The 882,436-nt window shown below is 39.9% G+C and overlaps 2 protein-coding genes and 1 non-coding gene across 5 annotated transcripts; 2 read left to right on the top strand and 1 right to left on the bottom strand.

The window, feature by feature from the left end:
- Positions 1–71,559: 71,559 nt before the first annotated feature.
- Positions 71,560–177,170, bottom strand: ORC5 (origin recognition complex subunit 5). Of its 3 annotated transcripts, XR_009520594.1 has the most exons (17): positions 177,022–177,170; positions 172,831–172,923; positions 169,658–169,858; positions 163,802–163,876; positions 160,173–160,284; positions 154,437–154,567; positions 151,844–151,892; positions 151,667–151,757; positions 148,161–148,213; positions 145,790–145,902; positions 144,026–144,073; positions 137,874–137,984; positions 113,792–113,904; positions 105,109–105,272; positions 102,162–102,375; positions 77,182–77,287; positions 71,560–71,667 (listed from the first exon to the last, which is right to left on the bottom strand). XR_009520594.1 is itself a non-coding variant. In XM_060020287.1 (14 exons), exons 1-14 carry the CDS (start codon positions 177,091–177,093, stop codon positions 105,227–105,229), a joined length of 1,308 nt encoding a protein of 435 aa, XP_059876270.1. In that variant the 5' UTR covers positions 177,094–177,170; the 3' UTR covers positions 104,474–105,226. The 3 variants fall into 3 exon arrangements, 2 of the variants coding, with proteins under 2 accessions (XP_059876270.1, XP_059876271.1); XM_060020287.1 differs by lacking the exons at positions 71,560–71,667; positions 77,182–77,287; positions 102,162–102,375 and having other exon boundaries at positions 104,474–105,272; XM_060020288.1 differs by lacking the exons at positions 71,560–71,667; positions 77,182–77,287; positions 102,162–102,375; positions 113,792–113,904 and having other exon boundaries at positions 104,474–105,272.
- On the top strand, positions 165,113–165,219 carry LOC132431425 (U6 spliceosomal RNA). The gene has a single exon (XR_009520731.1). It is a non-coding gene; the product is annotated as a U6 spliceosomal RNA (small nuclear RNA).
- A 98,269-nt stretch (positions 177,171–275,439) lies between the features above and the next one.
- On the top strand, positions 275,440–809,951 carry LHFPL3 (LHFPL tetraspan subfamily member 3). The gene is made up of 3 exons (XM_060020284.1): positions 275,440–275,927; positions 644,599–644,835; positions 807,628–809,951. Exons 1-3 carry the CDS (start codon positions 275,486–275,488, stop codon positions 807,654–807,656), a joined length of 708 nt encoding a protein of 235 aa, XP_059876267.1. The 5' UTR covers positions 275,440–275,485; the 3' UTR covers positions 807,657–809,951.
- Positions 809,952–882,436: the final 72,485 nt, after the last annotated feature.

Here is an 882,436-nt window from a genome sequence, read left to right as displayed (position 1 = left end):
CAGTCCCTTTTGCCCCTCAGATTTCCCTCCTTTTTCCTGAGAGGAGACGAGGGGGAAGTAGAGGGGCGGTGGGGACTGGAGCGGGCGCCGGCTTCTTTGTCTGCGCCGGCTGCGCCCCGCGCCCCTTGGGGCTCGCCTGCCTCGGAGCCCCCGGCGGCCCGCACTTGTTCCGGGGATCCGCCCGCGGCCCCGAAACGCGAGGGGCCCCTGCGCTTCTTTCCCACCCAGGCCTCGAGCCTCTCCCGCTGGCCCCCGCCCGGCTCCTCGCCGCAGCGACCGAGCCTCATCTGTAGCCGGATTTAAAATGAGATTAAGCGAAAGTAGAACTGGCAGCCTCCAGTGGTGCCTGGAAATGGTGATTTGTGCTGCTCGGGTGTGGGGAATTGTGTGGCGGGAAGGGCTGGCGGAGCTGAGCCCCGACAGGCGCTCTTCGCTGGACTGTTCTATTATTCATTGCTGCTGGGTTCTTCAGGCGGAGATGGTTGTAATTTTTTAAATCGGTGTTTATTTCCTTTAAATGTCAGCTACGACCAATGTCCCTGAAATGGGGGGAGGGGAAAACGTCTGGAGAGATGCTGGCAGCGGTGATTGAAGTGGGTGGTAATGAGCTGCTGCACAGGAGGCTGCGGGGAAGAGAAATAAAAAGCACGTTTCTAACCGAGGACGGCTGGCAGGAGCCCTGCGGCATCCGGAGATGGGGGAGCGGGGTTGCCAGGTTTTAATGCCTCTCCCCACCCACCCTTGGCTTGCCACCAAGTCCAGATAAACCCGCACGTACAGAAATGAGTAGATTATAAAATTGGAAGGGATGGTGTCTTTGCCTACATTGGGGGGACGGGGCGGGGGAGGGGGACGGGGGGAGTGCGAAAAGACAAGGGGAGTCTTTCCAAGGGGAGACCTCTGTAGTCACTTCGTTGCAAAAGGAAGAGACTGGTTGTTTTCCTCTTACCCAGGCCGAGTTCAGACAGGTAGAAGGGCCACTTCTAGCTGCCTTCTGGTTTCCCTTCCTTCAAAATCCGCCAGGGCTCAACTGTTGTATATATTTGATGTAACAATCGTTACCGCTGCAGCTCTGTGCTGGTGCAGGCTTTGGGCCGTAGGCAAGTCACCTCATTTAATCCTCACAACACCCGGAGAGGCAAATGTGATCCCCATTTCACAAAGGAGGAAACAGTAACAAAGGCTGGATGCGAGGCAGCCTGGCTGCTGGCTACAAAGGCTCTCACCGGGACCTGCCTTGCAACCATCCAGGGCAACCCTAGCTAGACTAGGGAAAGCCACCACCACCACCTTTTCCCCGCAGGCAGGCGATGCTGCCTCAATTACAAGACACTCGCCCGCAGCTGGCAAGGCTGTTACCACCTCTTCCTGTCCCGTTATGTGACTAAATCCTAAGTCAAAATGAATCACTTCTAGAAAGAATCCAAAACTACTGAACATTTTTAGCTAACACTTTAAAAATGTTTACTATATGCCAAGTACTGTCCTAAGTGCTTTACATATATTAACTCCTTTAATCCTCATAACCCTATGGGGAAATTACTGTTAATAGTACATTTTACATATGAAGAAACTGAAGCACAGAGAGGTCAAGTAACATGTCCAAGGTCACACAGCTGTAATTGTGAGAGAGCTGTGACTTTGTCTTATTTCAGAGTCCCTGCACTTAACCATGGCAAACCGCTGTAAGGAATGAATGCCTCTTGTTGCTGTTAGAGGGATGGGATGAGAATTATTCTTTAACCAATGTTGGATTACCTCATTTAATTCTTACATTGGCCTGTGAAGTAGGTATAATTATCCTCATTTTTTAGAAGATAAAGTTGAGATTGATACAAGTTAAATAATTTGTCAAGGGCACTCCATAAGAAGAGGAGCCTGGGATCAAATCTGGCCATGCTTGATCCCAAGGTCGCTGCTTTAAATAAACCGTAAAGTAAAGTAGTAAAGCACTGATACTTGGTCCAGGTCACAATTGCACTTAATTCCCAGAAGGTCCCAAGTTCCCAGGAAGTCCCCCTCTTTTCACTCTGTAAGAAATATTCTCTTGTGAATCTCTCACCATGGCTTTCTTGACATTCAATTTATGTGACCAAGTTTATTTTCCAATCTTCCCCGTTTTTGTGCTTTCTTAACTTTTACAGCATGACTTCGCTATGTGCATTTGGGTGACTTTTATACTCTGAACTACGCAGGCTCGAATCTGTGACTACAGCCCTGTGGTTGTTCATTAACAGGCATAGAGACTGTTTAAATAATGCCCTGAGTGGTGTTGAGCTGCTTAAGAAGAGGGTAAATGCTTGTACACTCCACTTAGCAGTCCTTTGGACTAGCATGTGTACCTGTGCCCTTACAGTAATAGAAGCCCAAGTTCACACATCTCTGATACCTTCTTCAGGGAATCCAGTTCAACTAATTATTATTAATACTTTTTAATAATCTTTTATATTTTAAAAAATTAATTAATTTATTATTTATTTTTGGTTGCATTGGGTCTTTGTTGCTGTGCGTGGGCTTTCTCTAGTTGCAGCAAGCTGGGGCTGCTTTTCGTTGTGGTGTGCAGTTATCTCATTGCAGTAGCTTCTCTTGTTGCGGAGCACGGGCTCTAGGCACACGGGCTCATTAGTTGTGGTTCGTGGGCGCTAGAGCGCAGGCTCAGTAGTTGTGGCGCATGGGCTTAGTTGCTCTGCGGCATGTGGGATTTTCCTCGACCAGGGCTCGAACCTGTGTCCCCTGCGTTGGCAGGCGGGTTCTAAACCACTGTGCCACCGGGGAAGCCCAATAATCTTTTTTAAAATGAAGGAGGGCTTCCCCGGTGGCGCAGTGGTTGAGAGTCCGCCTGCCAATGCAGGGGACACAGGTTCGTGCCCCGGTCCGGGAAGATCCCACATGCCGCGGAGCGGCTGGTCTCATGAACCATGGCCGCTGAGCCTGCGCGTCCGGAGCCTGTTGCTCTGCAACGGGAGAGGCCACAACAGTGAGAGGCCCAAGTATCGCAAAAAAAAATAATAATAAATTAAAATAAATAAATAAAATGAAGGAAAATTACACAACATGGATATAGAATCACATGGGGAACAGCATCTTCCTAGTGAAAAGTTCACTTTAAGTCCCACAATAACGTGGCAAACTGGGTTACAATTCAAAACTTCCAGTTCCTAGCTCATGTGCTAACCCTTAGATCTTACTTCTGTTTAGTGAGCCATAATAAACATCTTGAGGAATATTTGTCTGGTCCACAAAATCTACAAACCTTTGAACTAATGGAAAAATAGAGACATACTCTTTAAGAAAATTTGGTTTACATCCAAAAAAATCTGCAAAAAAATAGAAGGTGATGTCAGGGTGAAAATGAGTGAATCTGTGGGAAAGGGAGTTTAAAATGGGGTAAGATCCCTTTTTAATTAAAAGAGCTTTGGAGAAGCAATTAGTCTACCAAAAAATTACATTTAAGCATCCAGACTATAAATTCATTTCTTGCTGATAAGTAGAAATTACTGACCAGCATTTGAATAATCTTAACACAATGGAAATTAAATTATATACTATGAGATCCACAACTTTCAAATCATTGGAAGATGATGACTCTAAATGAAACACAAAAAAGCTGTTAAATTACATTTTAAAGTTGTAAGCATTCATTCACTGTCTGCTTTCACTGATTTTTTGAGTCAAAGTATCAAACGTTTTGGTGTGTATGAGAAAGTGAATCTCTACTCTTATTTACTATGTAAAAGTCAAATAAAAAGTACATAAAATCAAAAAAGTATATACATATGGAGATGGTGAAATCAGTCAACTCTATAGGCTCCAAAATGGTAATAAAAGTTCAAATGACATATGTATATGTATAACTGATTCACTTTGTTATAAAGCAGAAACTAATGCACCATTGTAAAGCAATTATACCCCAATAAAGATGTGAAAATAAATAAATAAATAAAACGTATGAAAAACTAAAAAAAAAAAAGTTCAAATGAAAGAAAACCCTTCTTTAGATAGCAGTTAGTAAGCTTATAAAACCTACTACCCATAAGATGTACAATCTGAAGACACTGAGGCTCTTAAGTTAAAAAAAAAACAAAACAAAAAACAGTTAACTAAGTCTTTAGGGAATGAAACCACTTGGAAAGGTGGGTTATTTGAGGATTGGCTCTGATATGCATGTCTTGCCAGAACAAGTTACTTAATGTACCCCAAATTAAAATACGAAATAATTAAATCATGGGTCAATAAAAAAGCATTATACCATAAAATTTCTAAAAGAGAAAACAATTCGACACTAAAAATCCCTTTTTTAAAGCTTCTCCACTTCCAGGGATTTACACATGCTGTTTCCTCACTCAGGAATGTCCCTCGTATTCCTTGTGCCCTGACCACACTCCTGCAGCTCTCCCCTCACCCACCTCACTCCTCACTTGGATGCTATCACTTCATCCTCCAAGTCTCAATTTACATGTTTTTGCCCTTGCCCTTTCCTGACCTGCCTCTCCCCCCAACCTAAATTAGTTCCTCTATAACTAGATCGTTATATAGGCCCTAACAACAACTAGCTATTTAAATTGAAATTAAACTAAATTAAAAATTAAGATGGCAAGAAAAAAGAGAACAGTGGAGGCTTAACTGAAAAAGAGGTCAAAGCTAAGATCTCCGAGTAGTTACTTTGGTAAAAAGTAGTGGGGAGAAGGAGGGAAAAACATTTCGGGCCAGAGCACCTACATGGAAGAAGAAGCCTATGTGAAAAGGAAGGTGGCAGATTCAAGTCCTGAAAGAACATCAGTGCAGATGGAGTAAAGATTATCCAGGGAGACTGGTCTTGCCCTAGCATGGACAGTGGCCAGACTGGGCAGGGCCTTGTCAACCATACTGAGGATTTTGGTCTTTTTCCTGAAAACAATGGTGAGGCATGGAAGGGATTTTGAGCGGGGACATTCCCTGGTCATGGTTGGTTTGTTTGTTTTTAAGGTCATCTTGGTTCCAGAGGGGTGAATGGACTGGAGAGCAGTAAAAGTAGATGCAGCGAGAGGATTAGAAACGTGGTGCAAGGAGCTCAGGTGAGAGATGGTGTTCTGGAGAGGTGATGGAGAGAAGAGGATGGAACTGGGAAGTATGTACAAGACAAGTACAGGACACTGTGATAGACTGGGTTACTGACTGGATAGGGCTGGGGGGAGAGAGAAGGGCTGAAGATGAATGATGCCCAGCTTTCAGTCTTTTGAAGCTTGGTGACTGTTGCTGTGCGATAAACTATTTTTAAAATATTTTTATTTATTATATTTATATACATTATATGTTAGTATATTTATATATTTTAAAATATTTTTATTAAGTAAATTTTTAATGAAGTATAACATATGCAGGAAAAAGTGAACAAATCTTAAATGTAGAGCTCAACGCATTTTCACAAGTGGAACATGGCAAGTGAGCTGCATTCAGAGAACAAGAGCAGGAGGGCCTATGAGTCTGAGCCATCAGTCTTCCCCAAGGCATGGAAGGGATTTTAGGCAGGGACGCAATATGTCTTCAGGATGGTTAGTGTTGCATGTTTTAAAACTTTATCTAAATGGAATTATATAATACATACGATTTTATATCTGGCTTCTTTGGCTCGGCATCATGTTTGTAAGAATCATCCACATTGTTGCATGTATCAATAGTTTGTTCGTTCTTATTACTACATAGCATATGGGGGGAGGGCTATCACAATGTATTTATCGTTAATGGAACGGTTGGCTATTTTCAGATTTTGGCAACTATGAAAAATGTGGTTAAAAATACTCTTGTGCCTGTCTACTGGTAAACATATGCATACATTTCAGTTAGGAAAGGGAGCGTTGGATCATGGGGGAACCTCTTTTGACACATTGCCAAACTAGTGAGATATATAGAGAAATCTTTAGAGGTGAAAAGGAAGTGAAAGCAAGAATCCAGAGATAAGCTAATGAGTATCCAACCCACCCAGGACTCTGTGACATCTCCCATTTCAACAAACATTGAACTTCCATTTTGATGGCCAAATGAGGTGTGGAAACAGGAGATAAAGCTTAGGGCCTGCCCAAGGTGGGAAGAATGATAAGACAGTGCTACTCAAAGTGGGGTTTGCAAATCGGTCTACAAATTATCTGTTGCCAGTCCATGTTGAGATGTGTACAGAAATTGAGAGTGTTTGGAAACTTTTCTAGGGATTTTATAGTGCAGTAACATCCAAGTAATATTCCATTTTTCTTGTAACTAATTTTGATTATATTTTATTTTAAAAAAAAAAAAAAGTACCTGCCTGTGATGGCTCACAGATAGTTTGTGAAGCACTGTGATAGGAAATTCATGCATAAAGCTATGACCCATCCTCAAATAACTAGACCCTCAATGGTAAGGTGAACTAGAAAAAAATTTCCTCATTTGTCTCAGTCTTAGTGGAGAGTAGTGATGTCAGGGGAATTCTCTCACCAAAATGTGAAACCACAATCTGGTTCTCAAGAGTTTGTGGCCCAAATTCATACATCATTTTATTTCAAAAACCTCAAGCCAAAAATTAATTTTAAGGTGGTCCTGGGTTGAAACTGCTTCCAGGCCCTAGAAGAAATAAATTTGAATTTGCCTCTAGGAAGAAAAAACTCCATTCCTTTAAGTCAGGCTTCAAAGAATTACAACAGATAAAGATGCATAGGGGACTTCCCTGGTGGCACAGTGGTTAAAAATCTGCCTGACAGTGCAGGGGACACGGTTTTGGTCCCTGGTCTGGGAAGATCCCACATGCTGCGGAGCAACTAAACCCACGTGCCGCAACTACTGAAGCGCATGCACTCTAGGGCCCATGTGCCTCAACTACTGAGCCCTCGTGCTGCAAGTACTGAAGCCCACATGCCTAGAGCCCGTGCTCCACAAAGAGAGGAGCCACCGCAATGAGAAGCCCCTGCACCGCAACAAGGAATAGCCCCCGCTCACCGCAACTAGAGAAAGCCCGCGCAAGGCAACTAAAGAAAGACCCAACGCAGCCAAAAATAAAAATAAATAAATAAATAAGAATGCTCATAGCAATATTGATATTAATAGCAAAACCAAAAAATGGGAAACACCTAAATATCCATTAATAGAATAATAAATAAATGATCTGACCATACAATGGAGCAAAGGTCCTTGCTTTTCTTTAACAGCTTCACTGAGGTTTAATTTAAATACCATAAATGCTATCCATTTTAAATGTACAGTTCAATGATTTTTAGTAAATCTACAGAGTTGTACAACATCATCATGATCCAACTTTAAAACAAGATCCCTCATGCCCATTTGCAGTTAATCCCATCTTCTTCGCCCCCAGCTCCAAGAAACCACTAATTTACTTTGCATATATAGATTTGCCTTTTCTGTAAATTTTGTATAAATGAAATCATAAAATTTGTAGTCTTTTAGATCCGGCTTCCTTCACTTAGCACATTGTTTTTGAAGGTCATCCATGCTGTAGCCTGTATCAGCAGTTAGTTCTTTTGATTCTAAAGTATTACTCTAATATATGGATAGATCCATTCACTCTTTGGCTATTATGAACAATGCTGCTCTGAACATTAACATACAAGTCTTTGTATGGACATACATTTTCCTATCTCCTGGGTAGATGCCAAGGAGTAGAATTGCTTGGGAGCAAATGTTCTTAACCTTGTTTGTGCGAAGGACGTCTTTGGCAGTTTGATGAAATCTACGGACCTCTTCTTAGAAAAATCTTTTCAAAAATTTAATGTCTTTAAATATAATATGTAGGTTTATAAAGAAACAAATGATATTGAAATATGGTTATTATCAGCATACTAAAAAAGTTATACTAATATATGTATTTTTATTAGCCCATTAAATAATTAGATATAGCAGCAAGATAAGCAACTACCAGTGTCAAAAAAATTAATGGCCTGGGCTTCCCTGGTGGGGCAGTGGTTGAGAGTCCGCCTGCTGATGCAGGGGACACGGTTCGTGCCCTGGTCTGGGAAGATCCCACATGCCGCGAAGCGGCTAGGCTTGTGAGCCATGGCCGCTGAGCCTGCGCTTCTGGAGCCTGTGCTCCGCAACGGGAGAGGCCACAACAGTGAGAGGCCCGCGTACCGCAAAAATAAATAAATAAATAAATAAATAAATAAATAAATAAATAATAATGGCCTGAGGGTAGAGTCAAGATGGCGGACTAGGAGAATGCAGAATTCATGTCTCTGCAAACTAGGGCACCTACCAAGCACCGGTGGGGGACCACAGACACATAGGGGGATGGGAGGAACCCCCAGCGACCAGGTCCTAAGAAGAGGCCCCACCCCACGCTTGAACATCGCCCCCCACCCGCCTAGGTCCCGCCCCACCCTAGACCCCACCCCCGTCTAAGTTCCACCCCCGCCTAAACTCTGCTCCCCATAGCCAAAGCTTTTTTTTTTCTTTGCGGTACGCGGGCCTCTCACTGCTGTGGCCTTTCCTGTTGCGGAGCACAGGCCCCGGACGCACAGGCTCAGCGGCCATGGCTCACGGACCCAGCCGTTCTGCGGCATGTGGGATCTTCCCGGACCAGGGCACGAACCCATGTCCCCTGCATCGGCAGGTGGACTCTCAACAACTGCGCCACCAGGGAAGCCCTCTTTTTTCCTCTTTTAGATTGGGGTTCTCTTTTACCTTGTTGACATTGTTGTTGATTCATTGATATTTTTATCTTTCCTGATAAACCTTTTAGTTTTCTAATTTTATTTTATTCTTTATACTTTGTTACTGTTCTGCTCCTTTTGGCTTGTTCCGCCCACATGCTTCCTTTTATTATTTTTTTCTTTTTTCTGTTGTAGTTTTACTTTACCTTGTTGCAATTGTGTCCATTATATTCTTATTTTTCCTAATATATTTTTATATCTTTATAATTTAATTTATTTTTTATTCTTTGATAATGTACTACTCCTTTTTTCTTTCTTTCTTTCTTTTTTTACCATGCCACGCAGCTTGCAGGATCTTGGTTCCCAGGCCGGAGGTAGGGCCCGAGCTCCTGTGGTGGGAGTTCTGAGTCCAAAGCGCTGGACTAACAGAGAACCTCAGACCCCATGGAATATTAATTGAAGTGAGGCCTCCAGGAAGTCCTAATCTCAGCACCAAGACCTGGCTGTATCTAACTGCCTGCAAACTCCAATGCTGGATGCCTCAGGCCAAACAACAAATAAGACAGAAATACAGCCCCAGCCATCAAAAAAAAAGAAACGACAAAAAAAAATGTTATAGACATAGGAGCAACGTAAAAACCTACAAGACCAAATAAATGAAGATGATATAGGCAACCTACCTGAAAAGAATTCAGAGTAATGAGAGTAAAGATGATCCAAATCTCAGAAACAGAATGGAGAAAATACAAGAAACATTTAACAAGGATCTAGAAGAACTAAAGAGCAAACAAACAGTGATGAACAACACAATAACTGAAATTAAAAATACTCTAGAAGGAATCAATAGCAGAATATCTGAGGCAGAAGAACAGATAAGTGAGCTGGAAGATAAAATGGTGGGAATAAATGCCAGGGAGCAGAATAAAGAAAAAACAATGAAAAGAATTGAGGACAGTCTCAGAGACCTCTGGGACAACACTAAACACACCAACATTTGAATTACAGGGATCCCAGAAGAAGAAGAGAAAAAGAAAGGGTCTGAGAAATATTTGAAGAGATTACACTGGAAAAATTCCCAAACATGGGAAAGGAAATAGTCAATCAAGTCCAGGAAGCACAGAGAGTCTCATACAGGTTAAACCCAAGGAGAAACACGCCGAGACACATAGTAATCAAATTGGCAAAAATTAAAGACAAAAAAAAATTATTGAAAGCAGCAAGGGAAAAACGACAAAAAACATACAAGGGAACTCCCATAAGGTTAACAGCTGATTTCTCAGCAGAAACTCTATAAGCCAGAAGGGAGTGGCATAATATACTTAAAGTGATAAAGGGAAGAACCTACAGCCAAGATTACTCTACCCGGCAAGAATCTAATTCAGATTCAACAGAGAAATCAAAAGCTTTACAGAAAAGCAAAAGCTAAGAGAATTCAACACCACCAAACCAGCTTTACAACAAATGATGAAGGAACTTCTCTAGGCAGGAAACACAAAAGAGGGGAAAGACCTACAAAAACAAACCCAAAACAATTTATAAAGTGGTAATAGGAAGATACATATCGATAATTACCTTAAATGTAAATGGATTAAATGCTCCAACCAAAAGACACAGACTAGCTGAATGTATACAAAAACAAGACCCATATATATGCTGTCTACAAGAGACTCATTTCAGACCTAGGGACACATACAGACTGAAAGCGAGGGGATGGAAAAAGATATTACATGCAAATGAAAATCAAAAGAAAGCTGGAGTAGCAATGCTCCTATCAGACAAAATAGAGTATTACAAGAGACAAAGAAGGACACTACATAATGATCAAGACATCAATCCAAGAAGATATAGCAATTGTAAATATTTATGCACTCAATATACGAGCACCTCAATACATAAGGCAAATGCTAACAGCCATAAAAGGGGAAATCGACAGTAACACAATAATAGTAGGGGACCTTAACGCCCCACTTACACCAATGGTCAGATCATCCAAAAAGAAAATAAATAAGGAAACAGAAGCTTTAAATGACACATTATACAATATGGACTTAATTGATAGTTATAGGACATTCCGTCCAAAAACAACAGAATACACTTTCTTCTCAAGTGTTCATGGAACATTCTCCAGGATAGATCATATCTTGGGTCACAAATCAAGCATTAGTAAATTTAACAAAATTGAAATCATATCAAGTATCTTTTCCGACCGCAACGCTAGGAGACTAGATGTCAATTACAGGGAAAAAATTGTAAAAATACAAACACATGGAGGCTAAACAATATGCTACTAAATAATCAAGAGATCACTGAAGAAATCTAAGAGGAAACCAAAAAGTACCTAGAAACAAATGACAATGAAAACATGATGATCCAAAGCCTATGGGATGCAGCAAAAGCAGTTCTAAGAGGGAAGTTTATAGCAATACAATCCTACCTCAAGAAAGAAGAAACATCTCAAATAAACAACCTAACCTTACACCTAAAGCAATTAGAGAAAGAAGAACAAAAACCCCAAAGTTAGCAGAAGAAAAGAAATCATAAAGACCAGATCAGAATTTAATGATAAAGAAATGAAGGAAACAATAGCAAAGATCAATAAAAGTAAAAGCTGGTTCTTTGAGAAGATAAACAAAATTAATAAACCATTAGCAAGACTCATCAAGAGAAAAAGGGAGAAGACTCAAAACAACAGAATTAGAAATGAAAAAGGAGAAGTAACAATTGACACTGCAGAAATACAATGGATCATGAGAGATTACTACAAGCCACTATATGCCAATAAAATGGACAACCTGGAAGAAATGGCCAAATTCTTAGAAAAGCAAAACCTTCTGAGACTAAACCAGGAAGAAATAGAAAATATAAACAAACCAATCACAAGTACTAAAATGAAACTGTGATTAAAAATCTTTCAACAGGGCTTCCCTGGTGGCGCAGTGGTTGGGAGTCCGCCTGCCAATGCAGGGGACATGGGTTCGTGCCCTGGTCCAGGAAGATCCCACATGCCGTGGAGCAGCTAGGCCTGTGAGCCATGGCCACTGAGCCTGTGCGTCCGGAGCCTGAGCTCCGCAACAGGAGAGGCCACAACAGTGAGAGGACCGCGTACCACAAAACAAAACAAAAGAAATCTTTCAACAAACAACAGCCCAGGACCAGATGGCTTTCACAGGTGAATTATATCAAACATTTAGAGAAGAGCTAACACCTATCATTCTCCAACTCTTCCAAAACATAGTTGCGGGAGGAAAACTCCCAAACTCATTCTATGAGGTCACCATCACGCTGATGCCAAAACCAAAGATGTCACAAAAAAAGAAAAACTACAGGCCAATATCACTGATGAACATAAATGCAAAAATACTAGCAAACAGAATCCAGCAGCACATTAAAAGGATCATACACCATGAGCAAGTGGGGTTTATCCCAGGAATGCAAGGATTCTTCAATATACGCAAATCAATCAATGTGATAAACCATATTAACAAACTGAAGGAGAAAAACCATATGATCATCTCAATAGATGCAGAATAAGCTTTTGACAAAATTCAACACGCATTTATGATAAAAACTCTCCAGAAAGTAGGCATAGAGGGAACCTACCTCAATATAATAAAGGCCATATATGACAAACCCACAGCCAACATTGTTCTCAATGGTGAAAACTGAAACCATTTCTTCTAAGAACAGGAACAAGACAAGGTTGCCCACATTCACCACTATTATTCAACACAGTTTTGGAAGGTTTAGCCACAGCAATCAGAGAAGAAAAAGAAATAAAAGGAATCCAAATCAGAAAAGAAGAAGTTAAAACTGTCACTGTTAGCAAATGACCTGATACTATACATAGAGAATCCTAAAGATGCTACCAGAAAACTACTAGAGCTAATCAATGAATTTGGTAAAGTAGCAGGATACCAAATTAATGCACAGAAATCTCTTGCATTCCTATACACTAATGATGAAAAATCTGAAAGAGAAATTATGGAAACACTCCCATTTACCAATGCAACAAGAAGAATAAAATACCTAGGACTAAACCTGCCTAAGGTGACAAAAAACCTGTATGCATAAAACTATAAGACACTGTTGAAAGAAATTAAAGATGATACAGACAGATGGAGAGATATACCATGTTCTTGGATTGGAAGAATCAACATTGTGAAAATGACTATACTACCCAAAGCAATCTACAGATTCAGTGCCATCCCTATCAAGCTACCAATGGCATTTTTCACAGAACTAGAACAAAAAATTTCACAATTTTTATGGAAACACAAAAGACCCCAAATAGCCAAAGCAATCTTGAGAAAGAAAAACGGAGCTGGAGGAATCAGGCTCCCTGACTTCAGACTATACTACAAAGCTACAGTAATTAAGACACTACAGTACTGGCACAAAAACAGAAATATAGATCAATGGAATAGGATAGAAAGCCCATAGATAAGCCCATGCACATATGGTCACTTTATCTTTGATAAAGGAGGCAAAAGTATACAATGGAGAAAAGACAGCCTCTTCAATAAGTGGTGCTGGGAAAACTGGAGCGCTACATGTAAAATGAAATTAGAATACTTCCTAATACCATACACAAAAATAAACTCAAAATGGATTAAAGACCTAAATGTAAGGCCAGACAGTAAAAGTCCTAGAGGAAAACATAGGCAGAACACTCTATGACATAAATCACAGCAAGATCCTTTTCGACCCACCTCCTAGAGAAATGGAAATAAAAACAAAAATAAATATATGGGACCTAATGAAACTTAAAAGGTTTTGCACAGCAAAGGAAACCATAAACAAGATGAAAAGACAACCCTCAGAATGGGAGAAAATATTTGCAAATGAAGCAACTGACAAAGGATTAATCTCCAAAATTTACAAGCAGCTCATGCAGCTCAGTATCAAAAAAACAAACAACCCAATCCAAAAATGGACAAAAGACCTAAATACAGATTTCTCCAAGAAGATATACAGATTGCAAACAAACACATGAAAGGATGCTCAACATCAGTAATCATTAGAGAAATGCAAATCAAAACTACCATGAGGTATCACCTCACACCAGTCAGAATGGCCATCATCAAAAAATCTGCAAACAGTAAATGCTGGAGAGGGTGTGGAGAAGAGGGAACCCTCTTGCACTGTTGGTGGGAATATAAATTGATACAGCCACTATGGAGAACAGTATGGAGGTTCCTTAAAAAACTAAAAATAAAACTACCATACAACCCAGCAATCCCACTACTGGGCATATACCCTGAGAAAACCATAATTCAAAAAGAGTCATGTACCACAATGTTCATTGCAGCACTATTTACAATAGCCAGGACATGGAACCAACCTAAGTGTCCATCAACAGATGAATGGATAAAGAAGATGTGGCACATATATACAATGGAAAAGTATTCAGCCATGTAAAGAAACAAAATTGAGTTATTTGTAGTGAGGTGGATGGACCTAGAGTCTGTCATACAGAGTGAAGTAAGTCAGAAAGAGGAAAACAAATACCATATGCTAACACATATATATGGAATCTAAAAAAAAAAAAAAAAAAAGGTTATGCTGAACCTAGGGGCAGGACAGGATAAAGATGTGGTCGTAGAGAATGGACTTGAAGACAAGGGGAGGGGGAAGGGTAAGCTGGGACGAAGTGAGAGAGTAGCATTGACATATACACACTACCAAATATAAAATAGTGGGAAGGAGATGCATAGCACAGGGTGAACTCCTCGGTGCTCTGTGACCACCTAAAAGGGTGGGATAGGCAGGGTGTGAGGGAGATGCAAGAGGGAGGGGATATGGGGATATATGTATGCATATAGTGATTCATTTTGTTGTGCAGTGGAATCTAGCACAACACTGTGAGGCAGTTATACTCCAATGAAGATGTTAAAAAAATAAATTTTCTTTAATTTAAAAAATAAAAAATTGACACTATATATTAGACGCTAAAATCAATAAAAGCAAAAAACTCAGGTGACTACGAACTGGAAAAAAAAAAAGATAGAATGGAAAGTAAGATCAGGTATGCCTAGATTAAACGCAATACATAGATTGTCTCACTGTGTGTATACATACGGTGTGTGTCATTGGGTATGAAATACACACTTTGGGTGTCTCGATAAATCACACAAGCACTTTAGCTCCAATACCTTCCTCTGTAAAGTGGGGAAAATACCTCCCCAGGAGATTACTGGATATGTATTAGTTATTAAAACACTTTGTAAAGAAAATATCAATGCAAATTTAAAGTGTTAAGCATTTAAAAAAGATAATTAATGGCCTTACTCTATATTTCAAGGTCTCTATGTTAAGCATAAATGTGATATGGAAATATCTGTGATTTCTAATGGTGATCTAGTCACATATTACTATGGTTGGTTGCCTGCTTTATAATTGAAGGAATGCTAAACTTCAGTTATAGGTTGGTGAAAATTCTATTTCATAGATTTCTTCCACCCCCTACTGGGTTCTTAACCTATTAAAAACTTGAAATACAATATTATACTGTAGTGAAAATGAATAAAGGAGAGATACTTATTTCAACATGAATGAATCTCATAAATATAGTGTCTAATTTAAAAAGTAGCTGGAGAAAATATATACTATTGTACCACTTATGTAAAGCTTAGTTACCTGCTAAATAACACTATTTGTTGTTTGGGCATTCATACATATATGGTAAAGCATGAAGGAATGCATGGGAATGACAACAAATTCAGAATAGTAATTACCTCTAGGACGGAAAGAGAGGGATTTGTCCAGGGAGGGAAAAAGGGGGCTTCAACTTGCAATGATATATTTCTTAGGGTGACAGGTACATAGGTGCTGGTTATATTATTTTATATGTTTACATTTTATGTTTCCAGTGTATTTCCATATGTATGAGATATTTCATAATCAATTTTTAAAAGAATGAATTAACTTTTAAAAACATGTAATTGAAGAAAACTTAAAGCCTTTACTTAAATATCAATTATAATATTCAAAATATTAATGCCCCACATATGACTAAAATACTTTGCTATATTCAAAACTGTGAAATTCAAAAATGGAAAGTGAAAATATAATAACTTTTTTCTCACCTATCATTCCCAGTTAAGAATTTGTTTAATTTTTGAAACTGGCTTCAAAATGCTTTTAGTTATGTTTAATATTCTTTCTCTTTATATTTTCTATTATTTGAGCTCCTAGGACTTTCCCAAGACATCTTTTCCAGATAATATTTAAATTTCATTACACTATTATTTGTTGATTAGAGCTGATAGAACCTTTTGATTGTAAGCAATGCAGACCCCAACTCAAATTAGTTTAATCCAAAAAAAGCTATTACTGGTTGAGAAAACAAAAACATCCAAAGGAAGTTCTGGCTCTGCGCACATTTTAAGTAACGCTACCAGGACTCCGTTCACTCTGTCTCTCAGCTCTGTTCTTTCCTGCAGAGGTATCACTCTCAGGCAGACCCTCTCAACATGGTAGCCCTTGGCAAGTTCAGACATACTTTATCATTACAGGATTGCGTCTCATGGATTGGCTTAGGGTTGTGTGCCAGTCCCTGAACAGTCACTGTGATGGAAATGCAGATGGTCCCTGTCAGTAGAGTGGGTAGAGTCAGGCCCGCCAAACCACACACACTATGAGAGAGGAAGGGGTGGGTCCCCAAAAGAAAATGTACCAAAAGAAGGGAAAGTGAAAGCTAAGCAGAACAAACAACAAATGTCCGCTGCATCAACCGAAATGCCTTCCATTGTTTGGCAGCGGAGGTTCATTCTGGTGTCACATATTTCTCTAGTAACTACAGCATGTCTGACAATATGTCTGAATGGATTCTTCTGCTTAATGACAAGAGCTGATCAGTCCCGGTTTTCAGGAGCAGCATTCGTGGTAAGGTAAATTTTAACTTGATCAAGAAAAATCTGGACCATTGTAAAATAGAGGCCAGGAGTCTCATGTTCCATAAAATTTAATAATAATAACAGTGTTTTCTATATATCAATATAGAAAACCTTGACACACCTAGGCTTGTAATCTATAAGGCATATTTTCTGAGCACATGACCTTGCTGGAAACTTTCACCACAAAAAAAAACATTATCTTAGAATTCAACAGCTATTAGCAGTGCTCATAAAGTAAGTTTTCTCTAACAGAGAGGATACAATTATAGATAATATCTACCCAATTTCGTTTCACAGTATTCAAGGAAATTTTCTAAGGAGATTCTCTACTTATAAATATTCCTCCCAAGGAAACAGGTAGCCAGAATTTTGCTTTTCAGGGGTTAAACTGAGGGAGATTAATAAATACAGATTCATTAAGTATTGTTCACCTACTGTATGCCAAGTAACATGCTAAGTCCTGGGGATATAAGAGTGAAGAGAGACAGTCTAAGCTCTCAAGGAGTTTGTTGTTTAATGGAGGAAACATACAGGCAAGTAATTATAATACAGTGTGATAAATAGTTTGATAAAATGAATGATTTTCATTGTGGTTTTTAGAATTGAGGTTCAGCAAGAAAAATAATGGAAAAGGATCACAGGTGTTGGGAATGCTTCAGTGGGGAATAAATGTCTTAGGGGAGACTTGGGCTAAGTCTTAAGGACAAGTAGAAATTACCCAAGTCCAAGCAGTGGGAGTGGAAAGGGCAACACAAGCAGAGTAAACAGAAATGAGCAAATAAGTAAAGATGTAGGCACTTCCTGTGGTAGGCCTTGAGAAGTGTACCTACTAAAATGTATCTGTCAAGGACCCACCGAGATTTTATTCATGTAATTGCAATTAATTATGTCTTTAAAACATTTTTAATAGGTTAATATTCCTGGGGCTGGTTATGGAAGAGATATTAGTCATCTGCATCTTAGTGTCAATTAGTTTAATCAGTTTGCTGCCCTAACACTTGGTTTCTATCAGGGGTCAGCAAACTTTAGTGTAAAGGGCCAGATGGTAAATATTTTTGGCTTTTCAAGCTATACGGTTTCTTTTGCAACTACTCAGCAATATAGTCGTACTGTGAGAGCAGCCATAGGCAATACGCGACCAATGGACACGGCTTTGCTCCAACAGAACTTGATTAACCAAGACCAGTGACTTGTGGTAACAGAGCTGTGAGTTAAACCAAGGGCTTAGGATTCCAAAAACAGTGCCCTTCCTAGCCATGCTGACCCCAACAACAAACTTTGAACTCTGAATATCTGCCTGAACAGACAGCCCTTCCCCCTCTCTTAGTTTTCTCTCAAAGAGCCACCACTCAGAAGCTGTATAAGAAATTCTATCTCAGTTTGGAAGATGGTGCTGAGGAGAGACGGGAAACGCCGTCCATCCCTCCTTGATTCATTCCCCACCTTGGAGAGGAGGTGGTAGGAATCCTATACAACTAAGTGGCTTCTCTTGTTCCAGGGGTACACCTCCCTTTCAAGTTTATACTGTAAAGTATCAAGAGGTCCTCCTCGCCGGCCTGGCCTATGCATGGCACGCAGATGTGCACAGAAGTAATTTTGGCTTTGTGCAGATTACAGTGAACATTCCATTCCAATTCTGAATTTATCTCCCTCTCCTAGCACCCTACCCCAAATATACTAAATCATAGTTCGGGTTTAAGCCTAAAAGCCTATTTGACATATTACATCGCTGAAATATAGTACTATTCCACTGCTAAAGTTCTGTTAAGTCTCATGGTCTTGGACCATGAAACTCATTCTGAAAAGAATAAAAATATTGAAGGACTAGGAATCCCAAGCCTTTTGGTAGGGGAAAAAAAAGAATAAAACTAGCTACCTTTAATAATTTATTTCTCTAATGCTTTATTCTCATTTGAATTTGAGAAAATCTTAAAGGATTCAAGGGGACTTGTTCATGCCAAACAATTTATCTCTATGAATTCATTTTTTGTGCACTACACATGTCAGAGAAACACACACAATAATGCCACCATTACTTGCCAAGTGCATGAACTTTGATCTCAAATGGGTCATGGGTCAGTTTCAAACAAAGCACTAAATGTGAAATGATAAGCAACTTCCATGCCTATGATATTACGAGATTTTATTTTTCACATAGTGGACACAATGGCATATTTTTGTCTTTATTTTTCAGTTAATGACTATAATGCGGATATTGCTCAAAGCCAGAGAAGGTCTAACAATTTTGTTGGAGACAAACTTCTCAGCATTATACAATCCAGTCTAATATATTTTATTTCCTAATAGTTCAATGGACATTTCATTGTTCATTGATATTAGAGGATTTAATGAGAGAAAGGCCATTGACAAACTTGCCTTATAATTGAAAATCTTAACATTTTAAGAGTTATAAAACCGGTCACTATTAAAACACGGTTTGACAAAGTTGCTGTTGAAGCTGCAGACACTAACGTGAAAAGTAATAATAATAATAATTTTTAAAGCCTTGCCTTGGCCAAATTCTCTGTCATTTATATACTTCATACAGGAAGTGTTAAATATCACACATTTTACATTAAATTTGAGGCAAGGTATTTATAACAAGACCAATGCTGTAGCTTCAGTATTAAGATAAGTAAATGAATCTGGACCCAAAACTAAAGGTGCTCAAATTCAGCTAATTTTGTAAATAACTGAATTGTCCAAATAGTGTGACCATAGCATTAGATTTGGGGATCATAACCAATTATCTCTAACGAAACCCCCAGTCCTTTTGCATGAACTTCTAGCCTTGTGGTTCTGATTATTCCAGAGGACTTGTGAGGTTTTTTGTTTGTTTGTTTGTTTTTATGAGAACCCACAAACCGAAATCCAATAATATACTTCTTACCCAATTTAATAAGCCTACTAACTGTAAGTTATATGCTCATTTAAAAGAAATGGTAGTTATGATTACTTTTTAAATATTATTTTAGCACTTTATGAATTATATATATGATAGTTTGGCCAAATTGAAGGCTTTAAAATCATTAGCGTTATTATTATTTTGCACTGGCATGGGAAGCATGAGCAGCAAATGTGTGCAACCATGCCTTAATGGTGATGGGTTTTGTAACTCTTAAAGTTAGATTTCTCAGTTTTAAGACAGATTTTGTTAATGGCTTTGCTCATATTATATTTTTTAATAAGAATTTTAATGACATTGTTAATAAGAGATTCTTAATAAGACATTGTTCCTCCTTTCTGGAAGAACTCCTAGTTGGTTCACCAAACTACTGCCTGCAAGGTGGGCTGACAAGTTTTAAAATTCAGTTGTAAATATTTATTCTAGATAGTCTTTATCTGAAGTGTTTTTGAAATACTGATGATGACAAAAATCTCCTTTCACTTTATAAGAGTTTAGAACTTAAGGTACACACAATAATGTAAACCACTAGCTGCTCGTTTTTTTCAGTAAAGGTAGCATTCAAGTCAAAGGTATTCAACAACTTATAACCTTTTTCTGTGCAGTATGATTAATTTTACATCTTTGGGGTGTCACAGGCTGAGAAAGCTGGCAAAAGACTACATTTTATGCTCTTATAATGCATAGTTCTCAGGTATTATGCTGAAATACTCCCAGAGTTATCCATGTTTTAGATCGACCATAATGTATTATATACAATATAAGGGTTGATTTCCTAACTCTCCATTACTTTCGTGAAAATATAGTCTAGCCGCCCTGCCTTATTTTGCAGAAGCTCCTCCACTGGGTGAGAACTGGTTCTTCCAAGAGTCATTTAGAATGCCTGAGAGAGGATTTTCTCCAAGAATGAGCAGTTCAGAGGTTCCACATGAGGTGAGGTCAGAAAAGCTTCCTGGTCAGAAGGTCCAGAGAGCAGACGCCCCACAGGGAGGACACCACATGCCCCTCTGTTTAAGAGGTCCACGTTCTCTGACCTGGATGGACAAGGTGATCCATGTACAGGGTGACACAGGCTGGTGAGTTATTGGGATCAAGCAGCTTTGCATGCTGACACTAAAGCCCTAAACTTTGCGTGTCAACAAGCAGCACTTTCTGGGAACTCAGTGATGGGCTTCCCCACAGCTCTTCTTCCTGCCTCTGTTAATCATTGAACTCTCTTTTTCTGAATTTCAGAATAAGCCATGGTTTTAACTCTAGGGTGGCCTGATAAAGGTCATCAATGGCCTGCCCTGGGATTTCCAGGTCAAAGGAAAAGAAAAAAAGAGGGGAAAATGACAACGACTGCCAACTTAATAGAGGTCTGTGACAAGTGTTATTGTTTGAAAAATAATGTTGACCTCAAAATGACCTTCAGTACAACTGTGCTCCCTGCTCCTAGATAAACGGAGCCTAGACTAAGCTATAACATCTAAAGGTAGGATGGAGCTTCTTTTATCCACCACATTTGAGTTTTGCTAATATTTGATGTACATGACTGGTCTCGATCGGGACAACTATTGTCCTGATCTCTATATAAGGCAAGTGGTTCACTGAGAGTTAAAGTGAGCATGTGTGACAGATTCTCTAAGAGAGGAAATCACATGTAAATCCTCAAAGACTTTGCAGGCTCTGGCTTAGTGACTGTACCTCCCAGTATTTACTACTGATAAAACTGGGCATGATGTTATTTTCTTGGAGGCATTTATTTTGTTACAGTCATTTTAGGCATCTGAAGGTCAGTATTCTTTGGAGAACTTGAAGCCAAAATGATGTGTTTTTTGGGGTTTTTTTTCCATAGCCAAATTAGATACAAAACAAGGAAATCTGAAGTTAGGGAAGGAGAAAATCACATTTCAAAGATTCAATAATCAGAATAATTTTCCTAATTATCCTGGCAGATGAAATTTTAAGACCTCATATGAGAGCAGAATATGTTAAAGCAACATGTGTTTTTTATGGTCAAATATACCGTTTGACCTAATTACTAAATTTAAATATATATTTATATATAAGCTGAAGTTCAGAGATGGAGGAAGCCCTGAGGTCACATCTTACCACGTACCAGGCAAACGCTATATGATCACCCAAATTCCAGCGAGTTGTCCATTGCTGCTGAATTGTATTTTCTAAGTTGCTTATTATTTAATGTTAAAGTATTATTTCTAAGCTGCTTATTACTGAATGTTAAATTATTAAACAAAGGTCAGGGAAATAAAAACACAATAAGTGTTCAGTAGATGACTTAGCAATCCAACAGCATAGTTTTACTAACATTGGTACTATAGTATCAGGCCATAAATTTTATATTTTCATAACATTCTGTGATTGAGAAAACATTTGCAGACACAAGCACTCATTTTATTTAGTCCTCAAACTGAACCTATGAGGTTGGTATTACCATTCCATTCTCTAGATGCAGATGATGAGGCTCAGTGAGTTTAAGAGTACCCAGTAGAAATTCACTCATTCCAACAATTATTGGTTGACTGCCTACAACGTGCCAAGCATAGCTAGTAAATTAACTTGAACTTAAATCTAATAACTAAATCTACTGTTGGAAACATGGTTTCAGTATCTTCCTCAACACAGAAAAGCAGGCAGCAGCTTCTAAACTATTCGAGTTGCCATCTCAGCACTGGGCCAATCTACTACTGACAATCTGATAGCTAGAAAGCAGTGGCTTTATCTAATGCCTAAAGTACTAATTATAGACAAAAATTGTGAGATTGAGACGAGAACCACCTACCCCCTTCCCACCACAGGCCTTTCTCTGGACTTACTCTCCTCTCTGCCTGTGTGCCTGTGTCCTACTTTTTCCACTTCAATTAACTTTTCTTTGAAAAGCAATCTGAAAAAAAAGTAGGTTCTTTAAGAAAAAAATAAAAAGATAAACCCAATTTTTAAAAAATACTGAAAAAGACAGATTTAAGCACTGATATGGAAGGATTATGGAAATTGTGGGGGAAATCTGTGTAACCCTATGGAAATAAAATTGAAAATAGAGGGGAGGATGTGGTAATTTTCCAGCAAGATATAAATAACCAAAGTTAGCCTAAAAAAAAGAATGAAAAACTAAATAGAGCAGTAATCATAAAAAATAACTAAAAATATATCTTTAAGAAAAGCTACAGACCCAGGTAGTTATACAGATATATTTAGTCTTAAGAAACTAATGATTCATGTCACTTAATGTACTTTAGCTCATAGAAAAATGCATGAATCTCCATTTTATGCAGATAGCAATGTCTTATTAACAAAACCCAGTGGAGAGTACAAACCAGAAACTTATAAATCAGTTTTGCTTATGAACGTAGATGAAAAAATCTAAGTAAAATATTATTAATCTAATCTAGCATTAAATGAAATGAGCAACAATTTGAGTTTATTCTAGGCATGCAAGGATAGCTCAATATTCTTTCAAGATAATTCAGTATAAAATGAATATTGTTATGAATGTAACAACAGTATACTAAAATGAGATTTATCAAAATTTACCATCCATTCCTAATTTTTAAAACCTCCAAATAAAAAATAAGTAGAAGGAAATATGATAGAGACTGACACAAACCAAAAGCCAACATCAAACTAAACAGTAAAATGCTAAAGCCATTTCTAATGCTAAAGCCATTTCTATTAAAATCAGGGACAGTGCATAATGTCCACGTCAACATAATTAAACATTTTAGAGCTAATGTATTAGATAAGAAAAAAATAATTCATATAAATATTGGAAAATTTAAATATTATTCTTTTTTGAAGGATGTGGTTATAGACATAGAAACTCCAAGAAACCAATTTAGTAAGTTAATAGTATAAAAAAAATGAATGGATTTGAGGTAATATACAAAAGCACTTAGTTTCTCTTTATACTGGCAATAACCAATAGAATAACATAACATAAAATAACAGACACAGACATCATTTATGAGATCATTAATTATGACAAAATATACATGAAGAAAAATATAAAACTGTACTAAAGAACATAAATCAAGACCTGGACAAACTGAATGATATACCCTGATCCTGAATGATGAGTTTTAACATCATAAAATCTTATATTTCCAAAATTAATATGTAAATTTAATTCAATTCAAATATAGATATTTTAGAGCTGAGTAACATTTTAAAGGTCAATTGAAAGCATCCAAGAATAGCTAAGAAGACTCTGAAAAAGAGAATTGTGATATGGGACTTGCCTTGTCAGATATTAAACGTAATATAATGCTTCTGTAATAAAATAGCGAGTAAAAGAAAAACCACAAAGTATAGATAAATGATAAATGACAAAAGTGGCATTCCATTCATAAGAGAAAGTAGAGCTTATTTAATATATATAGTGCAAATATAGTAGGCTAGTCATCTAGGAAAAAAATTCAAACTTATTTCCCTATCTCATTCTATATACAGAAATAAAATATTATTTATTTATTTATCACTAATTATTAAAGAAATGCAAATCAAAACTACAATGAGGTATCACTTCACACTGGTCAGAATGGCCAAGATCAAAAAGTCTACAAATAATAAATGCTGGGGAGGGTGTGGAGAAAAGGAACCCTCCTACACTGCTGATATGAATGTATATGGTGCAGCCACTATGGAAAAGAGTATGGAGGTTCCTCAAAAAACTAAAAATACAGCTACTATACAATCCAGCAATCCCACTTTGGGGCAGATATCTGGAGAAAACCATAATTCGAAAAGATACATGCACCCCTATGTTCACTGCAGCCCTATTTCAATAGCCAAGACATGGAAGCAACCTAAATATCCATCAATAGATAAATGGATAAAGAAAATGTGGTATATTTATATAATGGAATATTACTCAGCCATAAAAATGTATGAAATAATGCCATTTGCAGCAACATGGATGGACTTAGAGATGATCATACTAAGTGAAGTAAGCCAGACAGAGAGAGACAAATATCATGTGATATCACTTATATGTGGAATCTAAAAAAAAAGAGATACGAATGAACTTATATACAAAACAGAAATAGAACCACAGACGTAGAAAACAAACTTATGGTTAGCAAAGGGGGGGCGGTGAGGGATAAATTAGGAATTTGGGATTAACATATATACACTACTATATATAAAATAGTTAACCGACAAGGACCTACTGTCGAGCACAGGAAACGATACTCAATATTTTGTAATAACCTATAAGGGAAAAGGATCTGAAAAAAAAAAAAGATATACATGTATGTATAACTGAACCACTTTGCTGTACACCTGAAACTAACACAACATTGTAAATCAACTATAATCAATAAAAATTTTTTAAAAAATGAGAATGTAAGATTATAAAAATACTTATTATAACATTATAGTTGCAATTAGTTATGGTATATCCATTCTAAGTAATTTTGTGTAGCTGTTTAAAGAAAAAAGTAAGATTTATATTTGTTATTTTTTAGGAATGTCCAAGTAATGTTATGTGAGAAGAGAACTGCCAAATAATGTAAAGAGTATCTTCTTATTTTTAAAAATCAGACATTATAAGGTATTTGCTTTTATCTGGGCATTGAGAAAGGCTGTTAATATGTTTCCCCTGGGAGTAAAATAAAAGAGGTGGGTATAAAGGAAAACAGTATTATCTTTTAAATATATGGATTGTCCCACTTGAAAAAATTTAATTAGAAACTAAATATATACACAAAGAAAATTTCTGGAAGATACCGAAAAGTGAAATTTGAGTATGCATAAGGGAAAGAAACTTTTCTGTTTGTACCCTTTTGTACTGTTTGAATTTGTTTTTTGAACAAGGAGCATGTATTCATTTTTAAAAATATGATAAACTAATTCCAGTGATTGAAAGTAGCTTAATGTAACCCTTAAAGGAATATTTAAATTTTAATGGATGACTCAGGACTTTTTATCTAGGAAGGATAAGTCTATTTCAAATAGATCACCAGGGCCAATAGGAGAAGAACTCATCAAAACATACCATACAGACCCATTAACTTGGTCTACCTACTCACAACTCCTTTCAAGTATTCTTGAACTTAAAAGCTTTGCTGGGGCTTCCCTGGTGGCGCAGTGGTTTAGAGTCCACCTGCCAATGCAGGGGACACGGGTTCATGCCCCGGTCTGGGAGGATCCCACATGCCACAGAGCGGCTGGGCCCATGGGCCATGGCCGCTGAGCCTGTGCGTCCGCAGCCTGTGCTCCGCAACGGGAGAGGCCACAACAGTGAGAGGCCCGCGTACTGCAAAAAAAAAAAAAAAAAAAAAAAAAAACCTTTGCTGTCAGGATTCCAAGGAAGCTGGGAGGAAACCTAAAGTTGGTGATTGCATTTTACAAGAACACTGTGAAAAGCCATCTGTAGCTAATTTTATGTGACCAGCAAGAGGTAGATGTTGATCACACAAAGAATAGATGGCAATACTGAGAGAATAAATATTCTGCTGTTATTCCTGGGTAAGTCCAACAGGCAGAAATTACAATAACTAATAAAAGAAAAAATCAATTACTTTTATAAGTCATGCTATAATATCTGAACTGGTTGGATGTGGGGAAGCACAAAGAAACAAAAGTTATTTATTACTTGTAAGTCCTCAAGTTCAATTTTCCTCTTTACATTGTCTTAATAAATTACACATCAAATAAATACCACTGAAGAAAAAAAAATAAGTAAAATGAGAGTTGAATGTCAGGTTGAGTAGAGAATTTTAATTGGAGAATAATGGTCCTTGTGATATGGATGACATTTTTAAGTAAAGTTATCACTTCCTTTCTCTCTCTCATCTCAGTCCCCAACACAAAGTGATAATTGCTTTAAAAGCAAAATACTTCTTGATACACTGATAGGTATTTTTTTCCCAAGGACTATAAGTAGCAAATTTCAACACCTGATGAATTGCTATTTCACATCTCACTTAACAAATTCGAATAGGCAGCTAAAAATCTCTTACAGGATATTCATTTATCTCACTTCAAAATGTTTGAGGTTGAAATCTGGCCCCGAAAATGGAGCAGAAAGATCAGGAAAGGGAAATTATATAACTGTCATCACAAATAATACTCTGTTCTTCTGGAACTGAATCATAGCATTTTCACCATGAATACCTATATTTCCTTCTCAGGAGAAATAATCATCAAAAATTTAGAAATCTAAATAAAATAGAGACAAACATTGCACTCCTACATGTAATCATTGTGAAAGAGTTAAAAATATGAAAAATATACAATACATAAGTTTTTTTACAGAAATGGAATAAACACCTGCAACATTCATACAACAGACAGAAGATAACTGTGGTCAATTATATTATGCTCCTACTCCTGAGAAAATATCTCACACTCCAGGAAATGAGTTCTGAGATCCTTCCTGTATGTGGTAATATGTCCCAGTGAGCCTTATTGTCTATTAAATGCCCTACTTTCACACAGTCTAAAAGTGAATATGCATTTTTATTGATTTTTATGTACCACACCTTCAGTTCCAAACAGACTTAAGATAGTTTTAAAAGACACATAAAGTGCAACAAGACCTCATAAATTAAAAGTCTGAGCAAAGGAGAAAGGAAAATATGGATGGGAGCATGAATGGAACCAGAAATAAGGCCAAAGAAAACATGTTACAATAACATCACTCTTGCTATTCATGGGCCACAGATTTGGTGCTAAACTCTCTAGCAGTGACTGCGAAAAGGAAGACATCAAACTCTAGCATATCCTTATGAAAGGGAAAAGTCCTAATGAACCTTCAGCATTGGCTTAAATTATTTTATTTGTAATAGTAGTAAAAATACAGTAACAGAGTAGATCTAACTCAGAGTGCTGACTATAATTTCAGGTACAATGCTGAATTCATTATATATATTAAATCATTTAATTCTCATAAAATCTAGTAAAGTAAATAATACTATTAGCCCTTTTTTATAGATCAGGAAACCGAGGAACAAAGAAGTTTTTTAATCTTGCCCAGGATTAAAAATACCTAGGTATAGGTGTTCTAGCCCATACCTAGTAAGGGATGAAGTGAGATGTTACTGAATGTGTACCTAAACAAGGTAAACATGCTGTGGGCTTATAGTTTTTATATATTCATCCATATGAAACAAATTTGATTAAATATAAACAAAGCTACAAAAGTAAGCCAGCTGACAATTTTAACTTTATATGATAAATGTTCTTTGAAACTGAATCCTGCTTGTAACAGTAATATGGAACTGAGTGCTAAGGTGAAAGTCCATTTACGTTTGGCATGCTACAAGTTGATGACTCAATTGTCCCTCCATTTTTCTCTAATTAGACTACTGAGAAACCTAGTTCATATGGCCTGTTGCGATACTGTTTGGCCTTCCTTTGGTGAGAAAACATCCTCAATGTGTCAAGCACACCAACGTTCTTTTAACATTCCTGGCAACTATTCAAGAACTACCACTTGGGGCTTCCCCGGTGGTGCAGGGGTTAAGAATCCGCCTGCCAACGCAGGAGACACGGGTTCGAGCCCTGGTCTGGGAGGATCCCACATGCCGCGGAGCAACTAAGCCCGTGCGCCACAACTACGGAGCCTGTGCTCTAGAGCCTGTGAGCCACAACTATTGAGCCCGTGTGCCACAACTACTGAAGCCCACGTGCCACAACTACTGAAGCCCGTGCGCCTAGAGCCCGTGCTCTGCAACAAGAGAAGCCACCGTAACGAGAAGCCCGCGCACCACAACAAAGAGTAGCCCCCGCTCACCACAACTAGAGAAAGCCTGCGTGCAGCAACAAAGACCCAACGCAGCCAAAAATGAAAATAAATAAATTAAAAAAAAAAAAAAGAACTACCACTTGGCATCAACTCTATTGGGGGCAGTTTTCACTTATAAGATACAAATGATCCAAAATATGCTTATATTAATTTTTTTCCTAGAATGTCATTTAAATAAAAACACGATATTTAAGTATTCTTGTAAATAACTCTCAAGTTCCCTCTTTTGGGAAACACCGTTTTTGTAGAAACATATTTGACCATGTTCTTAATTTTAAAAACAAATTGCTCACGTATTACTAATTTTCATACTAGACAGTTATGTCTCGTGGGAGGGACAATATAAAGAGGGCAGTATGGAATTAAAATAATAATGCTTTTGGCACTTCTACAAAAAGAAGATAAGGATCTGGAAGTTAGAGTGATGACATCACACTAATGGGAAACTCAATAAAAATAACCATGATGTTCTGGTTTGATTTGAGGATATATTTTTAAATAGAGGGAAGCCAGGTTTGGAGAAAAAAGTTTATGGCAATGAACTCAGAGATGTCAAATACCTGAATTCGTAAATCATATGTTGCTGGTTGAATACGGACCTATAGGCTGTATTTAAGAAGCTCTTGTATAGAAAGCTAAAAAGGCCAATAAGGAATTGAACCTGAAAAGGCACAATCTATCTCTATTCACAGATGGGCTGAGAGAATATTCTTTGGAAGTGTGCCATCCAAGAATGTATATTTATATAATGTCCTTAAGCTTGGAGATCAACAAAACCTTAAAGATTGATTATTATTTCATTTGTTTCCATTTTCAGTACTGTTAACAGTTAGGATACTTTCAAACAGACTTAAACAATTATAAAATGTATTATCTCGGGCTTCCCTGGTGGCGCAGTGGTTGAGAATCTGCCTGCCAATGCAGGGGACACAGGTTCGAGCCCTGGTCTGGGAAGATCCCGCATACCACGGAGCAACTAGGCCAGTGAGCCACAATTACTGAGCCTGCGCGTCTGGAGCCTGTGCTCCGCAACAAGAGAGGCCGCGATAGTGAGAGGCCCGCGCAGTGAGAGGCCCGCGCACTGCGATGAAGAGTGGCCCCCACTTGCCGCAACTAGAGAAAGCCCTTGCACAGAAACGAAGACCCAACACAGCCATAAATAAATTAAAAAAATAAAAATAAAAAAAAATTTTTTAAAAATGTATTATCTCACATAATAAGAAGTCCAGTGTAGGTAGGGCTTGAGGGTTAGCTGATTTAGAAGCTGAAAGAAGTCTGGGCCCCATAGTCTTTCCATCTTACTGCTTTGCCTTCCACAGTGTGGACTTCTTACAACAGGTTTCCCCAGGGATCAGAGCATGGGCGCCAGTAGTAATAAGGGTACATGATTCCTCATTCATATCCAGCAGAGAGCAAATGAGAGTTTCTTCCTCAATTATGCAATAAGAGTACTTCCTTTCAGTCCTACGTGGCCCAACAGAGGTCTCATTACCAAAAGAATGCCACGAGCTGATTGCTTAAGCCAGGTTACTTAACCAATTCAGGTAAGAGACATTAGATCACCACAATTGCTTTACACTAGTTAAAGCCCATCTAGGGGCCGGGCTGGGTCACATTCCCTTAAGTCACATGGGTTGCATTTTGTGGATGCCTGCATAAAATCAGAGTTCCACTGTGAAGGGGGAAGCGGGGATACGAAGCTAGGTAGACAACTGATCTGCTAGCAATAAAACCTTTTCCTAAGAATGTCAAGGCAAAACATTTAGCATGGTGCCCTGATATACCTTGGATAGACTATAGGGGGCAGTAGTGGCTCAGTTCTCAATGGATTTCTACCATGCTGTAGTGAGGGACACTTCTCCTGGAGAGGTGTTTTTCTTTAAGAGTCAAATATCACTTGCTATCAGTAAATCATAACTGGTATTTTCATCACTGAAAATCACAGCTGCTTGGAGTTGAATGCATAGGAATAATGACTTGTTCCTTTTATCAGTATCGCATATACGGCCTCTCTGCACCTCTGACTTCACTAGCAGAAAACTGTTAGTAAGAACAGTTTATGCATTTGATTAACATATTTTTCCTACCAACCGTTTGCCTGCTATATGCTATAGAATGAGTGAACAGATACTTCTACGTAAGTATTCTATACAAAGCAGCATGATTAACATTAAACTCAAATGTTAAAAATGTTACAAAGATAAGCTAACAAACATGTAAACTTCTGATTTAATCAGGAAGACCTCTTCCTGATGAGTTGAACTCTGAGCTGGAGATGAATGAAGGGCAAGATAGAGGGGGAAGGTTTTCCCGATAAGCAGGCTAGAGCGGACAAAGAAAGAATGCTGAGCAGGGTGGTGACTATTGGGGAAGGTAGTAGTGGATGGGAGGAAAAAAGAAAGGACCATGGGACTAGTTCACTAATAACTCACATCAGGTTCTGAATTACTGGGTAATGAGAAACCTAATGGAGGACACAGAAATAAAACTAATATTTGTTCGTTGCCTAAAATGTGCCAGACACTCTGTTGGGTGCTTAATGTATTTATTTATTTAATCCTCACAAGAGCCTAGCAAAGTTTTATCGTTATCATCTTCTTTCTATGGGTGAGAAAACTGAGGATCAAAGATGTTAAGTAAATTAAGATCACACAGCTAGTAACTGGCAGAAGAATTTTAGTCAAATCTGTTTACTCCAAATCCTGCGCTTTCCCACTGCCTAACGTTGTCTCTGAATCTTAGCATTCAGAATTGACCACAGGCTCTTAGAGGAAGACCTGGGAGAGGGTACCCCAATAATCTAAAAGAGGAGTGTGGTAGCTAGCAGACAGGGCGTGAATGAAATTCTTGATTATGTAGATTTAGATGAAATAATGTACAGGTTACTCACACAAATCTGTGAGGCACAGGATTCTAAAGTAACTCCAGGTTCCATACTTGTTTAGTTGGTCAAATGATTCTGCTTCCAACCAAAAGATAGAAGACAAAATGTCAGGAGTTGATTGTCACTGCTATCAAGGATAGTGATTGGGCCAAGTAACATCTGAAGGATATTGTTATGTAGCCCCATGGGTTATACTGCACAGATCTCTCTCCCTTAGGGACACAGCTAAATTCAAATTTTCTTAACATGTACTTAGTACCCAACCCACTTAAAATTTGTTCTAATCTGGAAAAGAATTGAGTCGAATCTCCCTTTTTCTTTTATACATTAATGGTATAAGAAAGATATTTAAAAATCTAAATTATCTTAGTCTAACGTTTAGCGTCTAAACAAACCGAGTATTGTTTAAGGTCAACTGACAAAGAAAACAAACTAGAGGGTGAATCTTCACATTACAGTATAGCACTCCATGAATTAGCAAGCTCTCCCTGTCAACTTTAAGTGCACATTCAACTCACGTTTTAATCTCATATCCTCTTTTGATTGCATATGTTACAGCTGAGGTTGGTTTACAGGTTTGTTTTTCTCAATAGGGAATTTCATGGCAGAGGTTCTGTTATTTGTCTTTTAAGAAAACCTCTTTAGTCATTTAAGATGTGCATGGTAAGTGCTTGTGGAATGACAGCATGTTTGTTAAATGCAAATGTAACATTTTAAATTAGTACTATTGGAAAGGAAAGAGCTCCTGGCTCCTCTGCTTTTTTGCTACGTGACTCCAAACAAGTACTTTAACACTCTGAGTGTTATCAGTGATGCCTGCTGAACAGCACTGCTGTGAAGACAAACATAGTGATGAATGAAAAAACACCTTTTAAATATTATTTATTTTATTAAATAAAGTTGCAATTGTGCAAATATTTTAGACACCGTGCTGTTCTACACCTTAGCCATGTCAATGAGTCAAACCTAGATAATTTACTCTGAAGATCTGATAGCAAGTAAAAGACATGTTCTGTAGTCCAATTGTGCTATAAATTCAGACTGGCAACCCTCAGAAGATTCCTTCTTTCCACTGTACTGAAGTGTAATAATAATAAAAAATGAAAAAAGATCCGAGAAACTAATACATGCTTTCTAGAATATCAGAGTTGTTTTTTCCCCTTTCCCTTATCTGTTGACATTCCCTTGAGCAAAGAAGCTGACTATTTTTTTAGATTTTTGCAGTACATCCACTCTGTACAACTCAAGTCAATGATCATGTAACTCCCAAATGAGTAAGTTTTGGACTAAAAACCAATGTCAGTGTTAAAAGTATAAGATATAAAAAAAGATCCCATTGGGGGAAGAACGGGCGGACACAAAGAAAAAGAATAATGGGGGTAGCTAAAAACTATTGTTTCAGTCTCAGCTTGGAGGTTGGGAAGGTAGGAGGAAATAGAAAAAATCAGAACGGCCATAATTCTAGAGCATCCAGCAACAGTTCCTACGATGGATTCTAAAAATGTGATCCCCTCAGATGCACATCCTCTTTCAATCCTCCATTCTTCTCAAATCCAGTGCAAGAAAGTATGTCGTCCACATTGTCTGCAAGAGCTACTTACTATGGTGCTGGGGAACCAAAAATAAATGTAGAATTAGTCAAAGATCCACGTTGTTTGCATGCAGGTCCAGGCCATACTACAAAATCCCTACCCATGATCTTGCCCTGAAACCTGACCAATGGACACAGAAAAATATAAAGGAGGGATTGTGTATCAGAAACCTTTGGCTGCCATGGTCCTGAGATTGGCAGCTTTTCTACCATTCGCTAATGAAGTGGGCAACAAATTCAACTAGACATTAAAACAATCAAATTTAATTCGGGGGAAATTTTTAATAGAATCTGGGGATTTTATTAAATATTAAAATGGTTCTCTTGAAGATTTGTTATTGGGCTTTAAAGGCTTGACTGAGGGGCTCCCTCCCACTCTCTACCCCCGCCCTGAGGGTGGTTATTCTGTTCTCAGTTCATTGGGTAAGGAAATACAATAGACCATGTTCAGAGCTCAAGTTGGGAGTCATACAATCATAGGAGTGAATCCGATGTACCTACTTACTAGCTGGTGGTGTTCAGGAAGTGACTTCACCTCTCCATGCCTCAGTTTCCTCATGTATCAGTAGACATAATAATAGTTCCTGCCTCACAGAATTGTTGGGAGTGTTGCTGAGCTCTGTGAACCATTCATATTAAACACATTCCACGTCAACAGAGTAGGAAATCAAGGGGCTACAAGTTTCGGAAAATATACCTTGCCCTGAAATCATACACCAGCGTGTGGAGCACAAAGGAACGATGTTTGGTGAGTCTCTATCAGGAGTTACTGGGTGGCTTCGATCTGTTATGGGAAGGAAACAGAAGTGACGGCCCCTCCATTTCCTGAGAAGGGCAGAGAGGACATAGGCTGCCCATATCTGCACCTCCTTGAAAGGATATTTGTCTGAGCAACAGATTGTTTAAAGTTTTTGCTTTTAACTTTTAAAGCTTTTGAAGGACTGCTTCCAAGTGTGCTTTACAAACTCTGAGCCAGCCCTTGCCTTCAGGGGGTTTGAGGGAATAGAGCTTTGGACTTTGGGGCTTAGCAGAACATTAAAGGGACTGTACATCTCTTTTGTTATGCAGCCCCCAGGCAGGGAGGATCATCTCTCATTTTAAAAAAGCTTTCATTTTTCAGGGCCCCTTGGCACCTCAGATTCATTTTACATCTGAGTTTTATAGCTGTTACTTATTTGTTTTTTTGGTAGTCTACATTTATCTTTTTTATGTTTTTGTTTTCCTCTCTCTTTTCAGGTGTTGGTTTTTGGGAATGCACTCTGGGTTAAGGAGCCAGCTAGCACACACTAACGACAAGAATGTCCACTGTAAGCTTTTTAAATTGATGGATAATAGATCAGCAGACTACATTTAAAAGTCTTTTAAAAGACTACTTTAAAAATTATTTTTCAAAGTCAAGGATACTGTACTTTAGTCATTTATTTTAACACTTGTAATTTAAGAAATGTTAACACGTGGGTTGTTTTTAAATCCTTTTATCTGAGGCTCTCTAAATAAGCTTTTATTATGGTGAGCCCATGTGTCCAACTTACTATGTCAAAAACAGAGGTTCCAAGAAGCTAACAGAATTACCCAAGGTCATTTAATAAGTTGTAGCCAATCCAGACATGGAGTCCAAAACCTTTGACCAGTGCAGGGTCCTGTGTGTGCAACAGAATGACTGAAAATTTTTTCAGACATGGAAATTTTCCCATTCCCATGCTGCAAGAGTCCATTTCAGGAATCTGGGAAAGAGCTCAAGGAATATCCATTGTTATACATATTATTTTTAATAATCCTAAGGCTGGTCGTTCACAGACCACACTTCAAAACCTGTATCTTTAAATCCAGTTCAAATCTCTAAGACAGTGAGTCTCAAACTTTGATGTCAGGAACAACTTAAACTTTTTAAAAATACTGAGACTCCCCCAAAGCTTTTGTTTTTGTAGGTCAAATCTATCAACATGTATTGAACTAGAAATCTGAATGGAGATGTTTAAAAAATATTTACATATAAATTCATTTAAAAATAATAATTCCATTACATGTTAACAAGCACATTGGTTATGAAAAATAACTATATTTTCCAAAATAAAATAAAAATTAGTGGCAAGAGTGGCAGAGTTTTACATTTTTGCAAATCTTTAAGACTGGCTTAGATAGAAAGCAGCTGGATTCTCCTATCAGCTTGTCCATTCATTCTGCTGCCATATGTTGCTTTGGGTTGAAGTATATGAAGAAAATCTGGCCTCATACAGATATTTAGATAGAAAAGGATAGACTAGTTTAGTAACCTTTATATATAATTGTGGATATTCTTCTTTGATACTATAGCAAAACTCAACAGGTGGAAGTTCCTTAAGGGTTGGTTGCAATGTGGAATCTGAAACCCTATCGGTGAACTTTTCATACTCTCTCACATTAAAATCCACTGCTCTCACTTGTATTTTGAATATCCTTTTACCTATTCTGGATTTTATAACATTATATATTATTTGGAAAATAACATTTGGAAAAAATTGTTTCACAGAGTTATGCAGATATCTTCCACATTTTGACATATTTTATTACACATATTTTTAAAAATTCATATTCATTAATATCACCACCAATATTGCCAGAAAAGTCATTAAGTATTGAGAAGCTGTCAAGCTTACAGTGGCAGATATGAATGTTCCAGAATCCTAATTATCACTTGGAAACTAGAATTTTATCATTGGCAATAAATATCTAAAGTTAGAACCTAAAACCAAGGTTTACTTGGTTCATTTTTGCAAAGTGTAAAAAGCCACATTTTACATGCCAGTTGTTCTTTCACATTAAAATTGTGTTCCATGAAAAAAAGTGGCTAGTTCAGCTCACAAATCAAACGATTGCACTATTGTTTTACCTTGAGACAATCGCTGGACTTCAGTGCTTTATGAGCTCGTCCTGTTTTGTCACACAAGTTAAAAAGACATGTTCTCAAAGATCGAGATAGCATACAATTAATGATTTTTATTGCTTCATCAGGGATGTTCTTAACTGAGACTAGTTTGTTCATTTGTTTAACTGCAAGTGCTTAATGGTGAAGGATGAGTACTTGTGCAATTTGGTACTATTGCCTTGGTTTAGGCTCAGGTACTAGCAGCTTGCTTTTGCATTATCAAAGCAAATGTCAACATTGCAAAAAAAGGCGAAGAACATCTTAGTATTTTTTTAAAACTAGTTTTGACCTTGCAGATCTCTGAAAAGGTCTTGAGGACCCCAGGGTCTGTGGATCACACTTTGAGAACCACTGCTCTACAAAAACTGTTTGGGGGCTTCCCTGGTGGTGCACTAGTTAAGAATACGCCTGCCAATGCAGGGGACTCGGGTTCAAGCCCTGGTCCGAAACGATCCCACATGCCACGGAGCAACTAAGCCTGTGCACCACAACTACTGAGCCTGTGCTCTAGAGCCCGTGAACCACAACTACTGAGCCTGCATGCTGCAACTACTGAAGCCCACGTGCCAGAGCCTGTGCTCTGCAACAAGAGAAGTCACCACAATGAGAAGCCCGCGCACCACAAGGAAGAGTAGCCCCTGCTCGACGCAACTAAAGAAAGCCTGCGTGCAGCAACGAAGACCTAATGCAGCCAAAAATTAAGTAATTAATTAATTAAAAACAAAAACAGTTTGTGGGACTTCCCTGGTGGCACAGTGGTTAAGACTCTGAGCTCCCAATGCAGGGGGCCTGGGTTTGATCCCTGGTCGGGGAACTAGATCCCATATCCATGCTGCAACTGAGTTCGCATGCCACAACTAAGGAGCCCACCTGCTGCAACTAAGGAGCCCGCCTGCCTCAGTTAAGGCCTGGCACAACCAAATAAATAAATATTTTTTAAAAAAACAGTTTACTATTATTTTATATATAATCCAGCCTGGAAAATAAAAACACAAATTTAGCAGGCTGCTCTTATTTTTATTGGCTCATCTTCCCCTGAAGAGGAGATACAATGATTACCATTAAATAACCCATCATTCCCATGAAGCCATCTTTAAAAATCATGTGTCCTTCTAGAGCTGTCAAGCTAGGAAGTATGCAATGAGATGAAAACTCAACACCATTTACAGAGTGGATGATAACCCAAGTGTCAAATGATGGTTACAGTGTATGGAGGGTCCACATGCTATTGTTTTACTCTTGGTCCAATACAAAATGAGGGATTAAAAAGAGTTTGTTTTAAAAAAAAAAAAAAAAAAGGGACTTCCCTGGTGGTCCAGTGGCTAAGACTCCATGCTCCTAATGCAGGGGGCCTGGGTTCGATCCCCGGTCAGGGAACTAGATCCCACATGCTGCAACTAAAAAGATCCCGCACGTGGCAATGAAGATCCCTGTTGTGCCACAACTAAGACCCTGCGCAGCTAAATAAATAATTTAAAAAAAAAAAAAAAAAAAAAAGAGTTTGGGGTGAGTTTAGGTCACAGTGGCTCTTGAAGCTATGTCATCACAAAGGCAAACATATTCCTTAGCTATGCATGCACTGCATACCATAAGCAATAAGGAGAAAACCTTCACCTATTGGCATAAGTATTCTGAATATTGAGGTTAAGGGAATTGTTATAGAAAAGATAATAATAATGTGATGCGGGAGAAAAAAGTAAATTTCCCTTTGCCCCTTAGGTGTTCATCTGCCAATGACTGGATGCTACCCTTGGATGCCTTTCTCATTTCAGGCCACAAGATGGAAAGGAGCTTCCAACTCAGAGTAAAATTTGAATAGGCTACACAACTGCCTTCTAGCTATAACTTTCTACATAGCCCGAACTGCTAAGAGCCTTCCAGTTCCTTCCATCTGACACAGTTTACCATACCCGGGAAACTTTCATATGTATTTTAGAAATTTCAGGATGCTTAATGATTTTTCAACTAGTTTTCAGCTATTATTGCCTTCAGTCTGTGGGTCACTGGTTTGGAGAGAAGGTACTGGATAACAGTGCTTTCTCATCTCCTCATTAACTAGTTGTCTGACCTCGAGCAGGTCTCCAGTCTCCCATCTCATATGTATAATGAGGGAGCCTAAACTCTAGCATGCACAAAATCCTGGAGCTGGAAGGTCTTCGGAGAATAGTGTCTACTTCAATCTTCTCTTTGTTAGAGCAAAAATAGCCACTGCTAATTTACCACTCACTATAGCCAAGTGTTATCCTACATGTTTGGTACATATTCACTCACTTAATAATTAGCTTTATGAAAGAGACAGTTATTGATATTATAGTCAGTTCTGCTATAACATGATGCATGTGTTCCAAAAAATCACCAATCTATGCATTGAGATATAATACACAAAAACTTTTCAGTGGCATATTTTTAAAAAGAGAGAAACCTAATAAAAATGGTAGCACAGTTTTATAGATGTGCAATAGTTAAGAAATACATAATTTTACTACAATAAATACACAGTTATATAGCTGTGCAATAGTTAAGAAATACACGATTTTACTACAATAAATATAGCACTTTACCTTGAAAAAGACCTGAAGCTTGCTTGTGGCGGTGAGCACCTGTACTCTCACCTTGCCACCCTATGTGCAGATAACTAAAGAAATACAGGAAAAGAGTGAGAGAAAAGATAAAGAGAGAAAAAGAACAGAGAGGAAAATACAAAATAGGCTGAGAAGAAAGGGGGAAAATTAACCAGAGGGGAGGGTGTCAGACTGTGGACGAGAGTGGAGCCAAGTTCTTGTGCCCTGTTCCAGACATAAAGTTTGCCAGCAACCTGTTTTAACAAGCCCTCAAGGAGATTTTGCACCACCCCAAAGTTTGAGGAGCAACACTGTTAGGCAAGGGATGATCATAATAGGCAGAGAAACTCTCAGTACTGGCTACAAAGAGTAAAAGACTGTGTGATCTAAGGAATGTTGGCTGTCAGATGATGAGAAAAAAATCAGTTTAAGCATAAGATCAAACACAGGTCATGTCGATAAAATGTTCTCAGCACAGAGACAGATTACTTGATAAAAATATGTTGTTTAGGGGCTTCCCTGGTGGCGCAGTGGTTGAGAGTCCGCCTGCCGATGCAGGGGACACGGGTTCGTGCCCCGGTCTGGGAAGATCCCACATGCCGCGGAGCGGCTGGGCCCGTGAGCCATGGCCGCTGAGCCTGCGCATCCGGAGCCTGTGCTCCGCAACGGGAGAGGCCACAGCAGTGAGAGGCCTGCGTACCGCAAAAAAAAAAAAAAAAAAAGTTGATTATTTGACAATCTACCATTAAAAGCCAATGTTTAAATCAACATAAGAAAGCAATGATAATAAAATAGACCGAGGGGATGGTTGAAAATCATTACTTTGTAGAGTTCTGTGACTATAAAACCCCAGTTTTACCGTAAGATGGCAAGAGTAGTCACAAGCCACATCTCATGGAACACAGTATTTTCCTACCTCATCCTCCAGCACATCCAGCTGAAATATAAAGCACAAGAAATTCTGAAAACCAATTTGCCCCACGTAAACTTAGAATATGGTAGCTTTAAATGGGTTATAAGGACTGGATTATCTCTTTTGTGAATACTTCAATTAAATAATTCACTTGTAGAACCTCTTTGAAAGTTTGTTATAGAGAAATACAAAACCTCATCCATCTTTCTCATATGTAGCTGCTGATTAGTATTATTATCAACATTTTATATCAGAAAGTGCTTTTGGCTGCAAGGGAGAGAAAACCCCAATGCAGAACAGTTTAAGCAGTAAGAAAACCTAACTAGGAGCTCAGAGGTAGGGCATCTCCAAGCTCAGCACCTTAGGGTTCCAGCTCCCTGTGCCCTCCTTTGCGCACTACCTTCATCTTCCGGCTGGCAGCAAGATGGCTCCAGCTGTCCCCATTATCACATCCAGGCTTGACAATATCCAAAGGAGAAGAGGCATCAGCTCTTTCTTGCAGCTCTTTTTTAGTAGTCTCCCAGAAACTCCCCAGCAGACTTCCCCTCTTCTCTTACGTCTAGAATTGGGTGACATGCCAATTGTGGGTCTTACTGACACAATACACACTAGATATCTTCAGCAGATCTCTGGAGATTTATTCTGTTAAGAAGAGTAGACTTTGCCAGATTCACGGAACCTTAGCATCCTAAGTATCCCTGGGGCGTTTGTCAAGTAGAGTTGGCATTTAGGCATTTTTATAAAAGTATTGAATATTGTCCCTTTTTCTGTTAATAAAGTACAGTCAGTTACAGTGAGGGTAAGTGTATAACTATGACTAGCTCAGACTAACCCTATGGGGTGGTACAGATGTTGGAAAGTCAACCACTATTATCACTACAAATAAGAATCTCCACTAACATTTACTATGTATACTTTCTATTGTGCTAGGGATTATGCTAAACCCTTTGCATGTATTATATCAGTTAAAAATGAATCCAGAAGGTATGTACTTTTATTAATTTCATGTTACACCTGAGGAAATTTGGGCTGAGGTTGGTGAATCACTTCAAATTACACATGCAGTAGATGCTGAGCTAGGACACAAGCCTAAAGACTACCCCAAAGCTCAACTCCAAGGACCACTCTGCAGTATGGAGAGAACACATTTAAAATTACTTTGTAAATTTAAATGTACAATTCAAACATCAACCCTCATACACTGTTGGTGGGAATGTGAATTGGTGCAGCCACTGTGAAAAACAGTGTGGAGTTTTCTCAAAAAACTAAAAATATAACTACCATGTGACCCAGCAATTCCATTCCTGGTATGCATCCAAAAAAACCAAAAAACTAATTCGAAAAGATACATGCACCCTAATGTTCACTGCAGCACTATTTACAATTGCCAAGGTATGGAAGCAACCTACGTGTCCATCAACAGATGAATGGATAAAGAAGATGTGGTGTATATGTACAATGGAATATTACTCAGCCATAAAAAAGAATAAAATTTTGCCATTTGCAACAACATGGATGGACTTGACAGGTATTATGCTAAGTGAAATAAGTCAGAGAGAGAAAGACAAATACTGTATGACAGAAGCCCCCAACCTTTTTGGCACCAGGGACTGGTTTCATGGAAGACAATTTTTCCACTGACTGGGGAGGTGGGCGATGGTTCAGGTGGTAATGCAAGCAATGGGGAGAGGCACATGAAGCTTTGCTCGCTCGTCTGCCACTCACCTCCTGCTGTGTGGCCCGGTTCCTAACAGGCCACAGACAGGGGTTGGGTACCGCTGCTGCATGATATCACTTATATGTGGAATCTGAAAAATGCTACAAGCTAGTGAATAAAACAAAAAAGAAGCAGACTCACAGACATAGAGAACAAACTACTGGTTACCAATGGTGAGAGGGAAGGGGAGAGAGGCAAGATGGGGGGAGGAGATTAAGAGGTACGAACTATTGTGTATAAAATAAGCTACAAGGATGCATTGTACAACACAGGGAACATAGCCAATATTTGCTAATAACTATAAAGAGAGTATAACCCTTAAAAATTGTGGATCACTAAATTGTACACCTGTAAGTTATATAATATTGTACATAACTATACTTCAATTTAAAAGAGATTACAATATAATTACCAGGCAAAAGTGAAAATAAAAAAGACTATTATCAAGGTAAACATGGCATAACCCTCAGCAAAAGGGAATGGAAAGATGGAAGAGGAGAAGAGATACCAAGTAAGCTTGCCCTGTTGTGTTAAATGCATCCATTCTTTCAAGCTCTAAAAGTTTAAAAGAATCTGTGTGACTTCTGTGATGTCACGGATAAGGGCAAAAGTGCCTGAAAACTGGAGAAAAGCAAATGCCTGAATTTTCAAGGAGTGAAAAAGAGTAGAGTAGATTGTGAGCCAAATAATAACAGCTGACATTTATTATGAAGAAATATGCCTGGAATTGTTCCAACAATTTTACAATGTAGAATTATTATTCTCTGCATGTTATAGATGAAATACTGAACTCATGGGGTTTCTAAAAGGATTAAATAAGTGGTTAAATAAGTAAAGTATTCAGAATAATTCCTGGCACATAGTAAAACCCTCCATAAATGTAGGCTATTATCGTTATGCAGAAATCAAAGTTCTCCTCTTTATGCCTGCAGTGTGTCATCTTTATTTAATCTATAAGTATCATCTGCTTTTCTAATCTTTTTATTAGCAATATTTTACAGCAATACTGTGTATCAAAGGAGAGTGCAGTGTTGGTAGATTCATTTTGCAGGTCAAGAAACAGAGGCAAGCAAATTAAGCAATCGATGTGACATTCTTTGGTTGGGTTAGTAGTTGAAGCAAGGTTAACTCCACTAACAATAGGACACAAGGGTGCTTAAGGCTCCTCTCTATGACTCACCAGTGTCAACTACACCTGAATCCAGCCTCTTCAGCAGTCCGGGGCCTGGGAGCTGAATTCCTCAGCCGAGCTTAAATTGCTGATTTGTTATTTACTGAACTCTGCTCTTTTTCTTCCCTTTGTGTTTCTGGCCGTTGTCTGCAAGTAGTCATAAAAGTTTCATATAATGACAGGTAAGGGACTAGGAAAAGATGCAGGCATATGAAATCTGACACTCAAAAGATGTATTTGTCTTGCAACATGCTTCAAACAAAGCATTTTCCTGGGCATTGAAACAATAATAGTGGAAGAAACCCAGCCCCTGCCAATAATGCTAAATCATTTGGCACAAGAGTTATGTTGCCCACCTCATAAAAATAGGTGTGAGTTTGGTGATTAGACACACTTTAATAATTGGAGAATGAAAAATTTTGCAGATTCTGAGGTGTGAGGGCAGCGGTTTTATTTATTGATTTGGACCGGAATTTAGATCTCTTTCATTGCGGGTCTCATTAGCACACAATTCCCACTAGGTGGCTGCAACAAATCTCTGGAGATTTATTCTATTAGGAGGAGCGGACCATGCCAGATTCAAGGACTCCTAGCTTTTGCAGGTTTCTCTGGGACGCTTATCAAGTAGAGTTGGCATTTAGTCATTTTTATAAAATTACTGAATATTTTTCTTTTTCCTATTGGTTAAGGTATTAATTATGAATTCAATTCCTTTCTCTTCCCCTAATTTTAAATCACTCTCATTGTCACCTCAAATGTATTTGTTTACTAATGCAATCGAGAATCATCTGACAAAGCAACCCATACAACTGATCCCCCCATATGTGGATACTGTATGTGTGTAACCATGATCTGTACAACGCAAAATCAAAAGAGGAAAATTTAAATTTCCCCCTGATGTGAATTTATATAATTGAAACCAAGAAAGTAGGTCCTTTAGCAGGGAAGAGACTGTTGGGTGGTCCTACTCGTGGCTCTCTTCACCTCCTGCCCCTCAGACTGGAGGAGTCAAAGAGCTGGCAGGTAACCTGGGAGTGATGGTAAAAGTGACCTATCTACTCCTTCAACCACAGTTAAGTAATATAGTATTCCAACCCACCTAAGGCCCTTGGGTGGCAAAGGTTTATGATTGACTTTCTTCACCTATTTGTGTTGTCTCTGATTTCTACTTTTAGACACAGGGCCTTACTAGACTCTCAGGTTCTCCTGATGACCTCAGTTATCAGAAAGTGTTCCCCGGGGGCCCTCTCCCTGGGCCTTCTCTTGTCTCCCTCAAAAGTATCACCCCCAAACGACAGACCTCATCTTATGTTCTGCTTCTGCTGATGGTTGTAGTCACTCTATCTACCGTCAAGAGGCTCTAACGCCCTAGGGGAGAAAGTGAGCTTCAAATCCTTTGAGTGAATAGAAAGAAGGAAGAGATATCAAATTGAACTGGTCTAAGAGTGAAAACACCTAGCAAACATTCAAAATAAAACCCCAAAAAAACTCACATCCCAGGGGATAATTCCCTTTAGGATATCTCCTGCATGCAGCATGACGTATTAGTGTCTGTCTCCTTCCCTTCAGTTACATTACAAATAGCTCCTTTCTATTCCCCCTCCAAGCACTAGAAAGAACCAGGTGCCATGATGGCATAAATAGGGGGATGGATAAAGAGAAAAGATAATTCTTCCTACAATATTATATCACTTTAGGAATCCCTACCTTAATGTGCATCATTGACTACAAAACAATTTGCTTTATTGCAACATTAAATGTATGTTATGTCCTTTTTCTACATATACAAACACATATGGGACAGAATAGAAGTTTCTGTGTGGGAGTATGTGCAGATTTCCTTCTTCCCCTAGTCTACCAAAAATATCCTGTAACTTCCAGGTTATTCCTCATCCCCTTCAGTCTTGTGAAGAGGATGAGTTATTTCTCACTGTCAGAGATGCTAACTTTATTTACACAATGAAGGGCTTAGAGAGAAGTGAGGTGGTAAGAGAAAGTAAGAACACTTTTTTTTTTTTTTGCAAAGTTCAAAGGAAAAGGTGGCAGAGCAGATGTAAAGAGCAAGGGCAATGGATAGAGAACTATATATTTGTATTCCTTTCAGCTCTCCTTGTAAGAGGCAGTAAGGAATGAAATTCCTTATAAAGTATTTTTGGCTATTAACTGTGCTTTTTCATTCATATGTTTAAAAACAGCTTTATTGAAATGTAATTCAAATATCATGCATGTCACCATTTTAAAATGCACGATTCAGGGCTGTTTAGTATATTCACAGAGTTCTGCAACATCATCATTATTTAATTTCAGAATATTTTCATCACCCAAAAAGAAACCCTGTACCCACTAACAGTAACTCCCTATTATCCCCACCCCCAGCCCTTGCAACTATAATATACCTTCTGTTTCTATGGATATTCTGGACATTTTATATAATGGAATCATACAACATGTGCCTTTTGTTACTGGCTTCTTTCCTTAGCATAATAATTTCAAGGTTCATCCATGTGGTAGCATGGATCAGTACTTCATTCCCTTTTATGACCGAATAATATTTCATTGTGTGGATATAACACATTTTGTTTATCTATCCATCCATTGATGGGCATTTGTTTCCACTTTTTGGCTGTTATGAATATTGCTGCTATGAACATTTGCGTACAAGACATATCTTTCCAATTCTCTTGGGTATATAGCCAGGAGCAGAAATGCTAGGTCATATGTTAACTTTATGTTTCGAGAAACTGCCAAACTGTCGCACTATTTTACATTCTTAACAGCAATATAACCAATTTTACCTTTTTACTGTCCATCGTTTAGACTATAGACATCCTAATTGGTTCATAGTACTATCTTATTGTGACTTTGATGTGCATTTCCCTTATGTCTAATGATGTTGAGCATCATTTTAAGTGTTTGTTGGCCATTTGCATATTTTCTTAGGTGAAATGTCTATTTATATCCTTTGCCCATTTTTTAATTGTATTTGTCTTTATATAATCTGGATACAAGTCTCTTATCAGATATATGATTTGCAAGTATTTTCTCCCATTCTGTGGACCGTGGAAAGCTTTCAGCCTTTCACCATTAAGTATGATGTTAGTTGTGGGTTTTTCGTAGATGATTTTCATCAGGTTGAGGAAGTTTCCTTCTATTGTGTGTGGGTGTGTGTGTGTTTATCGTGAAAAGGTGGTGCAATTTGTCAAAAATTTTTTCTGCATCTGTTGAAATGATCATGTGGTTTTTGTCCTTTATTTTATAATATGGTATATTATATTAATTGATTTTTGTATGTTGAACCAGCTTGCATTCCTGGGATAGATATCACTTGGTCATGTTGTATTATCTTTTTATATGTATTTAGTTTGCTAGTGTTTTACATATATATATATATAAAATCCTCATATATATATGTATATATATATATATTCATAAGAGATATTGGTCTGTAGTTTTCTTGTGATATTCATGTAATTTATATATCAGGACAATACTGACCTCACAGAATAAGTTAAGAAGTGTGCCCCCTCTTCTATTTGTAGGAAGTGTGTGAAGGATCAGTATTAATTCTTCTTCAAACATTTGGTAGAACTGACCAATGAAGCCATCTGGGCCTGGGAGTTTCCTGGTGGGAAGTTTTAAAATTACTAATTCAGTCTCTTCACTTGCCATAGATCCCCTCAGATTTTCTATTTATTCTTGAGTCAATCTCAATAATTTATCTTTCTAGGAGATTGTCCATTTCATTTAGGTTATCTAAATTGTTAGCATGTCTTTTATATGCCATGCACAGTTTCAGGCTCTAGGAATAGGGGTAAGCAAACAAGACTCTACCTTGCCCTTATGCAGCAACTATTCTCTCATAAGAGAGGGAGACGAGAAGTAAAAAATAAGTTCTATAATATAAAATATGAGGTCAGGAAGACATTTGATTATAGAGTACAGTTTAATAGATGACAGCTTACCAACCCATTGGACATTATATTCCAATCGTAAGTTAATAAGTTAATAAATGAACATAACATGTTGGTTGGATACCTACAAGGTTAAACAGATTCTCATAATGAATTTCCTTTCATATACCAAACCCATATAATGAATAAATTTGCATATGTATTTTATTTTTGAAATTAAAGTGGTCCACAGAGATATTAATTGGTCAATAAGATAATTCATTGAAGGGAGGGACAAATCAAGTCAAAACAGCTGTTTTCTTAAATGGCTAGTTGATTTGGTGGCACTGAATCCCATCATACAGTTTATGTGAAGTAGTTTATCAGTGGTCCCCCTTCAATTTAGTCAAAATGGTGCCCTACATAGATATAGCCTTGCTGAATGGGAGGCCATCTACTTGATAGGCTGTATGTACTCTACACTTGTATCATAACAATCATGATTCAGAGCTCACCTCAGGACCTTGGACAGCACGTGGGTAAGCTCTCTCATGTTAGCACATGCAAAAACATTAATTTTAATTACTAAATTATGCTAAATTCTTTATGAACACAATATCATTATCCATAATGACACTGTAAGGTAGATAATATTATTTTCATCTTTTTACAGATGAAGAAACTGAGGCTCTGAGATACAAAATCTTATAGCTAGTAGGTGGCTGAGATGGAATTTGAACACAGGAAATTTGATTCCAAGCCAACATGTTTTTACCACTGTATTATCCTCCCTTACAAGTAACAAATTATACATGTAAAACGTCTTGCTTTGTCAGTTATTTGTGGCTAACCTCACCTCCTTCAAGTTACACTCATTAACAAAGAATAATGGAGAGAACAAGTCAAAAGGGCTATCTTCTATCTAAACCACTTCTTAAATATCTACACATCCTTATCCTTGTTTGCATCCTCAGAGGCAGCATTTGCATAGACTTCATGAGAAGACACATTATGCTAAAACTTGTGATGAACTAGGATAACCCTGAAAGTAATGGGCAAAGTCAAACATTAGCAATTCCTAGACCTGCAGAAAATCTATGTGAATTTAATGGTACCCTAACCCTCTTCAACTAACCCAGCATGAAATCATCAGCTTTTTTCCATTAAAACATTTAACAAAAAGATTCAAAATACTGTACTTAATAATCTACAACATATATAAAATGGAATAAAAGTCACTCAAGCTATGTGTTTCTATATATATATATATATATATATATATATATATATATATATAGTAGAGTGGTTCACTGCTAGTATTTTGGTCCCTTGGAGTTTCTTAGAAAACAAAGATGGGGTGACTAGAGTATTTCTAGAACAATTATGAACAGTCTTGCTGAATGAAGGCCTGCTCATTTATTGTTGCTCTTTACTTTTAACAAACTCAAAGTCTTTTATAGCAACAGAGAGGAGATTCTTTCCTAAAAATATTGAAAAACAACCCTCAGTATACATCCACCTTCAGATGCTACTGGTAAGCAAATGAATCCAACTTCAAACATAAGGACTAAAACAAATTGAACAACCTGATGTCAAGCCACTTCTTGGGACTCTTATGTTGACAGTCTCACTTCTACTTTAAAGCAAATCAAACCCTGTGACTCGGTCAAGTGTATTGTGCTTCCATTGCCTGTGTAATTCACAATTACCATAATAGGGGTGCTCGTTTCTCTGGCTGCATTATGACAAACACATGTGATGAATTTGTGGGGGAATGTTCACAAGCACCATCAGTCATTGTCTGGAGATCTATGATCCACATATAAGATCAACGGCCTGGTGATCTTTTACTGCTGAGCGGCACCATCTATCTCCACCCAGGAATCTTAAAGATTTCTTGGATAATCGTGCAGGATCATCTTTTAAGAGGCATTATCAATGGCCTCCAACCCCCCTTTTCTTAAATTTTTAAAAATATTTATTTATTTTTGGGTGCGCTGGGTCCTCATTGCTACAGGCAGGCTTTCTTTAGTTGCATCGAGTGGGGGCTACTCCTCGCTGTGGTGTGCACGCTTGTTGCGGAGCACAGGCTCTAGGCACGCAGGCTTCAGTAGCTGTGGCACATGGGTTCCAGAGCGCAGGCTCAGTAGTTGTGGTGCACGGGCTTAGCCACTCCGCAGCATGTAGGATCTTTCTGGACCAGGGCTTGAACCCGTGTCCCCTGCATTATCAGGCAGATTCTTAACCACTGTGCCACCAGGGAAGCCCTCAACCCCTTTTGACTAAAGCAAAATTGATATAAGAGAGCTAGCCAGTGAGTCTCAGAAATTAAAGGACTTATTACAAATAAAATAATGAAAATAAGCTTTTACTAACAGGTTTAGCAAAGGGAAAAAATATATATATATATATATGCTCCACAATATCTGAGGATTAAGCTAGACATGCCAATACCTACTCTGCTTATAGATTTAAGGATATAAAATGTAAATTCTGAATGCAGTAGGACTGCCTTGCTAAAATCAACCACCACTGATTTGAAAGGTGGCCTGAGAGCTGCACTTAACTACAGTGACGGAGACCATGCTTACCAAATACCCATGTGCTCTCTCTATGGTAGTGCCTTTAAAAATTATGCTGGGTATAGAGTTCTTGGGATACTCTTTTCTAAAGATCAGCCTAGGGACTTCCCTGGTGGTCCAGTGGGTAAGACTCCACACTCCGAATGCACGGGGCCTGGGTATGATCCCTGGTCAGAGAACTAGATGCCACATGCATGTCGCAACTAAGAAGTCTGAGTGCTACAACTAAAAGATCCTGCATGTCACAACTAAGACCTGGCGCAGCCGAAACAAACAAACAAACAAATTAATTAATTAAAACTGGCACAAAAACAGAAACATAGATCAATGGAACAAGATAGAAAGCCCAGAGATAAACCCATGCACCTATGGTCAACTAATCTATGACAAAGGAGGCAAGGATATACAATGGAGAAAAGACGGCCTCTTCAATAAGTGGTGCTGGGAAAACTGGACAGCCACATGTAAAGGAATGAAATTAGAACACTCCCTAATACCATACACAAAAATAAACTCAAAATGGATTAGAGACCTAAACGTAGGACCGGACACTATAAAACTCTTAGAGGAAAACATAGGAAGAACACCCTTTGACATAAATCACAGCAACATCTTTTTTAATCCACCTTCTAGAGTAATGGAAATAAAAACAAAAATAAACAAATGGGACCTAATGAAACTTAAAAGCTTTTGCACAGCAAAGGAAGCCATAAACAAGATGAAAAGACAACCCGCAGAATGGGAGAAAATATTTGCAAACGAATCATCGGATGAAGGATTAATCTCCAAAATATATAAACAGCTCATGCAGCTCAATATTAAAAAACAAACAACCCAATCCAAAAATGGGCAGAAGACCTAGATAGACATTTCTCCAGAGAAGACATACAGATGGCCAAGAAGCACATGAAAAGCTGCTCAACATCACTAATTATTAGAGAAATGCAAATCAAAACTACAGTGAGGTATCACCTCACACCAGTTAGAATGGGCATCATCAGAAAATCTACAAACAACAAATGCTGGAGAGGGTGTGGAGAAAAGGGAACCTTCTTGCACTGTTGGTGGGAACGTAAATTGATACAGCCACTATGGAGAGCAGTATGGAGTTTCCTTAAAAAACTAAAAATAGAATTACCATATGATCCAGCAATCCCACTACTGGGCATATACCCAGAGAAAACCATAATTCAAAAAGACACATGCACCTCAATGTTCATTGCAGCACTATTTACAATAGCCAGGTCATGGAAGCAACCTAAATACCCATCAACAGACGAATGGATAAAGAAGATGTAGTACATATATACAATGGAATATTACTCAGCCATAAAAAGGAACGAAATTGGGTCATTTGTTGAGATGTGGATGGAACTAGAGATTGTCATACAGAGTGAAGTAAGTCAGAAAGAGGAAACAAATATCGTATATTAATGCATATATGTGGAACCTAGGAAAATGGTACAGATGAACCGGTTTGCAGGGCAGAAATTGAGACACAGATGTAGAGAACAAACGTATGGACACCAATGGGGGAAAGCAGCGGGGGAGTGAGGGTGGTGGTGTGATGAATTGGGCGATTGGGATTGAGATGTATACACTGATGTGTATAAAATTGATGACTAATAAGGACCTGCTGTATAAAATTCAAAAATTAAAAAAAAGAAAACACCTAAAAAAATAAAGATCAGTCTACACTTCCATTATGTATTTCCCAACCCCCTTTGCAACCTTAGGTTAGGGCCATATGATTAAATTGACCAGTGGGCTCTGTATGTGTCCCTTCCAGGCAGAGGCAAGTAGGAGCTGGTATGCCTTCTCCATCACTCTCTTCCCCAGCGGGGGCAACCTTGAAGAACATGCACAGGTGTCATAGAAGATGGAGATCTCCCTGGCCAACACTAGGCTGTGATGAGAGTGACAAATAAACTTTTATTGTGATAAACCCCTGAGATTTCAAAGCTGTCTGTTGCAGTTAATTACTCTGAATAATACAGCCACAAATAGATGGCATTGAGAATTCTCACCACTGAGAACAAATCTTATTTTCATTGCCAAATTGGGCATAAATCAAGAAAGAAGTTTTTCTCTTATCAAAGGAGTTAAAGAGTTCTTGCAACTATTCTAGTTCTATGGTATTGCCTTTAAAAATTATGCTGATCACAAGGTTCTTTGGGTACTTTTTTCTAAAGATCAACCTACACCTTAATTACATTGTGAGATATGTAAAATAAAGATTCTGCCCAGTTATTTCAGTCATATTAGTGGCTTGAAGAACAACATCTAATTCCAATACCCTGGGCTACATGTCCCAGGGGCTTCCAAACTACGGTACGCCATCTCCCCTGCAAGAGCTTTAATGTCAAATACTTCCTTGATCCATCTTTTTGGGCTGGGACCATCATATTAACTGTCTGCTTTCAAATGCAGTATGGAGGGGGTGGCCAAACAAGAAGGGCAGAGGCACCCAAACTTTTAACGAGCTGCCATCCTGAGCTATCTGCCCATAAAGAATGACTTTTATGGAGAAATCTCATTGTTATTCCAGAAGGCATCTGTCACATTACCTTAGCCACAATGAGTGAAGCACAATGAAGCAACTTTTTAGAAGAAGACCTTGGCCATAAGCTACATTTGGGTGACCCAAATGTAGCTTATGTAAGGGTTGTAAAAGACTGTCGTGTAAGTAAGAATACTGCCAGTAACTCATCAAAGGAAATCATACTCCATGAAATACGACTAAGATGTCTTGGTCAAAAATATATGTCAACTTCCTAAACCTACTCCAGATGAAGAAATCTCTATTTTAAAAGATGTCTCAAAATGTTTTCCCATTATTTGCTGAATTTGTGTGTGTCTTCTTTTCTTCCATGATGACAGCCTTACTGCTGCGTTAGAGTAGACAAAAGGGGATTCCTGACTCTGTGTGCGTGGAGGACACAACTAGGCTGGAGGGAGAGGGAACACATGTGACTAAGTATTTCCCCTTCCATTGGTTTCCGTCTTTGTGGAGAGACATCCATTGCAAAGCACACCTGGAATCTCTGACCCCTTCTTCATCCCCAGGAAAGGAGGAATTTCTTATCTGCTTATCTGACTTTAGGAGCAGGGGCTGTGGCTCTGCAGCTTAGTCCCTCCTTCCCCTCTTTTCTCTTGGGGTTTGTCTGGTTGCAGAGAAAATGTGCCACAAGGTAAGTTAGTGGCAAAGGCTCTGCCCCTGCAAGGGGAGGTCACCATTTTCTTGTGCTACCTGCTATGGATGGATAAGTTGGTCAAATTCTGAGGTTCAGCATTAGGAAATTCTCTCTGGTTACACACCTAAGTTACATCCTCCAACTCAACATTAATCAGCAATAAACCCAATACGTTAATCTTCATTTGCTTGACTCCTTTATCTCACAGTTCAGGACTTGGCATGGGGGGAGTTGTATGTCAACCCAAGACAAAAATTCACCATCCGAACTAAGGGGATTTGTGTAGAAGACAGCTTCAAAGTCCCAAATGGGCCATAAAGTATTCAGATTCTCTGTATTAGTCAACTGACACCAACTCAAGCTAGAAAGGGGAGTGGGGAGGGAATGGAGTTTTTACGTGAAGATACAACGATATTTCATTGAACTCAGGACAGAAAAGCTATTGGACCTTAAAAGGGAACAGGAAACAGGAAATGTGAGTCCAGCTGGCTTCACTCCACCTCTTATCTTGACATCCCTCAACTTGCCCGCCTTTCTCTTTCTCTGCTTCTCCAGACCGCATGGGGTTTTATATGTGTGTGCATGTCAGGGAGGTGTCCACACTGATCTCATCAATTGCAGTCATGAGGAAAAGAATCATATAGACCAATATGTCTACTGTATCAATAAATCAATAATGTAGTTATCACCTAAGAGTTAGAAATGGGAAACAGCTGCATGAGGTTTGGGGGCTAAGAATATAGTGTAAAATAGATGGGAGAGAGGGACTGGAAATTAACTATAACAGCACTGGTAGTTGGTGCTGAGGGTACCTGTGAGATTTGGGGTCCAGTACTTAGAGACCAGTCATCCCAGCTGCAGCTGTGTCCCCAGTCATGAACAGCTGCTGATGTGCAGACACAGCCTAGGAAGAGAGTGGAGTTTAACCTGCACCGTTTTGCACCAATCAGAGGAAAAGAAGATGTTGATGGTATTTTCTCTGCTATAGGTAATGCTACCACTGTTCCCTTTTGGCTACCATTTAAATACATTCTTGTAGGAGCCCCCTGACTTGCTCTTCTAATTTGGGTCAATTGCTTTCCTGGCCTGCTACAGAATTCTTCTCCTGGGACTTCTTTTTATTGTGCACCCGAATTAGTGCCACCATTTCTTGCATCCTACAACCCCTTTTGAATTACTTTTTATCTTATTTTGTCAGAAGAAAATTCTTTAGAAGGAGTATTTTATATGTAAATTTTCTGAGGCTTTGTAGATCTAAAATTGTCTTTATGTTACCATCACTGTTAATTGATAATTTGACTGGGTTGTAGAATTCTAGCTTGAAAATTATTTTTCTCAGAATTTTGAAGGCATTGCTTCATGCCAGTTTGATTTTTATTCCTTTATATAATGACTTCTTTTTCTTCCATGGAAGTATTTAAGATATTTTATCTATCCTTGAAGTTCTGAAGTTCCACAATGATATGTTTATTTATGGGTCTTTTTTTCATTCATCCTTCTCAGAATTTGGTGAGTAAATTCACTTTTAATTTAAAATAATTTAGTTCAGATTAATACTAACTTAATTTCAATACTATATAAAACCTTTTCCCCAATATATACATATACCCCTTTTTTCCTCCCTTGGTCTATTATTATCATACAAATTACATCTTTACATGTGTGAGCCCATAAACATAGTTTTATAATTATAGTTTTATAGATGTCTTTTAAAACAGAAGAGAAGAATTAGGAAAAAGATAATTTCAATCCAAAGATTCATGTCCTTTTAGGTCTGAGAAATTTTCTTCTATTATTTCTTTGATAATATCTCTTTTTTTCCTTTCATGAACCTCATACTTGTGAGATTTGCCAGTTCTCTGTATATTTACTCTTTTATCCCAACTCTTCTATTATTTCATCAATAACATCTTTACTTTCCAAGAGGGCCTTCATGTACTCTGATTACTCCTTTTCTATAGTACTTCGTTCTAATTTATGGATCTATTATATTTTATTAATTTACATAGTAACGCTCCTGCGACAAAACTCAATATGTTAAAAAAACGCATGGTGACAAGATCTCTCTCATCCAGTTCCCAGCCCTAGAGACAACCTTGTTATTAATTTTTTATGAACCCTTGAGAGGTATTTCATGACTTTAAAAAATACACGTACTCTTTAAAATACATTTTGAATCTCTTTGAAAATATAACTTCAGTTTTACTTTTCTTTTTCCATTCTCTTTCCTAAATTATCTCACATTTATTGGGGATCAGATATTCTCTTTATCTTGAACTTTTGATTTCATGATTCTGGATTTCTTCATATGATTCATTGTCCACCCACATGTAAACATGGACTAGATTCTTCTTTTTTAGGTAGCAGATACGGATTTTCTCCTGTTGCAAATGTTAGCATATTTTCTTGCTCATTTTCACCCCTGAGTAGAAAAGCTGCCTAGGAGCTCTCTTTATGTGTGTTAATGGTGGTAGAGAGGGAGTAGAAGTCATCAATACAACTAGAATAAGTGGTTGAGAGTTGGTCTGTATACTGATCAGGTGAATGAACAGAGGCCAGGCAAGTCTGCTCTATGTATTTATATAGAATCCCAGTTAATGCCATGTTTTCCATCTCCCTTCTCACTCTCACATCTGCCCCTGCCAACTCCAAGTTTAGAGTCCCTCTGGGTTTTGCTTGGGAGCTCAGTTCTTTCCACACTATTGTCCTTCTTTGCATTTACACAGAACTGTTTAGGACCATAGTTCCCACCAATTTGTAGCTGTCATCAATATCTTCCACCAGATGAAACCTCTCATCTGCTAGTGGTTCCCTCTAGTACATTATCTTTGGAAAAAGTTCTGGGCATTGGTAAGTAATGCAGTTCAATACACCAATCTAGCCTGTAATGGCATTTGTTTAGTAACATAAAAGTAGAGCCCATGGTGGGGATGGGTAGTTCTCTACAGAAGGATATTTTTTAATGTAAGGAGATTGTCAGTCTGTTCTTGTGGGTTTAGAGACATGTTTTGGGGGAGCCCTAGAACAGAGGAGGGAGAAGAAATGCTGTTTTTATTCATTTGTTCCTACATCTTCCTCCATTTGCCATCTGGAAGACTGGTGTTTTCCCGAGAGACATCCGGTAACCCTGTCTGTTCTGGGGTTTCTCCTTAAACAATAAGGAAGATGCACTGTAGTTATTATTTCTTCCTTATGAATACAGCATCTTGCAATGGCTGCAGCACTTTGGATGTTATCATGGTTTCATCTCCTTGGGAATATTTCTCATTTCCTATTTTGAGGTGCATTGTTTTCTTCTTCTGATAGAAGGACCTCACTCATCTAGGCTTCTAGCAACACTATAAAATTAGAAGGAAAAAAAACTTCAGAAGTGGCAAAACAGATGATTAACAGCAACGCCGTGGCATTATTAAGTTAAGGATATCATGCTGTTTACCCATTCACACATGCTTATTGATTTAATGTTTTGCAAATTTAGACCTGTTCAGTCTCAGCTGACATGCAGGTGCATATTCCAACCAGACTGATATTTATGCCATAAGTGAGAAATAACTTGATAATTTATGAGTGGTGAAACCCAAAGTCGAACAGGTTTTCCCTCAGGAAAGGAAAAAACACATGTGGCCCATTTTAGACAACTCTTTTCTTCAGTTTTTTCATTTTAAGAAAGTCCACACTGTCTGGTGGGGTTGTCGGAGGGAGAATTATGCAATTCAGTCAGCCCACGTTTTCTTTTACAAAGAGTCTCTGAGAGAAATGTGTCTGAGTGACGGATTTTTTTTTTTTTTTTTTTTTTTTTTGCTTGCTTGCTTTTTCTCTACGTCTGTGCAGAGGCTGGACCTACGCTAATGAGGACAGCCTGGGAGTTCAGCGGCCACATTTGGGATGTCCAGGGGTTGTCACTAAGTGACTGGCCCATGGAAATGATATACTGAGGGAATAATTAGTAAAATAGGTCCTGGGCAACATCTGATATGAGCATCTCCCTTTCTTATATGCCCCATGTTTGACAAAATAGCTAGAGATATCTGTTTCTTTTTTTTTTTCTTTTAAACTAGGGATATGAATTTGGTTACAAAGGGGCAAAGGAAGTTTTTCTATTAGAGAGAAGGGCACGTATCAGTTTGGGGAGGAGAGGTTAGGGGAGAGTTGCTTGAAGGTCATCTTGGAAAGACACCCAAACACACTTGAACACAGGCATACATACACGCTTGCACACGTACTCATGCTCTCACATATGTGCTTAATGATGAGAAGGATGGGGAATTCTGAAGGTAAAAAAACGGGGCGCCAGCTCGTCAGTCCCCTTCTCCACAACCTGGCTCTTCTTTCGTTTGGAGAAGTCTGTGGCCGCTCAAGTGCCCCTGAGCCATAAAACGGATCTAAGCTTGTGTCAAAAGCTGCTTACCCTCACAGCAGCATGGATCCTTCAGAGACCATGGGCTTCAAGGCAAGATATAAGCTGCTCTGGCTTTGTTCTGCCACCACCATGGAGACAGGACCGGAAGGCAGGAAGTTGATTCAAAGACTAAAGCTGGAAAAGTGGGGAGATAGGGGCATGCAATAGTCACTGGTCCACAGTAATTCTGGAAAGCAGGCAGGCACGTGTTAATTTCTTGTGGAAGCCCAGTTCCGCTCCTTGGGAATGATTTTCTGTTGTTTTTGGTTCTTAGTTTAAGCTTATGGTGCTTCCATCAGAACAGTTCTCTTAAATATTCTGTGAGCTCTCCATGAATTCAGTCCTTTTAAGAAAGCCACAACCTCAAATCTCTTTAAGATAAGCTCTCTTCTACCTTAGAGTCCTTATGAAGCTGCTGTGTGACAATCCCTTAAGATTCTAAAAAGCCCCATTGCATAACAAGAGTCTGTGAGGCATGCTTTAAGATCTTTAGAAAAACTTTTGCCTATTTGAAAGTCTCTGAGGTGCCACCTTACATCTTCTGAGGTTTTATAAAAGGATCCTAGTGGCCCCATCCTAGATTTGGTCTTTGCCTGGAAGCCGTTTCCTAATTTGAGAGTGGTCTGCCATCTTAACAGATTGAGAAAAGACATCTTTTATGTTCAAATCTAAAAAGGCCTGGCTTCTTTATATTTCTTCCAATTTTCCTTGAAACTGAACAATTACTGTATTAGTTTTTTATTTCTGTGCAACAAATTATCACAAACTTAGTAGCTTAAAACAACACAGATTTATTATCTCAGAGCATATTTTAGCTGGGTCCTCCGCTCAGGGTCTCCCATGGCTAAAATCAGGCAGCTGTTATCTAGAGAAAGATCTGCCGGCAAGCTCCTTGAGGTGATGGAAGAATTCATTTCCTTGAACGGTGTAACTGAGGTATCTATTTCTTCCTGCTTTCAGCTCCTAGAGGACACTGTCATGTCCTTACTCTGTGGCCCTTCCAGAGCCTTCTCACACTTCAAGTGTCTTCACAGAAAGGGACCACTCCCTTTTAGGGGCTCACCTGGTTAGGTTAATCCCACTAGGATAATCTTCCGTTGATTAACTCAGAGTTAGCTGATTAGGAACTCTAATCACATCTGTGAAATTCCTTCTGCCATATAATATAACCTAATATAACCTATATATTATATGCCATATAATATAACCACGGGTGCCACACCAGGAGGTGGAGATCATGGGGGGCTGTCTTAGAATTCTCCCTGCCACAGTCATTTTTGGTTCATCTCTCCTCTCCCATTTCACCATAGGTAGCTAAAACCCCAAGCAGAACCATCCATGCTCTTCATGGAAATTTCTTCGCTCATCATCAAGTTTATTATATTTTCCATTTTCCACATTCAGTTACTGCATGAAAAGGGCCCCCTTTTCTCCAGCTTCTAGTTATTTTTACTCTTTCCTTTAGCTCTTACTGAAAGTTTCCTTGGGGGGTTTTAGACTTCCGCTAATGCTTTTTTCAAGCTCCTTTAGGTTTTTACTAACATGCTCCTTGTATCCACTCCAGCTACCATGAACCATGAGATGCCAAAGCCGATGATATGTTTTGGGGTTTTCTTATGGCAGCAGTACCAAAATCAAGTACGAGTACCAAAATATGCATCATTTATCCACAGTTGTATAGCAAGCCACTCTAAAACTTAGCTTACAGCAACAATCTTTTTTTTTTAAGCTCACAAATCTGCCGGGAGAATTCTAGACATAGGTCTGTGTTTATAAACCAATTAACACATAAGATGAGATGAGATTGCTCTGTTAGCTTAAAATTCTCTGGGCTAGGGGTTCTACTTTTTAGCCATTAAAAATTAGTTGTTTGGACCAAACTTCCCACTGAGAACTAGGAAAGCTGGAACACATACACATAAACACACACACACACACACACCAAGGCAGTAAAAATGTGTGGGGAAACATCTTAGGGAGAGGGAGGAAGCTGAAAGAGGTGAGTCTGGCATTTGGTACCACTATCCTTTCAAGAGACATGGCATTCTTACAAGCAGTAAGTGAGAAGCTGAGCAGAACTTTAAGCAGACATAGGTCTAGGCGGCAAAAACTGAAGCTCAAGGCTTTCTATAGAGCAGGAATCTACTTATAGAGGTGAGCTGGGACCCCAAAGGGATATACACTGGAAGTACAGCCCTGCCAGATACTGACATCCAACTTCTAAACATTTCAATTTCTGGTTATAAGGTTACCTGGAGGCCCTAGCTCAAGACCAGATTCCAAAAGTAAAAGAAAATTCTCACTGAAGGAAGATAACATTATCTAGAACTTCAACTTCCTCTCCATTTTTTTTTTATATACAGTGTCTCGCACCCAATCAAAACTATTTCGGCATTTGAGAAGATAGTACTTAACCAAAAGCCAAGATAATAAAACATATGATAGATATTTATTATTTTGCCTGATGGAGTTATCAGACATGAACTTCAAAATAATATGTTCAAAGAACTAAAAGAACAAAACAGAGAATTTCAGCAGAGAAATAAAAAGAATGAAAGAGACACTTAAGCTGGTAAATCCTCATATTAATAGTAACTGATATTAAGAACTTGATGATTGATACACTTGACGCAACTGTCATACATAGAAGAGTATGCCCAACAACTGCAGCACCATTTATCTAAATTGGACATATGCTAGTTCATCAGCTGCTCTAACAAATTTCTTAAGATTAAAATTAGAGAGTATATTCTCTGACTACACTGGAAATAAGTTAGATATCCATAATAACACAACCACTGAAGAAAACTAGAAAATTCCCATATGTTTGGAACTTCAACAATATACTTCTAAATAATCCATGTTACCCAGAAGTAATCAAAATGGAAATTAGAAAATACTTGACCTGAATGATAATGAAAATTGAACATAGTAAGGTTTGTGTGATGAAATGAAAGCAGTGCTTCCAGTAAAATATATAAATGTCAACATACATATTAGACAAGCAAAGGGTCTTAAAATCAGTGATTTAAGTACCCATCTCAAGAAGTTGCAAAAATAAAATTAAATGAAACCTAAAGTAAGTAAAAGCAGGGAAATTATAAAAGCAGAAATTACTTAAAAAGAAAATAAATAGAAAAGAGAAATTAACAAAGCCAAAAAATTATTCTTTGGAAAGACTATGAACATTGACAATACCTTGGCATGACTAATCCATGAAAAAAGAAAGAAGGCAAAAATAACCAATAATAGAAATGAAAAAGGGATATTACTACTCGTCCTCTGACAATAAAAAAGATAATATGAGGATATTAGGATTATGATGAGAGATTTGTAACTTTGGATAAAATGAAAAAATTCCAAGAACACATTACAACTGACACCAAAAGGTAGAAACTGTCCAACTGGTTCTAAAATCTATATGGAAATGGAGAGGGAGGAGGGGGAATTGGATGAAAGCAATCAAAATGTACAAACTCCCAATTATAAGACAAATAAGTACTAGGGATGTGATGTACAACATAATAAATATAATTAACACTCCTGTATGTTATGTATGAAAGTTGTTTAGAGAGTAAATCCTACAAGTTCTCATCACAAGGAAAAAAATTGTTTTCTTTTTCTTTTATATTGTATCTCTATGAGATGATGCATGTTCACTAAACTTATTGTGGTAATCATTTCATGATGCATACTAGTCAAATCATTATGCTGTACGCCTTAAACTCAAACAGTGCTGTATGTCAATTAAATCTCAAAACTGGAAGAAAGAAAAGGTAGAAATTGACCAACGGGTTCTAAAATCTATATGGAAACAGGGAGAGCTAATAATAGCTGAGATACTTTTGAAGAAAAAGAACAGACTTGGGAGGAGGCACACTACTGAATATCAAGACTTGTTCTAAAGCTGTTACAATTGAGATGGTGACACTGGCACAAGGATAGACTAGTAGAGAACTGGAAGAGAAAAAAAATCCAGCAAAAGACCCACCCACATATGACACTTGACTTATGTAAAAGGGGGCACAGCAGAGAAGAAGGGAGAAGACGGTCTTGCAGCAAATGGTGCTGGGGCAATTGGACACGCACATCAAAGAGAAAACTGAAAATAAAATGCAGAAAATAAAATTTGACTGTTCCCATGATCATGACAGGAAAAACCTCTAAACAAAAACACAGGAGTATATCTTCATGAAGTGAGATTGGTAAAGATTTCCTAAATGGAACACAAAAAGCACTAGCCATAGAAGAAAAGATAAATAAACCAGAATAAATTAAATTTAGGAACTCCTGTTCCTAAAGTAAAAGGAACCAATAGGAGAGTGAAAGGCAAACCTCTTCCACTTTGTGGGAGAGGATGTTTGAAAATCATATAACAGACAAGGGACTTGAATCCAGAATACGTAAAAATAATTTCTATAAATCTATAAGAAAAACATAGATAATCCTACAGAAAGATAATCAGATGGCCAATAAGCATATGAAAAGGTGCTCAATTTTATTACTAAATAGAGAAATATGCAAATCAAAACCCCAATGAAATACCACTACATACCCACCAGAATGGCTAAAATTACAAAGACAGACAATACCCAGTGTTGGTGAGACTATGGAGCAACTAGAACTCTCATGCCCTCCGGGGAGTGAAATTGGTGCAATCATTCTGCAAAAATGTACATTACATGTATACATATCTTATGACCCAACTAGTCCTCTCCTAGGCTTACACTGAAGAAAAATGCTTGCTTATATGAGCCAAAAGACACATATGAGAATATTCACAGCACCATTTTCTGTAAGAGCTAAGAATGAAAGAACCATAAAAACCAAAGTCCTATGAGCCATCATATGATACATACCATGTATTTTAATCATATAATAACAAAGAACATGGAGCAATGACAATTAAGCTGCAACTGCCACACATCATGGATGAACTTCACAAACATAATGTCGGAGCAAAATGTCACCCTCCCCCCAAATATATATACATATATTGTGTGTGTGTATATATATATATATATTTTACACATGTATAAGTTGGTACCTAGCCAGAGATGTCAGGGAACCCTCTGCTAATCTCTGGAGATTTCTCTTTACAACTTCCTCCTCTATGATACTCTGCTCCACAAATCCCATTCCATTTTAGCCTGCCAGAACCCACAGGCTCTGTTAGGGTTCCCCCTGGAAACAGCTTCCAGGGAAGTTGGGGCAATTGAAGGGTTCACCTCATTTGTTTGTCTCCTTCCATGGATAAGAGTCTTGCAACGGCCTGTTATCTAATGTCTAAAAACCACAGTTTCATATATTTTCCCCAGTTTTCTAGTTATTTACAGCAGGACCACAGTAATAGAGGTGCAAATATTTGGATTCCACTCCTGGAAATTCTGATTCAAGGTGAGACCCTGGTATCTGCATTTTGAAAAAAGTATATAAAAGTGATTCTACAATGTAGTTCCCCAGCTGTCTATGATGAGAAGAAGGCCATTGTCACTAACTGACAGGCCTATGGTTCCTTATTTGAAATACTGACGGTCACATTTACACACACTAGTTGCATTTAAAAATTAGCATATATTATCATTTCAATTAGTAGGTATTTATATATGTATGTTATTTTATCTCTACTGGGCATTCTGACTCTATGAATTTGAATTCTGAAGTGAAAATATATTCACCATTCTAAAGTATAGAATCAAGCTTTGTTGGCGTGTATGCTTAATTATTTTAAATCATGTTGGATATCCCTTTACAAATGACATCTCTGTTCAAGGATTTTTAAAATGTATTGATCTTTTATCATACACCATGGTTAAGTGGGGTTTATCTCATGAATGCAAGGATTCTTCAACATATGCAGATCAATCAATGTGATACACCATATTAATAAACTGAAGGATAAAAATTATATGATAATCTCAATAGATGCAGAAAAAGCTTTCTATAAAATTCAACACTTATTTATGATAAAAACTCTCCAGAAAGTAGGCATAGAGGGAACCTACCTCAACATAATAAAGGCCATATATGACAAACCCACAGCCAACATCATTCTCAATGGTGAAAACTGAAAGCATTTCCTCTAAGATCAGGAACAAGAAAAGGTTGCCCACTCTCACCACTGTTATTCAACATAGTTTTGGAAGTTTTAGCCACAGAAATCAGAGAAGAAAAAGAAATAAAAGGAATCCAAATCGGAAAAGAAGAAGTAAAGCTGTCACTGTTTGCAGATGACATGACACTATACATAGAGAATCCTAAAAATGCTACCAGAAAACTAGTAGAGCTAATCAATGAATTTGGTAAAGTAGCAGGATACAAAATTAATGCACAGAAATCTCTAGCATTCTTATACACTAATGATGAAAAATCTAAGAGAAATTAAGAAAACACTCCCATTTACCATTGCAACAAAAAGAATAAAATACCTAGCAATAAACCTACCTTAGGAGACAAAAGACCTGTATGCAGAAAACTATAGGACACTGATGAAAGAAATTAAAGATGATACAACCAGATGGAGACATATACCATGTCCTTGGATTGGAAGAATCAACATTGTGAAAATGACTCTACTACCCAAAGCAATCTACAGATTCAGTGTCATCCCTATCAAGCTACCAATGGCATTTTTTTTCACAGAACTAGAACAAAAAATTTCACAATTTATATGGAAACACAAAAGACCCCAAATAGCCAGCGCAATCATGAGAAAGAAAAGCGGAGCTGGAGGAATCAGGCTCCCTGACTTCAGACTATATTACAAAGCTAAAGTAATCAAGACAGTATGGTACTGGCACAAAAACAGAAATATAGAACAAAGGAACAGGATAGAAAGCCCAGAGATAAACCCACACACATATGGTCACCTTATCGTTGATAAAGGAGGCAAGAATATACAGTGGAGAAAAGATAGCCTCTTCAATAAGTGGTCCTGGGAAAACTGGACAGCTACATGTAAAAGAATGAAATTAGAACACTCCTTAACACCATACACAAAAATAAACTCAAAATGGTTTAAAGACCTAAATGTATGGCCAGACACTACAAACTCTTAGAGGAAAACATAGGCAGAACACTCTATGACGTAAATCATAGCAAGTTCCTTTTTGACCCACCTCCTAGAGAAATGGAAATAAAAACAAAAATGAACAAATGGAATCTAATGAAACTTAAAAGCTTTTGCACAGCAAAGGAAACCATAAACAAGACGAAAAGACAAGCCTCAGAACGGGAGAAAATATTTGCAAATGAAGCAACTGACAAAGGACTAATTTCAAAAAATATACAAGCAGCTCATGCAGCTCAATAGCAAAAAAAACAAGCAACACAATCTAAAAATGGGCAGAAGACCTAAACAGACATTCCTCCAAAGAAGATATACAGATCACCAACAAACACATGAAAGGATGCTCAACACCTGTAATCATTAGAGAAATGCAAATGAAAACTACAATAAGGTATCATCTCACATCGGTCAGAATGGCCATCGTCAAAAAATCTACAAACAGGGCTTCCCTGGTAGCGCAGTGGTTGAGAGTCCGCCTGCCGTGCAGGGGACGCGGCTTCATGTCCCGGTCCGGGAAGATCCCACATGCTGCGGAGCGGCTGGGCCTGTGAGCCATGGCTGCTGAGCCTGCGCATTGGTGCCTGTGATCCACAACGGGAGAGGCCACAACAGTGAGAGGCCCGCGTACCGCACAAAAAAAAAAAAAAAAAAAAAAATCTACAAACAATAAATGCTGGAAAGGGTGTGGAGAAAAGGGAACCCTCTTGCACTGTTGGTGGGAATGTAAATTTATACAGCCACCATGGAGTACAGTATGGAGGTTCCTTAAAAAACTAAAAACAGAACTATCATATATGACCCAGCAATCCCACAACTGGGCATATACCCTGAAAAAACCATAATTCAGAAAGAGTCATGTACCACAATGTTCATTGCAGCACTATTTACAATAGCCAGGACATGGAACCAACCTTAGTATCTATTGACAGATGAATGGATAAAGAAGATGTGGCACATATATACATTGGAATATTACTCAGCCATAAAAAGAAACAAAATTGAGTTATTTGTAGTGCGGTGGATGGATCTAGGCTCTGTCATACAGAGTGAAGTAAGTCAGAAAGAGAAAAACAAATGCCATATGCTAACATATATATGGAATCTAAAAAACAAAAATGGTTCTGATGAACCTAGGGGCAGGACAGGAATAAAGACCCAGACGTAGAGAATGGACTTGAGGACATGGGGGGGGGGAAGGGTAAGCTGGAGCAAAGTCAGAGAGTAGCATTGACATATATACACTACCAAATGTAAAATAGATAGCCAGTAGGAAGCAGATGCATAGCACAGGGAGATAAACTCGGTGCTCTGTGACCACCTAGAGGGGTGGGATAGGGAGGGTGGGATGGAGACGCAAGAGGGTGGGGATATGGGGATATATGTATACATATAGCTGATTCACTTTGTTATACAGCAGAAACTAACACAACATTGTAAAGCAATTATACTTCAATAAAGATGTTAATAAATAAATAAATAAAATGTATTGATTTTTTTTTTTTTTTCTGCGGTACGCGGGCCTCTCACTGTTGCGGCCTCTCCCGTTGCGGAGCACAGGCTCCGGACGCGCAAGCTCAGCGGCCATGGCTCACGGGCCTAGCCGCTCCGCGGCATGTGGGATCCTCCCAGACCGGGGCACGAACCTGTGTCCCCTGCGTCGGCAGGCTGACTCTCAACCACTGCGCCACCAGGGAAGCCCTGTATTGGTCTTTTAAGAAAATCGCTGAGCTCACTTACATATGGATTCTGTAATGTGTAGCAGGTTTTAGATTATGCAAACACACACACCATAACTTGCATACACTTATGTTTTTAAATATTACAATAGCATTAATAGCTAATATTTATTGAGCACTTATGTGCCAGGTACTGAACTAAATTCTTTATATTGATTATGTACTTTGAATTTCAAAACCACCATAAAACGTAGGTCTTGTCATGATCTCCTTTTATGAGGTTGCTATCTTGCCCAGTGTTAGGCAATGAAAAGGTGTACAACCACAAGTCAGCTCAAGTGTTTGAGATTTCAAACTGTGCTTGTAAATACTATGCTACAAAATCCATGTAGAATCAGAGAAATTCCCCCAATATTTTGAATTAAAGTGAAACGGTGAAGGAATTTTGAGCAAACTTTCTTTTCTCAGATTAATAAGATTTTTAAGTTTACCTCTTTTATGGAAAGAAGTAGAGTAAAAAATTGGCAAATGGGAATTTTTCTAATGATAACCCTTTTCCTTCAAGTAAGCAATGACCTTTCAAGTCAATATTTACTATTATTGATTGAAATCTAAACATACAGTTAAGTTCAACTGAAAAAGGAAGTTTTGCCATATCAAAGAACTTTGATACAGATAAAGAAGAAAATGATTAATCCTGGGGGAATCAGAACTTTGCTCCCATGTTTACCTGCAGGTGAACGGCAGCAGACACTTTATCAAAGAAGAGTCATTAAAAGGAATCAGCAATTTCAGGAATCTCTTGAATCAATGCATAGCTCTCCCCTTGTTTATAAAAGCCCATTTGTCCCGTGCACACTGGCTGCGTTCTGTGCAGACATCTCACAGTACCACACATTCTCTGTTCAATAAAGCCATAAAGGCTGAACTCAAAATAGTTCAGCCATCAGGTAAGGTATTGTCCCATCTCCAAAACAAAGTCTCTTTTATTAACTTTCACTAAAAACAATAAGGCAGTCTGTGCATATGTGCATCAGAGACTGCCATAAAAGGAAAGGGCAGGGGATAATTTTCTATTATTTCTGTGTCCGTTCTTTGTGGGTTTTTTTAAGATACACCACCTTCCTCTCCTTTGCCCTTCCACACCCTAAAACATTTGCCTGTTTCATAAAACTCAGTTTAAAGAAACTTAGGTTAATTGACTCCACATGAATAGAAATGGTATGCAGGTTTCTATAATGAACATTTAGGATTGTTCATCTTCTTCACCTCTTACAGCAATTGCAAAGTGAGAGACACACCGGTCTGGAAGTCTAAGGAACACCTGTTTCATTTACTCATGATATAACTTGAGCTGCTGCAAAAATTGCTTTTGCAAAAAAGATGAAAAATGATAAACAAGCTCCTCTTCCCAGAGCCATAGTAGCTTATCCATAACTATCACTTCATAAACAGTTTCAATCCAAGTCTCATCTTTTGGTGTCTCAGAGGAAAGCCTTGGAAACATGGTAGGAAAATGCATGCTTTGGCTCAAACTACTTGGACTTGGATCCCAACACAACCACCTACTAGCTGTGTAATCTTGAGCAAGTCACTTACCCATCCTGCGCCTTACTTTCTTATTGGGGAGTTGGGAACAATAACAGTACCTGTCTCATGAGTAGGCATTTTTTTGGGAAAAATTCAGCCATTTTTTGACTGTTCTCATGGTTATTGCGGTGATGAATTCTCTCAATACATATCAATTTATTTGAAATAGGATAGACACTATCTGATAGTTAAGACATCTCTAGATCAACCATATTTGTAATATATCCTAGCTAATTTCATCCAGCCTCAAGACTCTTTACAAATCCCTCCTATATACAGACTCTTCCATAACCAGGTCCTTGTCCAAAAGGACCTCATGCATATTCCTCCAAATTCCAAAATTACTGTAGTTGTTGCCTGGCTCGCTGTTGTGGTTTATCACCTACTGTTTTGTATTCTCAATTATACTTCTTTTTATTTATGAGTTGTCTTCCTGACAAGACTGTAAGCTACTCAAAGGTAGAAACTTTAATAGTTCTCTGATTCCTCTCTTATGCTTAGCAGCAGCAGCACCTTCTCATCATAATATCTCCTCTTATCTCTTCAGCTAAGGCAATCCCCCCAAAGGGCTGACAGCACACTCAGCAGCTGGGGTAACAAACCTTCATTTCTGATGGGGGCCTGGGTGGTACATCAGAACATCCACTATAATATTCAGGACAGTGTTAGTATAATAACCATAGAAGGTAGGGCCAGACCTTCCTGCACTTGGGCAGAGATTTTCTATCTGTCCTCTGTGAGAGTGTTGGGTGCAGATTTTCCTAGGGAGATGGATTGGGTGACCTCTGAAGGTTGACCTTATTTATTATCAGCCTACGTATGAATCAATAGCAGTTGAGAGGCTTCCTTGGGCAAATAATTATTGCCCTAATGAATCAAAATGTCAATGCTAACAAAACCTAAGTATCTGTTTGAGCACCCCTGTTCAATTACAGGTCCAAGGAATCCACCAATGATTCCCTTCCCCAAACCACACTCAAGAGAAACTGAAGAAGAGCTCGGAGCTGGCTCTAAACCTCTAAAAAACAAAACAAAACAAAATAAAAACTATAAGAAACTCTTGAGAAATAGAAGGTGGTTAGGTCTAGGGTGGGGTAGATGATGAGGCATGCTCTAAATGGGGATAGGCTGGCAGGGAATTTTCTAGTTGTGTTCTTTTCTCTTCCCAACATTCCCTGAGCAGAGATCATTGCCTTCTCTGCCATAACCACAGAGCCCTTAAGATAGTATCTTAGAAGCTCTGGAAGCTGCAGAGATAAAGAATATCAGGTCTCAGGGCAGATGAGCTGGCAAGCACCTGAGCAACCTGCTCTTCCTCAAAGCACCCTCAGCAGCTTTAGCAATGGCATCCTTGGGTAAAAGCAGTTCCTGGGAAGAGGGACCGAACTCCCAGGGTGGAAAGGATGATGCAACGGTGACTTAATCCTGGATTTCAGCACGAGGGTCTCTTCACCACGGGTCATTTCCCCAAAATCATTTGGTATAGAACTCACCATCTTCTAACTCACTTGAGGAAATGCTAGCCAGGGTCTAATAAGCTTTTGCCCTTCTATCCAGGTAGACACCACTAGCTGAATATATAAGCCAGGGTTCCAGTGGAAAATGGTGGCATATTCAACCTGATAATTTGAGAAAACTTTAATATTAAACTATTTATAGTTATGTAGGCAGCATATAGTGCTAGCAACAGACCTGAAAGGAGTTAAGAGATATTAGAATCACAAGGAGAAAGTTGGGATTCTGATCTTCAGTCAAGGACACAGCCAACACCATAGGGAGCAAAGTGAGAGAATAAATACACTTGACCTCACATTCTCCCCTCCCACCATTCTCCTGATGGTTCTTCCCAGTGGCTGAACCCAATAGGAAGCCAGAGGGCAAGGGAACCTGTTGATGTTGTCTGTATAGGTCAGCCGCAAGGGATACTGAGCAGGGTGGGAACAGATGGTGAGTGGATCTGGAGGGATGAACGGAAGACCTCCAGAACACAAAGTTAGCTGATGACCCCAAGGAACAAATAATGAGATATCTTACAAGGACAAACACTATGCAATGAAAACAAATACTGAAAAACTTGCACCAAAAAAGCAGAATTAATGTAACAAAGATTTTAAATGAATAAAATTCAGAGATATGGGTTTCCCTGGTGGCGCAGTGGTTGAGAGTCCGCCTGCCGATGCAGGGGGACGTGGGTTTGTGCCCCGGTCTGGGAAGATCCCACATGCCGCGGAGCGGCTGGGCCCGTGAGCCATGGCCGCTGAGCCTGCGCGTCCGGAGAGCAACGGGAGAGGCCACAACAGTGAGAGGCCCACGTACCGCAAAAAAAAAAAAAAAAAAAAAAATTCAGAGATATAAGGAGGAATATTAGAAACATGAAGCAGAGGAAAGCAGTTATGAAAAATAGGTAACTGAACATACTGTGATGGAGAATAATACAGTAAATGGGTTTAACAGCAGAATGATTATAGTCAAAGAACAAATTAGTGAGGTGGAAGACCTTCCCACAATTTTGGGTGTCCAACCCTTCCTTGGGTCCCTTGAGTCAAAGTAAGTTGCCTCTCTGCCTAAGCTAATTCTGTCACTGGCTACCACACTAACATACTTTAACACTGCAAAGCTTATTGTGACTAATAAATGAACGTAGATTATGAAAAAGAAAATAGTACTAAGAGCTAACATTTATGGAGGACTTACTCTGTAAGTACAGCACCGTTTTAAGTGCTGTGTCTTAACACAGCCCTCAACAATCTTAGGAGGTAGGCTTATTCCCTTATTCCTATTTTACGTATGAAAAAACTGAGACACAGAAAGGCTAAGAAACTTATCCAAGGTCACACAGCTAGTAATCAGCAACGTCAATATTCTTAACCATTGTGACATGTTGCCTTATATAGAGTAAAACACTATAGGTATGTAGAGCATTATTATCATTTGGAAGAAATTAACATAGGAACTAGTGTCCATGTTACTGTTATTAAATAACTATTCTGAGATATGGGTTTGTTTTTTTTTTTTAATCAGTATCTCATATAGAACCTTTCAAAAACTATTCGTGACATTTGGTACTTCTAACCTATGATTTCAGTTCTCTGACTTTAAATACTTCTATTACCTGAATCCAAATTAACTTTTACCGTGGCCCCAGTTTTTAGGGATGATTGCTATCGGTATTTTGGCTTATACAGCTACAGAGCCACATACAGTGTCTGTCTCTCTGTTATGCTCCCAAAGGAAGAAATGCTCATATTCTGATGTTTTATTATCAGGAAAGTCAGTAAATGATCTACACAGAGTTCACACGATATTCATAGAATGTGATCACATCATCTGAGATACATTCAGAGTCTCACTATTGAAGCTGTAAATCAAAAGCACAACACTTGTGCTGCCTGGTTCTCCTTGCAAGAGTATCTCTAAATTCATGTTAAACATATAAACGACTTTCTCAAGATTAGCAAATCAGATTCTGGTGAATCCCAATGCTTATCGAATTTATGCCCAGCAGAGGTTGGAAAGTTGCAAATTAAGTTTTCCACCCCTTCCTCTTAGCCCTCCCTGCAAAAGAATGAAGGACGCGTCAACTTTTTGTTAAAGGAAGTACTCAAGGGAGAGAGGCTTTTTCCTTCAGGCTATTCACTCCGTGGTGTCTGGTTTCCTACAGAGTGCTAAATATTGGTGGAAATCTGTTAGATGGAGTTTGTGCATTGGGCATCCTTGTACAAGGAACAGGAAATGAAATTACCACGTCATTTCACATAAATATCAAGTTGTCACCAAGAAGGCAACAACCTGTGCCAACATTAGATGTGAACTAGTGACTCCTAAGGAGCATGATGGCTTTCAATTTAAGAAAGGTTATGAGATGGGTGAGGAAACCAAGATGGCCAGAAAATACTTGTTTCTCTTGCAGTATAATATCTGAAATTTCATGGTTGGAGTTTCACTCCTTAGTTTCATATTTTGATGGGTTATTGAATTGCAATTAATCTAAGGAGAGGAGACATTTAAAATATTTTCAATTCTTTATTATCTTATTGGGAATGAGTTGCAGATCCTATGCTGTATGTTTTAGAAATGGAAATAAAGAATAAGAATGTACCTCTGGAAGGAGCGATGAGGGACAGGAGCTTAGAACACACCTAGTGTTGTCCAACTCCTGTCTTGCACTGCTATGTCTGACTGGTCAGTGTCTCACTGGGTCACTCAGTCACTGAACCAAAGGGGAATCGGAGGGGCCCGGCCACCCCACAGGAGTAATTGGGACGAATTCTTCCATAAAGAGGAAATCACAGTAGGCCTCAAGTCAAGTGAAAAGGGAAAGGGAGCCCCTGATGACATTGTGTTGTACTTGGTAACAACCAGTTAGATCATGAGCCAACACGTTTGAGCAGCCATAATGAAGTAACTGCTCTGGCCAAAGTTCTACTTGAAGGTGGTGAAGAAAGAAGAATGGAATTAAATAGAAATAGAAGAACTGGTTGCCCTCGTCCTTTGAAAATCCAGGAAGAAAAATCATATAGACACACAAAACAAGGAACAGAAATTCAAAGCAACATGTCTGCTACTTCAAATTGGTAGAACAAAGGCAAAGAGTATGTAAGTGAAAGTTGGATCTGAGCAAGATTGATCAGAGAGCACTTCCTGCAGAAAAGCTCCAAGCCTCACCAAAAGGTAACGTCAGACATAAGGCAGCAGGGAAGAGGTCATTCCCAGGTGTTTTTATTTCTTAATAACTGCCCAATATGTACAAATGAGAGTAGACATTGGTTACATGGGCCTCTGGGTTTCAATTATACTGTTATAATACAGGCAGTTCTTCAATGAAACAAGCCCCCCACTGTCACTAAAACTACTAATGTAACTATGGATTGCAGCTATGCAAGGTTTTCCTAAGTCTACCTACCTCTGTAATCTCATAATACCTCATATGTATCCCTTCCATTGTACTTGTAGTATTATAATAATCTGTTTATGGCTGTTTCTCTTAAGAGTTTGAAAGTTCCTCAAGTGCTAGGATCATGTCTTCTTCATCCTAGTAACCCCAATACCTGACATAAGGTAAGGTACATAGTTGGCACTCGATAATACTTATTTATTCAATCAATATTAACCGAGCACTTACCTTATGTCAGGTGGCATAGAGAGGTGAACAAGATCAATGGCATTCTTGCTCTGATGGTACATATATGCAAAGCCTGACAGTGAGAGGGTAAATGGATGAAGAAGTAAAGGTTTCCATATGCAGGTGCTGTAGATGTTGCTCTGTAAGGCCTTTCTTACTTCTTGAAAGAGATAAAACTCTTTGGTTGAAAACTTGTCTTTGTCTTACCAATAAGTGTGTCCACAGAGGTCCAAGGCTTCCCCCTAGAGCAGAAAGCTTTGTTGTTGGAAGGTCAGAAGAAGGCTGTCATGGGTAGATGGCCTGGCAGGGTGAGAGGGTGCAGGATAACCAGGCCTCCAGGACCTGAGCACCAAGAGGGCTGCTTATCAGTCTTTTTTTTTTTAATAACTTTTTTTAAATTAATTAATTTATTTTTGGCTGCATTGGGTCTTTGTTGCTGTGCGTGGGCTTTCTCTAATTGTGGACAGCGGGGGCTACTCTTCGTTGCAGTGCACGGGCTCCTCATTGCAGTGGCTTCTCTTGTTGCGGAGCACGGGCTCTAGGCACTTGGGCTTCAATAGTTGTGGTGCTTGGGCCCAGTAGTTGTGGCTCGCGTGCTCTAGAGCACAGGCTCAGTAGTTGTGGCACACGGGCTTAGTTGCTCTGTGGCATGTGGGATCTTCCCGGACCAGGGCTCGAACCCGTGTTCCCTGCATTGGCAGGCGGATTCTTAACCACTGCGCCACCAGGGAAGTCCCTGCTTTATCAGTCTTAAGTGGGATTTGTCTATACAGTATTTTGCCTACGCTGTCTCTACTTTTCCTAGTTCCAGATTCAGTCAGCTCATCAATCCTATTTACAAAATGTCTACTACTCATTTATGTGCTGTTTCTCTCAAGAATCTCATGCTGTGAATTTCTAGCTAAGTCTAACGTTTCTGTTTTTACTCTCTGAAGACAGTCCTAATAAAATTTTTTCCCCGCAGCTTGGAAAATAAAGTTTGCCATCCAAATAACTTTTGCTTGCTATTATCATCTAATCCTGAGCAGCCCTGAAGTTTTTCTAAAAAGAATTTTAATAGGAAAGTAAAGCATGTCTTAAATTTATAAAATAAAATAATGACAGTTAACAATTGACTTATCATAAAATAATGGATTTTGCATTTGTCATAATTGAGTGGTGACAGACATTCCAATCTCTAAAGATGCAGAGTTTTAAAATAGAAATCACTAAATTCTGTATAGCATTTTATAAATTATCTCTTGCTTCTAAAAACCAACCCACAAAGTATTTACTACGTGACTAATGATGAAACTTTAAGGAACTTTTTTTCTTCTTTTCCCAACTTTATTTCACGAAAAATTTCAAGTAAAGTTGAAAAAGAGTAGAGTATATACTCAGATGCCCCCCACTTAGACTGAACCATTGTTTTGCTAACTTTGCTTTATTTATACATATATAAAAATATTTCTCTCTTGTTGAACCATTTGAAAATAAGTTGCAAACATCATAAATTTTATCCTTAAATATTTCAGAATTCGTCAATTTAAAATAATATTCTTCTTTTATAGCCATAATATCATTTTCACCCTAAGAAAATTAGAAATTCTTCCCTAATATTGTCTAATATTTAGACCACATCTAAATTTCCTCAGTTGTCCCATAAAATGTATTTTTTTGTTTTTTTATTAAGATATAATTCACATACCATAAAATTAACCATTTCAAAGTGTACTTTTTAGTGGTATTATTATATACCATTATCACTATCTAATTCTAGAATATTTTCATCCCCTCAGGGAAATCCCTTACCCATTAGCAGTCACTCTTCTTGCTCTCCTCCCTCCAGCCCTGCCAACTATTCATCTTTCTGTTTCTATGGATTTGCTTATTCTGGACATTTCATACGAGTAGAACCATACAATATGTGTGTGGCCTTTATGTCTGGCTTCTTTCACTTAGCACAATGATTTTAAGGTTCATCTATGTTGTAGAATGTATCAGCACTCTATTTCTTTTCATAGCTTAATAATTCATAGCTGAAAAATAAAACTCCATTGTGAGGATATACATCTTGTTTATCCATTCGTCAGTGGACTGGACATTTGGGTTGGTTCTACTTTTCAGCTTTTATGAATAATGTTGCTATGAACATTAATGTACGAATTTTTTGTGTGGACATATGCTTTCAGTTCCTTTGAGTCTATATCTAGGAATGTAATTGTTGGGACATATGGTAACTCTAAGTTTAATATTTTCAGAAACTTCCAAACTGTTTCCAAAGCAGCTGAACCATTTCACGTACCCACTTGTAATACATGAGGGTTCCAGTTTCTCCACATCTTCATCAACACTTATGACTGTCCATCTTTTTTTTTTTTTTAACATCTTTATTGGGGTATAATTGCTTTACAATGGTGTGTTAGTTTCTGCTTTATAACAAAGTGAATCAGTTATTGTCCATCTTTTTTATCATAGCCATCCTAACATGTGTGAAATGGTACTCATTGTGGTTTTGATGTAAATTTACCTAATAACAATGATGCTGAGAACCTTTTCACGTAATTATTGACCACTTAAATAGATTCTAGGAACACTATCTATTCAAATTTTTTGCTCATTTTAAAATTAGGTTGTCTTTTGTTGTTGAGTTATAAATGTTTATTCTGGATATCAAACTTTTATCAGATATATGATCGGCAAATATTTTCTCCCATTCTGTGGTTGAACTTTCACTTTCTTGATGCTATCCTTTCAAGCACAAAAGTTCTCATCCTTGATGATGTTCAATCTATTTTGTCTTTTGTTACTTGTTTTTTGGTGCCATTTCTAAGAAACAATTGCCTAATCCGAGGTCACAAAGATTTACCTCTAAGTTTTCTTCTAAGAGTTTCATAGTTTTTGCTCTTACATTTAGGTCTATGATTAATTTTGAATTAAAATTTGTATATGGTGTGAAGTAGGGATATGACTTCATTTTTTTGTACATGGATATCCAGTTGTCCTAGCATTATTTGTTGAAAAGACTATTCTTCCCCATTGAATTCTCTTTCACCCTTGTCAAAAATTAGGTGACCATAAATGTATGGGTTGTTTTTGGTCTCTCAATTCTGTTCCATTGCTCTATATGTCTAAACATATGCTAATTTTATGCTAGTCTTGACTATTGTAGCTTTGTAGTAAGTTTTGCAATTGTTGCATGTGTCCTCCAACTTTGCTCTTCTTTCTCAAGATTGTTTTGGCTATTCTGGGTTCCCTGCATTTCCATATGAATTTTAATATCAGCTTGTCAATTTCTGCAAAAAAGACAGCTATGGTTTTGATACGGATTGTGTTTAGTATTTTTAAAACTTACAAAGAAAGTGATAGCCAATATGCTTTTCTAAGCAAAGAGGCTTTTTAAGGACAATCACTTTTGACTATTTTAATTGTTTCAAAGGACTAAATGCATGTATTTATTCTCATTTTTAAATAACTTCATTCATTTTGAAAAAAAATTGCATTAAATACATGCAAAACTGAATTTCAAAGGGTGTTCATGAATAAAGATGTGTGCTGCCGAGTAATCTACAGCACTCTTACCAAGAACTAGTGCTCTTTAATCAGCAACTCTTCTTAAAAAAAAAGATAATTTTGCAAGGGATTTTTTTTCTTTTGAAGAAATCTGATTGCTAATTATTAAAGAGAGTACTACATAACTCCAAACAACTAAGTGAGGAACAGATTGAAAGATGAATTTTCAGAGAATGAAAATTCAAAAAGCAACCACCACATTTCAATCTGTTGGTATAAGCTCTTAAAATGCTACTTCATAGAAGACTGATTGCCTAGGAGTTCAGTTAGCAATACTGTCAAAGAAAAAGATTTAAAAATGCTTCCCCTTACGAGTTTGGTGCCAAACTCGTGCAATTGATTTTTTCACTGCTCTTTATCTTCCTCAATGCCTCCTCATCACTTACCCCACCTTCTCTTCACTGAGTGCTTCCTTTTGGGGGGAATTTCAGGTATTGATTTTTTTTTTTTTTTTTGCGGTACGCGGGCCTCTCACTGCTGTGGCCTCTCCCATTGTGGAGCACAGGCTCCAGATGCGCAGGCTCAGCGGCCATGGCTCACGGGCCCAGTCGCTCCGCGGCATGTGGGATCTTCCCGGACCGGGGCACGAACCCGTGTCCCCTGCATCGGCAGGCGGACTCTCAACCACTGCGCCACCAGGGAAGCCCAGGTATTGATTTTTTAAAGTATGTTAAAATAAAATTAAAATACATTATTGCTTAAATCATTTATTTTCTTACATCCAGGTCACTGATGACCCATTCTACACCAAGCTCTTGAGTTACATCCTGGAAAAGTAGCAAGGACCTGGCTGGGGAGTGTATGGATCAATTCAGGTGGGTGTGCACATGAATATCAAGGTAGGATGCTATTCACCCTCCACTGACTATACAACAAGACAGACTTAGGTGTAAAATTTCCTAATAATAAAAATGTTTTGGTACTTCTAAGACAAATTCATCTTCAATAGGACTTAAGCTTGATTAGACAAATTAATTTTTTTCTATGTCAAATACTATGTAATAGAAGAAATAATACTCAAATATATATGTCATAACTGTGAATTTTGCCAGCTGCAAAATTTCATAGAAGATAGCTTCTTCATGGATTATATGAGGCAAATTTTAATGTCAAAGTGGCAATTTTCAATCACTCAGTTTGCTTCTGAGTTACCTACCTTCTGTCAGAAAGTCTGTTCAGAGAAGGAAATTCATCTTAATACAACTAAACAGGAAATGTACATAGTGAGGTAAATCTAATAAGAAAACTCAAGTAGCATATTCCAAAGCAAATACAAGTGATATTTTTCTTACCGAGTATTTTTTTTTTTCTGCGGTACGCGGGCCTCTCACTGTTGCGGCCTCTCCCGTTGCGGAGCACAGGCTCCGGACGCGCAGGCTCAGTGGCCATGGCTCACGGGCCCAGCCACTCCGCGGCATGTGGGATCTTCCCGGACCGGGGCACGAACCCGTGTCCCCTGCATCGGCAGGCGGACTCTCAACTACTGTGCCACCAGGGAAGCCCCTTACCTAGTATTTTTAATTCTCTGATCCACTAGCCTCCATGTATTATCCTAAATTACCAAAAGTTGAACATATGTAGATTTAATGTGTTTGGGCTTCAAAAGGTGATGTGTTAAGTCAAATACCCACTCACACAAAGATACATTCACCCTCACTAGTTTTACTGAAAGGTTTAACCTGCCAGTTGGGTGCAGTTTCTGAGAATGTCTTTGCTTAGTCTGGTTTGAAACAACTCAAGCCTGGGCTCTCCTTGCTTCAAAATCCTTGTAGAAAATTACTGCAATAAAGTATAATTTTCCAAAGAATTGGGATTATAATGCTTCCATATTTTTAACTTGTAATTTGGTATTATTAAAGAATGTACTCTATGAAAGTAGCTTTGAAATTATTTTTTTACTCTGACACATATAAAAAAATACATTTTACATTGCAAATCAGTACACACAGGAGTATGTGTATGTGTGTACATGTGTGTGCGTGCAACAACAGAAGTTTTACGAAACAATACTTGCCCTTACTACATGCAGTGCATTCTGATATTTTCTGTTCTATTTCTTTAATTTTGTAAAAATGCTGAGTAATCCACCCAACTGATTTCACAATTCAGTAACAGACCCCAACCTTCAGTTTGATAAACACTGTTTAGAGAAAGACAGTCTTATCACATCAAAGTAATCCAAGAATCGAACCTCAGTTTGTTACCTGATAATCCCAGCTTTGACTCAGCTGCTACCCCACTCTGAGTAACAGAGATGGCTTCTATTCTTCCCTGTTTTCTTTCTTCTGTAATGGTCTCAGATGCCACATACTGCAGGCAAATACAAACATGCCAAGAGATAAGACTAAGCAATCATGTAGCATCAGTCGCAGAGTTTAAAAAAAATCTCTCATCTTGAACATAAAAATCTATAAAATTGGTGATTATGTAATCAGCAATCAAGAGAAGGGCAAATATTGAAGGAGAAATAGTCCCACGAAAGCAGAACACATATAACATTCTACAGTCTGCCTCCCTCTAGACTAATTTTTTATCCTCTGTCCTTCCTACTGTCAAATTTTTTGCTCAGTAGGTAGAATACGGTCGCCTCCTTTGCCCTAATGTCTGCTTTCTTTTCCAGAAAGTTGCTTTTTTCTCAGACTCATGGCACCCTTCCATGCAGTCTCTCTCCATCCTTCTCTAGCATTCTCTGAATAATGGAGGCTCTTTTATTCAATCCAGGGCACTAGCTCTCACTTGACTCCTCACCCACTAATCAATCACTCATTGCCCAAGGATTCCCAGTAAACTCTGGCTCCCCTTCCTCCCTGACAGAACATCTTTTCAGCTTTCATCAAACAAAGGCACATGACTACATAGCCAACCTAGATAAGAACAACACAAAACAAAAGAGGGGTTTAAAACTTTTTTACTTCATTACAGACAACGTCGTTGTCTATTGGGTAGATATTAGCCACTGTATCTACCCAGCATAAGATAAAGATTTGATTTGATATACCCAGGGGCTAGGTGGAATTGATTTAGCCATAGGGAATTCTCTGCCCCAGCCCTGGCCAGAGAAAAATTCCCTTTAGTGATCTTGGCCTTTCTGTTTAACTGCACATATCTCCTTGCTAGTGGGGCTGTGTCACTGTAAATCTTCCATCTCATCACTTGTGGTTATTGTTAATTATTTGTACTTTTCCTTCAGTGACTCTCTTATTACTCATATGACCAAACTAAATACAAATTAAACTTGTAACCTAGAGTGGAGTAGAACTAGACCAGCAACTTTCTGTCCAAAAACGTTGTTTCAGCATCTGCCATCTCATCTTTTTGGAAGTCATATTTTATATCATCCCATCTAAAAAAGATGGACTAGATAACATTTAATATCAGGTGACAAAGCTCAACAGAGAAATAACCTGCTTGACTCTTTTTACTTTATTGTTTTTCCCTGATTTTAACTAACAGATACCTACATATATATTTTTTCCCCAATATTATATAAAGGTATAAAGATAAAAGTGAGAATCAACCATCATTCCACCACCTAGAATAACCACCGACAACACTTTGGTACATATCCATGGAGATGTTATTCTCATAAATATGTCACATACACATTAATGCAATATTTAATATTTTAGAGAATCTCAAAAGCAGTTCCTTTTGGGTGGTTGGACGAGGCATAATTTTTTTCTACTTCTTTACCTCTTTCTATGCTTTGCACATTTTAAAATAATGTCCATGCATTGGTTGCATATCACAATAAAAGAAAGTAAAAAACTGAAAAGACCAAGCGAGGGGCTACCATGAGGAGAGATGTCATGTGGCCAGATGGAGGTTGGGGCAGGCAGGGCACAGGCATGGGAAAGGCGTGCAGGTGGGACTGGGGACGGGTGTGCAGAGGAAGGAAGCCCCAGCTGATCACACCTAATTCTCAGTTCCTGCTGTTGTTCTCTCAGAACTTTCACACTTGGGCACCTTCACAGTCACTTGCACATATGTTTATATTTCCCAGGACTTCACTAAGAGCTGATAAAAAGAAAATTACCTAGATCTTTTGCCAATGTCAAGAAGTGAGGAATAATTTATATGTTTCCCCTTAACTTCTGCTGTTTGGATCATTATGAAAAACTTTGCTCATAGATAGGATGTAGCTGACAGGAAAGATGTGATGATTATCTGTGCTCTCTCCATCAGGCTTGGAGTGGAGGAAGTGCACACATCTCTGCAGGCCCGGACTGACTCCCCATAGGCCACTTTTGCCATGCAACTCTATTAAATTACACTCCTTCACCAATCCCAGGAAAACTCCCCCTCTTTCCCTAATGAAGCATCTATCACCCTTTCCACACTGAATCTACAGCCCACTCCCTCTCCTGCACCTTCATATCTCAGCCCCATCCATCTCTTCCCTTTGTTTTACTCTAGGAGGGAGGCATGTTATATATTGCTTGTGTAATGCTTTAATCATGGATTATGGGTTGCTTTACAGCTCCCCGAATGCCTTGGCAAAGTCTCTATATAAATAGAAGTATTATTATTAAAGTCAATTAATCAGAGGCACAATTCACTTTTCAGTGTCTGAAACCTTACTGATGCAGAAAAGGCTTCTTGTTCACCTCCAGTGAAACAACATTTTTGGGAATCAGTAATATAGAACATGGGACTACAGAGGTCCTTAATTAGATTGTGCTTTGCACATACATATGGATGCACTTCTTTTTGTTGACCTGTTAAGGATCAGTGATTGATCAGCAGTGAAATAAGACACGCTACTGAGTAATTATGTTTAGGAAGTGCTAGTGAGGCTTGTCACATAATTTGCAAGCTATTTTAATTCATACTCAGCAGAAGAAAGGAGAAGCAGCTCCATGTATAATAAGAAATCTCTCACCCACCTCAATTTCTTTTGATAGATTCTCTGTCTGGAGTAGCTAATTCTTTTTTCTTTTTTAATTTTAGTAAACTTTTTATTGAAGCATACATATACATACAGAAAAGTGCACAAATCATAAGTGAACAGCTTACTAAATTTCACAATGGAAACACAAAAAAAGTACTACTCAGCTTGCCGTGGGAAGTGGCCTCAGTTCCGCCGGGGGCAGCAGTTCCACCATCAAATACACCCCCGACTCCTCCTCCAGCAGGAAGAGCTATAAGCACTGAAGCCCTGCCTTTGCCTTGGTTCCACAATGTCTCAGGCCCCCTCTCAGCTGCATTACCCTCTCCTCCAGTTCCTTCTTCTCTCCTGCTTCCTACTTCTTTTACTCCTTGAGTTAGAACTGAAGTTGCTGAGAGCCCTCATCTCCTCTCTGCCAACACCTATTCCACCTGAGCTTCCATTGCTCACTATCAGAAGGTCACCGCCTGGGTCCTACGCCACAACGGGGCAACTCCCCCTTGCTTTCCACTGGCCTAGGAATTCTCCATCATACAGGCGCTGGGTCCTCCCTTGCAGTGATCATGAAAGTACAAATGGCTAGTTCTGTGATGTACAGGGTCTGTATCCCTGTGATGTTTCCTCTGCTCTTTGCCGCTACGATTGCTGAAGGAAGACAGCGGGGCTCCAGGCGGATGGCCTTCAGTCCCACCAGGGCTCAGTAGGTAGATTAAAAGACTTCTCAGACATCTATCTTGATACCGATTTTAAATTTTAAAATTATCTAGGGACTGGAAGACAGAGTAGGACGGCACAGTAGTGGTATTTGGGCAAGTTATTCTGAGGGCCTCCCTGGTGGTTTCTGGGTAGGGTCCTGCCTTTTTAGTTCATTCCATCCCTCCTCCCTTTCCTAGTTTTTCCACTCCCTGGCCTCCTTAACTTTCACCTCCTCTCAACTCTCCTCCTTCCCTCTTTCTTGGTCTCCCTCCCATCAGAATCTGGAGGATCTTCACCCACATCTGCTCTGGATCTTTCTCTCCTGACTTTACCCTTGCTTCCAGGCTGAGCGGAGACAAAAGACTGGAGCCTCAGCGCTCTTGAGGCCCACAGGTTCTGCCCCCTCACCTTCCCACGTAGGCTTCCTTAGGGTTAGTGTGTTCACAGCACTGCTGGCAGCTGAGGACTGAGCAGGTGGAAGGAACACATAAAGGGAAGGATGGATGTAGGTGGAGGGTGAACAGAGGGATGAGCAGAACCATTTCAATCAATTCTTTCTGGTTTCCCGCTTTGACTCCCGGGGTCAATCAAATTCAGTCTGGCTGATTTAATATTTACTGTGCTCCTTGTACCATCACCAAGCACTATTCAATTTCAGGTGCTGAGGTGGCACAGTTAGAGTCTTGTTTCATTTTGGCTCCAGCAAATCCATCCTTCTCTCCGAAAACCCAAAAGGTGGTTTATGGGGATTGCTCGTCGACGGAGGGGTTGCTGCTCTTGTGTCTCCTGCCAGAGGGATGTTGCCTGTTCTGTGTCAGTAGGAGACCATTTAAAACACCAGCAAGGGACCTGGACCTCCTGCTTCATCATTATGCCAAGAATCCCCAGCCTGTATTTCTTTTTCAACTGATTCTGACAGGTTGGTTTTTGTATTTTGCCCACTGGCAGCCTAAATTGGAAACTTGGCTAAAAATGAACTGGCTGAAGTTCAATCCAGACAAGATGAATGCCCAGGGTTGGTAAACTATAGAAATTGGAAGAGATACCCTGGTCTCTCTTTACACAGGGTTTTCCACAAGGGGATGATGGAGGAAGGAATGTCAGAGGAAGGAATGGGACTATCATTTGGCAAGTGTTATATTGTGTTGAGGCAGAGTAGTGGGATGGTGGACATTAAAAGGGCTTTGGATCAAACCATCTGAGTTAAATCCCGGCTGCATCAACTAGCTGGGTGACGTTAGGCAAGTTGCTTCAACTCAAAGCCTGTTCTCCAGTCTGTCGTTTGGGATGGTAACGCAGGCCTCAAAGGTGAAAGGCTGCAGTCAGCTGGATTATGCATGTGGAGGGCCTGGCGTAAGGTCTGGCACAGCTCCTCCAGAGAGTTGTGTCTTTACCTCTTCTGGATGGGATTCTGTTTTTAAAACCAGAGGATGCTGATGTCAGGGCCCTAGGCTAAAAGCCAGAGTTTTTGAAGGGGCTAGATTTCAGGTCCGATTGAAGTTAGGTTTCAAAAGGGGCATGGTTGAAACTCCAAAAATGTAGCTCTTCAGTTTGCATTTCCGTTGAACAAATCTTACAAAATGCCAAATGTCTACCATTCCATTACATCCACAGCAGAGAGTATGTGTGTGAGGATCTTCTGGTCTTGGTGAGCTGTCACCAGAGTCCAGATCCTGAACCACAAGAGGTACTCCTGAAGAATTATCTTCTTGTGCTTCTTCGAGCTGGGAATTCCAGTAAAACTTGGAAATAATCATTTAACCCATAGAGCAGCTTAAACTGCTTAAACTGCCATTGGGAAGTAAAATCCACCAAATAAGAATCAATGGCATATAGACATTGATATACATATTTAATAGATGATATGGTATGATAGCTTGCTGGGATTATTTGTTATTGTCTCAAGGAAAGTATGGGAGAATTACACACATGTATCTTCTGTGTAAATGAAAGTATAATATTTTTATACCATAAAACACTTATTAAGAGCCTGTATTATACCTGGAATCATGTCTCATGATAGACTCAGAGATGGGAAAAGATACAGGCCCATCCCAAAGGAGGCCACAATCCAGTGTTTGAATTCATGGCTCTTCAGTGTAGTTTTTACACACAATAAAGAGAAAAGTTTCTCTGAGGAAGCACACTTCTGAAGTTATAATGGTAGAAAAAAAGACATGAGACCAAGACAACTGATTCCTTTTTTCTCTTATATGCTACATCCCCATAGCTCAGGAAATCTTGTTAGCTCCATCGTGAAAGTATATAACTAGACTCTACCGACTTCTCACCACCTCTCTTGCTACCACCCTAGACCAAGTCGTCATCATCTCTCACTGGGAACAGCCTCTTAACTGATCTCCCATCACACTCTATTCTAAACACAGTGGACTGAATGGCCCTTTTAAAGCCCGCCACCCCTACACTCCTGGCCCTATGCTCTGTAGTTTCCTATTTCACTCAGAGTAAAAGCCAAAGTTGCCCCAGAAATCCAGGTTGCCATTCCCTCTCCAGCTTCGTCTCCAATCACCTCCCCTGGAGCACCCTGCTCTAGTACACTGGCCTCCTTGCTGCTCCCTCACCCATCCTCCCAGCTACCCTAGCCCAGGGTCTTTGCACTAGCACTTCCCTCAGCCTGGACCGTTCTTCCCCCATAAAGCGACATGACTAACCCCTCATCATCTTCAAACTTCTACTCAAACGTCACCTTCTCAATGAGGCTTACCCTTACCACAGTATTCTAAATGGTCACACATACACACACACCCCCAACCCTGGCACTCCTAACTTGCATTTCTGTCACTGATTTACTGTTTTACATTTGTGTAATTTGCTTGCTTATTATATGTATAGTTTATCCTTCTCCTTCCACCAGAATGTAAACTCTATTTTTGTTATTTTATTCACTAGTGTATCCTAAGCACCTGGAACATTTAACAATACGTTTGTTAAATGAACGATTAATCACATAACCAGGGTAGGCACATACCTTAGAAGTAATCTGACCTCTCCCATCTGACACCTCAAACTTTTCAGGAATTGTGCTACAAAAACTGAGAACGATCTGTATTTCTATGCTCTAAACGAAGTTCTGCTAAGAGTGCACTTCTTGGCAATGGATTAATTTACACAGTTCAATTTGATTTCAACCACTGGATCTAAAATTATCTGCAGTGAGGGACCCTTTTAATTTTTTTAATTAAAAAAAATTTTATTGAAATATAGTTGATTTATCATGTTGTGTTAGTTTCAGGTATACAGCAAGGTGATTCAGTTTTATATATGTTCTTTTTTAGATTCTTTTCCATTACAGATTATTACAGGATATTGAGTAGAGTTCCCTGTGCTATACGGTAGGTCCTTGTTGGTTATCTATTTTATATATAGTAGTGTGCATATTTTAATCCCAAACTCCTAATTTATCCCTCCCCTGCCTTTCCCCTTTGGTAACCATAAGTTTGTTTTCTGTGTCTGTGAGTCTACTTCTGGGGACCATTTTTTTTAAGAGAAAAAAATACAATCTGCAGTAGACCGATACTTTTAAACATTACAGTAAAAAGTATTACAAGAAAAGTAAAAATAGAAATTTAAGAATTAAGTTAATAATAAAATATAATGTACTACTATTATGTTCAATGGAAATATAATTATCAAAATCCTGAGCATCTATTCTTTTTTTTTAATTTTTTTATTTTTGGCTGTGTTGGGTCTTCTTTGGGTCTTCATTGCTGCATGCGGGCTTTCTCTAGTTGTGGTGAGAGGGGGCTACTCTTCGCTGCGGTGGGCAGGCTTCTCCTTGCAATGGCTTCTCTTGTTGCAGAGCATGGGTTCTAGGTGCACGGGCTTCAGTAGTTGTGGCACGTGGGCTTCAACAGTTGTGGCACGTGGGCTTCAACAGTTGTGGCACGTGGGCTTCAGTAGTTGTGGCACATGGGCTCTAGAGCGCAGGCTCAGTAGTTGTGGCTCATGGGCTTAGTTGCTCTGCGGCATGTGGGATCTTCCTGGATCAGGGCTCGAACCCTTGTCCCCTGCATTGGCAGGTGGATTCTTAACCACTGCACCACCAGGGAAGTCCCCTGACCACCTATTCTTAATTTCTATTCTTACACCATGGTTGGCAAGTAAGAACAGTTGGAGAAACATGCTTTGAGAAGCACCGGACTAGACTCTGCTTCAGAGTTCACTCTGCTCTCCTGCCCTCCTGAGGCTCTCAGCATGCCTTTCCCCTTGTGCCCTCAGGTTAACAAGGTTGGCCTTTGTGTTTTGCTAACTTTGTCCACAATCTCCCTCCAAGGAAGGCCTCCAGAAGCCTCCTATAGAATCCTTGCACATTCTAGTTTAACAGAAGCCTAGTGAGCTGATCTTTGGAACATACTGATAAAGCCTTATCTTTCCGAAGTCTTTTATTCTTCTGTTGGGGAACAGCAAGGCCACCATTTTCAGTTGATTTTATAGTTGATTATGCTCCCTGTTACTAAAAACATATTTCTTAAAATGCAATATGTTTAATACAGTTTGTATATATGGTACTTGAGAACACCTAAAAATAAGTCAAAAATTTTATCCATATCTATGAATGTAGTGGGGCAATATAATGCTTATTTTACAACAGTTAATAGTCTATTGCCTGGTTACAGTAACACTAAGAATTGTATCTATTAAAGAGATGTGACCATTTTAAAACTGCTGAAAAAGTGTTTTGGGGGATGAAGTTGAAATATAATTCGGAAAATAAAAGAGGTAGTAAACTCATATTTTTCTAGACATTTAAAAACTCTGATACATGCAACAGAGTTCCCATTTCAGTGTGCAGCAATTTCTCCCCTTAACAATACCCTGACTGAGCTTCTGTAAACTTACCAGGCATTTGTTTTCAGTTTATGTACCAGATTTCTCCATGGAGATACATCCATAACATGAAGGCATTCAACACAGAACATGACATGCAATGCCTTTATTCTGCTAGTTTAATTAATGCCGTGACAACTGCCTGGCAGAGACGGCAGTGCAGAGGAGGCCTCTGTAGGGAACCGCAGGTTATAAGCAGTAAGAAAACCGTCAAACTGTTCCTGAGATCCAGTATATCAAAACTCGAAGCTTTTTTTGCAGCATCACTGGAGATAAATTCCAAGGAGAACAAGCAACTTGAAAAATTGGGTTGTTTAGTCTAACAAAGAAGAAAGTCAGTAATGATACAAGCCGTCATTTTTTACGCATTTCAGATTTCTAGAAAATGGTTTCCCCACCTTAAAACAAAATTCTGAAACTAATATAATATTGCAAATCAACTACACTTCAATTACAAAAAATCCTAATATCCATTCAAGCCATATAAGTTCTCAATGCCCTGAATACTTTGCTTGAGGAATTCAAGTTTCTCTCCTCCCTTCAAGGGGGATATTGACCATCAACACGGGGCTGGGTATAGTGGTGAACCCGACAAAGTCCCTGCCGCCATGAGTGAGCCGGGGGCAGACAGTGAATGAACCATCAGATACAGGATAGGAGGATGATGAATGAAGTGGAGGTGCCATTGCACACAACAGGGTCAGGGAAGGCCTCTCTGATGTTTGAGCTGAGACTTCAGTAAGGGAGGGACTGAGACCACTAGGGAAAAAGTGTTCCAGGCCATGGGGGCAGCAAGTGCAAAGGGCTGAGGCAGGAGCCTGTTTGCTGGGCTTGAGAAAGAGCAAGAGGCCGGTGTGGCGGGAGCAGAGGGTGCAAGTCCAAAGCGGCTGGAGCTTAGGTGAGTGTTAGCCAGAGGCCCATCACGTGTAGAGCGCCATGAGGGTTTGTGAGTCTACGAAACAAAGGCCTCTTTCATATAACAAATGTCTTCAAATGGCCCTTTTACTCTCTTGTAATAAAAACCTGTAGATAATATAGCTTTCACTAATAATTTTAAAAAATTAATATAATGCCCCAACTCCAGGAAGAAGTAGAAGGCCTACAATAAAATAATTCTTTCCCAGCCATACCAGAAACTATAATGAGTTAATAGGATCCTTGCACCTGTATATCAAATCACTGTGCATCTGACAATGGACTGATACCAGTGTGTTGGCAACTCAAGAGCATCATGTTGCCGTATAGAGATTTTCTGAAATGGCAAGTACTCTTGAAGAGTTCTGAACAAAACGAAGTACAAACATTCCCTGAGGTATGCAGCAGTTGCATTCTTGGATAATTAGGTATGTGGAAAAAGCCTGTAAAAATTAGTTTGCATTTATGTGTAAAATGGACTTAGGATCTAGGCTTGAGTCATAATTAATAGATTTCAGGACTTTCAGAGGTCTTCCTGGATGCAGGACACTTTTGCGTTGTGGGAAACTATTCTGAGCATCGTACAATGTCTGGCATTCCTGCCCCACTCACTAAATGCCAGTAGTACCTCCACATACTTCCCATAAGCCCCCCAGTAGACAGTATCATCTCCTTGGAAACCACTGTGATAGTCCATGACAGAGGCTTTGGGTTTTACGAGAAGGTGTTGGGGGTTTTGAGCATGGATACAGACCAGTGCTGTCCCACAGAACTTTATATAATGATGAAAATGCCCTATATGTGCCCTGTCCAATAACATGGTTGCTACCCACAGGTGGCTACTGAGAGTTTTAAATGTGGCTGTGCAACTGAATTTTTACTTTTATCAATTACTTAAATTTAAATAGGCACATGTGGTTAGTGGTTGCCATGTTGGACAGAACAGTTACAGATGATATAGATTCCTGAAAACCAGTTTTTTCTTTTGTAGTCATCCCTCCCCACCTTACTTTCATGATCATTTCTTCTTTATTCTGTGGATATAACCACATTTGAAAACCTAACTCCTTGAAAGAGTTGGACTTGGACCACTGCACTGTCACTTACGTAAGGGCTAATTAAGTAAAAAATAATGGGGCCTGATACCCAACACCTCTTACCAAACATGGGCTAGCAGTGAGCTGAGCCCTTCCCCCAAATGAAGAATGTCTGACCTGTAAGCGAAATCACCTGAGGGACTAAAGTGTTGTACGAACCTGAGGTTTAGAAGACAAAGCTATAGCACAGTGAGGACTGAGAATGGGAGAATAACAGGGGAAATGAAGACAGAGTTAAAGGGGCCAAGACAGGAAGCAGAATGATGCAAGAGAACAGCTTAACCTGAGGAAGGGGGTGGGCAGCCTTTAATGTAATGATACAGTATGCTCAAATCAGGGGGCAGTTATCTCCCTACAGTTGCTGTGAACTGGGTGGTGCGACACCAGTTAGGTGAACTTCCTTGCCGACTGGACCCTCCTTCACTCTTCCTGAAGAAGAAAGCATTCCTTGTTTCCAGACTTTGCTCAGCTGTTTCCTCGCCTTAAAATCTTACCAGGTCTGCAGTGTCCTGGCTACATGCCACCGCCTCCTCTGTATACTGTCACCACACAATGGACTGTCACACACCACACATCCAGTTGGATGAATCACCTTCCAACTCCTTCACTCTGTGTGCCTCTATCACAGCATTTACCCCAACCAGGTGAAAAAAGGCCTCCCCTCACTCCCCGAGTGGATGTGACCCTCCCCTCTCTTGAACACTTTGACCCTTTCCTTGGTCATAACGTGGTGTGTGCATCCTGGTCCCGTCCCCCTCTGCAGAGTGCCTACCCAAAGTGGGTGCTGGATGAACAGCTGTGAATGGGAATTTAGCTACTTTTCCCCTTCGCAAAGAAGAGTCCTTAGGTGTTAGGCGTAATAACAGCCCCCCCAAAGGTGTCCACACCCTATTCACCAACACCTGTTAATATGCTGCCTTACATGGCAAAAGGGACTTTGCAGATATGACTGACTTAAGGATCTGGAGATGGGGAGATTATCCTGGATTATCTGGGTGGGCCCATTGTATTCAGAAGGATTCATAGGGAAAGGAAACGGGGAGGCAGGAGAGGCAGAGAAGGAAATGTGATGACAGAAGAGGAGGTCAGATTCAGAGAGGGATTTGAAGAAGCTATGCTGTTGCCTTTGAAGATGAAGGACGGTACCAAAGCAAGGAATGCAGAGAGCTTCTAAAGCCTGGAAAAGTCAAAGAAACAGATTCTCCCCTAGAGCCTCCAGATGAACTCAGGTCTGCCAACAGGTGAATTTCAGCCCAGTGAAACCCATGGACTTCTTACCTCCAAAACTGTAAGACAATAGGTCTGTGCTGTTTTAAGCCACTAAAGTTGTAGTTGTTAACAGCAGCGATAGTAAACTAATACATCCCATCTGCTCTTCAGCTATCAGAGGGCTCTCCCTCCAGGGCATGTGAGCTCCAGGGCAACTTCAAGGACTACTACTTTGAACTACACCATTGTCCTCTCAGCAACGAGGCATGCCCACTGCTCGCCCAACCTCCCAGGTCCTTCTGAGCATCTCCAAAGGGGCAGAGACACCTCCCACCCTACCACCACCGAGACCGAGGCTTGCTCACGGAGGAAGGCCCTATCTAAGGAAAGTCTACACTTGAGAATGAATAGTTTTCACTTAATACATTGATAAACCCAGAAATGTTTCCAAACTGTGTGCCCTGAGTCTGGGCAGAGGTGGGACCTTCCTAGCATAGCCTTTGGGGTATCAGGGAGCAGGCAGCTTCCTGCAGAGGAGCTGGTATCCTGACAGTGCTGTGTGCAGGTTAAGGAGGCTCTCATTGACTTGATGTGCTCCCAGAATTCCCTGACCCCCATCACAATCTACTGGCATTGCCTGTCCAGTCGCCCTCCTTCCTGCTGGAGCAAATGCCTGTGGGTGCAGGGTCCGAGTCTGTCTTATTTGCTGCTGCATCTCCAGGCTAAGCATGTTACCTGGCTCGTAGTGGACACTGTACACTATGTTGAGTGGATGAAGCCACTACCAGGTGTATTGCCTAGTATCAAATAACTATCTAGGGGGCTTCCCTGGTGGCGTAGCGGTTGAGAGTCCGCCTGCTGATGCAGGGGACATGGGTTCGTGCCCCGGTCCAGGAGGATCCCACATGCCGCGGAGTGGCTGGGCCTGTGAGCCATGGCCGCTGAGCCTGCGCGTCTGGAGCCTGTGCTCCACAACGGGAGAGGCCACAGCAGTGAGAGGCCCGCATATCGCAAAAAAAAAAAAAAAAAAAAAAAGAACTATCTAGAACCAGCACTCATGGGCAACTCAGAAAGGCACACTAGTGGGGCCTCTTCTCTGGGATGCACTCTTCAAGCCACTGTAATCTGCCTTTTACCCCTTCCTAGTCTTTGTGATTTGACAGCTTATATTCTTTCCAGTGGACATTCTCTTCATTGGCATCCACGACCCAAATTTCTCTGGTGTTTACTTGGGCCTTCCTTTTCTTTTCACTATTCCTCTCCGCAGGGTTTGATCCATGGTCAGGACTTCAGCTGCCACCCAAAAACTGATGACTCCCAAATCTACCTCTAGCTTGGAATTTCTCCAGAGATGCTCAGCAACTTAAAAGTACCTGACAGCGGCAGAACAGTCTTGAACAATACAAAGTAATAGATGACAAGGCCCTAAATCGTTTAATAAAGTCAAATGGTTTTCTGGCCTTGTCACCTAACAAGGCTGGATATATTACCCTGATTTTTCAAACAAGTTCCTCACTCGAAACTGGTTACCTTAATTCTATATCTCATTTAGGCTTCTGTGGACATAAACAACAACTGTTAAGTAAGCATCCTCATTTAAAAAATCCTTCATCAAACAATAAGCCAGAAAGATAGTCACTGATTCTCCTAATGTGGGAACAGGTGGGGGAAAATTATGAAGGAACGGAATCAGCAGGAATAATTACATGTCCTCCATACAGAGCCCCACACCCCGGCCCCAAGCATAACCTACTTGGACAGCAACTGTTCCCCTATGTGATGATAAAGTCAATTACCTGCTCTCCATTACCCAGCATATATTTTGGCATTACAGTTTCCCGGGTCTTCTTGCATTCAACACATACCTATTCACTAGACCTGGTTATAAAGAAACTGTCTATAAGCAACATCTCTGAATTCATCAAGGATATGGCTGGATGATCCTTTAAGTAAGTGACTCTGCCAGTTGGAGAAACACTCTGTGATGGATGTTCCCATCTTTGTTTTGTTTTTTTTTTATTAATGTGAATTTGGTTGTTATTTGTTTGTATCAGTTATTTTCCACCTGTAATATTTCTCTTCTGTCCATTTATAATTTAATTTTACTGCTGCTGACACTGATTTGTAACCAGAATAATTATCAAATGTCATGAATGCACCATTAATCCCAAAGAGAACATTTACAAACCTAGTTCACTCACGAGTCCTAACCTAAGCCCCAGCCTCCACTGAGCACTCCTCAACCTTCAGTATGCTGCTACTGAATTGCCCTTCTATGGGATGAATATTTTGATCAATATACTCCTGACGTATTAATTTATAATAACTAGTTTGGGAAAGGCTTTATTTCAGATGATTCTTTAAAAAATAATAGACAGCTAACAATTTTTCTTATTCATTAAGTTTGTGAATCTACAGATACAAGGCTAGGATGTTCAAGAAATAATTTTCAAACCCTTGCTGTGTTCTTAATAAATCCATTACATCGTCTCAGCATTACAAGACATAGATTTTTTTTTTTTTTTTTTTGGCTGTGTTGGGTCTTCATTGCTGTGCAGGGGCTTTCTCTAGTTGTGGCGAGCAGAGGCTACTCTTCATTGTGGTGGCTTCTCTTGTTGTGAAACACGGGCTCTAGGCGTGCGGGCTTCAGTAGTTATGGCACGCGGGCTCTAGAGCGCAGGCTCAGCAGGTGTGGCGCACAGGCTTAGTTGCTCCACAGCATGTGGGATCTTCCCGGACCAGGGCTCGAACCCATGTCCCCTGCATTGGCCCACGGATTCTTAACCACTGCGCCATCAGGGAAGTCCTAAGTCATAGATTTTTAAAGTAGTAAATTATGCTCAACACATTTTCTTCCTTTCACTCTCAGCATTTCAAACAGTCAGATTCCCATGACAACTGAACCCCACAGGGTCCCCACTGGCTGCTCATGACATATTGAAAACCTAGCTGAGATTGACTGTGGGGTCACAAGCTTCAGCAGAGGCCCCTCACCATGACCTAAGTATTTCCAACGGGAAAGAAGACATGCCTGGCTTAAACCTGTCAGCACGCTCACCCCCTCCCCGTACATGAACTTTCTGGATTGTACTCCCCCTCTGGGAGAGTAATCAAGAGCAAAGCTTCAAATGAGAAACAGACTAGCTCCTCACCACAAACATTTTGAGGCCCCTTAGAATACAATGCAATGCAAATATGCTGACTCTGCATTTGGCAAAGATAAACTAAGAGACCCTGAAATTGATGGCTGTGGTGTCTGCAGTCCCATTAACTAGGATTTCAAGGTTTATCTCAAGGATACAACCTGTGCCATAAGCAGTTGCTAGAGAACACAGTATTGAAGATATACTGACCAACCTAGCCTCACTAAAATTGTAGCCATGGTATAATGGTACACTATGGCTTGGGTTTGAAACGTGGCTCTGCATCTTGATTAGCTGTGCCTTGAAAATACCTCTTAATCCCTCCAAAGCTTTGGTTTCCTCACGTACCTCCCTGCGGATTTACTGAAAATATAGCAGGGTTTTTAGAAGTGGCAAATTTAAACCTAGCGCTTTCCTTTCCCTCTTTTTAATTTTTGCTTTTATATTAAATTTTTTCACTTCTACTCTATTTTATTCTGTTCTATTCTATTATTTTTACCACTGAGCCAGTGATACTCTTTGACTCAGAGATTACTTATGGTCTAGAACAAAGAATCATTGCTAGATTTGAGGGTTTTTTTTTCTTTTTGAGGTAAAAATAAAAACATAATAGTGAAGTGCATAAACTGCATAACTCTGTAGTGTACAGCTCAATTGAATTTTTCTATACACCAGTGTAACCACCACCACCTGGATCAAGATACAGAATACTGGGACTTCCCTGGTGGCACAGTGGTTGAGAGTCCGCCTGCCGATGCAGGGGACATGGGTTCGTGCCCTGGTCTGGGAGGATCCCACATGCCGCGGAGCAGCTGGGCTTGTGAGCCATGGCTGCTGAGCCTGTGGAGCCTGTGTCCCGCAACAGGAGAGGCCACAACAGTGAGAGGTCCGCATACCACAAAAAAAAAAAAAAAAGATACAGAATATTTCCATCATTCCAGAAAGTTCTCTCATATCCTCTTTCAGTTAACAACACAATAATCACCACATTTGGAGGTAACCACTATTCAGATGACCATGAATTAGTTTTTTCTGTTTCTGGTTTATTTCACTCAACATAATGTCTATGAGATTTATCCATGCTGTTCTGGGTTCTAAGAACATACAATTTTTAAATTCTTTCTCCTATTGATAAATATTTGGTCATTTTCAGTTTTGACTATTATGAATAAAGCCACTATGAACATTCTTATACACATCTATGGTGGGCAAATATACTCAGAAGTTTTGAGCATATTGCCTAGGACTGGAATTGTAGTGTCTTAGTCTGGTTTTGGTATCAGGGTAATGGTGACCTCATAGAATGAATTTAGGAGTGTCCAATCCTTTTCAATTTTTTAGCATAGTTTGAGGAGGAAAGGTATTAGTTCTCCGTTATGTTTGGTAGAATTCTCCTGTGAAGGTGGCTGATCTTGGACTTTTGTTTGCTGGGAGTTTTTGATTTTAAATTACAAATTTGGTCTGTTCAAATTGTCTGTTTTTAATTGATTCAGTCCTGGTAGGTTGTTATGTTTCTAGAAATTCGTCCATTTCTTCTAGGTTGTCCAACTTGTTGGCATACAACTACTTGTAGTATGCTCTGTTTTTTTTCATCTCTGTAGTATTGGTTGTTATTGCTCCACTTTAATTTCTTATTTGGGTCCTCTCTCTTTTCTTATTGGTGAGCCTGGCTGAATGTTTATCAATTTTACCTTGTAGAAAAGCCAGACTTTGGTTTCACTGATCTTTTCCATTTTCTTTCTTTTTTTTTTTTTTTTTGTCTCTATTGTATTTCTTTCCTCTCTGATCTTTATTACTTCCTTCCTTCTGCTGACTTTGGGCTTTATCTGTCCTTTTTCTAATTCCTTTAGGTTGTGGGTTAGGTTGTTCATTTCAGACTTTTCTTATTTCTTGAGGAAGGCTTGTATCACTATAAATTTCCCTCTTAGAACTGCTTTTGCTACATGTAATGGATTTTGGAGAGTTTTAGTTCCATTTTCATTTGTCTCAAGGTATATTCTGACTTCTTTGATATCTGCATTGACCCATTTATTTCGAAGTAGCATGTTGTTTAGTCTCCATGTTTTTATTCTTTTCCCTTTTTTCTTCCTGTAATTGATTTCTAGTTTCATACCACTGTAGTCAGAAAAAATGCTTGATATAATTTTTATCCTCTTAAATTTGTTGACTTGTTTTGTGGCTTAGCATGTGATCTCTCCTGGAGAACATACATGTGCATTTAAAAAGATGTGTATTCTGATGTTTTTAGATGGAATGCCCTGTAGATATCTATTAAGTCTAACTGGGCTATTGTGTCATTTAAGAGCACTGTTGCCTTATTAATTTTCTGCCTATGTACGTGTTTTTCCCTTTCAGGACTTTGAATATATCATGTCACTCCCTCCTGACATTCAAGGTTTCTGCAGAGAAATCAGCTGATAGCCTTATGGAGACTCCTTACTTTTCTCTTGCTGCCTTTAGAATTCTCCCTTTATTTTTAACTTTCGCCATTTTAATTATATATCTTGGTTTGAGTCTGGGTTCATTTTGTTTGGGACCCTCTGTGTTTCCTGTACCTAGATATGTTCCCTTCTTTAGGTTTGGGAAGCTTTCAGCCATAACTTCATCAAATATATATTCAACCCCTTCCTCTCTCTTTCCCTTCTGGGACCCCAATGATGCAAATGTTAGTACGCTTGATGTTGCCCAGAGATCCCTTCAACTGTTCTCATTTTTCCTGCTGTTTTTCATTTTTTCTGTTCTGAATTCCATTATTCTATTTTCCAGATAACTCACACATTCTTCTGTACCATCTAATGTGCCATTAATTCCTTCTAATGTGTTTTTCATGTTATTGTATTCTTCAGCTGTTTCTTTTTATATTTTCTAGTTCCTTCTTAAAATTCTGTGTTCATCTATTCTCCCTAATTTCTTTAGCATTATTACTAATGCTTTGAACTCTTTATCTGGTAAATTGTTCATCTGTTTCATTAGTTGTTTTTTCAGGGGTTTGCTCTTGCTCTGTCAATTGAAACAAATTCTTCTGTCTTCTCATTTTGTTTAACTTTCTCTGTCTCTATGAAATTAGGTGAAACAGTTACCTATTGCAGTCTTGAAGGAGTGTCCTTGTGTGGGAGTGACCCTATACAGTCTGCGTGTGCCCAGTTACTTTGCGGGAGAAGCTGGATCTGATGTGAACATGAGTCACATCTTTCCCCAGGATGTGCAGGCAGCTATCACCTTGGTAGGAGGGGGTACTGGAGATAGAGGGGCGAAGGCCAGAGGAGGTGTGAGCCATGACTTCTCCTCTGCTCAGTGGCCATCACTGCCCTATCAGTGAGAGTTCTTTTTAATTCCTCATTTGCATAGAGGTCTTTTTTTAAATCATAAGTGGATCTTGTCAAATGATTTTCTGCATTAAATTGTGTGGTTTTCTTCTTTAGTCTACTGACATGGTGAATTATATTGGTTGACTTCTGAGTGCTAAATCACAATCCTGAGAAAACTCCACTTGGTCATAATGTATTATTATTGATACTTTTATACAGTTGCTGGCTTTGATTCAGTAATAATTTGCTGAGGATTTTTGTGTCTATCTTAATGAAGGATATTGGTCTGAAAGTTTTCTTGTCCTATCTTTGTCTGGTTTTGGTATCAGGGTAACCCTGGCCTTGTAAAATAAGTCGAAAAGTATTCCTCTTCTATTTTCTGAGTTTGTGTAGAATAAGTATTATTTATCCTTTAAATAATTATTAGAATTCTTTAATGAAGAATATGGCTATTCAGGTTATCTATTTCTTCTTGAATAAGTTTTGGTTGGCTGTGTTTTACAAGGAATTTGTCCAGTTCGTTTAAATAATCAAATTCATGGGCATTCAGAATATTATCTTTCAGTGATTACATTCTATCATACGGTAATGTGTGTGTTCTTTTTTTCTTGATTAGCTTGACCAGAGGTATCAATTTTGCTGATCTTTCCCGAGCAATAGACAGATTTTCTTCTGTTCCTTTAGCCACTTCTTCCAAGGACTATCAGGGTCTCATCTGCCACTTCACAGCTTTCTCATCGTCTACTCCTCAAATTTCTCCCCTAAGAGGCATTCTAGTGTCAGCGTTGAGTGAATACATTTTTTCATACACACTATATAAGTATTAGAGATAATGTATATGAGTTGTCTATTACAGTGTCAAGCACATAAATGTTCACCTGGTAATTATCACCATTACAATCACATAGTTTTAACAGTGAAAGAGGAAAAGAAAAACAAATGTCCACCTCAAATGGCAATATGTGTCCAGTAATCCCTTGAGCGTTTTTCCTCATCTTCCTTACTCAGGTAGTTCTTATTTACTGTTATGTAATGATGGACCCATTTAATCATTAGGTAGGCCTGTCAGTTTTACTCTGTTCTGCCTCCTACAACTTTCTTACTAATGAATTGTTTATGATGGGGATTAAAAGAGAGTCAGTGCAAACCAGTCCAGCATCTGGAGCCACAACTCCAAACATGTCCTCTACTGAGCATGATTCAGTGGCGGACTTATCATGATTAGGGTAAAAAAACCACAACACAAGATAGATGGATATTTCCAAGAAAATTAAAAAAAAGCTACCAAATATCACACACTTAGATATACTTAGAAGGAACCTTTATTTTAATGATGAAATTCAGCATATTATTTTTTTTTTTTTCTTTCTGCGGTACGCGGGCCTCTCACTGTTGTGGCCTCTCCCGTTGTGGAGCACAGGCTCCGGACGCGCAGGCTCAGCAGCCATGGCTCACGGGCCCAGCTGCTCCGCAGCATGTGGGATCTTCCCGGACCAGGGCACGAACCTGCGTCCCCTGCACTGGCAGGCGGACTCTTAACCACTGTGCCACCAGGGAAGCCCAGCATATTATCTTTTAATTAATTTTTACTTCTGAAATGGAAAGAATGCAAATTCCTAGTAGTAAGAACAGCTCTAAAAGAATGGATTTTGGAAATTAATTAACATAATCTGTGAACTCAGTATTTACAGGTCATTTTGTCTTGGCTGGGCATCACATAAATTGCTATATCTAAATCTATGACCCACTCACTCCATTCCTGTCATTTTTCTTTTTAATGTTGCAAAGACTTTTTGAAATTTTAGTATTAAATTTAGTAATTTAGTATTTGCAATTTCAGTATATAAAAAAAGAAAATTTCACTTTTATCATGAATCCCTTCTTCCTATGGAAACAAGTAACTGAAGGTTCCTTACAGTTTAGAAGCAACTCCCCAGGGAGGGGGGTTTACCTTCTAGAGGGGCTCTGAATGCTCCTAGGCAGAAGCTCAGTGGGAAGGTAGTTTTCTGACTCAGAAGAGCTGGCCATAATTCCTTCATGTACACATTTCCCTCACAAATTCCCATTTAGATACTGACAACCCCTGAATTTTTATCTCCAACCTGGGCTTCCACCCTGAACTCCAGATTTATCTAACTGCCTTCTTGACATTTCCAATTTGATACCTAACAGAAATCTCCAACTTACCATGTCCACACATGAACTCCTGATCTTATCTCCCCTACACATTTCCACATGTTCACGTTAAAAACCCTGGAATCATTCTTGACTCTTTCTTTCAAAACTGACCCCCAATTAATCAGCAAATCATGCAGACATTTCTTTTAAATTATATCCTAAATCTGGCAACATGTCACCACCTCCACTGTTAACACCCTGATCTGAGCCACCATTATCTCTCACTTAGATTTTTTAATAGCCTTCTACTTTTCTTGCTTCCACTCTATTCTCAATATAGGTTCCAGTAATCCTTTTCAAAAAAATCTAAACCAGATCATGTGACTCCTCTGCTCAAAACTCTCCCCATCTCACAAAGAATAAGAACCAAGGTCCTATATCGACTCTATTTTAGATTCTTTCTCCCATATAGGTCATTATAGAGTATTGATAAGAGCTGTGTATTACAGCAAATAATACTGTGCTATACAGTAGGTCCTTATTTGTTATCTATTTTATATATAGTAGTGTGTATCTGTCAATCCCAGCCTCTCAATTTATCCCTCCTCCCACCCCCGCTTTCCCCCCTGGTAACCATAAGTCTGTTTTCTACATCTGTGACTCTATTTCTATTTTGTAAATAAGTTCATTTGTACCATTTTTTTAGATTTCACATATAAGTACTCAAATATATGCCCAGGAGCAGGATTGCAGGATCATATGGTAGGCCTATTTTTAGTTTTTAAAGGAACCTCCATACTATTCTCCATAGTGGCTGTATCAATTTACATTTCCACCAACAGTATAGGAGGGTCCCCTTTTCTCCACACCCTCTCCAGCATGTATTGTTTGTAGACTTTTTGATGACGGACACTCTGACTGGTGTGAGGTGATACCTCATTGTAATTTTGATTTGGATTTCTCTAATAATTAGTAATGTTGAGCAACTTTTCATGTGCTTTTTGGCCATCTGTATGTCTTTGGAGAAATGTCTATTTAGATCCTCTGCCCATTTTTTTTTTTTGCGGTACGCGGGCCTCTCACTGTTGTGGCCTCTCCCATTGCGGAGCACAGGCTCCATATGCACAGGCTCAGTGGCCATGGCTCATTGGCCTAGCTGCTCCGCGGCATGTGGGATTCTCCCGGACCAGGGCACGAATCCATGTCCCCTGCATCAGCAGGCGGACTCTCAACCACTGCGCCACCAGGGAAGCCCCTCTGCCCATTTTTTGATTGGGTTGTTTTTTTTCATATTGAGCTGAATGAGCTGTTTGTATATTTTGGAGATTAATCCCCTGTCAGTCGCTTGTATGTATAACTGATACACATTGTTGTACAGCAGAAACTAACACAACATTGTAGATCAACTATACTCCAATAAAATTTTTTTAGAAAGAAAGTTAAAATATGCAAATGCAATAAAATATTTACAACCTATTAAAAAAGAACCAAAGTTCTTCAATGCCCTGCAAGGCTACACATGACCTGGCACCCGTTACCTCTCTGATCCCATATCCTACCAAGGTTGTCTTTGCCTCCTGTATTCCAACCATATTGGCCCCCTTGCAGCCAGAACTCCTGTGCTTTGGAGGAATGGAGAAGAGATGTTTGATGAGGGTATGTGTACAAGAAACAGTCTGTCACACTAACTCAAATTTTTAAAGACATAAAATATATTCCATCTGCATTCCATATTTTTATTTTCAGCCTATTATGCTCTGTGTGGTGATTTAAAGCATGCTTGCAAATTCTGTGACACTCCTTTTATCAAGAGGTGGGTATAATAATTCCCTTCCCTTTAAATAAAAGGAGGACTTAATCACTGCCTTAATCACAATACTGCAAAAGTGATGCTATGAAACTTCTGAGGCTTGATTAGAAAAGGCCATGCAGCATCTGCTAGTTTCCCTTGGCATGCTGACTTTCGGAACCTCGTCACCATTCCATGAAGTGGAGAGAACACATGAGAGACCATGTGTAGGTATTCCAGGTAGGAGCCATTAGCCAGTGTCAGCCTCCAGACAAGGGTGAAGAAACCAGCTTTCATGTGACTCAACTCCAGTCTCAAGTTGCCCCAAGGGATACCACTTTGAGCCAAGCTCTGCTCAAACTGCAGAGTCATGATCAAAATAAATGATTGCTGTTTTTGCTTTGTCATCCAGATATAGGTAACGGAACATCCTGTTTCCACACCATTTCTGATTTGTATTTCCACAAATTAGCATCTACTTCACTGCCCTCCTCCTTCCATACGTCAACTTTTGTCTCTCTCCCCTCACTTTGGTGCTTCTTTTGTTCTTTCTCCCATTTTATTATGATGACAAGCATTTTAAATAAGCAATTCTACTGAAAGAGACATATTGGCCACACATATTTGAGAATTGGTTTTTGACGTTATAGCTTTGAAATATACTGCTTTTCATTATGTTGATGTGGTTTCACATCTTTATATACTTGGATGTAAGTGATTTACAAAAAAAACCCAAAACCGTTGTCACTTTAAACATTTTTGATGAAATACCAAACTTAAGTCCTACCAGTCATGTTGCACAAGGCTGCTATGAGAATCATTAATCTTCACCTGATCTGTCCTTTCTTTCTCAATATAAAAGACACAATTACCCCTTTTCTTTAAACTACCAGAACAATATAATAACTAAAGTAAATATACCAAAACTTTTACTTACAGAGGCTATCTCTGAATGTTGTTAACTGGTGATTTTTACTTCTTCATGATTGCCCCAAATTTCCACAGTAAACATGTGTTCCTTTTATAATAATTAAAAACAGACTTTTAAATTATGTATAACAGCATTATAAAAAAAAATCTAAATTGTTTTCTCTTTAAACAGGGGTGGGGGGGTCTTCTCACATTCTGGTTTTTTTTTTTTACAGTTTAACCCAGAACTTTTATCATCAAGAAATCAGGCGACCAGTCCAGGCTGCAGGGAGCTGTGGGCAGTGTCCTCTTCTGTTCAACATTTCCAAAGTTTTATTCTTACCTAAGCTGGGGAGTTAGCTCTCCTAGTCTAGTAATCTAAGAAAATTTCTTTTTATTGGTAAATGTTTTATTTCTCCCACATAACTTTCAGTTACAATATCACAATTTTAAAAAATAGATTTTTTAGATCTACTTATTTTTCTCTGTAGGTCACTTCAGCTTAATTATTATGGTTTTACACACAGAGGCATTTGTAGCAGCTGCCTGTTTTATCCTTCCTCAAGCCATGTGGCTCTTTCCCATGTCTTTCCATCCTCTCGATGACTAGGCTTTAGTCATCAATATTTTTCAATTAAAAAAAGAAAGATTGATGTAGAAAACAGCAGGGGTTTCTATTTCAGCATCCTTTCTCATGGATGCTTACAGGGTTAGTGCATCTCTGTTCCTCTAAGGATCTCTTCATTTCCAGCTGGATGAATCCCATGAACTAGGATGGCTGAATGTTCCTTCCCAGAGAAAGTGAACCTAAAGTGGTTTCAGAAATTCTAGGGTACACATAAGCCAGTGCAATGCCTCTATTATTATGAAAGTTGGTCCAAAGTGATAAAATCATGTGTTTGGATCTAACATTCTCCACAGAACTAAGACGCTAAGTGGGTCTGGTTTTTCCTTTTGGGACCAAATACTAAATGGGACTTGGCCCAGGTCTCTTATTGCCACTTCTTATACTGAAAGGGATGGGGTTTATATGAATAGTGGAGAACTCTTATTTGAAAAAATAAAATTAACCTGCAGTTCTGTGGTGAGTTGATTAGCAATAGTTATGACCACCTTCTCAATTTATTTCAAGATGGTTTCTCCCTCACTATTTCCAGAACAGTTTTCACCTCTATTCTGGTGACCCCTACATTAATGCTTGGCAGTAACTCTGATCTCTAACTAGATCCAGCTACACACTTGACACTCCACTTGGATAAGCACCTCAATGGCACACGTTCAAAACTGAACTCACGATCCTCTTCATCCCACAGACCTAGTCGTTCCCTCAGGATTTCCTATTTCGAGGAATGGCTCTCCCAATGCTGACAGCACCTGTTGTCCAGGACAGAAATCTGTCTCCTTTGTCCACTGCTGTATCTCCTACTCCTACACCCAACACAATGCCTGACACATAGATGGTACTTAGTTTTTTGATGAATACTGAATAATTTTATGGGAACTCCCATTAAATGGGACTCTCAACTTCCTCAAAGACCAATGAAACTGATTATGGTTTATCCAAAACCCCAAGCGAATCTCTACTGCCTCTAAAATCCAGACTCTTTTCTCATGCCAAAGCTACCACTATTTACTCAAACAGCTGAATGCCTCCTAAAATCCCATCATTATTGTGCATCAACATGCAGTTAAATGAATGAATTGATTATAATTTTCTCTGCTCTACCAAATTTCTACTTCTCAAACTGTGCTTCATGAATGTGTCACTGCTGGAAAATGAACACTAACTGTGCATTGAGGGCATTTAACAGCAAATTTGAGTGAAACGTTGATATCTTGAGAGGAAAGATTTCTTTGAGCTCTACCAAGCATTTCTGAAAGCAAATTGTGTCAGCAGACTGAAATTACATACAAAATTATCTAAACTATTTTACATATGATACAGTCACACTTTGTAGGAGATGCAGCTTTCAAAATGTAGGGGATGAAGCTGAATAATATCAACCTCTGGTTAATTACCTCCAATCTAAGTCTCTGCTCATGGAAAAAGGCATAAGATGCAACTATGGTACTCAATAGTGTGAGACTTCAGGCAAAAGCAGAGGATGCTATTACAGCCCTGGTCACATACATGGGCAGTTGTGGCATTTCATCTACTATTTTAGAGACTCTCTGAGTACTTAATGCGATAAGGGATGCATTATTCCTGGACTTGGTCCATTACTTTTCTTTTCTTTGCATAGTACAAGCAGAGTAGGGCATACCTTGGAGTAACAAAGGAGGCTTCTTCTTATGCTGAGCTTTCCTTGCTCCAGACCACCTTAATTACATTAAACAGTTGTTGGTTAACTAAATCCGTCGGAGGTATACCACTAATTGTACAGCCATCACACCTTGAGGGCAAACACTGTAACTCCTCAGTCACCTGCTCTCTGATTGATCATTCTCAGTTCATGCTTTTGACTATTCAACAAGATCCTGAAAAATAAGTAATGAAACCTACATGTGAATTAGAACCCAGTAGAAAATCCTTCAATTCTAAAAATAAGAATCCAAGGTATTGTGTCCATTTGAATAATTCAAAAATTTTTAACAAGAAGTTTCCTAGATAGGATTAGGTAAGAGTACCTCTTCTCTATTTAGTTGGAATGTTGTCACATTCTGTCACTTAACTCCTTTCGAGGTCACAATTATTTCATGATAATAATAATAGCTAACATTTATTGAGCACTTACAAAGTGTCAAGTACCTTACTTAGATCGGAGTTTCTCAACTGTGGCACTACTGATACCTTGAACCAGATAATTCTGTTGTGGGACATGCATTTAGGATGGTTAGGAGCATCCTAGGTCTCTACCCTCCCGTACCTCACAACCAGTTGTGATAACCAAAAATGTCTCCAGAAATTGCTAAATATTCTCTGGTGGGCAAAACTGTCTCCAGTTGAGATCTACCACCTTAAATATATCAACTTATTTATTAATTCTCTAAACAGCTGCATGAGGGAAGTTCTACTTTCCATTGTATAGGTGAGAAAACAAGAGGCACAGAGAGATTCAATAATTTATCTAACATCACACAGCTCCTAGAGATACAGCTGGTCTTTGACAAAGGTAGTCTGACTCAAGAGCCCCAGCTCTTAACTGCTGCCCTAGAGACCTGACCCCTTTTTGACTTTTTAGGGCTTAATGAAAAGAGACTTGTTGGATCAGAATCCCTTCCAGAGTTACTGAAAAGGAACTGTTTCAGCAATGAAGACTGATTCAGGGATTGAAACTGACTTGAAAATAAGAGGGGGAATAAGGTCTCCTCCTTACTATGTATATCTGAGTCATGGTAATGGAAAGAAGACATTTTTAAAATGGAGGATCAACCATGTATAAAAAAATCTAAAATCCCACAGCCTGGTAACTTTGTTCTTCTACCACCTAAATCATTTTTAGATCTAGGTAGAATAGATGCTTAATATAATTTAGATACCTCCTCTTTTAACAGAAATATCTGGCCCACCAGCCAGCATCATTCTCATCATTAGATTCCCTCCTCTAATTGGAGATTTATATCTTCCAATTAGAAATTTCATTTGCAGATGATCCTTGTTAAAATGCTAATATCCACATTAAGCTCTGTTAGTCTTCGTTTAAATAAATTAATCAAGTTAGTTAGTGAGTCATTTAGCAAGCCATTAGTAAGTAAATTACAAAACATAAAGTTCTCATGGCCCAGTCAAAGACAGGGAAAATCTGGTTACAAGGTGTTTTGCAGGGAAGCCATACATAGGGCTGGTGGCACAGTGTGGGGCAGTACAAGATAAGCAAGGTGCTGGGCCAGGGACAGGTGGCCAGCAGTGAGAAGGCAGGGAGAGTCACATACAGGAAACGTTGCCTCCTTTCTGTCTTCCCCAGTTCCCTATTTGACAATCTCTGTCCCCCTCATATTCCAGAGTTCTTCCCTCAAAAGGCAGATTGGTCCCAGGCTATCGAAGAAAGCTGCACAGCAGACCTGCCACTTTATAGCAAACTATGAGGGGCTGAAAATCCCCGAAGTGCATTGCTCTTCCTTGAATCAGCTACTCAAACTGCCTTCTACTTGAATGATACACAGATTTCTACGTGCAGTAAGCCTAAGCCTGAATTTGCAATGCACATGGCGTTCCCCTGGTCCTGGCTTCTACAAACATCTGTGGAACACAAAATTTCACCATCTTCCATGGGACAAGAGACACAGGGTGAGGGTGCTCCATGCTATCTTGTGTAGGCAGAAAAAAAGGAATTTCATTCCTTCTCCCCCTACTCAGTACCTCTAAATAAATGCAAGTAGACAACCACTCGTGTTCTTTGATCCAGAAAGTGTCAGTCACTACATTAAAAGGCTTCCTATTTGGGGGTGCCTATTGTGAGAATTTTTCTTCAAAAAGAGAATGAAAGAATAAAATGCAACTGAAATTTAAACTAGGCTCCGTAATTAAGCACTTTAAAGCTGCTCAAAATAATTTTCAAGCATTTACATGCTAACAGAAAATGTCTTAAAAAATATGAATAGACAAGAAAATCAGACCCACGGTTCATAACTGATATAACAGGAAAAAATTTTATTGTGGAACTATTAAAGGCCAATGATTAAAAGAAGGAAAGAAAACCATCGTGCAGATTAAAAAGCTATGTTGGGTAGTTAATTGCAAAAGTGACCAGATAAACCTCACCTAAGCATACTGCAGTTATCAAGTAGGCTTAGAGGTGGAAAGCTGCCCTATATCTGATCAAACTACCTTGCCTTTTGAGAAAATCAGCATGAAAGATAAGCATATGCAAACTTGGATCTTAAAAAAAAAACAAAAAACTTCTACTTATTATATTTTGCAACTATGATTTTTTAAAGTGGTGGCCTTAGGAAAATCTGCTTTGGCAAGCAACTGCAGAGGCTCCTGTGGAGAGGAAGTGAAAAGGCTGGGCTTATATACAAGGGCTGCTGGCACGTTCAAAGTGCAGGGGATAGTTCACAGAGTAAAATGTAGTCCTAAGTAAATGGGTTTCGGGCAATTTCAGTGTTAAGATAACATCATTAAGAGTAGAACAGATTGTGCTCAAACCCTGCTGTTTATAATTAACACGTTCCTTCCAAATACTCCAGGGTCCCTGGTAAATAGTCTTCTGCTCACATTCACCCAGACCAATCAGAGTATTTTCATCAGATTCCATGCTGGGCCAGCACCTGTCTGGACAAATCCAATAGAGCCAAAGAACTCCTCTCCCTGGCCAACTGAGTAGTTGGATGAACACAGCTTGGCTTAGTCATTGTCACAGTGTCCATATGGCTTTGAAGCTTGTTTTCACAAGAAATCATACAAGTATTTTATTATGTCAAAGTTCACCGTCCTATAAACAAAAACAGACAGTATGTTAGCATCCTCACTGCCCAGACTGCTCAGCTTCGTATGTATGATTCTGAGAATCACATGCAAAATAGTTCACAACTATTGCTAAACAATCCTAAGATACTGTCAAAAGCATCATGACAGAATTGACATTATTTTTTTAAATGTCACTAGGAACAGAGTTTCTTTAAAAAGTTTTTTTTCCCCAACGCATAAAGTTTGCTTTTCTAAAAAAAGGAAACGAAATTAGAATTATCCAACATTCTGTATTTCAGTTATACTACAGAAAGTTTGGATTTCATCTGAAAGCTATTTGCTTTTTGTCTAATAACCAGAATAAAGTAATTAGAGATGCAGAAGTATTTAAATCTTCTTTGCTTTTGAACATTGTTTATCTTCCAAAACACCTGTTTTATCATTACATAATGCATAGCTCATCTGTCCTCATTTGTAGTTTTCATTCTTTTCAGTCTTTTAACACTGGCTGACCTGTGTGTGTATTGTAACTAAATCTGTATGATACAAGAATACGATACAACAAACAGACGATGTGAATGTATATTTTTGTACTCTGATGGCAGGCAGAATAAAATAGCAGGAGACAGAGACATATAATTATTTTCCTTTCTCTAGACTCATTCTTCACTATAAATATTCAGACTTGGAGGTTTATTATTTGAATAAATGGTCAAAATAATTAGATATAATGATCTAGCAATAAGTATAAAATTAAAGCCTTAAAGTATTCAATTCTACAAAAATAATCATCCATGTGAGAAGAGCCTTTAAAGATGCACTAATTGCATGCTCTTATTTATTAAACCATCATCAATTAGTGTTTTTGTCTATCATTTTGTAATACACTTTCTAAAAAAGTTTCTAAGCAAATGACTGACATATCAAATATTTTTAAAAATCTGGAATGGGGAACTATAGATACTGCTTATGAAAACACATTTTAAAATAGCTCAAATGAGATGCTATGGCTATTGTGGTACCTAATGATGGAATGAAGAGTACTTTAATTGTTTCATTACAATAGTGTCTCTTTAAAGAACACTAAAACTTTCCAAATTGTATAAAAACACTGTCAAAACAATTCTGTTATCATTAGCAGTAATAAAACAACTAAATATAGTTACTAAAATAAAAACTTATCTCAGGCATAAAGACACAAAAGTTATGGTTATTATACCATAAAGCTGTTTATTTTTATGTCCTTTTCTTTCATTCAACTCTAGAGCCCCACCCAATTTACTAGTAACAAGGTACCACTAACAAATCATTTTTAAAAAAATCATGAAAAGATTTTTCATGATTGGTTGAAAAGATCTTTTTTAGAGGATTTTAGAAGGAAACAGACATAGTAGGCTATTTTTAATCATAGGTAAAAAGGAAGGTTGAATTTGTATATCTCTCCAGGCACATTTCCCCACAATGATTTTGGGTCTTAAGGTTATAAACCTAAAGTAACAAGGTAAAGTGAACTTAGTGTTAAGTAAGTTTTACTGTCTTTTGGATTTTTTTCTTTCTTTCTTTCTTTTTTTTTTTTTTTGCATTGAGTGGAAAAGAAAAAGTTTAGAAGAAGCTAAGATGAAAACAATTAAAATTCCAACACTATGGGACCAGAAGGCATTATGTGATAGACTATTACAAAGCCATATAAAATGATCAATATGAAGCCATAACTACAATATTAAGAGAGGTAAGGAGAAAAGAGAATTGCAACTATGTTGTGATAGCTACAGAGAAATGTTTGTATAATGGACTAGTACTAGAACATAAACAAATGAAAATACTGTGATTTGTTAGTGGTAGGACTCCTCCATCTTATCTAAATCTATTTAACACTGCAGCATAATTTATGCAATAAATTTTTCTTTTTAGAATGAATGGACTGACTTAAAAATACTACGCAATTTACACTAAAAACACTTAAACACTTAAAAACACTAAGCATTTAAAGGTTCACTACATTCCATTTCTCTGCTTTGCCACTGGGAAGTACTCAAGTAAACTGAATCATACAGTTAAGATTTTTGGACTTTTAAAAAAACTAAATTAATTGTGAAAAGAATATGTAAGATCATTCCTCTAAGAAACATTTACTGCCCAAGATGTATGACTACCTTTCTCTATCATCCTTCCATCCCCCAGTATAAACAGGTGACTTACCCAACTGATCCCCACATTTATTTTAAGACACAGCAGAATTTGATAGAATAACCACAGGGCAACATCAAAACTTAAACCACACATTCCAAAGATAGTTTTTAAATACTACAGGAGATTCTCTCTCTCATAGAACACAAATAATTATTTTCTAAAGTAAGCATCTAGAAAGAAATAGGATAAACAAAAATAATGTTGGTGGCACTCTGCCTAGGAGTAATTCTTAAACCAGAATTTAGAATACTTTAATACAAGTTAATTACATGGCATATATCTAAGGATTTAATTTTGCCTTTATCCTTTTATTTCACTTTGTTGATGCTTTTACTACATTGAAATACTTTTTTCTCATGGGATACTATTTTATTTCCTTTTACTTTTGTAGGCAGTTTGAGTTTTTCATTTTTAGCTTGGTCCTTCAGACAATTTGCAATCATACAACTTTAAGTTGCAATCTTAAGTTATTTTGTAGTGTCTACCCACTGACTGTGGAGGGAAAAAATTAGAAACTTTAACTACCGTCAACATTAAGAACAACCCAGGGACAATATTTAATACACTTCTTGTCATCTGTCCTCTCCCATACTCTACCTCCATATTCTGTGCTCCTTTCTGGAACCAGCCTCCTAATGCTTCTCTGTCCAAATCTTTCCACTGTTCCTTGGTCAAGAACATTCTCTATGTCCTCTACCTCTTCCATGAATGAATGGTTTTTTTCCTCTTCCAGGCTTAACTGAAAGTTGGCTCCCCGTGAAGGACCAAGCCTCTTCTTCAGATCTTTCCAGTGAGGTTAGACTCTACTGCAGCCCAGGCAGTCCTGGCAGGTGGGCTCAGTGTCCCTGTGCAAAAAGCTCTGCTCCTCTGAGTCTCAGACCATTCCACTAACCACCCTTTATCCCCCTGTCACCACCTCTTAGTCAGCTAATAATGCAGCAGCCCGTTCAGTCGTCCTCTCTATTCCAAGATCTACCTCAGCTTTAGTGACTTCCCTGCACACTATTCTTCTCTCTTACCTCCAGTGGAGACAACTAGTTTACAAACCTCTCTTCGCTTTCTCCTGATCTACAAATAATTACTGAGTATTATGTGCCAGGCACTGAACTATTAGCCCTCTACTAGCTTTACTTCCTTCCTTCCCTTCCTAGCTTAGACTCCACGGTTTGTCACTTCAAGCATTCATCTGCTAGCATCCACTGAATTCACCTGGCAAAATCCCAATCCTATGTGATTTCAATTACAGCCCTTTGCTGTCCCAGTACCTGGCATATGGAATGCTGTCGGAGAAGATCACAAGTTTCACAGATTGCTGCCACTGTAAATTCAAGGTCAGGAACCTCAACTGGGCCCTCAACACTAGCATCAAGTTGCTTTCCTTGTCAGCACTTTCTCCCATTCCCCACAGCAGCTATTTCAAATATCCATATTCCTCTCAAACTGCTAGTACTTCTGTCCTTAGTCTCAATATTGCCTCCTCCTTTACAGGCAGAATAGAAAACATCAGATCAGACCTTCTTCAACTTCTTGCCACCAAATCTCCCAATTCAGCTCCATTTGAATCCACCTTTTCCTCTTGTTATAATGCAAAGGGATTCCCCTCTCTCATCTAAGCCTACTTCTTTAACTAATATTTCTAAATCCCATGTTCTACACCTTTTCAAGGACTTTGTGCTTTAAATTAATAGCTCTCTTTTGTATCATTAACTCTCGTTCTCTACGAGTTCTTTCCTATCAGCATTTAAATATGCTCAAATCTTTAAAAAATAATTACCTGCTCACAACCCCACAATCTGGTTAGTAGGTAACAATCCTCTCTCCCTCTTTATAGCAAAAATATTCTAGAATGTAGGCACATGAGGATAGGATACAAATCTGTTATACTTCTTGCTATATCCCCAAAGCCTAGCATAGGGATTATAATGGACAACACAATAAATCTTAAGTGAATAAAAAGCATCCTATTTACTGCATCAACTTTCTTATAAATACTACTTCAATGCCCTATAACCTGACTTCTACCTCACTGTATCCCTGAAAGTGTTCTTGATAAAGTTACATATGACTGCTTTACCATTAAATCAGATACATTCGGCCTGATTTCTTGGCAGCAACTGACAATTTTGACCATTACTCCCTTGCCTTAGGTTTTTCTACCTTTCTTGTATAATATACAACTTTTTATATAACTGTTTTATCCACTTAAGCTTGTATCATGAGTGTTTTCCTGTGTTTTTATCCTTCAAAATTATGATTTTAAATAACCGCACAATGGTTTTTTTGTAAGAATATATAATAAATTACTGATCCATTCCCTTACCTTGGATATTCAGGTTGTATCCTGTGATCTCATTGTTCATTCTCTGCCACGGGTGTCTGGAACTAGGGCTACCTACTTCATCTTTGCTAACTATCCTCGGGATCTCTGATCTCCACCAAACCTCAATTTGGAATGAAACTCTGTCTCCTTAGTAGCTCCCTTCTTCTTGTCGCCCCCAGAGTCAAGTCCACAATTGTTCCCTTTCATCTGAAGTTTTACTACTAATCATGATTTTTAAAAAACATGCAATACTTTGGACATTTGGCATATATTAAGTTTAAAGTCTTGTGCTGCGTTTGAGTAAGGCAATGACTGACAGTCTTTGCTCTGAGTTTCATGGACTTATACTGTAGGGAGGAAGTTCTAATTACTGAATTAATTACTTACGTAAAATAATGATAAGTCTCAGAAGATAAGGGGACCTGTATAACTGTTTATAGTGTGTGTGTGCAGGCATGAGCGATGGGAGGTCATTGTATGTTTGAGATGGCTTCTTCAAGGAAGAGACATTTAAACTGAAATCTAAAGGTTACGCAGCAGTTAGCTAGATAAAGGAGAGGAGGGGTTGGGAAGTGCTGCATATGCAATGAATGGTGTTATATGAAGAACTGAAAACAGCCAGAGCGGTTAAAGTGCAAATACCTAGGGGAGAAGATGTGCGTGGCAAGTATGGCTGGGCATAAAGGCCGAGGCCAGGTCACTGGGGCCTCGCCGGCTATTTTAAACATTCTGTCTTTTATCCTAAGAGTTATGGGAAACTATTGATATTAAAGACTTTTAAGTAGGAAGGTGATATTAAATTTTTATAAGATCATTCTGGCAATAGTGTGGACAACAAATTATAAGGGAATAAGAGTAGACAGAAGACCAATTAGGAAGCTACCAGAGAAGAGATGATGGTGGCCTGGTCTAGAGGGCTAACAGAACAAATGACAAAAGTGAATGAATCTGAGACACAATAGGAGGGACCCAACAGGCTCAAAAGGACTAATGCTTGGATACTGCGAGTGTGGGAGTGAGTGTGGGAGTGAGAAATGTCAATAATAACTCCCAGGTTTCAGGCCTGTGGAACATGGCAGACTGAAGTGCTAGTCGCTGAACCAGGGAACACTGGAGGAAAGCTGCATCACTCCTTGTTTGCTGGCAGGCAGAAGCAGAGGTAGGAAGTGCTGAGTTCAGCTTTGTAAATACATTGATATAGGTGGGAAACATCCAATAAAGGTCAAGAATATTAGAAAAAAGGTCTGGCCTTTAAAAACTGGGGAGTAAGATTAGTGCATGGATAGTTGTTGAAGCAGGGGTAAAGCTAAAATTACCTAGGAAAAAATATAATATGAAAAGAAAAAAGAGCCAAGCCTCAAGGACCAGCTACATTTAAAGGTCAGGTGGATAGGATACGCTGGCAAATGAGCTTTAGAAGAAACAGCCAAAGAATAAATATGAAAACCAGAAGACTGGAATCATGGGCTCTAGGGGAAGAGAGTTCTGAGAGACAGAGAGAGAGAGAGGTCAACCGTGTTGGGTGCCTGAAAGAACAGAACAGATAGTCTGAGGACTACAAAAGGTTCTGGTGAAAGGGAGGAGACGGAATTCAGAGCACAAGTGGAAGAATCCACCTTAGACAGTAAGAGGATCCCAACCTACTGATAAAGGAAAGACAGAAGATGGGCACCAATGTAGGTAGCTGAAGAAGTTCTCAACTGATAGTCTCGATTTAGCTCTGTGAAACAGTGAATACTGAACAGAGTGAATACAGACATTAGAACTTGTGGTTTGAACAGAGTCAAGAATCTAGGTTGAAAAGAAACCTATGAACCACATGCTCTACTGTTCAGTACATGAGATGGAATGGCTGGGAGGCTGGTAGAAGATAATCAGTCATAAGGAGAAGAGGAAAATTGAGCCAGATTGCAAGAGTCTCAAAGAAACCCCCATTTTCACAAGAAACTGGGGGAAAGTAACAATCTAGAAATGGCACCAAGAAAAAAGGATAGCACTTAAAGAGCATCCAACCCTGAGGGACTGGGGTTTGAGAAAGTAAGAAGCTACCAGTAGAGATAACTCTAGGGAAAGTATCTCCAGGTAAGAATCAGGTTTTCATTAAGGCAGTGACAGAGAATATTAGGGAAAGATAGAAGGATGGGGGAGGGAGGGAAAAAATGGCAGGTTAAATCATCAGAAAAGAAGTACAAAAACATCACTGGGATGAGAAGGTGGATGAGGGCAGATGTGGAAAGAGGGAGGTGACTATTCTTTGGACACTGCCCATGGAAAGTAAGAAAGAGTAAACACATGTAACAAAGCAAGTTAGAGTTCCCAAGTTCTATGGCAAAATTCCAGGTCTACAATTCCTGCTCCCTTCTGAGGTTGTAAATGGAAGTGCACTTCTCTGGAAGTGTTTAATATCAATGATGCTGTGGATTAAGCAACACACAGTTCAGTTCGGTTCACTGCATATTCATCATATGGGGCACTCACAAACCTGTCCTGTATGTGATTATGATGGGGCAGAACTCAACACATACACAGTCATGACAAAATCCCTGAAGTAAACATTCAGCATTCAAAAGTTATGCCTTTGACAGAGGCTCCTAAGATACAGAGTTTTAAATACCATTATTTAGAAACAGAAAGTTCCTGCTTTATGGTCATGTGGAATGCATTCCAAAAAAGTTTCTGCTCAATTTCCTCCGTGTAAAAGTTTGCCCAGTTTTATCATAACAACACATTTCAAAACCCTCATTTCAAGTTTCAGAGTCTACATGTCATCAAAATGTCTCAATACCTGCTTCACAGTATCACAGAACTTTTAATTCAGAAGAGACTTTGGGGCAGAGGCTGCCAACCTGTGGACTTCAGAAACTTCAAGAAACTGTAAAATTCATTAGAGGAGATCTGCAAATCCATACCTACGTCAAGCACTGGTTTTAGGCTGAATAATGTTCCATGCCTATATATTATTAATTTTGAAATATACAAAAATACTTCCATAATTAATTTTAAAAGGATTTTAAAATGGAATCATCATATTCAAAAAGGTTGGGAAGACACTGCATTATGGCTTGTCTTGTTCCACCTACCAGGCTACCCACACACTACCTCTTCTACTACAAGTCTTGACAAACTGTTATCCAGTTGCAACCACAATGGCTGGAACATTCTGCCTAACAGCAAGTACACCTCTTCATGAGGAAACTCGTTACATTTTTAAATAGCTTTCATTTTGACAGACATACTTTCCTCCCTTGAATTTCTAATGCTCTAGAATTATCGAGAATTAGTTTCATCCATTTTGCACATGACAGCCTCTGAAATACTTGAGGTGGTTACCATATCCTTCCTAAGCCTTTTCTCTCACACCTTGCCCCTCACTCACAGATGTGACATGGTTCCTCATTCTACTACTCTCTCCTCCTGCCCCCTCAGCATGTACCCATTCATTAATGCCCTCTTTTAAAACTCCAAGCACAGCACAGCATACCACATTTGATCTGCCTATGGCAACACACAGTAGACCTATTATATCCCTTGAACAAGACACCAAGACTTTTAAAACCCTGCAGTCATCTAAAATACTTAGAACTTAAGCCAGGTCTCTTCCATCTTGTTTTAGTACCTATGAGGTTTTTTGTTTTTTTTACTGAGGTAGCAATGGTTTTTAACATTATATAAGTTTCACGTGTAATTGTATTTTGACTTCTGTATACACTACAGTACATACTAGGTTTTAGTAGTCAACTGCCCATTAAATCCTACCTTGCTACTATGTGACGATTATTCCAGTCTGTTAAGGTCTCTCAGAATCTTGATTTTTTGCCATATAACATGTTAGCTAATTCTCCCAATTTTATGTCATTTGTAAATTTGATGAGAGGGTTCATTTTACAGTGAAACTTATGCATTCTTGGCACTAAAATGACCTTTTCTTGCTTAAATGACTAACGACATTACATTAGAAAGAAGATTAATTTTTATATTTAGTATATCATTTACATAATTCAAGACATTTAAGTTAACAATTATTCTACACTTGCCTAGCAATAGCTCTGATGAAGTCCAGAGATACTGTGCATTTGTATTTTGGTCCATCAAGCTGATCGTCATGGCCAACCAGGGTTAATAGCTGAAGAGTCACTAAAGAGGTAATCTAAAAATAAGAAAGCATTTTTATGAGAAAATGGTTTAATCAGATTACATGATGCCCTTGTTTCTGAAACATTTTATACTTTGATAAAGATATATAACTGAATTCACAAGGACATCTGCAAAGAATATGACTACTTTGAAATTTGTATATACAAATTTGTACATATGCTTAAAGTCTTAGTTAAACCAATGATCAACCTTTAAGAACTCCACTAGAGACAAATTTATTTCATTTAATGACACACACATGACTGCTAACCTTTAAAAACTATAAACAAAGGACATTCTTTCTCTCTATAAAAAATTTATGAAGTTTCTATCTAAACAGCTCAGAATAGCAAATCTGTACTCCCTTGAGAATTGAGCAGTTAAAATGTGAAAGTGGGCCTTTTTCAGAGTTGGGTATCTGGTTAGGTAAGAAATACATCCTTCAGACCTGGACTTAGTCTTCTTTTAAAACTCATCACCAACTAGGTAGTCAGGAAAACACCGGGTGGATTAATACTGGCAAAAGCAAAAGTGTATTTTGACAGGTCAAAATCAAAATAATTTCACATGCATAAGGCCAACAAAAGTGTTAAATGCTCTGAAATCCAAGAAAGAAAGCTGACCCAAGAGCTGAAATTCTTTGAGTAGCCCATTCTCTTCTCCCAATTTTATTATGCTGCAAAGACTCCACTATGTTTCCCATTACAATTTTTAAATTTTATTATTATTATTATTTTGGCTGCGCCACGCAGCTTGCAAGATCTGTTCCCTGACCAGGGATCAAACCCGGGCACGGCAGTGAAAGCACCAAATCCTAACCACTAGACCACCAGGGAACTCCCTCCCATTACAATTTCACAGGGAAAACTGTTATGCAGTGTTCAGTCAGCTGTCATTACTTTATAAACAATTTTTTAAAATGAACACATGGATAGATTACCACAGTATTTTATGTATAGAAAATACTACATTTAGCAAATATAAAACATTTTTTCAATTAGAAAAACATTTTGTATCAATAGATCGAAATATGAAGCTCTGCATTCAAAAGGCTAAGACTTTTAATTTCTAATATTACAAATTACATTTTTGTCTTTTAAGACAAAAATGTCTTGAAACTTTTTTTAAAGTAAATTTATTTATTTTTTGCTGCACTGGGTCTTTGTTGCTGTGCACAGGATTTCTCTAGTTGCTGCGAGCGGGGGCCACTCTTTATTGCGATGAGCAGGCTTCTCATTGCAGTGGCTTCTCTTGTTGCGGAGCACGGGCTCTAGGCACGCGGGCTTCCGTAGTCATGGTTCGTGTGCTATAGAGCAAAGGCTCAGTAGTTGTGGTGCGGTTGCTCCGCGGCATGTGGGATCTTCTCGGACGAGGGCTTGAACCAACGTCCCCTGCACTGGCAGGCGGATTCTTAACAACTGCGCCACCAGGGAAGTCCCGAAACACTTTTTTATAGATGTTCTATGTGTTGAAAAGAACATGTATTTTGAAGCTTAACGTTACACTCTCCATTCTACATATATTTATTAGATCAAGCTTGTTTGTGTTGTTGAAATCTTATAAACATTTTTTATCTACTTGAGAGAGGTACTTAAATTCTCCCCTTATAAGAAGTTTGCCTTTTTCTCTTTATAATTGTTAGTTTTTGCTTTGTATTTTTGAATCTGTGTTATTTGATGCATAAATTTAAAATTATGTTTTGCTGACAAATTAAATCTTTTCATTATTATCTAATGGTCCTTTTTTTCAAAAGTAATGGCTTTGCCTTAAAGTGTTTTTTTCTAGTATTAATATACCTATATCAGCATTCTTTTAGGTGCTTATCTTTTTTCCTATGTACTTTTCATCATTTTACTTTCAGGTTTTGTATTTTCTTAACTTTAGACAGTGCTCACATAAACAACATGCAGTGTGATTTTCTTTTTATAGTCAGTCTAACAACAGTCCTTTTGGCTGGACTATATACTCCACTTGCTTTCACTGTAAAGATATTCTAAAATTTTATTTCTACCATTATGTCAAGCTTTCTATTTCTCCTTCTATGTGTTTTATTCCTTTCTTGCCTTCTTTTTTTGCGGTATGCGGGCCTCTCACTATTTTGGCCTCTCCCGTTGCGAAGCACAGGCTCCGGACGCGCAGGCTCAGCGGCCATGGCTCACGGACCCAGCTGCTCCGCGGCATGTGGGATCTTCCCAGACCGGGTCACGAACCCGTGTCCCCTGCATCGGCAGGGGTGGACTCTCAACCACTGCGCCACCAGGGAAGCCCTCCTTTGCCTTTTATCGAACTGAATTATAATATTTTGAGGACTGCCCTGGTGGTCCAGTGGTTAAGACTCTGTACTTCCAACGCAGGGGGTGTGGGTTTGATCCCAGGTGGGGGAACTAATGTCACACATGCCGTGGGGTGCAGCCAAAAAAAAAAAATTAATCCCCACTGAGATGTAGACATTCGAGAAAACACTTGAAAAAAGGTATGAATTATAATATTTTTTCATTCTATTGTTTTACTCTATTACCTTGGAAATAGTTTTATACTCTAATTTCCATTTTAATTTTTTCTTTGGCCCCCAAGCTATTTTAGAATTCTTCTTTAATTTTCAACTCATAAAGTTCCTCTAGTATTTTTTTTGATTTTTTTTTAAGGGGGGGATATCACAGAATATGGTCTGTATACTACCAATCCTTTGAAATTTGATGAGAAAGCTGGATTCTTCAGGGGGAAAGAAGAGGGCACAGGGACACGAATGCCACTGTGGCAAAGAGTGAAACTGACCACAGTGGTCACTCTGCCTGTCCTGCCTGCCAAGCCCCTTCCCTCTTTGTCCCAAGAATGTCTTCAGCTGATGGCAAATGAGTGAAAAACATGCCCACAAAATGGGATGACCCATCATAGGCAAACAAGGTGGAGTGAGACAAGAGTTTTCTCTCTTACTTATACACATACTTATATCCTATCCTCCATTTTGCCTCTTGGACTGCAAAGCCTAAAGTATTGACTATGTGGGCCTTTTACTGAAAAAGTTTGCCAACCTCAGCATTAAAAAAATTGCTAGATTCAGATAATTAATTTAACCAATGTAGAAATCGAGATGTTCAGTGACTTGTCCAAAGTGATAATGACTAGATAATGACAGAAACTTACTTGACTAGGATTTAGGTCTCCTAACTACAATTCCCAAACTTATGAAAAGCATGACTAAAATGCGATCATAGCTGAGAGCTAACTTCTAATAAGTTGTATTATAATCTTGCCTGAATAAAGAATGTGTTAAAAGAATGAGGATGATCTGTAAAAAAGGGAGTGTTCAAGAGAACAGACCTGTCAGTGTGCCTCCAGCCAACAGGACCAAGGGATCCTTACCCATTAACTTGGAAATCTAGTATGTGCTGTAAGTACTGTGGAGGTGTAGTTGTCCAGCTGTCATTCTGTTAATGATTTTCTTAGTAATGTTTTATATGCACATATGAGTAAAGTTGATGAACAGGTAAAAACATGTCAAGTTACTCAGCATTTTTATAAATGTGCTCCCATTTACCTAGTTTAGGAGTTAAGTTAAATGAAACAGAAAATTAAGTTGGCTGTTAAAAATTTGTGAAATAGGGCTTCCCTGGTGGCACAGTGGTTGAGAGTCCGCCTGCCGATGCGGGAACGCGGGTTCGTGTCTCGGTTGGGGAGGATCCCACGTGCCGCGGAGCGGCTGGGCCCGTGGGCCGTGGGCCGTGGGCACTGGGCCTGCGCGTCCGAAGCCTGTGCTCTGCGGCGGGAGGGGCTGCAGAGGTGGCAGGCCCACGTACCGCAAAAAAAAAGAAAAATGTCTGAAATAGTATTGTGCTCATTAAATGAGGTCATCTGTAAAGCAACTTAACACAGTGCCTGTAACACAGTTAGTATTCAATAATATGAGCTACTATTTATATTATTACCATGTATTAGCACTATTTTTTAATTTCAAATTTAATGAATAGCTTTCTTTTCTAACAGCTTTTAGAACTGTTAACTGTTAGAAAACTTTTCTAACAGTTTTCTTTACTGAAAACTCACTATATTTTATCTGAAAACAGTTTCACATATATATATATCCTATAGCTTTCTGAATAATGAGCCATGCTTGTTTAGAAAATAAAAAATAAAACTATCTGCAGATTTAAAATACCTTTATGAAATTTATAAATATTGACAACAAACTATTGGTTACCTGTGGGGGAAGAGAGAAGAGGGGAGGGACAAGAGTAGGGAATTAAAAGGTAAAAACTACTATGTATAAAATAAAAAATAAACTACAGGATATATTGTACAGCACAAGGAATATAGCCAATATTTTATAATAACTTTAAATGGAGTATAATACCCCAAAATATTAAATCACCATGTTCTACACCTGAAACTAACATAATATTATAAACCAACTATATTTTAATTAAAAAAATACTTCTGAACAGGTCAAGAAAAGTAATGTGCACATATATAAATTACTTTGGAGAAACACTCAATGTGTCAATTTCACCAGGAAATGATGTAGATTAAAAAAATGAGTTGACCAATAAAACCTGTATGAAAAATATAACAAATTAAAAGTTATATGGCAGATTAGACCCAGATGTAGAGAAAATTAAGGAATATGAGGATAGTTCTGAAGAAATGATACAGAATGCAAACTAAAGAGGTTAAAAGAGAAAATATGAAAGAGGTTAAAAAATAGAAAAGACAAAGTGAGAAGATCTAACATATTCCTAATCAAAGATCAAGAAGGAAAACAGAGATGGAAAGAAAAGGGCAGAAGTAATACCTGAAAAGACAATGGATGAAAATTCATTCAAAAAGATAAAAAACACCAAATCACAGAATTAAAGGACCAAATAAATATAAACAAGGAGAAATCAAAAGAAATCCATACCTAGACACATCATAGTGAAAGTACAGAACACCAAAGATAAAAAGTTCTTAAAAGTAGCTAGAAAAGGAAAAACAGATTATCTTCACAGGAATGGCAACTGGACTGACAGCTGTTCTAAGAACAACGATGACAGATGATAATTGAGAAGCTAATTAAAAAAAAAAAAAAATGGTGCCAGGTACCACAACAGTAACAGAATTTGCTGTTTTCTCAGGTTTTGTTTTTTTACTTTTTTTTTTTTAATGGAGTGTGCTGGATGTCTCTATAATTTTGTTCAGATGCCTGCAGAACCTGGAAACGCTGTTGCTGCTATTGATGCATAACATACTGCTATTGGTCTTTTTATATAAATAAATAAATCTATCTATCTACATATATATATAATTTGAATTTTTGGAAACTTTAGCTGTGCTGTCAACTTTGGAGAAGTATCCCAGTTGTACCGTGTTGGGTTGGCATTGTACAGAAATCAACAGCCATATTGATCTAGAAATGTTAAACATAATTTTTTCCATTTGTACAGGGGTAATGCACTGTATTAAATATGTAAGGTCTTATCTACATCAGTTTGATTACAGAAACTAATAAAGTATTCTCTAAAAAAAACAAACAAAGAACGATGAAAGACATAAAATAGTGGTGTATTTTCAACATACTGAAGAAAGTAACTGTTAACTCAGAACCGTATGGCCAGAAAAAACAATCGTTTAAGACTGAGAATGAAATAAAAGGCACATTTCCAAACTAAGAACAACCAAAGGTTTGCTATCAAAAGATCCCTATTCACTCAAATTCCTAAAATTACCTCCAGGTGAAAAGTAAAGGAATCCAAGTTGGAAGGTCTGAAGTGCAAGAAGGAATGAAGAACAAAGAAACTGGTAAATGTGATGGTAAATCTAGATTAATTTGCCTGTTTAGGTGATAACAATACTATATTATGGGTTTAAAAATAGGATTAAAGTGCACAATACCAGTAATACATAAATTGGGAGTGGACAAAATGAAGTTAAAATGTCCAAGGTCCTATGGTATCTGAGAGAATAAAAGTACTCACTAAATTTTGACTTTGATAAGTATGAATGTTATAATAGTTATAGTAACAACTAAGAGAATAGAAACAAGTGTATGTACTTCTAAATTAGAAGGGGAAACCTGAACTAGAAAAATCCAAAATAAAGTTAAGAAGAAACAAAAATAGGTAAGACAAATATAAAGTATAAAACAAGATAACAGATATAAACAAAATTACATTAGTAATTATATTAAAAGTTAACTAACTTTTGCAAATAAAAGGCAAAGATTAAGTGACTGAAAAAATAAATCCAACTATATACTGTTTAGGAGAGATACATCTAAAACAGAAGAATATGGGAAGGTTAAAAGTCAAAGGACAAAATGAGATACATGAAGCAAACTACAGAGAAAGAAAAATGATGGTGTCTTCATGCAGACAAAAGAGAATTAAAGAGAGATTTAAAGAAGGGCTCACTTAGTAATGACAGAATGGAGGCCCAGAGCTCCTATCTCTCACAAGCTGAGTGGCATGAGACCTTTACTATGAAGGGATGAGACACAGAACAGGATGAACAGCCAAGGAATAATGGAATCTTTGGGGGAAACTGAGTACTGCTGCAAGTCAGGACAAACTCATTTTCCTTCCCAGTTTAGAAACAGGTAGGGATCATGATGAGAAAGTAGGTCTGAAAGTTTAATGAATGGGAGGCTACATAGAAAAGAGGTGACATCGTCTCCTATGACAAAATATACTCATTAACTTCATTCCTTTCTATCTTTCTACCAGGAATTCATTTGCTAAAGTAGGTTAGTAATAGACATTTGAAACTCACAGATTAATCTCCCTTTATTATTAAAAATAGATTTCTTTATTAGTTCTTTTTCTTTTAATATAGAAGACATTACTTACATTTTACTTTCCCACTGGTATTTCCTTATACTATTTCTTATAACTTCTACTTTCCTGTGATTCAAATACTCTCACATATTTAATTCAATTCTTTAATCCAAACTGTATGCTATATTTACTCTTCTTCCATTTTCTTCATAAACACAAAACCTTTAATCTAGTTAAGTTAGAATTTCAAGAATATTTTCAGATATCTGTCTTATTACTTTTACCATATTAGTTACAGCAAATTACCAAAGGCGATTAAGTTGAAACAGACAGTCCCTTGAATCACTTTCAGTTCTACCAAGATTCCATGATAAATGAATCACATAAATTACACAAAGGATATAGTACCACTTTAAGATGTAGCAGTCAAAAAGCATTTCCAAAATATTAGTAAGATGACTGCTCAATTTGTTGGGGGGTGGGAGGGTAGGGTCTGATTTAGGAGAAACTTATACACAAAAAATCTAAACCAAAGTGAAAACAATTAAATTGTAATGTTATTTTTCACATTAAAAAACACTAATTTCAGAGATTTTTTTTTTGCGGTATGTGGGCCTCTCACTGTTGTGGCCTCTCCCGTTGCGGAGCACAGGCTCCGGACGCGCAGGCCCAACGGCCATGGTTCACGGGCCCAGCCGCTCCGCGGCACGCGGGATCCTCCCGGACCGGGGCAGAACCCGCGTCCCCCACATCGGCAGGCGGACTCCCAACCACTGCGCCACCAGGGAAGCCCTCAGAGATCTTTTACTCCTTGAACTTACCATATGAACAAAACTAACATACAAATACATAATTTAGGAGAATGTTACATAAAGCAGTGTACAAATACCAACAACTTAAAAGTACTTTGCCAGTTTATGAAAATAATGTGGAGTAAAACTGAAAAAATCAAATACAAAGATTAACTTATGGGTTCAACATTTTGAATCTCAAACATATTAATTTATGCCTAGATGAAAAATTCTGGAAAAAATATATATAAAACTTTTGGAAAATTATTTCTATACATGTATAAGTACCAGAATACCCACCTTCCTCTCCATTACTGAATCCTTAAAATTATCTAATTTTTATTTCCCACTGCAGAGCCATGAAACTCTTGAGGACTTGGTCTAGGTACTGTGCATTCAAAGATGAATAGCATCATGGAAAATACTGATTTACTTCCTTGCCCAACGTTAAATGTTCACGACAAAATGATGAGGTCACATCTGCAGGCTGGCATTAATGTCTAAATATTTTGATATGGTCAGTAGGAATATGGCAAAGCCTGTAGACAGTAAGGGTACTCAGGACCAGACTCAGTTTTGTATTTGAGTGTGTGCAAACGTAAGATAGAGGTGGAATCAGAGTCTTTCTCATCTGCTGCAGCAGCCGAGGATTTAGTAACAAAGAAAACGACACACAAGAGTCACTACTGTTGTTAAGACCCCAAATGAAGGAAGCGATTTAGTTCCAGCAAATAAGAATTAACTGGAATGTTTTGCAGACTATAAAATTGATGTCTTAGAAAGATTTAATCTTTGTTGGGGAAAAGCTCTGTAAACAATGGCAAAATAAATTTGAATATTTTGAAATCTTTTTTAGCACTGTCCAATTTACAGAAAGCTCTTCATCCAATTGAGCTAAAATAACCCTAAAACATATTTCATAAACAAATACTAACAACAAGCCTAGCCAGAAGAAAATATATCCAAAAAAAAATACAGGAGGACTTCCAGTCCAGATAACATGGCACAGATTCATATTTATGGTTCTTCCCTGCTAAGTGCAACTATAAACCCTGGAAATAACCTAAATAGCAACCAAAGGACTCTGAAAGGTGGAAAGAGGAAGGCAGACTGCTTAAGGACCCGGGAATAGAGGAATAATGTAGAGGCAGGAAGTCTGAAGAATCCCCACCCAACAGCACAAGGTGACCCAGGCTCAGCATCTCCTGACACCCAATCCAGAATAGAAAGCTACCCAGGTGGGCTTATTTCTCTCCTGGACTGAACAGGAGTCCTGCCCGAAGGCTGAAAGTTGTACGTTGTGTATCTGGCAAAACTATCCCTCGTGAATGAAGTGGAAATAAAGACATTCTCAAATGAGGGAAAACTAAAGAATCTGTCACTAGCAGACCTACCTTTGAAGCATGGCTAAATGGAGTTCTTTAAACAAAAGGGAAATAATAAAAGAAGGAACCTTAAACATCAAGACAGAATAAAGAACAATGGAAAGAGCAGAAGTATGGATAAAGTAGACTATCGCCTCATGAGTTTTCTAAATCATATTTGATTAAAAACTGACACCATCTGATAATCAATACAATGATATTTAAAAAGTGGGAAAGTTAAAATAACCTAAACATAAGTAAGGTTATCGTATTTCATTGGAAGTAGTAAAACATTGATACCACTTACAGAACTAAACATGCAATTACCATATTACCCAGAAATTGCACCCTTTGGGCATGTTCACAAAAACCTGTATATGAACATTCACAGTAGTTTTATTTGTGACAGCCAAAAACTGGAAAGAACCCAGATATCCTTCAATGGGTGAATGGTTAAACAAACTGTATATTCCATATCATGGAATACAACCCAGCAGTAAAAAAGAATGAACTACTGGTACATGCAACAATTTGGATGACTCTCAAAGGAATTAATTATGCTGAGTGAAAAAAAAAAAGCCAACCTCTAATGTTACATACTGTATGATTCCATTTATACAAACTCTTGAAATGACAAAAATTTTAGAGGTGGAGATTAGTGGTTGCCAGGGATTAGAGGAACAGGCAAGAGAGAGGTGGGTGTCATTATAAAAGGAGGGGTCCTTGTGATGGTAGAACTGATATATCGACTGTGGAGAGAGATACACAGACCTACACACAGAATAAAATTTCAAATAACCAAATATGCACAGACATACACAAAAATGAATATACGTAGAAGTGGAAAATTTGATTAAGATCAGTAGATTGCATCAATGGCCATTTCCTGGTTGTGAAACTGGGTGAAGGGCATGCAGCAAGAAAGAGTCCTTATTATCTCTTTCAACTGCACATGCATCTACAGCAACTCAAAAAAATTTCTTGATTAAAAAATAACACTGCTAAAATACACAAAATATAGAGGGCTTTGAGAAAGACCTTATAAACTGCCAGAAGGCATTTTATCTCAAAATATTTAAGGACCTATGAAGTAGATACTTAAACCTACTCATAGAAATAAAAACATTTTTTGACCTTTATTTACAGGGATTTTAAAGAAACTATTTGATAAAATATTGTTCAAAGTGGGCAAGTGTGAGAATATTATTTCAATATTGATAGGTCACTGGGGTGAGGCTATATGGGTTTTTAAAAGTTCATAGATTACAGATTTTCCCACTGAAAGCCAGATAATTAGTTGTGACTTGTGGTTCAGCCACAAGGAGGATTTGTAGCTGCTGGTTTCATGCTGTGAGCCCATAAAAATACCACAATGTTGCTCCAAACCTGTGGCTAGTACAACTTATCACCTCCTCTAAAGCATAGAAGGATTACAGCAAAACTGCTATTATATAAATCCCAACCTCAGTGTTCTACATTTCCCCAAATTCTACCTTTTATTTCTATTTTTTTCAATGGTGAAAGTTTTGTTTTTTTGTTTGGAGGCTACAGCAACCAAATGCACTTCAAAACTTATTAAATACTAAAGTGTTCCACTATAAAAATTATTATGAAATAAAATTATGAGCTAGCCCATCAGGACTGGAATCCTTGGAGATCAATGCCTCATTTCACAGATGAGAAAACAGACATCATAAAAGGATGACTGGCATTATCAGCCCCTAGTCAGTCACCCCTAACAAATTAATATGTTGGACATGTTAGCAGACGTTTCAAATTATTAATCCAAAAGTCCCAATGAAAAAGAATATAACATATATACCATGCAAGAGGTTTACTAGAAAACATTTTAGAGTCGTGACACACTTTAAGTACTTAATCCTAAGAATATTTAACATATTAAAAATGCTTAGCCAAAATAATGCTTCATTTTGGGTGCTCATGAATATTAGAAGGTGGTCTGCCAAGACTATGACTACTGTAGTAAAGATCCCAGTCAGTGCTTTTATCTTTTCTGCTACTGCTCTTCAAAGTTCCTGAGAATGACACATATGTAACTGGCATTCACTCCTGAATGGTCAGTTCTACTGAATATCAGTGACCATGGGTAATTAGTAGTATAGGGAGTGGAACTTGTTATTGAGTCCAGGTTCTATAGTTTAGATATAGACATCGACAGTTCTGTATTTACAGGCTATAGATATAGGTGTTGTACTAGGCACTTTATTTTATTTTTTTAACATCTTTATTGGAGTATAATTGCTTTACAATGTGTACTAGGCACTTTGATTCCTTCAGTCCTCACAACAGCACAGCCATGAGTTAGGCTCTTTTTCGAGAAAAGGAAACATCTTCAGAGAGGTTAGTAAATATTCAAGATCACTGAGCTAATAGTGGTAAGAGTTACACTGGATTTGAATACCATCTGAATTCAAAGCTTATACTCCTTACACTACCCCAAAGGGAGATGCAGAATATAGGGAAGAGATCATCTTATTGAGACAGACTAAGGAAAGCATTACAGAAGAAGGTACCAATAAGGAAAAGTGAGTAAAAAGACAACTCTGAAAGCATTTCACAATGAAAGGGGATACTGTGAGTCTGCTGGAGGTTAGAAACCCAGCAGCAAAGGCACTGCAGATAAAACAGAGGAAAAAACTTAAATGAAATTGTAGCAAAAAGGATAAAGAAGTATCTCAACAAAGGCAAATGTCCTGCCCCAGGGATACAGGTAATAGCCTTAAGAATTAACAATCAACAATCCTGTGAACAAAATTATCAGATATGAGAGGTCTGATATTACCAAAGTAATATTAATGTGGAATTTATTAACCTTATGACATTTAAACTTTTCATAAATCAAACTGCATATTATATTAGACATAAAATTACTGTTTTTAAGGTTTAATTTTTAAAAGATAAATTAAGGTGGAGGAAAAAGCACAATTTCTTAAAATCTGAAATTATTAGACAACACTGAAAATGGTATCCCAAAGCAAAACTTCCTATACATTTGTGGATTAAAGATAATTTACCAAAAAAATTCATGACTATAAATCATACAAAATATATAATAGTTGAATAAATTAAAAGTTAGCATACACATTAAAAATGTTAAAGCAAAGATATGAAAATGTCTTTCCTGAAACACTGGAATAATTGTCAAGAAATACCATTTTAATTACCTAAGTAAATTTAAATTTCTGTGGGGAAATTATTACTCCTCTTCTTGGTTTCTATTACCTGTAAAGACATATTCCTTTGCCAATAATTTTCAGACTTTAGGGAAGTATACACTGTTTTCCACAGCTGTTTTTGTTGTCTATTGTATCAAGCTCAAATTCAAATGAATGAAATTCAACTGACAAAAAATTAGCCTAGAAAATGGGTTTTCTTTTTCAAAGTGAGGGTTTAGATTTTGTGCTAGGAAATACAGAATAAAGTTTAAAAAGAAAGTTGTACAAAAAGTCAGTCTCTTTACCTCTAAGTTTTAGCCATGTTTCCATTGATGTTTCTCCTCAAAATATAAATTCTGGTTTTTACTCCTTGGTTTAAAATCAACAAACAAAACTAAAAATCTGAAGCATCTTACTATCAAAGAGAATAATATTTCCGTAGTCTTTATACACACACACACATATACATACATAAACATATAAATGTAACATATTGACACTAATTAAAGGATTTTATTTTACTTTAGCTTAAAATAATCAGTCTACCTAATTCAAAAGCCAAAATATTTATTTTTTTCCCTCTAGCACCTATGTCATGACTGAGGCATTCACAAAGAAAAATAAAAGCTAAAAACCTCCTTAAACATAAAATGTTTTAAAATTTACATCTTTAATGGGGTTCTACAATATGTGCTTAGTTAATCTTTGCTCTGTGTACTATTATGTTCTTTGTTCTCATCCATCTAGGGGATGAGCTGATTATTTATGTCTTAACAATAGGAGTTCATGTACCACAGGGAGGATTTTTTTTCTTAATCCGAGAGGCAGTCACTAACAAGCTTCAGCTGGAAGTGCTTGATGTTAAAACAGTGTGAACCTGTTCCTGGGCTAATAAACTATGTTCTTTCTGCCAACAAAAGGAAATCAATTTACAACTGTAATTAAATTTTAACACGCTCATTATTTTTATACTTTCATAGGTTAGTATATATGTCAACTGATTTGTGAAATATCCTACCCTGCTTGTTTTGGAAGAGCTTTACAATCTGAAACATTAAATTATTTAAATAAAAAAACATGTCAGTGTATGAGGTCCACCCAACCCAACAAGCAACACATTTGATCTGATTTCAGGCAATGTGATAATTCATGAACATATAGCATATATCAAGAAGAGTTCAACCGACATTTTTATGCATACAAAGGAGAGGTGGTGAGTGCAGCAACGAAGGGAGGGAAATACTCTCTTTTATTTTAACTTATTTTAAAGTAATTCAACCTAAAAATCATCACAGTGGGGCTTCCCCAGTGGTGCAGTGGTTAAGAAACCACCTGCCAATGCAGGGGACACAGTTCAAGCCCTGGTCTGAGAAGATCCCACATGCCGCGGAGCAACTAAGCCCGTGAGCCACAACTACTGAGCCCGCATGCCACAACTACTGAAGCCCATGCACCTAGAGCCATGCTCTGCAACGAAAAGCTACCACAATGTGAAACGCACACCGCAACGAAGAGTAGAGCCCGCTCGCCACAACTAGAGAAAGCCTGCATGCAGCAACGAAGACCTAATGCAGTCAAAAATAAATAAGTAAATAAATTTATTTTAAAAAAAGCATCACCGTGAATTTGTATTAAAAAAAAAAGAGCAGGGAACGGACTGTTACTCTTCAAAACACTCAGATAAACAAAAAGTGATATGAATGTTTATACTTAGAGGAACTAAAGATAGCACCTCTAATCTCTGGAACTTTTTAGCATACAGATGACTGCAGATCTTTAGTATCCAGGAAGACCTTAACTTCATGCTTAGAAGAATGGGAAGTCATTCATTCAATGAGTGAATCCCATGTTCAAGGCACAGTGCCAGAGACACAAAAATGAAGACAAAGTCTGTGCCCTCAAAGAATTCAGGGTATCAGGTGAGACAAACATATAATACAATGGCAATAACACAATATGAGTGCTATACTAGTGATACGGATAAATCCAATTACCTGACTTTAGAAAAGGTAATGACTAATAGGAAGGGAGGCAAAATGTGAATTCACTGAGAAATGGCATTTGGGGGGTGGACCACGAAACGTAAAAGAGAGTTAAACAGTGGGGAAGACGGCACATGTAACAACACAACAAGGCAAACGGGTGTGCTTTCAGCGAGGAAAGCACCTTACTGTGAATGGTGTACAAGATGAATAAAGACAGTGGCAGAAAATAGTGCCAGTCTCTGAAGGGCCTCACAAGAAATGCTATGAAATGTAGACTTGGTTCTGTAGATAACGCAACTCATTAAAAAAGCATAAGCAGAAAAATAAAACCATATTTATTTTTTAAGATTTTTGCTGATGACTGTATGCAAAATGAATTTGAAGATGTCAGTGTCAGGGAGAGCTGTTAGGACAGTGTTGCAATGGTCTAACTAAGAAGTAATGAAGCTGTGGATTTAAGGCAATGGCAGTGGAGGTGGGAAGACAGGAATAAGTTTGAGACATTTGTGTTTAGGAAGAAAAACAGACTGGGCTTGTTGAACAACTAAGTGAAGTGAAAACAAAAGAGGGTTCAGAGACAATTTTTCCATTTAACTAAACTAAAAACTAGAAACTGTATTATCTTTGTTTTTCTAGTACCTAACATTGTGCACGCCATGAAGTATGTGCTTAGTAAAGGATGAACAAGTAAATGACAAGTTTTGAAACTTAGGTAAGGCTGAAAAAATCACAGGAAAAGGTTTAGGGAATACTTGGATATACTTGGTTTTGGATACTTAGTTTTGGATATATCAGGTGTTGATAAACATGGCACATTCAGGTCTGATTGTTCTGTTGGCAATCTGGGTCCAGAGATAGAGAAAAAGGACTAGAAATACAGAATTCAAAAGTTATCAGCAAAGGATTTCCCTGGTGGTCCAGTGGTTAAGAATTGGTCTTGCAATGCAGGGAAAGCCGGTTTGATCGCTGGTCGAGGAACTAAGATCCCACATGCCCGCACACCGCAACTACTGAGCCGGCACGCTCTGGAGCCAGTGTGCCACAACTAGAGAGAAGCCCACACACCGCAACAAACAGCCCGGGTACCGCAACGAAAGATTCTGCGTGCTGCAGCTAAGACCCAACACGACCAAAAAAATAAATCAGTAAATAAACATTAAAAAGAAAAAGTTATCAGCATACACATAGCATTTGAAGCCAAGGGAATACATAAGACACTCCCAGATAAACCTAGTTCCCCTTCTTATTCCTAATTATTGGAAATTCAGCTCTCCACCACTATTCAGTGGCCAAGGTGAGAGAACACCTTAGGTTCTAGAGGTGACTTGGGAACAAGGACCTTAATTTCTCATCTAGGGGAAAGGACAAGGACTTGGTGTAGCACTAGCTCATGAAAAATGTCCACTATGGGCAGATGAGGCCAATATCCTCCAAAGGACTCGGATTAGTTGTGAGCTGACAAGGAATCAGGACAATTTCTCATTGGAAACCCCCTTAAGCATCAACATTTCTTTTAATCAACTTTTTACAGAGTATTTTAAAACGTAGCACACATTTCCATAATGTAGATTTTTTCCAAATCATTTAACTCCTAAATTGTTCTTACTAAAACTCCTATCCTCATTAAAACAATCCAGTCATAAAGCTCTAAGGTATGCATTTGCTTATATAGTCTCTGTACTAACAGATTTACTTGGATAGTCATGTATAAGCACATACCCATATAAATTTTTTGTGTGTGCTTTCAGCAAAATATTTGCAAAGTCAAATAAAATTTATTGGTGTTCAATATTTTTCCCCAAAAATTGTGAATAAAGGGTATACATTTGGTATATTTATTAGAAAGGTAGTCATAAAATATTGCCTACAAAAGGTTCCAAGATATTATTTTATTCAACAGTTGAAGGCATAATTTATGCAGTATATCTACCCCTTAGGCAGTATTTTACATGTCACCCTTAAGCAATGGTTCCATTTCTCTAGAGTTCAGTAAACATGCCTACTGCTGGGCTGATACATTCACAAAGGCAAAGTGGTTACACTGAAGAAATTTAACACCAGATTTAGGGAAGACAGGAGAAAGGTAGGGGTAAACACTGTCCTTTTACAAATGAAAATGAGAAAGATTTTATCCCTGGGCAACAGAGTAAAATATACTTGTGCTTTTTATTACCCTTGGTTATACTTAGTATTCCTTACAACAATGGTGCAGCTGGTGAAAATCTTAGTTCAGCTTTACTCTTTCCAAATATGAAGCACAACAAAACGGTTTTTAAAAAGTCTCCTGAAATAGACACCTACTACAGAGTGGTCTGAGAGGCAGAATGGTAATACATCCACACCAAGGGTAGTAGGAGATTTCAGAATCTAATTTACTGCACCAGTGGAGACACAGCATCACGATGGTAAGGTTCTTCCCTGCTAGAGAAGAGCCCGCCTCTATCAAACAGCACCCCTGCTGACCTATTCATCAGCAAAGTAGGCATTAAGTAAGGCTCTTGCACTATCTATGGAATGGAATGCCTCACAATTTCAGTTGTCGTTAAGAAAAAAACATAGTAAGATTATTAGAAAACGTTAGCATTTCGGATATTTCCTGTGATTTACATAATATACCTTAATGGCATCAAGCATTTCAGTTGTATATTATAGAGACACTGGAATGCTGCTACAAGTCAAATGAAACACAGAAAAATTGCAAAAGAAGAGCTTTTCACATTTTCTAATAATCTAGTAACCAGGGAATTTGTTTTTAGGAAAACTGCCCCTTTTGTTCACCAACTTCATTATCTATAAACTAATTCTCATACTTAAATCACTTCGTATGAATATCTTATATAGCTAGATTTTAGGATATTACGTTTCATATTTACAAGGTTCAAATTCTTTTCTAAGCAATATATGCAAAGGATAGTATTTCATCAACTATGATTTCTGAATTTCCGTGATTATCATTTGATAAATATAATTACCTTTTAAAAAATATAAACCAAACAACTATAGTTTATACAATACACAAATTTTTTAAGATAAAGATGTTTTTATAAGTCTATAAAATGAGTTTATTTGGTTAAAGTGCTTTTGGTTAAAAATCTATAAAAGTAGTTTGAAATACTGCATATAAAAGAGTGACATAATAACTTTTAATCATAAGGTATCTGAAATGCAGCCATGTAACTTTAAGAAAAGCCACTTAGTTTATAATATGCTATGCATAATACACTACTTATTGTCCATAACTTAAGTTTCAACTGATTGTTTGATACCAATGTCATAATTTAATTATTAACCAAATTTAGTTATGACATAGGCATCAAACAATTGTGCTCCATAACACTAAGTTCAAGGAATGTCAGAATGAAAATTTCAACAAGTAGGTTTGTTATTTTACTTGGAAAAAGACATTTAAATATCTATATTATCAAATATCGTGGACTACTGAAGTGAAAAATCCTATTTTTATATATTCACTTTACAAATTTAAGTATTAGTTTTCACTTCAAGTATTTAGGTATTAGTTCCTTCAGCACGAATTAATTTTTTTTTTTAACTCTTGTATAATCTGGAAGTTGCACACAATACTAATGAAGGGCAGAGGAAGCCACAGACTGACCATAAGGTCCTTGAGGGCAAGAACTGCATTTTCTTGACTTTTGTATTCTCTTTACATAACACAGAGCATGGAACATAATAGGCCCTTAATAAACATCTGTTAAATGAAATTTTAAGCAAAGAAAACTTTAATTCCAACTACGGGAAAAAAGATCAATACTGACTGTGAATTTGAAGCTTGAATTAAATTACATTTAAACACTTTTAATTAAATAAATACGGACAAAATCCCTTCACCTTAAAAAAACCTGAAAATTATATAAATGTTCTATACATCTACTTATAGCTGAAGAAAAATGCCAAGTCTGTTTTTGGTTGAATACATAAATGTAACCTGCCCTAAAATTTATAGCAAAAACATCTTCCTACAGCTATAGTAAACTAGAGATTAAGTGTCTACTTCAAAAACTTCCATACGTAAAGTAACTAAATCATTTTGCTTTCTGATTAATGATAAATTCATTTCAAAAATACCAAAATAGGGCTTCCCTGGTGGCGCAGTGGTTAAGAATCCACCCGCCAATGCAGGGGACACAGGTTCAAGCCCTGGTCTGGGAAGATCCCACATGCTGCGGAGAAGCTAAGCCCATGTGCCACAACTACTGAGCCTGCACTCTAGAGCCCACGAGCCACAACTACTAAAGCCCGCACACTCTAGGGCCCGTGCTCCACAACAAGAGAAGCCACCGCAATGAGAAGCCCACGCACCACAATGAAGAGTAGCCTCTGCTCGCCGCAACTAGAGAAAGCCCGCGTGCAGTAACAAAGACCCAACACAACCAGCCAAACAAACAAACAAATAAAATTATTTAAAAAACCCAAAATAATTAGTTTAAATATATCCTTACCATAAACCAAAACTTAAAAGAGCAAAAAGCATAAGGTTAACTAAATGCTATTACAATTAATGCAACACTTGTGGGAAAAGATCAAGTTGATTTATGACTAAAAAATTAAACTGATATAACAAACGTAAGACCAAATATATTCTAATATATAGTATCATGATGTGAGTTCAAAAGAAAATGGAAATGTGTATTTTTGAAAAAATATATATATTACTACACTTTGCTCCATAATGCTTATTTATACTCTTGAAAATAAATTTAAAAGGACATTTTAACTTAAATTTTTTTCTTATTAAATTATGCACAAATAGGAAACGATTCAGAAATTAAATATTACTGAAAAATATAACTTGTCAATTTGGTACACAGAACTAAAGAACTATGCTCCTTTTCTCATTTTTCACTTGTTTCTTGCAATTAATTCAGAGTGCACTGTTTCTTACAACTAATAAAAAAGAACTTATTATTTTAAACCTCCCAAACTGTAGAATTACAGTGAATTACCTTCAAGAGTAATTTCTCAAAATGCTAACTGATCAAATAAAATCAATAATAATACGTGATATATGTGTAATTGAATGTCCTTAACTTTTTAAAGATAATTTTCCTTTTAAAAGTCACTTTAGAAACCTGTACCAATAATTTCAGAAATAAACTCTTCAGCAATTTTATCCTCTGGGAAAATATACAGCAATATGGCTTAATATTTCATTTTATTTTTATTTTATTTTATTTATTTACTTATTTTTAGCTGCGCTGGGTCTTCGTTACTGTGCATGGGCTTTCTCTAGTTGCAGCGAGTGGGGGCTACTCTCCGTTGCGGTGCGTGGGCTTCTCATTGCGGTGGTTTCTCATTGCGGAGCACGGTCTCTAGGTGCACGGGCTTAGTTGCTCCGCGGCATGTGGGATCCTCCCGGACCGGGGCTTGAACCCATGTCCCCTGCATTGGCAGGCGGATTCTTAACCACTGCGCTACCAGGGAAGTCCCAATATTTTAAAATAAATGATATATCTGACAATCTTAAAGAACTGTTCTCCTACTGCCTTCACCAAACTACAAGAGTATGGAGGGGGTAGGCCAGGTTGAGTAAGAGAAGATACAGAAATATCAAAACAATGAAATAAACAATTCAAAAGTTTCCAAACAATTTATCATTTTTCTTCAAGACAAAAAAAGATAAATTAAAAGCATAACCTGGTTTTAATATACTTTTGAAAAAAAGGCAATTCAATATCTTTTAAAGATGATAAATGGTCTTCAAAAATGTATCTCATAACTAACTTTTGAAGGTAATACCTACACAAATTACCATTTCTTGCTTATAAATAAATGGTATTCTATTTATATTCTACCACTTATAAATAAATGGTATTCTATTTACATTCTATTCGTGCTGACAGGAGAAAAGAATGAAAATACCAGAATTAATGATTCCTCATTCATGAAGTTTAGGTATATATAGAAAGGCTACATTTATTTTATTTGAATGAATTTTTTAAAATGACCCATGATCATGAATGTAAAATTGTATAAGGATTTGGATAAGATGAAATTATCTTAAAGGTCTAAGAAAAATTTAAAAACTATATTTCAGTTCAATAAATTTGAGCATTAACCTATTGTAAAATGTTAAATGTGCTATTATTCCTTTACTTTTTTATGAGACTAAAAAGTTAATGAGTAGAATTTTATCTAAAATTTAGTAAACAATAAAGAAATTGAGAAGGATGCCAACTACAATACACTACTATTACTCAACTATTATGAATTTGACTATTATTCTCAATTGGTCTTTTAATAATATTAGAGATTCCTTAAGCTACTATTTTTATAACTTCATGACAGAATAGATTTAAACAGATTTAAATGAATGTGATGGAAATAAAATTTTGCTTCAAAAGGATTTTGAATGTATATACCACATTTAATCAATTTACTATATGTGAAAAATTATACATAATTATGTAACTGGTAAATGAAGCTATAAAATAACACATTACTGTAAAGCAAATCCTTAAAACAGTTGCAGTTAGACAAAATGAATAGAAAAATAATACTTTACCATCTCATATAGACATATTATAACCAATAAAAAGCAATTTGGTTCCAGGTGGAAAATATTCATGCAAAACAATTCCTTACCAATTTTATTTACATTTTCATGAAAGTGTAAAAGTGTGAGCGTGCGCACATAACATTAAATATCTTCAGGCAAATTTGTTTTGCAAATAAACTAATGTGTTAAATTAACAAACAGCTCTCTCTAAATATCAAAGACAATATTAACAAGTAAAGCTAGGTTTTCCTGCTCATTTTAAAGCTAGAATGCAACAATATTGCCATCTAGTGTTCATATCAAGTACTTCCAATACAAATGTGGTCATATTCTTGTTTTGCACTTAAATTAAGTGTGTACAGGTTAAATACAAATTGTCATTCCTACGGGCAAGAGTACAGTTTTGATGGATAAATAAAAGAAGAAAAACAGAAAAGGTCACTAAGAGATAATGGGAAGAAAAAATATAAGGCACGTGGGATAAATACCTTTCTTTTGGATGCAATTTCTGCCACATTTTGTTTTTAAACATGGTATATGTTATCTGATTTTCTTTGGTACTCTACTGACCAAACAAAAGTAAAGGTAAACTTCCTAGGGCTAGTTATACAGTCACCCCTCAGTAATTGCTGGGGATTGGTCCCAGGATACCACCCACCACGCCTCCATACCAAAACCCAAGGATGCTCAAGTCCCTTATATAAAACAGCATAGTATTTGCACATAACCTATGCACATCCTCCCATACACTTAAACCTTCTCTAGATTACCTATACTACCTACTACAATGTAAATGCTATGTAAATAGTTGTAAATTCTATGTAAATACTTGCCAGTGAGGCAAATTCAAGTTTTGCTTTTCTGAACTTTCTGGATTTTTTTTTTCCTGAATATTTTCAATCTGTGGTTGGTTGAATCTGTGGATGCAGAACCTACGAATATGGAGGGATGACTGTAACTATCCCTTTGTACCGCCCCCCGGCCCCACCTTTATGTCCCAAATGAAATCACTGAGATCAAGTCCTAAATGATTTCTCATCAAATAAACATAAGTTCATTTAAAGCAGTGTTTTAAATATACAAAATTTATTTTGATTACTGCTAGTTAGAAGAGATAAAGAATAAAAGGACTGAGGTTGTTAACACTGAAAAGAATTTAGCTTCATTAAAAATTAAGATACATTTGGGGCTAAATTGTTTAATTACAACATTATAGGCATTATTGAAAACAAAGACTGGTGACATTGTTCATCTATAATCAAAGCCTCAGAGTAGCTAGTAGATCTCTAAATCAGCAGCCTATCTTTATTTTTGATTGTCCATCCCTATAAACCTAGACCTGCTGCTAGGAAATGCTCTACCAATGTTAGGTACCATATGTAAGGTGTGACGTGTGGTGGTGGCAGTATTAGTACTGGATCAGAACTACAATGACTGCTACTACTGCTACAGTATAACCCCGCTTACTTTCAACTAATCTGGTGTGACACTTCACAACTGTGTCTTGCTTTTTTTCCTAGTCCCACACCTTTGGTCATATTATCCTCCCTCTTAGAGCTCTATAAATTCTATCCATTGGAAACAAGATGTCAGCTAATTTTACTATTATTTTTCCTTTTTTATTTACTCATTTTTGTACAACGAACATGTCGTATATAAATTAGAAACATTTAAAGAAAAAAATCCTACTGATTCTCTATAGCCCGGCCCCATTTTTCACCTTTCCTGTGATACCTTCAAGTTCTCTCCTCTTGTCCAATCCAAAAGTGATCTCTTTCTACTCTAAACTTCTCAGCAGCACTATCTAGCATTCACTTACAGCCTTACAATATTACTTCTGTGTACATGTTTTTTTATCCCCCTCCCAGAATAAATTATAAGCTCTCTGGAAGAAAGAAATGCACATTTGTTATCCTTCTTTGTGTCTCCCACAAAAATAATTTTTGGGCACCCAAGAAATATTAATCACATGTGATACAAACACCTTTCTGCTCTGTTTAGAAGCACTGTCTCCTTCACTTCCCTAGGCTTTAATTCTCAAAGATTTACTCATTTTGTCATAGTGGGAAAATCACTTAATCTCTCTGAGGCTCAATTCCTTACAATAAAGATCATAATACCTGATGTCTATTTCAGTTATTGCAACAGCAAAAACAAAACAAAAACCTCACATGTTATATGTAGAAAGCTACTAATAAAATGTACAGTTTGACTAAAAATTAATTTCAGACAAAAGCATTTAAATATGTATATACACATGCATACACACACACACACGGCAAAAAAATCCCTGTAATACAGATTAAAACTGAATTAGATTTTTAAAACTATCAGCATTAGGGCTACCATCCACTTACTCATCTAGCTAGTTATTTACGTAACCTAATAACTCACTAGACTACTCTTCTTCAAAAATGTAATAAATGTAGACACAATTTTCTATAAAGTTGACTTATATAAAAATTATCTAACTTTAATGTCGAGCACACTGAGAACATAGCTATTTCTGGTCCCCAAAGACTTCTTTAAATGAAGAATCAAAAGTTACTATCACGCATTAGATTACAAAGTCTAATATCCATTCAGGAACCAAATTTATTTGAAGTGAATTAAAATGTAAATGCTATTATTTACATGTTTTTCAACCTAAAAACATATACATAAAATAAAATGCTCACTGAAACATCTGAGGTGACTGCTTTTCAATAAATACTAGTTACATCATTTAGTTTTTCTTCTATCCATTCATACCATGTGCTAAGTGCTGTTTTTCTGGACCATTTAAGAAATCTATTGTAACTGCATTTTTAACAAATAGGTTTTTCTTAAATGTCACCTAAAAAAAGAACGTTAGCTACTTTATAAATGTCTTATTTCCTATTTTTATGCTACTGCTGCCATCTAGTGAAAATTTTAAGAACTTAATCATTTTGGAAAATACATCATTTTTTAAAAAATGCATACTGTCAACCTGCAAAGTATATATATGAGAAATAAGAATATTATGGATTATTTTCTTATAAATACATTTCTAAATTTTTTCATTAAATTATATTTCTATATTATAATTCATCAATTTAATCATGAAGCCACTTTTTTATTTAATCAGCAAGATAATTATAATCATTTAAAAATTCCTTTATTGAGAAAAGAAAAAGACCAGAAACAACAAGTTGTTTCTGTCATCAAATTATACCTTTAAATATATGCAATTCAGTAACACCCTCGAAAATTGCATATTTGGAATTTCAATTACTTACCAAGGACGTTGTTCATTATATAGTTAAATTAGTAACATATGCTGACCAAAAATCTAAATGCCTGGAACTCTACTGATCAAATTACCTGAAGAGTTCCATAAAGGTAAAGATGATACATAATAACCAATCATTAACATTACCTGGGAGAAGATATTTGCTGTTGGAGCAACTCTGCTATCCACAATACTATATAATATTGCTAATAATCTGTCTAGTGGAAACGGTTTTGGTCCGAGGAGATGATTGCTTGTCTATAAGAAAAAAAAATCATGGATTTTCTTCTTACAGCAGAACACTCACTTTCTGTACTATAAATTCCAATAACAACATATTTACATTGTATATAGTTCCCCAAATAGGCTAATAAATCTAACTTGCAATCTCTAAAACTTTACCTGATATGATCATGATTTATCTTTCAACATTTTCTTCAAGATGTTCTGATTTACATCAACAAATATTAAAGGACTCACAAGTTATCCAGTCTAGGCCCGAACATCACCCCTATTTTGCTGTTGTAACCAGATGTTAAGTGACTTAGCCAAGTCATTTGTCAAGACAGTGTACAACCAAAACAAGGGTCTAGGCCCTAACTCCTAGACTAGAACTTACTACTAACTCCTCACCATTCCTCTTTGTGCCACTGCCTGAAAAATGTATTTGTTCAACATTAATAGTTCTAAAAAGATCAGTTATAGTAAATACTAGCTTAGAAAATGAAAGCAGTGTTTCATAGTATGTGAATAAGCTGTCAGAAACAATGTAAAATTTATTAAAAATTTTTAAGATTGTAAAATGTTCATACTTGTCTACAAAGTCAATGGTACAATTACTTGTCATTAGAAAACTGCAGTGCTCAAGGGTCTATAGATAATTAGATAATTCTATTAGATAATTTTAGTAGCAATGTAATAATTTAAGTACTCTATATGAGCAAGGGCAAATAAAATGAGAAGCTTTATTTACAAGCATGGGAATAACTATTTCTTTAAAAGAATGACTGTAAGTAAAAAAAAAAACCTACTCAGAATTACAAAATGAAGTATTTACCTCAGCTATTTATATCTAAAACATAGTTTAGAAATCATTTTCCAGGTCTCAAAGTTTATATGCTTTTCTTATTAAATACTTCAAACATTTAGAAAAGAGATCATAAATACCAATGCAACCACCCACTTTTATCACATCCAAACATTATGCAATTTGTACAAAAAAAGCATTAGATCACATTACAAACTGAAGCCCCCTTGCATCCCTCCCACATACCACTCCTCCCCTTCCCTCCCTAGAGGGAACCACCATCCAGAATCTGGTGTTTTTATCATTCTCATGACAATTTTTAAACTACTACTGCTATATATGTGTCCATAAACAATATACAGCGTTGTCTGCATAATCTAATATCTCAAATAAATGATATCATTTTGGACATAGCACTCTACCAAACTGCTTTTTTCCTTCAACATTGTTTTTGAGATTTATTCATTTTGATACATGTAGCTCTAGTCCATTTTTAAATTACCCTACAGAATTCCATTTCATGACAAATCAGTCTACCCTAAAAAATTAATCCCCATAATTCATCACAAAGAATACTGTGATGGCCAATTGTGTACATTTCTCCTTGCACACGTGTGAACTTCTCTGTGGGAATGCGAACTTCTCTGTGGGAATGCTCGATTAAAGTAGGGGGCAGAGAATGCTATGTGTTCATCAACCCTGCTTCTTCTTGAGCACATAGGAAGACTACATGTCTCAGTCTCTCCTGCAGTTAGATGGACGCCATCCGATTGAGTTCTGGCCAACAGAATATGGGTGGCAGCGATGTGAGCTACTACCAAACCTGGCCTTTCAAACCACTGGATCCTTTAGTCTTCTTTACCTTTGGTGACAACTTAAGAGGCCACCATGTTTCACTTGACATCACTATACCACCATAAAAAAGGCCCACATAACTCATATCCAACTGTGTCGTGAGCAATATATATATATATATACATATGAGCAATACATATATATATACATATGAGCAATACATAACTTTTATGTTAAGCCACTGAGGGTTAGGGAGTTTGTTTTTCACTACACCACTGTCCAATCTATCCTGATCAATGTAAAGTACGTTCACATATTAACTTTATTAGGTATGACCAACGTGCAGAACACGCAGCCTCTTATTCTTCCATATTATCACCAACACTTGGAATCATCAGACATTTTTTTAGTTTTGCCAACCTCAGAGTGTAAAATAATACCTCAGTGTTGTTTAAAGTTGCATTTCTCTCATTAGTGAATGAGGGTGATAATCATGTTACATTTGTTAGACATTTCCAGTTCCTTTTTGTATCGTTTTATCCATTTATCTACTGAATTTTTGCCTTCTTCTTATTAGTTTGTATGAGCTTTAAAAATCCTAGATACTAATCATTATCAGGTGTATGAGTTCAAGAACAGTGGTTAAACATCAAGGTAGGCTTTGGATTCAGAAGTCCTGGAATTGCATGCTGGTTCTACCACATTAACTATGTATTCTTGGGCAAGTTACTAAATTTCTCTTTAATATTCAGTTTCCTCATCTAGAAAATAAGGACAATGATAGCAACTACATTTATTAGGTCATTGTGAGAATTAAGGAAGATCATATGTGGAGTTTAACAATGTTTGGCTTATACTGCTCAACAGCTTTTATTATCATCATCATGATATACTTGTTTATATGTATTTTCTTTTCTACACAAATGCCTTGAAAACAGGAGATGTTTTATTTACCTTTTTCATCCCTAGCACTTGGGATTGTTAGTTAAATAAACGAATGGATGAAAGGATAATGAAGGAAATTGTATTAGAGGGAAGAAAGAAAAAAATAAAGGTAAATGTTGAGCTATCTAAATGGAACTGGTGTCCCTGTCCTCATTAACACTTAGAAGTGAATTGAGGTTAGTAAAAATTACCAAATTCCTGAAGTGTTGGGAATAAAGTGGGAGGCAATTCAGGCTGAGAATCACACTGTGAAATGCTGCTGACACTTTTCTGATTTTCACTTTTTATTTTGTGATTAGAAAACACATTTCCAATTTAAAATTAAAGTATTCTAGTGCCATGGAGGGCATATGACATTTATCTTCTTCACAGAACTGATTCTGTATGCTATAAATGCAAACTGGCTTCCCACCTAGAGAGAAAGCCAAAGTGTGAGAAATACCTCACTAGATTCGCTATAGCTTATTAGACAGAATGTACGAATGGAAGAAATAAGCGAAAAAAGAAACCAAATAAATGAGATAAAATGGAATGAAAACTGGTATCAAGCCAAACCAAGAAAAACAGAGATGGGAAAATAAACTTAGAGTTATAGATATTTATACCAGAAAAACTAAAACTAGGAACAATTAAAAGAAGTTTAATTGTGGGGAATGGGACTATGAGTGAGGAGAGGAAAAATGCTGCTTTTTCACATAAACTAAGTGGCAGATAATCTGGTATCACATACATGCATTAGGTGAATTGAAAAGCAAAATCTTAAAAAATGAGTGTCAACTGAGGATATACAGAGAAAAAGAATTATCAACTGAAGATACATAACAGATTTAAAACAACTGTTATGATTATTATTCGTGTGGTTTGCTTTTAATGTTTGATGCCCTAATTGAGAGCTTCATGAGAGCAGAGACAATGGTTATTTTGTTCTCCACTACGTCCATAGCATCTAGCAGAGTGCATGGCATAGAGTAAGCATTCAATAAGATTTCAAAAAGAGAAGGAACAAAAATACAAAGAAACTACTAAGCGTACACAGATTTTAGTAACTAAGCTCAGATTTTAAAATGACATGAACCAAAGACAAAAGAGGCTAACACAAAAGTCAAATCTATAAGAATAACATCAGAAGAACTAGAGCTCACCTAGACTAAAGACAACTTCACAGTGTCTTTGCTCATACGGTTCCCTCCGTCAAGACTGTCTTCCTAGACTTGTACAAATCCACTCATTCCACAAGGATGGTCTAACGTGCCAGCTCTTTCACAGTCCTCACTGATCAGCACTAATATATCTCCCTCTTCAACATCCTTAAATAATTTTCTCTGTCTAAAGAATAAGGCCTAAAATTTTTAGCTTTATGTTCATTCTTTGGTTTCCTTCTTTCATTCATTCAATTTATTCATTTGTGCAATAAACACCCACCAATTACCACCAAGTGCCGAGATAACAGAGGTGAAGAGATGGGCTTTCTTCCTTTAACTGGTGAGTAAGGAAATTCCTCGACAGTTTGGCCTCAATTGATTTTTCTCTGAAACTCACCATACGCTCCAGTCAATTTCATTATTTCTTGTATATACCCTATACTATCTTACCTCTGTTTCTTGGCTCAAATCATTTCCTCAACTAAAATGTCTTCTCCTCCCATCTTTGCATATCTAATCCTCACCATTCCTGAGTGCCCACTCAAAATGCAAGCCCTACTACACATCCTTCCCTCCCTACCTCAGCCAGAAGTACTCTCTCCTCCTACCCATCCTTTATGACCCAAAGCAGCTACATACATACGAAAGAGGGTACAAAATCAATGATCTGCCTATAGTGGAGAGCCTAATCAGAGATGTCTCAGTGAAAGGGCATACTAGAAAAGTCTTTCCATGCCAAGCAAATGGATTTGGTGAGGAAATCTGCCTGCCAAACCCTAGCTCTGTGTGAATGGGAGAAAAAAGGCTTCCCTGAGACTTTTAACTAGAAGCCAGAGCTAATGCTGATGTGGGGGCAGAATTCACAATAGCTTTGTGGTCTGCAAGTCCCCAGGCTGAGAACTGAATTTCAAATGATCCCAGGTTACCAGTGTTCACAAGTGCTTGCAGAGAAGTACGTGTAAAACCTTTCAAAGGAACACATCTCAGGCCTCAAAAATTAAAAGACTAAGTTCAGTCAACAATTAAAAATAATAAAATGTTCAGGAAACAGGACATTATGTGCCCAAATCAGCAAAAATAGAAAACGTGGAATTAGACTAACAAGGACTTCTAACACTGAAATATAAGACACAGAATATTAGTTTTTTTATGTCAAAGAAAAATATGAATAGGAAAAATATTAAAGTGATCAGATAGACTTGAAACGAACCAGTAAAACTTCTGAAGATTACACATAACATTACTGAAATTACAAAACAAATTACCCAGAATATAGCACACAGAGATGAAAGGGAATGAAGAATATAAAGACTTAAAAAACACAGATGGTAGAGTGAAAAGGTCTATCATAAGCCTAACCAGTGTCTCAGGAAAACATGTCAGAGAGAATGGAGGAGAGGCAATATTTGAAAAGTTAATGACTGAGAATTTACGAGAATTAAATAAAGGCATCATTATTCAAATTTAGGAAGCAAAACTAATGCCAAGTAAAAAGAAATTCAATCCCAGATACACTACAGAGAAACTGTAAGAAGACTAAAGTAAAAGGAGAAGAGAACTTGAAAGCAGCCAGAGAAAACAGAGGAATAACACAGGAATAAGAGACTCACAGCAGTTTTTTTTTAGCAGTAATAAAGCCAGAAGACAGTAAAATAATGTCCTCAATTCAGAAGTGTATACTGAGCAAAACTGCTTTTAACAATGAGAGTGAGAAACAAAACTCACAGCTTCTATAGTGCAAAGTTTACAGTTCTAACTTCTCTATCTTCTGCCAGGAGAAACCGCAGTGGTTAAGATGTACAAGAGAGCTGAACAGTCTAAATGCTCCTTTTGGAAATTTCAACTTGCCCCACACCCCTACCTTCAAAGTTGCTTAGTGCTTCTAATTCCTAAGCTTTTCCAGATTCCTTGGGTCAAATCAGCTTCTTTTGGGGGTTACGTTTCAGCCTTCTCTGATGTGCTCAGTCACCGACATATCTATCTACTAGTCAATTCCAAATTTTATAGATCTCTCATCTGCTTAGTCCTTATTAGTTTAACCTTTTTAATTTCTTCAATGCCATCTTTGTGGTGTTTCAAAGGGGAAAGGAGGAAACTAAGCTATATTTAATTAAAAATTCCAGGGTGACCTTTTTCATCTATTAATTCACTAGAAAAATTTTGTGAACTACCTTTTATCTCTAGAACGAGCTCACCTGAATTGTGCCTCCCCAATCACTGTATCCAACATAACAAAATACTACTACAGCATTATGATGGTACCATATCAATACAAGTAACTTCTTACATCCAAATGACTATGTAAATGCATACAATTATGCATTTATCAACTTCCTATAATATTCTAAATTTGTAAGTTTTTCCCATTAAAGAAATTACAACATAAATACCTTTTCATGTTTCTTTAGAAAGTTGGTTTTCTTGATTTTCCCATGATGCTGCAATTAAGCAAAATAATTTTTAAGATGAAAGATAGTATTCCACAAAACCAGAAAGCATAATTTGTTTAAAACATGACACACATAAGAGTAACTTATGTATCTTAGGCTTTTTTATTTTATTCTATTTATCACCTAAAACATCACCTTAAAATACCAACATATTTTAGGCTTTTTAAATCAATTTTGATTGTATACAGGATTACTTGTGCATGTAAAGAAAGAGGTTTCAAAATAAAAGTGATATTTCCTAAAAGAACTTATATTGATTTATTACAGCACATTTATTTCTATAAAAACAAAACTTCCAAAGATAAACGGGTTTTCAATTCATTCTGTAAGGCAGGCTGTCAATTCGCATAAAATTGAGAGCATTTAGTTAAGCACTTGGGATTCAATAGTAGGGAAAAAATATAGATGCAGTCCTTGCCCTCTTGAAACCAAAGACTAGTGGTAGAGATAGGCAAAAAATAAACAGACAAAAATGTATTATATTTAATAATAAATCAAACTGCATATTATTTGTTTTCAAGAAGAAATTCTAAAATGAGATTTCTCCAACTAATATACATGCAGAGAGCCTCCTGAATGTTCTGGATAATGATGTATGGAGTACATGATACTATAGTAGGAGCTTCAGAACAATAAAGGAGTTACTACCCTTAAAATCATTCCCATCTCTCGTATTTTTAACAAAACCTTAAATTTTTTTAAATGTAGAATTATTACCTAAGGTATACCTGAACTCTTCTGTGACACTACCTACTTCACCCATTCAGGCTGTGATCTTAAAGTGAGAAGTCAAAAATAAATAATTAAAGGGGGAAAAAAAAGAACAGGTGGAATTTAAGCATGTAGAGATTGGAGAGGAAGGAATTCTAGATGGAGAAACCAATGTAAACAAAAGCTTGGGGAGTTGGGAAAAACAGCTAAGTTCTGGAAACAGAAAAGTTAAGTTTGAATTTTTTTTATTAATCAGCTTGTAACTGGACTTGCTCAGGATGTGTAGCAAAATATATCTGGTTGCAAGGATAACTTTCACCCACTTGACATAATGCCTTGGTAAGAGAGTGAGTGTTATAGGGAGAACACCACACAGAGCACCCGAGTTCACTCTGGAGGAGAGTTGGTGTTTGCTTAGGTGGAAGGTGATTGAGGTAATGGCTCACGCATCCTAAAGAAACCCTTTTGGGAAGTTTAAGTGTGAGGAATGCTCCACTGATGGATAAAGTTCTGAGGGCCTCTAGATTTTCTTATCAACATTCATTTCAGGAATATTGTTTTTTGCTGTCATTTTCCGACTAATTTGTCTTTCAAAATTCAGCAAGCAATGCTACCCCCTCCATGAAGCCTTCTTTCCTCAACACTTCCCTGCAAGTTGTTTATCATATCATGCTTACTAGACACTAATACCACCCCTCTTTTTTAGCCTGTCTGCTCCAAGACTGTCCCCACCCCAAAAGTGGCACTCACTCACCCCCAATATCCTAAAGAAAGTTCTCAAATAACACTGTTGACTGGCAAAGGTAAAGTGAGAAATAAAGAATAAATGATTAAAGGAAAATAAACAAACAAAATCTTTAAAGAATGAGTCCTAAATACATATTTAGCAATCTCTTATTCTAATCTCTATCCCTTACAAATTTACAGGTGTTGAGGAATTTCAAAATATTCCCTAGATCTGCAAAAATAAAGTGAAAAAGAAATAATGATTACCTTAAGGAAAAACCTTTTGTCAGTTCTTGCTGGATTATAAGAAGCGAGGTATGCAGCAATGAGAATAAACTTAGAGTAATATGGAAGTTCCACGTGAGTATATGCAGAGAGACCTAGATAACAAAATACTTTTATGAAGGTATATAACGGGCTACCATTAGATTTTAAGTATCTCTTACCTTTTCTCACTTATCTTTTGACTTCCATACGGTACCCTCTAGTCAAAAGATTTTAAAGTGCCCTGAGCTTAAAGTGCCATGATAATGACGGTGGTGGGGAAAACATTATTGTTAATGATATGCTCTGCTCATTCTGTTAGTTTTGTTTGGCTCCGCCTCTTCTAAAGTCCTGCCCTTCAAAGCCACACTCTCCACTAAACCTTCCCTGATGCTCCCCTACCACACCAAAAGAGAAAATTTGTCTCTACTGTGAATTCCTACTTCGTGTACCTTACTTACGATCCACATAAATTTATACCTTATATAAAGAATTAATTAAACATAAGTGATATTTCTTACTAAGCTACAGTGTTCACTGAAGGAGCCAAGTCTAATGTTTTTTTGTATCCCTACAGTACCTTGTACAAATAACTGAATGAATGGATAAATAAAACAATAGAGTCAGTCAAGCAGCAATGATTTTTATGGGAAGGGAAAAAGGAATGATATTTACTGAAATATCTAGTATGTGTAAGGTGTTTACGTAATGATGACATAATGTGCTAGGTGCTTTCCTTAAGCATCTCTGAATCTCTGCAGTAACTTAAAAGTAGATATTCTTTCCATTTTAGATAAAGACACTGAGTTGGGCTCAAGGCCACATAGGCAGCAGAGCAAATTACTGCAGATTTTTTTTAAACTCTAGTATCTATTTCTTTCCATTACAACACACAACTGAAAATCACTTGTATGGTACTTCAAGCATTTAAAAACCAAAACAGGGACTTCCCTAGTGGTCCAGTGGTGAAGAATCCACCTTACAATGCAGGGGAAACAAGTTCGTTCCCTGGTCAGGGAACTAAGATCCCACATACCGCAGGGCAACTAGCCTGCGCACCACAACTACTGAGCTTGAGCGCCTCAACTAGAGAGCCTGCGTGCCACAAACTACAGAGCCCATGCACTCTGGAACCCAAGCGCCACAACTAGAGAGGAGCCCGCGCACTGAAAGATCCCACATGCCTCAATGAAGATCCCGCATTCCACAACTAATTCCTGGCACTGCCAAAAATAAATAAAATAAACAATAAATAAATCTTTAAAAATAAATAAATAAAAGTTAAAAATAAAAACCGAAATGGAATCTCAATACCACTTCATTTCATACCACTTCCCCCACTGACCCAACTAACTGGCTACTGACCCAACTTTTAAATAAGAGTATTTTAGATGGTTGCTTTACTTTTTTTAAAGTAAAAGTAAAGTTGACCCATACGGGGTGGGGGAATGTTAGGGGCACAGACACCCCTCTCCTCCACAGTAGAAAATCTGCATATAACTTTTGACTCCCAAAAAACTTAACTAGTAATAGCCTACTGTTGACTGGAAGCCTACTGATAACAGTCAATTAACACATATTTTGTATGTTATATGTATACCTACATATATATTATGCATTCATGGCATACCTAACTTTTTCTTAATTTTTCTGATATTTCTAGGCTATGCAGTTCGTCTGCCAGTTTTTTCAAATTGTTGTGTATCTCCAAAACATTTTCCAATATATTTATTGAAAAAAAATCCGTGTATAAGTGGACCCATGCAATTCAAATCTGTGTTGTTCAAGGGTCAACTGTAGTTCTGTTGGGATAAACCCAATGTAATAGTTTCTTTAAAGAAAACAAAAGCACAAAACTTTCAAAATGTAACCAAATGAAATGCATCCCCCAAACTACATTAACATAAAATTGAATTTTGTTATATAACTCATGAAATACATATATACTGAGATAAAATTAGGTATACAATTGATTGTTTTAACACAAGCATTTAAAGAAATATAAACTGCTTGGTTTTCACATGATATAACCCAACATGTAGAAACTGGTATTCAAACTTCATTTCTTCCTATTACATTGGTGTGTTGCTTAAAAGAAAATCATTAATTAAAATATCATGGTAGGGAATTCCCTGGTGGTCCAGTGGTTAGAACTTGATGCTTTCACTGCTGGGGCCCAGGTTCAATTCCTGGTCGGGGAACTAAGATCCTGCAAGCTGCGTGGTGCAGGAAAAAAAAAAATCATGGTAGCTTGCAAATTATCTTTTATAACACTACTGACTGATGCTATCTTTAATGTTAACTTAATATCTTGATTATTAGTAATCAATTAAAGAAGTGTCTCTGGTAATTGTCTCAACACTTCCTTTGATACCTTTCAGTTGTCCTGGATCTGTGTCATCTTTCTGTAGCTTTTCCCACTGTGAACTGAAAAAAAAATGAAAGAGCAATGATGGATTGAAAACATAAAATCAATGTACTGTACTTAAAACAAAGCCGTAGAAAAACTAAAACTTTTTTATTTAACAAAATACATTTAATTTCCTCATAAATAAGACAAATAACATATACATGTTCGTACCTGTACAAAATCATTTAGTGTATATTAGAACAATATAAACATATATCAATGCCCAGATGTTGAATGTTTTAAAATCTCTTTTCCTCTGATCATAATTATAAAGCTATCAAAAAGCACCAACAAATAAATAACATCACCTACCATACAATAAAACTCCCAATATTCCAGTTATCATATTAAATACAATTGTTATACACCACTTCTAAACTCCGTAACAATTTCTTAAAGTAAGTATCATTACATCAGAAAACTGAGGCCCACAGGTTAAGTTACCCAAGGACACTTAGCCAGTCAATAACACAAACTCTGCAGGCATTCTACAAGGATTCAGCTCTTAGTTCCACTACCAGGGAACAATGTTGGAGACTTTTTCATAATCTGTCCAAAGTGCTTATAAAAGCTATAAAACCAACATATATTCCCAATAACAGTTTGTTGAGTGAGCATCTAACCTTCTATAGCTTTACTCTCCTTTTCTTTATTCTGCTTAACCCAATTATTATTATTATTTTTTTATTTTTTTTGTTTTTGCGGTATGCGGGCCTCTCACTGTTGTGGCCTCTCCCGTTGCGGAGCACAGGCTCCGGAAGTGCAGGCTCAGCAGCCATGGCTCACGAGCCCAGCCGCTCTGCGGCATGTGGGATCTTCCCGGACCGGGGCACGAACCCGTGTCCCCTGCATCAGCAGGCGGACTGTCAACCACTGCGCCACCAGGGAAGCCCTGCTTATCCCAATTATTTAATCTCAATTAGAAAATATGAAATATGTGATGATTATTATTCTTTAATTTAGTAAAAATTTTATTATACACAGGTGAATGGAGGTTGGGGGTAGCAGGGAAAACAGCTGAGTCATTTACTGTGAAGAAACTTCAAATGGACCAGGAGATATCACCAGGCTTAGAATGCCATTTCTCTACTACACTACTGGAGAGTCTCACTGGTCCTTTATGTCACAGTGTTACAAAAAGGTAACTAAGGGCATTATATATGCTATTATTATAAAGGAACAAAAATGCAAACTGCCCTAAATACCAAAATTTTTTTCAAAAAGACAAAGAAAATAACCACATAGGAAATTCTGCAAATTAATACAACAGTTAATAAAACATATATATTTCCTATCAATAAATATAAATGGGTGTACCCCATTAAAGAAAAAGGTTTTCAGAATGCCTCGGTAAGGCAGGAGGTCAAATTAGCAATGCTTATTTCTGTGTTCTATACCTTTCTGTGAAAGAAACATACTAAAGATTATATATTAATTGCATATATAAAGATGTTATGTTACATATGCATACTTGTAAAAGAAAATGAGTACAAATCAGAAATTATATAGGTGGTTAGGAAAAGAATGAAAGGAATAATGGGGTGTGAGACTTCCTTGAGTATTTTTTAATAGTTTTAGGTTCTGAATTATTCTGACACCCTCTTTTACCTGCACAGCAAACAATGAGTTGATTCTACTTTGCCCTTTCTCTTTCTCTTCTTCTCCCATTTTTTAACTTTGTAACTGTGTTATTCCCATCCTTGCATAGTATGTAACATATACATAGTGTTCTTCTATCCTCATTCCCATCTTTTCGTTTTGAGCTAAAATTAATCAAATTTGGTGCTCATCATTCCTTTTGCTAAAGTTTCCCCAGTCATCTCCACTGCACCAGCACTGTCACTAGCAGACTCTTCAGGAAGTGTTTATGAGTATAGTGTTCCCTGAGTTCTCACATGTTTAAAACTGTTTTTCTATAGCCACGATACCGGCATGATAAGTTGGCTAGATATAAAATTCCTTGGCTTACACATCCCCTCTCAAGTTTCTTGAAAATGTTGCTCACTTGTTGTCTTGCTTTATTATAGATTCACTTTCCTTTGTAAGTGACATATTTTTGCCTTAATTTCCACCCCTTGCTTCATTCTTCACCACCAAGCCTCCAGGAGATGCCATGTCCTTCCAAATCACCTCTCCATCTCCCCTCAAAAACAGTACTTTCCCAAATCTGCCTTGTTAATTCTTGTCTACATACTCTTGAAACACTTCCTTTTGATTCTTCAGTAGCCAGTGCTCTAATCCTTCGGGTCTCACTTGTTCTCAGTATTATCCCACTCAGGGTTGGACTCTCTTTCTGGAGGTGATTCATTTGTATTTCATCACTACAAGTCGACCCCATCCCCTGTCCCCACTGTCCTCTCCTCTTTTCCTTATAGTCTTTGCTTAACTTTTCACTTCAGCATAAGCCCCAGGGTTGCTTTGCTGGCTTCAGTTATTTATTTCACTATTTACATATAAACTGAAGTTTACAGTCAGCTCTGTAGACTCCTAGTCATATTGCAGGCAAGGGTTATGAGTGATTTTATTTGCTTTCCTTACTGACCTTGTGGAGAGAACTTGATTTAGGTGGCCAACACTATCCTATGGGAAACTGGAAGTCCTTCTATTACTATGTAAGAGTCACTTTAACAAGTATCCAAATTTTTCTACCTTTAAAAGATCAGATCACAAGCTTTTCTATTCTGTGACTTCCAAACATTCTCATTAATTATTAAAAAGAGAATAATAATATCTTTGTAATGTTTCTACTTATTTAGAAACTATTATATTCTTATAATCAGCTAATTAAATCAAGCACAAAGTATAGAATAAGGTATTCATTAAAGAAAAATGATAACAAAATTGATTAGAAAGTGAAAAAAGACAAAAGCGTTGATGTTTTTAAACTTCCTATGTTGCTTTGTAATGTAGGCTAAACCTAACACCTATAAGGAACTTTATTATTCACAAATCATCTTCACATATATTATTGAAATCTTTTAAGGACTGTTAGAAGAGGGATCCGAGGTCTAGAGGTTTTAGGTGAATTGCTAAGACCTCATAAGGCAGAAAACAGCTAAGCTGGAAATCAGAACTATGTTCTCACTACTCTATGTCTGTGCAACCATGTCTCCTAAGCAGCTTCATTACTATGAAAGTCTAATAACAGACAAATGTAGACTTATGACTTGACTTATACGTTTCTTTAATAATCAATTTCTTATTATACCATTCAAATATCTAACATAAATATAAAAAACAAAGCTGAAACTGATTTTCCTGTAGCTTTCCAGATTTAAAAAAATTAGCAATTATTAGAAATACGCCTTGTGTAACATACTGGCTAAAAATTGTCTGTCCTTCCCAAAATAATAAGAAATGATTCAAATCACAAGAGTTTTTGCCCAATGTGAAGAAGGTAAAGGAAAACATGTACATTTTAGTGAATATCCCAAATATAGAAAAAATACATATACTAAATAGAAAATTACCTTGATATTTCCCTGAGATAAACAGTTTGCATGGCTTTTTTCAAATGAGGTTCAATATTTCTCCAGAGTTTGCGAGTATCACGTTCACTTGCTACTCCAAAGAGAGAAAATTTCAATAATTTAGAATTACAGAAACTTTTTTCAAAAGAAATATTATTATAGTAAAATTATAGTTACCTTCTCCTTTAACAACAGGTTCACAATATTTAGGAAAATTAAGTACTGCCTATAAACAAGGAAAAAAAAGAGAAAAAAGCACTTATCTACCACAATTAAATATTATTTTTCAAGTAAAAATTTTATTAGAATTCAGGCAATTTTATTTCAATATAATTGGCTCAAGTAAAATGTTATTATAGTTTATTACTACAACAAAACCACAATTATCAATAACAACAGTAAAACAATATGCAAAATATTCCTTAACTGGCTAAATCCTGCCTAATGTATCAGCCTCTAAATATAAAGAAATATAACAATTCCCAAAGCAAATTTAAAAGCACATACATAGGGGCTTCCCTGGTGGCACAGTGGTTAAGAATCTGCCTGCCAATGCAGGGGACACAGCTTCGAGCCCTGGTCTGGGAAGATCCCACGTGCCATGGAGCAACTAAGCCTGTGTGCCACAACTACTGAGCCTGCACTCTAGACCCTGCGAGCCACTACTGAGCCCACGCGCCTAGAGCCTGCGCTCTGCAACAAGAGAAGCCACCGCAATGAGAAGCCCGTGCACCACAATAAAGAGTAGCCCCTGCTCGCCACAACTAGAGAAAGCCTGCGTGCAGCAACGAAGACCCAACGCAGCCAAAAATAAATAAATAAATTTATTATATTAAAAAAAGCACATACATAGAAAAGATGCCTAAAAAGAATATTCTGCAGATGATTTATTAAACTCTTAAGAAATATGCCACTTACAAACTTTAAAACAAATAATAATATCCATTTGAAGGAAAAAAGACAACATATATTATCCTATGTTCTACATACTCAGAAAAATAGAACACTATACTATTTTTTCTCCAATGCTTAAAGATCATTTCTTATATTTATTAGTATTACTAGTAGTAGTAAAGACTTAAACCATACTTCAAGCTTCAAGTTTATGAATATGATGTAACAACATAAAAAGCTGTAACCTCATCCCTAAATAAAATCATTCCTCAGTGAAACCCAAAGGACTTTATAAAAACCATGTTTAAATTTCACATTTTCTTTTCCTACTAATAGTTTCTCTAAATAATTCCTCCTTCTTGCACTTTATAATCTACTTTGAAATGGCTGCCAGCACAGATTCCCACAGGTTTCAAGGACATCAGTGCTAAGGAGTAGAAGCTACAAGTTATTTCCCAGGAAGGACAATGGATGAGTATTTGCTCCTGACTCCATCTCACACGGAGACCGTGCACTGACCCTCGCTCCTCTCTGTAAGCCCCCCTGTTGTCATTTCCCTTGGGCACCAGGAGTCTCAGACATTCAACTTCCAGAGAGATGTTAGTGATGAGCTTGAACTAGAACAGCTTGTCTTCTGTTTTTTTCCCTACTCAGAAGATGCTTGAAACGTACAACTAAATCAGAAGAGGTCTAAAGTTTAAAAGTTCCAAAAACATACTAAATGTGAACAATTTTAAATGGTCATTTTCTCCTACATTCTATCTCAAATACACACTGAATCCCTTTAAGTAATACTTTTCAGACTGAAGAAAAGAGCAAAGCAAAGAAAATGTACCAAGAGATGTAGAATCTGTTCCTTTGAAAGCAACTGTTTTCTAGCCTTAGATATATTACCATTTTCTGTTACATGGAGATAAGACCTTAAGTATTAATAAAAGGTTCTAAAAGTGAAACCAGATATTCTTGCCTCCTCCTTTTCAGATCCCCACAACTAAAGTAGAAAGGTAAAAATTAAATAAAATATGAAAATTAAAGTAAATACAATTATTTTCCAAACTGCCTATGAAGTGTAAACAGCTATTCTAATGTTTTTAACAACTTTTTTTTTTTTTTTTTTTTGAGGTACGCGGGCCTCTCACTGCTGTGGCCTCTCCCGTTGTGGAGCACAGGCTCCAGAAGTGCAGGCTCAGCGGCCATGGCTCGTGGGCCCAGCCGCTCCGTGGCATGTGGGATCTTCCCAGACCGGGGCATGAACCCGTGTCCCCTGCATCCGCAGGCGGACTCTCAGCCACTGCGCCACCAGGGAAGCCCTTAAAAACTTTTTAAAGTAATCTTTTATATAACTATTCAAAGTAATCCTTTATATAAATATTCAAAGTAATCCTTTATATAAAGATTACTAACTCAAGGTCAGTGGCTAATGAAACACCTATATAAAGCTTCTGACAATATTCAAATTCATCTAGATTCCAGACCACTATCAATACATACATTAACCTGAAACAATCTGTTACAAAAAATTAACAAAAAGATATAAAATTGCTTATTAAGTTTTCACACCACCTTTCTGTTAATCTTCATTTTAATTTTAATAAAGTTAAACATTTTCTGCAATTAAAGAAAAGAGAAAGGAGGAAATTTAAAAAACACTCCTAACGACGTATGAAAAGAAACAACTAAAAAGACAAAGGTTTCTGATCAGGTCAAAGTTTGTACTAACCCACTGACTTCTACATTCTTAGGGTGTATTTGCTCCCAAAGGCCATATCCAAATTTCCAGAATAAATTTTCAGCTTCTAGCCTATCTCACACCCTTTCTTCATGGAAAAATATTAAAAGATGTACTTTTTTTTTTTTAAGCAAAATGAGCACGGACCAGATGCCGGAGCTCCTTCAAATCTCGACAGACGGTGTAGAAAACTCCAAGAAGAATGTTAATGTAGGCAGCATAGAAATCAGCCGAATACTCTGGAGGATGATCATGGGATAGAATCTTTTGAAGGTTACCTGTTCACAGGACACAAATGAACAGAAATGACTGACCCATCACCCTAGTTATATCTTCTAGCATTTTATAACAAAGGTTTAAACAATAAATACACAGGCTCAGCAATTATTAGGAACAATGAAACAGTTACAAGATTAGAATGCAAAAGTAATACAAGTTTTGAAACTGAGGTAAAAGAATTATGAACCTAACATTCTAAGAAAAATTACTAAATTTTACTCAAGACAAATACGAAGCAATGACATCTAAAGAAAAACACAAGAACCTTATAACAGGCAACATGAATATCAAGGGCAAAAAAATAGTATGGATTCCACTTATTTTTCTAACAATTAAGTAAATCAACTAGATAAAAATAAGCGGTACTACATAAACTACTACCAAACTGGAAAATGCTCATTTTTTGTAAAATGAAAAGAACTCATGATTTTTTTAATGAAAATCTTCATCTTTACTATGTCATTCCATTTTTATAAAATGTGTTTTCTTCCTACAACTTTGGTGTCTTTATTTCTCTTCTACCTTAAACTCCTTATACAGTATCACATGTTTAGAGTCCTAAACTTATATTTTATCCTGCTAGAAATATATTGTAGAAGCACAGTTAAAACTAAAAAGAAACCACCTATTATTCAAAATTTCCCGGTTATAGCACATAAATCAGTCATTCACTCATTCCTTATTGCAATTCCCTCTGACTTCTTGATGCAATGGTCTCTTTTAGACTTCTCAGTGAAGAGCTCTTTGAACATGACTAGTACTTTAAGCCCAGTTCCATAGGATTCAAGACTTTCACAATACTTACAAGTGAAAATTCTCATGGGATGTTCTGATCGTGTCAATTTCCTGTTGTCTAAGAATCCCTTTAAGTGAGTATTTTTACCATGGATACTCTCCCATTTACCATCAGCCTTTGATTTTAACTACTGTCTTATTCCTCACAGTCAGTTAGATATAGGTACATAACAATAGATATGGCCTATCAACAGATACTAATATACAGAAATTTAGAAACAGCTACATTAATGGGATCTTTTAAACAGGGCAGTTGGCCAAAACCAAAAAAACAAATAAACAAACAAGGGCCCAAAAAACATTTCAAAGCCTATTCTCATGCCTAGAATGTTATCCTGAAGGAATTTCAGATAGAGACTGTTACTAGATCTGTATTTTAATATCACAACCACTGAAAAAAAATACACAAAGTCCAAAACTTGACTTTGGAATCTATGTATTTTTACATGTAATACGAGTTTTAAATTTAATGTTACTAAGCTTTTTAAAACAAATATTTGATACACTAAAAATTTCTGAAGGTGCCTTAAAACTTGGAGATAAAGATATTTATATATTGTGTTGGCCAAAAAGTTTGTTTGGGTTTTCCATAACATGTTACGGAAAAACCCAGAAAACCCCGAAAGAACTTTTTGGCCAATCCAATAAAAGCTGACAAATAACTGGATAGATGAAAGAAAGAAGGGAGGGAGACAAGGAAGAAAGGGATCAACGGTCAGACAGACAAACATACATAGGCAAAAAGGTGGTCTCTAAATGCATGGATGAGGAAACCTGGAAACCAGTTAAGTCTCCAGCTTAGACTGCACTCCTAAGCTCCTCCTGACTCTCTTCTTGGTATCCCTTCCAGGTGACACTCAGTACCTCCTAAGAGAGTTGATTATATATGACCACTGGCCCACTTCAGTTCTGACTAAAGTCTTCTAAGAATTAGAACTCTCACTGGGTTGCAACAAAAGTAGAACAGCTGCTTAGTTATACAGGCTACAGACAAATTCTCAGAGTACAACTCAACATTAAGGAAGCCATACCAGCTCTAACAGTCAAACTTACTAAAAATCCCATCTCTAACAGAAAGCTGAAAGCAGTGTACTAGCAGGTAATAAATCAAGGGAAGGAGAAAGCACTTGATGGGTCCCCTGCTGTATTAAAATTTCACTATCAAAATACGGTCTAACACACCAAGAACCATTTCTAACATGAGGGACTTCTGAGGGACTTCTGCTGCCAGTCATGAGGGAGTAAGAGGGTCCAGAAATACTCTCCTATAAATAACTAAGAACTGGACAAAATATAGAAAACAATTATTTTCAGACATCAAACAACAGGCAACAAAGGACTGTGATACATGAGAAAAGTGAAATGAGGTGAGTCTTACCATCAGCCAGGCTTTCTAACTAGAGGTAATTTTAGAACTGTCGTACAGGAGAGTTCCAAAAGGAGCCCATTAATCTCAGTGAGTTGATAAGACACAGATCAGAGAAGAGAGAGCTAAGGTAGCTAGAATGTGCAGGGTAGAATACATGAGAAAAGGAAGCTATGCAGAGAAAGAGCCCCAGAAATCTGCCTAGATGTTGCCCTTGGTTCTTAGCTGAATAACAGTACTTATATGCATAGAGTAAAACCTCAAAAGGACAAGCAAGAACACCTTCTGGGGAAAAAACAATTACTGGAGAGCTGTTAAGTCAACCAATTTCCAGAGTTCAGACAGGGCTATAAACTGTTCAATTTGCCACCAGTAAGAATGGAGAAACTATACTAAATACATGGGGCATTCAGCAGAGAACCCAAAAGGACTATATCTTAGAAGTAGAGCTAAAATTAGCCCTGGAATCAAGGCTACTCTAGACCCTCTCTCCAAAAGAGCTTAAAAATAATCTCAAAAGGGTCACATGTACCTTCAAGTGATTTAAATGCTTAACTAGAAAAGAAGTCCAACATGCAACAAAAAACTTAATACCTGTCATTCAATCAAAAATTACTAAACTCATGTGAAAGTATAATGGATACCCATAATAGAGAAAAATTAGTCAATAGAAACATCCCCACAACGAAAGAGGTAGTAGAATTAGTAGACAAGAACATTAAAACAACTAATATAAACATGCTCATATGCTCAAGAATATAACGGAAAACAAAAGCATCATAAAATTGGTAATGAAAATTCCACTGGGTTGGATTAACTGCAAATTAGACACTTGTAGATAAAAAGGTCACTGAACCTGAAGACACAGAAACAAAAGCTATCCCAAGTAAAACACTGAGGACAAAAAATGATGTAAAATTTAAATAAATAAATAAGAGATTCAGCAGGACAGTATCACGAGGTCTAACATTCATGTAACGTGGTCCCAGAAAAAGGTGTGGGGAGCAGAGTCGGGGGGAACAACAGGACACAGATAAAATATTTTTAGAAATAATGGCTGAAACTTTTCCAAAGTTAAAACTATACACTCACATATCCAAAAAGCTCAACAAATCTCCAGCAGGATAAACAATAAAAGATATTTTCCACCTTGCCTTTTTATTTCTGTAAAGCCCAAATAGTAATATATTATAAGGTTTATAATAAATGTATATGTTAAATGTAGGACAAAAATAGCACTAAGGTTGTGAGGTGGGAAATTTTAAGTCATTGAGATTTTCAGATTGTTAACTAGAGAATAACTTAACTTATTCCGATTGATTCAATAACTAAACCAAAAACCTGATCAACTGCACTATAATCCACCTGAAGAAAAAAAAACAAAGCATTACCAAAAGATGAGCAGTCTGCGTGTGGGAAAGGGAAAACAAGAAATCCAAATTAGGGCCCTAGTGATACTGCTAAGAGGAAAGAGTGCCCTGAACATCAGATACCATATTTCTACAGATGACATATGTACCAAGTTATGATTGGATGACTTAGACACTAAGATTATCCTTTTGCCCTGGTTCCATGCTTACTTATTCTGACTATAATTTGGCTTATCAATTAATGCTTCCTTTTTGAACGTATTTTTGTATGATTATGATGCTTCTGAATTATTTTAAAAAAACCTGATATGTTAAAGGCTCTAAAATTTAATAATCAGATGAACTTGGCTCCACATTATACACTTTTCAAAAATCTATTAGCTTAGGGCTTCCCTGGTGGCTCAGTGGTTAAGAATCCGCCTGCCAATGCAGGGGACATGGGTTCAAGCCCTGGTCAGGGAAGATCCCACATGCTGCAGAGCAACGAAGCCAGTGCACCACAACTACTGAGCCTGTGCTCTAAAGCCATGAGGCACAACTACTAAGCCTGCATGCCACAACTACTGAAGCCCACGCACTGCAACGAAGAGTAGCCCCCACTCGCCGCAACTAGAGAAAGCCCGCGCCCAGCAACAAAGAAAACACAGCCAAAAATAAATAAATAAATTTATTTTTAAAAAAATCTATTAGGGCTTCCCTAGTGGCGCAGTGGTTGAGAGTCTGCCTGCCAGTGCAGGGGACACGGGTTCGTGCCCCGGTCCGGGAAGATCCCACATGCCGCGGAGCGGCTGGGCCCGTGAGCCATGGCCTCGGAGCCTGTGTGTCCGGAGCCTGTGCTCCGCAACGGGAGAGGCCACGACAGTGAGAGGCCCGCGTACCGCAAAAAAAAAAAAAAAAAAAAAAAAAAAAAATCTATTAGCTTACACTTTCTAAAATTAGCACGGTCACTTTAATTATTTAATTATGTCCTCAAATTCTCTCCATCTCTGCTGCTTTGTATCCTTATTTTTATAAAATTTAATCAAATTCTACAATTCATTATAGCATACTTTAATTTCAACTTCACTTGAATACCAGCATTTTTTAATAATTTTTCACTAAAATGGGTCATGAAAAACTTTAACATCTAATGGTCACAAGAGAAGTACAAAGAAATTCTTTTTATGAAATCCTTTGATTTATTCATTTTCTTCCTACCCTTTTCTCTTCTCCTTGTGATTTTTCATATAAGAGGAGCTATTAAAAATTTAAGGGTTCCCTTCATCTGTTTTGGTTTCCTTTTTGTTATCTCAATTATCAAAGGCAGGAGGTGTTACCTGATCACTGTTCTTGTGAAAACAGACAAAAATGTGTTGATCTTAATAATGAATGTTTGTAGCTGATCAGTTCACAGGGATAGTGTTTCAAGGTCAAGGAATGTTATTTTTTCATAGCCTCTAGTCATCTTATGCTTCAGTTATGATCTTTGAATCTGAACTATCATATTTGCACAGTAACAGCACAGTATTAATCTACAAAGCTACTCAGCAACAAAAAAACTATTGTATTCTTCCAAAGATAAAAATTATTAGGATCTATGAAATTTAAGATTAAACACAAACCAAAAAGAAACAAGAAACACAAGGGCTAGCACAGTTGCTACTGTAAGAGTTACAGTAATGAATAATGAGATTTATAAAATCAAAAGATACATTCCACATAGTACTTAACTCAAGTACATGGTATATAAAGATTTCAGTACAATTTTAATGTGCTTTGCCAATCTAAACAACTCACTTGTACGGATGTAATAATCCCACTTATATATACATCTTACTGTAGTGACTAAAAAAATGTGAAAATACACCTTTATTTACAAATATGTGAGAACTGCTCTTTCAAAAAAACGTTAATTATACAAGAACAACCTCTGTAAGGGCAGAAATATAAATAATATTTTATTTAAGATTGGCAGCAGACCATAATAGATTAAAACATCCAAGTATTCCCATTTGAACATGCTAGCTTAATCTTTCAAACAACAAAAACTATTTTACTGAATATCATTTATCAAAACAATGTTTTCAAATTTACCTATGCTATAATCAGGAAAATACAAGACAAATGGCTCAAAGCATCCAGTATTTGGACGAAACTTTTCCCAAACAATCTCGCTGAGAAAAATAACAGTCACATTTCTGTCAGTCTGTAAAAGAGAGATAAATAAAAGTAACTTTGCATTAAAAAATCTTAATCAGAACACTAATTCCATTTGAATTTTTCTTTCAAAAGAAATCCAGCAAAGTTCCAACATATAACAAATTATTTGCATACTAATAAGCCATATTTAGAAAACCCAATCAAGGAGCTCATCCTTGTATGCAAATTTTCAAACATAATTACTTAGAATTTCCATAAAACTTTTAGGTTAATCGACAATTCAGTTACCCATGAATACTAGGACAGTCACACAACGACTAATTTTATAGAAATTAAGAAACACATCTGCTTGAACGATTAAGACAAGAACTTTTTATGGAAATTTTCAAAGAAATCACATGCTTTACATCAATAAACCAAAAAAGACAAAACTTAACATCTCTCGTGATTAAAACGGCTATAGTACCCAGAGGAAAAAAAATATCAGTTGCATATTTTAATGTATATTCAAGATGTTGAGTATACATTAAAAACACAAACAAGTGTGAGTATCCAAAATACCAGTGTTAAGTAAACAGAAAACTTTTGAAATATATGTAGAAATTATAATTAGTATTCCAAAAATAACATTAAGAAAACAAGCTCAATGTGTATGTTATCCTTCTACAGAGTGGCCACAAATGCTAATTCTAATGGTAGAATTTATCTATAGACACCTGGCATTCTCAACACAAATTTTAATATTCCCATGTTCTTTTGGACCTCTCCCAAGTTGACAAAACAAGACATATTTGTTTTGTTCTATAACTATTCTTAGGACCCAGTCTCATACATAAATTACACTATACTTTGATGGTGATTTACTATTTATTGATTTCTAACTTATGTGTAACCTTATATTCCAATTTTCATTATTTAGAGAAATATACTTCTGGCTAACAAAGATAGCTGAGTTCAATAAATTAATAACTCCACAGAAAATGTAGCATCTTTACGAAAGAAAGGAAAAGATTTTTACTTTCAAATGCTTTTTGTCTATTAATTTTTAAGAATCCTTCAATTCATTTCCACAGGGATAAAAAAGTATGCTCTAAACACAATCTTGATTACAAAGCATTGAGTTGTTTTTGCTTTAAAATATGATTACCCAAAGGAATTTTATAAAGTCTGTTAAAAAAAATACTGAGAGGTTAAAAAAAATAGAGGCATTTATCAGTCTAAAAGGATTTTAAGGACTTCCCTGGTGGCTGAGTGGTTAAGAATCCACCTGCAGAGGACACGGTTTCGATCCCTGGTCCATGAAGATCCCACATGCCGCTGAGCAACTAAACCTGTGTGCCACAACTACTGAGCCTGCACTCTAAAGTCTGTGAGCCATAACTACTGAGCCCACACACCACAACTAATGAGCCCGCGTACTGCAACTACTGAAGCCCACGCACCTAGAGCCCATGCTCTGCAGCAAGAGAAGCCACCACAGTGAGAAGCATGCACACCGCAACGAAGAGTAGCCCCCGCTCGCCACAATTAGAGAAAGCCCACACGCAGCCACAAAGACCCAACACAGCCAAAAAAACAAAAAAAAGTATATTAATAATAAATTAAAATATATATATTACAAAATAAATAAATAAAAGGATTTTAAGTTGGGTAATGTTCTCATCTGTTCATCTGGAAGTACTTTCAGTGTACAGTGATATCTATCATAATTTAAACTTCATTTTAGTCTGGTAAGTAATATAAAAAAAAATGTGAAATGCTTTTGCTATATTTCTCTTAAATGAAATACACATTTAAAAATCAAATATGCTTTCAGAAACATCAAAACAACAATTTTCTTTTCTGATGGAGTTGAGCTTACTATGAATCTTTTCATTTTCTTCAAATAACTTCCATAATTAAAACTAAAAAAAAGTGAAAGGCCTACGTACTGTGACAGGATGCATGATCAAAGGTCTAAGTACTGTGACAAGATAAAAACAGTGGGGCAAGTTTTACTGGAAGGGCGAGAGGACAGCAAGAATGCACTCTGGGGGCTTCCCTGGTGGCGCAGTGGTTGAGAGTCCGCCTGCCGATGCAGGGGACACGGGTTCGTGCCCCGGTCCGGGAAGATCCCACATGCCGCGGAGCGGCTGGGCCCGTGAGCCATGGCCGCTGAGCCTGCGCGTCCGGAGCCTGTGCTCCACAACGGGGGAGGCCACAACAGTGAGAGGCCCGCGTACAGCCAAAAAAAAAAAAAAAAAAAAAAAAAGAATGCACTCTGGCTACCAGAGAGGGAGTCCTTGAGCAAAACAATGGGAAATAGTGGACGGATTTATGCAAACACACACAAGAAAAAATAAATAAAAAGAGAGAAAGAGACCTTTACTCAATGAGGATGGGTCCCTGATGTCAGTAGTAAAATGCCAAGAGTTAATCCATGTGGGAAAGGCTAGACTGCATGAGGAAACTTCCACAATAAGTCACCAACAGCTACACTTACTCTTCTCTTGTCCTCTCCACATCTGCCCCTCAAGACTATTACTAAAAGAGGATTTTAGGAGTCAGCCTCAGGCACACAATGATTTCAGTGGCAATCAGTTGAGAACTTCTAGCAGTTTCTCAAATTTGAGTAATATACTTAACTTTTCAAAGGTGGAAATGCTCTAGGCACTGTCTCCCCAAATATTCACTTAATTATTATAATGTTCCTTAATACTTAAATAATACAGACATAAAACTAAGTAAGTATAAACTATTTATGCTCAAGGTACTTATAAAGTCATAAAACCACATATTTTTATTTATAAGTTAAATATAAAACTATAAAACCAGTAAAATTTAAATTGACATTATCTGAATATAATGAACATTACTGTTTTGCCTAAACTAAATCTTTGCTCATTTCATGAATATGGTACTAACAGGAAACAGCCACAGTCCTTTTGAGTTTAGCATTCCTATAGCAACTAGTATTGGTAAAAACCGAATTCTCTCACCAATTTCCTTTATTCAAACCACTACAAACTACTGCCTGTTGTTGCCATCATATTACTATTTGGCTTTCACCTGACATATACATAGTAAGTCTCTCCCTGTTCTTTTCTCATTAGGCCATGACAATCACAGTAGAATTAGTGTTATTCAGGGCCAACACAATTTTAAGTTGAAACACAAAGCTCATTCTAAAAACTGAGCGGCTGTGAGACAGAACATCAGATGATCCAGAACAGACCTATCATTCTTTAGATTACTGAAATGAAAATTTTAAAATTCTTGCAGACAGTTCAAAGTCTAGCCCATCTCCACAATTTACTCTAGCAAACACCTAAAATCCTTTAATAGAAAGCAGTGTTAGCCACTTCACAATCAAAAATAAAAGCTAAAATAGTTGAATAAGTCTTATTAAATCACAAATTGTTTTAACTTTGAAAAAATCCTCAACTTCACATGTAATAGAGAAATGCATATCAACTTTATATTAAGAGATTATTTCTCACCTATCAAATTAGCAAAATGAAAAAATGTGACAACACAGTTCTACTGATTAGGCCATAGGGGAAAAGAATTCATTCATCACTTACCAATTCTTGTAACCTAAGAAATCCAGGTAAAAGATATGCTTCCATATCTCTTAGATACTCTGCTTTATCAAGAACCTTATGAAAAAAAAAAGCAGTGTCAAAATTGATTTTAAAAGCCCTTTAGCAAAACAGTTACATAATATAATGCAAAATTATCTGAACTTCCCATGTTAAAAAAAATGGAACTTATGAATTAATTTTGTAAACAGTATTTACATTTGTGGAAGACATTTCAAATAGGTCAAATAAGTTAAAAAAATGAACTACTAACAAAATGTTTCAACACAGATTTTAGAGAATGGGTCATAGTTATACTAAAATAGGTTTGTTTTAAAGATATACCATCAAAAAGATAATGAATGAAGATGCTCTAAGGACCTTTTCTTATAGGTATACAAGAAATAAAACTATGTGCATTTTTAATTACATTTAGTAAAAGATAAATGTCTACCACGTACCAATAATTACAAAGCTTTCTGACCTGACCTGAGAGATAGAAGAAAATTCTGAATTTCATCATATAAAACTTTTCTTGCTTGAACTTTGTAACTCGATACTAAACCCTGTTTAACTAGAAAACCGATCATGTTAAGAAAGATTTTTTTTTTTTTTTTTTGCGGTACGCGGGCCTCTCACTGTTGCGGCCTTTCCCGTTGCGGAGCACAGGCTCCGGACGCGCAGGCTTAGTGGCCATGGCTCATGGGCCCAGCCGCTCTGCGGCATGTGGGATCTTCCCGGACTGGGGCACGAACCCGCGTCCCCTGCATGAGCAGGTGGACTCTCAACCACTGTGCCACCAGGGAAGCCCCAAGAAAGATTAAATTTTTGTTCAGTGTTATGATAATGCTACTGGGATTATGTTGCAAATTATAATCATTTAAATTAGGAATAAAATTAAAATGCAGGGAATATATTATTTCCCTGAATAGTCCAAATTGTTTTTTATCTGTTTTACTGATTAATAGATAGCTTGAAACAATGTATGAGAGTAATCAACTTAAGATATTTCATTCCTAATTCATTTAGACAAAATAAAGCTAAAATTATCTACCACTAAAAAGATACAAATTAGTTTCTCCACTATGTATTCTCAATTGCAGTTTTCCCATCAATTTCCATTTTAAAACTCTCTAATACATGACACAGATTAATTCAAATAAACTGGTCCATTTGTATGCCCATTTTAATGCAAAACACAAAGCTGAAGCAATAAGTTAATAGTTCATTCTTCTGACTGGATACAATTAACCAACTGTAATTAATGGTTTTATGGTATTTTAATAAATGATCCTTCTTCAAAAGCAATTATCAGTGCCCGCTTCAGCAGCACATATGCTAAAACTGGAATGATACAGAGAAGATAAGCATGGCCCCTGTGCAAGGGTGACACGCAAATTCGTGAAGTGTTCCATATTTTTGCTAATTCACTTTGTTATACAGCAGAAACTAACACACCATTGTAAAGCAATTATACCCCAATAAAGATGTTAAAAAAAAGCAATTATCAAATAACTAATATTCAAAGAAGTTAACATTTTAATTCAGATTCAAACATTTTAAAAATAATTTACCTGAAGGTATTCTAATAGACTTGATTTGTAAGCTTGTTTACTGACTAGAAAACATCCTCAGACATCTTTCTGCATTATTTCCTAAGTGCTGAAACTTACCAATTCATATATTAGCTAGCTGAACGTTCTACGATTTACTCTAAATAATGTTCTATGCTAAACACCTGCAAACTTTTCCACCCTAATGTTTAGTCATCTAACAAATAACTTATCGAATGCCTACTTTGATCCACTGGGCCTGAAAAGTGAGTTGGGTCCTACTTATTCCTCATGGCTCTTTGCAGAATATTGATTCTCCCTCTTCCCTAAAGACACAACTTTGAAACTCTACTTGTTGGAGTCATCCAACACTCTGGGGTCATTCCTCCTTGGTCTTTAAATATTATAGCTTCTGACTATCACATCTCTAATATAACTCCTGTAGTTTTGGATATTTCAAAATCCACATAAATGACCTCCTTCTGATATGGTAGACTCATTTCCTTAAATCCCTCTCTCCACCAGTGATCTTGTTGCCTACGCTACCCAGTGAAAGATCAACTTATTTCCTACATCACTGGTTTCTGAAGTGTAGTCTGTGGCCCCCTGTGAGGTGAGGGTAGGGGGGTGTGCTGTTTCTGATACTCTTTCAGGAAGTTGGTGAGGTCAGAACTATTTTCATAATAATACTAAAAATTTATATGCCTTTCTCATCATGGTGACATTTGCACTAATGGTGCAAAAGCAATGGTGGGTTAAACTAGAGTCGTCTTAGCATAAATGAAGGTAACAGTGCCAAACTATACTAGTAGTTATTAATTCTTCACTATGTACTTGCTCTTAAGAAAAAAAAATTAGACTTTTGCTTCTAAGATGGAGTAGATGCACTTTTTCCTCTTCCTCCTAAGTAAAACTAAGAATCTTGAGTATTACATATAAAACAAATGGGGCTCTGAAAAGTGGAAAGAAGGAGGCAGACCAGCTAGGGACCTCAGGACCAGAAGAATGACAACTCACTTCAGAGGCTGAATTGTCTAAGTTGTCTTTTTGCCTCACATATCCCATTTGTCGAGCTGAATAAGCCGGCAACACAGGAAGGCCAAGCAGCACAGACCAAAAGAGCCCCAACCAAAACCTTACTTTCTCTAGCCAAAGGACCAGGAAAGGGGCAGCTTAGAGAAACTTCCAGGACTATGCACTCTCCAAGTTTTCTTTATAGAGGACATCAGTACATCACTGATTTCTTGTCTCATTTCTTTTTTTGTTTTTGTTTTTGTTTTGCCGTACGCGGGCCTCTCACTGCTGTGGCCTCTCCCGCCGCGGAGCACAGGCTCCGGACGCGCAGGCTCAGCGGCCATGGCTCACGGGCCCAGCCGCTCCGCGGCATGTGGGATCCTCCCGGACCAGGGTACGAACCTGTGTCCCCTGCATCGGCAGGCGGACTCTCAACCACTGCGCCAACAGGGAAGCCCTTGTCTCCTTATTTCTTCATCCCCTAAACACTGGAGCACCAGAATACTCGGTCACTGGCCTCACCTCTTTTCTAACTCACTCACTCTCTCGGTGACCTAATCCTGTCTCACAGCTTTAAGTACTACTACTGTATGCTCAGAAGTCCAAAATGGTATCTCCATGTTGGACCTCTCTTGACCTCAGACTCAAGCATCCAAGTGCCAACTCAACATCTCTACTTGGACTTAACATGCCCCAAACCAAATTCCTCATCACTCCTTCTCCCCCAGCAAGACCCCACCTGCTGCAGTTTTCTCCACTCGGATAATGACAACCTTATCCCTTCAAGCGCACAAAAACTTTTTTTTTTGAGTCATGCTTGACTTCTTTCTTTCTCTCCTCCTCCACACTCGCTCTATCAGAAAATTCTGTCAACCCTACCTTCAAAATATATCCAGTCCATATCTTACCATATCCATTGATACTACCCCAGTCTAAGCCAACATGTTGTTTGCCTAGATTAATACAAATGCTTCATAACTAGTTGTATTAGTTTCCTAGGGCTACCATAACAAAGTACCACAAACAGCGTGGCTTAACCAACAGAAATTTATTATCTCACAGTTCTGGAAGCCAGAAGTCCAAGATCAAGTTATTGGCAGGGCCATGCTTCCCATGAAGGTTCTAGAGAAGGACCTGTATCAGGTCCCTCTCCTAGCTCCTGGTAATCCCCTGCCTTGTGGCAGCATAACTCCAATCTTCATGTGGCATTTTCTCTATGTGCGTGTCTGTCTCTAAATTTCTTCTTTTTATTAGGACATCAGTCATACTGGATGAGGGGCCCAATCTACTCTAGTATGACCTCAACTTAACTAATTAGAACTGCAACGACCCCATTTACAAATAAGGTCATATTTTGAGGTAGTAGGGGTTAGAATTTCAACACACGAATTTTTGGAGGAAACAGATCAACCCATAACACTAGCCTGCACTAGTGTACTCTTGTACTCTTCGTCTGATTCTCAAATGAAGAATCAAATGTACCTGTACCCTTCATTTGATTCTCAACATTACCCCTCTCCCCCTTACTTAAACTATATTCCAGCCAAAATGGCCTCCTTCATATTCTTTGAATACACAGGCATGCTCCAGTCTCCTCTGTATGCTCACGTAAATCTCTTTGCTTGGAATACTCTTTTTTCAGATATTTTCATGACTTGCCCCTCGCTTCCTTCAGGTTTCAGCTCAGTTATCATCATCTCAGTGAGATCTTCTCTGCCTTCCCACTTAGAAATAACTAGCCTCCCCCGCCCAGGGGATTCTCCCTTACTCTAATATACCACATCTGACATACTACATATTAACTTGCTTACTACATATCTTCCTCAATTAGAGGAATTAGCCACAAGTGGGCAGACACTATTTTGTCTCTGTTCCATCTCCAGTATCTAAAATAGTGCCTGGCACATAAGAAGTACTCAGTAAATATTTGCATAAATAAATGAACAAAATTAACATGTGGAAGGAACTGTTTTACACATTTAAGGAGATGCAAGAATGCATAAGATGTGGTCCCTTCAGTGAGTATAAACTTAGCCATTATGAGAAGGTATTATATTAAATTTTAATTTCAATTCCAGAGATAATCATTTTTTAAAATAAGGTTAAGGTGTTATAAAATCTCACTAATGTAAAACACATTATATATTTTCAGTTGTCTGCTAGTTATTTTCACATTGATGTAACAACTAAAACTTGAACTTAGCCAACCTAAAATCAAACAATTCATCTTTCCCAGACCTGCCCCATATATAATTGACAAGTCTGACCTTTGCTGTCTCTTCCATTTATTCTTTTCTGCATCTTCTGCCCCAACTCTAGTCCAGGCCCAAATTTCCTCTAATGGAAACAGTTACAAGAGCCTCAAAACCATCTAGCCTATGTCTTTCAATCCCCTCAAATTCACATATTCAACATGCCTTCGTAGCAGTCTTCCTAAAGCATGTTTGTTGCTCTAGTCTTCACTACGTCCTTGCCTCTCACTGCCTAAGAAATGAAATAAAGCTTGTTAGTATGGTTTTCAAGACACTCCCTGATCTACCCCCACCCACCTTTCTACTCTTCTTTCTCTTCCTTCATACTTTAAACCCACTAAGACCAGGCTACTTGGCATTCCCTGGCCTCCATTCCCATCTGTATGCCTTTGCCTAATTCCTTCCACGGGAAATTCCTCTTCTTCAGTTTCTTCCTAATGATACCCGAATCATTCTTTTGGATCTATCTCAAATGTTACCACCTTATGAAGCCGTACCAGATGTGCCTGAATCAGTGCTTTGCATATCATGGTTATTACTAATCACATTCTATATGTAGTCATATGTGAGTACGTCATAGCTCTTCTACTAAAGTGAAGCTCCCTTTAGATAAGAACTACATCTACAGACTCATAGATAAGAGAACAAACTAGTGGTCACCAGTGGGGAGAGGGAAGGAAGGAGGGGCAACATAAGGGTAGGGGATTAAGAGGTGCAAACTACTACATATAAAATAAATGAGCTACAAGGATACATTGTACAGCACAGAGAATATAGCCAATATTTTATAATAGCTATAAATGGAGTATAACCTTTAAAAATTGTGAATCACTATGCTGTACACCTGAAATTTATCTAATGTTGTACATCAACTATACATACCTCAATTAAAAAACTATACCTCAATTAAAAAAAGAAATATATCTAAAACATTTTTATGTTGCATAAGCACCTTGTACAATGCACTGTACATAAGTCTCAAAAGAAAAATATGGAAATTGATCTAATAAATCAGTTTTCAAATAAGAGATGATACTTACAATATATACAGTCTGATCCTTGAGACTTTCAGCTTTGGTTATTTGTTTAAATAAGCGAACGAAGTCATTAAATGTTTCACAGGTTATTTGAGTAGAACATTCACCCTCTGAAGAACTAAGATGATTCAGCTTGTTTAAAATTTGTTCCAAAAGCAGCCTCAAGGTAAAGCATTCAACACAATTCACAAAGACATGTGGAAGCTGAAAACAAAAACCAAAAAAGTGTAAATAGAAAACACATATCCACAACAACGGCTCTGCTGGATATCCGCCATTTGCCCTTCTAAATCTATAACCCACCATTCTCCAAACTGCTCTGTGCCCCAGGAGGCTGACCACTACAGACTGCATCGCCCAGACTCATTTTCTAGCTCTTGCTCGATTCAGCCAAAGGGAAGAACCAGGAGACAGAAGCAAAGTGGTAAGAGAAAGAAGGTGAATATTCATTCCCTTGACTCCCACCCCCACACCACAGCTTGACAGTGGCTGCATCTTCTATCAAAGGCAACAGCTCGAGTTGGGCAGCCTCTCATCAAAGGCTACACCTCTTGCTGGGGCCTGATTACAGCTCCTTCCTGTGCCATTCAGGTCTGAGAGAGGTAAAGGCTCTCAGCACATCACCATCCCTTATTGGTTCCCTTAACATTTCTTCAACCTTTGTAAAATATTATAGTCCCTCCATTAAACACACTTTAATTATTTGAGTTTTCATTTCTTTCCTACAGGGATTGAAAGCAAACCTGTATTTCCCGCTAAAGAATTCTTACAAAGAAACCCAAGAACATGTGAATGTTAAAATTCTTAGTGGGAATTTCTTACTTATAATTTTAAAATAATATTTTTAATCATGGACACACCTAAACCAAAAAAACATTTTTAAGAGTTAAAAACCAGAGTAATCCCCCTATAAGGACTTAGAACTAGCTCTTCATTTAGAGAACTATCAAAATGGAGGTAATTCCAGAAGTAACAAGGAAAAAAAAGATTTATAAATATAGTCTGTTCTCAAAATGAAATCACAAAAGCAGTACTGATCACTCAGAGGAAGACAGCGTGTGGCATCTGGCACAAATAATGGAACCTATAACTATTTTTAGCGACATTCTATAAATCTCACCCAGTAAAGAGGCTTTTCTTTCTCAGAGTAGCAGTGTAACTAAGGCTACATTATAGTTACTTAGGCACAATTTCACCAGCATTTTCTGACCTCCCTTACCTCCACTCCTTTATGAACTACAGTCCACAATAGCTCTGTTAAGACTGTGTTTACTGCTACCTGTGTGCTATCCATGACCTTTAATGGCAGCATATTCTAAATGTCTCTTTGTGTACCTATACCAAAAGTGATGATAATTATCATTACAATGTTTAAGCAGCAACAAAAACCAAGATACATTAAAAAATGAAATACAGCCCTTAACTATGGAACTTCCATATTCAGTTTTCATGCTTTTATTCAATATAGATATTTTTGGACACTTCATGCAGGGAGGTCCAAATGCAAATGCCTGAGCGAGGACCTTGTACACTCAGGTTCTGAAGCCTGGTATGAACCTCAGGCATCTGTATTTTAAAATGCACAGGCAAACTTCAGGATCAAAGGCTAAAATCCCTAAGTTGATGTATGCCAAGAACTGTGCTGGGAATAACCTCAAGAAACAGTTTCAAGCCAGGGAAACACAAACATTTATCACAGCTGAAAGGGATAAATATTATAACAGAATTAAGCACAGAGTGCTGAGGCTGCACAACAGAGGGGCATCTAACACCGCCTAGAGAGCCAAAAAAGGCTACCCAAAGTGTAAACACAAGAAAACATAGCAAAATAAATAAGCATTTGCCAAATAATAGGGTAGAAGAGTTGGAGTGAATGAGTACAAGAAAGCCATTCCAAGCAGTATGTGCCAAGGGTTGAAAGTAAGAGACAGCAAGAACTGTAAAATAGTTCAGTATGCCACACAAAACACACATACTCTGAGCTAGTTAGGACCAGGGGTAGCAAACTACAGCCTTTGGGTTAGCAACCTGTTTTGATATATACAGCCATGCCCATTTAGATAGACACGGTCCATGGCTGCTTCCACACTAAGGAGGAGTTGAGTGGTTGTAATATAAAGTACCTGGCCCGAAAGCCTAAAATATTTACTATCTGGCCCATAAGAAAAAGTTTGCCCATCCCTGGCTTAGGATATGAAACAGGGTGTGGCAATAATCACGAACAATAGCAGCTAAACTTTATTGAGTGCTTACTATATACTAAGTATTGTGGTAAGCACTTTTAATGTATTAACTCACTGAATTCTCACAATTCCAAATGTTGTCACTATTAGCCCTACTCTTCAGATGCGAAAGCACTAAGGGGTGAACCCAGAAGAAGAACATGAGTCTGCCAGACTCTATCTCAAATTCTTAGGCATTACGTTAAGAAAGATAAACTGAACTCAGTTCATGAAGGGTCTTATATATCAGGCAAAACACCCGAACCTTTTCCTAAATATCTTATTTAAGATTTTCATGGACTAGTTGCAGGGTGGAGAACAGACTGCACTTAGGAAACTGTTGTGGAAATAAATGAAAGAAATAATGGTAAATGAAACTCAAGTAGCAGCAATGGCTATGATTCAAGCTACATGGAGTCAAGACATTAATGATACAGAATCAACAGGATGTGTTTACTGTTCAATTTACTAAGAGAGTGAGGATAAAGAAAGAGTAAAGAGCAAGTTTAGACAACTGTGTGAATGGTGAAATTCACTGTTAGAGGCAATATGGGAAGAAGGGTAAAGGTGACATATTTAGTTTTGTACTTGTGGAGATTCAGACTTATCACTATCAATATTTCAAATATGTACAATAATGGAGAAGAAACAGATTTTAGTATTTTTAAAGAATGTATTATTATGTGTGTTTTCCCCCAAATATTATCATCCAATGAAAGTTAGAGTCATTTGGCTCAACTTAAAAAGTACATTCTAACATCAAGGCTCAAGTTATTTAACAATGCCTTCTGAAGCTTACAGTCTTTGAAGGTCTTCAACAAAAAGGTGGTCAGAAATGTTTTATGTAGAAGATATTCCTTCAGAGAAAGGTAAACTAAATATCTCCCAGATCCCTTCTATTTCTAGGAGTCTATGAATAAAAATCAATTAACACTGAGTTTGGGATATTCTTACCTCTAAAGTTTTCAACAAAGTTTGTGTTACATAGGTCTTTCCACTGGCAGTATGTCCATAAATAAAAATGGATGGAAAGCTGAAATGATGTCTCTAGCAGAGAAAAGACAAATATCAGTCTGCACGTACAAAACAGAAAATAAACATTCATCAATTTGTGACAAACTTTTCATGATAAAGTAAATTATTCAATCCAAATGATTTCAACAGTGAGCATTTAGTGGATTCATCATTATACCTCAAACCTACTTGAATTCAACTCTACTCTTTCTCAAAATTTCTGGAAAATCACATTTGGCCTATCTATTATATATGATATATTACTATACATATATATATTCAACCCTTTTTATTATTATACAGGTTTATATATATAAATGTTTGTATTTTCAAATTTGAGAGATTTAACAGATTTTTCAAGAATGATTTTGACCATACTTCATTTTTTTCTTAACCCTTTTTTATAGAATCTAAGTCCACAGGCTGCAACTTCAGTCTACATTCTAAAGCTTTTAAACTAAGCATATGTAAACACAGGACTAGAAAGAATTTCAAGAGTCCTCTGTTCTAAGGAAAACTTACAGGATAATTCTGAATTACGCTTACATTTACCTTGGCCTAAATGTGTACATTTCATCATTGTTTTCAATGATCAAATCTACACAGCATATATTTCAAAATACATATTCCCAAGATTCGCCTGAAGTACATTATGAGTCAGCAGCCTAGAGGAAAGTAAAAATTGTCAAACACCCCTATATTGGTCTGGTCAATACTACAAATATGTTTCATTCATTCAATGAACACTAATTAGACAGCTGCTAAATGCTGAAAACCATGATGCACTAAAGAGTACAAAAATCAGTTAGAGATAAAACCTGCTTTGGAGGAATTCACATACACTTAAAAAATAATTATAAGAAAATTGGATGATGCAATTTCCGTGAAAAAGTAGAGTCTCTATGATCATCATCTACCACTACAACAGTACAGTTGACGCTTGAACAACACAGGTTTTGAACTGCTTGAGTTCATCTATACACGGATTTTTTTCAATAAACATATTCGAAACAATTCTGGAGATTTGCAACAATTTGAAAAAACTCACAGATGAACCACATTGCCTAAACACATAGGAAAAATTAAGTATGCCATGAAGCGTAAAATATATGTAGATAATAGTATATCCTTACAAAGGCATACGGTGAATGATATTTAATATAAAATTAATAATGTGTTAGTTTTCTGTTTTATAACTTGCTCCCAAAGGATTACATTACCATACATACCATATGGTATGTCTGTGCCTCCCAGCCTCTCCCCTCTTTCTCTCCCTCTCCCTTCCTCCCTTCTTCCTACCCCTCCTTCCTTCCTATAATTGGAGAAACTGTGTATTAGCCTATCATCACAGGTAAGTGATTTTTCAAAAAAATGTAACCATGTGTTTACAATACTGTATTATGAATATGACTGGAATACTGTATGCCATGAAACTTTATAAGGGTTCATTCATTAGTATATAGGTAGGCTACCATGAAGGAATTCTATCCATAACAGAAGGCTACCATAAAGCAATTATATCGCTGCTTCTTTGTTATCAACGTATGAATCATTATACCTGTAAATAGATATGAATTTCTTTTTCACATTATCTTTTCATTTTTAATGTCTAGTTAGTAATATGTATAACAAGCCCAGTGTTTTGTATTATTAAGACAATATTGATGTAGATATTGACAGACGATTCATCTTATAAACAAGGTAAACTAACAGTATTGATAAATACAGTATAGTACTATAAATTAGTTCTCTTCCTTATGATTTTCTTAGTAACATTTCGTTTCCTCTAGCTTACTTTATTGTAAGAATACAGAATATAATATATATAACATACAAAATATGTGTTAATTGACTATTTATTGGTAAGGTTATTAGCAGTTAAGTTTGGGGTGAGTCAAAAGTTACACACTGATTTTCAACTCCACAGGGGGTCAGCACCCCCAATTCCCACATTGTTCAAAGGCCAACTGTAGTCACAAACATTTATTACATTCTAGCCACCAAGTTACAAATTTCCTTTTAGCAAGACAAATCAGGAACTCAGATTTATACAGGAAAATACTTTCTAATGGCAAATGCCCATGGCAAGAGCAGCCCAACAGATTAAAAATGGATGTTTCATACAGATTCTTTTCTTAAGTTTATACATAACTCTCTTGTAAATTAACTAGCTCAAAAATTCTGTAACAAGAATTAAACGCATGCTTGCTGAGCATCTCTGCTAATACAATACTATATTTCACCTTGAAAGAGAAGCACAAGATATCCTTCAGGACACTTTTCCAAGCTACACTAAAACTCTCCTTTCCTGGAATCCCACCACACTTACCTGCATCCACTATTTGGTGCTTAATAATATTCCACCTTACATCATCTTTTCTACTGTTAACTAGAACTGTACTGAACTCTTGCACTGTTATTTAACCTTTCACCTTCATAAACCTAACATAAACTGTAATAAGCCAGGATCGGGCACAGTGCCTGGAACAGAGAAGGTGCTTACTAAATATTTATTTGCTGAATACATATATGAATCTGCTAAGAAATATGAACCAGTTTTTTATAGATCTTTGCATCTCCTACATGCACAGCACCTTACAGAAAAGCGCTATTAAAATTGTTAAATATGACTTCTTCCTGTGATTTACACCAAATTGATATCACTCATCTTTATTTGCCAACATTCATTTTCAGGAGGACCACTTCTGTTTGTAGTGATCTGGGTTTGTCTACTCCAGGGAAGGAATGCATAAGGTACAACTAAGAAAATGTTTCAGTGATAATATTGATAACTACAATTAAAAGCATTATAACTGGGCTTCCCTGGTGGTGCAGTGGTTTAGAATCCGCCTGCCAATGCAGGGGACACGGGTTCAAGCCCTGGTCCAGAAAGATCCCACATGCTGCGGAGCAACTAACTGGCCCGTGTGCCACAACTACTGAGCCTGCGCTCTAGAGCCCTCGTGCCACAGCTACTGAAGCCCACGCACCTAGAGCCCCTGCTCTGCAACAAGACAAGCCACCGCAATGAGAAGCACCTCACGGCAACAAAGAGTAGCCGCCGCTCGCCGCAACGAGAGAAAGCCCGCGCACGGCAACGAAGACCCAACGCAGTCAAAAATAAATAAATAAAGTTAAAAAAAAAAGACCCAATGCCTTAAAAAAAAAACTGGTATTAAAAAAAAAAGCATCATAACTAGAATACTGACTGAGGGTGCAGTCCCTGACCTTAGTTCCCTAACTAATGTGCCCCTTTAGAAGGAGGGTGGTACTTTTCTACTAATACTTCACAGGCCACCCCAGACTGCCACCCAGGTAGTTGGATGAAAGCAGTACTTATGAAAGCAAACCAGAGGTGTGAGGGAAGAACGTGAGTGTGACCCTAAACTCTCATTTACTCTCCTTACAGATGAGATCCAAGTGTGATCAATTCCAAGTCTAATTAATGAGTCTGAAGCAAAAGGCTCACTAAAGGCCACCAGAATATAATCAAAAACAGATTAAGTATGGAATTGATGAATGCTACCTCCTATGTAAAGGACTCCGCAGCAGTGTTCATCCAGAGGAAACATTTAACCTCTTCCCTTAGGCATCACCTGAACTGCTAGTCAAGAAGCCTAGACTAGACCTCTTCTGTGCTTTAACAACGCTGGAAAAGCCGCTTAAGTTTTAAACCTGAAGCACCGCGTTGGCCCTTACAGGTCTTGACAACTACCCATCCACACAGAACTTACACTAACTACCTCACTGAAACGTGGGGACTCACTTTTGAATAAGTAACACTGGGCAATCACATCTGTTGTATAAAATCCTGTTCAGCTGGGGTAAGAAGCAACTTCGAGTAGCTACTCTGGACTAACACCCTCTCAAAACCGTGGCATGCGTAAAATATCACGTCCTGGGCCAACGAGCCCTAGTGCAGGCCGGTCCTTCCCGTGCAGTTTAAGAGACCGCTCACAAATTACTTTGGGTGAGGAGTGGGAGAGACCTATAACACCCCCTACCTCAACGCAAAAGACAGTCTACAGCCCCTCAGTCAGAACGAAAATTTAAAAATTGGAACATGTCGCAAGACCACGGAATTGTTTGCCTCCGGGATTTGGAAGAGAAAAGATAGCTGGACTACAATACCTCTCCAAACAGGGACTGCAAGGTGGACACTTGGGACTCGCGACAAAGCACCGTGTTTTCCAGGTGAGGCATGCTGGCGGTTACCAAATTACAGAGCAGCCCGCGGCCCGCTCCGCGTTCACAGCCGCAGCCTCACCCACGCTCGGGTCTCCGCGCTCTCGCCGGAAACGGGACTCTCGGGCTTGTGGGAGGAGCCAGCGTGGCCGTGCGTCCGCGTGACGTCAGCGCGCAAGAGGAGCGACGGACCCGCCCTAGTCTTCCACAGCCTGAAGCGGTAGGGTTCTGAGCGCCGTAGAGGGGTTTCTGGAGCCCGCTTTGTGGGGTTGGGCGTCTTGGGCTGCGGCCTTTGCCACCCAAAGGTCGAGAGGGGGATGCAGGGATGGGCGAACAGAGAAAGCGCTTGAAGGGGCTAAGGGGGCCTTGTGGGCTCCACTAAGTCGAGAACCTGTGGGTTCGGCTTTCCCGCCTAAAGGCCCCAAATTTAGAAACCGTAAGTGCTGCGGAGCTTTGTCGTGTAGCCCCACCCAGGAGGGGGAGGCGGTCGTGGAGCCGAGGCCCGCCTCCTTACAGGGACCTGAGGAAAGCGGGCTCAGATAAGCAATATTCACAAAAGCTGCGGGTTTTTTTCCTGAGGAGGGTGTGGAAAATTGGCGTCCGGTGCAAAAAAAAGACTGATGGAGTCGAATAAACAACTTGGAATTACTAGTCTTACTCCAAGCCTGAAAACAGATCTGGAAATGCCTCTCCCTCCTAATGGGAGGAAGTTCTAGTGTCAGTTTCTGAGGGCAACAAGAGTGAAAAATAATGCTACCTTTAGCACAAGGCTTTCCGTTTATTTGTTCGCGGAACGCGAGCTAGAAACCAGACGCTAGAAGATTCTGGAAATAAACAGATATAGGAGTAGACAGAAATGTATGGTGAAAAGAGGGTTTGGGATCCTGAAGCTGCTGGGTTGGGGCCATTGACTCAACAGAGAGACCTTGGAAGAATCATTGAAACGTTCATTTTGAACTTTAACTTCTTTATCTATAAAAGAGAAATAATAATAGCTGGGTTATTGCTAGGGATAAAAGATTATATACTTAGTGCCTGATGTACATAGATTTAAGTCATGGATATCAGAATCAGAATCTTGTATTTGTGATAGCCAAAAGGATCTTTTGGTAATCGTGGTCTCCTATAACTTATCCGCTAGTCAAAATCATATATTGAAAGCAATTCAACTGCAATTGCCTAAGTACTTTAAGAAAGAATTATAAAGGGTACAATGGCACCATCCATCAAATCTTTTAGTGTTTCTTCCTAAGGGAAGCTAGCCCTTGACCACCCTCTCAAGACGGGGTTATACATTCCCATAACACTGTATTTTTATAATATTCAACAAAATTATAAGTAAATTATCTAAATGTTAGTCTCTGTCTCTAGCTGCTTTGTGAGGGCAGGAAACCTTGTCTTCTTCACAGCTCCACTTTCAGTGTATACTATACTGGCTGGTACATACCTAATAAGCAGTCAGTAAGTAATTATTGACCTGAGAGGAAGTGCCTTACTGCCTGGACAGGTGTAGGGAAGTTTCTCAGAGGAGGGAACTGGGATGCTGAGACTTAAGAATAAGGGTTCAGGGCTTCCCTGGTGGCGCAGTGGTTGAGAGTCCGCCTGCCGATGCTCCGCAACGGGGGAGAACAAAAAGACAAGCTAAAGACATAAAAGGGACAAGTAGGCAATCATATGCCAGGGACTGGCAAGTAATTTTTAAGAATAAACCTAGAGTTGCAGGAGGTCAGGCTGGGGCAAGTGTATGTTATGCTAAGAGGATTGGACCTTATATAGGCTGCAGGGAGCCAATGAAGAATTTTAGGCAAAGAAGCAAATGACAAGACATGACTTTTAGGAAGTTCCTTTTGGCTACAGCATGGAAAATAGAATCAATTTGACTTGTTAAAAAAAACTATTGCAAAGTTCTAAACAATAAATGATAATGTCCTAAACTAAAACAGTGGGAAACAAGGTGACAGGGAATGGCAATTAAGGTTTATTAAACATAATGTGGCAGGCACTGTGATAGATACATTAGCCCATTTAAACTTCGCAGTATAATAGATTTGCAAATGGAAAAAGTAGCTGAAATTTATCTTACAAGTAGTGTATACTTGAACCTAGGTTTGCTTCACTCCAAAGTCCTAAATCTCTCTACTACATCATACTGGGAAGAAGCTGAATCTGAGAGAGATTTAGAAGTACATTTAATAGAAATCAGTGGCTGCTTAAATGAGATGGAGGGGGAAGTCTTTGAGAGTAACGTTTAGGTTTCTGATTTAGCTGATTTTCGTCTTTGCCAGTAATAAAATCAAAAATAGGAGCAGGCTTATAGATTTGGTGATATCTATACAGGATTTAGTTTTATCTTTAGGACCAAAGTGAGTTTCTCACATTAAATTTGAAGTGTCTACAGGATAACCAGATAGGTCCAGTGGAAATAGAATCTGAAGCTCCCAAAGAGAGTGGCCTAGAGAAGGAGATACAGAAGTTATCACCACATAGGTAGTTGAGCCAGTCCTCTGGATAAGATTACACACAGAGAATACATGTTTGTTACACATTAAACCTGCAAATAATCCTTTAAAAAATGTAATAGTAGTAGATGAAAGTTGGTGCTCAAGTACTGTAAATTATTTTTTCCACAGAAAGAATGTGTCTTCAAAAAATATCCCAATAGTAAAAAGCTCACTGAAATCCTTTACAGCATATTTAATAGCTGTAGTTTGGGGCCAGTTGTATTAGAACTCAAGTTTTAGTTGATGGAAAAAATCAGGAGAACCTACAATCACAAGTAGATTGTTTCACTAGGTTTTCCACTTATCGGAATTAGTTTTATAAACCAAAAATTTGGGTAATACATATAGCGCTAGTTTAAGGAGTATGAGAAAATAATGTGGGAACGGTTTCCTATAGAAAAGAAAAAGTGAACACATCACAAGCCATGCATGACCAATAGTTATGCACGAGGGATGTTTTAAAGAGTCCTGAAAATTGCCAAGTCTATCAATATGAAACATAAGGAGCAAAAAGTATAGTTTTTATGTGTTAAAAGGGTCTTTAACCATAATTTTAATCTTTTAAAGTTAAAACATTAAGCAAATAACATGAAACAACAGGAAAATTTATTTTTTATAACAAAGCTCAAATAACTTGTTTATAAGTGTTTATGAACCAAAAAAAGTAACCTAATGAAGCTAACTTTATTATCTTTATTTTTAATTTTTTTAACAATACCTCTGTAATCTTTGGTTACTTATTCTGTAGTTTTTAACTTAATGATTTGTTTACTAAACAAACATAGAAGCTTTAATCCTAAAATACTCGGTGATAAAATGGGCTTTCAAGTTAATTGTTTTTCAATGCCATTTTGAAAGTCTGGTTTACATTGTGATGTACTGGCATTCCAGGACTAATAAAATATAAATTGTTTAAAAAGTAATCAAACAGAAAGAAAATCTTTAATAATGTTGTGGAACTTAGTCATGGCATCAGATAAACTAGCGGTAAACCCAAATATAGATGGAAAATTTCAAGAAGATTTTATTATAGCAAATTAATCTAATTCTATGAAAATAATTCCGGTTCATCCCCCTGCTCAAATCCTTCTCATTTCCCCTGCCAGCCAGATCCTCACAATGTACAAGACCCCATAAAACCTGCTCCCCACCTCACCCTTTACTTTGCTCACCTCATGTTTTGCTTCTCCTCCTTAAGCTTGCTCTCTTTCAGCCACACTGGCCTCCTTGCATTCTCTGGACTATGCTGGGCATGCTCCAGCTTCTTGTGACTCTGCTCTTGCTATTCCTCCTGAAATCCTTTTCTCAATTTTAATTCGCATGGCTCACTCCTGATCTCCTTTAATCTCTGCTCAAATGTCACCTTACTAAAGGAGCCTTCTTTGACCACTTAAGTCTGTGCTGTCCCCCATTCCCCTTTTTTTCTTTATTTTGATTCACAATACTTATTCACAGTACTTGTCATCTACATATTTTACTTGTTATTGTCAGTCTCTCACACTAAAATGTAAGGCCTGTGAGGAGCTCTATCAAAAAAAGTTCCTGGTGCATAGTAGGCGCTCAATAAATATTTATTGAATTAATGAATGACTTCACTTATCCCAAATGACTAGCACGAGCTCTGATACAGAGTACGTGTTTAACCACATTTGGTTAATGAAATGAATTACTAAGGAAAAACTACTGAAAAATTAAAACACTAAAAAAACCCCAAAAGTTCTAGTTTTAGTTGCAATGATGATTGTTTTCTGTGTCTTTAAATATGGCATCCCACCCTTATTCAGCAGTCTGATTATTGTAGTTTTAGCTACTTTGAAGACTACCCTAAACCCAAAAGAAAGAATGAAATGGTTGTTGTGCAAAAAATAAATAAGCATATAAATAAATAAAATTGGGTTAAAATCCAGGCAATTTACTCTGAAATGAAGTTAACTTTAGGTCTTTTGGACATTTACTCTTAAGGAAGTTTGAATGTGAAGGACCAGCATGGTCTTTAGAAATTGGATAATGTATCCTCAGTACCATGTTAGCCATTTGTGAAAGTCCCCCCAGGTGGATGAGGACATTGTTTAGGGTATTATCTGAAAATAAACCAAATATTGACTTTTTTCTAAAGTAAACATATTTTAATAACATATAAATACTGATTAAATAATAATTACCTATGTTCACATATTCATATTAGGAGAAAACATGGAGTAGATCTGAAAGCAATGTCATACTTGGGCAGATTGCTGTGTTATTTTATGTACCTTCTCTAACCTTAACTCTAATTCAATCTAAGCATGATGTCCACCTTTCCTGCTCCCTCCATTTACCACCTGGGATAGGCAGAATAATGTCTTCCCAAAGATAGCCACGACCTAATTCCAGGACCTGTGAATATGTTAGATTACATGGCAAAGGGGGATTAGGCTACAGATGGGAGGAGGTTATCAGCTGACTCTGAGATGGGGAGATTAGACAGTACTTATCTAGGTGGGCCCAGTGCAATTACAGGCATCATTACTAGTCAAAGAGAGAGGCAGAAGAACCAGAGAGATGGCAGTGTGAGACTTGGTCTGACCTTGCTGGCTTAGAAGTGAGAGGAATGGGGACAGGAGCCAAGGAATGCAGGCAGCCTCTAGAAGCTGGAAAAGGGAAAGAAATGGATTCTTCCCCAGAGCTTGCAGAAAGGAATGCAGCCCTGCTGAAACCTCGAAATGAGTGAGACTCATTTCAGACTTCCGACCTCCAGAACTGTAAGAAAATAAGTTTGTGTTGTTTTAAGCGACTAAGTGTGTGGTGATTTGTTACAGCAGCAAAAGAAAACTAACCCTACCTATTATATGAGAGTTCATTCTGATCTTTTTGCTAGGATAAAAATTTATATGTACTCCAGTGATTAGTACATTCGGCCCTCTGGATCTGCAGGTTCCACATCCGTGTATTCAACCAAGCTCAGATTGAAAATATTCAAAAAAAAAAAAAAAAAAAAAGGGCTTCCCTGGTGCCACAGTGGTTGAGAGTCCGCCTGCCAATGCAGCGGACACGGGTTCGTGCCCCGGTCCGGGAGGATCCCATATGCCGCAGAGCGGCTGTGCCCGTGAGCCATGGCCGCTGCGCCTGCGCGTCCGGAGCCTGTGCTCCGCGAGGCCACGGCAGTGAGAGGCCCGCGTACTGCAAAAAAAAAAAAAAAAATTCAGAAATTTCCAAAAAGCAAAACTTGAATTTTCCAGTCTCTGGCAGCTATTTACACAGCGTTTACATTGTATTAGATATTATAAGTAATCTAGAGGTAATTCAAAATATATGGGAGGATGTGAATCGGTTATATGCAAATACCACGCCATTTTATATAAGAGACTTGAGCATCTGTGGAACTAATCCCATGAATTCTGACGGACTACTGTACTCGTATTGATTAGTTTCCATAGTAATCATGTTTGGAAACAACCCAGGGATATTACGTGTTTAAAATGGATACTTCTCCCTTTCATCAAAAGTGAGGGCCATAATACGGTATACTCTGAAGTATAATAACTTTTTTATTGCATCAAAATTATGGAACAGCTCTATTAAAATTACACCAAAATATAAAATGCAAAAAATGGTGGAAATTGAAGGAAGAGTTGACAAATCCACTACTACAGCAGGGGATTTCAACAGAGTCTCTGTAAATTACTGTTAGGTTAAGAAGACAAAAATTGTAAGGATATAGGAGATTTGAAAAAAAACATAATTAACAGGCTTGATTTACCACATAGACATCTTTCTAAGCACATGCAGAACATTTACTTAAGTTGACCACCATGTACAAGGGTATAAAACAAGTCTAAACAAATTTTAAAGGATTGGTATCATAAAAATCATATTTCTCAATATAGATGTCAGCAATCAAAATAGATATCAGTACTTAAAAGATAAAAAATTCATAGGTTTGAGAATTCAAAAACATGCTTTTAAATAACTCAAGTTAAAGAAGAAATATCATATTTTTTAAAATATTTAATACTGAGTGATAACAAAAATAGCACATGTCAAAACTTGTAGAACGCAGTGAAAGCTGTACTAAGAAGGAAATGGAGCCTTAAAAGCTGGAAATTAATGCTGAATTCAACTTAAGTAGTAAGACTTAAGAATAAACAAAAAGTGTAGGAAGAAGGAGAAATAAAGATAAAAACAAAACTTATTAAATAGGCAACAAATATCAAATAGGGAGAATCAATAAAGCCAAAATTTTGGTTTTGAAAAAAGTTAACATACCAGAGGTACAAATTAATAATAAGTGGGAAAGTTTTCATAAATAAGTATACAGCTAAAATTACAAAGAAAATACTATCGACAAACTTTATGCTAATAAATTTAGTTCTATGGTCTGAATGTTTGTGTCCCCCTGCCCACATCCCATCACCAAATTCATGTGTTGAAATCCAAATGCCCAATGTGATGGTGTTAGGAGGTGGAGCCTTTGGGAGATGCTTAGGACATGAGGGTGGAGCCCGCATTTTGGGATTAGTGCTCTTATAAAAGAGGCCCCACAGAGATCTGCAGCTCCTTCCTGTGCACCTGCAATTCCGAGTTGGTCTCTCTACACATCCTTGCCTCTGCTCCAGAGACAGAATGCTGCTTTTTGTGACTTGGTACTTGCTTGTCTGCCTGGAGGATGGTGGAGTATCCTCTGTTGTCCATTTCTGCTTCAGGCTTAGGCGGGCCATGAACCTCAGGAGTGGTTTTTTTCTCAATAAACCTGTCCTCCTCCCCATAGCAGCTAAACTCTGCGGTGTGTCTTTGGGGGATCTTGTGTGGGAGAGTATTTCCTGCTCCATTTCTAGGAGTAGAGGGGTTTTCCTTTCATTCTTCTCCAGCTGTAGTTTTAGCTTTTCACATGCACCGTGAAGGTGACAGGGTTTGCTGCCTTTCTTCCAAAGGCTTAAAACTTTTGTTTTATACAGAACAAGGGTCCAGGCAGTGCTTTTTTTCAGTTCCTAATGCCCAACATTTCTCAAAGTTCATTTTCCAAAGGAGAGGTGGCCACTTCCTTTCCTGTAGGTTGCACCTCCAAGGGAGGCTTTCTCTGCTCTGCCCCCCATCTTCCTGGTGGGCATCCAGTAGGGGTCTGTGGAGATGAGCCTGTGAGTGAGTGTGAACTCCCCTTGTGTCTGTGGCTCTACGTTAGTCACAGTCAGCCTTTAACAAATTATTTAAAATTTTAGCTGAATGTTTTTGCCTGCTTGTATGACACCTATCTTACCCCCACCTCCTATTTTGCCACAGGTGAGTCAGGGCTCCCATCCCATCTCTCCTTGGAGGAGCCTGTCTTTCCTGTTGCCAGGGTACTTGGTTTCCCTGTGATCTTAGCTCTCTGATGGGTTACAGAAAAATTATTTTTTTAGTTTATCCTGCTTTTTTTGTTGTTAGGGTCTTTCCATATATTATGCTCTTTCCATAATTTTACAGTCTAGATAGTAGAGTGGAACTCAACTAGTTATTTTTAAAATCCAAGCTCACGTATGTTCTCTCATCTCATTTTCCTTTTAACTCACCCTTTCTGCCCTTGGTTTGAACCTTCCATCTGAAAGCACTTTCATCATTGACTTAGGCTGCGTCTTCTAGGAAACCAAATCTAACACATCTGCCTATCTTAAGTGCAAGCCCCAATGCTATGAAACTCCCCCAATTTTCTCAACAAAATTTTCTAATCTCTCAAGTCTCACAGGATTTATCATTTACACTTGTTATAGCCCCTAAAACTTTCAACCTTGTATTATGAATATTCGTGCCTATGGTTTTTCAGGCACCAATTGGATGAAAATACCCAGATTCATTTATTAATTCCTTCATTCATTAGTCTAGCATTTATTGAGGACCTATCCCCAGAGTTCTGGAGGAATGAAGTGTGACCAAAAGAGACATTGTACCCATCCTTGTGAAAATTGGAATCTAGCAGGGAAGACAGGCAGTGAAGATGTATTGATTTGGCCAAAAAGTTCCTTTGGGTTTTAAGTAAAAAGACACATTTTTCATTTTCACCAAGAACTTTATTGAACAACGTATTCATGGTTTTGTTCCACTACCTTCTGCCATTTTTCAGGCAACTTCATAATTCCATCTTCCCAAAACGTTTTTCTTTAAATTAATTAATTAATTAATTTTTAGCTGCATTGGGTCTTCATTGCTGCACATGGGCTTCTAGTTGCAGCGAGCGGGAGCTACTCTTCATTGCGGTTCACAGGCTTCTCATTGCAGTGGCTTCTCTTTGTTGCGGAGCACGGGCTCTAGGTACACGGGCTTCAGTAGTCGTGGCATGCAGGCTCAGTAGTTGTGGCACACGGGCTTAGCTGCTCCACAGCATGTGGGATCTTCCTGGACCAGGGCTCGAACCTGTGTCCGCTGCACTGGCAGGTGGATTCCTAACCACTGTGCCACCAGGGAAGTCCCTTCCCAAAACTTCTTATCTTTTTGAGCAAAGAACTGTTCCAGGTGCCTTTTACAGTCTTCCAGGGAATTGAAAGTTTTTCAGTTAAGAGAATTTTGTAAAGACCAAAATAAATGGAAATCCGAATCCATTGTCTGGTGAATATGGAGGATGAATCAGAACTTCCCAGCAAAGCTATAAGAGTTTTTGCCTGGTCATCAAAGAAACATGTGGTCTTGCGTTATCCTGATGGAAGATTATGCTTTTTCTGTTGACTAATTCCGGACGCTTTTTTTCAAGTGCTGCTTTCAGTTCGTCACACTGGGAGCAGTACTTTGCTCAATTGTTTGGTTTTCCAGAAGGACCTCTTAATAGAGAACTCCCTTCCAATCTCGCCATATACACAACACCACCTTCTTCGGAAGACTGGCCTTTGGTGTGGTTGGTGGTGGTTCATTTAACTTGCCCCACATTCTCTCCCGTTCCACATTATTGTACAGTATCTACTTTTCATGGCCCATCACAATTTAAAAAAAAAAAAGTTTTCATCACTTTTAAGTAGAGAATCTCATGCAGAAATACCGTCAAGAGGGTTTTTTTCGCTTAACTTATGTGGAACCCAAACATCAAAGCAATTAACATAATAACCAAGCTGGTGCAAATGATTTTCAATGCTTCATTTGGATACTTTGAGTACGTCAGCTATCTCCCGCGTGGTACAACGTTGATTGTTCTCAATTAATGTCTCAGTTTGATGGCTTCAACTTCAAGTGGTCTACCAGACCGTGGAGCATCATCCAGCGAGAAATCTCCAGCAAGAAACTTCGCAAACCACTTCTGACACATTCGATCAGTCATAGCACCTTCTCCGTACACTGCACAACTCTTCCTTCTCCGTACACTGCACAACTCTTTTTTTTGCGTTTCAGTTGCGTTTTTACCTTTCTTAAAATCATAAATCATAATATGCCGAAAATGTTGCTTTTTTCTTCCATCTTCAATATTAAAATGGCTACACAAAAATTCACCAATTTTGATAAGTTTTTTCAAAATGCACACTGTCACATGACAGCTGTCACAATACAATCTAAGAAAATTGTTTTGAATGAAGGTAAAGACAACTAAGCTCAAGTAGAGCCATCTTATGGAAAAACCGGACGATCTTTTTGGCCAACACAATAATTAGGTTACTGCGTGCTACAAATGCCATCTTATTAAATAACAGTATTAATATAAATACTTACAAAATGAATAAATGAGTAGTTGAATAAATGTGTTAGTAATAACCCCTTCTCCACAATTTTTTCCCTCTTCTTTATATTACATTTAGCCTAAAATATAATGTGTCTTATGGTTCCTGTCACATTATTGAGAATTTCACTGTATATAGCCCCAGGGAATATATTTCACAAAACTTTTTCTTTGATAAATGGCCAAAAAGTACCTCTTTGTAAGTGTTGGGTTTTCATTACAGGACCACAGTTTTCAGTGCTTCATACTCTCTGAGAGCTACTAACATATATTAGAAGTCTTTTTTAATGTTCCACTGAATAGGACCAATATTTTGAAATTCACATTTACTCAAATTCATTTCAATGACATAATTTGAAAAATTATGCCACAAAGGTGAAAGAAAGTAATAAGGATATGTAATGAAACTATATTCAAAAGTAATTTATGTCATGAAATATAAGAAAATCCAATATCAGTGTGAAATTAAATCAATATTAAATTGAAAAAGCAATTCAGTTACTTTTCCACTGCAATAGCCAGATCCGTTATTTTTACATTACTTTTTATTAAACTTTCAATATTGCATTTCTGAGGAAAATTTATTGGATAGGCTAATTTAACACTTCTGGAAAGACATTATATTTACTTTTACTAGTGGATATTCATGATTACATTCTTATTCACAAGGCAAATAATGAAGCATAGGCTCTAGAGTTAAACAGACTTGAGTTAGCACTTGGCTCCAACACTTGTTAACTGTGACCTTAGGCATATTACTTTTCTAAGCCTTTTTTCCTCTCATCTGTAAAGTGGGGGGAAATAAAACCTACCTTACAAGGTTGACATCTCTGTATCTCCAGGATGAGTTGATCCCCACTCATATTGAATTTCCCCAACAGCCTGACTGTCCTTCATTACAATGCAAGCACCACAATGTAAGGCAGAGATATTGCTGTCTTGTTCAATACGGTGGTATCTCCAGCTCCTAGAATAATGACTAGCATGTATAAGGTGCTCAGCTAGTATTCATCAATTAAATGCATGTGATGTGTTTAACACAGTGCCAAGCACATGGAAAATACCCAATAAATATCATTATGACTGTAATTATCTTGTTGATTAATTAGCCTGACCAAAACCACATTTATCTTTCCCTGCTGCTCCCATAGTTGTTCCATCTCAGTAAATCGGCATTACATGTTTTTGGTTGCTTAGGCCAACAATTTTGAAATCATATTTATTTTTCTTTTTTCTTAATACCTCACAAATCCATCATAAATCTTGGCTCTATCTTCAAAATATTGTTGGGAGTCACTCCTCCATGGGTCTCTCAAATTTCTGTATGTCTTATGAGCAAGACACTGACTGCCCTTTTTTCAGGACTATCTCCTCCAGGATGTTTAGCCAGTAAACAGCTTTGGAAGATATAGTGTCTCTCTCTGGAGCAAAGGGGCAGCCAAGCTTTCTGTCCAGTATGATAAAGATAATACCTCTCTCAGGAGTAAAGTGCAGGCATGTTTACTACTCATTATAAAAGATCCAGGTTCTCCAAGCTCAGGGTTCCCTTTCATGTAACAAAACCCACTGCATGGGTCTGTGGATATTGGGGCTTGGGCCACTCACACAAAAATGCTGTGATTAGGACATAGCATCAAAAGTGCACATCATGGAAGGCTTCCTAGAGAAAATGACATGATATAAATGCTGAAATATAAGTAGGAGTTAGCCAGTTGGATTAGAAGAACGTGTAAAGGTCCAGTGTTAGAAAGAGCATGAGCATTAGAAAAGCCGCAGATGTTTCAGCGGAGCCAGAGTGTTGTGTACAAGGTAGAGAGAAGGAAATGGAGGAGGAAGGCTAGGGGAGCATATAAAAATAATTTGAAGAGGTAAGAGTGTCCTGGGTATAAAAGGTCATGTATGCCATAACATGGAGTTTAGACATAATCTTGAAGATTATAGGGAACCATTGAAGGATTTTGAGCATGGATCTTTGCATCTTGGAAAGATCACAGTGGCAGCAGTATTGAGAACATTAAACAGGCAAGATTGGAAACACAGAGACCTTTTAAATCTCTGATTTAATAAACTGGCTTAGAGTTTTTGTGAAATTTAAATAGGGAATGGCAGAAGCAGGGTCAGATAAAGATTCAAATCTTGCAAAAGTTGTGATGTTTTCAAGTTTCCCCCTGTGTACTTCAAAGAAAAGCTATATTAAACCATAAAAATATTTGCAAGGAAATTCAGTTATGTTCTGATATTGTCTTATGTTGAATATAATCTTTTTTTGATATGTCAAATATTTTTTCTAATTTATTTTCCTTTTAAAAAAAATTCCAGGGCTTCCCTGGTGGCACAGTGGTTGAGAGTCCACTTGCCGATGCAGGGGACACGGGTTCATGCCCCGGTCCGGGAAGATCCCACGTGCCGCGGAGTGGCTGGGCCCGTGAGCCATGGCCGCTGAGCCTGCGCGTCCGGAGCCTATGCTCCGCAACGGGAGAGGCCACAACAGTGAGAGGCCCGCATACCGCAAAAAAAAAAATTCCAGGTATTTTAGAGAAATTATTGGTCAAATATCAAGGGAGACTTCCTCCTACTTGTCAGGATGTAAATTAATTACCTAGTTTGAAAGACTCAGAACATTGTGACAGAAATCAAAGAGTTCTTTATTTAAAAAAGGCTTTTTTTCATTTCTCTTTAACATTTTCTTTAAATAATAACCATGTATTATCTACACACTTGTTTCTCAGTTCTCTACTGGTGAGATTTCTCTCTTGGAACTGTCTCATAGTTTTATTAATGAATGCCTCTCCTGTCACAGAAATAGCTGATAAAATGATGCCCGTTTACAGTTAAACTCTGGACCTGATCTGGTCACTGATTCCCTGGGTTGGGGCAGGTGTATTCAAATGAAGTGCCTCTCTCTTTTATATCTGAGATGATTGACAGTGAGAATGTCTGAGTACAACTTTTCCTTTCTTAATTTGGAGCACTGAAAGGTGGGCTTCCTCTATTTTTTACTAAAAATTTACTAAAAATATTACAAAGTAACAAGTATGTAAAAATTCCCATGGCTGAGAAAGATAAGGTTTTGAAGAGCATCTAATATTTTAATATCTTACCCTTGCAGTAACATATCAATTGTTTCTTGGGAACAGGGCAGGGCAGATCTTTGCCTTCTAGTGTCCTTTCATCAAGTTCATCTTTTTCTCAGATGAGGGTAGAATTCTTAAATGACAAATAGCCAAGAGTCTTGGCTGGCAAGGTGAGAGTTTCTGAGGGCTCCCTGGGACACCATACTCTGTTAGTGCCGTGATCCTGTGATGAAGTTAGATAATCCAACATCAGGAAAAGGATATGAAGAGAAATACAGATTAGAGAGCTATTCAGATGGTAGAATTGACAGGTTTGTTTGGTTAAAGAGAGGGAAAAGACAACAATGCCTGTCAGGATGCAGGTAGTGGCCATCACTGAGGTGAGAAATACTGGGGGAAGGGGTTTGGGGAGGACAGAGAAGATGAGTTCTGTTCTGGGCAGGCAGAGTTTGAGGATCCTGAAAGACATCCAGATGGTCATGCGCAGTTGGCTCAATGGTTCTGGAGTTTAGAAAACCACTTGAGCTAAACACTCAGATTTGAGAGTTATTAACATCTAAATGGCAGTTAAATTCACGTATTAAGTGAAGTCATTCAAGGAGCATGGATAAAATAAGACTAAAGAAGGGGAACATGTATGTCTAAAAACTATCTACATTCAGAAGTGAGCAAACAGAACAGATTAACAGATTGAGAAGGCAGCCAGAGAGAGCACAGGAAAATTAGGAGTGAGGAAAGAGATGTCATGAAACTAAGAAAGGTTCACAAAAGAGAATAATCAGCAGTGCCAAATGCTCCGGAGGTCAAATGAAAAACACACAGCATGTATCATATCATATATGCTGCTCTGTAGACTACGTTTTTCCTTACAAGATGCTGCAAAGATTTTTTTTTCATTTCAATAACTGAAGATCTGCACTGTAAATTTAAATAGCTACATGTAGCTGCTACATAGAATTCAATTGGATGGGTGCACCATAATTTAGCCAATCACCAAATGAACCTTAAAATTTTCCCAATTTTTGCTTTTATAAAAATTGTTATGAATACCTTTGTATATACATCTTGACATGCATTCACATATTTCCCTATGTTAAAATCCTAGAATTGGAATTATTAGGTTGACACCCATACCAGCCCCTGAGAGCTGATCCTTGCCTTGATTTTTCTGTGTTTGTTACAAAAGCACCTGGTATTTGACAGAGATGTTTTGCAGCTGTGCTTTAAGAGATAGGCATGGTCAACCGCCCTGAACTGGCTCTGACTTGACCACAGGAAAGTACTTGCGCAAAGGAGAACTAGGTGTGGCTAAAGGTTACCTACGCTTCATTACTATGCTAACATTTCTGCTCAACGGGGGGATCTGTACTCTGCTAGGCCTTAAGAAGTGTGTGCAAAGAAGCATGTAGGACTGCAAATGCCCCAGCTGCTCCTGGAAATGTCTACCCCTTTCCTAGAGCCCTTATGACATCTTCCTCCCTTAAAATTCCCTTACTCCCTTCCGTACCAGGAGAAGGTGTTTTTAGAGCACAAGCTCTCCCTTCACCATTCCTTAATCAATGAATAAAGTTACTGCTGTGCTATACCGAACCTGGTTTCATTTGATTGGCATTTGTGACTCCAGGCAAAGAATCCATTGAGGGGTCACCGACCCCTTGGGGATCAGTAACACAGTCAAAATATCTACAGATTATTTACCAAATTGCCTTCCAGTAATTTGCTCCAATTAGCTAAACTTAGGATTTCTGAATTAAACCAGGGAGACTGGAAAGGGGTGGGTAGTCACAAGCTAGTAATGCCACCTGATTCTGGGCAAAAGGAAATGAACATCCTCTCTAGAGAAAAGCGCCTACGGACAGAGTCTCCAAGGGTGAAGATCTACCAATCCTAGGGCCTGCTGCTGCAGGATAAATTGCTGCACTGGCCAAATAGGAGGCAGCAGGCATGCCCTCCCCATTCTTGAACAGTATGCGGGAAGCCGAGGCACATTCTCCGAGCCTGAGGCTGCACCATCTGGAGTCAGCAGGCCAATTTAGGAAAATCCCTCATTTGAGTGGCTGGATTGTCAAGGAATGGTGTGTTTCTGGCTCTGGGCAGGTATTTGCAGGCAGCTGCAGCTGTAGGGTAGGGAAGAAAGCCAGAAGACTTGATAGAAAAACAAGTTGCCCTGGGGCTGGGTAAATGGGAAAGAGAAAAAAATAGAGCAGTTTTTAGGGAAAGAAGCCCTCCTAGAAGGTCAGCAAAGAAGGAAGAAAGCCTTGAAGAAGACAATGAGGTAGAAGGCCCTGGGGATGGGAAATTTGATTCCCTCTAGGGATCAGGACCTTTGAACTTGCCATCCAAATGCACAGCCTCCCAGTCAAAGAAGGTGAGGGTGACCAACCCACGCCTCTACCCAACCACCCACCACCCAGCTCTAGGGCCGCCCTGCAAATCCGGGCCAGTCCAGAGCCAGAGGATCACCTTGCTGGTTCGGACTGTTAGGACTAGAGGAGGATGAGGGTGGGGCTTGGTCATCTATGCCCTCCCACCGCGACCCCTGGGGTTGCTGATGCTGAGGGTAAGGGGGCAGGTAGTACTCCACTTACCGCACTTAGTTTGTGGATTTTTTGCTAAACCATGAGAGATCATCACATTGCCGCGCTGACGGCTTTTACAGTGGAGGGCCAAGTCTAACCAGAACGCAGTCCGAAATGGGCAAGAGTGGGTCGGGCATTAAGCGAGCAGTCTCTGCCCTTGGCCACTCTGCCCTGGCAGAAACCCTGGTTACCAGGGAAAGAGGGCCACAGAGGATGGCTGGAAGGAAGGACGATTCAGACAGATACCAATGGCTTCAGCTAGCTCTGCAGCTACTCGCCTCTGCCTCTAGATGTCGCCCTTGGAGTCAGAATAATAACTCCTGGATTCCCTGAGAATGTCGGACTCCAACAATAGGACATGGAATCTATTGTACCTTGCTCCTCAGGGGGGATGAGAAACCCTGACTGATTGAACTTAGAGACACATCCCACCCCGAAACTGAAGGGCTGTAAGGTGGGAGTGAGTGGCAAATAACTGCTCTCTCTTTCTTCCTGTGTCAGATATGTAGGAGACCAGAGGTTAGCAACTGGAATTATGCTACAGTAACTGAATCATCAGAGACTGAGACTTCTGAGACTCCAGAAGTCTCTTTGTTGCCTGGACAATAAACTAGTTTGGGTCAGGAGCTACCTCCAATCCCCAAAGAAGGTGCTGCAACTTCTTATTGACCCCAAGACCTCCAAGGTGCTGGACAGCTGAGTTTCCCAGAAAACTCTCTCTAAATAGCGGATACCTGCATCATCACTTCCTGGAAACTAAGTCATCTGTGTTTGCCCCACTGAGATTATTCTCATGCTTGCTCAATAAAAAAAGGAGAGGGGATGAAGGGGGTGTCTCTTCACCCCCACAGAGCCCACAGAGATGTAGATCTCTATGCGGTGGAGGAAGAATTGAGACGCTCAGGTTCTTGCTTGGTATCCTTGGCTTGTGAGTGTCCCCCCAGTGAAAGCTGTTTCTTACCACGTGATACTGCAGAATTCACCATTATCTACTTTACCACACTGTGGAAAAGCAAAAACAAACAAAAGATCATAAAAACAGCCGGAGAGAAGTCTAACAAGAAATCACAAACAAACTGACAGCAGACTTCCTACTCAACAATGAATACCAGGAGAGGAAGAATATTTCCGAGAGCTTAGAGAAAATATCTATCTCAAATTGTGTGCCAAGAAAACCTTCTTTCACGAATGAGAGAAAAATAAATTTCTCTTGATAAGTAGACACTTAGAGAGTTTGTCACCAATGGATCTATACTTAAGTTACACATAAAAGCTGTACTTCAAAAAGAAGGAAAATTATATCAGAAGGAAGGTCTGAAAATGCAAGGAGCAATGGTGAGGAAAGAAAGTGGTAAACATAGCTGAATCTAAAACACTGTCTGCAAAAAAATAATAATAGTAATAATGTCTAATTTAAGGGTATTAGAAAAAGACAACTAAAACATGGGACAAGAATGACATGCAAGGTGGCAGGGAGTTGACAGGAATCTAAGTGTTCCAAAGACCTTTTTCAGAGGGGAGTAAAGTTAACATATTAACTTTAGACTTCAACATATGTTGTTCTTTAAATATATCGCTTTCTATAAATCGCGTCTTAACTTCTTTCTAAAAGGAAAAATAAAATGTACATCTGAAAACTTAGGAAGTGTATAAAGTGAAAATGTCTCCTTAATTCTGTCATTTATGCTCTCCACATGGAATTTTTTGATTACACATGCACACAAGCACAATCAATTTTTTATTTTATTTTTTATTGAGGTATAGTTAACTTACAATATTATATTAGTTTCAGGTGCACAGCATAGTGATTCAAAATTTTTATAGATTATACTCCATTCATAGTTATTATAAAATATTAGCTATATTCCCTGTGCTATAAAATATAACCTTGTAGCTTATATATTGTATACATAATAGTTTATACCTCTTAATCCCCTACCGCATCTTGTCTCTTCCTCCTTCCCTCTACCCACAGTAATCACTAGTTTGTTCTCTATATCTGTAAGTCTCTTTCTTTTTTGTTATATTCACTAGTTTCATTTTTTTAGATTCCCACATATAAGTGATAACATACAGTATTTGTCTTTATCTGACTTGTTTCCCTAAGCATAATATCCTCCAGGTCTATCCATATTTTTGCAAATGGCAAAATTTCATTCATTTTTATGGCTGAGTAATATTCCATTGTGTGTGTGTGTGTGTGTGTGTGTGTGTGTGTGTGTATACACATGTTCTTATCCATTCATCTGTTGATGGACACGGTTTACTTCCATTTCTTGGCTGTTGTAAATAATAATGCTATGAACAATGGGGTGCATGTATCTTTTCAAATCAGTGTTTTCATTTTCTCCCCAGGAGAGGGTATATATCAAATCAGTGTAAAAAAACAGATGAGCATCATGATCAGTGACCAGTCACATCACTACTTTCAAAGTCTGTCTGTAATTTGTCACTTTGCACTTGTTACTAAGTTCAAATACAGACAGCAAAGTATGTAGTTGTGCTGCCTTCTTGTCTCTCAGTGATAACCCAACCCACATGACATGACATTTTACAAAAATGAATACTCAGAAGAGGGAATTGGTCACCAAAGATGAAAGTGCAGCAAAGAAATGAAAAGTGATAGCATTGGAAGGGAAATGTGAATCACTATGAATGGAGTTATATAAGAAATAGCTGTGGGTATGTTGACAATGCCACCATTCAAGAAACTCTTGACATACAACAGAGGAACTTTGTGAAGGTGAAGGCATTGACATAAATAAGGAAAGTCGTTGTAATGAAAAAAAAAAAAATGAAGATGTCCCAGAGAAAGTGACATTGGCAAAGATCTTCACCTTAAAGAAATGCTCAGGAATATTTCACAACATTGATAGCACAAAGGATGAAAGTCAATAACATTTTTACACACTAGTAATAAACAGTATAAAATGTAATTAAAAAAATTATTTGCCAGGACTTCCCTGGTGGCGCAGTGGTTAAGAATCAGCCTGCCAATGCAGGGGACACGGGTTCAAGCCCTGTTCCGGGAAGATCCCACATGCCACGGAGCAACTAAGTCCGTGGGCCACGACTGCTGAGCCTGCGTGCCACAACTACTGAAGCTCACGTGGCTAGAGCCTGTGCTCTGCAACGGGAGAGGCCACTGCAATGAGAGGCCTGTGCACCTCAACAAGGAGTGGCCCCCGCTCTCCGCAACTAGAGAGTGCCTGCGCACAGCAATGAAGACCCAACGTAGACCAAAAAAAAAAAATTATTTGCCAAAACAACAATAAGTTCCTAGCAATAAATCTTAAAAAATAAGGCTTTTAAGGAACTGTGAGCTTATCACTCTAAAAACATATAGTACATGTACAAAAACTTTTAACTATTTGGTCCCACCTGCAGTCGCTTGGGAGCAACACCAGGAAAATCCTCAGGGCCGCTTGCAGGAAGACCTAGGGGTTGGGGAAGCAGGATGCGAAAAGGCCTGATATGAAGCTGGATGTATGTCCAATCAGGGAAGCCCTCAACCAGGTGTTGCTCCTCTTTCACAACACCTTCCAGCCAGACAACGATGGAATGATATCTGAAGAATCTACTGGTGGCTTCTTTATATGGGACATACTACGACATCTTGGGAAGCCCTTCCTAAATCCTAAACACTCTGAATATATGATTACTGAGGTTCATCCTTCACCTGTTTTTTTCTCAAAGACATAACACTATTGAATGGTGCCAGTCATGGAGTATAATTGCAGTTATGGAAGACTTTGTTCAAGGCACTTTGTACGTATTTATACTGCTATTTGCTGTCAGCCCAGCAGCAAAGAACACAGATCTACTAAGTGTTCAAAGCATTCCCACTCCCGCATCTAGTTCCTGCTCCAACATTCCAGCCCAAGCCAAGAGGGCACAGACGGGTCAAGGGTCTCAGGTAGAAACAAATGTAATTGAATGGTTTGTTTTGAGTTATATGGAGCCACACTCAGGCTCTCACCTTTACCCCATGTCCTACCTCTATTTTTGTCCTACTGGGTCATCCCAGAATTTTCTGAGAGGAGATTCTTCCTCATCAAGAAAAGAGGAGAATAAAATGGCTGGGTAAGGAAGAAATATGGAGAAGTGAAAAATGTAAAATATAAGGCATAAAAAATATAAATCAAACCATAGGTATCAGGAGTGAGATAGCAATATATCTAAAAAAGCAGCCAAGAAATAAAGAGAGAGAGAGAGAGAGAGAGTTATTGGAAAATTAATGATGGCAAATATGAATCTACACCCTCATATATACGAAATATTTACCTTACTTTATTTTTAAAAATCTAATTTAGGATGAGTTTGGTCCATGACCAGGTTGACAGAAAGCTCAATCTCAATCACACTGGAACCGCCCTAACCCCACCCTAATCTTATGAAGTACTCCAGGGAACTTACAAAATAGTACGAGTGGCACTTCCCATCTTCAGTCCACCCTGAATACTATTAATATTCATATTATCCTTGCTAGACCTTTGAAAAGCTCTTCTACTTCTTGGGCATGTGAATATTTTTGACCTCTGATCAAAATCAGAATGCTAGGTGGTGACTGTCTTATCTTGGGCTGCTATAACAAAGTACCATAGACCGGATAGGTAAAGAACAAAAATTTATTTCTCAGAGTTCTGGAGGCTGAAAATTCCAAGATCAAGCTTGGAAGATTTGGACCCTCCTCTTGGCTTACAGATAGCTGCCTTCTTGCTGTGTCCTCACATGAAAGAGAGAGAGAGAGAGAGAGAGAGAGAGGGCGGGCTCTGGTCTTTCTTCTTCTAAGGACACCAGTCTCATCTTGGGGCCTCACTCTCATGACCTCATCTAAACCTGATCAGCTCCCAAGCTCTACCTCCAAATACCATCGCACTGGGGGTTAGGGCTTGAACATGTGGGTTTGGGAGGGAGGTACAAACTTTCAGTCCACAACAGTGACCATGCAGTCGACCTCCCACCCAAGTTCTGCCACCTTTCCCATTCAGCCTTAGGTCCCCACTCCCTGTGGAGCCTGCTGACCTCCAAATACTTCCAAGTCTTTAGAAAATCCACTTTCTGTCTTTCTGTCTCTCACTCCTCAAAATCATCCACTTCTCTCCATTTCTTCCTAATGTCATCTCCTCAAGGATTTCAGCCTTTTGGGAAACAAATGTCAGAAGAGGAGGTTGCCTATCCAGAGGCAAAGAAACATAGAGGATCTGGGGGATTGGGGAAAATGCTGAGAGAAAAACACAAATTAATATCTTAACAAATTATCCTTTCACATTAAAAGTCAAAGAAACCTTGTGTAATCTCAGCCAGGCTCAGCACCTTGATTAGGCAACAGACCACATAGGAATTGGTGCCTGCACTTCCCAGATTTAAGAGAAAAGCAGTAATGAGTGGAGACCTCTGATCAAAATCCCCAATTCACAGTGTTCCCAATGCAACAACCTCAGCAGGTGACTGGCCAATCTTAGATAAATAGCCAGGTTCTGCAGTTGGTACCCAATGCATTACATATTAGCTATTGTCTACAATGCATGTCTAAAATCTAGAAAGCTTGGAAAACTGAAAGTGTTTTTGGTAATCATTTGGGAACAATATCTGGTCTGATATTACTTAAAAGTCTTCATAGTCTTCATTTGCCTTATTTCATGTGAGTAGTCACATGTTTTGCTGGTAAGATAATAAATAATGCGCTGGATAATAGGGTGTTGTCTCAGACTTGCAGGGGATATTAAGTAGTATATGACCCATGCACCATATTTTCTTTATCAAATCAGAAACATTCTGAATTCCAAAAGATTAAGCCACAAGGGTTTTAGAAAAATGATTGTGGAAATTGTATACTTGGATCTTACTGGCTCATGCACAGAACTGTTCCACAACAGACTCCTAAAGTCACTTATTTCCAACCACAGGGACAATATAACATTGAGCAGATGTGCAGGGTAATCACACTTGAGGTTGATTAACCTGAAGGCCTGGTCTGTCCTGAGGGCAGACAGGGAGCAATGAATCATGAGGAGAGGTAGCATGTGGCCAGGGCTACCTGGCTCTCTGTGTGGTGTGTAAGTCTGCTGGGCAAGGAAGCAATAAATCCAGGATAGTAATAACTCCCTCTCTGTGGCTGGGCTTTATTTGCACACTGGGAACTAAATTGGAAGCTGAAGCTTTGTTCTATGTCCTTGAGATGGAAGTGAAGCGTAGGAAGAGACGGGAGTGGGCAATTGCTGTTAACCCAGCCTGAAGCTTGTTAGCAGAAAGGGAGCTTTGGGGGAACACAAATCTACGTCTTGCGACTTATCAAGGGGTTTTACCAGGTAGAGACCACAAGCTTATTAGACCTCAGTTTTATGCGACAAAGAAGATGTAGTTGGGGAAAAGAAAGCAGTAAGGAAAATGAAATGGGAAGGCACTTCAATAGGAAATGGTTTATTCCTTTACACGAGGAGACCAGGGGTAATACACAAAGAGGAAATTCTTTAAGAGGTAAAGATGCAGGCAAGAGTCCAAGAAAATCAAGAAGAAAAGTACTTTCAACATTCATGGGCCTCCTTGCAGCTACTTCACAGTATGAAAAGACATCCAGGAGTTATTTTCACAGTTTGAGGAAGCATCCATAATGTGAAGTCTTTTTTGCATAATAAAACATAAATATGAGCTGGTTCAAAGACTTTAGTATACAGAAGAAGTGGAAATAAGTAAATAAACAAGTATAATTTAAAGTTATCTGTCACAACATGTAAGAATCTGGATTCACATTATTTTTTGTTGACTGGCCTGAGATGAATGGTGCCATGTAAATGGTAATAATGACTAATAAAGATGTGCTATCACTATTCCTAGTTAGCCTTATAGAGAAATAACACTCACCAATGCATCAATCAACTTTTCTGCGTGCAGACACCCACAGTCTGGTCTGCCGTCATAACAGACTCTTCTTCCCAAAAAGTCAAGGCTCAAGGGGAGGAGTGTGGAAGTTTAAAAAAATAAATAAGTGCAAGAAAGTCAGATGATTAAATTTGATTTGTGACATTACAAGCAGTTCTGGTATCCTGAAGCGTCACATTTCGGTTCTTACCTGTGTCAGAGCGCAAATGTAGATTAGAGATGTTAGACAAGTGATAATACAATGGCCTCAGTGATCTTTCTTAAGTAATTGTTTCTTGCCTAAAAATTTCATTCTGGGTAGAAAAGGCATATTTCTCTCATTAATAAAAAACCTACAGAGATAAGTCTCATTCCCCCTGCAGATTTTTATCTACCTTCCTCTTTAATATGCTTCAGGATAATTCATTAGTTTGTTCATTGTTTTTCACAGGAACACTAACGAGACTAGCAGACTCGAGATCATTTGTCTAGGAGGCTGATGTCTTGGTAAGTTTTCATTATACTCCGATCACTCCCACCCTTTGGTGGAAAATGCAGTGTTATGGGAGAGCTGCAAAGATGTTGTATACAAGGCCTTCAAATGCATACATTCAATTCATTGTTCTGGGGGCTCCAGGGCAGTGGCTACAGAAGGGAGAAATATGCGTAGCATCTGTTCTCAAATGATTGATGAAGACCTTCGGGGAGGGATGCATGGGTACAACCAAGTAGACAGAATAGGGGAGGCAAAATAGTAGACAGTTTTACACCCAAGAAAATAACTATTTTTGAAATGTTAGAGTAGCCTGTCAGCCTTGACATTTTTTTTTTTTAGATTTGGGGGAAACTGGGGTGAGTAATTACAGGCAGTGACTGTCCTTGTCAAGATATTTCTGTAATTAGAGAAATACACAATATATCTCATTTAGAGGCACCTCAAATAGAGCCATGGGGACAGCCATCAGTTGGAAAAGGTTCATAAATTCGGAACAGTCAGGCAACGGTACTGAAGCTAAAAGCTGGCAGTGTCCGTGACAGGAGAGGACATTCTGTCATCCTAAAGCATGGACCCTGCTTGAAAGCAAATCTGGACAGAACAATCTGGAAAGAGAAACAGTTCTTGGAATCTGCAGTCAAATTGAAGGGAGGGCACAGAGGAAAAGCCTACTAAACTTCTGTGCATTAAATAGTCATTTTTAAATCCTATTTGCTTTAAGTTAATGGAATAAAAAGTATTTTGGAGGGGAGGAGAAAGATTCTTTCTTTAGACTCATAACACAGTTGGAATCCATTTTTGCTCAAGTGTAAATCTAATGAAATGGTTGAAGCAAGGCAGCTCACTGTCTAAGCAACCCGTGCTTTTATAGGCATCAAGCTGAAATCTTAACTGCCACACAATTTGTAAAAACGAGAAAACTTCACCCATGAAAGATTGTAGGAAACAGATATGTATGAATTAAGGTGCTAGTTGGAGGGACATAATCTTCATTGTTTAATTTCATAAATAGAGAAGCAGTTGGATGCAGCTGCCCTCTGGCATCTGGTCCAGATTTATGGGTGCCCAAACAGACATCTTGAATTCTAATGAAGACGTGTGGTCAGAATAACTGATTGCACAATCTTGTTACGTGTGGTTTTTGTTTTGCTTTTTTAATTTAGAAATATCCCTCTTATTCTTACCACACTAATGAAAGGAGCTTAAGAAAAAAACATATATTTATATTTTTATGTAATCACATGCTTAAACAGATTTTCAGAATATATAAGAAGTCTAAGGAAGTTTGTTTCCTCTATAACCAGGTAACATAGTCTTCCTTCTTCCTTCTCTGCTTCCTTTATTCCACTTTCCTTTCCTTTGCATTTTATATTTAGGATATGAAATCTCTGTAAGTGAAATGTGAGAACTATGTGAAAATTAGGCTAAAATGGAAAGCTTTATTTATTTTGTTTAAGAAAGCTTTATTCATCAGCTTTCTTAAACAGATAGATGTGATTTTTAAATACTAGCACCATATCTTAGTCCAGATGTAAGAATAAATTTTTAAATTAATTAATTAATTTATTTTTTTTGTTGCTGCACATGGTCTTTATCTAGTTGCTGTGAGCGGGGGCTACTCTTCATTGCAGTGCGTGGGCTTCTCATTGTTGTGGCTTCCCCTATTGCAGAGTACGGGCTCTAGGCACATCAGCTTCAGTAGTTGCAGAATGCGGGCTCAGTAGTTGTGGTTCGCAGGCTCTAGAGCGCAGGCTCAGTAGTTGTGGCACATGGGCTTAGTTTCTCTGTGGCATGTAGGATCTTCTTGGACCAGGGCTCGAACCCGTGTCCCCTGCATTGGCAGGCGGATTCCTAACCACTGCGCCACCAGGGAAGTCCCTGGATGTAAGAATAATTTTAAAAGTCGTGTCTATAAAGGAAAACCAAAGTATTAAGATGTCAGCTGACTACATTGGAGTAAAAGTATCTGCCCACATGTGTAAAATTTCCCCTTCTTATTTAATGTTCAGTGTAATGGAATCCAGTTTTCATTCCAGCTTGAGCCAATGATATCATAACCAGCACTCAGTGCTTGAGCGTGGAGAATGTTACTTTATCACTTCTCGTGTACTGGGTTTGAAGAGGGACAGACTAGAGGCCAAGAGATCCATTAGCATCTCACTCAGCTCAGTTCTTGAAAGTGTGGCTCTCACTCCCATAGGCAATGAAAATGCACTTGAGAGCAACATTTCAGGACACAGGTGGCACATGTGTATTTCTGGTTTGCTGTCTAGCTCCTCTCACCTATCATGCCAAAGGACTATCTTATATCAACCAGGGAGCTCATGGACAAGTACTAATCACTGAACCCCACTTTGCATGCCAGGCAATGCTTTAAGGATGGGTGGCCTTAAGAGGCTATGTTTACTGGCCCATATTTAAGCACAGTAATTAAGGAGGCCAGGGCTCAGAATTCTGGCTCTAGACAAGAGAGGTCATATTCAGCATTATACACTGTTACACACATGCTTTTCTAAAAGGCCAGACTCCACAGGGAGCCTTCCTCAGAGACCGGTTGCTATACTGATAAACATCTTAGATGAGCTCACCAGAATAATAAATACAACTTCACCCAGGCAGATAGGAGTAGACTGTAATCTCAGTTTCCTTATCTGTAAGATAAGCATAATAACCGCTCTCCAGGCTGCCTGACAGTTTCTTGTGCTAGCTAAATGAAAACATACGAGTTCGCTTCATAAAAACTAAAGCAGTAAGCCAGTGATCTCAGCCAGGTAGCCCAGAGACATGTTTGGTTTGATAGAAGAATGTGTTTCATGTTCTCTAATTTGGGTGCCTTCAGATGAATGATAGTCCCCAGCAGGTTTAACACCTGGTATAACATTAATTTATATAAACTGCCTGACCCTAAAGGCTTTTGACTTTATAATTTTGCTTATGCAAATCTAAGATATTATTACTAACAGTGAGAAACTTCTACTATTACAATGGTGCATGCATCAATGTCTAATAAATTATAAATAAATCTCTTTCTATATCAACTGTAAATGCACCCCATCTGACTATGAACTCACTGAGGAGAAATGTAATATCTTATTCATTATCATATCTCCAAAACTTAAGATAGTGTCTGGGCATTGTAAACGCTCATTAAGTATTTATTGGGCCTAATTGAGACAGATGGTGGGGAAACTGGGTCATTGTAATAGGGTAGATGTTAAAGAGGAGCAGGATATGGAAACGCAAAAAAAGGAAAAAAGTTCTAGAAGTATAAAAAGTGTTGGGCCTCCCTGGTGGCACAGTGGTTGAGAGTCCGCCTGCCGATGCAGGGGACGCGGGTTCGTGTCCCGGTCCGGGAAGATCCCACATGCCGCGGAGCGGCTGGGCCCGTGAGCCATGGCCGCTGAACCTGCGCATCCGGAGCCTGTGCTCCGCAATGGGAGAGGCCACAACAGTGAGAGGCCCACGTACCGAAAAAAAAAAAAGTGTGGAACTTAGTGGTCAAGTAGAAATTGGGCTTCACTCCTTTAAAGAGAAAAGAACAATATTAAAACAACAAATATTGAGCACCAAGGGGACACTGGGACACATGCAGGATAGTTTAGACTCCAGAATATGAGGTTCCAAGAAGGGGAAATGGAGTAGGTATTTTAAAGACAAAAAACAGAACAGGGTCTGTCACATAGTAGGAAAGCCCATCTGAGTGTTGCTGCTTGGTGGGCAACACCTGAGCTTGTTGGCTAGGCAGGTACTAGCCTGGCTGGAGGTGGTCTGTTGCACATGTTAGGATTAGGATTTAGGATTATGACGTCAGGTGCCTCTGCCGCCCACGTAAGATACGTATCTTTGATCTGTATGCAAAGTGCCCAAGTTGGGGTTTTGTCACGCGGTTCTGTCTGCGCAGGTGGCCAGGTCATGGTTTATCAGCCTCCAGTCTTTCTCCTTCCTTTAGCTTCACGTCAGCAATTCACTAAGGTCTTTGCTCTCCCTCAGTAGTGTAATAAGCCACAGCTGGGACTAGAGTAGACCTTACATGTGCCATACCCTGGACCATTGGTCTAGGTGCATTTTGGCTTCCAGACTGCAACTTCTTCCTGCCTCAACTCTTATTCCATTGGGTCTGTCTCTCCCTTAGATCCCCTGCTTGTTTTTCAAATTGAATTAAAATTTCAACTCCAAAGACTCATGCTCATCTTCCCATGGAAACCTCCTGCTTCATTCATTCATGCCTACGCATGCCCTTTCTTTCATCAGGCTGTTCCTCATACCCTCATATTCTTAGTGAGTCGAGGCCTATTTTTCATTTGCAATGGTTTCCCCACTTTTCTTTACCGATCATTTGTAGTTTTAATTTAAATTAAATATTTTACTTTTGCAATGTGGGCTTCTGTGTGGTTTCATGGAAGTTCTGGCATAGGAATGCATTAACTCAAAAAGTCATTGCCCCAAGCATGGCCTACTTATCTGGAAAAATGGCCTTGTCATTTTGGAAAGGACACACATCCTATGGTGAGAAAGGGAAGGGATTCCTATTTTGGCCATCCGTAAGAGGGTAGATGTAGCAAAATTGCCTCACCTGAAGCAGAGGTCCGTGAGCGAGGGCCTGTTGGTCACGTTCAGCCTGCTGCCTCTTCTTGTAAATGAGGCTTTACTGGAACACAGAGACATCCATTCTTTCACATATTGTCCATGGCTGCTTTCACGCTACAACGGCTGAACTGAGTAGTTGTAACAGAGACCATATGGACTGCAAAACCTAAAATTAAAATTCAGTGTCCAGTCATTTACAGATTGTTTGCTGACACCTGACCTTGAGTTTTCTTGATAATCTTAGCTTGTCTGGTCCCCTCCATTACATTGCAGCCTGCTTAAGCCCATACCTGTTTCCCTTGCTGCAACTTGTAATACATTCCACACAAGGAAAGAGTTTAATTTCTGATTGAATGACAAGCATTCATGCAAGAAACATTTTTTTAACATCTTTATTGGCGTATAATTGCTTTACAGTGGTGTGTTAGTTTCTGCTATATAACAAAGTGAATCAGCTATACGTATACATATATCCCCGTATCTCCTCCCTCTTGTGTCTCCCTCCCACCCTCTCTATCCCACCCCTCTAGGTGGTCACAAAGCACCAAGCTGATCTCCCTGTGCTATGCAGCTGCTTCCCACTAGCTATCTATTTTATATTTGGTAGTGTATATAAGTCCATGCTACTCTCTCACTTCTTCCCAGCTTACTCTTTCCCCTCCCTATGTCCTCAAGTCCATTCTCTACGTCTGCGTCTTTATTCCTGTCCTGTGCCTAAGTTCTTCAGAACCATTTTTTTTTTATTCCATATATATGTGTTAGCATACGGTATTTGTTTTTCTCTTTCTGACTTACTTCACCCTGCATGACAGTCTCTAGGTCCATCCACCTCACTACAAATAACTCAGTTTCGTTTCTTTTTATGGCTGACGTCTAAGAAACATTTTTAAGTGCGCCAAATGAGCAGGAAAATCCAGAGGTGATTTATATTTTATGTGGTGGAAAGGCTATTTCCATGCCTTTTCTTCTCAATACATTGATTCTTTTAAGTTTTACTCCACAGGGGCACCATGATAAAAGCATCTCAAACTGTTGAAAAATTTTCAGGAGACATAGCCTCTTTGAGGAAGGGGACTCTGGTTCACTGCACCAGCCGTTGTCCTACTGCAGTGTTTGGCACAGAGGAGATGCTTGACAGATATTAGTCAAATGAGTGATGAATAAATGAGCTTCCTCTTCTGCAAATAACTTTATTTAAAATATGTTGTTTGAAAACATATGTAAACTTGAATTTCACAATGTTCATAGCTAGACAGTTAATTAACTAACACACAGGCATATGTTTGTTTGGAGAATGCCAACATATTTTACAGGGAGATCATCTAAAAAGCAAGCACTGGTAAAAGAAGCCCATCAGGCTAATTCTCTGTGTTATGAAGACCCCTCCAAATAACAGTATGATGATCAAAATGAACATTGGCAGCCTCCATTTAAAAAACAGATTGTGTTTCAGAATTACATTTGTAAGTCAAGACTTTGACTTACATTTCCTCGTAGAAACAATCTTATAAGGAATGGCTAGATTCTAGTCCAAAGAAACCATTGTGGCAAGCAGGCTTTGTTTGGAGGAAAACAAACCTGGGTTCAATCAATCCTGGCCATGTCACTAAACACCTGACTTGGGCAAGTTATTCTCCGTTGCTGAGCTTCTGGGGTTTGTTTTTGCTTTTGCTTTTGTTTTTAAATCTGTAAAGTGGGAAAAAATAACACAAGGATTTTGGGGAGAATTAAGTGTCATAATAATATACATGAGTTGACTTTCACAATTCCTGGCACATATTAAATATTTTAAAAATTTAGTTTCTCTTTTGCTAGGTAGTAGTGAAATTTATATTTGAAACCCTTCCTTCCTTTCGGCACTCCTCTTTCACCTCTAGTACCCTCACCCCCCTAGAGATCAGTGATTTAAATCCTTTTCCAGGTCTATCTCAGTTCCCAAAGTACTCCAAGCCCCAGAATAATTAAGTCTCGTTTCTCTAATGCCTCTGATCTTGCGCAGGTGTTAGAAAGAAAGCAATCTGAGTGAATTTCCTTACACTCCAGGGTTAATGGCTCACCATTCTTTTACTCTCCCAAAATTGTTAACGTTTTCCAAAGGGACTACTAGATCACCCAAATGAATCTCTAGCAGTCGAATTAAAATGCAGGCAGAGGAGAAGTGCCATTCCATTTCACCTATTAAAATGATCTCCCCACTTGTCACCCTAGTGGTGAGGCGGGAGGCTGCTGCCGGGGTCAGTTCTTCTAAGTCTGGGTTTCTGTGGATAAAGAGGTCTGGAAACACCCTGAAATTGTACATGAGTAAACAGAGGTACATTGTTCTGGGGAGAAGGTCTTCAGCTTTCATCAGATCCCAAAAGTGATACCTCGTGACTCCAGAATGGTTAAGGATCTCTGCTCTAAACTGTACCTGATTTCACAGTTTCTCCCCTGTCTGTACTTCTGAACCCTTAGATACTCTAAACACTCAAGTTCTGATTGTCTTCACCACAGGAATCTGAGATTCACAGGAATCTTAGTGACTGAGCAAGGGGATGGCAGGCAGGATATGAATAGCACTGGCTATTTTCTCCATAGGAATTTTTTTTTTTTTTTTGCGGTACGTGGGCCTCTCACCGCTGTGGTCTCTCCCGTTGCAGAGCACAGGCTCCGGACGCGCTGGCTCAGCAGCCATGGCTCATGGGCCCAGCCGCTCCGCGGCATGTGGGATCTTCCCGGACCGGGGCACAAACCCATGTCCCGTGCATCGGCAGGCGGACTCTCAACCACTGCGCCACCAGGGAAGCCCAATAGGAATTTTTTAAGACAATATTTTTCCTTATAAAAGTGAATTCTCACTAAAGACAATTTAGAAATTAAGGAAAAATGGAAAGAAAAAACAGGAGAAAAGCACTTGTTCTAAGCATATGTGCAAATTGCTAGCTGTGTGATTAGCTTAGTTTCTTCACTTATTATTCTAGAATTTTCACTTAGTTTATTTTTTTCAGAACTCATAAAGCATTTATGTATTGAATGCAGAAGAACATCGCATTAGTAAAACAGGATGTGGTAGAGATTTCATATACTATTCAGAATTAGTGTATTTTTTCCAGTTTTATTGACAAGTAAAAATTGTGTATATTTAAGGTGTACAACATAATGATTTGATATACATTGTGAAATGATTACCACAAACCAGCTAATTAACACATCCCTCACCTCACATAATACCAACATCATATGGTTGTCATTTATGGATAAAATACAGTTCTGGCACATGGTTGGCACCAATAAATATTAGTTATTTTGTTATTCTCATGCCTGGGTTTCATTATAAGATCGAGATCGAGACTTCCTTCACTGGTGGTCCAGTGGTTAAGACTCCGTGCTTCCACTGCAAGAGTCACAGGTTCGATCCCTGGTCAGGGAACTAAGATCCCACATGCTGTGTGGCACGGCCAAAATAAATAAAAATTTAAAAATTAAAAAAAAAATCTAGTTAGTGATAACTACATTTCAGCTATTGTGGAGATTAAAGATACACCTGTATAACACTTGACACATAGCTATTATTATTTTGGTTATTAGTATCGTTAATATAACACTTTATAACTATAACTTTAATACCAGCGCAATATCCCATTGATATGAAGGCACCGTCTTTCACTTAACCATTCCTCCATAGCCGGCATGTAGGTCTGGAAACATCCTCGGTCCTTTTGCAGGGAGAGGGGGCAGCAGCTATATATAATTTTGTATTTAGGCTTATTTCTTAGTATATAGTCCTAGAAGTGAAAAGTAGTGTTCAAAGTACTTTATTTTTAAAGGTGATCTTACTTAAAGTTATTTTAAAATATATTCATATTTTAATGATTTACTATATGTTGCCAAATTGGTTTTCAAAATTGTATGATATCACTTATAAGTGAAATGTAAAAATAATACAAATGAATGTATATGCAAAGTAGACACAGACTCACAGATATAGAAAACAAACTAGTGGTTACCAAAGGGAAGAGGGAAGGGGGAGGGGGAAATTAGGGGTATAGATTAAGAGGGTCAAAAACCCCAAAACTGTTGCAACAATTTGCCACTGGCAGCAATGTACAAAAGATTTACTTCACATCATCTCACCAGCAACAAATACTGCTTTTAAGAATAATTTCTCTTAATCTGATAGGAAAAATGATATCTTGTAGTTATTTTAATTTGTAATTGCCACTTATTGATAACCCAATTTTTTTCCTACCCATTTGTTGACCACCTTCAGTTATTCTTTTGTAAATTGTTTAAATGCTTTGTTCACACATTTAATATGGTCTTAATGTTTTTATTATCAACCTCTACATCAATTTTCTTTTTTTTAGCGATTTGTCAGTTTAATAGATTAACCCAAAGAAAATAATAATGTAATCACACTTCTGTAGGTGCAGAAAAAGCATTTGCTAATAATTAGTACCCAGTCGTAGTTTTTGTTTTTATTTTTAATTTTTTACCATATTTACATAGTAAGAATTAGGCGTTTGTTTTGTTTGGCTAATATTTTACCCCTACTTCTTATTTATCTTTTAAGTCTAATGGAGTGGATTTTTAAAAGTAAATTTATTTATTTTATTTTATTATTTTTGGCTGTGTTAGGTCTTCATTGCTGCGTGCAGGTTTTTCCCTAGTTGTGGCGAGCGGGGGCTACTCTTCAGTGCAGTGTCCATGCTTCTCGTTGCAGTGGCCTCTCTTGTTGCAGAGCATGGGCTCTAGGCACGTGGGCTTCAGTAGTTGTGGCTCACGGGCTCTAGAGCGCACGCTCAGTAGTTGTGGTGCATGGGCTTAGTTGCTCTGCGACATGTGGGATCTTCCTGGACCAGGGCTCGAACCTGTGTCCCCTGCATTGGCAGGTGGATTCTTAACCACTGTACCACCAGGGAAGCCCTAGAGTGGATTTTTTAATGGCCAAAGTAATTTTTTTAATGTAGTTAAATAATCCCATTTTTTCCATCCATGTTTTAAATTTAGTATTCCTCCTCCTTCCAGAAATATCCCATTCCCAGTTCTAGTTTTTTTTTTTTTTAATGGTTTGAAATTTGTATGCGTGGCTCTAAATGTACCTTAAACTTATTTTGATGTATGTCTGAGAAGTAAGAGTCTAAATTGTGGTTTAAATTACTAACTCACCATCTCAGACCATTTATTAAATAATCCTCCCTTTTCCCAATTAGATGTATCATTTATAAAATGGTTGCCTAAGAAGCAAGGACCAGTGGTAGAGTTTAAAATATGGAGGTTTCTGAAAATAAATTTTTATTTCTAGAGGTCCCAAATGCAACTACCTGCAGGGATAGGCAGGTAACATGAAACATAAAGTGACTGTGACTATGGGGTCTGGAGCAAAGCACAGACTTCCTGCCCTTCCTAAAGACATTCAAATTCAAAATGCTGGATTTGTCACTTTCCTTTTCAAGTGAAAAATGAGAAGAGAGAATCTTCCTATGTCACTTGCAATGTTTAGGCATATTTTATACTGAAAAGTAAAGAAACCTGTATGTTTAGAGATAATGAGTTGAAATTAAGGGTTTTCTTAGACTCTTAGTCTTAGAGATGTTCAGGATTTTACCTTCTACAAGGTCACAAAAATGTTCTACCTGAGACCCTGAGCTGACTGAAGAGTCTTCAGGCCTCTGGGACTTGCCACCCCTCTGATACCCCCTAATCCACCAAATTTTCTGGAGTCTGTGATCAGGAAGCCAAGAAGACTGGGTATGAAGTTATCCATTTTCCATGTGGCCAACCCTGAGCCACATTTCTCCTGGGACTGTGTCACCTGGCAAGCTGTGTTCAGTCACAAAAGGCAAATCTCCATCCTGATCAAATTGGCCTGTGTATCAGACCTGAGATAAAAGAGAGGGGCTTGCCATGGCTTTACAAAGGACAAGTCATTCTACGTTGCATAAAATGTGGAGAGTGCCAGGGGAAACCTCCTGAGGAAAAACAACTTCAAAGGGAAAGACCAAAAACTAGAAGGAAAACCGCATGAAAAAATAACTCTGTTGTCTTGCTGATATTGGAGGATTAGGGGAAGGAACATATTTACCTGATTGGAATGATTAAGGAAGTTCCTTTATTCATTCATTCAACAATTATTTCTTGAGCTGCAACAACTGTCCTCGCCTGTGGTATGGGAGATAACAGGAGAGAGTATCTAATTTTTTTTCTTTAGGTGGTAAAAATGTAACTGGAAGATTGACAATTCACAATATAGTGATTGTTTTATAGGGAGTATCTCAAGGTTTGATGCGAGTCAGAAGAGGAACGTCTAAGTCTGGCTGGGAAATAATGGAGGCTTTTTCAGAGGATGATGCTTCTGCGCTAATACTTGAATAGAAAAGAGATTGTCATCACTGACTTTCCAGGGCTTTATCTATTTGAAACTAGGTGCCAGTTATTAGCATGGAAGGACTACTTCCTCTCCCAAATCCCAAATAATCAATACTTTAGTGAATTTCTTTTTGCTTATATATTATTTTCTTTGTACTGTTTTATTTTAAATCAGAATGTGTATCATATAAGAGTCACTTCAGCTGCATATAACAACCAAACCAAACTAGCAACATATCAAATTTTAAAATCATATTGGGGAGGGATGGATTGGGAGTTTGGGATTAGCAGATACAAACTATTGTATATATATTCTTTTTCATATTCTTTTCCATTATGGTTTATTATAGGATAATGAATATAGTTCCCTGTGCCATACAGTAGGATCTTGTTATTTATCCATTCTATATAATATATATAGAATGGATAAACATATATATATATACACACACACATCACTTGGCTGTACAGCAGAAATGAATACAACATATAAAATAAATTTTTAAAAATCATAAAAGTGGCTTCAACAAAATAGGAGTATATATCTTTGTACTTCTTTCTCTTGTAAGGAAGTCTGGAGGTAGGAAGGTTAAGGGTTGATATGGCAGCTACATGGTTGTCAGGGGTCTTGGTTTCTTCTGTTTTGCTGCTATATCATCCTTGGTGTGCTGTTTCATGGTTCAAGATAGCTGTCAGAGTTCCAGCTCTCACACTTCAGCCAGCAGAAAGAAGGAAGGGAGATGGAAAGAGAGCTCTCTCTCCCTTTTAAGGATATTTGGTTAAATTCCATAGATAATGCAGTTTACATCTCATTGGCCAGAACTTCATCACAAGCTTAGAACACGTGGCAAGGGAGGCTGGGAAATGTTGTCTTTTATCTAGCTAACAATGTGTCAAACTACAAATTGAGCTTGTTACTAAGGAAGAAGGGGTGAGTTGATATTGGGCGGCAACCAGCAGTATCTGCCACAGTTTGTCAATTCTTCTGGACTTGAACACATACTACCTGAAGACCACATCACATCCCATAGCCCCAGAGGGGCAGCCTGGTGGAGCAAGGCCAGTAGAGTAAAAGTTTTGTGAAAAGTGGATTCTGTAGAAAATGTTTGGGAAAAACTGTGTTACAAAGTTAAACAGGTTTCTTCATTGCAGGATTTCTCAGAATCATTTATTTGCTAATGTCCATTAGGCATCTCTAAAGGGTCCCAGGGGAGCTCTATAACAAATTTCCCAAATATATTTAACAAGTAAATAATTTATTTTAAAAAATCATTTCTTCCCAGGAGTTTTTAATGGGCTTAATGTTCCACAGGACATATTTTGAGTAATGCTGACCTAGTGGAAAGATTAGGGCTTTGCAACCAAACTAAGATGTAGTAAATCCCTGCTCTTTTGCTTACTAGTAGTGTATCTCTTGCAGGTTGCCTTTGAATATAAAATAAAGTAACATTAGAATTAATCCAAGTTTAGTGCTGGCAAATAGCATGCATATTTTTAAAATATAAATAGACTTTAATTTTTAGAATTTTTTTTTAATTTATTATTTTTTTAAATAAATTTATTTTGTTTATTTATTTATTTTGGCCACGTTGGGTCTTCGTTGCTGCGCACAGGCTTTCTCTAGTTGCGGTGAGCGGGGGCTACTCTTCGTTGCAGTGTACGGGCTTCTCACTGCGGTGGTTTCTCTTGTTGCCAACCACGGGCTCTAGGTGCGCGGGCTTCGGTAGTTGTGGGACGCAGGCTCAGTAGTTGTGTCTCGCGGGCTCTAGAGCACAGACTCGGTAGTTGTGGCACACAGGCTTAGTTGCTCCGCGACACGTGAGATCTTCCCAGACCAGGGCTCAAACTAGTGTCCCCTGCATTGGCAGGCGGATTCCTAACCACTGCACCACAAGGGAAGCCCAGTAGAATGGTTTTAGATTTACAGAAAAATTGAACAGCTAGTGCAGGGAGTTCCCATATATCTTCTTTATCAAGTTTCTCCTATTAGTAACTACATTAGTATGGTACATTTGTTATACTTAATGAGCTAATATTGATGCATTAGTATTAACGAAAATCTATCATTTACTCAGGTTTCCTTAGTTTTTACCTAATATCCCTTTTCTGTTCCAGGATCCCATCTAGAATACCACATTACATTTAGCTGTCACGCCTCCTTAAGTTCCTCTGAGCTGTGGCAGTTTCTAAGATGTTCTTTGTAAAAACAAAGAGTTTTAAGGAGTTCTGGTCAAGTGCATTGCAGGATGCCCCACTATTGGAACTTGTCTGATGTTTTTCTCATGATTACATTGGGGTTATGAGTTTGGGGGAGGAAGATGACAAGGGTAAAGTCCATTTTCATCATACTATGTGAAGGGTACATGCAATCAATATGATTTTTTTTTTCAATATGATTTTTGACTGGTGATGTTGACTGTGATCACCTGGCTGAAGTAGTGTTGGCTAGGTTTCTCCATTGTAAAGTTACCCTCTTTCCCTCCACTTTTCATATTGTACTCTTTAGAAGGGAAATCTCTAAGTGAGCCCACACATAAGGAGTGGAGTTACGCTCCCCGTCCTTTGGGGTGAAGAAGCTCCATAACTTATTTGGACTCCTCCTGCATGGGGGATTTGTCCCTTTTCACCAGTTTGTTAGTTTATTTGTTCAATCACTGATTTATATCAGCATGGACTCACAAATACGCATTTATACTTTGGGTTATAATCCAACAGTATTTTGTTGCTCAAATTGGTCCCACTTTGGCCATTAGGAGCTCTTTTACTTGGATCCCCTGCCCCTTTGACATAACCCCATTGATATGGGTTGTTTTGTTTTATGAATTTCCTTACTTTCTGGCACTGCAATATGCTTTAGGCTTATCTTCTAATATTTCCTGCCCCAGTTCTAGAAGTCCAGTCCTTGAAGCTATCTCTTCAAGGGTCTCTGTTCCTTTCATTGGAGAATGGTATTAGAAATCCACACTGAGTGCTAGATGTGCCCGTTGCTGTAGGAGTGTCATTTCCTCAAGTCCCTGTCAGCTGACAGACCAAAGAAATATATATGTGCATACTAACCCACGTATATACACATATCTGTAAATATTTCTATATGTAGCCATCTTAAGTATATGAAGTTAAACATGAGTTCTTAATGATGTTTCCAACTCTACTCCATCACCACAGGATCATTCTAGCTTTCTCCCCTTGCTAATCTGTAAATTTCTACATCAGCAGTAAGAAATCTGGCTCCCACCATCTGCCATTCATTTACTTAATTGTCTAATTCCAGTGAACATGTATAGTAATCTTTGAATTGTTAACCCGTACTCCTGAGGGAAACAACTTCATAGACTAGAGTACATTATTTATGCATGGTTCCTTTTGCCTTTCATCTTACATTCATTTCCAAAGTTACTGAGGTCAGTACCTTTCCCTGGACTCCATTCAGTGAGGTTGTTTCATGCATTTGTAATACAATTAGATTTTCTTGTCACAGTCTGCATTTTCCCTGGGATCTTCCAACCTCCTAAATGATTTTTTTTTAATTTATCTACATCAAAAGTCACTCTTTGTATTGTAGAATTCTGTGGGCTGTGACAAATGCATAATGTTGTGTATCCACTATTACAGTACCACACAAAATAGTTTCACCACCCTAAAATTCTCCTGTGCTTCATCTATTCATTCCTTCTGTTCTCCCTTGAACCTCTAGCAACCACTGATCTTTTTTTGTTGTCTCTATATTTTTACCTTTTCCAGAACATCATATAATTGGAATATAACTACAGAAAATCATATAATTAGAATCATAAGATCTGTTCATACTCACGTCTTTCACTTAGAAATATGCCTTTAAAATTCCTCCACGTCTTTCTGTGGCTTGATAGCTCATTTCTTTTTATTGCTGAGTAATATTCCATTGCTTGAATGTACCACAGTTTGTTTACTCATCACCTATTGAAGGACCTCTTAGTTGCTTCTACGTTTTGGCAATTATGAATAAAGCTGCTATAAATATCCCTGTGTGGGTTTTTGTGTGGACATATGTTTTCAACATGACTGGGTGGGTACCTAGGAACACAATTACTGGATCATATGCCAAGACTATGTTTAGCTTTGTAAGAAACTGCCAAACTGTCTTCCAAAGTTTTTATGCCATTTTGCATTCCTACCAATGATGAGTGAGTGTTCCTGTTGCTTCACATCTTTGCCAGTTTAGGGTTGTTTAGTATTGTCATTTTCTTTTAAAATTTCACCCATGCTAATAGATGTGTAGTGGTATTTCATGGTTGTTTTAATCTGCAATTCTCTAATGACAAATGATGTTGAGCATCTTTTCATATGCTTATGTGCCATATGTATACATTCTTAGGTGAAGTGTCTGTTTACATCTTTTGCCCAATTTTTTATTGGGTGGTTAGGTTTCTTACTGTCGAGCTTTAAGAGTTCTTAGTATACTTTTTTTGAAAATTTTTATTTTAGTTGGAGTAGAGTTGATTAACAATTTTGTGTTAGTTTCAGGTGCACAGCAAAGTGATTCAGTTATACATATTCATGTATCTATTCTTTAAGAGTTCTTAGTATACTTTTGACAAAAGTTTTTTGCCAAAAGAGTATAGTCATAGTTGGGATGTATTCTTTTTATATACAGTTAATACTGTCAAGAATTCTCACTAAGTATTGTTGATTAGTATTGTTCAAGCAGATCACAGATAGCTATTGACATTTTTTTTTTTTTTTTTTTTTTTGGCGGTACGCGGGCCTCTCACTGCTGTGGTCTCTCCCGTCGCGGAGCACAGGCTCCGGACGTGCAAGCCCAGCGGCCATGGCTCACGGGCCCAGCCGCTCCGCAGCATGTGGGATCCTTCCGGACCGGGGCACGAACCCAAGTCCCCTGCATCGGCAGGCGGACTCTCAACCACTGCGCCACCAGGGAAGCCCAGCTATTGACTTTTAACATAATTATTTTATTCTGAAATTTATCTAATTATCCAGGCTTTTCTGATTAATTTCTTCTAAGTATTAACTCTTCCATTCACTAAAGTTTTTTTTTTTCTTCCTGTAGAACAGCTAAAAAATAATATAATCTATGTGTAAGGATAAAGACTGGCTGAAATTGTATGAGTAATAGCAGGGTAAAATCAGACCTCCACCTCCAAAATAATCTAATTCTACAATATTCGGTCATTAAAAATAGGAAGATAGAATTAGAGTAATCCAAAAAGTTCAAAAAGGCATTTAAAAAAATTGCTTTGCACAGATAATAATTTCACTATAGAGCCTTCATTGTAAAGTCAAAGGAATAGAGAATAAATGGTAAAAGTCCAGGAACAGTTTATAGTGGCAATTAATATTCATAACAACCACCATATAGCTATAAAATATTACTGGTTGTTATAGCTAGTATATAAAATCCAATTGACTTCCTCAGAATTAGTGTAGCAATGTCATTATAGTCTGAAATCATGTTGTAAAACTGTAATCATGCTAGCCTAAATAAAACGAGAATTTGCACCAGAAAAATTCATCCATTTACTTACATTTTGCATTTGACTTAACTCAAATGCCTCCTATCTAAATTGTACATCACATAGACCTATCAGTACAAGCTTAGTAAGAAACGGAAGCATCAGCCAAGGTTCCATCTACAGGATATCATAGAAAATGCAAAGCTTATCTACTGTGGGACTATCTGGTTAACAAGAAACAATCCTATAGGCTACTTTCTGGGATGGGGGACATGTAGGATCAAGGCCTCATAAGGCAAAGCAAAATACAGAATCAAAGGAGTTAGTTAATTACTTCTTTTGAGTTGACTGGATGGAGTAAACTGTATGGTTCAAGTAATGCATTAGCATTCTCATTTGTACATGACTTTATAGTTTTCTATGCACCAAATCAAATGAAAAAAAATGTTGAAATAAAGGCTCTCAAAACAAGGAATTAAGAGATTTGGCTCCAAATCCAAATGCCACTTACTAGTTGTGTAAACTTGGATTATAATGTTTAAAATTGTGGGCTCTGGAGACCAGCTCTCGGCCTTGAATTTTCTACATTTCTTTCTCCCCCAGTTCTTCTCCCTTCCCTCAAGTCTACCTGCCTTCTAGTTTCTTTCCTATCAACATGTCCTTTAACTTCTTTCCTCTCCCTCCTGTTTCTCTCTCTTTCATCTCTGCCTTCCTTTTTTCTCCTCTTACTCACTGTTCTCCTCTGTCTTTCTCCTTTCATTTCTGAACTATATTCACAAGTTGCCCTTTTCAGCCATTCTCCAAATGTTATTAAAATAGTTAAGTATACACAGTTTCAGGTCTTTCGTTAATATTTTTGTTTTTCTTCCTTACCACTAAAAACTCATGTTACAGAAGTCAATTATGGAAGTAGCTACAGGCAACAGAATCTCAGAAAAATGGAGAAAATCTGGAATGGGCTATCTGAACTCATTGGACCTGGTGGCTCCTAAAATCCAGCTAATAAAAATAGGTAGATTCTGGCATCACACAGCACACACATAGTGGCAAAAGAGCTAATTAAGTTAGGTAATAACAATTAACACCTACAGCCACATGGAATAAAATGCCCATTGAAGGCAATACTTTGAGTAACCATGTAGCTGCTACCATAGAAAAAAATAGGAAGGTTGTGAGGGCCTTAAGGGCTGTAGGATAAGCTGTTTGCTTCTAATTGCACTGGGTAGCTTAAAGAAAGAGAATAAAAGCCTCAACTTATTAAATTCCCAGCTCACAGAAAACCATGGAATGTCCATAGTTAAGACATAAAAGTCTCTAATCAAAAGTAATTACAGATTATTCAACATAGTACTGGAAGTCCTAGCTACAGCAATCAGAGAAGAAAAAGAAATAAAAGGAATACAAGTTTGAAAAGAAGTAGTAAAACTCACTGTTTGCTGATGGCATGATACTATACATAGAAAACTGTAAAGATGCTACCAGAAAACTACTAGAACTAATCAATGAATTTGGTAAGGTTGCAGGATACAAAATTAATGCACAGAAATCTGTTGTATTCCTATACACAAACAATGAAAGATCAGAAAGAGAAATTAAGGAAACAATCCCATTTACCCCATTGCAACAAAAATCATAAAATAGCTAGGAATAAACCTACCTAAGGAAGCAAAAGGCCTGTACTCAGAAAACTATAAAACACTGATGAAAGAAATCAAAGATGACATAAACAGATGGAGAGGTATACCATGCTCCTGGATTGGAAGGATCAATCTTGTGAAAATGACTATACTACCCAAAACAATCTACAGGTTCAATGCAATTCCTATCAAATTACCAATGGTATTTTTCACAGAATTAGAACAAAAAATTTCACAATTTGTATGGAAACAGAAAAGACCCCGAATAGCCAAAGCAATCTTGAGAAAGAAAAATGGAGCTGGAGGAATCAGGCTCCCCAACTTTGGACTATACTCAAAGCTACAGTAATCAAGACAGTATGGTACTGGCACAAAAACAGAAATATAGATCAATGGTATAGGATAGAAAGCCCAGAGATAAACCCACACACCTATGGTCACCTAATCTATTAGAAAGGAGGCAAGAATATACAATGGAGACAAGACAGCCTCTTCAGTAAATGGTGCTGGGAAAACTGGACAGCTACATGTAAAAGAATGAAATTAGAACACTACCTAACACCATACACAAAAATAAACTCAAAATAGATTAAAGGCCTAAATTTAAGATGGGACACTATAAAACTCTTAGAGGAAAACATAGGAAAAATGCTCTTTGGCATAAAACACAGCAAGATCTTTTATGACCCACCTTCTAGCATAATGAATATAAAAACAAATATAAGCGAATAGGACATAATTAACTTAAAAGTTTTTGCACAGCAAAGGAAACCATGAACAAAACGAAAAGACAACCCTCAGAATGGGAGAAAATATTTGCAAACGAAACAACAGACAAAGGATTAATCTCCAAAATATACAAACAGCTCATGCAGCTCAATACCAAAAAAACAAACAACCCAATCAAAAAATGGGCAGAAGGTCTAAATAGACATTTCTCCAAAGAAGACATACAGATGGTCAAGAGGCACATGAAAAGATGCTCAACATCACTAATTATCAGAGAAATGCATATCAAAGCTACAATGAGATATCACCTCACACCAGTCAGAATGGCCATCATCAGAAAATCTACAAACAATAAATGCTGGAGAGGGTGTGGAGAAAAGGGAACCCTCTTGCACTGTTGATGGGAATGTAAATTGATACAGCCACTGTGGAGAACAGTATGGAGGTTTCTTAAAATACTAAAACAGAACTACCATATGACCCAGCAGTCCCACTACTGAGCATATACCCAGAGAAAACACATGTATCCCAACATTCATTGCAGCACTATTTACAATAGCCAGGACATGGAAACAACCTAAATGTCCATAGATAGATCAATGGAAAAAGATGTGGTACATATATATATAATGGAATATTACTCAGCGGTAAAAAGAAATGAAATTGGGTCATTCGTAGAGACGTGAATGGACCTAGAGTCTGTCATACAGAGTGAAGTAAGTCAGAAAGAGAAAAACAAATATCATATATTAACACATATATGTGGAATCTAGAAAAAATGGTATAGATGAACCTATTTGCAAGGCAGGAATAGAAAGGCAGATGTAGAGAATGGACGTGTGGACACAGTGGGGGAAGGGGAAGGTGGGATGAACTGGGAGATTAAGTTTGACATAAATACACTACCATGTGTGAAATAAATAGCTAGTGGGAACCTGCTATATAGCACAGGAAGCTCAGCTCGGTGCTATGTGATGACCTAGTTGGGTGGGATGGAGGGGGGAGAAAGGTCCAAGAGGGAGGGGATGTGTGTATACGTATAGCTGATTCACTTCGCTGTGCGGCAGAAACTAATACCACATTGTAAAGCAATTATACTCCAATTAAAAAAAAAAAGACTATCCAAAGCAGAAAATCAATCAATCAATAAATCTTGTGACTTTCAAAAAAAAAGTAATTACAGGATCACATACCAGAAAAATCAAACTCAAAATTTGATTCTCTCGATTGTTTTTTTTATAACAGTTGAATTCATGACCAAGCCTATTCTCTTATAAGAACGTTAAGGGAAAGAATGAGACCCCAAGAATGGGAATTTATGGGAAGATTTGAGTGACTCAGAGTCCTCCAGAATCCCAGACTGCCCCGAGGCTCCTCAGGGAGAAGCACCACCAGCTCCTCTGCCTGAGGCTCCTCCTGCCTCATGTGAAGATCCTGTGATTATCTCACCTCAGTTTCCTTGCAAAGGGAAGGTGATTCTCCTCCTGCCACTTGTACCATCTCCCATTGTCTCCAGGCCTTTTACCTGTTCCCAGTGAGCCCAAATATAAAGTCAAACCCAAGAGTCAAAGACTCACACATCAAAAGAATTGCCAGGGTTTGCTCATTTGTGTTGATGAATGAAAGGAAGAAAGGAAGGAAGGATGGACGGAGGGGGGAAGAGAATATGTATAGTAATAGATTCTACGAGATAGAAAAAAGGAGGGGGGATAAATAATTCTAAATTGGGCTAAATTGATCAATATGAGTGCACTTAACAGAGCTTCTGGATTAATGTTTGAGAGAATTACATGGGTATTATTTGCTTGGTTGGTTGACTAACACCTAGGCTCAGCAGTGGCTACTGTGAATGCTCACCAAATCCCCCTGTGATGGCCCCTGGACCAGCAGGTAGACAAGGTGACCAACCTGAGGCTGTCAGACAACTTACTTCCTCTGTCAATCCAAGACTTACTCAGTGGGCTCATGGAAAACATAACTAACTCCGCCAGGGTCAGATTCTGTTGCTTGCAAAGGAAAAATCTAATATGACATTCATCTTTAATTAAAAAAATTAAACACCAGCTGTATTAGTGAGGGTTGTCTAGAAATCAGAAGCATTAGGGTATCATACTATTATGGAGGATGGCAAGTCCAAAATCCTCAGGGTGGACTGAGAAGCCGGAGACTCTGGAAAAGCCTATGATAGCTTTCAAGTTCGAAAGCTATCTGCCACAGAATTCCTTCTTGCTCAGGGAGGTCAGTCTTCTTTTATTCAGGATTTCAATTGATTGGATGAATCCCATCCAAAGGAGCCCACTCTGCTTTACTCGAAGTCCCCTGTCATAAATAAAAAGTTTAAAAAAATGTTAATCTCATCCAAAACATTCTCACAGAAATATCCAGAATAACGTTTAACCACAAACTGTGGTCCAGCCAAACTGACACAAAATTAACCATCACACCAGAAAAATAAAACTCTTTATCAGAATACTGAGAATCTGTATTTTAAATTAAGAATTATTTCTTAATTCTTAGATGTAACTCAAGAAGTGAATGACTAAGGGCAACATAATTTGAATCCAGTTTAAAATGTTGAATTTAAATGTACCAGAATTCCCTACTATATACTTTTCTAAATTGCTTGTTCTAATGATTAGTGGTTAGAATTGGAGGGCACCAGTCTATCATGCTTACTCCCAATTCTTTTTTCTCGGTCAGTATGCTTTATTCAGAGATTGCAAGCAGGTAAACTTGGTATTCATGGCACACACCTAGATAGAAGCCTGTGAAAGATAATGGGTAAACATTAAGATTCCAAAGTTCTGATCCATAGGGTCATCAGGCTATTGATCTTGCTTGTTTATATTTGTCTTACCAATTGAAATCCTATGATATGTCACCTCAATGTGTATTACTAGACAATAACTGCAAAATCACAGAATAGATCATCTACTTCAGTGAAAGGCAAACAGATAAAAATGATTGAGATTTAGAGAACGATTTTTTCCCCTGACAAATGGAGACTTAACAGTGAAAGCATATTCTTTTTATTTAATTCAGTCAAGATTACTTTTTCATGATATTAGGGTGATAGAGTCTCCACAGATAATACTCTCATAAAATTTCTCTACCAAATATATACACTCAAATGAGATATAAAAAGAATCAGTGAATTATTCTGTCAAAAGCAACTTTTTTATAATAAAAATCTGCAGAAAGAGATAAATTAACTCTATGCATCATTATGTAATTATTTCACCTCCCTTGAACTGAGAATTTCAAGGACTCTGAGAGGCGGACAAAAAGCTATTTAGTTTCACTGAAGGTTTTATAAGTCTCCCCTTTAAATCAAGCATGGATTTCACGTTCAAGATGGTTATTACTTAGTGCCTCACAACAGGAGGTTCTGAGCCACTAACAGAAGTGGTATACTAAACACTAGTTACATACCAGGCTTCCCATGTCAGAACCTACAAATGCTCCCCAATCCTGCCTTTCCACAAACCTGACTATTCTAGAAAGTGTCATAGAAGTGCATATATAAATTTATCTTTCCTGGTACAACACGTAAGAAAACCAATAACTTGTTTATTATTTCAAATCATCTCAACAGTTAAGTGATAGAGCTGGGTAAGGCACAGCCAAACCTCTGTATCTACTTTCAGTTTGTAAAATACCTATGCAATTTGTGGCTCATGCAGTAGATGTCAGTGTTTTAAAACTTCCTCCATTTGCAAATCAGGACGATTGGATGATTACCTTTAATCAGGCTATTTATATTATATGTAGATGAGGCTCTGCAAAACAGTCATGCTTTGATTCTCACATTTATTATTTCCTGGGCAAATGCTAAAAGGCAATGAAACTTGAATTAACAAACATTTTCTGTGTACTTTAGAGGTGCCAGGAGTTACTTGAGGAGTGCATGGAATTCCCTGTGCCTCAGGAACAGGAAAAGTCAGGGTTAAATTATGTTAATAACGGTCATCAGCAGAGGCTAATCGAGCCCAGATAACATTAAATGTGTTTTTAAAAGAACCTAATACTGAAATAAGAGTTTATATCTTAAATATTGGGCATTCAATAACCCCAGGAGAGGAGGAATGATTCTCTCCATTGAAAAATATTCCGGACACTCGGATTTGCATTGGAAGTCTTTAGAAAATGCCTTTGGCTGAGTATTGTGCAGCATCAGTAATATGTCTGTTATTTATTTTTATTGACTCTTATAGACTTGTATGCCCCTGGCTTAAAACTTCACCTAGAAGCAGTTATTTAAGCTTTGCTTTTTTTTTTTTTTTAATCACTCTGTTTACCATATAGCTACAATGGAAATAAAATTTTCTCCATTTTCCTCCAAAATAGGTGGAGGTTCCTATACTTGGAGGAAAATAGTTTCTCAAAGGCTAGTAATAAACCCAATTATCTCCTGATAAATGAAGCATTTTGTGGAATCCACTCTTCTCCAACTTCATATTTTATTGTCCTCCAACACTTCCTGAATGCAGAATATTCAACAGCCAGTTATGGGGAGTGATTCTGGAAACTCTGCTTCATATACACCCAGTATGTGTTTTTCCCATTTTAGATCAATCCCTGTGTCATGCTCTTGGCTCCACTTCCTCCTGCTTTCTGAGGACTTTTGTTCCATTAATTATCTATTTTATCTTCTGTATCTTCAACCTTTCCTTTTTCACTGGCTTCCTCCCCTAAGCTTAGAAACATGCTCAACCTTGTCCATCCTAACAAAAATTAAAATTAAATGTCTGTCCCTTGATTCAAAACCTCATTTTGGTTATTGCCTGTATCAGTCAGCTTAGGATGCCATAACAAAATACCATAGACTGGGTGGCTTAAGCAACAGGAATATATTTTCTCACAATTCTGGAGGCTGGAAGTCTAAGATCAGGGTGCCAGCAGGGTTAGGTTCTGGTGAGAGCCCTCTTTCTGGTGGCTTGTAATGGCTGCCTTCTCTCTGTGTCCTCACGTGGCAGAGAGAGATACCTCTTCTTATAAGGCCACTAATCCCATGATGAGGGCTCTGCTCTCATGGTCTCGTCTAACCCTAATTACCTCCCAAAGACCTCATCTCCAAATACCATCGCTTTGGGGTTTGGTCTTTAACATATGAATTGGGCATGGGGGGACACAAACATTTAGTCCGTAGCATTGTCCCATTGTCCTTCCTTTGCGACTTTTCAGATAGCATTTTGGAAAGAACAACATTGGCTATCTGCTGCTCTTCCTCATCTCTCATTTTCCCACAACTCTCCACAATTTGGCTTCTGTCCTCATAATGTGACTGAAATCACTTAGATCACCAGTGACCTGCCTATTAAATCCAAAGATTCCTCTTCAGTTCTTATCTTACTTGATCTCTCTTGAGTTGTTCAATGCTGGTGATCATTTTATTTCTTCTTGGCTTCTTCCTCTGGTTTCTATAAAATGATGCTGTTTTCTGTCTCCTAACACTCGCGTTTCTTCTACTCAGTCTCCTGTGGATTGTCTTCCTCAGGGACCCCCAATGTCAGGGTTCCATCCTTGGTGTGCTCCCCTTCATAATCTGTATCTCTCCTTCTACTTACTCCCGTGTCTTAAATATTGCCTCTGTGGACCTCTCTGCCATGATGCAAAGGGAGCTCCTTGCCTTGCCAGGCGACATGTATCATTGACCTAGTTAATTAAATAAGTATTTTCTCAGGAATTGAAATCTGCCTCCTTACCGATTCTGGGGGGTTGTGTTGTTGTTGTAGTTGTTGTTGCAGCAGCAATATAAAACAAATATGTCCTCTCACTTGTCCAGGAAAACTCTTAAAATATATTTCAAAAGCTTTATGATGGACTTTCTTAGTTTTCTCTTATCAACACTAAGTAGTATATTACCTTCCATTGTTCCTCAATAGGTATGGTTTCCAGGATGCTCCAGTCACCTCTGGATACTTCACTGTTTGTCAACGTCTTTCTTAAAATGTACCACTAAAAAAAATCAAATATAATACTCCATAAGTTAAGGAACTGATTGTCTCATGATCTGGACACTATTCTTTTTAAGATAGGATAATGTTCTATGAGATGTTTTCATGAAAAACAACCTGTCTCCAAACCACACTTCCAAAGCAAACTTTTTTTTAATGAAAAATACATGAATTATCACTTATTTCTATTAAATTTCACTCTACAGATTTTTAATCCAATATTCTAGCTACTAGAAATAATAAATTGTAATGTGGAATCTATTGTGTAGTTTCTTTCTGTTCAATAAATCATCATTCCTAATTTCACATTCTGAAATTTGGATAATTTTGCTTTCTGGGAATTTATCCAAGTCACTGAGATTGTTGAACAGGATGAAGTCAAGGAAGAGCTTCTAACACATTATTGAAGATGCTGCCTCACTTGTAGAGCTGAGTGCTTTACTCAGGATTTGCTCTGGAAGAGGGCTGACCCACACGCTGTCATTCATAAGCACCAGCTGTGTTTGTGCAAGCCGCCATAACTCACCAACCATGCTGTCATGTCAACAACCCATACATGAAGCTGTTGTGGAAATCTTCATCAAATGTGCAGTGAAACTTGAGATATGTTAAATGTCTGTGATGTTTCTGTGTTCCACCAAATCTTAAGTCTTATGCAAAAAGGAAAAGATTAGTTTAATATTACTGTCTCACTGAAATCATTTTTATAGCCAATGATCACTACACTTTCTATTAAATACTCTGTTATCATATATCCAAAAGTTTTCCCTTGTTCTTGATTTTTATTTCAATTTTCAAACAAATTTTAATTTCCCTTTCCCTTTCCTTTCCCATTTGTATACTTGCCTTGTGTAGTCAGGACAGGTCACTGGCCAGAGAGAATTCCTCTGTTAGAAATTGCTTCATTGTTCTGGGTATTTTGCTGACACATTCCGCATCATGGTTCATTACAGTGATGGGAAACTCTCTATAGCCTAAAAAATATAGATTTCTCCTCTGAAGTAGGTCTTACCATTGTGTCACTGGAGAGTCTCTGAAGATATAAAAAAACTATGCTTTTCTATCATGCCTTGCATATGAGAGCCTCCCAAGTATGTTAGTGAGATTCAAAGTGTGATTTTCATTCAGTATTTTAATCCCAGACACATGAATATAACATATTTCAGGAAACTCTGATTAGCTATATCATGGGTTTATTTCGCACTGTTACAAACATTCCAAACACTTTGATTGGAGTATAAATCCTTAGCCTCAAGATTTTTCCACATTCCAAAATATTGCCTCAAAATTGACGGTTGAGGAGTCATTCCTCTCAATTGTCACAGCTTCCCAGAAACATCTTAGCCAAGCATATGCACGTGTATAAATGCCATCACCTTTCCGTTTTGCCTCTTCTTGACTTCCCCTGATCTGCTTGTCATTAGGGCCTTACCCAGCAGGGCATACTACTCTAGCCTCTCTCTCTCAGCCTTCTGAACACCTACTACCAGGCTGTGTTCCCCCTGGAGTTTCTCTTTTACTGTCTCTTGCTCATCACTAACAACCTCCCATCCTCACTGTTGCTGGTCCATCTTTTATCTTCCCAAGCCTACATAATCAAACGCCATAAGCAGCATTTGCAGTTAGATTGAACCTCATCTACTCCGAAGTTTAAATCTTCCAGGTGTTTGCCCTTGATTTCTAGCTGTGAAATGAGACACTTTGATTCCTGTGAAAAGAATTTCAGGTCAGCAAGTAGAAATAGGTTTTGCTTTGGGTGGGGGAGTTATTTTCTTCTGCTTCTGAATCAGATTATGTCTAATGTTGGCCCCGAAGTCATTTATTTAGGGTGCCTGAGATAAAGGAGCGCTTTGTCAGAATGGGCAGTAAGTCTAGGCCAATCCCTTAAAACAATGATTTCAAGAAAACTACAAAGCAAAAGTTTAGGGAAGAAAAATAAACACATTATCCCCCCTCCCCAAATCTGGTCATATGTAGCAATTAATTTGACCAGTTATGTGATTCTTAGATTGACAGTTACCTTAATCTACAGAGAGGTCCAACACAAGGAATCACAAAAGATCTCTAGGGTAGAGTGAAAACTGAAGTTACCATTCAACATCTAGAATATTCCAAAGGGAATCAAACAACACATACTTCTTTTATAATTTGGGGGACTGTGATTAAGTCCCTTAAGAACACAATAACTGCATTGAATTATACATTTTTTTCACAAATCTCAGGAATTATGAGTTATTCAATAGCATAGTGAGCAACACTTGACCACAGTTGATTCTATCAGTCTGATGGAAGCACAAGTCTCACAGGAGGTCAGTGGTAATTTCTGAGAAAATGATTAAGTTATAGCTCTCAGCAAGATTGGCTGATACAGAAAAATGTTGGTCCCTCTGGCAGGTAGCCATGTTGAAGATCAAAAGATGACTCTTCCAACCAAAAATTAGGGTTCTACTGTGGCAGTCTACATAATGAGAAACAATTTGGTGATTCCCCATACAAGACCAATCTTATTCAGGAAAGAGAAAGGCCAGGAACTATGAAAACAATCTTTTATAAAAAATTAGTCTACCTCTCAAATTGATTCATCATGAAAAATGCAGTATCTCATCTGGAAAAATCAAATCTGAACTTTCAGCATTTTAAAGAGGTGGTACATCAGTCAGGCTGACATTAGTAGAAGCAGAATTAGTTGGTTGCTCAGATGTAAAACTAAAGGAACGAAGGCCATATAAAGTATTAATACAGATTTTCATAGGCACAGTGAGGATCCATGATTATTACATATAAGGTACAGGGAAGGCTAGTAACTTGAAGTACACTATACTATTATGATATAGGGATAACTAGGAACTTCATATTTGTTTTGGTTTATTCATTTTTGGAAAAGGAAATAAAACCTAGATTGCTGGAATTTCTGTAGATCTCACAAAATTTTTCTGCTTAGACATTTTGAGCAAATATCTCTAGAAATAGCCTTCCCTAGAATGGTAGTGAGGAGCTGCACCCGTAGATATATTTATCTTCATTCATTTACAATGGCATATCTTCAAGGAAATTGCAACTGGAAAAAAGTATGAAATCCATTATATAAATACACAAGTCCAGTTTCAGCGAAACTGGTATTCTGTCAGAAGGTAGGAAATTGTCTAGTGATCAAATAGAAATGAACGGATCACTTGTGGACATATCTAATTCCACTTACTTAAAGCAGATGGCCTTCTCAGCTCCCCCACGATCACTCAGTATCTTCCTCCTCCCCAACTAGGGTTAACATCCATAGATTTTTAAAGGTGATGGCCTACTTAAACTGTTTCTGTTGCTATGGTGTTAACGTTTGCACTATCTTTTTCAGAAGTGGTCCAGGAGTTGGAATGTAGAGGTTCTTTAGACCTAAACTTCATGGGAACTTCAGGATAAGTAACTTGGCATCTCCAACCTAGCATTAAGATCAGATAGTGCTGATCTTACTTAAGAATTTACATTGTCTTCAAACCAAAACTGTGGCTTATTGGGAAACAGCAGCAGGGACCACAAATTGAGTGGCAATCAGAAGGCTGTTGAAAGTTTTTAGTAAAGGAAGACCATGAGGCAAGGAGCACATATTTTATAAGATTCAAACTCTGCAAATGGCAGTCTTCTCTAGGGTGTTCCTCTGTCCTGTGGGGAAAGAAGAGCTGATCACAAACGGACGTTTTGTGTCCATTTGTGATCACACAAATCAGGTGGGCTCATGCACTCAGGAAGTAGCAATAGCAGAAGCAGTAGCAGCAGTAGTAACGTGAATGTACGGATTTGAATGCTGGTGTCTGTGTGGTACTTTACGTAAACTTACTAAAGAGGTACATCTCAAGTTGTGCGTGAAGTTTATTCATTTAAGAAAGTGGCATCACAGGAGTATTTTATCTTTCAATAAATCTGTGCTCTCCTCCGATTTAAAAACAACCTAACGTTCTCAGTAAAAATCCCGTATTTGCATAGGAAAAAGCCCTATTTGCATTGGGTAAGTGTTCAAATATGGAATATCATGGCAGATGACGAGCAGAATAGACAAGTTTGATCCATAATTCCCATAGGCATGGAATCAACATTTTCACCTCTTGAAAGGATAAAAGGAAAAGGAAAAAATATATTTAGCAATGTCCTGGCATTTGCCATTGATTGTAACTTAACCCAGTTGCATATTTAAGAGCCGTTACAGTCCTTCAAGATTTATGTAACACAGCAGTATGATTTATTTACAAAGAGTTCCTTTGATGTGCTCTTTGAAACAGTCCAGTAAAGTCATATCTCTTCCATCCAAATAACATTTGATTTGAATTCCAAATTCAGTCCTGGAAAACAATACAGGGAGTCAAGTGCATTTGCTTTGGACATGAGCCATGTGTAGATCCCAGGCCTCTCAGAACTGATGTCAGCATCTCTGTTCCCTCTGGGCCCAGCAGGTCTCCTGAGGCTGTTTTCTTTATCAGCATGGTACCCTGCATGGTGTGGACACTGTGACTTTCCACAGTCCAGCATCCAATCCCTATCCTGTCATTTGTGTCCCAGTTTCGCTTCGTAGAATTATACGCTCACCTTCACTGGATATAGACTTGATGGGTATAACAGTCAAGACATACTGCCATCTCCTGGTCAAGGGGTAAGACTGTGACCCAAATTAGGTCATCAGAAATTTCCTTCTGGGATTTTGACTCTTTTTTTTTTTTAACATCTTTATTGGATTATAATTGCTTTACAATGGTGTGTTAGTTTCTGCTTTATAACAAAGTGAATCAGCTATACATATACATGTATCCCCATATCTCCTCCCTCTGCATCTCCCTCCCACCCTCCCTATCCCACCCCTCTAGGTGGTCACAAAGCACTGAGCTGATCTCCCTGTGCTATGTGGCTGCTTCCCACTAGCTATTTTACATTTGGTAGCATATATAAGTCCATGACACGCTCTCACTTCATCCCAGCTTACCCTTCCCCCTCCCCGTGTCCTCAAGTCCATTCTCTAGTAGGTCTGTGTCTCTATTACTGTCCTGGCCCTAGGTTCTTCGTAACCACTTTTTTTTTTTTTTTATTCCATATATATGTCTTAGCGTACGGTATTTGTTTTTCTCCTTCTGACTTACTTCATTCTGTATGACAGACTCTAAGTCCATCCACCTCACTACAAATAACTCAATTTCGTTTCTTTTTATGGCTGAGTAATATTCCACTGTATATATGTGCCACATCTTCTTTATCCATTCATCTGTCGATGGACACAGGTTATTTCCATGTCCTGGTGATTGTAGATAGAGCTGCAATGAACATTGTGGTACATGACTCTTTTTGAATTATGGTTTTCTCAGGGTATATGCCCAGTAGTGGGCTTGCTGGGTCGTATGGTGCTTCCATTTTTAGTTTTTTAAGGAAACTCCATACTGTTCTCCATAGTGGCTGTATCAATTTACATTCCCACCAACAGTGCAAGAGGGTTCCCTCTTCTCCACACCCTCTCCAGCATATATTGTTTGTAGATTTTTTGATAATGGCCATTCTGACTGGTGTGAGGTGATATCTCACTGTAGTTTTGATCTGCATTTCTCTGATGATTACTTATGTTAAGTATCTTTTCATGTGCCTCTTGGCCATTTGTATGTCTTCTTTGGAGAAATGTCTATTTAGACCTTGTGCCCATTTTTTGATTGGGTTATTTGCTTATTTGATATTGAGCTGCATGAGCTGCTTGTAAATTTTGGAGATGAATCCTTTGTCAGTTGCTTCATTTGCAAATTTTTTTTTTTTTTTTTCCGGTACGTGAACCTCTCACTGTTGTGGCCTCTCCCGCTGCGGAGCACGGGCTCCGGACGTGCAGGCTCAGCGGCCATGGCTCACGGGCCTAGCCTCTCTGCGGCATGTGGGATCTTCCCAGACTGGGGCACGAACCCATGTCCCCTGCATCGGCAGGCGGACTCTCAACCACTGCGCCACCAGGGAAGCCCCGTTTGCAAATATTTTATCCCATTCTGAGGGTTATCTATTCGTCTTGTTTATGTTTCCTTTGCTGTGCAAAAGCTTTTAAGTTTCATTAGGTCCCATTTGTTTATTTTTGTTTTTATTGCCATTTCTCTAGGAGGTGCATCAAGAAGGATCTTGCTGTGATTTATGTCATAGAGTGTTCTGCCTATGTTTTCCTCTAAGAGTTTTATATTGTCTGGCCTTACATTTAGGTCTTTAATCCATTTTGAGTTTATTTTTCTGTGTGTTGTGAGGGAATGTTCTGATTTCATTCTTTTACATGTAGCTGTCCAGTTTTCCCAGCCCCACTTATTGAAGAGGCTGTCTTTTCTCCATTGTATATTCTTGCCTCCTTTATCAAAAATCAGGTGACCATATGTGTGTGAGTTTATCTCTGGGCTTTCTATCCTGTTCCATTGATCTATATTTCTGTTTTTGTGCCAGCACCAGACTTTCTTGATTACTTTAGCTTTGTAGTATAGTCTGAAGTCCGGGAGCCTGATTCCTCCAGCTCCATTTTTCTTTCTCAAGATTGCTTTGGCTATTTGGGGTCTTTTGTGTTTCCATACCAATGGTGCAAATTTTTGTTCTAGTTCTGTGAAAAATGCCATTGGTAGTTTGATAGGTATTGCATTGAATCTGTAGATTGCTTTAGGTAGTATAGTCATTTTCACAATGTTGATTCTTCCAATGCAGGAACATGGTATATCTCTCCATCTGTTTGTATCACCTTTAATTTCTTTCATCAGTGTCTTATAGTTTTCTGCATACAGGTCTTTTGTCTCCTTAGGTAGGTTTATTCCTAGGTATTTTATTCTTTTTGTTGTAATGGTAAATGGGAGTGTTTCCTTAATTTCACTTTTAGATTTTTCATCATTAGTGTATAGGAATGCAAGAGATTTCTGTGCATTAATTTTTTTATCCTGCTACTTTATCAGATTCATTGATTAGCTCTGGTAGTTTTCCGGTAGAGTCTTTAGGCTTCTCTATGTATCGTATAATGTCATCTGCAAACAGTGACAGCTTTACTTCTTTTCCGATTTGGATTCCTTTTATTTCTTTTTCTTCTCTGATTGCTGTGGCTAAAACTTCCAAAACAATGTTGAATAATAGTGGTGAAAGTGTGCAACCTTGTCTTGTTCCTGATCTTAGTGGAAATGGTTTCTGTTTTTCACCATCGAGAACCATGTTGGCTGTGGGTTTGTCATATATGGCCTTTATTATGTTGAGATAAGTTCCCTCTGTGCCTACTTTCTGGCGGGTTTTTATCACAAACGGGTGTTAAATTTTGTCAAAAGCTTTTTCTGCATCTATTGAGATGATCATATGGTTTTTATTCTTCAATTTGTTAATATGGTGTATCACATTGATTCATTTGCGTATATTGAAGAATCCTTGCATTCCAGGGATAAACCCCACTTGATCATGGTGTATGCTCCTTTTAATGCGCTGTTGGATTCTGTTTGCTAGTATTTTGTTGAGAATTTTTGCATCTATGTTCATCAGTGATATTAGCCTGTAGTTTTCTTTCTTTGTGACATCTTTGTCTGGTTTTGGTATCAGGGTGATGGTGGGCTTTGGGATTTTGACTCTTGAACTGAGACTGATACAAGGAACTGGCCTATTCCAGTGATCAGTGATAACACCTTGAAAAGATTATCCATTGGTTCTTGTTACTGAGGTCCCCAGACTGCTCTGGCCCCTGTCCTCACTGCATATTTGCTGACTTGAATTTGCAAGTCACCCCAACAACACTCTTTCTTTTCTTTTTTCTTTCTTTCTTTCTTGCTTGCTTAAATTAGCTTTTCTTTCTCTTTCTTTTTTTTCTTTTTTTTTCTTTTTTTTTTTTTTGCCTCTAGCCTGCAAACAAAGACCCCTACTCACTGAGCTATGACTCTCAGCCTGTAAGATCTTTCTCTTTGGAATATCTGTCCCCAAGGCCAATCTTCTCCATTTACTCTGCTCTCCTCACAATCTCTAACTGACACCTGGTGAGTGTCCCAAGGACTGCAAAGTGGAGATTCTTCAAGAGAATATAGTAAGGAGAGGAAGTGAGATGAATAAGAATTTTAGTTACAAATATTTAGTATTTTAGATGTCAGATTCCTTCTTTTCTAAGATTGGAGGTACTTCCTTACACACCTGAACCACTGATATACCAAAATTGGATCCTACTTCATCAGCAATTCAAATAAAGATGTTCATTATCAACCATCAGCAATTCAAATAAGCACCTGGCACCCCTCCAGAGAACTCTGCACATCCTACTGTTCTCAGGAATGGCTCCTGCTTATTTCTCTCTAGCAAATTGTGTAAAAGGAGGCTTAGGTGGGAGACTTCCTTCAGGGATTTCCTGGAAACCACCTTGGTGAGAGCCAACTGTACCCCCTCAAAGCCTTCTTTTTTCCCACCCTTTGTCCTATACTTTCTTGTCCTTCAAAGTCTTCCAGCTCCAATCCCATATGATTAACTTTTCTTAACATCAAGACTTCTGATTTAGGGTACAGAGGGCTCTTGGAGTCTCTTTTTCCAGAGACGTTGTTTTCCATTAATTTCTAAGTTCACTTCTTTTTCTTTGTCTTCTTCATCAACCTCTTTGACATTCCAATATGTTTTCCAATGATGTTGGAACATAGTAAAACTTCTCTATCATATTGAAAATAAAGAATATATAAGTCCTCATTGCAAATCTTAAAGAAATGTTCTTTAAACTGTTGATCAAAATTCTTTTGTAGGTTATAAAATCAATTTAGTAGATTGTGTCCAAGATTTTTTAAAAATAAAATTGTATAGAATAAAGTAGAACTGAACAGAAAATATCACAGTACTTCACTCATAATAATACTTTTTTAAATGAAAGTTTTATTTCCACAATGCATAATTCATAGTGTGGTCTCTTTGTACTAGGTCAGGACCCAGCTGGGATGTCTGATTGACACTATCTCCTCTCCTCTTCCACTCTTTGAGAAGACTAGCATCTCTGCCACAACCTCCACCTTACCTTGAAGCCTATTGAAGGACGCAGTATGTCACTCACAAGATGGTATAACATTATGAGCTTTGTCCTCCAAGCTCAGTAAAAAATTTGCCAATATAGGGGATGAGGGGATTTGGGAAATCCTCTTTCAAGACAAAAATCTGGTTAGCAAAGGTATAATCTTGCTGCCTAATCCCATTTTGCATGTCAGAAGCTGAATCTCACAGTGTTATCATGTTCTTACTCTGCATTCTTTCTTTGAAGTTCCTAATTTCTCAAACATACTCTTTCACCCACATTTGGATATCCAGGCTCAATGGATTGAAGGTTAAGTACCCAGGAAGGCAAAAGAGAAAAACACATTCATTTAAGAACTATTATTAGGTTATACATATAAATGCTTTATGCAGTACCAAGCTCATAATAAGTGTTACCATGCATCTCTGAATGACAGTTTTGACTTGATGGCCTCTAAGTTCCTATATAACACAAGATTCTCTCATTCTAAGAACATCGGTACCATTTCCTCTTTGAACACCCCCACCTATCACCCTCTCCACCTTCCCAAGGGCCAAGTGCCCTTCTGGTGTTTCTATTGAGGTTTCTTTCTTTGGTCAATGTCCCATCTACTGCTCTTTGAGAAAATTGTTCTAAATAACTTTCCCTCTGTGCATTGATCTCTGCTTCCAAAGGCCCCAGCAGCTAATGGGATAAACTCATCTATGCTAACCTCACGTCAGTTTTCCTGCTTTAGTGATTCCCCTTAGCTATTCTTCACTCTCTTTCCCTAACCCTTACCCAATCCTCAGTCTCCCTAAATTCATTAGGAAACCTTTCCTCCTACTTCATTGAGGTTCCTCCCTTCTAACTCAAATCATTGAAATAGCCAAGGTCCTTCTTGCTACTTCTGCCCCTCTTTCTCCTAAAGGCTGAGCCCTCTACCTAGACTCAAAGTCTCCTGCCACCACTCTCCTCTGTATGCTCATTTTCTTCCTCTCTAGTCATTTCTTTCTCTGTAGACATACTAATAATGACTTTCTAGAAAACTATCCTCTACAACTACCCTTGCTTTCCTCCACTTCCAAATTTCTTGGCATTCTGCATTTTCTGTTTTCTTCTCTATCAATTCCTTCTCAATTTGTCTATTTTTTAAAAATTTAAATAAAAATTATATATTTTAAGGTGTACAACATGACGATTTGTTACACATAGACATAGCGAAATTATTACTACAGTCAAGCTAATTAACATTTCCTCACATAGTTACTGTTTGTTTTTTTTTAAATGAGAACACTTGAACTCTACTCTAGTAACAAATTTCCAGTATTCAGTACAGAATTATTAACTATAGTTATCATGCAATGCATTAGAGCTCTAGACTTATTAATCCTACATAACCTCAACTTTGTATCCTTTGGCCAACATCTCCCCACTTCCCCCACTGCCCATACCTGGTAACCACTGTTGTACTCTTCTTCTGTGTATTCCACTGTTGTAGATTCCACATATAAGTGAGATCATTCAGCTTTTTTCTGTCTGTGTTTGGCTTATTTCATTTAGCATCATATCCTTCAGGTTTATGCATGTTGTAAATGGCAGAATCTCCTTTTTAAAGGCTGAATAATATTCCATCGTATGTAAGTATGTATATATATATATATATATATATATATATGTATGTATAACACAATTTCTTTATCCATTCTTCTGTCACTAGACACTTAGGTTGTTTTCATTTCTTAGCTATTGTGAATAATGCTGCAATGAAAATGGGAGTGTAGGTATTTCTTTGAGGTATTGATTTCATTCCTTTTGGGCATATACCCAGAAGTCGGGTTGTTAGATAATATAGTAGTTCATTTTTGTTTTTTGAGGGAATTCCATACTATTTTCCATTTATATTATAACCCACTGAGATATGAACACTGTACACTGAAAGGTCTTGTATGACTTTTTTTTTTTGTGGTACGCGGGCCTCTCACTGTTGTGGCCTCTCCCGTTGCGGAGCACAGGCTCCAGACACGCAGGCTCAGCGGCCATGGCTCACGGGCCTAGCCGCTCCACGGCATGTGGGATCTTCCCGGACCGGGGCACGAACCCGTGTCCCCTGCATTGGCAGGCGGACTCTCAACCACTGCACCACCAGGGAAGCCCTCATATGACTTTTCAGTTGCTGATCTTTTCAGTTCTCATTCTACCTGATCTCTTTATAGCATTTGATGCTGTTGACCGCTCTTTCTTGAAACTTCTTTCTTCCCTAACGTGTTAATTAACACTTATTCATTCAGTGAATTTATTGAGTACCTACTACATGCCAGGCACTGTTCCAAAGCTGGGATAGATATCAGTGAAACACAACAACAGCAAAAACCTCTGCCCTCATGGAACTTACTTCTTAGTAGTGGTGGAAATTTTGGCTTCCTGATTTGTATAAGACTCCTCCAAGTTCTTTCACAGTTCTTCAGACTTTTTTTCAGCTTCACATTCTCTGTTCCTTCTTTACATGGTTATGCTCTCCCATGGTTCCTCCCATGGACCTCTTCTCTTAGTGCTTTGTCTGCTCTCCCAGTGTGATTTTGCCTCATCTCATAACTTCAATGTCCACCTACATAACATTAACAATCATGTTAATATCTCTGTCTTTATCATCAGGTCAAACTTCTAACTACATTGGAAATGTCTACTGGTATGTCCTACATGATCCTCAAATTCTAGTATATAAAATAAGATTAATAATCCTTCCTCCCAAAACATTTTCACTCCCCTGAACTGGTTAGTAGCAACACCCTCTACATGGACCCATTAATTAAAAGTTTCAAGTCAGCTTTAATTTCTTTTCAATCAAAAATTTCCATCAATTTCATTTACTGAGGGTCCTTCTCTATCTTTACTTTCACTATCTGGATGTTGGGTCTCAAATCTTGCCAGTTGTCCTATTGTAACAGCTTTCTAACTGGCCTCCTTGTCACTCTAATGTCCGATTTTCACACTGAAATCAGAGTCCTGTTGAGACAGAAATCTGATCATGACATCCTTTGGCTTAAAAATGGCTAATGGCTCCTCACTTCCTATAGGATAAAATCCAAACTCCTCACAGAATACTTAAGGTCTTTCAGAATCTGTATAAACCTTGTTTCCCACCAAGATACCCCACCCTTCTACTGGAGCCACACCAAATTTCTGGCTCTCACATCAGCCAGTTTTGGTGCATGTCACTCTCTCTGACTGAGAAAGGAGAAGATAAATGATCATCACCGAATGTCCACTATGTGCCAGGCATTGTGCTATCTACTTCCTCCTCCTGTACTCCTAGAAATTTGTTATTTTTCCAATTTTGAAAATGAGAAAATGCATGCTTAGAAAAATTTTAAAACCTTGCTCAAGTTCATGGAATGTTTAAGAGCTAGAACCAGGATTCAAACTCTAGTCCTTGATTCTAAAGCCCAAGTACTTTTCACAAAATCAGGCTGTGCTCTGGAACTCACCCTGTCTCTGTCCTTCAAAATCCGGTCTAAAATGCTATCTCCTGGGATTTCCCTGGCGGTCTGGTGGTTAGGATTTGGTGCTTTCATTGCTGGCTTCTCTCCCTGGTCAGGGAACTGAGATCCCGCAAGCCGCGTGGCAAGACCAAAAAAACAAAAGCTACCTCCTCCATGAAAATTTTTCTGACTCCCAGGCAGAGTTAGTCATTCCCTCCTCTGAGTTCGGGTGCCAGAGTGTACACCTCTCTGTGGCAGTTCTCGTGACACTGTATTGTAATTATGTAAGCATCTGCCTTCCCCTCAGCCTGTGGGAAAAAGGCCACATCCAGTTCAGCAGGGAGGCCAGCTGGGGAGGCGGAAACAGCAACTTGCCAAAGGAGTTGAATCCCGTTTCTGTTATTTATTAACCATGCAACTTTGGCCAATTTAATACACCTCTCAGAATTTCTTCACCTGCCCAATGGTGATCATAATACTGTAGGCAAGGTTTCTGGAACATAGTGGGCTCTCAGTAAATGTTGGAAAAAAAAACTTGTAAGAATATTTGTAGTCCTTTCAAGACATAAATTCGCATTTCATGGGATCTTCCACAGAACTTTAAAACTGGGGTTTTGGGTATTTGTGGGAGACTGGAGGGAAAGGTGGTTTTGGGGGGGGCAGAGCATACCGTTTTCCCCTCACATTCCCACCCACATATTTTGGTATCCCCAGTGCTTACTTTAGTGGGATAGGCCTGACCTCTTGTGGAAACTACTTATTCTTGGATCTGTTTAGCACCTCTTCATGAGAGCCAGAAGCCAGCCCTGTGCTAAGCAGGTGTTGAGAACATACCCACTGATTGACTAATTTGTTAATCGAAAACTCTTAGCTTTATAAAGAAAAAATAATGTGTCTTTTATTGTACATTCGTGGAAAACACTCAGTAATAGACTTTGTTTAACAAAATGTCTTTAAAAAAATGTATCCCCTAAATCTCTTCCATAAAACTAATTATTGTGTTTTAATATTTATGGGAATCTTTCTAAGTAGATTGGAAAGGATTTTGCAAACAGATTTATAACCTATATAGTGTGTTCAAGTCAATTAAAGTAAAATTCAATGAAAATGCAACCACCTCCGAAGTAGGGTGCAGCAGGTGTTTAACAGCTCACAGTGACACCTCACAGCAGTGTAAGTTAAGCAGCAGTTGATGAATGAAAATGAAGAATTCCATTTTCTATTTAAGCTACAGGAGCAACAGAGAGAAGCAGAATGTAATTATCCAAATTAGAAATTTTCTGTGACACTGAGGTCACCAGCTCTGCTATTCACAGAAGGGCCAAGGGATATTTATCGATCACATGCAGCGAAGAACACTGCTTTACGTCTCTGCTGATGGACAGCCCCCTCAGGCACATGGTCTCCAAACACTCCAGCGATGAAAATTCATGACAAAGATGGGGAGGTGCTTCAAGACTTCAAAAAGGCAATCCCTCACTCCTGATTCTCTTACCCTTGGGCTCAAAATAGGGCTTGACCACCAGCTTGTCTACTGAGTGACACAAGCAGAATACAATATTAGTGATGAAGCCATCGTGTATCTTTTTATCCAGTGCAGTAGGGATGTTACTGCTGTTCAACTCGATCCTGAGTCTGGGTGCAGTGGAAACATTCTGACCTCTTCATGCTGTGATTTTCACGTCCCCTGCTGCTGAAGACTAAGGGATACTGAGGTGGGTCAGGATTTCATCTAGATGTAGAGCTGTGATTTGAAGAGAGTGACTACACAATATCAAAGCAACCTTACAAAGAGTAAAAAATATCAACCATGATACTGAAATATGCCTGACCAGAGAACTGAATATGTTTTCATTTCTTCTAGTCGTGGGTTTGTTCTGCCTCCACAAGCTAGCTTAATCGTCCTGCACGTACCAACCATACGCCAATATAATAATATTGCATTTAATTTAAACACTGGATGAAATAAGTTTCCAGATAGAAATGAAAAAGAACAGCCTCTTGACTTCAGTTTATGTGGAACTGAATGATAATTTGACTCAGTTTTGCCTTAATCTGATAGAATTCTAAAATTAGAAACAAGTAGAAACATGTTAATGGATTTGTTGCTGGGTCAAATTTCTATATCAACTAGCCATCGTAATGTTATTATTTAATTCATTCATTTTGGTAATGGCTGCTTGCAAACAACTTACTGATACATATAGAATTCACAATTACTCTGTCCCTACGTGCTGCAGAAAGGACATCTCCATGGTCTGAAGGAGAGGGAGCCAGCAGTTTCTGTTTTACCTCTAAATCACAGTCTATTTAGATGTTGTTATAACAATTTTATCTAATAAGAAATATAAAAAAGGCTGCTTAGGTATTATCCTATGACCTCACCTCTAGCCTATGGATTGCGGGGATTAAATACTGAGATGTTTTCCACCTGTGTAAGAAAGATGGCAGTCCTCCAAGAGGTTTATATGCACCTGATTTTCTGAGGATTAAGCAATACAAATCAACGTGTTTATTACATACTCACTGTGTGCACAAAACTGTGCTGAGTACTAGGCAGATATAAGAGGAACACAGTGATCTCTTGAATCTTTACAATATCTCAGGGATCTAAGGAGATAAGAAGGAAAACTAAGAAACAAGGGTCACACAGAATATGTATGGTAGAACCAGAAATCATGTTAGAACTTCTTTTAGTCTGGGGCTGCCCCTCAGAAGCAGAGTTTTGAATTAGCTCTTAAAGATCTCAAAGGGTTTTCAAGAACAGACATAAAGAATAATAGGCTAGTGGGAAGCAGCCGCATAGCACAGGGAGATCAGCTCGGTGCTTTGTCACCACCTAGACAGGTGGGATAGGGAGGGTGGGAGGGAGGGAGACGCAAGAGGGAAGAGATACAGGGACATATGTATATGCATAGCTGATTCACTTTGTTATGAAGCAGAAACTAACACACCATTGTAAAGCAATTATACTCCAATAAAGATGTTAAAAAAGAAAAGAAAAGAATAATGGAACCATGAAGGTCACCTGCAAGACAGCAAAGGAAGAATCATTCCTGGTCACCCAAAGGGGAGACTAAATTTGGAGGCCAAGGGGGAGGCTGTCATTTGTCTCCAGACTGAGATTTCTTGTGTCAGCTGACAAACTTGATTCCATCAACAGCCTCCCGCTTCTGTAACTGCCAATCCTCTCCCTAACCACTGGGTCTTTCTCAGCACAGAATCTGATCCACTCCTGAAGTCTAAACTGATCCTATAAACAAGCAAAATCTTACCTGAAGCCTGAGCAGCCTCTACCTATTTCTGTATCTCTCAATCTTTCTCCTACCCTTCACGGCCAGCCTCAGAGAAGGAATTGTCTGCATTGATTGCCCCTGCTGGTTTATCTAAGTCTTGCCTCAGGCACTAGCAACCTGGCATCAAGCTACTGAGATTGTCCTTTCAAGACCACTAATAACCACTTTCCTGTCGTTCAGCTCAGTGCTGCAATAATCCTGGGGACGGTGTCCTCATCTTGAATGTCTCTCTTACCACTGCCCCCATGACACCGCCCCTTCTAATCTTCTCCCCCATCTCAGACCACCTATTTGTGGTTCGCTTCACAGGCTCCTCTTCTTCACCCACCTCTTCAATATCATTCTTTCCCCAGACTCTCTTCTTGGTCCTGTCGCTTTGTCAGTCTTCCAGAGCACCATGGAAAACGGAAATTATCTGGAACTCTGAGACAGTCACGTGGGTTGGAACACTGATTCTTTCACTTATTAGCTACGTGGTCTTGACCTCTCTGACCCTCGGTTTCCTTGTCCTCCGTAAAATGGAGCTAATCATGCATAACTCACCGAGTACTTGTAAGAAATAAATGTGAAATCATAAGTAATGAGAGAATCTCAGATCTGCCACATGGTATGTGCTCATTAAATGTTCATCCTCCATCTACCACCTCTGAACCAATAATGTCTTAATTTACATCTCCAGCTCAGACCCTCTCTCAGTGAAGGTATGTACCCCATCGGGGCCTACAAGTCACCTTAGATCCTATCTTCTACCTCACTCCTAGGTGGGGTCGCATTACCCTGAAAGGTCTTGAATCAATTATCCTCTCATTTCCCCACTACGACTCCAGCCTCACTCTGGAGCATCTTCATCCTCTATCTGGACTCCTGCAGTAGTCTTCCAGCTGGGCTCCCTCCCCTCATCCCCACCACTACCCCGCAACTCCATCTCCCTCCATAGCTACCATCGGGAGCATCTTCCCTACTGGAAAGCCTTCGCTGGCTCCCCATGGCCTAGAGAACAAAGCTCACATCTTTGCAAGACGTACTGCAAAGCCTCGGAGTGTTCATCTTACTAAAACTTTCACCTTTATCTCCAGCTCCTTTCCACAGATATCCTGCCCTCCATTCTTAAGGATCTACTAGTAAGTTTCCTAACTCAACTCTCCTTACATTCTCTCTGCCGTTTACACGCCAATCCCCCTGTTGGATGTACTCCATTCCCTCTTGTTCATCCTTCGAACCTCAGCTTAGTTATCACCTTCTCTATGGAAGAATTATTCCCTAATATTTCCCATACTTCCACCCTTTTTTCATTGTTCAACTCAACAATGTTTATTGCTTTATTCAATGAATACTTTTTGGACACTGAATTAGTTACCTATCTATAGCAAATTACTCCCAAATTTAGTGGTCTAAACAACATTTATTAAACAATATTTCCTGTGGGTCAGGAGTTTGCACACAGCTTAACCGGGTTCTCTGACTCAGTCAGGGTCTCTCACAAGGCTTCAGTTAAAGTGTCATCTAGTGCTGCAGTCATTTTTTTTTAAACATATTTATTGGAGTGTAACTGCTTTACATTGTTGTGTTAGTTTCTGCTGTATAACAAAGTGAATCAGCTATATGTATACATATATCCCCATATCCCCTCCCTCTTGCATCTCCCTCCCACCCTCCCTATCCCACCCATATTAGGGAAGTTTTCAACTATAATCTCCTCAAATATTTTCTCAGTCCCTTTCTTTTTCTCTTCTTCTTCTGGGACCCCTATAATTCAAATGTTGGTGCATTTAATGTTGTCCCAGAGGTCTCTGAGACTGTCCTCAATTCTTTTCATTCTTTTTTCTTTATTCTGCTCTGAGGTAGTTATTTCCACTATTTTATCTTCCAGTTCACTTATCCGTTCTTCTGCCTCAGTTATTCTGCTATTGATTCCTTCTAGAGTATTTTTAATTTCATTTATTGTGTTGTTCATCATTGTTTGTTTGCTCTTTAGTTTTTCTAGGTCCTTGTTAAACGTTTCTTGTATTTTCTCCATTGTATTTCCAAGATTTTGGCTCATCTTTACTATCATTATTCTGAATTCTTTTTCAGGTACACTGCCTATTTCCTCTTCATTTGTTTGGTCTGGTTTGTTTTTACCTTGCTCCTTCATCTGCTGTGTGTTTCTCTGTCTTTTCATTTTGCTTAACTTACTGTGTTTGGGGTCTCCTTTTCACAGGCTGCAGGTTTGTAGTTCCAGTTGTTTTTGGTGTCTGCCCCCAGTGGGTAAGGTTGGTTCAGTGGCTTGTGTAGGCTTCCTGGTGGAGGGAACTGGTACCTGTCTTCTGGTGGATGAGGCTGGATCTTGTCTTTCTGGTGGGCAGGACTGCGTCCGGTGGTGTGTTTGGGGTGTCTGTGAACTCTCTGCTAATGGGTGGGATTGTGTTTTGCTAGTTGTTTGGCATGGGGTGTCCAGCACTGGAGCTTGCTGGTCATTGAGTGGAGCTGGGTTTTAGTGTTGAGATGGAGATCTCTGGGAGAGCTCTTGCTGATTGATATTACATGGGACCGGGAGGTGTCTGGTGGTCCAATGTCCTGAACGTGGCTTTCCCACCTCAGAGGCTCAGGCCTGACACCCGGCCGGAGCACCAAGACCCTGTCAGCCACATGGCTTCCAACATGGGTCCTTCTGGCTGGTGTGGCTTGTGCCAAAAGGAGACCAAGTTTGGTTCAGAAGCAAAGGAAAGCTTTATTCTCAGATTAAAGAATGGAGAAGTGTGAGCTCAAGGTCTAGAGCACATGCTCTCCCTACAGGTGGTCTGCAGTCATTTTAAGATTCAACTGGTGAAGAATTAGCTTTCAAGCTCCCTCATGATAGCAGGATTGGGTTCCTGGAGAGCTATTGGACCAAGAGCCTCAGTTTCTTGCTGGCTGTTGGTCTAAGTTTACCCTTAGTTCCTTGCCTCTCCATGTGCCACACCACAGTATGGCAGCCTACTCCATCAGAAAAAAAGCAAGTGAGAGAAAGAGAGAGAGGGAAGTTACAGTCTTCTATAGCCTGATCTCGGAAGTGACATCCTCATCACATTTACCATAAATTGTTCATTAGAAGCAGACCACTAGCTCTAGCCCACATTCAAGGAAAGGGAATTGCACAAGGGCATGAATCCAGGAGTGGGAATCATTGGGAGCCATCTATGAGAGGCGCTAATTACTGGACTAGGTTTCTCCTGCCATTAAGGAACACCCAGTCTGATAAGGGAGGGAGATGTGGGTCCAAATAGTTGCAGCAGTCTGGAAAGTGCTGTGATAGAGTAGTACACAAGTGCATCAGTTAGAAAGGTGCTTGGCTGCAATTTATAGCAAGTCCAATTACAGTGGCTTAAACATACAGGATTTTAGTTTTCTCACCTTATATGAAATCCAGAGGCAGGTTATTACTGCCATTGGTTCAGTGACCCTCAACAGAGAGGTTGAGATCATTGTAATTTTCTCCATCGTTAATTCATGCTTTTCTTGCTTCTGCATGACTCCATAATGGCTACTGCACCTCCAGGTATCATGTCTAGTGTTAAGGCAAGAAGAAAGGGATGGGGTATTAGGCTTTCTCCTCCTAGAGCTTTGTGTTTGTATTTGGGAAGGATGCTCTCCTCAGAAGATTTTCCCTTGGAGGCAATGAAGTGTCAATTAAGAACATGGATTTTGGAGTCAGACTTACCAGGTTCAAACCCCACTTCAGCCGTTTATAAGTTGTTTGACTTTGTTCATGTTACCTAACTGATCTGTATCTGACTTTTCTCATCTGTAAAATGGCTTTACCAATTTACTTCATAGGATTATTGTGTGGATTAAAGCTTTAACCTTGTATAAAGATCTTAGCACCTGCGTACACTTCATGTATATTGTCGTATTATTAATTTTGTACCTTTATCCATTAGCCAGAACTAGGTCACATGCCTACCCTTAGAAGGGTCACTGACTAACAGGAATGAGATTATATGGCTGTTTTTGACCAGTGATTCATACCCTAGGGCTGGACAGGGACCTACCCACCTACGATCAAGGAATCCCACCTGCCAGCTGAACAAATTGGGCTGTATTACCAGGGAGCAAGGTGGCAGAAGGTAAAAAGGCTGTTGAGAAGGCACAGGTGTCTTGGAAACTGTGGTAGGCAGAATAATATTTCCCCCAAAGTATCGATGTGCAAATCCCTGAAACCTGTGCGCATATCACCTTATATGGTAAAAGAGACTTTGCAGATGTGATTGAATTAAGGATTTTGAAATGGGAAGATTTTCCTCGATTATTGGGATGGGCCTCATGGAAAAACAAAGGTTCTTATAAATGAAAGAGAGAAGCAGGAGAGGCAGAGGCAAAGGATGAGGTGTGAAGCCGGAAGTAGATGCCACAGCGATGTGATTGCTGTCTTTGAAGATGAGAGGCCAAGGAATGTGGGCAGCCTCTAGAAGCTGGAAAAAAACAAGGAAACAGACCCTCCCCTGGAGCCTCCAGAAGAAATACACCTCTGCCAACAATGTGATTTTAGCTTAGTGATACTCACTTTGGATTTCTGAACTTCAGAACTATAAGAAAATTAATTCGTGTTGTGTTAGTCACTGAGTTTGTAGTAATTTATTATAGCAGCAATAGAAAAACTAGTAGAGAACAGGAAGGTGGAACCCCAACTCTCTCTCTTTTCTACTTGCATCCTAGGCTCTTCACCATAGCACTGTCCCATCCCTCTCACAAGACCAGGAAGTCTTTAAGGGCAAGAATGGTCTTGTTTCTTCCTGTATCCTCAAGGCCAAACACATTTTATGACACATAGTAGCTGACACTTAATTGAATGTTTTCAAACAAATAAATGGATGAATCATTAAAGAAGTCTCTCACCCACTAACAATTTGTTAAGGATTATAATAAAGGAGGTAAATTAAAATCAACTTCTAAACTCAATCAGCAAAGGTAACTGGATCCACAGCAATACAGAATACATAGGACAGGATTTTAGGACACCGGAAAAGAAACATGAAGCGTCCTAACACTATATGGTGTGGTGTGTGTGTGTTTGTGTGTGTAAACTGCTAACACCTTCCTTCCTATGGTGGGATAAAATTACAGGAAAATAGAGAGTGAGAGGGAGACAATACCAAAAGCCAAGAAGGAAAGGGAAAATAGACTCTTCAGATCTCAAATAACATTTTACCACAGTAATTAATAAAATAAGAAGCATTCCAATTAGGTAAGTTTCCCCAAACTGAACCCATATGTAAGTAAGAATTTAAACTATTGAATACGTTACCAATATTGCTGCTAGGTTACAATATAGGTGGTTTTATGAATTGATAGCTTAGTATATTAATCACTCCCAATTGGAAGCGACCATTTCTTCCATGAAAATCACAAAATGGAAAGTTTGTTTACTTCAGCCGCCAGGCTGCTTAAAAACTACTGGTTTTCTTCCAACTGATGCTCCAGCAGATCTTCAACCTCTTCAACACGGAGGACAGCCGTGCTGCCTGGAACAACACCCTCCTCCATAAACTTCCCTCTAGCCTTGATCTGAGGCTGCACCGACTGGAGCAGATGGAAAAAGACAATCTGGATTGCTGCCGTTTGGGACTTGCTGCCTGGGAGTATTTCTGCAGAATCCATCTCTACCTGAAGGAAAAGGAATACAGCCCCTGTGCCTGGGAGGTTGTCAGAGTGGAAATTGAAAGGTGCCTTTCCCTCATGTAAGAATCCTCGAAGAAATGTCCACAAATAAAGAATATATTTTTTTCACATCTTTATTGGAGTATAATTGCTTTACAATGGTGTCTTAGTTTCTGCTGTATAACAAAGTGAATCAGCTATACATATACATATATCCCCATATCTCCTCTCCCTTGCGTCTCCCTCCCACCCTCCCTATCCCACCCCTCTAGGTGGTGACAAAGCACCAAGCTGATCTCCCTGGGCTATGCGGCTGCTTCCCACTAGCTATTTATTTTACATTTGGTAGTGTATATGTGTCCATGCCACTGTCTCTCTTTATCCCAGCTTACCCTTCCCCTCCCCGTGTCCTCAAGTCCATTCTCTACCTCTGTGTCTTTATTCTTGTCCTGCCCCTAGGTTTTTAAGAACGTTTTTTTTTTTTTAGATTCCACATATATGTGATAACATATGGTAATTTTTTTTCTCTTTCTGACTTACTTCACTCTGTATGACAGACTATAGGTCCATCCATCTCACTACAAATAACTCAATTTCGTTTCTTTTTATGGCTGATTAATATTCCATTGTATATATGTGCCACATATTCTTTATCCATTCATCTGTCGATAGACACTGAAGTTGGTTCCGTGTCCTGGCTATTGTAGATAGAGCTGCAATGAACATTGTGGTACATGACTCTTTTTGAATTATGGTTTACTTAGGGTATATGCCCAGTAGTGGGATTGCTGGATCATATGGTGGTTCTATTTTTAGTTTTTTAAGGAACCTCCATGCTGTTCTCCATAGTGGAGTATTAAAATAATATTTTTTATACTCATGGGAGGAAAAAAATACTGGTTTTCTTAAACTGTTACTAATAGGAATTTTAGACAAGAACTGTAACACTTTCAGCTACCAAACCTGGGATATCAAAGTTACTTCCCACCTGTTGTGCATTTAATTCATTTATTTAACTCAAGCCACTTTAAATTCAGTTGAAAATCAGGAATAGTTACACTTAGCTGAAGAAAAAACAACACCTCTAATTATTTATAAAGGTCATGTTCATAGTCTTATATTGCTTCTTATACTTTTCTTTCTCTAATTTTATTACTCAAAAAGAGGAGGTATTTGGTTAACCAATTTAAGTTTGGTGGTGGTGGAATTGGGGAAAAGATTTTATGAAAGCTAGAAACCTTTTTATTTATGAAAGACAAAGTTGATTTCTGAGCCCAGACATTGAGGAAATCAGCTTGGTTTTATTCCTGCTTTCCCATCGGAGTGCATCCCACATTTGGGTACGGATTATAGATTTGTCACAAAGGAAGATCCCTTCTCATTCCACTTGGGAAATGCTTCCTGTAGGACTAGAGATTTCTGAATAATGGGAAGTGGAGTAGTCAGTATATTTGTATCCCAAGGTAAAGCCTGGGCCCTGAAATCTGATACAAATCTAGATTTGCCACTTACTGATGACCCCCACTGCATCTCAGTTTCCTTCTCTGTAAAGTGGGACAATGATAATAATAATAAAACATGTATCATAGCGTTGTTGTGGGTTTGTAATTTATTGATTCATATAAAATGCTTAAATAGACCCTGATTTACAGAAGGGCTATAGTAAGTGTTAGCCCTTATTATAAGCTGTGGCAATTCTGAATGACCTAGTGATTACTCACAGAAGTTCTCTATAATTTACTTAAACAAATCATGGAATGTTTGAGGTGGATAAAAGTCTTAAAACCCCCCTGGTCCAATCCCTTCAAGCCCTCTCGACAATCCATCTTTTTCACACAGTACTCAGAGTGATCTTTCTAAAATGCCGACGTGATCAAAGACTCACCCTCCCCAATGTAAAGACCAAATTGTTTTACCTGGTTTAATGCTCTAGCTGCTCCCCTCCCCACATCACTCATCGACGATTCCAGTCTGTTTTGCCAAGATCTCCTCTACCTTGGGCCTTCTCAGGAGCTGTTGACTTGCCTCAAACACCCTTCTAGTCCTCTCACTATTCTAACTCCTGCTGAAATCAAGGTGGGGCCCCTCCTAAGTGCTCACAGAGGACTCCTGTACTTTCGTCACCAGCACTTACCACACTATCCTGCTGTTGCCTCTGTCTGTATCCGGCTACGACCCCCACTTCTATGATGGGAAGGATCGTCTCCATCTTCTCCATAACTTTATCTTCAAGACTAAGTTCGGTGCCTGGCATGTAGTAGGTGCAAAATATTTGTTTTGTGAATGAATCAATAAATCAATGACTTTTTCACCAAGTTACTCAGGGCAAAAATGGGCTTACAATTAGAGTCTTTCTTCCATAGGCATTTAATCAATCTTTTGGACAAATTGGAAAGGCTTTGTTCAGCAGTTATTGAAGTTATCAGAAGAAATATTTCTCCAAATACCAAACTTAAACATTCTTATCAAAGAAAAAAGCCCCAGGATTATATTTTAGATTCACTCTATTTTTTTCTGCCTATTCTTCACCTCAACTTCTCATAAACATGAACATGTTTTCATTTCTGGATGATTTTATTCTTCCCACTTGACAGGTAACCATCTTTTTTTCTTTCTGTGTGTATGTTTAATGGAGCTTAGATTAACACAGATATTTTTGCTTGACAGCTTCAATTTCTGAAGCTTCTTATTATAACCAAACATCTTTAATTTAATGCTATATCAGCCATTAGGAAAGAAAAACTTTTATGATGGGGGAGTGTATGTCTCATAGTTACTATTGTGAGAAAGAGAATAAAAATAATTCACCTGATCTCACAAATGTGCTGAAAGTTTTACTTTAGGCAAAGACTGCCTCTCCCCTGTGCAAGGATTTAAGGGAGAGCCCCAGAGGGTCTGATGCTATGTATAAGCCATTCCATTCAGCCTTCACATCAACTCTGGTGGAGGAAAATGGGACCCTGACACTCTGCATTGCCAACAACGCCCTTACCTGTCCTCTTCATCCACAGGCACAGACTGTCCTGCCCGCTCTGCTTTAATAATCCTGAGACTAATTTCATTATGTTCATCTCTGTTTACTTTAATTATTGGTAGAAGCCCAGGATGCCTCTCCTCCCACCCACTCTAATTCCCAAGCAATTCTGCACATCTTCCTTTTAGATTCTACTTCACGCCTTTCCTTTCCACCAGCAATCTGAAACTCGTGTTCCACTATAAGAAATTCTCCTCTGTCTTCTCTGAACATTTCCTTCACCTTCTTGCCCTCATTAAAAGGTGGTAATACCCTCAGGCCTCTGCTTCTGCTTTGGTCCTCTCAAATGGAGGCTGTTTTCTCTCCCACACTCCTGTGCAAGTGGGATTGCAGGTTGCCCTAGCTCCTCATTGTCTTTTGTAGATGGTAGACCATTCTTCCTCTTTCCTCCCTCCCACAAAATACCAGCTTAGAACTTTGAGTCATCAGAATCTACTACCCACTACCTCACTGGTTGACATCACCCACCAACTCCCCCTCATTATTTAAAGACTTTACCTTAGGCTTTATTTAAGGTTCAGGTTGCCCATGAAACAGACTCTCAGTGAGATATTTGTATGCAGGAGACCTATTGGGAACTGCACTATGAAACAACCCTTGTAAAGCAGTGAAGGAAGCAGGATTTGACTGAGGAGAAATTGATCCATGATGTAGCTGCAAGAGAAGCTCATTTCAGGAGAAGCAGTGGAGTTGGGATGTTCCTTCAGATTGTCCCCAGTTGATGGAAGGGGGCCAGGACTTTGTACTTCATCATCACTTTCACGCTGGAGTTTGTGTTCTCAACCAAGGCTTCCAACATACTTAGCATTTCTTGTTCAACCAGTCTGATGAACATCATCTCATTGATACATGGATACAGTGGACCTATGTGATATTCTACAGAATGTCCAGATGCTCTAGGTCCTTCAGACTATGACAGAGAAAAATAGAGTTAATATAGCCCTGGATGAAGGCATAAATTGTACTGTGGTCTGTGCCACATTTATATAAACTACTCCTGATTCTTCTTCCTGATAGAGATGAAAAAGAATGCATTTACCAGATCAGTGGCTGCATACCACATACCTAGGCTGCATTAATCTGCCCCAGCAAAGATGTAACATCTAATACTGCAATTCCTACTTGGTTGAGTTTGCAGTAATCTACCTTCATCCTCCACAATATATATTTGATTTTGTAGGGACCAAACTGCTGAATGACATGAGAATAAGATGGGAACTACCACCCCTGTATCCTTTATATTTGTAAGAGTACGAGTAATCTTGGCCATTCCCTCTGGGAGGGACAGTATTTTCTATTTATTCTCTTGGCTGGGGGAGAAGAACTCCTGAAGGCTCAGTCCTTCTGTTACTGTTGAATGCTCTCACCTCCAGAAAACTCACCTCTGGTCTCTATGTGGAGGATTGACTGAAAATTTTGTCTCCAGAGGGGCAGGCAGCCCAGTGCAGGGGCAGGAATTGCAGCCCCAGCTGCATGTCAGACTATTTGTGATATCAATTCTAGAACTGGCCATGGTATGTATCCATTACTGTTAGGTCATAGCCTGGCTGGATTAGATTTATGGATTTAGAGAGGGTAGGTAGATGAAAGAGCCAACTTGTGGAGGACTTGAAAGCAACATAAAGGAAGTTGCAATTGATCCAACCAACAGTGAGGAAACCCTGGAAATTTGTTATGCAGAACAATGAGTTGATGAAAGCAGGGCTCAATGACATCAATATCCTGGCTGCAGAAGGAAAGGAACATGGCAATCAACTGGGCCAAGTATGATGGAAAATATTACAGTAACAGAGGCATGAAGTGATAGGGTCATGAACTAACGTGTTAGCTGTAGGAACTGGAAGAATGAAATAGAAATAAGATACATTCGAAAAAAGATTTAAAAGATCTTGATAATGTAATAGGATCAGTGGATGGAGGAAAGATAGTTATTAAAAAGCGATTCCACCTTTTCACCCTGAGTGATGGAGGAATGCTATTTTCTTGAAGGTAATTCAGAAATGAAGGAGGGGGTGGAGAAGAAAAGGGGGACATTCAAAATAGAGGAGGATGAGCTTGCTTTGGAAATGTTGAGTGTGAGTTGATGGTAGAATATCCTGTTGGAACTGTCCCTTAACAATTGTAAATCTGAAGTTATGGATTCAGATAAGCATTCAACAAAACTAGAAATGTTTAAACCTATAAGAGAACTATTTTACTGAGATCAATTAGAATATAATTGATAGGTGCTATAGTGAAGAATGACAGTGGTAGTTTTTAAGAAGTTATAGAATGTTTGTGAAGTTTACACCTGGATAATATTTGGAAACATTATGTCATATCCCCCCAAACCTTGGTCCCCGCCCCAAACACATACACGCAGCATTTTCCTGTTCATTTCCTCCAGTAGACTATGTGCTTCATTGCCTAAGGGAGAGTAAGGGGCAGGTAGAAAGTACAAAAGTGGTTTATAGGACCCAGTAATCTAAAAGCATAAATCCATTAGAAGTGGTATAAGCAAGAAAAGTGGGCTGAAAGAAACAGAAGGGAGAGGGGGTCTCCCTCAGATTAAACGAAGACACTCTTGGGATGATGGAGAGATGAGAAGCCTATAGGTTTCTTTATGCTTTATTTCCTGATAGCACACAGGGACTGCTAGACCCCAGAGAGAAATAACTGGATGGATTTTCCAAGGCAGTGGTGCTCAACCATGGCTGCACATCAGGTAAAATCTGGAGAGAATTTTTTGTTTTTTAGTTTTTATACCAATACCGGAGTCCACCTCCAAAGATTCTGATTTAAATGGTCTAATTTGGGCCCAGGAATAGGTATTTTTCAAAATCTCTCCAGCTAATTTTTATGGGCAAAGTTGCTGGTCTAGAGCAGAGTTTCTTAGCCTCTGCACTATTAACATTTTGGATGGATAATTCTTAAGTGGTGGGAGGGGCGGGGGACTGTCCTTGTGTTGTAGGATGTTCAGCAGCATCCCTGGCCTCTACTCACTACATTTAAGTAGCACCCACCCATTCTAGGTTGTGACAGTCAAAAATGTTTCCAGATATTTCCAAATGTTCCTTGGGGACAAAATTGCCCCAGTTGAGAACCATTGGTTTAGGAAAACCGTAAACTCTGAGGTTCCTGGCCTCATCCATGAGTGACATGAAACTGCAGAGAGCTGGTGGACCTGTAGGACACGGTGGCCAACTCAGGGGAGATGACTGAAGACATGAGCATTGCGAACCAATGACTGATGATCAGAGTATCCTCCTGCTTCTTCTCAAGCCTAGTACTACTCATTGTGAAAGCTTCTGAGGTCTTGGCACAACTTAGAGGTGGGGATGGAGGATGGGGAACTGGAAGAACTCCAAAGGAATTAGCGTGGAATTTCCTCCCAACTTGGTAGTATGGGGGATAGAATTAAAGATGAAATATTAAAAGAAATTCATCTGACGCAGACAGCCTGTGCCCTCTTTCAAAGAACAGAGTAGTTTCTGTGGTGGTTTACTATACCCAGGGCACCATGTGATGACTCTGCAAGCTGTGTCCCCTGAATCCCTTCAAGGGCCTGCTTCTTTTGAAGTGAAATTTCTGAGGTTTGAAGGTTTGATGCCTCTTGGTTTCCAGAGACAAATGAACTGAGATTGAAAGTGTGGAAAAGATGGGAACAGAGCTAGTTGGTGGAGCTGTGACCAGAGCAGAAGTGGAGCCAGAGTGGAGTCAACAGGTTGCCTCAGGCACTAAAGTTACGTTGGAGTCAAAGCAAGTGGGTCATGGGACAGTAGCAATACCTCCTCCTTCTTCCAGTAGAAGTTGGAGCTGGTGTGGCGTGGGAGGTAAGCCACTTCCATGATCTGTCCTCCTTACTAGGACCACAGCCTTTGTCCCATCAGTCTTACCTAGCTCAGTTCTGGAATATACTAGGAAAACAATGAACTTAAATGAATCAATCGGGTATTCAAAGAGTTTACCTCCCAAGTACATTCGCATTTTATAGAGGACTCTTTATGGAATTAAGTATTTATTCAGACCTACCTTCCTTGGACTTTAAAACAAATGAAAATGCAGACCTGAAAAGAAGTAAAAAGCAAATTAAAAAATTTTAATTTATGTTTAAACATTGACAAGTTGACAAAATTGTAGGGAACTGTCAGACACATTCTGAGAGAAAGCCTGGCCCCAAAGAGGTAAGGAAAGTCACTGAGCCCCAACGCTGCTTGAGGGCATTTGCCAGTGTTAGAAAAGATACCAAGAAGCTTGAGTTTGATTCAGCAGCCTCAGGAGTAGGGAGACAGAAATCAAGTTCTTTACCAGAAAATTCTGCTAAACGTTCAATAATGAAATATTTCAATGATGAAATAAAGCGGATACAAACTCTTCCAAAGAATAGAAAGAGGAAACATTTTCTGACTCCTTTTGTGAAGTTAGTATATCCTTGATTCCAAAACTCAACAAGGATTGTAAGCAAAAGGAAAAATAGAGGCGAATCTCAACACATGAAAATAGTTGCCCAGGAACTAAAAACCCAGGAATGTGAGATTGGGTTAACATTAAAATCAATCAATGTAATTCATCACAACAAAAGATTGAAGTAGAAAAATCGTGTGATCAACCCAAAAGATGAAGAAAATACAGCCCAAATGTCCATCAACAGTAGAGTACAATGGAATACTATACACTAATGGTAGTGAGTTAACTATAGTTAATTATTACAACATAAATGAATCTTACATATAATGTTAGCAAAAGAAGGAAAACGTTAAAAAATACCTATAATTCCATTTACATAAAGTCTTTTAAAATAGACAACATGTAATTATATTGTTTAGGAATGCATACACAGCTGATAAAACTATAAAGAAAAGTCGTTACTGTAAATATCAAGAATGCTGTTACCTCTGGGAAAGGGAGAAGGGGCTGTTAATTGGATAAGATAAATAGAGGATTTGGGGGAGTGCTGTCAGGGTTTTATTTATTGATTTCAGTGATGGTTTCTGAGGTGTTTACTTAGTAATTACTGTAATTGTTAAACTTTATTTATGGCTTATGCACTTCTAAATATGTATCTTGTATTTCACCCCCCAAAATTTTTTTTTCTAAGAAAACCTTTCATGACCCACAGAAATAAAGCTCTAATAGTGGCATTTCAAGCACCATGTCTGAGAAGTATCAGAAGAGATATTTTTGGGTAAAGTAGGCAGACTCATCGTCCCTTCAACCACATTAGACACCCAATTTATCTCTTCTGCTGCTCAGATGGGCAGCCTTGCCCTCCACACTCTACCACACTAGCCTGGAAAACCTAGTCCTGGTCATTTATGCAGGAGTTTATTGATTTAACCATAATCTTTCAGCACTAGCCAAATCTGTTGTTTTATGATTTTATATTTTATGGTTAGTTCAACCATAACACATCATAAATTTAAATTGAAAGCACAGTAATTATTTTCATGTCTTTTAAAAAATTTGAATTACACAAACCAGTGAACATGATCCCAAAGCAACTAAGATGATTATTCACGCCTTGTAGTTTTTCTGGTTATGCGTCATAAGAAATAAGAAATAAAATACATCCAAAAAGTCAATAATAGAAAATAAAAACACAAAACTTATTATTTTTTTTGAATGATAGCAACAGCTCATCAGTGAAGAGCCTGGGTGTTGTCATGGCAACAGTAATACAAGAACATGAACCTCTAGCCTCCAAGTCTTCTTTTTCCTTTTTCTTGTACTGGCACTAAATAATAAAGAATGGTCCCAGACGATGTGTAAAACCCATAATGTTTATAAATTAGTCTCAGTAAACAGATACAACAACCTTGAGTTTCTAAACAAATAACATGCTGATGAATGTTAAGAGAGTAGAGACATCTCTGATGAATGTACAATACATCCAGGTCCCATAAAATAAAATAATAAGCATATGGTTGGGTTTACTGGTGGCCTCTCCATATCGGGCCTGATTAGCATGATGTATACTTTCCATTGCTGAATTTTGCTCTATCCTTATTACACTTTACTGTAATATCTCTCATTTCAGCCCTCCTATATAGACTCTCATCCATGATCTCCAATCAACATACACTATCTGTTGTACAATAAATATGTAGTAGAGGATACTGGTTAAGATAGAGTTTGGGACCAAAGAGACCTCAGCTCAAATTCTAACATTCTCACTCATTTATTGAGCAGTCTGGGGTGAGTTACTTAACACTTCTAAATTTCAAATTCCTCATCTGTAAAATGGAGATAACTATAATTATAATCCCTCTTATAGGGTAGTTGTGAGACTTAAATGAGATAATGTGTGTAAAAGGACTTAGCGCAGAACCTGGCATACATTAAACACTCTAAATACTAATTTTTTATTATTATACATGAAATACTGTCTATGGCCTATAATCATAGATATTTCAAGAAGTTTTTTAAAGTCACAGAGAAAGTTTTCAGCCACATTTTTTCTACTTCTGTGTCTGTTCCTGATTTAGTATGATTTATTTCTCAGTTAATAATTGAGAGCACTATTCAGAGACCACACAGCCAGGTTTCCTCTGTAGCTCTCACTGCGCTCTGATGCTTCTGCTTGAGCCCAGTCTCAATCATAACTAAGAGTGGCAAGTTCTGAGAGACAAGGCTTAGTTTAACTCCTGTTTTGGCTGTAGTTTGGTAAGTGAGATAAATAGAGGGTATAAGCATGTCACGTCTATGAGTATAAAAAAATAGGAGATCGGGCAACAGCTGGCAAAAAGCTCAAACCAATAACGATAATGTGAGGTGATAATCCCACAGCAAGAATTAGTCCAAAATGTGCAGAAAAAGCTTGGTAAGGTCTAATGAGTAGAAGCAGAATTACAGTAAGGCTTAGAGTGTCGACTCATTCTCCTGTAGAAGGCTAAGAAAGGTCATAACCAGCCAACTAAGGTCACAGTCATTTGGTTGCAGAGCTTTTAAAAGTATAACAGAGTAGGATTTGGAGAACAAAGGGTGTGTCTTGATCTCAAAATAAAATCTTTACCATCAGCTAACAGCTATGGATTTGGGGTATAGACTTGAGCCAAGTTGCTTGCCGTAAAATAAAATAAAATTAAAAAATTGAAGTATAATGTACATACAGAAGCAAAGTATTCTGTGCACAATTTAATGAATTTTCACAAAGTGAGCACACTCATATCCCCAGATTTAGAAACAGAACATTATCTACCTTAGGCCACTTCCCAGTCATTACTGCTTTCAGCAGTAACCATTTTCCTATCCCCGTCAATTAGATCTGCCTATCTTTTAACACTGTAAACAGAATCACACAATATATACTTCCGTCTTTGGTTTCATTTCATCAACAATATTCTTGTGAGACTGTGATATTGTGATTTACAATAAGAAATATATATTTGGTCTTCAACTCATTCCTGACACACAGCTCCTAAAACTCTTGGAAATGCCTGGTAAGAGCCCAAAAGGTGTCTTTTGTTATGTTAATGAGGTGACTTCTGGAAAGTTCTTTAGTAATCTAAGGATGGGGGCTGGTTGCCAGGGGAACCAACCATGTGATTAGGGAGTTGGAACTTTCAGTCCCACATCCCCAGTCTCAAGGGAGAGGAAAGAGGCTGGAGGTTGACTCAGTCGCCAATGGCCAATGATTTAATCAATCAGGACTACAGAATGAAGCCTCCATAAACCCCCCAAAAGACAGGGCTCGTAGAGTCTCTGGGTTGGTGAACACACGGAGCATCTGGGAGAGAGCAATGCTCCTGGAGAAGGCAGGGCAACTCTGCACCCTTTCCCCATACCTTGCCCTGTGTATCTCTTCCATCTGGTTATTCCTGAGTTATATAGCCTTTTGTAATAAGCCAGTGATCTTGCAAGTAAAATGTTTCTCTGAATTCTGTGAGCTGCTTTAGCAAACTAATCAGACTCAGAGAGGGGTTCGTTGGCCCTTCCAGTCTATAGCAGGTAGGTCAGAAGCACACATGACAATCTGGACTGGCAACTGGTATCTGAAGTTGGATACCAGGCAGTCTTGTAGGAGTGACCCCTTGACCTGTGGGATCTGATGCTATCTCATCAGACGCTATCTGTAGATAGTGTCAGAATTGAGGTAAATTGTAGTGTTTGAGAATTTCTTCTTGTTGTGTGGAACTGCCTCTCCCCCCACACACGTTGGAATTGGTGACCAGAACCTTTAGAGACTCACCCATGTTGTCTGCAGTTGTGGTTTGCTTATTCTCATTGTTATAGAGTATTCCATTGTATGAATATTAAATAAAATTTTAAAAATCCATTTACTGTTGGTGGGCATTTGGGTTATTTCCATTTGGGGAGTTTTACAGAGTGGTGCAATAAACATTCTTGTACGTGTCTTTTGGTATACATTTATACAGAATCCCCTGCATTTCTGTTAGGGGACATACCTACGGGTGGAAATGCTGGATCACAGAGTATGCAAGTGTTTAGCCTTAGCAGATACTGGCAAACCAGTATCTTCACTTCGACAAAGTGGTGTTGCCAAATTGCACTCTTGCCAGCATAATATGAGACTTTCAGATGCTTTTCATCCTCACTAACACTTGGTATGTCTGTCTTTTTAATTTTAGCCTTACTGAGGGGTATGCGGTGGTATCTCAGTATGGTTTTAATTTTTATTTTCATTTTTAAAAATTTATTTATTTTATTTATTTTTGGCTGCACTGTGTCTTCGTGGCTACGTGTGGGCTTTTCCTAGTTGCGGCGAGCGGGGGCTACCCTTCGCTGCAGTGCACGGGCCTCTCATTGCGGCGGCCTCTCCCGCCAGGCGCGTGGGCTCAGTATTTGTGGCTCGCGGGCTCCAGAGCGCAGGCTCAGTAGCTGTGGCGCACGGGCCTAGCTGCTCTGCAGCATGTGGGATCTTCCCGGACCAGGGCTTGAACCCGCGTCCGCTGCATTGGCAGGCGGACTCTCAACCACTGCGCCACCGGGGAAGCCCTATTTTCATTTTTTTTTTTTAACATTACCTGTTTTTATTTATTTTTATTGAAGTATAGTTGACTTACAATATTGTGTTAGTTTCAGGTGTACAACAAAGTAATTCAGTTATATATATACATTGTTTTCAGATTGTTTTCTATTGTAGGTTATTACAAGATATTGAATATGGCTCCCTGTGGTATACAGTAAATCCTTGTTGCTTATCTATGTTACATATAATGATTTGTATCTGTTAATTCCATACTCCTAATTCATCCTTCCCCTCCTCCCTTTCCCCTCTGGTAACCATAAGTTTGTTTTCTATGTCTGTGAGTCTGTTTCTGTTTTGTATGTATTCAATAGATTCATCACACTGAGCAGGGTTGTTCTTCACCTGGTGAACTTGTAATAAAACTGCAACAAATCTGAAGACAACAGAAGTGGGAAGGGGAATGTTTTTTTTTTTTTTTTTGTCCTACCTGGTTACATGGAGATCTTTCTTGCAGCTTTGGTTGTATAAGAGATCTTCCACTACGTTTCTGCTGGTTTTCTGTGAGATTTGTTCCACATGTATGTTTGTGGGAGAGGTGAGCTCCATGTCCTTCTACTCCACCATCTTAATCCCTGACTCTGGAAGGGGAATGATTTGATATGGTGAGAAGTAGTCTTAAAAATTGTAAACTGACTCATTTCTTTCAAGATTGTTTCACACACACCATCTTTCCCTAAGGGTCATGCAGAGATTGGCCATCTAGAATGAAACTGGAAGCAATGAGTCATGATACATACAATGCAAGCATTGGACTTACTGAGCACTTTTTATGGCCAAGCACCTGTTCAATGCTTCATGTGAATTATCTCTTTTAACCTCCCCAACAATCCTCCAGAATGGGTACCGTTTTGTACCCATTGTACAGCTAAAGAAACTGAGCCTTGGAGAGAATAAGTGATTTGCCCACAGTGACATAATTAATAAATGGTAAGCTAGGATTCAAACCCAGGTAGCCAGACTCAGGATCTGGCACTCTTTATTCACAATATACTATGCTCTCTTTGCATCCTGTCAGTAGACATTTAACGTTTGAGGGGAGACTAGAGCAGGGCTTTTCAAGGTGTACTCCAGAGAGAAATTAGTTATATGCCCCCTATCACAAATATGATAACCTTATCAGCTTAATTAGCAGCCATGTTGCAGAGAATCCACGAAGTTCCTCAACTTGCACATATCTAGTAAGACATATGCCACAAACATGCAAAAGTAAAATCAAGACCCTAAACAATTCCAGACACTTTTGTTCAGAAGAGATGTCGCTGCAAATTCCTTTGATCAGGTATTTCTATTATCCTTGTAATAATCTTTTAGCTGTTTCTCTACCAATCACAAAATTATCATTGGCTTAAACCCTGTATCGCAAAAATTAGAACAAGACAATTTAGTAGATTTAAATGCATAAGATAGGAAAGACTAAAGAAGAATAAAGGAGTGGACAGAAATAAAGTATAGAGTTGGGATCTAGACTGGGTGAAAAGGCATAAATCCTTTATATTACTATGATTTCTCTGTGATTTTTAAAACTTATTTTTTATTGAAGTATAGTTGAATTACAACGTTGTGTTCTTTGTGATTCTTTTATGTGCTGTTTTGATGGTTGCTTTGCTCTATTCCGTTATTTAAATGGTTGATTGAAAAACACTTTATGAGTGACCAAATATTCATTCTGATTTAGCGATCTTGACAACCTAATCTGGATATCTTGTCACTTAAGTATGAATCTCTTTTGCTATATGTTGCAGTTATCTCTTGATGTGTAGCAAACTACCCCAAGATTTCCTGTCTTAAATCAATAGCAATCATTTATTGGGGGCAGGGCTTTGCTGAGGTGGCTCATCACTGTTCCACATAGTACAAGCTGTGGTGGCTCAACTGGGGGCTGCAGGGTCCATTTTCAAGGTGCCTCCTACACTTGATGCAATATGGTGCTGGCTTTCAGCTGGGAGTTCAGACAGGGCTGTGGAATGGGGGGTCTCAGTTCTTCATCTTGGACTTTCTCGTGGCTTGATGGCTGAGTTCCAAGTCTAAAAGTCTCAAAAGAACCAGGCAGCAGCTGTTGCCTTTTATGGCCTCAGAAGTCACATAGCTTCATTTCTGCTGTAATCACATGCCTTCCTGGACTCAAGAGGAGGGAACACAATTAGCACCTCTCAACAGGAGGAACATTAAAGCCACACATTAAGAAAAGCATGTGGGATAGGGAGATATTATTGTGGCCAGTTTTGGAAAGTGCAACCTGACACACTGTATGAGTTCATTCATTCATTCAATAAATATTTATTGATCACTGGATGAGGAGTTAAGTTGTCAGTGGTGAGGAAAAATATACATTTACTATCTGGTGAGAGAAGTAGGCATTATTCAAGCATCACATAAATAGATATATGATTATAAGTCTGATAGATAGTGCAAATAAGAGATCATGAGGGAGTATAAGGAGGTCTAAGAGGTCGGTAAAGTCTTCTTTCTGTAAGAACAAATAAGAGTGAAACAAATAAGGCTGAGAAAGTTAAATTTCTCCAAGAGCATTCCATGCACAGGGAACAGCATGTGGAAAGGCCCTGTGGTAGAGGGACAGGAAATAGTAAGAACAAAGACATGAAGACCTGTGTGGCTGAAGAAGTGAGTGAGAAGGACAGAGTCAAATAAATTGAGGCTGAAGAGGCTGGTAGAAGCATCCAGACCAGGCAAGAGCATGCTAAGACATTTTGCCTTTAGTCTCAGAGAAGTGAGAAGCCACTGAAGTGTTCTAAACAGAGGCAATGGCCTAATCAGATTTGCATTTCAAAAAGTACGCTGTCCTCAGTGTGAAGGATAAATGGGAGAGGGTGAAAGCAAGAACAATGATGTGGCTATTGCAGTAGTTCAGGCAAGAGGTGATTAATAACTTAGCCTGGTGGTAAAGAAGGAGAGAATTGAACAGATTCAAGAAATAGATAGGAGATCCTGCATTTATTTAGGTCTCTCCTGAACCACTGGATTCTGGTTCCTCTAGAGTAATGGGGGTCAAATCTTTATAACCTTTGAATCCATACCACTTAGCCCAGCATCTGGAATTTAAGAGATAATTTAACACTGAGTATTTGTTGGATGAATGGATGATGGATGGACGGAGGGATGAATAAGAAAATGGGCACATCTCTCTTCAGTTCCAAGTTCCCTAGTTCTTTCCTGCCTTAGTGCCTTTACTGGTTTTACTGCCTCTTCTTGTAACATCTTCCCTGCTTGTTCTCACTTCTCTCTATCCCCTCATCAATCCATCCCTCATCAAGGGAGCTTTCTTGGATTTAAGGCTAGTTAGAGGCTTCCCTTCTGTGCCTTCAGAATGCACCTCTATCCGATGTTGGAACTTACCACAATGCATTGCAATACTCAATTTGTGTCTCTTTTACCTGATAGTGTGTGCCTCCTCAGTCAGGGACTGTATCTCGCTTACATCCATAACTCCAACAATTAGCACACTGTACAAACTACAGGAGGCACTAATTAGTATTTGTTTACGTCAATGAAGGAAGGGAATGAATCCGATGTATATAAGACCCCCAAATGCAAAGGTGTCAGAGCTGACATTCTGTGGGGGAAGATTAGGAGTACAACTAGTCTTCTTCCCAAAGGGGTTGCCATTGCCTCTGCCAATGGAAAAGACCAGAAAGTTGCTGGTGAGCTGTCTTATTTATTTATTTTTTTAAGACCTCATTCTTTTTTTTTTTTTGATCTTCACTTTTTATTTTTAATTTTTTTTGGCCATGCTGCACGGCTAGCGGGATCTTAGTTCCCTGACCAGGGATGGAACCCACGCTCTCAGCAGTGAAAGCATGGAGTCCTAATCACTTTACTGCCAGGGAATTCCCCAGTGAGCTGTCTTTGTTCCCTGCTCTCTCTCCCCAGTGTCCAGCTACCCCTCCACCCCGGCCAAGAATCTGCTTCAGCATTTGAAGAAATACTCAACTGAGATTTCAGAATTCTCCATAATAAAACACAGTAGGAATGAATCAAGCCTGAAAAATTGTTAAAAGCCGGGGTTTTCAATGAAAAAATGTATTAAGTAGAATACCCCTCCCAACAGAATAATTAGTTGGAGCACTATTTCATGCTTTTAGTGAGGACACTAATGAAATATAAATGCTCATGAAACTGCAGAATACTGTCAGGTGAAATGTGTAATGATTTAGGCCAGTGCTTCTTTTTAAAATATTTTATTTATTTATTTGGCTGCGCCAGACCTTAGTTGCGGCATGCGGGACCTTTAGTTGTGGCACGTGGGACCTAGTTCCTTGACCAGGGATAGAACCTGGGCCCCCTGCATTGGGAGCATGGAGTCTTAGCCACTGGACCACCAGGGAAGTCCCTAGGCCAGTGCTTCTTAAACTGAGATCCAAACAACACATTCTTCAGCATTTTTGAGTTCTGTAGGAGAATTTTTAATGAGATGCTAATTTAAAAGTTAATACAAGCGTATTTCAAATTATCTGATACACTTATTGTCTGTTGAAGAGATAGGCTGAAAGACTGCACTGACGAACAGTTTTAGATCAGAGGAGGGCTCCGTGTTTATGATTGCATTTATGCTGAGGTATTCACCAAAGAGTTTAGTTTTAAATGTGTTGGTAAGAATGTCCAGCCCTACTACACATCCTGATGTCAAGAAGATAACACTTATCCCACAACTACTATTACACAACTCTTATTAGTTTCAAATACAGGAAAAAAATTTCACTCTTCTTTTTTACAGTGATAATTTGCAACTGAAAATCATTTTCATAGAATAAAATGTTGATTTCTTATTTAGTGACTATAATACTGTCATTTGAAAATGGTACATAAAAGACCTGTACTCAGAAAACTATGACACTAATGAAAGAAATCACAGATGACACAAACAGATGGAGAGATATACCATGTTCTTGGATTGGAAAAATCAATATTGTGAAAATGACTATACTACCCAAAGCAATCTACAGATTCAATGCAATCCCTATCAAACTACCAATGACATTTTTCACAGAACTAGAACAAAAAAATCTTAAAATTTGTGTGGAGACACAAAAGACCCCAAATAGCCAAAGCAGTCTTGAGGGAAAAAAACGGAGCTGGAGGAATCAGACTCCCCAACTTCAGACTATACTACAAAGCTACAGTAATCAAGACAATATGGTACTGGCACAAAAACAGAAATATAGATCAATGGAACAGGATAGAAAGACCAGAGATAAACCTACGCACTTATTGTCAGCTAATCTGTGACAAAGGAGGCAAGGATATACAATGGAGAAAAGCCAGTCTCTTCAATAAGTGGTGCTGGGAAAGCTGGACAGCTACATGTAAAAGAATGAAATTGGAACACCCCTAACACCATACACAAAAATAAACTCAAAATGGATTAGAGACCTAAATGTAAGACTGGACACTATAAAACTCTTAGAGGAAAACATAGGAAGAACACTCTTTGACATAAATCCCAGCAAGATCTTTTTTGATCCACCTCCTAGAGTAATGGAAATAAAACCAAAAATAATAAAATGGGACCTAACGAAACTTAAAAGCTTTTGCACGGCAAAGGAGACTATAAACAAAATGAAAAGGCAACCCTCAGAATGGGAGAAAATATTTGCAAATGAATCAATGGACAAAGGACTAATCTCCAAAATATATAAACAGCTCGTGCAGCTCAATATTAAAAAACAAACAACCCAATCCAGAAATGGGCAGAAGACCTAAATAGACAACTCTCCAAAGAAGACATATAGATGGCCAAGAGGCACATGAAAAGCTGCTCAGCATCACTAATTATTAGAGAAATGAAAATCAAAACTACAATGAGGTATCACCTCACACCAGTCAGAATGGCCATCATCAAAAAATCTACAAACAACAAATGCTGGAGAGGGTGTGGAGAAAAGGGAACCTTCTTGTACTGTTGATGGGAATGTAAATTGATACAGCCACTATGGAGAACAGTATGGAGGTTCCTTAAGACACTAAAACTGGAACTACCATATGACCCAGCAATCCCACTACTGGTCATATACTCAGAGAAAACCATAATTCAGAAAGAGACATGCACCCCAATGTTCATTGCAGCACTATTTACAGTAGCCAGGACATGGAAGCAACCTAAATGCTCATCGAAAGACAAATGGATAAAGAAGATGTAGTACATATATACAATTGAATATTACTCAGCCATAAAAAGGAACGAAATTGGGTCATTTGTATAAACGTGGATGGACCTAGAGACTGTCATACAGAGTGAAGTAAGTCAGAAAGAGAAAAACAAATATCGTATATTAATGCATGTATGTGAAATCTAGAAAAATGGTACAGATGAACAAGTTTGCAAGGCAGAAATAGAGACACAGATGTAGAGAACAAACATATGGACACCAAGGGGGGAAATTGGGAGGGGGTGGTGGTGGGATGAACTGGGAGATTGTGATTGACCTATATACACTCATATGTATACAATAGATAACTAATAAGAACCTGCTGTATAAAAAATAAATAAATAAAATAAAATTTAAAAATTAAAAAAAGAAGTAAATGATACAGTACACCAGAGTAATATTGTGAAGTAATAATACATAATAGAGTGGATTTTATGTGTAAAGTCACTCATTTACTCTTTTGATATCTGCAATATGCCACGTACTACCATTCTATGCTTTGGGGACACAGCAGTGAATCAGAAAAAGTTCCCGGTCCTGTGGAGCTTACATTCTAGTGAATGATGTCTAAGCACCAAGTAAAGCCAAAGCACATTATGGTCCAACTGTGCAAGGGAGAGTTTTGCAGTAGCTTGGAGGGAGAAAATTGGTGAGATAATTGAGTTGCTACAGGGCACATTGTAGTCCAGGCATTGCAGCCTCTAAAAAACCTGTGCCAGATCAACCATGGCCAAATTTATAGTGAGAGAGGACTTCTTGAGTTGATCTTGTCTTTATGCATATCAACTTGTATTAGTACAAGTGAATAAATAATATTTAAGAAGAAGATTTTCATTAGGTGGTATCTTTAAGTTTCTCAGTTGTGTCCTAGAAATGTTCATTTGAATTTTATTAGTTTGGTGATTTGACTATATTTAATTTGTAGATGACTTTTGGATTGATAATTGTATGAGTAGGTTTCAAAAGAAGTATAAGCATAGGGACTTAATTAAACTTAATTTGGTAAACAGTTTTATTGAAGTATAATTTACATGCCATAAAATTCAAGCATTGTAAATGTGCAGTTCCAGGATTTGTTTTAGTAAATTTCTACAGTTGTGCAACCATCATCATAATCCAGTTTTAGAACATTTAAATTTCCCCCCAAAGTTTTCTTGTGCCCATTTGAATCAATCCCTGCTCCCACCTCCAGCTGCAGGCTATCACTAATCTACTCGCTCTAGGTATTTTCCTTTTCTGGAGATTTCCTATAAATGGAATCTTTTGCTCCTGGCTTCTTTATCTTAGCGTAATGCTTTTAAGCTTCATCCATCTTGAAGCATGTATCAGTAGTTTTTTCATGTCTGTGGTTGACTAAATTATGTTGTACAGATAAAAACACATTTTGTTTATCCATTACCAGTTCACAGATGTTTAGATTGTCTTCTAGCCAGTCTGACAATCTCTGTATTTTTATTGGAGAGTTTGGTCCATTCACTTTGTTTTTGTTTTTTAAGTTTAAAATATGTACATCTTTACATAGAATTTTTAGAATTAAACTTTTTATTTTGAGATAATTGTAGATTCACATGCAATTATAAGAAATAATACAGAGATATTCTTGTGTACCCTTCATGCAGTTTTCCTCCAGTTGGTAACATTTTGCAGAACTATAGCACTACAGCACAACTAGAATATTGACATTGATACAGTCAAGATACAAAACATTACCATCAATACAAGGATCCCCTCCCAATTACCTTTTTATAGCCACACCCACTTCCCTCAGATACCCACTCCTTCCTTAACACCTAACAGCTGTTAATCTGTTCGCCACTTCTATAATTTTTTTTATTTTAACAATGTTATATAAATAGAAGCACAAAGTATGAAATCTTCTGGGAATTCCCTGGCCGTCCAGTGGTTATGACTCCACCCTCCGACTGCCAAGGGCCTGGGTTTGATTCCCTGGTCTGGGAACTAAGATCCCACAAACAGTGCTGTGTGGCCCCCAAAAAAGTATATACAGTAATCTTCTGGGATTGGCTTTTCTTCACTCAGCATAATTCATTCAAGCTACTCCATGTATCAATAGTTTGCTTCTTTTTTGAAATTGCTGAGTGATACTCAGTTTTGTTTTGTTTTTTTCTTTTTGGCTGCATTGGGTCTTCCTTGCTGTATGCGGGCTTTCTTCAGTTGCGGCAAGTGGGGGCTACTCCTCATTGCAGTGCATGGGCTTCTCATTGCAGTGGATTCTCTTGTTGCGGAGCACGGGCTCTAGGTGTGTGGGTTTCAGTAGTTGTAGCTCACGGGCTCTAGAGCGCAGGCTCAGTAGTTGTGGCGCATGGGCTTAGTTGCTCCGCAGCATGTGGGATCTTCCTGGACCAGGGATCAAACCTGTGTCCCCTGTGTTGGCAGGCAGATTCTTAATAACCAGGGAAGTCCTGATATTCAGTTTTGAAGGACAGCTTCCCTGGATATAGACTTCTTGATTCACAGTTATTTTTTCTTTCAGCATATTGAATACGTCATCCCAATGCCACTGGCCTCCATTGTTTCTGATGAGAAATTAGCCATATATTGTATTGTTCCAGTGTTCCTATGAAGTGTTTTTCTCTTGCTGTTTTCAATGTTTCCTCCTTTTCAGCTTCAGCAATTTAACTATGATATGCCTAGATATGGATCTCTTTGTGTTTATCCAAATTGGGATTTATTGACCTTCTTGGATATGTAATGTTTTTCTTCAAATGTGGACAGTTTTGTGCCATTATTTCTTCAGATAAATTTTTGCCCCTATACGGGATTCTCATTACACATCTTTGGTACACTTGATATTGTCTCACAGATCTCTGAAGCTCTGCTTATTTTTCTTTAATCTTTTTTGTTGTTGTTGTTTTCCTCTATCTTCTTCAGATTGGATACTTTCTCTTGATTTATCTTCAAATTCGCTGTTGCTTTGTGGTATCACATCAAATCTGCTGCTGAACCTATCTAATGAATTTGTCATTTCAGTTATTGAATTTTTCAACTCTAGAATCACCATTTGGTTCTTTTTTGTAGTTTCTACTTCTCTATTGAAATTTTCTATTTGTTATGTAATAGTTATTATACTTTTAGGTAAGTCTTAAACATGATTTCCTTTCATTTTTTAAAACATATTTTTTAAATTTATTTTTTTATTGATCTGTAGTTGATTTATAATATTGTATTAGTTTCAGGTGTACAGCAAAGTGATTCATATATGTATATATTTCAGATTATTTTCTATTATAGGTTAGTATACGATTTTGAACATGGTTCCCTGTGCTACACAATATATCTTTGTTTCTTATTTACTTTATGTATAGCAGTTCATTCTTTTGTATGGCTGAGTAATATTCCATTGCATACATATACCACATCTTCTTAAGCCAATCATTTGTTGATGTATGTCCAGGTTGCTTCTATGTATTGGCTATTGTAAATAGTGCTAGCTATGAACATTGGGGTGCATGTATCTTTTTCAATTACAGTTTTCATCTTTTCCAGATATATACCCAAAAGAGAGATTGCAGGGTCATATAGTAACTCTATTTTTAGTTTTTTAAGGAACCGCCATACTGTTCTCCATAGTGGCTGCACCAATTTATATCCCCATCAACAGAGTAGGAGGGGTATCTTTTCTACACACCCTCTCCAGCATTTATTATTTGTAGACTTTTTGATGAAAGCCATTCTGACCAGTGTGATACCTCATTGTGGTTTTGATTTACATCTCTCCAACAATTAGTGATGTTAAGCATCTTTACATGTGCCTGTTGGCCATCTATATGTCTTCTTCGGAGAAATATCTATTTAGGTCTTCTGCTCATTTTTTGATTAGGTTTCTTTTTTTTGGATATTGAGTTGTATGAGCTGTCTGTATATTTTGGATATTAACCTCTTGTTGGTGTATTGTTAAAACATTTTAAATAGGTGCTTTGAAGTTTTTGTATGCTAAAACCAATACTTGGGCCCACTGGGGACTTCCCTGGTGGTGCAGTGGTTAAGAATCCGCCTGCCAATGCAGGAGACACGGGTTCAATTCCTGGTCCAGGAAGATCCCACATGCCCTGGAGCAACTAAGCCTGTGTGCCACAACTACTGAGCCTGCGCTCTAGAGCCTGCGAGCCACAACTACTGAGCCCGCGTACTGCAATTACTGAAATCTGTGTGCCTAGAGCCTGTGCTATGCAACAAGAGAAGCCACTGCAATGAGAAGCCCGCGCACAGCAATGAAGAGTAGCCCCTGTTCGCTGCAACTAGAGAAAGCCTGTGCGCAGCAACGAAGACCCAACACAGCCAAAAATAATAAATAAATTAAAGAATATATATATATAAAATAAATAAAACACTATTGTGTCAAAACAAACAAACAAACAACATCTGGGCCCACTCAAAGTCACTTTCTACTGACTGATTTTTCTCCTTAGTGAGGGCTAGACTTTACTATTTCTTTGCATGTCTCTTTCTTGTTGCTGTTGTTGAAAACTGAGCCTTTTAAATAATAAATTATAGCAACTCTCGATTCTCATTTCTCCCTCCTGAGGCATTTTTTTTCAGTAATTTGCTAGGACTTAGCTTGCAGAATCTGTTTCCCTCATGGTGTGTGGCTGCTAATATCTCTGCTCAGTTTTTATTATTAGTTTTATATTTATTTTTTAGCCTGCCTTCCTAGAGTTTTCCCTTAAGTGTGCATAGCTTTGTGGTCAGGAAATGATTTGCGTAGAGACTGTGCTCAAATACATCAAACCTGTAAGGCTTCAATCCTCTGACAATGGATTCCTCCAGCATTTCTCAAGTCTTCCTCAGCTTTTACTTTCCATCAAATCCTTTTTTGTCTCCTCTGAATGTGCATGTCATTCCTTGGCCGGACGTGTGTGGAGAGCTTATCTAGCTTTTCTATGGCTCTCTCATTTCCAAGGTATCCCTGTTGGGCCTAGGTTCAATCCCTGGTCAGTAGATCTGTCCACGGTGGGAAGGTCATTCTTCCTCCCAGAAGTCCCTGATCGGGTAGAGTCAGGATGAAGGGCTTTCATAAGGCCCAACTGTCTTGCCTTAATCATAGTCACTCCTTGAGTGGGAGTCCTGCAAGCCTCACAGCCGAAAAAAAAAAAAAAAAAAAAAAGACCAGTGAGTGGGGTGAAGTATTTATTCAAAATGAAATAGTCTACAGCCTTAAAACAAAAATCATATATGCATATAGTCTTCCCAGGAAGTTGAACTGTTTGAAAAGTAAGTTGGTATTAAAGTTTTATCAGAGGATGGATGTGATGGATTTGATTAAAGTTCTTAATTTTTCACACATTTGTTTCCTGGTGAAAGGATTATATGCCCCCAGCACTTTCACTTTTGGCTTTTTGTTATGACATGCTTTGGCCAATGGAATATGAGATGACATGCCGCATGCTATATTTGAACAGAAGTTTTTAGATACAGTTTTATAATTTGCCTTAGCCTCTTACACTTCTGTCCTTATGCCAAAAACATGCCCCAGATAGGAGCTGCTCCTTCAACTTGGATTTCAGAATGAGAATACAAGCAGACCTGCAGTCAGGTTTACTGCCTGGACCTTGGTTAGCCAACCAACAACCATTGTGTGATGTGGGTTAAAAGAAAATGCTTGTGTTTATAAGCAACTGAGAGTTTGGTTTGCTTCTCTAGCAAAAGCTGACTAAAATCGGCATGAAAATGTGCCCCTTCGATAAAAGTACTGAATTATCAAGATTAATATTTTTGTGTCACTATAGTAGTAAAAGGAAGCATCTGGGTGGGTTTTCTTCACATTTAGAGGGGTGTTTGGGACTATAAGACTTAAAATATACAGTATGTGGCTTGGGGGAGAGTCTCACCAAGGCCGAACCTGAGATTTGAGAGACTCAAGTGATTGCCTAGTAGGAGAGACAAGTTTTGTGTATAAAGATGCCTTTAGCAGGGAATTCAAGTAGCAGTTTCAAATATGAGCCCAATACTAAAAATACAAGTGTAGATGTTCCAAATGAAAATGTTGATTTTCAGTCAAGGTGCATCTTGAATGGGAAACTCCGTGAAGCAGGTTCAGAATGAATAGCAGAGAGAATTCATTTTTTTTGAAGATCAGGAAGACCAATCAGCACTAACTTGAAAGAGAACAGAACCTACATACTGAACTTAAAACTTTAATATAATAGCACTCCATGACGGGCTTAAAAAATCCTCCCTCAAGTGATGGTCACGTTTTCATAGTATTTTACTCAATGGAGGTTACTACTTACCTTCAGACAGAATTGTTCTGAAATCCTCAAGGGCTTAAAAGGGTTAACAGAGAGATAGCTCTTCTAACATAGGCCGCTGGAGGTGTTCAGCCTTATAAGAAAATAAGCTATGGTTTTAGCTGGTTCTGGAAACGTGAAAAGAACTTATAAAAGGGATAACTCTTACACATAATCCAATTCAAACTGGAGGAAAAAGGTCAGGAAAGAGAATGAATGATATTTCTATTTCCCACTTTTCTCTGTATGTGGAGTTCCACATCTCATTGCAAAGTGGTATAGACCAAGGTGCAGTGAAATCAGAGCCTTGTGATCATTTGATCTTGATTTGTATGGGGCATTGAAACACTCCATCCATCTGATTGCCAATGCTAACCTAGTGACTAAGAAATGTTTCATGATTTCTGTAAAGCTCTTAAAAAAAAAAAAAAAAGGATTGGGGGAAAGGCAGAGGGAAACCCTTGGTGAGTGAAGAGAGCTTCATTTTTAGAATCTTTATATTCTGGAGTGGGATCTAATATTGGCCCTAATCATTGATTAAGTAACAGATTTTAGAAATCACCTTTTTCTCCATTTTCCAAGGTCATAGCAATGACTCCCCTGAATACTAAGTGCCCACTGCCTGAAAAATTATAACAATCCTCAGAAAGGATTCTCAATTTTAAATAAAATGTTTGCATCATCAGAGTCTGATATCTCTTGTTAGATCTCACGTCATTTTTTTTTCAAGTACTGCATTTTATCGGTTTTTTTTGCAAAGTCATCCTGGAATAGTCTTTGTAGAACAGAATAGAATTTTACTGCAGAAAGGGACCTTAGAATTCCTCTGATGTCCCTTCCCTCTTCATCACCATAATTCTAGAGATGAGGAAAGGACCCCCAAGAGCCTTGGTTTCTCATGATTAGGTGAAGACGGTGCTGGGTCTGGATCCCAAGTCCCTTGCCCTCCAAAACATTTATACTCTCCCAAGCCGTCACAGATTAGTTTGGGATCAAAACATTTAGTCCTTTTACTCACCAGGAATCTTTTGAGTAGTGTTACACAGTCCAACTATTCTTCTTCTGTTTTCTCTTTTATAGCCCTAACATTAAAACACAGTTTGGGGTAAAACTGGGTCTCACTACTGACCCTTTGTGGCAGTAAGAGAAAAACATTTTTAACAGTGAAGTTTGAGATTTGAGTGCTCAGTGTTTCTAATTTGATGCTGTCAATGCCACTGACTTCTACTAGTTATTTAGCACATATGAATCATGTTATAGTTTCAAAATACTTTTCTATCAATAGTAACTTCTTAGCATGAACCAGGCTAGATTTATTATTTCCTCTTCCCCCAAACAGCTGTCCTGGTCACATCACATTTGATGAATGTAATTAGTTGCCCAGATGCTTAGCTGTCTGAGCTCCTAAAATCTGCATGGTGCCAGACTAAAGCTTTAGATTAAGGATAGGGACAGTTTTATCTCTGGGGTTTCTGGTTGCCAAGGGCAAGGTTGGAGATGGGCAACGGGGGGATTTGGGAAGAAATAGAAGGACAATCTGCATTCATCGATGGCAACTGAAGAGTTTACATGTATTCCAGTTCTTCCCTGGTTCCAAGAGTCTTGGGAGATCCTGCTTCACCCTGGAAATCTTTTGTAGTGCAGGGAAGGATAAAAGTGGGGAGAAAGGCCATTGGAAGGGTTCAGTACACCCTTGACTGACCCCTCACCTCAAGGAGCAACAACTCTGATTCTCACGGGGAAGGGGTCACTTTAGGTCAGCAATACACCAACACTGGTCTGTTCCTAGTTGCTGTTGATAAGAGGGGACACCTTGAGTGTGTCCCTTGGCATAGTGATACTGAGCATGAACCCAGAGGCAATTCTAAAACTGAAATAAGAATAAGTCTCCTTGGGCACGACTCAAATAGAAAAGCTCTTTGAATCACGACATTTGAATCTGAGTCACTTGCCAGTCTTTTCTTGGTCCTGTAAAGTCAATTTAAGCACTGAGATCTAAACCAGGCTTTTTGATTCTCAGCCTTTCCCCTCTCAGCAACCTTCCATCTCAACCACCCTAGGGGATCAGTAAGATCTCTTTTAGGCACTGATTTTAAAGAAAGACCACTTTTTTTTCTTTTTTTTTTGCGGTACGCGGGCCTCTCACTGCTGTGTCCTCTCCCGTTGCGGAGCACGGGCTCCGGATGCGCAGGCTCAGTGTCCACGGCTCACGGGCCCAGACACTTTGTGGCATGTGGGATCTTCCCGGACCGGGGCACAAACCCGTATCCCCTGCATCGGCAGGCGGACTCTCAATCACTGCGCCACCAGGGAAGCCCAGAAAGACCACTTTATACAAGCAGGTTTGGGAGATTTGAGGGCTTGGAAGAGTCACTAGAAATTACTGTCAGTTCTTGCTGTAAAGCTATCTCTGCCCCTGGGACACATGGCCTGCCAGATGGCCCCATAAATCCAATTACCCTCACCTTTCCTCTTCCTCCTTCCATGTTAAAACACTTCTGATTTTCTGATTTAACAGCAATTTCAGGGGAGTTAAAACAGATGCAACCTAACAGAAGTCCTGACCCTCCATTGCCACCAGTGCACTGACGGGGCATCATCACGAATTACATTTTTAGAGACTTGCAAGTGTTATATTGGGCTGGGTCATATTTAGGTCATCTTCCCTCCCCCTCCCCCTCCCCAATCCCTCTGATTTTTAAAAGACCTTCTGAGAGTCTACAACCAGATTTGTGAGAAGTTCTTAGTCATCGTCTAAACTTTCAGGTCTCATGCTACTGTTTAACGCTGTCCTCTTGACTTCCAAAGTCCTGCCTCGTGGACCTTGAACTTCATGCCTGTAGGAAAAACTGAATGTAAGATTCCAACACTCACCCTTTTAAATTCTTTCCCAGTTTCAATCCCTTCCTTAGCTTCTGTGTCCCACATCCCTATTTCCACTATCTCCCCCCTCTCCCCATACAATCGTAAATCTTCAGGTTATTAGATGAGGGGCATGGTTGGTCTTCACCACTTAGGGTGTGACCCCTCTTCCATATAATAGCCACTTATGTAGCCGAATGCCTTTTGGAGCTTTCCTTCCTTGGTCCCCAGTAGCCACCCCTCCAAACCGAACCATTCTGAGTGTTCTTACCTCTTCCTGCTAACTTCATGTTCTACCTGGTATCTCACGTGTCTCACTGTCCTATTAAGAAGCTGGGCAGATTGGGCATAATGGCAAGACAATGTCAAGGAGCTTACGTATGTTTCTGCGTTATAATAAGGTGTGTGATTAAGTGTAGATTTAAGGGTCAAATTCTAACTGAACTCTCTCCCTTCTGCTCAGAGAATTCAGCAGTCATATGGTTCAAAATGGCTTGTTACCAAAATCTGATGCTGCCATTGAACATTCCGGTTTCACTGCTTTGAGTAGGGGTTACACGTTTTATATCAGAGCCAGAAGGAACCAAAAAAGTAACAAATAGAAACAAAGAAAGGGAGTTTGAAAGGCAGGGACTGTTAAAAGAGCAACAGAAAGACTGCAAAGTGAAAACATTAAGCTAAGGAAACAGCACAAAGTGCAGGCGTGTATAACAGCAATGCCACATGAAAATGTAAGGGGTTATATATGGATAATTTAGAGGAAATTACTCTGAAAAGAACTTTCTGGTTAGTTGGACAAGGAACAAAAACAACTATCTGCTGTCGTCGTAGTATCCTTAGCACCCAGCCCAGTGCTGCCAATGAATATTTGTATAAGAATTAGAACACTGGCCAAAATACCAGATGTTTTCAGAAAAACTATACATTTTGGTGACACAGCCACTTCTATGCCCCACAGGCCCCATCTATGGCAGGGCATCAATAGGCTACAGTTCATGAGGCTGCATGGGGGGCGGGGCGGTGGGACGCGAAGAGGAAATAAGCTCTGCTGAGCTGGTATGAGACCACCCTTGAGGTGTGCCTTTTACATTATTGTCTGCCAGTTTCCTGGCCAACTTCTGTCTCCACCTCGTCGACCCAAGGCCACCAAGGAGTTAGCCGGGGGCGGTGTTCTGTGGTTGCCACTGGGAACCTCTTGGGGCACCACGCCTCTATTCCCTTGGCGTCTCTCGCCTTCACCTGCCGCGCTGCCCCTCGCGCGTCTGCAAAGATGCAGAGGTCGAAGCACATCGCCGTGCGGTGCTTGAAACGCTCTCAGAACGAGCCTCCGGCGCCTGGCCACTAACACCAAACGGGATCCTGGGATCGCCTCTAGGATCCCTGTGGGTGCTCCCGCCCCCTCCTGAGGTCCCCCCTCCCCAACTCTAGGCTTGCGTCCCCGGCCCACGCCCGCCACTTGAGGGTCGTCCCAGGGTCGCTGAGGTCCTACGCGCCGCTGGGCTCGCGGCGTGAAGGGAGGCGGAAGGCGGGAACCGAGGGGGGGCGCCCGAGCTCGCGCGCCACGCAGCCCAGCGCGGGATTTGCCGCCTTCAGCTGCAGCAGCTGCAGCGGCGGCGGCGGCGGGAAGAGGGGCGGAGGGCGGTGAGGAGGGCTGCAGCCCGGACCAGGAGGGAGGGAGGGGGGCCGGGAGGCTGTGCCAGGCGAGCCGGAGGGGTGCTCGGCGCTCCCCCGCCCTCCTTCCGGGAGCGAGGATGCAGACTCTGGAACTGGCGCTGCTGGGCTGAGGCGGAGGCAGGGGAGTTGAAGCGCGCGCGGCTCGGTGAGTGTGTCTCCTGAGCGCGGAGAGGCGGGGGGAGGCGGAGGACGAGGAGGAGGAGGAGGAGGAGGAGGAGGAGGAGGAGGAGGGGGAGAATGCCCGGAGCCGCCGCCGCCGCCGCCGCCGCCGCCGCGATGCTCCCGGCTCAGGAGGCTGCCAAGCTGTACCACACCAACTATGTGCGGAACTCGCGGGCCATCGGCGTGCTGTGGGCCATCTTCACCATCTGCTTTGCCATCGTCAACGTGGTGTGCTTCATCCAGCCCTACTGGATCGGCGACGGCGTGGACACCCCGCAGGCCGGCTATTTCGGGCTCTTCCACTACTGCATCGGCAACGGCTTCTCTCGGGAGCTGACCTGCAGGGGCAGCTTCACGGACTTCTCCACGCTGCCCTCGGGAGCCTTCAAAGCCGCCTCCTTCTTTATCGGCCTCTCCATGATGCTCATCATCGCCTGCATCATTTGCTTTACCCTCTTCTTCTTCTGCAACACGGCTACGGTGTACAAGATCTGTGCCTGGATGCAGCTCACCTCCGGTGAGTGCGCGCTCCCCTCCGCGGAGGCGGGGGGACCCGGGGCGCTCGAGCCGGGGAGGGACGGGAGTGGGAGGGACTGGGAGGCCGTGCGCTCCGCTGGGGGCCGAGCAACTTGAATCCGCTCTGGCGGGAGCCCTTGGAGGCCGGAATCCCCGGGGTTCCCCAGCCTCGACACCAGCGCCTCGTCCCGGGGCTTTCGAGAACCTCCAAAGTGTGGGGCACGCCACCCAGAGGGACGCGGTGGAGGCAGGGCGGTTGCTGGGCCGAGTCCCCTACGAACTAGAGATGGGGAGAAGAAGCGGGGGCTCAGGGCGCGAGCTGAGGGACTAAACGGGAGCTGGCAGCGAGGCGAAAAGCGGATTTGGAGTGATTGTAGTGCAGGGAGGGTCAGCCTGCTCTGTGGCTCTCTGGGACGGTTTCAGTCACCGCTTCTTGAGGGTGGTTGAGAGCTGGAGTGAAGTTGCTTGTCCCGGGAAGTTATAAAATTTTTATCGTCCATCTGGAGGTGAAGAAATTCGAACTCCGTTTTGGGTTTTACCCTTTTAAGAAAAAATGTAGCTAAGAATGTTCCTTCGCAATTCCCCAATGTCACGTCTTCAGTTTGCTTCCTTGTCAGAGCAAAGGTCCTTCCATTTCATCTTTAAACAGAGAAATCTTGAGGGAATCAAGATTTCTCAAGATCTCAGTTTTGGGGAAGTGGCTTTAGGAAGATGGGCAGAGAGGAAAGCTTGTTTCATTGGTGTTTCTGATCACTCTTTGCCTGTGGATGATAGATGGTTGCTAGCTGGAGAATACGAGAGTACTTTTTCTGAGCATCAAAGTTACTTTTAACCCAGAAAGGATGGGGGTGCATTTCCTGGTGGCTTTGGAGAATCCTGAAACAAAACTGACTCCTTTCCCTACCTCCCGTGATCCCGATTCCCTTTCTGCTAGTCACCTTGGGTGCCCTGCCTTCTAAAGGCAGACTCCATCCTCCAACACTTGACACCCTCCTGTTTTTGTTTTGATTTTATGGATGGTCTGGTTGTGAAGGGACATAGGATGTCTCAGGCAGCCACATTCTCATGTGTATTTTGTTTTATTTTGTAGTTCTCTTTCTTAAAGGTGTTACCTTCAAGATTTTGTAGTTTTTCCTATGCTTGGGAAGGTTTTCTGGGGAGTAGGGCTTTGATCCCTGAGTTTACCAGAATGTTGCAGGACGATTAAGTCCTGAAGGGGGCCGGACAAGAGCATTAAGTTCATGATCTTATACTGCTAGTTTACTGTAGGAGAAGCTTGTGGGAGAATGAACTTGTTTGGAAGTATTTGCTTTGTATTAAGTATGCCTCAGCTGGTTTTGATTTGCCATATACCGTGAACATGGGCACATGAGAGGCAAGAAATGTACACCAGTAGAGAACACACCCCCCAGAAAATATACCATTATTCTTCTGAAATATGAGTTTTCTGCTTTTCCTTCTGTCCTTCCACCCCCAGCTTCTTGAAGCACCCTCCCCCATTTTTATATATAATGTTGTCTTTTATGGCCATTTCAAGAGCAGACTAACTTTGAGATTTGGAATAAATTCATATATTATTGTTGTTCTTGGCACTTAGATCTGGTTTGACTTTGAAGATAGCAGGACGTTGAGGATGCAGATGCTTTAGAAAAAAAGAATTGACCCTGCACAGCTAATTTTAATTTTTCTAAGTTAAATGACCTATTTAGACTGGTGATTCAAATTAGATTCTTTTTCAAAGGCCTGAAAGTAATTTGCAGGTGATTTCTCAACATGTTATAAGATATTTTATTTTTGTGAGATTTTGTGCTCTAAACCAAAGTTGTTGTTGTTTTAAGAAGGAAAGAAAACTATCTTTGGTAAAAAATTACCATTTTGAAGTTAATACAAACTGCAACTATTACAATGTTTTTTTCTTTCCTCTTCCTGGAATAGAGCACACAAAAATCATTTATTCTGCAGTAGTGAAATATGATGTCATGTTTTCAGAAATTTGACATCAGTATACTGTCCTGTTTCCCATATACCAATGTAAAATGTAATGATAGCCTTTGTACTGATGAAGATATAAGGACATTTACTTCATTTTCGGAGAAGTCCAGATCCCTAAGTCTCTGGCGTACTTTAAAAATCTTTATTTTCAATTTATTTGGTATTTTATTTCTAGGTAAACCACAGAAGGACATAATCTTATTTATTACTGAAGTATATTAATTAAAAAAGAATTGATTATGAATCAAAGTCAATTATATTAAGAGTTAAAGTCAGTTTTATTCACAGATGTTTTTAAAGGATGGGATAAAGAAGGTATATCTGAAGAAAGTCTTGTTTAACGTGCTTTTAAGGTGTTTAAAGTCTCATGACACTAACAGTAAATTTAACATAATGTATTGTAAGTTACTGTCAAAGTTTAGTTTCTAACCTTTAGGCTATTTCTTTTTAATGTTAAGAAGGCTTCTCATAATTTAAGTGTACCTAGGCCTCTCAAGTGTAATTTTCTAACTATTAAGATGAGACTTAATGTGCCGTTTGCTTGAGACTGTTTAACCTTCATTAGAAGTCAAATGATTAAGTTGTGTATTTAGTTATCTAAGCATTTTACTAAACCTCGTATATCAGAGCCAGGTGGAATATGCCATATGAAATGATACACTAAGATGATGAAGCAGGAGACTTTCTTGTGGCAATACAACATCAAGAATTATTCTTTTTATGATTCTGAACAATGAACTAGAAAAAGTACTTTATTTATTGGACCTGAAAATGATGTTGCTTTCTACCTAGATGTGCAAAGCGCACATAATTAATGGTGCTATTATGAACACCTGCCCTCTCCGCGCTCTCCCCTCTGAATCATCATTAACCTCAGTGGAGTGAAACTACAGAATCAGGAGCTAATATGTCACACTTCTTCCAGATGTAATCCTATACTTAGGGACTATGCCAAACATAAAGACTGAAGACAGAAAAATAATGTATAAAATAAATAATAACAATTAGAGATGCAAAATTTCCCCAATTCACAGAGAGACAACTTCTTGAGAAGAGAGATGTTTCTTCTTTCTGTATGATTTCTCTACTAATAAGAAAGAGGTAGATCTGTACTTGTCAAGCAGGGCAATAAAGTACAGATCGTTTTTTTTTTTTTTTAAATCAGGATGGCAAGGGGCTTTTGTCTTTCTGGGAGCTTGACTCTCTGCTTTCATGTATTTGTTTTCAAATCAGTATTTCAGTCTGTTTCCAAGTCTATTAATAGCCAAGTTTCATAAAGGTGGGGTTTTGTTTGTTTTACTATCAACCATGTCTTAAATTTTTTTCAGAGACTCAAGTTTTACCCATTATAGGCCAATGAAATCTTTTATTTTTTTAATAAGCTAAAGCATTAAGGCAGAATTTAAGGGTTTTAGACATCCACCACAGACTTTTTGGTGGAAAACTGCAGATGAGGAGGTACTTGGTTTCATCTGTGAATAAGGGGCACCGGATCCAGTTAGATTTCCATATTTGGTAGGGATAAGCTAGGAGGAGGGGGTTGCATTCACCAGATCCCTATCTCTGGTCATTCTGAGTGTACCAACAGGAAGGGCCACCAAGATGGCGAGGCTCTGTGGCAAGCGTTAAGGGCTGAATTGCTTAGTTACCTTCCCCAGCCTCCCAGCCTTAGTTTTCCCCAGCTCTTTTTAATCAGCTTGTTTTCTTAAATTTTATACCTTTGTCATTTAGTTGAGATGAGAGTCACCTGAGGTAATTACTGCATTTCTTAGCCTGCAGGAAGAGCCTTGGCAATGTTGTACCATTCTCTCAGGGCACCTTGCTCTTTTCTTATATATCTTATCAGCATTTGAGATTACACATGTGTTTGTTTGTTTATTTGTTTAATGTCTGTCTTTTCCAGTATACTGAAAGTTCTTTAAATCCATGTCTGTTTTTCATATAGCATAGAGGTCAAGATCATGGACACTGGAGTAAAAAGATGTGGGTTTGAACCCTGGCTCTGCTACTCATTGACTGTATGACCTAGGGAATTAATTCCTCTGTACTTCAGTCGCTCATTTGCAGAGTGAGCATATAATTGTACTTACCTCAGGAGATTGGTGCAAGGATTAAATAAGCCAAGGTATACAGGAGAACAGTGTCTGGCACATAGTAGGCAAGCAGTATAGTTGTGTTAGGTAGGGTTACTGTTCTTATGTTATTATTACTACTGTATCTTGGCACACAGTAGTACGTATATGTCTGGCACATAATAGGTGTTCATTTTTATTGAGTTAATGAATAAAAAAATGAATGATTAATGGCATGAAGAATGAAAAGAGAAGGAAGTGATTTAAAATGTCCCACATGCCATGTTGAGAAGTGAATACCATATACTTTGAAAGCCACGATGCTCATCTTTCTCATTGGTTTGTGGCATCAGCAGTAATTGCACTTAAGGAATTCTTCCAAAATTCTTTGATGGCAGTGGTTGTGACTTGACAGCCTAATTCATGATGAGCTTATTCCCAAATGGAGGGTTTTTCTGATGCATAGGTAATGATCTTTATTACAATGCTAGGATATAATTAATTATATCTTAGGATTCAGCAAAATTTCCCTTACCTTTTAGTTTCTCATGAAAAAAAAAAATCATGTTATTCAAAATGGAGGTTTTATGTAAGGATCAAAAGGTCAGGCCTTTCTTTCATAATAGAGGGGACTCCTGTTCCAGGTTGGGTTTCCTTGCACGCCTATAGGAGCAATCTGGACAGGAGAAGAGGATATGTCTTCCAGGTTTTCCTTTCTTCTTTCTGGGCGTCAGAGCAGATGTGCTCTTCTTGGACATGCAGGCTGGCTCAGATGGGTGGCCCAGCATGTGCAGAGCTCTGATGGGGAACTCTGAAAAGAGGACAAGGTCTGGATTTACTCAAGTTCAGGACCATCATCACCAGTTCTTTATCTGGATGGTGCTGAGCATGTGAGAAAGTGAGGTCTTGCCTCTTGGAGCTGCTAATCCATCCTAAGTTCAGAGTTATGGAATGGCCCTGAAGAGGGTTTTTTCCTCTGCCAGTGCATTTCAAATACTCCCCCAGATTGCAGAGAAGAATGTGTACTCCCAGGGAAGACAGTTTTCATTTTCTTACAACACATTTCACTTATAAGAATTTTCGATTTACCAAGCCAAACTTACAAGAAAATGATTTGAAATGAGAATTTAGAAACTGTTTTTTTTTTTTTTGCTTTTATGTAGTATGACAAGGACTATGACAATGAAGAGATGTTGGAAAACATATTAATGTGAATATCAAATGATTTTTATAACAGTGAGATTTTAAGTGAACATTTGTGAAAAATAACAGACCCCGTATAGCCCATAGGTATATTATTAGGTGGTTTCTTTTCTTGGTGTCAGGCTTCACATTTAACGGCTTTTTTCCATTGTAAAAATGTTAAAAAGGCGCTTATATGCATTTATAGATAATATATATGTACACATACATACATAACCAGAATATGGTATCAGGTGCTTAACATGAAAATGATTATTTAGTGATTGGTGCTTCTGTTTGGTGTGATGATATCATGCAGTAAAGAGAATCCAGGTGGCCAGGCCAGTATGTTACATTTTATGTACATACCTTAGAAATCTTAAAAGTGAGTAAAATTTTAAATGAAAAATACCCAAAAAACAAAAAACCCCAAACCCAGCAGAGCATACAGCTATAGTTGCTGCATGTGGCTCAATGCCCTTCTGCGTGTGGTGTGAGGAGATAAACTATGGGGAGAGGAGAAGAGAGAACTTCAGATCGCACTGGCATGAAGCAAAGAACACTCCAGGAGAATTCTAATTTGGGGGCTTCATAGCATGATAACTGGGAGAGTTTTAAAGTGCAATTTCCATAATATATTTGAACTTTGGGGGTCAGCACCAACTTTAATTAATGTGATTTTTCCTTATAATGAGTCAAGTGGAGTTTTTATTTGATATGAGGAAAGACCAAGGTGCTGACCTTTATTCTTAATAATAACAAGAAGATATTAATAATGACAGAAAGCTAAGAGGCTAAGAGGCTGGTTCACATAGCAAATAGTAGGTAAGTTATTTGATGATCTAAACATAAAGCTGTTATGAAAAGTCATTAGGGCCTTTTGAGGAAGGAAAGAAACAACACCCTCCTCCCCCAGCATCCTAAATGTTTACATAACTAATATCATGCAGCTCTCAAATTATAATTACGATTCTATGACGCCTGTACTGCACAAGGTCACAGCGCCATCCATAGTTAAATTGTCCTAACTGCAATCTTGAGCACATTTCTCATTGCTTCTGCTAGAATAAAACAGAAGAATGAGTAGCTTGCAAGAGGAAGATAAATAATTTTTTGATCAATATAGACATGAACCATATCTAATTACTATTGAGCAGGGTGAAAAAAGAAAGCAAACTTTTTTGAAATGGAGTTGCTGGCATGGAATTGCCAGAATGGGTCTCTCGTGCCTGGATTCTGATATCATTCCTAATGAAACCAGGTCTGCAGTAGTGTAGGGACTGTCTGTGTGTCCTTAATAGGAGAAAAGATCCTAAATGATAGGCTGTGTGAAGTTAGTCTAATTGCATGAAATTTTGAGATTATGACTTATCAGTGAAAGGGCTAGTGGAAGAGTAGTGAAAGGTAGCGAAATGAATAATAAGTAGTTGTAGATCAGAAAAGAGGCCTTAGCTCAAAGGCAGACATGCAGAACTTAACTAATCAGAAAAGTTTCACACTAGAAAATGATGGCAAACAGGAGCTTGAAGGGAACTCAACTTTGGCTTTAGTACAGAATGCATCATAGGCCCGTTTACTTAAGTGTCTGGAAACTCCTGCGGTGGGGTGCTTTGTATGGCCTTTTTTTGGTTTCAATGAAGATCAAGAGTGAGGTTGTAAAAATCAGAGTGGGAAATGTGTATCATCATTGACAGGAGGCTCAGTATTTGAAACACAGGCAAATAGATCCAGATGTGAAGAATGACAGGGACATAGAAGAGTGACAGCAAAAATAAATGAAGTATGAATAGAGAAGACATGAAGAAATTCAAGGTTGAAAAGCCTGTGAAATTTGATAACATCAAAAGCCCGTTGAATTTGATATCATCAATGGCTTAAAAATGTATTGACACAGGATAAGCAGAGAGCTGGAATATGCATTACAGTGCAAAGCTGTGTGCAAATCCCAATTGTCAAGAAAGAAAAATTATGGATCCACCCCCCTGTAGGAAGTTGCAGTAGATTCTAAAATCAAGCTATACAAAGAGAGAGGTGATAGAGATTCTTGTATGGCAGATGCAAACATAGAGGATTAAATAAGTCAACCCAAGAAAGAAAAGGTCATTGTAAAATTTGATAAATAGCATTCCTCCAGTTTCTCTTTGAAATTCCAGTTCCAGATTGTGAAGCTAAATTGATTTCTATAATGCCTTTACAGTGAGCATTTAGGGTAAATATATTTGCAGAGCATTTTAAGAACATATATAGTTATAAGCTAGATTAATTGAATTTATCTAAATTTCAGATGATTAATAACCAGCAATATTGTGATCTGTGTAATGCTACATATTATTTAACTGAATGTCCATGTTTTAACCAGTTGACTGGACAAGATGTAGTACTGACTAGTTGGCATTTTTAAAAAACCTTCATAGAGAAAGAATTGCTGTACTGTAGCATTTTACAAACCATGGTTGGTGACCCTTTGATAGGTCATGATATCAGTTTAGTAGATAATGATCAGCGTTAAAGCTTGGATTAAAAAAGAATACAAAATGTGAATGCAATGCAGATAATAAGGGTTTTGTGAAAACTTTATTTCCTAAAATATTTACATATGTGTATGTGGACTAGATTGCAAGGTATTCAAAATGTGTGAAAGATACTATTCCAGAGAAAAGATGATGTAGTATGAATTTAGAAAAATAATTACCTCTTGTTTGGAAAACTGTGAAAGTTTGCACCAATTCATAGGTAATTTTGCATTAAAGGGTAGATTAGGTTTTTACCTATACTTAATCTAAACAATTTGAGACATTTTTCTTATCTCACTTCCATTAATGACTTAATGCTAATGTACCCCAATTAAATTGTGGGTTGAATGAAAATAAGAATTATTTTTTCTAGATGTGATTTGATTGACCATTTATGTGAAAAAAAATGACATGGTCATAAAGCAACAATCTGTCTAAGCAAACATTTAAATAAGTATGATTAACCCAGTGCCAAGTGAATATAGACTCACAGGCTTTTAGAAGTTGGAGGGATATTAAAAATTATTTAGCAGTCTCCTCGTTTCCTCGATAAAGAAATAATAATGGTAAATACTATTAAGCAACTACCATTTGCAAAAACCTTAGTATATTTAGTTTGTATATTTAACCTTCACAACAAACCTACAAGGTTAGAATTATTATATACATTTGCATATGAAGAAGTTGAGGCTTAAAAAATTGTTCAAGGTCACAGAGCCAGTAAATGATTTGAACCAAAATCAGACTCTCCCCGGTCTGACAGAATATTTTGCGTCTGAGGCTGAGAGAAATTGTCTTGCCAAAATTACACCTTGATAGAGTTGAAACTAACACATCTGATTCCCAGTGCAGTGCCTTTTCTATCACTTTCTTTTTCCTCCTAACTTAAATGTGCATTTGCAACATTTTGTATCAACATGAAAGGAAGGATCTGGTATTTACAGGGAAGATATCTACATGTTTATCAGGCTTCCCTCTTCAAGCATACTTAGGTGTGATGAGGTACTCCTCGTCCTATCCTTCTCATTTTCATAAGCTAGAGCCTGAGTGGTTCTTTACCCACCTTGTCCCCTTGGTTATATCTCAGATCTCCTTGGTGTTATTCTTAGAGTGTGAATTCCTGTAGGAATGTCCGCATTACTGGCTCTGTGTCATCCATTTCTGCCCTGCGTCAAATGTAGAAACATTCTTAATAGGTTTGCTTATTGATGGCAATGGTGAAGGTGGTGATGGTAGACAGGATCACCAGGTCACAGACACAGTTCCAGAAAGGGTAAAAATAGACTTGGGCAGCTTTTGGAGGCATTAGGGAACTGGGTGTAGATTTACATCGTGACTTGGCTGCTTATTGGCTGAATGATTTTGGCCAAGTCGTCTAACTACTCTTGACTTTACATTTTCTTGATGTCATTTTTCTAAAGTTAACATAATTGTATTTTGGATACGTAAAAAGAGGCTGTAGGTTATGGACATTAAAAACATATCATCTGCTAACCAAGTGTTGCTGTGCCTTTATCAATAAAGTGAATATTAGGAAAACCGTCAAAGACAGGGTGAAATTAAAGGAGGAAGCAAGTAGGGAACAATTATAGACAGATATCTAGAGTTAGATTTCTCAGTATAATGAGACTTTAAATAAAAACACCGGGACTTCCCTGGTGGTGCACTGTGGTTAAGAATCCGCCTGCCAATGCAGGGGACACGGGTTCAATCCCTGGTCCGGGAAGATCCCACATGCTGTGGAGCAACTAAGCCCGTGTCCCACTACTACTGAGCCTGCACTCTAGAGCCCAAGAGCCACGACTACTGAGCCCACATGCCACAACTACTGAAGCCTGCACGCCTAGAGCCTGTCCTCCGCAACAAGAGAAGCCGCTGCAATGAGAAGCCCACGCACTGCAACGAAGAGTAGCCCCCGCTCGCCGCGACTAGAGAAAGCCAGCATGCAACAACGAAGGTCCAACACAGCCCAAAATAAATGAATTAAAAATAAATAAATAAAAACACCTATGTTCTTAGGATTATTGAATTAATGCATGTAAAACACTTAAAACTGGACCTGGCACACAATAAGCACTCAATAAACGTTAGCTATGATTGGCATTGTTGTTGTTATTACTACTACTAAAGAGAGCAGGGCTGGAGAAGTGGTTAGTATTCAGAAAATTTAGTAGACAGAACAATTGGACTCACAATACACAACTTAAAGAAGGATAATTTCATTTCACAACCTATATATGCCAGACCTACCTCATTCTGAGGATCAAGAAAGATAATGGCTGTGAAAGCCTTTTAGAAACTGCAGTGTTATATAAATGCCATTGTGATTCTTAGAGTAAATTTTGTACAGTTACTAAGAAAACACCGTATTCAGTTAAGAGTTTAATTTTGTGTTGACAGGGTCTAGCTCTTCCATTTTATTTGTCTACAGCAGTGACTCAAAAGTAACAAGAATATATTTTGGAGATAATGTTGAACTATTTAATAAGTTCAACTGAACTAACCTGAAAAAAGAAGCCATGTTTTAAAGGCAATGTGGACAAGACAATCTTCTGATTGTGTCAAGACCTAAGCACTTAGGCATTCTTGTTAAGTTCCCCCCCACTGACAGAGAAATATCAGGTATTACCCTCTTCACAAAAGAAAAATTGAATATTCTCTATCTCTAATAACACCATGTAACAGGAACATATCAGAAGAAGCATTTTATTCTGTGTTATTTTACAGGTAACTGTAATATATTGAAAATTAGGTTTCTCAATATGTGAATCTGTGAATCTTTTTCCTCCTAAAGAAAATAGTGATTTAAGATTCTCAGATTTATACTCAAATGAAGATTGTGTTGCTCTGTTTTTCATTAGCACGTTAATTCCTTGTATTTCTTTAGCTTTTCTAAAGAAGGCTTTAAAAAAGCTCAACATTGTTTCTTAATAATAGTCTCCTTTCAGAGTCATGTACCAAAATGTTCATTGCAGCTCTATTTACAATAGCCAGGAGATGGAGACAACCTAAGTGTCCATCATCGGATGAATGGATAAAGAAGATGCGGTACACGTATACAATGGAATATTACTCAGCCATTAGGAGAAGCGAAATTGAGCTATTTGTAATGAGGTGGATGGACCTAGAGTCTGTCATACAGAGTGAAGTAAGTCAGAAAGAGAAAGACAAATACCGTATGCTAACACATATTTATGGAATTTAATTAAAAAAAACTCATGAAGAACCTAGGAATAAAGACACAGACCTACTAGAGAATGGACTTGAGGATATGGGGAGGGGGAAGGGTAAGCTGAGACAAAGTGAGAGAGTGGCATGGACATATATACACTACCAAACATAAAATAGATAGCTAGTGGGAAGCAGCCGCATAGCACAGGGAGATCAGCTCGGTACTTTGTGACCACCTAGAGGGGTGGGAAGGGGAGGATGGGAGGGAAGGAGATGTAAGAGGGAAGAGATATGGGAACATATGTATATGTATAACTGATTCACTTTGTTATAAAGCAGAAACTAACACACCATTGTAAAGCAATTATCCTCCAATAAAGATGTAAAAAAAAAAGTCTCCTTTCAGGTTTAAAGTCATCAGCTTATTGTAAAATGAGAGTATCCATTTGTTATGACTGCATCTATGACTATGACCCAAACTGCTGGATTGAATAATGAACAAATGAACATTCTCTGTTCTACATAGTATCAAGATCCCTTTGGTGGTGAATATCCAGAGCTGAGGTTGACAAGAGAACTTATTAAATAAGCATTCTGGATCAGACCATTTGCTTCTAGAGATGCTGGTGAAGAGATGCTGGTGAGCACTGCTGGGCAGCCTCCCAACTGCATCCTGCAGAGGATGGTGAATAGCTCTGCTCTTGCAGACCTCTCAGTCTGTTGGAAAGGGCTCTCTAGCAAGATGAGCTGGGATGGGGAAATGGGCCAGGATCTGTCCAGCTCTGGTTCAGTTTCCTGAAGACCCCTCCATGCACTGCAAGATGGGCTCTAGAGGGAGCTCCAGCCCTGTCATCTTCTCAGAACTTTCCTTTTTATAGGGTCAGGTCCAGAGTCATTTTCCCCCTGACACTATGTGTAAGATAGCATTTTAGAGCTTGGAGGGCGGAGGATAAAATATGAAGGCTGAAAAAGAATAGGCATTCATCCAAAGTGCAAGCAGTAGACGGGAACACTCATTTACCTATGAGGAAAAAGCCAGCTCCTCCTGGACTTTTTTGCAGTCCTTTGCCTTGATATAAATTCTTTGAAATTACTCTCTATAACTTATCTGACTTGTTAAGAAGCTGTTGTGACTTTCCACTGACCTACTCTTTTTAGAGGACTCATTGGGATGGTCTTTCTCCCCTCTGAACATTTTGGCTCTGGTTTCTCAGCTTGAAGGTGGACACTTTGGAATAACTTGGACATCCCCGGAGAATTGGCAGGTCACTGGAGACCTGCTAATAGTAGGTTACTGTAGAATTCAAAAGAAGTTGAGGCATACAGAACTGCAGGATTCTAAATAGCTGTTTGATCTTGGTGGTCATGAACGATGCATTATGGTTGCAGGTTGCGTCTCTGTGTTACTGAACCAAACTTGGGTCCACTCACCCACTCGAAGTAAAGCCAATCTGCTGACACCAGGTTGTGGTGAAGGAAAGTGCAGTGCTAACTGTAGGGCGCCAAGCAAGGAGTTCAGGACAGCTACTGCTCAAAACACCTGAACTCCCTGATGGGTTTCAGTAAAGTATTTTTACAGGCAAGGTGAGGGAGGGGTGTGCATGTGATCAGCTCATGCACAATTCTCTGATTGGCTGATGGTGAGGACAGGGTGGTGTCACAGGTTAACTTTATCAATCCTTAGAGGCCAGTAGGGCTGGGGGCTATGTGCTCATGATCATCAAGTAGTTAATTCCATTTGGCCGTGGTTTTAGCTCTGTAAAACAACTCAGGAAATGTGCATCAGATATTATCTAGGTACTTCAGAGAGGAGCTACAGCAGAGGATATGGGGGAGGGGTCTGTCCTGGGAGGATTCCATAGGGTTCTGCTTGGTTACATTTGCAGCAGCCTGAGCATGTTTTGAAATTTAAAAAAAAAAAAAAATGTAGAATTGGAAATACCATTTCTTGGGAAACTTTAGGGACTTTGCAGAATTTAAAAATAATGTTTACAATAACTTAGAACATGGACCCCAGCCATAAGCAAGTAATGCTTCACATGATCAGAATGAAAAACTGGGCACCTAATTTCGTTACTAGTGCCTACCTACATATTCCAGTCTCCATTTGCTTAAACACAACAGTAACAAAAAAGAGAATGAATGAGTGCCTGCTATATTCACACATACCTTTCTCCACTGGAAGCCACTCAAAGAACACACAAATTCCATTCTTTTCTTTTTTTCTTTAAAAAAAAAATGGAACCTGAACTCAGTCTGGTTTCTATTTTGTCTCTTTGGGAACCAGTACAGAAAGTTCTTTAGAGGAAAACTTTCAAAAAGCACACTTCCCTGCTCAATATCAAGCCTTTTTTTTCCATCTCGTGCTCAGAAAACATTCTTTTTAATCCTCCTCAGAGTTCCCCCTCATTAGCGCCAATGTTCCACTCTGCCTCCAGTGCCCTCTAAAGTGTCTGTGCCTGAACAGACCAAGCAGAAAATCTGGAACTGTCTGGATATTGTGGTTCAATAGAGCACACTAAGCATTGCTGTGGGGTCTCTTAGAATTTTGGGGCTGAATTTAACGTGCATGGAACAAAGGGGAAGAATTCTGCAATCAATGTGAGTTCATTTGATGAAGGCTGTTCCTTTCCTTTGTGTACTGTTAAAGAATTGATTTTTTTACAAAAGGTTTCTAAAAGACCAACCTAAAGATGCGGGAGGTGGTCCCTTTACACTGAAGTTTTAATTGTGATAGATTTACTCAGGAAATAGAATGTCTCATATATAATTTTTTCTCTCTAAGTCTCACTGGGATGTGAGCAGTTCATTTGGAATTTATTCCCAAATGTGTTAAACTATGACGTAAGTTTAGTGTAGAAATATGACGTATATGAAGGCAAGCATGAACTTGTACAATGGAAGATAAGGTGATTTAAATTTCTATTGTAGTTACAATGTTATTTAGACTAGCCATCATTCTGGATTTGTTTAACATTTGCAGAATGAATCATTGTTTCAGTTCATCTGCAAACATGTTATGAATAATATGTTTTATATTGTGTGTATGTGCCTGTGTGTGTTTGTGTATAGAGTTTAAAAACAATAATGAGCATTTGTGTATCTGCTATCCACTTTCCTGGTTATAACCACCCAGAGGTAGCCACTTCTCTGAGTTTTGTGTTATTACCCTACATTCCTTATAGTTATATCACTAACGTATATATTCCCGAGTAACATGTTGTTTAATTTTTGTCTTTTTCTGTTTTTAAAGGAAATGTTTTTAATATTTCACTATTTAGCATGACATATACTGTAGATTTTTTTTGCAAATACTATTTATTAGGTTAAGGAAGTTCTCTTGTATTCCTACATTGATAAGGAGTTTTTAGATTGTGACTATATATTGAAATTTATTGAATGAATTTTCTGTAGCTATTGAGGTAATCAAATGACTTCCAACTAGTATATATTGATGAGATGAATTACAATACTGGATTTTCTGATTTGAAATATTGCATTTTTTAAAACAAAGCCAACTTTCACATACATTGTGAGACTCAGCAGTCTCTAATATTTTATTTATTATTTTAAAAGTATTTTCATGAGTAAGGCTTTTGTTTTTTTGCATTGTCATACTGTCATTATCTAGTTTGGGTATCAGAGTTATGTAAAATTCATAAAAGTATTTGAGAAGTCTCTTTCTTTTCTTTGAAAGAATTTGTGAACCATTGGAATTACCCGTTCCTTGAATGTTTAATAGAATTACCTTGTAAAAGCGTCTGGGCCTGGTGTTTCCTTGAGGAAGATTTTAAACTACTGATTACATTTCTTTAATTGTTATAGAATCATTCAGGTGTTTCATTTCATCTTCAGTCAGTTTTTAAAGATATATTTTTCTAAGAATTTGTCCATTTCATCTACCCTGTCAAATTTACTGGCATAAAGTTGTTCATTCTATACTCTTAAAATCGTTGGAGTTGTTCATTGACATCCTATTTTCTTTAGATAAATTTTGCCAAAAGTTTGTCAGATTTATTAGTCTTTTTATTTATTTATTTTTAATTTTTTAAATTAGTCTTTTTAAAAGAACCAACTTTGTTGTTCTTCTCCATTACATTCCTCTGTTCTATAGCATTGTTTTGTTTTTGTTTTTTTTTGCGATACACGGGCCTCTCACTGTTGTGGCCTCTCCCGTTGCGGAGCACAGGCTCCGGACGCACAGGCCCAGTGGCCATGGCTCACGGGCCCAGCCGCTCCGCGGCATGTGGGATCTTCCCGGACCGGGGCATGAACCTGTGTCCCCTGCATCAGCAGGCGGACTCTCAACCACTGCGTCACCAGGGAACCCCTATAGCATTAAGTTTTATTTTTTATTTCATTTCTTCTGTTTTCTTTGGGCGTATTCTTTTGTTCTTTTTCTAACTTCTTAGTTGGTTACCGAGCTCATTGATTTTTAGCTGCTACAAACTTACAGAAAAAATGGCTTATCCATAATGAGACTTTTGAAGAGATCGTCTTTAAAAGTTTTTATTAGGAATTGCATGCAACCATCTCAAGTATGACATAAAATGAAAAAATATATACATTCATGAAAGAAAGTTCGAGTTACTTTAAAAATATTTACAAATATTCTAATGGCAGGTTTATACAAATTCACTATATTTAATATTGGATATATATTCAATATATTTAATACTTTATAATTTATTTTTCTTATATAAAGTAAATATAATGAATGTTTTTGCAAAGTTACATATATGCTCCCAAATACTCTCCCATTTATTCTAGCAATTGATATTATAATAATTTCATTTTTGATGTGTATCATAGTATGAAAAACATGAGAAAAAACCCTCACCCACTAAGGGTCAGTTGACGCCACCAAGGTCATTGTTAGCTTTGGTGTTCAGTTTCTTCTCTGAAATTTTTCTTATCTGTATGGATTTCTCTTACTTTACTATTGCTAAGCCATGCACATTAAAAATATTTTTGAAATTTTATCCAGCATTTTTAGGTATTCTATTTGGGATATTTTGTGGGGGTGCGGAGGGACATTTGATCTGCCATGTTGCCCAAAATGTAAATCCTATGGATAATATTTAGTTGACATTGCTTAGTTCTATGACCACGTAGAACTAAACTTCAAAGTGCCCAGTCAGCCAATTTATGCCATTGCTAAAAGGGGTAGATGATTGGAGAAGTGTAGATTGATGCATGCAAACCAGTTTTAATTTCTGAACCCACTGCTCGAGACTCATGAATCTCCTGTGGCAAATTAGCATCATATTTTTCTAAGATGAGCTATATATTAGGAGCAAAGAACTGAAGGTCTCCACTTCCAGTGACATATGCATGTAATGTAGATTTCTCTTAGCTTTTTTTTTTTGACCCGAATTTTACTTTTTTTATTGGAATTAAAATCTTAAGGTGTGGTATTTTAGTTTCTCTTTGTGTTTTTTTTCTTTTGGTTTGTTTGTTTTTTCTCTTAGTTTTAATATAAAAGTACCAAATTAAATAACAGAAATACTGTGATTGAGTTTTTAGTTTTTCTTTTATTCTTTCATTTATTCATTTATCCTTCCTTATTGTGTGCCTGTTATGTATACTAGAGATGATATGAAGACTAAAATGCTTTCTAATATTAAGGATCTCTTTGTGATTGGTTTTCTTCTCAGGATTGGAAAGAATATTGCATTACTAAGAAGAAAAACATGGAGGCAGCTCTGTCATACTAGATGAGTGCATAAGCTCTGAAACCAGAATACCTGGGTTTGTGTGGTGGCTGCTTCATTTACAAGGTCATTGTATGACCTTGGACAAATTCTTTAGCCTATCTATGCCTCAGTTTCCTCATCTGTAAAATGAGGTTAAAAATAGTACCTTTCTGGGCTTCCCTGGTGGCGCAGTGGTTGAGAGTCCGCCTGCCGATGCAGGGGACACGGGTTCGTGCCCCGGTCCGGGAAGATCCCACATGCCGCAGAGCTGCTGGGCTCGTGAGCCATGGCCTCTGGGCCTGCACGTCCAGAGCCTGTGCTCCGCAACGGGAGAGGCCACAACAATGAGAGGCCCACGTACCACACACACACAAAAAAAGTACCTAAGGCACTCATAAATGTTAGATATTAGTATCACCATTATGATGGCTGTGTCATCATCATCACTCTAGAAAGGCAGTCCCAGAAGAAACAAAAAGAAGTGTAAAGAGCACAGTAGATTGCTGTTCTATAAAACTCCCACATGACCTCGAAATTTTATTTCTCTTTTAATCTAGAAAAGGAATCTTGTACATTTTGAAGCTGTCAATTCATTGCTACTCCATTTTTTGTTGGGTAAGCTTAGCCCTTTCCATTCTAGGCCTTTGTGAGGATTTTATGATAGTGAGAGGAGAACAAAGAAAGATGTGGAACTTCCCTCAAGTGGATGCCCTTTTAGCCCTCTTTTTGGGTTTGAAGATTGGGATCTGTAGAATGACATCATGAGGGCTCGGACAGGAAGTGTAGCAGTTAGCAATTTAGCTCCTTGCGCCCTTCTTACTGGGAGCCTCCCGAGGACAGGGATCATGGCTGTTTTATTCACCACTGCATTTAGTGCCTAGGATGCTTGTTGTTTTAAGTTTGCTTTACCTTCCAGTGCATTAAACGTATGCCACAATACAAAGCTCTATCCTAGGAATTGATCGAAAGACAATTTCACAGCTCTTTTTAGAGAAAGGGTCAACATAGGGATTTCCCCACAGAGTCAGTGCAACTAGAGATCCTACCACTTCTGTATGATTTAAGCTCTCCTTAAGAAAACAGGTCCTATTTTTATTTCACGTTTCAAAACAATGAACTATGAACCGAACTTGATTATGCTTTACTATCTTGTGTGTAGGAATATGGAATGACACATTCTAAATGGCTCACCTTGACCAGAGAAATTTGGCACTGAACAAATAGATGTTTTATTAAAATCAGATATGTGGGCCCTATGCTTTGTGATTTTTGACCTTTAACACAAAGAATGAAAATGTTACAGAGCCAAGTAAACATTAACATATGTGAGTATAAACCTTGTTTTTAAACAGACTGTTTTCCAAAAGAAATTCTTTTAGTTCTCAGCCTTCAAGGTAATGACCATAAAATCTGAGAGTAGAGCAAGATGGGATGATCTAGAAGACAAAGGAGGAAGACAGAAGAGAGCAATACAGTTCAAGGAGCTAGACAGATGGGTCTGTCATGTGACAGAGGCAGGAGTAATCTTCTGTGGTCTCTGCCATCCCTGCTTCAGTTAAGGACATTTATATAATGGTAGCAAGAGGAGAGCTGATCGGGTAAAGTCTAATCAGGGAGCAAAATAATCTTTCTTAATCCTCCGCTGCCCCATCCTCCTGCTCTTCTTTTCAAATTTGGCTTGACATTCAAATTCTCTGGGAAGGAAGAAAAGCATGAGTATATAAAAAAAATAAAACCTGTAGAGGTAGGGAAAGAACATTTTATTTGGAGGCTCACAAAAATACACAATACTGAAAAATTAATTCAAGCCTCCTTCAAAATACAATAACATCAGTTTGCTGCTTCCTAGGGCAATAATAAAGTGGTGTCATAAGCTATCCTTCATAATCCTGTTTTTCTATAAAATAATTTTTTTTACCTTTTCATTGTTATGAGTTCTTAGAAGACATCTAAATAAACCCTCAGAAATAAGAAAGATGTGTAGAATCTTGGGTGTAAAGTAGAGATGGGAAACTGGAGAAAATTGTTGGGAAATGAACTGTTCTCAACGATAAACCCCAGACATACAAGGGAGCCCTTTCATGATATTGCTCAGTTACATTGTTCACAAGGATTATTTAAGAAGATGCTCATTGTCTTTGATTTTGAAATGACTTTGTGATGTCTGGCTGCTATGGTAACTGCTCTTTTGTTAAAGAGTAACATTTACAGTCAATTAAAATTGTCAACTTGTTTGCATGCGATTCTCGATTTCCCTTACATTTACCCTATTTTCTGACTTATCACATATTTGATATAATCTTACTTTCTGGAAATGCCTAAGTTTCCCTTTGCTTATTTATATGTTAGATTAATATTGCTGTTATGTCTCAGTAAGGATTCAGTGTTACTGCAAAGCCAGCTCCTTTTGCCTGCAATAGTACCACTTACTGAGAGCTCACTATGTACCAGGTACTGTTTTAGGGTACTGCATTTTGCCTGATTTAATTCTCACAAAATCCTGTGGGTGCTGCTACTGCTGTCATTGTTATTATTATTACCATTTCACTAATGAGGAAATGGAGGCACAGAGAGATTAATAAATCGTGTCTAGGATTATACAACTAGAACTGTGCTGTCCAATACAGTAACCTCTAGTTACATGCAGCTAGTTAAATTTAAATTAAACTAAATAAAAAATTCAGTTCCTCAGTCACACTAGCCACACTCGAAGTGCTCAGTAGGTCCACGTGGCTTGTGTCTACTCTATTGGACAGTGTAGAACAGAAGATTCCTATCATAGCAGAAAGTTCTGTTGGGCAGTGCTGTCGTGAAGCCAGGCTTGAAGCCAGGTGGTTTGCTTCCAGGGTCCACACTCAGAACTGCACTGAACTATCTTATTTTCCCCCTTCCAGTAACAATCAAGGGACTGGTACCAAGAGTCTATGTGTTGATGTTAACCTAAAGGATAAAGGGAAGACTCATGACTAAAGATGGAATGGGACATTTATTCATTCATTCCACAAATATTTATAGAGCCCCTGAGGAGTGACAGATATTGTTCTAGATGCTGTTGATGGTGCAGCAGTGAACCAGACAGATGGATTCTCTGACCTCACAGAGCTTACATTCTGCTGGGGGCAGACAGACACACACAACTAAATATATAATATATCAAATGCAATAAGTGCTGTGGAGAAAGCAAAGCATGGTAAGAATGATGATGGGGAGTGCTGATGAAAAGTCTTTCTGATGAGACCCTATTTAAGAAGAGACCTAGGAGAAAGAAGACATAGAGAGGTGGGAGAGGAGCAAGCCAGGCAGTGGGAGTAGCAGTGCAAGGGCCCTGAGGCAGAGATCAGTGGGTTCAGTTAACCTGTTCAGTGCCACATAAGATGGCAGGCATCCACAGAAATTCCTTCTCTTCCCTGTTGTCATATCTCATCTCTTCAGCCTTTCTCACCCTTGGTGTGATGTCATCTTTCTTTCCCAGTTTCTGTACATTTTCCTTTGAGCCAGATATTATTGATTTTATAGTTTGCAGACTTTGCAACACAAAGCAAATCTTGACACCCCTCTATGATTAACCTTGTCTCAATGGGATTACAGGATCATATTTGTTGGAAAAGTCTTTTGGCTTTTCTTGGCCCCCTCCCGCCAATAAATATAGACAAGCCTCCAGATCAGAAGTTACTATATGTAAAGCCAGGCTGATAAAATTCTTCTTAGAAGAAAATTAATGAGGGGGGAGGGATAAATTAGGAGTTTGGGATTAACATATATACGCTACTATATATAAAATAGATAATCAACAAGGACCTACTATATAGCACGGGGGACTCTACTTAATATTCTGTAATAACATATGTAAAAAGAATCTGAAAAAGAATAGATATATGTATTTATAACTGAATCACTTTGCTGTACATCTGAAGCTAACACAACATTGTAAATCAACTATACGCCAATATAAAATAAAAATTAAATTAAAAAAATTAAGATGAAAAGAAACTAAATCATAGTCTAAAATTTTACTCCTGGAATCAACAGACTTATGATTTTAATTGTTAATTGTTAATAGTTTCATCAAACATAGAAAATGAATCCCAAGTCTCTGAGTAAATTTAAATTTTTTAAGACAGCCACCTTGACACCCCCTAAGGATACATTCAGCTTCTCATTTGCCAAGTATTTGGAAAGCTTTAATTCGTAAGGCAGTTCCTAGGATATCCTGAGCACCCTCCCTTCCTGACTATGGCACTGTTCCTTACATCCTGTAAGTCCAAGTCCATGCTTTCCTTTTCTCTAAGATCTAGTACAACTGGATGACTACTCCCCTTTCTTCTTCTTTGTGAGGACAAAGTAAGTTGATGAATTAATATAAAGTATTACTTTTATATTTGTATTCCAAGCAATTTACATGTAAGTTACTTTTACATGTAAAATTCTTTGAATACTACCAAGTACATGCTAATAGCTGTTATCATTATTACCCCTAATAGTCTATTCCCTTTCTCTGCTTTGTTTAAGCAGGTCTTGTCTCTAGCATACTACCCTTTCTTGCTGTAGCCCACCCATGTCTTCCATCCTGCCCCTGTACCCGACAACTCATACACGGAACATGTCTCCTTTGGTGAGCACTGATTCTCCTCCTAATTCTCCTCATCTATCCTGCACGTTTCAGGAGTTCCTATACCCTGAAAACCCTTTTAATATCCTGTACTAGGGCACTGTTGAGATTTCACCTGTTTATAACCTAAAGGGAAGGCCTCAAGGCAGAAGACAATAAGCCTGTTTCTCCAGAGGTGGAGCTTTCTCCAATCTTTACCCTCAGTGTAGGGGGGATCATGTGGGCCCAAAACCAGGACTCCAGCCACAAGTCTGGGTCCAGTGAGTGTGGGCAGGATCCAGGTAGAACCAGCCACATGCTCCTGGCTAATCTTCCAGTAACAGTTGGGGTTCCCAACCCCATTTAAAAACAATCTAAAAAAGCTTGAAAGTTGGCAGCTGAGAGGAGGTGAGTCTCCAACTGCACTGGATAGGCGCCTGATTTCCGTGGGGTGCCTGTGAGGGCTACACAGAAAGGCTGTGTTTCCTCTTCTGTTCTGGATGCCTCACAGAGGCTTGGAAGGGGTTGAAATGTACTGATTTCTGTTTGCAGTGGATTTGTGAGGAAGCACTAAAAGCTCTGAGGAGTTCAGGAGAACAGTTTATATGTATGTAATATATATATAATTTATATATGGGTATATATGCACATCTATCACACTGTCACACTATGGGCCACTCTGTGAGGAAGGGTAAGATGGATATGCAGCAGGAGACGGTGTTGGAGGAATTCACCTTTTAAAGCTACCTGAGCTTATAGGCAGCGGCACTGAAGAGGGGGTAAATTAGGGTGCGCCGTGCTGCCAGAGATGTTCGATGAGACTAAATGAGGAACATAATATGTGGGAGGGATCACAGTTTTCTCAGAACTTCTGTCATTGAATCACATTAGTTTTTTTTTTTAAACATCTTTATTGGAGTATAATTGCTTTACAATAGTGTGTTACTTTCTGCTTTATAACAAAGTGAATCAGCTATAGTTCTTTTTATCTATGTTTCCTCAGGCCTTAGTTTGGGTCTGTGTCTCTGATAGATACAGTGATAAATTATTCATTTGTACAGTATATACGCAGAGAGAGAAGATTCTGGATGGAAGAAGTATTGGCAGAGTGAGAGTAATTCCTGTAAGATAAAGGATAATCCTTTCAAACTACCTAAAATCTGAATTATGTCACCTTATTTTCTTCCTCAATGCCTGGTTAGCCTGGAGTTAAGCTGTGAGCATCAGTGCCTAATAGAGCAGAAGCATGTGCTTCAAAGGGTGCGCAGAACCTGTATAAACTCCCAGCGATAATCGTTGTGGCCATTTAAGGAGCCCTGGGATATAATGGCGCTGTGCTGGGTGCTTTATATGTGGCACGCTGACTTTTCTTAACAGTCCTTCAAGATAGATTTTGTTATTTGCTGATGATGTCACTGAAGCTCAGAGAGGTTATGCCCCTTGTCCACAGCCACCGTGGTAAGTCCAAAAGCAAGGCTTGATTCTGTCTCTCTTCTTTGATGTATTTTTTCTAGTTACTCCCTTTTTTCCTCATTTCCCCCTCCCATTGCCTTCCTCACCCACTGACAAACCACTGTAAGGAGTCTGAAGTGTATCCTTTCGATTGTATGGATTCTTGTAAAAAAAGACTTCTCTTTTGTGTTCGTTCCTCTATTTTTAATTTCAGTAAATGGTATTCTGCTATAGATTTCTCTCTCTCTTTGTTATCCATGCATCTAGTTAAAACTTTTTGCTGTGCAGCACCAGGTTTTGAAGATCCACCCATTGGCTGTAGGGACTTCTGGTCCATTGTTACCGACACCTGCACAGTACTCCACAGTGGTATCCACCATATTTCATCTGGTGACACCCCGATTACCTCTAGGTCTCCACCCTGCACTGAGCATCTTGTCCACATCCCTTGATGAACCTGTGTGGGATTGTTTGGGAATTGCAGGACTGTAGGGCACACACATGCTAACTTTGACTGTTTTGGGTCAGTTTGCCATTTGGGCAGGCCACTCCAGTCCACATGTCCACCTGCAGGGCAGGAGTGCTCCTGGACCCTCTCATCTCCACTGGCATCTCCAGTTTTCTCATCTTTTTGTAATTTTCTAATTTTGGTCAGTCTGTATGTGTAATGTCATATCTCCTTGTTTTAATTTACATTTCTCTAGATTTTTAATGGTTTTAAAAAATCATCTCTTTATATGCTTGTTAGCTGAAATTTTTCTGCTGTTAAACTGTGTTCCAGTTCATGGGGTGAAGTTCATGGTCAGAGCTTTGCCCATCTCTCTGTATAAGCATTGTCCATTCAAAATATAATATAAGCCACATATGTAATTTCAGATTTTCTAGTGGCCACATTGAAAAAAGGTAAAAAGAGACAGGTGAAATTAATCTCAATAATGTATCTTATTTAACTCAATAGATATGTTTTTGTTTCCATATGTAATTGATAAAACAATTGTTCATGAGATATTTAATATTCTTTTTTCCATAATAAGTCTTCAGAATCCTATCCGTATTTAACAAAGAAAGCACATCTCAGTTCAGATGCTAGATTTTCAGTGACTGAACTGAAATGCCACTTTGTACAAGTAAAGTTTTGTTTAACAGAAAAATACTTTACATTGTTTATAAAATTTTAGATATGTCTGATTATTAGAAAGCCCTTCTTATATTGAGCCAAAATCTGCTTCTCTCTAATTTCTACTCATTTGTCCTAATACTGCTTTCCACGACCACACATAAAATGTGTAATCTGTCTTTTTTTTTTTAATTGGAGTTCAGTTGCTTTACACTGCTGTGTCAGTTTCTGCTGTACAGCAAAGTGAATCAGCCATACGTATACATATATCCCCTCTTTTTTGGATTTCCTTCCCATTTAGGTCGCCACAGAGCACCGAGTAGAGTTCCCTGTGCTATACAGTAGGTTCTCATTAGTTATCTATTTTATACATAGTACTGTATATATGTCAGTCCCAATCTCCCAATTCATCCCACCCCCTGCCTCCCCCCTTGCTATCCATATGTTTGTTCTCTACATCTGTGTCTCTATTTCTGCTTTGCAAATAAGATCATCTATACCATTTTTCTAGATTCCACATATATGTGTTAATATACAATATTTGCTTTTTTCTTTCTGACTTACTTCACTCTGTATGACAGACTCTAGGTCCATCCATGACTCTGCAAATGACCCAGTTTTGTTCCTTTTTATGGCTGAGTAATACTCCATTGTATATATGTACCACATCTTCTTTATCCATTCATCTGTTGATGGACATTTAGGTTGCTTCCATGTCCTGGCTATTGTAAATAGTGCTGCAGTGAACATTGGGGTGCATGTATCTTTCTGAATTATGGTTTTCTCAGGGTATATGCCCAGTAGTGGGATTGCTGGGTCATATGGTAGTTCTATTTTTAGTTTTTTAAGGAACCTCCATACTGTTCTCCATAGTGGCTGTATCAATTTACATTCCCACCAACAGTGCAAGAGGGTTCCCTTTCTCCACAACTTCTCCAGCATTTATTGTTTGTAGATTTTTTGACGATGGCCATTCTGACTGGTGTGAGGTGATACCTCGTTGTAGTTTTGATTTGCATTTCTCTAATGATTAGTGATGGCGGCACAACATTGTGGATGTACTTCATGCCATTGAACTGTATGCTTTAAAAATGATAAATTTTATGTGATATGTATTTTTACCATTATTAAAAAATAATCAAATGTTATTGTCATTTAACAGTGCTCTGCATAGCCAACTGCAGAGGGCCCAAATTAGAACACACCTGTTATTGTGGGTTGGTTAGGTGTAATTTAAAAGTGCCAATTTGTTGTGTTTACCTTTGTTTAAGCAAGGGATTCAGGTCCTTGACAAGGGACAGCCTCAGCTCCCTTACACACTTGAGATGGACATTGTTCAAGCCTATTGTTCTGAATCCCCAGCTTATAATGTGAGGGCACAGGCAGGCTTTGCTTAGACAGCTTGAAAGCATATTGAGTAGTAAAGATAATACAGAATTGGGTGGCTTTCACAGAGCCAGTGATGAAGATCTGCAGATACAGGGAACTTCTGTTTAGAGTGCACCGGCTGGGAAGACGGTCATGAATCTCTGGGCTGTCAGAAAACTGAGGTTTAGCTTGGCTGTTGTACTTGGGTTCCTGGGAATATTTTACTGCCATGGCTCTTTTCTTCATAGTAAATGCTCTTCAGGCTCGCTTTTTATTGGGAACTGTGATGTGTGGGTCCTTTCCTCTGTGTATAGCATGAGCTCTCACTTGCTGTACGGTGGATGTCAGCATAATGATCCTTTTGCAGTGGTGACAGTTCAGAGAAATGTTTTTCAAATTTGTTGCTACTGACAGACAGAGATGAATTCCCAGCTAGAGTTATGGATCACCAAGAAAATGGGTTCTGACAGTGCCCTGGGGCCAGGGAGTAAAATGGGCCTTCCCTGGAAGAGGCTGCATGGAGCATATGTTCAGAGATGACGTGCAGAGCCACACAAAGAGGGCCAGCTCAGGATGTCCTTCTGTTCGTGTTCATGCTTCTTCCTTCTCAACTGGAAACAACGCATTGCATGTCTAATGTTCTCAATACAGAGATTTCTCCTTGGAAATATTTTCAGGTTTTTTAGAAGCAACGTTAAGTATTTGAAGTTGTGAAGGAAAAATTTTTTTACTGGCATAAGCGGGACTTCAGACAACTCAAAGAATCTTTGGGAGGTCCTATGTTGGGCTACCTTTATGTCATTTTTACAAGTTGAAAATGAAATTTAAAAGTTACTATTAACCATCATATATGCTGATTTCATAATTGCTGATTTCAGCCTTTAAAAAACAAATTTTAGACAAAATAAATTTTTTGAGGTGTGAATGTTCCCATCCTTAACGACTCAGTAAACATATAAAAAAGCTAAGTACAATTTGATGTGGTCCTTTCCACAAAACTGAATCAGCAAACTTACACATCTCAGGCCTCCTTCTGTTTATTCAGGTCTCTGAGTGCTGCACGTGGGGACCTAGCAGCAGTTTTATACTTATAGAGGGAGAATTCTGCTCGACTGTATCAACCGTGGCCACTGTTAAGGTCCAGGCTTCAGGCTGGCCTATCTCTAGGGGACACCTATTGAAAGATGATTATTTGAGTGTGATGTAGTATGTTGGCTGTCTAAGATGTGCAAGACACTCTTTACACATGATTTTACTTTTTCTTTTTTTTTTAAATATAATATAAATATTTTTTCTGTCCTTTAATTTCCAAAGTGCATTCATTTACATTTGACTGACTGACAGTACATGAATATTCTGTTACAATAGGCCAGGACATCTATGTCAGAACCTTTTTTTTTTTTTTTTAGATTCCACATATATGTGATAGCATATGGTATTTGTTTTTCTCTTTCTGACTTACTTCACTGTGTATGACAGACTCTAGGTCCATCCACCTCACTACAAATAACTCAGTTTCATTTCTTTTTAATGGCTGAGTAATATTCCATTGAATATATGTACCACAACTCTTTTATCCATTCATCTATCGATGGACACTTAGGTTGCTTCCATGTCCTGGCTATTGTAAATAGAGCTGCAATGAACATTTTGGTACATGACTCTTTTTGAATTACGGTTTTCTCAGGGTATATGCCCAGTAGTGGGATTGCTGGGTCATATGGTAGTTCTATTTTTAGTTTTTTAGGGAAACTCCATACTGTTCTCCATAGTGGCTATATCAATTTACATGCCCACCAACAGTGCAAGAGGGTTCCCTTTTATCCACACGCTCTCCAGCATTTATTGTTTGTAGATTTTTTGATGATGGCCATTCTGACTGGTGTGAGGTGATACCTCATTGTAGTTTTGATTTGCATTTCTCCAATGATTAGTGATGTTGAGCATTCTTTCATGTATTTGTTGGCAATCTGTATGTCTTCTTTGGACAAATTTCTATTTAGGTCTTCTGCCTGTTTTTGGATTGGGCTTTTTGTTTTTTTGATATTGAGCTGCATGAGCTGCTTGTATATTCAGGAGATTAATCCTTTGTCAGTTGCTTCATTTGCAAATATTTTCTCCCATTCTGAGGGTTGTCTTTTTGTCTTGTTTATGGTTTCCTTTGCTGTGCAAAAGCTTTTAAGTTTCATTAAGTCCCATTTGTTTTCTGTTTTTCGTTTTTTTTTTTTTTTGCGGTACACGGGCCTCTCACTGTTGTGGCCTCTCCCGTTGCGGAGCACAGGCTCTGGACGCGCAGGCTCAGTGGCCATGGCTCACGGGCCTAGCTGCTCCGCGACATGGGGGATCTTCCCAGACAGGGGCACGAACCCGTGTCCCCTGCATCGGCAGGCAGATTCTCAACCACTGAGCCACCAGGGAAGCCCCCCATTTGTTTATTTTTGATTTATTTCCATTTCTCCAGGAGGTGGGTCAAAAAGGATCTTGCTATGATTTATGTCATAGAGTGTTCTGCCTATGTTTTCCTCTAAGAGTTTTATAGTGTCTGGCCTTACATTTAGGTCTTTAATCCATTTTGAGTTTATTTTTGTGTATGGTGTTAGGACCTGTTCTAATTTCATTCTTTTACACGGAGCTGTCTAGTTTTCCCAGCACCACTTATTGAAGAGGCTGTCTTTTCTCCATTGTATATTCTTGCCTCCTTTATCAAAGACAAGGTGACCATATATGCATGGGTTTATCTCTGGGCTTTCTATCCTGTTCCATCGATCTATATTTCTGTTTTTGTGTCAGTACCATACTGTCTTGATTACTTTAGCTTTGTAGTATAGTCTGAAGTCAGGGAGCCTGATTCCTCCAGCTCCGTTTTTCTGTCTCAAGATTGTTTAGGCTATTCAGGGTCTTTTGTGTTTCCATACCAATGGTGCAATTTTTTGTTCTAGTTCTGTGAAAAATGCCATTGCTAGTTTGATAGGGATTGCATTGAATCTGTAGATTGCTTTGGGTAGTAGAGTCATTTTCACAATGTTGATTCTTCCAATCCAAGAACATGGTATATCTCTCCATCTGTTTGTATCACCTTTAATTTCTTTCATCAGTGTCTTACAGTTTTCTGCATACACGTCTTTTGTCCTTAGGTAGGTTTATTCCTAGGTATTTTATTCTTTTTGTTGCAATGTTAAATGGGAGAGTTTCCTTAATTTCTCTTTCAGATTTTTCATCATTAGTGTATAGGAATGTAAGAGATTTCTGTGCATTAATTTTGTATCCTGCTACTTTACCAAATTCATTGATTAGCTCTAGTAGTTTTCTGATAGCATCTTTAGGATTCTCTATGTATAGTATCGTGTCATATGCAAACAGTGACAGTTTTACTTCTACTTTTCTGCTTTGGATTCCTTTTATTTCTTTTTCTTCTCTGATTTCTGTGGCTAAAACTTCCAAAACTATGTTGAATAATAGTGGTGAGAGTGGGCAACCTTGTCTTGTTCCTGATCTTAGAGGAAATGGTTTCAGTTTTTCACCTTTGAGAACAACGCTGGCTGTAGGTTTTTTTATATGGCCTTTATTATGTTGAGGTAAGTTGCCTCTATGCCTACTTTATGGAGCCTTTTTATTATAAATGGGTGTTGGATTTTGTCAAAAGCTTTTTCTGATTTTGAGATGATCATATGGTTTTTATCCTTCAATTTGTTAATACAGTATATCTCATTGATCGATTTGCCTATAATGAAGAATCCTTGCATTCCTGGGATAAACACCACTTGATCATGGTGTATGCTCCTTTTAATATGCTGTTGGATTCTGTTTGCTAGTATTTCACTGAGGATTTTAGCATCTGTGTTCATCAGTGATATTGGTCTGTAGTTTTCTTTCTTTGTGACATCTTTGTCTGGTTTTGGTTTCCTGGTGGTGTTGGCCTCGTAGAATGAATTTGGGAGTGTTCCTCCCTCTGGTATATTTTGGAAGAGTTTGAGAAGAATAGGTGTTAGGTTTTCTCTAAATGTTTGATAGAATTCACCTGTGAAGCAGTCTGGTCCTGGACTTTTGTTTGTTGGAAGATTTTTTTTTTTTTTGTGGTACGCGGGCCTCTCACTGCTGTGGCCTCTCCTGCTGCAGAGCACAGGCTCTGGACGCGCAGGCCCAGTGGCCATGGCTCACGGGCCCAGCCGCTCCACGGCATGTGGGATCCTCCTGGACCAGGGCACGAATCCGTGTCCCCTGCATTGGCAGGTGGACTCCCAACCACTGCACCACCAGGGAAGCCCTGCTAGAAGCTTTTTAATCACAGTTTCAATTTCAGTGCTTGTGATCAGTCTGTTTATATTTTCTCTTTCTTCCTGGTTTAGTCTTGGAAGGTTGTGCTTTTCTAAGAATTTATATATTTCTTTCAGGTTGTCCATTTCATTGGCATATAGTTGCTTTTAGTAATCTCTCATGATCCTTTGTATTTCTGCAGTGTCAGTTGTTACTTCTCCTTTTTCATTTCTAATTCTGTTGATTTGAGTCTTCTCCCTTTTTTTCTTGGTGAGTATGGCTAATAGTTTATCACTTTTGATTATCTTCTCAAAAACCAGCTTTTAGTTTCATTGATCTTTGCTATTGTTTCCTTCACTTCCTTTTCATTTATTACTGACCTGATCTTTATGATTTTTTTCTTCTGCTAACTTTGGGGATTTTTATTTTTCTTTCTCTAATTGATTTAGGTGTAAGGTTAGGTTGTTTATTTGAGATGTTTCTTGTTTCTTGAGTAGGATTGTATTGCTATAAACTTCCCTCTTAGAACTGCTTTTGCTGCATCCCATAGGTTTTGGGTTGTCGTGTTTTCATTGTTATTTGTGTCTAGGTAATTTTTGATTTCCTCTTTGATTTCTTCAGTGATCTCTTGGTTATTTAATAGTATATTGTTTAGCCTCCATGTGTTTGTATTTTTTACAGATTTTTTCCTGGAATTGATATCTAGTCTAGAGCGTTGTGGTCAGAACAGATACTTGTTATGATTTTAATTTGCTTAAATTTACCAAGGTTTGATTTGTGACCCAAGATATAGTCTTTCCTGGAGAATGTTCCATGAGCACTTGAGAAGAAAGTGTATTCTGTTGTTTTTGGATGGAGAGTCCTATAAATATCAATTAAGTCCATCTTGTTTAATGTATCATTTAAAGCTTGTGTTTCCTTATTTATTTTCATTTTGGATGATCTGTCCATTGATGAAAGTGGGGTGTTAAAGTCCCCTACTATTATTGTGTTACTGTCAATTTCCCCTTTTATGGCTGTTAGCATTTGCCTTATGTATTGAGGTGCTCCTATGTCGGGTGCATAAATATTTACAATTGTTATATCTTCTTCTTGAATCGATCCCTTGACCATTATGTAGTGTCCTTCTTCGTCTCTTGTAATAGTCTTTATTTTAAAGTCTATTTTGTCTGAAATGAGAATTGCTACTCCAGATTTCTTTTGACTTCCATTTGCATAGAATATCTTTTTCCATCCCCTCACTTTCAGTCTGTATGTGTCCCTATGTCTGAAGTGGGTCTCTTGTAGACAGCACATATACAGGTCTTGTTTTTGTATCCATTCAGCCAGTCTATGTCTTTTGGTTGGAGCATTTAATCCATTTACATTTAAGGTAATTATCAATATGTATCTTCCTATTATCATTTTCTTAATTGTTTTGGGTTTGGTTTTGTAGGTCTTTTCTTTCTCTTGTGTTTCCTGCCCAGAGAAGTTCCTTCATCATTTGTTGTAAAACTGGTTTGGTGCTGCTGATTTCTCTTAGCTTTTGCTTATCTGTAAAGGTTTTAATTTCTCCATCAAATCTGAATGAGATCCTTGCTGGGTAGAGTAATCTTGGTTGTAGGTTTTCCCTTTCAGCACTTTAAATATGGCCTGCCATTCCCTTCTGGCCTGTAGAGTTTCTGCTGAAAAATCAGCTGTTAACCTTATGGGGATTCCCTTGTATATTATTTGTTGCTTTTCCCTTGCTGCTTTTAATATATTTTCTTTGTATTTAATTTTTCATGGTTTGATTAATGTGTTTTGGTGTGTTTCTCTTTGGATTTATCCTGTATGGGACTCTCTGTGCTTCCTGGACTTGATTGACTATTTCCTTTCCCATGTTAGGGGAGTTTTCAACTGTAATCTCTTCATATATTTTCTCAGACCCTTTCTATTTCTCTTCTTCTGCGATTCCTATAATTCGAATGTTGGTGCAGTCTCTGAGACTGTCCTCAAATCTTTTCATTCTTTTTTCCTTATTCTGCTGACCAGCAGTTATTTCTACCATTTTGTCTTCCAGGTCACTTATCCATTTTTCTGCCTCAGTTATTCTGTTATTGATTCCTTCTAGAGCATTTTTAATTTCAGTATTTGTGTTGTTCCTCACTGTTTGTTTGCTCTTTAGTTCTTCTAGATCCTTGTTAAATGTTTCTTGTATTTTCTCCATTCTGTTTCCAAGATTTTGGATCACCTTTACTATCATTACTCTGAATTCTTTTTCAGGTAGGTTGCCTATTTTGTCTTCATTTATTTGGTCTTGTAGGTTTTTACGTTGCTCCCTCGTCTTTGTCTGTAACGTATTTTTTTATTGTTTCTTTTTTTTTCATGGGTTGTTTGGCCTGAGACATCCAGCACTGGTATTTTCAGGCAGTTAGATAGAGCTGGTTGTTGGTGCTGAGATGAGGACCTCTGGCAGGGCTCACTGTGATTGATATTCCCTGGGGTAATGTTCTCTGTTAGTCCAGCAGATTGGATTCGGAGCTCCTGCCACAGGAGCTCAGGCCCGACCTCCGACCTGGGAACCAAGATCCCTCTAGCTTTGTCGTTTGGTTAAAAAAAAAAAAAAAAAAGGAAGGAAGAAATAAAAAAAAGCAGTATAGTATCAAAGAATAAAAAATAAAATAAAATTAGAAAGATAAAAAATATATTAGGAAAAATAAAACTATAATTGAAACAACTCCAACAAGGTAAAATGAAACCACAGCAGAGAAAAGAAAATAAAAGGGGGAGGGGGCAACAAGCCCAAAGGAGAGATCACTTCCAAAGTATAAAGAATAAGATAAAATTAGAAAAATAAAAGATTTGTTAGGAAAAATGAAAATATAAAAGAATCAACAGCAGTGAATCAACAAAGTAAAACAGAACCCCAATCTAAAATAGGAAAAAAGAAAAGAAGAGAAAAAAAAGCCTTGGCTATGGGGGTGGAGTTTAGGTGGGGGGGTGGAACTTAGGCAGGTGTGGGATTTAGGGTGGGTTGGGACCTAGGCGGGTGGGTGGGTGATGTTTGAACATAGGGTGGGGCTAGGCAGGGCAACATTCAAGCGTGGAGCAGGGCCTATACTTAGGACCTGTGCAGAAGGGGAAAGGAGGGCCTCTGGAGTGTGGAGTTCCAGAATTTGGAGGTCGGGCCCTGAGTGAGGGTGTGTGGGTGGAGTTTAGGCCCAGCTCGTTGGAGGGGGTCTCAGAGGGGGGTCTCCGAGTGTAGAGGTAGGGCCCTGGGTGGGGGTGTAGGGGCGGGGCTTGGGCTCTGAGCAGCAGGAGGGAGGCTCCAGGGTAGAGGATTAGGCCTGGGAGCCCAACAGGTTCCCTGATGCCTATGTGGACAGGGAAAGCGCTGGCCCCGTTCCCTTCCGTTCCTTCATGCCCCTCACCCACTGTCTCCCCCAGGGTCTCCCCTGTCGCCGCTGTACCCCTGATGGTGGGTGGGTCCCGCTGGGTGTAGGAACTCCTCCCCTCCCCCAGCTTCCCCTCAGGGGTGCTGGTCCCAGACGTCCAGCCTTTACTTTTGCTCCCCCGTCCCTTCCTCCCACTCCCTCAGGACCCACACGGCTGGAGGGGGCCTTGGTGGGCAGACGATCAGGCCTGGGATCTCAACAGGCTCCCGGGGGGCCCAAGTGGGCAGGGGAGACCTGGCCACGCTCCCTTTTGATCTTCTGCCCTCCCATTGGTTCCCCAATTTCCCCCTTTGAGCGTGGGATCCCTTCCCCTCCCCAGCTGCCCCTGAGGGGCGCCGGTCCCATCCCCCCTCCACTTTTCCTCCCCCCTCACTCCCCCCCACGCCCCACATCCTACGCAGTCACTGGGGGTTCCTCCCATCCCCTCAGGTGTCCGTGGTCCCCCACTAGTGCCTGGTAGGTGCCCTAGTTGTGAGGAGATGTGCATTCTGCGTCCTCCTAGTATGCTATCTTGACTCCGCCCCTCTGCATATATTTTAAAAATCTCTTTATTTCCATTCCATCCTTTTAGCTGAACTTTATTAATACAACATCTGCCCTTCTTCTTGTATTCCCCTCTCTTGTGGAAGGCATCACTATCCAGTCACGCAAGCCAGCTCTCCTTTGTCATCTGCCTACCAACAGCCGTCAGGTGCTAACAATACAGCTTCCTAAATCTCTCTGGAATTGATTTCTTCCCCATTAGAGTTCCCTTTTGCAAGTCCATTTCTTCATAAGTCTGACATGTGAGCTCTTAATTGCTGTGCCGCAATTTTTTTTCTTCAGTCAGTGGTCGTAACAGCATCAGTTCCAGCTTATCACCCTCTGCCTCCATGTTGAATATTTGCCTTTCCTCTGATTTTACTTTTTCTAACAGTTTTGTGTGCTATGCATCATATCATAAAACTGACACTCAGAAAAGTGAATAACTCCCTCAAAGTCACACAGATAGTGTCAAAGTTGACTTCAAACCCAGGACAGTCTGATTCTCAAACTCTGTTACTTTGCTCTGCACCATTCATTTTTTTAAATAATTAATTAATTTTTGGCTGAGTTGGGTCTTTGTTGTTTTGTGTGGGCTTTCTCTAGTTGCAGCAAGCTGGGACTACTCTTCGTTGCGGTGCGCGGGCTTCTCATTGCAGTGGCTTCTCTTGTTGTGGAGCACAGGCTCTAGGCACGCGGGCTTCCGTAGTTGTGGCACTCGGGCTCAGTAGTTGTGGTGCACGGGCTTAGTTGCTCCGCAGAATGTGGGATCTTCCTGGACCAGGGATCAAACCCGTGTCCTCTGCATTGGCAGGCAGATTGTTAACCACTGCACCACCAGGGGAGTCCTTGCCTTGCACCATTCTAGCAAGGTTTTTAGCCACAGAGCTAATGTCTGAGTCTGTTCGAACTGCTATAACAAAATACCACAGACTGGGTTGCTTGTAAACAACCGAAATTTATTGCTCACAGTTCTGAAGACTGGAAGTCTAAGACCAGGATGCCAGTATGGTTGGGAGAGAGCACTTTTCAGGGTCACAGACTTCTCCTTGTATCCCTACATGGTGGAAGGTGCAGGCAAGCTCCTGGGGCCTCTTTTGTAAGGCAGTAATATCGTTCATGAGGGTTCTACCCTCATGAATTAAGCACGTTCCAAAGGCCTTGCCTCCCAGTGCCATCACCTTTGGGGTTTAGGATTTCAACATATGAATTTTGAGAGGGACGTAAACACTCAGCCCATAGCATCTAGTCACCAGAAAACAAGGCATAGAGCACCTACAGTTTTAAAGGAGACAGGGCAATCCAGGGGATGTTTCCTGATAGAAGACCAGGGCAATGGCAAGTGATTTAACTGAAGAGTTTCTGTTCTCTTAGAAAACACACCTTAAGCATAACCTCCTCTTTGGAGCCTTGTGTTCCCAGCTGTCATGTCCTACAGTTAACCACACCCTCCCCAGTGCTGGCTGTACACCCGCCCAGGTGTCTATAGTCATACTTGTCATCATTTATGGTGTCTGGCACAGAGCCTGGCATAGAATTTAAGACCTGAATGAGTGTGTATTGAATTAATCAGGTGAAGGCATCCAGGTGCATCTTGGACGAAGGGAAGGCCAGAGGGAGACTGGGCAGGGGAAGTAGGAGACCAGGGACGAGCTAACCGGACTTGAAGACAAGCCACCAATTTCTATGCCTGAGGATGGATCAGCTGGCACCTGAAATAGAAATGCAATGACAGACTTGAAAATAAAATCCAGCCTTTCCATTCATAGTATTTTTAGGGAAGTTGATTTCCACAGTGGATATATATTTTTTAAATAAGTGCTTTCTGGTGTGTGTGTGTGTGTGTGTGTGTGTGTGTGTGTGTGTGTGTGTGTGTGTGTGTGTGTGTGTGTGTGTGTGTGTGTGTGTGTGTGTGTGTGTGTGTGTGTACTTAAATATTTACATACATTCTTGCCCAAGATGAAAACAATGAAAGAGTACAGAGAAAGACTTCAGGGAGAGTGAAAAATGGGGAGATCATCTGCTCTGTAGACTCAAAAATCCCCATTTTGGCCTCTAAGCTAATAACTGGGCAACTGTAGAGCCTGGGGGCCAAATCCCTCTTGCTGTCTCTTTTTGTACAGTTCTACAAAAACTGAGCTAAGAATGATCTTTACATTGTTTAGTGGTTGAAAAAATTAAAAGAAGAATATTTATGACTTGAAATTTAAATGTCAGGGTCCATAAATAAAGTTTTATTGGAACCCAGCCACGCCCATTCATTTATGGCTGTTTTTGCTACGAGAGCAGACGCTGAGTAGTTGCAACAGTGACCTTATGGCCCACAAAGCCTAAAATATTTACTATCTGGTTCTTTGCAGAAAAAGTTTGCCAATGTCTGCTCTAAGCCACAGTAGTGTCATCCCCTTTTAAGGCTGGTGGGAAAACAATAGCATTGTTTCAGGAGCCTTCTAGCAGAGCAGACTGATCGCATTTATAGATTTCTATTGATTTTTATGGTGCAACTTTAATGTGTGTTGGCGTGAAGGGCTGGAATAATTGTACATTGTGAAGGTACATTCTAAATAGCATCTGGAAAATCTCTCATGATTGATCTGGGTAAAAGAACTTTAATTTTTCAATTGCTTTTGAACTTTTCCATCTGAGAGTGGGCACTGAAGAGAAAGGGTGGGATGGGTAATAGCAGCCCTTTGCCCCACACTACCTCACAGGCTGCCGTGAGAATTTATGAGATGATGTATAGGCAGTGTTTGTGCTTCTTGAGGAAATGCGGCGATCAGTATAAGACATTATTTTTAATGGCACACAGAGGGCCCTGAGGTAATGATCTTCATCTCTGACTCACATAATAATAGGTTTCTAGTAAAACAATTCAGATTTGATGATTAAATGTGTGTTTGTAATGCGGCCAAACTAGCATAGAAATCTTGGAGCCATGAGGGAGACTATTGTTACTTCAAGATACATAAATCTGTCTTGATTTGTAGAAAGACAGTTTTGGGGAGGCGCTCCTGAAAAATAAAAGTGAGGAGCAGGGAGATTAGGAGAAGGAAGAGGAAAAGCCAATAGAGGGTGTTTTCCTGGGATAAAATCCAGGCTTTCTATTATATCTCTTCAGGGATGGTTAACCTGTGGACAACCTGGACTCCACCTTCTTGGGACCCTCTGAGGCTCTGTGTAGAGTAAGCCTCGGATTCCTAAGGAGGTTGGAATTAGTTGTGCCGGGACCTTTGCCTAAGTAATTTTGTTTAATTCTGAAAAAATCTGGAAAAAAAAGTATCTTTAGTCACATTTTACAAGAAACGAACGAGTTAGTATAAATGACATAAAGTCGCCTAGCTGGTAAGTTTTAGGCCAAGGACACAGATCCACGTCTGCCTGACAGCCCCGCTCATGCTTTTTCCTCTATGCTGTGTAAGAATAGAATTGCCTCCTACTAAAATTTTAAGTTTTTAATTTGTAATGTTGGGAGGATGAGTGTATGTTGGGAGGTTATGTTGCAGTAACAAATAACCCTCAAAATCTCAGTGGTTTAACCACAACTTACTCCTCTCACCATATGTCCGTGTGGGTGGCAGGGTGGCTTCATGTGGATAGCGTCCTCCTTTAGGGATCCAGGCTCATGGGGCAGCCGCTATGGTGGTGCTGGCTCTAGGGTGAGGCCAGCGAGGCACCACTGGCACTCACTCTCAGGGTCCTACAAGAGCCAGCCTTGCATTTACATGACCCTGGGGATGAGTGTCTCCTACGTTTTATACTATAGGCACCTCGCCTCGTTTACCATAGTTCGGTCCAAGGGGCAGAGGGAAGAGGGCTTGGTGAAGTACACGTAGCCTCTTAAAGCTTTCACCAAGGGTCGACATGCTACTTCTGTTCACATTTCATTGAAAAAGTGGGAAGGACACCAGATGTTGGTGAACGATAATAGAGTCTCCCAGAGTAGGCTTGATTCAATTTATTTTCACAAGTTTCCTCCTTTTCTTGTTAATAGGTTAACTAGTTTAAGCTATTAAGGAGGTCATTATGGCTTGGAATATATTTAATTCAGATGTTGACTTTCCTATGTGGACTCATGAAAATTCAGAGAAACCAAGTGCTGTAGCTGAAGGCGCCTATATTTCAGTCTTAGAAGCAGAGTAACAAGGAGGATGTTCTGTAAAAGTTCCTGCCCCCAAATCAGCAGCCCAAACCTAATCTTGGGATTTAGCCGTTTCCTAGATGGCCTGGAGACAGAGGAGACAGACAGGCAAATATTACTCAAAGATTTTTGTATAGAACATGTAATAAGAGCCTTTGGCAGTAGGCACAGTTTGATAATATTACAGCATGATGATGGTGGGGGGCTTGTTTGTGAGTGGTTGCCCTTTTCAGCATGTGTTCCAGCAGCTCCTTTTGTTGTGGGCTGCATTTTCTCTGTGAGCTGGAAACACAACCAAACAGAATAAATGTAAAAGGAACATTAGCCACACACAGCACATGCATTTTAAAGAGGTTTTGCCAGAAGAAAAATGGCTTTGAACAAGTAATAGCAAAGCTGATAGTAGATATTAGATTTTTATGTCTGTTTAGCACTGTTCAGAAGTCCAAAGAACCCAGATCATCTACCAAAATTCTACTCTTGTCTTGGGGGCAAGTTCTAGAAGTGGAAAATGGTGCGGCACAGTCATGATTAGAATTTAGGTGTTGGAGAGAGCAATGTTAGGAGGAAGGGAATCATCAGAGTTGTAGCATCCTTGTGTTTAGGTACACTCACACATGCACAAATTATGTAACTTTGCTTTCTTCACTTGTAAGATGAAACTGGAGGAGAACATTGTAGCTCGAAATTTGGCAATGAAAATAAAGCAAGGGATTGTCAGTTTAGAGGGACAGCAGGACTGAGAAATTTCTTTTTAGACTAGAAGAGACTTCAGAGAATTTGTACTTAAACTGAGAGAAGGAGTTAGTTGAGAGAGTTACTGAAGGTGCAGGAGAAAGAAAATTTCTGCTGTAGCAAGGTTGTGAAGGAGGTGGGAGAGAGTGACATCAGGAGATCAATGTGGAAGATTCAGTCCAGAAAGGTGAGACAGGCTGGAGTGGGGCCACAGTGGGTGGAGATACGGGTAGTGAACAGGGTGAGGTGGCGTCAGGAAGATAAAAGGCTTCGTGCCAGCTTGGTCATCTGCCTAGGATATGTGGGCAGGAAGGGGAGATGGACATAGTAAGGAGTAGAGAAAAAGTTTGGAACAACTGTGTGGAGCGGAATCAAGAGAGTTAACAAGAGGGGAATAGAAACATTTTGGAGCACCTCAAGGACTCACATGAAATTGAACAACAGGAATGGTGGTGTACTCAGTTACCACATTTTTCATACTTTGACACACAAGGACAAGGGTCGAGGGAGCCCGAATGGAAGACGGGGCCACCTCGGAATGACTGCCCTTGGCAACTTGGCTTGGGAGAAAAACAGAAGAGTTTGAAGTTTTCTGTGGTCTCTATGAGGGAGTAGAGAAGGATCAGTTGGAAGGAGAGGATGTCTTGAACACGCAGGAAACACTGGAGGCAAAACAGTACTCAGCCAAGATGCTCTAAGACCCGTGAGTGGTTGAAATAGAGTGGAAATTACATTCTCTTTTTGAGAAGGTTGAGGAATAGGGAGGGCAGAGGACTTGACTATGAGCCCAATAAGGCCAGGGCCAAAAGTCTCTTTTATTTTGATATCCCAGCCCTTAGTATATCGTCGGGCGCAGAGTAGATGCTCAGTCGATCTTCTTGGAAGCAAAGTAAGCTGAATGCTGTCTATGATGATGGCAAAAGATGAAATCAGGAAAAAATTTCTGCAGTGACCAGGCTGTAGACCAGAATTGACACATGAAGTTCTCATCTCATTCAGAGGAGATGACCTAGTTTCTCCTACCAAGTACCCCATCCATGGCTTTCCTTTCCTATTTATGACTAGCTCCACCATAAGGGGTAATTTCCCTAACTATACCAGCCTTGCCTCCCACTTCTATAGGAAGCTTTTCTGCTCTCACTCTGATACAAAATTATATCCTTCTGCTTGCCTGCATGAATACATTTTATGGTCATGGCTTCTTGATAAAGAGTCATTTCAGGAGATTCAGTAAATATGTACAGAGAAATGAGAACTCAGCTAACTTATGTTAGAGATGGGTGAATCCATTTGTGGATTGTTGAATTTTGCAAAATAGCCGGGAAAGAGAAAACAAATCAAACAGCCAGCACTGCCAAATGTAGGGTTTTTTTTCATTTATTTTGCCAAGTGTGGATGGTCGTTAATTACATATTTATGAAATTACTTCATAGCTTTGTTGTGAATGTCCTGAAGCATGTTTTCTAAATGTAATGAAGTCTGGACTGCCTGGGGCCCTCCTGCCCCATTATTTTGCTATTAAAATTTATCTGAGAAGTGGTTTAAGTTTGCTCTGGAGTTTGTGGGTTAATTATATTGGGGTGCATTTAGCTAGGTTCTGATGATCAAACTAAAATATCAGAGAGACTTTTTTAATTTTTGAGAGGGTCTATGAAGTTTCTACCTTTACTGGATACAAATAACATGTTTGATCATCAGAGAGAACTATTTCGATGCTGAGTTCTGGGAGCCTTATGGGCTATAAATGTCAGGGTAGCCCTTTTATTTCCAGCTTGGAGATTAAATGCCCTGTATTTAAGTTGTCACCTGAGTGAACATCTTCCTCATTCTCCTGTTTCCACATTAGTGAATTGGTGTGTTGTTACACTCAAGCTTTGTCTTAAGATGGGATTCAACTTTAACCCCTACCTAGTATTAATGTTAGGTCAGATACAATGGGCTGTTTATGGTTTGAGGATATAGATTATTAGATTTTAAGCAGGTCGAAGAGGGAGGCTGCTGTCATAATGATGACCACAGTAAAATATAGTGGGATTGGAAACATCAGCACAATGGATATGTGTTTTCCAACTTGGAAATTCTAGAGCTATTCACATCATGTTAGAAAAAGTATGTTTTGGTTTATTTGTTTGTTTTCGTTTCTGGCTGCCCGGGCAAATAAAATTGAGTTTTTGTGACTTGCAGATGAAAGTGGCCGTTGCTGAGGGACTGATGGGACTTAAGGAGGGGAGAGTATCCCGCAGGAAAAATTTTTTAGAATTTCATCTAAAGATACAAGGAAAACATTTTGTGTCTGTAATGGTTCATTTACTAGAAGTAGCTATATCCCCAGTGCTTACTTTCCCCCTTGTACTTCTGAACTTTAAGCCTTTAGCCCAGAAGCACTTAGAAATTTGTCATTGTAATTCTTTGGCTATCATTTCTTGCCTGGGAACCCAGCTTTCCTCTCATTGGGCATTCAGTGCTTTGCTCGGTTGTTTATCCATACAGAGCAGTATTGAGTGAAGCTGTCAGCTGGTTAGCAGGGGGCATGTGATGTAGGTATACTGTGGAATTCAGGAGGGCTGTATTAGGACACCTCGCCAGGCAGCCTTTGCTGTGGGTCCTGCACTTTATTTTCCCCAGCAGGACAATTTGGGTTTGAATAACATTTTCCTTGTGGTTAAAACCTCTGTCCAGCTTCTTTTGAAAGAAAATGTGAGGGAGAAAGGAAGAAAGGGACCTGAATGGTTCAGTTTGGGACTTTCAAGTCTCCGATTTTAGCTTAGCAGGAAGTTGCAGGACCTTGGCCAAGGCAAGATGCTTGTAGACACTGACCTACCTGAATGGGGTGGGGGAGGTGGGGACCCACTTCTCTGGTTTGCAGTCTGTCCCTTTATGCTCACCAGCACTTCCAGCCTTTCATTTATTTCTTTGTTCCTGCCGCTGCCTAAGTCTTTCCTCTCCTTTCCTGTCCCTGACTCCCAGTCCCAGTATATTTGTCCTGTTCCGAAATATGGTTGGGGTGTGTGTGTGTGTGTGCGTGTGTTGCGTGCGTGTGTGCGTGTGCTGTTTTGTTTTTCTTTGCATAGCACTCCCACACCAATGGTTCTACAGTTTCGGTATGGACGCCTCCATACCAGCCTCTTAGAAGGGCATGGCCAGCTTGTTCTGCACTGATACCTACTATGTGCCAAGAGCAATGTACATACAATGTTTAATTTGTGGTAGAACAAAGTAATATAATGTAAGAGTTAACACTTACATAGCACTTACTACGTGCCTGGTGCTATTCTACACATCTCCTACATATTAACTTGTTTTATATTCACAGCTACCCTATGAGGGTTATATCTGTCAGGTCTATCTAGAAGACAGAAACCATACCATTTTAATAGCTTTGTTAGGTATAATTTATATACCATAAAATTTATCCATCACAAGTTTATGGTTTATAAGTTTACATCATAAGTTTACATAAGTGATTTTTAGTAAATTTATAGACGTGTGCAATTGTCCCCATAATCCAGTTTTAGAGCATTTCCATCACCCCCCAGAACTCCCTAGAGTCTGTTTACAGGCAATACTTGCTCCCATTCCTAGCCTCAGGCAACTACTCATTTCCTCAATATCCATATAGATATACCTTTTCTGGATATTTCATAAATACGGAATCCTACAATCTGTGGTATTTTGTGTCTGGTGTCTTTCACTAGCATAATGCTTTTGAACATCACACACGTAGTTGCATGTATCGGAAGTTCATTTCTTTTCATTGCTGAGTTGAATTTTATTATATGGTTATACTGTTTTTGTTTATTAATTCCCCAGTTGATGGACATTTTACATTTTTTCCAGTTTGAGTATTATGAATAATGTGTGGGCATATGTTTTCATTTCTTTTGGGTAGATACCTAGGACTGGAATCACTTGGTTATATGGTAAGTTTATGAATAACTTTTTAAGAAACAGCCAAACTATTTTCCAGCGTGTATGTACCATTTTACATTCCTATGATCAGTGTGTGAGAGTTCCAGTTTCTCCATGTTCTTGTCCATACTTGGTTTTATCTGTCCTTTTGACTATAGCATTACTATAGTGTTTAGTGGTATCTCATTGTGGTTTTGATTTGCATTCTCAAAAAGAATAATGATTTTGAGCACTTTTTATGTGCCTACTGGCCATTCACTTATCTTATTTGGTAAATTATCTATTCAAGTCTCTTGTTTGTTATCTTCCTAGTTTTGAGTTGGAAGACTTCTTTATTTATCAGATACATAATTTGCAAATGTTTTCTCCCAGGCTCTAGCTGGTCTTTTCCCACGTCAATTATTTTAATAGAGAGAATTTAATATGAAGAATTATTAACCATGTTATTAACCTTATGTGTTAACCATGTACTGAAGAACTGAAAAGGCAAAAAAAGAATGCAAAAGCTTCATGGAGGCACCCGCTACAAGAAGTAGCAAACACCTCTAAAGATGGAGGACCAAAGGGAAGAGGTTAAAATTATAAGGCTTAGATGCTTAGAGAAGGAGCTCGGTCCTCTAAGGAGAGGATGCTGCCCAGTTGGTGCTGGTGTCTATGAGGGGATACAGTGAAGTTAGTTCTTGGAGTTGGAAAAACTGCAAACTGGAGTTAACTGCAGCTACTGGAACTAACTGCCACTAATGAGAAGAAGAAGAAAGATTAGGGCAACTGAAAGGAAGATCAAGAAGTCCCTCTTTCCTCCTCCAGCCTTCCATTCTCTTCCGCCCCCCTCCCCCAACATTGGCAGAGCCAAAAAGGAGGATAATGACGAAGTAGAAACGTGGCTTGCAGAGTCCTAGCCCCAGCATCAAAGAATAGAGTATAAAAAGGAGAGTTTGTAGTCTCCCTTCAAGACAATAGCTTAGGGACTTCCAGGGTGGTACAGTGGTTAAGAATCCTGCCAATGCAGGGAACACGGGTTCGAGCCCTGGTCCGGGAAGATCGCACATGCCACGGAGCAACTAAACCCGTGTGCCACAACTACTGAGCCTGCTCTCTAGAGCCCGCGAGCCACAGCTACTGAAACCTGCGCCTAGAGCCCGTGCTCCATAGCAAGAGAAGCCACTGCAATGAGAACCCACGCACTGCAACGAAGAGTAGTCCCCGCTCGCTGCAACTAGAGAAGGCCTGGGGCAGCAACGAAGACCCAACACAGCCAAAGATAAACAAAGAAAGTAAAAAAAAATGAAAAAAGAAAATAGCTTAGTGACCAGCATGTGTAGGTGGTACTGTTATTCCCTTTTAACAGATGAGGAAACTGAGGAACAACGAAGTAACTTTCGCAAGATATTCAAGCTGATAAGGAACAGAGCTGGGATCTGAGCTCACACATCTGGCTCCAGAGTCTGCCTCTCTCATCCAGCCACATGTTTTCATAAAACATATGATTTGCAAACAATGCTCCTTCCTGTTTTGAATTCTTGGATCTTGGTGGTTCTGTGGTCTTGTCAGTTGAGAAAAAACTACCATAGTTCTTCTGAATTCTTGAATGCATAAGAGAATTATAAAATTCTAGACCCTAATGAGAGAGACCCCAGATGGTGAGCTTTGGCTCCAGTCTTCAAAAGAAACCAATCCACCTGGATTATTGCTTTTTAAAAAATAACTCTGTCTCTCACTTTCAACTCTCCACTTCCTGCAAGATCGGAATGGTATACTAACAGGGGCATATGTTTTTTTCTCCCCCAGAATGACCCACGAGGGATGGGAAAATTTGACATTAGAGGAGAATCATTTGGATATGGTTCTCTGTGAGGGAAACAGTCTAATTCACTTGATTCTGTGTTTTCCAGTTGATTATGTCTTTCTCTCCTATTTTTTAGTTGCTTTCTGGTTCTCTTTGTCTCAGAATATGGTTCACTGTTTTCACTTTGGACTTGAACTTGATGCTTTCATTCCTTAACTTGCAAGTTCTAGAGTAGTGATATTACCATGACTTTCCCCAACTGAGAAATTAGGCAAAATTTCCCTTTTTCCAGGTGACTCACAGTATGAATGCTACACATACATAATTGGTTCATAGGCTGTGTGATACTTGTATGCTTAGAATTTGAAAGTGACATTAAAGAATACTTATAAGAGTACAGGAACATAATTTTGCACAGACAAAATAGTGTTGCAACAAAATAAAGTGAGCTATTTCGCTTTATTTTGATATGTACATAGCATATGAATGTTCCCTGATTCTATGAATATACCTGTAGGATTTATCCAGACCAAAAGTCTGAAGACCAGAATTATCTCACTTCACATTGAAAACATCAGAAAGGATAAAAAATTTTGGTGGGTGAATTGCTAATGGCCAGTTAATTCCTTTTTTCCTTTCAGTGAAAGTTGCAGTCCATTTAAGAATAATCTAGCTCTTTCAGAACCATTTCCTCTTTGGTGATAATTTGTTCCTCTTCCAAACAGCCATTAAAAACATTATGAATTCAGCCAGAGTAGTGAGGACCTAAACATGACTTTAGTCTTTGCTGGAGGTACTCAGACATCCACCCACAACATAAAAATCCAGCCTCTAATGGCCTGGGCAGTGGTGAGGAAACTACTTTCTCACATTCACTTTGACTTGTATGATTTTTTGTCCTTTTCTGGTCAGGGAGCCTGTGAAATGGAAATTCAGGGTTGTAGGTTCTGAATATATGATGTTGCTGTGGGACCAACAGGAGCAGTAAATCTAATACTTGCATCTGAGTTTCAGCCTAGTTTTTTTTTTTTTGTGGTGTGCGGGCCTTTCACTGCTGTGGCCTCTCCCGTTGCGGAGCACAGGCTCTGGACGCGCAGGCTCAGCAGCCATGGCTCACAGGCCCAGCCGCTCTGCGGCATGTGGGATCTTCCCCGACCAGGGCACGAACCCGTGTCCCCTGCATCGGCAGGCAGACTCTCAACCACTGCGCCACCAGGGAAGCCCTTAGCATAGTTCTTGATACAGCTTTGACTTCAGTGTTTACAGGATGCTGTTCACATCCTAGTCATCCTAGAATCAGCTGGTTGTGATTTTAGTATACATTAACCAGTGAATGGTGGATAATGAATTAACCCAAATAAAACACTCCGTGCCTGTCACTGACTATACTTCTGAGTAAAGGAAAATGTCTGTGGCTTAAACATGCAAAAATTTTTTTCTTGAGAGATGCTTTTTAAGAAAAACACTTCCACAGGCAAGTAAGTCTGTGAACGGCTGCACGCGTTCATCCTCTACTAATGATTCATGAAGCGCGCTAACCTATTAAAGGTTCTGAGAAGTCCCACAGTACATAATGCTGGTGAACTCTGTTAATCCAACATGTTCTACTTATTTGACTGTTAGACCTTTTCCTCCATGTAATATCTAACGGAATAGTGTGTCCACTGGCATATTGTGCTTTAAGCAAATTTTTCAAGACAACAAGGTGCTTGAAATTTACTTGGAAATAAGATCAAAGAAAAAAAGTCTTATTTGCATAGTATCACATTTCAGGAAAAACTGTGAAATAAATGAAATGAATTTTTAGTTGGATGAACCTAGGAAACACTTGGTTCAAAAGAATTATATATGTTTTAATATTTCTGAAATTATTTTTGCTTTCTATTTATTGATGGTGTGTTATAACCTGCTCCCAAGCTGGGAATAAACATGTCTTGAATACCTGTTGATTTGGAGGGTAATTCTGTTATCTATGAATGGATATTAAAGCTTCTTTGTAGAATAGGTATGGGAGTGGGTGGGAAAACTGGAAATTAAGACACAGCACGAGAAGTACTAGGTGGGGTTTGTCTGGGGTATTAGAAACACACAGAGCCCTGCCTTGATCTAATGGGATGGTCTTGTAACCAATTCTGATGAATGGCATCAGAGGGACTAACGCTACTGCGAATAGTTTTGGAGCCTACTAGAAGTACAGGTTCCTCCACCAGACTGTGAGCTTCTTAGGATGGTCTTTACGTGTGTGTTTTTTTTCTTTGTCTCTTAGATCCTAGCACAGTGCTAGGCACATGATAAACAGGAAATTATTTTTTTGAGTCTTTGATGAATGACTAGAATTGGAAGCAGAGTGTTTTGACCCCACCTGTCATTAGGATCATTTTTTTATCCCTTACTAATGCTATTTGCTTTGAGCAAGAAATACAAACTATTAGTTTATTTAAAGTTCAATTCATAATGAATTTTATCGGTAGAAATAAAAATTCAAAGTGAAAATGAAAGTGATAAACACTGCACATGGTAACATTTGGTATGTTTGGCAAACTAGTTGTAAGACCAAATCTGTTTGGTAAAATTGAAATCTGTAAAAACTGACCTGGGAAAAATTGGACTTGATGAAAAGTAATCAAAGTAATATAAAATTAACACGACTCAAAATTACACATGGCTAAATTTCTTATTGGCTAAGAGTTCTTGACAGCATTTACATTTGTAAGACTTGACCCCAGAAAAAATAAATGGATTTGGTAGAAACAATGTGTGCAAAGGAAACCTCACAGCCACTATCGTGGGTCCTCCTCTTCAGTAATGGGTTTCTGGAGGCAAGCCTGCACGGGCTAGTATTTTTCTCACTTTATTTTCCAGAGCATGCATCATTACAGCTGTCTAGCAATCCTGCATTGTCTTACCATTATCATAGCTGCCTGCCTTCATCTTCTGTGTTAAACTATACACAAATAAAAGGTATATATTTTCAGGTAGTGCTAACTGTGATGAATGAAGTGTAAGGAAGTTTTCATATAGAACTTTTCAGTGTATCATCAAATGCCAAGAGCCTGCAGGAAGGGAGATGTTAGATGAGATCTCTGAAGCCAGTCATCTCCCCCAGTAGGGGCAAGGGTAACATTGGAAGCTGTCTCCTTTCCATTCTTCTGATAATATCCCTGCTGCTTTTCTTGGGATGTAGGTTGTCATGGTGATAAGATAGGGCTGAACTGGCAGGGGGTTGTGAAAAGTTGCAATATGAGTAGGAATTTTTGCTCTATAAAAGCTTTTGTCAAAATGTGCTCCTTAGTTGGACATCAGGAAGAAAATAAAGTTGGTGAAGTGTCTGCAGGGCAGTCTCTCTTACTCTGGGCTGGCAGGGAAGCTGTGGCTATACTCCTCATTGCTAGAATATATTGGTGAATTTTGCTATTTTAGTCATCTTACCAGTAGTATTTATATATCTACAATTCAGAATATGTAGTTTTTTCCTTAGAAGTTCTAGGAGTCCTGAAAAGCTAGTTAGCATTGTTGTTGGTATGTAGTACACCTGAGTTATGACTTTAAATTTTTGATATATTATGTAGAAAGCTTACTTTTCTTGCTGGAAATTTTGCTTGGTAAGGACGAAAAGGAAATAGCACGAATTGGCTACATTTCCCCAAATATCTGGGGAAATGTTTCCAGTTCCCAGCTAACTCCATTAGGACTGCAGGAAGGTCGGATATATCCCCGTTGTTGTGGGTGGCAGGGGACTGGATTCGCCGTGACATCTTCTAAAGTTCCATGCCTTGTTTAATCACAGGATGGAAGGGAGGAATTTGCTGACTCACCTCCCATCCTCGAAGGTGCCTGATTTAAACCATCCTCAGGAAAGGTGACCCAGAGAGGGATCACGGGGTGCCGATAATGCTGAATACCTCTTGCAAAACACACTTAATGGTTACAGTGTCCTTTTGTTTCCCTGCTTATTTGTTACTTGGAGGGAGACATAACTCCATTCTTTATAGGAAAAGGAAAGAAATCAGGTTTTGATGTGTCACCAAGCACACATAGGTAGGAGGAAAACGAAGAGTTTAAGGAATGAAGCATTTCAAACCAAATGCTTTGGAAAAGCATCTCTTCATCACAATATCTTTATTTTTTGGAATCAATTTTTAAAGAGATGACAGAAGCCTAATTGCTTGGAATACTTAAAACCATCTATTGGCTTTTCTGAAGAATCAACTCGCACCTGTGAGAACTGGGTCAATTAGCATAAGTTGACTCTTTCACCATTTTCTGTGACAGTTGGCAAAACAGTAACTGCGCCATGTTTCACCTTTATCCCCACCCCAAATCATTGCAGTGTCTTCTCATCATTACATAACCCCTGGGAAGGACAAATCTGCATATTAAAATATAATAATGCTTTCTGAATTTTCCTGTGTCTTCTCAAGAATAAGAGCTAAGCTTTTATTTGCCTTCAACTTAGAAACCTAAACTTTACTTCTCTGTGGCTTCTTCAATTCTTGTAAAAATTCCGTCTTGTGAAAATAAAATGGATGGAGCACTGCACTAGAATTCTGAGCTTTCCTGAAAGAAATTTACTCTCAGCTTAGTTTTTTTTTTTTTTTTCGGTACGCATGCCTCTCGCTGTTGTGGCCTCTCCCGCTGTGGAGCACAGGCTCCGGACACGCAGGCTCAGCGGCCACGGCTCACGGGCCCAGCCTCTCCGAGGCATGTGGGATCTTCCCGGACCAGGGCGCGAACCCGTGTCCCTTGCATCAGCAGGCGGACTCTCAACCACTGCGCCACCAGGGAAGCCCCTCAGCTTAGTTTTTAAAAAAATATCAACTCTTTGGGGGTATAATTTTCATATAATAAAATGACTTACTTCCAATGTACAGTTGAGTTTTGACAAACTATGCACCTAACTAACACTATCACAATCAAGAGGTAGATGATTTCTATCACACACAGATCTTTCCTTTCGCCCCTTTGCAGTCATTCCCCTCATCCTTGACCTAGGCAACCACTGATCTACTTTCTGTCATTGTAGATGAGTTGACATTTTCTTGAATTTCAGAGAATTGGAAACCACAGTGTGTACTGGTCTTATGCTTCTTTTGCAGAGCCTGCTTTTTAAATTCATCAAAATGATTGTGTTTATCAGTAGTTCATTTTCTTTCATTGCTGAATAGTACTCGGTTGTATGGATATACATTTGTTTATCTGTTGATGAGCATTTATGTTGTTTCCAGGTTTTAGCTGTTATGAATAAAGCTACTATGAGCATTCATGTACAAGTCTGTGAATGCACATACTTTCACTTTTCTTGGGTAGATACCTAGGAATGGAATTTCTTGGACATAGGGTAAGTGCATGTTTAACTTCTAAGAAATTGCTAAACTGTTTTCCGAAGTGGCTGTGTTACTTTACATTCCTACTGGCAACGTATGAGAGTTCCACTTTCTCCACATCTTCATCACACTTGTCATTGACATTGCTTTGAATATAGCCATTCAGTGGATGTATGATGGTATCTCATTGTTTTAATTTGCATTTCTCTGATGAGTAATGATGACGTTAAGCAACTTTTTATGTGCTTCTTGGCCACTAGTATATCTTCTTCAGTGAAGTGTCTTTTCAAATCTATTGTAAGAGTTTGGTGTGAGAGCTCTTCATATATCCTTGGTACTAGTCCTTTGATATATATATATAGATCTTGAATCTTTTCTCCCAGTCTGTGAATTGCCTTTTCCATTTTTCTTAACGGAGTCTTTCGAAGAGTCCAGTTTATCAATGTTTTTCTTTTATGCTTTGGGTTCAATTTATTCTTGTCTCCCAACATATCATCCAGTATATTGCTCCTGAATTCTGAAACCAAGCACCAATTATATCAGGCAAGAGTGCTGACTTTTATTTTATAAACTTAGCATAGAAGTTTTGAAAGAAATAGTGCCAGATGGCCCGGAGATACAGACCTTGCTCCTTCTTGCCAACTCAGTGCAACCAGGTCCACTTCTAGGGCAAACTTGTAAATCCAGATTGATTGGCAGGTCCCTGAAGCTGCTGCATGACAGAGCCAGGTCTCCAAATTGATACCTCAGGGAACTTGAGGTAATTTGGGGAAACCTTCCACAGTTCCTGGGCATTCCTTACTGAAGGCCGGCCTGAGCCAGACCAAACTAACTGCCGATGTTGGAGTATTTCCCTTGTAAGTTTGTAAGTGTGCCTGTCCATTATTGATGTTTTCTCGAACATGAAAATGGAGTCCCTTCATTATTCCAAGAGGCTAGTAAAGGGGTTTCTTAAGGATCATGATATATCCGAGAGAAGTACCATATCTGAAATAATAAAGTGCTTCTTTTTTAAAATCTTGGACTAGTCAACTATTTTAATTGTCCAAGTAAGGAAGCAGGACATCTGAGGAGGAGGGTGGTATAATAGACACATTGGCTAATGGACTTTCCTGTAGGTTCACCAGTTAATGAATGCTTCTAGGACAAGATCTAATAGAGAAGAAAGCCACTGACCTATCAGGGAAGAAGTCACAAAAGTTCATGCATATGTGTAGATCCATTCTGAACTTTAGGGGAAACAGAAATGGTGGGTAAGGGGATGATCTGCTATGTAGAGGAAGCAATGGATGTGGTTGAAGCCACAGTCTGTGACCCTCAGTTACAGTGCTGTCCCAGGTTTTACCAAATCTCATGTTTATCATGATGGGAAATGCCATATTTGTGTATTTATTGGACTGGTTATATGAAAATTCTCTGACTAAAGCAGAAATATTGAATTCTGCTGATGGCATAGATTTAATGGGAAGAATACTTTGTGTGTGTTATTATAAATCCTTATCTGTTTCATTATGATACATATCATATTCTTATTAGTAAGCATAGTGGTTAAGAGCACAGCATCAAACATCCAGAATGATTGCCTTCCCGTCATAACTCCATCAGTTACCGGCTGTGCGACCTTGAACATGTAACTATATCTTCTCTCAGCCTCAAGTTTCTCAACTGCAAAATGAGGATATAACAGGACCCATCTTATAGAATTTTCTTGTGAAGATTTATTCAGATAATCCATGTGCACAGCACATGGTGAGTCCTTTAATAGACATTAACTATTATATTATTTAAAATAATATCCTTGTATATATATATATATATATATATATGTAGAGAGAGAGAGAGAGAGACAGACAGACAGACAGACAGACAGAAAGAGATGAAAATTAAGAGTTGTTAGAGGTGGAGATGAAAAACCATAGTCCAGCACATGGTAATTGGTATTTCTAACAAGGTTCAAGAAGAAATGGAACATAAGCAGAATTCATAGATATAAATAGAGGAAAATGTTCCAGGGCTCAAGAAGACCTGAATCTACTGAAAAAATTTTCAGGAAAAATTAATGAAAATAGCTGTAGTCTAAACATATCTGTGTGAATTTCAAGAGTAAAGTAAAATTCTGGCAAGCATTCAGTAAGGGAAAGAAAAGTTTCCTACAGTAGAATAAAAAGTCAAGAAGTCTTAGACATCTCCATAAGATGAAGACCATGTGTCAAAAGAATTTTAGGAGAAACATTTGTGACTGAGGAATTCTAAACTCTATATGCCTGAAAGAATCAGAAAGACATTCTCAGATTTAGAAGGGCTTAGAAAATATCTCATTTTTATATAATCCTGAAAATTTTCCTTACAGGCATTCTCTAGCTAAGAAAGAAATGAATAAAAACAAAGAAAACAAGAGAGGGGAAATCATGTCATAAACGGAATAGCTGAGAACATTGAAATCAGTTGTGCAGATTTAATCCTTAATTGTTGAAAATTTGTTTACTGAGAATGTAATTGTAATAAATAATTCTTGAGAGAAAATAAATACTAGTTTATTATTTATAAGCTTGTTAGAAGATCCTGAATTATTTAAAAAAATAGCAAGTGTGAGGAATAGTAAGTAGAAAGTAGTAAATATGTTCATTTTTTAACCTCAAGAGAGGGAGTTGAAAAGTACTGTTTCACTCTCCTGCTGATAATTGGTGTCATAGGCTCAGTGTGTTTTTTAAAGCTGAAGGATACTTATAAGTAGAATTAGAAATAGAACTATACCTTCCAAAAAGCATAGAGACTGCAAATAGGCATGTATAACAGGGGAATTTTAAGGCATATAAGTTATACTGCAATAAAGTTGTTTTTCTTTGCCATGCGGAGTGGCATGCAGGATCTTAGTTCCCCAACCAGGGATTGAACTGTGCCCCCTGCAGTGGAAGCACAGAGTCTTAACCACTGGACCACCAGGGAAGTCCCAAGCTGTTTTTAAAAAGTATTAAAAGAATTAAATATAATAATATTTAATAATATTTAATATTTAATAATATTTAATAATCCATGTTGCAAAAATAGACTGTGAAGGAAATATTAAAGTACTATACAAAGTAAAAAAAGTATAAAGCAGGATGACAAGATTAAAATCCAGTGTTCACATATGACTATATTCACATAGGACTGTAAGTTAAATTGGGTGCCATTCCTTTACATGCTGACTAAGATTTACAGATCAAGTCGATTAACAAGAGAGTTCAATGAAATACTGTAAGTAAGAGCCGACTTAAATAGGGTGACTCAAAAAGGTCTACTACTGCTGAGCTTCTAGCATTTCTGCCTTATACATTAAACATTTTTCTTTTCCATATTTCCATGTCATGCTATTCATAATACATAAAGATTGATGACCATTATCTCTTTATTGTGGACTATACCCACCTAATCTTCTTTGCCCCATTTGTTGTTTGTTGCCTTGCATCATGTTTCTTTCCTCTCTTTCTCCTCCTGCCTTCCTCCCTTCTTTCCTTCCTCTGTTCAACATGCAGCTATTGAATGTTTACTGTGTATCAGCCACTGCACTTGTTCTGGATATGAAGTTGTTAGTAAAACAGTTACGTCTTTACTCTCATGGAATTTAGAATCTAAGGACAAATTAAGATTCCTCTTTTCACTATTTGCCAATCAATCTCTGCTCATGCATTAATATAAAACATTTTTATAAATGAATAATGGTAAGTAGGTTTTGACTTTAAAAAAATATCCCCCCCCAAAAAAAATCCAGTCTCCTTCATTGAAAGCTTGGTGTTGGGTGAAATATTACTGCTTCCACTGGAACAGATGTACTGGAATGATGAGAGACACTCATTTGATTAAAAATACCAAAGATTGGCATAAAAATGTCAACTCTTATTCATCATTTGAGCAAGCCTTAGGAAAGAAGTTTTGAGGCGGGCAGGAGTGTGTTTTGTTCCCCACTGTGTGTCTCTAGACTGCAGTCTGAGATACTTAGCTCCTCCTATCTCTGCATACATTCATCCTCTTACTATATTGTAGCTCCTCTCAATTGTCTAGGGCGGTGGTTCTCAAAGGGCTTTCCCCGGACCAGCAGCATCAGCATCACCGTGGAATTTTGTTATAAATGCACATTCTCAGGTCCTATCCCATCTCTACTGAATCAGAAACTCTGGGGCTTGGGGGTGGCGGCAGAAGTTTGTATTTAACAAGTTCTCTGGGTGATTCTGATCTGGCAGGCCTCAAACTTGCTGCACATTGGAATCACCTGGAGAACTTTACTCACTCCTGCTGAGTGGGTCCCACCTCCAAAGATGCTGGGTTTAATTGTTCTTAGATGTGGCCTGAGTATCAAGAGCTCTGAACTTGTTTGTGAAGAGAGGTTTGAGTATCACTGACCTAGACTTTTGCAGACCATTGTTCTTTCTGCCCCACATCTGACCGTAGTTTACATATTCAGTGTCCCATTTCCACATGCCGGCTTCATTGAGATCTTATTGTGGGGAGATGGTATGCAAAGCACATGCCTGGGCTTGGAGGCAGATGGCCCTGATTCCTGCTCAGGGCTCTGGCACTTACCTGCTGTATGATTGTCAGCAGGCTACCTCACTTCCTTACGGTTCAGTTTTCTCATCTGAAAAATAATAATCAAAATACTCGTTACATTCTTACCATGTGCCAGCCACTCTTAAAGGGAGCTTATCTGTAATAATTAATCTACTGCTCACAGCAGTGCTCTAAGTACATTATTTGCCCCCTTTCACAGATGAGAAAACCGAGGCACAGTGAGGCACTAGGACATGACCGAGCCAGGCTTTAAGTCCAGTTAGTCTCCTTCTACAGCCCATGCTCCTGACCACCATACTATAATGCCTCATCATAATGATAGTAACAGTTGGACCTGGGGAGAGTTTTGGGAAGATCATATGTAGTAACAGGATCATATGTAGTCACAAATGTGATAAAACCCTAGCAGTACTTTAATAACTGTGCTTTTCCTCCCCTTTCTTTTCTCTTGTGAATTGTGTATGTTTTAGTGTCAGTTCTAATTGAGGCTCCTGTCTAACCCAGTGACAATGGCATGGAGGTTTCAAGTGCCAAGACAAACTATGGCTGGGGTCTTGGACATAGGATTGTCAATATCCTTCACAAATTAGCGGCTTCTTAATCTGTTTAGACATAGACTGGCCTTGTCAATCATCATTAAAGTTAATTTTTAAAAACATACATGCTGATTGGCCCCTGGGAGTGTACTTCCTCTAACCAGATGTTCAGATAGTTGAACCAGCGTTTGAAGATCTTCAGTCTGACAGTTTATGCCCTAAGATCTTAGCATTTCATTAGCATTTGCTGATGAAATACACAGCACCTGGCTTCTCTTTCAAAGTGTTTCTATGAAGGAAATGGTCTTTTCTCCTAAAGAGCAACATTTAAAATTCATTTGATTTCTACATGGAAAAATGTTGCTCTCAGGAAGCCTGAACTTTGTTGTGAGTTTGCTGCTCTTTTTGACAGGTCTTTAAAGTCTGAAGGTAAGATTACAGGAATTGCTATCCCGTTTTTTTAAGAAAAGCTATAAATATGCAAGAAAGCAGTGGCACTCTTTTCTCTCTTTTCTCATCGGGGGAATGGAGAAAGCCTTATGGACCCTCATTAAAGGTTAGTTTTGAATCTTGAATGTCAGTAGGGCTTGTTGGTGGGTGTCTTGTGGAATTATTTTTGAGCATGTCATCAGTTGTCTGACCTCTAGCTGTAGCCTCTTTCAGCACTCAAGAGGGCATCTTGTGAATTCAGGAAGTGTGGTAGACATGAGTATTATTCACTTGACTTTTCCATCTGCAACCTATGTGGGTGGGAGAGATGGAAATGAGAGACATTTTGAATAATTAGAGCACAATATGTGGGGAGAAGAGTATGTGGGGAGAATAAGTTAAATAGTGGTCAATAATGATGGCAAAGGAAACTAAATGAAACCAACCACTGAGGGTGCTGAGGATGGGAGAAGGAAAAGACCTAGTGAATAAGCGTGTCAGGAAATGTTATCAACTCCAGGGACTGAGGGAGATTAAAGAAAAGATTTAAGAATAGGGAGATCGAAGACTAGACAGAGGGTAAAGGTGAAAAGAGGATCAGATGTCTTTTTAGACAGTTATTTGGACACCGAATGTGACGATAACCTGTTCGATGCAGATATAATAAATACAAAACTGAGTGGCAGAATCAAGATGTGATGGTAAAATGAGATGCCTCCTGGAACTTGGGTTGGAGCAGCTCTGTTAAGTCTGTATGAGGGACTTGAATGAAGCCAAAGTAAGAATGAACATATCAAAAGAGGGGTCGTCGGGCTTCCCTGGTGGCACAGTGATTAAGAATCCACCTGCCAAGGCAGGGGGCACGGGTTCAAGCCCTGGTCCGGGAAGATCCCACACGCCATGGTGCAACTAAGCCCGTGCGCCACAACTACTGAGCCTGCACTGTAGAGCCCGCAAGCCACAACTACTGAGCCCATGTGCCATAACTACTGAAGTCCGCATGCCTAGAGCCTGTGCTCCACAACAAGAGAAGCCACCGCAATGAGAAGCCCGTGCACTGCAACGAAGAGCAGCCCCCGCTCACTGCAACTAGAGAAAGCCTGCACGCAGCAATGAAGACCCAAACGCAGCCAAAAATAAATAAATAAATTTATTTAGAAAAAGAGGGATCGCTCAGAAATGGCACATATTAAAAGGGGAATCAGTGAAAAGGATCTTGGTGAGAACCATTCAAACTTTGCCCGAGAGAGGGAAGTCTTTTTGCATCAGAAAAGTAAGGAGCAGTTGGGAACTTAAATCTTAGTTACATTTTGCACTGAGGAATTCTACAGGTGACAGAGGAGTTCTACAGGTTCTAGAGAAGTTGGGCCTCCAGTTTTCAGGCTGCCTTCACTCTTACTGCTGGAACTGATCTCTGGTGGCCTCAGCCTGCAGCACCTTGAAGCAGGAGAGATTGAAGTAAGGCCACAGCAGTGAGAGCCCTGAATCCTAGCCACTAAACCAGTGGCCAGTGACAAGGCCCTGGCTTGTCAGCTTTGTAGAAATGAATTCCCACAAAGAGATGGAAAGTAGTGAAACATGTAGAGTGTTTATCAGGAGGAAAAATGGTATATGTGAATAGACTCACACGGGTGGACTCAGAGAGAGAGTTACGCCCTCGTGGTAGTTTGAATCGGTTATATGGGGCAGTTCTTCTGGGTTTCCTTTGGCCAGTCATCTTGCTTTGCCTGGTTCTGAGTCCGTATTTGGTTTATCTCAGGGTTCTCCCATGTGTGTGCACACATCTCTTAGCCAAGATGGATTCTAGTGAAGAGATCTATGGGTAGGTTGACATCACTTACTGTGGGGTGACGCCCCCTCCCTTTTGACCTCTGAGGAGCCTTTCTGCGCATGTGTAGTTGGGAAGGTCTCCTTGACCTCGAGAATGAGAACTATGTGGTCTCCTATCTGGGCAGGGCTTAGCTTCTCCTCCTCTTCATCTTGGTGTATCTGCCCTCAGGGGACAAACTCCAGCTGCTCAGCCTGGGGCTCATCAATCTCCTGCCTCAGAATGGTCCACTTGAAAACTTGAGCAGTTAGATATTGAATGTCGAGCTTTCTGAAGTTGGGGCTGTAGGCCTCTGCCACTTGTGGAACCACTTTCCCAAACCCTGTCCCCTTCTTACTCTTCTCAAGCTCAGGGAAATCATGTTCTGCCAGGTCAGACCACTTCCTTTTCTTGTTTAAGCTTTCATCTTTCTCTCTCTATCCCAATTGGGGCCCTGCCAGCTTAACTCCTTGCTGGGCCCAACTTTCCAAACAAAGACTGGTGGTGGCCCAAAAAAGTACGAAGAAGAATGTTTATTCCCTCCCTTTCTTTAACCTCCCCGCTGACTCCCTCCTCCAGGTAAAAAGGGTCTTGGGTCTTTTATGGTGAGATTACCTTTCCATTATTTCTAGTCTCCTAAAGCAACAGGAACAAGGCAGAAGCTAAGTTTTAATAGATTCTCAGGCCTCAGTAGCCCAATGTCATTAAAAATTTGTGTTTTATAACAATTCTTATTGTCCTGTTTCTGTGCTCCCCTGGCAAACATCTCAAAAGGATTTATCTTTCCATCTAGATCTACCTACAGGGAGAAAATTCACTAGACCTGCTGATATAATCATTGTGGTCCTCATGGTATTTATAGTTCTTATTGTAAATTAATAAGTTGGCTTTCTGATCTCTCTGAGCTGGGTTAATGAGAAGCTGTCTGAGAGGTGTGGCCCCACTTATGTGTTGACAGACTGGCTTTAAGCTGAGTCTGCAAATCTGAAGGCCAGACTTGGCACCAGGGTAAAATCACCAAGATAATGATTGCCTCTCTAGAAGGCATCTTGGTAGGCTGCCAGCCTTCCTTTCTTGGTAACACTTGAACTCCTGGGGAGGATGGAAATTCATCATTTATGCATGCATTCACTCACTCATTCATTTATCCACTCATGTACCAATTCACTCATTCATTGCTTCAGGAAATGGAGTTTTACTTTAATGCTAGGATGAGCTAAGGCAACTGTACTTTCTTACCTACATTATAATATTGTGAACTATAAGTTGTTTTACATTGAAGATTAATGCATCAAATGTCATGTTCTCATTTTTGTTACTTTTAGTAGAGGAGTAAGTTTTAAAATACTTATTTTTTAAAGTTTGCAGGGAGGAAGAACTTTGGGAATGGACCTCTAAAAATTACATCTCCATAACAGCAGTGAGAACACTGACAAAGTTTATCAAAATCAACTTTTTCAGAGCTCTGGAAACTAACCAAAGGCTTACAAAAATCTGAAAAGCATTTATTAAAGAAAAACATCTGAATCTCATTAGGAGCAGTGAGCTTTATGGCATTTTTACTTGTATTCATCCCCCTTCACCCAGCTCTGTGGTAGCCTTGAATACTAGCAGCTCACAACAATTGTAGTTGTGAAAACCAGCAACCTAGTAGCCATTGGAGAGGGCTAACAGGTTTGGAACTCTCCAAAACATCCTATCTCCAGAGTATCGTCATTACTTGACCTTTCCCACAGTTCCCTGAAAAAGCTGTATTCATAGGGCACTGTCATTATTTGACCTGATTTGGACCTCACTGTCTAGGAAAATCACTATGCCTGAGGAGTGTGTAAAAAAATAATCGTGGTAATTACTTAATATTACTGCTGCCTGAAGCTACAGTGCCAACTAGGGTAAACAAGAACCTGGTCAAAAACTTAAAAAGAAGATGTGAGAAGTAAGATGTCCATAGGAGTTTTTGAAAAGCTCTGCCATAGTCTTGGGGATATAGAAGGCTACATATATGTGCAAGGCTATGATCATGTCAGGAAAGACCAGAGAATGTCATATTTACCATGTCTGGCTGATTTTGAGGCTCTGTAGAAGCAGGAAGTGAAGGCACCAGGCAGAGTTATAAACTTCCAGTGTGTTGCAGGTGTGCCCCAATATACACACAGAGCCCCTCAGTAAAGGCTGGGAAACTTTACTGGGAAGGCTGGGAAACTTTACTGGGAAGGCTGGCAAAGTTCAAGGCAATTAAGAAAATCCCTGTCCAATCATTAGCTGACCATTAAGCTAACTGAGCAGAGAATTCTGTAGCTAGGAAGTCTGGGGTACAGACTTTATAGAATTAGTTCAGGAAAGTCACTAAACAAACAAACAAACAACAACAGAAAAAAAGAAGAGTAACAACAAACCCTGGATGGGGATGAGAATCTGATTTCCAAAGTTGCCACATTATATTACTTAAAATGTCCATTTTTCAACCAAAAATTACAAGACACGCAAAGAAACAAATAAGTATGGTTCCCACACAAGAAAAAAAGCAGTCAATGGAAACTGTCTCTGAGGAAGCCAAGATGTTGGGATTACTAGACAAAGACTTTAAATCAGCTATATAAATATATTCAAAGAACTGAAAGAAACTATGTCTATAGAATTACAGGAAAATATGAGGATGATGTCTCACTAAATAGGGAATATAAATAGAGATTATAGAGATCTGAACAGAAATTTTGGAATTGAAAAGTACAATAACTGAAATGAAAAATTCACTACGGGGCTCAAAAGAAGATTTGAGCTGTCAGAAAAAGAAAAGCAAAACTGAAGCAAGCACAATTAAGATTATCCAGCCTGGGCTTCCCTGGTGGCGCGGTGGTTGAGAATCTGCCTGCCAATGCAGGGGACACGGGTTCGTGCCCCGGTCCGGGAAGATCCCACATGCCGCGGAGCAACTAGGCCCGTGTGCCACACTACTGAGCCTGCGCGTCTGGAGCTTGTGCTCCGCAACAAGAGAGGCCGCGACAGTGAGAGGCCCGCGCACCACGAGAAGAGTGGCCCCCGCTCGCCGCAACTAGAGAAATCCCACGCACAGAAACGAAGACCCAACACAGCCAAAAATAAATAAATAAATAAATAAATAAATAAATAAAATTAAAAAAAAAAAAAGATTATCCAGCCTGAGGAACAGAAAGAAAAAGAATGAAGAAAAATTATTGGAGTCTTAGAGACCTGTGACATTATCAAGCATATCGATACATGCATCGTAGGAGTCACAGAAGGAAAGGTGTGAGAGAAGAAAGCGAAAAACGAGGGACAGAATATTTCAAGAAATAGTGGCAAACTTGCCCCCAAATTGATGAAAAACACCAATCTGAACATACAGGAAACTCAGTGAATTCCAAGTGGAATAAATTCAGATGTTTACACCTAGACACATTATAGTCAAACCATTGAAAGACAAAGACAAACAGAATCTTGAAAGTAGCAAGAGAAAAACAATTCATTTTCTACAAGGGATCTTCAACAAGATATACAACTGACTTTTCACTGAAACTGTTAACTAGAAGGCTGTGCAATGACATATTCAAAGTGCCCAAAGAAAAGAATGTCACATCAATCCTTCACAAATTTATGTAAAATAAAAAAGAAGTGAATATTTCCCAACTCCCTCTATGAGAGCAGTATTACCCTGATATCAAAGTCAGACAAAGACATCACAAGAAAACTACAGACCTATATCCTTTATAAATAAAGACACAAAAATCCTCAACAAAATACTAGTGATGTAATATATCTTATTGATAGAATAAAGGACAAAAACAACATGAGCATTTCAATAGACACAGGAAAAGCATTTGATAAAATATTCTTTCATGATAAAAACACAACAACCTAGGTATAGAAGGAATTCCTTCAACCTGATAAAGAAAAATATGAAAAGCCTTCAGCTAATATCATACTTAAGAGACTATTAAAAGCACTAAAAGACTGAATGATTTCCCTTTAGGATCAGGAACAAGACAAGAATGTCCACTCTCACAACTGCTATTCAACGTCCTACTGGAGGTTCTAGTCAGGGTAATAAGGCAAGAAAAAAAATAAAAGTTATCAGGATTGGAAAGGAAGAATTAAACTTTCTCTATAAATGATCTTATATATAGAAAAAACCTAAGGAATCCAGAAAAAAAATAGAGCTAATGAATGAGTTTATCAAGGTTGCAGGATAAAAAATTAATATACAACAATCAGTTGTATTTCTGTACACTAGCAATGAACACTATAAAATGTGTGAACACTTGAAAACGTAATCAAGAAAACAATTCCATTTTTAATAACATCAAGGAGAAAAAGTACTTAGGGATAAATTTAACAAAAGAAATTTAAGACATACACTGAAAACTAGCATTGTTGAAAGAAATTAAAGGACTAAGTACATGGAAAGGCATCCCATATTCAAAGACATAATATTGTTAATATGGCAACACTCCCCAAAGTAATCTACAGACTCAATGCAACCACTGTGAAAATCTCAGTTTGTTTCTTTGCAGGAGTTGAAACATTGATCCTAAAATTCCTGTGGAAGTGTAAGGGACTGAAAATAGCCAAAATATCTTGAAAAAGAAGAACAGAGTTAAAAGACTCACATTTCCCAATTTCAAAACTTACTACAAAGCTACATTATTCAAGACAATGTGGTGCTAGGATAGGAATTGACATATAAATCAGGAGATAGGATTGAGAGTCCAGAAATACTCTTATACATCTATGGTCCACTGATTTTTTTAAACAAGGATGCTAAGAGCATTTGGTGGGGAAAGAATAGTCTCTTTAACAAATGGTAGTGGAACAATTGGATATCCACCTGTAAAAGAATGAAGTTGGACCTCCTACCTCACACCGTAGATCATAGACCTAAATGTTAAAACTAAAGTTATAAAATTCTTAGAAGACAGTATAGTTGTAAATCTTTCTGTCATTGGGTAATGGTTTCTTTGCTATGTCACCAATAGCACAAACACAAGAGAAAAAATAGATAAATTGGATTTCATCAAAGTTAAAATTAAAACATTTTGTGCTTCAAAGGACATGAACAAGAAAGTGAAAATACACACCCAGAATGAGAGAAAATATTATTTGTTTGTTAAGGGTCTATTTTTAAAGAACTTTTATAACTCAGCAATAAAAAAAAATAAATAACCCAATTTAAAAACAGGCAAAGCGTCTGAACAGACATTTCTCTAAGAAAGATACGCAAATGTCCAATGAACATATGAAAAGATACTCAGCATCACTAGTTATTAGTGAAATGCAAATCAAAACCATGAGATACCACTTCACACCTACTATAATGGCTAGAATCAAAAAAATCAGATAATAACAAGTGTTGTCGAGGATGTGAAGAAATCAGAACTCTCGTATACTGCTGGTGGGAATGCAAGATGGTGGAGTCACTTTGGAAAATAGTCTGGCAGGACCTCAAACAATTAAACATAGTTACCATATGAGCTAGCAATTCCATGTCTAGATATATAGCAAAGAGAAATGAAAATATATGTCCACAGAAAAACTTGTAGATGAAGGTTCACAATAGCCATAAAGTGAAAAAAATAGTTCATCAAGTGATGAATGGATAAACAAAATGTCACGTGTCCATATAATGGGATATTGTTCAGCAATAAAAGGAAATGAAATACTGATATACGCTACAACATGATGAATATTGAAAACATGCTAAGTGAAAGAAGCTAGCCACAAATATTACATATTATATGATTCTATTTATATGAAATTTCCAGAATAGGCAAATCTTTAGAGACAGAAAATAGATTGTTTACTGGGGACTATGGGAGTAGGAGTGGGGAGTAACTGCTAATGGTAATGATAATATTCTAAAATCAGGTATTAGCAATGGCTATACAACTCTGTGAATATACTAAAAACTTATTTGTATACTTTAAAAGGGTGACTTGTACAGTATGTGAATTATATCAGTAAAACTGTTTTGAAAAATTCTGGTTCAACATTTTGGCAAAGCAAACCAAAACTCTACCTAGTACAGTAGTTCTCAACTTTTAGCATACATCAAATCACCTGGAGAACCTTATTAAAATGCATATTCTGGTTCAATAGGTCTGGGGTGGGGCCTAAGATTCAACATTTCTAATGAGCTCCCAGGTAATGTTGATGCTTCTGGTCTTCAAACTAATAGACTTGCAAAAAAAAAAAAGTCTGGAAGGATAACTTCAGAAATATCAATTAATGGACCTAGTGATGTAAATTTAGGTCATTTAAATTTTCTTTTTTATACCCTTCTAAGTTTTCTGATTCTTTGAAAGTTCTTTTTTTTTTTTTAAGTAATCAAAAAGATGTAAATAGCCATTTCTAAAAAGGAAAAGAAATCCTCTGCAAGCATGTTATATTTATTTTAGGCTAGTGTTAGTTTTCCATCTATCCTACATTTCTTTCAGGAGAATTCCTTTTGTAAAGAAGTTATGGGTGAAAATCAAAGTATATATATTCATATTATTATTAATTTTATATTCCTTTTTAAACATTCTGGTTAGCATTAATAAGTCGATTGAGGTTAATTAGTTATAATTACTAGCCATCATCTTCTAAGGATCAACACTGCCATATGCTGTGACTAGTTCTTGCCCAGAGAGCTAATTTTATATTATAATCACCCAACATTTACTATATGTCTCATTGCCATGAAAGACACCAAAGGGGAAGAGATTCTAAAGATTTGATTTTTAAGGAGCTTGTAGTTATTTTATTAAGTACTGGATAGCTTACTAAATTACAAGGCTCATTTTAGCATGATCAACAAACATGGAGATTTAAAAATTAACTCTAGTTTTTTCCTAAATACATGTGTCCACAGTCCATTAAAAAAGCTGACTTCAGAGCTGTTTAGTTGTGGCAATAGCTGGATTCTCCTGTCTGCTCACATGCTCCATGTTCTTTTAGTACATTCAGTGACTTACCTGTGTGCCCAGCCAGTGTGCCACTTAGTGTCACTTGTATCATTATAGGCAATAATTTTTTTCTGAAACTGGCAGCCAGTTTCTTTGCCACCTACTCTCAGACTTCCTCCTCCACTCCTACCCCAGAGACGCTCTCCATAGTTTTTATCTACTTAGTTATCAGAAGGACCCACTGACTGACAGGAGAGGCAACAGTTAGGAGACACGGGAGTAATTGGACAACAGGTGGAAGAAATAAATTGCCTGCCACTGAGATACTTTCTTCTGCATTTTTCTGTCTCAGTTTCCGCTCGGTCTCAAATATACTTTACTTTATGAGAATAAATTTCCTCAGCCTGGATTTTTCTAAGGCACCAGGTGATTTCACATGTTGGATTAAGTCATAATGAGATTTACTCTCTATTTCCTAATGTTCATGGTGTTCATCTACCTTTAGATCTTATAACACCCTCAAAAATAAAACTTTGCTTTTTATAAATGTGCATTTACTAATAAAAGCTCTTTCTGGCTAAAAGGGATAGAAATAGGCAAGTAAATTTAAAACCCAAAGGGGATCCAGATTGTCTTACTGGCCTCAAGAACAAGAAGGCAGGTAGGCCTGAAGGAAGGACATATTGGAAGAATACCAAGGCCCCTCTTCTTCATTCTTCTCTCTCTGTAGGGCCCCTTTCCTGCCCTTGGGTCCACGTAGAAAACATGGCAACTCCATTACCTCTGTTAACCTGAAATAATAATAAACTGCAAGACATTTCTGCAGCAAAGACGGGTTTATTTGGGATCAGCAGAGAAGTGCAATCAGGGCCTGCAACCATGTGAGCCACATGCAAGTCCCCCAGCAGCAAGGGAAAGGGCACACTTTTATAGCGGGGAAAAGGAAGTTGGGAGGGCTCAGTAAACAAAGAGACCATAGCCTTTCATTGGTTGAGTCCTTGCCAGGAAAGAAGAGGAGTCTTTCTTCTTCCTGTTGGACTCTGTTATGGTCGCAGGGTGTGAGAGCTCCCCCTTCCGGTTTCCCGACTCTATTTAATGGAGGTTTCTGTTTATTAATTTTTTGTACCTCTGAGAAAAAGTTGATAAGATTTCAACTGACTGAAAGCAGAGGGTGTAGCCAGCCAGCGTAGAGTTATAATGCTATAAATCTGAATTCCTCAAGGGAAGGAATGACAGAGCTATTATATTAAAGGTTCATCAAAGCTCAATCTAGGGAAATCAGAGGCATCCTCTTTTCTCCAACCCATACTCTTCATTAGATCCCCTATATTTCTACAATGAAATATGGTACAAAAGCACAATGATGAATAGTTAAGAAAAAGAAAGGTGAAAAATATGCAGAGATTTTATTCTTTTTATTTTATTTTTTTAGTTGTAATGTTTGGCTTGGTTGGGTTAAAAATCATTAGATTAATATATCCAAGGAGTCCCAGTAATAATGTGGAAATCAGAGGACTGACAATAAAATCAAATAAAAAAATAAATTTATTAGTGCATAAAGAACATTTTTATAGAGTTTGGGACATATTTTATTTAAAGTAATTAGTAAAAAGTGAATTTTCCAATAAAATTATACAAATTTCATTAAAGTAAAAATTATAGACTATAATTTTATATCATGTAACATTCTCATCTTAAAAATTACTCTAGAGCTGTAACACTAAGAGTAGAGAATCTTATTATTGTGTTTTTGGTTTCATTACCCAACAAATCATTTCACCATGTTCCTCTTAACTTCCATTAGTTATTTCACTTAAAAAATTGTTTTTACAGGCTTACCTCAGAGATATTGTGGGTTTGGTTCCAGACCATGGCAATAAAGTGAATATTGCAATAAAGCAAGTCACATGAATTTTTTCGTTTCCTAGTGCATATAAAAGTTATGTTTACATTATACTGTAGTCTATTAAGTGTGCAATAACATTATGTCTATAAAACATAATACCTTAATTTAAAAATAATTTATTGCTGAAAAATGCTAGCCATCATTTAAACCTTCAGCGAGTCATAATCTTTTGCAATAGTAGCTTCAAAGATCACTGATCAGAGATCACCATAACAAATATAATAATGAAAAAGTTTGAAATACTGCGAGAATTATGTGATACAGAGACACAAAGTGAGCAAATGCTGTTGGAAAAATGGCGCCAGTAGATTTGCTCAATGTAGAGTTGCCACAGACTTTGAATTTGTGAAAAAAAAAAAAATGCAGTAAAGCAAAGCACAATAAAAGGAGGTATGCCTGTATATGAATCTCAATTAATTTTTGACCTTCTCACCACCCACACCACCTAAGAAAACCTGGGGCCCTGGGAATTCCTGGGAAGCCGTGGCCATGCTTACAGTGGCAGCATAGGAAGAAACATGTAACTGTTGATCAGGGAGTTTTCAGCCACTTCATCACATTACCCCCTCATTTCTGCCAAGTTACAGAACTGCCCTTTCTGCCTTCTTTGAGAGCAGTCCATCCTTCTTCTCCCCCTGCACATACCTCATGGTATGAAAAGAAGGCGCATTTCTTACCCTCCAATAACCCACTTATTCAGCAAACACAGAGCATCTACGATTTGAAAGGCAGAAGGAGGGGTGTGAGCAACCAGAAAAGAAGCAGTGTCCTAGACCAAGTTGCTTTGAACTAAACCAAGGAGTGTTTAGTTCAAAGGGAGCTGACAATGGACTTGAACCTTGAAGGGAGAGTGGGAATTCGATAGTGAATAGGGACTGGGCATTCCATGTTAAGAAAAGGGCATAAGTAAAGGCTCCTGTACATAGAAAGTTTATCTTGAGCCCCATGGAGATGGCAAAAACCAGAGCCACTTCAACAGTTTCTCATGATAGGTAGATAGGGGGAGCCTGCCCAGCAGCTGCCATATCCCATTCCTCACTCTTAATCTTCTTTCCTTCACTGGCAAACTTCTCTTTTCCCTCCTTCAGGAAACCTTCCCCGACAAAAAGAGTGTCTCCTGGGTGCTCTCATCCAAGCTACGTGTCACTATATCACAGCTCCTATCACACTGTTTTACTATGATTTGTTTGCCTGTTTTTTTTTCCCTTGCTAGCATTAGCATCTTGAGAGCATGGGTTAAGTTCTTATCTGTTTCGATGTCCCCAGTACCTTCCATAGAGTCTGACATATAGTGGGTGCTTAAAAATGGTTGATTTCCTTTCTATTGACTGGGCTTATAGTCATAGTGGGGGTAAAAACACCAGTTTGCCGGAGCTTCTGTGAGCTGCTGAAAGATGGCAAGGAACTGGGGGGTAAGAAGTCACTTCCTTTGGAATTTTCTGAGGGATGGAGAGTTTCCATGAGCTGGCCTAGAAGCTGCTAGCCCTGCTGTCCTCTCACTTCCCTGGACATCCTAGGTCCTCAGGTGGGCGAGGCCATGGTGCAGTTCCATGATGCTAGGGTAAGCATCTAGGTACTAAGTTGTTTGAAATCAGAGTGAATGTTGGTATTTTGTGCAGTTTTAGTTTTGCTGGGTAACTTAACATTTTTATTTATCATTTATTTTTGCTCAAATGATGTTTTCCTACATCTCTTCTGTCACTGGGTGAGATCAGAGTAAACTGTTTACGAATTCCATTGTGTTTTTCTGTTCTTAAGGCAGTTATGTTACGCTGAAGTGGCTACTTCAGGTACCCCAGCGTTTGTATGGAGGGCTATAGAAAGACTCCATGAGAGAATTAGAGCTTGATCTGCCATGTGTTTTTACAGATTGATGTCTTTGAGCAGTCATCCAGGGTCAAGTTACTTATTGAAGTTCAAAGAAGAAGACATGTATTCTCAGATGTGGTGATGGACACAAGAAGTGTCTGAACCTGCCAATTAACTATTGTTAAAAAGAACAGTCTGGCGTGAATTATACTGCAACTGAAGTTGTATTTGGTGGAGTTTGTCCAACATTTAATGGGAGAATATAATTAACCCTATCTGGTAGGTCAATTTTTTCATCTGCCTAGGGGCATATTCTTTTTTTTTTTAAATTTTATTTTATTGAAGTATAGTTGATTTACATAGGGGCATATTCTTAAGGTTATTCATCATGAAAGCCATTTGGTTACCATTTTACTGAAGAAAATCAAATATTTTACATCGAGCATACAGAGGTTCCTTAGTTTATGAGTTATGCTTGAAAAATTCCAGATTTCAATTACATTACATCTGATTTTTACCAGAGTGCATAAATGTTAAATGAAAAAAGATCTAGACATTTGACCTCAAAGGCAATATCATTTGCACTCAACCAAATTAACAAACTCAAAAACCCTTTAACACTATCTAAACTGGCCCAGCTTCTTAAAATTTTTGTGAAAACCACAGACATTTAAAAAAATTTCTCAGTATTTTCAACTCAAAAATTTTAACCTCCTCCTTCTGAAAACCTTTCATGAGAACTATTTATGGGTTTTCCATTTTACATCATTTTTATAAATACCCCCTGTTGGTGAGGACAGCCACCATCTGTAAGGGTTTACTGGACTAACCATGTGCCTTATTACACTGCTGTAAATAATTTAGAGCTATGAATTTTATATTGACATCTGCACTGGAGTCCTATAAAAGTAACAAAATGTATAAAATTTTCTTGTTTGTTACATGGAGAGGAAGCTCTAGGGCCAGTTGTAGTCTGGGACTGGGCCCCAGTCCTGGGCTTGGCTGTCATTGGTAAGGACTCTCAGCCCCTATATAGTGATCGGAAGTAGCACAAGTAATGAATTATGTGTGGAAAAAATAGATATTCTCAGCCAAAAACTCTAAACTCAATAGAACATGGCTATTATAGGCTCATTCCTAGTATTTATCTAAAATTTTGTTTATAAAGATTCCTGAAATTCTTAGAGGAAAAGAAAATCTTAGAGAAAATATTATTTTTGTGCATTTTCCAAAGGATGGAATATTTTTGTTGTTATTTCACTATATTAACAATATACTTATTTCCTGTTTCTCTTCCTCTTCCTCATTTTTCTTTTTTTTATTAGTCATCAATTTTATATACATCAGTGTATACATGTCAATCCCAATCGCCCAATTAATCACACCATCCCCCCCAACCCCGCCACTTTCCCGCCTTGGTGTCCATACGTTTGTTCTCTACATCTGTGTCTCAATTTCTGCACTGCAAACCGGTTCATCTGTACCATTTTTCTAGCTTACACATATATGCGTTAATATATGATATTTGTTTTTCTCTTTCTGACTTACTTCACTGTGTATGACAGTCTCTAGATACATCCACGTCTCAACAAATGCCCCAATTTTGTTCCTTTTTATGGCTGAGTAATATTCCATTATTTATATGTGCCACATCTTTATCTATTTGTCTCTCAATGGGCATTTAGGTTGCTTCCATGACCTGGCTATTGTGAATAGTGCTGCACTGAACATTGGGGTGCATGTGTCTTTTTGAATTACGGTTTTCTCTGGATATATGCTCAGTAGTGGGATTGCTGGATCATATGGTAATTCTATTTTTAGTTTTTTAAGGAATCCCCATACTGTTCTCCATAGTAGCTGTATCCATTTACATTCCCGCCAACAGTGCAAGAGGGTTCCCTTTTCTCCACACCCTCTCCAGCATTTGTTGTTTGTAGATTTTCTGATGATGCCCATTCTAACTGGTCTGAGGTGATCCCTCATTGTAGTTTTGATTTGCATTTCTCTAATAATTAGTGATGTTGAGCAGCTTTTCATGTGCTTCTTGGCCATCTGTATGTCTTCTTTGGAGAAATGTCTATTTAGGTCTTCTGCCCCTTTTTTGGACTGGATTGTTTGTTTTTTTAATATTGAGCTGCATGAGCTGTTTATATATTTTGGAGATTAATCTGTTGTCTGTTGATTCGTTTGCAAATAATTTCTCCCATTCTGAAGGTTGTCTTTTCATCTTGTTTCTGGTTTCCTTTACTGTGCAAAAACTTTGAAGTTTCATTAGGTCCTATTTGTTTATTTTTGTTTTTATTTCCATTACTCTAGGAGGTGGATCAAAAAAGATCTTGCTGTGATTTTGCAAAGAATGTTCTTCCTATGTTTTCCTCTAAGAGTTTTATAGTGTCCGGTCTTACATTTAGGTCTCGAATCCATTTTGAGTTTATTTTTGTGTATGGTGTTAGGGAGTGTTCTAATTTCATTCTTTTACATGTAGCTGTCCAGTTTTCCCAACACCACTTATTGAAGTCTTTTCTCCATTGTATATCCTTGCCTCCTTTGTCATAGATTAATTGACCATAGGTGCGTGGGTTTATCTCTGGGCTTTCTATCTTGTTCCATTGATCTATGTTTCTGTTTTTGTGCCAGTACCATATTGTCTTGATTACTATAGCTTTGTAGTATAGTCTGAAGTCAGGGAGTCTGATTCCTCCAGCTCCGTTATTTTCCCCAAAACTGCTTTGGCTATTCGGGATCTTTTGTGTCTCCATACAAATTTTATGATTTTTTGTTCTAGTTCTGTAAAAGATGGGGATTGCATTGAATCTGTAGGTTGCTTTAGGTAGTATAGTCATTTTCACAATATTGATTCTTCCAATACAAGAACATGGTATATCTCTCCATCTGTTGGTATCATCTTTAATTTCTTTTGTCAGTGTCTTATAGTTTTCTGAATAGAGGTCTTTTGTCTCCCTAGGTAGGTTTATTCCTAGGTATTTTATTCTTTTTGTTGCAGTGGTAAATGGGAGTGTTTCCTTAATTTCTCTTTCAGATTTTTCATCATTAGTGTATAGGAATGCAAGGGATTTCTGTGCATTAATTTTGTATCCTGCAACTTTACCAAATTCACTGATTAGTTCTAGTAGTTTTCTGGTGACATCTTTAGGATTCTCCATGTATAGTATCATGTCATCTTCAAACGGTGACTATTTTACTTCTTCTTTTCCAATTTGTATTCCTTTTTTTCTTTTTCTTCTCTGATTGCCATGGCTAGGACTTCCAGAACTATGTTGAATAATAGTGGTGAGAGTGGACATCCTTGTCTTGTTCCTGATCTTAGAGGAAATGCTTTCAGTTTTTCCCCATTGAGAATGATGTTTGCTGTGGGTTTGTTGTATGTGGCCTCTATTATGTTGAGTTGGGTTTCCTCTATGCCCAGTTTCTGGAGAGTTTTTTATCATAAATGGGTGTTGAATTTTGTCAAAAGCTTTTTCTGCATCTACTGAGATGATCATATGGTTTTTATCCTTCAATTTGTTAATATGGTGTATCACATTGATTGATTTGCATATATTGAAGAATCCTTGCATCCCTGGGATAAATCCCACTTGATCATGGTGTATGATCCTTTTAATGTGTTGTTGGATTCTGTTTGCTAGTATTTTGTTGAGGATTTTTGCATCTATATTTATGAGTGATATTGGTCTGTAATTTTCTTTTTTTATAGTATCTTTGTCTGGTTTTGGTATCAGGGTGATGGTGGCCTCATAGAATGAGTTTGGGAGTGTTCCTTCCTTTGCAGTTTTTTGGAAGAGTTTGAGAGGATGGGTGTTAGCTCTTCTCTAAATGTTTGATAGAATTCAGCTGTGAATTCTGGTCCTGAACTTTTGTTCGTTTGAAGATTTTTAATCACAGTTTCAATTTCACTACCTGTGATTGGTCTGTTCATATTTTCTATTTCTTCCTGGTTCAGTCTTGGAAGGTTATACCTTTCTAAAAATTTGTCCATTTTTTCTAGGTTGTCCATTTTATTGTCATAGAGTTGCTTGTAGTAGCCTCATAGGGTGCTTCCTATTTCTGCGTTGTCTGTTGTAACTTCTCCTTTTTCATTTCTAATTTTACTGATTTGAGTCCTCTCCCTCTTTTTCTTGATGAGTCTGGCTAATGGTTTGTCAATTTTGTTTATCTTCTCAAAGAAGCAGCTTTTAGTTTTATTGATCTTTGCTATTGTTTTCTTTGTTTCTATTTCATTTATTTCTGCTCTGATCTTTATGATTTCCTTCCTTCTGCTAACTTTGAGGGTTTTTTTTTCTTCTCCTTTCTGTAGTTCCTTTAGGTGTAAGGTTAGATGGTTTATTTGAGATTTTTCTTGTTTCTTGAGGTAGGCTTGTAAAGCTATAAACTTCGCTCTTAGAACTGCTTTTGCTGCATCCCGTAGGTTTTGGATCATCGTGTTTTCATTGTCATTCGTTTCTAGGTATTTTTTGATTTCCTCTTTGATTTCTTCAGTGATCTCTGGGTTATTTAGTAACATATTGTTTAGCCTCTATGTGTTTGTGTTTTTTACGTTTTTTTCCCTGTACTTCATTTCTAATCTCATAGCGTTGTGGTCAGAAAAGATGCTTGATATGATTTCAATTTTCTTAAATTTACTGAGGCTTGATTTGTGATCCAAGATGTGACCTATCCTGGAGAATGTTCCGTGCACACTTGAGAAGAAAGTGTAATCTGCTGTTTTTGGATGGAATGTCCTATAAATATCAATTAAATCTATCTGGTCTATTGTGTCATTTAAAGCTTGTGTTTCCTTATTTATTTTCACTTTGGATGATCTGTCCATTGGTGTAAGTGAGGTGTTAAAAGTCTCCCACTATTATTGTGTTACTGTCGATTTCCTCTTTTATAGCTGTTAGCAGTTGCCTTATGTATTGAGGTGCTCCTATGTTGGGTGCATATATATTTATAATTGTTATATCTTCTTCTTGGGTTGATCCCTTGATCATTATGTAGTGTCCTTCCTTGTCTCTTGTAGCATTCTTTATTTTAAAGTCTATTTTATCTGATATGAGTATTGCTACTCCAGCTTTCTTTTGATTTCCATTGGCATGGAATATCTTTTTCCATTCCCTCACTTTTGGGCTGTATATGTCCCTAGGTCTGAAGTGGGTCTCTTGTAGACAGCATATATATGGGTCTTGTTTTTGTATCGATTCAGCAATCCTGTGTCTTTTGGTTGCAACGTTTAATCCATTTACGTTTAAGGTAATTTTTGATATGTATATTCCTGTGGCCATTTTCTTAATTGTTTTGGGTTTTTTTTTTTTGTAGGTCCTTTTCTTGTCTTGTTTTTCCCACTTAGAGAAGTTCCTTTAGCATTTGTTGTAGAGCTGGTTTGATGGTGCTGAATTCTCTTAGCTTTTGCTTGTCTGTAAAGCTTTTGATTTCTCCATCGAATTTGAATGAGATCCTTGCCAGGTAGAGCGATCTTGGTTTTAGGTTCTTCCCTTTCGTCACTTTAAGTATATCATGCCACTGCCTTCTGGCTTGTAGAGTTTCTGCTGAGAAATTAGCTGTTAACTTTATGGGAATTCCCTTGTATGTTATTTGTCATTTTTCCCTTGCTGCTTTCAATACATTTTCTTTGTGTTTAATTTTTGCCAATTTGATTACTATGTGTCTCGGCGTGTTTCTCCTTGGGTTTATCCTGTATGGGACTCTCTGCACTTCCTTGACTTGGGTGGCTATTTCCTTTCACATGTTAGGGAAATTTTTGACTATAATCTCTTCAAATATTTTCTCTGGTCTTTTCTCTCTCTCTTCTCCTTTTTGGACCCCTATAATGCGAATGTTGTTGCATTTAATGTTGTCCCAGTGGTCTCTTAGGTGGTCTTCATTTCTTTTCATTCTTTTTTCTTTATTCTGTTCTGCAGCAGTGAATTCCACCATTCTGTCTTGGAGGTCACTTCTCCGTTCTTCTGCCTCAGTTATTCTGCTACTGATTCCTTCTAGTGTATTTTTCATTTCACTTATTGTATCGTTCGTCTCTGTCTGTTTGTTCTTTAATTCTTCTAGGTCTTTGTTAAATATTTCTTGCATCTTCTCAATCTTTGCCTCCATTGTTTTTCCGAGGTCCTGGATCATCTTCACTATCATTATTCTGAATTCTTTTTCTGGAAGTTTGCCTATCTCCACTTCATTTAGTTGTTTTTCTGGGGGTTTATCTTGTTCCTTCATCTGGTACATAGCCCTCTGCCTTTTCATCTTGTCTATCTTTCTGTGAATGCGGTTTTTGTTCCACAGGCTGTAGGATTGTAGTTCTTCTTGCTTCTGCTGTCTGTCCTCTGGTGGATTAGGCTATCTAAGAGGCTTGTGCAAGTTTCCTGATGTGAGGGACTGGTGGTGGGTAGAGCTGGCTGTTGCTCTGGTGGGCAGAGCTCAGTAAACTTTAATCCACTTGACTGCTGATTGGTGGGGCTGGGTTCCCTCCCTGTTTGTTGTTTGGCCTGAGGCAACCACACTGGAGACTACCTGGGCTCTTTGGTGGGGCTAATGGCAGACTCTGGGAGGGCTCATGCCAAGGAGTACTTCCCAGAACTTCTGCTGCCAGTGTCCTTGCCCCCACAGTGAGCCACATCCACCCCCCACCTCTGCAGGAGACCCTCCAACACTAGCAGGTAGGTCTGGTTCAGTCTCCCCTGTGGTCACTGCTCCTTCCTCTGGGTCCCGATGTGCACACTACTTTGTGTGTGCCCTCCAAGAGTGGAGTCTCTGGTTCCCCCACTCCTGTCAAAGTCCTGCAATCAAATCCCACTAGCCTTCCAAGTCTGATTCTCTAGGAATTCCTCCTCCCATTGTTGCCAGACCCCCAGCTTGGGAAGCCTGATATGGGGCTCAGAACCTTCACTCCAGTGGGTGGACTTCTGTGGTAGAAGTGTTCTCCAGTCTGTGAGTCACCCACCCAGCAGTTATGAGATTTGATTCTACTGTCATTGCGCCCCTCCTACCGTCTCATTGTGGCTTCTCCTTTGTCTTTGGATGTGGGGTATCTTTTTTTTGTGAGTTCCAGTGTTTTCCTGTCGATGATTGTCCAGCAGCTAGTTGTGAATCTGGTGTCCTCACAAGAGGGAGTGAGAGCACGTCCTTTTACTCTGCCATCTTGGTTCAGGGCCCAAAGGATGGAATTTTTAGAAATGTATTTGGCATAACATTTAAGTTAATATTTTCGTTAAATAAGAATAGCAAAATCAATTTTAGCAGTGTTCAGAAGAGCAGAAAGTAAGTTGTATTTACCACATAGAAAAGGACAATGGAGAAGAAAAAAAAAAAACATAATGTCCTGAATGATTTAGAATTTGAAAAACAAAAGCAGAAACCCTAAACTCAGTTTTATTTAAGGAAGAGGAAGCTACCCAGTGCCAGATATTTTTCAGAAATTCAATTTGGAAAGGAGAATTTTTGGAAAATACAAGTCAAGACAAACTAGATTTATACTAACAACAGCCATAAATAAACTTATACATTCTCTCTTTTTGCTTTTGGTATTTGAGTGGCTCAGCTGTGGATGTTTCATTAAGAGAAAGATTCAGAAAATTGAAGCCAGAACCCAGTGAAGAGAAAACAAATAGTAGAAATTATTAAGGGAACAATGGAATTAAATTACAGGGAGAGATTAAAGTAGCAAAGAATGTCTAGCTTTGCTTAGAAGTGACTCAGGGGAGTTATAATAACAGTCTACAAACATTTAAAATGTGTAAAACACCGAGAGAAAGAAGAATTATTTAGCATGATGCCGCATGGGTATAATCAAAAATAATAGGATAAACTCAAAAAGGTTATCGAAAAAAGATTCCAACCAGTGAATACTTTTGGATGACTGAATATTTACTCCTACTGGAAGTGCTGCAGGTTTTAAAACAGTGAGCTCTCTGAGCAAATAAAACAGATATGGTCCTCTTAGTTATTACTTACTAGTTTCTTCACTTGGGGGAGATCCCACAACCTAATTAAAGTAAAGTTATATGAAAGTTTAAAGTAGGGAATTGGCTTGCTTAGCCAAGGGCTTGTGACAATAGACTTTGCTTATTCTGTTCTAGTTCACCGTATCTGGCAAACTTTCTTTGAGACTCAGCTTACGTATTGTACTGGAGAAGGCTTGGCCACACAGGCGAGGTGTGGGCGTTTGAGCTGGGTCCTCCTGAGGCGGAGGGAGGATGCCTGCACCCTAGCACAGAGCACAGTGTGTGGAATCTGAGTTTACTTGTCTATCTCCCCCGCTGGACCCTGGGCTCCTTCAGGACAAGGACTGTGTCTTACTCATCTCTGTACCCCTGGTACTTCGCAAGGCCCTGTGTACAGAGTAGGCACTCTGCAAAATTTTGCTACCTGGAAGAATAAATGAGAAAAAGGTACAATTAATGATGGAGCTATTCAACTTTTCTCCTTTCGAGGGCATCACTTTGGTCTTTGGATACATTTTTAATTCTCAGATCTCTTGACAACGTTTTTACAAATGTGCTTAAAGATATCTTTGGAGGAAAAAAAATTGAGAAAGATTATAAAGTGAACCTCCAGGATCACTCTAGAACTGACTGCAGTTTTGACGGCACAGGGGATCAAAGTATGTCCTTTGTGAGCCTAGGTGCTCGGTCTCTCTTATTACGAGACAGAAAGCCTGTAACAGAGGTGTCATTCCTTTCCGATGGCTAGAAACAAGGTTGGCACACTACAGCTACCTGGCCAGATCTGGCCTGCCACCTGGTTTTGTACAGCTTATTATCTAAGAATGATTTTTACATTTTTATATGATTGAAGAAAATCAAAAGAAGACTATTTTGTGATATGTGAAAATGTCACTTCAGTGGCCATAATCAATGTTTTTACTGGAACACAGCCATGCTCATTTGTTTACATATTATCTGTGGTTGCTTTTGTACTACAACAACATAATTTGAGGAGTTGTGACAGAGATCATTTGGCCTGAAGCCTCAAAGATCTGTCTGGCCCTCTACAGAAAAACTTGGTTGATGCTTGCTCTAGAGAGATAATAGAGTTTCACCATACTCTCGAAAAAAATGGTATCTTGTATCTTGCTCAATAAACTAAATCTTTAAATAGTTATTTTAATGAGATCACTCTGACAATTATTTTTGGTTTTCCTACTTTCTGTAATATGGGTGAAATAGCCATGCTTAAATTTGAAGCTAAACATTTTAAAATTTTCAAAATAAAATTACATTGAATTAAATTTCTTTGGAGTTAGACTCTTAGCCAAATTCAACAAAGATTTAAAAAAATGCTTATGTGATTCATTAGAGATCAATAACGATTTGATTATAGGTCCAGTTTTGCTGAAGTAAGATTGTTTGAGAAATGCACGCTATATTTTAGAGAGAGTATTTTGAGAGGTAAAGTCTGGCTTGAAAATCAAGGTTACTGACTTTTGACTCTGGGTAGTAGCAGTAAATCACCATAGTCACCTCTCCAGTCTTAAAAGGAGTCAGAATTGAGCCATAAAAGTGTAAGACAAGCTGCACTGTTCAAATGCGTACTTTGTCTCCATGGTTTTCTGACTCTCTCTGTGTCAGAGAAGAACCTTTTTAGGAGGCAGAGTAGCTGAGCTCCATGAGTCTGAATTGAAAAACTCAGGTGAGTAGGTGGTACATTTTCTTTGCTGGAAACCAGCTACCTGTGAACCTAGCTAAATATTTATTGAAATATTTTGTATTTTTATCTTGTGTTATCCTGTTTTACCTTACAGGGACTCTAAGTTCCTTGACTGCATAGCTTAGTATCCCTGTAGTTCAAGTAAAAATAAACTTCTCTAGAATTACCAATACAAAGGAGGTGGAAATTAGGTTGTTCTCAAATTTGTTTTTTCTCCCTGGTCTTTTGTTGATATTTGGCAATTAACTGATCAGAGCCATCAAACCTACTCAACAGGTTCTTACACTTACTTTAGTTACTTGAGTTTTTAAGGAGGGGTGTGTGGGTGAGTGTGTGTGTGTATGTGTGTGCGTGATTTATGTGTTTCTAATAAATTCAGGTGGGTAGTTTTTCAAAATAGTATTGATCCTATTTGTGAGATCTTACTTTTTATACTTAAGGTAAAATCGTGATGGGATTTGTCAGTCTACTTTTCTAGTGGTTAGAGTTTTGAGCCTAGCAAAACAATTTCAGTACTACAGAATTATAAAATGAAGAAAATAATGACATTTGAGATATTATTTTCTCCTGTTTAATATTTTATGGTATAAAAACTATCCTCCCTGCACTTTTACTTTTTAATAATGTAGAATTGACAGGAAATAAAATGTTTTTCATTGCTGACTTCAGTAGTACATTTAATATTTAATTTATCAGATGAGTGCCAAAGTAAGAATAAAATCCAGGTGATCAACTGTATGGTAATGGATGGAAAGTCGGGTTTTGGTGGTGAGCATGCTGTAGTGTATACAGAAGTAGAAATAGAATGTTGTGCACATGAAACTTATAAACCAATGTTACCTCAATTGAAAAAAAAACACAGATGTTCCCAAATAATGACAGATAACATTTACCAGGGAATTATTATACACTTGGCATTCTCCTAAGTGCTTTACATAAAATTTCTCTCTTTATCCTGTCAGTAGTCTAACGAACTAGGTACTGTGATTATCCTCATTTTATAAACTGGGCAATGAGAAGGTAAGTAACTTGTCTAACACAGTAACAGTGGATTCAGGATTCAAATTCCAACTGTTTACATCAAAAGTCCAAGATTTTAACCCCTATACTATATTGCCTCCCAATCATTATCTTCCTGGCAACTTTTTAATTATAAATTTTGTTTTTAGATCTGGGACAAAACAGAACATTTAAAGCATGGATATGTTTGAGAAGATTTCAGTTCAGCACATATTAGTTGAGTGTTTATTGTATGTTAGACCATAGGCCAGTGGCATTCACTTCTTATAATTCCCTTTATTCCTCACAAGAGCGCTGAAATGTAAGATTCATAATTCCTGTCTATAAAATAGGAAATGGAACCTTTAGGAGGTTAGCAAGATTCCCTGACTTAAACAGGTGAAGTGACAGCTAGAATTCTAGCACAGAGTGACTCATTTCTGGATGTATCTGGCTAAGAGTTTCTTTTTCCTTTATTGTCCTCTAGATAAGGAGTCATAACTTTTCACAAGTATGCTGTCAAATCGTAGTCATTCACTAATTTAACACTTTCCATTTATAACGCAGCCACTCTCCACCCAGACCCTTGCCAATTGGGAGCTTCCTAGTGAGCTGGGACCCAGCTGAATGGAGGTGTAATTGTGCTGCAGATATATTCCTATTTGTATGGAGACTGTGAGTCCAAAGATCGTAGACTTGGATCAGCAAAGCATCCTTCCAGGCAGGGGATAGAGGGAGCATTTTACCTTCAGAATGCAGGCCGAGTTGGACATGTTAAGAGAACAGTTTCATAGCCGACACTAGCAGCGATTGTCCAAGGAAGGGTCAAAGAGATAACCAATATGTATTGCTGCTATAAACTGAATGTTTGTGTCCCCACAAAATTCATAGGTTGAAACCTGATCCCCAAGGTGATGGCATTAGGAGGTGGGGCTGTTGGGGGCTGATTAGGTCATAAAATAGACCCCAGAAAGCTCCCTCATCCCTTCTACCATATGAGGACATAGCAAGAAGACAACCGTCTACAAACCAGGAATCAGCCCTTACCAGATGCCAAATCTGAGGGTGCTTTGATCTTGGACTTCCCGGCCTCCAGAACTGTGAGAAATAAGTTTCTGTCATTTATAGGTCACCCAGTTTATGGTATTCTGTTATGGCAGCCCTAACAGACTAAGACAATTGCCTACCACTAGTTGCCGGGAAATTCATATATTTTCCATCTTTGATTACTCAGAATCACCTAGGATGTTGTTATAACTGTCTTCACAAATTGAGACCATGTTTCATTTAATTGACACATGTATTAAAGTCAGAGGGTGAATAACATTCTCACAGTTGTGTAGTAGAATTCAAATCCAGGTTGTCAGACTCCAGAGCCCATGATCTTTCTACTGAACTAAATTTGTTCTTCTTGAGAAAGACACGTGTAGGTGTGCAGAAAGAAAATGTGATGTCATTGCTCTCGCACGGAAGCCATCTCATATCCGGTGTCCCAGGTGACTGACCGGGAAGTGCAGTGGAGACAATAGATACTCACTGATCTCTTCTTGTGGCCAAAGGCTGTGTGCTAAAACCAGTGGGATTCAAAAAGACATACAACACACACCCTGCTTTCAGGGAATGTATAATTTAGGGAACATTCCAGGGTACCCGCGTTGTCTGTCTTTCTAGAAACCTGTGCTTGTTAACCTATATCTCTTTGGTCATGAGTTAGAAAGGCCTTGGACTTTGGAGTCCAAGATATGGGTTGGATTCCTGCTTGGTCGCTTAATAGCTGTTGGATGATGGTTACCCTCAGGAACCCTTCTGAGCCACAGTTGCTCTGTCTGTAAACTGGGCATTCACAGGACTTACCTCATGAGGTTGAAGTGAGGGCTCAATGACATCTCATGTAACCACGTCTGACCCTCTGCGGGGTACAAGAATTACTCCTCCTTTCTTCAGGTTACTCTCACTTAGATGCTAATTCTAAAAGATCAGGTCACTCTGCTAGGTTCTGTGGTTGGTGGAAGATTATAAAGCATAATCCCTGCCCTTAAGTAATTTAAAGTTTTGAGATGATAGTCAAGAACAAAAATAGTTTTAAAAGTAGATAGGATAAGTTCTATAAGAAAGGCACAAATACTGCAGTGTGGATCTTATGAAGCAAAAGAAATGGAGAATGGGGAAAACCTTGGTGTCACTGGGGTGTGACTGAGGTCTTGAAGGATGTTTAAGATCTCAACATGAGAGATGGTGGGAACAAAATCAGTAGAGATCAACTAAGTTCTTTGTGCCTCATTTCCCATTCAGGGTGAAATAATTTTATTTAAATTAGCCCACTGTCTTTCATGGCAAACCATCTAGAAATTTTAAGTAAAAGTTGGATGACTAATAACTCCCCATTTCTTCCTCTCCACAGCTCCTGGCAACCACCATTCCACTTTTTGATTCTATGAATTTGACAATTTTAGATACCTCATTTAAGTGAGATCATGCAGTGTTTATCTTTCTGTGACTGGTTTATTTTATTTACTGTAATGTCCTTGAGGTTCATTCATGTTGTCACATATTGCAGAATTTTCTCCTTTTTAAAGGCTAAATAATATTCCACTGATGTATGCCACATTTTCTCTATCCTTTCATCTGCTGATGGACATTTAAGTTGTTTCCACATATTGGCTATTGTAACACTGCAGTAAATGTGAAAGTATTAATATCTCTTTGAGAAACTGATTTCAGTTCTTCTCATAAATAACTGGCAGTAGAATTGCTGGATTATATGGTAGTTCTATTTTTAATATATTGAGGAAACTCCATACTGTTTTCCATAATGGCTGCACCATTTTGCATTCCCACCAATAGTGCACAAGGGTTTCAATTTCTCCATTTACTCAACAACACTTGGCTTTTATTTTTGATGGTAGCCATACTGTTGGGTGAGAGGTGATATCTCATTATGGTTTTGATTTGCATTTCCCTGGTGATTAGTTGAGCACCTTTTCTATACCTGTTGCCCATTTGTATGTCTTCTTTGGAGTTACTAATCCAAGGGCATAAAGTTTCAGTTAAGCAAGATTAATAAGATCCAGAGATCTGCTGTACAACATTTACCTATAGTCAACAAGCATGTGTTGTACCCTCAAAAATTTAAGAAGGTAGAGCTCATGTTAAGTGTCCTTACCACAATGAAATAAATTTTTAAAAAAGAGAAAATTACGTGACTTAAATGGAAGACAACAGATTAAAAGGGCAAGCAGATAAAAATACAAATGTAGAAATGTAGAAGCCTGGGTGGCGGAGGAAAGAAAAGAAGAAAGAACTAGGAGAGAGTAATGTAAGTAAAGTCAAGGGAACAAAGACTTTGCAAAAAGAAGACACAAAGTAGAAGGTGACCAATTAGTGTAGTGAGGGCAGAGGGCAGATATAAGTAGTTAAAAACTAAATGTGAAATGAAGAGCCTGTAAAATTGTTATAGATGGGAAGAGAAAGGGAAGTAGCTGGGGGCAAAATAGGATTGCTACTCTGGTTTTTAGATAATATAATCATGGCTGCCTTATAGTTTTCAGCTTTTCAAATTGAGGATTATGGGCTGATCATTCAAAAAATTTTGTGTACTTTTTAAAGAAATTTAATGTATTTTTTCAGATACATTAAAACGTATGAGTATTAAATTTAATTAAAAATTTGGGACAGATTTTCACTATCCAAGTCTAAACTCATCTGAGAATAAAACTTAGTTTTGACCTAGGTAAAGCTTAAAAGAATTATGATTTTTAATTTATTTTACTTCTGCTAAATAAAGTAAGGAAGCCCAATAGTCTAAAAAGTGGCTATAAACTAATAAAAAGGTAGATTAACCCACAGAAGCAGCTATGGTATAGTTTGATTCTCCTCAATCCTTAGCTGCATTATATATTTGAAATAAAGTAAGAGTAACTTTTCTCTTTTCCTGATTAAAAGCAGAATCTTTAATCTCTCCATTATAAGCTTTAAATTATGTCCTCTAAGTGCTGATGTATAGATTTAATTTCTAAGATTAACATAATTCTTAACAATAAAAAGTGTTCATTTCTTTCATCTTAAAAAAAAAAAGGTGAACAACCAGTAAGTGGCATAGTCTAGACTTGAACCCATGTATTATTATCATTCTAAATCCAATGATTTTCACTTTAGCATACTGGCTATCATCTAATTTCACTCTCTTTGGGACAGGACTACAATTAGATAGTTTATGGCTTGTTTTTCTTTTGAGCCCTCTCCCCAGATGGGATGGATTAGGAAACCCAGAAATTCCCTGCTTCACATGGTTGGACTATTTGCTCAGCCCAACTAACCCAGAGACATGGGAGTGGGACTCTTCTTACCCAATTTTATTATCCAACACAGTTTGCAATGATTAAGTCCATTCTTTTGATCTTTGAACCTTCTTTTCTGGCTTTAACAGTATTTCTAATCTATGCCAGAACAGTATGTTTGAAATGTATTTTTTCCATTTTTGTTATTTCAGAATCCCTTTGTTTTTCAATTTCAGCCAATAGTAGGGTCAATTTTTGAGCTACCTTGTTCTTGTGGGAGCAGTTTTTCTCCAGACTGGATTTAACTTTAACTTTCACATGTGAATTTGTGGTGTTTATACATACTAGCTGGTAATTTACTCACTGGATCTTCAGATATCTGGAATAAATTTGATAGTTTTCTGTATCCCCCAAATATTGATCAATATTGGACACTACGATACAACTCTGGTGTTCCACCCTGGTGTCATATGAATTGAGCAGAGTATTATTGGAAATAAGCCCTTGAAACCAATAAGGAAGCTATTTGGCCAAATTCATTTTATCATCACAACTTCATAATGTCGATCAATAGAGTCTATCTCAGAAATAGCAAATAGGTTACACTCCACATGCCAGTTCTGAACAACTGGATAGTGCCTATCTGGACATTCAAGGCAGAAAAGTCTGAGACATGTCCATGCTTACTGGGATGAGCTCTGTGATAGACTAGCAATGCCTGCCTTTTGTGCTGGTGGGGGGAGTGGGACAGAAAAGGAGTGGCAGCACGAGTGGAGTAATCCTCCAACCTTGGTGAAAGAGAGGATAGCTCTCAGACCCTGCTTCTTTGTCAGAAAACCAGAAAAGTGGCCTTCCTCCATTTGATTTGATAAAAATCTATCAGAAAGTTTAGAACTGTGTGCGTGTGCACGTGTGTCTGAAAGTTATCAAGTCGTACAAATATGAAGGAGTATTGGGTGAACCCTTGGTGTTGCTCTGATTCTCAGAAGATTTGTTTTTGTTCAAGACTAGACTTTAAAAAAAATAAAACATTCTAGACAATGCTGAAAAGTTAAGAAAGGTTTAAAATCTCTCATGATCTCATTACCTAGGGATAAGTACTGTGAGCACTTGTTATCCTACGAGCAAATTTTAAACATTTTCTCATTTGTTCAATAGTCTTGAAAATAAAATGAATGCATACTATTTCATTGTATTTAAATGATTAAAACATTTAACTATTCCCTTTTTTTGGATGTCCAGGTGATTTGCTATTATAAATAATGTGACAAATATCTTTGAACATAGATCTTTGCTTTTATGTTTGACGAGTTCTCTAGACTCTTAAAAGTCTAGGAATTAGTGGGGTATTATAGATGAGCAGGGTCTGGTTACAGATTATCAGATTTCTCTTTAGAGTGCTTGTATCAGTTTGTTTTCCTGCCAACTTTGGTGGGATTTACACCTCTCAGAAAGCAGTGCACTGCTGGTGTACCTCCTTTTCTCATGCTCTTCCCCTCCTCGCTCTGGCTCGTATAGTTTTCTGGGTGTAAGAATTACAGAATGAATGCAGAGGGAGGTATCCAAAGAGAGGGGTGGTGCCAACACTTAGTGACCATATACAGCAAATTCACGGCAGAGAGATGGTACAAAGGTTTTTTGATTCATTCCGGGGCTGGATTACTGAGGCCAGGGGGCAGGAAGAGTGGGGGCAGGAGGGGAGAACATCTGTCTGTCTTCTCAAAGTTGTTAGTATTGTTTCAATGGGAAGTATATGGTAGGTTCCAGTTCATATTCTCAGTTCAACTCCACTGGCCTGTTTCCTCCAAATTTCGTGGTATTACCCCAAGTTTTGTTTTGTTTTATGTTTTCATGATTTAGCTCTGTGTGTGTGTGTGTGTGTGTGTGTGTGTGTGTGTGTGTGTGTGTGTAGGTATCTTAGAAGGAGCCTGAAAGAGGCTGAGTCAGGGATTGACAGCCAGATGCTCTTTTTTTTTTCTTTTCAGTATTCATTTCCTTCAGTGCATATTCATTAACTTTGATCCTCCCTAGCTTTATTGTGATAGAATTGACAAAATAACCGTGTGTAAGTTTAAGGTGTATAACAGATGATTTGATAACTGTATATACTACGAAATGATTACCACAATAAGGTTAGTTAACACATCTGTCACCTCGCATAATTACCTTTTTGTGTGTGTGTGGTGAGAACGTTTGAGATCTACTCTCTTAGCAAACTCCAAGTATATAATAAAGTACTGTTAACTGTAGTCACTAAGCAGTGTATTGGATCCCCAGAACTTACTCGTCTTATAACTTGAAGTTTGTACAATCTCTCCCCATTCCCCCGTCTTCCAGCCCCTCATGACCACCATTCTACCTTTCTTCTGTGAGTTTGACTTTTTTAGAGTTCACATATAAATGAGATCATGTGGTATTTGCCTTTCTTTTTCTGAGTTATTTCATTTAGCATAATGCCCTCAAGTTTCATACACTTAGGTTGTTTCCATGTCTTGGCTATTGTGAATAATGCTGCAGTGAACATGGGGGTGCAGATATTTCTCTGAAACAGTAATATTTCCTTCAGGTAAATACTCAGGAGTAGAATTGCTGGATCATATGGCAGTTCTGTTTTTAATTTTTTGAGGACCCTCCATACTGTTTTCCAGAGTGGTTGCACTAATTTACATTCCTACCAGCAATGTGTAAGGGTTCCCTTTTTTCCACATCCTTGCCGACACTTGCTATTTCTTGTCTTTTTGATAACAGCCACTAACAGGTGTGAGGTGATATTTCCTGATTATTAGGAAGAGCACTTGAACAAAAACCAGGAGACCTGATTCCTTCACTAACCAGCTGCATGACTTGGACAAATCATTTAACTTCTCTTTGTGTCTGTATTATCCATTGAAGAACCTAACTTGTCCACAGGGTTGCTATGAGAATCAACTGGATAACATAAAATAATGAATGTGTAAACAAGTTAAAAGTTAACATAAATTTAGTGAATAAAGGGGATAATAATCCATAAATTGAAATGTTGCACCATTAAACTGACCAACCAAGTCATTTTTGAGTTATAACACATCTTATTAAAGATTCAAACAAGGTCATGAAAAGGACATAAACAGTATATTATTTTGCAGCAGAGAGACAAGTATGTGTGATAATGTACTTAATATTGTGTTGATTAATATGGATGATACCAAGATAATCACCAAACAATCTTGATAACTCTACAGGGAAGCAGCTAAAAAGGATATTAGTAGACATGTAAATTAAAACATTTGAAGGATGGATTGGCAAAGCAAAATGTCTAATGCTGATGTATCTTGAGCGCCTCAATGTGATTCTGAGTGATTTTCAGAAGTGATTCATTTCCTCAATCATGTAAGAGTATTATAGAACCCAACCAGAAATTATTTTAATGGAAAATATCTTCTGTGCTTTAAACACTGCAGAATAGAGAAGGCATACTGACTGTGTCCTCATAAAAGTAGACTCTTTCCAAATGGATTACTTTCAGTGAGGGTATTCTAACTTAAGATGTAATATGAGCTTAGCTGTATGAAACATAACTCTGTTCTCATGCTTGATCAGTTGGTTTTGAATGTGTTAACCTCTCGATTTATGACTTACAAGTTCAGCTCTAGGTTCCAATAGGTTTTTTTAATTGATAATAATGTTGATCACTTATCTTTATATGTGAAAGGATTAACAAGAGAATAGATAGCTATTGTGCCATTGGCTGTATTATGAATATCTTGAAGTCATTACTCAGAATGGCAGGTTATTTTGGCTAGATATATCCTTCACAGGAGAACAATGGAAAAGGCTTATTAGTGTAACTTTTTGACAAAAGGTGGTAGGAGGGAAAGATAATTTTTTTTTTTAAGAGCATATACTCTATTTCCTCGAATTATTTTATTTTTTTTTAAATTTTTGCTGTGTTGGGTCTTCGTTTCTGTGCGAGGGCTTTCTCTAGTTGTGGCAAGCGGGGGCCACTCTTCATTGCGGTGTGCGGGCCTCTCACTATCGCGGCCTCTCTTGTTGCAGAGCACAGGCTCCAGACGCGCAGGCTCAGTAGTTGTGGTTCATGGGCCCAGTTGCTCCGGGGCATGTGGGATCCTCCCAAACCAGGGCTCGAACCCGTGTCCCCTGCATTAGCAGGCAGACTCTCAACCACTGCGCCACCAGGGAAGCCCGGGAAAGATAATTTATATAGCTTTTGTATGTTTTTGGAATTTAATAGTCTTAATTCTCTGAAACATACAGGTAACATGTATGTCCTTCGAGGACCCTCCCCACTCTTTCCTAAAAACACCCATCATAGACCTAATTGAGGCTTAGAAGTAACAGTTTCAGAACAATGGAAATAGGCTGCCCTATTACATTCTACTAAAAGTATTCTATAGATAAGGACTCTTCTGCTAATAAATACCATTTTTTTCCTTTTTTTTCTTTCTATTGAAGTATAGTTGATTTACAATGCGTTAGTTTCAGGTGTACAGCAAAGTGATTCAGTTGTACATACATATATATATATTTTTTTTTTTCAAGTAGATACCATTTATTTATCAGAGGTCTGTCATTAGCATGTTTATAAGGAGATTTGAACCGGTCACCTGCCTTCTTTCTTTCCAAAGTTCTTCATCCCCTTCTGGTTCACCCCACAACCCATGCACAATAACAGAAGAGGATGGATAGCAAACCTCCTCTTGATCTACTTACTACCTGCAAGCTTAGAGGAAGAAATGGTAGCTACTGGTCTCTTTGCAAAATCAACTACTGGCTTAGAATATGTCAGTTAAAGGAAAGGAAAGGGATAGGCTCTGACTTATGGCCACCTGCAGACTCATCAGACAAGTCAGGTTGGTGGCCAGCATCAGCCAGCAGAGTGAGGCCCCAGATGGTGCTGACCAACTTCTTCCCTCAAATGAATTTGATGTTGTTAAGCCAACATTGACATAAAGGCTGTGATGTATGTGTCACATCCCTACATTGTTTGCCTAAGAAGTGCCTGTTTCTCCAGTTGGCCCTCATAATTTGGTTCTTCTCTGAATCCTCAACATCCACAAATAATTATACTAAGGTTTAGAAAGCACTTATTTGTCAGGTACTCTTCCAAGGTCTTTTTATATTAGTTCATTTAATTCTCAGAACAACCCTGTGGGGGAGATCCTATTTTGTAGGTGAGGCAACTGAGGCACAGAGCAGTAAGATAACTTGCTTAAGGTCACATAGTCAGAGGTAGAGTGGGAATTGGAACCCAGGTGGTCTGGCTCCAGAGGCCATTCTATTGAGCAGTGCACTTCTGCCTTCTCCAAGAGAAGTTGGCTCTGTGTTCCTCACCTCTGGTAGAAGCCTTCTGGGATGCCCCAAATGGTGGTGTGTTCTTCACTACAAACAACGTTTACTCATAGAAATACCATCTCACGTTGTTTTTAGTATCTTAGGGTCATTGTTTATGACTCTTTTCTATTCCCATCATTGTCAAACACCAGGCAAGGCTTCCGATTCACAGCATCACCTTTTGCTAGGAAATTTTTTTTTTTAACTTCCCATTTGACCCACTGGCCAGATTAATTTCTTTTCTGCAGAAGAAGTGATTTAAAGTATAAAACTCTCTCGCTTATTAGAAAGACAGACTTTAAAGAAGTATAATATTACAGTAGAGATGGGCTAGTTAAATGAATCCCTTTATCTCCTTTAAATGTGGCACGGCATTTCTCCATTATTACAGTGAAAGAGACCTGTATCACACAAAAGTTTATTTTTTCTTTGGAATCTGTTTGTCGGCATTTAGTGTGAATAGTAGGTGGAGAACCATAGTTATACCGAAAATGATTAACCCTCAGTCACAGCAGCTTTCATGTTTTATCCATGTGAAAAATATGCTCTTAATTAGAATTTCCATTTTGCATTTTAAGAAACATATATAGCTTCAGGAATAAGAAGAGGAAATTGCAGCTGATGAGTTTTTCAGGATCCATAGCAGAGGAATTTCTGTGTGGTTTTCTTAAAGGATCCCGCAGAAGGAGAACATTGTTAGGCATTTCATAGCATTTCTTCGGAGCCTCTATATTCTGAGCAAAACATGATTGTGTCCCAATCTGAGGACAGGTAACTCTGAAATGAAGCCCAGCTGGCCTGATATTTTTAAGAAAATTGTAAGGGAGACACTATGTGCAATCAATTAAATTGTTCTTTTTCCGCCTTTCAGAAGACAGAAACAAATTGTAAAAGCAGAGTGGCTGCCGAGAATGTAAATTGGCTGGAGTATCTCTTTATGCTGTTAGATTTATGCATAAATTGTAGATGGCACAAAGTCGTATTGACCTTAGCAGCTAAGCAGTGATCCAAAACAGGCTCGTTGCATTCAATTTCATGCTGCCAACCAGCCGCCTTAATGCTTCAGTTTTGAGGGTTGAATTCTCTTACTGATTTAAAAAGAACTTTGACAAATTCAGATAATGTTGCTATCTAAAATTTTTTATCCACCATTTCCAATGAGTGTGTTTCCAATATTTAATAATGGCATTGCTCAGGATGTGTTTGGATTTAATGGTTGTTAGCATTTCTTCATGAGTCAGCCTGAGAAGAAAACAAGTTGCCCCATATCGTTATACCACTAGTGAATGTTAACTCTGATTAGCATATAATTGAGGTCATGATGAAAAACAATGAGTGCAGAAATGGATTTAAGAGCATAACTTTTTATTCATCAACTGGTGTCAGTTTGAGCAGAGCCAAGAAATTGGAAATCGAAACAGAAAAGTGGGAGAATAAATTCTTAATCCTACATCAAGGACACTTGCTTACTCATATAATCATTAATAATTTAACCATTCAACAACAACTGTTTGTTAAGCATTTTCTGTTTGTGATGCCTGTGCTACGTGCTAACACAAAATAGTTAAGATTCACTTTGACTTGAGAGCTTGGTTGAGTGGCTGTCACTCTTAACTATTCTGTGAATGATGCGTGATACGTTTTTTTTCTTACTACCAGAGTGGTAGATGGATTCCCTATCCCCAAACACTATTTTGAAATTCCTACTAAGAAAATAATAAATTATAGTATCAGATGGGAGGCAGACTTTGAGTCATTGTTTCTTTCCTTCTCATTTCTTCCAGAAGTTTTGAAAATTATATAATAATATGGAAGACAATTATGAAAAATTGATAAAGCAGAGCTATTCCCTCACCCCAACCCCAATATAATATTCACCTAATTTCCAGTTTTCGGCTACCTAAGAACATATTTTCACATGCTTACAATCATAAAACACATTCTATTTTCTATCCTACCTTTTTCATTTAATGTGCTACATAAATATATTTTTAATTAGTAGATTTTTGGGGAACAGTCTTAGATTTACAGTAGAATTGGGCAAAAGTATAGGGAATTCCCATTTTACCTTCACCCCCTGCCCCGACAGTTTCCTCTATTGACTTCTTGCATTTGTGTGGTGCATTTGTTATAATACACTTGATGAGCCAGTAGTGATACACTGTTATTAACTACAGTCCACAGTATACACTGGGGTTCACTCTTTGTGTTGTACATTTGTTCTTCAATTGATGAATGGATAAACTCTGGTACATCCAGAATATTATTCAATTATAAAAAGAAACGTGTTATCAAGCCAAGAAAAGACATGGAGGAACCTTGAATGCATATTGCTAAGTGAAAGAAGTCAATCTGAAAAGGCTGCACACTGCAGGCTTCCAACTCGATGACATTCTGGGAAAGGCAAAACTATGGACACGGTAAAAAAGATCAGTGGTTGCCAGGGGTGAGGTGGGAGGGAGAGATGAACGGGTGGAGCACAGGGATTTTTAAGGCAGTGAAACTATTCTATATGGGTAGATACATGTCATTAAAAATTTATCAAAACCCATAGATACATAAATATTTTTATACTTCTAAATAGTTGTATAGCATTCTTGGTTGAAAGCAGCAGAAATGCAGCTAGTTTAAGTAGAAAAAGAATTATTAAAGGACATCAGATAGCTTCTAGACTTTCCAGGAGGTCGATAATTGGCTAGAGAGCCCAAAGCAAGGTCCCAGTCAGGTCTCCAGCATGAGGAGGAAGCCACCAAGCACTAGACATTGAAGCTTGCACTGGAGACAGACTGGCACAGGTTGGTAGATACCACCTGCCAAGGGTTGCATTGTGGCCCCCCGAAAAGAGAGATTAAAGTCCTAACCCCCAGAAGGTGACCTCATTTGGAAATAGTTGCAGATGTAGCTAGTTAAGATAAGGTCCTACTGGAGTAGGGTGGGCCCTTAGTCCAATATGACTGATCTCCCTGTAAGAGGGGAGAGACGCACAAGGAAGAGATGGCCACATGAAGATGAAGGCACAGAGTGGCACCAAGGATCACCAGCAAACATCAGAAGCTAGAAGAACCAAGGCATGATTTTCCCCTGCAGGTTTCAGAGGAGGCGTGGTCCTGCCAACACTTTGATTTTGGACGCCTGGCCTCCAGAACCATGAGACAATAGATTTCTGTTGTTTTAAGCCACCTAGTCTGTGGGACTTTGATGCAGCAGCTCTAGCAAACTAATATGCTCCTCACACCCGAATCACCTACTCACTGCCCTCGCTGTCTCCAGAGAGAAACCCTCCCTGGCCCCTCTTTCTGGCTCGCCAGCTCCTCTTTAAAGCATGGCAGGGGCATCTGAGCAGTGACTTCTAGGACATATGCCCATGCCCTAGCTGCAGGGAAGGCTAGGGAAATGAGGAGCTGGCAGTTCCTGCTTCTAGAGCCTCTCAGTGAAACTCATAAGGTATGGAATTCTCCCAATGTTAGGAAGGAGCTCAAATGCCAGGCAACCAAAAGGAATGACAAGAGTCTGATATGATTGACTTTATAATTATGAACTTTAAGGGCTGCATAATATTCCGTCACGTTGATGCTATTTCTAAAAAGGTTTTTTCTATTTTTACGGGCAGTCACAGTAACTTCCAGATTGCTCTTATTTTATACAGTAACATATGTATGCCTATATGTTTTTGCTTCTGTCGAGCCATGTCTTGAATGGAATATTACAGCCTTCATGACTCCAACTACATATTCATAGATTTCTTTTCCAAGACATCTTCTCACTTTATAACTTCACGGATAGTATACGTGTGTGCCTATTTGATCATAATCCCAGGATTCAGTGATTTTTTTAAAAAGTTTCTTTGTATTTAATTGGTAAATACCTTAAGGTTGCTTTGATTCACATTTACATATCTTTAGAAAGAATAAATATTTTTCCACATGTAGTTTACATTTTGCATTTCTTCTGGTCCGATTTTATTGGGGCCTTGCCGTTTCTTGAAGGACGTATTTAAACAAGCACTTTTTAGATATTAGTATTGAGAGGCATTAAGTTGCTGCCAGTGTTTTTGCTGAGGATCAATCAAACTGTATGTGAAATAGCTAAGAAAACAATCCTTTTTTTCCAAGTTACATTAATTAAAATATATGAGGAAGTCCTATCCTTATGGCATGCCTAACATGCCATAAAATGCTTAGCAGTGCCTGACCCAGGGGAAGTACACTGATGTGCTCAGTAAAATGTCAGTAACTACTAACTTTCATGTTATTTTTATGTTGTGGGTATTTTCTATTCTTCTTAAGGAAAGTAAAATCAAAACTTTATTTACTCATTGCTTCAACAAATATTTCCCGGGGGCAAGAGACTGCACCAGGCACAGTAGATAATTCAACAATGAACATGGGTCAAGTGGCTTTGAGTTGAGTTAAGAAATGAGAAAACTTGCCAAGAACTAAAATACATTGTCATAAGCCTCCTAAAAAAGAACTGTGATATAATATGATAAACCTCCTAAAAGTGATACAGATTTTCTTAGGATTTTAGAGAAGGGAGAAATCACTTCAGAGCAAGAGTCCAGAAAGCTTCAGAGAAGGGAAGGATTTCACCCTACCCTATAAGAGTGAGTGTGATTTCAACGAACAGAGGTGGAGTGGAGGCATTCCAGGAAGCGGGTATGGCATGGGGAAGACATAGATAGGAAAGCATAAATCATGCCCCAAGAATGAGAAATAATTAGCAATATTCTAGCTAAAAGATAGTGAATCCCTTCCACTGTGGCAGGCACTGTGCTAACTCTGCACTGCACGTGCATTATCTACTTAAATCCTTAAAGCAAGCCTACCAGACAAATACCATTATTGTTTCCATTTTATTGATGAAAAAAACCATAGCCCAGAAAGGTTATGTAATTTACCCAGGGTTACACAGCTACAAGTTATGGCGATCGTAGCTTGAATCCTTATTTGTCTGACTCCAGAGCCCAAGCTCTTTACCGTGTGTGAGAAAATTGTTTCACACAGTAAGACTAGCAGATCCAATTCGATTGCAGTTTAGAATGCAAGTTGGATAGTGATGAAAGAAAACAGAAGAAGAGGTATACTGGTGAAAACGTATGGAGGGTGCTTAAGTGTCAGGTGAAGAGGTTTGAACTTCATTTAGCAGGGACTAGAGTGCCATGGGGGTTCTGAGCAGCACAGTGACAGGTTCAGAATGTTACTTTGGAAGGGCAATCTGGTGATATTGTATAGGACTTTTTGAAACAGAGATACTAGAGTTAAGGAGATCAGTTAAAGAGAGAAACTGCCATTGGTGAGGTAACCAGAACTTGAAATACAGCTGAGAGATTGATATAGAACAGTTGAGAATTGGAAAGACGTATTTCTGAGATGAGTTAACAGAATTTAGTGACCCATGGAAAATGGGGAAAGGGAAAGAAAAGGAAGAAGTCAAAGATGGATTTGCGTTTCAGATCTGGATGACTGGAGGATTATGATACTACTAAAAACACAGATATAGATGTTAAAAGGAGAATGGATTTTAGGGAGATTATAAGCTTGACATTAGACATACTGATTTTGAAGTGGATATCTCCAACAAAAAGTTCAAAATTCAGAATTAGAACTTGGAAGAAGGATGAAGTAAAGCTACAGGTTTGGGGGTTCTCTGAGTGAAGATTTTAGTTGAGGGCAGTAGCTATATGCATTGGCTGAAGTTGTGGAAGAAGATGAGAGGGAGACTGGAAGCTCAGGAATATCACAGTGAGGGGGAAAGAGAGAAAAAAAGGGGCAGGGAGAAACACAGAAAGTAACCGTCTTCTCTGTGTTTGTTTTTTTAAAACATCTTTATTGGAGTATAATTGCTTTACAATGGTGTGTTAGTTTCTGCTTTATAACAAAGTGAATCAGCTATACATATACATATATCCCCATGTATTCTCCCTCTTGCATATCCCTCCCACCCTCCCTATCCCACCCCTCTAGATGGTCACAAAGCACCAAGCTGATCTCCCTGTGCTATGCGGCTGCTTCCCACTAGCTATCTATTTGACATTTGGTAGTACATATAAGTCCATGCCACTCTCTCACTTCATCCCAGCTTACCCTTGCCCCTCCCCGTGTCCTCAAGTCCATTCTCTATGTTGGCATCTTTATTCCTGTCCTGCCCCTATGTTCTTCAGAACCGTTTTTTTTTTTTTTTTTGAGATTCCATGTATATGTGTTAGCATACGGTATTTGTTTTTCTCTTTCTGACTTACTTCACTCTGTATGACAGACTCTAGGTCCATCCACCTCCCTACAAATATCTCAATTTTGTTTCTTTTTATGGCTGAGTAATATTCCATTGTATATATGTGCCACATCTTCTTTATCCATTCATCTGTCGATGGATGCTTAGGTTGCTTCCATCTCCTGACCATTGTAAATAGAGCTGCAATGAACATTGTGGTACATGACTCTTTGAATTATGGTGCTCTCAGAGTATATGCCCAGTAGTGGGATTGCTGGGTCATATGTAGTTCTACTTTTAGTTTTTTAAGGAACCTCCATACTGTTCTCCATAGTGGCTGTATCAATTTACATTCCCACCAACAGTGCAAGAGGGTTCCCTTTTCCCCACACGCTCTCCAGCATTTATTGTTTGTAGATTTTTTGATGATGGCCATTCTGACAGGTGTGAGGTGATACCTCACTGTAGTTTTGATTTACATCAAAACATGTAGTTTTGATTAGTGATGTTGAGCATCCTTTCATGTGTTTGTTGGCAATCTGTAGATCTTCTCTGGAGAAATGTCTATTTAGGCCTTGTGCCCATTTTTGGATTGGGTTGTTTGTTTTTTTGATATTGAGCTGCATGAGCTGCTTGTAAATTTTGGAGATTAATCCTTTGTCAGTTGCTTCATTTGCAAATATTTTCTTCCATTCTGAGGGTGGTCTTTTCATCTTGTTTATGGTTTCCTTTGCTGTGCAAAAGCTTTTTAGTTTCATTAGGTCCCATTTGTTTATTTTTGCTTTTATTTCCATTTCTCTAGGAGGTGGGTCAAAAAAGATCTTACTGTGCTTTATGTCATAGAGTGTTCTGCCTATGTTTTCCCCTAAGAGTTTTATAGTGTGTGGCCTTGCATTTAGGTCTTTAATCCATTTTGAGTTTATTTTGTATACAGTGTTAGGGAGTGTTCTGATTCCATTCTTTTACATGTAGGTGTCCAGTTTTCCCAGCACCACTTACTGAAGAGCTGCTTTTCTCCATTGTATATTCTTGCCTCCTTTATCAAAGATAAGTTGACCATATGTGCATGGGTTTACCTCTGGGCTTTCTATCCTGTTCCATTGATCTATATTTCTGTTTTTGTGCCAGTACCAGACTGTCTTGATTACTGTAGTTTTGTAGTATAGTCTGAAGTCAGGGAGCCTGATTCCTCCAGCTCCGTTTTTCTTTCTCAAGATTGCTTTGGCTATTCGAGGTCTTTTGCGTTTCCATACAAATTATGAAATTTTTTGTTCTAGTTCTGTGAAAAATGCCATTGGTAATTTGATAGGGATTGCATTGAATCTGTAGACTGCTTTGGGTAGTATAGTCATTTTCACAAAGTTGATTTTTCCAATCCAAGAACATGGTATGTCTCTCCAACTCTCTGTATCATCTTTAATTTCTTTCATCAGTGTCTTATAGTTTTCTGCATAAAGGTCTTTTGTCTCCTTCGGTAGGTTTATTCCTAGGTATTTTATTCTTTGTGTTGCCATGGTAAATGAGAGTGTTTCCTTAATTTCTCTTTCAGATTTTTCATCATTAGTGTATAGGAATGCAAGAGATTTCTGTGCATTAATTTTGTATCCTTCTACTCTATCAAATTCATTGATTAGCTTTAGTAGTTTTCTGGTAGAATCTTTAGTATTCTCTATGTATAGTATCATGTCATCTGCAAACAGTGACAGTTTTACTTCTACTTTTCTGATTTGGATTCCTTTTATTTCTTTATCTTCTCTGATTGCTGTGTCTAAAACTTCCAAAACTATGTTGAATAATAGTGGTGAGAGTGTGCAACCTTGTCTTGTTCCTGATCTTAGAGGAAATGGTTTCAGTTTTTCACCATTGAGAATGATATTTGCTGTGGGTTTGTCATATATGGCCTTTATTAAGTAGAGGTAAGTTCCCTTTATGCCTACTTTCTGGAGGGTTTTTTTTATCATAAATGGGTGTTGAATTTTGTCAAAAGCTTTCTCTGCATCTATTGAGATGATCATATGGTTTTTCTCCTTCAATTTGTTAATACGGTGTATCACATTGATTGATTTGCCTATAATGAAGAATCCTTGTACTACTGGGATAAACCCCACTTGACCATGGTGTTTGATCCTTTTGATGTGCTATTGGATCCTGTTTGCTAGTATTTTGTTGAGGATTTTTGCATCTATGTTCATCAGCGATATTGGCCTGTAGTTCTCTTTCTTTGTGACATCTTTGTCTGGTTTTGGTATCAGGGTGATGTTGGCCTTGTAGAATGAGTTTGGGAGTGTTCCTCCCTCTGCTATATTTTGGAAGAGTTTGAGAAGGATAGGAGTTATATCCTCTCTAAATGTTTGATAGAAATCGCCTGTGAAGCCATCTGATTCTGGGCTTTTGTTTGTTGGAAGCTTTTAAATCACAGTTTCAATTTTAGTGCTTGTGATTGGTGTGTTTATATTTTCTCTTCCTTCCTGGTTCAGTCTTGGAAGGTTGTGCTTTTCTAAGAATTTGTCCATTTCTTCCAGGTTGTCCATTTTATTGGCATAGAGTTGCTTGTAGTAATCTCCCATAATCTTTGTATTTCTGCAGTGTCAGTTGTTACTTCTCCTTTTTCGTTTCTAATTCTACTGATTTGAGTCTTCTCCTTTTTTTCTTGACGAGTCTAGCTAATGGTTTATCAATTTTCTTTATCTTCTCAAAGAACCGTCTTTTAGTTTTATTGATCTTTGCTCTTGTTTCCTTCATTTCTTTTTCATTTATTTCTGATCTGATCTTTATGCTTTCTTTCCTTCTGCTAACTTCGGGGTTTTTTGGTTCTTCTTTCTCTAATTGCTTTAGGTGTAAGGTTAGGTTTTTTATTTGAGATGTTTCTTGTTTCTTGAGGTAGGATTGTATAGCTATAAACTTCCCTCTTAGAACTGCTTTTGCTACATCCCATAGGATCTTGGTCATTGTATTTTCATTGTCATTTGTTTCTAGGTAGTTTTTTCATTTCCTCTTTGATTTCTTCAGTGATCTCTTGGATATTTAGTAGTGTGTTGTTTAGCCTCCATGTGTTTGTATTTTTTACAGATTTTTTCCTTTAATTGTTATCTAGTCTCATAGCATTGTGGTCGGAAAAGGTACTTGAAACAATTTCAATTTTCTTAAATTTACCAAGCCTTCTTTTGTGACCCAAGATATGATCTTTCCTGGAGATTGTTCCATGAGCACTTGAGAAGAAAGTGTATTCTGTTGTTTTTGGATGGAAAGTCCTATAAATATCAATTAACTCCATCTTGTTTAATGTATCATTTAAAGCTTGTGTTTCCATATTTATTTTCATTTTGGATGATCTGTCCATTGATGAAAGTGGGGTGTGAAAGCCCCCTACTATTATTGTGTTACTGTCGATTTCCCCTTTTATGACTGTTAACATTTGCCTTATGTATTGAGGTGCTCCTATGTTAGGTGCATAAATATTTACAATTGTTATATCTTCTTCTTGGATTGATCCCTTGATCATTACGTAGTGTCCTTCTTCGTCTCTTCTAATAGTCTTTCTTTTAAAGTCTATTTTGTCTGATATGAGAATTGCTACTCCAGCTTTCTTTTGATTTCCATTTGCATGGAATATCTTTTTCCATCCCCTCACTTTCAGTCTGTATGTGTCTCTAGGTCTGAAGTGGGTCTCTTGTAGACAGCATATATATGGGTCTTGTTTTTGTATCCATTCAGCCAGTCTATGTCCTTTGGTTGGAGCATTTAATCCATTTACATTTAAGGTAGTTATTGATATGTATATTTCTATTTCCATTTTCTTAATTGTTTTGGGTTTTTTATTGTAGGTCTTTTGCTTCTCTTGTGTTTCCTGCCTACAGAAGTTCCTTTAGCATTTGTTGTAAAGCTGGTTTGCTGGTGCTGAATTCTCTTAGCTTTTGCTTGTCTGTAAAGGTTTTAATTTCTCTGTCAAATCTGAATGAGATCCTTGCTGGGTAGAGTAATCTTGGTTGTAGGTTTTTCCCTTTCATCACTTTAAATATGTCCTGCCACTCCCTTCTGGCTTGCAGGGTTTCTGCTGAAAGATCAGCTGTTAACCTTATGGGGATTCCCTTGTATGCTATTTGTTGCTTTTCCCTTGCTGCTTTTAATATTTTTTCTTTGTATTTAATTTTTGATAGTTTGATTAATATGTGTCTTGGCGTGTCTCTCCTTGGATTTATCCTGTATGGAACTCTGTGTGCTTCCTGGACTTGATTGACTATTTCCTTTCCTATATTAGGGAAGTTTTTGACTCTAATCTCTGCAAATATTTTTTCAGTCGCTTTCTTTTTCTCTTCTTCTTCTGGGACCCCTATAATTCGAATGTTGATGCATTTAATGTTGTCCCAGAGGTCTCTGAGACTGTCCTCAATTGTTTTCATTCTTTTTTTCTTTATTCTGCTCTGTGGTAGTTACTTCCACTATTTTATCTTCCAGGTCACTTATCCGTTTTTCTGCCTCAGTTATTCTGCTATTGATTCCTTCTAGAGTATTGTTAATTTCATTTATTGTGTTGTTCAACATTGTTTGTTTGCTCATTAGTTCTTCTAGGTCCTTGTTAAATGTTTCTTGTATTTTCTCCATTCTATTTCCAAGATTTTGGATCACTTTACTGTCATTACTCTGGATTCTTTTTCAGGTACACTGCCTATTTCCTCTTCATTTGTTTGGTCTAGTGGGTTTTTACCTTACTCCTTCATCTTCTGTGTGCTTCTCTGTCTTTTCATTTTGCTTAACTTGCTGTGTTTGGGGTCTCCTTTACTCAGGCTGCAGGTTCGTAGTTCCCGTTGTTTTTGGTGTCTGCCCCCAGGGGTATGGTTGGTTCAGTGGCTTGTGTAGGCTTCCTGGTGGAGGGGACTGGTGCCTGTGTTCTGGTGGATGAGGCTGGATCTTGTTTTTCTGGTGGTCTGGACCACATCTGGTGGTGTGTTTTGGAGTGTCTGTGACCTTATTATGATTTGAGGCAGCCTCTCTGCTAATGGGTGGGATTATGTTCCTGTTTTGCTAGTTGTTTGGCATGGGGTGTCCAGCACTGGAGCTTGCTGGTCGTTGAGTGGAGCCGGATTTTAGCATTGAGGTGGAGATCTCTGGGAGAGCTTTTGCCATTTGATATTATGTGGAGCTAGGAGTCCTCTGGTGGACCTATGTCCTGAACTTGGCTCTCCGACCTCAGAGGCTCAGGCCTGACACCCGGCCGAGCACTAAAACCCTGTCAACCACACAGCTCAGAAGAAAAGGGAGAAGAAAAGAAAGAAAGAATAAAATAAAATAAAGTTATTAAAATAAAACCTAAAAAAGATTATTAAAGTTAAAAAAATTAAAATATAAAAAAAGTAAAGAAAAAAAAGAGAGCAACGCAACCAAAATACAAGTCCACCAATGACAACAAGTACTAAAAACTATAGTAAAAACAAAGAAACAAACAAAATGGACAGACAGAACCCTAGGACAAATTGTAAAAGCAAAGCTATACAGACAAAATCACACAAAGAAGCATACACATACACACTCACAAAATGAGAAAAAGGAAAAAATATATATATACATATAAAAGGAAGACAGCAACCAAATGAATAAACAAATCTACCAATGATGATGAACTCTAAATACTAAACTAAGATAAACATAAAACCAGAAACAAATTAGGCACAGAAAGCCAGCCCCGAGTCTATAGTTGCTCCCAAAGTCCACCTCCTCAATTTGGGATGATTCGTTGTCTATTCAGGTATTCCACAGATGCAGGGTATATCAGGTTGATTGTGGGGATTTAATTCGCTGCTCCTGAGGCTGCTGGGAGAGATTTCCCTTTCTGTTCTTTGTTAGCACAGCTTCTGGGGTTCAGCTTTGCATTTGGCCCCGCCTCTACCTGTAGGTCCCCTGAGGGCGTCTGTTCTTCGTTCAGACTGGACGGGGTTAAAATAGCAGCTGATTATGGGGCTGTGGCCCTCTCAGGCTGGTGGGGAGGGAGGGGTACAGGATGCAGGGCGAGCCTGCGGCAGCAGAGGCCAGCGTGACATTGCAACAGCCTGAGGCACCCTGTGTGTTCTCCTGGGGAAGTTGTCCCTGGATCACGGAACCCTGGCAGTGGCGGCTGCACAGGCTCCCGGGAGGGGAGGTGTGGATAGTGACCTGTGCTTGCACACAGGCTTCTTGGTGGCTGCAGCAGCAGCCTTAGTGTTTCATGCCCGTCTCTGGTGTCCACGCCGATAGCCCCGGCTCCTGCCCATCTCTAGAGCTCGTTTAGGCAGTACTCTGAATCCCATCTCCTCATGCACCCCGAAACAATGGTCTCTTGCCTCTTAGACAGTTCCAGATATTTTCCTGGACTCCCTCCTGGCTAGCTGTGGTGCACTAGCCCCCTTCGGGCTGTGTTTGCGCAGCCAACCCCAGTCCTCTCCCTAGGATCTGACCTCCAAAGTCGGAGCCTCAGCTCTCAGCCTCCACCCGCCCCGGCGGGTGAGCAGACAAGCCTTTCGGGCTGGTGAGTGCTGGTCGTCACCAATCCTCTGTGCGGGACTCTCTCCACTTTGCCCTCTGCACCCCTGTTGCTGCGCTCTTCTCTGTGGCTCAAAGCTTTCCCCCTCCGCCACCCGTTGTCTCCATCCGCGAAGGGCCTTCCTAATGTGTGGAAATTTTTCCTCCTTCACAGCTCTCTCCCAGAGGTGTGGGTCCTGTCCCTATTCTTTTGTCTCTGTTTTATCATTTTTCTTCTGCCCTACCCAAGTACGTGGGGAGTTTCTTGCCTTTTGGGAAGTCTGAGGTCTTCTGCCAGCCTTCAGTAGGTGTTCTGTAGGAGTTGTTCCACGTGTAGATGTATTTCTGATGTATCTGTGGCGAGGAAGGTGATCTCCGTGTCTTAGTCCTCTGCCATCTTGAAGGTCTCCTCCTCTTCTCTGTGTTTTGATGGCATGAAAATGTGATCAAACTGGACTAGAGCACCAGAAATACCCTGGCCATACCCTTGACAAGTTCACTCTTATCCTCAGACTCCAAGTGGAAAAAAAAAAAAAGTTCAGAGAAGGCAAAGAAAGGCAGAGGGACACTTACTAGTAGAGAGCTTTGGCTGTGACCCCAGGAAGAGTTCCAGGGGCCCAGACTCGGCCACAGAGAAGACCGCATCTGCCTTGGTGGATAAACCTTAAGAACCCAGAAGCAAAGCAAGATGGAAAGCACTTTTCTGGGCCTTCTTCCAGGAGTTACAGCCAGACCTTCTTATTGCTTTTGCTACACAGAAAGGAGAGAACCGGACAGGGCACAGTGGTCAGCAAAGTGTCCATGGCAGCCTTCCCTCCCTTGCAGGTGCAGTGCAGGCAGCAGACATAAAACAGCTATGATAATCCTCTGCCTTTTAGTTAATAAAGAGACTAGACAGGTAGACAGGTAGGTAACAAAGAGGCTTGTCAAAGAAGACGAGCTGAGAGAGATGTGGTGGTAAGTGTTGAATTCCGTGTAAAGATGGAGGAAGGTGAAAATTGAAGACAGGTTGCGTTTAAGTTATGTAAAATTTAAATTTAGGTGGTTGCTTGTAGCCTTCCAAGGGATGGATTTAGTAGCGCAGTGGCTTAAGGCATATTGACAGGGGTGAAGAACAGTCAGGTGGGAAGCATGGAGGAGAGAAGTCGTGGATGACACTCTGGGGTAATTTGAGTTGAAAGGAATGAGAGAGATGGGCCAAGGGTACAGCCAGACTGAGACATTTGTGCTTGTTATTGCATCTTGTTTGAAAGATAAGAGAGACTGTCAGAGAGAGGAAACAGCAAATGTAGTAAGTTTGTGCAAAAGAGAAACACACTTAATGAAGTAAGGTTCTGGAGGACATGGGAAAGGATAGAATTAGAAAAGGATTTATCATTGAAATTTTTTTAAAAAGGAAGATGCTGTGGGTTTTAAATATAAGTGTAGTCTTAAGGACTGGTGAGCACGAATAGCTTTGCTCCAGTAGATTTAAGGAAGAAAGAAAATATGTAGGCAGGTTTGGGTGAGGGTAGAGAAGAGAAAGGGTCAAAGTTAGTCCTGACCAGAGGAAAGGCTTTGGGGCAGGAGAAAACTGGGTGTGTTGCAGATGGCCACCTGTTAGCAGCTGATTTTTATGGAATGATATCAGAGAGTTAGGAGTCAGAAAGGAAAGACTCAAAAGAGCACTCTGGGAGAAGGAAATGGACTGAAAATGTGAGATGAGGTAGATGAAGATCACATATACTGGGGGAAAGTCACATAAAAATCTCCTTGGGAAGAGGCCATGAAAATAATTTCTTTCTGCAGCATCTTGAACTAGAGGAAATGAAGTCTTACTGAGAATTGGAGAGGCTCAGCCAGGGAAGCCAGAGAGAAGATGCTGGCTGTCAACACTGGAGATTACATAATGCACTGGAAGAGAAAAAGCTCTACAGAAAAATAAAAAGGGGGAAGAATAAGATAAGTTGCCAAGACATAGAGGAGGAAGAAAAGAATTTGGAAATTGTTCAGACATGGAAAGCACAGATTGCCGTAGTCCTCCTAGTGATAGTCTCTCTAATTTCCTCCTCTCCCAAAATAAATTAAGTTGGGCTTCATGGCTTATAGAGATTCATTTATCTTCAACTAACTTTTATTCCAAAATTGTTACGCAAGAATTCTAGAGTGAAACTTGAATGGAATGGGCTTGAATCCCAACTCCATCATGAATTGTCTATATGACTCGAGCAAGTTACTTCATCTCTGTAAGCCTCAGTTTCTTCACCTATACAAAGGGGATAATAATGTAATAGCTATCTCATGGTGAAGATGAAATATGGTATTGCACCAAAAAAGGGTTACAGAGCCAGCAATTTGTACACATTCATTAATATTCCCTGTCACCCTGGTGATGGTGATGGTGTTGTAAAATACATTGGGAATTCAGAGATGAATAAGATGGAATCCCTGTACTCAAGTTCTCAGAAGCTATTGGGAAATATATTAGTACCTTTGAGTGAATCAACAATTATAGTAAAATTAATTGATTCATTGACACATAGTTACTGAGCTCCTTACAGTGTTCCAGGTGCTGGGGATATATTGGTGAATGAAACATGCCAACATTCCCTGCCTTCATGGAATTTGCATTTTACTGAGAGAAAGAAAAAGTAAGTGTTAGAGTGAATAAGTCAAGTCCATTAGGAAGGAGGTGGCATGTGTTATGAGAGGAAAGGAGAACAAGCTAATGGTAACGGAGACCAGGCTGGGGAGAGGTGGTGGAAGTGCCAATTAAAATAGAGGTTAAGGGTAAAGTAGGCCTCATGGAGCAAGATGTTTGGGGGTTGTGATGGGACATTTATAATGAAGTCATCAGAGGGGCTGCTGCTTATGGAAGCGGAGAGGTGGACCATCTAACTTGGCCTGGCCATGGAGAGAGGAAAGGCTGAACTAGAAAGGGCCAGCAGTGGTCAGAAAGGCTGGCAGAACAATGGAAAACAGTAGGGAGGTTCTTCAAAAAATTACAGAGACAAGCAATTCCAATGCTGGATATGTACTCAAAAGAAATGAAGTCTCTATCTTGAAGAGGTATCTGCAACCCCATGTTCATTGCAGCATAATTCACAATAACCAAACATGGAAACCTAAGTGTCCATGTTGAATGGATAAAAAGAATCAGTATATGTATGCAATGGAATATTAGTCATAAAAAAGAAGGAAATCCTGCATCATTTGCAACATTATGGATGAACTGTGAGGGCATTATGCTAAATAAAATAAATCAGACAGAGAAAGACAAATACACTATGATCTCACTTATATATGGAATCTTAAAAAAAAAAAAAAAGCCAAACTCATAGAAACAGAGAACAGATTGGTTGGTTGGGGGAGAGGTTGGTCAGAGGTACAAACTTCTGGTTATAAGATGAATAGGTTATGGGGATCTAATATACAGCATGATGTATATTATATGTACATTGATGTAGTTAACAATATTATATACTTGGAATTTGCTAAGAGAGTAGAGTTTGCAAGTTCTCACCACACACACACAAACTGTAGCTTTCTGAGGTGATGGATGTGTTAGCTAACCTTATTGTGACAATCATTTTGCAACATATACAAATATAAAATCACTATACCGTACACCTTAAACTTATATAATGCTATATATCAGTTATACCTCAATAAAGCTGTGGGGAGTCGGTGGGATAGTGGCGCAGGAAGAAAAGCCAGTAGCGAACAGGTCTGTGAAGAAGGAACAATGGTCTGAAATGGGCTTTAGCTTTGTTTTTAAAGAGATAATATGATGCATCCTACCTAAGGTGCTTTCCTGAAATAAAACATAGCAAAAAACACCCCAAAACAAAAATCACTCAATTAGTGCTTTAGACAAGAAAATATCCTATAAATGCTTCTTTCCCTTACAAAAAAAGGGGGAGGTGGGGAAGGGGACTGTGGTTTATAGTGTTTTCATATTAATTTTCTTACAACTATGACAACTTTACCAAGCATGTGATTTACTGGTATCATTCTAGAGAAACTGGTTTTCAGGTTTAGCTGTCTCTCCATAGACACTTGCTCTGCAAGAGGTGGCAGAGCCCCATTTGGCGTGAGGTCCTTTTGCTGGGAATCAGAGAGCTGTCTGTCATCATTCACAGAAGTGCTGCTGAATAAAGGGACAGAAAGAAGAAAGGCTGTCCACTGAGGCACTGAGGAGCTCTTGCAGGATCTGCACCAGGACTAGACAGTCTTTCAATTCATTTCAAAAGGCTCACGGCTTTCCATTACAGAGGAGGTTATATCAGACCAAAGAAAGATAGATAAAAAATGTGTAAAAAGTATAGACGACCTGAATAAACAATAAATCCAAACAATAAATCCAAATATTGCTTAATGTAAAAGGTCAGTCAGCCAGGTCTGGAGACATTCTTGGGCATCACAGCTGGTTGGAAGAGAAGCTACTGACATCTGGTAGTTAGAGGCTACCCTAGTGGTTAGAGGTCAGGAATGCAGCCGAACTGCCTGCAGGGCACAGGACAGCCTCCACCACAGAGAATTATCCAGCCCAAAGTGTCAGTAGTGCCCAGGCTGAGAAACCCTCTGATAGAACCTGGCATTTAAGCTGGGGAAAGGGAGACAAAGACATGAAGTAGCGGAGGGGCTGTAAAAAATGGTGCAATCGGTAGATTGTAGGGTCCAGTAAGGGGAAAGGCGTGTTGGAATCATGGTAGCAGAGGAGATGAGATGGAAAGCAGATGTGGGGTTGGAGACTGGGGATTCTTGGAATGGGGATTTTGGATGGGGGTTGTCCAGGTATTGATATTGACAAAGGATGTTTGTATGTCACATACACATAGACATGAGCTTGAGTGTTTATTCCAACATGTAGTAATTTGGTGATCTTTGTTAACTTCTCTGAGAATAAGGTTTTCTTACCTGCAAAAAATGGATGTGTGCCTCATTTGCCTGTTACACATATTGAATGAAATAGTGTATGTAAGCTCTTAATATAGTTCCACCAATAGTGTATGTAAGCTCTTAATATAGTTCCACCGATAGTGTATGTAAGCTCTTAATATAGTTCCATCGATAGTGTATGTAAGCTCTTAATATAGTTCCACCTGGCACATCTTAGGTGCTCAATAAATGTTACATCTTGTTATTGCTCTTATGGTGATGATTAGAAAGACAACTGTGGTTATTTGCTATCTTGTCACCTGAGGGGAAAAGAAATGAAAGAAAAAGAAAAAGAGTTTAGCTGAAATGCTTTTCTTAAAGATTCAGCTTTCTTCTTAGCTCTAATATCACATCTGTAGGTGATTAATTATGTTACTAATTTCTTTTTTCAGTAATGAAGTTGTTTTTATACTTTCACAGTTGGGAATGCCTGAGGGATTCTCTTAACTCTGGGAGATGATTTGGTGAAATTATTTCCTAGAAGGTTTTTCTGAAGCTTTTTCATGTAGAGGACTAAATATGAAGTATTTCTTCCATCTTCTCATTTTTAACCTTTTACTTACAAAATAGATACATTCTTATCCTTTCCCAGCTCTCCCTTATACTGGGCTGAATATTCTTAAAATAAACTGTTACACATAGAAGATAAAGTTCAGGGAAGCTTCTGTGTCTTTTTTTTTTTAGCGGTACGCAGGCGTCTCACTGCTGTGGCCTCTCCCCTTGTGGAGCACAGGCTCCGGACGCGCAGGCTCTGGCCATGGCTCACGGGCCTAGCCGCTCCGCGGCACGTGGGATCTTCCCGGACCGGGGCACGAACCCGTGTCCCCTGCATCGGCAGGCGGACTCTCAACCACTGAGCCACCAGGGAAGCCCACTTCTGTGTCATTTTGACTGTTTTTCCATCAACACTACCCATTACTTTTATTCACAATGGCAAAATTGTAACTTAGCACCCATAAAGTAGTGTAAAATGTTATCATTGCCCCGTTGACTGATGCAGTGTGCCACTAGTATATTTCCCAGTTTATTGGCATGGCATTTTCTGTACACTGTCCATGTAAGCATTTTATTCTAATATATGGAGGGATTTCAATTTTAATTTTTCTTGCTTCTTAAGGATTGAAATTTCATCGGTTGACTTGTATGTGATATTCCTGTTATTCCTGTGTTCTACACTATGTTCCAAAACATAGTGAAGCTCTTAAGAAAATGAAGTCAGGGTTTATGAAAGGGACCAAATTAAGAGCAGATCAGAGAATTTAAAACTAGACGTCCCAGGGGTAACTTTGTTAGTTCTCTATCTTACATACATTTTGCTAAGAATTCTCTTTCCCCAAGACATCCTTTATTCTTTGGACCAGCCTCATGCTTTTATTTACATTAGTGGGTTAAAAAAAAAACCTTTTTGATGAATGGCTTACCATTGAACTCCACACTGCCTCATAATTATTTCTGTGATCTTTCTCCTTTACTAGATGCAGTTCTTTGAGAGAAGAGGAACTGTGTATTATTCACTACTCTCACTGCTGCCCCAGCCAGCCCCCAGCCCAGTGTGCAACACATAATAAACATTCAAAAATCATATTGAATAAAATTTAAATGATGAATAATTAGCAAACATTTATAAGGTACCTACTGTGTTCTAGGTACTATGCTAGGGATTCAAAAGCATTGTGTCTCAAGGTGTTCAGGGTCTATCTGGTCAAATCCAGCAGAGACCTCGCCATTGTCAACTTTCAGTAATGTTTATGGAGAGATGGAAGGCAAGGTGGAAAAAGGGAGGACGGGAGAGAAAAAACAATATCCTTGAATATCTCAAGGAGACCAGTCCAGTTCTCAGATGAAACCTCTGTGAACTTGAAAAGCTGGCTTTATAGATGAGCGAAATATCATTATTCCTAAACCTCTTCCAGACTATACTAAACTATCTAAGTAAAAGGGTTTGCTAAGAACTTCGCAGGTAAGCAGCCATATAGCTTCCTTCCTACTTCCTAAAGGAAGCAAATTATTATTTTAAATATGTTTATGGCTTATATAAAAATGAATGGTGCCATTAAGTCAGAAAGAGAGAGACAGGTACCGTATGCTAACACATATATATGGAATTTAAGAAAAATGAATGGTGCTAGTGTCAGATCATTCTTTAAAGCAGACCTGGCAGGGTCTTTGAAATTATTTTGTCAACATGTAGTTTGAATTACTGTATAAATTTGAAAGAAGAAAACCACATAGCTTAAAAACATTCTATGATCAGGTTTTGTACTTACGTAGCCTGACTTGTTTCCTGGCTGAGTCAGTCTACTTTAGGGCTCTTCTTTGCTGTAAGTTGAAATCATTTGCACTCTCTCCATCTAGGGTTATAAGCAGACCAGTGGTTCATGTGAAATCAGGAGTTTTAAACCCGATTTCAAATTCAAATCATCTAGTTCTTCAAGTACTTGACGTTTTTATATGCAGGGTCATGAACAAAGTAGCTTGGATTGTTCAGTTCAAGCAACCACAACTTGAAACACCTTGTACATCAGTTTTGGGTGTGATGAGCATCAGTAATGAGGACTGTCACCCAGTAGTCCCAACTGCTTGTTGCTTGTTCAAAATATGAAAGCTGAGGTTATGTAGCATATGCCAGGATAGGACAAGGCTAATTACAATGAATGGAAAGCGTCATCCCAGTAAAGCAGCAGATGACATCTCAGTGGCATAGGGCATCAAGTAGGTAATGGTAACATTTCACCTTGCTTGTTTCATTTCTAAATGGTCATGTAGCCCTTTGGAGCTGCGGTCATATTATGCTGCCTTTGCCTAACCTTATCCTAAATGACGGCCATCTTGTACATGTCTGTCCACATTATGTTAAAATCTACATATATAACCTGGTAGTGTGATCCCATAATGCCAACTTTTTCCTCACTTAGGAAGAGACAATAGAACAATGCATGTATGAAAACAGGATCCTAACATCATCATTAATTAAATTGTTCCATCATATCTAAGAATGCATGCTACTGTCTATGCAAAGTTTTTGGAGTCAATATCCTTTTTTCAAACCTGAGAACAATTGAATCTTCTTGATGACTTAGGAAATAACAAAAGTAGGCATTTTCTTTTCGGGTTTGATAATTTAGCCAGTTCTCTCGCCAGTATCTGTGTATGTGTGGTCGACACATTAACAGTTGCTGTCCTGATTATATTGACTGATTATATTGTCTAATTAATGTTGAATCTAAAATTTTTACTTAATCACAGAGCTTCATATAGTACTAAAATGTCTACCTCAAGCCCAAGTCACAGCTTCTGGCTTGTCACTTATGACCTGTCTTTGTGGAAATATTAGAATTAACCCCTCAGTGTGCTGGGAAAACTGGACAGCTACATGTAAAAGAATGAAATTAGAACATTCTCTAACACTATACACAAAAATGAACTCAAAATGGATTAAAGAACTAAATGTAAGACCAGATAGTATAAAACTCTTGGAGGAAAACATAGGCAGAACACTCTTTGACATAAATCACAGCAATATCTTTTTCGACCCGCCTCCTAGAGTAATGAAGATAAAAACAAACTGACACAGCAGTGTAAAGCAACTATACTCCAATAAAAAAAAAACGAAAAGAAAAACAAAAATAAACAAATGGGACCAAATAAACTTAAAAGTAGGACTTCCCTGGTGGCGCACTTGTTAGGGATCTGCCTGCCAATGCAGGGCACATGGGTTCGATCCCTGTTCTGGGAAGATCCCACATGCCGTGGAGCAACTAAGCCCATGCGCAACAACTACTGAGCCTGCGCTCTAGAGCCTGTGAGCCACAACAACTGAAGCTCACGTGCCTAGACCCCATGCTCCACAACAAAAGCGGCCACCGCAGTGAGAAGCCTACACACTGCAATGAAGAATAGCCCCCGCTCACCGCAACTAGAGAAAGCCTGCACACAGCAACGAAGACCCAACGCAGCCAGAAAAAAAAAAAAAAAAAAACTTAAAAGTTTTTGCACAGCAAAGGAAACCATAAACAAAGTGAAAAGAAAACCCACAGAATGGGAGAAAATATTTGCAAACGAAGCAACTGACAAGGGATTAATCTCCAAAATATACAAACAGATGATGCAGAAAACAAATAACCCAATCAAAAAATGGGCAGAAGATGTAAATAGACATTTCTCCAAAGAAGACATACAGATGGCCAAAAAGCACATGAAAAAGATGCTCAACGTCACTAATTATTAGAGAAATGCAAATCAAAACTACTGAGGTATCCCCTCACACCGGTCAGAATGGCCATCATCAAAAAGTCTACAAACAACAAATGCTGGAGAGGGTGTGAGAAAAGGGAACCTTCCTACACTATTGGTGGGAATGTAAATTGATACAGCCACTATGGAAAACAGTATGGAGTTTCCTCAAAAAACTAAAAATAGAGCTACCATATGATCCAGCAATCCCACTCCTGAGCATATATCTGTAGAAAAATATACTTCGAAAAGATACATGCACCTCAGTGTTCATTGCAGCACTGTTTACAATAGCCAGGACATGGAAGCAACCTAAATGTCCATTGATAGATGAATGGATAAAGAAGATATGGCACATATGCACAATGGAATACTACCCGGCCATGAAAAGGAACGAAATTGGGTCATTTGTAGACATGTGGGTGGATCTAGAGACTGTCATACAGAGTGAAGTAAGGCAGAAAGAGAAAAACAAATATAGTATATTAACGCATATATGTGGATCCTAGAAAAATGGTACAGGTGAACTGGTTTGCAGGGCAGAAATTGAGACACAGTTGTAGAGAACAAATGTACGGACGCCAAGGGAAAGTGGCGGGGGTGGTGGTGGTGGTTTGATGAATTGGGAGATTGGGATTGACATGTATACACTAATATGTATAAAGTGAATGAAAAAAGAATGAAATAATGCCTTTTGCAGCAACATGGATGGACCTAGAGATGATCATACTAAGTGAAGTAAGTCAGACAGAGAAAGACAAATATTAAATCATATCACTCATATGTGGAATCTAAAAAAATGATACAAATGAACTTATTTACAAAACAGAAACTGACTCACAGACTTAGAAAACAGACTTATGGTTACCAAAGGGGAGGGATAAATTAGGAGGTTGGGATTAACATATACATACGACTATATAAAATAGATAATCAGCAAGGACCTACTGTAGAGCACAGAGAACTCTACTCAGTACTCTGTAATATATATGGGAAAAGAATCTGAAAAAGAATAGATGTATGTATACGTATAACTAAATCACTTTGCTGTATACCTGAAACTAATACAACATTGTAAATCAAATATACTTCAATTAATTTTCAAAAGGAATTAACCACTTAGTATAAAATAATTTTATGACTCTAGAGAGTTTTATTTTACAATTATTTTCATATTTATTTTTTAAATTGTTTAGAAATGAATAACAAAATATGTTTCCTCATCCAAAAGTCTAGCTTTAATATGATATCAGTATGTTTTTTCTGACAGACAAATATATTATTATTTTAAATAACTCAGTTGATAGGAAGATATCTTTGGAAGCTTTCCTTGTGTACATATACTAGCCCCTGGGAATTAAATACTGGTGTCAGGGCTAGGTTTAGAATTTGACCCAAAATAAGGAAGCAAAATGCTTGCACAAAAAGAAAAATCCCTCTGATAAACTGAAAAACATTATAAAATCAGTAACTACCAGTGACATTATCTGTTGTTCTTCTTGGTTATAAGTATTTCTCATTTTATTCAGAGATGTATGTTTTTGTTGATGAAATTGTTGGTGTGCAAACATTTAAAATTTAACCCCCCAAAAGGCAACTGGGGTCACATCTGCCCTATTTTAAAACAGCAGCCTAGATTTTTTTTAAATATAGAAGGATAATGTATCAAAATATTTTGTGTTTCATCTTGCACAGGAGTGGGGCAAGTTTTCACGCTTTCCTATAGAAAAAGTTGTTAGCATCTATTAATGTGCTCCCAGAGTCTTCCTTCAGCTTTCTGAAGCAAACAAGGAGTCCCTTCTGAAACAACCAAGGGATGGACATTTTTCCCTCACATCTTTACTGGGTACTCTGAAATAGATTTGCTCTCCCAGCTAGAAGTTTGTATGTTAACCATCCTTGACGTTACTTAAACCAAAAACAACAACAACAAACAAACAAAATAGCATAGAAAATACCAGAGCAGAATAACAGCCATTTAAAGATCCAGGAAAGGCCTTCCCTGGTGGCGCAGTGGTTGAGAGTCCGCCTGCCGATGCAGGGGACACGGGTTCGTGCCCCGGTCCGCGAAGATCCCACATGCTGCGGGGCGGCTGGGCCCATGAGCCATGGCCGCTGAGCCTGCGCGTCCGGAGCCTGTGCTCCGCAACGGGAGAGACCGCAACAGTGAGAGGCCTGTGTACCGCAAAAAAAAAAAAAGAAAAAAAGAAAAAGATCCAGGAAGAGATCCAGAGCCATACACTCAGGGGTCTATCTGTGTTATTTCTTAATTATTTCTTACAAAAAGGTTGGAATCTCAGCACTGCCACTTGGGCTGTAATCAGTACAACTCAGGCAACTTACTCTGATTTTATTTTTCTTTATCTATAGAGGTAGGGTAATAATACATAGCAAGGTTGTTTGGAAGCTTAAATGAAATTATATATGTATATGAATTTGAGACCTGACTGAGGCAAATCAACAAAGAATAATGCAGGTAGACTTAGAAGTTCAATCCAGGAAAGAAAGAAAAAAGGTGCCTGAGGTGGACATGTGGTTTATGAAAAGCAACGTGCCTGTTGATGTTTGAACTGCTTTGAAGACAAGCCTTTTGTTCTACTTGAGATACAGAAGGACAAAATCAAGGAGAAACAGCTCAGTGCTCCTCGGACTGCTCTGGCCATTACTCCTGGCAGGGCTTCAATACCAATTGAATGTGACGGTAACAGTCATTTAGAAAACAAAAAGGAATAGAAGAGACAATGGAACCAAGATGGGAAAGAAATTAAATTTAAGGCATTCTTTTAAAAATCTGGTTTGCAGAAAACCTCCTTTCAGTCTTTGTCCTGTCTGCTTTCAAGTTGGAGTAATTGTTGCCTTATCGAGGAGACGTCTATTCTTTGTGGAAGCTAATGAAGACATTAGAGTAGAGATGGACCAAGACAAGGACTTAGCCAGCTCTTCTAGGGCCTGTTGCAGCATCCTGTGTGAATGCAGATTGGGGTTCTAATTGAAATTCATGTTTATGTGAGTTCATTTTTAAGCAAAGTGGTCTCTTTGAATTGGCTGCTAGGAAGCTCAGCACCCCCCTCCACCCCATCTTTGCAAGTGTGTAAGGTGTGCATGCTGTACATCTGATGACTTAATTTTCCCCCTTTCAGTTCCCCTATATCCTAATTTGCTCATTTGGTTTGTATGTATTTCAAAACCACCTTAAATCTATTTTGTGATGATACATAAAATTTTAAATGCTCAATTCCTTCCCATCTCAGAAGCCCTCCCACAACCCAGGATTTCACCTGTCTGTGGTTTCCCCTGTCTGTTACATAAAGGTAATTTTTACAAGAGTTTTCTGTACTTGCTCTCTGTTTCTTCGTCTCTTGCTCACTCCTAAATCCACTGCTGTCCGGCTTTAGTCCCCACTACCTTTCTTAAATTGATTATCCAAATAGTCAAGAACGACCTCTTTCAGCAGACACCTCTCAGGCTTTCATGGCCTCGCTGCTATAATTGTGCCATTGTTACTGTATTCATTGCTGTCGAATTTTAACTTAGCATCATCTACAGGTTTCTCCAATGAGGCTGTCTCATCCTTGTAGCCCTCACACCCCCTTCCCCATACCATGTTGGTATCTTCTGGTATTTAGAACTGGATTGTTTTGGGCTATATTTTTTTCTGTTTCTTTTCTTTGGTCCTTGTCTTTTTAGAGGGTAGTACATTTTAAAAATTTATTGATCATTCTTATTTTCTGTATCTCTTGCAGGATTCCCCTGAGTTTCTTTCTCATCTTTTTAAAGCACTTCCTCTAAGAATATTTCCAAAGTGGGCCTTTGGGTGGCAAACTTCCTAAGACCTTATCAGCCTGAGAGCATATTTATTTCACCATCACATGTATATAATAATTTTTGGACATAAAATTGTAGGCTCAAAGTTTTTCCCTTCAGTACTTTAAAATATTACTTTATTATCTTTCTGCATCCAATTTTTTCTACTGGGATATACGACTTCATTCAGATTTTTATCCTTTGGAAATGATAAGCTCTTTCTTTCTTCAAGGCTTTAGAGTTTTCTCTTGTCTTACATTTCACTATCATGCCAGTCTCCTTGGTTTGTCATCTTTTAGTCCTAGAGGTTTAAAGGGGAGAAGTGGAGGAATAAATGTCCCAGGGGTCGATCTGCTTCACTGCTGTACTCTAGCTCCCTGCCCCACTGGGCTTTTGGGTGCCAGACGTTGTACCACAGAAACAGGCTGGTTTTTGTGATCTTGCATGGCAGTGCTGGGTGGAGACTAGAGCAGAATTTAAAAGCTTTCCCTGAACCTCTTCTCTCATTGCACCAGACTGCACTTGACCTTGCTGATTCATGACAGCCTTTGGTTTCCCTGGGACTTTCTCAGTTTTTATGTTACTGATACTTTCGTCTGTGCAACCTCTAGCTTCCGTGGTTTCTCCAGGGTTGATTTGGCGGAAGGAACTCAGCAACCAGGTCTGGTTTGTCATCTTGTCAGAATTGGAAGACTCCCTTCAGCAGTGTTTTACACAATTGACTCATGCCTTCTTCCTAAAACACTCTTGCCTTACTTTCCTGATAGTACATTGATGGGTTGCTTCTTTTTCTTCTTCTAAGAGTCCTCTTCTGCCCATCCCTGTTCTAAGTCCTGCTTCTTGTCATACTCCACATCCTCTGGAGCTGATCCCATGTCCTTTAAAACCTCAATTAGCACCTACATGCTGAAGGTACCTCATGATCTATTTTCAGCTATAGGCTCTGCTGTACTCCAGACTTACATAGCCAGCTCACCAGTGGACATGACCAGCTAGATGCAAAACACATCTGAAAAATCAGCCTACTCCTTACAGCCCCTCCTGGGTTGTCTCTAACTGTAAGGCCTCCATTTAACTTTCAAAGCCAGAATCTGATTGTCCTTCTTGACTTCTCCTTTACAGCCCACATTTAATTAATTATCAAATTCTGTTGATTCTGCCTCCTCAACATATCTTAGACTCATCTCCTTTTCTCTATTCCTACTTTAAGCCTTAATCTAGGCCACCATCATCAATCACCAGTGATGTAAATGACCCTCCTAACTGTTCCTCTCCCTCCCTCCCTATTCCATCCTGTACAGTTGGAGTGAAACCTTTAATTCAGCCGTTCTCAAACGTTTTGATCTCAGGCAACCTTTGCATTCTTAAAATTTGTTGAGGGCTCCAAGGACCTTCGTTTCTGTGCTATGCATAGATATTGATATAGATATTTACTTTATTAGAAACTAAAACAATAAAATTTAAAACACAAGCACATCAGATCAGTGATGTCATCACTCATTTTGTAGCCTCTGGAAAACTCCACGGTACACAAGAGAATGAGAGTAAAAAAGGAAAACAGTGTCTTACTGTTAGTATGAAAATAGTTTTGACCACACAGACTTCTGAAGATTTTAGGAGTGCCCTAGAGCTTTGTGGACCACACTGTGGGAACCACTGCTTAATTTACTCATCTGAACCCATTGTTTCCCATTTTCAGTCACTTCATTGCCTTGCCATGGTCTCTCAGGATGGTGTCCGAAAGCTCCAGCAAGATATACAAGACCCTTCATGATCTGACCTCTGTCTGTCTCTCCAGACTCACCTGCTGTGATGTCCCTACTCTGACCTCTGCTTCAGCCAGGCTGACAACTTGCCAGCCTCAGCACTTACTCTTTCTTCTCCAGGCCATCACTCCTGCTTTCATCTTGGCCTGGAATGCCTTGTGCCCCTACTCATTCTTCTGCTTGTCTTCAACTTTGCCTAACACGTTCCCTGAAAACCAGGCCCCTCCTCTGGTTTCCTTGCACTTAACCCCATTTTAACATTTCCCCTCTTCTTTTGTAACTGTTGTTTACTTATGTCTCCCTCAATGGAGTATAAGCTCCTTGCGTCTTCGTCATGGCTTTTCAGCACAGTACCAGACACAGAGCAGATGTTCAATAGCATTATTGAATCAATGGATGAAAAAGCAGATGTAAAGGGCTTCCCTGGTGGCGCAGTGGTTGAGAGTCCACCTGCCGATGCAGGGGACACGGGTTCGTGCCCCAGTCCGGGAAGATCCCACATGCCGCAGAGTGGCTGGGCCTGTGAGCCATGGCCGCTGAGCCTGCGCGTCCGGAGCCTGTGCTCCGCAACGGGAGAGGCCACAACAGTGAGAGGCCCGTGTACCGCAAAAACCAAAAACAAACAAACAAACAAAAAACACAGATATTTAGTAATATAAGGCATTTTTAACTGACTTACATATTTTTCTTTTAGATGCTTAGTAAATTGACATCTATTTATGGTTTTCTATAATGTGTATTAATTCACCTCTTTTGTTAAAAAATTCCAATTTAAAAACACTAGTAAGATATTAGTTATGGATACTACTGGGTATATGCTATGGACCAACTTAATTGATGGTTACGGAAAACTAGCTGCCCCTGATTGGGTCCACCTTCCCCCGACCAACCAGGAAATGGGTATGGTGGGGCTAGGGCATAAAGAGAAGCCGTTCCGTGTGTGTGACTACTTTCTTGGCCACCTAGAACTGTGGAATATTTGCCTGTGGGTGATCTTTCTGCTCCAGCAATAACTTAGCGTAGGGTCAGAGGAGACACATGAAAATTGCATACAAAAGCTTTTCTGCATATGTCAATTTTTCTGGGAAGGGGATGCATAACTTTCACCTTTGAAAGGGCTCAAGGATTCAGAAAAGCCTAAGAACCACTTTACAATTAATGACTGCTTTTCAGTGTGTAGTGGGCTATTTTATTTCCAATGAAGAAGAGTGAACTTAGGTGTGAGATCAATCAGTGTCTCAGGTCCATTTTATGATGGCATATTTATACGTACTATGACTCTGTGAGACTTCTTTATTGAATTTGTAGAGTTCTGTACTGTATGTAATGTAAAGTGAGGATGTGAGTCTAAATTAGACAGCTGCTGTGCAGATAGACTTGCAAAGTGATTAGAGGCAAATTCTGACCTAAATTTTCAGGTCAATGCTAATAAATCACGTTCAAAATAGGCTTATGCTCAGAAAGCTATTTTGTAAGATCAGATTTCAGTTGCTGATCAATCCTTTAGATAGATAATCCTTAAAAACCCATCAATACGTTTCATATAGATACTGATTAATAATATGATTCATTTTATTCGGTGTTTATTTAACTATTAATTTATTAATATATTATAAATTATTAAGTATATTAAGTGTTCATTAAGTGTTTTGTTCACATCTGGGATATATCTTTTTTGCTAAAGATATAATTTTCTTATTTGGTGACACCACAACATTAAAGCAAAAGAAAAGTAAACATTTAAAAATGAAAATGCATGGAAAAAAATGGGATTGAATGCTTTCCATAATATTCTTTTCAGTATTCATTTATTAAAAGGCTTTATACTTTGATTTTTTTTTCCTTCCGTATTAGATTTCTTTACTTATTTTTATCACCCCTCCCCACCCAAGATATACACACTGGTAGTCTTTATGGTTAGAACATATTCTGGATTTGTTAGAGCATAAAGTGTCCTCAATCGATGGCCCCTTGCTTGGATTATTTAATATCTTTTTTCTTTTTCTCTATTTTGAAAGTTTACCTCAAGAAAGTCTGTTTCTTATTTAATTCCTATCAACTTTACATTTCCTCCTGACTGATTATTTATAGACTAGCCCCATGGCCTGTGATTCAACCTCATAAAGTCAACTGTGTTCTTATGATTCTCAAACAACAAAAATAAGGCCATTGCCAAGATCCTAGAAGAGAAATGACAAAGGTAATATTTGATCTAGGAATATGCTTTGGATTTACATTTGAATATGAGGATTCCGGTGTTTTGAAAATTATAGTAGTAATAACAATAAAAGCATTTCAAATAGTAGCTGTTATACACGCTTATTATCTTCTAGACCTGCACTGGGCAATATGGTAGCCCCTAGCCACATGTAGCTACTGATCACTTGAAATGTGACCAGTGCCACATGTTGAAAGGATAATATTTTGGAGATATAAGGTTAAATAAAATATATTATTAAAATTAGTTTCACCTGTTTCTTTTCACTCTTTTAATGAGGCTGCTAGAATATTTCAAAGTTATATAAGTGGCTTACATTATACTTATTATATGAAGTTATATAATATTGATTGTTATAATAATTTTATTATAACAATAACATAATAGTTAGTGTAATAATATTATACAATAATATTTTTATATAAAGTTACATAAGTGACTAGCAATGGTCCAGGTACTTTATATGCATTTTAATCTCATTTAATCCTTATGAGGTATATATTTTTAATATTCTCATTTTTCATAGAAGGAAACTGATAGATTAAATAGCTAACCTAGGGTTGTCTGTGGTAGGACCAGTACACAAACCCAGTTCGTGCTCTTAAGCAGTAGTCTCTAAACTTTTTGATAGCATCCCCTGTCAGTTCTTTTTTTGCCACCAGTGACAGCAGTGTGATTGAATAGGATTCTTTATTTATTAAAATCTTGGTTTCTTACTTTGTGATGGAGTAGTTCAATGGTCTCATTCATTTTTTTTTCTTTTTTCTTTTTTTTTTTTTGCGGTACACGGGCTTCTCTCACTGTTGTGGCCTCTTCTGTTGCGGAGCACAGGCTCCGGACGCGCAGGCTCAGCGGCCATGACTCACGGGCCCAGCCGCTTTGCGGCATGTGGGATCTTCCCGGGCTGGGGCACGAACCCGTGTCCCCTGCGTCGACAGGCGGACTCTCAACCACTGTGCCACCAGGGAATCCCTCTCATTCATTTTTAAAATGCATGCATTTAGTGGATCTGATGGCTGACATATAGACCTCACAACAATATGTACATCATATGAAGGGCATCATTGACTGACTGCATTTACTAAAACATGATGTTCAGTTTTTTTAATCCACTCATTAATTATGCAAAGGCTTTTACTGAAATTCAGCTAGTAAATTTCTATTTCTCTTCATGTCTTTTAAGTTGTTCTGGCACACGAATTGGATGATGTTGTAGTTTTATATTATTAAGTGGTTCCTATGAAAATTCTTTGTTAGAAAGATTTTAAAACAGGTTTAGGACTTCCCTGGTGGTGCAGTGGTTAAGAATCTGCCTGCCAATGCAGGGGACACAGGTTTGAGCCCTGGTCCCAGAAGATCCCACATGCTGTGGAGCAACTAAGCTCATGCACCACAACTACTGAGCCTGCATGCCACAACTACTGAAGCCCACACGCCTAGAGCCCATGCTCTGCAACAAGAGAAGCCACCACAATGAGAAGCCCGCACACCACAATGTAGAGAAGACCCCGCTTGCGGCAATTAGAGAAAGCCCGCGTGCAGCAACGAAGACCCAACACGGCCCTAAATAAATAAATAAATAAATTTATTTTTAAAAAAAACAGGTTTAAAATGACATGAAGCTTTTTAGAGGTGACACACATAATTTTTATGAAGAAAAAAAATGAAAACATTTCCATATGTTATTTTTTAAAATCCATATGTTTAAACATTTCCATGTTTGTCTTTTAGATATTTCTGCTCTCATTGCTAAAAATGACACCTTTGCTTTGAAGAGACAGATTAAGTATAATTATATATTTTTTTCAAAATACCTGCTATGTCACATACTTCTTGTCATCACAGAGCAATTTGGAAGATTTATAACACTTGTCCTTTGTCAGAAAATGTGCAACATCTTTACATTTGACAAGTTTCTTCACTTCTGTATTTTGCCACAAGATACCAGAGATGAAACAGTTTTTATGGTTAGCAACAATCTTATTTTAAAGTGTTGTAAAGATTCTACAGGCTCTACTTTTTAAAAAATGTTTGTACAAAATGAACTGCATTGATGACACTGTTACATTGTGCACCTTGGCTGCCCTTGTAAGTGGCATTAGCTTGACTGCAGTGAATGAATTTTGTATCTGGTGCTTTCTCTGTAACCTGACCTTGGAAATATTTTCTTTAAAATCCTAATTTAAAAAGTTACTACACTGGTTATACTTGCATAGATTTTCCATAAAACATGGTTCTCACCAAATAATTCATATACTATGTGCATATAGATTCTCTGGTACATCAGAGGCTCATGAAAACAATTTTTCATGATTTTGTCATTGAGGTGTAATTTGTGTATAAGGGGAATTAGAAATTATTTAAAACTGAATGATAATTGAAGACACAACATATCAATTTGGGGATGCAGTTAAAGCAGTGCTTAAGAGGAATTTATAGTTTCAAATGCTTGTATTAGAAAGGAGGAAAGGCACTATAGAGCACAGGGAAGTATATCCAATACCCTGTGACAAACCATAGTGGAAAAGAATATGAAAAAGTATATGTATGTATATGTATCTGTAACTGAATCACTTTGCTGTATGGCAGAAATTAACACAACATTGTATATAAAACCAGCTGGGCTTTATCCCAGGAATGATTCAAATATCAAACAATTTTACTTATTGTATCAACAGACTAAAAGTTGAATATCATGTGATTATCTCAAATGATGCAGAAAGAGCATTTGACAAAATTCAGTGTCCGTTCATGATTTAAAAAAAATTAACTGTCAGTAAACAAAGAATAGTGTAAACTCCTCAGTCTGGTAAAGTGCATTTACAAAAAGCCTACAGCTAAAATAGTGATGATGAAAGCTGAATACTTTCTCCTTCAGGTCAGGAACAAAGCAAGGATATCTACTGTCACTATTTTTATTTGACATAATAGTAGAAATTCTAGCCAATGAAAAAAGTAAGAAAAAGAAGTAAAACAAAAATTGGTAAGAAAGAAGTAAATCTGTCCCTAAATATAAACAACATGATTGTACAGAAAATTCTAAGGAAGCAACCACAATCTTAACCACCATGACAAAACCTACTGAAACTAATATGTGAGTTTCACAATTCAAGGTCAGTATATAGTACAAAGCCATAAACTTGTCACCCATAGAGTATGGTTTTAAATGAACCAAAGTATAAGTTTGGCCATATGAAATTTTGACCTACTTGAACAGAGATTATATGGAAAGCCTAATAATAAGGGGAAGGAAAATTTGAGTAATTTAAATTCCCATATAGATAACACATACATGTGTACATGCATACATATATACATAAGCAAATGACATTCAACCTACAGTTTATATATCCTCTCTTCAGACATTCATCAAATTGAAGAGAACAATTCATTAACTTGTTTTCTCTCTGTCCCAGCTTCTCTCAGAGTGGCAATAATTAGCACAAAAATGGTTGGGGGAGGAGAGGCGTAAGGAAAAAGGAAGAGAAGTTGCATAAACTGTGATTGTATGTTGACTGAATTAGAATGCTAAGTAGAGAATGCAGAGAAGATCATGACCAGGGTGACCTTCTGATTGGTTCAAGGCATGTGAACTATGGAACTCTATTTCTAAAGAATTGTGTGACTACATAGGTTAACTGTGAATCCTAAGGAAGACTGGGTATCTACTTGTAGGATATTTACTTACACTAATATCTGATTTATGACTAAGTCATGTGAGTGGTTCCTTTCAATTCTTTTTTTTTCTTTTTTAGTTTTTGTTTTGTTTTGTTTTGTTTTTTGCAGTACGCAGGCCTCTCACTGCTGTGGTCTTTCCCGTTGAGGAGCACAGGCTCCTGACGCGCAGGCTCAGCGGCCATGGCTCACGGGCCCAGCCGCTCCGCGGCATGTGGCATCTTCCTGGACCGGGGCACGAACCCGTGTCCTCTGCATTGGCAGGTGGACTCTCAACCACTGTGCCACCAGGGAAGCCCTCTGTTTTAGTTTTTAAAACAGCTTTATTGAGGTATAATTCATGTACAAAAAACTGCACAAATTTAATGTATATAATTTGATGAGTTTAGACAGATGTACACAGCCATAAAACCATTACTACAATCAAGGTAATAGACATATCAATTACCTCCAAAAATAGTTCCCTTGTGCCTCTTTCTTTTCTTTCTCCCTTTCTCCCTTTTTTCCTTTTTTTTCTTTCTTTCTTTCTTTCTTTCTTTCTTTTCTTTCTTTTCTTTCTTTCTTTCTCTTTCTCTCTTTGTTTCTCTTTCTGTCTCTCTTTCTCTTCCTGTATATAGTAAGAACATTTAACCTGAGATCTTCCCTCTTAATAAATTATTTAAGTGTACAATACAGTATCGTTAACTATAGGTACTATGTTGTACAACAGATCTGTACAAGTTAGTCATCTTGTGTAACTGAAACTTTATACCCATTGAACAACACCCTTCCATCTCCCCCTCCCCATAGCCCTTGGCAACCACCATTCTACTCTTTGATTCTATGAATTCGACTATTTTAGATCCCTCATATAAGTTGAATCATGCAATATTTTTCTTTCTGTGACTGGCTTATTTCACTTGGCATAATGTCTTCCAGGTTCATGCATGTTGTCACATATGGCAGGATTTCCTTCTTTTTAAGACTGAATAATATGCCATTGTATGTATATACCACATTTTCCTTATCCATTCTTCCATCAATGCACATTTAGGTTGTTTTCATATTTTGGTTATTGTGAATAATGCTGCAGTGAACATGGGAGTGCAGACATCTCTTTAGATCCTGATTTCAATTCTTTTGGATATATACCTAGAAGTAGGATTGCTGGATCACATGGTAGTTCTATTTTTAATATTTTTGTGGAAACTCCATACTGTTTTCTATAGGGGCTGCACCATTTTGCATTCCCACCAACAATGTACAAGGGTCCCAGTTTCTCCATATCCTCACTAACACTTGTTATCATTTTTTTTTGATAATAGCCATTCTAACAGGTGTGAGATAATATGTCACTGTGGTTTTGATTTGCATTTTCCTGATGATTAGTGACTTTGAGCACCTTTTCATATACCTATTGGCCATTTGTTTGTCTTCTTTGGAGAAACGTCTATTCAGGTCCTTAGCCCATTTTTAAATGGAGTTATTCGTATTTTTTGCTATTGTAGGAGTTCCTTATATGTTTTAGCTATTAACCCCTTATCTATTTCAATTCTTTTTTTAAAAAATCCTAGCCTCGGGCTTCCCTGGTGGCGCAGTGGTTGAGAGTCTGCCTGCCGATGCAGGGGACGCGGGTTCGTGCCCCGGTTCGAGAAGATCCCACATGCCGCGGAGCTGCTGGGCCCGTGAGCCATGGCCGCTGAGCATGCGCGTCCGGAGCCTGTGCTCCGCACCGGCAGAGGCCACAACAGTGAGAGGCCCGCGTACCGCAAAAAAAAAAAAAAAAAAAAAAAAAATCCTAGCCTTATTGTAATTCTTCTCCATTTCAGCCTATGTATATAGACATTGACATGAAGCTTTGGTACAAGGATTCTTGCTTTTCAAAAGATAGAAGGAATGACATTATATGTTGAATTGAACTGAATGATAAATTTATGGAGGCTGAGGGAAAATACATATCTAAAAGAGTAGATTGCTAAGGTTTTGTGAATCATTATCTTTTCATGAAGCAGTTTATGTCTAGGAACCTAGATTTGTAGCCTACTGGGTAAAATCTAGGTTTTTAGGTTTATGATTCTCTGAATATTTCTTCAGCCAGATGGTTCTGCAGGCTGGGTGCCATCTGACCAGGCAATGTTAGATTATTTAATTGTGTGTTTATTAAAGCTTGCTCTTTCTGGCAGCATATTGTACCTTTTTAAAGAGTTTCCTTGGCAAACTGCTGAGTTTGGGGCGGTGATTGTATTTTTAAGTGTATCACTGGGGCTGCCAGAGATCACTCCTTACTCTCTAGAATACCAAAGAATAGGGCTTCCTTATCTTTAGATCTCACTGTACTCCTACATAGATGCCTTTGATTTTTAAGCCTGATCCTGTATTTTTGTAATATTTGGAGTGATTGTCATAAGTGATCTAGTGATTGGTGATTAAACCCTGAATCCCCTCATTGACTTGGGTTATCTTGGAGACTAGGAAGAGTTTATACCTAACAGTTGGTAACCTTGTCAGGACCCCATTTTCAGAAAGTGTAGTTAGGGTGACTTAAGAAGGGGAAGATCAGTGTGGCTGGTAGAAATGGGAGATTTTGTGGTCTTTTGTAGCCACTGAAGAGGGTGGAAGACAGGCAAGACGTAGCCCTAAGCCTTTTCCCAAAGCAGAGAGCACAGCATCACACAATACTAGCATTCCCCAGCCCTGCCCATCTACCAGGATCATACCCACCCTGGATGGCACAGCTGGGGGTGATTTGTCAGAGGAGACAGGAGGAGTCCATGACCATTATTTCCAATGCATGGATCTTGGGCCTCCATGGAAGGTCTGTGTTCTCCTGTGAGCTCTGATCATTTTGTGACTGCCCATCAGCACTGAAGGATACAAACACCATTAGACATCTTTGCATGACTCCCTCGACCTACCAGGTCCACCAGTCATAGATGAGGCAAAGAGTCCAGAATGTCTAGAATTTAAAAAGACCCTCCATATAAGTCATGAGAAAATTCGAAAGCATTCAAGATGAAAGGAGTGGAGGCTGGCCCCAGGTGCTTCTGTGTAACCGCCAAGGACGTGTAACTGTAAAATTCCTTAATCTCAAAGCAGCTGTGACTCGACCCCTGGAAAGTGGTCTAAGTGAGGAGTGTGTAACCCCACCCCCATTTCGGTCTAAGGCTTCTACAATATTCTGCACACCCTGATGGCCTATACTTCTGTAGGTTGTTCGTGAAAATGATTACAGAGATGTTCTTCAGTGGTCAGAAAAAGCAGAATGGACATATTTCTTTTGGAAACTGGAAGAGAGTAATAGAGGAACATACAGAGAGGACAAGAAAAATTATAATGATAAAAAGATGTTATCAAAATCTAGCATCTTAATGGACTTATTGAAATGAAATGTAGATTAATGCAGTATTCATCCCCCCAAAGTTGACTGATCATCACCATATAAAATAGGTTGCTGGCAAATTAACAAAACCTTTGGGCATTTTAGAGAGAATAGGGAAACTGTCATTCCACATGCAGTTAACTACTTACTCAGAAAATGGATTCTTTCTTCCTTTCTCAGGTATGATTCAGAGCAGGAGTAGAGAGACAGATACCAGGGGCCATTTGTAACCAGCAGAGCAGCCGTGACATGCCTGCAGCGTGACTTCACCATTCATTTAAGGAGATCCATGCATGGCGATTCTGACCAGGTGCACGTTCCTATAGAAAGCAAACAATAGCATTGGGTATTTTGTGTTGTCAGGACAATAATGTGTGTGTGTCAGTAAAGTGAGTGCTAGGTTATGATTGCTCTGAAATCCATTGAACTAAGTGTTACTTTAATTGACCCACTTTGTGCATGTGTTAGAAGACACTCCTCAGTATTTTGAGAGGTTTGTTGTTTATGGATTATGTTTAAAGGAATTTTAGAACTCTTCATTGAAGGTTCTGGGTACCTCCACTGTGTTGGTTACAGAATACCTTCTGTCCACGTAACATTATTCTTTTCCAGTAATTCTTAACCATGATTTCTAAGTTGCACTGAATCGTAAACATTGACTGGCAGGACCTAACAACAAGGAACCTGATTTGAGTAGGTTGATGATTCTTTTTAAAGAGTACCATAGATGTGGGGACCTTTCAGATATTTGTTAATGTGAATATGTTCTATAGTTGATCTGAAGTTTTGTGTTGCCTAGGCAGTTTTTGGTTTGTTTTTGGTTTATAGTAGTTATTGTTTTTATTATTTTTTTAATTAATTTTTATTGGAGTATAGTTGCTTTACACTGTTGTGCCAGCCTCTGCCGTGCAGCAATGTGAATCAGCCATACACATACACACATCCACTCTTTTTTAGATTTCCTTCCCATTTAGGTCACCACAAAGTACCGAGTAGAGCTCCCTGCACTATACAGCAGGTCCTCATTAGCCATCCATTTTATACACGTATACTTTTATTTTCTTACCTGAAATTCTTCTGCATCTTTTTTCTTTTTAACATCTTTATTGGAGTAAAATTGCTTTACAATGGTGTGTTAGTTTCTGCTTTATAACAAAGCGAATCAGCTATACATATACATATATCCCCTTATCTCCTCCCTCTTGCGTCTCCCTCCCTCCCACCCTCCCTATCCCACCCCTCTAGGTGGTCACAAAGCACCGAGCTGATCTCCCTGTGCTATGCGGCTGCTTCCCACTAGCTATCTGTTTTACATTTGGTAGTGTATATATGTCCATGCCACTCTCTCACTTTATCCCAGCTTACCCTTCCCCCTCCCCATGTCCTCAAGTCCATTCTCTAGTAGGTCTGCGTCTTTATTCCCATCTTGCCCCTAGGTTCTTCATGACCATTTTTTTTTTTAGATTCCATATATATGTGTTAGCATACGGTATTTGTTTTTCTCTTTCTGACTTACTTCACTATGTATGACAGACTCTAGGTCCATCCACCTCACTGCAAATAACTCAATTTCGTTTCTTTTTATGGCTGAGTAATATTCCATTGTATATATGTGCCACATCTTCTTTATCCATTCATCTGCTGATGGACACTTAGGTTGCTTCCATGTCCTGGCTATTGTAAATAGAGCTGCAATGAACATTGTGGTACATGACTTTTTTTGAATTATGGTTTTCTCAGGGTATATATCCAGTAGTGGGATTTCTGGGTCATGTGGTAGTTCTATTTTTAGTTTTTTAAGGAACCTCCATACTGTTCTCCATAGTGGCTGTATCAATTTACATTCCCCACCAACAGTGCAGGAAGGTTCCCTTTTCTCCACACCCTCTCCAGCACTTATTGTTTCTAGATTTTTTGATGATGGCCATTCTGACCGGTGTGAGATGATATCTCATTGTAGTTTTGATTTGCATTTCTCTAATGATTAATGATGTTGAGCATTCTTTCATGTGTTTGTTGGCACTATATTGGTCATCTGACCAAGATGTGGTGGTCTTGTGTATTTATTTGTTCCTAGGACACTTAAGTGCCTTATTTCATTAATACACAGCTTGGTGTTTTATGGAACTGAAAAATCAATTTCACAAGCTTCAGTGTATAAGGAAATGGTATAACCTGATGGATAAGAGCGTTGGCTCTGGAATCAGCCTCCCTGAGTCCAACTGCAGCTTCCCTTCTTACTAGGTGTGTCCTTGGGCAAGCTACTTAATCTTTCTAATCTTTGGTTTCTTCATTGTTAAATGGGGATATTAAAGAGTATCTACCTTACAGGGTTGTTGTGAAGATCAAATAAAGTAATACACTTAATACAGGACCTGGCACACGGTAAATGTTCAGTAAACTTTTATCATCTCATCTATTAATGTTCTCACAGGCTTGAGAAATGGTACCTGCCCCTAGAGTTAATTCTCCCTTCTCTGGTTACTGCATTTCTTTTAAGGAAGTGACACAAAACAGACTTCTAGACTAGTGCCTCCTTTTTTATATAAATACCTTTTTCATTTATAACAATCAAATATGTATCTAGGCAAAGTTGAAGATATAAGACTTGGAAACAGTTCATTTCATTCTTTTATATGTCTTTAAAAAAGGGGGTTTTGCACGTTGCCATAGTCCACCAATTTTTTGGATCCCACCTCCCTTAATATCTCTCCTGCGAGTTAATAGCAGCAAAGCAAGGAGAGAACCAAGACCGTTTTTTCTGTCCTTTGGTTTAATCTGAGCCTCTTGACCCTGATCCATAAAGCAGGATATTTCATCTTCTGCAGGAGCTGCTAATGAAAGTCAAGTGTTATAAGATGTTGTTCTTATCACCAGGAAGGTTTATTAGTTAATGCCTTCTCAGAGGGACACAGGGTAATTGGACAAAGCTGGATATTTATTTGATAAAATGCCTTGTAGGTCAGTTTCTATGAATTTTTCCTCAAGAGGACTGGGAATTATCCCCAAAATGAAAAGAAATTCTTTGGACTTGAGAAGTAATTTTCAGTAGAAATTGACTTCAGGGCAATCAGTTCTGTTTGTGTTTTCTGCTCTCTAATCACTTAGAATGACATCTTATGTTGTAGGAGGAAGAGGGCAGGAGCAAAAACAAAGATAAAAACATAATCAGTGAAGATGGGGCCACCAGAAGATCATGTGGAACTATCTATGTTCTTTCTGTATCTATAAACCCTTTCTGTAGGAAGATCCTTCATCAGAGCTATTTGTAGATGACAGTTTTATTTGGCACACATATCACATTTAGGTCTCAGCATCTTTAGAGTTAAATATTTTTTCAAATTTTATTACCTGTTTTTTTTAAACTATCAGTTACAAAATAACATGCTTGCTTTGATTGGTTCATACTAATAGATCAGTATTATAAATTCTTAACTGTAGGAGAATATTAGTTTTCAGGCACAAAGGTAGGAAAACTGTCTCACGTTAGGGACAGTATTGAAATCTGTAGTTGTTATTTTGCATTTGGTGCTGAGTACAACTTTATAGTACGTTTTGTCCTATTTCTACACCTTTTCCTCGCGTATTATATAATTGAATATCAAATTACATTGAGCTTGGTTCTCAGATTGCAAAGTGTGGGGACTTGACCATATTGTTGGGGTAAACACTAGGGAAAAAAACTGCATTCATTCTCTAAAACCTCTGATGATAACTTACTTTAATCTGCAGTGAAAGAAAGGTTGTAAGATTCCCTCCCCAGTGGTCTTTGGGATTCACTCTGTGAATACTGAATTTAAAAAGACAATACTTTCTCTAATTGGTCAACCATAACACTTATTTTTTAAAAATTTTTAATTGAAATATAGGTGATATACAATGTTGTGTTAGTTTCAGGTGTACAGCAAAGTGATTCAGATATATATATTTATATATATATTCTTTTTTAGATTCTGTTCACTATAGGTTATTACAGACATTGAGTATAGTTCTCTGTGCTATACAGTAAGTCCTTGTTGGTTATCTATTTTATATATAGTAGTGTCTATATTTTAATCCCAAACTCCTAATTTATCCCTTCCCCATTCCCCTTTGGGAACCATAAATTTGTTTTCTATGCCTGTGAATCTGTTTTGGAAATAAGTTCCTTAGTATCATTTTTTAAGATTTTTTTAGATTAGTGTTTTAGTTCAAAACACTTACTGATCTAGATGAGCGATTCAAATAATTACAAGTTTTTCACCTTCAAGAATTTTTTCATCTAATGGGTGATACAAGTCAAAAAGCCAGTTAGGTTCTTTAAAAATCAAGGCCACCAATGGTCTCTAAATCTTCAAGTCCAGTGACATTTGCTTGGTACTGTTTTCTTTAGCTCTTAGCACCAATGCCTGATCCTCATTTGGGGAACCCTAGGCTGATACTCCTCTTACCTTTCTCACTCTGTGTTTCCTAAATAGAGATTTCACCAAGATTCATATCTTAGGCATTTTTTTCTATTCTCTCTGAAACATCTGTTTTTATAAAAATGCTTTAAAAACATTACTTTATACTTTTTTCTTTTTTCTATCTGTTGATTTAAATAGATGAAAACATCCACTTATCTGAAAGTAAAAGTTTGGGACGCATGTACGATATTAAGTTGAACCATATAAAATTACTGTTTTTGTAAGTCAGGAATGGTCAAATATCGGCAGTTTTCTCTTTTTCTCATATGTTATTTGCTTTTTCTATTACTGTGTAGGAAATCCATCTTCTGTATAAATTGAGATGTGATTTACCTTTAGGCTTTCCAATACATTTTAATGAAAAAATTCTCATTTTCAACAAAATTGATTTATTTTAATGTTATATTTCCTCCTCAAGTCATGTGGGTAACTTCCATTATTATTAATATGGTTCACATATTGCAAAGGAAGATGGCATCCTTCGGTTCTTTCTCAGTAAAATAATTTATTGGAGTCACAGATTTAACTGGTAGACTTTTTTTGCTCCTGAAGAGTATTCAATGACAGGGATATTCTTTTCTTTCGTTTGCTTTTCCTCAGGATACAGTTTATCCATTCCTGGTTGCAGTGCCAGAATTAGAAATAACTGTAGCCAAATTTCAAGGTCTCACCCTGTAGCAGGTTCATCTCGTTCCTTGGCAGGCACAGACAGTGCTTTATATGATGACTGTATAATTACCCAGTTTTGGTAAACACACATTATTTAGCCAGTACAGCAAAATGACTCCTTCAGAGCCATTACATTGCAGTTCATCAAGTAAATAGTGATTTAGCCGTTTTCATGAAAAATGTGTGTTATTTCGTTGATAGCCTATCAATCCACAGCATTAAGCTAATTCCCTATCACCCTTTATGAGTATTTTGGAACCTCTCTTTAAATTTTATTTATTTATTTTTGCTGTGTTGGGTCTTCATTTCTGTGCGAGGACTTTCTCTCGTTACGGCAAGCAGGGCCACTCTTCATCGCGATGTGTGGGCCTCTCACTATCGCGGCCTCTCTTGTTGCGGAGCACAGGCTCCAGACGCGCAGGCTCAGTAGCTGTGGCTCACGGGCCCAGTTGCTCCGCGGCATGTGGGATCTTCCCAGACCAGGGCTCGAACCTGTGTACCCTGCATTGGCAGGCAGACTGTCAACCACTGCGCCACCAGGGAAGCCCTGGAACCTCTTTTTGAAAACCATTCCTGTACTATATGAACACTGTACAAGGCTCTATTTCAATGTGAAAATCCCTTAGTGTAATTGTTTTTATAGTTATTTCTATTATGAACAGTCTCTCAGTGTCAGAGATAGCAGGACACAGTGCCCGGACTATTAATGTGAATTGCTTTGATAGAGAAGAAAATAGCTTTGATTACCTTTAAAGAATGGGAAGAAGTGATTTTATAATGTTTAGGCCCTGGCACAATTTTTATGTGATCATTTAAACCTGGAATAACTTAATGACAGAAGTATAAAACCCATTTAAGAAGATATGCTGAAGTGTCTATCACTACTGTTTGAAAGGAGGTGTGCACTGACTAGACTGTGTTTTAATACTAATAGAGTTCGTTTCACAAACAAAGATGCCTTTCGGATTAAAATTAAGATGATGTCTTTACTTATCTTTCAAATGGATTCATTTCCTTCTGGATGAAATTACGGTGTGGGGTTTTTGGTCTCTCTTCCTGGGGAATAAGCATCAAGAAGTCAAAGATAAAATTCCACGGAGACAGTGGTGAGGAATCTGTGCTCGTTTGTTTCTGCAGTGATGCATCGTGCAAGGATTTCTAACGAAGCAGGGCATTAGGTTGTAGATGGAGTGCCTGCCCACTGTAATGATTTTTTTTCCCCTGAAAGGCAAAAATAGCTGCCCTGACACACTGTGCTGCTGGGCTTTGATGGAAAATGCCATGCTGTTTCTTCTCCTGATGGCATGATAACATACACTGAGTACAGGTGTGACAATCTAAGTATATTTAGAAAGCCTCTGCAGGGCACAGAAGTGGGGAATTAGAATGGAGCCATGCAAGGACTCTGAAATGGAATCCCACAAGCCACACCAGGACTTGCTGCATTCAATAACTCTATGAGGACAGGGTGAAGAATAAGGTCTTGATTGCTCCTCACATATGTGGTTCGTATCTCAGTGTGTCTTTTTAGGCCTTAGCCTGAGGGTTTACCTTAATCCATTTACATTTCCAAGAAAAGTCCTTCAGTCCATCTTGCTGAAGTCCATGTGTGATTGAATCAGGGTAGAAAACTGAGTTTGAGGACACAGGGCATCTCTTCATGGTGCTTTCCCATCATCCCTTGTGGTGATAATGGCCTCAAACTCTACCTTCTCACTCCAGCTAGTGACTCTAGGCTATCTTCCCTAAGAATGTGAAATGTCATTAACATTTTCCATCTCAGGTGACCACTTGCTTGATAATCGGAGTTGTCTGCCTGGATTCTCTTGGTAGGTGACACATGAGGAGGATAGTTCCTTCACATTCAACTGCTTCCCTCAGCTCACACAGCTTTCTGGTTTTGTATTTACATTTTCATCCCTCAGTTGAGTGGACATATTCAAGGAAAAGGGCCAAAAGAAAACCCCCTCCTAATGGTTGGATACTATATGGCAATTTGTTTTCTGTTTTTTTTTCTTTCTTCAGAAACATCTGTGACTGATGACTCTCAGGGGAAAAAAAAAAAATCACCCAAACTTATCTGAGAAATCTAAAGAGTAGTGAGAGGCAGAGAACAGAAAGAAAGAAAAAAGTTGTTTTGCTTGTGGATTTTGGCATCACAAGTGCCACCCTTAGCATTAAAAGGCCCTTCCTGACTTCTGAATTTTAAATAGTGCCTTCTAAAAAACAGTAGTAGGAAATGAAGTTACCCTTCTAGTTAGGAACAAAAAGAGAAATGGCCACTGGCTGTGTGTTTACCCTCATGGCTTCCCTGAGGATGTCCTGTCTCCATTCTGCAGAGAGCTCTCTCTCTCTCTCCCTCTCTGTCTCTGTCTCTCCTTCTCTGTCTCTCTGCCTCTGTCTCTGTCTCTGTCTCTGTCTCTCTCTCTCTCTGTCTCTCTGTCTGTCTCACTCTGAAAAGCCTTCACTAAAGAGACAAAGCAGAGTGGAAATGAATGTTTCAGGCTCCTGTAAACCCTCCTTTACTTCTTCCCTTCCCCTTCTGTCCAGGGGGATCCTCAGAGGTGGGAGGCTCATAATAGGTGGACCAGAGCCCTGAGCAAGGAGCCCATAACTCCTCCTAAAGACCCAGTGGGACTAGGACAAGAGAGAACTGAAAGTGGAATTGAAACTATAGATTCAGATTTTGCTTTTCCGGATATCATATGCATGTAATGGCTAATTATTTTTTTTTATGGAGGGTGTCAGGGAGAGTGTCTCACGACTCATACAGATTACTACTTTCATTGATAGAATGTCTTCCTGGTGATAAGCTGGCAAGGCTGGAAAGTGTACTTGGTTGCCATGTTCAAAGTTAAGACAACTGAAGGAATTGGAGTCAGTAAGGCAAGCCAATCAATCATAAATTGATTAAGCATGTCTAATCTGTAAAGTACTAGGGTATGAGGGAAGGAGGAATGCCTTGATGCTGGTAATGAAGAGTTTTGTTTTTTTCCTGTTTGCTTTCTAGTGCAATAGCTTCTTTTGATTTTAAAAGTACTATATATGAAGGCAAACAATATAGAAAAAGTATGAAGAAAGTAAAAACTAGTAATCATTTTAGTGATAGATAACTGTCAACACTTGGTTAAAGCACCTTTTTTCTATGCATAAATATATATGATAAAATTGGTTTTAGAATATATATTCTTTTTTTAGAATATACTATGTTTAAAATATTTTTATTGTGTTGGCAATAATGATGCATGCTCATTGTTTAACATTTTCAAATAATATAGTCAAGTACAAAAGAAAGACAGTAAAAACTTCCCAAAACTATCACCCAGACATAGCCACTGCTAACATTTTGGTGTTATTTCCTTATAGTCATCTCTCCATGCATACGTAGGTATGGATTGATTTATGTGACTTTTCCACAAATGGGGCTGCTTATTTACTCAGAGTGTGACATGGCAACTTCTCACACAAGACATCAGTTTTAATGACTGTGTTGTATCTTAATCTACAGATGAATTTTATTTTACTGTGGCTTTATTGATGGACATTTAAGTTGTTTACAGTTTTCACACAGTGGTACAGGAGGCATCCTTGTACCTTTTTTTTTAATACTTATTCTTTCTTTTTTTTATTTTATTGAAGTATAGTTGATCTACAATGTCATCTTAGTTTCAGGTGTACAGCACAGTGATTCAGTTATATATATTATATAACTGAATATATATATATATATATATTCTTTTTCAGATTCTTTTCCCTTATAGATTATTACAGAATATTGAGTATAGTTCCCTGTGCTATACAGTAGGTCCTTGCTGTTTATGTATTTATTTATTTTTATTTTTTTGTGGTACGCGGGCCTCTCACTGTTGTGGTCTCTCCTATTGCGGAGCACAGGCTCTGGACGTGCAGGCTCAGCAGCCATGGTTCATGGGCCTAGCCGCTCCGCGGCATGTGGGATCTTCCCGGACCAGGGCACAAACCTGCGTCCCCTGCATCGGCAGGCGGACTCTTAACCACTGCGCCACCAGGGAAGCCCTGTACCTTTTTTAATATGTTAAATTTCTTTATATAGTAGATATTAACCTTTTGTTTGTTATATGTATTTCAAATACTTTTATGATTGGTAATTTGTCTTAAAAATTTACTTAATAGAGCCTTTTGAATTGTCCGGTTCTTGATCTGAGACTTGCTTGCATAAAAGAAGAATTGCACTAGATCAGCTAAACAGGCAAGGAAATCTTTATTCAAGACTATTGTAATAGGGCAGAGATACTGAGCCCAACTTCACTGAAAGAAACGGTGGCGAATTTAAGCACTAGAATGAGCTAGTGGAAAAGTACTGGAGGACTTCTGGGATGGGAGGAGGTTAACTAATGTGATTTAGGACATCTGTGTTTGCTAATTGGTGCTTCTTGATGTCAAGTTCCTACCCTCCCACAAAAACTAGGAGGTTGGGGTGGTTATCTTTCTTAATGACTGTATTTTGAGGGGATGGCTCCCAGGCCCTTGAGAAAGATATTCCTGGATTATAGCACACCTCCATCTCAAAGAGGAAGAAAAAGAATTCACAATTGCAAGTTTTCTAGAGTAAACACCCTAAGAAAAGGGAAATTTAAAGGGCATATAGTCAGGAAGAAACCTGTCTAATAGTAAAGCTTAGGGGGCTGTTAAGAGTGTCTTGCTTGATAATATCCATCTCAGGCCTAGGGAAGGTAATCAAGGCAAGAGATGGGGGAGAGATGAATAGCTGCAACTTTTCCATTTACTGGTTGAAGTACTTTTCAGGCAGAAGCTACGACTTAAATTCATGTCGTGTGTGTACAAAGCGTTGTTGAAGTAAAAGGAACATGGTGTGGCGCGGTATCAGTCAGACCATAGGTACAGTCAGACCCATTGCTTGTCCTCTGAAACACTCCACCAAGGTCAGGCAGTCAAAATCTATGTTGTAAGATTGGTTCTCACCTCTGAGAAATGAAAATTATTACTATCCTTGAGCAGTCAGCACTTGGATTCTGCTGGTTCCTACTTGAGTAAACTCATCCTCACCTGCCACAAATTGTACCTGTCAAGGGTATCCATAACATAGGGAAAAGCAAGAGCCCTGAGACATGCAGGCCTGGGTTCTAATCACAGTTCTGTTATTAGTACCCTGTAGACAAGTAATTTAACCTCTCTGAAGCTCAGTGTCCTTACCTGTAAAATGGGGATAATAACTCTACTCAAGGTTTTGGGAATAATTCAGTGGGATCATGTATGCAGAATGCCTGGTCCAGGTCCCTCACATAGAATGAGGTCAATTAATTTTTGTTCCCTTCCCTATCGTATTGTCTCCCCAACTCATTAATGCCATCCCCCTCCTTTGATTAAAAGACATGAGGGGCATAATTGCCTAACTGTTCAATTCTTTAGTTCCTATATTGTCCATCTATAAAGGTATAAATTACTTGGAAACCCTATCCTTTGGTTTCATGGTCTAGTCTGTACTGTGTGAATGATGAGTGGAAAGCAAATGAAGTGTGTAACCTGCTTATTCCATCTTGCCTTATTAGCTGTGACCAATTGGCTAGTCTTTTCCTTGTGTGTCTGTCATTTGCCTCAGAGCCTCCTGTGTTTTTCCTTTATAGTTTCGTTTAATCTTGATGCACAAACTAGGTGTGGATTGCAACTTTTCACTTCATCGCCAATATCAACATTGACTGTAGGCAGCCCTGTTCACCAAAAATGGATCTTGTGATTTCAAAATGCACAATAATTAGCATTTTTCTTTTAATGAGTTACTGGTGATGAGACAAGTTAATTGAGTCACAAAATGCTTATCTCAGGTCTATAATGTGCAAATCAGTTGATTCACAACTAATTGAAAAGTTTCTTATCTGGAAATTTGGACAATGTATGGCAAGCACTTCCAAAAACAGAATCTAAAGCTCAATTCATAAAAAAGAGGGACTTAGATTTTGAATTCTATATATTAATAGTTATTTCTCTCAAACTGCTAAGAATTAGCAGCTCAAGATACTGACCAAGTATACTCCTTATAAGATTGTACAAATATTTAGCTTATTTGTAAGAAAAAAATACTCAAAAAGTCAGAGCAACCTCTATTTTCAGAAATCATTGCATGTATTATTCAGTGACAATTAGTTTATTTTTTTTTAAGGGTTCACAATAGGAATTTAGTTGATTATGAAGTTTTTTGGTTTTGTTTTCTGTTGACCAACAGAACATTAAGCACCTACGTGCCAGGAGCACTCTTGTTATCTGTCTGTTACTGCGATTATAGACTCAATTTCTAGTGAGTTGACTATTACAGTTCTGCATATATAAATGAAAGTGTCTTTTGCAATTTTATGTACTCTTAATAAAGAAAGAGTATAAGTTTATATTTAATTTGTAAAGTATTTATACAATGTGATGCTTTATGTTTTTTGTAAGCTCAAAAATTATGATGAAATAGTTAACTCAAGACAGAGCCATTAAGATGCTCTCAGAAGAACTTTGTGTTTACCTGGAAGATTGAAGGGTGGAAGGGGGCAATGCAGAGATAGAGGACTAATGCTATACAGCTTTTAATAAACTGATATTTAAAAATTGAAACAATGACGAGATATATGTGTGTTCAGACTGCAGTTTCAAGAATAAAAATATTCCAATATGTAAAAACTACATCTGGAGATGTTGCCAAAGTTTTGGAAAGAAATATACAGGGGCTTCACATTTTAGCTTTAAATACTTTACGATTGTTTTCAGCTTTTATCCCCAACTCATTTTTAAAGGGGTCTCTCTTCTGCTGTATTTTAAAAACCTTGTGTGCTGTTATTGGCCTGTTTGCTCTCAGCTGTCCTGTGCACTGCTAGGTCCCAGCACTCAGACTTTATTTCTCACATCCCATTGTCAGTGGGCTTTCCATTAGGTTCTGCTAACGAAAGGCACTGTTAGGGGATTGGGAGGTAGGGAGGGGCTGATTTCCAACAGTTCAGGAGAGGTAACAGCATTGTTGGCTTTGGCCACGGGGGTGGGGTGAAAGCGGGTGTCTGGGCAGCAGGGCTTTCAGCAGCAGGCTCCTGGGCTCCTGCACACGCAGCCAGGCTACAAGGACAGCCAGAAACATGCAGCATGGAACCTTGGCCCCAAGAGTGTTTCTGCTCCTCTCGCCCAGGGTAGCAGTTAATCTCTGAGTAACTTAACCTTGTCTGCCTTGGCTTCTAAGGTGCTTCCAACACCTGTGTAACCAATTCCTCTGTTAAATTTCTTCTTTTTAAAATATCTAGAATGGTTCGTGTTTTCGGATCAGTTCCTAATGCACTGTGTTCATTCCCACACTCAAGTGTCACTTGTTACCTGTTAATGTGTCCAAATCCTAGTATGTTAATGTACTCTGGGAATTTAACCTGAAGCAGCAGATTTAAACCCGAAATACAATTATAGCCTTGGGCATAAGACCTCATTCTGAATCTTTTTCAAAGAAGCCAGTATAACAAGATGGAGTGGGCAGAAATATTGGTCTGAGGAGATCAAAATTCCTGGTGCCAACTGCCCCCACTGACCATCTAAGGAATATTTCATTTAATGTTTGGCTGTGGAGAGTGTAGAAGGCAAGAATTTATAGGGATCCAAGTATTTTCATGGCTGGTTCTGCCAGGCTTGTTCCTGGCTGCATCACATCTCCCCCAAGCTATCACCTTGAAACCTGGCCGAAGGAGAAGCGCCCCATTAGTGACTGGCACTGGAGAGGAGATAAACACCTCGGGGTCTATATATTTGTCTTTTTGTGCCTGGATTAGTAATGCAGTCTAACATTTGAGCAAGATATCCTTCTTTTTGCATGTTACTTTGCAGGGACTGTTAACCTTAATTTTAAAAAAGAATCCATTTTTATTGCTTAAACAAATTTACCCAAAAATTGTATCAATGATACCTTTACCCAGCAATAATTTACATATTTGAAAATTTACATCTCCTTAACTATTGCTGTTGAGAGTATGCAAAAACAGACAAACAAAAATATTTCTAATGTTGTTGGAACTTGTAGGTATGTTTCTGACGTGTCTAAAAATACATAAATGTGTTTTTAGACAATACTTACATCTTTGTCCTTCCCCAGGCGAGCAGGAAATGTCAACATTGGAAACAAGAGAAATAAGTGGACTGTGTTACCATGCTTCAGACAGCTGTGGGCATGCCTTAGTGCATTCAGGCTGCCCTAACAAAATACCACAGACAGGGTGGCTTATAAATAACAGAAACTTATTTCTCACAGTTCTGGAGGCTGGGAAGTCCAAGGTCAAGGCACTGGCAGATTCCATGTTTGGTGAGGGTCAGCTTCCTGATTCATGACAGTGTCTTCTCGCTGTGCCCTCGCAGGGCAGAAAGGGCAAGGGAGCTCTGTGGGGTCTCTTTTATAAGAGCGCTAATCCCATTCATGAGGGCTTTGCCCTCATAATCAAATCACCTCTCCAAGGCCCCACCTCCTCCTAATGCCATCACCTTGGGGGTTGGGATTTCAACATAGGAATTTTGTGGGGGTACAAACACTTATTCTATAGCATTATACTAATTATACTATTAAAAATACCTAGGTAGTTTGGAAACAATATGCTCTTCCACTGCTAAAAAGTGACCGTTGCTTTTTCAAATTCTACAGAGTCCAGTTATGTTCCCATATTGTTGTCAGTTCTTGCTCAACCACAGCTCTGCCGGTATTTCCATCAGTTCTACTCGATGGAAGCAAACTGGCTTTTATGTGGTTGTTTTGTCATCAGTCCAAGACTTTATGGGTAAGTGGAACTGGGTGTTTGACCTAGCTCTAATCCCTGCCTGTGGATTAGAAGGGATTTCAGCTGGAGTTAAAATCTTCTGATGAGAATCAAATGAAACCATGTTGTAGGACTCCACATGTTCCAACAACATAGCATTTGCCCAGAATCGTCATCTAACTTTTGGTTCCTGTTGCCATTTTTTTCTTTCTCAAGAACCATATACCTGACGCTTTCCTTTAGTTCTACATTCCTCCCTCTAAGATGCTGACCACTGTAGGAATAAACCCATCCTAATGATTCTCCAAGGGTCACCTCCATTATTAACATCACATACATTGGTGCCCCTCTTTCCCAACATTCTCTCTAGAATAAAATGTGTTTTTTTTTTAATTTTTGTACTTGTATCTCTGAAGTCCAGTGGTGTCTAAAGTTAGTGGAAAGTCAGAAAAAGACAGTCGTGAGTGTCTTAAGTGGTGTCAATAAAACTCATTGTAAAAATGGGCGGAGAGGTGTTCCTTGCCCTACCTGTCTCACATGGTTGGTGTGACAGTCAAACAGGAGTAACTAGGATGCAGTAAGGGGTAATGGGTAGGACCTAGGATTGGGGAAGGGACAGAAAACTTTAGCTTAACTCACATCTCTGCAACTCAATAGCATGGGGTCTCCTTGAGTGTATATTTCTTCGACGGTCATACAGGAATAAAAATAATTCCTACCTGTCCATTTCACAGAAGTGTATTAGGAGCAAATGAGATATGGTATATGAATATAACTTGTACACTGTAAAGTGCTAAAAAATGTATGTTATACAGGCTTATCTCTGTTCAGGAAAAAAGTGGCAAATTGACTCTGCTGGGTTAATCCATTTCATTATCCCTGTATTAGATTGTGTCGCATGACAAACACGCCATCTTCTGTTATTTGGCAGGTGGCATATAGACGCATATCCAATTTAATAATATTTCTTGGGTTGATTTCTCCTCACCCAATCAAGAAATTAGATACATTTGGACAGGAGCATATCTGAGAATAGATAGTTGAAAACATGGACTGGCAATAATTGAGAATTTGCATTGAGCAAATTATTAGTTTGAGTATTAAGTCATTTGGTTTCTTTCTTTCTTCCTCCCTCTCCCCCTCCCCACTTTATGTTCTTCTTCCTCCTCTCTACCTCCCCCTACCCCCACTGCCTCTGTTGTCTTTTCTCGTCTCTTCAGTAGAGTGTTTACCATGTCTTTCACTTGTAGACTGACCCATGAATTTCCTTAGTGTTCAGTGTTTTTGTGTTCCCATAACATTAGCAGTAGGGGGCAGGTCTTTGTGCAACTTTCACCCCAGAGAGATGGCTTTGCCAGTTTTCAGTGCACTTGAGATATTTTAAAGAGAATGATTTCGTATAGAGAGTTAGGTGTTTACAAAATTATTGAAAGGGCTGGAGGAGCAGAAACCATGTGGACAATTGATTTCGAGGTTAAACTATCATAGCTGCAATCCAGAGGCCAAGAAGTACAACTGCTCTCCCTCCCTGCCCACCCCCCAGCCTCAGTTGTCTTGCATCCTTGAAGCTGTGACTGGACACTGGCATATGGAATCCAGTTACTGAGGTTCTAACGACCTATGTTGCCAGCAGAGGCATCTCATTGGCAGAATGTATATTGCATCCAGAACCCTAGCTTCTAAGAAGTCTAGAAATGTAATTTTTAACTTCCCAGCTTTTACAAGAATGGGGTGAGAATGGAAGCTATTGCCAATAACTTCAGCTTGGGAGGCTGGCTGGCTTATATTGCCAGGTCATCCTGAAGTTTTCAGAAACGAAGAGGGGGAAATAATGACTTTGGGTTATAGAAAACCAATCAAGTGGATGTATCATTTGCACTCTCACAAGTTGAGAGCAAAGATGTGAAGATCTGCTCTCAGACTGAGAGTTGTATAGGTATGTTTCAACATGGAGCAGTTTTCATGGAGAGTGACATATTACCCAAAGTAGGAAGGACTTGGGAAACATTTCCTGCCTTTAACCACTGAGGTGCTTCCCAGGCAAGAGAACTTTGATTCACTCAGCTCTCGTGTCATTCATTCCCTAGGAGACTCCAATTTAACAAGCTCACATCAAACCTTTGCCCTGTGGATGTATGGATGGTTTGATCTAGCCTCTGGTCACTGGAGTAAATAAAATGAGTGCCGACAGCTTCAGAGCTGATGGATTTATTTCAGAAATGGCTGCCGCAGATCCTTACAAGAGCTATGTAGAAACGGAGAAGTGTTGTCATGCAGGGGGGCTCAAAGCAGACCTCCATTCTGTTCCCAGCTCATCAGTAATATGTTTTGTGCAAGTAGAGAAAGGATAAGGTGTTTTTAAACCCCTGCTACCTTTTGTGCCCTGACCTGTGAAATCAGCACGTCTGATGAGGTAGCTTTACAGCGCTATGCAGGGGGATTCATTTTGTGAATATTTTCTGGGAGGCATTAACTGGGAGTTGTGCCGAACTGGGTTTTGTTTACTTGTGTCTTAGTGAATTAGTTTATTTTTTCTTAGTGAATTAGTTTATTTTTTCTTAGTGAAAGTCTCCTCCCCAAATAAATAGCTTATTAATGATTCTTAATATTATTTACTAGGTTTAAATAACTCACAAAACTTGGTATAAATCTTCTTCAAAGGGTGGCCATGTGACTGAGGTAGACATTAACTGAAAATCTGCATTTTCCATCAGTTTTCCTGCTCACCCCATTTGAATTTAGCTCTTGGCGATTTCAAGGACTCCTGATGTTTCCCCCTTCTAAATTACCTTTAACAGTGGTAGAACTCCGTTCCCTAATAGTAAACATTAAGTTTTGTTTCTTGTTTTCTAGAAGCTCATGAAAAATGGTTATCAGAGAAACTTTAACCAACTCAAATCAATGTAGCATGTTTTTGTTGTTACTGGTTAGAGAAAGGTGACATTTCTTAACTTTCAGAGCATGAATGAGGTACAATCACTGTCCTAAATGTGAGACGAATAATGTATTAATATCTATCCCTAATCTAACACTCCCTTTGAGCACAATTATAGCACAGTTATGGAAAAGTGTAGGGAAGTAAGTGGCTGAATTTAGAACGCCACATTCTAGAATGCCCAAACCCTAGGTGAGCGTGCTGTGTGGGGGTCAGATGTCAGGTGAGAACACGCATTGCTTTGTACTTCTTTCTGAAAATACAGAACAGTTGACAGGAGGTTGAAGAATGGACCAGCTGGGAGATACTGAGAAAAGGAGAAAATGGATATTGTTGGGGTTTTTTTCTCTCTCTTTTCTTAGTGTCTGGCCTCATATTTTCAAAAGCAAGAAAAGGAAAAATGGTCAATTAGAGTAGTAGTCTTAGTCAGAACTGGCCTTTGTTGATGATTCCGTGCTGCGTCTCGTGTAGGATAATTCTGAATTTGAGAAAATGAACGATTTCACAAATGGTTTAATCCATATTCATCCTCTTATTTTTACTACCTACTCATTCGTTGTGAGCCTCTATTTCCCACATGGTCCCAATCATATAAAATACCGTGTGGAAGACAGGATTTTAAAGCATTTGTAATATCTCAGCTCAACTAACCTTAGCTGAGAGAGCAGCTCATCTTTGTGACCCTCTTCATGCCTGGCCCGGGAACAGTCCCAGCATGTTATGCTTACGCAGCATTCTTAGTGCTCCCTCTGTGGAACCACAAACACCTCTACAAATACTAATTTGCTGAACTCTGATAATGGCCCTATTATTCCCTGTTGTACAGATGAGGAGACTGAGGGACAAAGAGGGTAGGGAACTTGATCAAGGTCACATAGCATACAGACACTTGTTATTGACACTCCTCATTCATGCTTTCTCTTCATAGCAACTCCTCTGGCTTTTGCATCTCTTCCCTTTCATTCCAACCGTCATCTTCATAATCTAAATCCTGGTGGGACCTTTTCTGTCCAGTCTACATGTTGCATCTAGGACTCTGCCTTCCCACCAGTTCCCAGCCCAGTTCACAGAGTGGTTATTTCTATCCTTTGTCTTGTTGAAGCTTTCTCAGTTTCCAGTGAGTCCAAGAAATCTCAGCTTTTCTGCAAAGACATCCCTCACCAATAAAAAGACAATTTATCTTTATAAACATGGAAGTCCCATGATTTTCTCATTTGTTATATTCCTGATGCATGATCATTATGCTATATACAATAAGACAATTAAGTATTTCTTTCCAGAGGGTATGCCCAGTTATTTTGGTTTATTTTCTATGTGTTTGTGTTAATGGTCTCTTAGACTCTAGAAGTCAGGAAGAGTCCTTGTAATTCAGTTCAGAGCATCCCATGCAATGTTCTTAATAAGTATCTTTGACGGCAATGGTAATAGTTATTGACGATGACAATACTGAGTTGCAGGATGAGAATGTGATGTTTTATTGTCACTGTTGAAACAAAGTGATGTGGCTTCCTCCTTGTTTTTGTCTTATCTTCCTCTCCCTCCTCCATTATTTTGACCGTTATTTTGACCATATTGTACCAGCCACTGTTATAAGTTGTTTCATTTAAGCCTCATCACCAGTATAAGGTGGATATCATTACACTTGTGTTACACATGAGGAAACAGATGTTTAGGTAACTTGCCCTAGTTTGTATATGGCAATGCCAGGGATCAAAATCAAGACAATGGCTTCAGAATCTATGGTCTTGACAATTACTGTATAGAGCTTATAAAAACCTTGATCAACCTCAGATAGAAAGTTCTCTACTCTGTGACATTAGGCAAGTTACTTATAAAAACACTCTATGCCTCATTTTCCTGGCTACATTTTATTTTTATTAATAAAATGTGAAAGCTGCATAATACAATTTCACATTTAATACTTCTCATTTAGGGGGATTAACTCATGGCTCCTCATGGTTATAGATCCAGAAATGCAATTCTTTTCTGGTACAGAAGAAACCCATCTTTGCTGGAGAAATAACTGACAGTCTGTTCATTTTAGGACAACACTGTGTGACTGACAGGGTCTTGGTGCCCCGGCCGGGTGTCAGGCCTGTGCCTCTGATGTGGGAGAGCTGAGTTCAGGACATTGGTCCACCAGAGACCTTGCGGCTCCACATAACACCAAACGGCGAAAGCTCTCCCAGAGAGCTCCATCTCCACGCTAAGACCCGGCTCCACTCAACAGCCAGTAAGCTACAGTGCTGGGCATCCTATGCCAAACAACTAACACGATAGGAACACAACCCCACCCATTAGCAGAGAGGCTGCCTAAATTCATAGTAAGGTCACAGGCACTCCAAAACGCTCCACCGGACATGGTCCTGCCCACCAGAAAGACAAGACCCAGCCTCATCAACCAGAACACAAGCACCAGTCCCCTCCACCAGGAAGCCTACACAACCCACAGAACCAACCTTAGCCCCTGGGGGCAGACACCAAAAACAACGGGAACTATGAACCTGCAGCATGTGAAAAAGAGACCTCAAACACAGTAAGTTAAGCAAAATGAGAAGACAAACAAACACACAGCAGATGAAGGAGCAAGCAAAAATCACACCAGACCAAACAAATGAAGAGGAAATAGGCAGTCTACCTGAAAAAGAATTCAGAGTAATGATAGTAAAGATGATCCAAAATCTTGGATATACAATGGAGAAAATACAAGAAACGTTTAACAAGGACCTAGAAAAACTAAAGAGCAAACAAACAATGATGAACAACACAATAAATGAAATTAAAAATTCTCTAGCAGGAATCAATAGCAGAATAACTGAGGCAGAAGAACGGATAAGTGACCTGGAAGATAAAATAGTGGAAGTAACCACCACAGAGCAGAATAAAGAAAAAAGAATGAAAAGAATTGAGGACAGTCTCAGAGACCTCTGGGACAACATGAAACACACCAACATTTGAATTATAGGGGTCTCAGAAGAAGAAGAGAATAAGAAAGGGACTGAGAAAATATTTGAAGAGATTATAGTGGAAAACTTCCCTAATATGGGAAAGGAAATAGTCAATCAAGTCCAGGAAGCGCAGAGAGTCCCATACAGGATAAATCCAAGGAGAGACACGCCAAGACACATATTAATCAAACTATCAAAAATTAAATACAGGGCTTCCCTGGTGGCACAGTGGTTGAGAGTCCGCCTGCCGATGCAGGGGACGTGGGTTCGTGCCCCGGTCCGGGAGGATCCCACATGCCGCGGAGCGGCTGGGCCCGTGAGCCATGGCCGCTGAGCCTGCGCGTCCAGAGCCTGTGCTCCGCAACGGGAGAGGCCACAACAGTGAGAGGCCCGCGTACCGCAAAAAAAAAAAAGTTCCAAAAAAAAAAAAAATTAAATACAAAGAAAAAATATTAAAAGCAGTAACGGAAAAGCAACAAATAACATACAAGGGAATCCCCATAAGGTTAACAGCTGATCTTTCAGCAGAAACCCTGCAAGCCAGAAGGGAGTGGCAGGACATATTTAAAGTGATGAAAGGGAAAAACCTACAACCAAGATTACTCTACCCAGCAAGGATCTCATTCAGATTTGACAGAGAAATTAAAACCTTTACAGACAAGCAAAAGCTAAGAGAATTCAGCGCCACCAAACCAGCTTTACAACAAACGCTAAAGGAACTTCTGTAGGCAGGAAACACAAGAGAAGGAAAAGACCTACAATAACAAACCCAAAACAATTAAGAAAATGGGAATAGAAATATACATATCGATAATTACCTTAAATGTAAATGGATTAAATGCTCTAACCAAAAGACATAGACTGGCTGAATGGATACAAAAACAAGACCCATATATATGCCGTCTATAAGAGACCCACTTCAGACCTAGGGACACATGCAGACTGAAAGCGAGGGGATGGAAAAAGATATTCCATGCAAATGGAAGTCAAAAGAAAGCCGGAGTAGCAATTCTCATATCAGACAAAGTAGACTTTAAAATAAAGACTATTACAAGAGACGAAGAAGGACATTGCATAATGATCAAGGGATCAATCCAAGAAGATATAACAATTGTAAATATTTATGCACCTGACATAGGGGCACCCCAATACATAAGGCAAATGCTAACAGCCATAAAAAGGGAAATTGACAGTAACACAATAATAGTACGGGACTTGAACACCCCACTTTCACCAATGGACAGATCATCCAAAATGAAAATAAATAAGGAAACACAAGCTTTAAATGATACATTTAACAAGATGGACTTAATTGATATGTATAGGACTTTCTATCCAAAAACAACAGAATACACTTTCTTCTCAAGTGCTCATGGAACATTCTCCAGGATAGATCATATCTTGGGTCACAAATGAAGCCTTGGTAAATTTAAGAAAGCCGAAATTGTATCAAGTACCTTTTCCAACCACAATGCTATGAGACTAAATATCAATTACAGAAAAAAAACTGTAAAAAATACAAACACATGGAGGCTAAACAGTACGTTTACTAAATAACCCAGAGATCACTGGAGAAATCAAACAGGAAATCAAAAAATACCTATAAACAAATGACAATGAAAACACGACGACCCGAAACCTATGGGTTGGAGCAAAAGCAGTTCTACAAGGGAAGTTTATAGCAATACAATCCTACCTTAAGAAACAAGAAAAATCTCAAATAAACAACCTAACTTACACCTAAAGCAATTAGAGAAACAAGAACAAAAGAACCCCAAAGTTAGCAGAAGGAAAGAAATCATAAAGATCAGATCAGACATTAATAAAAACGAAATGAAAGAAACAATAGCAAGGATCAGGAAAACTAAAAGCTGGGTCTTTGAGCAGATAAACAAAATTGATAAGCCATTAGCCAGACTCACCAAGAAAAAAAGGGAGAAGACTCAAATAAACAGAATTAGAAATGAAAAAGGAGAAGTAACAACTGACACTGCAGAAATACAAAGAATCATGAGAGATTACTACAAGCAACTCTATGCAAATAAAATGGACAACCTGGAAGAAATGGACAAATTCTTAGAAGAGCACAACCTTCTGAGACTGAACCAAGAAGAAATAGAAAATATAAACAGACCAATCACAAGCACTAAAATTGAAACTGTGATTAAAAATCTTCCAACAAACAAAAGCCCAGGACCAGATGGCTTCACAGACAAATTCTGTCAAACATTTAGAGAAGAGCTAACACGTATCCTTCTCAAACTCTTCCAAAATATAGCAGAGGGAGGAACACTCCGAAACTCATTCTACGAGGCCACCATCACCCTGATACCAAAACCAGACAAAGATGTCACAAAAAAAGAAAATTACAGGCCAATATCACTGATGAACATAGATGCAAAAAATCCTCAACAAAATACTAGCAAACAGGATTCAACAGCACATTAAAGGTTCATACACCACGATCAAGGGGGGTTTATCCTAGAAATGCAAGGATTCTTCAGTATAGGCAAATCAATCAATGTGATACACCATATTAAAAAACTGAAGGAGAAAAACCATATGATCATCTCAATAGAGGCAGAAAAAGCTTTTGACAAAATTCAACACCCATGTATGATAAAAACTCTCCAGAAAGTAGGCATTGAGGGAATTTACCTCAACATAATAAAGGCCGTATATGGCAAACCCACAGCCAACATCGTTCTAAATGATGAAAAACTGAAACCATTTCCTTTAAGATCAGGAACAAGACAAGTTTGCCCACTCTCACCACTATTATTCAACAAAGTTTTAGAAATTTTAGCTACAGCAATTAGAGAAGAAAAAATAAAAGGAATCCAAATTGGAAAAGAAGAAGTAAAACTGTCAGTGTTTTCAGATGATATGATACTATACATAGAGAATCCTAAAGATGCTCCCAGAAAACTACTAGAGCTAATCAATGAATTTGGTAAAGTAGCAGGATACAAAATTAATGCACAGAAATCTCTTACATTCCTATACACTAATGATGAAAAATCTGAAAGAGAAATTAAGGAAACACTCCCATTTACCATGGCAACAAAAAGAACAAAATACCTAGGAATAAACTTACCTAAGGAGACAAAAGACCTCTATTCAGCAAACTATAAGACACTGATGAAAGAAATTGAAGATGATACAAACAGATGGAGAGATATACCATGTTCTTGGATTGGAAGAATCAACACTGTGAAAATGACTATACTACCTAAAGCAATGTACAGATTCAATGCAATCCCTATCAAACTACCAATGGCATTTTTCATAGAAGTAGGACAAAAAAATTCACAATTTGTATGGAAACACAAAAGACCCCGAATAGCCAAAGAAATCTTGAGAACGAAATACAGAGCTGGACAGTCCCACTACTGGGCATATACCCTGAGCAAACCATAATTCAAAAAGAGTCATGTACCACTATGTTCATTGCAGCTCTGTTTACAATAGCCAGGACATGGAAGTGACCTAAGTGTCCATCAACATATGAATGGATAAAGAAGATGTGGCACATATATACAATGGAATATTACTCAGCCATAAAAAGAAACGAAATTGAGTTATTTGTAGTGAGGTAGATGGACCTAGAGACTGTCATACAGAGTGAAGTAAGTCAGAAAGAGAAAAACAAATACTGTATGCTAACACATATATAGGGAATCTAAAAAAAAAAAAAATGGTTCTGAAGAGCCTAGGGGCAGGACAGGAATAAAGATGCAGACGTAGAGAAATGCACTTGAGGACATGGGGAAGGGGATGGGTAAGCTGGGACGAAGTGAGAGAGTAGCACTGACATATACACACTACCAAATATAAAATAGATAGTGGGAAGCAGCCGCATAGCACAGGGAGATCAGCTCAGTGCTTTGTGATCACCTAGAGGGGTGGGATAGGGAGGGTGGGAGGGAGACACAAGAAGGAGGAGATATGGCAATATATGTATATGTATAGCTGATTCACTTTGTTGTAAAGCAGAAACTAACACACCATTGTAAAGCAATTATACTCCAATAAAGATGTTAAAAAAAAAGCTTCTCATTTGGATTCATACCTTGAATTTGAATTATATTAGTAAATGTGTGTAGATGCTATGAGAAATCTTACACTGAAGTTGGATCATTAACGCTTTGAGCATTTTACTTAATGTAAAATTTTCATTACTTGGTGTTAGTAAATGTGTACTATTTTAGTCACTAAAATTGAGGAGAACAATATAGATCAGCCTGTGCCGCTCATGAAGTTTATATGCTTTCAAAAGGGAAAGATGAGAGGGAAAGAAGCTACATTTTTAGAAATGCAGCCTCACACTCCATGAAATGGGTAATATGAAGTACTGTCCTTAAAAGCTACTTCAATCTATTTTTAATAACCTTTAAACACTACATGTGTTTTTTAGAATTTTAGAAAATATAAGCAAGCAAATATAAAAAATATGACATTCATACCACTCAGAAATCATCACTGTAGCATTCTCCTGCATATGTTTCCAGATCCCTTTGTATGCAGGTATGTCTATGAGTATTTGCAAATATTCATTTTTAATTAATCAGAATGTTATCCTATTATGCCCACTATTAAGTAATCCGTTACTTTTTCAGCCAATGACTTCCATTTCATTTAGGTAAAATTTCATCTCATCTAAATCAAGTCCATATTCATACTTCCCTAATGGACCCAATATTTTTCTGTACACTTGGTTTGTTTAAACCAGTATTATGATAGTTGGTTGTAGTCCCTTAAGTCTCTTTTAATTTAACACAGTCCTTTTTTTTTTATGTCACTGGCTTGATAACAAAATGCAATTTCTTTGTAAAATGTCACAGTTCAATCCTTGATTGAGGATTTTGAACCTGATCAAAATAAAAGTTGATGTGGCATTATAGGAACCTCCTTCATTAGATCCTTCAGGAGGTGGAGAACAAATATTAATGATCCTAATAAAAGAGATTTCTAATTTCAAATAGCTGTAATTTTAATGAAACTAAGATTTTCTCCTTTGTGGAACTAGAGGCAGTGAAATGGAGAACTGTTTTCCGAGAAATGGCTCAGAATTATACTGACATATTCTATGAAATATAAATCCAACCAACATGTGGTCTGGAGAACAACTACCAGAACCCTGTAGGGAATAAATACTTATTTCAAACATAAGTTTTACAACCTGTTAAAATACTTTCCTGTGCAATTTATGGTTGGCCTTTTCTAAAGTTTTAATGACAATAAAGATTTTCTTTATGCGGATTATTCCCAGGTGGACTTTTCAGTGGAACACCCATGCACCCCACATTTTTTTTTTACTTTTATCTAAGACAGAATGAATAGCAAATGACAGGCAAGTCAACTAACATTATAAAAGCTTTAACACAATTGTGCTTGGTTCTTATAATCTTTCTGTCTCATCAGTTGATTCCACTATTTGCCAAGAAAACAGGTATTTATTCACTGCTAACTTTGTGCCTTTCTCTTCATGAATGTGGTGGGGAACTTGAGCTCTGGAGTCAGAACAGCCTGGTTTTGGGAATTCCCTGGCGGTCCAGTGGTTAGGGCTCTGCACTTCCATTGCAGGGGGCACAGGTTTGATCCCTGGTCAAGGAACTAAGATCTCGCATGCCACATGCCGTGGCCAAAAAAAATCCTGGTTTTAAATCCTTTCTCTACTGTGTGACCTTGGGCAAACTACATAACCACTCTGTGCCTCATTTTTCCTGGTTGTAAAGTTAGAATGAAACAGTCTCTATCTCATGGGGTTATTGTGGCGATTAGACTAGATACCCGTGCAGAGCATTTAGAAGAGTGCCTGGCACATAGTAAGCACTAAATAAATCTTAGAGTAAATTTATTTTAGAAATTGATTTTGACAGATGGCATATAAAGGCACTCCTCTGAAAAATGTTCCTTGATAGTCACCCTTCACTAAAAGAAACAAGAAAAAAGTAAAATATTTATTTGGGGTAAAGTATTTATAAAGCTGTGTGGAGTACACACCCTCCTTCTCCCACCTTAGACACACACAGACAGACACGCACACAAGCAGTGTGTACTTTTGCTCACAAGCTCACCATGCTTCCCTCAAACCTGCCATGTCAGGGAGCAGAAAGACATACCACGCCAGGAGGCACATGTGATCTACTCAGCAGAGAGTAATGTAAAATAAATCCTAAGACCTCTTCTTCTACCCACATTCACCATAGTACAAGAAAATCATTCCAGCCAGTTTAGCTCATCCCCTGTCTTCTGGAAGGTGCAGATATAAGTCATCGCTGAGCAATTAGAATTTGATCTGCTTCTAAAGACCTTCAGAGAATGTCTATTTCGGGATTCAGTTCAATTCAGCTGGACAAATTTTTGAGTATTATGAAAAGGCACTGTGCTAGGACTAAGGTGAATAAAAAGAATAAGAAAATATCCTTGACCTCAAAGATCCTGTGGCTCGGGAATAGGGGATGTAATAGTGGAATAAAATACATGCTGAAAAGACACAAGGAAGGTGTCATGGAGAGGCTTTATTTCCTGTTGCAGAGAGTGGGTGAGAAGCACATGCCCAGATAAAATCATAAAAGAGATAAAGGCACAGGGATCTAAAAATAGCATACAGTGTGTGGGGGAACAGTGGGATGTCTGAAGCACTGGGTACTGAGAAAAAAAGACTAGAAATTTAAACTGGGACCAAATCATGGAGGGAACAGAATCCTTGCAAAGAAGCTCAAACTTCATGTTTTAGGCCATGAGAGTCACTGCGGGGTGTCAAGATGAGAAGAAACATGATACGATAAGTTTAACCGTTATTTTTCCATGAGAATTCTTCCTTATGTATAAAACACCCCTTGTAAGCTATAAGCTTGCTCTCAATATGACGTTTTTGGTACAGATGGAAAACCATTGTTTCTAATAATATCTAAACATTATTTCCCACTTTTATTCTCTGAAAGTTATGGGAGTAGTGATAATCAATAGAAGCTTGGGAGTAATGGTGCAGATGGAGATTCAAAAAGATGTGACCCATTATCATCAAAGGAAACCACTAAATATTTTTAGTTAACCATCCCCTACATCTGTCCTGGTGGTTTTAATCTTTTAACTAATCCAGAATTTTTTGGCATATCACTTGAATACTCTTGTTTTTTGGTATATTAAAAATCGTGTCTTAACAGAAAGGGCTCTGTGCTCAAGTATGTTTGTGAAATGTATATGCTTATAATTCCATTTTGGTCACTGAACAGTTCACAAAGTCTCTGAGAAGTCCTGCAATGAAGGAACCCATTTAATTTTGTTCAGTGCTAAATTTCAAAACATAGTAGTACACACTAGTTTTTCTCAAAACAATTTTAGGAAATGCTTGTCTAGATGCCATGGCTAGAAAATAGTGAATGATTTGTTTTCTATTCTTTCTTGAGTGGAATACATGAAATTCATCAATTTTTTTTTGCTGTTAATTTTTTTTTTTGCCGTACGCGGGCCTCTCACTGTTGTGGCCTCTCCTGTTGCGGAGCACAGGCTCCGGACGCGCAGGCTCAGCGGCCATGGCTCACGGGCCCAGCCGCTCTGCGGCATGTGAGATCTTCCCGGACCGGGGCACAAACCCGTGTCCCCTGCATCGACAGGCGGACTCTCAAACACTGCGCCACCAGGGAAGCCCTGCTGTTAATTTTTTAGCCTCTTAATTTTGAGAAAAACTCTTAACACATATTGTCACTGACACTAGTCTCTCTTAGAAGTAGTTTTTCTTCTTGCTTAGAAGTATAGCATGTCTTGAATCTGTGCCTACGGAGCTTAGAGAAAGTGGAGTGGTAATGTGTTTATTATTGAAAACATGTATTCAATGTTCTCCCAAGCATTTTTCATTGACAGACATCTACCTTCTTCCATGTAAAATGGGCATGCCCAAAGGAGCCTCTTTGTCAATTGTCATAGAAAAATAAAACAAACGTAAAATCCCATCAGAAGATTTTCTGACTTGGAGGTACCGCGCAGGAGATGTAAAATATCAAAATAATGTGACAGGACTTTCCTGGTTAAAGGATTGGGAAACTAGGTTTCAGATGATGTTGACTGTTGATATTGTTCCTGACTTTTGTCACCCCTTGCGTATTGTAAGATCTGAATGTCGGAGGAAATGGGTGTATATAAATGACTTTCACTGGAACCTTGAAATGACTCTTTAGTCTCCTTCATTTTATTGCTAAATGGAAAAAAAAGGAAAAGAAAAGTTTTAAGGGGATTATTTTCACTCAAGTCTTCATGTTAGATAACTTAGAAATAAATACACTCCGTCGGTGCACACATTTGGAGCAAAATTAACTGTAAAGCAGGAGAGGGGCCATTTGATAAATTACTGTTGAACATTTCATTGTGATCCTGGTCTCTGTAAAACATAATTTCTTTTAGGTACTTTCATTCATTTCTTCGCTCATTCAGTAAATAGTTATCAAGTGTTGGCATTGTACCAAGCATGGTGGTATCGTTCGGCATAAGCTGGTGAGCAGAGCTGGTATGGTCCCTGCTCTCATGCAGCCTGCCATGAAGAGAAGATAAACATTAATCCAATAATCACACCAAAGGGTGGATGATTATGAACACAGCGATGCATTTTAAAGAAAGGAATGCTGCCCTACAAGAGCATTTAACAAAAGAACCTAACACGTGAAAGAGGACTTCACTGAGGAAGTGACACTTAACTGAGATTTGAAGGATGACCAGGAACTCACCAGATGAGGAGGGGGAAGGAAAAGCTTTCCAGACTTATGAACAGCTTATGAAAAGCCCTAGACTTATGAACAGGCTTATGAACAGCTTGTGAAAAGCTGGTCCATGTTGAGCCCAATGCCATGGGGAATAATTACTGAACTCTCCAAAGCCCTCTCTATATTTTGCATGGAGGAGAGATCACAATGTTAACTGTGAGTGCTTTGTATATAAATTCTTACCTTTCTGTTTTTATCCATTTTTAACAGTGACAATATAATATTTTTAAAGTTAAAAGTTATAAAAATCCTCATGAATCAAAATGGGCTTTTATTAGATTGATAGTTTTATAGGAACCCTTTTATGATGGTCCATTATCTTAATGAAACTTCTGATTGGTTGAGGAATTATTTTAACTTCCATAAAATTACCTGGCGAGGGAAGATGTGCGATCTGTTGGTTTCTGGTGCTTCAGTCACCAGGGATTCCTAGAAGTCACAGCTTCTGAATGAGTAAGAGCGAAGGTCATGGACCTTGAGGCAGTTTTGGTATTTGCTTCTTTAGTCCTTTCTCTTCTCTCCACTGCTCCACTCACCTGGACACAGAGAGTCTTAACGAGGCTTGGAGTCCTCCAGAGGGACAATGGCAGGGGTGGGGTGTTGGGAACAACCAAGGCACCTCAGCTCATCTTGATCCCTCGCTGGCCACTGGTTTACCCTTTTACATGTTCTTGTAACACCCATGTCCCTGGTGTAAGGGTCCCATGGAGCAAGAATTTGTCCTCTGAGTGCTGTTTACAGGTGTGCTGCATGCATTCTGTCCCTGTATCTTAAATCTGTCTCTTAGCGAAACTCAGGTAGATACTTAACGGCTACTAAGAAAGGACCCTTCCCAAGTTTCAGGCACTCCTTGGTATGTTGCTGCACAGTTAGCTCTCAGGTGTTAGTCTTAACTCCAGTGCACAATAAAGTGCCCCCTGGGGGAAACAGGAATGTTCTGTGGGCATGGACTGAGGATGGGGTGGTAACTGGACAACATTACCCCAGAACCAGATCAGGGAACCATAATCTGGTTAAAATAGATTTTTTTTTCTTTTTAAAAAAATTTTATTGAAGTATAGTTGATTTACAATGTGTTAATTTCTGCTGTACAACAAAGTGATTCAGTTATACATATATATTCTTTTTCATATTCTTTTCCATTGTGGTTTATCACAGAATATTGAATATAGTTCCTTCCCTGTGCTATACAGTAGGACATTGTTGTTGGCTAAAATAGTTTTTGGGTTTTTTTAAAAATCTTTTTGGCAGTGCTGTGCAGCATGTGGGACCTTAGTTCCCCAACCAGGGATCAAACCCACAACCCCTGCATTGGCAGTGTGGAGTCTTAACCACTGGACCGCCAGGGAATTCCTAAAATAGTTTTTGAGAGCTATGCAAAGTGACTGGTGAAACCACACATTTGTGCTGTCCTGGGAGATTTCCCTCCACTGTTGACAGAACCACTTTCAAGGACTAAGTGGTTGACCTTGCAGTCTAGGCTGTGCCACTGTGTAGTAGCAGCTGTTGGTGCCGTGTCCACATCTGTAACGCTGCTCCCACCTGCCCCTCTCACTTCATAAGTGTGAGCTGCTATGGACTCACACTTGTACCCTTCACTGGAGAATTGCCCCTATTGAAGGGTAATTGCCCTGCCTGAACGGTTACACACTTCCCTCCCCTCGGGGCGGGGGGGCTGTAACTGATGACTGATTGAAACAGGGATACAAAAGCCCAGCTTCTTTTCTTTAAGGGGAAAGAACCCTGTCGTACCTGCTCTTCTCACTCTAGAACTCCCCAGGTGACCATGCTGAAGTTACATTTCAGTTGACCGACCTCCTTATTTTATCTCTCCCGTCATCTCCCTCCTTCCTCACTTCCTTACAAGTTTGTCTCTTGAGAACACTCCTCATAAATCACTTGCAAATTACCTGGCTCATGCTCTGCTTCTAGGGACCCAACCTAAGCCACACTGGTGGTCCCAAAACCCTCTTGTGGAGCCAGACTGTCCCGATGAAGGGGCTCCGGAGGGTTGCTGCCAATTGTGTATTTGCACAGATGGAGCCTCTTTCAAGCCTCTCTTCTCACCCTGAATAGGTGTCCCAGCAGTGGTGTAGTTAGCAAAGCTCTTCTTTAAGTTGGGTCTGTCCTTTTAGGCTCTTAGGTGTTTGCACTCCTGTGACTCTCTCCTTGCTGCAATGTGCGTAATAGACAGAGTGAGTCAGTCATTCGTCATGAAAGAGTCTAAAAGAAGATACTGCCTTTCTGAGCTTTGCTTTTCTTTCTTTCTTTTTTTTTAATTTAATTTGTTTATTTTTGTCTGCGTTGGGTCTTCGTTGCTGTGTGTGGGCTGTCTCTAGTTGTATTGAGCGGGGTCTACTCTTCGTTGTGGTGCACAGGCTTCTCATTGCAGTGGCTTCCCTTGTTGCGGAGCACGGGCTCTAGGCACGCGGGCTTCAGTAGTTGTGGCACACGGGCTCAGTAGCTGTGGCTTGTGGGCTCTAGAGCGCAGGCTTAGTACTTGTGGCGCACGGGCTTAGTTGCTCCGCGGTATGTGGGATCTTCCCACACCAAGGCTCGAACCTGTGTCCCCTGCACTTAATCACTTAAGTGGTGAACCACTGCGCCACCAGGGAAGCCCCAGCTTTGCTTTTCTTGTTCCTTCTCCTTACCACCTCTTCAAACCCTAAAACAGCAATTGCTTGCACCTCAGGAACAGTGAACAGATTTAGGACCCAAAAGGCAGCTGGCAGGTTGCCCAGTGTGCCATCTGCCATCCTTCCCACCCCAGTTGTGCCTCCTCTTGAATGGCAGCTCATGGGCTGGCTGTGGTCCAGGCTGAGGAATAGAGAAGTTCTGGTAGATACGCTCTCATCATTCTTCTAAGAGCCAAGTCTCCATCGGGTTTTAGTTTGTTGTACAGTGTTTATTATCTGCCCATAGGGAAATGTACACCAGAGTACAGGAAGTATGTTGGATGCACTTTATGTCCTGATGAAATGGACACATGTGGAACCACATGGATACTCTCAACCTTGGTTTTGCAAAGAGATTGGAGTGTTCGTAGAACTGAGGTATTGACTCCAAAAGAGATGGAAGTCAGTAAATTCTGTGAAAATGTGCTCACTGTGATCAAAACAAATGTTTGAGGACCTCTCCATTCACTGATCAAAGGACAGGAACCAGTCATTTCTTCTCACTCTTACTCCTGATTTGTTTTGCAAGATTGATTCTGTTCCCGTAGATGCCCTTCTTGTCCTAAAGTAGGATGGAAAACATTTTCAGCAAGTGGTGATGCTTAATTAATTGTCGATAACCTGTTTGGGGGTGCTGAGATTAAACGGGAAAGGTATGGATCACGATGACTGCCACTCTAATTTATCATTTTATAACTTTTATGTTCAATTGTAATGTCCTTTCTTTTCTTAACCAGAGAACAAGGTTTTTAAATTGATGATTCACAGACTTTTAAAATTGCACAGAAAATTTTACCGTTTTTCTCCCCTAAAAATGTATATACTGTAAAGTAGATGTAAAAGTAAATATGTGGGCGAGATACCCTTGACACATTTTGAAATATTTGTAGTTCTTCCAAGTAACTCAGTAAAAAAATCATAAATTTGTTATTTTGGACATGTAGTCATTTTACATAAGATATTGATTCAAGTAAACGAGCAGAGTTGGCTTATGTGGCAGCTTTATTGATGTGTTTCTAAACAGTATCCTTGAGATTTTCAAGTCTTATTAATCATAATAGGCTTGGAGATTAGAATTTTTAATTCCTTTCCCCTTTCCTCTCCTTCAACGATTTGGGGCTCTTTAAGTTCTTATATCTTTCTCTATAAAGAAAGCTCATCTAGCTGTGGAAGTAGACTCAGATGTGCAGTGCTGGTGTTTCGTTTCTACCCTGTCTCCATCGATTTACCTTTTGCCTCAGCAGTTAACTAGGAATCCTGGCAATACTCTGCTTCCCCACAGAATATACAGTTGGGGGAAATGGAATGGAAAGTGATCACTTGCAGCTAAGCTTTAGGGGATCTTTAATGTGTGCATACGTGTATGACTCCCGTTGTCCATCATGGTCTATTCCAGCTGAAGTTCCACATTCGTATTCCTTTCTAGGTATTTTCATTTAGCATTGCAGGTAAAGAGATGACCCTATCACGCTTGGCAAAATAACAAGAACTTTTCCATGTACAAAAACTCATTGTAGACTGAGAGGGTGTAGGGGCTAGACATAAAAACAGCAGCCCACACATTCCTCAGGGTGGGCAGGGAGATATTAGAGCTCTACCAGATACCTGCCGGGGAGTATCACATCACAGTGAGGGAGAGCCTGCCGCTCAGGGCTCTCCCACCATCCCCCTTCAGTGTAGGGGTGGGGGCATAGAGGCATAAAATAAAAGTACAGAATTATAATCCTTTTATATTTAAGTTATTTCCACTGTAGTCTGTATTTAATCCAAATTAAACTTTCTAATACTATTTCCAAAATAATCAATAAGTTTTCTCATCCAAATTAAAATGACCAACACAGCACCCAAAACAGAAATTTTCCAACTAGAAATGTTTTATGTTTACCAATTTCATTCCATCACATGTAAACATAAATATTCTCATTCAAAAGTCATACAAAAATTACGTTTATATTCTAAGAAAATGTGTGTGTGTGTGTGTGTGTGTGTGTGTGTGTGTGTGTGTGTGTGTGTACCAGTGTTGGGGAAGTTTGTGTGGTAAAAGATAATTGGCTTTGAATGTTTCTTTCCTTTAGTATGTGCTTATTCACCAGGAGTTAATTTATTTTAAAAATTATTAAATTTTTTTTTCCGTTCTTGCATAAATTCTCAACTAGCAGATGAGAACTATAGGATCATTTGAATAACAATGCTGTTATGAATTGGATTTTATTTTAAAATGTTGGTTTTGCATTTGTGCTTCATTAAGTGATTGTTCCTCTTTTCTTATTTACAAGTAGTTAACAGGAAACAACATCAAAATTCCCGTAATAGAAACAGGATAGTAACGTTCTTGAATCACTGGACTTTCCTGGGCAAAGAGGATACTGACTTGCCCCAAATTGTTTACTGACTCGTTTTAGGGAGAATGTTTCAGTTTCCAGCTGATTAGCTCTGGAATGGATCCATTCAGAGCATGCCTGAACCTAGGATCAGACCATAGACCATACTGAATTTACTGAAGAAATGGTACCTTGCAGGAAGTATTGGGCAATAGCTCTGTCTTCAGGCTTTGCCTGGCACATGCTAACTGTTTTGTTGGCTGTGCTTTCCATTTGGAAACTTGTACGGTTACAACAGAAGAGCTTAATGAGTATTGTATAATAATACACATTCAAGCCATATGGTTCTGCACAGATGCAGAGAACAAACATATGGACACCAACGGGGGAAAGTGGCGGGTGGGGTGGTGGTGGGATGAATTGGGAGAGTGGGATTGACATGTACACACTGATGTGTATAAAATAGATAACTAATAAGAACCTGCTGTATAAAAAATAAATAAAATAAAATTCAAAAATTCAAAAAAAAAGACATATGGTTCTGGTTCTTACGTAAATTCTACGAAAATGTATTCTGGTTTCAAATTCATTTATAACTACCATGTCCACTAATTTAAAGGATCTGTGACTTGTGGGAGCCCTCAAATTTCTTCCTTTCCTATTTAAGATGTCTGTATATTAACACCCTGTCCCCCTTCCTTTCTGTCTTAGAGGACGATGTAGATGTTCACCTATTCCCTCCACTTGCATCTTTGCTCCCATTCCCTCCTGCCTCTTTGAGGGCCTTCATCAATCCATCATTCCTCCTTTTCCACCAGACCCTTCTCCTGAGTCTGTAAAGAGGGACTCATCTCACTAATCCTAAAAGACGAAGCATCAAACCTTCACTTTCTCCTTCAAGCAATTCTCCTTTATTCCTTATGTATTTATTCTTCCATTTTATTGAAAGAGTAATATATGTGCCCCGTTCCACTTCATTTTTCATATGCCCTTTAACCCTTTGTAATTGGCTACTGTTCCCTCATGCCCTGGGATCTTGAAGGTTTCCAGTGAAACCTTCCCAAGTCTTGTGCTCATCTTCCCCATTCTCTCTGTAGAATCTGACTCCCACTTTCTGGGAATGTACTCCACCTTGGACAAAGGACTTTCTCAGGTCGCCTTGGACTTCTTTGATTGCTCCTTCCCCATCTCCTCTTCCTCCCCCACACCAACCTCCAAGTGTAGGTGTGATTTTTTTTAATCTTTGGCTCCCTTCTCCTCCCCCTAACGCTCTCCACCTCTGAAATGTCACCCCATAGCAGAGTTTTAGTGTCTCCTCTGTGTGATGACCTCCTGGTTTAGCTTTCAGTACCCATCCTCTCTCTCTAGAACTCCTGCCTCTGAAGAGCCTGCAGGGCTTTTTCACCTAGATGTCCCCCAGACACCTGCAAAAGTGAACCCTCCAACCAATGCATCAGACCAAGGCGGCTCCTCCTGCTGTGTTCTTACACCTGCTGATGCTCCCACTCGTCTCTCCAGTCCTGGAGTCACGAGGATCAGCGCTGACTCCTCCCTTTTCCTTAACTCCATTGTCAAGTTAGTTTTCAGAGGCTGTTGGTTTTAATTCTGCAATAATTCTTGCAACTGTCTTTTTTCTTTGTTCTTACCACCACTATCCAAATTCAGCCCCCTCCATTACTCCTCTCCTGAGCTATTACAGTCACCTCCGGACTGTAATAGACTGATCCCCTCTCCTGGTCTCTTACTTTTCTCCACCATCGTAGAGACCTATGCTCTACAATGGGGAGCTACTAGTCACAAGTGGCTCTTGAGCACTAGAAATGTGGCTAGTCCCAACTGAGATATGCAGTAAGTGTAAAATGCATACCTGATACTGAGTACTTAATACTAAAAGAATAATGTAAACTACCTTAATAATATTTTACATGAATTACATGTTGAAATTATATTATGATATACATTAAAATTAGTTTCATCTTTTTTGTGGTAACTAGAAATTTATTTTAATTTTAATTGAAATATAGTTGACTTACAATGTTGTGTTAGTTTCAGGTACAGTAAAGTGATTCAGTTATACATATATTTATAAATATACTTTTTTTACATCCTCTTCCATTATAGGTTATTACAAGATATTGAGTATAGTTCCTTACACTATACAGTAGGTCCTCGTTGACTATCTGTTTTATATATAGTAGTGTGTATATTTTAATCCCAATCTCCTAATTTTATTCCTCTCCCCCTCCCCTTTGGTAACCATAAATTTGTTTCCTATGTCTGTGATCATTTTCTGTTTTGTAAATAAGTTCATTTGTATATTTATTTTTAGAATCCACATATAAACTGTATCATATCTGTCTGGCTTATTTCAATTAGTATGATAATCTCTAGGTCCATCCAGGTTGCTGCAAATGGCATTATTTCATTCTTTTTTATGGCTGAGTAGTATTCCATTGTATATATGTACCACATCTTCTTTATTGATTCATATCGATGGATACTTAGGTTGCTTCCATGTCTTGGCTATTGTAAATAGTGCTGCTGTGAACCTTGGGGTGCATGTATCTTTTCGAATTACGGTTTTCTCTGGATATATGCCCAGGAGTGGGATTGTGGGGTCCTATGGTAGCTCTATTTTTAGTTTTTTAAGGAACCTTCATACTGTTCTCCATAGTGGCTGTACCAATTTACATTCCCACCAAAAGTGTAGGAGGGTTCCCTTTTCTTCACACCCTCTCCAGCATTTATGGTTTGTAAACATTTTGATGTTGGCCATTCTGACCAGTGTAAAGGGATACCTCATTGCAGTTTTGATTTGCATTTCTCTAATAATTAGCGATGCTGAATATCTTTTCATGTGCCTTTTGGCTATCTGTATGTCTTCTTTGGAGAAATGACTTTTTAGATCTTCTGCCCATTTTTTGATTGGGATGTTTGTTTTTTTGATATTGAGCTGTATGAGCTGTTTGTATATTTTGGTGATTAATCCCTTGTCAGTTGCATTGTTTGCAAATAAGAAAATTATAAATTACATATGTGGCTTTAAGTATATTTCTATTAGGTAGCACTGTTATAGCACATAGTGAGGCTTATGTTATTTTGCTCAAAAAATTTAACAGCATCTCATCACCACGAAATGATATTGACAATAGAAGCAGTAACTAACATACATTATTTTACAAAATGCTTTCACGAAGTGCCTCCTTTAGCATCAAATCTAAATCTTTTAGTTCAACATTCCATGCCCTGAACCATCTGATCCCAACCTATATTTCCTATGCATTCATTCACTCATAACAACAGATATGCATTATTGCCCTCTGTTCCTTGCTTATACTCTCCATGCCTCAAAACCGTGCCTGCCACATACAAAATTTTATTTTGTTTAAAAACAAAAATAAACAAATGGGACCTAATGGAACTTAAAAGCTTTTGCACAGCAAAGGAAAGCTCATACCCTTGTGTTCCCATCCCTCTTTGTTTATAATGTTCCATGTCCATATCCACCACCCCCCCATAATAAAATCTTCCTTGCTTCTTCCATGCCAGAAAAATGCCCCTCAGCTCCTTTAATGCTCTGTGTGGTATATGCAAATTGCTCCATGACCCTCAAAAAGATCATGCTTGCTTAATCCTTTTGTCTTTCAAAATCCATAGCAAGAAGCAGAAGCTAAGATTACGGTTGGTTTCCCAATCTGTCACCCTGTTTTCTTTACACTTCAGTCTCTCCTAGGGTGTTTCTCTGGTTTACATACCTCCTCTTCACAGAAGGCTCACTCCCTTCCTCTTCTACCCCTATCAGCCAGCTAGTCACTACCTTTTTGGATTTTCATGGCACATTTATTTGAACAGTGTCTCACTTCATTTTGTTCTCAGAATGTGCCAGACACTGTGTACATTATCTCATTTAATCCTCACTTATTACTTCACTTTGGAATGATAAACTAATTGTCTGAAATCACAAAGCTCATAAATAGAGGAACCAGGATTTTAAACAATATTTGGAACCTTGCTGGTTCCAAAGTCTGTGTTTAGCCATTAACCTGTTTTACTTCGGCTTAAATGTGATTGAATACATGCCCTTGAATATGTATCTCATCTCACTCATCAGGCAGGAGTAGTGCTCACCCTCTGGGCCCAGCATAGAGCAGTCCATCTAGGGTGTGAGTACAAAGCATTCCTGGAAAGGGAGGGAGGGGAAACCTAGAAAAACTTTAGTCTCAGTTCTTATAAACTCTCCAGTTCTTATGAACGTTCCCAAACTACTTTTCAGATATCATTTCTGCCTCGTTATGACATAAAATTAAAGGCCTAAGTGAAGAACAAGGTCCCTTTTGCTCACTCTATCATTCCTGCCCTAAGCATCTTCCTGTCTCCCTAGAACCAGGAGAAATCGTCCCATGGACTATTATGTGATTAGAGACTGTGGTTGTTATAGGTGATTTGCTGGGTAGCTGAGCAGCTGAGGGTGTGAGAATGGAAGAGAAGATGATCTGATTACCATTATTATGGTCATCAAGTGTGATTGACAAAGCAAAAAACAAAAGCATTCTTCCCACAGCATGTTTTATGCAATTACAAGGTTTACTTGTGTGTCAGAACAAAGCCTTGCTAATTCATTTCATAAAGAAGATTCTTAGGTTTCAACCCCAAAAGTAAAATTTCCTTTTGAACATTATTAATAAAAAATACACACATATATGTATTGTGTATATATGTATATATATATATTATATATATATATATATATATATATATATATATATATGGTAGAACCAAAAAAAAGCCAAGTGGAACGTACATTAGAAGGCTTTGTCTTAAGGTTGCCCACTCTCACCACTATTATTCAACATAGTTCTGGAAGTTTTAGCCACAGCAATCAGAGAAGAAAAAGAAATAAAAGGAATCCAGATCGGAAAAGAAGAAATAAAGCTGTCACTGTTTGCAGATGACATGACACTATACATAGAGAATCCTAAAAATGATACCAGAAAACTACTAGAGCTAATCAGTGAATTTGGTAAAGTAGCAGGATACAAAATTAATGCACAGAAATCCTTTGCATTCCTATACACTAATGATGAAAAATCTGAACGAGAAATTAAGGAAACAGTCCCATTTACCACTGCAACAAAAAGAATAAAATACCTGGGAATAAACCTACCTAAGGAGACAAAAGACCTGTATGCAGAAAATTATAAGACACTGATGAAAGAAATTAAAGATGATACAGATAGATGGAGAGATATACCATGTTCTTGGATTGGAAGAATCAACATTGTGAAAATGACTCTACTACCCAAAGCAATCTACAGATTCAATGCAATCCCTATCAAACTAGCAATGGCATTTTTCACAGAACTAGAACAAAAAATGTCACAATTTGTATGGAAACAGAAAAGACCCCGAATAGCCAAAGCAATCTTGAGAAAGAAAAACAGAGCTGGAGGAATCAGGCTCCCTGACTTCAGACTATACTACAAAGCTACAGTAATCAAGACAGTATGGTACTGGCAAAAAAAACAGAAATATAGATCGATGGAACAGGATAGAAAGCCCAGAGATAAACCCACACACATATGGTCACCTTACTTTTTATATAGGGGGCAAGACTATACAATGGAGAAAAGACAGCCTCTTCAATAAGTGGTGCTGGGAAAACTGGACGCCTACATGTAAAAGAATGAAATTAGAACACTCCCTAACACCATACACGAAAATAAACTCAAAATGGTTTAAAGACCTAAATGTAAGGCCAGACACTATCAAACTCTTAGAGGAAAACATAGGCAGAACACTCGATGACATAAATCACAGCAAGATCCTTTTTGACCCATCTCCTAGAGGAATGGAATTAAAAACAAAAATAAACAAATGGGACCTAATGGAACTTAAAGCTTTTGCACAGCAAAGGAAACCATAAACAAGACAAAAAGACAACCCTCAGAATGGGACAAAATATTTGCAAACGAAGCAACTGACAAAGGATTAATCTCCAGAATATACAAGCAGCTCATGCAGCTCAATATCAAAAAAGCAAAATACCCAATCCAAAAATGGGCAGTAGACCTAGATAGACATTTCTCCAAAGAAGTTATACATATTGACAACAAACACATGAAAGAATGCTCAATATCATTAATCATTAGAGGAATGCAAATCAAAACTACAATGAGATATCATCTCACACTAGTCAGAATGGCCATCGTCAAAAAATCTACAAACAATAAATGCTGGAGAGCGTGTGGAGAAAAGGGTACCCTCATACACTGTTGGTGGAATGTAAATTGATACAGCCACTATGGAGAACAGTATGGAGGTTCCTTAAAAAACTAAAAATAGAACTACCATATGACCCAGAAGTCCCACTACTGGGCATATACCCTGAGAAAACCATAATTCAAAAAAAGTCATGTACCGCAATGTTCATTGCAGCTCTATTTACAATAGCCAGCACATGGAAGCAACGTAAGTGTCCATCGACAGATGAATGGATAAAGAAGATGTGGCACATATATACAATGGAATATTACTCAGCCATAAAAAGAAATGAAATTGAGTTATTTGTAGTGAGGTGGCTGGACCTAGAGTCTGTCATACAGAGTGAAGTAAGTCAGAAAGAGAAAAACAAATACCGTATGCTAACACATATATATGGAATCTTAAAAAAAAAAACAGAAAATGGTCATAAAGGACCTAGGGGCAAGATGCGAATAAAGATGCAGACCTACTAGAGAATGGACTTGAGGACACAGGGAGGGGGAAATGTAAGCTGGGACAAAGTGAGAGAGTGGTAGTGTATATATGCACATATATGTACTACCAAATTTTAAATAGATAGCTAGTGGGAAGCAGCCGCATAGCACAGGGAGATCACTTTGTTGTAAAGCAGAAACTAACACACCATTGTACAGCAGTTATACTCCAATAAAAATGTTAAAAAAATAAATAAATAAAATGAGTTTCTGGAAAAAAAAAAGAAGGCAGCTTTGTCTTCATCTGTGAGGGTGAGCAGATGTGCCACTTTTAGTAAACAGCCTATAATATGCAATTTTTGAGGTGAAATCTCATTTCTCTTCTTCTTCTGTTACTATGGTTACCACCCTACAGAATTCCTGCACACACCAATAAAAAAAGGAGGAAAGGAAAGCACAAACATAAATTTCAATATTAACGTCCTTCCCTATTGTGCAAAACTGGATACAAGATATGCTAGGGTGTGGAACGTGCTGGTCATTCTTCCGTCCAATGGTGCCCACTGCTAGGTACCTGCCTGGAGCCGGGTTAGAAATCTCTTGACTCTGATGTCCCAGTGTAACCCATCAATCCTATCTCCACTGCCACCAGGGAAGGCAGCAGACACCCCGGGGTGGACAGGCAGCACCAGAGCCCTGCGTGGCTCATGTTGATAACAGAGTCTGGACGCCTGAGTCACAGAGTCCTAACCTGTCTTAGGTGGCACAGACACCAAGTTAGAAGCCAGGATCCAAAGGCCTGTGTTTTAAGGAAGACAGAAAAACTAGGCATGTGGGTGAGGCAGGCATCGGTGCCCAAGGCCCAAATGATTGTTTGCCAAGTTTCTTTCTTTAAGGCAGATTTATCTTTGATCCTCAGTTTCCTAATCTCTAACAGGAGGACAAAAAAATAATACTTGCCCCATAGAGATATTGTGAGGATTAAATAAGATTTAAATAAGATAATCACCATTAATGTATGCTGTGAACTCACAGTACTATAACATGCTGTTTTTCATCATTGTGCTTATAGTTGCTACTCTGACAACAAAATCAACCGTGACTACCATTACCGGGAAAAAATCCCCATATGTTCTATCAAACCACTGGGCCCTGAGGCTTCCTTGTTACCCACCTCTGTTCCTTATTCCAGATGCCTTATCTTTGCACTAGAAGATAATTTGTACAAGATCTTTTAATCTGCAGTGAATTTTAATCCTCATTTGTTGCGTTCACTTATGCTTCACTGTCTACACATGGAAACAATTTTTAATAAAATTTTCTTTTCCCTTGGCAATAAGAACACTTAGACATGCCAGCTGTTAGGGTGAAAATGCATCCACTACCAATTCTGAGCTAAAAATAGAACATTTAAGTAAATTTTTAAATGGAAAGATGTATACATCTATTTCTCCTTTGAGGACCAGTTCCAAAAATGTTCAATGAATTTCCTTCCATGAGGGCAGTGGGTCTAGGGTTTGGACATGGACATTCCAAGTACAGCAACTCATGGAGGGTCAAATTTAGGGAAGCAGGAATGAAAGTCATTTTTTGCTCCAAAAGTGATGGCATAGAACATGGTTAGAAAGCTTCTTGATTGCCTTAATCTTATTACTGAAGGGAGTAGTGTCATCTTAACCACTTTATGGGTAAAAGAAGGATACAAGGGAAGATAAGAGTCAGGAGACATGGAATCCAGTCTTTACTTTGCCATCAACTTGATGAGTGATCTTAGGAAAACCACTTAACCCTTGTTTACCTGTTTCCTCATTTACAAAATGAATCAAAATTTCCCTACTCATCTTAACAGAGTTCTTGATATAAAGTGATTGATGTTGATGTGCTTTGAAAAAAAAATTTTGTAATATATCTCAAACCTGCATTATTAACATTTTTGTTAATATTTACTCTTAATGGAAGAAGCCCGTTATGTTTACTCTGAAGTATGACCCAGCTCTTATCCTTTGAGTAACTCTCTTAATATCACCCTGGCAGTTCCTGTTGGAAAGTCCTTCCACCAGTTAGTCTCAGTGGCTCCCAGGCCTTTGGAGAAAGGCCTTCAAAAGAATGAGGGAATTATTTGTTTTTGTGTAAGCTTTCAGTGCACCAATATTGTGTCATTAATTACAGAATGTTTTCCCTCCCTGAAGAGGCCTAGTGAGTAGTAATAAGATGAATTAGCTCAATCTGTTACGTTAATTTCTTTTTGTTGGGAGGTTTAAATCATTAAACTAATGATCTCATCCATATTTTGAAGCAAGATAATAAACTGCATACAGTTATAATCACATTTAACCCCTAAACTGTACAAAGTTTCATAAATTGCTTTAAAAGATTCCATTGTATTTTAATAGTGCTTTCTTAATAATAGAAGAAAAAAGAAAATACTGCTAGAAATAAAGAAAATAACAAAATGCACCAACAGATTAGAAGATGTTTTATAATTTTTATTTTTCCAAATGCAGTAAATGTATTATTCTGTTAAAGAATTCTTTAACAGAATTCAGTTATAAAGATGAGCATAGTACATGTGGATGGGTAAACATTGGCTATACACCATCCCTGATTGGTTGGCTGTTTCCAGGACTGATTCAGTCCTAGAAGAAATGGGAATGTGGGTAAAGACTGGTGCCTCAGAGATTCCACAGGTAATCCTAGCCTTATGACAAAGTTCTTCTGAGGTTTGTTCTTCTCAGAGATACTTGAGGGTACTAGACAGGTTCTTGAAATCTGTATCAACAACCTGCTGATTTTATCAATATCTTTGTGATCCCTTCTAATCAAATGGAAATCAGTACTAGATATTTTGAAATACAAAGTGGAAAGAATTTGCTACAGCCTAGTTTGAGATTTTATAAAGTATTGCTTGCTAAATTTTGCTTTATAAAGCTGAAACTATGTTAACATTTCACCTCTATGAAGGTAAGAAAAAGATAATTAGTGAATATATATAATAATATATTTATATATGTATTTAAAATTGTATGTATGACAATTTCATTACTTAGCCTTTTGTACTCTGATGGGGGATGAGGTCCTTGTAGGTTTTGCGCTGTCTCTTGAATCCACCCACCTATGTTTCCTCGTTCCTTGTGGACTACCTTGGGCTTTCATCCTCTCTCACCAGACCATTGTAATTAGCCTACACTGGTCCCCCTGCCTCACTTCTTTCCCTCTTCTACACCCTTTCCTCCCCACGGAAGAATGAGTGGATTTTCTACAAACAAATCAGATGAACTCACCAGCCTACAATTCTTGAGTAAATCCCTGCCCGTGGAATAAACCCTCTCTTCTGTTCAGATGTGACCGTGTGCAGCTCTCTGAATGGTCTGTGCTCCTTTATGTCTCCCAGCCTCTTCTCCCAGGAATATTCTTTTTGACCTTTCAAATGCCTTGTCAGCCTTCAACTGACGTGTGTCCCTGAGATACCCTCTCAAACCTGCCCCATCTAACCCTACACTTCTAGCAGCTTTACCCTCTAGCTTACCTGGCATATAGTTATCTGGTCTATACACTTGTCATTTTATATTGCAACTTTGTATTTACTTCTTGCCTCCTCATCTTTATCATTAATATATCCCCACGGTTTATCACAGTGTCAGGCAAAAGTGCTCAGTAAATATGTATTGAGTGGAGGAAGGAAAGAATAAAGAAAGGAACAAACTTCTTGATTTGGTGTATCCTTATGAACTTCAAATATTATTCCTTGGTTAATCACAAGTATATTTGCACAGACGCTTTACGAAATTATAAGCCAATACCGTATACCACTTTAATGCTGTTTTTCTTTCAACGACATTCATTCTGCTAATTTAAAAGCTATTAAGTAAGATAAAGCCTTCAAACCCAGCCAACTAAACTGCTCCAGCCACTTGGGAGCAGTTACTGCTCTATACAATTGCTAATGTGGTTTAAACTGAAGGCAGACATTTTTAAATTTGAAGTTAAGAGCAAATAAGATGTGAATAAACTTTGGAACTCCATCTAAATGGAATTTTTTGCTTGTGGTTTTATTGTTGTGAATTGTAGAACTGAAGATACATACTCCTATCCCTTAATTGTAAGGACGAGTCTTATTGACAAGCCACTCAATCCTTCTCTTCTGGAGGTTTGTGGCTGTATTTCCCAAACCCTTCTTGTTTCTGATGTCTACTATTAAATACCGTGAGTTCAGAGGTTCTGGGACAGTTGACCTGCCACAGCCTACGGCTCAAGCATGTTAAGAGAAGTAAAACAGAATTCTAGAAATGACAGATTCCCATTTGAAATAGAGGGAAAATGAAAGGTTGTAACTCAAGGAAAATCTCAAAGAAAACCAAATTTATTCTGCAGCTGTACTGTGCTGGGAATAGAATTAACTGAAAAGAATTTTAAAATAATCAGATAGTGGTCTGCTTATTGTAAATGCATTTGGTCAAAGGGGTGAAAATTAGACTCCTAAAGATACCTATAAAGAAAATGATTCAGTGAAAATAGACATGAATCATCAAACCGTCACATATCATTATTGAGATTTTATGAATATTGAAACAATTTGTTCAGAATTGTTCGTGTCCACCAGAACAGTAGATCTTGTATTCTAACTGTATAACACATTACTTTCTATATTATATATGAAATATAATAGTGCAAAAACAGTTTATTTGCTAACATCTGAACTAGTTAAAACCTGTCCTCTTTATCCTATGGTTTGGAATTTGGAAATACTTTTACCTAAAAAGTAGGAAAGAAGTCAGTTTTTAATGCTTTAGTTCTTAAAAGAGATAATGCTTACCACCAAATTAAGGAAAAAATGGTATTATACTCTTCTTATTTGAAGTCATAAAGATGTGCAAGAAAAGACCACAGAAACAGTGTCCACGTGTTGGCTAAGCCATCTGCCTAGTGGGTACTTACAGATCTCTTGACTCTGATGGCATGAATGATAGATAACTGCTCTACATTAAGATGACAGAAGATTGTACCTGTTGTCCAGGGTGGGTCGAGGATGCTGTGCTCTGCCTGTCCCCGTCACATACATTACCTCCTGAGGTACTTGGGTTTGCTCCTTACAAGGAAGGTGAAATGCACTAATGTAGTATAACTTGTCTAAAAGTGACTTTCTAACCCTTACAACTCAAAGGGTTTCTAATAACATGTATTTTTCCAATGCCGGTATTGAGGGCATAAATAACATTTCTTATTGTTTATTCAACTCTATTCCATACTAACTGGTTTATAGGATGATTCTGGTAGTTCTAGTTTTCAGGGCATTATGTTTTAAAATAATAATACTCAGTTATGTCTGAGTCTTTAGAAAAGGTCACTCATTCACACTGTCAGTGGTAGTATAAATCATTTCAAATTTTCTGGAAGATAGTTAAGAAATAGTTACTAATGACCTTAGAATTCTGCAAACCCTTGACTCAGCAATTTGCTTCTAGAAATTTATATTAGAAATGTAATTATATATGTTTGTAAATCTTTAGTTATATAAATTCTCATCACATGTTTGTAAAACGGAGAACCAGGAACAATTTAAATACCCCATATAAGGGATTGGTTAAATAAATGAAGCTTAATAGGATAGTAGAATACTATAAAGCTATGAAAAGATGTTCACACATGATTTTAAGTGGAAGGATCAGGTTAAAAAATAGAAAGAACAAAGATCGCCTGTTTTGCTAAAAACAAACATATATGCACACGCATGCACACACAAAGAAAAGACTGTAAGGATTTAGCTCTCTCTGGCTTATGGAATTATACGTGCTTTTTATAGTCATCTCCTTTGCTCACTATTTTTTTCTGGATTTTCTATAATGGATGTTTGTTTATTTCATAAAAAACAAAAAATATTTTTATGTGCTCAAGGCAATTATTTCCAAAATGTTTTCAAGTATTCTATTTCATAGTTTGATAATTTCCATATTTAAAAATTTTTTTTCTTAAGTCTGATATTTCTTTAGCACATTCATGTAAGCCCATTTCTTTTCATTAGGCTCTTGTTTTTGTTTTTGTTTTTTTTTTGTTTTTTTTGCGGTGCACGGGCCTCTCACTGTTGTGGCCTCTCCCATTGCGGAGCACAGGCTCCAGACGCGCAGGCTCAGCGGCCATGGCTCACGGGCCCAGCCGTTCCGCGGCATGTGGGATTTTCCGGGACCGGGGCACGAACCCGTGTCCCCTGCATCGGCAGGCGGACTCTCAACCACTGCGCCACCAGGGAAGCCCTAGGCTCTTGTTTTTTATGTCTTGTTTTGTTTTCATTTGGTTGATAATGGAAATAATTCTTTAGCACAATGATCCTGCCTGTACTTGAAGATAGTTGTTACTGGTTACTCGTTTTTCCTCTCCAGGCCTATAAAGACCCCCTTCCTTTCATCTTTCTTTGGGAATCGATTTTCTGTTCCTTTCATCTTTATTTGTTGTTCATCTCTGACTGTTCTCTTTCTTCATGTAGAATTTAAAATGCAGTGACAAAACTAGAGACAATCATAGAAAAGTGTAGCTAAGACAGACTATAGTGGAAGTAGTTATCCTTAACCCTTAGCTCTTCATGAACATGATATGGGTTTTTTCATAGTCATTGTTAATTGTGTATTCACTTTATAAACAGTTAATATTTCCCAGAATTTTCTCTTTTCAATGTTAATGTCTGCTGTTAGATTTTTGTCCTAAATGTTTTCTCATTTATATGTTTACACTTACGGCATTAAAATGCATTCTTCTGATACTAAAATATCTCAAAAATATTAAAGTCATTTTGAATGTGGTCAGTGGTATTAAGAGCAGTAACAACCCTTCTGATTGAGAATTCTCCACAGATCTGTAAGTGCATTCCTGATTCTGGGTCATGAATGTTGAATACAAATACAGTGGCCTCAAAAAAAGAAAAAAACAAATAGAGTGGCTCAGGGCTGATTCCAAAACATACCATATCACCTCTTCCTCCATGTTCCTTCCTTGATTCAAGTATCTGCCCCCATTACAAGAGGGCAATAAACACCTTACTTCCTACCTTGTTGATGAGACATGGTGTGTGATGGATTAAAACCTTTACCATATTTCAAGATAAATTGCTTGAGTCACTATTGCTTTGTTTTTGCTGTGTGGTATTGGTGTAAAAAGAAATACAATTGACTCAACGTGCTTTGTTCTTCATTGAGTTACTGTGGCAGATTTTTGTTGGCCAATCCTCAGCCGTGACCTGATGAAATTTTCCTCGTCTTCAAGAATTGCAAAGTCACACTGCTTATATGTAGGAGGTAGTGCATCAAAGCAAAACTCTTCAACATTTACAATTGTATCGGAGTGGCCCTGGCCCTGCAAATCAATAGTCAGATGGATGAATATTAAAGAAAAAATATATATCTTTTCTGTCCTGTGGGATGTAAATCATACAACCAGTGGAATTTGTGTCTTCTAACCCCATGGTTACATTCAGTCATGAACAGGAGAAAACATTTTCCCTGGGCTACATTTATTTTTAAAGCCGTCACATTAAAATGAGATATGGAAATGAAAAGCTTTCATGTTGCTGATGTTGAAGAGCAAATTAGAAGTAAATGATGATAATTACAAAGGACAACTGTGTGTTCTCCTGTATATGCCTAGAGATAATGAGAAAGCAGAGGGTAAAAAGTTGAAAATGGTTAAGATGGAGAATGGTGAGCTGTCGGTGAGCTCTACATGAAAAAGGCTTAACAACATTAATGGTGTTGGATGTTGTGGGGAAAATTGTCTGAGCATGGATGACTGAGTTGTTTTGTTCAAGGGATGAAAAATTAAAACTCTTTGGGAATATAGCAATTGGCCAATTATCATATATATAAAATATATTTGTAAATCCCTAAAAGATAAGCACACGATGATGAATGATGATAGTAGAAGAACCTAAGCAAGTATTCAAATAAGAATAAATACAATTAATGAAATTAGTCAGTGTTACAATTATCAGAGGATGTTATTGTAATATAAAAGCTAATCTCTCTTAACCAGATTAATGAAAAGTCTTTAAAAAGTTACTCTTCTCCATTTTCAAAGATCATAGTTGTAGACCAGAGTTATATAGTGAAAAGACATCTTGTACGTATCTCTTCCTCCAAAGCCAAAAACTGGAGTTGATTACACATAATATGTACACATTTCTTTGAAAGTGAACTTCACATTCAATTTGCTGGAATAGCATGAAAACTGACTTTGTAAGGAAAATATTTTCTTTCTCCTCAGAGAATGCAGAGCACTTCCCATATATATCTCATCATTAAACTCCTACTCATGGCTCAGGAGTCAGCTTATATAAATCTACTCTGGCAAGTCTTGCCTGAGCCCTCAAGGCTCCTAAGTGTTCCCGTGACAGTTGCTGTGCATATCATGTTCCCTGCCACTTAACCCATGACCTGTTCACTTATCTGTCTCTACCACTAGACTGTGTCAAGTCCTTGAAGCCGTATTATACTCACTGTTATATATCCAGAGCCAACTTTGTGTCTAACACTAATAGTTGTTCATTAAATACATATACACTATATCACGTGGGCCTCAATTTGATCCTAAAAGGTGTAAGTTCAGATTATAATCCCTATTTTATAATGAAGAAAATGAGATTCTGAGAGCTTTATGATTTGGACAGGTCATATTGACAGTGAAAAGGCTGTTGTTTAAACATTTGGTCACAGATTCCTGGATTCAAGATGGTGGAGTAGAAGGACGTGCTCTCACTCCCTCTTGCAAGAGCAGCAGAATCACAACTAACTTCTGAACAATCATTGACAGAGAGACACTGGAATTCACCAAAAAGGATACCCCACATCCAAGGGCAAAGGAGAAGCCACAATGAGATGGTAGGAGGGGCACAATCACAATAAAATCAAATCCCATAACTGCTGGGTGGGTGACTCACAAACTGGAGAACACTTATACCATAGAAGTCCACGCACTGCAGTGAAGGTTCTGAGCCCCGTGTCAGGCTTCCCAACCTGGGAGTCCAGCAACAGGAGGAGGAATTCCTAGAGAATCAGACTTTGAAGCCTAGTGAGATTTGATTGCAGCACTTTGACAGGACTGGGGTAAACAGAGATTCCACTCTTGGAGGGCACACATGAAGTAGTGTGCACATCAGGACCCAGGGGAAGGAGCAGTGACCCCAGGGGAGACTGAACCAGACCTACCTACTAGTGTTGGAGGGTCTCCTGCAGAGGCGTGGGGTGGCTGTGTCTCACCGTGAGGACAAGGACACTGGTGGCAGAAGTTCTGGGAAGTACTCCTTGGCGTGAGCCCTCCCAGAGTCTGCCACTGGCCCCATCAAAGAGCCTGGGTAGGCTCCAGTGTTGGGTCATCTCAAGTCAAACAACCAACAGAGAGGGAACCCAACCTCACCCATCAGCAGACAAGCAGATTAAACTTTTACTGAACTCTGCCCACCAGAGCAACAGCCAGTTCTACCCACCACCAGTCCCTCCCATCAGGAAACTTGCACAAGCCTCTTAGATTGCCTCATCTACCAGAGGGCAGACAGCAGAAGCAAGAAGAACTACAGTCCTGCAGCCTGTGGAACAAAAACTGCAGTCACAGAAGGATACACAAGATAAAATGGCAGAGGGCTATGTACCAGATGAAGGAACAAGATAAAACCCCAGAAAAACAACTAAATGAAGTGGAGATAGGCAACCTTCCAGAAAAAGAATTCAGAATAATGATAGTGAAGATGACCCAGGACTGTGGAAAAAGAATGGAGGCAAAGATCAAGAAGATGCAAGAAATGTTTAACAAAGACCTAGAAGAATTAAAGAACAAACAAACAGAGGTGAACAATACAATAAGTGAAATGAAAAATACACTAGAAGGAATCAGTAGCAGAATAACTGAGGCAGAAGGACAGATAAGTGATCTGGAAGACAGAATGGTGGAATTCACCGCTGTGGAACAGAATAAAGAAAAAGAATGAAAAGAAATGAAGACAGCCAAAGAGACCTCTGGGACAACATTAAACGTAACAACATTTCCATTATAGGGGTCCCAGAAGGAGAATAGAGAGAGAAAGGACCTGAGAAAATATTTGAAGAGATTATAGTCGAAAAGTTCCCTAACATAGGAAAGGAAATAGCCACCCAAGTCCAGGAAGCACAGAGGGTCCCAGCCAGGATATACCTAAGGAGAAACACGCCAAGACACATATTAATCAAATTGGTAAAAAATAAAGACAAACAAAAATCATTGAAAGCAACAAGGGAAAAACAACAAATAACATACAAGGGAATTCCCATAAGGTTAACAGCTGAGTTCTCAGCAGAAACTCTAGTAGCCAGAAAGGAGTGGCATGACATACTTAAAGTGACAAAAGGGAAGAACCTACAACCAATATTACTCTACCCGACAAGGATCTCATTCAGATTCGATGGAGAAATCAAAAGCTTTACAGACAAGCAAAAGCTAAGAGAATTCAGCACCACCAAACCAGCTCTACAACAAATGCTACAGGAACTTCTCTAAGTGGGAAACGCAAGAGAAGAAAAGGACCTACAGAATCAAACCCAAAACAATTAATAAAATGATAATAGGAACATACATATCGATAATTACCTTAAACGTGAATGGATTAAATACTCCAACCAAAAGACACAGGTTCGCTGAATGGATACAGAAATAAGACCCATATATATGCTGTCTACATGAGACCCACTTCAGACCTAGGGACACATACAGACTGAAAGTGAGGGGATGGAAAAAGATATTCCATGGAAATTAAAAGAAAGCTAAAGTAGCCATACTCATATCAGATAAAATAGACTTTAAAATAAAGAATGTTACAAGAGCAAGGAAAGACTCTACATAATGATCAAGGGATCAATCCAAGAAGATGTAACAATTATAAATTTATATGCACCCGACATAGGAGCACTTCAATACATAAGGCAACTGCTAACAGCTATAAAAGAGGAAATTGACAGTAACACAATAATAGTGGGGGACTTTAACACCTCACTTACACCAATGGACAGATCATCCAAAATGAAAATAAATAAGGAAACACAAGCTTTAAATGACACAATAGACCAGATAGATTTAATTGATATTTATAGGACATTCCATCCCAAAACAGCAGATTATACTTTCTTCCCAAGTGCACAGGGAACATTCTCCAGGATATATCACATCTTGGGTCACAAATCAAGCCTCAGTAAATTTAAGAAAATTGAAATCATACCAAGCATCATTTCTGACCACAATGCTATGATATTAGAAATGAATTACAGGGAAAAAAAGGTAAAAAACACAAACACATGGAGGCTAAACAATACATTACTAAATAACCAGGAGATCACTGAATAAATCAAAGAGGAAATGAATAAAATACCTAGAGACAAATTAAAATGAAAACACGCCAATCCAAAACCTATGGGATGCAGCAAACACAGTTCTAAGAGGGAAGTTTATAGCAATACAAGCCTACCTCAAGAAACAAGAAAAATCTCAAATAAATAATCTAACCTTACACCTAAAGGAACTAGAGAAAGAAGAACAAACAAAACCCAAAGTCAGTAGAAGGAAAGAAATCATAAAGATCAGAGCAGACATAAATGAAATAGAAACAGAGAAAACAATAGCAAAGATCAATAAAACTAAAAGCTTGTTCTTTGAGAAGATAAGGAAAATTGATAAACCATTAGCCAGACTCATCAAGAAAAAGAGGGAGAGGACTCAAATCAATAAAATTAAAAATGAAAAAGGAGAAGTTACAACAGACACTGCAGAAATAGGAAGCACCCTAAGAGACTACTACAAGCAACTCTATGCCAATAAAATGGACAACCTGGAAGAAATGGACAACTTCTTAGAAAGGTACAACCTTCCAAGACTGAACCAGGAAGAAATAGAAAATATGAACAGACCAATCACAAGTAATGAAATTGAAAGTGTGATTAAAAATCTTCCAACAAACAAAAGTCCAGGACCAGCTGGCTTCACAGGCAAATTCTATCAAACATTTAGAGAAGAGGTAACACCCATCCTTCTCTAACTCTTCCAAAATATAGCAGAAGGAGGAACACTCCCAAACTCATTCTACGAGGCCACAATCACACTGATACCAAAACCAGACAAATATGTTGCAAAAAAAGGAAACTGCAGGCCAATATCACTGATGAACATAGATGCAAAAATACTAGCAAACAGAATTCAGCAGCACATTAAAAGGATCATACACCATGATCAAGTGGGGTTTATCCTAGAAATGCAAGGATTATTCAGTTTATGCAAATCAAGCAGTGTGATACACCATATTAACAACCTGAAGGATAAAAACCATATGATCATCTCAGTAGACACAGAAAAAGCTTTCAACAAAATTCAATACCCGTTTATAATAAAAACTCTCCAGAAAGTAAGCATAGAGGGAACTTACCTCAACATAATAAAGGCCATGTATGACAAACCCACAGCCAGCATCATTCTCAATGGTGAAAAAGTGAAACCATTTCCAGTAAGATCAGGAACAAGACAAGATTGCCCACTCCCACTGCTATTATTCAACATAGTTTTGGAAATCCTAGCCACAGCAAACGGAGAAGAAAAAAATAAAAAGAATCCAATTCAGAAAAGAAGAAGTAAAACTGTCACTGTTTGCAGATGATATGATACTATACATAGAGAATCCTAAAGATGCTATCAGAAAACTACTAGAGCTAATCAATGAATTTGGTAAAGTAGCAGGATACAAAATTAATGCACAGAAATCCCTTGCATTCCTATACACTAATGATGAAAAACCTGAATGAGAAATTAAGGAAACAGTCCCATTTACCACTGCAACAAAAAGAATAAAATACCTAGGAATAAACCTACCTAGGGAGACAAAAGACCTGTATGCAGAAAACTATAAGACACTGATGAAAGAAATTGAAGATGATACAAACAGATGGAGAGATATGCCATGTTCTTGGATTGGAAGAATCAACATTGTGAAAATGACTCTACTACCCAAAGCAATCTACAGATTCAATGCAATCTCTATCAAACTACCAATGGCATTTTTCACAGAACTAGAATAAAATATTTCACAAACTGTATGGAAACACAGAAGACCCCGAATAGCCAAAGCAATCTTGAGAAAGAAAAACAGAGCTGGAGGAATCAGGCCCCTGGACTTCAGACTATATTACAAAGCTACAGTAATCAAGACAGTATGGTACTGGCACAAAAACAGAAATATAGATCAATGGAACAGGATAGAAAACCCAGAGATAAACCCACACACATATGGTCACCTTACTTTTTATATAAGAGGCATGAATATACAGTGGAGAAAAGACAGCCTCTTCAATAAGTGGTGCTGGGAAAACTGGACAGCTACATGTAAAAGAATGAAATTAGAACACTCCCTAACACCATACACAAAAATAAACTCAAAATGCATTAAAGACCTAAATGTAAGGCCAGACCCTCTCAAACTCTTAGAGGAAAACATAGGCAGAACACTCTATGACATAAATCACAGAAAGATCCTTTTTGATCCACCTCCTAGAGAAACAGAAATAAAAACAAAAAGAAACAAATGGGACCTAATGAAACTTAAAAGCTTTTGCACAGCAAAGGAAACCATAAACAAGATGAAAAGCCAGCCCTTAGAATTGGAGAAAATATTTACAAACGAAGCAACTGACAAAGGATTAATCTCCAGAATATACAAGCAGCTCAGGCAGCTCAATATCAAAAAAACAAGTAACCCAATCCAAAAATGGGCAGAAGACCTAAACAGACATTTCTCCAAAGAAGATCTACAGATTGCCAACAAACACATGACAGATGCTCAACATCAGTAATCATTAGAGAAATACAAATCAAAACTACAATGAGGTATCACCTCACACCTGTCAGAATGGCCATCATCAAAAAAATCTACAAACAGTAAATGCTGGAGAGGGTGTGGAGTAAAGGAAACCCTCTTGCACTGTTGGTGGGAATGTAAATTGATACAGCCACTATGGAGAACAGTTTGGAGGTTCCTTAAAAAACTAAAAATTGAACTACCATATGACCCAGAAATCCCACTACTGGGCATATACCCTGAGAAAACCATAATTCAAAAAGAGTCATGTACCACAATGTTCGTTGCAGCTCTATTTACAGTAGCCAGGACATGGAAGCCACCTAAGTGTCCATCGACAGATGAATGGATAAAGAAGATGTGGCACATATATACAATGGAATATTACTCAGTCATAAAAAGAAACAAAATTGAGTTATTTGTAGTGAGGTGGATGGACCTAGAGTCTGTCATACAGAGTGAAGTAAGTCAGAAAGAGAAAAACAGATACCATATGCTAACACATATATATGGACTCTAGAGAAAAAAATGGTTGTGAAGAACCTAGGGGCAGAACAGGAATAAAGATGCAGATGTAGAGAATGGACTTGAGGATATGGGGAGGGCAAGGGTAAGCTGAGACGAAGTGAGAGAGTGGCATTGACATATACCTACTAACTGTAAAATAGATCGCTAGTGGCAAATAGCAGCATAGCACAGGGAGTTCAGCTCAGTGCTTTGTGGCCACGTAGAGGGGTGGGATTGGAGGGTGGGATGGAGACGCAAGGAGGAGTGGATATGGCGATATATGTATACGTATAGCGATTCACTTTGTTATACAGCAGCAACTAACACAACAATGTAAAGCAATTATACCTCAGTAAAGATGTTAAAAAAATAAATAAATAAAATAAAATAAGGTTTGTCTATTTTGTACGTTTGCCTAAATTTAGCCATTGACCTATGTGACAGCCAAAAACACAGTTCCTGCTATACTGGGTGTGTACATCGCTGCTGGCAGTGAAGAGGTTTTGTTCTCTTAACCATAAAATTAAAAAGTATGACTTCCTTAGGAAAACTAGTGCATTTGGCCAGAATGTAGCCAACAGCTCTCACAATCTCTCTGTTTATAGCACTGCCTTTCATTCTCCCCTTAGTTTCCTAAGGCCAGAGAACTCCTTACCAGTGTTCATATTCTCGCAGGACTCACAGAGGGCGTCCACGCGGTAGACACACACAGGAAGCATAAGGGAATCCACTTCTGGATCCTCAGTGTCCATACGTACTCCTTCTAAAACTCATCTACCAAAGACAAGACTTGCAGTCAATATGCTGAGCTGTTATGCAGGTTCTTCTTTCCCACCTCCTGTTTCATTATCACTCTTTTCCTGCTTTACAAAACAAAGTCTCTTTCAGCCTTCCAAAACCTCACTGTGGTAAACTCCAGAATGTCAAACAAAAGAACAACTGGAAATACTGAAGTTGGGTAACCTCCCTTAATCAAAGCACTTAGGCAGGGCATGTGTCTTCCCTGTCTTAGACACATTGCTGTTACAGGCCAAGCATGGTGTTACAGGCAAGTATGATTGTCCTTGTTGAGATATTCTGGATCCCATAGTGATGGCAGTGTTTCTTTAATGACCTCATTGTTTCCATCCTCCACTATTATCAAAGAATGCATTGCTCCTGAGGGAGCGTTCTTTCAGAACAAAGCCAACAAAGCATAAAATAAATAGTGAAGGTGGCAGCGCCTTATTTAATTCTTACAACAGTCTCTTAGCAGGGCTCCACATCCTATTACCCTATTACCCGTCTATCTGTGAATTAAGAATCCAAAGTGAGGTGGCTGTCATGGGGATGCGTATTAACGCATTTATTAGAACGGAAATACTAGGCCAGACCGTTTCTAACGAAAAGTGTGGTTGTCAAGCCAATTGTTTAACAATAAGGGTTGCTTTGCCACTTGCGTTAGGTCAAAGACATCTAACATAAATTGAATGAGCCGGATCTGCAGCTCTGAAGTTTTGACAAAAATTTAATTGTCATGTTATTAAAAATTTTGTTTGCAAACGAGTTTTGAAATTAACAATATTTTTCCTTCTCCAACCATTTCTGAGTACACTGAGTTAGATAAGATGCCTTTAAGTGAAAGAGAAACAGGTTTAATGAATAGTTGTTTGAAGAATCTTGGTAACATCTTTCTGGTATACTTCCCAGAACCTGATAAAGTTAATGACTCAGTGAATAAGTATCAAAAGCTTTTACAAGATGAGTTTCTGTTTTCCAAAATGAATTAAAAGTTGCCAGAGGTGGGGAATGGTGGTGGGTGAAATGGGTGAAGTGGGTTAAGTGATACAAACTTCCAATTATAAAATAAGTAAGTCTTGGGAATGTAATATACAGCATGGCTACTATAGTTAATATTACTGAATTGCATATCTGAAAGTTGCTAAGAGAGTAGATCTTAAAAGTTGTCATCACAAGAAAAAAAATTTTTCACTATGTATGGTGATGGATGTTAACTAGACTTATTGTAGTGATCACTTCACAAGATATACATTTACCAAATCATCCTGTTGTACACCTGAAACTAATATATGTCAATATACCTCAATTTAGAAAATGAATGAAAAGATATAAGCATTAAAATTATTTTAAATAATTATTAATATTAAATTTAATTGACTAAATTTATTTGACAAATAATTTTAATGAAATTAAATTATTAACTAATTTTAATAATAAATCACCAATGATTTGGGGCATATAACTCAAAATTTGTTCAAATAATTGGTTGGCATTCCTATAATACAATCCCATCTACTTATTTATATGAGCAACATTTCATAGTATATGTCTATAAAAATGAAAAATAGGAATCAAACTGATAATGAGCCCTTTTCATTCCAATAATAAATATCAATATAGGAATGTATAAGCTAGATCAACAGCAAGAGTAACAAACCATTAAGAGCTGCATTTCCAGTAGCATTTTACTTTGATAATTTATCAAAAATTTATAATCTACATGTGTTGTTTTGATCACTTGTATACTACTGATAATATTTATGTATTACTAATAATAATTATAATTTCTTCATTCAGAAGAAAATTTAAAAAATTTTTGCCACCTAATGGTAGCAGAACATTTTTTTTAAATTCTAATTTATATACCTTTTTGTTTATTTGTTTCAGAGAACTATGATAGAGTAATCAATAAAAGGTTTCCAAGGATGAAAATATAATATGTTTGAATAATAATTAGTGGAGTAAGTGGAAGGCAAATATAACTTAAAGGAGTAAAAGAGTGGTATAAAAATTTGACGAAGAGTTTGGGTCTAGTTCTATTAAATAAATGATAATGGATTATCCAGTCTGTGCTATTTAAATTCCATTGGGTATGTTTAAAAGGGCGATGTTAGGGTTTTGTTTTAGAATGTTAATATACTTCCTTTATACCTGTTTAATTGTATAATAAATTACTTTAGATGTCTAATTGAAAAATGGGCACAGGGGCACATAGTTTTTCAAAATTTGGAGGGGCTGGGATATATGAGCAAAAATGTTTTGAAGACCCTTGTCTTAGAGCTTTCTTTCTCTTCCAGCAAAACTCTCTTCCTCCTGTTCCCTGAGGACCCTCATTGCTCCATAGCAGGCTGATATGCTAACACCCACTTTGGTGTGGGTGACTGTTAATCAGTTACTCTTCCCAAAAGGAAGAGTTCTGTACAAGGGCTTCCTGGAAATAATGATGTAACCTAAAAGAATGAGGTTATAGTGAGAATTTTCAACCAGACTCAAAGGCATTTGAAGGAAGAGGAAAGGTCCCAGAACTTATATGGGTGTTTTGAGATTTGCTGGGCCTTCTCTGATTGCAGGTAATACAGGATGGTCAGGAGAGCCCAACCAGAGAGAGGGGAGCCATTGGCAACTTCGTGGACCAAATTGAATTTTGGCTGAACTCATGATTGAGAAACTTAAACTCACTAGATATGTGTTGCTTTTTATATTTTAACCATGATATTTCTGATATTGAATGCTCCAGTATATATATATATATGTATATATGCCCAAAATAAGATTGAAACTAGTTTTGGAGTAAAGGCAGGAAACCAGCACCTTTAAAAGAAGCTGATCATTTGCATTCTTGGGTTTGTTTGTTTGTTTTTACATTGCATTGACTCACCCCTCCCCCAAATGAGCTCTGTGTCAAGAAAACACCTTTGATTTTTTTTTTTTTCTGTTTCAAAAAATCAGATAAGCAGGCCAAGGTCATGGCTTTGATGACTGTGTTGACTGTTAATTTTATGTTACCTGGGAGCCGTAGACAATAACTGATACAGGAGAGACAAGCCAGCTGGGAGCCGTAGACAATAACTGATACAGGAGAGACAAGCCAGCTGTGCACAGATGCCTCCAGGTGCTTCTGGGAAATGACTGTAGATATCGTATTGAGGGATGGTTAGGAGCATCATTTTTACAAGTGAAGAATTAGAAATTATACATGGGGTTGTCCTTGACACTCATGGAATTCATCCTGCCTATTTCTGTGGACTTGCACAATTGTCAAGGTCTTGCAGCATGTCTCCCTGTAGCCTCAGGCTTAGCCTAGTGTTTGTCAGTGTTTATTGAACTGAATTAAACTGAATTGAGGACTCCTGATAGACTCTGACCCATGGTACTGCTCAAGAGTCTTATAATATCTTATCCGCAAGAAAAAGGCGTGTTTTAATTTTAGAACACTGATTACTGTGCTACTTTGGATAAAGACCAAGAATAATGGGGACGTTTTAATGCTGAGTCGTATTTGGCCCACAGTTCAGATTTCTTCCAAAATGTGTAGGTACTATGCCTCCCCTAAAGTATTCTTTCAGCCCTGTTAATCCCATTTTTATGCTCAGCAGTTTGCTTTAAAAAAAAAAAAAAAAAAAAAAGGTTTTCATTCTTTTTTTTCTGATTTGGCTTCTGTAGTGCTTAAACCACTGACAAATTATATATACCCAGTATTTCTGCTGTAATGTTGGCTTCCTAGAGAAGCAGACTCTGCTGTGGCCATATGCATCATCATGGAAATATGAGAAAGTGGTGCTGATTCAACAGCTCCTTTAGCTTGCACTGGAGTTAACAACTCCCCTTAAAGCAGTAGTGGGTGTTTGTTTCCCATTCGAGAGTTGAGCTCCTCAGTGTGTATCACACATCTTAAATCTCAATATGCTGTTCACTGTTTTAGCTCTCAAATCATCCCAAGAAAAGCAGTTCCCCTCCTTTTCAAACTGCTCATGTCACCATTTCTACATGTACTAATCCACTCCTAGTGGAACATAACGACATCAGGCATTGGAATTCTGAAGACTAACGGCATCAGTGTAAATATATATGATAAATATTCAAGGAGCCTTCTAGAGCCTCCTAAATGTATGATTTTCGTGGACATTATTTTACTCTAGGGTAGTGAGGATACTTTTGGAAGCGACGGAAACCCAAGTCAGTGAATTTAAGCAAAAGGAGAAAGTATCCTTCTCTGCTGCAAGAGCAGCAGAGAAGGTTACTGAGGGATTCACAAGATTGGAAGAAGACCTTCAAGAAATCAGGTCTCAGGGACTAGTCCAGAGGAATTGCCTCCAGCTCTCTGTCTTTATCTTCTCTTGACTCTGCTTGTCTCTCCTTGGTTGTATCCTGCAAGTAGGGAGGTTCTTCCCATGTGTGGAAAAGAAGGTTGCTGGAAGACCCAGATTCATTCCTTCTCAGATAGGCAACCCTAGTAGAAAAAGAGCATCTTTTTCTCAAAGTTCATCTATCAATCCAAGAAAAGATTTGAATTGGTCCCACATGAGCCCTTTTCCTACCCCTCTAATCAAAGTTTCTCAACTTTTACTTTGCATAAGAATTACCTTGGGTACTTTTAGAAATTCAGATTCCCAGACACCACCAGCAGAAATCCCAATTTCAGTGGTTAGGAAAACCACATGAAATGGGGAAGAGGTGATTTTCTAAAACAAAGGGACAGTAGCGAAACAGACACAAAAAAATACATCCATTAAAGAACTTTACTTAGGATTTGTGATTCTATGAAAATGTCAACAAGCATCTTTATGGCACAGCAGTGATACCATAAAAAGATAGAGGTGGACAAAAAGTACGGAGGCTTTTGTATGAAAATGTCTTAGTAGTCCTCAGCTCTCTGGTTACAAATGACAAATTCATTACCTATTTACTTAAGTAGTATAAGTAAGTAATAGCCAGTGTCAACCTGAGAACTGTGACAGTGATTGATGTTAATCAATGATTTCTTTAAAATGGTGATTGCTATGTTCTGATTGTTTGTGTTCCCCCCTCCAAATTCATATGTTGAAATCCTAATGCCTGACTGATATTAGGAGGTGGTATATTTGGGAGGTGCTTAGGTCATGAGGGTAAAACCCTCATGAATGGGATTAGTGCCTTTGTGAAAAGAGGCTTTGTGAAAGAGGCTCCAGAGAGCTCCCTTTCCCTTCCCACCATGTGAGGACACAGCAAAAAGGTACCAGCCGTGAAACAGGAAGATGCTCCTCACTTGACTATGCTGGTGCCTTGATGTGGACTTCCCAGCCTCCAAAATTGTGAGACATAAATTTCTGTGGTTTATAAGCTACCCAGTCTAAGAACAATTGGTGAACAATCCTATTAACCCACTTGAGAAATGTTATCCAGACTTTTGTTGACATTGCAGTTAAGACTTTTTGGTGCACTGACATCAGGGGCCAGGAAGCAGTTTTAAGATCTCAGATAGTTCTGATTCTGTGGACCCACTAGTAATACCATAGGATTCTTCTCAGCAAAGACAGACAAACCCTCATTCAGTGGTTTTATTGAGTAACTATTAAGTGAGAGGCAGTATCCTATGATGAGGAAGACTCTCAAAATCCCTACCCTAGTGGAACATACATTCTAGTAGGGAGACAGATAGTAACTAAACACACACCTATGTAATAAAATGCCCAATAACGTTAAGTGCAATGAGGAAAAATAAATCTGGGTAAAAAGAGTAATAGAGGTTGCTACTTCAGCTGAAGGGTCAGGGAAGGCCCTTCCAAGGAGATGACAAGGACAAGGGTCCTCCAAAAAGAGTGATAAAGAAGATACATCAAATATATTGGGTATAACACCCTCTTCAGTGAAAGTAGTCATCAAGCACTTCCCATATCCTATCTGTGGGTGACATTCCTCTCTTTCTACAGAAGGCAGAAAATCATGTTGAAAGATTTGGCCCACGTTTTGAGGGCCAGACTAATTGGGGAGGTGGCAGGAAAGAAGCCAGGCAGATTCTTCAGCTGGCCTAGAGAGTGGCCTGGTGAGTCAGAACAAGCGTGGAGAGTATCTGTGGAGGGCTAGTCCAGAAAAGGCTGAGTCAGCACAGAGGACGCGGATACTAGGTGGGAGCCTAGCGTCAAACAAGTCAGCCTGGGGTAAACTAACCAGGGCCAATCTGAGAGTGAGACTCAGGCAGCATGAGTCAGTCTCTGAAGGGCGTGTAGACATGACAAGAGAAGTGAGGATGGATGTGCAGGTGCAAAACGGCTATGAGAGAGTACGGCTTTAGTTGCTTCTCATCCAAGAATGTGTCTGTGCTCTGATTTTATCCTCCCAGGCTAAATGGTCCTCAGTACAGCTTCTGTTGGAATGTTAACAGTGGTGTAACATCTGCAGGGGGCTCTGACATATTAGGAAAGAAAAGATGATGCAGCTGAATAATCATTTATGGTTGCAACTCCAAACTTGAGACTTGGGCCTTTAGTTCTAGATATAAGTCATTTGATATACTGTAGAAATGAAAACAAGTGAATTCCCATAGACCTACAGAAGATGAAATACTGGTTCTATTTTCCAGTGACTCAAATATAGCCCAAATCACTTTGCACTGGAGGCCGTGTGGCCCTTTATGGCCACAAACGGAAAGCATATGGCCTAGAGACTACTTTCCTGCCCAGCAGTGATATTTCCAGTCCACCCAAGGCCCACCCCAGATACAGCTGTAATTGGCAGACAGCCAGCGTGGCTGGCGGTGTGCTTGTCCTTGTAAAATTGAGCGTGACAAGCCAATGAGGGGTAGAGCCATGCCTGCTGTAAATATATTTAGAATTCAAGAAAAATGAAGTGTAGATTTGAGCATTTGATTTGTGATGCTCATAACTATTCATTCATTTCTTAACCATAGTTTGTTAAATTTAACAGTTGTGTGACTCTGAATCCACGGATGACAACAGCAACATATTTTGGGCCATAAATTACTAGCTGCTTTAAGAAAGGGGACTGATTTAACAGCGTGTTGCAGAGTAGTAGCAGAAGCACCAAAATCTGTCTTTCTACCTCCAAGGGTTTTGTTTTAAAGGTTTGGATTGCAACAATAAACATGCTTTTAATTCCTCACCAGGAAAGCAGGTCCACTGTCACAGGCAATCATTTACTTGTCTTGTAATAAAAAGTAATTTATGGTATGCAGTATCGATTTACATTTCTGCTTTCTCTCCATGGCAGGAGCACAATGCTCCTCGGTTGTGCTGGTAGAAAGTGCTTTACAATTATGTAATGTCTGAAACGAAAATATTGGCTGTATTTTTAAAAAATCAATGAAAGTTCTGGAAGTCATAACACAGTCTGGAATGAGTCTGAGTTACAAAGTCTTAAGTCAGCCCTGAAGGATGCCCACTTAACATTTGCTTCTTGCTCTAAACCACTGACGTTCGGTTTTACAACAATTATTGCATCTCTTTTCATTTGATTTTATTTCTGTCAGTGTTGAGTATTCTTTCTTTCCCTCTACAACCCCTTCCTCTTCCCAGAGGTCTCCAGGCTAATCAGCTCACTTTGTCAGCTAAGAACTTCAGGGAGTAGTAGCACTCCAGTGAAGATATAAGCAGCTCTCACAAGCCAACAACCACAACGTCTGTTAACCGCTAGATAAAATAAGAGTTGGCAAGGGCCACTGGGTCTGAGCTGATTATTTTCCTAGTGGGAGGGTTAAGCTTCTGCTGATTAACACACTCAGGATCCCAATTAACTTTGTGGCATGATGCTAACATAATTACGTCACTGGCATTGAAATGAGACTCTTAATTTCAGAGATGCTTCAAAGGCAATTGTACTTTTTCCTGGAGGCTGAGACCTTCATCACAAAGACAGCCTGGCCCACCTGCTGTGTGCAAACATGTCTTTTAGGATTTCCCCAAGGATCACAGCTAGATGTATAACGAAGGGATCCATATGGGGAATGATTTATGTAATGGGTAAGAATAGAGGGCCACCAACTCAAGAGTACGGGAGCTATCATATCTCTTTATTTTTCAGTTACAGTTTAATTCTGACTGTGATACACCGCATTTTGCTGGACTGTAACCTCAGCTATCTGTAGGGCTCTCCCCACCATGGTTTTGCTAAGGTTCTAAGGATGGTCCCCCTGGCCATCAAGCATCTGTCCCTACGTTATCCCAGCCCATGTCATCAAGAGCATTGATTGATACCTTTGGTTTGACAATGGGCACAAAAGAAACTATGTCAAGGCTGGGAGTCCTGGGCTTTGATTTCTCCTAGGTTCTACCAGTTCTTCTTCGTACTGTCAGGGACTAACTTACGGTTTCTAATTCCCAAGAGACCACACACCTCTCTCCTCCTTCCAGCCTAGATAATGTTTTTAGCCTTGGAAAATCTTTCCCTTTCTCCCTATTTCCAGAAGAAGCATGCACACAACACTTCTCTTTCTTCTTCCTCTGGCCCTGGGGAATCTATTTTTAGCTTGGGAAAATCCTTCTTTCTTTATGTTTTCTTCACAAGTACCCCCATCTTCTTATACCCCATTACGCTCAATGGACTTTTTTTTTTTTTTTTTTTTTGCGGTACGCGGGCCTCTCACTGTTGTGGCCTCTCCCGTTGCGGAGCACAGGCTCTGGACGCGCAGGCTCAGCGGCCATGGCTCACAGGTCTAGCCGCTCCGCGGCATGTGGGATCCTCGTGGACCGGGGCACGAACCCGTGTCCCCTGCATCGGCAGGCGGACTCTCAACCACTGCGCCACCAGGGAAGCCCTCTCAATGGGCTTTTGCTTCTGGAAATAAAAGCCAAGAAAAGAAGTTTCTATAGGCAATCTTCTTTTCTTTCTCCGAAGGGGAATAGGAAATAGAAAATACAGGGTGAAACTCGTAACTTACTATCACAAAAAAATTATCCTGGCGTAGACACATACATTCTCAAAGGCAGATGCCTGACTGATTCACTTTTGCACTGGGTAAACAGACAAACAAAAACACTAGGCAAAAGGATCTGCAAATCTCATGCATTGAGTAATTTATGAATTTGTCACAGTGTCCAAGGTAAAAGAGAAACTGAGTTTAGTTTAATGTGTCAATGAGGAGAAAGTGAAAAGAGGATCGGCTTCCCAGAAATCTTCCAAGGAACCTATGATTGTCATGCCTCCACTTACAAATTAAACTGTTTTACTTATATGATTTTATATATAATGTAGTGATTTTTACAGTCATCTTTTGTCTATTAGCATTAGACAAATCCTCTACATTATAATGTTTTTTTAAATAGAGATACATGTTTATAAACAGAAACACCAGAAAAAATGAACCTTCTTGTGACCTTTGACTGCATTGGACATGAGTGACCACTCTTTTTTGAAACTCTCTTCTCCCTCAGACTCCAAAGAAGCACTTTTTCAGCGTTCTTCTCCTGCCTTTCTGATATTTCCTCCTTGAAATCCTTCATGAGGCTTTTTCCTTTATCCACATCTGAATACTTATCCATGTACAAATCCAGGCTTCCATTCTTGGTCCTCTTTTCCCTTCACAAGGTGATCTTACTCTCCGAGTTTTAACCACTAACCATCTGCTAATGACTCATCCCTGCTGAGCCCGCTGAACTTTGGACCCTTACATCCAGATGCACGCTGGACACCCCCATTTGAATGTTCCTTAGCACCGCAGGCTCAACAGTGCCAAAGTAGAATGCCTCATTTTCTATCCCACCAACCTGTACCCCACTTTAGGGTTCTTTTTATCCTTCACAAGGTTGTAATTTCCATTCCTTCTCCTTCATCTTGACCAGTCCACTCAAGCACACAAAACTAATACCTATTCTAAGTAGTTGCTACAGCTGCCCCAGATTTATTCCCTGTTTCCTTGTTATTGCTCTCATCCAACTGGCTCTGGGACTCCAGGTTTTATTACATTTATTACTTCTACCCCTACCAGCTTGATCATCTTTGGTCTCCCTTTTTGCTTCTTGGACTTCAACTTCTCTTTTAATATTTGACTCTGCTCTATCTCTCTGATTATGTTGTCCCATGCAATCTTGGAAGAAACTCCCTCAACTAGTTTCTAGGCTGCCCTCTGCTGGTGAATGATGTCCTGACTTCCAGACTTGACTTGAAGTCTTGGGTCTTCACTTTCCTTCACCTCCTCAAACCGCTAAGCCATCATTGAACCTGCTCTGGACACTCCTTTACACCCCTGCTGACACTGCCTTAACTTAAACCCTCATCTCTTCTTCCCTGGATTATTCAGACCACTTCTATGTGGTTCCTAGTCTCATATTTTGTTCCCCACAATCTAAAATGCAGTGCTGATTATTCCTTTGCTTGAAACTCATCAGCAAATATTTGCAACCCTGACATCTCATCAGAAAAAAATTCCATGAACTGTTTCAAATATATTATTTTGGCTTCAACTCTGGAGAGGGTAATTCAGTGGATTTGAGACAGGGCTTTGGCATCAATGTGCTGAAAGAGCTCCTTGGGTAACTCTGATGTGCGGCCTCCTTAGCATGGCCCCCCAAATCCACCATGGCTGGCCTCTACCCACATTTCCATCTCACCTCCTGCTCCAAAAGAGCTGGAGGTTATCTCTTACCTTTCTCTACCCTGGGGTCTATTACAGTCTCGAAGTTCAGTGGCATTGACTGGACAATTGCAGGATGACAGCAGGTATTATCAAAGAGCCACAGCTGTTTTTGAGGTCATTAAGTACCCTGGAGCTACATTTTAAGAATTCCTTTGCAATTGTAATTCAGTGTACTCCTTTTCTTAATTCTATGTTCAGTGCTATTTTGTAGAGTACTAGACAAAATAATTCCTCACCCTACTTGGTATTTACACCTTTAAAGTATTTGTAGACTGCTTTTATATCCTCACTTAGTCATCACTGAACTAAGCAGTATGCACTTTGCTTCCACACTATTAATTTAGAAATCAGTTCTTCTGTGAGGTGGTAAGTTTTCCTGAATTATTCCATTCTTTTATGCCATTTTTAAACTATGGTTTTTCTGCTTTGAATAACTAGACTGTAAGTCCATTGAGGATGGCAATTATGACGACTTCTGCTTCATTGCTACCTCTTCCGTGCTTGACACAGACCTGGGAATAAAATATTGGGAGGGGAGGAAAGAGTCGATTTACCAAGACCATAAGTCCTGACTCTTCTTTCTGTCACTTTTTGTCCTGTTAACCTGTATTTAAGAAGGTCATTAATCCTACCACCAGGTGTTTTAGGCATCAGTATTTCTCTGATTGAACTGCAAATGAGTTATTCAAGATGCATAATTCTTTGGTAAAAGAGAAAACCTAGGAGAAAATGGCATACTTTGTGTTATTTTACGTCTCTGGGAAAGGATTGATCGTATCATATAACTTGATGAGAATTGCCAAAAATCCAAATGATGCTTCTGTTAAGCAGTGTGAATTGTCATTCTGGATCTGTATTGCAAGAAGTTGTATTTGGCTACAACCCAGTGAAATGTACCCAAATGCAATTTCCAAGGCATTCAGAATTGTACCCTTCATTTGATTCTGTGCATGCCCATGGAGTAGCTGGAACATATTCATTTTCTATTACCGAGTGAAGTAATTCAGGACCCACTTCAATAAATCCTTGTTAACTCATAGACACCCTCCCCACCAACAGTCCCCTCAAGGGTCCGGTTCTGTTCTAAACATGGGTTTAAGTGGAAAAGGGCCTTTACCAGCAGAGGAGTAACCCTTGAGCCCAGCAACAGTGAAAGCCACAGAACACCTAAATTTCAGACAGGGAACCCTGAGATTAGATGTTAGGCATATTACCAAAAAAAAAAAAAAAAAAAAAGCCCTGTGCCAGTGGAAGAATGTATCAAGATCAGGCTGGCCTTTGAGAGCTAAGGAACATGGGAGAAGCATGGGCATCCAAAGAGACAGCAAAGAAACGATGCAGAAAGAAGAGAGCAGGGAATATTAAAAACAACAGGGATAACAAGCTATGGAAATCATAAGCTTGTTGGGGATGTTGGGGATGGGAGCCTGGGGAAGAAAGAAAAATTATGCCATTGGAAAGTAGGAAGCACGTGGCGTCAACACACATGTTAGCAGCCCCCAGAATGAGCTGTGTGCACCTTAGCACAGTTATTGAAGCTCCGCTGTCTGGAGGGAACATCACTGTGCTCACAGGGACTCCTTAGCCAGCTACCTCGTCTTCCTGTGGCCCACAGCACCTACACCTTCGTCCATAGCCATGGCTGCAGGGAGGGCATCACAGATAATTCATAATTGTAAAGAGGACCCCATCTCAAACCAAGATAAAATGGCACTTAGTTTTCCTGTTTAGCAAAGTGCAAATGTGTATAGTACATTTCTAAAGAGTCCTAATTTTAAAAATATTCTGAATAGCGGTATGCTTGTGTTCCTCTCTCTCTCTATTTTTTGTGTATCTGTTACAGGTTTTTGAGTTGTAGTTACCATGAGGTTCATATCTGTTGACCTATGACTATATCTAATATCTATCTCTAATGAAGCTGGGAGATAGCTGTAACCCCAAACTGCAATAAATGAAGGTGGAAAGCAGATGAGTGTGAGAGGGCAGTGAAGTCAAATTTTGACTGATTCACATACTTTTCAATGGTTGACCCAGCCTGGGACTGGGTCACGTCAACTGGTTGACGTGCCTGGGAATACTTGCGATTTCCGTCGCCAGGTCAACTTGAAAAATGTTTTCCAAGTACAATTTCCCAGACCATTACCTCAAGTCTTCCCCTAAAGTAGGAAAGAATAATTGGCTCTTTCTCTTTGTCAATTAAAGTCGTTCTGTCAGAGGAAGCTATTGATCCAATCTTCTGTGATCTGATCTCGCTCAGGAAACATGAAACATAACTTTTGATCTCTGCTTCCTCGTGTGCTTCCCCTCCAGTGGCAGCCTCAAAATTTCTATTTAATTTAATCCTTTTACACTGATGATAAGATGCCCCTTTCGTTTACTTCCCTCTAGCCAGCCTGTACTGGTTATTTCAGAATTGTAATAAATTAAGCTTGCGTTTACACAAAAACTCTTCCACTAATTCCCTTCAAGTCAATACATTTATAATAGAACACACCAAAAGCTACCAAAGAATGTCATTGATGGGCAGTAGCATTAGGCTTAAATGACCATCTTTTAATCCTATCCTTTTTTGTCTATATTCTTTCCTGTAGTCCTTGATATCAATAGTTTGGACTATGTAACCTCCCAACTCTGGTTAACCATTTTTTTTTAGGTTGCGGAAGATGCTTCTGTCCCTCAGGATGGGAGGCTAAAAAGGAAATTTAACTGCTGAACCCTTGCATCTTCTTTAATGAGCCTGGCTGATCTTTAACCCGAGCAATTGGTGGTCCATCTATTCAGGGGGAGCTTGACTCCTGCAGTTGTTTGGCTAGCGTCACAGAAGGCATTTCAACACACAGCCTCCATCTGGTCACTGATGCTTGCTAATCTAAAAAGAGACTTGGGGATGTGGGGGAGAGTGACATTTCCAGTTAACAGTAATTATTTCTAAAAGCTCTCGGCTTCTTTTCACGTTCCCTTCTCCTTCTGGCACTTCCGTTTCCCATGGAGGACTTTTAGAAAATGAAGTTATCACCAGAATCTTTAGACTATTTATAAGAAAGATATTCTTGTGCTAAATTTCCTCAGCTAGGCAACTTTGGTTTTGCTTTTTGGTTGTTTGTCTGTTACCCACCCTACTCAATTGTTGTGGGTTCCAGCCCCAATTGTTTGATTTTCCTGGGTACATTGCCCATATCTGACGCACATGTAATGAAACAGGGTGATCTCACTAAGCCTGCATCTGAACCATCACCCAGCCTCTCCAGCTGTTTTATCTGTCCTGATGGCTGATTAAAGTTGTGCATGTAAATCTGTGATGCATTTGTCAGTTTTAATTAACATGGATAAAATTGTTGAATTCCCTACTTCATGGATGTGAACATTTTGAAGCTCGGATAATCATATATAGATGGAGGATTACCATCAATGGCTTTTGCTAACTTAAATCAAGACAGCACTCTCAAAATGTGGTATATACTTGCAATGGAATACTATTCAGCCGAAAATGGTAGCTTTGTGAGTGATGGATACGTTAATTAGTTTGATTGTGCTGATTACTTCACAATGAATACATATATAAAAACATCAACTTGTATACCTTAAATATATACAATTTCCATTTGTTAATTATACCTCAACACAGCTGGAGAAAAAGAGAGAGCTCTCTTTCCCTAATTGTCTCTAATGCAAATGAATGAGAGAAATTGGAGAGACCTACCTAGGATATGTTATACACAGCCCTGCCTCTAAACAGTTGATTCCTTTAGAATCCTTGCCACCAAGGTCCTCCTTGGATAGGTAAAGACTATTTTGAAGCCGGGGCAGTTCTGGTCATTGTCTGACTGTCCAAACAAGCTGTAGGTCACAGTGAATGAAAGTCAAGGCAAGGTTTCTTCTGCAAGAAATAGTCTCTACTGAGCCCTGCTAGAGAAAATAAAAGTCAATAACTCTGGATTTTAGTTCAGTGCCAGTTAGTTCTGAATTCTGCCACAAAGACCTTACTTACCATGCACTATTATGTTAATTAAGCCTTGAAGTGCCCAAGCCATGAATCACCACTGTATAATCACCACTGTATAATCAATGCTAAATTTTTAAACAAAAATAACCCTTCCTACTCCACAGAGGTTTTGCAAATCTGAACACTGTGACAGCTAAAGGGAAGCTTGTAAGAAACGTGTTCTTAGATCAAAGCTCAGGAAGCCTAACTGTGCAAGGTTCCAAGATGCTAAAAATACATTGACACCTAGGGATGAGTGTGGCCTGACCGCACAGAGATGAGTTACAAGAGCTGGAGCCCAATTTAGAAGAGTGTCTTTCAGATGTCTTTTATGGCCATGAACAGTTGTCTTTGAACACAGAACCATACACACACAGGGTATTGGGGGAAAGCATCAGTGCATTTTCAAATGCCATTTAAAAGGTGCTCAGAATAAAGTGTTTTCACTGCCTCATCATCCACTCCACATGGTGGCCGTCCACCGCACAAGGCAGAGGTTTGCCATTGCTTTATCACAAAGGTATTAGAGGGAGCTCTGTGTCCACATAGACCTGGGTTCAAATCCTGATTCTATGATGTTATTTTTATGAGCATGAGCAAATTTCAGATCATGAATAAAGAGTGAGGAATGTGGATTGATAAAGAACAGCAGAAGTGGGTGTCATGGACAGAATAATAGCCTCCCAAAATGTCCACAGCCTAATTCTCAGAACGTGTGACTATATTACTTTACATGGTAAAAGTAACTTTGCAGGTGTGATTAAATGTAAGGACCTTGAGATGGATATATTATCCTAGATTATCCAAGTGGGCTCAATCTAATCACAAGAATCCTTAAAATTAGAGAACTTGTTCTGGCTCAGGTCAGAGTCAGAGAGAGATGTGACTATCGAAGAAGGGTCAGAGAGATGCAACATTGCTGGCTCTGAACACGGAGAAAATGGGCTACGAACCAAGAAATTCAGTTGGCCTGTACAAGCTGGGGGGGAAAAAAGTAAACAGAATCTCCCTTAGAGCCTCCAAAAAAGGAAAACAGCCCTGCTACCCCCTTGATTTGAGCCCAGTGAGACCTGTGTCAGCCTTCTAACCTACATAACTATGAGGTTATAAATTTATGTTATTTTAAACCACTAAATTTGTGGTAATCTGTTATGGCAGTAATAGAAAACTAGTAGGGCAGGTATTCCCAGTGGAGGCAGTGGAATATCCAAAGCAGGAGTAACTTCAACCACTTGATACAGCACACATTTATTAGATGTCCACTATTTACCTGCGAGGTCCTTTTCTACAAAGGTGAGGAGATGCTGCTAGTTGCAGCCTATATAACAACACTTCCTATAGGTAAACTATGGAAGTGACCCAAGAAGTAAAGTAAGTGAGGAGAAAGACTGCCTCTGATTTGGACATAACTTAATTTCTATAGGCTGACTTTGGAGAAGGAGTGGAGGTTTCCAGGCAGGGAGGGGTGGGAAGAGCGTATTGGGTGGGTGCATACAGAAGCCCATGGGCCAAGAGGGTCAGGTCAAGGAAGAAAGTAACCTAGTCTGGTTGGCCTGGAAACGAGATCAGTGGGTCTCAAAAGCTGGTCCATGATGAAATCTGCACCAGTTTTCTCAGAAATAAGGAAAACAAGAACAATGTAGTGAGTCCTTTCATAAAACTAAATTCAATCCATTTAAATTCTTTTCTTTTATCCTGAGATTATATTCTTTTCTATTTTTCTGAAAATTTCCTTTAACAATGGGATAGTGGGATGCTTGGTGCTGTTATTGTTGTTGAAATGTCGTTACCTAGAAAAATAAAGTTGGCAAACTTAGCTGGTTTTCTTTGTGTGGGTGAGCTGAGATTGAAAGTGGAGGTCCCTGATCTATGAAATGTTGAAGTCTGGAAGGCAGAGTGTTACGGCAAAGGATGAGTTGGGGTGGGGGTCATAATAGGAGATAATGATATCCATCTGGAGAGTTAGAGGAGCTAGACTTATGCAATGCTGACTGCATACTAGGAGTGTGGGCTCTAATCTCTTCATAATAGAGTTGATGAAAATATCATTCAGTGACGTTCAGTGCTATGTTCTAGGCATTGTGTAAGGTGTGGGAAAATTATGTGATATGAGATAAGAATGAGATTGTAATACATCTTACCTGGCTAGAGTGGTGGTCCATGGAGGAAAGTAATCAGAAACTGTATTTGAGGGGATAGAAGGTAATATTGAAAGTGTGGTTGGGAAAGGGACAGAAAATTCTAGAATAATGGTTCTAAACCACAGCCAGTTTTCCCCCCAGGTTATAGGGATGTTTGGCAATGTCTGGAGACATTTTTGCTTGTCATCACTGGGTTTGGAGTACTACTGGCATCTAATGGCATCTAATCAATGCACAGGACAGCATCCCACAAGAATAAATTATCAGGCCCCCATGTTAATTGTGCCCAGGCTGAGAAACATTGCTCTACAGGAAGTTAGTTTCAATATAATAAAATAGCAGAGAACTGCTATGCATTCTGGAGTAAGGTATTACAAGATCAATACAATGTTTGAGGAAGGAAAGAAATGAAAATTTATTGACAACCTTCTATGTCAGGCATTCTCACATGCAGTAAATCCTGATTCACCATCATAATGATCCTGGGCATTAGTTACTATTTCCTCCCTCTTACAAATGACGATGCTGAGGCTAGGGAAGGTTGTGATTGGCCTGCATCCAGTTAATGATTAAAATCAGATTTGAACTTGGCTCTATTCCATTTAATCATTCACCAAGGCCAGTAAGTTATTGATCATTCCACTTCTGTCCATCCCCACTGCCACCGTCTTTGTTCAAAGCTACCGTTATCTGTTTGTTGCCTGGTTTACTGAATGCAACAGCCTCCAACTGGCTTTCCTCTCATCCCTTCTCCTGACTGTAGTCAGAGGGAGCTTTCCAAAGAGTGCTCCTGACTTTGTCACTTTCCTGCTTAAAACCCTGTAGTGAGGAGGCACTGGCAGTTTCTCTACTTCACTGTGCTGGTGCTTGTTTTCCTCATATCCACATCTTCCCTGCAGTACACACACACACACACACACACACACACACACACACATATACACACACACACACACACTCACTCACTCACACCTCTGGCTAACTCTTGTTCTAGTTCCTTCAGAACTCACTTTTAGGGATAGAACTCCTCTGATCCCCAAGACTGAGGCAGGTGCCCTTTCCACGTGCTCCCATGGCACCCGTGCATATCCCATTATTGCCTTTACCACCCTTTGCTTTAGTGGTTCACTTATTTTTCTGCCTCTTCCACTAAAATGTCAACAACTTGAGAGCAAGGACAGTGTGATTTCAATAACACATGCACATAATAGGCTCAAATGATACATGCTGAATGAATGACCCCCACCATCACTCTGTGTGAATATTGAGTTGGGTTCAGTATTCTCCACATAGGAGGGCCAGATAAAAGTCTGCTTTCTTCTCCTAGTCACAAGGTGATGAGGATCTTGAATAAGATTTTGACCGGGGGAAGTAAAGAGGAGATATGAAATACACAAAAGAAACAAGTCTATAAGACTTGCTGACAGACTGGCCACGTGGGAGAGTAGAGAGAGATTACTGAGAAGGATTCATAAGTGAACAAGTGTGTAGGACCAGGATGCTAACGTTGTCAAAATACAGAAGCATGCTCCTGCCTTGTATAATCTCAGCAAATGTTAAATGAATAAGCTTGAACATTTTTCTTTAAATTTGAGACCCATCTAAATAAAACGTAGATGGCATTTAAAACCACAGGAATAAATGGGATCTCCTAGGGAGAACATCTAGCAAGGAAGAGAAAGGAACCTGAAATGAAGCCCAGGGAACACCAACAGTTATAGGTCTTTAAAGGAGGAGGCTGGGAAGGCAATGAAAAAGCAGATGCCAAACAGTCAGAGAAAACCAGAAGTGAGTGCATGCTGTGAAAGACAGCAGAGGAGAGTGTTTGAAGAAAGAAGTGGTCATCTCCGTGCAGTGCTGCTGAGACACTGAGTAAGATGAGGGAGAGAAGTGACTATTTCACAAAGCTTTCCTTCCTGATAAGAAGTACCAGGAGTGTTAAGAGACACGGAGAGGTCAGAGATGACAGCTTAAGGGGAAGGTGACTTGGTTTTTTGAGGCCCCGGTTCTAGGACCTGGTCACAGAGACTTGGCCTTAAAAGTTTTCATTCCTTATATCATTTAGATTTTGTTTCCCTAAACAAGATAAGGCAATTCAGCTAGTGAATATTAAAGCCCTCCGCTGGTCTGAGTGGTCTTGAGGAGCCATGAGTACTTAATCAGTAACTGTAATGGAAGGGCCAGTGTGGAGGGATCCCATCTTCTAAAGAACAGAAGCAGTTTGGGGACTGCCATAAAAAACCAGAGACCTGATCTCGGACTTGGGCTGCTCTTTGAGACTTCCCAAATTAGTCCTGTACAGAACATGCTCTGATAGCCAATTCTATTGTTCCACCTTTCCCCAAATGGAATCTTGGATAAGCGGCCCTGCCCAGACAAGTCATGGTGCTCAGTAAGGCACTGCCCTTGCCTCCTCCCCAGATGCACCCATTCCCAGGTGGGAGGCTGCTGGAACCACCCCAGTGCATGGGGGAGAAAGGCGACCACTGATGCTGCTTCCTTTCTCACTGACTTCTCAGTGCAAGAGCTCTTTTAAAAATACCTGCTAAATACCTGCTATTCAGAGTTTTCAATTTATTCAACCCCCAAAGGTGGGTGAGGAAGCACAGAATTGTCTGATTTTTATTCTTCTAGCTAATCTAGGTGCTGTTTAGAGAAAACGGAAATAGATCAGTAAATGATACTTCAAATACTGATGGTCATAAAACACCGCTAATAACTGGGATTTCAGTCCCTTCCCAGTGAATTTTATGATCCCACTTTTAGAGGATGAAAGTAATGCCAATAGTAAACTCAAACTCACATTTATAGGTTTGGGGGAAGATGTGTATGGCTCCAAAGTTATCTCAGGATATAAGCTAACCACACACACAAGTCACTGTGTAACAAGTGGTGGTTAGGCAAGCGACAAGATTATAATTTGCCTTCACAAAGACAAAAATTTGGAACATTATAGGGTCAGATGCATTTTCATGGAACATCTGTTTTCCTCTCCCTCAGAAATGTAACATTTTCTTTTCCCATTAACCCTAAGCCCTGAAGTCATTTCTCTTTCAGTTCTTTCTAGGACAACCAGGAGTTTTAGCTGAGAAATGATGGGTGAGAGCTCTTGACAAATAAAAACACCCCTGCCATGGGTCAGTTCCTTGCCACTCCATCCCTTCATACTGCAGCTATAATTATCTGAAAAGATAATTTCTGAAGAAAAGAGGTCTGTTTTTATGTGGTAATTGGAAAGTGATTTGAGGATGAGTGTGCAATTGTGAAATTCTTTAAAATGAGAGGTCCTCTTCCTGCCCCTCACCAGAAGAGGAGCTGTTGTTATAAAACAGGCTCTGGAGAAACAGAGGTTTAGCCATTTGGAAATGTATCTGGCTTAACTGAGCCTCAAATATAGGATTTCTGGGTTAGCTACATCAGATAAAACCTGACAGTTTGTCCATTGCTACTTATACCAAAATGGATACAGCCTCATCTCATCTTGAATTCAAGCCTTTGTGTTGTTATTTCCCCCTAATAAGTTCTCAAATCATTTTTACCTTTGAAAGTTGTCCAGTTCCTTCTTTGGTTTGATTAGGGACAATTGAATAATGTGAAAATTATTCCCACATACATCATTCTTGTAAAAATGCATGTTCTCCACAATCACTACCTTTTAAAAAGATTGAGGTGCAATTAACATGTAAGATTATATTAGTTTCAGGTCTACAGTGTAACAATTTGATACTGTGTACACTACAAGATGATCACCACAGTAAGTCTAGTTACCTTCTGTCACCATACAAAAAAAGGTTTTTTCCTTGTGATGAGAACTTTAAAGATTTACTCTCTTGGCAGCTTTCAAATATGCACTACAGTATTATTCATCCCTATGACTTATTTATTTTATAACTGAACGTTTATACCTCTTGACCTCCTTCACCCATTTTGCCCCAAAACCTTCCCCAAACCCCTTGCCACTAGCAACTACCATTCTGTTCTCTGTATCTATAAGTTTGGTTGTATTATGTTCTGTTTGTTTTTCTGGATTCCACATATGAGATATCACATGGTATTTGTCTTTCTCTGCCTGACTTATTTCACTTAGCATAATGGCCTTAAAGTCCATTCCTATTGTTGCAAATGATAAGAATTCATTCTTTTTTAAGGCTGAGTAGTATTCCATTGTATATATGTACCACACTTTTATACATTCATCTACCAATGAACATAGGTTGTCTCCATATCTTGGCTATTGTAAATAATGCTGCAATGAACATAGGGGTGCATATATCTTTTCAAATTACTGTTTTCATGTTCTCTGGAAAAATACCCAGAAGTGGAATTGCTGGATCATGTGATAGTTTTATTTTTAATTTTTTGAGAAATCTCCATACTGATCTCCACAGTGGCTGCATCAATTCACATTCCCACCAACAGTGCACAAGGAATCCCTTTTCTCCATAACCTCTCCAACACTTGTTATTTCTTGTCTTTTAGATAACAGCCATTCTAATAGGTGTGAGATGATAACACATTGTTGGTTTGATTTGTATTTCCTTGATAATTAGTGATGTTGAACATTTTTTCATGTGCCTGTTGGCTATCTGTACGTGTTCTTTGGAAAAAATGTCCATTCAGATCCTTTGCCAATTTAAAAAATTAGCTTGTTTGGGTATTTTTGCTATTGAGTTTTATGAGTTCTTTTTATATTTTGGATGTTAACTCTTTACTGGATATATGATTTGCAAATATATCCTCCCATTCGGTAGGCCTTTTCATTTTGTTGACAGTTTACTTTGCTGTACAGAGGTTTTTTAGTTTGATGTAGCCCCATGTCCTACATGTTTATTTTTGCTTCTGTAGCCTTTGCCTTTGGAGTCAGATCCAAAAAATCATTGCCAAGACTGATGTCAGGGAGCATACTGCCTATGTCTCCTTCTAGGAGTTTTATCATTTCAGATCTTGCATTCAAGTCTTTAATTCATTTTGAGTTAATTTTTGTATATGATACAAGATAGTAGTCTAGTCACATTCTTTGGCATATGGCTCTCCAGTTTTCCAAACACTATTTATGAGAATATCCTTTTCCCGTTGTATATTCTTGTATCCTTTGTCATAAATTAATTGACCATATATCCATGAGTTTATTTCTGGGCTCAGTATTCTGTTTCATTGATCTATGTGCCTGTTTTTGTGCCAGTACCATAGGGTTTTGATTACTGTAGCTTTGCAGTATAGTTTGAAATCAAGGAGCATGATACCTCCATTTTTGTTCTTCTTTCTCAAGACTGTTTTGGTTACTCATGGTCATTTGTGGTTTCATACAAATTTTAGAACTCTTTGTTCTAGTTCTGTGAAAAATGCCACTGGGATTTTGATAGGAATTGCATCAAATCTGTAGATTGCTTTGGGTAATATGGACAATTTAACAATAGTAATTCTTCCAATCCATGAGCAAGGACTATCTTTCCATTTATTTGAGTCATCTTCAGTTTCTTTCATTAATCTATAGGTTTCAATATATGGGTCTTTTACCCCCTTGGTTAAATTTGCTCTGTATTTTATTCTTTTTGATGCAATTGTAAATGGGAATTTTTCTTAATTCTCTTTTTGATACTTCATTGTCAGTGTACAGAAATGTAACAGATTTTTGTATGTTTGTTTTATATACTGTGACTTGACTGAATTTGTTTACTTGTTCTGTTTTTTGGTGGAATCTTTAGGGTTTTCTATATATAAAATCATGTCATCCACTAATAGTGACAGTTTTACTCCTTTTCCCATCTGGATGCCTTGTATTTCTTTTTCTTGACAAATTGCTCTGACTAGGACTTCCCATACTATGTTGAATAAAAGTAACAAGAGTGGGCATCCTTGTCTTATTCCTGATCTTAGAGGAAAGCTTTGAGCTTTTCACCACTAAGTATGATGTTAGCTGTAGGCTTGTCATATATGACTTTTACTATGTTTCAATATGTTCCCTCTATATCCACTTTGTTGAGAGTTTGTTGAATTTTGTTAGATGCTTTTTCTGCATCTATTGAGGTTATCATATGATTTTTATCCTTCATTTTATTAATGTAGAGTATCACACTGATTTGTGAATATTGAACCATCCTTTCATCCTTGGAATAAATAGAGAGGAACTACAAAACAGCCAGAAAACAATTAACAAAATGGCAATACGTACATACCTATTAATAATTAATTTAAATGTACTAAATTCTCCAATCAAAAGTCATAAAGTGGCTGAATGAATAAAAAAAAAAAAAAACTGACCTATATGTTGCCTGCAGAAGACTCACTTGGAGTAAGGACACACAGAGACTAAAAGTGAAGGGATGGAAAAAGATGTTCTACACATATGGAACCAGAACCAGGTGATGAAGAAGCATACTCTTCGTGGACTCTGCATGCCTGCTGGCTTTAGCAAGGCAGCTGGAGAGCACAGGGCCGGACACACTTGCCAGTGCTATCGAAGTTGAGAGAGGGCATAAAAATGATGCCCACCAGTGCCTCCGTCCTTGAGGAGAGTCCCATCAGGCCCCTGCTCCTCCAGCAGACACTAAGATTAGCAAATGAATCTCCTTCACATATAATCTAGTCACTTTTCAAATTGCTGATTTTGTGTTGGTCCCCAGGGTGAGTGAGTCTGCACACAAGATCTTTAAGAGAAGTCTCAGTTCCCTACAGCCCTTTGGGTCTCCTGGTCATGAGCCCCATTGGTTTTCCAAACCAGATGTTTTGGGGGCTTATCTCTCCATTGCAGGTCTGAAGGGTTAGGTGCTTAATGTGGGGCACAAACTCCTTGCTTCTCAGAGAGAAACTCCAGATGTGTGAGTTTCTTCCTAATTGTGGGTCACCATACCTGGGGTGGGGTTTTTGACAAGACCTCATCTCTGCCTCTCCTACCTATCTTGATGTAGCCCTTTTACTGTTTGTTGTGAAGGAGCTGTTCAGCTAGTTTTCAGGTTTTTTAAAAAAAAGGATTGTTTCATGTGTATCTGTAGGTTCAGTGTATCTGTGAGAGGAGGTAAGTTCAGGATCTTCCTGTGCTACCATCATGGACTGCCTTTGGTTCCTCTTTTTTCCATAGTCACTGCCTTTTTATTTTCATCTTTGTCTGGCTTTGTTATTTGTCACTGAAGAGAAAGATCAAATATCAAATAAACTTTATCAAATGGTATCAGCCCAGCTCAACTCTAAGCTTTTTACTTCTGAATGGCCTGCTCTGGGCCTCTTTTCTAATGTTCATCCCTGCCACTTTCCATCACTCCCTAGATTCTTGTGCTCCTCTAATACTGACCTCCAGAGAATATCCAGGTCTTGTTACAAGTCAACTCATCTGCATCTTTCCTGCTTGCTCTGAGTAGAGTATGAAGAAGGGCTCTAATCTTTCAAGGGCTTTCTTCAAGGTGAGTTTGATTGGGTTGGCTCTGGTAGAATACTGTGGAAGCCACCACCTCCCCTCCAACTGTATGGACAGCCCCTAGAGAAGTCAAGGGGACTAAGTTTAGCCCATTGTATCTTTCCGACCAGCGGCTCCTTCCTACCACCCTCCAAAGGGTCCCATAATTGGAGCGCACTGCTTTAGCAAATCTATTTGAAAAGCCTAAGAACAAGGACATTACACCATTGGCCTTCCTGGGTCAGCCTCCTACCTCTACCAGGCTTTCTTCCACTGGGGCATTGCAAACTGAAAAGGGTACAACAGGCAAGCACCACTCTTCTACATGGAACAGGCAGGCATTTTTCTTTCCTCCTTAACTTGTGTGAAAATCTTCAGACTCTGAAACTTAGTGGATTGTTGGCTGCCTATGAGCCCACTGTGAGCTAAAACTCTTACAAAGGATAGTACACACACACACACACACACACACACACACACACACACACACATTGCAAAGGAGGAAAATTTTGGCCTGATATTAGCAAACTAAATTTTTGTTTCAGAAGCTGTTTCTGAGCTATTGTGGTGTGTTTCATTATGACATAACTTTCTGAACCACAGTGTACTTCATGGGTCTTTAGTTGATGCACACTGTTTGCATCCTGACTTTGAAAAAAATATCCCAGGGAAAGGACCTTGGAATTTGATTTAACACCTCTTTTGTAGTTTGTATTTAATTTTATATTTCTAGTGGAAATACATGAATCCACAACAAAATATTTAATCTAGCACTTTTGGATCAGTAAATTTATCTTTGAAATTCCCTTGGTACGTAGCCAAGACTCATTGCCAACTATTATTAATCACACATTGCATAATGAAGTTTAATAAGGCACCAGATAACAAATGCAATTTTGTGTGTTGAGAGGTGAGGGGGAGAAAAAAGACACTCAAAAGAAAGTCAAGTAATGAAACTAGTAATTGACATGAAGGCTGATCTTTTAATGAATGGTTTCCTCCCTGTAATGAAAGTGACAATGTAGATTCCTTTCATTGTGGTACAAATTGTTACTATTGCTAAAATCCTTAATAACACATTGAATTAAAGATCCACTGTAGCTATAGAGGATCATATAGGGAAGTCATCGCCTACAGTAAATTCTTGAGTCCTCCAGAAGCTGCATAACTGAGTTATGAATGTTTTTACTTTGGATTTGGAGATCTGAGCTCAGATCTTGGCTCCATGGCCTGGTCTCAGAAAGCTATGTGACCTTAGTCATTTTTCTGAGCCTCAGTTTTCTCTTCTATAAAATGAGGGTAATAATCTGTACCTACCTCACAGGGTTGTTGACAGGATTAAGTGAGAAAATGTAAAGTTTCTGGCACATGTATTAACAAGAACTCAACAAATGCTGTCTTTAAATAAGTATAAACTATGCCAGTTAATTCCCCTGCTTCCAGATGGAATTAATTTATTCACCTGTCTGTGTTGATGGCTGCATTGGTGACTTCACAGTACTTGAGGGATATATTGCAGTTCTTTTTCAGTCGTGTATTCCAGGGGTTGGAATCTGGACTTGGAAGCATGAGAATTATAATGGGTGTGAATGATAAATAGTGACGTGGTTCTGGGGTGATCCTTCAAGGTTGCCTCTTGAATATAAAAGCAGTTTGTATGCATGTGTATCTTGTATAAATAAATCATGATTATTGATGATGGTAAGAGTAGACAGGATTCCTCAGTCGTCCAAAGGGCCATGTTCCTGCAAACTCCTCTCAGCCTCAAAAAACTTCCAGACGGTACATTGACCTGCAAGATCATTGGCCTTTCTTATTCCATAGGACATGAGGAAAAGTAGGAGAATGAAGTGGAGATTTATACCTTTCCAAGTTCCAGGAGCCAGAAAACTTATGGAAGGAATATTTGGGCACTCCCTCTTCAATTTTCATTTATATCAAATGCATCTAATAATAAGTAATGTGACAGCCAGCTAGAGTTCAACATTTTAGAAAAAATATTTTCATTTGCTCTCACAGCAAATATCAGCAAATACAATTTAAATCCCAGCTATTCCAAGTCTGGAAAAAAAATGGTATAATATAACATTATTTTTCAGAAATATAAAATACATCTAGGCAACTATGAGAACATACACACAGTTAATTATTACTTAGAGATTAAAAGCTCACTACATTTTTTAGAGTGTTATTTTTATTCTGAGTAGTATTTTCATCCTATGCTTAAACTAAATAAGAACCAAAATGTCTGAAACCAATATTCTTTTAACCATAAAATTCTCTTTCCAATAATTGATGCAGTTTTCCTCTCAGTCTTGATTACTTGTTTTATTGTAAACATTCGTTCTCCAGTTGCATGTCTGTGTATGAACACATAAATAGTTCTGTGTTATAAAATGAAATAACAGAGGAAAAGGAGCAAATGGAGAGCTCCAATAATTATAAATTTGTATAATCTATGTATGTCCTGAAACTTAAAAAAAAAACCTGGTGATTTTTTGAATTAATCATTATATTTGTAACTGCTTTTTGTAGAAGATTCCCTTCTCTAGTGTTCCAATAAGAATCCCTGCCCAGGAGAGATATAGTTTGCCCAAGCTTGCACTGGTTAGCCAGCCCAGGAGAGTGGTAGGAAGAAAGAGGTGCCCATACCCCTTTTATGTGTCTTCCTGTGAGAGAGACACAAAGCAGCAGTTCTCTGACAGTTAGCACCACCACGAACTGGCAACCAGCCCTGGGAAGAAATGAGACAGCTGCTATTGTTCTTGCCTTCCTACACGAAACAGCTAGACAATAGCTCAGTGCCTTTATCTTAAGTGTTTGATAGAGTTGTGAAGTCATTAAGGGATTCTTAGAGCAGAATTGTAGAGTCAGGAAATATTCAGGACAACTGGACTTCACTTCCACTTTGAAGAATCCAGTTGTTGGACCTGTGGGGAAAAGAGACCTCTATAGGTTGAGATGGGAGTTAATAAGATCTAAACAGGGAATAATGGGAGAACCTGGTGCATCGGTGGAAAAAGGAATACATAGCAAAGATGATTTTAAAAGTAGTGTGAGAGTCCACACTTGATGTAGTAATCAAGGTGGGCTGCTAAAGGTTCTGGTTCAGGAATGATACTTTCTAGACTTTACTATATTTCAGACATTGTTCTATTTTATAAGTGCGTGTGTGTGTGTGTGTGTGTGTGTGTGTGTGTGTATTTAATCATTTTACCCATAGTACAATCAAATGAAGTGGATTTTGTTAATCCCCATTTTATAGATCAAGACATTCAAGCACAGAAGGTTAAGTAAACTGCCCTAAGTCTCATAGCTAACCTGTGATGGAGTTAGGATTTGAACCCAGGCATTTGGTTCCAGACAGTATGGTGCTCTTGGAGGGAAATGCTGGAAGGAACATGAAGTGTGGTGATCTTCTGTCATTGAGCTCAGTTTAGTGTAAGGGAATGAGTAGGAAATTGGTTCAGGAAACCTGAAGACTCTTGATAAAAGTAATCTTGTGCAAGTGAGAGCTCAGTCTCCTGCCATGTAAAATGGTATAAAATGAAGGTGGAACTGTTTTGAGTATTCTTCAAGGCTAAGCACAAGGTAACTATTATTGCTTGGCACAAACCATCAAAATTGATTAAAATAGGGCTAGAGGAGTCACCAGCCTAGTATTTTTCAGGGTACACTCTTTTCAGCACCCACCCCACCCCCCCGTGCACACACACACACACACACACACACACACATATGCTTACATATACATACACATTTGGCATGAACTTCCTCTACCCAAATATGTGTTGGGACGGTGGGAACCCACAAGGGACATTGCTTTCACGGTTTTGCTTTCGTAACAGGCAGATAATGAGAAGGAAGAGATGAGACTAGAAAAGAAAAATTATAACAGCTCTGATTAATCTGAGGATGTCTTTACACAATGGAGAACAATTTGCTTAACTTCTGTATCTATCTGGAGACCTTGATTATTTATAGTTCAACTTATTATATACCAGGCACTGTGCTGGGTGGACACTGCCCTCCTGGAATTTACAGCTGAGGGGAGGACAGAGATGTTAACCAATAAATATGATAAATATTCTGGATGTTATATCATATGCCTGTAAAATGTACAATGGCGACCAAAGGGAAGACAAAATCATTTCTGCCCTGGAAAGAGGAATAGAGGGTGGGGCAGAGCTGTCAGTGGTGGTGTGATTGGGGAAATAACAGTTCAGGGGTGAGGAAGAGCCTGCAGACAATGTGGGAAAGGACACTTTGTCCAAAGGCACACAGTTATATCACAGGTAATTTGAATGACCACAGAATGAATGAGAGTAAAACAGAAGAAGAGGGAGCTGGAAACCATTGGTCAGAAAACCAAAAGCCTTGTTTGCATGGCAGGGTTCTGGACTTTGTCCCACAAGCCATGAGGAGTCATTGGGATTTTAAGCAGCAAAGGATCCCGGTCAGCTGTGTGTCTTTGGAAGGTCACCCTGACCTCGACTCTCACAAAAGGAACAAGATTACCAGCTCTATTTAAACCTGTGAAAATGATTTAAGTTTCTTAGAGAAAAGATAGACAAGAGGAGCAGAGCATTATTTTTATGATTTTTTAACCAGTGAGAAATTATTCTAGATTTCTCTTTAAAGCTATTTGTCTAAGAAGTTTTAGTCATCCTTGATACCTCTTTTTTTCAATCACACACTTCATAAAAAAGAATAAAATTCCTTCCAGAAATGTTCTTATCTTCCAAACAGTTTGAAAGCCTCTCAAAATTTTCCAGAGCTCTCCTAACTCTCTCTCACCAGGTTATATTTAGCTCAGCTATAGACCTTGACCTTTTCAATACACTTACAACACGATACACTAACTGGAACATTTCTTAATAGACTTGAATGAGGTTAGTGGCCCCAGCCCCGGCCTTGTCCACACACACACACACACACACACACACACACACACACACACACACACTCATTCATGTTTTGGAGTATTTTGAAAAACAGCTTTTAAGCTGGTCCAGGGGAAGACAGATGTTTTGAGATTTTGGTAACAATATAGGTTTTAAATAGTCTTTGTTTCTTTGAGCTTAGGGAAAGCATACATTTGCATTTCTTTTTTTCATAGGAGACTTTTCTTTCTGTTTGAATAATGCTGGCATGTTTCTGACAGCTATAGATTTTGAATAGCTCACCCTTGGGTTCTATTTCTCAGGTATGGTTTGGTTTGTAGGCAGGATGTGTATGCAGAAATTGACCTGCAGGGGTGTAGTTTTCTTCCTAGGAACATGAACATTCCCTTCCTCTCTGTCCCCTCCCCTAATTTTGCTGCAATGTTCCTGTGGATAAGTTTTGCTCAGGAAGACCTCTCATGTTGTCATGGTACTTTGAATGCAGAATCAAGTTGTTTTTTCACAAATGCCTCTACTCTATTACTTATTATTGTAGTATTCATAGTAATAGTAATTACAGTGTTGATGACAAAGTGGGAAACCGAGCATGCCCTCCTGACCCTTGGTAACACAACTATTCAAAAATTTACCTAAACTTGGCAATCCTGTTTAAAATAAAGGTATTGGTCATTCTCAGGAATAAAAATAAGGGAAAGCTGAATAATCAAGCGAAATGCTGGGTAGTTCTTTCCCAGGGAGGAGTGGGAGAAAAGGAAGAAACACTCCTTTTGAAGCAAATCAGCCTCCAAGAGGAAATTCTTTATAGCAACTTGGCCGGCGGGCCATTTGTTCATTTCATGGTGTGCTCTGCTCATCAGCCACCTTATCCTCTCCAGAACTCTCAGTTTCACAGTGTGGCACTTCCTGCCTGCTTTTATGCAGTACTTAATTAAGCCTTGTAGACCTTTATTCGGGGAGGTGGAGGTTGAAGGCGTGGTCTCTGCTGCTGACCAGGCTGGGTTTGAATCCCAGCTTCACTACTTACTAGCCATATGCCTTGGGCAGTTTACTGCCCATTAATTAACCTCCTTGTGCCTCAGTTTCCTAATCTGTAAAGCCCTGCCTAGATAGGCCACAGGGATTAAAGTCTTCCACAGCAACATTGGAAAGGTATCAGGCAGCAACTGAGTGAGCGAGACCTGAGCCAAGTAATCAAAATAAACACTAACAAGACCAGCATGAGTAGCCAGGCTAAAAAAGAGATCAGCACCATGGACAGCTCCATGCGAGCCGGGCTGTGAGTTCCTTTTCCAATAAACGATGGTTCCCTTTCTGACTTAGCACTGTAGTGATTTCCTCCTCATTGATTAGGGCTCACCCTGTCCATGGTTATGCTGTTTGAGATCTTCCAACCTGACAGATGTTGCTGAGGGCACTGTGAGGAGGAGTTAAGTTTCCTAGGGGTGGAGTAGGAATGGGAAGGCATCTCCTCCCCTCAGAAAATTTAATTTGGGGACTTAACTATCGCTTTTGCATTAAGCAATAGAGGTGTGAATCAGGGTTGGAGCTTAAAAGGAACAAATTCAGTTCTTGGCCATTTCTAAGCAAGTGCATATATTACCTGTAATTAATCTATGTTAGGAACTTTATGTATATGTATATTTTATAATTGAAATATTTTAAAGTGTAGTGGGTTTTTAAGCTTGCTGCTTGTTATCTAATGAATCCAATGAAGAAAATTGCTATCTCCCAATTTTCTTCTTTTTTTAATCTAGATTTTTATAATCTGGAAATATGAAAAAGGGATAAAGCTCATACGTTCAGATCCCCGTTCGGCCTTTTATAAGCTGCGTGACCTGGGCATGCTACTTAACTTCTCTGTTTTGGCTTTCCCTCTTTAAATGAAAATAAGAGTGGTACATATTTTGTGTGTCATTTTGAAAATTGGATGAGTTAGTGTCCATAAAGCACTTAGAATTCTGCCTCATTAAACATTAATCTGTATTATAATTATGATTATTTACATGTTAAATTTACATGTTAGAGGTTACATTATTATTATTTACATGTTAGAGGTTACATGTACCTCTCCACACCTTAAGCTCAGTGCATAGCTTTCTACCATGTTATTTTGATCCTGAATCTAAACTAAGAATTCAGGTCTTGTTGTATAGATGTTTTACAATATCCTTGCCCAAGAGAAACCACATTTCACATTCTTAGAGTTCACACCTTTTGAACTGAAGCCAGAGTTTGGCCTTCAGATTAATAGCTCAGGGCAGAAGGCAGCCCACAGAAACTGTGTTGTGAGACACAGAAATATGCTCTCCACTGCTGCTTTGCCGCTTTTCTGTCTATTTTGATAAGTTATAAAGGACCCAACATCCTCAACCTAGATAGAGTTAGGTCCTTTCTTAACATGGGCAGTGGGGTGGGGGAAGGAATGAGTTGAGACCACTTGCTACTTCCCTAATCTTTGAACATTTTTCAGAAAATTTTAACCCTAACTCTCCTGGTTCAATATGAAACTGCCTCTAGGTCCCTTGAATTTAGGAGTATGAATCTAAAGTGTAAGTGGCTTAATGTCACCTTGTTCCCATTTCTCTTTTCAGTTTAACTTTTCTTTTTCTGTGCCTTACTGATCTGTGTCATATTCTTCATGAGCCTTAAGGCAATTTACAAATTAAAACCACAGAATACTGAGATTATTTCATACCCTACAAATAAGCAAGTCCCATCTGTTGCCATATTAACATCCCAGCTGTTATTGACATTTCATGCTGAGAAGTAAACACTGGAACTTAATCAGTCCAGGCTTGGAAGAATCTTCCTTTTCCAGTAACCAGTGTCTGGCCAGATTAGAGGCTCAGGTGTTGACTGTGTGAATGTGAATTATTGTGGATTCATTCTGATTTATTGTGTCTCTCAGTATTCGCTTGTGATGTCTGTTCCAAAGTCCTTTCCATATGATACCCAAGGTACTTCATGATGTGGCTATTTCTGGCTGATGACAATTCATCAGTAAAAGATCTCTGATCCTTCGCACAATGCTTTATATTATCCATCAGTCTTACAATGAATCATCCTTGTCTATTTCATTTTGATAAACAGGTCAATATTTTTGGTTTTTGTTTGTTTTTATTTTTGAATGTTTTTACCTTTCTTAGTTGATTTGACATTCTTGTCTTCATCTAGGAAAAGGATTATGATAACATTATAATTATTTTCATTAATATTTATTTTTCTTATCATGCATTCTAGGTGATTTACAAATCTGACTTGTCATCAGCTCTACATCTTGCAAGGCACCTAACCAAATTGCAAGCCAACAGCCTGATTGGAAGATCCTTGGGTTATATTTTATCCCCTTCAAGTTTAGCATTTTATATACAAAAACTCAATAAATGTAAAGAAACCATCTAGCTAAGCAGAAATATTAAAACCGACAGTCAGCCAAGGACTTAATGATTGTTAGGCAAATGGAGTTGCAATAATTGATCTTCCTGTCATAGCAGATTCCCAGTAGCTATAGTAATAGCAACCACTTATAAGCTCTAATTTATCATTAATAAGCAGTATGTGCTAATTATGTCAAGCATTATGCTAAACACTTCACATATAATATCTCACTTGATCCTCCCAACAACCCTATGGTGTGGCTACTATTATCCCATGTAAGAAAGAATAGAGAGATAAAGTACCTGGCCAGAGTCATACACCAGATAGAATCAGGATTTACACCTATATTTGTCTGGCTTTGTGTTCATAATCCCTATGCTATGCACTTTATAGCCTCTACTCTTACTGATTGATGTTCGGATGTGTAAGTTACAGTCACAGCTTTGCTTGTCATAGTCAAGACTCAGTAATTCTTGATGTAATGATACCACTTTTAGAAAATCCTTCCTTGCATTACAAAATATACCACTAAGATAGGTAAAATAGCCAGTGTGGGAACTGATGATACTGAATCATACTTCATTCAACTCAACAAATATTTACTGAGGGCCTGTGGTGTGTAAGATATAAAAGCTGGTTATTGCTAAGGATAAAAAGATATTTGAATAATAGAATGAACTCACCTAGATACCACATTGCATCAGATCACCGAAATAAAAAATGTTTTTATATGAGAAAGAAACAAAACAGGCAAAATTAGACAGAGAGAAATGTGTTCTCCTGAACGTCTTTCAGACTGTCTAGTCTGGTAATGTTCTAAGACCCAGGCAATCAGATGTGACTGTGCACCCCGTCCGTTTCAGAAGGCAGTGGAGCTGAGGATGGGAAGATGGGCCTTGAAATAACAGACACTGCAGAACTCTCTGGTTCTGAAGCCAGGGAGGGCCAGCCCATGATACCCACCTTGTGTCCATGTAGGAGAAAAGTGTGCCCAGATTCCCAAAGTGGGTAGAAGAGTGGTGAAGACGGCACCATCTTCCTTTTGGTGCTGGACGCAGAGGCTTGGATGCTGACTGTGTGGATGTGAATTATCCACGCTCACTGCTCCCATTAGCAACAACTCTCCGGTAGTGATCATGAAATATAAGCGGATAGAAGTCAGTGATGGAATCTTGTGAACGTGGAAGATTAAATGACAATGTGTGGCCTGCATTTATCTGGAAAGTCATTTTGCAAATGGCTGAATTGATCATCAGTAGAAATACTATTAATGAGTTAAAATTATAGCTAGCTAGTAAACTTTAGAAAAGTACGAGTAAGTCTTTGAAATCACCTAAGCATTCAAACATATGAGACATATTTTTTTTTGCGGTACACGGGCCACTGTTGTGGCGCATTGTGGAGCACAGGCTCCATAAGCCTCCATAAGCGCAGGCTCAGCGGCCATGGCTCACGGGCCCAGCCGCTCCGCGGCATGTGGAATCTTCCCGGACCGGGGCACGAACCCGTGTCCCCTGCATCGGCAGGCGGACTCTCAACCACTGTGCCACCAGGGAAGCCCGAGACATATTTATTGAAAAAATGTTTAGTCCTGTGGAGATAACCTTTTACAGTGTTGTGACTCATAGATATTTTGAAAGAAACTAAAGCCCTCCAGAAAATCATAAATTGAAGTCTACCTCCTGTTCAGAAAGCTCTGTGCTTTAAATCATGCATTTAAGAGACAAATGTTGAAGACGAAATGCTGCTATTTACTCGAGCAGTCTTTAAAGAACTGTATTTAAGAATCAGGACTAAACTGGCCTATTAGTTAAATTGGTCTAACTTTTCCAAAACAGGTGTGTTCAGTAGATATGAGGAGAGGTAGTTGTAAGAGAGGAGGAAAAATGAAAGCTGCGTGAATGTTTAAATCCTGGGAAGATACTAATTTAAAATGCAAATTCCTTATTTCTTGGCACTTTAATGAAAGCCATTCAGCAAATGCATGCACTTCATCCAAATGAAGATAGATAATAGTTATGCTTTTATTTCTCAAGTTTCCCTATGTTTACGTAAATGGCACCCTGCTTTATCTTCCTGTCTTGATATAATTTTCAATAATCTTGCCTTATGACCTGTCACTTTAAAGATCAGTTCTGGGGCAAGGGTATATCTTATGTGGCATCTTGATTCATTAGAAACTATGATGATAAGTGGCTTTTATACAAAAACCAGGTCTGTACTGGTATAGAAGACTTTTTAGTCTTTTCTTTTAGTAGCCTTTATATTACCAGTCAACAGATACTCTGGGCTCCCATTCTGGGGCAACCGCTGATGAGTGATGACCGTTTGGGACATTTGTTGACCCGTATGTGGTAGGGTCAACAAGTGTGGGGCACTGTTAAGGCCCACGGGCATCCATGCACCAAAGGGAAAAGGTATTTTAACTAGAAGTGCTAAACAGAGGTAGGAATCAGGAGGTAAGCTCTAATCAGTTTGGTGACTCAGAATCTACCTTCTCCCTACACTTAACACCTACCCTCAGCTTCCACATCTGGAAATAAAAATACCCTGACTTGTCATGACAAGTCTTTTTATTCATGTTTAGAAACTGAGTTGTCAATCATACACTTTATACAAGAGCTTTCAGGGTTTCTTTTTAATATTAAGGAGGAAAAAAGATGGATTTTTGAGTAAGATCCAAAGATTACGCATATTATTAAAACTGAGAGATGTGGAGAGGGCCATGACAGGGCCCAAAGCTTCGTTCTGATCTCTTTCCCACTAGTCAACTGATGGCCCTGGAAGTCGTGCCTTTCTTCCCCAGTGATGACAGCAGGGCAGTTGTGCACCTTATCTAATGAGAATTATATTTGTATTTTTTTAAAAGGAAAAGTTTTGAGGAAATACTACCTGAGAGGGAGTCAAGTCCCCTCTGTGCCATTTGTTTCTTCGTTTATCCAAGCACCAAGGAAAACTTTATCTCTTACATGCCATTTTCCATTTCATAACTATGTTGTATGAGGTACTTCATAAGGAGAAAATGTTACAACTTTCAAGTGAAACTAAAAATTCGCCTTGATCTTCTGTTAGGATTTCTCTTCTCCAGGTAATGTGCTTGTAGCTCATCTCTCACACATTTTGTGCCAGTATTCCCCAATGACTGGCGTAGTTCTCAGCAAACTTGGTTTCATTTGCATTGCTTCCTCTCAAACAGCTATGTAATTTCTATATTTTGTATACAAAACAGTCAGCTTTTTTTTTTTTAACTAATTGAAGCAGAATTTTATTGATAGAAGTGTCACCCTCTCCTTATAATTAAAAAATAATAATAAATTCCTGGCCAGATCTTACATGATTGCCCAGGAGAGGAATTTGGAACATGAAGTCTATGGAGAAGAATTAATTTCCAAAGTGATCGTTTCTTTTCGGGGCTGGGGCAAAGGTGTAGTTTGATGATGGGGTTGGGTGGGGATGCTTTATTTATTTATTTATTTATTTTTTAACATCTTTATTGGGGTATAATTGCTTTACATTGGTGTGTTAGTTTCTGCTTTATAACAAAGTGAATCAGTTATACATATACGTATGTTCCCATATCTCTTCCCTCTTGTGTCTCCCCCCCTCCCACCCTCCCTATCCCACCCCTCCAGGTGGTCACAAAGCACCGAGCCGATATCCCTGTGCCATGCGGCTGCTTCCCACTAGCTATCTACCTTACGTTTGTTAGTGTATATATGTCCATGACTCTCTCTTGCCCTGTCACAGCTCACCCTTCCCCTTCCCCATATCCTCAAGTCCGTTCTCCAGTAGGTCTGTGTCTTTATTCATGTCTTACCCCTAGGTTCTTCATGACATTTTTTTTCTTAAATTCCATATATATGTGTTAGCATACAGTGTTTGTCTTTTCTTTCTGACCTACTTCACTCTGTATGACAGACTCTAGGTCTATCCACCTCATTACAAATAGCTCAATTTCGTTTCTTTTTATGGCTGAGTAATATTCCATTGTATATATGTGCCACATCTTCTTTATCCATTCATCCGATGATGGGCACTTAGGTTGTTTCCATCTCCGGGCTATTGTAAATAGAGCTGCAATGAACATTTTGGTACATGACTCTCTTTGAATTTTGGTTTTCTCAGGGTATATGCCCAGTAGTGGGATTGCTGGGTCATATGGTAGTTCTATTTGTAGTTTTTTAAGGAACCTCCATACTATTCTCCATAGTGGCTGAACCAATTCACATTCCCACCAGCAGTGCAAGAGTGTTCCCTTTTCTCCACACGTTCTCCAGCATTTATTGTTTCTAGATTTTTTGATGATGGCCATTCTGACTGGTGTGAGATGATATCTCATTGTAGTTTTGATTTGCATTTCTCTAATGATTAATGATGTTGAGCATTCTTTCATGTGTTTGTTGGCAGTCTGTGTATCTTCTTTGGAGAAATGTCTGTTTAGGTCTTCTGCCCATTTTTGGATTGGGTTGTTTGTTTTTTTGTTATTGAGCTGCAACAGTCAGCTTTATATCAAACTAAGTTTTTAGGTAGTACAGTCTTTCACTTAACTTTTGTGACAGCGGAGTTTCTAAAGTGACTTCTAGTGATTGAGAGACCATGCATATTTTAGAAGATTCTGTAATTTTTCCTTTACCAATGAGTTCAGTGACTTCTTCTCAGTAATTATGTCTATAGGCCCGCACAGGCAATAGAGCAGTTTAATCATAGGAACGTTTTAGACCCTCTAAATAAATCAGTCACTCTCAGGAGACGCCACTGACTTGATGAGCCTTCAAGAGCTTCCAATGCAGCTTTCATTCTCCTTGGTTATGCCCACATTGTATCAGGAGATGTGGGCATTCTTACATTCTTCTCTCTGAATGTACTAACATCCCCAAAGCTGGTGTGTCAGCCCATCTATGGCATCAGATGAGGATCTGGACAAGTTTTAGGTCAAAACCAACAGATGCTAGGACAAAAGCATTCCTCTAGTCGCAAAGCTATGTTTGTCCATTCTTCTTTGGGGGAGGCTCTAGAGTCCTTTTAGACAGTATAAGAAAGCTCTTTTGTCAGAGACCAGCCCACAGTGAAGAAAGTGACTGGGGCTAGTAGTGAGGGAAGGGGGATTCTTTCCTTTTAGGTTGTATTGTGAAGATGCCCCGTGGACCTAGTGCATCATTCCACATGCTCCTGTGGATCCCTGCCTCATTCTGTAGAGGACATACCTTCAGTACAGACAGACAAGCCCAGCTCTTGAACTAATTGTCATGCCAGCTGTGTTTTCCTGTAGACCCTCCCACCCCTTCCAGACCTGAGATACTTTTCCTCCTGTCACTCTAACCCCTGCACCCTGATACATGTCTGCTGCTCTCTCAGTCAGGTCTCGAGGTACCAACAGTGCCTTCCCAGGAGCCATGCTTTGCTCTTCTGTAGGTTCAAATATGTCAGGGTGGAAGGGGCCCGAGGCTAATACTCTTGTTTAAATTACCCTCCCCTTCAGTCCCCACACCCCTCATATGGGCCCTCAAGGAACCCTGGAGACAAATAGCTTCTAATAGGATCCCTAATAGGTGAATCCCTGGGATTCACCGGGGGAGACTTTTCAAACTCAGGCTCCACAGAGAGCAAGTGACTTGGTAGATGCAAGATGGAACTCCCAAAGCAATTCTGGTGTGCAATCCCAGTTAAGCATCTGATATCATGTAGCACTCTTCCTCTTGTGCTAAAGATACTTGTGTTTTGCTCATCTCCCTCACCAAACTGTGAGCTCCCTGGAGGCAGGGACCATGTCCTATTCTTCTTTGAATCTTATTATTTATCCCATGGTAAGTACTCAGTATTTGTAGAAGAGATGGGAAGTTATTCAGCTGAGAAAGCCAAGGCTGGTGAATGTTAAATGACTTAACCAAGGTCACATATGAATTTCTTGCACAGTTAACACTATGGCTCTGATCATCTTACTCACAGTCCACTCTTCGTTCTGTTATTGCAGGACTGACATCTTACATTTACCCTCTAACCTTAGAGTATCTATAGGGCCTCTCTCTTGTAGACCTAACTAACCCCTGATTGCAGCCTGTATGACATGCTAAAAATCATACTGCCCATCTGGCAGCTTCCTTTTCCTTTCTGGTTGTTTCTATCTTCTTCCCACCCATGATATGGTGCAGATTCTTGTCTCCCAAAAACACGCTGGTGATTCCCTGCCGAAGGCCAGAGAAACTAGAATTCATTTCCTAAAACGTTATGAATCAATAACTAAACTTTTCAATCAGTTCCTCGGATTGCTGTTAAGTTTTCCGTGACTCTATTCCTTGAGATGTAAAACAACATAATGTTATTAAAAAAACTAGTGGGCTTTTTTTTTATCTGAATTAATGGGGAAAGAAGCTTTGTTTTGACTGAATATTGAAGCACATATTCAACACACATGAAAGTGACAGGCTAACGTAAGTATATTTGAACAACAACAGAAAAGATCCCCCTGAGAATGAATAGAGTTGGTGATTAGCCTTCATTAAAAGATTCAATACCTCTAATGTCATATTTTTATTAAATTATGTTTTTAACTCATCTTTTATGTTGTGGCCCTGGATAGATGTCCAGCTATAGACAATATAGTGATTGAAGAACAGAGATTCAGAGGATGAAGTCTTCCTGTGTCCTTACCTTCCTTCCTTGGGCCATGGTATCTGTTACATTTATCCCCAGTGTAGCACCCGTGACATTGTACTACAAGTATTTGTTTTTATGACTGTGTCCTCTGCTAGACTCCAAGGAGCATGAGGACAGAGAAATGTCTTATCTGTCTTAATATCACCAGCATCTTGCTGATATACAATAAACACATTCAAATGAATGAATGACATTTGACCTGCAAATTAAAGGTAAATAGTCTTACTTTCATGGCAAAGGTAGAAAGAATTACACATGATTGTCCACAACTTCTCATTCAGTCATCTCTTAATAGCAACAATTGTAAGTGCAGTATTCATAACGACATCTAACATTTACTGAGGGGTTATTATGTGCCAGGCACAACGCTTAGTCTGGGATGTTATGTCATTTAATTCTGACAACAGGCCGTATGAAGGAGATGCTTTTATTTCCCCTATATGCATGATACAAAATAGGCTTAGGAAAGTTGAGTAACTTGCCCCAGGTCACATAGCCTATAAATAATGGAAATAAGATTCGAACAAACTCTAGTTTCTGTTTGAAACTGAAACTAGAAACTATCTTCTCAAGCACTGTGCTCTACTGCCTTCCATCCCGTGCCACCACCCAATTTTCCTGATTATCTTCAAGGATAATCTTAAGACAAACTCATGAGAATCATAAATATTTGCTATAGCAGAGACATGACTCATTGTGTTTTGGAGCATAAGAGTGTTATATGAAAATGTTGATTTCTCCAAAATGTGTTTGCTCTTACATGTTTAAAGTGCTGGCTTAAATTAAATCAGACTGTTTCTGTGTTATGAGAGCTCTACCTTCCACAAGCCATTGGAAAATTGTGGGATGGGTAAAATTTATCATTACAGAGTAAATACCCAATCAATTTTGACTGATTGATTGATTGACTGAGGCCTTTCCATTTCTACCTTCTGCCTGCTCTTGTCAGTCCTGCCCCGCACTCAGCATCATCAGCATTGCTCACACCCCTCGTGATGGTACCACACTTCAGTTAGAGCCTTATTACAAGAAAGCTTCACCCGAAAGAAGGATTTTCTACGGTGGAATTTCAGGAGCTCAACTGGCTATGTCCCCAGTGACGCCACTGTCTACTCAGCCAGGATGTTAGGTAGACCTGGGTTCAAGTCAGAACTTGGGCCTGATGGTATGATTTGCATTTTTTATTTTGTCACAAGCCAAAAAAGATGGAGCAATTTTCTTGAATTTCAGTCTCCTTGATAAATGGGCAGATGCTATATCTGAAGCAAATGTATTTCCAGTACCTGTCCCTGTTTATCCTAGAATGAACGCCTAGCAGCTGCACTGTCTCTATTATCAGTTTCCACTGATGATAATAGATATCACCATCTAATAGATAATAGATATCACTGATGATAATAGAACTGCTTGGAATAAACTCTGCTGCTTTCTTATGAACTCTTATATGTAAATATACTCCCTACCCAAATAACCCTGATTTTCCTTCTAATAATCATTCTGGAATATTGGCTGTTCTTACCTTGTAGATAATCAGACATTTTCACATGACTCAGACATCCTGCCCTCAGTGTTCACCTGGTAAAAAGGGCTCTTTTGGAGAACTCAGCAAATGTAAATAAGAGTAGCATCTGAATTAAAACGTTAATTTGATTATATTTCATACTCTTACTCATACTCTGCTTAAATTCATCTTGCCTCAGTATTAAAAACCTCTTATGAACTCCTTGAGCAAATTCATCCTAAATGGTTTATGATGTCAGTAATTCATACTTCTCATTTTTACGTGATGCCCTGTGTCTACTTTAGACTGTATAATAAAAAGGCCATGAAAAATTTAAGAATTTGTCATTTCATCCAGTCAAGAGACCATAAATGATTCTCCATTAAACTAAACTCTTTCCTCTGTTTTTTTAATCTTCAGTCAATGGAAAAAGATGAGGTATGGAATGAAGTTATGTGTTTCAGCACAAATCAGAGAATCTTCTGTTTGGAAGGAGCCTCAAAGCTCCTCCATTCTCCATCCTTTGCTTCCTCACAGTGCAGATGCCTCACCTCTGAAGTCCTCGGCCCATGGTTCCCGAGTCTTTCCTTAAAAACATTTAGTGATTAGGAGCTCACTCCTTTGAAAGAAGCCAAATCCACTGAGGAGTGGCTCAGGTTATAAGAAAAATGGTCCTTGAATAGAAACAAAAATCTGCTTCCCTGTTGTTTCCACCAATTAACCTGAATTCTGCCTTCAGAAGAAACACCACCCCACCATATTCTCCCACTCACCACCCATCTCCAGGAACGCTTAGTTATCTGCAGACAACCAAGTCTTCCCAAGGGTAAATATGCTTATACTCTCATTCCTTCCTCAGAGGAATGGTGCTTACTATATTGACCATCCTGATGATTCTCTGGATGCACTCTATTTTGGTTTTTAAAAAATCTTTCAAAAATTGTACGTGTTTTTATTTAAAAAAAAACTAACAATATGCCGTATGTAAAGTAGAATATAAAAACCTAAAATCTTGAACACTCCTCCCACCCAGGGATAGCCACTCTGAGTCATTTGGTGGATTGGTGGATATTTGGGCTATCAGTCTGGCTTAAATTACTGATTTTAACTGAGTGATTCTATTCCTTTCAAGAGATGTACCGCTTGAGTTTTGAAAAAAAACAAATCTGTCATATAAAAAAAATGTGATATTTTCAAGTATTTTCCTCACAGATATAAATCTATATTTTGTTATTTTAAAAAGTTTGTAAAATAACACACAATTATAATTTTAGGCTCATCTATGGTCTACCTATTAGAGAGGTGGCTTTGGAAGCAAGAGAGAAATATGGAGTTTGATTCGGCAAGTGATCAAGTCTGTTTTAGCTCAAAAGAATATTCTAGAGAAGAAGAATTTTACAGCCTCATAGATTCAACTGGGGGTGCTAAAATCAAGCCTTTTAGGGAGATTTCCTTTTCTTCAGACACTGAGAACATTCATAATAATGTTGTCCAACACTTTTTATATAACCCATTGTCACAAGTACATTTGCTATCTTTCTTTGGAAAAGGTGATCTAACGTTTTATATTTCTGCTGGATAATTTTGCAAAAGAGCAAAAAATATACTTTCTGCTCTACTAATTAGTGACCTCATAATAGCACATATTTCCTAATAGTGCTTTACTTCTAAGGGTTAATCTTGTACAGGGATTAACGTAGATCAGTGTTTTCCTAAATCTGGAACTTCACCACTGGTGTTTCAGCAGATGATTTGAGGCATTTTAGGGACTACATTGAATACGTTGAATCGTAAGTGAGAAAAGTATTTCTTTAATTACTTTCAATTCTATTAATTAATAGAAGAACAAAGTCTCACGTTGGTCTCTAACATTAACGAGTTTCCTTTTAAATAGAAAGAGCAGGTCTTGTCAAGCACAGCTTTTGGCCAACCACAAGATTTAGCTAGAATTAAATGAAATTGTTTTGTTTTCATTGTATTTACATTAATAGTTATTAATTTACATTAACAGTAATTATATTTTTGGCAATTGATAATTCATTTTCCATTAAAGTTAGTATAGGAGGTTTCCTTTAAATGAGTTCATTTAGTGAAGAAAGATGAGTTGATTTTAAAGAAAAATACTAAACAAATAATGCATTCGTTTCTGAGAGAACTGAAATGGAACATATGCAACAGAAGACTTCTGTTAAAAAGAGGCTAAGAATATTTTGCTTATTACTAATTTTTAAAATTTGAGAGTTGGAAGTAGCCTTAGAGGGGATCCAGTTTCCCCAGTTCAGCAAATCAGAAAACTAAAGCCCAGAGAAATTGTGCCTAACTCAGTTAATCACCAAGCCAGAACGAAGTATTAAGACCTCTGCCTCTCAGACTATTCCTCTTTCCACTACACCATTTTCCTCTTGCTTTTAAGAATTCTCTTTAAGGGTTTGCATGAAGTCTATGAGATGTCCCTAATTACTTTGAAAATTAATCTTGAAAAGAAATTTGGAGATTAGGTTATTTAAGGACTACAATAATAGAAATTGAGTATGACTAGCTACACGATTCTGACTGTAAAATTCACTGAAAGTGTTATGTGCATTTTTAATATATTATTGACAAATAAGCCTATTTTTAACATGTGGGGAATGATAAAATAGCAAACAGTACCCCCAGACCTTGGAAAAACAGAAGCAAGCAAGCTGCCTAGGTCCCCATGGCAGGCTTCTTCACGTTACCCTTGAAACACAAAGAGGGAAACTACCTCCCCCTACACACAACTGTTCTTTTTTTTTAATATATAAATTTATTTATTTTATTTATTTATTTTTGGCTGAGTTGGGTCTTCGTTGCTGTGCATGGGCTTTCTCTAGTTGCAGCAAGCAGGGGCTACTCTTCGTTGTCATGCGCGGGCTTCTCACTCTGGTGGCTTCTCTTGTTGCGGAGCATGGGCTCTAGCAGCACGGGCTTCAGTAGTTGTAGCACGCAGGCTCAGTAGTTGTGGCTCACGGGCTCTAGAGCGCAGGCTCAGTAGTCATGGCTCATGGGCTTAGTTGCTCCACGGCATGTGGGATCTTCCCTGACCAGGGCTCGAACCCATGTTCCCTGCATTGACAGGTGGATTCTTAACCACTGCACCACCAGGGAAGCCCCACACAACTGTTCTTGATATGTTGTTCTTGATGTGTTGTTCTTGAAAGCATTGTCTCCAAAACTTCCAAATAGAAGGGGTTTAAGGGAGGCCATCTTTTTGGAATGGGTGGTTAAGTAATTTGTCTTGCAGCCAAGATTGCAAAGACACTGTTTATATTTAGACTGTATGTTCATTTTGAGTAGTCTGAAGAAGAAAACTGATGGTGATTATAGGCAGGCTCAAGTACCACCAGTATCCCTCCAATGCTAGGCATTGCTATTAATTTTTAAGCTTCCAGATTGCCTTCCTGACTAAACGAAGCATAGATTTCCCTACCCCACCACCATTGTAAACATAGGTCTTCCTCCCAGGGCAGACCTGCGGATCCTCTGTCCTGTTGGAGAAAGTTGCTGTCCTTTTTGACATGACTTATACTGTTTCATGGACCATTTATTCCCTAGTGCCCCTTAGTCAGCAATCTTATACCTTGACCTCCAGGTTCCTTGAGAAACAAACAAGTTATGGCTATATCCACATCATGGCTAAGGCTTAAAAAGGAGAATGATTAGTGCCAAATTTCCAAGAGCCATCAATCTTATCTGCCATCACTTCCTAGGGGTCTTTAGTGTATTAATCTCTCTTGACAGTCTCTTACTGCGTCCTTGTTCACAAAGAATCTGTATCCAGAGATTCTCTGCTTAACATTCCTTGGGCCCTGGGCTTTAGCTTAATCTTCTGTTTGATCGGTTGCCTTCTGATGACTCTTACCTTTATGAAGCACATCTAAATCAATTGAATTGTATAGCCTTAGCTTTCCTGTATTCCATGAAAAGGATCCAGCAGTTCATTGATTTATTCATTAAATACACATTAGCTGAACATTAAACATGAATCAGGAACTGCAGTTCTAAGGATATAAACATTCAGTTCTTGCCCTCAGGAGAGGGACATATTTTATAAATGGGAGACCTAGACGTATTAAATAGATAATCAAAGACAACGAGCTCTAGGAGAAGCTATGGGAGTGTTAGAGAAGCAGGTGGCAGCATGGGGGTGTCAGGGAGAGCTTCCTGGAAGAAGTCACTCGTAATCTGATTCTTAAAGGGTAAGTAGGCATGAAATAATGATTAGCGAGAGAAAGGTATCCAGGCAGAAAGAACAGCATAAGCAAAGGCCTGAATGTAAGAATCAGCACAGACAATATAGAGAATTTCAACTAGTTCAGTGCTTGGGAGCATAAAGTATTAAGAGGACATGAGTGGCTAGGCAGTCAGTGGAGAGTTTCAAGCATGGGAATAGTCTAGAAAGATCACTCTCACTAAATAATGAGATGTGCAAAGCTGGAATTAGAGAGATAAGTGAGGAGGCTGTGGCTGTAATCTGAAGAAAAAATTATAAGAGCCTCAACTAGACCAGGGAGAAGAAAAATGTAAGAGCTATATAAGACTCAACATAAGCAAGACGTTGTGATTAACTGGTCTTGGGATATATGAGAAAGAAACAGTCGTGAAATTAGGACTCCAATTCTAGCATAAGGATTGGGTAGATGGTGACACTCGCAACGGGGGAGACAAGAAAGGGGGAAAGCTAACTTAAAGGAGGAATGAGTTTGGGAAAGGAGAAAATCACCACCAGCTTGAGATTCAACAGGAAGGTTCAGTATTTTAAGGGTTGAAAGGTGCCCATTAGATTTTGCAAGCCAGTGCAGGAGGATTTAATAGGGTGGGAAGTGGGGCTATGTGTGATAAAAGCCAGATTGCAGTGGGCATGCATATGAATGGGAAGAAAGAAGTAAGGGTGTATTTGAGAGTCTGGATGAAAAGGGAAGAGAAAGATGAATCTTATAACTAGAAGAAAACAACCAATGGAAAGAAAAGAAGAGTGGTAGTGACTGAAGATAGGAGCAAGGGGTAGGGAATGGCAGACAAAATATGGTTCTAGATTTACTGGAAAAGGTATGATCAAGGGCACAGATAGAGTACTGGACTTGACCCATTTCATCCTCTGAAACTTACATATGCATATGAAGATGAGTTGGATATACATAAATTTGGGGGAAATTAAGGGGAACCTGAAACAGGAAGTTGCATGAGATCATGCCCACTGGCCCCTTGTGAGGTGAGTCTGAGATTCCATTTGAGGGGAAAGAGAGGAGTTGACTGAAGACAAGTAAAGAGATTCATGGGAGATACTTCTCTGGGCATTTGTAGGCACTTGGGAGGCAGGGATATTAATGCTGAGCCCAGTTAGCAAATAAAGGGCCAGAGTGGTTGTCCTAGTTTCAAAGCCATCCCAGTAGGTGGTGGTAGCAGAGAAGCTGTGATGGGGTGGGTGGCAGGGGCTGGGATGAAGAAGGAAGGAGAGAATCACTCTCCCTTGTTTCTGAAAATGCTAATGCCCTAGGAGAGGGCAGTTTAGTTGAAGCTGCCGTGGGCAAATTAGACCTATTTTTATGGTGATGTTTCAAATATCCACTCTCAGTGTGTGTGTGTGTGTGTGTGTGTGTGTGTGTGTGTGTGTGTGTGTGTGTGTGTGTGTGTGTGTGTCTGTATTAATGAAGAACCAACAGTTGAGTTTAATGTTATAGGCTTCTGGTCCTCCTGTCTTTATTCAGACCCCTTCTTTCCCTGGCTCCTCCTGAGTCCCCTTCTCCTGGATCTAAATTTGTTCTGTGATTCTTAACTCCCAGCAATGTGAAAATAAGAGCTTAAACCGATTTTGTTCTAATGCCAGCTGTATTTTAACTGATGTCAAAGAAAAGTATTTGATGTCCAAGAAAGTGTTTGAATTCTAACAGTTAAAATTCAGGCATCAGGGGCTTCCCTGGTGGCGCAGTGGTTGAGAGTCCGCCTGCCGATGCAGGGGACACGGGTTTGTGCCCCAGTCCGGGAGGATCCCACATGCCGCGGAGCGGCTGAGCCGGTGAGCCATGGCCGCTGGGCCTAAGCATCTGGAGCCTGTGCTCCGCGACGGGAGAGGCCACAACAGTGAGAGGCCCACGTACCAAAAAAAAAAAAAAAAAAAAAAAAGAAATGCTAATGGGAAGTTGGAGATGGAGTTTATTCAGCATAATGTGAGGCATACTGAGCTGTGGTTTCTGTGAGTGGTCACTCTCATTATCACCTTGTATTTTCTAGAAAACCATCACTGTGCCCGTTCTGTCCCAAGGCCCCTAATGCATTCTGACATCTTTAATAAATACTTAAAGCTTTTACACAGTAATACAGACTCTCTTTTTCCTCTCAAACATGGTGAAGTGAGAAAAATACATTTGGGTCTGTTTCTTTATGGAAAAACAAAAAGAAATTCTGGAAGGAAGTTCTGTTGGCTTATCATCTTCTATTGTGGCATATATAGAATGTCAGGAAGAATGGTACCTCAGATAAAGAAATGCAATGAAGGACAATTATTTAAGGAATTTTTCTAAGTCGCTTAAATATTGGTGGTTTGTGTCTCAGGTGTCAAGAAAAGTTAAGGCAGCTAGCTTTTCCAGGAAAGAGGTTTCAGAAAGAGGCGCTGTGATTTATGTTTGAAGATTCACAGTGTTATAGACTTGTTCTCAAAAGGCTTCCTCCGGGCGCGGATAACTCCTAGTGAGCCCCCCTACTGAGAGGCCTCCTTGGAGCTGCCTTGTGATGAGCCCGCTTCAGTTATAATCCTTGTCACTTTCCATCCCACTTCATGAGACATTTGAACACTGGGATTTCTCATCTTTCACAGACCGATTCTGCCGTTAGTCACCGTATCCACACTCCCGCTCTCCAGCCAGGGATAGCCTCTGCCTTTACCTGTGGGTTCCAGGCCTCAACGCATCCAGGAAAAAATGTTCTGAGGATCAAATAAAGCATCTGAAAATATTTTAAAGCCTTAAAAGTTGATATTGTATTCTATTACATTATATCGTACCAAATCATATTGTATTATAATCTCCCATTTTGCACTGCTAACCTTGCTTCAGCTCTCCTGGTGTCCAGTCCTTAGCATATATTCTTGGACCCTGCCCATCAGTACCCCCACCTCTGGCATGATGCTGCTGCTTGGCAGTACCATCAGTAGGGACCACTCTATACCTTACCCTTCTCAATCTACACTTAGGTATGTCCCTGAAAAGATTTAGAATGGATAGATGGGCAGATCAGCAGATAAAGTCAAAGACAAACTGAGATACAGCTAAGAGTGGTCGCTCAAAGACCATGCTTGGCTACTCCTGAGCTTAAAGCAGATTTACATTTTGAGTCTCCTAATTTGAATTTAGAGCCCTGCCACCAGTGTCCTGAAGCATCCTCTTTTTTGGGCCAACTATTTGAGCATGTAATAATGCATTTTAGAAGCATTTGAGAGGTCTACTGGGCTGAACTACGTTGCCTGATCTTAGCTTATGCTTATCTTTTCCCCATATTCTAGAGGCCCAAGTAAGTCAGCCAATCAACGTTAGCCCTGTTGTCATTATTGTGCACTTGCTTTTAGTATGTTATAGATATCTAAATTACTCCATTCAGTAGTTACTACTGAATTAGACCAGATTAGAATGCCAGTGAAAAAGATGAGGCCCACCCATAATATTATCCACCCATTCAATACAATAAATGCTTACTGAACACCTACCATGATCAGGGAACTCTGCTCACAGTGGGGACCCAGTAGTGAGTTAAGACAGTGTTTTCAGCCTCCTGAAGCTGATTGTGTAACTAAAGTTAGAGCTAGAGCTTGCTTACAGGGCATGTTATAGCTCTTGGGCGTTCAGAATTAAGTCTTTTTACTATTTACTTGCAAGATTTTCAACTCAAAACTCAGCTTTTTGTAATGAGGTACTTACTTAAATAGTTAACTGTTGATGTTAGATTCTGTGCTATAAGACCTTTCAACGTTCAGTCCTAAATTGAAAGGTGAGACACCCAGGGATATACTGACAAAGACTCCCAGAAGATTTATAGAAATTAAAACACTCACTCATCTTTAGTCAAAATAAATTCTGAGAATCTTTTCATGCTTAATAAACTTCTTTCAGCTGACCAGTCATGTTCCCTCTGAAGTGCTGACATATGCAAATTATTGGTGACTATTTTGTGAAGCCCAGGAGCACAGTCTGTCACAGGTGACAACTGCAGTATATCTTATTTTTTTCTTTTTCCCAAACATTTTATTATGAAAATTTTCAAACATAAGAAAAGTTGGAAGAATTGTGCAGTAATCACCCATGTACTTGCCACCTATATTCTAGAATTGTTAATAAGTTTGTGCTTTATCGTATATCTTTCCATCTATCCATCCATCAATCCATCTTACTTTTTAGATATTTCAAGGTGAGTTGCAAGCATCAGTGACTTTAACACCTACACGGTTCCCCATGCTTATCATTAACTAGAGTTCAATATTTCATTATAAAGTACAAATCTTAAGCATATCATTCAAATGCATGCCCCCTGTAACTCGAACACCTATAAAAATGTAGAACATTCCTATCACCCCAGAAAGTTCACCCATACTCTTCCCAGTCAGTCCTAACTTCTATCGTCCAGAGCATCCACTGTTCTGATTTTTTCCACAACAGATTAATTTTGCCTGTTCTAAATCTTCATATAAATTGAATGAACTCTTTTGTGTAAGGCTTCTCTCACTCAGCATAATATTTTTGAGATCCATTCATGTTGTTGCACGTACCCTAGTTCTTTTTATGTTGAGTAGCATTCCTATGTATGAATGTTTGTTTACCCACTTTCCTGCTCATGGACATTTCAGTTATTTCCAGTGAATGAGCATTACAAATAAAGCTGTGATGAATGTTCTTGTACATCTTTTTGTGGATATTTCATTTCCCTTGTGTAAGAAACTAAGAATGGAATTGCTGGGTCACAGGGTAGGTGCATGTTTAGTTTTATAAGAAACTGCCAGAATGTTTTCCAGAGTTGCTGGACCATTGCACACTCCCATCAGCAAAGTATGAGAGCTCTACATCTTTACTGATATTTGAAGTCATCAGTCTTTTTAGTTTTAGCCATTCTGAGGGATGTGTAGTGATACCTTACTGTGGTTTACTTTGCAAATCCCCAAAGCCTGATGATGTTGAGCACTTTTTCATGTGCTTATTGGCCATTCTTATATCTTCCTTAGTGAAGTTTTCATTCAAATATGTTCCCATTTTTATTGATTTGTTTGCCATTTATTTTTGAGTAGAAGATTTTTTTATGATCTAGGTGTAAGTTCTTTGTCTTACACATGTTTTATAAATATTTTCTCCCATTGTGTGGCTGGCATCTTCATTTTCTTAACAGTGTCTTTTGATGAACAGAAGTTTTTAATTTTGATGAAAATGAATTTATCAGTTTTTTAAATTTCATGCATATTTGCTGTGTCCTGTCTAAGAAACCTTTCCTACCTTCAGCTTATAAAGATATTCTCCTATCTCTCCTTCTAGAAGTTTTATAGTTTTAGCTTTTATGTTTGAAGTTATAGTTTTAGCTTTTATATTTGAGTCTATGATCGATCTCAAATTAATTTCTGTGTATGATGAAGTTTACTTTTTCCATATAGATATCCAGTTGTTCCAGCCTCATTTGTTAAAAAGACTTTCTTTTTCTTATTGAATTATCTTGGTACATTTATCAAAGCAAATAACCATATAGGTGTGGGTCTGTATATGGGCTCTGTATTCTGTTCCATTGATCTATTTGTCTATTCTGATGCCAAATGCTACACTGTCTTGATTAATGTAGCATAGTAGGTTTTAAAGTAGAGTATTGACGTCCTTTAACTTTATTCCTCTTTTTCAGATTGCTTTGGATGTTCTAGATACTTTTCATGTCCATGTAAAATTTTAAATTATCATGTTCATTTTTACCAAAGAAGGCCTTGATGGGATTATTATCAGAACTACATTAAATCTATAACCAGTTTCAGGAAATTGGTATCTTAACTACACTGAGTCTTCCCATCCAAACACATAGTATGTCTCCCCATTTGTTTAGTCTTCTTTAATTTCTCTTGATAGTGCCTTGTAGTTTTTACTAGAGAGGTTTGTACGTCTTTTAAAAATTTATTCCTCTTTTCAGATCCTTTTTTAAAATTTATTTTGTGTTTTTTGACACTAATGTTAATAGAAATGTTATTTGATTTCATTTTTCATTGCTAATATATAGAAGTGTTATTGGATTTTGTATGTTGGCCTTATAACTAACTTACTAAGTTCTTATTAATTCTAATAATATTTTATTTTTTGAGGTATAGTTAATGTACAATATTATATTAGCTTAGGGTGTACAACATAATGATTCACAGTTTTTAAAGTTTCTATTTCATTTGTAGTTATTCTAAAATATTGGCTATATTCCCTGTGTTGTACAATGTCTCCTTGTAGTTTATTTATTTTATAAATAGTGGTTTATACTTGTTAATACCCTACCCCTACTTTACCCCCTCCACTGGTAATCACTAGTTCTCTATATTTATGAGTCAGGTTTTTTTTTGTTATATTCACTAGTTCATTTTATTTTTTAGATTCCATATATAAGTGATATCATACAGTATTTGTCTTTCTCTGTCTGACCTATTTCACTTAGTGTAATACCCTCCAAGTCCATCCATGTTGTTGCAATGGCAAAATTTCATTCTTTTTTATGGCTGAGTAGTATTTTGTTGTGCATATATACCACAACTTTTTTATCCATTCATCTGTTGATTGACACTTAGGTTGCTTCCATATCTTGGCAGTTGTAAATAATGCTGCTATAAACATTGGGTTGCATGTATCTTTTCTAATTAGTGTTTTCGTTTTCTCAGTTAAATACCCAGTAGTGGAATTGCTGGGTCATATGGTAGTTCTATTTTATGTTTTTTAAAGAAACTTCCATACTGTTTTTCCTAGTGGCTGCACCAGTTTACATTCTCACCAACAGTGTGCAAGTGTTCCCTTTCCTCCACATTCTCAGCAACATTTGTTATTTGTGTTCTTTTTGATGATAGCCATCCTGACAGGTGTGAGGTGATATCTAGTTGTGGTTTTAATTTGCATTTCTCTGATGATTAGCGGTGTTGAGCATCTTTTCATGTGCCTGTTGGCCATCTGTATGTCTTCTTTGGAAACGTGTCTATTCAGTTCCTCTGCCCATTTTTTAATCAGTTTGTTTGTTTTTTGCTGTTGAATTGTATGAGCTGTTTATATATTTTGAATCTTAACCCCTTGTCGGTCATATAATTTGCAGATATTTTCTCCCATTCAGTAGGTTGTCTTTTCATTTTGTCAATGATTTCCTTTGCTGTGCAAAAGCTTTTAAGTTTAATTAGGCCCCATTTGTTTATTTTTGCTTTTATTTCCTTTTCTTTAGAAAACAGATCCAAAAACATATTGCTGTGATTTATGTTAAAGAGTGTTCCACCTATGTTTTCTTCTGGGCGTTTTATGGTTCAATCTTACATTTAGGTCTTTAATCCGTTTTGAGTTTGTTTTTGAATGTGGTGTTAGAGAATGTTCTAATTTCACTGTTTTACATGTAGCTGTCCAGTTTTCCCAGTACCATTTATTGAAGAGACTGTCTTTTCTCCATTGTATATTCTTACCTCCTTCATCATATATTAATTGGCCATAAGTGTATAGGTTTATTTCTGGGCTTTCTATTCTGTTCCATTGATCCATGTGTCTGTTTTTGTGCCAGTGCCATACTGTTTTGATTACTGTAGCTTTGTGGTATATCATGAAGTCAGGGAGTGTGATTTCTCCAGTTCCATTCTTATTTCTCAAGATTGTTTTGGCTGTTCAGAGCCCTTTGTATCTCCATATAAAATTTAAAATTATTTGTTTTAGTCCTGTGAAAAGTGACCTTGGTATTTTGATAGGGATTACATTAAGTCTGTAGATTGTCTTGGGTAGTATTATCATTTTAACAATATTAAGTCTTCCAATCCATGAACATAGTATATCTTTCATCTGTTTTTGTTGTCTTCAATTTTTTTCATCAGTGTCTTATAGTTTTCAGAGTACAGGTCTTTTGCCTCCTTAGGTAGATTTATTTCTAGGTATTTTATTCTTTTTGAGTGATGGTAAATGGTTTCAATCAAATGTAATTTCAAACAAATGTAAATTGTTTCCTTAATTTCTCTTTCTTATAGTTCATTGTTGGTGTATAGAAATGCAGCAGATTTCTGTGTATTAATTTTGTATCCTGCAACTTTACCAAATTCATTGATGAGCTCTAGTAGTCATTTTGATGGGGTCTTTAGGATTTTCTATGTAAAATATATCATCTGCTAACAGTGATAGTTTTACTTCTTCCTTTCCTATTTGGATTCCTTTTATTACTATTTTTTCTTCTCTGATTGCTGTGGCTAGGACTTCCAATACTGTGTTGAGTAAAAGTGATAAGATTGGGCATCCTTGTCTTGTTCCTGATCTTAGAGGAAATGATTTCAGCTTTTCACCATTGAGTACGATGGTCACTGTGGGCTTGTCTTATATAGCCTTTATTATGTTGAGGTATATTTTCTCTATACCCACTTTCTGGAGAGTTTTTATCATAAATGGATGTTGAATTTTGTCAAAAGCTTTTTCTGCATCTGTTGAGATGATCATATGATTTGTATTCTTCAATTTGTGAATATGGTGCATCACATTGATTGATTTGCATATATTGAAGAATCCTTGCATCCCTGGGATAAATCCCACTTGATCATTGTGTATGATCCTTTTGATGTATTGTTGGATTCAGTTTGCTAACATTTTGTTGAGGATTTTTGCATCTATGTTCATCAGTGATATTGGACTGTAATTTTCTTTTTTTTAATATGATAATATTTTTGTCTGTTTTTGGTATCAGGGTGATCCTGGCCTCCTAGAATGAATTCAAAAGCATTCCTTTCTCTGCAATTTTTTGGAATAGTTTTAGAAAGATAGGTGTTAACTCTTCTCTAAATGTTCAGTAGAATTCAGCTGTGAAGTCATCTGGTCCTGGACTTTTGTTTTTTGGAAGTTTTTTTCATTATTGATTCAATTTAATTACTGATAATTTGTTCATATTTTCTATTTTTTCCTTGTTCAGTTTCACAAGATTGTACTTTTCTACAAATTTGTCCATTTCTTCTAGGTTGTCCATTTTATTGGCATATAGTTGTTCTTAGTAGTCTCTTATTCTTTGTATTTCTGTGATGTCAGTTGTAACTTCTCTTTTTTCATTTCTGTTTTATTCATTTGGGCCCTCTCTCTTTTTTTCTTGATTAGTCTGGCTAAAGGTTTATTAATTTTGTTTATCTTTTTAAGGAACCAGCTCTTAGTTTCATTGATCTTTTCTATTTTTTGATCTTTATTTCATTTATTTCTGCTGTGATATTTATGATTTCTTTCCTCCTGACCTTAGGGGTTTTTGTTCTTTTTCTAGCTTCTTTAGGTATAAGGTAAGTTTGTTATTTTAGACTTTTCTTGTTTGCTGAGGAAAGCTTGTATCACGAGAAACTTCCCACTTAGAACTGCTTTTGCTGTATACCATAAATTTGGGATTGTTGTTTTTTCATTTTCATTTATCTGCAGGTATCTTTTGATTTCCTCTTTGATTTCTTCAGTGATCCATTCGTTGTTTAATTATTTTTTAAATTAGTTAATATCTTCTACTTAAATAATTATGCCATTTGTAAATACAAACAGGCTTTTTAAAAAACTTTCTTTTCAGTCTATAAGCCTTTCATTTATTTTTCTTGCCTTATTGCACTGGCAAGTCTCCAGAAAAATATAAGCAGTGACAATAGACAGCTGTGCTTTGTTCCTGATCATAGGGAATGTATTCTACATTTCTCCACTGCATATGATGTTATCTGTAGTTCTTTCATAGATACTCTTTACTGGATTAAAAAAGTTTTCTTCTATTCTTATTTTGCTAATATTTATTATGAATGGGTGCTGAATTTTGTCAAATGCTTCTTTGTACCTATTGAGATTATCGTATATGTCTATTTTTGGCCTGTAATATGGTGAATTACATTGATTGATAATTTTGCTAAGGATTTTTGCATTTATTATATATTATTTTTTAATAAAACCAGATAAAAAACTTAAAATCATTGAGTAGGTGGTCTGGCACTCCTGGAGCCATTTCAGAGAGTATATGGATAGGTGAGGTTTTAAAGTACTGCCAATATAGACTGGTCCAAACTGAAACATTGCAAGCATTCATTTTCCCCCCTTTAGTCAAGTAGCTATGTAGAAAATAGAGATCATTGACTAAATCTTTATTAATAAAGTTTTGACATGATTTTATTTTGTTTCCTAGCAATTAACTAAAATACCATCTAAATGTAAACCAACTGGTAGGCCATTATACAGTAATAGAGTTCAGTTGTTATTTATCAAATTAGAAGACTAACCAAGGTAAGAAAGTCTCATTGAGTTCTTAATATGGAATCTTGAATATTTTCCTAAAAGGAGTATGCTTATATTATCACTTCAAACAAAGAGTAAAACTCATAAGTCATCAAAATAAGAAAGAATCACTAGATAGTAGTACTTAAGAGGAGAAACTCACTGGTCATAGTGGTCCACAGAATAAACATAAGTCAGCATAGTAGCTCAGTGAATTCAGCAAATCTAAATCAACTAAGAAATGTGGAGTAGGCTTACCAACCTAGGTGGCATCTTTTGGATTTTATTTTGGTTTGATGTTTTATGTTTATACTAAAGCCTTATGCACATACATGAAGTGTTCCATCACACTGCGGTCCCTCAGTGGCTCCTGAGCCTCAGAGGCATTTGCCATGATTGGTACTTTTTCCTCTCTCACATGCTCTCTCCTTCTCTCTACTACTAACAATCTTGTGTCATCTTCTACCTGTCCTTCCTTTCCTCTTTTTATTATCTGCCCTCTGTCTCCCCTGTACCATGGGCCTGTCACAGATTCTTGTGGCACCTGGTGACTCCCACAGGGACTACTTTGCCTGAGGGGATATCTAAGACTAAAAGGATTCTACCCAAGAAAATGTTTTAACCAACTCTTGGTTCCTCTAAAAGAAGATGTTAACATTTACCAGGAACAGGTCTTACTTTTGTCAAGATCTTCATGGGGCTCTTCAGCATTCTCCATCACCTCCCTCATCATTTTAATCCATAGCCACTGTATTTGAATATGATGCAGCTAATGCTGGAAATGGAATAAGGCACTGGGGAGAAAACGACACACACACACACACACACACATACACATACGCTAACCTGGCTTTGTCTCTGATAAGGGATGAAGAGAGCAGAAGCCTTTGCATGTGGAGGGTTTTGGCAAGTTACATTATTCTACAGTTTATCAGCTGATAACTTTTGCTGCCTCAAAGTCATTGTGTTCTCCCAAGTGAAGAACCTTTGGCTGAGCCCTGGAAATATACGTGCACCACAGAAATGAAAAGTTATTAAACCAAGACTGCAGGGGAATGCAGAGGAATGTTCTGTTTGTAATTCTGGGGGAAACAATTTAGAATGCACTTTTTAAGGCTTAACAAAATTACTTAAAATCTTGCAGGGAAACAACCAGCCTTTTTAAAGTCTTGTCCCAAAGGATTTCATTTATCTTTCAGATCTAGTTGCTGCAAAATACTGATAACACACAAATTCTACGAGGTATTAAATCTGCATCTACCAGTGGCTTGCTGAATTAATCAAATTATCTTAAAGTTAATGCAGCCAGTGAGAAGAGTTTAATGGTATTCAAAACCTTCACAGTAATAATTACCAATGAAGAGGGCCAGTCAGTTGAGAATTAATGTGAAAAATGAATAGAATGAGATTGTTGGGTCATATGGTAGTTCTATTTTTAGTTTTTTGTATTTGTTTTTTTATTTTTCTTTTCGGTACGCGGGCCTCTCACTGTTGCGGCCTCTCCCGCTGTGGAGCACAGGCTCCGGACGCGCAGGCTCAGCGACCATGGCTCACGGGCCCAGCCGCTCCGCGGCATGTGGGATCTTCCCAGACCGGGGCACGAACCCATGTCCCCTGCATTGGCAGGCGGACTCTCAACCACTGCGCCACCAGGGAAGCCCTATTTTTAGTTTCCAAACTGTTCTCCATAGTGGCTGTATCAATTTACATTCCCACCAACAGTGCAAGAGGGTTCCCTTTTCTCTATACCCTCGCCAGCATTTACTGTTTGTAGATTTTTTGATTATGGCCATTCTGACTGGTGTGAGATGATACCTCATTGTAGTTTTGATTTGCATTTCTCTAATGATTAGTGATGTTGAGCATCCTTTCATGTGTTTGTTGGCAATCTGTATACGTATGGCTGATTCAATTTGTTATAAAGCAGAAACTAACACACCATTGTGAAGCAATTATACTCCAATAAAGATGTTAAAAAATGAATAGAATGAAAATCTGAATTAGGATATCAGAACATGCATAAATTGTGGGGAAGTTGAACCATGAAAATAAACTTCATTTATGTTCATTTGGAAGGAGGAAATAAAAGAAGGTGTGTTAGAATTTGAACTTAGGGAAACTTTAAGCATTGGACAGTTCTAATGGGGAAAGAGAAAGAGGAGTTAAGGTTGGTGGGAAAGCAACTTAGAGAATATTGAACATTATTTCTTCTCACATCTGCTTCTTCCATCTTTTAGAGTGCTGACAACAGCTTTTATAATTCACCTACTACTTCCACCCACAAGTTTCTCCTCCCTGGTTTCATCTTTACACACATCTTTTCTTTCTCCTCTGTATATTGAAGAGAAGAGATAACACGGCATATAAATTATTGTTCCTGCTCAAAAAATAATTGATCGTACAAAGTATTACAAAGTAGAAAGTTGAGATGACTTAAGTTACGTTTTCTTCATCTCGCCTTACCCAGAATCCCTTTCTTAAAAGTTGGAAAGGTATGTTTTTTTAAGGGAATTTAATTTAAATATTTTATTAAAATTTCCAATGGGTGTAAACATCTTAAACATTTTAGAATTAGCATTATCTACTCATTTCATTTTTATAGAAGGCAGTCAGAACAGATGGTATAGTAACTTTTAAAAAAGTGATTCGTTCAGTAAACAGATGTGGGTCTCCTGTGTTATATGTCAGGCAATATAGGGGTGTTTTATAAAAACCTCTTCTGGCAGAGCACCCTAACCCAATCTGTAGGCCCCTGATGAGTCCACTGGAAAGCTACTGGAAGAGCTGGTAGGCCCGTCTGGGAGTATGTGAAATGTCGAACAGACCCTTCTTTCAAATGTACCCTGTTGAAAGATGATATCCATGCTCTTTTCCGGTTCAGAGACATAAAATTAGGAGGTTAGTATGTATGAGTATGAAACAAAGAGGCAGAGATTGTTCCTATTGTGATGCCAAAAATAATACAGAGAGAAATGCTCATTGAGCTATTCATTCATTCATTTAGTCTGCTTGTATTTAGCACTTACCATGGTACAGGCACTATGATATGCACTTGAGGTACAGAAATGAATATGAAGGTGGCCCCAGACAGGAGGCCTCTGTCTAGAATCCAGAGATATCTATGTTAACCAACAAATGCAGTGACACATTATAGGTGCCATGATAGAAGGGTATAGAAGGGCATCCAGAAAGATGAGATCAGAGATGTGTTCAGAGTTGAGTCTTACAAGATGAGTGGATGTTCGACTGCTTGGCAAAGGGAAGAAGGCAGAGGAGACAGGTGCAAAAGCAGCCTGGGGCCCCATGAAATGGCCCACTTGTGGAAATTACGAGCAGCTAAGTTGAATCAAAGAGTCGAGTCTCTAGGGGGTTGACAAGTTGGAGAACCAGGTATGTTCCAAATTATGAAAGCTCTCTTCAACTCTGTCAAGGGTGTGGACTTTATCTGGTAGGCATCTGGGAAGGTATTAAGCAGGAGTAATACAATTAGAGTTGATAGTTATGAAGATTACTTTGGTGGTATGAAGGAGGACTTAAATATAAGGGAAAATGTTTTAAAATATTTATTTTTACCAGAAATTAAACATTCAGCAATTGTATTGCAAAAGTCATATGGGTGACATGGAGGGCAGGTCACAACACTCACCACAGGCCACAGAGGCCTTGCTTCCTGCTGGTTCTATCACCTTCCCCTGGGAGCTCTGAGGCTGCCTCACTTCCTGTTGCTTCTCCACCACCACCCTGCTCAACGAATGTATTCATTTATTCAGTGAGTACTCATGTGCCAGGCCCTACGATAGGCCCTGGAGACAGTGAGACAAAAATAGCTTATGGTCCCTGCCCTCAGGATGTTCACTGGGGCCATCCCCAAATGTCCCTCTGGAGCCAGACATGGTCCATGAAGAGTTGTAATCTCACTCTTTCTCATGTAGCCACGCCTGACCTTTCCCTCCACCTTCCCCAAGTCAGGCTCATTTGTTGCAACATCATCTTCGTGTGCCAACTGAAAAGTGAAAAGATGCACTGGGAATAGCCACAGTGACCAGTTCCATTTTGAGAGTTGCCATTAACATATACACAATATGATATTCAAAATAGATAACCAACAAGACCTACTGTGTAGAACAGGGAATTAATACACAATATTTTGTAATAACCCATAGGGAAAAGAATCTGAAAAAGAATAGATATATATGTATAACTGAATCACTTTGCTGTACACCTGAAACGAACACAACATTATAAATCAACTATACTTCAATTTTTTTAAAAAAGAGAGAGAGTTGCCATGAAGGGAAGGGTAAGAGGGTTGAATAAAAGGACTCCTAATGGTCTACTAGTGAGCCAGAGCCTCATACACCAGTTTAAAAGGTGACTCTGTTTTTCACAAGATTCAATTTGCAAAAAGTTCTGTGTATCACTCTGTCACTCAAGGATTCAAAACCTTCAGAAGCCCATAATGGACTTTTAGGTTAACATATTAATTATTGTTTCAGTAGCTAGAAAAACCATCCCCTCAAGCAAAGCTCAGAGCACAGACTTGATTACATAAGCCACTGGCTCACTTAGTATTCGAGAAAGGTAAAACTCATAAAATGTGGTGTGAGGCCCATTTATAATAAAAACCTTCCAGAAAGTAGGCACAGAGGGAACTTAGCTCAACATAATAAAGGCTGTATGTGACAAACCCACAGCCAACATTGTCCTCAATGGTGAAAAACTGAAACCAATTCCACTAAGATCAGGAAGAAGACAAGGTTGTACACTCTCACCACTATTATTCAACATAGTTTTGGAAATTTTAGCCACAGCAGTCAGAGAAGAAAAAGAAATAAAAGGAATCCAAATCGGAGAAGACGTGGTAAAGCTGTCACTGTTTGCAGATGACATGATACTATACATAGAGAATCCTAAAAATGCTACCAGAAAGCTACTAGAGCTAATCAATGGATTTGGTAAAGTAGCAGGATACAAAATTAATGCACAGAAATCTCTTGCATTCCTATACACTAATGATGAAAACTCTGAAAGTGAAATCAAGAAAACACTCCCATTTACCATTGCAACAAAAAGAATAAAATACCTAGGAATAAACCTACCTAAGGAGACAAAAGACATGTATGCAGAAAATTATAAGACACTGATGAAAGAAATTAAAGGTGATACAGATAGATGGAGAGATATACCATGTTCTTGGATTGGAAGAATCAACATTGTGAAAATGACTCTACTACCCAAAGCAATCTACAGATTCAATGCAATGCCTATCAAACTACCAATGGCATTTTTCACAGAACTAGAACAAAAAATGTCACAGTTTGTATGGAAACACAAAAGACCCCGAATAGCCAAAGCAATCTTGAGACAGAAAAACGGAGCTGGAGGAATCAGGCTCCTGGACTTCAGACTATACTACAAAGCTACAGTAATCAAGACAGTATGGTACTGGCAAAAAAACAGAAATATAGATCAATGGAACAGGATAGGAAGTCCAGAGATAAACCCACACACATATGGTCACCTTATCTTTGATAAAGGAAGCAAGACTATACAATGGAGAAAAGACAGCCTCTTCAATAAGTGGTGCTGGGAAAACTGGACAGCTACATGTAAAAGAACAAAATTAGAACACTCCCTAACACCATACACAAAAATAAACTCAAAATGGATTAAAGACCTAAATGTAAGGCCAGACACTATCAAACTCTTAGAGGAAAACATAGGCAGAACACTCTATGACATAAATCACAGCAAGATCCTTTTTGACCCAGCACCTAGAGAAATAGAAATAAAAACAAAAATAAACAAATGGGACCTAATGAAACTTAAAAGCTTTTGCACAGCACAGGGAACCATAAACAAGATGAAAAGACAACCTTAAGAATGGAAGAAAATATTTGCAAATGAAGCAACTGACAAAGGATTAATCTCCAGAATATACAAGCAGCTCATGCAGGTCAATATCAAAAATAACCAAACAACCCAATCCAAAAATGGGCAGAAGGTCTAAATAGACATTTCTCCAAAGAAGATCTACAGATTGCCAACAAACACATGAAAGGATGCTCAACATCACTAATCATTAGAGAAATGCACATCAAAACTACAATGAGGTATCACCTCACACCGGTCAGAATGGCCATCATGAAAAAATCTACAAATAATAAATGCTGGAGAGGGTGTGGAGAAAAGGGAACCCTCTTGCACTGCTGGTGGGAATGTAAATTGATACAGCCACTATGGAGAACAGTTTGGAGGTTCCTTAAAAAACTAAAAATAGAACTACCATAGGACCCAGCAATCCCACTACTGGGCATATACCCTGAGAAAACCATAATTCAAAAAGAGTCGTGTACCACAACATTCATTGCAGCTCTATTTACAATAGCCAGGACATGGAACCAAAGTGTCCATCAACAGATGAATGGATAAAGATGATGTGGCACATATATACAGTGGAATATTACTCAGCCATAAAATGAAATGAAATTGAATTATTTGTAGTGAGGTGGATGGACCTAGAGTCTGTCATACAGAGTGAAGTAAGTCCGAAAGAGAAAAACAAATACCGTATGCTAACACATATATATGGAATCTTTAAAAAAAAAAAAAAAAGTGTTCTGAAGAACCTAGGGGCAGGACAGCAATAAAGACATAGACATAGAGAACAGACTTGAGGACACAGGGAGGGGGAAGGGTAAGCTGGGACGAAGTGAGAGAGTGGCATGGACTTATATGTACTACCAAATATAAAGTAGATAGCTAGTGGGAAGCAGCCGCATAGCACAGGGAGATCAGCTCAGTGCTCTGTGACCACCTAGAGGGGTGGGATAGGGAGGGTCGGAGGGAGAAGCATGAGGGAGGAGATATGGGGATATATTTATATGTATAGCTGATTCACTTTATTATAAAGCAGAAACTAACACACCATTGTAAAGCAATTATACTCCAATAAAGATGTTTTTAAAAAATGTGGTGTGAGGGTAAGAAGAGTCACTAAATGAAAAGAAATATTATTTTATAATGTTTTTTCTATTTTGACCCTTGTTATCATAAGATAACAAGCTCGTGCAGAAAGCCCACTTGAGTAAGATATCTGATATCCTGACAAATCTTTCCTACTTGGTTTGGTAAATTAAACTGTAGAAAAAGATGTGCTGTACGTGGAGAGAAGGGAATCTTATGTTTTGGAGTACCTTGAACATGGATCATTTGCCACAGTTTCAGACTGTTGTAATCTGCAGTACATATGACTAAGTTCACACTCAGTTGTGTAGCTTCCCCTTGAGTGCTTTCAGTTTGTGGAGAACATCTTCAGAAATCTCTTGGCCAACTTCCTGGGGTCAAGTTGTTCTAGTGGCATGAATTTCTTGGAAATTGATTCTTAGCAGTGTGAAACAGTTCCTAAAGGACTTCCATGTTGTGCTTTATAATAAATGGAAACTTCTCTTTGAAGCTGCCGTAGACCTCACAGCATAGCTCCCAGCAATGAAAACTCATAATCATAACCTTGAAGGTTTCATGGTAACCTTGTCCGCTTTGGCAAAGGGCTAAACAGCCCACGCTGTTCCATCGTTAATTAAACAAATGTTTATTGAGAGCCTACTGTGTGACAGGCACTGTTCCATGGGCTGTTTTCTGTGCCTGGACACCCAGCCCCGCCTCCATCTAGTCATTCTCCAGGTCTCTGCCTAAACATCAGGGAAAACTTCCCTCAATCCTCTTGACGAAGTTAGGATTCCTGATGGACGCTCTTATAACCCTCCACAACTCTCCTTAAAAACATTGAGCACCGTTAAAATTTTGAAATTTTTTCTGTAGTTTGAAGGGAGGGGAAGCCCATCTTCCCCACCAGACTCTAAGCTTGTGTTAATGGGAATCCTTTCTTATTTTTACACTTACTAGGAACTGGTTAGGACATAAGTAGGAATAATAAAGTATAAAGAGTGAAAATGAAAATTTTATTTTTTAATTGTTGTATTTATAATATTGTGATTACAATATTCCAACTAGGAGTATTAGAATAAGTAGCAGGGAGTCCTGGGGTGCATCGTATGACTCTCTATTGTGTAAACAGTCAGGATTGCTAAATGCTGAGTGATAACGAACTGCTTTGATAGAACCTGATGTTTTCTAATAGTTTTTGGTTGGAATACTCCCGCCAAATGCCCTTTCCTCTTGTGGAATCTGCTTCAAACATCCTCTGCAAGCACGCATGGAGATAACATCAGATATGAGGACAGTTATTTACGTGGTGCTTCTGAGGATGGTCTGCAGCAAGCCTTTCCTAGGCTCCCCTGTTGCTGCAGGCAAGAGCTCTCTATCCAGCTTTGGTGGCAGTGCCCAAACTTCAAATTGCTTCTTTAATTTTCATCACATGGGATGCAGTCTCCCTGCCTAGGACCTTATCAGGGCTCATAAACATGTGTTTAGTCGAGAGGTGCCAGTGAAGACCTCCACTGTGAACTCCAGTTCCAAGGTGAGCCCATGACACATTTAAATACTTAGAACTGATTGGTTGAGACAGATCACACAGGTTCTCCTCAGAAGCAACAGCATCTTCATGAAGTAGTAGTTTCCTCCATTTGTAATTTAAATCTCAATATGATTGGTGGGTGGCTACAAGTCTAAGTGAGCACTTTTCAGGTTTCTTTGTCCAACGTGAAGTAGAAATAATGATAGTAATCCTGCATCGTTTTGAATCTTATCAAAGGTTAGGAAATAAAAATCATTCTGTTCAGACCTGTTTGTTTCAAGATAGATTAAAGACACATGAGTAACAAAACAGCTAGTGACATAAAGCTTCTCAGTGTACTTCATACCTGCCTTGGTAATCATAGGATCTACTCTTGTTGAGCGGAGGTTGCATTCAGATACCTAATGATACATTAAGATTTACACTTGTAGACTCGGCCAGCTTTCCTCCTAAGAGCATCCCACATTCATTGCCAGAAGATGAGTGGCTAGGCCTTTGTACTCTTTATTGGAGTGACTAATGAGCTCTAAATTGTTTTTTTTTTTTATGTCCATCCTCCCCAAGTGTCCATAAGCTCATTGAGGGAATTAGTGACCCTATCTTGTTCATGTACTTTATCCCCAACATCAATCCCAACGTCTAACCCATATCTGAGTGCTGAATAACAACGTTGGTTGAATTATAGGAACTCACAAACACTATCTCTTCTATTCTTCCTGAAAGCAGCTATCGTCATCTGCCCACCTAAATTCATGCAGTGTCTAAGTCACAAAGCTATAGCATGATAAATGGATATATAAGATGTCACAGCCAGTAATACTTTGCTTAATGGGAGTAACGTTCTTTTATTAATTTATATATTTAGCATGTTAAGGCATTTCTTTCCATTTAAACTTATTTTTGAGTAATTGTTCTTTCTTTTAACTATTTAATTCAACTCATTCTTTTTGTGAATATTCATGAAAGCTGCCTTTAGAGTTAACTGCAAAATGAAGTTTCCACTTCCACTCTTTACATTTCAAGCTTCGATACACCTGAATCGTAAAACACTTTAGTTAAGACTTGCAGATGCATCTTTAAATTCATCTCCCTTGATTAAAGGTAGTTTGCAGGCTTCCGATAATACTGTCGTACCAGAAGAAATTAAATGCTTCTTTTTCTCATTAGATTATTCAAGTCTACTCTACTTTACTCCACTATATAAATAGACAAGTAGAGCCTGCCTGTATTGAGATATGTGGAAGAAAATAAAATGTGGTTACTTACTTGCATTAATTCAGAGGAAATACAATCTTAATGAATTAAAGTCTGAAATAGAGTGAATTTTTAAGGAACTGGCATTATCTTTGCTAAAATTCTGACTAGAATTTGTCCTCTTTCCATCAATATATAAAATTGCTTTGTATGTTGACAATACTGGCTTCCGCTAGCATTGTGACTGCCCCTTTTGCATGTATGTGAATGCTTCTAAAGGACTTGAAGGCTGTGCTTTTCTTTAATAGGTAAGTATTCTCCCAACTGTGTCCACTTATTATTTTTAAAGATAGTAGAAGAGAAAACTTTGCTCTTGCTCCCATTGGAGTGATCACAAGTTGAGAATTAGCCACCCAGTAAGTGAGAGGGATTTCTGTAGATTTCTTGTAGTTTATGTGATTGTCAAACCCATACGTGTAGAATCACTGTTAGCACCACTAATAGTTGGTTTCTGTCACAGAAGTGTTTTATATTTACTTTCTTTTCATTTTCTTTGGAATAAAACTTGGCTTTCAGGTTCTATTTTGGAAATACACTGTTTCTTGTAAGTGTAACTGAAGTTCTTGGACTGGCTGTAATGGGGGTAGAAGTAGTAGGACAGAGTAATGATGTTAGATGGTCCTTAATTGGTCAATGAATCCTCTGTCCTCTCTTTAGAGGGAGAGCAGCATTAGGCTGTGAGAGTAAAAGAACCCATCACATGTCTTATCCATTCCCTTCCTCATTCATTCAACCAGTAAAGAACCTTTTCTATGCCAGAGACTATGTACAGCACTGGGGATATGAGGATGAACCAAGCACATATCACTGTCTAATGAGGGAGATGTCAGAAATTTAATACTTGAATACACTGAAGAAGGTCTGTGATGCAGATGTGCACCAGGTATTAAGGAAGCATCACAGAGGACCTGCACCAGGCTTCTCTTCCTTGCAGCAGTAGTGTGGAAGGACCAGGGACCTGGTCTCTTGTTTTCCCATTCAATCAACCAAAGTGCCTCTCCCAGCCAACATCAGCCATGGCTGATGTGAGGCCACTGGATAACCAAAGTCTAGCTCTGCAGGCAGTCCTGAGCTGCGCTAGCTTCAAGTTTTGTAAAAAGCCCTAGACCTCTTAAACCCAGACACCACCCAGAGCTTCCCTGGCCCTAAAACTACAGCCCCAGGGAGCACTGTGGCATTGGCCCTTTGGCTCTGACCCCGGCCAGGTTTGTAGACTCCTTATCCTATGCCAGGAGCCTCAGATAAGGACTTACGCGTCTTTGCCCTTGGCCTGATGTCTGTGTAGGGTGATGAACCCATTCTTCCTCTCCACTCTTTTATTTTGTGTTTAATCCTTGTAATTGTAACTCCTGGCCCACTGACTCACAGTTACTGTTGGGGAGTGAGGGAAGAGGAAGGTATCTGAATTCACAGAAGAAGAACTGTTCAGTAGATTTTATCACCATACCATTCCTTCACTATTTGAATGCTCTCTGAGCTGACTACTTTTGAGAATTAAACCCTCATTCTTTCCATTCAACAAATATTTATTGAGATATTGAGCTCTGTTCTGTGGGGAGTACAAACACTCGAAAGCATGAGGAACTGTCTTTCATTCTGTACACTTTCCATGTCACCAAGCTGATCTATGACTGGAAGATTATTCTTTCAGCAGGTTCTAATAGGACCTTTATTGTTCAATCACGCTGTTACCAGAGCCATTGAAGGCATCACTTTGATTTTGATGGTGGTGATGACAAAAAACTCATATTTCATAATGCTTTCCACTTTTACCATTTTCCAAACTATTATCTCATTTTATCCTCACAGTGAAGAAGTAGATAATACACATAAAATCCTCTTTTTACTGATAAAGATTTAGAGGTACCAAAGACTGATGTAGTCACTTAGCTCATGGTGAAACCAGGAATAGAGAGCCTCCTGCCTGAACATACTCTATAGTTCATAAGGGGCTGTATTGTTATTTCATTCATTCTTCACAGTTTCCCCGTGAGTGGCAGTTACTATTCTTTTACAGATAAGGAAACTGAGGTACATAAGAGGGGATGTAGCTACCCAAGTTCATGCATATTCACCTCCAGCGAAGAGGTATCACGCAGCTAGTTTGGACCAGGCACTGTGCTGAGTGTATTCATATATAATGTCTTATCTAAATCATAACAGTCTGTGAGGTAGGGACCACTATCCGTATTTGCTGGAAGAGTAAACCAATTAATTACCCAGGTCTCCGTTTACCGGCTGTAGAGTCAGTTCTGAAATTCCCTTTCTAATGTTCTTTCCATTAAGCCAGAGGTTCTCATTTTTTTTCCATCTCCAGTCCATTTACAAGCAGAGCACATGCTCATTGATAATCTCTCTTCTTACACCACAGAGATTTTTCATAAAGGATTTGGTCCCCTAGGAGATATATCAGAAACTCTTGGTAAAAGCAGGTGGTGAGGAGAGGGGCATTCAGGAGAAAGGGTGGTTTAAGACTCTTCCCTTCCACATTAGCAACTAAACTGTATCTCTTAACTCTTGTTATAGTCTTTTTTTTTTTTTTTTTTTTTTTTTTGCGGTACGCGGGCCTCTCACTGTTGTGGCCTCTCCCATTGCGGAGCACAGGCTCCGGACGCGCAGGCTCAGCGGCCATGGCTCACAGGCCCAGCCGCTCTGCGGCATGTGGGATCTTCCCGGACCGGGGCACGAACCCATGTCCCCTGCATTGGCAGGCAGACTCTCAACCACTGCACCACCAGGGAAGCCCTATAGTCTTTTTTTTTTAAGATCCAACTTAATTTTGTCCTTTCGACACAAATTTATTGAGTACTTAACGTGTGCCAAGTGTGCTCTAGGTACTGAAAATACAGCAGTGAACAAAATCTATGCGGCCCCTACACTCATGAAGCATATATTCCAGACAGTGACAAGTTCTCTGAATGAAATTAAACAGTATGATGAGATAGACATCAAGGAGAGAGAGTGACTGCTGGATAGGGTGGTCAAGAAGTCTTCTCTGAGTGGTATGAAGGCCAGGAATGAATGGCAAAAAGCAGCCACTCCACGCGGAGAGCTAGAGTCGGGTCTTGGGCATTTTCTTGCCTACAGCTGGCACTGGCACTGCTCTCCCTCATCCCACAAAGGCATCAAGCATGAGCTCAGACTACTCAACTCCCAGCTCAGGCCAGAATGCCAAGAGTACCCGGCAAGGCTGGTTGTCACAAGCCATTCTCTATGCCAAAGCCTGGAGCTGGCTCTGGTCCACATGACCTGGAATCACGACTGCTCTGCACTTGGTTCCATGGCTCCCCCCACCCATAGGAGAGCTCATTCCATCTTCAACAAGGGTGGGAACCTACACAGAGAGAGCCCCTGACTCACATGATAGCTGACTTTCAAAATGTCAGTTTTTTAGAAACTGAAAAACATTCACATCGGAGGTTTATTCTTCTGTAAGCAGTTTGTCTTTGTTAAGGACCCAGATTCTTTTCTTTCCTTGTCCTCTGAATGGAACTTAATATATGAGCAGGAGACAAGGCAGCTAGTGGAGCCGGTGGGAACTAGAAGATTCTGGAAAGCAACTTGGCTCATGAGTCCTTGCTTGACATGTCTATACCCAGTGTCCTGTAATTTTTACATATAACGTGACTGGCAACTACGTTTCTATTCGGTTTTTATTACAGAGGAAGGCTGAGTGGTGAAGTTCCGCATAATTAAATCTCAAGGACACAGAAGCAATGGTGCCTTCAGAATGATGTCAGTAGAAGTGTTTCATACAAACCAATCACTGAAATACATTCGTCTAGGACTCACAGTGAATGGAAACCAAGTTTATGTTTGTATAAAAGTGAAAAATAAACTTTAAACTATAACATAAAAGGTCGGGGATGGGGTAAAGGAGTTGATGACCTTTGGGGAGATTTTTCAAATTATTCCATTCTCTCCTTGTAAAAAACTGTGAAACATATCCTGGGGATATGACTCCTTTGACAATAGTCATTATACTCAGCTCTGCTACTCGTGGTCTGTGTTAGAGCAGAAAGCAAGTTCTGGAACTTACTTGAGGAGAGTTTTTCACAAAGCCAACCTTTATATAAATTATAACTCGTAGAAGCTGTCAGGCCAAGCTCAGGATCTGCACAACCTTTGCTGATGACCCCAAGTTAGAATTAACACACCCCTACCATTCCATGATACTTGCTGTGTCTACAGCGGGACCTCCGCATTGCATTGAAATTACTTGTAATTTGGGTTGTCTCTCCCATCTCAATGTGAAGACAGAGAGATATCTTTCACCTTCATAGCCCCACAGTGCCTTGTACATAGATTTGTTGAGTAAAATTTCTTGTATTCAGACCCTTAGACATTTCCTCATTTTTTGCACTGATGCATTTGGACAAAATTCTGAATTTCTAAGATAAGCTTCTCAAGTGGGACTTGGACGCTAAATCAGTTTATTCATTCCTTCAGCAAGTATTCATTAGCATGTACTCTATTGATCAGCTTACCTCTCATAGATTTTTAAATACATACTTAAATGTAACAGTTACCATTTTGGAAATCTGTGTAAGTCCTGATGATTTAATTTTAAGGTTTTTATGACTTAAAATGCTTAAATGTCTAATTTGAATCTACCTAAGTTGGCAGGAGCTCTGAAATAAGCTCCACCAGGATAACAGAAAAAAACTGTGTCTGTCACTATGATATATATTTTTTTTAACTTCTCGGAAAAGCAAGTAGCAGGAAGATCAAATTCCTCCAATAATGGATTTTTCCACTCAATTATTCAGCTGTCGAAGCTGCTGGGCCATGCAGAACTGGTTTCAAGACTGTTCCACTGCCAGATGAAGCTATCAGGACTGTCAGTCTCCAGGGAGCCTGTGAATGATTTCAAAATGGTCACAAATGACCCTAAGAATTAAATGGACTTTATTGGGGGGAAATAATTATTTTCCTACTGGGATTTACCAGCCACCTCCTTCATCCTTCAAGGTTCTGAAACGTCTCTCAGTAAACACAATTCTGTTATTTTCAGCTATCTGTACAAATTATCAATAACTAAATACTCAAATAACCTGGGTTTTGGCAATGTAAATGCAGAAACTGTCCTTTTTTTTTAATCCATAAGAAAAATTCTACCCTATCAAATAAGGTTCTTAAACCTTTGACTGACAATTCTCAATCAAAATAATGGCTTTCACTTTGTTTCATAAGGACAATCATTTTACCTCCCTCGCCTTTCTAATAATCCGACTTTCCAAAGAATTACCTTCTTAGTAATGGAATAAAGAGAAATGAAAAGGTTTGTCCTGTTAAGGCAAGTGAGAAAAATGGTCAGTTCCTCTGATTCCAGTGACAGTGATAAGCATGTATATTAATTTTCTTAATGGCTGTCCGAGCTGTTTTGGTTAAGTCTCTTAAAATCATGCCCATTCATATTATAACTACTGCAGTAGTACAAACTTACAACTTAAGAATGCTGGCCACAGAGTAATGAGTGAAAAATATTTTATTGATATGTACTTACAAATTACACATGCACACACACACACACACTCTCATACACACAGAAATTCCAAGGTCTACTCTGATTTCATAAAACTGACTGTGAAATTATAAACTCACAAACATCAGTAAGTGATATTTCATATAAAAGAAATCTTCACTTTAAGAGCCTCAAATCACATTTTTGGTGTTTCAGTTTACAGATAACTTTCAAGAACATCCCTGACGCATAAAGCAATGTTTACCATTATTGCTACAACTACAGAAAAAAACACTAGGCTTACTTTCATATTAAAAGAGCAGAAAACTCAAGTCGTTTTTGAAGCTGGTCAAAATAAAAATGACAGTTACTAGAAAGAAACATCATAAAAAATATTAAAAATCTACCACAGATTTTTACAGGCTCTTACTTTTAAACATAAAGGTGTTAGAGGGAACCAAGAACACGTTTAGATGACAGAATTTAGGGGCTCATAGGGACTGGAAACATGTGGTATGAACCACACCCCCATCATAATTATCCACCTTTACTGATTGGGTTCCTTCAGCATGGTTGGCTTTTTTTTTAATATATATAAATTTATTTATTTATTTTTGGCTGCATTGGGTCTTCGTTGCTGCATGCAGGCTTTCTCTAGTTGCGGCGCACGGGGCCTACTCTTCGCTGCAGTGTGTGTGCTTCTCATTGCAGTGGCTTCTCTTGTTGTGGAGCACAGGCTCCAGGCATGCTGGCTTCAGTAGTTATGGCTCACGGGCTCTAGAGCACAGGCTCAGTAGTTGCGGTGCACGGACCTAGTTGCTCTGCGGCATGTGGGATCTTCCTGGACCAGGTCTCGAACCCATGTCCCCTGCATTAGCAGGCGGATTCTTAACCACTGCGCCACCAGGGAAATCCCATGGTTGGCTTTTGACCAGATGGTAGTGAGTGAGATTTGGAAGTAGGAAGACAAACAGAGATGTCGGAAAGCAGTATTGCTTTTATCATGGTTTGGGTTTTTTTTTTTGGTTTTCTTTTTTCAAATTCATCATTTGGTCATGTCTACAGACGACAACTAGCTTTGTTGTTTTAAACAGGCTAACAGGTGTCTAGGGCTGACTTGCTTTGACTCTGTATTTGAAATCCTCCATCTTTGTGAGCTTGGAAAATCACGTGTCCTCTTTGAACCTCAGGTTTCTGTAAAAACGTAAAAAATGGAGTTAATGATAATACTGCTCCTGCCTGCCTAAGAGAGTCAAGTGAGATTCTATACAATAAGGGACTTTGAAAATCACAAAGCACTGCACATATGTATGGTTTCGTTCTAATGGTCTCAGGAGAGTTGTCTGCCTGAAATGAACCAAGAAATACCTGAATCTTAACTACATGCAAAAGTGGTATTCAGATCAGAGTCACTTGTATGTCTGTGAAAGGCTTTGCAAAGCTCCCTGTGTGACGTCCGCTCTATAAACCACCATGGCTAGGTCCAGCAAGACTGAAGATTGAAGGCTCATGGCAGAGGGTCAGCACCCACAGGGGGCCAAGCCTGAGACCAAAAGCATGATGTCTGGCATTTAGAAGCACACCCACATTTCCTTGAAGTGAGCATGAAGAGTAAAAATACTGATGCTGTTCTAGACACTGTGTCAGTCCTGTAGGAAGAGTTACGAACCTCTGGCAGTAATCTAACCTTTTAAGCAAATTCATTCAAGTCTAGGCATGGTGGTTAAGTCAGTCTCATGCAGAACAGAATTTAAAAAGTGAATTCTGCTTGATCCACGTAACTATGTGAGCAAGTTATGTAACCTCCCTGTGCCTTGGTCTTATCATCTGTGAAATGGAGATAGTAATAATGCACATCTAATGGGGTTGTTAAAAGGATTAAATAAAAAAGCACTTAGCTAAGCAACATAGTGAGTTTTCAATAAATGTTAGCTACAATTAGTTTTTTTTATTATCTTAATTGGGATTTAAACTCCTATACTTCTGTTGGTCCATCTATAACATAAATGTAAGCAACTACTCATCTTCTGCAAGTGGAGAACTTTTTCAGTAATTGAGATATATCTTGAGATACATAAGTAGATATTTCTTTATCTAAGTAAATAATATTCAAAATAAATATTCTCTTTGGTTTAAGAGGTTGGGCACATTAAGGGGTCTCAGCTTAAAAGAGTAGGAAGAGGCACAGAATCGCCAGTAATGGAAAAGGCACAGAGGGTGTAAAAACCCAGGAGAACAGTAAAGTACATTTAAAATGACAATATTGGTAATTACACAGTGCCCAGAAAACAGTTACACATGCAGCTCCTGCCAAGCTTGTTTGCCATCACTTCCTAAATTTGGCTGGTAAGCAAGGAAGACATCTGGAAAAATAGTTAAAACAGTGTCTAATTAGTTTTTAAATATTTTAGTTAAAAAATACAGTAATTAAATAATGCAATTCTGAGGATAAAAGGAAGAGACTATTCTGGGAAGACACGATATTGCATTCTCAGACATTGCCAGTGGAGACATTTAGGGCTTGTGAGGGAAACATAATTATTTCTTCTTTAATTTTTCATAATGAAACTATTCAAACTAACAGAGGTATGAAAAATAATATAGGACACATTTTTCTGACCACTAAAATTAAAGACATCAACATTTTGCCTTAATTCCTTCACAGAATTATTGCTAAAACCAAAATTGTATCTAATTTCGTTAGCTGATCCCCATTCTAGTACTGATTCCAGTTGGCTGTATAACTATTTTCTGTGACTAGAGATACAATACAACAAATTAAAACTTGGGAGTAAATGTTAGATTCTGAGTTGTAAATAAGAAATCCTCCTTGTATCCTGAATCTTCTGAAAGACTCACTAAATATCTGGGCATCTTTGATTGAATTAGTCAGTGTTTTTTTTTAATTGACTAAAGCAAGCCCAACCCTCTACGTTAGGTGGTATGATTTAAAGGACCATAGAGATCCTACTTACTCGATAACATTTTTCTCATCAACTTGCCAATTCCCCTGTTGGTCAATTGGAAATCTAATTGCAACTCACTCCTATGGGGTCTATATTAGTTTGGGTTCTCCAGAACCAATTGGAGACACACCCCCCCCCCCAAACACATTAAGAGATTTACTATAAGGAATTCACACTCCTTCAGGGATGTCCCAGAAAGGGGCTATAGTGTTATAGCTCTCCACTTTCAGATGGTGCCTACGTAACTTGCAGAGCCATCTCTAAACCAGGCTCCAGTCCTCTCTCTCTGTCAGCTGATCAGAGGGAGCTCCCCATATAGTCATAGGTACAGGCTGGAGAGAGAGGGCAGTGTAGCAGGTGTGGGGACCATGGGCGTTTGGGTCAATTCTTCGTGTAATTCACTTGTCCTTTCAGGAACTGCTGAAGCCCAATCACATATATTCCACTTCTATTTGATGATGGAGTGTTGCTGTGCACACCCACCTTCATGACTTGGTGGGACAGATAACACCCAGTTCATGATGGACAGCTCAGGTTGCATGGGAACTTGGTGGCCCATGGTTCAGCCTCCACTCAGGTCCAGTAGCCAGCCAAGGGCTCTTCCTCAAAAGGAGAGTGCAGTTAACTCTAGAACAACATGGGTTTGAACTGCTTGGGTCTACTTTTTTCAATACATACATATCAGTATTACAGTACTACATGATCTGTGGTTATCTGAGTCCACGATGCAGATGTTAGTTGAATCCATGCAGATCCATGGATACACAGAGCCAACTGTAAAGATACACAGGGGTCTTCAACTGTGCAGAGGATCAACACCCTTAACCCCTGCATTGTTCAAGGGTCAACTGTCGTTGCTTTGCTCCAAAATCCTAAAGGCCTGCACTGCAGTTCACCCATAGGGACCTGCCAAAGGCTCCTAACAGCACCCCTACCTGCCACTGCCACTTCACACGCCATTGGTTCTGCTGCATCATATGGCCAAGCAGGAGAGCAGTTTGCACAGCAGCCTGGACCTGTTGCAAAGCTTTTTTTGTTCTCAGCCCCACTTAAAACTAGCAACTTTTTGGATCACTCAGTAAATGATCCAGAGTAACACACTTAAATGAGGAATTTGTTGCCTTGATTGTAGAAGGGGGCAGAAGCAACAACTTATGCTTCACCTTAAAAAGTGAGGGGGCATCCCAACATGTGTCTCACCACTGGACCCCTAGAAATGTCAACAGGGTAGAAGGCCTCTGAATTTTTGTCAGATTTATTTCTCCCCCCGTCACCCAAATGTCTTGATAATAAGTCTAGAGTGGTTTCTACTTCTTGCTCGCGACATCCAAGCAGCATATTTTAATCAGTGTAATGGACCAATGTGGCATCTTATTGAAGGAAAAGGCAATTTACATTCCTGCCAACTAAATTAAGACAGAGGGCTGGAGAGTTGACATACACCGAAAGCAGGCAGTGAAGGTATATTGCTGACCTTTCAGGTGAAAGCAAACTGCTTTTTGTGGTCTTTACCAGCACTTATCACGAAAAATAGCATTTGCCAGAGTGCTAGCTACATACCAGGTCCCAGAGAACGTGTTAATTTACTCAAGCAATAAAACCACATCTGGTACAGCACCTGCAGTTTGAGTCACCACTTGATCAGGCTTACAGTAATCCACTGTCATTCTCCAAGATCCGTCTGTTTTCTGCATAGACCAAATAGGTGAGTTGAATGGGATGTGGTGAGAATCACCATCCCTGCATCTTTCAAATGCTTGACGGTGGTGCTAATCAAGGCAATCCCTCCAGGAATGCAGTATTGCTTTTTATTTACTATTTTCCTGGGTAGAGGCAGTACTCCCGGCTTCCACTTGGCCTTTTCCACCATAGTATTCCTCATTCCATACGTCAGGAAGTCAATGTGTGGATTCTGCCAGCTGCCGAGTATATTCGTTCCAATGACGCATTCTAAAGTGGGGGAAACAACCATGAGATGGATTTGGGGACCCACTGGGTCCACTGTGAGATAAACCTTTGCTGAAAATCCATTGATCACCTCATTGATCACTCCATAAACCCCTCCTCCGACTGGTGGACCACAGTGACATTTTGGATCTCCTAGAATTAGTGTCAGTTCAGAACCAATGTCCTGTAGCCCCCGAAAAGTTTATTTCTTTTTTCCCAATGCATAGTTACGTTGGTAAAAGGCCATAGGTTCCTCTGGGGAAGACTAAAAGGAAGATTAATAGTCCAAATTTGGGCAGTACGCCAGGGTCCTTCCTCAAGGGGGCCCAGCCTCTCCTTCATTCAGGGGATTCTAGATCTGTAAACTGGCTCAAATCTGGGAATTGACTGAGGTGCCATAATTTTTTTTTTATGATTTAGGTTGGACTTTTGTCCACTTGACCTAGAACTTTTCTGCTTCTAAAATCCAAGTATTTAGTAGAGTCCTATCTATTTCACTTCTGTGAATACCGTGAACAACTAACCAACACTGCAGGTTTGCAGAACCCGACTGTTATGACTGCTGCCTTGACTCTGTTGTCCATGATGATAACCACACCTACCTTGCCTTTGGCGGTTAATGCTGCCGCTTGGCCCCTGCCACCCTGGAATCTAGCAACTCCCACTACATTTAGGTTACTGAATTCAGGGACTGCAGTCCCCACTGTAAAGTCTGGCCTACATTGAAGAGCAATCACAGAGCTCTTCAAGGATGCTGGAGCACCCCTCACAAGTTTATTTTTCATGGTAGTGGTAAAAGATATGTCTTTTGGACCCTCCCAGGGTGGGTGAGTAGGTCTTAAACAACAAATCAACTCTAACGTTCCAATCTCCCTAAGCTTATGAATCCTTTCCTCTACATTAAACCGGTTTGCACACTGTGAGTCACCTTTTGATCCATGTTTCAGCCAACCAAACAGAATTCTTTCTCACTACCCAAGCTGCAACATTAAATGCAGAAACTCTCCTTAGTGAGCTCCTATCAATAAATTCTGTCTGATCCAGCTTTATGTTCCTTTCACCATTATCCTACACCTCAACATTCATTCCCACACGTGTTCCCCAGATTTCTGTCTATATAAATTAGAAAACTCAAGTAATTCTTTTGGCACACTCCTCATGGAGCACACTTCATACCTCACCTTTAGGTGCCTGCTGGGACTTGAGTCTAGTTGTAGGTCTAGAAGCAAAGAGTGGTAAAGATGGGTCCTAAGGAGAATCAGCGTTGTCTTGCATGATAACTACCTCAGGGGACGTCATTACAGTTCCCTCAGGAAACCTAAGGTTAATCCCCTCAGAAGGGGATGAAAAGGCTGGTACCACTGGGGATTAGGAGGCTGTTTGCATTGGGAGTAGAGAAGCCTCTTCCACTGGCAAAGAAGACCCATCAGTGCAATGTCCCCAGCTTCAAAAGGGTCTTCCCACATGCCCCCATTCCAACTTACAGGATCTCATTCTTCCTCAGTCAATGCCCCCACTTTAACAGTAGGCTGGGAGTTTAACTTGCATTGTAATTCAACCAATTATGCATTTGATTTTCAGCAGTCTCAGCCCTGGGGCTGCAGGAGAAGGGTTTCCTTCAGGGCACCCATGGAAGCTTTCAGTCATTTTATGTGGCATAAATTTGAGCTGGGAATTTCAATTCGTGAGCTCACCCTTTTCTTTCACCCATTTGTCAAGACACATTAGGAGCAACTAGCCAACCTCATACTAATTAGATTTCCAAAAATATTCAGAGGTATCAAATACAGAGTCACTTAGCTTCTTACTTCTTATAAGTGATTTGATTAGGGGTACCCAGTGGAGATATTTTGCACACCTCTTTTGTCAGGTCACACCGTGGACTATCAGTAACCTTGTTACTACTGGAAATAAGTCATTAGCATCTTTAAATCTAATCAGATTAAAAAGCCAATTCCCGAAATCCCAGTAGGAATTCAGAAAACTCTTCCTTAAAATTCTTCTCCTCTGGAACCACTCTTAGTCTGTATTAGTCTGGGTTCTCTAGAGAAGCAGAACCAATTATATATATATACAGTCCTCTCCAATGTGAGTGGGTTTCATCCAGCCCATTGAAGGCCCGTGTTAAAAAAAAGGCTGCGTAAGTAAGAATTATTTTATATATATATATATATATATATATATATATATATATATATATATATAAAATTTATTATAAGGAATCAGCTCACATAATTATGGAGGCTGAGAAGTACAGGTAAACCTTGAATCCTTGAACACTTGAACAACATGAGTTTGAACTGTGTGATCCACTGGCACGCAGATTTTTTTTCCATAGTAAGTACTGCGGTACTACATGATCCAAGGTTGATTGAACCTGCAGATTCAGAACCGCGGTTATGGAGGAAACTCTGATACAAAGGGCTGACTAAATTACACGTGGATTTTCGACTGCGTGGAGGGTCGGTGCCCCTAATCCTCACACATTGTTCAAGGGTGAACTGTACAAGATTTGCAGTTGGCAAGAGGAGACCCAGAAGACTCAGTGATATAGTCCCTGTCTGAGGCTGAGGGCCTGAGAATCAAGAGAAATGATGATGTAAGTTCCGTTCCGAGTCTGAGTTCCAGGGCAGGGGAAGGCTTATGTCGCAACTTACAGACAGTCAGACTGAGAGAGAGAATTCTTTATTCCTCAGCCTTTTATTTTACACAGGCCTTCAACGGGCTGGATGATACCCACTCACACCGGGGAGGATGAGCTGCTTTATTCAGTCTACCGATTCAGATATCAGTTTCATCTAGAAACACCCTGACAGACACACCTGGAAATAATGTTTAACCAAATATCTGGGCATTACATGACCCAGTCAAGTTGACACATAAAATTAACCATCACATAGGTGGATGAGAAAAAGTAGAGCGTCTCTCTCAAACACACACTCAGTTTAAATGCCATTTCTGGTTGTCTGGAACAACCTTCTAACCATCTTTTCATTCGCAGAGTGGCATGAATCAGTTGAGTCCTATGAAGCAATGAGAGGCTGGACTGGTAATTTAAAAATGCAGGGGGACAGGAAGGGTGAGAAAATAAAGCAGCTCTGAGATGTATGGACCAGGAAAGGTAGACATAGGCTGATAAAGGAGTTGGGAAAAACCTAGGATGATGATTTTAAGTGTTGGGTGATGGTAGCAGTGGTGGTGAGGATAGCAGATAAAATTTATTAAATGATCATAATGAATTAGGAAGGTAACATAACACTAATTTTATTTAATCATCAGAGCAACCATATGAGACATGTACTATTACTGTCTCCAGTTTACAAATAAGGAAACTGAGACTTCTGGAGGTTAGATCCAAAGTCACAGGTCAGTTACAGAGCTGGAATTCCAACCCACCATGTGATACTGCTGGAAGGAGACATCAGTACCAAGCAATACAGGCTGCACGGGGAGAAATCCAGGCAGAAAATACTCCAGGGCACACATCATCCTCTGCACAGTTTTGCCTTAGCTAGTTAGAGGAAGGGTATATTTGTTAGAACACTGCAGAGTGTCTGAATTAAAAGGCAAACAAGGAAGACTAGTCTCTGATGTTTAGCTCAACTCAGAGAAGTCGGCAGTGAGGATAGTTGATTGCAGCAAAAGAAAAAAAAGGGAAAGGGTAAAAGAGAAATAGAATCATCTTTGCTCAATCACCCCATTCCCAAACTTGAAATTAATTATAGAGGAGAAGAAAGAAACATGGGGTCAAAACGAGATAGTTGACTAAAAGGCAGAATATATTAGAAAAAAATTTAGATGGGTTTGTGGGTAGGGGTAATAATAGAATAAGAGTAGTTATAAGAATATGAATTAAATCCCAATTTAGATGATTTGAAAGAAAGAATACAAAAGTGCTGAGCTTTGTACAGTAGGTAATGCAGTCCTGGGCTGCCTTGTACACTTCAGGCTGGGGTGTAGGCTCTTCGGGAGCATGTCATCTACAGCTAACATGAGCTTCTGAGATAGCAATTTGCCTACAGTAAGTATTCAGTAAAATATTATCACTCTAAAACATTGAATTGGATAATTATCACAACAACTACTCTTCCGTCATTAGGATGATTTTGTTCTTCTTTTGGAGTTACATGGTGTCAGAAACATTAGGGAACTTAATTACTTAAGTAGGTTTGGAAATTCAAGACCAGAGATTAAGAATATAGACTTTGTAATCGAACCAGGTTTTTAATCCCAGCTCCTCTGCCTTTTAGCTCTAGGACTTTAAATATGTTATTTAATCCCTCTGAGCCTCAGTTTCCACATATGTGGACTAGTGCTGATTTTAGCCAACTCCCAGGTTGTTGAGGATTGAATAAAATGTGTCAAGTATTATCCTGATGCTTCAGTAGTGATGCTGGATGGATGGATGGACTGATGGATGGATGGATAGCCAAGAAGCAAAACAAAACAAAACAACGAATGCCTTGAAAAGAAATGAGTGCACTTACAAACACCAAAGTTTAGAATAAAGAGAAATCCCTAGCTAATAGCTGCTAGTAGTTTTAGAAGTAGTTGAATGCCCACACAGTGTGTTTGGGCTTCTAAAATGTGTCTGTTAATTAAAACGCTTAAAAAGAGTTCTCGATGAAAGCCCCACAGGCACCTGTGCTGAGATCTAAACCTTCCTGCCTCTCAACTGATTAATCGTGTAGTTTTGGGCCAATACAGAGAGGTGGAGGGCTGTGAAGGATGATGACGCTGCTTTGCTTAGAGAGACTGACATTTCATTTTCCTGACTGCCTTGCCCAGTGATTCTCTTCCTCCTCCATAGGCTAGCTTTGAGAACCCAAATGTTGTGAATTAAACTGTGGCATTAATCATAGCTTCTCTGTTCCTGAATTTTTCATATCAGTGTTTTCCCATACCACGCTCAGCTCTCAGTGTTTATGACTGAGAGGTGGAATTGGAGTAATTCATTAGGAAACAAATATGCAAAGAAATGTATTTAACAATCATAGTGCTTGTAATGAAAACTCCTCATATGTGGAATCCAAAAAGGTCAAACTCATAACAGAGAATAGAATGGTGGTTACCAGGAGCTGGGGGTAGAGTGAATGCGGAAATGTTGGTCAAAGCATACAAACTTTAGTTATGAGATGAATAAGTTCTGGAGACCTAGTACACAACATGGTGCCTATAGTTAATAATAATGTATTGTATACTTAATACTTGCTGAGGATGTAGGTGTCATATCTTCTCACCACACACACACACACACACACACACACACACACACACGCACACACAAGGTAACTATGTGAGGTGGTGGACATGTAAATTAGCTTGATTTGTGGTAATCATTTCACAATGTATATGTATGTCAAAACATGTTGTATACCTTGAACACGTACAATTTTTGTTTGTCAATCATACCCCAATAAAGCGGGGCTGGGGTGGAGTCAGTACTAAATGATGCCAGAGGTCCAGAACTTTTTAAAAGCTCAGTGCCCAGTTGGAAACTTCAAAGATCAGCTTAGGGCAGATCTAATTTAAAGGCAACTTGAGCTATTTAAGAATTTTTGAGAATAAAAATTCTATTGCCTTGAATCCTAGAATTGTTTTCCTGTGTAACTACAAATGAACCTCAATGCCCTTTCATTGCTGCTGTCAAAGAAAGGGATCCAGGTTTTAGAAAATGATCATGCTTTTGAAATTACCTCTTCAGAACCCATAGGAAGGCTGAAAGTGGCCAAGGTTGATAAAAGGTGGTGATAAAGAATAATTTATCCCTTGTTGCCTTGCATACCTATCCCATCCTCAACACCACCTACCCTCCACTCATCCCCCATCAGCATTTGCCTAGATAACTCCAACTTTCAGACCTGTCTTAATCATCACTTCCTTTGTGAAGTGTCCCCAGCCACTCTGCCACTCAAACTAGATTAGGTTGTCAAAGAAAAATTGCACCAGACAAGTTGAACTGGCAGGGAAAACTTTATTCAAGACTATTGCAGTAGGGGAGAGATTGAGCTCAGCTCTGTTGAGAGAAAAGGTGGGAGAGGTTTCAAGCACTGGAGAGAGCTAGAAAAAGGTTGGTGAATGTGATTAGACCATCTGTGTTTGCTAATTGGCACTTAAGTTAGGCTTCTATACCCCCTCACCACCCAAACTGGGAGATAGGTGAGCTATCTTTTTTGATGATTACACTTCAAAGGGATGGCTCCTAGGTCCTTCAGAAAGATGTTCTTAGGTTATAAAACTGGCAAGAGGTTGGGAGAAGATCTACACCTCCAAGTGGCAGAAAAAGAATTTACAGTTACAAGTTTTCTGACGTAAATCTCTAAGAAAAGGGTGATCTGGGACCTATAGTCAGGAAGCAACCTGTCTAGAGTTTAGTCAAGTTAGGGGAACATTAGAAACATCTTGGTCAGGGTCCTTCTGTCTGTTATATGCTCTCATGGCACTTTCATAATAGTTTCTCCAGTTACAACTACTTGTTTGGGCTTCTAAAAGTTTGTGAATTTACAAGCTTAAGAAGAGTTCTTTTTTTTTTTTTTTTTTTTTTTTTGCAGTACACGGGCCGCTCACTGTTGTGGCCTCTCCCGTTGCGGAGCACATGCTCCAGACACGCAGGCTCAGCGGCCATGGCTCACGGGCCCAGCCGCTCCGCGGTATGCGGGATCTTCCCGGACTAGGGCATGAACCCGTGTTCCCTGCATTGGCAGGCAGACTCTCAACCACTGCGCCACCAGGGGAGCCCAACAACAGCGTTCTTAAATCAGAACACAAAATACAGTCTTTCACTTCTGCCAGGACTATCCTGTGGTGGCATTGTAAAGACAACAAAAGGTAATTTACTGCTTTACATATGTAATTGGTTCCTTCCAAAGCTTCAGACTTGGAAGAGTTCTAATAATGACATCTTACATTGCTTTTGTTCTTCCTATAGATATAATTCATGTTTACGTAATGCTGAAACACCTGAATGCAAAGAAAACAATCCAGTTAATAGCTTTATGATTTTTTCTAGCTAATATCTACTATCCAGATATTTCCCGATACCTGAATCCCAGGGACACATAGATGTCAAGAAATAATTCGATGAATGGCTTGCCTTTCATCCAAATGTTCTAACTTCAAGTAACCCCCAAACTTACTACTCTGTGGCTTCAGTAATGATTTCAAGCTGACATTTTAGAGTTTTAAGGTTTTCTTTAACAGATTCATGACAATAGTAATCCCATATTTTGCTGAAGACAAAATCCGAGCCAATGTCTGTGCATGTAGAGAAAATTGGCGGTCTTCACATCCTGTGTCAGTTACAATACTTTTCCTGCCAAGCAACAGAGAATGAACTCAAAATAACTTAGGCCTCAAGCTTTGATAGTAAGGAGTCAAATTATCTCACTGAACAAGAACTCATAGGTGAGGCGGATCCAGACACGTTGAATCTGCAGCGTAACAACATCATTGCTGTCCATTGTTCATGTTCTTCCAGGTGTTCTCCTTGTCCTCAGGACCCAAAACTGCCTCAAATCCAGATACTGTGTTGAGGGAGAAGGGACATCTTTTCCTACATGTCCCTTTTTATCAGCCAAGGAACTTTTCACAACAATCTTTCACATTACATCATATTATCTGATCATTTGTGCAGGCCTAAACTAGTCACTGGCAAGAAGAATGAGACTATGGAAGAATGAATAACTAGGATTTCCCCTAATTGGATGTCCAGATTCTGCCAGCAAGGAAGGAGGGAATGGCTTTGGGTATTCTGACATCCCTATTCATATGCACCTATTTTCTGAGTGCCTACTTTAGAGACAAGGGATAGAGCAGTGAGCAAAACAGATTAAGCCCTGCCCACATTAAGCTTATGGTCTAAAGGCAGGAGATATATAAAAATTAAAACAGAAGCAAAACAAAAAACAAGTAGTCAAGGAGATAAGTGCCTCAGAGGGGGAAAAGGAAGGTAAAGGGGCTGGGGAATTTCTGGTTCTGAGGGCAGTGTGTGTATAGGTGCCTGTCTGGGTAGAAGGTGGGAGATATTGCTGTACTATATAGGGCATTTGGGGAGGACCTCACTGATAAGGTATCATTTGAGCAGAGAGTTGGGATGTACTTCTGAGTGAGATGAGAAGACATTGGAGGGTTTGAACAGAGGAGTGATGTGATATGACTTAACATTTTTAGAAAATAGACAATAAGTGGGCAAGGCCGACAGAGGAACACTCTGAAGAAACCATTGCCATATTGAGGTGCGAGATGATGAAGGCCTGGCCCAGGGTATTAGTGGAGGAGGAGAGAAGTGGTGGCATTCTGGACACATTTGCTGATGGAGGATTGGACATGGCATGTGAGAAATAAAGAGAGTCAAGGATGATTCCAGAGACTTTGGGCTGAGCAACCAGGAGGACAGGATCACCATTAACTGAGATGAGGATTGTCCAGGGACCAGCCTCAGGGGAATAGGGCCAGGTTTGGATACTGACCATTGGACTTGGCAACATGGAGATCATTGGTGACTTTGACAAGAGGAGTCCCTTTTGATAGAATGGTGAGGATGGACACCTCATTGGAGCACCTGCCTGCTTCTGAGGAATGGGGCTCTGCGAATGGCAACTTTATGTTATGAAAACTTAAGTAGTGAAAAGCGAGCCCCTCCATAAACACTCTGCCCAGAAATGTGTGTAGGTAAAAGTCATGGCTGTGCTGCCAGAATACTTGATACATGCAGAAACGAATAACACATCCTGAAATTGACATTAGCAGCTTGCACCATTGTTCAGTGGTTTGGTAGTGGCGGTACTGTTGTTTTAACAGGGATTCCGTTTTCCCAACACCTTCCCTCCAACGTCATGAGCAATTCCATTATTTTCTTGTGTGTTACCCATTTTATTCACCATTATATCACAGAACCTAGAACAGTGTCTGGCACAAAGTAGGCTTTCAGGGCTTCCCTGGTGGCGCAGTGGTTGGGAGTCTGCCTGCCAATGCAGGGGACACGGGTTCGAGCCCTGGTCTGGGAAGATCCCACATGCCGTGGAGCAACTGGGCCTGTGAGCCACAATTACTGAGCCTGCGCTTCTGGAGCCTGTGCTCCGCAACAAGAGAGGCCGCCATAGTGAGAGGCCCGCGCACCGCGATGAGGAGTGGCCTCCGCTTGCCACAACTAGAGAAAGCCCTCGCACAGAAACGAAGACCCAACATAGCCATAAATAAAGAAAAAAACAAAAGACAAAAGTAGGCTTTCAATACACATTTGTTGACTGAATACATGTTTATTCACAAAAGGACTCTCAGGTATGACTGAAATAAAGGATTATGTTCAGTCCTTGTTTGCTGGTTTTTTCCCAGAATCTCTTTCTACACTAGCTCCATAATATAGCTGTTCCTTTTTTTTTTTATAACCAGAAACTTTTTGCATCTTGCCTTCTTACTATAATATTTAATAACTGCTTCTGCACTTTGATAAAGATTATGTTTTATAAACATGAAAATAAGTGAAGAATAAAGAAATTCTGTAATGTAGAGAACAGACTTGTGGTTGGCAAGGGGGAGGGGGTTGGGGGAGGGATGGACTGGGAGTTTGGGCTTAGCAGATGCAAACTATTACGTATAGAATGGATAAACAACAAGGTCCTACTGTATAGCAGGGGGAACTATATTCAATATCCTGTGATAAACCATAATGGAAAAGAATATGAAAAAGAATATATATATATATATACACACACACACACACACACACACACACATATGTGTAACTGAATCACTTTGCTGTACAGCAGAAACTAATACAACATTGTAAATCAACTCTACGTCAATTTAAAAATTGACCCAAAATATTCTGCAATAAAGAAACTAATACCATCAGTGCTCCAATGAACAGATGCTTAACAACCCCATTTTATGCAATGTTTACTCTGGGCTTTACAACACAGGCTCATATAATGCTTATCACAACCCTATGGGGAAGGTACTATTATTATCCTCCCCATTTTACAGATGAGGAGATTGAGGTTTCAGGATGTTAAGTGTTTTGTCCCAAGTTTCATGGCTGGCAAGTGCCAGAACCAGGATTCAAACCCAGGTAGTCTGGCTCTGGACTCCACGTTTTTAAACACCGTGCTTGGCTGCCTCTATCTACCTCCTTTTTAACCTACCTCTTCCAATTCATTTTATGTTGTTTGATCATCTCAGCTTTACTTGTCTTCCCACTTCTTAATGAAAAACTTACTTGGGCTATGTCACAGACCTAAATAACCTAGAGGAACATACAGTTACCGAACCCAGGTCTGGCTGCTTGCTGCTCGAAAGCCAATTCTCGAGAGATAAGTGTTGGTAGAAAAGGAAAGGTTGCTTTATTTCGGAGGCTGGCAACCGGTGGGGATGGCGGACGCCTGTCCAAAGGCTGACTCCCAGCCCCGACAATCAGGGGGCAAGAGCTTTTATAGACAGAGGGAGGGGGCTACATGCAGAAACAATTCAGTCAGCTTTGACAGTCATCTTGAAATTGGTCATCAGTGGTCCGACCAGCGTTATCTCAATTGTTTCAGGTGCAGTTAATCTTCATTTCCAGGGTCGGTTTGTTTCCACTTCTTTGAGGCCTATTCTTGGAATTGTGGCAGCTTATATCATGGCTACAGCCTGGTCATCATGTAGTTAACTTCTTCCACCTGCTAGGGGTTTCAGTATCTATAAGACAGCTCACAGGATATGGCTCAGAATATTATCTATAGCCCTTAAGGAGGAACTAAAGGTCCTTGACTATGCTTAATGACTAAACTATTATTATCTGGTCTCCTTTGACCGTCTTCCTCTGTTTCTGCATTTTCTCACTTCTCTGATTAAACTTATTCTTGGACTAAAGTTTTTCCACAGACAAAAGGCAGGCTGAGGACATGGGGGGCAAGGACCATAGGGTCCTGCTCCATTTCAATACCAGTTCTTTAAAAAAGTGGTTCTTGTTTTCAGGGGAGAAGCTCTATACTAGATTCTGAAAAGGAAGGGTAATGTAAACATCACTAGGTTCAGATTATTTGATCCAAATGGGAAACTTCAGAGAGGTCACATGATAGCCGAAGTCCCACAGCCCTTAATGGTAGAGCTGGGACTAGTACACATATATCTTGCCAGCTACTTTGCTGAGGTTAGGGATGGTATCTTCATCGAGTTCAGAATGATGTGTAATCCCCTTTCCACTAACAGAGTAGATCACTAGAATTCAGGACAGCTGAAAGAATAGGCCCCTTGGTAGCTTCTCAATTCATCCCCACCTAGTGAGGGATGAAACCGTCAGTTGTGGTTGTATCAGGAGCATTGCTCAGGCTTAACGCCCTCCCTTTGGGCTGCAGGAGAAACGAGGCAGCATGCTGTGTGTACCGTGGAGAGTGGGAAACTGGAGAGGCTTTTTAAGACTGTACAAAGGGATTTTTTTAGATATGAACGACTTCAGTAAAAATAGTACACAGTTTCTCATATGTAGTCACAACTTACAGTCTCTTTTGTCAGTATTAATGTTTATTTCTGATACTATTTTTAGACCACAGTGTGAAAACTGTTTTATCATTAATTCCATTACTTTTTTAAAAAATCCCTTCTCTGTACTTCTGCTACTTTTCATGTACTCCTTTTACCATGACTTTTTCTAAAATTTCTAGTGTAATGCCATTGGTATTTTAATGCTACATATCAGGTTGCAAATTGTAGGCCCTTGTTCTTGTTTCAGAATTTTTTTGCCTGTGCTTGTCATATTTCTTTTATAATTCAATTAAAGTTTCTATTAATTTGGAATGATTTGAATGAGAGATATTCTGGTTAATAGAATAATACATATTTATTCTAGTTCGTAGAATGCAACATATTTATTAAATCAATAGGCTGAGGTATCAGTTTTCAAATAGTTCAAATTAAATATACTTAACCACTTAATGTTCATTAATTTATTCCTTTAATCAGAAAATTCACATTAGCTGAATCAAACAGTGTTCTAGATACTGGGAAAATAACAATGTCATAGCGTCACTATCCAAGGAGTTTGTGGTCTACTTGGGGAGCTAGACAAGTATCATACAATATGTCAGGTGTCATATGGTGTGGGTAAGAACACAGCTCTTAGGGGACCTTCAGACAAACCTGTGATCCAGCCTCGGGAAATCAGAGAAGCAGGCAAATCTTGTTAAATATAATTTGATTTTGGAAGACTCAGAGGACACTTTCGGATCTAACAGTGCTTTAGACATGTTATTAGAAACAGTTATCACTCTATCATAGATTCATAAAAGTGTTTAAGAGCTTTAAATGGGACAATTATGCATAAACCCTTTTGTCTATATAGATTGTGTTACATATTTTTTGCTTCTACCTCATCTTTTGCTTTATTGTCAAATTGTGCGACTTTGGCTTCCAGTTTTGGCATTTATCACTGCGTGACAGTCTCTGCTTTCTTCCTTCAAGTCTGTGATTCTTTGAATATGTTCATAAATCAACATTCATTTCATTTCTGCAGGGACTCCTTATCAGTTTTAACCCCTTGTCTAAGCCTCCAACTAGGTCTTTTGTTACACACAGCAACTCTAGCCAAATAGAAATACCTTTCATCTTTAGTGTAGCACTTTTTCTTCCCTGCAGTGATTTTCCACTTCTAGTTGCATAATGGCCCAGACTCATCACCAAGGATCTTGAAATGGCAATACTTCCTGTGTGTAGGAGCCCAGTTTAGGGGTTTATGATTAACAAGAAGGTTAAATGACGTACCTGACTACTTTTTGTAGCCAGAGAACAGATACAGAGAAAGATATAAAGCGATCGTGACTGAGGTTGACCTTCAAATGCCCTCAGGTCCAGGAACTTGCCTCATTTCCTTCCTCAGAGAGAAAGCCCTTTCCTCAATCCTCTACAGTATACATCTCTACCCCGTTTAGGGAAAACCCATCCTCTGCTCACAGAAGTTGGCTCTGTTCAGGCATTTGTCCTATATATCCTCTCTTACAGAGGCAATCCAAGGGACAAAATGAGGACTAGGGTTTCAAGTTTCTTTATCTTCCAAATCTGTGGACCCAACCCCAGGTCTCCCAATTTTCAGTCTGCAACCCTACCCATAATCCCATGACACCTTTCCTGCCCATGCAAAAGTCAAATGAGATCTGGCCCTGAAAACTAATTTGGGGGCTCTTGAGGTTTCGTTGAATTGGGGTTTTTCTCTCTCTTGATGGATTAATAGAAAACTGTAATATTCCACGAGAGATGTTTCACTGAAAGAGTTTGCCACTCACGTATGCTCATGTTTTTGTATGTGGCCTTTCTTAAAAGCACGATGCTAATATGTGATTTCCCAGAGTTAACACGTTTGCAAACTGAATTACTGCCCAGTCCATCAGATTCATACTAAAAGAAGCAGCTGCTTCTGTAATGAATGACAAATACCACTGAAGAGTGAGCTGGGCAAGAGGGGGCACCTAGAACTCCCATACAGAGGTGATGACATTGACACCTTTCCCTCCATGAAGCTGGCAGATCACTTAATCTTACTGCCAGCTATGAAGATAATGACAGACTAGGGAATTGTTCTCTCTCTCACAAGGGGGTTGTAACTGGCTTTTTAGTTGCATCTGTAAGTAGGATAAGAGATGGCAGCATGTACACTCCAACTTCAGTTCTCTTATTTTATCATAGAATGTTAAAAGGAAGGAGGGCAGGAAGAGAGGACCACTCCACTTATGGAGGTCACAAAACTTCAGCTTTATAGCAATTTTGAACTCTAGGTCCCCAAAGAATTTTTTTTAAATAGACCTCTCATGCCTAGTCTTCTGGTCTTTTAGTAACCCATGCTGACACCAAAAACATCATCTCCTACCTACGAAAAAATACTCTTCCACTTGAGACAATAAAGCATATGTGTTTACAATTTATTAAATTCCCTCTATTTCTACTTACTGTGGCATAAACAATGAATCCCTCTGAGTGTTGTAGATTGTGTTTTCAAAGACGGCTGAAACAATATCCCTCATCCCACTAAAAGCTTTATTGAGATATAGTTTACATACCATAAAATTCACCTAGTTACAGTGTACAATTCTATGGTTTTTAATAGATTCATAAGTGAACAACTATCACCACAATTTATTTTAGAACATTTTTATTACCACCCCCAAAAACCTCATACCCCACAGCCCTAGGCAACCACTAATCTACTTGCTGTCTCTATAGGTTTCCCTATTCTGTACATTTCATATAAAATGGAATCATACAATATGTGTTCTTTAGTGATGGACTGCTTTCACTTCAAGTGAATGAATGTTGTTTCATGCATCAGTACTTTATTTTTATTGCCAAATAATATTACATTGTATGGATATACCACATTTTATGTATCCATTCAGCATTTAGTGGACATTTGGGTTGTTTCCACTTTTGTTTTCTGCTGTTATGAATAATGCTGCTCTGAACATTATATACAAGTTTTTGTGGGAGCATATGTTTTCATTTCTCTTTGTTATGTACCTAGTAATAGAATTGCTGGAGTACATGGTAACTCTTACGTTTAACGTTTGGAGGAATTAACAGACTGTTTTCCAAAGTGGCTGCAGCGTTTTATATTCCCACCAGAACTGAATGAGTGTTCCAATTTCTTCACGTCCTTACCAACAGTTGTTATTATCTGTCTCTTTTACTATAGCCATCCTAATAGGTATGAGGTATTCTCTCATTGTGATTTTTATTTACATTTCTTTGATGACTAATAACACTGAGCTTCTTTTCATGTGTTTATGGGCCATTTATATACCTTCTTTAGAGAAATGCCTACTTAAATACTTTTGCCCATTTTTAAAATTGTGTTATTTGGATTTTATTATTGAGTTGTAAGAGTTTGTTATATATTCTAGATACAAATCATATATATGATTAACAAATATTTTCTCTTCCCACATGCTCTTTTGCAATGTGACTGACGTTCCTCTTTTAATCTGGGCTGACTCTTTGGCTCATTTGACTGATAGGTGGCAGAAGTGACTCTGAGCATCTTCTGAGTCTGTATCTTAAAAGATCTTCAGACTATGCCTTCAAATATAGAAAAACTTCCCCTGGGAACCTAGCTGCCATGCGATGAGAAAGCCCAATAGCCATGCGGAGAGGTCCACATGAAGTATAACTGAGGCCTCTGGCCAACACCTCTAACTGAGCTCCCAGCCAAAGTCAGCACAAACTGCCAACCATGTGATTGAGGCCATTTTGGACCTTCTGGGAAATCCAGCACCCCAGTCAATGCAATGTGAAGCAGAAGAACCATGCAGATGAGCCCTGTCCAAATGCCTGACTCAGAATCATGAGAAAATAAGATGATGTTATTTTAAGCCACTAAGTTTTGAGATAGTTTGTTCCACAAAATTAGATAACTGAAACACTGGGGAAGTGACTGTGTTTAGTTCAGAAATAAAAGGTTATATTTACTTAAGAAACTTCCTTTAGAAAAGATGATTTTTTTGGTGTTATAATTTTGACCCTAAGCCTTGAATATTGTTGATGCCAGAGGTTTTTCAGGCCTTTATGCTACATCACTTCAAATTTAAACCGAATATCCTGAGACTTTTACACACATCTGAAAGTGGAGCATCCACTTTTAAAAACAATTCAGGATCCAGTTTGTGGAGCTGTAGCTGTGCTCGACAACCCAACTACTAGCTAAGTAGCTAATATCGCGAATCAGAGGCTTCCTCTAATTAACCCCTGTTGTTTGTATATAAAGGAGGACCTGCTGAAAATCAGGACTTCCTATAGAATTTCAGCTATTCTAATAGTCAGTCACGGGTAAGTCACTTCATCTCCTTGGAACTTATCTTCCTCCTGAGTACCGCAGACTCCCCTAGGGTGTGTGATGGTGCTTCAGCTACACTTCCAGGGGGAAAAAGGGGTGAGAAAGGAGGATGAGGCCAGTGGGTGGGCCTCCTCATCACCATCCCTTCAGCCAAAGCAGCTCTGCTTCTTTTTACTTAAATATTGGAATAAAGAAGGGAGTCATTATTTTGAAGTATTGTTATTTTGAAGGAAGAGAGAGAGGGTGGGTGGATGGATGGGTGGATGGATGGATGTATGGATGGAAGGAAGGAAGAAAGGATGGATAGATGGATGGATGGGTAGATGGATAGAAAGATGGATAGAAAGATGGATAGAAGGAAAAATAATATTCTTTGAAAGACTATTTAGTGGTATCCCTTCAACTCAAGAAAAAATGAACCATCACAAAAATGGTAGGTTGAGATTTATGAGTGGTGTGCTTTCCTTCTTTCTTTCCCTAGCGAAAAGCTGGATGTGTCTTTAGTTTATCATATAGGAGAGACATTTATCTCCAGAGATTCATTAAAGAGCAAAAGGAGAATAAATCTGGGTTCAGGCATATAAACTTGAACTTTCTGATCAGGTGGGATGTTAATCATTGAGATGGTTTATAGATAGTAAGCATTGTGTTCTCACCTCCTTAAAGATTATGAAGAATTAAATATTCATTTTCCCACAGTCGTTTAGGTGACAGTTATATGTAGAGGGCCCTTCCTGCTTCTAATTTATTAAAACATCTCTGAAAATCATACATAGTCAGATGAACTCTTCACTAAGATGGTCCTTGCATTAAGTCACCTAGTTTTAAGTATCATGCCATTATGTAAAAGACACTAATTACATTGAATATGCTGTCCTTCTTCACCAAAGAAAATGTGTGAAAAAACGTGACCATTCTGAATTAATTATGACAGTTATTGGAAAACAATGACTATAATGACATTTGGCATTTTGTGGCCTATCACATAAAACAGGCAACTTAAACAACAAACTTACAATATTGCCTTTTTATTCTATAAGCAAAATGCTGCCCATCTCAGTTCCACAGTACAGGAGACCAAAATCCTCCCATTCATGACCAAAAGTCCAGCAGCAGTAATAAGCATGGCATTCCAGCAGAGAGAGAAGCGACACTTGGAATTTTCTCTCTTCACAGCGTCTACCATACCTGCCTTAATTTTGTACCTCTATATCTTATCCATAAAGGAAGGATAAGACCATATTATCCTTCTTACCATTGGTATTTCTGTTGAGACTAATATCACCAGGGATTTACCATGTGAACAGCAGCCTCCCTTACTCATTGGCTGTCCTCCATCTCCAAGTTACAAACAACTTTCAATCGCCAAGTGGTCAAAGGCCCACCTAAACCTGAAATTTTAAGGGGGAATTTTTACCAATCTGTGAACTCTTCCCTGGGGTCCTTCATGAACTGGATATGACTTTATCAACCAAATACAATCAAGTTTACCCATACAGAGATGGTGATGTTTAAAAGGTTCACATGGTACTCGCATCATGAAACTTCTTCAAAGTTTCTGAAATAACACCCCAGCCAACCAGCTGTCATCTTCCCTCCCATGGCCCTGCCAGAGCCAATTTGCCTTCTAGGCCTTAATAAGCTCCACTTTCACACTTGGCCTATATTCATTAAGAATAAACAACACAAACGTACTGTAGTCATTCCTTTCATATAAATAAGACACTAATATTATGGGAAAAACATCCTCCACACCCATGTAATTTTTTCACTGTAATCAAAATATGCACTAGCTCCAGGGCCTAACATTTTAGACCTGAGTGCCTGTGTCTTACAAGATTGCTTTCCAGAGAGGGTGGTATGTGTGACTCATTATCAACCCCAAAGACATGTAGAGCTCTGAGCATCAGACTTCCTCCCTCTAGAGTCCAGCTGTTCACAGTTACAAGTGCCACTATTAGAGGCAGAAGGTTTCAAACTTGCATTCTGTTTCTTCAGTTTCCCAAATAGGAATCTACAATAAGCTGAGTTGCTCTGATTTGCATAATATCCTTTCTTTGTCCTTTCATTTAGGCACTTTAAAATACTTACGTCCCATCCATCCCTCTTTTTATGGTCCTCTTTGCTGTGATCTGGGGTCCCCAATCTAGTATGCACATCTATGTAATTTAGGATTTTTGACATATGGATTGCTGGACATGGATGCAAAACAATTTGAGATATCATGAGGTACTTGGATGTCTTGGTTGGGAACATCCAGAAACTAGATTATTTAGTTGATGGAGCACCCCTCCTGCTGCTTTTATAACCAAACTGTGGTTGTTATGGTAAAGGAAGGGACATCTTCAGGAAGAACTAGAAGACAATATTGTAATATTGGACAGATCTGGGGTGAGCAGGCTTCTCCACAAAATTAGGTCTCCAGTTCTTCCAATGCAGAGACCTCCTGATTTTGCTTGCCTTTCATGAAGATACCTTTCCTTTCATTATTTGTACTGAATGTTCCTGTGAATAACAAACTAGGAAGAGTACAGCACCTAGGACAGTTCCTTGCATACCTCAGCTGCTCTGTGTTGAGAATCTGAGATTAGAACTCTGAATTTCTAAAATGTGATCCACAATCAAACTGCCAGCCTATATTGCCTCCAAGGCAGAATCCAAAGACAGCACTTTTGCCTCATGCGGTGTTGTGGGGAGAGAGTTACTGAAAAATCTAATATTCTTGCTCTGCAGTTGACTGTTGCTCTTGCAATAATGGAGATCAGGAAATAATTGTAACCATGAACTATCCAAACCAGATGTCTAATCCATTAAAGATAGTAAATTTATGACCCTTTTCATCCTGAATCATCAGAGTAGGCAAGGTTTCTAACATTCCTCTGGGGTCAGGGAAGCAATGCCCTTAATCTTGAATGTCACGGTAACTCCTGAATGCCTTAGATGGAAGGGCTTGTAGAGCAGAAAGAGGGAAGCACAAGTCTGAGGTGTATGACAGTGATAGCTGTTCTCTTGTCCATTGAAAATTAGATATACATGGCTCACTCCTGTCTATATCAATGCTGATAATTGCACATGAGTATGAAACCTCATTGGAGGTAATGTTGTATTCGGTACATTACTGAGCAAGCTTTAAATAGGACAGTACTTTATTGCTGCAGCTACTACCCTAGACTAAGGCTTTCTTAAATCACTGCCATATTCAGCTAAGATAAAGCACCAGAAACCAAAAAACAGCACTGCCCTGGAATACATAATCCTCAGATACTGGCAAATCAAGCTGCAGAATTTGACAAACAACAAAAATCCAATGCTCAATGGTTTTTTTAATCTGATGATGTATGAAGGATCCTCTTATGTTTACAAAATATCTCTTGGAGAGATATCAGTGATGATGTAAATAATATTTACTCTGAGGTTGTGATGCTAGAGTATTAAATTTGGTTAATAAATCTTCCCTTGTGGTTCCATCAGGTGAAAATTGCCAAGGATCTCACTGCATGTGCAGAATTGCTAAATTATTGCAACCAATGACAGTGTTTTCTGATCACTGGAAATAAGTGGCTGTGTGTGTGTGTGTGTGTGTGTGTGTAGTGAGAGAGGGAAAGGGAGACTCATATTACTGAGATTCCCTGGAGCTAAATTTAGACTTTTTCAGTTGAAATTAAATGAACGATTTTTATCGGATTTTTCTATGTAATTTTAACTAAAGGTTAGTTGTTTTTAAAGAAATTAAGAACTGACCCCAGTTCTACTCTTACTGATTAATAACGGTGTCTTTGGACATTTAGGCCACGATTTTGGGAGGCTACACCTTAAGTGGGAATGTTTCTTGATATCAGATATGAAGCAGACTTCTCAAATTCATGGGATCAATGACTGTCCTCAGCACCGGTTATATTAACATTAAGATATCTTGAAAATGTTCTTTACTTAAGTGTCTGAGAATATTGCTAAATAAAATACCATCTTGCCTTCTGTCAATTAAATTTTGTTTGGATTTTATTCCTTTCGTGTAATTGTAATACTGCCATTTAAGCCACCAAAAATATCTTATATGTGTTACCTGCTGATGACTGGAAAAGTTCTTCTCTCCTTTGCAATGTCAGTGTTCTCCCTTATTTCTGCTGACATATTAGACCTGTCTCACTGCACTTTGTATTCATAGAAGGATGCTGTTGACATCACTGAGGCTCATGTGCTTTCACATGGTGATAAAGACTGATGAGGGATCAGCAGCTCCTTACTTATTGCATATTCTGGAAAGTTAGTTGCTGGCTTTGTCACTGTTCACAATTCTGCTTATTTACCCTCCAGAATTTGTGGTCCCACAGTTCAAAATGATTTACTTTGCCTCTGAGGGCCACAAGCCAGGTTGATTAGCTTCTGCAGTGTTTACAGTGTAGGTAGCAGCACCTTAGGTCTTCCCCAAGAAGTCTTCACCACATTTCTTTTGCCTGCCCTTTCCATCCCCACGTGGAATCTGGCAAGCAGGCCTTATGTTATCTGTCATTTGTACATTTCCAACCCTGCAGAGCTGATGCTACTCCAAGCCTGGCTTCAGTGCTGATAGAGTGGCTATGTTCCAGCTCACCGCTTGTGACTCAGACTTTCCAACTGATACATAAAAGGTGTTGAGGAAACTATTTAAGAAGCTACTTATAGTAGCTATAGCCAGTCTGTATCCCAGCCATACTGTCCCTTAAACGTGGTTTCCCCTACTCTGTAACATTTAGCTGACTCTTCAGTTTGACACAGTGTTGATGCTACATTGGGATGGGGTTTATTTCTGACCACTACTCTTAAGTAGGAAATGTATAAACTGGACCATGTGCATTGCCTCAATGTCACATATACAACAGAAACAGGACTGGTTCTGAGGAGGAAAACAAGCATTCAAGAAGGAGGTAACCACAGAAACACTGGAAGCTGGAAGACAATAGAGAAGTGCCTTCAAGATACTGAAAGAAAATGATCTTTAACCGAGAATTCTACATCCAGCCAGTCTACCATGTAAACAGAAAGGAAGAAAAAATACATTTTTAGACATGCAAGCACACACACAAAAAATTTGTCTCTCTGCACCATTACTCAAGAAGTTACTGCAGTATGTATTCCACAAAAGCAAGGGGAGTGAACAAGAAGGAGGAAGACAAGTAGAGATCAATACAGGAAAGAGACGAAGGACACCTCCAGTATGAGAGTGAAAGGAAGTCCCAGCATGCCATCTCTGTTCCAGGCCAGAGCACAGCCAGCCAAGACTGGAGCAGGAAACTAGAGGACCCTAGGAGGTATGTCTTCAGGAGAGAGATGGACCAGTAAATTAATGACAAATTTGACCACATTGAAAATCATACTGAGAGGCATTTTATAGAGCTGTTGGAGGTTGTGGGAAACAATCAGATGTTCCCCCCAAAATGAGTCAATAAAAAAGGGAATTAGAACTTCCCTGGTGGCGCAGTGGTTAAGAATCCACCTGCCAATGCAGGGGACACAGGTTCGACCCCTGGTCCAGGAAAATCCCACATGCCGCAGAGCAACTAAGCCCATGCGCCACAAGTACTGAGCCTGCGCTCTAGAGCCCACAAGCCACAACTACTGAGCCCTCGAGCCGCAACTACTGAAGCCCTGTTCCCTAGAGCCTGCATGCCACAACTACTGAGCCTGCACTCTAGAGCCCACGAGCCACAACTACTGAGCCCGTATGCTGCAACTACTGAAGCCTACGCGCCTAGAGCCCGTGCTCCACAACAAGAGAAGCCACCGCAATGAGAAGCCCGTGCACTGCAACGAAGAGTAGCCTCACTAACAGCAACTATAGAAAGCCCGCACACAGCAACGAAGACCTAACACAGCCAAATATAAATAAAATTGTTTTTTAAGTTTAAAAAAAGAAAGGGCATTGTTAGCTATATCAACAATAAAATGTAATTCTAGAAAGGAAATGGAATCATATTAACTTTCTGGTTCGGCAGTGAACAATGCTTACATAATCATAATGAAAACACTGAATCCATGTGGACCTAACCATAATTATATTGGGAGAGGGGGAAGAATATTTACCTATCACAGAGGAAATTAAGCCTTTTTCAATAGTCAGTGTCTAAAGCAGATGTGTTAAGAGGTAGCAGGATATGTATATACTTAGAAACATGGAAGTTAATGCAAGAAGAAACAGCTCAAAGAGTTGAAAGGGGTTACCTCTGAGGGATGGGGAAAATATTTATGTTTGGTCTTGGACCATATTACATGATTTTAGAAGCATATTTGCCCCTTATGTGATGCTTCCTTAGGTTGACTCATATTAAAGACAGGTCTTCTTTTCCTAAGTGAACATATCCTGTGGGTGGAGGAGCAAAGATAAGCCACACTGGGCTGAAAGTAGGACAGGGAATAAGTAAGTGTGTTCGCTGTGTTTTGGTGCCACACTTTTTCCTAGCCCATCTATCTTATTTCCAAGTGGGATGCCAAATATCTTGAGAAATAGCAAAAGTAATAAAAGTGTGAATGTCAAAATAAGCCAGACATTATTTTTGATCACCAGCAATGCACAAGATAGAGAAAGCTGGCAATACCAGACTTTAGACCATCAGCCAATGAGTTAAATTAGAAACACGAGTAGCTTCACTTGAATGGGACCATTGTGACTCCCTCCCTTAATGCACCATGGAGAACATAACATGGTCAGTGAATTATGTAGAGAGGACACACGAATGAGCTAATTTTGTTATGAAAGAGGATCCACCTAATTGCTTGTGCAGTAATTACCTCTCATTAAGTATCCTTCATTTGGTCCATTTTCATTTGAGGTAAACTTGAAAATCAGAACTGATTTCTTCTGGGGAAAGGGTAGTATTCAAGTGGATACCTCTCTTTCTTGGCTGTTTCTTTTAAGTAAAAGATGAGAGGGTTTTCTCTGGTGACTAGTCACTCTATTTTGCTGATGTGCTCTGACCTGTGGTTTCAGTGACAAATTCCTTCCTAAATTGAGTGAGAAGGGCTTCCCTGGTGGCACAGTGGTTGAGAGTCAGCCTGCCAATGCAGGGGACACAGGTTCGTGTCCCGGTCTGCCGCGGAGCGGCTGGGCCCGTGAGCCATGGCCGCTGAGCCTTCACGTCCGGAGCCTGTGCTCCGCAACGGGAGAGGCCACAACAGTGAGAGGCCCGCGTACCGCAAAAAAAAAAAAAAAAAAAATTGACTGGGAGAATCTTTATATGAAGGGAGAAATAGGTGAGATTATAAAATGTTTGCAAGACTACTCATTCACATCCTCAGAAGATTAGGTTCTATCTGAACTTTCTTTTTTTAATGTTGTACTTCTTTTTTATTGAGATATAATTACCATAACATTGTGTATCTAAGAACTTTTAAATTATTAGTATTTACAGACATAGAAAAAAGAGATCTCCTTATGAAAATGATGGTTTTCTGTTCTCTGCACCTCATTAGGCAATGTTTTTGAAGTAATACGTAAATGATGAAAAACAACCCAAGTTTTGTAACCAGACATAACAAAATAGACACTAAGAATAATAAATCTTTTGGTGTTGCTCTTAAAGATTCCTTGGGAGCCATATTTAAATTGCTTCACACTGAGATTTTCTACTGGCCCATAACTTACAAGTTTCACAAATTGGTTTATTTTCTATTCCTCCCCTAGAGGAATCTGGTTGTTCAGGAATAAATATGGTAGAGAACAAACATAAATAAAAATGTTTCCAACTGTAAAATTTTGTTTTACTGCTCGCTTCAATTTTCAGAGCACAGTACATCTCATGTTTACAAAATGAAGCCTCTCGTTTGTGAAGTTTCTCTCTTTCTCCACCTCCTTGTTAGTCATAGGTAGAGGGTTTTTTTCCCCTCCGTGTGGAAATAAAAACCACTTTTTACCCCCTCCCACATTCTTCCCCATAACCTGGTCCCCCAGTCTCCCACGCAGGGCGTGATAAGAGAGGTCTGGGGAGCATCCTGCTTCCACCCGCTGCCACACCTGATTATAAGACACCCGGTGGAAGTCTCAGCTCTGGAGGTTTCCTCTTCACCAGCTGGCATTCTGAATGCTAAAAGATTATCTAACTATAGCCCAGCAACTCTCTCTCGAGCGGTTGTTTTAAAAATCTTGTAATACGCAATGACTTTTCTTTTGTTTCATGAAGTTAAAAGCTTACCCCCTTTTCAGTCCAACTTCAGCGATATTTAACCAAGGTTTTTTTTTTTTTTTTGAGTTTATTTGCTTATAAGCTCTTTTGATTTAGATGTTTTTTTTTTCACATAAACTCGGGTTGGTCTTTACTCTGCAGAGGGGGGCATGAATGCCCGCAAGAATCTGATGTCTAAACTTCCGATAAAACTGGCTCATCAGGGAGGCATTTGCCCACCAGATCTCTTCTGTTGGTGGAGCCTTCACTTCTTCACCTGGCTCTGTCTGCTGGAGGGCAGCTCCCCTGGCCTCATCTCCTTCTGACCCCTTCTGTACCAAGTTCCCACACAGGAAATAAAAAAGGGACATGGTAAACAAAATTTTCTCTGAGCCTTCCATAGCCTCAGTTTTCTTACTTTTAAAATGAAGGTAACAATAGTACCTACCTCACATAGTTTTTCTTATGATTGAGATAATCCATAATATTACTTATTATTGTTGTTTTCTTAACTCCTGCTGCTGCTACTACTACAGGGTTTGTTATATATGGAATCATATACATTCTGTATACCTTATATACATCATGATTATCATATACATTATGATTCTTCTGGATAGAGTTTCTGGAAAAGTTCCTAGAAATTTTTACATGTATCTTGCCATCGCCAGGGTAAAGCAGGAACAGTGGGAGACACTGAGTGCCCCATGGAGAGCGCTAGGTCAGTAGTGCTTGACCCTGGTCACACGATGGACTCACCGGGAGTGCTTTACAAACTACTGATGCTGGACCCCACACCTGGAAGTACTCAGCCGTTTGTCCTGGGACACAGCCTGGGCCTTTTGAAAGCTCCCCAGATGATTCTAATGGACAACCAAGACTGAAAACTCTATTTTTGTTTAAACTTAGATTCAAAATCCACCTGAACAAAATCCAGCAAGGGGCTATCTCTTCAGTGTACAGCTTGTAAAAATGCCAACGCAGAGCCCATTCACAAAGGAATGCTCCACTACTTGTAAAATTGCAGAATTTTCCTGGGTAGCTATTGAACTATGATCTTATCCCAGAGAAACCCTGAGAAATCTGCTAATAAGCTCTTATAAGCGAATGTAGTTCAAATCCAAGCACCATTAATGGATGTCAGCTACTAGTTCTTTGCTGAGTGTTACCTGTACTAGGAGACTGTAGCCACTGATAAAACATTTCCCATTTTTTAATTGATAGGAGTCAAAGTAACTTGTCATTGATTTCACAGATTAGTCAAAATACTAACTATCAAGTTTCTCCTTCATCACCAAATATTTCACTGATGCAGTCCTAAGTTACAATTGCCATTTCTGAGTCTTTCTAATAGGCTCTGGCACCTGTGTCTGTAGAATGGTCAATCCCACAGTTGTAGGTGCAAACTTCACTTGTCTTCCCTATACTCTCACCTAGACCTCCTGCTCACACACCAACCAAGGTTCAAACTGCCAGCAATGTGAGAGTCCTTTACTAACTTTCTTTAACCCAGCTGTTCCCAAGAAATCTCTTTTTTCACACTGCGCATAACGCAGGTATATAAATAGTATTGGGTGATAAGAAAGCAGACACACACACAGAAACACTCACACATACACACACAAAGCATGGGTGAACTGGTGGCATCCATGCCCACTCTTGGGAAAGCAACATCTAGAATAGTATGAATAGAACTGGGTAGTGGCATTTTCTTCATCTGCCAAGCTGAGCGCTTTCTTATGGTCAAGACTCAATTTTCTCGGTAGAAAGGCTCCTTGATATCTGCAGTGCGTGACATCCAGCAGGAGGAATGACTTTGTCCTTAGTCCTTGGAGCCCTGCTCAGGGCTGTGCTCAGACTCTCCTCCCCGGTCAATGCCTGCTGCTGCTTCTACGGACACTCCTCCACCCTCCCGGCCTACCAAGTGTCCATCAACTCGCCCAGTGGTTTCCCAACCCCTGCTGAACAGAAGAATCACCTGGAAGAGTTTTAAATTACAAGAGGGCCCAAGTCACACCAGATCAATCAAAAAGCAAAAAACAAACAAAACCCTCCAGTTATTGGTATTTTTTAAAACGCTCCCACGTGGTTTTGGTGTATACTGAGTGTTTCAGACCACTGAGTTACTCATCCGTTACCCCATGGCCTCTCCCCTCCCCACCACCCCTCTACAGTTCCCAGAACTTGCATCTGCTCTGCTCTCACTATAAAAACATTCCTACCATAACGAAGAGGCAAGCACCCAGGTTTTTCTGTTGCACCAGGATAATCTGGATTCTCCCTACTGCACTGTGCGTGCGGAGGCAGGCTCTGCTTTGCTGCTTTTACCCCGACACAGCAGCCCCAGTATTCCTCTTTTCAAAAAGCAAGGCACAAAAATGAATTACGAGCAAAACTGCGCCGGGGTGGCTGGTGTGCATATAATCCAGACTTTAGTGATAGAATTAGCATTTGAAGCAAGAGCGGTGGCACAGAAACATCCCTCAACCTATGGTACTTAGCAGAGGGAACATGCCAGAGCACCCCATCGCTGAGAAGTCCCAAAGGTACAGCAAAGGCTTCTTTTCCAAAATGCTTGTTTTCACAAAATTTATTTTTAGCATATGTTTTGCGAATTAACTCCATTTTATTTCCAGGAAAATGTGTACACACCTGAAAAAAAAATTGAATGAGATATTGATTTGAAGGGAGAACAGAGCCCCAAAAGCTCTCCTGCTAGTATTAACTTCTATATTTAATTATAGTTCAGTAGTTTGAAATAGTTTTCTTTTTCATATGGCCCCATTTCTCAATACTTAAGCCAATTCCCAATAAGCAGTTCTCCGGTGGAACATGGTACCTGGTGTCCAGGTTTAGAGCACATTTCCAATCTGGGTCCTTCTCATCCAGCCAGGGAAACGAGTAGGCACTCCAGTGCCCGTGGCCTCTTCCAGAACCACATGTTCTTCTACTCAGGCCAAGTCTTCCACCCTGAACGCTTCTGTCAGAGAACTGCCGGGTAAGCGTTGCAGCCTCAGTTGAGGAAAGCCAGGGCCAGCTTCGAGAGTGAGTTGGCTTAAACTTTCCCATTGCTTTTTGTGAGGCAAAGTCAGTGTTTGAAGCAGCATAACTCACAGGTGAGACCTCTGACTCTGGCTTTAAATCTTGACTTTCTCAAATCTGTGAGCAGGCATTTTACTTAACATACCTGGGTAGTATCCACCTCTGTAAAACAGGATTGGCTTTTTGTAGGGATCAAATGAGAGAGTATGTAAAGCCCTTAAACTCAATACTTGGTAAGCATGTAATTCATGTTCATTATTGCTATTGTTAGGTATTTAAGAGCATTTTTTTTTTTTTTTTTTTTTTTTGCGGTACGCGGGCCTCTCACTGTTGTGTCCTCTCCCATCGCGGAGCACAGGCTCCGGACGCGTAGGCTCAGCGGCCATGGCTCACGGGCCCAGCCGCTCCGCGGCATGTGGGATCTTCCCGGACCGGGGCACGAACCCGTATCCCCTGCATCGGCAGGCGGACTCTCAACCACTGCGCCACCAGGGAAGCCCTAAGAGCATTTTTTAATTTGGAAGATATTTTTAATTTACTTTTTTAATGAAGTATAGTTGATTTACAAAGTTGTGTTAATTCCTGCTGTCCAGCAAAGTGATTCAGTTATATATATATACACATTCTTTCTTTAATATTCTTTTTCATTGTGGCTTATCACAGGATACTGAATATAGTTCCCTGTGCTATACAGTAGGACCTTGTTGTTTATCCATTTTATATATAAAAGCTCACATCTGCTAACCTCAACCTCCCACTCCATCCTCCCCCAACCCTTTCCCCTTGGCAACCACAAGTCTGTTCTCTATGAAATTTGGAATATTTGGGGTTTTTTTTTTTCATATTATTGTGGAATTAATATAGATCATTTCATACAGAAGCACTGACTGTATTAGTTTACTTTTGACTGCAAGAAACAAAAACCACCTTCATCTTGCTTAAGCAAATTGGATTATTATAAAGATACAGTGATGTTTTATAAAATTCAAGGATGGGAATGCAGCCTGGAAAGGCCTAGAGCCAGGGACGACTCTGTGATTCTCATCTCGTTCTCTGTGCATCTGCTTCCTCCTTTTCTTGCTAAACCAGCTTCATTTCCTCCTTAGTCACATAGCAGAACTTAGCTACCAACAGGTAACAGGCCAGCCACCAAAAGAAATGAAATTGGTCTCTCTCAATCCCAACCTTAAATTTCTAGATACAGGTCTCAGATTTTCTCAAGGCCAGTCACTGAGGCCAGGGCAAAGGAATGTTTATAAAATGGTCACTGAGCATCTACAGCTGTAGTATATGGGCCTAGGGGAAGTGGAAGGTCACAAGAAAGAGATGAAGAAGGTCATTAAGCAACTTGAAAGACACAGCTAATCTGCAGTTTAAATGATCATGGTTCATATTGTGAACCAATTATATTGTGAGGAGAAAATATTTTCCATCTTAAACACAGCCCTTAGAACTTGAACTTCTATAATGAAGGTTTGCATACTTCCAGGGACGATCCAGAATGTGACTGGTAGGAATCTCCCTGGAAGTATAATTTTGCTAAGCAATTGGAGATGGGGAAGAATTTTATGTAATATTAAAATAGACATAGTTATTTGTACATATTTATTTGTACAAATGACCAAGTTGTAGGTGGGAACAAACATCACAAAGGTGCCAACTCTCCCTAAGTCATTTTGTAAATTTAGCCCAACCATAATAAATAAAGGTATTAAGAGCCCCCCCTCCTTTTTGAACTAGATAATGTAATTAGGTTGAAATGAAAAAATAGACAAGCAAGAATAGTCAATCAAGTTTTGAGAATGATCGCTGATGGGGAACTAGCCTCCACTAGATTTTATAACATTATAAAGCCTTGACAAGTAGAATGGTGTGGCACTGGTGCATGAATAAGCAATCCGACCAATGTAATCGAGAGAAAAGTCTAGAAATAGACCTTGATATAGATGGAATTTTTGTATATGATCAAGGTATATTGCAAATCAGTGGGGGTGGACTAGTCAATCAGTGGTGGAACAACTGAGTGCAATTGGAAAACAAAAACAAAATTTGACTCACATGTCACACCATACAGGACAATAAATTAGAAATTAAAGAATGAGGCCATGCATGGACATATATACACTACCAAATGCAAAATAGATAGCTAGTGGGAAGCAGCCACATAGCATAGGGAGATCAGCTCGGTGCTTTGTGACCACCTAGAGGGGTGGGATAGGGAGGGTGGGAGGGAGACGCAAGAGGGAGGAGATATGGGGATGTATGTATATGTATAGCTGATTCACTTTGTTATACAGCAGATACTAACACACCATTGTAAAGCAATTACACTCCAATAAAGATGTTAAAAAAAAAAATGAATGAGGCCATGAAAATACAAGAAAATGCCAAAAGAATTTTTATATAATGTCAGAGTAAAAAAGGCCTTCTCATTTGTGACTTAAAATCAAAGTGCAATAAAATAAAAAATTTGTATCTTCAAATGTATAAAATTCAAAAAACTTCTAAGCTGCAAAAAAACATTTAAAGCAAAATCAAAAACAAACAACAAACCGGGGAAATATTTGTAACTCACATCACAGACAAAGGGCTAAACTTATCAATTATATAAAGAGCTCCTAGAAATCAATAAAGAAAAATAAATCAGAAGGAAAACAGGCAAAAGATATGAAAAAATACATCACAAAAAGAAATTACAGCTGGCTTAAATGAAAAGACTTTCAACCTCATTCATAAAAAGAAAAATGAAAATTCAAATTGCACTGAGATGCCATTTTCACCTATCAGATTAGAAAAACTTCAAAACCCTAATAACCCATTGTGTTGGTGAGGCCATGGAGAAATAGACTTTAATATGTAGCTTATGAAGAACAGATTTGCTTAAATTTCAATGAATGAAACATAGCAATATCTAAAAGCTTGCAAATGCACACATCTTTTAACCCAGTAATTGAAGTTCTAGGAATTGAACTTACAGATGTGCGTGGAAGTGTATAAAATGTATGTACAAGGTTATTCATTGCAGCAAAAAATTAGAAACTAAATGTCCATCAAATTTGGGGCCAGTTAAACGACAGTACATATATGCAGTAGAGTACAAAGCAACTGAGGGGCGGGGGGGAAGCAAGGTGAAGAATAAAGTGTATTGTGTGCTATAATATATTTTAAAGGGGGTTAAGGAATATGTGTGTGTGTGTGTACATGCACTTGTATTTACTTGGTTATGCTCTGACATCTCAGAAAGGATAGACAAGTGACTAAAACTTGCTGTGATCTCCTCAGTAGGAGCATAGTGATTTCATGTTAACTTGTCCAGACGTTTTATTTCTGAGCCATGTGCATGTAATCTAGTAAAAACTTTCCATAAAGACATCTTATTTTTAAAAAGAAATAAGTTTTTGCTTAAGTTTTAAAAATAAAACAGGATAAGGAGTCTTTTGGCCTTATCCCATGAACTATAATTGCCCAGTGAAAATAATTTTTATAAAATTCCCTGATGAGTGCTATGTTCCCTCTGAATATCTCACATTAACTGTGTTCCTGACAAAAAGAGAATATGAAGTAACTCTGCGGAAGAAATAATTTATGAATACAGCAAAATGTTTCTAAGGGAACCCTGTCTAGCTCCTCTTGTGATATAAGGGCACTCTCCTGACGTTTCTGCTCCACGGGGGTAGATTTTCCATACCACTGCTCTTCGGAATCAGGATCTCTCATCCTCAAAATGCAGAGCAGTGCCTGGTGGAGAGGCTTCCTCGTAACACTCCAGGCACCATGGCTCGGGGGAACATGAGGGCTGGGTTTGCCTCCAGGTACCACCTCTTACAGGTCAGGGAACCAAAAATAAGGTACTTCATCTCTCTGAGACTCATATTCCTTGGTTATCTAAGAGAGGGGTAATAATGCTGTTGGGGAGTAAAACCTTTCCCTCTACCCTCTTAGGTTCTTTCCTGGGGCCTGTAAATTCAACTGACAAAAGACTGATTGACAGGAGAAAAGAAATATAAATGTATTAATATTTTTCATGCATGGGAGTTCACAGAAAAAAAGTGAAACTCGAAGTGGTTAAGACTCAGGAGCTTATATACCCTTTTTAACACAGGAAAGAGGGTTTGGGCTTCAAGAAATGAAAAACTGCAGAGAAGTAACTAGGAAACATCTAGGGGAATTAATGGAAGATAAGGGTTATTTTAGTAAGATTTGTTTGTGGAGACTCATCTCAGTGCCAGCTCTCTTCCTAGTGCAGGAAAGGGGAAATTTATGCCCTGTTTTTAGGCAGATAAGAAAAGGGCAAAGAACTCTTCTTGTATCTGTTGTTTCTTAATTGCCTTCAGTTCAAAGTGATCCTTATGTCAGAGGGCATATTTGGGGATGGCATATCCTGATCCCCTTCAATGTCTATATGAGGCTTAAGTAAATTTTGTACAGCAACAACCCCAATGCCAGGTGTATTGTAGGTGCTTGATAAATCGGTTGTTCAATTTATAAACATGTATTTTAAAGAATCTGTTCACTTCCACTTGGGTCACCAAGGGCTCTAAGTTTTATTTTCTGTAGCACACTCTGGAACATTCTTTAAATGATCACCAGTATCATTGTAAGTGAAGAAGAATAGTGCTATGTATGTATACAATAAGGAGTTATGATTCAGAGTTTTATTTCTGTGAAATAGAATATAAAAATTGTCAAACAGAGAAAAGAGACCTGAAACCTTTTGGGTTTCACTAGAAAAACAGATTCTAAAACTCAATAAGAAAATTGTTTTAACTGGGATGACAATTCCAAGTTTACTTGTAATATGTATTCTACTAAAACAAATTAAATGGGCAGGCACAAATTGAAGCTGTCCTAATCAAAGATAAACATAATTATAGGGGACTGCACTATTGAATGTTTATATAACCTAAATCATTAGTCACTAAGATGATTTTCTGCAAGTATAATACAGTTAGAGTACAGCAATGAGATCTGAATTACCAAGTCACTGTTAATAGACATGACACCATTTATTCAGTATTTAGCAAACTTCTATGGAGTACCAGATTCTGGGCTAAGTGCTACAACACAAATATGAATAAGCACAGTGCCTTCCCTCCCCACCAGCCTCAGGACCCCCATGGAGTTGTGAACATGAGTATCTTGATTCAGTCAACTGAGTACAATGGCGGCTGTTAGAAACAGGCATTGATTAACCCGGAGTCACAGATCCCATCCTCTGCCCAGTGAAAGGGATCAGAAATCCCGTTGGGATACCCAGGACAGACTAGGAGTCTTAGGGGAAGTCTTCATTATTTACTTCTTTTCATTCAGGCTAATGAAAGCACAAGTCTCCCTGTTTTTTTACTATTCATAATATAGTTGCTAAACTGTACAAGTTGTGAACCTGGGTTTTTTCAGGAAGAGGGAATTCATTTGTTTGGACCAACTCTAGAAAGCTTCCTCCTTAGTTCATAAAGGCTCATGTCACCCAGAACACCAAGTAAAATGGTCTAAACTAAGTAAGGCTGACCTATATCAACTTAGGATTGGACCTTGGGTAGCTGAGTTTGGCTTGAGCTAGTGGTTCCTGCCCAAGGAATGTATTCATTCAGTCTGCAAGGAAATAGAATGAAGTGGGGCTGGAATTATGAATATGAGCTCTACAGGCATCTAGGAAGAGTCTGGAATAACTTGTTAATTTGGCTTTTCTGTTGTTGCATTGGTTCTTAGCACATATTTGTAGGGTTTACTATGTCAAATATTCATTTTTCAAGTGTAGTTGATTTACAATATTGTGTTAATTACTGCTGTACAGTAAAGTGATTCAGTTACACACACACACACACACACACACACATATATATATATATATATATATATATACCTACATTCTTTTTTTATATTCTTTTCCACTATGGTTTATTGTAGGATATTGAATATAGTTCTCTGTGCTCTACAGTAGGACCTTGTTGTTTATCCATTTTATATATAAAAGCTTACATCTGCTAACCGCAACCTCCCACTCCATCGCTGAGTGGGAAACAAACACCAGTCTGTTCTCTGTGTCCATGATCCTGTTTCATAGATAGGTTCATTTGTGTCATATTTTAGATTCCACATATACGTGATATCATATGGTATTTGTCTTTCTCTTTCTGACTTACCTCACTTAGTATGATAATCTCTAGTTGCATCCATGTTGCATTAATTAGAAATTTTGTTAGCTTCAAGTAGCAGCACCCTCTACTAGAGTGACTTAAACAAAGAGTTTTCTTTTTTCTCATGTAACATTACTGGAATTTGTTTCAACAAATCTACAAGGCCAGTGCAGAAATCTCCTTGATTCTCTGGTCCTTTCCTCATAATCACTGGATGGCTGCTGTAGTTCCTGCCATCTTTTTCAAGTTCCTTTAGAAAGAAGGTTGAAGAGGAAGGGGCAGCATCTATTTCAAGAAAGCAAGTTTCCCAGGAAGCCTACAGCAGGCCTCTTCTGGCAATTCTTTGAGCCAGAAAGGGAAAGGGAGTTGGGATGGGAATGAGTCAGCCAATCACCAGAGTCTGCTATATACCCCTCTCATGGATGCAATGGATGATATTGAAATTAGTGTGCAAGAGGACTCACATATCTACTAAATAAATCGACTCATATCAGCAGTGATATCTGACTTCTGAGGAAGGCTTCTACTGAACTGATGGAAGAGTGAAGTATCTTCTATTTCTATTGTATATTTGTATGTGTGTTCTCTACTTTCTTTACTGAGTAGCTGGGCCATTTCCATCTGACAGATCAAAGCATCAATATAATTACCCCTGAAGGACCTCTCCTAGGTAGGAAGCCAGTGGCAGAAACACGAGTCCTGGAGTGTGTATTGTTCCATTTCCTGGGCTGCTTCTACTTGTAACAGTGACAATAACATCTCTGTGTACTGAGTGCTTCCCCACTGCCAAGCACTGTGCTCAGGAGTGAGCTTGCCAGGGATGCCTCTCGAGCCTTTCAATCAGCCATATTTCCTTAATTTCAAGGCGAGGCCCTCGGATGATGTCTACATTAATAGTTTCTATCTTCAGACCCCTACCAAAGGGAAAGCTGTTATTAAATTAATGAAGTATCTCGCCACTGGTGGTATCAACAGAATCAAGGAACGGTGGTATTATTCCCACGTGAGCACACAAAGCTGGTAAAGGTAAAGTAAGGTTTGGTAACTCAGCCTGTGTCACCCAGCTGGAGACCTGACTTGTCTGTTCCTAGCCCTGCACCGCTTTATTCTACTCTTCCCTAGATTACCATGGTTCTAGGTAATAGAGTAACAACCGTGTATAAAGCGCTTACTTTGTGCCAGGCACTGAGTAAGTGCTGGTCATAGAGAAGCCCATTTCATCCTCAGAATAGCTACCAATGACTACTAGTACTAGCGCTTACTAGTCCTATCAGGAAAACAGGCTCTAAAAGTAAAGCTGATTGCTTAGATTAAACCCAGGTTGTCTGATCCCAGACACCATACTCTGCATGATAATGCAGTAGTGGCTCTCAGAGTAGCAGGTGGGGATGTTTAATTCTGCTGTATGAGACATGTCTTGTCAACTCTCCAACCCAAACCATAGGGAACTCCGTGGACATACCCTGGCCTTCTGTCCTTTGAAGGGCTCCTCCCATTTTTCTTCACTCCTTGTGCTCCAGTCAAGTTGAACAGAGGACAGAATCACTTAGGCACTGCTTACCTCACCTATGATCTAGGAGTTGAGAGAGGATTTGACTGTTTTGAAGAGCAAATAGGTTAGCTAGCAGAATTCACTTTATTGCATTAATTTGGAGAGTGGGGAAAGGCTAGGATCGATGCTAGGAATGACAAGACACTTTGCAGGCCCCTTCAACTCACAGTGTGGAGGGTATATTTGGGGAATAGAGACAGGCAAATGAACAAAATAAAACAGATCTTTCCTGGAAGCTTTTGGAGCACAGAGAAGGGTACAAGCAACCCTGCCTGGTAGAATCCAGTAGCACTTTCCAGGGGAGGTGGCACTCAACAGCAGAGGATGGGAGAGGGGGCTCCTAGTAAAGGGGTAGTGTTTTCAAGAGCCCCGAGGAATGAAAGAGCATGGAGAGCTGCAGGGTCCAAGGGGCAGGGCCTGGCCCGTAGCAACCTCTCAGCCAGTATCGGCCACTTGGAAGGTGATTAGGGTGAGGGAGGGAGACAGGAGACCAGCCCAGAAAGATAAATTGTGATGTTGCTGCATTTAGGATTTTGATGAACTGAATACAGTCTCTTGCTGAGAGGGCACGCATCTGCCGAAGGCGCTCAATCCAGGGAGGAGGATGCGTTTGCGTGTGACTAGCACAGAGATGTGAGTTATGGGGAGCAGCAAGAACAAAGGTGCCTGTGCATCCCAGTGGAGCCGTGAGCTTCTGGGAGGGATCCCCTTGAGGTGCTGTCCCAGTATCACTGAATCTAGTATCTTGTACTCAGAAGTGTGGTCGGTGGTTCACATTGGCAATACCTGGAAGCTTGTTAGAGATGCAGAATCTCAAGCCCCACCTAAGATCTGCTGACTCATTCTGCACTTTTAGTAAAATCCTCAGGTGACCCACGTGCCCCTCAAAATTTGAGAAGCACTGATCTAGTAGACAGGGGCAAGAGAGAATTTAACCAAGAGGTCTGTTTTAAATTCCATCCAAGAATGAGTCCCAATAGAAGGCTTTTACTTGAGGGGAGACAGCAACTAAGGGTCAACATCTGCCCATGTAAGAGCGACAGGGGAGTCCAAAACGCTAGGATCGGATGCCACGTGCTCAGGCACAGTGATCTGGAGAAGGTGTGTGTAGTAAGAGGCTGCCATTAAGCCACCGAAATGGGAAGACACAGTTTCTCCAGGGACCAACTGAGCCATCCTCTGGGGTGGATACACACGTCCCCAGCAGCCTCAGAAGATGCTGGACAGCACACAAGATGGGGCAACAGAGGCACTTCTGCAGACAGCTCCCAGATAACAAGGGTGACGGCAGAAATCGTCCTCACTGCTGCTTTCTTCTTCCTTGGCGAACAGTCCCTTCTAATGGGAGTTAGCCAGTTAAATGCTTTCAAGACTTAATGAATCTGGAATAGTAGAGAAACATTTCATGCAAGGCTCATAATGGCAAAGCAGAACTATAACCAGCAAAATTCAATTATTCCATTCAGTTTGTGGAATCCCTTACTGAAAGCATCATTTTTGTTACACCTGAGTGCCCCTAGAGTTTGTAACCTTCAGAAAGAGTTAACAGCCCGAAGAGAGTGAGGTCTTCAGTGCTACAAGCTTCTGATTACCCTTTCTCTTGTCAACACACACACACGTTTGGTTGCGGGGGAGAAAATCCACAGTGTGGAAAGAGAGCTGCCCTTGACACTGTGGAGAAAGGCAAAAGACGTCAATGGTAGGAAAAAGGGACAAGATTGTGAAAGCTAAGTAGACAATCACTTAAGGTGATTCAAAATTTCTATGGGGCATCAGTGAAACTTCTAAAAGGAATGATTCATACTGTCAAAGAGAGACTGGTAAAAAAAAAAAATCAGCCTCTACAGTGACTTACTTCGATAGAAGTCTGTCTTCATCTCAAAGGACTTGTAAGGATCTGAGTGTATTCGTGTGATAGGGTCACCTCTGAGTGTAGTACTGGAGTGAGGCAACAGCTGCCGTGAGAATAACCAGACTACGTAACACCCCACGGGGAGCAGGGCAAGGGTGAGTTGAAACCAAGCCCCTGAGGGAAGATCTTTGAATACGTGGGAAACAGGCTGCCCTTTAATGGGCCACATGGAAAAGCATGGTCCCTGGTGATCTTTTTCCCTTCCATGAGCTAGAATCCAAGCCTCCTCAGGCTCTAAGACTGGTAGAAATTAGAACAAACCCTTGACTGTCTGGGTTCCATATTGCCATTATTCTGAAATAAAGATTTTAAGCCATAGGTTATCTGGCTGGAATGCACCGTGAGCTGTGGGAACCCAAGGATTAAGAATCTCCAGGAAAACATGTCTGTGTGCAGCCCTGAGCCCTGGGGCCTTTCCACCCACTCCAAGGTGCCTCCTCACCTGGCAGTGGCTCAGTTGCTCACCCCGGCACATGCCCTCAGCAGTGCAGTTTGTGAAGGGAAGGAAGGCAGGGTGCCTGCCTTTGTTTTTCATGCAGGCAGGGCTGAGCCGGATATGAGAGATCCAGCATCGTCATTTTTTCATAGAAGTGTGTGAAAGTGACTTCAGCCAGGTCTTCTTCCGTCTGCACCGTGATGCGTGTTGGGTTCTCCTCTGTATGCCTCCAGCATATACCACCACTTTGATCTTGCCCATAAAGCACGTCAGAGCACGTGCTCTGGAATCACTGTCGCCCACTAGCAGTGAGACCTTGGGGAAGGTAGTAACCTCTCTGAGCCTTAGTTTCCTGATATGTGAATGGTGATCATAGTCTGACTCATAGGTAGTTGTGAGGATTAAATGCCATCGCCTATGTGGACTGTCTAGCATGGTTTCTCTGACCCATAATAGATGCTCAGTAAATGTCAGCTACCTTGTCTATGTCCGCCAAATGATGGAGAAGTTTTGTGATAAGTTGGGGAAAAGGAGCAGCAGAGAGGTATCTGAGTTTCTAAGCTCGGCAACTAGGTAAATGGAGTTGCTTTTAACTGAGAAAGGAAATGTAAGAGGAGTAGGTAGTTTGAGAGGAAAAGATATCCAGAGACACTTGAAAAGATGAATAGATATCCAGGGACAGTAGATGGTATTGGTTGTGAAGCCATTAACAAGGGTGTACAGCATGTGGAGAAAGGGTTAAGGAAAAGCCCTGGGGATTGCCTACATTGAAGGGTAGATTGGAGAATAGAGAGCGAAATAGGAACAGAACCAGATGATGGCAGTGCCCTGAATTCTTGGGAAAGTTTCAAAAAGAAGATCTTTTATGGGGTCAGATGCTGCAAAGGCCTGGGAGGAAAAGGATGAAAAGAGACCACTAGGAGGTCAGTGGGGACTTTTTGGAGATAGCATCCTGATTGCTGGGGACCGGGGTGTGGGTGGGAGGTAAGACCTTGGAGGTGATAAGTGAGGGCCACTTGGATGAGGGGTAGAAGTTCTGGGAGGTGTCAGAGAGGAAGCCAGACATTAGTAAAAAGCAATAAAGACTGATTTTACTCAATAACTACTATAGTATAGGGAAGAGAGTCCAATGTAAGCCAAGTTCAATTTTGTTCTGTGCAGAGGTGATTGGTGGTTTAAAGGTAGAAGGAGGGAATAGGCAGGGGGAATGATTGGGGCTCAAGTTGGAAAAGTGGAAAATTACAAAATGCAGGTAAAGGCGTTGGTCAGTGTAATTAGGCCATCTGGGTTTGCTGTCCGATGCTTATCAGAGACAAGGGTTCTATCTTCTGGTGTTGGCTGGAACAGACAGTAAATTCTTTTGGGAGTCTTGAGCTTTCTCAGGCATGAACTTAAGAGTGGATGGGGGACATGGCCTTGAGCTGTAAGAAACTGTGCTTAAGTTGGTTCAGGTCTCTTAGTGGAGCCCAGGGTGGATGAAGTCATTTATGCAGAGTCTGCAGTCCTTATAGGCCAAGGTTGAGGCCTCGTCGAGAAGAAGGCTCAGAAGAGCCTGAGTTTGGTCAAGGACAGAGTCTTTCAGAGGAGCCAGGGTCATGGAAACAAAGATATTTCTAAGCCGAGTGGAGGGCTGCAAGAGAGAAGAAAGATTGAACCAGAAATTGAGGATTGGGTAAAAAGCACAAATGATGGAATCCCCAGAGTGGAACTGAGGCACGGAGGGACCCTAAAGTCCTTTAGTGGCAACATTCAAACCAGGGATCCGCAAATTTTCTCTGTAAAAGGCTAGATAGTAAATAGTTCAGGCTTTGCAGGCCCCATATGGTCTCTGTCAAATATTCTTCTTTTTTCAAACATTTAACAGTGCAAAAGTCATTCTGATCACAGCAAAACGGGTTGCAAGCTGGATTTAACCAGCTGTCACTTGCTGACCCCCTTACTAAGCTCTGCTTTGACCCCATACGTGTGTGGAGGTTGCTCTCTTTACCCCTCAAATTAACGTAGAACGCCTTGACATTCCCCCTGCCTGTGGGGACTTTCTCCTGCAAAACATTCACCTGCAAAATTTCATCCCCTCCTCCCGGCCAAGGAAAAGAAATTACAGCCTCATCTACTGGATGCAGAACTAATTTATTGCTTGGCATCCCCCCAGACCCTCAGGCCCGATGCATTCTACCAAGCTGCATGCCTGCAGCCTCCATGCAGAGCCAGGCGATGTGCCTTCCTGGAGACTGCACTTTTTTGCCCACTACTTAAGCTTAATTGGGAGCAACTTCCTGCATGACAATGCTCACATTAAAAATATCTTCGGATGGTACCTCAGGTCTGCCCATTCCCTCCGTGCCAAGAGATTCCCTACTTGCTTCCAGAGAGAAACCACAAGTAAGCAGTTCCTCTCTGATTGCAACTCCACCTGCAATTTAATTAGTAGGTTTCTTAGTCAGTTGCATTGTCTAAGAACAGGAACAGGAAAGCAGATGTGATAGCTGTCCAGGGCATCATGCTGGTACTTCTGCCTTGTGTCCTTGGCAGAAAACCCAAGGGCTGACCAAAAGGACTTGCTCCTTTCAGCTAATGATAATGTCTGAGAATGTCTGTTTGTTTTAAACATTCGAACATGTTTCCAAGATCAGAGGATTTAGGTGGGCTGCAGTGAGTAAATGATTTCCTGAATCTTGTACCCTCTGAAGTGCACCTCTGAGAAAAGCAGCATGTGATAGTGGGAATGTTCCAATTTGAGAATCAGACTTGTATTCCAGATTCAAATATCTGTGTGACCTTGAGCAAGTGACCTAACTTTTCTGAACCCCAGACCTCTCGTCTGTGAAATGAGGATAATCGTGCATACCTTGTAGGATTATCATGAGGATTAGACATAATACTTGTAACCTTCCAAGTGAGGCATCTGGCACCCAGAAAGCACTCAGTAAATGGTTGTCATAATATTTGTAAGGTCCCAGAGTCCCATTTCAGAACATATCCAAAGAAGCTAAGTGTGTAGTTTCTTCCAAGTGCATCCTATGCTTCTTTCTATCTCTGCTTCCTTTTCTGCCTCCCCCAGCTGGTCCAGGAAGCCATCCGTGAGTGATGACAACCCTTGTCCCACTCCAGCTCTCCCACACGTACATGCGGTGCTGTGTAGCTAGCTTTGGCAAAGTGCGCTTCCTGCGTTTCTCTTGCTGTTTTTCCAATTGGATGGTTTTTGTTTTCTCACTCCATGTTTGTTCTGTCCCTTAGGTTTTCTTGGTCCAGGGTTCTACATCTTGTTTCTTCTCTCTCTCCTCTCAGTGCATGGCTGGCATCCTGTGAATGCACTTGACTGATGATTAAAAATGGAGAAACATGATTGTGTAGCAGATATCTGGGTGTGCATCGTGAATAGTTACAATTGACGATGTTATATTCCAGGAATGACAACTTGTCAATCACAACAGCAAATAAATATTTTGACAGGAAATAGTGTTTGGTATGTACTTTGGAGTGACAGCCCTTGAGGGCAAAATTGGGGATACTCAAAGGGCCAAAATGAAATATTGAATGGGTTTTATTATAAAACACAACTGTTCGGTGGACTAAGACCAAAGACAGGTATTCCTTGTGTTGAATTGTTTGTGGCAGGAGATTTTGTTGCAAGAAATCAACAAAATGCAAATAGAGGTGGTACTAATAGGATACCTGGGCGCAGTGCATCTTTTCTTCCCGTGGGATTTAACCTATGTTGTATTATCTTTCTCCTGCCCCTTCTTATCTTCCTTTGAAAGACAGCCAACCATTCACTGTTAGTTTCCTTGGTTACCAATGACTTTTAGTTCTTCATTTGTGGGTTTCTGGTGTTAAACAAAGTATCTCTGCTTTTGTGCTGCATTGACAAAGGTTAGAACTAGTGATATGCTTTTGTCTCCAGAAAAGCATTGCATTTTGTTTTTTCAATAAAATGAGTACAGTAACAAAAAAGCAGAAAATGACTAGTAGGGGTTTTCTTTACTGGGAGGTTTTATTTCTCTCATTACAGATTTCAGAATTGAGACATTTTATATAAAATTCTATATAATCAATCTGGTTGTACAAAAAAAACCAATTTGAGCTTCTCTGCCTAAATAAAATAAACAAGATGACTGCCGCTAATTTTTTTTTTTTATTTGATTCCCTCCAACATCCCTGAAATGGCTAAATGTGTTTTGTTTTTTTGTTTTTTTGCTAAATGTGTTTTATATGATTCCAGGGGAAAGAAAGTGAGATGGGAGTTAGGGCGTGCAGGGGAAGAGCCTGTTCCATAGAGGCCTTTTTTTTTTTTTTTTTTTATGATTACCAAGCACTGTTCTACACAACAATGAGTTCGAATGAGTTTAACCCAAGTGCATCCATTAGTCTGGTGAGGCCTTGTGTAGGCCATAAAGGAGGGTAACGTGAGCTGGAGTGAGTCTTGCTGGGAAATAAGTGCATGTGGACAAATCTCGGGGCTACTTTCAGGGATGTGACACTGATGACCCGCTGCTCCCAGCCCCACTTCTTCATTTCCTTTGATGCTGCCTGGAACCTAGTGACCAGATCTCCTGGCAGAGGCAGATGTAAATCCTGCATGAGGAGTTGACCTACAAGGGCATCCTCCCCCTTCATGCTTCCTGAAGAGAGTGGCCCTTTGGACATTGCTCAGCCTGAGAAGGCCCTGCCCACAGGAGACCCACTGACCATGCACCACAAGATACCTCTGTCCACCGTCCGCACAGCGTTCTCCTCCTACCTCCCAGACTTCTTCAGGACTCCCTGAGCTGAGGAGGACCTGTCTGACCAAATATCTGCTGATTGTAAGACCATTTACAATCACACTTTATTTTCCTGCTAAGACATCACGTGGATATTCTAATTCCCCATCTGGGCATCTTTGCATTCTACTGCCCTTTTTTGAAAAGGTCATGGGTGTCTACCACGTCCCTTTGGAGCCCACGTTAACTTACATTTTCTGAACTTGCCGTTGTCCACAAGTCCAAACCTCAGAAAAATATGCCTGGCCAGAACCAAAGCCCTGGCCTCACATTTGCCTTTTTTTAAGGGTAAGGGTAGGAGTTTGGCTGATTGTGATGACTCACTTTCTCCACATTCCCCTTTTTATTTCTTTTTCAATTATGCATAATCTAACAGAATATAATCTAACATAATCTAATACCTGCTGAGCAATCTTATGTGTATGCTAATTAATTTTATGAATCCCTCTTCAAGTGGTTCTTAAGCATCAAAATATCCCATCATCAACATGTTTTCCAACTCTGCATAATTTAAAGGCAGTAGCTGTTGGCAGAAGCTCCCCTTTGAAGAATTCAGACTTAATGAAATGCTGCCAAAGGGAACCCTGCTTCCCGAAGGCATGCTCGGCTAAGCCTGCCTATCAATACTTTCAACTGTTCTAATTCATGTGTAACTAATGACATTGGAAAGGCAACGTTTAAGTTTGATCCTTCAGGCAGCAAGTCATTGGTTGAAATTCCTTCTGAGGATTAAAAATTAAATCTAGGGTTTTTTTTTTTTTTTACATTTCTGTTGGAAATACTAGTGTTTAATTTTAATAGTTATTAGTTACTAAACATCTAGTATTGGCAGAGATTGCATCCTCATAGCAGCCCAGCAAGATAGACAATAATTTCTTCACTTTACTGAAGAAATTGAGAATGATATTACTAATTACTTTACCAAATGCATGAAGGTGCCCGAATGTGAATACAGATCTGGTTCCAAATCCCACACTCTTTCCGGTATAATTGGCGCTCTCTCTGTGCATTTCATTCCCACCCGCCCTTCTGTCCGTTATCTTCCTTCTCTGGAGCTTCCTTCCTGGCCTCTTACAGACTTCCCCTTCCCCAACTCACAGGTCACGGCTTTAAACTTTTTCTTCTCCACTGTACTGAAAACTTCCGCAATCACAGTCAAGATGAACTGCTTTAATGATAGTAAATTCTAAGTCTTGACAGTTGAATAATATCCCATTTTATCTGGCTACTAACTTGCCAGTAGAAAGCAATTACAGTGATATGTGGGCCCATTTAATCAAGTGTTTTTCCATAGATACTAGTACAATTATTTTCAATGCTGTGCCTTTGGCAGAAAAAAAAAAAAAGGCCATAATATTAAATCATAAAGTGTTCACTGGAAGAAAATAATACATGATTTCAAGTAATATTATGGAGACCTCTCAAATTTCTTGCTGTCTTGCAGTTAGAATTGCTTGGTATTTAATGCTGACTTGATCAAAAAATATGCATATAGCACTTTATGCACCATTAAATATATTTGTGTATATATATATTATTGCGAGTTCTCAATTCTGACTTCTTTTGAATATCGAGTGCATTTCTAGATAGAATGAGAAGAAAGACTTTAGGGAAATACATTTCCCCATATATGTACACACACATCTTTCTGATCTTTTTTTTTCCGCTCCCAACTTTGAAAACATGCTGACTTAGTCCTTTATCTACTCAGTGAGTCTGTGAAATCAGGTTAGTTCATCTCTGAATTGCTCAGAGTCACTATAGATGACATCAGTGGTTCTCCATCTTCAGTACTTGGAGTACTTATTAAAAAGTCACCACCTTGGGCTGCACCCCAGATTCAAACTCAGGGTGTCTGGGTTGGAGCCCAGGGATCTGGATTTTTGACAAGTACCCCAGATGATTCTGATACAGGTGATTCCCCAAACTCTACTTTGAGATAAACTGGAAGAGATATAGAACTAGTGTAATAAACATTACCTTACTGGATTCTCAAGGCAGGCCTATGAGATAGAAATTTACCAGTGGAAAATCTGAGATTCAGTGAGGTCCTACTACCTGCACCATCTGGTCCCCTGAGCACACCACATGCTTTTGTTTGTTTGTTTTTTTTTTTGCAGTACATGGGCCTCTCACTGTTGTGGCCTCTCCCGCTGCGGAGCACAGGCTCCTGACGCGCAGGCTCAGCGGCCATGGCCCACGGGCCCAGCCGCTCCGCGGACCGGGGCACGAACCCGTATCCCCTGCATCGGCAGGCGGACTCTCAACCACTGCGCCACCAGGGAAGCCCACACCACATGCTTTTTTGCACATGACCTCACTGTGTCTGGAACCCCGTTCATCCTTCATGGCCCAGCTCTGGGCGGGCAGAGTGCATCATCCGCTCCTTGCCTTTGGCTTGCTCTGATGGTTTGGTGTGTAAGTACCACATTTCAGGTGTCTGGTTCTACATCTGTCTGTGCTCCCACAGACTGTCAGCTCCTCCGTGGTGGGCCTCATCTCAGATACCCAGTGCCTCCCTCCGTGCCTGGAACAGAGGAGGTACTTCTAAATAAGGCACCCAGGTTGTAGAGCCAGGATCTGGACCACCATCTTCCGTCAGCCCTTCAGTGCTCTTTCCTTCTCACCAGGAAATTCCAGGCTGCACCAGTAGGTCAGGAACTTTCAGATGCCAGCCAGCAGTGCTCCATAACACAGAGTATAGCCACATGTTTTTTCTGGATGCTTCTGATGACCTGAATCCACGGTGGTAGGGGAATTCTTAGTAGGATTAGGGGGATGGCTTGAGGCCCTGAAAGAGACCAAAGTGACTACTTTTCAACACAAAAATTGAAACCGTTAACACGGGTATCTTACTGCAATGTTCTAAATAAGCAACTGAATGCAATGGTGCTGCTTCTTAAAATTTCAGACAGTAAAATCAGGAAGAATTTGGGTGGCTACCATAGAAAGCTATCTTGCTTTGGTCTGGATTAGCCACAGTCCCTATTTCTGAGCCAACTAGCTCTAATATTAGAGAGAAAGAGTTAGTTAGAAGTGGTCCCCTGCTGTGCCCTGCTGGCCCACTGCCCCCAGAGAAGGGTCTCATTGTCACTTTCTTCTTAATAATTATGAGATGTTTCAAATTGATTCCTTTCCTTGGCCTTCAAGTTTCCCATAGCAACCCTTTTTGTTTAATTGAACCCAATGTACAACAAGTGATCCCTTTACCATCTGCTTTGTCAGCACAACCAGCCCAGCTCTGCCCACCACCAGTCCCAGGCTGAGGTCTCTTTCCAATCGATTGTAGCTTGGGCCAAAAAAAAAAAGGATTTCTTTTCCTCAGTCAGTATGGGGGAGAGTGTTAGTCATACCAGGCTGCCTGTTTGTACTATGCCATGTTGTCTATTTCTATCAACTAGATGCAAATTTAGCAGAAGGTACATGATTTTCATGTCAGAGTGGGTTAGAAAGTTGCTATATAAACAACCCAATGTGAACTTCCTAGTCACCTTCTGTTGTATGTGGAGGCATAAGGAACTAGATTACTCTCTAGTCAGTGTCAATTAAATCATTCTTGAAGACTTTCATCTTTGCCTTGAAGGTTATATTAATAGCCACATTTGCATAGCTCTTTCCTTTTTCAAAATCTTCCACGTTTGGCCTCACCACATCCCTTTGGGTTGTTCATCTCTTCTTGCATAACACATTCATCTCATCTTGCATGACACATGGAAGTCAAATGGTTTTCCCAAGGTCATACACTCCAGTGTACACCATTTCTCTGGTCTTCTTTTCATTATGCTAGAGCACATCCCCTAAAACTAGATGCCACACGTCTCCCTATTATACCTACGAATGTAAACTCAGATGGACTTAAATCTTAAAACTGCTACTGCTGCTGGCTGGCATTGTGGTCATGGAGACACCACATTTCTATTAGTACAACTAACTTTCTTAATGAGATGGATGCCTCTGTATTGAGATCACGTAAGCACTGATATCAGCCAGGCTTAAGGATGGTGCAGTAATGGTCCATGAAGTTGCTGGACCCAGAGCACAGTGAACCTAATTAAGATGGTGTCAAAGGAAATTCAGGTTCCTATGAGGTGGTGATGGCAGCTGGATATAAAGATGTAAACTACACACAGAAATCTCCTTGGCCTCCAGAAGCATCATTCTACTGGTTGAGTGGGAAGGTGGTCCTAACCATTCCACTCAAGTGCCGTCTTCCCCGGAGTCTGTAAATAGTTACAACATCCATGGCTATATTTCTAATTGAGCTAACTCACGTTAGACCACCATTTGAGAAAGCAGGCCATCCGCACAGCCCTTCTCTGAATGACAGGCAATTAATTCAGGAATCCAAAATGCCTATGTTCTGACTTTTTTGTCTCGTTTTCTTGGTTGAGAGGAGAAAAAGATATTTGTATGTTATTTTGGGATGGAGACAGGGAGAAGTACTTGATAAATCTAAAACGTGTTTCCCTCATAATATATAGATACCAATAACTGTGGTAGCAGGACACGGCTTGTGTTTATGGTTCAGTTCTGGTGATATATTTGAACTGAATCATCTTACAGATAATTATTATAGCAGAAGTATATTAGCACTCACTATTTACCTTCACTGCTCCAGGCTCTTAAAATAGTCTATCTCATTGAATACTCCCAAAGACCCAATGATGTAAACACTACTATTAATTTCCATTTTGTAGATGAAGACACTAAGCACAACAACCTAAGTAACTTGCCCAAGGTCACACAGCTAATAAATAGAGATGTCTAGAGTCAAAGTTAGGGAGCTTGGCTCTGGAATCAACTCTCTTTAACTAGGTGCCCCGTGGGGTGTGGTAGGCGACACTCAACTCCCAGGGCAATGAGGATGCTTTATAGGCACTTAATGAATGTTTATTGGAGGAATTATACAAATTAGTGAACAAAGGAATGAATATTCAACCATCTTGCAAAGGAAAAAAGGAGTTTCTTCTTTTGGGGGTTGTAAATGTTGACAGAACCTCTTGGTGGAGTCTATCTTCCCAAATATCGGATCAGAATACTTTAATAACAGCAAAAGCTCTGTATGATTACCATTAGATCATCAGTCTTTAAAGTTTTAAATCAAAATGTATGATTTTCCAGAAAGAGTCTTTAGATATTTTGAACTGATTCTCTCAGTTACCTCTAATAAGTCATGCTCCTCTGTGTTTGAAAATATTTTCCTTTTCACCACAATTTATTTAAGTCCCAGTTCCTCATGTAGCCTTTCTTCACAAATCCAACCATGATTGGCACATTTTTTAAAAAATGGTTATTTGAATGCCTATTTTCCAAATGTTAACTTCAGAATATAAAATAAAATAATAACCTTAATCACAAACCCAAGAACTGGAAGGTTCAACCTCTTGAGTTATAGTCAAACTTGTTTACAATGCATGTGAATTTGAATCTGAAAATTTTAGGGATTTTTTAAAACAAACTATTTTAACTATATGCTAGAAGACAAACTCATACACTGAGAGAGAAGACACATCAGAAGTAATAGATATCCAACACATAGAGAGGATCTTTGTGAATTTTTCTTTTTTCCTCAACATCTTTGGGCAGCCAGTGTTAGCATTCCAATCCAGGAAGAGTGGAACTTTTATCTGAAGGGATTCAGCTAAAGAAAACCACGTATCAGTTCTGGCTGGAGCTCCCTGTCTGAAGTAGGAGCCAAGGCTCACCCATTCTTCGCTGAGCATAGATCCAGGCTGTGAATTTCAGATGAAACATGGCTACACCATCTGGTTGCAGAATTCATAGACAACATGCAGAATTGTAAAGAGTCATATGCCCTGCTAGTAGCCTTACTGTCATAGGAAAACCAAGGAGAGTTAGAGTATATGCCAAAATTTTCCAGGTTACCATGTAGGAGATCAAGTTTAGGAAACTACATATTTTATGTTAAAAGAGAACAACCAGAAAACTAAAAGAGCTGGGATTTCATGGTGTATTACCTAGATAAATTTGTATTTACTATCACAGAATGCCATGATCCTAGAATTGGATCCATGTAAACAAGAGGTCTTTGGAGCTGGATGTTCAACTATTCGGTCACCCAGACCATATTTATTCACCTTGTCTATAAGACCAACAAAAATTTGAAATAGGCAAAAGTTATTACTGCATGTGTTTTCAGTGTTAGGTGACATACTAGCTAGCAGAAGTGCCTGGGGAGTATCTGATTTTGTAGGAGTGTGTTCCTTTGTTTAATTTGCTATTTACTGTTGATTAGCAGATAGATAATAACTCTTAGAAAACTAATAGTGATGGAAATGACTCTTGTCTGACAGCAATCCAATGAATTTTGTCCAGTAGAGATAGAAATTAATTTCTGTCCCATAGAAAAGATAAAGTTTACATTTTTATTGCCCAAAGACATTAGCCAGTTTTGCACCAAATTTTATTTAAGCATTCTTTCTTTCAGCCATATAAAAACTTTGGCCTTCCAATTCTCCTTGAACATATGGTAAAACAATACAAAAAAAATTTTTTTGATTAAAAATTTTAGGATGCCTCAAATACAGAAGTTTCTTTCTTTCTCACTCCTTCAGACCCCAAATGGGTATGTCTAATCAGGTACTTTTCTTCCTCATGATGATTCAAGAACACAGGCTCCTTTCATAGTCTGTCTCCAATATTCCCCATGGCAAGAGTTGGCAACTTTTTTCTTTAAAGGGCCAGAGAGTAAATATTTTAGGTTTCGTAGGCCATATAGTCCCTTGCCATTCCTCAGCTCTGTAGTTGTAGCACAGAAAGTAGCCATAACATGACTAAACATGGCTGTATTCCAATAAAACTTTATTTACAAAAACAAGTGGCAGGCTAGATTTGGCCCCCAGGCTGTATTTTGCTTACCCCTGTCCTTAGGTCTCAGAATCTTCTCAGAAAATGTATAGAACACAGACACTCTTGGCTGAGTCATCTTGCCCTGAAAGTGTCACACATCACTTCCATTAGTGAGAATTAATCCAGGGCTTCACCTAGGTGCAGGGGTGCCTGGGAAATGTAGTCCCTGGCTGGAAAGTCTGTTCCTGGCTGCGAAGTCACTTCCTGGCAGCACCTCTGTCTCTATCATGGAAGAGAAATATGAGTCCTTGATAGACATTTAGCCGTTCTAGCCACAGATATATCATACTCATAGCTACTATTCTGCTGGTCCTGTTAAAGTAATGAATGTTGAGTTTCAGATTTCTTAAAAGCCATACTATTTCATGGAATGAACTTTAGCACTTAATTACTAATTTACTAGTTATGAATTTCTTGCCCCAGACTGCTATTATAAAACTAGTTTTCAAAAGAGATAATGGACGCGCAGGCTCAGCGGCCATGGCTCACGGGCCCAGCCGCTCCGCGGCATGTGGGATCTTCCCAGACCGGGGCACGAACCCGTGTCCCCTGCATCGGCAGGCGGACTCTCAACCACTGTGCCACCAGGGAATCCCAATAGGTCATGTTTTTATTGAAACATTTTTGGTTATCTTCAACTGTAGCATCTAATGGAAAGTGACGGTTTGTGTATCTGTAATTAACTGGTGGCTTTTCTGTATAGTTTTCATCAGAACACTCAGCAGGTGGGTCCATCCATGAAGATTGGACATTGAATTGTTTTCCGAAGTTAAAGTATTTTCTTCATAAGATGAGGAAAATATGGTTCAGAGCTTTAAAAATCAGGTTCTAATTATAATAATCCATTCATTTAAAAAATACAACCATATTGAGATTTGTTTTAATTGTAAAAAAAACCAAAAAAAAACTCCAGGAATTTCTAAACTGTAGTATCCACGGTAACTTTGACTTGTCCCTGTACAGAAACTCTGCTTTGCATAACTACAAAGCAATTATATCAAGACAGAGTTGTGTCCAAGGCAGTAAGAGCTATGAGTATAGACACCCTAATTCACATGTATCTGTTGTTCATAACTTGAAAGAAAGAAAATGTGATTTTTTTTTTTTTAGTGAAGCTTTACATATGTTTTATCTCTGCTCAAAGGTGAGTTATTTCAGATGCATGAGGAAAGAATGACCTGTCTCTAATGGACTCGTGGTTGAGGAAAGAATTGATTTTCTGCCGCTTTGACTTTTTCCAGTGCTTAGATCGACAGGTGTCTTCCTAATCTCTTAACTATCGGAGAAGACCGGGTGGCTCAGTTTGAGGTGAGAAGGACTCCTGCTGCTGAGCTCTGTTTCCCATGTGGAGTTCCTCTGGGCATAAAACCATAGATTCCAAATGCATTGCAGATGTACCTTGCTTTATCTTTACAAATCCTGTTTGAAATATTCCACTATAGCTTCTAAATGATTTTAGGTGAAACCTTTTTAAAGGTGCAAATTTCCAGTGCAAATATCTCCTCCTACAATTATCCTTTCTTGTGGAGAAAAATCCTTAATTGGCTTACACGGCACCCAGTATATATGAGCACATAAAGATGTTTTATGGTGGCGATGCCACATTCTTATAATCACAAATCACTGTCATGCTCCCTGCCTGTATTAAACATCACATGCCATGGGCCATTGCTGTCACTTTATAGATTTGACTTTTCAAGGCTCACAACCCAGCGGCTGCTTCCATCCTCCAGGGTGCTTATGCCTTTAATTTAAATTAGCTGCCCCAGCAGGATCAATGTCATCTGGGTGATGAACTTGTGGTCAGATTAGCCAGTCTTCCTCCAAAGCCTTGTAATTGGACCAAATATCAGCATATCAAATATTAGTTAACCACTTAGTGTACAACCTTGAACTTGTCGAAACAGCCAAAGGTAAATAGTAACGAAGGTTAACACGTCATTATATTTGCAACTTACAACTTAGTAATTAAAGAAATACAAGGGAAAGCTATGGACTTTTCCACTGTATGGTTATATAATGATATCAAATTCTGGCTTCAACACTAGTTATGTAAACGTGAACAAATTAATTAACCTCTTCGAGTCTATTTCATCTGTAAAAAAGACATTAAGAGTGTGCATTTATTCAGGGCCCTCTAGGTGCTAAGTACTGAAATAGCTGGTCTACATCCCATCCGTTATTTAATTTAATCCTAATAACAACCCAGAAAATGTTATTATACACGTTTTATAATTTAGTTGGAGAATTGGTGTCTGATTTTTTTCTCTACTAATATCAATGTTCCTATTTATTTATTTATTTTTTTTTTTTGCGGTACGCGGGCCTCTCACTGTTGTGGCCCCTCCCGCCGCGGAGCACAGGCTCCGGATGCGCAGGCCCAGCGGCCATGGCCCACGAGTCCAGCCGATCCACGGCATGTGGGATCCTCCTGGACAGGGGCACGTACCCGTGTCCCCTGCATCGGCAGGCGGACTCTCAACCACTGCGCCACCAGGGAAGCCCTTCTTTTGAAAGAATTATTCTTTCCTTCCATTACTTTTATTGATTATGATGGTAGTACTAAAGAGCAATTTATAAAAGCAAGTGGGAGAGTGTTGAATTTTTTTGTAATATATTCTCCCTTATTAGAATATTCACTTTAATTCCCAAGTGCACTTTTGTTGTTGTTGTCGCTGCTGCTGCGATAGTTACTCATGCAAACTTCCTACCTGATGGGATGTCTGCAGGGCTGACATCCAGCCAATAGGCACAGGAAGGGCCAAACTGATGGGTCAGTGGGTTGGTTTTTTTCTGGCCGCCTCCCTTGTGACTCAGCAATACCATGTTAACAAGATGTTAAATGTTTTGAATATCATCCCAGGATAAATGATCTGGGCTCACAGAGTTCCTCTCTTCTAGTTGCACTAACCATCTTGTTTTATAATCTACCTGCTATGGTATTTCGCCTTTTTGGCTCAGGATTTCTTGGGGCCAAAGTCCATATCCTAATTCATCTTTGGGTTGTTGATTCCAAGCACAGTAGTTGGCACAGTGAATATGATCAATAAATGTTAGATGAATGAATAAGTGATTAAGAGTGAGTGACATGAAAACAAGGCTCAGACAAATGAATAATCTCTTCAAGGTCAACTGCTAGAAAGTGGCAGCACCAGCTCTGACTCTTCTCCCCACATTTTATACAGTCGATGAAAGAATCAGCATCATAAGATCATGATGTAGCTAGGGTGTGCCTAGCACTTAATGGGAACTCACAGGTTGCTTTGCTCCCCTTCTCTACCAAATTATTGTTAAGTATCTCAGTCCCAAACCTGTGTTTTCGAATCACAACTCAATCTAGTCTTGGTGTTTGTGAACTCAAGAGAAGCACACCTTTTCAGTTGATCATGAACCCTCGTGGAGTTTGTGCTGTTTTCCTTCACCTTTCTTCTTCTCCCATTATTTTGGTCAATCCCAGGAACGGCTCCCAGTTGCTGTCCTCTTCTTTAGAGCACCTGAGCCCTCAGGGTTCCTGTGTGTTTTTCTTTACCCAATCAGTAAAGGAGAAAATGTGGTCATTTCTCTGCATGACTCTCCCAAGGCTGTTTTGATTTCGAATTTGAATGAAATAACGTTCCCCCCTCTTTCACTTGACCATAGATGTTAATCCCTTGCCGTGATAACTCACTTACTGATGAGTTTACATTTATGTACAAATCCATTATGACATCTGGGACACCCCCTGCAAATTCACAGCCTGAATTATAGATCCTCTACGTAGGATCTATATCTTAAAAAGGCTGGGAATGACTTGAATTCTGAACTAAATCAGACTTTATTTTTTTTAAACACTTGAGCAAAACATAAAAAGGGTTTATACACGGGTCCCAAGTGACTTAGCCACACATAGTATGAAGTTCTTGGGAAACACTAAGTTAGCATTATCTTGTTGATTTGCCTTGAGAAGCTCTGAAATAGAATATTAAGTATAAAATTATTTGCCTTTATTTGTTATATGTTCTCGCCTAACACTTTTTGGAGAGTTTATTATTGTAGAAAGCAGATATGGTGGCTGCCTGTCATAGCCTCCCTGGCTCTTGGAGGAATGTATACAGTGTTATTCCATGAGTAATGTACTGGGAAACAACTGTCCTGGGAGCAGAGATCACATTGAAAAGAGAGCAGAGTCAAAACCTTGTCTCTGCTATGCAAAGAGAGCCACGTTGGTCTCTGAGTGGCCTGTTGGGAGAAGTTGCAGATTTTGCATGGCAGTGTAATGCCGTGTTTCACTGGATGACAAGACATGCTTGTTACGTTTGTGACCTTCCAGCACTTCATATTTTCAGCTTTTAAAATGTGCTCACAAGGAAAAGCTTACCAAAAATATAGGTGATTTTAACCTTTCCAAGAACCATAATCTTGTCCATAGATTTACCTAATTTTTATGTCTGTTTAGCTGTGGGTAAGCTTTGTAAGATAAATAATGTCTATACATGTTTCAGCTGTTTAATGAGTAATCAGCAAAATCTGCAATACATCCCTCTGGAACGATGTAACGACTCTAGCTCTGAGTAAACCGGAAGTATTTGCCCACATGGCAAATGATCCATGTTAAATGTAAATCCTTTTTAGTGTTTAACGTCAGTTCTCATAAGCAGGTGTATTATGACGAAACATGTACCAGTTCTGTCATCACTGTGATCTTTAAAAATCTGCATTTAACAATCTAATTGAGGAACTAAGTTGATTTTTTATTTGCCAGAAACCAAGCAAAATTAAACGCAATAATTTCAAGAGATTTATGGTAAATGAATTTGAGGTATGGATCTTTCAGGTCTTTTTTTATTGCTTTTCAATAAAGAAAGGCACAAGAAAGAAAATACTCAACTCTCGTGTTATCTCAGTGCTGCTACTGCAGAAAAGTGACAATGCTTGCTTGTGTAAATTTATGGCTTACTGTCAAAGCTTCATTCTTGGCTGCATGTTGAAAATGTGATGAAAGTTAATAGAGGAGATGAAATTTTTTTAAAAAATGAATACTCTAGAAGAAAGTATGTGTGAATATTAAATTTGAAAGGGGAAAAGGACTTTGTAAGGCATAAAAGCAATGAAATAATCTATAAGGAAGAAAGACTGACACACATGACAGCATAAAATTTTAATATTTCTATGCTTCAGGGGATATCATAAACAAAATTTTAATGCAAATCAAAATTAGTAGAAAATGTTTCCAATGAAGGGTAAATGTATCCCAAATATAAATCATTCATATAAACCAATAACAGAAACACTAAAAACTTGAAAGAACAAGGAATCCATGATCTGAACAATTCAGAGAAGAATAAATAGAAATGTATTCATTAAACAAAACAAACAAAGTAAATCACAGTAGAAGCAATAAGGAATCCCAGGGATTAGGAGGCTGTGTGCCTCAGAAGATGACATTTGAGCAGAGAGAAGAGAAGGCACTCACCATTTGGACATCTAAGAGAAGAACTTTCTAGGAAAGTCAATAGGAGCTGCAAATGCCCTGAGGCAGAGAAAACTTAGTGTCTTCAAAATAAGAGCCACCAGAGTAGCTGAGCAGAGTGGGCAGAAAGGTCAGCAGTGGGCAATGAAGTCAAAAGTGCAGCAGTTAGGAAAAGGTCCTGCAGGGTCTTCCTGCTACTCCCTGCCTTTGCTCTGAGTGAGATACGAAGCCTTTGGGAGTTTTGAGCAGAAGAGTGACATAGTGTGGCTTAAGGTTTAAAAGGATCATCGTTCTGGTTGCTATGTAGAAAAAAGCTGGGGAGGACGAAGGCTAAAGCAGAGAAAGCAACTGAGAAGCAATTGCAACAATCTAGGTAGTATATGAATCTAGCTTGGACTACGGTGATAACAAAGGAGTTGTGAGAAATAATCAAATTTTGGATATATTTTGAAGGCAGAGTCAACAGGTATTGCTGAAGGATCCATTGTGGGGTGTGAGAGAGAGGAGTCTCAAATGACACATGTTTTTTTTGACCTGAGCAGCTAGATAAGTAATTTGAAGCATGAGGGAGTTTGTGGGGATAGCTGGTTTGGGAAGAAAACCCAGGAGTTCCCTTTTAGACGTGTTATATTTGAGATGTCCCTCCAAAGTGGTTGGATGTATGAGTCTCAAGTCCAGAGGAAAGGATGAGACTAGAGATGGACACTGGGAGTCCTCAGAATGTGGGTGTTTTTTTAATAACCTGAAACCAGATGAGGTGATCTTTGGCTAGGGGCTGAAGAGGGAGAGGGAAGGAAAGTTGTCTGAGGCTGAGCCTAGGGCCCTCCAACATTACGGGCCAGCTGATGAGGAGGAACCAGCAAAGAAGACTGAGACCTTTGGAAGAGTACAGTTTTTGTTGTTGTTGTTGTTTGTTTGTTTGTTTGTTTTTTCTGCGGTACGCGGGCCTCTCACTGTTGTGGCCTCTCCTGTTGCGGAGCACAGGCTCCGGACGCGCAGGCTCAGCGGCCATGGCTCACGGGCCCGGCCGCTCCGTGGCATGTGGGATCTTCCCGGACTGGGCCACGAACCCATGTCCCCTGCATCGGCAGGCAAACTCGCAACAACTGCGCCACCAGGGAAGCCCGAAGAGTACAGTTTTTATGTGGTCAGATATGTCAAATGTTTGCTTCATGAGCTCTATTGCTTTTATGCTCACTTAGTCATTTTATGTTTATTAACTGTTCTCTATTCTAAGGACATTGCAAATTAAGTCTGAAGGCAAAAACCAAGATCAGGGGAAATTTTCAAACAAAAGGTTAGTATGCCTGATACACTTAAAAACTCAAAAATATCTGAGAGGAACACTAACACTTCAGCGCAGAAAAGGATTATACATATGAACAGGTTTGTGAAGTCAGGAAGTCATAGCCTTATGTTTATCACCTTTTTACTTAAAAAAATTCATCACTGGCTTCCAAAGGAGTGAAAAAAAATTTTAAGTATACCTAATGTAAAAGCAAAGATGTAGTAAGAAGTCATCAAGAAACTTCTCATATCATGCACATATTGTTTTCTGGTAGAAGATATTTTACCAAGCACATCTGGTATTTTTAAAAATTATCTGACAACCACATTGGATGAAGCAAACCATCTTAGAAATACCATTGGTAAAGACTTGTAGATGTTTAGCCTCAGTAATATATACATACATATGAATGAAATTTAATTTTTCCCTTACCAAAATGGCAAAGAACACAAAATAGAAAAAACAATCCATAGTTGACTAGGAGATAGAGACATGGTCTTTCTGAAACAATGTTGCAAGGTTTGACAACTGGTATATATTTTCTGGAAGACAGTGTGTCAATTTGTATCAAATATACACTACCAAATGTAAAACCGATAGCTAGTGGGAAGCAGCCGCATAGCACAGGGAGATCAGCTCGGTGCTTTGTGACCACCTAGAGGGGTGGGATAGGGAGGGTGGGAGGGAGGGAGATGCACGAGGGAAGAGATATGGGGATATATGTGTATGTATAGCTGATTCACTTTGTTATAAAGCAGAAACTAACACACCATTGTAAAGCAATTATACTCCAATAAAGATGTTAAAAAAAAAAAAGCCTGAAAACTTGGCATACCTTTTTTTTTTTTTTTAATTTATTGTGTTTATTTATTTTTGGCTGTGTTGGGTCTTCGTTGCTGTGCACGGGCTTTCTCTAGTTGCGGCGAGCAGGGGCTACTCTTAGCTTCGTTGGGCGCACATCTCATTGCAGTGGTTTCTCTTGTTGCAGAGCACAGGTTCTAGGCGTGCGGGCTTCAGTAGTTGTGGCGCACGGGCTTAGTTGCTCTGCGGCATGTGGGATCTTCCCGGACCAGGGCTTGAACCCATGTCCCCTGCATTGGCAGGCAGATTCTTAACCACTGCGCCACCAGGGAAGCCCCTTGGCATACCTTTGACTCAGCAGTCCCCGCCTTAGAAATTATGATCCTAGAAATGTACCCAAAGTCAGCAATAAATGTGTTTTTTGTTATAGAGTGCAGATATATACATATATTTATTTTTTTAAACATCTTTATTGGAGTAAAATTGCTTTACAATGTTGTGTTAGTTTCTGCTGTATAACGAAGTGAATCAGCTATACATATATCCCCATATCCCCTCCCTCTTGCGTCTCCCTCACACCCTCCCTATCCCACCCCTCTAGAGGGTCACAAAGCACCGAGCTCTTCTCCCTGTGCTTATGCGGCTGCTTCCTACTACCTATCTATTTTACATTTGGTAGTGTATATATGTCAATGCCACTCTCTTACTTTGTCCCAGCTTACACTTCTCCCTCCCCGTGTCCTCAAGTCCATTCTCTACGTCTGCGTCTTTATTGCTGTCCTGCCCCTAGGTTCTTCAGACCATTTTATTTTAGATTCCATATATATGTGTTAGCATATGGTATTTGCTTTTCTCTTTCTGAGTTACTTCACTCTGTATGACGGATTCTAGGTCCATCCACCTCATTACAAATAACTCAATTTCATTTCTTTTTATGGCTGAGTATATATTGTATATACTGTATATCCATTGTATATATGTGCCACATTGATGAGGGCAAAGATTTAACTATGAGAGTGTTCACAGTATCCATAAATGGGGTGGTGAAAAGTTGGGAACATGATGAACAATACAGAAATATCTATATGATAAAATACTATGCAGCAATTAAAATGATGTCATGGAAGTAATGACATAGAAAAATGCTTCTAATAGAGCAAAACTCTATAGCCTATTTCTGTTTACATATGCCTAGAAGATAAGTCAAACAATATGTTCATCTCTGGGTGGTGTGAGATAAATGATCTTAATTTTATTAGATTTGCCTGTTTCAATTTTTCTGTTTTATATTTATTAGTTACATTGGCACATGGAGCAATTGCAGAAGAAAAGGCTAGGAATTTTTCATGGAAATAGCACAGAAGCAACATACTAGGGCAGCACATCCTTTAGAACTTTCTACAGCAATGGAAATGCTCTACACCTGTGCTAATGCAGTAGCCTCATGTGGCTATTGAGGACTTGAAATGGAGCTAGTTCAACTGAGAAACAGATTCTTCAATTTAATTAAGTTAAATTTACAGAACCAGAATACAGATAATGGCTACTGTATTGGACAGTGCAGTTCTATGGCATGGGGCATGGAGGAAAGGATCATCAGACCCTGTTCAGTAGGAGGAGAGACAAGATCCAGAGTAGACGAGATTCAGGACTATCAGCCCCTTTGGAGTTAGGATCCCATCAGTTTCCTAGGAGAAACTGGAGGTTTAATTCCATCTCCACTGTATAAAATTCATAGATGCACGTAATTTAGGTATAAATTCACTGTTAAGTAAACCATATAGAGTTCTCATTCCATGATGTAGGTTTTTCCTTAATTCCTATAGTTGGTTGGTGTCATAAAATTTATAATTAAATAACTTCTGCATCCTGGTAAAGATAGAATTCTGGACAGGGTAAATACTGTCCTTATGTTACAGGCAAGATTCTGATGCTCAGACAAGGTAGACAACACTACTTCTCAAATATTGTGCTTTAAATAGGCTTATTTCTTGCAAATCAAAACTATAATGAAGTATCACCTCACACCAGTCAGAATGGACACATCAAAATTCTATAAATAATAAATGCTGGAGAGGGTGTGGAGAAAAGGGAACCTTCCCACACTGTTGGTGGGAATGTAAATTTGGTACAGCCACTATGGAGAACAGTATGGAGGTTCCTTAAAAAACTAAGAATAGAATGAAAACTGTAGTTCAAAAAGATACATGCACCCCAATGTTCACAGCGGCACTATTTACAATAGTCAAGACATGGAAACAACCTAAGTGTCCATTGACAGATGAATGGATAAAGATGTGGCATATATATGTGTGTGTATATATATATCACATATAATATTCATATATATGAATAATACTCAGCCATAAAAGAGTGAAATATTGCCATTTGCAGCAATATGGATGGACCTAGAGATTATCATAGTAAGTGCAGTAGATCAGGCAGAGAAAGACAAATATTATATCACTTATACGTGGAATCTGAAAAAATACAAATCAACTTATTTACAAAACAGAAACAGACTCACAGACATAGAAGACAAACTTACGGCTACCAAAGAGGAAAGGGGAGGGGAAAAGATAAATTAGAGTATGGGATTAATAAACACACCACTATATATGAAATAGATAAACAAGGATTTACTGTGTAGCACATGGAACTGTATTCAATATCTTGTAATAACCTATAATGGGAAAGAGTCTGAAACTGTACACCTGAAACAAACACAATATTGTAAATCAGCTGTAGTTAAATAAAAATAAGTAAATAGGCTTATTTCTGTCAGCATGTGCTGCACAGTAGAGTTACAAATGAAGAACTACCCTATAATGACCTCTTAAAAGGAGGAGGGAAAAACCCTGCTCTTTTCCAGTATTTTGTTTTATGGCTGAGATTTTAAGAGGTATTTTCTTCTGGTTAATGTGTTTTAAGAGCTTCCCTCAAATCTACTACTGTCTCTGTTTTTAACTAGAAGAAAAAGGTACAATTCTTAATTCTTCTTAATCAAAATTATTAAATTTTATAGCACTTAAGGTAATGTAACTATTATACTCTGATGGGAGAATAATGTTTTAAAAATAATGAAATTATGGTAGGTATAATTATATACGTATAATTATAGGTATAATTATATAGGTATAATTATAGGTATAATTATATAATCATAACAACTTTCAGTTAGACTTTCTTTACATTGCAATTAACTGCATTTGAACATTGACATCAGTGTGGCCATAGGTTTCACTTGTTTCTTGCTTTTTAAAAATAACATATGAAATATTTTTCTTTTTGTTTTCACATTAGTGTGAGTATACTTGTGGAAACTTTAATTAAAATCTAAATAAATTTTCTACAAAGTAAACAAAAATTAAAAGAAAATATACTTCAAATTATAATTCATAACTGTACATTGTATTCATTACCTATTGCTGTGTGAAAAATTAACCCAAAGCTTTGCAACCTAAAACAGGTATTAGTCACATAGTTTCTGAAGGTGAGGAATCCTAGAGCAACTTGGCTGGGTGGTTCTAGCTCAGGGTGTTGCATGAGATGTCAGTCAAGCTGTCTGCCAGGCTGTAGTCATCTGAAGCCTTAACGTGAGCCTCCAAGTGGAGGATCCTCTTCCATTATAGCTGTTGTCAAGAAGTCTCAGTTCCTTACTGGGTTTTGGCAGAAACAGAGGCCTCAACACCTGGATCTCTCCACAGGGTTGCTTGAGTGTCCTCACTACATGGTGGTTGACTGATGCAAGAGTTAGTAATGCAAAAGAGAAAGTCTAAAGCCTCATTGTCTTTTGTGTACCATCCTTGAAGTCATGTAGCCACGTCTGCCTTATTCTGTTCATTAGAAGAGAGTCACTGAGTCCAGCCCATATTGAGGAAGTAGGGAATGAGATTCTGCCTCTTGAAGGCTCTAAGGCAGTATCAAGGAATGTGTGTACTTTAAACCAAAACACACGTGGAATGCTTTAGCCTGTTAACTAGCTTGATTGGTCTATGTTTATTATACTATTGTCAAGTAAGAGAGGACAAAGCCATACTTAGAATCTGAATAGAACTTACATGCCAAGGTTCATAGTCAAATGTCAGATTTGCAGTATACTTTTTCTCTCCATGTTTCTTGGGATTCTGTTACACAGTAATTGTAATTTTGTGCCTGACACATTTTTCCCACTAAGAATGTACGTTTGTGAAGTCAAAAGTCCAAAAATGCATGCTACCCTCTGTTTCCTAAGATTTCTACTAGGCTAGTTGTGAAACAAGAGTGCAAAGAAAACTCAGGTGGTCTCTCAACTCTGAAGGAAAGGGGCAGAAAAGTCTAATAGTGGGTGCTTTGCAGCTTTGCCCTGGCAAATGGAAGACATTCCATTTGAAATAACCCCTTGCCCTCTGTTTTTCCCTGTCTGCATTTTTTTCTGGGTGATCTCATGCAATTCAATGAGGTTCAAATTTTTTATGTCCAGCCCAGACCCCTCCCTGATCTTCAGACTTGTATATCCAGCTGCCTTCTCAACGTCTCTGCTGAGATGATTAATTGGCTTCTCAAAACTGCCACGTCCAAAGCACAACATTTCCTTCAGTGTCACAGGGAAGAAGAAAAGCAGTGAGATAAGCACGCAGACCAGTGAGCCCTTGTTGCTTTCCCTGAGAATGGGCTGTTTCTGCCCACCTGGTAATGTGGCTACTCAGCCTGCCTGCCCCCACTGTGCTGCTCCTTATACAGAGGGGACGGGATGAGGTGTTTCCCACTCCTTGGGCAGCAAGAGTAGTGTCCTGACTGGGCTTCAAGCTGGAAACAGATTTCCCCTGTTTGGATGTCATGGCATTGCCTATGTGACACCATTCATCACCCCTCATGGCTGCAGGAATATTTGCCTGCACAGGGGATTACTCATCAATCACTTATGGTCAGGATTGTATGGGCAACACGAACAAGAAATTCTGACAGTGTGACTTGAGGATACTTGAAGCTCTCTTTACTCCAAAAATACCTCCCTGTCAAGTCCTACCATTTTCTGCTTCTTACCACATCATTCATGCCTCCTTAAAAGGAACTCCCCTTGCAAGACCTAATGATTCTCAAGTCTTTCCAGGGAAGGTGGTCCCAAAGGCCTTTTGTAGGTTTTGTTCCATGGGTATAGGAAAGAGAATTCACACTATAAATGGACACATTAGCCAGGACAATTTAATAGGCAATGCTTACTGTAATCACTAAGAGATCCTTGCTTGGAAGAATCAGGACCAAAAAAGAGATAAACTTGATGGAGGTGAAAGAAGAAAAGTAGGGAAGCTTGGGGGTGGCCCACACAGGGTAAATTTTACCTGAGGGCCAAAACATAGGAAGGGAAGCATCTAAAGGAAGAAAAGTTAGCCTGGTTCTAAATGTTTATTGAATAAATTAGTTACTGGCTGAATTCATAGAACTCTAGTATCTATCCATCCAACCTAAATTAAGCTTGAACTTTTAAAGTATTGCTATTTCATATAGAAAAGTAAACATGTACTTGAACAGATTGTCTTCTATGAGATATAGCCTCCTACCCCAGTATCCTAATAATATTTTAATTTGTTAAGCATTTATGAAGTGAAAGACACTGTTACATGTGCTTAACATATTTTATTGGTTTTGAGGGTTTTGTTTGTTTGCTTGTTTGTCTTTTTTTTCGGCGGGGTTGGGGGTGGTATGCCCTATTATCTGTTTCCCCCAATAGAATCTTAGGCCCATGAGGATAAGAACAGGGATTTTTGTCTGTTTCATTTACTGCCGTATCCTTAGGCAACATGTAGAATAGTTCTTGGCACAAAGTGTGTGTTCAAAAATTATTTATTGAAAGAAGGAAAGGGTCAAAGGGTACAAACATCCAGTGAGAGAAGGAATAAGTTCTGGAGTCTAATGTACAGCGTGGAGACACTGTCTTGTATACTTGAAAGTTGCTAAAACAGTAGATTTTAAAAGTTCTCACCTCCACAACAACAACAAAAATGGTGATTATGTCAGGTGAAGGGTATGTTAAATAACCCGACTGTGATAATCATTTCTCAATATGTATGTGTATAAAATTATGACATTGTACACCTTAAACTTACACAATGTTATATATCAATTATATCTTAATAACGTTGGGGGGAAAAAGATGAGGGAAAGAAAAGGAGGGAGGAAAAAAGGGAGGAAGCAAGAGAAAGGAAGGAGGGAAGGGAGAAAGGAAGGGATTAAGAGAGGAAGGAAATATCATGACATTTAACCCCCGCAAGGCCTTTTTATCCCTATTCTATTGGGTTGACCCAAAAATTTCATTTGGGTTTTTCCATAACATCGTACCACAAAGCCCTAACGAACCTTTTGGCCAACCCATACAGGTAAGGCTTTGAGGCTTAGGGAGGTTAAGTAACTTGCCTAAACCACACAGCTAACAAAGGGCTTGATTCTAACATGTATTCACTCAACAAATATCATTCTTCTAACCTTTAAAAGACAACATTAAGGCACATGTAGGCCGCATCCCACACACATTTTCCTGGTCTAGATTCTCATACATGTCTGTGTGTAATACTTACATAGCTCAAGTTAAATCCTAATTCCGCCATCAGCCTACTGTAAAGGATTGAAGAGAAGTGTGTACAGTTAATTGGGCCATAGAGCACAGGTGATAATAGTTACCTCTCTTCAAGATAAATTGGTGGATTAGCAAACTAATAGTTACAGAAAAGCTTTGAAAATATAAGGAACTACATAATTGCCAAGCACTGTTATTAGTAGCCTAACTAGTTGTGGAAAATCATTCATGTAGGCATCCTACATTCAAACTCATTTCACTTTTATTTTAAGAACAGCCAAAAAAGTAGAAAGCTACACCCATACCCATTTTTTTTTTACTAGCTGTTTGACTTTGGACCAGAGACCTCCCTCTGGAAATCCTAGCTCCTCAAAGTGTTACTCTAGGGGGGCTAGCAGTACAGGCTTTGCCAGGGAGCTTGTTAGAAATGCAGAACCTCTGACCCTACTCCAGACCCACTGAATCAGAAACTGCCTTTGACGATCCCCAGGTGACTCACAGACACATTGAATTTTGAGAAGCACAGCTCTAAGCCTCAGGGACCTCATCTGGGAAGATGTGAGAATTAAAGTGCCCAGCATAGTGTCTGACAGTGCTCACTAGAATTCTGTTCCTTATACCCACCATTCCGTTCCCTACAATAATGGGAACCTTGAAACCTCTGGGAAGATCAAAATGTTTCGGTCTGGCTTTAGAGGGTCCTGGAGTGGGACTGTGCAGACGGGAAGACAAGTTTTTGGATAATTGTGCCCCCTTCCTCTGTTCGAATGTATATTTGCAAGTTTATTTTTATCCTCTCAACTGCTGAGCCGTTGTTAGGATTTGATTGTGTCATGTGCTTTGACATTAATTTTAATAGGCAACATTTGGAATTCAAGCTCATATTTAGTTGATGGGATTTTTTTCTTCTTATGGTGCTTATTTATATCTGACTATAAAAGCAATACATGCTTACTGTAGGTAAGTTAGAAAATACGAACCACTGCTGCTAAGGGGTGTGTTTCTTATCAATCTTAATTTAAGCAAAAGTGGTATTATCTGGGTGGATTTGTGACCTGATTTTTTTGCTTGTCCTGAACACTTTCCCAGCTCATATAATTTGAAGAAAACTAAATGGATCTCTATTATTCTATTTTGTGATGATTTCAAAATTTAACCACCCCTAATTGAAAAGATATATGGTTTATAATTTAGTTTACTATTTTAATCATTTTATGATGAATGTTCTTCTTTATAAATCTTTGTCCATGACTGGTGATTTCTTAGTATTAGTTCCCCCCAGCTGAAAATTTCCTGAGTCAAAGGGTGTTTGATACCTTTACTTTGAAACATAATGTCAGCTTCCAGAAAGATTATGCCAGTCCCTCTCCCAGAAGCAGTCTAAGTACTAATCTAAATACAAAGCCAACTAACTCCGGAGTTAGTATATGTTTCTGAGTTTCTACTAATTGAGGGGTAATATAATGATAATTCCTTATTTTAATTCCCATTCTTTGTTTCTTAGTAAACTTCAATATTATCACCAAGCTACAAACCAGAAACAACAATCAGAAGTCCACATCCCTTTAATTCGATTGGGGAAGAATTGACATTTATACAACATTTAGCCTTATTAGCCAGGAACTTGACATTTCTCTCCATTTATTCAAATTAAAGACTTCATCAAAAAATTTTTGTTGGCTTTTGTGTATGCTGCTATTATTGATAAAGAACCAGTTCTCTCTGTAATGTTTGTAAAAAGGCACATCTATATTTAGGGACAGAATTTAACCCTCTTTTTCCGTAAAGAAAATGCCAGATTACTTTTAAAACTTTAGTTTCTGGAACATACATTAGTGCCAAATTTGTTAATCCACAATTCTGAATTTAAGTTTTGCTTTCTAGCTATTTCCTTTTATTTCCCATACTGTTGTTGTACTAAAGTTAATTCATGATAAAGAATTCTTTCCTACTTAACTGAGATTTAGGACAAATCACCCAATACTCATACAAATAATGAGGTTATATTCATTCAGAGTTTTTCAAGAGCGGGTCCTGAAACCCCCTCTCCTAAGGGACCTTCTTAGGTGAAGATGTGGAGGAGGTAGGATTCCGGATCCCCTGACCCTGACCCTGCCTCCAAGCTCCCCACCAGGCAGCTCAGCCCAGCTCAGCTTCTTTTTTTTTTTTTTTTTAACATCTTTATTGGGGTATAATTGCTTTACAATGGTGTGTTACTTTCTGCTTTATAACAAAGTGAATCAGTCATACATAAACATATGTTCCCATATGTCTTCCCTCTTGCGTCTCCCTCCCTCCCACCCTCCCTATCCCACCCCTCCAGGCTGTCACAAAGCACCGAGCCAATATCCCTGTGCCATGCGGCTGCTTCCCACTACCAGCTCAGCTTCTTGTCTGTTTTTAATACCATGCTTCTGTGCTTCAGATTACCTTTGAACAAAAGACTGTGTCACTAAAATAAATAAATAGAATGAGATGGGATGGGATGGAATGGAATAGAGTAGAGCAGAATAGAATCGAATAGAATGCCACTGGTCCTTTCCCAGTAGAAGAATCTGATTCTTGGTCTTTGAAACACCTTTAAGATTCCTCTGAGGGATAACTTTGATAGAGACATATTTTCAATAAAACTTTATCTTTTTTATTGATTGTATAGCCAAATACTAAAAAATCTTCCACCTTAAACTAGTCGGTATAATAGGGATGGATCATATTTGTTTTCAGAATTTGCAGCTTACTAATTGGTTGAGATTATATAATGCTCTGCCCTACCCAGAGATGACATTTGAATGGAAAAGTGCCTAATAAAGAGGGCACTTTAAGCCAGGTTCCCAGTTCAGTAAAACTTCTTTTGTAATCTTTTCTGCAAACGACAATAATAGGTGCAAGTCTTAATCTATAACACTCATTATATAATAAGCATCATATTTATTTTATATCTCTCTGCATCTAATTTGGTCTGCCATGAACCCCAACTGGTGGGAAATTTCACCTCAGTCATTATGGGACTCCTCTCACCAGAAATAAATGAAAGTCTCCAAGGGCTCTCTTAGTCAAGGGGTCAACATGTTCTATAAGTGGGCAGATAGTAAATATCTTGGCTTTGCAGGCCGTACTGGTCACTCTTGCAACTGCTTGATTCTGGTATTGTAGAAACCAGCCACAGACAATACACATGTCAACAAATGAATGTAGTTGTATTTCAGCAAAACTTCATTTATGGACATTGAAACTGTGAACTTCGTGTAATTTTCATGTGTCGTGTAGGAGAAAGCTTAGTCCTCCCTCTTCCTGTGTTTCTCCTTTACTCTCACATTATTACCACAGTCACAATATACTTCTGACACCAGATGTGTGGGGGTTTTCCCCACTCCAAGTAATTCTGTGACACTAGCTTGGCGTCCTACAGTTTAACTCAATTCTGACACTATCTATCTGGAGATATTATCAGATCAACAGATTAAAGGCTCAGTCCACAAGACTCCCCCACCCCTTCAGATGCCAATCGCAAATCCAGGTGGCACCTGTGCTTCTGACTGACTGGCCATAAAGCAGAGGTTCCCATGACCCCCTCCTCGGCTTGGATTAATTTGCTAGAGTGGCTCACAGAACTCAGAAAAACAGCTTATTTACCGTTTACCAGTTCATTAGAAAAGGAAGTGATGAAGGACACAGATGAACTTCCATTTGGGAGAGATGTATAAGGCAAGGTATGTGGGAAGGAACGCAAAGCTTCCATGCTGTCTCCTGAGTGCCCTACTCTCCCAGCCCCTCCACATGGCCAGCCACCCAGAAGTTCTCGAAACCCCATACTATTGGTTATGGAGGACCCCTCATGGAGGCATGATCCGTTACTAACTCCATTTCCTCTCTGGAAAATGCGGGGTGGAGCTGAAAATTCCAAGCTGCTAATCATGGCTTGGTCTTTCTGGTGACCAGCCCCATCTAGGAGCCCATGAAGAGTCACCTCTTTGGAACAAATGACACTCTGATCACCCAGGAAATTCCAAGGGATTTAGGAACTCTGTCAGGAATGAGGGTCAAAGACCAAATATGAGAACAGAAGATGTTCCTAGTGCTCTTATCACTTAGGAAATTACAAGAATTTCGGGAGCTCTTTTCCAGGAACCAGGGGCCGAGACCAATATATATATTTTTCTAATATCTCACAGTCATAAAATATTATTCCTTTTAAAATTTGTTTTCAATCATTTAAAAATGTAAAATCCATTCTTTACTCCCAGGCTGTACAAAAATAGGCAGCAGGGCATATGATTTTCCACCTCCTGCTCGGAACTTCTTCCACACTCAATGCCACTGATATGTCCAGGGTAAAAACCCACCTGGTGCCCCAAAGAAAGGAAGTTGTAGAGGTCGGAATCCAGGTCCCCACTGCCAGGCAGCCCTAGATGCTCCACCCTGCCACGCGCTGCCTGCACCAGAGAGGGGAAGTGTGCCCAGCTCAAACCTTGCTGGCTCCTACTTCTTAGACAATTTTCATCCTTTTCTGAGAACTTGGGAGTTAAGGATATTCCTGATACCCACCACTCAGGGTCCCATTTGTCCTCGTTTGGGTGAGAGGGAAAATCATGCTCATTCTGTTTCTTTGACAGCAGTAAAAACAAAGTATGAATTGATATCTCAAAGTATCCTGCCTATATGGGTACTTGGAGAAGAGAAATAGGTTGTCCTTCTCAAAGAGAAACTCATTCACTTACTCTTGTGACCACGGAGTAAATTATTAGATACAGGTTTTTAGGACTATGCAGCTCTAGTTCATCTGTTCTGTTTTTCAGATGAAGCCTAGCCCAGAAAGATTCAGTAACTCATTAAAAAAAAAAAAAAAAAACCCTCAGAGGCAGTAGCATGACCCAAATCCAGGTACTCTTTGCCCTCCTCCACACTGTCTCCTTCATAATGCGTTTTCCTTGCCTTACTCAACTAACTAGATTTTTAAAAGAGTGTAAGAGCGCCCAGGAGGTATCCTTACAGGTGCCCATCACAGGAAGCCTCCAGAAGGTGTAACCAGGTACCTGTAGCCACAGCAGATCAACTGAGTATCAGAACTGCAGGACCCTTGGCCTCTAAGATTTTGTTCATTTGACAAAAGACAGAACATAGTGTTGAGAGCACAGATTCCATGATAAACACACTATGCATGGACACATCTGAGACCTGCCCGGGGAAGTTGTAGGTATTCTCCAGATTAAGATCGGTTGCTCCTCGTGGCTTGTTGTTTAGATATCTTACTCTGAAGGATCAGATGAGGAGGAATTGAGAAAATGGTTAGCAAGTCCAGGCAAGCCCTGAGGAGACATTGCAGCCAGATGATTCCATGTTAGCGTGATAAATAGAAATGCCACTGAAGCAACGACGGTATTGCAGAGGAAAATGGAGGCCTGAAGTGTGCTGTTTAGCCAGAGGGGAAAGGAAGAGTAGATATGGGTTGACCCTGTCTGTGTTTAAAATTAGAGGGGCACTTTCTGAAATGACTTTCTTTTCTTTTTTTTTTTTTTTGTTTTACTTAGGCTTCTTTATTCACAAAATTGAATGTGAAATGCTGCTTCCAAAATTGATAGTTTCCAGTATTATTACATATTATTCATGCTGATCATGTTCTACATTCACTAGGAAGTAGTTAGGTCTAGTGATAGTGTCTTGAAATGGAAGGAGAAATAGTGTTTGCTTGTACTTCCCTATTCAGAAACAGCAAGGATCATAAAAAGTGTTCTGGAATTTTTTAACACCTAACCACAGTGTTGTAGAATTTACCTCGGTGGTCTCTGCATGCATTCTCAGTGGGAGCGATATCAGTTTACACTGGTTTGTGATCCCCTCTCAAAGGGCTATAGTTTGTAAACGGATACACAATGCATGTTAGTATTAAAATTTCTTGGGAAGGGGGGCAATTATGAAAAAAGTCTAAAAATGCTCCTTCGACAGGAATAATGAAAAAACAAAGGTTGAGAAACACTGGTCTATTGCAATATGGAAGACTTGGGAATCAGGTTTAATAGTCTTAACCTAAGTACACCCCAAAAAACAACAATTATTAAAGGCCCTATGGCAATTACATTGAATTAACAAAGTTAACTCACTTATCCAATTAAAAACCCTTTTTTTTTTTTCTTTTTCTGGAAGTGGAAGCAGTAGTGATAGAAATGTATATAAATGTTTGCCGACATGATGTCAAAATAGGGCTTCCCTGGTGGCGCAGTGGTTGAGGGTCTGCCTGCCAATGCAGGGGACACGGGTTCGAGCCCTGGTCTGGGGGGATCCCGCATGTCGCGGAGCAACTAGACCCGTGAGCCACAACTACTGAGCCTGTGCGTCTGGAGCTTGTGCTCCACAACAGGAGAGGCCGCGATAGTGAGAGGTCCGGGCACCGTGATGAGGGGTGGCCCTGCTCGCCGCAACTAGAGAAAGCCCGCGCACAGAAACGAAGACCCAACACAGTCAAAAATAAATAAATTAATTAATTAAAAAAAAATAGAGTGAAAAATTCAGAGTTGTATGGATGTCTACCACAGATCCTGTGCTCTGCAACGGGAGAGGCCACAACTGTGAGAGGCCCGCGTACCGCAAAAAAAAAAGTATATAACCTTATCGGTTGGGTCTCCTAGATTTTTGAATCCTCAATATTCTGGTAAGGACAGTTTAGCTGGAGAGAAATGCCAGATGAAAAGCAGCAAATAGGGCTTCCCTGGTGGCGCAGTGGTTGAGAGTCCGCCTGCCGATGCTGGGGACACGGGTTTGTGCCCCGGTCCGGGAAGATCCCACATGCCACAGAGGGGCTGGGCCCGTGAGCCATGGCCGCTGACCCTGCGCGTCCCGAGCCTGTGCTCTGCAATGGGAGAGGCCACAGCAGTGAGAGGCCCGCGTACCGCAAAAACAAACAAACAAAAAAACTACTAGTTTTTAAAAAAAAGAAGAAGAAGAAAAGGAGCAAATATCCTAATTGTAAACATGGCCAAAGAAGCTGTGACTAAGAAAACAAGGGCTTTGCATCTGGGTATTTCAGATCTGGAAGATTTACACATTGTTTCTGATGGGTGTGGTCCGTGTAGATGAAGTAAGTTGACAGGAGGAATGCAAAACATCCAGAAGAAATTTACCACTTCCCCAAGGGACCCACCAGCACTAGCAATAAATGTACTAAATCTAGCTCATGTCTGCCTTAGATAGACAAGGGCAATAAGCAATGAGCAGAAGGCCTGGAAATTCTGCAGAACACCAGGTACAAAAGCAGCAGGCTAGAGTAGAAAGAGAAGCAGACTTGGGCTCACCTCCTTGCTCACCCACTTCCGAAATGTGCATGCTCTTTGACAAATGATTTGAATTCTGAGCTTCAAATCTCTCATTTGTAAACCAGGATTAATCCCTACTTGCAAGATTATTTTGAGGATTAAATGAGAATACGTGAACAGCAATGCACCAGGGTGTAAAAAACGTGCTCAGCAAATGGGAGTTGAAAGAAAGAGATGGGTGAAAGTTTAAAAGGATGAAACAGAAAAAAATCGTGTCACTGAGCATGTGTGTGTATACGTGTTTGTGTATGTGTGTGTACATACCTTGTAAAATTTACCAAATTTACCTTATGAAGGGTTTTGAGAATATGGACTAAATTAGCTAAGGGGATGGGGAGGAAATCTTAGAAGGGAAGATAGAAACAAGTGTAAGTCCCTGCTTCACCATCACTAAAGGAGAGAACTAAATGCAGCAAGAACTGAAAATTTCAAGGTAGTTCCACAAAAGATGAAAGAAATTGATGGCTCTGAGGATTTTTCAGCACCTTGTAAACCGGGTGTCCCTGCAGAGTTCCAACCCAGGAATTTGTTTTGTGAATTGGTGTTGGAGCTGCTTGATAAAAAATAAATGCATAGCATTGGGGTAGTCCAAGGGCAGCAGACAGGCTCATTGGAGAGGGGTTTCAGAGCACGGGAGTGAACGTGCAAAAATGCCACTCCTTGGGAACAGGTGAAGAGGAGGCATAAGGAAAGATAATTGTCTTTTGTTAAAGCCAAATTAGCTGGTGAAGTTAAAATGAAATAACCCATCATTTTATCCCTTTGTTAGAAACTGTTTCCATCAACAAGCTCTGGGGCAGAAGGGAATCAAGTCACTCCCGGTAGGATTTCTCTGTACCATGTCAAGGGGACATTTCCTACAACAAGGAAATAGTTGTCTGGTCAGGAGAAAGGGGGCAATGATGCAACAAGAAAATACTGTCTCCCAAAATAAAGACAAGCATTAATGACTAATAAGAGATAAGCTCTGAGCAAAGACTCAGTCTGAGTTCTTTGAGAATCTATGTGAGGACCTGCAGTTTATTTCAAATTGGCAGATATATGAGGAGGTTCACATAATTTATATGCTGCAAGAATCCATAAACAAGGATAGAGCAGATATATTGCCTGAGAATATTAATAGCGCATGATCAAAAAATAAATAAAATATACAGTGATGTTTCCTGCCAAAAGGAGATTTATAGCCTTCTTAGAAGCACCAACAGAACAGAAATCAGATTTACTGTATATTAGGCCAAAGAATGTAAATGTAATAATTCATTTGCCTTTTCAAAAATAATAAGGATATAGTATACTTTGGAGATCAGAACAATTTCTCCATACACGATTTCAGAAGTACAACAAAACCAAAAGAGCAAAGCTTTTATTTTGAGCTTTTCATCTAACTTGTCTTTATAACTGAGTTTTACCCTAGTGCCAATGCAATATTTATGCTCTCAAATATGAAGGGGAAAGAAAGCCAGTTGGTCAAGTTCTTTAACTTGGCGCTGATGAAACCAGAGCAGCAGAGAGAACACCCAGTTAATGAACACCCAGTTGCATCCCAGGGACCTGGTAGGCAGGTAACGGATGCGACAGCATATTGATTCCTTCTGAAATTCTGTTTTGCCTTTTATGACTTTCAATTTAAATTCCCATCTTTAGCATGGTTGTATTACAGGTTTCTTATTCCCACGGTGATGGTTTTCGTGTTCTTGAGAAGGAAAAACAAACTAACCTAAATAAGTTCCCAACCCTCATCCAATATCACAGGGCCTATGTGTATAACTCTCCAAATGTTGAGCAGTGTGCCTGCCAGCCAGGCCTCATTCTTGGTGTGGAATGATATTCTATCAAAGTTTCCATGGGGCTTTTGTCACATTTTGCTACTGAATTTTCTGCCATCTTTTTGAGTAAGGGCCAAAAATGTACACACTAAATGTACAAGAACAACAAAAAAGCAACTTTTATTTATTTTTTTAATAACCCATCATACTTTACAGTAGAGCTCTCATTCTCACCCAGTAGCAAAAAATAAAAACCAAAAAGTCATGAATGTACCAGTGAAAGTCAGCCATGTCTCTTTCTGCTCATTAAGCTTTGGAAGTGTGTTGACTTAGATTCTTTGGGTTCTCAGTCAATTCAAAGTTTAAAACTCTATAAGGACCAAAAGCACAACCAAGAACAAACAAACGAAGAAAGACTAGGTAAATGGAACTTCATCAAAATTTTAAACTTTTATGCATCAGAGCACACTATCAACAGAGTGAAAAGGCAATCCATGAAGTGGAGAAAATATTTGTAAATCATGTATCTGATAAGGAATTGATATCCAGAATATACAAGGAACGCCTACAACACAACAAAAAACCAAATGACCCAATTTTAAAATGGGCAAAGGACTTGAATAGACATTTCTCCAAAGAAGGTATATAAATGGCCAATAAGCACATGAAAATATGCTTAACATATTCCCTAACTAGTCATTAGGGAAATGCAAGTCAAAACCATAATACCAGCTCACACCCATTAGGATGGCTGCTATCAAAAACAGAAAGGAAGGAAGAAAGGGAAAGAGGAAGGAAGGGAGGGAGGAAGGGAGGGAGGAAGAAAAAGGAAATATCAAATGTTGGTGAGGCTGTGGAGAAATTGGAACCCTTGCATGTAGCTGGTAGGAAGGTAAATGGTGCGACTGCCGATATAGTATCGTTTTTCACAAAGTAAACAGAAAATCCATATGGTCCAAGTTCCACCTCTGGATATATAATCAAAAAAATGAAAGCAGGGATTTGAACAATATCTGATGAACAGGTACACCAGTGTTCATAGCATTATTCACAATAGACAAAAGGTGGAAGCAACCCTAGCGTCCACTGACAGATGAATGGATAAAACAAAATGTGCTGCACGTACAATGGAATGTTACTCAGCCTTGAAAAGGAAGGAAATTCTGACATATGCTACAACATGGATGAATCCTGAAGACCTAATGGTGGAATAAACCAGTCACAGAAGACCAAATATTGTATGATTCCTCTTCTGTGAAATTCCGAGAGCAGTCAAATTCATAGAAACAGAAAGTTGAGTGGTCATTGCCAGAAGCTGGGGGTGGAAAGGGGCATGGGGAGAGTGTTTAATGGGTGCAGAGTTTCATTTGGGGAAGATGAAAAACGTCTGGAGGTGGGACTGGCTGCACAGCAATGTGAATGTGCTTAAAATGCCACAGAACTGTACACTTAAGAGTGGTTAAAATGGTAAATTTTATGTTATGTATATTTTACTCTAAGGGCAGTTTTCCCTACTTTCCAGGCTTCTCCTGGCTGCTTCCTCCTTCCCAGAATTTAGGTATCCTCGTAGCTCTGGTGCCAGGCCCTTGGTTTGCATTCTGACATCAGTTGGGGTGTCTTGACCCAAAGAAGTTCCGGCCATACTGCCTCCAGCATAATAGCATCTTTGGTCTGTTCTCCCAGGGAGTTTGCTCTCTTGCTCTGATGAGTAGACCCCAACCTCAGCCATCAGGCCTCACAGATCCCCTGGGGTCAGCTGCAATCTCTCTTCATTCCCCAGTCTGGGAATCTACCCTTCAGTCCTTAGCTGTAAGGTCACTTCACCCCGTCCTGCGTTGACCCCCCCCCCCACCATAAGACCAGCAGTCTGCATCTTTAGGCATCTTACACATCCTGCGCAATTGAGGACCATGCAGGATCTCTATGCTATGCGGAATCAATAAGAACTGCCTCGAGTCCTCTTTTGACATCAATGTGTCATACCACCATTTCATTTTTTCCTGTCCCTTCTCAATATTGGCTCAAAGATAACCAGGAAAGAGATTACTGATCTCTGTTTTTTTGGCCTTCCTCTTAGCCTACCTGAAGTGTCCATAATCTCTACCCACTCACCCCATTGGCCAAGGCCCAGATTGGTGAGCTACTGGATTCATGAGGGACCCAGTCAGGGTCCTCACTCTTCTTTACTCACTGCCCATGAAACTGTCTCTCTCCTGATTCCACCGGGAGGAAGGGCTCTCCACTCTTTCTCTTGGGGGGTGGGGAGTATATGGAGCTTCCTATGTGACACATCCTGCAGGCACTGTTAATCATCTCTACTTTGTCCGTTGGTTGACTCTAAGGGTTGAAAATGTCTGAACTGCCTTTGCTTTAATATAACTTGCAAATGTGTTTTTGTCTCAGGTCACATGGTGTGTTTGATTATATTTCCTTCCTCTGTTGGTGACCCAAAGGAGAGTATTTTTAGCATTGAGGTTAATGGATTTGCTCTTCTTAAATTCCATCAGTGGTTTAAATTCATGCCATATTTTAGTTTATAGTTTTGATTTTTCTAGTTTTAATTGCCCTTTTGTCTTGCATTATTTGACTTCATTATGTCCTTTTTTGCCCCCTAAACATCCATCATATTTTCTATTCTGTCAACTTCCATTTTTTCTAGAGCCCTCCATCCCCCCTGTCCAATCTGTACCAGTCCGTCTCCAGGTCTGCTGCACATTCAGTAACTGGGAGGCTCCCTTTATTGCCCTCCTGGTTTGGATCTACTGTTTCAGGACACCATGCCTTCCTCTTTGTTTACACCCTCATTTTGCTGGAGTACGTCGTCAAATAACTCTTAAGAATAGATAGGTGGGTCGTCGTAAACTTTGGATCTTTGTAGGCCTGTGTCTTTACTCTGTTCTCCCACTTAATGAATAATTTGTCTGGGTATAGAATTCTGGGATGAAAATCCTTTGTCCTTAGAATTTTTAAGGAATTGCTAGACAGTTTTGAAGCATCCAGTGTTGCTGATAAGCCTGATGTCAGTCTGATTCTTGTCTGTTATACTGAACTTTTTTCTCTCTAGAAGCTGTTAACGTTACTTTCTTATATTTGGCATTCTACAATTTTACAATGACATGAGTTATCTGATTTCACTCACCCCACTCAGCATTTAGTGAGTTTTTTCAATCCAAAAATTCTTATCTTCCAGCTTTTTTTACCTTCTGGCATTTATTTAATTTCCAAGTAGTTTTTCTGGTCATTTTTTTATTATTGATTTCTGATCTTTCCAAATCAAGATGTAGCTTCTAAATCCCAATGTTATTAATTTATTTAGGTTCTTCATCACCAAATTGATATTTATAAGTGTTCTAAAGGCTCAGATTACCTATTGTGTTTGTAGAGTAAAAATTCTATACATGTCAGTTAACTCGACCTTGTTGATCATGCTCCTCAAATCCTTTAGTTTATTTTCAGACTGTCAAATTCCAGAAGAAGTTTATTAAAACCTCCCACTGTGATTCTATCATTTTCTCCTCAAATTTTTAGAAAATTTTTTCTAAGGTGTTGGTCTGTTATGCTTGTACATAACCTGGTGTATAAAGATTCATGGCTTATTTTTCTCATGGATATAATCTTTGGTCAGTATATAAACTTCTTTGTCCCATTAAATGCTTTTTTCCCCTTTATTATAGACTGTTCCTCTTCTTCCATTTTACCCCATATCCTTGATTTAGTAAAAGTTTAAATATTCTAAAACAGATTCCAAAAATCATTAGATGGCAAAAAACTTCAGCATGTGTGTCTGAAAATCGGAATTACTTTTCCTCCTTGGCCTCTTCCCTGGTTACCTAACAAAACTAACAATAATTCCCCAACAGAATCTAATTTTCAGTTTATGTTAAAGTATACCTAATGTTTCTCAAAATGTCTTCTGCAGTTGATTTGTGCAAACCAGAACCCAGTTAAAGCCCACGCATGATATTCCAGGCACGAATTGTCTTAAGTCTTTTGGATTTAGCACAGTTCTGGCCTCACCATTTAATAAACTGCTTCTTGAAATGGACTTGTTGCAAACTAAGACGTTTCTGTGTGACCTAATCCTAAATTCTAAGTGAGCTCCAGATATCGGGTCCCCAATCTGAGGCATACGAAAGAAAAAAAATATTCACAGCCCTCAAAGCCCTATCACCGCAAAAGCCTCTAGTGCCACTTTGGCTTCCGGAGCCTGCAGCCCACCCACCCTCCATCAATCGACCAATCAGCCTGAAGCACGGCAGCCCACGTGATGAACTCGCGCGTGTTCCTCGCCTAAAGTGGAGCCGCTGGCTGGAAAGGGGTTTCCGAGCCGGCCTTTTCTGCGGCAGGAGAGGTCCTCCACGTTTTAAATCTCCTGTGGTACCAGAGGCCCTTTTCCTCTGACTGGAATACAGGAAGTTGGTGCCGCTGGCCTCGTGGCCCCTCTCATCGCGGTTCTCCGTCAGCTGAGGTCTGGGGAGCGCGGCGTCTTCTGCGATCCTCGCCGCCATCTTGCGGCCTGAACAGGCATCTCTTCGGCTCGTGTAGGCGCCTTTCTTCGCGGCGCCGCTCATTTCTCTTCAGTTCCTCAGATCTGCGTTTTGGAAGCTATGCTCATCTCCGGGGAAAGCACTCAGGAAAACGTGAAAATGGCTCTGGGGCCCAGGAGAATTGGAAGAAAGGTGGGGATTTCTTCTCATCAAAAGAGGCTGAATCCTAATGGCGCGCAAAAAAAATTGTTTTTTCAGTGGAAGTGGTCACCTCTCTTTATGTTTGGGCTTTCACACTTACTCTGTGCTTCAGTCTATACTTAGTATTGAAATACAAAAAACATGGGCCCCGGGAGTAGGGGGTTGTCTGTGGAGAGAGGAGATAAAGGTGTCTGTGTTCTCCGCGGGTGTAGGCTTGGGGTGCGGACTGGGGGGTAGTCTCCCCTAACAGGCCTTGAATTGTGCGTGGAGCCGTGTTGCAGGCCCTTGGATTTCATGTGTGCCCGGCTGCAGCTCCGCGTGTCACACTGAATGGGAGGGAGGCGGGATTGTGCTGGGGTGTCAGGTGGACAGCATTCCACCTGGGGGGAAAGGCTGAAGGCGCAGCTGCTCAGTAAGGCCGGGTACTGGGGGGTGGAGAGCGCGTGTGTGCGGACAGGGCATGGAGAATAGGAAGAGCTAGACCAGGGGAGTGAGGGTGGCGTATGGAAGAGGCAATGCACTAAAGAGTGTGTGAAGTGTGTGTGTGTGTGTGTGTGTGTGTGTGTGTGTGTGTGTGTGAAGAGAAGTACACAAAAGAGAGAGAGAATTCCTGTGATCACCAGACATCACTAGCTCATGGTTGCGAAGCAGCTTCCTGTGGTCGGTATCTTCCCCAGAAAGGTTCCATGACATTATTCTGAGGTGGACACAGGCATATTAAAATGTGCTAAGATCAGGCCATCGGAGGAGCGCGGCTGGCCGCAGCAAACAGGGCAGGTAAAAGAGTCAGGGCACCGTGCTGCCCTGTTGATCTTCTTTCCTGGGGGCTCTTCCTGAACTTTGGTGAACGGGGCTCAGAAGGCCCCGTGGAGAGGGGTGGCAAATGGTTGAGCCTGGACAGGGCCAAAGGGGCGGTAGAGACCTTCACGAAGATACCGACTGACAGAGCCCGGTGGCGACCTGGGCCTGGCGGCCCGCAGACGGCAGGGGTCCCATTAAATGCTTTTGACTTTGAATTCTGCTACTACTGCTTCCTTTGTTTGCATTAATTAGATGTGTCTTTGTCCATACCCTTATTTTCAATCTTTCTGTGTTATTTTTTCCTGCCTATTTGTTCTTTCTATCTATAAATCTGTTTCTGTTTTGTTATGTTTGTTCATTTGTTCTTTAGATTCCACAGGTAAGTGAAATCATACAGTATTTGGCTTTCTCTGTCTGACTTATTTCTCTTAGCATAATACCCTCCAGGTCCATCCATGCTGTTGCAAATCCATTTATCTACTGATGGGTACTTGGGTGGCTACCACGTCTTGGCTATTATAAATAATGCTGCAGTGAACGTAGCGGGTGCATGTATCTCTTCTAATTAGTGTTTTTATTTTCTTCGGATAAAAACCCAGGAGTAGAATTACTGGATTGTGTGATAGTTCTATTTTTAATTGTTTGAAGAATCTCTATACTGTTCTCCATAGTGGCTGCACCAATTTACATCCCCACCGACAGTGCACAAGTGTTCCCTTTTCTCCACATCCTCACCAACACTCGTTATCTGTTGTCTTTTGAAAATAGCCATTCTGACAGGTGTGAGGTGATATTTCATGGTGGTTTTGATTTGCATTTCCTTGATGATTAGTTATGTTGAGCATCTTTCCATGTGCCTGTTGGCCATCAGTATATCTTCTTTGAAAAAAATGTCTATTCAGATCCTGTGACCAGTTTTTTTTATTAATGTATTTTTTTGGAGTATAGTTGCTTAAAATGTTGTGTTAGTTTCTGCTGTACAGCAAAGTGAATCAGTTATATATATATACATACATTTCCTCTTTTTTAGATTTCCTTCCCATTTAGGTCACTGCAGAGTAATGAGTAGAGTTCCCTGTGCAATACAGTAGGTTCTCATTAGTTATCTATTTTATCCATAGTAGTGTATATATGTCAGTTCCAATCTCCCAATTCATCCCACCCCACCCCCCTTCCCCCTTGGTATCCATAAGTTTGTTCTGTACATCTTTGCTCTGACCAGTTTTTAATCAGGTCGTTTGTGGTTTTTGTGATGTGGAGTTGCATGAGTTTTTTTGTATATTTTGGACATTAACCCCTTATCAGATAATTGTTTGAAAATATTATCTTCCATTCAGTAGGTGGCTTTCCTTTTTTGTATAGTTTCCTTTGCTGTGCAAAAGCTGATTAGTTTCATGTAGTCCCATTTGTTTGTTTGTTTTTGCTTTTGTTTTCCTTGCCTGAGGAGACATAGTCACACATATGTTTGCCATATCTTTGTCACTTTATTTTTTTTTTTCTTTTTTCCTTTAACATCTTTATTGGAGTATAATTGCTTTACAATGTTGTGTTACTTTTTGCTGTATAACAAAGTGAATCAGGTATATGTTCCACACCTGGAACACAGCCACATCCATTCGTTCACATATTGTCCGTGGCTGCTTTCATGCTACAATGGCTAAGTTGAGTAGTTGTAAAAGAGACCATATGGGCTGCAAAACCTAAAATTAAAATTCAGTATCCAGTCATTTACAGATTGTTTGCTGACACCTGGCCTCGAGTTTTCTTGATAATCTTAGCTTGTCTGGTCCCCTCCATTACATTGCAACCTGCTTAAGCCCGTACCCGTTTCCCTTGCTGCAACTTGTAACACATTCCACACAAGGAAAGAGTTGAATTTCTGATTGAATGACAAGCATTCATGCAAGAAACATTTTTTTTAACATCTTTATTGGAGTATAATTGCTTTAAAATGGTGTGTTAGTTTCTGCTATATAACAAAGTGAATCAGCTATACGTATACATATGTTCCCATATCTCTTCCTTCTTGCGTCTCCCTCCCCTCCCACCCTCCCTATCCCAACCCTCTAGGTGGTCACAAAGCACCAAGCTGATCTCCCTGTGCTATGCGGCTGATTCCCACTAGCTATCTATTTGACATTTGGTACTGTGTATATGTCAGTGTTACTCTCTCACTTTGTCCCAGCTTACCCTTCCCCCTCCCCGTGTTCTCAAGTCCATTCTCCACGTCTGCGTCTTTATTCCTGTCCTGCCCCTGGGTTCTTCAGAACCATTTTTTGTTGTTCTTGTTCCATATGTGTTACCTTACGGTATTTGTTTTTCTCTTTCTAACTTACTTCACTCTGTATGACAGACTCTAGGTCCATCCACCTCACTACAAATAACCCAATTTTGTTTCTTTTTATGGCTGAGTAATATTCCATTTTACATATGTGCCACATCTTCTTTATCCATTCATCTGTCGATGGACACTTAGGATGCTTCCATGTCCTGGCTATTGTAAATAGTGCTACAATGAACATTGTGGTACATGACTCTTTTTGAATTATGGTCTTCTCAGGGTATATGCCCAGTAGTGGGATTGCTGGGTCGTATGGTAGTTCTATTTTTAGTTTTTTAAGGAACCTCCATACTGTTCTCCATAGTGGCTGTATCAATTTACATTCCCACCAACAGTGCAAGAGGGTTCCCTTTACTCCATACCCTCTCCAGCATTTACTGTTTGTAGATTTTTTGATGATGGCCATTCTGACAGGTGTGAGGTAACCTCATTGTAGTTTTGATTTGCATTTCTCTAATGATTAGTGATGTTGAACATCTTTCCATGTGCCTCTTGGCCATCTGTATGTCTTCTTTGGAGAAATGTCCGTTTAGACCTTCTGTCCATTTTTTTGATTGGGTTGTTTGTTTTTTTTGATATTGAGCTGCATGACCTGCTTGTATATTTTGGAGATTAATCCTTTGTCAGTTGCTTCATTTGCAAATATTTTCTCCCATTCTGAGGGTTGTCTTTTCATCTTGTTTATGGTTTCCTTTGTTGTGCAAAAGGTTTTAAGTTTCATTAGGTCCCATTTGTTTATTTTTGTTTTTCCATTTCTCTAGGAGGTGAGTCAGAAAGGATCTTGCTGTGATTTATGTCATAGAGTGTTCTGCCTATATTTACCTCTAAGAGTTTATAGTGTCCAGTCTTACATTTAGGTCTTTAATCCATTATAAGTTTATTTTTGTGTATGGTATTAGGAATTGTTGTAATTTCATTCTTTTACATGTAGCTGTCAGTTTTCCCAGCACCACTTATTGAAGAGGCTGTCTTTTCTCCATTCTTGCCTCCTTTATCAAAGATAAGGTGACCATATATGCGTGGCTTTACCTCTGGGCTTTCTATCCTGTTCCATTGATCTATATTTCTGTTTTTGTGCCTGTACCATACTGTCTTGATTGCTGTAGCTTTGCAGTATAGTCTGAAGTCAGGGACTTTGGTTCTTCCAGCTCCGTTTTTCGTTCTCAAGATTGCTTTGGCTCTTCGGGGTCTTTTGTGTTTCCATACAAATTGTGAAATTTTTTGTTCTAGTTCTGTGAAAAATGCCAGTGGTAGTTTGATAGGGATTGCATTGAATCTGTAGATTGCTTTGGGTAGTAGAGTCATTTTCACAATGTTGATTCTTCCAATCCAAGAACATGGTATATCTCTCCATCTGTCTGTATCATCTTCAATTTCTTTCATCCGTGTCTTATAGTTTTCTGCATACAGGTCTTTTGTCTCCTTAGGTAGGTTTATTCCTAGGTATTTTATTCTTTTTGGTGCAGTGGTAAATGGGAGTGTTTTCTTGATTTCACTTTCAGATTTTTCATCATTAGTGTATAGGAATGTAAGAAATTTCTGTGCATTAGTTTTGTATCCTGCTACTCTACTGAATTCATTAATTAGCTCTAGTAATTTTCTGGTAGCATCTTTAGGATTCTCTATGTATAGTATCATGTCATCTGAAAACAGTGACAGTTTCACTTCTTCTTTTCTGATTTGGATTCCTTTTATTTCTTTTTCTTCTCTGATTGCTGAGGCTAAAAATTCCAAATCTATGATGAATAATAGTGGTGAGAGTGGACAACCTTGTCTTGTTCCTGACCTTAGAGGAAATGGTTTCAGTTTTTCACCACCAAGAACGGTGTTGGTTGTGGGTTTGTCATATATGGCCTTTATTATGTTGAGGTAGGTTGCCTCTGTGCCTACTTTCTGGAGAGTTTTTATCATAAATCGGTGTTGAATTTTGTTGAAAGCTTTTTCTGCATCTATTGAGATTATCATATAGTTTTTAGCCTTCATTTTGTTAATATGGTATATCACATTGATTGATTTGTGTATATTGAAGAATCCTTGCATCCCTGGAATAAACCCCACTTGATCATGGTGTATGATCCTTTTAATGTGCTGTTGGATTCTTTTTCCTAGTATTTTGTTGAGGATTTTTGCATGTATGATCATCAGAGATATTGGCCTGTAGTTTTCTTTTTTTGTGACATCTTTGTCTGGTTTTGGTATCAGGGTGATGGTGGCCTCATAAAATGTGTTAGGGAGTGTTCCTCCCTCTGCTATATTTTGGAAGAGTTTGAGAAGGATACGTGTTAGCTCTTCTCTAAATGTTTGATAGACTTCGCCTGTGAAGCCATCTGGTCCTGGGCTTTTGTTTGTTGGAAGATTTTAATCACAGTCTCAATTTCAGTGCTTGCTATTGGTCTGTTTATATTTTCTATTTCTTCCTGGTTCAGTCCGGGAGGGTTGTGCTTTTCTAAGAATTTGTCCATTTCTTCTAGGTTGTCCATTTTACTGGCATATAGTTGCTTGTAGTAACCTCTCATGATCCTTTGTATTTCTGCAGTTTCACTTGTTACTTCCCCTTTTTCATTTCTAATTCTTTTCATTTGAATCTTGTCCCCTTTTTTCTTGATGAGTTTGGCTAATTGTTTATCAATTTTGTTTATCTTCTCAAAGAATCAGCTTTTAGTTTTATTGATCTTTGCTATTGTTTCCTTCATTCCTTTTTCATTTATTTCTGATTGATTTTTATGATTTCTTTTCTTCTGCTAACTTTGGGGGGTTTTTGTTGTTTCTCTAATTGCTTTAGGTGTAAGGTTAGGTTGTTTATTTGAGATGTTTCTTGTTTCTTGAGGTAGGTTTGTATTGCTGTAATCTTCCCTCTTAGAACTGCTTTTGCTGCATCCCATATGTTTTGGGCTGTTGTGTTTTCATTGTCATTTGTTTCTACGTAATTTTTAATTTCCTCTTTGATTTCTTCAGTGATCTCTTGGTTATTTAGTAGTATATTGTTTAGCCTCCATGTGTTTGTATTTTTTACAGATTTTTCCCTGTAATTGTTATCTAGTCTCATAGTGTTGTGGTTGTAAAAGATACTTGATACGATTTCAATTTTCTTAACTTTACCAAGGCTTGATTTGTGACCCAAGATATGATCTATCCTGGAGAATGTTCCATGAGCACTTGAGAAGAAAGTGAATTCTGTTGTTTTTGAATAGAATGTCCTGTAAATATCAATTAAGTCCATCTTGTTTAATGTATCATTTAAAGCTTGTGTTTCCTTATTTATTTTCATTTTGGATGATCTGTCCATTGGTGAAAGTGGGCTGTTAAAGTCCCCTACTATGATTGTGTCACTGTGAATTTCCCCTTTTATGGCTGTTAGCATTTACCTTATATATTGAGGTGCTCCTGTGTGGGTGCCAAAATATTTACAATTGTTACAGCTTCTTCTTGGATTGATCCCTTAGATCATTCTGTAGTGTCCTTCTTTGTCTCTTGTAATAGTCTTTATTTTAAAGTCTGTTTTGTCTGATATGAGAATTGCTACTCCAGCTTTCTTTTGATTTCCATTTGCATGGAACATCTTTTTCCATCCCCTCATTTTCAGTCTGTATGTGTCCCTAGGTCTGAAGTGGGTCTCTTGTAGACAGCATATATATGGGTCTTGTTTTTGTATACATTCAGCTAGTCTGTGTCTTTTGGTTGGAGCATTTTTCTATTTACCTTTAAGGTAATTATCAATACGTATCTTCCTATTACCATTTTCTCAATTGTTTTGAGTTTGTTATTGTAGGTCTTTTCCTTCTCTGGTGTTTCCTGCCTAGAGAAGTTCCTTTAGCATTTGTTGTAAAGCTGGTTTGGTGGTGCTGAATTCTCTTAGCTTTTGCTTGTCTGTAAAGATTTTAATTTCTCCATCAAATCTGAATGAGATCCTTGCTGGGTAGAAATAATCTTGGTTGTAGGTGTTTCCCTTTCATCACTATCAATATGTCCTGCCACTCCCATCTGGCTTTCAGAGTTTGTGCTGAAAGATCAGCTGTTAACCTTATGGGGATTCCCTTGTATGTTATTTGTTGTTTTTCCTTTGCTGCTTTTAATATTTTTTCTTTGTATTTAATTTTTGAGAGTTTGATTAATATGTGTCTTGGCATTTTTCTTCTTGGATTTTCCTGTATGGGACTCTCTGTGCTTTCTGGACTTGATTGAGTATTTCCTTTCCCATATTAGGGAAGTTTTCAACTATAATCTCTTCAAATGTTTTCTCAGTCCCTTTCTTTTTCTCTTCTTCTGGGACCCCTATAATTCGAATGTTTGTGCATTTAATGTTGTCCCAGAAGTCTCTGAGTCTGTCCTCAATTCTTTTCATTCTTTTTTCTTTATTCTGCTCTGTGGTAGTTATTTCCACTATTTATCTTCCAGGTCACTTATCTGTTCTTCTGCCTCAGTTATTCTGGTATTGATTTCTTCCAGAGTATTTTTAGTTTCAGTAATTGTGTTGTTCATCATTGTTTGTTTGCTCTTTAGTTCTTCTAGGTTCATCTTAATGTTTATTCTATTTTCTCTGTTGTATTTCCAAGATTTGGATCATCTTTACTATCATTACTCTGAATTCTTTTTCAGGTAGGTTGCCTATTTCATCTGCATTTATTTGGTCTTGTAGGTTTTTACGTTGCTTCTTTGTCTGTAACATATTTTTTTATTGTTTCAGTTTTTTTTTCTCTTTTTGATGGGTGGTGCTGTATTTCTGTCTTACTGGTTGTTTGGCCTGAGATGTCCAGCACTGGAGTTTGCAGGCAGTTGGATAGAGCCAGGTCTTTGTGCTGAGATGAGGACCTCTGGGAGGCCTCACTCCGATTAATATTCCCTGGGGTCTGAGGTTCTCTGTTAGTCCTGATGTTTGGACTTGGAGTTCCCACCACAGGAGCTTGGGCCCAACCTTCGTCCTGGGAACCACAATCTCACAACCTGGTCGCTGGGGGTTCCTCCCATCCCCTTAGGTGTCCGTGGCCCCCCACCGGTGCCTGATAGTTGCTCTAGTTATGAGGAGACGCGAATTCCGCGTCCTCCTAGTACGCCATCTTTACTCCACCCCCTGTCACTTTATTTTAATGGTGATTTTTGTTAACATATAACTGGATTTTGTCTAACTGAATATGATAATGTATATTGATAGGGAAATTCAGACTTTCCATATTTGTTGCATAACTGATATTCTTTGTGTTGTTCCTTCCATTAATTTTAGGTTTAGTATGAACACACTTTATTTTTTTCTTTTTCCTCTTCTTACTTTTCTTTACAAGTGCTTCTCTAGTTTTTCCCTAGCTCTAAATGGGACAGGATGGCTAGAAGGGGCTGGAGTTGGGTATTTCCTCCCTCCCCCCATGTTAATTAACCTTTGATAAAATCCCAATAGGTTAGACTCTGGTAAAATAGTTTTCCTTGAGGACAGGCCATGTTAAGATGAACAGACACTCTGGCATATTTCAGAATGGTTCCTTTGCCCCTCTCTCTGCCAGCATCATGAGGGGAATTTTCTCCAGTCTTCACTCTGGGGATCTGGCAGAGCTCCAGAAGGTAAAACTCACAAATGTGTGGAGGCCACCTTGTGACTGGGTCCCTAGGAGTTTTTAACTCTCAAACTTGTCCACACTGAGCCCCCAGCAATTTGTCAGTTACAGTTCAGGTTTTCCTACCCCTGCACTGGTTCCTCAGGTTTCTGCTCATGGGTTTCTGCTCGCATAAGTTGTGAGTTTCTGTATCCACCTGTCTGTCTCTCCAAACTTGGGGGTAGCAGTTTGCCCTGTGACCTCACTTTCCTGATAGATGTGAGAAAGTTTATTGACTTTTTTAGTACAAATTTTTTACTTACAATTAGGATGAAGTGGTGATTTCCAAGCTCCTTGCATGAGGGACTGGAAACCAGAAGTCCCTCTTACTTTTCTGACTTGGTCAGTTCTTTCATTGTATTTTGCCCTGTTAATTTGGAAGTGCTGATTAATTGTCTTCAGTTCTTCCAAGGCTTACCTTCTCACCCCAACAGCGATAATCACACCTGCATTTCTCTGTTAACATATTAAAGGTGTCCTTCCACTAAGGTATTTTCTTTGCATGCTCATCACATATTCCACAGAGGTGATATTTTTAAGCTGTTATATCTACATTAACGCTTTCTGCAGTGGTGTCCTGGAGCTGGTTTAAACTGACTCATTTCTTCCCAACTCTGTGTTCAATGACATCACTTTGAGAGCTTGAAATTAACGTTGGAGGGAGTAGTTACACTGTGAAAACTGGCAAGCACTTCAAAGCAAGGCTTTGTTTTTTGTTTATCATTTTTCCATAGAATCAGTTGTTAATCATTTCCAATACACCACAGCATTTCTACTTCCACTAAAATTTGTAGGGTTTGCTGGACTGCTTCAAAATTTTAGTTGGGGGATATTATTTTCCCTTTCAGTATATCTTTTGTTTCAGAACTTTGTAACACATAGTAACCATTTCTTTAGTTAATTTTTGTTGTTGTTGTCATAATGTTCTTTGTAGAAGTTTATAAGATTTTTTTAATCCAAGGAATTTATAAGCTTCACCAAGGTATAACTAGGTATGTAAATTTTTTCCATTAATCACATCTGAGTCGTGGTAACTATTATTAATCTAAAAACTTGTCTTTATCCAAAGAAATTTTCTTCTTTTTTAAAAAATTATATCTCCATATATTTCTTTCTTCTAAGAGCTCTTACTATTTACATTTTAAGTTTCTAACTTCCAGATCTCTTGTCCTTTCCCTTATACCTTGGGATTTTGTTCTTTTGTGCCATTTGTTCTTCAGGGTGTTCCAAACCACTATTTCAGTTCTCAACAACACCCATCTTCTTCAGGTCGGGTTTTTTTTTTTTTCCTTTTTTAAATTGAGGTTGATATTTAGCTCCAGGAAGTCTAATGTATTCTAATTGCATCTCGTTGAGGAGAATCAGTACTTTGTTCACATTCTCTCCTATGTCTTTCAGTTCTATGGCAATACAGCCACGAGCTCCAGTTCAGCTTTTCCTTTCTCCCTTGGGTGTCTGATTCCCGTTAAAGGAATTATCATTCCTTTGACTCTTCATGATTTATTTACCTTCAGCTTCAGTCAGGACTTAGAGGTTCCCTAGGCCATTGATGTTTGCCATGAAAACTTCTGCTATGTCAGTTGATAAGCATTGAGCTGGTAGTTGCTGCCCTGAGGTGGGAAGGAGGCCTTTCTGGGAACAAGCAGCAGTCCTCTCCGCCTAAGGGACTGGAAGCAATTCAGCTACAAAAATATCTCTCCTCCAGGCCATGGGGTCTTACAGTCCTCCCAGGAGCATAAGCAGAATATGCATACAGGCCTTTGCTGGTCTAGCCCCTCCAGGAGCAGGAAATCTGGAGTCTCCACTCCACAGCCCTCTCCACTCTTCCTCAACACCACAGGGAGCAGAAACTTTGACCCTCAGGTTGGCACACACCCTCTTAACTTGCCAGCAGCCTCAATTTGTTCATTTTTTTTGGAGGAATGAGTCAGGGATGTGTTCTCAGGCCTTCATCTTCCAATACATTATTTTAGTGGCAAAGCAGTAGACTATGTTATTAGCCTTACAGCCTGACCCAATGTCATGATGATAGTAGCTACTCAGCATCATCAGACCAAAGCAACAGGAGGCATGATATTTCTCATTACCTTAAGAATTCCAGGATATCACGTGCTGCCAGCGAGCGATACCACTGGCAGGTAAACCAGACAGGGATATCACTTACAGACAGGCCTTGACAAGGACACTGCTGTATAGCATCTAGCTCTGGCCTGTGACTCAGCATTCCAAGAGACCACTGGGGACATTGTTACAGCTGGACAAGTTAGGCCAGGTGGGCAGCATTCTCACTTTCTTGACCATTAAGGTCTCATATGCAAGACAGTTGGCATCCATGATGTAGCTCTTACTCTAGGTTGAAGCAGAGCCAAAATTCAAGTTCAGTAAAGATTGCATCCCAGAACCATTGTTTGCGGATGTATGAACTTACTGCATTGAGGTGGTGAAAATTGTAGATAGTAACTCTCTACTAGAAGTCAATTTTCAGGTTGGTAGGGCATATCTTATAAAGTACCCCATGAATGCCTCCTCTTTTATTAGCCTTCAGATGGGAGAAGGATCATCATGAGTGATGTTTTGCTATGTGATGAAATTTCAATGGCCAGTGCTGATGTCAATATCATTCCAGATTAAGTGGCCCAGCCACAATTCTCATGCTTGGCAACATCTTTAAATAAATAAATAAATAAAAAACCAAAACGGGGAAGCATGAGTAGCTGCAATTGTGAGATTCTAGGAGGAGCAGGGTCGGCAGTGGTGCGAGGGTGCAAGGGGTGAGTGATATCTACAGAATCCAGTGCCCAGCTAGACTAGTGTCTGATGCTAACCAATATCCTGGTCCCTCCGGGCGTTATGATAAAACAACAAAAAGAAGCCTTAGGTCTTCATTCTAAATTTGACACCAAACATTCAACATCCGAGGTGTGCCAGAGGAGCAGTTGCATCATCACTCAACCACATCTAAAGCACCATTTCATGTCCAACCCAATAAATGAATGTGCCTGACTGCAGATGGATGTAGACCTAAGTTCATGCTCCATTAGGCTTAATTCACTCCAGAGCTCACCACTTCCCAGGGTACATAGTGTTCAGTCAGGGAAGAGCCAGAAGCTTAGGGTTTCTAACCAGCCAGTTCACTGAAAAATATCTTCTGTCAAATTTAGCATTGTATCAGCCTGAAATGAATAAAATAAGCACACACACCCCCTACTGAGGCATGGAAACTTCCTGGTCAAGTGGATCTGCAAAATTGGGACCCTCTAGAAACCACGAAAATGTACTGGCCACCAACCATGCAAGAATAATCTGTAATATTGAAGCAACTGATATCCTGGGAAGACCAGTCTACAAATAGCTCCATGACGACTAGAACTTCAAGGAACTCTTAAGCATTTAACCATCCCTGATAGAGGTCCTGCTGGGACCACAAGAAGAATGTTCCTTCTCTCCCTCTGACCCGTGAGTAGTTTTAGTTACAGAGCTGTGTGCCTTTTCCATTTTCTCCAGTACTTTTTTAAGATCTTTTTGTATACTGGCTCCATTCTGGCTTATAAAGGCTGTGTTGAGTTCTCTATTGATTGCATCTGCATGACTGAAAACACTTCCTGTAGAATTTAAGGGACCATTGTGATCCTCCTCCCTAGTGCAGGAAGAAGAATGCTTAAAGAGAAAAATTAAAGTTTGGAGGGATGTATTTAGCCCTGATACTACCAGGGCAAGCAAGAGTAATTTTTTTTTTTTTTTTTTTTTATTAACATCTTTATTGGGGTATAATTACTTTACAATGGTGTGTTAGTTTCTGCTTTATAACAAAGTGAATCAGTTATACATATACATATGTTCCCATATCTCTTCCCTCTTGCGTCTCCCTCCCTCCCACCCTCCCTATCCCACCCCTCCAGGCTGTCACAGAGCACCGAGCCAATATCCCCGTGCCATGCGGCTGCTTCCCTCTAGCTATCTACCTTACTACGTTTGTTAGTGTGTATATGTCCATGACTCTCTCTCGCCCCGTCACAGCTCACCCTTCCCCCTCCCCATAACCTCAAGTCCGTTCTCTAGGAGGTCTGCGTCTTTATTCCTGCCTTACCCCTAGGTTCTTTATGACATTTTTTTTTTCTTAAATTCCATATATATGTGTTAGCATACTGTATTTGTCTTTTTCGTTCTGACTTACTTCACTGTGTATGACAGACTCTAGGTCTATCCACCTCATTACAAATAGCTCAATTTCGTTTCTTTTTATGGCTGAGTAATATTCCATTGTATATATGTGCCACATCTTCTTTATCCATTCATCCGATGATGGGCACTTAGGTTGTTTCCATCTCCGGGCTATTGTAAATAGAGCTGCGATGAACATTTTGGTACATGACTCTTTTTGAATTTCGGTTTTCTCAGGGTATATGCCCAGTAGTGGGATTGCTGGGTCATATGGTAGTTCTATTTGTAGTTTTTTAAGGAACCTCCATACTGTTCTCCATAGTGGCTGAACCAATTCACATTCCCACCAGCAGTGCAAGAGGGTTCCCTTTTCTCCACACCCTCTCCAGCATTTATTGTTTGTAGATTTTTTGATGATGGCCATTCTGACTGGTGTGAGATGATATCTCATTGTAGTTTTGATTTGCATTTCTCTAATGATTAATGATGTTGAGCATTCTTTCATGTGTTTGTTGGCAGTCTGTATATCTTCTTTGGAGAAATGTCTATTTAGGTCTTCTGCCCATTTTTGGATTGGGTTGTTTGTTTTTTTGTTGTTGTTGAGCTGCATGAGCTGCTTGTAAATTTTGGAGATTAATCCTTTGTCAGTTGCTTCATTTGCAAATATTTTCTCCCATTCTGAGGGTTGTCTTTTGGTCTTGTTTATGGTTTCCTTTGCTGTGCAAAAGCTTTGAAGTTTCATTAGGTCCCATTTGTTTATTTTTGTTTTTATTTCCATTACTCTAGGGGGTGGGTCAGAAAGAATCTTGCTGTGATTTATGTCATAGAGTGTTCTGCCTATGTTTTCCTCTAATAGTTTGATAGTTTCTGGCCTTATATTTAGGTCTTTAATCCATTTTGAGCTTATTTTTGTGTATGGTGTTAGGGAGTGTTCTAATTTCATTCTTTTACATGTACCTGTCCAGTTTTCCCAGCACCATTTATTGAAGAGGCTGTCCTTTTTCCACTGTACATTCCTGCCACCTTTATCAAAGATAAGGTGTCCATATGTGCATGGGTTTATCTCTGGGCTTTCTATCCTGTTCCATTGATCTATCTTTCTGTTTTTGTGCCAGTACCATACTGTCTTGATAACTGTAGCTTTGTAGTATAGTCTGAAGTCAGGGAGCCTGATTCCTCCAGTTCCTTTTTTTGTTCTCAAGATTGCTTTGGCTATTCGGGGTCTTTTGTGTTTCCATACAAATTGCGAAATTTTTTGTTCTAGTTCTGTGAAAAATGCCAGTGGTAGTTTGATAGGGATTGCATTGAATCTATAGATTGCTTTGGGTAGTAGAGTCATTTTCACAATGTTGATTCTTCCAATCCAAGAACATGGTATATGTCTCCATCTATTTGTATCATCTTTAATTTCTTTCATCAGTGTCTTATAGTTTTCTGCATACAGGTCTTTTGTCTCCTTAGGTAGGTTTATTCCTAGATATTTTATTCTTTTTGTTGCAATGGTAAATGGGAGTGTTTTCTTGATTTCACTTTCAGATTTTTCATCATTAGTATATAGGAATGCCAGAGATTTCTGTGCATTAATTTTGTATCCTGCTACTTTACCAAATTCATTGATTAGCTCTAGTAGTTTTCTGGTAGCATCTTTAGGCTTCTCTGTGTATAGGATCGTGTCATCTGCAAACAGTGACAGCTTTACCTCTTCTTTTCCGATTTGTATTCCTTTTATTTCCTTCTCTTCTCTGATTGCTGTGGCTAAAACTTCCAAAACTATGTTGAATAAGAGTGGTGAGAGTGGGCACCCTTGTCTTGTTCCTGATCTTAGTGGAAATGCTTTCAGTTTTTCACCATTGAGGATGATGTTTGCTGTGGGCTTGTCGTATATGGCCTTTATTATGTTGAGGAAAGTTCCCTCTATGCCTACTTTCTGCAGGGTTTTTATCATAAATGGGTGTTGAATTTTGTCAAAAGCTTTCTCTGCATCTATTGAGATGATCATATGGTTTTTCTCCTTCAGTTTGTTAATATGGTTTATCACATTGATAGATTTGCGTATATTGAAGAATCCTTGCATTCCTGGAACAAACCCCACCTGATCATGGTGTATGATCCTTTTAATGTGCTGTTGGATTCTGTTTGCTAGTATTTTGTTGAGGATTTTTGCATCTATGTTCATCAGTGATATTGGTCTGTAGTTTTCTTTCTTTGTGACATCCTTGCCTGGTTTTGGTATCAAGGTGATGGTGGCCTCGTAGAATGAGTTTGGGAGTGTTCCTCCCTCTGCTATATTTTGGAAGAGTTTGAGAAGGATAGGTGTTAGCTCTTCTCTAAATGTTTGATAGAATTCGCCTGTGAAGCCATCTGGTCCTGGGCTTTTCTTTGTTGGAAGATTTTTAATCACAGTTTCAATTTCAGTGCTTGTGATTGGTCTGTTCATATTTTCTATTTCTTCCTGATTCAGTCTTGGCAGGTTGTGCATTTCTAAGAATTTGTCCATTTCTTCCAGATTGTCCATTTTATTGGCATAGAGTTGCTTGTAGTAATCTCTCATGATCTCTTTTATTTCTGCAGTGTCAGTTGTTACCTCTCCTTTTTCATTTCTAATTCTATTGATTTGAGTCTTCTCCCTTTTTTTCTTGATAAGTCTGGCTAGTGGTTTATCTATTTTGTTTATCTTCTCAAAGAACCAGCTTTTAGTTTCATTAATCTTTGCTATTGTTTCCTTCATTTCTTTTTCATTTATTTCTGATCTGATTTTTATGATTTCTTTCCTTCTGCTAGCTTTGGGGTTTTTTTGTTCTTCTTTCTCTAATTGCTTGAGGTGCAAGGTTAGGTTGTTTATTCTAGATGTCTCCTGCTTCTTAAGGTGGGCTTGTATTGCTGTAAACTTCCCCCTTAGAACTGCTTTTGCTGCATCCCACAGGTTTTGGGTCGTTGTGTCTCCATTGTCATTTGTTTCTAGGTATTTTTTGATTTCCTCTTTGATTTCTTCAGTGATCACTTCATTATTAAGTAGTGTATTGTTTAGCCTCCATGTGTTTGTATTTTTTACAGATCTTTTCCTGTAATTGATATCTAGTCTCATGGCGTTGTGGTCAGAAAAGATACTTGATACAATTTCAATTTTCTTAAATTTGCCAAGGCTTGATTTGTGACCCAAGATATGATCTATCCTGGAGAATGTTCCATGAGCACTTGAGAAAAATGTGTATTCTGTTGTTTTTGGATGGAGTGTCCTATAAATATCAATTAAGTCCATCTTGTTTAATGTATCATTTAAAGCTTGTGTTTCCTTATTTATTTTCATTTTGGATGATCTGTCCATGGGTGAAAGTGGGGTGTTTAAGTCCCCTACTATGAATGTGTTACTGTCAATTTCCCCTTTTATGGCTGTTAGTATTTGCCTTATGTATTGAGGTGCTCCTATGTTGGGTGCATAAATATTTACAATTGTTATATCTTCTTCTTGGATCGATCCCTTGATCATTATGTAGTGTCCTTCTTTGTCTCTTTTAATAGTCCTTATTTTAAAGTCTATTTTGTCTGATATGAGAATTGCTACTCCAGCTTTCTTTTGGTTTCCATTTGCATGGAATATCTTTTTCCATCCCCTTACTTTTAGTCTGTATGTGTCTCTAGGTCTGAAGTGGGTCTCTTGTAGACAGCATATGTAAGGGTCTTGTTTTTGTATCCATTCAGCTAATCTGTGTCTTTTGGTGGGAGCATTTAGTCCATTTACATTTAAGGTAATTATCGATATGTATGTTCCTATTCCCATTTTCTATATTGTTTTGGGTTCGTTATTATAGGTCTTTTCCTTCTCTTGTGTTTCTTGCCTAGAGAAGATCCTTTAGCATTTGTTGTAAAGCTGGTTTGGTGGTGCTGAACTCTCTCAGCTTTTGCTTGTCTGTAAAGGTTTTTATTTCTCCATCAAATCTGAATGAGATCCTTGCTGGGTAGAGTAGTCTTGGTTGCAGGTTTTTCTCCTTCATCACTTTCAGTATGTCCTGCCACTCCCTTCTGGCTTGTAGGGTTTCTGCTGAAAGATCAGCTGTTAACCTTATGGGGATTCCCTTATGTGTTATTTGTTGTTTTTCCCTTGCTGCTTTTAATATGCTTTCTTTGTATTTAATTTTTGACAGTTTGATTAATATGTGTCTTGGCGTATTTCTCCTTGTATTTATCCTGTATGGGACTCTCTGTGCTTCCTGGACTTGATTAACTATTTCCTTTCCCATATTAGGGAAGTTTTCAACTATAATCTCTTCAAATATTTTCTCAGTCCCTTTCTTTTTCTCTTCTTCTTCTGGAACCCCTATAATTCGAATGTTGGTGCGTTTAATGTTGTCCCAGCGGTCTCTGAGACTGTCCTCAGTTCTGTTCATTCTTTTTTCTTTATTCTGCTCTGCAGTAGTTATTTCCACTATTTTATCTTCCAGGTCACTTATCCGTTCTTCTGCCTCAGTTATTCTGCTATTGATCCCATCTAGAGTATTTTTAATTTCATTTATTGTGTTGTTCATCATTGCTTGTTTCATCTTTAGTTCTTCTAGGTCCTTGTTAACTGATTCTTGCATTTTGTCCATTCTATTGTCCATTCTATCTCCAAGATTTCGGATCAACCTTACTATCATTATTCTGAATTCTTTTTCAGGTAGACTGCCTATTTCCTCTTCATTTGTTAGGTTTGGTGCATTTTTATCTTGCTCCTTTATCTGCTGTGTGTTTTTCTGTTTTCTCATTTTGCTTATCTTACTGTGTTTGGGGTCTCCTTTTTGCAGGCTGCAGGTTCGTAGTTCCTCCTGTTTTTGATGTCTGTCTCCAGTGGCTAAGGTTGGTTCAGTGGGTTGTGTAGGCTTCCTGGTGGAGGGGACTAGTGCCTGTGTTGTGGTGGAAGAGGCTGGATCTTGTCTCTCTAGTGGGCAGGTTCACGTCTGGTGGTGTGTATTGGGGTGTCTGTGGCCTTATTATGATTTTAGGCAGCCTCTCTGCTAATGGGTGGGGTTGTGTTCCTGTTTTGCTAGTTGTTTGGCACAGGTTGTCCAGCACTGTGGCTTGCTGGTCGTTGAGTGAAGCTGGGTGCTGGTGTTAAGATGGAGGTCTCTGGGAGATTTTCGCCATTTGATATTATCTGGAGCTGGGAGGTCTCTTGTGAACCAGTGTCTTGAAGTTGGCTCTCCTACCTCAGAGGGAGAGCCCTGCCTCCTGGCTGGAGCACCAAGAGCCTTTCATCCACACGGCTCAGAATAAAAGGGAGAAAAAGTAGAGGGAATTAGTAGACGTATGAGGAAAGAAAGAAGGAAAGGAGGGAAAGAAGGAGGGAAGGAAGGAAGGAAGGAAGGAAGAAAGAAAGAAAGAAGCAAAGAAGGAAAGAAGGCAAGAAGGAACGAAAGGAAGGAGGGAGGGAGGGAGGAAGGAAGGAGGGAAAGAAGTAAAAACAAAAAGAAAGAAGATACAGTAAAAATAAAATAAAGTATAATAAAGTTATTGAATTAAAAAATTCTTAATTAGAACAAAAAAAAAAGGACGGATAGAACCTTAGGACAAATGTTGGAAGCAAAGCTGTACAGACAAAGTCTTACACAGAAGCGTACACATATACCCTCACAAAAAGAGGTAAAGGGGGAAAAATCATAAATCTTGCTGTCAGAGACCACCTCCTCAATTTGGGATAATTCGTTGTCTAAAGGAGGGAAGGAAGGAGGGAAGGAAGGAAGGAAGGAAGGAAGAAAGAAAGAAGCAAGGAAAGAAAGAAGGCAAGAAGGAACAAAAGGAGGGAGGGAGGAAGGAAGGAAGGAGGGAAAGAAGGGAAAACAGAAAGAAGATACAGTAAAAATAAAATAGAGTATAATAAAGTTATTGAATTAAAAAATTCTTAATTAGAGAAAAAAAAAAAAAGGACGGATAGAACCTTAGGACAAATGTTGGAAGCAAAGCTGTACAAAGTCTTACACAGAAGCGTACACATACACCCTCACAAAAAGAGGTAAAGGGGGAAAAATCATAAATCTTGCTGTCAGAGACCACCTCCTCAATTTGGGATAATTCGTTGTCTAAAGGAGGGAAGGAAGGAGGGAAGGAAGGAAGGAAGGAAGGAAGAAAGAAAGAAGCAAGGAAGGAAAGAAGGCAAGAAGGAACGAAAGGAGGGAGGGAGGAAGGAAGGAAGGAGGGAAAGAAGGGAAAACAGAAAGAAGATACAGTAAAAATAAAATAGAGTATAATAAAGTTATTGAATTAAAAAATTCTTAATTAGAAAAAAAAAAAAAAAAGGGACGGATAGAACCTTAGGACAAATGTTGGAAGCAAAGCTATACAGACAACGTCTTACACAGAAGCGTACACATACACCCTCACAAAAAGAGGTAAAGGGGGAAAAATCATAAATCTTGCTGTCAGAGACCACCTCCTCAATTTGGGATGATTCGTTGTCTAAAGGAGGGAAGGAAGGAAAGAAAGAAAGAAAGAAAGGACGAAGGTAAAGTATAATAACGTTCTTAAAATTAAAATTGATTATTAAGAAAAAAAATTTTAAGAAAAAACCATGGACGGATAGAACCTAGGACAAATGGTGGAAGCAAGACTATACAGACAAGATCTCACACAGAAGCATACACATACACATTCACAAAAAGAGGAATAGGGAGAAAAATCATAGATCTTGCTCCCAAAGTCCACCTCCTTAATTTGGGATGATTGGCTGTCTATTCATGTATTCCACAGATGCAGGGTACATCAAGTTGATTGTGGAGCTTTAATCCGCTGCTTCTGAGGCTGCTGGGAGAGATTTCCCTTTCTCTTCTTTGTTCTCACAGCTCCCAGGGGCTCAGCTTTGGATTTGGCCCTGCCTCTGCGTGTAGGTCGCTGGAGGGCGTCTGTTTTTTGCTCAGACAGGACGGGGTTAAAGGAGCCGCTGATTCGGGGGTTCTGGCGTACGGAGGCCGGCGGCGGGGAGGGAGGGGCACGGAATGCGGGGCGGGCCTGCGGCGGCAAAGTCCGGCGTGACTCTGCACCAGCCCGAGGCCCGCCGTGCGCTCTCCCGGGGAAGTCGTCTCCGGATCCCGGGAACCCGGCAGTGGCGGGCTGCACAGGCTCCGCGGAGGAGGGGAGTGGAGAGCGACCTGCGCTCGCGCACAGGCCCCTTGGTGGCGGCAGCAGCAGCCCCAACGTCTCCCGCCCGCCTTGGGGTCCGCGCCTCCAGCCGCGGCTTGCGCCCGTCTCTGGAGTCAGCGCCCTCAAGCAAGAGTAATTTAAAACCATGAAATGGTGCTTAATTCCAAAAAATGCTAAGAGAGGAGTCTTCAGGGACCTTAGAGAGGCCAAAGACCTAGAATGTGCCAGAAATAAAGAAATGTTGAGGGGAGAGCAGGAGTATGAGGCCTAGAACTCTTTTCCCCTTGCTTCGAAGGGCCAGTTTGGAGGGCTGGTGGAAACAATCAAACACACATCACCATGAAGAAAGACCCAAGAGCAAGGTTCTTGTCAGCCTTTATAGATCATGTAAACCATACATCACTTCACGTTTCCAGGCAGTGTTCTAGGATCTGGCACTGAGGAAAGGTATGAAGTATCCTCATCTAAAAGATGCGAATGGTAAATCATTTTCCCTATTTGGACTCTTTCAAGGAAACATAAGTTTCACTGTGGAAACATCCAGTCCTAATATTTACTGTACTTCCAGTAGAAGAGATGAATAACATACCACACTATTGATGATACAGGGAGCTTGAGTTTGAATCGTATTGTCATATAGCAGAGACATCCCCCGACCTCCTCAGCTTGAGACTATACCCCAGTTCCTATTTCTTTTGCTAGAATTATTTTTTTAATCCCTTTTGTCCTCCCTAGTAATTGTAAGTTTTACTGCATATTCCTATCTTGATACTAGTTATCTTCCAAGTCTTAACAGTTATATCTGTACCTTTATTTTATATAGTATTATAATTAAATAACCATGCTCTCACACACACACACACACACACACACACACACACACACACACACACACACACACACACACACACACACACACACACGGTTTTACTTATGTCCTCCAGCTTCCAGTCCTCTTTGTCCCAGTCCTCTTCCAACTTTTGGATCTGGTTGAAAGAATAATGGTCTGAGACTAAAAATCTTAAATTTTCCCTTTCAGCAAATTTTGAGATTTCAAAGCATAGGTTGGAGGTTTAAGATTATATGTTCAGTTACACTCAGTAGCCTGTTTCTCCCTTTTTCCCGTATTACAGCAGTTAAACTAGGTACCCTTTTAGATTAGAAGTCCCTTGAGAGAAGGAATGAGATGTGTCTTAATCACCTGTTGTCCCCAGAACTGGGATGTAAATAATAGTTACCTGACTGAAGAAGCTGTTTGCCAAGGTTATGTAAAATCACTTTATGTCTGGCCATACAAGAAATGGCACCTCTTAAGGCTCTCATCAGCTGTTGACAAGAACTCCCTTAACTGGGAATATATTGCTCTAAAGTTCAACAACAGCAATAACAAAAATCAATGAAGTTCCTGCATTTCAGTTTACTGAGATTTTGCTGCCAGTTATTTCTAGGAATGTCATTTTGACAACTCAGGATGCCAACACTTTAAAATAAGTTGGTCCATTTCTTAAAGTTCATGGGAACTCTAGTATTGTTCCACCACAAGACCATTTCTCAGTAATGGGCTTCTAGCCATGTACTGCAATACAAATATCTGTTGATGTGTCCAATTTTTGCATTTTTAACAACCTGCTTTGACCTTAATTGTTGACTGTATTTAATTAAGTCAAAGACCAGTCTTTTGTCAGATTATCTATATCAGTCTCACCAGTTCTTGGGTGAATCTTTTGTGGTATTCTGATTTTTGTTGTTAGAGGAAAGCTCTGTATTTTCCTGAAATAGTAAAAATTAAACTCTATAATTATAAAATGGTTAAGAGATGGAACAACAGTCAGACTGCCCAAGGTGTCAATCCTGGCAGCTGTGACATTTTCAAAGTTACTTAAGCTCTCTGTTCTTGTTTCAACTTCTATAAAATGGGGGTAATAATAGTACATACTTCATCGGGTTGTAATGAGGTTTAAATGAGTTGATTCATATAAGAGTGTGTGTGACACAAGTGCTTCATAATGTTAGCTGTTATTTTTACAGTATTAAAATATTTTAGGAAAAGGAAGGCACTACAGGTTTTTGCTCCAATTTCCCTGACAAATTTATTTTCTTCAACATTGGTTCAAACTACTCATCTCACTGGAGATTCTGGACTCTCAGAAACCTAAATGATGGCTTTGGCTTTATATAACAATAATAATTCTATTATTAATGTCCAGAGATCAGTACCTGGGAATAATGGGTAAGAATTGAGGTACTGAGCTCATGCTACACACTAGACCCATAACTAACTCCATGCAGCTATATCTGAACCTCCCAATATACTGCCTGTCTTTGTGAAGATGGGTTAGAGGTGTGAAGATTGAGCCCACAGGTCGAATACATCAGTACCTAGAGGTTAGGGGACAGGATCCATATGCACTCTTATTCAAACTTCCAAATGTGTCAAATGGCAAAAGTTTCGGGAAATTATTATTCAGCTCTCACTCTGCAGACATCAGAGGTACTCATCTTGATCACCCATATTTTTAGGAAGGAGGGAGAAAAGATAGTCTTTGGTGTCATCTCTATAGGTGTGGAGCTGTTGAGATGGCCTTGCTGGCTGCAGTTTAGGTGAGTTCCGCCAAGTAGTATGCTGTGACCCCAAGAGGGAGCCAGTGCTGGAAGGGAGAAAGTAGGGACTAGCAAGTGTGTGCTTGCACAGAGTCACTGAGAGGAATAGCAAATAGCCCAAAGGATTTCAAAGTTAGGTGTGATTCAAGCTGGAAGCTTGAATATCCAAGGCAGAGAGATAGCCAAGCAGTGGATTTGGTCCTAGCAAGAAGGCCCCCAAGTCATGGCCTTTCTGAGCATTGTTTGCTTTGGTCAAGATAATCCACACTCTTGAAACATGACTCAAGCTTGCCTTTAAGGGCTTAAGCTAAAGAATGTATACTGTCAGAGACAGGAAAAATATCAGGACTTCAGAAAAGCAGGCTCAAAAAAGGTCAAACGTTGGTCCCAACAGGAAAACCTAAAGGTAATCAGGAAATCAAGATAGAACCATGTCATACCCAGAAAACCCAGCAGAGATCCATGGAAGGCCAGCCTTGTGTGGCACAGATGCTCAGGGTTCATCCCTTACAATAGATCTACAACTGTATGCCTCTCAGTGTGGACCACAGTAACTACAAATCAGAAGACAGGAACTAGATTATAACAACATGCCCACTCTCACCACTTTCATTCAACATAGTTTTAGAAGTCCTAGCCACAGCAATCAGAGAAGAAAAACAAATAAAAGGAATCTAAATTAGAAAGGAAGAAGTAAAACTGTCACTGTTTTGTGGGTGATATGGTACTATACCTAGAAAATCCTAAAGATGCCACCAGAAAACTGCTAGAGCTCATCAATGAATTTGATAAGGTTGCAGGATACAAAATTAATATACAGAAATCTGTTGCATTTCTCTACACCAACAATGAAATATCAGAATGATAAATTAAGGCAACAATCCCATTTACCATAGCATCAAAGAGAATAAAATACCTAGGAATAAAACTACCTAAGGAGGCAAAAGACCTGTACTCCGAAAACTGTAAGATGCTGATGAAAGAAACTGAAGATGACACAAACAGATTGAAAGATATACCATGTTCTTGGATTGGAAGAATCAATATTGTTAAAATGACTATGCTACCCAAGGCAATCTACAGATTCAGTGCAATCCCTATCAAATTACAATGGCATTTTTCATAGAAATAAAACAATTTTAAAATTCGTATGGAAACACAAAAGACCCTGAATAGCCAAAACAATCTTAAGAAAGAAGAACAGAGCTGGAGGAATCACACTCCCTGACTTCAGACTATACTACAAAGTTACAGTAGTCAAAACAGTATGATACTGGCACAAAAACAGACACATGGATCAATGGAACAGGGTAGAAAGCCCAGAAATAAGCCCATGCACCTATCATCAATTAATCTATGACAAAGGAGGCAAGAATATACAATGAGAAAAAACAGTCTCTTCAATAAGTGGTGCTGGGAAAACTGGACAGCTACATGTAAAAAAATAAAATTAGAACATTCTCAAACACCATATACAAAAATAAGCTCAAAATGGATTAAAGAGCTAAATGTAAGGCCATATACTATAAAACTCCTAGAGGAAAATATAGGCAGAACACTCTTTGAAGTGTGTTGCACACTTGAATAAATTGCAGCAGTATGTTTTGGCTCTATCTCCTAGAGTAATGTAAGCAAAAGCAAAAATAAACAAATGGGACCTAATGAAACTTAAAAGCTTTTGCACAGCAAAGGAAACCATAAACGTAACAGAAAGACAACCTACAGAATGGGGGAAAATATTTGCAAACGATGCTACCAACAAGGGATTAATTTCCAAAATATACAAACGGCTTATATAGCTCAATGTCAAAAAAAAAAAAACCCAATCAAAAAATGGGCAGAAGACCTAACAGACATTTCTCCAAAGAAGACATACAGATGGCCAAGAGACACACAAAAAGATTCTCAAAATTGCTAATTATTAGAGAAATGCAAATCAAAACTACGATGAGGTATAACCTGACACTGGTCAGAATGGCCATCATCAAAAAATCTACAAGCAATAAATGCTGAAGAGGATGTGGAGAAAAGGAAAGCCTCCTACACTGTTGCTGGGAATATAAATTAGTACAGCCACTATGGAGAAGAGTATGGAGGTTCCTTAAAAAACTAAAAATAGAGCTACCATATAATCCAGCAATCCTCCTCCTGGGCATACATTTGGAGAAAACCATAATTTGAAAAGATATGTACACCCCAGTTTCATTGCAGCATTATTTACAATAGCCGAGACATGGAAGCAACCCAAATGTCTATTGACAGATGAATGAATAAAGAAGATGTGGTACATATATACAATGGAATATTAATTCAGTTGCAAAAAAGAATGAAATAATGCAATTTGCAGCAACATGGATGGACATAGAAATTATCATACTAAGTGAAATAAGTCAGATAGAGAAAGACAAATATCATATGATATCACTTGTATATGAAATCTAAAAAAGTGATACAAATGAACTTATTTACAAAACAGAAACAGACTCACGTACTTAGAATTCTAACACATTTATGGTTACCAAAGGGGTAATGTAGGGGAGAGGGATAAATTAGAAGTTTGGGATTAACAGGTACACACTACTATGTATAAAATAGATAAACAACAAGGACCTACTGTATAGCACAGGGAACTTTATTCAGTATCTTGTAATAACCTGTAATGGAAAAGAATCTGAGAAAGAATATATATATATATACACGTGTGTGTGTGTGTGTGTGTGTGTGTGTGTATTTGAATCACTTTGCTGTACACCTGAAACATTGTAGACCAACTAGACTTCAATTTTTAAAAAAAGATTGTAACAACACACTACCATGTGTAACATCATGTGGTAGGCAGAATAATGCCCCCCAAAGATGTCCACTCTCTAGTGCCTGGAACCTTGTGAATATGTTAGGTCACATGGAGATGGGGAATTAAGTTTGCAGATGCAATTAAGTTTGCTAATCAGCTGACCTTGTGATGGGGAGATTATCCTGGATTATCTGGGTGGGCCCAATCTAATCACATGAATTATTAAAAGTGGAAGGAGAAGAGGCAGAAGAGTGTCAGAGAGATATGTGAAAAGACCCCACTCACCATTGAAGACCTTGAAAGAGGGAAAGGGTCCAGGAACCAAGGAATGCCAGCAGTCTCTAGAAGCAGGAAAAGAAAGGCAGGGAAATGGATTCTTGTCTGTAGCCTCCAGAAAGGAATGTAGCCCTACAAACAGATTTTAGCCCCGTGAGACCTGTATCAGAATTCTGATTTACAGAATTTTATATATATATATATATATTTTAATATCTTTATTGGAGTGTAATTGCTTTACAATGGTGTGTTCGTTTCTGCTTTATAACAAAGTGAATCAGTTATACATATGTTCCTATATCTCTTCCTTCTTGTCTCCCTCCCTATCCCACCCCTCTAGGTGGTCACAAAGCACCAAGCTGATCTCCCTGTGCTATGCGGCTGCTTCCCACTAGCTATCAATTTTACATTTGGTAGTATATATATGTCCATGCCACTCTTTTACTTCCCCCTCCCCATGTCCTCAAGTCCAATCTCTATGTCTGCATCTTTATTCCTGTCCTGCCCCTGGGTTCTTCAGAACCTTGGACCTAGAGTCTGTCATACAGAGTGAAGTAAGTCAGAAAGAGAAAAACAAATACCGTATGCTAACAAAAATATATGGAATCTAAAAAAAAAAAAATGGTTTTGTGTTATTTTAAGTCACTAAGTTTGTGGCGATTTGTTGCAGTAGCTGTAGAAAACTAATACACAGTACAGATAAGGAAATGCTTAATCTAGATTGTGTTTGATTGTAGAATCAACAAGCCCTCAGTTTGTCCCAAGTGATATTTCTTTTATGTATGAAAGTCGACTACTCTTTGAAGAATACAAACAGTACCTTGAAGAGGGAGAGCAGGCAGGGTTGTAGGGTGGAGAATGTGTGTTCATCTTTTTATTCCCTGGAGCCGGACTCAAGATAGGGACCAGGACCCAAGCCCAGATCATGGCTGCTCTAGACTGTTCTCAATTTCCATTCAGAAATTTTAAGCTCTGCTCCTGGTCATATATTGGTCTCTAACAAGAATTAATATCCCTCTCTCTGTCTGGGCAAGCAGGAAACTGGTATTCTGGATTCAGATAGTGGTAAAAAAAAACAATTTTTTTCTTTTTTCTTTTTAAATTTTTGGCTGCATTGGGCCTTCATTGCTATGCGCGGGCTTTTCTCTAGTTGCCGCGAGTGGGGGCTACTCTTCATTTCAGTGAGTGGGCTTCTCACTGTTGTGGCTTCTCACTGTTGTGGCTTCTCTTGTTGCGGAGCATGGGTTCTAGGCGCACGGGCTTCAGTAGCTGAGGCTCGTGGGCTCTAGATCGCAGGCTCAGTAGTTGTGGCACAAGGGCTTAGTTGGTCTGCAGTATGTGGGATCTTCCCCAACCGGGGCTCGAACCCATGTCCCCTGCATTGGCAGGTGGATTCTTAACCACTGAGCCAACAGGGAAGCCCAAGAAAAACAAATTCTTTACTGAAACATGTTGGAACAAGTGTACCATCCTATCACTTTATTAAATGTTTCTAATTAGCAGAGTTTATCAGTAATTCACATGGCCATCATCTCGAAGTTTAAAATACTTTAGATCATCACAGTGCTATAATTCCCATCAGCATACCCCAGCCTTGGTTATGAGAGTGGCACATGAATCACAGTAGATTTTTTTAACCCCAGTCAGGAACCTGGGGCCTTGGTTAAAGGGTGAAAGTACCGAACCCTGAGGGCAGGAATGATCCCCAAGGGCAGAGAGCAAAAGCCCAAGCTCCCTGCTGAGGGAGATTTAGCCAGAGCTTTGCCTGGGGCCATTCTAGCACCTGAGTTCAAAGCAAAACCACCTTCTGGGCATTTCACTGGCAGGTTAAGACTGGATTGCATTTCCTTTTAGTCAAGGGAAGGCATTGTTCTGATTCAGGCATTGTTCTTCAAATGTCACACCTGACAAGGTTGTATCTATAAACTTTTGGTTACCACTTTAAGAATTTGAGGTTGAAAGATGAGTGCGTGAAAATCTTTTGACAGAACATTTAACCCACTGACTTCTTTCACCGTCTCTTGACCTGGTTTTTCTCCTATTCATTTTTGATACCTACTGCCAATTCCAATTCGGTTTCTCTGGGGACAGTTTTTTGTTCTAAACCATTAGCGTTCTCCATAAACATAAATCACTGAAGATTTTACCATAGATTAGTTAAAGCCTAACATATCTCAGATTATTTTCCCTAGTCTGAATAAATTGTTTCAAAGGCACAGCACAGAGAATGGAAGGCTTTAAAAAAAATTTTTTTTTCAAGGAGCAAGAAATAAAAAAAAAAAGGAATTCAAACAATTTGCCACAGTTGTGTTTTTCTTTAGCAGTTTTTTGTTTTAGCTGTAATAAAGCAGACCCTGAGAGTCCACATAACCTTGATCTTAAGCATCCAAGTGGTGAGGGGATGGAAATGAGGACGTGATACTAAAGAGGAACAGAATAGACATTAGGAACAGTCAGCTCGAAAATTTTGTTATCCAGAGCCCCACTGTGCTGTTCCGCCTTTTTCAACGTGATGAAAAAATAATTCAGTGCCTAGACTAGACCGTATCTGTCCTGAATGATATTACAAGCCCTCTCTGCAAAGAATGACACCACTCCATAGGTTATGTGGCTGTTCTTAAGCTGTATAGGGACCAGGAGTGAAGCAGAGGGAGATCTGTATGTATCATATCGATATTGATATCAATATTGATATATTGATTAGATATAGATGGAAGGAAGGAAGGGAGGAAAGAGAAGGGGGAGAAAGAAGGGAAAAGAGAGAGGGAAAGAAAGAGAGAAAGAAATATCAGCTAAACTGTGAAAAAACATAACCTGGGAGTCTGTAAATAATGTGTACATGTGTGCATCTAATGCCCCCTTGAAAGTAGGAGCCTTCCTTACAAAGGATGGTTGGGGAAGCATCCATCTTGCTTGAGCTTAGTTCCACTTCTGACATTTTTAGTATGTAGTATTTAGTTTTTCCACATGTTTTCTTTGAACAATATTTTTTGCCATTTGAAGTTTCTAAAGAATTCAAATGTTACATCAATAAAATAAAATAAAAAGTGGGCAAGCTGTGTAAAAGAAAAGCTTGCCACCATAAAGCTATATTGGTGACAAATTCTGTTTCAGGGAAGTGCGTACAAATGGGCACTCTGTTTCGGGGGAGTCTGGCAGGTTTGGGAGAGCTCATCCTCACTGAGAAGGAGTTCAGTTGCTCCTAAGTTTACCCCTTTTTACAGAGAAATGAAATGCTGCTAGCTGGATTGGCATGAGATTCCTGACCTTGTCAAACTCCAGCCAATGTCTCCTTTCCCTGAGTTAGGGCAGAGAGCGAGGATACCACCCTCTGTCTGTCTGCTGAGCAGGAAGACACTGAGTCTGCTCAGGAATTACTTTACCGATGCAGTTATTTCTCGTCATATGTGTATGTATGGAGCGTCAAGTGAATACAAATATACTCCTAAATATGAATGATATAAAATAAATAGTAAATAACCACTCAAACATCTAGACCAGGGCTCCCTGTTTTACAAATAAAGTAGCTTGGCACAAGGAGCCACACGGAAAAGTGCTGGCAAGATAATAATTGGTCTTTGCTCCGAGTGTTACCATGGCTAAAGCAGATTTGCTGGGAGAACGATGATAGGCGTACTGTTCATAGGCTGTGGAGAAAGACGATATTTTCTTCTATTAAGGTCCTGTGTCTGAAATGCAATATAGATTTTAGCGCTTGAAAATGTTGCCTGACTCAAGAGCTCTCCTGCAATTTTCAAAGTTTGTGACCTGCCAGCATGTTTGGTTTTGCGTTTATTGAAATATTCATTAAAACAATGTGTCTATTGAAACTCAAAGAAGTTACTTAAAAGAAGTAAATCTTCACAAAAACTTTAATAGGACCGAATTGACTCATGTCTTTATTTTTACCTGAAGTAGAACTTATTCTATATGTAAGTAACCATATGTAAATTAATAAGGTAAATATATTCATAGTCATATATACACATATATACTCTTAAAAGGAATATGTACCTTTTAAGAGCATATAAAATGTTTGGCTAACAGATAGCCAAGTTAAAATATCAAGCCAAAAACCAACTTAAAATATCAAGCCAAAAAAAAAAGGTTGGATTTTTTTTGGGAAATGTGTATAAAACCAAATATACATATATTTATTTATAATTAATCTCATTAATTCCCATTTCACACATTTATAATTTATAATTACTCTTATGTTCTTGGCACTGCATATAAGGTGAAATTCTGGTTAGGTAAAGTACTGATGTAAACAAAAGAAATATTTATATATATAAAAGCTAGCAGTTTCTAAGCATCAGTTTAGTAGTAGCTCATGTACTCAATAAATGTCTAATTATAAACAACAAGCACTTTCAAGATTCTGTAAGTGTTCTTAGTAAAAATAAAAATATTCTAAAGTAATTTCGAGCCTTCCGTGGCAGCCCAGTGGTTAAGACTCTGTGCTTCCACTGCAGGGGGCACAGGTTCAATCCCTGGTCGGGAAACTAAGATCCCACATGCCGCGCTGCATGGCCAAAAAAAAAAAGAAAAGAGTGAAATCTTAAACTCTAATATAAAGTAATTTCATGTGCATCCTTATTGTTGATAAGTAAAGGGTAATAGTGTATGTGGTGTTAAAAGCATAGATTCCAAAGCTAGACTACCTGAATTCAAATCCTGTTTCACCACTTGTGGGCTTTGCATGACCTTGAGCAAGCTATTTGAAGATTCTGTGCTTCAGCTTCCTTTTTTCCTATACATAAAAAAGAAAATAATGTTGGGGTCGGTGGAGAAACAATGAATGACAACCCTCTGTTCCCCCTCTGCAGTGGACTGAATGTTTATGTCTCCCCAAGATTCACAGGTTAAAACCCTAATCCCAGTATGATAGTATTAGCAGCTGGGGCCTTTGGGAGGTGATTAGGTTCTGAGGGCGGAGCCCCCGTGAATGGGATTCATGACCTTATAAGAAGAGGCCGCAGGGCTAGCTAGCTGTCTTTCCGCCATGTGAGGGAGGATACAACGAGAAGTCAGCCATCTGCAGTTCAGAAGAGGGTGCTCACCAAACCCACCATACTGGTGCTCTCATCTCAGACTTCTAGCCTCCAGAACTGTGGGACCCTCCCAAGCTCTGAACCAACTAAGAGAGAGAAGAGCTGGCAGATGGAGACCAAATATACCCTTTAGGATGAGAAGGCTTAGGTTGAAGAAATGACTCTGGGTCTCTCAGCCAAAAGGACTTCCTAATCTGCACCCCCAGAATCAAACATACTTGTCTTCCTACTTCTGGGCATCACTGGAAAGTCAAGCCCACCCTGTGTAAAATGTACAGCACAGAAGAGTGGAGTATATTCTTCATGTGGGCAAACTGCTCCTAAGGTAAGGAGAGGAAGGGGCTGGGCTGGTATGCAGAATACCTCTCCTCCACGTATTCCTCAGGGGACTCACGCCGTCTCAGTGGGAAGGAAGAAAGAATGGGATGGGGAGTGAAGGGTATTTCAGGAAAAATCCCTGTTTCTAGAAACTAGAGAAGCCGGGAAGTAGTGCTCTCATGTTTGTCTTTGAGAATTAAATGAGATGATGTATGTGCAGTGTGCCCCACTCATGGTGAGCGTTTAATAAATGTTAGCTATTTATTATGGTGTGTACTGTTATTAACTATGTCATATCAAGATTTCATGGCGTCTGACTGGATCCAAGATAGATATCAAAAGCCATCTACTAGCATTCTAGAGATCAGAACTATATTGTATTTTTAAGTTCTACATTCTGATTTGTAATTATATTTGGCTAGTAACCCTCAAAATTTGGGCACGTTAGCAAGGTACATTGTACTTAGTTAAATGTTTTTCCTCATATTCCGGAAAAGCTTTTTCTCCACTACGTAGCTCTTAAGTACAGGTGTGGGTGGGCTCCTGATTCTCCCCTTTCTATTAAACCCGATGGTGTGGGTTTCACACCAGCTGATTGAGCACAAGGTACACGTGGATGCATGGCGCCCTTTACTCGGGCAATTAGGGCTGAGCGTCTGTGCAGAGAAGCTTCTCTCATCCCACACAACTTTCTAATTCTCCTCTTTTGAGAGCCCGTTGTTTATTTAAATGTTCTCTTTCTCCTCTTTCTAAGGGATGTTGTATCTTTTGTGTTATGACCCCAAGTTAAATGCTCATAAAATTATACTGGGTTTAAAACCAAAACTGATCAGGAGACAATTTGTTTTCTCCACTGGACTCTAAACCACAGTACTTTGTCCTGGATTGTCTAGCAACCCAGTTCTCCAGAGGTAAACTGAGGTATAAATACAGTACCTTTTCCAGACGTATGAATACTAGGGTTCAGTTTTGTTGGCCGTGTGCTAATGAAGAAACTGTAGGAATGCTTCGTGTCTCTCCTTTACCAGGTGTTTAGAGTAAAAATCCTCCTGTGAAAGTTCCCCCTCCATAGCCTGGCAGCTCTGCTGGCATCAATTTCTTCAATTACTATATGCCTGAATAATTGATAAAGTGAACTCAGGTTCATTGTTTTCACCACGTTCCCTCTGAGTGCTTCAGCAACGTGAGGCAGTTTATAATGCTTTTTGTGCAACAGTGCATATAGACTTTTAAAAGAATGAATTTAGACCTTCCCTTCCTGTCCAAAAAATAAGCCGTTCTCAGGTTTGCAATGTTGAAAGTCCTGATTAGGATAGTTGGTTCAGCAATATCAGCAGGCCCAAGTGACCCAAATCATAGACCCCCCACCCCCACCCCGCCATTGCTTTTTTCCTCTTGCTTCATTTCCCTTTGGAGAAAGACCCAATTAAAAACAGTTGTGGATTTTTCTGAGGCTGTTTCTTTCACAGAGGTTATATTCAGCTCTTTGGCAAAGAAAAATGCCAGGGCAATTAGTGGCTCTAGGGAACCACTAGCTGTTTGTGTACTATTTCAGAAGAACCCATTGTGGGCAGCCTCTACATAGAGGTTCCTTTTAGAATGTGAATGCTTCCTAGCCATTTGGAATATGCTTAAAATTAAAATCAACAGTGCTGCCCTCACAAAGGTGCCTTGATTGTATATTCTAGATTAGAAGATGTCATGGCAGCGTTCCGTAAGGACATAGGTTTCTTTTCATCATTATTCTCTGCTCACTTCCAGCTTGTGAGCTCTTGTTTCTCTTTAATATTCAAGAATGTTCTCTGATGTACTTCTGGAAAAACTACTGCTTAAATGAAGGAATATATAACTGCGAGTAACTTAGTCATTTTCTAGGTGACATTCTAATAAGGAACCGTTTTTGGATAATAGCCCAGTTGGAACTAATTCTCCACTATCCCTCCCAGTCAGGAAATAGCATGTCCAAGTTAATCAGATGTTCTGGTGCCTTGTATACGCTAATGTTTAGTATAGTGGTGGTGCTGCGTCTTACAGGATGATCAATTTGTAAAGAATTAGAAATAATTATAAAGCCAACAGGAATATTATTTCATCCTTTGTTGACTGAGGCATTAGCCTAGCATCTTGCAGGTACTTCTTAGTCAGGATTACAAACAGCTGTTAGTTTCTAGCGGCTCTACAAATCGTGCAGGTTAGTGAGGTTCTGGTTAATAGGATGCCAGAAAACAGAATTTATAATAGCACTCAAGCATTAATGCAGAATGTAATAACCATACCTTTCCTGAGAAACCAACAGAGCCTAAACTATCTTAATGGTTTAAATTAATCTTTAATACACTATAACTTTGGGGAGGGGGCTTTGCCTTTCAAAAATAAAACAGCCAAGTTGGGGAAGTTCGGATAGGGTGAGAAGAAAATGTATATTTGATAATACATTGTCAGAAAATAAAATTTGTTATGCAGTGGCCATCTAGAAGCACAGCTTTCAAAAAGATAGGATATATTTATTTAAAAATTGGATTTTAATCACAGACTTCACTTAACAAAGTTTTGAAAGCTTTTAAATGCAATTGAGTTTCATTTTTTATTATCCTACTACAGAACCATTCAGATTTTCAAAACATGAATTTTTTTAAAAGATCAGATCTTTCACCTTAAGAGACAGCCAACAAGAAGGGGGTGGAGAATGCAGTACAAATTCCAGTGCCTTCTGGCCTGAAGGACACCTGGAGTCCACCTGTGAGTGGGGGACCTAAACCTTTTTCCCTGGGAGGCCAAAACCCGACCTTGTTATCAGCCCAGGTTTTATCTTAAGATTCCTCTGGGGCTTCCCTGGTGGCTCAGTGGTTGAGAGTCTGCCTGCCGATGCAGGGGACACGGGTTCGTGCCCCGGTCCGGGAAGATCCCACATGCCACGGAGCGGCTGGGCCCGTGAGCCATGGCCGCTGAGCCTGTGGGTCCGGAGCCTGTGCTCCGCAACGGGAGAGGCCACAACAGTGAAAGGCCCACGTACCGCAAAAGAAAAAAAAAAAAAGATTCCTCTGAACAGCCAACTCCCTTAGACCATATTGAAAATAAAAATTGCACTTCAAAAATTCTATTTTTGTTACTTTCAGCAAAAATACCCATTGCGTAAAATGAAGCACAATGGGGTATATTATATCCTCTATCTTCCCAGATTCTTCACTTAAAATTTGATTAAGGAAATCATATACTTTGAAGATAGGGAATAATGAATTGCCATTCATAGTCTCCTGTGGTTTTAGCTTCAGAGTGTGAATTCTGCCTCTGCTTTTTTTATTCCAGTATGTAATTCAGAGTTTCCAGAAATGAAAATTTTTAAGATAGTCTACCCTCAGTGCATAAAGACTTTGAGAAAAGATGTCTTTGTTGATGTCAGCATTCCACAAACATCCTATTCCAGTGGAATTGTCCTATGATGTCCAATAACCTGTCTGAACTTGAGTCACTTGGTGATGTCTATTAAGTTTAGCTAAAACTATGTTACCATGCTCCAAATGATTCCCATTCATTAAAAAAAAAAATTGATTTTCCTTTTTAAGTAATATTGTCATAAATAAAAATTATGTTAAAAAGCATTTAGAATATTTTAGAAGATATTCCATGTAACATAGCTTCCTTAGAGGTGATTTTTCTGAAATACGGTTTAGATTTAAAAATCTGGGTCTTCCCAAATAAAATGAATTTTCACTCATGGAAACCACATGTTTTTTAAAATACAAAGATGATTACTACTAGAAATGCCTTGGAGAGCATGTTGGTACTGAATGCTAGAAACTACAGAAGGAATGGGAATTTGAAGTATTTTCAAATCATCAGCTCCACTTTTTCTAATCTCCCAAGTACTTGTAATCTGTCGTCAAGTTATAAAAAAATTGCCTCTGTTAAATGTTATCGAAGTATGAATCCATATTTAACTAGATTGGTGACCTTTGCTAGTTGTGATGTTGACTTCTGTAAACTATATTTTAGAGTATACTGTCTAGGTGCTATAATTTGTCTTTTTGTTTCATTCAGTTTCTGATTCAAAAGTATTTTATTGCCAACTATCTACAAGGCACTCTTTTAGGTGCTATAAATATGATGATTTAACTTAATATGACTTAGCTTAATATGATGATTCTTTCCTCAGAAAGCTTATAGTCTATAATTGAGATAATGCTTATAAATAAATAACTGTAACACATGTAAAACAACAACAATAAGAACTTTAAGATCAATGCAGTCAACAGCTATGTGAGTTCAGAGAAGGGCAATAATGTAGTTCAAGGAGAATTTGAGATGGCTCACTCTGTGGAGAATGTTGCTTTTGACTGAATGTTAAATGTTAAGAGTAGAGTATTGGGCTTCCCTGGTGCCGCAGTGGTTGAGAGTTCGCCTGCCGATGCAGGGGACACGGGTTTGTGCCCCGGTCCGGGAAGATCCCACATGCCGCGGAGCGGCTGGGCCCGTGAGCCATGGCCGCTGAGCCTGCGCGTCCGGAGCCTGTGCTCCGCAACGGGAGAGGCCACAACGGTGAGAGGCCCGCGTACCGCCAAAAAAAAAAAAAAAGAGTAGAGTATTTAGGGACAGTAGTGGCAAATTCTCCAGGCAAAAGAGAAAACAGAGATCCAAAAACTTGGTGCATGGACAGGGGATCATGTGTATTTCAACCCACATGAAGTGGAGAGTATAAAGGGGAAGAGGACTGGAAACTAAGTAGGGGCTGGACCGTGGATCCTTGAATACCTAGCTGAGTGTCTGAGTGTTCTTCAGTACCAGTGGGAACCAGCAAGACATCTTGAGCGTGAGCAGTAATGTGTGATGTGAAATACAGTGAGGATGAACAGAAGGCAGAGGGAAGTTAGGGTTCCTTTTGAGAGATAATGAAGGCTTAAAGTAGGAGTGCCTATGCGGAGATATTGCACAGGTAGGTAAGAGAAGCATGGCAACATTTGTGATGTGGGGCAAAGAAAAGAGAGGACTTAAGTGTGACCCAAAGTTTTGAACTATCATCCTGTAAAATAACAAGGAATCCTAAATCAGAGTTCTCCCAGGCAGTCTTCCTTCCTGTCACCCCTCTTGGTATCTGTCTCCTCCAGACCTGTCTTGTAGAGCTGTGCTCCTGTTAAAAAGTAAGATAGTAGTTGTCTACTTCTGGATTGTTCAGTGAGTTGCAGTGAGGTAAGAGTTGTGTGGGACTTGCTCCTGCCAGCTTCAGGGATTGTTTGCCTCCGACAGTCACAGAACTCTAACTGGGTTGTGCCATGCAAGTCTTCTTTAGTTACATGCCCTGGAAACAATGACCTGCTGGGATGCATAGCCCCTGCCTGCCTCACAGCATCAACACGATCTCTTTCTCCACCCCCATCACTAATCTCCTGGTAGTTTCTGAAATACACCAAGCCTCTTTCCCACATCGGGGCCTTTGCCCATGCTCTTGCTTGAGACATCTTTCCCATCTGTTTCACATGTCTAGTGCTTTGCCTGTTTTTGGCCTTAGCTTAAATGTCATCCCCTCAAGAGGCCTTACCTGATCATTTTCTCTAAAGAAGGTCCCACCCGCTATTCTCTGAGCCCTTTGTTTCTTTCTTGCCTATTACTTATTACAACTTAGAATTATTTTATTTGCATGCTTACTCATTTTTTGCCTCCTTTCCTGACAGAACGTAAAGTCTATGATAACATAAACCATGTCTCTTTTCTTGACAGAACGTAAAGTCTGTGATAACATAAACCATGTCTCTTTACTTGATGGCACCAAGAACTGTGTCTGGTACTCCTTAGGAGACACTCGATAAGCAGTTGTTGAATTAATGTGTGAACTACCTGTTCAGAATGCTCTGTGCAACCTAACACTGTCATCATTTACCCTCAAATAATTGGATTAAATGTAAAGAGAGTAGCAACAAAAGCCTTCAAATTAACAGATTCTTATTGAAAAGTATTCGTATGATTCACATGGTGATATTTGGGAAATAGAACATAAGTAGTCTCCTTAAATTCCTGAATTTCCATAAAAGCTCTGTGGTGCCACACTGCATTACCATGATTTTCGGCCTTTTAAAAAATGAAATAGAACGGAGAATAGACTAGAAAATATCAGAGTGCATTGCATGTGGTAAGTGTAGTTTCAAGAAACTTTTTAGTGTGTATGTTGGAGGTCACAATATGAAACTATTTTTTACTGTGACTCCAAGTCAATATATGCTCTGGTATTTTCCATGTTATCCTAATCCCCAACCTGGCTGCTGTTATAGCTCTTCAGAGCCATCATTGAATTGTCATTCTGCAGTGTTAGGATTGCCTGTGGCCTATTTGCAGTGGAAGCCTTCTCACAAATGCACTCAAATTCAATTTTTTTTTTAGTATTTTCTTATTGATCAACATACCTTAACCTCTCTTACAATGCTCAGTCCCACTGAAAAGAGTGTTCCCAGAGCCCCTTTCACTGCAGAGTGCTGGGCTGCTATTAAGTTAACCAGGAAAAAATCACTCAGGGTTGGACAGCAGTAAGATTTGCTGGTTTTGACATCAAGAATTTGGACAATGATTTGACACATAGTAGCTATATTTGCTAAAATGGAATTTATGTAACTCCTTTTCTCTTTTTTTCCTCTCTCTCTAAGCTGCCTGCCTTGTGCTTGGCTGTATGATTTTCCCTGATGGCTGGGATTCAGATGAAGTAAAACGGATGTGTGGAGAAAAGACAGACAAGTACACTCTTGGGGCTTGTTCAGTCCGCTGGGCTTACATCCTGGCTATCATTGGGATTTTGGATGCCCTCATCCTCTCGTTTCTGGCATTCGTGCTTGGTAACCGACAAGACAGCTTGATGGCAGAGGAACTGAAGGCAGAAAACAAAGGTAAGATTGCTTTGGGGAACTCTTACCTGGACACCTCAAACACAAAAAATGACACTCTGCATTCTTTCCCGTCTGGTAGCAGTGCATCCCCTCTGGGTCTAATTTGCTGCATTTAAAAAAATTGGAGTATAGTTGATTTACAGTGTTGTGTTAATTTCTGCTGTACAGCAAAGTGATTCAGTTATACATATATCTGCATTCTTTTTCATATTGTTTTCCGTTATGGTTTATTGCGGGATGTTGAATATAGTTCCCTGTGCTATACAGTAGGACCTTGTTTGCCAAGGGGGAGGAGGGTTGGGGAAGATGGATTGGGAGTTTGGGACTAGCAGATACTGCATCTTTTAATGGTGTCTAGTTCACAGACTTTTCCCAGACTCAAGACATTTACACAATTAAAATAGTGTATTCTTATGTTTACCTTTCTGAGGCTTTCTGAATCCATGGCTATGAAACAACAACTTTTTTGGGGGGGGTGGGTGTGGGGAGGCGCTACTTGGCCAAACAGCAAGTGCTTTCTCGCCACGTATTCAGCTATTTTCCAGGTGGAAATAAATGCCTGGGGAGTCTTTGAGAATCATCTATAAGCGTCTTTGTTAAACTGCTCACCATCAATATACTTGAATTCAGACTCAACCTCTCAGAAAGAGGTAGAGATACTGGCCACAAATAGTTACAGTTAGATATTTCAGTGTTTACCTAATTAGCTGAATTTTAAAATGTGTTATCTGGGTAATCAAAAGTCTTCAAATTTCTCTTCAAAAAGAAAATGCCTTCTGTAACACACACACAAACTAGGATAGAAAATAGGACATTGACTAGTGAATGATACATGAATATTCTAGTGTGCCAGTAAGAGCTAGCAAGTCGTTATTCAAGATAAATCTTTTAATTTTCTTTCCACATTTCTAAAACAATTTCTTGGGATAGAATTTTACTGTCTCTGTTTTGTTAAAGCCTTAGGTTCATTAAATTGTTTTGTCTTTATGTTATCTTTAATACTTTGGACTTGTATCATCACCTTCAACTAAGTGGCTCCTTCTTCTAGCTTTTATTCCTAATTAAAAACTAAATCCATCTTTGAATTATGAAATTTAGTTTATTTCAAGTAGTGTTTACTTGAAAAACTTCACTGCCTCAACATGCCTCAAATATAAGCATACATTAGTATCTACGTGAATGTCACATGTAACGATAGTGTAGCAAGCTTTATACTTAGAGCATCACAATTTATGCTCATAAGCCATGAACTATAAAGAGATGAATAGAGAAGTCCGGGAGAGGAGCAGTCACCCGCGAGCCCTTTATTGCTCTGATTTATAGACAGAATACATATTAGTTTACTTGGGTCTATCAAAAATATTCTAAACACAAAAATAATCCTTTCATAGGGGAATAGTGCTGAACTTCCTAAAAACATGACTACCTCCCTCTGAGTTGCCTTTTCTAGATGCTGATTACACTTATAAAGCATGTTGCAGGTTTAAAGTGCTTTCACATGCACTCATTAATTTGGTGCCCTTGGCTATTGTCTTTGTGTCTTGTTGGATGTACACAGACGGGTCTCTGTCCTGTTAACTTCACTTCACATTTAATAGTAGAGATGTCTCAATATTAGAATAAATTACCTTTCCCTAGAGAATGAATTAAAGAAAACTACTTTGTTCTGCAAATGCTTGATTCTCACCACCACCCAGAATTCTATTTATTCACTGTACAATTCAAAGTTATATTGAGAACCTTTAACTTTCCAGATATCCTTTGACCACATAAAAGAAGAAGAAAATTCAGAAGAAAAAAATAACAAAGCCAGGAATGTTTTCACTTGGCCACTGAGAATTCTAACTCACAATCACACATACAACTGAGAATTCTCCTGAATTCATACTTCAGGACGGAACAGGCAGGATTATAGAATAATAATCAACAGTTTCCAAGATGGGTCTTTTCTACCAGCTGATTCAGTTAAATGTGGATGTCTGATCCCTTCTGTCTAGGTCTTTATTAAAGAAAGCATCATTTTCTACTCAATGATATATTGGAAACACCTTGTAAAAGCATTAATGAGAAAGAAGATTAAAATAGGCCAATATAAGGTTTAGGGACTATCTGTGAATAATTTTTCTGTGTTCATCATCTTCTCCATTTGAACGTATCATATTTGGATGTATTCTAGAGTTTCTTCCATCTGGTTCTGAAGGACTAAAATCAGTAGCAGTTCATCTGTATCAAATCAGATAGATCTAATAAAGCAGCAGAGAACACCAGGCCATATTGATGAAACATTTCAATTCTACCACATTTTTATTTCACAATTGAAATTGCTTTTCCTGGAACTCTGAGAATGTATCAACAGTTCTATTACCCAGGCACTTCTGATCCATAAACAATAGGGTGTTGTAAAAATCAGAGCAAGGTTTTCTAAGCCTTGTATAAAATGTAATCAAACCTGCATGTTTCTGAGAAACGGTAGGAGATTTACAGTTGTAGAGAGTAGCCGTTATTGTTTGTTATTATTTAAACACTTGTTCATTGTTAAAACTTGCAAAAACTTAGGTTGTTTGAGGGAAAACCAATCAGTGGTTTGTTTGTATGTTTGTGTATGAACATAGTTTCACTAACCAGTAGTTTAATGGCTTTGAAGTGCATGCAGTAACCAAAACTAAATACATCATTGTTACCTTCTCTCAGATTTCACTTCCCTGAGGATCTGTAAGAATAAGTTGTAATTGTGAAATTGGTTTTATATAGGTACTTTGCATGGCTACGTTAATATAAATTTTCCCTTATTGAAACATTGTTTTTCACTATCAATTTTTTTTTTTTTACTGATAAAACTAACGTGATGTCCTGTGATAGCTAAGGCCTCCTTTGGGTTCCAGGGCAATGCAATGAAACAAGAGGCAAATCTAGCTCATGGAATTTTGGAAGATGTTATAAACTACGTGATGCCTTCTGGTATCATGGAAGCAGATAATACCATAACTCAAGCTTTGACTCAGAAGAGGAAATAGGTTATGATATAGGTTATATCACCACCCACACTGTAGTATCTTTTACAGTCTTCCAGTTTTATGGCCTGTCAATCATCCTAACAACCTACATCTTATAACAAGTAGCAGGACCATTATAGAAAGAATAAACCTGCAAATGTGGCATATGCCCCCAGTTCGAAGAAGTTTGTCCTGAAAGGTCTCATTATTGTTTCTTCTTAATGTGGCTTTTGTAATCTAATAATACAATTGTGCTGTATATCTAGAAAAGCCACCAAATGAGTTCAGTACAATAAGATATTGCTTAGATCCATAAGTCTTTCCCAGCAACCACCCCAATGGTCAAAACAAGAATCACTGTTACAGCCTATATCAGAGAAGGGAAGGGAATGCAGCTCTAATTGTTGCCTTTACTCCACTTACAGAGTCTTAGGGTGAAAGGTGCTCCATAGGATGCTCCAGAGCCATAAATTAACTGTCACAAAGGTGCTATTCAAAGGGAAAACAGGGAGATCCACAGATGAACATCTCCACCTCTGTCTCTTAAGATAAATGTCCAGTGAACTCACCTCAATCCCCTTTTCATGTTCCCATACCACACCTCCCACAGCATTTCATAAGGTCCTCCTTTTCCAAGAGTGTAAATATAATTTGAAAGAGGTCTAAGCTGAAATTTATCATAAATTGTGAAATGGCAAAATCTGAATAAAGGAGTTTTAACATTGTTTCACCAAACTGAAAGCAACAACTTTGATGATGCAAGTGTTGTCTTAGGGCAGACTTCTGTAAGAGAGAAAGTTAATCATCTATGGCGCTCTAACAAACAAAAAAACAAATAAAAAACAGCCCCACTGAAAAACAAAGAGGAGTGAAAACTCTAAATATCCAACTGACTTTATACAGGAGTCGGCATATGCGAGAAAACTCAACTGCATCCCCTGCATGTTGAGGGGAGCCAGCCCTGCAGGCTGTGTGCTGTCCCTGGATCTGGGGCTAGTAGCAGACAGGCAGGTGTTCATTCTTGTTTTGGGCGTTGGGCAGCATGATTTCTAAATGAGCCAACAACCGTCGGCATTTAACCTTGATATGCTGCTTAAGTGCATATTTTAACACACTGAACTGTGAAGTCAATTTCATTATGTAAAATTAAAGTTTCATCCAGATAAAAAGGATTTGAAATGAAAGCTTCATTTTCAGTTTCTTTCATTAATTGTGAAAGGATAAATAATTACATTTTCAAGAGCTCCTATGCCACAAATATCTCTTTCCTTGTCAGACACCATTCATAAAGAGGTCTATTTCTGCGTTTATGTGTATGGTCTTTGGAATTGCTTATCAGATAATTGGGGCCTCTCCTGAGCAGATTTAAAGTCACTTTGTCTTCTAGCACTTTAACTTCAAATGAGAAAACATGATTATCCATCAAGAGGTGACTCCAGCTGCCTCTTATTTATTAAGTGGTTTAAGCTCTTTAATGCTGTAATGGGGGAGTTAGAATAAATTCATTTTACTTAAATAACTAATTGAGAAATGCTTCAAGATTTTGAGTTAAGGTACCATGCCGTGCCACGGCCTCATTGAGGGCGGTAGTGTGGTCTGTGGAAAGAGTGTGCATTGCCCAGAGCTGGTGTGATGTGACCCGAGGAGCCTTGCATTCGTATCTTAATAGTCCCGGAATTCAGCTTCCTCCTCTGTAAAATGCAGACTTACCTAAATGGCATCTGAGGTTTCTTCCAGCTGTAAAATATTCCAATTCAAGGGACACCTTCAGAGGCGTCCTTTAAGGATGCCCTGAGAGTCGTAATAGCTTCTACCCTCAGAGCAATGAATACACTAAAGGCTCTTTTAGGGACTTGTTAGCACTGCAGGGGTGACTAGGAGAAGGGAAAGATAAAGGTCAAGGGGAGGGAGGTCCAGGATGCCTAGGCGTTTCTCCCTCAGCCGTGTACCTCCCCACTGAACCTGCTGTCACAGCCCCACTCGTGCACACCACCAAGAGGAGAATGAGTCAGATTTAGAAACTCTGTCCCATGCAGAGGAGGCTCCTCGCTCCACTAGATTCCCATACTGTGTGATGTGCATGTGGACACCTGGACAGTGAACAAGGCCCCAGATCACAGACACAAACTTTTTTTCTGGTCTCAACTCTGGCCCTGATTAGTCATGTGACTTTGAACAAGTCTCTTAACATCTCAGAGCCTCAGCTTCACTTTCTTTAAAATGGGAATGATAATACCCAGCTCTGCCTCCTCTGTAGGGTTGGGAGAATCCGCCAAAAGCATAGATGTAGAAGCAATTTATAATCAGTGATATTGATATAGGCTTTACTTATTGCTAATCATTTCCCCCATATGACATTTTAATTGATCTTTGGAATAATCCTGTGAAGTAGTTACCATCATCCTAGTTTTACACGTCAAAAACCGAGGCCCATAAAAGTTAAGTATTTTGTGTAAATTTTCACAGCTAGGAAGGAATGGATCCAGGACTCAAACACAAATCATTTTACTTGAAATTTCGAGTTCTTTTTGTTGTGTAATAACACAACATGACGTAATCAATTCTTTATGGATGCTGATTCTATTGCTTTCCACTTGAGTAGTCAGCCCTGTGCAAGTAAGAGTATAGTGTTATTTTCGTTTGGTAGCTTTTAGATAATATTATTCAATCAAAAGTTTAATACACTTGAGAATGGGGGAAAGCCTTGATTTAAAACTCATCCTCTTACTTGACTCTGTAACTTTATAAAAACCTGGTGAGGTAAGATCAGGAAGAGTAGGAAAGAAAGTACCTTCAAGTGCTTTGAATTAAAGCTTTAATAAGGCCATAGTGAATTGTCTGTTTCCCACTGGGATTTGAACAAACCCCCCCTTGGTCATCAAAGCATCTCAGAGTGTACCTCTAAAAAATGGCATACATCTTGACACTTTTTCAGAAGGGCTCACGTCAGTCTCAGTTGGAGCAGACCTTAGTGCTCATAGAGTTGTTTTATATACTTGGAGCTTCTAATTCCTCTCCTCTCACTCTTTTATGAGCTCACTCCATTCAAGTTCTCACCCCCAGCACTTCACAGACACTGTCTTATGAAGGTCACCCCCAGTCTCCTAATTGTTAAATTTCATAGTCGATTATCAATCCTTGTATTGACTTATCAGCAACCTTTCACAACTGACTGCTGGCACTATCTGAAGGTCTGTCTTTAGCTGGCTTCCAGTAGCTGACCTTGCCTAGATTTCCTCTTGCCTCTGTGGGGCTCTGGGCTCAAGTCTCCTTTGCTGATTCCTCACTATCTATCTCTCCACTGTATCTATGTTCATATCCCAGGTTATCTCATCTCTGCCATGACTTTATTTATTTATTTTTAACATCTTTATTGGAGTATAATTGCTTTACAATGGTGTGCTAGTTTCCGCTTTACAACAAAGTGAATCAGTCACACATACACATATGTTCCCATATCTCCTCCCTATCCCACCCCTCTAGGCGGTCACAAAGCACCGAGCTGATCTCCCTGTGCTATGCAGCTGCTTCCCACTAGCTATCTATTTTACGTTTGGTAGTGTATATATGTCATGCCACTCTCTCACTTTTTCACAGCTTACCCTTCCCCTTCCCCACATCCTCAAGTCCACTCTCTAGTAGGTCTGTGTCCTTATTCCCGTGACTTTAAATGACTGCTGTAACCTAATGACTCCCAAATTTAATCCACCTCCCACCTCTCCAATGAACTCTGGTCTCATATACCCAACTGCCTACTTGACACCCTTTTTTAATATGTAAATTAGCTTCTCAAACTTAAGAAACTTTCCCAAACTGAGCTCCTTATCTTTCCCACAAAGCCTCCTTCCCCCACGGTCTTCCCCATCTCAGTTCCTGACGTCTGTTATTTCTGGTATTCTTATCTACATATTTACACTTCTAGGCCACAAATATACCTCTGAAAATTTTTTCTCCCCCATAAATATTCTCCAGTAGTTTAGTTGCTTCCTGTTTATCTAGTTAGTTTCCTAACAATGAACCCCTCTAGCTTTCCTCTTATTCATGCTGGAGTCTCTGGTGTTTTTCCACATGCTCTACCTGGAGAAGCACAGGTACCAAATGAAACATTAGTGTTCTTGGCTTTCATCCTAGTTAAATCTCCTTGGGGCTTAGTGTCCCTACTCAGACTTGTTTTTTTAGTGTACATGAAACTTTTTTGGCAAGTGATGTTTACATTCTTGCTGCATGTTCACTGATTCCATTGTGAGGTTGAAGAACACACTGAAAATGTAACCTGTCACTTCACTTGCCCGTGGCAAAGGAGAAACAGCTGTTTTTTTTTTGGGGGGGGGGTCCTGATTTTTTTATTGAAATATAGTTGCTGTACAATATTATATAAAGATATACAATACAGTGATTCACAAGTTTTAAAGGTTATATTCCATTTATAGTTATTATAAAATATTGGCTATATTCTCCGTGTTGTACAGTATATCCTTGTAGCCTATTTTATACTTAACAGTTTGTACCTTCCAGTCCCCCAGTCTTACATTTCCCCTCCCCCCTCCCTCTCTCTGATGGTAACCACTAGTTCTCTACATATGTGTCTGCTTTTTTGTTATTTTCACTAGTTTGTTGTATTTTTAGATTCTGCATATAAGTGATATCATACAGTATTTGTCTTTCTCTGTCTGACATTTCTCTGACTTATTATTATTAGCATAATGCCCTTCAAGTCCATCCATGTTGCTGCAAATGGCAAAATTTCGTTCTTTTTTATCGTTGAATAGTATTCCGTTGTGTGTGTGTGTGTGTGTGTGTGAGTGTGAGTGTGTGTGTATCGCATCTTCTGTTTTTAACGTCTAGTAGGGGAGGTAAGGACACAGTGCCAAGCGGATACTGCTGAGATAAATAAATGTTGAGATTACTTGCAGAAATAGGTGTTCTATTAGTGCTTTACAAAATATGACCACCCCCCAAAAAAACCCCGCAAATTACATTTTTTACTCTAAGTTTCTTGAGAGCAAGGACTATGTCTTATTTATCTGTTATATCCAGTATTATAGTTCTCAGCACATAGTAAATGCTTAATAAATTTAAGCACTTGTTATTGTTACTTTTATTGAATCAATTCCATGAAAGAATCGTGTAAGTAAATGTCCCAGTTAACATGTTCCCTGCACACGAAGCAGTTTGTCTCTTACTTCATGGATTGCAAAGGAAATAAATTTGCCTGCATGTTACACATAGATACATATTTTTAAAGAATCAGAGAACGGCATGTTGGAACAATATACTGTAACTCTGCCACTCAGCAAATCAGTGTACCTCTTTAGGCCTTATTTCAACAGGCACAAAAATGTACTCTGTGCTTGCTGTGTGCCAAGCAATGGGCAAAACCACAGCAGTCAGCTCATCAAACATTTCCTCCACACCTCGTGTGTGCCAAGCCTCGTGGTAAACACTGAGAGTTCCAGAATGAGTGGGGCAAGGTTTGCCCTCAGTCTCTTTGGGGAGAACATGTAGTGTTATAGGCACTAGGTTATATTTCTGAGTTCCAATCCCGTCCTCGTAGACATGGCTTCACCAGGTCACTTTGTTGGTACCACCTCTGTGAGTGCATGCCGTCGCCGACAGCTGCCTCACTCCAGCACCAGTGAAAGATGATGCTATAATAAGCAGAGACTGCTTCCCAAGGACAATTTGACATGCAAGGTTTCATCTGCTGAGAGGCTTTAAAAAAATCAGCTTGTAGAAAAACATCAGTGAGTCTGTTAGTATTAAATAAACAAAGGAGAACACAACTGTGAAGAAATGAAAAAAATGCAATAGATATGTTGTGGACAGGGACAAGTCAGAATAGAGAGGTGGGGAGTTCTCACTTATTGCTAAAGCATTCGTTTTAGAGCAGCCTATTGAAAATCTAAACTCCAGAAACCGTTTTGGGGAAAAGTCCATTGTACCGCCAATGTTATCACCCTTGAACAATGTCTTTCCAGTCAGCCAGCCAGCTGATCCTCAGCAAGTGCTGTATTTATGCATTTCATTGACTTTTGCTTCCTGCTTTGCTGCACACGTAATCTCAGCCTCAGATTTGGTGGGGAAAAATCGGTTTGGCCTGAGTAGATATCATCTCCCTAACTTAACTTCACCACGTCACCTTTGATGATGTGTCTGGAATAACCAGGAGACGAAATGTGAATTCTGACAACTGCCACGCGATGCTGTCTGCAAGTCAGTGCGCTGTCAAGCCCACAAGAGCGAGAGTGACGATGTTGTCAAGAGATCTGAAGGGCAGAATTCAACCAGGGAGAAACGCAGCTGTGGTGTTAGTGTCAGCCACCCCAGCACATGTTCTGACAGAACCACTAGGCAGGCCGGTCGCTGGAGAGAAGCCGGACGCAGCCCCTCGCGGCAGCGGGTGAAGCTGCAGTGCTCACTGAAAGGAGGGCTCCGATCCGGAGCCCTTACAGGGGGCAGCTTCTCCAAAGAAAATCTAAAACACTGTCCCTTGTCCCAGAGAAGGTGACAAGCCCAGAAAGAAGTCACATGAGCAAATTCCATCTGCTCACCTGATAGCTTCTCACCAGGGGCTGGCCTTTTGGTGCCAATGCCAACAAACAAAATGAACCAGACGTTCTCTGACTGTCCAGACAGGAGAAGTGCAATTGTCTGGGCTCTGGGAGGTTTGTTTCCAGTTCACCCATTTAAAAAAGAAAAAATAAGAAAACCCTTTCCTGACCTTGGTAAGCGGGGCTCAGAGATGCTATGTAGATCAGTACATGGTAGCAGATTACCAGATGACACTGTCTTGAAGTTTCTTTTTCAGGAAAATCCTCTAAAAGCATGGGTGACTGTTTGGTTTTTTGTTTTTTCTTTTTTTTTTTTTTTAATCCAACTGAAAAGAAGTCTTAGTGGTGGGCTTAATAACTCTTCAGATGTTGGGTGAATGGCCAACTCTCTCCTCTCATCTATACTGGGGTGTGGTGGGGGACAGGGTCAAGCTAAAGAAATGTTGAAATGTAATCACAGAGTGAGGACTTGTAGAGCCAGAAATCACTTGGCTCTTTACAGTCAGCTGGGGAGCTTAAAAATAGATTCCAGTGCTTGGGCGCCACTGCAGAGATTCTAATTCAGTTGGCCTGAGGTGGATCCAGGTGTGAGAACTCCTCAGGCGGTTCTCATGTACAGCCAGGGCTGAGGACCAATGGCTTCACCCAGTGCCCTCGTTTTATAGATGAGGAAGCTAAGCAACAGAGAGGGGAAATAAAGATCATCTCATCAGTTTGAATTTTTATAATTAGAAATCAGTAGGTAACCCATGAAAATAGTCAAGTTTCATTCTGTAATAGGCTAAATAATCATCTCTGATACAGTTCAGTTGCTGTTATTTTTGGAAGCAGAGCTTTCTGCCAGCCCTGGGAAATTGATTTGTGGCAGCTGCTGTCTCTGTGAACTCGGGCAAACCTCTCTAAGCCTCGTGTGCTCATCTGTAAGGACGTTAATAGAACCTGCCTCATTTTGTGAAAATGAGATAGTGTATGTAAACTGTCACAATGTCTGACACCTATGAAAACTGTTTTTATTTTGAGAGCTTTGATTTTACTTGACAAACACATATATAGAGCTTGTTTGTATGCCATGGTTCATGCGGTGCAGAGCCCACACCCTAACCACTGCACCATGGTCTCCCTTTGTTCTTAGCAACTCTGCATCATAATGGGGACCTCATTAAGATCTAGAAATTGTTCCCTCCACATGTTTAAATATGACGTTTTTCATCTGGTAATTTTACAAATATTTTCAATACGACTGGTGAGGGTTGGTTGGTTGGAGGTTTTGTGGGAAATTTTGCTTTGTTTTTTGTAATCTTCCTGCATGTACTCATATCTCAGGATGATCAGGGGTGGGATGGGGGAGGAGGTATTCCATTATATTTGCTACTCAAAGAGCTCAAACCATATAGCCAGCTCTGTAAATTCAGTGACAGTCACCAAGGAGACCCCATGATCCCCTGATAGAAATAAGACTCACTCATTACAATGTTACCCAATTTCAACCTGGCAGAAAATTCCTTCAGTGCACTGCTGGACAGATGAGAGCCAAACTCAAGGCCTTAAAAATGTCTGTGAGAAGTGTCCTTCAGAAGTGATAGAGGGAAGGGATTCCACCCAGGTAGAAAAAGCAGTAAAGACAAGAATCCCCTGAATGTAGGGGAATACAATCACTTCAGTTCTTACATAGGGTAATAAAAGTTTAGTGCTACTAGGCTAGTATGTGCCTGTGTTTTGGTCAGAACACATCTTTATTTTCCTCACCATATACATGGCAAATAAAATCCATATGTCAAACAAACATAAGTAATAAAATCTTTATTAGAAGCTAAAATAAACTGGGAGGACTCCTCCCTCATTATTCAAAACCCATTTATCTCTGGCTCTCTCTCTTGATACACTCTAAACTGATCTCTTCCCTCGCCAGCTAATTCACACCCACCAGGTAACAAACATTATTATTATTATTATTATTATTAAAAGATACATTTCAGGTAGTAGCTATCAAACTTCTATGAGAATAATATTTACCTGGGATGCTAATGAAAAATGAAATTATGGCTTTAGTAGTTCTAAGGAACAGCTCTAAGGAGTCTTCTTTTTTAATTAATAAACTTTTTTTTTAAAAGCAGTTTAAGGATTACAGCAAAATCAAGCAAAAAGTCTGAGTTCCCACACACCGCTTTCCCCATATACACAGCCTCCCCACCATCAACATCCCACATCAATGTGGCTCTTTTATTACAATTAATGAACGAACATTGACACATTATTATCAACCAAACTCCATAGTTTATGTTAGGGTTCACTCTTTGTGTTGTACATTCTATGGGTGTTGACACTGAAATCTATATTTTTAATAAGTACATTTAAGTAAATGTGTTGCAGTTGATTTTAGGGCAATGCTTTAAGCAACACTGCTCGGGGTCATTTATAATCAGATTAACACTACAATTATAATGTTATGATACTGAGGCCAGCAACCATGGCCAGAGCAGTATTGTTACTTTAGAGTTGCTTTTCATAAATATCCTGGCACCCCTCAGTGCATAAATAGGATCTATTCCAAAAGTTTACGTCCAGCTTGGTGTTTTGGAACTCAGATCACATACTTTTCATAGAAGCAATTGATGTCAGCAATGGTCAATTTCTTGGATTTGCCCTCCAAAGCTTGTTTCACTCATAATGTTAGAAGAATAAGGTTATTTAAGCAATTGGATTTTTTTACAAAAGGCAATAGAAATGTAAGCCCATAAAGTCAATAGACAAAAATACAAAATAAAAATCTTTGAGAACCGGAGATGGGATGGGATTTTTTTAAACAAAACTTCAAAGGCACAGACCATAAGGCAAAAAAAGATTAATTGAATTACATCAAAATACGACTTCTGTTCATGAAGGACAGCAAGAACAAAGACCAGGTGACAGATTTAGAGAAGCTATTTGGAATGTTACAAAATAGCAAGTAACTAGAATAAGCAAGGAATTCCTCGAAATTAATAAGAAAAAAAATCAAAATCAATTGCAAAATGAGCAAAGAACAGGCAATTTGTAGGAAAGGAAACAGAAAGAACTAGTATATGAAGAAATGTCCCAAATCGTTAATAGAGAAATATAAATTAGAAGAGCAATGAGTTGTAAATTTACACCTTTTAGGTTGGCAGAATTTAGACAGGATAACAGGCAGGGATCTCCCTCGGCACTGCTAGTAGTTGATATTGAGTTGTATAAATTGTTTGTATACTTTGGATATTAACCCCTTGTTTGTCGCATCATTTGCAAATATTTTCTCCCCATTTCATAGGTTGTCTTTTCATTTTGTTGATGATTTCCTTTGCTGTGCAAAAGCATTTAAGTTTGATAAGGTCCCATTTTTAAATTTTTGCTTTTATTTATTTTGCCTTGGGAGATTTATCTAAGAAAATATTGCTATGATTTATGTCAAAGAGTGTTTCACTTATGTTCTCTTCTAGGAGTTTCATGGTGTCATGTCTTAAATTTGGGTTTTTAAACCATTTTGAGTTTACTTTAATATATGGCATGAGGGAATTCTCTAATTTCATTGTTTTACATGTCACTGTCCAGCTTTCCCGGCACCACTTGTTGAAGAGACGGGTTTTTTCCTCCATTGTATATTCTTGCCTCCTTTGTCGTAGATTAATTGACCATAGGTGTGTGGGTTTATTTCTGGGCTCTGTATTCTGTTCCATTGACCTATATATCTGTTTTTGTGTCAGTACCACACTATTTTGATTACTGTAGCTTTGTAGTATAATCTGAAGTCTGGAAGGGTTATACCTCCAGCTTTGTTCTTTTTTCTCAGGATTGCTTTGGCAGTCAACACATGGCAACATGGATGTATAAAAAACAAGATGCTTAGTGAGAAAAAGGAAACAATAATATAGGTAATAAAATACCATTTACATAAATTAAAAATAATTCATATCAAACAATGATCCACAGTGTGTAATATAAAATATATTAAAATAAAAATATATCCATTAATGGTTGCCCATAGAGAGGGGAGAAGAACGACAGTGGGAAATGGGGATAAGGGGATTCAACAAGAGGAGGCCGTGTGGTGTGGGGGTAAAGAGCCTGGGCTGTGGCATCAGGCTGATTGGATTAGACCCTCAGCTCCACCCCTTACTAGCTGTGGGTCTCAGTGTCTCTTAAGCTTCTTCAGGAGTAAAATGTAGATCACATTATCTATCTTACAGCATCACAATGAGGTTTAAAAGATACAGTCCAAGTAAAGCACTTAACTCAGTGCTTAATATATACAGTTGGTATTCAATAAATATTAGCATTATTGTAATATAACTTCAGCCTTATCGTGAAAATTGATTGTGGGAACATTGTTTATTAAGGGTAAGAAATTAGGGCTGGGGGAGAGAACGGAGATGGGAGAATGGAGGCAGGAGCAGGCTGAGTGCGGTGACAATTAAGTTTTCCATCTTTCCGATAAAAATCTTGCAGTTGGTATCAGTCTTCTCTCCTTTGCCCTATTTCCTCCCCTTATTTTCTCTTCCACTTCCCCAGTTCCACAGAGGATCCCACTTTTTGCCACCGGGTGCTGGGACAGAGTGATGTTAGGTGGAAAAGAAGCCTATGAAATAGAGAAGGGGAGAGCTGTCCTCTGTGATGATGACAGAGTAGGGAGGATGGAAGTTTTTCTGTGTACAAACCATCCCAACACTCAGTGGCTTAAGCAGACAATCATTTACTATTCTTTAGGAGTCTGTGGGTTACCTGGAGTTTGGAGCAACTAGACTAGACTTGTCTGGGGGTGTTTCTGCTCCACGTGTCTCTCATCCTCTTCCTGGAACTAACAGGCCAGCATGTTCTTCCCGTGGTGATGACAGAAACATGGGAAAATCAAGCTCAATAGCACAGGACACTTGGGCCTCTGCTGTGTCACATCTGCTAAAGTAAGTGGTCAAAGTAAGTTGTATGGCCATGCCTACAGGTGGGGAATTGCACCCCGCCCCTAGGAGGAAGGCACAGCAAAATAATTGGACAGAGGACAGGGAAGGGTGAAGAACTGGCCTATTCATGCAATCAACACAGGAAGCCACATTCTTCTTATGAGTGACAGGCAAGAGGGAACACAGCCTAGCTGGAAAAGCAGGAAAACTGAATGCCAGATGATGCAAAAAGTGGGCCTGAGCAAGTCTCTCTCACACACACAGAGAAATACCCACACACATGAGGGCGGAAGCCCCAGTGACTAGTGTGATATTAACTTTAATACAGTAACTAAAGATAGATGAGTCTTACTCTGGGGTCTGGGGGTAGGACATGCAGAGGGGTGGAGATCTATCCTTAAAGAAGTAGACAACTGAATAGATAGTGCTATTTGGGAATATTTTTTTAAAAATAAAGGAAAAAAAACCTTTCTTGAATCCAGAACAAATGCAAAGATGTTAACCAAGGACTGAGATGAAATTACAAGTTTTTATAAAGTTTGTTCCTAACCTTTAAATCATGGTACCTTGCCCTGAACCTTTGATAGACTATCATAGCCTGCTGTTAATGTTCATACTAGTATCAATAGCTACAGTCTGGCATATATAAAATTTAAATACAAAATTATCAGTTTCTAATGAAATGGTTGAGTATCCACAAGTCTCTTTGAAGAAAAAAAATGAATCTTTTGTCCCAGGGTAGGGGAAAACCTGCTTAAACAGCCTGAAATGTGCATTCATATGACATTATAAATGCAACAGTTTTACCTTCAAAGAAGCATTCATTCATTCAAAAAGGCATTTTTGGTTTGAATACTAAATACAGATTCTAATGACTTTTTTTTTTTCATAAAATTATTTATTATTTTTGGCTGTGTTGGGTCTTCATTGCTGCACGTGAGCTTTCTCTAGTTTTGGCGAGCGGGGGCTACTCTTCGTTGCAGTGTGCAGGCTTCTCATTGCAGTGGCTTCTCTTGTTGTGGAGCATAGGCACTAGGCGCGTGGGCTTCAGTAGTTGTGGCTCCTGAGGTCTAGAGCACAAGCTCAGTAGTTGTGGCGCGTGGGCTTAGTTGCTCCGCGGCATGTGGGATCTTCCCGGACCAGGGCTCGAACCCTTGTCCCCAGCATTGGCAGGCGGATTCATAACCACTGAACCACCAGGGAAGCCCAGATTCTAATGACTTTTCACTACTGTGTGCAAAATATCCCTTTCTCTGCTGCTAAAATTAAATTTAAATATGCCTTTCGTACTTTAAAAATGTATCAAGGGCCCAATACCTAGAATGGTGCCTTGCAAACAAGGAAAAAAGAAAACAATGAGCTCTATACATGAAAATCAATAAAATAATAATCATGGGTATGTAAAGGGGATTGTCATTTATTTCTATTTTAGTCCAAGCTGGACCTGGGACTGTGTCTCTTTCCGTTCTGCACCCTCAGTGCCCTGGCAGAGTGCCTGGCATCAGCAGGTACTCAATATTTATTTCAGCTTGGCTAACTGGGAACTTTCTGCACCCCCCAAACCAAAAACCTGAAATGAAAGACTGATCAGATATCATACATATTACACCTGCATAGAGTCATCTGTCTTTACCACCTGGCCTGTTCCTCATGTCAAGGGGCTTCATTCTGTTATTGGAACCCTCCCTGAGTCTCCTGTAAGAGTTGGGTTCTTTAAGTAAGACTAAATATTTGAAACATAGAGTGCCAAGTTTCCTTAATCCTAAAATCTTTTTAAAGATTAGAGCAGCCTTGTGTTGTCTTGAATACTTGAAGAGGTGCAAGTACAAAATTGTCATTTGAAACATCTCAAGTCAGGTAATTCCATGACTGTTTCTCTCTGTAATGTACTTGATTGACAAATGATTTCCTGAGCTGATTTTTACTTCGAACCGAGGACAAATAGACATCGGAGGGAACTGCCTTTCACTGGCTTTTGTTAAGCAAGAGAAGATAGAGTGAGCTGATGCTGAAAGAACCCTCATTTCCTGAAAACTGAGTCTAAAATATCTGAAGGGTTAATCAAGTCTCTAGATTCTGCCCGTTAGAAAGCATGGTGAAGTAGGGGAGAAGTGATGCCGCATGGGATGGGGGGACCACACAGTGAGCTTTCCTTGGCAGGGAGGACATGACTAACATGCACAAGTTACTCCAGGTTAGCCCCACATTTGTATTCGCTCCCCACCCCAGACTCTTGCTTTGTAGTTCTTGCCATTCCTTTGCTATCCCGTTTCACCACTGTGTGAGGGTATGTGTCTGTGGAGGCCTCCACTGGCCTTTAAATGGTGAAGATCACTTTAACAAGTCTCATAATTTAGCAGTGACCTGCCTCACAGACTATGTCCTGAGCAATAATGGATGAAAAGATTATGGAATCCTTTGCAGCTACAAAATGCTGCAAAGACTATAATGAGGAACAGTTCCACAGAGGTTATAAATTTTGTAGCCAAGAAGATAATAAGCAATTTTTATCAGCAATTTTTATTCCCTGGTCTCCTGGGTCTGGCGTGAGAGCAGTGCCATGCTAGACCCTGGGGATGCCTAGACCAACACTGTTCAACAGAAATGTCATGTGAGGCAGAAAAGTACTTTGACATTTCCTTGTAGCCACACTTTTAAAAGTTAAAAAAAATAAAGATGAAATTAATTTTAAGAATATATTTAACCCAGTATATCCAAACTTTAAATTCAACATGTAATCAATTTTGAAAAGTTATAAATTAAATATTTTTACATTTTTTTCATACTAAGTCTTAAAAATCCAGTGTGTATTTTATTCTTGTAGCTCATCTCAGTTCAATGAGCCACATTTCAAGTGCTCAACGGCCCACATGGCCAGTGGGGCCTGAATAGGACAGCACAGGCCGAGGCAGCAAATAACCCACCGAATACAAGTTTTCTGACTTTAATTATAATGTCCATGAGTATGTGAAAATGCTCTTAGCTTTCCACAAATAATTGGTGAATCTGACCTGCTGTGTTTCCCAGCAGGAACCCAGCTTCAGGGAAAGGAAGAGGAAAAGCATCAGTGTTTTCTGAGCTACTGTATGAACAAGGACTTAGGTCATCTCATTTGCCCCAAAACAGATCTGTGAGGAGGGGAGATGGTCCTTATTTTGCAGAAGAGAAAATCAATATCAGTGAGTCCAAGGGCTCACCAGGGTCACACAGCTAGTGCTGGCAAAGCGGGGAGGGAAGGAACTCGGGCTTGGCTCCAGAGCCCTGGCCCTTTCTGCTCTATCACAGTCCCTCCTCAGACCTCGCTAGATAGCAGTGGCTCTCAAACTGGTGAGGTCTCCTAGAGGTCTTGTTCAAACACTGGTTGCTGGCCTCTGCCCCCGCAGTTTTTGATTCGGCAGGTCAGGTTGGGGCCTTGGAATTGATGTTTTTAACAAGTTCCCAGGAGATGCTGATGCTGCTGGTCCAGGGACCACAATTTGAGAACCTCTGAGGTACTGGCTGGATATGATATCTTATATAGATGCCTATCTGTCTTAAGCTAATAATGATGCTTCCCTACGTTGGCAGAAACTGAACTTTGATCTATATATTTGTCCATTATTGTTCTCTTAGCTAAAGTTGGCCACCCTGTAGTATGGACTGGGAAAGATCCACTTATCATGACCCTTTTAATTCATTTTAATTAACCATTGGACGTAAGTACTTTATTGCAAGTGAGGAAGCATTCACTTCTTCACCCAGTTCCTGCAGAGAAGAGGAAATGATACATGTGGATGTCTCACATCATGTAAACACTGGGTAGTCTTTTCTCAAGCACACACATTTCTAAGTCACCACTACTACCTTTTGAAAATTTCATGCAGTATCTTTTATTTAAGATGGAGCCACATCGTCAGATATTTTCCTAGTGGCATTTTTTAAAAGCAAGTGATAGTCACTGTGTGTTTACCGCAGCTTAGAAAAATCCTATCCCAGTCTGAAATTTAACTTATTGTATTTTAACCACCACTGTTGTGCTCAAGAGACAAGAAATTATTTACCTTTCTACTAACAAGTTCCACCATCTCTTGATTTATTAAGTGGCTTGGGGACATTTTCAATCTTTCTAGCCAGTGACCTCTAGCCCTTTTCATTCTTGCCAGGGAGAGCCCTTTTCATTCCTTTTATTTATTTTTAATGACTTTTAAGCCCTCTCTTCTAACCCAACTCTCAAACCCTGGCTATATCTAAAGAAAAACAACAGATTACCTTATGCTGCCTATCATGGAGCCCATCATTTTCACAAGATGACAGCAGACCCGGGTGTGCTGATTTGATAGGATTGGGCAAACTGATATTGGCACTGAAAATGGAAGACTTATCTTCCTTAAATGCCTCATCAGAAATAGGAGTAGCATATGTGTGTTCAAAACCAAACAGAGGGACAGGCTGTTTTTTACTCAGTCACCTAATGACTGTATAGATGGAAGTGAAGTGGATGTGGGGCAATTAGGCTGGAAAGACCACTAAGTCTCTCAAGTCACCCACAGCCTACACCTTTCATAACAGATGCTTTAAGCCTGTTTTCTTATCTGAATGTGGATTGATTGATTTGGGTTTTTTCTTTTTTGTTTATGTTTAGAATAGTTCATCCTTGTAGCACTTAGAGCTTTTAAGAAGGGAAAGGGTGGGATTTTGGTCTATCTGAATAATTGAAAAAAACTGTAATTACCCCAATATCACAAAGACATGTTTTGAACAAAAACATTAGGAGGAAAGGCCACTGGTTCAGTCAAGTCACCAAAAATGCCTGACATTTTTCAAAGCTTTTCCCTGCCATGTCTCTTATGACTCCTGGGCTCTGCTCTGTTCTTGGGTGCTGGTTCTGAAGGAAGGTTTGGGAAGCCTGGAGTAGGACGAGGGAAAAACCGTAAGATAAAAAATGGACTTGAAGAGTTCTTCCTCTTCATAGTGTATTTCACAAATGCAGAATTCCTTCATTTGATTTGATCCGGAAACAAGTAGAACTGCCGTAGAGTCAATATCCCCAAATATATAGCCTACCAGAATTTTCACTTAATGGCATCTTGACACAAGCCTGGACTTCATTCTTCAAGTACAAAGCCCATGCCCTGGATGTAAATACACGGAATACCATAGTGCAGTCCCTTTGATGGAAGTGCCAGCAAGCCATATTAGGAAACAGTAGTTTGTCTCTAGAACATCACAAGGAGGAAGATGGATCAATTTTTACCAGACACTACCAAAAGATTTTCTAAGCTACCTACATTTCCTTGCTATAGTGCAGTGCTTCTCACGCTGTCATGTGCCTACGAATCACCTAGGGATCTTGTTAGAATGCAGATTCTGATTCAGAATAAGCTTCAGGTGATGCCAGTGCACACAGTTTGAGCAGCAAGGACCTAGAGGACTTTGTACCTGGCATGCCAGTACCTGGCGTGAGAGGGTTAATATCCACGACCTGAGAGCAGGTATGTTCACTGAAGCCAGAGAGAAAGAGAGGGAGATGCAGATAGCAAGGAGGAAAAATAAGGACCCGACTAAAAATGACAAGAGAAAAGCCAGGTGGAACTTGGTATCCGGAGAGCAACATGACAAATAGCATGTGGTACCTCAGGCCAGCAGTAGCAGTTGAGGATGTCATGACCGTTGGAAGGGTGATGGGTGCAGTGGGGAATCTCAGAAGTATCAGAAATCTGTGTGGGCAAGCAGCTGAGTTGCAGATTCCTAGAACTGAGACACAGACTCAGACCGAGGACAACAAGACAAGGTTCCATTGACCAAAAGTGCAGCTTCAGAAACATGGCTGAGGCCTTCCCTGGTGGCGCAGTGGTTGAGAGTCCGCCTGCTGATGCAGGGGACGCAGGTTCGTGCCCCGGTCTGGGAAGATCCCACATGCCGCGGAGCGGCTGGGCCCGTGAGCCATGGCCGCTGAGCCTGCACGTCTGGAGCCTGTGCTCCGCAACGGGAGAGGCCACAGCAGTGAGAGGCCTGAATAACGCAAAAAAAAAAAAAAGAAAGAAAGAAAAAAAAAGAAACATGGCTGAACCCACAGATAAGAAAACTCAGCCCTGAAAAAGCTAGTATTTAATACACGTGGTCTGGGTGTTGAGCACTGTTGCAAAGGGCTTTGTAATTACTATCTCATATAGTTCTCATAGACATCTGTGGCAGGTGTTATTACTCCATCTTGGACAAGTATCTGAAGTTCAGAGGAATTAATTTCTAGTCTAAGGTCCCTCACTGTTCAGTGGCAAAGCAAACAACTCACATTCTATGCTCTTTCCATGACCCCGTACAGGCCTAGCAGCACACTAATGGGATAACATAACTCTAGCCCAGGGCTCCTGCAGTCTGACCCCAGATTCGAGGAAGGAGGTGGGCCTTCAGTTCAGCAAGTGGCCTGAAGATGGGAGAGGGAGGGAAGGGTAAGGTGCCAGGCATTGCGGGACATAGTATGAAGACCTGCTAAGACTTCAGTTCAGGGTTGTGATGATGCCAGAAATGATTCAATCTCTGTTAATTCTTCAGTTATTTCATGTGGGAAGTACCCATATTAAGCTCTGGGCTTGTCAATAGTAATTCAGCGCAAAAATTGTTGGGGGAGGACAGGAGAGACATTGTAAAGGTCACAATGCCCCAACTGTACCCAGACCTTGTCCTTATTTTTCTATGTGGGTGTCTGAGGTGGCTGTCCCCAAACATTTCATTGAAAGAAGCCCAGTGGCTCCATTGCAGTGCATTCAACAGCCTGGCAGTAGTCATGGGTGTGTTGATGAATGCTCTTCAGTTTAAATGAACAGAAATTGACTGGACTAAGTTTGAAGAGAAGGAGGCAAAGTAGATGTGGGGATATGCACATTAGCCCACTGAACCCTATTGTATCGCATGTGTGGTTTGCTGCACGCCACAGGCTGGAGCAGTGGAGACCACATTGCTCAGATCCTTAAAATGCGGCTCTGCACACCACTTAGCTTCCACCAAGCAGAGGTTACCTCAAGAGCTGAGGCCGTGCCCCCCAGTTGATAAGCGGGTGCAGTGGCTAGAGGGTGAGAGTGGTAGCATATATCTCCATGGCCAGTTCTTGGCTTCACAAGTATCAAGATTCTTCCTGGTGTGGCTCCTGACAAAACCAGTGTGGTCCTAAAGCCAGTGGCTTTGGGAGCAGCTTCTTGCTTCCCCAGCGTTCTGGAAGGGCAGTAACTCCCCCAGTGGGCCACTTCTGTGGGGTTGTTTGGGGAGTTGTCCTGAAAGCTTGGCTTAGAGCCTGCTCCTCTCCCTACCAACAACTTGGTCAGTACCCAATTCCTACAGTAAACCCCTTTCCGCTTAAACTAGCTAGAATGGATTCTCTTATCTGCAGCTGAACCTTGACTAATCCGGGAGGAATTTACAGGAAGGATATTTAGGGATGTCACCTAGAAACGGAGCAGTAAAGAAATCAAGGAGTAATCATTGACTCTTACTCTCTGCGTGTGTATCCTTGTCTCTCTCACCCACTTCATTCTTCCTTCTCAGTCAATCTGCTTTCTTTACTAATCAGCCCTTTATACAAGGTGCTTTGAGTTCTCCTCTCTCTGACATCCTTGCTCAGAAATGATGGACAGTCCTTTAAGCCTAATCCCAGATTCCCAAGGAAGAGAAACTGATTGGCCTAGGTTAGGCTGAATGTCTACCCCTGGTTCACCCGGCTATTATTTCAATTACAAAGCCCTGTGAAGTTTTTTGGTAGTTTAATGATCCACATTTACAATTTAGGAAAGTGGGTCTTAGTTTACATGACTTGCCCCAAATCACAGCTGTTAAGCAGAAGATTTCGGATTTATACCCATATCTCCTGACCTCAAATTTGATGCTCATTCCACTGTACTATCACTGCTTCTTTAGTATTTATATCTGTGGAGTACTTTACAAAGTGTTTTTATATCCTCTGTCTCATTTGATCCTTCAACCGTCCCCTTATTATTGTCCTTATTTTAGAGACAGGAAAATTGCTCACAGAAGCTAGGTGACTTGTTCAAGTTTCATGCCTCCGTCTTCTGTTTCTCGGGGGAAATAATGTTGGGGTATGGGTGAGGGAAGCCAAAATGTAAATAGAGCCCAATCTCATAGGATATCAGATCTGAAACTTCAAAACCACTTCTTATAATGGGTTCCTTAGAAGCAACCAGAAAAATGACACTTAGTTTTTCATTTTGTTTTTGATGAAGTGGGTGGGGAGAATTCTGTTGAATGCTAAAATTTTGATAAGTCTAAATAAATGGCCATTTTAAGGGAAAGGACTCCAGCCTAGCTACAAGGAAGAGGAAAGGTTATGACACTAGCAGGTTACTAGGGAGCTGATAAAACACATCTGAAATAGAATTAGATTTTTTTCTTTTGAGTTTAAAGATAAGCATGGGCTGCAGAATGCTGCTGAACTCAGTATTTGGCCAAAGACCTTGCTATAGTTTCTTGCTGTACTTCAAAGAGATGCCTAGATGACCTTCCAATTTTAATACCCCTTAGGAATTATTTCTGTGGGGGAGGGACAGCATTAGCATGAAGGACTCATTCCTGCTTTCTTGTCATCGCTTTTAGAAGTAGTTATGCTTTCCTTTCAACCTAACTTTTGCAAAGAAAGGCATTTACCAAGAGAAGTTACAAAGGCATTTTCTGCACCATCTTTAACTAATAGTTACTGAGCTGCTGTCACATACGAAGTGCAATACAGGGCATGCAAAGGACCAAATACTTTTTGGTCTTGCAAGCTGCTCCATTACTCCTCCCATGATGACCTTGTGGCAGCAGGGCAGAGTCCTGTGATAGAAGACTCAGTTATTGTCATTCTCAGCAGAGCTTACATCAGGCGTTTCCACTCCCCACTGCTTACGTGCAGTGCAGATGTCTGATGACTGTGGCACAGTGATGGAAGTCCAGGCTCCAATCTCTTGGGCAGGAATCCTGCCCTTCTCCCGGAAAAGTTGTGGCAGCTCTTTCATGATTGACATCAGGCTCTATTCACCCCCCTGCACTTCGCACCACTACTTGGGAGCTATTTTAAAACTCCAGCATATTCTTCTCTATTTTATAGTCAGCTCTCATAATTCTCTAAACCCTGCTCTATGGCTTCTTTTCTGCTGGATCATCATTGTGTGACACAATTGTTGGTTCCTGAGTTGGCACAGAGATCCATAACGACTATCTGGAATGACCGTAAAATAATCTCTGTGCGTGGTGAAGCTGAGCTTTGTCGTTATCTTGGCTTTCTAGAGAACAGAAGACACTTAGGAGATGTGGGAGACAATCTGAAGAGTGAGGAGTGGGGGGATCTACAACTAAACTGTATTTTCTTGGGAGTCTGAATGTCACAGGAACGAGGCTTTGGCAGAGGCCAATGTGAGGAGCACCCGCTTTGTCAGGCCCCCGAGCTTGGAAAATCCAGCCATGAAGGACGTGAACCAATAACAACTACAGGATGCTTCGCTTGGATCATTTCTGATCTTTGCTGATTTTCTCCACCTTGTTCATTTTGTGATGATCCTGATTTTAAAACTAAAATACTAAATGGGTTAAATTTCACCTGGAAAACTATAATTGGCTCTCCCTTTAGGATTCTGTTTTGCTGTCCAGTCCATGAGGTCTGGGGAAAAGGGGATGGAGCCTTTCTCTCCGTCCCCATCTATGAGGCAGCCCCTGAAAAGAACCGCTGGGGTTCCTTGGCCCACAGTTTGAAAACCACTGCCATACTTCTAGCCTTGTGTGTGATCCTCTGATTCTGAGCCCCTCATATGAGTGACAGAATTTGACATCAGAGGATGAGAAAGAGAGCAAACATTCCTTTCTTCTTTCATTCTGCTTCCCAACTTCGTGCTCCCGTTTTTTTCTCTTCTAATTTCCTTCTCCCCTCAATTTTTCTCCTCTATCACTCTGTCAGTCTGTGGCAAAGTTCAAACTGGGGGTTTGGGCAACCATACCAGATGTCCCAGAAAAGTCATATTCAAAACACATAAAATGATGTTGGGGGAAGGAAAACTCATTTCAAGGGTTTTCAGTCAATATCTCTGACTGGCACCAAATACAAAGTAGCTTAGTCTTGGTTTGGATACCAAGTTCATACATTTTATTTCCATTATTATTTGCATTTAGCAGAGCTTATAATTATGGGAAGCATTGTACTTGCTTGCCTTTATCTTAAGAAACTTGGATTTTCTTTTTAAAAAGCTAAAAGCAAAAATCACTGAATGTTTTACAGTGGTGTGTTAGTTTCTGCTGTATAACAAAGTGAATCAGCTATACATATACATACATCCCCATATCTCCTCTCTCTTGAGTCTCCCTCCCACCCTCCCTATCCCACCCTTCTAGGTGTTCACAGAGCACCGAGCTGATCTCCCTGTGCTATGCGGCTGCTTCCCACTAGCTATCTGTTTTACATTTGGTGGTGTATATATGTCCGTGCCACTCTCTCACTTCGTCCCAGCTTACCCCTCCCCCTCCCTGTGTCCTCAAGTCCATTCTCTACATCCCTGTCTTTATTCCTGTAAAAATGTTTCAGCAACAACAACAACAAAAAAATCACAGAATGTCTGCAAATTTTGAAAGATGAAGTTATAATCCAAACCAGTTTAAAAAAAGGTCAAAGTTATGATCAAATGGGATAAGCTGGGACTTTCTGAAAATGATATTTGTCAAGGTAACCATCATGTTCATTCTCTTCAGTCTTCTAGTTTAGTGCCCTCAGTAGTGATCAGATAGAAACTGTTTAGGACGAGAGCAGTTGGGGATTAAATGGAGCCGAGAGAGGTCATTTGGTGCTGCGATCAAGGAATGAGCTCTGGAAGGAGAAGTGGGAATGCTGGAGGATTTGTAACCCAGGGGTGCCTCTGGCAGGTTTCTTCCATCCTGGAGAGGACCTAGAGAGACGGGCTGAAAATTCACGTAATACCCAGAGGGACAGGATTAACAGAATCACCCTGCCTCTGATATCTTGAGGCCCGGGGAAGCTGATCTTACTCTCTCCAGTTGGTATTTGTGTAGTCTCTGGGTAAAGTTTGCGTTTAGGCTTCTCCGAAATGAGTTTTAGGTACCCTGTGCATATTTTTAATCTTTTTCTAAGGTGCGTTTGGCTTACTTTGTTACACTGCCTTGAATTTCTAAGCATCTTTCATCAAGCCTCTCAAAGTACAAACCCTAATTAAAGCAACCTTGCAACTTGCACAGGAGGCAGAGAGTGATTTTGTTGAAAAAACTATGGAAGTGAAATGGATTGACCAAAATATATCACCAGATCCACAGGTTGGCTTTAGAATAAAAACCCAGAGTTCAGTGGCTTCTGACTTCCCCTCCTAACAATCACACCTCCAGATTTGGGTTTTTTCCCCCACTTGTAAAATAATTTTTATTTATACTGTTGTCCTATAACATGACTTTTAAGGAAGTTGTAGAACAAAGCAGAAAAAGAAGACATGTAATTTTCATCTTTGCCTAAAAGTAAATACTCCCAGATTGTTTTCTACCCTCTCATCCCCATCACGTGGCATTCTCAGTTCTCTAATCCCTAAAGCTCTGAGATAATGACTCTTGGAGCAAAGAAAAACAAGCTACTGACGTCTTCCACATCAGCCTCCAAGGAGAATACTTATGAAAGACTGAAGCAGACATTCCAACACCCTTGTGATCCTTCTGCTAGAAAACAAAACCAGGAACAATGCTGCTTCCTTCCTTCCTCTTACTGGAAATATCTCAGCTCTCTAGTTTTGATCTTCATGTTCGATATTGTTTTTAAGTTCATACAGTGACCCGGTCAATTGGCTGAGGGTGTCTGAGAATTTGCTGAGAACACTGTTCTTGGCTCAGTGAGAAGAAATTGACACCAAAGGACACACTCCTTTCTCTGTGGAGTAAAAACCACTCTGAGTGTTGCCTTTTTTATTAGTGAAGTCAGCAGAGCTGGGCTTCAGCCTGCTCCTTTGCCCAACGTAGCTAGAGGTACTGTTTGAAATGGTATGAGACGACAGTGCAGGGAACCAAGGTCTCTTAGTGTCCCTTTGTCATCTGTAGATGCTACCCTTCCCAGCAGCAGAATCCCTGCTAATTAGCCAACTGGCTGCATTATTTCTACGACTAACAGTTTTCAAACAACGAGAAGGAGGTCCAGCAAGCAAAGCCTCTGGCACAAAGAGATTAGTTTGACTTCTGTTTCCAGGAACAGAACGCTACTCCTAGCATCGCCCTTTTAGAAGATGGGTTTGTTTCCACCTTCTAGCAAACTGAAACAGCCCTCTCTCCAACTTGCCTGTTCTGTTGCACTCTTCAGTTGCCCTGCAATCCTTCATACAAATGTTAATCAAAGCATTCAGGTACTTCCATACCTGCATGCACAAACAGCCACTGGATGACATGAGTGAAATAAAAAGAGATGCTCAGACAGAACGTCTCTGAACACCAGCCTCACCTTCCTTCAAGGTTCTGTCAGCTATTAAACACAGATGCTATTCAGTAGTGAATCCAGAAACCAAACTGCCCTCAGGCATTTGGGAAACAGAAGTGTGGATATCATTTCAAACATCCCAGAGTTTCTCGTTAAATATTTGATTTTTTCCATCCAACCAGTGAATTCTAAAGGGGACAAACTGCCTTCTGGCTTTACATCATTTATAAAAGCCAAGTTGAAGGGCATCCAACCCTTCAAGTTTGGGAAGAAAGGCTTTTGAGCAACTTTCGTACTGTCATAAAGGAGGGAACAAGAAGAATGGGCTTTAAAGGCAGGAAGACATGTTTTAACAAAATATTAATGTGCATCTCTCTTTTGCCTTTCTAAGAACAAGACAGTCTCCCTAATATAGTCTAAATCAGACCCTCAAGATTAGCACTGTTCAAGAAAGTATACAAATATTAGTTTGAACTGTAGAACATTTCAGGCAACCTTTTTGACCTAAAATATGGCAATTTCCTATAGTTCAATCTAATGGAAAAAATTAACACTCTTGATATACAAAATAAATTTTGCACTAACATGGTAGCCTAAAAGCAATACAATCTCAACAAAGGACTTGCTAAATTTATTTATTTGACACATAAAAGGCTAAGTAATAGGGTTTCCTCCCATCTGCCTTTGAGGCCCAGCCAGAAAGTTGGAGTCATTCTAGTATAAGATATTCTGAAACCCCAATAAACTGTAAGAGATATGAGGCAAAGAGGATGAGTCAACAAGGAGGGATGCATAGTTTCTTTAGGAGACTTAAAGGAAAGAAATAGATCATTCTCTTTCCAGAACGCTGTGAGGGGGATAAATTAGATGACTCCAAACAGAAGATAGGAATAAAAATTAAGCAACTAAAAATTCTGAGAATCTGAGGCTGAAGCTCACTTTGAGCTGGGGTCCAGGGAGCCAAAGAAGTGGAACCACAAAGAGAAACAGGTTCTGTGAAACATTGCTGCGTAACACACCTACTTGTGGTCTCACTGTAGAGGAGATAAAAGTTAGAGAAGTAGACCAGTAACACTTCCATTTATGTAGGAAAGCCTTGCTCTGAGAATGTCCAAATAATTTTTCATGTACACATAAGTGCTGAACTTAATAATACTTGCTTACTGAGCTCCATAACATTCTTAGGAGACTGGAAGAGCACAGACCATAATGGCACAGGTAAAATCCAACCACATAGGAATGGCAAACATCCAACACACATCCTCCACTTCCCCCTTTCCACACCCATTGCAGACATCATTAATCAATCCTGTCACTCTTCCGCCTGAGCCATAAGGAAGTCTCAGAATCCTCCTCAACATCGATTCCAGACAGCCACTACCAAATAATCTGAAATAAAACCAGAAATGAAGCTTATTTTCTATAGCCCCTGTGAGTTCCCTCTCTGTATCTTTATTAACGCTGCTGTCTCCCCCCTGGATGATCTCTCCTCACCCTTATGACTTGCATCTTCTTTCTCACCCAGCCCCGACCTTCCTCCACTAGAATGTAAGTTCCTTAAAGTGCAAGGATCTTCCTTCTGTTCACTGATGAACTCCCAAGGCCCTAGAACAGTGCTTGGCGCAAGGGTGGATCAATCAGTCATACTTTTCAGGGACATCTCGTACATCACCTCTGTAACAAACCCTTCTCAGCCCTTCCAGCCAGAAGTCACCCCTTTATCTTCTTGCTTCATGCAGCCACATGCATGAGTAACCTCTTTACCAAACTTACCACACTTGGCCTGTAGACCCTCCAATCAGTCTTTGCTGAACTGAATTAGAATAAGAACAGAGAACAGATCAAATGATTAAAATAATGATACCTCATAGGTGTACAGCACTTTCACTTTTTCAGATATGTATTTCATTTCATTCAATCCTATGAGGTGAAGGGGACAGGAATTATCATCTCCATTTTATAGGCGTGGGAACATTGGCACAGAGGTGGTTTTTCTTGTGATTTGCTCATGTCAGAGGTAGCATCTATCTGCTCAGTGCTCTTTCCACTAGATAATGCTGCCATTTGATATCTCATTTGCTTCAGTAGAGGCTATATCCATATACTCCAATTCCACAGTTTTGGAAATATATACTAGTTACATAGTTGTCATTATGTTATATTTTGAGTATTTCACTAAATGTCTTTTAAAGAAAGTTAGTTTTTTAGCCCAATGAATATTGATATTTTGGCTCTCCTTTGTAGTTCCTAATTAATATTTCTCCTGCTGTTCATCACGCTCATCCCTGAGTGATTTGCTAACTCTACCACTTACTCTCTGAAGAAAATAAGAGATTCTGGATTTTTTCCTCTGAGCCCAGAATTTACCCTTAGTTTTATTTATTTATTTTTTTTTATTGAGGTACAATTGACATATTAGTTTCAGGTTTACAATGTAGTGATTCAGTTACTGTGAAATGATCGCCATAATACATCTAGTTAACATTTGTCATCATACACAGTTACACATTTTTTTTCTTGTGATGTGAACTTTTAACATGTACTCTTTTAGCAAATTTCAAATATGCAATACAGTATTATTAACTATAGTCACCATATTATACATCATATCCCATGACGTATTTATTTTATAACTGGAAATTTGTACATTTGACCCCCTTCATCTATTTCCCCCACACCCTATCCCCTGCCTCTGGTAAATACCAGTCTGTTCTCTAAGTATCTCTGAGTTTGTTTGGTTTTTCTGTTTTGTTTTATTTTTTTTAGATCCCACATACAAGTGTGAGCACATGGTATTCATCTTTCTCTGTCTGGCTTATTTCACTTCGCATAATGCCCTCAAGGTTCATCCTTGTTGTCAGAAATGGCGAGATTTCCTTCTTTCATGGCTGAATAATATTCCATTCTATATGTATGCACAACATCTTCTTTATCCATTCAGCTGTTTCTGTACACTTAGGTTGTTTCCATGTTTTTGGTTATTGAGTAATGCTGCAACAAGTAAGAGAGTGCAAATATCTTTTCAAATTAGTGTTTTCTTTCTCTTTGGATAAATTCTGAGAAGTGGAATTGTTGGATCATATGGTAGGTCTATTTTTAATTCTTTGAGGAACCTCCATAATGTTTTCCATAGCGGTTGCAACAATTTACATTCCCACCAACAGTGAACAGGAGTTCCCTTTTCTCCACATCCTTGCCAACACTTGTTATTTCTGGTCTTTATGGTAATAGCCATTCTGACAGGTGTGAGGTGATAGCTCATTGTGGTTTTGATTTGCATTTCCCTGATGACTACTGATGATTACTGATTACGTCTTTTCATGTGCTGGTTGACGCTCTGTATGTCTTCTTTGGAAAAATGTCTGTTCAGGTCCTCTGACTATTTTAAAATGAAGTTGTTTGGGGTTTTGCTATTGAGGTGTATGAGTTCTTTATATATATATATATTATTGGCCCCATATTAGGTATATAATTTTCAGATATTTTCTCCCACTCATTAGCCTGCCTTATTTTTTTAGCACCTTTATCAGAGTAAAATTGCTTTACAATGGTGTGTTAGTTTCTGCTATATAATAAAGTGAATCAGCTATACATATACATATGTTCCCATATCCCCTCCCTCTTGCATCTCCCTCCCAACCTCCCAATCACCCCTCTAGCTGGTCACAAAGCACCGACCTGGTCTCCCTGTGCTATGTGGCTGCTTCCCACTAGCTATCTATTTTACATTTGGAAGTATATACAAGTCCATGCCACTCTCTCAGTTCGTCCCAGCTTACTGTTCCCCCCACCCCTGTGTCCTCGCGTCCATTCTCTACGTTTGCATCTTTATTCCTGTCCTACCCCTATGTTCTTCAGAACCTTTTTTTTTTTTTTTTACATTCCATATATATGTGTTAGCATATGGTATTTATTTCTCTTTCTGACTTACTTCACTCTGTATGACACTCTCTAGGTCCATCAACCTCACTACAAATAACTCAATTTTGTTTCTTTTTATGGCTGAATAATATTGCATTGTATATATGTGCCACATCTTCTTTATCCATTCATCTGTCGATGGACACTTAAGTTGCTTCCATGTCCTGACTATTGTAAATAGAGCTGCAGTGAACATTGTGGTACATGACTCTTTTTGAATTATGGTTTTCTCAGGGTATATGCCCAGTAATGGGATTGCTGGGTCGTATGGTAGTTCTCTTTTTAGTTTTTTAAGGGGCCGCCATACTGCTCTCCATAGTGGCTGTATCAATTTACATTCCCACCTACAGTGCAAGAGGGTTCCCTTTTCTCCACACCCTCTCCAGCATTTATTGTTTGTAGATTTTTTTATTATGGCCATTCTGACTGATGTGAGGTGATACCTAATTGTAGTTTTGATTTGCAGTTCTCTAATGATTAGTGATGTTGAGCATCCTTTCATGTGTTTGTTGGCAATCTGTATATCTTCTTTGGAGAAATGTCTATTTAGGTCATCTGCCAATTTTTGGATTGGGTTGTTTGTTTTTTTGCTATTGAGCTGCATGAGCTGCTTGTAAATTTTGGAGATTAATCCGTTGTCAATTGCTTCATTTGTAAATATTTTATCCCATTCCGAGGGGAGTCTTTTCATCATGCTTATGGTTTCCTTTGCTGTGCAAAAGCTTTTAAGTTTCATTAGGTCCCATTTGTTTATTTTTGGTTTTATTTCCATTTCTCTAGGAGGTGGGTCAAAAAGGATCTTGCTGTGATTTATGTCATAGAGTGTTCTGCCTATGTTTTCCTCTAAGAGTTTTATAGTGTCTGGTCTTACATTTAGGTCTTTAATCCATTTTGAGTTTATTTTTGTGTATGGTGTTAGGAGGTGTTCTAATTTCATTCTTTTACATGTAGCTATCCAGTTTTCCCAGCACCACTTATTGAAGAGGCTGTCTTTTCTCCATTGTACATTCTTGCCTCCTTTATCAAAGATAAGGTGACCATATGTGCATGGGTTTATCTCTGGGCTTTCTATCCTGTTCCATTGATCTATATTTCTGTTTTTGTGTCAGTACCATACTGTCTTGATTACTGTAGTTTTGTAGTATAGTCTGAAGTCAGGGAGCCTGATTCCTCCAGCTCCGTTTTTCGTTCTCAAGCTTGCTTTGGCTATTCGGGGTCTTTTGTGTTTCCATACAAATTGTGAAATTTTTTGTTCTAGTTCTGTGAAAAATGCCATTGGTAGTTTGATAAGGATTGCATTGAATCTGTAGATTGCTTTGGCTAGTATAGTCATTTTCACTATGTTGATTCTTCCAATCCAAGAACATGGTATATCTCTCCATCTGTATGTATCATCTTTAATTTCTTTCATCAGTGTCTTATAGTTTTCTGCATACAGGTCTTTTGTCTCCTTAGGTAGATTTATTCCTAGGTATTTTATTCTTTTTGTTGCAGTGTTAAATGGGAGTGTTTCCTTAATTTCTCTTTCAGATTTTTCATCATTAGTGTATAGGAATGCAAGAGATTTCTGTGCATTAATTTTGTATCCTGCTACTCTACCAAATTCATTGATTAACTCTAGTAGTTTTCTGGTAGCATCTTTAGGATTCTCTATGTATAGTATCATGTCATCTGCAAACAGTGACAGCTTTAATTCTTCTTTTCTGATTTGGATTCCTTTTATTTCTTTTTCTTCTCTGATTGCTGTGGCTAAAACTTCCAAAACTATGTTGAATAATAGTGGTGAAGGTGGACAACCTTGTCTTGTTCTTGATCTTAGAGGAAATGGTTTCAGTTTTTCACCATTGAGAACAGTGTTGGCTGTGGGTTTGTCATACATGGCCTTTATTATCTTGAGGTAAGTTTCCTCTGTGCCTACTTTCTGGAGGGTTTTAATCATAAATGGGTGTTGAATTTTGTTGAAAGCTTTTTCTGCATCTATTGAGATGATCATATGGTTTTTATTCTTCAGGTTGTTAATATGGTTTATCACATTGACTGATTTGCATATTTTGAAGAATCCTTGCATTCCTGGGATAAACCCCACTTGATCGTGGTGTATGATCCTTTAATGTGCTGTTGGATTCTGTTTGCTAGTATTTTGTTGAGGATTTTTGCATCTATGTTCATCAGTGATATTAGCCTGTAGTTTTCTTTTTTTGTCACATCTTTGTCTGGTTTTGGTATCAGGGTGATGGTGGCCTCGTAGAATGAGTTTGAGAGTGTTCCTCCTTCTGCTATATTTTGGAAGAGTTTGAGAAGGGTAGGTGTTAGGTCTTCTCTAGATGTTTGATAGAATTTGTCTGTGAAGCCATCTGTTCCTGGCCTTTTGTTTGTTGGAAGACTTTTAATCACAGTCTCAATTTCAGTGCTTGTGATTGGTCTGTTTATATTTTCTATTTCTTCCAGGTTCAGTCTGGGAAAGTTGTGCTTTTCTAAGAATTTGTCCATTTCTTCCAGGTTGTCCATTTTATTGGCGTATAGTTGCTTGTAGTAATCTCTCATGATCCTTTGTATTTCTGCAGTGTCAGTTGTTACTTCTCCTTTTTCATTTCTAATTCTACTGATTTGAGTCTTCTCCCTTTTTTTTCTTGATGAGTCTGCCTAATGATTTATCAATTTTGTTTATCTTCTCAAAGAACCAGCTTTTATTTTATTGATCTTTGCTGTCATTTCCTTCATTTCTCTTTCATTTATTTCTGATCTGATCTTTATGATTTCTTTCCTTCTGCTAACTTTGAGGTTTTTTTCTTCTTCCTCTAATTGCTTTAGGTGTAAGGTTAGGTTTTTTATTTGAGATGTTTCTTGTTTCTTGAGGTAGGATTGTATAGCTGTAAACTTCCCTCTTAGAACTGCTTTTGCTGCATCCCATGGGTTTTGGGCCGTTGTGTTTCCGTTGTCATTTGTTTCTAGGTATTTTTTGATTTTTTCGGTGATCTCTTGATCTATTATGTAGTGTATTGTTTAGCCTCCATGTGTTTGTATTTTTTACAGATTTTTTCCTGTAATTGATATCTAGTCTCAGAACATTGCGGTTGTAAAAGATACTTGATATGATTTCAATTTTCTTAAATCTGCCAAGGCTTGATTTGTGACCCAAGATATGATCTTTCCTGGAGAATGTCCCATAAGCACTTGAGAAGAAAGTGTATTCTGTTGTTTTTGGATGGAATGTCCTATATATATCAATTAAGTCCATCTTGTTAAATGTATCATTTAAAGCTTGTGTTTCCTTATTTATTTTCATTTTGGATGATCTGTCCATTAGTGAAAGTGGGGTGTTAAAGCCCCCTACTATGATTGTGTTACTGTCAATTTCCCCTTTTATGGCTGTTAGCATTTGCCTTATGTATTGAGGTGCTCCTATGTTGGGTGCCTAGATATTTACAATTGTTACATCTTCTTCTTGGATTGATCCCTTGATCATTCTGTAGTGTCCTTTTTTGTCTCTTGTAATAGTCTTTATTTTAAAGTGTTATTTTGTCTGATATGAGAATTGCTACTCCACCTTTCTTTTGATTTCCATTTGCATGGAATATCTTTTTCCATCCCCTCACTTTCAGTCTATATGTATCCCTAGATCTGAAGTGGGTCTCTTGTAGACAGCATATATACGGGTCTTGTTTTTTATCCATTCAGCCAGTCTATGTCTTCTGGTGGGAGCATTTAATCCATTTACATATAAGGTAATTATCATTATGTATGTTCCTATTACCATTTTCTTAATTGTTTTGGGTTTGTTATTGTAGGTCTTTTCCTTCTCTCGTGTTTTCTGCCTAGAGAAGTTCCTTTTAGCATTTGTTGTAAAGCTGGTTTGGTGGTGCTGAATTCTCTTAGCTTTTGCTTGTCTGTAAAGGTTTTAATTTCTCCATCGAATCTGAATGAGATCCTTGCTGGGTAGAGTAATCTTGGTTGTAGGTTTTTCCCTTTAATCCCTTTAAATATGTCTTGCCACTCCCTTCTGGCTTGCAGAGTTTCTGCTGAAAGATCAGCTGTTAACCTTATGGGGATTCCCTTGTATGTTATTTGTTGCTTTTCCCTTACTGCTTTTAATATTTTTTCTTTGTATTTAATTTTTGATAGTTTGATTAATATGTGTCTTGGCATTTTTCTTCTTGGATTTATCCTGTATGGGACTCTCTGCGCTTCCTGGACTTGACTATTTCCTTTCCCATGTTAGGGAAGTTTTCTACTATAATCTCTTCAGATATTTTCTCAGTCCCTTTTTTTTTCTCTTCTTCTTCTGGGACCCCTGTTATTCGAATGTTGGTGCATTTAATGTTGTCCCAGAGGTCTCTGAGACTATCCTCAATTCTTTTCATTCTGTTTTCTTTACTCTGCTCTGCAGTAGTTATTTCCACTATTTAATCTTCCAGGTCACTTATCCGTTCTTCTGCCTTAATTATTCTGCTATTGATTTCTTCAAGAGAATTTTAAATTTCATTTATTGTGTTGTTCATCATTGTTTGTTTGCTCTTTAGTTCTTCTAGGTCCTTACTAAACGTTTCTTGTATTTTCTCCATTCTATTTGCAAGATTTTGGATCATCTTTACTAACATTACTCTGAATTCTTTTTCAGGTAGACTGCCTATTTCCTCTTCATTTGTTTGGTCTGGTGGGTTTTTACCTTGCTCCTTCATCTGCTGTGTGTTTCTCTGTCTTCTCAATTTTCTTAATTTGCTGTGTTTGGGGTCTCCCTTTCACAGGCTGCAGGTTTGTAGCTTCCGTTGTTTTTGGTGTCTGCCCGCAGTGGCTAAGGTTGGTTCAGTGGGTTGTGTAGGCTTCCTGATGGAGGGGACTATGCCTGTTTTCTGGTGGATGAGGCTGGATCTTGTCTTTCTAGTGGGCAGGACTGTGTCCAATGGTGTGTTTTGGGGTGTCTGTGCCCTTTTTATGATTTTAGGCAGCCTCTCTGCTAAGGGGTGAGGTTTTGTTCCTGTCTGGCTAGTTGTTTGGAATAGGGTGCCCAGCACTGTAGCTTGCTGGTTGTTGAGTGGAGCTGGATCTTATCGTTGAGATGGAGATCTCTGGGAGAGCTTTCACTGTTTGATATTGTGTGGAGTTGGGAGGTCTCTGGTGGGCCAATGTCCTGAACTTGGCTCTCCCACCTCAAAGGCACAGGTCTGACACCCAGGCAGAGCACCAAGATCCTGTCAGCCACATGGTGTTCTTAAGGAATTCTGGGGTATTTTGTTCTTTGTTTTCTTTCTTTCGGGTATTTTTTTTCCTTACTTAGTTGCAGTGAAATTTCCAGGAATGAAGCAAAAGACAGTTGAATGGTCTCCAATTCAAAGCCAGGCATTTGTCAAGCTCTTGCTAGTTCTTGTTTTCTGGGTTTCCCTGGAGGGAGAACCAGGAGGTGGTGCCGGGCTCTATCCCTACTGCTTCCCTGTGAGGACTGGTGCACACACCTCCTCTTGCTGCCTCTGCTCTTGGAGGGTCAGCCTACAACACAAAAGGGGTGTGTGGGTGTGGGGGAGGTTGTCCAGGGGCACCAGCTGGTCCCAGCTGGCTGCCTCCACCCTACACACACCCCTTCAGGCACTGAGCCCCCCTCTCAGTTAGGCACTGAGCCCCCCTCTCAGTTGAGCACCACCCTGTGGGGGCTTGCCCAGGGCTCAGTCCCAGGTTGCCACTGCCAAGCGCTGCTCTTGCTGCTGCAGGAGGAGCAAATGGAAAGACCCTGCCTTTTCATTTTGTTGATGGTTTCTTTTATTGTGCAGAAGCTTTTTAGTTGGATGTAGTCCCACTTGCTTATTTTTACTTTTGTTGCCTTTGCTTTTGATGTGAAATCCAAAAAAAAAAAAAAAGTATCACTGAGACCAATGTCAAGGAGCTTACTGCCTATGTTTTCTTCTAGCAGTTTTATAGTTTCAGTTCTTAAATTCAAGTATGTAATCCATTTTAAGTTAATTTTTGTGTATGGTGTAAGATAGTGATCCAGTTTCATTCTTTGGATGTAGCTATCCAGTTTTCCCAGCACCATTTATTGAAGAGAGTGACCTTTCCCCATTGTATATTCTTGACTCCTTTGTCATAAGTTAATTGACCATATATGAGTGGGTTTTTTCTGGACTCTCTATTTTGTTCCATTAATCTATGCATATGTTTTTATTTTTAAAATATAGGGGGCTTCCCTGGTGGCGCAGTGGTTGAGAGTCCGCCTGCCGATGCAGGGGATGTGGGTTCGTGCCCCAGTCCGGGAAGATCCCACATGCCACGGAGTGGCTAGGCCCGTGAGCCATGGCTGCTGAGCCTGCGCGTCCGGAGCCTGTGCTCCACAACGGGAGAGGCCACAACAGTGAGAGGCCTGTGTACCGGAAAAAAAAAAAAAAAATTTATATATATATATATATATATATATATATATATATATATATATATCTCATACTGTTTTGATTACTCTAGTTTTGTAACATAGTTTGTAATCAGGGAGCATGATGCCTCCGACTTGGTTCTTCTTTCTCAAAATTGCCTTAGCTATCTGTGTTCTTTTGTGGTTTCCTACAAATTTTAAGATTGTTCTGTTTCTGTGAAAAATTCCATTAGAATTTTGATAGGGATTGCATCAAATCTATAGATTACTTTGTGTAGTATGGACATTTCAACAATATTAATTCTTTTAATCCATGAGCACATATCTTTCCATTTATTTGTGTTGTGTTTCTCTTGTTAATGTCTTTTAGTTTTCAGTGTATAGGTCTTTAACTTCTGTGGTTAAATTTATTTCTAGGTATTTTATTCTTTTTGATGCAATTGTAAATGGGATTGTTTTCTTAATTTCTCTTTCTGATAGTTCACTATTAGTGTATAGAAATGCAGCATATTTTTGCATATTGTTTTTATATCTAGCAGCTTTAATGAATTTATTTTTTTCTAACAGGTTTTTTTTTGGTGGAGTATTTAGAGTTTTCTATATAGCATACCATGTCACATGCAAATAGTGACAGTTTCACTTCTTCCTTTCCAATCTGGATGCCTTGTATTTCTTTTTCTTGTATAATTGCTCTGCCTAGGACTTCAAATACTTTGTTGAATAAAAGTGGCAAGAGTGGGCATCTTTGTCTTATTCCTGATCTTAGAGGAAAAGCTTTCACCTTTTCCCCATTGAGTATGATGTAAGCTATGTGCTTATCATATATGACTTTTATTATGTTGAGGTATGTTCCCTCTATACCCACTTTGTTGAGAGTTTTTAATCATAAATACATGTTGAATTTTGTCAAATACTTTTCTGCATCTATTGAGATGGTCATATGATTTTTATCCTTCATTTTGTTAATGTATCACATTGATTGATTTGTGGATGTTGAGCTGTCCTTGCATCTCTGGAATAAATCCCACCTGATCATGGTGTTTGATCCTCTTAATGTAATGTTGAATTTGGTTTACTAATATTTTGTTGAGAATTTTTACATCTGCATTTATCATGGATATTCACCTATAATTTTCTTGTGGCATCCTTGTCGGGTTGTGGTATCAGGGTAACACTGACCTCATAAAATAAGTTTGGAAGTGCTTCCTCCCTTTCTATTTTTTGGAATTGTTTGATCAGAATTGGTATTAATTCTTCTTTGAATGTTTGGTAGAATTCACTAGTGAAGCCATCTGGCATAGACTTATATTTGTTAGGAAGTTCCTTAGTTTTATTTTTATTAGTATCTGTTTTGTCTTGTTTTTTTAATATCCTAAAATGACAACTTCCCTGCTGGCCAATCAGTTAAGGCTAATAAAAGCTACTTATATTCATGGTACTTGCATGCCTATTATTCTTTTTATTATCTCACCCCAGAGGGATAGAGTGAATTTTTTACTTCTGTTTGACAGATGAGGATAATGAGGCATAAAAAAGGGAACTGACTTGCCAAAAATCAATCAGTTAGTTAATGACACAGTGACTCTTAGAACCCAGTTCTTTTGACCCCACGTCCTGCACTCTTTCTGCTCAAACCTCATGGCCTTTGTGTGAGCTGTCTCACAGCTTTGCAGCTCCAGGGCATGCAGACAGGAGGGCTCAGAGAGCGGCTCGGACTGTTTCCTTGCACCAGTCCTACAAGGACACTGGAACCGATATAGCAGTGCCATTTCCCATTCTGATGCCACCTCAGCTCACTCTTCAAGGAAAAGGGCAGGCTGTGCTAAACTACACTGTGCCCTGCAAAGTGAACAGAAACATCACGCAGAGATAAAGGAGAAAGCAGAAATCTCATTCTCTTGCTGCCTTGAGGTAGAGAAGAAAGCATCTTCGAGGCTCCTCCTTCCAAGAGTGGGTTCACGTCCAGAATGTAAATGGCAGCCTTTTTCCCGTGTCGGTTCCTACTCTCAAGGCAGGCAAACCACACGTTCAGTGGGTAAGACACATGACTCAGGCTTCAGTCCTGCAATCAGATATATTTTTAATTCAAGTACTATGCAATTTGGCTAACATTAACTCTGTTGGGTAATTACCTTATTCGAAGTGCTGTTAACAGCACTGTCGACAAGAATGTCAGCTTGCTATGAAAGATGTGCTCGCTGACAGCAACACAGTGCGAAGCTGAGGGAGGTTTTCCTTTTAACCTATTTATTAAAATTTTATGAGTAAGTCATTTTCTCCCTTGTGGGCTTTCCCTTCTAGTTTGTGTGGGATCACAGCTGCTTGAATGTAAATGCAGCCGCCCAGTCTCTGTGTTATCCACACCAGCTGTCTCGGAGCCAGAAAGGCCCTCTGGGGGGTCTCTCACCCACCCAGAGACTGACGGAGCAGTGAGGGGCTGCTGTCTTGCTTTCACCCATCATTCTGGCGAGCTAGCCACAGACAGGCAGGGTGCAGCTGGAGGAGATGGTGGGAGGCGTTCTCTGCCCTGAGTTGGAGGAGGACTTTCTGAGCCAGGTTATGGTCAGTCCTGATTGTCATATTCATGGTAGGGCAGTCACGGCCCTGTCAGCATTGTCTAAAAGGCTGTCATGATTAGCATGAGGTTGTCAGGATTCTCCACAGCAGAACAAAAGTGCTCTCTAGTTAGATAAGTTGGAGAAATACCATACATGCTTTATGCCCCTCTCAGAGAATCACAGAGCACAGCAACATCCAGAAGACTCTGAGAAGTGTCCCCTTGTGTTAGCGGTGAATTGTGTGCCCCCCCCATCACAAATTCATATGGTGAAGTCCTAACCTCCAGTACCTCAGAAAGTGAACTGATCCAGAAATAGAGTCCTTGCAGGTATAATTAGTTAAGATGAGGTGACACTGGAGTAGAGTGGGCCCCTAATCCATTCCTTATAAAAATAGGACATTTGGGGCTTCCCTGGTGGTGCAGTGGTTGAGAATCTGCCTGCTAATGCAGGGGACACAGGTTCGAGCCCTGGTCTGGGAAGATCCCACATGCCGCGGAGCAACTAGGCCCGTGAGCCACAACTACTGAGCCTGCGCGTCTGGAGCCTGTGCTCTGCAACAAGAGAGGCCGCGATAGTGAGAGGCCCACGCACCGTGATGAAGAGTGGCCCCCACTTGCCACAACTAGAGAAAGCCCTCGCACAGAAACGAAAACCCAACACAGCCAAAAACAAATAAATAAACAAATGTGGGGTTTAAAGAAAAAAGAATATTAAAAAAAAGGACATTTGGACACAGACGCCCACACAGGGAGAACACCTTGTAACCAGGGAGACAGAGAGCAGAATGATGCTTCTACAAGCGAAGGGGGGCCGAAGACGGCCAGCAAACCCCCAGAAGCAGGTGAGAGGCCTAGAGCAGAATCCCCCCTCACAGCGTCAGAAGGAACCAACCCTGCCGACACCTTGCTCTGGACCTCTAGTCTCTTGCCTCTAGAACTGTGAGGCAAGACATTTCTGCTGTCTTAAGCCACCCAGGTTGTGATACTTTGTTAAGGGAACCCTAGCAAACTAATACAGAAGGCGAGAAAACTGCCCCACAGTCCCACAGCTAGTTAATGGTAAAGCCGGGAAGGGAAGTCAGCGCCCCCCTCTCTAGACCAGGGCTGTGTCCACACACAACACTAAACATGCTCAGCGTAACTCCTCGGCTTCAAGAACCCCTTTGGAATGTGGCCAAGAAATAGAAATGGAAAGAGAGAAAGGTGACAGAAGGAAAGGAGAAAAGAAAGGAAGAAAGCCGTGCATCCTCTTCTCTTCTTTTTACAGGGCCCTCACTCATAAAAACTAAAATAACATTGGTAGTAGAAGCTGAACTCGTTGAGAGCTTGCTGTGTGCCGACCATGGTTCTAAGCACGTTACATCATTACCCAACCCCAACCTTAAGTTAGATACTGCTGTTAGCCCTGCTGTACAGATAAAGAAACTAACACAAAAGATTTTTAGATAACTTGTCCAGTGTCACTCAGCTAATAAGTGGTGGAGCCAGGATTTGGTCCCAGGCAGTAAGTCTCCAGGACCCAATTCCTACCACTTCATTGTTCACTTTTGTACCTTTACTCAGATAGTGTAGAAAGAAAGGGTCTTTGCAATCTGAGGTCAAACGAAGCCTTTAGCTTTTCCAGTGTTTAAACCCCAGTAGAGCCTCTAAGCAAATGCCCATCACTGGGTCCCAGTGTTTTTCCAGAACTTGGGCTTTATTGACAAAGAGTGCTTTGATTACTTATATTCTGGGCATTGAGATATGGTTCATTTTATTCGAGAACTTTTGTGTATTCAGTTCTTCCTGATCGTGTTCTTTTATGGAGTTTTGCTCTGAGGATCTCTTTGCAGTACAAGGAGCATGCTACCTTAAAGGCTTCATTCAGGAGGCAAAATATATGAGTCTTAGCATCATTATGCATTAGAGCAGAATTTACTGTAAAATTTCCACTTGCCCTGCCTCTCTGATGCAAGGCAAATGCCGAGGCGTCAGCACTGGTGTTACAGGAAATCTCTGGGCTTTTCTGAGGCAGGTTTGATTTCAAGGGTCCTGTCCCATCGTCAATGCACATGTCAAAGGTTGCATCACACCAAGGCTCAAAAATAGGATAACCAAAATATGATGCATTTTAGGCAATTAGATACAGCTACCAATTTTTTTATAGGTTATTAACCTAGGATATCTCCAAGGAAGCCTCAGCTTTCTTAATATTACCCGTTTGTATCCAAATACCAACATTTTTTGTACAAAAAATTTTTTTTCATTTGCCTGCTAGGTGTGTGAGAATTAGAGGCCAGGTAGAGAAAAGTAAGAGATTAAAGAAACCGTTTTGCAAGAATTTAAAATACCCTCTCCTGCCAGACTGAAGAACGTGATATAAAGCCTCAAAGGTTTTTTGCTTGCCCTAAAGCAAGCAGCCACTGTAATAATTTAACTGGAAAGTTTTATTACTTCAGTCATTAACTTTAAAAATGCAAATCTTCTGAATATAACCAGCAAATAACAGTCTTTCTTCTTGGCTAAAAGGCTTATCCTTCAGGGTTTCTTCTTCTAAATTCTCGGAACTTTCTCTCCCATCTTTATTGCTCAGCTTACCAGAATATTAAAAAATGCATGTTTACATTGTTCTTAAATCTTGATTTTCCACGTGTACCCTAAAATGCATCTCATTTGTATCAGGATCTTGGAATGCACTGTTGAGAAGAAAAGAAGGAAAATGTAATTCCAAAAATACCCTCTGTCCATATTTTCAAGCGGAGGTTTAAGGTGTAGACTGGTTACCACCAGACCAAAGCCAAAGAGGTGTGTAAACCCAGTGGACATAACTCTAAAGGTATTCCTAAGGACATCAGCGTTTCATCGTGGTGGGCATGACAGATACAAAGGACTAGAAGGGAAGTCATCTCTGTGAGTCCAGAGTCACTCAGGCTACAATTGAAATTATATGCCCACGCTGATAAGAAAAATGTATTGGGAAATATGACATTTAACCTATTGCCATGATTATAATACCAAATAGAGCAAATTTTAAAAATTCATACCCCACATCCATGCCACCAAGCTACCTAGCTACCTATGGGTCTCTACACCCTTACTGCCAATTCAGCCCTTTCCCCCTTCCTCCCACGCTATAAGACAGCCTGTATCTGTCCTAGTCCAGACACAAGAGCCCTCTGCCTGCTCCCTCTTTTACTCAGGTCAGTGTAAACCAGTGGTTCTCACCTAACAGTGTGCATCAGAATTACCTTCCAAGCCTCCCCGCTCCACTGGGCCTCAGCCCCAGGGTTTCTGATCCGAAGGTCTGGGGTAGGGGCCAAGAATGCACATGTCTACAAGCTCATAGGTGATATGAACCTGCCAGTCCTGGGTCCACATTTGGAGAATCTCTTGGTCTTAATCTAACAAGAAATGGCTGTTTTAACATCCCAAATATTTGTATTGACATTTAGATGCTGCATTTTCATTGAGTATCTCCCCTGTGTTTGGTTTCTTATTTACAGCATGTGGGACTGTGAGGGTCGGGTTGGGTGGCTGGGCTGGCAGACTGAAGGGCAGCGAATCCCACACTGTAAGAAAACAAGCTGTGACAGGCTTTTATGACAAGGGGAACAAAAATACCTACTTATGGCTGAACACCCCTCACCCCTGATTCAACTGCAAAAAGCCCCATTTGAGAAATAAAATGATGCTCAATTTAGCGAACTCTGTCCTGAGACCACCTCACTGGAAAAGGACATTATGTTCCAGCATCATCCACAGGGCCCAGTGCTGTCTGATTCTGAGCGCCATGACCTCTAGGAGTCTCAAGTTGTCTGGGCCACAAGAAGGAGATGCAGGGGACAAAATATAGCCCCATAGACTTCTGGTGTGGTCTTACGAGAAAGAAGTCACCTCCCTTGTCATGATTTTCTGCCTTGAAGGGACAGTGTTTCATGTATGGTTTTTAATGGGTCTCTGCACATTCTTTGATATGTTTGGAGATGAGTTCAGGCTTGAGCACTTGATATTTTCCTTCCAGGGAAGTCCACTAGCGGACGCCCCTTGTGTGGCCCATCGCTCCTGATTCTGTCGCTGCTGTGGTATCGAGTCAGGGAGTGCTGCGGGCCCGGGGTCTGATGGGAGTAAGGGGCCACGAGGCTTTTCCTGAGAATACCTTCTGGTTGCTGTCTGCGGTTTCTCATTGCCCCTTGCTATTTATTCCCTTTTCCTGATCCAAACCCCCAAAGGCAGTGTTCCCAGAAATCCCCAGTGCCTGATTGCCAGCACATCAGAGAAAATAGCTTGTCTTATTTAGTTTCTCCGCAGAAACCTGGGGAGACCATTGCACAGTCCTCTCTGGCTCGCTGATACACGGCTCAATGGCCGTAGATTAACCACTTGTTCTCTCTCCTTCTCTGTCTGAGTGACTGACCAGGAGGCAGAGTTGGAACAGAAACAGCAGAAATCACATTCTCTTGAGAAATTCCTCCCAGTGAAAAGAAAGGGGAGGACGGGGATCCCTTGCAATTTAAGTAAATCATTTCAGCAGGCTTTCTCCCCCAGCTGCTTGCTGGTCTGTGCAGGATTTGATGTCTAGAAAGAATCCGGCATGTATTTAATCCATGATCCTTTCCCAAAGAGTGCTTACCCAAGCTCCTTCCACGACAACCTGGGCTCAGCTTCCTGGGACTAGAGCCCTGTCTTCGGGAAGGAGGACTGAGAAGGAAGCAGACCAGGTCCTATAAGGGCAGTGGAGCCAGAGGTGCTATGGCTGGAGAGAGCATGAGCCCACATACTTCTCACAAGATCCTTCACACATGCTTTTGGAACCAGGAGATTGATTGGGTTTAGATTTGCATCACTGTGGGCTCTCAATGGTCCCCACCTCCTTGAGTCATCTACAGCCTGACCCTCCTGTGAGTGACTCATTCTCCCACAGCCTTGTGCAGAGGTGGCAACCGTACCAACTCGGGCTCGAGTGCCTTGATCAGCTGCTGCCTCCCTAAGCCAGCATCAGTTGACTGTTAGGATGGCTGAGCCACACGAGCTTGGGATGTGTTCGTGGTGCAGGGAGAGGGGAGGCAGGAGCACCCCAGCCACAGACTTCACCACTCCACAAATGTACCCAAGAGGTGCCCTGAGCTCCACGTGCTTAGATGGAAGGAACAGTTATCCTCACGCCCAAGTGGAATCAAAATCCTTCACTCTGTGTTTCTTCAGGCTGCCAGCTATGTGCACCCTGCAGGAACTCCCCGAGCCTGCTAGCATCCAAGGCATTTCCTGCACATACCTCCTCCTACTTTGACCGACACACTCCCTCTGCCCAGGTCCCCTGTCCCCCCACAACCATCACCTGGAGCTCCTGGGCTGAGGTGCGGTGGTTGGGTGGCCCAGCTCTGTCTCCATACTGCCTCAGTTAAAATCCAGTCTCCAGCACACGCTCTGTCACGTGCAGCCAGTGCTAAAGCATCCTGTGTTTCAGTGTCATCTTCTCTAAAATGGGAATGATGATAATTGAGCCTCCGCTCAGAGGGATGTTGGGAGGGATGTCAGGAGAGTTGAATTCAGTGGAATTATTTTAGGTAGAATACTTGCCATAAGGCCTGGCTCGATAAATGTGAGCTATTCTTCAAGGGCCAATTCAAATGTCACATGTGTCCTCTAGGAACCCGTCCTACCTTCTTTTGCTCCGTATGCATGAGCCTTTTATAGCTACTATCGCATATACTGTAATTACAGGCGGCTTCCTGTGGTAGAACACAAACTCTGCAGCCTGACTCCCTAGATTCACGGCCTCGCTCTGCCACTTAATAACTGTGTGATCTCTGTGCCACAGTTTCTTCTGTAGAACGGGGATAATAATAGGTCTCACTTCGGAGGGCGGTTGTGATGATGAAGTAAGTCACACACGAAAAGCGACACCAGGGCCTAGTGAGCACCACATAAGCAGAGCCTCACATCCGTGTGGGCCCACTTGTCTGCCTCTCTCACTAAACTTGGAGCTCCTTGAGGACAGCGGGACGGCTTGTTGATTTTCTGTATCTTCTGTACCTAAAATATAGTTTAACAGGTTATAGTCTAGAACTCTTGATCTCTAGTTTTCATTTCCTTCCTTTCTTCACTTCTCCCTGAACATGGATTCTGAACAAACTCAGTAGCCACATGCAGCAAGTCTGACTTGACAACAGTCCATAGGCTTCTTACTATAACTGTGTTTGGTCTCCAAGAAGCCATCCCTGCAGCACAGCTTCATGACTGAAACCCGTAAGTGGAACTCTTCGAAGTGGTATCAATTTGGTTTTTTTAAAGTAATCTTTAATCTATTTCATAGCTTATAATCTTGCCTATAAGTAAAGGAATTCTAAGGTTTTCTAGGGCCCAGGGGCCCCTCCTCTTGAGCACCTCTCTATAGGTGTGGCCCCATCCTTGGGCAGAGAGATCCCACATGTACAAGGACAGGACAGGACCCCACCCCACACACTGGTGGCCACTTCCTCCTGAGCGAGTGCTGGTGCAGAAGCCCACTTTCCTCCATGGGAACCAAGACTCCCTGGAAGGGAGAGAGCCATAGCAGGGGCCCAAGCAGTGATTCCACTCCCACTGTCAGCAAGTGCCCGGCACCCCTGTTCTGTGGTAAAAACAGCAGCAACAACAACAACAACTGCCTCAACCTCCTCCCCGTCTCCTTGCCTCAACCGAAGCCCAGCCCTGCCTGAGAGCCCCGCCTCTGCAGCCCTGGCCGGAGGATGTGCTCACTGACCCACAGCTTTTTACGGTGGTGGTGACAGTATCCTCCCTGATTTCTAGTGCTGCTTCCAGGGCATATTCTGGCACCCTCAGGTTAAAAACAAAGAAACAGGAAAAAAAGGCTCCTTGAGATTCATGTCACCAGGTCTCCTCTCTCCCAGCCCCTCCTCATCGCAGTAGTCTACAACCTCCCAGACCTGCGTACTTTCTGAGCACTTCAGCAGCTGGTGCCCCCGGGCTTCCTCTACCTTCAAGCCCGGCCCCCTTCAAAGAGACCTCATCACGTGGACTCTCAGTGCTTTGATTTCCTCTACTTAATGCTCTTCAGTTCCTCTCCACTCCAGCCAGCTATTCTAGATCCTGGACTCTGCCATTACCTACAGCCTCCAAAAAGCAAAACCGGATATCCATTCTCTGTCCTTTAAGCTGATCAAGACCTTGATCCCTCAAACTTGACTTTCTTTCTTGTCATCGCTTGCTTTCTGATCGGTGTGCCCTCACTTCAGTCCTTTCTTTGCCAACATTCTCAAATCCTTTGCCTCAAATCCATGCCTTTAAATAAGTCCACCAAGGCTCCAACCCTAGATTAATCCAACTGTTTGCCTTCTTTGACTTTACACCTGGACTGCTAAGTAGTGCCAAAGGGAAAAGAAAATCACACATCCACAGAAATATGTACCATTACCCAGGATGCAATCCTTCTCTGTTTCTCTGCTTGGCTCCCTGCTGTCCCCCGCAGTGGTTATTTCAAGTCTTCTCCATTCTCCTAAAAGTCTTGTCTCACCTGTTCCCCCACCAGTCTCAGCACACAGCCTGTCTCCTCCCTCACAGAAGAAATAGGTACCGTCAGATAAAGTATCCCCTCGCCTTACAGCCGACATACATCTATACCTTTCTCTTCCTCTGTACCATCATTTTCCCATTCCCTCCTGGCACAGTACAAGAGGAGTCCCTCTTCCATCCCAAACAAATCCGTCTGCTTGTACAGTGGAACATGTCCCCTCTGGCTTCTGCAGAATCTTACAGTATCCGCCTGTCCCCAGTGCTTCGCCTTACTCTCTCCCTGTGTTTTGTATTCTTGCCATCAGCACTGGAATATATTCAAGTCCAATAACTTAAAAGTAAAAACCTTCCTCAACCCTACATACCCACGGATCTTCCCTCTTTCCACCTTCTGCTTCCACTTCCTCACTGCAGACCGTCTTCTGGACTTACCAAATATTCACCAGTGTCACCAGAGACCTCTGTGCTGTTAAATCTCAAGGACAGTTTGGTCCTTATCTTTTTTTTCTTCTCAACAGCATTTGATGCTGATAACCACCCCTTCCTATTTGATCTACTCTCTTCTTTTGGCTTCCATGACTCCACACTCTCCTTGTTTTCTTCCTTCCCTACAATTTATCCTGCTGGGAGGGCCTCTCTTCCCCTGCCTGCCCCTTAAATATTGATATTCTTTGTGATTCAGTTATTGAAACTGGGGGCTTCCCTGGTGGCACAGAGGTTAAGAATCCGCCTGCCAATGCAGGGGACACGGGTTCGAGCCCCGGTCCCGAAAGATCCTACATGCCATGGAGCAACTAAGCCCATGCACCACAACTACTGAGCCTGCGCTCTAGGGCCCACAAGCTACAACTACTGAGCCCGTGTGCCACAACTATTGAAGCCTGCACACCAAGAGCCCATGCTCCACAACAAGAGAAGCCACCGCAATGAGAAGCCCACGAACCACAACAAAGAGTAGCCCCCGCTTGCCACAACTAGAGAAAGCCCGCACACAGCAACGAAGACCCAATGCAACCAATTAATTAATTAATTTTTTAAAAAATTACCGAAACTGTTCCAATTATCTATCACTGCTAAGCAAACTATCCCAAAACTTAGTGGCTCAAAGCAACAACCATTCCATTATGTTCATAACATTGTGCGTCAGAAATTCAGGCAGGGCTCTGCAGGGCAGTTCTTCTGTTCTGCATGGCATTGACTGGGGTCACTTGATAATATTCAGCTAGTGGCTGGGCTGGGCTGGAATCCCAAGATGTCTTCACTCACATGAGTGGCACTTTGACAGACATAACCAGAAAGCTGGGACCCTCTCCTGCTGCATGTAGTCTCAGGACTTTTCCTCATGGCCTCTCCAGCCAAGCTGTCTAGTCATCTCACAAGGCAGGTCAGGGATCCAAGAACAAGTGCTCCAAGAGGTAGGAAAAGAAGGTGCCAGTCTCTGAGAGCCTGGGCCTGGAACCTGGCACAGCATTCCCTCTGCCTTATTTTATTGGTCACCTAGTCATAAGCCCACGCAGATTCAAGGGAAGAAAACACAGACCCCCCCTCTCTCAGTGGGAAGAGGGATCCAAGTATTTGTGGTCATCTTCAATCCACCACAACCTTCTCCACAGCAAAAAAAAAAAAAAAAAACAACCCACAGTCTCTGCACAGCCACCATCATCTTTCTCCTGGATTACTAATGCCTTCCTAACTGGTCTCCCTGCTCCCATGTTGCCCCTTCCATCCCATTACCCACAATGAAGCCAGAGCAGCATTCTATAATGCTTATCATTCTATAATGCATATCACATCACAACACTCTGCTGGCTAAACCACTTCAGCAGCTTCCTATTTCCTTGAGGGGGAAGCCCAAACTCCTTAGCATGGCCAACTAGGTCCTTTGCAACGTGTCACTGCTGACACCTCCACCTCTCACCACTTCTTATATTCTACACTCTACAGCATTGATGTCCCCAAGCATGTCATGCCTTCTTTAATCTCCAAGCCTCTGTAATACTTCTACCCAGCGCTCCCCATGCCCCACCCCCCATGGGTGAGCACAAGCACACACACATACACACATACATTTTCAATCTTCACCCTCCTTCAGATCTTGGCTTGAAGAAGTGGTTCTCAAAATGTGGTCCCAGAGCAGGCAGTATCAGCATCAACTGGGAACTTGTTAGAAATGGGAATTCTCAGGCCCCACCCCAGACCTACTGAATCAGAAATTCTAAAGATAGGACTAAGAAATCTCTCTTTAACAATCCCATCAGGTGATTCTGGTGCACACTAATCTGTTAGACAACCCTTCCTCCAGGCAGCTTTCCCTGACCTAACCCTCCACCTAACTCCTGGGATAGAGATCTTTTCTGTGTGTTTCCACAGTCCCTTATCTTTCTCCTGATCATATCCCCATCACAGCGTAGTGTAATTGTCTACTTACTTGCTTAGCTAACCCAGTGGGCTCTCTCTGAGCTCCCACAGACAGGGATTGTATCTTGTTTACTTGGTGTATCCCCAGCGTCTACATAATGCCTGTCACATTAGTACAATAAAAAGTGGTGAAGCCAGGATTCAAACTCAAGTGTGCATCTCGATATTCTAGAAGGATAGACTACAAACACCATAAACAAGAGAGTTAATGCCCTGAGGATACTGGTAATTAGCAGCCAGGATGCGGCTTCAAGTAAATGCTTTGATCCTTGCATAATAGAAAGGAGACACTGAGTAGGTACAGTGCCTACAAAAGACTTTAATAAAACCCCAAAGGGGAAAGATACACACTGTTGAATCAACTTAAAATCCTGAAAATAGACTACCTGACTCTAGCCCTGAAATCAGATAAACCAAGCTCATCATCTTCCTGTCTCTGCGTGGCCAGTTCCTCCATCGCTTGCATTTTAATACACTAACTGTGTTTACTGGAGTTTCTAAAATGCCAGTGAATCTTTGGAAATTTGGCAGAAAAGAAGAATCTGGGTCATGCAACTGTGAAATCTAAATAAGGTGTAATTAACATGTCCATCAACTTTCACAGAAGTGATGCTAGTTTGCAAACTATTCATTAATTCTGCACAATAACCGCAACCGTTATACAATGCAGACAACCAAGCTAGAAATGAGTGGCTCAGCATAGTGCTAACCTGGAGTGCTGTTGGTGATACCTAGAATGAACTGCTTCTATTTTCTGCATAGAAGAATATGACTATTTAAGAATCTGGGGCCCAAATTATCAAAGAGTGGCAGGATAATTACTGACTCTCGATCCTTTTCAGTGTAACCTTGTGATTCACAAAATACTCTCCAGATTATGAAAAACAGTTCATGAATCACTAGGGAGCTTGAGAAAATGAGCCCTTCTCTTTAGAAATAAAATGGCAAAATGGCTACATCTGAGAATCAGGAATGACCCAAAGTCAAGTCCCAAGTCTTAACCAGCTCTACGGACTACTTATTGCTTCTGTTTCTCCTGCAAAATACGGTAATAATACGTCTTCACAACATTGTTTTGAGGATTACATAAGGTAATGCACATATGCTCCTCAACACACAGCTAATATGCAAGATAGCTCTCTTTTCTATTCTTCCCAATGAGAATTAGGGATATCAAAAACCAAGTAGACTGTAGAAAACAGTATGGTGGCTCCTCAGAAAATTAAAACTAGAACTACCGTATGATCCAGCAACCCTACTCTGGGTATATATCCAAAAGAATTGAAAGCAGGGTCTCCAAGAGGTATTTGCACATCTATGTCATAGCAGCATTATTCACAATAGCCAAGTGGTGGAAGCAGCCCAAACGTCCATCGACAGATAAATGGATAAATAAGATATGGTATATACATACGATGGAATATTATTCAGCCTTGAAAAGGAAGGAAGTCCTGTCACATGCTATGACATAGATGTGCCTGGAGGACATTACGCTAGGAAAATAGCCAGCCACAAAAAGGTAAATACTGTCAATCCCATTTACATCAGGAGTCTAAAGTAGTCAAATTCATAGAAGCAGAGAGCAGAATGTTGGTTACCAGTGGCTGGGGGAGAGGGAAATGGGTAATTGTTTAATGGGCATAGAGTTTCGGTTTTACAAGGTGAAAAAGTCCTGGAAATCCTTTGCATAACAATGTGAATATACTTAACACATGGAGCTGTACACTTAAAAGTGAGTAAGATGATAAATTTTAGGTTATGTGTTTTTTTAACCACATTAAACATTTTTTAACTTAAAAAACAAAGCAGACCTGATTCCCTCCCTTTGTTCCAGCTAATACTGTGTGCTCCTGCCCTTGTCACCACTCCCTCTCAGCCCCCTTTGCTGCCCCCTCCTCCTCTCCCACCTGCCCTCCGGTTGTCGAGGTTCCTCAGGATTCTGTCTTTGGCCATCCTCTCTCCTTGTCTCACACTCCCAGGATTTCAGCCACCCCTCCGGCCTCACCAGACACTGACATGATGACGACTGTTCACTGCTCTCCCAAGTCTCTAAAAGAGGGCCTGGAGCTGAAGCAGGCACTCAGTCAGTGAGCATCTCGAGCTCTAGCCTCTACCCAAGTCCAGGCTCCATGTGCTCAATGGACACCTCCAGCTGACTGTCTCATAGGTCTTGCAAATTCAACATATCCAGATTTTCATTTTTTTAACTTCTCCCAAGGAAATAAAGAAGCTCCTCCTTGTGATCTTGGTTAATATTGTCTGGATTTTTCCAACCTGCTTTCACTGATTATCCAAGCCCTGTTGATCTTAAACTAGAGATGTCTTGAGAATCTGGCCACTTCTCTCATTCTGCAGGGCCTCATCATCTCACAGCTGGACTATGGCAGTAGCTTCCTCCTTGTCTCCATTTGCTCTTCCAAGAAGTTTATTTCTCGTACCAGTGCCAGATTTTTCTTTCTAAAGGGCATATCTCATTATGTAGCGATGTTGCATAAGCTTTAACCCCATGAGCACTTCCATGGTCTCCTATCTCCCACAGAGTTAGTTCACAAGCATTGGTTGGACCAATTGTGCACCTGTGTTCTGGCCCCCACCTGCTCTGTCATTTTTTCCTCCCTGACCCCAAATCCCTTACATTGCAGACACACTTCCCCTCGCCCACCAGACCCATCTCTTAACTCCATGTCTGCGTCTCTCTGTGTGGACATACTCTCCTCTACCCCCAATTTCTCTTTCTGGAAAAAACTCATGCTTCCTGGGTATTAAGTGAACACTTACCAACGAGCAATATGGCTGTGATGTAAACAATTTCGTCTTAAAAAATCCCCCCTGCCCCGAGCCCAGTGGTCCAACCAGCTTAGGTACTGGTTACAGACTGAAATGTTTATACAAAGTTCAGCTGTCCACAAGGAAAGACGTAGGAGCAGGGAATGGAGACTTTGAGTAGCAATATTTAGAATTAAAATAATCAATATTATCATGTCAAAGTAGCATAATGGGGCTTCCCTGGTGGCGCAGTGGTTGAGAGTCCGCCTGCCGATGCAGGGGACGCGGGTTCGTGCCCCTGTCCGGGAAGATCCCACATGCCGCGGAGCAGCTGGGCCCGTGAGCCATGGCTGCTGAGCCTGCGCGTCCGGAGCCTGTGCTCCGCAACGGGAGAGGCCACAACAGTGAGAGGCCCGTGTACCGCAAAAAATAAAAATAAAAAAAGGTAGCATAATGGTTAAGAGCCAAGCTTTGAAATTTTCTGTAGCTGGTTGCTATTTGCTCAAAGTCCTCATCTGCCACATAAGGTTAAGAATACCTTCCCCATAGAGTTGTCAGATTTTGGATGAGATGATATGTAAAGTGGTTAACCCAATTCATGACATAATGGCAGCTATTATTATTATCATAGAATCAACTTTCTCATTCTGCTACTTAAGCATGTGTTCTAACTAACAGACCTCATTAACATCTGAGTACCACTATACAATTTCTTTTAGGCAGGGGAGTAAGAGGCATTGAAATAATAGTGCCATCCTGAATGACATGATAAGATGTTCACGATCTTGGGTAAAACTACCGTGTGTGTTTGTGTGTTCCGTATAAAACTTGAACGAAAGATTTGTATACCTAATAATGTTGTTACATGTGGTTAGTGCAATCTAATTCTGCTCATTTGTTCTAATTACACAATTAAATTTAATTACCCAGATCATATGAATGCATTTGTATTACTAGAAAAATAACTTTTAAAGAAACAATGTGACTTACTCTAAAAACCCAGCATTGTTCAGAACCAATAAGATAAAGATAGTTCTGGAAAATTCTCTTACCCTGTGTATGACTTGGCCTCACTGCAATCTGTGATTATTAAGGTAGATCTTTGCTATTTCAAGCCACTTACCTTTATGCTTTGTTCTGTTGTCTTGTAAATGTGTTCATTGCTGGGCATTGTGGCAGATACTCTTCCACTTCTAAAATGGGCTTGTTCTCACAGTTGCATCCAGAAGCACTCAGAAACACTCAGCATTATCACTGAAGCCTCGCGTTATTCAGTTTATGCTCTCTGCCCTTCGAGGACAGAAGAGTCTTGCAATTCCTTTCAGTATAATTTGGGTGACTTGTTGGGACACAGCAGCTGTGAAGCCAAAAATTAATGTTAGCTCATTCCCAGGGTAATCACGTGTCCTAAAACAATAGAAAGCATGAGAACAATAGATTTGGGATGGTTATCTTCCTTGCATTCTTTTCATTGAATTGTTAAACCCTGGGCAGTGCAACCTATCCCTAGTGAGGCTTTTTATAAATTGTGTACAGCCCCGCAGGAAGAGTAGAAACCATTTCTGTTTACACATAGGAGAAAATGTAATTCCTTGATGAAGAGTCTTCCCAGCAGATTTGCTGGTTCTGTTTTTATAATCTCTGATACATGATGTAGGTCAACTAATTTACAGTCTAAGAAGCAGAATAGAATCACCTACAGCCTAACTATTAGGGAGCTTGGTGTATGTGTATCAAGAGATATGAATGAAGTATTCAAGACTGTGTTCTCCAGAAGACATCAGCGATGCTCCGTCCCGAATCCTGTCAGCTGCAGCCTCTCAGACTGACTCCTCCGTTAACTCAGCTTATTGTCTTCAGGCACCATTTCACACTTTATCTCTTCAGTATGCTGTGGGGCTTCATCCAGTGGGACTATAAGAACCTTGTTTTGTTGCTTCGTTCTTGCACTTTTGAGAAAGCACATAGTGCTCTATTTTGTGCTTGCATTATATGTGTGGGGAGATAAACTGGGTCTGGAGTTCTAAGTCTACTTCTTTCTCACAGACTAAGGCCAGCCGGTACCGTGACTTTCTTGCTTTTCTAATGAGGCGAAGACTGTCTTCTCTTCGCCTTTCCTCAAGCTGAAGCCTGAGGAAAAGATGCTGCATCAACAGTGTATGGAGATGTGAACATTCGTGGGCAAGGAGGAATTTTCCTGAGGTGTTGGTGAAAGAGGCATCCAAATCATACTGCCCACTTCCTCCGTCTTTCTCTTCACCTTCATCCATTCTCTCTCTCATTCTTGAGCAAGACTGCATGTACACGGGAGTGGTGGTGAAAGTGAGCAGCAGGGCAAAAATTATAGCCAGAATTACCCTGTAAAACCCTTTTAGGGAAGCACTGCGTGTCTCTAAGTCCAACATATCCAACTTTGCTTTCTGCTGGTGTGGAAAGCAGTTGCTGCTTGTTGAACACCATTCTTGTATTTATAGACTACACTTTAAAATATATATATCTTTAAACTCCAAAACACAGGACAGGACAAGTTGCTCACAGTATGCAAAGCACAGGGGACTGAGAAGGACTGAGTGAAGAATGGAATTCACAGCCCATCACCTGCTTATGACAGCTTCCATTCCAGAACTACTGTGGAAGGCCAGCAACCATCCTGCACCAAGTAATTCCCCCCCCACCCCTTACTCTCACACACACACACACACACACACACACACACACACCCCACACACACACACACACACCACGTTCTCACACTATAGCCAATAAGAACATAGTGTTCTTGGTGAATACATGGAAAGAACCTAACTCAGTCCTGGGGACACGGCTCAGGGAATAAGTGACTTTTAAGGACTATAAACTCCAAGACTCCCAGAGCTGAGAGGAATGCTAAGGGGCCATCTTTAAATGGGTTGGGTTTCTGGGGTTTCCCATGTTCCAGCCAACCTTCAACTATCTGCATTGGAAGCCACCATGAAGGAAACAAAATTAATATAAAAACATAAATTCTGGCTTCCTGTCCCACTGCCCACCCTACTAGGAATAAGAAACTTTGGCTCCTATTTTCAGGCGTCAATCACTCCTTTCCCACCATTTTCTACTAAATCCATATGCACCTTAAAATGGGTTTGGACAGCTTCATGAGATGAGTAGTAGAAAAACAGAGAAAAATTACCTAATATAGCCATCTATTCATAAACTATGATTTTCCTTCCACTATCAGTCGTCAACACTGACTCTTACTAGCCCCAGGTTCAGGTGGCTGTGGCTGTGGCTGACTTAGGTGCTTTTTGAGAGAATTCCTCTCCATACACATCTCAGTGGAGGAGTGAAGCCTTGGACAGCACTCTCTGTCAACATTCAGACTGACTGTAGGCCCTAACTGTTTCTAGGAGCTCTTTTCTTCTCTGCTATGTAATGACGGCACTGAACTTACATTATATATTGTAGATTTGCCAGCCAAGCAAGTGTGCCTCTGGGTTTCTGAATTTCCTGATTTATCCTGCTAGTTTTTTTATTCAAAACTGCCTTGCAAGACAAGAAGAAAGCTGGCGATGGCACTTTGCTGAGTCGTGTAAACCAGGTGGACCTTTTGTGTTAACCAGGGCTCTGTGCTCCAGCCTGGCTCCCTGGTTGCTTCCAAGTGCAATTCCAAGTGTTGAAATTTATCCTGAAGCTTTAAATGATTTGAATCCTCATAGCCTTACCTATTCACCCCTCCAAGGCAATTCTCTCCACAAATTTCAAAATCTTCTTGTACATAACTAAAATCAAGATGTTCCTCAAGTTGCCTTTTTACTCACTGGGTCAGATTCACACATCCCACTGGTCTCCCCATAGGCAGAGCCTACTTTTCTACAGCCTCCTATCTGAAAATCTTCTAGCATTGCCTGGCCATATTTATGTTTCCTTTGTGGAATTTTCTTGCTTTTTTTGGTACCGTCCAGTTTTGCAGTGTCTTGTTTATCCCTTATTTCAGGGCCACTCTCCCCAGCCAGGTTGTAAATCACCTGTGGGCAGCATCACATTCAATTTTCCTTTTGAAGCCCATGGTGCCTAAAACAGGCTATAGCAATCTTAGTAATTATTTGATTTATGTTAGGATGCCAAGCCCATATTCTAGAATTCACCCTCCTGAAATATGTTGAACAGGACATTCTAGTGCATTGAAATTCATATCCGACCAACTGCTAGGTGATAAGATTCAAAGTCATTCGTGACTTGGGACGAGTCACATAACCTTTTTGAGCCTCATTGTCCTTGTATACAAAACTACTATATTACATACCTTTCTATCTCCCAGGTTCAAATAAGGATCAAAAAAGACAGGATAAGCAAAAGCAATTCATATCAATAAAACACTAAAACATGTACGTTTAATTATCAAGTCATTGGTCTTTCTATACATTGTTGACATAAAAGTGCAGATAGAGCATCTTGAACTTTCTAGATCTTCCACAAATTTAAGGCTTTACCATTGTTTTTCTGATTGATATTCTGTTATTACTGCCATAACCTGCTCTCTTTTTGTTCATGCTTCCTGTTGGTGTAATTGGAACTGTTTCTCTGAGCTGTTTCCTCTCCAGTAACCGTTATCACTATTGTGATCTGATCTGAAAATGGGGGGAGGGTGTCATTAGACTTCCTTGGCGTCAGGGAAACTTTCTCATTGCTCACAAAACAAACATGAAAGTACAAAGGAAATTTCAAAAGGCTGGGCACTGAGCCTGTGGGCAACATTTCTATGGACAGGGCTAATTCTGGCATAATTAAAAAGGGTTTAATTAATCATGGAGTTAAGTAGAGAGAAAGGGTTTCTGGCAGCCTTACATCACAGGTTCCTTGATATTTTTAGCTTCCAACCATGTGATCCCTACAGTTTAAAGGTCTTCACACCTGCCTGCATCTTTGGAGGCATGGCCGGAACTGCTGGTTGCCTTGCCATCCTTGGGAAGCTCAACTTCTTTGGGCTGCTGCCACTTCTGACAGTCAAAGAAGATGGAGATAGATTCTGACTTTCAGGGGTCTTAAGGGATGTATTTCCTGCCTGATTATAAATAATATTCCCCCAGGAGTGCAGGGACTTGATATTCTTGGATTCCAAGGCAACTATATCTGACTCACCTGGCCTATCAAACTAGGACAACCTTATCTGACAGTCAACTTTTAAGAGTCTTTAGTAGTAACTACAGGATATTTTCAGGCTTTTCTTTCTCAAGATACTGTGCTCTCAGGAACCTGAGAGCTTGTCTGGGAGAGCTTGCCTACTCCCAGTCTCCCAATGGATTGTGGAAAGTTACTGGATCTTTAAGAAGTTCAAAATAACAAAGTTTCCATACTGCTGTTGGAAGGAAAACATCACATTCCCATTCAAAGTCAGAGATAGAGCATTTCCCCATCAGCATCATTCCTGCCCTGTTTCCTACTTCCATTCTCCCCTTTCCCTCATCCCACAAATGCAGGATGCCCTACAACCATCCAATGGATAAGGAGACACTGGGTAGACATCTTGGGAAGGAGAATAGATAGAAGTGTATGCCTCCGGCCCCCTTATCAGCTAAAGGCTGGAAGCCTGTAAATTTTTTTTAATCTGAGAGAAGATCTCTCTATGGCTAGCTTCTTTCCTGGAAACCATAACATGTCTCTCTCCCATTTGAAATCAAAAACTACTAGAATTCTCTGTGAGTCCAAACTCTATTACATATGAGTTAATCACCTCCGTCACAGCTTATTTCAGTTCACTTTGACATGGTTCTATCCATGACTAAATAGCTTTTTCACTATTATCTCTTAGAGTTCTTCAAGACTCAAAAGAATCCTGCTGCCTCTGGGGAAGTAGGCACAGACTGTATAAAATGCCCTCTGGAGAGCAAACCCAAGCACTTAGTTCCTGTACCTTGTTTCTACTACTGTAACTTTATCTCCTTCATTTACCAGACAAGGAGGATCTATTCTGTTTTTCCCATATTCAGTAACTTGTAAAGCGGAAAAATAAGATGATTCACAGATATGCTGAAAGAGTTTGGGCAGCTGGTAGACCCAATCCTGTAGCCACTTATATCTGAGTACATAAAAAACCACTTTGGAAAAAGTATCTGACTGTGCAAAGAGGGATGTGTGACCAAAAGATGCAACAACTGTCATGGATATTCTGTGAGCTGACCATTAGTCTGTATCCGATCCTGCTATTTGCTCACATTTATAAGATGCAGTCAGCTGCACAACTGGATGGTAAATGAAGCATGTAGGTTTGCATTACCTCCTGGAGAAAGGGGAGAAAACAGAGGAATGATGGGAAATGTCTGTCATAGAAACTAAGTGTTTAATTCAAAATGAAAACAAACAAACAGAAAGACTAACATTGCATTCTAGGAAATGAGACATAGAAAGTTGGCGGTTCATTATGAAGAAACTGAAAACATACTCCAGTGATATTTCTGTCTCTGAATCTACTAAGACGTCAGTGATGAAAAAGCAGTATTGTCAAGGAGAGTAATATGTCAGGGTGAAAATCAGTAGCCACCACAGAAAGGTAATAAATTTTTCTAAAGAATGATTAGAACTCACACTTGTAGAATTATAACTGTCATCAGAGTGGCCAGTAAGCAACTAGGTGGCCCTGCACTCAGAACTGATCGGACAGGAGCTGGTTTGGGCTTGTCTTGGTTTTTTAGCAACTTGGCTCCAATAAAGTGGCCTTGTCCCTCACTGTGAAAGATTATAGAGCTGCCAACTTGAATATGATGGTAATCTGACTTCAAAATAAAGTTGGACTCTCCTTCCAGCATTGTTTTTGATAGTGCTCAACTTTTATGTCATCCCCTGTAGAAGATCTCTCTCTCCCAGCTAAACTATGGTGGTAGAAGGAGCAGTGAGTTAAAGACTTTGGGATCCATTAGTATAAAGTCTGGAAGCAGGCAAAACCGGTCTAGGGTATTACAAGTCAAGATGATGTCACCCTTAGAGGGTCACAGTACGGTTGGGAAGGGAGCATAAAGGTACTGATTCTGTTTCTTGAGCTGGTTGCTGTCTGGCTAGGTGTTCCCACTTTGTGAATTCACTGAGCTCACGCATATGATATGCATACTTTTCTATAAGTAATACAGAAGTACAATACACATTAGACTTCAGTGAGACATTTACATTAAAAAAGCCTTTGCATTCTCTTGCCAGTTTTTCTCTAAATAGACAGCAGATTTGGAGGAGGACACCTGAGCCCCAGTTTCTTCTACAAAATGAGAAGGCAGATCAAATGATCCCAGTTCTGAAGCTTCTCGGTGCCGTCATCATTGGCACGTGATGAATGCAGAGCATTGATACTCCTGCTATTAGTGACTCGAATAATAATCAGAACATGGGCAAAGTTGCCACAGGCCTTCCCAGAAGAGGCAATGAACTGAAGGCTGTGTAAATTTGCCAAGTGGGGAATGATGTAGAATAATAATTGGAACTACAGGGCTGTGTTGATAGCAAAGATGTAGAATTCAGGTGGCTGTCAGTGTGGGCCCCTACTTTAATAGCAGATGTTCATCCCACAGCTCGTGATGTTGCAATCACATTACATCCAAGAACCAATGTTTCTCTAATAGTTTCTTCTCAAAAGTAGCTGCTGGAAAATGTGATTCTGTTAAAATATACTCTGGGAACTTCCAACCAATCCTGCAGTTTGGTGTTTCAAGCACTTCCTTTCCTTTCTTATTTAATATGAAGTGAACTTGAAGGTGACCTGTACAGTGACTGACAGCTAGGGAGAATTGGCAATCTCTATCATCAGTGAGAAGTTGCCAGTCACACCTCACAATGGATGGGGAAAGTCCAGGGCCTGGGCTGGAGGGCGTTTGCTGGATTGATAGAAATGACTGCAACCTCCCTTCAATAAGAAAATGAGCTAAACCTACCTAATTCCCTGTGGGCTTTTCCTATAACTTGAGTCTCTTGGAAGGCAAAACGTGTTTAGTAGAACACAGAAAGGAAAAATAAATGATTTTGATAATCCAATGCACAATCAAACTACTTAGTCAGCACCTGGATCCACAGGGAAATTCTTAACATCTCATGATCCTTTGCTAAAGTCTCTAACGTCCCCTAGAGATAGGTCACCTGATTCTACTAAGCCACCTGCCTTCTCTCCCTGAAAAGCATTCTGGAAAACCAGGCCAGACGTGCTCTCTGATGGCCGTCCCTCTTCTGAGTCCCAAGAATAATCCTTTGGTGCAAACTCAGAAGTGTGTTATTTGTCCTGTAGCAAACAATGAAATGAAGGAAATGCACATCCTGAGCTGCCACATCAGATCCTAATTACCATAATTTGACCCATCCTCCTTCCCACTGCCGGAAAGTCAGCCTTCTGCATGAGAGGAAGCCAAGCTGGCTAGATAACAGCCTTCTGTTCTCTCTCCTCATCCCTTGTCTCCTTTCTTTCTTCCTCTCTTCCTTAAATGATGTTCATTAAGACAGCAATTCTTCTAACAGTTTGTAAGCCTCAACTGTATTAGTGAAAGCCCTGCATGACTCAATAAAATGAGCTAAAGAAAAGGAATAGGAGGGGGAAAATAAGCAGACACATGCTGCCTCTTTATTCCCCGAAGCAACTGTCAGTCTCAGAATATTTTCCCAGAATCTACCAGAAATCTCTCTGGAATCACCCCTGTTAGATACAAAGACAGTAAATATAACAGGTCCAGGTCTTCCATGGTATGGTTTTAGAAAGTATTAATAACTCAGAAAAGGGCCAATTCAGACTGCACGTGTCCAGTCACCAGTCACACCAGGCCCTCTACCCCCACACAGCTCCTAGAATATTTCTGTTTCTTAGATTACTCACGGCTTTGCCTCGTCCCTGACTTCTCCGAAATTACTTGGAGTTATCTTGGCACAGCTTCTTATATTTATGGTGGTGTATGAGCCAGGCTGGGAGACACATACAAACTGTGTTAACTTCATGCCTATTAGAATTCACGTAAAATATGCCCATTAAAATCTGGATCTAAAAAGCACATCCCTGCTCACTGAGCGCTGGGGCTTCTGCCTTTTGCTGTGGCAAGTGCCATAGAAATGTGCTCTGCTGTCACCCTTCAGCCCACGTATGGGATGCGATGGGATGTTTCAATGGCAGCTTTAAATCAGATTGCTGAGGCTTCAGGAGTGCAGCCCCAATTTAGGACTTAGGCAAGTCATTAAATCACAAAGCTGACAGCTCTTTGATAGTATGTGCAGCTGACAGAGTTGGAGTACTGCTCCACTGACCTTTTGTATCGGGTAGCATTTGACCAGGTGGGCTGCTTTAGTTTCAACCAGTGTGTAGGTAAAATACAATTTAACAACACAAAGGACATGTTTTCAAGAAGCAAAAATGTCCTTGAGAAGCTGGTGTCCTTCTTAGCACTGGTATGGGGAGCTGCTAATCAAGGGAGGCCAGAAATGGTCCAAGTAGTTGGAGGCAGAGAGTAAAAGAACAGCAGGCCATGTATGAAGGTCATGCAGTCAGTAAGCAAGGGGAGGAATTCATACGATACTGGGAGTTTGAGGCAAAACTATATTCCATTGATATATCTGAGTGATGCGACAAGAGGGAAGGGTGGCCAGTAGGGTATGAATAAGGAGGCCAAGTTGGAGTCAAGGGCTACAAATCAAGCAGGAAGGACATGACAGGAAACCTAGTTAAGCAGATATATCAGTTTGGATGCTTTTGGCTGCAAATAACAGAAAATCCAACTCAAAGTGGCTTAAACAATAAGGACATTGTTTGGCTAAGATAACTGGCAGTCCAAAGGTAGGATAAGCTTTAGGTTTGACTGATCCAGAAGCCAGTTATTTCTTCAGAGCCCCACGTGTCTTCTATCTCTCTGCTCTACCATCCCCAGTGTAAGCTCCATCCTGAGACTCGTTCTCCTCTTGGTCACAGAATGGCTGCAAGTCTCATTTGGGCTCCTATGCTTTCTGTGTCACATCCAGGGAGAACAAGAGAGTTACCCCTAGAAGCTGTCCTAGAAAAATGAGAAGAAACTTTCCCCAAAGGCCCTACAACCTCTCATAGCATCTCACTGGCCTAAGTTATGTCTCATGTTCCTTCCTGAACTAATTGCAACCAGGTTGAGATCATTTTGATTGGCTTAAATACATCAAGGTCTATTCTGGAACGGAAATAGGTCAGATTTGCCTAATTTAATGGGCAGCCTGGGAGAGAGATATAGATAACTAATCAAAGTCAGCCTTCTCCTAGGAAGGAGACAGAGGAGATGTATATTGTGTGGGTGACTATAATCTTCATTAATGCCGTCCACCAAGTGTTTCTGGCTTCCCATCTTCCTGGCATGTGATGGGATTGTACTTCCTGGTTCCTAGAGATTGAGTGGGACCATGAAACTTGTTGTAGTCAATGAGTAGTGAGCAGAAGTGACACATGTCATTGCCAGGCCAGAAACTTTTAATGGCCAGTGTGAGGCCTCCAGACCTATCTTTAGTTCTGCTTGTGAGATGAGTGCTCTAGATGGTGGCTGCTGATTCATTCTACATCCCTGAATGAGGAGACATAGAGCAGAGCCCCCAGCCAACCCATGGTGGGGATGAACAAGAAATAAACTTTGTTGTTAAAACCTACTAAGATCTCTTCTCTAATACTCCAGTATATTTGTCTGTTCTTGATACCGCTATGAACAGCATCCATGGCAGCAGCTGATATTAGCTCTTGGGGTCTTGTCCTAGGTAAGGAGGCCAGGTGAGGTGGACATCACATATCAATTAGTGTGGGCAGGCCAGGGTGAGCACATCTGTACTAGAGCCAGAAAAAAAAGCAACATTTTCCCGAGAATCCCCTTCTATAGACAGAGCTGCCAGCTATGGTTCTTGTCCTCAAGGGAAACAAAAGAAAAAAATTATTCCTAATTCATCTCTTTTAAATAATCTAATGATCTTAAGGACATAAACTCATGCCTGGCATATAAGAAATAAAAAGGAATCTACTTTCTGTTGGATTTTTTTTTAATTAAAGAAGTTACTCAAAAAATTTGGAAAAAAGAATTATCCAGATCAAGGAAATCTGAATTCATGTAAACAGTTACTTAAGATCAGAAATGTATTCATGGAAAAAACTAACCTACAATGTAGAAAACAAAAATTTTAAGTCTTATGTTTATTAAAATAAGTTTTAGTTTTTGAACTGCATTTGAAGTATGTAGGTATCACTAATTAGTATGTGTATATTACTACACATAGGCAATGCTTATTGCTCTAATGTATAGTCTACCAAAAAGTATAACTTGGTACCATTTCATCTTATAATTGGCTTCTCATTGAAATGTAATTGACATTATGATTGTGTGAGTTTAAGGTGTACAGCATGTTGATATGATATATTTATATATCACAGTGTGATCACCACCATAGCGTTAGCTAACACCTCTATCACATCGCTTAATGATCATTTCTTTTTTGTGGTAAGAACAATTACGATCTAATCTCTTAGCAACTTTGAAGTTTATAATATAGTATGGTCTGTAATCACCATGCTGTGCATTAGATCTCTAGGACTTATCTACTGGTTGCAAGTTTGTACCCTTAAAATCTGCCCAATTCCCCCAGCCCCTGGTAACCGTCATTCTACTCTTAATTGCCTTTTTTGTAAAATGACAGCATTTTTTAAAGTATGAACAAATAGGTATATGATATAGATTATCCTAGTACCAAAAAGATAGGTGCTGTAAAGTCTCTGGATATTTTCTGATTTTTGAAAGCTTAGTTGTTAAATGAAAATAAGACAAAAAGTCTCAAATTTTTTAGTGATTAATAACTAAAATACCTCTTCCATATATTCAAGTATATTTTCATTCTTAAAAAAACTTTTAAAACCAACTCCTGTCTCTGTTGCTGCTTTTTTTGGATTGACTCTGACCTGTATATATTGCAGAATTTTTCTAACCAGCTCAACAAAAATGAATTGTGTGGAATTCCATGGTGTATAATCTGAGAATGATTTGGAGGAGGTTTTTTTTTTTTCCCCCCACTGAGAGTAATGTTTAAGATTTGGTGGTTTACCCTCCTATAGATAATTTATATTGCTGCATTCAAAAACACTCTTTCTGGTTGTTGAGAGCTTCCAGAATAGCATACCTGGGTAGTATTGATTAGGTCATAATCTTCAAAAAACGGCATGATTTCATAGTGACAAGATGCTCACTTTTTAGATTTTTTCTGTGCTCTATTCTAAAATGCAGTTATAATTCCATACTTAAGAGCTATTTTTACTATCATAATTTCAGAGATGAAAATAGGAAGGCACAGAAATTGTTACTGGGCTGTGTGCTAGCTTGTAAAAGGGCAGTGACCTGGGAGCAAGAAGGTCTGGGCTCTGGGTTCTGGTCCTGGCTGGCTGGTGCTCAAGCCAGCAGAGTCTGGATGGGAGTGGAGTCTCAGACGTTTGCTGGCGGGAAACGTGTACCTCGCAGTCACATCCAGGCAGCTGCACCAGCCTCACCTGGAGAAGAGATTCCCTTTCCTTTGACAAACAGTCCTCACAGGTCTGTCTGGTCAACATGAGATGGTGAAATACCAGCATGGCCCATGCCCCTCCCAGTCCTTCCCTGATAGTCCAGGGAGAGAAACAACCCAAAGCCCCCAGACCCTGACCTCCCTCTTTTTCATGACACAGTAGGGGAGGAGCAGGCTCCTCCAGGACCATCCCTGGGCATTGACAATGCTGACATACAGACTCTCTGTCCCCACCTTAGGAGCTGGAATCAGACGCTGCTGACAAAGGGCCTGCTGGGCAAGGGAGTCTCAGCGTCTCTCCTAATGATTTCCATCACGCTCTTGCTTCCCACACACTGTGCCCTGAAGCACCTCATTTTCCTTTTGCTTTTACCTTGATTGATGCCCTTCATAAGTTTGCCTTCCCACGACTCACCCTGCAGCCGCTGCCCGGGCATAAACTCAGCTGTCGTGATCTCCGAGAGTGGTCTTCCGTCTTCTTTCCTGGCAATTGTGTTGACAGCCTTCTATCTCCTGACCCACGGCCAGTTGGTGCTGGAGTCTCTTGTTCTGCTCTTCCAGGTGACCTTCCTTTTTGTGACTGCAGGATACCAGGTCTAGGCTTTGTCCTTTGTTGCTATTATGGAAGCGAGCTGAAATTTTAAATAGTTACAAAAGCAGATCGTGCAGGGGCTGCTGTCCCTAAACCAGAGATGCCCTTAAGCCTAAGCCTGACAGTGCCTCACCTTTGAGAATCTTCCTCAATGATAATTGACTTTCCATCTCAGTTTACCAAATATACTTCTCTCTTATTTGAAAGACAAAATGAACTTGATATGTCTCTGCCTAAGTGAGTTTTTGTGAGCTTTCCAAGAGGTGTCAAGCTTTCTGGGGTCTGGGTGGATGGACGGATTAGATGGATGGATCTATATGGATATGTATGTATGGATGGGATCTTAGGCTTCATTTCCAAGCAGGACCGAGAACTTGCCTCCTACCTTTCCAACTACTCTGTCCCAGGGTCCTCCCAGCTTCTCTTCCTCACACCTCTTCTCCCCTCTCTCCTCTTCCTTAAGCTCATCCACTCCCATTGTTTTGACCACCCATAACCAGCCACTCTGACTACAACCACTCTTGAGCTCCAAATCCTGTTTCCAACAGCTAATGCAAGGTGTCTTCAATACCTTAAGACACCTCAAATTCAACCTGCCTAAGCTGAACTAATTGACCCTTTATCTCCCCACCCAAACCTTTGCCTCCTCCCACCACCATCAACCCACCTACCCAAATACCTCTTTGAGTACTCCTGGGGGATCTCGTTCCTTTCCTTACTGGCCAGAGAGACAGTACATAAAGGAGGAATTGGAGAAGGGGGTAGCAGTTGAGATGCTAGAGTTTCTATACACACACCCAACTCTGGGACCAGAACCAGGGAGTGGACAGGAGTCAGAGTACAATAGAAGCTCCAAATAAGTTCTGGAGGCCCCAGAGAAGATGGGACCTTGGCCTGGCTTCCCGTTACGAGACCACCAGCTTCATGCAGAAATTCACACTGTCTGGCCCCTGAGCCACAGACTAGACAGAGCTGAGGGAGGTGACCAGGCAGATGGGCCTAAGGGTATGCTTCCAGTTTGCCAAGGGCTGCTCGAGGCATGTAGGAGTGTCAGAAGTTCCTGCTTGTCCCAGGGGAGACCAGAGAGATTCTGAGAAACAGCAGTGGTCTAGCAGAGCCTTGGGATCTAGACAAAGAGACCACAGGGTGTGAAGACTTTGAACTGGAAGGATGTGGCTGAATTGGTGAATGTCAGCAGCAGGTGACCCTTTGGGTCATATTAGCCATAAATATGCTCTAGAAGAAGCTATAGATTCCTATGCAGGATATACATATCTGGGACCCTTCTGTTTTGGGGGGCTGCTAAAAATACAAGAAAGTCAAAGGTGAAAGGAAGGTGATAATCATGGAAGCCACCCCCTTTATCTCCAAGCTTCACGTGTACTTTGTGTTAGGGCAATTCATTATAGGCTACATATTTTAGGTAAAATATTTATCACTGTAGGTAAAATAATTTGTCAACTCTAAATAAAACCAAAGGATTCAGAAGTTGCCTTCAGATGGGATATGGCGTGTCCATGACCCCCAAATGTGTCAAATAAATGTTAGTTTCTTCCCTTGTGTCAATTAGGACCCTTTCAGTTGCAGATCGCAGAAAACTTGATCCAAAATGGATTGAGTATGTTAGGAATAATTCACTTAAAGCACAGCTGGATTCAAGGCTGGTTCAACAATAGCGTTAGGACTCTTCTTGGTGCTCCTTCTGTTATGTTACCTTCAGTCTTGGGCTTTACATCATAGCAAGTAGAGGCAGCAGCTTTAAGCCCTAGATTCTCTCTAGTTTTAAGTCAGTCTGAAAAGTGGGGCATATTCTTCCCAGATTCCCAAGAAGGTTTCATTGTTTTTCGCTGGCTCTTGTTGGGTCATATGTCCAACCCTAAGCCAATCATTATCACCAGACATGATATTCTAGTTAACCAGGCTTGAGTCACATGTCACCTCTGCAGCTGGGACTGCCAGAATCACTGTGGGGATGATGGAGAGGGAAAATCTAAGTACCAGAAGAAAGATGAATGGATAGAAAGCAGAAAAGAAAAAAAAAAAACAACAAAACAATAGATGTCTGCCATCCCTCTTGATTCCCTATGTTGGGCAGCCTCTAACTGGCCCCCAGTGACCCCCAACTCCTGACATTCTACCCTTTTGTAATGCCCTCTTCTTGAGTGTGGTTGGGGCCTGTGACTTTTTCTAATCAATGGAATATGGCAATGGTGATGGAATGTCGGTTTCATGATTAAGATGTAAGATTGTGACTTCCACCTTGGAAGCAGGCTCACTCTGTTGCCTTGGTTGCATGATTTAGAGAGGGCTGCATAACTGAAGGTGACTGGACAGGAAGTGAGGCCCTCAGTCCAAAAGCCTTCAAAGTACTAAATTTTGCTGACAACAATGTGACCTTGGAAGTATATCCTTCCCCAGTCAGGATTTCAGGTGAGACTTCAGCTCTGGTCAACACCTTGATTGCAGTTTTGTGACAGATTCTAAGACAGAGGACACAGAAAAGCTAGATAACAAATGCATGCTGTTTTTTTGTTTGGTTTTTTTGTGTGTGTGTGCGGTACGCAGGCCTCTCACTGCTGTGGCCTCTCCCGTTGCAGAGCACAGCCTCTGGACGCGCAGGGTCAGTGGCCATGGCTCACGGGCCCAGCCGCTCCGCGGCATGTGGAATCTTCCTGGACCGGGGCACGAACCCGCGTCCCTTGCATCGGCAGGTGGACTCTCAACCACTGCGCCACCAGGGAAGCCCAAATGCGTGCTGTTTTAAACCACTAGGTTTGAGGTAATATTGTTATGCAGCAATAAATAACCAATGCACTTCCTTGTCCCTCCCACGTGCCTTTCAGAATCTCTCGCAGGTCTGCTTTGGTTCCCTCACCCCCTCCTACCCAGCACCCAGTGCCAATCTTGAGCAGCCAGAGGGTTTATTTACCCTGGGGAAGGCCCAGCACTCTCGCTCCCCATACATTCCCCTCACTCATCTGTGCACTAACCTCAGTTTAGGAACTAACAGTTTCACTGTTCAGAGAAAGCATCTGACTGGGCCAGTTATCACAGATCCCTCAGGTCTTAACCCAAAGGAAAAGACCTTCAGTGACATTTTTCATTGATATCTGGGGCCCTTCTGGCATCCCTTAAGTTCAGCTACAGAAGTCAGCTCCACACATAATGTGACAGTGCTGAGCTGAAGGGTAAGGAAGCATTTTTGGAGCCCAAAATAATTGCTCTTCAAGAGAGAAATGACTTAAATGAAAATGCAGTCCATGTGAATGTCAGGTCATGACGTCTGTGGTGATGGGGACAGTTCTCACCTGTTACTGTTTTTGACGTCCTTTCCTATCTGGAGTCATCATGCATGGTCAGAGTATATAGTCCCACACCAGCCTTCCTTCTGTCTTCAGTCTCTTCCTCTTCCCCTCTGTCACTCTTTCCAGGGATGCTTAGCTGCAGCCCCGTAGAGCCCAGGCTGCAGTTAGCACTGAAGGAGGATTCACAGCACTGCACAAAACTTCCAGCCACCAAAGCGCAAAGCCTTTCCTTCAGTCAGGCTCCAGGGTGTCCCAGCTCTTTGGAGAACCACCATCCTACATGGAGAGTCATATTTCCTCTTTCCTCTGGGCTTTTTAGGCTGACGCTGAACCCCCTTTCTGCTCACACCCATCTCCTCTCCGCCCCATCCACAGTTTTTAGACTGGATGCCTCACCCCTCAGGGAATAGGATTCACCAGGTTTACTCCTGCCATGCGGCTTCATCCCAAACCTGGGCTTTATTCTTCTGTGGATTCTGTGATTCTGCAACTCAATACAGTATTTCAATCTCATCGCACAGTAAACCGTGTTATGTTTCATGATTAAGCAATAAAAGGTGACAGGTGGTGCATTTATGGGTAATTAAAGCCTGCTGCGGGCTGTGTTATAATGCCTGAGACTCACAGCACAGGAATTACAGCAATCCTGGGTGGAGACACAGCTCTGCCTGGCACATGGCGTTGAGAGGTGCAAGCTTTCAGACAAAGAGTGGGATTCAGGGGGAAAGCTTGCTAATTTTTTTCTAACTGATGTTTAGGTCATTTGGGTCATAACTACTTGAAGGTTCTGGGTTTTAGTTTCACTTTGGTTGGGTTGGGTTTTTTTTGTTTGTTTCCAGAGTTCTCATGCTATATGCTACAAAACATAATGATTCTCTCACACTTCAGTTTTAGTTTTTTTCAGGACTGAATTATTCATAGACTGTTTAGAGATGCATTACATGTTTTGAATGATTAACTCAAGATAAAACTCATTCTGCTAGGGGAAATTTTCTATGACAGTTTCTCCCGAGGATCCTCAAATGGGTCTGGATCTTGGTACATTCATAAACCAGTAAAGGGATTGCATTGACCCCAAAGTTGTCTTTGATACAAATACAAGTTCTGGATTCTGGGAACCAAAGCATCAAACTTCTCTTTTTTAGTAGTCACACATGCTCTCGTGATGACCATGAATGTTTTCTCTGGAGTGTCTACTAAAATGAAGAGTACCTAGGATCTTTTTAGGATGTTTGTCCATTGTGTTCTCTGATCTGAACATCATCTGAATGTTTTCAACATGAAAAAAAAATCAAAATGATTAAATTCTGTTGACATTTCTAGAAGGAAGATTAATGATTTATTAGTGCAAGGAGGTCCTTTTTTTTCATTCAGTTTGAACAAAATATCTGTAGGGCTGGCCCCTGGAATGAGGAAAGGGCACCCAGCAAAGTCCTACCATGGGCTGTGTCTGGCATCAGGTATCTGCCCTCACCCTCCTAACTGCCAGAGCCACGGGCCTCATTGTCCTCAATGCCTCACAGGCAGGCGTTAAACACTGCTTTTGGAAATTCTCTTCTCCTTTTTGCAGTCCTCTGTTCTTCTACATGTTCCTCCTAATAATTTCACTTATCCCTATGACCCTGTTGTGGGGTGTATTGTATCTCCTCAAAAAAAGAGTTGTTGGAACCCCAGTTACCTTAGAATGTGACCTTGTTGGGAAACAGGGTCTCTAAAGAGGTAGTAAGGTTAAAATGCGGTCATAGAGCGGGCAGTAATCCAGTGTGACTGTGTCCTTATAAAAGGGGAAATTTGGACACACACATACACACACACACTCACAGAACACGAAGTGCAGATGAAAGCAGAGATCGAAATAGATGATGCTTCTACAAGTCAAGGAAGGCCAAAGATTGCCAGCAAACTGCCAGAGAGGAGGGACCTGGAACAGATCCTTTCTCAGTCCGCAGAAGGAATCAACCCTGCCAACACCTTGATCCTAGGCTTGTTGCCTCCAGGACCCTGAAACAATACGTTTCTGTTACGTAAGCCGCTCAGTCTGTGGTACATATTATGGCAGCCCTGGAAAACTAATACAGATCCCAAATCCAAACTATTATTTCCAGCTCAAAACCCTCTTCTAAACTGCCTGGTTGACAAGAGATACACAAACATCCCAAAGTCATGTAAAGGGCTTACATAGCCTAATGCCTGGACCATACGGTTTTTCAATAAAAGCTAATGGTGCTGCTACTGCTGTTGCTGCTGATAATGATGACTGTGATGATGCTGGTGAAGTGGCAGAAGAAGAAGGGGTAGAAGAAGCAGCAGTGGAAGGAGAAGCAAAAGAAGCAGCAGGAGGAAGAAGACAATGAATTCACTGAGCCTGGCTCCCCTCTGTGAAATACAAAAGATGTAAACAGCCTCCGCAAGGCATATATTTCTTTTCTATCTTTGTACTTTACCCACCCATCCAAAGAGTGTAAAGCAGACTCATTATTGAATCTTTGGAATATTTATTCTTACTGAATATATTGGTAGACACTGGTGTTTAATCGCAAATGGATAATTCTTGAGAGGAAATCATAGTTCCTGGCCCCTTCATCCATTCAACAAAATGGTCAGGAGGTCTGGAACTCTGCCTCAGCCAGCACTGTACTCCATCCTAGAGGAAGATGTGGTCTGTGTTCACACGAGGGCTGTGCCTGTGGTGTACGTGACAGTGCTCTGACTCTCAACCTCCTCTTCTCCCCCTTCCACAATCTTCCTCCAGTAGACACGAGGAGGCATAAGACAGCAAACTCTGCCAACATCCTGCAGGGACCAGAGTGCCCAGGTTATTTTAAATGGTACCATTTATCAAGCACCTGCTAGATACTTAAAACACTATGAGATACTTACTACCAGTTGATCCCACCAGCCCCCACTTTCAGTATGGAAGAATTATTATTCCCGTTTCAAAAATTACCACCCATTTCACAGGTGGCTGGATTGCCCAAGATCGTCCAGCAGGGAATTGGCAGAGCTAGGATCTGAACTTATGCCTCAGGACTTCCCTGCTTAGGAGCCAGATCCTGGAATGGTGCCTGGTACGTCGTGGTGGTCAGCAAATATTTTGTGGCCTGAATGACTCCAAAGCCCACGCTTTTTCCACAACATGGTAGAAATCCTCTAGAATTGGAGGTGAAGAGGTGAAGAAGACAGAAACTCAAGGCCAGAGCCCTGGGTGACACGGGTCTGGATATTGAGAGAGAAATATTCATTCTTTTTTTTTTTTTTTTTTTTTTTTTTTTTTTTTTTGCGGCACGCGGGCCTCTCACTGTTGTGGCGTCTCCCGTTGCGGAGCACAGGCTCCAGACGCGCAGGCTCAGTGGCCACAGCTCACGGGCCCAGCCGCTCCGCGGCATGTGGGATCTTCCCGGACCGGGGCACGAGCCCGTGTCCCCTGCATCGGCAAGCGGACTGTCAACCACTGCGCCACTAGGGAAGCCCAGAAATATTCATTCTTTTTGCTCTACGAGTGGCTGGTTTCACCAACTTGTAATAATTACCCGCACTGCAAGGCAATATTTATTAGATACCTTAAGGCTAGTGAATCATAAAAACAGGCAAATGACAACAACAACAAAAAAGGTTATTAGTATTAATTATTAGGAGTATCTCTTGATTTTAGGGTAATCCCTCACAAAATATTTATTAATCACTGCTTGGTCATTTGCTGCCCTCTCACACGCACCCAATGGATCTTGGATCATCTTACTAAAAGATTAGGAATGAATCTAAAGTGCCGGTCTTACAGAAAGGCAAATACTGAAAATATCGTTTATATGTGGAATCTAAAAAAACCGAACTCGTAGAAACAGAGTAGAGTGGTGGTTACCAGGAGCTGGGGGGTGGCGGAAGTGGGGAGATGTTGGTCAAAGAGTACACACTTCTAGTTATAAGACACATAAGTTCTGGGGTTGAATATACAGCATAGTGATTATAGTTAACAATATTGTATTATATACTTGAAAGTTGCCAAGAGAATAAATCTTAAACATTCTCACCATAAAAAAGAAATGATAATTATGGACAGGATGGAGGTATGAGCTAATGCTGTGATGGCAATCATTTTGCAAAATACAAATGTATCAAATCAACACATTGTACACCTTAAACAATAAGTCAGTTATATCTGAATAAAGCTGGGGGGAGGGAAATATTAAAAAATAAAGTTCAAGTCTTTCAGCATGGAGCTCTCCAGAAGTTTATAAATCGTTGAACATCTTTTTCCTAAATGTCAGTTTCCTGAGCCCTACAGAAGACGTACATATGCCTTCAGATTCTTTTCTTAGTACACGTGCTGAAGAGAGTGAACGACATGCGAAGAGCCCTTTCCAATTTCTACTTCGAAGAGCATATTAGTGGACGCTGCAGTGGTGCTGGAGGGACCATCCACATCTGCCTTTAAGGGGCTAAGCCTGGACACAGGACAGGTTTTCTGTGAGGAAAAATCCTGAAACCCTTGATCTAGTGTCAACTGTGTTTACTAGTTCTTGATACATTTTCTTTTTTAAAATATATAACCTGCACACTCACAATAACATTTTAAATTTAGAATTATTGATAAGTAGTATTTCCTATCAATAATCTTATATAGGAGTCTTATGTATCGTACCAAATGAATAGTTTCTTAAAATTTTATTGAAGTATAGGTGATTTACAATGTTGTGTTAATTTCTGCCATACAGCAAAGTGACTCAGTTATACATATATATTCTTTCTTATATTCTTTTCCATTATGGTTTATCACAGGATATTGAATATAGTTCCCTGTGCTATACAGTAGGACCTTGTTGCTTATCCATTCTATGTAAATAGTTTGCATCTGCTAATCCCAAACTCCCAGTCCTTCACTTACTCACCACTCTCCCCGTTGGCAACCGCAAGTCTGTTCTCTATGTCTGTGAGTCTGTTTCTGTTTCATAGATAGGTTCATTTGTGTCATATTTTAGATTCCACATATAAGTGATATCATATGGTATTTGTCTTTCTCTTTCTAACTTTGCTTAATATGATAATCTCTAGGTCCATCCATGTTGCTGCAAATGGCATTATTTCATTCTTTTTTATGGCTGAATAATATTCCATTGTGTGTGTATATATAGATAGAGAGATACAGATATATATACGCACTACATCTTCTTTATCCATTCATCTGTTGATGGACACTTAGGTTGTTTCCATGTCTTGGCTCTTGTGAATAGTGCTGCTATGAACATAGGGGTGCATGTATCTTTTCGAATTATAGTTTTATCTGGATATATGCCCAGGAGTGGGATTGCTGGATCATATGGCAACTCTGTTTTTAGTTTTTTGAGGAACCTCCATACTGTTCTCCATGGTGGCTGCACCAATTCACATTCCCACCAACAGTGTAGGAGGGTTTCCTTTTCTCCACACCCTCTCCAGCATTTACTGTTTGTAGACTTTTTGATGGTGGCCATCCTCTGGTGTGAGGTGATACCTCGTTGTAGTTTTTATTTGCTTCTCTAATAATTAGCGATGATGAGCATCTTTTCATGTGCCTGTTGGCCATCTGTATATCTTCTTTGGAAAATTGTCTGTTTAGGTCTTCTGCCCATTTTTTGATTGGGTTGTTTGTTTGTTTTGTTATTGAATTGTATGAGCTGTTTGTATATTTTGGAAATTAAGCCCTTGTCAGTTGCATCATTTGCAAATATTTTCTGCCAGTCCATAGGTTGTCTTTTCATTTTGTTTATGGTTTCCTTTGCTGTGCAAAAGCATATAAGTTTGATTAGATCCCATTTGTTTATTTTTGCTAAGGAAATTATTATTGAGGGTAAAAGGAGTCTGTCCCAAACAGGACAGAGGAAGTTCATTCTTCTGTGGCTCAGATACCCTGGATTTGAATGTTAGTCATTTCATTGGTGAATCTTTCCTGAGCACCAGTGATGCTCACAAGCCAGGTGCCGGGGATTCAGTGATAAGCAAGATGAACACAATTCTAGCTACTTGGAGCACATAGTCTATAAGTAAGCAATTAGAATAAATTATGATCAGTGCTCCAGTAGGAAAGAAGCAGGCTATACCTGACAGGAACACTGCTTCTAGTCTGCAGGGGCCAGAGAAAGCTTCTTGGAGGAAGCAACAAGTAAGCTGAAATCTGAAGGAGTGAGCCAGGTGAAGGGGAAGAACGTGCCAGATGAGAGGTGTATCTGCAGCACCTCAGAGAGCGCAGGCACAGTGCTCCTAACACCTGAGGTCCTGCATGCCTGGAAGGTAGAGGGTAACATGAGGAATGCTAAAAGGAGCAGCCAGAGTGCCAGCCGTGATGGGCCCATGAACCATGGACTTCATCCAAGGACAATGAGAAGCCATGGCAGGGATTAAGCAGGGGTGACATGATCAGACTTGTGCTTCAACGGGGGTGGAAATCAAATTGTGAAGGATCAAGACAAGAGGCAGAGGGACCAGAGGGGAGGCTTCACAGAAGAGCCCAGGCAAGAGATGATGGTATATGAAGAAGTGCAGTGGCAGGCAGGCGGAGAAGTGCTTGGTTGGAAAAAGGTTTCAAAGTAGAATCTACAAGGCTTGATGAGACAAGGTCATTCTTCTCCTCCACTTTGAGCCACAGGAAGGATGATGGTGCCTGTAGCTGAGAAAGGGAACATCAGTGGAGTCGTAAGTTGGAGACATGGAGGGAAATTGGAGGAGGGAAGACATGAGTTCCTTTGGGGTGGGGTGACCATACCGTTTATTTTCCAGACCAGCACACATCTGAAAAGGAAAGGAGGTACTATTGGTACTATTGGGACAACAATATAAACTGAGCCTGTTCCTGGAAAACCAGACATACGGTCCTTCTCGTGTGGGGACATATTGAGGTGGGAGGTACCAATAAGATATTCAAATGAAGATATCCATTAGACAGCAGATATATGTGTCTGAGTTTATGCGAAATCCTTTTATTTATTTATTTATTTATTTATTTATTTATTTATTTATGGCTGTTGCTGCGCGCAGGCTTTCTCTAGTTCATTGTGGCGCACGGGCTTATCATTGCAGTGGCTTCTCTTGTTGTGGAGCACGGGCTGTAGGCGCGTGGGCTTCAGTAGTTGTGGCACACGGGCTTAGTAGTTGTGGCTTGCGGGCTTAGTTGCTCCAGGGCATGTGGGATCTTCCTGGACCAGGGCTCGAACCCGTGTCCCCTGCATTGGCAGGTGGATTCTTAACCACTGCGCCACCAGGGAAACCTTATGTGAAATTCTTGACCAAAGGGTTTTCCACCAAGAGAACAATTAAGGGAGTCGTTTCTTTCCAATTGCTCTATGATGTTTAATTGACACATTTTATGACTGTTGTCATTATAGCTGCCAGAATAAACTGGCAGCAAAGGATTATTGCTCTGTCCTTTCCCTTATAGCATTTCTTATATCAGGGGGTCCAGGAATACCGTGAGTGTGCCCAGGAGAACTGTCTCCATCTTGAAGTTAGAGTCAGGATGAAATGTGATCAAAGGCAACTTGCCTAAAGTCAGACTTTTAATGGGGGTCAGTTAAGAGAACAGGGATAGATGAGCACACATATATCCCAATCCTGGAGGGAAAAAAAACTAAACAGTATATTCTACTGACTCTGAGTTAGTGGCATCATTTTATATCTGGATGACAGCATGTTGTTGCCGTGGTTGTTATAATCATTAGCAATTATCATTATGACAGATGCCACATTGATTCTCGGCATCAGTCTTTGTCAAAGCTAGCATAAATGAATGCATATATTAAAGCTCTTTCCACTTTTAGTTCATTCTCATTTTGAAGGCTGAACCTGAAATAACATGAAGACATTTATTACTGTCATCTACTAGCTGATTGTATCATCATGAGAGAAAGCTATTTTAGAGAATACACACAACAGTGATGGATTTGGACAGTAAGTCTGCAGAATTAAAACAGCTCACAAACAGTAAATATTTAAATTATTAGTTGATAATTTGTAAGCTGAATGTACTAATACAGAGAATTATTTCTCTAATGTTGACAAAATTAGAGCAGGTGAAAATTTAAGAGTTGCCAGTATGGAGACTCACGCTTCTCTCCGTGTCCGAGCATCCGTGAGCTCTGTTGTGTGTTGTGTGTTGTGTATGCTGTCTTACCTGGAAAGTGATCGACAACATTTTCTCAGTGATTGATCTTCATTAAAATCTAGAAAGTCTCCTTCTGAGCTTCAATTAATTATTTTTTGGGCATGACCACTACTGATGGAGAGCCAGCAGCTGCTGAGAAAGCAATGATCTCCGAAAGGAAAGGGAAATGACCCAAGTGGCCATCCCTAGTAGGATGGATGAATAAATTGGTGTGTTCATGCAATGGAATACTATACAGCAATGGAAATAAAAGAGGCACAGCTACCCACATCAACACGGATGAACCTTACAATGCACAAAGCTGAGTGAAAGAAAGAGAACACATAGTATACCTCTAGGATCAGAAGCTGGACTTAGAATACTGTTGGAATGTGTTCATAGCTGATAACCCCATAATGAAAAGGAAGGAAGTGATTGTCATGAAAGATAGAATGGTGTCACTCCCAGAGGGAACAGAAGGTCATGTGACTGGGGAGTGGCATGTGGGGTTTCCAGGATGCTGGCAATGTCCTGTTTTTTGACCTGACTAGTGTTCACTTTATAATAAATTGTTAGTCTGTGCATTTGTATCTTATGCACTTTTCTGAGTGTGTACTTCACACACAAAAAAATTCTTTTAAGATAAAGAGACCACTTGAGTAGTGATTTGAGGGAACCTAAATTGCAAATTTTTTAAATTCTAATTACAATGATTTACTCCCCAAAGGAATAATTTGGGGAATATTCCCAAATATTCTATTCCCTAAAAGAATTCTTCCAGCTCTACCTTTTCCTCCTTCTGTTCAGAAGTCTCCCCCAATACCTTCTCCCCCTCAGAGGGCCCTTTCTTTTAATTCCACTCGATTCTCCCCTGCCCCCTACCCCACCCATAGTAGGCTCCCATGACCTCAACTGTCTCTTGGTTTCTGACACAAGGGGAGGTTGTCTCTTGGCAGGCAGCAGGCACGACTGTTGGGAGACACTGGGTAACCACACTGCCTCATAGCAGCACTGGGGGAAAGAGACTCAGTGGTGAGAACAGCCTCCCGCCCAACTTACAGTATTGGCAATGTACCCTCCTCTTTGAAGAATGAGGGATTTATGCAGGGAACTACTTTGCTCATTCAGAGTGCAGAGGCCTCGTAGCTGTCCACAACATTCCAGACAGGCTGGCACCCCTTTCACAATGAGGAGAATTAGCCCGTGGTGTACTTCCTGTCACCTGTTCTAGAACATTCCACAACAGTCTCCACCTTCCTTATAAATATGAGATTGAGATCCCTGCTTGAAAGAACAACTTGAAAAACTGAGCCCTATTAGAAAACCTTTATTCCGAAGTCTCCTGGGAACATTTTTTTACAGCCATCACCTCTGCTAATAGATGGCAAGCTTCTCCCCAGCTAGGCCCACCAGGAGGAACAAAAATCAGCAGTGTAGGTAAGAATCCTGTCTAAAAACCTCGTACCTGTTACAAACCTCATTTCCTTTCAGCCAAGCAGGATTCCATCCTGCTACCCAGGACTGGTGGGGATCTGCGCTAAGCTTCAGGGCTGCGTGAACCACTACACTGTCTCCTGAGATTGCTTCGTAAAAAGATGCATTTGCAGAGGATTATCAGATAGTCTATACAAAGCATAAATGTGAGCTCTAGCTTGAACCTGTTCTATTTCCTTGGATTTGAAATCATCACCTTTGATCTTAATTTTAGTCCTCTATGGTAACCATGGTTTCAGAATTCTTCTTCCAATTATTATTAGCAGTTACATAAAGGAGATACTGGGTTTAATCTCTTAAGCCTCCTCTGAAATTTCTGCTTTGGTCTGCGTGGGAATTCACTTATAAAATGAACTTTGGACCCTGCTTTTCCAGGCAGACAGTGGCTGTCAGAGCTGAGCAGTTTCATTTTCAGGCCACTCAGCTTGGCAGAGGGCTCGGGCCTAAGCAACCTTTGCCCGAGTGTAGAAATAGCTCATCTTGCTCCAGTCACGGCCTCCCTGGGGCCTCCCAGCCTCGGGCTGTTTTAACACCACTGCATTTGTCAAGAAAATGCCCTTACCAAGCCTGCCTCATTAGCTCTCTGTCGTGTGGCTTTCCAGAGTCCTCTGGGTCAAGCCCATACTTCTGACCGTTACCACCTTAACTTCCGGACAACTGTCTCCTCCAGTCATTCTGTAGCTCCTCTCCAGCTTTTGTCCCTTCTCCCTCCTCTACTTCCCACCCTGTTAAACTCTTCAAGCCCAAGACCCCCAGCACCCTGGCCACCCCAACGCGCAGGGGCCTCTCTCTGCTCTGAAGCTGGGAGTGCCCTGCTCTGCCTCTCCAGGCACTTCACTGGAGTGTTGTTTATCTCAGCTTTGGTAGAGCTGGCTTGCCATCTTCATTAAAATCTCCTGAGGGTGGAGCCCTGTCCAATGCTTTGTGCGCAGACAGTGCCTATCCCCTGTGGGGCATTCAATATTGATGTGTCAAGTAAAGGCTCAGATTTTTTTAACCTCACCCCATAATCTTCAATCAGCTCTCACAGGCATCTCCCCACCACTTTCCTCCTCACCTGATTAATCTTCTCTAATGGCTGTCTTGATGCAGCCCAACCCCAAATCAAAGAACAGCACGGCTTTCTTGTTCCAGGGAAGTTTTCTCACGTAGATGCCACCTTTTTTAATAACCTTACTTTCCAACTCTATCTCTGGATTCCATCCCTTTCCCAATCTCTTGCAAAACTTATTTGCTTGTTTTTCAGTCAGTAGTGTAATCTTTACTCTTTTTCATCTTTCTCCATTAGACTGGGAGAATCCCAAGGACAAAAACCATGCCTGTGCTTTATTATATAGCCCCAAGGGTTTCACATCCCTAAGAAACTCGGAGGCCTTCCCTGATTCACTGATTGACAGTTTTAGGCAGAGATTCACAGAAGCCTTCTCCATCGGACAGTACCATTTGTCTCATTTTAATCCCATATGAACCCCCTTAACCGTACCCTTACACCCTTCTGCTCTGAACAGTCCCTCCCTCACACCACATCATCAACTGTCCTTTGAAATCCTCCCATTGCTGACTCATCATAAAGTCTTCACTTGAAATATTAAGGACTTAAACCATGCTGGCTATTTAAATTTAAACTAATTAAAATTAAATAGTTTATTTCCTAAAGTTTCCAGTTTAGTCACACTAGCTGCATTTCAAATGATCAGTAGCCACATGTGGCCAGTGCCTACCATATTGGACAGCACGGATACAGAACATTTCCAACATAACACAAAGTTGTATTGGACAGTGCTGACTTAGAGCAAGCAAGAAGAGTGATGAGAAAACAGGGGAAGGAAGGATTTATTGAGCCAGCAGGGGTCATCTAGTTCATTTCAGAACTCTTAGGGATGAATGTGCCTAAACTCTTCTGAGGTTATGGTAGTTCATTTTCCCGTTCTGTTTCATTTTCTATCAATTTCAAGGAGAGTCTTTTCACCACCTTCTGGGTAATCTATCGAACCTATCACAATCCATACAGGCAGGAAGTTCTAACATTATTTGTGGAATTCCTTGCTTGCCTGAGACAGCTGACCTGGGTAGCCCAATATATGTGATCTTTAAACATCTACTTGATTTTTTTAAATACAGTTTCAGTTTTATGCTTTACTGAGATTCTTTTGTTCTTGACCCTGAGAGGGCATATCATTATGGACTCAGGTTTACAAGTGAAATAATTAATAATCTAAATTTCAGATATTCAGAAGTACTCAGAGAGGAAACTAGAGCAAAGCCAGAAAAACAAAGATGTTTCACTTTTCCTATAAGGTGGTTATTTACATGGGTTACATTTGGGAATTTGTTAGCTTGTTTTAAAAGGAATTCCTATACAAATTCAAGATCCTTGAGATTTCATGGGTTTTTTTTGGTTTTTATTTGTTTGTTTTCGCCACCCCGTGTGGCTTGTGGGATGTTAATTCCCCAACTGGGGATTGAACCCGGGCCCTGGCAGTGAAAGCACGGAGTCCCAACCACTGGACCACCAGAGAATTCCCTGAGATTTTGTCTTTAAGTGCTAGTTTTTAGGTTTCTTCCTCTTTTTTATCTCTGGTAATGCCATCACCAACACTGAGATTCTCTTTTCTCATTATAGAAGAGACTGCCTGTACAATTCATAGCTATGTAGAAACTTAAAAGAAAATATATTATGGCCCCTGTTGATATTCATAATGTTTATTTTACATGCATTAGGCAAAGGCCCAAACCAGGGCTTCCCTGGTGGCTCAGTGGTTGAGAGTCCGCCTGCCGATGCAGGGGACACGGGTTTGTGCCCTGGTCTGGGAAGATCCCACATGCCGCGGAGCGGCTGGGCCCGTGAGCCATGGCCGCTGAGCCTGTGCGTCTGGAGCCTGTGCGTCTGGAGCCTGTGCTCCGCGACGGGAGAGGCCAAAACAGTGAGAGGCCCGCGTACCGCAAAAAAAGAAAAAAAAAAAAAAAGACCCAAATCATTCCCAGCATTACTAAATGGATTTAATATCAGCTTAATTTGATCCCTGTAAAGGCAGCTAAAAATTTTTCATCTTGATCCTGCTAAGAAAATAGTAAATCACATGAATGATGGGGAATGTGCTTGCATTTCTAATAATGGTTCCAAAACAGATGGTCCCTATTTACAACCATCACGATTAACATATCACCACTGGCAATCCACCACAGCTCACCAGAGTTGTTTTTTTGTTTTTTTCAGTTTTATGCAAACCTCTTCTGCCCTTTATCTGTCTCTAAAAGGATACATTCCTCTAGTACATTTGGATCTGGAAAAAAATAAGAAAACAACCGTGCTGTCTGTTCTCTCAACTACTTACATTCAGCTTTGCACAGGAGCCTCGTACATGATTACACACAGAAAACTCTGACCCTGGCTTCTGAATGATTTCTCAATATCCCAGGAGAAAATAATTTGCAGTAGGAAGCTTGTGCCTTTTTTCCCTCTTCTCATAAAAACAGCAGTTGTATTACTCCTGTAATATAAAGTATATGTCCTTCGGCACTAATACTCCATGTTACAGCAGTTAATCGCTTTAAATGCAGTTCACGGGGAAGCCCTTTGCTCAAAAGTAATCATGACCATTCAGGATTCCAGTCGTTTTATATCAGAGCTCATTAATATTTGCATATTTTAATAGGGATTCCACACCATCTTTATGAATCCACCACTGCAGCCTATATTTTTGAAGGCACCCAGTTTGTCAAGAAGCAATCAGTTTCAAAATTTACAAAGAAACAAACATGGCTATCGAGAAGCTTCAGCTGCCACAATAGTCCCCACTGTCACCAGGTCCCTGATGAAAGGAAAACTCTAGGATCAAAGCAATGCACAAGATGAGCTGATTGTGACTTTTTTTTTTTTTAATGAGAGAGAAACTCTCTCCGTTCTCTTTCCTTGTGTGTTTAACAATTTGGGCTCCATATTCATATTATTGCAAAATTCTCTCCAGGAAAATTAAGCTCATCAGGACGTTTGCATCTTCTCACTCATACACATCTGGACATGTTATATCTGAAAATTGGAAAATGCAAGTGCATTCACAGACATGCAAAAAATGAGAGCGGGAAACGTCAAGCCCATTTATCATTCTCAGTGAAAAAATCATCCAGGAAACTTCTTCTGGGAGAGAAGCAAATGAATGAAAGGGTGAGCAGAGTGCTAATAATGTACCACAGTCCAGATTAAAGTGTCAGTGCTTCTGCTTGGCATCTGACCAAGTGAAATGCTTCTCTGGGTTTGATTAGCAAAAGGAATATACTCAAAGAGATGTGAGCTGAATGCCCAGAATACATTTTCATAAGCCAGCCATGCCTTGTCAAGCTGGTAGCAGAGATGATGCTGGCAGAATTGTGAGGCAGATGAATCGGTGTTTCCAGGGATCTTTACTGAGGCTCCCTAGCAGCTTATCTCATGCCCAGCTTGCCTCAGTTTAAGAGCAGGGTGCAGAGGGCCACCACGTGTTGAACCGGCAACACCAGTGTCCTCCCAGTATCACGTAGAAGCCATTTCTCCCTCTATTCAGGCAACGCACGTCACTCACGCAGTCTGACCATCACCACCTCAGCGAGCACCAACTTGTGGGAGACCCCTTACCTCCCCTCTAGGTAAAGAAAACAGAGACCTCTGTGCCAGAGGTCCTGACCGCACCCTCTCCAGAAGAGGAGGAAATGCCTCCCAACCCTTTGCAATGAGCCCACTGCCAAGGAAAGCAAACAGTTAACTTTTCAACCAGTTTGTCCTGACGTCGGATTTAAGCATTTTCAGGATCTGATCCCAGACAGGAGCCTAGAGTGACACCCCCAGCGTTTCCCCGCTTAAATTGGCCTGCATTTCCCCTTCCCTGGGAACTTCAAACACCTTCCAAGAGACTTCTTCCCAACATTAGCTCTTATACTGCTAATTTATAAAATAGAACCTTTTTAAAACCTTTATAAAACATCGCCACAATTAGATTAACCTTTTTTTCCTCCCCCCCAGCTTTATTGAGACATAATCGACATATAGCTTTAAGTTTAAGGGGTAGCATGATGACTTGATTCAGGTATCTGTTGTGAAATGATTGCCAGCATGGGCTTGGTTAACAACTGCATCACCTCACATATTTATCTTTTCTTTTTTTAGTGAGAACATTTAAGGTTTAAGATGTACACTCTCAGCAACTTTCAAGTATATAATACCGTATTACCTATGCTGTACATTGAATCCCCAGAGCTTATTCATCTTATAATTGGAAGTTTACACCCTTTGACCAACATCTTCGCATTTCCCCCACTGCCCCCGCCCCAGGCAACCACCAATCTATCAGTCTACTTCTGTTTCTATGAGTTAAGCTTTTTTAGATTCTACATATAAGTAAGATCATGCACTATTTGTCTTTCTCTTTTTGATTTGTTTCACTTAGCATAATGCCCTCAAGGTCCATCCATGTTATAGCAAATGACAGGATTTCCTCCTTTTTCATGGGTGAATTATATATATATATATATATACACACACACACACACACACACACACACACACACACATATATATACATATATATGTATATATAATTTTTATGTATATATTTTTTCACATCTTTATCCATTTATCCATCAATGGACACTTAGGTTGTTTCCATATCTTGGCTATTGTGAATAATGCTGCAGTGAACGAACTTGGGAGTGCATGTTATCTCTTCAGTGTCCTGTTTTCATTTCCCTTGGGTGTCTACCCAGAAGTGAAATTGCTGGATCATATGTCAGCTCTATTTTTAATTCTCTGAGGAGCCTCCATACTGTTTTCCATAGTGGCTGCACCAAGTTACATCCCCACCAACAGTGCACAGAGATTCCCTTTTCTCCACATCCTCTCTAACACTTGTTACCTCATCTTTTGATAATAGCCATTCTAACAGGTGTGAGGTGATATCTCCTTGTGGGTTTGATTTTCATTTTCCTAATGATTAGTGATGTTGAGCATCTTTTCATGTACCTGTTGGCAATTTGTATGTCTTCTTTAGAAAACACGTCAAGTCCTCTGCCCATTTTTTAAAATAAATTTATTTATTTATTTTTGGCTACGCTGGGTCTTCATTGCTGCGTGCAGGCTTCCTCTAGTTGCGGTGAGCAGGGGCTACTCTTCATTGCGACACACAGGCTTCTCATTGCCATGTCCTCTCTTGTTGTGGAGCACAGGCTCTAGGCGCACGGACTTCAGTAGTTGTGGTGCGCTGGCTCAGCAGTTGTGGCTTGCAGGCTCTAGAGCACAGGCTCAGTAGTTGTGGTGCATGGGCTTAGTTGCTCTGCGGCATGTGGGATCCTCCCGGACCAGGGCTCGAACCCATGTCGCCTGCATTGGCAGGCAGACTCTCAACCACTGCGCCAGTAGGGAAGCCCTCTCTGCCCATTTTTAAGTCAGATTGTTTGGTTTTTTGCTGTTGAATTTTATGAGTTCCCTATATATTTTGGATATTAATGCTTCATCAGATAGATGTTTGCAAATATTTTCTCCCATTAGTAGGTTGCATTTTCATTTTGTTGATAGTCTCCTTTGCTGTACAGAAGCCTTTTAGTTTGATGTAGTCCCACTTGTTTATTTTTGCTTTTGTTGCTTGTACTTTTGACGTTATATCCAAAACATTCTTGCCAGGACCAATGTCAAGGAGATTTTTCCCTGTGTTTTCTTCTAGGAGATTTATGGCTTCATGTCTTGTGTTTAAGTCTAATCCATTTTGAGTTAATTTCTGTGAGTGTTGTAAAACAGGGGTCCAGTTTTATCCTTTTGCATGTGATTATCCAGTTTCCTCACTTATTGAAGAAACTACTCTTTCCCCATTGAGTGTTCTTCTGGTTTTTTTTTTAATTGAGGTAAACTTGACATACAACATTATATTAGTTTCAGGTATACAACATAATGGTTCGATATTTGTATATATTGCAAAATAATCACCACAGTACGTCTAGTTTACATCATTGCTATACATAGTTACAGAATTTTTTTTCTTATGACGAGAACTTTTAAGATCTACTCTCTTACCAACTTTCAAAAATGCAGTACAGTATTATTAACTCTAGTCACCCTGCTGTATATTACATCCCCATGACTTATAAAATAACTGGAAGTTTGTATCTTTTGACTCCCTTCACCCATTTTGCCTACCTCTACCCACCTCACCTCTGGCAACCACTAGTCTGTTTTCTGTATCTATGAGCTCATTTTTGCTTTGTCTTATTTTGTTTTTGTTTTATTGTTTAGATTCCACATATAAGTGAAATCATGCAGTATTTGTCTTTCTCTGTCTGACTTATTTCACTTAGAATAATACCCTCAAGATCCATCCATGTTGTCACAAATGGCAAGATTTAATTCTTTTTATGGCTTAATAATATTCCATTTTGCATATATATATATATATTTATGTGTTTGTATATATATATCTCTCACATCTTCTTTATCCATTCATCCACTGGTGGACATCTAGGTTGTTTCCATATCTCAGCTATTGTAAATAATGCTGCAGTGAACTTTGGGGTGCATGTGTCTTTTCAAATTACTGTTTTTGTTTCCTTTAGTTAAATACTGAGAAGTGAGATTGCTGGATTGTATTTTTAATTTTTTGAGGAAGCTCCATACTGTTTTCCATAGTGGCTGCACCAATTGACATTCCCACCTACAGTGCACAAGGGTTCTCTTTTCTTCATATCCTTACCAACACTTGTTATTTGTTGTCTTTTTGATAACAGCCATTCTAACAAGTGTGAGGTGATATCTTGTGGTTTTGATTTGCATTTCCCTGATGATGAGTAATGAGGATTAGTAATGAGGCGCATCTTTTCATGTGCCTGTTGGCCATTTGTATGTTTTCTTTGGAAAACTGTCTATATGGGTCCAATGCCCATTTTTAAATTGGGTTGTTTGTTTTTTTTATATTGATTTGTATGAGTTTTTTTTTTTTGTATAGTAACCCTTATTGGATGTAACATTTGCAAATATCTTCTCCCATTCAGTAGGTTGCCTTTTCATTTTGTTGGTAGTTTCCTTCACTGTGCAAAAGCTTTTTTAGTTTAATGTAGTCCCATTTGTTTATGTGTGCTTTTGTTACCCTTACCTGAGGAGTCAGATCCCCCAAAATATTACTAAGACCAATGTCAAAGGGTTTATTGACTATGTTTTCTTCTAAGAGTTTTATGGACTCCTGAAGTCCATAAAGACTCTTCTAAGAGTCTTCAGGATTGTCTGTATATATCTATATAATATCTGCAAACAAAGGCAGTTTTACATCTTCCTTTTCAGCTTGGCTGCCTTTTATCTCTTTTCTTTGCCTGATTGCTCTGTCTAGAACTTTTAGTACTATGTGATAGGGGTAGTGAAAGTGGATATCCTTGTTTTGTTCCTGATCTTAGAGGAAGAGATCTCAGCTGTTCACCATTGAGTATGATGTTTGCTGTGAGTTTGTCATATGTGGCTTTTACTCTGTTGAGGAACATTCCTTCTGTACCCAATTTGTTGAGAGTTTTTATCATGAAAGGGAGTTGTACTTCGTCAGACACTTCCCCTCATCTTTTGAGATAATCATATGATTTTTGTCTCTCATTGTGGTTCCTGTGGTTTATCACATTTTTTGATTTGCATATGTTGAGCCATCCTTGCATCCCAGGGATAAATCCTACTTGGTCACAGTGTTTGAGTCTGTTAATGTGCTGTTGAATTCAGTTTGCTAATACTTTGAGAAATTTTGCATTTGTATTCCTCAGAGATATTGACCTGTTCATTTTTTCCATGTAGTGTCCTTATCTGGCTTTGGTATCAGGGTAATGCTGGCCCCATAAAAAGAGTTTGGGAGCATTCCCTCTTCAATTTTTTGGAAGAGATTGAGAAGGATTGGCATTTATTCCTACTTAAATGTTTGGTAGAATTCACCAGGGAAGCCATCTGGTCCTGGGCTTTTCATTGTTGGAAGGTTTTTTATTACTGATTCAACCTCCTTACTCATTATTGGTCTGTTCAGATTTTCTCTTTCTTTATGATTCAGTCTTGGTAGGTTGCATGTTTCTAGGAATTTATCCATTTCTTCTAGGTTATCCAGTTTGTCGGTGTATATTTTTTCAAAGTATTCTCTTATCATCCTCTGTATTTCTGTGGTATATCTCCTCTTGTAATATCTTGTCTTTTATTTCTGATTTTATTTATTTGAGTCTTCTCTCTTTTTTTCTTTGTTAGTCTAGCTAAAATTTCGTCAATTTGTTTATCTTTTCAAAAAGTTAGCTCTTAGTTTCATTGTTCTTTATATTGTCTTTCTAGTTTCTGTTTCATTTATTTCCACTCTGATCTTTGTTATTTCTTTCTTTCTCCTAAGTTTAGGATTAGTTTGTTCTTCTTTTTCTAGTTCTGTGAGGTGTAAAGTTGGGTTATTCGAGATCTTTCTTTTTTCTTAATATTTATGGAAAGATCTTTATCTCTCCTTCATTTCTGAAGAACAGCTTTGCTGTATAGAAAATTCTGGTTGGCAGGTTTTTAAATTTTAGCCCTTTGAATATATTGTCCCAAGCTCTCCTGGCATATAATGTTTCTGATGATAAACTTACTCTTAGCCTTACGCGATTCTCTTGTAAGTTACAAACTTCTTTTCTCTTGCTCTTTTAAGGTCCTCTCTTAGTCTTTGATATCTGACAGTTTTTATTGTAATGTGTCTTGAAGAGATCTCTTTTTTTTTTTGAAGAGATCTCTTTAATTTGAGTTTGTTTGGGGACTCATAAGCTTCATGAACTTAGATGTCTAAATCTCTCCCCAGATTTGGGAAGTTCTCAGCCATTATTTCTTTAAATAAGCTCTGCCTTCTTCTCCCTTTCTTCTCCTTCCAGGACTCCAATAATTCCAAGATTGTTTCTTTTGATGGTAGCCCATAAATCACACAGGCTTTCTTCACTCTCTCTCATTCTTTTTTCTTTGTTCTCTGATGTAATAATTTCAAAGTTCCTATCTTCTAATTCACAGATTCTTTTTTCTGCTTGATCTATTGTGATGTTGATACGATACTCTTTTTACATTTTGCATTTCATTCATTGTGTTCTTCAGCTCCAGAATTTCTGTTTGGGGTTTTCTTTGTTTGTTTTTTTTTGATAATGATGTCTATCTATTTATTAAACTTCCCATTTTTCTTATATATGTTTTTTACTTTGTTGGTTTATCTTTCTGTGTTTTCTAATAGCTCATTGAACTTCCTTAGAACAGCTATTTTGAATTCTTTGTCAAGTGAATCACATATCCTTATTTCTTTGGGATTGGTTACTGGAAAATTTTTGTGTTCCTTTGGTAATATCATGTGTCCTTGATTCTTTATGTTCCTTAAAGTCTTACATTGCTGTCTTAGCATTTGAAGTTGCCTCCTCCATCTTTACTAACTGACTTCAGGAGAGAAATACCTTCTGTCAGCCCTGCTATGAATCTGAGGCTTTATCAGATCTTCTGTAGAAACACCTGCTCCACACTTCTTGCCTCCTCTTGTGGCAGAATTCTTAAACTAGAATGCCTTCTCTCAATCCTGCAGAGCCATGCCATATGCTGACAACCTCCCTTTTGCTCTCCCAAGGGCAGTGCTAAATGTTCGAGTTTGTGGTCTCTCCCAGGCCCACAGATTCAGGCTCACTATCCATCCGCGAAAGCTTGTTCTTGCCATCATTGGGAATACGTACAGGGTGTCAGGCATGAGGTAATGGGCCATGTGGGTGAGGTGCGCAGAGCACGGGGGGCCCAGTGAGGAGATCTGGAGGCGAGACATCCGCAGTGGCTCATGGGTAGGCATCCCCCATGGACTCCTTGATATGGTTATTAGGATCTGCATTCCCCTTGACACATTCCGGCCCCCCATTCTTGCAGCTCATGACACAAGAGAGAAGTGAGCCTCTTTGGCAGCGTCCTGCACAGATGGGAAGGCTGAGCACTCACAGGAGTAACCACAGGCCAAGAAGGGCTCTTGGAACTGAGCTGTGCCACCTTGGGGAGGGTTGATACAGGTCAAGTCAAACTGTTCCTCTTTTCCTCTCCAGTGCATCCAATTTTGAATTGTTTTGCTCCATTGAAGTGCTGGAATTTCTCCTCTGGAAAACCAGACTTCCACAAATGTACTCTCCTCCATGGGTGGTTGTCTAAGTCAGTGTTCACCAGGGGCTCCTGGACCACGGCCAAGAGAAGCTGGAGCCAGTTTACAGGGCACTACAGGGACCACAGCCAGGGCCAAGCACACACGTGACTCAGCACACAGGTGGGTGAGACTTGTCCCAGGTCCCTGGGTGTATGATCCATAAGACAGAACCAAAGCCAAAAGGGCCTGTAGCCTAGTCCTCAGGGCGACAGCGTTGTTTCTGCGTCTATAGGCAGGACCGTGGTCAGCAAGTTAGATGCCTGGGTAAGGGACTTTCTGCCAAAATAGCTCTCCTCATTCTTAGACTGCATTGGGGTTTGACAGTCTCCTACCTGGATCCCAGAGCTCCCACAAAGGTACTTTTGTCCATGGATGGATTCCAACTTGTTGTTGTTAAGGAGGGGATATGAGCAACGAGCATCTTCTTCAGCCATTTTGCTGATGTCACTCATTCTGGATACCTAGATTAATCTTTTGTGCACATTTTCTGTTTCTAAAAAAAATACTATTATGTTGTATTGAATTTTTATTAAACGTGCCAGGGAGTGCCTGCCAGAGCAAATCTATTCCATGGGTTTTAGCAAATGTCTATAGTGGTAAGGACTTGGGGAAATGAAGCTGGATGGGCTGCCCCACATCCTCCTCTTCCAAAGCTCTGTGGACCACTCCAGAGTAGCACAGGCCCCCTGCTAAGAGCGTCCACCCCAGGGTGTGGCAGGGCTGCCTCTGTAGGAGCAGAAGAGGCAAGGAAGTGAAGATTTCCAATTTAGAAGCACTTGTAGCTGTGGGCAAGAGGTGGTTTAATGAAGATACACTCTGAAGTGAGGGCCGAGGTGGTGAGTATATTCTTGGTTCTGGAAAGAAATCCTAAATTATTCCTTAAGTAAATTTACCTGTCGCTGCTTCTCAGAGACAGCCAAATCTTCGAGTTCCAGGAGTTATAAACTTGTGGGCCCAAAGGTTCTGGAAGACAAAGACTAGACCCATTAACGGCATTTCATGTGATATGAATGAGATGGGGTGCTGGACTCAGGAGATCTGATTTAACCTGCAGCGTGACCATCTCACTACATTGCTTTATAACCTTGTTTTTGCTGTCTTTAAAGGCCTAAAGTAGCAGAGCTTCTGCAGTTGCAAAAGCAGAGTTCACAGAGAAGTGAATTAAATAACCAGTTCTCCCAGCTCCAAGTGAAACCTCATCTCGATGCAATAAATTGCATGAATAAGAATATAGGTGAAGCACTTTGCAAACACAGATTAAGTACTATAATCAAAGGTTGGTAAATTTACCAAGAGTTTTAGAGAGCTACTTACCTCCCCCGAATGGTAGGGTGGAGACGATAACAGCCTGCATATATTAAGAAGGCATCAACACCAGGGACAGAAAGGGCCTATTGAGTGAAGCATGAGGGGCTGAACTTAGAGTCTGGTGACAATACCACCTGGAGGAGGAAGCGGGGAGGACCTTTCAATAATTCACAACCATCAATCATAATGTGGGCTTTGTCCGTTTAAGGAGGTTTCTGTGATACTAAATGATTGGATGAGACTTCAGTAGCCCCGGGCTCATTCTGTTCCAGAAGTGACCTTAGTCTGAAGGGTCTTTCTCAAAGGTGGTTACACAGAGCTTAAATAAACTCTAGTGTAGTCCTGATGTTTCTAAATACAAATATCTAGAAGTATTCAGTCTTGGTTGAAATAGATATTTGATGTAGAAAATGCTAAATTCTTTTTATAACACATTTATCAAGTAAAAACAAGGTCCCTGATATTTCATCTTAGTCTAGTTCTGAATGTTTTCCTCTTGCTACAGGGTTTCTCATCATCACCACTGTGGACATTCTGGACCAGCTAATTCTTTGGGGCTGGTGGGCTTTCCTGTACATTTCAGGATGTTTAGCAGCATTCCTGGCCTCTATCCATTCAAAGCCAGTAGCACTCTTCAGTTATCATAAACCAGAATGTCTCCAGTTACTGCCAAATGTCCCTTAGGATCCAAAGTTTCCCCTGGTTGAGAACCCTTGTCAAAGAAGGAATAACTTTTTCTACTTCACACAAAGACACCCTGTGGGCCAGCAATGGTCTGTTAACAAATCCCTCTTTGTTCGCCCCTAAGGCCAAGTAAGCCATGACAGCTTGGGGGAATCCTAGATCGAAGAGAGGTGCAAAATAGCTGTGATCTTCAGCAAAGGGCTAACACAAAAAGGACACAGGCGAGAGAGTAAAAATGAAGATAGAATTTTAAAGGACAGTGGGCTTGTACGCAAAGATTGCTTTGTTCTCATTGTTCATTCTATCATGAAGTAGCTATTGAGTGTCCGCTATGTCACCGTCTTGGTGCTATACCTGCAAGGAATGCAAAACCAAAGTAACATGGAGTCCCAAGCCTCTAGAACTTTATAGTCTACATGAGGAGATGAGCATAGACATGTCCAACAGTAGGATTATGGTCCAAGCTGTATGGGATGAACAGAAATAGTGATACATGATAGCACAGTATGTGGCAGATGTTATTAACTGCTCCCCAAATTAATAACTAATTTCAAAAAAAGAAGATGAGTTCATTCCAAAAAAACTTCTATTACCAAACATTTTTTTGAATTTTATTTATTTTTGGCTGCATTTGGTCTTCGTTGCTGCACGTGGGCTTTCTCTAGTTGTGGTGAGCGGGGGCTACTCTTCGTTGCAGTGTGCGGGCTTCTCCTTGCAGTGGCTTCTCTTGTTGCAAAGCACGGTCTCTAGGCCACAAGGGCTTCGGTAGTTGTGGCACACGGGCTCAATAGTGTGGCTCGCAGGGTCTAGAGCGCGGGCTCAGGGCTTAGTTGCTCCGCGGCATGTAGAATCTTCCCAGACCAGGGATCGAACCCATGTCCCCTGCATTGGCAGGTGGATTTTTATCTGCTGCGCCACCAGGGAAGTCCCTCTGTTACCAAAATTTTTAATTTTATAAGTATTTTTCATCTGAATGAAGAGTTAGTAGGCCCAGGTTCAAGGACTAGTCCTGTCCTAACCTATGACAGCCACATAACTGCTCTAGGCCTCAGTTTTCCCATCTCTAAAATGGGAGAGCTGAACCGGATGATTTCTCAGGCCCTTCCAGCTGCAACATTCTGTGACGCTGAGCCCTTTTGGTTTTCTCCATTCTGAGCTTAATTTCTCATTCTCTGAAGTACTGCATCCCAGAATCTTTTATATAAAAAAATTGTATTTCCAAATCTGCAATAGCTTTAGCTTGAAATATATATTATGCCATAAAGCTCAGCATAGATATGTAAAGCAGAACTCAGAAACATTAAATAGCTCATAAGTACTTTAAAATTAATTTGATCTTGAATGTGTCTGAATGAATGGGCTTGACATAAGCCTTTCCATTTTTCACCCCACTTCAGAGAGTGCACAAAGTACAAACTGTAAATCAGCCTTCACATTTGCTGGTATGGCCACTAAGCTGAACAAAAAAAAAAAAGAAGAAGAAAAAGAGAGATGGCTAATAAACTATTCAAACAAGATTTAGGAGCTTGGAAAGCACAGTGCCCAGCTTGTGACTTGCCTTCTTTGAAGTACTCATGTTTGTGTAACTCAGCTGGTGTCTAGACACACAGAGAGTGGACATTTGAAGCAGTAGGTCCAGTAACTCAAAACAGAACAGCCTTTATCCTTGAGTATACATTTCAAGCAGGCATGTATGGCTGAGAGAGAGGGAGGGAGGGAGGGAGGGAGAATATGTTAAGGTAGGACAGTGATATAAGGAACTGGCACAGAGATGAGAAGGATACAAATGATCAATTCCCTTCCCCACTCAGGTTGGCATGGGCCAAGCATAGCCACAGTGAGCCTCATGAACTGAAGCATATTTAGACAGCAAGAGCAGTCCATGGTGTGAACTGTACAGAATTTGCTGTCACACGTTAGCTGCTCTGTTAAAAAAAGGAGAAGCAACATGGAAATATGATGAACTTGGGGTCAGATTGATCCAAGACAAATCTTAACATCTACCACTTTCTAGTTATGTGTCCTTGGACAAATTATTTAATGTCTTGGAGATTGCATTTTCCTATCTATAAAATGTATACAATAAGACGTATAATCCAGAATTGTTGTGAGGATTAAATGAAATCATGTGTGTTTCAGGACTGAGTCAGCTGCATATAACAGAAAATCCAAATAATAGTGCCTTTAACACAGAGAGGTTGATGTTCCTTCGTATAATATGAATTCTGATGGTAGCAGTTCATGACTGGCAAGGGGGCTCCGTAACATCAAGAATGTCCCAATTTCCTTCTTTGTTTTGCTGTATTCTCTTTAGCTTGTGGCTTGTATCCTCGCTATTACCTTGTGATCATAAGATGGTTCCTGCAGCTCCAATCATCACATTTCCATTTCAGTTAGGAAGAAGCAGAAGAGGGAGGAACAGGAAGAAGCCTGCCTTCCAGCTAACTGTTTAAAGAGTTTTCCTAGGTGCCTCACCCAGCAACTTTTGTTTATAACTCATTGGTCATACCTATCTTCAAGGGAGACTGGAAGAGTTAGGAATTGAGATGGACACATTGCTACCCTCAACAATATAGGGGATTAAGACAAAAGGAGAGAGTGGATACTAGGTAACTAATTAGTAGCCTCTCATGATATGTAAAGCACCTAGCTAATGGAAGGTATTCAGTGAATAAAAGCTATTATTTAATGTATTCTTTAAGCTATTTTGGAAATACTTGGCCCATCTCACTATTCCGACTCCCTCAGAAGGCCTATCGAATCTTTGGGTCAAGGCCCATCTCTCAGAGGCCTCCACCACTCTTTGGGGACCTCACAAAAGAGGTTAGACCCTCTTCCAGATCACAGCCTTTGGCATTTTGAAAGCAGCTGTCCTGTGCTCATTAGACCATCTCAGCCCCAGACCAACTACCCCCAGGTCCTTCAAGTCAGACGGTACTGTCAGAAGTCCTAAACATTCTTCTGTGAACCAGATCTCTCTGTAGCTGGGGCTCACACAGCAGAACAAAATGATCCAGGTGTGGGCAGTGCAAGAGGAAACAGAGAAGGTCTGTCAGTTTCCTAGTTTTAGACTCTCTCTTTGCAGCCCACTCCTGCCATGCCTGACTCATAAGTCAGCCCTGGGGGACTCTTTCATCAGAGGCTCTGAGACAGCCCAGGCCTCTTCCTATGGGGCAGTCTAAGAAACAGAGTTGACCTTCCTGGGCTCTGATGCCCTCAGAGCAGAGAGGCAGGGCCTCTAGGTCTCTGTCCCCACTGCCCTCAAACTCCTCAGACCCGCAGAGGGTGCTGTCTGTTCACAGAATTAGCAGGCAAAGGGTTAAGGACACAGCCTCACAGGATGGGGAGGAGAGAACCCTGCCCCAGCAAGCAGAGAACTCAGTAACTCAAATCTAGCTCCCTCCCCTACCCTCCTGTCTGAAACCAAGAGACGTAGATGCCCAGATACTCTTCCAGCAAAGGAGCAGTGTTCCAGGAGTTCAGGACTTATTCCCAGAGGGTACTGGCCTGATGGCCCTTCCCAGGGGATGCGGCAGCCAGGGCTCAGTAAGGCACAGCCAGCAGCCCTCCTGTTCTCAACCACAGGAAAGATGGGTGAAGCCTCCCCAGGCCAGAGCAGCTGAAGAGGTTAGCCAGACAGATGGCATAAGTAGAAAAGTAAGAAGGAAAATTTGTCTCCAAAACATACTGACTCCCAAAGCTCATCCTTATGAGGCCCAGGCTACAGTTTGGCCCCAAGTTCCTGGCCTCAGGTCTTGCTTCCTGGGGAGATAGAGCACCCCCATCTTGCTGACCAAGGGTCCACAGCCTGGCTTGCCCACTGTCAAAGGCAAGTAGAAATGTGAAATTATAAAGGAAGAAAGCAGAAAAAATATAAAAGGACCCACTTTGCTGTGAGGAGTGATAGAAGTCACAGGTGCCTTTTAAGTCATGGATTGCTGGGTTTTCATGGAATATATAGAAGAAAAAGTGGTTTCTCTTTGGCTAGGATGGGTATCCATCCTGACTTTCCTGGGAGAGTCCCAGTTTATACCTGCTGACCTGACATAATTATGAATAGCATCCACTTTCACTCTTGAAATGGACCTGATTGGACCACAAGTGACATGGTGGCTCTACTTTGGAGAGGGACTAGAAAGAATAATAAGTTATTCTTTTCATCACTTTTCTCCTATAATCATAGTATATTTATAGCTAGACATTGACCATTTTACCATGTAACCATGTTCATCTTTACAAATTAAAAATTATATTCTTATCCAAGCTAATTTATCTTAATCTAAGTTGCATGTCATCAAGCTGCACTTTTATTCCTAATAAAAAAATATCCATACATAATGGTAATACTAAAAGTAACCAGAGAGAGTTCTTTTTTAAATGGTTTGAGTCTACAAATGATTATAATAGGTTTAATAATTTTTGTGGAAACCAGTGCAGTATCATCATAGTTTTTTGATTATTTTTAATTTTGTTGTTGTTTATTCAAAGGCTGCATTCATATTTTCCCGGACTTGTTTATTGATGTTTAAGGGGGGCAGCTCAACATAGAGAAGGAGCAGAGGCCTTAGACTCGATAGAACTGGGTCTGAAGTCTGGTTTTTCATCTCTCTTTGTGGCGTTAATCAGTATAATCCTGTTTCTATATTGATAAAATGGGACTGATAGGAAGAATGGTTAGTATTTATCAACCATGTTCTACTGACCAAGCACTGTTCTCAGTGGCTCACGTATGTTAACTTATTTAATCCTCACAACAACTGTGTGAGGAAGGTGCTATTATATAATCCTATTTTTACACAGAGCAAACCAAGAGGTTAAGGCACTTGCTCAAGATTGCACAGCTCTTACTTAACACCTGAATTCTTTTTTTTTTTTTTTTTTTTTTTTTTGCGGCACGCGGGCCTCTCTCACTATTGTGGCCTCTCCCGTTGCGGAGCACAGGCTCCGGACGCGCAGGCTCAGCGGCCATGGCTCACGGGCCCAGCCGCTCCGCAGCATGTGGGATCCTCCCAGACCGGGGCACGAACCCGTGTCCCCTGCATCGGCAGGCGGACTCTCAACCACTGCGCCACCAGGGAAGCCCAACACCTGAGTTCTTAACCACTGTGTTCTGTTGCCCATCTGATGGGGGTCTGAGGAAGATTACATGAGAAATTAAACATATAATGCTCATCATTGTGCCTGGCAGAGTAGAAGTTTGACTAAGCAAAGCATGTACCTTTCACAGCAGCATCCTCCAGCACGATAGCGTTCCAGTGTCTGCCTAAGCAGAGAGAGTTTTGGTGAAAGTGCAGTCTGTACAGGTTTGTTTCCCAGATTGCTTGGAAATTCAGATCAGGCAGTTCCAACGATGTAAAGAGATCTTTGGCAAGAATGTGATCGTGCTCTCAAAACATGTCCTTGAGAGCATTTTTCCTTGAGAAAAACTGAGTTTGTTTCTTTTGAAGGAAAACCCAAAACTTTCAAACTGAGCAAGGAACAACATTTAGAGCCTGGAGGTGTATGTCAAGCTATGCGTAACCATGTCCTGTATCAGAGAGAAAATCAAGCGTAAAGCACTGCCACTCGGGAGAATGGCCTGCAGCCCCCTCTTCTCCAGGGTGCCCTCACCCGCCCCTCGCTCAGTCACAATCCTCATGTGTGCCTGCGTACAGCAAACCACCAGACACCCCGGTCAGATTTTCAGATTCTCTGAGAGCCTCCCTGCAGCATAGTTTCCTCATTGAAAAAAAAAAGTAGAGGCAGTGGGGATTTTCCTGCATCACAAAATGATTGTGAAGATTAATGATGTAAAGTCACATAGAGCACCTTAATACATCAGAAGAAAGTGTTTCGGAATTCTGTATGACGCACGTGGGGCACTCGATAGAGCATAGTCTTCAGAGCAGCTAGCCCTGAATTTGAATCCCCACTGAACCTGCACTACTGGTTTCTAGTTAGGTGACTTTGGGTAAGAGACTAAAGCATTTTGGACTTAACTGTCCTCATCTGTAAAAGGAGGATTAATAATATCTGCCTTCAAAGGTGTCATGGAAATGGAATAAAGATGGCACAAGGAAATGCTCGTCATGCAGTAGACAGTCTCAGTCCCTCTACCTGATCAGCCCTTCATTTATTTAAGGGACTAATGAAATGTACACTATGTAAATTTTTCCAGTCCCTTCACTTCTCCTATTTTCCTGTCTTTTTCCATTTCAGTATATATTGGTGAAAGCCACGCTGGAACAAGGAGAAAACTTTGAAATGGAATGAAACTTACAGAAATCAGCATTGTCCTTTGTTATTTTCTTCTCCAGTTAAAGAGCTTAGAAGATAGACTCGAATGTTTAGGAGTTTAGCTGCAGCAGATAACTGTCATTGGCCTTTCATGGTGGAGAATCTAAAATTGGTTGCATTGTCCATCATCCTATCAGGCGATATTAGTACCCATAGTATTACATTCTCCAGGAACATTAAAAAAAAAAAAAAAAACACAGGCAGGTATAAAGGACCAAATTTTTCTCCCAGCTATACATTCAGTGATTCTAATTCATAGGGCTTGAGTGCATACATCTGAGGAGAGAATTTTCTTCATAACTAATGTTCATTCTGTCCAAATGTGCCAGAGAGTAATACTACTGTAAAGCATATTGAACCCAGCAAATTGAGTCCTAAAGCATTTCTTTTACTCTGTTACTTCTCACTTAGAATGCTTTTCATCCACCTCAAAAAGCTCTTTTCCTGGGCTTCCCTGGTGGCGCAGTGGTTGAGAGTCCGCCTGCCGATGCAGGGGACACGGGTTCGTGCCCCGGTCCGGGAAGATCCCACATGCCGCGGAGCGGCTGGGCCCGTGAGCCATGGCCGCTGAGCCTGCACGTCCAGAGCCTGTGCTCCGCAACGGGAGAGGCCCGCATACCGCAAGAAAAAAAAAAAAAGTTCTTTTCCTGTCATGGCTCACCACCTTGTCTTAGGATCTTTCTGTTCAGTATTTCTACCTGATGCAAAGGTCAGACCAGACAGGACTTCCCTGTCTCTGGATTCCATCACAGCTGAACTGCAAGCTCCTTCTGAATCCTCATCTCTCTTTCTCTCCTGTATCTCCTGGATGCCCTTGGACATCACCAGTGCTTTTGTCATTTGACTTAAATATTCTATAGCAACATTTGCTTCCTAAAATTAGCTGTTTGGACCTAGTAGACATCATTGGGGTCTGGCTGGGCAAGAGGGATCAAGATGGCGAGTCCAGATGCCCAATAAGGTGTGGCAGCTGTCATTGTCCAGTAGAGACAAACACTTGAACAACTGGGAGGTGGGCAGAAGGAAGGCTTAGGGCCAAAAGCTAGCTGACAGGCTCCCAACGTTCCATTGGCTAGTTAATCAACACACATGTGCACAGTCCATTCAGCATGACCTGCTCAGGTCTGGAGACAGAGAAGGCAGCTTCAGTTACACGATGGTTTGGATGGAATGTGCCCAGGGAATTCCTTTACTAGGTCTCCATACTGCTGAGACGTTTGTTCATCTCAATGGACGTTCTCAAATCACGGAAGACCATTGTAGCCTTGGAGTGGTAGGGATACCGTTTATTTTGATGCAGGTAGAAGACAGTTGTCAGCCAGATTTATATTCCTTAAACAAATATAAATTTTTGTTCTTTGGCACTTTCTTTTTGCCATTCCTTCCTTCCTTGCATTCTCTTCACTTGTGTGGGTTCCATTGTGAACTTTCTGTAGCAGGTGGCAGTGTGGCCTCTGGAGTCAGATGCCCTGGGTTCAAGTCTTGACCCTTCCCTTTACTATATCTGTGGCCATGGGTGATACATTTAACTGTAAGGACCTCAGTCTACTGATGCTCACTAATGGAAATGAGAATAGTGCCTAACTGATTGATTTATTGAGATTAAATGAGTGAGTGCTCATAAAGACCCTAGTATCAGACACAGAGTAAGCACTCATTAAGTATTGTTCAATCAGCCAACATTTGCTATGTGTTTTGCTGGTAAGAGTGATTTTTAGATTTGCTCTTCAGGGCACTCCACACTTTGCATGTAGGCAGCCAATGTCCAGAACCTAGGAAATTCACTGTAGGCGTGAACAGCAACAGCAGGAAAGTAAGCTGAGATGAGCTCTGATCCTCAAACGGTCGTCACTTGTTCATCCATTAATTTCAGTCAGTAAACATCGAGCACCTACTATGTGCTAAGCACCATTCTGGGAGATGGAGATAAAGTAACACACCAGGTAGACAAAAATCTCACTTCTCCTGGAGTTTGTTTTCTGCTGGGGAGAGACAGGCAATAAATAAACTTAAGAGGCAAGAAAATATCAGAGAGTAAAAAATGCTATGCAGAGAATTTAAACCAGGTAATATGATAGACAGGGACCAAGTAGCTCCGCCAGGTTGGATGTTCAGGGAGGGCCTCTGAGGATGTGACATGTAAGCCAAAATCTGGAGAGACTGATCCAACGACAGTCATGAGAAAGACTTCCAGGCAGTGGGAGGAGCAAGGTCAAAGTTCCAAAGATGGGAATGAGAAGCAGAAAGAAGGGCAGTTTGGATAGTACTAGGTAGGAGGGAGAGTGGTGTGAAATGAAGCTGGAAGGTAGGCAAGGGCCAGATCCAAAGGCTTTATAAGCCAGGGAAAGGAGTTTGGATTTTATTCCAGCTGTGATGGGTACCATTGGATGGCTGGGAGTAATATAATCTGACTTAAACTTTTAAAGGTGCATCTTGGCTGTCTTATACCTCTCTTTACTGTCACTGTGTGTGGCTGGCCCTCTATGATGAGGTATTTATTGTCTTTGGAAGAAGCTATCCCATACAGCCACAGGAAGAAGTGCTCAGCAGACCAAGAGGCCATCACATTCAGAAAAGCCCACTGTTCTTTCATCATTTGTGCTTTTAGGAGGTGACAGAGTGAAAGCAGTGATTGAAGTAGGAAGGTGACCATCTGCCCTGAGAATTAAAGGCCGGGAAAGATAGTGTCAGGGCTGTGGTGAACATGAAGATTGGCTCCTACCTTCCTGCACCCTGTTTTTCATTAGTTCACTGTGTGGTCCCAGTCATTCCAATATTCCAGAAAGAATTGAAGGTTTACCCCTGCTGAGCATTGATGAGCCAGACTGACCTTTGGGATGTACCCCAAACTAGATCCTGAGAACACTTGGCTGTAATAGGTTGTGAATCTGCATGGAGTCCCTTCTAGGAGCTATGTCTCATAGGATGTCAGTTTTCTTCTGAGGACAAATGAAAATTGTACACAGTGTGGTGTCTGGGTTCCGAAGCTAATGCAGTGGGTTTGGAAATAACCCCACAGCCCAGTGATAGTAAGGTAAGCATCTTTCCTAATATTTCATGGTGATGAAGATTTCTCTTGCATTAGGAGACTATCAGTGCATATACACTGAACACTGAGCGGAGAATCAGGATCTCTAAGTTCTGACCTCAGCTCTGTCACCGAGGGGTTATGTTTAAAGTTTGTCCAAGTACTTTTACTTTGAACCTTAGTCTGCTTATCTCTGAAGGAAGGAACTTGGACCAACTCCATCTTGGATCATTCTCAGCTCTCACTTTTGATTGTCCATATACCATCATCCTCATTTCCTAGAGGTCCACATTTGTGAGATGATAGGGCTAAAGGCAGGGGCATCTGGTATACTGTACAGCTTATTGGACCACACAGGGATTAAATCTATACCTCTGACTTCTTTAGCACCATTTCATTATCAGTTGAACCAGCCATCTCTGCCCTGAAGAGTACAGATCAAATGAGTTTATCTTCCTTACTAATCTATATGCTCTTTTTTTCCCCACATCTTTATTGGAGTATAAATGCTTTACAATGTTGTGTTAGTTTCTGCTGTGCAACAAAGTGAATCAGCTATATGTATACATATATCCCCATAGCCCCTGCCTGTTGAGCATCCATCCCACCCTCCCTATCCCATCCCTCTAGATTGTCACAAAGCCTTGAGTTGATCTCCTTGTGCTTGCAGCAGCTTCCCACTAGCCATCCATTTTACATTGGGTGGCGTATATATGTCAATGCTACTCTATCATTTCATCCCAGCTTCCTCTCCCCGCCGTGCCCTCAAGTCTATTCTCTACATCTGTATCTTCATTCCTGCCCTGCCAGTAGGTTCATCAATACTGCTTTTCAAAATTTCATATATATATGCATTAGCATATGAATTAGCATACAGTATTTGTTTTTCTCTTTCTGACATACTTCACTGTGTATGAAGTATGATTCTAGGTCCATCCACCACACTACAAATAACTAAATTTAGTTCCTTTTTATGGCTGAGTAATATTCCATTGTATGTATGTGCCACATCTTCTTTATCCGTTCATCTGTTGATGGACATTTAGGTTACTTCCATGTCCTGGCTATTGTAAATAGTGCTGCAGTGAACATTGTGGTACACGTACCTTTTTGAATTACAGTTTTCTCAGGGTATATGCCCAGTAGTGGGGTTGCTGTGTCATATGGTAGTTCTATTTTTAGTTTTTTAAGGAACCTCCATACTGTTCTGCATAGTGGCTATATCAATTTACATTCCCACCAACAATGCAGGAGGGTTCCCTTTTCTCCACACCCTCTCCAGCATTAATTGTTTCTAGATTTTTTGATGATGGCCATTCTTACCGGTGTGAGGTGATACCTCATTGTAGTTTTGATTTGCATTTCTCTAATGATTAGTGCCGATGAGCATCTTTTCAGGTATTTGTTGGCCATCTGTATGTCTTCTTTGGAGAAATGTCTGTTTAGGTCTTCCGCCCATTTTTGGATTGGGTTGTTTGTTTTTTTGATATTGAGCTGCTTGTATATCTTGGAGATTAATCCTTTGTCAGTTGCTTCATTTGCAAATATTTTCTCCCATTCTGAGGGTTGTCTTTTCGTTTGGTTTATGGTTTCCTTTGCTGTGCAAAAACTTTTAAGTTTCCTTAGGTCCCATTTATTTATTTTTGTTTTTATTTCCATTTCTCTAGGAGGTGAGTCAAAAAGGATCTTGCTGTGATTTATGTCATAGAGTGTTTTTCCTATGTTTTCCTCTAAGAGTTTTATAGTGTCTGGCCTTACATTTAGGTCTCTAATCCATTTTGAGTTTATTTTTGTGTATGTTGTTAGGGAGTGTTCTAATTTCATTCTTTTACATGTAGCTGTCCAGTTTTCCCAGCACCACTTATTGAAGAGGTTGTCTTTTCTCCGTTGTATATTCTTCCCTCCTTTGTCAAAAATAATGTGACCATATGTGCGTGGGTTTATCTCTGGGCTTTCTATCCTGTTCCATTGATCTATATTTCTGTTTTTGTGCCAGTACCATACTCTCTTGATCACTGTAACTTTGTAGTATAGTCTGAAGTCTGGGAGCCTGATTCCTTCAGCTCCATTTTTCTTTCTTAAGATTGCTTTGGCTATTTGGAGTCTTTTGTGTTTCCATACAAATCATAAAATTTCTTGTTCTAGTTCTGTGAAAAATGCCATTGGTAATTTCTTTTTTTAATTATAAATGCTTTATTTATTTTTTCACAGAGGAAGCTTGGTGGTGGATATGTAGCCATTTGATGCTTTTATGACTAAGAGTTAAAGTTCAGGCTCTCTTTCTTAGAGAATGTAAATGTGCACCAACACGTGTATATGTAATTGTTATCAAAATTAAGCTTAGTCACTAAAAGAAGATTCGCTGTCTGAACTTTCTTCTGTATTTTTTTCACCTTCTACATCAGGCACTGGGGCATCTGGCCTCTCAGGAAGATCTGGGTCTAGTCCTTCCGATATCATTTTTTTCTTATTGCCATCCCTGGAACACCCACTTGAACCATTTTGAGATATCTGGAATATCTTATGTCCTTGGAAATTTGATAGGGATTGCATTGAAACTGTAGATGACAGTCATTTTCAGAACATTGATTCTTCCAATCCAGGAGCATGGTATATCTCTCCATCTGTTCGTGTCATCTTTGATTTCTTTCATCAGTGTTTTATAGTTTCCTGAGTATAGGTCTTTTGCCTCCTTAGGAAGGTTTATTCCTAGGTATTTTATTCTTTTTGTTGCGATAGTAAATGGAATTGTTTCCTTAATTCCTCTTTCTGATCTTTCGTTGTTAGTGTATAGGAATGCAAGAGATTTCTGTGCATTAATTTTGTATCCTGCAACCTTACCAAATTCATTGATTAGTTCTAGTATTTTTCTGGTGACAGCTTTAGGATTTTCTATGTATAGTATCATGTCATCTGTAAACAGTGACAGTTTTACTTCTTCTTTTCCAATTTGCATTCCTTTTATCTCTTTCTCTTCTCTGATTGCTGTGGCTAGCTAGGACTTCCAATACTATGTCAAATAATGGTGACAAGAGTGGACATCCTTGTCCTTGATCTTAGAGGAAATGCTTTCAGTTTTTCACCATTGAGAATGATGTTTGCTGTGGGTTTGTCATATGTGGTTTTTATTATGTTGAGGTAGGTTCCCTCCGTACCCACTTTCTGGAGAGTTTTTATCAAAAATCGGTGTTGAATTTTGTCAAAAGCTTTTTCTGCATCTATTGAGGTGATCGTATGGTTTTTATTCTTTAATTTGTTAATATGGTGTGTCACATTGATTGTTTTGCATATATTGAAGAATCCTTGCATCCCTGGGATAAATCCCATTTGATCATGGTGTATGATCTTTTTATTGTGTTGTTGGATTCTGTTTGCTAGTATTTTGTCGTGGATTTCTTTTGTCTATGTTCATCAGTGATGTTGCTCTATAATTCTCTTTTCTGTGATATTTTTGTCTGGTTTTGGTATCAGGGTGATGGTGGCCTTGTAGAAGAAGTTTGGGAGTGTTCCTCCCTTTGCAATTTTTTGGAAGAGTTTGAGAAGGATACGTATTAATTCTTCTCTGAATGTTTGATAGAATTTGCCTGTGAAGCCATCTGGTCCTGGACCTTTGTCTGTTGGAAGATTTTTAATTACAGTTTCAATTTCATTACCTGTGATAGGTCTGTTTATATTTTCTAATTCTTCCTGGTTCAATCTTGGAAAGTTGTACCTTTCCAGGAATTTGTCCATTTCTTCCAGGTTGTCCATTTTATTGGCATAAAGTTGCTTGTAGTAGTCTCTTATGATCTTTTGTATTTCTGCAGTATCAGTTATAATCTCTCCCTTTTTATTTCTAATTTTATTGATTTGAGTCCTCTCCCCTGTTTTTCTTGATGAGCCTGGCTAAAGGGTTATCAATTATGTTTATCTTCTCAAAGAACCAACTTTTAGTTTTATTGATCTTTGCTATTGTTTTCTTCATTTCTATTTCATTTATCTCTCCTCTGATCTTTATGATGTCTTTCCTTCTACTAACTTTGGGGGTTTTTTGTTCTTCTTTTTCTAGTTGCTTTAGGTGTACGGTTAGATTGTTTACTTGAGATTTTTCTTGTTTCTTGAGGTGAGCTTTAATTGCTGTGAACTTCCCTCTTAGAACTGCTTTTGCTGCATCCCATATGTTTTGGATCATCGTGTTTTCGTTGTCATTTGTTTCTAGGTATTTTTTTTATTTCTTCTTGATTTCTTCAGTGATCTCTTGGTTCTTTAGCAGTGCACTGTTTCGCCTCCATGTATTTGTGTTTTTGACAGGTTTTTTCCTGTAATTGATTTCTTATCTCATAACATTGTGGTCGGAAAAGATGCTTGATATGACTTCAGTTTTCTTAAATTTTCCAAGGCTTGATTTGTGACCCAAGATGTGATCCATTCTGGAGAATGTTCCATGTGCACTTGAGAAGAAAGTGTATTCTTCCACTTTCAGGTGGAATGTCCTAAAAATATCAATTAAGTCTATCTGGTCTGTTGTGTCATTTGAAGCTTGTGTTTCCTTATTTATTTTCTGTCTGCATGATCTGTCTATTGGTGTAAGTGGGATGTTAAAGTCCCCCACTAATGTGTTACTGTCGATTTCTCCTTTTATGGCTCTTCGCATTTGCCTTATGTATTGAGGTGCTCCTATGTTGGGTGCATAAATATTTACAATTGTTATGTTTTCTTCTTGGATCAATCCCTTGATCATTATGTAGTATCCTTCTTTGTCTCTTGTAATAGTCTTTATTTTAAAGTCTATTTTATCTGATACGTGTATTGCTACTCCAGCTTTCTTGTGATTTCCATTTGCATGGAATATCTTTTTCCATCCCCTCACTTTCAGTCTGTATGTGTCCCTAGGTCTGAAGTGGGTTTCTTGTAGACAGCATATGGAAGGGTCTTGTTTTTATATCCATTCAGCCAGTCTGTGTCTTTTGGTTGGAGCATTTAATCCATTTACATTCAAGGTGATTATCGATATATATGTTCCTATTACCATTTTCTGAATTGATTTGGATTTGTTTTGGGGGGTCTTTTTCTTCTCTTGTGTTTCCCACTTAGAGAAGTTCCTTTAGCATTTGTTGTAGAGCTGGTTTGGTGGTGCTGAATTCTCTTAGCTTTTGCTTGTCTGTAAAGCTTTTGATTTCTTTGTTGTAGAGCTGGTTTGGTGGTGCTGAATTCTCTTAGCTTTTGCTTGTCTGTAAAGCTTTTGATTTCTCCGTCGAATCTGAATGAGATACTTGCTGGGTAGAGTAATCTTGGTTGTAGTTTCTTTCCTTTCATCACTTTAAATATATTGTGCTGCTCCCTTGTGGCTTGTAGAGTTTCTGCTGAGAAATCAGCTGTTAACCTTATGGGAGTTCCCTTGTATGTTATTTGTCATTTTTCCCTTGTTGCTTTTAATAATTTTTCTTCGTCTTTAATTTTTATCAGTTTGATTACTATGTGTCTCAGCATGTTTCTCCTTGGGTTTATGCTGCCTGGGACTCTCTGCGCTTCCTGGACTTGGGTGGCTCTTTCCTTTCCCATGTTAGGGAAGTTTTCAACTATAATCTCTTCCAATATTTTCTCGGGTCCTTTCTCTCTCTCTCTCTCCTCTTTCTGGAACCCCTATAATTCGAATGTTGTTGCGTTTAATGTTGTCCCAGAGGTCTCTGAGACTGTCCTCAGTTCTTTTCATTCTTTTTTCTTTATTCTGCTCCCTGCAGTTATTTCCACCATTTTATCTTCCAGCTCACTTTCCTCTTCCTCTCCCTCAGTTATTCTGCCATTGATTCCTTCCAGGGTATTTTTAATTTCAGTTATTGTGTTGTTCATCACTGTCTGTTTGCTCTTTAGTTCTTATAGATCCTTGTTAAACGTTTCTTGTATTTTCTCCATTCTATTTCTGAGATTTTAGATCATCTTTACTATCATTACTCTGAATTCTTTTTCAGGTAGTTTGCCTATTTTATCTTCATTTATTTGGTCTTGTAGGGTTTTACCTTGCTCCTTCGTTGTAACATTTTTTTTTTGTCATTTCTTTTTTTTTTTTTTTTTTTTGATGGGTGGGGCTGTATTCCTGTCTTACTGGTTGTTTGGCCTGAGGTGTCCAGCACTGGAGTTTGCAGGCAGTTGGGTAGAGCCAGGTCTTGGTGCTGAGATGAGAACCTCTGGGAGGCCTCACTCTTATTAATAGTTCCTGGGGTCTGAGGTTCTCTGTTAGTATAGCAGTTTACATTCAGCACTGGCTGCATTGCCTTCTGTTCCTCCGCACCCGCCCCCCGCAGGGTCTCCCCCGTTGTGGGTGGGTCCTGCTGGGTGTAGGAACTCCTCCCCTCCCCCAGCCGCCCCTCAGGGGTGCAGTTCCCCAGAGGTCTGGCCTTTACTTTTGCTCCCCCTTCCCTCCCTCCCACTCCCTCAGGACCCTCGCTGCTGGAGGGGGCCCTGGTGGGCAGAGGATCAGGCCCAGGATCTCAGCAGGCTCCTGGGGGGCCCAGGTGGGCAGGGGAAATGCTGGCCATGCTGCCTTTTGATCCTTTGCCCTCCTATTGTCCCCCCCATCCCCCTTCTGGTGTGGGATCCCTCCTCCTCCCCCAGCTGCCCCTCAGGGGCGCGGGTCCTGTCCCGCCTCCACTTCTCCTCCCCGCTCACTCCACCCCACGTCCTACCCAGTCACTGGGGATTCCTCCCATTCCCTCAGGTGTCTGTGGTCCCCCACCGGTGCCTGGTAGGTGCCCCAGTTGTGCAGAGACGCAAATCCTGTGTCATCCTAGTCTGCCATGTTGACTCTGCCCTCTATATGCTCTTTAATAATCTGTAGTCACTAAATTTTACTGAATGTTTACTATGCATCTTATATTATTCAATTTTGATAATAACCTCATGGCATAAGTGCTAGCATTATCTCCAATTTAATAACAAACTGAACCTTGGAAAAGTTCAGTAATTTGCCTGAGAGCACAGCTAGAATGTACCAGATACAAACCCAGGCTGACTCCAAAGCCCATGCAGAAATTCAGCTACCACACTCCAGAATCATCCCTTACTTATTTTATCGTATTCACAGTACATATCAAGGTGTTTGACAGATATTATTAGATGCTCAATAAGTGATTTTTTTTTTTTTTTTTTTTTTTGCGGTACACGGGCCTCTCACTGTTGTGACCTCTCCCGTTGCGGAGCACAGGCTCCGGACGCGCAGGCTCAGTGGCCATGGCTCACGGGCCCAGCCGCTCTACGGCGTGTGGGATCTTCCCGGACCGGGCACGAACCCGTGTCCCCTGCATCGGCAGGCGGACTCTCAACCACTGCGCCACCAAGGAAGCCCAATAAGTGATTCTTGAATGAATAAATGTTTAATGCTCTGCTAACTTGCTTTCAGACTTTACTTATACTGCTTTGCTTTGGAGAAGCAATGTAACCTTGCTAACCAGAAGACTTTACTCTATTTAGACTTTTATGCAGAATTGCCCATTAGACTATCCCCTGTAGCCAGAACTTAAACTATGTGATCATTAATTTTATGATCAACTTCACTGGGCTAAGAGATGCCCAGATAGCTGGTAAGACATCATTTCTGGGTGTGTCTGTGAGGGTATTTCCAGAACAGAGTAGACTGAGTAAAAAAGATTACGCTCACCAGTGTGAGTGGGCATCATTCAATCTGTTGAGGGTCTGAATAGAACACAAAGTTGGAGGAAGGGTGAATTTGCTCTCTTGCTTGAGGTGGAACATCGTCTCCTCCTGCCCCTCAGAAGTGCCATCAGCACTCCTGATTCTCAGCCTTCAGACTTAGACTGGGACTTACACCATCGGCTCCCCTGGTTCTCAGGCATTTGAACTTGGACTGAATTACACCACTGGGTTTCCTGGTTCTCCAGCCTGCAGATAGCTGACTGCAGGACTCCTCAGACTCCATAATTACATGAACCAATTCTTACCATCAGTTTCACCATCTGTGTATCTATCTCCCATTGGTTCTGCTTTTCTAGAGAACTCTGACTAATATAACCCATATAAAGACTTATGTACTTGACTTACATAAATTGTCCTTGATATTCTGTAATTAGGCAAGTCTCCTCAACCAGTTTAGCCATTCTTGGGAGCAGTGGTTCCCATCTAGAGGGATGGAGTAAGAAGACACATGAGAACCACCCGATGAGCTTTTTCACACTACAGAAGTTCCACATGCAGCACATCTCCTGCCCCAACAAATCCTCATCCTATCTGGGTAGAGGAGGAATTGTCTAAGTTGATGCAAGTTTCCAGGTGTTTCTGATACATTTCCCCATACACTTCCATGGTCTACAACTCCAGACACCTACCTCCATTTAGAGAAAGTCAGTTCTATCTTTTCATTTAAATAAAGGCTGATCTTCTTAGAATCTCAATTAAATGATGAGGCTTTATGTGGCTGACTTGAACATAAAGACGCCCAGACTTCTACCTGTATTGCTTATTTTTCTTTAATAAACTTATTTATTTATGTATTTATTTTTGGCTGCGTTGGGTCTTCATTGCTGCGCTCGGGCTTTCTCTAGTTGCAGCATACGGGGGCTACTCTTCATTGTGGTGTGGTGGCTTCTCATTGCAGTGGTTTCTCTCATTGCAGAGCACAGGCTTTAGGCTCATGGCCTTCAGTGTTGTGGCTCACAGGCTCTAAGCTCAGGCTCAGTAGTTGTGGCGCACGGGCTTGGTTGCTCCGCGGCATGTGGGATCTTCCTGGACCAGGGCTCGAACCCGTGTCCCCTGCATTGGCAGGCGGACTCTTAACCACTGAGCCACCAGGAAAGTCCCTGTATTGCTTATTAAATATATTAAATAATTATCCTTAGCACTTTACAGGTGGGTTTTGACTGAAGATGACTTACATACTTACATGTTTATGTTTCATTGTATCTTTTTCAGAATTAGACTTCTATAGCATAGTACACGGCTTACATTAAAGTTTTATTAGAGCATAATAAATGTAGAGCAGCACTGTCTCACAGAACAATGATGGAAATGCTCTCTGTCCGCTCTATCCAATACAGTGTCCTAGATACATGTGGCTTCTGAGCATTTGAAATGTAGCTAGTGAGACTGAGGAGCTAAATTTTTTTTTTTTTTTTTTTTTTTTGCGGTACGCAGGCCTCTCTCACTGTTGTGGCCTCTCCCGTTGCGGAGCACAGGCTCCGGACACGCAGGCTCAGCGGCCATAGCTCACGGGCCCAGCCGCTCCGCGGCATGTAGGATCTTCCCGGACCGGGGCACGAACCCGTGTCCCCTGCATCGGCAGGCAGACTCTCAACCACTGCGCCACCAGGGAAGACCAGGAACTAAATTTTTAACTGTATTTTATTTTAATTAACTCAAATTTAAATAGCCACGTGTGTCTAGAGGCTGCCGTATTGGAATGTACAAGTACAGTACAGTATAGAGAACATGCTTCCATTTTTTTTTTTAGCCAAAATAATATAGAACTAGGACCCGTCTCATTTTTTTAATCGCTTTCCATAAAATCCAAAGCAGAAAACAACAACAATGCTGTAAGAGACTCGAAGAAACTCTGCCATGCTTACATTTCCACTGGGGAATGAATTCTTAACAAAAAAGAAAATTCTGACCCAGGATAAATGAATGGAGAGAGGCAGGAAAGAGGCATTCCCAAGGGGAACTCCATGGCAAATTTCTAGTTGTCTGTGAGACACAGAGCAGAGAGAGACTGTCAAGGAGAGAGAAATCCCCCCTCAGAGGAAAATCTAAATGTGTTTTTAGCCACCTGTCACCCCAGAGGGAGGACAGGATGGCAATGGTAAATTGGTAAGATTGTAAAACAAGGAAGTTAACTACCGTACAAGTCCAGCTGAGGTGTTTAAGGTGCATTTTAACCGATGGAACTTCATTGCTGAAATCCAGATGGGGACTGATGCTACCTAGATGTCAGATTCGAAACCTGAATCACCTTCACCTTAGAAAACTAGCATTTTCATTACAAACACCGTTCCACAAAAGCAGGATTGTGCTGAATTTTCATCTAAAGCAAATATTAGGTAAATCACAAAGTGACCCCAGATTCAGAAAGAGAGAGGGTGACGAGGTAACAGGAATACAGGACACACAGGCCCCATTGCAAAAATGTGAACTAAAAAATCCGTTCGGTACAAAAGAAGTAGCTACCAAAGGAGCGAAGATGGGAGGCATGTAAACTGAAGAAGTTCATTCATGAGCCAGACAAGAGCAGTCATGAATTCTGAGCTAGGACAGTACTTCTCAAATCAGATTTCAGGCACATATGCTTGCGGGGAGATGGGGTTCTTTGGGCTTAGTAAGGACATTTAGGTTTTGTTCTTTCATTTTTACCGATTATAAACAGAAAACTTGTCTTTTCTTCAGTGAGACTTCTCAATTGAAAATCATGTTCAAAGAATGAGACTTCAGCTGTCTTAAGTAAATGTTTCTCAAATGCTGGTTAAGAAAATTTACCATAGGTCTTAGAGGATTAATTTCCTTTAAAGGGGTCCATAGTTTCTTCAGATTTGGAGATCAGTGACCTAGAGGCAGACCACACACACCCCTTGATTTGTATCTTGTTGGAGGAGTTGAAGCAGTTTTCCAACTTTGCCTTTAGCTTGCTCATGAAAAGATTAGACCTTTCCAAACTCAGAGGGCAGGTTGGGCATACTGTTCCTATTATATTCCCTAATGGAGGTCCTTGCTTAGAAAACTGTGCCCTTCTATTGCAAATGGGAAGTGGTGTGATAGGTGGGGTGGTCCTGGACCACAAGTCAGGCGGTCTCCCTCTAACCCTGACTCTCCAACTGGCTGTCACTTGTCCTCTCTGAGCTTTTGTTTCCTCATCTGTAAAATGAAGCAAGGGACTGGATAATGAATTACCAAGGTCACATCCAGCCTAGATTTCTTTGACTATAACAGTAAATTGCAGCGCCATCTCCTATGTCTTCTCTGAAAGGCCTCTCAATTGAAAGTAGTTTTCACTAGGACTCTCTTTCGTTTCTGTTCTTTTGTTTGTTACCCTCCACCACAGCACCGAAGGGTCAGGAGGTGATGCATTTGAAGGAAAAAAAAATCAGTCAACACTCAGCTTTACTCACTGAGTAAAGCTCAGCGTTCCATCTATTATCTGCTACCACCTAGGAAGTGGGAAATTAAACTATAGAACCCAGACTCCCAGGATTCAGTGCAAATCACCCAGATACAAAAGAAATCTCAGAGGGACATTTGGGCTGGTTTCTATAAAGTTTCCAATGAATGAGACAGCTGTTCACTCAAGTGTGAGTAAATCAAATGGGAACATAAAAGCTATGTCTGTTTTTATGTTTTGAGGATCATAAATAAAATTACATAATGAGTGGACTCTCAGCCTGTTGGTTGATATTCCACTCTGAGAGTGACACATATGTCGTGAGGTCTCTGCACATTCAAAGGTGTCCCGTATGAGCAGTGATGGTACAAGGCCTGTCTGTGTCTGTAGCAAAGAGAAAAGTGTGCTGGCCATGCATGTGCACGGAACCACCAAGCCACTGCTGCCTTTTGGTAGAAGTAATGCTATTCCTTTTCTCTAAGGAGTCCTCTCCCACATTTATGGAAGGGTGCACATAGAGTATGCCCCATTGCCTCAGCAGTGGTTGGAATATCATACCTGTAGTCTGTGGGATAATTCTTAGGGTTCAGAGGGACCCAGAAGAGGTTTGCCTTGAGACCTCTGTAGCCAAGACACAGCATAGAGCATCAAAATACTCTAAGATTACTCGGGCATCAGCCCCTCATCTAGCAATAGAACCCATTCTTTTGGCCTTTTTCCTGCATGAGCTGCCCACTGAAACTTAGCCTGACAGCTTACACCTAGAAATGTCTGTCCTGCCTTGGGAGAGTATTGGGTCCTGGGGCCTAGAGGAGAACTTAGAAGCTACTGCCATTGAACTGTTTACTAATATTCACCCTGTGCAGGATGATGATACCACATCTGTCTTCACTGCAGCAAGGGCCCCAGCTCTCCAGATGCGGTCCTGTGGCCTGATAGGATCACTGATCCCCCAGGATATGTGGCATTGCTTGTCCCATCAGCAAGAAAAATGTGACTGCCTCTGTCTCTTCTGTTAAAATAATGACCTTCTGGTCAGCATGGAATGAAAGCCCTCCAAGGCAAGAGAATGACTTAACTTGAAATGGTTCCCTCTGAAATCATCTTGTAGTTCCCATTCTAGTTAAAATTTGGCTAATTGCTTAATAATTCTGTTTAAATGTCTCCACTGGTGCAAATATTAAATCATTAGACCTACTTTTTCTGGTTGGAAACCCCTTTGCTTTTCTAAGTATCCTCTGCCTCTTTCTCCCGTTTGTAATTTTGCCAGAGCAACATTCTGTTGACGTAAATAACAGCCATTCAAAGAGGTGTTGGACAGATCAAGGTGTCTCTCTGTGTTCCAGAGCCCAGGCACTGTAGTCTACGTCCTTGAGGCAGTACCTGCGATTGGGAAAGATCTGAGAGTGTGTCTTTAAAACACCAGCATCCCTGCCAGACAAATGAAGCTGCAGTCACCAGCAGCCTTAACCTGCTCCTGCAGTAGACAGCCTGCTGCTACTGTGCTTGACAGGGTGAGAGGCTGCCCGAGAAAGAAGGACCCAGGCCCAGCCTTTAGGAGCCCACAGCCCAACTGGCAGCTGGAGTTACATGTACACAAAAGAATATCAGCCAGGTTAAAACTCTGCTCAAAGCAGAGGCCTTGTCAGAGCACAGCAGTCTGTGGTCGGGGACACGCGCGCGCGCGCACACACACACACACACACACACACACACACACACACACACACACACACAGAGCTTGGTGGGAGAATGCACTTCTGTGGAAGCTGAGAACCATCATGGGGTCTGTGCTCCAGGGGTGAGCGTGCTTCCTGCCCAGGCAGCCTATGACTCACCCTTTCTGGCAAAAGTTGGCTAAGCCAGGCTTCCTAACAGACCCTGGCATCTTCCTTGTCATTCTTCCCTTCTGTGTTTGACCAGCTGAAGACTTCCAGTGTTGCTTTTCATTTTTTATTCGAAATGATGCTTTTAGCACCCAACATTCCAACTTTAAAGGATCCCATTGCTTCATCCGAATGCTCACATCCCAGTGAGGGCCAACACAGTCCTCTGAGGAAGTGAGGAAGGGTGTGAGGGAACTCAGAGTGACAGAGGAGTCCTACAGCTTCCACCCTGGAAACTTTCTCAGACCAGTGATGAATAAGAAGTGACATAGTCAGGTAACAACCAGACTAGAGAAGTCAGGAGAGGGCGAAATGGGAAGCAGGAGATGCAAGGTGTCAGAGGGGAAGGAATGAGGTATCCCTGGGTCATTAATCTGGGTTTCATGGAATGCCACATGTTTTTATTTATTTTAATTTTTATTTCATATTGCAGTATAGTTGATTAAGAATGTTGTGTTATACTACTGGTGGGAATGTAAATTGATACAGCCACAATGGAGAACAGTATGGAGGTTCCTTAAAAAACTAAAAATAGAACTACCATACGACCCAGCAATCCCACTACCGGGCATATACCCTGAGAAAACCATAATTCAGAAAGACACATGCACCCCAATGTTCATTGCAGCACTATTTACAATAGCCAGGACACGGAAGCAACCTAGGTGTCCATCGACAGATGAATGGATAAAGAAGATGTGGCACATATATACAATGGAATATTAGCCATAAAAAGAAATGAAATTAAGTTATTTGTAGTGAGGTGGGTGGACCTAGAGTCTGTCATACAGAGTGAAGTAAGTCAGAAAGAGAAAAACAAATACCGTATGCTAACACATATATATGGAATCTTAAAAAAAAAAAAAAAAAAGAGGTTCTGAAGAGCCTAGGGGCAGGACAGGGATAAAGACGCAGACGTAGAGCATGGACTTAAGGACATGGGGAGGGGGAAGGGTAAGCTGGGATGAAGTGAGAGAGTGGCATGGACTTATATGGACTACCAAATGTAAAATAGATAGCTAGTGGGAAGCAGCCACATAGCACAGGGAGATCAGCTCGGTGCTTTGTGACCACCTAGAGGGGTGGATAGGGAGGGTGGGAGGGAGACACAAGAGGGAGGAGATATGGGGATGTATGTATACGTATAGCTGATTCACTTTTTTATAAAGCAGAAAACACACCATTGTAAAGCAATTATACTCCAATAAAGATGTTTAAAAAAAAAAGAATATTGTGTTAGTTTCAGGTACACAGCAAAGTGATTCAGTTATACATATACATGTATCTATTCTTTTTCAAGTTCTTTTCCCATTTAGGTTATTACAGAATATTGAGTAGAGTTCCCTGTGCTATACAGTAAGTCCTTGTTGGTTAGCTCTTTTAAATATAGCAGTGTGTACATGTCAATCCCAAACTCCCAGTCTCTCCCTCCCCGCCACCCTTCCCCACTGGTAACTGTAAGTTCTTTCTCTAAATCTGTGAGTCTATTTCTGTTTTGTAAATAAGTTCATTTGTATCATTTTTTTTAGATTCTGCATATAAGCGATATCATAAGATATTTGTCTTTCTCTGTCTGACTTACTTCACTTAGTATGATAATCTCCAGGTCCCTCCATGTTGCTGCAAATGGCATTTTTTGGTTCTTTTTTATGGCTGAATAATATTCCATTGTGTATATGTGCCACATCTTCTTTATCCATTCATCTGTCAGTGAACATTTAGGTTGCTTCCATGTCTTGGCTATTATAAACAGCGCTGCTATGAACATTGTGGTACATGACTCTTTTTGAATTATGTTTTTCTCAGGGTATATGCCCAGTAGTGGGATTGCTGGGTCATATGGTAGTTCTATTTTTAGTTTTTTAAGGCACCTCCATACTGTTCTCCATAGTGGTTGTATCAATTTACACTCCCACCAACAGTGCAAGAGGGTTCCCTTTTCTCCACACCCTCTCCAGCGTTTATTGTTTGTAGACTTTTTAATGATGGCCATTCTGACCGGTGTGAGGTGATACCTCATGGTAGTTTTGATTTGCATTTCTCCAATAATTAGCGATGTTGAGCATCTTTTCATGTGCCTCTTGGCCATCTGCCACATGTTTTTAAATAAGACCTGTCTCCGTGTGCAGATGCACCAGTAGGAGATGGAAGTGGGGGAGAGGATTCACTCTGGGGGCAAGTAAAGCACTAGCAGGGCACTGGTTCTGGCCACCCAGGGACTCAGAGTGTAATCAGCAAAGGCAGACTCAGCCCAGGTTATCCTCAGAGCACTTTACTTGCAGGTTCCTTTCAGGTTAAGGTCATATTTTCCTTGATCACCGTATCCTGCCAAGTGAAGTCAAAGCTGACAGAATGGTTTTGGGAAAGAATAGAGGCGTCTGTCCTTCTGTATGACTTGGTACTCATGACCCAGAATCCTTGCGCTGGCACCTTTTAGCAATTCGCTTACTGTGTGAGGCACTGGGCAGAAGCAAGTTAGAACATGTTAGATGCCATCAGTCCAAAGGTTAACACCTGATGATGTGTACACAGCCTGGAATTGTCCAACACGAACCCAGGCCTCAGGGTTCTAATCGATCTGTGTGTGTGCCGTTGATTTTTATTTATCTTTCTTAAAAAGCTACTCTGAGTTGCTTTGGAATTTGAAATGACACCCTCAAAGAATTACAACAACACAGAAAGTATTGCTCAACCCGTGCGTTTCTAACTTTGTCTGTTTTTCTCCTGAATGTTTGATTTCTTCAGTTGTTTTTCTTATTGAGCATCTAAATTTCTCACCAAGTCCTTAGCTTTCTGTAAACTTTTGATCATCTACTCTGGGTGGTATTGCCTGAGGAAGCTAAAGATCAAAATAACAACAGTGAGAACCAATACTTAGATGATACTTAGTCTTGAATAGGACTGTTCCGGTATTTTACATGTATTAATTTATTAAACCCTCACCACAGTCTTATGAGGTAAGTGGTACTATTAGACCCATTTTACGGATGAGGAAACTGAGGCATAGAAAGGTAAGACACTTACACAGAGTCACACAGCTACAAGTGGCAGAACCAAGATATGAAACCAGGGTCTGGCTCTCAGAACTGTGCTTCTCACCACTATGAATTGTCACACGTATTGCTCCTCACACTAGGAATCGGATGGCCAGGAATGACACCGTTATTATTAACCTTTAAAGATAAAGTGCAAGCTCTTAATTTATTGTACCTTTAACTATTCTGTTTTTCCCTCCTAAACTCTCAGATGATGGAAATGCTTAAAGCACACTAAGGTAGTGTGAGACCACGCCATGTAAGTGTGAGCATGGCTCCGCTGGGCCCGACTGTGTTTTGTGCGCTTCCGCCTACCATCCCCGCATGTTTCCTCCGCTGTTCTGATTCCCGCTTTCGCCGCTTGCCCCTGGGGCCGCATGAACCGTCGCTCTTAAGCCGTAGAGCTTATGTCTTTGTTCCTGATTTTGTACTTGTATTTCTCTCTCCCACAATCCCTAGAGAACTTGCCGCTGTCTGCCTGCCACCTCCCCGGGAAGGAGCTGGGGACACCCGGGGAATGCGTTTTGTTATTGTTCTCTGACAGTGAGCCCTCATATTGTCAGATTTTAGGATTCTGGGCTAGTGTCCACGTTCTGTCGGCCCCTCATGCAGGCTGTGGCACCCTTTGCATCTTTGCTGTGCAGTGTTCTTCTGGGACCACCAGCCTAAACGGATTATTGCTCTGTGAGCCTTTGCAGAGTGAATGCTCTGTGAGAATAAATACCATGCAACAGGGCTAAAATGAACCATGGAGAAAAGTGGTCATCTTCTCATTTGTTTATTGTTTTCTCTGTACCTGTGTATATGATGGACACATATACATATATTGACCAAACCTGTGATTATCAATGAGAAAGGATAATGGTTCCTAAGCCAAATATGGGTTATATTGACCCTTCATTGTACACACACACACACACACACACACACACACACACACACACACACACACACACACTCATTCAATATGTGATAAACTAGAGTTACAGAGTAACAAATTGGGGAGGAGGAATTTGTGCCTGACAAAAAGTATCCTGTCTTACTGTACAGCTTTCCCCACCTGACCGTGATTTCAGGGTTGGAACTTCCTCTTGTCCTCAGTCTCCCAGAAGTTTCCAGTGCGTGTCAAAAGGGAGTGAGGAGGAAACTTTCCAAGTTAGTTGTCAGAGATGACAAGAATTTAAAAGTGCAGGGGCTCTCTCATGAGATGTGACGGAGCACTTAGTCCCCTGCAGTGTTGGGACTCGAGCCCGTCGTTTAGACATACACAGGATGCTGGAGCTTACGGGTCCTTAGAGATGGATTCTTCACTCCAAACCCCTTACTTCACAGATGACTGAGGCCTCCAGGGGGAAAGTAACTTGCCCAAATGGGGCAGAGCCTGGATTATAACTCAGTTCTCTTTCCATCAAAGCATCTTACCGTTGTGCTGCCCCAGCACATTTTTGTCTGGGAGAGAACCATGTACACAACCAGGAAGTGAATGAAAGTGAAGGAGTCTCCCTCCCAAGAAGGGACCCCGGTTCCCATTCCTGGCTCTGCCACTACATATCTGCATGAACTTGGGAAAGTTACTCTGCCCTTCTGGACCTTGGGCTCCTCATCTGTAAAACGACTTTGACAACAGCTAATTTCAAAAAGTACATGACGCTCAGTTTGCTCCTAACCTCGGGCTGTTTTCATGCAGCTTCCTCCCAGCAGTATTCATTTCTAACCATGGGATTATGGAAAAAGTTAGTCAGGCTGTGTAAATGGGGACAGCCTACAGGAGCAAGAGCTCTGTGAGTCTCTGTTATTAACTGAGGAAGGACAAGGGCAGGACGGAAAGGTGCAGGTGAGAGACAAGTAGCCTGCCCCCCTTACACGGACCTGCCACACGGAGGTGGACATGGCCAACTCCAGGTGTGATCATCTCAGATAAGCTGATTTCTGCAGTCTGAGGTTATCTGGCTGATACCCACTTCTCTTCTTTCCAAGACACCACTGATTAGAGCTCTGGAGCTTAGGGAGACTCAGTAGGTGAGCTAAGTCACATTTTCTCCTTTCGATGCATTGCTCCCTGAGCTAACAGGGCCAGGGAAGTCAGTGAGGCAGTCCGAGAATAATTTGAAAGCCAATTAAGGCAAGAGTAGAGACCCACACGTGCTAGTTTGCAGCAGAGTTTTGAGATACACTCCTTGTTTACGTAAAATTATAGAAATACAGAGATTAACCAAAGGTGCAATGTCATTTTAACAGAGCTTTCTTTTTCCATGGTAAATCCATGGCATGTTCATAATCAATCTTTTTTATAAAGCAAAGAATCATCACTGATTTAACCTTTGGCCCCTTTTGTTGTCCACAGATCAAGTTTGGCTTAACATGCACCTTTTTCCAAGATAGCCCATCAGGTCTGCAGCCATCTCCCCTGGATCTGGTGGGAAGAGCAGGACAGGGAGGGGGAATGAATACAGAGGTGGATAAGCTCCCTGTGTGTGTCTTAGGTTCTAACGCTGCTGGACAAAATGGAGAGCTGCAAAGAGCTGCGACCTTGGAAAATATTACTGGGACAAAATCTCAGCTTCAGGATTTTGGTGGAATAAGGGCTTTGCAGGCAGCAGCAAATCTGGCTGGAGGGGTTGTGCTAGAGGACTCTTAAAGCTGCATTTGCGTGGCACTTAACATAAAATTGAACAATGCCAATCGACCATGTCATTGGGAGGGAGCAGCTGTTGGAAATTAAGGCCCCTTCTTGGCAACCATCATTGCCCTGGTGTTACCATTCCTTCTCCCATGGTGACTGTTGTGCCATATGAAGAGGAAAATGACATCCTTGGGCAGCCACACAAGAGCAGTTGTCATGCTGAGGATGCTGGACAGGCAGGCAGAGGTCATGAGCCCCTCACCTTACTTTTCCCTTTGCCGGAGATCCCTGGGGTCGTGGGAAGACGCGCTTTTCCGGCTTCTCCCAGGTCCTGCCTGGCCCCTTCCTAGGGTAATAATTGTCCTGCTGAGACCTCTAGTGGCCATACTGGTCACTACAGGCATCCGAGGCAGGAGGGGAGGAAGTCAGACACTGTGGGCTGCCCCAAAACACAGCCAAGCATGTCCTAGGTGGTCTGAGGAGGCCTCAGCCTGAAATACTTTCTAGATGGAGGAAAGGGTGTATCAGAGGCCTGAGGCCCCCGAAATATCAGCCTGGAGGCCTAGTGGTCTGTCGCCATGGGAACATGCCCAGCTGGCCAGTTAGCCATGGTGAGGAGGACTCTACCTCCTGTTATACCAGCTTAGTTCTGGGATCTGCTGGATCCTTCCTGACTTATCCTAAGATATACCTGTAACCCCATTGTTACCTGAAACCAAACTGAGCTCCCTCGAGTCTGAAGAGCCAGCCACCAGAAGCCTGGTTATCTGACAGATGCACGCGTACCAACCCACATTTGCCCCCAGGAGTCCTGTGTAGACTGGCCTGGCTTGAAGGCCAGGTGGCTCTGCACTGCTTCCCCAGACGTTCACCTCCTGGAGGGACAGAACACCAGCCCACCACTGCCACCACCACCCACACTCTGATCGTCGGGGCTTCCCGAGAACAGTTAAGTAGGGTACACCTGACGGACGCAAGGCTGGGTTGTTTTCATTGTTCTAACCCAGTGGTTTTCAAGGTGTGGTCCCCAGACCAGCAGCCTCAGCATCACCCAGGAACTTGTTAGAAACGCAGATGCTCAGGCCCCGCCCCAGACCTACTGAATCAGAAATTCTGCACGTGGGGCCCAGCCACCTGTGTTTCTCAGGCTTCCAGGCAACGGTGAGGCTCGCCCTAGTTTGAGGCCCCTGCTCCAAGCATAATTCAGAGATGTCAGTATATACGTGATGACAGACTCTTAGCTTATTTAAATGTGGGTGCTGACCCCTTACCCACAGAGATTTAGTAGTTCTGCAGTGAGGATGCAGAAATCTGATTCTTAAATCATCATTCCATGTAATTCTGATTCAAGAGATCCACAGACCACTGTTTTGAAAAAGTCTTTTTTTAAAAGAACAGGGCCGGGCTTCCCTGGTGGCGCAGTGGTTGAGAGTCCGCCTGCCTATGCAGGGGACACGGGTTCGTGCCCCGGTTCCAGGAAGATCCCACATGCCGCGGAGCGGCTGGGCCCGTGGGCCATGGCCGCTGAGCCTGGGCATCCGGAGCCTGTGCTCCGCAACGGGAGAGGCCGCAACAGTGAGAGGCCCGCGTACCGCAAAAAAAAAAGAACAGGGCCATCTTCACCACAACAGTTTTGCTTCCTCTCTTGAATTAGCAATAAATATTGTTCTTATATCTCACTGGTCACGAGAGAGACGTCAGTAAACATATCAGATGCTCCAGGTCTTTGAAGCAGGTCATATTTTCCCTCGGCAAATGAGGTTTTGCTGCTGCTGTGAGGAAAACCTCAGTAGAGCCCATATCACAATCCAAAAGTGAAATCTTCCTCTGGAAAGAGATAATAATTCCTGAGAGAACAGAAAGAGCAGGAGACCTGTAGCTTCTTTGAGTCTGGATCTCTGGGTGGTATGTCAGGCTCGACTGAGAAGCTGTGTGTCATCTTTGGGCTGTGTGTCCATCAGATAGAAAGTTGCCCTTTATTCTCCCTTCTCGAACAATTCGAGATTTAGTGGTACTTTCTCAACAAGACCCAAGACATTGGTTTATTGTAATACTGCTAGGAGGAAGGGGTTTTCAAGACTTGAGGTTATGAGTACACTTGGCTTATACAGCCTCTGCATTGATCACCCTGGAAAAATAGAGTTCACTTTTTGTGAAGATTCTTGTGAATGAAAAGTCCCAGCTCTTCTCAACACAGCTCTGGGCCCTACTGGGAGCTCCAGCGGGGATTTGCCCTCTTTCTTCTTCTGTCCCATGTAACATTCCCATTTGAACACCTCTCTCAGTTCTCTCCGGAGCACTGCACCTTCATGGGGCACTAATTCGTTGGGCTGTGCTCTGGGAAGACACGTAAGCAGAGTCACGTTTTTCAAGGATCTGATGGGAGCAGAGCAGACATGGTGCTAGCGCTCCTTGTCGCCCTAGGATTCTCAGTCCTCATCCAGGCGCCTGTGTGCACGGGTATTGTCTGCTTGGGGGCAGCAGCTTTACCAGGTCAAGACTCTAGTCTTTAAAATCATGTGGGTAGAGCAGGCAAAATGCTGGCTCCCTTCTTTCCTCCCTTCCTCCCTTTGTTCGTTGCCGCCTTCCTTCCATCTTCTGCCCCTCACCCATTTTCCCACGCTCCCTTTCCCATGTTTTCCTCTGCTTCTGTGAATTTCTCCAGCTTTTCCTCCCCTCTCCTCTCATCTCGCCGGGCCTCCCACAGTCCTGAAAAGCAGCCCCCACCCCACCCCGTGAACTCCAAGAGCCTCACCAGCGCCAACTGCAGAGGCTACAGGCATCCTGCCGGGCAGGGAATGTCACCTTCATTTACTGGAAAGCATAATTAAAAGACAGATCTCACATCTCCCCTCGCTCAGACAGCGGGAGACGCAAGGAAGGGAAGAGCAGCAAAGGAAAATCCAAAAAGAAGCCACAGTGTCGAATTTTAAACTCTGTGTCTGGAAGAAGTGCAGCCCACACTGTCCACAGCACTGAGGGTCGGGTCAAAGCATCAGGCTTAAATTCCTGAGTCAGCAGGAAAGAGAAGAGGAGGAAGAAAATAGGGCAATGTTGAAAATAGGGCAGTAGTGAAGGGAGGAGATGGCTTTTGTCCAGAGCATAAATCCCCTCTTCCCAGGGATGTTCCTAGGTCAGGAAGGACTCCCTTTGGGAGTTGGGAATGGGTGGGGCCGGCCTTGCTGGTGGGTGGCACTGATTTTCCTCTCCCTTCCTTGTTATTTGTTCCTGCACCCAGGGCACCATGAGTGCACGACCAGTGTAGTCCACAGGGTCCCAAGCTCAGAAGGGCCCCATGCTTGGGGGTTAATGCTCTGCAGCCCCGGTCTTGAAACTGTGTTTTGTCAGTGACGTCTGATGGGGCGATGACACGTTGGAGCATGTAGTGGGTGGGGAGGCTTGGAGACTGGTCTTGGTGCCCTGCATCCTGCTGCTCCCCCTCCCCCTTTTCCTTCCCTACCCCGCCCTGTCCCCAGCTCCCTGGGGATGGGTTCTCAGCCCAGTTGTCTGCGCCCTGGAACCTGGGCCCTGCTCATCCTCCCCTCCTTGTGCTCCAGGAAGGGCCCGGGTGCAGGTGGGGAAGGTCATGACTGGGTGCACCTGTCCTGCGGCATCTTGGGGCCGGGCACAGCAGTGTCCTTCCCACCCAGGACTAGCAGGTCTGCAACGTGTCTGGTGGGCAGCAGGTAGGAGGTCGCAACTCAAGGAGGGAAGAACCTCTTGCCCACCCCTGATCCATTTACCTAGTACAGAGGTTGCAGTACCTGGGGTCACCCATCTGCCGTGGGCTGGGGATACCACCCATATATCTCCTCATGGGAAGGGGAGATCCCCCAAGACCTGCCCCAAGCCAGGGAACAATGTGTCGGTCCATCAGCCGGTGGAAGGGGGAATACCAACAGCCGTCAGACCTGAGAGGGCACACAGGGCAGGGCTCCTGGGCGCCTGTGAGGCTCTGAAGTATCCCTGAGCCAGAGGCGCACCCCCAGCCACTCTTTCGAGCCCACTCTGTGCCTGGGGGACACTCTCTTCTTCCCAGTCTTCCTGAATCTGTCTGTGTTTGTTTTTGCTGGCCAGCTCAAGGCATCCTCCGGGGGCAAAATACATTTGTGTGATTTCAATGATTGCACAAACGAGTTAAATGCTCTTAACATTTGCACTTAAAACTGGCATTGCATGATGTAAAAATGCATGGTAAATTCATGCTAACCATTTAAATTTTTATTTACTTAGAATGACATTAAATAGGAAATAAGAAACACCATAACTGGTGGTAGCTGCACAACAATGGGAGTGTATTTAATACCACTGAACTGTACGCTTAAGATGTACATGTAATGTGTAAATGTAAAAAAGCCTAAGTGGCGAGTTTTATGTTATGTGTATGTTACTACAGTAAGAAAAAAGAAAAAGGAATGAAAACAAACAAGCATTATGACAAGGCTAGAGAGAGAGACCACATGAAAGAAGGGAAAAGCCTGCTTTGTGAACGATTTTCATTTAACACTGAGCCTGCAAATGGTGCAGCTCATAATCCTTGCTGACTTGGAGGTGATCAAGTTCAATCTTACACAGTGTTACAGAGGAAATTCTAATCCTGTGGGGGGAAAAGGTACCAATTTATGACTAAAGGTAATTTCAACCTTAGTATCCATTCATCTACAGGAGAAAAAAAGGAGGAAACCTAAGAATGAAAAAGAAAATAAAAGAGAGAGTCTTGAATGAAAAAAAGATAAAAGATTCTTGCATTTAGATGAGCACCCATCACATTTCTAGGTGACCTCAGATACGCACAGGGCAGTGTGAGAGTTCCTGGGTGAGGTCAGTTCATTAATTTATGAGAAAACGTCTTCAAGAACATAGCTTCTCACACTCAACACAGATTGTCTGTATTTCCAGTATATTGCAAATGATTTAGGTCATTTATCAGCCTCCTGTCTGAAGTCTGGTGCCTCCAAAGATAATTAAGAAGGTTGTAAATTCTCATCACTTTAGTATGAAAAAAGGAAATAAAGCAGATTTCAGTGCAGAAAATATTTCTGGAGCACCATTTGTCAAAGTAAAATTTGTGGGGCTGCCTTTTAAATGAGATTTTTAAAAGACAGTATAGCATTGTGACCCTTCCTGGTTAAGAAAATTTTGTCTAAACTGAGGCCTCCTATGGTTTGCAAATCCCTCATAATTACTCTCCATGGACCAGTAATGTATCCACCCAAACACACCTTTCTCTGCCCTCCTGCGAATCCCAGTAAGCTCTTTAGGCCGGCGTGGGAAGCTTAATGTTTATCCTGTGAAATCATACCATTCTCCTTGATCAGCTAATCCCAGCTTTGCAAATTGAAAAAATTTCATTCCTGGCGTCAACAGTCTGTTAAATTAGTTCTGATTAATAATTGAATCTTAAGACCCTTTCAAGGCAACATTTACAACAACAGATTAGTGGGGAAGGGAGAGTGAAGCCACATAGCACCATGTCGTGGTAGAACAGACTGGTGACCTCAACTGGAGGTGTTAAAGGTAGAGTCCAGACTCTGGGGAAGTTTAATTCCTCAGAAAAATCACAGAAATACACAGTCACTTCTCCCCTGCAGACTGATGGGCCTAGCATTTATTTCCTAGTAATACACATTTATTGGTGATCTAGACACATTCTTCTTGGACTTGGAGTGTGATTGCAGGTCATAGTGTTGTGGTTCACATTAAGCCCTCTTGGATTTTGAATTATTTATAAGGCATTGCAGAGTATTTCTTCCTTTAATCCTGAAAGAGAAAATACAGCCCTCCTGAAATGTCACACTGAGAAACAGATAGGCTCCTAGCTTAACAATCGAAAGAATAGCCCTTCTGGATGTTTTCCAGGCATAGAGGATGTCCAAATAACTCTAGAGCATTGTGGCAAATCCTTTAAGCATGCTCGTGCTTGTACAATCCCAGAACTTGCTTGGGCAGAGATTTTCCCAGCCCAATCTATGACTGAAGGTGATTTCAGTCCTATTACTCTTTCATCCATTGAACAAAGAAGGAAACCTAAGAGTAAAAGAACATCAGCGCGCATCACATTTTTAAGTAACCCCTAGGGTTTCTCGATGGAGGCCTTGAGGCTGCCCTAAAACGTTGCATCAGAAGCACCTGGGGGATTGGTTTAAAACGCTGTAGCCTGCATTCTGCCCAGATCTACCGATTGTGGTCCTTTGGGAATTTTTTAGTTACTAGGACACACTTAGGTAGTAAAATTTGAGAACTACTGACCTCCAGACAATTCATTAATTTCAGTGAGTTATTGTATTTTCAAAGCCTAATGATCCAATGATTCTATTGTATGCATGAGAATCTTTAAATCCCTTGCTTAGTAAGGCTAATATGTATGTTTTGTAATTCCCAGAGGTTGAGAGCAGATTTCTTTCAGCACTCACCCTCCTAGTAAGCACGCATTGAGGAGGTACTATGACCTGGGCGCTGTGCTGGCTTCTGTGAGCTAACTGATCCTCATGGCTTCTCTCTGAGCAGGGATACCCTGCGTGTTTGGTGTACTTAGGAAAACCTCAGGGTGGAAGCAAGCACTGAGAAGTGAATCTTCAGGAGGATTAGAGAAAAAGGTAATCGTGGTAATGGCTAAGAGACTCCCAACTCCCTCGCATCCCTGTGATTTTGCCGTATGCCAGGGGCTTTGCCTGTGTTATCTCATTTCTTCCTCACAATCACCTATGAAATAGGGTTGAGTATATTGTTCCATTTTACAGACGAGGACACTGTAGCTCAGCAGGGCTGTTCGACTAGTCAGCAGTGGAGCAGGGATTCCCTCTCAACAGCCTGTTTCCAGAATGCAGGCTCTTATTCGCCACTATTCCAACCATCATGGTAGTTTTCCTTTCCCTTATGAGGCAGAATCTAGGAGGTGATGCGATGAAATGTGAATATTTTGTGCCGCCGTGTGTCCACCCAGTTTCTGTTACAATGGTGATGCGCTGTGTATTAAATCCATGAAGCACACGTGCATTCCAGACTCGGGGGGGTACAAAAAGAATCAATGTGTGTCAAGAAGCTCTCAGTTACTAAAATGCTGAGTCACATGGAAAGTCCAGAACTAAAACTCAGCACCCCCCACTTCCTTGAGCAATTTTGAGCCCGTTCAGCTGCGTGGCCTGCCTTCCTAAAATTCTGCCAGGGGAAGGAGTTTCCAACTCCCTTGCATTAGTGTGATGTCAGAGTAACTGCCAGGTGGGCTGTTCTTACTCAAGCAAAACCACTCCTGGGGGCAGTAAATTTGGAACTGAAGCCCTCTTTGTCATGCAATGTGGGGAACTGTAATTTTTAACATCTTTCAGTGTGTTAAAGTCCATCTTTTTCCTCCTTCCTGAATGCTGATAAAATTTACTGGGCTCCCAAAACCGGCCCCCTCGATGTCATCCCTGATAATAAAGAGCAAAGCTATGCCCGAGAACAGCAGGGAGGTTTCTAGCTGAAGGTTCTGCAGGAGAAGTGGGGCATGTGGTTTGAAATCATTACTGCGTAGCAGCTTCTGTGACAGTTAAAGTCTAGTTAAAATAAGTTGGTAAATTCTAGCTGTGTCCAAGCCTGCTATGAAGCCTGAATACAAACCAGAATATCTCACTGTCAATAGGACACTGTAAAAATATCTTGAAGACCCTCTAGACTTGCCCTGAAAACTAGCATTGCAGATGTCTTTGACCCCAAACCAGTCAATATGTAAGGCTTTTCCTCACCCCTCTTACATTACAGGTGTTCCTATGGGGGCTTCTAGGGACAAAACAGCCCTAGGGGCTCAGTTACAGGCTGTGGGACCTGGGGCAGGCTCAGGTGTTACAGCAAACTACAGTTCACAGGCCTCCTTGCCCCCTCACAATTTGGTCCCCAAAAGCAAAGCTACATTCAGAGACCCTCCTCCCAAACATAACTATAGACAGAGAGGGTGTCTTTCTCTGCCCTGCTCAGACTTTGTAAGCACCCCAAGCTGCTTCCCCCACCTTGAAAACCCTGCGTCCAGGATCACCACCAACACCGTGTGCTTTCCCGACCTCTGTTCCTAGGTAGCCGAGCGTAGCTGGAGAAAGACCCCACAACTAACCTCTGTTGAGCACCCATTGCCACTGGGTACCTCCTTCATCCGTTCTCATTGGTCCTTCACGCCTCCCTTCCAGAAGTGGCTCCAAACTTCCTCCTCTTTGCTCAAGTTCGAAATACACCTCCACCCTCGGTGGACCCAGGCCAGCCCCTCTGCCGGAGTCATGCTCATCCAGTAACAGCTTCAGATCCCTTCCTGTCCGTCTCAAATCTTTATTTTCACACTTTTGTTATTCCCTCACCACTGAATCTGTCCTGTTTCTGTCCCAGAGACTACTCTTCCTCCTGAGTTCTTTTTCTTTTAATAACTGCCCATTCCCCCACCCCACCAGCCCCTGGGAACCACCATTCTATTCTTTGTCTCTATGATTTTGACTACATATCAGGACACAAAGCTGTGTGAGGTACCATATAGCTGGGTCACAGAATATGGATCCAAAAGATTTTGACAGGTTGGACCTAATAGTATGAAATTCAACAGTTTTCAAACAATAAGGACCTTTGTTCTCAACACCCAACCACACAAACAGAGAGGCCACAAGTCAGGAGCTGTATGGAGGAAAGGCACAAGGGATTTAGTTAAATAGCAAGGTCATTGGGCACCAGTACTGTGAAAAAGCTAATGGAATCTCAGGCTGTAAAAGATAAAATGTCTAGAGCAATGAAGTGTCTGTCCTCCATTTAGCAGGATTTGATTCCGGCCTGCAGTGCTGATTTTACCTCTGGACCCCACATTTAAAGCAAAGGTATAGAGCACTTGGTGGGCGTTCAGAAAGGAACAAATGGGATGACAAAATACCTAAAACAGGTCCTCTGCCTGTGTGCCAAGGGCTATCCAGAGGAAGAGAGGTTAGACAGGTTCTTTGTAGGTATGTTATACGACACCAGGAGGAGGCCCTACAGAATACTGGTTCATCCCAGGCCAATGAGGAACTCTGCAACTCTCTGAGCTGCGGAACATGGAAAGAACTTTTGGGAGGTAATTAGGCGAAGTTTCCAAGTTCAGTGGATATTGAGATGGAAATTTCAGCTTCCTCTCTTCACGTATCTTCCACCACCAAGATCCTTGATTATTTCTATCTGCCTAGAACTAAGCACATCATATATCACATTAAAGTTGAAAAGCCAACATTCATTGTTTTTTTTTTTCTAACATCTTTATTGGAGTATAATTGCTTTACAATGTTGTGTTAGTTTCTGCTGTATAACAAAGTGAATCAGCTATATGCATACATATATCCCAATATCCCCTCCTTCTTTCATCTCCCTCCTACCCTCCCTATCCCACCCCTCTAGATGGTCACAAAGCACAGAGCTGCTCTCCCTGTGCTATGCAGCTGCTTCCCACTAGCTATCTATTTTACATTTGGTAGTGTATATATGTCCATTCCACTCTCTCACTTCGTCCCAGCTTACCCTTCCCACTCCCCGTGTCCTGAAGTCCATTTTCTATGTCTGCATCTTTATTCCTGTCCTGCCCCTAGGTTCATCAGAACAATTTTTTTTTAGATTCCATATGTGTGTGTTAGCATATGGTATTTGTTTTTATCTTTCTGACTTACTTCACTCTGTATGACAGTCTCTAGGTCCATCCACCTCACTACAAATAGTTCAATTTCGTTTCTTTTTATGGCTGAGTAATATTCCATTGTATATATATGCCACATCTTCTTTATCCATTCATCTGTCAGTGGGCAGTTAGGTTGCTTCCATGTCCTGGCTATTGTAAATAGTGCTGTAATGAACATCCAACATTCATTCTTATAGCCACAGGAAAAGAAAGTATTCAGTGATTTAAGAAAAGTTTAAAATTCAGAAAATTTGTAATACAGGACAACTTCCTTGACTCATTATAGGGTATCCACTAAAAAACAATGGTAAGCATCATTCTTTTTTATTATTTTTTTAATAGTCATATGTGGGTTTTTTTTTTGCGGTACACAGGCCTCTCACTGTTGTGGCATCTCCAGTTGCAGAGCACAGGCTCCAGACGTGCAGGCTCAGCGGCCATGGTTCACGGGCCTAGCCGCTCTGCGGCATATGGGATCTTCCCGGACCGGGGCACGAACCCATGTACCCTAAATCAGCAGGCGGACTCTCAACCGCTGCGCCACCAGGGAAGCCCGTCATACACATTTTGACTCCCAACAATTGCTGGTTTCTTTTCAACTTTTTCTTTTTAAATTTATTTATTATTTTTGGCTGCGTTGGGTCTTCGTTGCTGTGCGCAGGCTTTCTCTAGTTGCGGCGAGCTGGAGCTACTCTTCGTTGCAGTGCGTGGGCTTCTCATTGCAGTGGCTTCTCGTTGCAGAGCATGGGCTCTAGGTGCGTGGGCTTCAGTAGTTTTGGCTTGCAGGCTCTAGAGCACAGGCTCAGTAGTTGTGGTGCACGGGCTTCGTTGCTCTGCAGCATGTGGGTCTTCCCTGACCAGGGCTTGAACCCGTGTCCCCTGCATTGGCAGAATTCTTAACCCCTGCGCCACCAGCGAAGCCCAGCAAGCATCATTCTTAATTGTGAAACATTGGAAGTCCTCCCTTTAAGGTCAAGAACAAGATGCCTTGACCACCACTACCATTAAGCATTATGCTGGAGATTCTAATATAGCATCAAAAACACTTTACCCACCTATGAGAACAAAAGATGGATAGAAAGGGCATAAGACAGAGACATGGGTTTGATACCGAGCTCTACAACTTACAATTTACATGACCTTGGGAAATTTCTTTAACCATACCTTTTTCTCATCTATAAAATGAGCAGTCCTATCTACCTCAAGGAGATTTTGTGCGGATTGTGCCTCTGAGGGGACACAAACAGATCCCGAACTGAAACAGATGGCACCCTTAATCAGGGTAATTAGGAGGGTTTATTGAAGCAACTATTTACAAAGATGTGGGCAGGACTAAAGAGAACGGAGAGGGATGGTGAGGCATTCCCAGGTTACCAGCAAAGGTAGCCATTACATAGGGAGTGGTTATAAACAGCTGGAGAGAAATGTAGCCACAGCTCTCAGTAGCTGGCTGTAGGAGAGGCCCCCTCCCAGGAGCTGTGGCCTTCAGTAGAAGGATGCTGCCACCCAACCTGTGATCCTTAGGAGAGAAAAACCCCCAACCTCTCTTCCGTCCTCCAACCTTCTGCCAGTGTTTCCTATTAGCTGCAGCCAAGAGGGCAAAAGAGGCCAATTGATGCAGTCTCAAGGGGTCAGCCTCCTAGGATGTAGGGCTGGGTGGAGGAGAAGGGAGCTGGAAGAACAACCAGAAAATACCAAGCAAAATGCTTAATACTTTCTTCTTCTTCACTCCCCCCCAGGTTGCATTTTCCTCATCAAGCAACACTGGTCTGTACATTGAGAATTGTTGAGCCACTCTTTTCCCTTTTCAAAATAGCCTCAGTTCAAAGGGATTCGTGATTTTATTTGATCGCTGTAGCACTTTATTCAGTAAATGGGGCAGTGGTTTTATACTGAGGCTTGAGGTCAAATAACTTTTCAAAGGATCACAGAGGGTCTAAGGCTATAACCCAAATTTATTAGATTTGTGAGATGTCCTAGAGAGACAGATGCTAAAAAAGGTTATTTGAAGATGAACTCTTTGAGTAAACTAATGAGTCTTAAACATTATCATCATCCGGCCACTTCTACTGGGCAGAAAATTGCATCTCCAAAAAAGTATCTGACTGCATCTAAAATAAAGTATGTGTGCAGAGTATACATGCATATATTTCTATATATTGTTTATAATAAAGGATATATATATACAACAGAAGATACATATATTACTAAAATAGAAAGAAAAATCCGAACCAAGGATGGAGCACAATTCAGATACGCTAATCATAAAAGTGACTCTAGTTGCTGCGGCTGAGCATCAAATTTGATTCTGAGCTTCTTGGCATCAGTAAGCACATTTCTCAGCAGAAAAGAAGCAACATACTGTTTTCTCAGGGCGGAAAAGGAAATGTTCCTTTAAAAAAATTCTATAGTTTCTTATGGAAGGAACTTCTTTTTATGTGAGACACTGAGTGGCATAATGGACGGTGTCCTTGACAACAGCTTTGTAACTGTATGATAAAAAGGAGTGTTTTCCATGGCTTAGTTCTTGAAATCAGGGCATAAAAGCACATCTGAGCAAAGGTGATTCTGGGAGAAGCTAAGGTGATGGTCCAAGTGTGGAGCCTCTTGGTGTTCTAACATGATCAGTGATAGACACTAGAGAACATCACGGAAGAGGGGAGATAGTCCTTCCCTCTGAGATGATCTTCCTAAGTAGCGTTTCTGTCAGGCAGGCTTCTGTCAGCACGGGTATCAGGAGGTTATTCTCTCCATCAAGGTCTACAGGGAGTGCTAGTGTCCAACAATGCAGACCGATAGAATTCATGGACTTTGGTGGACATATCAGCAGGTGATCAGGCTGGGCCGGCAATTTGCTATGATAGCATTGTGACTTCTCATTCATGGAGACACACGGTCCCCGACAGGCAGCAGGTCAGAACTCGCTCTGGGAAGTGACTCAGCGGTGCCTCCCTTCCGCCATCGTCCAGCCCTTTGTTTTCTACTATCAGGGCATAAGAGGAGACAAATCAACTCAGGGTTAGAAAATAATCTCCAAATTTCACCTCCTTCAAGTTTAAGCCTCCAGTACAACTTCCCCAAAATGCCATACGTTCTGCCAGCTGGAAGAATCAGCCCCTCACCTTTTGCTGGGAGTTACAGACCAAGGCTAGTTAGAATCCCCATCCCGTAAATTTTAATGCAGGTGAAATGAGATGAAAATGAACTTCAGGGGTGGACTTGAAAGGAACTGATATAGGAGCTGCCACATACTGCCACCTCCAGATGCCAGGCACTTTAAAACATTACCTCTGTTCACTATTTACCTTTCATTAAGCTGGTATTATCTTCAATTTAGTTTTCAGAGGAGGAAGTGAGGTTCTGAGATGATGAGCAATTGCCCAGGGTCACACACTGATAGGGCTGCGTTGGAGCCCAGCTTTCTCTGACCGCAAACACAGGATCACACCGCCACTCCCCTCCAGCCAGCAGAAGGCCTGATGCTCCGGCCTCTGTGATTTGAAGAGGGGCAGGTCTACCTGCCTATGTATGAGCTGCTGGTCTTGCCCGGGATCCCAGGTCCCCGACTGGTTACCGGGTCCAACTGCCCCCATCCCTGCAAAGTCCCAGAACAGCACATGAGGAAAGACGTTGTACAGTTGAAAAGCTGGGTGTCTGTAAACAGCCTTCGCTATCTCAGAGGTGGACAGCAAAGCCCAGTTATGCAGAGCTGCACGATGCTCTGTTAATTGCCCTTCATATCTGGCTTAGTGGGTTTTTCTAATTAGAGCCCCTGACCTCCCCCAAAAGAAACTAAGAATAGAAGTGGCTTTGTGTTATTGACTCCAGATCATATTTTTCCTTGTTTTCCTTGACCTCCATTTAACTTCTCTCTCTTCATCTCAAAAATCCTATAAAGTGAGCAATGCAAAAATGATGGGTAGAAGGTTGATTTTCCAGTTGGAAACATTTCGATTTATTCTTATGAGTGTATTGAATTCCATTTTGGCCAAACAAAATTGACTCCCCTGCCTCTATTTTCAAGGCACATCTGCCAACAGCTGTGGTCACTAACCAATTACAAATCAGCACAGTTACGACCTCTGCATTTGCTTCAGTGACATCAAAGGCTATCCAAAATGCAAGCACTGTGTCTTTAGGATCTTCTCACTCATACCAGTTCCTCTTCAGTTGGGATCTGTGTGGCAAAAGCCCTGAGCTGCCTCAGGGCAGCTTGTAGTCAGGATGGCACGGTGCAGCTGAAAAGATAGATGACATTTTTACTGAATAACTACCGCATGCTAGTCACTTTCGTTCAATTATTATCATTTAGTTCTAACATAACCCTATGGGATAGGTAGGGTTTATTGTCCTCATTGGAGTGGTGACAACACAGGCCCAGAGACATTGGGTTACTTGCTCAAGCTCACACAGTGAGTCACTAGCTGGGTCAGGATTTGAACCCAGTTCTCTCTGGTTACAAAGCGCATTGTCTCTTCCTTCTGCCATGCTCCTCACGCCGCTTCACCTCTGGGGGAACCAGGCACTGAACTCCATGAAACTGGGGTCAGTCATTCATGATAGGCAGGCAGCCCTGCAGAAGAAGTTTCTCATATTTTGCTGAGCAAGTCTCCTCCTGATGCAGACACATGTATTTCTCTGGGGGAAAAAAAAAGTCTCCGTTTTTTAACTTAGTGTTATTGTTAGTTTAGGTCCTACTATTCTTTTTCTCACAGTCCCACCTTTATCTTTCTTCCCAGCTTTTATCATTCTCCTCATTTCCAAAATCATTTCTCAACTTCCCTTTTTTCCTCTTAGCTAACTTCTTGCCCAGTCAAGAAATGTGTGGAGGAGGTTGCATTTAGCTGATTATTCACTTAAAATGTACCGAATCACCTACTACATACAAAGGAGAGACAGACAAGAAAACCATTAAGCACCAGATGCTCCCAGAACACAGAGGGGGAAGTAGCTGAACAGGCCTACAGGGGCCAGGAAAGCTTCCAAGAGTAGTTTCCTCATCCAGGATAACCCACCCTCACACCAACAGAATAAACGTCTCACAGCAACTTTTTGGATGTACTTATGCTCATTCAGAAGAGGGAATATGTGTAATGTTCAGGATCACAGACTCTGGAGCAGCCAAACTGCCTACGATAACATCCCAGCTCTACCACCTGCTAGCTATAGGAACTTGGACAAGTTACGTTACCTCTCCACACCTCCCCTTCTCGATCTATAAAATGGGGATATCAGTAGTACCTGCCTCTTGGAATTGTTGGGATGTATATGTTCATAAAGTGCCCAGATCATTGCCTGGTACAAAGTTAGCAGTATATAACTGTTAAGTCTTCTCCTTCTTCACTCAGTCGACAAACATTTAGGGGCCCCCACAATGCAGACGTTCTGTGCAGGAAACAGCCCTCTATGCAGATGTTCTGTGCAGGAAACAGCCCTGAAACCAAGAAGCAACAAGCACTAATAGCTAAGGGCATGGCATTTGGTATCACACAGATCAAGTGCAAATCCCAGCTTGGCCGCTTACCAACCCTGTGGCCGCTAGCAAGCTGCTTCCTTCCCGTAAGCCTGCTTGTGCGTCTGTGAAATGGGAATAGTGATATCTGTCTCACAGGGCAAGGGCTACAGGTGAAAATGTATGAAGGCTCTTGGCACAGAGCCTGCCTCACTCATGGCAAAAGCAAAATAAATGGCAACTGCTAACGTCATCATAGGCACTGTCCCAGGTCCAAGAACCTGACTTCATGAAACTTTCAGCTAGGTGGAAAAGCCTGAGTAGAAAATTCTACCAGCCCTGAAGCAGGGGGGCCTGGGACAGCAGGAACTTCACCAGTGACTGACGGCCCGGTTTGTGTATTGAGGAAAGAAGCTCGGAGCGGTTTCCTTAAGGAGTCTGGCTTCCTCCAGGATGGCCACCCTAAGATATATCCAAACTGGAACGTAGAACCTGGGTGTCTGGAGGACTCGGCCATCCCCACCTTCCTGTGTGAAAAATGCGTCCTCAAAAACCCTCCAAAGAGGAGAAAGGGATCTCAACTGTGACGTCTTTTTCTCACCAAAAAGTGAGGCCAGGGGGTACTACATGGACAGTGTAGATGTACCAGTTCTGAGAGGTCCTCATTCTCTAGTTCAAGGTGGGGCGGGAACAAGTAACAGCACTGGACTGAGGGTCAGCCTTGCTGGCCAAGGTCGCCCTAGCTGCCCAAATACTTGACAGGGGGGTTCTAATCCTATTAATAGCCAGTGTAGGTTGAAGCACTGGGCCGCTTAAACTTTTCAAAAGAAGACAGAGTAGGGGTGTGTATGAGTGTGTGTGTGTACATGAATATTTTTCTCTCATGTTTGGTCTTCAACTCATCTTCCCAAAAGGATTATGTGTCAAGTAAATATGTTGTTACTAAGATTATTTTCAAAGAAAAACAGTGACAGACGATCCTGTTAAGGAAAAAAAAAACCTGAAACCAGTTTGTTAATTTTGTAAATTCTGATTTTTAACAATATATGAAATGTGCTCATACACTCCCACGCACACATTTTACTTCCAAGGGGATTCTGGGTACTGCCAGCAAACTGCCTTTGCCCACCGTTTGCCTTCATAGAGTGAGAGATCTCGGCACAAGAGGCACGGCCCCTGGCGAGACTCTTTTTTCTTTTTTTTTGTGGTACGCGGGCCTCTCACTGCTGTGGCCTCTCCCGTTAAGGAGCACAGGCTCCGGACGCGCAGGCTCAGCGGCCATGGCTCACGGGCCCAGCTGCTCTGCAGCATGTGGGATCTTCCCGGACCCGGGCACGAACCCGTGTCGCCTGCTATCGGCAGGCGGACTCTCAACCACTGCGCCACCAGGGAAGCCCCTGGCGAGACTTTTAATTGCACCCATTTTATGAAGCTAGTCTTGGTCATTCTCAGAATGTCACGGGAAAGTCTGACAGTGCTTTTGTGGGAGAGGTGGCAGAGAGGAGGGAGGGATGAGTAGTTTCCCAAGCTCCTGGAGATCCCTAATGAAAACTGGCCTATGGGGTCTTCCCTCACTGATGTTGGGGTGAGTACAAGGAAGCCCCAGAAATGTGATAGGACTCCCAAGAAATGTCATCCATCTATAGCTGGCAGCTGCTCTAATCTCATTTCTCTAATTCTTTTTATTATTAGAATGTTCAAAACATTAACCTCACTCTGGACATTAAATTAATTTGAATAAATCACAATTGATGCCAATTAACTGAACTTAAGAGCATTTCCTCTTAATACTACAATTCACAGTTGCAAATAATTGCAACCTAATTCATTTGCTTTAATTAATATTTGACTTATATAATAAGACATGGGAGAGATTTTTCAAGAATGTCTATCTACTGACAGTGTTTTAGTGTCCAAAAGGAAGCCTTTTTACCTTAAGTTATTCTTTCTTATATTCGAAAGAGTTGGGTTTCAAAAGGCTCTCAGAGTCATAATACATACATGTTAATTCACGCTAATTCATCACCCCTAATCCGACAACATTAAAACTCTGTAGTTTGATGCTTCTTGCAGAGAATAATATTACATGAATTATCCTTTCAGTTTATAAGGTGAAATGCTCATTCCTCATGAATAGGGCAGGTCCCAAGCACAATTGCGCAGTCAAAATTCTTCTTTGGGGCTTCCCTGGTGGCGCAGTGGTTGAGAGTCCACCTGCCGGTGTAGGGGACGCAGGTTCGTGCCCCGGTCTGGGAAGATCCCACATGCCGTGGAGCGGCTGGGCCCGTGAGCCATGGCCGCTGAGCCTGCACGTCCGGAGCCTGTGCTCCACAGCGGGAGAGGCCACAACAGTGAGAGGCCGCGTATCGCAAAAAAAAAAAAAAAAAATCTTTGATGCTCTCCCACATTCCTTTCTTTGTCCTCCCGAACCTTGTCAATGCCTCCTTTGCCTACCCTCAGATCCTCACACCTCCTGCCACCCTCCCTCCAGCTCACCAGAGCTACACCAGCTCTGTGCTTCCTGGCTTGAGTCCTTCAAAATTTACCAGTCCTGACTTCTGCAGGTCATTAGATCTGCTACGTGACTGATAATAGCTCCCAAATAATCCCAGATAACATAGCTTCATTTTAACCAAGACCTTCAAAGCCTTAGGGGTGTTTAATGGTGATGGAAATGTTACTTGTTTGTAGCAGATAGAGATTTTTCAGACCTCATCAAGCCTTTTAGAATTCTTTAAATTATGTGCCAAACATAATAAAAAACATCACAACTCAGCACCCACAAAAAAGAGAGGCAGGAGGGTCCCCAGTTTATTTAACTACTGATTTAATCTTTATTTTAAATATTTTTCGGTCACTTCTGTGTGTTCCACATTGCACCAAATACTAGAGATAGATGAAGATATTCTATATTTACAAAACTTTTCCTCTCCCCACTCTCCCCACAGTCATTTGCTTGTATGCTTTTCCCCCCACACCCAAGACTGTGAACTCCTCCTGACAGCTCCTCTTCATCCTGGGAACCTCAAGGCCTGACACACAGTGTAAACTCAATATTTAATAGATGGTTGGAATAAAGAATTTCAATGTTCCATTTAGGGAACACTGGGTTAAAAAGAGATATTTCTTAGACAACTTCAGATGGGGGAAAATATTTGCAAATTATATACCTGATAAGGGACTTGTATCCAAATATATAAGAACTCTTTTTTTTTTTTTTACTATTTTTTTATTGAAGTATAGTTGATTTACAATGTTATGTTGATTTCTGTACAGCAGAGTGACTCAGTTATACATATATATTCATTCTTTTTTATATTCTTTTCCATTATGGTTTATCCCAGGACATTGGATATAGTTCCCTGGGCTATACAGTAGGACCTTGTTGTCCATCCATTCTATATGTGATAGTTTTCATTACTAACCCCAAACTCCCAGTCCATCTCTCCCCCACCCCCCTCCCTTTTGGCAACCACAAGTCTGTTCTCTATGTCTGTGAGTCTGTTTCTGCTTCGTAGATAGGTTCATTTGTGTCATATTTTAGATTCCACATATAATATTTGTCTTTCTCTTTCTGACTTTCTTCACTTAATATGATAATCTCTAGTTACATCCATGTTGCTGCAAGTGACATTATTTCATTCTTTTTTAATGGCTGAGTACTATCCCACTGTATATATGTACCACATCTTTATCCATTCATCTGTTGATGGACATTTAGGTTGTTTCCGTGTCTTGGCTATTGTGACTAGTGCTGCTATGAACATAGGGGTACATGTATCTTTTTGAATTATAGTTTTGTCTGGCTATATGCCCACGAGTGGGATTGCTGGATCATATGGTAATTCTATTTTTAGTTTTCCGAGGAACCTCCATACTGTTTTCCACAGTGGCTGCACCAACTTACATTCCCACCAACAGTGCAAGAGGGTTCCCTTTTCTCCACACCCCCTCCAGCATTTATTGTTTGTGGACTTTTTAATGATGGCCATTCTGACCAGTGTGAGGTGGTACCTCATTGTAGTTTTGATTTGCATTTATCTAATGATTAGTGATGCTGAGCATCTTTTCATGTGCCTATTGGCCATCTCTATGAGTCCTTTGGGGAAATGTCTATTTAGGTCTTCTGCCCAGTTTTTGATTGGATTGTTTGTTTTGTTGTTGTTGAGTTGTGTGAGTGGTTTGTATATTTTAGAAATTAGGCCCTTGTCAGCTGCATCATTTGCAAATATTTTCTCCCATTCCATAGGTTGTCTTTTCATTTTGTTTATGGTTTCCTTTGCTGTTCAAAAGCTTGTAAGTTTGATTAGGTCCTATTTGTTTATTTCTATTGCCTTGGGAGACTGACCTAAGAAAACATTGGTATGATTTATGTCAGAGAGTGTTTTGCCTGTGTTTTCTTCTAGGAGTTTTATGGTGTTTTGTCTTACATTTAAGTCTTTAAGCCATTTTGAGTTTCTTTTTGTGCATGGTGTGAGGGTGTGTTCCAGCTTCACTGATTTACATGCGGCTGGCCAACTTTCCCAGCACCACTTGCTGAAGAGACTTTTTCCCATTATAGATTCTTGCCTCCTTTGTTGAAGATTAATTGACCATAGGTGTGTGGGTTTATTTCTGGGATCTCTATTCCATTCCATTGATCCATATGTCTGTTTTTGTGCCAATACCATACTGTTTTGATTACTGTAGCTTTGTAGTATTGTCTGAAGTCTGGGAGGGTTTTGCTTCCTGCTTTGTTCTTTTTCCTCAGGATTGCTTTGGCAATTCTGGGTCTTTTATGGTTCCATATAAATTTTAGGATTATTTGTTCTAGTTCTGTGAAAAATGCCATGGGTGATTTCATAGGGATCACATAAAATCTGTATATTGCTTTGGGTAGTATGGCCATTTTAACAATATTAATTCTTCCAATCCAGGAGCATAGGATATCTTTCCATTTCTTTGAATCATCTTTAATTTCCTTCATTAATGTTTCAAAATATATAAGAACTCTTAAAACGGTGCAAAAAGTAGGAACAAATAGCTATCAGCTGAAAAATGAATAAACAAAGTGTGGTATATGCATACAATGGAATACTATTTGGCAATAAAAGGAATGACGTACTGAGTCATGCTATAACATGGATGAACCTTGAAAACATTAAGCTAGGTGAAAGAAGCCAGTCACAAAGGATCACATGTTACATTTACAGGAAATGCCTTGAATAGGTAAATCCATAGAGACAAAAGGTAGATGAGTGTTTCCGAAGGCCAGAGGGACGAGACAATGGAGAAGTGTTGGGGTTTTGTGGTGATGAAAATGCTCTACAATTAGTTAGTAGTGCTGGTTGCACAACTCTATGAATATACTAAAAATCAATGAATTGTACACTTTACAAGGTGTTTTATGGTATGTGGATTTTATCTCAGAGCTGTTACAAAAAAGAAAGAGTTTCTCTTCCACAGGACTTTTCAGTGGGTGGTAAATCCTCAAGAGGAGTGTATAGCTTATGTTGTATTTAGGATACCTAACTGTCCTCATTTGCCTGGGACTGAGGGTGTTCCCAAACACAGAAGTTTCAGGGCTATTTGGGACATACTTACACTAAAAAATTGTTCAATGTTTATCTGAAATTTAACTAGGCATCCTATATTTATTTGCTAAACCTGGCAACTCTAGTTTTACAAGGTGATCCAGTTCACCTAGATCAAGTTGAAGCAGAGATCTAGAATTAAGGTTAAAAAAGCAAAGAGATACAAATAGAGTCTGAAGTTAAGGAAAAGAGCTCCCCAAGTATTTTATAACCTTGGCCAAGACTGTGACCAAATAGTTCTGCAGAAATCGCTTTTCACAAACTTCTGCCTCAAGTTCTCTCATTTCCAAGGTCTATAGCAAAGGGTTCATATCGGAGAACTCTTTAAAAGTGATATTAATAAATAGTTATATGAAATAATGTGTTTCTTAGAGGTGTTTCATCTTGGATGAAGCTTAAAACTAAGCTTCCTCCTGGCAGCTGAGTACTTGATGAATTGTATTATAAATAAGTATTTTTAGCACACTAGTGCTTTGGCAGACAGCTGTTAAAAAATAGAAGCAGGCCTTGTAGAGTAGGGAAGCCGGGGTGCTTTTCCTTACTGATGAATGAAAATGAAGCCGGTTCTCTGAGCCCAAATGGTTGGAGGGAAGGTGTGTGCCGCTGTGTGATCAGGTTGAAAGGCTGTGGCTTGTAATTTGGAAATTAGTGTGTCATGTGTCACTGAGGCAGAATATGAGGGACGTAGCTCTAACGCGAGTTCACCGGCAATGCTCAAGTACAGGGAGTCAAGGGCCTGCGTGTTTTATCAGGTGAGAGGAGCGGTGTTTTAATAATCGAATTTGCGTCCTGGGAAGCCAGGACTCAGTTCAGCGATGGTTCTCCCCGCCACTTCTCAGCACTACAGGTTAGTGGCCACAAGGGGGCACCAAAGCAAGCTCATCCCGGAGGAACGTTGTGCTCGTCCCTGAGTCATTGACCCTCCTGGGTGATCGTCACAGACTACCCTTTGAGCTTCCAAGCCTGGAGCGCGCCTTTCAGCAGTGCGACCCAGTGGGTTAGCGCATGCATTTGCAGTCAGCCAGACAAGGGTTTCAGATCTGTCCCGCTTAAAACCTTTGCAGCTTCTTTAGTCCGCAAACAGGGATTATAAAGTACCTCCCTCAGAGGCAGGTGATAAGAATTAAATGAGACAGTGTCTGGAAAGTGCTTAATACCTAATCCCGTGCCTATTGCATCATAAATGTTTAGGCCCGTAGTACACCCTGGAAGCCAAAGGTGGGTTCGGGTGCTAACAACATCACAGAGAAGGCATTAGCTTCCTTCTGTTCCTTTCCATTCTGCAATCTTTTCCCCCCTCCTCTCTCCTTCCTCAGGGACCCCCTGAGACCTACTTCATTCTTGGTCTGTTCAGAAGTCTTCATTCTGACAGTTTGCCAAGCTTGTTCTCCACAGGAATACTCTATGATCCCCAAAGTTCTGTTCAATCCTCTCTACCCTAGTATTTCCCCATGTGGGTCAAAAGCCACCTGCATCAGAATCATCTGGACGCAGGAAGTGGGAGTTTCTGGGGATGGAATCTAGGACTCTGCATATTAATGAGCTTCCAAAGTCAACCTAATGTGTGATAAAGCTTGAGAATCTCTGCCGTATTCCTAGTGAGATTTTTTTTTTTTCAAATAGAGAATGTAGTACAGCTTGATCTCAACCAGCTGCTAGGAGAGAAATTAGCTGATTATCGGATTAAAGTAATTCATGCTGAACTGTGAAGAACAAATAAACTCTCCTTTCAGGAGAATTTGCATTCTGACATTTTGCAGACCTTAATGAATTTCCAATTAGTGAACCGTCTGAGATGGATGTTTAAAGAAAAACAACATTGCCCATGACCCACACCTCGGGGAAGACTGCATATGCCCTAGAACCACCTGAAATTCAGTCCCAAGTTTACTGACTGGTGGAGAGGAGGAAGAGAAGTAGAAGGCAAAGGAGGAAGAATGGGAGATGGAGGAAGGGTTAACAGAGGAGTTGGGGGATGGGTGGACAGGAAGAAAAATCCTCCCAAATACCCTCCCAGCATTCAGTGCTTCAGGCTCATCCAAGTGCGGAATGTGCTGCTGGAAAACGAACCCAGATGCTATCCTTTTCACTCTATCCCAGAGAAAATCACAACTGAGGCTTCTATTTTATTTCCTACTCAGTTTGATTTTTTATTACGAAGCTGCCCAGTTGCCCAGTCTAATATAAAGCTGCAAGAGGGTAATCGCCCCTTGCTTCTCTTTGTTCCTCCCAGACCACTTCTCCCTCTAGAGGGAGTTATGGCACAGGCCCCAGTTCTTGGGCTTCCCCCGTTCTCTCTTACAGCCCCTAAGTGAATTCTTCCTAGCTCATGGTTTTAAATACCATCTGTACAGGTGATGTTCCCTAAGTATGTATCTCTAGTCCCAGCCTCTCCCTTGCTGATGAGATCCATGTGTCTGTCTCCTCTATGCCTCCACCTAGATGTCTAATAGGTGGCTCAAACTAACACATACAAACTAAACTTCTGGTTTTTCTCAAATAATCTGTTTTCCCCCCAGTGTTCCCCATCCCAGTAAATAGCATCTCCCTCACCCAAATGGATTGGATCAAAAACTTCAGAGTCATCCATGAGTCAGTCTCTCTCTCTCCCTCTCTCTTTCTCTCTCTCCCTCTCCCTCCCTCCCTCCCTCCCTCCCTCCCTCCCTCTCTCTCTCTCTCTCTCTCTCTCTCTCTCCCTCTCTCTCTCTCTTTCTCTCTCTCTCACACACACACACACACACACTTTGTCCAACCTATCACCAAATCCCGCTGGCTCTGCCTCTTACTACCTCCACCTCTACCAGCCTAGTCCGAGCCAGCATCCATTCTCACCCAGGCTGCTTCATTGCCTCCTAACTGTCCTCCCTGCTTCCACTCTTACCCCTACAGTCTGGTTGCCACAAAGAGCCACAGTTGAACTTTTTATAACATAATTCTCATTGCCTCCCTACCCTCCGATGACTTCCCAGCACTTTAAAAATAAAATCAGGGCTTCCCTGGCGGCGCAGTGGTTGAGAGTCTGCCTGCCGATGCAGGGGACACAGGTTCGTGCCCCGGTCCGGGAAAATCCCACATGCCGTGGAGCGGCTGGGCCCGTGAGCCATGGCCGCTGAGCCGGTGCGTCCAGAGCCTGTGCTCCGCAACGGGAGAGGCCACAACAGTGAGAGGCCCGCGTACTGCAAAAAAAAATAAAAATAAATAAATAAAATAAAATCAGATGCCTTACCATGGTCCGAGCATCCCACAGGACTTGCCCGTCCACTTTGCTGACCCAGCTCCTGTCTCCAGCTACCCTGGCTTCCCTGCTCTTCCTCCTGCCTTTCTCTTTGCCGATGCCTCCACCCAGAAGGTGGAGACCCCCAGATGTCTGTTCCCTCACTTCATGCAGAGAAGCCCTCCCTGACCTCCTGCCCCCAAATAGCAACTCTTTTCTGACCCTGATTTCTTTTTCTTCATAGCATTTAAAACGACCTGATATATTATAGTGTATGATTATTTGTTTATTGTCTACCTCCCCATTTGAGTGTAAGGTCTGTGAGTGCTGGGACTTATTCTCTTCTGTCCACCAGTATGTCCCTAGTGCCTAGAACTGTGCCTGATGCATCATATATGCTCAATTAATATTTGTTGAGTGAATGTACGAAACTAAGCAAAAGTACAAACGTAAGTAAGGATGGCTACTGACGAGTGGTTTCAAGGTTACATCGAAGGTCTTACTTACTAGGAGAGCTGGAGAAAGATTGGAGTAACTAGTTCCTCTCTTTTTTTCCTCCCTTGTGTTATTTTATGGTGGCTACTTGGATACGACGTGCCCCCTATTTCAATGGTGGTCATTTCTGGAGTTCTGTACCTCCTCTCTGTATACATAAATAATCTCTTCTTTAGTCCACATTCTAAGCACTCAAAAAACATGTCCTCACAGTTACCAAGTCACAAACTCAGCTTTCACCCACTTACTGTCCATAAACAGCTAATAAGATTAGGCAATAGGAAGCTTTTCTATTGCAAAATTATAGTAATGGAATTCTCCCAGGGGCTAAACTATTCCCTCTCTGAAAGTTAAGCACATTCCAGAAATCACATTAAAACTCTTACAGGCCTCCCTGGGTGTCAGGGGTCAGTGGAAGGGAAGCCTGATGTAACTTCACGAGAGAGCTTACTACTCTCGACACCTAACTGTGGATGGAGAATCTGCTTTGTGACTTTCTTGCTGTGTCTTAAAGGAATCCATAGCGTTTTCTCTTTTCATGCCAAAGTTTGTTATGCCAGCAGCTATTTCCCCATAAACTCTCCCACAAAGATGGGTATCAACTTCCGCTAGGGGCACGTCAGCATCAGCTCCACAGAGCAGAGGAAAAAGCAAAACTGATTCCTTTGTAGGAAACAGCTGCAGTGAAGGGAAGGTGACTAACATATTCTGTAAGGATACGATCTTAGTTCGAGTTCCCCCATAGACAGTCCCTGAAACCAGGAATCGAGTGTAAGTGGTTTGTTGGGAAAGCAATCCCAGGAAACACTGGTAGGACATGAGAAGGGGAGACATGAAAGGGAGGGAAGCCTCAAGTCACTTGGGTAACTGGAGCTCAGTCCCACCAGGGAAGCCTGGGAGTCCAGGGGCAAAGGAGGTACTATCTATACAACAATTCTGACCAGTCATCGACTGAGGACTGCTGTGGGGAGGGGACTTAATTCCCTGGCACTTCTGGTCTGCCCCATGCATAAGCAGAGAGGGCTCATGTGTCCAGAGAAAGTCCTCAGGCAGAAGGATGCTGAGGTGGGCAGTTGGACACTGTTCCAGTGGATAGTGAAATGGTAAAGCCCAAGGGGAAAGCAGCAGAGAATCGACAGCCTTTGCTACGAATATTGACTTTTGCAAAAAATATTTCCTAAAAAATGGATGTTCTCCCATGAAGTCATCTTGTGTGTGAACAAAGCTGAACAGGAGAACTCTGGGAAGTTTTCAGTAGAACTGAAATCTTGGAGATATGTTCAGAAGCAGGTTATTGTGGTTCAGGTTGAGTGGACTGGGACTTTCTGGATTGGGGTTGGGTTTTGCTTGTGACAACTCTCAACAGCTTGAGAGTCAGAACAAGTTACGAAGAAAAGCAGATCTGGTGTGCCTTACTGCGGAAACCAGCCCTGCCTTTCATTCTGGAAGGTGCCGGCACTTCCTCTGGGATTGCCGTTGGAAAGGCAGCCACCTGCCCAGGGCTGCCTCTTTACAGAGCCACTCTGACCGCTCTTTCCAAGACCAAGAACCTCAGATACATGTACACATACACACATGCTCACTCGGGAGGCCATGATAGTAGAGACACAGCATTAATGAATTTTTCCATATTCGAACATATTTTTAAGTTACCTCACCCCTTCAACCATTCAATAGTCTAGTTATCTAAAAATGGAGAGAAGTACATATATTCCACAGCAAACAGACATTGAGGGCCTACCATGCACCAGGCATGCTACTAGGTCATGAGGATACAGAGGTCAAATGCTCAATTCTTATCGTCCAGGCTCACATAATGCCAATGAGGAAGATACCCTTGCAGATAGATCCATGACAATACGATGCAGCCATTGCTATATGTGTGAACAAGGCACGAACAATCATACAGACATGTAAAAAGACGAGGCCTTAAACTACCCTTGATAAGGCAGAGGGGAGGTTCTTCTCTAAGTTGTTTTCATTGATTAATGTACTGAAAATCCCCAGTTGACTTTCGAAAAGTCAAGCTTATGTCAGAGAGTCAAAGGTAAAAAGGTAGAAGGAAAAGGAACAGTCATGTGATAGCTTCATCTCAAATAGAGATGAGTCTGACTACAGTCAGAAAAGGAACAAGATCTATAAATAATGCTGGAGAGGGTGTGGAGAAAAGGGACCCCTCCTGCACTGTTGGTGGGAATGTAAATTGATACAGCCACTGTGGAGAACAGTATGGAGGTTCCTTAAAAAACTAAAAATAGAGTTACCATATGATCCAGCAATCCCACTACTGGGCATATACCCAGAGAAAACCATAATTCAGAAAGACACATGCACCCCAATGTTCATTGCAGCACTATTTACAATAGTCAGGTCATGGAAGCAACCTAAATGCCCATCGACAGATGAATGGATAAAGAAGATGTGGCACATATATACAATGGAATATTACTCAGCCATAAAAAAGAATGCAGTAATGCCATTTGCAGCAACATGGATGGACCTAGAGATGATCATAGTAAGTGAGGCAAGTCAGATAGAGAAAGACAAATATCATATGATATCACTTATATGTGGAATCTAAAAAAAAAATGATGCAAATAAACGTATTTACAAAACAGAAAATAGATTCACAGACATAGAAAACAAACTTATGGTTACCAAAGAGGAAAGGGGTGGGGGAGGGATAAATTAGGAATTTTGGATTAACAGATACACACTACTATATAAAAAATAAACAACAAAGACCTACTGGGAAGTATATTCAGTATCTTGTAATGACTTATAATGGAAAAGAATCTGGAAAAGAATATTTATATATATAAATATACAACTGAATCACTTCACTATACACTTGAAACTAACACAACATTATAAATCAGCTGTACTTCAATTAAAAGAAAAAAAGAGAACAAGAAAAAGAGGTAAAGGTATACATAGTATTTAAGGCAGCCAACTCAAAATTGGGAGAGAAAGAAGGTGAGGAGTAGTGGAGGCACATCCTCAGTTTTCTAAAGGCGATTCAACAGATATTATCCAAAATTGATATATGAATAAATAGGGGAATATTAGCATATGATTTTGACTACCAAAGTAGCTAGTATAACTGCAAACTATTAAAGGAGATTGTCTTGGGAGAGTAAGACTGGGTATGAGAAGGGATGAAGCAGGTGACTCTTTCATCACAAGATCACTTCTGTGGTTTGATTATTTTAGCAATATGCACATATTGCCTTGATAAAATAGAAATTTAAAACTTCAAGCTGCTACACTCTACCTGGTATATTGTACCCATCTCAAAATTAAGTAAGTTCAATCGGTTTTTCTTATTAAGGAGCAATTCTAATTCTGTTTCCTAGAGGTGTTCTTTCCTTCTGTCTTCTCTCCTCATTCAGTCCTTGGAAGCAGGAAACATCTAAGAAGAATGTCTTACAGCTCAGCAGAATAATGCCGGGGGCCTTCTTATGCCCCTTCCCTGCAGAGCAGAAGAGACTCTGAGGAAGGCTCTAAGTAATCAGCGGGCCGTCAGAGCTGTTCATCTTAATCTGGGCTCCATCCTATCCCTTCCCCACATTACAACTCCCTGTAGAACTCAGGAAAAACTGTCCAGTCACTGCCTGGAGCAGTAACCCTGCCCCAGAGCTCCTGGCTTGATGTCTATATGGAGGGGCTGCAACTAAGTGGCTAAATTGGGTGTATGTTTGTCCCTTTGTAACTGACAGCCCCTCCGCCTCACTGGGCTCTGAACACGTGCTGGTGCAAACCTCAGTGCCCAGTGCTGAGATAAACTGCTAGCAGGAAGGAAACGATTTCAGGCCGGAGACCCGGAAGGACCAGGAGGGAAGCCAGGCTCTGCCAAAACCGCCTTTAGCAGCTGAGCAGGTTTAGGTGGGCAGTGAGGACCACCTTTGCACTGTGTTCCTTTGTCTGAGATAGAGATTGAATGTGGCCCCCAGGAAAGCCTGTGGGGGTACTGCTTGTGCTTCCCTGCCTCAAAGGCTGATGAGAACAGACAGGACAAGGGGTGAGGAAGCTTACCAGCCATGCCCCTGTTCACCTCTCATCATGCCTGCCACAGACCAGAGTGGGTGGCCACTGAGTGTTTAGTCTTTTTATGTGACACAGTAGATAATTTATTTCTACTTCGGCTACTGTAGCACCTGTTGCAACTGTCAGGGTTAATCTCTTGAGCCTTTCTGCTGATCTGGTGCCCTGCCTACTTACACCTCAACTTTCGTCTCACATCAGAGACATCTGATTGCCAAATTGAGTCTGTTTCGAATGGTCACTGAATTGGTATTCTTTTGTATTGACCAAGACCCATTCCCCTGCATCACAAATAAAATCATCAAAGTCTGTTTGGAGGTTGAGAAGCCTTTCTAAGAACCAGAAATCTGTTCCCTATCTGTGAAAGAAGAATGTTCTATTATAGTGAACATGCACTGGACAAATGGCATGGCAGCTCTCCTATCTGTGGCAGCCCCCAAAGGCAGCAATAACGAGGAAGAGAGATGTAGTATAGACAGGTTGATGGGAAACGTCTGTTGGGAGCAGCTCTTACAGTGACTTAAACAATTACCACCCTGGTCTGCCTTGATTCTAGGATGTAGAATCATTCATGGAATTACTTTGAACACAAGTTAATCTTGCTACCAGGAATCTAAGAAAAAGAAATGGAAAGTTATTCTTTTCCATTGTTATAGCTTCTTCCAGTCCTTATGAAATTGTGCTTCTTTGGCAATACTTTGCATATCGATCACAGATTTTCTTTCCAGTGCTCATTCATTCAGCAAGAATGTATTGAGTGGCATATTGAAAAATATATCGAGTATATGTGGAGGTAGCAAAAGGGGTGCTTAGAAATACAAACATAGCTATCCCTATGGTGTGCTCAGAGTTTCAGACCATCTCCTAATCTCCCTCTTGGAGAAACAAACACAAATTCATGAAGACTGTGAAGATGGTAGAATGTTCAGTTTCCTTTTCTTTTCAAGGCATTTAATTTCCAAAATGATAATAGCACATTTTTTTCTAATTATAAAAGTAATGCATGCTCAGCTCACTGTAAGAAAACAAAACAAAACAAAACAGACAATACAGAAAGTGAAAAACACCATAAATCTGTCATTCAGAGCTTAATTAGCACATTATGGGGTAGATCCTTCCACGTTTTTTTTCCTATGCACATATAAATGTGTTTTATTTTCACAAATGGAATCACACTATACATGCTATTTAATAACCTTTTTTCATTTAATATGTCATGGATATCACTCATTTAATATAGATCTAGGGCTTCCCTGGTGGCGCAGCGGTTGAGAGTCGGCCTGCTGATGCAGGGGACACGGGTTTGTGCCCCGGTCCGGGAGGATCCCACATGCCGCAGAGCGGCTGGGCCCGTGAGCCATGGCCGCTGAGCCTGCGCGTCCAGAGCCTGTGCTCCGCAACGGGAGAGGCCACGGCAGTGAGAGGCCACGGCAGTGAGAGGCCTGCGTACTACAAAACAAACAAACAAACAAATAAATAAAAATATAGATTTACATTCATTTTACTTTTTAAATTTTTTAATTGAGGCATAGTTGATTTGTAATATTAATTTCAGGTGTACAACATAATGATTCAACATTTTTACAGATTATACTCCATTTAAAGTTATTATAAAATATTGGCTGCATTCCCTGTGTTGTACAGTATATCCTTGTAGCTTACTTATTTTATTCACAGTAGTTTGTACCTCTTACTCCCCTATCCCTATCTTGCTCCTCCTCCTTTCCCTCTCTCCACAGGCAACCACTAGTTTGTTCTGTATTTCTGTGAGTCTGCTTCTTTTTTGTTATATTCACTAGTTTGTTTTATTTTTTAGATTCCACCTATAAGTGATAACGTAGAGTATTAGTCTTTCTCTGTCTGACTCATTTCACTTAACATAACACCCTCCAGGTCCATCCATGGTGTTGCAAATGGCAAAATTTCATTCTTCTTATGGGGGAGTAGTATTCCATTGTATGTATATGCCACTTCTTCTTTATCCATTCATCTATTGATGGACACGTAGGGTGCTTCCGTATCTTAGGTATTGTAAATAATGCTGCTATGAACATTGAAGTGTATGTATCTTTTTGAATTAGTGTTTTCATTTTCTTCAGATACATACCTAGGAGTGGAATTGCTAGATCATATGGTAGTTCTATTTTTTAGTTTTTTGAGGAACTTCCATACTGTTTTTCATAGTGACTACACCAATTTACATTCCTACCAACAATATACGAGAGTTCCCTTTTCTCCACATCCTTGCCAACATTAGTTATCTGTGGTCTTTTTGATGATAGCCATTTCTGGCAGGTGTGAGGTGATATCTCATTGTGGTTTTGATTTACATTTTTCTCATGCTTCGTGATTTGGGGCATCTTTTCATGTGCCTGCTTGTCATGTCTTCTTTGGAAAACTGTCTATTCAAGACTTCTGCCCATTTTTTAATCAAGTGGTTTGTTTTTTGGGTATTGAGTTGTATGAGCTCTTTATATATGTTGGATATTAACTCCTTATTGGTCACATCATTTGCAGTTATTTTCTCCCATTCAATAGGTTGTCTTTCATTTTGTCAGTGGTTTCCTTTGCTGTGCAAAAGCTTTTAAGTTTAATTTGTTTCCTTTTGTTTATATTTACTTTTGTTTCCTTTGCCTTAGATGACAGATCCAAAAAAATATTGCTACAATATATGTGGAAGAGTATTCTGCCTATGTTTTCTTCTAGGAGTTTTATGGTTTCCAGTCTTCTATTTAGGCCCTTAACCCATTCTGAGTTTATTTTTGTATATGGTGTGAGGAAATGTTCTAATTTTATTCCTTTACATGTAGCTGTCCAGTTTTTCCAGCACCACTTATTGAAGAAATTGTTTTTTCCCCATTGTATATTCTTGCCTCCTTGGTTGTAGATTAATTGACCATAAGTGCATGGGTTTATATCTGGGCTTTCATCCTGTACCATTGATCTATATTTCTGTTTTTGTACCAGTACCATGCTGTTTGATTACTGTAGCTTTATAGTGTAGTCTGAAGTAAGGGAGCATGATACTTGTAGCTCTGTTCTTTCTCAAGATTGCTTTGTCAGTCTACATTCACTTTAAATGGTTGTAGGAAAGTACCACAATTTATTTATCCAATCTCCTATTGTGGCATTACACTTACTTCCAATTTTTTGCCATAATAAACAATCTTATGTGTGCAACTTTGTTCTGTTGTTATAATAGTATATTCAGAGCATTTCTTACAAACATTTATTAAATGCCATTCATTAGACTTTACACTCACAACCTGGTATTAACTGAGACCCCAGTCTCATCTGTGCAAATCAGAGGAAGGAGTAGAGTGACAGGCAAGACTGTCTCAAGACTCAGACATGTCTGGGGAAGTAATATCAAAGTAGAATGGTCGAGAAAACAGAGCTGGATCTTGTTTGCCTTTGTTCTTTGTTATCTTTATTGGTATATACTATTCAAAGTCATAACCATTGAATTTGTTTTCTTACTAGTAAAATGGAATTAATGATATTACCTGCCACAGGGGTGTTTGTGGGGATTGAACAGCATAATGGATGTAAAGCACTTAGTACACGCCTGGCATACAGTTGGTGTTCAATAAAGGTAGCTTTTATCATCATAGAGAAACCTTAAAATCCCAGCCAATAGTCTTACAGAGAACAGGGACCACAGCTGATTTCTAAGCTTTTCGGGGAGGCGTTCTGACTGGGGTATGACTCAGGTTATGACCATGTCCATAAAATAGCAAACAGACCTCTCTGGGGGTTAAGTCTGTTGCCTCCTTCCCTCCTCCTTCCAGCCAAATGCTTACCCCAATGAAGTTGTTTTTCCAGCACTTGGATGTTATCCTTAGTGCCTATAAAACCCTCAAGGGTTATTTAAAGTGCTTAATTCCAAATAAGCACTAAGAAACTATGTGGATTTCTTATTTTATTATTTGTCAAAATAGGAGAAACTTCACAGGGAAGTCTTAGAAACTGCTTTTCTCAATTTGACTCTATTTCCTCTCTTCTCTCTGTCTCCCCCGAGGAGGATGAGGGTTTAATGCTGACCTTGATTTCTCAAAACAAACTTGTAAAATAGGTATTACGTCCACTTTACAGATAAGAAAGCCAAAGCTCTAGCAAGTAAAATGACTTGGCCACATCTAGGAAGTGGACGACCCGGGATTCAAACTTTCCTCTGATTGCAAAGCCAAAGTACTAACCATCTTAAATTTGAATGTACACACTGGGGGCTTGATACTGCCTCAGTAGGTCTACCTGGGATTCTGGAATCTGCATATTCACAAATACCCAGATGACTGAGATCCAAGAAGGTCCAGAGGAGGCACTGCCCTTGGCCATATAGCATTCACAAAGCCCAGTTTCTGCGGCAGGGATCCCCAAGGCCATGGGATTTTCTCCCACGGTCATCAGTAAAATGCCTTTACTGTAACATCAGTACACCTTGGAATGAAGCGAAGCCATGTGTATGTTTTGGATATTTGCTCGCTTAGAAAATGAGTCCCAGACCAGGGTAGGGGCACACCTGGTTTCTGAATGATTCTACTGTACTTGTTGAGGTCTTTACCATCTCCCCAGGACAGAGCCAGATCAACTGCAGTGACCTTTCCATCTCAAAAATCCTAGTTGTCCATCCTCTGGCTGCCTTGTCTTATCTTCTACTGACCCAGTTGGCTTTCCTACTTCAGAACAGGTTTCTAATGCCTTACATCAGTGAGAGATTGAGAGATGTGTGGTATCACGTGGAGGAGGTGGTGTGGGGTACTGCAGTACTTTTCACACTAGAGTCTATGAAGCCTTGGAGATCTGCAGAGGTGTGATGTAGAGGAGGGACAGGGGAAGAGGGGAAGACTGGGCAGAGTGGGGTTCTGGGCCCTTGATCGGGGCAGCTGCATTGAGTTCTGTTTCACGTGTAGAACTGGAATTCCTAAAAGATTCACTTGAAAAAAGTGTTTCACTGGGGGAAAAAAATGAAAAACTAGTGGAGAAGGAACATCACTCTAGGTCAAAAGAAGGCTAATTCAAGTCTTCAGCTAACTAGCTGGATGACTTTGGGCAATTTCATTTCTCTAGGTCTCAGAGTGCTTACCTGCAAAAAAAAAAAAAAAAAAAAAGGTGGGGAGGGGTGGAGGTTAGCCTTGTTGACACCTGTCTTAGTCTGTTAGGACTGCCATAACAAAATGCCACAGACTAGGCGGCTTAAACAAAAGTATATTTTCTCGCAGTTCTGGAGGCTGGAAGTCCAAGATCAAGATGTGGGCAGGTTTGATTTCTGCTGAAGCCTCTCCCCTTGGCTTGCAGATGGCCGTCTTCTTTCTGTGTTCTCACATGGCATTTTTTACATGCATGCGCACCCCTGGTGTCACTTTCTCTTCTTTCTCCCGGCATTTTCTGACCCGTCCCTTCTCTCTTTTGGTCCCCATCTTGCACTAGTCATGCATTAACCAGCCTGCCTAGTCCTGCTAGACAGTGAGCTCTGTGAGTGCAAGGGCTGCTTCTGATAGTACTCTGTGTCCCAAGCACCCAGTGCACAGCAGATGCTCAACAAACCTCAGATGTTTCTCAAAAGGAGCCTTACGCATTGTTATGGACTGACTTGTATCCCCCCAAATTCATACGTGGAAGCCTTAACCCCCAGTATGACTGTATTTGGAGATATGGCCTTTCAGGAGGTAATTAAGGTTAAATGAGGTCATAAGGGTGGGGCCCTAATCCTATAGGACTAGTGTCTTAAGATGAGATGTGAGACGTGAGAGGGATTCGGCAATTAGAGAACGGGAGGAAGGGCATTTCGGCAGAAGGGGCAAAGGCCTGGAGGGTTCCTTCCGAGACCCGCAGGTCACATTCAGGAGGCCAGAGCACAGTCTGAAGTGGGGAACCCATGAAGAGAGGCTGTGGTGGTGAGGCCACGGGAGGCCTCCTGGGCAGTGCTGAGCACATGGATTTATCTGACAGCAAAGGGTCACCTCTAAAAAGTTCTATGCTGAAGAATAGTCCACTCCTTTCTGCATTCTAAAAAGCTCTAATGTTCTGCAGTTCAGCTGTTCTCTGTCCCTCCTGTACTGCTATGTCATTTGTGGCTAACTGATGTCAGCCAATCAGTAATGGATTACACATTTGCCAAACGCATTAGGTCTCTTTTTATATATATACATACAACTTCTAAAGATTACTTTCCGTTTACAGTTATTACAAAATATCGGCTATAGTCCCTGTGCTGTACAGCACATCCTTGAGCCTGTCTTACACCCAGTAGACGGTACCTCCCACTCCTCCACCCTTATATGGCACCACCAGCCCCCCCCCCCCCACTGGCAGCCACTAGCTTGTTCTCTGTGTCTGCTTCTGTTTTGCTATATTCACTAGTTTGTTGTATTTTTTAGATTCCACATATAAGTGATATCGTACAGTATTTGTCTTTCTCTGTCTGACTTATTTCACTTAACATGATGCCCTCCACATCCATCCTTGTTGCAAATGCATTAGTTCTTGATTTCTCCTCTGACAGGGGCTACTGTGTGTGTGTGTGTGTGTGTGTGTGTGTGTGTGTGTGTGTGTGTGAATTACATCTTGATTATAAATTGCCTTATGGACTCTGTGGTCTACTTCCTTTTGGTCTAGAGAGCAAGCATACATCATACTTGAATGTCTTATTTCATTACAGCCAACCCCCATATGGATAATTAGGATCAAGACTGTTAAATTTGTGGTAATAAGCGCATGTGAAAGCCTCATGACCTTGAACTCTGTCTGCTAAAACTACTCAAGACCATAGGTCCACATCCTAAGAAACAAAAGGCTCACCACTTCCTGAAGGAGAGGATGAGTTGATGATTTTAAAGAGTTGTGCCTTACCATCATTTCATAGAAGCTGGTAGAGTAGTTAGAAAGAAGAAAGGGGAGCATCATTTGGGCTTTAATAGGTAATTGTTAGTAAAGCCCTTTTTAATAAAACTGATTCTAGCACTCTCGGAGAAATTTTCAAAAGACATTTCCTTCCTTATTGTAAATTCTGTCCTAAAAGAGGACAGGTGTTAAAGAAAGCATTTACGTGCACAAATAGAGATATATCAATATACATTGTCTGGGTAATATGATTATAAACAAAATCATCCCCCAACCCGGAAAATCTCTCCATAAAAGTAGTAGAAAAGGAAAAGAGCTTTATTGTTGAATAAGCATTAAACCAGAATGTGGTGCACATCACAGTCAATCTGCAAAGACAGAATGAAGTTAAACATTTTTGTAGGGCCGAGCAGATATAACCCATTACACACATATTTTCAGGATATTCATGAAATGCAAAGGCAACACAACTATGAAAAATTTGTAATTTCTATGCACGGAAGAGTGCTTAGAAGTCACTAAGGCAGGGATGATGTAGTAAGATTGACACCCAATCTATGAGTTCTCGTGAAATACACTAAGAATGAGGGTACTACACTCTCCCCCTCCGACGGGCACGTCTTTGGACTTCATTATTAAAAGCCTTTCAACCTGTGTAAAGTACGGAATGGCTTCCTGTTAAAACTGGACAGTGAATATTGTTAGGATTGATAAGTCAGCACTCACATTCTATTCTCAACATGCTAGGGGAAGCCTACCAAGTAATTGTGCCTGTTTTCTTGTTTTTAATAGATTTTACAGTATTCCTTAATGGGGACAAGGGGAGGAAGAAGAGAAAAGAGATGTTCATGAATTAACAATCGAAATTGCTCCTCATGAATTATTTATTTTCCAGGAAAAGTCATATGAGATAGTGTTGTGCCTGATGTCAAGGGTGAATTGTCCCTTGCACACAGGAATAGGGCAAGGTCACCAGGACCTGAACCTCAGGCCATTTTCTGCCCCATCTCAGCAAAGAAGATTTGCATGAGGAGTCAGAAAAACAGTTTGAGCAGTTATCCTCCAACTCTCCTGTGTTCAAAATAGTGTGTCAGATGGAAATGAAGTTGGAAGAGACAGACAGAAAGAAAAAGAGAAAGAAAGGCAGAGAATATAAAGGCTAAAAAATAGGAGAAGCTAGGTGGAGAAAGGAAAAAGAAAATGTACTAGGTCTGTCTAAGGCTGTACATTTTTCATTTCTTAGCTACCTCTCTATGTATTTATATTTTTAAAAAAATTATTGTGGGGCTTTCCTGGTGGCGCAGTGGTTGAGAGTGTGCCTGCCGATGCAGGGGACACGGGTTCGTGCCCTGGTCCGGGAAGATCCCACATGCCGCAGAGCAGCTGGGCCCGTGAGCCATGGCCGCTGACCCTGCGCGTCCGGAGCCTGTGCTCCGCAACGGGAGAGGCCACAGCAGTGAGACGCCCGCGTACTGAAAAAAAAAAAAAAATTATTGTGACAACCAAGTGCTAAAATCTCTATTTGTAGGTTCAGGATAGAAGAACCCCTCCCCCTCCTCGGCTCCCTCTGCCCAGCCCTTTAATGGAGGTGGAAGGAATTGAAAGCCCCCAAAAGTCCACACTGAGGTTTCAGGTCACTGAGGACCTCCACCAGTCTCTCAAGATTTGCTTTGCTGGGTTTTTCATAGATTCCTGTGACTGGTTGGTTTCAGCCATTCATTCAACAAACAACCTCTGAGCACTTATTATATACCAAGCACATCATTGAGCTGAGAGTACAAAGATGAATAGGACACAGTCTCTCCTCAGGGAGCTCATTCCAGGGCCTTGCATCCTAGAGTGTGGGACCAGCAGCAGCATCACCTGGGTGATTGTTAGAAATGCAGGTTCCCAGGCTTCACCCCGACTTGCTGAATCAAAATCTGCATATTTAACAAGCTACCTGGGCAATTCTTAAACATATTGAAGTTTGAGAAGCACTGACCTAGTAGATTATTGGCAGGGGAGAGGGAGATGCTCTTCTGTTTCTCAATTCTTCCGTTCGTTCAGCAAGACAAAGGAGGTGCTGATGGCCTGGAGCTCACATTCTCATGGGGGAGAAAGGCGAAAAGAAGAAAATACATGAGATGGTTACAGGTCATGCATAGTGCTATGAAGCAAATAAACTGAAATATGATAGAAACCAAAATGAACTATGACAGGTAGGGTGGTGGAAGCCTTCAGGAGTAAGTTATTTCTATTTTGTATCTAGCTTTCTGTTCTAAAAATGGAAACGTAGTCACTGGTCCTATGTGAAAAGAGCCAAAGATTATAATACTTCGTCCTCCTTTCCTTTTCTCCCCACTCCCCATCCCTCTGCCTCTGGCACCAGCCCTGAAACTATAGATGCCACCTAGCAGGTACAGTCACAGCCAGGCCCATTGAAAAGTCCAGGCTGCAAGCAACTAAGAATTTGGATGCAAACTGAATTAGAAAGCCCAGGAAGAAGTACTGGGGTTACCTTTCTGGTTGGGGTAAAAAGGCATTAGAGAATATCGAAGGGCTGGTAACTGGTGTGTAGCTTCCTATCTCACTGTTTTCTTGCATCACTGCAGTCACGGGCCAGAGAGTGTGCTGATGGGGATTGTTGAGTGGGAGGGTGGCCTGCAAGTAAAGATGAGCAATGGGCATATGTCGATGCGTGCAATCACAACAAATTCAGGCCTTCTCATCACCTATAGTGCTGGTGTTAAGCTGCAGCAAAATCAGTGTTAGGCCTTAGTTCAGCCCAAAAGTATGTTGTGAGCATGCATTTATCTTCAGCACAGATCCTAATGCCCTACAGTTAGACCACCTGAGGCACAACCCAGTGATTGCCCAAAGAGAGGCTATGGATAGACCAGTAGGTGGAGGACAGGGTTTGAGGTATTGCTCCTCTAGAAATTATGTGTCAGGAAGGAACGCACAAGTCAAAGATGGCGCACTCTTCCTGACCTGTGAGCATTGTGCCGGCTGTCCAGCTGTTCGTGTCATTTACAGTATATTTAATGCGGCAAATCCAAACCACAGGCAGAGAACGGGCATCTGCCCACTGTTCCAGTTATCTCTTGCTGCATGACAAACTATCCCCAAATTTAGTGGCTTAAAACTTTGTCAAAGTTTTGTTGAAAAAACTCACACCCATTAGGATGGCTACTAACACCCAGTTTTATTATATCTCACAATTGTGTGGATCAGGAATTCAGGAAGGGTTGAGCTGAGCAGTTCTTCTGCTCCATGTAGCATCAGCCAGGGTCACTTGGTGGCATTTGGCAGGTAGATCAGTAGTATGGAGGGTCCAAGAAGGCTTCATGCATAGGTGGGGCCCTTGCAGGAATGGCTGGGAAGGCGGGCTCAGCCAGGCCATTCTCCCTCTCCACATACTACCAAGGCCTCTCTATGTGGTCACTCCAGCAGGGGAATCAGAAACTGCCAGTTCTCTAAAGGTTCCCAACATCACTAATCACCAGAGAAATGCAAATCAAAACCACAGTGAGATATCACCTCACACCCATTAGGATGGCTAGTCTCAAAAAAGCAGAAAATAACAAGTGTCAGAGAGATGTGAAGAAATTGGAACCTTTGTGCACCATAGGTGGGACTGTAAAATGGTGCAATAGAAAACAGTATGGAGGTTCCTCAAAAAATTAAAAACAGAGCTTCCATATGATCCAGCAATCCCACTTCTGGGTATATATCCAGAAGAATTGAAAGCAGGGTCCTGAGGAGGTATTTGCACACCCATGCCATAGCAGCACTATGCACAATACCCAAGAGGTGGAAGCGACCCAAATGTCCATCAACAGATGAATGGATAAACTCAATGTGGTACATACATATAATGGAATATTATTCCACCTTAAAAAGGAAGGAAATCCTGTCACAGGCTACAACATGGGTGAACCTTGAGGACATTATGCTAAATAAAATATACCAGTTGCAAAAAGACAAATACTGCATGATTCCACTTAAAGGAGCTATCTAAAGGCATCAAATTCATAGAAACAGAAAGCAGAATGGTGGTTACTAAGGGATGGGGGTATGTTACTAAGAGAAAGGGGGATGTTGTGTAATGGGTATGGGATTTCAGATTTGCAAGATGGGAAGTCCTGGAGATCTGTTTCACAACAGTGTGAATATACTGAACACTACTGGACTGTACACTTCAACATGGTTGAGATGGTAAATTGTATTTTATGTGTTTTTCTTTTACCATGTTAAAAAATAAACCACCTGTACTCTTAAAGCCCAGATTGAAGGGGAGGGGAACATAGACCCCATCTCTCAAGGAGAGGAAAGGCAGAGAATCTGCAGCCAGCTCTACCCTGCCACACCCACTGTGGGGCAGATCCTGTCTACAGCACCTGAGGGTGTAGATGGTGAGATGTTATTTCCAGGGGACTGTATTCAACCTCCCAGAGATGAAGGGTGTCAGAAGGCACTATCAGAGGTGGGCACAGTTTGAAACAATAGAGTGAGAGAAAATGACTAAGCTTGTATAGCCAATGAGAAAAAATGGCCTGGAATTCCGCCCTTACTCATTTTCACAACAAAGATTCAGCAAGCTATTCTGCTAAAAGCCTGACCACCCCCACGAAGCATTTTTCTCACTTAGACAGCGCCTGCCCCTCAGCTATCCTGACAGTGGGAGCTCCAAGCCCTAACTGAATAGGTCGGATAGGAACAATACGCAGAGCAGATCACAGGAGACCTTTCAAAGCCGGCAAACACATAGAAAATTCAACGACACCACAGCATTTAGACAGCCTGGACAATGTGGCCGTTATAAATGCTGCTCTCATGAACAGCGATTCAAATGACAGCTTCGTAAAGGGTTTGCAAAGAGCCCTTTGGAAATGGAACATAGGCGACTCAGAGCCCATGACGTGTTACAAGGACAAACCCGGCTGAACAAAGATCCACAGCAGCATTGAATGACTTATTTATTCAGCCCTGCTCTGTACAAACCTGGGAGAAGATGACAGCTTTTAAATCGCCTCCCCTGAGCTTTGCAACATCCATGGTGCGTGGGAAATGTTAGCAAAAGTTTTGAAAAAAGCAGAATGTTTTACAAAGCGAAGATCACAGTGTAACCATGCTAATGCTACCACAAAATTCTGCAGACGGCCCTGGTGTCTCAGAATTATTAGGCAGAAGGAGTGACAGTAACATCTGGAGAGGGAAACTCTGCCCTTTATCCTATTCCACCTGCTGGCTTCACACGTCTGTTTGAAAGGCTAGCCCCTGCCAAGCTTTCCGGTGGAAAATTCTTTGTGCGGGCCATTTAAGTGATTGCTGTAGAATTCTAATTGCTCTCCTTTGGCAAAGTGTTCTCCTGGTATTGTATAAGGAGTGTTGGTGTTCTGATCAACCCTGGAACACAGGTGCTGTTCTTTTAGCCTAGCACAGGCTGCAGAATTCTCGCATGCCCCAGGGTTCCTGTTGCATGGTGGCGTCACGCCCTAGGGAGCTGTGTCTGAGTAACCCCAGCCCAGCCAGCTTTCCCAGGAGGCCTCCTGACAGTGCAGCCTGTGCTCACAGCAGGACTGGGACTAGGGTGAGGCAAATGAGGAGCCTGGCATGCAAAATTTAAGGAGGCCCTCGCCCTGCATTTGCACAACCCTGAGAGTGAGCGCCTCCTTAAATCTCGTACCCGAGGAGCCCCACTTGCCTTCCCTAGTCCAGGCCTGGCTTGCAGGCTTCACTCTCTCTTTTCCCATACACTCCTCACCTCCCCACCCAAGGTTAGTACTGGGGGTGGGGAGTATAGTCCCAATGTGGACAGTGGTCAACAAAGAAGAGAACTTTAAGAAGGAAGGGCTGAGTAATCGACGGTGAGATTACAGCGAGGGATCTAGTGAGGCATTTGGCTACACGGAGGCTACCCGTGACCCAAGACCAAAGCAGATCCAGGAAGGGTTGGTGATGAATGACTTGTCCTGGTCTGCCCCTCCGCCACGGGCCCAGATGGTGGACCGGAAACTGGAAACCCTGTGAGACTGGCCACAGAGGTTCCCTTCCTACAAGAAGGCTCAGGATCTTCCCAGGGAGGTACCTACCCTGTAGGAAGCTCCCTTCTCCCCAGGCTTGTGTGTCAGAACTAAAGCCCTGATCTAAAGCCCTTCCACCCCTGTTTACTCTCTTCCCAGCCCAGTGGGATGTTATAAAGCCAAATCAGGCAGCTTAGAGCTGTGGAAAGAGAAAGCGGGAGTCTCCGTTTCCGAGATGCTAACAAATGGTTCACACCACGTCAGGCTTTTCTATCGTGAAATCAGGGGTATATTCATTTGCAAACCTAAGACAATGGGGACTCCCTCTCGCCTCCCTCTTGCCCTACATCACACACGTATAGTCCTGAGAAGTACACTTCCTGGGACTACCTTCTCTTCCACACACACGGCCACTTTTCATCGCCCATTTCCCTGTTCTCCTTCCTACACTTACAACCCCACTCCTCCTCCCCTCCCCCACTAGCACCTTTCACAAATCTTACTCGAAAATCCAGGCATGCAGCTTTGTGGATTTTTAAATAGAAAATTATGCAGAGTGAGTGAATTATGCTGGAGTAGTGGAATCATGGACCCACAAGCCCAACTTTGGGTACCATCAAGCAAGAGCACCTCCATGACACAGCAACAGAGACCACACCAAGTTCAGAAGTGCCTGTAGCACTATGTAAAATCCATGGATGGCTTGCTTGTGTTGCTTATCTGAAGAAATCGCCCTGCCTGCATGATTCAAGCTCAAAGAATCATTACAGACTAATCATCATTATGACATGATCATATTTCAATTATCCCCTGTGTAGTCTGGGTACGTTAAAGCAACTTCTCTCACTGAGAGAAGTTCGTTAAAAATCATGAAGTGCATTAAAATTTTTTAAAGCATGTTGGAAAACAACAAGGGGCTACATTCTAGAAACAACGACAGAATCTTTCAGAGGTTTCCCTAGCATCTATTCAAAAAGCATAATCTTATCTTGAGATGTGAAACGAGGACTAAAACTGAATAATGGGCCAATTGTTTCATTATAATATGTGTTTCTAAGTGCTCTGTGATGTAAAACCCAACAGGCTTTTTTTCTTTCAGCCCCAATCTGGCCAACTAGGTGCACTGACCCATCTTCACAATATATAACGTGCCCTTAAGCCCTGGTCAACAGTGCCAAAGTCTATGAAAATCATACAAAGAATGGAGTCGATCATACTGTTTGTGGTCTCTATCAATATAGGCACAGTCCCTAATATGTTGGAGAAAAGAAAAAGCAGCCATCCCCTGAGCATTTGTCCTAAAGAAAGAATTTAAGAGAACAAATAGTTTTATATGCAAAGATATTCATTATTGATAATAATAACAAAAGAAACAGAAACCTACCTACATATCTGACATTTGTGAAATCATTGAGAATGTAATATTGAGCGTGGACTGGAGAGGCATGAGAATGGAATGGAATATTATGCAGTCATGAGAAACCGATGCTGATGATGCAGAGTGGAAACGCAGGAAATATGTTTTCAATATAATGTTAAAAATGTCATCTATACTGTGATTCCTACTGTACCAAATAAGTGCACATTTTAGATAAGAAATAGAAAGAGACATGGGAAGAAAACCGTTTGTGTCTCAAGGTGATTGGATCATGGATGATTCATCTTTATAATCATTCCTTTTGTAGCTGTTGTAATGTTGATTGGATAAGAAAGTAAAACTTGGAAGGAAAAGGAAAATACTCAAGGAGACATTTTCTATGCCAGGCAGAAAAATCAGTGATGCTTGGGATCATTTTGCATTCTTCCTTGCTCTTTCAAAGCAGCCTGTAATCTTCACCCACACATAGGGAATATGCATGTCTGGGTTATCAGGGGATCCCCTCACCAGGAAGACTGTGCTGTTTGTTTAATGGACCAGAAACCTCAAACTTTTCAAGTCTCTTTTGATAACAAATCTAAAGTGCATTTGAACCATTTGTTGGTGTGGTTTTTCCGTGACAAATATGCACAAAAATCTGGAGGACAGAAAATGATGCGTTTCTTCTTTCTCTCTTTTGTCTTTCTCTTCCCCACCCCGTACCCCCTTCTGCAGTTCTGCTAAGCCAATATTCTCTAGAATGAGCACAAAACAAATCAAATAACAGCTAAACAAATTGAATAACAGCTTTTGTACATCAACATCGAGAAGGAAGACGCTTGGGAGAGATCAGAGTACCAAGATGGATATGGGCGAGAGTGAAGCGTCCACTGTCAAAGCACCTTCTAAATCTAGATCGGCAGAGATGGGAGTGATTTTCTGGAAGGAGATGTGATCACGGATTAAACACCAGCTCATTGGAAACTATCATTGAATAAGAGCAGATAATATTCATGAGAAATCACATTCAGGAAATATTTTAAGGAAAAGGAATATAAATGTGCTAGAATTAACATGTAAAATATATATGTACCGAAGTTTGTAAACTGTCCTTTTTTAATCAAACAGAAAACAGAAAGCTTTAATCTTTAAAGATTATTTTAAAAAAGGCAGTCCATCCTAAATTATTCCTATTTCAATAGCCAAGAAGCTGATCAAGCATCAGTTATGGAGGAAGCATCTTGGAAAATGCCTGTGAATGTTTTCATAGGAGCCATGACCTTTGGTTCCCATGTCTGCCGTTCATTTATGTCACTGTGTAATTAGTTAAAACCACTCGGTTAAGAGATGTAACGCTTCAAACTTTTTACCAGTTCTGTGTTCAGTTTAATCTGTCTGTACGTGTTATTACTGAGAAAGTGTTTCTGACATATACTATTACTCCATCAAGCTGTATATTACAGGAAGTACATCTTTACATCATAGTTTCCCGAGCAACATAGATTTCCCTGTCTTTCAGGAAACAGCATCAAGGAACTCTGAAAAATATAGAAAGCTCATTTTCACCTTGGATGCTCACATATAATGTATAGGCTGCTATCAAATAAACACTTTTTCTATTTCTCCCTAATATATGCATAGGAATTTAATATACTTTATAAATAGCATCTAAAATACCTTCTTTTTTTTTCTATTTCTTTGCCATACATAACATCAGAAATCCATATCCGTTCTTTCCCTTACTGACAGGCACTCATTTTTATTTTTAAAAAACACCATTCCATTAAACCCATTTCTAAATGATAGTGAGTGGTACTAAAAAAATAAATAATAATTTAATAGCCTTAGAAATAAATGAATATAAACTTATACAGAAGAAACTTGATAGGAAACTTGATAGGAGTAAGTTGTCTTTTTGTTTACTAATGTTGGTTTCAAGAAAACTCAATTTTTTTTTAGTTGGTTGGCATTTAGAAGTAGTGACAAATGATCAGTTGTCTTCAGCAATCTTTTGCTCCCAGGCTTCCCCCACCACCACCCTCACCACATATCCTGCCAATATGCAACAACAGAAAAATATTTAATATTGAAGTAGCCAATTGCTTGAGAATGAAAACAAGCTAAAATGTATGTGTGGGGTAGTCAGCGTAAGCCAAACCACGTGCTACACCTGAGCAGAAAACATGAACATGTAGAATGCCTTCATTTTTAGACTCGAAATTAAGATCCAATTAGCGTATATCACTGGAAGAGCAGACAGAGGATAATACAAGAAGAATCAAGCAAGATACAGATCATGGTTGTTTTCTCTTACCCTGTCTCTATTAGGACCACACTCCTAGTTTTGCCAAATGTTTCTGGTACTACATCTTTTCACCATAAATGAGATTATGTTTCAAATGGCTAAAAAGTATATTACAGATACAGTCAAATATGTGAAACTCAATTCACAAAGATATGGATTTTCTAAAGAACCAAATTAGGGGAATACTTACTATCTCTAAAGTATTAGCCGTTCTGGGAGTTATTTGTTGCTTTAAATATTAACTCTCCCACTGCATTCAAAACACCCTGCTTACTAAATTCAATTACACACAACTTTTCAAGAATTCATTTTTGATTTAAAGGGAGGTACCTCTCTATTTTATCTATAATGAAAATAGAAGGTATTGGCTTTCTCTAATCAATGTAAATTACAGATTCCACTGGGAGTCCTACAACACTAATAGTGGTGTTTATGAAAATGAAAAAGTGCTTCCTGCCCACATGCAAATGTTTTTAAGAAATTTTTTCCATACAACCTAAGTGTAATTTAGCATACCATAGTGCTCTGAAGATGGGTCATTGACAATGTACCATTTGTACATAGGTAATACACATGTAAATCACTAAATGTTAAGTATACGAAGTATGTTTTTATCTTTTTTAAAAAAAGTGACTCCCTTTCTCATTCTGTTCTGTTGTATTGCGTCCAAAAGTTGTGTGTAATTTTTTTAAGGTCCAGGATATAAAGAAATTTGTTGGAATATCTGAATTTCTGTAAAAAATAAAAATAAGATTTTGTTATTTAAAAGATTGTTTAGTGGTGTGGCACACATTTGGTACATTCGGCATCTGTCTTTGTCCAGTGATCCAGTGACAGGTGATGATTTGACTGAAATAACTGTCTTTGGAAAAATCTCCTTCCTGTCAGATTCCATAATATTTGTCAACAGCAGACACTTATTGGATGTGCAGGACCCTCATCATGTGGAAAACACGATTAACATCTTCAAAGCCTCTTCTCGCCAAGTATAGATACACCTCAAGCTAAATCTTTATAGACTCAGTGGAATGAAAGTGATAAATGAATAGCCAGACTGTTAAGGAAAACCTGACATGAAATAGTCTGAAACATCCAATTAATTGCTCCATCTCGACTTTTGCATATTGAAAACAGCCACCTGTTCCTCAGACATGAGCAGCCCTTTCACAGTAGTTCATATTGAGTATGTGTTGTCTGGGTAGGTCCCAATGCCGGATCCTTCATTTACTGTGTGACCCTAAACAACTCTAACCTCACCTATTAAATGAACACAAATAGTAATGCCTGGGCCCCATAGTGTTGTTGTGAGGCTATAAATTAAGGTATAGTGTTGTGCTGGTGCTTGACTTGTAGGAGATATTCAAAGAATTTTAATTCCTTCCCTCCTACTATAGGCAAGACGTTGAAGAAGAAAAGAAACATGAAACACAGCCTCTGCTCTCAAAATGTCGAAGATAATTAGGGTAACATTTATGGGTAAGGATTGAAAACTCAATACTTTCCGGAGCCATGGAGATAAGTAAATTACCAGAGCAAAGCAAGCTGGGGTGGGGAGATAATAGGAAGTAGTGGGCACTGTGGAGCACTGGAGAGCCTAGGTCTTGTCTAAAGAGATGACGTTGCCAATACTCAGCTCTAGTCATTCACCAGATAGGCACTGAGTCGCTGCTGTGTGCCAGGAACTGTTCTGAACCCTGGGAGGATAGTGGTAAACCAGACAAACAAGGTCCCTGCTCTTGTAGGTCTCATGTTCTAGTAGGAAAAGAGATAATAAACGGGAAAATGTCAGTTAATGATAATAGGTACCCTAGAGGGAATTAAAACATGGTGATGAGATGCAGAAGTTGGGAGGTGAATCAAGGAAGACTGCTCTGAAAAGGTGGCATTTAAAGTGAGACCTGAATGATGAGAACAAGCCAGCCAGGGGGAGCCACTAGTTTAATGGCTCTAAGGCAGGAATAAGGTCACTACTCATGAGGAACAGCAAGGTGGCAGGGAGGGGATGTGAGCTGTGCCAGGAACCAGCTTCCGGTTTGGTAGGCCAGAATGGATGGTACGTTTTTTAAGTGTTAGAGAAAGCCATTTGAGGGTCTTAATAGGAGAGAGATGGAAACCATCTTACATTTTTAAAAGATTACTCTTGGCTTCTGCTTCTAGCAGTATGACCTAAGTACTCTAAAAAGCCTTCCTCACACTGTTCTACCAGGTCTTGGATAAATTACAATGAGCTTATTTTATTTTTTTTTAATTTTGTATTGGAGTATAGTTGATTTACAATGTTGTGTTTCGGGTGTACAGCAAAGTGATTTAGTTACACGTATTCACATATCTATTCCTTTTCAGATTCTTTTCCCGTATAGGTTATTGCAGAGTATTGAGTAGAGTTCCCTGTGCTATATAGTAGGTGCTTGTTGATTATTTTATATATAGTAGGGTATGTATGTTAATCCCAACCTCCTAGTTTATCCCTCCCCCCACTTTCCCCTTTGGTAACCATAAGTTTGTTTTCTAAGTCTGTGAGTCTGTTTCTGTTTTGTAAACAAGATCATTTGTATCATTTTCTTTTAGATTCCACGTATAAGTGATATCATATGACATTTGCCTTTCTCTGTCTGATTTACTTCACTTAGTACAGTAATCTCTAGGTCTAACCATGTTGTCACAAATGGCATTATTTCATTCTTTTTTATGGCTGAGTAATATTCCATTGTATATATGTACCACATCTTCTTTATGTATTCATCTGTCAGTGGACATTTAGGTTGCTTCCATGTCTTGGCTATTGTAAATAGTGCTGCAGTGAACATTGGGGTGTATGTATCTTTTTGAATTATTGTCTTCTCCAGATATATGCCCAGCAGTGCAATTGCTGGATCAAGTGGTAGCTCTGTTTTTAGTTTTCTTTTTTTTTTTTTTGCGGTATGTGGGCCTCTCACTGTTGTGGCCTCTCCCATTGCGGAGCACAGGCTCCGGACGTGCAGGCTCAGCGGCCATGGCTCACGGTAGCAGCCACTCCATGGCATGTGGGATCTTCCCGGACCGGGGCACGAACCTGTGTCCCCTGCATCAGCAGACAGACTCTCAACCAGCGTGCCACAAGGGAAGCCCCTATTTTTAGTTTTTTAAGGAACCTCCATACTCTTCTCCATAGTGGCTGTACCAGTTTACATTCCCACCAACAGTGCAAGAGGGTTCCCTTTTCTCCACACCCTCTCCAGCATTTATTGCTTGTAGACTTCTTGATGATGGCCATTCTGACCGGTGTGAGGTGATACCTCATTGTAGTTTTGATTTGTATTTCACTAATAATTAGCAATGTTGAGCATCTTTTCATGTGCCTGTTGGCCACCTGTTTGTCTTCTTTGGAGAAATGTCTATTTAGTCCTTCCACCCATTTTTTGATCGGGTTGTTTGTTGTTTTGATATTGAGCTGCATGAGCTATTTGTATGTTTGGGAGATTAATCCCTTTGGGTCGCTTCATTTGCAAGTATTTTCTCCCATTCCATAGGTTGTCTTTCTGTTTTGTTTATGGTTTCCTTTGTTGTGCAAAAACTTTTAACTTTAATTACGTCCCATTTGTTTATTTTTGTTACAATGAGCTTATTTTTAATAGACAGCTTGGCTTGCAAGGAAGTAAGAGAAATCCCAAAGTCATAAAAAAGAAAAAGAGTAAAAAGTAGCATGCACTGTAAGCAAATCCATATATCAGAGTAGGGAATGGGAGGAGGCTAAGCCTTGGGCCACTGCAAGTAGATGGGCTAAATTTGAGAATCTCACCCTAGACCAGGACATTTGAAGATGGCCATAACCTTAGACAAGGGTGGCCTAGGAAGAATATTCATGCTAGCAAACCAAAGAAGCTTATCAAGAAGTCTGTCTCCACACTGATTCTAGATAGGGTGAAAAAGAAAAAGAGGAATAGTCACCCTCTGAAATTTTTAACCCATGAAACTGGCCCCCTCTAGTCTGGAATTCAATCTTACACTCTCCTTATGATCAAAGAAACTCCAAACCAAGAAATCAAAGAACTTGCTGGAGCACTGGTAGCTGGCAGATCTCAGGCACACAGATCTCACCAATTATGTTCAACAAAGTAAGTGCTCACAATATTAAAATTACTAAACACACAAATAAACCATGAGACAGAATCATCAGAAATAATTAACAGATTTATTGCCCCAGAGATTTTAGATATTGGAATTACTATATAGAGAATATATATAATCACGTTTTATATGTAAAAGAAATAAAGGTGATTTCTAAAAAATAAAAAAATGTAAAGAATCCATTAGATACAACCAGATAGATTTGAAGCAAAATGCTTAGAATTGAAAAATATGATCCCTGAAATTTAAAATATGATTTGTAAATTAAATATAAATTAGGTGTAATTGAAGAGGAAAGTTGTGAACTAGAAGACAAATCTAAAGAAGTTTCCCAGAATGAAATACAGAAAGCCAAGGGGTTGGAAAATAAAAAGAGGCTAAGCATCAGGGAAGATATATGTGTCTAATCAGAGTTCCACTAGGAGAAATAAAATAATGGAAAGACAATATTTGAATAGAAATTGTTTGAAAATTTTCCATAAATGATGAAAGATATGAATCCACACATATAGGAAGTATGATAGATATCAAGCAAGATAAATGAAAAGTAAATTCAAGCATGACAGTAAAAGTGTAGTCCAAAGTTAGAGGAACTACCATAAAAGTAACCAAAGAGAAATGTATACCACCTACAAAAGAACAATTTCTAGACTGAAAATAAATACCAGAGACATTAGCATAATATATTCGAAGTGCTGAAGTAAAATAATTGTCAGTCTGAAACTGTGTTTCAGCAAAACTCATTTTTCTCAACAGTTTTTTTGAAAAATTATAGTTGATGTACAATATTATATAGCAAAACTCTTTTTTAAGACCAAAGATGGAATACAATCATTTTCAGATAAATGAAACCTAAGGGGATTTACTAGCAATAGGCCAACACAGATAAAATTTCTGAAAATGAGTCAAGAAGTATGGTTTGAGGGACTTCCCTGGTGGCGCAGTGGTTAAGAATCTGCCTGCCAATGCAGGGGACATGGGTTCAAGCCCTGGTATGGGAAGATCACATATTCTGCAGAGCAACTAAGCCTGTGCGCTACAACTGTTGAGCCTGCGCTCTAGAGCCTGCGAGCCACAACGACTGAGCCCGTGAGCCACAACTACTGAAGGCTGCATGCCTATAGCCTGTGCTCCACAACAAGAGAAGCCACTGCAATGAGAAGCCTGCGCACTGCAATGAAGAGTAGCCCCCGCTCGCCACAACTAGGGAAAGCCTGCGTACAGCAACAAAGACCCAATGCAGCCAAAAATAAATAAATAAAATTAATTAATTAATTAATTTTTAAAAAAAGAAGTAAGGTTTGAGATTCAAAAAGAAATAGAGGGCTTCCCTGGTGGCACAGTGGTTGAGAGTCTGCTTGCTGATGCAGGGGACACGGGTTCGTGCCCTGGTCCAGGAGGATCCCACGTGCCGCGGAGCGTCTGGGCCCATGAGCCATGGCTGCTGAGCCTGTGCGTCCGGAGCCTGTGCTCTGCAATGGGAGAGGCCACAACAGTGAGAGGCCCGTGTACCAAAAAAAAAAAAAAAGGAATAGAGAGCAAAGACTTTGGGACGTGTGAATAAATCTAAACAAACATTGTACAAATCAATAATAAAACATTAATTTGTGGAATAAAAAAAGACAACTAAAATACTGGGTAACAATAACATGTAAATTAGGATGAGATAATCAGAGTTTAAGAAATGTGTATTAATTGGGAAGAGAGTTGAGATATAGATGAATAATAGCTCACAACTGATTGTTTATAGTGTACTAGACATATGTAATAACTCACTTAACCCTCGTAACAGCCTTCTGAGTTACATACTATAGTTATCCTCAGTTTACAGATAAAAGTGGCACAGAGTTTAAATAATTTACCCAAGGTCACATAGCTAGAAAGCAAAGAGCTGGGTTCAAACTCAGGTAATATAACTCTAAAATGGATACACTATATAGTATTCTCTGTGCTGTTTCTAGAAAGTTAAAAATAAGTGATAAAAATTTAAGTAAACAGTAGAAGATATAGTTTCAAAACAATGAGGGGAAGTGGAATAAGAAAGAAAAAAACACTAAATAAGTACAAAAGAAGGCCCTCCCCAAAAAACAAAAAAACAAAAAAGTAGAAAAAGCAGAACAAATAAAATGCACAATGTAAGATAGAAAAAAATAAAACCAAATTAGATAACATAATAAACAGAAGTAGATTAAAATTAGTTAAAAGAGAGATTTTGAGATTCGATTTTTAAAAACCCATCAATATGCTGTTTACAAGAGACTTATAAAACATAAGGACACAGAAAAATTAAAAATAAAACGTTCCTTATGTGCTACCCCTCAATTTTTTTAAATGTTAATATTCCACAAAGAAAATAACTATCAAACTTTCAATTAACAGATTATTTAGTACACAATTATCCAGAGAACAGAAAGAAGCAATGGTCCTACAGCTCATTCTGAGGACAGTTTGAAAAAGGAAAACTACAGGCCCCTCTGTATCCTAACAGGAACAGCATTCTAAAATGTATCTATTTAGGGCTTCCCTGGTGGTGCAGTGGTTGAGAGTCTGCCTGCTGATGCAGGAGACATGGGTTCGTGCCCCGGTCCAGGAGGATCCCACATGCCGTGCAGCAGCTGGGCCCGTGAGCCATGGCCGCTGAGCCTGCAAGTCCGGAGCCTGTGCTCCGTGACGGGAGAGGCCACAGCAGTAAGAGGCCCGCGTACCGCAATAAATAAATAAATAAATAAATAAATAAACAAAATATATCTATTTAAATCACCACATTAAGAGGCTAAAAGATAAAAACCATATGATTGCCTGATAAATGCAAAAAAAATCATTTGATAAAACTTAAAACCTGATGATAATAACAATTTTTACAAACTTAGGACAATTTTCCTTTACCTAAGAAACAATTTCTATCAAACAATATACTTTTACTTGGAATTATGACAGGTAAAAAGTAGTCCCTTAAAATAAAGAACAAGACAGATAAGCCCACCATCAGTACCTTTGTTGATACTGCATAATCTTCGCCAGCAGAGTAAAACAAGAAATAGAAGTAAAAGGGATAAGAATATGAAAGGAAAAATGAAACTATCATCATTTTATGATTATAATTACTCTCATAAAAGATACAGGTAAAAATTATTAGAATCTATAAGAAATTAATTAAATGACTAGATTTAAGATCAAAATATAAACATCACATTTCTAAAAAAAAAAAAAAAAAACTGGGGAAGTAAAAGGGAAAAACTCAAGCATTTTTTTCTGCCTTTTCTGTATAAACTGTTCCATGGATAACGAACTAGTAGGCAAAGGGAAGCATCTCATACAATTATTCAAAGTAATACATGAAAGCAAAATGGTAGAAATAGAATATCATCTTTTTGCAACCGACAATGAATTAATGAGTCTAAATATTGAGTATCAATGGCTGCTAATATTTTTTTAAAAGAGTGAAAACCAGACTTCCTGAAAAAAACATAAATGGATAAAACCTGAGCCTGATGAAGCATCTGGATCAAGCTGCCAATTTCTAAGAAATACAGAGGACACAGGAACGTGATGGACTATAACATGAGTGTGCAACCAGCAAAATCCACACTGTAGAACTCTGTGTCAAACAGACTGAGTTTGCAACAGATGAAGTGTAGGGAAAAGCAAAGGATGGAGGGAGAATCCATAGATTAAAAGAGACTTAAAAGACATAACAAGGTGTTTTAAAAAAAAAAAAACAGGCAAGACTAAATTATAGCGTAAAATAATGCAAGGGAGAGACTGCTATGAAAGACAGGATAGTGGTTATCTAGGGGGAAGAGAGGGGACTGTGAACTGTATGGGGCATATAGAGGGACTTCTGAGATGACAGGAAAAGTTGTTTCTTGACCTGGATAGTGGCTACAGTGTATCCATCTTATAGTTATCCACTAAGCTCTACATTTGTTTCATTTAGTGTTCTGTTTCTATGCTTTACTTTACAATTTAGAAGTTTTTAAAAGTTTTCTAAGAAGCTGTATTTCTCTATCACACAGCAAGCAATTAGAAAACATAACTTCAAAAAAATATATTATTAACTCATGATACCCAGGAATACATCTAGCAAAATACGTATAGAACCTTTATGGAAAAAATAATAAAACTTCAGTGAAAGACTTGAAAGAAATTATTTTTAAATATAGAGATATACTATATTCACTGATAGGAAAACTCATTAGCATTAAGATCTGATTCTCCCCAAATTGGTTGTTGTTGGGAGACAATTCTACATGAGCCCCTTGTATTTCTGAAGGTCTTGTGTGCAGAGACGCTAACTGCTTTTATTCCAAGCTATCTTTTCAAGACTTTGTATACTAACAGCCTGGGAGGATAGAGACAGGATTTCCCTCCAGAGCAAGAGAGTAGATTTTTTATTGTTCTCTAAAAAGATAATGTCTTCCTCTGGGGCAAAGATCAGGCTGACTCATTGCCCATTATAGAAGATGCAGGTTCCCTATGCTCAGTGTCCTCTCCTGTAATATAACCCACTGGACTGCAGCTACCACCCAGCCCTCTTCTCATAGCCCTCTGTCTGGAAACACGGCAAGCGGAACCAACACCAACACGCTGCTTGCTGTGCTATGAGTAATAGATCCCGTCCTTCGTCTGTGACCCAGGAGTCTCGTGTGTTCTGCCAGCATAAATGAGACTGTGGCAGGCTAGCTTATTCATTTGTAAGTAGGATAAATCTCAGACCCTTCACAGTTCCTCATAGTTAACCATTTGGGGAAAAAAGAGAAATTAGATACCTACTTACATTGTACACAAAAATCTACTCCATATGAATTAAGGACTTAACTGTGAAAAGCAAAAATTTAACTTTTAGAAGAAAATATAACCTAAGAAAAGGGAAAGATTTATTGAACAAAACACAGAAATCATAAAGGAAATAAAGTCAACTAGATTAAAATAAAAGACTTCTGTTCATGAAAATATTCCATAAAGAAAGCTAAAAGCCACAAACTGGGAGAAAATATTTGTTAACTTTATTAGTGGTAAAGGATAACAATACAGAATACATAAGAACTCTTGAAAGTCAATTTCCTAAAAGCCAAAAAAAAAAAAAAAGGAAAAATCAAACAAAAGACATGTATAGGAATTTAATAGAAAAGGAAACGAATGGCAGACATATGAAAAGATACTCAACTTCATTAGTAATTTAAAAATGTTAATTAATTGCACAATGATAATGTCCATTTTATTGGCATAAATTTAAAGCACTAGTATGATTTATAGCAATAGGCTTTCTTATACTGTTAGTAAAAGTAAAATTTGGTATAATCACTTCAAAATATAATTTGGCATTATCTTGTAAATTGAGCATTTGCATACACTAAATAAATTCATCAATTCTATTTCTAGGTATAACGCTTGAGAAATTCTTGCCCATAAGCACCAAAAAACATGTACAAGAATGGAAAATACCAATATTTATCAACAGAGAATAGATAAATAAATTGTGGCTTTATTTATGTGGATAATTAACTTATTAAATTGATGAATTAATACTACTATAAGTATGGAAATGAATAAACATAAGTTACAAATATCAACATAAATGATTATATTATATTAGATATATACTTTTGAGTGGGGAAAAAAACAGCAGATACACTATGGCTTCATTTTTATAAATCTCAAAAACAAAGGAGAACTAAACTGTTTGTTTAGTGATAAATATCTATATGATAAAACTATAAAGTTGTAAGTACAGAAATGATAAAAACAAATCTCATGGTTGTGATTACTTCTGGAGAGTTGGGAGGGATTATAATCAAGGAAAGGTATACAGGCAATTTCAATAGTTCCAGATCTTAACTGAGTGGAATGCATGCATATATATAGATATATTTCAATGAAGATGTCAGCATTTTAAGAAAAAACAAGTTTTTAGATGAAAGCACTAACTGAATCTTTAAAATATACTTGACCATGCACCAACAGTAAATATTATTTTCTCTTAAACTGGAAGTAAATCTATATCTGTTAGAAATAATGCGGCCAAACAATGTGAATCTGAAGAATTTTGTTGCCAACACTTTATAGCAAGTATATGAGCCAAAGTGATTTAAGTTTGTAAAAATGCAAAATAGTATAAACAAAACTTGTGCTAAGCCAGATTTGAACATCTAGTGAGAATAACATTCATACTAAGTTTTCTGCATTGCGTTCTTTTTGCATTCATTTTTCACTTTTATTAAAGATTCAAAACATACATATATATCACATTTTTGTATCACATATTATCTAATGAAATAAGATAAAACAAATTGAATATTTTAAAAGAAACTTGACAGTTGTGAGGAAAACAGACAGTAGAAGCAGGGACATTGGGGGAAGGCTACTGCAGTAGTCAAGGTAAGAAAAGGTGGTGGCTTCAACTAGAAGAGGCAGTGAAGATGGAAAGATTTGGGATGATGTTGCAGATTGGGTTTCCTGGGATGCTGACTCTGAGAAAGATCAGGGTGAAATAAGTGTATAATTCGGGGCTCTTAGCATCAACACCCTTGACAGGGAAATAAAAGGGAAAGGAAGGGAGCAGGTTGGGCAGAAGGAGAAGTTGGGCCGTGATGCAGTCTCAGTGAAGGCCTCAGCAGAGTCATCCTGTGTTAGGAGTCGGGCCTCAAGCATCAGTCACTGTATATGGTTTGCTTACCCCCAGGAAAGGGGTGTGACCTTGAGTGTGGTGGCTCTCTTCAGGGGAGGGCAATTTCCAGAGAGGGCAGAGTGGCTGTGAGTTGGCAACACATCCAGCAGCTGTGGGCATAAGTCCCCTAGTCCCCTCTGAGGGGCACGTCACAGCATCTAGTACAGATATGTGTTGGGGGAATAGGAGACTTGCTGATGGATTGAATGTGCAAGATGAGGAAAGAGAGCTACTGAATTTTTGCTCTGAGAGCAGATGGTGGTGCCATTCATTGACATAGGAAGAAGGGGAGGAGGAAGAGGTTTAGGAGACGGAAATCCAAAAACTCTTTTCTGCGATGTTTAAGTTCAAGATGCTTATAAAAATTCAAGAGGAGATGGCAAGTTAGATAGGCAGTTAGATGTAGACACGTGGACTCCTAAGGAGAAGTCCAGGGTAGAAAACAAAACAAAACAAAACAAATTTAGTAGACATGGCAAATAGATGACTTTTAAAGCTCTGAGACTGGATATGATCATTTAGGAAGATTGTACAAATAGAGAAGAGGACCCTGACCAAGCCCAAACCACGCTGACTTTAGAAGTGGGGCAGAGGGACTTCCCTGGTGGTCCAGTGGTTAAGAATCCACCTTCCAATGCAGGGGACGTGGGTTTGATCCCTGGGTGGGGAACTAAGATCCCACATGCTGCAGGACAACCAAGCCCACGTGCCGCAACTACTGAGCCTGCACACCACAACTAGAGAGCCCACATGCCACAATTAGAGAGCCCACACGCTCTGGAGCCCATGTGCCACAGCTAGAGAGAAGCCTGCATGCTGCAACGAAGAGCCTGTGTGCCACAGTGAAAGATCCTGCATGCCACAACTAAGACCTGATGCAGCCAAAAATAAATAAATATTTTTTTTAATTGAACTCATCTTTTTTTTAAAGACCAGTTTTTGTAAGTCAATTTATTTTTTTTAAGTATTATTTTAACTATTTATATTTATTTTTGGCTGCATTGGGTCTTCGTTGCTGCACACAGGCTTTCTCTAGTTGCGGCAAGCGGGGGCTACTCTTCGTTGTGGTGCATGGGCTTCTCATTGCAGTGGCTTCTTCTGTTGCGGAGCACGGGCTCTAGGCGCGTGGGGTTCAGTAGTTGTGGCTCGCGGGCTGTAGAGCACAGGCTCAGTAGTTGTGGCGCACGGGCTTAGTTGCTCCGCGGCATGTGGGATCTTCCCGGACCAGGGCTCGAACCCATGTCCCCTGCATTGGCAGGCGGATTCTTAACTACTGCGCCATCAGGGAAGCCCCAAAACTGAACTCATCTTTAAAAAAAAAAAAAAAAAAAGAAGTGGGGCAGAGGATAGGAGCCAACAAAGAAGACTAAGAGGAACCCATGACATGGGGTATAATGGAAGCCAAGTTCTGGGGAAAAAGTATTTCAGGAAGCAAAGAGTAATTAAGTGTCAAATGCTGCTGAAAGGTCAGGTAAGACAAAGCAGAGAGGAGACCACTGGATTTGGAAATTATGGGGGTAACGTGTCATTGACAAAACAGTCTTTGTGAAATAATAGAAATAAAATATGAGCAGTGAATTAGGGAAGAGAGTTGAAATTGAGGAGGTGGAGGCAGCAATATAGACAACTTTTACAAGAAGTCAGTCATAGCCATTTGAATCTGAGAGACTAGGATTTGTTGCTAGCTTTTTGAGTTTCTCAAGATAAGATGGAATTTTTTATAATATCAATTTTCCAGTAAGTTGGTACATTGTTCAACACAGTGCAGACCAACATTGTGAGTATCAAAAATACATCTAGGAGTCAGGTTCAGCCAGTGGGTTATGAGTTTCTGACTTCCATCAAGAAAGCGAACTCTTGGGCTTCCCTGGTGGCGCAGTGGTTGAGTCCGCCTGCCAATGCAGGGGACGCGGGTTCGTGCCCCGGTCCAGGAAGATCCCACATGCCGCGGAGCGGCTGGGCCCGTGAGCCATGGCTGCTGAGCCTGCAAAAAAAAAAAAAAAAAGAAACGAACTCTCAAAAAGTAAACTATTATAAATATCGTGGTAGAGCATGCTCCAGGACAGGTGAGTGAGTACAGGAAACTTGCGGAGGCTAGAATGCATAGAAAGTTGGGGAAGATGACCCCGGAGAGGAAGACAAGCCTCAGATGGACTTTCTCAAGGTCAAGATTGAAGGAGGAGGAAAAAAAATTGCTGGCAAACGCTTGTGGCCAAATCACCTATCCTCCGACGTAGCATTTATCAGCACTGACACTTACATTCTGATTTCCGTGTGGCCCTCTCATTGATGTTATTTAGGTCCGAGAGCCAGATTGTCAATGGCTTTTCATTTCAGCTACTTTGAAGTTTGGACTTTATTCTGCAGACAATAGGAAACCATTGAAAGTTTTTGAATAGGGGAAAGATATATAATCAAAGTGAGTTTTTAACAGGATTATTTCTTCAGCAGTGAGCAGGATGGAGTCAAGCAAGGCTAGGTTAGATGCAGAAAGTCCATGTAGGAGAGTTTTTCTGGTTGTGGAAATGGAGAGTAAGAGGTGAAGATTGATGGGTGTGGGGCATTAGAAAACAAAGACAATGCTCAGTCTACATTAGTGTGTGTGTGTGTGTGTGTGTGTGTGTGTGTGTGTGTGTGTGTGTGTGTCGGGGGAAGGGAGGAAGGGTGACAGTGGGGTTGTGTGGGCTGACATGTCAAAAGCAATAATAGCCAATATATGGATGGCACCATATAGCCTACAAGTGCTTTCACATCCATTATCTCATTCGCCCTCACCACACCCTTGTGAGCTATTATTATGCCCATTTAACAAATGTGGAATCTGAGGCTCAAAGAGGTTAAATGATTTGCCCATAAGGTCACAAGATGTTCTTGACCATGGGTGTCCTCACTCCGTGTTTTGACAATGGCTTTCAGATACACTTAGGCTCTTGATGGTGTGTGGGCAGGAGTCAGCCTGTGTTTGCCTTTCGAAAGACATGTCCTGAAATTTCAGTTTCTTGGAGGGATTGGCTGGATTCCACTTCTTTGATGCTGGTTCCCTGTGAACTTTCTAAAAGAGACTATAATTTACATATGACAGCTGGAGAGAAAAAAAAGAAAGAATCCATTTCTAAGTTAGTTTTCCATTTTGACTCCAGGCGTTCTCTGAAATGAAACATTAATTCTCTCTCCTAGGCAGGGTAACAGTTAGATCATTAAAATTCTCATCCTGTGAGGGCCAAACCTTGGTGAACTGAGATAAGAAAATGCATTTACCTCTCTTCTCACTGCCTGCCATGCACCCTCTCAAGTAAAAAGCTGGGAATTCCCTTCTAATGAGTGAGATCTATTTCATTATCTCAACCACAAGTCCATAGGCCCAGGGGCTCAGATGTCAAACCAACCTAGCGGGTCAATTCTAGCTTCCTGAATTACTTAAATACTGGCTTTTTCTCTGGCATTAACTGAAAGGAACTTCCCCAAGGACTAAATTGACAGCTGTATTTTCAATTATGGACTAAAGGCTGCTTCTTATCCAAACCAAGATGGCCGACTGAAAGAATCCCAGAAGTATGTGGATGTGATGTTACCTTGCTGATGGACTTTCTCAAGTCAAAACGTTTACTTAAAACTTTGTCTTCTTCCAAAGCAGGAATTTCTAAAACTTTAGAAGCAGCTTTCCTTATAAAAGCCTTTACACTTTTCAGGTCTTTTAACTTTAAAAAGCTTGTGAATTCTCTTCTAGGTGATTAAAAGCCATTTTGAATTAAATACAGTTGCCCTGATCTTGTCAAAAACGATGATGCAAAAAAAAAAAAAAAAAAGACGGTGCTTTCCTAGAGCTTAATTTACTATACAGAGTTAGAAAGCAGTTGGATTTTTAAAAATTGATTTATACTGCCATCTAGTGATACATTTCATTGCAAATTTCAACACCCTAGAGTACGTTTTGGTAGGTCTGCTAGGTTACCCTTAAAAACTTCGTAGAATCGAGGATTTATGCTTCCAAATAGAAAGCAAACTAGCTCCTCTACACAGCGTACAAGGCCCCTCTCATATACAAAGGCTAAGAAAAAAATTTTAACACAGATATAGAAGGGAGCTCCCAACAGAGGTCCTGTTAAACCACAGAGGCTTCTTACATTAGCTTTTTCACTTATATCTTTGATTTTTATTGTAATTATCCCACATAAGCTGTTTATTTCTTCTAGGCAAATAAATTCAATCTTGGCTGACTAATTTAATGGTCACTCTATTTGAAAAAGTAGAATGCATACAGGTTAAACATATGGGAGCTACCATGATGTTGTCCAGGTTCAAATCCTAGCTCAGAATCTGCAATCTGTGTGCCCTTGGAGAGTTATAAAACACCCCCATGGGCTTCCCTGGTGGCACAGTGGTTAGAAATCCGCCTGCCAATGCAGGGGACACGGGTTCAGTCCCTGTTCCAGGAAGATCCCACATGCCGCGGAGCAACTAAGCCTGTGCACCACAACTACTGAGCCTGCGCTCTAGAGCCCACGAGCCACAGCTACTGAGCCTGTGTGCCACAGCTACTGAAGCCCGCACTCCTGGAGCCTGTGCTCAGCAACAAGAGAAACCACCACAATGAGAAGCCCCGTGCACCGCAACAAAGAGTAGACCCCGCTCACCACAACAAGAGAAAAGCCTGCGTGCAGCAACGAGACCCAACACAGCCAAAAATATAAGTAACTTAATTAATTAAAACACCCCCATGCCTCAGTTTCCTAATCTATAAAAGAGGGGTAATAATCAAATCTACCTCACAGAGTCATGCAAAAGACACTATGCTCAGCACAGAAACTAGCACAAAGTAAATGCTCAGTGGAAACACAAGGTACCATTATATTGGTGGATCACAGGCAGCCTAATGTGCATAGCCACTGAGGATGCAGAGATAGAAGAACAGCTCCCTGTCCCATACCCTTAGCAAATAGATCTTTGGACACAATGAAGACCCAAGGTCAGGTCTCTGGATACTAGAATTATTATATGATCCAGCAATTCTAGGTAAATACCTAAAAGAATTGAAAACAGAGACTCAAACAAATTTTGTATTATTCACAATAGCCAAAAGGTGGAAACAACCCAAATATTCATCAGCAAATGCTGATGATAAACAAATGATAAACAAAATGAGTTATATACATTAACGGAACACTATTCATCCTTAAAAAGGAATGAAATTCTGATACATGCTGCAATGTGGATGACCTTGGAAACATTATGCTAAGTGGAATAAGTCAGACACAAAAGGATAAATGTTGTCAGATTCCGCAATATATGAGTTACCTAGAATAGTCAAATTCACAGAGACAGAAAGTAGAATGGTGGTTACCGGGGGCTGGAGGAAGGGGGCAAAGGGGAGTTATTGTTTAATGGTTACAGAGTATCAGTTTGGAATGATGAAAAAGCTCTGGATATGAAATAGTGATGATGGTTGCACAACAATGAGCATGTACCTAATGCCACTGAATAGTACACTTAAAATGGCTAAAATGGACTGTGGAAAACAGTATGGAGTTTTCTCAAAAAACTAAAAATAGGACTACCATATGACCCAGCAATTCCACTCCTGAGTATATATCCAAAAAAAGCAAAAACACTAATTCAAAAAGATACAGGCACCCCAATGTTCATAACAGCATTATTTACAATTGCCAAGACATGGAAACAACCTAAGTGTCTGTCAACAGATGAATGGATAAAGAAGATGTGGTATATGTATACAATGAAATACTACTCGACCATAAAAAAGGATGCATTTTTGCCATTTGCAACAACATGGATGGACTTGGAGGGCATTATGCTAAATGAAATAAGTCAGAGAAAGACACACTGTATGATATCACTTATACGTGGAATCTAAAAAAATACAACAAACTAGTGAATATACAAAAAAGGAAGCAGACTCAGAGATATATATAGTGGTTACCAGTGGGGAGAGAGAGAGGAGGGAGGGGCAGTATAGGAGTAAGAGGTAAAAACAATTATGTATAAAATAAGCTACAAGTATATTTTGTGCAACAGAGGGAATATAGCCGATAGTTTATAATAACTATAAGTGGAGTATAATCTTTAAAAATTGTGAATCACTATATTGTACACCTGTAACGTATATGATATTTTACATCAACTACTTCAATTTTAAAAATTAAAAAAAAAAAAAAAGAAGAGATAAACCAGGCTGGAATAGGCAATGTGCTGGGAGATATTGAGAAGGTGTTTCTCGAGCTGGCCTTAAGACTATGCCAGCTTTAAATGATCTGGGAGGAGAAAGGAGGGATCACGTGGGAGGACCCAGCCTGTCCTGAGCATGTGAGGGAATTGGAAGGACAACCTTCACATCTTCTTGCCACAAAGACTCTGCCACCAATAGTGATTCCACTTCGTTAAATAAGAAATAATAGAACAAGTAATAATAATGGCTAACCTTAGGTAGTGCTAAAGACTTTGTGTTTATTACCTTGCTTAACCCTCATAATAACATCATGAGGTAGAACTGTAGTTATCAACCCATTCTGAAGCTCAGAATGTTTAAATTCCTTGCCCAAGACCATGTGCTAGAGAAAAACAAAGCTCCAGACCCTGGCTCTTCACTGCTGGTTTAAACTACCACTGGTTAATGAATGACACATTTTCCACTCTACTTAACATTTTCCCACCACCTAGATAACCAGACAGAAAGGTAAACTAATTTTAAATTAGCTCCAGTTAATATTAAATCAACAAAGCATTATCTGAATTAGTCTCAAAGTAATGATTCTTAATCTTTGGGGGTCAGGGGTCCCCTCTGAAAATCTGACAACAATTAAAGCCCCTCATCCATACACACACAAAGTTTGCATAGAATTTCAGGGACTCCCTGAAGCCCAGGAGGAGCCCTAAGTTAACATTTCGTGACCTCACTCTTCCCGAGCCAAATGAAACCCCTCCAAGTGCAAGTGGTGTGGGCGTCACACTGGGTCCCAACTCCTCCCATTAGCACAGATCATCAAGGGTGCTGGGGCAGCTGCTCTGCCTACACATATAATCAGATCATAAACTGTCTTCAGCCATATTTGTTCTGTTGAATAAGCATTTGAGTTCTTGGCAAGCGTCATGGTCTGGGAATGCTGATGCTTTCATTCTGCCTGTGTGAAGGGGAGCAGGCTGTGGGTAGGCCGTCTGGAGGAAGACTGTGTGAGCAGATATTGTTGCTGCCGCCCCACATACTGCCAGGTGCCACTAGCTGCTGGGGTGGTCAGAAGCCACTTCCAGCCTAGGGGCCAAGAAAAAAAAGCAAACAGAATTAACCTAACTGCCATCCTGGAACAGTCCTGCCCCATGTGTATTGGAGAAGATCAAAAGCATAATAAATAGTTCCCTTTCCCCTCACTCTTGAGTCTAGCAGCTGTGTTTTTCTCCTCTCTAATTTTCTTCTATGCGAGGAACAAAACACAGACAATATGGTATAATGTTAAAAATATTTATAATGTTTATAAATATATAATGTTTAGGAGACAGATGTAGGTTTAAAGTCTAGCTTCACCACTTACTCGGGCAAGTTACTCAGCATCTCTAAACCTCTGATTTCCTTTTTTTTTTCTTTTTTTCTTGCTGTGCGTGGGCCTCTCACTGTTGCGGCCTCTCCCGTCGCGGAGCACAGGCTCCGGATGCGCAGGCTCAGCGGCCATGGCTCACGGGCCCAGCCGCTCTGTGGCACGCGGGATCCTCCCGGACCGGGGCACGAACCCGTGTCCCCTGCATCGGCAGGCGGACTCTCAACCACTGCGCCACCAGGGAAGCCCCCCCCTTTTTTTTTTTTTTAATATTTATTTGGCTGCACTGGGTCTTAGTCTTGGCATGTGGGATCTTCGTTGTGGCATGGGGGATCTTTAGTTGTGGCCATGCAGGATCTTTAGTTGCAGCAAGCGGGATCTAGTTCCCTGACCAGGGATAGAACCCAGGCCCCCTGCACTGGGAGAGCAGAGTCTCAGCCACTGGACCACCAGGGAAGTCCCCAAACCTGTGATTTCTGTTTTAGAAAATGTTGACACGAATGTTTATATTACAGAATTGTTGTGAGGATTAAGTAAGGCAATATACTTATATTCCTGGCACATAATAAGTACTTAATAAGCAGCTACTAAAACCACACCTCATGGTATTTATATTTCTGGCTATCAAGTTGCCACTGAGATTAATAACCCTGTTAATCTGTGTGTTTAAGTCCTTGAATATCAAGAGCTATTGTGATCTCAAGGAAATATAAAAGAGCCATACATCCTAAACCCCATCGTTCAGAAGCTATAACTGCTTTCTCAGCTTTCTCTTCATTCCTGGCACAGAGCTTGGTGAACAACTGAATGGTGGCAGGTACATGTGGGCCAGAAGTTACTCTGGGAGAGCCAGGATCACCTTAAGAAATTAGCAAGTGGAGCAGACATCCTGTTCACTGTCAGAAGACAAGGTCACTGTTAAATCGTAATTTCCTTGACGAGCACACTGTGTGCGGGAGAGGCTCGGTCTTCAGAAGTTTTCTGCAATCCTCTGGTTCGCTGAAAGGAGTTGTCTCCAAAGCACCTCTGGGCAAGCTCTTCCTCTCTTAGCTTGGACGTAAGGAAAGACCTTGGGGAAATCAGCTGGACTTATTTACATCCTAAATCTTTAAAGCAAACAAACGAAAAAGAATTTGAATTTACAATGAAAGACACACAATAGCCTTAAAGACTTAACAAAATAGAACCCAGGATTGAGGGAAAAAAGGAGAAGCAGATGCGATAACCCTAAAGTATACCTCAGTTGTAAATTTCACTCTGCACTTCCCGAACAAAATGAGAGACAGTAGGTTTCAGAGCTCTAATCAGAAGAAAATAAAATGCCATTTGTAGGGGGAGATACAGCTCTTTCCTGGTACTAAAACCTGGTGAGAATTTCTCATACAGTGGAACATACATCAAGATCTGGAGTCATGCCAGGTACTGTCCTCACAACTGTTTTACAGTAAATAAACAGTTTTCGTGTAGCTATTTATTATAGTGACCTGAGATAAAACACTACCTCAAGGGAGATGATCAGACAACACCAGAATGTGGGACATTCCAATGTGGCTTAGTGTCTTCAAAACGTCAATATCATGAAAAGAAAAGGGGGTGGTGGGGAAATGTTTAAGATGAAAAGAGGCAAGATACTGAAGAGACAGAACCATTTTCAATGTATGACTTTTGGTTGGTGAAGAAAATCATTGTAAGACATTTTGGTGGTAGTCTAAGAATCATGAATATGGACTGATTATATATTAGATGATATAGGAAATTATTGTTAGATATGGTAATGGCATGGTGGCTGTGTAAAAGAATTTTTTTTATTTATCATTTATTTTTAGAAGTGCATCCTGAAATATTTAAAGGTAACTTTGAAATGGTTCCTACACACACACATGCACAAAATGATATTTGACAAAATGTTAACCAGTATGGAATTTAGTGAGGGATACATGGATCAGCATATATTCTATTATGTGTTTGAATATTTTCACAGTAAGAAGTGAGAAAAAGAAAAAGACTCCGAATAGCCAAAGCAATCTTGAGAAAGAAAAACGTAGCTGGAGGAATCAGGCTTCCTGACTTCAGACTCTACTACAAAGCTAAAGTAATCAAGACAGTATGGTACTGACACAAAAACAGAAATATAGATCAATGGAACAGGAGAGAAAGCCCAGAGATAAACCCAGGCACATATGGTATCTTATCTTTGATAAAGGAGGCAAGAATAGACAATGGAGAAAAGACAGCCTCTTCAATAAGTGGTGCTGGGAAAACTGGACAGCTACATGTAAAAGAATGAAATTAGAACACTCCCTAACACTGTACCCAAAAATAAACTCCAAATGGATTAAAGACCTAAATGTAAGGCCAGACACTATAAAACTCTTAGAGGAAAACATAGGCAGAACACTCTATGACATAAATCACAGCAAGATCCTTTTTGACCCACCTCCTAGAGAAATGGAAATAAAAACAAAGAGAAACAAATGGGACCTAATGAAACTTAAAAGCTTTTGCACAGCAAAGGAAACCATAAACAAGATGAAAAGACAAAAAAAAAAAAAAAAAAAAAAGATGAAAAGACAACCCTCAGAATGGGAGAAAATATTTGCAAATGAAGCAACAGAAAATATTTGCAAATGAAGCAACAGACAAAGGACTAATCTCCAGAATATGCAAGCAGCTCATGCAGCTCAATATCAAAAAAACAAACAACCCAATCCAGAAATGGGCAGAAGACCTAAATAGACATTTCTCCAAAGAAGATATACTGATTGCCAACAAACACATGAAAGGATGCTCAACATCACTAATTATTAGAGAAATGCAAATCAAAACTACAATGCGATATCATCTCACACCAGTCAGAATGGCCATCATCAAAAAATCTACAAACAGTAAATGCTGGAGAGGGTGCGGAGAAAAGGGAACCCTCGTACACTGTTGGTGGAATGTAAATTGATACAGCCACTATGGAGAACAGTATGGAGGTTCCTTAAAAAACTAAAAATAGAACTACCATACGACCCAGCAATCCCACTACTGGGCACATACCCTGAGAAAACCATAATTCAAAGAGTCATGTACCACAATGTTCATTGCAGCTCTATTTACAATAGCCAGGACATGGAAGCAACCTAAGTGTCCATTTACAGATGAATGGATAAAGAAGATGTGGCACATATATACAATGGAATATTACTCAGCCATAAAAAATGAAATTGAGTTATTTGTTGTGAGGTGGATGGGCCTAGAGTCCGTCATACAGAGTGAAGTAAGTTAGAAAGAGAAAAACAAATACCATATGCTAACACATATATATATATATGGAATCAAAAAACAAAAATGCTTCTGAAGAACTTAGGCGCAGGACAGGAAGAAAGATACAGATGTAGAGAATGGAGTTGAGGACACGGGGAGGGGGAAGGGTAAGCTGGGACAAAGTGAGAGAGTGGCATGGACATATATACACTACCAAACATAAAATAGATAGCTAGTGGGAAGCAGCCGCATAGCACAGGGAGATCAGCTCAGTGCTTTGTGACCACCTAGAGGGGTGGGATAGGGAGGGTGCGAGGGAGACGCAAGAGGGAGGAGATATGGGGATATATGTATACGTATAGCTGATTCACTTTGTTATACAGCAGAAACTAACACACCATTGTAAAGCAATTATACTCCAATAAAGTTGTTAAAAAAGAAAAAGTGAGAAAAAGAACACATGGGGAGAAATCTCAGAGGAGCACGTACCCTACGTTTGCTAGAGAAAAACGCCTGCAGACTGCCCTGGGTATACCAGGGTAGGAGGCATGAACTTGTTACGGACTGAATTATGTCTCCCCCCAAATTCATTATGTTGAAGTTTAACCCCCAAAACCTCAGAATGTAAACATATTTGGAGATAGGCTCTAAAATGAGGTCATTAAGAAGGGCCCTAGGGCTTCCCTGGTGGCGCAGTGGTTGAGAGTCCGCCTGCGGATGCAGGGGACACGGGTTCGTGCCCCGCTCCGGGAAGATCCCACATGCCGCAGAGCGGCTGGGTCTGTGAGCCATGGCCGCTGAGCCTGCGTGTCCAGAGCCTGTGCTCCACAACGGGAGAGGCCACAACAGTGAGAGGCCCGCGTACCACAAAAAAAAAAAAAAAAGAAGGGCCCTAATCCAATATGACTGGAATCCTTATAAGAAGAGAAGATTTGGACACAGACACATACAGGCAAGGTGATGTGAAGATGCAGGGATAAGACAGCTGTCTAGGAGCCAACGAGAGAGGCCTGGAACAGATCCCTCAGAAGGAAGCAACCCTGTTGGCACCTTGGTCTGGAAATTCTAGCCTTCACAACTGTGAGAAAATAAATTCCTGTTGTTTAACCCAGAAAGTCTTTGGTACTGGGTTAAGTCAGCCCTAGCAAACTAATAGAGAACACCTTGATTTGCCACCAAAGCCCAGGAAGCTTTTCCTGTATCCCCACCCAGCCCTCTCCCCCTGACACTGTAATCTGGACACTGTATAGTCTATACTGGGCAGAGCAGGACTGCAAGGCTCATCAGAAGGTAGTTGCCCTGAGCAGACTTGGATTGCAGCTGCTCAGATGCACATACTCCACAGCCCAGAGACTGTGCATCTGAGTGCTGCAGTCCAAGTCTGACACGTATTGGTCCTTTACCTTTGTGGGTTTTCTGTCTTAAAAGTTAAGAAATCGGGCTTCCCTGGTGGCACAGTGGTTGAGAGTCCGCCTGCAGATGCAGGGGACACGGGTTCGTGCCCCGGTCCGGGAAGATCCCACATGCCGCGGAGTGGCTGGGCCCGTGAGCCATGGCCACTGAGCCTGCGTGTCCGGAGCCTGTGCTCCGCAATGGGAGAGGCCACAACAGTGAGAGGCCCGCGTAACAAAAGAAAAAAAAAAAGTTAAGAAGCTGTGTGTGTGTGTGTGTGTGTACGTGTACGCATGCACACGTATATTGGGGAAGAGGGAATCTAGCTTTAAAAGCCCTGTAGCTAATATTTATTTATTCTAATGAATATTTAATATTTAGAATCACAATTGATATTCAGGTGGTGTGCTGCCATACTCGACTGTTAAAGTATTTAAGTAACTTCACGCTTGTGGATAAATAGCATTACCTTCCTCATCACCGCAGCTCCTCTCTGGAGACTCCCCACAGTCCAGCAGCTAACGAGTTAATGCCTGGCACCAGAAGGTGCTCCAGAACCTGCTCCAGCAGTCTTGCCCTGCACTCTGGTAGGAACATCTGTCTCTGCCCATACTAGCTGCTACATGTTTTTCCAGTCCATCTCTCTTAGTGCGCCCTCAGCTCCCAGCACTGTCCTCTAAATTCTTTATGATGCATTATTTCACGACAGCTCCAAAGCATATTAGTCTTTCTCTTTACATATGAAGAAACTGAGGGTCAGAGAAATTAAAGTAGTGCAGGGACACAGGCAGAGTTCATAACCACTGCTCCCCATTTTCTGACTGTACCCCCTGGAACTGGTATGTCAGAATTCTTTTCTCCTTAGAAGAGAAAGCAGAGCAGTCAAGAAGAGTTCAGGGGCTCCAGCCCAAGGTCCTGGGGAGTCTGGGTTTTCTCGGGGCTCCCCTTTTCTCCAGGTCAGATCTCCCCAGATAAAAACACTGATATAGGTGCTGGGTCATAGTAAAAACACACGTAGGACAAGCTGTCCTGTAACCAAACAGCTTCTAAAGCTGCACAGCGATTCCAGGCTCTCCTCACTGCAGACACTACGGGAACAGAAGATGACCTCTCACCTGCAGCCGTGGTGCCCCTTGGAGGGCGAGGCAGGGCTGAACAGGTGGGTATGACCCACTTTAACCTTTCAAAGCAGTGGCAAAAGTCTGCACAGCTGTTCGAGGAACACCTGGACATTCTTTTGGCCCTGAGAGTTTTGCTGTAGGAACCTTGCACTCAGGTCCCTGACAATGACCTGCCCACTTGTGGGACACTCACTCGGGCCCTCCGGCCGTGCGGTACAGGAAGGCCCACCTCCTTTCACCCTGGCCCTGGCCCCCTGATTTCCTTGTGACCTTCTAACTTTGTTTCTGCCTTTCCCATGGCACTTAACCCCAGTGTGACCTGAAGACTCAATAACCCTAAAAACCAGTCCTGCTAACCAGCTGGCCTGGGCACAATAGCACTTGGAAAGCAAAGTCATGGGACTGAAACCAAAAGAAAACCTATTCATGAGAGAAGCAGCTGGCAGCTGGAAAACAGAAGGAGAGAGAAAGAAAGGCCAGTCCCTACCTCCTACAGGACCCGATTAACTGGGGATTTCAGAGTAAGAGTCACTCAACCTGCCTGAGACCCCTCCCCTCTCCTAATGAAGACAGTGATGCTTATCGGAGCCCCCCACCCCCACCCCCGCCATCCCCACATCCTTCCCAGCAGGGCTCAGGAGAGCAATCCTGCTGACAGGAGCTTTGAGATGGAAAGCAGTGAGGAGAGGGCGTGGGGAGGACCACGGCTGCCCTGGGCAGTCAAGAGATGCTCTTCATCTAAGGCTCCTTTCCTATTAAGCACCCATGAAATATTTCTGAGGACATATGTTAAATCATTTTAAATAACTGCTAATTGTATTCATTTAAAAATTTCACAAGTAGTGTATTTTCATTGAAGAAAAAAGAGGGAAGAAAAGGAGAGAAAAGTCACCCATAATACAACTAGGACATAACCACTTTCAACATTTAATGCATATATGTTTTCACTCAGAAAACTAGATATCACAGTATATATCCTCAACAATAGATCATAAACAGCTTTCCACGTCCGTGTAACCACTTCTACCACTCCCTTTTAGTGGCCGCAGCGGGTTTTATTGTGTGGATAAAAGGTAGTGGCTTAAGCCAATCCCCTATTGCAGTTCATTTGTATTGTTTCTGATGGGAGTTAAATTCCTTTATGAAGTGGCAGACGCTGAGACCAGAGGATGATATCGCAGCCTTTTAAAGTTCTCAACCCCATCATCCCCACCACCCAGACTGCTTGGCATTTTGAACACTGTGTTCCCTTATAGTCAACCTCAGGATGTTTCCAGATGTTTTGCTGCATGATCCCCATCCAGAAACAGGTGTGGTAGGAGCCCCAGCCTCATCTCTTACATGGGCTTCCCCCCCTTAGCCCTCAGAGATAACAGATCACAGCTGAGGCAAAAAAAAAAAAGTGGTATCAACTAGATCTCATTTACAGCATCTTTATTTTATTAGCAGACAGTGATTTCCCAACTACACTGTTGGCGTCTCCCTGCCCACAGTAGGATTTCTGCCTGATTAGGCTCTGGAACTTGCTAGCAGGAGTTTAATACTCCTGCAGTGGGAGAGGGGTGAGATGGGGTAGGGACGAAGAGATACCAAGCAGGGAACACACACACACACACACACACACACACACACACACAACACAGGCATGCTCCGTGGTCTGTACACAAAGGAGATGAGAAGCTTTCATAAGGAGACAAAAGTTGTATCTTATGCATTTCAGAGGGAGAAAAGCCAGGAGCTAGGAACTGAATACAAGTGTCTGTTTTGCCCCAAAGGGGGGTTGTCAGTGTCAGAGGCGTTCTGTGGGTGCTGAGCCAGCTTTGGGCTGATGCTGTCCGATATCTGTTTTACACCCTGCAATCTCTTGAAGTCTCCTTCATATTGCTTGAACATCTTTCCCTTTTCTCATTTCCTCACTGTGACGTCAAGAACACCCTTGAGACCACAGAGTACCTTTAAATGACTAAGATACAGCTTCTGAGGAAAAAGGAACGAGGAGGGGTCAGGGGAGGCCACTCCTGCTTTTGGCAATTGAAGGGAGGTGGGAGGACGGGGGAGCCTCCCCCTTCCGGCAGGACATGTCTGGACACAGCAGGACAGCCACACCCTGACTTCCCCATTTCCTGCTCTTGATGGTACCCACCCTCTCCAAACTGCCCAGACTTGAAAAGCTGAAGCCACCTCTGTCTTCTCTTTTCCTCCCACACCTAAGTGTCATGTTCTGTGGGCTCTTTCTTCCCGCTTCCCCACTCCCATCCCTTCCTTTGCATTTCCACAGCAACTGCCCTAACTCAGGCCTCTCCCCAGCTTCCTACAAGCCCTCACCTTCTCTACTCCACCGTCTTAACCCCTCCTAGCCCATTCTTACCGACCGGATTCATGTTCCTAATCAGTGATTTGCATTATGTTGTTCTCCTGCTGCAAAACTCCCCATGGACCCCATGGCCTGGCAGGAAAAGACCACCACAACTAGGCTTTGTCCTGCTCTCCCACCCTGTTCTCACCCTAGCTGCTTCCATCGTCCACTTCCACGCAATCCAGTCTTCCCTGGAAGGCCCACCTTTCCCTGGAATTCCACCCCCGGAATGCCCAACCTTTCTCATCTTTGCCTTTGGAATCAGAATGACCCTTGGAAGCGAATCTCCATGAACCTTTCACTTACCTCTGAACCACAAGAAAGTACTCCTCTTCTATGGCTTTATTCTCCGTACCTTTCTCTGTCCTGTATTTTACTATCTTGTTAATGTCTTATCTCTCCTACTGAATTACATTTCCTAAAGGGCAGGGGCCTGAGTTTTATTGGTCACTGTATTGCCTGCAGCCCCAGGGAATTCTGAGTTTGTGTGAGCTGGTTTCGTAATTACGGGCAATTATCCTGACAGCTCTGTTGGATACAACTACAGGCTTGAAGACATGGTCCCTGGCCCTGGAAGGCTCAGAGGCTCACCCACCTTCTAGATTCCTAGGTATGAGGACAGATGCCCACACTTGCCAAAAGGGCTTAGGCTGGTGTTATAGACTGAATTGTGTCCCCCCCAAAATTCACATGTTTAAATCCTAACCCCTCGTACTCCAGAAGGTGACTTTATTTGGAGATGGGGTCTTTAGCAAGGTAGACAGGTTAGATGAGGTCATTAGGGTGGATCCAAATTCAATTTGATTGGGGTCCTTATAAAAAGGGGACATGTGGACCTCGAGACAGACAAGCAGAGAGCAAAAAATGATGTAAAGACACAGAAAAGACATCATCTATAAGGCAAGGAACTCCGGAGGCCACCAGAAGCTAGGACAGAGACCTGGAACAGGTCCTTCTCTCACAGCTCTTCGAAGGAACCAATCCTGCCCACACCTTGATTTCTGACTTCTAGCTTCCATACTGTGAGACAACAGTTTTCTTTTATGATAAAACACCCAGTCTGTGGTGCTTTGTTGGGGCAGCCCCAGCAAACTTATACATCTGGATGCCTGAGAAACGTGAGGAGAGCAAAGCCAAGTCATGGAGATGCTCTGGGCAGGAAGGCAGTGGGCCCTCAGCACCAATAGCCCGTGCCAGCAGCTGAGCCGAGGGCAAGGGCCAGCAGCTGGCCTGCCTGACACAGCTCTTTGAAGAGTGTTCTGCTTCTGTATTTGCGCAGAGGAGGGTGGCATTAGGGATGGGGGCAGGAAACCGCACTGAAGGGCAGACTGTCCTTCCAGGCTCCAGATGCTTCCAGCCCAACTCTTTTAAAATGAAAGAAATGGAAAGACATCATAAGCTCTGCAGAGACTCAGAGCTCTGCCCTGGAAACCCCTCCCTAATTACCACCTTCCACTGTGGCTCCTGGTGCCTCCCTCCTCCTCAGCAGGGGGCTAGGGGTGTGGACATGCCTCTTCTCCTGACTCAAAGGGTCATTTCCTGAGCGCTCCTTACCAAAATATGCCTTCCCACTCTGGGGAGCCTCACCAGACACACTAACTGTATTAGGATTGATTGGATATAATTAAGTTCGCTGAGTGGAACTGCTCCCCATTAGCAGACAGGAAAACTAAGGTATGGTGGGCCTCACCTTCAGGCTGGCTGCTGGCAGGAAACAGATGCCAGAGCTTCTGCCCCACCTGGAGTCAGTCCCATAACCTCCCATAGTGAAGGTAGTAGGCAGGGGAAAGCAAGAGCAAAAGCAGTGAGCTCAGAAAGAAGTATGTGCCTGGGCCCCAGGACCATGGAACAGCTGTACCACCATATATATATATAGCAAACATGCCACTGTAAGAGCGAACACTTAGGCACCAGGGCCTTGCTCTGAGCACGCTAAGCCTGTGCTGCCCAGTACAGGAGCCACTGGCCACATGTGGTTACTAGCACTTGACATGTGGCTAGTCCTCCAAACTGAGATATGTTGTTACAGTGAAATACACACTGGACTTGGAAGACTTAGTATGAAAAAACGAATATAAATATTAATATTTTAAAAATACTGTTTACATGTTAAATGGATACTGTGTTTATATGCTGTGTTAAATAGATTATATTACTAAAACTAATTTCACTTATTTATTTTTGCCTTTTTAAATATGGTGACTGGCTGGGACAACGTTAAATGTACCAACATTTACATTATAGGGGTCCCAGAGGAGAAGAGAGAGAGAAAGGACCCAAGAAAATATTTCCCATGTTAGGGAAGTCGAAAACTTCCCTAACATGGGAAAGGAAATAGCCACCCAAGTCCAGGAAGCACAGAGAGTCCTGAGCAGGATAAACCCGAGACACATAGTAATCAAAATTAATAAAAATTAAAGACAAAGAAAAATTATTGAAAGCAACAATGGAAAAATGACAAATAACATACAAGGGAACTCCCATAAGGTTAACAGCTGATTTCTCAGCAGAAACTCTACAAGCCAGAAGGGAGTGGCATGATATATTTAAAGTGATGAAACAGAAGAACCTACAACCAAGATTACTCTACCCAGCAAGGATCTCATTCAGATTCAATGGAGAAATCAAAAGCTTTACAGACAAGCAAAAGCTAAGAGAATTCAGCACCACCAAACCAGCTCTACAACAAATGCTAAAGGAACCTTCTCTAAGTGGGAAATACAAGAGAAGAAAAGGACCTACAAAAGTGAACCCAAAACAATTAAGAAAATGGTCATAGGAACATACATATTGATAATCACCTTAAATGTGAATGGATTAAATGCTGTAACCAAAAGACACAGGCTTGCTGAATGGATACAAAAACAAGACCCATATATATATGCTGTCTACAAGAGACCCACTTCAGACCTAGGGACACATACAGACTGAAAGTGAGGGGATGGAAAATATATTCCATACAAATGGAAATCAAAAGAAAACTGGAGGGCTTCCCTGGTGGCACAGTGGTTGAGAGTCCACCTGCCAATGCAGTGGACACAGGTTCGTACCCCAGTCTGGGAAGATCCCACATGCCGCGGAGTGGCTGGGCCCGTGAGCCATGGCCGCTGAGCCTGCATGTCCAGAGCCTGTGCTCTGCAATGGGAGAGGCCACGACAGTGAGAGGACCGCGTACCACAAAAAAAAAGAAAAAGAAAAAGAAAGCTGGAGTAGCAATACTCATATCAGATAAAATAGACTCTAAAATACAGAATGTTACAAGAGACAAGGAAGAACACTACATAATGATCTAGGGATCAATCCAAGAAGAAGATATAACAATTATAAATATTTATGCACCCAACATAGAAGCACCTTAATACATAAGGCAAATGCTAACAGCTATAAAAGAGGAAGACGACAGTAACACAGTAACATTTGGGGACTTTAACACCTCATTTACACCAATGGACAGATCATCCAAACAGAAAATTAATAAGGAAACACAAGCTTTAAATGACACAATAGACCAGATAGATTTAATTGATATTTGTAGGACATTCCATCCAAAAACAGCAGATTACATGTTCTTCCCAAGTGCACACGGAACATTCTCCAGGACAGATCACATCTTGGGTCACAAACGAAGCCTCAGTAAATTTAAGAAAATTGAAATCATATCAAACATCTTTTCTGACCACAATACTATGAGATTAGAAATAAATTACAGGGAAAAAATGTAAAAAACACAAACACATGGAGGCTAAACAATATGTTACTAAATAACCAAGCGATCACTGAAGAAATCAAAGAGGAAGTCAAAAAATACCTAGAGACAAATTACAACGAAAACACAACGATCCAAAACCTATGGGATGCAGCAAAAGCAGTTTTAAGAGGGAAGTTTATAGCAATACAATCCTACCTCAAGAAACAAGAAAAATCTCAAATAAACAATCTAACCTTACACCTAAAGGAACTATAGAAAGAAGAACCAAAAAAAAAAAGCCCAAGTTAGAAGGAAAGAAATCATAAAGATCAGAGCAGAAATAAATGAAACAGAAACAAAGAAAACAGGAGCAAAGATCAATAAAACTAAAAGCTGGTTCTTTGAGAAGATAAACAAAATTGATAAACCTTTAGACATACTCATCAAGAAAAAGAGGGAGAGGACTCAAATCAATAAACTTAGAAATGAAAAAGGAGAAGTTACAACAGACACCACAGAAATACAAAGCATCCTAAGAGACTACTACAAGCAACTCTATGCCAATAAAATGGACAACTTGGAAGAAATGGACAAATTCTTAGAAAGGTATAACCTTCCGAGACTGAACCAGGAAGAAATAGAAAATATGAACAGACCAATCACAAGTAATGAAATTGAAACTGTGATTAAAAATCTTCCAACAGGGCTTCCCTGGTGGCGCAGTGGTCGAGAGTCCACCGGCTGATGCAGGGGACATGGGTTCGTGCCCTGGTCCGGGAAAATCCCATGTGCTGCGGAGTGGCTGGGCCTGTGAGCCATGGCCGCTGAGCCTGCACGTCCGGAGCCTGTGCTCCGCAACGGGAGAGGCCACAACAGTGAGAGGCCCACGTACCGCAAAAAAAAAAAATCTTCCAACAAACAGAAGCCCAGGACCAGATGGCTTCACAGGTGAATTCCAGCTAACATTTAGAAAAGAGCTAACACCCATACTTCTCAGACTCTTCCAGAAATTTGCAGAGGAAGGAACACTCCCAAACTCATTCTACAAGGCCACCATCACCCTGATACCAAAACCAGATAGAGATACTACAAAAAAAGAAAATTACAGACCAATATCACTGATGAATATAGACGCAAAAATCTTCAACAAAATACTAGCAAACAGAATCCAGCAACAGATTAAAAGGATCATACACCATGATCAAGTGGGATTTATCCCAGGGATGCAAGGATTCTTCAGTATATGCAAATCAATCAATGTGATACATCATATTAACAAATTGAAGAATAAAACTATATAATCATCTCAATAGATGCAGAAAAAGCTTTTGACAAAATTCAACACCCATTTTTGATAAAAACTCTCCAGAAAGTGGGCATAGAGGGAACCTACCTCAACATAAAAAAGGCCATATACAACAAACCCAAATCAAACATCATTCTCAATGGTGAAAAACTGAATCCATTTCCTCTAAGATCAAGAACAAGACAAGGATGTCCACTCTCTCACCACTAGTATTCAACATAGTTTTGGAAGTTGTAGCCACAGCAATTAGAGAAGAAAAAGAAAGAAAAGGGATCCAAATTGGAAAAGAAGAAGTAAAACTGTCACTGTTTTCAGATGACATGATACTATACATAGAGAATCCTAAAGATGCCACCAGAAAACTACTAAGAGGTAAGCAATGAATTTGCTAAAGTTGCAGGATACAAAATTAATGCACAGAAATCTCTTGCATTCCTATATGCTAACAACGAAAGATCGGACAGAGAAATTAAGGAAACAATACCATTCACTATTGCAAAAAAAAGAATAAAATACCTAGGAATAAACCTACTTAAGGAGGTAAATGACCTGTACTCAGAAAACTGTAAGACTGATGAAAGAAATCAAAGATGACACAAACAGATGTTCTTGGATTGGAATAATCAATATTGTGAAAATGACTATACTACCCAAAGCAATCTACAGATTCAGTGCAATCCCTATCAAATTACCAATGGCATTTTTTACAGAACTAGAACGAAAAATCTTAAAATTTGTATGGAGACACAAAAGACCCCAAATAGCCAAAGCAACCTTGAGGGGAAAATTTGGAGCTGGAAGAATCAGACTCCCTGACTTCAGACTCTACTACAAAGCTACAGTAATCAAGACAATATGGTACTGGCACAAAAACAGAAATATAGATCAATGGAACAGGAGAGAAAGCCCAGAGATAAGCTCACGCACCTATGGTCAAGTAATCTATGACAAAGGAGGCAAGAATATACAATGGAGAGAAGACAGTCTCTTCAACAAGTGGTGCTGGGAAAACTGGACAGCTACATGTAAAAGAATGAAATTAGAACACTCGCTAACACCATACACAAAAATAAACTCAAAATGCATTAAAGACCTAAATGTAAGACAGGCCATTATAAATCTCTTAGAGGAAAACATAGGAAGAACACTCTTTGACATAAATCACAGCAAGATCCTTTTTGATCCACCTCCTAGAGAAATGGAAATAAAAACAAAAATAAACAAATGGTACCAAATGAAACTTAAAAGCTTTTGCACAGCAAAGGAAACCATAAACAAGATGAAAAGACAACCCTCAGAATGGGAGAAAATATTTGCAAACAAATCAACAGACAAAGGATTAATCTCTAAAATATATAAACAGCTCATGCAGCTCAATATTAAAAAAGCAAACAACCCAATCAAAAAATGGGCAGAAGGGGGCTTCCCTGATGGCACAGTGGTTGAGAGTCTGCCTGCCGCTGCAGGGGACATGGGTACGTGCCCTGGTCCAGGAGGATCCCACATGCCACGGAGCAGCTGGGCCCGTGAGCCATGGCTGCTGAGCCTGCACGTCTGGAGACTGTGCTCCGCAATGGGAGGGGCCGTGGCAGTGAGAGGCCCACGTACTGCAAAAAAAAAAAAAAAAAATGGGCAGAAGACGTAAATAGACATCTCTCCAAAGAAGACATACAGATGGCCAAGAAGCACATGAAAAGCTGCTCAACATCACTAATTATTAGAGAAATGCAAATCAAAACTACAATGAAGTATCACCTCATACCAGTTAGAATGGGCATCATAAGAAAATCTACAAATAACAAATGCTGGAAAGGGAAATGTGGAGAAAAGGGAGCCCTCTTGCCCTGTAGGTGGGAATGTAAACTGATACAGCCACTATGGAGAACAGTATGGAGGTTCCCTAAAAAACTAAAAATAGAATTACCATATGACCTAGCAATCCCACTACTGGGCATATGCCCAGAGAAAGCCATAATTCAAAAAGACCCATGCACCCCAGTGTTCACTGCAGCACTATTTACAATAGTCAGGTCATGGAAGCAACCTAAATGCCCATCAACAGACGAATAGATAATGAAGAAGTGGTACATATATACAATGGAATATTACTCAACCGTAAAAAGGAAGAACATTGGGTCATTTGTAGAGACGTGGATGGACCTAGAGACTGTCGTACAGAGTGAAGTAAGTCAGAAAGAGAAAAGCAAATATCGTGTATTAACGCGTATACGTGGAATCTAGAAAAATGGTATAGATGAACCTGTTTGCAAGGCAGAGGTAAAGACACAGACATAGAGAACAAACGTATGGACACCAAGGGGGGAAAGTGGGGGCGGGTGGTGGTGGTGTAATGAATTGGGAGATTGGGATTGACATGTATACACTAATATGTGTAAAATCGATAACTAATAAGAACCTGCTGTATAAAAAATAAATAAATACAATAAAATTTAAAAATAATATATGGTGGCTAGAAAAGTTTATAAATTACACGAGTCTTGCATTTATATTTCTCTTGGAAGGAACTGCTCTAAACACAGCATGGCGCCTAATCTTTAGCACAACCCAGTGCAGTGGTGCTAGTCTCAGTTCCCTTTTACAGAGATAACGCTCAAGCCCTGAGATGTTAAGAAATTTGCCCAAAGACACACAGCCAGTAAGAAGAGGAAAAAAACCTAGGGAGTTCAAGAGTAGCAGCAGAACCATGAGTATGGCTTGAACTGGGACAGTGGCAGGGAGATAGGGAAAATGAGCAGATGGAAATCCATTCTTAGGTAGAAATACTTGCCGCCAAGGACTGTGTGTGAGGAGCAGTGACGAGGAGGAAAGGATGACTCCAGTGTGTGGCCTGAAGCATAGAAGCATTTGGGTCACAGGGCCTGAGTGACACAGGGAAAGAGACGCAGGTGTATAATGTTCAATCCCAACTTTTCCGTTTACTGACTGTCTTATCCAGAAGTTATGTCCCCTTTCAGGACTCAATTTCCACAGTTGGAAAATGGGAATAATAGAACCTATCATAACAGAGTTGTCATGAAAAAGAAACAGGAAGATGTATATAGAAGTGCTGCATATGTGTTTGTTGGGTAGTTGTTTAAAAAGAGAGACGGGTTTCAGGAACCTGAAACACTCCTGTCCTCTGCTCTCCTGTCATTTCCCAGGCTGCTCAATCAATGATTAGCTCCCGGGCCACCTCCCCTGAGAAGCACATCAAAGAAAGCACCAGTGGAATGGCTTCTGTCTCCCAGGGAGGCCGCCTAACTAGGGTCACAGCCCCTTTCTCACCCGAGGAGCTGGGCCAGGGCCATAAAGCCGGACAAACTCTCACAATGTCAGGTCAGCCCTAGGCAGAGATCCAAGATGCGGAGCCCATCTGGGTTCTTCTTCCCACCCCGCAAGGGTCAGGATTCCTGGTGCAGAGGCCCACAGATGCTCAGCCATATACCTTCAGGGGCAAACTCAGCCTCCTCTCAGAGAGTGTCTTCACTGTGCCAGGATAGAACCCTCCCAATCCTGTCCAACGCCACTATATTCTATGAGAATGGTGCCCCCTGGAGTTGTGTAGCAAGACCTCTGTGAATCAAAGCCAATTGCTGGCTGCCTACTCTTCGACCTACAAAGCCCAGGCAGATCTGAGAAACAGGTGAAGGGTGTTTTGAGAGCTGTCTCCATCCCTTCTGTAATCCCAGGCAGGAGCCTGCCCTGAATCCTGCTTTTCCTTACATATTGCAGTCGCAGACGGAAGGAGATCTGAACTGAATGAAGGGCCCTTCCACCATCCTGCCCTGGCCTCGATCCTGACCTTGGTACAGTAAGTTGACGTTCCTATCTGTCACTCCCGTTAGATTGGGCAGGGTAGATCTTGCTCTAGTCTGGTCCATGGTGCTTAGTGAATGTTTGTTGAATGAATAAGTCCGTCTCTGCTAAGATATCTACCAGTAATTGTTTCCCACAGAGATGGTTGTATTATAACAGCTCGTTCTTTAAAACCAAGACAACTTCAAGAGAGCCAAAGGACTGACCACGGTACTGATGGTATATACCTGCCATGACCTTAGGGAAAAGGAGCCTTTTCAGTGCTTCTCAGCTGATACCAAGTAGGCAACATTCTACTGCTAATGCTTGCCCCAGCCTCCCTGTAAAAGGTTTCAGGTTGGCTGGATAGAGCCCCTTGGAGGGGGCTTTCCAGCCGGACTCCCTGACAGAATTCTCTGTTACAAGGCTGACTTTTCTAACATCTCCATCCAACTTCAATATCCAGGCCTGGGATATCAGGGCCTCACTTTCCACACCTTCTGAAGGACCCTCACCTCCTGATTAATTGTCATGGGGCTTTTCCACGTCTCCGATTTCTGAATGTTTGCGAACAATATCATTTCTCAGCTGGGTGGAGTTTAGGGTGAGGTGATTAAGGCACTCGCCTCAGGTGTAAAATTTAAGGGGCACCAAAAAACTCAGTAATTAAGATAAACCATATTTGGATACAATCATTAAAAAAATCAAAACTAATGCAAAATAATCCATGATGAACAAACTATCAAAAGAAAACATTTTAAAGATTACATTAAGTATTATTTATCTCGATTACTGAGTTTTTTGGTGCCCCCTGAAATTGTGTGCTGAGGTGAGTACCTCACTGAGTTCAGTCAGGCTAGTTTCAGTCTCTCCAGAGTGGAGTGTCCTAACCTCAGCTCCCGTCTCTAACTGCTGCTGGCTTTAGTACAGACTGTAACTTGTGAGAACTGGCTTGAAGGAGATTAGTAGGATGGTGATTGGTCTGGGGCCCATTTACAGCCGTCTGAGAGCTATGCAAACAGATAAGCAGGGGGCCAAGTCTATTGTTCCGGAGTTCCCACCGGCCTTGAATGGCCCTTGGGCTCTGTGGTCTGGTGATCAGAGGTGTAAAGGTTTCTGAACAATTCTAGGCCTTTGATATGGTTGCCAACACTCGCATTTTTCATTCTGGGAACAGTGCCACCCAGGGCCACAACCCCCCTCCTCCACCTAAGCGAAGAAGTGCCTGCTGGTGGCGGTATGGGACAGGTCCTGCGAGGGCAAGGGTCAGGAGGACAGAGCAAAGGGTCAGGAGGATGGAGCAAAGGGTCAGGAGGACAGAGCAGTGTCTCTTATCCTGGCTGCCTGTTCTTTTCGCTCTGGTACACGCTGACCTCCCCACCCTTTTGCATTTTCAAAACCTGTGCTTATCTTATTCCTCTGTCCGCCTTGGCCAATGCAAACACACATCTCTGCTCCTCCCTGTGGAGGAGCTGTCCCAGCACTTCCCAGTATGTAAAGATTTCCCTTGAGCTAATTCAGAACTTGGCCCTGGCTCTGTGCTGACGTCCTGACCCCACTGAGGTTTCTTTTTTCAAAAATGCGAGAGAGTGAGCTCTCTTGTTCTGGAAGCAGGGAGACACAGCCTCAAGTTCCTCTAATGATGCCTTTAGAACTCTCTTCTGAAGAACTGGGGCAACAAATTCGTCAACAAAGTTCTTCTGGGGGAGGCACCCTGTGGGGATGCCCCCCAGAAGAGGCGGTGAAGAGGCGGTATCTGTGCCAATTTGACTGCTGTTTTGGAGGAGCACAGGTGAAGGAGAGGTAGTTTCCACTAGGCAAAATATTTTTTCCACTTCCTGTTCTTTGCTATTTTGCTTTCTTCCGGAGTTAAACCACCGGAGTTTCAGAATCAGATGCAACTTACGGTGAAGGCCTGCCACATGGCCTCTATTCCCCAGAATCTGGTGACCCAACTAGATTCCACGAGGCCAATCAAAGGGCAAGCTTTTGCAATAGCAGAACTCACTGTCCTGAAATCAGGCTCTTAAGAGTAAGCCTGGATCTCGTGAGGTCTTTCTTCCTAACGCTGACCTGAGGGAGATGGGCATTTTTATCTGGGAAGAGGTCTGCGTACTTCCACTTCAGCCCCGACATCTCCCTAGGAATGACTAGGGGGTTTCTTTCGCCATCATCTGGCCCCTCTGAGAAAGCAAGGAAATGCAGCAGAAGGCCTGGGGGAACCCCTTCAACGAGAGCCTGACAGCAGATCAGCCTCTTCGAACCGGAGGTGTGGGCGTGTGTTACGTTGCTGCGCAACCAGAGGCAAGCAAGCAGCAAACCGCAGAAGGCAGAGCCCGTTACCGAGGGGGAGTTTGAAGCACCTCGTGACCCCCCAGGGACTGGACCTAGCTAGATCAAGGGAAAAGGCGGCCTCCAAAAGTCCTCAGTGACGCAGAGGAAGTCAGGGGAAACAGTCAGAGGCTAGTCACCACTGACTCACAGTCTGAACGGTAGAGCAGGAACGAGCTGCCAGCGGCAGGCGCTCGGACCCCTGGCTTTACAGATACAGGAGCCGGAAGCCGGAAAGGAACCGATTGGGATCCCACTGCCGGGGTCCGAGCCAGAACCACCGCCCTTATGGCCTTCTGTTTGTTTAGCTTTAACAATTTGCAGACTCTCTCATGTGCTTTAGTTTCATCTGATCCTGAACTAAGAGCAAATATTTATCCTTCAAGGGAGAGGCCAAATGAGAACTGCTTTATTTCCTCATATGAGAGGCGAAGAGTACGTTTCTAATGGAAGTCTTCCCAGGATTAAATGAGTTAATTATTTTGGGGATTCAAGAGGATATAATAAAGGACACCCCCTCATCCCTTACAAAGCTCTAATTTAGGGATGGGCATAAAGAAATCAAACAAATGGGATCAAAATACCAACTTTATCCTGATAGGTTTTATATGGGAGTCAGTGGTTTATACGTGTGGGTAAGTGAACCCCAGAATTAGGCAGGGTACCCACACAGGCTGGAGCAGTCCTCCCAGGTGGGAACTGTCCCTGTAAACCACGCATCACGGGAGAAGAGCGCCAATAGAGGCTCTAAGGGAGGCTGGCTGGCAAGAGAAGGAAGACAGAGAGAGGCTGAGCTATGCATTTGGGGTCCGTACTCCCCACACTCACCACTGAGAAGCTGCTTCTCCTCCCCTTCCCGTCCTCCTGTCCCTCCCCACTGTTGGGGAGGAGTGAGTCAAGGAAAAGGGCGAGGTCAGAAATCTGCCAGAAGAGCTTCCCCCCGTGCGGAAGGAAACATCAGAGGTGCGCAATAAGTTTTTCCAACCTAACGTGTAAACACTTAGTACTTGGTACAACAGTAAGTGCTCCATAAAAGTTAGCTGTTACTATTATTATTCTGACTGTAGCCTGTCAGTCATACCAGAGACTGCCTTACCCTCATCGGTGTGACTTCTCTGATTGTATCTGCCCTTATTAGATGTGTGAGCTTGGGTATGTTACTTAACATCCCTAAACTTCAGTGTCTGCCTCTATAATAAAAATAGTACCTACCCTATAACTGGGGGGAACTACATGATTTAAGTGGAAAAGACTTAGCACGATGCCTGGAGCATAGTAAATATTCAATGTATGGTGACTAGTGCTGTTATAAAAAGAACCTGGGAGTCCAGAGCAAAATAAATGCAAAATTAAGACTGAGGCATTATTGATTTAGAGGAGGCATGTAAAGGAAAGTCTGGCTACTGTCTGTTAGAATTAGAGCAGTTGCTCCCATTGGATCTACAATCTGGACACCTAAGAGTGAATACCTGGAAGTATTGCCAAACCTTTTGGGCCTTTTCCCATCACTTTCCGTACAAGGAGGAGAAAGTCTCAGTCTGGTGTTGACCTTGGGAAGAGGATGATATTCTTTTTGTGGAGCGCAGGCTCCGGACGCGCAGGCTCAGCAGCCATGGCTCACGGGCCCAGCCGCTCCGCGGCATGTGGGATCTTCCGGACCGGGGCACGAACCCGTGTCCCCTGCATCGGCAGGTGGACTCTCAACCACTGTGCCACCAGGGAAGCCCAAGATGATGATATTCTTGAAGCTGTGAGCTCCTTGAGAAGGATGAGTAAGTGCTGTTTTATGTGTTGACTGAAATGGCTTCAGCCAGTCACAAGATCTAAGGGCCACTGTCTGAGCTCCAGGAGGATAGAAACTGAGGTTGCCTTATTCACTGCTTTGTCTTTAGCACCTAGCATGGTGTCTGACACATAGCAAACATTTATTAAATATTTGGTAAATAAGTAAGTGAACTGGAAGGTTGCTTTCCACACGAGTGATGGGGAGATGGTACCTAAGATGTGGTCTGACTCCTCGTCCAGATCTAAGGAATGCTGAACGAGAAACATTCCTACAATCCCTGACTTTGTTTGGTCTTACTTAGGGGAGGAAGGAGGGAGGGGGAGGAGACTAAGTTGCAGAACTAGAGATTGCTGCTTTTTTTCTTCAAAACCGCAATGGGTGTTATTTTGAATATAGGGGTTTGAGTTATTCATGCTAAGGAGTTCCTATACCAAATGAGATAAGAAAGAGTGGAAGATGGAATATCTTAGCAATCAGGGTAAACTCTACCAACAGCTCACTTTGAGACAGGGATGGATGTAGGACACTGGCAGATTTAATGAGATTTCATCCTAAAGTCTCAGACACTCAAAGAAGCTATCAGCACACTTTATATAATAGCACAAAACTGGAAGCAACACAAATGTCCATCTATAAGGGACATCTACACAATCGAGTATTGTGCAGTTGTAAAAAAAGAAGTGGCTCTGTGTATCAACATGATCTCTGGGATACCTTGTTAAGTGAAAAAAAGCAAGATGCAGAACAGTGTGTAGAGTATATTACTATATCTGAAAAAGGGAAATGAAACTACTTATATGTATTTGCCTTTTTTAAAGGAAATATAAACCAAACACTGGTAAAATTGGTTATCTGTAAGGAGAGGGGGGGATGGAGTGAAGGGGAGAGAAGTAAGACACTAGACTTCTGTCAGTGTACTTTATCTTGTAGGTTTGACTTTGGAACCATGTCTATGCTTTAAATAATTATAAAGCAAAATTTAATAAAGCAAAATTTAGTAAAAGGGTTAAAAAAAAGAAATTCCTAAAGATTGAGAGTAAATAAAACAAATGAATCTAATTGTGTATCGAATTAGTGGCAACTATACAGAAAGGAATTATTTCTAATAACTTCATATATTAAATTGACTCTATCCCTACTATGATACATCCTAAAGATAAAAAGGAACTGTGTCTTAGTTTGCTAGGGCTGCTATAACAAAGTACCACAGGCTGGGTGGCTTACACAACAAAAATTTATTTCTTCACAGTTCTGGAAGCTGGAAGTCTTAAGATCAAGGACTCAGCAGGGTCAGTTTCTTCCAAGGCTCCTCTCCTGGGTGTGTCAATGGCTGTCTTCACCCTGTATCTTCACACAGTCTTTTGTGCATGTCTCTGTCCTAATCTCCTCTTCTTATAACAAGACCATTCATAGGATAAGGACCCACCCTAATGAACTCACTTAACCTTAATTACCCCTTGGAAGACCCTATCTCCAAATACAGTCACATTCTGAGGTACTTCAGCATATTAATTTGGAGGCACACAGTTCAACCCATAACAAACTGTAAAGAAATTTAAAACTATATTCCATATAGCAGTAGTAATATTGGTATTGTGGTGTGTGTACAGTTTTTTAGCCCCAGCTAAGGCCCCAGACACCTTGAAGCAAAGATAAACCATACCTGTTTTCCTTCCCAAATTCCTGACCCGTAAAATCACGAGCAAAATTAAAAAGTTATTTAAGCTGCTGAGTTAAGGGATAATTTGTTATGCAACAATAGTAACCATGAGAGGGCAGACAGCAGAAGCAAGAACTACAATCCTGCAGCCTGTGGAACAAAAACCACATTCACAGAAAGATAGGCAAGATGAAAAGGCAGAGGGCTATGTACCAGATGAAGGAACAAGATAAAATCCCAGAAAAACAACTAAATGAAGTGGAGATAGGCAATCTTCCAGAAAAAGAATTCAGAATGATGATAGTGAAGATGATCCAGGACAGAATGGAGGCAAAGATCGAGAAGATGCAAGAAATGTTTAACAAAGACCTAGAATTAAAGAAAAAACACCTCGAAGATTTAAAGAAAAAACAAACAGAGATGAACAATACAATAACTGAAATGAAAACTACACTAGAAGGAATCAGTAGCAGAATAACTGAGGCAGAAGAACGGATAAGTGACCTGGAAGACAGAATGGTGGAATGCACTGCCACGGAACAGAATAAAGAAAAAAGAATGAAAAGAAATGAAGATAGCCTAAGAGACCTCTGGGACAACATTAAACGCAACAACGTTCGCATTATATGCATCCCAGAAGGAGAAGAGAGAGAGAAATACCCGAGAAAATATTTCCCATGTTAGGGAAGTCAAAAAGTTCCCTAACAGGGAAAGGAAATAGCCACCCAAGTCCAGAAAGCGCAGAGAGTCCCAGGCAGGATAAACCCAAGGAGAAACACGTCTAGACACACAGTAATCAATTTGGCAAAAATTAAAGACAAAGAAAAATTTCTGAAAGCAACAAGGGAAAAATGACACATAATATATAAGGGAACTCCCATAAGGTTAACAGCTGCTTTCTCGGCAGAAACTCTACAAGCCAGACGGGAGTGGCATGATATACTTAAAGTGATGAAAAGGAAGAACCTACAACCAAGATTACTCTACCTGGCAAGGATCTCATTCAGATTCGACAGAGAAATCAAAAGCTTTACAGACAAGCAAAAGCTAAGAGAATTCAGCACCACCAAACCAGCTCTACAACAAATGCTAAAGGAACTTCTCTAGGCAGGAAACACAAGAGAAGAAAAGGACCTACAATAACAAACCCATAACAATTAAGAAAATGGTCATAGGAACATACATATCAATAATTACCTTAAACGTGAATGGATTAAATGCTCCAACCAAAAGACACAGGCTCGCTGAATAGATACAAAAACAAGACCCATACATATGCTGTCTACAAGAGACCTACGTCAGACCTAGGGACAGATACAGACTGAAAGTGAGGGGATAGAAAAAGATATTCCATGCAAATGGAAATGAAAAGAAAGCTGGAGTAGCAGTACTCATATCAGATAAAATAGACTCTAACATAAAGAATGTTACAAGAGACAAGGAAGGACACTACATAATGATCAAGGGATCAATCCAAGAAGAAGATATGACAATTATAAATATATATGCACCTAACATAGGAGCACCTCAATATATAAGGCAACTGCTAACAGCTATAAAAGAGGAAAGCAGCAGTAACACAATAATAGTGGGGGACTTTAACACCTCATTTACACCAATGGACAGATCATCCAAACAGAAAATTAATAAGGAAACACAAGCTTTAAATGACACAGTAGACCAGATAGATTTAATTGATATATATAGGACATTCCATCCAAAAACAGCAGATTACACTTTCTTCTCAAGTGCACACGGAACATTCTCCAGGATAGATCACATCTTGGGTCACAAATCAAGCCTCAGTAAATTTAAGAAAACTGAAATAATATCAAGCATCTTTTCTGACCACAATGCTATGAGATTAGAAATAAATTACAGGGAAAAATACACTAATGATGAAAATTCTGAAAGAGAAATTAAGGAAACACTCCCATTTACCATTGCAACAAAAAGAATAAAATACCTAGGAATAAATCTACCTAGGGAGACAAAAGACCTGTATGCAGAAACTATAAGACACTGATGAAAAAAATTAAAGATAATACAAATGGAGAGATATACCATGTTCTTGGATTGGAAGAATCAACATTGTGAACATGACTATACTACCCAGAGCAATCTACAGATTCAATGCAATCCCTATCAAATTACCAATGGCATTTTTTATAGAAATAGAACAAAAAATCTTAAAATTTGTATGGAGACACAAAAGACCCCGAATAGCCAAAGCAATCTTGAGAAACAAAAACGGAGCTGGAGGAATCAGACCCCCTGACTTCATACTATACTACAAAGCTACAGTAATTAAGACAATATGGTACTGGCACAAAAACAGAAATATAGATCAATGCAACAGGATAGAAAGCCCAGAGATAAACTCATGCACCTATGGTAACTAATCTATGACAAAGGAGGCAAGGATATACAATGGAGAAAAGACAGTCTCTTCTGGGAAAACTGGAGAGCTACATGTAAAAGAATGAAATTAGAACACTCCCTAACACCATACACAAAAATAAACTCAAAATGGATTCGAGACCTAAATGTAAGACTGGACACTATAAAACTCTTAGAGGAAAACATAGGAAGAATACTCTTTGACATAAATCACAGCAAGATCTTTTTTGATCCACCTCCTAGAGTAATGGAAATAAAAACAAAAATAAATAAGTGGGACCTAATGAAACTTAAAAGCTTTTGAAAAGCAAAGGAAACTACAAACAAGGCAAAAAGGCAGCCCTCAGAATGGGAGAAAATATTTGCAAACGAATCAACAGGCAAAGGATTAATCTCCTAAATATAAAAACAGCTCATGCAGCTCAATATTGAAAAAACAACCCAATCAAAAAATGGGCAGAAGACCTAAACAGACATTTCTCCAAAGAAGACATACAGATGACCAAGAAGCACATGAAAAGCTGCTCAACATCACTAATTATTAGAGAAATGCAAATCAAAACTACGAGGTATCACGTCACACCAGTTAGAATGGGCATCATCAGAAAACCTACAAACAACAAATGCTGGAAAGGGAAATGTGGAGAAAAGGGAACCCTCTTGCACTGTAGGTGGGAATGTAAATTGATATAGCCACTATGGAGAACAGTATGGAGGTTCCTTAAAAAACTAAAAATAGAAGCACCATATGGCCCAGCAAGCCCACTACTGGGCATATACCCTGAGAAAACCATAATTCAAAAAGAGACGTACCACAATATTCACTGCAGCACTATTTACAATAGCCAGGTCATGGAAGCAGCCTAAATGCCCATCGACAGATGAATGGATAAAGAAGATATGGTACATATATACAATGGAATATTACTCAGCCATAAAAAGGAACGAAATTGTGTCATTTGTTGAGACATGGATGGATCTAGATAGAGACTGTCATACAGAGTGAAGTAAGTCAGAAAGAGAAAAACAAACATCATGTATTAACGCATATATGTGGAACCTAGAAAAATGGTACAGATGAACCAGTTTGCAGGGCAGAAATAGAGACACAGGTGTAGAGAACAAACGTATGAACACCAAGCGGGGAAAGTGGCAGGGGAGTGGTGGTGGTGTGATGAACTGGGAGATTGGGATTGACATATATACACTAATATGTATAAAATGGATAACTAATAAGAACCTGCTGTATAAAAAAAAATAAATAAAATAAAATTCAAAAGTTAAAAAAAACCCAACAACAATAGTAACCATAACAGAAGCATTTTTGTCCCCACCCCCTACCAAAAATAAGCCATTGTGGGGCAGAGGGTGGGAGGTGGGGGGCAGGGATTGAATTTTGTCAAGGCTCTAGATATGACTCTACCTACCAGTTTGCAGGAGTATGGAACATGTTAGGGGAATACGATGCCACAGAAATAAAATCAGAAAAGTCCAGAATGTGGAAATCTCTGCAGGACAAATAATCTGGCTTTTTCAAAAACAACAACAACAAAAAGTTGCAAAAAAAAAAAAAAAGTTGAAGGAACAGGAAGAAAGAAGGGGAATTGGTTGGTTAAAAATCTTGAGAGACAGATCAACCAAATTTGAAGTGTGGGCTTTGGATCCTGATTCAGACAGACCTAAACAAAAATATTATTTATGATACGATTGGGAACATATGAATACTTACGGGATATTTGATAGTATTAAAATTATGGTTAATCTTTTCAAGTTTGATAATGTGATTGTGGTTATATTTGTCCTGTTTTCTTTTGTTTTAATTGTCTTTATCAAAGAGATAGATGCTGAGGAATATGGATGAAATGAGGTAATGTGTGGGTTTTTTGTCAAAATGATCATGTGTGTTGTGGAAATTGGGGATATAGGGAGTGGAAGGATATAGGTGAAACGTGATTAGTCATGGATTGATAATTTTTTAAGCAGGGTGACGAGTGCACAGGAGCTTATTTTACTGTTTTTTCTAATGTTGTATGTTTGAAAATGTCCATAATCAAAAGGGTTGTTGTTGCTTTTTTTTTTTTTTGAGCAGAAAACTTTATCCTTCAAAAGATTTGAAGGTATAATTTACGTAACAAGCATTTCATGCAACATTAATTGAACACTTCCTGTGTGCCAAGCACTAAGCTAAACTCTGGGGCTGCAGAAATGGATCAATCATGGTACTGCCTCCTTGAAGCTAGCCCATGGTCTAGTGGCCAAGCAAGCATGTACACTATAAGAAGAAAAAACTTGCTAAGTACTGCAAAAAAGGAATGGTCTGTCTGTCTAGGACAGAGTTTCAACAAAGAGTTCATCTTCAACAAATCCATTCCCACCGACCCTGACTTCGATGCTTGACTCAGCATTTACAGCCGGGTCCCCCAAGGCCTAGCATAATATAAGTTTGAACTTGTGTAGAAAGTACGACCTCAAAATATTTGAAAAACCCCATGTGTTATGATATGACTGCAGCTTTCCCAGCGTTACAGAGGGGCTCAACTTCATGTATCTACTTCATGCTTGTCTTAGTCAGCTCGGGCTGCCACGACAAAATACCAAAGATGGGGTGGCTGAAACAAAAGACATTTATTTCTCACTGTTGTGGAGGCTGAGTTCAAGATCAGGTTGTCAGCAGAATCAGTTCCTGATGACAACCCTCTTCCTTGATCAAAAGTAGCAGCCTGCTGGCTGTGTCCTCACATAGGGAGAAGGAGTGAGTACCTGGGTGTCTCTTCTCCAATCCCATCATGAGGGCCCCAGTCTCATGCTCTCGCCTAAAAGCAGTTATCTCCTAAAGATTTCATCTCCAAATATCATTGCCTGGGGGTTAGGGCTTCATCATGGGCATTTGGGAGGGATACAGTCAGTCCATAGCAGTGGTCTACTTCAGTGTATCTTTATGGTATGGTCCATAGACCCAACTGCATCAGCATCACCTGTTGAGCTTTTGAAAAATATTCAGGGGCTTCCCTGGTGGCGCAGTGGCTGGGAGTCCGCCTGCCAATGCAGGGGACACGGGTTCGTGCCCTGGTCCGGGAAGATCCCACATGCCGCAGAGCGGATAGGCCTGTGAGCCATGGCCGCTGAGCCTGCGCATCAGGAGCCTGTGCTCTGCAACGGGAGAGGCCACAGCAGTGAGAGGCCCGCGTACCACAAAAAAAAAAAAAAATTCAATCAGAAACCTTTCCCCAGATTTGGTAGATCTGAGCTGGGCCCTAGCATCTGACTTTTTAATAACCTCCTGGTCAATGTCTCAAGCATGCTAGGTGAGAACCACTGACTTAGAAATGGCCAGTCCATTAGGGGTGGCCACATCTGGGGGGAGGGGCAACTTAAACATTAAATTTCATAAGGTCAGTATTTCCATCCCCCAATTTCTACTTTCTAATTTTTTTAATTTAATTTTTATTGGAATATAGTTGATTTACAATGTTGTGTTAGTTTCTGGTGTACAGCAAAGTGAATCCATTATACATATACCTATATCCACCCATTTTTAGATTCTATTCCCATATAGGTCATTACAGAGTATTGAGTAGAGTTCCCTGTGCTATACAGCAGGTTCTTATTACTTATATATTTTACATACAGTAGTGTGTATATGTCAATCCCAATCTCCCAATTTATCCCTCCTCCCCCTACCTCCTTTCCCCCTTGGTAACCACAAGTGTGTTTTCTACATCTGTGACTCTATTTCTGTTTTGTAAATAGGTTAATTTGTACCATTTTTTTTAGATTTCACTATATCTAAATATCATATGATATCATATGATATTTGTCTTTGTCTGATTTACTTCACTCAATATGACAATCACTAGGTCCATCCATGTTGCTGCAAATGGCATTAATTTGTTCATTTTTATGGCTTAGAAATATTCCATTGTATATATATATATATATATATATATATATATATATATATATATATCCCACATCTTCTTTATCCATTCCTCCATCAGTGGACATTTAGGTTGCTTCCATGTCCTGGATATTGTAAATAGTGCTGCAATGAACATTGGGGTGCATGTATCTTTTCAAATTATGGTTTTCTCCAAATATATGCCCAGGAGTAGGATTGCTGGGATCATATGGTAGCTGTATTTTAATTTTGTAAGGAAGCTCTATATTGTTCTCCATAGTATACTGTTCTCTGTAGTGGCTGTATCAATTTACATTCCCACCAACAGTGCAGGAGGGTTCCCTTTTCTGCACACCCTCTCCAGCATTTATTGTTTGTAAATTTTTTGATGATGACCATTCTAACTGGTGTAAAGTGTTACCTCATTTTGTTCTGATTTGCATTTCTCTAATAATTAGTGATGTAGAGCAGCTTTTCATGTGCCTCTTGGCAATCTGCATGTCTTCTTTGGAGAGATGTCTATTTAGGTCTTCCACCCATTTTTTGATTGGGTTGTTAGTTGTTTTTTTTTTTTTATATTAAGCTCCATGAGCTGTTTGTATATTTTGGAGATTAATCCCCTGTTGGTCGTTTTGTTTGCAAATACTTTCTCCCATTCTGAGGGTTGTCTTTTCGTCTTGTTTATGGTTTCCTTTGCTGTGCAAAAGATTTTTAGTTTCTTTAGGTCCCATTTGTTTCTTTTTGTTTTTATTTCCATTTCTCTAGGAGGTGGGTCAAAAAGGATCTTGCTGTAATTTATGTCATAGAGTGTTCTGCCTATGTTTTCCTCTAAGAGTTTTATAGTGTCTGGTCTACATTTAGGTCGTTAATCCATTTGGAGTTTATTTTTGTATACAGTGTTAGTGAGTGTTCCAATTTCATTCTTTTACATGTGGCTGTCCAGTTTTCCCAGCATCACTTATTGAAGAGGCTGTCTTTTCTCCATTGTATATTCTTGCCTCCTTTATCAAACATAAGATGACCATATGTGTGTGGGGTTATCTCTGGGCTTTCTCTCCTGTTCCATGGATCTATATTTCTGTTTTTGTGCTGGTACCATACTGTTTTGATTGCTGTAGCTTTGTAGTATAGTCTGAAGTCAGCGAGCCTGATTCCTCCAGCTCCATATTTCTTTCTCACAATTGCTTTGGCTATTCAGGGTCTTTTGTGTTTCCATACAAATTATTAAATATTTTGTTCTAATTCTGTGAAAAATGCTGTTGGTAATTTGATAGGGATTGTACTGAATCTGTAGATTACTTTGGGTAGTATAGTCATTTTCACAATATTGATTCTTCCAATCCAAGAACATGGTATATCTTCTCCTTCTGTTTGTGTCATCTTTGATTTCTTTCATCAGTGTTTTATAGTTTTCTGAGTATAATCCTTTTGCCTCCTTAGGTAGGTTTATTCCTAGGTATTTTATGCTTTTTGATGTGATGGTAAATGGGATCGTTTCCTTAATTTCTCTTTCTGCTCTTTCATTATTAGTGTATAGGAATGCAAGAGATTTCTGTGCATTAATTTTGTATCCTGCAAGTTTACCATATTAATTGATGAGCTCTAGTAGTTTTCTGGTAGCATCTTTAGGATTTCCTATGTATAGTATCACGTCATCTGCAAACAGTGGCAGTTTTACTTCTTCTTTTCCAATTTGGATTCCTTTTCTTTCTTTTTCTTCTCTGATTGCCATGGTTAGGACTTCCAAAACTATGTTGAATAAAAGTGGAGAGAGTGGACATCCCTGTCTTATTCCTAATCTTAGAGGAAATGGTTTCAGTTTTTCACCATTGAGAATGATGTTTGCTGTGGGTTTGTCATATATGGCTTTTTGGTTTGTCATATATGGCTTTTTTTATGTTGAGGTATGTTCCCTCTGTGCCTACTTTCTGGAGTGTTTTTATCATAAATGGGTGTTGAATTACTTTCTAATTTTGATTTTGGATTTAGCGTGCGTTTCTTTTGCTTTTGTAGTTCGACTGATTACTGACAAACTTCCTCACTCTGGGTCCCAGGACCCAAACTTCTCTCCTGAGCAGGTACTAATTCTTCCACTTATCATAATATCCCACTTCTGAACATATTCACTATTTTGTACTCATCTTAGTTAATTCAACTTATACCTACATTATTTTCTTCGGCTGTAGCACTTCAGAAAGCAGCATGAAGTTTTGGGGATTTTTTTTTTTCCTTCCCAGAATTAGAAAACGCTTCTTCAACACAGGACCTTAGTATTTTCTTTCCTGGTCTTTCAACTTCATTTAACACCTCTGCACCCACCCAAGAAAAAGAAAACTTTCTAGACTCTTTCAACGGATTACACACATGACTCATTAAAATATACATTCCTTATAAAACTGTGACTTTGCTTTAGTTCACAAAATGTGAACTAAATGTCAACACATTTCATGGGATTAATTTCTAAAACACTTTTGGGTCTTGGGATGGGTTTCAAGAAGCTACAGTTAACTATTGATTAGTTGCAAGTTGATTTTTTAACTTGTTAAAAATTTCACTTCTTCTGCCTGTTTCACCGTTGCCTGCCTGTATTTGGCTTCCCAGCTTCAAACCGCCAACCTAAAATGATAGAGTTCTGTGTCCCCTGTGTGCCAGACACAGTGAATAACAGTATAGAAGGAAAATACACATTCCCCACCTTCAAGATTAAAACGCAGATGGGGAGAGAAGAAATCATGAGGGATTATAAGAACAGTATAAGGCAGTTTATACAGTAATGACCCTGCTCCAGGTTTTTCCTTTTTTAGAATCTATATTAGTCTGCTAGCTTAACTGACTAGATAAACTGAGTGATTTGTTTTCTTCATTCCTCTGACCAGGCATGGGCTATCAGGGAAGGCAAACGGCATTTTCTCAGGGGCCTATGAAGTAACTTGAGATTTGTATAAATTTTCAGGAAAGAGAGGGAGTAGTCATGGTCTTGTGTTGCTGAAACTTTTGCGCAAAAGCTTAGGCATCATCGGAGTTCTTTATGGAGAGAGGATTTGACTTCCAGGCAGTGCTTGGAACAGGCCACCGTCAGGGACATTCTCCACCCTCCTCCCCGTTCTCTCTCGCTTCAGTCATTGCTGTTATGTAAACTCAGTCATTTTTTCCCTTCCAGCTCAGGTTTCCTCATCTGGGCAGTACCTTTTTCCAGTGGGCTGGCCTTCTGTAACCTCTACAGGGAGCTTTGTCACAAACACAGGTCCTGATTCACCTCGTGTACCAGCCAAAGAATTCTTAAACTCTTATGTTTAAGAGCTCATTTCTTAAAAAAAAAAAAAAAAGAAAGAAAAAAAAAAAGAACTCATTTCTTTTTAAGCAATGTTTTATAATTATCAGACTCTGAGAAAGGAAAATCATACCCCAGGACCCAGAGAGAGGCGATCTGAGAGCAGGCTAGTGAGTGTTTCCTTTGTTTTAAATAGCTAGCTGGTCTCACCATTTCAAAGCGCTGACTTCAATTCTCAGCACTTCCTTCTTGGAATCTGCCAAGTGCACAACATCGTAGGACAGCACGAGCTGGGTCTTTGGTCCTCAGGTCAGGCTCTGATACTGTGCACATTTGATTTTATACCGTCTGCCCCCTCTTCTTATTCAATCAGGACATAGACATAAAATGCCTATTTCATATTTACCGAATTCCCCTTGCGAAGAGAATTGCAAGTGGTAAGAGAGTTAATTTCCCAAGAAATACATCTTAAAGGGTGCAGCTGGACTCCAGGAGATTTGCCACCTGGCCTGCCCGACGGAGCTGTTCAGTGGGCTCTTCATGTGATCGCAAGTGCCTTGTCCATTAAACACTCCTTGAGATTTCTTTTGACCATAAATCAAATTTACACGGAATCCAGGATTTCCATCTGTTTAGTGCTGCTAGAAACTCAGAATTTCTGACTTTCTTACTGCTTAGATGCTTGTTTGCCTGTTGCACTGAGATGAGCCATGTGACCAGTATCTCTGGGAAGTGAATGTTTGGGTCCGGTTATCTTGTCATCATGACAAGATGAAAACTAATTTTATGTTTGTAAAAATTGGTCAGAGCCACATACTATATGATTCTATTTATATGAAATCTCCAGAATAGGTACATGCCTAGGTACAGAAAGTAGATTAGTGGCTGCCTATGTCTGGGAAGTTTGCGGGGAGGGGAGGAGTCAGAGTGGCTGTATATGGGTTTGGGGTTTGTTTGGGGGGTGATGAAATGTTCCAAAATTCTTTGTGGTGATGGTTGCACAACTCTGTGAATATACTAAAAACCACTGAGTCACACATTTTAAACGGGTGAATGGTATGAAACATGAATTATATGTCAGTAAAACAGGAAATACACAGGCAGCATTGGGGAGGGTGTATACACGAACTTGTTCCAGTGAAGGAGACAGACTACCGGGCATCACTGAAGGAGCAGTCTGGTCTCCTATCCTATTTACCCCGACAGTATAAACAGTTTCTATTTGGGGCCTTTTTTATAGTCTTATTACAGTTAGTGAGCAACAGTTAAAAACCACAGTGAGGACTTGGTTACAGCTTTCCTTGTTTTCCATCAACAATAAACATGACTAATGTCACCAAGGCTCAACTCAACCACATGCGTGGATTCAGGAAGTTTTGCACTCACACTGGGGGCTACTGGGCCTGACCAGCTGGAGATTTGGCTCCTTGGAGAGGCAGTTGTTGGCTAAACTTGGGCTCTGGAGCCAAGATGTTGGTGAAGGCTGGGAAATTGTCTTCCTCTGACCTGGGGGTGAAAGGTTGCTGTGGAAGGAAACCTGAGGGCAGAGAATTCTCTGGCTTGTTGTGGGCATACAGGCTGGGAAATCATGAGAAGAGCAGATTTTTTTTTTTTTTTTAAGATTTATTTATTTATTTATTTACTTTGGCTGCGTTGGATCTTCGTTGCTGCGTGCGGGCTTTCTCCAGTTGCGGCGAGCGGGGGCCCCTGCCCGCCGCGGTGCACGGGCCTCTCACTGCAGTGGCCTCTCCTGCTGCAGAGCACGGGCTCTAGGTGCATGGGCCTCAGCAGCTGCGGCACGCGGGCTCAGTAGTTGTGGCTCGGGGGCTCTAGAGCACAGGCTCAGCAGTTGTGGCGCATGGGCTCAGCCGCTCCGCGGCATGTGGGATCCTCCCGGACCAGGGCCCGAACCCGCGTCCCTTGCGTTGGCAGGCGGACTCCCAACCACTGTGCCACTAGGGAAGCCCAGAAGAGCAGATTTTGAGCCCAACGTTCCTCTAATTAACTTCCAGCCCAGCACCCCTCTTCCACCTCCACCCCTCCCCTTCACTGACCTCCAATGGAAACCATACCCGATCAGGGGCACAGGCCGGGGAAACCTGTGATGAAGTGACTGCACCAGAGAAAGGATGCAGCAAGAGCAAAGAATATGAGATAATTCTCCCCTGTCACTTAGTAACAAGGGTCTATGATGGTTAATTTTGTGTGTCAACTTTGCTGGGCCACAGTGCCCAGATATTTGGTCCAACATTATTCTGGCTGTTCCTGTGTTTTTGGATGAGATTTACATTAAATCAGTGGACTCTGAATAAAGCAGATTGCCCTCCATGATGTGGGTGGGCCTCATGCAACCAACGGAAGGCCTAAATAGAACAAAAGGCTGACCTTCCTGCAGCAAGAGGGAATTCTGCCAGCAGACTGCCTTACCACTTTGTCAGCAGCATCAGCTGTTCCTGGCTTGCTAGCAGAACCCGCGGTTTCAAACCACAACTGTTTCCTGAGTCTCCAGTCCGCTACTGGCCTCCATTGTCAGATTTTGGACTTGCCAAACCTCCACAGTAGATGAGCCAATTCTTTAAAATAAAACTCCTTTGCTGTATATACACATCGTGTTAGTTTCTCTGGAAAACCCTAACTCATACAGGCCCATAATTCTCTCTCTTCAGGAGTGACACTTGGAGCAGAACAGACATACAGCTTTGATCTCACCAAAAGGAGACTTATTAAGACAGCAGACCAGGGACAGGAGCTTCCTAAGTGGGAGCTGAGGTCTCAGTGCAGTGACATAGTGAGCACAGGTGGTGGGAGAGCCACAAGAGAAATGCTCATGGCGCCTCCAACTAGAGAAGAGGTGTTGGGAGAGCATACTTCTAAGCAGTACCCACGGCTGGTGTAGCCTGGAGGAATGTGGTTTCACTGAAATACTAAAGCACGTCCTGCTGCCAAGCTGGAGTCTTCACGTAGAAAGCTTCTTATAGGGAGGGTCAGTTGAGGTTGGCTCTCCAGGCTTGGAAGGGGTCATTTCAAATTTCTGTTCTTTGTGGACAGAGCTCATCAAATACTCATTAGGCATGGGTAGCAGCAGAAATCTCCATGGTCAGCTTCTTGAGCTACCTTCAAACAGTGGAAGCTCCCCTAACAATCAACAAATAGAAACTCTGGGGAGTTCTTATACACCTGGGACAATGTTTGGCCATCAGCAGGGGCTCACATCCTGAAATAACTGACATCCATTTGGTCCCGCTTGCTGCAAACTGTGAACTTCCTTGAAACATACAGACTCATGCCTATTCTGAAACGAGTCATGCTGGTAAAAACATGGAAGGAGAAATGGGGCTTGATATTTAGGAGAAAAGGAGAGCAGCGCCACGGGCAGTTACACAAGAGAAGGTATGGAGGAGGAAATGAGGAAGCAGGAGCAAGGCAAAGGTCAAGGTCAGCTGAAATAGGAAAATCAGCCAGAAAGCACATTGCGAGGTCTTTGAAGAAATTTCCTTCGAGTCCCACCCTACTGCAAAGCCTAACAATGCTGGTATGGTGAGTGTTCTTGCTTCGGAGCCTCTGAGACTTGCGCTGTCCATGCTGCTCCTTTGGTACATGGCATGGTTTTCTGGACCCATAAGCATTTCTGTACAAATGTCCTGATTCTTCAGTTAAATTTAAAGGCAGCCACCCCCGCCCCCATTTTTGGAATAGTATATCCTTAGCGCAAGAAATATGAACCAGACTAGGATTTAAGCACAAAAGAAAGTAATACAGGGAAGGTGGTGCTTATAAAATAGTTGGAAGTACTGAAGGAACAGGCATGTGGGCTGGTGCCTTTTGGAATGACTCCCTGAAAACCCAGAGAACAGGCTCCCCCCAGCCCCACCCCCGCTGCAGGAGCTGTAACCTCTCTCCCACTTAGGAGGGTGGGGCATCAGGGGGCTGTCCCTGGAGCTACTGAGTTCATGAACACACTGCAGTTGCCGTACTTGAGAAATGTGCAAGTTAGGATTGGGAACGCCCCCTTGCCGCTATGGACATGAAGCTTGACTGAGCAAGTTTGACCAGAGAAGGCTGATGGCTTCTGACTGACTTCTGCCCTCTGAAACTCACACAATCAGTGAGTTGCACAGGCTCAGCTACGAGGGAGTCTGCGAGATGTAGCTGTGAGCTTTCCAGACTCTGAAACACAGAGAGGCACCCCAGGAAGAGGTAGCAATGGACAATCCAATTCAATGACAATACCTTTCCCTCGCAAGTAGGGATTATAACTGGGGTGTTATCTTTGCCCTGGCTCCTGGGTAATCTTGCACTGGTTCTTTTCAGCCCCAGCCAAGATCAACCGCAAGGCCTTTCTTCCTCCCCCACCCCCATGCCACTAGAGGTCCAGGGTCCTGACCTCCTTCAGGCTGATGAGCATTCCAGGCTGTTGCAAGGATGGATTGTCCATGTGGAATAAGGAGGACAGAGACCCAACAATTTCTCCTGCCTGTCAGGCAATGGAGGAAGCCTGGTTGCTGTCAAGTGTAAGTCCTCACCAGAAACCTGCCAGATGGCAACCACTGTAGCCCCTTGGCACAAAGCACAGAGCTCACTCAGAGGCAGGCTGGCACTCACTTCTGGCCCTACCTCTCTCATCACTTCCTTTCTATCTCCCCTCATTCCTCAGCCTGGGGAATACTTCCCTAATCTGGGTGAGGAGCTTTGCTTTCACTCCTCATGTTTTCTGAATCTGCTGCCTATATTAGTCCTCTCCAGTCCATAAGGGCCTAGGCCAATGGTTTTCAAATGTTGCTGCATCCAAATCACTTGGAGGGCTTATTAAGACAGACTTCCCTGGTGGGGAAGTGGTTGGGGGTCCGCCTGCCGATGCGGGGGACACGGGTTCGTGCCCCGGTCAGGGAAGATCCCACATGCCGCGGAGCTGCTGGGCCCGTGAGCCATGGCCGCTGTGCTCCGCAACGGGAGAGGCCACAACAGTGAGAGGCCCGCGTACCGCCAAAAAAAAAAAAAAAAAAAGGCAGACTGCTGGGCCTCATCCTCAGAACTGATGTTTCAGGTCTGGGTGGGGCCCAAGAATTTACCTAACAAGCACTCAGGTGATGCCCAGGTGATGCTGATGCTGCTGGGCTGGGGACTGCACTTTGAGAACCACTGGCCCAGGCTTTTGAAACTCCAAAATTCTGTGCTTTCTGCTCTCAGGTCCCGTCCGGTAGGTATGAGCAAAGAATGATTTGTCTGTTCAGATGGAGAGGTGGCACAAGGGGAATAAAAAATCTTGGAGAAAAAAAAAACCAGTGTTTCAGAAACATAAAAAAATCCTACCACTCAGTAACAATAATGGGGACCCCTTTGTTATGCTTTCAACGTTTGGAAGAGTGGTACTTAATTAGTTGAAAAATCTGGCTCTTGGATGGTGCAAAATAATTTTTTCTTTGCCCCTGGAATCTTCTATCTGTCCCCACCAAGTACACCTTGGAGGACAGAAAGGAGCGAGTCCTTCTCTCTTCTCTTCCTCTCACTCCTGGGCCGTTCAGTCTCTCCGCCACCCCTCTGCCCCCTCAGGGTCTTGCTCCCCGCTCTCTCTGTTCCTGGCTGGCAGTGATGTAGCTCTATCCAGTCTTCTCCAAGTGGAAGGGCTTAAGCTACTACTTCTGGACACTGTGCTGAGCCATGTACGTACGATACCTCATTTCACCCTCACAGCAGTCGTGCAGGATGGTACTTTATTCTCGTCTCACAGATGAGGATAGGAGTTGGTGGATCCAGGATTTGAGCCCAGCTTTGTTGGGCTCCCGGTCCTGGGCCCTTCCCACATCTTCATGATCTTGCATCATTTTGCATCCCCCGCCCATAGGACAGAGACCTTCCAAAGGAGACCTGCAGTCACTGCAGGTGCACTGAAGGAACCCCATGGAAGATGCCATTCTCTAAGCCAAAGGTTTTTGGGACACATCATTCACAGTAGGGGCTGTAGGACCATTGTTTCTACCCAGGAGACTCCTTCCCTGGATGTACGTTCATTTCTGGGACATTCTTTTTGAAACTGAACTTGGTGGGAACTTACGGTTTCACTCCAAAAAAAATCCCACAAAATTCCCAGCAAACCCCAAATCATGTAGGTTGTAGGGAGTTAAGTATGTTATTTTTGGCAGAAATAGTTATAGTCTGGCAGTAAGCTTCTAAAAACATAATAAAAGTGCTTTTTAACATCCTGTTTTTTCCTCCTGTTGTTGATTTTTGAGCATTTCTTCCCAAGCAAGGAGTTATGCAACAAGATTTCAAAGTTGCCAAACTTTTGTTTTATTGGTAGTTTTATTTGGTTCCTTTTCTATGTTTCTCTGCACCTTATCTGCTTTAAACTTTAACCTAGGAATTGAGGTGGCCATAAAGCACGCTGAGAGTGGCCTAGAAACCACATGGGGCTGGATAACAGTTTCCTGGAGCAAAGTGAAAAGCTCTGAAACGCTAATTGCAGGCTATGAAGGTTATCCATAGTCCCCTGTCAGTGGGGATCCCTATGTCTTTTGGGGTTTCAAAAATGTCCATTCCCATTTCCCATGAAAGCCAGTCTGGAGCACGGGTTAGGAGTATCGATGTTAGAAGTAGACAGCTTCATCCACATCCTGGTTCTGCCTCTTCCTAGCTGTGTGATCTTGTGCAAGTTACCTGACTGCTCTATGGCTCAATTTCGTTATAGTTAAATGAGGATGATAAAGCATCTGCTTCACAGGGTGGTTGTGTGGGTTGAACAAGTTAATGCATATAAAATGCTTACTTGGAGCTGTCTCTGGTGTGTAGTAAATGCTCAGCTAAAGTTGCTCCCCTTATCATGAAATTGCTTTTGCCCTGGGATGTAAATCAGATCACGATGTGTGACTACATCTATGAACATCTTTCTGGCTTCCAGACTGGTGATAGACTCACAAAGTCCTGGTCCTTGCCAACGACGGGTGGTAGCAGCAACTCTTCCCGAACAATTTGCTTCTTATAAGCAATATTGCCATCCTTTTCGTTAGGCCTCTCTTGCTGCTCCATGTCAGAGATTAAAACCACAGGGGCAAGGGTCATAGATTCAAGCAATCTAGCTTGCCATCAAAAGCCCTGCTGCAAAATGTGGCCTCCCTTATTTCTAGCCTACTCAGGGTGGCCTGGGCACCATGAAACTTCAGTCCTGGCCCTGCCATTAACTAGTCGTGTGACACGGGACAACTTACTTCAGTTCTTTGAGTTTTAGCTCTAAGTAGTAAAATTAAAGACCTGGGCCAGAACCCTCAGATTTGGAGCTTCCTAGATCCCAGGGAAACCTACGTGGGCCCGAGAGCAGATGGATGGCTGCACTCAGGTGTAAAGTTTGATCGTTGCCAACAAGCTAAGTCTACTGGTAGCCAAGCCAGCTGAAGTAGTGGGAGCATAAATAAGAGAGGCAGAGACATCAGTTTTTTAACAGATGGTGTCCAAGGCCCACTGGGAGGCCGTAGAGCTGAGGTTCTGCACAGCCCCAGAGGTGTGCTTCCCCCAACAAACATAAAGCGCATGGGAACCATGTAGCGGCAAAGTGAATGTTGCGAACCCTTGGCCTGCGGTTAAGAGTATTTACCCGGTGTGATATTGTGATTTATAATAAGAAATAGATATCTGGTCTTTGTCCCTGTTCCTGGCATAGTGCTCCAGAAACCCTTGGAATTTCCTAAGTGATGAGGGTGATAAAGGTGCCTTTTGTTAAGTCTAAGAGATGACTTTTAGATCCCACCTAAGGATGGGGACTGGCTGCCAGGAGAACCAACAACGTGATTAGAGGGTTGGAACTTTCAGTCCCACCCCCGACCTAAGGGGAGGGGAGAAGCGCTGGAGGTTGGGCTCAGTCACCAGTGGCCAATGATTTAATCAATCATGCTTAAGTAATGAAGCCTCCAGAAAAAGCTAAGAGGATGGGCTTAGGAGAGCTTCCGGGTTGGTGAACAGGTGGAGGAGTCTTGAGGACAGCGGCACGCTCACAGAAGGTATGGAAGCTCTGCGTCCTTTCCGCCACCTTGCCCTCTGCAGCTCTTTCATCTGGCGGTTCCTGAGTTACATAATAAACTACTAATCTGGTAAGTAAAATGTTTCTCTGAATTCTGTGAGCCGCTGTGGTTAATTAATGGATCCCAAGGAAGGGATTGGTGGAAACTGCAATCTGTAGCCCGTCGGTCAGAAGCACAGGTGACTACCGTTCTTGTGATTGGCGTCTGAAGTGGGGTGGGGTGCGAATTTTTGTAGCACTGAGCCCTTAACCTGTGGGATTTGATGCCATCTCCAGATGGATGGTGTCAGAATTGAGTTGAATTGTAGGACACCCAGTTGGTGCCTTAAAATTGCTTGGTGTGGGGAAAAAACCCACATGTTGGAATTGAGAGCAGAAATATACCTGGCATCAGAAAGATGTAGGTTCAAATTCCAGCTGTGCTATTTATTCTTTGGGTGACCTTGAGCAAGTCATTTAACCTCTCCTAGTGTTGGTTTCTCCAAGTGTTATAGTCATTATTAAATAAATAAGTATATTAAACACCTAAGACAGTTTCTGAGAGACTAATCTTTTTAACTATCATTAATTACTGTTATTGTCATCAACATTTTAGCAGCATCAGCTGGTGGGAAGAGGCAGGCAGGGGAGCAAACTTGGCTGGCTAGGCTGGCTCTGGAAAAGGTAGTCAGGTGGGCTCAGTAGATAATGCAAACTAGCATTTGGTCCAGGCAACCATCAGTACCTTCAGGGAGCAAAGTAAGCAGGGGGAAATGACTGGATGGTGAACCAAAGTCTTGAAGGAGTCATGGCTTTTGAGCAATTGACTTACTCCCAGCAGAGTCCCAGCCCATGGGGGCAGTGGCAGGGTGGATAGGGAGGCATATAGCTGGCAAAGAGCCAGACAGAGTAACCTCAGCTAAGGGGCAGGTCTTCGGTCCTAATGAGGGGAATTGAGGCACCAGGGCAGCATAATGAGCTAGGTCACGTCACTGCAGGGTGGACCTCCAGTAGAGGAAGGAAGGGTGGAAAAGCTGTGATGTGGGAGACCTCATGGGCTCTCAGAGCTCTGCCTGACTAGTCACGGCCACCAGTGGCTCGGGCTCTCAACACACCTCCCAGCAGTGTGATCACCTGGTGGCCAGGGAGGCGAGTGGTTGGTATATGGCAGTCCGAAGGAGATAGGAGTAAGGAGAACAGTCCTCAACAGTGACAAGGGCCGGAGCTTGGAAGAAAAAGACTTTTCTTATCTGCCTAGGATGCACACGTAGCTTTTTTCTTGGAGAAGAGAGCTCCTGGGTCTATCCCAGCTATCTACTCGGTTTTTTAACAACTGCTGAAGCAAAATGAAATGGAAAGGTTGGAGGGTAAGAATAAATAAAATTACTTGGCCTGTAGATTTGATGGAATTTCCCCAAATAGTTTACCAAATATGAAATGTTTTAGGCTCAAACTGGGATTTTTTTGTTTTGTTTCTTTTTAATTTAGAAGCAAGCCTGAATACTTGAGCCCTGTTATAAACCATGTTACCAGAAGTCTGGAAGTTTATACTTCAAGTTTCCTGTCATTTTGTTTCCTACTCATTTGTTTGTAGTCATGCACTACTCGTATGAGAGGAAAAAAAAACCTGGGCTAGACAGCAGTTCTTCTAAATCTCTTAGTTTTTTTTAACCTGCTCATAAGATTTTCATTTACTTTAGCGTCTGTTTATGGTATTTACCTCTTGCTCCTCTACAAATCACTACGTGATTTTGGCCTCAGCTTTGTTTGAGCTTACTGAACTTTCTTGTTTATGCTGCCTGTGAGCCAAGTGTCTATATAAGGCCCACTCAACTCCAGTTGTGTGGCGTTGGATTTCATCTACACCTCAACTTTGAAACAAGTTCCCTAAAGGAATTAATTCTATCTCCTTGCTAATGAAATGACTAACAGCAGCAACACCATTTCTTTTTATTTTTTTCTAAGAGGAAATGCTTCAAAGTCTCTGGTTTGAAAAACGGGAAAAGCTGGCTCATATCTGTATAGATTAAAATCTTCTCAGTGCAGATTCTAGACTTGTTATTTTTTTGGTTTTTTTAGCTGAGTTCATGGTCATCATCGAATGATTTGAAAATACTAATTTATCGTACTTCTTATATCTGAAATATCTTCCAACTCCGTCTGGAACAAAAATTTCAACTTAGGTGTAGGATCTGAGGAGATAGTTTGGGGACAGATGGGTAAAGATTATTTTTTTGTGGATTTCATTAAAGGCTGTTTTAAAAATATTGTGCTATTAAGCTGTTTTTTGGAGCGATAATTATGTGGGCCTAATGTTTTACATAAATAATCAGGTTTTATATTTTCATTTAGCAGTGCATAGATTTTTATTACTTATTAATGGCATACAAAGTGTTCTTGGTAGTTATTTTGGTTTCAAGTTAGTTTCCTATCTTTATAATCTTTATGAGATGTAACTGGTCTAAAACCAGCTAGAAAAAAAATCCATTATAGCTCTAATTTTTTGGTTTCACATTTGCAGAATCAGAAGCTTTTATAGAGATCTATTTTATTGGTAAATAATGTCTTGGTCTCACCATTTTCATAGTCCTACCTTTAGACTTTGTCACTGTAAAGAGATCCGTTTTGGTACTGGCAGAAATAACTTTGGTTAGGAAGTAAATATTGGTAGATTTATTCTTAGTTATTGAGTTTTATTTGCAGATGATTAAAAAGTAAATGAGAATTTTTTTTTAAGAAATGGAATAGAGTAAATGTAAATGGGTTTCCTCAAGTCATCATAAAAACATGTTTAAAATAGCATTTCCAGACCAACAATGAGAGTTGTGTCACAAACCGGGGATAATCACTGTTTTTACTCTGTGCTCCTGAGGTCTATTTAAAAAATAGCATGTACACATATTGTGAAAGAGAGAATCCTAAATTTTGCCTTACAGTGTGCGTACTTGCATGTGTATATAGTGGTCAGGAAGTAGTATTTTAGGCACAAAAAAACTGAGAAACTCTTAAGGTGTGGAATTATAGTAAACGTGCCAGAGAGGGAAAGGGAGGAAAAAGGTGAACTAAAAAAAAAAAACCCTGATAGTATTATTTCATCCTGTTCAGTGTTGGTAGAATGGTAAAAAGAGGTTTCTATTACATACAACTAAAAAGGACCAATTAAAGTGCGGAGAAGTGGTCTTTGCATAGTCAAATGCTAGGCAGGGAAAAGTAATGTCACCAGAAATTATTCTCGCAAATTTCAGTAGAGGACTGCAGGACAATAAGGCTTTGTTAATCCCATACTGGGTTATTCAAATAGTGTGTAATTCAAAGCAATTGCTGCTCCCCAGGCAGGAATTTACAATCACTATATTGGAAGGGAGGATAATGTGTCATTCCAAGGGGAAATCAGGTCTGGAAAAGGCCTCTTGGTTGAAGAACCTCATATGTCCCAAAACAGCTCCAAGGCAGGCCAAGTAAAACAAACTGCGAACCACCCTGTGAAGTCAGTCGGCCTCGAACTAAGCTGTATTTCCCTTGCTTCTCTCCTGCCTTTTTGGTAGATGGCAAAATGTCCCCAGAGCAAGGAGCAACAGGGGAGGGGAGGCAGAGAAATTCCGGTCCTGGATAAGCTATTACATAGAAAGTGACTGCTTGCCCCCTGGCAGGGGCATACAAAGTTCATTCAAGAAAACTCTATCATCCATGTATGGGCTGTATGTATATTTAATTATTGATAATAGTGAGTACAGAGCATCCTCCCTTGGCATAAAAACACTGGACAAGAGTCAGACGTGAGTCAACTGCAAGAGGAGGCCTGAATCATATTTTGAACAATTTTGGTCAACAGTTCTTCAGAGAACAAGCCTCCAGTTTTATGGTGTCATTTTTGTGCAATTAAATGTGAACAGCTTAAAATTCCATAACTTATGAAAAGTCAGCTTTGATTCCAATGATCAATCGATCCATGCTTCCAGGGACACCAAGCTATGTTAGTCCCCCAACATCCTATGGTGAGGCCATTCTGAGCGACCAGTTCTTGTGAACTAGCTACTGAGGCACATAAATAGGCCAGTAAAACCCTTGTGAAGAACCCTCCTTAAAGGGGGTGGGCCATTTGTGACCTGAGAGCTGCCTGTCAGGCACTCAGGAAGCCAATAGGGAAGACCCACAGATGACACATCTCAGAGGATTTGGATTCAAACGATTTTTCCGTGGTCTGGGATTCTGAGCTGCCGTTACATGTTGCAGCATGCACTTGGCATTCAAGTGCTGCTAGGACAGAGGCACTGGTTGCTTGCCAGATACCTGCATGCCTCCCCATCAGTCGCAGCTGCTCTGTAGTGTGTTCTGTCCAACCACTGGGACAGAAGTGAACTGTGTCACTTCCAGTCTATGCACAGGAGAGCACGTGTGTGTTCTCCACTCGTTCTGTTCCTCTACTGCCAGCCAGGATGATGGAGGCCCAAGACTCCAAATGTCAGAGCCTCTGTCAACCAGGGCTGTTGAGCAGGATTCCCTTGTGTCTACCTTCCACTCTACCACCAACCTGTATTGGTCCCATAATGAAAGCAAGAATAAATTTTCATTGTGTTGAGCCAGGATTCTGGGCTTAACTGGTTATTGCAGCATAGCCTAAGCGAATACAGCTGCTTTTCTAGATCTTTTTGTAAAAAAGCAAAAATCCATCTGGGGAAGGGATGAATAATCTGAGTGGTGCCATCCTTGAACCAGCCACGGAGGCTCTGCCAGTTTGCCTTTGCATCACGTGCCCCCAAACTTATTCCACTCGGTGGGTTGTCACTGTTCCTGCAGGGCGTGGTGAAGGAGGAAGTGAGGAAGAGCCCTGGCTGGTGGTGGGGGTGGGGGTGGGGGACAGTTCCCTTCTGATGGTTTCTCTTCTGATTCACCAACCTCCTCTTGGGATTTTAGGCTTGCTAAACATACGGTACAAATCAGTGAAATTATTCATTGTGGTTTTCATTTGAGTGAGCTAGTTTCCGCTCCTAAGAAGGGTCTTAACACAACAGGAAGTTTTTCTTGGATCTAGAAATGGAACTCTGCCTTCTGACATGAGTTTTTTACCAACTTCTGCAATCTCAATTTTCCTACTTCCCTGTCAAGAGGGTGGGGCAAATGGAAGAGACGAGAAGAAACCAGAAAATGCTGATCTGTATAGTAGTAGAGTTAGGGCTGGTAGGGTTTGGAGGGGAGGGGGGGAGAGAAAAATGGCAGCCTGACCAAGCCAGACCACCTCCTCCCAACTGACCACTTTATCTCCTACCTCTTCCGCCACTTTGGTCTTGGCAAAGAGGTATGAAGAGAGAAGTGAAGGGTCAAGGAACATTATGATAGTTGGTAGTCACCCCTTGATAGTAACCTTTGACATGTGTGTCCCAGCTGACGTTCCCCGAAACATTGTGCTATGCCTCACCCATTGGATTCCGCTCCATGGGGGCAAGGGAACGTGTCTCAATACCCACCACGTAGAGGGCACCCAAGAGCGCCTGGAGGAATACAGGAAGGAATACTTGATTCTCATGACTATCTTTATAACAGGGAGTGAGAAAATCAAATACAATTTCTATTTTATGTATGGAAAAATGGAAACGTTAAGAATTTGTTACTTGCTCAGAGTCACACAGGGGTCAGTTAAGAGGTGGAACTAAAATCCAAGTCTCCCAGTTTCTATTTTCTTTCAACTGTTTAACCAGTTAAAAGTCCTTTCCCCACCCCACATAGTGATATAGACCATTTATCATCACTGCCATCGTGTAATGTAAATTATCGCCTCAAGATTCTATGTTATCTATGTCATTTGTATTAGGCAAGTCTATCAGGAAAGACATCAAAATCCTAACATCATTATCACTAGGGGATGGAGTCTTACTATGCTAATTCTTAAGTTCTTACTGATTTGTATTTTCTAATCTTTGCCCAAGAATAATAATATTATTATTATGTAAGAATAATAGCATTTATTACCTATGCTATCCAAAAATAATAGAGGAGGTAAAACTGTTTTCTCTATGTAGGGAATTCAGTGGGCTTCTAGCTCAGCACTTTGAATTATTAATCAAGTAGGTTTGGAGTGGAAAACCACAGGAAGGGAATCATGGCAGGAACTGCTAGTTGCCCTCCAGTCTGAACTTTTCTTATAATAGAGTTTCTAGCTGGACACAGTCACCAGTTTCCCATCCTCCCTTGCAACTAGATGTGGCCAAAGTTGGGAGTAGAAGTGATGTACACAGCATTCAGATTGTTGCCCTTCACCTTCTCCTTTTCTGTTGGAGTGTTGATGTGAGGGCTGGAGCTGGAGTAGCTATCTTGGACCATGAAATGGAAGCCATGTATTGAGGGTGGCAGCACAATGAGAGAAATGGGGCCCCTGACACTGCTGAACCGCTACTGTTTGGGCACCTCTGTTAGTTGTTGAACCCGTATCCTAAGTAATACAGATCTAAACATTTAGTAGAACAGTGCTCCGACTTCCTGATCCTGAAAACAAATGCGCTCTTTGGAAAGAACGTACGATTGAGTTTGTCAAGCTTTCTTTTGTTTATGGGCACAAGGACCCGATTCTATCCTGGGGATCAAGAGAGAGTCCTTAATCCAGAACATGTTAGTTACATAATATGGATGATTAAGCAACTGCAGAAACTCATCTGGTATTTTCAGCAGATCATATATACTTGGGTTCCCACTTTCCAGTTCTTTCTGCCTGATACTAACCAATCCGTCCCCCCTTTATTCCATACTCACCCCCCACCCTGCTCCAATTCAGAACTTGTGCACATGGTGCCGGAGATTTTGTGTAGGACGGCTGCTCACATGAGCCTGTTTGCCGTCTAACCTCTCAGGCAACATCGTGAATTCAAGGCCACATCTGCCACTTAGTATACATTCAAATGAATTATTGAAAATTAATCATGTATTAACAAACAGGATAAGTTGAGTAAGGATAAACCATGGAGCAGCAACTTCTTAAAAGAAACTGAGCTTTTTTCGATGGCTCTTAGGAACACAAAACATGCTTACCTTCCAAGCTGAGTTGCTCACTGACCAGATTCCAGCCAGAGACTCTAGTCTGTGACTGTCCTAGGTCATCCTGAGCCCCTTTATTTATCATCTATAGCCAGAATGTCATAATTTGGAGAGGTTGGCAAAGCCTCCCAACCCAAGATAATTAGCAGCTCTGGTCTATTCATGGACATGTATGACACATCCAGGCTCCTCCAGATTAAAATACCTGAGTGAATGCTGGAAACATTTCACGGTTGTGTTTGAGAATTCCCTCGCAACTTCCAAGGTTGTTCTCTGATACCATGAAGGTAGGTGATATTATTTCATTTCCCCCATTTTCCAAGAAAGGGATCTGAAAAGCCACACAGCAGCATCAGGGATTAAACTTTTCTTTGTCTAAGGCCAAATCCCATTTTGTTTCCAGCCCTCACTGAGCAGAGTTGGTCCAAAGGGTGGAAAAGATATTCGACAGCATTCCAGCCCCGTCAGCATCCTCACTGAGTAGCTTTGTTATTTGCTGTAAACAGTTGAAAATTTCCAGAACCGCAGACACACCCCTTTAAAAATGTTAATGACTAAAATGCCTCGTAAAACCAATGTAAATGAACAGTGTATTTAAGTCCCATTGGAATTCTGTCTCTGGAGTCCCTCCACCAGCAAATAATTGAGAGCTGACAGTATGAAATCTGACCCTGTCATTTTGTGAAACTTAATTACGGAGATGATGGTGGATGATATGCTTCAAGCTATTGATACTTTTCAAACCTGTTTTGCTAAGGGAGAAACAGGCTTGTTTAAAAAACAATTTTTCCAGGCCCCCAAGTTCTGTTGAAAGTCTTGCAGAGGATACATATATGGGCAGCTCTGTTGTTAGTGCTTATGCTGTCTAAAAGTTGCAGACACCATAGCTTCTGGTGAAGTGCCCTGCTGGAACAGCAGGCTTTAGAAAACAACAACAAAAATCCTATTGGGATGAAAGAGGCTCATGTGTTTTCAGGTTGTGGCCCTTCTACACTCCAGGCAGCCCACCCCCAGGCCTGTGTCCGCAGCTGATTTAGAATCTTCCACCCACACAAGCCTTGGCATTCACCGGCATCCTACAAGGAGGCTAAGGTGTAAACCTGGAGGAAGCTTTTAAGGACAAGAGAGAGTTGGGAATGGGGGGGAAGAAGGGAGGGAGTTAAAGAAAGGTAAAGCAATTAGACGACCACATGCTTGGCCCAAGTGGATGAGCACATGTGTTGGGGAGGCCCGGCTGACTGAAGGACTGCTGAATGTAGTTTTGATGGCCAAGACGGTGCCTTTGGTTCTGCGGCACAGCTTCCAGTTGGGAGAGTTCATTGCCCAACATGCTGTGACCAGGATGGCCTGCGAGTGAACACCCCTCCCCTTCGTCAAGATTATTTTATATGCTTGCACAGGTAGATGTCAGTGTTCCCAGCTGTAAGGCTTGGGATGCGCAGTGTATCCCCTGGAGGGTAAATAATAACAGCTGCAATCTTCTGCCAGGAAAGAAGTTGCTGCCCCAGCTTGGAGATTCAGCAGATGATGAGGGCAAAAGGCTTTCTCGAATAGAAAATGAGATACCCCATGGGCCAACCTTCGAAAACCGCAAGGTGCCAAGCAAATATGAACCATCATGGTTTTAAAAATGATCAATACGGCAGGGCTGAACAGGTGGGCTTTCTTGAAGGGAATAAGCCTCAGAACTGATGGCTGAGTGCCTGAAGGGAGTTGCAAGATTCTCCCTGCACTTCTAAAGGCTAAATAACTCAAAATTCTCCCTTTGGGAAGTGTTTCTGATGCAGTATTGAGGCCATGGGCTCTCGAGGCTGGCTTGAGTTGGAAATGTGGCTCTGACATTTATCTGGGTGACCTAGAGCGATTTTCTCTTCTGGAAAATGGGGACAATACCCTCTGCCTAACTGGACGGTGGTTGTGAGAGTTTAGGAGTGATGTACATAAAATGCTTTACATTTTAGCATATAATAGGGCTTCAGCAAATGGTCAGCTGGTAGATGTTCAAGAAAAAATCTGATTCAGCACTGAGGCAGGTAGAAGTGGAGGAGAAACAATACTGACATGCCTAATATAAGACACATAGGAAAAATAAGCATGGGGACATTTATTACATACAAGACCAAAGACTCCAGAGGCATTCACGGGGTCAGAAGCACCCAGTGCTTTCTTCAGGTAACTGGGCTCTTGGGGAATCTAGGAGGTAGTGAAGTTAAGCACCAAAGTCCAAGTCTGTCAATGCAGGAAAACTAGATAAGGTCTCCTAGAGATGTGTCAGAGAAAATAAATGTTAGCTGTAGAGACTTAAGCAAAACTGGAGTTAGGTGAGAGTGGATGAAAATTCTGGAACCTATTACCTCTTATCGATTTGTAAATGCTGATTCACATGGGTTCCAGAGTCAGTCATGCCTTCACACTGTACACTGATAACAGAGAAACTGTCCACAGCCCACTGAGAAACCACACTAAATCCAGAAAGAGGCATTTGAAACCTCTGGCTTACAAAACAAGTTTGAATCCAAATCTTTAAACCTTTAAATTAACTATTTTCTATCATTCAGCATTTTCTGTATTTTCTAGGTTCAACCAGAACACCATTTACCTTGAACATTAAAACAAGACAAATATTTCTTAAGGGTATGTAATTACAGGTACTGTGAAGGATGCAGAGAAATTTACCATGCTTCCCGACTTGAGAATTGGAATGAACTGACTCAGTAACATGGGACCAGAGATGAGAATCACACCTAGACTTCTGTTCTTTATCTTTTAAGCTACTCATTAACGTTCTTCACATTCCCCAACCACCAGATTATGATACCTGAGTCAAGATTGATTACTGTCTTCAAGCATGTTTAGTATCGACTGATCTATTAAATGTAAAAAAAAGATAGCTAGCACTGAGTGCGCCCCCCGTGTGTGCAGGGCGTCCACATTACAGTTCTGACGATTATCATCCTCATTTTACAGATGAGGAAATTGAAGCCCAGAGATTAAGGAACTAGTTAGTGCAAGGTCACAGCCTAGTGAGTGTCATGATATGAAATAATGTGTATGTGCAGAGAGGAATGTGTATGTGCAGAGAGGAATGTGTATGTGCAGAGTGTCTTTGGATGTCAGGAAAAGAAACAAGATCAATCACACTGGGAAGGTGGATTGAAATGTACATTTTATCCTCTTCAGTTAACAGCTTGGCACCGATAAACTATGCTTTTGTCATTTGAAAATAGTGCACTAGAGGGCACCAAATACGCAAGCTGTGACTTTAAAACTGTTCTGATAATGCAGTTCCCACAGTGCTACAAGATACATAATCAGTAACGGACTCAAGCCAAAAGGCCATCCCAGAAAGAGTACGATGCAGTTTATGACAATTAAGCAGCTGTATTTTTAGCCCCTCAATTAAAAACAAAAACAAAACCCTCATGCTTTATACTGAGCAATTTGTAATTTGTCTTTACTGATTTCTATTCAAAGTGCCTTTCAGCCAGGTTTTCAAATTTCTCTTTGCCCTGCCTGTTGAAGGGCAAAGTGAAGAGTGTGAAGGGAAAGGGAAGAGTAACCTGGAAAGGGTAGGGTAACCTGGATGAAAATAAATTTTAAAAAAATTACACAGAGATATATTTTACCTTTTAAAATTTATTTAGCAAAGTAAAATGTACATATATTTTTTAAAAAGAAAAGAAAAACCCCACACTTATATCCAAGAGCTTAAAATGAAAAGGAACATGACCCCATCCTCAGCCTCAAGAGGCAGTATCTTTTAGAGGTAACTCCAGATTCCGAAATAATGTTCATGTTTCTATTTCTTGATTTATCAAACTGACATTATTTGTTTACCTCTATGGAAACTGAGGAGTTAGCTAACAGAATATTCATCTCTTATAAGTCACACAGTTTACAAAATAACTTTTATTTTCCACTATTATAACTGCAGAACATTTAAAAAATAAACATAAAGAGGAAAATCACCATTTTGATGCATATTCTTATAATTTTTTTTACAAAAATGAGATTACCTTGTACATGTGATTTCATCAAACTATACAAGATGCTCACCTTTCCATGCCATTCAACATTAAAAATGTCATTTCATTTTTGGTTTTTTATTGTAGTATAACTTAAGTTAAAAAAAGTTCTTAAGTATAAGGAACCTCCACCTCTTTAACCGGTGTAAGGATCAGATAATTTCACTCCACAGTGGGAACTGTGGTGTTTGAAGGTATCATCCAGTCTCAAGTTATGTGGCAGTGAGAATAGTTAGGGTCTGAAGGGGCAAGGACTTAAAAGAGTCCTGCTGGGAATGCAGAAATCAATCGAAACAAGTTAACAACTCAGCCCGGAAGAGTAAAGTTCTAATTATTCTTCAACATGTCAAGACTCAGTGAGACTCAGTGGATCATGAATGAGTTGGTCACAAGTTTGGAGTTCCTCCATTTTTTGGTGAAAAATAATAAATCTTTTGTACATTTAATTCTCTATCATTCCCTTATAAGTTATCACAAGAAGCAGAACTACTAGAGTCATTAGCGCAACTAAAAAAAAAAAACTAGCATCTTTCTCTTGATCTTTTTTTCAAAACTCAACCCCGCCCCACCCCCGCCCGCCCGCGGCCTCCAATCTGCACCTGGTTGCAAATGGTAGGGGGCCAGGGTTCGGAAGCATTATGGCCTGCTGTCAGGCAGCAGCCTAAAATGTACCTGGGAAGAGGCCTGTCTAGCTCTTCATTCATCTCCATTTTCCCTGTGAAATAAAAAAAAAAGGTTAATGCTACAGTCATAACAAACCTAGGCTTGTCCACCATCCCTACAGAATACTCATCCAGTACAAAGCTCTGCAATAGGGGCTAGTCACGTTGAACACGAGCAGAAACTTACTTAGGAACCAGGAGCTTTAAAGGATGCCTGGGAGCTGGTAAACATACTGAGAAACCATTAGACAAACACCAGCTCTTTCAGGTGGGAGGCCATTCCTATGGGGACGGAGAGAATCCTTGCCTAACACAACCAACATAATATTGAGCAAATAGGTGCTCGAAAAATCCTTTAAACTTTTCCTTGTTTTTACTTAACCTTTATGCTAGATACCGCTCTATGCCAGGTATTGTTCTAAGGGCTCTGTATGCTTTATCTCGTTTGATCCATCTATAAGAGACTCGGCGAAATTAAGTAACCTTTTAAATTTGGACACAGCTGCTAAGCGGTGATAGGGGGCTCAGAATTCAAAAGCAGGTCCTTCCCATAGCAGGGACATTATTGCTCTGGCCTCCCCTAGTAGAGCATCGAGAATAACGAGCAGTCATTTCCGCTCTGCACACAGAACGAGGGACATACCGACAGCTACCAGCATTTCCGAAGATGGCGGTTGCGCCGGGTTCAGTTTGAGCAGTGTGCGCCACGAAGTGGAAGCGGCATTATACGGGTTTTGGAAAGAACGAGGAGAGGATGGCTTTACAGGGTGTTAAGCAGGATAATGAATTCCGGAGAAGCTAAAGCTCAGGCCTGGCGGCCCCAGGAAGCAACACGCGGAAGTGGGCTCGGCCGCGGTGGAAGTGCGTTTCTGGGGCTCCTCCGCGACGAGGCGGGCGGGGCGGCTACTCCAGCGGCGCAGCGGCTGCGCGGGACGGCCCTCCCCGCCTCCGACCCTGCAGTACTGCTGGCCGCCGGCCGCCAGGAAGGCTCTGGGGAGGGGAGAGCGGCTTTCTGGCGCCGACTCCTCCCCCGGCCGCGAGGGCGGTGCCCCTGCGACGCAGGAAGCGGGCCGGTTACGCTCTTGACGGCGCTGGCTAGCCGGCCACCCTGACGAAAACTCCAGGTACCGACTCGTTTGGGCCGACGGCCAGACCTCGAGCCTAAATCTTCTGCGCAGACACTCAGCTCGCTCTTCCAGACGGGGAAGCCAATGTTTGGACGGCTTGGTAGAGGTCATGAGGGCAAATACCTCCCCACCAAGAGCGAGCGAGATCTCGATGAAGAGAAAGGGGGTCTTGGGTGTGTCCATAGTTATGATTAAGCCCGTTTATCATGTATACAGTGAAAGGGGCTATTTCCACAAAAGGCCAAAACTGGGTGACAGAACCTCTCCCTCCTCTAGACTGGTCAGACTGAAGAGGGCTAACTTCTTTCTCTTTCCGTTTCCAACTAAAGAAAAATTCCCCACTGTGGCTTCTCACCTCAGCCACTTTGAAGCGAGCTAGTTTCTCCGAAGTCAGTTGAGAGAAGGGGTTCCAGAACAGGGTGCTGGGGTAACAGCAGTTACACGCCTCATTACGTAGCCTTCTCATAATTGTGACCCCTGTCAAAGGATTTCTAACCACGAGTCCGCAGATAGAATTCAGAGTTGTGTGTGCACTACGTAAAGCACATTTACAGCATGCCGAGAAGGGATCATAGGCTTTATGGGGCTGTCAAAAGGTCACGGCACAAAATCAATCTCTATGTCTTTGGGATCGAGGGAAGTATCTCTGGAGAAAACTCAGGTTAAGGCCATTTAAGCTTACTTTCTGGGAGCTTGAAACAAAAGAATCTTACCATAAATAATTTGGTTCCATGAAACCATCAGAAAAGGAAGGATTCTGAGGATTTTTTTTTTTTTTTTTTTGAGGAAAAAAACAATAGCTTTATCTTTGCCAGGGAAACGGGAAAACAGCATGACAGCACCTCAAGAACTGTGACCCTCTTCCCTGGGGAATCAGGGGAAGTCTTATAGGTGGGGCTCTTAGTCCGGGGTAGGTGATAAGGTGAATTGCTATTTTAATCCATACTTTGGAGGTGTTTTGAAGCTGTATTCCTTAAGTACAAAGAACCTGCTTTTTGCACCTGGATTCCCCTCGACTATTTTCCAGTTAATGGTTGGGTTCACAGATTACTAATGTAACTGTTAAAAAAAATTTTTAAAGCCTACCAAAGAGGGTCACTTGGGTAGCAGTATCAGATTGTTTATGTTGAACCCATCATGCAGACAAATAACTTCCTTTTTGATACAAATTTTCTTGAACATTGTTAATCCCATTGTTATTTTAACTCCTCTGGCCAGGTGAACCCACCCCGGACACACACACACCCACCCACACACACCCACACACTCCCCTAATCTTGGAAAGTGGTTATCATGATTCCCTGACTTCTACAGTTAAGTATCTTTTTTACATCAAGTTACCTTTAATCATGTAGTTTTCCTGTGCAACAAGAATAGTGAGGAGAGGGGACTATCAAATCTCAGATGTGATGCAGTTCATCTGTGTGCAGCTCAAAATAGCAGTTTTCTCTCCCTTCTTTCCCTGTAGGATTGCACTGTAAATTCATAGCTCCCTTAAAAAACCATGGTTGCTCAAATACACTCCTATTTACATCTGTTCATGCTAGATAGCCTATTAATATTTGCATTCCTCAAGTCTTGTTAAAATATTGATCTGGGTTTCATAAAAAACATCCCATAAATGTGGAGCCTGATATTATGGCATTTCTCATAACTATTTTAAGAGACAAGCTCTTCATTGCAGTTTCAGTATCTCAAAAAAGGAGAACATTTCTTTTGATTATAGTTACCTTTTCAAAATATAGGACTGATTTGATTTTAGCTTGGTAGGTTTGTCAAAAACAGGCACTCTCAACAGGCCCCACAGGTAATTCTGCTACAGGCTGACCCAGAATCCCCAT

The sequence above is a fragment of the Delphinus delphis genome, chromosome 9, assembly GCF_949987515.2.
Source record: "Delphinus delphis chromosome 9, mDelDel1.2, whole genome shotgun sequence".
In the NCBI taxonomy this organism is placed as follows: Eukaryota; Metazoa; Chordata; class Mammalia; order Artiodactyla; family Delphinidae; genus Delphinus; species Delphinus delphis.
The sequence above is the reverse complement of the archived record's forward strand: the minus strand, read 5'-3'. Positions and strand labels throughout refer to the sequence as shown.

Excerpts from the sequence above, each read along its gene's own strand:
- LHFPL3 (XM_060020284.1), top strand. The coding sequence starts at position 275,486 with ATGCCCGGAGCCGCCGCCGCCGCCGCCGCCGCCGCCGCGATGCTCCCG. Across the intron at positions 275,928-644,598 it reads CTGGATGCAGCTCACCTCCG|CTGCCTGCCTTGTGCTTGGC; the intron begins GTGAGTGCGCGC and ends TCTCTCTCTAAG. Across the intron at positions 644,836-807,627 it reads ACTGAAGGCAGAAAACAAAG|TTCTGCTAAGCCAATATTCT; the intron begins GTAAGATTGCTT and ends CCCCTTCTGCAG.
- ORC5 (XM_060020287.1), bottom strand. The coding sequence starts at position 177,093 with ATGCCTCACCTGGAAAACACGGTGCTTTGTCGCGAGTCCCAAGTGTCC. Across the intron at positions 160,285-163,801 it reads TTCTTAGGTTACAAGAATTG|ACTGACAGAAATGTGACTGT; the intron begins GTAAGTGATGAA and ends TCTCTTTTACAG. Across the intron at positions 154,568-160,172 it reads TTTTCCTGATTATAGCATAG|GTAACCTTCAAAAGATTCTA; the intron begins GTAAATTTGAAA and ends TCCTGTGAACAG.